Raw genomic sequence first — 1,153,433 nt, 5'->3', positions numbered from 1 at the left:
CTAGGTTTCACCGGGTGCCAGCTGAGCTAGAGGCCAAAATCCACAGCTAGGCACTTAGTAAAAAACAGCTGTTTTCTTTCTGAAAATGTGATGTGTCCACGTCATGTTTTGGGGCATATCCTGTCGCAGGCGCTAGGCCTACCCACACAAGTGAGGTACCATTTTTATCGGGAGACTTGGGGGAACGCTGGGTGGAAGGACATTTGTGGCTCCTCTCAGATTCCAGAACTTTCTGTCACCGAAATGACAGGAAAAAGTGTTTTTTTTGCCAAATTTTGAGGTTTGCAAAGGATTCTGGGTAACAGAACCTGGTCAGAGCCCCACAAGTCACCCCATCTTGGATTCCCCTAGGTGTCTAGTTTTAAAAAATTTGCAGGTTTGCTAGGTTTCCCCAGATGCCGGGTGAGCTAGAGGCCAAAATCCACAGCTAGGCACTTAGTAAAAACAGCTCGGTTTTCTTTCTGAAAATGTGATGTGTCCACGTCGTGTTTTTGGGCATATCCTGTCGCGGGCGCTAGGCCTACCCACACAAGTGAGGTACCATTTTTATCGGGAGACTTGGGGGAACGCTGGGTGGAAGGAAATTTGTGGCTCCTCTAAGATTCCAGAACTTTCTGTCACCGAAATGACAGGAAAAAGTGTTTTTTTTGCCAAATTTTGAGGTTTGCAAAGGATTCTGGGTAACAGAACCTGGTCAGAGCCCCACAAGTTACCCCATCTTGGATTCCCCTAGGTGTCTAGTTTTGAAAAATGCGAAGGTTTACAAGGTTTCCCCAGGTGCCGGCTGAGCTAGAGGCCAAAATCCACAGCTAGGCACTTAGTAAAAAACAGCTCTGTTTTCTCTCTGAAAATGTGATGTGTCTACGTCGTGTTTTGGGGCATATCCTGTTGTGGGCGCTAGGCCCCCACACAAGTGAGGTACCATTTTTATCGGGAGACTTGGGGGAACCCTGGGTGGAAGGAAATTTGTGGCTCCTCTCAGATTCCAGAACTTTCTGTCACTGAAATGACAGGAAAAAGTGTTTTTTTGGCCACATTTTGAGGTTTGCAAAGGATTCTGGGTAACAGAACCTGGTCAGAGCCCCACAAGTTACCCCATCTTGGATTCCCCTAGGTGTCATAGTTTTCAAAAATGCGAAGGTTTGCTAGGTTTCCCCAGGTGCCGGCTGAGCTAGAGGCCAAAATCCACAGCTAGGCACTTAGTAAAAAACAGCTCTGTTTTCTTTCTGAAAATGTGATGTGTCCACGTCGTGTTTTGGGGCATATCCTGTCGCGGGCGCTAGGCCTACCCACACCAGTGAGGTACCTTTTTTATCGGGAGACTTGGGGGAACGCTGGGTGGAAGGAAATTTGTGGCTCCTCTCAGATTCCAGAACTTTCTGTCACTGAAATGCCAGGAAAAAGTGTTTTTTTTGCCAAATTTTGAGGTTTGCAAAGGATTCTGGGTAACAGAACCTGGTCAGAGCCCCACAAGTCACCCCATTTTGGATTCCCCTAGGTCTCTAGTTTTCAAAAATGCACAGGTTTGGTAGGTTTCCTTAGGTGCCGGCTGAACTAGAGGCCAAAATCCACAGCTAGGCACTTAGTAAAAAACAGCTCTGTTTTCTTTCTGAAAATGTGATGTGTCCACGTCGTGTTTTGGGGCATATCCTGTCGCGGGCGCTAGACCTACCCACACAAGTGAGGTACCCTTTATATCGGGAGACTTGGGGGAACCCTGGGTGGAAGGAAATTTGTGGCTCCTCTCAGATTCCAGAACTTTCTGTCACCGAAATGACAGTAAAAAGTGTTTTTTTTGGCCAAATGTTGAGGTTTGCAAAGGATTCTGGGTAACAGAATCTGGTCAGAGCCCCACAAGTCACCCCATCTTTGATTTCCCTAGGTGTCTAGTTTTCAAAAATGTGCAGGTTTGCTAGGTTTCCCCAGGTGCCGGTTGAGCTAGAGGCCAAAATCCACAGCTAGGCACTTATTAAAAAACAGCTCTGTTTTCTTTCTGAAAATGTGATGTGTCTACGTCGTGTTTTGGGGCATATCCTGCTGCGGGCGCTAGGCCTACCCACACAAGTGAGGTACCATTTTTATCGGGAGACTTGGGGGAACGCTGGGTGGAAGGAAATTTGTGGCTCCTCTCAGATTCCAGAACTTTCTGTCACCGAAATGACAGGAAAAAGAGTTGTTTTTTGCAAAATTTTGAGGTTTGCAAAGGATTCTGGGTAACAGAACCTGGTCAGAGCCCCACAAGTTACCACATCTTGGATTCCCCTAGGTGTCATAGTTTTCAAAAATGCGAAGGTTTGCTAGGTTTCACCGGGTGCCAGCTGAGCTAGAGGCCAAAATCCACAGCTAGGCACTTAGTAAAAAACAGCTGTTTTCTTTCTGAAAATGTGATGTGTCCACGTCATGTTTTGGGGCATATCCTGTCGCAGGCGCTAGGCCTACCCACACAAGTGAGGTACCATTTTTATCGGGAGACTTGGGGGAACACTGGGTGGAAGGAAATTTGTGGCTCCTCTCAGATTCCAGAACTTTCTGTCACCGAAATGACAGGAAAAAGTGTTTTTTTTGCCAAATTTTGAGGTTTGCAAAGGATTCTGGGTAACAGAACCTGGTCAGAGCCCCACAAGTCACCCCATCTTGGATTCCCCTAGGTGTCTAGTTTTAAAAAATGTGCAGGTTTGCTAGGTTTCCCCAGATGCCGGGTGAGCTAGAGGCCAAAATCCACAGCTAGGCACTTAGTAAAAACAGCTCGGTTTTCTTTCTGAAAATGTGATGTGTCCACGTCGTGTTTTTGGGCATATCCTGTCGCGGGCGCTAGGCCTACCCACACAAGTGAGGTACCATTTTTATCGGGAGACTTGGGGGAACGCTGGGTGGAAGGAAATTTGTGGCTCCTCTAAGATTCCAGAACTTTCTGTCACCGAAATGACAGGAAAAAGTGTTTTTTTTGCCAAATTTTGAGGTTTGCAAAGGATTCTGGGTAACAGAACCTGGTCAGAGCCCCACAAGTTACCCCATCTTGGATTCCCCTAGGTGTCTAGTTTTGAAAAATGCGAAGGTTTACAAGGTTTCCCCAGGTGCCGGCTGAGCTAGAGGCCAAAATCCACAGCTAGGCACTTAGTAAAAAACAGCTCTGTTTTCTCTCTGAAAATGTGATGTGTCTACGTCGTGTTTTGGGGCATATCCTGTTGTGGGCGCTAGGCCCCCACACAAGTGAGGTACCATTTTTATCGGGAGACTTGGGGGAACCCTGGGTGGAAGGAAATTTGTGGCTCCTCTCAGATTCCAGAACTTTCTGTCACTGAAATGACAGGAAAAAGTGTTTTTTTGGCCACATTTTGAGGTTTGCAAAGGATTCTGGGTAACAGAACCTGGTCAGAGCCCCACAAGTTACCCCATCTTGGATTCCCCTAGGTGTCATAGTTTTCAAAAATGCGAAGGTTTGCTAGGTTTCCCCAGGTGCCGGCTGAGCTAGAGGCCAAAATCCACAGCTAGGCACTTAGTAAAAAACAGCTCTGTTTTCTTTCTGAAAATGTGATGTGTCCACGTCGTGTTTTGGGGCATATCCTGTCGAAATGCCTGTCGAAATGCCTGTCCTGGCAAAAAAAAACACTTTTTCCTGGCATTCCAGAACTTTCTGTCACCGAAATGCCAGGAAAAAGTGTTTTTTTTGCCAAATTTTGAGGTTTGCAAAGGATTCTGGGTAACAGAACCTGGTCAGAGCCCCACAAGTCACCCCATTTTGGATTCCCCTAGGTCTCTAGTTTTCAAAAATGCACAGGTTTGGTAGGTTTCCTTAGGTGCCGGCTGAACTAGAGGCCAAAATCCACAGCTAGGCACTTAGTAAAAAACAGCTCTGTTTTCTTTCTGAAAATGTGATGTGTCCACGTCGTGTTTTGGGGCATATCCTGTCGCGGGCGCTAGACCTACCCACACAAGTGAGGTACCTTTTATATCGGGAGACTTGGGGGAACCCTGGGTGGAAGGAAATTTGTGGCTCCTCTCAGATTCCAGAACTTTCTGTCACCGAAATGACAGTAAAAAGTGTTTTTTTTGGCCAAATGTTGAGGTTTGCAAAGGATTCTGGGTAACAGAATCTGGTCAGAGCCCCACAAGTCACCCCATCTTTGATTTCCCTAGGTGTCTAGTTTTCAAAAATGTGCAGGTTTGCTAGGTTTCCCCAGGTGCCGGTTGAGCTAGAGGCCAAAATCCACAGCTAGGCACTTATTAAAAAACAGCTCTGTTTTCTTTCTGAAAATGTGATGTGTCTACGTCGTGTTTTGGGGCATATCCTGCTGCGGGTGCTAGGCCTACCCACACAAGTGAGGTACCATTTTTATCGGGAGACTTGGGGGAACGCTGGGTGGAAGGAAATTTGTGGCTCCTCTCAGATTCCAGAACTTTCTGTCACCGAAATGACAGGAAAAAGAGTTGTTTTTTGCCAAATTTTGAGGTTTGCAAAGGATTCTGGGTAACAGAACCTGGTCAGAGCCCCACAAGTTACCACATCTTGGATTCCCCTAGGTGTCATAGTTTTCAAAAATGCGAAGGTTTGCTAGGTTTCACCGGGTGCCAGCTGAGCTAGAGGCCAAAATCCACAGCTAGGCACTTAGTAAAAAACAGCTGTTTTCTTTCTGAAAATGTGATGTGTCCACGTCATGTTTTGGGGCATATCCTGTCGCAGGCGCTAGGCCTACCCACACAAGTGAGGTACCATTTTTATCGGGAGACTTGGGGGAACGCTGGGTGGAAGGAAATTTGTGGCTCCTCTCAGATTCCAGAACTTTCTGTCACCGAAATGACAGGAAAAAGTGGTTTTTTTGCCAAATTTTGAGGTTTGCAAAGGATTCTGGGTAACAGAACCTGGTCAGAGCCCCACAAGTCACCCCATCTTGGATTCCCCTAGGTGTCTAGTTTTAAAAAATGTGCAGGTTTGCTAGGTTTCCCCAGATGCCGGGTGAGCTAGAGGCCAAAATCCACAGCTAGGCACTTAGTAAAAACAGCTCGGTTTTCTTTCTGAAAATGTGATGTGTCCACGTCGTGTTTTTGGGCATATCCTGTCGCGGGCGCTAGGCCTACCCACACAAGTGAGGTACCATTTTTATCGGGAGACTTGGGGGAATGCTGGGTGGAAGGAAATTTGTGGCTCCTCTAAGATTCCAGAACTTTCTGTCACCGAAATGACAGGAAAAAGTGTTTTTTTTGCCAAATTTTGAGGTTTGCAAAGGATTCTGGGTAACAGAACCTGGTCAGAGCCCCACAAGTTACCCCATCTTGGATTCCCCTAGGTGTCTAGTTTTGAAAAATGCGAAGGTTTACAAGGTTTCCCCAGGTGCCGGCTGAGCTAGAGGCCAAAATCCACAGCTAGGCACTTAGTAAAAAACAGCTCTGTTTTCTCTCTGAAAATGTGATGTGTCTACGTCGTGTTTTGGGGCATATCCTGTTGTGGGCGCTAGGCCCCCACACAAGTGAGGTACCATTTTTATCGGGAGACTTGGGGGAACCCTGGGTGGAAGGAAATTTGTGGCTCCTCTCAGATTCCAGAACTTTCTGTCACTGAAATGACAGGAAAAAGTGTTTTTTTGGCCACATTTTGAGGTTTGCAAAGGATTCTGGGTAACAGAACCTGGTCAGAGCCCCACAAGTTACCCCATCTTGGATTCCCCTAGGTGTCATAGTTTTCAAAAATGCGAAGGTTTGCTAGGTTTCCCCAGGTGCCGGCTGAGCTAGAGGCCAAAATCCACAGCTAGGCACTTAGTAAAAAACAGCTCTGTTTTCTTTCTGAAAATGTGATGTGTCCACGTCGTGTTTTGGGGCATATCCTGTCGCGGGCGCTAGGCCTACCCACACCAGTGAGGTACCTTTTTTATCGGGAGACTTGGGGGAACGCTGGGTGGAAGGAAATTTGTGGCTCCTCTCAGATTCCAGAACTTTCTGTCACCGAAATGCCAGGAAAAAGTGTTTTTTTTGCCAAATTTTGAGGTTTGCAAAGGATTCTGGGTAACAGAACCTGGTCAGAGCCCCACAAGTTACCCCATTTTGGATTCCCCTAGGTCTCTAGTTTTCAAAAATGCACAGGTTTGGTAGGTTTCCTTAGGTGCCGGCTGAACTAGAGGCCAAAATCCACAGCTAGGCACTTAGTAAAAAACAGCTCTGTTTTCTTTCTGAAAATGTGATGTGTCCACGTCGTGTTTTGGGGCATATCCTGTCGCGGGCGCTAGACCTACCCACACAAGTGAGGTACCTTTTATATCGGGAGACTTGGGGGAACCCTGGGTGGAAGGAAATTTGTGGCTCCTCTCAGATTCCAGAACTTTCTGCCACCGAAATGACAGTAAAAAGTGTTTTTTTTGGCCAAATGTTGAGGTTTGCAAAGGATTCTGGGTAACAGAATCTGGTCAGAGCCCCACAAGTCACCCCATCTTTGATTTCCCTAGGTGTCTAGTTTTCAAAAATGTGCAGGTTTGCTAGGTTTCCCCAGGTGCCGGTTGAGCTAGAGGCCAAAATCCACAGCTAGGCACTTATTAAAAAACAGCTCTGTTTTCTTTCTGAAAATGTGATGTGTCTACGTCGTGTTTTGGGGCATATCCTGCTGGGGGCGCTAGACCTACCCACACAAGTGAGGTACCTTTTATATCGGGAGACTTGGGGGAACGCTGGGTGGAAGGAAATTTGTGGCTCCTCTCAGATTCCAGAACTTTCTGTCACCGAAATGACAGTAAAAAGTGTTTTTTTTGGCCAAATGTTGAGGTTTGCAAAGGATTCTGGGTAACAGAATCTGGTCAGAGCCCCACAAGTCACCCCATCTTTGATTTCCCTAGGTGTCTAGTTTTCAAAAATGTGCAGGTTTGCTAGGTTTCCCCAGGTGCCGGTTGAGCTAGAGGCCAAAATCCACAGCTAGGCACTTATTAAAAAACAGCTCTGTTTTCTTTCTGAAAATGTGATGTGTCTACGTCGTGTTTTGGGGCATATCCTGCTGCGGGCGCTAGGCCTACCCACACAAGTGAGGTACCATTTTTATCGGGAGACTTGGGGGAACGCTGGGTGGAAGGAAATTTGTGGCTCCTCTCAGATTCCAGAACTTTCTGTCACCGAAATGACAGGAAAAAGAGTTGTTTTTTGCCAAATTTTGAGGTTTGCAAAGGATTCTGGGTAACAGAACCTGGTCAGAGCCCCACAAGTTACCACATCTTGGATTCCCCTAGGTGTCATAGTTTTCAAAAATGCGAAGGTTTGCTAGGTTTCACCGGGTGCCAGCTGAGCTAGAGGCCAAAATCCACAGCTAGGCACTTAGTAAAAAACAGCTGTTTTCTTTCTGAAAATGTGATGTGTCCACGTCATGTTTTGGGGCATATCCTGTCGCAGGCGCTAGGCCTACCCACACAAGTGAGGTACCATTTTTATCGGGAGACTTGGGGGAACGCTGGGTGGAAGGAAATTTGTGGCTCCTCTCAGATTCCAGAACTTTCTGTCACCGAAATGACAGGAAAAAGTGTTTTTTTTGCCAAATTTTGAGGTTTGCAAAGGATTCTGGGTAACAGAACCTGGTCAGAGCCCCACAAGTCACCCCATCTTGGATTCCCCTAGGTGTCTAGTTTTAAAAAATGTGCAGGTTTGCTAGGTTTCCCCAGATGCCGGGTGAGCTAGAGGCCAAAATCCACAGCTAGGCACTTAGTAAAAACAGCTCGGTTTTCTTTCTGAAAATGTGATGTGTCCACGTCGTGTTTTTGGGCATATCCTGTCGCGGGCGCTAGGCCTACCCACACAAGTGAGGTACCATTTTTATCGGGAGACTTGGGGGAACGCTGGGTGGAAGGAAATTTGTGGCTCCTCTAAGATTCCAGAACTTTCTGTCACCGAAATGACAGGAAAAAGTGTTTTTTTTGCCAAATTTTGAGGTTTGCAAAGGATTCTGGGTAACAGAACCTGGTCAGAGCCCCACAAGTTACCCCATCTTGGATTCCCCTAGGTGTCTAGTTTTGAAAAATGCGAAGGTTTACAAGGTTTCCCCAGGTGCCGGCTGAGCTAGAGGCCAAAATCCACAGCTAGGCACTTAGTAAAAAACAGCTCTGTTTTCTCTCTGAAAATGTGATGTGTCTACGTCGTGTTTTGGGGCATATCCTGTTGTGGGCGCTAGGCCCCCACACAAGTGAGGTACCATTTTTATCGGGAGACTTGGGGGAACCCTGGGTGGAAGGAAATTTGTGGCTCCTCTCAGATTCCAGAACTTTCTGTCACTGAAATGACAGGAAAAAGTGTTTTTTTGGCCACATTTTGAGGTTTGCAAAGGATTCTGGGTAACAGAACCTGGTCAGAGCCCCACAAGTTACCCCATCTTGGATTCCCCTAGGTGTCATAGTTTTCAAAAATGCGAAGGTTTGCTAGGTTTCCCCAGGTGCCGGCTGAGCTAGAGGCCAAAATCCACAGCTAGGCACTTAGTAAAAAACAGCTCTGTTTTCTTTCTGAAAATGTGATGTGTCCACGTCGTGTTTTGGGGCATATCCTGTCGCGGGCGCTAGGCCTACCCACACCAGTGAGGTACCTTTTTTATCGGGAGACTTGGGGGAACGCTGGGTGGAAGGAAATTTGTGGCTCCTCTCAGATTCCAGAACTTTCTGTCACCGAAATGCCAGGAAAAAGTGTTTTTTTTGCCACATTTTGAGGTTTGCAAAGGATTCTGGGTAACAGAACCTGGTCAGAGCCCCACAAGTTACCCCATTTTGGATTCCCCTAGGTCTCTAGTTTTCAAAAATGCACAGGTTTGGTAGGTTTCCTTAGGTGCCGGCTGAACTAGAGGCCAAAATCCACAGCTAGGCACTTAGTAAAAAACAGCTCTGTTTTCTTTCTGAAAATGTGATGTGTCCACGTCGTGTTTTGGGGCATATCCTGTCGCGGGCGCTAGACCTACCCACACAAGTGAGGTACCTTTTATATCGGGAGACTTGGGGGAACCCTGGGTGGAAGGAAATTTGTGGCTCCTCTCAGATTCCAGAACTTTCTGCCACCGAAATGACAGTAAAAAGTGTTTTTTTTGGCCAAATGTTGAGGTTTGCAAAGGATTCTGGGTAACAGAATCTTGTCAGAGCCCCACAAGTCACCCCATCTTTGATTTCCCTAGGTGTCTAGTTTTCAAAAATGTGCAGGTTTGCTAGGTTTCCCCAGGTGCCGGTTGAGCTAGAGGCCAAAATCCACAGCTAGGCACTTATTAAAAAACAGCTCTGTTTTCTTTCTGAAAATGTGATGTGTCTACGTCGTGTTTTGGGGCATATCCTGCTGCGGGCGCTAGGCCTACCCACACAAGTGAGGTACCATTTTTATCGGGAGACTTGGGGGAACGCTGGGTGGAAGGAAATTTGTGGCTCCTCTCAGATTCCAGAACTTTCTGTCACCGAAATGACAGGAAAAAGTGTTTTTTTTGCTAAATGTTGAGGCTTGCAAAGGATTCTGGGTAACAGAACGTAGTCAGAGCCCCACAAGTCACCCCATCTTGGATTCCCCTAGGTGTCTAGTTTAAAAAAATGTGCAGGTTTGCTAGGTTTCCCCAGGTGCCGGCTGAGCTAGAGGCCAAAATCCACAGCTAGGCACTTAGTAAAAACAGCTCTGTTTTCTTTCTGAAAATGTGATGTGTCCACGTCAGGTTTTGGGGCATATCCTGTCGCGGGTGCTAGGCCTACCCACACAAGTGAGGTACCATTTTTATCGGGAGACTTGGGGGAACGCTGGGTGGAAGGAAATTTGTGGCTCCTCTCAGATTCCAGAACTTTCTGTCACCGAAATGACAGGAAAAAGTGTTTTTTTTTTGCCAAATTTTGATGTTTGCAAAGGATTCTGGGTAACAGAATCTGGTCAGAGCCCCACAAGTCACCCCATCTTGGATTCCCCTAGGTGTCTAGTTTTAAAAAATGTGCAGGTTTGCTAGGTTTCCCCAGGTGCCGGTTGAGCTAGAGGCCAAAATCCACAGCTAGGCACTTAGTAAAAAACAACTCTGCTTTCTTTCTGAAAATGTGATTTGTCCACGTCATGTTTTGGGGCATATCCTGTTGCGGGCGCTAGGCCTACCCACACAAGTGAGGTACCATTTTTATCGGGAGACTTGGGAGAACGCTGGGTGGAAGGAAATTTGTGGCTCCTCTCAGATTCCAGAACTTTCTGTCACTGAAATGGACAGAAAAAGTATTTATTTTTGCCACATTTTGAGGTTTGCAAAGGATTCTGGGTAACAGAACCTGGTCAGAGCCCCACAAGTCACCCCATCTTGGATTCCCCTAGGTGTCTAGTTTTAAAAAATGTGCAGGTTTGCTAGGTTTCCCCAGATGCCGGGTGAGCTAGAGGCCAAAATCCACAGCTAGGCACTTAGTAAAAACAGCTCTGTTTTCTTTCTGAAAATGTGATGTGTCCACGTCGTGTTTTTGGGCATATCCTGTCGCGGGCGCTAGGCCTACCCACACAAGTGAGGTACCATTTTTATCGGGAGACTTGGGGGAACGCTGGGTGGAAGGAAATTTGTGGCTCCTCTAAGATTCCAGAACTTTCTGTCACCGAAATGACAGGAAAAAGTGTTTTTTTTGCCAAATTTTGAGGTTTGCAAAGGATTCTGGGTAACAGAACCTGGTCAGAGCCCCGCAAGTTACCCCATCTTGGATTCCTGTAGGTGTCTAGTTTTGAAAAATGCGAAGGTTTACAAGGTTTCCCCAGGTGCCGGCTGAGCTAGAGGCCAAAATCCACAGCTAGGCACTTAGTAAAAAACAGCTCTGTTTTCTTTCTGAAAATGTGGTGTGTCTACGTCGTGTTTTGGGGCATATCCTGTTGCGGGCGCTAGGCCTACCCACAGAAGTGAGGTACCATTTTTATCGGGAGACTTGGGGGAACCCTGGGTGGAAGGAAATTTGTGGCTCCTCTCAGATTCCAGAACTTTCTGTCACTGAAATGACAGGAAAAAGTGTTTTTTTGGCCACATTTTGAGGTTTGCAAAGGATTATGGGTAACAGAACCTGGTCAGAGCCCCAGATGTCACCCCATCTTGGATTCCCCTAGGTGTCTAGTTTTCAAAAATGTGCAGGTTTGCTAGGTTTCCCCAGGTGCCGGCTGAGCTAGAGGCCAAAATCCACAGCTAGGCACTTAGTAAAAAACAGCTCTGTTTTCTTTCTGAAAATGTGATGTGTCCACGTCGTGTTTTGGGGCATATCCTGTCGCGGGTGCTAGGCCTACCCACACAAGTGAGGTACCATTTTTATCGGGAGACTTGGGGGAACCCTGGGTGGAAGGAAATTTGTGGCTCCTCTCAGATTCCAGAACTTTCTGTCACCGAAATGACAGGAAAAAGAGTTGTTTTTTGCCAAATTTTGAGGTTTGCAAAGGATTCTGGGTAACAGAACCTGGTCAGAGCCCCACAAGTTACCACATCTTGGATTCCCCTAGGTGTCATAGTTTTCAAAAATGCGAAGGTTTGCTAGGTTTCACCGGGTGCCGGCTGAGCTAGAGGCCAAAATCCACAGCTAGGCACTTAGTAAAAAACAGCTGTTTTCTTTCTGAAAATGTGATGTGTCCACGTCATGTTTTGGGGCATATCCTGTCGCAGGCGCTAGGCCTACCCACACAAGTGAGGTACCATTTTTATCGGGAGACTTGGGGGAACGCTGGGTGGAAGGAAATTTGTGGCTCCTCTCAGATTCCAGAACTTTCTGTCACCGAAATGACAGGAAAAAGTGGTTTTTTTGCCAAATTTTGAGGTTTGCAAAGGATTCTGGGTAACAGAACCTGGTCAGAGCCCCACAAGTCACCCCATCTTGGATTCCCCTAGGTGTCTAGTTTTAAAAAATGTGCAGGTTTGCTAGGTTTCCCCAGATGCCGGGTGAGCTAGAGGCCAAAATCCACAGCTAGGCACTTAGTAAAAACAACTCTGTTTTCTTTCTGAAAATGTGATGTGTCCACGTCGTGTTTTTGGGCATATCCTGTCGCGGGCGCTAGGCCTACCCACACAAGTGAGGTACCATTTTTATCGGGAGACTTGGGGGAACGCTGGGTGGAAGGAAATTTGTGGCTCCTCTAAGATTCCAGAACTTTCTGTCACCGAAATGACAGGAAAAAGTGTTTTTTTTGCCAAATTTTGAGGTTTGCAAAGGATTCTGGGTAACAGAACCTGGTCAGAGCCCCACAAGTTACCCCATCTTGGATTCCCCTAGGTGTCTAGTTTTGAAAAATGCGAAGGTTTACAAGGTTTCCCCAGGTGCCGGCTGAGCTAGAGGCCAAAATCCACAGCTAGGCACTTAGTAAAAAACAGCTCTGTTTTCTTTCTGAAAATGTGATGTGTCTACGTCGTGTTTTGGGGCATATCCTGTTGCGGGCGCTAGGCCTACCCACACAAGTGAGGTACCATTTTTATCGGGAGACTTGGGGGAACCCTGGGTGGAAGGAAATCTGTGGCTCCTCTCAGATTCCAGAACTTTCTGTCACCGAAATGACAGGAAAAAGAGTTGTTTTTTGCCAAATTTTGAGGTTTGCAAAGGATTCTGGGTAACAGAACCTGGTCAGAGCCCCACAAGTTACCACATCTTGGATTCCCCTAGGTGTCATAGTTTTCAAAAATGCGAAGGTTTGCTAGGTTTCACCGGGTGCCGGCTGAGCTAGAGGCCAAAATCCACAGCTAGGCACTTAGTAAAAAACAGCTGTTTTCTTTCTGAAAATGTGATGTGTCCACGTCATGTTTTGGGCCATATCCTGTCGCAGGCGCTAGGCCTACCCACACAAGTGAGGTACCATTTTTATCGGGAGACTTGGGGGAACGCTGGGTGGAAGGAAATTTGTGGCTCCTCTCAGATTCCAGAACTTTCTGTCACCGAAATGACAGGAAAAAGTGTGTTTTTTTTGCTAAATTTTGAGGTTTGCAAAGGATTCTGGGTAACAGAACGTAGTCAGAGCCCCACAAGTCACCCCATCTTGGATTCCCCTAGGTGTCTAGTTTTCAAAAATGTGCAGGTTTGCTAGGTTTCCCCAGGTGCCGGCTGAGCTAGAGGCCAAAATCCACAGCTAGGCACTTAGTAAAAACAGCTCTGTTTTCTTTCTGAAAATGTGATGTGTCCACGTCGTGTTTTGGGGCATATCCTGTCGCGGGTGCTAGGCCTACCCACTCAAGTGAGGTACCATTTTTATCGGGAGACTTGGGGGAACTCTGGGTGGAAGGAAATTTGTGGCTCCTCTCAGATTCCAGAACTTTCTGTCACCGAAATGACAAGAAAAAGTGTTTTTTTTGCCAAATTTTGAGGTTTGCAAAGGATTCTGGGTAACAGAACCTGGTCAGAGCCCCACAAGTCACCCCATCTTGGATTCCCCTAGGTCTCTAGTTTTCAAAAATACACAGGTTTGGTAGGTTTCCTTAGGTGCCAGCTGAGCTAGAGGCCAAAATCCACAGCTAGGCACTTAGTAAAAAACAGCTCTGTTTTCTTTCTGAAAATGTGATGTGTCCACGTCGTGTTTTGGGGCATATCCTGTCGCGGGCGCTAGACCTACCCACACAAGTGAGGTACCATTTATATCGGGAGACTTGGGGGAACCCTGGGTGGAAGGAAATTTGTGGCTCCTCTCAGATTCCAGAACTTTCTGTCACCGAAATGACAGTAAAAAGTGTTTTTTTTTGCCAAATTTTGAGGTTTGCAAAGGATTCTGGGTAACAGAATCTGGTCAGAGCCCCACAAGTCACCCCATCTTGGATTTCCCTAGGTGTCTAGTTTTCAAAAATATGCAGGTTTGCTAGGTTTCCCCAGGTGCCGGTTGAGCTAGAGGCCAAAATCCACAGCTAGGCACTTAGTAAAAAACAGCTCTGTTTTCTTTCTGAAAATGTGATGTGCCTACGTCGTGTGTTGGGGCATATTCTGCTGCGGGCGCTAGGCCTACCCACACAAGTGAGGTACCATTTTTATCGGGAGACTTGGGGGAACGCTGGGTGGAAGGAAATTTGTGGCTCCTCTCAGATTCCAGAACTTTCTGTCACAGAAATGACAGGAAAAAGTGTTTTTTTTGCTAAATGTTGAGGCTTGCAAAGGATTCTGGGTAACAGAACGTAGTCAGAGCCCCACAAGTCACCCCATCTTGGATTCCCCTAGGTGTCTAGTTTTCAAAAATGCGAAGGTTTGCTAGGTTTCCCCAGGTGCCGGTTGAGCTAGAGGCCAAAATCCACAGCTAGGCACTTAGTAAAAAACAGCTCTGTTTTCTTTCTGAAAATGTGATGTGTCCACGTCAGGTTTTGGGGCATATCCTGTCGCGGGTGCTAGGCCTACCCACACAAGTGAGGTACCATTTTTATCGGGAGACTTGGGGGAACCCTGGGTGGAAGGAAATTTGTGGCTCCTCTCAGATTCCAGAACTTTCTGTCACAGAAATGACAGGAAAAAGTGTTTTTTTTGGCCAAATTTTGATGTTTGCAAAGGATTCTGGGTAACAGAATCTGGTCAGAGCCCCACAAGTCACCCCATCTTGGATTCCCCTAGGTGTCTACTTTTAAAAAATGTGCAGGTTTGCTAGGTTTCCCCAGGTGCCGGTTGAGCTAGAGGCCAAAATCCACAGCTAGGCACTTAGTAAAAAACAACTCTGCTTTCTTTCTGAAAATGTGATTTGTCCACGCCATGTTTTGGGGCATATCCTGTCGCGGGCGCTAGGCCTACCCACACAAGTGAGGTACCATTTTTATCGGGAGACTTGGGGGAACGCTGGGTGGAAGGAAATTTGTGGCTCCTCTCAGATTCCAGAACTTTCTGTCACCGAAATGACAGGAAAAAGTGTTTTTTTTGCCAAATTTTGAGGTTTGCAAAGGATTCTGGGTAACAGAACGTAGTCAGAGCCCCACAAGTCACCCCATTTTGGATTCCCCTAGGTCTCTAGTGTTCAAAAATGCACAGGTTTGGTGGGTTTCCTTAGGTGCCGGCTGAGCTAGAGGCCAAAATCCACAGCTAGGCACTTAGTAAAAAACAGCTCTGTTTTCTTTCTGAAAATGTGATGTGTCCACGTCGTGTTTTTGGGCATATCCTGTCGCGGGCGCTAGACCTACCCACACAAGTGAGGTACCATTTTTATCGGGAGACTTGGGGGAACGCTGGGTGGAAGGAAATTTGTGGCTCCTCTCAGATTCCAGAACTTTCTGTCACCGAAATGACAGGAAAAAGAGTTGTTTTTTGCCAAATTTTGAGGTTTGCAAAGGATTCTGGGTAACAGAACCTGGTCAGAGCCCCACAAGTTACCACATCTTGGATTCCCCTAGGTGTCATAGTTTTCAAAAATGCGAAGGTTTGCTAGGTTTCACCGGGTGCCGGCTGAGCTAGAGGCCAAAATCCACAGCTAGGCACTTAGTAAAAAACAGCTGTTTTCTTTCTGAAAATGTGATGTGTCCACGTCATGTTTTGGGGCAGATCCTGTCGCAGGCGCTAGGCCTACCCACACAAGTGAGGTACCATTTTTATCGGGAGACTTGGGGGAACGCTGGGTGGAAGGAAATTTGTGGCTCCTCTCAGATTCCAGAACTATCTGTCACCGAAATGACAGGAAAAAGTGTTTTTTTTGCTAAATGTTGAGGCTTGCAAAGGATTCTGGGTAACAGAATCTGGTCAGAGCCCCACAAGTCACCCCATCTTGGATTCCCCTAGGTGTCTAGTTTTAAAAAATGTGCAGGTTTGCTAGGTTTCCCCAGGTGCCGGTTGAGCTAGAGGCCAAAATCCACAGCTAGGCACTTAGTAAAAAACAACTCTGCTCTCTTTCTGAAAATGTGATTTGTCCACGCCATGTTTTGGGGCATATCCTGTCGCGGGCGCTAGGCCTACCCACACAAGTGAGGTACCATTTTTATCGGGAGACTTGGGGGAACGCTGGGTGGAAGGAAATTTGTGGCTCCTCTCAGATTCCAGAACTTTCTGTCACTGAAATGGACAGAAAAAGTTTTTTTTTTTGCCACATTTTGAGGTTTGCAAAGGATTCTGGGTAACAGAACCTGGTCAGAGCCCCACAAGTCACCCCATCTTGGATTCCCCTAGGTGTCTAGTTTTCAAAAATGTGCAGGTTTGCTAGGTTTCCCCAGATACCGGGTGAGCTAGAGGCCAAAATCCACAGCTAGGCACTTAGTAAAAACAGCTCTGTTTTCTTTCTGAAAATGTGATGTGTCCACGTCGTGTTTTTGGGCATATCCTGTCGCGGGCGCTAGGCCTACCCACACAAGTGAGGTACCATTTTTATCGGGAGACTTGGGGGAACGCTGGGTGGAAGGAAATTTGTGGCTCCTCTCAGATTCCAGAACTTTCTGTCACCGAAATGACAGGAAAAAGTTTTTTTTTTTGCCAAATTTTGAGATTTGCAAAGGATTCTGGGTAACAGAACCTGGTCAGAGCCCCACAAGTCACCCCATCTTGGATTCCCCTAGGTCTCTAGTGTTCAAAAATGCACAGGTTTGGTAGGTTTCCTTAGGTGCCGGCTGAGCTAGAGGCCAAAATCCACAGCTAGGCACTTAGTAAAAACAGCTCTGTTTTCTTTCTGAAAATGTGATGTGTCCACGTCGTGTTTTGGGGCATATCCTGTCGCGGGCGCTAGACCTACCCACACAAGTGAGGTACCATTTATATCGGGAGACTTGGGGGAACCCTGGGTGGAAGGAAATTTGTGGCTCCTCTCAGATTCCAGAACTTTCTGTCACCGAAATGACAGTAAAAAGTGTTTTTTTGCCAAATTTTGAGGTTTGCAAAGGATTCTGGGTAACAGAATCTGGTTAGAGCCCCACAAGTCACCCCATCTTGGATTTCCCTAGGTGTCTAGTTTACAAAAATGTGCAGGTTTGCTAGGTTTCCCCAGGTGCCGGTTGAGCTAGAGGCCAAAATCCACAGCTAGGCACTTAGTAAAAAACAGCTCTGTTTTCTTTCTGAAAATGTGATGTGTCTACGTCGTGTTTTGGGGCATATCCTGCTGCGGGCGCTAGGACTACCCACACAAGTGAGGTACCATTTTTATCGGGAGACTTGGGGGAACGCTGGGTGGAAGGAAATTTGTGGCTCCTCTCAGATTCCAGAACTTTCTGTCACCGAAATGACAGGAAAAAGTGTTTTTTTTGCTAAATGTTGAGGCTTGCAAAGGATTCTGGGTAACAGAACGTAGTCAGAGCCCCACAAGTCACCCCATCTTGGATTCCCCTAGGTGTCTAGTTTAAAAAAAATGTGCAGGTTTGCTAGGTTTCCCCAGGTGCCGGCTGAGCTAGAGGCCAAAATCCACAGCTAGGCACTTAGTAAAAACAGCTCTGTTTTCTTTCTGAAAATGTGATGTGTCCACGTCAGGTTTTGGGGCATATCCTGTCGCGGGTGCTAGGCTTACCCACACAAGTGAGGTACCATTTTTATCGGGAGACTTGGGGGAACCCTGGGTGGAAGGAAATTTGTGGCTCCTCTCAGATTCCAGAACTTTCTGTCACCGAAATGACAGGAAAAAGTGTTTTTTTTTGCCAAATTTTGATGTTTGCAAAGGATTCTGGGTAACAGAATCTGGTCAGAGCCCCACAAGTCACCCCATCTTGGATTCCCCTAGGTGTCTAGTTTTAAAAAATGTGCAGGTTTGCTAGGTTTCCCCAGGTGCCGGTTGAGCTAGAGGCCAAAATCCACAGCTAGGCACTTAGTAAAAAACAACTCTGCTTTCTTTCTGAAAATGTGATTTGTCCACGTCATGTTTTGGGGCATATCCTGTCGCGGGCGCTAGGCCTACCCACACAAGTGAGGTACCATTTTTATCGGGAGACTTGGGGGAACGCTGGGTGGAAGGAAATTTGTGGCTCCTCTCAGATTCCAGAACTTTCTGTCACTGAAATGGACAGAAAAAGTGTTTTTTTGGGCCACATTTTGAGGTTTGCAAAGGATTCTGGGTAACAGAACCTGGTCAGAGACCCACAAGTTACCCCATCTTGGATTCCCCTAGGTGTCATAGTTTTCAAAAATGCGAAGGTTTGCTAGGTTTCCCCAGGTGCCGGCTGAGCTAGAGGCCAAAATCCACAGCTAGGCACTTAGTAAAAAACAGCTCTGTTTTCTTTCTGAAAATGTGATGTGTCTACGTCGTGTTTTGGGGCATATCCTGTCGCGGGCGCTAGGCCTACCCACACAAGTGAGGTACCATTTTTATCGGGAGACTTGGGGGAACGCTGGGTGGAAGGAAATTTGTGGCTCCTCTCAGATTCCAGAACTTTCTGTCACCGAAATGACAGGAAAAAGTGTTTTTTTTGCCAAATTTTGAGATTTGCAAAGGATTCTGGGTAACAGAACCTGGTCAGAGCCCCACAAGTCACCCCATCTTGGATTCCCCTAGGTCTCTAGTGTTCAAAAATGCACAGGTTTGGTAGGTTTCCTTAGGTGCCGGCTGAGCTAGAGGCCAAAATCCACAGCTAGGCACTTAGTAAAAACAGCTCTGTTTTCTTTCTGAAAATGTGATGTGTCCACGTCGTGTTTTGGGGCATATCCTGTCGCGGGCGCTAGACCTACCCACACAAGTGAGGTACCATTTATATCGGGAGACTTGGGGGAACCCTGGGTGGAAGGAAATTTGTGGCTCCTCTCAGATTCCAGAACTTTCTGTCACCGAAATGACAGTAAAAAGTGTTTGTTTGCCAAATTTTGAGGTTTGCAAAGGATTCTGGGTAACAGAATCTGGTTAGAGCCCCACAAGTCACCCCATCTTGGATTTCCCTAGGTGTCTAGTTTACAAAAATGTGCAGGTTTGCTAGGTTTCCCCAGGTGCCGGTTGAGCTAGAGGCCAAAATCCACAGCTAGGCACTTAGTAAAAAACAGCTCTGTTTTCTTTCTGAAAATGTGATGTGTCTACGTCGTGTTTTGGGGCATATCCTGCTGCGGGCGCTAGGACTACCCACACAAGTGAGGTACCATTTTTATCGGGAGACTTGGGGGAACGCTGGGTGGAAGGAAATTTGTGGCTCCTCTCAGATTCCAGAACTTTCTGTCACCGAAATGACAGGAAAAAGTGTTTTTTTTGCTAAATGTTGAGGCTTGCAAAGGATTCTGGGTAACAGAACGTAGTCAGAGCCCCACAAGTCACCCCATCTTGGATTCCCCTAGGTGTCTAGTTTAAAAAAAATGTGCAGGTTTGCTAGGTTTCCCCAGGTGCCGGCTGAGCTAGAGGCCAAAATCCACAGCTAGGCACTTAGTAAAAACAGCTCTGTTTTCTTTCTGAAAATGTGATGTGTCCACGTCAGGTTTTGGGGCATATCCTGTCGCGGGTGCTAGGCTTACCCACACAAGTGAGGTACCATTTTTATCGGGAGACTTGGGGGAACCCTGGGTGGAAGGAAATTTGTGGCTCCTCTCAGATTCCAGAACTTTCTGTCACCGAAATGACAGGAAAAAGTGTTTTTTTTTGCCAAATTTTGATGTTTGCAAAGGATTCTGGGTAACAGAATCTGGTCAGAGCCCCACAAGTCACCCCATCTTGGATTCCCCTAGGTGTCTAGTTTTAAAAAATGTGCAGGTTTGCTAGGTTTCCCCAGGTGCCGGTTGAGCTAGAGGCCAAAATCCACAGCTAGGCACTTAGTAAAAAACAACTCTGCTTTCTTTCTGAAAATGTGATTTGTCCACGTCATGTTTTGGGGCATATCCTGTCGCGGGCGCTAGGCCTACCCACACAAGTGAGGTACCATTTTTATCGGGAGACTTGGGGGAACGCTGGGTGGAAGGAAATTTGTGGCTCCTCTCAGATTCCAGAACTTTCTGTCACTGAAATGGACAGAAAAAGTGTTTTTTTGGGCCACATTTTGAGGTTTGCAAAGGATTCTGGGTAACAGAACCTGGTCAGAGACCCACAAGTTACCCCATCTTGGATTCCCCTAGGTGTCATAGTTTTCAAAAATGCGAAGGTTTGCTAGGTTTCCCCAGGTGCCGGCTGAGCTAGAGGCCAAAATCCACAGCTAGGCACTTAGTAAAAAACAGCTCTGTTTTCTTTCTGAAAATGTGATGTGTCTACGTCGTGTTTTGGGGCATATCCTGTTGCGGGCGCTAGGCCTACCCACAGAAGTGAGGTACCATTTTTATCGGGAGACTTGGGGGAACCCTGGGTGGAAGGAAATTTGTGGCTCCTCTCAGATTCCAGAACTTTCTGGCACTGAAATGACAGGAAAAAGTGTTTTTTTGGCCACATTTTGAGGTTTCCAAAGGATTCTGGGTAACAGAACCTGGTCAGAGCCCCACAAGTTACCCCATCTTGGATTCCCCTAGGTGTCATAGTTTTCAAAAATGCGAAGGTTTGCTAGGTTTCCCCAGGTGCCGGCTGAGCTAGAGGCCAAAATCCACAGCTAGGCACTTAGTAAAAAACAGCTCTGTTTTCTTTCTGAAAATGTGATGTGTCCACGTCGTGTTTTGGGGCATATCCTGTCGCGGGCGCTAGGCCTACCCACACCAGTGAGGTACCTTTTTTATCGGGATACTTGGGGGAATGCTGGGTTGAAGGAAATTTGTGGCTCCTCTCTGATTCCAGAACTTTCTGTCACCGAAATGACAGGAAAAAGGGTTTTTTTTGCCAAATTTTGAGGTTTACAAAGGATTATGGGTAACAGAACCTGGTCAGAGCCCCAGAAGTCACCCCATCTTGGATTCCCCTAGGTGTCTAGTTTTCAAAAATGTGCAGGTTTGCTAGGTTTCCCCAGGTGCCGGCTGAGCTAGAGGCCAAAATCCACAGCTAGGCACTTAGTAAAAAACAGCTCTGTTTTCTTTCTGAAAATGTGATGTGTCCACGTCGTGTTTTGGGGCATATCCTGTCGCGGGCGCTAGGCCTACCCACACAAGTGAGGTACCATTTTTATCGGGAGACTTGGGGGAACGCTGGGTGGAAGGAAATTTGTGGCTCCTCTCAGATTCCAGAACTTTCTGTCACTGAAATGGACAGAAAAAGTGTTTTTTTTTTGCCACATTTTGAGGTTTGCAAAGGATTTTGGGTAACAGAACCTGGTCAGAGCCCCACAAGTCACCCCATCTTGGATTCCCCTAGGTGTCTAGTTTTAAAAAATGTGCAGGTTTGCTAGGTTTCCCCAGATGCCGGGTGAGCTAGAGGCCAAAATCCACAGCTAGGCACTTAGTAAAAACAGCTCGGTTTTCTTTCTGAAAATGTGATGTGTCCACGTCGTGTTTTTGGGCATATCCTGTCGCGGGCGCTAGGCCTACCCACACAAGTGAGGTACCATTTTTATCGGGAGACTTGGGGGAACGCTGGGTGGAAGGAAATTTGTGGCTCCTCTCAGATTCCAGAACTTTCTGTCACCGAAATGACAGGAAAAAGTGTTTTTTTTGCCAAATTTTGAGGTTTGCAAAGGATTCTGGGTAACAGAACCTGGTCAGAGCCCCACAAGTCACCCCATCTTGGATTCCCCTAGGTCTCTAGTTTTAAAAAATGCACAGGTTTGGTAGGTTTCCTTAGGTGCTGGCTGAACTAGAGGCCAAAATCCACAGCTAGGCACTTAGTAAAAAACAGCTCTGTTTTCTTTCTGAAAATGTGATGTGTCCACGTCGTGTTTTGGGGCATATCCTGTCGCGGGCGCTAGACCTACCCACACAAGTGAGGTACCATTTATATCGGGAGACTTGGGGGAACCCTGGGTGGAAGGAAATTTGTGGCTCCTCTCAGATTCCAGAACTTTCTGTCACCGAAATGACAGTAAAAAGTGTTTTTTTTTGCCAAATGTTGAGGTTTGCAAAGGATTCTGGGTAACAGAATCTGGTCAGAGCCCCACAAGTCACCCCATCTTGGATTTCCCTAGGTGTCTAGTTTTCAAAAATGTGCAGGTTTGCTAGGTTTCCCCAGGTGCCGGTTGAGCTAGAGGCCAAAATCCACAGCTAGGCACTTATTAAAAAACAGCTCTGTTTTCTTTCTGAAAATGTGATGTGTCTACGTCGTGTTTTGGGGCATATCCTGCTGCGGGCGCTAGGCCTACCCACACAAGTGAGGTACCATTTTTATCGGGAGACTTGGGGGAACGCTGGGTGGAAGGAAATTTGTGGCTCCTCTCAGATTCCAGAACTTTCTGTCACCGAAATGACAGGAAAAAGTGTTTTTTTTGCTAAATGTGGAGGCTTGCAAAGGATTCTGGGTAACAGAACGTAGTCAGAGCCCCACAAGTCACCCCATCTTGGATTCCCCTAGGTGTCTAGTTTAAAAAAATGTGCAGGTTTGCTAGGTTTCCCCAGGTGCCGGCTGAGCTAGAGGCCAAAATCCACAGCTAGGCACTCAGTAAAAACAGCTCTGTTTTCTTTCTGAAAATGTGATGTGTCCACGTCAGGTTTTGGGGCATATCCTGTCGCGGGTGCTAGGCCTACCCACACAAGTGAGGTACCATTTTTATCGGGAGACTTGGGGGAACCCTGGGTGGAAGGAAATTTGTGGCTCCTCTCAGATTCCAGAACTTTCTGTCACTGAAATGACAGGAAAAAGTGTTTTTTTGGCCACATTTTGAGGTTTCCAAAGGATTCTGGGTAACAGAACCTGGTCAGAGCCCCACAAGTTACCCCATCTTGGATTCCCCTAGGTGTCATAGTTTTCAAAAATGCGAAGGTTTGCTAGGTTTCCCCAGGTGCCGGCTGAGCTAGAGGCCAAAATCCACAGCTAGGCACTTAGTAAAAAACAGCTCTGTTTTCTTTCTGAAAATGTGATGTGTCCACGTCGTGTTTTGGGGCATATCCTGTCGCGGGCGCTAGGCCTACCCACACCAGTGACGTACCTTTTTTATCGGGATACTTGGGGGAATGCTGGGTTGAAGGAAATTTGTGGCTCCTCTCTGATTCCAGAACTTTCTGTCACCGAAATGACAGGAAAAAGGGTTTTTTTTGCCAAATTTTGAGGTTTACAAAGGATTATGGGTAACAGAACCTGGTCAGAGCCCCAGAAGTCACCCCATCTTGGATTCCCCTAGGTGTCTAGTTTTCAAAAATGCGAAGGTTTGCTAGGTTTCCCCAGGTGCCGGCTGAGCTAGAGGCCAAAATCCACAGCTAGGCACTTAGTAAAAAACAGCTCTGTTTTCTTTCTGAAAATGTGATGTGTCTACGTCGTGTTTTGGGGCATATCCTGTTGCGGGCGCTAGGCCTACCCACAGAAGTGAGGTACCATTTTTATCGGGAGATTTGGGGGAACCCTGGGTGGAAGGAAATTTGTGGCTCCTCTCAGATTCCAGAACTTTCTGTCACTGAAATGACAGGAAAAAGTGTTTTTTTGGCCACATTTTGAGGTTTCCAAAGGATTCTGGGTAACAGAACCTGGTCAGAGCCCCACAAGTTACCCCATCTTGGATTCCCCTAGGTGTCATAGTTTTCAAAAATGCGAAGGTTTGCTAGGTTTCCCCAGGTGCCGGCTGAGCTAGAGGCCAAAATCCACAGCTAGGCACTTAGTAAAAAACAGCTCTGTTTTCTTTCTGAAAATGTGATGTGTCCACGTCGTGTTTTGGGGCATATCCTGTCGCGGGCGCTAGGCCTACCCACACCAGTGAGGTACCTTTTTTATCGGGATACTTGGGGGAATGCTGGGTTGAAGGAAATTTGTGGCTCCTCTCTGATTCCAGAACTTTCTATCACCGAAATGACAGGAAAAAGGGATTTTTTTTGCCAAATTTTGAGGTTTGCAAAGGATTCTGGGTAACAGAACCTGGTCAGAGCCCCACAAGTCACCCCATCTTGGATTCCCCTAGGTGTCTAGTTTTAAAAAATGTGCAGGTTTGCTAGGTTTCCCCAGATGCCGGGTGAGCTAGAGGCCAAAATCCACAGCTAGGCACTTAGTAAAAACAGCTCTGTTTTCTTTCTGAAAATGTGATGTGTCCACATCGTGTTTTTGGGCATATCCTGTCGCGGGCGCTAGGCCTACCCACACAAGTGAGGTACCATTTTTATCGGGAGACTTGGGGGAACGCTGGGTGGAAGGAAATTTGTGGCTCCTCTCAGATTCCAGAACTTTCTGTCACCGAAATGACAGGAAAAAGTGTTTTTTTTTGCCAAATTTTGAGGTTTGCAAAGGATTCTGGGTAACAGAACCTGGTCAGAGCCCCACAAGTCACCCCATCTTGGATTCCCCTAGGTCTCTAGTTTTCAAAAATGCACAGGTTTGGTAGGTTTCCTTAGGTGCCGGCTGAACTAGAGGCCAAAATCCACAGCTAGGCACTTAGTAAAAAACAGCTCTGTTTTCTTTCTGAAAATGTGATGTGTCCACGTCGTGTTTTGGGGCATATCCTGTCGCGGGCGCTAGACCTACCCACACAAGTGAGGTACCATTTATATCGGGAGACTTGGGGGAACCCTGGGTGGAAGGAAATTTGTGGCTCCTCTCAGATTCCAGAACTTTCTGTCACCGAAATGACAGTAAAAAGTGTTTTTTTTGCCAAATGTTGAGGTTTGCAAAGGATTCTGGGTAACAGAATCTGGTCAGAGCCCCACAAGTCACCCCATCTTGGATTTCCCTAGGTGTCTAGTTTTCAAAAATGTGCAGGTTTGCTAGGTTTCCCCAGGTGCAGGTTGAGCTAGAGGCCAAAATCCACAGCTAGGCACTTATTAAAAAACAGCTCTGTTTTCTTTCTGAAAATGTGATGTGTCTACGTCGTGTTTTGGGGCATATCCTGCTGCGGGCGCTAGGCCTACCCACACAAGTGAGGTACCATTTTTATCGGGAGACTTGGGGGAACGCTGGGTGGAAGGAAATTTGTGGCTCCTCTCAGATTCCAGAACTTTCTGTCACCGAAATGACAGGAAAAAGTGTTTTTTTTGCTAAATGTGGAGGCTTGCAAAGGATTCTGGGTAACAGAACGTAGTCAGAGCCCCACAAGTCACCCCATCTTGGATTCCCCTAGGTGTCTAGTTTAAAAAAATGAGCAGGTTTGCTAGGTTTCCCCAGGTGCCGGCTGAGCTAGAGGCCAAAATCCACAGCTAGGCACTCAGTAAAAACAGCTCTGTTTTCTTTCTGAAAATGTGATGTGTCCACGTCAGGTTTTGGGGCATATCCTGTCGCGGGTGCTAGGCCTACCCACACAAGTGAGGAACCATTTTTATCGGGAGACTTGGGGGAACCCTGGGTGGAAGGAAATTTGTGGCTCCTCTCAGATTCCAGAACTTTCTGTCACCGAAATGACAGGAAAAAGTGTTTTTTTTGCCAAATTTTGAGGTTTGCAAAGGATTCTGGGTAACAGAACCTGGTCAGAGCCCCACAAGTCACCCCATCTTGGATTCCCCTAGGTCTCTAGTTTTAAAAAATGCACAGGTTTGGTAGGTTTCCTTAGGTGCTGGCTGAACTAGAGGCCAAAATCCACAGCTAGGCACTTAGTAAAAAACAGCTCTGTTTTCTTTCTGAAAATGTGATGTGTCCACGTCGTGTTTTGGGGCATATCCTGTCGCGGGCGCTAGACCTACCCACACAAGTGAGGTACCATTTATATCGGGAGACTTGGGGGAACCCTGGGTGGAAGGAAATTTGTGGCTCCTCTCAGATTCCAGAACTTTCTGTCACCGAAATGACAGTAAAAAGTGTTTTTTTTGCCAAATGTTGAGGTTTGCAAAGGATTCTGGGTAACAGAATCTGGTCAGAGCCCCACAAGTCACCCCATCTTGGATTTCCCTAGGTGTCTAGTTTTCAAAAATGTGCAGGTTTGCTAGGTTTCCCCAGGTGCCGGTTGAGCTAGAGGCCAAAATCCACAGCTAGGCACTTATTAAAAAACAGCTCTGTTTTCTTTCTGAAAATGTGATGTGTCTACGTCGTGTTTTGGGGCATATCCTGCTGCGGGCGCTAGGCCTACCCACACAAGTGAGGTACCATTTTTATCGGGAGACTTGGGGGAACGCTGGGTGGAAGGAAATTTGTGGCTCCTCTCAGATTCCAGAACTTTCTGTCACCGAAATGACAGGAAAAAGTGTTTTTTTTGCTAAATGTGGAGGCTTGCAAAGGATTCTGGGTAACAGAACGTAGTCAGAGCCCCACAAGTCACCCCATCTTGGATTCCCCTAGGTGTCTAGTTTAAAAAAATGTGCAGGTTTGCTAGGTTTCCCCAGGTGCCGGCTGAGCTAGAGGCCAAAATCCACAGCTAGGCACTCAGTAAAAACAGCTCTGTTTTCTTTCTGAAAATGTGATGTGTCCACGTCAGGTTTTGGGGCATATCCTGTCGCGGGTGCTAGGCCTACCCACACAAGTGAGGTACCATTTTTATCGGGAGACTTGGGGGAACCCTGGGTGGAAGGAAATTTGTGGCTCCTCTCAGATTCCAGAACTTTCTGTCACTGAAATGACAGGAAAAAGTGTTTTTTTGGCCACATTTTGAGGTTTCCAAAGGATTCTGGGTAACAGAACCTGGTCAGAGCCCCACAAGTTACCCCATCTTGGATTCCCCTAGGTGTCATAGTTTTCAAAAATGCGAAGGTTTGCTAGGTTTCCCCAGGTGCCGGCTGAGCTAGAGGCCAAAATCCACAGCTAGGCACTTAGTAAAAAACAGCTCTGTTTTCTTTCTGAAAATGTGATGTGTCCACGTCGTGTTTTGGGGCATATCCTGTCGCGGGCGCTAGGCCTACCCACACCAGTGAGGTACCTTTTTTATCGGGATACTTAAGGGAATGCTGGGTTGAAGGAAATTTGTGGCTCCTCTCTGATTCCAGAACTTTCTGTCACCGAAATGACAGGAAAAAGGGTTTTTTTTTGCCAAATTTTGAGGTTTACAAAGGATTATGGGTAACAGAACCTTGTCAGAGCCCCAGAAGTCACCCCATCTTGGATTCCCCTAGGTGTCTAGTTTTCAAAAATGCGAAGGTTTGCTAGGTTTCCCCAGGTGCCGGCTGAGCTAGAGGCCAAAATCCACAGCTAGGCACTTAGTAAAAAACAGCTCTGTTTTCTTTCTGAAAATGTGATGTGTCTACGTCGTGTTTTGGGGCATATCCTGTTGCGGGCGCTAGGCCTACCCACAGAAGTGAGGTACCATTTTTATCGGGAGATTTGGGGGAACCCTGGGTGGAAGGAAATTTGTGGCTCCTCTCAGATTCCAGAACTTTCTGTCACTGAAATGACAGGAAAAAGTGTTTTTTTGGCCACATTTTGAGGTTTCCAAAGGATTCTGGGTAACAGAACCTGGTCAGAGCCCCACAAGTTACCCCATCTTGGATTCCCCTAGGTGTCATAGTTTTCAAAAATGCGAAGGTTTGCTAGGTTTCCCCAGGTGCCGGCTGAGCTAGAGGCCAAAATCCACAGCTAGGCACTTAGTAAAAAACAGCTCTGTTTTCTTTCTGAAAATGTGATGTGTCCACGTCGTGTTTTGGGGCATATCCTGTCGCGGGCGCTAGGCCTACCCACACCAGTGAGGTACCTTTTTTATCGGGATACTTGGGGGAATGCTGGGTTGAAGGAAATTTGTGGCTCCTCTCTGATTCCAGAACTTTCTGTCACCGAAATGACAGGAAAAAGGGATTTTTTTTGCCAAATTTTGAGGTTTGCAAAGGATTCTGGGTAACAGAACCTGGTCAGAGCCCCACAAGTCACCCCATCTTGGATTCCCCTAGGTGTCTAGTTTTAAAAAATGTGCAGGTTTGCTAGGTTTCCCCAGATGCCGGGTGAGCTAGAGGCCAAAATCCACAGCTAGGCACTTAGTAAAAACAGCTCTGTTTTCTTTCTGAAAATGTGATGTGTCCACATCGTGTTTTTGGGCATATCCTGTCGCGGGCGCTAGGCCTACCCACACAAGTGAGGTACCATTTTTATCGGGAGACTTGGGGGAACGCTGGGTGGAAGGAAATTTGTGGCTCCTCTCAGATTCCAGAACTTTCTGTCACCGAAATGACAGGAAAAAGTGTTTTTTTTGCCAAATTTTGAGGTTTGCAAAGGATTCTGGGTAACAGAACCTGGTCAGAGCCCCACAAGTCACCCCATCTTGGATTCCCCTAGGTCTCTAGTTTTCAAAAATGCACAGGTTTGGTAGGTTTCCTTAGGTGCTGGCTGAACTAGAGGCCAAAATCCACAGCTAGGCACTTAGTAAAAAACAGCTCTGTTTTCTTTCTGAAAATGTGATGTGTCCACGTCGTGTTTTGGGGCATATCCTGTCGCGGGCGCTAGACCTACCCACACAAGTGAGGTACCATTTATATCGGGAGACTTGGGGGAACCCTGGGTGGAAGGAAATTTGTGGCTCCTCTCAGATTCCAGAACTTTCTGTCACCGAAATGACAGTAAAAAGTGTTTTTTTTGCCAAATGTTGAGGTTTGCAAAGGATTCTGGGTAACAGAATCTGGTCAGAGCCCCACAAGTCACCCCATCTTGGATTTCCCTAGGTGTCTAGTTTTCAAAAATGTGCAGGTTTGCTAGGTTTCCCCAGGTGCCGGTTGAGCTAGAGGCCAAAATCCACAGCTAGGCACTTATTAAAAAACAGCTCTGTTTTCTTTCTGAAAATGTGATGTGTCTACGTCGTGTTTTGGGGCATATCCTGCTGCGGGCGCTAGGCCTACCCACACAAGTGAGGTACCATTTTTATCGGGAGACTTGGGGGAACGCTGGGTGGAAGGAAATTTGTGGCTCCTCTCAGATTCCAGAACTTTCTGTCACCGAAATGACAGGAAAAAGTGTTTTTTTTGCTAAATGTGGAGGCTTGCAAAGGATTCTGGGTAACAGAACGTAGTCAGAGCCCCACAAGTCACCCCATCTTGGATTCCCCTAGGTGTCTAGTTTAAAAAAATGTGCAGGTTTGCTAGGTTTCCCCAGGTGCCGGCTGAGCTAGAGGCCAAAATCCACAGCTAGGCACTCAGTAAAAACAGCTCTGTTTTCTTTCTGAAAATGTGATGTGTCCACGTCAGGTTTTGGGGCATATCCTGTCGCGGGTGCTAGGCCTACCCACACAAGTGAGGTACCATTTTTATCGGGAGACTTGGGGGAACCCTGGGTGGAAGGAAATTTGTGGCTCCTCTCAGATTCCAGAACTTTCTGTCACCGAAATGACAGGAAAAAGTGTTTTTTTTTGCCAAATTTTGATGTTTGCAAAGGATTCTGGGTAACAGAATCTGGTCAGAGCCCCACAAGTCACCCCATCTTGGATTCCCCTAGGTGTCTAGTTTTAAAAAATGTGCAGGTTTGCTAGGTTTCCCCAGGTGCCGGTTGAGCTAGAGGCCAAAATCCACAGCTAGGCACTTAGTAAAAAACAACTCTCCTTTCTTTCTGAAAATGTGATTTGTCCACGCCATGTTTTGGGGCATATCCTGTCGCGGGCGCTAGGCCTACCCACACAAGTGAGGTACCATTTTTATCGGGAGACTTGGGGGAACGCTGGGTGGAAGGAAATTTGTGGCTCCTCTCAGATTCCAGAACTTTCTGTCACTGAAATGGACAGAAAAAGTGTTTTTTTTTGCCACATTTTGAGGTTTACAAAGGATTATGGGTAACAGAACCTGGTCAGAGCCCCAGAAGTCACCCCATCTTGGATTCCCCTAGGTGTCTAGTTTTCAAAAATGCGAAGGTTTGCTAGGTTTCCCCAGGTGCCGGCTGAGCTAGAGGCCAAAATCCACAGCTAGGCACTTAGTAAAAAACAGCTCTGTTTTCTTTCTGAAAATGTGATGTGTCTACGTCGTGTTTTGGGGCATATCCTGTTGCGGGCGCTAGGCCTACCCACAGAAGTGAGGTACCATTTTTATCGGGAGATTTGGGGGAACCCTGGGTGGAAGGAAATTTGTGGCTCCTCTCAGATTCCAGAACTTTCTGTCACTGAAATGACAGGAAAAAGTTTTTTTTTGGCCACATTTTGAGGTTTCCAAAGGATTCTGGGTAACAGAACCTGGTCAGAGCCCCACAAGTTACCCCATCTTGGATTCCCCTAGGTGTCATAGTTTTCAAAAATGCGAAGGTTTGCTAGGTTTCCCCAGGTGCCGGCTGAACTAGAGGCCAAAATCCACAGCTAGGCACTTAGTAAAAAACAGCTCTGTTTTCTTTCTGAAAATGTGATGTGTCCACGTCGTGTTTTGGGGCATATCCTGTCGCGGGCGCTAGGCCTACCCACACCAGTGAGGTACCTTTTTTATCGGGATACTTGGGGGAATGCTGGGTTGAAGGAAATTTGTGGCTCCTCTCTGATTCCAGAACTTTCTGTCACCGAAATGACAGGAAAAAGGGATTTGTTTTGCCAAATTTTGAGGTTTGCAAAGGATTCTGGGTAACAGAACCTGGTCAGAGCCCCACAAGTCACCCCATCTTGGATTCCCCTAGGTGTCTAGTTTTAAAAAATGTGCAGGTTTGCTAGGTTTCCCCAGATGCCGGGTGAGCTAGAGGCCAAAATCCACAGCTAGGCACTTAGTAAAAACAGCTCTGTTTTCTTTCTGAAAATGTGATGTGTCCACATCGTGTTTTTGGGCATATCCTGTCGCGGGCGCTAGGCCTACCCACACAAGTGAGGTACCATTTTTATCGGGAGACTTGGGGGAACGCTGGGTGGAAGGAAATTTGTGGCTCCTCTCAGATTCCAGAACTTTCTGTCACCGAAATGACAGGAAAAAGTGTTTTTTTTGCCAAATTTTGAGGTTTGCAAAGGATTCTGGGTAACAGAACCTGGTCAGAGCCCCACAAGTCACCCCATCTTGGATTCCCCTAGGTCTCTAGTTTTCAAAAATGCACAGGTTTGGTAGGTTTCCTTAGGTGCCGGCTGAACTAGAGGCCAAAATCCACAGCTAGGCACTTAGTAAAAAACAGCTCTGTTTTCTTTCTGAAAATGTGATGTGTCCACGTCGTGTTTTGGGGCATATCCTGTCGCGGGCGCTAGACCTACCCACACAAGTGAGGTACCATTTATATTGGGAGACTTGGGGGAACCCTGGGTGGAAGGAAATTTGTGGCTCCTCTCAGATTCCAGAACTTTCTGTCACCGAAATGACAGTAAAAAGTGTTTTTTTTGCCAAATGTTGAGGTTTGCAAAGGATTCTGGGTAACAGAATCTGGTCAGAGCCCCACAAGTCACCCCATCTTGGATTTCCCTAGGTGTCTAGTTTTCAAAAATGTGCAGGTTTGCTAGGTTTCCCCAGGTGCCGGTTGAGCTAGAGGCCAAAATCCACAGCTAGGCACTTATTAAAAAACAGCTCTGTTTTCTTTCTGAAAATGTGATGTGTCTACGTCGTGTTTTGGGGCATATCCTGCTGCGGGCGCTAGGCCTACCCACACAAGTGAGGTACCATTTTTATCGGGAGACTTGGGGGAACGCTGGGTGGAAGGATATTTGTGGCTCCTCTCAGATTCCAGAACTTTCTGTCACCGAAATGACAGGAAAAAGTGTTTTTTTTGCTAAATGTGGAGGCTTGCAAAGGATTCTGGGTAACAGAACGTAGTCAGAGCCCCACAAGTCACCCCATCTTGGATTCCCCTAGGTGTCTAGTTTAAAAAAATGTGCAGGTTTGCTAGGTTTCCCCAGGTGCCGGCTGAGCTAGAGGCCAAAATCCACAGCTAGGCACTCAGTAAAAACAGCTCTGTTTTCTTTCTGAAAATGTGATGTGTCCACGTCAGGTTTTGGGGCATATCCTGTCGCGGGTGCTAGGCCTACCCACACAAGTGAGGTACCATTTTTATCGGGAGACTTGGGGGAACCCTGGGTGGAAGGAAATTTGTGGCTCCTCTCAGATTCCAGAACTTTCTGTCACTGAAATGACAGGAAAAAGTGTTTTTTTGGCCACATTTTGAGGTTTCCAAAGGATTCTGGGTAACAGAACCTGGTCAGAGCCCCACAAGTTACCCCATCTTGGATTCCCCTAGGTGTCATAGTTTTCAAAAATGCGAAGGTTTGCTAGGTTTCCCCAGGTGCCGGCTGAGCTAGAGGCCAAAATCCACAGCTAGGCACTTAGTAAAAAACAGCTCTGTTTTCTTTCTGAAAATGTGATGTGTCCACGTCGTGTTTTGGGGCATATCCTGTCGCGGGCGCTAGGCCTACCCACACCAGTGAGGTACCTTTTTTATCGGGATACTTGGGGGAATGCTGGGTTGAAGGAAATTTGTGGCTCCTCTCTGATTCCAGAACTTTCTGTCACCGAAATGACAGGAAAAAGGGTTTTTTTTTGCCAAATTTTGAGGTTTACAAAGGATTATGGGTAACAGAACCTGGTCAGAGCCCCAGAAGTCACCCCATCTTGGATTCCCCTAGGTGTCTAGTTTTCAAAAATGCGAAGGTTTGCTAGGTTTCCCCAGGTGCCGGCTGAGCTAGAGGCCAAAATCCACAGCTAGGGACTTAGTAAAAAACAGCTCTGTTTTCTTTCTGAAAATGTGATGTGTCTACGTCGTGTTTTGGGGCATATCCTGTTGCGGGCGCTAGGCCTACCCACAGAAGTGAGGTACCATTTTTATCGGGAGACTTGGGGGAACCCTGGGTGGAAGGAAATTTGTGGCTCCTCTCAGATTCCAGAACTTTCTGTCACTAAAATGACAGGAAAAAGTGTTTTTTTGGCCACATTTTGAGGTTTCCAAAGGATTCTGGGTAACAGAACCTGGTCAGAGCCCCACAAGTTACCCCATCTTGGATTCCCCTAGGTGTCATAGTTTTCAAAAATGCGAAGGTTTGCTAGGTTTCCCCAGGTGCCGGCTGAGCTAGAGGCCAAAATCCACAGCTAGGCACTTAGTAAAAAACAGCTCTGTTTTCTTTCTGAAAATGTGATGTGTCCACGTCGTGTTTTGGGGCATATCCTGTCGCGGGCGCTAGGCCTACCCACACCAGTGAGGTACCTTTTTTATCGGGATACTTAAGGGAATGCTGGGTTGAAGGAAATTTGTGGCTCCTCTCTGATTCCAGAACTTTCTGTCACCGAAATGACAGGAAAAAGGGTTTTTTTTGCCAAATTTTGAGGTTTACAAAGGATTATGGGTAACAGAACCTTGTCAGAGCCCCAGAAGTCACCCCATCTTGGATTCCCCTAGGTGTCTAGTTTTCAAAAATGCGAAGGTTTGCTAGGTTTCCCCAGGTGCCGGCTGAGCTAGAGGCCAAAATCCACAGCTAGGCACTTAGTAAAAAACAGCTCTGTTTTCTTTCTGAAAATGTGATGTGTCTACGTCGTGTTTTGGGGCATATCCTGTTGCGGGCGCTAGGCCTACCCACAGAAGTGAGGTACCATTTTTATCGGGAGATTTGGGGGAACCCTGGGTGGAAGGAAATTTGTGGCTCCTCTCAGATTCCAGAACTTTCTGTCACTGAAATGACAGGAAAAAGTGTTTTTTTGGCCACATTTTGAGGTTTCCAAAGGATTCTGGGTAACAGAACCTGGTCAGAGCCCCACAAGTTACCCCATCTTGGATTCCCCTAGGTGTCATAGTTTTCAAAAATGCGAAGGTTTGCTAGGTTTCCCCAGGTGCCGGCTGAGCTAGAGGCCAAAATCCACAGCTAGGCACTTAGTAAAAAACAGCTCTGTTTTCTTTCTGAAAATGTGATGTGTCCACGTCGTGTTTTGGGGCATATCCTGTCGCGGGCGCTAGGCCTACCCACACCAGTGAGGTACCTTTTTTATCGGGATACTTGGGGGAATGCTGGGTTGAAGGAAATTTGTGGCTCCTCTCTGATTCCAGAACTTTCTGTCACCGAAATGACAGGAAAAAGGGATTTTTTTTGCCAAATTTTGAGGTTTGCAAAGGATTCTGGGTAACAGAACCTGGTCAGAGCCCCACAAGTCACCCCATCTTGGATTCCCCTAGGTGTCTAGTTTTAAAAAATGTGCAGGTTTGCTAGGTTTCCCCAGATGCCGGGTGAGCTAGAGGCCAAAATCCACAGCTAGGCACTTAGTAAAAACAGCTCTGTTTTCTTTCTGAAAATGTGATGTGTCCACATCGTGTTTTTGGGCATATCCTGTCGCGGGCGCTAGGCCTACCCACACAAGTGAGGTACCATTTTTATCGGGAGACTTGGGGGAACGCTGGGTGGAAGGAAATTTGTGGCTCCTCTCAGATTCCAGAACTTTCTGTCACCGAAATGACAGGAAAAAGTGTTTTTTTTGCCAAATTTTGAGGTTTGCAAAGGATTCTGGGTAACAGAACCTGGTCAGAGCCCCACAAGTCACCCCATCTTGGATTCCCCTAGGTCTCTAGTTTTCAAAAATGCACAGGTTTGGTAGGTTTCCTTAGGTGCTGGCTGAACTAGAGGCCAAAATCCACAGCTAGGCACTTAGTAAAAAACAGCTCTGTTTTCTTTCTGAAAATGTGATGTGTCCACGTCGTGTTTTGGGGCATATCCTGTCGCGGGCGCTAGACCTACCCACACAAGTGAGGTACCATTTATATCGGGAGACTTGGGGGAACCCTGGGTGGAAGGAAATTTGTGGCTCCTCTCAGATTCCAGAACTTTCTGTCACCGAAATGACAGTAAAAAGTGTTTTTTTTGCCAAATGTTGAGGTTTGCAAAGGATTCTGGGTAACAGAATCTGGTCAGAGCCCCACAAGTCACCCCATCTTGGATTTCCCTAGGTGTCTAGTTTTCAAAAATGTGCAGGTTTGCTAGGTTTCCCCAGGTGCCGGTTGAGCTAGAGGCCAAAATCCACAGCTAGGCACTTATTAAAAAACAGCTCTGTTTTCTTTCTGAAAATGTGATGTGTCTACGTCGTGTTTTGGGGCATATCCTGCTGCGGGCGCTAGGCCTACCCACACAAGTGAGGTACCATTTTTATCGGGAGACTTGGGGGAACGCTGGGTGGAAGGAAATTTGTGGCTCCTCTCAGATTCCAGAACTTTCTGTCACCGAAATGACAGGAAAAAGTGTTTTTTTTGCTAAATGTGGAGGCTTGCAAAGGATTCTGGGTAACAGAACGTAGTCAGAGCCCCACAAGTCACCCCATCTTGGATTCCCCTAGGTGTCTAGTTTAAAAAAATGTGCAGGTTTGCTAGGTTTCCCCAGGTGCCGGCTGAGCTAGAGGCCAAAATCCACAGCTAGGCACTCAGTAAAAACAGCTCTGTTTTCTTTCTGAAAATGTGATGTGTCCACGTCAGGTTTTGGGGCATATCCTGTCGCGGGTGCTAGGCCTACCCACACAAGTGAGGTACCATTTTTATCGGGAGACTTGGGGGAACCCTGGGTGGAAGGAAATTTGTGGCTCCTCTCAGATTCCAGAACTTTCTGTCACCGAAATGACAGGAAAAAGTGTTTTTTTTTTGCCAAATTTTGATGTTTGCAAAGGATTCTGGGTAACAGAATCTGGTCAGAGCCCCACAAGTCACCCCATCTTGGATTCCCCTAGGTGTCTAGTTTTAAAAAATGTGCAGGTTTGCTAGGTTTCCCCAGGTGCCGGTTGAGCTAGAGGCCAAAATCCACAGCTAGGCACTTAGTAAAAAACAACTCTCCTTTCTTTCTGAAAATGTGATTTGTCCACGCCATGTTTTGGGGCATATCCTGTCGCGGGCGCTAGGCCTACCCACACAAGTGAGGTACCATTTTTATCGGGAGACTTGGGGGAACGCTGGGTGGAAGGAAATTTGTGGCTCCTCTCAGATTCCAGAACTTTCTGTCACTGAAATGGACAGAAAAAGTGTTTTTTTTTGCCACATTTTGAGGTTTACAAAGGATTATGGGTAACAGAACCTGGTCAGAGCCCCAGAAGTCACCCCATCTTGGATTCCCCTAGGTGTCTAGTTTTCAAAAATGCGAAGGTTTGCTAGGTTTCCCCAGGTGCCGGCTGAGCTAGAGGCCAAAATCCACAGCTAGGCACTTAGTAAAAAACAGCTCTGTTTTCTTTCTGAAAATGTGATGTGTCTACGTCGTGTTTTGGGGCATATCCTGTTGCGGGCGCTAGGCCTACCCACAGAAGTGAGGTACCATTTTTATCGGGAGATTTGGGGGAACCCTGGGTGGAAGGAAATTTGTGGCTCCTCTCAGATTCCAGAACTTTCTGTCACTGAAATGACAGGAAAAAGTTTTTTTTTGGCCACATTTTGAGGTTTCCAAAGGATTCTGGGTAACAGAACCTGGTCAGAGCCCCACAAGTTACCCCATCTTGGATTCCCCTAGGTGTCATAGTTTTCAAAAATGCGAAGGTTTGCTAGGTTTCCCCAGGTGCCGGCTGAACTAGAGGCCAAAATCCACAGCTAGGCACTTAGTAAAAAACAGCTCTGTTTTCTTTCTGAAAATGTGATGTGTCCACGTCGTGTTTTGGGGCATATCCTGTCGCGGGCGCTAGGCCTACCCACACCAGTGAGGTACCTTTTTTATCGGGATACTTGGGGGAATGCTGGGTTGAAGGAAATTTGTGGCTCCTCTCTGATTCCAGAACTTTCTGTCACCGAAATGACAGGAAAAAGGGATTTGTTTTGCCAAATTTTGAGGTTTGCAAAGGATTCTGGGTAACAGAACCTGGTCAGAGCCCCACAAGTCACCCCATCTTGGATTCCCCTAGGTGTCTAGTTTTAAAAAATGTGCAGGTTTGCTAGGTTTCCCCAGATGCCGGGTGAGCTAGAGGCCAAAATCCACAGCTAGGCACTTAGTAAAAACAGCTCTGTTTTCTTTCTGAAAATGTGATGTGTCCACATCGTGTTTTTGGGCATATCCTGTCGCGGGCGCTAGGCCTACCCACACAAGTGAGGTACCATTTTTATCGGGAGACTTGGGGGAACGCTGGGTGGAAGGAAATTTGTGGCTCCTCTCAGATTCCAGAACTTTCTGTCACCGAAATGACAGGAAAAAGTGTTTTTTTTGCCAAATTTTGAGGTTTGCAAAGGATTCTGGGTAACAGAACCTGGTCAGAGCCCCACAAGTCACCCCATCTTGGATTCCCCTAGGTCTCTAGTTTTCAAAAATGCACAGGTTTGGTAGGTTTCCTTAGGTGCCGGCTGAACTAGAGGCCAAAATCCACAGCTAGGCACTTAGTAAAAAACAGCTCTGTTTTCTTTCTGAAAATGTGATGTGTCCACGTCGTGTTTTGGGGCATATCCTGTCGCGGGCGCTAGACCTACCCACACAAGTGAGGTACCATTTATATTGGGAGACTTGGGGGAACCCTGGGTGGAAGGAAATTTGTGGCTCCTCTCAGATTCCAGAACTTTCTGTCACCGAAATGACAGTAAAAAGTGTTTTTTTTGCCAAATGTTGAGGTTTGCAAAGGATTCTGGGTAACAGAATCTGGTCAGAGCCCCACAAGTCACCCCATCTTGGATTTCCCTAGGTGTCTAGTTTTCAAAAATGTGCAGGTTTGCTAGGTTTCCCCAGGTGCCGGTTGAGCTAGAGGCCAAAATCCACAGCTAGGCACTTATTAAAAAACAGCTCTGTTTTCTTTCTGAAAATGTGATGTGTCTACGTCGTGTTTTGGGGCATATCCTGCTGCGGGCGCTAGGCCTACCCACACAAGTGAGGTACCATTTTTATCGGGAGACTTGGGGGAACGCTGGGTGGAAGGATATTTGTGGCTCCTCTCAGATTCCAGAACTTTCTGTCACCGAAATGACAGGAAAAAGTGTTTTTTTTGCTAAATGTGGAGGCTTGCAAAGGATTCTGGGTAACAGAACGTAGTCAGAGCCCCACAAGTCACCCCATCTTGGATTCCCCTAGGTGTCTAGTTTAAAAAAATGTGCAGGTTTGCTAGGTTTCCCCAGGTGCCGGCTGAGCTAGAGGCCAAAATCCACAGCTAGGCACTCAGTAAAAACAGCTCTGTTTTCTTTCTGAAAATGTGATGTGTCCACGTCAGGTTTTGGGGCATATCCTGTCGCGGGTGCTAGGCCTACCCACACAAGTGAGGTACCATTTTTATCGGGAGACTTGGGGGAACCCTGGGTGGAAGGAAATTTGTGGCTCCTCTCAGATTCCAGAACTTTCTGTCACTGAAATGACAGGAAAAAGTGTTTTTTTGGCCACATTTTGAGGTTTCCAAAGGATTCTGGGTAACAGAACCTGGTCAGAGCCCCACAAGTTACCCCATCTTGGATTCCCCTAGGTGTCATAGTTTTCAAAAATGCGAAGGTTTGCTAGGTTTCCCCAGGTGCCGGCTGAGCTAGAGGCCAAAATCCACAGCTAGGCACTTAGTAAAAAACAGCTCTGTTTTCTTTCTGAAAATGTGATGTGTCCACGTCGTGTTTTGGGGCATATCCTGTCGCGGGCGCTAGGCCTACCCACACCAGTGAGGTACCTTTTTTATCGGGATACTTGGGGGAATGCTGGGTTGAAGGAAATTTGTGGCTCCTCTCTGATTCCAGAACTTTCTGTCACCGAAATGACAGGAAAAAGGGTTTTTTTTGCCAAATTTTGAGGTTTACAAAGGATTATGGGTAACAGAACCTGGTCAGAGCCCCAGAAGTCACCCCATCTTGGATTCCCCTAGGTGTCTAGTTTTCAAAAATGCGAAGGTTTGCTAGGTTTCCCCAGGTGCCGGCTGAGCTAGAGGCCAAAATCCACAGCTAGGGACTTAGTAAAAAACAGCTCTGTTTTCTTTCTGAAAATGTGATGTGTCTACGTCGTGTTTTGGGGCATATCCTGTTGCGGGCGCTAGGCCTACCCACAGAAGTGAGGTACCATTTTTATCGGGAGACTTGGGGGAACCCTGGGTGGAAGGAAATTTGTGGCTCCTCTCAGATTCCAGAACTTTCTGTCACTAAAATGACAGGAAAAAGTGTTTTTTTGGCCACATTTTGAGGTTTCCAAAGGATTCTGGGTAACAGAACCTGGTCAGAGCCCCACAAGTTACCCCATCTTGGATTCCCCTAGGTGTCATAGTTTTCAAAAATGCGAAGGTTTGCTAGGTTTCCCCAGGTGCCGGCTGAGCTAGAGGCCAAAATCCACAGCTAGGCACTTAATAAAAAACAGCTCTGTTTTCTTTCTGAAAATGTGATGTGTCCACGTCGTGTTTTGGGGCATATCCTGTCGCGGGCGCTAGGCCTACCCACACCAGTGAGGTACCTTTTTTATCGGGATACTTGGGGGAATGCTGGGTTGAAGGAAATTTGTGGCTCCTCTCTGATTCCAGAACTTTCTGTCACCGAAATGACAGGAAAAAGGGTTTTTTTTGCCAAATTTTGAGGTTTACAAAGGATTATGGGTAACAGAACCTGGTCAGAGCCCCACAAGTTACCCCATCTTGGATTCCCCTAGGTGTCATAGTTTTCAAAAATGCGAAGGTTTGCTAGGTTTCCCCAGGTGCCGGCTGAGCTAGAGGCCAAAATCCACAGCTAGGCACTTAGTAAAAAACAGCTCTGTTTTCTTTCTGAAAATGTGATGTGTCCACGTCGTGTTTTGGGGCATATCCTGTCGCGGGCGCTAGGCCTACCCACACCAGTGAGGTACCTTTTTTATCGGGATACTTGGGGGAATGCTGGGTTGAAGGAAATTTGTGGCTCCTCTCAGATTCCAGAACTTTCTGTCACTGAAATGGACAGAAAAAGTGTTTTTTTTTGCCACATTTTGAGGTTTGCAAAGGATTTTGGGTAACAGAACCTGGTCAGAGCCCCACAAGTCACCCCATCTTGGATTCCCCTAGGTGTCTAGTTTTAAAAAATGTGCAGGTTTGCTAGGTTTCCCCAGATGCCGGGTGAGCTAGAGGCCAAAATCCACAGCTCGGCACTTAGTAAAAACAGCTCGGTTTTCTTTCTGAAAATGTGATGTGTCCACGTCGTGTTTTTGGGCATATCCTGTCGCGGGCGCTAGGCCTACCCACACAAGTGAGGTACCATTTTTATCGGGAGACTTGGGGGAACGCTGGGTGGAAGGAAATTTGTGGCTCCTCTCAGATTCCAGAACTTTCTGTCACCGAAATGACAGGAAAAAGTGTTTTTTTTGCCAAATTTTGAGGTTTGCAAAGGATTCTGGGTAACAGAACCTGGTCAGAGCCCCACAAGTCACCCCATCTTGGATTCCCCTAGGTCTCTAGTTTTCAAAAATGCACAGGTTTGGTAGGTTTCCTTAGGTGCCGGCTGAACTAGAGGCCAAAATCCACAGCTAGGCACTTAGTAAAAAACAGCTCTGTTTTCTTTCTGAAAATGTGATGTGTCCACGTCGTGTTTTGGGGCATATCCTGTCGCGGGCGCTAGACCTACCCACACAAGTGAGGTACCATTTATATCGGGAGACTTGGGGGAACCCTGGGTGGAAGGAAATTTGTGGCTCCTCTTAGATTCCAGAACTTTCTGTCACCGAAATGACAGTAAAAAGTGTTTTTTTTGCCAAATGTTGAGGTTTGCAAAGGATTCTGGGTAACAGAATCTGGTCAGAGCCCCACAAGTCACCCCATCTTGCATTTCCCTAGGTGTCTAGTTTTCAAAAATGTGCAGGTTTGCTAGGTTTCCCCAGGTGCCGGTTGAGCTAGAGGCCAAAATCCACAGCTAGGCACTTATTAAAAAACAGCTCTGTTTTCTTTCTGAAAATGTGATGTGTCTACGTCGTGTTTTGGGGCATATCCTGCTGCGGGCGCTAGGCCTACCCACACAAGTGAGGTACCATTTTTATCGGGAGACTTGGGGGAACGCTGGGTGGAAGGAAATTTGTGGCTCCTCTCAGATTCCAGAACTTTCTGTCACCGAAATGACAGGAAAAAGTGTTTTTTTTGCTAAATGTGGAGGCTTGCAAAGGATTCTGGGTAACAGAACGTAGTCAGAGCCCCACAAGTCACCCCATCTTGGATTCCCCTAGGTGTCTAGTTTAAAAAAATGTGCAGGTTTGCTAGGTTTCCCCAGGTGCCGGCTGAGCTAGAGGCCAAAATCCACAGCTAGGCACTCAGTAAAAACAGCTCTGTTTTCTTTCTGAAAATGTGATGTGTCCAAGTCAGGTTTTGGGGCATATCCTGTCGCGGGTGCTAGGCCTACCCACACAAGTGAGGTACCATTTTTATCGGGAGACTTGGGGGAACCCTGGGTGGAAGGAAATTTGTGGCTCCTCTCAGATTCCAGAACTTTCTGTCACCGAAATGACAGGAAAAAGTGTTTTTTTTTGCCAAATTTTGATGTTTGCAAAGGATTCTGGGTAACAGAATCTGGTCAGAGCCCCACAAGTCACCCCATCTTGGATTCCCCTAGGTGTCTAGTTTTAAAAAATGTGCAGGTTTGCTAGGTTTCGCCAGGTCCCGGTTGAGCTAGAGGCCAAAATCCACAGCTAGGCACTTAGTAAAAAACAACTCTCCTTTCTTTCTGAAAATGTGATTTGTCCACGCCATGTTTTGGGGCATATCCTGTCGCGGGCGCTAGGCCTACCCACACAAGTGAGGTACCATTTTTATCGGGAGACTTGGGGGAACGCTGGGTGGAAGGAAATTTGTGGCTCCTCTCAGATTCCAGAACTTTCTGTCACTGAAATGGACAGAAAAAGTGTTTTTTTTTGCCACATTTTGAGGTTTGCAAAGGATTCTGGGTAACAGAACCTGGTCAGAGCCCCACAAGTTACCACATCTTGGATTCCCCTAGGTGTCATAGTTTTCAAAAATGCGAAGGTTTGCTAGGTTTCCCCAGGTGCCGGCTGAGCTAGAGGCCAAAATCCACAGCTAGGCACTTAGTAAAAAACAGCTCTGTTTTCTTTCTGAAAATGTGATGTGTCTACGTCGTGTTTTGGGGCATATCCTGTTGCGGGCGCTAGGCCTACCCACACAAGTGAGGTACCATTTTTATCGGGAGACTTGGGGGAACCCTGGGTGGAAGGAAATTTGTGGCTCCTCTCAGATTCCAGAACTTTCTGTCACTGAAATGACAGGAAAAAGTGTTTTTTTGGCCACATTTTGAGGTTTCCAAAGGATTCTGGGTAACAGAACCTGGTCAGAGCCCCACAAGTTACCCCATCTTGGATTCCCCTAGGTGTCATAGTTTTCAAAAATGCGAAGGTTTGCTAGGTTTCCCCAGGTGCCGGCTGAGCTAGAGGCCAAAATCCACAGCTAGGCACTTAGTAAAAAACAGCTCTGTTTTCTTTCTGAAAATGTGATGTGTCCACGTCGTGTTTTGGGGCATATCCTGTCGCGGGCGCTAGGCCTACCCACACCAGTGAGGTACCTTTTTTATCGGGAGACTTGGGGGAACGCTGGGTGGAAGGAAATTTGTGGCTCCTCTCTGATTCCAGAACTTTCTGTCACCTCAATGACAGGAGAAAGGGTTTTTTTTGCCAAATTTTGAGGTTTACAAAGGATTATGGGTAACAGAACCTGGTCAGAGCCCCAGAAGTCACCCCATCTTGGATTCCCCTAGGTGTCTAGTTTTCAAAAATGTGCAGGTTTGCTAGGTTTCCCCAGGTGCCGGCTGAGCTAGAGGCCAAAATCCACAGCTAGGCACTTAGTAAAAAACAGCTCTGTTTTCTTTCTGAAAATGTGATGTGTCCACGTCGTGTTTTGGGGCATATCCTGTCACGGGCGCTAGGCCTACCCACACAAGTGAGGTACCATTTTTATCGGGAGACTTGGGGGAACGCTGGGTGGAAGGAAATTTGTGGCTCCTCTCAGATTCCAGAACTTTCTGTCACTGAAATGGACCGAAAAAGTGTTTTTTTTTGCCACATTTTGAGGTTTGCAAAGGATTCTGGGTAACAGAACCTGGTCAGAGCCCCACAAGTCACCCCATCTTGGATTCCCCTAGGTGTCTAGTTTTAAAAAATGTGCAGGTTTGCTAGGTTTCCCCAGATGCCGGGTGAGCTAGAGGCCAAAATCCACAGCTAGGCACTTAGTAAAAACAGCTCGGTTTTCTTTCTGAAAATGTAAGGTGTCCACGTCGTGTTTTTGGGCATATCCTGTCGCGGGCGCTAGGCCTACCCACACAAGTGAGGTACCATTTTTATCGGGAGACTTGGGGGAACGCTGGGTGGAAGGAAATTTGTGGCTCCTCTCAGATTCCAGAAATTTCTGTCACCGAAATGACAGGAAAAAGTGTTTTTTTTGCCAAATTCTGAGGTTTGCAAAGGATTCTGGGTAACAGAACCTGGTCAGAGCCCCACAAGTCACCCCATCTTGGATTCCCCTAGGTCTCTAGTTTTAAAAAATGCACAGGTTTGGTAGGTTTCCTTAGGTGCCGGCTGAACTAGAGGCCAAAATCCACAGCTAGGCACTTAGTAAAAAACAGCTCTGTTTTCTTTCTGAAAATGTGATGTGTCCACGTCGTGTTTTGGGGCATATCCTGTTGCGGGCGCTAGGCCTACCCACACAAGTGAGGTACCATTTTTATCGGGAGACTTGGGGGAACGCTGGGTGGAAGGAAATTTTTGGCTCCTCTCAGATTCCAGAACTTTCTGTCACCGAAATGACAGGAAAAAGTTTTTTTTTGCTAAATGTTGAGGCTTGCAAAGGATTCTGGGTAACAGAACGTAGTCAGAGCCCCACAAGTCACCCCATCTTGGATTCCCCTAGGTGTCTAGTTTAAAAAAATGTGCAGGTTTGCTAGGTTTCCCCAGGTGCCGGCTGAGCTAGAGGCCAAAATCCACAGCTAGGCACTTAGTAAAAACAGCTCTGTTTTCTTTCTGAAAATGTGATGTGTCCACGTCAGGTTTTGGGGCATATCCTGTCGCGGGTGCTAGGCCTACCCACACAAGTGAGGTACCATTTTTATCGGGAGACTTGGGGGAACCCTGGGTGGAAGGACATTTGTGGCTCCTCTCAGATTCCAGAACTTTCTGTCACCGAAATGACGAAAAAGTGTTTTTTTTTGCCAAATTTTGATGTTTGCAAAGGATTCTGGGTAACAGAATCTGGTCAGAGCCCCACAAGTCACCCCATCTTGGATTCCCCTAGGTGTCTAGTTTTAAAAAATGTGCAGGTTTGCTAGGTTTCCCCAGGTGCCGGTTGAGCTAGAGGCCAAAATCCACAGCTAGGCACTTAGTAAAAAACAACTCTGCTTTCTTTCTGAAAATGTGATTTGTCCACGCCATGTTTTGGGGCATATCCTGTCGCGGGCGCTAGGCCTACCCACACAAGTGAGGTACCATTTTTATCGGGAGACTTGGGGGAACGCTGGGTGGAAGGAAATTTGTGGCTCCTCTCAGATTCCAGAACTTTCTGTCACTGAAATGGACAGAAAAAGTGTTTTTTTTTGCCACATTTTGAGGTTTGCAAAGGATTCTGGGTAACAGAACCTGGTCAGAGCCCCACAAGTCACCCCATCTTGGATTCCCCTAGGTGTCTAGTTTTCAAAAATGTGCCGGTTTGCTAGGTTTCCCCAGATACCGGGTGAGCTAGAGGCCAAAATCCACAGCTAGGCACTTAGTAAAAACAGCTCTGTTTTCTTTCTGAAAATGTGATGTGTCCACGTCGTGTTTTTGGGCATATCCTGTCGCGGGCGCTAGGCCTACCCACACAAGTGAGGTACCATTTTTATCGGGAGACTTGGGGGAACGCTGGGTGGAAGGAAATTTGTGGCTCCTCTCAGATTCCAGAACTTTCTGTCACCGAAATGACAGGAAAAAGTGTTTTTTTTGCCAAATTTTGAGGTTTGCAAAGGATTCTGGGTAACAGAACCTGGTCAGAGCCCCACAAGTCACCCCATCTTGGATTCCCCTAGGTCTCTAGTTTTCAAAAATGCACAGGTTTGGTAGGTTTCCTTAGGTGCCGGCTGAGCTAGAGGCCAAAATCCACAGCTAGGCACTTAGTAAAAAACAGCTCTGTTTTCTTTCTGAAAATGTGATGTGTCCACGTCGTGTTTTGGGGCATATCCTGTCGCGGGCGCTAGACCTACCCACACAAGTGAGGTACCATTTATATCGGGAGACTTGGGGGAACCCTGGGTGGAAGGAAATTTGTGGCTCCTCTCAGATTCCAGAACTTTCTGTCACCGAAATGACAGTAAAAAGTGTTTTTTTTGCCAAATTTTGAGGTTTGCAAAGGATTCTGGGTAACAGAATCTGGTCAGAGCCCCACAAGTCACCCCATCTTGGATTTCCCTAGGTGTCTAGTTTTCAAAAATGTGCAGGTTTGCTAGGTTTCCCCAGGTGCCGGTTGAGCTAGAGGCCAAAATCCACAGCTAGGCACTTAGTAAAAAACAGCTCTGTTTTCTTTCTGAAAATGTGATGTGTCTACGTCGTGTTTTGGGGCATATCCTGCTGCGGGCGCTAGGACTACCCACACAAGTGAGGTACCATTTTTATCGGGAGACTTGGGGGCACGCTGGGTGGAAGGAAATTTGTGGCTCCTCTCAGATTCCAGAACTTTCTGTCACCGAAATGACAGGAAAAAGTGTTTTTTTTGCTAAATGTTGAGGCTTGCAAAGGATTCTGGGTAACAGAACGTAGTCAGAGCCCCACAAGTCACCCCATCTTGGATTCCCCTAGGTGTCTAGTTTAAAAAAAATGTGCAGGTTTGCTAGGTTTCCCCAGGTGCCGGCTGAGCTAGAGGCCAAAATCCACAGCTAGGCACTTAGTAAAAACAGCTCTGTTTTCTTTCTGAAAATGTGATGTGTCCACGTCAGGTTTTGGGGCATATCCTGTAGCGGGTGCTAGGCTTACCCACACAAGTGAGGTACCATTTTTATCGGGAGACTTGGGGGAACCCTGGGTGGAAGGAAATTTGTGGCTCCTCTCAGATTCCAGAACTTTCTGTCACCGAAATGACAGGAAAAAGTGTTTTTTTTTGCCAAATTTTGATGCTTGCAAAGGATTCTGGGTAACAGAATCTGGTCAGAGCCCCACAAGTCACCCCATCTTGGATTCCCCTAGGTGTCTAGTTTTAAAAAATGTGCAGGTTTGCTAGGTTTCCCCAGGTGCCGGTTGAGCTAGAGGCCAAAATCCACAGCTAGGCACTTAGTAAAAAACACCTCTGCTTTCTTTCTGAAAATGTGATTTGTCCACGTCATGTTTTGGGGCATATCCTGTCGCGGGGGCTAGGCCTACCCACACCAGTGAGGTACCTTTTTTATCGGGAGACTTGGGGGAACGCTGGGTGGAAGGAAATTTGTGGCTCCTCTCTGATTCCAGAACTTTCTGTCACCGAAATGACAGTAAAAAGGGTTTCTTTTGCCAAATTTTGAGGTTTACAAAGGATTATGGGTAACAGAACCTGGTCAGAGCCCCAGAAGTCACCCCATCTTGGATTCCCCTAGGTGTCTAGTTTTCAAAAATGTGCAGGTTTGCTAGGTTTCCCCAGGTGCCGGCTGAGCTAGAGGCCAAAATCCACAGCTAGGCACTTAGTAAAAAACAGCTCTGTTTTCTTTCTGAAAATGTGATGTGTCCACGTCGTGTTTTGGGGCATATCCTGTCGCGGGTGCTAGGCCTACCCACACAAGTGAGGTACCATTTTTATCGGGAGACTTGGGGGAACCCTGGGTGGAAGGAAATTTGTGGCTCCTCTCAGATTCCAGAACTTTCTGTCACCGAAATGACAGGAAAAAGAGTTGTTTTTTGCCAAATTTTGAGGTTTGCAAAGGATTCTGGGTAACAGAATCTGGTCAGAGCCCCACAAGTCACCCCATCTTGGATTTCCCTAGGTGTCTAGTTTTCAAAAATGTGCAGGTTTGCTAGGTTTCCCCAGGTGCCGGTTGAGCTAGAGGCCAAAATCCACAGCTAGGCACTTAGTAAAAAACAGCTCTGTTTTCTTTCTGAAAATGTGATGTGTCTACGTCGTGTTTTGGGGCATATCCTGCTGCGGGCGCTAGGACTACCCACACAAGTGAGGTACCATTTTTATCGGGAGACTTGGGGGCACGCTGGGTGGAAGGAAATTTGTGGCTCCTCTCAGATTCCAGAACTTTCTGTCACCGAAATGACAGGAAAAAGTGTTTTTTTTGCTAAATGTTGAGGCTTGCAAAGGATTCTGGGTAACAGAACGTAGTCAGAGCCCCACAAGTCACCCCATCTTGGATTCCCCTAGGTGTCTAGTTTAAAAAAAATGTGCAGGTTTGCTAGGTTTCCCCAGGTGCCGGCTGAGCTAGAGGCCAAAATCCACAGCTAGGCACTTAGTAAAAACAGCTCTGTTTTCTTTCTGAAAATGTGATGTGTCCACGTCAGGTTTTGGGGCATATCCTGTAGCGGGTGCTAGGCTTACCCACACAAGTGAGGTACCATTTTTATCGGGAGACTTGGGGGAACCCTGGGTGGAAGGAAATTTGTGGCTCCTCTCAGATTCCAGAACTTTCTGTCACCGAAATGACAGGAAAAAGTGTTTTTTTTTGCCAAATTTTGATGCTTGCAAAGGATTCTGGGTAACAGAATCTGGTCAGAGCCCCACAAGTCACCCCATCTTGGATTCCCCTAGGTGTCTAGTTTTAAAAAATGTGCAGGTTTGCTAGGTTTCCCCAGGTGCCGGTTGAGCTAGAGGCCAAAATCCACAGCTAGGCACTTAGTAAAAAACAACTCTGCTTTCTTTCTGAAAATGTGATTTGTCCACGTCATGTTTTGGGGCATATCCTGTCGCGGGGGCTAGGCCTACCCACACCAGTGAGGTACCTTTTTTATCGGGAGACTTGGGGGAACGCTGGGTGGAAGGAAATTTGTGGCTCCTCTCTGATTCCAGAACTTTCTGTCACCGAAATGACAGTAAAAAGGGTTTCTTTTGCCAAATTTTGAGGTTTACAAAGGATTATGGGTAACAGAACCTGGTCAGAGCCCCAGAAGTCACCCCATCTTGGATTCCCCTAGGTGTCTAGTTTTCAAAAATGTGCAGGTTTGCTAGGTTTCCCCAGGTGCCGGCTGAGCTAGAGGCCAAAATCCACAGCTAGGCACTTAGTAAAAAACAGCTCTGTTTTCTTTCTGAAAATGTGATGTGTCCACGTCGTGTTTTGGGGCATATCCTGTCGCGGGTGCTAGGCCTACCCACACAAGTGAGGTACCATTTTTATCGGGAGACTTGGGGGAACCCTGGGTGGAAGGAAATTTGTGGCTCCTCTCAGATTCCAGAACTTTCTGTCACCGAAATGACAGGAAAAAGAGTTGTTTTTTGCCAAATTTTGAGGTTTGCAAAGGATTCTGGGTAACAGAATCTGGTCAGAGCCCCACAAGTCACCCCATCTTGGATTTCCCTAGGTGTCTAGTTTTCAAAAATGTGCAGGTTTGCTAGGTTTCCCCAGGTGCCGGTTGAGCTAGAGGCCAAAATCCACAGCTAGGCACTTAGTAAAAAACAGCTCTGTTTTCTTTCTGAAAATGTGATGTGTCTACGTCGTGTTTTGGGGCATATCCTGCTGTGGGCGCTAGGACTACCCACACAAGTGAGGTACCATTTTTATCGGGAGACTTGGGGGCACGCTGGGTGGAAGGAAATTTGTGGCTCCTCTCAGATTCCAGAACTTTCTGTCACCGAAATGACAGGAAAAAGTGTTTTTTTTGCTAAATGTTGAGGCTTGCAAAGGATTCTGGGTAACAGAACGTAGTCAGAGCCCCACAAGTCACCCCATCTTGGATTCCCCTAGGTGTCTAGTTTAAAAAAAATGTGCAGGTTTGCTAGGTTTCCCCAGGTGTCGGCTGAGCTAGAGGCCAAAATCCACAGCTAGGCACTTAGTAAAAACAGCTCTGTTTTCTTTCTGAAAATGTGATGTGTCCACGTCAGGTTTTGGGGCATATCCTGTCGCGGGTGCTAGGCTTACCCACACAAGTGAGGTACCATTTTTATCGGGAGACTTGGGGGAACCCTGGGTGGAAGGAAATTTGTGGCTCCTCTCAGATTCCAGAACTTTCTGTCACCGAAATGACAGGAAAAAGTGTTTTTTTTTGCCAAATTTTGATGTTTGCAAAGGATTCTGGGTAACAGAATCTGGTCAGAGCCCCACAAGTCACCCCATCTTGGATTCCCCTAGGTGTCATAGTTTTCAAAAATGCGAAGGTTTGCTAGGTTTCACCGGGTGCCGGCTGAGCTAGAGGCCAAAATCCACAGCTAGGCACTTAGTAAAAAACAGCTGTTTTCTTTCTGAAAATGTGATGTGTCCACGTCATGTTTTGGGGCATATCCTGTCGCAGGCGCTAGGCCTACCCACACAAGTGAGGTACCATTTTTATCGGGAGACTTGGGGGAACGCTGGGTGGAAGGAAATTTGTGGCTCCTCTCAGATTCCAGAACTATCTGTCACCGAAATGACAGGAAAAAGTGTTTTTTTTTTGCTAAATGTTGAGGCTTGCAAAGGATTCTGGGTAACAGAACGTAGTCAGAGCCCCACAAGTCACCCCATCTTGGATTCCCGTAGGTGTCTAGTTTAAAAAAAATTGCAGGTTTGCTAGGTTTCCCCAGGTGCCGGCTGAGCTAGAGGCCAAAATCCACAGCTAGGCACTTAGTAAAAAACAACTCTGCTTTCTTTCTGAAAATGTGATTTGTCCATGTCATGTTTTGGGGCATATCCTGTTGCGGGCGCTAGGCCTACCCACACAAGTGAGGTACCATTTTTATCGCGAGACTTGGGGGAACGCTGGGTGGAAGGAAATTTGTGGCTCCTCTCAGATTCCAGAACTTTCTGTCACCGAAATGACAGGAAAAAGTGTTTTTTTTTGCCAAATTTTGAGGTTTGCAAAGGATTCTGGGTAACAGAATCTGGTCAGAGCCCCACAAGTCACCCCATCTTGGATTCCCCTAGGTGTCTAGTTTTAAAAAATGTGCAGGTTTGCTAGGTTTCACCAGGTGCCGGTTGAGCTAGAGGCCAAAATCCAAAGCTAGGCACTTAGTAAAAAACAACTCTGCTTTCTTTCTGAAAATGTGATTTGTCCACGTCATGTTTTGGGGCATATCCTGTCGCGGGCGCTAGGCCTACCCACACAAGTGAGGTACCATTTTTATCGGGAGACTTGGGGGAACGCTGGGTGGAAGGAAATTTGTGGCTCCTCTCTGATTCCAGAACTTTCTGTCACCGAAATGACAGGAAAAAGGGGTTTTTTTGCAAAATTTTGAGGTTTACAAAGGATTATGGGTAACAGAACCTGGTCAGAGCCCCAGAAGTCACCCCATCTTGGATTCCCCTAGGTGTCTAGTTTTCAAAAATGTGCAGGTTTGCTAGATTTCCCCAGGTGCCGGCTGAGCTAGAGGCCAAAATCCACAGCTAGGCACTTAGTAAAAAACAGCTCTGTTTTCTTTCTGAAAATGTGATGTGTCCACGTCGTGTTTTGGGGCATATCCTGTCGCGGGCGCTAGGCCTACCCACACAAGTGAGGTACCATTTTTATCGGGAGACTTGGGGGAACGCTGGGTGGAAGGAAATTTGTGGCTCCTCTCAGATTCCAGAACTTTCTGTCACCGAAATGACAGGAAAAAGTTTTTTTTTGCTAAATGTTGAGGCTTGCAAAGGATTCTGGGTAACAGAACGTAGTCAGAGCCCCACAAGTCACCCCATCTTGGATTCCCCTAGGTGTCTAGTTTAAAAAAATGTGCAGGTTTGCTAGGTTTCCCCAGGTGCCGGCTGAGCTAGAGGCCAAAATCCACAGCTAGGCACTTAGTAAAAACAGCTCTGTTTTCTTTCTGAAAATGTGATGTGTCCACGTCAGGTTTTGGGGCATATCCTGTCGCGGGTGCTAGGCCTACCCACACAAGTGAGGTACCATTTTTATCGGGAGACTTGGGGGAACCCTGGGTGGAAGGAAATTTGTGGCTCCTCTCAGATTCCAGAACTTTCTGTCACCGAAATGACAGGAAAAAGTGTTTTTTTTTGCCAAATTTTGATGTTTGCAAAGGATTCTGGGTAACAGAATCTGGTCAGAGCCCCACAAGTCACCCCATCTTGGATTCCCCTAGGTGTCTAGTTTTAAAAAATGTGCAGGTTTGCTAGGTTTCCCCAGGTGCCGGTTGAGCTAGAGGCCAAAATCCACAGCTAGGCACTTAGTAAAAAACAACTCTGCTTTCTTTCTGAAAATGTGATTTGTCCACGCCATGTTTTGGGGCATATCCTGTCGCGGGGGCTAGGCCTACCCACACCAGTGAGGTACCTTTTTTATCGGGAGACTTGGGGGAACGCTGGGTGGAAGGAAATTTGTGGCTCCTCTCTGATTCCAGAACTTTCTGTCACCGAAATGACAGTAAAAAGGGGTTTTTTTGCCAAATTTTGAGGTTTACAAAGGATTATGGGTAACAGAACCTGGTCAGAGCCCCAGAAGTCACCCCATCTTGGATTCCCCTAGGTGTCTAGTTTTCAAAAATGTGCAGGTTTGCTAGGTTTCTCCAGGTGCCGGCTGAGCTAGAGGCCAAAATCCACAGCTAGGCACTTAGTAAAAAACAGCTCTGTTTTCTTTCTGAAAATGTGATGTGTCCACGTCGTGTTTTGGGGCATATCCTGTCGCGGGTGCTAGGCCTACCCACACAAGTGAGGTACCATTTTTATCGGGAGACTTGGGGGAACCCTGGGTGGAAGGAAATTTGTGGCTCCTCTCAGATTCCAGAACTTTCTGTCACCGAAATGACAGGAAAAAGAGTTGTTTTTTGCCAAATTTTGAGGTTTGCAAAGGATTCTGGGTAACAGAATCTGGTCAGAGCCCCACAAGTCACCCCATCTTGGATTTCCCTAGGTGTCTAGTTTTCAAAAATGTGCAGGTTTGCTAGGTTTCCCCAGGTGCCGGTTGAGCTAGAGGCCAAAATCCACAGCTAGGCACTTAGTAAAAAACAGCTCTGTTTTCTTTCTGAAAATGTGATGTGTCTACGTCGTGTTTTGGGGCATATCCTGCTGCGGGCGCTAGGACTACCCACACAAGTGAGGTACCATTTTTATCGGGAGACTTGGGGGCACGCTGGGTGGAAGGAAATTTGTGGCTCCTCTCAGATTCCAGAACTTTCTGTCACCGAAATGACAGGAAAAAGTGTTTTTTTTGCTAAATGTTGAGGCTTGCAAAGGATTCTGGGTAACAGAACGTAGTCAGAGCCCCACAAGTCACCCCATCTTGGATTCCCCTAGGTGTCTAGTTTAAAAAAAATGTGCAGGTTTGCTAGGTTTCCCCAGGTGCCGGCTGAGCTAGAGGCCAAAATCCACAGCTAGGCACTTAGTAAAAACAGCTCTGTTTTCTTTCTGAAAATGTGATGTGTCCACGTCAGGTTTTGGGGCATATCCTGTCGCGGGTGCTAGGCTTACCCACACAAGTGAGGTACCATTTTTATCGGGAGACTTGGGGGAACCCTGGGTGGAAGGAAATTTGTGGCTCCTCTCAGATTCCAGAACTTTCTGTCACCGAAATGACAGGAAAAAGTGTTTTTTTTTGCCAAATTTTGATGTTTGCAAAGGATTCTGGGTAACAGAATCTGGTCAGAGCCCCACAAGTCACCCCATCTTGGATTCCCCTAGGTGTCATAGTTTTCAAAAATGCGAAGGTTTGCTAGGTTTCACCGGGTGCCGGCTGAGCTAGAGGCCAAAATCCACAGCTAGGCACTTAGTAAAAAACAGCTGTTTTCTTTCTGAAAATGTGATGTGTCCACGTCATGTTTTGGGGCATATCCTGTCGCAGGCGCTAGGCCTACCCACACAAGTGAGGTACCATTTTTATCGGGAGACTTGGGGGAACGCTGGGTGGAAGGAAATTTGTGGCTCCTCTCAGATTCCAGAACTATCTGTCACCGAAATGACAGGAAAAAGTGTTTTTTTTGCTAAATGTTGAGGCTTGCAAAGGATTCTGGGTAACAGAACGTAGTCAGAGCCCCACAAGTCACCCCATCTTGGATTCCCGTAGGTGTCTAGTTTAAAAAAAATTGCAGGTTTGCTAGGTTTCCCCAGGTGCCGGCTGAGCTAGAGGCCAAAATCCACAGCTAGGCACTTAGTAAAAAACAACTCTGCTTTCTTTCTGAAAATGTGATTTGTCCATGTCATGTTTTGGGGCATATCCTGTTGCGGGCGCTAGGCCTACCCACACAAGTGAGGTACCATTTTTATCGCGAGACTTGGGGGAACGCTGGGTGGAAGGAAATTTGTGGCTCCTCTCAGATTCCAGAACTTTCTGTCACCGAAATGACAGGAAAAAGTGTTTTTTTTTGCCAAATTTTGAGGTTTGCAAAGGATTCTGGGTAACAGAATCTGGTCAGAGCCCCACAAGTCACCCCATCTTGGATTCCCCTAGGTGTCTAGTTTTAAAAAATGTGCAGGTTTGCTAGGTTTCACCAGGTGCCGGTTGAGCTAGAGGCCAAAATCCAAAGCTAGGCACTTAGTAAAAAACAACTCTGCTTTCTTTCTGAAAATGTGATTTGTCCACGTCATGTTTTGGGGCATATCCTGTCGCGGGCGCTAGGCCTACCCACACAAGTGAGGTACCATTTTTATCGGGAGACTTGGGGGAACGCTGGGTGGAAGGAAATTTGTGGCTCCTCTCTGATTCCAGAACTTTCTGTCACCGAAATGACAGGAAAAAGGGGTTTTTTTGCAAAATTTTGAGGTTTACAAAGGATTATGGGTAACAGAACCTGGTCAGAGCCCCAGAAGTCACCCCATCTTGGATTCCCCTAGGTGTCTAGTTTTCAAAAATGTGCAGGTTTGCTAGATTTCCCCAGGTGCCGGCTGAGCTAGAGGCCAAAATCCACAGCTAGGCACTTAGTAAAAAACAGCTCTGTTTTCTTTCTGAAAATGTGATGTGTCCACGTCGTGTTTTGGGGCATATCCTGTCGCGGGCGCTAGGCCTACCCACACAAGTGAGGTACCATTTTTATCGGGAGACTTGGGGGAACGCTGGGTGGAAGGAAATTTGTGGCTCCTCTCAGATTCCAGAACTTTCTGTCACCGAAATGACAGGAAAAAGTTTTTTTTTGCTAAATGGAGGCTTGCAAAGGATTCTGGGTAACAGAACGTAGTCAGAGCCCCACAAGTCACCCCATCTTGGATTCCCCTAGGTGTCTAGTTTAAAAAAATGTGCAGGTTTGCTAGGTTTCCCCAGGTGCCGGCTGAGCTAGAGGCCAAAATCCACAGCTAGGCACTTAGTAAAAACAGCTCTGTTTTCTTTCTGAAAATGTGATGTGTCCACGTCAGGTTTTGGGGCATATCCTGTCGCGGGTGCTAGGCCTACCCACACAAGTGAGGTACCATTTTTATCGGGAGACTTGGGGGAACCCTGGGTGGAAGGAAATTTGTGGCTCCTCTCAGATTCCAGAACTTTCTGTCACCGAAATGACAGGAAAAAGTGTTTTTTTTTGCCAAATTTTGATGTTTGCAAAGGATTCTGGGTAACAGAATCTGGTCAGAGCCCCACAAGTCACCCCATCTTGGATTCCCCTAGGTGTCTAGTTTTAAAAAATGTGCAGGTTTGCTAGGTTTCCCCAGGTGCCGGTTGAGCTAGAGGCCAAAATCCACAGCTAGGCACTTAGTAAAAAACAACTCTGCTTTCTTTCTGAAAATGTGATTTGTCCACGCCATGTTTTGGGGCATATCCTGTCGCGGGGGCTAGGCCTACCCACACCAGTGAGGTACCTTTTTTATCGGGAGACTTGGGGGAACGCTGGGTGGAAGGAAATTTGTGGCTCCTCTCTGATTCCAGAACTTTCTGTCACCGAAATGACAGTAAAAAGGGGTTTTTTTGCCAAATTTTGAGGTTTACAAAGGATTATGGGTAACAGAACCTGGTCAGAGCCCCAGAAGTCACCCCATCTTGGATTCCCCTAGGTGTCTAGTTTTCAAAAATGTGCAGGTTTGCTAGGTTTCCCCAGGTGCCGGCTGAGCTAGAGGCCAAAATCCACAGCTAGGCACTTAGTAAAAAACAGCTCTGTTTTCTTTCTGAAAATGTGATGTGTCCACGTCGTGTTTTGGGGCATATCCTGTCGCGGGTGCTAGGCCTACCCACACAAGTGAGGTACCATTTTTATCGGGAGACTTGGGGGAACCCTGGGTGGAAGGAAATTTGTGGCTCCTCTCAGATTCCAGAACTTTCTGTCACCGAAATGACAGGAAAAAGAGTTGTTTTTTGCCAAATTTTGAGGTTTGCAAAGGATTCTGGGTAACAGAATCTGGTCAGAGCCCCACAAGTCACCCCATCTTGGATTTCCCTAGGTGTCTAGTTTTCAAAAATGTGCAGGTTTGCTAGGTTTCCCCAGGTGCCGGTTGAGCTAGAGGCCAAAATCCACAGCTAGGCACTTAGTAAAAAACAGCTCTGTTTTCTTTCTGAAAATGTGATGTGTCTACGTCGTGTTTTGGGGCATATCCTGCTGCGGGCGCTAGGACTACCCACACAAGTGAGGTACCATTTTTATCGGGAGACTTGGGGGCACGCTGGGTGGAAGGAAATTTGTGGCTCCTCTCAGATTCCAGAACTTTCTGTCACCGAAATGACAGGAAAAAGTGTTTTTTTTGCTAAATGTTGAGGCTTGCAAAGGATTCTGGGTAACAGAACGTAGTCAGAGCCCCACAAGTCACCCCATCTTGGATTCCCCTAGGTGTCTAGTTTAAAAAAAATGTGCAGGTTTGCTAGGTTTCCCCAGGTGCCGGCTGAGCTAGAGGCCAAAATCCACAGCTAGGCACTTAGTAAAAACAGCTCTGTTTTCTTTCTGAAAATGTGATGTGTCCACGTCAGGTTTTGGGGCATATCCTGTCGCGGGTGCTAGGCTTACCCACACAAGTGAGGTACCATTTTTATCGGGAGACTTGGGGGAACCCTGGGTGGAAGGAAATTTGTGGCTCCTCTCAGATTCCAGAACTTTCTGTCACCGAAATGACAGGAAAAAGTGTTTTTTTTGGCCAAATTTTGATGTTTGCAAAGGATTCTGGGTAACAGAATCTGGTCAGAGCCCCACAAGTCACCCCATCTTGGATTCCCCTAGGTGTCATAGTTTTCAAAAATGCGAAGGTTTGCTAGGTTTCACCGGGTGCCGGCTGAGCTAGAGGCCAAAATCCACAGCTAGGCACTTAGTAAAAAACAGCTGTTTTCTTTCTGAAAATGTGATGTGTCCACGTCATGTTTTGGGGCATATCCTGTCGCAGGCGCTAGGCCTACCCACACAAGTGAGGTACCATTTTTATCGGGAGACTTGGGGGAACGCTGGGTGGAAGGAAATTTGTGGCTCCTCTCAGATTCCAGAACTATCTGTCACCGAAATGACAGGAAAAAGTGTTTTTTTTGCTAAATGTTGAGGCTTGCAAAGGATTCTGGGTAACAGAACGTAGTCAGAGCCCCACAAGTCACCCCATCTTGGATTCCCGTAGGTGTCTAGTTTAAAAAAAATTGCAGGTTTGCTAGGTTTCCCCAGGTGCCGGCTGAGCTAGAGGCCAAAATCCACAGCTAGGCACTTAGTAAAAAACAACTCTGCTTTCTTTCTGAAAATGTGATTTGTCCATGTCATGTTTTGGGGCATATCCTGTTGCGGGCGCTAGGCCTACCCACACAAGTGAGGTACCATTTTTATCGCGAGACTTGGGGGAACGCTGGGTGGAAGGAAATTTGTGGCTCCTCTCAGATTCCAGAACTTTCTGTCACCGAAATGACAGGAAAAAGTGTTTTTTTTTGCCAAATTTTGAGGTTTGCAAAGGATTCTGGGTAACAGAATCTGGTCAGAGCCCCACAAGTCACCCCATCTTGGATTCCCCTAGGTGTCTAGTTTTAAAAAATGTGCAGGTTTGCTAGGTTTCACCAGGTGCCGGTTGAGCTAGAGGCCAAAATCCAAAGCTAGGCACTTAGTAAAAAACAACTCTGCTTTCTTTCTGAAAATGTGATTTGTCCACGTCATGTTTTGGGGCATATCCTGTCGCGGGCGCTAGGCCTACCCACACAAGTGAGGTACCATTTTTATCGGGAGACTTGGGGGAACGCTGGGTGGAAGGAAATTTGTGGCTCCTCTCTGATTCCAGAACTTTCTGTCACCGAAATGACAGGAAAAAGGGGTTTTTTTGCAAAATTTTGAGGTTTACAAAGGATTATGGGTAACAGAACCTGGTCAGAGCCCCAGAAGTCACCCCATCTTGGATTCCCCTAGGTGTCTAGTTTTCAAAAATGTGCAGGTTTGCTAGATTTCCCCAGGTGCCGGCTGAGCTAGAGGCCAAAATCCACAGCTAGGCACTTAGTAAAAAACAGCTCTGTTTTCTTTCTGAAAATGTGATGTGTCCACGTCGTGTTTTGGGGCATATCCTGTCGCGGGCGCTAGGCCTACCCACACAAGTGAGGTACCATTTTTATCGGGAGACTTGGGGGAACGCTGGGTGGAAGGAAATTTGTGGCTCCTCTCAGATTCCAGAACTTTCTGTCACCGAAATGACAGGAAAAAGTTTTTTTTTGCTAAATGTTGAGGCTTGCAAAGGATTCTGGGTAACAGAACGTAGTCAGAGCCCCACAAGTCACCCCATCTTGGATTCCCCTAGGTGTCTAGTTTAAAAAAATGTGCAGGTTTGCTAGGTTTCCCCAGGTGCCGGCTGAGCTAGAGGCCAAAATCCACAGCTAGGCACTTAGTAAAAACAGCTCTGTTTTCTTTCTGAAAATGTGATGTGTCCACGTCAGGTTTTGGGGCATATCCTGTCGCGGGTGCTAGGCCTACCCACACAAGTGAGGTACCATTTTTATCGGGAGACTTGGGGGAACCCTGGGTGGAAGGAAATTTGTGGCTCCTCTCAGATTCCAGAACTTTCTGTCACCGAAATGACAGGAAAAAGTGTTTTTTTTTGCCAAATTTTGATGTTTGCAAAGGATTCTGGGTAACAGAATCTGGTCAGAGCCCCACAAGTCACCCCATCTTGGATTCCCCTAGGTGTCTAGTTTTAAAAAATGTGCAGGTTTGCTAGGTTTCCCCAGGTGCCGGTTGAGCTAGAGGCCAAAATCCACAGCTAGGCACTTAGTAAAAAACAACTCTGCTTTCTTTCTGAAAATGTGATTTGTCCACGCCATGTTTTGGGGCATATCCTGTCGCGGGGGCTAGGCCTACCCACACCAGTGAGGTACCTTTTTTATCGGGAGACTTGGGGGAACGCTGGGTGGAAGGAAATTTGTGGCTCCTCTCTGATTCCAGAACTTTCTGTCACCGAAATGACAGTAAAAAGGGTTTTTTTTGCCAAATTTTGAGGTTTACAAAGGATTATGGGTAACAGAACCTGGTCAGAGCCCCAGAAGTCACCCCATCTTGGATTCCCCTAGGTGTCTAGTTTTCAAAAATGTGCAGGTTTGCTAGGTTTCCCCAGGTGCCGGCTGAGCTAGAGGCCAAAATCCACAGCTAGGCACTTAGTAAAAAACAGCTCTGTTTTCTTTCTGAAAATGTGATGTGTCCACGTCGTGTTTTGGGGCATATCCTGTCGCGGGTGCTAGGCCTACCCACACAAGTGAGGTACCATTTTTATCGGGAGACTTGGGGGAACCCTGGGTGGAAGGAAATTTGTGGCTCCTCTCAGATTCCAGAACTTTCTGTCACCGAAATGACAGGAAAAAGAGTTGTTTTTTGCCAAATTTTGAGGTTTGCAAAGGATTCTGGGTAACAGAATCTGGTCAGAGCCCCACAAGTCACCCCATCTTGGATTTCCCTAGGTGTCTAGTTTTAAAAAATGTGCAGGTTTGCTAGGTTTCCCCAGGTGCCGGTTGAGCTAGAGGCCAAAATCCACAGCTAGGCACTTAGTAAAAAACAGCTCTGTTTTCTTTCTGAAAATGTGATGTGTCTACGTCGTGTTTTGGGGCATATCCTGCTGCGGGCGCTAGGACTACCCACACAAGTGAGGTACCATTTTTATCGGGAGACTTGGGGGCACGCTGGGTGGAAGGAAATTTGTGGCTCCTCTCAGATTCCAGAACTTTCTGTCACCGAAATGACAGGAAAAAGTGTTTTTTTTGCTAAATGTTGAGGCTTGCAAAGGATTCTGGGTAACAGAACGTAGTCAGAGCCACACAAGTCACCCCATCTTGGATTCCCCTAGGTGTCTAGTTTAAAAAAAATGTGCAGGTTTGCTAGGTTTCCCCAGGTGCCGGCTGAGCTAGAGGCCAAAATCCACAGCTAGGCACTTAGTAAAAACAGCTCTGTTTTCTTTCTGAAAATGTGATGTGTCCACGTCAGGTTTTGGGGCATATCCTGTCGCGGGTGCTAGGCTTACCCACACAAGTGAGGTACCATTTTTATCGGGAGACTTGGGGGAACCCTGGGTGGAAGGAAATTTGTGGCTCCTCTCAGATTCCAGAACTTTCTGTCACCGAAATGACAGGAAAAAGTGTTTTTTTTTGCCAAATTTTGATGTTTGCAAAGGATTCTGGGTAACAGAATCTGGTCAGAGCCCCACAAGTCACCCCATCTTGGATTCCCCTAGGTGTCTAGTTTTAAAAAATGTGCAGGTTTGCTAGGTTTCCCCAGGTGCCGGTTGAGCTAGAGGCCAAAATCCACAGCTAGGCACTTAGTAAAAAACAACTCTGCTTTCTTTCTGAAAATGTGATTTGTCCACGTCATGTTTTGGGGCATATCCTGTCGCGGGGGCTAGGCCTACCCACACCAGTGAGGTACCTTTTTTATCGGGAGACTTGGGGGAACGCTGGGTGGAAGGAAATTTGTGGCTCCTCTCTGATTCCAGAACTTTCTGTCACCGAAATGACAGTAAAAAGGTTTTTTTTTGCCAAATTTTGAGGTTTACAAAGGATTATGGGTAACAGAACCTGGTCAGAGCCCCAGAAGTCACCCCATCTTGGATTCCCCTAGGTGTCTAGTTTTAAAAAATGTGCAGGTTTGCTAGGTTTCCCCAGGTGCCGGCTGAGCTAGAGGCCAAAATCCACAGCTAGGCACTTAGTAAAAAACAGCTCTGTTTTCTTTCTGAAAATGTGATGTGTCCACGTCGTGTTTTGGGGCATATGCTGTCGCGGGTGCTAGGCCTACCCACACAAGTGAGGTACCATTTTTATCGGGAGACTTGGGGGAACCCTGGGTGGAAGGAAATTTGTGGCTCCTCTCAGATTCCAGAACTTTCTGTCACCGAAATGACAGGAAAAAGAGTTGTTTTTTGCCAAATTTTGAGGTTTGCAAAGGATTCTGGGTAACAGAACCTGGTCAGAGCCCCACAAGTTACCACATCTTGGATTCCCCTAGGTGTCATAGTTTTCAAAAATGCGAAGGTTTGCTAGGTTTCACCGGGTGCCGGCTGAGCTAGAGGCCAAAATCCACAGCTAGGCACTTAGTAAAAAACAGCTGTTTTCTTTCTGAAAATGTGATGTGTCCACGTCATGTTTTGGGGCAGATCCTGTCGCAGGCGCTAGGCCTACCCACACAAGTGAGGTACCATTTTTATCGGTAGACTTGGGGGAACGCTGGGTGGAAGGAAATTTGTGGCTCCTCTCAGATTCCAGAACTATCTGTCACCGAAATGACAGGAAAAAGTGTTTTTTTTGCTAAATGTTGAGGCTTGCAAAGGATTCTGGGTAACAGAACGTAGTCAGAGCCCCACAAGTCACCCCATCTTGGATTCCCGTAGGTGTCTAGTTTAAAAAAAATTGCAGGTTTGCTAGGTTTCCCCAGGTGCCGGCTGAGCTAGAGGCCAAAATCCACAGCTAGGCACTTAGTAAAAAACAACTCTGCTTTCTTTCTGAAAATGTGATTTGTCCACGTCATGTTTTGGGGCATATCCTGTTGCGGGCGCTAGGCCTACCCACACAAGTGAGGTACCATTTTTATCGCGAGACTTGGGGGAACGCTGGGTGGAAGGAAATTTGTGGCTCCTCTCAGATTCCAGAACTTTCTGTCACCGAAATGACAGGAAAAAGTGTTTTTTTTTGCCAAATTTTGAGGTTTGCAAAGGATTCTGGGTAACAGAATCTGGTCAGAGCCCCACAAGTCACCCCATCTTGGATTCCCCTAGGTGTCTAGTTTTAAAAAATGTGCAGGTTTGCTAGGTTTCACCAGGTGCCGGTTGAGCTAGAGGCCAAAATCCAAAGCTAGGCACTTAGTAAAAAACAACTCTGCTTTCTTTCTGAAAATGTGATTTGTCCACGTCATGTTTTGGGGCATATCCTGTCGCGGGCGCTAGGCCTACCCACACAAGTGAGGTACCATTTTTATCGGGAGACTTGGGGGAACGCTGGGTGGAAGGAAATTTGTGGCTCCTCTCTGATTCCAGAACTTTCTGTCACCGAAATGACAGGAAAAAGGGTTTTTTTTGCAAAATTTTGAGGTTTACAAAGGATTATGGGTAACAGAACCTGGTCAGAGCCCCAGAAGTCACCCCATCTTGGATTCCCCTAGGTGTCTAGTTTTCAAAAATGTGCAGGTTTGCTAGGTTTCCCCAGGTGCCGGCTGAGCTAGAGGCCAAAATCCACAGCTAGGCACTTAGTAAAAAACAGCTCTGTTTTCTTTCTGAAAATGTGATGTGTCCACGTCGTGTTTTGGGGCATATCCTGTCGCGGGCGCTAGGCCTACCCACACAAGTGAGGTACCATTTTTATCGGGAGACTTGGGGGAACGCTGGGTGGAAGGAAATTTGTGGCTCCTCTCAGATTCCAGAACTTTCTGTCACTGAAATGGACAGAAAAAGTGTTTTTATTTGCCACATTTTGAGGTTTGCAAAGGATTCTGGGTAACAGAACCTAGTCAGAGCCCCACAAGTCACCCCATCTTGGATTCCCCTAGGTCTCTAGTTTTCAAAAATGCACAGGTTTGGTAGGTTTCCTTAGGTGCCGGCTGAGCTAGAGGCCAAAATCCACAGCTAGGCACTTAGTAAAAAACAGCTCTGTTTTCTTTCTGAAAATGTGATGTGTCCACGTCGTGTTTTGGGGCATATCCTGTCGCGGGCGCTAGACCTACCCACACAAGTGAGGTACCATTTATATCGGGAGACTTGGGGGAACCCTGGGTGGAAGGAAATTTGTGGCTCCTCTCAGATTCCAGAACTTTCTGTCACCGAAATGACAGTAAAAAGTGTTTTTTTTGCCAAATTTTGAGGTTTGCAAAGGATTCTGGGTAACAGAATCTGGTCAGAGCCCCACAAGTCACCCCATCTTGGATTTCCCTAGGTGTCTAGTTTTAAAAAATGTCCAGGTTTGCTAGGTTTCCCCAGGTGCCGGTTGAGCTAGAGGCCAAAATCCACAGCTAGGCACTTGGTCAAAATTAGCTGTTTTCTTTCTGAAAATGTGATGTGTCCACGTCATGTTTTGGGGCATATCCTGTCGCAGGCGCTAGGCCTACCCACACAAGTGAGGTACCATTTTTATCGGGAGACTTGGGGGAACGCTGGGTGGAAGGAAATTTGTGGCTCCTCTCAGATTCCAGAACTTTCCGTCACCGAAATGACAGGAAAAAGTATTTTTTTTTGCTAAATTTTGAGGTTTGCAAAGGATTCTGGGTAACAGAACGTAGTCAGAGCCCCACAAGTCACCCCATCTTGGATTCCCCTAGGTGTCTAGTTTTAAAAAATGTGCAGGTTTGCTAGGTTTCCCCAGGTGCCGGCTGATCTAGAGGCCAAAATCCACAGCTAGGCACTTAGTAAAAACAGCTCTGTTTTCTTTCTGAAAATGTGATGTGTCCACGTCGTGTTTTGGGGCATATCCTGTCACGGGTGCTAGGCCTACCCACACAAGTGAGGTACCATTTTTATCGGGAGACTTGGGGGAACTCTGGGTGGAAGGAAAATTGTGGCTCCTCTCAGATTCCAGAACTTTCTGTCACCGAAATGACAAGAAAAAGTGTTTTTTTTGCCAAATTTTGAGGTTTGCAAAGGATTCTGGGTAACAGAACCTGGTCAGAGCCCCACAAGTCACCCCATCTTGGATTCCCCTAGGTCTCTAGTTTTCAAAAATGCACAGGTTTGGTATGTTTCCTTAGGTGCCGGCTGAACTAGAGGCCAAAATCCACAGCTAGGCACTTAGTAAAAAACAGCTCTGTTTTCTTTCTGAAAATGGGATGTGTCCACGTCGTGTATTGGGGCATATCCTGTCGCGGGCGCTAGACCTACCCACACAAGTGAGGTACCATTTATATCGGGAGACTTGGGGGAACCCTGGGTGGAAGGAAATTTGTGGCTCCTCTCAGATTCCAGAACTTTCTGTCACCGAAATGACAGTAAAAAGTGTTTTTTTTGCCAAATGTTGAGGTTTGCAAAGGATTCTGGGTAACAGAATCTGGTCAGAGCCCCACAAGTCACCCCATCTTGGATTTCCCTAGGTGTCTAGTTTTAAAAAATGTGCAGGTTTGCTAGGTTTCCCCAGGTGCCGGTTGAGCTAGAGGCCAAAATCCACAGCTAGGCACTTATTAAAAAACAGCTCTGTTTTCTTTCTGAAAATGTGCTGTGTCTACGTCGTGTTTTGGGGCATATCCTGCTGCGGGCGCTAGGCCTACCCACACAAGTGAGGTACCATTTTTATCGGGAGACTTGGGGGAACGCTGGGTGGAAGGAAATTTGTGGCTCCTCTCAGATTCCAGAACTTTCTGTCACCGAAATGACAGGAAAAAGTGTTTTTTTTTGCTAAATGTTGAGGCTTGCAAAGGATTCTGGGTAACAGAACGTAGTCAGAGCCCCACAAGTCACCCCATCTTGGATTCCCCTAGGTGTCTAGTTTAAAAAAATGTGCAGGTTTGCTAGGTTTCCCCAGGTGCCGGCTGAGCTAGAGGCCAAAATCCACAGCTAGGCACTTAGTAAAAACAGCTCTGTTTTCTTTCTGAAAATGTGATGTGTCCACGTCAGGTTTAGGGGCATATCCTGTCGCGGGTGCTAGGCCTACCCACACAAGTGAGGTACCATTTTTATCGGGAGACTTGGGGGAACCCTGGGTGGAAGGAAATTTGTGCCTCCTCTCAGATTCCAGAACTTTCTGTCACCGAAATGACAGGAAAAAGTGTTTTTTTGGGCCAAATTTTGATGTTTGCAAAGGATTCTGGGTAACAGAATCTGGTCAGAGCCCCACAAGTCACCCCATCTTGGATTCCCCTAGGTGTCTAGTTTAAAAATTGTGCAGGTTTGCTAGGTTTCCCCAGGTGCCGGTTGAGCTAGAGGCCAAAATCCACAGCTAGGCACTTAGTAAAAAACAACTCTGCTTTCTTTCTGAAAATGTGATTTGTCCACGTCATGTTTTGGGGCATATCCTGTTGCGGGCGCTAGGCCTACCCACACAAGTGAGGTACCATTTTTATCGGGAGACTTGGGGGAACGCTGGGTGGAAGGAAATTTGTGGCTCCTCTCAGATTCCAGAACTTTCTGTCACTGAAATGGACAGAAAAAGTATTTTTTTTGCCACATTTTGAGGTTTGCAAAGGATTCTGGGTAACAGAACCTGGTCAGAGCCCCACAAGTCACCCCATCTTGGATTCCCCTAGGTGTCTAGTTTTAAAAAATGTGCAGGTTTGCTAGGTTTCCCCAGATGCCGGGTGAGCTAGAGGCCAAAATCCACAGCTAGGCACTTAGTAAAAACAGCTCTGTTTTCTTTCTGAAAATGTGATGTGTCCACGTCGTGTTTTTGGGCATATCCTGTCGCGGGCGCTACGCCTACCCACACAAGTGAGGTACCATTTTTATCGGGAGACTTGGGGAAACGCTGGGTGGAAGGAAATTTGTGGCTCCTCTAAGATTCCAGAACTTTCTGTCACCGAAATGACAGGAAAAAGTGTTTTTTTTGCCAAATTTTGAGGTTTGCAAAGGATTCTGGGTAACAGAACCTGGTCAGAGCCCCACAAGTTACCCCATCTTGGATTCCCCTAGGTGTCTAGTTTTGAAAAATGCGAAGGTTTACAAGGTTTCCCCAGGTGCCGGCTGAGCTAGAGGCCAAAATCCACAGCTAGGCACTTAGTAAAAAACAGCTCTGTTTTCTTTCTGAAAATGTGATGTGTCTACGTCGTGTTTTGGGGCATATCCTGTTGCGGGCGCTAGGCCTACCCACAGAAGTGAGGTACCATTTTTATAGGGAGACTTGGGGGAACCCTGGGTGGAAGGAAATTTGTGGCTCCTCTCAGATTCCAGAACTTTCTGTCACTGAAATGACAGGAAAAAGTGTTTTTTTGGCCACATTTTGAGGTGTGCAAAGGATTCTGGGTAACAGAACCTGGTCAGAGCCCCACAAGTTACCCCATCTTGGATTCCCCTAGGTGTCATAGTTTTCAAAAATGCGAAGGTTTGCTAGGTTTCCCCAGGTGCCGGCTGAGCTAGAGGCCAAAATCCACAGCTAGGCACTTAGTAAAAAACAGCTCTGTTTTCTTTCTGAAAATGTGATGTGTCCACGTCGTGTTTTGGGGCATATCCTGTCGCGGGCGCTAGGCCTACCCACACCAGTGAGGTACCTTTTTCATCGGGAGTCTTGGGGGAACGCTGGGTGGAAGTAAATTTGTGACTCCTCTCTGATTCCAGAACTTTCTGTCACCGAAATGACAGGAAAAAGGGTTTTTTTTGCCAAATTTTGAGGTTTACAAAGGATTATGGGTAACAGAACCTGGTCAGAGCCCCAGAAGTCACCCCATCTTGGATTCCCCTAGGTGTCTAGTTTTCAAAAATGTGCAGGTTTGCTAGGTTTCCCCAGGTGCCGGCTGAGCTAGAGGCCAAAATCCACAGCTAGGCACTTAGTAAAAAACAGCTCTGTTTTCTTTCTGAAAATGTGATGTGTCCACGTCGTGTTTTGGGGCATATCCTGTCGCGGGTGCTAGGCCTACCCACACAAGTGAGAACCATTTTTATCGGGAGACTTGGGGGAACCCTGGGTGGAAGGAAATTTGTGGCTCCTCTCAGATTCCAGAACTTTCTGTCACCGAAATGACAGGAAAAAGAGTTGTTTTTTGCCAAATTTTGAGGTTTGCAAAGGATTCTGGGTAACAGAACCTGGTCAGAGCCCCACAAGTTACCACATCTTGGATTCCCCTAGGTGTCATAGTTTTCAAAAATGCGAAGGTTTGCTAGGTTTCACCGGGTGCCGGCTGAGCTAGAGGCCAAAATCCACAGCTAGGCACTTAGTAAAAAACAGCTGTTTTCTTTTTGAAAATGTGATGTGTCCACGTCATGTTTTGGGGCATATCCTGTCGCAGGCGCTAGGCCTACCCACACAAGTGAGGTACCATTTTTATCGGGAGACTTGGGGGAACGCTGGGTGGAAGGAAATTTGTGGCTCCTCTCAGATTCCAGAACTTTCTGTCACCGAAATGACAGGAAAAAGTGTTTTTTTTGCTAAATGTTGAGGCTTGCAAAGGATTCTGGGTAACAGAACGTAGTCAGAGCCCCACAAGTCACCCCATCTTGGATTCCCGTAGGTGTCTAGTTTAAAAAAAATTGCAGGTTTGCTAGGTTTCCCCAGGTGCCGGCTGAGCTAGAGGCCAAAATCCACAGCTAGGCACTTAGTAAAAAACAACTCTGCTTTCTTTCTGAAAATGTGATTTGTCCACGTCATGTTTTGGGGCATATCCTGTTGCGGGCGCTAGGCCTACCCACACAAGTGAGGTACCATTTTTATCGGGAGACTTGGGGGAACGCTGGGTGGAAGGAAATTTGTGGCTCCTCTCAGATTCCAGAACTTTCTGTCACCGAAATGACAGGAAAAAGTGTTTTTTTTTGCCAAATTTTGAGGTTTGCAAAGGATTCTGGGTAACAGAATCTGGTCAGAGCCCCACAAGTCACCCCATCTTGGATTCCCCTAGGTGCCTAGTTTTAAAAAATGTGCAGGTTTGCTAGGTTTCCCCAGGTGCCGGTTGAGCTAGAGGCCAAAATCCAAAGCTAGGCACTTAGTAAAAAACAACTCTGCTTTCTTTCTGAAAATGAGATTTGTCCACGTCATGTTTTGGGGCATATCCTGTCGCGGGCGCTAGGCCTACCCACACAAGTGAGGTACCATTTTTATCGGGAGACTTGGGGGAACGCTGGGTGGAAGGACATTTGTGGCTCCTCTCTGATTCCAGAACTTTCTGTCACCGAAATGACAGGAAAAAGGTTTTTTTTTGCCAAATTTTGAGGTTTACAAAGGATTATGGGTAACAGAACCTGGTCAGAGCCCCAGAAGTCACCCCATCTTGGATTCCCCTAGGTGTCTAGTTTTCAAAAATGTGCAGGTTTGCTAGGTTTCCCCAGGTGCCGGCTGAGCTAGAGGCCAAAATCCACAGCTAGGCACTTAGTAAAAAACAGCTCTGTTTTCTTTCTGAAAATGTGATGTGTCCATGTCGTGTTTTGGGGCATATCCTGTCGCGGGCGCTAGGCCTACCCACACAAGTGAGGTACCATTTTTATCGGGAGACTTGGGGGAACGCTGGGTGGAAGGAAATTTGTGGCTCCTCTCAGATTCCAGAACTTTCTGTCACTGAAATGGACAGAAAAAGTGGGTTTTTTTGCCACATTTTGAGGTTTGCAAAGGATTCTGGGTAACAGAACCTGGTCAGAGCCCCACAAGTCACCCCATCTTGGATTCCCCTAGGTGTCTAGTTTTAAAAAATGTGCAGGTTTGCTAGCTTTCCCCAGATGCCGGGTGAGCTAGAGGCCAAAATCCACAGCTAGGCACTTAGTAAAAACAGCTCGGTTTTCTTTCTGAAAATGTGATGTGTCCACGTCGTGTTTTTGGGCATATCCTGTCGCGGGCGCTAGGCCTACCCACACAAGTGAGGTACCATTTTTATCGGGAGACTTGGGGGAACGCTGGGTGGAAGGAAATTTGTGGCTCCTCTCAGATTCCAGAACTTTCTGTCACCGAAATGACAGGAAAAAGTGTTTTTTTTGCCAAATTTTGAGGTTTGCAAAGGATTCTGGGTAACAGAACCTGGTCAGAGCCCCACAAGTTACCCCATCTTGGATTCCCCTAGGTGTCTAGTTTTGAAAAATGCGAAGGTTTACAAGGTTTCCCCAGGTGCCGGCTGAGCTAGAGGCCAAAATCCACAGCTAGGCACTTAGTAAAAAACAGCTCTGTTTTCTTTCTGAAAATGTGATGTGTCTACGTCGTGTTTTGGGGCATATCCTGTTGCGGGCGCTAGGCCTACCCACAGAAGTGAGGTACCATTTTTATAGGGAGACTTGGGGGAACCCTGGGTGGAAGGAAATTTGTGGCTCCTCTCAGATTCCAGAACTTTCTGTCACTGAAATGACAGGAAAAAGTGTTTTTTTGGCCACATTTTGAGGTTTGCAAAGGATTCTGGGTAACAGAATCTGGTCAGAGCCCCACAAGTCACCCCATCTTGGATTTCCCTAAGTGTCTAGTTTTCAAAAATGTGCAGGTTTGCTAGGTTTCCCCAGGTGCCGGCTGAGCTAGAGGCCAAAATCCACAGCTAGGCACTTAGTAAAAAACAGCTCTGTTTTCTTTCTGAAAATGTGATGTGTCCACGTCGTGTTTTGGGGCATATCCTGTCGCGGGCGCTAGGCCTACCCACACCAGTGAGGTACCTTTTTTATCGGGAGTCTTGGGGGAACGCTGGGTGGAAGGAAATTTGTGGCTCCTCTCTGATTCCAGAACTTTCTGTCACCGAAATGACAGGAAAAAGGGTTTTTTTTGCCAAATTTTGAGGTTTACAAAGGATTATGGGTAACAGAACCTGGTCAGAGCCCCAGAAGTCACCCCATCTTGGATTCCCCTAGGTGTCTAGTTTTCAAAAATGTGCAGGTTTGCTAGGTTTCCCCAGGTGCCGGCTGAGCTAGAGGCCAAAATCCACAGCTAGGCACTTAGTAAAAAACAGCTCTGTTTTCTTTCTGAAAATGTGATGTGTCCACGTCGTGTTTTGGGGCATATCCTGTCGCGGGTGCTAGGCCTACCCACACAAGTGAGAACCATTTTTATCGGGAGACTTGGGGGAACCCTGGGTGGAAGGAAATTTGTGGCTCCTCTCAGATTCCAGAACTTTCTGTCACCGAAATGACAGGAAAAAGAGTTGTTTTTTGCCAAATTTTGAGGTTTGCAAAGGATTCTGGGTAACAGAACCTGGTCAGAGCCCCACAAGTTACCACATCTTGGATTCCCCTAGGTGTCATAGTTTTCAAAAATGCGAAGGTTTGCTAGGTTTCACCGGGTGCCGGCTGAGCTAGAGGCCAAAATCCACAGCTAGGCACTTAGTAAAAAACAGCTGTTTTCTTTCTGAAAATGTGATGTGTCCACGTCATGTTTTGGGGCATATCCTGTCGCAGGCGCTAGGCCTACCCACACAAGTGAGGTACCATTTTTATCGGGAGACTTGGGGGAACGCTGGGTGGAAGGAAATTTGTGGCTCCTCTCAGATTCCAGAACTTTCTGTCACCGAAATGACAGGAAAAAGTGTTTTTTTTTGCTAAATGTTGAGGCTTGCAAAGGATTCTGGGTAACAGAACGTAGTCAGAGCCCCACAAGTCACCCCATCTTGGATTCCCGTAGGTGTCTAGTTTAAAAAAAATTGCAGGTTTGCTAGGTTTCCCCAGGTGCCGGCTGAGCTAGAGGCCAAAATCCACAGCTAGGCACTTAGTAAAAAACAACTCTGCTTTCTTTCTGAAAATGTGATTTGTCCACGTCATGTTTTGGGGCATATCCTGTTGCGGGCGCTAGGCCTATCCACACAAGTGAGGTACCATTTTTATCGGGAGACTTGGGGGAACGCTGGGTGGAAGGAAATTTGTGGCTCCTCTCAGATTCCAGAACTTTCTGTCACCGAAATGACAGGAAAAAGTGTTTTTTTTTGCCAAATTTTGAGGTTTGCAAAGGATTCTGGGTAACAGAATCTGGTCAGAGCCCCACAAGTCACCCCATCTTGGATTCCCCTAGGTGTCTAGTTTTAAAAAATGTGCAGGTTTGCTAGGTTTCCCCAGGTGCCGGTTGAGCTAGAGGCCAAAATCCAAAGCTAGGCACTTAGTAAAAAACAACTCTGCTTTCTTTCTGAAAATGTGATTTGTCCACGTCATGTTTTGGGGCATATCCTGTCGCGGGCGCTAGGCCTACCCACACAAGTGAGGTACCATTTTTATCGGGAGACTTGGGGGAACGCTGGGTGGAAGGAAATTTGTGGCTCCTCTCTGATTCCAGAACTTTCTGTCACCGAAATGACAGGAAAAAGGGTTTTTTTTGCCAAATTTTGAGGTTTACAAAGGATTATGGGTAACAGAACCTGGTCAGAGCCCCAGAAGTCACCCCATCTTGGATTCCCCTAGGTGTCTAGTTTTCAAAAATGTGCAGGTTTGCTAGGTTTCCCCAGGTGCCGGCTGAGCTAGAGGCCAAAATCCACAGCTAGGCACTTAGTAAAAAACAGCTCTGTTTTCTTTCTTAAAATGTGATGTGTCCACGTCGTGTTTTGGGGCATATCCTGTCGCGGGCGCTAGGCCTACCCACACAAGTGAGGTACCATTTTTATCAGGAGACTTGGGGGAACGCTGGGTGGAAGGAAATTTGTGGCTCCTCTCAGATTCCAGAACTTTCTGTCACTGAAATGGACAGAAAAAGTGTTTTTTTTTGCCACATTTTGAGGTTTGCAAAGGATTCTGGGTAACAGAACCTGGTCAGAGCCCCACAAGTCACCCCATCTTGGATTCCCCTAGGTGTCTAGTTTTAAAAAATGTGCAGGTTTGCTAGGTTTCCCCAGATGCCGGGTGAGCTAGAGGCCAAAATCCACAGCTAGGCACTTAGTAAAAACAGCTCTGTTTTCTTTCTGAAAATGTGATGTGTCCACGTCGTGTTTTAGGGCATATCCTGTCGCGGGCGCTAGGCCTACCCACACAAGTGAGGTACCATTTTTATCGGGAGACTTGGGGGAACGCTGGGTGGAAGGAAATTTGTGGCTCCTCTCAGATTCCAGAACTTTCTGTCACCGAAATGACAGGAAAAAGTGTTTTTTTTTGCCAAATTTTGAGGTTTGCAAAGGATTCTGGGTAACAGAACCTGGTCAGAGCCCCACAAGTCACCCCATCTTGGATTCCCCTAGGTCTCTAGTTTTCAAAAATGCACAGGTTTGGTAGGTTTCCTTAGGTGCCGGCTGAACTAGAGGCCAAAATCCACAGCTAGGCACTTAGTAAAAAACAGCTCTGTTTTCTTTCTGAAAATGTGATGTGTCCACGTCGTGTTTTGGGGCATATCCTGTCGCGGGCGCTAGACCTACCCACACAAGTGAGGTACCATTTATATCGGGAGACTTGGGGGAACCCTGGGTGGAAGGAAATTTGTGGCTCCTCTCAGATTCCAGAACTTTCTGTCACCGAAATGACAGTAAAAAGTGTTTTTTTTGCCAAATGTTGAGGTTTGCAAAGGATTCTGGGTAACAGAATCTGGTCAGAGCCCCACAAGTCACCCCATCTTGGATTTCCCTAGGTGTCTAGTTTTAAAAAATGTGCAGGTTTGCTAGGTTTCCCCAGGTGCCGGTTGAGCTAGAGGCCAAAATCCACAGCTAGGCACTTATTAAAAAACAGCTCTGTTTTCTTTCTGAAAATGTGATGTGTCTACGTCGTGTTTTGGGGCATATCCTGCTGCGGGCGCTAGGCCTACCCACACAAGTGAGGTACCATTTTTATCGGGAGACTTGGGGGAACGCTGGGTGGAAGGAAATTTGTGGCTCCTCTCAGATTCCAGAACTTTCTGTCACCGAAATGACAGGAAAAAGTGTTTTTTTTGCTAAATGTTGAGGCTTGCAAAGGATTCTGGGTAACAGAACGTAGTCAGAGCCCCACAAGTCACCCCATCTTGGATTCCCCTAGGTGTCTAGTTTAAAAAAATGTGCAGGTTTGCTAGGTTTCCCCAGGTGCCGGCTGAGCTAGAGGCCAAAATCCACAGCTAGGCACTTAGTAAAAACAGCTCTGTTTTCTTTCTGAAAATGTGATGTGTCCACGTCAGGTTTTGGGGCATATCCTGTCGCGGGTGCTAGGCCTACCCACACAAGTGAGGTACCATTTTTATCGGGAGACTTGGGGGAACCCTGGGTGGAAGGAAATTTGTGGCTCCTCTCAGATTCCAGAACTTTCTGTCACCGAAATGACAGGAAAAAGTATTTTTTTTTGCCACATTTTGAGGTTTGCAAAGGATTCTGGGTAACAGAATCTGGTCAGAGCCCCACAAGTCACCCCATCTTGGATTCCCCTAGGTGTCTAGTTTTAAAAAATGTGCAGGTTTGCTAGGTTTCCCCAGGTGCCGGTTGAGCTAGAGGCCAAAATCCACAGCTAGGCACTTAGTAAAAACAGCTCTGTTTTCTTTCTGAAAATGTGATGTGTCCACGTCGTGTTTTTGGGCATATCCTGTCGCGGGCGCTACGCCTACCCACACAAGTGAGGTACCATTTTTATCGGGAGACTTGGGGGAACGCTGGGTGGAAGGAAATTTGTGGCTCCTCTAAGATTCCAGAACTTTCTGTCACCGAAATGACAGGAAAAAGTGTTTTTTTTGCAAAATTTTGAGGTTTGCAAAGGATTCTGGGTAACAGAACCTGGTCAGAGCCCCACAAGTTACCCCATCTTGGATTCCCCTAGGTGTCTAGTTTTGAAAAATGCGAAGGTTTACAAGGTTTCCCCAGGTGCCGGCTGAGCTAGAGGCCAAAATCCACAGCTAGGCACTTAGTAAAAAACAGCTCTGTTTTCTTTCTGAAAATGTGATGTGTCTACGTCGTGTTTTGGGGCATATCCTGTTGCGGGCGCTAGGCCTACCCACAGAAGTGAGGTACCATTTTTATAGGGAGACTTGGGGGAACCCTGGGTGGAAGGAAATTTGTGGCTCCTCTCAGATTCCAGAACTTTCTGTCACTGAAATGACAGGAAAAAGGTTTTTTTTGGCCACATTTTGAGGTTTCCAAAGGATTCTGGGTAACAGAACCTGGTCAGAGCCCCACAAGTTACCCCATCTTGGATTCCCCTAGGTGTCATAGTTTTAAAAAATGCGAAGGTTTGCTAGGTTTCCCCAGGTGCCGGCTGAGCTAGAGGCCAAAATCCACAGCTAGGCACTTAGTAAAAAACAGCTCTGTTTTCTTTCTGAAAATGTGATGTGTCCACGTCGTGTTTTGGGGCATATCCTGTCGTGGGCGCTAGGCCTACCCACACCAGTGAGGTACCTTTTTTATCGGGAGTCTTGGGGGAACGCTGGGTGGAAGGAAATTTGTGGCTCCTCTCTGATTCCAGAACTTTCTGTCACCGAAATGACAGGAAAAAGGGTTTTTTTTGCCAAATTTTGAGGTTTACAAAGGATTATGGGTAACAGAACCTGGTCAGAGCCCCAGAAGTCACCCCATCTTGGATTCCCCTAGGTGTCTAGTTTTCAAAAATGTGCAGGTTTGCTAGGTTTCCCCAGGTGCCGGCTGAGCTAGAGGCCAAAATCCACAGCTAGGCACTTAGTAAAAAACAGCTGTTTTCTTTCTGAAAATGTGATGTGTCCACGTCATGTTTTGGGGCATATCCTGTCGCAGGCGCTAGGCCTACCCACACAAGTGAGGTACCATTTTTATCGGGAGGCTTGGGGGAACGCTGGGTGGAAGGAAATTTGTGGCTCCTCTCAGATTCCAGAACTTTCTGTCACCGAAATGACAGGAAAAAGAGTTGTTTTTTGCCAAATTTTGAGGTTTGCAAAGGATTCTGGGTAACAGAACCTGGTCAGAGCCCCACAAGTTACCCCATCTTGGATTCCCCTAGGTGTCATAGTTTTCAAAAATGCGAAGGTTTGCTAGGTTTCACCGGGTGCCGGCTGAGCTAGAGGCCAAAATCCACAGCTAGGCACTTAGTAAAAAACAGCTGTTTTCTTTCTGAAAATGTGATGTGTCCACGTCATGTTTTGGGGCATATCCTGTCGCAGGCGCTAGGCCTACCCACACAAGTGAGGTACCATTTTTATCGGGAGACTTGGGGGAACGCTGGGTGGAAGGAAATTTGTGGCTCCTCTCAGATTCCAGAACTTTCTGTCACCGAAATGACAGGAAAAAGTGTTTTTTTTGCTAAATGTTGAGGCTTGCAAAGGATTCTGGGTAACAGAACGTAGTCAGAGCCCCACAAGTCACCCCATCTTGGATTCCCGTAGGTGTCTAGTTTAAAAAAAATTGCAGGTTTGCTAGGTTTCCCCAGGTGCCGGCTGAGCTAGAGGCCAAAATCCACAGCTAGGCACTTAGTAAAAAACAACTCTGCTTTCTTTCTGAAAATGTGATTTGTCCACGTCATGTTTTGGGGCATATCCTGTTGCGGGCGCTAGGCCTACCCACACAAATGAGGTACCATTTTTATCGGGAGACTTGGGGGAACGCTGGGTGGAAGGAAATTTGTGGCTCCTCTCAGATTCCAGAACTTTCTGTCACCGAAATGACAGGAAAAAGTGTTTTTTTTTGCCAAATTTTGAGGTTTGCAAAGGATTCTGGGTAACAGAATCTGGTCAGAGCCCCACAAGTCACCCCATCTTGGATTCCCCTAGGTGTCTAGTTTTAAAAAATGTGCAGGTTTGCTAGGTTTCCCCAGGTGCCGGTTGAGCTAGAGGCCAAAATCCAAAGCTAGGCACTTAGTAAAAAACAACTCTGCTTTCTTTCTGAAAATGTGATTTGTCCACGTCATGTTTTGGGGCATATCCTGTCGCGGGCGCTAGGCCTACCCACACAAGTGAGGTACCATTTTTATCGGGAGACTTGGGGGAACGCTGGGTGGAAGGAAATTTGTGGCTCCTCTCTGATTCCAGAACTTTCTGTCACCGAAATGACAGGAAAAAGGGTTTTTTTTGCCAAATTTTGAGGTTTACAAAGGATTATGGGTAACAGAACCTGGTCAGAGCCCCAGAAGTCACCCCATCTTGGATTCCCCTAGGTGTCTAGTTTTCAAAAATGTGCAGGTTTGCTAGGTTTCCCCAGGTGTCGGCTGAGCTAGAGGCCAAAATCCACAGCTAGGCACTTAGTAAAAAACAGCTCTGTTTTCTTTCTGAAAATGTGATGTGTCCATGTCGTGTTTTGGGGCATATCCTGTCGCGGGCGCTAGGCCTACCCACACAAGTGAGGTACCATTTTTATCGGGAGACTTGGGGGAACGCTGGGTGGAAGGAAATTTGTGGCTCCTCTCAGATTCCAGAACTTTCTGTCACTGAAATGGACAGAAAAAGTGTTTTTTTTTGCCACATTTTGAGGTTTGCAAAGGATTCTGGGTAACAGAACCTGGTCAGAGCCCCACAAGTCACCCCATCTTGGATTCCCCTAGGTGTCTAGTTTTAAAAAATGTGCAGGTTTGCTAGGTTTCCCCAGATGCCGGGTAAGCTAGAGGCCAAAATCCACAGCTAGGCACTTAGTAAAAACAGCTCGGTTTTCTTTCTGAAAATGTAAGGTGTCCACGTCGTGTTTTTGGGCATATCCTGTCGCGGGCGCTAGGCCTACCCACACAAGTGAGGTACCATTTTTATCGGGAGACTTGGGGGAACGCTGGGTGGAAGGAAATTTGTGGCTCCTCTCAGATTCCAGAACTTTCTGTCACCGAAATGACAGGAAAAAGTGTTTTTTTTGCCAAATTTTGAGGTTTGCAAAGGATTCTGGGTAACAGAACCTGGTCAGAGCCCCACAAGTCACCCCATCTTGGATTCCCCTAGGTCTCTAGTTTTCAAAAATGCACAGGTTTGGTAGGTTTCCTTAGGTGCCGGCTGAACTAGAGGCCAAAATCCACAGCTAGGCACTTATTAAAAAACAGCTCTGTTTTCTTTCTGAAAATGTGATGTGTCTACGTCGTGTTTTGGGGCATATCCTGCTGCGGGCGCAAGGCCTACCCACACAAGTGAGGTACCATTTTTATCGGGAGACTTGGGGGAACGCTGGGTGGAAGGAAATTTGTGGATCCTCTCAGATTCCAGAACTTTCTGTCACCGAAATGACAGGAAAAAGTGTTTTTTTTGCTAAATGTTGAGGCTTGCAAAGGATTCTGGGTAACAGAATCTGGTCAGAGCCCCACAAGTCACCCCATCTTGGATTCCCCTAGGTGTCTAGTTTTAAAAAATGTGCAGGTTTGCTTTCCCCAGGTGCCGGTTGAGCTAGAGGCCAAAATCCAAAGCTAGGCACTTAGTAAAAAACAACTCTGCTTTCTTTCTGAAAATGTGATTTGTCCACGTCATGTTTTGGGGCATATCCTGTCGCGGGCGCTAGGCCTACCCACACAAGTGAGGTACCATTTTTATCGGGAGACTTGGGGGAACGCTGGGTGGAAGGAAATTTGTGGCTCCTCTCAGATTCCAGAACTTTCTGTCACCGAAATGACAGGAAAAAGTGTTTTTTTTGCCAAATTTTGAGGTTTGCAAAGGATTCTGGGTAACAGAACCTGGTCAGAGCCCCACAAGTCACCCCATCTTGGATTCCCCTAGGTCTCTAGTTTTCAAAAATGCACAGGTTTGGTAGGTTTCCTTAGGTGCCGGCTGAACTAGAGGCCAAAATCCACAGCTAGGCACTTATTAAAAAACAGCTCTGTTTTCTTTCTGAAAATGTGATGTGTCTACGTCGTGTTTTGGGGCATATCCTGCTGCGGGCGCAAGGCCTACCCACACAAGTGAGGTACCATTTTTATCGGGAGACTTGGGGGAACGCTGGGTGGAAGGAAATTTGTGGATCCTCTCAGATTCCAGAACTTTCTGTCACCGAAATGACAGGAAAAAGTGTTTTTTTTGCTAAATGTTGAGGCTTGCAAAGGATTCTGGGTAACAGAACGTAGTCAGAGCCCCAGAAGTCACCCCATCTTGGATTCCCCTAGGTGTCTAGTTTAAAAAAATGTGCAGGTTTGCTAGGTTTCCCCAGGTGCCGGCTGAGCTAGAGGCCAAAATCCACAGCTAGGCACTTAGTAAAAACAGCTCTGTTTTCTTTCTGAAAATGTGATGTGTCCACGTCAGGTTTTGGGGCATATCCTGTCGCGGGTGCTAGGCCTACCCACACAAGTGAGGTACCATTTTTATCGGGAGACTTGGGGGAACCCTGGGTGGAAGGAAATTTGTGGCTCCTCTCAGATTCCAGAACTTTCTGTCACCGAAATGACAGGAAAAAGTATTTTTTTTGCCACATTTTGAGGTTTGCAAAGGATTCTGGGTAACAGAATCTGGTCAGAGCCCCACAAGTCACCCCATCTTGGATTCCCCTAGGTGTCTAGTTTTAAAAAATGTGCAGGTTTGCTAGGTTTCCCCAGGTGCCGGTTGAGCTAGAGGCCAAAATCCACAGCTAGGCACTTAGTAAATAACAACTCTGCTTTCTTTCTGAAAATGTGATTTGTCCACGTCATGTTTTGGGGCATATCCTGTTGCGGGCGCTAGGCCTACCCACACAAGTCAGGTACCATTTTTATCGGGAGACTTGGGGGAACGCTGGGTGGAAGGAAATTTGTGGCTCCTCTCAGATTCCAGAACTTTCTGTCACTGAAATGGACAGAAAAAGTATTTTTTTTTGCCACATTTTGAGGTTTGCAAAGGATTCTGGGTAACAGAACCTGGTCAGAGCCCCACAAGTCACCCCATCTTGGATTCCCCTAGGTGTCTAGTTTTAAAAAATGTGCAGGTTTGCTAGGTTTCCCCAGATGCCGGGTGAGCTAGAGGCCAAAATCCACAGCTAGGCACTTAGTAAAAACAGCTCTGTTTTCTTTCTGAAAATGTGATGTGTCCACGTCGTGTTTTTGGGCATATCCTGTCGCGGGCGCTACGCCTACCCACACAAGTGAGGTACCATTTTTATCGGGAGACTTGGGGGAACGCTGGGTGGAAGGAAATTTGTGGCTCCTCTAAGATTCCAGAACTTTCTGTCACCGAAATGACAGGAAAAAGTGTTTTTTTTGCCAAATTTTGAGGTTTGCAAAGGATTCTGGGTAACAGAACCTGATCAGAGCCCCACAAGTTACCCCATCTTGGATTCCCCTAGGTGTCTAGTTTTGAAAAATGCGAAGGTTTACAAGGTTTCCCCAGGTGCCGGCTGAGCTAGAGGCCAAAATCCACAGCTAGGCACTTAGTAAAAAACAGCTCTGTTTTCTTTCTGAAAATGTGATGTGTCTACGTCGTGTTTTGGGGCATATCCTGTTGCGGGCGCTAGGCCTACCCACAGAAGTGAGGTACCATTTTTATAGGGAGACTTGGGGGAACCCTGGGTGGAAGGAAATTTGTGGCTCCTCTCAGATTCCAGAACTTTCTGTCACTGAAATGACAGGAAAAAGTGTTTTTTTGGCCACATTTTGAGGTTTGCAAAGGATTCTGGGTAACAGAACCTGGTCAGAGCCCCACAAGTTACCCCATCTTGGATTCCCCTAGGTGTCATAGTTTTCAAAAATGCGAAGGTTTGCTAGGTTTCCCCAGGTGCCGGCTGAGCTAGAGGCCAAAATCCACAGCTAGGCACTTAGTAAAAAACAGCTCTGTTTTCTTTCTGAAAATGTGATGTGTCCACGTCGTGTTTTGGGGCATATCCTGTCGCGGGCGCTAGGCCTACCCACACCAGTGAGGTACCTTTTTTATCGGGAGTCTTGGGGGAACGCTGGGTGGAAGGAAATTTGTGGCTCCTCTCTGATTCCAGAACTTTCTGTCACCGAAATGACAGGAAAAAGGGTTTTTTTTGCCAAATTTTGAGGTTTACAAAGGATTATGGGTAACAGAACCTGGTCAGAGCCCCAGAAGTCACCCCATCTTGGATTCCCCTAGGTGTCTAGTTTTCAAAAATGTGCAGGTTTGCTAGGTTTCCCCAGGTGCCGGCTGAGCTAGAGGCCAAAATCCACAGCTAGGCACTTAGTAAAAAACAGCTCTGTTTTCTTTCTGAAAATGTGATGTGTCCACGTCGTGTTTTGGGGCATATCCTGTCGCGGGTGCTAGGCCTACCCACACAAGTGAGAACCATTTTTATCGGGAGACTTGGGGGAACCCTGGGTGGAAGGAAATTTGTGGCTCCTCTCAGATTCCAGAACTTTCTGTCACCGAAATGACAGGAAAAAGAGTTGTTTTTTGCCAAATTTTGAGGTTTGCAAAGGATTCTGGGTAACAGAACCTGGTCAGAGCCCCACAAGTTACCACATCTTGGATTCCCCTAGGTGTCATAGTTTTCAAAAATGCGAAGGTTTGCTAGGTTTCACCGGGTGCCGGCTGAGCTAGAGGCCAAAATCCACAGCTAGGCACTTAGTAAAAAACAGCTGTTTTCTTTCTGAAAATGTGATGTGTCCACGTCATGTTTTGGGGCATATCCTGTCGCAGGCGCTAGGCCTACCCACACAAGTGAGGTACCATTTTTATCGGGAGACTTGGGGGAACGCTGGGTGGAAGGAAATTTGTGGCTCCTCTCAGATTCCAGAACTTTCTGTCACCGAAATGACAGGAAAAAGTGTTTTTTTTTGCCAAATTTTGAGGTTTGCAAAGGATTCTGGGTAACAGAATCTGGTCAGAGCCCCACAAGTCACCCCATCTTGGATTCCCCTAGGTGTCTAGTTTTAAAAAATGTGCAGGTTTGCTAGGTTTCCCCAGGTGCCGGTTGAGCTAGAGGCCAAAATCCAAAGCTAGGCACATAGTAAAAAACAACTCTGCTTTCTTTCTGAAAATGTGATTTGTCCACGTCATGTTTTGGGGCATATCCTGTCGCGGGCGCTAGGCCTACCCACACAAGTGAGGTACCATTTTTATCGGGAGACTTGGGGGAACGCTGGGTGGAAGGAAATTTGTGGCTCCTCTCTGATTCCTGAACTTTCTGTCACCGAAATGACAGGAAAAAGGGTTTTTTTTGCCAAATTTTGAGGTTTACAAAGGATTATGGGTAACAGAACCTGGTCAGAGCCCCAGAAGTCACCCCATCTTGGATTCCCCTAGGTGTCTAGTTTTCAAAAATGTGCAGGTTTGCTAGGTTTCCCCAGGTGCCGGCTGAGCTAGAGGCCAAAATCCACAGCTAGGCACTTAGTAAAAAACAGTTCTGTTTTCTTTCTGAAAATGTGATGTGTCCACGTCGTGTTTTGGGGCATATCCTGTCGCGGGCGCAAGGCCTACCCACACAAGTGAGGTACCATTTTTATCAGGAGACTTGGGGGAACGCTGGGTGGAAGGAAATTTGTGGCTCCTCTCAGATTCCAGAACTTTCTGTCACTGAAATGGACAGAAAAAGTGTTTTTTTTTGCCACATTTTGAGGTTTGCAAAGGATTCTGGGTAACAGAACCTGGTCAGAGCCCCACAAGTCACCCCATCTTGGATTCCCCTAGGTGTCTAGTTTTAAAAAATGTGCAGGTTTGCTAGGTTTCCCCAGATGCCGGGTGAGCTAGAGGCCAAAATCCACAGCTAGGCACTTAGTAAAAACAGCTCGGTTTTCTTTCTGAAAATGTGATGTGTCCACGTCGTGTTTTTGGGCATATCCTGTCGCGGGCGCTAGGCCTACCCACACAAGTGAGGTACCATTTTTATCGGGAGACTTGGGGAACGCTGGGTGGAAGGAAATTTGTGGCTCCTCTCAGATTCCAGAACTTTCTGTCACCGAAATGACAGGAAAAAGTGTTTTTTTTGCCAAATTTTGAGGTTTGCAAAGGATTCTGGGTAACAGAACCTGGTCAGAGCCCCACAAGTCACCCCATCTTGGATTCCCCTAGGTCTCTAGTTTTCAAAAATGCACAGGTTTGGTAGGTTTCCTTAGGTGCCGGCTGAACTAGAGGCCAAAATCCACAGCTAGGCACTTAGTAAAAAACAGCTCTGTTTTCTTTCTGAAAATGTGATGTGTCCACGTCGTGTTTTGGGGCATATCCTGTCGCGGGCGCTAGACCTACCCACACAAGTGAGGTACCATTTATATCGGGAGACTTGGGGGAACCCTGGGTGGAAGGAAATTTGTGGCTCCTCTCAGATTCCAGAACTTTCTGTCACCGAAATGACAGTAAAAAGTGTTTTTTTTGCCAAATGTTGAGGTTTGCAAAGGATTCTGGGTAACAGAATCTGGTCAGAGCCCCACAAGTCACCCCATCTTGGATTTCCCTAGGTGTCTAGTTTTAAAAAATGTGCAGGTTTGCTAGGTTTCCCCAGGTGCCGGTTGAGCTAGAGGCCAAAATCCACAGCTAGGCACTTATTAAAAAACAGCTCTGTTTTCTTTCTGAAAATGTGATGTGTCTACGTCGTGTTTTGGGGCATATCCTGCTGCGGGCGCTAGGCCTACCCACACAAGTGAGGTACCATTTTTATCGGGAGACTTGGGGGAACGCTGGGTGGAAGGAAATTTGTGGCTCCTCTCAGATTCCAGAACTTTCTGTCACCGAAATGACAGGAAAAAGTGTTTTTTTTGCTAAATGTTGAGGCTTGCAAAGGATTCTGGGTAACAGAACGTAGTCAGAGCCCCACAAGTCACCCCATCTTGGATTCCCCTAGGTGTCTAGTTTAAAAAAATGTGCAGGTTTGCTAGGTTTCCCCAGGTGCCGGCTGAGCTAGAGGCCAAAATCCACAGCTAGGCACTTAGTAAAAACAGCTCTGTTTTCTTTCTGAAAATGTGATGTGTCCACGTCAGGTTTTGGGGCATATCCTGTCGCAGGTGCTAGGCCTACCCACACAAGTGAGGTACCATTTTTATCGGGAGACTTGGGGGAACCCTGGGTGGAAGGAAATTTGTGGCTCCTCTCAGATTCCAGAACTTTCTGTCACCGAAATGACAGGAAAAAGTGTTTTTTTTTGCCAAATTTTGATGTTTGCAAAGGATTCTGGGTAACAGAATCTGGTCAGAGCCCCACAAGTCACCCCATCTTGGATTCCCCTAGGTGTCTAGTTTTAAAAAATGTGCAGGTTTGCTAGGTTTCCCCAGGTGCCGGTTGAGCTAGAGGCCAAAATCCACAGCTAGGCACTTAGTAAAAAACAACTCTGCTTTCTTTCTGAAAATGTGATTTGTCCACGTCATGTTTTGGGGCATATCCTGTTGCGGGCGCTAGGCCTACCCACACAAGTGAGGTACCATTTTTATCGGGAGACTTGGGGGAACGCTGGGTGGAAGGAAATTTGTGGCTCCTCTCAGATTCCAGAACTTTCTGTCACTGAAATGGACAGAAAAAGTATTTTTTTTTGCCACATTTTGAGGTTTGCAAAGGATTCTGGGTAACAGAACCTGGTCAGAGCCCCACAAGTCACCCCATCTTGGATTCCCGTAGGTGTCTAGTTTTAAAAAATGTGCAGGTTTGCTAGGTTTCCCCAGATGCCGGGTGAGCTAGAGGCCAAAATCCACAGCTAGGCACTTAGTAAAAACAGCTCTGTTTTCTTTCTGAAAATGTGATGTGTCCACGTCGTGTTTTTGGGCATATCCTGTCGCGGGCGCTAGGCCTACCCACACAAGTGAGGTACCATTTTTATCGGGAGACTTGGGGGAACGCTGGGTGGAAGGAAATTTGTGGCTCTTCTCTGATTCCAGAACTTTCTGTCACCGAAATGACAGGAAAAAGGGGTTTTTTTGCCAAATTTTGAGGTTTACAAAGGATTATGGGTAACAGAACCTGGTCAGAGCCCCAGAAGTCACCCCATCTTGGATTCCCCTAGGTGTCTAGTTTTCAAAAATGTGCAGGTTTGCTAGGTTTCCCCAGGTGCCGGCTGAGCTAGAGGCCAAAATCCACAGCTAGGCACTTAGTAAAAAACAGCTCTGTTTTCTTTCTGAAAATGTGATGTGTCCACGTCGTCTTTTGGGGCATATCCTGTCGCGGGTGCTAGGCCTACCCACACAAGTGAGGTACCATTTTTATCGGGAGACTTGGGGGAACCCTGGGTGGAAGGAAATTTGTGGCTCCTCTCAGATTCCAGAACTTTCTGTCACCGAAATGACAGGAAAAAGAGTTGTTTTTTGCCAAATTTTGAGGTTTGCAAAGGATTCTGGGTAACAGAACCTGGTCAGAGCCCCCCAAGTTACCACATCTTGGATTCCCCTAGGTGTCATAGTTTTAAAAAATGCGAAGGTTTGCTAGGTTTCACCGGGTGCCGGGTGAGCTAGAGGCCAAAATCCACAGCTAGGCACTCAGTAAAAACAGCTCTGTTTTCTTTCTGAAAATGTGATGTGTCCACGTCGTGTTTTTGGGCATATCCTGTCGCATGCGCTACGCCTACCCACACAAGTGAGGTACCATTTTTATCGGGAGACTTGGGGGAACGCTGGGTGGAAGGAAATTTGTGGCTCCTCTAAGATTCCAGAACTTTCTGTCACCGAAATGACAGGAAAAAGTGTTTTTTTTGCCAAATTTTGAGGTTTGCAAAGGATTCTGGGTAACAGAACCTGGTCAGAGCCCCACAAGTTACCCCATCTTGGATTCCCCTAGGTGTCTAGTTTTGAAAAATGCGAAGGTTTACAAGGTTTCCCCAGGTGCCGGCTGAGCTAGAGGCCAAAATCCACAGCTAGGCACTTAGTAAAAAACAGCTCTGTTTTCTTTCTGAAAATGTGATGTGTCTACGCCGTGTTTTGGGGCATATCCTGTTGCGGGCGCTAGGCCTACCCACAGAAGTGAGGTACCATTTTTATCGGGAGACTTGGGGGAACCCTGGGTGGAAGGAAATTTGTGGCTCCTCTCAGATTCCAGAACTTTCTGTCACTGAAATGACAGGAAAAAGTGTTTTTTTGGCCACATTTTGAGGTTTGCAAAGGATTCTGGGTAACAGAACCTGGTCAGAGCCCCACAAGTTACCCCATCTTGGATTCCCCTAGGTGTCATAGTTTTCAAAAATGCGAAGGTTTGCTAGGTTTCACCGGGTGCCGGCTGAGCTAGAGGCCAAAATCCACAGCTAGGCACTTAGTAAAAAACAGCTGTTTTCTTTCTGAAAATGTGATGTGTCCACGTCATGTTTTGGGGCATATCCTGTCGCAGGCGCTAGGCCTACCCACACAAGTGAGGTACCATTTTTATCGGGAGACTTGGGGGAACGCTGGGTGGAAGGAAATTTGTGGCTCCTCTCTGATTCCTGAACTTTCTGTCACCGAAATGACAGGAAAAAGGGTTTTTTTTGCCAAATTTTGAGGTTTACAAAGGATTATGGGTAACAGAACCTGGTCAGAGCCCCAGAAGTCACCCCATCTTGGATTCCCCTAGGTGTCTAGTTTTCAAAAATGTGCAGGTTTGCTAGGTTTCCCCAGGTGCCGGCTGAGCTAGAGGCCAAAATCCACAGCTAGGCACTTAGTAAAAAACAGTTCTGTTTTCTTTCTGAAAATGTGATGTGTCCACGTCGTGTTTTGGGGCATATCCTGTCGCGGGCGCAAGGCCTACCCACACAAGTGAGGTACCATTTTTATCAGGAGACTTGGGGGAACGCTGGGTGGAAGGAAATTTGTGGCTCCTCTCAGATTCCAGAACTTTCTGTCACTGAAATGGACAGAAAAAGTGTTTTTTTTTGCCACATTTTGAGGTTTGCAAAGGATTCTGGGTAACAGAACCTGGTCAGAGCCCCACAAGTCACCCCATCTTGGATTCCCCTAGGTGTCTAGTTTTAAAAAATGTGCAGGTTTGCTAGGTTTCCCCAGATGCCGGGTGAGCTAGAGGCCAAAATCCACAGCTAGGCACTTAGTAAAAACAGCTCGGTTTTCTTTCTGAAAATGTGATGTGTCCACGTCGTGTTTTTGGGCATATCCTGTCGCGGGCGCTAGGCCTACCCACACAAGTGAGGTACCATTTTTATCGGGAGACTTGGGGAACGCTGGGTGGAAGGAAATTTGTGGCTCCTCTCAGATTCCAGAACTTTCTGTCACCGAAATGACAGGAAAAAGTGTTTTTTTTGCCAAATTTTGAGGTTTGCAAAGGATTCTGGGTAACAGAACCTGGTCAGAGCCCCACAAGTCACCCCATCTTGGATTCCCCTAGGTCTCTAGTTTTCAAAAATGCACAGGTTTGGTAGGTTTCCTTAGGTGCCGGCTGAACTAGAGGCCAAAATCCACAGCTAGGCACTTAGTAAAAAACAGCTCTGTTTTCTTTCTGAAAATGTGATGTGTCCACGTCGTGTTTTGGGGCATATCCTGTCGCGGGCGCTAGACCTACCCACACAAGTGAGGTACCATTTATATCGGGAGACTTGGGGGAACCCTGGGTGGAAGGAAATTTGTGGCTCCTCTCAGATTCCAGAACTTTCTGTCACCGAAATGACAGTAAAAAGTGTTTTTTTTGCCAAATGTTGAGGTTTGCAAAGGATTCTGGGTAACAGAATCTGGTCAGAGCCCCACAAGTCACCCCATCTTGGATTTCCCTAGGTGTCTAGTTTTAAAAAATGTGCAGGTTTGCTAGGTTTCCCCAGGTGCCGGTTGAGCTAGAGGCCAAAATCCACAGCTAGGCACTTATTAAAAAACAGCTCTGTTTTCTTTCTGAAAATGTGATGTGTCTACGTCGTGTTTTGGGGCATATCCTGCTGCGGGCGCTAGGCCTACCCACACAAGTGAGGTACCATTTTTATCGGGAGACTTGGGGGAACGCTGGGTGGAAGGAAATTTGTGGCTCCTCTCAGATTCCAGAACTTTCTGTCACCGAAATGACAGGAAAAAGTGTTTTTTTTGCTAAATGTTGAGGCTTGCAAAGGATTCTGGGTAACAGAACGTAGTCAGAGCCCCACAAGTCACCCCATCTTGGATTCCCCTAGGTGTCTAGTTTAAAAAAATGTGCAGGTTTGCTAGGTTTCCCCAGGTGCCGGCTGAGCTAGAGGCCAAAATCCACAGCTAGGCACTTAGTAAAAACAGCTCTGTTTTCTTTCTGAAAATGTGATGTGTCCACGTCAGGTTTTGGGGCATATCCTGTCGCAGGTGCTAGGCCTACCCACACAAGTGAGGTACCATTTTTATCGGGAGACTTGGGGGAACCCTGGGTGGAAGGAAATTTGTGGCTCCTCTCAGATTCCAGAACTTTCTGTCACCAAAATGACAGGAAAAAGTGTTTTTTTTTGCCAAATTTTGATGTTTGCAAAGGATTCTGGGTAACAGAATCTGGTCAGAGCCCCACAAGTCACCCCATCTTGGATTCCCCTAGGTGTCTAGTTTTAAAAAATGTGCAGGTTTGCTAGGTTTCCCCAGGTGCCGGTTGAGCTAGAGGCCAAAATCCACAGCTAGGCACTTAGTAAAAAACAACTCTGCTTTCTTTCTGAAAATGTGATTTGTCCACGTCATGTTTTGGGGCATATCCTGTTGCGGGCGCTAGGCCTACCCACACAAGTGAGGTACCATTTTTATCGGGAGACTTGGGGGAACGCTGGGTGGAAGGAAATTTGTGGCTCCTCTCAGATTCCAGAACTTTCTGTCACTGAAATGGACAGAAAAAGTATTTTTTTTTGCCACATTTTGAGGTTTGCAAAGGATTCTGGGTAACAGAACCTGGTCAGAGCCCCACAAGTCACCCCATCTTGGATTCCCGTAGGTGTCTAGTTTTAAAAAATGTGCAGGTTTGCTAGGTTTCCCCAGATGCCGGGTGAGCTAGAGGCCAAAATCCACAGCTAGGCACTTAGTAAAAACAGCTCTGTTTTCTTTCTGAAAATGTGATGTGTCCACGTCGTGTTTTTGGGCATATCCTGTCGCGGGCGCTAGGCCTACCCACACAAGTGAGGTACCATTTTTATCGGGAGACTTGGGGGAACGCTGGGTGGAAGGAAATTTGTGGCTCTTCTCTGATTCCAGAACTTTCTGTCACCGAAATGACAGGAAAAAGGGGTTTTTTTGCCAAATTTTGAGGTTTACAAAGGATTATGGGTAACAGAACCTGGTCAGAGCCCCAGAAGTCACCCCATCTTGGATTCCCCTAGGTGTCTAGTTTTCAAAAATGTGCAGGTTTGCTAGGTTTCCCCAGGTGCCGGCTGAGCTAGAGGCCAAAATCCACAGCTAGGCACTTAGTAAAAAACAGCTCTGTTTTCTTTCTGAAAATGTGATGTGTCCACGTCGTCTTTTGGGGCATATCCTGTCGCGGGTGCTAGGCCTACCCACACAAGTGAGGTACCATTTTTATCGGGAGACTTGGGGGAACCCTGGGTGGAAGGAAATTTGTGGCTCCTCTCAGATTCCAGAACTTTCTGTCACCGAAATGACAGGAAAAAGAGTTGTTTTTTGCCAAATTTTGAGGTTTGCAAAGGATTCTGGGTAACAGAACCTGGTCAGAGCCCCCCAAGTTACCACATCTTGGATTCCCCTAGGTGTCATAGTTTTCAAAAATGCGAAGGTTTGCTAGGTTTCACCGGGTGCCGGGTGAGCTAGAGGCCAAAATCCACAGCTAGGCACTCAGTAAAAACAGCTCTGTTTTCTTTCTGAAAATGTGATGTGTCCACGTCGTGTTTTTGGGCATATCCTGTCGCATGCGCTACGCCTACCCACACAAGTGAGGTACCATTTTTATCGGGAGACTTGGGGGAACGCTGGGTGGAAGGAAATTTGTGGCTCCTCTAAGATTCCAGAACTTTCTGTCACCGAAATGACAGGAAAAAGTGTTTTTTTTTGCCAAATTTTGAGGTTTGCAAAGGATTCTGGGTAACAGAACCTGGTCAGAGCCCCACAAGTTACCCCATCTTGGATTCCCCTAGGTGTCTAGTTTTGAAAAATGCGAAGGTTTACAAGGTTTCCCCAGGTGCCGGCTGAGCTAGAGGCCAAAATCCACAGCTAGGCACTTAGTAAAAAACAGCTCTGTTTTCTTTCTGAAAATGTGATGTGTCTACGCCGTGTTTTGGGGCATATCCTGTTGCGGGCGCTAGGCCTACCCACAGAAGTGAGGTACCATTTTTATCGGGAGACTTGGGGGAACCCTGGGTGGAAGGAAATTTGTGGCTCCTCTCAGATTCCAGAACTTTCTGTCACTGAAATGACAGGAAAAAGTGTTTTTTTGGCCACATTTTGAGGTTTGCAAAGGATTCTGGGTAACAGAACCTGGTCAGAGCCCCACAAGTTACCCCATCTTGGATTCCCCTAGGTGTCATAGTTTTCAAAAATGCGAAGGTTTGCTAGGTTTCCCCAGGTGCCGGCTGAGATAGAGGCCAAAATCCACAGCTAGGCACTTAATAAAAAACAGCTCTGTTTTCTTTCTGAAAATGTGATGTGTCCACGTCGTGTTTTGGGGCATATCCTGTCGCGAGCGCTAGGTCTACCCACACCAGTGAGGTACCTTTTTTATCGGGAGACTTGGGGGAACGCTGGGTGGAAGGAAATTTGTGGCTCCTCTCTGATTCCAGAACTTTCTGTCACCGAAATGACAGGAAAAAGGGTTTTTTTTTGCCAAATTTTGAGGTTTACAAAGGATTATGGGTAACAGAACCTGGTCAGAGCCCCAGAAGTCACCCCATCTTGGATTCCCCTAGGTGTCTAGTTTTCAAAAATGTGCAGGTTTGCTAGGTTTCCCCAGGTGCCGGCTGAGCTAGAGGCCAAAATCCACAGCTAGGCACTTAGTAAAAAACAGCTCTGTTTTCTTTCTGAAAATGTGATGTGTCCACGTCGTGTTTTGGGGCATATCCTGTCACGGGTGCTAGGCCTACCCACACAAGTGAGAACCATTTTTATCGGGAGACTTGGGGGAACCCTGGGTGGAAGGAAATTTGTGGCTCCTCTCAGATTCCAGAACTTTCTGTCACCGAAATGACAGGAAAAAGAGTTGTTTTTTGCCAAATTTTGAGGTTTGCAAAGGATTCTGGGTAACAGAACCTGGTCAGAGCCCCACAAGTTACCACATCTTGGATTCCCCTAGGTGTCATAGTTTTCAAAAATGCGAAGGTTTGCTTGGTTTCAGCGGGTGCCGGCTGAGCTAGAGGCCAAAATCCACAGCTAGGCACTTAGTAAAAAACAGCTGTTTTCTTTCTGAAAATGTGATGTGTCCACGTCATGTTTTGGGGCATATCCTGTCGCAGGCGCTAGGCCTACCCACACAAGTGAGGTACCATTTTTATCGGGAGACTTGGGGGAACGCTGGGTGGAAGGAAATTTGTGGCTCCTCTCAGATTCCAGAACTTTCTGTCACCGAAATGACAGGAAAAAGTGTTTTTTTTGCTAAATGTTGAGGCTTGCAAAGGATTCTGGGTAACAGAACGTAGTCAGAGCCCCACAAGTCACCCCATCTTGGATTCCCGTAGGTGTCTAGTTTAAAAAAAATTGCAGGTTTGCTAGGTTTCCCCAGGTGCCGGCTGAGCTAGAGGCCAAAATCCACAGCTAGGCACTTAGTAAAAAACAACTCTGCTTTCTTTCTGAAAATGTGATTTGTCCACGTCATGTTTTGGGGCATATCCTGTTGCGGGCGCTAGGCCTACCCACACAAGTGAGGTACCATTTTTATCGGGAGACTTGGGGGAACGCTGGGTGGAAGGAAATTTGTGGCTCCTCTCAGATTCCAGAACTTTCTGTCACCGAAATGACAGGAAAAAGTGTTTTTTTTTGCCAAATTTTGAGGTTTGCAAAGGATTCTGGGTAACAGAATCTGGTCAGAGCCCCACAAGTCACCCCATCTTGGATTCCCCTAGGTGTCTAGTTTTAAAAAATGTGTAGGTTTGCTAGGTTTCCCCAGGTGCCGGTTGAGCTAGAGGCCAAAATCCAAAGCTAGGCACTTAGTAAAAAACAACTCTGCTTTCTTTCTGAAAATGTGATTTGTCCACGTCATGTTTTGGGGCATATCCTGTCGCGGGCGCTAGGCCTACCCACACAAGTGAGGTACCATTTTTATCGGGAGACTTGGGGGAACGCTGGGTGGAAGGAAATTTGTGGCTCCTCTCTGATTCCAGAACTTTCTGTCACCGAAATGACAGGAAAAAGGTTTTTTTTTGCCAAATTTTGAGGTTTACAAAGGATTATGGGTAACAGAACCTGGTCAGAGCCCCAGAAGTCACCCCATCTTGGATTCCCCTAGGTGTCTAGTTTTCAAAAATGTGCAGGTTTGCTATGTTTCCCCAGGTGCCGGCTGAGCTAGAGGCCAAAATCCACAGCTAGGCACTTAGTAAAAAACAGCTCTGTTTTCTTTCTGAAAATGTGATGTGTCCACGTCGTGTTTTGGGGCATATCCTGTCGCGGGCGCTAGGCCTACCCACACAAGTGAGGTACCATTTTTATCGGGAGACTTGGGGGAACGCTGGGTGGAAGGAAATTTGTGGCTCCTCTCAGATTCCAGAACTTTCTGTCACTGAAATGGACAGAAAAAGTGTTTTTTTTTTGCCACATTTTGAGGTTTGCAAAGGATTCTGGGTAACAGAACCTGGTCAGAGCCCCACAAGTCACCCCATCTTGGATTCCCCAGGTGTCTAGTTTTAAAAAATGTGCAGGTTTGCTAGGTTTCCCCAGATGCCGGGTGAGCTAGAGGCCAAAATCCACAGCTAGGCACTTAGTAAAAACAGCTCGGTTTTCTTTCTGAAAATGTGATGTGTCCACGTCGTGTTTTTGGGCATATCCTGTCGCGGGCGCTAGGCCTACCCACACAAGTGAGGTACCATTTTTATCGGGAGACTTGGGGGAACGCTGGGTGGAAGGAAATTTGTGGCTCCTCTCAGATTCCAGAACTTTCTGTCACCGAAATGACAGGAAAAAGTGTATTTTTTGCCAAATTTTGAGGTTTGCAAAGGATTCTGGGTAACAGAACCTGGTCAGAGCCCCACAAGTCACCCCATCTTGGATTCCCCTAGGTCTCTAGTTTTCAAAAATGCACAGGTTTGGTAGGTTTTCTTAGGTGCCGGCTGAACTAGAGGCCAAAATCCACAGCTAGGCACTTAGTAAAAAACAGCTCTGTTTTCTTTCTGAAAATGTGATGTGTCCACGTCGTGTTTTGGGGCATATCCTGTCGCGGGCGCTAGACCTACCCACACAAGTGAGGTACCATTTATATCGGGAGACTTGGGGAACCCTGGGTGGAAGGAAATTTGTGGCTCCTCTCAGATTCCAGGACTTTCTGTCACCGAAATGACAGTAAAAAGTGTTTTTTTTGCCAAATGTTGAGGTTTGCAAAGGATTCTGGGTAACAGAGTCTGGTCAGAGCCCCACAAGTCACCCCATCTTGGATTTCCCTAGGTGTCTAGTTTTAAAAAATGTGCAGGTTTGCTAGGTTTCCCCAGGTGCCGGTTGAGCTAGAGGCCAAAATCCACAGCTAGGCACTTATTAAAAAACAGCTCTGTTTTCTTTCTGAAAATGTGATGTGTCTACGTCGTGTTTTGGGGCATATCCTGCTGCGGGCGCTAGGCCTACCCACACAAGTGAGGTACCATTTTTATCGGGAGACTTGGGGGAACGCTGGGTGGAAGGAAATTTGTGGCTCCTCTCAGATTCCAGAACTTTCTGTCACCGAAATGACAGGAAAAAGTGTTTTTTTTGCTAAATGTTGAGGCTTGCAAAGGATTCTGGGTAACAGAACGTAGTCAGAGCCCCCCAAGTCACCCAATCTTGGATTCCCCTAGGTGTCTAGTTTAAAAAAATGTGCAGGTTTGCTAGGTTTCCCCAGGTGCCGGCTGAGCTAGAGGCCAAAATCCACAGCTAGGCACTTAGTAAAAACAGCTCTGTTTTCTTTCTGAAAATGTGATGTGTCCACGTCAGGTTTTGGGGCATATCCTGTCGCGGGTGCTAGGCCTACCCACACAAGTGAGGTACCATTTTTATCGGGAGACTTGGGGGAACCCTGGGTGGAAGGAAATTTGTGGCTCCTCTCAGATTCCAGAACTTTCTGTCACCGAAATGACAGGAAAAAGTGTTTTTTTTTGCCAAATTTTGATGTTTGCAAAGGATTCTGGGTAACAGAATCTGGTCAGAGCCCCACAAGTCACCCCATCTTGGATTCCCCTAGGTGTCTAGTTTTAAAAAATGTGCAGGTTTGCTAGGTTTCCCCAGGTGCCGGTTGAGCTAGAGGCCAAAATCCACAGCTAGGCACTTAGTAAAAAACAACTCTGCTTTCTTTCTGAAAATGTGATTTGTCCACGTCATGTTTTGGGGCATATCCTGTTGCGGGCGCTAGGCCTACCCACACAAGTGAGGTACCATTTTTATCGGGAGACTTGGGGGAACGCTGGGTGGAAGGAAATTTGTGGCTCCTCTCAGATTCCAGAACTTTCTGTCACTGAAATGGACAGAAAAAGTATTTTTTTTTGCCACATTTTGAGGTTTGCAAAGGATTCTGGGTAACAGAACCTGGTCAGAGCCCCACAAGTCACCCCATCTTGGATTCCCGTAGGTGTCTAGTTTTAAAAAATGTGCAGGTTTGCTAGGTTTCCCCAGATGCCGGGTGAGCTAGAGGCCAAAATCCACAGCTAGGCACTTAGTAAAAACAGCTCTGTTTTCTTTCTGAAAATGTGATGTGTCCACGTCGTGTTTTTGGGCATATCCTGTCGCGGGCGCTAGGCCTACCCACACAAGTGAGGTACCATTTTTATCGGGAGACTTGGGGGAACGCTGGGTGGAAGGAAATTTGTGGCTCTTCTCTGATTCCAGAACTTTCTGTCACCGAAATGACAGGAAAAAGGGGTTTTTTTGCCAAATTTTGAGGTTTACAAAGGATTATGGGTAACAGAACCTGGTCAGAGCCCCAGAAGTCACCCCATCTTGGATTCCCCTAGGTGTCTAGTTTTCAAAAATGTGCAGGTTTGCTAGGTTTCCCCAGGTGCCGGCTGAGCTAGAGGCCAAAATCCACAGCTAGGCACTTAGTAAAAAACAGCTCTGTTTTCTTTCTGAAAATGTGATGTGTCCACGTCGTCTTTTGGGGCATATCCTGTCGCGGGTGCTAGGCCTACCCACACAAGTGAGGTACCATTTTTATCGGGAGACTTGGGGGAACCCTGGGTGGAAGGAAATTTGTGGCTCCTCTCAGATTCCAGAACTTTCTGTCACCGAAATGACAGATAAAAGAGTTGTTTTTTGCCAAATTTTGAGGTTTGCAAAGGATTCTGGGTAACAGAACCTGGTCAGAGCCCCACAAGTTACCACATCTTGGATTCCCCTAGGTGTCATAGTTTTCAAAAATGCGAAGGTTTGCTAGGTTTCACCGGGTGCCGGCTGAGCTAGAGGCCAAAATCCACAGCTAGGCACTTAGTAAAAAACAGCTGTTTTCTTTCTGAAAATGTGATGTGTCCACGTCATGTTTTGGGGCATATCCTGTCGCAGGCGCTAGGCCTACCCACACAAGTGAGGTCCCATTTTTATCGGGAGACTTGGGGGAACGCTGGGTGGAAGGAAATTTGTGGCTCATCTCAGATTCCAGAACTTTCTGTCACCGAAATGACAGGAAAAAGTGTTTTTTTTGCTAAATGTTGAGGCTTGCAAAGGATTCTGGGTAACAGAACGTAGTCAGAGCCCCACAAGTCACCCCATCTTGGATTCCCGTAGGTGTCTAGTTTAAAATAATTTGCAGGTTTGCTAGGTTTCCCCAGGTGCCGGCTGAGCTAGAGGCCAAAATCCACAGCTAGGCACTTAGTAAAAACAGCTCTGTTTTCTTTCTGAAAATGTGATGTGTCCACGTCAGGTTTTGGGGCATATCCTGTCGCGGGTGCTAGGCCTACCCACACAAGTGAGGTACCATTTTTATCGGGAGACTTGGGGGAACGCTGGGTGGAAGGAAATTTGTGGCTCCTCTCAGATTCCAGAACTTTCTGTCACCGAAATGACAGGAAAAAGTGTTTTTTTTTGCCAAATTTTGAGGTTTGCAAAGGATTCTGGGTAACAGAATCTGGTCAGAGCCCCACAAGTCACCCCATCTTGGATTCCCCTAGGTGTCTAGTTTTAAAAAATGTGCAGGTTTGCTAGGATTCCCCAGGTGCCGGTTGAGCTAGAGGCCAAAATCCAAAGCTAGGCACTTAGTAAAAAACAACTCTGCTTTCTTTCTGAAAATGTGATTTGTCCACGTCATGTTTTGGGGCATATCCTGTCGCGGGCGCTAGGCCTACCCACACAAGTGAGGTACCATTTTTATCGGGAGACTTGGGGGAACGCTGGGTGGAAGGAAATTTGTGGCTCCTCTCTGATTCCAGAACTTTCTGTCACCGAAATGACAGGAAAAAGGGTTTTTTTTGCCAAATTTTGAGGTTTACAAAGGATTATGGGTAACAGAACCTGGTCAGAGCCCCAGAAGTCACCCCATGTTGGATTCCCCTAGGTGTCTAGTTTTCAAAAATGTGCAGGTTTGCTAGGTTTCCCCAGGTGCCGGCTGAGCTAGAGGCCAAAATCCACAGCTAGGCACTTAGTAAAAAACAGCTCTGTTTTCTTTCTGAAAATGTGATGTGTCCACGTCGTGTTTTGGGGCATATCCTGTCGCGGGCGCTAGGCCTACCCACACAAGTGAGGTACCATTTTTATCGGGAGACTTGGGGGAACGCTGGGTGGAAGGAAATTTGTGGCTCCTCTCAGATTCCAGAACTTTCTGTCACTGAAATGGACAGAAAAAGTGTTTTTTTTTGCCACATTTTGAGGTTTGCAAAGGATTCTGGGTAACAGAACCTGGTCAGAGCCCCACAAGTCACCCCATCTTGGATTCCCCTAGGTGTCTAGTTTTAAAAAATGTGCAGGTTTGCTAGGTTTCCCCAGATGCCGGGTGAGCTAGAGGCCAAAATCCACAGCTAGGCACTTAGTAAAAACAGCTCTGTTTTCTTTCTGAAAATGTGATGTGTCCACGTCGTGTTTTTGGGCATATCCTGTCGCGGGCGCTAGGCCTACCCACACAAGTGAGGTACCATTTTTATCGGGAGACTTGGGGGAACGCTGGGTGGAAGGAAATTTGTGGCTCTTCTCTGATTTCAGAACTTTCTGTCACCGAAATGACAGGAAAAAGGGGTTTTTTTGCCAAATTTTGAGGTTTACAAAGGATTATGGGTAACAGAACCTGGTCAGAGCCCCAGAAGTCACCCCATCTTGGATTCCCCTAGGTGTCTAGTTTTCAAAAATGTGCAGGTTTGCTAGGTTTCCCCAGGTGCCGGCTGAGCTAGAGGCCAAAATCCACAGCTAGGCACTTAGTAAAAAACAGCTCTGTTTTCTTTCTGAAAATGTGATGTGTCCACGTCGTCTTTTGGGGCATATCCTGTCGCGGGTGCTAGGCCTACCCACACAAGTGAGGTACCATTTTTATCGGGAGACTTGGGGGAACGCTGGGTGGAAGGAAATTTGTGGCTCCTCTCAGATTCCAGAACTTTCTGTCACCGAAATGACAAGAAAAAGTGTTTTTTTTTGCCAAATTTTGAGGTTTGCAAGGGATTCTGGGTAACAGAATCTGGTCAGAGCCCCACAAGTCACCCCATCTTGGATTCCCCTAGGTGTCTAGTTTTAAAAAATGTGCAGGTTTGCTAGGATTCCCCAGGTGCCGGTTGAGCTAGAGGCCAAAATCCAAAGCTAGGCACTTAGTAAAAAACAACTCTGCTTTCTTTCTGAAAATGTGATTTGTCCACGTCATGTTTTGGGGCATATCCTGTCGCGGGAGCTAGGCCTACCCACACAAGTGAGGTACCATTTTTATCGGGAGACTTGGGGGAACGCTGGGTGGAAGGAAATTTGTGGCTCCTCTCTGATTCCAGAACTTTCTGTCACCGAAATGACAGGAAAAAGGGTTTTTTTTTGCCAAATTTTGAGGTTTACAAAGGATTATGGGTAACAGAACCTGGTCAGAGCCCCAGAAGTCACCCCATGTTGGATTCCCCTAGGTGTCTAGTTTTCAAAAATGTGCAGGTTTGCTAGGTTTCCCCAGGTGCCGGCTGAGCTAGAGGCCAAAATCCACAGCTAGGCACTTAGTAAAAAACAGCTCTGTTTTCTTTCTGAAAATGTGATGTGTCCACGTCGTGTTTTGGGGCATATCCTGTCGCGGGCGCTAGGCCTACCCACACAAGTGAGGTACCATTTTTATCGGGAGACTTGGGGGAACGCTGGGTGGAAGGAAATTTGTGGCTCCTCTCAGATTCCAGAACTTTCTGTCACTGAAATGGACAGAAAAAGTGTTTTTTTTTGCCACATTTTGAGGTTTGCAAAGGATTCTGGGTAACAGAACCTGGTCAGAGCCCCACAAGTCACCCCATCTTGGATTCCCCTAGGTGTCTAGTTTTAAAAAATGTGCAGGTTTGCTAGGTTTCCCCAGATGCCGGGTGAGCTAGAGGCCAAAATCCACAGCTAGGCACTTAGAAAAAACAGCTCGGTTTTCTTTCTGAAAATGTGATGTGTCCACGTCGTGTTTTTGGGCATATCCTGTCGCGGGCGCTAGGCCTACCCACACAAGGGAGGTACCATTTTTATCGGGAGACTTGGGGGCACGCTGGGTGGAAGGAAATTTGTGGCTCCTCTCAGATTCCAGAACTTTCTGTCACCGAAATGACAGGAAAAAGTGTTTTTTTTGTCAAATTTTGAGGTTTGCAAAGGATTCTGGGTAACAGAACCTGGTCAGAGCCCCACAAGTCACCCCATCTTGGATTCCCCTAGGTCTCTAGTTTTCAAAAATGCACAGGTTTGGTAGGTTTCCTTAGGTGCCGGCTGAACTAGAGGCCAAAATCCACAGCTAGGCACTTAGTAAAAAACAGCTCTGTTTTCTTTCTGAAAATGTGATGTGTCCACGTCGTGTTTTGGGGCATATCCTGTCGCGGGCGCTAGACCTACCCACACAAGTGAGGTACCATTTATATCGGGAGACTTGGGGGAACCCTGGGTGGAAGGAAATTTGTGGCTCCTCTCAGATTCCAGAACTTTCTGTCACCGAAATGACAGTAAAAAGTGTTTTTTTTGCCAAATGTTGAGGTTTGCAAAGGATTCTGGGTAACAGAATCTGGTCAGAGCCCCACAAGTCACCCCATCTTGGATTTCCCTAGGTGTCTAGTTTTCAAAAATGTGCAGGTTTGCTAGGTTTCCCCAGGTGCCGGTTGAGCTAGAGGCCAAAATCCACAGCTAGGCACTTATTAAAAAACAGCTCTGTTTTCTTTCTGAAAATGTGATGTGTCTACGTCGTGTTTTGGGGCATATCCTGCTGCGGGCGCTAGCCCTACCCACACAAGTGAGGTACCATTTTTATCAGTAGACTTGCGGGAACGCTGGGTGGAAGGAAATTTGTGGCTCCTCTCAGATTCCAGAACTTTCTGTCACCGAAATGACAGGAAAAAGGTTTTTTTTTGCTAAATGTTGAGGCTTGCAAAGGATTCTGGGTAACAGAACGTAGTCAGAGCCCCACAAGTCACCCCATCTTGGATTCCCCTAGGTGTCTAGTTTAAAAAAATGTGCAGGTTTGCTAGGTTTCCCCAGGTGCCGGCTGAGCTAGAGGCCAAAATCCACAGCTAGGCACTTAGTAAAAACAGCTCTGTTTTCTTTCTGAAAATGTGATGTGTCCACGTCAGGTTTTGGGGCATATCCTGTCGCGGGTGCTAGGCCTACCCACACAAGTGAGGTACCATTTTTATCGGGAGACTTGGGGGAACCCTGGGTGGAAGGAAATTTGTGGCTCCTCTCAGATTCCAGAACTTTCTGTCACCGAAATGACAGGAAAAAGTGTTTTTTTTTGCCAAATTTTGATGTTTGCAAAGGATTCTGGGTAACAGAATCTGGTCAGAGCCCCACAAGTCACCCCATCTTGGATTCCCCTAGGTGTCTAGTTTTAAAAAATGTGCAGGTTTGCTAGGTTTCCCCAGGTGCCGGTTGAGCTAGAGGCCAAAATCCACAGCTAGGCACTTAGTAAAAAACAACTCTGCTTTCTTTCTGAAAATGTGATTTGTCCACGTCATGTTTTGGGGCATATCCTGTTGCGGGCGCTAGGCCTACCCACACAAGTGAGGTACCATTTTTATCGGGAGACTTGGGGGAACGCTGGGTGGAAGGAAATTTGTGGCTCCTCTCAGATTCCAGAACTTTCTGTCACTGAAATGGACAGAAAAAGTATTTTTTTTTGCCACATTTTGAGGTTTGCAAAGGATTCTGGGTAACAGAACCTGGTCAGAGCCCCACAAGTCACCCCATCTTGGATTCCCGTAGGTGTCTAGTTTTAAAAAATGTGCAGGTTTGCTAGGTTTCCCCAGATGCCGGGTGAGCTAGAGGCCAAAATCCACAGCTAGGCACTTAGTAAAAACAGCTCTGTTTTCTTTCTGAAAATGTGATGTGTCCACGTCGTGTTTTTGGGCATATCCTGTCGCGGGCGCTAGGCCTACCCACACAAGTGAGGTACCATTTTTATCGGGAGACTTGGGGGAACGCTGGGTGGAAGGAAATTTGTGGCTCCTCTCAGATTCCAGAACTTTCTGTCACCGAAATGACAGGAAAAAGAGTTGTTTTTTGCCAAATTTTGAGGTTTGCAAAGGATTCTGGGTAACAGAACCTGGTCAGAGCCCCACAAGTTACCACATCTTGGATTCCCCTAGGTGTCATAGTTTTCAAAAATGCGAAGGTTTGCTAGGTTTCACCGGGTGCCGGCTGAGCTAGAGGCCAAAATCCACAGCTAGGCACTTAGTAAAAAACAGCTGTTTTCTTTCTGAAAATGTGATGTGTCCACGTCATGTTTTGGGGCATATCCTGTCGCAGGCGCTAGGCCTACCCACACAAGTGAGGTCCCATTTTTATCGGGAGACTTGGGGGAACGCTGGGTGGAAGGAAATTTGTGGCTCCTCTCAGATTCCAGAACTTTCTGTCACCGAAATGACAGGAAAAAGTGTTTTTTTTGCTAAATGTTGAGGCTTGCAAAGGATTCTGGGTAACAGAACGTAGTCAGAGCCCCACAAGTCACCCCATCTTGGATTCCCGTAGGTGTCTAGTTTAAAATAATTTGCAGGTTTGCTAGGTTTCCCCAGGTGCCGGCTGAGCTAGAGGCCAAAATCCACAGCTAGGCACTTAGTAAAAACAGCTCTGTTTTCTTTCTGAAAATGTGATGTGTCCACGTCAGGTTTTGGGGCATATCCTGTCGCGGGTGCTAGGCCTACCCACACAAGTGAGGTACCATTTTTATCGGGAGACTTGGGGGAACGCTGGGTGGAAGGAAATTTGTGGCTCCTCTCAGATTCCAGAACTTTCTGTCACCGAAATGACAGGAAAAAGTGTTTTTTTTTGCCAAATTTTGAGGTTTGCAAAGGATTCTGGGTAACAGAATCTGGTCAGAGCCCCACAAGTCACCCCATCTTGGATTCCCCTAGGTGTCTAGTTTTAAAAAATGTGCAGGTTTGCTAGGATTCCCCAGGTGCCGGTTGAGCTAGAGGCCAAAATCCAAAGCTAGGCACTTAGTAAAAAACAACTCTGCTTTCTTTCTGAAAATGTGATTTGTCCACGTCATGTTTTGGGGCATATCCTGTCGCGGGCGCTAGGCCTACCCACACAAGTGAGGTACCATTTTTATCGGGAGACTTGGGGGAACGCTGGGTGGAAGGAAATTTGTGGCTCCTCTCTGATTCCAGAACTTTCTGTCACCGAAATGACAGGAAAAAGGGTTTTTTTTGCCAAATTTTGAGGTTTACAAAGGATTATGGGTAACAGAACCTGGTCAGAGCCCCAGAAGTCACCCCATGTTGGATTCCCCTAGGTGTCTAGTTTTCAAAAATGTGCAGGTTTGCTAGGTTTCCCCAGGTGCCGGCTGAGCTAGAGGCCAAAATCCACAGCTAGGCACTTAGTAAAAAACAGCTCTGTTTTCTTTCTGAAAATGTGATGTGTCCACGTCGTGTTTTGGGGCATATCCTGTCGCGGGCGCTAGGCCTACCCACACAAGTGAGGTACCATTTTTATCGGGAGACTTGGGGGAACGCTGGGTGGAAGGAAATTTGTGGCTCCTCTCAGATTCCAGAACTTTCTGTCACTGAAATGGACAGAAAAAGTGTTTTTTTTTGCCACATTTTGAGGTTTGCAAAGGATTCTGGGTAACAGAACCTGGTCAGAGCCCCACAAGTCACCCCATCTTGGATTCCCCTAGGTGTCTAGTTTTAAAAAATGTGCAGGTTTGCTAGGTTTCCCCAGATGCCGGGTGAGCTAGAGGCCAAAATCCACAGCTAGGCACTTAGAAAAAACAGCTCGGTTTTCTTTCTGAAAATGTGATGTGTCCACGTCGTGTTTTTGGGCATATCCTGTCGCGGGCGCTAGGCCTACCCACACAAGTGAGGTACCATTTTTATCGGGAGACTTGGGGGAACGCTGGGTGGAAGGAAATTTGTGGCTCCTCTCAGATTCCAGAACTTTCTGTCACCGAAATGACAGGAAAAAGTGTTTTTTTTGTCAAATTTTGAGGTTTGCAAAGGATTCTGGGTAACAGAACCTGGTCAGAGCCCCACAAGTCACCCCATCTTGGATTCCCCTAGGTCTCTAGTTTTCAAAAATGCACAGGTTTGGTAGGTTTCCTTAGGTGCCGGCTGAACTAGAGGCCAAAATCCACAGCTAGGCACTTAGTAAAAAACAGCTCTGTTTTCTTTCTGAAAATGTGATGTGTCCACGTCGTGTTTTGGGGCATATCCTGTCGTGGGCGCTAGACCTACCCACACAAGTGAGGTACCATTTATATCGGGAGACTTGGGGGAACCCTGGGTGGAAGGAAATTTGTGGCTCCTCTCAGATTCCAGAACTTTCTGTCACCGAAATGACAGTAAAAAGTGTTTTTTTTGCCAAATGTTGAGGTTTGCAAAGGATTCTGGGTAACAGAATCTGGTCAGAGCCCCACAAGTCACCCCATCTTGGATTTCCCTAGGTGTCTAGTTTTCAAAAATGTGCAGGTTTGCTAGGTTTCCCCAGGTGCCGGTTGAGCTAGAGGCCAAAATCCACAGCTAGGCACTTATTAAAAAACAGCTCTGTTTTCTATCTGAAAATGTGATGTGTCTACGTTGTGTTTTGGGGCATATCCTGCTGCGGGCGCTAGCCCTACCCACACAAGTGAGGTACCATTTTTATCAGGAGACTTGCGGGAACGCTGGGTGGAAGGAAATTTGTGGCTCCTCTCAGATTCCAGAATTTTCTGTCACCGAAATGACAGGAAAAAGGTTTTTTTTTGCTAAATGTTGAGGCTTGCAAAGGATTCTGGGTAACAGAACGTAGTCAGAGCCCCACAAGTCACCCCATCTTGGATTCCCCTAGGTGTCTAGTTTAAAAAAATGTGCAGGTTTGCTAGGTTTCCCCAGGTGCCGGCTGAGCTAGAGGCCAAAATCCACAGCTAGGCACTTAGTAAAAACAGCTCTGTTTTCTTTCTGAAAATGTGATGTGTCCACGTCAGGTTTTGGGGCATATCCTGTCGCGGGTGCTAGGCCTACCCACACAAGTGAGGTACCATTTTTATCGGGAGACTTGGGGGAACCCTGGGTGGAAGGAAATTTGTGGCTCCTCTCAGATTCCAGAACTTTCTGTCACCGAAATGACAGGAAAAAGTGTTTTTTTTTTGCCAAATTTTGATGTTTGCAAAGGATTCTGGGTAACAGAATCTGGTCAGAGCCCCACAAGTCACCCCATCTTGGATTCCCCTAGGTGTCTAGTTTTAAAAAATGTGCAAGTTTGCTAGGTTTCCCCAGGTGCCGGTTGAGCTAGAGGCCAAAATCCACAGCTAGGCACTTAGTAAAAAACAACTCTGCTTTCTTTCTGAAAATGTGATTTGTCCACGTCATGTTTTGGGGCATATCCTGTTGCAGGCGCTAGGCCTACCCACACAAGTGAGGTACCATTTTTATCGGGAGACTTGGGGGAACGCTGGGTGGAAGGAAATTTGTGGCTCCTCTCAGATTCCAGAACTTTCTGTCACTGAAATGGACAGAAAAAGTATTTTTTTTTGCCACATTTTGAGGTTTGCAAAGGATTCTGGGTAACAGAACCTGGTCAGAGCCCCACAAGTCACCCCATCTTGGATTCCCCTAGGTGTCTAGTTTTAAAAAATGTGCAGGTTTGCTAGGTTTCCCCAGATGCCGGGTGAGCTAGAGGCCAAAATCCACAGCTAGGCACTTAGTAAAAACAGCTCTGTTTTCTTTCTGAAAATGTGATGAGTCCACGTCGTGTTTTTGGGCATATCCTGTCGCGGGCACTAGGCCTACCCACACAAGTGAGGTACCATTTTTATCGGGAGACTTGGGGGAACGCTGGGTGGAAGGAAATTTGTGGCTCCTCTAAGATTCCAGAACTTTCTGTCACCGAAATGACAGGAAAAAGTGTTTTTTTTGCCAAATTTTGAGGTTTGCAAAGGATTCTGGGTAACAGAACCTGGTCAGAGCCCCACAAGTTACCCCATCTTGGATTCCCCTAGGTGTCTAGTTTTGAAAAATGCGAAGGTTTACAAGGTTTCCCCAGGTGCCGGTTGAGCTAGAGGCCAAAATCCACAGCTAGGCACTTAGTAAAAAACAGCTCTGTTATCTTTCTGAAAATGTGATGTGTCCACGTCGTGTTTTGGGGCATATCCTGTCGCGGGCGCTAGGCCTACCCACACCAGTGAGGTACCTTTTTTATCGGGAGACTTGGGGGAACGCTGGGTGGAAGGAAATTTGTGGCTCCTCTCTGATTCCAGAACTTTCTGTCACCGAAATGACAGGAAAAAGGGGTTTTTTTGCCAAATTTTGAGGTTTACAAAGGATTATGGGTAACAGAACCTGGTCAGAGCCCCGGAAGTCACCCCATCTTGGATTCCCCTAGGTGTCTAGTTTTCAAAAATGTGCAGGTTTGCTACGTTTCACCAGGTGCCGGCTGAGCTAGAGGCCAAAATCCACAGCTAGGCACTTAGTAAAAAACAGCTCTGTTTTCTTTCTGAAAATGTGATGTGTCCACGTCGTGTTTTGGGGCATATCCTGTCGCGGGTGCTAGGCCTACCCACACAAGTGAGGTACCATTTTTATCGGGAGACTTGGGGGAACCCTGGGTGGAAGGAAATTTGTGGCTCCTCTCAGATTCCAGAACTTTCTGTCACCGAAATGACAGGAAAAAGAGTTGTTTTTTGCCAAATTTTGAGGTTTGCAAAGGATTCTGGGTAACAGAACCTGGTCAGAGCCCCACAAGTTACCACATCTTGGATTCCCCTAGGTGTCATAGCTTTCAAAAATGCGAAGGTTTGCTAGGTTTCACCGGGTGCCGGCTGAGCTAGAGGCCAAAATCCACAGCTAGGCACTTAGTAAAAAACAGCTGTTTTCTTTCTGAAAATGTGATGTGTCCACGTCATGTTTTGGGGCATATCCTGTCGCAGGCGCTAGGCCTACCCACACAAGTGAGGTACCATTTTTATCGGGAGACTTGGGGGAACGCTGGGTGGAAGGAAATTTGTGGCTCCTCTCAGATTCCAGAACTTTCTGTCACCGAAATGACAGGAAAAAGTGTTTTTTTTTTGCTAAATTTTTGAGGTTTGCAAAGGATTCTGGGTAACAGAACGTAGTCAGAGCCCCACAAGTCACCCCATCTTGGATTCTCCTAGGTCTCTAGTTTTCAAAAATGTGCAGGTTTGCTAGGTTTCCCCAGGTGCCGGCTGAGCTAGAGGCCAAAATCCACAGCTAGGCACTTAGTAAAAAACAGCTCTGTTTTCTTTCTGAAAATGTGATGTGTCCACGTCGTGTTTTGGGGCATATCCTGTCGCGGGTGCTAGGCCTACCCACACAAGTGAGGTACCATTTTTATCGGGAGACTTAGGGGAACTCTGGGTGGAAGGAAATTTGTGGCTCCTCTCAGATTCCAGAACTTTCTGTCACCGAAATGACAAGAAAAAGTGTTTTTTTTGCCAAATTTTGAGGTTTGCAAAGGATTCTGGGTAACAGAACCTGGTCAGAGCCCCACAAGTCACCCCATCTTGGATTCCCCTAGGTCTCTAGTTTTCAAAAATGCACAGGTTTGGTAGGTTTCCTTAGGTGCCGGCTGAGCTAGAGGCCAAAATCCACAGCTAGGCACTTAGTAAAAAACAGCTCTGTTTTCTTTCTGAAAATGTGATGTGTCCACGTCGTGTTTTGGGGCATATCCTGTCGCGGGCGCTAGACCTACCCACACAAGTGAGGTACCATTTATATCGGGAGACTTGGGGGAACCCTGGGTGGAAGGAAATTTGTGGCTCCTCTCAGATTCCAGAACTTTCTGTCACCGAAATGACAGTAAAAAGTGTTTTTTTTGCCAAATTTTGAAGTTTGCAAAGGATTCTGGGTAACAGAATCTGGTCAGAGCCCCACAAGTCACCCCATCTTGGATTTCCCTAGGTGTCTAGTTTTCAAAAATGTGCAGGTTTGCAAGGTTTCCCCAGGTGCCGGTTGAGCTAGAGGCCAAAATCCACAGCTAGGCACTTAGTAAAAAACAGCTCTGTTTTCTTTCTGAAAATGTGATGTGTCCACGTCGTGTTTTGGGGCATATCCTGTCGCGGGTGCTAGGCCTACCCACACAAGTGAGGTACCATTTTTATCGGGAGACTTGGGGGAACCCTGGGTGGAAGGAAATTTGTGGCTCCTCTCAGATTCCAGAACTTTCTGTCACCGAAATGACAGGAAAAAGAGTTGTTGTTTGCCAAATTTTGAGGTTTGCAAAGGATTCTGGGTAACAGGACCTGGTCAGAGCCCCACAAGTTACCACATCTTGGATTCCCCTAGGTGTCATAGTTTTAAAAAATGCGAAGGTTTGCTAGGTTTCACCGGGTGCCGGCTGAGCTAGAGGCCAAAATCCACAGCTAGTCACTTAGTAAAAAACAGCTGTTTTCTTTCTGAAAATGTGATGTGTCCACGTCATGTTTTGGGGAATATCCTGTCGCAGGCGCTAGGCCTACCCACACAAGTGAGGTACCATTTTTATCGGGAGACTTGGGGGAACGCTGGGTGGAAGGAAATTTGTGGCTCCTCTCAGATTCCAGAACTTTCTGTCACCGAAATGACAGGAAAAAGTGTTTTTTTTTTGCTAAATTTTTGAGGTTTGCAAAGGATTCTGGGTAACAGAACGTAGTCAGAGCCCCACAAGTCACCCCATCTTGGATTCTCCTAGGTGTCTAGTTTTCAAAAATATGCAGGTTTGCTAGGTTTCCCCAGGTGCCGGCTGAGCTAGAGGCCAAAATCCACAGCTAGGCACTTAGTAAAAACAGCTCTGTTTTCTTTCTGAAAATGTGATGTGTCCACGTCGTGTTTTGGGGCATATCCTGTCGCGGGTGCTAGGCCTACCCACACAAGTGAGGTACCATTTTTATCGGGAGACTTGGGGGAACTCTGGGTGGAAGGAAATTTGTGGCTCCTCTCAGATTCCAGAACTTTCTGTCACCGAAATGACAAGAAAAAGTGTTTTTTTTGCCAAATTTTGAGGTTTGCAAAGGATTCTGGGTAACAGAACCTGGTCAGAGCCCCACAAGTCACCCCATCTTGGATTCCCCTAGGTCTCTAGTTTTAAAAAATGCACAGGTTTGGTAGGTTTCCTTAGGTGCCGGCTGAGCTAGAGGCCAAAATCCACAGCTAGGCACTTAGTAAAAAACAGCTCTGTTTTCTTTCTGAAAATGTGATGTGTCCACGTCGTGTTTTGGGGCATATCCTGTCGCGGGCGCTAGACCTACCCACACAAGTGAGGTACCATTTATATCGGGAGACTTGGGGGAACCCTGGGTGGAAGGAAATTTGTGGCTCCTCTCAGATTCCAGAACTTTCTGTCACCGAAATTACAGTAAAAAGTGTTTTTTTTGCCAAATTTTGAAGTTTACAAAGGATTCTGGGTAACAGAATCTGGTCAGAGCCCCACAAGTCACCCCATCTTGGATTTCCCTAGGTGTCTAGTTTTCAAAAATGTGCAGGTTTGCTAGGTTTCCCCAGGTGCCGGTTGAGCTAGAGGCCAAAATCCACAGCTAGGCACTTAGTAAAAAACAGCTCTGTTTTCTTTCTGAAAATGTGATGTGTCCACGTCGTGTTTTGGGGCATATCCTGTCGCGGGTGCTAGGCCTACCCACACAAGTGAGGTACCATTTTTATCGGGAGACTTGGGGGAACCCTGGGTGGAAGGAAATTTGTGGCTCCTCTCAGATTCCAGAACTTTCTGTCACCGAAATGACAGGAAAAAGAGTTGTTGTTTGCCAAATTTTGAGGTTTGCAAAGGATTCTGGGTAACAGGACCTGGTCAGAGCCCCACAAGTTACCACATCTTGGATTCCCCTAGGTGTCATAGTTTTCAAAAATGCGAAGGTTTGCTAGGTTTCACCGGGTGCCGGCTGAGCTAGAGGCCAAAATCCACAGCTAGGCACTTAGTAAAAAACAGCTCTGTTTTCTTTCTGAAAATGTGATGTGTCCACGTCGTGTTTTGGGGCATATCCTGTCGCGGGTGCTAGGCCTACCCACACAAGTGAGGTACCATTTTTATCGGGAGACTTGGGGGAACCCTGGGTGGAAGGAAATTTGTGGCTCCTCTCAGATTCCAGAACTTTCTGTCACCGAAATGACAGGAAAAAGAGTTGTTTTTTGCCAAATTTTGAGGTTTGCAAAGGATTCTGGGTAACAGAACCTGGTCAGAGCCCCACAAGTTACCACATCTTGGATTCCCCTAGGTGTCATAGCTTTCAAAAATGCGAAGGTTTGCTAGGTTTCACCGGGTGCCGGCTGAGCTAGAGGCCAAAATCCACAGCTAGGCACTTAGTAAAAAACAGCTGTTTTCTTTCTGAAAATGTGATGTGTCCACGTCATGTTTTGGGGCATATCCTGTCGCAGGCGCTAGGCCTACCCACACAAGTGAGGTACCATTTTTATCGGGAGACTTGGGGGAACGCTGGGTGGAAGGAAATTTGTGGCTCCTCTCAGATTCCAGAACTTTCTGTCACCGAAATGACAGGAAAAAGTGATTTTTTTTTGCTAAATTTTTGAGGTTTGCAAAGGATTCTGGGTAACAGAACGTAGTCAGAGCCCCACAAGTCACCCCATCTTGGATTCTCCTAGGTGTCTAGTTTTCAAAAATGTGCAGGTTTGCTAGGTTTCCCCAGGTGCCGGCTGAGCTAGAGGCCAAAATCCACAGCTAGGCACTTAGTAAAAAACAGCTCTGTTTTCTTTCTGAAAATGTGATGTGTCCACGTCGTGTTTTGGGGCATATCCTGTCGCGGGTGCTAGGCCTACCCACACAAGTGAGGTACCATTTTTATCGGGAGACTTGGGGGAACTCTGGGTGGAAGGAAATTTGTGGCTCCTCTCAGATTCCAGAACTTTCTGTCACCGAAATGACAAGAAAAAGTGTTTTTTTTGCCAAATTTTGAGGTTTGCAAAGGATTCTGGGTAACAGAACCTGGTCAGAGCCCCACAAGTCACCCCATCTTGGATTCCCCTAGGTCTCTAGTTTTCAAAAATGCACAGGTTTGGTAGGTTTCCTTAGGTGCCGGCTGAGCTAGAGGCCAAAATCCACAGCTAGGCACTTAGTAAAAAACAGCTCTTTTTTCTTTCTGAAAATGTGATGTGTCCACGTCGTGTTTTGGGGCATATCCTGTCACGGGCGCTAGACCTACCCACACAAGTGAGGTACCATTTATATCGGGAGACTTGGGGGAACCCTGGGTGGAAGGAAATTTGTGGCTCCTCTCAGATTCCAGAACTTTCTGTCACCGAAATGACAGTAAAAAGTGTTTTTTTTGCCAAATTTTGAAGTTTGCAAAGGATTCTGGGTAACAGAATCTGGTCAGAGCCCCACAAGTCACCCCATCTTGGATTTCCCTAGGTGTCTAGTTTTCAAAAATGTGCAGGTTTGCTAGGTTTCCCCAGGTGCCGGTTGAGCTAGAGGCCAAAATCCACAGCTAGGCACTTAGTAAAAAACAGCTCTGTTTTCTTTCTGAAAATGTGATGTGTCCACGTCGTGTTTTGGGGCATATCCTGTCGCGGGTGCTAGGCCTACCCACACAAGTGAGGTACCATTTTTATCGGGAGACTTGGGGGAACCCTGGGTGGAAGGAAATTTGTGGCTCCTCTCAGATTCCAGAACTTTCTGTCACCGAAATGACAGGAAAAAGAGTTGTTGTTTGCCAAATTTTGAGGTTTGCAAAGGATTCTGGGTAACAGGACCTGGTCAGAGCCCCACAAGTTACCACATCTTGGATTCCCCTAGGTGTCATAGTTTTCAAAAATGCGAAGGTTTGCTAGGTTTCACCGGGTGCCGGCTGAGCTAGAGGCCAAAATCCACAGCTAGTCACTTAGTAAAAAACAGCTGTTTTCTTTCTGAAAATGTGATGTGTCCATGTCATGTTTTGGGGAATATCCTGTCGCAGGCGCTAGGCCTACCCACACAAGTGAGGTACCATTTTTATCGGGAGACTTGGGGGAACGCTGGGTGGAAGGAAATTTGTGGCTCCTCTCAGATTCCAGAACTTTCTGTCACCGAAATGACAGGAAAAAGTGTTTTTTTTTTGCTAAATTTTTGAGGTTTGCAAAGGATTCTGGGTAACAGAACGTAGTCAGAGCCCCACAAGTCACCCCATCTTGGATTCTCCTAGGTGTCTAGTTTTCAAAAATGTGCAGGTTTGCTAGGTTTCCCCAGGTGCCGGCTGAGCTAGAGGCCAAAATCCACAGCTAGGCACTTAGTAAAAACAGCTCTGTTTTCTTTCTGAAAATGTGATGTGTCCACGTCGTGTTTTGGGGCATATCCTGTCGCGGGTGCTAAGCCTACCCACACAAGTGAGGTACCATTTTTATCTGGAGACTTGGGGGAACTCTGGGTGGAAGGAAATTTGTGGCTCCTCTCAGATTCCAGAACTTTCTGTCACCGAAATGACAAGAAAAAGTGGTTTTTTAGCCAAATTTTGAGGTTTGCAAAGGATTCTGGGTAACAGAACCTGGTCAGAGCCCCACAAGTCACCCCATCTTGGATTCCCCTAGGTCTCTAGTTTTAAAAAATGCACAGGTTTGGTAGGTTTCCTTAGGTGCCGGCTGAGCTAGAGGCCAAAATCCACAGCTAGGCACTTAGTAAAAAACAGCTCTGTTTTCTTTCTGAAAATGTGATGTGTCCACGTCGTGTTTTGGGGCATATCCTGTCGCGGGCGCTAGACCTACCCACACAAGTGAGGTACCATTTATATCGGGAGACTTGGGGGAACCCTGGGTGGAAGGAAATTTGTGGCTCCTCTCAGATTCCAGAACTTTCTGTCACCGAAATTACAGTACAAAGTGTTTTTTTTGCCAAATTTTGAAGTTTGCAAAGGATTCTGGGTAACAGAATCTGGTCAGAGCCCCACAAGTCACCCCATCTTGGATTTCCCTAGGTGTCTAGTTTTCAAAAATGTGCAGGTTTGCTAGGTTTCCCCAGGTGCCGGTTGAGCTAGAGGCCAAAATCCACAGCTAGGCACTTAGTAAAAAACAGCTCTGTTTTCTTTCTGAAAATGTGATGTGTCCACGTCGTGTTTTGGGGCATATCCTGTCGCGGGTGCTAGGCCTACCCACACAAGTGAGGTACCATTTTTATCGGGAGACTTGGGGGAACCCTGGGTGGAAGGAAATTTGTGGCTCCTCTCAGATTCCAGAACTTTCTGTCACCGAAATGACAGGAAAAAGAGTTGTTGTTTGCCAAATTTTGAGGTTTGCAAAGGATTCTGGGTAACAGGACCTGGTCAGAGCCCCACAAGTTACCACATCTTGGATTCCCCTAGGTGTCATAGTTTTCAAAAATGCGAAGGTTTGCTAGGTTTCACCGGGTGCCGGCTGAGCTAGAGGCCAAAATCCACAGCTAGGCACTTAGTAAAAAACAGCTCTGTTTTCTTTCTGAAAATGTGATGTGTCCACGTCGTGTTTTGGGGCATATCCTGTCGCGGGTGCTAGGCCTACCCACACAAGTGAGGTACCATTTTTATCGGGAGACTTGGGGGAACCCTGGGTGGAAGGAAATTTGTGGCTCCTCTCAGATTCCAGAACTTTCTGTCACCGAAATGACAGGAAAAAGAGTTGTTTTTTGCCAAATTTTGAGGTTTGCAAAGGATTCTGGGTAACAGAACCTGGTCAGAGCCCCACAAGTTACCACATCTTGGATTCCCCTAGGTGTCATAGCTTTCAAAAATGCGAAGGTTTGCTAGGTTTCACCGGGTGCCGGCTGAGCTAGAGGCCAAAATCCACAGCTAGGCACTTAGTAAAAAACAGCTGTTTTCTTTCTGAAAATGTGATGTGTCCACGTCATGTTTTGGGGCATATCCTGTCGCAGGCGCTAGGCCTACCCACACAAGTGAGGTACCATTTTTATCGGGAGACTTGGGGGAACGCTGGGTGGAAGGAAATTTGTGGCTCCTCTCAGATTCCAGAACTTTCTGTCACCGAAATGACAGGAAAAAGTGATTTTTTTTTGCTAAATTTTTGAGGTTTGCAAAGGATTCTGGGTAACAGAACGTAGTCAGAGCCCCACAAGTCACCCCATCTTGGATTCTCCTAGGTGTCTAGTTTTCAAAAATGTGCAGGTTTGCTAGGTTTCCCCAGGTGCCGGCTGAGCTAGAGGCCAAAATCCACAGCTAGGCACTTAGTAAAAAACAGCTCTGTTTTCTTTCTGAAAATGTGATGTGTCCACGTCGTGTTTTGGGGCATATCCTGTCGCGGGTGCTAGGCCTACCCACACAAGTGAGGTACCATTTTTATCGGGAGACTTGGGGGAACTCTGGGTGGAAGGAAATTTGTGGCTCCTCTCAGATTCCAGAACTTTCTGTCACCGAAATGACAAGAAAAAGTGTTTTTTTTGCCAAATTTTGAGGTTTGCAAAGGATTCTGGGTAACAGAACCTGGTCAGAGCCCCACAAGTCACCCCATCTTGGATTCCCCTAGGTCTCTAGTTTTCAAAAATGCACAGGTTTGGTAGGTTTCCTTAGGTGCCGGCTGAGCTAGAGGCCAAAATCCACAGCTAGGCACTTAGTAAAAAACAGCTCTTTTTTCTTTCTGAAAATGTGATGTGTCCACGTCGTGTTTTGGGGCATATCCTGTCACGGGCGCTAGACCTACCCACACAAGTGAGGTACCATTTATATCGGGAGACTTGGGGGAACCCTGGGTGGAAGGAAATTTGTGGCTCCTCTCAGATTCCAGAACTTTCTGTCACCGAAATGACAGTAAAAAGTGTTTTTTTTGCCAAATTTTGAAGTTTGCAAAGGATTCTGGGTAACAGAATCTGGTCAGAGCCCCACAAGTCACCCCATCTTGGATTTCCCTAGGTGTCTAGTTTTCAAAAATGTGCAGGTTTGCTAGGTTTCCCCAGGTGCCGGTTGAGCTAGAGGCCAAAATCCACAGCTAGGCACTTAGTAAAAAACAGCTCTGTTTTCTTTCTGAAAATGTGATGTGTCCACGTCGTGTTTTGGGGCATATCCTGTCGCGGGTGCTAGGCCTACCCACACAAGTGAGGTACCATTTTTATCGGGAGACTTGGGGGAACCCTGGGTGGAAGGAAATTTGTGGCTCCTCTCAGATTCCAGAACTTTCTGTCACCGAAATGACAGGAAAAAGAGTTGTTGTTTGCCAAATTTTGAGGTTTGCAAAGGATTCTGGGTAACAGGACCTGGTCAGAGCCCCACAAGTTACCACATCTTGGATTCCCCTAGGTGTCATAGTTTTCAAAAATGCGAAGGTTTGCTAGGTTTCACCGGGTGCCGGCTGAGCTAGAGGCCAAAATCCACAGCTAGTCACTTAGTAAAAAACAGCTGTTTTCTTTCTGAAAATGTGATGTGTCCACGTCATGTTTTGGGGAATATCCTGTCGCAGGCGCTAGGCCTACCCACACAAGTGAGGTACCATTTTTATCGGGAGACTTGGGGGAACGCTGGGTGGAAGGAAATTTGTGGCTCCTCTCAGATTCCAGAACTTTCTGTCACCGAAATGACAGGAAAAAGTGTTTTTTTTTTGCTAAATTTTTGAGGTTTGCAAAGGATTCTGGGTAACAGAACGTAGTCAGAGCCCCACAAGTCACCCCATCTTGGATTCTCCTAGGTGTCTAGTTTTCAAAAATGTGCAGGTTTGCTAGGTTTCCCCAGGTGCCGGCTGAGCTAGAGGCCAAAATCCACAGCTAGGCACTTAGTAAAAACAGCTCTGTTTTCTTTCTGAAAATGTGATGTGTCCACGTCGTGTTTTGGGGCATATCCTGTCGCGGGTGCTAAGCCTACCCACACAAGTGAGGTACCATTTTTATCTGGAGACTTGGGGGAACTCTGGGTGGAAGGAAATTTGTGGCTCCTCTCAGATTCCAGAACTTTCTGTCACCGAAATGACAAGAAAAAGTGGTTTTTTTGCCAAATTTTGAGGTTTGCAAAGGATTCTGTGTAACAGAACCTGGTCAGAGCCCCACAAGTCACCCCATCTTGGATTCCCCTAGGTCTCTAGTTTTAAAAAATGCACAGGTTTGGTAGGTTTCCTTAGGTGCCGGCTGAGCTAGAGGCCAAAATCCACAGCTAGGCACTTAGTAAAAAACAGCTCTGTTTTCTTTCTGAAAATGTGATGTGTCCACGTCGTGTTTTGGGGCATATCCTGTCGCGGGCGCTAGACCTACCCACACAAGTGAGGTACCATTTATATCGGGAGACTTGGGGGAACCCTGGGTGGAAGGAAATTTGTGGCTCCTCTCAGATTCCAGAACTTTCTGTCACCGAAATGACAGGAAAAAGAGTTGTTTTTTGCCAAATTTTGAGGTTTGCAAAGGATTCTGGGTAACAGAACCTGGTCAGAGCCCCACAAGTTACCACATCTTGGATTCCCCTAGGTGTCATAGCTTTCAAAAATGCGAAGGTTTGCTAGGTTTCACCGGGTGCCGGCTGAGCTAGAGGCCAAAATCCACAGCTAGGCACTTAGTAAAAAACAGCTGTTTTCTTTCTGAAAATGTGATGTGTCCACGTCATGTTTTGGGGCATATCCTGTTGCAGGCGCTAGGCCTACCCACACAAGTGAGGTACCATTTTTATCGGGAGACTTGGGGGAACGCTGGGTGGAAGGAAATTTGTGGCTCCTCTCAGATTCCAGAACTTTCTGTCACCGAAATGACAGGAAAAAGTGTTTTTTTTTTGCTAAATTTTTGAGGTTTGCAAAGGATTCTGGGTAACAGAACGTAGTCAGAGCCCCACAAGTCACCCCATCTTGGATTCTCCTAGGTCTCTAGTTTTCAAAAATGTGCAGGTTTGCTAGGTTTCCCCAGGTGCCGGCTGAGCTAGAGGCCAAAATCCACAGCTAGGCACTTAGTAAAAAACAGCTCTGTTTTCTTTCTGAAAATGTGATGTGTCCACGTCATGTTTTGGGGCATATCCTGTCGCGGGTGCTAGGCCTACCCACACAAGTGAGGTACCATTTTTATCGGGAGACTTGGGGGAACTCTGGGTGGAAGGAAATTTGTGGCTCCTCTCAGATTCCAGAACTTTCTGTCACCGAAATGACAAGAAAAAGTGTTTTTTTTGCCAAATTTTGAGGTTTGCAAAGGATTCTGGGTAACAGAACCTGGTCAGAGCCCCACAAGTCACCCCATCTTGGATTCCCCTAGGTCTCTAGTTTTCAAAAATGCACAGGTTTGGTAGGTTTCCTTAGGTGCCGGCTGAGCTAGAGGCCAAAATCCACAGCTAGGCACTTAGTAAAAAACAGCTCTGTTTTCTTTCTGAAAATGTGATGTGTCCACGTCGTGTTTTGGGGCATATCCTGTCGCGGGCGCTAGACCTACCCACACAAGTGAGGTACCATTTATATCGGGAGACTTGGGGGAACCCTGGGTGGAAGGAAATTTGTGGCTCCTCTCAGATTCCAGAACTTTCTGTCACCGAAATGACAGTAAAAAGTGTTTTTTTTGCCAAATTTTGAAGTTTGCAAAGGATTCTGGGTAACAGAATCTGGTCAGAGCCCCACAAGTCACCCCATCTTGGATTTCCCTAGGTGTCTAGTTTTCAAAAATGTGCAGGTTTGCTAGGTTTCCCCAGGTGCCGGTTGAGCTAGAGGCCAAAATCCACAGCTAGGCACTTAGTAAAAAACAGCTCTGTTTTCTTTCTGAAAATGTGATGTGTCCATGTCGTGTTTTGGGGCATATCCTGTCGCGGGTGCTAGGCCTACCCACACAAGTGAGGTACCATTTTTATCGGGAGACTTGGGGGAACCCTGGGTGGAAGGAAATTTGTGGCTCCTCTCAGATTCCAGAACTTTCTGTCACCGAAATGACAGGAAAAAGAGTTGTTGTTTGCCAAATTTTGAGGTTTGCAAAGGATTCTGGGTAACAGGACCTGGTCAGAGCCCCACAAGTTACCACATCTTGGATTCCCCTAGGTGTCATAGTTTTAAAAAATGCGAAGGTTTGCTAGGTTTCACCGGGTGCCGGCTGAGCTAGAGGCCAAAATCCACAGCTAGTCACTTAGTAAAAAACAGCTGTTTTCTTTCTGAAAATGTGATGTGTCCACGTCATGTTTTGGGGAATATCCTGTCGCAGGCGCTAGGCCTACCCACACAAGTGAGGTACCATTTTTATCGGGAGACTTGGGGGAACGCTGGGTGGAAGGAAATTTGTGGCTCCTCTCAGATTCCAGAACTTTCTGTCACCGAAATGACAGGAAAAAGTGTTTTTTTTTTGCTAAATTTTTGAGGTTTGCAAAGGATTCTGGGTAACAGAACGTAGTCAGAGCCCCACAAGTCACCCCATCTTGGATTCTCCTAGGTGTCTAGTTTTCAAAAATGTGCAGGTTTGCTAGGTTTCCCCAGGTGCCGGCTGAGCTAGAGGCCAAAATCCACAGCTAGGCACTTAGTAAAAACAGCTCTGTTTTCTTTCTGAAAATGTGATGTGTCCACGTCGTGTTTTGGGGCATATCCTGTCGCGGGTGCTAGGCCTACCCACACAAGTGAGGTACCATTTTTATCGGGAGACTTGGGGGAACTCTGGGTGGAAGGAAATTTGTGGCTCCTCTCAGATTCCAGAACTTTCTGTCACCGAAATGACAAGAAAAAGTGGTTTTTTTGCCAAATTTTGAGGTTTGCAAAGGATTCTGGGTAACAGAACCTGGTCAGAGCCCCACAAGTCACCCCATCTTGGATTCCCCTAGGTCTCTAGTTTTAAAAAATGCACAGGTTTGGTAGGTTTCCTTAGGTGCCGGCTGAGCTAGAGGCCAAAATCCACAGCTAGGCACTTAGTAAAAAACAGCTCTGTTTTCTTTCTGAAAATGTGATGTGTCCACGTCGTGTTTTGGGGCATATCCTGTCGCGGGCGCTAGACCTACCCACACAAGTGAGGTACCATTTATATCGGGAGACTTGGGGGAACCCTGGGTGGAAGGAAATTTGTGGCTCCTCTCAGATTCCAGAACTTTCTGTCACCGAAATTACAGTAAAAAGTGTTTTTTTTGCCAAATTTTGAAGTTTGCAAAGGATTCTGGGTAACAGAATCTGGTCAGAGCCCCACAAGTCACCCCATCTTGGATTTCCCTAGGTGTCTAGTTTTCAAAAATGTGCAGGTTTGCTAGGTTTCCCCAGGTGCCGGTTGAGCTAGAGGCCAAAATCCACAGCTAGGCACTTAGTAAAAAACAGCTCTGTTTTCTTTCTGAAAATGTGATGTGTCCACGTCGTGTTTTGGGGCATATCCTGTCGCGGGTGCTAGGCCTACCCACACAAGTGAGGTACCATTTTTATCGGGAGACTTGGGGGAACCCTGGGTGGAAGGAAATTTGTGGCTCCTCTCAGATTCCAGAACTTTCTGTCACCGAAATGACAGGAAAAAGAGTTGTTGTTTGCCAAATTTTGAGGTTTGCAAAGGATTCTGGGTAACAGGACCTGGTCAGAGTCCCACAAGTTACCACATCTTGGATTCCCCTAGGTGTCATAGTTTTCAAAAATGCGAAGGTTTGCTAGGTTTCACCGGGTGCCGGCTGAGCTAGAGGCCAAAATCCACAGCTAGGCACTTAGTAAAAAACAGCTCTGTTTTCTTTCTGAAAATGTGATGTGTCCACGTCGTGTTTTGGGGCATATCCTGTCGCGGGTGCTAGGCCTACCCACACAAGTGAGGTACCATTTTTATCGGGAGACTTGGGGGAACCCTGGGTGGAAGGAAATTTGTGGCTCCTCTCAGATTCCAGAACTTTCTGTCACCGAAATGACAGGAAAAAGAGTTGTTTTTTGCCAAATTTTGAGGTTTGCAAAGGATTCTGGGTAACAGAACCTGGTCAGAGCCCCACAAGTTACCACATCTTGGATTCCCCTAGGTGTCATAGCTTTCAAAAATGCGAAGGTTTGCTAGGTTTCACCGGGTGCCGGCTGAGCTAGAGGCCAAAATCCACAGCTAGGCATTTAGTAAAAAACAGCTGTTTTCTTTCTGAAAATGTGATGTGTCCACGTCATGTTTTGGGGCATATCCTGTCGCAGGCGCTAGGCCTACCCACACAAGTGAGGTACCATTTTTATCGGGAGACTTGGGGGAACGCTGGGTGGAAGGAAATTTGTGGCTCCTCTCAGATTCCAGAACTTTCTGTCACTGAAATGACAGGAAAAAGTGATTTTTTTTTGCTAAATTTTTGAGGTTTGCAAAGGATTCTGGGTAACAGAACGTAGTCAGAGCCCCACAAGTCACCCCATCTTGGATTCTCCTAGGTGTCTAGTTTTCAAAAATGTGCAGGTTTGCTAGGTTTCCCCAGGTGCCGGCTGAGCTAGAGGCCAAAATCCACAGCTAGGCACTTAGTAAAAAACAGCTCTGTTTTCTTTCTGAAAATGTGATGTGTCCACGTCGTGTTTTGGGGCATATCCTGTCGCGGGTGCTAGGCCTACCCACACAAGTGAGGTACCATTTTTATCGGGAGACTTGGGGGAACTCTGGGTGGAAGGAAATTTGTGGCTCCTCTCAGATTCCAGAACTTTCTGTCACCGAAATGACAAGAAAAAGTGTTTTTTTTGCCAAATTTTGAGGTTTGCAAAGGATTCTGGGTAACAGAACCTGGTCAGAGCCCCACAAGTCACCCCATCTTGGATTCCCCTAGGTCTCTAGTTTTCAAAAATGCACAGGTTTGGTAGGTTTCCTTAGGTGCCGGCTGAGCTAGACGCCAAAATCCACAGCTAGGCACTTAGTAAAAAACAGCTCTTTTTTCTTTCTGAAAATGTGATGTGTCCACGTCGTGTTTTGGGGCATATCCTGTCACGGGCGCTAGACCTACCCACACAAGTGAGGTACCATTTATATCGGGAGACTTGGGGGAACCCTGGGTGGAAGGAAATTTGTGGCTCCTCTCAGATTCCAGAACTTTCTGTCACCGAAATGACAGTAAAAAGTGTTTTTTTTGCCAAATTTTGAAGTTTGCAAAGGATTCTGGGTAACAGAATCTGGTCAGAGCCCCACAAGTCACCCCATCTTGGATTTCCCTAGGTGTCTAGTTTTCAAAAATGTGCAGGTTTGCTAGGTTTCCCCAGGTGCCGGTTGAGCTAGAGGCCAAAATCCACAGCTAGGCACTTAGTAAAAAACAGCTCTGTTTTCTTTCTGAAAATGTGATGTGTCCACGTCGTGTTTTGGGGCATATCCTGTCGCGGGTGCTAGGCCTACCCACACAAGTGAGGTACCATTTTTATCGGGAGACTTGGGGGAACCCTGGGTGGAAGGAAATTTGTGGCTCCTCTCAGATTCCAGAACTTTCTGTCACCGAAATGACAGGAAAAAGAGTTGTTGTTTGCCAAATTTTGAGGTTTGCAAAGGATTCTGGGTAACAGGACCTGGTCAGAGCCCCACAAGTTACCACATCTTGGATTCCCCTAGGTGTCATAGTTTTCAAAAATGCGAAGGCTTGCTAGCTTTCACCGGGTGCCGGCTGAGCTAGAGGCCAAAATCCACAGCTAGTCACTTAGTAAAAAACAGCTGTTTTCTTTCTGAAAATGTGATGTGTCCACGTCATGTTTTGGGGAATATCCTGTCACAGGCGCTAGGCCTACCCACACAAGTGAGGTACCATTTTTATCGGGAGACTTGGGGGAACGCTGGGTGGAAGGAAATTTGTGGCTCCTCTCAGATTCCAGAACTTTCTGTCACCGAAATGACAGGAAAAAGTGTTTTTTTTTTGCTAAATTTTTGAGGTTTGCAAAGGATTCTGGGTAACAGAACGTAGTCAGAGCCCCACAAGTCACCCCATCTTGGATTCTCCTAGGTGTCTAGTTTTCAAAAATGTGCAGGTTTGCTAGGTTTCCCCAGGTGCCGGCTGAGCTAGAGGCCAAAATCCACAGCTAGGCACTTAGTAAAAACAGCTCTGTTTTCTTTCTGAAAATGTGATGTGTCCACGTCGTGTTTTGGGGCATATCCTGTCGCGGGTGCTAAGCCTACCCACACAAGTGAGGTACCATTTTTATCTGGAGACTTGGGGGAACTCTGGGTGGAAGGAAATTTGTGGCTCCTCTCAGATTCCAGAACTTTCTGTCACCGAAATGACAAGAAAAAGTGGTTTTTTTGCCAAATTTTGAGGTTTGCAAAGGATTCTGTGTAACAGAACCTGGTCAGAGCCCCACAAGTCACCCCATCTTGGATTCCCCTAGGTCTCTAGTTTTAAAAAATGCACAGGTTTGGTAGGTTTCCTTAGGTGCCGGCTGAGCTAGAGGCCAAAATCCACAGCTAGGCACTTAGTAAAAAACAGCTCTGTTTTCTTTCTGAAAATGTGATGTGTCCACGTCGTGTTTTGGGGCATATCCTGTCGCGGGCGCTAGACCTACCCACACAAGTGAGGTACCATTTATATCGGGAGACTTGGGGGAACCCTGGGTGGAAGGAAATTTGTGGCTCCTCTCAGATTCCAGAACTTTCTGTCACCGAAATGACAGTAAAAAGTGGTTTTTTTGCCAAATTTTGAAGTTTGCAAAGGATTCTGGGTAACAGAATCTGGTCAGAGCCCCACAAGTCACCCCATCTTGGATTTCCCTAGGTGTCTAGTTTTCAAAAATGTGCAGGTTTGCTAGGTTTCCCCAGGTGCCGGTTGAGCTAGAGGCCAAAATCCACAGCTAGGCACTTAGTAAAAAACAGCTTTGTTTTCTTTCTGAAAATGTGATGTGTCTACGTCGTGTGTTGGGGCATATCCTGCTGCGGGCGCTAGGCCTACCCACACAAGTGAGGTACCATTTTTATCGGGAGACTTGGGGGAACGCTGGGTGGAAGGAAATTTGTGGCTCCTCTCAGATTCCAGAACTTTCTGTCACAGAAATGACAGGAAAAAGTGTTTTTTTTGCTAAATGTTGAGGCTTGCAAAGGATTCTGGGTAACAGAATCTGGTCAGAGCCCCACAAGTCACCCCATCTTGGATTCCCCTAGGTGTCTAGTTTAAAAAAATGTGCAGGTTTGCTAGGTTTCCCCAGGTGCCGGCTGAGCTAGAGGCCAAAATCCACAGCTATGCACTTAGTAAAAACAGCTCTGTTTTCTTTCTGAAAATGTGATGTGTCCACGTCAGGTTTTGGGGCATATCCTGTCGCGGGTGCTAGGCCTACCCACACAAGTGAGGTACTATTTTTATCGGAAGACTTGGGGGAACCCTGGGTGGAAGGAAATTTGTGGCTCCTCTCAGATTCCAGAACTTTCTGTCACAGAAATGACAGGAAAAAGTGTTTTTTTTTGGCCAAATTTTGATGTTTGCAAAGGATTCTGGGTAACAGAATCTGGTCAGAGCCCCACAAGTCACCCCATCTTGGATTCCCCTAGGTATCTAGTTTTAAAAAATGTGCAGGTTTGCTAGGTTTCCCCAGGTGCTGGTTGAGCTAGAGGCCAAAATCCACAGCTAGGCACTTAGTAAAAAACAACTCTGCTTTCTTTCTGAAAATGTGATTTGTCCACGCCATGTTTTGGGGCATATCCTGTCGCGGGCGCTAGGCCTACCCACACAAGTGAGGTACCATTTTTATCGGGAGACTTGGGGGAACGCTGGGTGGAAGGAAATTTGTGGCTCCTCTCAGATTCCAGAACTTTCTGTCACTGAAATGGACAGAAAAAGTGTTTTTTTTTGCCACATTTTGAGGTTTGCAAAGGATTCTGGGTAACAGAACCTGGTCAGAGCCCCACAAGTCACCCCATCTTGGATTCCCCTAGGTGTCTAGTTTTCAAAAATGTGCAGGTTTGCTAGGTTTCCCCAGATACCGGGTGAGCTAGAGGCCAAAATCCACAGCTAGGCACTTAGTAAAAACAGCTCTGTTTTCTTTCTGAAAATGTGATGTGTCCACGTCGTGTTTTTGGGCATATCCTGTCGCGGGCGCTAGGCCTACCCACACAAGTGAGGTACCATTTTTATCGGGAGACTTGGGGGAACGCTGGGTGGAAGGAAATTTGTGGCTCCTCTCAGATTCCAGAACTTTCTGTCACCGAAATGACAGGAAAAAGTGTTTTTTTTGCCAAATTTTGATGTTTGCAAAGGATTCTGGGTAACAGAACCTGGTCAGAGCCCCACAAGTCACCCCATCTTGGATTCCCCTAGGTCTCTAGTTTTCAAAAATGCACAGGTTTGGTAGGTTTCCTTAGGTGCCGGCTGAGCTAGAGGCCAAAATCCACAGCTAGGCACTTAGTAAAAAACAGCTCTGTTTTCTTTCTGAAAATGTGATGTGTCCACGTCGTGTTTTGGGGCATATCCTGTCGCGGGCGCTAGACCTACCCACACAAGTGAGGTACCATTTATATCGGGAGACTTGGGGGAACTCTGGGTGGAAGGAAATTTGTGGCTCCTCTCAGATTCCAGAACTTTCTGTCACCGAAATGACAGTAAAAAGTGTTTTGTTTGCCAAATTTTGAGGTTTGCAACGGATTCTGGGTAACAGAATCTGGTCAGAGCCCCACAAGTCACCCCATCTTGGATTTCCCTAGGTGTCTAGTTTTCAAAAATGTGCAGGTTTGCTAGGTTTCCCCAGGTGCCGGTTGAGCTAGAGGCCAAAATCCACAGCTAGGCACTTAGTAAAAAACAGCTCTGTTTTCTTTCTATAAATGTGATGTGTCTACGTCGTGTTTTGGGGCATATCCTGCTGCGGGCACTAGGACTACCCACACAAGTGAGGTACCATTTTTATCGGGAGACTTGGGGGAACGCTGGGTGGAAGGAAATTTGTGGCTCCTCTCAGATTCCAGAACTTTCTATCACCGAAATGACAGGAAAAAGTGTTTTTTTTGCTAAATGTTGAGGCTTGCAAAGGATTCTGGGTAACAGAACGTAGTCAGAGCCCCACAAGTCACCCCATCTTGGATTCCCCTAGGTGTCTAGTTTAAAAAAAATGTGCAGGTTTGCTAGGTTTCCCCAGGTGCCGGCTGAGCTAGAGGCCAAAATCCACAGCTAGGCACTTAGTAAAAACAGCTCTGTTTTCTTTCTGAAAATGTGATGTGTCCACGTCAGGTTTTGGGGCATATCCTGTCGCGGGTGCTAGGCCCACCCACACAAGTGAGGTACCATTTTTATCGGGAGACTTGGGGGAAACCTGGGTGGAAGGAAATTTGTGGCTCCTCTCAGATTCCAGAACTTTCTGTCACCGAAATGACAGGAAAAAGTGTTTTTTTTGGCCAAATTTTGATGTTTGCAAAGGATTCTGGGTAACAGAATCTGGTCAGAGCCCCACAAGTCACCCCATCTTGGATTCCCCTAGGTGTCTAGTTTTAAAAAATGTGCAGGTTTGCTAGGTTTCCCCAGGTGCCGGTTGAGCTAGAGGCCAAAATCCACAGCTAGGCACTTAGTAAAAAACAACTCTGCTTTCTTTCTGAAAATGTGATTTGTCCACGTCATGTTTTGGGGCATATCCTGTCGCGGGCGCTAGGCCTACCCACACAAGTGAGGTACCATTTTTATCGGGAGACTTGGGGGAACGCTGGGTGGAAGGAAATTTGTGGCTCCTCTCAGATTCCAGAACTTTCTGTCACTGAAATGGACAGAAAAAGTGTTTTTTTTTGCCACATTTTGAGGTTTGCAAAGGATTCTGGGTAACAGAACCTGGTCAGAGCCCCACAAGTCACCCCATCTTGGATTCCCCTAGGTGTCTAGTTTTAAAAAATGTGCAGGTTTGCTAGGTTTCCCCAGATGCCGGTTGAGCTAGAGGCCAAAATCCACAGCTAGGCACTTAGTAAAAAACAGCTTTGTTTTCTTTCTGAAAATGTGATGTGTCTACGTCGTGTGTTGGGGCATATCCTGCTGCGGGCGCTAGGCCTACCCACACAAGTGAGGTACCATTTTTATCGGGAGACTTGGGGGAACGCTGGGTGGAAGGAAATTTGTGGCTCCTCTCAGATTCCAGAACTTTCTGTCACAGAAATGACAGGAAAAAGTGTTTTTTTTGCTAAATGTTGAGGCTTGCAAAGGATTCTGGGTAACAGAATCTGGTCAGAGCCCCACAAGTCACCCCATCTTGGATTCCCCTAGGTGTCTAGTTTAAAAAAATGTGCAGGTTTGCTAGGTTTCCCCAGGTGCCGGCTGAGCTAGAGGCCAAAATCCACAGCTATGCACTTAGTAAAAACAGCTCTGTTTTCTTTCTGAAAATGTGATGTGTCCACGTCAGGTTTTGGGGCATATCCTGTCGCGGGTGCTAGGCCTACCCACACAAGTGAGGTACTATTTTTATCGGAAGACTTGGGGGAACCCTGGGTGGAAGGAAATTTGTGGCTCCTCTCAGATTCCAGAACTTTCTGTCACAGAAATGACAGGAAAAAGTGTTTTTTTTTGGCCAAATTTTGATGTTTGCAAAGGATTCTGGGTAACAGAATCTGGTCAGAGCCCCACAAGTCACCCCATCTTGGATTCCCCTAGGTATCTAGTTTTAAAAAATGTGCAGGTTTGCTAGGTTTCCCCAGGTGCTGGTTGAGCTAGAGGCCAAAATCCACAGCTAGGCACTTAGTAAAAAACAACTCTGCTTTCTTTCTGAAAATGTGATTTGTCCACGCCATGTTTTGGGGCATATCCTGTCGCGGGCGCTAGGCCTACCCACACAAGTGAGGTACCATTTTTATCGGGAGACTTGGGGGAACGCTGGGTGGAAGGAAATTTGTGGCTCCTCTCAGATTCCAGAACTTTCTGTCACTGAAATGGACAGAAAAAGTGTTTTTTTTTGCCACATTTTGAGGTTTGCAAAGGATTCTGGGTAACAGAACCTGGTCAGAGCCCCACAAGTCACCCCATCTTGGATTCCCCTAGGTGTCTAGTTTTCAAAAATGTGCAGGTTTGCTAGGTTTCCCCAGATACCGGGTGAGCTAGAGGCCAAAATCCACAGCTAGGCACTTAGTAAAAACAGCTCTGTTTTCTTTCTGAAAATGTGATGTGTCCACGTCGTGTTTTTGGGCATATCCTGTCGCGGGCGCTAGGCCTACCCACACAAGTGAGGTACCATTTTTATCGGGAGACTTGGGGGAACGCTGGGTGGAAGGAAATTTGTGGCTCCTCTCAGATTCCAGAACTTTCTGTCACCGAAATGACAGGAAAAAGGGGTTTTTTTGCAAAATTTTGAGGTTTACAAAGGATTATGGGTAACAGAACCTGGTCAGAGCCCCAGAAGTCACCCCATCTTGGATTCCCCTAGGTGTCTAGTTTTCAAAAATGTGCAGGTTTGCTAGATTTCCCCAGGTGCCGGCTGAGCTAGAGGCCAAAATCCACAGCTAGGCACTTAGTAAAAAACAGCTCTGTTTTCTTTCTGAAAATGTGATGTGTCCACGTCGTGTTTTGGGGCATATCCTGTCGCGGGCGCTAGACCTACCCACACAAGTGAGGTACCATTTATATCGGGAGACTTGGGGGAACTCTGGGTGGAAGGAAATTTGTGGCTCCTCTCAGATTCCAGAACTTTCTGTCACCGAAATGACAGTAAAAAGTGTTTTGTTTGCCAAATTTTGAGGTTTGCAACGGATTCTGGGTAACAGAATCTGGTCAGAGCCCCACAAGTCACCCCATCTTGGATTTCCCTAGGTGTCTAGTTTTCAAAAATGTGCAGGTTTGCTAGGTTTCCCCAGGTGCCGGTTGAGCTAGAGGCCAAAATCCACAGCTAGGCACTTAGTAAAAAACAGCTCTGTTTTCTTTCTATAAATGTGATGTGTCTACGTCGTGTTTTGGGGCATATCCTGCTGCGGGCGCTAGGACTACCCACACAAGTGAGGTACCATTTTTATCGGGAGACTTGGGGGAACGCTGGGTGGAAGGAAATTTGTGGCTCCTCTCAGATTCCAGAACTTTCTATCACCGAAATGACAGGAAAAAGTGTTTTTTTTGCTAAATGTTGAGGCTTGCAAAGGATTCTGGGTAACAGAACGTAGTCAGAGCCCCACAAGTCACCCCATCTTGGATTCCCCTAGGTGTCTAGTTTAAAAAAAATGTGCAGGTTTGCTAGGTTTCCCCAGGTGCCGGCTGAGCTAGAGGCCAAAATCCACAGCTAGGCACTTAGTAAAAACAGCTCTGTTTTCTTTCTGAAAATGTGATGTGTCCACGTCAGGTTTTGGGGCATATCCTGTCGCGGGTGCTAGGCCCACCCACACAAGTGAGGTACCATTTTTATCGGGAGACTTGGGGGAAACCTGGGTGGAAGGAAATTTGTGGCTCCTCTCAGATTCCAGAACTTTCTGTCACCGAAATGACAGGAAAAAGTGTTTTTTTTGGCCAAATTTTGATGTTTGCAAAGGATTCTGGGTAACAGAATCTGGTCAGAGCCCCACAAGTCACCCCATCTTGGATTCCCCTAGGTGTCTAGTTTTAAAAAATGTGCAGGTTTGCTAGGTTTCCCCAGGTGCCGGTTGAGCTAGAGGCCAAAATCCACAGCTAGGCACTTAGTAAAAAACAACTCTGCTTTCTTTCTGAAAATGTGATTTGTCCACGTCATGTTTTGGGGCATATCCTGTCGCGGGCGCTAGGCCTACCCACACAAGTGAGGTACCATTTTTATCGGGAGACTTGGGGGAACGCTGGGTGGAAGGAAATTTGTGGCTCCTCTCAGATTCCAGAACTTTCTGTCACTGAAATGGACAGAAAAAGTGTTTTTTTTTGCCACATTTTGAGGTTTGCAAAGGATTCTGGGTAACAGAACCTGGTCAGAGCCCCACAAGTCACCCCATCTTGGATTCCCCTAGGTGTCTAGTTTTAAAAAATGTGCAGGTTTGCTAGGTTTCCCCAGATGCCGGTTGAGCTAGAGGCCAAAATCCACAGCTAGGCACTTAGTAAAAAACAGCTTTGTTTTCTTTCTGAAAATGTGATGTGTCTACGTCGTGTGTTGGGGCATATCCTGCTGCGGGCGCTAGGCCTACCCACACAAGTGAGGTACCATTTTTATCGGGAGACTTGGGGGAACGCTGGGTGGAAGGAAATTTGTGGCTCCTCTCAGATTCCAGAACTTTCTGTCACAGAAATGACAGGAAAAAGTGTTTTTTTTGCTAAATGTTGAGGCTTGCAAAGGATTCTGGGTAACAGAATCTGGTCAGAGCCCCACAAGTCACCCCATCTTGGATTCCCCTAGGTGTCTAGTTTAAAAAAATGTGCAGGTTTGCTAGGTTTCCCCAGGTGCCGGCTGAGCTAGAGGCCAAAATCCACAGCTATGCACTTAGTAAAAACAGCTCTGTTTTCTTTCTGAAAATGTGATGTGTCCACGTCAGGTTTTGGGGCATATCCTGTCGCGGGTGCTAGGCCTACCCACACAAGTGAGGTACTATTTTTATCGGAAGACTTGGGGGAACCCTGGGTGGAAGGAAATTTGTGGCTCCTCTCAGATTCCAGAACTTTCTGTCACAGAAATGACAGGAAAAAGTGTTTTTTTTTGGCCAAATTTTGATGTTTGCAAAGGATTCTGGGTAACAGAATCTGGTCAGAGCCCCACAAGTCACCCCATCTTGGATTCCCCTAGGTATCTAGTTTTAAAAAATGTGCAGGTTTGCTAGGTTTCCCCAGGTGCTGGTTGAGCTAGAGGCCAAAATCCACAGCTAGGCACTTAGTAAAAAACAACTCTGCTTTCTTTCTGAAAATGTGATTTGTCCACGCCATGTTTTGGGGCATATCCTGTCGCGGGCGCTAGGCCTACCCACACAAGTGAGGTACCATTTTTATCGGGAGACTTGGGGGAACGCTGGGTGGAAGGAAATTTGTGGCTCCTCTCAGATTCCAGAACTTTCTGTCACTGAAATGGACAGAAAAAGTGTTTTTTTTTGCCACATTTTGAGGTTTGCAAAGGATTCTGGGTAACAGAACCTGGTCAGAGCCCCACAAGTCACCCCATCTTGGATTCCCCTAGGTGTCTAGTTTTCAAAAATGTGCAGGTTTGCTAGGTTTCCCCAGATACCGGGTGAGCTAGAGGCCAAAATCCACAGCTAGGCACTTAGTAAAAACAGCTCTGTTTTCTTTCTGAAAATGTGATGTGTCCACGTCGTGTTTTTGGGCATATCCTGTCGCGGGCGCTAGGCCTACCCACACAAGTGAGGTACCATTTTTATCGGGAGACTTGGGGGAACGCTGGGTGGAAGGAAATTTGTGGCTCCTCTCAGATTCCAGAACTTTCTGTCACCGAAATGACAGGAAAAAGTGTTTTTTTTGCCAAATTTTGATGTTTGCAAAGGATTCTGGGTAACAGAACCTGGTCAGAGCCCCACAAGTCACCCCATCTTGGATTCCCCTAGGTCTCTAGTTTTCAAAAATGCACAGGTTTGGTAGGTTTCCTTAGGTGCCGGCTGAGCTAGAGGCCAAAATCCACAGCTAGGCACTTAGTAAAAAACAGCTCTGTTTTCTTTCTGAAAATGTGATGTGTCCACGTCGTGTTTTGGGGCATATCCTGTCGCGGGCGCTAGACCTACCCACACAAGTGAGGTACCATTTATATCGGGAGACTTGGGGGAACTCTGGGTGGAAGGAAATTTGTGGCTCCTCTCAGATTCCAGAACTTTCTGTCACCGAAATGACAGTAAAAAGTGTTTTGTTTGCCAAATTTTGAGGTTTGCAACGGATTCTGGGTAACAGAATCTGGTCAGAGCCCCACAAGTCACCCCATCTTGGATTTCCCTAGGTGTCTAGTTTTCAAAAATGTGCAGGTTTGCTAGGTTTCCCCAGGTGCCGGTTGAGCTAGAGGCCAAAATCCACAGCTAGGCACTTAGTAAAAAACAGCTCTGTTTTCTTTCTATAAATGTGATGTGTCTACGTCGTGTTTTGGGGCATATCCTGCTGCGGGCGCTAGGACTACCCACACAAGTGAGGTACCATTTTTATCGGGAGACTTGGGGGAACGCTGGGTGGAAGGAAATTTGTGGCTCCTCTCAGATTCCAGAACTTTCTATCACCGAAATGACAGGAAAAGGTGTTTTTTTTGCTAAATGTTGAGGCTTGCAAAGGATTCTGGGTAACAGAACGTAGTCAGAGCCCCACAAGTCACCCCATCTTGGATTCCCCTAGGTGTCTAGTTTAAAAAAAATGTGCAGGTTTGCTAGGTTTCCCCAGGTGCCGGCTGAGCTAGAGGCCAAAATCCACAGCTAGGCACTTAGTAAAAACAGCTCTGTTTTCTTTCTGAAAATGTGATGTGTCCACGTCAGGTTTTGGGGCATATCCTGTCGCGGGTGCTAGGCCCACCCACACAAGTGAGGTACCATTTTTATCGGGAGACTTGGGGGAAACCTGGGTGGAAGGAAATTTGTGGCTCCTCTCAGATTCCAGAACTTTCTGTCACCGAAATGACAGGAAAAAGTGTTTTTTTTGGCCAAATTTTGATGTTTGCAAAGGATTCTGGGTAACAGAATCTGGTCAGAGCCCCACAAGTCACCCCATCTTGGATTCCCCTAGGTGTCTAGTTTTAAAAAATGTGCAGGTTTGCTAGGTTTCCCCAGGTGCCGGTTGAGCTAGAGGCCAAAATCCACAGCTAGGCACTTAGTAAAAAACAACTCTGCTTTCTTTCTGAAAATGTGATTTGTCCACGTCATGTTTTGGGGCATATCCTGTCGCGGGCGCTAGGCCTACCCACACAAGTGAGGTACCATTTTTATCGGGAGACTTGTGGGAACGCTGGGTGGAAGGAAATTTGTGGCTCCTCTCAGATTCCAGAACTTTCTGTCACTGAAATGGACAGAAAAAGTGTTTTTTTTTGCCACATTTTGAGGTTTGCAAAGGATTCTGGGTAACAGAACCTGGTCAGAGCCCCACAAGTCACCCCATCTTGGATTCCCCTAGGTGTCTAGTTTTAAAAAATGTGCAGGTTTGCTAGGTTTCCCCAGATGCCGGGTGAGCTAGAGGCCAAAATCCACAGCTAGGCACTTAGTAAAAACAGCTCTGTTTTCTTTCTGAAAATGTGATGTGTCCACGTCGTGTTTTTGGGCATATCCTGTTGCGGGCGCTAGGCCTACCCACACAAGTGAGGTACCATTTTTATCGGGAGACTTGGGGGAACGCTGGGTGGAAGGAAATTTGTGGCTCCTCTCAGATTCCAGAACTTTCTGTCACCGAAATGACAGGAAAAAGTATTTTTTTTGCCAAATTTTGAGGTTTGCAAAGGATTCTGGGTAACAGAACCTGGTCAGAGCCCCACAAGTTACCCCATCTTGGATTCCCCTAGGTGTCTAGTTTTGAAAAATGCGAAGGTTTACAAGGTTTCCCCAGGTGCCGGCTGAGCTAGAGGCCAAAATCCACAGCTAGGCACTTAGTAAAAAACTGCTCTGTTTTCTTTCTGAAAATGTGATGTGTCTACGTCGTGTTTTGGGGCATATCCTGTTGCGGGCGCTAGGCCTACCCACAGAAGTGAGGTACCATTCTTATCGGGAGACTTGGGGGAACCCTGGGTGGAAGGAAATTTGTGGCTCCTCTCAGATTCCAGAACTTTCTGTCACTGAAATGACAGGAAAAAGTGTTTTTTTGGCCACATTTTGAGGTTTGCAAAGGATTCTGGGTAACAGAACCTGGTCAGAGCTGCACAAGTTACCCCATCTTGGATTCCCCTAGGTGTCATAGTTTTCAAAAATGCGAAGGTTTGCTAGGTTTCCCCAGGTGCCGGCTGAGCTAGAGGCCAAAATCCACAGCTAGGCACTTAGTAAAAAACAGCTCTGTTTTCTTTCTGAAAATGTGATGTGTCCACGTCGTGTTTTGGGGCATATCCTGTCGCGGGCGCTAGGCCTACCCACACCAGTGAGGTACCTTTTTTATCGGGAGACTTGGGGGAACGCTGGGTGGAAGGAAATTTGTGGCTCCTCTCTGATTCCAGAACTTTCTGTCACCGAAATGACAGGAAAAAGGGTTTTTTTTGCCAAATTTTGAGGTTTCAGAGGATTATGGGTAACAGAACCTGGTCAGAGCCCCAGAAGTCACCCCATCTTGGATTCCCCTAGGTGTCTAGTTTTAAAAAATGTACAGGTTTGCTAGGTTTCCCCAGGTGCCGGCTGAGCTAGAGGCCAAAATCCACAGCTAGGCACTTAGTAAAAAACAGCTCTGTTTTCTTTCTGAAAATGTGATGTGTCCACGTCGTGTTTTGGGGCATATCCTGTCGCGGGTGCTAGGCCTACCCACACAAGTGAGGTACCATTTTTATCGGGAGACTTGGGGGAACCCTGGGTGGAAGGAAATTTGTGGCTCCTCTCAGATTCCAGAACTTTCTGTCACCGAAATGACAGGAAAAAGAGTTGTTTTATGCCAAATTTTGAGGTTTGCAAAGGATTATGGGTAACAGAACCTGGTCAGAGCCCCACAAGTTACCACATCTTGGATTCCCCTAGGTGTCATAGTTTTAAAAAATGCGAAGGTTTGCTAGGTTTCACCGGGTGCCGGCTGAGCTAGAGGCCAAAATCCACAGCTAAGCACTTAGTAAAAAACAGCTGTTTTCTTTCTGAAAATGTGATGTGTCCACGTCATGTTTTGGGGCATATCCTGTCGCAGGCGCTAGGCCTACCCACACAAGTGAGGTACCATTTTTATCGGGAGACTTGGGGAAACGCTGGGTGGAAGAAAATTTGTGGCTCCTCTTAGATTCCAGAACTTTCTGTCACCGAAATGACAGGAAAAAGTGTTTTTTTTTCCTAAATTTTGAGGTTTGCAAAGGATTCTGGGTAACAGAATGTAGTCATAGCCCCACAAGTCACCCCATCTTGGATTCCCCTAGGTGTCTAGTTTTCAAAAATGTGCAGGTTTGCTAGGTTTCCCCAGGTGCCGGCTGAGCTAGAGGCCAAAATCCACAGCTAGGCACTTAGTAAAAAACAGCTCTGTTTTCTTTCTGAAAATGTGATGTGTCCACGTCGTGTTTTGGGGCATATCCTGTCGCGGGCGCTAGACCTACCCACACAAGTGAGGTACCATTTATATCGGGAGACTTGGGGGAACCCTGGGTGGAAGGAAATTTGTGGCTCCTCTCAGATTCCAGAACTTTCTGTCACCGAAATGACAGTAAAAAGTGTTTTTTTTGCCAAATTTTGAGGTTTGCAAAGGATTCTGGGTAACAGAATCTGGTCAGAGCCCCACAAGTCACCCCATCTTGGATTTCCCTAGGTGTCTAGTTTTCAAAAATGTGCAGGTTTGCTAGGTTTCCCCAGGTGCCGGTTGAGCTAGAGGCCAAAATCCACAGCTAGGCACTTAGTAAAAAACAGCTCTGTTTTCTTTCTGAAAATGTGATGTGTCTATGTCGTGTTTTGGGGCATATCTTGCTGCGGGCGCTAGGCCTACCCACACAAGTGAGGTACCATTTTTATCGGGAGACTTGGGGGAACGCTGGGTGGAAGGAAATTTGTGGCTCCTCTCAGATTCCAGAACTTTCTGTCACCGAAATGACAGGAAAAAGAGTTGTTTTATGCCAAATTTTGAGGTTTGCAAAGGATTCTGGGTAACAGAACCTGGTCAGAGCCCCACAAGTTACCACATCTTGGATTCCCCTAGGTGTCATAGTTTTCAAAAATGCGAAGGTTTGCTAGGTTTCACCGGGTGCCGGCTGAGCTAGAGGCCAAAATCCACAGCTAGGCACTTAGTAAAAAACAGCTGTTTTCTTTCTGAAAATGTGATGTGTCCACGTCATGTTTTGGGGCATATCCTGTCGCAGGCGCTAGGCCTACCCACACAAGTGAGGTACCATTTTTATCGGGAGACTTGGGGGAACGCTGGGTGGAAGAAAATTTGTGGCTCCTCTTAGATTCCAGAACTTTCTGTCACCGAAATGACAGGAAAAAGTGTTTTTTTTGGCTAAATTTTGAGGTTTGCAAAGGATTCTGGGTAACAGAACGTAGTCATAGCCCCACAAGTCACCCCATCTTGGATTCCCCTAGGTGTCTAGTTTTCAAAAATGTGCTGGTTTGCTAGGTTTCCCCAGGTGCCGGCTGAGCTAGAGGCCAAAATCCACAGCTAGGCACTTAGTAAAAAACAGCTCTGTTTTCTTTCTGAAAATGTGATGTGTCCACGTCATGTTTTGGGGCATATACTGTCGCAGGCGCTAGGCCTACCCACACAAGTGAGGTACCATTTTTATCGGGAGACTTGGGGGACCCCTGGGTGGAAGAAAGTTTGTGGCTCCTCTTAGATTCCAGAACTTTCTGTCACCGAAATGACAGGAAAAAGTGTTTTTTTTTGCTAAATTTTGAGGTTTGCAAAGGATTCTGGGTAACAGAACGTAGTCATAGCCCCACAAGTCACCCCATCTTGGATTCCCCTAGGTGTCTAGTTTTCAAAAATGTGCAGGTTTGCTAGGTTTCCCCAGGTGCCGGCTGAGCTAGAGGCCAAAATCCACAGCTAGGCACTTAGTAAAAAACAGCTCTGTTTTCTTTCTGAAAATGTGATGTGTCCACGTCGTGTTTTGGGGCATATCCTGTCGCGGGCGCTAGACCTACCCACACAAGTGAGGTACCATTTATATCGGGAGACTTGGGGGAACCCTGGGTGGAAGGAAATTTGTGGCTCCTCTCAGATTCCAGAACTTTCTGTCACCGAAATGACAGTAAAAAGTGTTTTTTTTGCCAAATTTTGAGGTTTGCAAAGGATTCTGGGTAACAGAATCTGGTCAGAGCCCCACAAGTCACCCCATCTTGGATTTCCCTAGGTGTCTAGTTTTCAAAAATGTGCAGGTTTGCTAGGTTTTCCCAGGTGCCGGTTGAGCTAGAGGCCAAAATACACAGCTAGGCACTTAGTAAAAAACAGCTCTGTTTTCTTTCTGAAAATGTGATGTGTCTACGTCGTGTTTTGGGGCATATCCTGCTGCGGGCGCTAGGCCTACCCACACAAGTGAGGTACCATTTTTATCGGGAGACTTGGGGGAACGCTGGGTGGAAGGAAATTTGTGTCTCCTCTCAGATTCCAGAATTTTCTGTCACCGAAATGACAGGAAAAAGTGTTTTTTTTGCTAAATGTTGAGGCTTGCAAAGGATTCTGGGTAACAGAACGTAGTCAGAGCCCCACAAGTCACCTCATCTTGGATTCCCCTAGGTGTCTAGTTTAAAAAAATGTGCAGGTTTGCTAGGTTTCCCCAGGTGCCGGCTGAGCTAGAGGCCAAAATCCACAGCTAGGCACTTAGTAAAAACAGCTCTGTTTTCTTTCTGAAAATGTGATGTGTCCACGTCAGGTTTTGGGGCATATCCTGTCGCAGGCGCTAGGCCTACCCACACAAGTGAGGTACCATTTTTATCGGGAGACTTGGGGGAACGCTGGGTGGAAGAAAATTTGTGGCTCCTCTTAGATTCCAGAACTTTCTGTCACCGAAATGACAGGAAAAAGTGTTTTTTTGGGCTAAATTTTGAGGTTTGCAAAGGATTCTGGGTAACAGAACGTAGTCATAGCCCCACAAGTCACCCCATCTTGGATTTCCCTAGGTGTCTAGTTTTAAAAAATGTGCTGGTTTGCTAGGTTTCCCCAGGTGCCGGCTGAGCTAGAGGCCAAAATCCACAGCTAGGCACTTAGTAAAAAACAGCTCTGTTTTCTTTCTGAAAATGTGATGTGTCCACGTCATGTTTTGGGGCATATACTGTCGCAGGCGCTAGGCCTACCCACACAAGTGAGGTACCATTTTTATCGGGAGACTTGGGGGACCCCTGGGTGGAAGAAAGTTTGTGGCTCCTCTTAGATTCCAGAACTTTCTGTCACCGAAATGACAGGAAAAAGTGTTTTTTTTTGCTAAATTTTGAGGTTTGCAAAGGATTCTGGGTAACAGAACGTAGTCATAGCCCCACAAGTCACCCCATCTTGGATTCCCCTAGGTGTCTAGTTTTCAAAAATGTGCAGGTTTGCTAGGTTTCCCCAGGTGCCGGCTGATCTAGAGGCCAAAATCCACAGCTAGGCACTTAGTAAAAAACAGCTCTGTTTTCTTTCTGAAAATGTGATGTGTCCACGTCGTGTTTTGGGGCATATCCTGTCGCGGGCGCTAGACCTACCCACACAAGTGAGGTACCATTTATATCGGGAGACTTGGGGGAACCCTGGGTGGAAGGAAATTTGTGGCTCCTCTCAGATTCCAGAACTTTCTGTCACCGAAATGACAGTAAAAAGTGTTTTTTTTGCCAAATTTTGAGGTTTGCAAAGGATTCTGGGTAACAGAATCTGGTCAGAGCCCCACAAGTCACCCCATCTTGGATTTCCCTAGGTGTCTAGTTTTAAAAAATGTGCAGGTTTGCTAGGTTTCCCCAGGTGCCGGTTGAGCTAGAGGCCAAAATACACAGCTAGGCACTTAGTAAAAAACAGCTCTGTTTTCTTTCTGAAAATGTGATGTGTCTACGTCGTGTTTTGGGGCATATCCTGCTGCGGGCGCTAGGCCTACCCACACAAGTGAGGTACCATTTTTATCGGGAGACTTGGGGGAACGCTGGGTGGAAGGAAATTTGTGTCTCCTCTCAGATTCCAGAATTTTCTGTCACCGAAATGACAGGAAAAAGTGTTTTTTTTGCTAAATGTTGAGGCTTGCAAAGGATTCTGGGTAACAGAACGTAGTCAGAGCCCCACAAGTCACCCCATCTTGGATTCCCCTAGGTGTCTAGTTTAAAAAAATGTGCAGGTTTGCTAGGTTTCCCCAGGTGCCGGCTGAGCTAGAGGCCAAAATCCACAGCTAGGCACTTAGTAAAAACAGCTCTGTTTTCTTTCTGAAAATGTGATGTGTCCACGTCAGGTTTTGGGGCATATCCTGTCGCGGGTGCTAGGCCTACCCACACAAGTGAGGTACCATTTTTATCGGGAGACTTCGGGGAACCCTGGGTGGAAGGAAATTTGTGGCTCCTCTCAGATTCCAGAACTTTCTGTCACCGCAATGACAGGAAAAAGTGTTTTTTGTTGCCAAATTTGGATGTTTGCAAAGGATTCTGGGTAACAGAATCTGGTCAGAGCCCCACAAGTCACCCCATCTTGGATTCCCCTAGGTGTCTAGTTTTAAAAAATGTGCAGGTTTGCTAGGTTTCCCCAGGTGCCGGTTGAGCTAGAGGCCAAAATCCACAGCTAGGCACTTAGTAAAAAACAACTCTGCTTTCTTTCTGAAAATGTGATTTGTCCACGTCATGTTTTGGGGCATATCCTGTCGCGGGCGCTAGGCCTACCCACACAAGTGAGGTACCATTTTTATCGGGAGACTTGGGGGAACGCTGGGTGGAAGGAAATTTGTGGCTCCTCTCAGATTCCAGAACTTTCTGTCACTGAAATGGACAGAAAAAGTGTTTTTTTTTGCCACATTTTGAGGTTTGCAAAGGATTCTGGGTAACAGAACCTGGTCAGAGCCCCACAAGTCACCCCATCTTGGATTCCCCTAGCTGTCTAGTTTTAAAAAATGTGCAGGTTTGCTAGGTTTCCCCAGCTGCCGGGTGAGCTAGAGGCCAAAATCCACAGCTAGGCACTTAGTAAAAACAGCTCTGTTTTCTTTCTGAAAATGTGATGTGTCCACGTCGTGTTTTTGGGCATATCCTGTCGCGGGCGCTAGGCCTACCCACACAAGTGAGGTACCATTTTTATCGGGAGACTTGGGGGAACCCTGGGTGGAAGGAAATTTGTGGCTCCTCTCAGATTCCAGAACTTTCTGTCACCGAAATGACAGGAAAAAGTGTTTTTTTTGCCAAATTTTGAGGTTTGCAAAGGATTCTGGGTAACAGAACCTGGTCAGAGCCCCACAAGTCACCCCATCTTGGATTCCCCTAGGTCTCTAGTTTTCAAAAATGCACAGGTTTGGTAGGTTTCCTTAGGTGCCGGCTGAGCTAGAGGCTAAAATCCACAGCTAGGCACTTAGTAAAAAACAGCTCTGTTTTCTTTCTGAAAATGTGATGTGTCCACGTCGTGTTTTGGGGCATATCCTGTCGTGGGCGCTAGACCTACCCAAACAAGTGAGGTACCATTTATATCAGGAGACTTGGGGGAACCCTGGGTGGAAGGAAATTTGTGGCTCCTCTCAGATTCCAGAACTTTCTGTCACCGAAATGACAGTAAAAAGTGTTTTTTTGCCGAATTTTGAGGTTTGCAAAGGATTCTGGGTAACAGAATCTGGTCAGAGCCCCACAAGTCACCCCATCTTGGATTTCCCTAGGTGTCTAGTTTTCAAAAATGTGCAGGTTTGCTAGGTTTCCCCAGGTGCCGGCTGAGCTAGAGGCCAAAATCCACAGCTAGGCACTTAGTAAAAAACAGCTCTGTTTTCTTTCTGAAAATGTGATGTGTCCACGTCATGTTTTGGGGCATATCCTGTCGCAGGCGCTAGGCCTACCCACACAAGTGAGGTACCATTTTTATCGGGAGACTTGGGGGAACGCTGGGTGGAAGAAAGTTTGTGGCTCCTCTTAGATTCCAGAACTTTCTGTCACCGAAATGACAGGAAAAAGTGTTTTTTTTTGCTAAATTTTGAGGTTTGCTAAGGATTCTGGGTAACAGAACGTAGCCATAGCCCCACAAGTCACCCCATCTTGGATTCCCCTAGGTGTCTAGTTTTCAAAAATGTGCAGGTTTGCTAGGTTTCCCCAGGTGCCGGCTGAGCTAGAGGCCAAAATCCACAGCTAGGCACTTAGTAAAAAACAGCTCTGTTTTCTTTCTGAAAATGTGATGTGTCCACGTCGTGTTTTGGGGCATATCCTGTCGCGGGCGCTAGACCTACCCACACAAGTGAGGTACCATTTATATCGGGAGACTTGGGGGAACCCTGGGTGGAAGGAAATTTGTGGCTCCTCTCAGATTCCAGAACTTTCTGTCACCGAAATGACAGTAAAAAGTGTTTTTTTTGCCAAATTTTGAGGTTTGCAAAGGATTCTGGGTAACAGAATCTGGTCAGAGCCCCACAAGTCACCCCATCTTGGATTTCCCTAGGTGTCTAGTTTTCAAAAATGTGCAGGTTTGCTAGGTTTCCCCAGGTGCCGGTTGAGCTAGAGGCCAAAATCCACAGCTAGGCACTTAGTAAAAAACAGCTCTGTTTTCTTTCTGAAAATGTGATGTGTCTACGTTGTGTTTTGGGGCATACCCTGCTGCGGGCGCTAGGCCTACCCACACAAGTGAGGTACCATTTTTATCGGGAGACTTGGGGGAACGCTGGGTGGAAGGAAATTTGTGGCTCCTCTCAGATTCCAGAACTTTCTGTCACCGAAATGACAGGAAAAAGTGTTTTTTTTGCTAAATGTTGAGGCTTGCAAAGGATTCTGGGTAACAGAACGTAGTCAGAGCCCCACAAGTCACCCCATCTTGGATTCCCCTAGGTGTCTAGTTTAAAAAAATGTGCAGGTTTGCAAGGTTTCCCCAGGTGCCGGCTGAGCTAGAGGCCAAAATCCACAGCTAGGCACTTAGTAAAAACAGCTCTGTTTTCTTTCTGAAAATGTGATGTGTCCACGTCAGGTTTTGGGGCATATCCTGTCGCGGGTGCTAGGCCCACCCACACAAGTGAGGTACCATTTTTATCGGGAGACTTCGGGGAACCCTGGGTGGAAGGAAATTTGTGGCTCCTCTCAGATTCCAGAACTTTCTGTCACCGAAATGACAGGAAAAAGTGTTTTTTGTTGCCAAATTTTGATGTTTGCAAAGGATTCTGGGTAACAGAATCTGGTAAGAGCCCCACAAGTCACCCCATCTTGGATTCCCCTAGGTGTCTAGTTTTAAAAAATGTGCAGGTTTGCTAGGTTTCCCCAGGTGCCGGTTGAGCTAGAGGCCAAAATCCACAGCTAGGCACTTAGTAAAAAACAACTCTGCTTTCTTTCTGAAAATGTGATTTGTCCACGTCATGTTTTGGGGCATATCCTGTCGCGGGCGCTAGGCCTACCCACACAAGTGAGGTACCATTTTTATCGGGAGACTTGGGGGAACGCTGGGTGGAAGGAAATTTGTGGCTCCTCTCAGATTCCAGAACTTTCTGTCACTGAAATGGACAGAAAAAGTGTTTTTTTTTGCCACATTTTGAGGTTTGCAAAGGATTCTGGGTAACAGAACCTGGTCAGAGCCCCACAAGTCACCCCATCTTGGATTCCCCTAGCTGTCTAGTTTTAAAAAATGTGCAGGTTTGCTAGGTTTCCCCAGCTGCCGGGTGAGCTAGAGGCCAAAATCCACAGCTAGGCAGTTAGTAAAAACAGCTCTGTTTTCTTTCTGAAAATGTGATGTGTCCACGTCGTGTTTTTGGGCATATCCTGTCGCGGGCGCTAGGCCTACCCACACAAGTGAGGTACCATTTTTATCGGGAGACTTGGGGGAACCCTGGGTAGAAGGAAATTTGTGGCTCCTCTCAGATTCCAGAACTTTCTGTCACCGAAATGACAGGAAAAAGTGTTTTTTTTGCCAAATTTTGAGGTTTGCAAAGGATTCTGGGTAACAGAACCTGGTCAGAGCCCCACAAGTCACCCCATCTTGGATTCCCCTTGGTCTCTAGTTTTCAAAAATGCACAGGTTTGGTAGGTTTCCTTAGGTGCCGGCTGAGCTAGAGGCTAAAATCCACAGCTAGGCACTTAGTAAAAAACAGCTCTGTTTTCTTTCTGAAAATGTGATGTGTCCACGTCGTGTTTTGGGGCATATCCTGTCGTGGGCGCTAGACCTACCCAAACAAGTGAGGTACCATTTATATCAGGAGACTTGGGGGAACCCTGGGTGGAAGGAAATTTGTGGCTCCTCTCAGATTCCAGAACTTTCTGTCACCGAAATGACAGTAAAAAGTGTTTTTTTGCCGAATTTTGAGGTTTGCAAAGGATTCTGGGTAACAGAATCTGGTCAGAGCCCCACAAGTCACCCCATCTTGGATTTCCCTAGGTGTCTAGTTTTCAAAAATGTGCAGGTTTGCTAGGTTTCCCCAGGTGCCGGTTGAGCTAGAGGCCAAAATCCACAGCTAGGCACTTAGTAAAAAACAGCTCTGTTTTCTTTCTGAAAATGTGATGTGTCTACGTCGTGTTTTGGGGCATATCCTGCTGCGGGCGCTAGGCCTACCCACACAAGTGAGGTACTATTTTTATCGGGAGACTTGGGGGAACGCTGGGTGGAAGGAAATTTGTGGCTCCTCTCAGATTCCAGAACTTTCTGTCACCGAAATGACAGGAAAAAGTGTTTTTTTTGCTAAATGTTGAGGCTTGCAAAGGATTCTGGGTAACAGAACGTAGTCAGAGCCCCACAAGTCACCCCATCTTGGATTCCCGTAGGTGTCTAGTTTAAAAAAATTTGCAGGTTTGCTAGGTTTCCCCAGGTGCCGGCTGAGCTAGAGGCCAAAATCCACAGCTAGGCACTTAGTAAAAACAGCTCTGTTTTCTTTCTGAAAATGTGATGTGTCCACGTCAGGTTTTGGGGCATATCCTGTCGCGGGTGCTAGGCCTACCCACACAAGTGAGGTACCATTTTTATCGGGAGACTTGGGGGAACGCTGGGTGGAAGGAAATTTGTGGCTCCTCTCAGATTCCAGAACTTTCTGTCACCGAAATGACAGGAAAAAGTGTTTTTTTTGCTAAATGTTGAGGCTTGCAAAGGATTCTGGGTAACAGAACGTAGTCAGAGCCCCACAAGTCACCCCATCTTGGATTCCCCTAGGTGTCTAGTTTAAAAAAATGTGCAGGTTTGCTAGGTTTCCCCAGGTGCCGGCTGAGCTAGAGGCCAAAATCCACAGCTAGGCACTTAGTAAAAACAGCTCTGTTTTCTTTCTGAAAATGTGATGTGTCCACGTCAGGTTTTGGGGCATATCCTGTCGCGGGTGCTAGGCCTACCCACACAAGTGAGGTACCATTTTTATCGGGAGACTTCGGGGAACCCTGGGTGGAAGGAAATTTGTGGCTCCTCTCAGATTCCAGAACTTTCTGTCACCGAAATGACAGGAAAAAGTGTTTTTTGTTGCCAAATTTTGATGTTTGCAAAGGATTCTGGGTAACAGAATCTGGTAAGAGCCCCACAAGTCACCCCATCTTGGATTCCCCTAGGTGTCTAGTTTTAAAAAATGTGCAGGTTTGCTAGGTTTCCCCAGGTGCCGGTTGAGCTAGAGGCCAAAATCCCCAGCTAGGCACTTAGTAAAAAACAACTCTGCTTTCTTTCTGAAAATGTGATTTGTCCACGTCATGTTTTGGGGCATATCCTGTCGCGGGCGCTAGGCCTACCCACACAAGTGAGGTACCATTTTTATCGGGAGACTTGGGGGAACGCTGGGTGGAAGGAAATTTGTGGCTCCTCTCAGATTCCAGAACTTTCTGTCACTGAAATGGACAGAAAAAGTGTTTTTTTTTGCCACATTTTGAGGTTTGCAAAGGATTCTGGGTAACAGAACCTGGTCAGAGCCCCACAAGTCACCCCATCTTGGATTCCCCTAGCTGTCTAGTTTTAAAAAATGTGCAGGTTTGCTAGGTTTCCCGAGCTGCCGGGTGAGCTAGAGGCCAAAATCCACAGCTAGGCAGTTAGTAAAAACAGCTCTGTTTTCTTTCTGAAAATGTGATGTGTCCACGTCGTGTTTTTGGGCATATCCTGTCGCGGGCGCTAGGCCTACCCACACAAGTGAGGTACCATTTTTATCGGGAGACTTGGGGGAACCCTGGGTGGAAGGAAATTTGTGGCTCCTCTCAGATTCCAGAACTTTCTGTCACCGAAATGACAGGAAAAAGTGTTTTTTTTGCCAAATTTTGAGGTTTGCAAAGGATTCTGGGTAACAGAACCTGGTCAGAGCCCCACAAGTCACCCCATCTTGGATTCCCCTTGGTCTCTAGTTTTCAAAAATGCACAGGTTTGGTAGGTTTCCTTAGGTGCCGGCTGAGCTAGAGGCTAAAATCCACAGCTAGGCACTTAGTAAAAAACAGCTCTGTTTTCTTTCTGAAAATGTGATGTGTCCACGTCGTGTTTTGGGGCATATCCTGTCGTGGGCGCTAGACCTACCCAAACAAGTGAGGTACCATTTATATCAGGAGACTTGGGGGAACCCTGGGTGGAAGGAAATTTGTGGCTCCTCTCAGATTCCAGAACTTTCTGTCACCGAAATGACAGTAAAAAGTGTTTTTTTGCCGAATTTTGAGGTTTGCAAAGGATTCTGGGTAACAGAATCTGGTCAGAGCCCCACAAGTCACCCCGTCTTGGATTTCCCTAGGTGTCTAGTTTTCAAAAATGTGCAGGTTTGCTAGGTTTCCCCAGGTGCCGGTTGAGCTAGAGGCCAAAATCCACAGCTAGGCACTTAGTAAAAAACAGCTCTGTTTTCTTTCTGAAAATGTGATGTGTCTACATCGTGTTTTGGGGCATATCCTGTCGCGGGCGCTAGGCCTACCCACACAAGTGAGGTACCATTTTTATCGGGAGACTTGGGGGAACGCTGGGTGGAAGGAAATTTGTGGCTCCTCTCAGATTCCAGAACTTTCTGTCACCGAAATGACAGGAAAAAGTGTTTTTTTTGCTAAATGTTGAGGCTTGCAAAGGATTCTGGGTAACAGAACGTAGTCAGAGCCCCACAAGTCACCCCATCTTGGATTCCCGTAGGTGTCTAGTTTAAAAAAATTTGCAGGTTTGCTAGGTTTCCCCAGGTGCCGGCTGAGCTAGAGGCCAAAATCCACAGCTAGGCACTTAGTAAAAACAGCTCTGTTTTCTTTCTGAAAATGTGATGTGTCCACGTCAGGTTTTGGGGCATATCCTGTCGCGGGTGCTAGGCCTACCCACACAAGTGAGGTACCATTTTTATCGGGAGACTTGGGGGAACGCTGGGTGGAAGGAAATTTGTGGCTCCTCTCAGATTCCAGAACTTTCTGTCACCGAAATGACAGGAAAAAGTGTTATTTTTTGCCAAATTTTGAGGTTTGCAAAGGATTCTGGGTAACAGAATCTGGTCAGAGCCCCACAAGTCACCCCATCTTGGATTCCCCTAGGTGTCTAGTTTTAAAAAATGTGCAGGTTTGCTAGGTTTCCCCAGGTGCCGGTTGAGCTAGAGGCCAAAATCCACAGCTAGGCACTTAGTAAAAAACAACTCTGCTTTCTTTCTGAAAATGTGATTTGTCCACGTCATGTTTTGGGGCATATCCTGTCGCGGGCGCTAGGCCTACCCACACAAGTGAGGTACCATTTTTATCGGGAGACTTGGGGGAACGCTGGGTGGAAGGAAATTTGTGGCTCCTCTCAGATTCCAGAACTTTCTGTCACTGAAATGGACAGAAAAAGTGGTTTTTTTTGCCACATTTTGAGGTTTGCAAAGGATTCTGGGTAACAGAACCTGGTCAGAGCCCCACAAGTCACCCCTAGTCTGATTCCCCTAGCTGTCTAGTTTTAATAAATGTGCAGGTTTGCTAGGTTTCCCCAGATGCCGGGTGAGCTAGAGGCCAAAATCCACGGCTAGGCACTTAGTAAAAACAGCTCTGTTTTCTTTCTGAAAATGTGATGTGTCCACGTCGTGTTTTTGGGCTTATCCTGTCGCGGGCGCTAGGCCTACCCACACAAGTGAGGTACCATTTTTATCGGGAGATTTGGGGGAACGCTGGGTGGAAGGAAATTTGTGGCTCCTCTCAGATTCCAGAACTTTCTGTCACCGAAATGACAGGAAAAAGTGTTTTTTTTGCCAAATTTTGAGGCTTGCAAAGGATTCTGGGTAACAGAACCTGGTCAGAGCCCCACAAGTCACCCCATCTTGGATTCCCCTAGGTCTCTAGTTTTAAAAAATGCACAGGTTTGGTAGGTTTCCTTAGGTGCTGGCTGAACTAGAGGCCAAAATCCACAGCTAGGCACTTAGTAAAAAACAGCTCTGTTTTCTTTCTGAAAATGTGATGTGTCCACGTCGTGTTTTGGGGCATATTCTGTCGCGGGCGCTAGACCTACCCACACAAGTGAGGTACCATTTATATCGGGAGACTTGGGGGAACCCTGGGTGGAAGGAAATTTGTGGCTCCTCTCAGATTCCAGAACTTTCTGTCACCGAAATGACAGTAAAAAGTGTTTTTTTTGCCAAATGTTGAGGTTTGCAAAGGATTCTGGGTAACAGAATCTGGTCAGAGCCCCACAAGTCACCCCATCTTGGATTTCCCTAGGTGTCTAGTTTTCAAAAATGTGCAGGTTTGCTAGGTTTCCCCAGGTGCCGGTTGAGCTAGAGGCCAAAATCCACAGCTAGGCACTTATTAAAAAACAGCTCTGTTTTCTTTCTGAAAATGTGATGTGTCTACGTCGTGTTTTGGGGCATATCCTGCTGCGGGCGCTAGGCCTACCCACACAAGTGAGGTACCATTTTTATCGGGAGACTTGGGGGAACCCTGGGTGGAAGGAAATTTGTGGCTCCTCTCAGATTCCAGAACTTTCTGTCACCGAAATGACAGTAAAAAGTGTTTTTTTGCCAAATTTTGAGGTTTGCAAAGGATTCTGGGTAACAGAATCTGGTCAGAGCCCCACAAGTCACCCCATCTTGTATTTCCCTAGGTGTCTAGTTTTCAAAAATGTGCAGGTTTGCTAGGTTTCCCCAGGTGCCGGTTGAGCTAGAGGCCAAAATCCACAGCTAGGCACTTAGTAAAAAACAGCTCTGTTTTCTTTCTGAAAATGTGATGTGTCTACGTCGTGTTTTGGGGCATATCCTGCTGCGGGCGCTAGGCCTACCCACACAAGTGAGGTACCATTTTTATCGGGAGACTTGGGGGAACGCTGGGTGAAAGGAAATTTGTGGCTCCTCTCAGATTCCAGAACTTTTTGTCACCGAAATTACAGGAAAAAGTGTTTTTTTTGCTAAATGTTGAGGCTTGCAAAGGATTCTGGGTAACAGAACGTAGTCAGAGCCCCACAAGTCACCCCATCTTGGATTCCCGTAGGTGTCTAGTTTAAAAAAATTTGCAGGTTTGCTAGGTTTCCCCAGGTGCCGGCTGAGCTAGAGGCCAAAATCCACAGCTAGGCACTTAGTAAAAACAGCTCTGTTTTCTTTCTGAAAATGTGATGTGTCCACGTCAGGTTTTGGGGCATATCCTGTCGCGGGTGCTAGGCCTACCCACACAAGTGAGGTACCATTTTTATCGGGAGACTTGGGGGAACGCTGGGTGGAAGGAAATTTGTGGCTCCTCTCAGATTCCAGAACTTTCTGTCACTGAAATGACAGGAAAAAGTGTTTTTTTTTGCCAAATTTTGAGGTTTGCAAAGGATTCTGGGTAACAGAATCTGGTCAGAGCCCCACAAGTCACCCCATCTTGGATTCCCCTAGGTGTCTAGTTTTAAAAAATGTGCAGGTTTGCTAGGTTTCCCCAGGTGCCGGTTGAGCTAGAGGCCAAAATCCACAGCTAGGCACTTAGTAAAAAACAACTCTGCTTTCTTTCTGAAAATGTGATTTGTCCACGTCATGTTTTGGGGCATATCCTGTCGCGGGCGCTAGGCCTACCCACACAAGTGAGGTACCATTTATATCAGTAGACTTGGGGGAACCCTGGGTGGAAGGAAATTTGGGGCTCCTCTCAGATTCCAGAACTTTCTGTCACCGAAATGACAGTAAAAAGTGTTTTTTTTGCCAAATGTTGAGGTTTGCAAAGGATTCTGGGTAACAGAATCTGGTCAGAGCCCCACAAGTCACCCCATCTTGGATTTCCCTAGGTGTCTAGTTTTCAAAAATGTGCAGGTTTGCTAGGTTTCCCCAGGTGCCGGTTGAGCTAGAGGCCAAAATCCACAGCTAGGCACTTATTAAAAAACAGCTCTGTTTTCTTTCTGAAAATGTGATGTGTCTACGTCGTGTTTTGGGGCATATCCTGCTGCGGGCGCTAGGCCTACCCACACAAGTGAGGTACCATTTTTATCAGGAGACTTGGGGGAACCCTGGGTGGAAGGAAATTTGTGGCTCCTCTCAGATTCCAGAACTTTCTGTCACCGAAATGACAGTAAAAAGTGTTTTTTTGCCAAATTTTGAGGTTTGCAAAGGATTCTGGGTAACAGAATCTGGTCAGAGCCCCACAAGTCACCCCATCTTGTATTTCCCTAGGTGTCTAGTTTTCAAAAATGTGCAGGTTTGCTAGGTTTCCCCAGGTGCCGGTTGAGCTAGAGGCCAAAATCCACAGCTAGGCACTTAGTAAAAAACAGCTCTGTTTTCTTTCTGAAAATGTGATGTGTCTACATCGTGTTTTGGGGCATATCCTGCTGCGGGCGCTAGGCCTACCCACACAAGTGAGGTACCATTTTTATCGGGAGACTTGGGGGAACGCTGGGTGAAAGGTAATTTGTGGCTCCTCTCAGATTCCAGAACTTTCTGTCACCGAAATTACAGGAAAAAGTGTTTTTTTTGCTAAATGTTGAGGCTTGCAAAGGATTCTGGGTAACAGAACGTAGTCAGAGCCCCACAAGTCACCCCATCTTGGATTCCCGTAGGTGTCTAGTTTAAAAAAATTTTCAGGTTTGCTAGGTTTCCCCAGGTGCCGGCTGAGCTAGAGGCCAAAATCCACAGCTAGGCACTTAGTAAAAACAGCTCTGTTTTCTTTCTGAAAATGTGATGTGTCCACGTCAGGTTTTGGGGCATATCCTGTCGCGGGTGCTAGGCCTACCCACACAAGTGAGGTACCATTTTTATCGGGAGACTTGGGGGAACGCTGGGTGGAAGGAAATTTGTGGCTCCTCTCAGATTCCAGAACTTTCTGTCACTGAAATGACAGGAAAAAGTGTTTTTTTTTGCCAAATTTTGAGGTTTGCAAAGTATTCTGGGTAACAGAATCTGGTCAGAGCCCCACAAGTCACCCCATCTTGGATTCCCCTAGGTGTCTAGTTTTAAAAAATGTGCAGGTTTGCTAGGTTTCCCCAGGTGCCGGTTGATCTAGAGGCCAAAATCCACAGCTAGGCACTAAGTAAAAAACAACTCTGCTTTCTTTCTGAAAATGTGATTTGTCCACGTCATGTTTTGGGGCATATCCTGTCGCGGGCGCTAGGCCTACCCACACAAGTGAGGTACCATTTTTATCGGGAGACTTGGGGGAACGCTGGGTGGAAGGAAATTTGTGGCTCCTCTCAGATTCCAGAACTTTCTGTCACTGAAATGGACAGAAAAAGTGTTTTTTTTTGCCACATTTTGAGGTTTGCAAAGGATTCTGGGTAACAGAACCTGGTCAGAGCCCCACAAGTCACCCCATCTTGGATTCCCCTAGGTGTCTAGTTTTAAAAAATGTGCAGGTTTGCTAGGTTTCCCCAGATGCCGGGTGAGCTAGAGGCCAAAATCCACAGCTAGGCACTTAGTAAAAACAGCTCTGTTTTCTTTCTGAAAATGTGATGTGTCCACATCGTGTTTTTGGGCATATCCTGTCGCGGGCGCTAGGCCTACCCAAACAAGTGAGGTACCATTTTTATCGGGAGACTTGGAGGAACGCTGGGTGGAAGGAAATTTGTGGCTCCTCTCAGATTCCAGCACTTTCTGTCACCGAAATGACAGGAAAAAGTGTTTTTTTTGGCCAAATTTTGAGGTTTGCAAAGGATTCTGGGTAACAGAACCTGGTCAGAGCCCCACAAGTCACCCCATCTTGGATTCCCCTAGCTGTCTAGTTTTAAAAAATGTGCAGGTTTGCTAGGTTTCCTTAGGTGCCGGCTGAGCTAGAGGCCAAAATCCACAGCTAGCCACTTAGTAAAAAACAGCTCTGTTTTCTTTCTGAAAATGTGATGTGTCCACGTCAGGTTTTAGGGCATATCCTGTTGCGGGTGCTAGGCCTACCCACACAAGTGAGGTACCATTTTTATCGGGAGACTTGGGGGAACGCTGGGTGGAAGGAAATTTGTGGCTCCTCTCAGATTCCAGAACTTTCTGTCACCGAAATGACAGGAAAAAGTGTTTTTATTTGCCACATTTTGAGGTTTGCAAAGGATTCTGGGTAACAGAACCTGGTCAGAGCCCCACAAGTCACCCCATCTTGGATTCCCCTAGGTGTCTAGTTTTAAAAAATGTGCAGGTTTGCTAGGTTTCCCCAGATGCCGGGTGAGCTAGAGGCCAAAATCCACAGCTAGGCACTTAGTAAAAACAGCTCTGTTTTCTTTCTGAAAATGTGATGTGTCCACGTCGTGTTTTTGGGCATATCCTGTCGCGGGCACTAGGCCTACCCACACAAGTGAGGTACCATTTGTATCGGGAGACTTGGGGGAACGCTGGGTGGAAGGAAATTTGTGGCTCCTCTCAGATTCCAGAACTTTCTGTCACCGAAATGACAGGAAAAAGTGGTTTTTTTTGCCAAATTTTGAGGTTTGCAAAGGATTCTGGGTAACAGAACCTGGTCAGAGCCCCACAAGTTACCCCATCTTGGATTCCCCTAGGTGTCTAGTTTTGAAAAATGCGAAGGTTTACAAGGGTTCCCCAGGTGCCGGCTGAGCTAGAGGCCAAAATCCACAGCTAGGCACTTAGTAAAAAACAGCTCTGTTTTCTTTCTGAAAATGTGATGTGTCTACGTTGTGTTTTGGGGCATATCCTGTTGCGGGCGCTAGGCCTACCCACAGAAGTGAGGTTCCATTTTTATCGGGAGACTTGGGGGAACCCTGGGTGGAAGGAAATTTGTGGCTCCTCTCAGATTCCAGAACTTTCTGTCACTGAAATGACAGGAAAAAGTGTTTTTTTTGCCACATTTTGAGGTTTGCAAAGGATTCTGGGTAACAGAACCTGGTCAGAGCCCCACAAGTTACCCCATCTTGGATTCCCCTAGGTGTCATAGTTTTCAAAAATGCGAAGGTTTGCTAGGTTTCCCCAGGTGCCGGCTGAGCTAGAGGCCAAAATCCACAGCTAGGCACTTAGTAAAAAACAGCTCTGTTTTCTTTCTGAAAATGTGATGTGTCCACGTCGTGTTTTGGGGCATATCCTGTCGCGGGCGCTAGGCCTACCCACACCAGTGAGGTACCTTTTTTATCGGGAGACTTGGGGGAACGCTGGGTGGAAGGAAATTTGTGGCTCCTCTCTGATTCCAGAACTTTCTGTCACCGAAATGACAGGAAAAAGGGTTTTTTTTGCCAAATTGTGAGGTTTACAAAGGATTATGGGTAACAGAACCTGGTCAGATCCCCAGAAGTCACCCCATCTTGGATTCCCCTAGGTGTCTAGTTTTCAAAAATGTGCAGGTTTGCTAGGTTTCCCCAGGTGCCGGCTGAGCTAGAGGCCAAAATCCACAGCTAGGCACTTAGTAATAAACAGCTCTGTTTGCTTTCTGAAAATGTGATGTGTCCACGTCGTGTTTTGGGGCATATCCTGTCGCGGGTGCTAGGCCTACCCACACAAGTGAGGTACCATTTTTATCGGGAGACTTGGGGGACCCCTGGGTGGAAGGAAATTTGTGGCTCCTCTCAGATTCCAGAACTTTCTGTCACCGAAATGACAGGAAAAAAGTTATTTTTTGCCAAATTTTGAGGTTTGCAAAGGATTCTGGGTAACAGAACCTGGTCAGATCCCCACAAGTTACCACATCTTGGATTCCCCTGGTGTCATAGTTTTCAAAAATGCGAAGGTTTGCTAGGTTTCACCGGGTGCCGGCTGAGCTAGAGGCCAAAATCCACAGCTAGGCACTTAGTCAAAAACAGCTGTTTTCTTTCTGAAAATGTGATGTGTCCACGTCATGTTTTGGGGCATATCCTGTCGCAGGCGCTAGGCCTACCCACACAAGTGAGGTACCATTTTTATCGGGAGACTTGGGGGAACGCTGGGTGGAAGGAAATTTGTGGCTCCTCTCAGATTCCAGAACTTTCTGTCACCGAAATGACAGGAAAAAGTATTTTTTTTTGCTAAATTTTGAGGTTTGCAAAGGATTCTGGGTAACAGAACCTGGTCAGAGCCCCACAAGTCACCCCATCTTGGATTCCCCTAGGTCTCTAGTTTTCAAAAATGCACAGGTTTGGTAGGTTTCCTTAGGTGCCGGCTGAGCTAGAGGCCAAAATCCACAGCTAGGCACTTAGTAAAAAACAGCTCTGTTTTCTTTCTGAAAATGTGATGTGTCCACGTCGTGTTTTGGGGCATATCCTGTCGCGGGCGCTAGACCTACCCACACAAGTGAGGTACCATTTATATCGGGAGACTTGGGGGAACCCTGGGTGGAAGGAAATTTGTGGCTCCTCTCAGATTCCAGAACTTTCTGTCACCGAAATGACAGTAAAAAGTGTTTTTTTTGCCAAATTTTGAGGTTTGCAAAGGATTCTGGGTAACAGAATCTGGTCAGAGCCCCACAAGTCACCCCATCTTGGATTTCCCTAGGTGTCTAGTTTTAAAAAATGTGCAGGTTTGCTAGGTTTCCCCAGGTGCCGGTTGAGCTAGAGGCCAAAATCCACAGCTAGGCACTTGGTCAAAAACAGCTGTTTTCTTTCTGAAAATGTGATGTGTCCACGTCATGTTTTGGGGCATATCCTGTCGCAGGCGCTAGGCCTACCCACACAAGTGAGGTACCATTTTTATCGGGAGGCTTGGGGGAACGCTGGGTGGAAGGAAATTTGTGGCTCCTCTCAGATTCCCGAACTTTCTGTCACCGAAATGACAGGAAAAAGTATTTTTTTTTGCTAAATTTTGAGGTTTGCAAAGGATTCTGGGTAACAGAACGTAGTCAGAGCCCCACAAGTCACCCCATCTTGGATTCCCCTAGGTGTCTAGTTTTCAAAAATGTGCAGGTTTGCTAGGTTTCCCCAGGTGCCGGCTGAGCTAGAGGCCAAAATCCACAGCTAGGCACTTAGTAAAAACAGTTCTGTTTTCTTTCTGAAAATGTGATGTGTCCACGTCGTGTTTTGGGGCATATCCTGTCGCGGGTGCTAGGCCTACCCACACAAGTGAGGTACCATTTTTATCGGGAGACTTGGGGGAACTCTGGGTGGAAGGAAAATTGTGGCTCCTCTCAGATTCCAGAACTTTCTGTCACCGAAATGACAAGAAAAAGTGTTTTTTTTGCCAAATTTTGAGGTTTGCAAAGGATTCTGGGTAACAGAACCTAGTCAGAGCCCCACAAGTCACCCCATCTTGGATTCCCCTAGGTCTCTAGTTTTTAAAAATGCACAGGTTTGGTAGGTTTCCTTAGGTGCCGGCTGAGCTAGAGGCCAAAATCCACAGCTAGGCACTTAGTAAAAAACAGCTCTGTTTTCTTTCTGAAAATGTGATGTGTCCACGTCGTGTTTTGGGGCATATCCTGTCGCGGGCGCTAGACCTACCCACACAAGTGAGGTACCATTTATATCGGGAGACTTGGGGGAACCCTGGGTGGAAGGAAATTTGTGGCTCCTCTCAGATTCCAGAACTTTCTGTCACCGAAATGACAGTAAAAAGTGTTTTTTTTGCCAAATTTTGAGGTTTGCAAAGGATTCTGGGTAACAGAATCTGGTCAGAGCCCCACAAGTCACCCCATCTTGGATTTCCCTAGGTGTCTAGTTTTAAAAAATGTGCAGGTTTGCTAGGTTTCCCCAGGTGCCGGTTGAGCTAGAGGCCAAAATCCACAGCTAGGCACTTAGTAAAAAACAGCTCTGTTTTCTTTCTGAAAATGTGATGTGTCTACGTCGTGTTTTGGGGCATATCCTGCTGCGGGCGCTAGGCCTACCCACACAAGTGAGGTACCATTTTTATCGGGAGACTTGGGGGAACGCTGGGTGGAAGGAAATTTGTGGCTCCTCTCAGATTCCAGAACTTTCTGTCACCGAAATGACAGGAAAAAGTTTTTTTTTTGCTAAATGTTGAGGGTTGCAAAGGATTCTGGGTAACAGAACGTAGTCAGAGCCCCACAAGTCACCCCATCTTGGATTCCCCTAGGTGTCTAGTTTAAAAAAATGTGCAGGTTTGCTAGGTTTCCCCAGGTGCCGGCTGAGCTAGAGGCCAAAATCCACAGCTAGGCACTTAATAAAAACAGCTCTGTTTTCTTTCTGAAAATGTGATGTGTCCACGTCAGGTTTTGGGGCATATCCTGTCGCGGGTGCTAGGCCTACCCACACAAGTGAGGTACCATTTTTATCGGGAGACTTGGGGGAACCCTGGGTGGAAGGAAATTTGTGGCTCCTCTCAGATTCCAGAACTTTCTGTCACCGAAATGACAGGAAAAAGTATTTTTTTTTGCTAAATTTTGAGGTTTGCAAAGGATTCTGGGTAACAGAACGTAGTCAGAGCCCCACAAGTCACCCCATCTTGGATTCCCCTAGGTGTCTAGTTTTCAAAAATGTGCAGGTTTGCTAGGTTTCCCCAGGTGCCGGCTGAGCTAGAGGCCAAAATCCACAGCTAGGCACTTAGTAAAAACAGTTCTGTTTTCTTTCTGAAAATGTGATGTGTCCACGTCGTGTTTTGGGGCATATCCTGTCGCGGGTGCTAGGCCTACCCACACAAGTGAGGTACCATTTTTATCGGGAGACTTGGGGGAACTCTGGGTGGAAGGAAAATTGTGGCTCCTCTCAGATTCCAGAACTTTCTGTCACCGAAATGACAAGAAAAAGTGTTTTTTTTGCCAAATTTTGAGGTTTGCAAAGGATTCTGGGTAACAGAACCTAGTCAGAGCCCCACAAGTCACCCCATCTTGGATTCCCCTAGGTCTCTAGTTTTTAAAAATGCACAGGTTTGGTAGGTTTCCTTAGGTGCCGGCTGAGCTAGAGGCCAAAATCCACAGCTAGGCACTTAGTAAAAAACAGCTCTGTTTTCTTTCTGAAAATGTGATGTGTCCACGTCGTGTTTTGGGGCATATCCTGTCGCGGGCGCTAGACCTACCACACACAAGTGAGGTACCATTTATATCGGGAGACTTGGGGGAACCCTGGGTGGAAGGAAATTTGTGGCTCCTCTCAGATTCCAGAACTTTCTGTCACCGAAATGACAGTAAAAAGTGTTTTTTTTGCCAAATTTTGAGGTTTGCAAAGGATTCTGGGTAACAGAATCTGGTCAGAGCCCCACAAGTCACCCCATCTTGGATTTCCCTAGGTGTCTAGTTTTAAAAAATGTGCAGGTTTGCTAGGTTTCCCCAGGTGCCGGTTGAGCTAGAGGCCAAAATCCACAGCTAGGCACTTAGTAAAAAACAGCTCTGTTTTCTTTCTGAAAATGTGATGTGTCTACGTCGTGTTTTGGGGCATATCCTGCTGCGGGCGCTAGGCCTACCCACACAAGTGAGGTACCATTTTTATCGGGAGACTTGGGGGAACGCTGGATGGAAGGAAATTTGTGGCTCCTCTGAGATTCCAGAACTTTCTGTCACCGAAATGACAGGAAAAAGTTTTTTTTTTGCTAAATGTTGAGGGTTGCAAAGGATTCTGGGTAACAGAACGTAGTCAGAGCCCCACAAGTCACCCCATCTTGGATTCCCCTAGGTGTCTAGTTTAAAAAAATGTGCAGGTTTGCTAGGTTTCCCCAGGTGCCGGCTGAGCTAGAGGCCAAAATCCACAGCTAGGCACTTAGTAAAAACAGCTCTGTTTTCTTTCTGAAAATGTGATGTGTCCACGTCAGGTTTTGGGGCATATCCTGTCGCGGGTGCTAGGCCTACCCCCACAAGTGAGGTACCATTTTTATCGGGAGACTTGGGGGAACCCTGGGTGGAAGGAAATTTGTGGCTCCTCTCAGATTCCAGAACTTTCTGTCACCGAAATGGCAGGAGAAAGTGTTTTTTTTTGCCAAATGTTGATGTTTGCAAAGGATTCTGGGTAACAGAATCTAGTCAGAGCCCCACAAGTCACCCCATCTTGGATTCCCCTAGGTGTCTAGTTTTAAAAAATGTGCAGGTTTGCTAGGTTTCCCCAGGCGCCGGTTGAGCTAGAGGCCAAAATCCACAGCTAGGCACTTAGTAAAAAACAACTCTGCTTTCTTTCTGAAAATGTGATTTGTCCACGTCATGTTTTGGGGCATATCCTGTCGCGGGCGCTAGGCCTACCCACACAAGTGAGGTACCATTTTTATCGGGAGACTTGGGGGAACTCTGGGTGGAAGGAAATTTGTGGCTCCTCTCAGATTCCAGAACTTTCTGTCACTGAAATGGACAGAAAAAGTGTTTTTTTTTTGCCACATTTTGAGGTTTGGAAAGGATTCTGGGTAACAGAACCTGGTCAGAGCCCCACAAGTCACCCCATCTTGGATTCCCCTAGGTGTCTAGTTTTAAAAAATGTGCAGGTTTGCTAGGTTTCCCCAGATGCCGGGTGAGCTAGATGCCAAAATCCACAGCTAGGCACTTAGTAAAAACAGCTCTGTTTTCTTTCTGAAAATGTGATGTGTCCACGTCGTGTTTTTGGGCATATCCTGTCGCGGGTGCTAGGCCTACCCACACAAGTGAGGTACCATTTTTATCGGGAGACTTGGGGGAACGCTGGGTGGAAGGAAATTTGTGGCTCCTCTCAGATTCCAGAACTTTCTGTCACCGAAATGACAGGAAAAAGTGTTTTTTTTGCCAAATTTTGAGGTTTGCAAAGGATTCTGGGTAACAGAACCTGGTCAGAGCCCCACAAGTCACCCCATCTTGGATTCCCCTAGGTCTCTAGTTTTAAAAAATGCACAGGTTTGGTAGGTTTCCTTAGGTGCCGGCTGAGCTAGAGGCCAAAATCCACAGCTAGGTACTTAGTAAAAAACAGCTCTGTTTTCTTTCTGAAAATGTGATGTGTCCACGTCGTGTTTTGGGGCATATCCTGTCGCGGGCGCTAGACCTACCCACACAAGTGAGGTACCATTTATATCGGGAGACTTGGGGGAACCCTGGGTGGAAGGAAATTTGTGGCTCCTCTCAGATTCCAGAACTTTTTGTCACCGAAATGACAGTAAAAAGTTTTTTTTTTGCCAAATTTTGAGGTTTGCAAAGGATTCTGGGTAACAGAATTTGGTCAGAGCTCCACAAGTCACCCCATCTTGGATTTCCCTAGGTGTCTAGTTTTCAAAAATGTGCAGGTTTGCTAGGTTTCCCCAGGTGCCGGTTGAGCTAGAGGCCAAAATCCACAGCTAGGCACTTAGTAAAAAACAGCTCTGTTTTCTTTCTGAAAATGTGATGTGTCTACGTCGTGTTTTGGGGCATAACCTGCTGCGGGCGCTAGGCCTACCCACACAAGTGAGGTACCATTTTTATCGGGAGACTTGGGGGAACGCTGGGTGGAAGGAAATTTGTGGCTCCTCTCAGATTCCAGAACTTTCTGTCACCGAAATGACAGGAAAACGTGTTTTTTTTGCTAAATGTTGAGGCTTGCAAAGGATTCTGGGTAACAGAACGTAGTCAGAGCCCCACAAGTCACCCCATCTTGGATTCCCCTAGGTGTCTAGTTTTCAAAAATGTGCAGGTTTGCTAGGTTTCCCCAGGTGCCGGCTGAGCTAGAGGCCAAAATCCACAGCTAGGCACTTAGTAAAAACAGTTCTGTTTTCTTTCTGAAAATGTGATGTGTCCACGTCGTGTTTTGGGGCATATCCTGTCGCGGGTGCTAGGCCTACCCACACAAGTGAGGTACCATTTTTATCGGGAGACTTGGGGGAACTCTGGGTGGAAGGAAAATTGTGGCTCCTCTCAGATTCCAGAACTTTCTGTCACCGAAATGACAAGAAAAAGTGTTTTTTTTTGCCAAATTTTGAGGTTTGCAAAGGATTCTGGGTAACAGAACCTAGTCAGAGCCCCACAAGTCACCCCATCTTGGATTCCCCTAGGTCTCTAGTTTTTAAAAATGCACAGGTTTGGTAGGTTTCCTTAGGTGCCGGCTGAGCTAGAGGCCAAAATCCACAGCTAGGCACTTAGTAAAAAACAGCTCTGTTTTCTTTCTGAAAATGTGATGTGTCCACGTCGTGTTTTGGGGCATATCCTGTCGCGGGCGCTAGACCTACCCACACAAGTGAGGTACCATTTATATCGGGAGACTTGGGGGAACCCTGGGTGGAAGGAAATTTGTGGCTCCTCTCAGATTCCAGAACTTTCTGTCACCGAAATGACAGTAAAAAGTGTTTTTTTTGCCAAATTTTGAGGTTTGCAAAGGATTCTGGGTAACAGAATCTGGTCAGAGCCCCACAAGTCACCCCATCTTGGATTTCCCTAGGTGTCTAGTTTTAAAAAATGTGCAGGTTTGCTAGGTTTCCCCAGGTGCCGGTTGAGCTAGAGGCCAAAATCCACAGCTAGGCACTTAGTAAAAAACAGCTCTGTTTTCTTTCTGAAAATGTGATGTGTCTACGTCGTGTTTTGGGGCATATCCTGCTGCGGGCGCTAGGCCTACCCACACAAGTGAGGTACCATTTTTATCGGGAGACTTGGGGGAACGCTGGGTGGAAGGAAATTTGTGGCTCCTCTCAGATTCCAGAACTTTCTGTCACCGAAATGACAGGAAAAAGTTTTTTTTTTGCTAAATGTTGAGGGTTGCAAAGGATTCTGGGTAACAGAACGTAGTCAGAGCCCCACAAGTCACCCCATCTTGGATTCCCCTAGGTGTCTAGTTTAAAAAAATGTGCAGGTTTGCTAGGTTTCCCCAGGTGCCGGCTGAGCTAGAGGCCAAAATCCACAGCTAGGCACTTAATAAAAACAGCTCTGTTTTCTTTCTGAAAATGTGATGTGTCCACGTCAGGTTTTGGGGCATATCCTGTCGCGGGTGCTAGGCCTACCCACACAAGTGAGGTACCATTTTTATCGGGAGACTTGGGGGAACCCTGGGTGGAAGGAAATTTGTGGCTCCTCTCAGATTCCAGAACTTTCTGTCACCGAAATGACAGGAAAAAGTATTTTTTTTTGCTAAATTTTGAGGTTTGCAAAGGATTCTGGGTAACAGAACGTAGTCAGAGCCCCACAAGTCACCCCATCTTGGATTCCCCTAGGTGTCTAGTTTTCAAAAATGTGCAGGTTTGCTAGGTTTCCCCAGGTGCCGGCTGAGCTAGAGGCCAAAATCCACAGCTAGGCACTTAGTAAAAACAGTTCTGTTTTCTTTCTGAAAATGTGATGTGTCCACGTCGTGTTTTGGGGCATATCCTGTCGCGGGTGCTAGGCCTACCCACACAAGTGAGGTACCATTTTTATCGGGAGACTTGGGGGAACTCTGGGTGGAAGGAAAATTGTGGCTCCTCTCAGATTCCAGAACTTTCTGTCACCGAAATGACAAGAAAAAGTGTTTTTTTTGCCAAATTTTGAGGTTTGCAAAGGATTCTGGGTAACAGAACCTAGTCAGAGCCCCACAAGTCACCCCATCTTGGATTCCCCTAGGTCTCTAGTTTTTAAAAATGCACAGGTTTGGTAGGTTTCCTTAGGTGCCGGCTGAGCTAGAGGCCAAAATCCACAGCTAGGCACTTAGTAAAAAACAGCTCTGTTTTCTTTCTGAAAATGTGATGTGTCCACGTCGTGTTTTGGGGCATATCCTGTCGCGGGCGCTAGACCTACCACACACAAGTGAGGTACCATTTATATCGGGAGACTTGGGGGAACCCTGGGTGGAAGGAAATTTGTGGCTCCTCTCAGATTCCAGAACTTTCTGTCACCGAAATGACAGTAAAAAGTGTTTTTTTTTGCCAAATTTTGAGGTTTGCAAAGGATTCTGGGTAACAGAATCTGGTCAGAGCCCCACAAGTCACCCCATCTTGGATTTCCCTAGGTGTCTAGTTTTAAAAAATGTGCAGGTTTGCTAGGTTTCCCCAGGTGCCGGTTGAGCTAGAGGCCAAAATCCACAGCTAGGCACTTAGTAAAAAACAGCTCTGTTTTCTTTCTGAAAATGTGATGTGTCTACGTCGTGTTTTGGGGCATATCCTGCTGCGGGCGCTAGGCCTACCCACACAAGTGAGGTACCATTTTTATCGGGAGACTTGGGGGAACGCTGGATGGAAGGAAATTTGTGGCTCCTCTGAGATTCCAGAACTTTCTGTCACCGAAATGACAGGAAAAAGTTTTTTTTTTGCTAAATGTTGAGGGTTGCAAAGGATTCTGGGTAACAGAACGTAGTCAGAGCCCCACAAGTCACCCCATCTTGGATTCCCCTAGGTGTCTAGTTTAAAAAAATGTGCAGGTTTGCTAGGTTTCCCCAGGTGCCGGCTGAGCTAGAGGCCAAAATCCACAGCTAGGCACTTAGTAAAAACAGCTCTGTTTTCTTTCTGAAAATGTGATGTGTCCACGTCAGGTTTTGGGGCATATCCTGTCGCGGGTGCTAGGCCTACCCCCACAAGTGAGGTACCATTTTTATCGGGAGACTTGGGGGAACCCTGGGTGGAAGGAAATTTGTGGCTCCTCTCAGATTCCAGAACTTTCTGTCACCGAAATGGCAGGAGAAAGTGTTTTTTTTTGCCAAATGTTGATGTTTGCAAAGGATTCTGGGTAACAGAATCTAGTCAGAGCCCCACAAGTCACCCCATCTTGGATTCCCCTAGGTGTCTAGTTTTAAAAAATGTGCAGGTTTGCTAGGTTTCCCCAGGCGCCGGTTGAGCTAGAGGCCAAAATCCACAGCTAGGCACTTAGTAAAAAACAACTCTGCTTTCTTTCTGAAAATGTGATTTGTCCACGTCATGTTTTGGGGCATATCCTGTCGCGGGCGCTAGGCCTACCCACACAAGTGAGGTACCATTTTTATCGGGAGACTTGGGGGAACTCTGGGTGGAAGGAAATTTGTGGCTCCTCTCAGATTCCAGAACTTTCTGTCACTGAAATGGACAGAAAAAGTGTTTTTTTTTTGCCACATTTTGAGGTTTGGAAAGGATTCTGGGTAACAGAACCTGGTCAGAGCCCCACAAGTCACCCCATCTTGGATTCCCCTAGGTGTCTAGTTTTAAAAAATGTGCAGGTTTGCTAGGTTTCCCCAGATGCCGGGTGAGCTAGATGCCAAAATCCACAGCTAGGCACTTAGTAAAAACAGCTCTGTTTTCTTTCTGAAAATGTGATGTGTCCACGTCGTGTTTTTGGGCATATCCTGTCGCGGGTGCTAGGCCTACCCACACAAGTGAGGTACCATTTTTATCGGGAGACTTGGGGGAACGCTGGGTGGAAGGAAATTTGTGGCTCCTCTCAGATTCCAGAACTTTCTGTCACCGAAATGACAGGAAAAAGTGTTTTTTTTTGCCAAATTTTGAGGTTTGCAAAGGATTCTGGGTAACAGAACCTGGTCAGAGCCCCACAAGTCACCCCATCTTGGATTCCCCTAGGTCTCTAGTTTTAAAAAATGCACAGGTTTGGTAGGTTTCCTTAGGTGCCGGCTGAGCTAGAGGCCAAAATCCACAGCTAGGTACTTAGTAAAAAACAGCTCTGTTTTCTTTCTGAAAATGTGATGTGTCCACGTCGTGTTTTGGGGCATATCCTGTCGCGGGCGCTAGACCTACCCACACAAGTGAGGTACCATTTATATCGGGAGACTTGGGGGAACCCTGGGTGGAAGGAAATTTGTGGCTCCTCTCAGATTCCAGAACTTTTTGTCACCGAAATGACAGTAAAAAGTTTTTTTTTTGCCAAATTTTGAGGTTTGCAAAGGATTCTGGGTAACAGAATTTGGTCAGAGCTCCACAAGTCACCCCATCTTGGATTTCCCTAGGTGTCTAGTTTTCAAAAATGTGCAGGTTTGCTAGGTTTCCCCAGGTGCCGGTTGAGCTAGAGGCCAAAATCCACAGCTAGGCACTTAGTAAAAAACAGCTCTGTTTTCTTTCTGAAAATGTGATGTGTCTACGTCGTGTTTTGGGGCATAACCTGCTGCGGGCGCTAGGCCTACCCACACAAGTGAGGTACCATTTTTATCGGGAGACTTGGGGGAACGCTGGGTGGAAGGAAATTTGTGGCTCCTCTCAGATTCCAGAACTTTCTGTCACCGAAATGACAGGAAAACGTGTTTTTTTTGCTAAATGTTGAGGCTTGCAAAGGATTCTGGGTAACAGAACGTAGTCAGAGCCCCACAAGTCACCCCATCTTGGATTCCCCTAGGTGTCTAGTTTAAAAAAATTTGCAGGTTTGCTAGGTTTCCCCAGGTGCCGGCTGAGCTAGAGGCCGAAATCCACAGGTAGGCACTTAGTAAAAAAAAGCTTTGTTTTCTTTCTGAAAATGTGATGTGTCCACGTCAGGTTTTGGGGCATATCCTGTTGCGGGTGCTAGGCCTACCCACACAAGTGAGGTACCATTTTTATCGGGAGACTTGGGGGAACCCTGGGTGGAAGGAAATTTGTGGCTCCTCTCAGATTCCAGACCTTTCTGTCACCGGAATGACAGGAAAAAGTGTTTTTTTTGGCCAAATTTTGATGTTTGCAAAGGATTCTGGGTAACAGAATCTGGTCAGAGCCCCACAAGTCACCCCATCTTGGATTCCCCTAGGTGTCTAGTTTTAAAAAATGTGCAGGTTTGCTAGGTTTCCCCAGGTGCCGGTTGAGCTAGAGGCCAAAATCCACAGCTAGGCACTTAGTAAAAAACAACTCTGCTTTCTTTCTGAAAATGTGATTTGTCCACGTCATGTTTTGGGGCATATCCTGTCGCGGGCGCTAGGCCTACCCACACAAGTGAGGTACCATTTTTATCGGGAGACTTGGGGGAACGCTGGGTGGAAGGAAATTTGTGGCTCCTCTCAGATTCCAGAACTTTCTGTCACTGAAATGGACAGAAAAAGTGGTTTTTTTGGCCACATTTTGAGGTTTGCAAAGGATTCTGGGTAACAGAACCTGGTCAGAGCCCCACAAGTCACCCCATCCTGGATTCCCCTAGGTGTCTAGTTTTAAAAAATGTGCAGGTTTGCTAGGTTTCCCCAGATGCCGGGTGAGCTAGAGGCCAAAATCCACAGCTAGGCACTTAGTAAAAACAGCTCTGTTTTCTTTCTGAAAATGTGATGTGTCCACGTCGTGTTTTTGGGCATATCCTGTCGCGGGCGCTAGGCCTACCCACACAAGTGAGGTACCATTTTTATCGGGAGACTTGGGGGAACGCTGGGTGGAAGGAAATTTGTGGCTCCTCTCAGATTCCAGAACTTTCTGTCACCGAAATGACAGGAAAAAGTGTTTTTTTTGCCAAATTTTGAGGTTTGCAAAGGATTCTGGGTAACAGAACCTGGTCAGAGCCCCACAAGTTACCCCATCTTGGATTCCCCTAGGTGTCTAGTTTTGAAAAATGCGAAGGTTTACAAGGTTTCCCCAGGTGCCGGCTGAGCTAGAGGCCAAAATCCACAGCTAGGCACTTAGTAAAAAACAGCTCTGTTTTCTTTCTGAAAATGTGATGTGTCTACGTCGTGTTTTGGGGCATATCCTGTTGCGGGCGCTAGGCCTACCCACAGAAGTGAGGTACCATTTTTATCGGGAGACTTGGGGGAACCCTGGGTGGAAGGAAATTTGTGGCTCCTCTCAGATTCCAGAACTTTCTGTCACTGAAATGACAGGAAAAAGTGTTTTTTTGGCCACATTTTGAGGTTTGCAAAGGATTCTGGTTAACAGAACCTGGTCAGAGCCCCACAAGTTACCCCATCTCGGATTCCCCTAGGTGTCATAGTTTTCAAAAATGCGAAGGTTTGCTAGGTTTCCCCAGGTGCCGGCTGAGCTAGAGGCCAAAATCCACAGCTAGGCACTTAGTAAAAAACAGCTCTGTTTTCTTTCTGAAAATGTGATGTGTCCACGTCGTGTTTTGGGGCATATCCTGTCGCGGGCGCTAGGCCTACCCACACCAGTGAGGTACCTTTTTTATCGGGAGACTTGGGGGAACGCTGGGTGGAAGGAAATTTGTGGCTCCTCTCTGATTCCAGAACTTTCTGTCACCGAAATGACAGGAAAAAGGGTTTTTTTTGCCAAATGTTGAGGTTTACAAAGGATTATGGGTAACAGAACCTGGTCAGAGCCCCAGAGGTCACCCCATCTTGGATTCCCCTAGGTGTCTAGTTTTCAAAAATGTGCAGGTTTGGTAGGTTTCCCCAGGTGCCGGCTGAGGTAGAGGCCAAAATCCACAGCTAGGCACTTAGTAAAAAACAGCTCTGTTTTCTTTCTGAAAATGTGATGTGTCCACGTCGTGTTTTGGGGCATATCCTGTCGCGGGTGCTAGGCCTACCCACACAAGTGAGGTACCATTTTTATCGGGAGACTTGGGGGAACCCTGGGTGGAAGGAAATTTGTGGCTCCTCTCAGATTCCAGAACTTTCTGTCACCGAAATGACAGGAAAAAGTGTTTTTTTTGCTAAATGTTGAGGCTTGCAAAGGATTCTGGGTAACAGAACGTAGTCAGAGCCCCACAAGTCACCCCATCTTGGATTCCCGTAGGTATCTAGTTTAAAAAAATTTGCAGGTTTGCTAGGTTTCCCCAGGTGCCGGCTGAGCTAGAGGCCAAAATCCACAGCTAGGCACTTAGTAAAAACAGCTTTGTTTTCTTTCTGAAAATGTGATGTGTCCACGTCAGGTTTTGGGGCATATCCTGTCGCGGGTGCTAGGCCTACCCACACAAGTGAGGTACCATTTTTATCGGGAGACTTGGGGGAACGCTGGGTGGAAGGAAATTTGTGGCTCCTCTCAGATTCCAGAACTTTCTGTCACCGAAATGACAGGAAAAAGTGTTTTTTTTGGCCAAATTTTGAGGTTTGCAAAGGATTCTGGGTAACAGAATCTGGTCAGAGTCCCACAAGTCACCCCATCTTGGATTCCCCTAGGTGTCTAGTTTTAAAAAATGTGCAGGTTTGCTAGGTTTCCCCAGGTGCCGTTTGAGCTAGAGGCCAAAATCCACAGCTAGGCACTTAGTAAAAAACAACTCTGCTTTCTTTCTGAAAATGTGATTTGTCCACGTCATGTTTTGGGGCATATCCTGTCGCGGGCGCTAGGCCTACCCACACAAGTGATGTACCATTTTTATCGGGAGACTTGGGGGAACGCTGGGTGGAAGGAAATTTGTGGCTCCTCTCAGATTCCAGAACTTTCTGTCACTGAAATGGACAGAAAAAGTGTTTTTTTTTGCCACATTTTGAGGTTTGCAAAGGATTCTGGGTAACAGAACCTGGTCAGAGCCCCACAAGTCACCCCATCTTGGATTCCCCTAGGTGTCTAGTTTTAAAAAATGTGCAGGTTTGCTAGGTTTCCCCAGATGCCGGGTGAGCTAGAGGCCAAAATCCACAGCTAGGCACTTAGTAAAAACAGCTCTGTTTTCTTTCTGAAAATGTGATGTGTCCACATCGTGTTTTTGGGCATATCCTGTCGCGGGCACTAGGCCTACCCACACAAGTGAGGTACCATTTTTATCGGGAGACTTGGGGGAACGCTGGGTGGAAGGAAATTTGTGGCTCCTCTCAGATTCCAGAACTTTCTGTCACCGAAATGGCAGGAGAAAGTGTTTTTTTTTGTCAAATGTTGATGTTTGCAAAGGATTCTGGGTAACAGAATCTGGTCAGAGCCCCACAAGTCACCCCATCTTGGATTCCCCTAGGTGTCTAGTTTTAAAAAATGTGCAGGTTTGCTAGGTTTCCCCAGGCGCCGGTTGAGCTAGAGGCCAAAATCCACAGCTAGGCACTTAGTAAAAAACAACTCTGCTTTCTTTCTGAAAATGTGATTTGTCCACGTCATGTTTTGGGGCATATCCTGTCGCGGGCGCTAGGCCTACCCACACAAGTGAGGTACCATTTTTATCGGGAGACTTGGGGGAACTCTGGGTGGAAGGAAATTTGTGGCTCCTCTCAGATTCCAGAACTTTCTGTCACTGAAATGGACAGAAAAAGTGTTTTTTTTTTGCCACATTTTGAGGTTTGGAAAGGATTCTGGGTAACAGAACCTGGTCAGAGCCCCACAAGTCACCCCATCTTGGATTCCCCTAGGTGTCTAGTTTAAAAAAATGTGCAGGTTTGCTAGGTTTCCCCAGGTGCCGGCTGAGCTAGAGGCCAAAATCCACAGCTAGGCACTTAGTAAAAACAGCTCTGTTTTCTTTCTGAAAATGTGATGTGTCCACGTCAGGTTTTGGGGCATATCCTGTCGCGGGTGCTAGGCCTACCCACACAAGTGAGGTACCATTTTTATCGGGAGACTTGGGGGAACCCTGGGTGGAAGGAAATTTGTGGCTCCTCTCAGATTCCAGAACTTTCTGTCACCGAAATGGCAGGAGAAAGTGTTTTTTTTTGCCAAATGTTGATGTTTGCAAAGGATTCTGGGTAACAGAATCTGGTCAGAGCCCCACAAGTCACCCCATCTTGGATTCCCCTAGGTGTCTAGTTTTAAAAAATGTGCAGGTTTGCTAGGTTTCCCCAGGCGCCAGTTGAGCTAGAGGCCAAAATCCACAGCTAGGCACTTAGTAAAAAACAACTCTGCTTTCTTTCTGAAAATGTGATTTGTCCACGTCATGTTTTGGGGCATATCCTGTCGCGGGCGCTAGGCCTACCCACACAAGTGAGGTACAATTTTTATCGGGAGACTTGGGGGAACTCTGGGTGGAAGGAAATTTGTGGCTCCTCTCAGATTCCAGAACTTTCTGTCACTGAAATGGACAGAAAAAGTTTTTTTTTTTGCCACATTTTGAGGTTTGGAAAGGATTCTGGGTAACAGAACCTGGTCAGAGCCCCACAAGTCACCCCATCTTGGATTCCCCTAGGTGTCTAGTTTTAAAAAATGTGCAGGTTTGCTAGGTTTCCCCAGATGCCGGGTGAGCTAGAGGCCAAAATCCACAGCTAGGCACTTAGTAAAAACAGCTCTGTTTTCTTTCTGAAAATGTGATGTGTCCACGTCGTGTTTTTGGGCATATTCTGTCGCGGGTGCTAGGCCTACCCACACAAGTGAGGTACCATTTTTATCGGGAGACTTGGGGGAACGCTGGGTGGAAGGAAATTTGTGGCTCCTCTCAGATTCCAGAACTTTCTGTCACCGAAATGACAGGCAAAAGTGTTTTTTTTGCCAAATTTTGAGGTTTGCAAAGGATTCTGGGTAACAGAACCTGGTCAGAGCCCGACAAGTCACCCCATCTTGGATTCCCCTAGGTCTCTAGTTTTAAAAAATGCACAGGTTTGGCAGGTTTCCTTAGGTGCCGGCTGAGCTAGAGGCCAAAATCCACAGCTAGGTACTTAGTAAAAAACAGCTCTGTTTTCTTTCTGAAAATGTGATGTGTCCACGTCGTGTTTTGGGGCATATCCTGTCGCGGGCGCTAGACCTACCCACACAAGTGAGGTACCATTTATATCGGGAGACTTGGGGGAACCCTGGGTGGAAGGAAATTTGTGGCTCCTCTCAGATTCCAGAACTTTTTGTCACCGAAATGACAGTAAAAAGTTTTTTTTTGCCAAATTTTGAGGTTTGCAAAGGATTCTGGGTAACAGAACCTGGTCAGAGCCCCACAAGTCACCCCATCTTGGATTCCCCTAGGTCTCTAGTTTTAAAAAATGCACAGGTTTGGTAGGTTTCCTTAGGTGCCGGCTGAGCTAGAGGCCAAAATCCACAGCTAGGTACTTAGTAAAAAACAGCTCTGTTTTCTTTCTGAAAATGTGATGTGTCCACGTCGTGTTTTGGGGCATATCCTGTCGCGGGCGCTAGACCTACCCACACAAGTGAGGTACCATTTATATCGGGAGACTTGGGGGAACCCTGGGTGGAAGGAAATTTGTGGCTCCTCTCAGATTCCAGAACTTTTTGTCACCGAAATGACAGTAAAAAGTTTTTTTTTTGCCAAATTTTGAGGTTTGCAAAGGATTCTGGGTAACAGAATTTGGTCAGAGCTCCACAAGTCACCCCATCTTGGATTTCCCTAGGTGTCTAGTTTTCAAAAATGTGCAGGTTTGCTAGGTTTCCCCAGGTGCCGGTTGAGCTAGAGGCCAAAATCCACAGCTAGGCACTTAGTAAAAAACAGCTCTGTTTTCTTTCTGAAAATGTGATGTGTCTACGTCGTGTTTTGGGGCATAACCTGCTGCGGGCGCTAGGCCTACCCACACAAGTGAGGTACCATTTTTATCGGGAGACTTGGGGGAACGCTGGGTGGAAGGAAATTTGTGGCTCCTCTCAGATTCCAGAACTTTCTGTCACCGAAATGACAGGAAAACGTGTTTTTTTTGCTAAATGTTGAGGCTTGCAAAGGATTCTGGGTAACAGAACGTAGTCAGAGCCCCACAAGTCACCCCATCTTGGATTCCCCTAGGTGTCTAGTTTAAAAAAATTTGCAGGTTTGCTAGGTTTCCCCAGGTGCCGGCTGAGCTAGAGGCCGAAATCCACAGGTAGGCACTTAGTAAAAAAAAGCTTTGTTTTCTTTCTGAAAATGTGATGTGTCCACGTCAGGTTTTGGGGCATATCCTGTTGCGGGTGCTAGGCCTACCCACACAAGTGAGGTACCATTTTTATCGGGAGACTTGGGGGAACCCTGGGTGGAAGGAAATTTGTGGCTCCTCTCAGATTCCAGACCTTTCTGTCACCGGAATGACAGGAAAAAGTGTTTTTTTTGGCCAAATTTTGATGTTTGCAAAGGATTCTGGGTAACAGAATCTGGTCAGAGCCCCACAAGTCACCCCATCTTGGATTCCCCTAGGTGTCTAGTTTTAAAAAATGTGCAGGTTTGCTAGGTTTCCCCAGGTGCCGGTTGAGCTAGAGGCCAAAATCCACAGCTAGGCACTTAGTAAAAAACAACTCTGCTTTCTTTCTGAAAATGTGATTTGTCCACGTCATGTTTTGGGGCATATCCTGTCGCGGGCGCTAGGCCTACCCACACAAGTGAGGTACCATTTTTATCGGGAGACTTGGGGGAACGCTGGGTGGAAGGAAATTTGTGGCTCCTCTCAGATTCCAGAACTTTCTGTCACTGAAATGGACAGAAAAAGTGGTTTTTTTGGCCACATTTTGAGGTTTGCAAAGGATTCTGGGTAACAGAACCTGGTCAGAGCCCCACAAGTCACCCCATCCTGGATTCCCCTAGGTGTCTAGTTTTAAAAAATGTGCAGGTTTGCTAGGTTTCCCCAGATGCCGGGTGAGCTAGAGGCCAAAATCCACAGCTAGGCACTTAGTAAAAACAGCTCTGTTTTCTTTCTGAAAATGTGATGTGTCCACGTCGTGTTTTTGGGCATATCCTGTCGCGGGCGCTAGGCCTACCCACACAAGTGAGGTACCATTTTTATCGGGAGACTTGGGGGAACGCTGCGTGGAAGGAAATTTGTGGCTCCTCTCAGATTCCAGAACTTTCTGTCACCGAAATGACAGGAAAAAGTGTTTTTTTTGCCAAATTTTGAGGTTTGCAAAGGATTCTGGGTAACAGAACCTGGTCAGAGCCCCACAAGTTACCCCATCTTGGATTCCCCTAGGTGTCTAGTTTTGAAAAATGCGAAGGTTTACAAGGTTTCCCCAGGTGCCGGCTGAGCTAGAGGCCAAAATCCACAGCTAGGCACTTAGTAAAAAACAGCTCTGTTTTCTTTCTGAAAATGTGATGTGTCTACGTCGTGTTTTGGGGCATATCCTGTTGCGGGCGCTAGGCCTACCCACAGAAGTGAGGTACCATTTTTATCGGGAGACTTGGGGGAACCCTGGGTGGAAGGAAATTTGTGGCTCCTCTCAGATTCCAGAACTTTCTGTCACTGAAATGACAGGAAAAAGTGTTTTTTTGGCCACATTTTGAGGTTTGCAAAGGATTCTGGTTAACAGAACCTGGTCAGAGCCCCACAAGTTACCCCATCTCGGATTCCCCTAGGTGTCATAGTTTTCAAAAATGCGAAGGTTTGCTAGGTTTCCCCAGGTGCCGGCTGAGCTAGAGGCCAAAATCCACAGCTAGGCACTTAGTAAAAAACAGCTCTGTTTTCTTTCTGAAAATGTGATGTGTCCACGTCGTGTTTTGGGGCATATCCTGTCGCGGGCGCTAGGCCTACCCACACCAGTGAGGTACCTTTTTTATCGGGAGACTTGGGGGAACGCTGGGTGGAAGGAAATTTGTGGCTCCTCTCTGATTCCAGAACTTTCTGTCACCGAAATGACAGGAAAAAGGGTTTTTTTTGCCAAATGTTGAGGTTTACAAAGGATTATGGGTAACAGAACCTGGTCAGAGCCCCAGAGGTCACCCCATCTTGGATTCCCCTAGGTGTCTAGTTTTCAAAAATGTGCAGGTTTGGTAGGTTTCCCCAGGTGCCGGCTGAGGTAGAGGCCAAAATCCACAGCTAGGCACTTAGTAAAAAACAGCTCTGTTTTCTTTCTGAAAATGTGATGTGTCCACGTCGTGTTTTGGGGCATATCCTGTCGCGGGTGCTAGGCCTACCCACACAAGTGAGGTACCATTTTTATCGGGAGACTTGGGGGAACCCTGGGTGGAAGGAAATTTGTGGCTCCTCTCAGATTCCAGAACTTTCTGTCACCGAAATGACAGGAAAAAGTGTTTTTTTTGCTAAATGTTGAGGCTTGCAAAGGATTCTGGGTAACAGAACGTAGTCAGAGCCCCACAAGTCACCCCATCTTGGATTCCCGTAGGTATCTAGTTTAAAAAAATTTGCAGGTTTGCTAGGTTTCCCCAGGTGCCGGCTGAGCTAGAGGCCAAAATCCACAGCTAGGCACTTAGTAAAAACAGCTTTGTTTTCTTTCTGAAAATGTGATGTGTCCACGTCAGGTTTTGGGGCATATCCTGTCGCGGGTGCTAGGCCTACCCACACAAGTGAGGTACCATTTTTATCGGGAGACTTGGGGGAACGCTGGGTGGAAGGAAATTTGTGGCTCCTCTCAGATTCCAGAACTTTCTGTCACCGAAATGACAGGAAAAAGTGTTTTTTTTGGCCAAATTTTGAGGTTTGCAAAGGATTCTGGGTAACAGAATCTGGTCAGAGTCCCACAAGTCACCCCATCTTGGATTCCCCTAGGTGTCTAGTTTTAAAAAATGTGCAGGTTTGCTAGGTTTCCCCAGGTGCCGTTTGAGCTAGAGGCCAAAATCCACAGCTAGGCACTTAGTAAAAAACAACTCTGCTTTCTTTCTGAAAATGTGATTTGTCCACGTCATGTTTTGGGGCATATCCTGTCGCGGGCGCTAGGCCTACCCACACAAGTGATGTACCATTTTTATCGGGAGACTTGGGGGAACGCTGGGTGGAAGGAAATTTGTGGCTCCTCTCAGATTCCAGAACTTTCTGTCACTGAAATGGACAGAAAAAGTGTTTTTTTTTGCCACATTTTGAGGTTTGCAAAGGATTCTGGGTAACAGAACCTGGTCAGAGCCCCACAAGTCACCCCATCTTGGATTCCCCTAGGTGTCTAGTTTTAAAAAATGTGCAGGTTTGCTAGGTTTCCCCAGATGCCGGGTGAGCTAGAGGCCAAAATCCACAGCTAGGCACTTAGTAAAAACAGCTCTGTTTTCTTTCTGAAAATGTGATGTGTCCACATCGTGTTTTTGGGCATATCCTGTCGCGGGCACTAGGCCTACCCACACAAGTGAGGTACCATTTTTATCGGGAGACTTGGGGGAACGCTGGGTGGAAGGAAATTTGTGGCTCCTCTCAGATTCCAGAACTTTCTGTCACCGAAATGGCAGGAGAAAGTGTTTTTTTTTGTCAAATGTTGATGTTTGCAAAGGATTCTGGGTAACAGAATCTGGTCAGAGCCCCACAAGTCACCCCATCTTGGATTCCCCTAGGTGTCTAGTTTTAAAAAATGTGCAGGTTTGCTAGGTTTCCCCAGGCGCCGGTTGAGCTAGAGGCCAAAATCCACAGCTAGGCACTTAGTAAAAAACAACTCTGCTTTCTTTCTGAAAATGTGATTTGTCCACGTCATGTTTTGGGGCATATCCTGTCGCGGGCGCTAGGCCTACCCACACAAGTGAGGTACCATTTTTATCGGGAGACTTGGGGGAACTCTGGGTGGAAGGAAATTTGTGGCTCCTCTCAGATTCCAGAACTTTCTGTCACTGAAATGGACAGAAAAAGTGTTTTTTTTTTGCCACATTTTGAGGTTTGGAAAGGATTCTGGGTAACAGAACCTGGTCAGAGCCCCACAAGTCACCCCATCTTGGATTCCCCTAGGTGTCTAGTTTAAAAAAATGTGCAGGTTTGCTAGGTTTCCCCAGGTGCCGGCTGAGCTAGAGGCCAAAATCCACAGCTAGGCACTTAGTAAAAACAGCTCTGTTTTCTTTCTGAAAATGTGATGTGTCCACGTCAGGTTTTGGGGCATATCCTGTCGCGGGTGCTAGGCCTACCCACACAAGTGAGGTACCATTTTTATCGGGAGACTTGGGGGAACCCTGGGTGGAAGGAAATTTGTGGCTCCTCTCAGATTCCAGAACTTTCTGTCACCGAAATGGCAGGAGAAAGTGTTTTTTTTTGCCAAATGTTGATGTTTGCAAAGGATTCTGGGTAACAGAATCTGGTCAGAGCCCCACAAGTCACCCCATCTTGGATTCCCCTAGGTGTCTAGTTTTAAAAAATGTGCAGGTTTGCTAGGTTTCCCCAGGCGCCAGTTGAGCTAGAGGCCAAAATCCACAGCTAGGCACTTAGTAAAAAACAACTCTGCTTTCTTTCTGAAAATGTGATTTGTCCACGTCATGTTTTGGGGCATATCCTGTCGCGGGCGCTAGGCCTACCCACACAAGTGAGGTACAATTTTTATCGGGAGACTTGGGGGAACTCTGGGTGGAAGGAAATTTGTGGCTCCTCTCAGATTCCAGAACTTTCTGTCACTGAAATGGACAGAAAAAGTTTTTTTTTTTGCCACATTTTGAGGTTTGGAAAGGATTCTGGGTAACAGAACCTGGTCAGAGCCCCACAAGTCACCCCATCTTGGATTCCCCTAGGTGTCTAGTTTTAAAAAATGTGCAGGTTTGCTAGGTTTCCCCAGATGCCGGGTGAGCTAGAGGCCAAAATCCACAGCTAGGCACTTAGTAAAAACAGCTCTGTTTTCTTTCTGAAAATGTGATGTGTCCACGTCGTGTTTTTGGGCATATTCTGTCGCGGGTGCTAGGCCTACCCACACAAGTGAGGTACCATTTTTATCGGGAGACTTGGGGGAACGCTGGGTGGAAGGAAATTTGTGGCTCCTCTCAGATTCCAGAACTTTCTGTCACCGAAATGACAGGCAAAAGTGTTTTTTTTGCCAAATTTTGAGGTTTGCAAAGGATTCTGGGTAACAGAACCTGGTCAGAGCCCGACAAGTCACCCCATCTTGGATTCCCCTAGGTCTCTAGTTTTAAAAAATGCACAGGTTTGGCAGGTTTCCTTAGGTGCCGGCTGAGCTAGAGGCCAAAATCCACAGCTAGGTACTTAGTAAAAAACAGCTCTGTTTTCTTTCTGAAAATGTGATGTGTCCACGTCGTGTTTTGGGGCATATCCTGTCGCGGGCGCTAGACCTACCCACACAAGTGAGGTACCATTTATATCGGGAGACTTGGGGGAACCCTGGGTGGAAGGAAATTTGTGGCTCCTCTCAGATTCCAGAACTTTTTGTCACCGAAATGACAGTAAAAAGTTTTTTTTTGCCAAATTTTGAGGTTTGCAAAGGATTCTGGGTAACAGAATTTGGTCAGAGCCCCACAAGTCACCCCATCTTGGATTTCCCTAGGTGTCTAGTTTTCAAAAATGTGCAGGTTTGCTAGGTTTCCCCAGGTGCCGGTTGAGCTAGAGGCCAAAATCCACAGCTAGGCACTTAGTAAAAAACAGCTCTGTTTTCTTTCTGAAAATGTGATGTGTCTACGTCGTGTTTTGGGGCATAACCTGCTGCGGGCGCTAGGCCTACCCACACAAGTGAGGTACCATTTTTATCGGGAGACTTGGGGGAACGCTGGGTGGAAGGAAATTTGTGGCTCCTCTCAGATTCCAGAACTTTCTGTAACCGAAATGACAGGAAAACGTGTTTTTTTTGCTAAATGTTGAGGCTTGCAAAGGATTCTGGGTAACAGAACGTAGTCAGAGCCCCACAAGTCACCCCATCTTGGATTCCCCTAGGTGTCTAGTTTAAAAAAATATGCAGGTTTGCTAGGTTTCCCAGGTGCCGGCTGAGCTAGAGGCCAAAATCCACAGCTAGGCACTTAGTAAAAACAGCTCTGTTTTCTTTCTGAAAATGTGATGTGTCTACGTCGTGTTTTGGGGCATAACCTGCTGCGGGCGCTAGGCCTACCCACACAAGTGAGGTACCATTTTTATCGGGAGACTTGGGGGAACCCTGGGTGGAAGGAAATTTGTGGCTCCTCTCAGATTCCAGAACTTTCTGTCACCGAAATGACAGGAAAAAGTGTTTTTTTTGCCAAATTTTGATGTTTGCAAAGGATTCTGGGTAACAGAATCTGGTCAGATGCCCACAAGTCACCCCATCTTGGATTCCCCTAGGTGTCTAGTTTTAAAAAATGTGCAGGTTTGCTAGGTTTCCCCAGGTGCCGGTTGAGCTAGAGGCCAAAATCCACAGCTAGGCACTTAGTAAAAAACAACTCTGCTTTCTTTCTGAAAATGTGATTTGTCCACGTCATGTTTTGGGGCATATCCTGTGGCGGGCGCTAGGCCTACCCACACAAGTGAGGTACCATTTTTATCGGGAGACTTGGGGGAACGCTGGGTGGAAGGAAATTTGTGGCTCCTCTCAGATTCCAGAACTTTCTGTCACTGAAATGGACAGAAAAAGTGTTTTTTTTTGCCACATTTTGAGGTTTGCAAAGGATTCTGGGTAACAGAACCTGGTCAGAGCCCCACAAGTCACCCCATCTTGGATTCCCCTAGGTGTCTAGTTTTCAAAAATGTGCAGGTTTGCTAGGTTTCCCCAGATGCCGGGTGAGCTAGAGGCCAAAATCCACACCTAGGCACTTAGTAAAAACAGCTCTGTTTTCATTCTGAAAATGTGATGTGTCCACGTCGTGTTTTTGGGCATATCCTGTCGCGGGCGCTAGGCCTACCCACACAAGTGAGGTACCATTTTTATCGGGAGACTTGGGGGAACGCTGGGTGGAAGGAAATTTGTGGCTCCTCTCAGATTCCAGAACTTTCTGTCACCGAAATGACAGGAAAAAGAGTTTTTTTGGCCAAATTTTGAGGTTTGCAAAGGATTCTGGGTAACAGAACCTGGTCAGAGCCCCACAAGTCACCCCATCTTGGATTCCCCTAGGTCTCTAGTTTTCAAAAATGCACAGGTTTGGTAGGTTTCCTTAGGTGCCTGCTGAGCTAGAGGCCAAAATCCACAGCTAGGCACTTAGTAAAAAACAGCTCTGTTTTCTTTCTGAAAATGTGATGTGTCCACGTCGTGTTTTGGGGCATATCCTGTCGCGGGCGCTAGACCTACCCATACAAGTGAGGTACCATTTATATCGGGAGACTTGGGGGAACCCTGGGTGGAAGGAAATTTGTGGCTCCTCTCAGATTCCAGAACTTTCTGTCACCGAAATGACAGTAAAAAGTGTTTTTTTTGCCAAATTTTGAGGTTTGCAAAGGATTCTGGGTAACAGAATCTGGTCAGAGCCCCACAAGTCACCCCATCTTGGATTTCCCTAGGTGTCTAGTTTTCAAAAATGTGCAGGTTTGCTAGGTTTCCCCGGGTGCCGGTTGAGCTAGAGGCCAAAATCCACAGCTAGGCACTTAGTAAAAAAACAGCTCTGTTTTCTTTCTGAAAATGTGATGTGTCTACGTCGTGTTTTGGGGCATATCCTGCTGCGGGCACTAGGCCTACCCACACAAGTGAGGTACCATTTTTATCGGGAGACTTGGGGGAACGCTGGGTGGAAGGAAATTTGTGGCTCCTCTCAGATTCCAGAACTTTCTGTCACCGAAATGACAGTAAAAAGTATTTTTTTTGCTAAATGTTGAGGCTTGCAAAGGATTCTGGGTAACAGAACGTAGTCAGAGCCCCACAAGTCACCCCATCTTGGATTCCCCTAGGTGTCTAGTTTAAAAAAATGTGCAGGTTTGCTAGGTTTCCCCAGGTGCCGGCTGAGCTAGAGGCCGAAATCCACAGGTAGGCACTTAGTAAAAACAGCTTTGTTTTCTTTCTGAAAATGTGATGTGTCCACGTCAGGTTTTGGGGCATATCCTGTTGCGGGTGCTAGGCCTACCCACACAAGTGAGGTACCATTTTTATCGGGAGACTTGGGGGAACCCTGGGTGGAAGGAAATTTGTGGCTCCTCTAAGATTCCAGACCTTTCTGTCACCGGAATGACAGGAAAAAGTGTTTTTTTTGGCCAAATTTTGATGTTTGCAAAGGATTCTGGGTAACAGAATCTGGTCAGAGCCCCACAAGTCACCCCATCTTGGATTCCCCTAGGTGTCTAGTTTTAAAAAATGTGCAGGTTTGCTAGGTTTCCCCAGGTGCCGGTTGAGCTAGAGGCCAAAATCCACAGCTAGGCACTTAGTAAAAAAACAACTCTGCTTTCTTTCTGAAAATGTGATTTGTCCACGTCATGTTTTGGGGCATATCCTGTCGCGGGCGCTAGGCCTACCCACACAAGTGAGGTACCATTTTTATCGGAAGACTTGGGGGAACGCTGGGTGGAAGGAAATTTGTGGCTCCTCTCAGATTCCAGAACTTTCTGTCACTGAAATGGACAGAAAAAGTGTTTTTTTTTGCCACATTTTGAGGTTTGCAAAGGATTCTGGGTAACAGAACCTGGTCAGAGCCCCACAAGTCACCCCATCTTGGATTCCCCTAGGTGTCTAGTTTTAAAAAATGTGCAGGTTTGCTAGGTTTCCCCAGATGCCGGGTGAGCTAGAGGCCAAAATCCACAGCTAGGCACTTAGTAAAAACAGCTCTGTTTTCTTTCTGAAAATGTGATGTGTCCACGTCGTGTTTTTGGGCATATCCTGTCGCGGGCGCTAGGCCTACCCACACAAGTGAGGTACCATTTTTATCGGGAGACTTTGGGGAACGCTGGGTGGAAGGAAATTTGTGGCTCCTCTCAGATTCCAGAACTTTCTGTCACCGAAATGACAGGAAAAAGTGTTTTTTTTGCCAAATTTTGAGGTTTGCAAAGGATTCTGGGTAACAGAACCTGGTCAGAGCCCCACAAGTTACCCCATCTTGGATTCCCCTAGGTGTCTAGTTTTGAAAAATGCGAAGGTTTACAAGGTTTCCCCAGGTGCCCGCTGAGCTAGAGGCCAAAATCCACAGCTAGGCACTTAGTAAAAAACAGCTCTGTTTTCTTTCTGAAAATGTGATGTGTCTACGTCGTGTTTTGGGGCATATCCTGTTGCGGGCGCTAGGCCTACCCACAGAAGTGAGGTACCATTTTTATCGGGAGACTTGGGGGAACCCTGGGTGGAAGGAAATTTGTGGCTCCTCTCAGATTCCAGAACTTTCTGTCACTGAAATGACAGGAAAAAGTGTTTTTTTGGCCACATTTTGAGGTTTGCAAAGGATTCTGGTTAACAGAACCTGGTCAGAGCCCCACAAGTTACCCCATCTCGGATTCCCCTAGGTGTCATAGTTTTCAAAAATGCGAAGGTTTGCTAGGTTTCCCCAGGTGCCGGCTGAGCTAGAGGCCAAAATCCACAGCTAGGCACTTAGTAAAAAACAGCTCTGTTTTCTTTCTGAAAATGTGATGTGTCCACGTCGTGTTTTGGGGCATATCCTGTCGCGGGCGCTAGGCCTACCCACACCAGTGAGGTACCTTTTTTATCGGGAGACTTGGGGGAACGCTGGGTGGAAGGAAATTTGTGGCTCCTCTCTGATTCCAGAACTTTCTGTCACCGAAATGACAGGAAAAAGGTTTTTTTTTGCCAAATTTTGAGGTTTACAAAGGATTATGGGTAACAGAACCTGGTCAGAGCCCCAGAGGTCACCCCATCTTGGATTCCCCTAGGTGTCTAGTTTTCAAAAATGTGCAGGTTTGCTAGGTTTCCCCAGGTGCCGGCTGAGGTAGAGGCCAAAATCCACAGCTAGGCACTTAGTAAAAAACAGCTCTGTTTTCTTTCTGAAAATGTGATGTGTCCACGTCGTGTTTTGGGGCATATCCTGTCGCGGGTGCTAGGCCTACCCACACAAGTGAGGTACCATTTTTATCGGGAGACTTGGGGGAACCCTGGGTGGAAGGAAATTTGTGGCTCCTCTCAGATTCCAGAACTTTCTGTCACCGAAATGACAGGAAAAAGTGTTTTTTTTGCTAAATGTTGAGGCTTGCAAAGGATTCTGGGTAACAGAACGTAGTCAGAGCCCCACAAGTCACCCCATCTTGGATTCCCGTAGGTATCTAGTTTAAAAAAATTTGCAGGTTTGCTAGGTTTCCCCAGGTGCCGGCTGAGCTAGAGGCCAAAATCCACAGCTAGGCACTTAGTAAAAACAGCTTTGTTTTCTTTCTGAAAATGTGATGTGTCCACGTCAGGTTTTGGGGCATATCCTGTCGCGGGTGCTAGGCCTACCCACACAAGTGAGGTACCATTTTTATCGGGAGACTTGGGGGAACGCTGGGTGGAAGGAAATTTGTGGCTCCTCTCAGATTCCAGAACTTTCTGTCACCGAAATGACAGGAAAAAGTGTTTTTTTTGGCCAAATTTTGAGGTTTGCAAAGGATTCTGGGTAACAGAATCTGGTCAGAGTCCCACAAGTCACCCCATCTTGGATTCCCCTAGGTGTCTAGTATTAAAAAATGTGCAGGTTTGCTAGGTTTCCCCAGGTGCCGTTTGAGCTAGAGGCCAAAATCCACAGTTAGGCACCTAGTAAAAAACAACTCTGCTTTCTTTCTGAAAATGTGATTTGTCCACGTCATGTTTTGGGGCATATCCTGTCGCGGGCGCTAGGCCTACCCACACAAGTGAGGTACCATTTTTATCGGGAGACTTGGGGGAACGCTGGGTGGAAGGAAATTTGTGGCTCCTCTCAGATTCCAGAACTTTCTGTCACTGAAATGGACAGAAAAAGTGTTTTTTTTTGCCACATTTTGAGGTTTGCAAAGGATTCTGGGTAACAGAACCTGGTCAGAGCCCCACAAGTCACCCCATCTTGGATTCCCCTAGGTGTCTAGTTTTAAAAAATGTGCAGGTTTGCTAGGTTTCCCCAGATGCCGGGTGAGCTAGAGGCCAAAATCCACAGCTAGGCACTTAGTAAAAACAGCTCTGTTTTCTTTCTGAAAATGTGATGTGTCCACATCGTGTTTTTGGGCATATCCTGTCGCGGGCGCTAGGCCTACCCACACAAGTGAGGTACCATTTTTATCGGGAGACTTGGGGGAACGCTGGGTGGAAGGAAATTTGTGGCTCCTCTCAGATTCCAGAACTTTCTGTCACCGAAATGACAGGAAAAAGTGTTTTTTTTGCCAAATTTTGAGGTTTGCAAAGGATTCTGGGTAACAGAATCTGGTCAGAGCCCCACAAGTCACCCCATCTTGGATTCCCCTAGGTGTCTAGTTTTAAAAAATGTGCAGGTTTGCTAGGTTTCCCCAGGTGCCGGTTGAGCTAGAGGCCAAAATCCACAGCTAGGCACTTAGTAAAAAACAACTCTGCTTTCTTTCTGAAAATGTGATTTGTCCACGTCATGTTTTGGGGCATATCCTCTCGCGGGCGCTAGGCCTACCCACTCAAGTGAGGTACCATTATTATCGGGAGACTTGGGGGAACGCTGGGTGGAAGGAAATTTGTGGCTCCTCTCAGATTCCAGAACTTTCTGTCACTGAAATGGACAGAAAAAGTGTTTTTTTTTGCCACATTTTGAGGTTTGCAAAGGATTCTGGGTAACAGAACCTGGTCAGAGCCCCACAAGTCACCCCATCTTGGATTCCCCTAGGTGTCTAGTTTTCAAAAATGTGCAGGTTTGCTAGGTTTCCCCAGGTGCCGGCTGAGCTAGAGGCCAAAATCCACAGCTAGGCACTTAGTAAAAAACAGCTCTGTTTTCTTTCTGAAAATGTGATGTGTCCACGTCGTGTTTTGGGGCATATCCTGTCGCGGGTGCTAGGCCTACCCACACAAGTGAGGTACCATTTTTATCGGGAGACTTGGGGGAACCCTGGGTGGAAGGAAATTTGTGGCTCCTCTCAGATTCCAGAACTTTCTGTCACCGAAATGACAGGAAAAAGTGTTTTTTTTGCTAAATGTTGAGGCTTGCAAAGGATTCTGGGTAACAGAACGTAGTCAGAGCCCCACAAGTCACCCCATCTTGGATTCCCGTAGGTATCTAGTTTAAAAAAAATTGCAGGTTTGCTAGGTTTCCCCAGGTGCCGGCTGAGCTAGAGGCCAAAATCCACAGCTAGGCACTTAGTAAAAACAGCTTTGTTTTCTTTCTGAAAATGTGATGTGTCCACGTCAGGTTTTGGGGCATATCCTGTCGCGGGTGCTAGGCCTACCCACACAAGTGAGGTACCATTTTTATCGGGAGACTTGGGGGAACGCTGGGTGGAAGGAAATTTGTGGCTCCTCTCAGATTCCAGAACTTTCTGTCACCGAAATGACAGGAAAAAATGTTTTTTTTTGCCAAATTTTGAGGTTTGCAAAGGATTCTGGGTAACAGAATCTGGTCAGAGTCCCACAAGTCACCCCATCTTGGATTCCCCTAGGTGTCTAGTTTTAAAAAATGTGCAGGTTTGCTAGGTTTCCCCAGGTGCAGTTTGAGCTAGAGGCCAAAATCCACAGCTAGGCACTTAGTAAAAAACAACTCTGCTTTCTTATTGAAAATGTGATTTGTCCACGTCATGTTTTGGGGCATATCCTGTCGCGGGCGCTAGGCCTACCCACACAAGTGAGGTACCTTTTTTATCGGGAGACTTCGGGGAAAGCTGGGTGGAAGGAAATTTGTGGCTCCTCTCAGATTCCAGAACTTTCTGTCACCGAAATGACAGGAAAAAGTGTTTTTTTTACTAAATGTTGAGGCTTGCAAAGGATTCTGGGTAACAGAACGTAGTCAGAGCCCCACAAGTCACCCCATCTTGGATTCCCGTAGGTGTCTAGTTTAAAAAAATGTGCAGGTTTGCTAGGTTTCCCCAGGTGCCGACTGAGCTAGAGGCCAAAATCCACAGCTAGGCACTTAGTAAAAACAGCTCTGTTTTCTTTCTGAAAATGTGATGTGTCCACGTCAGGTTTTGGGGCATATCCTGTCGCGGGTGCTAGGCCTACCCACACAAGTGAGGTACCATTTTTATCGGGAGACTTGGGGGAACGCTGGGTGGAAGGAAATTTGTGGCTCTTCTCAGATTCCAGAACTTTCTGTCACCGAAATGACAGGAAAAAGTGTTTTTTTGTGCCAAATTTTGATGTTTGCAAAGGATTCTAGGTAACAGAATCTGGTCAGAGCCCCACAAGTCACCCCATCTTGGATTCCCCTAGGTGTCTAGTTTTAAAAAATGTGCAGGTTTGCTAGGTTTCCGCAGGTGCCGGTTGAGCTAGAGGCCAAAATCCACAGCTAGGCACTTAGTAAAAAACAACTCTGCTTTCTTTCTGAAAATGTGATTTGTCCACGTCATGTTTTGGGGCATATCCTGTCGCGGGTGCTAGGCCTACCCACTCAAGTGAGGTACCATTTTTATCGGGAGACTTGGGGGAACGCTGGGTGGAAGGAAATTTGTGGCTCCTCTCAGATTCCAGAACTTTCTGTCACTGAAATGGACAGAAAAAGTGTTTTTTTTTGCCACATTTTGAGGTTTGCAAAGGATTCTGGGTAACAGAACCTGGTCAGAGCCCCACAAGTCACCCCATCTTGGATTCCCCTAGGTGTCTAGTTTTAAAAAATGTGCAGGTTTGCTAGGTTTCCCCAGATGCCGGGTGAGCTAGAGGCCAAAATCCACAGCTAGGCACTTAGTAAAAACAGCTCTGTTTTCTTTCTGAAAATGTGATGTGTCCACATCGTGTTTTTGGGCATATCCTGTCGCGGGCGCTAGGCCTACCTACACAAGTGAGGTACCATTTTTATCGGGAGACTTGGGGGAACGCTGGGTGGAAGGAAATTTGTGGCTCCTCTCAGATTCCAGAACTTTCTGTCACCGAAATGACAGGAAAAAGTGTTTTTTTTGCAAAATTTTGAGGTTTGCAAAGGATTCTGGGTAACAGAACCTGGTCAGAGCCCCACAAGTCACCCCATCTTGGATTCCCCTAGGTCTCTAGTTTTCAAAAATGCACAGGTTTGGTAGGTTTCCTTAGGTGCCGGCTGCGCTAGAGGCCAAAATCCATAGCTAGGCACTTAGTAAAAAACAGCTCTGTTTTCTTTCTGAAAATGTGATGTGTCCACGTCGTGTTTTGGGGCATATCCTGTCGTGGGCGCTAGACCTACCCACACAAGTGAGGTACCATTTATATCAGGAGACTTGGGGGAACCCTGGGTGGAAGGAAATTTGTGGCTCCTCTCAGATTCCAGAACTTTCTGTCAACGAAATGACAGTAAAAAGTGTTTTTTTTGCCAAATTTTGAGGTTTGCAAAGGATTCTGGGTAACAGAATCTGGTCAGAGCCCCACAAGTCACCCCATCTTGGATTTCCCTAGGTGTCTAGTTTTCAAAAATGTGCATGTTTGCTAGGTTTCCCAGGTGCCGGTTGAGCTAGAGGCCAAAATCCACAGCTAGGCACTTAGTAAAAAACAGCTCTGTTTTCTTTCTGAAAATGTGATGTGTCTACGTCATGTTTTGGGGCATATCCTGCTGCGGGCGCTACGCCTACCCACACAAGTGAGGTACCTTTTTTATCGGGAGACTTCGGGGAAAGCTGGGTGGAAGGAAATTTGTGGCTCCTCTCAGATTCCAGAACTTTCTGTTACCGAAATGACAGGAAAAAGTGTTTTTTTTTACTAAATGTTGAGGCTTGCAAAGGATTCTGGGTAACAGAACGTAGTCAGAGCCCCACAAGTCACCCCATCTTGGATTCCCGTAGGTGTCTAGTTTAAAAAAATGTGCAGGTTTGCTAGGTTTCCCCAGGTGCCGACTGAGCTAGAGGCCAAAATCCACAGCTAGGCACTTAGTAAAAACAGCTCTATTTTCTTTCTGAAAATGTGATGTGTCCACGTCAGGTTTTGGGGCATATCCTGTCGCGGGTGCTAGGCCTACCCACACAAGTGAGGTACCATTTTTATCGGGAGACTTGGGGGAACGCTGGGTGGAAGGAAATTTGTGGCTCTTCTCAGATTCCAGAACTTTCTGTCAACGAAATGACAGTAAAAAGTGTTCTTTTTTGCCAAATTTTGAGGTTTGCAAAGGATTCTGGGTAACAGAATCTGGTCAGAGCCCCACAAGTCACCCCATCTTGGATTTCCCTAGGTGTCTAGTTTTCAAAAATGTGCATGTTTGCTAGGTTTCCCCAGGTGCCGGTTGAGCTAGAGGCCAAAATCCACAGCTAGGCACTTAGTAAAAAACAGCTCTGTTTTCTTTCTGAAAATGTGATGTGTCTACGTCGTGTTTTGGGGCATATCCTGCTGCGGGCGCTAGGCCTACCCACACAAGTGAGGTACCTTTTTTATCGGGAGACTTCGGGGAAAGCTGGGTGGAAGGAAATTTGTGGCTCCTCTCAGATTCCAGAACTTTCTGTCACCGAAATGACAGGAAAAAGTGTTTTTTTTACTAAATGTTGAGGCTTGCAAAGGATTCTGGGTAACAGAACGTAGTCAGAGCCCCACAAGTCACCCCATCTTGGATTCCCGTAGGTGTCTAGTTTAAAAAAATGTGCAGGTTTGCTAGGTTTCCCCAGGTGCCGACTGAGCTAGAGGCCAAAATCCACAGCTAGGCACTTAGTAAAAACAGCTCTGTTTTCTTTCTGAAAATGTGATGTGTCCACGTCAGGTTTTGGGGCATATCCTGTCGCGGGTGCTAGGCCTACCCACACAAGTGAGGTACCATTTTTATCGGGAGACTTGGGGGAACGCTGGGTGGAAGGAAATTTGTGGCTCTTCTCAGATTCCAGAACTTTCTGTCACCGAAATGACAGGAAAAAGTGTTTTTTTGTGCCAAATTTTGATGTTTGCAAAGGATTCTAGGTAACAGAATCTGGTCAGAGCCCCACAAGTCACCCCATCTTGGATTCCCCTAGGTGTCTAGTTTTAAAAAATGTGCAGGTTTGCTAGGTTTCCGCAGGTGCCGGTTGAGCTAGAGGCCAAAATCCACAGCTAGGCACTTAGTAAAAAACAACTCTGCTTTCTTTCTGAAAATGTGATTTGTCCACGTCATGTTTTGGGGCATATCCTGTCGCGGGTGCTAGGCCTACCCACTCAAGTGAGGTACCATTTTTATCGGGAGACTTGGGGGAACGCTGGGTGGAAGGAAATTTGTGGCTCCTCTCAGATTCCAGAACTTTCTGTCACTGAAATGGACAGAAAAAGTGTTTTTTTTTGCCACATTTTGAGGTTTGCAAAGGATTCTGGGTAACAGAACCTGGTCAGAGCCCCACAAGTCACCCCATCTTGGATTCCCCTAGGTGTCTAGTTTTAAAAAATGTGCAGGTTTGCTAGGTTTCCCCAGATGCCGGGTGAGCTAGAGGCCAAAATCCACAGCTAGGCACTTAGTAAAAACAGCTCTGTTTTCTTTCTGAAAATGTGATGTGTCCACATCGTGTTTTTGGGCATATCCTGTCGCGGGCGCTAGGCCTACCTACACAAGTGAGGTACCATTTTTATCGGGAGACTTGGGGGAACGCTGGGTGGAAGGAAATTTGTGGCTCCTCTCAGATTCCAGAACTTTCTGTCACTGAAATGACAGGAAAAAGTGTTTTTTTTGTAAAATTTTGAGGTTTGCAAAGGATTCTGGGTAACAGAACCTGGTCAGAGCCCCACAAGTCACCCCATCTTGGATTCCCCTAGGTCTCTAGTTTTCAAAAATGCACAGGTTTGGTAGGTTTCCTTAGGTGCCGGCTGCGCTAGAGGCCAAAATCCATAGCTAGGCACTTAGTAAAAAACAGCTCTGTTTTCTTTCTGAAAATGTGATGTGTCCACGTCGTGTTTTGGGGCATATCCTGTCGTGGGCGCTAGACCTACCCACACAAGTGAGGTACCATTTATATCAGGAGACTTGGGGGAACCCTGGGTGGAAGGAAATTTGTGGCTCCTCTCAGATTCCAGAACTTTCTGTCAACGAAATGACAGTAAAAAGTGTTTTTTTTGCCAAATTTTGAGGTTTGCAAAGGATTCTGGGTAACAGAATCTGGTCAGAGCCCCACAAGTCACCCCATCTTGGATTTCCCTAGGTGTCTAGTTTTCAAAAATGTGCATGTTTGCTAGGTTTCCCCAGGTGCCGGTTGAGCTAGAGGCCAAAATCCACAGCTAGGCACTTAGTAAAAAACAGCTCTGTTTTCTTTCTGAAAATGTGATGTGTCTACGTCGTGTTTTGGGGCATATCCTGCTGCGGGCGCTACGCCTACCCACACAAGTGAGGTACCTTTTTTATCGGGAGACTTCGGGGAAAGCTGGGTGGAAGGAAATTTGTGGCTCCTCTCAGATTCCAGAACTTTCTGTCACCGAAATGACAGGAAAAAGTGTTTTTTTTACTAAATGTTGAGGCTTGCAAAGGATTCTGGGTAACAGAACGTAGTCAGAGCCCCACAAGTCACCCCATCTTGGATTCCCGTAGGTGTCTAGTTTAAAAAAATGTGCAGGTTTGCTAGGTTTCCCCTGGTGCCGACTGAGCTAGAGGCCAAAATCCACAGCTAGGCACTTAGTAAAAACAGCTCTGTTTTCTTTCTGAAAATGTGATGTGTCCACGTCAGGTTTTGGGGCATATCTTGTCGCGGGTGCTAGGCCTACCCACACAAGTGAGGTACCATTTTTATCGGGAGACTTGGGGGAACGCTGGGTGGAAGGAAATTTGTGGCTCTTCTCAGATTCCAGAACTTTCTGTCACCGAAATGACAGGAAAAAGTGTTTTTTTGTGCCAAATTTTGATGTTTGCAAAGGATTCTGGGTAACAGAATCTGGTCAGAGCCCCACAAGTCACCCCATCTTGGATTCCCCTAGGTGTCTAGTTTTAAAAAATGTGCAGGTTTGCTAGGTTTCCGCAGGTGCCGGTTGAGCTAGAGGCCAAAATCCACAGCTAGGCACTTAGTAAAAAACAACTCTGCTTTCTTTCTGAAAATGTGATTTGTCCACGTCATGTTTTGGGGCATATCCTGTCGCGGGCGCTAGGCCTACCCACTCAAGTGAGGTACCATTTTTATCGGGAGACTTGGGGGAACGCTGGGTGGAAGGAAATTTGTGGCTCCTCTCAGATTCCAGAACTTTCTGTCACTGAAATGGACAGATAAAGTGTTTTTTTTTGCCACATTTTGAGGTTTGCAAAGGATTCTGGGTAACAGAACCTGGTCAGAGCCCCACTAGTCACCCCATCTTGGATTCCCCTAGGTGTCTAGTTTTAAAAAATGTGCAGGTTTGCTAGGTTTCCCCAGATGCCGGGTGAGCTAGAGGCCAAAATCCACAGCTAGGCACTTAGTAAAAACTGCTCTGTTTTCTTTCTGAAAATGTGATGTGTCCACGTCGTGTTTTTGGGCATATCCTGTCGCGGGCGCTAGGCCTACCCACACAAGTGAGGTACCATTTTTATCGGGAGACTTGGGGGAACGCTGGGTGGAAGGAAATTTGTGGCTCCTCTCAGATTCCAGAACTTTCTTTCACCGAAATGACAGGAAAAAGTGTTTTTTTTGCCAAATTTTGAGGTTTGCAAAGGATTCTGGGTAACAGAACCTGGTCAGAGCCCCACAAGTTACCCCATCTTGGATTCCCCTAGGTGTCTAGTTTTGAAAAATGCGAAGGTTTACAAGGGTTCCCCAGGTGCCGGCTGAGCTAGAGGCCAAAATCCACAGCTAGGCACTTAGTAAAAAACAGCTCTGTTTTCTTTCTGAAAATGTGATGTGTCTACGTCGTCTTTTGGGGCATATCCTGTTGCGGGCGCTAGGCCTACCCACAGAAGTGAGGTACCATTTTTATCGGGAGACTTGGGGGAACCTTGGGTGGAAGGAAATTTGTGGCTCCTCTCTGATTCCAGAACTTTCTGTCACCGAAATGACAGGAAAAAGGTTTTTTTTTGCCAAATTGTGAGGTTTACAAAGGATTATGGGTAACAGAACCTGGTCAGATCCCCAGAAGTCACCCCATCTTGGATTCCCCTAGGTGTCTAGTTTTAAAAAATGTGCAGGTTTGCTAGGTTTCCCCAGGTGCCGGCTGAGCTAGAGGCCAAAATCCACAGCTAGGCACTTAGTAAAAAACAGCTCTGTTTGCTTTCTGAAAATGTGATGTGTCCACGTCGTGTTTTGGGGCATATCCTGTCGCGGGTGCTAGGCCTACCCACACAAGTGAGGTACCATTTTTATCGGGAGACTTGGGGGAACCCTGGGTGGAAGGAAATTTGTGGCTCCTCTCAGATTCCAGAACTTTCTGTCACCGAAATGACAGGAAAAAAGTTATTTTTTGCCAAATTTTGAGGTTTGCAAAGGATTCTGGGTAACAGAACCTGGTCAGAGCCCGACAAGTTACCACATCTTGGATTCCCCTAGGTGTCATAGTTTTCAAAAATGCGAAGGTTTGCTAGGTTTCACCGGGTGCCGGCTGAGCTAGAGGCCAAAATCCACAGCTAGGCACTTAGTCAAAAACAGCTGTTTTCTTTCTGAAAATGTGATGTGTCCACGTCATGTTTTGGGGCATATCCTGTCGCAGGCGCTAGGCCTACCCACACAAGTGAGGTACCATTTTTATCGGGAGACTTGGGGGAACGCTGGGTGGAAGGAAATTTGTGGCTCCTCTCAGATTCCAGAACTTTCTGTCACCGAAATGACAGGAAAAAGTGTTTTTTTTTGCTAAATTTTGAGGTTTGCAAAGGATTCTGGGTAACAGAACGTAGTCAGAGCCCCACAAGTCACCCCATCTTGGATTCCCCTAGGTGTCTAGTTTTCAAAAATGTGCAGGTTTGCTAGGTTTCCCCAGGTGCCGGCTGAGCTAGAGGCCAAAATCCACAGCTAGGCACTTAGTAAAAACAGCTCTGTTTTCTTTCTGAAAATGTGATGTGTCCACGTCGTGTTTTGGGGCATATCCTGTCGCGGGTGCTAGGCCTACCCACACAAGTGAGGTACCATTTTTATCGGGAGACTTGGGGGAACTCTGGGTGGAAGGAAATTTGTGGCTCCTCTCAGATTCCAGAACTTTCTGTCACCGAAATGACAAGAAAAAGTGTTTTTTTTGCCAAATTCTGAGGTTTGCAAAGGATTCTGGGTAACAGAACCTGGTCAGAGCCCCACAAGTCACCCCATCTTGGATTCCCCTAGGTCTCTAGTTTTCAAAAATGCACAGGTTTGGTAGGTTTCCTTAGGTGCCGGCTGAGCTAGAGGCCAAAATCCACAGCTAGGCACTTAGTAAAAAACAGCTCTGTTTTCTTTCTGAAAATGTGATGTGTCCACGTCGTGTTTTGGGGCATATCCTGTCGCGGGCGCTAGACCTACCCACACAAGTGAGGTACCATTTATATCGGGAGACTTGGGGGAACCCTGGGTGGAAGGAAATTTGTGGCTCCTCTCAGATTCCAGAACTTTCAGTCACCGAAATGACAGTAAAAAGTGTTTTTTTTGCCAAATTTTGAGGTTTGCAAAGGATTCTGGGTAACAGAATCTGGTCAGAGCCCCACAAGTCACCCCATCTTGGATTTCCCTAGGTGTCTAGTTTTCAAAAATGTGCAGGTTTGCTAGGTTTCCCCAGGTGCCGGTTGAGCTAGAGGCCAAAATCCACAGCTAGGCACTTAGTAAAAAACAGCTCTGTTTTCTTTCTGAAAATGTGATGTGTCTACGTCGTGTTTTGGGGCATATCCTGCTGCGGGCGCTAGGCCTACCCACACAAGTGAGGTACCATTTTTATCGGGAGACTTGGGGGAACGCTGGGTGGAAGGAAATTTGTGGCTCCTCTCAGATTCCAGAACATTCTGTCACCGAAATGACAGGAAAAAGTGTTTTTTTTGCTAAATGTTGAGGCTTGCAAAGGATTCTAGGTAACAGAATGTAGTCAGAGCCCCACAAGTCACCCCATCTTGGATTCCCCTAGGTGTCTAGTTTAAAAAAATGTGCAGGTTTGCTAGGTTTCCCCAGGTGCCGGCTGAGCTAGAGGACAAAATCCACAGCTAGGCACTTAGTAAAAACAGCTCTGTTTTCTTTCTGAAAATGTGATGTGTCCACGTCAGGTTTCGGGACATAATCTGTCGCGGGTGCTAGGCCTACCCACACAAGTGAGGTACCATTTTTATCGGGAGACTTGGGGGAACCCTGGGTGGAAGGAAATTTGTGGCTCCTCTCAGATTCCAGAACTTTCTGTCACCGAAATGACAGGAAAAAGTGGTTTTTTTGCCAAATTTTGAGGTTTGCAAAGGATTCTGGGTAACAGAACCTGGTCAGAGCCCCACAAGTCACCCCATCTTGGATTCCCCTAGGTCTCTAGTTTTCAAAAATGCATAGGTTTGGTAGGTTTCCTTAGGTGCCGGCTGAGCTAGAGGACAAAATCCACAGCTAGGCACTTAGTAAAAAACAGCTCTGTTTTCTTTCTGAAAATGTGATGTGTCCACGTCGTGTTTTGGGGCATATCCTGTCGCGGGCGCTAGACCTACCCACACAAGTGAGGTACCATTTATATCGGGAGACTTGGGGGAACCCTGGGTGGAAGGAAATTTGTGGCTCCTCTCAGATTCCAGAACTTTCTGTCACCGAAATGACAGTAAAAAGTGTTTTTTTTGCCTAATTTTGAGGTTTGCAAAGGATTCTGGGTAACAGAATCTGGTCAGAGCCCCACAAGTCACCCCATCTTGGATTTCCCTAGGTGTCTAGTTTTCAAAAATGTGCAGGTTTGCTAGGTTTCCCCAGGTGCCGGTTGAGCTAGAGGCCAAAATCCACAGCTAGGCACTTAGTAAAAAACAGCTCTGTTTTCTTTCTGAAAATGTGTTGTGTCTACGTCGTGTTTTGGGGCATATCCTGCTGCGGGCACTAGGCCTACCCACACAAGTGAGGTACCATTTTTATCGGGAGACTTGGGGGAACGCTGGGTGGAAGGAAATTTGTGGCTCCTCTCAGATTCCAGAACTTTCTGTCACCGAAATGACAGGAAAAAGTGTTTTTTTTTGCTAAATTTTGAGGTTTGCAAAGGATTCTGGGTAACAGAACGTAGTCAGAGCCCCACAAGTCACCCCATCTTGGATTCCCCTAGGTGTCTAGTTTAAAAAAATGTGCAGGTTTGCTAGGTTTCCCCAGGTGCCGGCTGAGCTAGAGGCCAAAATCCACAGGTAGGCACTTAGTAAAAACAGCTCTGTTTTCTTTCTGAAAATGTGATGTGTCCACGTCAGGTTTTGGGGCATATCCTGTCGCGGGTGCTAGGCCTACCCACACAAGTGAGGTACCATTTTTATCGGGAGACTTGGGGGAACCCTGGGTGGAAGGAAATTTGTGGCTCCTCTCAGATTCCAGAACTTTCTGTCACCGGAATGACAGGAAAAAGTGTTTTCTTTGGCCAAATTTTGATGTTTGCAAAGGATTCTGGGTAACAGAATCTGGTCAGAGTCCCACAAGTCACCCCATCTTGGATTCCCCTAGGTGTCTAGTTTTAAAAAATGCGAAGGTTTGCTAGGTTTCCCCAGGTGCCGGTTGAGCTAGAGGCCAAAATCCACAGCTAGGCACTTAGTAAAAAACAACTCTGCTTTCTTTCTGAAAATGTGATTTGTCCACGTCATGTTTTGGGGCATATCCTGTTGCGGGCGCTAGGCCTACCCACACAAGTGAGGTACCATTTTTATCGGGAGACTTGGGGGAACGCTGGGTGGAAGGAAATTTGTGGCTCCTCTCAGATTCCAGAACTTTCTGTCACTGAAATGGACAGAAAAAGTGTTTTTTTTTGCCACATTTTGAGGTTTGCAAAGGATTCTGGGTAACAGAACCTGGTCAGAGCCCCACAAGTCACCCCATCTTGGATTCCCCTAGGTGTCTAGTTTTAAAAAATGTGCAGGTTTGCTAGGTTTCCCCAGATGCCGGGTGAGCTAGAGGCCAAAATCCACAGCTAGGCACTTAGTAAAAACAGCTTTGTTTTCTTTCTGAAAATGTGATGTGTCCACGTCGTGTTTTTGGGCATATCCTGTCGCGGGCGCTAGGCCTACCCACACAAGTGAGGTACCATTTTTATCGGGAGACTTGGGGGAACGCTGGGTGGAAGGAAATTTGTGGCTCCTCTCAGATTCCAGAACTTTCTGTCACCGAAATGACAGGAAAAAGTGTTTTTTTTGCCAAATTTTGAGGTTTGCAAAGGATTCTGGGTAACAGAACCTGGTCAGAGCCCCACAAGTTACCCCATCTTGGATTCCCCTAGGTGTCTAGTTTTGAAAAATGCGAAAGTTTACAAGGTTTCCCCAGGTGGCGGCTGAGCTAGAGGCCAAAATCCACAGCTAGGCACTTAGTAAAAAACAGCTCTGTTTTCTTTCTGAAAATGTGATGTGTCTGGGTCGTGTTTTGGGGCATATCCTGTTGCGGGCGCTAGGCCTACCCACAGAAGTGAGGTACCATTTTTATCGGGAGACTTGGGGGAACCCTGGGTGGAAGGAAATTTGTGGCTCCTCTCAGATTCCAGAACTTTCTGTCACTGAAATGACAGGAAAAAGTGTTTTTTTGGCCACATTTTGAGGTTTGCAAAGGATTCTGGTTAACAGAACCTGGTCAGAGCCCCACAAGTTACCCCATCTTGGATTCCCCTAGGTGTCATAGTTTTCAAAAATGCGAAGGTTTGCTAGGTTTCCCCAGGTGCCGGCTGAGCTAGAGGCCAAAATCCACAGCTAGGCACTTAGTAAAAAACAGCTCTGTTTTCTTTCTGAAAATGTGATGTGTCCACGTCGTGTTTTGGGGCATATCCTGTCGCGGGCGCTAGGCCTACCCACACAAGTGAGGTACCTTTTTTATCGGGAGACTTGGGGGAACGCTGGGTGGAAGGAAATTTGTGGCTCCTCTCTGATTCCAGAACTTTCTGTCACCGAAATGACAGGAAAAAGGGTTTTTTTTGCCAAATTTATAGGTTTACAAAGGATTATGGGTAACAGAACCTGGTCAGAGCCCCAGAGGTCACCCCATCTTGGATTCCCCTAGGTGTCTATTTTTCAAAAATGTGCAGGTTTGCTAGGTTTCCCCAGATGCCGGCTGAGCTAGAGGCCAAAATCCACAGCTAGGCACTTAGTAAAAAACAGCTCTGTTTTCTTTCTGAAAATGCGATGTGTCCACGTCGTGTTTTGGGGCATATCCTGTCGCGGGTGCTAGGCCTACCCACACAAGTGAGGTACCATTTTTATCGGGAGACTTGGGGGAACCCTGGGTGGAAGGAAATTTGTGGCTCCTCTCAGATTCCAGAACTTTCTGTCACCGAAATGACAGGAAAAAGAATTGTTTTTTGCCAAATTTTGAGGTTTGCAAAGGATTCTGGGTAACAGAACCTGGTCATAGACCCGCAAGTCACCCCATCTTGGATTCCCCTAGGTCTCTAGTTTTCAAAAATGCACAGGTTTGGTAGGTTTCCTTAGCTGCCGGCTGAGCTAGAGGCCAAAATCCACAGCTACGCACTTAGTAAAAAACAGCTCTGTTTTCTTTCTGAAAATGTGATGTGTCTACGTCGTGTTTTGGGGCATATCCTGTTGCGGGCGCTAGGCCTACCCACAGAAGTGAGGTACCATTTTTATCGGGAGACTTGGGGGAACGCTAGGTGGAAGGAAATTTGTGGCTCCTCTCAGATTCCAGAACTTTCTGTCACTGAAATGGACAGAAAAAGTGTTTTTTTTTGCCACATTTTGAGGTTTGCAAAGGATTCTGGGTAACAGAATCTGGTCAGAGCCCCACAAGTCACCACATCTTGGATTCCCCTAGGTGTCTAGTTTTAAAAAATGTGCAGGTTTGCTAGGTTTCCCCAGATGCCGGGTGAGCTAGAGGCCAAAATCCACAGCTAGGCACTTAGTAAAAACAGCTCTGTTTTCTTTCTGAAAATGTGATGTGTCCACGTCGTGTTTTTGGGCATATCCTGTCGCGGGCGCTAGGCCTACGCACACAAGTGAGGTACCATTTTTATCGGGAGACTTGGGGGAACGCTGGGTGGAAGGAAATTTGTGGCTCCTCTCAGATTCCAGAACTTTCTGTCACCGAAATGACAGGAAAAAGTGTTTTTTTTGCCAAATTTTGAGGTTTGCAAAGGATTCTGGGTAACAGAACCTGGTCAGAGCCCCACAAGTTACCCCATCTTGGATTCCCCTAGGTGTCTAGTTTTGAAAAATGCGAAGGTTTACAAGGTTATCCCAGGTGCCGGCTGAGCTAGAGGCCAAAATCCACAGCTAGGCACTTAGTAAAAAACAGATCTGTTTTCTTTCTGAAAATGTGATGTGTCTACGTCGTGTTTTGGGGCATATCCTGTTGCGGGCGCTAGGCCTACCCACAGAAGTGAGGTACCATTTTTATCGGGAGACTTGGGGGAACCCTGGGTGGAAGGAAATTTGTGGCTCCTCTCAGATTCCAGAACTTTCTGTCACTGAAATGACAGGAAAAAGTGTTTTTTTGGCCACATTTTGAGGTTTGCAAAGGATTCTGGGTAACAGAACCTGGTCAGAGCCCCACAAGTTACCCCATCTTGAATTCCCCTAGGTGTCATAGTTTTCAAAAATGCGAAGGTTTGCTAGGTTTCCCCAGGTGCCGGCTGAGCTAGAGGCCAAAATCCACAGCTAGGCACTTAGTAAAAAACAGCTCTGTTTTCTTTCTGAAAATGTGATGTGTCCACGTCGTGTTTTGGGGCATATCCTGTCGCGGGCGCTAGGCCTACCCACACCAGTGAGGTACCTTTTTTATCGGGAGACTTGGGGGAACGCAGGGTGGAAGGAAATTTGTGGCTCCTCTCTGATTCCAGAACTTTCTGTCACCGAAATGACAGGAAAAAGGGTTTTTTTTGCCAAATTTTGAGGTTTACAAAGGATTATGGGTAACAGAACCTGGTCAGAGCCCCAGAAGTCACCCCATCTTGGATTCCCCTAGGTGTCTAGTTTTCAAAAATGTGCAGGTTTGCTAGGTTTCCCCAGGTGCCGGCTGAGCTAGAGGCCAAAATCCACAGCTAGGCACTTAGTAAAAAACAGATCTGTTTTCTTTCTGAAAATGTGATGTGTCCACGTCATGTTTTGGGGCATATCCTGTCGCGGGTGCTAGGCCTACCCACACAAGTGAGGTACCATTTTTATCGGGAGACTTGGGGGAACCCTGGGTGGAAGCAAATTTGTGACTCCTCTCAGATTCCAGAACTTTCTGGCACCGAAATGACAGGAAAAAGAGTTGTTTTTTGCCAAATTTTGAGGTTTGCAAAGGATTCTGGGTAACAGAACCTGGTCAGAGTCCCAAAAGTTACCACATCTTGGATTCCCCTAGGTGTCATAGTTTTCAAAAATGCGAAGGTTTGCTAGGTTTCACCGGATGCCGGCTGAGCTAGAGGCCAAAATCCACAGCTAGGCACTTAGTAAAAAACAGCTGTTTTCTTTCTGAAAATGTGATGTGTCCACGTCATGTTTTGGGGCATATCCTGTCGCAGGCGCTAGGCCTACCCACACAAGTGAGGTACCATTTTTATCGGGAGACTTGGGGGAACGCTGGGTGGAAGGAAATTTGTGGCTCCTCTCAGATTCCAGAACTTTCTGTCACCGAAATGACAGGAAAAAGTGTTTTTTTTTGCTAAATTTTGAGGTTTGCAAAGGATTCTGGGTAACAGAACGTAGTCAGAGCCCCACAAGTCACCCCATCTTGGATTCCCCTAGGTGTCTAGTTTTCAAAAATGTGCAGGTTTGCTAGGTTTCCCCAGGTGCCGGCTGAGCTAGAGGCCAAAATCCACAGCTAGGCACTTAGTAAAAACAGCTCTGTTTTCTTTCTGAAAATGTGATGTGTCCACGTCGTGTTTTGGGGCATATCCTGTCGCGGGTGCTAGGCCTACCCACACAAGTGAGGTACCATTTTTATCGGGAGACTTGGGGGAACTCTGGGTGGAAGGAAATTTGGGGCTCCTCTCAGATTCCAGAACTTTCTGTCACCGAAATGACAAGAAAAAGTGTTTTTTTTGCCAAATTTTGAGATTTGCAAAGGATTCTGGGTAACAGAACCTGGTCAGAGCCCCACAAGTCACCCCATCTTGGATTCCCCTAGGTCTCTAGTTTTCAAAAATGCACAGGTTTGGTAGGTTTCCTTAGGTGCCGGCTGAGCTAGAGGCCAAAATCCACAGCTAGGCACTTAGTAAAAAACAGCTCTGTTTTCTTTCTGAAAATGTGATGTGTCCACGTCGTGTTTTGGGGCATATCCTGTCGCGGGCGCTCGACCTACCCACACAAGTGAGGTACCATTTATATCGGGAGACTTGGGGGAACGCTGGGTGGAAGGAAATTTGTGGCTCCTCTCAGATTCCAGAACTTTCTGGCACCGAAATGACAGGAAAAAGAGTTGTTTTTTGCCAAATTTTGAGGTTTGCAAAGGATTCTGGGTAACAGAACCTGGTCAGAGTCCCAAAAGTTACCACATCTTGGATTCCCCTAGGTGTCATAGTTTTCAAAAATGCGAAGGTTTGCTAGGTTTCACCGGATGCCGGCTGAGCTAGAGGCCAAAATCCACAGCTAGGCACTTAGTAAAAAACAGCTGTTTTCTTTCTGAAAATGTGATGTGTCCACGTCATGTTTTGGGGCATATCCTGTCGCAGGCGCTAGGCCTACCCACACAAGTGAGGTACCATTTTTATCGGGAGACTTGGGGGAACGCTGGGTGGAAGGAAATTTGTGGCTCCTCTCAGATTCCAGAACTTTCTGTCACCGAAATGACAGGAAAAAGTGTTTTTTTTTGCTAAATTTTGAGGTTTGCAAAGGATTCTGGGTAACAGAACGTAGTCAGAGCCCCACAAGTCACCCCATCTTGGATTCCCCTAGGTGTCTAGTTTTCAAAAATGTGCAGGTTTGCTAGGTTTCCCCAGGTGCCGGCTGAGCTAGAGGCCAAAATCCACAGCTAGGCACTTAGTAAAAACAGCTCTGTTTTCTTTCTGAAAATGTGATGTGTCCACGTTGTGTTTTGGGGCATATCCTGTCGCGGGTGCTAGGCCTACCCACACAAGTGAGGTACCATTTTTATCGGGAGACTTGGGGGAACTCTGGGTGGAAGGAAATTTGGGGCTCCTCTCAGATTCCAGAACTTTCTGTCACCGAAATGACAAGAAAAAGTGTTTTTTTTGCCAAATTTTGAGATTTGCAAAGGATTCTGGGTAACAGAACCTGGTCAGAGCCCCACAAGTCACCCCATCTTGGATTCCCCTAGGTCTCTAGTTTTCAAAAATGCACAGGTTTGGTAGGTTTCCTTAGGTGCCGGCTGAGCTAGAGGCCAAAATCCACAGCTAGGCACTTAGTAAAAAACAGCTCTGTTTTCTTTCTGAAAATGTGATGTGTCCACGTCGTGTTTTGGGGCATATCCTGTCGCGGGCGCTAGACCTACCCACACAAGTGAGGTACCATTTATATCGGGAGACTTGGGGGAACCCTGGGTGGAAGGAAATTTGTGGCTCCTCTCAGATTCCAGAACTTTCTGGCACCGAAATGACAGGAAAAAGAGTTGTTTTTTGCCAAATTTTGAGGTTTGCAAAGGATTCTGGGTAACAGAACCTGGTCAGAGTCCCAAAAGTTACCACATCTTGGATTCCCCTAGGTGTCATAGTTTTCAAAAATGCGAAGGTTTGCTAGGTTTCACCGGATGCCGGCTGAGCTAGAGGCCAAAATCCACAGCTAGGCACTTAGTAAAAAACAGCTGTTTTCTTTCTGAAAATGTGATGTGTCCACGTCATGTTTTGGGGCATATCCTGTCGCAGGCGCTAGGCCTACCCACACAAGTGAGGTACCATTTTTATCGGGAGACTTGGGGGAACGCTGGGTGGAAGGAAATTTGTGGCTCCTCTCAGATTCCAGAACTTTCTGTCACCGAAATGACAGGAAAAAGTGTTTTTTTTTGCTAAATTTTGAGGTTTGCAAAGGATTCTGGGTAACAGAACGTAGTCAGAGCCCCACAAGTCACCCCATCTTGGATTCCCCTAGGTGTCTAGTTTTCAAAAATGTGCAGGTTTGCTAGGTTTCCCCAGGTGCCGGCTGAGCTAGAGGCCAAAATCCACAGCTAGGCACTTAGTAAAAACAGCTCTGTTTTCTTTCTGAAAATGTGATGTGTCCACGTCGTGTTTTGGGGCATATCCTGTCGCGGGTGCTAGGCCTACCCACACAAGTGAGGTACCATTTTTATCGGGAGACTTGGGGGAACTCTGGGTGGAAGGAAATTTGGGGCTCCTCTCAGATTCCAGAACTTTCTGTCACCGAAATGACAAGAAAAAGTGTTTTTTTTGCCAAATTTTGAGATTTGCAAAGGATTCTGGGTAACAGAACCTGGTCAGAGCCCCACAAGTCACCCCATCTTGGATTCCCCTAGGTCTCTAGTTTTCAAAAATGCACAGGTTTGGTAGGTTTCCTTAGGTGCCGGCTGAGCTAGAGGCCAAAATCCACAGCTAGGCACTTAGTAAAAAACAGCTCTGTTTTCTTTCTGAAAATGTGATGTGTCCACGTCGTGTTTTGGGGCATATCCTGTCGCGGGCGCTAGACCTACCCACACAAGTGAGGTACCATTTATATCGGGAGACTTGGGGGAACCCTGGGTGGAAGGAAATTTGTGGCTCCTCTCAGATTCCAGAACTTTCTGTCACCGAAATGACAGTAAAAAGTGTTTTTTTTGCCAAATTTTGAGGTTTGCAAAGGATTCTGGGTAACAGAATCTGGTCAGAGCCCCACAAGTCACCCCATCTTGGATTTCCCTAGGTGTCTAGTTTTCAAAAATGTGCAGGTTTGCTAGGTTTCCCCAGGTGCCGGTTGAGCTAGAGGCCAAAATCCACAGCTAGGCACTTAGTAAAAAACAGCTCTGTTTTCTTTCTGAAAATGTGATGTGTCTACGTCGTGTTTTGGGGCATATCCTGCTGCGGGCGCTAGGCCTACCCACACAAGTGAGGTACCATTTTTATCGGGAGACTTGGGGGAACGCTGGGTGGAAGGAAATTTGTGGCTCCTCTCAGATTCCAGAACTTTCTGTCACCGAAATGACAGGAAAAAGTGTTTTTTTTGCTAAATGTTGAGGCTTGCAAAGGATTCTGGGTAACAGAACGTAGTCAGAGCCCCACAAGTCACCCCATCTTGGATTCCCCTAGGTGTCTAGTTTAAAAAAATGTGCAGGTTTGCTAGGTTTCCCCAGGTGCCTGCTGAGCTAGATGCCAAAATCCACAGCTAGGCACTTAGTAAAAACAGCTCTGTTTTCTTTCTGAAAATGTGATGTGTCCACGTCAGGTTTTGGGGCATATCCTGTCGCGGGTGCTAGGCCTACCCACACAAGTGAGGTACCATTTTTATCGGGAGACTTGGGGGAACCCTGGGTGGAAGGAAATTTGTGGCTCCTCTCAGATTCCAGAACTTTCTGTCACCAAAATGACAGGAAAAAGTGTTTTGTTTTGCCAAATTTTGATGTTTGCAAAGGATTCTGGGTAACAGAATCTGGTCAGAGCCCCACAAGTCACCCCATCTTGGATTCCCCTAGGTGTCTAGTTTTAAAAAATGTGCAGGTTTGCTAGGTTTCCCGAGGTGCCGGTTGAGCTAGAGGCCAAAATCCACAGCTAGGCACTTAGTAAAAAACAACTCTGCTTTCTTTCTGAAAATGTTATTTGTCCACGTCATGTTTTGGGGCATATCCTGTCGCGGGCGCTAGGCCTACCCACACAAGTGAGGTACCATTTTTATCAGGAGACTTGGGGGAACGCTGGGTGGAAGGAAATTTGTGGCTCCTCTCAGATTCCAGAACTTTCTGTCACTGAAATGGACAGAAAAAGTGTTTTTTTTTTGCCACATTTTGAGGTTTGCAAAGGATTCTGGGTAACAGAACCTGGTCAGAGCCCCACAAGTCACCCCATCTTGGATTCCCCTAGGTGTCTAGTTTTAAAAAATGTGCAGGTTTGCTAGGTTTCCCCAGATGCCGGGTGAGCTAGAGGCCAAAATCCACAGCTAGGCACTTAGTAAAAACAGCTCTGTTTTCTTTCTGAAAATGTGATGTGTCCACGTCGTGTTTTTGGGCATACCCTGTCGCGGGCGCAAGGCCTACCCACACAAGTGAGGTACCATTTTTATCGGGAGACTTGGGGGAATGCTGGGTGGAAGGACATTTGTGGCTCCTCTCAGATTCCAGAACTTTCTGTCACCGAAATGACAGGAAAAAGTGGTTTTTTTGCCAAATTTTGAGGTTTGCAAAGGATTCTGGGTAACAGAACCTGGTCAGAGCCCCACAAGTCACCCCATCTTGGATTCCCCTATATCTCTAGTTTTCAAAAATGCACAGGTTTGGTAGGTTTCCATAGGTGCCGGCTGAGCTAGAGGCCAAAATCCACAGCTAGGCACTTAGTAAAAAACAGCTCTGTTTTCTTTCTGAAAATGTGATGTGTCCACGTCGTGTTTTGGGGCATATCCTGTCGCGGGCGCTAGACCTACCCACACAAGTGAGGTACCATTTATATCGGGAGACTTGGGGGAACCCTGGGTGGAAGGAAATTTGTGGCTCCTCTCAGATTCCAGAACTTTCTGTCACCGAAATGACAGTAAAAAGTGTTTTTTTTGCCAAATTTTGAGGTTTACAAAGGATTCTGGGTAACAGAATCTGGTCAGAGCCCCACAAGTCACTCCATCTTGGATTTCCCTAGGTGTCTAGTTTTAAAAAATTTGCAGGTTTGCTAGGTTTCCCCAGGTGCCGGTTGAGCTAGAGGCCAAAATCCACAGCTAGGCACTTAGTAAAAAACAACTCTGCTTTCTTTCTGAAAATGTTATTTGTCCACGTCATGTTTTGGGGCATATCCTGTCGCGGGCGCTAGGCCTACCCACACAAGTGAGGTACCATTTTTATCAGGAGACTTGGGGGAACGCTGGGTGGAAGGAAATTTGTGGCTCCTCTCAGATTCCAGAACTTTCTGTCACTGAAATGGACAGAAAAAGTGTTTTTTTTTGCCACATTTTGAGGTTTGCAAAGGATTCTGGGTAACAGAACCTGGTCAGAGCCCCACAAGTCACCCCATCTTGGATTCCCCTAGGTGTCTAGTTTTAAAAAATGTGCAGGTTTGCTAGGTTTCCCCAGATGCCGGGTGAGCTAGAGGCCAAAATCCACAGCTAGGCACTTAGTAAAAACAGCTCTGTTTTCTTTCTGAAAATGTGATGTGTCCACGTCGTGTTTTTGGGCATACCCTGTCGCGGGCGCTAGGCCTACCCACACAAGTGAGGTACCATTTTTATCGGGAGACTTGGGGGAATGCTGGGTGGAAGGACATTTGTGGCTCCTCTCAGATTCCAGAACTTTCTGTCACCGAAATGACAGGAAAAAGTGTTTTTTTTGCCAAATTTTGAGGTTTGCAAAGGATTCTGGGTAACAGAACCTGGTCAGAGCCCCACAAGTCACCCCATCTTGGATTCCCCTATATCTCTAGTTTTCAAAAATGCACAGGTTTGGTAGGTTTCCATAGGTGCCGGCTGAGCTAGAGGCCAAAATCCACAGCTAGGCACTTAGTAAAAAACAGCTCTGTTTTCTTTCTGAAAATGTGATGTGTCCACGTCGTGTTTTGGGGCATATCCTGTCGCGGGCGCTAGACCTACCCACACAAGTGAGGTACCATTTATATCGGGAGACTTGGGGGAACCCTGGGTGGAAGGAAATTTGTGGCTCCTCTCAGATTCCAGAACTTTCTGTCACCGAAATGACAGTAAAAAGTGTTTTTTTTGCCAAATTTTGAGGTTTGCAAAGGATTCTGGGTAACAGAATCTGGTCAGAGCCCCACAAGTCACCCCATCTTGGATTTCCCTAGGTGTCTAGTTTTCAAAAATGTGCAGGTTTGCTAGTTTTCCCCAGGTGCCGGTTGAGCTAGAGGCCAAAATCCACAGCTAGGCACTTAGTAAAAAACAGCTCTGTTTTCTTTCTGAAAATGTGATGTGTCTACGTCGTGTTTTGGGGCATATCCTGCTGCGGGCGCTAGGCCTACCCACACAAGTGAGGTACCATTTTTATCGGGAGACTTGGGGGAACGCTGGGTGGAAGGAAATTTGTGGCTCCTCTCAGATTCCAGAACTTTCTGTCACCGAAATGACAGGAAAAAGTGTTTTTTTTGCTAAATGTTGAGGCTTGCAAAGGATTCTGGGTAACAGAACGTAGTCAGAGCCCCACAAGTCACCCCATCTTGGATTCCCCTAGGTGTCTAGTTTAAAAAAATGTGCAGGTTTGCTAGGTTTCCCCAGGTGCCGGCTGAGCTAGAGGCCAAAATCCACAGCTAGGCACTTAGTAAAAACAGCTCTGTTTTCTTTCTGAAAATGTGATGTGTCCACGTCAGGTTTTGGGGCATATCCTGTCGCGGGTGCTAGGCCTACCCACACAAGTGAGGTGCCATTTTTATCGGGAGACTTGGGGGAACCCTGGGTGGAAGGAAATTTGTGGCTCCTCTCACATTCCAGAACTTTCTGTCACTGAAATGACAGGAAAAAGTGTTTTTTTGGCCACATTTTGAGGTTTGCAAAGGATTCTGGGTAACAGAACCTGGTCAGAGCCCCACAAGTTACCCCATCTTGGATTCCCCTAGGTGTCATAGTTTTCAAAAATGCGAAGGTTTGCTAGGTTTCCCCAGGTGCCGGCTGAGCTAGAGGCCAAAATCCACAGCTAGGCACTTAGTAAAAAACAGCTCTGTTTTCTTTCTGAAAATGTGATGTGTCTACGTCGTGTTTTGGGGCATATCCTGCTGCGGGCACTAGGCCTACCCACACAAGTGAGGTACCATTTTTATCGGGAGACTTGGGGGAACGCTGGGTGGAAGGAAATTTGTGGCTCCTCTCAGATTCCAGAACTTTCTGTCACCGAAATGACAGGAAAAAGTGTTTTTTTTGCTAAATGTTGAGGCTTGCAAAGGATTCTGGGTAACAGAACGTAGTCAGAGCCCCACAAGTCACCCCATCTTGGATTCCCCTAGGTGTCTAGTTTAAAAAAATGTGCAGGTTTGCTAGGTTTCCCCAGGTGCCGGCTGAGCTAGAGGCCAAAATCCACAGGTAGGCACTTAGTAAAAACAGCTCTGTTTTCTTTCTGAAAATGTGATGTGTCCACGTCAGGTTTTGGGGCATATCCTGTCGCGGGTGCTAGGCCTACCCACACAAGTGAGGTACCATTTTTATCGGGAGACTTGGGGGAACCCTGGGTGGAAGGAAATTTGTGGCTCCTCTCAGATTCCAGAACTTTCTGTCACCGGAATGACAGGAAAAAGTGTTTTCTTTGGCCAAATTTTGATGTTTGCAAAGGATTCTGGGTAACAGAATCTGGTCAGAGCCCCACAAGTCACCCCATCTTGGATTCCCCTAGGTGTCTAGTTTTAAAAAATGTGCAGGTTTGCTAGTTTTCCCCAGGTGCCGGTTGAGCTAGAGGCCAAAATCCACAGCTAGGCACTTAGTAAAAAACAACTCTGCTTTCTTTCTGAAAATGTGATTTGTCCACGTCATGTTTTGGGGCATATCCTGTCGCGGGCGCTAGGCCTACCCACACAAGTGAGGTACCATTTTTATCGGGAGACTTGGGGGAACGCTGGGTGGAAGGAAATTTGTGGCTCCTCTCAGATTCCAGAACTTTCTGTCACTGAAATGGACAGAAAAAGTGTTTTTTTTTGCCACATTTTGAGGTTTGCAAAGGATTCTGGGTAACAGAACCTGGTCAGAGCCCCACAAGTCACCCCATCTTGGATTCCCCTAGGTGTCTAGTTTTAAAAAATGTGCAGGTTTGCTAGGTTTCCCCAGATGCCGGGTGAGCTAGAGGCCAAAATCCACAGCTAGGCACTTAGTAAAAACAGCTTTGTTTTCTTTCTGAAAATGTGATGTGTCCCCGTCGTGTTTTTGGGCATATCCTGTCGCGGGCGCTAGGCCTACCCACACAAGTGAGGTACCATTTTTATCGGGAGACTTGGTGGAACGCTGGGTGGAAGGAAATTTGTGGCTCCTCTCAGATTCCAGAACTTTCTGTCACCGAAATGACAGGAAAAAGTGTTTTTTTTGCCAAATTTTGAGGTTTGCAAAGGATTCTGGGTAACAGAACCTGGTCAGAGCCCCACAAGTTACCCCATCTTGGATTCCCCTAGGTGTCTAGTTTTGAAAAATGCGAAGGTTTACAAGGTTTCCCCAGGTGCCGGCTGAGCTAGAGGCCAAAATCCACAGCTAGGCACTTAGTAAAAAACAGCTCTGTTTTCTTTCTGAAAATGTGATGTGTCTACGTCGTGTTTTGGGGCATATCCTGTTGCGGGCGCTAGGCCTACCCACAGAAGTGAGGTACCATTTTTATCGGGAGACTTGGGGGAACCCTGGGTGGAAGGAAATTTGTGGCTCCTCTCAGATTCCAGAACTTTCTGTCACTGAAATGACAGGAAAAAGTGTTTTTTTGGCCACATTTTGAGGTTTGCAAAGGATTCTGGTTAACAGAACCTGGTCAGAGCCCCACAAGTTACCCCATCTTGGATTCCCCTAGGTGTCATAGTTTTCAAAAATGCGAAGGTTTGCTAGGTTTCCCCAGGTGCCGGCTGAGCTAGAGGCCAAAATCCACAGCTAGGCACTTAGTAAAAAACAGCTCTGTTTTCTTTCTGAAAATGTGATGTGTCCACGTCGTGTTTTGGGGCATATCCTGTCGCGGGCGCTAGGCCTACCCACACAAGTGAGGTACCTTTTTTATCGGGAGACTTGGGGGAACGCTGGGTGGAAGGAAATTTGTGGCTCCTCTCTGATTCCAGAACTTTCTGTCACCGAAATGACAGGAAAAAGGGTTTTTTTTGCCAAATTTTTAGGTTTACAAAGGATTATGGGTAACAGAACCTGGTCAGAGCCCCAGAGGTCACCCCATCTTGGATTCCCCTAGGTGTCTATTTTTCAAAAATGTGCAGGTTTGCTAGGTTTCCCCAGGTGCCGGCTGAGCTAGAGGCCAAAATCCACAGCTAGGCACTTAGTAAAAAACAGCTCTGTTTTCTTTCTGAAAATGCGATGTGTCCACGTCGTGTTTTGGGGCATATCCTGTCGCGGGTGCTAGGCCTACCCACACAAGTGAGGTACCATTTTTATCGGGAGACTTGGGGGAACCCTGGGTGGAAGGAAATTTGTGGCTCCTCTCAGATTCCAGAACTTTCTGTCACCGAAATGACAGGAAAAAGAGTTGTTTTTTGCCAAATTTTGAGGTTTGCAAAGGATTCTGGGTAACAGAACCTGGTCAGAGACCCACAAGTCACCCCATCTTGGATTCCCCTAGGTCTCTAGTTTTCAAAAATGCACAGGTTTGGTATGTTTCCTTAGGTGCCGGCTGAGCTAGAGGCCAAAATCCACAGCTATGCACTTAGTAAAAAACAGCTCTGTTTTCTTTCTGAAAATGTGATGTGTCCACGTCGTGTTTTGGGGCATATCCTGTCGCGGGCGCTAGGCCTACCCACACAAGTGAGGGACCATTTTTATCGGGAGACTTGGGGGAACGCTGGTTGGAAGGAAATTTGTGGCTCCTCTCAGATTCCAGAACTTCTGTCACTGAAATGGACAGAAAAAGTGTTTTTTTTTGCCACATTTTGAGGTTTGCAAAGGATTCTGGGTAACAGAATCTGGTCAGAGCCCCACAAGTCACCCCATCTTGGATTCCCCTAGGTGTCTAGTTTAAAAAAATTTGCAGGTTTGCTAGGTTTCCCCAGATGCCGGGTGAGCTAGAGGCCAAAATCCACAGCTAGGCACTTAGTAAAAACAGCTCTGTTTTCTTTCTGAAAATGTGATGTGTCCACGTCGTGTTTTTGGGCATATCCTGTCGCGGGCGCTAGGCCTACGCACACAAGTGAGGTACCATTTTTTTATGGAGACTTGGGGGAACGCTGGGTGGAAGGAAATTTGTGGCTCCTCTCAGATTCCAGAACTTTCTGTCACCAAAATGACAGGAAAACGTGTTTTTTTTGCCAAATTTTGAGGTTTGCAAAGGATTCTGGGTAACAGAACCTGGTCAGAGCCCCACAAGTTACCCCATCTTGGATTCCCCTAGGTGTCTAGTTTTGAAAAATGCGAAGGTTTACAAGGTTTCCCCAGGTGCCGGCTGAGCTAGAGGCCAAAATCCACAGCTAGGCACTTAGTAAAAAACAGCTCTGTTTTCTTTCTGAAAATGTGATGTGTCTACGTCGTGTTTTGGGGCATATCCTGTTGCGGGCGCTAGGCCTACCCACAGAAGTGAGGTACCATTTTTATCGGGAGACTTGGGGGAACGCTAGGTGGAAGGAAATTTGTGGCTCCTCTCAGATTCCAGAACTTTCTGTCACTGAAATGGACAGAAAAAGTGTTTTTTTTTGCCACATTTTGAGGTTTGCAAAGGATTCTGGGTAACAGAATCTGGTCAGAGCCCCACAAGTCACCACATCTTGGATTCCCCTAGGTGTCTAGTTTCAAAAAATGTGCAGGTTTGCTAGGTTTCCCCAGATGCCGGGTGAGCTAGAGGCCAAAATCCACAGCTAGGCACTTAGTAAAAACAGCTCTGTTTTCTTTCTGAAAATGTGATGTGTCCACGTCGTGTTTTTGGGCATATCCTGTCGCGGGCGCTAGGCCTACGCACACAAGTGAGGTACCATTTTTATCGGGAGACTTGGGGGAACGCTGGGTGGAAGGAAATTTGTGGCTCCTCTCAGATTCCAGAACTTTCTGTCACCGAAATGACAGGAAAAAGTGTTTTTTTTGCCAAATTTGGAGGTTTACAAAGGATTCTGGGTAACAGAACCTGGTCAGAGCCCCACAAGTTACCCCATCTTGGATTCCCCTAGGTGTCTAGTTTTGAAAAATGCGAAGGTTTACAAGGTTTTCCCAGGTGCCGGCTGAGCTAGAGGCCAAAATCCACAGCTAGGCACTTAGTAAAAAACAGCTCTGTTTTCTTTCTGAAAATGTGATGTGTCTACGTCGTGTTTTGGGGCATATCCTGTTGCGGGCGCTAGGCCTACCCACAGAAGTGAGGTACCATTTTTATCGGGAGACTTGGGGGAACCCTGGGTGGAAGGAAATTTGTGGCTCCTCTCAGATTCCAGAACTTTCTGTCACTGAAATGACAGGAAAAAGTGTTTTTTTGGCCACATTTTGAGGTTTGCAAAGGATTCTGGGTAACAGAACCTGGTCAGAGCCCCACAAGTTACCCCATCTTGGATTCCCCTAGGTGTCATAGTTTTCAAAAATGCGAAGGTTTGCTAGGTTTCCCCAGGTGCCGGCTGAGCTAGAGGCCAAAATCCACAGCTAGGCACTTAGTAAAAAACAGCTCTGTTTTCTTTCTGAAAATGTGATGTGTCCACGTCGTGTTTTGGGGCATATCCTGTCGCGGGCGCTAGGCCTACCCACACCAGTGAGGTACCTTTTTTATCGGGAGACTTGGGGGAACGCTGGGTGGAAGGAAATTTGTGGCTCCTCTCTGATTCCAGAACTTTCTGTCACCGAAATGACAGGAAAAAGGGTTTTTTTTGCCAAATTTTTAGGTTTACAAAGGATTATGGGTAACAGAACCTGGTCAGAGCCCCAGAGGTCACCCCATCTTGGATTCCCCTAGGTGTCTATTTTTCAAAAATGTGCAGGTTTGCTAGGTTTCCCCAGGTGCCGGCTGAGCTAGAGGCCAAAATCCACAGCTAGGCACTTAGTAAAAAACAGCTCTGTTTTCTTTCTGAAAATGCGATGTGTCCACGTCGTGTTTTGGGGCATATCCTGTCGCGGGTGCTAGGCCTACCCACACAAGTGAGGTACCATTTTTATTGGGAGACTCGGATGAACCCTGGGTGGAAGGAAATTTGTGGCTCCTCTCAGATTCCAGAACTTTCTGTCACCGAAATGACAGGAAAAAGAGTTGTTTTTTGCCAAATTTTGAGGTTTGCAAAGGATTCTGGGTAACAGAACCTGGTCAGAGACCCACAAGTCACCCCATCTTGGATTCCCCTAGGTCTCTAGTTTTCAAAAATGCACAGGTTTGGTATGTTTCCTTAGGTGCCGGCTGAGCTAGAGGCCAAAATCCACAGCTACGCACTTAGTAAAAAACAGCTCTGTTTTCTTTCTGAAAATGTGATGTGTCCACGTCGTGTTTTGGGGCATATCCTGTCGCGGGCGCTAGGCCTACCCACACAAGTGAGGGACCATTTTTATCGGGAGACTTGGGGGAACGCTGGTTGGAAGGAAATTTGTGGCTCCTCTCAGATTCCAGAACTTCTGTCACTGAAATGGACAGAAAAAGTGTTTTTTTTTGCCACATTTTGAGGTTTGCAAAGGATTCTGGGTAACAGAATCTGGTCAGAGCCCCACAAGTCACCCCATCTTGGATTCCCCTAGGTGTCTAGTTTAAAAAAATGTGCAGGTTTGCTAGGTTTCCCCAGATGCCGGTGAGCTAGAGGCCAAAATCCACAGCTAGGCACTTAGTAAAAACAGCTCTGTTTTCTTTCTGAAAATGTGATGTGTCCACGTCGTGTTTTTGGGCATATCCTGTCGCGGGCGCTAGGCCTACGCACACAAGTGAGGTACCATTTTTTTATGGAGACTTGGGGGAACGCTGGGTGGAAGGAAATTTGTGGCTCCTCTCAGATTCCAGAACTTTCTGTCACCAAAATGACAGGAAAACGTGTTTTTTTTGCCAAATTTTGAGGTTTGCAAAGGATTCTGGGTAACAGAACCTGGTCAGAGCCCCACAAGTTACCCCATCTTGGATTCCCCTAGGTGTCTAGTTTTGAAAAATGCGAAGGTTTACAAGGTTTCCCCAGGTGCCGGCTGAGCTAGAGGCCAAAATCCACAGCTAGGCACTTAGTAAAAAACAGCTCTGTTTTCTTTCTGAAAATGTGATGTGTCTACGTCGTGTTTTGGGGCATATCCTGTTGCGGGCGCTAGGCCTACCCACAGAAGTGAGGTACCATTTTTATCGGGAGACTTGGGGGAACGCTAGGTGGAAGGAAATTTGTGGCTCCTCTCAGATTCCAGAACTTTCTGTCACTGAAATGGACAGAAAAAGTGTTTTTTTTTGCCACATTTTGAGGTTTGCAAAGGATTCTGGGTAACAGAATCTGGTCAGAGCCCCACAAGTCACCACATCTTGGATTCCCCTAGGTGTCTAGTTTCAAAAAATGTGCAGGTTTGCTAGGTTTCCCCAGATGCCGGGTGAGCTAGAGGCCAAAATCCACAGCTAGGCACTTAGTAAAAACAGCTCTGTTTTCTTTCTGAAAATGTGATGTGTCCACGTCGTGTTTTTGGGCATATCCTGTCGCGGGCGCTAGGCCTACGCACACAAGTGAGGTACCATTTTTATCGGGAGACTTGGGGGAACGCTGGGTGGAAGGAAATTTGTGGCTCCTCTCAGATTCCAGAACTTTCTGTCACCGAAATGACAGGAAAAAGTGTTTTTTTTGCCAAATTTTGAGGTTTACAAAGGATTCTGGGTAACAGAACCTGGTCAGAGCCCCACAAGTTACCCCATCTTGGATTCCCCTAGGTGTCTAGTTTTGAAAAATGCGAAGGTTTACAAGGTTTTCCCAGGTGCCGGCTGAGCTAGAGGCCAAAATCCACAGCTAGGCACTTAGTAAAAAACAGCTCTGTTTTCTTTCTGAAAATGTGATGTGTCTACGTCGTGTTTTGGGGCATATCCTGTTGCGGGCGCTAGGCCTACCCACAGAAGTGAGGTACCATTTTTATCGGGAGACTTGGGGGAACCCTGGGTGGAAGGAAATTTGTGGCTCCTCTCAGATTCCAGAACTTTCTGTCACTGAAATGACAGGAAAAAGTGTTTTTTTGGCCACATTTTGAGGTTTGCAAAGGATTCTGGGTAACAGAACCTGGTCAGAGCCCCACAAGTTACCCCATCTTGGATTCCCCTAGGTGTCATAGTTTTCAAAAATGCGAAGGTTTGCTAGGTTTCCCCAGGTGCCGGCTGAGCTAGAGGCCAAAATCCACAGCTAGGCACTTAGTAAAAAACAGCTCTGTTTTCTTTCTGAAAATGTGATGTGTCCACGTCGTGTTTTGGGGCATATCCTGTCGCGGGCGCTAGGCCTACCCACACCAGTGAGGTACCTTTTTTATCGGGAGACTTGGGGGAACGCTGGGTGGAAGGAAATTTGTGGCTCCTCTCTGATTCCAGAACTTTCTGTCACCGAAATGACAGGAAAAAGGGTTTTTTTTGCCAAATTTTGAGGTTTACAAAGGATTATGGGTAACAGAACCTGGTCAGAGCCCCAGAAGTCACCCCATCTTGGATTCCCCTAGGTGTCTAGTTTTCAAAAATGTGCAGGTTTGCTAGGTTTCCCCAGGTGCCGGCTGAGCTAGAGGCCAAAATCCACAGCTAGGCACTTAGTAAAAAACAGCTCTGTTTTCTTTCTGAAAATGTGATGTGTCCACGTCGTGTTTTGGGGCATATCCTGTCGCGGGTGCTAGGCCTACCCACACAAGTGAGGTACCATTTTTATCGGGAGACTTGGGGGAACCCTGGGTGGAAGCAAATTTGTGACTCCTCTCAGATTCCAGAACTTTCTGGCACCGAAATGACAGGAAAAAGATTTGTTTTTTGCCAAATTTTGAGGTTTGCAAAGGATTCTGGGTAACAGAACCTGGTCAGAGCCCCAAAAGTTACCACATCTTGGATTCCCCTAGGTGTCATAGTTTTCAAAAATGCGAAGGTTTGCTAGGTTTCACCGGATGCCGGCTGAGCTAGAGGCCAAAATCCACAGCTAGGCACTTAGTAAAAAACAGCTGTTTTCTTTCTGAAAATGTGATGTGTCCACGTCATGTTTTGGGGCATATCCTGTCGCAGGCGCTAGGCCTACCCACACAAGTGAGGTACCATTTTTATCGGGAGACTTGGGGGAACTCTGGGTGGAAGGAAATTTGGGGCTCCTCTCAGATTCCAGAACTTTCTGTCACCGAAATGACAAGAAAAAGTGTTTTTTTTGCCAAATTTTGAGGTTTGCAAAGGATTCTGGGTAACAGAACCTGGTCAGAGCCCCACAAGTCACCCCATCTTGGATTCCCCTAGGTCTCTAGTTTTCAAAAATGCACAGGTTTGGTAGGTTTCCTTAGGTGCCGGCTGAGCTAGAGGCCAAAATCCACAGCTAGGCACTTAGTAAAAAACAGCTCTGTTTTCTTTCTGAAAATGTGATGTGTCCACGTCGTGTTTTGGGGCATATCCTGTCGCGGGCGCTAGACCTACCCACACAAGTGAGGTACCATTTATATCGGGAGACTTGGGGGAACCCTGGGTGGAAGGAAATTTGTGGCTCCTCTCAGATTCCAGAACTTTCTGTCACCGAAATGACAGTAAAAAGTGTTTTTTTTTGCCAAATTTTGAGGTTTGCAAAGGATTCTGGGTAACAGAATCTGGTCAGAGCCCCACAAGTCACCCCATCTTGGATTTCCCTAGGTGTCTAGTTTTCAAAAATGTGCAGGTTTGCTAGGTTTCCCCAGGTGCCGGTTGAGTTAGAGGCCAAAATCCACAGCTAGGCACTTAGTAAAAAACAGCTCTGTTTTCTTTCTGAAAATGTGATGTGTCTACGTCGTGTTTTGGGGCATATCCTGCTGCGGGCGCTAGGCCTACCCACACAAGTGAGGTACCATTTTTATCGGGAGACTTGGGGGAACGCTGGGTGGAAGGAAATTTGTGGCTCCTCTCAGATTCCAGAACTTTCTGTCACCGAAATGACAGGAAAAAGTGTTTTTTTTGCTAAATGTTGAGGCTTGCAAAGGATTCTGGGTAACAGAATTTAGTCAGAGCCCCACAAGTCACCCCATCTTGGATTCCCCTAGGTGTCTAGTTTAAAAAAATGTGCAGGTTTGCTAGGTTTCCCCAGGTGCCGGCTGAGCTAGATGCCAAAATCCACAGCTAGGCACTTAGTAAAAACAGCTCTGTTTTCTTTCTGAAAATGTGATGTGTCCACGTCAGGTTTTGGGGCATATCCTGTCGCGGGTGCTAGGCCTACCCACACAAGTGAGGTACCATTTTTATCGGGAGACTTGGGGGAACCATGGGTGGAAGGAAATTTGTGGCTCCTCTCAGATTCCAGAACTTTCTGTCACCGAAATGACAGGAAAAAGTGTTTTGTTTTGCCAAATTTTGATGTTTGCAAAGGATTCTGGGTAACAGAATCTGGTCAGAGCCCCACAAGTCACCCCATCTTGGATTCCCCTAGGTGTCTAGTTTTAAAAAATGTGCAGGTTTGCTAGGTTTCCCCAGGTGCCGGTTGAGCTACAGGCCAAAATCCACAGCTAGGCACTTAGTAAAAAACAACTCTGCTTTCTTTCTGAAAATGTTATTTGTCCACGTCATGTTTTGGGGCATATCCTGTCGCGGGCGCTAGGCCTACCCACACAAGTGAGGTACCATTTTTATCGGGAGACTTGGGGGAACGCTGGGTGGAAGGAAATTTGTTGCTCCTCTCAGATTCCAGAACTTTCTGTCACTGAAATGGACAGAAAAAGTGTTTTTTTTTTGCCACATTTTGAGGTTTGCAAAGGATTCTGGGTAACAGAACCTGGTCAGAGCCCCACAAGTCACCCCATCTTGGATTCCCCTAGGTGTCTAGTTTTAAAAAATGTGCAGGTTTGCTAGGTTTCCCCAGATGCCGGGTGAGCTAGAGGCCAACATCCACAGCTAGGCACTTAGTAAAAACAGCTCTGTTTTCTTTCTGAAAATGTGATGTGTCCACGTCGTGTTTTTGGGCATACCCTGTCGCGGGCGCTAGGCCTACCCACACAAGTGAGGTACCATTTTTATCGGGAGACTTGGGGGAACGCTGGGTGGAAGGAAATTTGTGGCTCCTCTCAGATTCCAGAACTTTCTGTCACCGAAATGACAGGAAAAAGTGTTTTTTTTGCCAAATTTTGAGGTTTGCAAAGGATTCTGGGTAACAGAACCTGGTCAGAGCCCCACAAGTCACCCCATCTTGGATTCCCCTATATCTCTAGTTTTCAAAAATGCACAGGTTTGGTAGGTTTCCATAGGTGCCGGCTGAGCTAGAGGCCAAAATCCACAGCTAGGCACTTAGTAAAAAACAGCTCTGTTTTCTTTCTGAAAATGTGATGTGTCCACGTCGTGTTTTGGGGCATATCCTGTCGCGGGCGCTAGACCTACCCACACAAGTGAGGTACCATTTACATCGGGAGACTTGGGGGAACCCTGGGTGGAAGGAAATTTGTGGCTCCTCTCAGATTCCAGAACTTTCTGTCACCGAAATGACAGTAAAAAGTGGTTTTTTTGCCAAATTTTGAGGTTTGCAAAGGATTCTGGGTAACAGAATCTGGTCAGAGCCCCACAAGTCACCCCATCTTGGATTTCCCTAGGTGTCTAGTTTTCAAAAATGTGCAGGTTTGCTAGGTTTCCCCAGGTGCCGGTTGAGCTAGAGGCCAAAATCCACAGCTAGGCACTTAGTAAAAAACAGCTCTGTTTTCTTTCTGAAAATGTGATGTGTCTACGTCGTGTTTTGGGGCATATCCTGCTGCGGGCGCTAGGCCTACCCACACAAGTGAGGTACCATTTTTATCGGGAGACTTGGGGGAACGCTGGGTGGAAGGAAATTTGTGGCTCCTCTCAGATTCCAGAACTTTCTGTCACCGAAATGACAGGAAAAAGTGTTTTTTTTGCTAAATGTTGAGGCTTGCAAAGGATTCTGGGTAACAGAACGTAGTCAGAGCCCCACAAGTCACCCCATCTTGGATTCCCCTAGGTGTCTAGTTTAAAAAAATGGGCAGGTTTGCTAGGTTTTCCCAGGTGCCGGCTGAGCTAGAGGCCAAAATCCACAGCTAGGCACTTAGTAAAAACAGCTCTGTTTTCTTTCTGAAAATGTGATGTGTCCACGTCAGGTTTTGGGGCATATCCTGTCGCGGGTGCTAGGCCTACCCACACAAGTGAGGTGCCATTTTTATCGGGAGACTTGGGGGAACCCTGGGTGGAAGGAAATTTGTGGCTCCTCTCAGATTCCAGAACTTTCTGTCACTGAAATGACAGGAAAAAGTGTTTTTTTGGCCACATTTTGAGGTTTGCAAAGGATTCTGGGTAACAGAACCTGGTCAGAGCCCCACAAGTTACCCCATCTTGGATTCCCCTAGGTGTCATAGTTTTCAAAAATGCGAAGGTTTGCTAGGTTTCCCCAGGTGCCGGCTGAGCTAGAGGCCAAAATCCACAGCTAGGCACTTAGTAAAAAACAGCTCTGTTTTCTTTCTGAAAATGTGATGTGTCCACGTCGTGTTTTGGGGCATATCCTGTTGCGGGCGCTAGGCCTACCCACACCAGTGAGGTACCTTTTTTATCGGGAGACTTGGGGGAACGCTGGGTGGAAGGAAATTTGTGGCTCCTCTCTGATTCCAGAACTTTCTGTCACCGAAATGACAGGAAAAAGGGGTTTTTTTGCCAAATTTTGAGGTTTACAAAGGATTCTGGGTAACAGAACCTGGTCAGAGCCCCAGAAGTCACCCCATCTTGGATTCCCCTAGGTGTCTAGTTTTCAAAAATGTGCAGGTTTGCTAGGTTTCCCCAGGTGCCGGCTGAGCTAGAGGCCAAAATCCACAGCTAGGCACTTAGTAAAAAACAGCTCTGTTTTCTTTCTGAAAATGTGATGTGTCTACGTCGTGTTTTGGGGCATATCCTGCTGCGGGCGCTAGGCCTACCCACACAAGTGAGGTACCTTTTTTATCGGGAGACTTCGGGGAAAGCTGGGTGGAAGGAAATTTGTGGCTCCTCTCAGATTCCAGAACTTTCTGTCACCGAAATGACAGGAAAAAGTGTTTTTTTTACTAAATGTTGAGGCTTGCAAAGGATTCTGGGTAACAGAACGTAGTCAGAGCCCCACAAGTCACCCCATCTTGGATTCCCGTAGGTGTCTAGTTTAAAAAAATGTGCAGGTTTGCTAGGTTTCCCCAGGTGCCGACTGAGCTAGAGGCCAAAATCCACAGCTAGGCACTTAGTAAAAACAGCTCTGTTTTCTTTCTGAAAATGTGATGTGTCCACGTCAGGTTTTGGGGCATATCCTGTCGCGGGTGCTAGGCCTACCCACACAAGTGAGGTACCATTTTTATCGGGAGACTTGGGGGAACGCTGGGTGGAAGGAAATTTGTGGCTCTTCTCAGATTCCAGAACTTTCTGTCACCGAAATGACAGGAAAAAGTGTTTTTTTGTGCCAAATTTTGATGTTTGCAAAGGATTCTAGGTAACAGAATCTGGTCAGAGCCCCACAAGTCACCCCATCTTGGATTCCCCTAGGTGTCTAGTTTTAAAAAATGTGCAGGTTTGCTAGGTTTCCGCAGGTGCCGGTTGAGCTAGAGGCCAAAATCCACAGCTAGGCACTTAGTAAAAAACAACTCTGCTTTCTTTCTGAAAATGTGATTTGTCCACGTCATGTTTTGGGGCATATCCTGTCGCGGGTGCTAGGCCTACCCACTCAAGTGAGGTACCATTTTTATCGGGAGACTTGGGGGAACGCTGGGTGGAAGGAAATTTGTGGCTCCTCTCAGATTCCAGAACTTTCTGTCACTGAAATGGACAGAAAAAGTGTTTTTTTTTGCCACATTTTGAGGTTTGCAAAGGATTCTGGGTAACAGAACCTGGTCAGAGCCCCACAAGTCACCCCATCTTGGATTCCCCTAGGTGTCTAGTTTTAAAAAATGTGCAGGTTTGCTAGGTTTCCCCAGATGCCGGGTGAGCTAGAGGCCAAAATCCACAGCTAGGCACTTAGTAAAAACAGCTCTGTTTTCTTTCTGAAAATGTGATGTGTCCACATCGTGTTTTTGGGCATATCCTGTCGCGGGCGCTAGGCCTACCTACACAAGTGAGGTACCATTTTTATCGGGAGACTAGGGGGAACGCTGGGTGGAAGGAAATTTGTGGCTCCTCTCAGATTCCAGAACTTTCTGTCACCGAAATGACAGGAAAAAGTGTTTTTTTTGTAAAATTTTGAGGTTTGCAAAGGATTCTGGGTAACAGAACCTGGTCAGAGCCCCACAAGTCACCCCATCTTGGATTCCCCTAGGTCTCTAGTTTTCAAAAATGCACAGGTTTGGTAGGTTTCCTTAGGTGCCGGCTGCGCTAGAGGCCAAAATCCATAGCTAGGCACTTAGTAAAAAACAGCTCTGTTTTCTTTCTGAAAATGTGATGTGTCCACGTCGTGTTTTGGGGCATATCCTGTCGTGGGCGCTAGACCTACCCACACAAGTGAGGTACCATTTATATCAGGAGACTTGGGGGAACCCTGGGTGGAAGGAAATTTGTGGCTCCTCTCAGATTCCAGAACTTTCTGTCAACGAAATGACAGTAAAAAGTGTTTTTTTTGCCAAATTTTGAGGTTTGCAAAGGATTCTGGGTAACAGAATCTGGTCAGAGCCCCACAAGTCACCCCATCTTGGATTTCCCTAGGTGTCTAGTTTTCAAAAATGTGCATGTTTGCTAGGTTTCCCCAGGTGCCGGTTGAGCTAGAGGCCAAAATCCACAGCTAGGCACTTAGTAAAAAACAGCTCTGTTTTCTTTCTGAAAATGTGATGTGTCTACGTCGTGTTTTGGGGCATATCCTGCTGCGGGCGCTACGCCTACCCACACAAGTGAGGTACCTTTTTTATCGGGAGACTTCGGGGAAAGCTGGGTGGAAGGAAATTTGTGGCTCCTCTCAGATTCCAGAACTTTCTGTCACCGAAATGACAGGAAAAAGTGTTTTTTTTACTAAATGTTGAGGCTTGCAAAGGATTCTGGGTAACAGAACGTAGTCAGAGCCCCACAAGTCACCCCATCTTGGATTCCCGTAGGTGTCTAGTTTAAAAAAATGTGCAGGTTTGCTAGGTTTCCCCTGGTGCCGACTGAGCTAGAGGCCAAAATCCACAGCTAGGCACTTAGTAAAAACAGCTCTGTTTTCTTTCTGAAAATGTGATGTGTCCACGTCAGGTTTTGGGGCATATCTTGTCGCGGGTGCTAGGCCTACCCACACAAGTGAGGTACCATTTTTATCGGGAGACTTGGGGGAACGCTGGGTGGAAGGAAATTTGTGGCTCTTCTCAGATTCCAGAACTTTCTGTCACCGAAATGACAGGAAAAAGTGTTTTTTTGTGCCAAATTTTGATGTTTGCAAAGGATTCTGGGTAACAGAATCTGGTCAGAGCCCCACAAGTCACCCCATCTTGGATTCCCCTAGGTGTCTAGTTTTAAAAAATGTGCAGGTTTGCTAGGTTTCCGCAGGTGCCGGTTGAGCTAGAGGCCAAAATCCACAGCTAGGCACTTAGTAAAAAACAACTCTGCTTTCTTTCTGAAAATGTGATTTGTCCACGTCATGTTTTGGGGCATATCCTGTCGCGGGCGCTAGGCCTACCCACTCAAGTGAGGTACCATTTTTATCGGGAGACTTGGGGGAACGCTGGGTGGAAGGAAATTTGTGGCTCCTCTCAGATTCCAGAACTTTCTGTCACTGAAATGGACAGATAAAGTGTTTTTTTTTGCCACATTTTGAGGTTTGCAAAGGATTCTGGGTAACAGAACCTGGTCAGAGCCCCACTAGTCACCCCATCTTGGATTCCCCTAGGTGTCTAGTTTTAAAAAATGTGCAGGTTTGCTAGGTTTCCCCAGATGCCGGGTGAGCTAGAGGCCAAAATCCACAGCTAGGCACTTAGTAAAAACTGCTCTGTTTTCTTTCTGAAAATGTGATGTGTCCACGTCGTGTTTTTGGGCATATCCTGTCGCGGGCGCTAGGCCTACCCACACAAGTGAGGTACCATTTTTATCGGGAGACTTGGGGGAACGCTGGGTGGAAGGAAATTTGTGGCTCCTCTCAGATTCCAGAACTTTCTTTCACCGAAATGACAGGAAAAAGTGTTTTTTTTGCCAAATTTTGAGGTTTGCAAAGGATTCTGGGTAACAGAACCTGGTCAGAGCCCCACAAGTTACCCCATCTTGGATTCCCCTAGGTGTCTAGTTTTGAAAAATGCGAAGGTTTACAAGGGTTCCCCAGGTGCCGGCTGAGCTAGAGGCCAAAATCCACAGCTAGGCACTTAGTAAAAAACAGCTCTGTTTTCTTTCTGAAAATGTGATGTGTCTACGTCGTCTTTTGGGGCATATCCTGTTGCGGGCGCTAGGCCTACCCACAGAAGTGAGGTACCATTTTTATCGGGAGACTTGGGGGAACCTTGGGTGGAAGGAAATTTGTGGCTCCTCTCTGATTCCAGAACTTTCTGTCACCGAAATGACAGGAAAAAGGGTTTTTTTTGCCAAATTGTGAGGTTTACAAAGGATTATGGGTAACAGAACCTGGTCAGATCCCCAGAAGTCACCCCATCTTGGATTCCCCTAGGTGTCTAGTTTTAAAAAATGTGCAGGTTTGCTAGGTTTCCCCAGGTGCCGGCTGAGCTAGAGGCCAAAATCCACAGCTAGGCACTTAGTAAAAAACAGCTCTGTTTGCTTTCTGAAAATGTGATGTGTCCACGTCGTGTTTTGGGGCATATCCTGTCGCGGGTGCTAGGCCTACCCACACAAGTGAGGTACCATTTTTATCGGGAGACTTGGGGGAACCCTGGGTGGAAGGAAATTTGTGGCTCCTCTCAGATTCCAGAACTTTCTGTCACCGAAATGACAGGAAAAAAGTTATTTTTTGCCAAATTTTGAGGTTTGCAAAGGATTCTGGGTAACAGAACCTGGTCAGAGCCCGACAAGTTACCACATCTTGGATTCCCCTAGGTGTCATAGTTTTCAAAAATGCGAAGGTTTGCTAGGTTTCACCAGGTGCCGGCTGAGCTAGAGGCCAAAATCCACAGCTAGGCACTTAGTCAAAAACAGCTGTTTTCTTTCTGAAAATGTGATGTGTCCACGTCATGTTTTGGGGCATATCCTGTCGCAGGCGCTAGGCCTACCCACACAAGTGAGGTACCATTTTTATCGGGAGACTTGGGGGAACGCTGGGTGGAAGGAAATTTGTGGCTCCTCTCAGATTCCAGAACTTTCTGTCACCGAAATGACAGGAAAAAGTGTTTTTTTTTGCTAAATTTTGAGGTTTGCAAAGGATTCTGGGTAACAGAACGTAGTCAGAGCCCCACAAGTCACCCCATCTTGGATTCCCCTAGGTGTCTAGTTTTAAAAAATGTGCAGGTTTGCTAGGTTTCCCCAGGTGCCGGCTGAGCTAGAGGCCAAAATCCACAGCTAGGCACTTAGTAAAAACAGCTCTGTTTTCTTTCTGAAAATGTGATGTGTCTACGTCGTGTTTTGGGGCATATCCTGCTGCGGGCGCTAGGCCTACCCACACAAGTGAGGTACCATTTTTATCGGGAGACTTGGGGGAACGCTGGGTGGAAGGAAATTTGTGGCTCCTCTCAGATTCCAGAACATTCTGTCACCGAAATGACAGGAAAAAGTGTTTTTTTTGCTAAATGTTGAGGCTTGCAAAGGATTCTAGGTAACAGAATGTAGTCAGAGCCCCACAAGTCACCCCATCTTGGATTCCCCTAGGTGTCTAGTTTAAAAAAATGTGCAGGTTTGCTAGGTTTCCCCAGGTGCCGGCTGAGCTAGAGGACAAAATCCACAGCTAGGCACTTAGTAAAAACAGCTCTGTTTTCTTTCTGAAAATGTGATGTGTCCACGTCAGGTTTCGGGACATAATCTGTCGCGGGTGCTAGGCCTACCCACACAAGTGAGGTACCATTTTTATCGGGAGACTTGGGGGAACCCTGGGTGGAAGGAAATTTGTGGCTCCTCTCAGATTCCAGAACTTTCTGTCACCGAAATGACAGGAAAAAGTGGTTTTTTTGCCAAATTTTGAGGTTTGCAAAGGATTCTGGGTAACAGAACCTGGTCAGAGCCCCACAAGTCACCCCATCTTGGATTCCCCTAGGTCTCTAGTTTTCAAAAATGCATAGGTTTGGTAGGTTTCCTTAGGTGCCGGCTGAGCTAGAGGACAAAATCCACAGCTAGGCACTTAGTAAAAAACAGCTCTGTTTTCTTTCTGAAAATGTGATGTGTCCACGTCGTGTTTTGGGGCATATCCTGTCGCGGGCGCTAGACCTACCCACACAAGTGAGGTACCATTTATATCGGGAGACTTGGGGGAACCCTGGGTGGAAGGAAATTTGTGGCTCCTCTCAGATTCCAGAACTTTCTGTCACCGAAATGACAGTAAAAAGTGTTTTTTTTGCCTAATTTTGAGGTTTGCAAAGGATTCTGGGTAACAGAATCTGGTCAGAGCCCCACAAGTCACCCCATCTTGGATTTCCCTAGGTGTCTAGTTTTCAAAAATGTGCAGGTTTGCTAGGTTTCCCCAGGTGCCGGTTGAGCTAGAGGCCAAAATCCACAGCTAGGCACTTAGTAAAAAACAGCTCTGTTTTCTTTCTGAAAATGTGATGTGTCTACGTCGTGTTTTGGGGCATATCCTGCTGCGGGCACTAGGCCTACCCACACAAGTGAGGTACCATTTTTATCGGGAGACTTGGGGGAACGCTGGGTGGAAGGAAATTTGTGGCTCCTCTCAGATTCCAGAACTTTCTGTCACCGAAATGACAGGAAAAAGTGTTTTTTTTGCTAAATGTTGAGGCTTGCAAAGTATTCTGGGTAACAGAACGTAGTCAGAGCCCCACAAGTCACCCCATCTTGGATTCCCCTAGGTGTCTAGTTTAAAAAAATTTGCAGGTTTGCTAGGTTTCCCCAGGTGCCGGCTGAGCTAGAGGCCAAAATCCACAGGTAGGCACTTAGTAAAAACAGCTCTGTTTTCTTTCTGAAAATGTGATGTGTCCACGTCAGGTTTTGGGGCATATCCTGTCGCGGGTGCTAGGCCTACCCACACAAGTGAGGTACCATTTTTATCGGGAGACTTGGGGGAACCCTGGGTGGAAGGAAATTTGTGGCTCCTCTCAGATTCCAGAACTTTCTGTCACCGGAATGACAGGAAAAAGTGTTTTCTTTGGCCAAATTTTGATGTTTGCAAAGGATTCCGGGTAACAGAATCTGGTCAGAGTCCCACAAGTCACCCCATCTTGGATTCCCCTAGGTGTCTAGTTTTAAAAAATGTGCAGGTTTGCTAGGTTTCCCCAGGTGCCGGTTGAGCTAGAGGCCAAAATCCACAGCTAGGCACTTAGTAAAAAACAACTCTGCTTTCTTTCTGAAAATGTGATTTGTCCACGTCATGTTTTGGGGCATATCCTGTTGCGGGCGCTAGGCCTACCCACACAAGTGAGGTACCATTTTTATCGGGAGACTTGGGGGAACGCTGGGTGGAAGGAAATTTGTGGCTCCTCTCAGATTCCAGAACTTTCTGTCACTGAAATGGACAGAAAAAGTGTTTTTTTTTGCCACATTTTGAGGTTTGCAAAGGATTCTGGGTAACAGAACCTGGTCAGAGCCCCACAAGTCACCCCATCTTGGATTCCCCTAGGTGTCTAGTTTTAAAAAATGTGCAGGTTTGCTAGGTTTCCCCAGATGCCGGGTGAGCTAGAGGCCAAAATCCACAGCTAGGCACTTAGTAAAAACAGCTTTGTTTTCTTTCTGAAAATGTGATGTGTCCACGTCGTGTTTTTGGGCATATCCTGTCGCGGGCGCTAGGCCTACCCACACAAGTGAGGTACCATTTTTATCGGGAGACTTGGGGGAACGCTGGGTGGAAGGAAATTTGTGGCTCCTCTCAGATTCCAGAACTTTCTGTCACCGAAATGACAGGAAAAAGTGTTTTTTTTGCCAAATTTTGAGGTTTGCAAAGGATTCTGGGTAACAGAACCTGGTCAGAGCCCCACAAGTTACCCCATCTTGGATTCCCCTAGGTGTCTAGTTTTGAAAAATGCGAAAGTTTACAAGGTTTCCCCAGGTGGCGGCTGAGCTAGAGGCCAAAATCCACAGCTAGGCACTTAGTAAAAAACAGCTCTGTTTTCTTTCTGAAAATGTGATGTGTCTGGGTCGTGTTTTGGGGCATATCCTGTTGCGGGCGCTAGGCCTACCCACAGAAGTGAGGTACCATTTTTATCGGGAGACTTGGGGGAACCCTGGGTGGAAGGAAATTTGTGGCTCCTCTCAGATTCCAGAACTTTCTGTCACTGAAATGACAGGAAAAAGTGTTTTTTTGGCCACATTTTGAGGTTTGCAAAGGATTCTGGTTAACAGAACCTGGTCAGAGCCCCACAAGTTACCCCATCTTGGATTCCCCTAGGTGTCATAGTTTTCAAAAATGCGAAGGTTTGCTAGGTTTCCCCAGGTGCCGGCTGAGCTAGAGGCCAAAATCCACAGCTAGGCACTTAGTAAAAAACAGCTCTGTTTTCTTTCTGAAAATGTGATGTGTCCACGTCGTGTTTTGGGGCATATCCTGTCGCGGGCGCTAGGCCTACCCACACAAGTGAGGTACCTTTTTTATCGGGAGACTTGGGGGAACGCTGGGTGGAAGGAAATTTGTGGCTCCTCTCTGATTCCAGAACTTTCTGTCACCGAAATGACAGGAAAAAGGGGTTTTTTTGCCAAATTTTTAGGTTTACAAAGGATTATGGGTAACAGAACCTGGTCAGAGCCCCAGAGGTCACCCCATCTTGGATTCCCCTAGGTGTCTATTTTTCAAAAATGTGCAGGTTTGCTAGGTTTCCCCAGGTGCCGGCTGAGCTAGAGGCCAAAATCCACAGCTAGGCACTTAGTAAAAAACAGCTCTGTTTTCTTTCTGAAAATGCGATGTGTCCACGTCGTGTTTTGGGGCATATCCTGTCGCGGGTGCTAGGCCTACCCACACAAGTGAGGTACCATTTTTATCGGGAGACTTGGGGGAACGCTAGGTGGAAGGAAATTTGTGGCTCCTCTCAGATTCCAGAACTTTCTGTCACCGAAATGACAGGAAAAAGAGTTGTTTTTTGCCAAATTTTGAGGTTTGCAAAGGATTCTGGGTAACAGAACCTGGTCATAGACCCGCAAGTCACCCCATCTTGGATTCCCCTAGGTCTCTAGTTTTCAAAAATGCACAGGTTTGGTAGGTTTCCTTAGCTGCCGGCTGAGCTAGAGGCCAAAATCCACAGCTACGCACTTAGTAAAAAACAGCTCTGTTTTCTTTCTGAAAATGTGATGTGTCTACGTCGTGTTTTGGGGCATATCCTGTTGCGGGCGCTAGGCCTACCCACAGAAGTGAGGTACCATTTTTATCGGGAGACTTGGGGGAACGCTAGGTGGAAGGAAATTTGTGGCTCCTCTCAGATTCCAGAACTTTCTGTTACTGAAATGGACAGAAAAAGTGTTTTTTTTTGCCACATTTTGAGGTTTGCAAAGGATTCTGGGTAACAGAATCTGGTCAGAGCCCCACAAGTCACCACATCTTGGATTCCCCTAGGTGTCTAGTTTTAAAAAATGTGCAGGTTTGCTAGGTTTCCCCAGATGCCGGGTGAGCTAGAGGCCAAAATCCACAGCTAGGCACTTAGTAAAAACAGCTCTGTTTTCTTTCTGAAAATGTGATGTGTCCACGTCGTGTTTTTGGGCATATCCTGTCGCGGGCGCTAGGCCTACGCACACAAGTGAGGTACCATTTTTATCGGGAGACTTGGGGGAACGCTGGGTGGAAGGAAATTTGTGGCTCCTCTCAGATTCCAGAACTTTCTGTCACCGAAATGACAGGAAAAAGTGTTTTTTTTGCCAAATTTTGAGGTTTGCAAAGGATTCTGGGTAACAGAACCTGGTCAGAGCCCCACAAGTTACCCCATCTTGGATTCCCCTAGGTGTCTAGTTTTGAAAAATGCGAAGGTTTACAAGGTTATCCCAGGTGCCGGCTGAGCTAGAGGCCAAAATCCACAGCTAGGCACTTAGTAAAAAACAGATCTGTTTTCTTTCTGAAAATGTGATGTGTCTACGTCGTGTTTTGGGGCATATCCTGTTGCGGGCGCTAGGCCTACCCACAGAAGTGAGGTACCATTTTTATCGGGAGACTTGGGGGAACCCTGGGTGGAAGGAAATTTGTGGCTCCTCTCAGATTCCAGAACTTTCTGTCACTGAAATGACAGGAAAAAGTGTTTTTTTGGCCACATTTTGAGGTTTGCAAAGGATTCTGGGTAACAGAACCTGGTCAGAGCCCCACAAGTTACCCCATCTTGAATTCCCCTAGGTGTCATAGTTTTCAAAAATGCGAAGGTTTGCTAGGTTTCCCCAGGTGCCGGCTGAGCTAGAGGCCAAAATCCACAGCTAGGCACTTAGTAAAAAACAGCTCTGTTTTCTTTCTGAAAATGTGATGTGTCCACGTCGTGTTTTGGGGCATATCCTGTCGCGGGCGCTAGGCCTACCCACACCAGTGAGGTACCTTTTTTATCGGGAGACTTGGGGGAACGCTGGGTGGAAGGAAATTTGTGGCTCCTCTCTGATTCCAGAACTTTCTGTCACCGAAATGACAGGAAAAAGGGTTTTTTTTGCCAAATTTTGAGGTTTACAAAGGATTATGGGTAACAGAACCTGGTCAGAGCCCCAGAAGTCACCCCATCTTGGATTCCCCTAGGTGTCTAGTTTTCAAAAATGTGCAGGTTTGCTAGGTTTCCCCAGGTGCCGGCTGAGCTAGAGGCCAAAATCCACAGCTAGGCACTTAGTAAAAAACAGATCTGTTTTCTTTCTGAAAATGTGATGTGTCCACGTCATGTTTTGGGGCATATCCTGTCGCGGGTGCTAGGCCTACCCACACAAGTGAGGTACCATTTTTATCGGGAGACTTGGGGGAACCCTGGGTGGAAGCAAATTTGTGACTCCTCTCAGATTCCAGAACTTTCTGGCACCGAAATGACAGGAAAAAGAGTTGTTTTTTGCCAAATTTTGAGGTTTGCAAAGGATTCTGGGTAACAGAACCTGGTCAGAGTCCCAAAAGTTACCACATCTTGGATTCCCCTAGGTGTCATAGTTTTCAAAAATGCGAAGGTTTGCTAGGTTTCACCGGATGCCGGCTGAGCTAGAGGCCAAAATCCACAGCTAGGCACTTAGTAAAAAACAGCTGTTTTCTTTCTGAAAATGTGATGTGTCCACGTCATGTTTTGGGGCATATCCTGTCGCAGACGCTAGGCCTACCCACACAAGTGAGGTACCATTTTTATCGGGAGACTTGGGGGAACGCTGGGTGGAAGGAAATTTGTGGCTCCTCTCAGATTCCAGAACTTTCTGTCACCGAAATGACAGGAAAAAGTGTTTTTTTTTGCTAAATTTTGAGGTTTGCAAAGGATTCTGGGTAACAGAACGTAGTCAGAGCCCCACAAGTCACCCCATCTTGGATTCCCCTAGGTGTCTAGTTTTCAAAAATGTGCAGGTTTGCTAGGTTTCCCCAGGTGCCGGCTGAGCTAGAGGCCAAAATCCACAGCTAGGCACTTAGTAAAAACAGCTCTGTTTTCTTTCTGAAAATGTGATGTGTCCACGTCGTGTTTTGGGGCATATCCTGTCGCGGGTGCTAGGCCTACCCACACAAGTGAGGTACCATTTTTATCGGGAGACTTGGGGGAACTCTGGGTGGAAGGAAATTTGGGGCTCCTCTCAGATTCCAGAACTTTCTGTCACCGAAATGACAAGAAAAAGTGTTTTTTTTGCCAAATTTTGAGATTTGCAAAGGATTCTGGGTAACAGAACCTGGTCAGAGCCCCACAAGTCACCCCATCTTGGATTCCCCTAGGTCTCTAGTTTTCAAAAATGCACAGGTTTGGTAGGTTTCCTTAGGTGCCGGCTGAGCTAGAGGCCAAAATCCACAGCTAGGCACTTAGTAAAAAACAGCTCTGTTTTCTTTCTGAAAATGTGATGTGTCCACGTCGTGTTTTGGGGCATATCCTGTCGCGGGCGCTAGACCTACCCACACAAGTGAGGTACCATTTATATCGGGAGACTTGGGGGAACCCTGGGTGGAAGGAAATTTGTGGCTCCTCTCAGATTCCAGAACTTTCTGGCACCGAAATGACAGGAAAAAGAGTTGTTTTTTGCCAAATTTTGAGGTTTGCAAAGGATTCTGGGTAACAGAACCTGGTCAGAGTCCCAAAAGTTACCACATCTTGGATTCCCCTAGGTGTCATAGTTTTCAAAAATGCGAAGGTTTGCTAGGTTTCACCGGATGCCGGCTGAGCTAGAGGCCAAAATCCACAGCTAGGCACTTAGTAAAAAACAGCTGTTTTCTTTCTGAAAATGTGATGTGTCCACGTCATGTTTTGGGGCATATCCTGTCGCAGGCGCTAGGCCTACCCACACAAGTGAGGTACCATTTTTATCGGGAGACTTGGGGGAACGCTGGGTGGAAGGAAATTTGTGGCTCCTCTCAGATTCCAGAACTTTCTGTCACCGAAATGACAGGAAAAAGTGTTTTTTTTTGCTAAATTTTGAGGTTTGCAAAGGATTCTGGGTAACAGAACGTAGTCAGAGCCCCACAAGTCACCCCATCTTGGATTCCCCTAGGTGTCTAGTTTTCAAAAATGTGCAGGTTTGCTAGGTTTCCCCAGGTGCCGGCTGAGCTAGAGGCCAAAATCCACAGCTAGGCACTTAGTAAAAACAGCTCTGTTTTCTTTCTGAAAATGTGATGTGTCCACGTCGTGTTTTGGGGCATATCCTGTCGCGGGTGCTAGGCCTACCCACACAAGTGAGGTACCATTTTTATCGGGAGACTTGGGGGAACTCTGGGTGGAAGGAAATTTGGGGCTCCTCTCAGATTCCAGAACTTTCTGTCACCGAAATGACAAGAAAAAGTGTTTTTTTTGCCAAATTTTGAGATTTGCAAAGGATTCTGGGTAACAGAACCTGGTCAGAGCCCCACAAGTCACCCCATCTTGGATTCCCCTAGGTCTCTAGTTTTCAAAAATGCACAGGTTTGGTAGGTTTCCTTAGGTGCCGGCTGAGCTAGAGGCCAAAATCCACAGCTAGGCACTTAGTAAAAAACAGCTCTGTTTTCTTTCTGAAAATGTGATGTGTCCACGTCGTGTTTTGGGGCATATCCTGTCGCGGGCGCTAGACCTACCCACACAAGTGAGGTACCATTTATATCGGGAGACTTGGGGGAACCCTGGGTGGAAGGAAATTTGTGGCTCCTCTCAGATTCCAGAACTTTCTGTCACCGAAATGACAGTAAAAAGTGTTTTTTTTGCCAAATTTTGAGGTTTGCAAAGGATTCTGGGTAACAGAATCTGGTCAGAGCCCCACAAGTCACCCCATCTTGGATTTCCCTAGGTGTCTAGTTTTCAAAAATGTGCAGGTTTGCTAGGTTTCCCCAGGTGCCGGTTGAGCTAGAGGCCAAAATCCACAGCTAGGCACTTAGTAAAAAACAGCTCTGTTTTCTTTCTGAAAATGTGATGTGTCTACGTCGTGTTTTGGGGCATATCCTGCTGCGGGCGCTAGGCCTACCCACACAAGTGAGGTACCATTTTTATCGGGAGACTTGGGGGAACGCTGGGTGGAAGGAAATTTGTGGCTCCTCTCAGATTCCAGAACTTTCTGTCACCGAAATGACAGGAAAAAGTGTTTTTTTTGCTAAATGTTGAGGCTTGCAAAGGATTCTGGGTAACAGAACGTAGTCAGAGCCCCACAAGTCACCCCATCTTGGATTCCCCTAGGTGTCTAGTTTAAAAAAATGTGCAGGTTTGCTAGGTTTCCCCAGGTGCCTGCTGAGCTAGATGCCAAAATCCACAGCTAGGCACTTAGTAAAAACAGCTCTGTTTTCTTTCTGAAAATGTGATGTGTCCACGTCAGGTTTTGGGGCATATCCTGTCGCGGGTGCTAGGCCTACCCACACAAGTGAGGTACCATTTTTATCGGGAGACTTGGGGGAACCCTGGGTGGAAGGAAATTTGTGGCTCCTCTCAGATTCCAGAACTTTCTGTCACCAAAATGACAGGAAAAAGTGTTTTTTTTGCCAAATTTTGATGTTTGCAAAGGATTCTGGGTAACAGAATCTGGTCAGAGCCCCACAAGTCACCCCATCTTGGATTCCCCTAGGTGTCTAGTTTTAAAAAATGTGCAGGTTTGCTAGGTTTCCCCAGGTGCCGGTTGAGCTAGAGGCCAAAATCCACAGCTAGGCACTTAGTAAAAAACAGCTCTGTTTTCTTTCTGAAAATGTGATGTGTCTACGTCGTGTTTTGGGGCATATCCTGCTGCGGGCGCTAGGCCTACCCACACAAGTGAGGTACCATTTTTATCGGGAGACTTGGGGGAACGCTGGGTGGAAGGAAATTTGTGGCTCCTCTCAGATTCCAGAACTTTCTGTCACCGAAATGACAGGAAAAAGTGTTTTTTTTGCTAAATGTTGAGGCTTGCAAAGGATTCTGGGTAACAGAACGTAGTCAGAGCCCCACAAGTCACCCCATCTTGGATTCCCCTAGGTGTCTAGTTTAAAAAAATGTGCAGGTTTGCTAGGTTTCCCCAGGTGCCGGCTGAGCTAGAGGCCAAAATCCACAGCTAGGCACTTAGTAAAAACAGCTCTGTTTTCTTTCTGAAAATGTGATGTGTCCACGTCAGGTTTTGGGGCATATCCTGTCGCGGGTGCTAGGCCTACCCACACAAGTGAGGTGCCATTTTTATCGGGAGACTTGGGGGAACCCTGGGTGGAAGGAAATTTGTGGCTCCTCTCACATTCCAGAACTTTCTGTCACTGAAATGACAGGAAAAAGTGTTTTTTTGGCCACATTTTGAGGTTTGCAAAGGATTCTGGGTAACAGAACCTGGTCAGAGCCCCACAAGTTACCCCATCTTGGATTCCCCTAGGTGTCATAGTTTTCAAAAATGCGAAGGTTTGCTAGGTTTCCCCAGGTGCCGGCTGAGCTAGAGGCCAAAATCCACAGCTAGGCACTTAGTAAAAAACAGCTCTGTTTTCTTTCTGAAAATGTGATGTGTCTACGTCGTGTTTTGGGGCATATCCTGCTGCGGGCACTAGGCCTACCCACACAAGTGAGGTACCATTTTTATCGGGAGACTTGGGGGAACGCTGGGTGGAAGGAAATTTGTGGCTCCTCTCAGATTCCAGAACTTTCTGTCACCGAAATGACAGGAAAAAGTGTTTTTTTTGCTAAATGTTGAGGCTTGCAAAGGATTCTGGGTAACAGAACGTAGTCAGAGCCCCACAAGTCACCCCATCTTGGATTCCCCTAGGTGTCTAGTTTAAAAAAATGTGCAGGTTTGCTAGGTTTCCCCAGGTGCCGGCTGAGCTAGAGGCCAAAATCCACAGGTAGGCACTTAGTAAAAACAGCTCTGTTTTCTTTCTGAAAATGTGATGTGTCCACGTCAGGTTTTGGGGCATATCCTGTCGCGGGTGCTAGGCCTACCCACACAAGTGAGGTACCATTTTTATCGGGAGACTTGGGGGAACCCTGGGTGGAAGGAAATTTGTGGCTCCTCTCAGATTCCAGAACTTTCTGTCACCGGAATGACAGGAAAAAGTGTTTTCTTTGGCCAAATTTTGATGTTTGCAAAGGATTCTGGGTAACAGAATCTGGTCAGAGCCCCACAAGTCACCCCATCTTGGATTCCCCTAGGTGTCTAGTTTTAAAAAATGTGCAGGTTTGCTAGTTTTCCCCAGGTGCCGGTTGAGCTAGAGGCCAAAATCCACAGCTAGGCACTTAGTAAAAAACAACTCTGCTTTCTTTCTGAAAATGTGATTTGTCCACGTCATGTTTTGGGGCATATCCTGTCGCGGGCGCTAGGCCTACCCACACAAGTGAGGTACCATTTTTATCGGGAGACTTGGGGGAACGCTGGGTGGAAGGAAATTTGTGGCTCCTCTCAGATTCCAGAACTTTCTGTCACTGAAATGGACAGAAAAAGTGTTTTTTTTTGCCACATTTTGAGGTTTGCAAAGGATTCTGGGTAACAGAACCTGGTCAGAGCCCCACAAGTCACCCCATCTTGGATTCCCCTAGGTGTCTAGTTTTAAAAAATGTGCAGGTTTGCTAGGTTTCCCCAGATGCCTGGTGAGCTAGAGGCCAAAATCCACAGCTAGGCACTTAGTAAAAACAGCTTTGTTTTCTTTCTGAAAATGTGATGTGTCCACGTCGTGTTTTTGGGCATATCCTGTCGCGGGCGCTAGGCCTACCCACACAAGTGAGGTACCATTTTTATCGGGAGACTTGGTGGAACGCTGGGTGGAAGGAAATTTGTGGCTCCTCTCAGATTCCAGAACTTTCTGTCACCGAAATGACAGGAAAAAGTGTTTTTTTTGCCAAATTTTGAGGTTTGCAAAGGATTCTGGGTAACAGAACCTGGTCAGAGCCCCACAAGTTACCCCATCTTGGATTCCCCTAGGTGTCTAGTTTTGAAAAATGCGAAGGTTTACAAGGTTTCCCCAGGTGCCGGCTGAGCTAGAGGCCAAAATCCACAGCTAGGCACTTAGTAAAAAACAGCTCTGTTTTCTTTCTGAAAATGTGATGTGTCTACGTCGTGTTTTGGGGCATATCCTGTTGCGGGCGCTAGGCCTACCCACAGAAGTGAGGTACCATTTTTATCGGGAGACTTGGGGGAACCCTGGGTGGAAGGAAATTTGTGGCTCCTCTCAGATTCCAGAACTTTCTGTCACTGAAATGACAGGAAAAAGTGTTTTTTTGGCCACATTTTGAGGTTTGCAAAGGATTCTGGTTAACAGAACCTGGTCAGAGCCCCACAAGTTACCCCATCTTGGATTCCCCTAGGTGTCATAGTTTTCAAAAATGCGAAGGTTTGCTAGGTTTCCCCAGGTGCCGGCTGAGCTAGAGGCCAAAATCCACAGCTAGGCACTTAGTAAAAAACAGCTCTGTTTTCTTTCTGAAAATGTGATGTGTCCACGTCGTGTTTTGGGGCATATCCTGTCGCGGGCGCTAGGCCTACCCACACAAGTGAGGTACCTTTTTTATCGGGAGACTTGGGGGAACGCTGGGTGGAAGGAAATTTGTGGCTCCTCTCTGATTCCAGAACTTTCTGTCACCGAAATGACAGGAAAAAGGGTTTTTTTTGCCAAATTTTTAGGTTTACAAAGGATTATGGGTAACAGAACCTGGTCAGAGCCCCAGAGGTCACCCCATCTTGGATTCCCCTAGGTGTCTATTTTTCAAAAATGTGCAGGTTTGCTAGGTTTCCCCAGGTGCCGGCTGAGCTAGAGGCCAAAATCCACAGCTAGGCACTTAGTAAAAAACAGCTCTGTTTTCTTTCTGAAAATGCGATGTGTCCACGTCGTGTTTTGGGGCATATCCTGTCGCGGGTGCTAGGCCTACCCACACAAGTGAGGTACCATTTTTATCGGGAGACTTGGGGGAACCCTGGGTGGAAGGAAATTTGTGGCTCCTCTCAGATTCCAGAACTTTCTGTCACCGAAATGACAGGAAAAAGAGTTGTTTTTTGCCAAATTTTGAGGTTTGCAAAGGATTCTGGGTAACAGAACCTGGTCAGAGACCCACAAGTCACCCCATCTTGGATTCCCCTAGGTCTCTAGTTTTCAAAAATGCACAGGTTTGGTATGTTTCCTTAGGTGCCGGCTGAGCTAGAGGCCAAAATCCACAGCTACGCACTTAGTAAAAAACAGCTCTGTTTTCTTTCTGAAAATGTGATGTGTCCACGTCGTGTTTTGGGGCATATCCTGTCGCGGGCGCTAGGCCTACCCACACAAGTGAGGGACCATTTTTATCGGGAGACTTGGGGGAACGCTGGTTGGAAGGAAATTTGTGGCTCCTCTCAGATTCCAGAACTTCTGTCACTGAAATGGACAGAAAAAGTGTTTTTTTTTGCCACATTTTGAGGTTTGCAAAGGATTCTGGGTAACAGAATCTGGTCAGAGCCCCACAAGTCACCCCATCTTGGATTCCCCTAGGTGTCTAGTTTAAAAAAATGTGCAGGTTTGCTAGGTTTCCCCAGATGCCGGGTGAGCTAGAGGCCAAAATCCACAGCTAGGCACTTAGTAAAAACAGCTCTGTTTTCTTTCTGAAAATGTGATGTGTCCACGTCGTGTTTTTGGGCATATCCTGTCGCGGGCGCTAGGCCTACGCACACAAGTGAGGTACCATTTTTTTATGGAGACTTGGGGGAACGCTGGGTGGAAGGAAATTTGTGGCTCCTCTCAGATTCCAGAACTTTCTGTCACCAAAATGACAGGAAAACGTGTTTTTTTTGCCAAATTTTGAGGTTTGCAAAGGATTCTGGGTAACAGAACCTGGTCAGAGCCCCACAAGTTACCCCATCTTGGATTCCCCTAGGTGTCTAGTTTTGAAAAATGCGAAGGTTTACAAGGTTTCCCCAGGTGCCGGCTGAGCTAGAGGCCAAAATCCACAGCTAGGCACTTAGTAAAAAACAGCTCTGTTTTCTTTCTGAAAATGTGATGTGTCTACGTCGTGTTTTGGGGCATATCCTGTTGCGGGCGCTAGGCCTACCCACAGAAGTGAGGTACCATTTTTATCGGGAGACTTGGGGGAACGCTAGGTGGAAGGAAATTTGTGGCTCCTCTCAGATTCCAGAACTTTCTGTCACTGAAATGGACAGAAAAAGTGTTTTTTTTTGCCACATTTTGAGGTTTGCAAAGGATTCTGGGTAACAGAATCTGGTCAGAGCCCCACAAGTCACCACATCTTGGATTCCCCTAGGTGTCTAGTTTCAAAAAATGTGCAGGTTTGCTAGGTTTCCCCAGATGCCGGGTGAGCTAGAGGCCAAAATCCACAGCTAGGCACTTAGTAAAAACAGCTCTGTTTTCTTTCTGAAAATGTGATGTGTCCACGTCGTGTTTTTGGGCATATCCTGTCGCGGGCGCTAGGCCTACGCACACAAGTGAGGTACCATTTTTATCGGGAGACTTGGGGGAACGCTGGGTGGAAGGAAATTTGTGGCTCCTCTCAGATTCCAGAACTTTCTGTCACCGAAATGACAGGAAAAAGTGTTATTTTTGCCAAATTTTGAGGTTTACAAAGGATTCTGGGTAACAGAACCTGGTCAGAGCCCCACAAGTTACCCCATCTTGGATTCCCCTAGGTGTCTAGTTTTGAAAAATGCGAAGGTTTACAAGGTTTTCCCAGGTGCCGGCTGAGCTAGAGGCCAAAATCCACAGCTAGGCACTTAGTAAAAAACAGCTCTGTTTTCTTTCTGAAAATGTGATGTGTCTACGTCGTGTTTTGGGGCATATCCTGTTGCGGGCGCTAGGCCTACCCACAGAAGTGAGGTACCATTTTTATCGGGAGACTTGGGGGAACCCTGGGTGGAAGGAACTTTGTGGCTCCTCTCAGATTCCAGAACTTTCTGTCACTGAAATGACAGGAAAAAGTGTTTTTTTGGCCACATTTTGAGGTTTGCAAAGGATTCTGGGTAACAGAACCTGGTCAGAGCCCCACAAGTTACCCCATCTTGGATTCCCCTAGGTGTCATAGTTTTCAAAAATGCGAAGGTTTGCTAGGTTTCCCCAGGTGCCGGCTGAGCTAGAGGCCAAAATCCACAGCTAGGCACTTAGTAAAAAACAGCTCTGTTTTCTTTCTGAAAATGTGATGTGTCCACGTCGTGTTTTGGGGCATATCCTGTCGCGGGCGCTAGGCCTACCCACACCAGTGAGGTACCTTTTTTATCGGGAGACTTGGGGGAACGCTGGGTGGAAGGAAATTTGTGGCTCCTCTCTGATTCCAGAACTTTCTGTCACCGAAATGACAGGAAAAAGGGTTTTTTTTGCCAAATTTTTAGGTTTACAAAGGATTATGGGTAACAGAACCTGGTCAGAGCCCCAGAGGTCACCCCATCTTGGATTCCCCTAGGTGTCTATTTTTCAAAAATGTGCAGGTTTGCTAGGTTTCCCCAGGTGCCGGCTGAGCTAGAGGCCAAAATCCACAGCTAGGCACTTAGTAAAAAACAGCTCTGTTTTCTTTCTGAAAATGCGATGTGTCCACGTCGTGTTTTGGGGCATATCCTGTCGCGGGTGCTAGGCCTACCCACACAAGTGAGGTACCATTTTTATCGGGAGACTTGGGGGAACCCTGGGTGGAAGGAAATTTGTGGCTCCTCTCAGATTCCAGAACTTTCTGTCACCGAAATGACAGGAAAAAGAGTTGTTTTTTGCCAAATTTTGAGGTTTGCAAAGGATTCTGGGTAACAGAACCTGGTCAGAGACCCACAAGTCACCCCATCTTGGATTCCCCTAGGTCTCTAGTTTTCAAAAATGCACAGGTTTGGTATGTTTCCTTAGGTGCCGGCTGAGCTAGAGGCCAAAATCCACAGCTACGCACTTAGTAAAAAACAGCTCTGTTTTCTTTCTGAAAATGTGATGTGTCCACGTCGTGTTTTGGGGCATATCCTGTCGCGGGCGCTAGGCCTACCCACACAAGTGAGGGACCATTTTTATCGGGAGACTTGGGGGAACGCTGGTTGGAAGGAAATTTGTGGCTCCTCTCAGATTCCAGAACTTCTGTCACTGAAATGGACAGAAAAAGTGTTTTTTTTTTGCCACATTTTGAGGTTTGCAAAGGATTCTGGGTAACAGAATCTGGTCAGAGCCCCACAAGTCACCCCATCTTGGATTCCCCTAGGTGTCTAGTTTAAAAAAATGTGCAGGTTTGCTAGGTTTCCCCAGATGCCGGGTGAGCTAGAGGCCAAAATCCACAGCTAGGCACTTAGTAAAAACAGCTCTGTTTTCTTTCTGAAAATGTGATGTGTCCACGTCGTGTTTTTGGGCATATCCTGTCGCGGGCGCTAGGCCTACGCACACAAGTGAGGTACCATTTTTTTATGGAGACTTGGGGGAACGCTGGGTGGAAGGAAATTTGTGGCTCCTCTCAGATTCCAGAACTTTCTGTCACCAAAATGACAGGAAAACGTGTTTTTTTTGCCAAATTTTGAGGTTTGCAAAGGATTCTGGGTAACAGAACCTGGTCAGAGCCCCACAAGTTACCCCATCTTGGATTCCCCTAGGTGTCTAGTTTTGAAAAATGCGAAGGTTTACAAGGTTTCCCCAGGTGCCGGCTGAGCTAGAGGCCAAAATCCACAGCTAGGCACTTAGTAAAAAACAGCTCTGTTTTCTTTCTGAAAATGTGATGTGTCTACGTCGTGTTTTGGGGCATATCCTGTTGCGGGCGCTAGGCCTACCCACAGAAGTGAGGTACCATTTTTATCGGGAGACTTGGGGGAACGCTAGGTGGAAGGAAATTTGTGGCTCCTCTCAGATTCCAGAACTTTCTGTCACTGAAATGGACAGAAAAAGTGTTTTTTTTTGCCACATTTTGAGGTTTGCAAAGGATTCTGGGTAACAGAATCTGGTCAGAGCCCCACAAGTCACCACATCTTGGATTCCCCTAGGTGTCTAGTTTCAAAAAATGTGCAGGTTTGCTAGGTTTCCCCAGATGCCGGGTGAGCTAGAGGCCAAAATCCACAGCTAGGCACTTAGTAAAAACAGCTCTGTTTTCTTTCTGAAAATGTGATGTGTCCACGTCGTGTTTTTGGGCATATCCTGTCGCGGGCGCTAGGCCTACGCACACAAGTGAGGTACCATTTTTATCGGGAGACTTGGGGGAACGCTGGGTGGAAGGAAATTTGTGGCTCCTCTCAGATTCCAGAACTTTCTGTCACCGAAATGACAGGAAAAAGTGTTATTTTTGCCAAATTTTGAGGTTTACAAAGGATTCTGGGTAACAGAACCTGGTCAGAGCCCCACAAGTTACCCCATCTTGGATTCCCCTAGGTGTCTAGTTTTGAAAAATGCGAAGGTTTACAAGGTTTTCCCAGGTGCCGGCTGAGCTAGAGGCCAAAATCCACAGCTAGGCACTTAGTAAAAAACAGCTCTGTTTTCTTTCTGAAAATGTGATGTGTCTACGTCGTGTTTTGGGGCATATCCTGTTGCGGGCGCTAGGCCTACCCACAGAAGTGAGGTACCATTTTTATCGGGAGACTTGGGGGAACCCTGGGTGGAAGGAACTTTGTGGCTCCTCTCAGATTCCAGAACTTTCTGTCACTGAAATGACAGGAAAAAGTGTTTTTTTGGCCACATTTTGAGGTTTGCAAAGGATTCTGGGTAACAGAACCTGGTCAGAGCCCCACAAGTTACCCCATCTTGGATTCCCCTAGGTGTCATAGTTTTCAAAAATGCGAAGGTTTGCTAGGTTTCCCCAGGTGCCGGCTGAGCTAGAGGCCAAAATCCACAGCTAGGCACTTAGTAAAAAACAGCTCTGTTTTCTTTCTGAAAATGTGATGTGTCCACGTCGTGTTTTGGGGCATATCCTGTCGCGGGCGCTAGGCCTACCCACACCAGTGAGGTACCTTTTTTATCGGGAGACTTGGGGGAACGCTGGGTGGAAGGAAATTTGTGGCTCCTCTCTGATTCCAGAACTTTCTGTCACCGAAATGACAGGAAAAAGGGTTTTTTTTGCCAAATTTTTAGGTTTACAAAGGATTATGGGTAACAGAACCTGGTCAGAGCCCCAGAGGTCACCCCATCTTGGATTCCCCTAGGTGTCTATTTTTCAAAAATGTGCAGGTTTGCTAGGTTTCCCCAGGTGCCGGCTGAGCTAGAGGCCAAAATCCACAGCTAGGCACTTAGTAAAAAACAGCTCTGTTTTCTTTCTGAAAATGCGATGTGTCCACGTCGTGTTTTGGGGCATATCCTGTCGCGGGTGCTAGGCCTACCCACACAAGTGAGGTACCATTTTTATCGGGAGACTTGGGGGAACCCTGGGTGGAAGGAAATTTGTGGCTCCTCTCAGATTCCAGAACTTTCTGTCACCGAAATGACAGGAAAAAGAGTTGTTTTTTGCCAAATTTTGAGGTTTGCAAAGGATTCTGGGTAACAGAACCTGGTCAGAGACCCACAAGTCACCCCATCTTGGATTCCCCTAGGTCTCTAGTTTTCAAAAATGCACAGGTTTGGTATGTTTCCTTAGGTGCCGGCTGAGCTAGAGGCCAAAATCCACAGCTACGCACTTAGTAAAAAACAGCTCTGTTTTCTTTCTGAAAATGTGATGTGTCCACGTCGTGTTTTGGGGCATATCCTGTCGCGGGCGCTAGGCCTACCCACACAAGTGAGGGACCATTTTTATCGGGAGACTTGGGGGAACGCTGGTTGGAAGGAAATTTGTGGCTCCTCTCAGATTCCAGAACTTCTGTCACTGAAATGGACAGAAAAAGTGTTTTTTTTTGCCACATTTTGAGGTTTGCAAAGGATTCTGGGTAACAGAATCTGGTCAGAGCCCCACAAGTCACCCCATCTTGGATTCCCCTAGGTGTCTAGTTTAAAAAAATGTGCAGGTTTGCTAGGTTTCCCCAGATGCCGGGTGAGCTAGAGGCCAAAATCCACAGCTAGGCACTTAGTAAAAACAGCTCTGTTTTCTTTCTGAAAATGTGATGTGTCCACGTCGTGTTTTTGGGCATATCCTGTCGCGGGCGCTAGGCCTACGCACACAAGTGAGGTACCATTTTTTTATGGAGACTTGGGGGAACGCTGGGTGGAAGGAAATTTGTGGCTCCTCTCAGATTCCAGAACTTTCTGTCACCAAAATGACAGGAAAACGTGTTTTTTTTGCCAAATTTTGAGGTTTGCAAAGGATTCTGGGTAACAGAACCTGGTCAGAGCCCCACAAGTTACCCCATCTTGGATTCCCCTAGGTGTCTAGTTTTGAAAAATGCGAAGGTTTACAAGGTTTCCCCAGGTGCCGGCTGAGCTAGAGGCCAAAATCCACAGCTAAGCACTTAGTAAAAAACAGCTCTGTTTTCTTTCTGAAAATGTGATGTGTCTACGTCGTGTTTTGGGGCATATCCTGTTGCGGGCGCTAGGCCTACCCACAGAAGTGAGGTACCATTTTTATCGGGAGACTTGGGGGAACGCTAGGTGGAAGGAAATTTGTGGCTCCTCTCAGATTCCAGAACTTTCTGTCACTGAAATGGACAGAAAAAGTGTTTTTTTTTGCCACATTTTGAGGTTTGCAAAGGATTCTGGGTAACAGAATCTGGTCAGAGCCCCACAAGTCACCACATCTTGGATTCCCCTAGGTGTCTAGTTTCAAAAAATGTGCAGGTTTGCTAGGTTTCCCCAGATGCCGGGTGAGCTAGAGGCCAAAATCCACAGCTAGGCACTTAGTAAAAACAGCTCTGTTTTCTTTCTGAAAATGTGATGTGTCCACGTCGTGTTTTTGGGCATATCCTGTCGCGGGCGCTAGGCCTACGCACACAAGTGAGGTACCATTTTTATCGGGAGACTTGGGGGAACGCTGGGTGGAAGGAAATTTGTGGCTCCTCTCAGATTCCAGAACTTTCTGTCACCGAAATGACAGGAAAAAATGTTTTTTTTGCCAAATTTTGAGGTTTACAAAGGATTCTGGGTAACAGAACCTGGTCAGAGCCCCACAAGTTACCCCATCTTGGATTCCCCTAGGTGTCTAGTTTTGAAAAATGCGAAGGTTTACAAGGTTTTCCCAGGTGCCGGCTGAGCTAGAGGCCAAAATCCACAGCTAGGCACTTAGTAAAAAACAGCTCTGTTTTCTTTCTGAAAATGTGATGTGTCTACGTCGTGTTTTGGGGCATATCCTGTTGCGGGCGCTAGGCCTACCCACAGAAGTGAGGTACCATTTTTATCGGGAGACTTGGGGGAACCCTGGGTGGAAGGAAATTTGTGGCTCCTCTCAGATTCCAGAACTTTCTGTCACTGAAATGACAGGAAAAAGTGTTTTTTTGGCCACATTTTGAGGTTTGCAAAGGATTCTGGGTAACAGAACCTGGTCAGAGCCCCACAAGTTACCCCATCTTGGATTCCCCTAGGTGTCATAGTTTTCAAAAATGCGAAGGTTTGCTAGGTTTCCCCAGGTGCCGGCTGAGCTAGAGGCCAAAATCCACAGCTAGGCACTTAGTAAAAAACAGCTCTGTTTTCTTTCTGAAAATGTGATGTGTCCACGTCGTGTTTTGGGGCATATCCTGTCGCGGGCGCTAGGCCTACCCACACCAGTGAGGTACCTTTTTTATCGGGAGACTTGGGGGAACGCTGGGTGGAAGGAAATTTGTGGCTCCTCTCTGATTCCAGAACTTTCTGTCACCGAAATGACAGGAAAAAGGGTTTTTTTTGCCAAATTTTGAGGTTTACAAAGGATTATGGGTAACAGAACCTGGTCAGAGCCCCAGAAGTCACCCCATCTTGGATTCCCCTAGGTGTCTAGTTTTCAAAAATGTGCAGGTTTGCTAGGTTTCCCCAGGTGCCGGCTGAGCTAGAGGCCAAAATCCACAGCTAGGCACTTAGTAAAAAACAGCTCTGTTTTCTTTCTGAAAATGTGATGTGTCCACGTCGTGTTTTGGGGCATATCCTGTCGCGGGTGCTAGGCCTACCCACACAAGTGAGGTACCATTTTTATCGGGAGACTTGGGGGAACCCTGGGTGGAAGCAAATTTGTGACTCCTCTCAGATTCCAGAACTTTCTGGCACCGAAATGACAGGAAAAAGATTTGTTTTTTGCCAAATTTTGAGGTTTGCAAAGGATTCTGGGTAACAGAACCTGGTCAGAGCCCCAAAAGTTACCACATCTTGGATTCCCCTAGGTGTCATAGTTTTCAAAAATGCGAAGGTTTGCTAGGTTTCACCGGATGCCGGCTGAGCTAGAGGCCAAAATCCACAGCTAGGCACTTAGTAAAAAACAGCTGTTTTCTTTCTGAAAATGTGATGTGTCCACGTCATGTTTTGGGGCATATCCTGTCGCAGGCGCTAGGCCTACCCACACAAGTGAGGTACCATTTTTATCGGGAGACTTGGGGGAACTCTGGGTGGAAGGAAATTTGGGGCTCCTCTCAGATTCCAGAACTTTCTGTCACCGAAATGACAAGAAAAAGTGTTTTTTTTGCCAAATTTTGAGGTTTGCAAAGGATTCTGGGTAACAGAACCTGGTCAGAGCCCCACAAGTCACCCCATCTTGGATTCCCCTAGGTCTCTAGTTTTCAAAAATGCACAGGTTTGGTAGGTTTCCTTAGGTGCCGGCTGAGCTAGAGGCCAAAATCCACAGCTAGGCACTTAGTAAAAAACAGCTCTGTTTTCTTTCTGAAAATGTGATGTGTCCACGTCGTGTTTTGGGGCATATCCTGTCGCGGGCGCTAGACCTACCCACACAAGTGAGGTACCATTTATATCGGGAGACTTGGGGGAACCCTGGGTGGAAGGAAATTTGTGGCTCCTCTCAGATTCCAGAACTTTCTGTCACCGAAATGACAGTAAAAAGTGTTTTTTTTTGCCAAATTTTGAGGTTTGCAAAGGATTCTGGGTAACAGAATCTGGTCAGAGCCCCACAAGTCACCCCATCTTGGATTTCCCTAGGTGTCTAGTTTTCAAAAATGTGCAGGTTTGCTAGGTTTCCCCAGGTGCCGGTTGAGTTAGAGGCCAAAATCCACAGCTAGGCACTTAGTAAAAAACAGCTCTGTTTTCTTTCTGAAAATGTGATGTGTCTACGTCGTGTTTTGGGGCATATCCTGCTGCGGGCGCTAGGCCTACCCACACAAGTGAGGTACCATTTTTATCGGGAGACTTGGGGGAACGCTGGGTGGAAGGAAATTTGTGGCTCCTCTCAGATTCCAGAACTTTCTGTCACCGAAATGACAGGAAAAAGTGTTTTTTTTGCTAAATGTTGAGGCTTGCAAAGGATTCTGGGTAACAGAATTTAGTCAGAGCCCCACAAGTCACCCCATCTTGGATTCCCCTAGGTGTCTAGTTTAAAAAAATGTGCAGGTTTGCTAGGTTTCCCCAGGTGCCGGCTGAGCTAGATGCCAAAATCCACAGCTAGGCACTTAGTAAAAACAGCTCTGTTTTCTTTCTGAAAATGTGATGTGTCCACGTCAGGTTTTGGGGCATATCCTGTCGCGGGTGCTAGGCCTACCCACACAAGTGAGGTACCATTTTTATCGGGAGACTTGGGGGAACCATGGGTGGAAGGAAATTTGTGGCTCCTCTCAGATTCCAGAACTTTCTGTCACCGAAATGACAGGAAAAAGTGTTTTGTTTTGCCAAATTTTGATGTTTGCAAAGGATTCTGGGTAACAGAATCTGGTCAGAGCCCCACAAGTCACCCCATCTTGGATTCCCCTAGGTGTCTAGTTTTAAAAAATGTGCAGGTTTGCTAGGTTTCCCCAGGTGCCGGTTGAGCTAGAGGCCAAAATCCACAGCTAGGCACTTAGTAAAAAACAACTCTGCTTTCTTTCTGAAAATGTTATTTGTCCACGTCATGTTTTGGGGCATATCCTGTCGCGGGCGCTAGGCCTACCCACACAAGTGAGGTACCATTTTTATCGGGAGACTTGGGGGAACGCTGGGTGGAAGGAAATTTGTGGCTCCTCTCAGATTCCAGAACTTTCTGTCACTGAAATGGACAGAAAAAGTGTTTTTTTTTTGCCACATTTTGAGGTTTGCAAAGGATTCTGGGTAACAGAACCTGGTCAGAGCCCCACAAGTCACCCCATCTTGGATTCCCCTAGGTGTCTAGTTTTAAAAAATGTGCAGGTTTGCTAGGTTTCCCCAGATGCCGGGTGAGCTAGAGGCCAACATCCACAGCTAGGCACTTAGTAAAAACAGCTCTGTTTTCTTTCTGAAAATGTGATGTGTCCACGTCGTGTTTTTGGGCATACCCTGTCGCGGGCGCTAGGCCTACCCACACAAGTGAGGTACCATTTTTATCGGGAGACTTGGGGGAACGCTGGGTGGAAGGAAATTTGTGGCTCCTCTCAGATTCCAGAACTTTCTGTCACCGAAATGACAGGAAAAAGTGTTTTTTTTGCCAAATTTTGAGGTTTGCAAAGGATTCTGGGTAACAGAACCTGGTCAGAGCCCCACAAGTCACCCCATCTTGGATTCCCCTATATCTCTAGTTTTCAAAAATGCACAGGTTTGGTAGGTTTCCATAGGTGCCGGCTGAGCTAGAGGCCAAAATCCACAGCTAGGCACTTAGTAAAAAACAGCTCTGTTTTCTTTCTGAAAATGTGATGTGTCCACGTCGTGTTTTGGGGCATATCCTGTCGCGGGCGCTAGACCTACCCACACAAGTGAGGTACCATTTACATCGGGAGACTTGGGGGAACCCTGGGTGGAAGGAAATTTGTGGCTCCTCTCAGATTCCAGAACTTTCTGTCACCGAAATGACAGTAAAAAGTGGTTTTTTTGCCAAATTTTGAGGTTTGCAAAGGATTCTGGGTAACAGAATCTGGTCAGAGCCCCACAAGTCACCCCATCTTGGATTTCCCTAGGTGTCTAGTTTTCAAAAATGTGCAGGTTTGCTAGGTTTCCCCAGGTGCCGGTTGAGCTAGAGGCCAAAATCCACAGCTAGGCACTTAGTAAAAAACAGCTCTGTTTTCTTTCTGAAAATGTGATGTGTCTACGTCGTGTTTTGGGGCATATCCTGCTGCGGGCGCTAGGCCTACCCACACAAGTGAGGTACCATTTTTATCGGGAGACTTGGGGGAACGCTGGGTGGAAGGAAATTTGTGGCTCCTCTCAGATTCCAGAACTTTCTGTCACCGAAATGACAGGAAAAAGTGTTTTTTTTGCTAAATGTTGAGGCTTGCAAAGGATTCTGGGTAACAGAACGTAGTCAGAGCCCCACAAGTCACCCCATCTTGGATTCCCCTAGGTGTCTAGTTTAAAAAAATGGGCAGGTTTGCTAGGTTTTCCCAGGTGCCGGCTGAGCTAGAGGCCAAAATCCACAGCTAGGCACTTAGTAAAAACAGCTCTGTTTTCTTTCTGAAAATGTGATGTGTCCACGTCAGGTTTTGGGGCATATCCTGTCGCGGGTGCTAGGCCTACCCACACAAGTGAGGTGCCATTTTTATCGGGAGACTTGGGGGAACCCTGGGTGGAAGGAAATTTGTGGCTCCTCTCAGATTCCAGAACTTTCTGTCACTGAAATGACAGGAAAAAGTGTTTTTTTGGCCACATTTTGAGGTTTGCAAAGGATTCTGGGTAACAGAACCTGGTCAGAGCCCCACAAGTTACCCCATCTTGGATTCCCCTAGGTGTCATAGTTTTCAAAAATGCGAAGGTTTGCTAGGTTTCCCCAGGTGCCGGCTGAGCTAGAGGCCAAAATCCACAGCTAGGCACTTAGTAAAAAACAGCTCTGTTTTCTTTCTGAAAATGTGATGTGTCCACGTCGTGTTTTGGGGCATATCCTGTTGCGGGCGCTAGGCCTACCCACACCAGTGAGGTACCTTTTTTATCGGGAGACTTGGGGGAACGCTGGGTGGAAGGAAATTTGTGGCTCCTCTCTGATTCCAGAACTTTCTGTCACCGAAATGACAGGAAAAAGGGTTTTTTTTGCCAAATTTTGAGGTTTACAAAGGATTCTGGGTAACAGAACCTGGTCAGAGCCCCAGAAGTCACCCCATCTTGGATTCCCCTAGGTGTCTAGTTTTCAAAAATGTGCAGGTTTGCTAGGTTTCCCCAGGTGCCGGCTGAGCTAGAGGCCAAAATCCACAGCTAGGCACTTAGTAAAAAACAGCTCTGTTTTCTTTCTGAAAATGTGATGTGTCAACGTCGTGTTTTGGGGCATATCCTGTCGCGGGTGCTAGGCCTACCCACACAAGTGAGGTACCATTTTTATCGGGAGACTTGGGGGAACCCTGGGTGGAAGGACATTTGTGGCTCCTCTCAGATTCCAGAACTTTCTGTCACCGAAATGACAGGAAAAAGAGTTGTTTTTTGCCAAATTTTGAGGTTTGCAAAGGATTCTGGGTAACAGAACCTGGTCAGAGCCCCAAAAGTTACCACATCTTGGATTCCCCTAGGTGTCATAGTTTTCAAAAATGCGAAGGTTTGCTAGGTTTCACCGGATGCCGGCTGAGCTAGAGGCCAAAATCCACAGCTAGGCACTTAGTAAAAAACAGCTGTTTTCTTTCTGAAAATGTGATGTGTCCACGTCATGTTTTGGGGCATATCCTGTCGCAGGCGCTAGGCCTACCCACACAAGTGAGGTACCATTTTTATCGGGAGACTTGGGGGAACCCTGGGTGGAAGGAAATTTGTGGCTCCTCTCAGATTCCAGAACTTTCTGTCACCGAAATGACAGTAAAAAGTGTTTTTTTTGCCAAATTTTGAGGTTTGCAAAGGATTCTGGGTAACAGAATCTGGTCAGAGCCCCACAAGTCACCCCATCTTGGATTTCCCTAGGTGTCTAGTTTTCAAAAATGTGCAGGTTTGCTAGGTTTCCCCAGGTGCCGGTTGAGCTAGAGGCCAAAATCCACAGCTAGGCACTTAGTAAAAAACAGCTCTGTTTTCTTTCTGAAAATGTGATGTGTCTACGTCGTGTTTTGGGGCATATCCTGCTGCGGGCGCTAGGCCTACCCACACAAGTGAGGTACCATTTTTATCGGGAGACTTGGGGGAACGCTGGGTGGAAGGAAATTTGTGGCTCCTCTCAGATTCCAGAACTTTCTGTCACCGAAATGACAGGAAAAAGTGTTTTTTTTGCTAAATGTTGAGGCTTGCAAAGGATTCTGGGTAACAGAACGTAGTCAGAGCCCCACAAGTCACCCCATCTTGGATTCCCCTAGGTGTCTAGTTTAAAAAAATGTGCAGGTTTGCTAGGTTTCCCCAGGTGCCGGCTGAGCTAGAGGCCAAAATCCACAGCTAGGCACTTAGTAAAAACAGCTCTGTTTTCTTTCTGAAAATGTGATGTGTCCACGTCAGGTTTTGGGGCATATCCTGTCGCGGGTGCTAGGCCTACCCACAGAAGTGAGGTACCATTTTTATCGGGAGACTTGGGGGAACCCTGGGTGGAAGGAAATTTGTGGCTCCTCTCAGATTCCAGAACTTTCTGTCACTGAAATGACAGGAAAAAGTGTTTTCTTGGCCACATTTTGAGGTTTGCAAAGGATTCTGGGTAACAGAACCTGGTCAGAGCCCCACAAGTTACCCCATCTTGGATTCCCCTAGGTGTCATAGTTTTCAAAAATGCGAAGGTTTGCTAGGTTTCCCCAGGTGCCGACTGAGCTAGAGGCCAAAATCCACAGCTAGGCACTTAGTAAAAAACAGCTCTGTTTTCTTTCTGAAAATGTGATGTGTCCACGTCGTGTTTTTGGGCATATCCTGTCGTGGGCGCTAGGAATACCCACACCAGTGAGGTACCTTTTATATCGGGAGACTTGGGGGAACGCTGGGTGGAAGGAAATTTGTGGCTCCTCTCTGATTCCAGAACTTTCTGTCACCGAAATGACAGGAAAAAGGGTTTTTTTTTGCCAAATTTTGAGGTTTACAAAGGATTATGGGTAACAGAACCTGGTCAGAGCCCCAGAAGTCACCCCATATTGGATTCCCCTAGGTGTCTAGTTTTCAAAAATGTGCAGGTTTGCTAGGTTTCTCCAGGTGCCGGCTGAGCTAGAGGCCAAAATCCACAGCTAGGCACTTAGTAAAAAACAGCTCTGTTTTCTTTCTGAAAATGTGATGTGTCCACGTCGTGTTTTGGGGCATATCCTGTTGCGGGTGCTAGGCCTACCCACACAAGTGAGGTACCATTTTTATCGGGAGACTTGGGGGAACCCTGGGTGGAAGGAAATTTGTGGCTCCTCTCAGATTCCAGAACTTTCTGTCACCGAAATGACAGGAAAAAGAGTTGTTTTTTGCCAAATTTTGAGGTTTGCAAAGGATTCTGGGTAACAGAACCTGGTCAGAGCCCCAAAAGTTACCACATCTTGGATTCCCCTAGGTGTCATAGTTTTCAAAAATGCGAAGGTTTGCTAGGTTTCACCGGATGCCGGCTGAGCTAGAGGCCAAAATCCACAGCTAGGCACTTAGTAAAAAACAGCTGTTTTCTTTCTGAAAATGTGATGTGTCCACGTCATGTTTTGGGGCATATCCTGTCGCAGGCGCTAGGCCTACCCACACAAGTGAGGTACCATTTTTATCAGGAGACTTGGGGGAACGCTGGGTGGAAGGAAATTTGTGGCTGCTCTCAGATTCCAGAACTTTCTGTCACCGAAATGACAGGAAAAAGTGTTTTTTTTTGCTAAATTTTGAGGTTTGCAAAGGATTCTGGGTAACAGAACGTAGTCAGAGCCCCACAAGTCACCCTATCTTGGATTCCCCTAGGTGTCTAGTTTTCAAAAATGTGCAGGTTTGCTAGGTTTCCCCAGGTGCCGGCTGAGCTAGAGGCCAAAATCCACAGCTAGGCACTTAGTAAAAACAGCTCTGTTTTCTTTCTGAAAATGTGATGTGTCCACGTCGTGTTTTGGGGCATATCCTGTCGCGGGTGCTAGGCCTACCCACACAAGTGAGGTACCATTTTTATCGGGAGACTTGGGGGAACTCTGGGTGGAAGGAAATTTGGGGCTCCTCTCAGATTCCAGAACTTTCTGTCACCGAAATGACAAGAAAAAGTGTTTTTTTTGCCAAATTTTGAGGTTTGCAAAGGATTCTGGGTAACAGAACCTGGTCAGAGCCCCACAAGTCACCCCATCTTGGATTCCCCTAGGTCTCTAGTTTTCAAAAATGCACGGGTTTGGTAGGTTTCCTTAGGTGCCGGCTGAGCTAGAGGCCAAAATCCACAGCTAGGCACTTAGTAAAAAACAGCTCTGTTATCTTTCTGAAAATGTGATGTGTCCACGTCGTGTTTTGGGGCATATCCTGTCGCGGGCGCTAGACCTACCCACACAAGTGAGGTACCATTTATATCGGGAGACTTGGGGGAACCCTGGGTGGAAGGAAATTTGTGGCTCCTCTCAGATTCCAGAACTTTCTGTCACCGAAATGACAGTAAAAAGTGTTTTTTTGCCAAATTTTGAGGTTTGCAAAGGATTCTGGGTAACAGAATCTGGTCAGAGCCCCACAAGTCACCCCATCTTGGATTTCCCTAGGTGTCTAGTTTTCAAAAATGTGCAGGTTTGCTAGGTTTCCCCAGGTGCCGGTTGAGCTAGAGGCCAAAATCCACAGCTAGGCACTTAGTAAAAAACAGCTCTGTTTTCTTTCTGAAAATGTGATGTGTCTACGTCGTGTTTTGGGGCATATCCTGCTGCGGGCGCTAGGCCTACCCACACAAGTGAGGTACCATTTTTATCGGGAGACTTGGGGGAACGCTGGGTGGAAGGAAATTTGTGGCTCCTCTCAGATTCCAGAACTTTCTGTCACCGAAATGACAGGAAAAAGTGTTTTTTTTGCTAAATGTTGAGGCTTGCAAAGGATTCTGGGTAACAGAACCTGGTCAGAGCCCCACAAGTCACCCCATCTTGGATTCCCCTAGGTCTCTAGTTTTCAAAAATGCACAGGTTTGGTAGGTTTCCCCAGGTGCCGGTTGAGCTAGAGGCCAAAATCCACAGCTAGGCACTTAGTAAAAACAGCTCTGTTTTCTTTCTGAAAATGTGATGTGTCCAGGTCAGGTTTTGGGGAATATCCTGTCGCGGGTGCTAGGCCTACCCACACAAGTGAGGTACCATTTTTATCGGGAGACTTGGGGGAACCCTGGGTGGAAGGAAATTTGTGGCTCCTCTCAGATTCCAGAACTTTCTGTCACCGAAGTGACAGGAAAAAGAGTTGTTTTTTGCCAAATTTTGAGGTTTGCAAAGGATTCTGGGTAACAGAACCTGGTCAGAGCCCCAAAAGTTACCACATCTTGGATTCCCCTAGGTGTCATAGTTTTCAAAAATGCGAAGGTTTGCTAGGTTTCACCGGATGCCGGCTGAGCTAGAGGCCAAAATCCACAGCTAGGCACTTAGTAAAAAACAGCTGTTTTCTTTCTGAAAATGTGATGTGTCCACGTCATGTTTTGGGGCATATCCTGTCGCAGGCGCTAGGCCTACCCACACAAGTGAGGTACCATTTTTATCAGGAGACTTGGGGGAACGCTGGGTGGAAGGAAATTTGTGGCTCCTCTCAGATTCCAGAACTTTCTGTCACCGAAATGACAGGAAAAAGTGTTTTTTTTTGCTAAATTTTGAGGTTTGCAAAGGATTCTGGGTAACAGAACGTAGTCAGAGCCCCACAAGTCACCCTATCTTGGATTCCCCTAGGTGTCTAGTTTTCAAAAATGTGCAGGTTTGCTAGGTTTCCCCAGGTGCCGGCTGAGCTAGAGGCCAAAATCCACAGCTTGGCACTTAGTAAAAACAGCTCTGTTTTCTTTCTGAAAATGTGATGTGTCCACGTCGTGTTTTGGGGCATATCCTGTCGCGGGTGCTAGGCCTACCCACACAAGTGAGGTACCATTTTTATCGGGAGACTTGGGGGAACTCTGGGTGGAAGGAAATTTGGGGCTCCTCTCAGATTCCAGAACTTTCTGTCACCGAAATGACAAGAAAAAGTGTTTTTTTTGCCAAATTTTGAGGTTTGCAAAGGATTCTGGGTAACAGAACCTGGTCAGAGCCCCACAAGTCACCCCATATTGGATTCCCCTAGGTCTCTAGTTTTCAAAAATGCACAGGTTTGGTAGGTTTCCTTAGGTGCCGGCTGAGCTAGAGGCCAAAATCCACAACTAGGCACTTAGTAAAAAACAGCTCTGTTATCTTTCTGAAAATGTGATGTGTCCACGTCGTGTTTTGGGGCATATCCTGTCGCGGGCGCTAGACCTACCCACACAAGTGAGGTACCATTTATATCGGGAGACTTGGGGGAACCCTGGGTGGAAGGAAATTTGTGGCTCCTCTCAGATTCCAGAACTTTCTGTCACCGAAATGACAGTAAAAAGTGTTTTTTTTGCCAAATTTTGAGGTTTGCAAAGGATTCTGGGTAACAGAATCTGGTCAGAGCCCCACAAGTCACCCCATCTTGGATTTCCCTAGGTGTCTAGTTTTCAAAAATGTGCAGGTTTGCTAGGTTTCCCCAGGTGCCGGTTGAGCTAGAGGCCAAAATCCACAGCTAGGCACTCAGTAAAAAACAGCTCTGTTTTCTTTCTGAAAATGTGATGTGTCTACGTCGTGTTTTGGGGCATATCCTGCTGCGGGCGCTAGGCCTACCCACACAAGTGAGGTACCATTTTTATCGGGAGACTTGGGGGAACGCTGGGTGGAAGGAAATTTGTGGCTCCTCTCAGATTCCAGAACTTTCTCTCACCGAAATGACAGGAAAAAGTGTTTTTTTTGCTAAATGTTGAGGCTTGCAAAGGATTCTGGGTAACAGAACGTAGTCAGAGCCCCACAAGTCACCCCATCTTGGATTCCCCTAGGTGTCTAGTTTAAAAAAATGTGCAGGTTTGCTAGGTTTCCCCAGGTGCCGGCTGAGCTAGAGGCCAAAATCCACAGCTAGGCACTTAGTAAAAACAGCTCTGTTTTCTTTCTGAAAATGTGATGTGTCCACGTCAGGTTTTGGGGCATATCCTGTCGCGGGTGCTAGGCCTACCCACACAAGTGAGGTACCATTTTTATCGGGAGACTTGGGGGAACCCTGGGTGGAAGGAAATTTGTGGCTCCTCTCAGATTCCAGAACTTTCTGTCACCGAAATGACAGGAAAAAGTGTTTTTTTTTGCCAAATTTTGATGTTTGCAAAGGATTCTGGGTAACAGAACCTGGTCAGAGCCCCACAAGTCACCCCATCTTGGATTCCCCTAGGTGTCTAGTTTTGAAAAATGCGAAGGTTTACAAGGTTTCCCCAGGTGCCGGCTGAGCTAGAGGCCAAAATCCACAGCTAGGCACTTAGTAAAAAACAGCTGTTTTCTTTCTGAAAATGTGATGTGTCCACGTCATGTTTTGGGGCATATCCTGTCGCAGGCGCTAGGCCTACCCACACAAGTGAGGTACCATTTTTATCAGGAGACTTGGGGGAACGCTGGGTGGAAGGAAATTTGTGGCTCCTCTCAGATTCCAGAACTTTCTGTCACCGAAATGACAGGAAAAAGTGTTTTTTTTTGCTAAATTTTGAGGTTTGCAAAGGATTCTGGGTAACAGAACGTAGTCAGAGCCCCACAAGTCACCCTATCTTGGATTCCCCTAGGTGTCTAGTTTTCAAAAATGTGCAGGTTTGCTAGGTTTCCCCAGGTGCCGGCTGAGCTAGAGGCCAAAATCCACAGCTAGGCACTTAGTAAAAACAGCTCTGTTTTCTTTCTGAAAATGTGATGTGTCCACGTCGTGTTTTGGGGCATATCCTGTCGCGGGTGCTAGGCCTACCCACACAAGTGAGGTACCATTTTTATCGGGAGACTTGGGGGAACTCTGGGTGGAAGGAAATTTGGGGCTCCTCTCAGATTCCAGAACTTTCTGTCACCGAAATGACAAGAAAAAGTGTTTTTTTTGCCAAATTTTGAGGTTTGCAAAGGATTCTGGGTAACAGAACCTGGTCAGAGCCCCACAAGTCACCCCATCTTGGATTCCCCTAGGTCTCTAGTTTTCAAAAATGCACAGGTTTGGTAGGTTTCCTTAGGTGCCGGCTGAGCTAGAGGCCAAAATCCACAGCTAGGCACTTAGTAAAAAACAGCTCTGTTATCTTTCTGAAAATGTGATGTGTCCACGTCGTGTTTTGGGGCATATCCTGTCGCGGGCGCTAGACCTACCCACACAAGTGAGGTACCATTTATATCGGGAGACTTGGGGGAACCCTGGGTGGAAGGAAATTTGTGGCTCCTCTCAGATTCCAGAACTTTCTGTCACCGAAATGACAGTAAAAAGTGTTTTTTTTGCCAAATTTTGAGGTTTGCAAAGGATTCTGGGTAACAGAATCTGGTCAGAGCCCCACAAGTCACCCCATCTTGGATTTCCCTAGGTGTCTAGTTTTCAAAAATGTGCAGGTTTGCTAGGTTTCCCCAGGTGCCGGTTGAGCTAGAGGCCAAAATCCACAGCTAGGCACTTAGTAAAAAACAGCTCTGTTTTCTTTCTGAAAATGTGATGTGTCTACGTCGTGTTTTGGGGCATATCCTGCTGCGGGCGCTAGGCCTACCCACACAAGTGAGGTACCATTTTTATCGGGAGACTTGGGGGAACGCTGGGTGGAAGGAAATTTGTGGCTCCTCTCAGATTCCAGAACTTTCTGTCACCGAAATGACAGGAAAAAGTGTTTTTTTTGCTAAATGTTGAGGCTTGCAAAGGATTCTGGGTAACAGAACCTGGTCAGAGCCCCACAAGTCACCCCATCTTGGATTCCCCTAGGTCTCTAGTTTTCAAAAATGCACAGGTTTGGTAGGTTTCCCCAGGTGCCGGTTGAGCTAGAGGCCAAAATCCACAGCTAGGCACTTAGTAAAAACAGCTCTGTTTTCTTTCTGAAAATGTGATGTGTCCAGGTCAGGTTTTGGGGAATATCCTGTCGCGGGTGCTAGGCCTACCCACACAAGTGAGGTACCATTTTTATCGGGAGACTTGGGGGAACCCTGGGTGGAAGGAAATTTGTGGCTCCTCTCAGATTCCAGAACTTTCTGTCACCGAAGTGACAGGAAAAAGAGTTGTTTTTTGCCAAATTTTGAGGTTTGCAAAGGATTCTGGGTAACAGAACCTGGTCAGAGCCCCAAAAGTTACCACATCTTGGATTCCCCTAGGTGTCATAGTTTTCAAAAATGCGAAGGTTTGCTAGGTTTCACCGGATGCCGGATGAGCTAGAGGCCAAAATCCACAGCTAGGCACTTAGTAAAAAACAGCTGTTTTCTTTCTGAAAATGTGATGTGTCCACGTCATGTTTTGGGGCATATCCTGTCGCAGGCGCTAGGCCTACCCACACAAGTGAGGTACCATTTTTATCAGGAGACTTGGGGGAACGCTGGGTGGAAGGAAATTTGTGGCTCCTCTCAGATTCCAGAACTTTCTGTCACCGAAATGACAGGAAAAAGTGTTTTTTTTGCTAAATTTTGAGGTTTGCAAAGGATTCTGGGTAACAGAACGTAGTCAGAGCCCCACAAGTCACCCTATCTTGGATTCCCCTAGGTGTCTAGTTTTCAAAAATGTGCAGGTTTGCTAGGTTTCCCCAGGTGCCGGCTGAGCTAGAGGCCAAAATCCACAGCTAGGCACTTAGTAAAAACAGCTCTGTTTTCTTTCTGAAAATGTGATGTGTCCACGTCGTGTTTTGGGGCATATCCTGTCGCGGGTGCTAGGCCTACCCACACAAGTGAGGTACCATTTTTATCGGGAGACTTGGGGGAACTCTGGGTGGAAGGAAATTTGGGGCTCCTCTCAGATTCCAGAACTTTCTGTCACCGAAATGACAAGAAAAAGTGTTTTTTTTTGCCAAATTTTGAGGTTTGCAAAGGATTCTGGGTAACAGAACCTGGTCAGAGCCCCACAAGTCACCCCATCTTGGATTCCCCTAGGTCTCTAGTTTTCAAAAATGCACAGGTTTGGTAGGTTTCCTTAGGTGCCGGCTGAGCTAGAGGCCAAAATCCACAGCTAGGCACTTAGTAAAAAACAGCTCTGTTATCTTTCTGAAAATGTGATGTGTCCACGTCGTGTTTTGGGGCATATCCTGTCGCGGGCGCTAGACCTACCCACACAAGTGAGGTACCATTTATATCGGGAGACTTGGGGGAACCCTGGGTGGAAGGAAATGTGTGGCTCCTCTCAGATTCCAGAACTTTCTGTCACCGAAATGACAGTAAAAAGTGTTTTTTTTTGCCAAATTTTGAGGTTTGCAAAGGATTCTGGGTAACAGAATCTGGTCAGAGCCCCACAAGTCACCCCATCTTGGATTTCCCTAGGTGTCTAGTTTTCAAAAATGTGCAGGTTTGCTAGGTTTCCCCAGGTGCCGGTTGAGCTAGAGGCCAAAATCCACAGCTAGGCACTTAGTAAAAAACAGCTCTGTTTTCTTTCTGAAAATGTGATGTGTCTACGTCGTGTTTTGGGGCATATCCTGCTGCGGGCGCTAGGCCTACCCACACAAGTGAGGTACCATTTTTATCGGGAGACTTGGGGGAACGCTGGGTGGAAGGAAATTTGTGGCTCCTCTCAGATTCCAGAACTTTCTGTCACCGAAATGACAGGAAAAAGTGTTTTTTTTGCTAAATGTTGAGGCTTGCAAAGGATTCTGGGTAACAGAACGTAGTCAGAGCCCCACAAGTCACCCCATCTTGGATTCCCCTAGGTGTCTAGTTTAAAAAAATGTGCAGGTTTGCTAGGTTTCCCCAGGTGCCGGCTGAGCTAGAGGCCAAAATCCACAGCTAGGCACTTAGTAAAAACAGCTCTGTTTTCTTTCTGAAAATGTGATGTGTCCACGTCAGGTTTTGGGGCATATCCTGTCGCGGGTGCTAGGCCTACCCACACAAGTGAGGTACCATTTTTATCGGGAGACTTGGGGGAACCCTGGGTGGAAGGAAATTTGTGGCTCCTCTCAGATTCCAGAACTTTCTGTCACCGAAATGACAGGAAAAAGTGTTTTTTTTTGCCAAATTTTGATGTTTGCAAAGGATTCTGGGTAACAGAACCTGGTCAGAGCCCCACAAGTCACCCCATCTTGGATTCCCCTAGGTGTCTAGTTTTGAAAAATGCGAAGGTTTACAAGGTTTCCCCAGGTGCCGGCTGAGCTAGAGGCCAAAATCCACAGCTAGGCACTTAGTAAAAAACAGCTGTTTTCTTTCTGAAAATGTGATGTGTCCACGTCATGTTTTGGGGCATATCCTGTCGCAGGCGCTAGGCCTACCCACACAAGTGAGGTACCATTTTTATCAGGAGACTTGGGGGAACGCTGGGTGGAAGGAAATTTGTGGCTCCTCTCAGATTCCAGAACTTTCTGTCACCGAAATGACAGGAAAAAGTGTTTTTTTTTGCTAAATTTTGAGGTTTGCAAAGGATTCTGGGTAACAGAACGTAGTCAGAGCCCCACAAGTCACCCTATCTTGGATTCCCCTAGGTGTCTAGTTTTCAAAAATGTGCAGGTTTGCTAGGTTTCCCCAGGTGCCGGCTGAGCTAGAGGCCAAAATCCACAGCTAGGCACTTAGTAAAAACAGCTCTGTTTTCTTTCTGAAAATGTGATGTGTCCACGTCGTGTTTTGTGGCATATCCTGTCGCGGGTGCTAGGCCTACCCACACAAGTGAGGTACCATTTTTATCGGGAGACTTGGGGGAACTCTGGGTGGAAGGAAATTTGGGGCTCCTCTCAGATTCCAGAACTTTCTGTCACCGAAATGACAAGAAAAAGTGTTTTTTTTGCCAAATTTTGAGGTTTGCAAAGGATTCTGGGTAACAGAACCTGGTCAGAGCCCCACAAGTCACCCCATCTTGGATTCCCCTAGGTCTCTAGTTTTCAAAAATGCACAGGTTTGGTAGGTTTCCTTAGGTGCCGGCTGAGCTAGAGGCCAAAATCCACAGCTAGGCACTTAGTAAAAAACAGCTCTGTTATCTTTCTGAAAATGTGATGTGTCCACGTCGTGTTTTGGGGCATATCCTGTCGCGGGCGCTAGACCTACCCACACAAGTGAGGTACCATTTATATCGGGAGACTTGGGGGAACCCTGGGTGGAAGGAAATTTGTGGCTCCTCTCAGATTCCAGAACTTTCTGTCACCGAAATGACAGTAAAAAGTGTTTTTTTTTGCCAAATTTTGAGGTTTGCAAAGGATTCTGGGTAACAGAATCTGGTCAGAGCCCCACAAGTCACCCCATCTTGGATTTCCCTAGGTGTCTAGTTTTCAAAAATGTGCAGGTTTGCTAGGTTTCCCCAGGTGCCGGTTGAGCTAGAGGCCAAAATCCACAGCTAGGCACTTAGTAAAAAACAGCTCTGTTTTCTTTCTGAAAATGTGATGTGTCTACGTCGTGTTTTGGGGCATATCCTGCTGCGGGCGCTAGGCCTACCCACACAAGTGAGGTACCATTTTTATCGGGAGACTTGGGGGAACGCTGGGTGGAAGGAAATTTGTGGCTCCTCTCAGATTCCAGAACTTTCTGTCACCGAAATGACAGGAAAAAGTGTTTTTTTTGCTAAATGTTGAGGCTTGCAAAGGATTCTGGGTAACAGAACCTGGTCAGAGCCCCACAAGTCACCCCATCTTGGATTCCCCTAGGTCTCTAGTTTTCAAAAATGCACAGGTTTGGTAGGTTTCCCCAGGTGCCGGTTGAGCTAGAGGCCAAAATCCACAGCTAGGCACTTAGTAAAAACAGCTCTGTTTTCTTTCTGAAAATGTGATGTGTCCAGGTCAGGTTTTGGGGAATATCCTGTCGCGGGTGCTAGGCCTACCCACACAAGTGAGGTACCATTTTTATCGGGAGACTTGGGGGAACCCTGGGTGGAAGGAAATTTGTGGCTCCTCTCAGATTCCAGAACTTTCTGTCACCGAAGTGACAGGAAAAAGAGTTGTTTTTTGCCAAATTTTGAGGTTTGCAAAGGATTCTGGGTAACAGAACCTGGTCAGAGCCCCAAAAGTTACCACATCTTGGATTCCCCTAGGTGTCATAGTTTTCAAAAATGCGAAGGTTTGCTAGGTTTCACCGGATGCCGGCTGAGCTAGAGGCCAAAATCCACAGCTAGGCACTTAGTAAAAAACAGCTGTTTTCTTTCTGAAAATGTGATGTGTCCACGTCATGTTTTGGGGCATATCCTGTCGCAGGCGCTAGGCCTACCCACACAAGTGAGGTACCATTTTTATCAGGAGACTTGGGGGAACGCTGGGTGGAAGGAAATTTGTGGCTCCTCTCAGATTCCAGAACTTTCTGTCACCGAAATGACAGGAAAAAGTGTTTTTTTTTGCTAAATTTTGAGGTTTGCAAAGGATTCTGGGTAACAGAACGTAGTCAGAGCCCCACAAGTCACCCTATCTTGGATTCCCCTAGGTGTCTAGTTTTCAAAAATGTGCAGGTTTGCTAGGTTTCCCCAGGTGCCGGCTGAGCTAGAGGCCAAAATCCACAGCTAGGCACTTAGTAAAAACAGCTCTGTTTTCTTTCTGAAAATGTGATGTGTCCACGTCGTGTTTTGGGGCATATCCTGTCGCGGGTGCTAGGCCTACCCACACAAGTGAGGTACCATTTTTATCGGGAGACTTGGGGGAACTCTGGGTGGAAGGAAATTTGGGGCTCCTCTCAGATTCCAGAACTTTCTGTCACCGAAATGACAAGAAAAAGTGTTTTTTTTGCCAAATTTTGAGGTTTGCAAAGGATTCTGGGTAACAGAACCTGGTCAGAGCCCCACAAGTCACCCCATCTTGGATTCCCCTAGGTCTCTAGTTTTCAAAAATGCACAGGTTTGGTAGGTTTCCTTAGGTGCCGGCTGAGCTAGAGGCCAAAATCCACAGCTAGGCACTTAGTAAAAAACAGCTCTGTTATCTTTCTGAAAATGTGATGTGTCCACGTCGTGTTTTGGGGCATATCCTGTCGCGGGCGCTAGACCTACCCACACAAGTGAGGTACCATTTATATCGGGAGACTTGGGGGAACCCTGGGTGGAAGGAAATTTGTGGCTCCTCTCAGATTCCAGAACTTTCTGTCACCGAAATGACAGTAAAAAGTGTTTTTTTTGCCAAATTTTGAGGTTTGCAAAGGATTCTGGGTAACAGAATCTGGTCAGAGCCCCACAAGTCACCCCATCTTGGATTTCCCTAGGTGTCTAGTTTTCAAAAATGTGCAGGTTTGCTAGGTTTCCCCAGGTGCCGGTTGAGCTAGAGGCCAAAATCCACAGCTAGGCACTTAGTAAAAAACAGCTCTGTTTTCTTTCTGAAAATGTGATGTGTCTACGTCGTGTTTTGGGGCATATCCTGCTGCGGGCGCTAGGCCTACCCACACAAGTGAGGTACCATTTTTATCGGGAGACTTGGGGGAACGCTGGGTGGAAGGAAATTTGTGGCTCCTCTCAGATTCCAGAACTTTCTGTCACCTAAATGACAGGAAAAAGTGTTTTTTTTGCTAAATGTTGAGGCTTGCAAAGGATTCTGGGTAACAGAACGTAGTCAGAGCCCCACAAGTCACCCCATCTTGGATTCCCCTAGGTGTCTAGTTTAAAAAAATGTGCAGGTTTGCTAGGTTTCCCCAGGTGCCGGCTGAGCTAGATGCCAAAATCCACAGCTAGGCACTTAGTAAAAACAGCTCTGTTTTCTTTCTGAAAATGTGATGTGTCCACGTCAGGTTTTGGGGCATATCCTGTCGCGGGTGCTAGGCCTACCCACACAAGTGAGGTACCATTTTTATCGGGAGACTTGGGGGAACCCTGGGTGGAAGGAAATTTGTGGCTCCTCTCAGATTCCAGAACTTTCTGTCACCGAAATGACAGGAAAAAGTGTTTTTTTTTGCCAAATTTTGATGTTTGCAAAGGATTCTGGGTAACAGAACCTGGTCAGAGCCCCACAAGTCACCCTATCTTGGATTCCCCTAGGTGTCTAGTTTTCAAAAATGTGCAGGTTTGCTAGGTTTCCCCAGGTGCCGGCTGAGCTAGAGGCCAAAATCCACAGCTAGGCACTTAGTAAAAACAGCTCTGTTTTCTTTCTGAAAATGTGATGTGTCCACGTCGTGTTTTGGGGCATATCCTGTCGCGGGTGCTAGGCCTACCCACACAAGTGAGGTACCATTTTTATCGGGAGACTTGGGGGAACTCTGGGTGGAAGGAAATTTGGGGCTCCTCTCAGATTCCAGAACTTTCTGTCACCGAAATGACAAGAAAAAGTGTTTTTTTTGCCAAATTTTGAGGTTTGCAAAGGATTCTGGGTAACAGAACCTGGTCAGAGCCCCACAAGTCACCCCATCTTGGATTCCCCTAGGTCTCTAGTTTTCAAAAATGCACAGGTTTGGTAGGTTTCCTTAGGTGCCGGCTGAGCTAGAGGCCAAAATCCACAGCTAGGCACTTAGTAAAAAACAGCTCTGTTATCTTTCTGAAAATGTGATGTGTCCACGTCGTGTTTTGGGGCATATCCTGTCGCGGGCGCTAGACCTACCCACACAAGTGAGGTACCATTTATATCGGGAGACTTGGGGGAACCCTGGGTGGAAGGAAATTTGTGGCTCCTCTCAGATTCCAGAACTTTCTGTCACCGAAATGACAGTAAAAAGTGTTTTTTTTGCCAAATTTTGAGGTTTGCAAAGGATTCTGGGTAACAGAATCTGGTCAGAGCCCCACAAGTCACCCCATCTTGGATTTCCCTAGGTGTCTAGTTTTCAAAAATGTGCAGGTTTGCTAGGTTTCCCCAGGTGCCGGTTGAGCTAGAGGCCAAAATCCACAGCTAGGCACTTAGTAAAAAACAGCTCTGTTTTCTTTCTGAAAATGTGATGTGTCTACGTCGTGTTTTGGGGCATATCCAGCTGCGGGCGCTAGTCCTACCCACACAAGTGAGGTACCATTTTTATCGGGAGACTTGGGGGAACGCTGGGTGGAAGGAAATTTGTGGCTCCTCTCAGATTCCAGAACTTTCTGTCACCGAAATGACAGGAAAAAGTGTTTTTTTTTGCTAAATGTTGAGGCTTGCAAAGGATTCTGGGTAACAGAACGTAGTCAGAGCCCCACAAGTCACCCCATCTTGGATTCCCCTAGGTGTCTAGTTTAAAAAAATGTGTAGGTTTGCTAGGTTTCCCCAGGTGCCGGCTGAGCTAGATGCCAAAATCCACAGCTAGGCACTTAGTAAAAACAGCTCTGTTTTCTTTCTGAAAATGTGATGTGTCCACGTCAGGTTTTGGGGCATATCCTGTCGCGGGTGCTAGGCCTACCCACACAAGTGAGGTACCATTTTTATCGGGAGACTTGGGGGAACCCTGGGTGGAAGGAAATTTGTGGCTCCTCTCAGATTCCAGAACTTTCTGTCACCGAAATGACAGGAAAAAGTGTTTTTTTTTGCCAAATTTTGATGTTTGCAAAGGATTCTGGGTAACAGAATCTGGTCAGAGCCCCACAAGTCACCCCATCTTGGATTCCCCTAGGTGTCTAGTTTTGAAAAATGCGAAGGTTTACAAGGTTTCCCCAGGTGCCGGCTGAGCTAGAGGCCAAAATCCACAGCTAGGCACTTAGTAAAAAACAGCAATGTTTTCTTTCTGAAAATGTGATGTGTCTATGTCGTGTTTTGGGGCATATCCTGTTGCGGGCGCTAGGCCTACCCACAGAAGTGAGGTACCATTTTTATCGGGAGACTTGGGGGAACGCTGGGTGGAAGGAAATTTGTGGCTCCTCTCAGATTCCAGAACTTTCTGTCACTGAAATGGACAGAAAAAGTGTTTTTTTTTTGCCACATTTTGAGGTTTGAAAAGGATTCAGGGTAACAGAACCTGGTCAGAGCCCCACAAATCACCCCATCTTGGATTCCCCTAGGTGTCTAGTTTTAAAAAATGTGCAGGTTTGCTAGGTTTCCCCAGATGCCGGGTGAGCTAGAGGCCAAAATCCACAGCTAGGCACTTAGTAAAAACAGCTCTGTTTTCTTTCTGAAAATGTGATGTGTCCACGTCGTGTTTTTGGGCATACCCTGTCGCGGGCGCTAGGCCTACCCACACAAGTGAGGTACCATTTTTATCGGGAGACTTGGGGGAACGCTGGGTGGAAGGAAATTTGTGGCTCCTCTCAGATTCCAGAACGTTCTGTCACCGAAATGACAGGAAAAAGTGTTTTTTTTGCCAAATTTTGAGGTTTGCAAAGGATTCTGGGTAACAGAATCTGGTCAGAGCCCCACAAGTCACCCCATCTTGGATTTCCCTAGGTGTCTAGTTTTCAAAAATGTGCAGGTTTGCTAGGTTTCCCCAGGTGCCGGTTGAGCTAGAGGCCAAAATCCACAGCTAGGCACTTAGTAAAAAACAGCTCTGTTTTCTTTCTGAAAATGTGATGTGTCTACGTCGTGTTTTGGGGCATATCCAGCTGCGGGCGCTAGGCCTACCCACACAAGTGAGGTACCATTTTTATCGGGAGACTTGGGGGAACGCTGGGTGGAAGGAAATTTGTGGCTCCTCTCAGATTCCAGAACTTTCTGTCACCGAAATGACAGGAAAAAGTGTTTTTTTTTGCTAAATGTTGAGGCTTGCAAAGGATTCTGGGTAACAGAACGTAGTCAGAGCCCCACAAGTCACCCCATCTTGGATTCCCCTAGGTGTCTAGTTTAAAAAAATGTGCAGGTTTGCTAGGTTTCCCCAGGTGCCGGCTGAGCTAGATGCCAAAATCCACAGCTAGGCACTTAGTAAAAACAGCTCTGTTTTCTTTCTGAAAATGTGATGTGTCCACGTCAGGTTTTGGGGCATATCCTGTCGCGGGTGCTAGGCCTACCCACACAAGTGAGGTACCATTTTTATCGGGAGACTTGGGGGAACCCTGGGTGGAAGGAAATTTGTGGCTCCTCTCAGATTCCAGAACTTTCTGTCACCGAAATGACAGGAAAAAGTGTTTTTTTTTGCCAAATTTTGATGTTTGCAAAGGATTCTGGGTAACAGAATCTGGTCAGAGCCCCACAAGTCACCCCATCTTGGATTCCCCTAGGTGTCTAGTTTTGAAAAATGCGAAGGTTTACAAGGTTTCCCCAGGTGCCGGCTGAGCTAGAGGCCAAAATCCACAGCTAGGCACTTAGTAAAAAACAGCAATGTTTTCTTTCTGAAAATGTGATGTGTCTATGTCGTGTTTTGGGGCATATCCTGTTGCGGGCGCTAGGCCTACCCACAGAAGTGAGGTACCATTTTTATCGGGAGACTTGGGGGAACGCTGGGTGGAAGGAAATTTGTGGCTCCTCTCAGATTCCAGAACTTTCTGTCACTGAAATGGACAGAAAAAGTGTTTTTTTTTTTGCCACATTTTGAGGTTTGAAAAGGATTCAGGGTAACAGAACCTGGTCAGAGCCCCACAAATCACCCCATCTTGGATTCCCCTAGGTGTCTAGTTTTAAAAAATGTGCAGGTTTGCTAGGTTTCCCCAGATGCCGGGTGAGCTAGAGGCCAAAATCCACAGCTAGGCACTTAGTAAAAACAGCTCTGTTTTCTTTCTGAAAATGTGATGTGTCCACGTCGTGTTTTTGGGCATACCCTGTCGCGGGCGCTATGCCTACCCACACAAGTGAGGTACCATTTTTATCGGGAGACTTGGGGGAACGCTGGGTGGAAGGAAATTTGTGGCTCCTCTCAGATTCCAGAACGTTCTGTCACCGAAATGACAGGAAAAAGTGTTTTTTTTTGCCAAATTTTGAGGTTTGCAAAGGATTCTGGGTAACAGAACCTGGTCAGAGCCCCACAAGTCACCCCATCGTGGATTCCCCTATGTCTCTAGTTTTCAAAAATGTGCAGGTTTGCTAGGTTTCCCCAGGTGCCGGCTGAGCTAGAGGCCAAAATCCACAGCTAGGCACTTAGTAAAAAACAGCTCTGTTTTCTTTCTGAAAATGTGATGTGTCCACGTCGTGTTTTGGGGCATATGCTGTCGCGGGTGCTAGGCCTACCCACACAAGTGAGGTACCATTTTTATCGGGAGACTTGGGGGAACCCTGGGTGGAAGGAAATTTGTGGCTCCTCTCAGATTCCAGAACTTTCTGTCACCGAAATGACAGGAAAAAGAGTTGTTTTTTGCCAAATTTTGAGGTTTGCAAAGGATTCTGGGTAACAGAACCTGGTCAGAGCCCCACAAGTTACCACATCTTGGATTCCCCTAGGTGTCATAGTTTTCAAAAATGCGAAGGTTTGCTAGGTTTCACCGGGTGCCGGCTGAGCTAGAGGCCAAAATCCACAGCTAGGCACTTAGTAAAAAACAGCTGTTTTCTTTCTGAAAATGTGATGTGTCCACGTCATGTTTTGGGGCAGATCCTGTCGCAGGCGCTAGGCCTACCCACACAAGTGAGGTACCATTTTTATCGGTAGACTTGGGGGAACGCTGGGTGGAAGGAAATTTGTGGCTCCTCTCAGATTCCAGAACTATCTGTCACCGAAATGACAGGAAAAAGTGTTTTTTTTGCTAAATGTTGAGGCTTGCAAAGGATTCTGGGTAACAGAACGTAGTCAGAGCCCCACAAGTCACCCCATCTTGGATTCCCGTAGGTGTCTAGTTTAAAAAAAATTGCAGGTTTGCTAGGTTTCCCCAGGTGCCGGCTGAGCTAGAGGCCAAAATCCACAGCTAGGCACTTAGTAAAAAACAGCTCTGTTATCTTTCTGAAAATGTGATGTGTCCACGTCGTGTTTTGGGGCATATCCTGTCGCGGGCGCTAGACCTACCCACACAAGTGAGGTACCATTTATATCGGGAGACTTGGGGGAACCCTGGGTGGAAGGAAATTTGTGGCTCCTCTCAGATTCCAGAACTTTCTGTCACCGAAATGACAGTAAAAAGTGTTTTTTTGCCAAATTTTGAGGTTTGCAAAGGATTCTGGGTAACAGAATCTGGTCAGAGCCCCACAAGTCACCCCATCTTGGATTTCCCTAGGTGTCTAGTTTTCAAAAATGTGCAGGTTTGCTAGGTTTCCCCAGGTGCCGGTTGAGCTAGAGGCCAAAATCCACAGCTAGGCACTTAGTAAAAAACAGCTCTGTTTTCTTTCTGAAAATGTGATGTGTCTACGTCGTGTTTTGGGGCATATCCTGCTGCGGGCGCTAGGCCTACCCACACAAGTGAGGTACCATTTTTATCGGGAGACTTGGGGGAACGATGGGTGGAAGGAAATTTGTGGCTCCTCTCAGATTCCAGAACTTTCTGTCACCGAAATGACAGGAAAAAGTGTTTTTTTTGCTAAATGTTGAGGCTTGCAAAGGATTCTGGGTAACAGAACCTGGTCAGAGCCCCACAAGTCACCCCATCTTGGATTCCCCTAGGTCTCTAGTTTTCAAAAATGCACAGGTTTGGTAGGTTTCCCCAGGTGCCGGTTGAGCTAGAGGCCAAAATCCACAGCTAGGCACTTAGTAAAAACAGCTCTGTTTTCTTTCTGAAAATGTGATGTGTCCAGGTCAGGTTTTGGGGAATATTCTGTCGCGGGTGCTAGGCCTACCCACACAAGTGAGGTACCATTTTTATCGGGAGACTTGGGGGAACCCTGGGTGGAAGGAAATTTGTGGCTCCTCTCAGATTCCAGAACTTTCTGTCACCGAAGTGACAGGAAAAAGAGTTGTTTTTTGCCAAATTTTGAGGTTTGCAAAGGATTCTGGGTAACAGAACCTGGTCAGAGCCCCAAAAGTTACCACATCTTGGATTCCCCTAGGTGTCATAGTTTTCAAAAATGCGAAGGTTTGCTAGGTTTCACCGGATGCCGGCTGAGCTAGAGGCCAAAATCCACAGCTAGGCACTTAGTAAAAAACAGCTGTTTTCTTTCTGAAAATGTGATGTGTCCACGTCATGTTTTGGGGCATATCCTGTCGCAGGCGCTAGGCCTACCCACACAAGTGAGGTACCATTTTTATCAGGAGACTTGGGGGAACGCTGGGTGGAAGGAAATTTGTGGCTCCTCTCAGATTCCAGAACTTTCTGTCACCGAAATGACAGGAAAAAGTGTTTTTTTTTGCTAAATTTTGAGGTTTGCAAAGGATTCTGGGTAACAGAACGTAGTCAGAGCCCCACAAGTCACCCTATCTTGGATTCCCCTAGGTGTCTAGTTTTCAAAAATGTGCAGGTTTGCTAGGTTTCCCCAGGTGCCGGCTGAGCTAGAGGCCAAAATCCACAGCTAGGCACTTAGTAAAAACAGCTCTGTTTTCTTTCTGAAAATGTGATGTGTCCACGTCGTGTTTTGGGGCATATCCTGTCGCGGGTGCTAGGCCTACCCACACAAGTGAGGTACCATTTTTATCGGGAGACTTGGGGGAACTCTGGGTGGAAGGAAATTTGGGGCTCCTCTCAGATTCCAGAACTTTCTGTCACCGAAATGACAAGAAAAAGTGTTTTTTTTGCCAAATTTTGAGGTTTGCAAAGGATTCTGGGTAACAGAACCTGGTCAGAGCCCCACAAGTCACCCCATATTGGATTCCCCTAGGTCTCTAGTTTTCAAAAATGCACAGGTTTGGTAGGTTTCCTTAGGTGCCGGCTGAGCTAGAGGCCAAAATCCACAACTAGGCACTTAGTAAAAAACAGCTCTGTTATCTTTCTGAAAATGTGATGTGTCCACGTCGTGTTTTGGGGCATATCCTGTCGCGGGCGCTAGACCTACCCACACAAGTGAGGTACCATTTATATCGGGAGACTTGGGGGAACCCTGGGTGGAAGGAAATTTGTGGCTCCTCTCAGATTCCAGAAATTTCTGTCACCGAAATGACAGTAAAAAGTGGTTTTTTTGCCAAATTTTGAGGTTTGCAAAGGATTCTGGGTAACAGAATCTGGTCAGAGCCCCACAAGTCACCCCATCTTGGATTTCCCTAGGTGTCTAGTTTTCAAAAATGTGCAGGTTTGCTAGGTTTCCCCAGGTGCCGGTTGAGCTAGAGGCCAAAATCCACAGCTAGGCACTCAGTAAAAAACAGCTCTGTTTTCTTTCTGAAAATGTGATGTGTCTACGTCGTGTTTTGGGGCATATCCTGCTGCGGGCGCTAGGCCTACCCACACAAGTGAGGTACCATTTTTATCGGGAGACTTGGGGGAACGCTGGGTGGAAGGAAATTTGTGGCTCCTCTCAGATTCCAGAACTTTCTGTCACCGAAATGACAGGAAAAAGTGTTTTTTTTGCTAAATGTTGAGGCTTGCAAAGGATTCTGGGTAACAGAACGTAGTCAGAGCCCCACAAGTCACCCCATCTTGGATTCCCCTAGGTGTCTAGTTTAAAAAAATGTGCAGGTTTGCTAGGTTTCCCCAGGTGCCGGCTGAGCTAGAGGCCAAAATCCACAGCTAGGCACTTAGTAAAAACAGCTCTGTTTTCTTTCTGAAAATGTGATGTGTCCACGTCAGGTTTTGGGGCATATCCTGTCGCGGGTGCTAGGCCTACCCACACAAGTGAGGTACCATTTTTATCGGGAGACTTGGGGGAACCCTGGGTGGAAGGAAATTTGTGGCTCCTCTCAGATTCCAGAACTTTCTGTCACCGAAATGACAGGAAAAAGTGTTTTTTTTTGCCAAATTTTGATGTTTGCAAAGGATTCTGGGTAACAGAACCTGGTCAGAGCCCCATAAGTCACCCCATCTTGGATTCCCCTAGGTGTCTAGTTTTGAAAAATGCGAAGGTTTACAAGGTTTCCCCAGGTGCCGGCTGAGCTAGAGGCCAAAATCCACAGCTAGGCACTTAGTAAAAAACAGCTGTTTTCTTTCTGAAAATGTGATGTGTCCACGTCATGTTTTGGGGCATATCCTGTCGCAGGCGCTAGGCCTACCCACACAAGTGAGGTACCATTTTTATCAGGAGACTTGGGGGAACGCTGGGTGGAAGGAAATTTGTGGCTCCTCTCAGATTCCAGAACTTTCTGTCACCGAAATGACAGGAAAAAGTGTTTTTTTTTGCTAAATTTTGAGGTTTGCAAAGGATTCTGGGTAACAGAACGTAGTCAGAGCCCCACAAGTCACCCTATCTTGGATTCCCCTAGGTGTCTAGTTTTCAAAAATGTGCAGGTTTGCTAGGTTTCCCCAGGTGCCGGCTGAGCTAGAGGCCAAAATCCACAGCTAGGCACTTAGTAAAAACAGCTCTGTTTTCTTTCTGAAAATGTGATGTGTCCACGTCGTGTTTTGGGGCATATCCTGTCGCGGGTGCTAGGCCTACCCACACAAGTGAGGTACCATTTTTATCGGGAGACTTGGGGGAACTCTGGGTGGAAGGAAATTTGGGGCTCCTCTCAGATTCCAGAACTTTCTGTCACCGAAATGACAAGAAAAAGTGTTTTTTTTGCCAAATTTTGAGGTTTGCAAAGGATTCTGGGTAACAGAACCTGGTCAGAGCCCCACAAGTCACCCCATCTTGGATTCCCCTAGGTCTCTAGTTTTCAAAAATGCACAGGTTTGGTAGGTTTCCTTAGGTGCCGGCTGAGCTAGAGGCCAAAATCCACAGCTAGGCACTTAGTAAAAAACAGCTCTGTTATCTTTCTGAAAATGTGATGTGTCCACGTCGTGTTTTGGGGCATATCCTGTCGCGGGCGCTAGACCTACCCACACAAGTGAGGTACCATTTATATCGGGAGACTTGGGGGAACCCTGGGTGGAAGGAAATTTGTGGCTCCTCTCAGATTCCAGAACTTTCTGTCACCGAAATGACAGTAAAAAGTGTTTTTTTTGCCAAATTTTGAGGTTTGCAAAGGATTCTGGGTAACAGAATCTGGTCAGAGCCCCACAAGTCACCCCATCTTGGATTTCCCTAGGTGTCTAGTTTTCAAAAATGTGCAGGTTTGCTAGGTTTCCCCAGGTGCCGGTTGAGCTAGAGGCCAAAATCCACAGCTAGGCACTTAGTAAAAAACAGCTCTGTTTTCTTTCTGAAAATGTGATGTGTCTACGTCGTGTTTTGGGGCATATCCTGCTGCGGGCGCTAGGCCTACCCACACAAGTGAGGTACCATTTTTATCGGGAGACTTGGGGGAGCGCTGGGTGGAAGGAAATTTGTGGCTCCTCTCAGATTCCAGAACTTTCTGTCACCGAAATGACAGGAAAAAGTGTTTTTTTTGCTAAATGTTGAGGCTTGCAAAGGATTCTGGGTAACAGAACCTGGTCAGAGCCCCACAAGTCACCCCATCTTGGATTCCCCTAGGTCTCTAGTTTTCAAAAATGCACAGGTTTGGTAGGTTTCCCCAGGTGCCGGTTGAGCTAGAGGCCAAAATCCACAGCTAGGCACTTAGTAAAAACAGCTCTGTTTTCTTTCTGAAAATGTGATGTGTCCAGGTCAGGTTTTGGGGAATATCCTGTCGCGGGTGCTAGGCCTACCCACACAAGTGAGGTACCATTTTTATCGGGAGACTTGGGGGAACCCTGGGTGGAAGGAAATTTGTGGCTCCTCTCAGATTCCAGAACTTTCTGTCACCGAAGTGACAGGAAAAAGAGTTGTTTTTTGCCAAATTTTGAGGTTTGCAAAGGATTCTGGGTAACAGAACCTGGTCAGAGCCCCAAAAGTTACCACATCTTGGATTCCCCTAGGTGTCATAGTTTTCAAAAATGCGAAGGTTTGCTAGGTTTCACCGGATGCCGGATGAGCTAGAGGCCAAAATCCACAGCTAGGCACTTAGTAAAAAACAGCTGTTTTCTTTCTGAAAATGTGATGTGTCCACGTCATGTTTTGGGGCATATCCTGTCGCAGGCGCTAGGCCTACCCACACAAGTGAGGTACCATTTTTATCAGGAGACTTGGGGGAACGCTGGGTGGAAGGAAATTTGTGGCTCCTCTCAGATTCCAGAACTTTCTGTCACCGAAATGACAGGAAAAAGTGTTTTTTTTTGCTAAATTTTGAGGTTTGCAAAGGATTCTGGGTAACAGAACGTAGTCAGAGCCCCACAAGTCACCCTATCTTGGATTCCCCTAGGTGTCTAGTTTTCAAAAATGTGCAGGTTTGCTAGGTTTCCCCAGGTGCCGGCTGAGCTAGAGGCCAAAATCCACAGCTAGGCACTTAGTAAAAACAGCTCTGTTTTCTTTCTGAAAATGTGATGTGTCCACGTCGTGTTTTGGGGCATATCCTGTCGCGGGTGCTAGGCCTACCCACACAAGTGAGGTACCATTTTTATCGGGAGACTTGGGGGAACTCTGGGTGGAAGGAAATTTGGGGCTCCTCTCAGATTCCAGAACTTTCTGTCACCGAAATGACAAGAAAAAGTGTTTTTTTTGCCAAATTTTGAGGTTTGCAAAGGATTCTGGGTAACAGAACCTGGTCAGAGCCCCACAAGTCACCCCATCTTGGATTCCCCTAGGTCTCTAGTTTTCAAAAATGCACAGGTTTGGTAGGTTTCCTTAGGTGCCGGCTGAGCTAGAGGCCAAAATCCACAGCTAGGCACTTAGTAAAAAACAGCTCTGTTATCTTTCTGAAAATGTGATGTGTCCACGTCGTGTTTTGGGGCATATCCTGTCGCGGGCGCTAGACCTACCCACACAAGTGAGGTACCATTTATATCGGGAGACTTGGGGGAACCCTGGGTGGAAGGAAATGTGTGGCTCCTCTCAGATTCCAGAACTTTCTGTCACCGAAATGACAGTAAAAAGTGGTTTTTTTGCCAAATTTTGAGGTTTGCAAAGGATTCTGGGTAACAGAATCTGGTCAGAGCCCCACAAGTCACCCCATCTTGGATTTCCCTAGGTGTCTAGTTTTCAAAAATGTGCAGGTTTGCTAGGTTTCCCCAGGTGCCGGTTGAGCTAGAGGCCAAAATCCACAGCTAGGCACTTAGTAAAAAACAGCTCTGTTTTCTTTCTGAAAATGTGATGTGTCTACGTCGTGTTTTGGGGCATATCCTGCTGCGGGCGCTAGGCCTACCCACACAAGTGAGGTACCATTTTTATCGGGAGACTTGGGGGAACGCTGGGTGGAAGGAAATTTGTGGCTCCTCTCAGATTCCAGAACTTTCTGTCACCGAAATGACAGGAAAAAGTGTTTTTTTTGCTAAATGTTGAGGCTTGCAAAGGATTCTGGGTAACAGAACGTAGTCAGAGCCCCACAAGTCACCCCATCTTGGATTCCCCTAGGTGTCTAGTTTAAAAAAATGTGCAGGTTTGCTAGGTTTCCCCAGGTGCCGGCTGAGCTAGAGGCCAAAATCCACAGCTAGGCACTTAGTAAAAACAGCTCTGTTTTCTTTCTGAAAATGTGATGTGTCCACGTCAGGTTTTGGGGCATATCCTGTCGCGGGTGCTAGGCCTACCCACACAAGTGAGGTACCATTTTTATCGGGAGACTTGGGGGAACCCTGGGTGGAAGGAAATTTGTGGCTCCTCTCAGATTCCAGAACTTTCTGTCACCGAAATGACAGGAAAAAGTGTTTTTTTTTGCCAAATTTTGATGTTTGCAAAGGATTCTGGGTAACAGAACCTGGTCAGAGCCCCACAAGTCACCCCATCTTGGATTCCCCTAGGTGTCTAGTTTTGAAAAATGCGAAGGTTTACAAGGTTTCCCCAGGTGCCGGCTGAGCTAGAGGCCAAAATCCACAGCTAGGCACTTAGTAAAAAACAGCTGTTTTCTTTCTGAAAATGTGATGTGTCCACGTCATGTTTTGGGGCATATCCTGTCGCAGGCGCTAGGCCTACCCACACAAGTGAGGTACCATTTTTATCAGGAGACTTGGGGGAACGCTGGGTGGAAGGAAATTTGTGGCTCCTCTCAGATTCCAGAACTTTCTGTCACCGAAATGACAGGAAAAAGTGTTTTTTTTTGCTAAATTTTGAGGTTTGCAAAGGATTCTGGGTAACAGAACGTAGTCAGAGCCCCACAAGTCACCCTATCTTGGATTCCCCTAGGTGTCTAGTTTTCAAAAATGTGCAGGTTTGCTAGGTTTCCCCAGGTGCCGGCTGAGCTAGAGGCCAAAATCCACAGCTAGGCACTTAGTAAAAACAGCTCTGTTTTCTTTCTGAAAATGTGATGTGTCCACGTCGTGTTTTGTGGCATATCCTGTCGCGGGTGCTAGGCCTACCCACACAAGTGAGGTACCATTTTTATCGGGAGACTTGGGGGAACTCTGGGTGGAAGGAAATTTGGGGCTCCTCTCAGATTCCAGAACTTTCTGTCACCGAAATGACAAGAAAAAGTGTTTTTTTGCCAAATTTTGAGATTTGCAAAGGATTCTGGGTAACAGAACCTGGTCAGAGCCCCACAAGTCACCCCATCTTGGATTCCCCTAGGTCTCTAGTTTTCAAAAATGCACAGGTTTGGTAGGTTTCCTTAGGTGCCGGCTGAGCTAGAGGCCAAAATCCACAGCTAGGCACTTAGTAAAAAACAGCTCTGTTATCTTTCTGAAAATGTGATGTGTCCACGTCGTGTTTTGGGGCATATCCTGTCGCGGGCGCTAGACCTACCCACACAAGTGAGGTACCATTTATATCGGGAGACTTGGGGGAACCCTGGGTGGAAGGAAATTTGTGGCTCCTCTCAGATTCCAGAACTTTCTGTCACCGAAATGACAGTAAAAAGTGTTTTTTTTTGCCAAATTTTGAGGTTTGCAAAGGATTCTGGGTAACAGAATCTGGTCAGAGCCCCACAAGTCACCCCATCTTGGATTTCCCTAGGTGTCTAGTTTTCAAAAATGTGCAGGTTTGCTAGGTTTCCCCAGGTGCCGGTTGAGCTAGAGGCCAAAATCCACAGCTAGGCACTTAGTAAAAAACAGCTCTGTTTTCTTTCTGAAAATGTGATGTGTCTACGTCGTGTTTTGGGGCATATCCTGCTGCGGGCGCTAGGCCTACCCACACAAGTGAGGTACCATTTTTATCGGGAGACTTGGGGGAACGCTGGGTGGAAGGAAATTTGTGGCTCCTCTCAGATTCCAGAACTTTCTGTCACCGAAATGACAGGAAAAAGTGTTTTTTTTGCTAAATGTTGAGGCTTGCAAAGGATTCTGGGTAACAGAACCTGGTCAGAGCCCCACAAGTCACCCCATCTTGGATTCCCCTAGGTCTCTAGTTTTCAAAAATGCACAGGTTTGGTAGGTTTCCCCAGGTGCCGGTTGAGCTAGAGGCCAAAATCCACAGCTAGGCACTTAGTAAAAACAGCTCTGTTTTCTTTCTGAAAATGTGATGTGTCCAGGTCAGGTTTTGGGGAATATCCTGTCGCGGGTGCTAGGCCTACCCACACAAGTGAGGTACCATTTTTATCGGGAGACTTGGGGGAACCCTGGGTGGAAGGAAATTTGTGGCTCCTCTCAGATTCCAGAACTTTCTGTCACCGAAGTGACAGGAAAAAGAGTTGTTTTTTGCCAAATTTTGAGGTTTGCAAAGGATTCTGGGTAACAGAACCTGGTCAGAGCCCCAAAAGTTACCACATCTTGGATTCCCCTAGGTGTCATAGTTTTCAAAAATGCGAAGGTTTGCTAGGTTTCACCGGATGCCGGCTGAGCTAGAGGCCAAAATCCACAGCTAGGCACTTAGTAAAAAACAGCTGTTTTCTTTCTGAAAATGTGATGTGTCCACGTCATGTTTTGGGGCATATCCTGTCGCAGGCGCTAGGCCTACCCACACAAGTGAGGTACCATTTTTATCAGGAGACTTGGGGGAACGCTGGGTGGAAGGAAATTTGTGGCTCCTCTCAGATTCCAGAACTTTCTGTCACCGAAATGACAGGAAAAAGTGTTTTTTGTTGCTAAATTTTGAGGTTTGCAAAGGATTCTGGGTAACAGAACGTAGTCAGAGCCCCACAAGTCACCCCATCTTGGATTCCCCTAGGTGTCTAGTTTTGAAAAATGCGAAGGTTTACAAGGTTTCCCCAGGTGCCGGCTGAGCTAGAGGCCAAAATCCACAGCTAGGCACTTAGTAAAAAACAGCTGTTTTCTTTCTGAAAATGTGATGTGTCCACGTCATGTTTTGGGGCATATCCTGTCGCAGGCGCTAGGCCTACCCACACAAGTGAGGTACCATTTTTATCAGGAGACTTGGGGGAACGCTGGGTGGAAGGAAATTTGTGGCTCCTCTCAGATTCCAGAACTTTCTGTCACCGAAATGACAGGAAAAAGTGTTTTTTTTTTGCTAAATTTTGAGGTTTGCAAAGGATTCTGGGTAACAGAACGTAGTCAGAGCCCCACAAGTCACCCTATCTTGGATTCCCCTAGGTGTCTAGTTTTCAAAAATGTGCAGGTTTGCTAGGTTTCCCCAGGTGCCGGCTGAGCTAGAGGCCAAAATCCACAGCTAGGCACTTAGTAAAAACAGCTCTGTTTTCTTTCTGAAAATGTGATGTGTCCACGTCGTGTTTTGTGGCATATCCTGTCGCGGGTGCTAGGCCTACCCACACAAGTGAGGTACCATTTTTATCGGGAGACTTGGGGGAACTCTGGGTGGAAGGAAATTTGGGGCTCCTCTCAGATTCCAGAACTTTCTGTCACCGAAATGACAAGAAAAAGTGTATTTTTGCCAAATTTTGAGGTTTGCAAAGGATTCTGGGTAACAGAACCTGGTCAGAGCCCCACAAGTCACCCCATCTTGGATTCCCCTAGGTCTCTAGTTTTCAAAAATGCACAGGTTTGGTAGGTTTCCTTAGGTGCCGGCTGAGCTAGAGGCCAAAATCCACAGCTAGGCACTTAGTAAAAAACAGCTCTGTTATCTTTCTGAAAATGTGATGTGTCCACGTCGTGTTTTGGGGCATATCCTGTCGCGGGCGCTAGACCTACCCACACAAGTGAGGTACCATTTATATCGGGAGACTTGGGGGAACCCTGGGTGGAAGGAAATTTGTGGCTCCTCTCAGATTCCAGAACTTTCTGTCACCGAAATGACAGTAAAAAGTGTTTTTTTTGCCAAATTTTGAGGTTTGCAAAGGATTCTGGGTAACAGAATCTGGTCAGAGCCCCACAAGTCACCCCATCTTGGATTTCCCTAGGTGTCTAGTTTTCAAAAATGTGCAGGTTTGCTAGGTTTCCCCAGGTGCCGGTTGAGCTAGAGGCCAAAATCCACAGCTAGGCACTTAGTAAAAAACAGCTCTGTTTTCTTTCTGAAAATGTGATGTGTCTACGTCGTGTTTTGGGGCATATCCTGCTGCGGGCGCTAGGCCTACCCACACAAGTGAGGTACCATTTTTATCGGGAGACTTGGGGGAACGCTGGGTGGAAGGAAATTTGTGGCTCCTCTCAGATTCCAGAACTTTCTGTCACCGAAATGACAGGAAAAAGTGTTTTTTTTGCTAAATGTTGAGGCTTGCAAAGGATTCTGGGTAACAGAACCTGGTCAGAGCCCCACAAGTCACCCCATCTTGGATTCCCCTAGGTCTCTAGTTTTCAAAAATGCACAGGTTTGGTAGGTTTCCCCAGGTGCCGGTTGAGCTAGAGGCCAAAATCCACAGCTAGGCACTTAGTAAAAACAGCTCTGTTTTCTTTCTGAAAATGTGATGTGTCCAGGTCAGGTTTTGGGGAATATCCTGTCGCGGGTGCTAGGCCTACCCACACAAGTGAGGTACCATTTTTATCGGGAGACTTGGGGGAACCCTGGGTGGAAGGAAATTTGTGGCTCCTCTCAGATTCCAGAACTTTCTGTCACCGAAGTGACAGGAAAAAGAGTTGTTTTTTGCCAAATTTTGAGGTTTGCAAAGGATTCTGGGTAACAGAACCTGGTCAGAGCCCCAAAAGTTACCACATCTTGGATTCCCCTAGGTGTCATAGTTTTCAAAAATGCGAAGGTTTGCTAGGTTTCACCGGATGCCGGCTGAGCTAGAGGCCAAAATCCACAGCTAGGCACTTAGTAAAAAACAGCTGTTTTCTTTCTGAAAATGTGATGTGTCCACGTCATGTTTTGGGGCATATCCTGTCGCAGGCGCTAGGCCTACCCACACAAGTGAGGTACCATTTTTATCAGGAGACTTGGGGGAACGCTGGGTGGAAGGAAATTTGTGGCTCCTCTCAGATTCCAGAACTTTCTGTCACCGAAATGACAGGAAAAAGTGTTTTTTTTTGCTAAATTTTGAGGTTTGCAAAGGATTCTGGGTAACAGAACGTAGTCAGAGCCCCACAAGTCACCCTATCTTGGATTCCCCTAGGTGTCTAGTTTTCAAAAATGTGCAGGTTTGCTAGGTTTCCCCAGGTGCCGGCTGAGCTAGAGGCCAAAATCCACAGCTAGGCACTTAGTAAAAACAGCTCTGTTTTCTTTCTGAAAATGTGATGTGTCCACGTCGTGTTTTGGGGCATATCCTGTCGCGGGTGCTAGGCCTACCCACACAAGTGAGGTACCATTTTTATCGGGAGACTTGGGGGAACTCTGGGTGGAAGGAAATTTGGGGCTCCTCTCAGATTCCAGAACTTTCTGTCACCGAAATGACAAGAAAAAGTGTTTTTTTTGCCAAATTTTGAGGTTTGCAAAGGATTCTGGGTAACAGAACCTGGTCAGAGCCCCACAAGTCACCCCATCTTGGATTCCCCTAGGTCTCTAGTTTTCAAAAATGCACAGGTTTGGTAGGTTTCCTTAGGTGCCGGCTGAGCTAGAGGCCAAAATCCACAGCTAGGCACTTAGTAAAAAACAGCTCTGTTATCTTTCTGAAAATGTGATGTGTCCACGTCGTGTTTTGGGGCATATCCTGTCGCGGGCGCTAGACCTACCCACACAAGTGAGGTACCATTTATATCGGGAGACTTGGGGGAACCCTGGGTGGAAGGAAATTTGTGGCTCCTCTCAGATTCCAGAACTTTCTGTCACCGAAATGACAGTAAAAAGTGTTTTTTTTGCCAAATTTTGAGGTTTGCAAAGGATTCTGGGTAACAGAATCTGGTCAGAGCCCCACAAGTCACCCCATCTTGGATTTCCCTAGGTGTCTAGTTTTCAAAAATGTGCAGGTTTGCTAGGTTTCCCCAGGTGCCGGTTGAGCTAGAGGCCAAAATCCACAGCTAGGCACTTAGTAAAAAACAGCTCTGTTTTCTTTCTGAAAATGTGATGTGTCTACGTCGTGTTTTGGGGCATATCCTGCTGCGGGCGCTAGGCCTACCCACACAAGTGAGGTACCATTTTTATCGGGAGACTTGGGGGAACGCTGGGTGGAAGGAAATTTGTGGCTCCTCTCAGATTCCAGAACTTTCTGTCACCGAAATGACAGGAAAAAGTGTTTTTTTTGCTAAATGTTGAGGCTTGCAAAGGATTCTGGGTAACAGAACGTAGTCAGAGCCCCACAAGTCACCCCATCTTGGATTCCCCTAGGTGTCTAGTTTAAAAAAATGTGCAGGTTTGCTAGGTTTCCCCAGGTGCCGGCTGAGCTAGATGCCAAAATCCACAGCTAGGCACTTAGTAAAAACAGCTCTGTTTTCTTTCTGAAAATGTGATGTGTCCACGTCAGGTTTTGGGGCATATCCTGTCGCGGGTGCTAGGCCTACCCACACAAGTGAGGTACCATTTTTATCGGGAGACTTGGGGGAACCCTGGGTGGAAGGAAATTTGTGGCTCCTCTCAGATTCCAGAACTTTCTGTCACCGAAATGACAGGAAAAAGTGTTTTTTTTTGCCAAATTTTGATGTTTGCAAAGGATTCTGGGTAACAGAACCTGGTCAGAGCCCCACAAGTCACCCTATCTTGGATTCCCCTAGGTGTCTAGTTTTCAAAAATGTGCAGGTTTGCTAGGTTTCCCCAGGTGCCGGCTGAGCTAGAGGCCAAAATCCACAGCTAGGCACTTAGTAAAAACAGCTCTGTTTTCTTTCTGAAAATGTGATGTGTCCACGTCGTGTTTTGGGGCATATCCTGTCGCGGGTGCTAGGCCTACCCACACAAGTGAGGTACCATTTTTATCGGGAGACTTGGGGGAACTCTGGGTGGAAGGAAATTTGGGGCTCCTCTCAGATTCCAGAACTTTCTGTCACCGAAATGACAAGAAAAAGTGTTTTTTTTGCCAAATTTTGAGGTTTGCAAAGGATTCTGGGTAACAGAACCTGGTCAGAGCCCCACAAGTCACCCCATCTTGGATTCCCCTAGGTCTCTAGTTTTCAAAAATGCACAGGTTTGGTAGGTTTCCTTAGGTGCCGGCTGAGCTAGAGGCCAAAATCCACAGCTAGGCACTTAGTAAAAAACAGCTCTGTTATCTTTCTGAAAATGTGATGTGTCCACGTCGTGTTTTGGGGCATATCCTGTCGCGGGCGCTAGACCTACCCACACAAGTGAGGTACCATTTATATCGGGAGACTTGGGGGAACCCTGGGTGGAAGGAAATTTGTGGCTCCTCTCAGATTCCAGAACTTTCTGTCACCGAAATGACAGTAAAAAGTGTTTTTTTTGCCAAATTTTGAGGTTTGCAAAGGATTCTGGGTAACAGAATCTGGTCAGAGCCCCACAAGTCACCCCATCTTGGATTTCCCTAGGTGTCTAGTTTTCAAAAATGTGCAGGTTTGCTAGGTTTCCCCAGGTGCCGGTTGAGCTAGAGGCCAAAATCCACAGCTAGGCACTTAGTAAAAAACAGCTCTGTTTTCTTTCTGAAAATGTGATGTGTCTACGTCGTGTTTTGGGGCATATCCAGCTGCGGGCGCTAGGCCTACCCACACAAGTGAGGTACCATTTTTATCGGGAGACTTGGGGGAACGCTGGGTGGAAGGAAATTTGTGGCTCCTCTCAGATTCCAGAACTTTCTGTCACCGAAATGACAGGAAAAAGTGTTTTTTTTGCTAAATGTTGAGGCTTGCAAAGGATTCTGGGTAACAGAACGTAGTCAGAGCCCCACAAGTCACCCCATCTTGGATTCCACTAGGTGTCTAGTTTAAAAAAATGTGTAGGTTTGCTAGGTTTCCCCAGGTGCCGGCTGAGCTAGATGCCAAAATCCACAGCTAGGCACTTAGTAAAAACAGCTCTGTTTTCTTTCTGAAAATGTGATGTGTCCACGTCAGGTTTTGGGGCATATCCTGTCGCGGGTGCTAGGCCTACCCACACAAGTGAGGTACCATTTTTATCGGGAGACTTGGGGGAACCCTGGGTGGAAGGAAATTTGTGGCTCCTCTCAGATTCCAGAACTTTCTGTCACCGAAATGACAGGAAAAAGTGTTTTTTTTTGCCAAATTTTGATGTTTGCAAAGGATTCTGGGTAACAGAATCTGGTCAGAGCCCCACAAGTCACCCCATCTTGGATTCCCCTAGGTGTCTAGTTTTGAAAAATGCGAAGGTTTACAAGGTTTCCCCAGGTGCCGGCTGAGCTAGAGGCCAAAATCCACAGCTAGGCACTTAGTAAAAAACAGCAATGTTTTCTTTCTGAAAATGTGATGTGTCTATGTCGTGTTTTGGGGCATATCCTGTTGCGGGCGCTAGGCCTACCCACAGAAGTGAGGTACCATTTTTATCGGGAGACTTGGGGGAACGCTGGGTGGAAGGAAATTTGTGGCTCCTCTAAGATTCCAGAACTTTCTGTCACTGAAATGGACAGAAAAAGTGTTTTTTTTTTGCCACATTTTGAGGTTTGAAAAGCATTCAGGGTAACAGAACCTGGTCAGAGCCCCTCAAATCACCCCATCTTGGATTCCCCTAGGTGTCTAGTTTTAAAAAATGTGCAGGTTTGCTAGGTTTCCCCAGATGCCGGGTGAGCTAGAGGCCAAAATCCACAGCTAGGCACTTAGTAAAAACAGCTCTGTTTTCTTTCTGAAAATGTGATGTGTCCACGTCGTGTTTTTGGGCATACCCTGTCGCGGGCGCTAGGCCTACCCACACAAGTGAGGTACCATTTTTATCGGGAGACTTGGGGGAACGCTGGGTGGAAGGAAATTTGTGGCTCCTCTCAGATTCCAGAACGTTCTGTCACCGAAATGACAGGAAAAAGTGTTTTTTTTGCCAAATTTTGAGGTTTGCAAAGGATTCTGGGTAACAGAATCTGGTCAGAGCCCCACAAGTCACCCCATCTTTGATTTCCCTAGGTGTCTAGTTTTCAAAAATGTGCAGGTTTGCTAGGTTTCCCCAGGTGCCGGTTGAGCTAGAGGCCAAAATCCACAGCTAGGCACTTAGTAAAAAACAGCTCTGTTTTCTTTCTGAAAATGTGATGTGTCTACGTCGTGTTTTGGGGCATATCCTGTCGCGGGTGCTAGGCCTACCCACACAAGTGAGGTACCATTTTTATCGGGAGACTTGGGGGAACCCTGGGTGGAAGGAAATTTGTGGCTCCTCTCAGATTCCAGAACTTTCTGTCACCGAAATGACAGGAAAAAGTGTTTTTTTTTGCCAAATTTTGATGTTTGCAAAGGATTCTGGGTAACAGAACCTGGTCAGAGCCCCACAAGTCACCCTATCTTGGATTCCCCTAGGTGTCTAGTTTTCAAAAATGTGCAGGTTTGCTAGGTTTCCCCAGGTGCCGGCTGAGCTAGAGGCCAAAATCCACAGCTAGGCACTTAGTAAAAACAGCTCTGTTTTCTTTCTGAAAATGTGATGTGTCCACGTCGTGTTTTGGGGCATATCCTGTCGCGGGTGCTAGGCCTACCCACACAAGTGAGGTACCATTTTTATCGGGAGACTTGGGGGAACTCTGGGTGGAAGGAAATTTGGGGCTCCTCTCAGATTCCAGAACTTTCTGTCACCGAAATGACAAGAAAAAGTGTTTTTTTTGCCAAATTTTGAGGTTTGCAAAGGATTCTGGGTAACAGAACCTGGTCAGAGCCCCACAAGTCACCCCATCTTGGATTCCCCTAGGTCTCTAGTTTTCAAAAATGCACAGGTTTGGTAGGTTTCCTTAGGTGCCGGCTGAGCTAGAGGCCAAAATCCACAGCTAGGCACTTAGTAAAAAACAGCTCTGTTATCTTTCTGAAAATGTGATGTGTCCACGTCGTGTTTTGGGGCATATCCTGTCGCGGGCGCTAGACCTACCCACACAAGTGAGGTACCATTTATATCGGGAGACTTGGGGGAACCCTGGGTGGAAGGAAATTTGTGGCTCCTCTCAGATTCCAGAACTTTCTGTCACCGAAATGACAGTAAAAAGTGTTTTTTTTGCCAAATTTTGAGGTTTGCAAAGGATTCTGGGTAACAGAATCTGGTCAGAGCCCCACAAGTCACCCCATCTTGGATTTCCCTAGGTGTCTAGTTTTCAAAAATGTGCAGGTTTGCTAGGTTTCCCCAGGTGCCGGTTGAGCTAGAGGCCAAAATCCACAGCTAGGCACTTAGTAAAAAACAGCTCTGTTTTCTTTCTGAAAATGTGATGTGTCTACGTCGTGTTTTGGGGCATATCCAGCTGCGGGCGCTAGGCCTACCCACACAAGTGAGGTACCATTTTTATCGGGAGACTTGGGGGAACGCTGGGTGGAAGGAAATTTGTGGCTCCTCTCAGATTCCAGAACTTTCTGTCACCGAAATGACAGGAAAAAGTGTTTTTTTTGCTAAATGTTGAGGCTTGCAAAGGATTCTGGGTAACAGAACGTAGTCAGAGCCCCACAAGTCACCCCATCTTGGATTCCACTAGGTGTCTAGTTTAAAAAAATGTGTAGGTTTGCTAGGTTTCCCCAGGTGCCGGCTGAGCTAGATGCCAAAATCCACAGCTAGGCACTTAGTAAAAACAGCTCTGTTTTCTTTCTGAAAATGTGATGTGTCCACGTCAGGTTTTGGGGCATATCCTGTCGCGGGTGCTAGGCCTACCCACACAAGTGAGGTACCATTTTTATCGGGAGACTTGGGGGAACCCTGGGTGGAAGGAAATTTGTGGCTCCTCTCAGATTCCAGAACTTTCTGTCACCGAAATGACAGGAAAAAGTGTTTTTTTTTGCCAAATTTTGATGTTTGCAAAGGATTCTGGGTAACAGAATCTGGTCAGAGCCCCACAAGTCACCCCATCTTGGATTCCCCTAGGTGTCTAGTTTTGAAAAATGCGAAGGTTTACAAGGTTTCCCCAGGTGCCGGCTGAGCTAGAGGCCAAAATCCACAGCTAGGCACTTAGTAAAAAACAGCAATGTTTTCTTTCTGAAAATGTGATGTGTCTATGTCGTGTTTTGGGGCATATCCTGTTGCGGGCGCTAGGCCTACCCACAGAAGTGAGGTACCATTTTTATCGGGAGACTTGGGGGAACGCTGGGTGGAAGGAAATTTGTGGCTCCTCTCAGATTCCAGAACTTTCTGTCACTGAAATGGACAGAAAAAGTGTTTTTTTTTTGCCACATTTTGAGGTTTGAAAAGGATTCAGGGTAACAGAACCTGGTCAGAGCCCCTCAAATCACCCCATCTTGGATTCCCCTAGGTGTCTAGTTTTAAAAAATGTGCAGGTTTGCTAGGTTTCCCCAGATGCCGGGTGAGCTAGAGGCCAAAATCCACAGCTAGGCACTTAGTAAAAACAGCTCTGTTTTCTTTCTGAAAATGTGATGTGTCCACGTCGTGTTTTTGGGCATACCCTGTCGCGGGCGCTAGGCCTACCCACACAAGTGAGGTACCATTTTTATCGGGAGACTTGGGGGAACGCTGGGTGGAAGGAAATTTGTGGCTCCTCTCAGATTCCAGAACGTTCTGTCACCGAAATGACAGGAAAAAGTGTTTTTTTTGCCAAATTTTGAGGTTTGCAAAGGATTCTGGGTAACAGAATCTGGTCAGAGCCCCACAAGTCACCCCATCTTGGATTTCCCTAGGTGTCTAGTTTTCAAAAATGTGCAGGTTTGCTAGGTTTCCCCAGGTGCCGGTTGAGCTAGAGGCCAAAATCCACAGCTAGGCACTTAGTAAAAAACAGCTCTGTTTTCTTTCTGAAAATGTGATGTGTCTACGTCGTGTTTTGGGGCATATCCAGCTGCGGGCGCTAGGCCTACCCACACAAGTGAGGTACCATTTTTATCGGGAGACTTGGGGGAACGCTGGGTGGAAGGAAATTTGTGGCTCCTCTCAGATTCCAGAACTTTCTGTCACCGAAATGACAGGAAAAAGTGTTTTTTTTGCTAAATGTTGAGGCTTGCAAAGGATTCTGGGTAACAGAACGTAGTCAGAGCCCCACAAGTCACCCCATCTTGGATTCCCCTAGGTGTCTAGTTTAAAAAAATGTGCAGGTTTGCTAGGTTTCCCCAGGTGCCGGCTGAGCTAGATGCCAAAATCCACAGCTAGGCACTTAGTAAAAACAGCTCTGTTTTCTTTCTGAAAATGTGATGTGTCCACGTCAGGTTTTGGGGCATATCCTGTCGCGGGTGCTAGGCCTACCCACACAAGTGAGGTACCATTTTTATCGGGAGACTTGGGGGAACCCTGGGTGGAAGGAAATTTGTGGCTCCTCTCAGATTCCAGAACTTTCTGTCACCGAAATGACAGGAAAAAGTGTTTTTTTTTGCCAAATTTTGATGTTTGCAAAGGATTCTGGGTAACAGAATCTGGTCAGAGCCCCACAAGTCACCCCATCTTGGATTCCCCTAGGTGTCTAGTTTTGAAAAATGCGAAGGTTTACAAGGTTTCCCCAGGTGCCGGCTGAGCTAGAGGCCAAAATCCACAGCTAGGCACTTAGTAAAAAACAGCAATGTTTTCTTTCTGAAAATGTGATGTGTCTATGTCGTGTTTTGGGGCATATCCTGTTGCGGGCGCTAGGCCTACCCACAGAAGTGAGGTACCATTTTTATCGGGAGACTTGGGGGAACGCTGGGTGGAAGGAAATTTGTGGCTCCTCTCAGATTCCAGAACTTTCTGTCACTGAAATGGACAGAAAAAGTGTTTTTTTTTTGCCACATTTTGAGGTTTGAAAAGGATTCAGGGTAACAGAACCTGGTCAGAGCCCCACAAATCACCCCATCTTGGATTCCCCTAGGTGTCTAGTTTTAAAAAATGTGCAGGTTTGCTAGGTTTCCCCAGATGCCGGGTGAGCTAGAGGCCAAAATCCACAGCTAGGCACTTAGTAAAAACAGCTCTGTTTTCTTTCTGAAAATGTGATGTGTCCACGTCGTGTTTTTGGGCATACCCTGTCGCGGGCGCTAGGCCTACCCACACAAGTGAGGTACCATTTTTATCGGGAGACTTGGGGGAACGCTGGGTGGAAGGAAATTTGTGGCTCCTCTCAGATTCCAGAACGTTCTGTCACCGAAATGACAGGAAAAAGTGTTTTTTTTGCCAAATTTTGAGGTTTGCAAAGGATTCTGGGTAACAGAACCTGGTCAGAGCCCCACAAGTCACCCCATCTTGGATTCCCCTATGTCTCTAGTTTTCAAAAATGTGCAGGTTTGCTAGGTTTCCCCAGGTGCCGGCTGAGCTAGAGGCCAAAATCCACAGCTAGGCACTTAGAAAAAAACAGCTCTGTTTTCTTTCTGAAAATGTGATGTGTCCACGTCGTGTTTTGGGGCATATCCTATCGCGGGTGCTAGGCCTACCCACACAAGTGAGGTACCATTTTTATCGGGAGACTTGGGGGAACCCTGGGTGGAAGGAAATTTGTGGCTCCTCTCAGATTCCAGAACTTTCTGTCACCGAAATGACAGGAAAAAGAGTTGTTTTTTGCCAAATTTTGAGGTTTGCAAAGGATTCTGGGTAACAGAACCTGGTCAGAGCCCCAAAAGTTACCACATCTTGGATTCCCCTAGGTGTCATAGTTTTCAAAAATGCGAAGGTTTGCTAGGTTTCACCGGATGCCGGCTGAGCTAGAGGCCAAAATCCACAGCTAGGCACTTAGTAAAAAACAGCTGTTTTCTTTCTGAAAATGTGATGTGTCCACGTCATGTTTTGGGGCATATCCTGTCGCAGGCGCTAGGCCTACCCACACAAGTGAGGTACCATTTTTATCGGGAGACTTGGGGGAACGCTGGGTGGAAGGAAATTTGTGGCTCCTCTCAGATTCCAGAACTTTCTGTCACCGAAATGACAGGAAAAAGTGTTTTTTTTTGCTAAATTTTGAGGTTTGCAAAGGATTCTGGGTAACAGAACGTAGTCAGAGCCCCACAAGTCACCCCATCTTGGATTTCCCTAGGTGTCTAGTTTTCAAAAATGTGCAGGTTTGCTAGGTTTCCCCAGGTGCCGGTTGAGCTAGAGGCCAAAATCCACAGCTAGGCACTTAGTAAAAAACAGCTCTGTTTTCTTTCTGAAAATGTGATGTGTCTACGTCGTGTTTTGGGGCATATCCAGCTGCGGGCGCTAGGCCTACCCACACAAGTGAGGTACCATTTTTATCGGGAGACTTGGGGGAACGCTGGGTGGAAGGAAATTTGTGGCTCCTCTCAGATTCCAGAACTTTCTGTCACCGAAATGACAGGAAAAAGTGTTTTTTTTGCTAAATGTTGAGGCTTGCAAAGGATTCTGGGTAACAGAACGTAGTCAGAGCCCCACAAGTCACCCCATCTTGGATTCCCCTAGGTGTCTAGTTTAAAAAAATGTGCAGGTTTGCTAGGTTTCCCCAGGTGCCGGCTGAGCTAGATGCCAAAATCCACAGCTAGGCACTTAGTAAAAACAGCTCTGTTTTCTTTCTGAAAATGTGATGTGTCCACGTCAGGTTTTGGGGCATATCCTGTCGCGGGTGCTAGGCCTACCCACACAAGTGAGGTACCATTTTTATCGGGAGACTTGGGGGAACCCTGGGTGGAAGGAAATTTGTGGCTCCTCTCAGATTCCAGAACTTTCTGTCACCGAAATGACAGGAAAAAGTGTTTTTTTTTGCCAAATTTTGATGTTTGCAAAGGATTCTGGGTAACAGAACCTGGTCAGAGCCCCACAAGTCACCCTATCTTGGATTCCCCTAGGTGTCTAGTTTTCAAAAATGTGCAGGTTTGCTAGGTTTCCCCAGGTGCCGGCTGAGCTAGAGGCCAAAATCCACAGCTAGGCACTTAGTAAAAACAGCTCTGTTTTCTTTCTGAAAATGTGATGTGTCCACGTCGTGTTTTGGGGCATATCCTGTCGCGGGTGCTAGGCCTACCCACACAAGTGAGGTACCATTTTTATCGGGAGACTTGGGGGAACTCTGGGTGGAAGGAAATTTGGGGCTCCTCTCAGATTCCAGAACTTTCTGTCACCGAAATGACAAGAAAAAGTGTTTTTTTTGCCAAATTTTGAGGTTTGCAAAGGATTCTGGGTAACAGAACCTGGTCAGAGCCCCACAAGTCACCCCATCTTGGATTCCCCTAGGTCTCTAGTTTTCAAAAATGCACAGGTTTGGTAGGTTTCCTTAGGTGCCGGCTGAGCTAGAGGCCAAAATCCACAGCTAGGCACTTAGTAAAAAACAGCTCTGTTATCTTTCTGAAAATGTGATGTGTCCACGTCGTGTTTTGGGGCATATCCTGTCGCGGGCGCTAGACCTACCCACACAAGTGAGGTACCATTTATATCGGGAGACTTGGGGGAACCCTGGGTGGAAGGAAATTTGTGGCTCCTCTCAGATTCCAGAACTTTCTGTCACCGAAATGACAGTAAAAAGTGTTTTTTTTGCCAAATTTTGAGGTTTGCAAAGGATTCTGGGTAACAGAATCTGGTCAGAGCCCCACAAGTCACCCCATCTTGGATTTCCCTAGGTGTCTAGTTTTCAAAAATGTGCAGGTTTGCTAGGTTTCCCCAGGTGCCGGTTGAGCTAGAGGCCAAAATCCACAGCTAGGCACTTAGTAAAAAACAGCTCTGTTTTCTTTCTGAAAATGTGATGTGTCTACGTCGTGTTTTGGGGCATATCCAGCTGCGGGCGCTAGGCCTACCCACACAAGTGAGGTACCATTTTTATCGGGAGACTTGGGGGAACGCTGGGTGGAAGGAAATTTGTGGCTCCTCTCAGATTCCAGAACTTTCTGTCACCGAAATGACAGGAAAAAGTGTTTTTTTTGCTAAATGTTGAGGCTTGCAAAGGATTCTGGGTAACAGAACGTAGTCAGAGCCCCACAAGTCACCCCATCTTGGATTCCCCTAGGTGTCTAGTTTAAAAAAATGTGCAGGTTTGCTAGGTTTCCCCAGGTGCCGGCTGAGCTAGATGCCAAAATCCACAGCTAGGCACTTAGTAAAAACAGCTCTGTTTTCTTTCTGAAAATGTGATGTGTCCACGTCAGGTTTTGGGGCATATCCTGTCGCGGGTGCTAGGCCTACCCACACAAGTGAGGTACCATTTTTATCGGGAGACTTGGGGGAACCCTGGGTGGAAGGAAATTTGTGGCTCCTCTCAGATTCCAGAACTTTCTGTCACCGAAATGACAGGAAAAAGTGTTTTTTTTTGCCAAATTTTGATGTTTGCAAAGGATTCTGGGTAACAGAATCTGGTCAGAGCCCCACAAGTCACCCCATCTTGGATTCCCCTAGGTGTCTAGTTTTGAAAAATGCGAAGGTTTACAAGGTTTCCCCAGGTGCCGGCTGAGCTAGAGGCCAAAATCCACAGCTAGGCACTTAGTAAAAAACAGCTGTTTTCTTTCTGAAAATGTGATGTGTCCACGTCATGTTTTGGGGCATATCCTGTCGCAGGCGCTAGGCCTACCCACACAAGTGAGGTACCATTTTTATCAGGAGACTTGGGGGAACGCTGGGTGGAAGGAAATTTGTGGCTCCTCTCAGATTCCAGAACTTTCTGTCACTGAAATGACAGGAAAAAGTGTTTTTTTTTGCTAAATTTTGAGGTTTGCAAAGGATTCTGGGTAACAGAACGTAGTCAGAGCCCCACAAGTCACCCTATCTTGGATTCCCCTAGGTGTCTAGTTTTCAAAAATGTGCAGGTTTGCTAGGTTTCCCCAGGTGCCGGCTGAGCTAGAGGCCAAAATCCACAGCTAGGCACTTAGTAAAAACAGCTCTGTTTTCTTTCTGAAAATGTGATGTGTCCAGTCGTGTTTTGGGCCATATCCTGTCGCGGGTGCTAGGCCTACCCACACAAGTGAGGTACCATTTTTATCGGGAGACTTGGGGGAACTCTGGGTGGAAGGAAATTTGGGGTTCCTCTCAGATTCCAGAACTTTCTGTCACCGAAATGACAAGAAAAAGTGTTTTTTTTGCCAAATTTTGAGGTTTGCAAAGGATTCTGGGTAACAGAACCTGGTCAGAGCCCCACAAGTCACCCCATCTTGGATTCCCCTAGGTCTCTAGTTTTCAAAAATGCACAGGTTTGGTAGGTTTCCTTAGGTGCCGGCTGAGCTAGAGGCCAAAATCCACAGCTAGGCACTTAGTAAAAAACAGCTCTGTTATCTTTCTGAAAATGTGATGTGTCCACGTCGTGTTTTGGGGCATATCCTGTCGCGGGCGCTAGACCTACCCACACAAGTGAGGTACCATTTATATCGGGAGACTTGGGGGAACCCTGGGTGGAAGGAAATTTGTGGCTCCTCTCAGATTCCAGAACTTTCTGTCACCGAAATGACAGTAAAAAGTGTTTTTTTTGCCAAATTTTGAGGTTTGCAAAGGATTCTGGGTAACAGAATCTGGTCAGAGCCCCACAAGTCACCCCATCTTGGATTTCCCTAGGTGTCTAGTTTTCAAAAATGTGCAGGTTTGCTAGGTTTCCCCAGGTGCCGGTTGAGCTAGAGGCCAAAATCCACAGCTAGGCACTTAGTAAAAAACAGCTCTGTTTTCTTTCTGAAAATGTGATGTGTCTACGTCGTGTTTTGGGGCATATCCTGCTGCGGGCGCTAGGCCTACCCACACAAGTGAGGTACCATTTTTATCGGGAGACTTGGGGGAACGCTGGGTGGAAGGAAATTTGTGGCTCCTCTCAGATTCCAGAACTTTCTGTCACCGAAATGACAGGAAAAAGTGTTTTTTTTTGCTAAATGTTGAGGCTTGCAAAGGATTCTGGGTAACAGAACCTGGTCAGAGCCCCACAAGTCACCCCATCTTGGATTCCCCTAGGTCTCTAGTTTTCAAAAATGCACAGGTTTGGTAGGTTTCCCCAGGTGCCGGTTGAGCTAGAGGCCAAAATCCACAGCTAGGCACTTAGTAAAAACAGCTCTGTTTTCTTTCTGAAAATGTGATGTGTCCAGGTCAGGTTTTGGGGAATATCCTGTCGCGGGTGCTAGGCCTACCCACACAAGTGAGGTACCATTTTTATCTGGAGACTTGGGGGAACCCTGGGTGGAAGGAAATTTGTGGCTCCTCTCAGATTCCAGAACTTTCTGTCACCGAAGTGACAGGAAAAAGAGTTGTTTTTTGCCAAATTTTGAGGTTTGCAAAGGATTCTGGGTAACAGAACCTGGTCAGAGCCCCAAAAGTTACCACATCTTGGATTCCCCTAGGTGTCATAGTTTTCAAAAATGCGAAGGTTTGCTAGGTTTCACCGGATGCCGGCTGAGCTAGAGGCCAAAATCCACAGCTAGGCACTTAGTAAAAAACAGCTGTTTTCTTTCTGAAAATGTGATGTGTCCACGTCATGTTTTGGGGCATATCCTGTCGCAGGCGCTAGGCCTACCCACACAAGTGAGGTACCATTTTTATCAGGAGACTTGGGGGAACGCTGGGTGGAAGGAAATTTGTGGCTCCTCTCAGATTCCAGAACTTTCTGTCACCGAAATGACAGGAAAAAGTGTTTTTTTTTGCTAAATTTTGAGGTTTGCAAAGGATTCTGGGTAACAGAACGTAGTCAGAGCCCCACAAGTCACCCTATCTTGGATTCCCCTAGGTGTCTAGTTTTCAAAAATGTGCAGGTTTGCTAGGTTTCCCCAGGTGCCGGCTGAGCTAGAGGCCAAAATCCACAGCTAGGCACTTAGTAAAAACAGCTCTGTTTTCTTTCTGAAAATGTGATGTGTCCACGTCGTGTTTTGGGGCATATCCTGTCGCGGGTGCTAGGCCTACCCACACAAGTGAGGTACCATTTTTATCGGGAGACTTGGGGGAACTCTGGGTGGAAGGAAATTTGGGGCTCCTCTCAGATTCCAGAACTTTCTGTCACCGAAATGACAAGAAAAAGTGTTTTTTTTGCCAAATTTTGAGGTTTGCAAAGGATTCTGGGTAACAGAACCTGGTCAGAGCCCCACAAGTCACCCCATCTTGGATTCCCCTAGGTCTCTAGTTTTCAAAAATGCACAGGTTTGGTAGGTTTCCTTAGGTGCCGGCTGAGCTAGAGGCCAAAATCCACAGCTAGGCACTTAGTAAAAACCAGCTCTGTTATCTTTCTGAAAATGTGATGTGTCCACGTCGTGTTTTGGGGCATATCCTGTCGCGGGCGCTAGACCTACCCACACAAGTGAGGTACCATTTATATCGGGAGACTTGGGGGAACCCTGGGTGGAAGGAAATTTGTGGCTCCTCTCAGATTCCAGAACTTTCTGTCACCGAAATGACAGTAAAAAGTGTTTTTTTTGCCAAATTTTGAGGTTTGCAAAGGATTCTGGGTAACAGAATCTGGTCAGAGCCCCACAAGTCACCCCATCTTGGATTTCCCTAGGTGTCTAGTTTTCAAAAATGTGCAGGTTTGCTAGGTTTCCCCAGGTGCCGGTTGAGCTAGAGGCCAAAATCCACAGCTAGGCACTTAGTAAAAAACAGCTCTGTTTTCTTTCTGAAAATGTGATGTGTCTACGTCGTGTTTTGGGGCATATCCTGCTGCGGGCGCTAGGCCTACCCACACAAGTGAGGTACCATTTTTATCGGGAGACTTGGGGGAACGCTGGGTGGAAGGAAATTTGTGGCTCCTCTCAGATTCCAGAACTTTCTGTCACCGAAATGACAGGAAAAAGTGTTTTTTTTGCTAAATGTTGAGGCTTGCAAAGGATTCTGGGTAACAGAACGTAGTCAGAGCCCCACAAGTCACCCCATCTTGGATTCCCCTAGGTGTCTAGTTTAAAAAAATGAGCAGGTTTGCTAGGTTTCCCCAGGTGCCGGCTGAGCTAGATGCCAAAATCCACAGCTAGGCACTTAGTAAAAACAGCTCTGTTTTCTTTCTGAAAATGTGATGTGTCCACGTCAGGTTTTGGGGCATATCCTGTCGCGGGTGCTAGGCCTACCCACACAAGTGAGGTACCATTTTTATCGGGAGACTTGGGGGAACCCTGGGTGTAAGGAAATTTGTGGCTCCTCTCAGATTCCAGAACTTTCTGTCACCGAAATGACAGGAAAAAGTGTTTTTTTTTGCCAAATTTTGATGTTTGCAAAGGATTCTGGGTAACAGAATCTGGTCAGAGCCCCACAAGTCACCCCATCTTGGATTCCCCTAGGTGTCTAGTTTTAAAAAATGTGCAGGTTTGCTAGGTTTCCCCAGGTGCCGGTTGAGCTAGAGGCCAAAATCCACAGCTAGGCACTTAGTAAAATACAACTCTGCTTTCTTTCTGAAAATGTTATTTGTCCACGTCATGTTTTGGGGCATATCCTGTCGCGGGCGCTAGGCCTACCCACACAAGTGAAGTACCATTTTTATCGGGAGACTTGGGGGAACACTGGGTGGAAGGAAATTTGTGGCTCCTCTCAGATTCCAGAACTTTCTGTCACTGAAATGGACAGAAAAAGTGTTTTTTTTTTGCCACATTTTGAGGTTTACAAAGGATTCTGGGTAACAGAACCTGGTCAGAGCCCCACAAGTCACCCCATCTTGGATTCCCCTAGGTGACTAGTTTTAAAAAATGTGCAGGTTTGCTAGGTTTCCGCAGATGCCGGGTGAGCTAGAGGCCAAAATCCACAGCTAGGCACTTAGTAAAAACAGCTCTGTTTTCTTTCTGAAAATGTGATGTGTCCACGTCGTGTTTTTGGGCATACCCTGTCGCGGGCGCTAGGCCTACCCACACAAGTGAGGTACCATTTTTATCGGGAGACTTGGGGGAACGCTGGGTGGAAGGAAATTTGTGGCTCCTCTCAGATTCCAGAACTTTCTGTCACCGAAATGACAGGAAAAAGTGTTTTTTTTGCCAAATTTTGAGGTTTGCAAAGGATTCTGGGTAACAGAACCTGGTCAGAGCCCCACAAGTCACCCCATCTTGGATTCCCCTATGTCTCTAGTTTTCAAAAATGCACAGGTTTGGTAGGTTTCCATAGGTGCTGGCTGAGCTAGAGGCCAAAATCCACAGCTACGCACTTAGTAAAAAACAGCTCTGTTTTCTTTCTGAAAATGTGATGTGTCCACGTCGTGTTTTGGGGCATATCCTGTCGCGGGCGCTAGACCTACCCACACAAGTGAGGTACGATTTATATCGGGAGACTTGGGGGAACCCTGGGTGGAAGGAAATTTGTGGCTCCTCTCAGATTCCAGAACTTTCTGTCACCGAAATGACAGTAAAAAGTGTTTTTTTTGCCAAATTTGAGGTTTGCAAAGGATTCTGGGTAACAGAATCTGGTCAGAGCCCCACAAGTCACCCCATCTTGGATTTCCCTAGGTGTCTAGTTTTCAAAAATGTGCATGTTTGCTAGGTTTCCCCAGGTGCCGGTTGAGCTAGAGGCCAAAATCCACAGCTAGGCACTTAGTAAAAAACAGCTCTGTTTTCTTTCTGAAAATGTGATGTGTCTACGTCGTGTTTTGGGGCATATCCTGCTGCGGGCGCTAGGCCTACCCACACAAGTGAGGTACCATTTTTATCGGGAGACTTGGGGGAACGCTGGGTGGAAGGAAATTTGTGGCTCCTCTCAGATTCCAGAACTTTCTGTCACCGAAATGACAGGAAAAAGTGTTTTTTTTGCTAAATGTTGAGGCTTGCAAAGGATTCTGGGTAACAGAACGTAGTCAGAGCCCCACAAGTCACCCCATCTTGGATTCCCCTAGGTGTCTAGTTTAAAAAAATGTGCAGGTTTGCTAGGTTTCCCCAGGTGCCGGCTGAGCTAGAGGCCAAAATCCACAGCTAGGCACTTAGTAAAAACAGCTCTGTTTTCTTTCTGAAAATGTGATGTGTCCACGTCAGGTTTTGGGGCATATCCTGTCGCGGGTGCTAGGCCTACCCACACAAGTGAGGTACCATTTTTATCGGGAGACTTGGGGGAACCCTGGGTGGAAGGAAATTTGTGGCTCCTCTCAGATTACAGAACTTTCTGTCACCGAAATGACAGGAAAAAGTGTTTTTTTTGTGCCAAATTTTGATGTTTGCAAAGGATTCTGGGTAACAGAATCTGGTCAGAGCCCCACAAGTCACCCCATCTTGAATTCCCCTAGGTGTCTAGTTGTAAAAAATTTGCAGGTTTGCTAGGTTTCCCCAGGTGCCGGTTGAGCTAGAGGCCAAAATCCACAGATAGGCACTTAGTAAAAAACAACTCTGCTTTCTTTCTGAAAATGTGATTTGTCCACGTCATGTTTTGGGGCATATCCTGTCGCGGGCGCTAGGCCTACCCACACAAGTGAGGTACCATTTTTATCGGGAGACTTGGGGGAACGCTGGGTGGAAGGAAATTTGTGGCTCCTCTCAGATTCCAGAACTTTCTGTCACCGGAATGACAGGAAAAAGTGTTTTTTTTGGCCAAATTTTGATGTTTGCAAAGGATTCTGGGTAACAGAATCTGGTCAGAGCCCCACAAGTCACCCCATCTTGGATTCACCTAGGTGTCTAGTTTTAAAAAATGTGCAGGTTTGCTAGGTTTCCCCAGGTGCCGGTTGAGCTAGAGGCCAAAATCCACAGCTAGGCACTTAGTAAAAAACAGCTCTGCTTTCTTTCTGAAAATGTGATTTGTCCACGTCATGTTTTGGGGCATATCCTGTCGCGGGCGCTAGGCCTACCCACACAAGTGAGGTACCATTTTTATCGGGAGACTTGGGGGAACGCTTGGTGGAAGGAAATTTGTGGCTCCTCTCAGATTCCAGAACTTTCTGTCACTGAAATGGACAGAAAAAGTGTTTTTTTTTGCCACATTTTGAGGTTTGCAAAGGATTCTTGGTAACAGAACCTGGTCAGAGCCCCACAAGTCACCCCATCTTGGATTCCCCTAGGTGTCTAGTTTAAAAAAATGTGCAGGTTTGCTAGATTTCCCCAGATGCCGGGTGAGCTAGAGGCCAAAATCCACAGCTAGGCACTTAGTAAAAACAGCTCTGTTTTCTTTCTGAAAATGTGATGTGTCCACGTCGTGTTTTTGGGCATATCCTGTCGCGGGCGCTAGGCCTACCCACACAAGTGAGGTACCATTTTTATCGGGAGACTTGGGGGAACGCTGGGTGGAAGGAAATTTGTGGCTCCTCTCAGATTCCAGAACTTTCTGTCACCGAAATGACAGGAAAAAGTGTTTTTTTTGCCAAATTTTGAGGTTTGCAAAGGATTCTGGGTAACAGAACCTGGTCAGAGCCCCACAAGTTACCCCATCTTGGATTCCCCTAGGTGTCTAGTTTTGAAAAATGCGAAGGTTTACAAGGTTTCCCCAGGTGCCGGCTGAGCTAGAGGCCAAAATCCACAGCTAGGCACTTAGTAAAAAACAGCTCTGTTTTCTTTCTGAAAATGTGATGTGTCTACGTCGTGTTTTGGGGCATATCCTGTTGCGGGCGCTAGGCCTACCCACAGAAGTGAGGTACCATTTTTATCGGGAGACTTGGGGGAACCCTGGGTGGAAGGAAATTTGTGGCTCCTATCAGATTCCAGAACTTTCTGTCACTGAAATGACAGGAAAAAGTGTTTTTTTGGCCACATTTTGAGGTTTGCAAAGGATTCTGGTTAACAGAACCTGGTCAGAGCCCCACAAGTTACCCCATCTTGGATTCCCCTAGGTGTCATAGTTTTCAAAAATGCAAAGGTTTGCTAGGTTTCCCCAGGTGCCGGCTGAGCTAGAGGCCAAAATCCACAGCTAGGCACTTAGTAAAAAACAGCTCTGTTTTCTTTCTGAAAATGTGATGTGTCCACGTCGTGTTTTGGGGCATATCCTGTCGCGGGCGCTAGGCCTACCCACACCAGTGAGGTACCTTTTTTATCGGGAGACTTGGGGGAACGCTGGGTGGAAGGAAATTTGTGGCTCCTCTCTGATTCCAGAACTTTCTGTCACCAAAATGACAGGAAAAAGGGTTTTTTTTTGCCAAATTTTGAGGTTTACAAAGGATTATGGGTAACAGAACCTGGTCAGAGCCCCAGAAGTTGCCCCATCTTGGATTCCCCTAGGTGTCTAGTTTTCAAAAATGTGCAGGTTTGCTAGGTTTCCCCAGGTGCTGTCTGAGCTAGAGGCCAAAATCCACAGCTAGGCACTTAGTAAAAAACAGCTCTGTTTTCTTTCTGAAAATGTGATGTGTCCACGTCGTGTTTTGGGGCATATCCTGTCGCGGGTGCTAGGCCTACCCACACAAGTGAGGTGCCATTTTTATCGGGAGACTTGGGGGAACCCTGGGTGGAAGGAAATTTGTGGCTCCTCTCAGATTCCAGAACTTTCTGTCACCGAAATGACAGGAAAAAGAGTTGTTTTTTGCCAAATTTTGAGGTTTGCAAAGGATTCTGGGTAACAGAACCTGGTCAGAGACCCACAAGTCACCCCATCTTGGATTCCCCTAGGTCTCTAGTTTTCACAAATGCACAGGTTTGGTAGGTTTCCTTAGGTGCCGGCTGAGCTAGAGGCCAAAATCCACAGCTAGGCACTTAGTAAAAAACAGCTCTGTTTTCTTTCTGAAAATGTGATGTGTCCACGTCGTGTTTTGGGGCATATCCTGTCGCGGGCGCTAGGCCTACCCACACAAGTGAGATACCATTTTTATCGGGAGACTTGGGGGAACGCTGGGTGGAAGGAAATTTGTGGCTCCTCTCAGATTCCAGAACTTTCTGTCACTGAAATGGACAGAAAAAGTGTTTTTTTTTGCCACATTTTGAGGTTTGCAAAGGATTCTGGGTAACAGAACCTGGTCAGAGCCCCACAAGTCACCCCATCTTGGATTCCCCTAGGTGTCTAGTTTTAAAAAATGTGCAGGTTTGCTAGGTTTCCCCAGATGCCGGGTGAGCTAGAGGCCAAAATCCACAGCTAGGCACTTAGTAAAAACAGCTCTGTTTTCTTTCTGAAAATGTGATGTGTCCACGTCGTGTTTTGGGCATATCCTGTCGCGGGCGCTAGGCCTACCCACACAAGTGAGGTACCATTTTTATCGGGAGACTTGGGGGAACGCTGGGTGGAAGGAAATTTGTGGCTCCTCTCAGATTCCAGAACTTTCTGTCACCGAAATGACAGGAAAAAGTGTTTTTTTTGCCAAATTTTGAGGTTTGCAAAGGATTCTGGGTAACAGAACCTGGTCAGAGCCCCACAAGTTACCCCATCTTGGATTCCCCTAGGTGTCTAGTTTTGAAAAATGCGAAGGTTTACAAGGTTTCCCCAGCTGCCGGCTGAGCTAGAGGCCAAAATCCACAGCTAGGCACTTAGTAAAAAACAGCTCTGTTTTCTTTCTGAAAATGTGATGTGTCTACGTCGTGTTTTGGGGCATATCCAGCTGCGGGCGCTAGGCCTACCCACACAAGTGAGGTACCATTTTTATCGGGAGACTTGGGGGAACGCTGGGTGGAAGGAAATTTGTGGCTCCTCTCAGATTCCAGAACTTTCTGTCACCGAAATGACAGGAAAAAGTGTTTTTTTTGCTAAATGTTGAGGCTTGCAAAGGATTCTGGGTAACAGAACGTAGTCAGAGCCCCACAAGTCACCCCATCTTGGATTCCCCTAGGTGTCTAGTTTAAAAAAATGTGCAGGTTTGCTAGGTTTCCCCAGGTGCCGGCTGAGCTAGATGCCAAAATCCACAGCTAGGCACTTAGTAAAAACAGCTCTGTTTTCTTTCTGAAAATGTGATGTGTCCACGTCAGGTTTTGGGGCATATCCTGTCGCGGGTGCTAGGCCTACCCACACAAGTGAGGTACCATTTTTATCGGGAGACTTGGGGGAACCCTGGGTGGAAGGAAATTTGTGGCTCCTCTCAGATTCCAGAACTTTCTGTCACCGAAATGACAGGAAAAAGTGTTTTTTTTTGCCAAATTTTGATGTTTGCAAAGGATTCTGGGTAACAGAATCTGGTCAGAGCCCCACAAGTCACCCCATCTTGGATTCCCCTAGGTGTCTAGTTTTGAAAAATGCGAAGGTTTACAAGGTTTCCCCAGGTGCCGGCTGAGCTAGAGGCCAAAATCCACAGCTAGGCACTTAGTAAAAAACAGCTGTTTTCTTTCTGAAAATGTGATGTGTCCACGTCATGTTTTGGGGCATATCCTGTCGCAGGCGCTAGGCCTACCCACACAAGTGAGGTACCATTTTTATCAGGAGACTTGGGGGAACGCTGGGTGGAAGGAAATTTGTGGCTCCTCTCAGATTCCAGAACTTTCTGTCACCGAAATGACAGGAAAAAGTGTTTTTTTTTGCTAAATTTTGAGGTTTGCAAAGGATTCTGGGTAACAGAACGTAGTCAGAGCCCCACAAGTCACCCTATCTTGGATTCCCCTAGGTGTCTAGTTTTCAAAAATGTGCAGGTTTGCTAGGTTTCCCCAGGTGCCGGCTGAGCTAGAGGCCAAAATCCACAGCTAGGCACTTAGTAAAAACAGCTCTGTTTTCTTTCTGAAAATGTGATGTGTCCACGTCGTGTTTTGGGGCATATCCTGTCGCGGGTGCTAGGCCTACCCACACAAGTGAGGTACCATTTTTATCGGGAGACTTGGGGGAACTCTGGGTGGAAGGAAATTTGGGGCTCCTCTCAGATTCCAGAACTTTCTGTCACCGAAATGACAAGAAAAAGTGTTTTTTTTGCCAAATTTTGAGGTTTGCAAAGGATTCTGGGTAACAGAACCTGGTCAGAGCCCCACAAGTCACCCCATCTTGGATTCCCGTAGGTCTCTAGTTTTCAAAAATGCACAGGTTTGGTAGGTTTCCTTAGGTGCCGGCTGAGCTAGAGGCCAAAATCCACAGCTAGGCACTTAGTAAAAAACAGCTCTGTTATCTTTCTGAAAATGTGATGTGTCCACGTCGTGTTTTGGGGCATATCCTGTCGCGGGCGCTAGACCTACCCACACAAGTGAGGTACCATTTATATCGGGAGACTTGGGGGAACCCTGGGTGGAAGGAAATTTGTGGCTCCTCTCAGATTCCAGAACTTTCTGTCACCGAAATGACAGTAAAAAGTGTTTTTTTTGCCAAATTTTGAGGTTTGCAAAGGATTCTGGGTAACAGAATCTGGTCAGAGCCCCACAAGTCACCCCATCTTGGATTTCCCTAGGTGTCTAGTTTTCAAAAATGTGCAGGTTTGCTAGGTTTCCCCAGGTGCCGGTTGAGCTAGAGGCCAAAATCCACAGCTAGGCACTTAGTAAAAAACAGCTCTGTTTTCTTTCTGAAAATGTGATGTGTCTACGTCGTGTTTTGGGGCATATCCTGCTGCGGGCGCTAGGCCTACCCACACAAGTGAGGTACCATTTTTATCGGGAGACTTGGGGGAACGCTGGGTGGAAGGAAATTTGTGGCTCCTCTCAGATTCCAGAACTTTCTGTCACCGAAATGACAGGAAAAAGTGTTTTTTTTGCTAAATGTTGAGGCTTGCAAAGGATTCTGGGTAACAGAACCTGGTCAGAGCCCCACAAGTCACCCCATCTTGGATTCCCCTAGGTCTCTAGTTTTCAAAAATGCACAGGTTTGGTAGGTTTCCCCAGGTGCCGGTTGAGCTAGAGGCCAAAATCCACAGCTAGGCACTTAGTAAAAACAGCTCTGTTTTCTTTCTGAAAATGTGATGTGTCCAGGTCAGGTTTTGGGGAATATCCTGTCGCGGGTGCTAGGCCTACCCACACAAGTGAGGTACCATTTTTATCTGGAGACTTGGGGGAACCCTGGGTGGAAGGAAATTTGTGGCTCCTCTCAGATTCCAGAACTTTCTGTCACCGAAGTGACAGGAAAAAGAGTTGTTTTTTGCCAAATTTTGAGGTTTGCAAAGGATTCTGGGTAACAGAACCTGGTCAGAGCCCCAAAAGTTACCACATCTTGGATTCCCCTAGGTGTCATAGTTTTCAAAAATGCGAAGGTTTGCTAGGTTTCACCGGATGCCGGCTGAGCGAGAGGCCAAAATCCACAGCTAGGCACTTAGTAAAAAACAGCTCTGTTTTCTTTCTGAAAATGTGATGTGTCCACGTCATGTTTTGGGGCATATCCTGTCGCAGGCGCTAGGCCTACCCACACAAGTGAGGTACCATTTTTATCAGGAGACTTGGGGGAACGCTGGGTGGAAGGAAATTTGTGGCTCCTCTCAGATTCCAGAACTTTCTGTCACCGAAATGACAGGAAAAAGTGGTTTTTTTTGCTAAATTTTGAGGTTTGCAAAGGATTCTGGGTAACAGAACGTAGTCAGAGCCCCACAAGTCACCCTATCTTGGATTCCCCTAGGTGTCTAGTTTTAAAAAATGTGCAGGTTTGCTAGGTTTCCCCAGGTGCCGGCTGAGCTAGAGGCCAAAATCCACAGCTAGGCACTTAGTAAAAACAGCTCTGTTTTCTTTCTGAAAATGTGATGTGTCCACGTCGTGTTTTGGGGCATATCCTGTCGCGGGTGCTAGGCCTACCCACACAAGTGAGGTACCATTTTTATCGGGAGACTTGGGGGAACTCTGGGTGGAAGGAAATTTGGGGCTCCTCTCAGATTCCAGAACTTTCTGTCACCGAAATGACAAGAAAAAGTGTTTTTTTTGCCAAATTTTGAGGTTTGCAAAGGATTCTGGGTAACAGAACCTGGTCAGAGCCCCACAAGTCACCCCATCTTGGATTCCCCTAGGTCTCTAGTTTTCAAAAATGCACAGGTTTGGTAGGTTTCCTTAGGTGCCGGCTGAGCTAGAGGCCAAAATCCACAGCTAGGCACTTAGTAAAAAACAGCTCTGTTATCTTTCTGAAAATGTGATGTGTCCACGTCGTGTTTTGGGGCATATCCTGTCGCGGGCGCTAGACCTACCCACACAAGTGAGGTACCATTTATATCGGGAGACTTGGGGGAACCCTGGGTGGAAGGAAATTTGTGGCTCCTCTCAGATTCCAGAACTTTCTGTCACCGAAATGACAGTAAAAAGTGTTTTTTTTGCCAAATTTTGAGGTTTGCAAAGGATTCTGGGTAACAGAATCTGGTCAGAGCCCCACAAGTCACCCCATCTTGGATTTCCCTAGGTGTCTAGTTTTCAAAAATGTGCAGGTTTGCTAGGTTTCCCCAGGTGCCGGTTGAGCTAGAGGCCAAAATCCACAGCTAGGCACTTAGTAAAAAACAGCTCTGTTTTCTTTCTGAAAATGTGATGTGTCTACGTCGTGTTTTGGGGCATATCCTGCCGCGGGCGCTAGGCCTACCCACACAAGTGAGGTACCATTTTTATCGGGAGACTTGGGGGAACGCTGGGTGGAAGGAAATTTGTGGCTCCTCTCAGATTCCAGAACTTTCTGTCACCGAAATGACAGGAAAAAGTGTTTTTTTTGCTAAATGTTGAGGCTTGCAAAGGATTCTGGGTAACAGAACGTAGTCAGAGCCCCACAAGTCACCCCATCTTGGATTCCCCTAGGTGTCTAGTTTAAAAAAATGTGCAGGTTTGCTAGGTTTCCCCAGGTGCCGGCTGAGCTAGATGCCAAAATCCACAGCTAGGCACTTAGTAAAAACAGCTCTGTTTTCTTTCTGAAAATGTGATGTGTCCACGTCAGGTTTTGGGGCATATCCTGTCGCGGGTGCTAGGCCTACCCACACAAGTGAGGTACCATTTTTATCGGGAGACTTGGGGGAACCCTGGGTGGAAGGAAATTTGTGGCTCCTCTCAGATTCCAGAACTTTCTGTCACCGAAATGACAGGAAAAAGTGTTTTTTTTGGCCAAATTTTGATGTTTGCAAAGGATTCTGGGTAACAGAACCTCGGTCAGAGCCCCACAAGTCACCCTATCTTGGATTCCCCTAGGTGTCTAGTTTTCAAAAATGTGCAGTTTTGCTAGGTTTCCCCAGGTGCCGGCTGAGCTAGAGGCCAAAATCCACAGCTAGGCACTTAGTAAAAACAGCTCTGTTTTCTTTCTGAAAATGTGATGTGTCCACGTCGTGTTTTGGGGCATATCCTGTCGCGGGTGCTAGGCCTACCCACACAAGTGAGGTACCATTTTTATCGGGAGACTTGGGGGAACTCTGGGTGGAAGGAAATTTGGGGCTCCTCTCAGATTCCAGAACTTTCTGTCACCGAAATGACAAGAAAAAGTGTTTTTTTTGCCAAATTTTGAGGTTTGCAAAGGATTCTGGGTAACAGAACCTGGTCAGAGCCCCACAAGTCACCCCATCTTGGATTCCCCTAGGTCTCTAGTTTTCAAAAATGCACAGGTTTGGTAGGTTTCCTTAGGTGCCGGCTGAGCTAGAGGCCAAAATCCACAGCTAGGCACTTAGTAAAAAACAGCTCTGTTATCTTTCTGAAAATGTGATGTGTCCACGTCGTGTTTTGGGGCATATCCTGTCGCGGGCGCTAGACCTACCCACACAAGTGAGGTACCATTTATATCGGGAGACTTGGGGGAACCCTGGGTGGAAGGAAATTTGTGGCTCCTCTCAGATTCCAGAACTTTCTGTCACCGAAATGACAGTAAAAAGTGTTTTTTTTGCCAAATTTTGAGGTTTGCAAAGGATTCTGGGTAACAGAATCTGGTCAGAGCCCCACAAGTCACCCCATCTTGGATTTCCCTAGGTGTCTAGTTTTAAAAAATGTGCAGGTTTGCTAGGTTTCCCCAGGTGCCGGTTGAGCTAGAGGCCAAAATCCACAGCTAGGCACTTAGTAAAAAACAGCTCTGTTTTCTTTCTGAAAATGTGATGTGTCTACGTCGTGTTTTGGGGCATATCCTGCTGCGGGCGCTAGGCCTACCCACACAAGTGAGGTACCATTTTTATCGGGAGACTTGGGGGAACGCTGGGTGGAAGGAAATTTGTGGCTCCTCTCAGATTCCAGAACTTTCTGTCACCGAAATGACAGGAAAAAGTGTTTTTTTTGCTAAATGTTGAGGCTTGCAAAGGATTCTGGGTAACAGAACGTAGTCAGAGCCCCACAAGTCACCCCATCTTGGATTCCCCTAGGTGTCTAGTTTAAAAAAATGTGCAGGTTTGCTAGGTTTCCCCAGGTGCCGGCTGAGCTAGATGCCAAAATCCACAGCTAGGCACTTAGTAAAAACAGCTCTGTTTTCTTTCTGAAAATGTGATGTGTCCACGTCAGGTTTTGGGGCATATCCTGTCGCGGGTGCTAGGCCTACCCACACAAGTGAGGTACCATTTTTATCGGGAGACTTGGGGGAACCCTGGGTGTAAGGAAATTTGTGGCTCCTCTCAGATTCCAGAACTTTCTGTCACCGAAATGACAGGAAAAAGTGCTTTTTTTGCCAAATTTTGATGTTTGCAAAGGATTCTGGGTAACAGAATCTGGTCAGAGCCCCACAAGTCACCCCATCTTGGATTCCCCTAGGTGTCTAGTTTTAAAAAATGTGCAGGTTTGCTAGGTTTCCCCAGGTGCCGGTTGAGCTAGAGGCCAAAATCCACAGCTAGGCACTTAGTAAAATACAACTCTGCTTTCTTTCTGAAAATGTTATTTGTCCACGTCATGTTTTGGGGCATATCCTGTCGCGGGCGCTAGGCCTACCCACACAAGTGAAGTACCATTTTTATCGGGAGACTTGGGGGAACGCTGGGTGGAAGGAAATTTGTGGCTCCTCTCAGATTCCAGAACTTTCTGTCACTGAAATGGACAGAAAAAGTGTTTTTTTTTTGCCACATTTTGAGGTTTGCAAAGGATTCTGGGTAACAGAACCTGGTCAGAGCCCCACAAGTCACCCCATCTTGGATTCCCCTAGGTGTCTAGTTTTAAAAAATGTGCAGGTTTGCTAGGTTTCCCCAGATGCCGGGTGAGCTAGAGGCCAAAATCCACAGCTAGGCACTTAGTAAAAACAGCTCTGTTTTCTTTCTGAAAATGTGATGTGTCCACGTCGTGTTTTTGGGCATACCCTGTCGCGGGCGCTAGGCCTACCCACACAAGTGAGGTACCATTTTTATCGGGAGACTTGGGGGAACGCTGGGTGGAAGGAAATTTGTGGCTCCTCTCAGATTCCAGAACTTTCTGTCACCGAAATGACAGGAAAAAGTGTTTTTTTTGCCAAATTTTGAGGTTTGCAAAGGATTCTGGGTAACAGAACCTGGTCAGAGCCCCACAAGTCACCCCATCTTGGATTCCCCTATGTCTCTAGTTTTCAAAAATGCACAGGTTTGGTAGGTTTCCATAGGTGCTGGCTGAGCTAGAGGCCAAAATCCACAGCTAGGCACTTAGTAAAAAACAGCTCTGTTTTCTTTCTGAAAATGTGATGTGTCCACGTCGTGTTTTGGGGCATATACTGTCACGGGCGCTAGACCTACCCACACAAGTGAGGTACCATTTATATCGGGAGACTTGGGGGAACCCTGGGTGGAAGGAAATTTGTGGCTCCTCTCAGATTCCAGAACTTTCTGTCACCGAAATGACAGTAAAAAGTGTTTTTTTTGCCAAATTTGAGGTTTGCAAAGGATTCTGGGTAACAGAATCTGGTCAGAGCCCCACAAGTCACCCCATCTTGGATTTCCCTAGGTGTCTAGTTTTCAAAAATGTGCAGGTTTGCTAGGTTTCCCCAGGTGCCGGTTGAGCTAGAGGCCAAAATCCACAGCTAGGCACTTAGTAAAAAACAGCTCTGTTTTCTTTCTGAAAATGTGATGTGTCTACGTCGTGTTTTGGGGCATATCCTGCTGCGGGCGCTAGGCCTACCCACACAAGTGAGGTACCATTTTTATCGGGAGACTTGGGGGAACGCTGGGTGGAAGGAAATTTGTGGCTCCTCTCAGATTCCAGAACTTTCTGTCACCGAAATGACAGGAAAAAGTGTTTTTTTTGCTAAATGTTGAGGCTTGCAAAGGATTCTGGGTAACAGAACGTAGTCAGAGCCCCACAAGTCACCCCATCTTGGATTCCCCTAGGTGTCTAGTTTAAAAAAATGTGCAGGTTTGCTAGGTTTCCCCAGGTGCCGGCTGAGCTAGAGGCCAAAATCCACAGCTAGGCACTTAGTAAAAACAGCTCTGTTTTCTTTCTGAAAATGTGATGTGTCCACGTCAGGTTTTGGGGCATATCCTGTCGCGGGTGCTAGGCCTACCCACACAAGTGAGGTACCATTTTTATCGGGAGACTTGGGGGAACCCTGGGTGGAAGGAAATTTGTGGCTCCTCTCAGATTACAGAACTTTCTGTCACCGAAATGACAGGAAAAAGTGTTTTTTTTTTGCCAAATTTTGATGTTTGCAAAGGATTCTGGGTAACAGAATCTGGTCAGAGCCCCACAAGTCACCCCATCTTGAATTCCCCTAGGTGTCTAGTTTTAAAAAATTTGCAGGTTTGCTAGGTTTCCCCAGGTGCCGGTTGAGCTAGAGGCCAAAATCCACAGCTAGGCACTTAGTAAAAAACAACTCTGCTTTCTTTCTGAAAATGTGATTTGTCCACGTCATGTTTTGGGGCATATCCTGTCGCGGGCGCTAGGCCTACCCACACAAGTGAGGTACCATTTTTATCGGGAGACTTGGGGGAACGCTGGGTGGAAGGAAATTTGTGGCTCCTCTCAGATTCCAGAACTTTCTGTCACCGGAATGACAGGAAAAAGTGTTTTTTTTGGCCAAATTTTGATGTTTGCAAAGGATTCTGGGTAACAGAATCTGGTCAGAGCCCCACAAGTCACCCCATCTTGGATTCCCCTAGGTGTCTAGTTTTAAAAAATGTGCAGGTTTGCTAGGTTTCCCCAGGTGCCGGTTGAGCTAGAGGCCAAAATCCACAGCTAGGCACTTAGTAAAAAACAGCTCTGCTTTCTTTCTGAAAATGTGATTTGTCCACGTCATGTTTTGGGGCATATCCTGTTGCGGGCGCTAGGCCTACCCACACAAGTGAGGTACCATTTTTATCGGGAGACTTGGGGGAACGCTTGGTGGAAGGAAATTTGTGGCTCCTCTCAGATTCCAGAACTTTCTGTCACTGAAATGGACAGAAAAAGTGTTTTTTTTTGCCACATTTTGAGGTTTGCAAATGATTCTTGGTAACAGAACCTGGTCAGAGCCCCACAAGTCACCCCATCTTGGATTCCCCTAGGTGTCTAGTTTTAAAAAATGTGCAGGTTTGCTAGATTTCCCCAGATGCCGGGTGAGCTAGAGGCCAAAATCCACAGCTAGGCACTTAGTAAAAACAGCTCTGTTTTCTTTCTGAAAATGTGATGTGTCCACGTCGTGTTTTTGGGCATATCCTGTCGCGGGCGCTAGGCCTACCCACACAAGTGAGGTACCATTTTTATCGGGAGACTTGGGGGAACGCTGGGTGGAAGGAAATTTGTGGCTCCTCTCAGATTCCAGAACTTTCTGTCACCGAAATGACAGGAAAAAGTGTTTTTTTTGCCAAATTTTGAGGTTTGCAAAGGATTCTGGGTAACAGAACCTGGTCAGAGCCCCACAAGTTACCCCATCTTGGATTCCCCTAGGTGTCTAGTTTTGAAAAATGCGAAGGTTTACAAGGTTTCCCCAGGTGCCGGCTGAGCTAGAGGCCAAAATCCACAGCTAGGCACTTAGTAAAAAACAGCTCTGTTTTCTTTCTGAAAATGTGATGTGTCTACGTCGTGTTTTGGGGCATATCCTGTTGCGGGCGCTAGGCCTACCCACAGAAGTGAGGTACCATTTTTATCGGGAGACTTGGGGGAACCCTGGGTGGAAGGAAATTTGTGGCTCCTATCAGATTCCAGAACTTTCTGTCACTGAAATGACAGGAAAAAGTGTTTTTTTGGCCACATTTTGAGGTTTGCAAAGGATTCTGGTTAACAGAACCTGGTCAGAGCCCCACAAGTTACCCCATCTTGGATTCCCCTAGGTGTCATAGTTTTCAAAAATGCAAAGGTTTGCTAGGTTTCCCCAGGTGCCGGCTGAGCTAGAGGCCAAAATCCACAGCTAGGCACTTAGTAAAAAACAGCTCTGTTTTCTTTCTGAAAATGTGATGTGTCCACGTCGTGTTTTGGGGCATATCCTGTCGCGGGCGCTAGGCCTACCCACACCAGTGAGGTACCTTTTTTATCGGGAGACTTGGGGGAACGCTGGGTGGAAGGAAATTTGTGGCTCCTCTCTGATTCCAGAACTTTCTGTCACCAAAATGACAGGAAAAAGGGTTTTTTTTGCCAAATTTTGAGGTTTACAAAGGATTATGGGTAACAGAACCTGGTCAGAGCCCCAGAAGTTGCCCCATCTTGGATTCCCCTAGGTGTCTAGTTTTCAAAAATGTGCAGGTTTGCTAGGTTTCCCCAGGTGCCGTCTGAGCTAGAGGCCAAAATCCACAGCTAGGCACTTAGTAAAAAACAGCTCTGTTTTCTTTCTGAAAATGTGATGTGTCCACGTCGTGTTTTGGGGCATATCCTGTCGCGGGTGCTAGGCCTACCCACACAAGTGAGGTGCCATTTTTATCGGGAGACTTGGGGGAACCCTGGGTGGAAGGAAATTTGTGGCTCCTCTCAGATTCCAGAACTTTCTGTCACCGAAATGACAGGAAAAAGAGTTGTTTTTTGCCAAATTTTGAGGTTTGCAAAGGATTCTGGGTAACAGAACCTGGTCAGAGACCCACAAGTCACCCCATCTTGGATTCCCCTAGGTCTCTAGTTTTCACAAATGCACAGGTTTGGTAGGTTTCCTTAGGTGCCGGCTGAGCTAGAGGCCAAAATCCACAGCTAGGCACTTAGTAAAAAACAGCTCTGTTTTCTTTCTGAAAATGTGATGTGTCCACGTCGTGTTTTGGGGCATATCCTGTCGCGGGCGCTAGGCCTACCCACACAAGTGAGATACCATTTTTATCGGGAGACTTGGGGGAACGCTGGGTGGAAGGAAATTTGTGGCTCCTCTCAGATTCCAGAACTTTCTGTCACTGAAATGGACAGAAAAAGTGTTTTTTTTTGCCACATTTTGAGGTTTGCAAAGGATTCTGGGTAACAGAACCTGGTCAGAGCCCCACAAGTCACCCCATCTTGGATTCCCCTAGGTGTCTAGTTTTAAAAAATGTGCAGGTTTGCTAGGTTTCCCCAGATGCCGGGTGAGCTAGAGGCCAAAATCCACAGCTAGGCACTTAGTAAAAACAGCTCTGTTTTCTTTCTGAAAATGTGATGTGTCCACGTCGTGTTTTTGGGCATATCCTGTCGCGGGCGCTAGGCCTACCCACACAAGTGAGGTACCATTTTTATCGGGAGACTTGGGGGAACGCTGGGTGGAAGGAAATTTGTGGCTCCTCTCAGATTCCAGAACTTTCTGTCACCGAAATGACAGGAAAAAGTGTTTTTTTTGCCAAATTTTGAGGTTTGCAAAGGATTCTGGGTAACAGAACCTGGTCAGAGCCCCACAAGTTACCCCATCTTGGATTCCCCTAGGTGTCTAGTTTTGAAAAATGCGAAGGTTTACAAGGTTTCCCCAGGTGCCGGCTGAGCTAGAGGCCAAAATCCACAGCTAGGCACTTAGTAAAAAACAGCTCTGTTTTCTTTCTGAAAATGTGATGTGTCTACGTCGTGTTTTGGGGCATATCCAGCTGCGGGCGCTAGGCCTACCCACACAAGTGAGGTACCATTTTTATCGGGAGACTTGGGGGAACGCTGGGTGGAAGGAAATTTGTGGCTCCTCTCAGATTCCAGAACTTTCTGTCACCGAAATGACAGGAAAAAGTGTTTTTTTTGCTAAATGTTGAGGCTTGCAAAGGATTCTGGGTAACAGAACGTAGTCAGAGCCCCACAAGTCACCCCATCTTGGATTCCCCTAGGTGTCTAGTTTAAAAAAATGTGCAGGTTTGCTAGGTTTCCCCAGGTGCCGGCTGAGCTAGATGCCAAAATCCACAGCTAGGCACTTAGTAAAAACAGCTCTGTTTTCTTTCTGAAAATGTGATGTGTCCACGTCAGGTTTTGGGGCATATCCTGTCGCGGGTGCTAGGCCTACCCACACAAGTGAGGTACCATTTTTATCGGGAGACTTGGGGGAACCCTGGGTGGAAGGAAATTTGTGGCTCCTCTCAGATTCCAGAACTTTCTGTCACCGAAATGACAGGAAAAAGTGTTTTTTTTTGCCAAATTTTGATGTTTGCAAAGGATTCTGGGTAACAGAATCTGGTCAGAGCCCCACAAGTCACCCCATCTTGGATTCCCCTAGGTGTCTAGTTTTGAAAAATGCGAAGGTTTACAAGGTTTCCCCAGGTGCCGGCTGAGCTAGAGGCCAAAATCCACAGCTAGGCACTTAGTAAAAAACAGCTGTTTTCTTTCTGAAAATGTGATGTGTCCACGTCATGTTTTGGGGCATATCCTGTCGCAGGCGCTAGGCCTACCCACACAAGTGAGGTACCATTTTTATCAGGAGACTTGGGGGAACGCTGGGTGGAAGGAAATTTGTGGCTCCTCTCAGATTCCAGAACTTTCTGTCACCGAAATGACAGGAAAAAGTGTTTTTTTTTGCTAAATTTTGAGGTTTGCAAAGGATTCTGGGTAACAGAACGTAGTCAGAGCCCCACAAGTCACCCTATCTTGGATTCCCCTAGGTGTCTAGTTTTCAAAAATGTGCAGGTTTGCTAGGTTTCCCCAGGTGCCGGCTGAGCTAGAGGCCAAAATCCACAGCTAGGCACTTAGTAAAAACAGCTCTGTTTTCTTTCTGAAAATGTGATGTGTCCACGTCGTGTTTTGGGGCATATCCTGTCGCGGGTGCTAGGCCTACCCACACAAGTGAGGTACCATTTTTATCGGGAGACTTGGGGGAACTCTGGGTGGAAGGAAATTTGGGGCTCCTCTCAGATTCCAGAACTTTCTGTCACCGAAATGACAAGAAAAAGTGTTTTTTTTGCCAAATTTTGAGGTTTGCAAAGGATTCTGGGTAACAGAACCTGGTCAGAGCCCCACAAGTCACCCCATCTTGGATTCCCCTAGGTCTCTAGTTTTCAAAAATGCACAGGTTTGGTAGGTTTCCTTAGGTGCCGGCTGAGCTAGAGGCCAAAATCCACAGCTAGGCACTTAGTAAAAAACAGCTCTGTTATCTTTCTGAAAATGTGATGTGTCCACGTCGTGTTTTGGGGCATATCCTGTCGCGGGCGGTAGACCTACCCACACAAGTGAGGTACCATTTATATCGGGAGACTTGGGGGAACCCTGGGTGGAAGGAAATTTGTGGCTCCTCTCAGATTCCAGAACTTTCTGTCACCGAAATGACAGTAAAAAGTGTTTTTTTTGCCAAATTTTGAGGTTTGCAAAGGATTCTGGGTAACAGAATCTGGTCAGAGCCCCACAAGTCACCCCATCTTGGATTTCCCTAGGTGTCTAGTTTTAAAAAATGTGCAGGTTTGCTAGGTTTCCCCAGGTGCCGGTTGAGCTAGAGGCCAAAATCCACAGCTAGGCACTTAGTAAAAAACAGCTCTGTTTTCTTTCTGAAAATGTGATGTGTCTACGTCGTGTTTTGGGGCATATCCTGCTGCGGGCGCTAGGCCTACCCACACAAGTGAGGTACCATTTTTATCGGGAGACTTGGGGGAACGCTGGGTGGAAGGAAATTTGTGGCTCCTCTCAGATTCCAGAACTTTCTGTCACCGAAATGACAGGAAAAAGTGTTTTTTTTTGCCAAATTTTGATGTTTGCAAAGGATTCTGGGTAACAGAACCTGGTCAGAGCCCCACAAGTCACCCTATCTTGGATTCCCCTAGGTGTCTAGTTTTCAAAAATGTGCAGGTTTGCTAGGTTTCCCCAGGTGCCGGCTGAGCTAGAGGCCAAAATCCATAGCTAGGCACTTAGTAAAAACAGCTCTGTTTTCTTTCTGAAAATGTGATGTGTCCACGTCGTGTTTTGGGGCATATCCTGTCGCGGGCGCTAGGCCTACCCACACAAGTGAGATACCATTTTTATCGGGAGACTTGGGGGAACGCTGGGTGGAAGGAAATTTGTGGCTCCTCTCAGATTCCAGAACTTTCTGTCACTGAAATGGACAGAAAAAGTGTTTTTTTTTGCCACATTTTGAGGTTTGCAAAGGATTCTGGGTAACAGAACCTGGTCAGAGCCCCACAAGTCACCCCATCTTGGATTCCCCTAGGTGTCTAGTTTTAAAAAATGTGCAGGTTTGCTAGGTTTCCCCAGATGCCGGGTGAGCTAGAGGCCAAAATCCACAGCTAGGCACTTAGTAAAAACAGCTCTGTTTTCTTTCTGAAAATGTGATGTGTCCACGTCGTGTTTTTGGGCATATCCTGTCGCGGGCGCTAGGCCTACCCACACAAGTGAGGTACCATTTTTATCGGGAGACTTGGGGGAACGCTGGGTGGAAGGAAATTTGTGGCTCCTCTCAGATTCCAGAACTTTCTGTCACCGAAATGACAGGAAAAAGTGTTTTTTTTGCCAAATTTTGAGGTTTGCAAAGGATTCTGGGTAACAGAACCTGGTCAGAGCCCCACAAGTTACCCCATCTTGGATTCCCCTAGGTGTCTAGTTTTGAAAAATGCGAAGGTTTACAAGGTTTCCCCAGGTGCCGGCTGAGCTAGAGGCCAAAATCCACAGCTAGGCACTTAGTAAAAAACAGCTCTGTTTTCTTTCTGAAAATGTGATGTGTCTACGTCGTGTTTTGGGGCATATCCAGCTGCGGGCGCTAGGCCTACCCACACAAGTGAGGTACCATTTTTATCGGGAGACTTGGGGGAACGCTGGGTGGAAGGAAATTTGTGGCTCCTCTCAGATTCCAGAACTTTCTGTCACCGAAATGACAGGAAAAAGTGTTTTTTTTGCTAAATGTTGAGGCTTGCAAAGGATTCTGGGTAACAGAACGTAGTCAGAGCCCCACAAGTCACCCCATCTTGGATTCCCCTAGGTGTCTAGTTTAAAAAAATGTGCAGGTTTGCTAGGTTTCCCCAGGTGCCGGCTGAGCTAGATGCCAAAATCCACAGCTAGGCACTTAGTAAAAACAGCTCTGTTTTCTTTCTGAAAATGTGATGTGTCCACGTCAGGTTTTGGGGCATATCCTGTCGCGGGTGCTAGGCCTACCCACACAAGTGAGGTACCATTTTTATCGGGAGACTTGGGGGAACCCTGGGTGGAAGGAAATTTGTGGCTCCTCTCAGATTCCAGAACTTTCTGTCACCGAAATGACAGGAAAAAGTGTTTTTTTTTGCCAAATTTTGATGTTTGCAAAGGATTCTGGGTAACAGAATCTGGTCAGAGCCCCACAAGTCACCCCATCTTGGATTCCCCTAGGTGTCTAGTTTTGAAAAATGCGAAGGTTTACAAGGTTTCCCCAGGTGCCGGCTGAGCTAGAGGCCAAAATCCACAGCTAGGCACTTAGTAAAAAACAGCTGTTTTCTTTCTGAAAATGTGATGTGTCCACGTCATGTTTTGGGGCATATCCTGTCGCAGGCGCTAGGCCTACCCACACAAGTGAGGTACCATTTTTATCAGGAGACTTGGGGGAACGCTGGGTGGAAGGAAATTTGTGGCTCCTCTCAGATTCCAGAACTTTCTGTCACCGAAATGACAGGAAAACGTGTTTTTTTTGGCTAAATTTTGAGGTTTGCAAAGGATTCTGGGTAACAGAACGTAGTCAGAGCCCCACAAGTCACCCTATCTTGGATTCCCCTAGGTGTCTAGTTTTCAAAAATGTGCAGGTTTGCTAGGTTTCCCCAGGTGCCGGCTGAGCTAGAGGCCAAAATCCACAGCTAGGCACTTAGTAAAAACAGCTCTGTTTTCTTTCTGAAAATGTGATGTGTCCACGTCGTGTTTTGGGGCATATCCTGTCGCGGGTGCTAGGCCTACCCACACAAGTGAGGTACCATTTTTATCGGGAGACTTGGGGGAACTCTGGGTGGAAGGAAATTTGGGGCTCCTCTCAGATTCCAGAACTTTCTGTCACCGAAATGACAAGAAAAAGTGTTTTTTTTGCCAAATTTTGAGGTTTGCAAAGGATTCTGGGTAACAGAACCTGGTCAGAGCCCCACAAGTCACCCCATCTTGGATTCCCCTAGGTCTCTAGTTTTCAAAAATGCACAGGTTTGGTAGGTTTCCTTAGGTGCCGGCTGAGCTAGAGGCCAAAATCCACAGCTAGGCACTTAGTAAAAAACAGCTCTGTTATCTTTCTGAAAATGTGATGTGTCCACGTCGTGTTTTGGGGCATATCCTGTCGCGGGCGCTAGACCTACCCACACAAGTGAGGTACCATTTATATCGGGAGACTTGGGGGAACCCTGGGTGGAAGGAAATTTGTGGCTCCTCTCAGATTCCAGAACTTTCTGTCACCGAAATGACAGTAAAAAGTGTTTTTTTTGCCAAATTTTGAGGTTTGCAAAGGATTCTGGGTAACAGAATCTGGTCAGAGCCCCACAAGTCACCCCATCTTGGATTTCCCTACGTGTCTAGTTTTCAAAAATGTGCAGGTTTGCTAGGTTTCCCCAGGTGCCGGTTGAGCTAGAGGCCAAAATCCACAGCTAGGCACTTAGTAAAAAACAGCTCTGTTTTCTTTCTGAAAATGTGATGTGTCTACGTCGTGTTTTGGGGCATATCCTGCTGCGGGCGCTAGGCCTACCCACACAAGTGAGGTACCATTTTTATCGGGAGACTTGGGGGAACGCTGGGTGGAAGGAAATTTGTGGCTCCTCTCAGATTCCAGAACTTTCTGTCACCGAAATGACAGGAAAAAGTGTTTTTTTTGCTAAATGTTGAGGCTTGCAAAGGATTCTGGGTAACAGAACGTAGTCAGAGCCCCACAAGTCACCCCATCTTGGATTCCCCTAGGTGTCTAGTTTAAAAAAATGTGCAGGTTTGCTAGGTTTCCCCAGGTGCCGGCTGAGCTAGATGCCAAAATCCACAGCTAGGCACTTAGTAAAAACAGCTCTGTTTTCTTTCTGAAAATGTGATGTGTCCACGTCAGGTTTTGGGGCATATCCTGTCGCGGGTGCTAGGCCTACCCACACAAGTGAGGTACCATTTTTATCGGGAGACTTGGGGGAACCCTGGGTGGAAGGAAATTTGTGGCTCCTCTCAGATTCCAGAACTTTCTGTCACCGAAATGACAGGAAAAAGTGTTTTTTTTTGCCAAATTTTGATGTTTGCAAAGGATTCTGGGTAACAGAACCTGGTCAGAGCCCCACAAGTCACCCTATCTTGGATTCCCCTAGGTGTCTAGTTTTCAAAAATGTGCAGGTTTGCTAGGTTTCCCCAGGTGCCGGCTGAGCTAGAGGCCAAAATCCACAGCTAGGCACTTAGTAAAAACAGCTCTGTTTTCTTTCTGAAAATGTGATGTGTCCACGTCGTGTTTTGGGGCATATCCTGTCGCGGGTGCTAGGCCTACCCACACAAGTGAGGTACCATTTTTATCGGGAGACTTGGGGGAACTCTGGGTGGAAGGAAATTTGGGGCTCCTCTCAGATTCCAGAACTTTCTGTCACCGAAATGACAAGAAAAAGTGTTATTTTTGCCAAATTTTGAGGTTTGCAAAGGATTCTGGGTAACAGAACCTGGTCAGAGCCCCACAAGTCACCCCATCTTGGATTCCCCTAGGTCTCTAGTTTTCAAAAATGCACAGGTTTGGTAGGTTTCCTTAGGTGCCGGCTGAGCTAGAGGCCAAAATCCACAGCTAGGCACTTAGTAAAAAACAGCTCTGTTATCTTTCTGAAAATGTGATGTGTCCATGTCGTGTTTTGGGGCATATCCTGTCGCGGGCGCTAGACCTACCCACACAAGTGAGGTACCATTTATATCGGGAGACTTGGGGGAACCCTGGGTGGAAGGAAATTTGTGGCTCCTCTCAGATTCCAGAACTTTCTGTCACCGAAATGACAGTAAAAAGTGTTTTTTTTGCCAAATTTTGAGGTTTGCAAAGGATTCTGGGTAACAGAATCTGGTCAGAGCCCCACAAGTCACCCCATCTTGGATTTCCCTAGGTGTCTAGTTTTCAAAAATGTGCAGGTTTGCTAGGTTTCCCCAGGTGCCGGTTGAGCTAGAGGCCAAAATCCACAGCTAGGCACTTAGTAAAAAACAGCTCTGTTTTCTTTCTGAAAATGTGATGTGTCTACGTCGTGTTTTGGGGCATATCCAGCTGCGGGCGCTAGGCCTACCCACACAAGTGAGGTACCATTTTTATCGGGAGACTTGGGGGAACGCTGGGTGGAAGGAAATTTGTGGCTCCTCTCAGATTCCAGAACTTTCTGTCACCGAAATGACAGGAAAAAGTGTTTTTTTTGCTAAATGTTGAGGCTTGCAAAGGATTCTGGGTAACAGAACGTAGTCAGAGCCCCACAAGTCACCCCATCTTGGATTCCCCTAGGTGTCTAGTTTAAAAAAATGTGCAGGTTTGCTAGGTTTCCCCAGGTGCCGGCTGAGCTAGATGCCAAAATCCACAGCTAGGCACTTAGTAAAAACAGCTCTGTTTTCTTTCTGAAAATGTGATGTGTCCACGTCAGGTTTTGGGGCATATCCTGTCGCGGGTGCTAGGCCTACCCACACAAGTGAGGTACCATTTTTATCGGGAGACTTGGGGGAACCCTGGGTGGAAGGAAATTTGTGGCTCCTCTCAGATTCCAGAACTTTCTGTCACCGAAATGACAGGAAAAAGTGTTTTTTTTGGCCAAATTTTGATGTTTGCAAAGGATTCTGGGTAACAGAATCTGGTCAGAGCCCCACAAGTCACCCCATCTTGGATTCCCCTAGGTGTCTAGTTTTGAAAAATGCGAAGGTTTACAAGGTTTCCCCAGGTGCCGGCTGAGCTAGAGGCCAAAATCCACAGCTAGGCACTTAGTAAAAAACAGCAATGTTTTCTTTCTGAAAATGTGATGTGTCTATGTCGTGTTTTGGGGCATATCCTGTTGCGGGCGCTAGGCCTACCCACAGAAGTGAGGTACCATTTTTATCGGGAGACTTGGGGGAACGCTGGGTGGAAGGAAATTTGTGGCTCCTCTCAGATTCCAGAACTTTCTGTCACTGAAATGGACAGAAAAAGTTTTTTTTTTTTGCCACATTTTGAGGTTTGAAAAGGATTCAGGGTAACAGAACCTGGTCAGAGCCCCACAAATCACCCCATCTTGGATTCCCCTAGGTGTCTAGTTTTAAAAAATGTGCAGGTTTGCTAGGTTTCCCCAGATGCCGGGTGAGCTAGAGGCCAAAATCCACAGCTAGGCACTTAGTAAAAACAGCTCTGTTTTCTTTCTGAAAATGTGATGTGTCCACGTCGTGTTTTTGGGCATACCCTGTCGCGGGCGCTAGGCCTACCCACACAAGTGAGGTACCATTTTTATCGGGAGACTTGGGGGAACGCTGGGTGGAAGGAAATTTGTGGCTCCTCTCAGATTCCAGAACGTTCTGTCACCGAAATGACAGGAAAAAGTGTTTTTTTTGCCAAATTTTGAGGTTTGCAAAGGATTCTGGGTAACAGAACCTGGTCAGAGCCCCACAAGTCACCCCATCTTGGATTCCCCTATGTCTCTAGTTTTCAAAAATGTGCAGGTTTGCTAGGTTTCCCCAGGTGCCGGCTGAGCTAGAGGCCAAAATCCACAGCTAGGCACTTAGTAAAAAACAGCTCTGTTTTCTTTCTGAAAATGTGATGTGTCCACGTCGTGTTTTGGGGCATATCCTATCGCGGGTGCTAGGCCTACCCACACAAGTGAGGTACCATTTTTATCGGGAGACTTGGGGGAACCCTGGGTGGAAGGAAATTTGTGGCTCCTCTCAGATTCCAGAACTTTCTGTCACCGAAATGACAGGAAAAAGAGTTGTTTTTTGCCAAATTTTGAGGTTTGCAAAGGATTCTGGGTAACAGAACCTGGTCAGAGCCCCAAAAGTTACCACATCTTGGATTCCCCTAGGTGTCATAGTTTTCAAAAATGCGAAGGTTTGCTAGGTTTCACCGGATGCCGGCTGAGCTAGAGGCCAAAATCCACAGCTAGGCACTTAGTAAAAAACAGCTGTTTTCTTTCTGAAAATGTGATGTGTCCACGTCATGTTTTGGGGCATATCCTGTCGCAGGCGCTAGGCCTACCCACACAAGTGAGGTACCATTTTTATCGGGAGACTTGGGGGAACGCTGGGTGGAAGGAAATTTGTGGCTCCTCTCAGATTCCAGAACTTTCTGTCACCGAAATGACAGGAAAAAGTGTTTTTTTTTGCTAAATTTTGAGGTTTGCAAAGGATTCTGGGTAACAGAACGTAGTCAGAGCCCCACAAGTCACCCTATCTTGGATTCCCCTAGGTGTCTAGTTTTCAAAAATGTGCAGGTTTGCTAGGTTTCCCCAGGTGCCGGCTGAGCTAGAGGCCAAAATCCACAGCTAGGCACTTAGTAAAAACAGCTCTGTTTTCTTTCTGAAAATGTGATGTGTCCACGTCGTGTTTTGGGGCATATCCTGTCGCGGGTGCTAGGCCTACCCACACAAGTGAGGTACCATTTTTATCGGGAGACTTGGGGGAACTCTGGGTGGAAGGAAATTTGGGGCTCCTCTCAGATTCCAGAACTTTCTGTCACCGAAATGACAAGAAAAAGTATTTTTTTTGCCAAATTTTGAGGTTTGCAAAGGATTCTGGGTAACAGAACCTGGTCAGAGCCCCACAAGTCACCCCATCTTGGATTCCCCTAGGTCTCTAGTTTTAAAAAATGCACAGGTTTGGTAGGTTTCCTTAGGTGCCGGCTGAGCTAGAGGCCAAAATCCACAGCTAGGCACTTAGTAAAAAACAGCTCTGTTATCTTTCTGAAAATGTGATGTGTCCACGTCGTGTTTTGGGGCATATCCTGTCGCGGGCGCTAGACCTACCCACACAAGTGAGGTACCATTTATATCGGGAGACTTGGGGGAACCCTGGGTGGAAGGAAATTTGTGGCTCCTCTCAGATTCCAGAACTTTCTGTCACCGAAATGACAGTAAAAAGTGTTTTTTGGGCCAAATTTTGAGGTTTGCAAAGGATTCTGGGTAACAGAATCTGGTCAGAGCCCCACAAGTCACCCCATCTTGGATTTCCCTAGGTGTCTAGTTTTCAAAAATGTGCAGGTTTGCTAGGTTTCCCCAGGTGCCGGTTGAGCTAGAGGCCAAAATCCACAGCTAGGCACTTAGTAAAAAACAGCTCTGTTTTCTTTCTGAAAATGTGATGTGTCTACGTCGTGTTTTGGGGCATATCCTGCTGCGGGCGCTAGGCCTACCCACACAAGTCAGGTACCATTTTTATCGGGAGACTTGGGGGAACGCTGGGTGGAAGGAAATTTGTGGCTCCTCTCAGATTCCAGAACTTTCTGTCACCGAAATGACAGGAAAAAGTGTTTTTTTTTGCTAAATGTTGAGGCTTGCAAAGGATTCTGGGTAACAGAACGTAGTCAGAGCCCCACAAGTCACCCCATCTTGGATTCCCCTAGGTGTCTAGTTTAAAAAAATGTGCAGGTTTGCTAGGTTTCCCCAGGTGCCGGCTGAGCTAGATGCCAAAATCCACAGCTAGGCACTTAGTAAAAACAGCTCTGTTTTCTTTCTGAAAATGTGATGTGTCCACGTCAGGTTTTGGGGCATATCCTGTCGCGGGTGCTAGGCCTACCCACACAAGTGAGGTACCATTTTTATCGGGAGACTTGGGGGAACCCTGGGTGTAAGGAAATTTGTGGCTCCTCTCAGATTCCAGAACTTTCTGTCACCGAAATGACAGGAAAAAGTGTTTTTTTTTTGCCAAATTTTGATGTTTGCAAAGGATTCTGGGTAACAGAATCTGGTCAGAGCCCCACAAGTCACCCCATCTTGGATTCCCCTAGGTGTCTAGTTTTAAAAAATGTGCAGGTTTGCTAGGTTTCCCCAGGTGCCGGTTGAGCTAGAGGCCAAAATCCACAGCTAGGCACTTAGTAAAATACAACTCTGCTTTCTTTCTGAAAATGTTATTTGTCCACGTCATGTTTTGGGGCATATCCTGTCGCGGGCGCTAGGCCTACCCACACAAGTGAAGTACCATTTTTATCGGGAGACTTGGGGGAACGCTGGGTGGAAGGAAATTTGTGGCTCCTCTCAGATTCCAGAACTTTCTGTCACTGAAATGGACAGAAAAAGTGTTTTTTTTTTGCCACATTTTGAGGTTTGCAAAGGATTCTGGGTAACAGAACCTGGTCAGAGCCCCACAAGTCACCCCATCTTGGATTCCCCTAGGTGTCTAGTTTTAAAAAATGTGCAGGTTTGCTAGGTTTCCCCAGATGCCGGGTGAGCTAGAGGCCAAAATCCACAGCTAGGCACTTAGTAAAAACAGCTCTGTTTTCTTTCTGAAAATGTGATGTGTCCACGTCGTGTTTTTGGGCATACCCTGTCGCGGGCGCTAGGCCTACCCACACAAGTGAGGTACCTTTTTTATCGGGAGACTTGGGGGAACGCTGGGTGGAAGGAAATTTGTGGCTCCTCTCTGATTCCAGAACTTTCTGTCACCGAAATGACAGGAAAAAGGGTTTTTTTTTGCCAAATTTTGAGGTTTACAAAGGATTATGGGTAACAGAACCTGGTCAGAGCCCCAGAAGTCACCCCATCTTGGATTCCCCTAGGTGTCTAGTTTTCAAAAATGTGCAGGTTTGCTAGGTTTCCCCAGGTGCCGGCTGAGCTAGAGGCCAAAATCCACAGCTAGGCACTTAGTAAAAAACAGCTCTGTTTTCTTTCTGAAAATGTGATGTGTCCACGTCGTGTTTTGGGGCATATCCTGTCGCGGGTGCTAGGCCTACCCACACAAGTGAGGTACCATTTTTATCGGGAGACTTGGGGGAACCCTGGGTGGAAGGAAATTTGTGGCTCCTCTCAGATTCCAGAACTTTCTGTCACCGAAATGACAGGAAAAAGAGTTGTTTTTTCCCAAATTTTGAGGTTTGCAAAGGATTCTGGGTAACAGAACCTGGTCAGAGCCCCAAAAGTTACCACATCTTAGATTTCCCTAGGTGTCATAGTTTTCAAAAATGCGAAGGTTTGCTAGGTTTTACCGGATGCCGGCTGAGCTAGAGGCCAAAATCCACAGCTAGGCACTTAGTAAAAAACAACTGTTTTCTTTCTGAAAATGTGATGTGTTCACGTCATGTTTTGGGGCATATCCTGCTGCGGGCGCTAGGCCTACCCACACAAGTGAGGTACAATTTTTATCGGGAGACTTGGGGGAACGCTGGGTGGAAGGAAATTTGTGGCTCCTCTCAGATTCCAGAACTTTCTGTCACCGAAATGACAGGAAAAAGTGTTTTTTTTGCTAAATGTTGAGGCTTGCAAAGGATTCTGGGTAACAGAACGTAGTCAGAGCCCCACAAGTCACCCCATCTTGGATTCCCCTAGGTGTCTAGTTTAAAAAAATGTGCAGGTTTGCTAGGTTTCCCCAGGTGCCGGCTGAGCTAGATGCCAAAATCCACAGCTAGGCACTTAGTAAAAACAGCTCTGTTTTCTTTCTAAAACTGTGATGTGTCCACGTCAGGTTTTGGGGCATATCCTGTCGCGGGTGCTAGGCCTACCCACACAAGTGAGGTACCATTTTTATCGGGAGACTTGGGGGAACCCTGGGTGTAAGGAAATTTGTGGCTCCTCTCAGATTCCAGAACTTTCTGTCACCGAAATGACAGGAAAAAGTGTTTTTTTTTGCCAAATTTTGATGTTTGCAAAGGATTCTGGGTAACAGAATCTGGTCAGAGCCCCACAAGTCACCCCATCTTGGATTCCCCTAGGTGTCTAGTTTTAAAAAATGTGCAGGTTTGCTAGGTTTCCCCAGGTGCCGGTTGAGCTAGAGGCCAAAATCCACAGCTAGGCACTTAGTAAAAAACAACTCTGCTTTCTTTCTGAAAATGTTATTTGTCCACGTCATGTTTTGGGGCATATCCTGTCGCGGGCGCTAGGCCTACCCACACAAGTGAAGTATCATTTTTATCGGGAGACTTGGGGGAACGCTGGGTGGAAGGAAATTTGTGGCTCCTCTCAGATTCCAGAACTTTCTGTCACTGAAATGGACAGAAAAAGTGTTTTTTTTTTGCCACATTTTGAGGTTTGCAAAGGATTCTGGGTAACAGAACCTGATCAGAGCCCCACAAGTCACCCCATCTTGGATTCCCCTAGGTGTCTAGTTTTTAAAAATGTGCAGGTTTGCTAGGTTTCCCCAGATGCCGGGTGAGCTAGAGGCCAAAATCCACAGCTAGGCACTTAGTAAAAACAGCTCTGTTTTCTTTCTGAAAATGTGATGTGTCCACGTCGTGTTTTTGGGCATACCCTGTCGCGGGCGCTAGGCCTACCCACACAAGTGAGGTACCATTTTTATCGGGAGACTTGGGGGAACGCTGGGTGGAAGGAAATTTGTAGCTCCTCTCAGATTCCAGAACTTTCTGTCACCGAAATGACAGGAAAAAGTGTTTTTTTTGCCAAATTTTGAGGTTTGCAAAGGATTCTGGGTAACAGAACCTGGTCAGAGCCCCACAAGTCACCCCATCTTGGATTCCCCTATGTCTCTAGTTTTCAAAAATGCACAGGTTTGGTAGGTTTCCATAGGTGCTGGCTGAGCTAGAGGCCAAAATCCACAGCTAGGCACTTAGTAAAAAACAGCTCTGTTTTCTTTCTGAAAATGTGATGTGTCCACGTCGTGTTTTGGGGCATATCCTGTCGCGGGCGCTAGACCTACCCACACAAGTGAGGTACCATTTATATCGGGAGACTTGGGGGAACCCTGGGTGGAAGGAAATTTGTGGCTCCTCTCAGATTCCAGAACTTTCTGTCACCGAAATGACAGTAAAAAGTGTTTTTTTTGCCAAATTTTGAGGTTTGCAAAGGATTCTGGGTAACAGAATCTGGTCAGAGCCCCACAAGTCACCCCATCTTGGATTTCCCTAGGTGTCTAGTTTTCAAAAATATGCAGGTTTGCTAGGTTTCCCCAGGTGCCGGTTGAGCTAGAGGCCAAAATCCACAGCTAGGCACTTAGTAAAAAACAGCTCTGTTTTCTTTCTGAAAATGTGATGTGTCTACGTCGTGTTTTGGGGCATATCCTGCTGCGGGCGCTAGGCCTACCCACACAAGTGAGGTACCATTTTTATCGGGAGACTTGGGGGAACGCTGGGTGGAAGGAAATTTGTGGCTCCTCTCAGATTCCAGAACTTTCTGTCACCGAAATGACAGGAAAAAGTGTTTTTTTTGCTAAATGTTGAGGCTTGCAAAGGATTCTGGGTAACAGAACGTAGTCAGAACCCCACAAGTCACCCCATCTTGGATTCCCCTAGGTGTCTAGTTTAAAAAAATGTGCAGGTTTGCTAGGTTTCCCCAGGTGCCGGCTGAGCTAGAGGCCAAAATCCACAGCTAGGCACTTAGTAAAAACAGCTCTGTTTTCTTTCTGAAAATGTGATGTGTCCACGTCAGGTTTTGGGGCATATCCTGTCGCAGGTGCTAGGCCTACCCACACAAGTGAGGTACCATTTTTATCGGGAGACTTGGGGGAACCCTGGGTGGAAGGAAATTTGTGGCTCCTCTCAGATTACAGAACTTTCTGTCACCGAAATGACAGGAAAAAGTGGTTTTTTTTTGCCAAATTTTGATGTTTGCAAAGTATTCTGGGTAACAGAATCTGGTCAGAGCCCCACAAGTCACCCCATCTTGAATTCCCCTAGGTGTCTAGTTTTAAAAAATTTGCAGGTTTGCTAGGTTTCCCCAGGTGCCGGTTGAGCTAGAGGCCAAAATCCACAGCTAGGCACTTAGTAAAAAACAACTCTGCTTTCTTTCTGAAAATGTGATTTGTCCACGTCATGTTTTGGGGCATATCCTGTCGCGGGCGCTAGGCCTACCCACACAAGTGAGGTACCATTTTTATCGGGAGACTTGGGGGAACACTGGGTGGAAGGAAATTTGTGGCTCCTCTCAGATTCCAGAACTTTCTGTCACCGGAATGACAGGAAAAAGTGTTTTTTTTGGCCAAATTTTGATGTTTGCAAAGGATTCTGGGTAACAGAATCTGGTCAGAGCCCCACAAGTCACCCCATCTTGGATTCCCCTAGGTGTCTAGTTTTAAAAAATGTGCAGGTTTGCTAGGTTTCCCCAGGTGCCGGTTGAGCTAGAGGCCAAAATCCACAGCTAGGCACTTAGTAAAAAACAACTCTGCTTTCTTTCTGAAAATGTGATTTGTCCACGTCATGTTTTGGGGCATATCCTGTCGCGGGCGCTAGGCCTACCCACACAAGTGAGGTACCATTTTTATCGGGAGACTTGGGGGAACGCTGGGTGGAAGGACATTTGTGGCTCCTCTCAGATTCCAGAACTTTCTGTCACTGAAATGGACAGAAAAAGTGTTTTTTTTTGCCACATTTTGAGGTTTGCAAAGGATTCTTGGTAACAGAACCTGGTCAGAGCCCCACAAGTCACCCCATCTTGGATTCCCCTAGGTGTCTAGTTTTAAAAAATGTGCAGGTTTGCTAGATTTCCCCAGATGCCGGGTGAGCTAGAGGCCAAAATCCACAGCTAGGCACTTAGTAAAAACAGCTGTTTTCTTTCTGAAAATGTGATGTGTCCACGTCGTGTTTTTGGGCATATCCTGTCGCGGGCGCTAGGCCTACCCACACAAGTGAGGTACCATTTTTATCGGGAGACTTGGGGGAACGCTGGGTGGAAGGAAATTTGTGGCTCCTCTCAGATTCCAGAACTTTCTGTCACCGAAATGACAGGAAAAAGTGTTTTTTTTGCCAAATTTTGAGGTTTGCAAAGGATTCTGGGTAACAGAATCTGGTCAGAGCCCCACAAGTTACCCCATCTTGGATTCCCCTAGGTGTCTAGTTTTGAAAAATGCGAAGGTTTACAAGGTTTCCCCAGGTGCCGGCTGAGCTAGAGGCCAAAATCCACAGCTAGGCACTTAGTAAAAAACAGCTCTGTTTTCTTTCTGAAAATGTGATGTGTCTACGTCGTGTTTTGGGGCATATCCTGTTGCGGGCGCTAGGCCTACCCACAGAAGTGAGGTACCATTTTTATCGGGAGACTTGGGGGAACCCTGGGTGGAAGGAAATTTGTGGCTCCTATCAGATTCCAGAACTTTCTGTCACTGAAATGACAGGAAAAAGTGTTTTTTTGGCCACATTTTGAGGTTTGCAAAGGATTCTGGTTAACAGAACCTGGTCAGAGCCCCACAAGTTACCCCATCTTGGATTCCCCTAGGTGTCATAGTTTTCAAAAATGCAAAGGTTTGCTAGGTTTCCCCAGGTGCCGGCTGAGCTAGAGGCCAAAATCCACAGCTAGGCACTTAGTAAAAAACAGCTCTGTTTTCTTTCTGAAAATGTGATGTGTCCACGTCGTGTTTTGGGCCATATCCTGTCGCGGGTGCTAGGCCTACCCACACAAGTGAGGTACCATTTTTATCGGGAGACTTGGGGGAACCCTGGGTGGAAGGAAATTTGTGGCTCCTCTCAGATTCCAGAACTTTCTGTCACCGAAATGACAGGAAAAAGAGTTGTTTTTTGCCAAATTTTGAGGTTTGCAAAGGATTCTGGGTAACAGAACCTGGTCAGAGCCCCACAAGTTACCACATCTTGGATTCCCCTAGGTGTCATAGTTTTAAAAAATGCGAAGGTTTGCTAGGTTTCACTGGGTGCCGGCTGAGCTAGAGGCCAAAATCCACAGCTAGGCACTTAGTAAAAAACAGCTGTTTTCTTTCTGAAAATGTGATGTGTCCACGTCATGTTTTGGGGCATATCCTGTCGCAGGCGCTAGGCCTACCCACACAAGTGAGGTACCATTTTTATCGGGAGACTTGGGGGAACGCTGGGTGGAAGGAAATTTGTGGCTCCTCTAAGATTCCAGAACTTTCTGTCACCGAAATGACAGGAAAAAGTGTTTTTTTTGGCTAAATTTTGAGGTTTGCAAAGGATTATGGGTAACAGAACGTAGTCAGAGCCCCACAAGTCACCCATCTTGGATTCCCCTAGGTCTCTAGTTTTCAAAAATGCACAGGTTTGGTAGGTTTCCTTAGATGCCGGCTGAGCTAGAGGCCAAAATCCACAGCTAGGCACTTAGTAAAAACAGCTCTGTTTTCTTTCTGAAAATGTGATGTGTCCACGTCGTGTTTTGGGGCATATCCTGTCGCGGGTGCTAGGCCTACCCACACAAGTGAGGTACCATTTTTATCGGGAGACTTGGGGGAACTCTGGGTGGAAGGAAATTTGTGGCTCCTCTCAGATTCCAGAACTTTCTGTCACCGAAATGACAGGAAAAAGTGTTTTTTTTTTGCCAAATTTTGATGTTTGCAAAGGATTCTGGGTAACAGAATCTGGTCAGAGCCCCACAAGTCACCCCATATTGGATTCCCCTAGGTGTCTAGTTTTTAAAAATGTGCAGGTTTGCTAGGTTTCCCCAGGTGCAGGTTGGCTAGAGGCCAAAATCCACAGCTAGGCACTTAGTAAAAAACAACTCTGCTTTCTTTCTGAAAATGTGATTTGTCCACGTCATGTTTTGGGGCATATCCTGTCGCGGGCGCTACGCCTACCCACACAAGTGAGGTACCATTTTTATCGGGAGACTTGGGGGAACGCTGGGTGGAAGGAAATTTGTGGCTCCTCTCAGATTCCAGAACTTTCTGTCACCGAAATGACAGTAAAAAGTGTTTTTTTTGCCAAATTTTGAGGTTTGCAACGGATTCTGGGTAACAGAATCTGGTCAGAGCCCCACAAGTCACCCCATCTTAGATTTCCCTAGGTGTCTAGTTTTCAAAAATGTACAGGTTTGCTAGGTTTCCCCAGGTGCCGGTTGAGCTAGAGGCCAAAATCCACAGCTAGGCACTTAGTAAAAAACAGCTGTTTTCTTTCTGAAAATGTGATGTGTCTACGTCGTGTTTTGGGGCATATCCTGCTGTGGGCGCTAGGCCTACCCACACAAGTGAGGTACCATTTTTATCGGGAGACTTGGGGGAACGCTGGGTGGAAGGAAATTTGTGGTTCCTCTCAGATTCCAGAACTTTCTGTCACCGAAATGACAGGAAAAAGTGGTTTTTTTGCTAAATGTTGAGGCTTGCAAAGGATTGTGGGTAACAGAACGTAGTCAGAGCCCCACAAGTCACCCCATCTTGGATTCCCCTAGGTGTCTAGTTTAAAAAAATGTGCAGGTTTGCTAGGTTTCCCCAGGTGCCGGCTGAGCTAGAGGCCAAAATCCACAGCTAGGCACTTAGTAAAAACAGCTCTGTTTTCTTTCTGAAAATGTGATGTGTCCACTTCAGGTTTTGGGGCATATCCTGTCGCGGGTGCTAGGCCTACCCACACAAGTGAGGTACCATTTTTATCGGGAGACTTGGGGGAACCCTGGGTGGAAGGAAATTTGTGGCTCCTCTCAGATTCCAGAACTTTCTGTCACCGAAATGACAGGAAAAAGTGTTTTTTTTGCCAAATTTTGAGGTTTGCAAAGGATTCTGGGTAACAGAACCTGGTCAGAGCCCCACAAGTTACCCCATCTTGGATTCCCCTAGGTGTCTAGTTTTGAAAAATGCGAAGGTTTACAAGGTTTCCCCAGGTGCCGGCTGAGCTAGAGGCCAAAATCCACAGCTAGGCACTTAGTAAAAAACAGCTCTGTTTTCTTTCTGAAAATGTGATGTGTCTACGTCGTGTTTTGGGGCAAATCCTGTTGCGGGCGCTAGGCCTACCCACAGAAGTGAGGTACCATTTTTATCGGGAGACTTGGGGGAACCCTGGGTGGAAGGAAATTTGTGGCTCCTCTCAGATTCCAGAACTTTCTGTCACTGAAATGACAGGAAAAAGTGTTTTTTTGGCCACATTTTGAGGTTTGCAAAGAATTCTGGGTAACAGAACCTGGTCAGGGCCCCACAAGTTACCCCATCTTGGATTCCCCTAGGTGTCATAGTTTTCAAAAATGCGAAGGTTTGCTAGGTTTCCCCAGGTGCCGGCTGAGCTAGAGGCCAAAATCCACAGCTAGGCACTTAGTAAAAAACAGCTCTGTTTTCTTTCTGAAAATGTGATGTGTCCACGTCGTGTTTTGGGGCATATCCTGTCGCGGGCGCTAGGCCTACCCACACCAGTGAGGTACCTTTTTTATCGGGAGACTTGGGGGAACGCTGGGTGGAAGGAAATTTGTGGCTCCTCTCTGATTCCAGAACTTTCTGTCACCGAAATGACAGGAAAAAGGGTTTTTTTTTGCCAAATTTTGAGGTTTACAAAGGATTATGGGTAACAGAACCTGGTCAGAGCCCCAGAAGTCACCCCATCTTGGATTCCCCTAGGTGTCTAGTTTTCAAAAATGTGCAGGTTTGCTAGGTTTCCCCAGGTGCCGGCTGAGCTAGAGGCCAAAATCCACAGCTAGGCACTTAGTAAAAAACAGCTCTGTTTTCTTTCTGAAAATGTGATGTGTCCACGTCGTGTTTTGGGGCATATCCTGTCGCGGGTGCTAGGCCTACCCACACAAGTGAGGTACCATTTTTATCGGGAGACTTGGGGGAACCCTGGGTGGAAGGAAATTTGTGGCTCCTCTCAGATTCCAGAACTTTCTGTCACCGAAATGACAGGAAAAAGAGTTGTTTTTTGCCAAATTTTGAGGTTTGCAAAGGATTCTGGGTAACAGAACCTGGTCAGAGCCCCACAAGTTACCACATCTTGGATTCCCCTAGGTGTCATAGTTTTCAAAAATGCGAAGGTTTGCTAGGTTTCACTGGGTGCCGGCTGAGCTAGAGGCCAAAATCCACAGCTAGGCACTTAGTAAAAAACAGCTGTTTTCTTTCTGAAAATGTGATGTGTCCACGTCATGTTTTGGGGCATATCCTGTCGCAGGCGCTAGGCCTACCCACACAAGTGAGGTACCATTTTTATCGGGAGACTTGGGGGAACGCTGGGTGGAAGGAAATTTGTGGCTCCTCTAAGATTCCAGAACTTTCTGTCACCGAAATGACAGGAAAAAGTGTATTTTTTGGCTAAATTTTGAGGTTTGCAAAGGATTCTGGGTAACAGAACGTAGTCAGAGCCCCACAAGTCACCCCATCTTGGATTCCCCTAGGTCTCTAGTTTTCAAAAATGCACAGGTTTGGTAGGTTTCCTTAGATGCCGGCTGAGCTAGAGGCCAAAATCCACAGCTAGGCACTTAGTAAAAACAGCTCTGTTTTCTTTCTGAAAATGTGATGTGTCCACGTCGTGTTTTGGGGCATATCCTGTCGCGGGTGCTAGGCCTACCCACACAAGTGAGGTACCATTTTTATCGGGAGACTTGGGGGAACTCTGGGTGGAAGGAAATTTGTGGCTCCTCTCAGATTCCAGAACTTTCTGTCACCGAAATGACAGGAAAAAGTGTTTTTTTTTGCCAAATTTTGATGTTTGCAAAGGATTCTGGGTAACAGAATCTGGTCAGAGCCCCACAAGTCACCTCATCTTGGATTCCCCTAGGTGTCTAGTTTTTAAAAATATGCAGGTTTGCTAGGTTTCCCCAGGTGCAGGTTGGCTAGAGGCCAAAATCCACAGCTAGGCACTTAGTAAAAAACAACTCTGCTTTCTTTCTGAAAATGTGATTTGTCCACGTCATGTTTTGGGGCATATCCTGTCGCGGGCGCTAGGCCTACCCACACAAGTGAGGTACCATTTTTATCGGGAGACTTGGGGGAACGCTGGGTGGAAGGAAATTGGTGGCTCCTCTCAGATTCCAGAACTTTCTGTCACCGAAATGACAGGAAAAAGTGTTTTTTTTGCTAAATGTTGAGGCTTGCAAAGGATTCTGGGTAACAGAACGTAGTCAGAGCCCCACAAGTCACCCCATCTTGGATTCCCCTAGGTCTCTAGTTTTCAAAAATGCACAGGTTTGGTAGGTTTCCTTAGATGCCGGCTGAGCTAGAGGCCAAAATCCACAGCTAGGCACTTAGTAAAAACAGCTCTGTTTTCTTTCTGAAAATGTGATGTGTCCACGTCGTGTTTTGGGGCATATCCTGTCGCGGGTGCTAGGCCTACCCACACAAGTGAGGTACCATTTTTATCGGGAGACTTGGGGGAACTCTGGGTGGAAGGAAATTTGTGGCTCCTCTCAGATTCCAGAACTTTCTGTCACCGAAATGACAGGAAAAAGTGTTTTTTTTTGCCAAATTTTGATGTTTGCAAAGGATTCTGGGTAACAGAATCTGGTCAGAGCCCCACAAGTCACCCCATCTTGGATTCCCCTAGGTGTCTAGTTTTTAAAAATGTGCAGGTTTGCTAGGTTTCCCCAGGTGCAGGTTGGCTAGAGGCCAAAATCCACAGCTAGGCACTTAGTAAAAAACAACTCTGCTTTCTTTCTGAAAATGTGATTTGTCCACGTCATGTTTTGGGGCATATCCTGTCGCGGGCGCTAGGCCTACCCACACAAGTGAGGTACCATTTTTATCGGGAGACTTGGGGGAACGCTGGGTGGATGGAAATTGGTTGCTCCTCTCAGATTCCAGAACTTTCTGTCACTGAAATGGGACAGAAAAAGTGTTTTTTTTGCCACATTTTGAGGTTTGCAAAGGATTCTGGGTAACAGAACCTGGTCAGAGCCCCACAAGTCACCCCATCTTGGATTCCCCTAGGTGTCTAGTTTTAAAAAATGTGCAGGTTTGCTAGGTTTCTCCAGATGCCGGGTGAGCTAGAGGCCAAAATCCACAGCTAGGCACTTAGTAAAAACAGCTCTGTTTTCTTTCTGAAAATGTGATGTGTCCACGTCGTGTTTTTGGGCATATCCTGTAGCGGGCGCTAGGCCTACCCACACAAGTGAGGTACCATTTTTATCGGGAGACTTGGGGGAACGCTGGGTGGAAGGAAATTTGTGGCTCCTCTCAGATTTCAGAACTTTCTGTCACCGAAATGACAGGAAAAAGTGTTTTTTTTTGCAAAATTTTGAGGTTTGCAAAGGATTCTGGGTAACAGAACCTGGTCAGAGCCCCACAAGTTACCCCATCTTGAATTCCCCTAGGTGTCTAGTTTTGAAAAATGCGAAGGTTTACAAGGTTTCCCCAGGTGCCGGCTGAGCTAGAGGCCAAAATCCACAGCTAGGCACTTAGTAAAAAACAGCTCTGTTTTCTTTATGAAAATGTGATGTGTCTACGTCGTGTTTTGGGGCATATCCTGTTGCGGGCGCTAGGCCTACCCACAGAAGTGAGGTACCATTTTTATCGGGAGACTTGGGGGAACCCTGGGTGGAAGGAAATTTGTGGCTCCTCTCAGATTCCAGAACTTTCTGTCAGTGAAATGACTGGAAAAAGTGTTTTTTTGGCCAAATTTTGAGGTTTGCAAAGGATTCTGGGTAACAGAACCTGGTCAGAGCCCCACAAGTCACCCCATCGTGGATTCCCCTAGGTCTCTAGTTTTCAAAAATGCACAGGTTTGGTAGGTTTCCTTAGCTGCCGGCTGAGCTAGAGGCCAAAATCCACAGCTAGGCACTTAGTAAAAAACAGCTCTGTTTTCTTTCTGAAAATGTGATGTGTCCACGTCGTGTTTTGGGGCATATCCTGTCGCGGGTGCTAGGCCTACCCACACAAGTGAGGTACCATTTTTATCGGGAGACTTGGGGGAACTCTGGGTGGAAGGAAATTTGGGGCTCCTCTCAGATTCCAGAACTTTCTGTCACCGAAATGACAAGAAAAAGTATTTTTTTTGCCAAATTTTGAGGTTTGCAAAGGATTCTGGGTAACAGAACCTGGTCAGAGCCCCACAAGTCACCCCATCTTGGATTCCCCTAGGTCTCTAGTTTTAAAAAATGCACAGGTTTGGTAGGTTTCCTTAGGTGCCGGCTGAGCTAGAGGCCAAAATCCACAGCTAGGCACTTAGTAAAAAACAGCTCTGTTATCTTTCTGAAAATGTGATGTGTCCACGTCGTGTTTTGGGGCATATCCTGTCGCGGGCGCTAGACCTACCCACACAAGTGAGGTACCATTTATATCGGGAGACTTGGGGGAACCCTGGGTGGAAGGAAATTTGTGGCTCCTCTCAGATTCCAGAACTTTCTGTCACCGAAATGACAGTAAAAAGTGTTTTTTGGGCCAAATTTTGAGGTTTGCAAAGGATTCTGGGTAACAGAATCTGGTCAGAGCCCCACAAGTCACCCCATCTTGGATTTCCCTAGGTGTCTAGTTTTCAAAAATGTGCAGGTTTGCTAGGTTTCCCCAGGTGCCGGTTGAGCTAGAGGCCAAAATCCACAGCTAGGCACTTAGTAAAAAACAGCTCTGTTTTCTTTCTGAAAATGTGATGTGTCTACGTCGTGTTTTGGGGCATATCCTGCTGCGGGCGCTAGGCCTACCCACACAAGTGAGGTACCATTTTTATCGGGAGACTTGGGGGAACCCTGGGTGGAAGGAAATTTGTGGCTCCTCTCAGATTCCAGAACTTTCTGTCACCGAAATGACAGGAAAAAGTGTTTTTTTTGCTAAATGTTGAGGCTTGCAAAGGATTCTGGGTAACAGAACGTAGTCAGAGCCCCACAAGTCACCCCATCTTGGATTCCCCTAGGTGTCTAGTTTAAAAAAATGTGCAGGTTTGCTAGGTTTCCCCAGGTGCCGGCTGAGCTAGATGCCAAAATCCACAGCTAGGCACTTAGTAAAAACAGCTCTGTTTTCTTTCTGAAAATGTGATGTGTCCACGTCAGGTTTTGGGGCATATCCTGTCGCGGGTGCTAGGCCTACCCACACAAGTGAGGTACCATTTTTATCGGGAGACTTGGGGGAACCCTGGGTGTAAGGAAATTTGTGGCTCCTCTCAGATTCCAGAACTTTCTGTCACCGAAATGACAGGAAAAAGTGTTTTTTTTTGCCAAATTTTGATGTTTGCAAAGGATTCTGGGTAACAGAATCTGGTCAGAGCCCCACAAGTCACCCCATCTTGGATTCCCCTAGGTGTCTAGTTTTAAAAAATGTGCAGGTTTGCTAGGTTTCCCCAGGTGCCGGTTGAGCTAGAGGCCAAAATCCACAGCTAGGCACTTAGTAAAATACAACTCTGCTTTCTTTCTGAAAATGTTATTTGTCCACGTCATGTTTTGGGGCATATCCTGTCGCGGGCGCTAGGCCTACCCACACAAGTGAAGTACCATTTTTATCGGGAGACTTGGGGGAACGCTGGGTGGAAGGAAATTTGTGGCTCCTCTCAGATTCCAGAACTTTCTGTCACTGAAATGGACAGAAAAAGTGTTTTTTTTTTGCCACATTTTGAGGTTTGCAAAGGATTCTGGGTAACAGAACCTGGTCAGAGCCCCACAAGTCACCCCATCTTGGATTCCCCTAGGTGTCTAGTTTTAAAAAATGTGCAGGTTTGCTAGGTTTCCCCAGATGCCGGGTGAGCTAGAGGCCAAAATCCACAGCTAGGCACTTAGTAAAAACAGCTCTGTTTTCTTTCTGAAAATGTGATGTGTCCACGTCGTGTTTTTGGGCATACCCTGTTGCGGGCGCTAGGCCTACCCACACAAGTGAGGTACCTTTTTTATCGGGAGACTTGGGGGAACGCTGGGTGGAAGGAAATTTGTGGCTCCTCTCTGATTCCAGAACTTTCTGTCACTGAAATGACAGGAAAAAGGTTTTTTTTTGCCACATTTTGAGGTTTGCAAAGGATTCTGGGTAACAGAACCTGGTCAGAGCCCCACAAGTCACCCCATCTTGGATTCCCCTAGGTGTCTAGTTTTCAAAAATGTGCAGGTTTGCTAGGTTTCCCCAGGTGCCGGCTGAGCTAGAGGCCAAAATCCACAGCTAGGCACTTAGTAAAAAACAGCTCTGTTTTCTTTCTGAAAATGTGATGTGTCCACGTCGTGTTTTGGGGCATATCCTGTCGCGGGTGCTAGGCCTACCCACACAAGTGAGGTACCATTTTTATCGGGAGACTTGGGGGAACCCTGGGTGGAAGGAAATTTGTGGCTCCTCTCAGATTCCAGAACTTTCTGTCACCGAAATGACAGGAAAAAGAGTTGTTTTTTCCCAAATTTTGAGGTTTGCAAAGGATTCTGGGTAACAGAACCTGGTCAGAGCCCCAAAAGTTACCACATCTTGGATTTCCCTAGGTGTCATAGTTTTCAAAAATGCGAAGGTTTGCTAGGTTTTACCGGATGCCGGCTGAGCTAGAGGCCAAAATCCACAGCTAGGCACTTAGTAAAAAACAACTGTTTTCTTTCTGAAAATGTGATGTGTTCACGTCATGTTTTGGGGCATATCCTGCTGCGGGCGCTAGGCCTACCCACACAAGTGAGGTACAATTTTTATCGGGAGACTTGGGGGAACGCTGGGTGGAAGGAAATTTGTGGCTCCTCTCAGATTCCAGAACTTTCTGTCACCGAAATGACAGGAAAAAGTGTTTTTTTTGCTAAATGTTGAGGCTTGCAAAGGATTCTGGGTAACAGAACGTAGTCAGAGCCCCACAAGTCACCCCATCTTGGATTCCCCTAGGTGTCTAGTTTAAAAAAATGTGCAGGTTTGCTAGGTTTCCCCAGGTGCCGGCTGAGCTAGATGCCAAAATCCACAGCTAGGCACTTAGTAAAAACAGCTCTGTTTTCTTTCTGAAACTGTGATGTGTCCACGTCAGGTTTTGGGGCATATCCTGTCGCGGGTGCTAGGCCTACCCACACAAGTGAGGTACCATTTTTATCGGGAGACTTGGGGGAACCCTGGGTGTAAGGAAATTTGTGGCTCCTCTCAGATTCCAGAACTTTCTGTCACCGAAATGACAGGAAAAAGTGTTTTTTTTTGCCAAATTTTGATGTTTGCAAAGGATTCTGGGTAACAGAATCTGGTCAGAGCCCCACAAGTCACCCCATCTTGGATTCCCCTAGGTGTCTAGTTTTAAAAAATGTGCAGGTTTGCTAGGTTTCCCCAGGTGCCGGTTGAGCTAGAGGCCAAAATCCACAGCTAGGCACTTAGTAAAAAACAACTCTGCTTTCTTTCTGAAAATGTTATTTGTCCACGTCATGTTTTGGGGCATATCCTGTCGCGGGCGCTAGGCCTACCCACACAAGTGAAGTATCATTTTTATCGGGAGACTTGGGGGAACGCTGGGTGGAAGGAAATTTGTGGCTCCTCTCAGATTCCAGAACTTTCTGTCACTGAAATGGACAGAAAAAGTGTTTTTTTTTTTGCCACATTTTGAGGTTTGCAAAGGATTCTGGGTAACAGAACCTGATCAGAGCCCCACAAGTCACCCCATCTTGGATTCCCCTAGGTGTCTAGTTTTTAAAAATGTGCAGGTTTGCTAGGTTTCCCCAGATGCCGGGTGAGCTAGAGGCCAAAATCCACAGCTAGGCACTTAGTAAAAACAGCTCTGTTTTCTTTCTGAAAATGTGATGTGTCCACGTCGTGTTTTTGGGCATACCCTGTCGCGGGCGCTAGGCCTACCCACACAAGTGAGGTACCATTTTTATCGGGAGACTTGGGGGAACGCTGGGTGGAAGGAAATTTGTAGCTCCTCTCAGATTCCAGAACTTTCTGTCACCGAAATGACAGGAAAAAGTGTTTTTTTTGCCAAATTTTGAGGTTTGCAAAGGATTCTGGGTAACAGAACCTGGTCAGAGCCCCACAAGTCACCCCATCTTGGATTCCCCTATGTCTCTAGTTTTCAAAAATGCACAGGTTTGGTAGGTTTCCATAGGTGCTGGCTGAGCTAGAGGCCAAAATCCACAGCTAGGCACTTAGTAAAAAACAGCTCTGTTTTCTTTCTGAAAATGTGATGTGTCCACGTCGTGTTTTGGGGCATATCCTGTCGCGGGCGCTAGACCTACCCACACAAGTGAGGTACCATTTATATCGGGAGACTTGGGGGAACCCTGGGTGGAAGGAAATTTGTGGCTCCTCTCAGATTCCAGAACTTTCTGTCACCGAAATGACAGTAAAAAGTGTTTTTTTTGCCAAATTTTGAGGTTTGCAAAGGATTCTGGGTAACAGAATCTGGTCAGAGCCCCACAAGTCACCCCATCTTGGATTTCCCTAGGTGTCTAGTTTTCAAAAATGTGCAGGTTTGCTAGGTTTCCCCAGGTGCCGGTTGAGCTAGAGGCCAAAATCCACAGCTAGGCACTTAGTAAAAAACAGCTCTGTTTTCTTTCTGAAAATGTGATGTGTCTACGTCGTGTTTTGGGGCATATCCTGCTGCGGGCGCTAGGCCTACCCACACAAGTGAGGTACCATTTTTATCGGGAGACTTGGGGGAACGCTGGGTGGAAGGAAATTTGTGGCTCCTCTCAGATTCCAGAACTTTCTGTCACCGAAATGACGGGAAAAAGTGTTTTTTTTTGCTAAATGTTGAGGCTTGCAAAGGATTCTGGGTAACAGAACGTAGTCAGAACCCCACAAGTCACCCCATCTTGGATTCCCCTAGGTGTCTAGTTTAAAAAAATGTGCAGGTTTGCTAGGTTTCCCCAGGTGCCGGCTGAGCTAGAGGCCAAAATCCACAGCTAGGCACTTAGTAAAAACAGCTCTGTTTTCTTTCTGAAAATGTGATGTGTCCACGTCAGGTTTTGGGGCATATCCTGTCGCAGGTGCTAGGCCTACCCACACAAGTGAGGTACCATTTTTATCGGGAGACTTGGGGGAACCCTGGGTGGAAGGAAATTTGTGGCTCCTCTCAGATTACAGAACTTTCTGTCACCGAAATGACAGGAAAAAGTGTTTTTTTTTTGCCAAATTTTGATGTTTGCAAAGTATTCTGGGTAACAGAATCTGGTCAGAGCCCCACAAGTCACCCCATCTTGAATTCCCCTAGGTGTCTAGTTTTAAAAAATTTGCAGGTTTGCTAGGTTTCCCCAGGTGCCGGTTGAGCTAGAGGCCAAAATCCACAGCTAGGCACTTAGTAAAAAACAACTCTGCTTTCTTTCTGAAAATGTGATTTGTCCACGTCATGTTTTGGGGCATATCCTGTCGCGGGCGCTAGGCCTACCCACACAAGTGAGGTACCATTTTTATCGGGAGACTTGGGGGAACACTGGGTGGAAGGAAATTTGTGGCTCCTCTCAGATTCCAGAACTTTCTGTCACCGGAATGACAGGAAAAAGTGTTTTTTTTGGCCAAATTTTGATGTTTGCAAAGGATTCTGGGTAACAGAATCTGGTCAGAGCCCCACAAGTCACCCCATCTTGGATTCCCCTAGGTGTCTAGTTTTAAAAAATGTGCAGGTTTGCTAGGTTTCCCCAGGTGCCGGTTGAGCTAGAGGCCAAAATCCACAGCTAGGCACTTAGTAAAAAACAACTCTGCTTTCTTTCTGAAAATGTGATTTGTCCACGTCATGTTTTGGGGCATATCCTGTCGCGGGCGCTAGGCCTACCCACACAAGTGAGGTACCATTTTTATCGGGAGACTTGGGGGAACGCTGGGTGGAAGGACATTTGTGGCTCCTCTCAGATTCCAGAACTTTCTGTCACTGAAATGGACAGAAAAAGTGTTTTTTTTTGCCACATTTTGAGGTTTGCAAAGGATTCTTGGTAACAGAACCTGGTCAGAGCCCCACAAGTCACCCCATCTTGGATTCCCCTAGGTGTCTAGTTTTAAAAAATGTGCAGGTTTGCTAGATTTCCCCAGATGCCGGGTGAGCTAGAGGCCAAAATCCACAGCTAGGCACTTAGTAAAAACAGCTGTTTTCTTTCTGAAAATGTGATGTGTCCACGTCGTGTTTTTGGGCATATCCTGTCGCGGGCGCTAGGCCTACCCACACAAGTGAGGTACCATTTTTATCGGGAGACTTGGGGGAACGCTGGGTGGAAGGAAATTTGTGGCTCCTCTCAGATTCCAGAACTTTCTGTCACCGAAATGACAGGAAAAAGTGTTTTTTTTGCCAAATTTTGAGGTTTGCAAAGGATTCTGGGTAACAGAATCTGGTCAGAGCCCCACAAGTTACCCCATCTTGGATTCCCCTAGGTGTCTAGTTTTGAAAAATGCGAAGGTTTACAAGGTTTCCCCAGGTGCCGGCTGAGCTAGAGGCCAAAATCCACAGCTAGGCACTTAGTAAAAAACAGCTCTGTTTTCTTTCTGAAAATGTGATGTGTCTACGTCGTGTTTTGGGGCATATCCTGTTGCGGGCGCTAGGCCTACCCACAGAAGTGAGGTACCATTTTTATCGGGAGACTTGGGGGAACCCTGGGTGGAAGGAAATTTGTGGCTCCTATCAGATTCCAGAACTTTCTGTCACTGAAATGACAGGAAAAAGTGTTTTTTTGGCCACATTTTGAGGTTTGCAAAGGATTCTGGTTAACAGAACCTGGTCAGAGCCCCACAAGTTACCCCATCTTGGATTCCCCTAGGTGTCATAGTTTTCAAAAATGCAAAGGTTTGCTAGGTTTCCCCAGGTGCCGGCTGAGCTAGAGGCCAAAATCCACAGCTAGGCACTTAGTAAAAAACAGCTCTGTTTTCTTTCTGAAAATGTGATGTGTCCACGTCGTGTTTTGGGCCATATCCTGTCGCGGGTGCTAGGCCTACCCACACAAGTGAGGTACCATTTTTATCGGGAGACTTGGGGGAACCCTGGGTGGAAGGAAATTTGTGGCTCCTCTCAGATTCCAGAACTTTCTGTCACCGAAATGACAGGAAAAAGAGTTGTTTTTTGCCAAATTTTGAGGTTTGCAAAGGATTCTGGGTAACAGAACCTGGTCAGAGCCCCACAAGTTACCACATCTTGGATTCCCCTAGGTGTCATAGTTTTAAAAAATGCGAAGGTTTGCTAGGTTTCACTGGGTGCCGGCTGAGCTAGAGGCCAAAATCCACAGCTAGGCACTTAGTAAAAAACAGCTGTTTTCTTTCTGAAAATGTGATGTGTCCACGTCATGTTTTGGGGCATATCCTGTCGCAGGCGCTAGGCCTACCCACACAAGTGAGGTACCATTTTTATCGGGAGACTTGGGGGAACGCTGGGTGGAAGGAAATTTGTGGCTCCTCTAAGATTCCAGAACTTTCTGTCACCGAAATGACAGGAAAAAGTGTTTTTTTTGGCTAAATTTTGAGGTTTGCAAAGGATTATGGGTAACAGAACGTAGTCAGAGCCCCACAAGTCACCCATCTTGGATTCCCCTAGGTCTCTAGTTTTCAAAAATGCACAGGTTTGGTAGGTTTCCTTAGATGCCGGCTGAGCTAGAGGCCAAAATCCACAGCTAGGCACTTAGTAAAAACAGCTCTGTTTTCTTTCTGAAAATGTGATGTGTCCACGTCGTGTTTTGGGGCATATCCTGTCGCGGGTGCTAGGCCTACCCACACAAGTGAGGTACCATTTTTATCGGGAGACTTGGGGGAACTCTGGGTGGAAGGAAATTTGTGGCTCCTCTCAGATTCCAGAACTTTCTGTCACCGAAATGACAGGAAAAAGTGTTTTTTTTTTGCCAAATTTTGATGTTTGCAAAGGATTCTGGGTAACAGAATCTGGTCAGAGCCCCACAAGTCACCCCATCTTGGATTCCCCTAGGTGTCTAGTTTTTAAAAATGTGCAGGTTTGCTAGGTTTCCCCAGGTGCAGGTTGGCTAGAGGCCAAAATCCACAGCTAGGGACTTAGTAAAAAACAACTCTGCTTTCTTTCTGAAAATGTGATTTGTCCACGTCATGTTTTGGGGCATATCCTGTCGCGGGCGCTAGGCCTACCCACACAAGTGAGGTACCATTTTTATCGGGAGACTTGGGGGAACGCTGGGTGGAAGGAAATTTGTGGCTCCTCTCAGATTCCAGAACTTTCTGTCACCGAAATGACAGTAAAAAGTGTTTTTTTTGCCAAATTTTGAGGTTTGCAACGGATTCTGGGTAACAGAATCTGGTCAGAGCCCCACAAGTCACCCCATCTTAGATTTCCCTAGGTGTCTAGTTTTCAAAAATGTACAGGTTTGCTAGGTTTCCCCAGGTGCCGGTTGAGCTAGAGGCCAAAATCCACAGCTAGGCACTTAGTAAAAAACAGCTGTTTTCTTTCTGAAAATGTGATGTGTCTACGTCGTGTTTTGGGGCATATCCTGCTGTGGGCGCTAGGCCTACCCACACAAGTGAGGTACCATTTTTATCGGGAGACTTGGGGGAACGCTGGGTGGAAGGAAATTTGTGGTTCCTCTCAGATTCCAGAACTTTCTGTCACCGAAATGACAGGAAAAAGTGTTTTTTTTGCTAAATGTTGAGGCTTGCAAAGGATTGCGGGTAACAGAACGTAGTCAGAGCCCCACAAGTCACCCCATCTTGGATTCCCCTAGGTGTCTAGTTTAAAAAAATGTGCAGGTTTGCTAGGTTTCCCCAGGTGCCGGCTGAGCTAGAGGCCAAAATCCACAGCTAGGCACTTAGTAAAAACAGCTCTGTTTTCTTTCTGAAAATGTGATGTGTCCACGTCAGGTTTTGGGGCATATCCTGTCGCGGGTGCTAGGCCTACCCACACAAGTGAGGTACCATTTTTATCGGGAGACTTGGGGGAACCCTGGGTGGAAGGAAATTTGTGGCTCCTCTCAGATTCCAGAACTTTCTGTCACCGAAATGACAGGAAAAAGTGTTTTTTTTGCCAAATTTTGAGGTTTGCAAAGGATTCTGGGTAACAGAACCTGGTCAGAGCCCCACAAGTTACCCCATCTTGGATTCCCCTAGGTGTCTAGTTTTGAAAAATGCGAAGGTTTACAAGGTTTCCCCAGGTGCCGGCTGAGCTAGAGGCCAAAATCCACAGCTAGGCACTTAGTAAAAAACAGCTCTGTTTTCTTTCTGAAAATGTGATGTGTCTACGTCGTGTTTTGGGGCAAATCCTGTTGCGGGCGCTAGGCCTACCCACAGAAGTGAGGTACCATTTTTATCGGGAGACTTGGGGGAACCCTGGGTGGAAGGAAATTTGTGGCTCCTCTCAGATTCCAGAACTTTCTGTCACTGAAATGACAGGAAAAAGTGTTTTTTTGGCCACATTTTGAGGTTTGCAAAGAATTCTGGGTAACAGAACCTGGTCAGGGCCCCACAAGTTACCCCATCTTGGATTCCCCTAGGTGTCATAGTTTTCAAAAATGCGAAGGTTTGCTAGGTTTCCCCAGGTGCCGGCTGAGCTAGAGGCCAAAATCCACAGCTAGGCACTTAGTAAAAAACAGCTCTGTTTTCTTTCTGAAAATGTGATGTGTCCACGTCGTGTTTTGGGGCATATCCTGTCGCGGGTGCTAGGCCTACCCACACCAGTGAGGTACCTTTTTTATCGGGAGACTTGGGGGAACGCTGGGTGGAAGGAAATTTGTGGCTCCTCTCTGATTCCAGAACTTTCTGTCACCGAAATGACAGGAAAAAGGGTTTTTTTTGCCAAATTTTGAGGTTTACAAAGGATTATGGGTAACAGAACCTGGTCAGAGCCCCAGAAGTCACCCCATCTTGGATTCCCCTAGGTGTCTAGTTTTCAAAAATGTGCAGGTTTGCTAGGTTTCCCCAGGTGCCGGCTGAGCTAGAGGCCAAAATCCACAGCTAGGCACTTAGTAAAAAACAGCTCTGTTTTCTTTCTGAAAATGTGATGTGTCCACGTCGTGTTTTGGGGCATATCCTGTCGCGGGTGCTAGGCCTACCCACACAAGTGAGGTACCATTTTTATCGGGAGACTTGGGGGAACCCTGGGTGGAAGGAAATTTGTGGCTCCTCTCAGATTCCAGAACTTTCTGTCACCGAAATGACAGGAAAAAGAGTTGTTTTTTGCCAAATTTTGAGGTTTGCAAAGGATTCTGGGTAACAGAACCTGGTCAGAGCCCCACAAGTTACCACATCTTGGATTCCCCTAGGTGTCATAGTTTTCAAAAATGCGAAGGTTTGCTAGGTTTCACTGGGTGCCGGCTGAGCTAGAGGCCAAAATCCACAGCTAGGCACTTAGTAAAAAACAGCTGTTTTCTTTCTGAAAATGTGATGTGTCCACGTCATGTTTTGGGGCATATCCTGTCGCAGGCGCTAGGCCTACCCACACAAGTGAGGTACCATTTTTATCGGGAGACTTGGGGGAACGCTGGGTGGAAGGAAATTTGTGGCTCCTCTAAGATTCCAGAACTTTCTGTCACCGAAATGACAGGAAAAAGTGTATTTTTTGGCTAAATTTTGAGGTTTGCAAAGGATTCTGGGTAACAGAACGTAGTCAGAGCCCCACAAGTCACCCCATCTTGGATTCCCCTAGGTCTCTAGTTTTCAAAAATGCACAGGTTTGGTAGGTTTCCTTAGATGCCGGCTGAGCTAGAGGCCAAAATCCACAGCTAGGCACTTAGTAAAAACAGCTCTGTTTTCTTTCTGAAAATGTGATGTGTCCACGTCGTGTTTTGGGGCATATCCTGTCGCGGGTGCTAGGCCTACCCACACAAGTGAGGTACCATTTTTATCGGGAGACTTGGGGGAACTCTGGGTGGAAGGAAATTTGTGGCTCCTCTCAGATTCCAGAACTTTCTGTCACCGAAATGACAGGAAAAAGTGTTTTTTTTTGCCAAATTTGGATGTTTGCAAAGGATTCTGGGTAACAGAATCTGGTCAGAGCCCCACAAGTCACCTCATCTTGGATTCCCCTAGGTGTCTAGTTTTTAAAAATATGCAGGTTTGCTAGGTTTCCCCAGGTGCAGGTTGGCTAGAGGCCAAAATCCACAGCTAGGCACTTAGTAAAAAACAACTCTGCTTTCTTTCTGAAAATGTGATTTGTCCACGTCATGTTTTGGGGCATATCCTGTCGCGGGCGCTAGGCCTACCCACACAAGTGAGGTACCATTTTTATCGGGAGACTTGGGGGAACGCTGGGTGGAAGGAAATTGGTGGCTCCTCTCAGATTCCAGAACTTTCTGTCACCGAAATGACAGGAAAAAGTGTTTTTTTTGCTAAATGTTGAGGCTTGCAAAGGATTCTGGGTAACAGAACGTAGTCAGAGCCCCACAAGTCACCCCATCTTGGATTCCCCTAGGTCTCTAGTTTTCAAAAATGCACAGGTTTGGTAGGTTTCCTTAGATGCCGGCTGAGCTAGAGGCCAAAATCCACAGCTAGGCACTTAGTAAAAACAGCTCTGTTTTCTTTCTGAAAATGTGATGTGTCCACGTCGTGTTTTGGGGCATATCCTGTCGCGGGTGCTAGGCCTACCCACACAAGTGAGGTACCATTTTTATCGGGAGACTTGGGGGAACTCTGGGTGGAAGGAAATTTGTGGCTCCTCTCAGATTCCAGAACTTTCTGTCACCGAAATGACAGGAAAAAGTGTTTTTTTTTGCCAAATTTTGATGTTTGCAAAGGATTCTGGGTAACAGAATCTGGTCAGAGCCCCACAAGTCACCCCATCTTGGATTCCCCTAGGTGTCTAGTTTTTAAAAATGTGCAGGTTTGCTAGGTTTCCCCAGGTGCAGGTTGGCTAGAGGCCAAAATCCACAGCTAGGCACTTAGTAAAAAACAACTCTGCTTTCTTTCTGAAAATGTGATTTGTCCACGTCATGTTTTGGGGCATATCCTGTCGCGGGCGCTAGGCCTACCCACACAAGTGAGGTACCATTTTTATCGGGAGACTTGGGGGAACGCTGGGTGGATGGAAATTGGTTGCTCCTCTCAGATTCCAGAACTTTCTGTCACTGAAATGGACAGAAAAAGTGTTTTTTTTGCCACATTTTGAGGTTTGCAAAGGATTCTGGGTAACAGAACCTGGTCAGAGCCCCACAAGTCACCCCATCTTGGATTCCCCTAGGTGTCTAGTTTTAAAAAATGTGCAGGTTTGCTAGGTTTCTCCAGATGCCGGGTGAGCTAGAGGCCAAAATCCACAGCTAGGCACTTAGTAAAAACAGCTCTGTTTTCTTTCTGAAAATGTGATGTGTCCACGTCGTGTTTTTGGGCATATCCTGTAGCGGGCGCTAGGCCTACCCACACAAGTGAGGTACCATTTTTATCGGGAGACTTGGGGGAACGCTGGGTGGAAGGAAATTTGTGGCTCCTCTCAGATTTCAGAACTTTCTGTCACCGAAATGACAGGAAAAAGTGTTTTTTTTGCAAAATTTTGAGGTTTGCAAAGGATTCTGGGTAACAGAACCTGGTCAGAGCCCCACAAGTTACCCCATCTTGAATTCCCCTAGGTGTCTAGTTTTGAAAAATGCGAAGGTTTACAAGGTTTCCCCAGGTGCCGGCTGAGCTAGAGGCCAAAATCCACAGCTAGGCACTTAGTAAAAAACAGCTCTGTTTTCTTTATGAAAATGTGATGTGTCTACGTCGTGTTTTGGGGCATATCCTGTTGCGGGCGCTAGGCCTACCCACAGAAGTGAGGTACCATTTTTATCGGGAGACTTGGGGGAACCCTGGGTGGAAGGAAATTTGTGGCTCCTCTCAGATTCCAGAACTTTCTGTCAGTGAAATGACTGGAAAAAGTGTTTTTTTGGCCAAATTTTGAGGTTTGCAAAGGATTCTGGGTAACAGAACCTGGTCAGAGCCCCACAAGTCACCCCATCGTGGATTCCCCTAGGTCTCTAGTTTTCAAAAATGCACAGGTTTGGTAGGTTTCCTTAGCTGCCGGCTGAGCTAGAGGCCAAAATCCACAGCTAGGCACTTAGTAAAAAACAGCTCTGTTTTCTTTCTGAAAATGTGATGTGTCCACGTCGTGTTTTGGGGCATATCCTGTCGCGGGCGCTAGGCCTACCCACACAAGTGAGGTACCATTTTTATCGGGAGACTTGGGGGAACGCTGGGTGGAAGGAAATTTGTGGTTCCTCTCAGATTCCAGAACTTTCTGTCACCGAAATGACAGGAAAAAGTGTTTTTTTTGCTAAATGTTGAGGCTTGCAAAGGATTCTGGGTAACAGAACGTAGTCAGAGCCCCACAAGTCACCCCATCTTGGATTCCCCTAGGTGTCTAGTTTAAAAAAATGTGCAGGTTTGCTAGGTTTCCCCAGGTGCCGGCTGAGCTAGAGGCCAAAATCCACAGCTAGGCACTTAGTAAAAAACAGCTCTGTTTTCTTTCTGAAAATGTGATGTGTCTACGTCGTGTTTTGGGGCATATCCTGTTGCGGGCGCTAGGCCTACCCACAGAAGTGAGGTACCATTTTTATCGGGAGACTTGGGGGAACCCTGGGTGGAAGGAAATTTGTGGCTCCTCTCAGATTCCAGAACTTTCTGTCACTGAAATGACAGGAAAAAGTGTTTTTTTGGCCACATTTTGAGGTTTGCAAAGAATTCTGGGTAACAGAACCTGGTCAGGGCCCCACAAGTTACCCCATCTTGGATTCCCCTAGGTGTCTAGTTTTAAAAAATGCGAAGGTTTACAAGGTTTCCCCAGGTGCCGGCTGAGCTAGAGGCCAAAATCCACAGCTAGGCACTTAGTAAAAAACAGCTCTGTTTTCTTTCTGAAAATGTGATGTGTCTACGTCGTGTTTTGGGGCATATCCTGTTGCGGGCGCTAGGCCTACCCACAGAAGTGAGGTACCATTTTTATCGGGAGACTTGGGGGAACCCTGGGTGGAAGGAAATTTGTGGCTCCTCTCAGATTCCAGAACTTTCTGTCACTGAAATGACAGGAAAAAGTGTTTTTTTGGCCACATTTTGAGGTTTGCAAAGAATTCTGGGTAACAGAACCTGGTCAGGGCCCCACAAGTTACCCCATCTTGGATTCCCCTAGGTGTAATAGTTTTCAAAAATGCGAAGGTTTGCTAGGTTTCCCCAGGTGCCGGCTGAGCTAGAGGCCAAAATCCACAGCTAGGCACTTAGTAAAAAACAGCTCTGTTTTCTTTCTGAAAATGTGATGTGTCCACGTCGTGTTTTGGGGCATATCCTGTCGCGGGCGCTAGGCCTACCCACACCAGTGAGGTACCTTTTTTATCAGGAGACTTGGGGGAACGCTGGGTGGAAGGAAATTTGTGGCTCCTCTCTGATTCCAGAACTTTCTGTCACCGAAATGACAGGAAAAAGGGGTTTTTTTGCCAAATTTTGAGGTTTACAAAGGATTATGGGTAACAGAACCTGGTCAGAGCCCCAGAAGTCACCCCATCTTGGATTCCCCTAGGTGTCTAGTTTTCAAAAATGTGCAGGTTTGCTAGGTTTCCCCAGGTGCCGGCTGAGCTAGAGGCCAAAATCCACAGCTAGGCACTTAGTAAAAAACAGCTCTGTTTTCTTTCTGAAAATGTGATGTGTCCACGTCGTGTTTTGGGGCATATCCTGTCGCGGGTGCTAGGCCTACCCACACAAGTGAGGTACCATTTTTATCGGGAGACTTGGGGGAACCCTGGGTGGAAGGAAATTTGTGGCTCCTCTCAGATTCCAGAACTTTCTGTCACCGAAATGACAGGAAAAAGAGTTGTTTTTTGCCAAATTTTGAGGTTTGCAAAGGATTCTGGGTAACAGAACCTGGTCAGAGCCCCACAAGTTACCACATCTTGGATTCCCCTAGGTGTCAGAGTTTTCAAAAATGCGAAGGTTTGCTAGGTTTCACTGGGTGCCGGCTGAGCTAGAGGCCAAAATCCACAGCTAGGCACTTAGTAAAAAACAGCTGTTTTCTTTCTGAAAATGTGATGTGTCCACGTCATGTTTTGGGGCATATCCTGTCGCAGGCGCTAGGCCTACCCACACAAGTGAGGTACCATTTTTATCGGGAGACTTGGGGGAACGCTGGGTGGAAGGAAATTTGTGGCTCCTCTCAGATTCCAGAACTTTCTGTCACCGAAATGACAGGAAAAAGTGTTTTTTTTTGCTAAATTTTGAGGTTTGCAAAGGATTCTGGGTAACAGAACGTAGTCAGAGCCCCACAAGTCACCCCATCTTGGATTCCCCTAGGTCTCTAGTTTTCAAAAATGCACAGGTTTGGTAGGTTTCCTTAGATGCCGGCTGAGCTAGAGGCCAAAATCCACAGCTAGGCACTTAGTAAAAACAGCTCTGTTTTCTTTCTGAAAATGTGATGTGTCCACGTCGTGTTTTGGGGCATATCCTGTCGCGGGTGCTAGGCCTACCCACACAAGTGAGGTACCATTTTTATCGGGAGACTTGGGGGAACTCTGGGTGGAAGGAAATTTGTGGCTCCTCTCAGATTCCAGAACTTTCTGTCACCGAAATGACAAGAAAAAGTGTTTTTTTTTGCCAAATTTAGAGGTTTGCAAAGAATTCTTGGTAACAGAACCTGGTCAGAGCCCCACAAGTCACCCCATCTTGGATTCCCCTAGGTCTCTAGTTTTCAAAAATGCACAGGTTTGGTAGGTTTCCTTAGATGCCGGCTGAGCTAGAGGCCAAAATCCACAGCTAGGCACTTAGTAAAAAACAGCTCTGTTTTCTTTCTGAAAATGTGATGTGTCCACGTCGTGTTTTGGGGCATATCCTGTCGCGGGCGCTAGACCTACCCACACAAGTGAGGTACCATTTATATCGGGAGACTTGGGGGAACCCTGGGTGGAAGGAAATTTGTGGCTCCTCTCAGATTCCAGAACTTTCTGTCACCGAAATGACAGTAAAAAGTGTTTTTTTTGCAAAATTTTGAGGTTTGCAAAGGATTCTGGGTAACAGAATCTGGTCAGAGCCCCACAAGTCACCCCATCTTGGATTTCCCTAGGTGTCTAGTTTTCAAAAATGTGCAGGTTTGCTAGGTTTCCCCAGGTGCCGGTTGAGCTAGAGGCCAAAATCCACAGCTAGGCACTTAGTAAAAAACAGCTCTGTTTTCTTTCTGAAAATGTGATGTGTCTACGTCGTGTTTTGGGGCATATCCTGCTGCGGGCGCTAGGCCTACCCACACAAGTGAGGTACCATTTTTATCGGGAGACTTGGGGGAACGCTGGGTGGAAGGAAATTTGTCGCTCCTCTCAGATTCCAGAACTTTCTGTCACCGAAATGACAGGAAAAAGTGTTTTTTTTGCTAAATGTTGAGGCTTGCAAAGGATTCTGGGTAACAGAACGTAGTCAGAGCCCCACAAGTCACCCCATCTTGGATTCCCCTAGGTGTCTAGTTTAAAAAAATGTGCAGGTTTGCTAGGTTTCCCCAGGTGCCGGCTGAGCTAGAGGCCAAAATCCACAGCTAGGCACTTAGTAAAAACAGCTCTGTTTTCTTTCTGAAAATGTGATTTGTCCACGTCATGTTTTGGGGCATATCCTGTCGCGGGTGCTAGGCCTACCCACACAAGTGAGGTACCATTTTTATCGGGAGACTTGGGGGAACCCTGGGTGGAAGGAAATTTGTGGCTCCTCTCAGATTCCAGAACTTTCTGTCACCGAAATGACAGGAAAAAGTGTTTTTTTTGCCAAATTTTGATGTTTGCAAAGGATTCTGGGTAACAGAATCTGGTCAGAGCCCCACAAGTCACCCCATCTTGGATTCCCCTAGGTGTCTAGTTTTAAAAAATGTGCAGGTTTGCTAGGTTTCCCCAGGTGCCGGTTGAGCTAGAGGCCAAAATCCACAGCTAGGCACTTAGTAAAAAACAACTCTGCTTTCTTTCTGAAAATGTGATTTGTCCACGTCATGTTTTGGGGCATATCCTGTCGCGGGCGCTAGGCCTACCCACACAAGTGAGGTACCATTTTTATCGGGAGACTTGGGGGAACGCTGGGTGGAAGGAAATTTGTGGCTCCTCCCAGATTCCAGAACTTTCTGTCACTGAAATGGACAGAAAAAGTGTTTTTTTTTTGCCACATTTTGAGGTTTGCAAAGGATTCTGGGTAACAGAACCTGGTCAGAGCCCCACAAGTCACCCCATCTTGGATTCCCCTAGGTGTCTAGTTTTAAAAAATGTGCAGGTTTGCTAGGTTTCCCCAGATGCCGGGTGAGCTAGAGGCCAAAATCCACAGCTAGGCACTTAGTAAAAACAGCTCTGTTTTCTTTCTGAAAATGTGATGTGTCCACGTCGTGTTTTTGGGCATATCCTGTCGCGGGCGCTAGGCCTACCCACACAAGTGAGGTACCATTTTTATCGGGAGACTTGGGGGAACGCTGGGTGGAAGGAAATTTGTGGCTCCTCTCAGATTCCAGAACTTTCTGTCACCGAAATGACAGGAAAAATTGTTTTTTTTTGCCAAATTTTGAGGTTTGCAAAGGATTCTGGGTAACAGAACCTGGTCAGAGCCCCACAAGTCACCCCATCTTGGATTCCCCTAGGTCTCTAGTTTTAAAAAATGCACAGGTTTGGTAGGTTTCCTTGGGTGCCGGCTGAGCTAGAGGCCAAAATCCACAGCTAGGCACTTAGTAAAAAACAGCTCTGTTTTCTTTCTGAAAATGTGATGTGTCCACGTCATGTTTTGGGGCATATCCTGTCGCGGGCGCTAGACCTACCCACACAAGTGAGGTACCATTTATATCGGGAGACTTGGGGGAACCCTGGGTGGAAGGAAATTTGTGGCTCCTCTCAGATTCCAGAACTTTCTGTCACCGAAATGACAGTAAAAAGTGTTTTTTTTGCCAAATTTTGAGGTTTGCAAAGGATTCTGGGTAACAGAAACTGGTCAGAGCCCCACAAGTCACCCCATCTTGGATTCCCCTAGGTGTCTAGTTTTAAAAAATGTGTAGGTTTGCTAGGTTTCCCCAGATGCCGGGTGAGCTAGAGGCCAAAATCCACAGCTAGGCACTTAGTAAAAACAGCTCTGTTTTCTTTCTGAAAATGTGATGTGTCCACGTCGTGTTTTTGGGCATAACCTGTCGCGGGCGCTAGGCCTACCCACACAAGTGAGGTACCATTTTTATCGGGAGACTTGGGGGAACGCTGGGTGGAAGGAAATTTGTGGCTCCTCTCAGATTCCAGAACTTTCTGTCACCGAAATGACAGGAAAAAGTGGTTTTTTGGCCAAATTTTGAGGTTTGCAAAGGATTCTGGGTAACAGAACCTGGTCAGAGCCCCACAAGTTACCCCATCTTGGATTCCCCTAGGTGTCTAGTTTTGAAAAATGCGAAGGTTTACAAGGTTTCCCCAGGTGCCTGCTGAGCTAGAGGCCAAAATCCACAGCTAGGCACTTAGTAAAAAACAGCTCTGTTTTCTTTCTGAAAATGTGATGTGTCTACGTCGTGTTTTGGGGCATATCCTGTTGCGGGCGCTAGGCCTACCCACAGAAGTGAGGTACCATTTTTATCGGGAGACTTGGGGGAACCCTGGGTGGAAGGAAATTTGTGGCTCCTCTCAGATTCCAGAACTTTCTGTCACCGAAATGACAGGAAAAAGGGTTTTTTTTTGCCAAATTTTGAGCTTTGCAAAGAATTCTGGGTAACAGAACCTGGTCAGAGCCCCACAAGTCACCCCATCTTGGATTCCCCTAGGTCTCTAGTTTTCAAAAATGCACAGGTTTGGTCGGTTTCCTTAGGTGCCGGCTGAGCAAGAGGCCAAAATCCACAGCTAGGCACTTAGTAAAAACAGCTCTGTTTTCTTTCTGAAAATGTGATTTGTCCACGTCATGTTTTGGGGCATATCCTGTCGCGGGTGCTAGGCCTACCCACACAAGTGAGGTACCATTTTTATCGGGAGACTTGGGGGAACCCTGGGTGGAAGGAAATTTGTGGCTCCTCTCAGATTCCAGAACTTTCTGTCACCGAAATGACAGGAAAAAGAGTTGTTTTTTGCCAAATTTTGAGGTTTGCAAAGGATTCTGGGTAACAGAACCTGGTCAGAGCCCCACAAGTTACCACATCTTGGATTCCCCTAGGTGTCAGAGTTTTCAAAAATGCGAAGGTTTGCTAGGTTTCACTGGGTGCCGGCTGAGCTAGAGGCCAAAATCCACAGCTAGGCACTTAGTAAAAAACAGCTGTTTTCTTTCTGAAAATGTGATGTGTCCACGTCATGTTTTGGGGCATATCCTGTCGCAGGCGCTAGGCCTACCCACACAAGTGAGGTACCATTTTTATCGGGAGACTTGGGGGAACGCTGGGTGGAAGGAAATTTGTGGCTCCTCTCAGATTCCAGAACTTTCTGTCACCGAAATGACAGGAAAAAGTGTTTTTTTTTGCTAAATTTTGAGGTTTGCAAAGGATTCTGGGTAACAGAACGTAGTCAGAGCCCCACAAGTCACCCCATCTTGGATTCCCCTAGGTCTCTAGTTTTCAAAAATGCACAGGTTTGGTAGGTTTCCTTAGATGCCGGCTGAGCTAGAGGCCAAAATCCACAGCTAGGCACTTAGTAAAAACAGCTCTGTTTTCTTTCTGAAAATGTGATGTGTCCACGTCGTGTTTTGGGGCATATCCTGTCGCGGGTGCTAGGCCTACCCACACAAGTGAGGTACCATTTTTATCGGGAGACTTGGGGGAACTCTGGGTGGAAGGAAATTTGTGGCTCCTCTCAGATTCCAGAACTTTCTGTCACCGAAATGACAAGAAAAAGTGTTTTTTTTGCCAAATTTAGAGGTTTGCAAAGAATTCTTGGTAACAGAACCTGGTCAGAGCCCCACAAGTCACCCCATCTTGGATTCCCCTAGGTCTCTAGTTTTCAAAAATGCACAGGTTTGGTAGGTTTCCTTAGATGCCGGCTGAGCTAGAGGCCAAAATCCACAGCTAGGCACTTAGTAAAAAACAGCTCTGTTTTCTTTCTGAAAATGTGATGTGTCCACGTCGTGTTTTGGGGCATATCCTGTCGCGGGCGCTAGACCTACCCACACAAGTGAGGTACCATTTATATCGGGAGACTTGGGGGAACCCTGGGTGGAAGGAAATTTGTGGCTCCTCTCAGATTCCAGAACTTTCTGTCACCGAAATGACAGTAAAAAGTGTTTTTTTTGCAAAATTTTGAGGTTTGCAAAGGATTCTGGGTAACAGAATCTGGTCAGAGCCCCACAAGTCACCCCATCTTGGATTTCCCTAGGTGTCTAGTTTTCAAAAATGTGCAGGTTTGCTAGGTTTCCCCAGGTGCCGGTTGAGCTAGAGGCCAAAATCCACAGCTAGGCACTTAGTAAAAAACAGCTCTGTTTTCTTTCTGAAAATGTGATGTGTCTACGTCGTGTTTTGGGGCATATCCTGCTGCGGGCGCTAGGCCTACCCACACAAGTGAGGTACCATTTTTATCGGGAGACTTGGGGGAACGCTGGGTGGAAGGAAATTTGTCGCTCCTCTCAGATTCCAGAACTTTCTGTCACCGAAATGACAGGAAAAAGTGTTTTTTTTGCTAAATGTTGAGGCTTGCAAAGGATTCTGGGTAACAGAACGTAGTCAGAGCCCCACAAGTCACCCCATCTTGGATTCCCCTAGGTGTCTAGTTTAAAAAAATGTGCAGGTTTGCTAGGTTTCCCCAGGTGCCGGCTGAGCTAGAGGCCAAAATCCACAGCTAGGCACTTAGTAAAAACAGCTCTGTTTTCTTTCTGAAAATGTGATTTGTCCACGTCATGTTTTGGGGCATATCCTGTCGCGGGTGCTAGGCCTACCCACACAAGTGAGGTACCATTTTTATCGGGAGACTTGGGGGAACCCTGGGTGGAAGGAAATTTGTGGCTCCTCTCAGATTCCAGAACTTTCTGTCACCGAAATGACAGGAAAAAGTGTTTTTTTTTGCCAAATTTTGATGTTTGCAAAGGATTCTGGGTAACAGAATCTGGTCAGAGCCCCACAAGTCACCCCATCTTGGATTCCCCTAGGTGTCTAGTTTTAAAAAATGTGCAGGTTTGCTAGGTTTCCCCAGGTGCCGGTTGAGCTAGAGGCCAAAATCCACAGCTAGGCACTTAGTAAAAAACAACTCTGCTTTCTTTCTGAAAATGTGATTTGTCCACGTCATGTTTTGGGGCATATCCTGTCGCGGGCGCTAGGCCTACCCACACAAGTGAGGTACCATTTTTATCGGGAGACTTGGGGGAACGCTGGGTGGAAGGAAATTTGTGGCTCCTCCCAGATTCCAGAACTTTCTGTCACTGAAATGGACAGAAAAAGTGTTTTTTTTTTGCCACATTTTGAGGTTTGCAAAGGATTCTGGGTAACAGAACCTGGTCAGAGCCCCACAAGTCACCCCATCTTGGATTCCCCTAGGTGTCTAGTTTTAAAAAATGTGCAGGTTTGCTAGGTTTCCCCAGATGCCGGGTGAGCTAGAGGCCAAAATCCACAGCTAGGCACTTAGTAAAAACAGCTCTGTTTTCTTTCTGAAAATGTGATGTGTCCACGTCGTGTTTTTGGGCATATCCTGTCGCGGGCGCTAGGCCTACCCACACAAGTGAGGTACCATTTTTATCGGGAGACTTGGGGGAACGCTGGGTGGAAGGAAATTTGTGGCTCCTCTCAGATTCCAGAACTTTCTGTCACCGAAATGACAGGAAAAATTGTTTTTTTTTGCCAAATTTTGAGGTTTGCAAAGGATTCTGGGTAACAGAACCTGGTCAGAGCCCCACAAGTCACCCCATCTTGGATTCCCCTAGGTCTCTAGTTTTAAAAAATGCACAGGTTTGGTAGGTTTCCTTGGGTGCCGGCTGAGCTAGAGGCCAAAATCCACAGCTAGGCACTTAGTAAAAAACAGCTCTGTTTTCTTTCTGAAAATGTGATGTGTCCACGTCATGTTTTGGGGCATATCCTGTCGCGGGCGCTAGACCTACCCACACAAGTGAGGTACCATTTATATCGGGAGACTTGGGGGAACCCTGGGTGGAAGGAAATTTGTGGCTCCTCTCAGATTCCAGAACTTTCTGTCACCGAAATGACAGTAAAAAGTGTTTTTTTTTGCCAAATTTTGAGGTTTGCAAAGGATTCTGGGTAACAGAAACTGGTCAGAGCCCCACAAGTCACCCCATCTTGGATTCCCCTAGGTGTCTAGTTTTAAAAAATGTGTAGGTTTGCTAGGTTTCCCCAGATGCCGGGTGAGCTAGAGGCCAAAATCCACAGCTAGGCACTTAGTAAAAACAGCTCTGTTTTCTTTCTGAAAATGTGATGTGTCCACGTCGTGTTTTTGGGCATAACCTGTCGCGGGCGCTAGGCCTACCCACACAAGTGAGGTACCATTTTTATCGGGAGACTTGGGGGAACGCTGGGTGGAAGGAAATTTGTGGCTCCTCTCAGATTCCAGAACTTTCTGTCACCGAAATGACAGGAAAAAGTGGTTTTTTGGCCAAATTTTGAGGTTTGCAAAGGATTCTGGGTAACAGAACCTGGTCAGAGCCCCACAAGTTACCCCATCTTGGATTCCCCTAGGTGTCTAGTTTTGAAAAATGCGAAGGTTTACAAGGTTTCCCCAGGTGCCTGCTGAGCTAGAGGCCAAAATCCACAGCTAGGCACTTAGTAAAAAACAGCTCTGTTTTCTTTCTGAAAATGTGATGTGTCTACGTCGTGTTTTGGGGCATATCCTGTTGCGGGCGCTAGGCCTACCCACAGAAGTGAGGTACCATTTTTATCGGGAGACTTGGGGGAACCCTGGGTGGAAGGAAATTTGTGGCTCCTCTCAGATTCCAGAACTTTCTGTCACCGAAATGACAGGAAAAAGGGTTTTTTTTTGCCAAATTTTGAGCTTTGCAAAGAATTCTGGGTAACAGAACCTGGTCAGAGCCCCACAAGTCACCCCATCTTGGATTCCCCTAGGTCTCTAGTTTTCAAAAATGCACAGGTTTGGTAGGTTTCCTTAGGTGCCGGCTGAGCAAGAGGCCAAAATCCACAGCTAGGCACTTAGTAAAAAACAGCTCTGTTTTCTTTCTGAAAATGTGAATTGTCCACGTCGTGTTTTGGGGCATATCCTGTCGCGGGCGCTAGACCTACCCACACAAGTGAGGTACCATTTATATCGGGAGACTTGGGGGAACCCTGGGTGGAAGGAAATGTGTGGCTCCTCTCAGATTCCAGAACTTTCTGTCACCGAAATGACAGTAAAAAGTGTTTTTTTTGCCAAATTTTGAGGTTTGCAGAGGATTCTGGGTAACAGAATCTGGTCAGAGCCCCACAAGTCACCCCATCTTGGATTTCCCTAGGTGTCTAGTTTTCAAAAATGTGCAGGTTTGCTAGGTTTCCCCAGGTGCCGGTTGAGCTAGAGGCCAAAATCCACAGCTAGGCACTTAGTAAAAAACAGCTCTGTTTTCTTTCTGAAAATGTGATGTGTCTACGTCGTGTTTTGGGGCATATCCTGCTGCGGGCGCTAGGCCTACCCACACAAGTGAGGTACCATTTTTATCGGGAGACTTGGGGGAACGCTGGGTGGAAGAAATTTGTGGCTCCTCTCAGATTCCAGAACTTTCTGTCACCGAAATGACAGGAAAAAGTGTTTTTTTTGCTCAATGTTGAGGCTTGCAAAGGATTCTGGGTAACAGAACGTAGTCAGAGCCCCACAAGTCACCCCAGCTTGGATTCCCCTAGGTGTCTAGTTTAAAAAAATGTGCAGGTTTGCTAGGTTTCCCCAAGTGCCGGCTGAGCTAGAGGCCAAAATCCACAGCTAGGCACTTAGTAAAAACAGCTCTGTTTTCTTTCTGAAAATGTGATGTGTCCACGTCAGGTTTTGGGGCATATCCTGTCGCGGGTGCTAGGCCTACCCACACAAGTGAGGTACCATTTTTATCGGGAGACTTGGGGGAACCCTGGGTGGAAGGAAATTTGTGGCTCCTCTCAGATTCCAGAACTTTCTGTCACCGAAATGACAGGAAAAAGTGTTTTATTTTGCCAAATTTTGATGTTTGCAAAGGATTCTGGGTAACAGAATCTGGTCAGAGCCCCACAAGTCACCCCATCTTGGATTCCCCTAGGTGTCTAGTTTTAAAAAATGTGCAGGTTTGCTAGGTTTCCCCAGGTGCCGGTTGAGCTAGAGGCCAAAATCCACAGCTAGGCACTTAGTAAAAAACAACTCTGCTTTCTTTCTGAAAATGTGATTTGTCCACGTCATGTTTTGGGGCATATCCTGTCGCGGGCGCTAGGCCTACCCACACAAGTGAGGTACCATTTTTATCGGGAGACTTGGGGGAACGCTGGGTGGAAGGAAATTTGTTGCTCCTCTCAGATTCCAGAACTTTCTGTCACTGAAATGGACAGAAAAAGTGTTTTTTTTTGCCACATTTTGAGGTTTGCAAAGGATTCTGGGTAACAGAACCTGGTCAGAGCCCCACAAGTCACCCCATCTTGGATTCCCCTAGGTGTCTAGTTTTAAAAAATGTGTAGGTTTGCTAGGTTTCCCCAGATGCCGGGTGAGCTAGAGGCCAAAATCCACAGCTAGGCACTTAGTAAAAACAGCTCTGTTTTCTTTCTGAAAATGTGATGTGTCCACGTCGTGTTTTGGGGCATATCCTGTCGCGGGTGCTAGGCCTACCCACACAAGTGAGGTACCATTTTTATCGGGAGACTTGGGGGAACCCTGGGTGGAAGGAAATTTGTGGCTCCTCTCAGATTCCAGAACTTTCTGTCACCGAAATGACAGGAAAAAGAGTTGTTTTTTGCCAAATTTTGAGGTTTGCAAAGGATTCTGGGTAACAGAACCTGGTCAGAGCCCCACAAGTTACCACATCTTGGATTCCCCTAGGTGTCATAGTTTTCAAAAATGCGAAGGTTTGCTAGGTTTCACTGGGTGCCGGCTGAGCTAGAGGCCAAAATCCACAGCTAGGCACTTAGTAAAAAACAGCTGTTTTCTTTCTGAAAATGTGATGTGTCCACGTCATGTTTTGGGGCATATCCTGTCGCAGGCGCTAGGCCTACCCACACAAGTGAGGTACCATTTTTATCGGGAGACTTGGGGGAACGCTGGGTGGAAGGAAATTTGTGGCTCCTCTAAGATTCCAGAACTTTCTGTCACCGAAATGACAGGAAAAAGTGTATTTTTTGGCTAAATTTTGAGGTTTGCAAAGGATTCTGGGTAACAGAACGTAGTCAGAGCCCCACAAGTCACCCCATCTTGGATTCCCCTAGGTCTCTAGTTTTCAAAAATGCACAGGTTTGGTAGGTTTCCTTAGATGCCGGCTGAGCTAGAGGCCAAAATCCACAGCTAGGCACTTAGTAAAAACAGCTCTGTTTTCTTTCTGAAAATGTGATGTGTCCACGTCGTGTTTTGGGGCATATCCTGTCGCGGGTGCTAGGCCTACCCACACAAGTGAGGTACCATTTTTATCGGGAGACTTGGGGGAACTCTGGGTGGAAGGAAATTTGTGGCTCCTCTCAGATTCCAGAACTTTCTGTCACCGAAATGACAGGAAAAAGTGTTTTTTTTTGCCAAATTTTGATGTTTGCAAAGGATTCTGGGTAACAGAATCTGGTCAGAGCCCCACAAGTCACCCCATCTTGGATTCCCCTAGGTGTCTAGTTTTTAAAAATATGCAGGTTTGCTAGGTTTCCCCAGGTGCAGGTTGGCTAGAGGCCAAAATCCACAGCTAGGCACTTAGTAAAAAACAACTCTGCTTTCTTTCTGAAAATGTGATTTGTCCACGTCATGTTTTGGGGCATATCCTGTCGCGGGCGCTAGGCCTACCCACACAAGTGAGGTACCATTTTTATCGGGAGACTTGGGGGAACGCTGGGTGGAAGGAAATTGGTGGCTCCTCTCAGATTCCAGAACTTTCTGTCACCGAAATGACAGGAAAAAGTGTTTTTTTTGCTAAATGTTGAGGCTTGCAAAGGATTCTGGGTAACAGAACGTAGTCAGAGCCCCACAAGTCACCCCATCTTGGATTCCCCTAGGTCTCTAGTTTTCAAAAATGCACAGGTTTGGTAGGTTTCCTTAGATGCCGGCTGAGCTAGAGGCCAAAATCCACAGCTAGGCACTTAGTAAAAACAGCTCTGTTTTCTTTCTGAAAATGTGATGTGTCCACGTCGTGTTTTGGGGCATATCCTGTCGCGGGTGCTAGGCCTACCCACACAAGTGAGGTACCATTTTTATCGGGAGACTTGGGGGAACTCTGGGTGGAAGGAAATTTGTGGCTCCTCTCAGATTCCAGAACTTTCTGTCACCGAAATGACAGGAAAAAGTGTTTTTTTTTGCCAAATTTTGATGTTTGCAAAGGATTCTGGGTAACAGAATCTGGTCAGAGCCCCACAAGTCACCCCATCTTGGATTCCCCTAGGTGTCTAGTTTTTAAAAATGTGCAGGTTTGCTAGGTTTCCCCAGGTGCAGGTTGGCTAGAGGCCAAAATCCACAGCTAGGCACTTAGTAAAAAACAACTCTGCTTTCTTTCTGAAAATGTGATTTGTCCACGTCATGTTTTGGGGCATATCCTGTCGCGGGCGCTAGGCCTACCCACACAAGTGAGGTACCATTTTTATCGGGAGACTTGGGGGAACGCTGGGTGGAAGGAAATTGGTTGCTCCTCTCAGATTCCAGAACTTTCTGTCACTGAAATGGACAGAAAAAGTGTTTTTTTTGCCACATTTTGAGGTTTGCAAAGGATTCTGGGTAACAGAACCTGGTCAGAGCCCCACAAGTCACCCCATCTTGGATTCCCCTAGGTGTCTAGTTTTAAAAAATGTGCAGGTTTGCTAGGTTTCTCCAGATGCCGGGTGAGCTAGAGGCCAAAATCCACAGCTAGGCACTTAGTAAAAACAGCTCTGTTTTCTTTCTGAAAATGTGATGTGTCCACGTCGTGTTTTTGGGCATATCCTGTAGCGGGCGCTAGGCCTACCCACACAAGTGAGGTACCATTTTTATCGGGAGACTTGGGGGAACGCTGGGTGGAAGGAAATTTGTGGCTCCTCTCAGATTTCAGAACTTTCTGTCACCGAAATGACAGGAAAAAGTGTTTGTTTTGCAAAATTTTGAGGTTTGCAAAGGATTCTGGGTAACAGAACCTGGTCAGAGCCCCACAAGTTACCCCATCTTGAATTCCCCTAGGTGTCTAGTTTTGAAAAATGCGAAGGTTTACAAGGTTTCCCCAGGTGCCGGCTGAGCTAGAGGCCAAAATCCACAGCTAGGCACTTAGTAAAAAACAGCTCTGTTTTCTTTATGAAAATGTGATGTGTCTACGTCGTGTTTTGGGGCATATCCTGTTGCGGGCGCTAGGCCTACCCACAGAAGTGAGGTACCATTTTTATCGGGAGACTTGGGGGAACCCTGGGTGGAAGGAAATTTGTGGCTCCTCTCAGATTCCAGAACTTTCTGTCAGTGAAATGACAGGAAAAAGTGTTTTTTTGGCCAAATTTTGAGGTTTGCAAAGGATTCTGGGTAACAGAACCTGGTCAGAGCCCCACAAGTCACCCCATCGTGGATTCCCCTAGGTCTCTAGTTTTCAAAAATGCACAGGTTTGGTAGGTTTCCTTAGCTGCCGGCTGAGCTAGAGGCCAAAATCCACAGCTAGGCACTTAGTAAAAAACAGCTCTGTTTTCTTTCTGAAAATGTGATGTGTCCACGTCGTGTTTTGGGGCATATCCTGTCGCGGGCGCTAGGCCTACCCAAACAAGTGAGGTACCATTTTTATCGGGAGACTTGGGGGAACGCTGGGTGGAAGGAAATTTGTGGTTCCTCTCAGATTCCAGAACTTTCTGTCACCGAAATGACAGGAAAAAGTGTTTTTTTTTGCTAAATGTTGAGGCTTGCAAAGGATTCTGGGTAACAGAACGTAGTCAGAGCCCCACAAGTCACCCCATCTTGGATTCCCCTAGGTGTCTAGTTTAAAAAAATGTGCAGGTTTGCTAGGTTTCCCCAGGTGCCGGCTGAGCTAGAGGCCAAAATCCACAGCTAGGCACTTAGTAAAAACAGCTCTGTTTTCTTTCTGAAAATGTGATGTGTCCACGTCAGGTTTTGGGGCATATCCTGTCGCGGGTGCTAGGCCTACCCACACAAGTGAGGTACCATTTTTATCGGGAGACTTGGGGGAACCCTGGGTGGAAGGAAATTTGTGGCTCCTCTCAGATTCCAGAACTTTCTGTCACCGAAATGACAGGAAAAAGAGTTGTTTTTTGCCAAATTTTGAGGTTTGCAAAGGATTCTGGGTAACAGAACCTGGTCAGAGCCCCACAAGTTACCACATCTTGGATTCCCCTAGGTGTCATAGTTTTCAAAAATGCGAAGGTTTGCTAGGTTTCACTGGGTGCCGGCTGAGCTAGAGGCCAAAATCCACAGCTAGGCACTTAGTAAAAAACAGCTGTTTTCTTTCTGAAAATGTGATGTGTCCACGTCATGTTTTGGGGCATATCCTGTCGCAGGCGCTAGGCCTACCCACACAAGTGAGGTACCATTTTTATCGGGAGACTTGGGGGAACGCTGGGTGGAAGGAAATTTGTGGCTCCTCTAAGATTCCAGAACTTTCTGTCACCGAAATGACAGGAAAAAGTGTATTTTTTGGCTAAATTTTGAGGTTTGCAAAGGATTCTGGGTAACAGAACGTAGTCAGAGCCCCACAAGTCACCCCATCTTGGATTCCCCTAGGTCTCTAGTTTTCAAAAATGCACAGGTTTGGTAGGTTTCCTTAGATGCCGGCTGAGCTAGAGGCCAAAATCCACAGCTAGGCACTTAGTAAAAACAGCTCTGTTTTCTTTCTGAAAATGTGATGTGTCCACGTCGTGTTTTGGGGCATATCCTGTCGCGGGTGCTAGGCCTACCCACACAAGTGAGGTACCATTTTTATCGGGAGACTTGGGGGAACTCTGGGTGGAAGGAAATTTGTGGCTCCTCTCAGATTCCAGAACTTTCTGTCACCGAAATGACAGGAAAAAGTGTTTTTTTTTGCCAAATTTTGATGTTTGCAAAGGATTCTGGGTAACAGAATCTGGTCAGAGCCCCACAAGTCACCCCATCTTGGATTCCCCTAGGTGTCTAGTTTTTAAAAATATGCAGGTTTGCTAGGTTTCCCCAGGTGCAGGTTGGCTAGAGGCCAAAATCCACAGCTAGGCACTTAGTAAAAAACAACTCTGCTTTCTTTCTGAAAATGTGATTTGTCCACGTCATGTTTTGGGGCATATCCTGTCGCGGGCGCTAGGCCTACCCACACAAGTGAGGTACCATTTTTATCGGGAGACTTGGGGGAACGCTGGGTGGAAGGAAATTGGTGGCTCCTCTCAGATTCCAGAACTTTCTGTCACCGAAATGACAGGAAAAAGTGTTTTTTTTGCTAAATGTTGAGGCTTGCAAAGGATTCTGGGTAACAGAACGTAGTCAGAGCCCCACAAGTCACCCCATCTTGGATTCCCCTAGGTCTCTAGTTTTCAAAAATGCACAGGTTTGGTAGGTTTCCTTAGATGCCGGCTGAGCTAGAGGCCAAAATCCACAGCTAGGCACTTAGTAAAAACAGCTCTGTTTTCTTTCTGAAAATGTGATGTGTCCACGTCGTGTTTTGGGGCATATCCTGTCGCGGGTGCTAGGCCTACCCACACAAGTGAGGTACCATTTTTATCGGGAGACTTGGGGGAACTCTGGGTGGAAGGAAATTTGTGGCTCCTCTCAGATTCCAGAACTTTCTGTCACCGAAATGACAGGAAAAAGTGTTTTTTTTTTGCCAAATTTTGATGTTTGCAAAGGATTCTGGGTAACAGAATCTGGTCAGAGCCCCACAAGTCACCCCATCTTGGATTCCCCTAGGTGTCTAGTTTTTAAAAATGTGCAGGTTTGCTAGGTTTCCCCAGGTGCAGGTTGGCTAGAGGCCAAAATCCACAGCTAGGCACTTAGTAAAAAACAACTCTGCTTTCTTTCTGAAAATGTGATTTGTCCACGTCATGTTTTGGGGCATATCCTGTCGCGGGCGCTAGGCCTACCCACACAAGTGAGGTACCATTTTTATCGGGAGACTTGGGGGAACGCTGGGTGGAAGGAAATTGGTTGCTCCTCTCAGATTCCAGAACTTTCTGTCACTGAAATGGACAGAAAAAGTGTTTTTTTTGCCACATTTTGAGGTTTGCAAAGGATTCTGGGTAACAGAACCTGGTCAGAGCCCCACAAGTCACCCCATCTTGGATTCCCCTAGGTGTCTAGTTTTAAAAAATGTGCAGGTTTGCTAGGTTTCTCCAGATGCCGGGTGAGCTAGAGGCCAAAATCCACAGCTAGGCACTTAGTAAAAACAGCTCTGTTTTCTTTCTGAAAATGTGATGTGTCCACGTCGTGTTTTTGGGCATATCCTGTAGCGGGCGCTAGGCCTACCCACACAAGTGAGGTACCATTTTTATCGGGAGACTTGGGGGAACGCTGGGTGGAAGGAAATTTGTGGCTCCTCTCAGATTTCAGAACTTTCTGTCACCGAAATGACAGGAAAAAGTGTTTGTTTTGCAAAATTTTGAGGTTTGCAAAGGATTCTGGGTAACAGAACCTGGTCAGAGCCCCACAAGTTACCCCATCTTGAATTCCCCTAGGTGTCTAGTTTTGAAAAATGCGAAGGTTTACAAGGTTTCCCCAGGTGCCGGCTGAGCTAGAGGCCAAAATCCACAGCTAGGCACTTAGTAAAAAACAGCTCTGTTTTCTTTATGAAAATGTGATGTGTCTACGTCGTGTTTTGGGGCATATCCTGTTGCGGGCGCTAGGCCTACCCACAGAAGTGAGGTACCATTTTTATCGGGAGACTTGGGGGAACCCTGGGTGGAAGGAAATTTGTGGCTCCTCTCAGATTCCAGAACTTTCTGTCAGTGAAATGACAGGAAAAAGTGTTTTTTTGGCCAAATTTTGAGGTTTGCAAAGGATTCTGGGTAACAGAACCTGGTCAGAGCCCCACAAGTCACCCCATCGTGGATTCCCCTAGGTCTCTAGTTTTAAAAAATGCACAGGTTTGGTAGGTTTCCTTAGCTGCCGGCTGAGCTAGAGGCCAAAATCCACAGCTAGGCACTTAGTAAAAAACAGCTCTGTTTTCTTTCTGAAAATGTGATGTGTCCACGTCGTGTTTTGGGGCATATCCTGTCGCGGGCGCTAGGCCTACCCAAACAAGTGAGGTACCATTTTTATCGGGAGACTTGGGGGAACGCTGGGTGGAAGGAAATTTGTGGTTCCTCTCAGATTCCAGAACTTTCTGTCACCGAAATGACAGGAAAAAGTGTTTTTTTTGCTAAATGTTGAGGCTTGCAAAGGATTCTGGGTAACAGAACGTAGTCAGAGCCCCACAAGTCACCCCATCTTGGATTCCCCTAGGTGTCTAGTTTAAAAAAATGTGCAGGTTTGCTAGGTTTCCCCAGGTGCCGGCTGAGCTAGAGGCCAAAATCCACAGCTAGGCACTTAGTAAAAACAGCTCTGTTTTCTTTCTGAAAATGTGATGGGTCCACGTCAGGTTTTGGGGCATATCCTGTCGCGGGTGCTAGGCCTACCCACACAAGTGAGGTACCATTTTTATCGGGAGACTTGGGGGAACCCTGGGTGGAAGGAAATTTGTGGCTCCTCTCAGATTCCAGAACTTTCTGTCACCGAAATGACAGTAAAAAGTGTTTTTTTTGCCAAATTTTGAGGTTTGCGAAGGATTCTGGGTAACAGAACCTGGTCAGAGCCCCACAAGTTACCCCATCTTGGATTCCCCTAGGTGTCTAGTTTTGAAAATGCGAAGGTTTACAAGGTTTCCCCAGGTGCCGGCTGAGCTAGAGGCCAAAATCCACAGCTAGGCACTTAGTAAAAAACAGCTCTGTTTTCTTTCTGAAAATGTGATGTGTCTACGTCGTGTTTTGGGGCATATCCTGTTGCGGGCGCTAGGCCTACCCACAGAAGTGAGGTACCATTTTTATCGGGAGACTTGGGGGAACCCTGGGTGGAAGGAAATTTGTGGCTCCTCTCAGATTCCAGAACTTTCTGTCACTGAAATGACAGGAAAAAGTGTTTTTTTGGCCACATTTTGAGGATTGCAAAGAATTCTGGGTAACAGAACCTGGTCAGGGCCCCACAAGTTACCCCATCTTGGATTCCCCTAGGTGTAATAGTTTTCAAAAATGCGAAGGTTTGCTAGGTTTCCCCAGGTGCCGGCTGAGCTAGAGGCCAAAATCCACAGCTAGGCACTTAGTAAAAAACAGCTCTGTTTTCTTTCTGAAAATGTGATGTGTCCACGTCGTGTTTTGGGGCATATCCTGTCGCGGGCGCTAGGCCTACCCACACCAGTGAGGTACCTTTTTTATCGGGAGACTTGGGGGAACGCTGGGTGGAAGGAAATTTGTGGCTCCTCTCTGATTCCAGAACTTTCTGTCACCGAAATGACAGGAAAAAGGGTTTTTTTTGCCAAATTTTGAGGTTTACAAAGGATTATGGGTAACAGAACATGGTCAGAGCCCCAGAAGTCACCCCATCTTGGATTCCCCTAGGTGTCTAGTTTTCAAAAATGTGCAGGTTTGCTAGGTTTCCCCAGGTGCCGGCTGAGCTAGAGGCCAAAATCCACAGCTAGGCACTTAGTAAAAAACAGCTCTGTTTTCTTTCTGAAAATGTGATGTGTCCACGTCGTGTTTTGGGGCATATCCTGTCGCGGGTGCTAGGCCTACCCACACAAGTGAGGTACCATTTTTATCGGGAGACTTGGGGGAACCCTGGGTGGAAGGAAATTTGTGGCTCCTCTCTGATTCCAGAACTTTCTGTCACCGAAATGACAGGAAAAAGAGTTGTTTTTTGCCAAATTTTGAGGTTTGCAAAGGATTCTGGGTAACAGAACCTGGTCAGAGCCCCACAAGTTACCACATCTTGGATTCCCCTAGGTGTCATAGTTTTCAAAAATGCGAAGGTTTGCTAGGTTTCACTGGGTGCCGGCTGAGCTAGAGGCCAAAATCCACAGCTAGGCACTTAGTAAAAAACAGCTGTTTTCTTTCTGAAAATGTGATGTGTCCACGTCATGTTTTGGGGCATATCCTGTCGCAGGCGCTAGGCCTACCCACACAAGTGAGGTACCATTTTTATTGGGAGACTTGGGGGAACGCTGGGTGGAAGGAAATTTGTGGCTCCTCTCAGATTCCAGAACTTTCTGTCACCGAAATGACAGGAAAAAGTGTTTTTTTTTGCTAAATTTTGAGGTTTGCAAAGGATTCTGGGTAACAGAACGTAGTCAGAGCCCCACAAGTCACCCCATCTTGGATTCCCCTAGGTCTCTAGTTTTCAAAAATGCACAGGTTTGGTAGGTTTCCTTAGATGCCGGCTGAGCTAGAGGCCAAAATCCACAGCTAGGCACTTAGTAAAAACAGCTCTGTTTTCTTTCTGAAAATGTGATGTGTCCACGTCGTGTTTTGGGGCATATCCTGTCGCGGGTGCTAGGCCTACCCACACAAGTGAGGTACCATTTTTATGGGGAGACTTGGGGGAACTCTGGGTGGAAGGAAATTTGTGGCTCCTCTCAGATTCCAGAACTTTCTGTCACCGAAATGACAAGAAAAAGTGTTTTTTTTTGCCAAATTGTGAGGTTTGCAAAGAATTCTTGGTAACAGAACCTGGTCAGAGCCCCACAAGTCACCCCATCTTGGATTCCCCTAGGTCTCTAGTTTTCAAAAATGCACAGGTTTGGTAGGTTTCCTTAGATGCCGGCTGAGCTAGAGGCCAAAATCCACAGCTAGGCACTTAGTAAAAAACAGCTCTGTTTTCTTTCTGAAAATGTGATGTGTCCACGTCGTGTTTTGGGGCATATCCTGTCGCGGGCGCTAGACCTACCCACACAAGTGAGGTACCATTTATATCGGGAGACTTGGGGGAACCCTGGGTGGAAGGAAATTTGTGGCTCCTCTCAGATTCCAGAACTTTCTGTCACCGATATGACAGTAAAAAGTGTTTTTTTTGCAAAATTTTGAGGTTTGCAAAGGATTCTGGGTAACAGAATCTGGTCAGAGCCCCACAAGTCACCCCATCTTGGATTTCCCTAGGTGTCTAGTTTTCAAAAATGTGCAGGTTTGCTAGGTTTCCCCAGGTGCCGGTTGAGCTAGAGGCCAAAATCCACAGCTAGGCACTTAGTAAAAAACAGCTCTGTTTTCTTTCTGAAAATGTGATGTGTCTACGTCGTGTTTTGGGGCATATCCTGCTGCGGGCGCTAGGCCTACCCACACAAGTGAGGTACCATTTTTATCGGGAGACTTGGGGGAACGCTGGGTGGGAGGAAATTTGTGGCTCCTCTCAGATTCCAGAACTTTCTGTCACCGAAATGACAGGAAAAAGTGTTTTTTTTGCTAAATGTTGAGGCTTGCAAAGGATTCTGGGTAACAGAACGTAGTCAGAGCCCCACAAGTCACCCCATCTTGGATTCCCCTAGGTGTCTAGTTTAAAAAAATGTGCAGGTTTGCTAGGTTTCCCCAGGTGCCGGCTGAGCTAGAGGCCAAAATCCACAGCTAGGCACTTAGTAAAAACAGCTCTGTTTTCTTTCTGAAAATGTGATGTGTCCACGTCAGGTTTTGGGGCATATCCTGTCGCGGGTGCTAGGCCTACCCACACAAGTGAGGTACCATTTTTATCGGGAGACTTGGGGGAACCCTGGGTGGAAGGAAATTTGTGGCTCCTCTCAGATTCCAGAACTTTCTGTCACCGAAATGACAGGAAAAAGTGTTTTTTTTTGCCAAATTTTGATGTTTGCAAAGGATTCTGGGTAACAGAATCTGGTCAGAGCCCCACAAGTCACCCCATCTTGGATTCCCCTAGGTGTCTAGTTTTAAAAAATGTGCAGGTTTGCTAGGTTTCCCCAGGTGCCGGTTGAGCTAGAGGCCAAAATCCACAGCTAGGCACTTAGTAAAAAACAACTCTGCTTTCTTTCTGAAAATGTGATTTGTCCACGTCATGTTTTGGGGCATATCCTGTCGCGGGCGCTAGGCCTACCCACACAAGTGAGGTACCATTTTTATCGGGAGACTTGGGGGAACGCTGGGTGGAAGGAAATTTGTGGCTCCTCTCAGATTCCAGAACTTTCTGTCACTGAAATGGACAGAAAAAGTGTTTTTTTTTTGCCACATTTTGAGGTTTGCAAAGGATTCTGGGTAACAGAACCTGGTCAGAGCCCCACAAGTCACCCCATCTTGGATTCCCCTAGGTGTCTAGTTTTAAAAAATGTGCAGGTTTGCTAGGTTTCCCCAGATGCCGGGTGAGCTAGAGGCCAAAATCCACAGCTAGGCACTTAGTAAAAACAGCTCTGTTTTCTTTCTGAAAATGTGATGTGTCCACGTCGTGTTTTTGGGCATATCCTGTCGCGGGCGCTAGGCCTACCCACACAAGTGAGGTACCATTTTTATCGGGAGACTTGGGGGAACGCTGGGTGGAAGGAAATTTGTGGCTCCTCTCAGATTCCAGAACTTTCTGTCACCGAAATGACAGGAAAAATTGTTTTTTTTGCCAAATTTTGAGGTTTGCAAAGGATTCTGGGTAACAGAACCTGGTCAGAGCCCCACAAGTCACCCCATCTTGGATTCCCCTAGGTCTCTAGTTTTAAAAAATGCACAGGTTTGGTAGGTTTCCTTGGGTGCCGGCTGAGCTAGAGGCCAAAATCCACAGCTAGGCACTTAGTAAAAAACAGCTCTGTTTTCTTTCTGAAAATGTGATGTGTCCACGTCGTGTTTTGGGGCATATCCTGTCGCGGGCGCTAGACCTACCCACACAAGTGAGGTACCATTTATATCGGGAGACTTGGGGGAACCCTGGGTGGAAGGAAATTTGTGGCTCCTCTCAGATTCCAGAACTTTCTGTCACCGAAATGACAGTAAAAAGTGTTTTTTTTGCCAAATTTTGAGGTTTGCAAAGGATTCTGGGTAACAGAAACTGGTCAGAGCCCCACAAGTCACCCCATCTTGGATTCCCCTAGGTGTCTAGTTTTAAAAAATGTGTAGGTTTGCTAGGTTTCCCCAGATGCCGGGTGAGCTAGAGGCCAAAATCCACAGCTAGGCACTTAGTAAAAACAGCTCTGTTTTCTTTCTGAAAATGTGATGTGTCCACGTCGTGTTTTTGGGCATAACCTGTCGCGGGCGCTAGGCCTACCCACACAAGTGAGGTACCATTTTTATCGGGAGACTTGGGGGAACGCTGGGTGGAAGGAAATTTGTGGCTCCTCTCAGATTCCAGAACTTTCTGTCACCGAAATGACAGGAAAAAGTGGTTTTTTGGCCAAATTTTGAGGTTTGCAAAGGATTCTGGGTAACAGAACCTGGTCAGAGCCCCACAAGTTACCCCATCTTGGATTCCCCTAGGTGTCTAGTTTTGAAAAATGCGAAGGTTTACAAGGTTTCCCAAGGTGCCTGCTGAGCTAGAGGCCAAAATCCACAGCTAGGCACTTAGTAAAAAACAGCTCTGTTTTCTTTCTGAAAATGTGATGTGTCTACGTCGTGTTTTGGGGCATATCCTGTTGCGGGCGCTAGGCCTACCCACAGAAGTGAGGTACCATTTTTATCGGGAGACTTGGGGGAACCCTGGGTGGAAGGAAATTTGTGGCTCCTCTCAGATTCCAGAACTTTCTGTTACCGAAATGACAGGAAAAAGGGTTTTTTTTTGCCAAATTTTGAGCTTTGCAAAGAATTCTGGGTAACAGAACCTGGTCAGAGCCCCACAAGTCACCCCATCTTGGATTCCCCTAGGTCTCTAGTTTTCAAAAATGCACAGGTTTGGTAGGTTTCCTTAGGTGCCGGCTGAGCAAGAGGCCAAAATCCACAGCTAGGCACTTAGTAAAAAACAGCTCTGTTTTCTTTCTGAAAATGTGAATTGTCCACGTCGTGTTTTGGGGCATATCCTGTCGCGGGCGCTAGACCTACCCACACAAGTGAGGTACCATTTATATCGGGAGACTTGGGGGAACCCTGGGTGGAAGGAAATGTGTGGCTCCTCTCAGATTCCAGAACTTTCTGTCACCGAAATGACAGTAAAAAGTGTTTTTTTTGCCAAAGTTTGAGGTTTGCAGAGGATTCTGGGTAACAGAATCTGGTCAGAGCCCCACAAGTCACCCCATCTTGGATTTCCCTAGGTGTCTAGTTTTCAAAAATGTGCAGGTTTGCTAGGTTTCCCCAGGTGCCGGTTGAGCTAGAGGCCAAAATCCACAGCTAGGCACTTAGTAAAAAACAGCTCTGTTTTCTTTCTGAAAATGTGATGTGTCTACGTCGTGTTTTGGGGCATATCCTGCTGCGGGCGCTAGGCCTACCCACACAAGTGAGGTACCATTTTTATCGGGAGACTTGGGGGAACGCTGGGTGGAAGAAATTTGTGGCTCCTCTCAGATTCCAGAACTTTCTGTCACCGAAATGACAGGAAAAAGTGTTTTTTTTGCTCAATGTTGAGGCTTGCAAAGGATTCTGGGTAACAGAACGTAGTCAGAGCCCAACAAGTCACCCCAGCTTGGATTCCCCTAGGTGTCTAGTTTAAAAAAATGTGCAGGTTTGCTAGGTTTCCCCAAGTGCCGGCTGAGCTAGAGGCCAAAATCCACAGCTAGGCACTTAGTAAAAACAGCTCTGTTTTCTTTCTGAAAATGTGATGTGTCCACGTCAGGTTTTGGGGCATATCCTGTCGCGGGTGCTAGGCCTACCCACACAAGTCAGGTACCATTTTTATCGGGAGACTTGGGGGAACCCTGGGTGGAAGGAAATTTGTGGCTCCTCTCAGATTCCAGAACTTTCTGTCACCGAAATGACAGGAAAAAGTGTTTTATTTTGCCAAATTTTGATGTTTGCAAAGGATTCTGGGTAACAGAATCTGGTCAGAGCCCCACAAGTCACCCCATCTTGGATTCCCCTAGGTGTCTAGTTTTAAAAAATGTGCAGGTTTGCTAGGTTTCCCCAGGTGCCGGTTGAGCTAGAGGCCAAAATCCACAGCTAGGCACTTAGTAAAAAACAACTCTGCTTTCTTTCTGAAAATGTGATTTGTCCCCGTCATGTTTTGGGGCATATCCTGTCGCGGGCGCTAGGCCTACCCACACAAGTGAGGTACCATTTTTATCGGGAGACTTGGGGGAACGCTGGGTGGAAGGAAATTTGTGGCTCCTCTCAGATTCCAGAACTTTCTGTCACTGAAATGGACAGAAAAAGTGTTTTTTTTTGCCACATTTTGAGGTTTGCAAAGGATTCTGGGTAACAGAACCTGGTCAGAGCCCCACAAGTCACCCCATCTTGGATTCCCCTAGGTGTCTAGTTTTAAAAAATGTGTAGGTTTGCTAGGTTTCCCCAGATGCCGGGTGAGCTAGAGGCCAAAATCCACAGCTAGGCACTTAGTAAAAACAGCTCTGTTTTCTTTCTGAAAATGTGATGTGTCCACGTCGTGTTTTTGGGCATAACCTGTCGCGGGCGCTAGGCCTACCCACACAAGTGAGGTACCATTTTTATCGGGAGACTTGGGGGAACGCTGGGTGGAAGGAAATTTGTGGCTCCTCTCAGATTCCTGAACTTTCTGTCACCGAAATGACAGGAAAAAGTGTTTTTTTTGCCAAATTTTGAGGTTTGAAAAGGATTCTGGGTAACAGAACCTGGTCAGAGCCCCACAAGTTACCCCATCTTGGATTCCCCTAGGTGTCTAGTTTTGAAAAATGCGAAGGTTTACAAGGTTTCCCCAGGTGCCGGCTGAGCTAGAGGCCAAAATCCACAGCTAGGCACTTAGTAAAAAACAGCTCTGTTTTCTTTCTGAAAATGTGATGTGTCTACGTCGTGTTTTGGGGCATATCCTGTTGCGGGCGCTAGGCCTACCCACAGAAGTGAGGTACCATTTTTATCGGGAGACTTGGGGGAACCCTGGGTGGAAGGAAATTTGTGGCTCCTCTCAGATTCCAGAACTTTCTGTCACTGAAATGACAGGAAAAAGTGTTTTTTTGGCCACATTTTGAGGTTTGCAAGGGATTCTGGGTAACAGAACCTGGTCAGAGCCCCACAAGTTACCCCATCTTGGATTCCCCTAGGTGTCATAGTTTTCAAAAATGCGAAGGTTTGCTAGGTTTCCCCAGGTGCCGGCTGAGCTAGAGGCCAAAATCCACAGCTAGGCACTTAGTAAAAAACAGCTCTGTTTTCTTTCTGAAAATGTGATGTGTCCACGTCGTGTTTTGGGGCATATCCTGTCGCGGGCGCTAGGCCTACCCACATCAGTGAGGTACCTTTTTTATCGGGAGACTTGGGGGAACGCTGGGTGGAAGGAAATTTGTGGCTCCTCTCTGATTCCAGAACTTTCTGTCACCGAAATGACAGGAAAAAGGGTTTTTTTTGCCACATTTTGAGGTTTACAAAGGATTATGGGTAACAGAACATGGTCAGAGCCCCAGAAGTCACCCCATCTTGGATTCCCCTAGGTGTCTAGTTTTCAAAAATGTGCAGGTTTGCTAGGTTTCCCCAGGTGCCGGCTGAGCTAGAGGCCAAAATCCACAGCTAGGCACTTAGTAAAAAACAGCTCTGTTTTCTTTCTGAAAATGTGATGTGTCCACGTCGTGTTTTGGGGCATATCCTGTCGCGGGTGCTAGGCCTACCCACACAAGTGAGGTACCATTTTTATCGGGAGACTTGGGGGAACCCTGGGTGGAAGGAAATTTGTGGCTCCTCTCAGATTCCAGAACTTTCTGTCACTGAAATGACAGGAAAAAGAGTTGTTTTTTGCCAAATTTTGAGGTTTGCAAAGGATTCTGGGTAACAGAATCTGGTCAGAGCCCCACAAGTTACCACATCTTGGATTCCCCTAGGTGTCATAGTTTTCAAAAATGCGAAGGTTTGCTAGGTTTCACCGGGTGCCGGCTGAGCTAGAGGCCAAAATCCACAGCTAGGCACTTAGTAAAAAACAGCTGTTTTCTTTCTGAAAATGTGATGTGTCCACGTCATGTTTTGGGGCATATCCTATCGCAGGCGCTAGGCCTACCCACACAAGTGAGGTACCATTTTTATCGGGAGACTTGGGGGAACGCTGGGTGGAAGGAAATTTGTGGCTCCTTTCAGATTCCAGAACTTTCTGTCACCGAAATTACACGAAAAAGTGTTTTTTTTTGCTAAATTTTGAGGTTTGCAAAGGATTCTGGGTAACAGAACGTAGTCAGAGCCCCACAAGTCACCCCATCTTGGATTCCCCTAGGTGTCTAGTTTTAAAAAATGTGCAGGTTTGCTAGGTTTCCCCAGGTGCCGGCTGAGCTAGAGGCCAAAATCCACAGCTAGGCACTTAGTAAAAACAGCTCTGTTTTGTTTCTGAAAATGTGATGTGTCCACGTCGTGTTTTGGGGCATATCCTGTCACGGGTGCTAGACCTACCCACACAAGTGAGGTACTATTTTTATCGGGAGACTTGGGGGAACCCTGGGTGGAAGGAAATTTGTGGCTCCTCTCAGATTCCAGAACTTTCTGTCACCGAAATGACAGGAAAAAGTTTTTTTTTTTTTGCTAAATTTTGAGGTTTGCAAAGGATTCTGCGTAACAGAACGTAGTCAGAGCCCTACAAGTCACCCCATCTTGGATTCCCCTAGGTGTCTAGTTTTCAAAAATGTGCAGGTTTGCTAGGTTTCCCCAGGTGCCGGCTGAGCTAGAGGCCAAAATCCACAGCTAGGCACTTGGTAAAAACAGCTCTGTTTTCTTTCTGAAAATGTGATGTGTCCACGTCGTGTTTTGGGGCATATCCTGTCGCGGGTGCTAGGCCTACCCACACAAGTGAGGTACCATTTTTATCGGGAGACTTGGGGGAACTCTGGGTGGAAGGAAATTTGTGGCTCCTCTCAGATTCCAGAACTTTCTGTCACCGAAATGACAAGAAAAAGTGTTTTTTTTGCCAAATTTTGAGGTTTGCAAAGGATTCTGGGTAACAGAACCTGGTCAGAGCCCCACAAGTCACCCCATCTTGGATTCCCCTAGGTCTCTAGTTTTAAAAAATGCACAGGTTTGGTAGGTTTCCTTAGGTGCCAGCTGAGCTAGAGGCCAAAATCCACAGCTAGGCACTTAGTAAAAAACAGCTCTGTTTTCTTTCTGAAAATGTGATGTGTCTACGTCGTGTTTTGGGGCATATCCTGTCGCGGGCGCTAGACCTACCCACACAAGTGAGGTACCATTTATATCGGGAGACTTGGGGGAACCCTGGGTGGAAGGAAATTTGTGGCTCCTCTCAGATTCCAGAACTTTCTGTCACCGAAATGACAGTAAAAAGTGTTTTTTTTGCCAAATTTTGAGGTTTGCAAAGGATTCTGGGTAACAGAATCTGGTCAGAGCCCCACAAGTCACCCCATCTTGGATTTCCCTAGGTGTCTAGTTTTCAAAAATGTGCAGGTTTGCTAGGTTTCCCCAGGTGCCGGTGGAGCTAGAGGCCAAAATCCACAGCTAGGCACTTAGTAAAAAACAGCTCTGTTTTCTTTCTGAAAATGTGATGTGTCTACGTCGTGTTTTGGGGCATATCCTGCTGCGGGCTCTAGGCCTACCCACAGAAGTGAGGTACCATTTTTATCGGGAGACTTGGGGGAACGCTGGGTGGAAGGAAATTTGTGGCTCCTCTCAGATTCCAGAACTTTCTGTCACCGAAATGACAGGAAAAAGTGTTTTTTTTTGCTAAATGTTGAGGCTTGCAAAGGATTCTGGGTAACAGAACGTAGTCAGAGCCCCACAAGTCACCCCATCTTGGATTCCCCTAGGTGTCTAGTTTAAAAAAATGTGCAGGTTTGCTAGGTTTCCCCAAGTGCCGGCTGAGCTAGAGGCCAAAATCCACAGCTAGGCACTTAGTAAAAACAGCTCTGTTTTCTTTCTGAAAATGTGATGTGTCCACGTCAGGTTTTGGGGCATATCCTGTCGCGGGTGCTAGGCCTACCCACACAACTGAGGTACCATTTTTATCGGGAGACTTGGGGGAACCCTGGGTGGAAGGAAATTTGTGGCTCCTCTCAGATTCCAGAACTTTCTGTCACCGAAATGACAGGAAAAAGTGTTTTTTTTTGCCAAATTTTGATGTTTGCAAAGGATTCTGGGTAACAGAATCTGGTCAGAGCCCCACAAGTCACCCCATCTTGGATTCCCCTAGGTGTCTTGTTTTAAAAAATGTGCAGGTTTGCTAGGTTTCCCCAGGTGCCGGTTGAGCTAGAGGCCAAAATCCACAGCTAGGCACTTAGTAAAAAACAACTCTGCTTTCTTTCTGAAAATGTGATTTGTCCACGTCATGTTTTGGGGCATATCCTGTCGCGGGCGCTAGGCCTACCCACACAAGTGAGGTACCATTTTTATCGGGAGACTTGGGGGAACGCTGGGTGGAAGGAAATTTGTGGCTCCTCTCAGATTCCAGAACTTTCTGTCACTGAAATGGACAGAAAAAGTGTTTTTTTTGGCCACATTTTGAGGTTTGCAAAGGATTCTGGGTAACAGAACCTGGTCAGAGCCCCACAAGTCACCCCATCTTGGATTCCCCTAGGTGTCTAGTTTTAAAAAATGTGCAGGTTTGCTAGGTTTCCCCAGATGCCGGGTGAGCTAGAGGCCAAAATCCACAGCTAGGCACTTAGTAAAAACAGCTCTGTTTTCTTTCTGAAAATGTGATGTGTCCACGTCGTGTTTTTGGGCATATCCTGTCGCGGGCGCTAGGCCTACCCACACAAGTGAGGTACCATTTTTATCGGGAGACTTGGGGGAACGCTGGGTGGAAGGAAATTTGTGGCTCCTCTCAGATTCCAGAACTTTCTGTCACCGAAAAGACAGGAAAAAGTGTTTTTTTTGCCAAATTTTGAGGTTTGCAAAGGATTCTGGTTAACAGAACCTGGTCAGAGCCCCACAAGTTACCCCATCTTGGATTCCCCTAGGTGTCTAGTTTTGAAAAATGCGAAGGTTTACAAGGTTTCCCCAGGTGCCGGCTGAGCTAGAGGCCAAAATCCACAGCTAGGCACTTAGTAAAAAACAGCTCTGTTTTCTTTCTGAAAATGTGATGTGTCTACGTCGTGTTTTGGGGCATATCCTGTTGCGGGCGCTAGGCCTACCCACAGAAGTGAGGTACCATTTTTATCGGGAGACCTGGAGGAACCCTGGGTGGAAGGAAATTTGTGGCTCCTCTCAGATTCCAGAACTTTCTGTCACCGAAATGACAGGAAAAAGTTTTTTTTTTTTTGCTAAATTTTGAGGTTTGCAAAGGATTCTGGGTAACAGAACGTAGTCAGAGCCCTACAAGTCACCCCATCTTGGATTCCCCTAGGTGTCTAGTTTTCAAAAATGTGCAGGTTTGCTAGGTTTCCCCAGGTGCCGGCTGAGCTAGAGGCCAAAATCCACAGCTAGGCACTTGGTAAAAACAGCTCTGTTTTCTTTCTGAAAATGTGATGTGTCCACGTCGTGTTTTGGGGCATATCCTGTCGCGGGTGCTAGGCCTACCCACACAAGTGAGGTACCATTTTTATCGGGAGACTTGGGGGAACTCTGGGTGGAAAGAAATTTGTGGCTCCTCTCAGATTCCAGAACTTTCTGTCACCGAAATGACAAGAAAAAGTGTTTTTTTTGCCAAATTTTGAGGTTTGCAAAGGATTCTGGGTAACAGAACCTGGTCAGAGCCCCACAAGTCACCCCATCTTGGATTCCCCTAGGTCTCTAGTTTTCAAAAATGCACAGGTTTGGTAGGTTTCCTTAGGTGCCGGCTGAGCTAGAGGCCAAAATCCACAGCTAGGCACTTAGTAAAAAACAGCTCTGTTTTCTTTCTGAAAATGTGATGTGTCTACGTCGTGTTTTGGGGCATATCCTGTCGCGGGCGCTAGACCTACCCACACAAGTGAGGTACCATTTATATCGGGAGACTTGGGGGAACCCTGGGTGGAAGGAAATTTGTGGCTCCTCTCAGATTCCAGAACTTTCTGATACCGAAATGACAGTAAAAAGTGTTTTTTTTGCCAAATTTTGAGGTTTGCAAAGGATTCTGGGTAACAGAATCTGGTCAAAGCCCCACAAGTCACCCCATCTTGGATTTCCCTAGGTGTCTAGTTTTCAAAAATGTACAGGTTTGCTAGTTTTCCCCAGGTGCCGGTTGAGCTAGAGGCCAAAATCCACAGCTAGGCACTTAGTAAAAAACAGCTCTGTTTTCTTTCTGAAAATGTGATGTGTCTACGTCGTGTTTTGGGGCATATCCTGTTGCGGGCGCTAGGCCTACCCACAGAAGTGAGGTACCATTTTTATCGGGAGACTTGGGGGAACCCTGGGTGGAAGGAAATTTGTGGCTCCTCTCAGATTCCAGAACTTTCTGTCACTGAAATGACAGGAAAAAGTGTTTTTTTGGCCACATTTTGAGGTTTGCAAGGGATTCTGGGTAACAGAACCTGGTCAGAGCCCCACAAGTTACCCCATCTTGGATTCCCCTAGGTGTCATAGTTTTCAAAAATGCGAAGGTTTGCTAGGTTTCCCCAGGTGCCGGCTGAGCTAGAGGCCAAAATCCACAGCTAGGCACTTAGTAAAAAACAGCTCTGTTTTCTTTCTGAAAATGTGATGTGTCCACGTCGTGTTTTGGGGCATATCCTGTCGCGGGCGCTAGGCCTACCCACACCAGTGAGGTACCTTTTTTATCGGGAGACTTGGGGGAACGCTGGGTGGAAGGAAATTTGTGGCTCCTCTCTGATTCCAGAACTTTCTGTCACCGAAATGACAGGAAAAAGGGGTTTTTTTGCCAAATTTTGAGGTTTACAAAGGATTATGGGTAACAGAACATGGTCAGAGCCCCAGAAGTCACCCCATCTTGGATTCCCCTAGGTGTCTAGTTTTCAAAAATGTGCAGGTTTGCTAGGTTTCCCCAGGTGCCGGCTGAGCTAGAGGCCAAAATCCACAGCTAGGCACTTAGTAAAAAACAGCTCTGTTTTCTTTCTGAAAATGTGATGTGTCCACGTCGTGTTTTGGGGCATATCCTGTCGCGGGTGCTAGGCCTACCCACACAAGTGAGGTACCATTTTTATCGGGAGACTTGGGGGAACCCTGGGTGGAAGGAAATTTGTGGCTCCTCTCAGATTCCAGAACTTTCTGTCACTGAAATGACAGGAAAAAGAGTTGTTTTTTGCCAAATTTTGAGGTTTGCAAAGGATTCTGGGTAACAGAATCTGGTCAGAGCCCCACAAGTTACCACATCTTGGATTCCCCTAGGTGTCATAGTTTTCAAAAATGCGAAGGTTTGCTAGGTTTCACCGGGTGCCGGCTGAGCTAGAGGCCAAAATCCACAGCTAGGCACTTAGTAAAAAACAGCTGTTTTCTTTCTGAAAATGTGATGTGTCCACGTCATGTTTTGGGGCATATCCTATCGCAGGCGCTAGGCCTACCCACACAAGTGAGGTACCATTTTTATCGGGAGACTTGGGGGAACGCTGGGTGGAAGGAAATTTGTGGCTCCTTTCAGATTCCAGAACTTTCTGTCACCGAAATGACACGAAAAAGTGTTTTTTTTTGCTAAATTTTGAGGTTTGCAAAGGATTCTGGGTAACAGAACGTAGTCAGAGCCCCACAAGTCACCCCATCTTGGATTCCCCTAGGTGTCTAGTTTTAAAAAATGTGCAGGTTTGCTAGGTTTCCCCAGGTGCCGGCTGAGCTAGAGGCCAAAATCCACAGCTAGGCACTTAGTAAAAACAGCTCTGTTTTGTTTCTGAAAATGTGATGTGTCCACGTCGTGTTTTGGGGCATATCCTGTCACGGGTGCTAGACCTACCCACACAAGTGAGGTACCATTTTTATCGGGAGACTTGGGGGAACCCTGGGTGGAAGGAAATTTGTGGCTCCTCTCAGATTCCAGAACTTTCTGTCACCGAAATGACAGGAAAATGTTTTTTTTTTTTTGCTAAATTTTGAGGTTTGCAAAGGATTCTGGGTAACAGAACGTAGTCAGAGCCCTACAAGTCACCCCATCTTGGATTCCCCTAGGTGTCTAGTTTTCAAAAATGTGCAGGTTTGCTAGGTTTCCCCAGGTGCCGGCTGAGCTAGAGGCCAAAATCCACAGCTAGGCACTTGGTAAAAACAGCTCTGTTTTCTTTCTGAAAATGTGATGTGTCCACGTCGTGTTTTGGGGCATATCCTGTCGCGGGTGCTAGGCCTACCCACACAAGTGAGGTACCATTTTTATCGGGAGACTTGGGGGAACTCTGGGTGGAAGGAAATTTGTGGCTCCTCTCAGATTCCAAAACTTTCTGTCACCGAAATGACAAGAAAAAGTGTTTTTTTTGCCAAATTTTGAGGTTTGCAAAGGATTCTGGGTAACAGAACCTGGTCAGAGCCCCACAAGTCACCCCATCTTGGATTCCCCTAGGTCTCTAGTTTTCAAAAATGCACAGGTTTGGTAGGTTTCCTTAGGTGCCAGCTGAGCTAGAGGCCAAAATTCACAGCTAGGCACTTAGTAAAAAACAGCTCTGTTTTCTTTCTGAAAATGTGATGTGTCTACGTCGTGTTTTGGGGCATATCCTGTCGCGGGCGGTAGGCCTACCCACACAAGTGAGGTACCATTTATATCGGGAGACTTGGGGGAACCCTGGGTGGAAGGAAATTTGTGGCTCCTCTCAGATTCCAGAACTTTCTGTCACCGAAATGACAGTAAAAAGTGTTTTTTTTGCCAAATTTTGAGGTTTGCAAAGGATTCTGGGTAACAGAATCTGGTCAGAGCCCCACAAGTCACCCCATCTTGGATTTCCCTAGGTGTCTAGTTTTCAAAAATGTGCAGGTTTGCTAGGTTTCCCCAGGTGCCGGTGGAGCTAGAGGCCAAAATCCACAGCTAGGCACTTAGTAAAAAACAGCTCTGTTTTCTTTCTGAAAATGTGATGTGTCTACGTCGTGTTTTGGGGCATATCCTGCTGCGGGCTCTAGGCCTACCCACACAAGTGAGGTACCATTTTTATCGGGAGACTTGGGGGAACGCTGGGTGGAAGGAAATTTGTGGCTCCTCTCAGATTCCAGAACGTTCTGTCACCGAAATGACAGGAAAAAGTGTTTTTTTTGCTAAATGTTGAGGCTTGCAAAGGATTCTGGGTAACAGAACGTAGTCAGAGCCCCACAAGTCACCCCATCTTGGATTCCCCTAGGTGTCTAGTTTAAAAAAATGTGCAGGTTTGCTAGGTTTCCCCAAGTGCCGGCTGAGCTAGAGGCCAAAATCCACAGCTAGGCACTTAGTAAAAACAGCTCTGTTTTCTTTCTGAAAATGTGATGTGTCCACGTCAGGTTTTGAGGCATATCCTGTCGCGGGTGCTAGGCCTACCCACACAACTGAGGTACCATTTTTATCGGGAGACTTGGGGGAACCCTGGGTGGAAGGAAATTTGTGGCTCCTCTCAGATTCCAGAACTTTCTGTCACCGAAATGACAGGAAAAAGTGTTTTTTTTTGCCAAATTTTGATGTTTGCAAAGGATTCTGGGTAACAGAATCTGGTCAGAGCCCCACAAGTCACCCCATCTTGGATTCCCCTAGGTGTCTTGTTTTAAAAAATGTGCAGGTTTGCTAGGTTTCCCCAGGTGCCGGTTGAGCTAGAGGCCAAAATCCATAGCTAGGCACTTAGTAAAAAACAACTCTGCTTTCTTTCTGAAAATGTGATTTGTCCACGTCATGTTTTGGGGCATATCCTGTCGCGGGCGCTAGGCCTACCCACACAAGTGAGGTACCATTTTTATCGGGAGACTTGGGGGAACGCTGTGTGGAAGGAAATTTGTGGCTCCTCTCAGATTCCAGATTTTTCTGTCACTGAAATGGACAGAAAAAGTGTTTTTTTTGGCCACATTTTGAGGTTTGCAAAGGATTCTGGGTAACAGAACCTGGTCAGAGCCCCACAAGTCACCCCATCTTGGATTCCCCTAGGTGTCTAGTTTTAAAAAATGTGCAGGTTTGCTAGGTTTCCCCAGATGCCGGGTGAGCTAGAGGCCAAAATCCACAGCTAGGCACTTAGTAAAAACAGCTCTGTTTTCTTTCTGAAAATGTGATGTGTCCACGTCGTGTTTTTGGGCATATCCTGTCGCGGGCGCTAGGCCTACCCACACAAGTGAGGTACCATTTTTATCGGGAGACTTGGGGGAACGCTGGGTGGAAGGAAATTTGTGGCTCCTCTCAGATTCCAGAACTTTCTGTCACCGAAAAGACAGGAAAAAGTGTTTTTTTTGCCAAATTTTGAGGTTTGCAAAGGATTCTGGTTAACAGAACCTGGTCAGAGCCCCACAAGTTACCCCATCTTGGATTCCCCTAGGTGTCTAGTTTTGAAAAATGCGAAGGTTTACAAGGTTTCCCCAGGTGCCGGCTGAGCTAGAGGCCAAAATCCACAGCTAGGCACTTAGTAAAAACAGCTCTGTTTTGTTTCTGAAAATGTGATGTGTCCACGTCGTGTTTTGGGGCATATCCTGTCACGGGTGCTAGACCTACCCACACAAGTGAGGTACCATTTTTATCGGGAGACTTGGGGGAACCCTGGGTGGAAGGAAATTTGTGGCTCCTCTCAGATTCCAGAACTTTCTGTCACCGAAATGACAGGAAAATGTTTTTTTTTTTTTGCTAAATTTTGAGGTTTGCAAAGGATTCTGGGTAACAGAACGTAGTCAGAGCCCTACAAGTCACCCCATCTTGGATTCCCCTAGGTGTCTAGTTTTCAAAAATGTGCAGGTTTGCTAGGTTTCCCCAGGTGCCGGCTGAGCTAGAGGCCAAAATCCACAGCTAGGCACTTGGTAAAAACAGCTCTGTTTTCTTTCTGAAAATGTGATGTGTCCACGTCGTGTTTTGGGGCATATCCTGTCGCGGGTGCTAGGCCTACCCACACAAGTGAGGTACCATTTTTATCGGGAGACTTGGGGGAACTCTGGGTGGAAGGAAATTTGTGGCTCCTCTCAGATTCCAAAACTTTCTGTCACCGAAATGACAAGAAAAAGTGTTTTTTTTGCCAAATTTTGAGGTTTGCAAAGGATTCTGGGTAACAGAACCTGGTCAGAGCCCCACAAGTCACCCCATCTTGGATTCCCCTAGGTCTCTAGTTTTCAAAAATGCACAGGTTTGGTAGGTTTCCTTAGGTGCCAGCTGAGCTAGAGGCCAAAATCCACAGCTAGGCACTTAGTAAAAAACAGCTCTGTTTTCTTTCTGAAAATGTGATGTGTCTACGTCGTGTTTTGGGGCATATCCTGTCGCGGGCGGTAGGCCTACCCACACAAGTGAGGTACCATTTATATCGGGAGACTTGGGGGAACCCTGGGTGGAAGGAAATTTGTGGCTCCTCTCAGATTCCAGAACTTTCTGTCACCGAAATGACAGTAAAAAGTGTTTTTTTTGCCAAATTTTGAGGTTTGCAAAGGATTCTGGGTAACAGAATCTGGTCAGAGCCCCACAAGTCACCCCATCTTGGATTTCCCTAGGTGTCTAGTTTTCAAAAATGTGCAGGTTTGCTAGGTTTCCCCAGGTGCCGGTGGAGCTAGAGGCCAAAATCCACAGCTAGGCACTTAGTAAAAAACAGCTCTGTTTTCTTTCTGAAAATGTGATGTGTCTACGTCGTGTTTTGGGGCATATCCTGCTGCGGGCTCTAGGCCTACCCACACAAGTGAGGTACCATTTTTATCGGGAGACTTGGGGGAACGCTGGGTGGAAGGAAATTTGTGGCTCCTCTCAGATTCCAGAACGTTCTGTCACCGAAATGACAGGAAAAAGTGTTTTTTTTGCTAAATGTTGAGGCTTGCAAAGGATTCTGGGTAACAGAACGTAGTCAGAGCCCCACAAGTCACCCCATCTTGGATTCCCCTAGGTGTCTAGTTTAAAAAAATGTGCAGGTTTGCTAGGTTTCCCCAAGTGCCGGCTGAGCTAGAGGCCAAAATCCACAGCTAGGCACTTAGTAAAAACAGCTCTGTTTTCTTTCTGAAAATGTGATGTGTCCACGTCAGGTTTTGAGGCATATCCTGTCGCGGGTGCTAGGCCTACCCACACAACTGAGGTACCATTTTTATCGGGAGACTTGGGGGAACCCTGGGTGGAAGGAAATTTGTGGCTCCTCTCAGATTCCAGAACTTTCTGTCACCGAAATGACAGGAAAAAGTGTTTTTTTTTGCCAAATTTTGATGTTTGCAAAGGATTCTGGGTAACAGAATCTGGTCAGAGCCCCACAAGTCACCCCATCTTGGATTCCCCTAGGTGTCTTGTTTTAAAAAATGTGCAGGTTTGCTAGGTTTCCCCAGGTGCCGGTTGAGCTAGAGGCCAAAATCCATAGCTAGGCACTTAGTAAAAAACAACTCTGCTTTCTTTCTGAAAATGTGATTTGTCCACGTCATGTTTTGGGGCATATCCTGTCGCGGGCGCTAGGCCTACCCACACAAGTGAGGTACCATTTTTATCGGGAGACTTGGGGGAACGCTGTGTGGAAGGAAATTTGTGGCTCCTCTCAGATTCCAGATTTTTCTGTCACTGAAATGGACAGAAAAAGTGTTTTTTTTGGCCACATTTTGAGGTTTGCAAAGGATTCTGGGTAACAGAACCTGGTCAGAGCCCCACAAGTCACCCCATCTTGGATTCCCCTAGGTGTCTAGTTTTAAAAAATGTGCAGGTTTGCTAGGTTTCCCCAGATGCCGGGTGAGCTAGAGGCCAAAATCCACAGCTAGGCACTTAGTAAAAACAGCTCTGTTTTCTTTCTGAAAATGTGATGTGTCCACGTCGTGTTTTTGGGCATATCCTGTCGCGGGCGCTAGGCCTACCTACACAAGTGAGGTACCATTTTTATCGGGAGACTTGGGGGAACGCTGGGTGGAAGGAAATTTGTGGCTCCTCTCAGATTCCAGAACTTTCTGTCACCGAAAAGACAGGAAAAAGTGTTTTTTTTGCCAAATTTTGAGGTTTGCAAAGGATTCTGGTTAACAGAACCTGGTCAGAGCCCCACAAGTTACCCCATCTTGGATTCCCCTAGGTGTCTAGTTTTGAAAAATGCGAAGGTTTACAAGGTTTCCCCAGGTGCCGGCTGAGCTAGAGGCCAAAATCCACAGCTAGGCACTTAGTAAAAAACAGCTCTGTTTTCTTTCTGAAAATGTGATGTGTCTACGTCGTGTTTTGGGGCATATCCTGTTGCGGGCGCTAGGCCTACCCACAGAAGTGAGGTACCATTTTTATCGGGAGACCTGGAGGAACCCTGGGTGGAAGGAAATTTGTGGCTCCTCTCAGATTCCAGAACTTTCTGTCACCGAAATGACAGGAAAAAGTTTTTTTTTTTTTGCTAAATTTTGAGGTTTGCAAAGGATTCTGGGTAACAGAACGTAGTCAGAGCCCTACAAGTCACCCCATCTTGGATTCCCCTAGGTGTCTAGTTTTCAAAAATGTGCAGGTTTGCTAGGTTTCCCCAGGTGCCGGCTGAGCTAGAGGCAAAAATCCACAGCTAGGCACTTGGTAAAAACAGCTCTGTTTTCTTTCTGAAAATGTGATGTGTCCACGTCGTGTTTTGGGGCATATCCTGTCGCGGGTGCTAGGCCTACCCACACAAGTGAGGTACCATTTTTATCGGGAGACTTGGGGGAACTCTGGGTGGAAGGAAATTTGTGGCTCCTCTCAGATTCCAGAACTTTCTGTCACCGAAATGACAAGAAAAAGTGTTTTTTTTTGCCAAATTTTGAGGTTTGCAAAGGATTCTGGGTAACAGGACCTGGTCAGAGCCCCACAAGTCACCCCATCTTGGATTCCCCTAGGTCTCTAGTTTTCAAAAATGCACAGGTTTGGTAGGTTTCCTTAGGTGCCGGCTGAGCTAGAGGCCAAAATCCACAGCTAGGCACTTAGTAAAAAACAGCTCTGTTTTCTTTCTGAAAATGTGATGTGTCTACGTCGTGTTTTGGGGCATATCCTGTCGCGGGCGCTAGACCTACCCACACAAGTGAGGTACCATTTATATCGGGAGACTTGGGGGAACCCTGGGTGGAAGGAAATTTGTGGCTCCTCTCAGATTCCAGAACTTTCTGTCACCGAAATGACAGTAAAAAGTGTTTTTTTTGCCAAATTTTGAGGTTTGCAAAGGATTCTGGGTAACAGAATCTGGTCAAAGCCCCACAAGTCACCCCATCTTGGATTTCCCTAGGTGTCTAGTTTTCAAAAATGTGCAGGTTTGCTAGGTTTCCCCAGGTGCCGGTTGAGCTAGAGGCCAAAATCCACAGCTAGGCACTTAGTAAAAAACAGCTCTGTTTTCTTTCTGAAAATGTGATGTGTCTACGTCGTGTTTTGGGGCATATCCTGCTGCGGGCGCTAGGCCTACCCACACAAGTGAGGTACCATTTTTATCGGGAGACTTGGGGGAACGCTGGGTGGAAGGAAATTTGTGGCTCCTCTCAGATTCCAGAACTTTCTGTCACCGAAATGACAGGAAAAAGTGTTTTTTTTGCTAAATGTTGAGGCTTGCAAAGGATTCTGGGTAACAGAACGTAGTCAGAGCCCCACAAGTCACCCCATCTTGGATTCCCCTAGGTGTCTAGTTTAAAAAAATGTGCAGGTTTGCTAGGTTTCCCCAGGTGCCGGTTGAGCTAGAGGCCAAAATCCACAGCTAGGCACTTAGTAAAAAACAACTCTGCTTTCTTTCTGAAAATGTGATTTGTCCACGTCATGTTTTGGGGCATATCCTGTCGCGGGCGCTAGGCCTACCCACACAAGTGAGGTACCATTTTTATCGGGAGACTTGGGGGAACGCTGGGTGGAAGGAAATTTGTGGCTCCTCTCAGATTCCAGAACTTTCTGTCACTGAAATGGACAGAAAAAGTGTTTTTTTTTGCCACATTTTGAGGTTTGCAAAGGATTCTGGGTAACAGAACCTGGTCAGAGCCCCACATGTCACCCCATCTTGGATTCCCCTAGGTGTCTAGTTTTAAAAAATGTGCAGGTTTGCTAGGTTTCCCCAGATGCCGGGTGAGCTAGAGGCCAAAATCCACAGCTAGGCACTTAGTAAAAACAGCTCTGTTTTCTTTCTGAAAATGTGATGTGTCCACGTCGTGTTTTTGGGCATATCCTGTCGCGGGCGCTAGGCCTACCCACACAAGTGAGGTACCATTTTTATCGGGAGACTTGGGGGAACGCTGGGTGGAAGGAAATTTGTGGCTCCTCTCAGATTCCAGAACTTTCTGTCACCGAAAAGACAGGAAAAAGTGTTTTTTTTGCCAAATTTTTAGGTTTGCAAAGGATTCTGGGTAACAGAACCTGGTCAGAGCCCCACAAGTTACCCCATCTTGGATTCCCCTAGGTGTCTAGTTTTGAAAAATGCGAAGGTTTACAAGGTTTACCCAGGTGCCGGCTGAGCTAGAGGACAAAATCCACAGCTAGGCACTTAGTAAAAAACAGCTCTGTTTTCTTTCTGAAAATGTGATGTGTCTACGTCGTGTTTTGGGGCATATCCTGTTGCGGGCGCTAGGCCTACCCACAGAAGTGAGGTACCATTTTTATCGGGAGACCTGGAGGAACCCTGGGTGGAAGGAAATTTGTGGCTCCTCTCAGATTCCAGAACTTTCTGTCACTGAAATGACAGGAAAAAGTGTTTTTTTGGCCACATTTTGAGGTTTGCAAAGGATTCTGGGTAACAGAACCTATTCAGAGCCCCACAAGTCACCCCACCTTGGATTCCCCTAGGTGTCTAGTTTTAAAAAATGTGCAGGTTTGCTAGGTTTTCCCATGTGCCGGCTGAGCTAGAGGCCAAAATCCACAGCTAGGCACTTAGTAAAAACAGCTCTGTTTTCTTTCTGAAAATGTGATGTGTCCACGTCGTGTTTTTGGGCATATCCTGTCGCGTGCGCTAGGCCTACCCACACAAGTGAGGTACAATTTCTATCGGGAGACTTGGGGGAACGCTTGGTGGAAGGAAATTTGTGGCTCCTCTCAGATTCCAGAACTTTCTGTCACCGAAATGAGAGGAAAAAGTGTTTTTTTTGCTAAATTTTGAGGTTTGCAAAGGATTATGGGTAACAGAACGTAGTCAGAGCCCCACAAGTCACCCCATCTTGGATTCCCCTAGGTGCCCAGTTTTAAAAAATGTGCAGGTTTGCTAGGTTTCCCCAGGTGCCGGCTGAGCTAGAGGCCAAAATCCACAGCTAGGCACTTAGTAAAAACAGCTCTGCTTTCTTTCTGAAAATGTGATGTGTCCACGTCGTGTTTTGGGGCATATCCTGTCGCGGATGCTAGGCCTACCCACACAAGTGAGGTACCATTTTTATCGGGAGACTTGGGGGAACCCTGGGTGGAAGGAAATTTGTGGCTCCTCTCAGATTCCAGAACTTTCTGTCACCGAAATGACAGGAAAAGGTGTTTTTTTTGCCAAATTTTGAGGTTTGCAAAGTATTCTGGGTAACAGAATCTGGTCAGAGCCCCACAAGTCACCCCATCTTGGATTCCCCTAGGTGTCTAGTTTTCAAAAATGTGCAGGTTTGCTAGGTTTCCCCAGGTGCCGGTTGAGCTAGAGGCCAAAATCCACAGCTGGGCACTTATTAAAAACAGCGCTATTTTCTTTCTGAAAATGTGATGTGTCCACGTCGTGTTTTTGGTCATATCCTGTCGCGGGCGCTAGGCCTACCCACACAAGTGAGGTACCATTTTTATCGGGAGACTTGGGGGAACGCTGGGTGGAAGTAAATTTGTGGCTCCTCTCAGATTCCAGAACTTTCTGTCACCGAAATGACAGGAAAAAGTGTTTTTTTTGCCAAATTTTGAGGTTTGCAAAGGATTCTGGGTAACAGAACCTGGTAAGAGCCCCACAAGTTACCCCATCTTGGATTCCCCTAGGTGTCTAGTTTTGAAAAATGCGAAGGTTTGCTCGGTTTCCCCAGGTGCTGGCTGAGCTAGAGGCCAAAATCCACAGCTAGGCACTTAGTAAAAAACAGCTCTGTTTTGTTTCTGAAAATGTGATGTGTCTACGTCGTGTTTTGGGGCATATCCTGTTGCGGGCGCTAGGCCTACCCACAGAAGTGAGGTACCATTTTTATCGGGAGACTTGGGGGAACCCTGGGTGGAAGGAAATTTGTGGCTCCTCTCAGATTCCAGAACTTTCTGTCACTGAAATGACAGGGAAAAGTGTTTTTTTGGCCACATTTTGAGGTTTGCAAAGGATTCTGGGTAACAGAACCTATTCAGAGCCCCACAAGTCACCCCACCTTGGATTCCCCTAGGTGTCTAGTTTTAAAAAATGTGCAGGTTTGCTAGGTTTTCCCATGTGCCGGCTGAGCTAGAGGCCAAAATCCACAGCTAGACACTTAGTAAAAACAGCTCTGTTTTCTTTCTGAAAATGTGATGTGTCCACGTCGTGTTTTTGGGCATATCCTGTCGCGGGCGCTAGGCCTACCCACACAAGTGAGGTACCATTTTTATCGGGAGACTTGGGGGAACGCTGGGTGGAAGGAAATTTGTGGCTCCTCTCAGATTCCAGAACTTTCTGTCACTGAAATGACAGGAAAAAGTGTTTTTTTTTGCCAAATTTTGAGGTTTGCAAAGGATTCTGGGTAACAGAACCTGGTAAGAGCCCCACAAGTTACCCTATCTTGGATTCCCCTAGGTGTCTAGTTTTGAAAAATGCGAAGGTTTGCTAGGTTTCCCCAGGTGCTGGCTGAGCTAGAGGCCAAAATCCACAGCTAGGCACTTAGTAAAAAACAGCTCTGTTTTCTTTCTGAAAATGTGATGTGTCTACGTCGTGTTTTGGGGCATATCCTGTTGCGGGTGCTAGGCCTACCCACACAAGTGAGGTACCATTTTTATCGGGAGACTTGGGGGAACGCTGGGTGGAAGGAAATTTGTGGCTCCTCTCAGATTCCAGAACTTTCTGTCACCGAAATGACAGGAAAAAGTGTTTTTTTGCTAAATTTTGAGGTTTGCAAAGGATTCTGGGTAACAGAACGTACTCAGAGCCCCACAAGTCACCCCATCTTGGATTCCCCTAGGTGTCTAGTTTTGAAAAATGCGAAGGTTTGCTAGGTTTCCGCAGGTGCTGGCTGAGCTAGAGACCAAAATCCACAGCTAGGCACTTAGTAAAAAACAGCTCTGTTTTCTTTCTGAAAATGTGATGTGTCTATGTCGTGTTTTGGGGCATATCCTGTTGCGGGCGCTAGACCTACCCACACAAGTGAGGTACCATTTTTATCGGGAGACTTGGGGGAACGCTGGGTGGAAGGAAATTTGTGGCTCCTCTCAGATTCCAGAACTTTCTGTCACCGAAATGACAGGAAAAAGTGTTTTTTTTGCCAAATTTTGAGGTTTGCAAAGGATTCTGGGTAACAGAACCTGGTAAGAGCCCCACAAGTTACCCTATCTTGGATTCCCCTAGGTGTCTAGTTTTGAAAAATGCGAAGGTTTGCTAGGTTTCCCCAGGTGCTGGCTGAGCTAGAGGCCAAAATCCACAGCTAGGCACTTAGTAAAAAACAGCTCTGTTTTCTTTCTGAAAATGTGATGTGTCTACGTCGTGTTTTGGGGCATATCCTGTTGCGGGCGCTAGGCCTACCCACACAAGTGAGGTACCATTTTTATCGGGAGACTTGGGGGAACGCTGGGTGGAAGGAAATTTGTGGCTCCTCTCAGATTCCAGAACTTTCTGTCACCGAAATGACAGGAAAAAGTGTTTTTTTGCTAAATTTTGAGGTTTGCAAAGGATTCTGGGTAACAGAACGTAGTCAGAGCCCCACAAGTCACCCCATTTTGGATTCCCCTAGGTGTCTAGTTTTAAAAAATGTGCAGGTTTGCTAGGTTTCCCCAGGTGCCGGCTGAGCTAGAGGCCAAAATCCACAGCTAGGCACTTAGTAAAAACAGCTCTGTTTTCTTTCTGAAAATGTGATGTGTCCACGTCGTGTTTTGGGGCATATCCTGTCGCGGGTGCTAGGCCTACCCACACAAGTGAGGTACAATTTTTATCGGGAGACTTGGGGGAACCCTGGGTGGAAGGAAATTTGTGGCTCCTCTCAGATTCCAGAACTTTCTGTCACCGAAATGACAGGAAAAGGTTTTTTTTTTTTGCCAAATTTTTATGTTTGCAAAGGATTCTGGGTAACAGAATCTGGTCAGAGCCCCACAAGTCACCCCATCTTGGATTCCCCTAGGTGTCTAGTTTTCAAAAATGTGCAGGTTTGCTAGGTTTCCCCAGGTGCCGGTTGAGCTAGAGGCCAAAATCCACAGCTAGGCACTTAGTAAAAAACAACTCTGTTTTCTTTCTGAAAATGTGATTTGTCCACGTCATGTTTTTGGGCATATCCTGTCGCGGGCGCTAGGCCTACCCACACAAGTGAGGTACCATTTTTATCGGGAGACTTGGGGGAACGCTGGGTGGAAGGAAATTTGTGGCTCCTCTAAGATTCCAGAACTTTCTGTCACTGAAATGACAGAAAAAGTGTTATTTTTGCCACATTTTGAGGTTTGCAAAGGATTCTGGGTAACAGAACCTGGTCAGAGCCCCACAAGTCACCCCATCTTGGATTCCCCTAGGTGTCTAGTTTTCAAAAATGCGCATGTTTGCTAGGTTTCCTCAGGTGCCGGCTGAGCTAGAGGCCAAAATCCACAGCTAGGCACTTAGTAAAAAACAGTTCTGGTTTCTTTCTGAAAATGTGATGTGTCCACGTCGTGTTTTGGGGCATATCCTGTCGCGGGCGCTAGGCCTACCCACACAAGTGAGGTACCATTTTTATCGGGAGACTTTTGGGAATGCTGGGTGGAAGGAAATTTGTGGCTCCTCTCAGATTCCAGAACTTTCTGTCACCGAAATGACAGGAATAAATGTTTTTTTTTGCTAAATTTTGAGGTTTGCAAAGGATTCTGGGTAACAGAACGTGGTCAGAGCCCCACAACTCACCCCATCTTGGATTCCCCTAGGTGTCTAGTTTTAAAAAAAGGTGCAGGTTTGCTAGGTTTCCCCAGGTGCCGGCTGAGCTAGAGGCCAAAATCCACAGCTAGGCACTTAGTAAAAAACAGCTCTGTTTTCTTTCTGAAAATGTGATTTGTCCACGTCTTGTTTTGGGGCATATCCAGTCTTGGGTGCTAGGCCTACCCACACAAGTGAGGTACCATTTTTATCGGGAGACTTGGGGGAACGCTGGGTGGAAGGAAATTTGTGGCTCCTCTCAGATTCCAGAACTTTCTGTCACCGAAATGACAGGAAAAAGTGTTTTTTTGCTAAATTTTGAGGTTTGCAAAGGATTCTGGGTAACAGAACGTAGTCAGAGCCCCACAAGTCACCCCATCTTGGATTCCCCTAGGTGTCTAGTTTTAAAAAATGTGCAGGTTTGCTAGGTTGCCCCAGGTGCCGGCTGAGCTAGAGGCCAAAATCCACAGCTAGGCACTTAGTAAAAACAGCTCTGTTTTCTTTCTGAAAATGTGATTTGTCCACGTCGTGTTTTGGGGCATATCCTGTCGCGGGTGCTAGGCCTACCCACACAAGTGAGGTACAATTTTTATCGGGAGACTTGGGGGAACCCTGGGTGGAAGGAAATTTGTGGCTCCTCTCAGATTCCAGAACTTTCTGTCACCGAAATGACAGGAAAAGGTTTTTTTTTTTGCCAAATTTTTATGTTTGCAAAGGATTCTGGGTAACAGAATCTGGTCAGAGCCCCACAAGTCACCCCATCTTGGATTCCCCTAGGTGTCTAGTTTTCAAAAATGTGCAAGTTTGCTAGGTTTCCCCAGGTGCCGGTTGAGCTAGAGGCCAAAATCCACAGCTAGGCACTTAGTAAAAAACAACTCTGTTTTCTTTCTGAAAATGTGATTTGTCCACGTCATGTTTTGGGGCATATCCTGTCGCGGGCGCTAGGCCTACCCACACAAGTGAGGTACCATTTTTATCGGGAGACTTGGGGGAACGCTGGGTGGAAGGAAATTTGTGGCTCCTCTAAGATTCCAGAACTTTCTGTCACTGAAATGACAGAAAAAGTGTTTTTTTTGCCACATTTTGAGGTTTGCAAAGGATTCTGGGTAACAGAACCTGGTCAGAGCCCCACAAGTCACCCCATCTTGGATTCCCCTAGGTGTCTAGTTTTCAAAAATGCGCATGTTTGCTAGGTTTCCTCAGGTGCCGGCTGAGCTAGAGGCCAAAATCCACAGCTAGGCACTTAGTAAAAAACAGTTCTGGTTTCTTTCTGAAAATGTGATGTGTCCACGTCGTGTTTTGGGGCATATCCTGTCGCGGGCGCTAGGCCTACCCACACAAGTGAGGTACCATTTTTATCGGGAGACTTTTGGGAATGCTGGGTGGAAGGAAATTTGTGGCTCCTCTCAGATTCCAGAACTTTCTGTCACCGAAATGACAGGAATAAATGTTTTTTTTTGCTAAATTTTGAGGTTTGCAAAGGATTCTGGGTAACAGAACGTGGTCAGAGACCCACAACTCACCCCATCTTGGATTCCCCTAGGTGTCTAGTTTTAAAAAATGTGCAGGTTTGCTAGGTTTCCCCAGGTGCCGGCTGAGCTAGAGGCCAAAATCCACAGCTAGGGACTTAGTAAAAAACAGTTCTGTTTTCTTTCTGAAAATGTGATTTGTCCACGTCTTGTTTTGGGGCATATCCAGTCTTGGGTGCTAGGCCTACCCACACAAGTGAGGTACCATTTTTATCGGGAGACTTGGGGGAACGCTGGGTGGAAGGAAATTTGTGGCTCCTCTCAGATTCCAGAACTTTCTGTCACCGAAATGACAGGAAAAAGTGTTTTTTTGCTAAATTTTGAGGTTTGCAAAGGATTCTGGGTAACAGAACGTAGTCAGAGCCCCACAAGTCACCCCATCTTGGATTCCCCTAGGTGTCTAGTTTTAAAAAATGTGCAGGTTTGCTAGGTTGCCCCAGGTGCCGGCTGAGCTAGAGGCCAAAATCCACAGCTAGGCACTTAGTAAAAACAGCTCTGTTTTCTTTCTGAAAATGTGATGTGTCCACGTCGTGTTTTGGGGCATATCCTGTCGCGGGTGCTAGGCCTACCCACACAAGTGAGGTACAATTTTTATCGGGAGACTTGGGGGAACCCTGGGTGGAAGGAAATTTGTGGCTCCTCTCAGATTCCAGAACTTTCTGTCACCGAAATGACAGGAAAAGGTTTTTTTTTTTGCCAAATTTTTATGTTTGCAAAGGATTCTGGGTAACAGAATCTGGTCAGAGCCCCACAAGTCACCCCATCTTGGATTCCCCTAGGTGTGTAGTTTTCAAAAATGTGCAGGTTTGCTAGGTTTCCCCAGGTGCCGGTTGAGCTAGAGGCCAAAATCCACAGCTAGGCACTTAGTAAAAAACAACTCTGTTTTCTTTCTGAAAATGTGATTTGTCCACGTCATGTTTTGGGGCATATCCTGTCGCGGGCGCTAGGCCTACCCACACAAGTGAGGTACCATTTTTATCGGGAGACTTGGGGGAACGCTGGGTGGAAGGAAATTTGTGGCTCCTCTAAGATTCCAGAACTTTCTGTCACTGAAATGACAGAAAAAGTGTTTTTTTTGCCACATTTTGAGGTTTGCAAAGGATTCTGGGTAACAGAACCTGGTCAGAGCCCCACAAGTCACCCCATCTTGGATTCCCCTAGGTGTCTAGTTTTCAAAAATGCGCATGTTTGCTAGGTTTCCTCAGGTGCCGGCTGAGCTAGAGGCCAAAATCCACAGCTAGGCACTTAGTAAAAAACAGTTCTGGTTTCTTTCTGAAAATGTGATGTGTCCACGTCGTGTTTTGGGGCATATCCTGTCGCGGGCGCTAGGCCTACCCACACAAGTGAGGTACCATTTTTATCGGGAGACTTTTGGGAATGCTGGGTGGAAGGAAATTTGTGGCTCCTCTCAGATTCCAGAACTTTCTGTCACCGAAATGACAGGAATAAATGTTTTTTTTTGCTAAATTTTGAGGTTTGCAAAGGATTCTGGGTAACAGAACGTAGTCAGAGCCCCACAAGTCACCCCATTTTGGATTCCCCTAGGTGTCTAGTTTTAAAAAATGTGCAGGTTTGCTAGGTTTCCCCAGGTGCCGGCTGAGCTAGAGGCCAAAATCCACAGCTAGGCACTTAGTAAAAACAGCTCTGTTTTCTTTCTGAAAATGTGATGTGTCCACGTCGTGTTTTGGGGCATATCCTGTCGCGGGTGCTAGGCCTACCCACACAAGTGAGGTACAATTTTTATCGGGAGACTTGGGGGAACCCTGGGTGGAAGGAAATTTGTGGCTCCTCTCAGATTCCAGAACTTTCTGTCACCGAAATGACAGGAAAAGGTTTTTTTTTTTGCCAAATTTTTATGTTTGCAAAGGATTCTGGGTAACAGAATCTGGTCAGAGCCCCACAAGTCACCCCATCTTTGATTCCCCTAGGTGTCTAGTTTTCAAAAATGTGCAGGTTTGCTAGGTTTCCCCAGGTGCCGGTTGAGCTAGAGGCCAAAATCCACAGCTAGGCACTTAGTAAAAAACAACTCTGTTTTCTTTCTGAAAATGTGATTTGTCCACGTCATGTTTTGGGGCATATCCTGTCGCGGGCGCTAGGCCTACCCACACAAGTGAGGTACCATTTTTATCGGGAGACTTGGGGGAACGCTGGGTGGAAGGAAATTTGTGGCTCCTCTAAGATTCCAGAACTTTCTGTCACTGAAATGACAGAAAAAGTGTTTTTTTTGCCACATTTTGAGGTTTGCAAAGGATTCTGGGTAACAGAACCTGGTCAGAGCCCCACAAGTCACCCCATCTTGGATTCCCCTAGGTGTCTAGTTTTCAAAAATGCGCATGTTTGCTAGGTTTCCTCAGGTGCCGGCTGAGCTAGAGGCCAAAATCCACAGCTAGGCACTTAGTAAAAAACAGTTCTGGTTTCTTTCTGAAAATGTGATGTGTCCACGTCGTGTTTTGGGGCATATCCTGTCGCGGGCGCTAGGCCTACCCACACAAGTGAGGTACCATTTTTATCGGGAGACTTTTGGGAATGCTGGGTGGAAGGAAATTTGTGGCTCCTCTCAGATTCCAGAACTTTCTGTCACCGAAATGACAGGAATAAATGTTTTTTTTTGCTAAATTTTGAGGTTTGCAAAGGATTCTGGGTAACAGAACGTGGTCAGAGCCCCACAACTCACCCCATCTTGGATTCCCCTAGGTGTCTAGTTTTAAAAAAAGGTGCAGGTTTGCTAGGTTTCCCCAGGTGCCGGCTGAGCTAGAGGCCAAAATCCACAGCTAGGCACTTAGTAAAAAACAGCTCTGTTTTCTTTCTGAAAATGTGATTTGTCCACGTCTTGTTTTGGGGCATATCCAGTCTTGGGTGCTAGGCCTACCCACACAAGTGAGGTACCATTTTTATCGGGAGACTTGGGGGAACGCTGGGTGGAAGGAAATTTGTGGCTCCTCTCAGATTCCAGAACTTTCTGTCACCGAAATGACAGGAAAAAGTGTTTTTTTGCTAAATTTTGAGGTTTGCAAAGGATTCTGGGTAACAGAACGTAGTCAGAGCCCCACAAGTCACCCCATCTTGGATTCCCCTAGGTGTCTAGTTTTAAAAAATGTGCAGGTTTGCTAGGTTGCCCCAGGTGCCGGCTGAGCTAGAGGCCAAAATCCACAGCTAGGCACTTAGTAAAAACAGCTCTGTTTTCTTTCTGAAAATGTGATTTGTCCACGTCGTGTTTTGGGGCATATCCTGTCGCGGGTGCTAGGCCTACCCACACAAGTGAGGTACAATTTTTATCGGGAGACTTGGGGGAACCCTGGGTGGAAGGAAATTTGTGGCTCCTCTCAGATTCCAGAACTTTCTGTCACCGAAATGACAGGAAAAGGTTTTTTTTTTTGCCAAATTTTTATGTTTGCAAAGGATTCTGGGTAACAGAATCTGGTCAGAGCCCCACAAGTCACCCCATCTTGGATTCCCCTAGGTGTCTAGTTTTCAAAAATGTGCAAGTTTGCTAGGTTTCCCCAGGTGCCGGTTGAGCTAGAGGCCAAAATCAACAGCTAGGCACTTAGTAAAAAACAACTCTGTTTTCTTTCTGAAAATGTGATTTGTCCACGTCATGTTTTGGGGCATATCCTGTCGCGGGCGCTAGGCCTACCCACACAAGTGAGGTACCATTTTTATCGGGAGACTTGGGGGGAACGCTGGGTGGAAGGAAATTTGTGGCTCCTCTAAGATTCCAGAACTTTCTGTCACTGAAATGACAGAAAAAGTGTTTTTTTTGCCACATTTTGAGGTTTGCAAAGGATTCTGGGTAACAGAACCTGGTCAGAGCCCCACAAGTCACCCCATCTTGGATTCCCCTAGGTGTCTAGTTTTCAAAAATGCGCATGTTTGCTAGGTTTCCTCAGGTGCCGGCTGAGCTAGAGGCCAAAATCCACAGCTAGGCACTTAGTAAAAAACAGTTCTGGTTTCTTTCTGAAAATGTGATGTGTTCACGTCGTGTTTTGGGGCATATCCTGTCGCGGGCGCTAGGCCTACCCACACAAGTGAGGTACCATTTTTATCGGGAGACTTTTGGGAATGCTGGGTGGAAGGAAATTTGTGGCTCCTCTCAGATTCCAGAACTTTCTGTCACCGAAATGACAGGAATAAATGTTTTTTTTTGCTAAATTTTGAGGTTTGCAAAGGATTCTGGGTAACAGAACGTGGTCAGAGACCCACAACTCACCCCATCTTGGATTCCCCTAGGTGTCTAGTTTTAAAAAATGTGCAGGTTTGCTAGGTTTCCCCAGGTGCCGGCTGAGCTAGAGGCCAAAATCCACAGCTAGGGACTTAGTAAAAAACAGTTCTGTTTTCTTTCTGAAAATGTGATTTGTCCACGTCTTGTTTTGGGGCATATCCAGTCTTGGGTGCTAGGCCTACCCACACAAGTGAGGTACCATTTTTATCGGGAGACTTGGGGGAACGCTGGGTGGAAGGAAATTTGTGGCTCCTCTCAGATTCCAGAACTTTCTGTCACCGAAATGACAGGAAAAAGTGTTTTTTTGCTAAATTTTGAGGTTTGCAAAGGATTCTGGGTAACAGAACGTAGTCAGAGCCCCACAAGTCACCCCATCTTGGATTCCCCTAGGTGTCTAGTTTTAAAAAATGTGCAGGTTTGCTAGGTTGCCCCAGGTGCCGGCTGAGCTAGAGGCCAAAATCCACAGCTAGGCACTTAGTAAAAACAGCTCTGTTTTCTTTCTGAAAATGTGATGTGTCCACGTCGTGTTTTGGGGCATATCCTGTCGCGGGTGCTAGGCCTACCCACACAAGTGAGGTACAATTTTTATCGGGAGACTTGGGGGAACCCTGGGTGGAAGGAAATTTGTGGCTCCTCTCAGATTCCAGAACTTTCTGTCACCGAAATGACAGGAAAAGGTTTTTTTTTTTGCCAAATTTTTATGTTTGCAAAGGATTCTGGGTAACAGAATCTGGTCAGAGCCCCACAAGTCACCCCATCTTGGATTCCCCTAGGTGTGTAGTTTTCAAAAATGTGCAGGTTTGCTAGGTTTCCCCAGGTGCCGGTTGAGCTAGAGGCCAAAATCCACAGCTAGGCACTTAGTAAAAAACAACTCTGTTTTCTTTCTGAAAATGTGATTTGTCCACGTCATGTTTTGGGGCATATCCTGTCGCGGGCGCTAGGCCTACCCACACAAGTGAGGTACCATTTTTATCGGGAGACTTGGGGGAACGCTGGGTGGAAGGAAATTTGTGGCTCCTCTAAGATTCCAGAACTTTCTGTCACTGAAATGACAGAAAAAGTGTTTTTTTTGCCACATTTTGAGGTTTGCAAAGGATTCTGGGTAACAGAACCTGGTCAGAGCCCCACAAGTCACCCCATCTTGGATTCCCCTAGGTGTCTAGTTTTCAAAAATGCGCATGTTTGCTAGGTTTCCTCAGGTGCCGGCTGAGCTAGAGGCCAAAATCCACAGCTAGGCACTTAGTAAAAAACAGTTCTGGTTTCTTTCTGAAAATGTGATGTGTCCACGTCGTGTTTTGGGGCATATCCTGTCGCGGGCGCTAGGCCTACCCACACAAGTGAGGTACCATTTTTATCGGGAGACTTTTGGGAATGCTGGGTGGAAGGAAATTTGTGGCTCCTCTCAGATTCCAGAACTTTCTGTCACCGAAATGACAGGAATAAATGTTTTTTTTTGCTAAATTTTGAGGTTTGCAAAGGATTCTGGGTAACAGAACGTGGTCAGAGACCCACAACTCACCCCATCTTGGATTCCCCTAGGTGTCTAGTTTTAAAAAATGTGCAGGTTTGCTAGGTTTCCCCAGGTGCCGGCTGAGCTAGAGGCCAAAATCCACAGCTAGGCACTTAGTAAAAAACAGCTCTGTTTTCTTTCTGAAAATGTGATTTGTCCACGTCTTGTTTTGGGGCATATCCAGTCTTGGGTGCTAGGCCTACCCACACAAGTGAGGTACCATTTTTATCGGGAGACTTGGGGGAACGCTGGGTGGAAGGAAATTTGTGGCTCCTCTCAGATTCCAGAACTTTCTGTCACCGAAATGACAGGAAAAAGTGTTTTTTTGCTAAATTTTGAGGTTTGCAAAGGATTCTGGGTAACAGAACGTAGTCAGAGCCCCACAAGTCACCCCATCTTGGATTCCCCTAGGTGTCTAGTTTTAAAAAATGTGCAGGTTTGCTAGGTTGCCCCAGGTGCCGGCTGAGCTAGAGGCCAAAATCCACAGCTAGGCACTTAGTAAAAACAGCTCTGTTTTCTTTCTGAAAATGTGATGTGTCCACGTCGTGTTTTGGGGCATATCCTGTCGCGGGTGCTAGGCCTACCCACACAAGTGAGGTACCATTTTTATCGGGAGACTTGGGGGAACGCTGGGTGGAAGGAAATTTGTGGCTCCTCTCAGATTCCAGAACTTTCTGTCACCGAAATGACAGGAAAAAGTGTTTTTTTTGCTAAATTTTGAGGTTTGCAAAGGATTCTGGGTAACAGAACGTAGTCAGAGCCCCACAAGTCACCCCATCTTGGATTCCCCTAGGTGTCTAGTTTTAAAAAATGTGCAGGTTTGCTAGGTTGCCCCAGGTGCCGGCTGAGCTAGAGGCCAAAATCCACAGCTAGGCACTTAGTAAAAACAGCTCTGTTTTCTTTCTGAAAATGTGATGTGTCCACGTCGTGTTTTGGGGCATATCCTGTCGCGGGTGCTAGGCCTACCCACACAAGTGAGGTACAATTTTTATCGGGAGACTTGGGGGAACCCTGGGTGGAAGGAAATTTGTGGCTCCTCTCAGATTCCAGAACTTTCTGTCACCGAAATGACAGGAAAAGGTTTTTTTTTTTGCCAAATTTTTATGTTTGCAAAGGATTCTGGGTAACAGAATCTGGTCAGAGCCCCACAAGTCACCCCATCTTGGATTCCCCTAGGTGTCTAGTTTTCAAAAATGTGCAGGTTTGCTAGGTTTCCCCAGGTGCCGGTTGAGCTAGAGGCCAAAATCCACAGCTAGGCACTTAGTAAAAAACAACTCTGTTTTCTTTCTGAAAATGTGATTTGTCCACGTCATGTTTTGGGGCATATCCTGTCGCGGGCGCTAGGCCTACCCACACAAGTGAGGTACCATTTTTATCGGGAGACTTGGGGGAACGCTGGGTGGAAGGAAATTTGTGGCTCCTCTAAGATTCCAGAACTTTCTGTCACTGAAATGACAGAAAAAGTGTTTTTTTTGCCACATTTTGAGGTTTGCAAAGGATTCTGGGTAACAGAACCTGGTCAGAGCCCCACAAGTCACCCCATCTTGGATTCCCCTAGGTGTCTAGTTTTCAAAAATGCGCATGTTTGCTAGGTTTCCTCAGGTGCCGGCTGAGCTAGATGCCAAAATCCACAGCTAGGCACTTAGTAAAAAACAGTTCTGGTTTCTTTCTGAAAATGTGATGTGTCCACGTCGTGTTTTGGGGCATATCCTGTCGCGGGCGCTAGGCCTACCCACACAAGTGAGGTACCATTTTTATCGGGAGACTTTTGGGAATGCTGGGTGGAAGGAAATTAGTGGCTCCTCTCAGATTCCAGAACTTTCTGTCACCGAAATGACAGGAATAAATGTTTTTTTTTGCTAAATTTTGAGGTTTGCAAAGGATTCTGGGTAACAGAACGTGGTCAGAGCCCCACAACTCACCCCATCTTGGATTCCCATAGGTGTCTAGTTTTTAAAAATGTGCAGGTTTGCTAGGTTTCCCCAGGTGCCGGCTGAGCTAGAGGCCAAAATCCACAGCTAGGCACTTAGTAAAAAACAGCTCTGTTTTCTTTCTGAAAATGTGATTTGTCCACGTCTTGTTTTGGGGCATATCCAGTCTTGGGTGCTAGGCCTACCCACACAAGTGAGGTACCATTTTTATCGGGAGACTTGGGGGAACGCTGGGTGGAAGGAAATTTGTGGCTCCTCTCAGATTCCAGAACTTTCTGTCACCGAAATGACAGGAAAAAGTGTTTTTTTGCTAAATTTTGAGGTTTGCAAAGGATTCTGGGTAACAGAACGTAGTCAGAGCCCCACAAGTCACCCCTTCTGGGATTCCCCTAGGTGTCTAGTTTTAAAAAATGTGCAGGTTTGCTAGGTTGCCCCAGGTGCCGGCTGAGCTAGAGGCCAAAATCCACAGCTAGGCACTTAGTAAAAACAGCTCTGTTTTCTTTCTGAAAATGTGATGTGTCCACGTCGTGTTTTGGGGCATATCCTGTCGCGGGTGCTAGGCCTACCCACACAAGTGAGGTACAATTTTTATCGGGAGACTTGGGGGAACCCTGGGTGGAAGGAAATTTGTGGCTCCTCTCAGATTCCAGAACTTTCTGTCACCGAAATGACAGGAAAAGGTTTTTTTTTTTTGCCAAATTTTTATGTTTGCAAAGGATTCTGGGTAACAGAATCTGGTCAGAGCCCCACAAGTCACCCCATCTTGGATTCCCCTAGGTGTCTAGTTTTCAAAAATGTGCAGGTTTGCTAGGTTTCCCCAGGTGCCGGTTGAGCTAGAGGCCAAAATCCACAGCTAGGCACTTAGTAAAAAACAACTCTGTTTTCTTTCTGAAAATGTGATTTGTCCACGTCATGTTTTGGGGCATATCCTGTCGCGGGCGTTAGGCCTACAAACACAAGTGAGGTACCATTTTTATCGGGAGACTTGGGGGAACGCTGGGTGGAAGGAAATTTGTGGCTCCTCTAAGATTCCAGAACTTTCTGCCACTGAAATGACAGAAAAAGTGTTTTTTTTTGCCACATTTTGAGGTTTGCAAAGGATTCTGGGTAACAGAACCTGGTCAGAGCCCCACAAGTCACCCCATCTTGGATTCCCCTAGGTGTCTAGTTTTCAAAAATGCGCATGTTTGCTAGGTTTCCTCAGGTGCCGGCTGAGCTAGAGGCCAAAATCCACAGCTAGGCACTTAGTAAAAAACAGTTCTGGTTTCTTTCTGAAAATGTGATGTGTCCACGTCGTGTTTTGGGGCATATCCTGTCGCGGGCGCTAGGCCTACCCACACAAGTGAGGTACCATTTTTATCGGGAGACTTTTGGGAATGCTGGGTGGAAGGAAATTTGTGGCTCCTCTCAGATTCCAGAACTTTCTGTCACCGAAATGACAGGAATAAATGTTTTTTTTTGCTAAATTTTGAGGTTTGCAAAGGATTCTGGGTAACAGAACGTGGTCAGAGCCCCACAACTCACCCCATCTTGGATTCCCCTAGGTGTCTAGTTTTAAAAAATGTGCAGGTTTGCTAGGTTTCCCAGGTGCCGGCTGAGCTAGAGGCCAAAATCCACAGCTAGGCACTTAGTAAAAAACAGCTCTGTTTTCTTTCTGAAAATGTGATTTGTCCACGTCTTGTTTTGGGGCATATCCAGTCTTGGGTGCTAGGCCTACCCACACAAGTGAGGTACCATTTTTATCGGGAGACTTGGGGGAATGCTGGGTGGAAGGAAATTTGTGGCTCCTCTCAGATTCCAGAACTTTCTGTCACCGAAATGACAGGAAAAAGTGTTTTTTTTGCTAAATTTTGAGGTTTGCAAAGGATTCTGGGTAACAGAACGTAGTCAGAGCCCCACAAGTCACCCCATCTTGGATTCCCCTAGGTGTCTAGTTTTAAAAAATGTGCAGGTTTGCTAGGTTGCCCCAGGTGCCGGCTGAGCTAGAGGCCAAAATCCACAGCTAGGCACTTAGTAAAAACAGCTCTGTTTTCTTTCTGAAAATGTGATGTGTCCACGTCGTGTTTTGGGGCATATCCTGTCGCGGGTGCTAGGCCTACCCACACAAGTGAGGTACAATTTTTATCGGGAGACTTGGGGGAACCCTGGGTGGAAGGAAATTTGTGGCTCCTCTCAGATTCCAGAACTTTCTGTCACCGAAATGACAGGAAAAGGTTTTTTTTTTGCCAAATTTTTATGTTTGCAAAGGATTCTGGGTAACAGAATCTGGTCAGAGCCCCACAAGTCACCCCATCTTGGATTCCCCTAGGTGTGTAGTTTTCAAAAATGTGCAGGTTTGCTAGGTTTCCCCAGGTGCCGGTTGAGCTAGAGGCCAAAATCCACAGCTAGGCACTTAGTAAAAAACAACTCTGTTTTCTTTCTGAAAATGTGATTTGTCCACGTCATGTTTTGGGGCATATCCTGTCGCGGGCGCTAGGCCTACCCACACAAGTGAGGTACCATTTTTATCGGGAGACTTGGGGGAACGCTGGGTGAAAGGAAATTTGTGGCTCCTCTAAGATTCCAGAACTTTCTGTCACTGAAATGACAGAAAAAGTGTTTTTTTTTGCCACATTTTGAGGTTTGCAAAGGATTCTGGGTAACAGAACCTGGTCAGAGCCCCACAAGTCACCCCATCTTGGATTCCCCTAGGTGTCTAGTTTTCAAAAATGCGCATGTTTGCTAGGTTTCCTCAGGTGCCGGCTGAGCTAGAGGCCAAAATCCACAGCTAGGCACTTAGTAAAAAACAGTTCTGGTTTCTTTCTGAAAATGTGATGTGTCCACGTCGTGTTTTGGGGCATATCCTGTCGCGGGCGCTAGGCCTACCCACACAAGTGAGGTACCATTTTTATCGGGAGACTTTTGGGAATGCTGGGTGGAAGGAAATTTGTGGCTCCTCTCAGATTCCAGAACTTTCTGTCACCGAAATGACAGGAATAAATGTTTTTTTTTGCTAAATTTTGAGGTTTGCAAAGGATTCTGGGTAACAGAACGTGGTCAGAGACCCACAACTCACCCCATCTTGGATTCCCCTAGGTGTCTAGTTTTAAAAAATGTGCAGGTTTGCTAGGTTTCCCCAGGTGCCGGCTGAGCTAGAGGCCAAAATCCACAGCTAGGCACTTAGTAAAAAACAGCTCTGTTTTCTTTCTGAAAATGTGATTTGTCCACGTCTTGTTTTGGGGCATATCCAGTCTTGGGTGCTAGGCCTACCCACACAAGTGAGGTACCATTTTTATCGGGAGACTTTTGGGAATGCTGGGTGGAAGGAAATTTGTGGCTCCTCTCAGATTCCAGAACTTTCTGTCACCGAAATGACAGGAAAAAGTGTTTTTTTTGCTAAATTTTGAGGTTTGCAAAGGATTCTGGGTAACAGAACATAGTCAGAGCCCCACAAGTCACCCCATCTTGGATTCCCCTAGGTGTCTAGTTTTAAAAAATGTGCAGGTTTGCTAGGTTGCCCCAGGTGCCGGCTGAGCTAGAGGCCAAAATCCACAGCTAGGCACTTAGTAAAAACAGCTCTGTTTTCTTTCTGAAAATGTGATGTGTCCACGTCGTGTTTTGGGGCATATCCTGTCGCGGGTGCTAGGCCTACCCACACAAGTGAGGTACAATTTTTATCGAGAGACTTGGGGGAACCCTGGGTGGAAGGAAATTTGTGGCTCCTCTCAGATTCCAGAACTTTCTGTCACCGAAATGACAGGAAAAGGTTTTTTTTTTGCCAAATTTTTATGTTTGCAAAGGATTCTGGGTAACAGAATCTGGTCAGAGCCCCACAAGTCACCCCATCTTGGATTCCCCTAGGTGTCTAGTTTTCAAAAATGTGCAGGTTTGCTAGGTTTCCCCAGGTGCCGGTTGAGCTAGAGGCCAAAATCCACAGCTAGGCACTTAGTAAAAAACAACTCTGTTTTCTTTCTGAAAATGTGATTTGTCCACGTCATGTTTTGGGGCATATCCTGTCGTGGGCGCTAGGCCTACCCACACAAGTGAGGTACCATTTTTATCGGGAGACTTGGGGGAACGCTGGGTGGAAGGAAATTTGTGGCTCCTCTAAGATTCCAGAACTTTCTGTCACTGAAATGACAGAAAAAGTGTTTTTTTTTGCCACATTTTGAGGTTTGCAAAGGATTCTGGGTAACAGAACCTGGTCAGAGCCCCACAAGTCACCCCATCTTGGATTCCCCTAGGTGTCTAGTTTTCAAAAATGCGCATGTTTGCTAGGTTTCCTCAGGTGCCGGCTGAGCTAGAGGCCAAAATCCACAGCTAGGCACTTAGTAAAAAACAGTTCTGGTTTCTTTCTGAAAATGTGATGTGTCCACGTCGTGTTTTGGGGCATATCCTGTCGCGGGCGCTAGGCCTACCCACACAAGTGAGGTACCATTTTTATCGGGAGACTTTTGGGAATGCTGGGTGGAAGGAAATTAGTGGCTCCTCTCAGATTCCAGAACTTTCTGTCACCGAAATGACAGGAATAAATGTTTTTTTTTGCTAAATTTTGAGGTTTGCAAAGGATTCTGGGTAACAGAACGTGGTCAGAGCCCCACAACTCACCCCATCTTGGATTCCCCTAGGTGTCTAGTTTTTAAAAATGTGCAGGTTTGCTAGGTTTCCCCAGGTGCCGGCTGAGCTAGAGGCCAAAATCCACAGCTAGGCACTTAGTAAAAAACAGCTCTGTTTTCTTTCTGAAAATGTGATTTGTCCACGTCTTGTTTTGGGGCATATCCAGTCTTGGGTGCTAGGCCTACCCACACAAGTGAGGTACCATTTTTATCGGGAGACTTGGGGGAAGGCTGGGTGGAAGGAAATTTGTGGCTCCTCTCAGATTCCAGAACTTTCTGTCACCGAAATGACAGGAAAAAGTGTTTTTTTTGCTAAATTTTGAGGTTTGCAAAGGATTCTGGGTAACAGAACGTAGTCAGAGCCCCACAAGTCACCCCATCTGGGATTCCCCTAGGTGTCTAGTTTTAAAAAATGTGCAGGTTTGCTAGGTTGCCCCAGGTGCCGGCTGAGCTAGAGGCCAAAATCCACAGCTAGGCACTTAGTAAAAACAGCTCTGTTTTCTTTCTGAAAATGTGATGTGTCCACGTCGTGTTTTGGGGCATATCCTGTCGCGGGTGCTAGGCCTACCCACACAAGTGAGGTACAATTTTTATCGGGAGACTTGGGGGAACCCTGGGTGGAAGGAAATTTGTGGCTCCTCTCAGATTCCAGAACTTTCTGTCACCGAAATGACAGGAAAAGGTTTTTTTTTTTGCCAAATTTTTATGTTTGCAAAGGATTCTGGGTAACAGAATCTGGTCAGAGCCCCACAAGTCACCCCATCTTGGATTCCCCTAGGTGTCTAGTTTTCAAAAATGTGCAGGTTTGCTAGGTTTCCCCAGGTGCCGGTTGAGCTAGAGGCCAAAATCCACAGCTAGGCACTTAGTAAAAAACAACTCTGTTTTCTTTCTGAAAATGTGATTTGTCCACGTCATGTTTTGGGGCATATCCTGTCGCGGGCGCTAGGCCTACCCACACAAGTGAGGTACCATTTTTATCGGGAGACTTGGGGGAATGCTGGGTGGAAGGAAATTTGTGGCTCCTCTAAGATTCCAGAACTTTCTGTCACTGAAATGACAGAAAAAGTGTTTTTTTTGCCACATTTTGAGGTTTGCAAAGGATTCTGGGTAACAGAACCTGGTCAGAGCCCCACAAGTCACCCCATCTTGGATTCCCCTAGGTGTCTAGTTTTCAAAAATGCGCATGTTTGCTAGGTTTCCTCAGGTGCCGGCTGAGCTAGAGGCCAAAATCCACAGCTAGGCACTTAGTAAAAAACAGTTCTGGTTTCTTTCTGAAAATGTGATGTGTCCACGTCGTGTTTTGGGGCATATCCTGTCGCGGGCGCTAGGCCTACCCACACAAGTGAGGTACCATTTTTATCGGGAGACTTTTGGGAATGCTGGGTGGAAGGAAATTTGTGGCTCCTCTCAGATTCCAGAACTTTCTGTCACCGAAATGACAGGAATAAATGTTTTTTTTGGCTAAATTTTGAGGTTTGCAAAGGATTCTGGGTAACAGAACGTGGTCAGAGCCCCACAACTCACCCCATCTTGGATTCCCCTAGGTGTCTAGTTTTAAAAAATGTGCAGGTTTGCTAGGTTTCCCCAGGTGCCGGCTGAGCTAGAGGCCAAAATCCACAGCTAGGCACTTAGTAAAAAACAGCTCTGTTTTCTTTCTGAAAATGTGATTTGTCCACGTCTTGTTTTGGGGCATATCCAGTCTTGGGTGCTAGGCCTACCCACACAAGTGAGGTACCATTTTTATCGGGAGACTTGGGGGAACGCTGGGTGGAAGGAAATTTGTGGCTCCTCTCAGATTCCAGAACTTTCTGTCACCGAAATGACAGGAAAAAGTGTTTTTTTGCTAAATTTTGAGGTTTGCAAAGGATTCTGGGTAACAGAACGTAGTCAGAGCCCCACAAGTCACCCCATCTTGGATTCCCCTAGGTGTCTAGTTTTAAAAAATGTGCAGGTTTGCTAGGTTGCCCCAGGTGCCGGTTGAGCTAGAGGCCAAAATCCACAGCTAGGCACTTAGTAAAAAACAACTCTGTTTTCTTTCTGAAAATGTGATTTGTCCACGTCATGTTTTGGGGCATATCCTGTCGCGGGCGCTAGGCCTACCCACACAAGTGAGGTACCATTTTTATCGGGAGACTTGGGGGAACGCTGGGTGGAAGGAAATTTGTGGCTCCTCTAAGATTCCAGAACTTTCTGTCACTGAAATGACAGAAAAAGTGTTTTTTTTGCCACATTTTGAGGTTTGCAAAGGATTCTGGGTAACAGAACCTGGTCAGAGCCCCACAAGTCACCCCATCTTGGATTCCCCTAGGTGTCTAGTTTTCAAAAATGCGCATGTTTGCTAGGTTTCCTCAGGTGCCGGCTGAGCTAGAGGCCAAAATCCACAGCTAGGCACTTAGTAAAAAACAGTTCTGGTTTCTTTCTGAAAATGTGATGTGTCCACGTCGTGTTTTGGGGCATATCCTGTCGCGGGCGCTAGGCCTACCCACACAAGTGAGGTACCATTTTTATCGGGAGACTTTTGGGAATGCTGGGTGGAAGGAAATTTGTGGCTCCTCTCAGATTCCAGAACTTTCTGTCACCGAAATGACAGGAATAAATGTTTTTTTTGGCTAAATTTTGAGGTTTGCAAAGGATTCTGGGTAACAGAACGTGGTCAGAGCCCCACAACTCACCCCATCTTGGATTCCCCTAGGTGTCTAGTTTTAAAAAATGTGCAGGTTTGCTAGGTTTCCCCAGGTGCCGGCTGAGCTAGAGGCCAAAATCCACAGCTAGGCACTTAGTAAAAAACAGCTCTGTTTTCTTTCTGAAAATGTGATTTGTCCACGTCTTGTTTTGGGGCATATCCAGTCTTGGGTGCTAGGCCTACCCACACAAGTGAGGTACCATTTTTATCGGGAGACTTGGGGGAACGCTGGGTGGAAGGAAATTTGTGGCTCCTCTCAGATTCCAGAACTTTCTGTCACCGAAATGACAGGAAAAAGTGTTTTTTTGCTAAATTTTGAGGTTTGCAAAGGATTCTGGGTAACAGAACGTAGTCAGAGCCCCACAAGTCACCCCATCTTGGATTCCCCTAGGTGTCTAGTTTTAAAAAATGTGCAGGTTTGCTAGGTTGCCCCAGGTGCCGGCTGAGCTAGAGGCCAAAATCCACAGCTAGGCACGTAGTAAAAACAGCTCTGTTTTCTTTCTGAAAATGTGATGTGTCCATGTCGTGTTTTGGGGCATATCCTGTCGCAGGTGCTAGGCCTACCCACACAAGTGAGGTACAATTTTTATCGGGAGACTTGGGGGAACCCTGGGTGGAAGGAAATTTGTGGCTCCTCTCAGATTCCAGAACTTTCTGTCACCGAAATGACAGGAAAAGGTTTTTTTTTTGCCAAATTTTTATGTTTGCAAAGGATTCTGGGTAACAGAATCTGGTCAGAGCCCCACAAGTCACCCCATCTTGGATTCCCCTAGGTGTGTAGTTTTCAAAAATGTGCAGGTTTGCTAGGTTTCCCCAGGTGCCGGTTGAGCTAGAGGCCAAAATCCACAGCTAGGCACTTAGTAAAAAACAACTCTGTTTTCTTTCTGAAAATGTGATTTGTCCACGTCATGTTTTGGGGCATATCCTGTCGCGGGCGCTAGGCCTACCCACACAAGTGAGGTACCATTTTTATCGGGAGACTTGGGGGAACGCTGGGTGAAAGGAAATTTGTGGCTCCTCTAAGATTCCAGAACTTTCTGTCACTGAAATGACAGAAAAAGTGTTTTTTTTGCCACATTTTGAGGTTTGCAAAGGATTCTGGGTAACAGAACCTGGTCAGAGCCCCACAAGTCACCCCATCTTGGATTCCCCTAGGTGTCTAGTTTTCAAAAATGCGCATGTTTGCTAGGTTTCCTCAGGTGCCGGCTGAGCTAGAGGCCAAAATCCACAGCTAGGCACTTAGTAAAAAACAGTTCTGGTTTCTTTCTGAAAATGTGATGTGTCCACGTCGTGTTTTGGGGCATATCCTGTCGCGGGCGCTAGGCCTACCCACACAAGTGAGGTACCATTTTTATCGGGAGACTTTTGGGAATGCTGGGTGGAAGGAAATTTGTGGCTCCTCTCAGATTCCAGAACTTTCTGTCACCGAAATGACAGGAATAAATGTTTTTTTTTGCTAAATTTTGAGGTTTGCAAAGGATTCTGGGTAACAGAACGTGGTCAGAGACCCACAACTCACCCCATCTTGGATTCCCCTAGGTGTCTAGTTTTAAAAAATGTGCAGGTTTGCTAGGTTTCCCCAGGTGCCGGCTGAGCTAGAGGCCAAAATCCACAGCTAGGCACTTAGTAAAAAACAGCTCTGTTTTCTTTCTGAAAATGTGATTTGTCCACGTCTTGTTTTGGGGCATATCCAGTCTTGGGTGCTAGGCCTACCCACAGAAGTGAGGTACCATTTTTATCGGGAGACTTTTGGGAATGCTGGGTGGAAGGAAATTTGTGGCTCCTCTCAGATTCCAGAACTTTCTGTCACCGAAATGACAGGAAAAAGTGTTTTTTTGCTAAATTTTGAGGTTTGCAAAGGATTCTGGGTAACAGAACATAGTCAGAGCCCCACAAGTCACCCCATCTTGGATTCCCCTAGGTGTCTAGTTTTAAAAAATGTGCAGGTTTGCTAGGTTGCCCCAGGTGCCGGCTGAGCTAGAGGCCAAAATCCACAGCTAGGCACTTAGTAAAAACAGCTCTGTTTTCTTTCTGAAAATGTGATGTGTCCACGTCGTGTTTTGGGGCATATCCTGTCGCGGGTGCTAGGCCTACCCACACAAGTGAGGTACAATTTTTATCGAGAGACTTGGGGGAACCCTGGGTGGAAGGAAATTTGTGGCTCCTCTCAGATTCCAGAACTTTCTGTCACCGAAATGACAGGAAAAGGTTTTTTTTTTGCCAAATTTTTATGTTTGCAAAGGATTCTGGGTAACAGAATCTGGTCAGAGCCCCACAAGTCACCCCATCTTGGATTCCCCTAGGTGTCTAGTTTTCAAAAATGTGCAGGTTTGCTAGGTTTCCCCAGGTGCCGGTTGAGCTAGAGGCCAAAATCCACAGCTAGGCACTTAGTAAAAAACAACTCTGTTTTCTTTCTGAAAATGTGATTTGTCCACGTCATGTTTTGGGGCATATCCTGTCGTGGGCGCTAGGCCTACCCACACAAGTGAGGTACCATTTTTATCGGGAGACTTGGGGGAACGCTGGGTGGAAGGAAATTTGTGGCTCCTCTAAGATTCCAGAACTTTCTGTCACTGAAATGACAGAAAAAGTGTTTTTTTTGCCACATTTTGAGGTTTGCAAAGGATTCTGGGTAACAGAACCTGGTCAGAGCCCCACAAGTAACCCCATCTTGGATTCCCCTAGGTGTCTAGTTTTCAAAAATGCGCATGTTTGCTAGGTTTCCTCAGGTGCCGGCTGAGCTAGAGGCCAAAATCCACAGCTAGGCACTTAGTAAAAAACAGTTCTGGTTTCTTTCTGAAAATGTGATGTGTCCACGTCGTGTTTTGGGGCATATCCTGTCGCGGGCGCTAGGCCTACCCACACAAGTGAGGTACCATTTTTATCGGGAGACTTTTGGGAATGCTGGGTGGAAGGAAATTAGTGGCTCCTCTCAGATTCCAGAACTTTCTGTCACCGAAATGACAGGAATAAATGTTTTTTTTTGCTAAATTTTGAGGTTTGCAAAGGATTCTGGGTAACAGAACGTGGTCAGAGCCCCACAACTCACCCCATCTTGGATTCCCCTAGGTGTCTAGTTTTTAAAAATGTGCAGGTTTGCTAGGTTTCCCCAGGTGCCGGCTGAGCTAGAGGCCAAAATCCACAGCTAGGCACTTAGTAAAAAACAGCTCTGTTTTCTTTCTGAAAATGTGATTTGTCCACGTCTTGTTTTGGGGCATATCCAGTCTTGGGTGCTAGGCCTACCCACACAAGTGAGGTACCATTTTTATCGGGAGACTTGGGGGAAGGCTGGGTGGAAGGAAATTTGTGGCTCCTCTCAGATTCCAGAACTTTCTGTCACCGAAATGACAGGAAAAAGTGTTTTTTTGCTAAATTTTGAGGTTTGCAAAGGATTCTGGGTAACAGAACGTAGTCAGAGCCCCACAAGTCACCCCATCTGGGATTCCCCTAGGTGTCTAGTTTTAAAAAATGTGCAGGTTTGCTAGGTTGCCCCAGGTGCCGGCTGAGCTAGAGGCCAAAATCCACAGCTAGGCACTTAGTAAAAACAGCTCTGTTTTCTTTCTGAAAATGTGATGTGTCCACGTCGTGTTTTGGGGCATATCCTGTCGCGGGTGCTAGGCCTACCCACACAAGTGAGGTACAATTTTTATCGGGAGACTTGGGGGAACCCTGGGTGGAAGGAAATTTGTGGCTCCTCTCAGATTCCAGAACTTTCTGTCACCGAAATGACAGGAAAAGGTTTTTTTTTTTGCCAAATTTTTATGTTTGCAAAGGATTCTGGGTAACAGAATCTGGTCAGAGCCCCACAAGTCACCCCATCTTGGATTCCCCTAGGTGTCTAGTTTTCAAAAATGTGCAGGTTTGCTAGGTTTCCCCAGGTGCCGGTTGAGCTAGAGGCCAAAATCCACAGCTAGGCACTTAGTAAAAAACAACTCTGTTTTCTTTCTGAAAATGTGATTTGTCCACGTCATGTTTTGGGGCATATCCTGTCGCGGGCGCTAGGCCTACCCACACAAGTGAGGTACCATTTTTATCGGGAGACTTGGGGGAATGCTGGGTGGAAGGAAATTTGTGGCTCCTCTAAGATTCCAGAACTTTCTGTCACTGAAATGACAGAAAAAGTGTTTTTTTTGCCACATTTTGAGGTTTGCAAAGGATTCTGGGTAACAGAACCTGGTCAGAGCCCCACAAGTCACCCCATCTTGGATTCCCCTAGGTGTCTAGTTTTCAAAAATGCGCATGTTTGCTAGGTTTCCTCAGGTGCCGGCTGAGCTAGAGGCCAAAATCCACAGCTAGGCACTTAGTAAAAAACAGTTCTGGTTTCTTTCTGAAAATGTGATGTGTCCACGTCGTGTTTTGGGGCATATCCTGTCGCGGGCGCTAGGCCTACCCACACAAGTGAGGTACCATTTTTATCGGGAGACTTTTGGGAATGCTGGGTGGAAGGAAATTTGTGGCTCCTCTCAGATTCCAGAACTTTCTGTCACCGAAATGACAGGAATAAATGTTTTTTTTGGCTAAATTTTGAGGTTTGCAAAGGATTCTGGGTAACAGAACGTGGTCAGAGCCCCACAACTCACCCCATCTTGGATTCCCCTAGGTGTCTAGTTTTAAAAAATGTGCAGGTTTGCTAGGTTTCCCCAGGTGCCGGCTGAGCTAGAGGCCAAAATCCACAGCTAGGCACTTAGTAAAAAACAGCTCTGTTTTCTTTCTGAAAATGTGATTTGTCCACGTCTTGTTTTGGGGCATATCCAGTCTTGGGTGCTAGGCCTACCCACACAAGTGAGGTACCATTTTTATCGGGAGACTTGGGGGAACGCTGGGTGGAAGGAAATTTGTGGCTCCTCTCAGATTCCAGAACTTTCTGTCACCGAAATGACAGGAAAAAGTGTTTTTTTGCTAAATTTTGAGGTTTGCAAAGGATTCTGGGTAACAGAACGTAGTCAGAGCCCCACAAGTCACCCCATCTTGGATTCCCCTAGGTGTCTAGTTTTAAAAAATGTGCAGGTTTGCTAGGTTGCCCCAGGTGCCGGTTGAGCTAGAGGCCAAAATCCACAGCTAGGCACTTAGTAAAAAACAACTCTGTTTTCTTTCTGAAAATGTGATTTGTCCACGTCATGTTTTGGGGCATATCCTGTCGCGGGCGCTAGGCCTACCCACACAAGTGAGGTACCATTTTTATCGGGAGACTTGGGGGAACGCTGGGTGGAAGGAAATTTGTGGCTCCTCTAAGATTCCAGAACTTTCTGTCACTGAAATGACAGAAAAAGTGTTTTTTTTGCCACATTTTGAGGTTTGCAAAGGATTCTGGGTAACAGAACCTGGTCAGAGCCCCACAAGTCACCCCATCTTGGATTCCCCTAGGTGTCTAGTTTTCAAAAATGCGCATGTTTGCTAGGTTTCCTCAGGTGCCGGCTGAGCTAGAGGCCAAAATCCACAGCTAGGCACTTAGTAAAAAACAGTTCTGGTTTCTTTCTGAAAATGTGATGTGTCCACGTCGTGTTTTGGGGCATATCCTGTCGCGGGCGCTAGGCCTACCCACACAAGTGAGGTACCATTTTTATCGGGAGACTTTTGGGAATGCTGGGTGGAAGGAAATTTGTGGCTCCTCTCAGATTCCAGAACTTTCTGTCACCGAAATGACAGGAATAAATGTTTTTTTTGGCTAAATTTTGAGGTTTGCAAAGGATTCTGGGTAACAGAACGTGGTCAGAGCCCCACAACTCACCCCATCTTGGATTCCCCTAGGTGTCTAGTTTTAAAAAATGTGCAGGTTTGCTAGGTTTCCCCAGGTGCCGGCTGAGCTAGAGGCCAAAATCCACAGCTAGGCACTTAGTAAAAAACAGCTCTGTTTTCTTTCTGAAAATGTGATTTGTCCACGTCTTGTTTTGGGGCATATCCAGTCTTGGGTGCTAGGCCTACCCACACAAGTGAGGTACCATTTTTATCGGGAGACTTGGGGGAACGCTGGGTGGAAGGAAATTTGTGGCTCCTCTCAGATTCCAGAACTTTCTGTCACCGAAATGACAGGAAAAAGTGTTTTTTTGCTAAATTTTGAGGTTTGCAAAGGATTCTGGGTAACAGAACGTAGTCAGAGCCCCACAAGTCACCCCATCTTGGATTCCCCTAGGTGTCTAGTTTTAAAAAATGTGCAGGTTTGCTAGGTTGCCCCAGGTGCCGGCTGAGCTAGAGGCCAAAATCCACAGCTAGGCACGTAGTAAAAACAGCTCTGTTTTCTTTCTGAAAATGTGATGTGTCCATGTCGTGTTTTGGGGCATATCCTGTCGCAGGTGCTAGGCCTACCCACACAAGTGAGGTACAATTTTTATCGGGAGACTTGGGGGAACCCTGGGTGGAAGGAAATTTGTGGCTCCTCTCAGATTCCAGAACTTTCTGTCACCGAAATGACAGGAAAAGGTTTTTTTTTTTGCCAAATTTTTATGTTTGCAAAGGATTCTGGGTAACAGAATCTGGTCAGAGCCCCACAAGTCACCCCATCTTGGATTCCCCTAGGTGTTTAGTTTTCAAAAATGTGCAGGTTTGCTAGGTTTCCCCAGGTGCCGGTTGAGCTAGAGGCCAAAATCCACAGCTAGGCACTTAGTAAAAAACAACTCTGTTTTCTTTCTGAAAATGTGATTTGTCCACGTCATGTTTTGGGGCATATCCTGTCGCGGGCGCTAGGCCTACCCACACAAGTGAGGTACCATTTTTACCGGGAGACTTGGGGGAACGCTGGGTGGAAGGAAATTTGTGGCTCCTCTAAGATTCCAGAACTTTCTGTCACTGAAATGACAGAAAAAGTGTTTTTTTTGCCACATTTTGAGGTTTGCAAAGGATTCTGGGTAACAGAACCTGGTCAGAGCCCCACAAGTCACCCCATCTTGGATTCCCCTAGGTGTCTAGTTTTCAAAAATGCGCATGTTTGCTAGGTTTCCTCAGGTGCCGGCTGAGCTAGAGGCCAAAATCCACAGCTAGGCACTTAGTAAAAAACAGTTCTGGTTTCTTTCTGAAAATGTGATGTGTCCACGTCGTGTTTTGGGGCATATCCTGTCGCGGGCGCTAGGCCTACCCACACAAGTGAGGTACCATTTTTATCGGGAGACTTTTGGGAATGCTGGGTGGAAGGAAATTTGTGGCTCCTCTCAGATTCCAGAACTTTCTGTCACCGAAATGACAGGAATAAATGTTTTTTTGTGCTAAATTTTGAGGTTTGCAAAGGATTCTGGGTAACAGAACGTGGTCAGAGCCCCACAACTCACCCCATCTTGGATTCCCCTAGGTGTCTAGTTTTAAAAAATGTGCAGGTTTGCTAGGTTTCCCCAGGTGCCGGCTGAGCTAGAGGCCAAAATCCACAGCTAGGCACTTAGTAAAAAACAGCTCTGTTTTCTTTCTGAAAATGTGATTTGTCCACGTCTTGTTTTGGGGCATATCCAGTCTTGGGTGCTAGGCCTACCCACACAAGTGAGGTACCATTTTTATCGGGGGACTTGGGGGAACGCTGGGTGGAAGGAAATTTGTGGCTCCTCTCAGATTCCAGAACTTTCTGTCACCGAAATGACAGGAAAAAGTGTTTTTTTGCTAAATTTTGAGGTTTGCAAAGGATTCTGGGTAACAGAACGTAGTCAGAGCCCCACAAGTCACCCCATCTTGGATTCCCCTAGGTGTCTAATTTTAAAAAATGTGCAGGTTTGCTAGGTTGCCCCAGGTGCCGGCTGAGCTAGAGGCCAAAATCCACAGCTAGGCACTTAGTAAAAACAGCTCTGTTTTCTTTCTGAAAATGTGATGTGTCCACGTCGTGTTTTGGGGCATATCCTGTCGCGGGTGCTAGGCCTACCCACACAAGTGAGGTACAATTTTTATCGGGAGACTTGGGGGAACCCTGGGTGGAAGGAAATTTGTGGCTCCTCTCAGATTCCAGAACTTTCTGTCACCGAAATGACAGGAAAAGGTTTTTTTTTGGCCAAATTTTTATGTTTGCAAAGGATTCTGGGTAACAGAATCTGGTCAGAGCCCCACAAGTCACCCCATCTTGGATTCCCCTAGGTGTCTAGTTTTCAAAAATGTGCAGGTTTGCTAGGTTTCCCCAGGTGCCGGTTGAGCTAGAGGCCAAAATCCACAGCTAGGGACATAGTAAAAAACAACTCTGTTTTCTTTCTGAAAATGTGATTTGTCCACGTCATGTTTTGGGGCATATCCTGTCGCGGGCGCTAGGCCTACCCACACAAGTGAGGTACCATTTTTACCGGGAGACTTGGGGGAACGCTGGGTGGAAGGAAATTTGTGGCTCCTCTAAGATTCCAGAACTTTCTGTCACTGAAATGACAGAAAAAGTGTTTTTTTTGCCACATTTTGAGGTTTGCAAAGGATTCTGGGTAACAGAACCTGGTCAGAGCCCCACAAGTCACCCCATCTTGGATTCCCCTAGGTGTCTAGTTTTCAAAAATGCGCATGTTTGCTAGGTTTCCTCAGGTGCCGGCTGAGCTAGAGGCCAAAATCCACAGCTAGGCACTTAGTAAAAAACAGCTCTGGTTTCTTTCTGAAAATGTGATGTGTCCACGTCGTGTTTTGGGGCATATCCTGTCGCGGGCGCTAGGCCTACCCACACAAGTGAGGTACCATTTTTATCGGGAGACTTGGGGGAATGCTGGGTGGAAGGAAATTTGTGGCTCCTCTCAGATTCCAGAACTTTCTGTCACCGAAATGACAGGAAAAAATGTTTTTTTTGTGCTACATTTTGAGGTTTGCAAAGGATTCTGGGTAACAGAACGTGGTCAGAGCCCCACAACTCACCCCATCTTGGATTCCCCTAGGTGTCCAGTTTTAAAAAATGTGCAGGTTTGCTAGGTTTCCCCAGGTGCCGGCTGAGCTAGAGGCCAAAATCCACAGCTAGGCACTTAGTAAAAAACAGCTCTGTTTTCTTTCTGAAAATGTGATTTGTCCACGTCTTGTTTTGGGGCATATCCAGTCTTGGGTGCTAGGCCTACCCACACAAGTGAGGTACCATTTTTATCGGGAGACTTGGGGGAACCCTGGGTGGAAGGAAATTTGTGGCTCCTCTCAGATTCCAGAACTTTCTGTCACCGAAATGACAGGAAAAAGTGTTTTTTTTGCCAAATTTTGAGGTTTGCAAAGGATTCTGGGTAACAGAACCTGGTCAGAGCCCCACAAGTCACCCCATCTTGGATTCCCCTAGGTGTCTAGTTTTCAAAAATGCGCAGGTTTGCTAGGTTTTCCCAGGTGCCGGTTGAGCTAGAGGCCAAAATCCACAGCTAGGCACTTAGTAAAAAACAGCTCTGTTTTCTTTCTGAAAATGTGATTTGTTCACGTCATGTTTTGGGGCATATCCTGTCGTGGGTGCTAGGCCTACCCACACAAGTGAGGTACCATTTTTATCGGGAGACTTGGGGGAACACAGAATAGCAAAACAAGTGTTATTGTCCCTTATCTTTCTCTACATTTTTTCCTTCCAAATGTAAGACAGTGTGTAAAAAAGACGTCTATTTGAAAAATGCCCTGTAATTCACATGCTTGTATGGGGAATCCAGAATTCAGAGATGTGCAAATAACCACTGCTTCTCAACACCTTGTCTTGTGGCCATTTTGGAAATACAAAGGTTTTATTGATACCTATTTTTCACTTTTTATATTTCATCAAATGAATTGCTGTATACCCAGTATAGAATGGAAACCCATTGCAAGGTGCAGCTCATTTATTAGCTCTGGGTACCTAGGGTTCTTGATGAACCTACAAGCCCTATATATCCCCGCAACCAGAAGAGTCCAGCTGACGTAACAGTATATTGCTTTCAAAAATCTGACATCGCAGGAAAATGTTACAGAGTAAAACGTGGAGAAAAATGGCTTTTTTTTCACCTCAATTTCAATATTTTTTTATTTCGGCTGTTATTTTCTTTAGGAAACTCTTGTAGGATCTACACAAATGACCCCTTGCTGAATCCAGAACTTTTTCTACTTTTCAGAAATGTGTAGCTTTCTGGGATCCAGCATTGGTTTCCCACCCATTTCTGTCACTAACTGGAAGGAGGCTGAAAGCTCAAAAAATAGTAAAAATTAGGTATATCCCAGTAAAATGCCAAAATTGTGTTAAAAAATTGGGTTTTCTGATTCAAGTCTGCCTGTTCCTGAAAGCTGGGACGATGGTGGTTTTAGAACCGCAAACCCTTTGTTGATGCCATTTTCAGGGGAAAAACCACAGCCTTCTTCTGCAACCCTTTTTTCGCATTTGTTTTTAACAAATGAAATTTTTGCTGTATTTTGGCTAATTTTATGGTCTCCTTCAGGGGAACCCACAAAGTCTGGGTACCTCTAGAATCCCTAGGATGTTGGAAAAAAAGGACGCAAATTTGGGGAGGGTAGCTTATGTGGAGAAAAAGTTTTGAGGGCCTGAGCGCAAACTGCCCCAAATAGCCAAAAAAAGGCTCGGCACAGGAGGGGGAAAAGGCCTAGCAGCGAAGGGGTTAAAGATATTGTGAGCAAGGCAGCCTGGACTTGTGTTACTGCAGAGGCCATTTTAGACTCCTAAATTGCACTACCAGATAAGAAATATCAAGAAGAATATGCAAGGGAGGCCTACAAAGAACGATTTAACAGGCCCAATGAAATAAGAAAGTGGAGCCCATCCCGATAGAGAATCAGGCTGAGGAAGTTTGAAAACTCTCCTCATTGACTATTCCTTCACTGAAGCCTGCTCACAGGGGTTTAGTTGGCCCTTGGACAACACCGACTGGAATCTAAAGCTGCAGTCATAGGTTATGGGTTGAGCAGCTGGTGAAGAGTGCGAGGTGCATGGCTGGTGCAGAATCGGGGACTGCTGATTGACCACGAATCATGATGCAAACATTAGCCAATGTGTGTGTGGCGAGACAGTCCACACGGGCCAAAGAGGTAAAGGGAAAGCACCCCTTTTTGCAGTGGTAGACGTCTGCTGGGAGCGGTTATAGGAGGAGAAGTGGGAAGTACTGCCCTGATTCAGAGCTCAGAGTCATTGGGCCTCGTCTGGCTGATTAGAAGCCTGAGCACCTCCTTGGCCTGCCGGAACACCTACAATCAGCTACACGAACTGCAGGAAAGTCCTGTGAGGCCCCACAGGGTCTATTTAGACTTTTTCGTTTGTTTGCATGTCCCGTACTGGGGGGCATGCATTTTGGATTTTGAAGTCACCACGCATAAGAAACACCCGGTATTGATTTGGAAGGAACACAGTTACAGTACTTTGGATCCTTTTACTTTTGTCAGGTCTATTTCATCGTGTGGATATCTAACTGAACACCATCAGCCATTCTTTACCTAAAAAATATATCTAGAGCCTTGAAAAAGTCCGAGAGGACGAAACACGTGTTGGCTGTATTGTTGCTCATCTATGCCTGTTCATTCTGAGGAGTCAGTTTGTTATTGTAACCTGCTATATACTTTCTCATATGTGGATTCAAACAATTTTGAACTATGATTCAACGACCAATTACTGAGGATTAAACTTTTTCCACACTAAGTCACCCGACTTTTGGACTCTCTTTGTTTGGAGTGCCCCGGTTTGCTCTTTTCTTATACCTCCTTGGTAGTGATGGGCATGCTAACAATATAACCTTTTACAAACATTGACTCTGAGTGCTACCATACCTCACCACAACTGTTTAAGCTACTTCCAGTGGCTACTTCTAGTGGTCACAGCACTTAATATGGCTGATTGACTGACTCTCCTCTATGTCATAGATTAACATCCTGCTCAAAGCAACCGAGCAATTTCCGAATGAGCTCATGCTTATATATATATATATATATATATATAGATATTTACACACACACACATATACATATATATGTATATGTATATATATATTTTTTACCCACTGGCTATCAACAGTAGGTATAGTTAGGTCCTAGTTTCCATTGAAAAACCTTTTTTTGACTTGGCTATATCTTTGACACCATTTGATGGATCTTTATGAATTTTTCCCCAAAAAATTTACCCAAGGGTATTGTTGAATATGGAAAGTTTTGGGATGATCCATCAAGCGGGGCTGAGAAAAAGGGGGGGGGGGCAAAAAGAGCATGTTTCCCATTTTAATCCTACAAGGATTTGGAACACAGCTACAGCAAGAACCACTAGACCGAATTACACCAAATTTGGCAGAAAGGTGGGTTTTGGTCAAAAGATCACACATTTTCTAATTTGCTTAACTAGAGGTGCGGATCCTCCTCTGATCCAGAGGAATAGCAAGGCCCTGATTGTCTGGGTGCATCCTCACAGAAAAGTTGTGCCTGCCATTTTGTTTCTCACATTGACTGGGGGTGGGAAAAAAACAGTTTAGAACATTAAAGGAGTCAAGACACAAATGTACTCAGGGACCCCTCCTGGGCAAAACGTTGCCCTTTTTACTTTTTTGGGCCAAACCGTGGATCCTCGAATCCTCTTCGTAGCCTCCTTGAATCCAGTGGAAAAGCAAGGCCCTTACTGGCTGTCCACAACCCCACAGAAATATTAACATATGTGTTAAAAAACATAGAAATGTACTGAAAGAAACAAAGGTTACAGAGAAATAATAGCTAGGTTGATATTTTACCCAAACAAAACCATTGAAATTCAGCTGTTATAGTTATACTTATCTGAAGAAACTATGACTCATGCCGGAAAATACTAGTTGCCAGTAGGTAGTTAAAGGTAGGACCTAGTTGCCATAGGAAAAGCATTTTTTGTTTTGCTAATAACGTATATGTTCACTGAAAAAAAACAAAGGTTATAGGAACTTTGTAGTTAAGTTCAAATTTTACACACACACAAACATAGAAATTCAGCAGTTATAGTTATCTCAAGTAACTAAAACTCATGCTCCCACCATGCACAGTTTTCTCATCAGTAATTTCATTGCAAATATTGCACTGGTATTATCAATAATGATATGGAAGATGTCATGAGTAATGTAATATGTAGGCTAATTATCAGTGCATAGTGAGGGAGCAAGTTATAGTTACCTAAGGGCACAAGTGAATTTCTACAGTTTATAATGCTATTTCCTAACTATAACCTCTCTGTAACCTGGCTGTGTGGGTTTGTGAGTGGGTGTCTGAGTGGTTTGGATTTGTGGGTCTGTCAGTGGATGTGTGAGTGGCTGTACTGATGTGTGAATCCATGTGTGAGAAGCTGTGTGGGAGTATAAGTGAGTGTGTGAGTGAGTGTGATAGTAAGTATGTGGGTCTGTGAATGAGTGTGTGTGGGGTATGAATCTATGGATCCACCTGAATGCAGGAGGATCTAGGAGGATCCAGATGGATCCGCAGATCCACATATGCTAAGAAAATGTTTCTGGACAATTTCTTGCCTATGCCTTGCATCAAAGGGAAAGGGCAGGAATGCGCCGTATCTATGACAAACAGTGCATTCCTGTCCTTTTCCATTGCACTGGCACAGTTTTGCAGCCTAGCACCAATGCAGGCACCCTTGCACCGTGGTGCAAGGGGGTCTATGTTGTAAACAGAATTGTTTTAGCGCAGAAATGGGCACCTTCCTGCACAAAAACAAACCTAGGAGGGTTTTTCCTCTTGCTATGTGTGCTATAGAATGCAGCACACATCGAAAACGAAAAATGTGAGAAGAATTTAAGATATTTCTCCTTGTTGAATCTTCCCTGGGGAAGTGTGAGGTTTTGGCACATAGGAAAAAGTACACAAAGGGATCTCTGAAATGATAAGGAGAGAAAACCAGGGCTTACAAAACAGACACAATCAATACTGGCGGGATTAGATAGTATCCCGATTTTCAACCTTAGTACAACGTGTCTTGACACTGACACGGAGAGGGTATTATCAAAAAGACTGTCCTTTGTTCCAAGCACTCATATCAATAAGTTTGAACTTTTTAGAGATTTACATGCTTGTTTTAGGAGGATTTGTCTTAGAAATATTTTGAGACACCTTTGTTGTCAACAGAATAAAACAGATCTGGTTTGAAACCGGTCTCTTCGTTTACCCCAGATATTGAGTGTTTAGGACCTGAGGTTGCGATATTTGAAAAAGTGGTCTTTAAGAAAGTGACTAATGCGTTGAGATATGTCCCTAGACCTCAATTTAATTTGACCAGGGATGATAATTTAGCTTTAAGTCATTTACAGGATAACAAACAGATCACAATTAAACCTTGTGATAAAGGAGGTGAAATTACTTTTTTGATACAGTACAGTATATGGCTAAAATGATGAGGTTGTTACAATGTAAAGATTTTTACAAAAGGGTAGTTTCAAACCAAGAGACACAGATTAAGAATATGATAAAAGAAAGAAGTAATTTAGCATTACGACAAGGAGTTATTTGTCAGAAAGAATTTGAGTTTCTTACTCCAGAGATTACTCGACTTCCTGTTATTTATGGGTTACCTAAAGTCCATAAAGACTTGAATGATCCTCCTTTGTGACCTATTGTGTCGTCTATTGGTCCTGCCATTGAACCACTGTCACAATATGTGGACAATTTTCTTAAACCTTTGGTTCTCGATTTTCCCTCTTATGTTAGAGATACGGGTCATTTTATTTCTAAAATAGACAGTGTCCACTTTAATCCAGTGAATTAAATTTTGGTGACAATGAATTTGGAAGCATTGTATACCAATATTTCACAACAACAAGCGCTTAAGTGCATTAGACAGACTTTGACTGATACAGACTCTGACTTTTTGAACCAATTCATTAGTGACTGCATAGAGATAGTTCTTCACAACAATTATTTTGAGTTCAACTCGAACATTTTCAAACAGATTAAGGGAGTCTGTATGGGAGCTGTGTGTGCTCCCAGTGTAGCTAATCTTTATGTGAGAAAATTTGAACAAAAGTTTATCTACAATGAGATTGCTCCCTTCTTTGAGACTATTGGTCTAGATTTATAGACAATGTTTTTTTCATATGGAGGGGCGAACAAGAACGCTTGGAAGAGATTTTCATGTGGCTCAATTTGTGTGATCCAAACTTGAAGTATACAATGAAAAGCGATAGAAATCAGGTAGAGTTTTTAGATGTTTGTATCATCCATAAGGATGGATGCCTTGCTGTATCGTTGTATGTTAAACCTATAGCTAGAAATACCCTTTTACACTTTGAGAGTTATCATCCTAGAAGTCAGAGGCAAGGAATTCCATTCAGTCAGTTTTTGCGGATAAAGAGAAATTGTACTGATATGAAGGATTTTTTTGGAACACTCTGAAATTTTGGCCAAGAAATTCTTAGCAAGGGGCTATCCTACAAAACTGATTAAGGACTCATTGAAAAGAGAAAATTCTATGATCGTCAATCTATGTTTCAAGTGAATAGTAAAAGACCAATGTAAGGCTGGTTTGTGCCATTCGTCACTCAAACATAAATGATAAAATGAGACATATTATTAACTCACAACGGCATATTCTTAACGTGAGGTCAGATGTGGAACCATTAGAAAAAAACGTTTTTGCCTTTAAAAAGAACAGTAACTTGAGAAATATTCTAGTCAAGTCGGGAACAAATATTTCTACGGAACCTACACAAAAGTCTCTCTTAGGTTTGGAACCGATTACTGGTAACCACAAATGTGGAGACTGTTTAGTATGCAGGGGAGCTATAGTTTAAAATAGAATTTTGCATAGCAACAAGTTGATTGACTTAAAAATTATGTCAAATTGTAGATCAAAGATTGTGGTCTATCTGATTGTCTGCCCACGTAATAAGGGATACGTTGGTGAAACATCAGTTTATAACAAGGTATTACGAACATAGATCGTCTTTGAAGACCCATAGACATAATGCTCCTCTAGTTGCTCATTGGACTGAATATGATCACAAAGAGGATGACGCAGATGGACAATCTTGGAGAGGATCGTCCATAAAAGTGGATATGATACAGACAAAGTGAGGAAAAAGCGTGAAGTTTTTTAGATTTTTTATTTGGACACATTTCGTACAGGATTGAATGAGGAGATCCAATGGCAGAATACCTAGTAGGAGGGGTTATTTATTTATTTATTTAATCTCTTCATTTTATCCTTTTACTTTAAAAAAGTATTATTAATTTCTGATACTGCTGTCATGCATCTTCTTCTTTGAATGTACCTTAAAACACATTATTGACAGTGTATTTGCTTTTGTATGTCATAAAAGTTACCTTTATTGTTTCTTTTGATTGCTATTTGACTTGTGACTAACTATGTTGTCACTAATATAGGCGTTAGTTTTATTCCCTTTAAACATGGCTCACACTATTTTGGTGTTATTCAGCCTGTATTCTCAAATAGTCCTTCTTCTATATTACCATCTCCAGCAGCGTTTTGGGCTGCCATAAGAGCGTTGTGAGTATGAACACTCGTTATTGTTTATCATGTAGTGCATCCGGCTATAGCAGAGTTCCGATCACCTCTGGATTTGAAGGTGAGTACAGTTATCGTGAAAGTGAGTTTGGTGAGCTTTTCTTGATTAAAATTTGGCACCGTAACACACGCGGCACCTTAAGGCTACAGCACGAGGTATTACCAGCTTGTTATCTTGGGTTCTTTTGTTTTCTTAGTGCCATATTTTAGAATAGGGAGCTTGCTTCTTTATGAATGTTAATTTGATTAACAGATCCTAAATAAATTCTTTGGCCTGGAAAGCGAGTGTGGAGAGTCTTTCTTTTTTTGAATTTAGGCACCGAAAGACACGCTGCGCCTTATGCGAACAGCACGATTCATTATCGGCGTGTTTATTTGCGTCCTTTTGATTCCTTAGCGTCGCATTTTGCATCATGGAGCTAGCACCTCCATTCAGTTTGTCTAACAGATTCAGAAGTGTTTTTTGACTGTGCATTTTTGTAAAAATTGATATGATATTTATTGTCAGTGGCTTGTTATTTTTATCACAAATATGTATGAATTCGATGAGATATTTTCGAGTCATTGTATCTGTTTGCTTCCTGATTAAGAGCTAAGCTATGTCGATTAAGTTTCAGACAACTAACCCAATGGAAAGACTGACAATGATTATTTTTTTCAGTTTGAGTGGTTATTTATCTTTATTTGGCCTTGTTGTAGTTGATACTTATCAATCTTGTTGCAGAGTGACAGACAAGGAAATCTTGATATAATTTTGAAAGGTGAATTTCCGCCAGGTATGGAATTATGTTTCTTTAGTGGGCTGATGATTTCACTTTTTGGTGACAGCTTTGTGTTTTTTTTAGGTGATCCACATGTTTGTTTTGGTGTTAGCATTTCCTTTTTTTTCCATTGGTATTCCCTATATGGTGTTTGGCTTATTGGTTTCTTTTTGTTTCTGTTTTAATGTTTTTATATTTTCATTTTATTTATTTTTATTTATTCGTTTTGTTTTTCTTAATTTGTCAAGATATGAATACCCAGATTCATTCTATTCACATTTGGCTGACCATTAAAATAGTTTTGAACTATTTATTCATTGTAATTTACAACACAGCTGTTGTATATACATTGATATTATGAATCATACATTCCCTTTATTCTTTCGATATAGATAAATCCATTTGTGTCTGGTGCTTTTTCATACGTGACCTGAGGGAGGTGGCTGTGTGATTATAAACGTATTGGAAAGTTTATATCCACGGAAACACGCATTGGCAATGGAGTACCAAAGTTGGCAATGGAGAATTGATGTTTGATAGATCCAAGGATGGACTATTATACTTGGACCAGTTAAAGAACAGACAGCACTGGGATGGTGTGCTGTCCTCAAGAACTATATAAAGCGAATTTTTCTGATTGTTAAAGACAAAATCGCCACAGATAATAGAAGAATATATTTATATTAAAAAAATATTCTATGTTATTTATCTGAGTACATTATTTATTATATTCAGTTGTTTATATGTAAACATGTTATTGTGTCGCAGTAATTATTTGCTTGTTTGTTTTTTATATATCATGTTCTATGTTGTCCGGTTTAAGTCTGTGTTGTGTTGTTCTATTATGGGTTATCTTTGTTGTACGTTATTTGTCAGTTTGCCATTTTATGATTAGGCTGTTAGCTCTTTTTTGATATTATTATAGGTAGTTGGTTTTTGTTTGATTTGTATTTTGTAATAAATATAGTTTTTTACATATTAGATAGGAGAGTTATTTTAATTGCTGTTCTGCAGGTTTTGGCACATACCCAGTTTTACAAGTTTTACAAGATCCTGTAAATTTGGGGATTCATCAAAATCATGGGTGTTGGGTGGGAACACCCATTGCAACGGCCATGGAATGCCTCCTTTGTGCAGAGTAAGTTAACACAGCGATTTGTGCTGTCTTGCGTTACTCCAAATCTATGAGGCAATTCAAAGCTACATAAAGTGGCTTTGTGTGGCCTCATAGATATGATTTCAAGGTCTGTACTGCTGTTGCATCGCAAAAAGTGATGCAACAGCAGTGCAAGAGGCTCATAAATATACTGCTTAGTTTTTGTAAGAAAATGGGCTATTAGTTGTGTGGCCTGCACAAGTAATGCATCCACATTTGTCCTTCACTGGGAACCAAAAACCCCATTGTAGCATTTGACTCTGTCAGGATAGTGAAGCAGAGCAGCTCAAGGCCTACTCAAAGAAGGTGGTGCTGGCTAGTAATCACCATTCACAGGTACTCACTAATAACACTCAATATATGTTGTCCAGTCTGTCGTTGCGTTTTGACACTAGTCAATAATACACAGCAATTTATAAATATACGTAGGTTGATGGAATACTTATTGGTGACATTGCATAATAACTCTTGCCCCTCCCAAAGAGGGTCCACTTCAATAAATCACATGACAAAACATTCACATGTGCTTAAATGCAATAACTGAATACAATTTTGAATGAATAAAATTATACTTTGAACACAGTGGCTGTCAAAGTCATAATTTAAAGAAAGCATTTACAAGAAAACTATATATGCAGGTCTGGTTGATTTGTGTATTCATAATAACTTTTAGCATGAAACACACGATTAAAACATAGCGCTTACAGAGTATTACATTTCCGGTCAAACACTTGCAATAGTAACCTTTTTCCCTCTAGAAAGTGTTACACTACATGAAAACTTATGCTTAACTCTTTCAAGCTACAGGGAATGTAACCATAGACTTTGCCCCTAAAGAGCACTACACTTCCCACACTCCCATTTTTGCGCGTTTCTTTGATTAAGTTCTACGCCTATCATCCATACATCCCTAAAATCGTATTAACGGGTGAGTCTTATGAATTTTATATTTTGCCTGTATTTGTAGTATATTAAACTGTATCATTACCTGCAATTTGTATCTTACCCTTTTTGGTAGGCAGGGAAATTTAAGAAATCGTGAAAGCTGGATGTTTATTTCTGCCAACATCTGGTTGAGGTAGAAATTGAAATTTGGCTTTTGCGCCACTCTTGATGCCCAATCCAATATCGTAGCTTCATAATGAGTTACAATATTGGGCAGTGCCAACCCCCCATCTTCCACTGCAAAAGTTAGCTTGTCTATCTGTAGCCGGGGTTTCTTATGGTTCCATAAGAATTTTCTAATTAATGAATCCAGCTTGTGAAAAAACTTTTTAGTAACTCTCACAATTACACTAGAAAAAACAAATAATAACAAAGGCAGAATCATCATTTTGACCAGTGCGGGCCTTCCTATAATTGTCATACTAGTTTCCTGCCACTGCAAAAGTAACCCTTGGATCTTTTTAAAAACCCTTGTAGAGTTCAGCTGAAACAAGTCTACTGAGTTCTTGGACACATATATACCTAGATATCTAATGGGACTAGAAGATGAAGATACTATCCGGATATCTTTTGGCAGGACCGATGTTTCTGCATTATACAAGAGAGCCTCTGATTTAGACTGATTGATTTTGTACCCCCAAATCCGAAAAAGCCTTGATCTTTGCAAAAGTTCCATCAATATTTTGTACATCAACACGAAGGTACAAGATCATATCATCAGCGAATAGCTTCACCTTAGATGCTACAGGGAGCAGAGCCTGTATATGTGGATCTTGTTGAATCGCTGCAGCCAGTGGCTCAATAAAGAGTGCAAATAAAACTGGAGGTAGATGACAACCCTGTCGCGTGACCCGCGATACCTGTACCAGTCCTGCTATTTGTGCATTTATTGAAACTTTTGCTTGGGCCCCTACATATAGTCTACGTAGCATCTGTATAAGCTTCCCTGGGTAGCCAAACTTGCCTAGAACCATAAAGAACGCTTCCCATTGAACTAGATCGAATGCCTTTTCAGCATTGAGCATTATGATTTTCGCCGGATGATGAATGTGAGATATATTCTATTGCCTGTACCAGAAAATTAGTGTTGGTGGATAGCAACCTTCCCGGTAAGAATCCACATTGATCCTCATGTATCAATCCTTGCACCACTTGAGCCGTACGGGCAGCAAGTATCTTGGTAAATAATTTGTAGTCCTGATTTCAGCGGCTAATTGGGTGGTATAAACCTGGATATTCCAGTGGTTTATCCTTTCTAACAAAACTAACCACTACAGCTCTTGGGAATTCAGAAGGGACCTCAACTCCTTCTAGTATTTCATTAAATAGGTCTACTAATATTTTGACGATTTGACCATCTAATATTTTGTAGACTTCCACCGGGAGGCCATCGTCTCCTGGAGCTTTACCACTGGGACTCCCCTTATTGCAACGACTAACTCTTTAAGAGTAATAGGGGATGTTTGAATATTCTGTGCTACTAAACTTAAGCCTGGTAATATCACTGCATCTAAGTACTGTTTAATTTGCAAGCTATTCACTTGCATCGTCTCTGTATACAGCTTGCGATAATGTGAGAGGAATACTTTTTCAATCTCTTTAGGCTCGGTAACCATTATACCCAACTCCTTATCGAAAATAGCTTTTATTAAATTAGAATTAGATCTCTTTTTAGCTGACCAGGCCAAAAATCTACCTGAATGCTCGCTTTCTTCATATTGCCTCTGAAAACGTGTATATCTATTAAGTATCTCCCGAGACAGATAAAAATCCCTTAATTTGGCCTGGGCCCTTTCCAATCTTAATTCCGTCTCCGGGCTGGGTAGAAATTGATTTCTTTTTAATGCCTGCTCTAGCTTCCTTTGAAGTAGATCGCTTATTTCATGAGCTATTTTCCCTAGATGAGCCTTAAAATAAATTGCCTCCCCTCATAGATAAGCTTTAGTGGCTCCCCAAATATTGAAAAGAGAGGCTGACTTCTTATTAGCCTCTAAAAATTCAGTGACGATGCTTTAAGATTTGATACCTAACCTTCATCCGCCAAGAGAGAGCTATCCAATCGCCATTGTGGGTGGCGCTGTTGGTTACCTAGCTCACTAAGATCGACTCAGGGAACAGAGTGATTCGAAAAAGAATTTGCAAGTATTCCTGACCTCTGCCACTTCAGTGTGAATGAGATAGGAATATAATCAATTCTTGATGTAGTATTATTCCTTTTTGAATAACATGTGAATTCTTTCTCTTGGGGATGATCAGTTCACCACACATCTATTAAAGCTAAATCCAAGATCAATTTCAAAAGCATTTGGTAAGCTCTTGGTTTATTCTGCATTTTGTTCCTACGTGATGTGTCCCATTGAATATTTGGTATAATATTGAAGTCTCCTCCTATTAAGGAATAGCCTGGAAGTAAAGATAAATCTTTATATAGTGCCTGCATTGACGCTATATTGTCCTCTGTTGGGCCATAGAAGCTCACAAAATTGACCTCTTTGTCTGACAGCATAACAGTAACTACCATCCATCTTGTCTGTGGGTCTCTAAAAACTCTCTTTATCATCCCTGTAAATTTTGTGGAAAATGTAAAACTGCCACACCTAGTACCGCAGCATCGGCCAATGCGAAAAAGGAATGAGCAATACATGCAGGGAGCCTAGGTAGCTTAGCATTGGCCCTCAGATGAGTTTCCTGCAGAAAAACAACTTGTACTTGCGCTGTTTCCAGCCAGGTGAGAACCGCTCGGCGTATAAGGTTATTATTAGCCCCAATTAAATTACATTAAGCTACTCTTAACTTGAACCCAATCCTTTGTTAATATTCCACCCCATCACCACCATGACCCATTGTGCTGCCGTTACATTCTTCACTGTGCTTTCACTTTGTATCTTATCTTCAGATAAAGAGTATGGCTGACTAATCTCCACCTGCATTTTTTGCTCTAACTCCACCCTGTGTCCTCCCCCCACCGCACCTTCATCAGGGGCCTTGCCTGCCCTGGCCCTACCCTCCCTTGAACCCCCTGTGCTCCCCCTACTGCCCCCCATTCACCGTACCCCTGCCCCCCTGCCCCCCATAACCCAAAGGTGAGTGTGCTGACATGGCACTCCTGAGGCTAACCTCATGCGATCAACAAGACCGACATGCGGAGGAATCTATGGGGAGAAGGAAAAAAGGAGAACATATAACACATGACCCGTCTTACTCAAGAAGAACCAGAATTGTCCTTAAAACATCTATAAAACATTGCTTTCTTTTCCTGCTTTTCCCCCTCCCCCTTACTTACTACTTGTCTTACACCTCTTCTCTGTCTCCTCCCCCTCACATTATCTCCTCCACCCCGTTCCCCGCACTAATCACATTAACATTGCTTTAAAGATGTTAGAAAGTTCTTTGCATCCTGTACGCGCTGAAAAACGTGCATTTGTCCTCTGTGAAGCACTGTGAGTTTGGATAATTGTACAATCCCAGCCGGAGCTCTCAGCCCTTTAAAGTCATCTATCAGTCCTACAAACTCTCGTCGTCGATGAGCCACATTGACTGACATATCCGAAAACACACAAAACTTAAAGGTGTCCTCAAATTTAAAGTTTTTCTTTTTAATTGCTTGTGATAGAATTTGTTCTTTGATCCTATAGTCACCGAAATTAACTAGTATAGTACGGGGATATTTTGAGTTTACAGAGCACGTAAAGGGTACTCTATGTGCTCTCGTTATTGGGAGATCTGCTTCAGCTTTTGCAGATTCTGGAAGGATACAGTTGCAGATGAGATTTGAGACCATCTTGATTACAGATGAGGTTGCTTCGATCTCTTCTGGTACTCCTACAAATCTCAGGTTCGAGAGCCGAGATCTGTTTTCCAACTCGTCTATCTTTAGTTGGAGATCCTCTAATTCTGATTGAATCCAAGGTATTGTTGATTCCGCTTGTTTGTCGGCATCTTCTAAATCCTAGACTCTCTGTTCGACTTGAGTTAATCTTGTAGAGAGATGGGTTAGATAAGTGTTTAATTGGCTGAGCTGGTCTTTGATCTCTTTATGAGCCACCTCTTGAGATAGCTTTATCGCCTGCAGCTCCTCTAATACCTGCCTCATCCATTTCTCCATTGAGAAAGTGCAGCATATTGAGCTGTGATTGCTAGGGCTGTGAATAAGGATACAAGGAGGTATACCGGCATATTCGCTTGTGCTGATGTTCGGTAATATCAGGTCAGACATAGCTAGAGAGGGGCTCTCTAATACTAGATCTAGTGTCGTATTAGAGATTATAGGATTGTCTGTAGCCCCTGCTCTGGCTGATAATATTGCTTCCTCTTGATCTACTATTCTATCCTCCTCCCTTTCTGGTGCTTTCAGTGTCGCTTTGGCATTGGCATTATTGCCAAAGTTTGAAAACAGAGGATACTTAGCCAGCTCCTTATATTGCGACCTTGCAGCCGATGCAGCAGGGGATAGATTACAAGAAACAGCAAAGTTTGATGAACAGGCTGCTGGATGGGGGTATGCTGATACCCTTGATACCCTAGCTGGTTGCGCTGGCCTTAATGCTGATGGCTCACTATTCTCTACTGAACTGGGTGCTGATAGCACAGGAATTGTGGATAGGGCTGGGGAAGGAGGAGCTACATGCTGCGGTGAGCCCTGTGCCCCAATAAAGGTTCTCAGTGCCACCCTGAAGGCAGACGCTCCGAGCTATATCTCTGTCTACCCGTAGCGGGAGTCAAGGTCTTGGTTTTAGGGCCCTTAGCATATTTGCCCATTGTCCATGCCTTACAGCTTGTGCCTCTAGTCATCTGTTTCATGCTAAAAGGCAGACCCCAAAAAGGATCTAGATGCCAAAACTCAAAGAATCTCTTGGTATCCACAGAAACATGATTACGAGGCAGAGAAGGCAAAAGCTGTGTTCTAAGTCTGGCTCGACAGCACCTTTACGCCCTTTGCGCCCTTGCTCATTCAGGTAAGTCACCTTCAGAATATCGACCCATAAATTCCATTGACTAATGCCAGTGTTACTCGGTCCCCCTTAGTCCACAACTCGCCAATCTATGGGGGCCCATGGGAATTGCTCCTTATAGGACTAATTCAGGTAACCCATTAAGAAATATAGGGGGTTATTCTAACTTTGGAGGAGTGTTAATCCGTCCCAAAAGTGACGGTAAAGTGACGGATATACCACCAGCCGTATTACGAGTTCCATAGGATATAATGGAGTCGTAATACGGCTGGTGGTAAATCCGTCACTTTTGGGACGGATTAACACCTCCTCCAAAGTTAGAATAACCCCCATAGTCTATAGATGGGGCTATGCCTGTGAGACACCCCCCCAGAACCCTGCCACCTTCATACCTTATCTGAGTTCTCGTCTGGAGTCTTGGTATCGCTGTATGTGCTCAGACCTATGAAGAGGAGGGGGGGGTCTCAAACCTTAATCCTGTGTTGATGCTGGGCAGCCCTCACCTGATTACCGTAGTTCATGCCTTGGGCTATTGGGATCCCTGAAGGCTGGCTGGGCTGATTGAGCTGTACTGCCTGTACATCGAGAGCTCCACTGCTTCGGCGGTCGCTACCGTCGTCGTTGGCGTCTGTAGACCAGGCCAGACGCTGCCCTTCGGTCGAGCTATTTCCAGTGCTATGCGCTAATGTCGGATGGCCGAGCAGTTCCAAATGACTTCACGAGGAGGAGCGGTTACTTGGAAAAACTCCTGCAACATCCTCTGCCTGCACCTTCCCCTCGGAGGAAAGTCGAGAGAGTTCAGTTAATTTTCACGGGGCAGCAGCGCAAATCATCAGCGCTCCGCTCTGCCCGCCTGCCATCTTGCCGATTTCCGAGGCTCTAGTCCCAGAGCATGAGGAGAGCTCCCACAGGACCAGCACTCCTCATCATGTGTACACATACTCACGTGTAACCAGCCAAGGGTCACCACAGTGGCCTTTTCTTAAAAGGAGGACACTGGTGGTAAAAATCTGCAGTCCACTTGCAATGAGTTTACTGTGGATGGGTCACAAGTTATGAGGCTCCCCCAAGTAAAAGGTAAAAAACCAAGTGATCAAAATGTGAAAAAAATAGGACAGGTTATATAAGCAAAACCCATCTTCTTGCATTTACAATTGTCCCAGATGAACCTTGAGATGCGGGGAAGTGGGGCGGTTACAAGCCTTATGGGATTGGGCCATCAGTATAGGTGGAGGGTGAATTTGTTCACTTAGAATAACGTTTGCATCACCATAGACAATACACACCACACAAATTAGAAAGCATAGTGAGACAGCAAACACTGATGGACTGGGACCTCATGCAATTCAACACTATGGGGGTCATTTTGACCCTGGCGGTCCGAGACCGCCAGGGCTAAAATGACGGAAGCACCGCCAACAGGCTGGTGGTGCTTCCTGGCCTATTACGACCGCGGTGGTAGCGCCGCAGTCGCACCGCCGGGGCTGGCGGTTTACCGCCGTTTTAGCCCCGGCAGTGATAATCCGCCAGGGCAGCGCTGCAAGCAGCACTGCCCTGGGGATTATGACACCCCTACCGCCAGCCTGTTTCTGGCGGTTTGCACCGCCAGGAAGAGGTTGGCGGTAAGGGGTGTCCAGGGGCCCCCTAACAGGGCCACGGCCAGCTTTTCACTGTCTGCATAGCAGACAGTGAAAAGTGCGACGGGTGCAACTGCACCCGTCGCACGGCCGCAACACCACCGGCTCCATTAGGAGCCGGCTCCTATGTTGCGGCCTCATTCCCTGATGGGGGCCGCTGGAGTGCGGCCGCATTGGCGGCCGCACGGCGGCTAAGCCAATGTCATAATGACCCCCTATGTGTTGATAATACGGCAATTCGCTGATATGCATGACATGAAAGCAACCTCTGCAAAACCGGACAGGTTCTTGTGTTCCTAGATGGGCATTAAGTCAGCGTAAAGCTCCTACAGGAGACTTACTTCATGTCACATACTAGCCATAATTTTGGTAAGAGATGGGTGTAGAAACTGGTGTATTAGTTAAAGGGAGTGAAACTCCACTTCAAATAAAAATCACAATCCTTGTCAGGGTGAACTATGGGAGCCACTAAGTGAACCTCTGCTTAACCCTCTTGTGACCTGGCATAAAGCAGTCAAGCTTAACTCAGAGGAAATGTCAAACAGTAAAAAAATGAAAACAAAAGACAAGAAAAATCTCAGACCAGTTTTAAAAAATAGAAAATATATTATTAAATAAAATGACAAAACTCAGATAAGTAGAAACAGATTTATGAATTTTTAAAGTTTGGATTTAAAAATTACACCAGAACCCTTTGGTGGCATTGAACAAACCAGTCAGACTTAACTTAGAGGAAATGCATAAAGTATTTATGCAGCAGTCAAACAGTAATAAAGTGAAAACACAACATACAAAAATCCGAAATCAGTTCAGAAAAATAGAGACTATGATAATTAATAAACTGACAGCACAACAACAAAAATCCAATAAATGCAGCCAGTGTTATGAATTTTTAAAGTTTAAAGTTTGGATTTAAGTACCACCTAAATGCATTAAGCAACAGCCCCCATCATCTAGTTGTGCGACACCAAGGCAAAATCAAAAGTTAAGACCGTCCACTGTATTACAATTCCATTATATCTAATTGAAATCGTAATACAGAGGATGAAATATCCGTCATATTTGTGACAAAGTATTCCATCTGCCAAGATCGTAATCAGGTGCTACCTTTGGACTTAAAGTATTTTATAAAGGTAAAAGGTTTTCAGAGGGGGCGAGGCACCTTACTGGATTTGAGGTAGGGAAGCCGCTGCACAAGGTGTAGGAGTTAGTTGGAGGCTGCTCAGCCTCAATGTCAGTGATGCCATTGACTACGTTTATTGCCATTGCTTGGTGTTAAATCCTGTGAAGCCATTGAAGGTAGTAGGTGTCGAGGTTAGGTGTGGTTAGGCTTGCCCTCTGATCACAGCAAAGGATCCAGAACTTTAGGGCAGTATCTACAGGTCAGGGATCACCCATAGAGGCCAGCAGTGGGGACTAGGGGCCAGATGTAGGAAGCACTTTGCGAGTCGCAAACGGCAAAATTTGCCGTTTGCGACTCGCAAATGCGTGTTTCCTATGCAGAAATGCATTTTGCGAGTCGTTACCGACTCGCAAAATGCATTTCCGAATCGCAAATAGGAAGGGGTGTTCCCTTCCTATTTGCGATTCGCAATGGTATGCAATTCCATTTGTGACCGCTTATGCGGTCGCAAATGGAGTCGCAGTTACCATCCACTTGAAGTGGATGGTAACCCATTCGCAAACGGGAAGGGGTCCCCATGGGACCCCTTCCCCTTTGTGAATGGACCCCAAAATATTTTTTCAGGGCAGGGAGTGGTCCAAGGGACCACTCCCTGCCCTGAAAAAACCGAAACAAAAGGTTTCGGATTTTTTGAAATGCAGCTCGTTTTCCCTTAGGGAAAACGGGCTACATTTAAAAAAAAAAAAAAAAACTGCTTTATTGAAAAGCAGGTCGCTAACATGGAGGCCTGCTGACTACAGCAGGCCTCCATGTTAGCGAGTGCCTATACTCGCTATGGGGCCGCAATTTGCGACCCACCTCATTAATATTAATGAGGTGGGTCATTGCGACCCCATAGCGAGTTGCAGTCGGTGTCTGAGACACCGTACTGCATAGCAATTTGCGAGTTGCAAATTGCGAGTCGGAAGGACTCGCAATTTGCAACTCGCAAATTGCCACCTACCTACATCTGGCCCTAGGTCAGGTGCCGTTGGGACTGGCCAGCTGTAAAGTAGGTAAAGGCCCCAGGTAGCTTGATATGTACTTCTGTAACTGAACTGATCCTAGAAGTCAATTTGAAAGGTCCTGGGTTGAAGACATGCAGGTTCAGTCTTCCTTCAGTTTCTCCAGACGCAGGGCATTCTTTCTTCTGATTCTTCTCAGGTCTAGGAGTGTTCTTGGGATGTTACTTTTATGTCAAGTGCCTCCTGTTAGAGGGGGGCAATCCTTTGTCCTGTCGCTAAACCAGTTCTGGGGAGCCCTCCACCCCATTGGGGTTGGATCCAGCCTGACTCAATTAACAAAGAGAGGTAGACCTAGGTGTGAGCTTCATCTGCCAGTGACAGGTAGACATCTACTAAAGCTCAAGGAGGGGCTGGACAGAGCCTCGAAGGCCATCTTGTCATGGAGGGATACTCTCTTTTCACATCCACAACTCTGTCTGAGAGCCATCAGTAGTCAGGTAACAGTTGGGAACTGGCAGAAAAGACTTTTGGTTTTACACAAGAACTAAACAACTTTTTTGAAGTGTATTTTCCAAAATGATGTAAATTCCAACCTTGTCATAAAAAATTAATTTTAAATCACTATTAAAATAGACCTTGATTTATTTATCTAGCTGTTCCCAAACTGACTTTAGCACTTATTAAGTTTGATAGGGTTAACTTATGTAACCCTTTGCAAGAGCTAGTCTTGCCACAATGAAAAACGTGAGACGGGCCTTAGGCATGCTTTAAAGTGATGCAAAAGTGGGTAGCACAATGAGTGCTGCAGCTCACTAGTAACCTTTATTTCACAGTCCATGGGTAGAGGTGATATTATACACTAAGGATTTAAAAGCAAATTAAATCAGCCAATCAGGTGTGTACCAATTTTAACATGTTTGAAAAGAAGGGCACAAACACTTTACTTGTTAGCAGGATTAAAGTGCATAGAGTCCAATGGGCAAAAAGGTTTGTTCAGCAACAGAAGGCAGAGATCTGGGGGAATTCCTTGTGTAACATTTCTAACAATCTGACTCTCACTGTCTGAATTTGTCATACACCTCGCACAACAGGGTAGAGACCATTCTAGTTAAGAAGAGCACACTTTTAAAAATGTAATGCTCATTGAGACAAGCATGGTCGCTACTCTATTCTGTGGTACATTTTCCCAAATTAGGCTCTCTGTAGTTACATGCTATGGGCCAAATATTGATGACCCACAATTTTATAGCATACTATAGGGTAAAGTGTTCTTGACTGGGCTGCAATTGCTAATCTGGGGAGAAGATTTTAACTGTACGTTACAAGCTAGATTGGATAGATCGCATATTACAAATAGTAGTAGATGAGTGGAAACTAACCACTTGGGGGCACTGATACTTGATCATAACCTGTTGGATGCATGGAGGAAGAGACACATGCAGAGCAAAGAAGGCATCTATTACTCTAATGTACATGGAGACTGATGAAGATTAGATTATTGGCTGGTACTGAAAGATGTAGGTCCCTTGGGTTAAGGAGACAAGCATGTGAACTCTCTGATCATGCACTATGCTTCTTTTCTTATCATTACGTACTGGCCATGGTACCAAAGACATTTAAACTCTGAGGTGCTACTAGACAAGGCCTTTGTGGATTAACATAGGCCAAAGATATTAAAAATTTTCAAGCTTATTGTGGACACAGTAGATGCTGTAAGCATAGTCCAGGTGGCATTTAAAGTCACTACCAGAGGCAAATGCATATCAAAGTATAGTGGAGTTTTGAGGAAACTTGAAACCCATTTGACACATCTAGAAAAGTGACATCAAATCACTGGAATTAACACTTTCCTCAGAGTATGATGGCCCCATTCTCGAGCAAACTTGGGATTATCTCATAAATCAGTGATGTTGCCACAAGAGAATACAAGCATCTTGGCAAACACTTGAGGGGCGAAGATGTATGGAGAGGGAGAATGACCTGGTAAATAAAAATATAATAAAGGCTGAGGATGCAAAGGGTACCAAGATACAACTTAGAACCCATCTGCACTATTAACACATTTCATAAAATAATATTCTTCAACTGGCTTGCAATTATCTCTCACTGCACTGACTGTCTAGAACCCGTAGGTCTGGACTAGCTGAGCAATGTGTTGGAAAATGGGTTATTGGTAAGGGCAGGTAGGTACCTACACCTAGCAATAGGCCACTAACCTCCACTAAGGTCCAGTTAGGTCTCAGTAAATTAACTCCAGCTCAACCCTTGGTAGCTTGGCAACGAGCGTCAATGCTTAACTGAGGAGACAGAGTGTAAAGCATTCAAATATCACAAAACAGTAATTAAATAAAACACAGGAAACAGTTTAAAAATCCAAAACCAATTTATAAAAATAGATTATATTTTTATCTTAAAAATGACACCAAAACGAATAAAATCAGATAAGGGGAACCGAAGATATGAATTTTTAAAGAATTATTATTTTTTTAGCGCCTAGAAACAAAAAGCGCCAATCGGGTCATCTGGTTGCACCTCGACCAGGGCAAAGTCAAAGTTTCAGGCCGACCGCGATGGAGCCCTACTCGGCTACAGGCCGCGGGAGGCCTCGATTAAAAGTTTACCATCACACTTAGGTGGTCATTACAACCTCGGCGGTCTTTTAACAAGACCGCCGAGGGACCGCCGTGCGGAAGACCGCCAGTAGTGGCGGTTTGCCGCTCGGCGTATTATGACCGTTGGCTGCCCTCCGTCGTTTTTCCGACGGAGAGCCGCCAACAGCCATACTTGCGGGCGGCGGGGAAGTGGAGGTTGCTCCACCTCCACCGCCACGCCAACAGAACACCTCCCAGATAATCACGTCCTGTGATTCTGCGTGGCGGTGTTCTGTTGGCGGTGTGGTTTCGGCGGGGCTGCCCCCATGGCTCCCGTCCCCTCCCGGCGGATCGACGGAACAGGTAAGTCGATCGTCCGTTAGGGCGGGGGTGGGGGGGTGTTGTGTGGGTGCATGGGGGTGTGCGTCTGTGTATGTAGGGGGGTGTGAGTTCGTGTATGCTTGCGGGGGTGTTGAGTGTATTGGGAATGAGTGCGTGTATGTCTGTAGCTATGTCTGTGTGGATGTGTGCATGAATGTGTGAATGTGGGTGTACGTGTCTGACTGTGTGTGGATGTTGGCATGTATGTCGGTGTGTGCGTGTATGTGTGTTGGTGGTGCCTGTGTGCGTGTCAGGTGTGTATGTGTAAGGTAATGTTGGGGGTCGGGTGGGGAGGGGGGCCCTGACACCTTTGGGGGGTGGCAGGGGTGGTGGGGGGTGTAGGGGAGGGAGTCGGGGTGGGGGTGGGGGTTGGGGGAGACCCCTATCAGTGCCAGGGAAGGAATTCCCTGGCACTGATAGTGCTTACCGCCATGGATTTCATGGCGGTTCCTACCGCTGGAAATCCACGGCGGTAAGCCAGGTCCAAATACCGGTGGCGGTATTGTCACGGCCGCCGGGCTGGAGACCCAGGTCTCCAGCCCAGCGGTCGTCTCCGCCCTGGCGGGCGGAACGGGGAAGCGGCGGGTGACCATGGCGGTAACCGCCATGGTCATAATACTCGAAAAAAGACCGCCAGCCTGTTGGCGGTTTTACCGCTGCTTAACACCGTCCGCCAGGGTTGTAATGACCCCCTTAGTCTCTTTTTCGAAGATTTTCTTCAACGGGACGAACCTGCCAGTCCAATCCGACCTCCTGGAGCCCTTCTCCGGATACGCGATGCGGGAATCCTCGGTGGAGATTTTTACCTTCGGACTTAGTCTCTTTTTCGAGGTGAAAATCCTTCGACCGGGGTGAACCTGGATCTTGATCCGACGTCCCTGGAGCCCTCCTTGGATACACTGGCTGGAAAGTCCTGGTCAACTTTTTACCTTCGGACTTAGGGGGTCATTACAACCTCGCCGGTCTTTTAACAAGACCGCTGAGGGACCGCCGTGCGGAAGACTGACGGTAGTGGCGGTTTGCCGCTCGGCGTATTATGACTTTTGGCTGCTCTCCGTCCTTTTTACGACGGAGAGCCACCAACAGCCATACTGGCGGGCGGCAGGGAAGTGGAGGTTGCTCCACCTCCACTGCCACGCCAACAGAACACCGCCCAGTGAATCACGTCCTGAGATTCGGCGCGGCGGTGTTCTGTTGGCGGTGTGGTGTCGGCGGAGCAGCCCCCATGGCTCCCGTCCCCTCCCGGAGGATCGATGGACAAGGTAAGTCGATCGTCCGTTAGGGGAGGGGGGTGGGGCGGTGTTGTGTGTTGTGTGGGTGCATGGGGGTGTGCGTCTGTGTATGTAGAGGGGAGTGTGAGTGCGTGTATGCTTGCGGGTGTGTTGCGTGTGTTGGGAATGAGTGCGTGTATGTCTATATGTATGTCTGTATGGATGTGTGCGTGTATGTCTGTATATGGGTGTGCGTGTCTGACTGAGTGTGTGGATGTAGACATGTATGTTGGTGTGTGTGCGTGTTTGTGTGTTGGTGGTGCCTGCGTGCGTGTTGTGTGTGTGTGAGTTATGTGATGTTGGGGGTCGGGGTGGGGAGGGGGGCCCTGCCACCTTTGGGGGGTGGCAGGGGTGGTGGGGGGTGTAGGGGAGGGAGTCGAGTGGGGGTGGGGGGTGGGGGGGGTGGAGCCCTGGCACTGCTAGGGCTTACCACCATGGATTTCATGGCGGTTCCTACCGCTGTAAATCCACGGCGGTAAGCCGGGTCGAAATACCGGCGGCAGTATTGTGACGTCCGCCGGGCTGGAGACCCAGGTCTCCAGCCCAGCGGTCGTCTCCGCCCTGGCGGGTGGAACGGTGAAGCGGCGGATGACCATGGCGGTAACCGCCATGGTCATAATACAGAAAAAAAGACCGCCAGCCTGTTGGCGGTCTTACCGCCGCTTTAACACCGTCCGCCAGGGTTGTAATGACCCCCTTAGTCTCTTTTTCTGAGATTTTCTTTACCGGGACGAACCAGCAAATCAGGTCGGGTTGCGGTTGAGGCAAGCCGGCTAGAGTTGCCGCTGCGTGTCGGTCCCTCTATGGAGCTTTTTTACAAAAGTTGTCCAAACTTCTCCAAACTTCTGGGGCTTCTCCCAGATGTCCTTTTAAGGTTCTTTTGGGGTCCACAGCTCACCCCAAGGGTCCAGAAGTTCTGAGATGGTCCTTGGGGGGTGTGGACTACAACTCCCAGAATGCACCTGGTGCAAACTCCTTTTTGGCCACTGGACAGTGGTCAGCTGGTCGCTTTCTTCAGGAGTTGGTGCAGGGGACTCTGGATAGCAATTTTTCACCTGTAGCAAACAGGGAGTCCCTCCTTGAACCAGTTGAAGCCAGGCAAAGTCCTTCTTGTGGTGAAGCCCAAGTGTGCAGCTGGTGCAGTCCTTCTGAGTGCAGGTTCCAGGTGCAGGCCAGGGGTCCAGCAGGGCAATCCTTCTTCTTCTGTTGTTCTTCCTTGTTGGATGTGGTAGGGAACTGAGGTGTGGGTGCAGGTCTGCCAGTTTTATCCTTGCTCCTGGGTGAAAAGCAGGGGGGTCCTGGTTCTCCAATCAGGTGCAGGGTCCTTCCCCCTGTGATGACCACTTCCTGGGAAGTGTGGCAACAATCAATCCCAGGAGGCAACATCCTCCAAAAATCCATCATGGCTGAATCTGATTTTTGGAGGTTACATCTGGCTGAGCCCACCCACTGGTGTGGCTAAAATTCATAAACACATCCCTCTCCTGCCTTCTCCTAATCTAATCAAGGGAGCACCTAGTTGTCTGGGGATGCAGGATGTGGGGGTGTTGCTGGTTGCTCCAAAAGTCCTTCTCTGCCTTTGAAGACCAGTTTGGCAGCCCTTCCCCTTCCTGCCTCACCATCTGCTGTGGGGAGATTCCCTCCCACAGGCACATTCCTTTCTGTGAAGCCAGGCCACTTCACACCTCATCAAGGCAGCTTGGCCAATCAGCTAGAGGCTGGCCAATCAGAGCACAGCAGCAAAAACAATGCAGGGCTGAAATTGGCAACTTTTCAGGTAAAGTTTAAAACTCTTTACCTGAACAAGTTATATTAAATCCAACAACTGGAAGTTGTGGGATTTATTACAATTAATTTGATACCACATTCTTGGTATGCATCACTTAAGGAGACTTTAAAAATTAAAAAAAAGTCTCCCCATTCTAGCCTATGAAGGCCATTTACTACAATGAGGGAAAAACAAATTTGACTGTTTTTACCTCACCAGGGCTTATAAAACTATTTTTATAAGGTCCCTGCTTATAGTTACATAGACCCAGCCCTAGGGGCACATAGGGCACACCTTAGGGGTGACTTATATGTAAAAATAAAGTAGTTTAAGACTTTGGAACTACTTTTAATTCCAAAGTCGAATTTGCATATAACTTTAATTTAAATGAGCCAGCAAGGCAGGTCTGCCTTTAAAATGACACTGGGCACCTCAGCAGTGCACCTATGGGTGCACTACCTATGCCGTGGTCCCTAAATCTACATGCCCTACCATATACTAGGGACTTATAGGCAGGTTGACTTAGCCAATTATAATTAGCCTAATTTGCATATCCATTTTACACAGAGCACAGGCCATTGGACTGGTTAGCAGTACCCAGGGCACCATCAGAGTCAGGAAAACACCAGCAAAAAGTGGAAAATGGGGGCAAAAAGTTACAGGGGCCTCTGCAATCAGCCCTGTTTTCTCACATGTTGAAACAACCCTTTACCTTAAATGAGATCACAGGAGTATTATGCAAGCTTCCTGCTGGTAAGGCCCGAGCTCAGATGGGCTACCAGCTGAATTTTATAAGGACAATGCTGATATACTCGTCCCACATCTTCTTGCAGTCATAAGCGAGGCACAACAGTGTCTGGCTCTGTCTTCCTCTATATGAGAGGCTGTGATAGTGATTCTCCTAAAGCTGGTGAAACCCGCATAGAAGTGTGATACTTACAGAACTATGATGTTAAGTTAGTTGAACTGTTTGCTAAAAGCCTGACTCCCTTACTACCTGTCCATGTAAAACTAGACCAGTCAGGCCTTGTACCTGGAGATCTATGACCCATAACCTGCATAAACTGTCTGCCTTACTACAGGAAATAAACCCGGACCTTGATACAGTGGCTATATTGCTAGATGCCTCTAAGGCGTTCAACTCTCTTGAGTTGGAGTGCCTCTGAGTAGAATGAACATGCTGTACAATTTTGTACACTGGATATGCCTGCTTTATACACTGGCAACTGCAAAGTGTGCATCAACAGCACCATCAGCAAGCCCTTTGGTGTATCTCAAGAAATAAAACAGGGTTGCCCCCCTCACCCGTTCTTTTTGAGAAGACTATGGAGCCACTCACCGCCAAGCTCAGCAACATTACTCAGAGTTTGCACTGCAATATACCATCCGGCATATCTTAATATCTTTATATATAGACGATATGACCATGCAAATAAGAGAACCTAGAATATGCTTTAATGATATTGTGAGAGAGTACATCAGGTTCAGTTCTTTCTCTGGAGTTGTTATAAACTGGAGCAAATCTTAGATGTTTCCCCTAACGGATAACACGTCAGAGTTCATGGAGTCGGCTTTCTCTGGTGTCCAGGTTCCTTAAAATATCTGGGCATATGGATGCACAGGTGCAGGGAGACAATTCAAGGGGAAAAATATGAAACAGCCAGTACCGATGTTACAACCAGATAACACACTGGATCTCCCTTCCTCTCCCACTAACTGGACTCATAGGACTCATGAAAATTATAATCCTCCCGAAGTTGCTTTATGTATTATTGAATATACCTCTGACCCCTATCAGCTCTTTCGTAGACATGCTTAGAACCCAGATGATTAGACTAGTATGGACTGGTAAATAACCTAGAAGCAAGTGGGAGGCCCTCACGCTTCCCTCCACCGTGGGGAATTTGAGGCACTGGGCTTAGAGCTATATAATACTTATGAGCCCAGGCTTACTTTGCCATGTACTGCATTAACTGTCACCATATCACCCATGCCTTGCATTTGAAATATACACTATAGCCTCTATTCCATCAGCATCATTCCTTGGTAAACAGGTCTGTTAGGTCTACATGTGATGTGACCACAGTCGACTGCATGGAAAAACTAAGCAAGTGTGTAGAACGAGGATATATATTTACTCTCCTCACATGCCCTTTAGCTACTACACCCTCTTACCAGTTGTAAGAAATTGGGTTATTTGTTGAGGGGTGAGAATCCTTCCCAAACAACAACCACCATCCTTGCCAGGGTGATCCACACCAGTCACTAAATTAACCTGTGCTTAAACGTCTGGTAGCTTTGGACAAAAGTAGTCAGACTTAACTTAGAGGCAATGTGTAAATAATTTATGCAGCACATAAACAGTAATAATGTGGAAACACAGCACAAGAAAAATCCAAGACCAATTTAGAGAAGTAGGGTACATTTAATTAAATAAAAGGATACTAGATGAACACAAATCTAATCAGTAGAACTGGTGATTTTCAATTATAAAGATTTAGGGCCTGATTTGGATCCTGGCAGAGGAAATACTCTCCTGCCTGCTGTATTACAGTCCCCATAGGCTATAATGGGATCATAATAAGGCAGTTGGGATGTCAGGGTAACCCTCTCCTCCAAGATCTAAATCAGGACCTTAACTAGAGCTAACACCTAAAAGCACAAAGAGCCACTCACAGTCATCTGTAGTGCTAGACCAGGGGAAAATCACAAGTTCAGGCTGATGGCAATGGATCATAGACCAGACTCAGGGAGTCCTGCTGAAAAAGTTACCTTCTCCAAGGCCAGCACAAAGAGTTCCATTCACAGTAGATGAGGCCGCAAGGAGCAGGGAGAGCCTCTCGGATGGTAGTCACTGTAGCACAAAGAGCTGGTTGGGCTTCCTGGATGGTAATTGCTGGAACTTCTTGTAGGCTTTCACTGTGGGCTGTCATTGCTCTAGCATGAAGTTCTCATGTTGCTGGTAGTCTCCGGCAGTCACTGTTGCATGAAGAGTTGCGTTCACAAGAGCCTTGTGTTACAGATCATTACAAGGGACAGAGTTCAGTGCAAATGGGCCCTCTCACAGTCAGGAAGAGCCCAAAACTTCAAAACTTCTCTATTCCTTGCAGTGGAGTTCATGCTGATGCCACCTAATGGTCTAGAGCCGGGGAAGGAACCTCTTAGGGATCAAGGACTCACTCTAGCAGAGGCCAGTGGAGCTCAGGAAGGTCCAGTTACAGGTCTGGGGAGGGCTAGTTGTAGCAGGTCAGTCGGGCAGTTGCAGAGAGGCCTCTGGAGCTTGTTGTGTCCTTGTAGGTAACACTGGCCGCCAGCCAACTGACCCTTGGTGTCAGTCAGGTTAGCCTAGGATGAGAGGACAGGTGCAGTCTTCCCTAGCAGAGAGCAGGGAAGGTCTCAAGCAGAAGGGCAGCCCTCTGGGGGATATGGCAGGCCTCAAGCAGCAAGGCACTTCACTAGAGGCAGCAAGGTATTTGACTGGGGAACAAAGCAAGCCTTAAGTAGGCTAGTCCTCTGGGCACCGCTTTGATGCCATCCAATGGTCCAGGACCGTTGGAGGTACCTCTTAGGTATCAGGGACACATTAGAGGTCAGCAGGGATCAGGCATGTCCAGTTGTAGGACCAGGCAGTCCAGTTGCAGCAGGTCAGCTGGGCAGTTGCAGAGATGTTTCTATAGCTTCTTATTCCCCAGTAGGTCATAATGGGAAGTCAGCCAGGTGACCCTTTGTGTAACTAAGTTTATCCTAAGATGAACAGAACAGGTCCAGTCTTCCTTCTCAGAGAACAGGGCAGGCCTCAAGCAGAAGGACAGTCCTCTAGAGAAAAAGGCTGGCCTCAAGCAGAAGAGCAGTCCTCTAGAAGCAGCAGGGTCATCTTCTGGGGAACAAAGCAAGCAGCAGGCTATTCCTCTGAGCAACAAGGCAGTCCTTATTCAGTAATAGCGTCAGGTTCAGAGCTTTACTGAAGATTTGCTCTGGAGGTCCAGTATGTAGCTGGTGCTTGCCATTGAAATGGGGGGATTCCCTACACTCCCATCTGGTTATAGAAAGTTCTACCCTTCCCCTGTCAAAGTCCCAAGAAGTCTGGGGTGACAAAAGTCTTGTGTCAGGTTCCTTTGTGTGTGCTGGTGGCAAACCCTTTGAAGTGTAAGTGGGGGCAAAGAACAGCTCTATCCTTAGCCATCTTGGCAGAATGGCCTATCCCACCCACACCTAGTCCCCTATAGTGCCAATGTCTATGAGGACTACACAAACCCGAACAGCAGAGCCATTTACATTCATGTAACCTAGGACAATATCAGAACCAACAAAGGTTTAGGTCTTTAGGACAAGAAAATACCAACTTTCTAAAAGTGGCATTTTCAGAACTGTAACTTACAATCTGACTTCACTATTGAAGAGGCTTTTAAATTACTATTAGTTTGAGTGTAAACACCATATCTCTATCTGCTCCCAATCAAACAGTATCACGTATTAATGTGATAAGGCAACCCCACATTGGTCAATGGGAGAGATTAGCCTTAAAGAATTGAAAAATGACTTTAGGAGTTTTTCACTACCAAGGCATGTAAAACATAAGCATACATGTCCTAATTTTAAATACAATGCACCTTGCCCTTTGAGCCTTTAAGGGTTGCCTTAGGGATGACCTATATGTACTTAAAGGGAAGGAGTAGGCCTGGCAAAAAATGTTTTTTCCTTGTTGCATTGACAGTTTAAAACTGCACTACAGGCTACACTGGCAGGCTTGAGACATGTTTTAAAAGAACAATGAGTGCTTCAGACCCACTAGTAGCATTTACTTTACAGGCCTTGGGTGCATGTAGTACCATATACTAGAAACTTAAATTAGTAAATTAATCGTGGAAATCAGATGTAGGCCAACTTTACCATGTTTTAGGGAGAGAGTACAAGCACTCTGCTTAACAGTGGGAATGTGCAGTCCTAATGCCAACAAAAATAAATTCTTAAAACAGGAGGGGTGAAGACGAAAATTTCAGGGAAAGACCACACTAAGGATGTCAGATTTAACACCTGTCACTCATGAAGTCATAGCTATGTCTTAAATGCAAACAAGGGGGTTGGTGATATGGTTAGACCTCTATAGAAATGAATACTTTTTAAGTTAAAAGAATATAAAAGTGCCACTCCCTGCACCACACTTCATATTGTTTTGCAGTAACGGTTATGCAGCAGGTATAGGCTTGCTCCTCCAAAGTGTCCTGTAGAACTGACTCCCTTTATGATATTGGAGAAACTACTGGATGCTATAACACTAAATAGTCAATAATTAGGCTACATTGTACTGCACAGGAGGAAGTGCCCACAAAGGCCTAGTCAGCAAGGTCAGCTTGGGAGGGTGAACTGTGACAGGTATTATAAGATAAACAGTGAAAATGTTGATGCACGTAAATGGGTGTGGTATCTTTGAGTAGCAGTAGTGTGCAGGCATATTAGAGAGAGGTATTAGTAGCCTTATATATGATGGTGAGCTGTAACATATGCAAGAATCCCATTCTTGAATTGTTGAATTGGGTGAACTATATCACCTCCCCCATGAGAAATTTGTTGCATTTGCATGCTGTTAGCAAAAAGACAAGTCATCTGTCATCTGGTAGAGGCAGAGCTCCAAATTCAAGCAGTGGCTAGCTGATTTAACATAATGTAATGACCAGTTGGAATTACATGCTGACTTATTCCCTCTTGCATCTATTCCTAGAGATATTTGTAGCCTACTGAAGATGTATCTGTTGTGACAACCTGATCATATGGAGAATGATGTCAGCGGCAGCTTCTCTGCTATGGCGAAGGAGTGTCGCCCGGCAGCAGCAGCAGCTGCAAAACTTGAAAACTAAAATAATAATAAAGCATGTTTATTATTGTTTTATTTTTCTCAATGGCGTTGAGTCTGGGGGGCAGGGCCATGGAATGACAGGCACAAGGGGGAGTGGTAGATGCACTGTGGTCTATGCGCATGTGGGTTTGGCTGGCTGTGTTAGGGTGGCCAAACCGGCATGTTCACTAAGCTGTCTCCAACCTGAGCTGCTTTGCCAGGTTGCAGACAGCAGGCATAGGCTCCCAGTCTGTCTGGGAGCGCAAACCGAGGGGGCTCAGGCCAATCCTAAAGCTGCTCTCATGCTGCCAGCAGTATGAGAGCAGCATTAGGATTGACTGCAGGGCAGTCATGGAGCCTGTTCCTGCAGTGGAGCCAGAAGAGCAGTGATGCGGCGGCCATTCACGTAAGCTTTTTTTGTGTGTTTTTTGTTTTGTCCCCCCACCCCACCACTTTGCCCCGACACCAGCCGTGACTCAATAATGTCTTTACTGCTGTGTGAGATGGATTGAGGGAATACTGTTATGGATTTCCACACCAAAATACTTCAATTGATTCTGGTTTGCAATATACAAAGTTGTTTAGTTACTCTGTAAGCTGACCCACCAGTAACACTACAGCATTTGCTTCATGGGTTCATGCTCAGAGAAGACTTAAGAAATATACTGTGAGTTATGAGGCACTATTGGATGTGCATATATGACCTATTACCAGTGCACTTTTTCTTCATCTAGCTGCTCCCTCTGTAGTATTGTTTTAAAATTATTCTTAATTGTTTTACTAGTCTGCGACAGATGTCCAGTCCATGAGATCTGGGTAATCACCAGAACTGTACTGTTGTACAAAGCATATTATGCATAATACCAATGGTACATAGGTGTGTTCCTATAAAACACCTCAAGATGTCCTTCCCCCTTTCCTCCCACCCCAACTTTCCTGCATCAACTGGTACTCTCACCAACTGTCCACATCCATTGCATAGCTCACACGATAACCACCAGTCAGGTATATAAACACTGTAATCCTTTCCAATGTAAGTATAGGAACCAAGCACCTCAGAGTCCTCCTTAACTCCGGCTTGTAGTATTGTGAAAGGGAGATAATATATATGTTTGCAATGTTATTTAATAAAATTGGAAAAATAAATAAATAGATCAATACAGGTTAACTGTCCTTTAAAAGGATTTTTTTGTTATAACTGTACCATGTGACAAATCGTCACGAAAGTTGGCACTGGCCTGGCATGTCAAATATCATGCAGATAGACCAGGAGCTGGAAGGGATAGATGGGAGAAAAAAACGTACTCTCACTAACAAAGCACAGTATACACATAACAGCTTTCTGTAACAAAAATATCTAAAACAAAAAAGTGAACAAATTTATAACAAAACTGACATGAAAGTAGAACTCTGAATTGGGCTTTTTTCATTTGGTGTAAATCCATTCAGTAGGTTCTGGGATATTTGAGTTGCAGAAAGGTCTTTGATTGACTTCAAAGATTAAATGAGAAAAAGACTTTTGAATAGCCTGAACATAAACCTTGTATAATTAGTACTTAATTTGAGCCAGTGGTTTCCGGTGCTCAGCAACAGTACTTAATTGTCAACATGGGCGCTTGTGACAGTCTGCTACAAGGTGGCCCGGTCTGCTATTGTAAAGATTTTAAAGATGACCACACAAACAGTTAATTATTATTTTAATATACATTATACATTTAAAATGATGATTACCTGACACCGAAGCCATTGTTATAGCTTTGGGGGCCTGGAAAAGTCTGAATTGCCACACTTGTAGGAGTTTTATGGTTAGTAGTTGTGTTGTTGCTATCATTGGCATCATGGCAGGGGCAATGTGTGGTGCCAGCTGCAATGGCCTCCTGACAGCAGCCCTGGCATTTATTTATTTTACAAATTATGCACTGTATATAGTTCATGGGCCGATGTCTGAGGATACAAACTGCCAAATATATACCAATCTGATTGGAAGAGGAAGTCCCTAGAATTGGGCGTTGCATATAAAAAAAAAGAATTCTGCTGATCTAAATGCTTATATTTGTTACCTGAGACAGAAATATTCTGTTGAAAATGCAATATATGGGTCTCAGTCCCCATGTTGTGAAGTATAAATTGAAGGAGTTTAGGAGGGGGCAGATGAAGCACTCCCTAACCAGGAGACAAGTGTGGCGAAATGAAACAAAAAGACTCTATGACAAAAAAAAAATGCTGATTCTGTCACTGTATTCATTGAAATCTTATGCAAAAGTGATATTAGAAGGAATGGAGAGTATCCTCTGACTCCCAGACCAGAGCTAGTGATGCAGTACTCAATGACCCTAAATATATTTTAACAAGTGATGCTTTCACTGTATCCATGCGACTGAGTAGGATTTAAAGCTTCCAATTCTGCACTGGAGATGGGCAGTGAAAGTGTCAGGTCCAAGCATTAGCAAATCCTCCACAGCAAAAAAATAAATAAAAATAAACAAAACCACCAAAAACCCTTGACAAGAAGGCCTGGAAAATACTGAATCCTGTGTGTTCCAAAAGTTGACTTGCCATGGTGGGTTGGGTACAGTTCAAACTAGAACTTCTGGTCATCTCTGTTTATGCATAGCCTTTTGCTGTACATAGCAGCTGTTGGCCATCAGGGTGGGTTATAGAGGATGACTATCCTTCCAAAGAAAAGGACTGTGCCACTGGATTCAAGCTAGCCTGGCTGATGAAGGGTGATATCCTGAAACCGGTCCCAGGATGCATGTTTCCGGCCCAGGGAAGATCTGGCCTGGCAGTTCGGGCTGGACTGTTCCCAAGGGGAACAGGGTCAAGGCTGATTTGCATATAGCTGGGTCCAAACTGGGGTGGCATGGTGAGCAAAAGAACGATGGAATAAACCCAGATCTGTGACTGGGGGTGAGTGGTTGAAAAGTTTCAACACCCCTTCCATCATCCTTTTGTGTTGCATACATTTTTATAAACATGTGTTTGACTCTACTCATTGTGACATTGTTACCGCACTCAATGCAGGCTTGGAAGTGTTTCGTTTCTTGGCCCAAACAACTCCAACTGTCCCATCCTGGGTAAGTGAACATGCCCTCTTCTGGCTAGGTGAGTGTGTGGTATTACCAGTCAATTGGATGTGGTGCCCCACCTTTCCCGCACAATGTATAAGGAATGTTCCTAAGTTCTTTAATGCTTAAATTTGACTTGCCACTGTTGGAGGACTGTAACACCCCAATCAGAGGGCAGAACCACTCTTTTATTGGCAAAGGTGCCAGAATCAGAATTAATCATATTTTAATTACATTTTCAGTCTGCCACCTCGCTTCAAATTATGGTGCAATCCAAAATGCTGTAAGCAGCCATAACCCAATAGTTCTATCATTGCACTTCAGCGACAAAGGCTCTGTAGATATAAGATGTCTAGAAAACATCATTCCAGTAAGACCTATTGGGGTCCATATCAAATGGGCAGGTGTGGATCCCTTGTGCATATTGAGCATGTTACTAGCCATGAATGGGAGTTTAACTATTATCTAGGCAATGAGGTAGATCATGATGGGATGATCAAAGCGGTTGGAACAATAGTAAGGTCAATTAATTGTTTATTGATGATGCCCTCTAAACCAAGGAATCATAAATGACATGGGTGGTTCGATCACTCATACACCCTTGCCTCTAAGTTATTATGGATAGCTGTTTATAGTTCACCAAGGGGCTAGTCCCTTATCAGGCAATTACGAAAGCATTATAATGAGGTGCTTGCCTCTAGGAAAAAGATTTTTAGGGAAGAGACTTGGTCTAAACTGGTTCAGGGAGCTGAGCCTTATAATCCAACTTTGTTTTGGAGCACTGTTAACATGCCTTTCTTGAAAGATTATTCTGTCTCAGAAGTAAATTCATATGTTCCTCTTTGAGACTTGGTTGATCATTATTCAAATATTTAGAATCCCCTTGAGGGAAATGATTTTGAGAATGGACAATTAGCCTCTCTGGCACCATGTAAGAATGCTGTCCAAGCTAGTAGCAAGATTAGCATTCATGTTTGGTGAGGTTTCTCTGGGCCTAGAAAGAAGAGCTAGGGGTCTGGTCGATACCTATAGAGCCTTGGTTGAGCTATGGGCCCCTATTTGGATCCGGCTGTTTAATACAGTGGCTCTGGGCACAATAATTGGCAGCTGGCTTGATTCCATCATAGTGCCCATTTTTAAGAAGGGGTACAGATCCGATCCTAAGTGTTACCTATCTGTCTCCTCCCTCGACTCTTCTGCAAAGTTGCTGGGCATGGTACATTTGCAGAGATTGGAGCAGTAGGCAGCTGATAATCCTTTTCTTCCAATAGCCCAGTTGAAGAGGGGGCTAGGGACAGTAGAGCAGTGTGTGAATCTGGATCTGTTAATTGGCAAATACACAAAGCCTGAAGTATGTTCCCTCCTGTTTTGTTTCATTGATCTTCAGTAGTGCCTTTGATTTAGTGGACCATTTGAATTTGTCGCAAACATTACCATCATTAGGGCCCCCTGAGAATATCATTAATCTCCTGTCTCAAATGTATGAGAATCTGGCTACAAAAGTACGACATTGTTCCAATGAGAGATGCTCTCCCTGTTTTAAAATCAAGAAGGGAGGAAGGCAGGGCTGCATCTTGGCTCCATTTCCCTTTTCTCTTTTTATAAATGGTGTAGATTGTGCCCTTCAGGCTTTTCAGTTGGATTCACCCATATTTGCTGAGCAGTTGGTGCCAGTGCTTTTGTCACTCCTAATGTCCAGGGCTGCTTTCAATCTGCAGAGACTAGTGGACAATTTTGCAGAGTCCACGGAGACCAGAAAATTAAACATTAACATGACTAAAACATTTTACAATGACCTGAGGTAAACGTATCCCTAATTGCAAAACATTTACTATCAAGGGGAACACTCTTGTTAAGGTCAGCTTCTTTTGTCATTTGGGCATCCTTTTCACAACAATGGCTCATGGAACCAGCAAATCTACAACATTAGATCTTACATGAGTGGAGTGTGCCAGGAAGTTTTTAGGTTCTCTTGCAAATATGGCAGTAGACCTGTGAGGGCAATGGTTAACCTACAGAGCAAGAGCTCTCTCTGCCGCTAGGTATGAAAGGGGCCGGTAGGATTATACTACTTGTAGTCCTTTACAGGTGGAATATAATGCCTTGCTTAGGCACCTCTTGTCTATTCCAGCTTCGATACCATCTACTATAGTGCATACAGATGTGGGGCTAAACCACCTGGAGTACATGCTCCCCCCTAAAGCCTATTTCACTTTGGCTTTCCATTTGGGCCAAACCTTAAATTTCATTTACCAAATCCATCATCCTGTAATGTCTAGCTTTAGACCACACACTTAAAATCCCATGGTTATCTTATATCAATGAAGTTTCATTATCATTGATGGACACTTCAGTGCACCAAGACCCCTTATAGAATCCTCACTTTCCACAAGAGTAAGGTTAGGAATCTGTTTTTAGAAGTCAGGATAGAAAATAGGACTCTTGGTGATTCCAAGAAATTGACTGTTGTTTCCTATTTGTAGGATGCTTATTCAGAGGATGTTTAAACATATTTATCTTTGATGACTAATACCCGCACCACTTTGTTTTAACAAGGCTTCGGCTGAGAATAGTACATCATCTGTTTGCCTTCTCTATTATGAACCAGTGGCCTAGGGATACTGTACCCTGCCTGTGTGATGATGTTTTGAAACAGAGCATTCAGTACTTTTACCTATTTTGTCATTTTTATGTTGGCATTAGAAAATTTTATCTGAAACCGTTTTTTGTTGTTAACAATATTAGAGACTATAATGTGACCTTTTCACCATTTGTGCTCACTGAAGAATTTCATAACATGTTATGGAATAGCCTCCTACATATGGAAAGTGATCCGGATTAGGAAAAGCATATCCAGTCGCAACTAGTTATTGCTCATTTTAAATTTTACAAATTCTTAAGAGCTGGTTGTCTGTTTCGCTTAAATCATTGAGAAGCATGGCGGACGAATCTAGGTTTTTGGCTCTTTTATAAATAGTAGCGTTCCTAGACCCTGCTCCTTTTACCATTGTGTATTATATGTTTTAAAATGGGGCAGTACGACTGGTTGTTCCTATACATTATGCTTTTTTACAGTGTTTTAATTACCACAAAATGAGTGATTGCTTTCCTGGTTTTTAATTTGTTCTAACTATGTTGTTGTATTATTTTTGTACTATTCTTTACTTATATGGTTCAATGAGATTGTTCTGAATTAAGATTTTAAATCAAATCCAAATACAAGAAATACCTGATGATGATGGACAAGGGCCATGTATGTTGACTATATAGTGGATTGGGCAATCTAGGCCCACTGGAACATTGAGTATGGAAGTGCAGCTATCTAGGGTGTGTGTGTGTGTATGGAAGGTGCACTTGTAATCATATTAAAAGAGATATGTAAGAGTACATTCAAAATATTTTGATATTTTAATGTTTTTTTTTTTTAGCCCTGCCATTGAATTTGACCCTTACGTAGGACAGCCAAGCCTCAGACAAGAGTCATGCATTGGAATCACAGAAAACTCTGCATTTACACTGTAAAACGTTGTGAATTATAAATAAAAACTTGATGTCTACTGTCAAAAATAATATTCATTTTTATATTGTTAGTGAACCACCTGTTTCCAGAAAGGTTCAAGATCTACAGTTCTCAGACAGGCGCTTGGGTTAGCTATCTATTTCACAGTATTGCATAGGGACTGTGGGGTATGGGTATTCACTATAAAAATGTGATAAGGCTGACCCCCCGAAAGTCCAACATTTTCCACAATGAGGTTAAGTTTGGAGTGGGAAAATGTATCTTAGTGCCTCAAAGTACAATACGTTGTTCAATGTTGCTTTGGAAACAGAAAATCTGTGTTCCTCAAAGTCCAGCACTTTCCTCAGTGTGGCTAAGGGAACTGAGAATAGTCAATAAGAATTTTTCAAAGTCCAACACTCTACTCCGTGTTGATACATTTCCACTGAGAGTAATAAATCTTACATTCCCAGTCCCCAACTCTCCCCATGTGTCAAGGGCCTGATTTAGAGTTTGCCGGATGGTTTTACTCTGTCACAAACGTGATGCATATCATCCTAGGTGAATTGTAGTATGGCAGACGTGGTATCCATCATGTTTGTGAAGGAATAACCCTTCCGCCAAACTCTAAATCAGACCCTAGGTTTGGAGTGGTAATAGTAACTTTGATCTCCCAAAAGTGCAAAACTTTCTCTAATGTGTGAATGTCTGGAAACTCTCTAACCAATGACAACAAAGTTTCTGGTGGCAACCCTCTTCACATTCAAGATGGCATAGCCCTTCTTCCGCTAAAGGGAGCCTGTGGGCCAACCCTAGGTGTGTTTTCAGAACTGGGTGTCACTTTCTAGTCAGCTACACCAAAATGGTTCTAGGATCAGCTACCCCTCTGACTGGGCTGGTGCCCAATCCATTAAAGAGGACCTAAAGAACAAACACCTTCTTTTCCTTAGTTCTTCTCTCAGATACATATAAATGTAGAGGTCTCACCCTTGTCTCTTTGAAGTAAATTAAAATCATGTACCCTCCTAGCTTCTCATCCTCAACTGACAGGTGTCACATTCCTTGTCCCCAGCACATACTATCACGAGTCCTAAACTATTGTCTCTGCTCTGTGACCAGTTTGCACACCTCATTAAGGTCATTCCCTGACAATGTCTGGCAGGCTAATGCAAATTAGCCTCCAGGAGCTTCAAGAGTAGGGAAATTTACATTTCTAAAAGTTACCTTTACTGAATATTTATTCTGAATCTAACTTCCCCATTGAATTGTTTTTAATAAATATTCAAACAGTAGTTGAATCATTTATTTAGCTTGTTCCAAAATCAAAATAGAAAAACTGTAGCCTAATCTTTACTCTAATTTTCCTAATAGTACAGCCTACATTAAATTTGTGCATGTTCCACTTCGAAATTCTATTCACCCTACTTTGTAGACTACATGGTCTACTCATAGATGACGTATTAATAACTTAATGAAGGTTTTCTCTTATCACAATGGTAATTGTGATAGGTCAGACTACAGGTGTAAATTGCAGCAGTCAGAAAATATATATAGGCCTGAAACCATGTTTTCCTTATCATACTAGTGGGAGGCACAGTGAGTGCTGCAATCCACAGATGACATTTAACTTTCAATGCCATGGGTGTAGTTTCAACACCATTAACTATTGCTGTACAGGAGAATTAAATACGCCAATAAGATATTAACCAGCAATAAAATTATATATTTGAATAAAAATAATGTCAATGTTGGAAATGAAAACTCATAAAATGAATAAACATTCCTAATGTATTAAATATTATTATTATATATACTGAAAATACAGGCAAACTAAAAAATACAGAAATAAAAAAATAATGTGCGCATTATAAATGTAAAAAGAAATTCTCTTTCAATTTATTTGTAAAAAATGGTAATTATAATCAAGTTAACACAATCATTTTTTTCACAATTATTCATAAATAAAATGACAATATAAAAAATCTCCAATGCATTTTAAAAATACCATTGTTAAAATAAATAAATATACAATGTAAAAATATTTAATATTGATGTCTCCAAAATTATTATTTGTATTTAAATATTAATTATATATTAATTAAAACAAAAATCTTGAACTATAATTATATTGAATATATTATCAAATAATCTATAAACATGCACACAAGTACCTAAAAGTGGTACTAAAAATAGAAAAAATATTTACACAACCTTTGTAATAAATCATGTTCCTTTTATATATAAGGATTATCATAAATATAAATAATAAGATAATCAAAATAAATAACTTCATTTATATTTTTGTAATATTTTTGCAATTTAGTTAAAATGTTTTCAAAAATTTCACATCAACATTAATATACAAAACTTTAAACACAGCAAAAAAACTTTAAAAAGTTTCAAAATACTCCTCAATCAATTTCCCTTCACACCCTATAACCAACTCCTAAAACCGTTACTCAATCTAAAGCATACTAATATATATATATATATATATCTCAACTACACACAAAATAATTGTATTTATTACAATATTATTAAATATAATTATATTAGAAAAAGATATTAAAAGCACTTGAAACAGAATAAGGATTCAATACTCATACCTGACATCAATCTATAACTGCAGTAATACAAAAGAGTCACAATATATTTGAAATAGTATAAGGTACTTTACCTACACTCCCATCAAATTTTGGTGATCTATTCCCGTTGAATGGAAAGCTGCTCCAGGGCTCTGCCAGAGAAAATCTCCAACCGCATAGTGTGGAAAGGAATCAGAGAGGCACTTGTCAATGCCTTTTAACTAATTTATAGATTTACATAATCTTACAGAATAACACTCTTCTAAGGCAAACTCCACCTCATCGTATCCACTTCCTGCCTTTTGTGTGAGATTTACAAAGACTGAAAACTCTACAATCATAGCAGCGATCGTGCCCTCCTGACAACATTTACACTTGCTAAGAATCCCTTTGTGAATCCCTGGCAAGCATAAAAAGGTTAATTCAGTTTTGAACGTCTGCTTAGTACAGAATCAAATAGATGCCATTGAGTTGATATAGATTGTTATGATTTCCTTTTCAGTTAGTTTCTTCATTTTTGTTTTTGCATTAGGCATCCGTAAGACAACATGATTTTATAATTTGTTGCATGTGAATTCCAGGCAATCATAAAAAGGTTAAGGCCCTCATTTCGAGGCTGGCGGTCATGAGACCGCCAGCCTCACTATGGTGGTTTTACTGCAGCGGAACCGGTAAAGGCCACCACATTACAAGTTGTGGGGTTTGGCAGAAGCCAAACCTCCACAACGCCGCCTGGCCCGCTGGTTCGGTCGCACCGACACAGCCGGCTGTGAGCACGTCCAGCTCGGCGGAAGGCATCAGCCTGCCGGTCGGATTAAAAGTCTACAGAATGCCAGGTTTTCCATGGCAGTCACCCTGCCATGAAAACCCTGACTATATCGCACCAGGCAACAGGAATCCCAATTCCTGTCGCCGGCACACGCGCCCCCACATGTCCACACATATGCACCCACACATGACCACACTCTTACAAACACGCACCCCACTAACCCATGCACTTGCTACATACACCCCCATTCACTCAGAGGCACACACTGAAACACACACACTGAAACACGCATTCACGTACTTACACGCACTCAGGCACACCAATGCAAATGCACAGATGCACACGAACACCCCCATTTATGTGCACACACGCACTGAAACCTTCACATTCAATCGCATGCATACTCTGCATCCTCACACTCATACTACACCCTCCTCCGCATACTCGCACTCTTACTACACCCCATCTCCCTCGTTTACCCACACTCATGCATTCACACATGCAGACAACCCCATTCCCTCCTGTATTCAAACTACCACACAAGCACTCACACACACACAGGCCCCCTCACCCCCCATTTTAGATGATCACCTACCTTCTCCATCAAGGAGGTCATCAAAGAGCGGATAGGTCTTGGGAGTTTTGCACCACCAGCACCACCACGCCAGCAAGACTTCACCAAGCCGTATTATGGCTCGTAATGCAGCAGGCAGAGTCTTGCGGGCAATGCAACTGCCTCTTCGGAGTCGGACTTCCGCCCATAAATAGGCGGGAGTCCTCCAATGACTCCTCATATGGTGGTCAGTAGACCGCCAGCACTGGTGGTCTGTTAGCTGCAGCAGCTTCAGCAGTCTTACAAAAAGACCGCTGAAGATAATAAGGGACTAAGGGGGTCATTACAACATTGGCGGTATAAGGCACTTACCGCCGTGCAGAAGACCACCAATACACCGCCGCAGCCGCGGTAGACCGCCACAGCTATTATGACACACATCACGGAATCCGCCGAAATTCAGTGTCACCCATGTGCGCGGATTTCCACCATTGCCATGTAGGCCATGTTCCAGAAATTGCATGTGCAGAGGTCAGGAGCACGGCGTTATGCAGGGGGCTGCTACGTCTGTCTTTTCCGCCAACGGTAGCGGCATGCCATGCACTAAAACTCTCTTTGCTCTGTCTCCCCCCCCTTTTTCTGCTCTCCCTGTCCTTTTGTACATCAGCATCATCAGGCGGAGGTACAGTGGCACCGGAGCACGAAGGAGCTGCATCCCACATGGCCATGGAGGGCCACACCACAGACTCTGAATGCACCAGTGGGACGGAGGGCGAGGGGAGCTTCACGTCGGTCACCGGATCACCAACCAGCGACACGGACTCGTCCGCCGATGGGTGCTCCCTTGTTGTGGCGGCACCATCTGTGCCCCCCACTTCTACAGGTACAGCCGCCACCTCCCCTACCAGCACCACCCTCCCAGCAGCCCCTCAGCATTCGCCCCGTGCCCGCTCAACCAGGAGGGTGGGCATCACCTTCGCCCCAGGCACCTCAGGCCCTGCCCCAGTCACCCCTGCTGCCCTCAGTGAGGAGGCCATTGACCTCCTCAGGTCACTCACTGTTGGGCAGTCTACCATTGTGAATGCCATCCAGGGTGTAGAAAGGCAGTTGCAACACGGTAATGCATTCCTGGAGGGCATTCATTCTGGTCAGGCTGTCTTTCAGCGAACCCTGCAATCTCTGGCCTCAGCACTGATGGCAGCCATTGTCCCTGTGTCCAGCCTCCCCCCTCCAACCTCCTCCACCCAGACCCAATCTCCTGTACCCCAGCCCATCCCAAGCACACCTACAGACCAGCATGCACACAAGTCAACACACACAAGTAGCTCAAGCAAACATAGGCACCACACACTCCACAGGCACTCATGCAAGCCTCACCCACATACAGACACAGCAACATCCACTGTCTCCACTGTGTCCCCCTCCTCCTCTTCTCCCTCCTCCCTCCCAGTCTCGTCTACACACACACCTGCATGCACCACATCTACAGGCACTAGGACTCGCACCAGAACACCCAGCACCATAAGCCGCTCACCTGCACTCACCACCTCCACTCCCATTTACATGTCCCCTGTGTCCTCTCCCAGTGTGTCTGTGACGCCCCCTCCCAAAGTACACAAACGCCGGCAATCACTCACCCAACATTCATCCACCTCACGACAGCCTCCAGTACCTGCACCTGCACCCAAAACAGCTAAAGTGACACCTCCTACAACCACCTCCTCTTCCTTCACTCCCAGACCCCTTCCAGCTACCCATCCCAGTGTCCGTCAGAAACTGTCCCTATGTCAAATTTACCTTTTTGCCCCCACCCCCCCTCCAATTCATCAGTCCCGTCGTAGCGCCTCAACCAAAAAGCCTACAGTACCAGTGGTGCGTGTTCCAGGTTTTTGGAGTGCACCGTCCACCAGGGCAGGCAGTAGGACCCGGAGCCAAGGCACTGGCAGCACACCCCCTGTAAAGGCTCAGAAATTGGAGAGTGGACGACAGGACCGTCTTAAGACTCCTGGTGGGACAACAAGTGACATGGGATCGAAGGCGATTGGTGAGTCAGCTGTAACTCCAAAAAAGGTGGGGAAGGTCCAGAGGAAGTCTGCCCAGCCTGTTGTGAGTGTCACGGCGGAGAAGTGCGCCATCATTTCCGGCGGTCCAGACACAACCGCCAACACCGTCGTCACTGGTCCAGAAACCACAGCCAGAGTCACAGCCCAGGAGGGCTCAAGTATCGTCACTGGTCCAGAAACCACCGCCAGAGTCACGGCCCAGGAGGGCCCAAGTATCGTCACTGGTCCAGAAACCACTGCCAGATTCACAGCCCAGGAGGGCACAAGTATCGTCACTGGTCCAGAGACCACCGCCGGAGTCACAGCCCATGAGGGGCCAGGATGCCACAGCCCCGCTGGGCAATGATGGAACGTCATGCCACACACCAATGCCCAGTGTAGAGATCGTCATGCCACACACCAATGCCCAGTGTAGAGATCGTCATGCCACACACCAATGTCCATATCAGAACCGCCATGTCAAAGCACCGCTGAACAGTCCTGAACCGCCATGTCAAAGCACCGCTGAACAGTCCTGAACCGCCATGTCAAAGCACCGCTGAACAGGGCAAAGACCGCCATGGCAAAGCACCCCTGAACAGTCCTGAACCACCATGGCAAAGCACCGCTGAACAGTCCATAGACCGCCATGTCAAAGCACCGCTGAACAGGGCAAAGACCGCCTTGGCAAAGCACCACTGAACAGGGCAAAGACCGCCTTGGCAAAGCACCACTGAACAGGGCAAAGACCGCCATGGCAAAGCACCGCTGAACAGTCCATAGACCGCCATGGCAAAGCACCACTGAACAGGGCAAAGAACGCCATGGCAAAGCACCGCTGAACAGGGCAAAGACCGCCATGGCAAAGCACAGCTGAACAGGGCAAAGACCGCCATGGCAAAGCACCATTGAACAGTCCATAGACCGCCATGGCAAAGCACCGCTGAACAGGGCAAAGACCGCCATGGCAAAGCACCGCTGAACAGTCCATAGACCGCCATGGCAAAGCACAGCTGAACAGTCCTGAACCGCCATGACAAAGCATTGCTGAACAGGGCAAAGACCGCCATGGCAAAGCACCGCTGAACAGTCCTGAACCGCCATGGCAAAGCACCGCTGAACAGGGCATGCACTGTGTAGGAATGAATGGACCGCCACATCAGGCATCCTTATCCCATGTGCAGCTGGGACAGTGACAGGACAGGTACTTTCACAGGGAGACTCATCCAGTCTGGGCACCAGTCCCCCTCCAGAACCAGTGGAGACCTGCATCTACTTGAGAGACTGTGGCTTTGCACTTCCCAGGATGGCACAGTGGGCAAATCACCCACTGTATAGACTTGAGAGACTGTGGCTTTGCACTCCCCAGGATGGCACAGTGGGCAAGCCACCCACTGTAGAGACTTGAGAGACTGTGGCTTTGCGCTCCCCAGGATTGAACAGTGGGCAACCCACCCACTGTAGAGACTTGAGAGACTGTGGCTTTGCACTCCCCAGGATGGCACAGTGGGCAAGCCACCCACTGTAGAGACTTGAGAGACTTTGGCTTTGCACTCTCCAGGACTGAACAGTGGGCAACCCACCCACTGTAGAGACTTGAGAGACTGTGGCTTTGCACTCCCCAGGATACATCAATGGGCATGGACCCCAGTCGTGGATCTGGCTTCGCATTCATCTGGCTGAGGTGCCCCCTCTTCCCTTCCCACTGAGGTGCCTGTAGTGTTTCTATCTGATGCCCCGGCAGTGTTCTCTCCGATTTTGGTCAGGTAACTATTGTGGGCCTCGCCCATGCATTTTTGGACTGTTGGTGCACGGACATTGTTTTGTACATATCTGCACTACTTCTCGGATTTTATGTGTAAATAAGAGTGATTTTGAGATATATATCTGTATATTTTTGTATGACATGTATATTGGCACATTACAATGTTTGCCCGAATTTCGCATTGTCTTTGCATTCTTCCGGGGGGATTGTGGGTTGTTACTGTGATTGTTGTGACTGCATTGGTGTGTATGTTGTGATATGCGAGGGTGGGGGTGTTTGGTGGGTGTCCCCCTAACTTTTGCCTCCCCCCTCCCCCGTGTCATAGGTGCAGTACTCACCGGTATCTTCTGCTCCTACGTAGCTGTTGGTCGTAAAGGAGCAGAAAAACAAGGGCAGGTAGGATTTGTAATTCCGGCTCCATGGTGTCCTCCTTCCTCGTGGGATGTGCTAAGGTGAGCGTTTTCCCCTTGCAAAAACTGTTTCCACCGTGTTTTTATCCACGGTGATTCCGCCTCGGAAAAGGTGGCGGATTGGCGGGTTGTAATAGTGTGGGCGGTACATTGTCTCCCGCCTGTCTGTTGGCGGTGACCGCCGCGCTGCTTGTCTGTACCGCCGTGGCGGGCGGTGTGTTAAAGTGGCTGTCTTTGTTGGCGGTTTCCGCCAGGGTCATAATTCCCTTTTTTTGTCCGCCGACCTGTTTGCGGTATTACCGCACCTTTAACACCGTCCGCCAGGGTTGTAATGACCACCTAAGTTTTGAACACATGCTTACTACAGAGTCAAATAGGTGTGATTGAGCTTATGTAGACGATTATGTATTCCTTCTCAGTTAGTTTCTTCTTTTTCAGGTTTGCATTGTGTATCTGTTAGACAATGGGGTTTTATAATTTACTCCAAACTGTTTGGCTATTAAAAGTGGACTATTATCATTTTGACAAAAGCACGTGGAGTTGCATGCTAGCAAAAGTGAATTATAACAATGTGTTTGATTTATGTGTATTGGAATCCTGTGCTCAGTGGCGTAGTGAAAATTAAGGGGCACCGCTACAAAGTATCTGTAGGGGGTCCCCTCCCCTCCAGACCCAGTCAGGGGCCTACCTCCTATGCAATGTGTACTGAGCTGAGAGAGCCCCCTGAGGCTACCCGCATTACAGGGGCTGCAGGGGTGTTTGTTACACCACTGCCTTTGCAAGCAGCCTTAGAATACCAATTGAATTTTGTTAGAAATGGGGTCTTTGGTTGGCAGTTAGGTTACCCCCGTCCAAGGAAGGACACTCACTCTAGTCATTGTAAGTCACACACAATCCAAATTATCCCGTGCCCACCCTCTGGTAGCTTGGCACTGAGCAGTCAGGCTTGACTTAGAAGGCAATGTGTAAATTATTTATGCAATAAATCATGCAATAACACAGTATAGCACCTCAAAAATACACTACACAGTGTTTAGAAAAATATATAAAATGTATCTGATAAGATGCAGGTCAAAACGATTAAAATGCAATACATTTATGTTGGGATATCACTGTAAAAGTGATATAAAGTGTCTTTAATATTTTAAAAGCAATAAATGTCTCTTTCAAGCACAAAGTACCTGGTTTGTGTTCAGAATCTCCACAAAGAACCACAGAGAAGTAGATGCGTGGAAAACATGGAGGTGTGCGTTGATTTCTCAGACCGCACACGGCGATGCGTCGTTTAGTTTTCACGCAAGGACGGCTGTGCATCAATTTCTGGCGTTCGGTCGGGGATCCCCTTTGGGTTGAGGGGTATTCAGACACCACGGGGATCATGTGTGGATTTCTGGCACTGACAGGACGAAGTCACAGGGGCTTCTTCGATCCGGTGGGCATTGTGTTGAAATTTCTACCGCACGGCAGGTGCTGCGTCAATTCCTCTCTGGAAGTCAGGCTGTGTCGTTCCGGCTCGGCTGTGCTCCAACCCAGTGGGCTGTGCGTCGAATTTCCGGTCGCTACACTGGCGCTGCTTCGATCTCGTTGCGAAGTTGGGCTGCGTCATTCCGGTTCGGCATGCTGTAAATTTTGTTACCACGATTCAGGCTGTCCATCGTTTCTGGCAGGCTGGGCATCGATTTTTGCCATACAAGGAGTCCTTCTTGTAGAGATGAACTCTTTTTGGTCCTGAGACTTCAGGGAACAGGAGGCAAGCTCTATGAGCTTGCCCTTGGAGAGCACTTCTCAGCACAGCCATAAAGCAGCAAGGCAGCAGGGTAACAACAAGGCAACAGTCTTTCACAGAAAGTAGTCAGATGAGTCATTTGGGCAGCCAGGCAGTTCTTTTGGGCAGGTTGCAGATACTGGTTCGGGTTCTCTTCTCCAGGAAGTATCTGAGTTGGTAGGGGCAGAGGCCCTGTTTAAATACCCAAATGTGCCTTTAAAGTGTGGGAGACTTCAAAAAGTGGCTTAGAAGTGCACAAGGTCCCCTTTCAGTTAAATCCTGTCTGCCAGGGTCCTAGTAGGGGGTGTGGTAGTCCTCTGTGTGAGGGCAGGCTACTGTCCTTTGACAGGCAAGTGTCAGGCCCTCCACCCTCCAGGCCCAGGAAGACCCATTCAAATTGCAGATGTATGCAAGTGAGGCTGAGTATCCTGTGTTTGGGGTGTGTCTAAGTGCATGCTCAAGGGAGCTGTCAACATAACCCAGCCAGATGTGGATTGTAAGGCACAGAAGGATTTAAGTGCAGAGAAATGCTCACTTTCTAAAAGTGGCATTTCTAAAATCCAACTTCACCAGTCAGCAGGATTATGTATCACCATTCTGGCCATACTAAATATGATCTTCCTACTCCTTTCAGATTAGCAGCTACCGCTCAAGCAGTAAATGAGGGTAGCCCCAATGTTAGCCTATGAAGGGAGTAGGTCTCACAGTAGTGTAAAAATGAAATTAGGGGTTTCACACTACCAGTACATGTAAACTACATAGGTACATGTCCTGCCTTTTGCCTACATAGCACCCTGCCCTATGAATTACCTAGGGCATACCTTAGGGATGATTTATATGTAGAAAAAGGGGAGTTGTCGGCTTGGCAAGTACTTTTAAATGCCAAGTCAAGTGCAGTGAAACTGCAACACAGGCCTTTGCTCAGTACATTGTTTACAATTTCTCTTTTACCTTTCCTGACATAGATATTCCTGCTGGTCCACTATCATGGCAGGAAATAGGAGCCTGGCTGCGGCGGCAGAAGCTGCAGGCCATCAGGGCTGAGTATCAGGAGCTGGAGGTCCTTGAGGAGGAGGAGGAGGAGGAGGAGGCAGCAGCAGCAGTTGCTACAAATACTCAGAGCCCCAGCCAGTGCCTCTAGCCCATGCCCAACAAGACCAGTGCCATGATTTCAGGGCAGCCGCCCACCGTCATACCATCACTGCTGCCCCTCCTCGGAAACCATTTTCAAACCCAATGTCTTTTGAAGGCTGGCACAAATAGAGGCCAGACAGGCACACATGGAGGGGCTCATCAAACGAATCCTGGCCCGCCTTTAGTGCCCTCTTCTGCCCCTTTTTTAATCTTTTATTTTGTTTGGTATGACTTGTTGTTGGTGGAGAGGGTGGGAATGGGTTTTTGGGCTCAGGATGTTTCCAATTTCTTTTCTTTTATAATGAACAATTGGACATTTTTTTTGGACATTGGTGGGGAAAGGGATATTTGTTTGGGGATGGGAGTGAGACGGTTGTGGGTGGAAGGGGTGGTTTTCTATTCTTTTTGTTAGGGACTGGGAGAATAAATATTTATTTATAGTTGTTTATACCTAAAATCTTTTTTGGGGTGTTTTACTTCACATTGCTGCCTTTATGCAGCGTGTTTTTCAAATATGCTGATAGTGTATCCCTTTTAGCGCAGCATACTTTAAAATCTGCTGATAGTTTATAACAAATAATTATGCAGTCTGGTACTTTTGTCCTAATACTCTCCTAGTCTCTTCAGTACATTCTGCAAACTTTGACCCATAAGGCGTGGAGCGGAGAGATTTGCCATTGCCAATTATGGGGGTCATTCTGACCCTGGCGGCCGGTGACCGCCAGGGTCACCGACCACGGGAGCACCGCCAACAGGCTGGCGGTGCTCCAAGGGCATTCTGACCGCGGCGGTTCAGCCGCGGTCAGAAAGGGTAAACCGGCGGTCTCCCGCCGGTTTACCGCTGCCCCATTGAATCCTCCATGGCGGCGGAGCGCGCTCCGCCGCCATGGGGATTCAGACACCCCCTACCGCCATCCTGTTCATGGCGGGAAACCCGCCATGAACAGGATGGCGGTAGGGGGTGCCGCGGGGCCCCTGCAGTGCCCATGCCAATGGCATGGGCACTGCAGGGGCCCCCGTAAGAGGGCCCCACAAAGTATTTCAGTGTCTGCTTTGCAGACACTGAAATACGCGACGGGTGCAACTGCACCCGTCGCACCCCTGCAACTACTCCGGCTCAATTCTGAGCCGGCGTCCACGTTGCAGGGGCATTTCCGCTGGGCCGGCGGGCGCTCTTTTGGAGAGCGCCCGCCGGCCCAGCGGAAATGTTTGAATGGCCGCCGCGGTCTTTTGACCGCGGTGCGGTCATTTGTCGGCGGTACCTTGGCGGACGGCCTCCGCCGTCCGCCAAGGTCTGAATGACCCCCTATATTTCCTAAACTAAAAGTACAACAATGTTCAATTGTTCTCTTATCTGAATAGATGAAGCGACGGCTGCCTGGTTTCACAAGATACCATGGTGGTGTAGTAGTAGCATGCTAGCAACAGTGAAGGCATCAGAAGCAAGGTCCCACTACACTTAGGTGAACTCAAATGAAGATCCTGCACTCTGAGTTGGCTTTGCTTCCACCACATCCGCCCCACAAAGTGTTCCATTAATCAATGGTGTAAGTAACATCTCAATAAATCACACAGCACGGGGGAAGAGGGTTAGGGATTTGATGAATGGATGGGAAAGGGATTTAGAGAAAGGTGTGACAAAAAGATAAACACAATATTCATCTGGAAAATTATCAGTGGCCTGTTGTGGGAGCAATAGAAAAAAAGAGTATGAGTGACACAGTTAACTTTACATTGCATCAGCCCCAGTGAGACCCAAGTTGATACATATCTAAAATGTTTGGTCACCTACATGTGCAAAATAGTAAATATAATTAATGTTGGGATAAAGTTAACACATACAGTTCTAAAAAAATATTATTGAAAGAAAAATGATACTAGTCTCTATTGCCAAATTGGGTGATGCATCTGCATTCTTCTTGACTTGCCCCGTCAATCTTCTTGGGTGCCTGTCTGAAGCGGTCCGATAAGGTAAGCATGAGTGTCATGGTGCAGGAGAAGAGAAGGCCTGAGGATTGTAAAACAGAAATGATTAGTGTTAGAAATCAGGTCTTTGGTTGGTAGTCAGGTTACCCCCGTCCAAGCAAGGACCCTCACACTAGTCAGGGTAAAGGAGAATCACTCTCAGTTAACCCCAAATTACCCCCTTGGTAGCTTGGCACATGCAGGCAGGCTTAACTTCAGAATCAATATGTAAAGTATTTGTACCAACACACACAGTAATACAGTGAAAACACTACAAAATGGACACCACACCAGTTTAGGAAAATAGGTAATATTTATCTAAATCAAACAAAAACAAAACGACAAAAATCCAACATACATGAGTCAAGATATGAATTTTCAAAAGAATAAGAGTCTTAGGGCCACATGTACAAAGCATTTTTCGACTCACAAACAGGCCAATTCACAGCCCATTTGTGACTAGAAAAATGCTTTTTGGGATGTACAAGGGCCAAACTTGTTACCGAATCGCAATTTGGGTTTTGTAATTCGGTATTAGGAAGAGGCGTGTTCATGTCATCTCTTCCTAATACCGAATTCCAAATGGTATGTATGATTGTTTTGTGACCGTGAATGTGGTCTCAAAACAATCACAGTTAGCACCAGTTTCAAACTGGTGCTAACCAATTCACAAAGGTAAAGGGGTCCCTAAGGGACCCCTTTCGCTTTGTGAATGCACGTAAAGACCTTTTTGAAGAGCAGGCAGTGTTCCCATGGACCACTGCCTACTCTTCAAAAATGAAACTGAAATGTTTCATTTTCTTTCTTTTTAAATGCAGTCCATTTTCCTTCATGGGAAAACGGGCAGCATTTGAAAAAAAAATTACCCTATTTAAAAGCAATCACAGACATGTTGGTCTGCTGACACCAGCAGGCCACCATCTCTGTGATTTTAGCGATTCCCGGTGGGTCAAAAATTGCGACCTACCTCATTAACATTAATGAGGCAGGCCTATATGTGACCCACCGGGAATCACAAAAGAAACTCAATGGAGTTTCTTACATTTGAAATTATGATTCCCTAATTGCTAGTCGCATGAAATCGAAATTAGGAAATCGCAAATCCAAATATTTGTACATGTGGCACTTAATCATTAGAAAGCAGTGAGAATGCTGTTGTTAGACAAAGTACCTGGTTAGCATAAAAAATAAAGATGTATGGGCGAGCATGCGTTGGAAAAGGGTAGCAATGCGTTACTTCCTTACTTGCAAGTGAGGCCGTGCGTCATTTCCTTCTCCAGTGGGGTCGGCGATGCGTCGTTTATCTCCCTCTCGATAGAGCGATGCATCGATTTCCAGAAGGTGCACCTTGGATCTGCCCAGAGACGGGTTGACTTGGGGGCCTAGAGATGATGTGTGGCCAATCCAGTTGCACAGTGTTAGAAAACCGCACTGCGTGGGGTTTTTGTCAACAGCCTCTGTAAGCGGGTGTTTCACGGTATTTCTCCAGCCACGTTGCGTTAATCTCCCAGCCGCGATGTAAGTGGAGCATCGATTTCAGCCGCAAAGCCGGTGGCACGTCATTTATCAGCGGCGTTGCAGAAGGTGCATCGTAAATTTCTACACACGCATTCTGTGCGTGGATTTTCAGTTCTTGTCTGCCAGCTTCAGCTTTCAAGGGCCCATTGAGTGCATAGGGCACCACTTGGCAGGGCAGGATTCTCAGCAGAGAGTCCAGGTACTGGCAGGGGAAGTCTTTCATGGCCCTGAGACTTCAACAACAGGAGGCAAGCTCAATTCAAGTCCTTGGAGATTCTTCTCAGGCACAACAAAGTCCAGTCTTTGACCCCTTTTACAGGCAGAAGCAGTAACTGCATGATAGCCCAACAAAGCACAGTCACGGGCAGGGGCAGCACTTCTCCTCAGCTCTTCAGCTCTTCTCCTTGGCAGTGGTTCCTCTTGAATCCAGAAGTGATCCTGAAGTAATCTAATTTTCAAGGGTTTGGGGTCCACTACTTATACCCCTTTCTGCCTTTAAAGTAGGCAAACTTCAAAGGAAATTCTCTCTTGTTTGTAAGAATCTGCCTAGCCCAGGCCAGGCCCCAGACAAACACCAGGGGGTTGGAGACTGCATTGTGTGAGGGCAGGCACAGCCCTTTCAGGTGCGGGTGACCACTCCTCCCCTCCCTCCCAGCACAGATGGCTCATCAGGATATGCAGGCGACACCCCAGCTCCCTTTGTGTCACTGAGGAGAGATGCAAACAGCCCAACTGTCAAATTGACCCAGACTGGGAATCCACAAACAGGCAGAGTCACAGCATGGTTTAAGCTAGAAAATGCCCATTTTCCAAAAGTGGCATTTCAAAACACACACTCTAAAAACAACCTTTACCAAAAAATGTATTTTTGAATTGTGAGGTCAGATACCCTAAGCTCCATATTTCTATCTGCTCCCAAAAAGAATCTGTACTTTAATAATATTTACAGGCAGCCCCCTTGTTAACCTATGAGAGAGATAGGCCTTGCACAGTGGAAACCGCATTTGGCAGTATTTCCCTGTTAGGACATAGAAAACACCTTAGTATATGTACTACCTTAAACATATTCTGCACCATGCCCATGGGGGATACCTTGGGCCTACCTTAAGGGTGCCTTACATGTAAGAAAAGGGAAGGTTTAAGCCTGGCAAGTTGGTACACTTGCCAAGTCAAATTGGCAGTTTAAAACTGCACACATAAACACTGCAGTGGCAGGTCTCAGACATTTTTACAGGGCTGGCACAACCAGTGATGCAGGCCTGCTAGTAGCATTTGATTTACAGGCCCTGGGCACCTCTAGTACACTGTACTAGTGTCTTATTAGTAAATCAATGATGCCAATCATGGAAAGCCAAATACACATTCATTTTACATAGGGGCATTTACACTTTAGCACTGGATAGCAGTGGTAAAGTGCCCAGAGTATCAAATAAAGAGTCCAGCACACATCAATAACCTGGAAAACAGAGGCAGAAAGTTAGGGGAGACCACGCCAAGGATGCCAAGTCTAACCATTATCATGATATTGTAGAATCAAGAAAGATTCTATGGACGGTAAGCTTCATGAGGAGTAGTGTACCAAGAAGCCCAGCTCCAATATGGCCATAGATGTGCCTAAAATGGTTGTGGTTCATTTGTCATTTAGACAGAAACAAACAATATAAAATAGTAATGTTCCCCAAAAGCCGTTCTTCAATAGAAGACAGTAAAAAGTTATATGATGCCCCAGTTCTAGTCAGGGAAGTAGAGTTTGTCTTCAAACACAAGTGGTTCACCCAGAAGTTGGTCAGCTAACACACTACCATGACCTGAGTCTGACCAATCACCCTCATCCACTTCCTGTTGTATTTCAGGTGTACTGTAATTAAGGGGTTTAGAGTGCTGATTCATTTTGATCATGGTCAATCTCTCAATGTTTTGGGGTGAGAGACTGGTCCTTCTCACTGTGACAACCACACTAGCTACACTGAACACACGCTCAGCAGTCACACTGGCTACAGGGCAAGCCAGATACTTTATTGATAGCCTGCTGAGCAGTGGCCATTGGCACCTCTTCCCATACCAATACACCAATGTATTTTGATCCAGATAGACCTCTGTTGGATCATCCAGGTAGGCTTGCACCACCCTCTCGATAGGTATTGGTCCTTCATTTTGCTCAACCTCTTTTGCCTTTGTCTCTGCAGTGGTCTTAAGCCCTGCCTTTAGAATGCAATCAAAGGCACATCTTAGGGCTACTGCTCCTGTTCCTGTTGTTGTCGCTGGTGTTGATTTTGGTTACTGTGAGCCAACAGCACTGTCAGGCTCAATGGAAGTTGTAGGCTTAACCCCAGACCTTCTGCCCATGACTAGGCCTATAATTTTCAGCCGTTCTTTTTCTAGTTCACTGGCTTACTCATCAATCCGTTTCTTATATGTTGAAACATCGCTATCTGAAAAATGAATAAACTTGGCCAGTAATTGTTTGTATCGTGGGTCGAGAATTGTGGCACTGATGTAATCTTTGGCTGACACAATATTTCTTTGGAGCCTAGTATTAACATTAAAAGATAAGCGGAGGATTGAGCTCTCCACCAACTACTGCGCATCTGGTTTTTCATCCACACCTGTGTGTGTTTCAGACACCTACTTTAGCTGTTACTGCTGCATATGCACCAACGGGATAGCTTGGCCCATGGTAAAGTCCTCCTTCCTGACTTCCTGTGTGAAAATTTCAAAAGGAAGCAGCATCTCTGTCAGGTATTTGGCCAGGCCCCATTGGTCCATCTCAATGATCATGCCTTTCAGAGTTGCATCCCCTCTTTGCATGACATATTCATTGATCGGTCTGTACTGCTCAAACAGACGTTGTAACATGTAGTAACCTGTATTCCAATGTGTTGGCATCTCCTGTACATGGGATTTAAGTGGCATTCTGTTATCATGCTGGATAATCCTCAACAGCTTCCAGGCTTTAAAAGAATGACTGAAATGAGTGCAGATTCTTCTGCATTTGGAAAGTAAGTTGCTGACTCTGGGTTCTGTTTTGAGAATGTCCTGTACGATGATGTTTATGCCGTGCACCAAATACAGGATCCTGAAATAGCCACCATCTGACATGGTATCAACTATATTACTGCCATTGTCCGTAGCAACAAATCCAATGTTAAGCCCTCTGAGGTGCAGTAATTCAAAGACCTTATTGTTAAAGTCATCCTTCTTGCTGGAGGCGCTTAACCGCATGGGGTTTGGGAAAGTATTCATGAGATGGATCAATATCTTGTACTCTGACCCTATTGCCCAGGTTAAGACAGGCGGGATAATATCAGAGGGGTTTCCTGTTGGAAGGGGCATGAGACAGGGATGCCCACTGTCACCGCTCCTGTTTGCTTTAGCAATCGAACCACTAGCAGCGCAGCTATGATGTAGGGCTCAAGAGTGGGGCATACCGGGCGGGGATAGCCATCAGATTGTCTCCCTATATGCGGACGATGCACTGATATATTTGCGCGATTGCACAGCTGTACTCCCGGGCATACTACAGTTACTGGGCCTATTTGGGAATCTATCGGGCCTGCATGTAAATTGGTCCAAGTCCTGTTTGTTTCCACTGACACTGATACCAGAGAGACTCCGCTCTAATATCTCGACACATGTACTACAGGGGTCATATAATACTTTCAAATACCTAGGTGCACAAATATATCACAGTGCAGCCGACCTCAGGGAAGGTAACTTAGGATGCACACTCAGATCGATCAGGGGTTCCTTGCCATTTTGGTGCTCACTTCCGTTAACACCCATGGGGAGGGTGGCAATTGCAAAAATGATCATACTCCCACGATTGTTATACCATTTCTCTGCACTACCGTTATTAATCCTTTGCGATTTCTTCACATAACTGAACAGCTTCACGACTGACTTGATATGGGGTGGTGGGCGACGGCAGGTGGCATTACCGGACACGCATTTACTGCTTGAACAGGGTGGCTTAGGTACCCTGCATTATGAATTATACTACACAGCTGCACAGATACATTGGACTTGCCGCTGGATACAGGATCCCACAAATCCCGAGGCAAAGGTGGTACATGCTAGCTTAGGACATACCAATGTGCTGCAATGGCTGGTGGACCATAACAGCCCATCACGCCAACACAATATTTTGATGCACGTAGCTTGTTGGTGCCGCTATATATTGGGAGGGCTCCAGACCCTGCCATATTCACCAAAGATTGCTTTACTGTCCATCCCAGGGATTTGGAAACTGACCGGACAACATAAGCTGGCTTTATGGCCTGCTAGAGGCATACAGACAATCGGTGACATATTCATAGAAGACCGCATCATGACTTATGCTGAACTCACGTTAGCACATGACGTGGACCGAGGATGGTTCCTAACATACTATGCCCTACAACTCACATGCCGTATATGGCGATGCGGGGACAAGGAACCTCCGTCCTTTCCTCTCCTGCATGAATTATTAGCTGGCCCAGGCGGTCACTACAACACATCTCAGATATATGGAGTCTTACTCGGTAGCCCAGACGTAGCACAAACAAAAGTGAAGGTTAGATGGGATAGGGACCTTCCCACACCGCTGACACACAAACATGGCGCACTGCACTCAGCTTGACAGGAGAGGTATTGCTCAATCCCAGATTCCGCTTCACACAATTCAACTATCTACATCAAACCTATCTTTTCCCACATAGACTACAGCGCATGTTCCCCCAGTCCAGTAAAGAGTGCCCAGGATGTGGCAATTTAGAGGCCATCTTCTACCATATGACGTGGGAATGCCCACCGGTACTGCGGGCCTGGCATGCCATAACCGCGCTGACCGCTGAACTGCTCGAAATCCCGCTCTCCCCCATGCCCAAATCCTGCCTGCTAGGTATCCGCCCGAAACCTAAGGGGAGGAAATACATGCATTGAGCTGGCATTCGTACTGTTCAGGCACCTTTTAGCGATGCAATGGAAAGCACCAAACGTGGCAGACACTCGTCGCTGGCTGGACGACCTGCTGAAATGGGCAAAAGCGGAGGCACAAGTATTACACTCACTCCAGGATAGACGTTTACAGATTAAAGGGCTGGACACGTGCAACACTCTTGTTGTGTCACTTGAGACTAAAGATGACAACCGCCCCCCATGAAGCAGCAGGTGGCACTATCCCATACATACCTCGCACACCAGCTGTATAGGTCAGATAAGGCGTTCTTCCGATATACGCAATGAAAGATGACCCGGCACACCGCCCTATGCCCCAAGCATTGACAATAAATAGCTAACAGGAGCGATATGAAGCACTTACCCTGAGCCTAGTTCAAATGTCACCAGTAACCATGCCATACATTACACATCATGCATGCAGACAAACAGAGGACACCGCACACCAGCCATAGTGTTCCTTGCCTGGATCAATATCATTCAGAAAATGACACAGAGTGCAATATTACCTGTAGTGCCTACATTGAAAGGCTGTTTACGATTGCCTGCCTTCGGCTACATATCAGCCAAATATCAACTAAAGAATCCTACAAATGGCCAGGACACATCATCGCTAGGGGAACACCTCCCCCCTTCTTTCTGCCTTGCCGGCCCATCTCCCCTATCCCCACCAAAGATCACTCCCAGGTTGTAACAAACTACTTCCATCCTAGCGTTTCTATTGTTTCTATCTTTCTATTTCATATCTTCTAGACTTTCCTATAATGTTGCATTATAGATATGGTAGCGCTCAGACGCTAGATTGTATATGATGTTGCGTATTCAATAACAATAAAGAGATTAAACAAATTAAATAAAAAAATAAAAAAGTAATCCAAGATGTTTGCAGCTGTATTGGATGTCTCTATGGCGAACATGGCTACTGTTGCATGCTTCTGAGTACCATTAAAAGTTCAGCAGTGTCAACACATTTCTCTAACCCCCACAAAAGAGATCCAGTGTGCAGTGAGGCACATGTGATCAGTGGCTTGGCAACTGGTCTACATGTCTGTCAACAAGTGGATTGTGTGGATAGCACTCTGCTGCAAAGCTTGTCCAGCCAATTCTAGCACTACATGTTGTAGCACTGGAACAGCAACTCTGGCAAGATAGGTCAGGCTGGGAGCCTTCCATTTTGGGCAGATGGCCGCCACAAATTGTAAAAATTCCACTTCTTACATGAAAGGAAAATGGAGGAGATCCAACACTAACATTTTGGCCAGCATCCCGTTGTACAAACATGCTGTTGGGTGGTTACGTTCATACTGCCCCTCGTGCCTAAACATGGCAGTAATAGTAACCTGGATGTTTTCTTTACTGGTGCCATTGATGCAGGCAACTTCAAAGCAGAAGGTGGCGGTAGGCTCAATGTGTGTCTCTGGGGGGAAACCACTGTATATTCTTGCCTTGGTGTTTCAACCTGTCTCTGAGTCTTCCTGTGCCATTACGATGTTGCTGATGTGGGTGACGATACTATTGCACTACTGGGGATAGTCACCCTCTTCTTCACCTTCACCTTCCACCATGATCGGATCAGATTCCCTGCTGGCAACACCTTCACAAACACCACTTGTAGGCTTTTGGCTGCTGGGGTGCGCCTCCCAGCGTATTGTATGGTGTTTTTTCAAATGGGTTGTTTGGCCTCCACTTCCATAGTTTGTACCAAGCCTACCCCGACTAACAATTGCTTGGCAAATGGAGCATATGGCAATGTTTGGCTACTTTTCACTAACCGTAAATATGCCCCAAGCCGGGGAGGGCAACTTTCTAACACTGGGAGCACTGCCAATGTCTGAATAAGTGGCGGTAGGGGGATGTTGTTTTAATGACCTTTGCCTCTCTGCAGTTTCTACTTCTACTGAGGTGGCTGTGGATGTAGGTCATAGCTGGGTCCTTGTAAATATGGAAGCTGGTGGAGGAGGAGGTGGTGGTGGTATCTGTGCCACATCCCTTAGAGCAGGTTGAGAAGATGGGGTAATGTCGGACTCCACTGGGGCTGGGCTAACATCCATTATGACTGGCTCATCATTAGACTCTTCCTCCTTCTCTTCATTTATATCTCTAAAGCTATCAAGAACCTTCCTTTTTACTCCTTGCCTCTCCTGGCATATCTTAGACTCAGGTGGCATCCAAGTGGAGTCTTGATCATCAGAAGGGGGGCTTAAAGAAGAAGATGGCGAAGATCTGGAAGACAGTGGATCTTGTGAAAGAGGAGTTTCTTCAGCTTCCTCAGCACGAAGCTCAACATCCTGATGTGCTACTGCTTTGGGAAGCTGCAGCTGTTGTTGTCCACTAGCCTGAGTTTCCGGCATCGATTGAGTACTACTTTGAGAAAGAGTTAACTCCAATTCAACGTCACTGCTCGTCGGCGTTCCTGTGATTAGAGAGGCTGCCTCTCTGCCACACATTGGCTTGGGCCTAGTTTGAAGTGGGCCGCTGATGGGGGCGTGCTGCTTCCAGCTAGCTCCCCAGAGGCTGGTACGGCAGGCACATGTTTTTGCCCAAAAGAGGTCTGGAGTGACGTACCAGTAGTGGGAAGCTCCTTCTTATCACTGGCTGCTTCGTTGGTAGCACCTTTCTTTGGGTCCATCTTGAAGCTTTGAGTTGGCAATAGCACTTAGCTTCACAAGCTGAAGAGAGTGTGGCCATGCATCATGTCGTGTACAGGCCTTCTGTTTGGCAGTACTGTGGGTGATGTCTCTTTCTCTTCATGCACCTAAAAGAAAACAAACAGGAAGGATATCAGTGAAACGTAGCATTGTTGCAGTTGCATTAGTAGTAGAAATAATATTATTTAATGGTTGCTTAACTTATAAATAATTATGAAATAATACACTGTGGGGGTGATTCTCACCCTGGCGGGCGGCGGAGGCCGCCCGCCAGAGTTCCCCCCTCCAAAATACCGCTCCGCGGTCGAAAGACCGCTGAGGGTATTTTGGGTTTTGCACTGGGCTGGCGGGCGACCGCCAAAAGGCCGCCCGCCAGCCCAGTGCAAAACGGCCTTCCCACGAGGACGCCGGCTCAGAATTGAGCCGGCGGAGTGGGAAGGTGCGACGGGTGCAGTGGCACCCGTCGCGTATTTCAGTGTCTGCAAAGCAGACACTGAAATACAAAGTGGGGCCCTCTTACGGGGGCCCCTGCAGTGCCCATGCCATTGGCATGGGCACTGCAGGGGCCCCCAGGGGCCCCACGACACCCCATACCGCCATCCTGTTCCTGGCGGCTCTGCCGCCAGGAACAGGATGGCGGTATGGGGTGTCAGAATCCCCATGGCCGCGCAGCGAGCTGCGCCGCCATGGAGGATTCTACAGGGCAGTGGAAAACCGGCGGGAGACCGCCGGTTTTCCCTTTCTGGCCGCGGCTGAACCGCCGCGGTCAGAATACCCTGTGGAGCACCGCCAGCCTGTTGGCGGTGCTCCCTCCAACCCTGGCCCCGGCGGTCCATGACCGCCGGGGTCAGAATGACCCCCTGTATCTATTAGTAAAACCACACCAATATTAACTTTCATTATCATATACACTCATGGAGGTTAAGAAAGTGCAACAACTACAACATACAGAATGTAACAGTTAGCTTTATGTGCATCAAGTTGGCATGTGCACTCACAGAGGTGCTGATGACAAATGGAATAATCCTTGAAGAATGTAATTTAGTGCAACAGTACACTTATGGCAGACATGGGGCTAATGGGGAAAATGAAAAAAAAACATTAAAAAAAATGTTAAATAATTAAAAAAAAGAATAATATTTACTAGGGGAAGGGAGCTAGCATGATAAACCAGAGGGATTTGGGAGGCAAGGAGTGGTGCAGGTGAAAAATGCAAAAGAAATATTTCATAAAAGATAAAACACTGTTCATACAGTACATTTAGTAATAAACATTGACCTACTAGGCCTCAAGCATAACATACAAAATGGCCGCCAGCCACATGGTCAAACAACATCCAGCAAGGAGGCATGGCCACCACAACAAAGAAGAACACATACAGGCCTAAAAGCACACTTGCTGCCTACACCAAATGTCCGCCAGCCACATGGTGAAACAACAACAATCAGCAAGGAGGCATGGCCCATGGCCAAAGCAAAGAATACATGTAAGGCCTAAAAAAGCACACTGGCTACCTACATAAAATGGCCACCAGCCCCAGAGTCAAACAGCAACAACAAGATAGGAGGCATGCCCACAACAAAGAGCACATGCATGCCTAAAAGCACACTGGCTGCCTGCGCTAAATGGCCGACAGCCACATGGCCAAACAGCAACAACCAGCAAAGAGGCATGGCTACCACAACAAAGAAGAACACATGCAGGCCTACTGGCTGCCTCACAAAATGGTCATGAGCCGCATGGTCAAACAACAAACAGGATGAAGAGAAAACAAAAAAAACATATGGTTATACAAAAAGGGCCCCTGGACACATGGCATGGGGAACAAAGACAATTAGAGGCCTAAGGTACACACTCTCACACACTGACCAGACAATTAAGGCATTGGTACAGGAGAAAAAAAGCGTTAAATCAGTAATTCCCAAAAATAAAATAAAAGGGGCTACAAATTGTACAACAACAACACACATCATACAAAGGCATCAAGTATTATCCCACCATACACTGTTTGCAGAAAAAAAAGTGAAATACAGCCTAACAACATTTTGTAATATTTAATCCAATGCCATCCATGGTGTTTCACTTCAACAGACACTGAAAACAGCTGTTTCATCAAGGTCCCATGACTAGCACTGGGCCTACAGATGGAAGGCCTATTCCATTAGCAGACTAGGGGCCAGATTTAACAGAAAATGATGGTGCACGTCCCTATGCCAAAGTTGGCAGCGTCATTTTCAAATCCCAGGGATGCGCCGTGTTTACTAGAATATGGTGCACCCTGTGTTGCCTCTGTGCCGGCGCTAAATTTTTTGCTGGGCGCAAATACAGCAACCCTTGCACCATAGTGCAAGGATGGCTGCATGGAGGGGGAGATTGTTTTGTGCAGGAAGGAGCACCTTCCTGCACAAAAAGAATCTTAAATGGCGATTTGCTCTTTCTATGTGTGCTGCATTCTGCAGAAAGAGCACAAAAGAGGAGAAATGAAAGCATTCCTCCTTGTTGCACTCTGCCAACACCACCACAGAGGTGGCGCTAGATGTTGGCGCTGCCTCAGGTTTACAAAAACTCATAAATCTGGGGCAGCATCAAAATGCAATGTGTGTTGCTGTGGCACACCCACAGCAACACCCATTGCACGCCCCTTCCACGCAAAGTGCTACGTACGAAGGGGGAGTATTTACAAGGTGGCGTTTAGCCACAAAAAGTGGCTTAATGCCACCTTGTAAATACGGCACAGGGCATTGCTCCACTGGAGCATCACGAAAAGTGACGCTACGGTGGTGCTAGGGGCTCTTAAATATGCCCCTAGGTCACTTAAAGTTATCATAGTGAATTAAATTAATATTGCAAATGTACTAAACAAAACATGGAGACAATGCAGTGAACTGTAAAACATTTTTCCTTTATGGAAGAAAAATTACAAGTAAAACTATAACTAGGCCACAAATGCAGGCCACCTACCACAATAAATTTAAAAAAAAAAAAAAAAAAGTACAGGTGAATCCTTGTGCATGCCCTTTATCAAACAAACAAGTTGTACAACACCTTTTATACAAGTGTTTTTGAGCTTACTTGTGAAATCTCAAATGCAACGTCCTTAAATTCAATGATACATCCAGGAGATAAAAAAGTAACCCTTGCAGCTCAATATCCAAGTGAAAAGTGACCAGGAGATGGACAAACCACTGGAAGGAGCCTGCTGGACAGGAACAGGCAGTTTGAGTCTCTGGGGCACTTCCTGTTGTTGAAAAAAAAAAAAAAAAAAAGTACTCCTCACACCGTGTTCGGTTCATTAGAGAAGATTTTTGATTTGAAGTTGTAGATTTTAGCTGCTGGAACTTCACCAGGTTGCAGCCGTGGTCGATCGCACTCACTCTTGCTCGTCTATGTCATAAGGGACGTGCCAGAAGTCATTCTGCGGGTGGGTTAAGAAATCTGGTTTGCACTAACGAGTGACCACAAGTCGCTCGCCTCGCTTCCCGCGCACATGAAATGACATCAAGCGCGCACCAACGGGGAAAACACTCCATTCTATTGTGGTGTGCGGAGTCTATAAGTACTTATAGACTCCCCTTTCTCCGCAGAACATGGAGTTGCCGAATTCCACAAACCCTGCCAGCAGAGCAGAGTTTTTCACCCAGGCCTAACTATAACTTGAACCTCCGCCATGCTCTTCTTATGACCTCACATATTACAACATTTATGACCTGTCCTATGAAATCATTGCTATTTCAAATATCTAAATTTCTAAAACTGACAACTCGGATTGGAGGAGCTTTATTTCTTCCTATGACATAATTTGTTTCCAGGAGACTTGGTCTAAGGACACGCTCCTTCTGAATGGATTTAGTTCTTTGTGTCAGCCAGCATTAACCTCCCCAATGGGGAGAGCACGTGGCGGCCTTTTAGTTCTCGTATCCGTACATCTCCCTCTATTGAACGTGTCCTTAATCTGGTCTTCCCCTCATTTTATGGTTGTTTTAGTATCTATTAGTGGACAGAAAGATATTTTGATTTTATATTTTTACAATAATATCCCCCGGGGTCTCCTTATGGGATGCCTGGAGGAGGTAGCAGACTTCATTGATTCATCAAATGTTTTACAGGATAGTGATCTAATTATACAATGGGTGGGCGACTTCAACACTCCTTTGTGTAGTAAGGAACCTACGGAACTGTGTGCATTCCCTGATGAGGGCAGAGAGTCATCAATCCATTTCACTCACACTGCTGAAGGAGATGCCCTAAACTATTTTATATGTAAGTTTGATTTGGTACACGTTACAGAGAAACTGATGCCTGTAATATAGCAACTTTCACAGGGAAACCGAAGGGGAGCATAATTGATTATATACTTATTGGCTCCTCTGATTATCATCTAATACAAGAATTTAAGATCACGCCTCACTGCGTCAGTGACCATAATCCCCTCAGCATTAATTTGGATTTAAATATTAATCAGGTTCCTAAGAATAAAAGTTTGACAGCTAGTACTGTTTATATTTCAAATTGCGGTTTACGCTTAAAATGGGACAAAATAAATCCTAAATTATTTAATCAGGAAATTGTAAGAACTAGGTTTGACTCTATTAATACGTGTCTGTCTCAGCAGTTAGATCATGAATGTATAGTCCATGAATTTGAATTTTTAAGTACTGATATCTCGCAAGCCTTGGTGGCGAATAGGCCCTTGAAGGGGCCAGTGGTCCACAGATGGTTTGATTCTGTGTACTCTTCTGCTCATAAAAAACTTAAAGATGCTCTTAAAGCAGTTCCCCCCTCCCGCCAACTAGTTAAACTAGCCAGAGCCGACTATAAGGCTGCTCTTGAAAAAGGAAATCAGAAATTAGGTCTAAGGCTTGGGACGAACTTCTGGCTGCCTCTGAGCTGAAGGACACTTCTAAATTCTGGAAGGTGATAAATCACCCTTACTTTTCAGATAACAACACTAAGGCCGATGATTGTCTTATTGCAGAGGATGTATGGGTGACTCATTTTAGGAAAGTATTTTGCCCAGGAATCGATGATAATGAGAACCTGTATATAGAGGATAACCTTACTGTATACTCCATTTCAGACTCTATTATCAAGGCCCTAGATATCACCTTTGTTCTCTATGAGGTCTTAAGTGCCATTATTCGGCTAAGGCAGGGAAAGGCTCCTGGCCTGCTGATCTTTTTAAATCTGAAGTTGATCTCTGGGGTCCTTTAGTTACAAATGTGTTGAATAGCGCGGTAAATAGTAATGTACCTATTTCATGGAAATCGGCTATTATTGTTCCCATCTTCAAAAAAGGAAACAGAGAAGATCCTTCCTGTTATAGACCAATTTCTCTTATTGATTCAACTGTAAAGATTTTAGGAAGTGTGATCTTATCCTGTTTAGAAGATTGGGTGACTGAGGCCCAGATTTTATCCCCAATTCAATTTGGTTTTAGACCTGGTGAAGGCACAGTTGAGCAAGTTTTAAATCTGCATCTGATACTTAGTAAATACGTGACAGACAAAAAGGAGTCTATTCATTTATTGATTTAACTAGTGCTTTTGATATGGTCAATAGGTCGAAGTTATGGCAAATTCTGGGAGTTCTATGTTGTGATACGTCCCTTTTGGAGCTTATTAAACGCCTACATACAGATTTAACGGTTTCAGTCCAGACTGGTTTATATGGTCAGAGAACTTCTCCTATTCCGTCAACAAGGGGCATAAGACAGGGATGTATTCTAGCGCCTTTTCTTTTCTTGATAGATATAAATGGGCTTTATGACTCGCTGGTAAAACATGGAAAGGATGTACCATAGATGGGCCAGAGACCGCTCCCAGTTTTATTATATGCTGATGATGCCGTTTTAATTGCTCGTACCGCAAATGGTTTACAGGGACTCTTGGACCTATTTTACAAATTTATGTTGGACCTTGATCTCAAAGTAAACTACCCTAAGACTTTGTTATGACATGCGGCCCACGTAATACAAAGTCTAAACAATTTATTGTGGGAGGACATATTTTAAATATGGTAAAAAAAAAAAATATTTAGGTATGTATATGAGCTCCTCTTTGTCCTGGAAGTCTCACATTAATTTCAAGTTTCAACAGTTGATAAGGAATAATGAAGCGATGTTTCGCTTTACTAGTAAATTAGGTCACAGACCCCTTGCACAGATGAAAACACTTTATAACTCCAAGTGTGCTGCAGCAGTCTTATACGGGGCAGGAGTTTGGGGCTATGACAAAATACCCCCCCTCCAAAGTGCTGAAAATAAATTCCTGCTTAGATTACTGACTGTTCCAAAGTGTATAGCAAACATCATCAGTCATGAGGAAATTGGTCAACGTTTTTTGTAGGACAGGGTTTCTATTGCTCCTTTACTGCTCTGGATTAGATGCTGGCTGAACCCTGTGGCAAAACTTGTTCAAGATTGCGTTTCTGATTGCTTACAGTTGGACAACTCAAATAGGATTCCCTGGCTTGTGTTCCTGCGAAACTCTTTTGAGAAGCTAGGGCTCAGGTACATGTTTGAAGAACCCCAACTGTTAACCACAAACTCTAGGTCTGTCTTGAAGTCAACTTATTTTGAGCACATATCAGAGTTGAGTTTTCATAGCTCCCGGAAATTGAAATCTTTCGACCCCTATATCCGGATTGTAACTGTCCCATGTCTTGAACCTTACTTGATCTGGTTTTCAAGTTCTAAAATAACCTCTCTTTTAACATTTTTTAGATTTAATTTGATTCATTTTAAGGTAGCCTTTCCCAAACCATGTTTTTGGAAAAAGGATTTACCACCCTGCCCCTGTGATTCTAAATAAAAGCAGAGTACCTCACATTTTTTTCTCTTTTGTTCTTTATATGCTGCTCCTAGAAAGGTCTTTATTTTATCCATTTTTTGTTATCTTAGACCCATCCATTATAAGGGAGGTCTATTATATTTTCAGAGACTGCCAGATATTCAAACTTGTCACCACGTACTAAATTTTGTTACAGCTTCTTTAAGTATCAAGAAAAGGTCTATTCCATTTTAATCTCTATATTTTTGTGAGAGATTTCTGTATAATATTACAAGATAGTTTCTATTCTGAGATAACATCTGTAAATCTTGTGTTTCTGCAACTTTTAATTATGTTCAGTATACTTATTTGTCATATGTTAAGGGTTTTTTAGATCGGATATTTACATGGTGTTTTAGAAATTGTCTTTATAGTATTTAATTGTGTTTTATACTATTTACAGATTCGTAATATGTGTCTTTGTATGCACTTTTATGGCAACTGACGAATAAAGTTCTTTGACTGACTGACATTGATATCTCAAATGACATCATTAATGACATCACTGATGACATCTTTAAAGCTTTGTACACATTGCTCTATAAATGGGTATAGCATTAGCGCTATGAAAGTAATTGCAAATTAGCTTAGAAAGCATCATTACTGCTGTTACACACAACCCTTAAAGGTAAAGCAAACTTGTGGTATGTGCAGCATTGACCTTTTCCATACACTTCATGGGTAGCTGAGTTCATGTTGACTATGAATTACGGATGAAAGAATAACGTATCCTGCACATGGTATTCAAGCTGTGTACAGCTGTTCAGGGAAAACCATACTGCTCCAGATACTTAAGCCCTGTTATATAAATAATGATTTACTACAGGCAGTCGTTACTTGCATCAAACTCCTGACAGTCACTGAACCTGCAGTGAGAAGGGAAGTGGATATAAGTAGAATAATGGGTACTGTTAACAATGTTTGCTCCATGGAAAGAGTTTATTCTTTACCACACTGTTTTCAGACAGTGAAAGTCTCATGAGAAATACACCACAGAGTATTAAAACATATTAACTAAGAATAGTGTACACTCTATGCAATATTTGTCCAAAGAGAGACTATTTACTCAATATAACCAAGATCTGAAGGTGCTAAAGATCATACTACTTGCAGCCTTCAAACTATGGTGACAACTTTACAGATAACCCATCTTCTGAAGTAAAACAAGCACATGTAAACAGGTTAGTACCTGTTGTCCACTGTCTTCTATGTTAAGTAGAGATTGTAATACTGAAATGATTTTGTTTAATAACTCAAGGCTGCTTATAATACTTAGTATGTAGTAAACGTTCTCTTCAGTACTCGCAAAACGTGTGTGGAAGATAACAAACACAAGCCACCATCTGTCACCTTCACACCGAGTTACTCTTCAATAGAAAGATTTATAATGTGTTCAAAACCACTACACACCAATGGTGCATTAGGAGCACATGTGTCTTGTAAATACTTATACTGATTAGGTGGACACAGGCTGTGCAAAATTAGGTAGAAAAGAAATATGGTAGTTACCTGCCACTAGGTAAACTATAAAAAACACTCATTGGATGATGTCATCTGTGATGCCATCATGGTGTTATTTGCTATGCCACCAGTGATGTCATAAATGATGTCATAGAGCACGTCATGAGTGATGTAATATGTGAATTCATAAGCAATAGATTTATGTGTTTTTTAGCTCAAAACCTTAATGTTGTCACTGACATATTTGCCTAACGATAATGTTACTATATCATTTCTTTTTTGCATTGTGTGTATATATATATATATGTATATTTATATATAAATAAATATATATAGTCTATACACACATATGTCTGTCTCACTCTCTCTTTCTCTCTCTATATATATCTATATCTGTATCTATATCTATTTATCTCTCTCTCTCTCTCTTTCTATGTATATATATATATATATTTATGTATATACCTTTTGAATAACGGCGTTGCCGGTCAGCATCCAGAGCGTCGGTGGTACCTAGATGACGCCAGGCCACAGCATCTAAATAAACCACTTCTTTCCTTTTGCTTAAACGAAGACAGGCACTCTATGTGTGCTTTCAAGGCAAAAGATGTATTTACAACTCCATCAAGAATGTGTTTCGGCATGAACAGCCTGTGTCAACATGCTGTTCGCAATTTTCACTACTCCTTTTAAAGTCACCATGTGATAAATCTTTAATGCTACTACCAAAATAATTTTACCATATTTTATATTTGTTTCCTCTCAATTCCATAAATCAAACAATATACATATTCATCTTCAATGAGTCCTTCAATGTTAACTTCATATCACTCAATGCTCATGAAATTACCCAAAGTATTTTACAATGATGTGGACAAGTTTCAAAATGATGTCCCAGTGGGCAAATAAAAATATCCACCACTTATCGTTTAAACATCTTTTGAGGACGAGTGGGCATCTCGCTCTGATACACCAGCTTGTGGCTTCTTATTTCAAATTTCACTGTAAAAAGGAAACAAATAACATAATGAAACATCATATTCTTCAAAAGAACATATACTTGTTAAACTGAACATCACTGATATTCGCACAACTGCACCAACAATATTACTTCTATACAAAGGGACAGAACTTCATATTCCTCAATTTCCTACATGCACATGCAAATCTTCCCCACAGTTCATCTCCTGTGGTTCCTTACAATCAAAAGCTATGATGTATGTGGATTCCAAAATTCGCTGTTTTTTCTCTCTGTTACCTCCTCCTAAATCACATTTAACTCCATCAATCACTGAGTACTCTAAATCTTCAATGTGCCCTGCATGCCTCTCATTGATACGTATTGACACTGGATAAGTTGTATCCTTGTTTTTGACTGCTCATAATTGCAGTGAGATCCTTTTATGTACTTGTAAAGTTGTACTCCCGACGCACAGCTTGGGATGGTTACATTTAAAAATATATACCACAAAGTCACTTTTGCAGTCACATTGTGCCTGTATCTTATGCAGAACCTTCAAACCCACCTCAACTTTCTTTATATTCTTCCCATTTTTACATGCTTTACATTTGCCACATTTGAAAAACCCATCATTTTAAGTATTCCACCAAGGGTCCCTGTTTTTTTCTTGTCTATGTCACTTCGTACTAAAATATCCCTCATGGATTTGCCTTTACGAAAGGTCAATAAAAGTCGATGTGGAATTCTTCTCCAATTACTGTGTCTCTCTTAAGGAGTTGACAATGTTTATGTAATGCTATTACTGTCAAATGTGCTTGATTATAAGTAGTCATAAATCTATGCTCTGGCTTAGAATCACCTTTTCTTTTGGGTGTATTGAACAGTATGTCAATCCTGATCATAATCTCCACCTTTCTAGAATTATCCTCCACAATTTTCCCTTTGTACCCTCACTTTTTTAATCTACTAAGCATTTCCTTCTTAACAATATTGAAATCCTCTACAGCACTACAAATCATTTTAGCCCTCTGAACTCTCCATATGTAAAGTTTTAAATCAAAGATTTTGGGTGAAAACTCGAGTCCTGGGGAACCCTATTCCCCTCAGTGGGTTTTCTGAAAAGGGTAATCTCTAGTTACCTTCTCACACTTTCACTCGTACATCCAAGAAATACATTTCCTTGTCACTAAGGTTACTCGTGAACTTCAAATTTAAATCATTATTATTAATGTCCTCAACAAACAGGGTAATACTAGTTTTGTCACCTTTCCAGACCACAATAAAGCAGAGCCATAAAGTAATATTAACACTCCTCCCACCAGCACATATGTAAGTTAACATAGCTGGGGGTAAAGCAGGTTCCCATTGTTGGCCAATACTGTTGCTCAAACAGTTCTTTATTAAAGACAAATGTTATGTTTCGAGCACCATCTCATAATTTTAAAAAACATTTTAGTATGATTAAAAAATCTCATGGGTCTAGTTTTGAAGTAATATTCTGTGGCTCTTAAGCCATCTATGTGATATGTACCTGTGTAAAGCTATGTAATGTCTAGGGTTACCAGTAACATATCCGCTTCCCAACTAATGTAAAAAATAATTTTGAAAAAATCAGTGCTATCTTTTAAATAAGATGGTAGATTCTGAACAAATGGCCACAAGAAATGATCAATATACTTTGACACATTCTCAAATAAACTTTCCTATGCAGCTATTATAGGTCTGTCTGTAGGATTTTCTTTAGCCTTATGGATCTTAGGTATTAAATAAAAGATAGGTAATTGTGGATGATCATAATATAAGAAACTGTATTCTTCTCCACTCAGCAAACCTTGTTCTCTCCACTCTTCAAATTCCTAAGTGAAATCTTGTCTTACTGCCTTAAAGTAAGTTCAATCAACTTTCTTATAACAATCTCGATCTGATATTTGTTTATATACTTCTTCTATATATTTCCTTAATGACCAAATCACCACATTTCTTCCTTTATCTGCTCTGCGTAGTACCACCTCCGGAACTCTTTCTCTGGAATACCCTTTTCCTTTGAACATTTAATTCTATTCTTCTTCATTTCCTTTATCACTGTTTTTTGTAAATTGATTGATATTATCACTATTTCCAGCCAGAATCATTCTTGATTTAGGTTTAAACTTAGAACCAACTTCATCTGACAACCATGCCCCCTCCCTCTTCAAGCGCTCAGTCAATACATCTTATGAGATATCTCTGGGGGTGTCTCTCCAAAGTTCAAAAAATGGCTGCATTATATATACATCTTCAGTACTACTTTGATCTGGATGTCTCAACTGCATGTCAGAGGTGTTCTTCTTCTCCAATTTAAATAATTTCATTAATTTTAATTTTCTGGCAGATAGAAAGAGGTCTATTGTACTTTGAACATAATCATAGTCAGTACTCTCAAAGAAAGATAAGCCTAAAGATAAATGTTTCCTATTGTCCTCCAATAACTCAATTTCAGACAAATTCAATACCAAAATATCTTCTCCTGATACTTCAGATTGCGCCTGGTTGTCTTTTCCTGAATCCCTTTTGGCTTGTCTCTTTCTTTGTCATTTTCTCCCTCTCCTCTTCTGCATCCTCCTCTTCCTTGTTTCCTCACCATAGTCGGTGGTTGGTTCTTCTGTCTTTTCTTAAAAAATCAAATTCCTGCTGCAAAGAAGTGTGCATATGTACCCAATTCTGATCTTCTCTGTCAGTGTCTGAACTAGCACTAGGATCTGTGCTTCTCTCACTCACAGCCTCTTAAATTTTTTTCTACTCCATTTAATTTTGCCTCCTCAAGTTGTCAATCTTCTTGGAAAATGTGTACACTTGGCTCAACATCTAGTCTCTTTTATCTCTGTTAAATGTACGCACTTTCTTCTGCACTATGTCATCCTCCAGTCTTTTTGTCCTCTCAACCATTGATTTAGTAAGAGATTCCACTAGTTCTTTATCTTTGTCTTCAAATCTCTCAATCTTTTCCGTTATTTCTGAGATTTTTATCAATAGCTTTTCTCTGTCTATGTGTGCATAATTGATTATTATTTCCATCATTCCCGCTGAACTTCTCATATTGTGAAATGCCCGTTCTTTCAGCATGTCTGAGTTGGGATCTTCATATGAACTGGCAATCAGAATATGTAGTCATCTCGGTACTTGTGTAACTTCTAAATATTTTTCTAAAGACTCACTCTCTCACCATTTATTAAGCTCTGCCTTTCTTAGTTTCTCCAGTATCCTTATTAATGCATAAATATCCTCCTTGTCCCCTTGTATACTCATAAGTCCTTTGTTTAAATTATTTGACTCTGTTTCATGGAAAATCAATGCTGCCCTTTGTTTGCAATTGGAACAGTCTATCTTCTGTCTGACTGCCATAGTTACAAATCTGTATGCTACTCTACAAAACTTATTTTCACCTAATTCATAATTGCGCTCACACTCGCAGCTTGCAACTCTCTCTAAAAGTAAACAAAGTACATGCTGCGCCCGACTCCAACCCTACAATATATCTTCAAGCCCCTGCTCACCTGCAAAAGGATTTCTCCCTCCTCGAAGGTCCTCCGACATCCAGGCTGGATTCAGACTTTTTCTGGTATGCGTAGGTCGCAATTGCTCCCAGCACGATCAGGGGACTGCCTGCTTCCATCTACACTTCTTTAATAGCGACGTTGCTGGTCAGCATCTAGAGCATTGGTGGTACCTGAATGATGCCACGCCATGGCATCTAAATAAACTACTTCCTTCCTTTCATCCCAATGAAGACAGGCACTCGGTGTGTACTTTTAAGACACAAAATGCATTTATAACTCCAGCAAGCACTTGTTTTGGCATGAAGTGGCTTTGTCAACATGCCAGTTGCCATTCTCATTACTCCTTTTAAAGTCACCATGTGAAAAGTCTATAATGTTACTATCCACACTATTTAACAATATCTAACAATTGTTTCCTCTCAATTCAATAAATTAAACACTATACATATTCATCTTCAATGAGTCCTTCAATTCTAACTTCGTATCATACAATGCTTGTGAAATGACCCAAAGTCTTTTACAATGATGTGGACAAGTTTCAAAATTACACCTCAGTGGGCAATTAAAAATTTCCACCACTTATCGTTTAAACTTCTGTTGAGCCCTAATGGGCATCACATTCTGATACAACAGCTCTTTTGCTTCTTATTTCAAATTTCACTGTAGAAAAGAAACAAAGAATATAATTAAACATCATATTCTTCAAAAGAACATATACTTGTTTAACTAAACATCACTAATATTCACAAAACTACACCATAATTTTAAACAATATTACTTCCATACAAAGGGACAGAACTGCATATTCCTCAATTTCCCACATGCACATGTAGAGCTTCCCCACAGTTCATCCCATGTGGTTCCTTACAATCAAAAGCTTTGACGTGTTTGGATTCCAAAATTCTCTGTTTTTTATCTCTGGTACCTCCTCTTAAATCCTATTTAACTCTATCCATCACTGAGTATTTTAAATCTTCAATGCGTCCTGCATGCCTCTCATTAACATGCCTTGCCACTGGATAAGTTGTATCCTTGTTTTTGACTGCTCGTAGGATCCTCTTATGTACTTGCAAAGTTGTACTCCCTATGTACAGTTTGGGACAGTTACATTTTAAAATATATACCACAAAGTCACTTTTTCAGTTAAATTGCCCCCGCATCCTGTGTGGAACCTTCAAACCCACCTCAACTTTCTTTATATTCTCCTCATTTTTACATGCTTTACATTTGGCACATTTGACAAACCCATCATCTTTAGTATTCCACCAAGGGACTCTGTTTTTTTCTTGTCTGATGTCAGTAGTGAAATATCCCTCATGGATTTGCCTTTACGAAAGGTTAATAAAGGTCTATGCGGTAATTCTTCTGCAATCGCCGGGTCTATCTTAAGGAGCTGCCAATGTTATTTAATGCTGCTCCCACTCTCAAATGTGCTTTTCTTGTAAGTGGTAATGAATCTATGCTGTGGCCTTCGCCATCCACAGCTAATTACTTCACATATTATATTGTAAATGAAACCTTCTATGGCATTTTTATATTATCACTGCAACATTTGCAATAAAATTATTGATGGGAAAACTGTGCATGGTGAAAGCACAAATTATAGTTACCTTAGGGTGCAAGTTATAATTACTAGAAATAACTCTAACTATAACTGCTGAAGTTCACTGGTTTTGTATGAGTAAATTTAGAATCTAACAATAACATCCCTGTAGCCTTTGGTGCATATAGCAGTCACCAATGTTTTTAGGCTTGCTAATAGCTATGGTGCCATTTCACAATTCTTCACAAAAATTTCAACAAAAAGAGTTCATCCACCTCAGCTACTTCTTGAAATGTTTCCAGCGGATCTGTCAAGAAGGGGCCGAGAAAGAAGGCGGATGTGAAAAACAAATTTCCTCATGCACTTTCCATAGACTTTTTTGGAATGTGAAACCAGAAAAACAGCTAAACAAAATTATGCCAAATTGGTCAGGAAGCTAGATCATGCTTAATAAAGTGTGCCTTTTATTATTTGGTGTATCCCCATTCAATAAATTCTGAAAAATTAAGAAGCAAAAGTATTTGTATAGCTGGATGATTGGGTTCAAGGGACTCTAGAATGAGTCCCTCAAGCCCAATTTTAAAAAATAGAGTGTTCTGATCTGCCTAGAGTGTTTGTTCCCCTTGGACAAACTCCCTTCCGCAGTATTGAAGCTCCTGCAGGACAGAGCATGTTGAGATGTCATCATTGATGTCATAAATAATGTCATAGAACATGTCATGAGTCAGATGTAAAAGGTGAGGTCATAAGCAGTGCATGATAGGGTGCAAGGTATTGTTAGCTTTGCTAAATATCATTAGGTGAATTTGTGTAGTTTTTTGGTTCAAAATGTTATGTTGGCACTGACATAGTCACCTAACTACAGTGCCACTTAAAGCTTTTTTTTATTGAATTGCTAAGTTTTTTTAAATGTAAAACAAAATATAATAACAATTCCTAACTATAACTTCACTTTAACCTTTGGTTCCTTCTGTGAATTTGTAGCGTTTTCTTTTTAAGTAAAATTGAATTCAAGTCCTGTGGCCAACCACCCCCCAGAGCAGCCAACCCTATGCTGTGCATGGCCTTTGGTCTGGCGCAGCATGAGGTTGGCTGCATGTAGTTGGCCATGTGTGGAAGGGAGGTTGATCACACCCCCACAGACAGTCAACCCCATGCTGCAGAAAGCCTTCGACCGTGCCTGGCAGGGCATTGGCCACTGGACCTGGCCTATAGCCAGGTTCTGTGACCAACCCCCCTTGCAGACAGCCACCCCACACTATGCACGGTCTTTGACATGTGTGGCATTAGGTTAGCCTTCCGTGGGGTGTTTTATTGTGGAGGGAAGAAGGGTCACCTTCCTGAGCATTATTAGGCTGCCCAGGCCCCATCCACCGGGGTTGAATTCTTAGGGGAACGGCGTGGGCGTGCAGCCCCCCTACCAGACATAGGCCTAAGACGACCCAATCCCCTGAGGCAAAATTCCATAAAAAAGATGAGAGAGGCCACAGAACCTACCTCTCCAAGCCTCAGTAGGCCCATGAACCCCATCCCCTAGAGCCAAATTCAATAAGAAAGGGGATGGGTGAGCAGGCTCCCCTCCCTAATCCTTCTTGGGCCTCGGGACTCCATCCCCAGGGTCATATCTTATTTAAATAAGATACAGCACTGGGAAATAGGATCCCCAGGACCAAAAGCTTGGGGAGGGGGTCCTGCTCAGACCCCTCCCTTTTTTATTGAATACATCCCTGGGGGATGGGGTCCCCTGGGCCTAAGAAGGCTCTGTGAGGCAGGCCAGGGCCCCATCCCTCCCCTTCATTAATGCTTTGGGCCCCAAGGAATGTGGTCTGGGGGCTGCAGTTGGCTTGTGGAGGAGGGAAACATACTCCCTCCTTTTACTTAAGTGTCCTGGACCCAGGTAATGGGCTCTCCAAGTTCCAAAATGGGCTCAAGGAGCTCACGCCCTCCTCCCCATATGTTGACATTAAAAAATTATGTCACCATTTCATTTTTTTTGCTACAATCCCTCAGGATTCCCACGGAATTGCAGCAAAACCCTCCATTTTTTTATTTTAGGCTCACTAGGTAAACTATAAAACACACTCATTGGATGATGTCATCTGTGATGCCATCATGGTGTAATTTGCTATGCCACCAGTGATGTCATAAAAGATGTCATATAGCACGTCATGAGTGATGTAATATGTGAATTCATAAGCAATACATTTCAGTGTTTTTTAGCTCAAAATCTTAATGTTGTCACTGACATATTTACCTAACGATAATGTTACTTTAACATTTATTTTTTGCATTGTGTGTGTATATATATATATATATGTATATATATGTATAGAGTCTATACACACATATGTCTGTCTCACTCTCTCTCTCTATATTAATATCTATATCTGTATCTATATATATATCTATCTCTCTCTCTTTCTATGTATATATATTTATGTATACACCTCTTGAATAACGGCGCTGCCTGTCGGCATCCAGAGTGTCCGTGGTACCTAGATGACGTCATGCCACAGCGTCGAAATAAACCACTTCTTTCCTTTTGTTCCAACGAAGACAGGCACTCAATGTTTTTTTTCAAGGCAAAAGATGTATTTACAACTCCATCAAGAACGTGTTTCGGTATGAACTGCCTTTGTCAACATGCTGTTCGCAATTTTCACTACTCCTTTTAAAGTCACCATGTGATAAATCTTTAATGCTACTACCCACACAATTTTACCATATTTAATAATTGTTTCCTCTCAATTCCATAAATCAAACAGCATACATATTCATCTTCAATGAGTCCTTCAATTTTAACTTCGTATCACTTAATGCTCGTGAAATTACCCAAAGTCTTTTACAATGATGTGGACAAGTTCCAAAATTATGTCCCAGTGGGCAAATAAAAATATCAACCACTTATTGTTTAAACATCTTTTGAGGACGAGTGGGCATCTCGCTCTGAGACAACAGCATTTGGCTTATTATTTCAAATTTCACTGTAAAAAGGAAACACATAACATAATGAAACATCATATTCTTCAAAAGAACATATACTTGTTAAACTGAACATCACTGATATTCGCAAAACTGCACCAACAATATTACTTCTATACAAAGGGACAGAACTTCATATTCCACAATTTCCTACATGCAATTCTTCCCCACAGTTCATCCCCTGTGTTTCCTTACATTCAAAAGCTATGATGTATTTGGATTCCAAAATTCTCCTTTTTTTCTCTCTGTTACCTCATCCTAAATCATATTTAACTCCATCAATCACTGAGTACTTTAATTCTTCAATGTGCCCTGCATGCCTCTCATTGATACGTCTTGACACTGGATAAGTTGTATCCTTGTTTTTGACTGCTCATAATTGTTGTAAGATCCTGTTATGTACTTGTAAAGTTGTACTCCCGATGCACAGTTTGCGATGGTTACATTTTAAAATATTTACCACAAAGTCACTTTTGCAGTTAAATTGTCCCTGTATCATATGCAGAACCTTCCAACCCACCTCAACTTTCTTTATATTCTCCCCATTTTTACATGCTTTACATTTGGCACAATTGAAAGAACCATCATTTTTAGTATTCCACCAAGGGTCCCTGTTTTTTTCTTGTCTGATGTCACTTCGTACTAAAATATCCCTCATGGATTTGCCTTTTTGAAAGGTCAATAAAAGCCTATGTGGAATTATTCTCCAATTACTGTGTCTCTCTTAAGGAGTTGACAATGTTTATGTAATGCTATTACTGTCAAATGTCCTTGATTATAAGTAGTCATAAATCTATGCTCTGGCTTAGAATCACCTTTTCTTTTGGGTGGATTGAACAGTATGTCAATCCTGATCATAATCTCCACCTTTCTAGAAGTATCCTCCACAATTTTCCTTTTGTACCCTCACTTTTTTAATCTACTAAACATTTCCTTCTTAACATTATGGAAATCCTCTCTAGTACTACGAATCCTTTTAGCCCTCTGAACTCTCCATATGGAATGTTTTAAATCAAAGATTTAGGGTGAAAACTCGAGTCCTGGGGAACCCTATTCCCCGCAGTGGGTTTTCTGAAAAGGGTCATCTCTAGTTTACCTTCTCACACTTTCACTCGTACATACAAGAAATAAATGTCCTTGTCACTAAGGTTACTTGTGAACTTCAAATTTAAATCATTATTATTAATGTCATCAACAAACAGGGTAATACTAGTTTTGTCACCTTTTCAGATCACGATAAAGCAGAGCCATAAAGTAACATTAACACTCTATTTATCAAAAGGTGGATTGTTGAGGACCTACTGCTCCCACCAGCCCATATGTAAGTTAACATAGCTGAGGGTGAAGCAGGTTCCCAGTGTTGGCCAGTACTGTGGCTCAGACAGTACTTTATTAAAGAAAAAAATGTTATGCTCCGAGCACCATTTCATAATTTTCAACAAAATGTTAGCATAATTTAAAAATCTTATGGGTCTAATTTTGAAGTAATATTATGTGGCTCTTAAGCCATCTACGTGATATGTACCTGTGTAAAGCTATGTAATGTCTAGGGTTACCAATAACATATCTGCTTCCCAACTAATGTCAAAAATTCTTTTTTTTAAATCAGTGCTATCTTTGAAATAAGATGGTAGATTCTGAACAAATGGACACAAGAAATAATCAATATACTTTGACACATTCTCAAATAAACTTTCCTATGCAGCTATTATAGGTCTGTCTGGAGGATTGTCCCTAGCCTTATGGATCTTAGGTATTAAATAAAAGATAGGTAATTGTGGATGATCATTATATAACAAACTGCATTCTTCTCCACTCAGCAAACCTTGTTCTCTCCACTCTTCAAATTCCTAAGTGAAATCTTGTCTTACTGCCTTAAAGTAAGTTCAATCAACTTTCTTATAACAATCTCAGTCTGTTAGTTGTTTACATACTATTTCTATATATTTCCTTAATAACCAAATTACGACATTTCTTCCTTTATCTGCTCTGCGTAGTACCACCTCTGGAAAACGTTCTCTGGAATACCTTTTTCCTTTGAACATGTCATCCTATTCTTCTTCAGTTCCTTTATCACTGCTTCTGTAAATTGATTGATATTATCACTACTTCCTGCCAGAATCATTCTTGATTTAGGTTTAAACTTAGAACCACCGTCATCTGACAACTATACCCCCTCCCTCTTCAAGCGCTCAGTCAATACACCTTATGAGATATCTCTGGGGGTGTCTCTCCAAAGTTCAAATAATTACTCCATTATATATACATCTTCAGCACTACTTTGGTCTGGATGTCTCAACTGCATGGCAGAGGTGTTCTTCTTCTCCAATTTAAATAATTTCATTAATTTTAATTTTCTGGCAGATAGAAAGAGGTCTATTGTTCTTTGAACATAATCATAGTCAGTACTCTCACAGAAAGATAAGCCTAAAGATAAATGTTTCCTATTGTCCTCCAATAACTCAATTTCAGACAAATTCAACACTGTAATATCTTCTCCTAATACTTCAGATTGCACCTGGTTGTCTTTTCCTGAATCCCGTTTGGCTTGTCTCTTGCTTTGTCTTTTTCCCCCCTCCTCTTCTGCATCCTCCTCTTCCTTGTTTCCTCGCCATAGTCGGTGGTTGGTTCTTCTGTCTTTTCTTAAAAAATCAAATTCCTGCTGCAAAGAAGTGTGCACATCTACCCAATTCTGATCTTCTCTGTCAGTGTCTGAACTAGCACTAGGATCTGTGCTTCTCTCACCCACAGCCTCTAATTTTTTTCTACTCCATTTAATTTTGCCTCCTCAAGTTGTCAATCTTCTTGGAAAATGTGTAGACTTGGCCCAACATCTAGTCTCCATTATCTCTGTTAAATGTACGCACTTTCTTCTGCACTATGTCATCCTCCAGTCTTTTTGGCCTCTCAACCATTGATTTAGTAAGAGATTCCACTAGTTCTTTATCCTTGTCTTCAAATCTCTCAATCTTTTCTGTTATTTCTGAGATTTTTATCAATAGCTTTTCTCTGTCTATGTGTGCATACTTGATTATTATTTCCATCATTCACGCTGAACTTCTCATATTGTGAACTGCCCATTCTTTCAGCATGTCTGAGTTGGGATCTTCACATGAACTGGCAATCAGAATGTGTAGTCATCTCAGTACTTGTGCAACTTCTAAATATTTTCCTAAAGACTCACTCTCTCGCCATTTATTAAGCTCTGCCTTTCTTAGTTTCTCCAGTATCCTTATTAATGCATAAATATCCTCCTTGTCCCCTTGTATACTCATAAGTCCTTTGTTTAAATTATTTGACTCTGTGTCATGGAAAATCAATGCTGCCCTTTGTTTGCAATTGGCATAGTCTATTTTCTGTCTGACTGCCATAGTTACAAATCTGTATGCTACTCTACAAAACTTCTTTTTATGTAATTCATCATTGCGCTCACACTCGCAGCTTGTAGCTGCGCCCGACTACAACCCTACAATATATCTTCAAGCCCAGCTCACCTGCAAAAGGATTTCTCACTCCTTGGAGGTCCTCCGACATCCAGGCTGGATTCAGATGTTTTTTGGTATGCGTAGGTTGCAATTGCTCCCAGCAGGATCGGGGGACTGCCTGCTTCAATCTACACTTCTTGAATAATGGCGTTGCTGGTCAGCATCTAGAGCATTGGTGGTACCTAGATGATGCCACGCCATGGCATCTAACTAAACTACTTCCTTCCTTTCATTCCAATGAAGACAGACACTCGGTGTGTACTTTTAAGACAAAAAATGTATTTACAACTGCAGCAAGAACTTGTTTCGGCATGAAGTGGCTTTGTCAACATGCCAGTTGCCATTTTCATTACTCCTTTTAAAGTCACCACGTGATAAGTCTATAATGTTACTATCCACACAATTTAACAATATTTAACAATTGTTTCCTCTCAATTCAATAAATTAAACACTATACATATTCATCTTCAATGAGTCCTTCAATTCTAACTTCATATCATACAGTGCTTGTGAAATGACCCAAAGTCTTTTACAACGATGTGGACAAGTTCCAAAATTATGTCCCAGTGGGCAAATAAAAATATCAACCACTTATTGTTTAAACATCTTTTGAGGACGAGTGGGCATCACATTCTGAAATAACAGCGCTTTTGCTTCTTATTTCAAATTTCACTGTAGAAAGGAAACAAATAATATAATTAAACATCATATTCTTCAAAAGAACATATACTTGTTTAACTAAACATCACTAATATTCACAAAACTACACCATACTGTTAAACAATATTACTTCCATACAAAGGGACAGAACTACATATTCCTCAATTTCTCAAATGCATATGAAGATCTTCCCCACAGTTCATCCCCTGTGGTTCCTTACAATCAAAAGCTATGATGTGTTTGGATTCCAAAATTCTCAGTTTTACGCCTCTGGTACCTCCTCTTAAATCATATTTAACTCTATCAATCACTGAGTACTTTAAATCTTCAATGCATCCTGCATGCCTCTCATTAACAGGCCTTGCCACTGGATAAGTTGTAGCCTTGTTTTTGACTGCTCGTAGGATCCTCTTATGTACTTGTAAAGTTGTACTCCCTATGTACAGTTTGGGACAGTTACATTTTAAAATATATACCACAAAGTCACTTTTTTAGTTAAATTGTCCCGGCATCCTGTGTAGAAAACTCGAACCGACCTCAACTTTCTTTATATTCTCTGCATTTTTACATGCTTTACATTTGGCACATTTGACAACCCCATCATCTTTAGTATTCCACCAGAGGACCCTGTTTTTTTCTTGTCTGATGTCACTTAGTGAAATATCCCTCATGGATTTGCCTTTACGAAAGGCTAATAAAGGTCTATGCGGTAATTCTTCTGCAATCGCCGGGTCTATCTTAAGGAGCTGCCAATGTTATGTTATGCTGCTCGCACTCTCAAATGTGCTTTTTTTGTAAGTGGTAATGAATCTTTGCGCTGGCCTTCACCATCAACAGCTAATTACTTCACATATTATAATATAGATGAAACCTTCTATGGCATTTTTTATATTATCACTGCAACATTTGCAAAACAATTATTGATGGGAAAACTGCATTGCGAAGGCACGAGTTATAGTTACCTTAGGGTGCAAGTTATAATTACTTGAAATAACTCTAATTATAACTGCTGAAGTTCTCTGGTTTTGTATGAGTAATTTTAGAATCTAACTATAACATCCCTGTAGCCTTTGGTGCTCTAGACATATAGCAGTCACCAATGTTTTTTGGCTTGCTAATAGCTATGGTGCCATTTCACAATTCTTCACAAAAATGTCAACAAAAAGAGTTAATCGACCACAGCTACTTCTTGAAATGTTTCCAGCGGATCTGTCAAGCAGGGGCCGAGAAAGAAGGAGGGTGCGAAAACCAAATTTCCTCATGCAGTTTCCATAGACTTTTTTGGAATGTGATACCGGAAAAACAGCTAAACAAAATTATGCCAAATTAGACAGGAAGCTAGATCTTGGTCAATAAAGTGTGCCTTTTATTATTTGGTGTATCCCCATTCAATAATTTCTGAAAAATTAAGAAGCAAAAATATTTGTATAGCTGGATGATTTGGTTCAAGGGACTCTAGAAAGAGTCCCTCAAGCCCAATTTTAAAAAATAGAGCGTTCTGATCTGCCTAGAGTGTTTTTTCCCCTTGGACAAACTCCCTCCCGCAGGATTGAAGCTCCTGCAGGAGAGAGCATGTTGAGATGTCATCATTGATGTCACAAATAATGAAATAGAACATGTCATGAGTCAGATGTAAAAGGTGAGGTCATAAGCAGTGCATGTTGGGGTGCAAGGTATTGTTAGCTTTGCTAAATATAATTAGGTGAATTTGTGTAGTTTTTTTGGTTCAAAACGTTATGTTGGCACTCACATAGTCACCTAACTTTAGTGCCACTTTAAGCTTTTTTTGTATTGAATTGCTAAGTTTTTTTAGATGTAAAACAAAATATAATAACAATTCCTAACTATAACTTCACTTTAACCTTTGGTTTCTTCTGTGCATTTTTTGCGTTTTCTTTTTAAGTAAAATTGGATTCAAGTCCTGTGGTGAACTACCCCCAGAGCAGCCAACCCTATGCTGTGCATGGCCTTTGGTTGGGCGCAGCATGAGGATGGCTGCATGTAGTTGGCCATGTGCGGAAGGGGGGTTGACCAACCCCCACAGACAGTCAACCCCATGCTGCAGACAGCCTTCGACTGTGCCTGGCAGGGCATTGGCCACAGGACCTGGCCTGAAGCCAGGCTCTGTGACCAACCCCCCCTGCAGACAGCCAACCCCACACTATGCACGGTCTTTGATATGTGTGGCATTGGGTTAGCCTTCTGTGGGGCATTTTATTGTTGAGGGAAGAAGGGTCACCTTCCTGAGCATTATTAGGCTGCCCAAGCCACATCCACTGAGGTTGAATTCTTAGAGGAAGGGTGTGGGTGTGCAGCCCCCCTACCAGACATAGGCCCAAGGGGACCCAATCCCCTGAGGCAAAGTTCCAAAAAAAAGGGGAGAGGGGCCACATAGCCTACCTCCCCAAGCCTCAGTAGGCCCATGAACCCCATCCCCTAGAGCCAAATTCAACAAGAAAGGGGATGGGTGAGCAGGCTCCCCTCCCTAATCCATCTTGGGCCTCAGGACTCCATCCCCAGGGTCATATCTTATTTAAATAAGATAAGGCACTGGGAAATAGGGTCCCCAGGACCAAAGGCTTGGGGAGGGGGTTCTACTCAGTCCTCTCCCTTTTTTTATTGAATACATCCCTGGGGGATGGGGTCCCTGGGGCCTAAGAAGGCTCTGGGAGGTAGGTCAGAGCCCCATCCCGCACATTCATTAATGCTTTGGGCCCCAAGGAATGGGGTCTGGGGACTGCAGTTGGCTTGTGGAGGGGGGAACACATACTCCCTCCTGGTACTTAAGTGTCCTGGACCCAGGGAATGGGGTCTCCAAGTTCCAAAATGGGCTCAAGGAGCTCACGCCCCCCTCCCCAAATGTTAACATGAAAAAATTATGCCACCATTTCATTTTTTTTGCTACAATGCCTCAGGATTCCCACGGAATTGCAGCAAAACCCTCCATTTTTAAATTTTAGGCTCAGGGAGGTCCTGCTGAGTCCCCCACAGGGTCGACACTGTCAAGTCCTGTAATGGCTTCTAGCAACATTTTTCACATGTTGTAGGCAGCCAATTGGAGTGCTCGCCCCTGCGGGAGTCTGACTTCTGTGGATGTGAATTAGTCCAAGGGAAAAAAAGCTTCCTGGGTCAATCTGAATGATCCATTTTAGGTTGAAGCCTACCAGACAGCACTGCTGCCTGGTTTGCTAACACCAATCTTGAGGACATTTGGAAAGCTGCCCTGGGAATGCATTCTGCCTGCTGCTTTTCATTACTTTTGGGTCTGCAACTCACATTTTCTTGTTTTTTATTTGCTGGCTTTATTTGTTTTAGGCTGTCCAGCTTGAGTTTGTCCCTTCCCACAGTATGCTTCTGAGTGCTCACTTTCTGTGAACATGCCTTTAAATCTTGTTCTTATCTTGTCACATTTGCTGTTCATTCAACAGAGGTTAAGTGTCAGACTTTGTCTTTCAAAGAAACTTGGTGTTTACTTTTCTTTCTTTGACTTCAAAGTGAGAGGATTTATGTGACAATCATGCAGCTTACTGGGGGTAGGCCACTTCAGTCTATACCTCTCTACTCTGCATCACTGTACACCAATGCACTGTTCCCCACTTTACTCACTGTTCCCCATTCCACTCTACTATACACAACTACACTCTTTGTCATTGCACTCTACATCAATCCACTCATACCACTCCAATAGATGCCACTCCACTCTATGCCCCTTCACTCTATGCCACTCTACTCTGCAACCCTGCACTGTATGCCATAGCACTCTACATCAATGTACTCTACTCAGTACACTGTATGCCATCCATGCTACGCCACTCTGACTTACTCTCCACCAAGGCTCTCTATGCCCCTGCACTCTGTGCCCCTGCATTCTACCCTTTACTACTCCACTATATTGTGCACCATTCCACTCTACGTCATTTCACCCTGCTCTGAAACAATCTATTTTGCCCCACTCCACGCTACACCATTGCAATCTACACTGCATCACTCCATCTCTGCACCACTCTACTCTATTTTGTACTGCTTTATTCTATGCAACTGCACTCTATTCTAACCACTGCACTCTATGCCCATGCATCCTACACCACTTTACTCAAGAAAAATGCACTCTATGCCACTGCACTTTATGCCAATCTTACATTCCCCTATATTCTACTCTGCAACACTCCTCACCATTGCACTCTACACCATTGCACTATATGCCACTGCACTCTACTCCACTCTGTTCTGCTCTGCACCACTGTTCTTTATTCTACTTCTCTCCATACACCTCTACTCTGCACAACTCAACTGCATCCTGTGCCAATGCTCTCTACATCACTCTACTCTACACCACTGCTCTCTACACCGCTAAGGCAAGAGGCAGAATATTCAAGAAAGCTCTAGGGGGAACATGGTGGCCAGCTGAAAAGTCTGGTTGGGAGCTCACGTAGCCTGGGCGGTGTGTAGTGCACAAAATGCGAGATATTCAAGTTTAAACATGGAAAAATACCTGCTGCGGTCTTGGTGATCCTGAGGAGGTTTTCTCTGGGCATATGTGGGAGTTGGTGCCCGGCAGTCCGCTCGTGCGAAGAGGCGGACACCAATCGCAGTTCGGGAGCTGATGTGCAGCGATTCGTTTGAGAGCCCGGCAGCCCGCTCGTGCGAGGAGGTGGACACTAATCGCAGTGCCGGAGTGTGGGCGGATGGGGCCTCGATTGCGGGAGGCGTTTCCTGGTTCGGGTTGACTTACTAAGTGCCAGAGTTGCCGCCGGAGAGCACTTCAGGTTTAGAGAAGCGAGGGCCGGGCTTTTGGAGTTTTTGCACGACGCTTGGTTGGGGGGGCTCAGTACATTACACCGACAAGTGTGTGTACACGGGCCTTCTTGACCCCTTCCACCATTTCTGCTCGAGGTAAGCAATCCAAAGGTACAGAGGGGTATCAAAATACTTTGGTGGGGGGGCTGGCAAGACCCGGCACTTCATTGAAACAGCAGGGTGCTGACCTACAGAGTGTTCAAACGAGAAAGGGAGCTGCTACTGTCAGAGGGAGACAGGGAGATAAAGATCATGGCACAGATAATTCCACCCCTCCCAGGCCAACAGAAATGGTTAGGAGGAAGGTACAATTTTTTCCCTTGTTGATATAGATCTTACCATGGGGGACCCCAGGACGCCCCTCTAATACATCGTTTTTTTAAGTCCCCCCCACCAAAGGCTGAAAATCTTGTGGATATCCCCATTCGGGTGGGGGTTTTATTCCATAAAATACAGGTTATAAGACCTACAAAGAAAAGATGTTTGTCACCCCAAGAAGGGGGTATGATGGCATTGAGCCAGACTGAGTCTGTGACACAGACAGGGGAGGAGCAGGTACCTGCACTCCTGACACCCAATCTTCGAGCCAGGAGACCCAAATGGATATGAAGAGTCTTTTGTTGTCATTAAAGGAAGACATTAGAGGGAGATTTGAGATCTCTGAGTGTAACCAGAAAAAAATCAAAGAACCTTGTGAGATAATGGAAAATAAAATAGGTATACTGATGGAGAGGGTGGGGAAGATGGAGGTTGTACTCGAAGAGCTTGACAAAGAAGTGATCTTGAACAAACAAAAAATACAGCAATTAAGACCAGGAGGGAAGGTCATACAAAGAAGCTTGAGGCCCTGGAAAATAATATGAGAAGGAACATCATCCGGTTGTTAAATGTTCCGGAGGGTGAAGAGGGGTATGATATTAAGCGATTTGTAGTAGCATTAATTAAGGAGTCAATCCTGGCGGCAGGTAGTCTCAATTTGGAGGAAGATATCCAGAGACTGCATCGGAACCCCTTCAAGAAAAACCCAGCTAGGAAAATCCCGAGGAAGATACTGGTCAACTTTGGTTCCTACTCTATTAAGGAGAAGATCTTGCTAGAGGCTCTTAAGGCGAATACCTTTTGTAAGAGGGATTGGTCTTTTTGTATCAGATCTGATGTATCTAGGGTAACACAAGATAGGCAGTGGGAGTTAGGGAGATATATTCAGGAGCTCAGGCCCATGTGGACGAGTGTATAGCTTCGGTTCCCAGCTGCACTTAGAATTATGTGGGACAACAAGATGCACAACATCAGGGATCTAAACAAAGTCTGCACCTTCTTGGAGCAAATTAAAGCAGCTCGTTAGACTTGTTTTTTTTATTTGTAGCTGGCCGGAGCTGAGTGAGCTCACTAGGGCTAATCCTAGGATTATCCCAATGAGAATAAGAAGGGTTCCCTGGGGAGGTAGGGGGTTTGGAGCACTAAGGGAAGGTTCTGGAATCACAGGGTGTGGGAGCATGTGGGATAAAATTATACAAATAGGCCTCTTAGTGTCTAGTTTTCGACATAACTTGTCTATGGGGTAGGTGTATAGGTTTTTGAGACATCTAAAATGGGCCTAATTCAGTTGAAGGTTTTATCTTGGAATGTGAATGGTCTCAGGGTTGGAGGTGCAGACAGAAAATGTTCAAAGTTTTGAGGTTACTGGAAGAGGGGTGGTGATCCTCCAGGAGACCCACTTGACACAAGAGGAACAGGGTAGCATTCTAAAGCAATTACCATGGGTGGCTTATGGTGTAAGTACCAACCAGCCGTCTACAGTTAAAGGGGTTGTGATTATTTTAAAAAAAATCCTTAAAGGTAGTGCTGGGTAAGGTTAGTGTAGACCCTAGAGGGCGGTGGTTGGTGGTAGAAGCTAATGTATATGGGTTCTGGTTAACAATTGCAGGGTATTATGGCCCCAATATAGATGATCCAGAACCTTTTCAGGCACTCTATAACCAGCTTTTAGACTTTAAGTATTCAATTGTGTTGGGGGGCGGGCTTTAACGTCCTCTTAGATCCAATTTTGGATAATTCAACTACGAGAAGCACATCAAATACCCCTAAGACAAGAATCTGGGTGAAGCAGGTGATGGTGGACTTGGACTTCGTGGATATTTGGAGATGGAAAGTCAGTAATGGACCAAGATTTACTTTTCACAATAAAAAATATGGGCACTATTCAAGGATTGACTTTTTCTTAGTGGGTAGGCGTCTATGTGGAAAAGTGATCAACGTAAAACATGCTCCGGGACACTTGTCTGATCATTCGGCCGTGAGGCTCTATTTTTTGCTTGATAACCCATTTATTAATTCAATGTGGAGGGTAAATCATGCTTTGCTTCAGGAGGAGTGGGCCATTGAGAAACTAAAGCAGGATACTAAGGTTCTTTGATCTGAATTATGGGTCCACCACTATTTATAAGGTTTGGGATGCCTTTAAAGCATATCTAAGGGGTCAGTTGACTAGTATGGAAAGCTATAGGCACAAAGAAGAACAAAGCCAGATAAAACGTTTGGAGATGGAGATGCAGAATTTACAATATAAGGCACATTGGCCAGTTGACCTGCCAATATTAGTTTTGGAGGATCAGATAAGGAGGGCTAAAGCTGATTTAGATATTTTTTGGGAGACAAGGACTAGAAGGAAATGGGAGAGCAGTAGTTTTGCTCCATATGAATATGGGGAAGGGTGTGGTAAGCTTTTGGCCTGGAAAACAAAAGTAGAGCAAAATAGAAATAAAATTACATCAATTATGGATAAAGACACAGGTCATATGTACCTTAGGGGTGATGAAATAGAGCATGCCTTTATTCCTTTTTCTCGGATTTATACACAGAAGATTCAAAGGCTACCAGGGAACAAATTAAAGACTTTTTGAATAAATGTCCAATTCCCTGTCTAGAGGAAGATTTAAGGCATAACTTGGGTGCCCAGATATATATAAATGAATTTAATGAGGCTATTAAGAGTCTAAAAAGGGGTAAGGCTTCAGGACCTGAGAGTTTGCCTAATTAACTTTATGTCTTACTTAAGGATGAACTAGCCCCACTCTTGCTGGAATAACTCAATAACATCTTTATTGAGGGTGGGGATTTGCCAAAATCTTGGGATGAGGCTACTATAACTCTAATTTTGAAACCGCTGAACGCTCTACCACTCTACTGTGTGCCACTGCACTCTATGCCACTTCACCACTCTACGAAATTCTACTCCACTGCACTCCATACCACTCTAATCTACTGTGCACCACTCTACTCTACTATACATCACTGAAGTCTTTGCCACTGCACTCTACACCACTCAAGTCTAGGTGACTCCGCTCTATTGTGCATCACTCCTCTCTATGCCTCTCTGCTCTACACCAATACACTCTATGCCACTGAACTCTGCCACTCTGCTCTGTGCCACAGCACTCTGTGTTGCTGCACCACTCTACATTATTCTACCCCACTGCATTTTATGCCACTGTAGTCTGCTGTGCACCAGTGTATCCTACTCCACTGCAATCTTTGCCACTTCACTCTACAACTCTGTTCTCTATTCTGCACCACTCTGCTTTATGCCAATGCACTCTACTTTACTATATGTCACTGCAGTCTTTGCTACTGCACTCTATACCACTCCAGTGTAGGCCACTTCACTCTACTCTGCACCACTTCACTCTATGCCAGTGCACTCTATGCCACACCATTCTACCCTGCAGCACTCTACTTTACCCTGCACCACTCCACTCTACGCTACTTCAATCTATGCTGAAACAATCTACTATACACTGCTGCACTCTATACAGGTCTACTTTATTCTGCACCACTCTATCCCTCTCTACGCCACTGAGCTCTATGCCACTCTACTCTAAACCACTGCACTCTACCCAATGTTCTCTACACCACTTTACTCAAAACCAATGCACTCTATGCCACTGCACTCTATGCCAACTACTCTGCACCACTGCACTCTACACCACTGCATGCTATGCAATTCTACACCACTGCACTCTACATCACTGCAGTCTACACCAAAGCAATCTACACCACTGCACTCCAAGACACTCTACTCTGCAAGACTGAACTCTCCACCACTGAACGCAAGTTGCACCACTTTCACCATTTCTCTGAACTCTATGTCACTCAATTCTACTTTGCACCTGCCACACTCTACTGTGCAAGACTCCACTTTCTGCAACTGAACTCTGCTACTCTGCACAACTGCACTCAATGTCACTGCACTTTCTTCCGCACCACTCATCTGTATGCTAATACACTCTATACCACTATGCTCTAGGCCACTCTTTTCTACTCTAGACCACTGCGGTCCATGCCACTGCTCTCTATGTGACTCTACACCATTGCACTCTATGCCACTCTACTCTATACCTCTGCATTCCATCATTCACTACTCCACTTCACCCTGCACCACTTCACTCTACTCTGAAACAAGCTACTCTATTCCACTGCACTCGATGCACTGAACTATATGCACTCTGCCACACCCTGCTTCACTCCAATTTGTGCCACTCCACTCTGTGCCATTTCACTCTACGCCACTGCAATCTATGCTGTACTACTCCACCGTACTCTATTCTGCACCACTCTATGCCACTCTACTCTATACCACTGCACTCTATGCCAATGCCCTCCACACGACTTTACCTAACACCAATGCACTCTGCACCACTGCACTCAATGTCAATCTACTCTGCACCACTGCACTTTATGCCATTTCACTCTACTCCACTCTACAACACTCCACTCTATAAAACTCTTCTCCATTAAACTCTACTTCACTCCACTCCACTCCACTCCATGCTACTCTACTCTACAATACTCTCCTCCACTCTATTCCACTCTATGACACTACTCCGATCTATAGTACTCTACGTAACTCCCTATATTCCACTCCATGCCACTTTACTCCACTCTATTCTATGACACACTAGTCCACTCTACTTCATTCCACTTCTCTACTCTATGTCACTCCAGTACTCTACTCTATGCCACTCCACTCAGACCCTCTGTGCCACTCCACTCTGTGACACACTACTCCAATCCATGCTACTCTGTCATTCCACCCTTACACTACCCCACTCTATGCCACTCCAATCTATGGCACTCTACTCCATTCTACAACACTGTACTCTAAAGCACTCTACTCCACTCTATGCAACACCCTCTTCGCCACTTCACCCTGCTTTACACCACTCCACAACATTCTAGGCCACTCCACTCTACTCCATTCTGACAGTATACTCCAATCTACACCATTCAACTCTACGACACTCTGCTCTCTTTTATGCCCTTCCAATCTAAGAGATTATACTCCCTCCACCACACTCCACAACACTATGCCACTCTTCTCTACAGCACTCCATGACATGTCACTTCACTCTGCTCCATGCTACTCAACTGTACTCTACACCACTCCACCCCACTCCATGACTCTCTAAGCCACTTCAAAACACCCCACTCTGTTCCATGGCAATGTACATTATGACACTTCATGCCACACCACTCTCCTTTACACCATTAACTTTTAACCATGTTGAACAGCTGTCAAGCTGGTGTACAGAATGGCTAAAACATATTGGCAAAGCCAATAACTCTTGCACAGGTGAAACCTATTGGCTTTGCCAACACTTGTTCTAAATTGGGTTTGATGGACTCTCTCAAGAGTCCCTCAAATCCAACCATCCAGATATTCAAATATTTTTAAACTTTAATTTTTCGAAAACTACTGAAATGATTTACATCAAACCACAGAAAACACAGTCTACGAAACAAGATCTAGCTTCTGGCCGAATTTGGATTAATTCAGTTCAGCAGTTTTTGCAATAGCGCTGGCTAAAAAGAGTCAATGGAAAAACCATGGTGTTTTTGCACTTTGAGATCCCCTTTTTCTCTGCCCCTGCTTGACAGATCACCCCTGAACTTTCCATACACAAACTAGACGTTTTATAATGTTTTGTGAAGATTTGTCAAACATTAGCAAAGTTATTAGAAAAAATAATGCATTTCCTATGGAAATGCTGACTGAACTCTAATCATCCAGTGCTGCGATCACCACTAGGAGATGTATACATATATATATATATAGAGTTATGTACGATCCCAAACAAAACAGTGGGCACTCTTTCAGGAAAGCAATTGTTAATTTATCACAAACTAAAACAACAAATGCATTTCATCAAATGCCTTCCTCAATGTTTATCTATCTATCTATCTATCTATCTATCTATCTATCTATCTATCTATCTATCTATCTATCTATCTATCTATCTATCTATCGTATCTATCTATAGGTTACGAAAACGCATTTTCCTCTTTCATTTTTCCATAGGGTTTTTAGACACGCCTACAGCCCAAACTGCAGAACGCAATTTCAACAAATTTGGCAGAAAGCTAGACCCTCTTCTGCAGATCATGCTGTTTGTTATTTGGTGTAAATCTGTTCAGTAGTTTTTGAGATATTAGAATTAATAAAATAGATATCTAGGGACCTGGATCTTCTGCAGATCTAACTGTCCCAATGGTGATGTAGGATTGGCTGTCAACACTTCAACACGGAAGTGTTGCAGACGTTTTGGGACTTTTTTTTAAAAGGCATCAGGATAAGGCCACCCTGAGCCCCTAGCCATTGTCTAGGGGCAGGGACCCCACCAGGCCTAAAATGCATTTGTTTTTTTAATCACTGCTGATTTTTCAGCAAAATAAGTGTGGTCTCTTGTGCTTTTACTTATCTTGGCTACTAGGGTGGGCCAGGTCCTGGAGGTATTAAGGGGGTGAAAAAAGGAGGGGGTGCATGGGGCCCCCTTCCTAGGGTTTTCAAAGTCCCAGGGACAACCACCACAAGAAATTCCAGCACCACCCTGCTGATCACAATCTTGTTGTCCCCCAGCCTTTCCATGGAAGCACCACTGCCATGAAAAAGCTGGCAGAGAACAGGTGCAGGGGGTTACAGTATGGCCCTGGCATGGGCGGTGCAGGGGTCCCCCCACCCAGCACCCTCAAAATGCACACTGTGCTGGTGCGCCCTGCGTGCAGCAGCATTGCCACCAGCGCAATTATGAGCAGGCGACAATGCTGCTGACACTTTCTCACTGGGCTGACTATCAGAAACCTTGGTTTCCGACAGTCAACCCAGCGGGAAAGTCTTATTGGGGCTGGCTGGGAGGTTGCCAGCATGTTCCCATCCACCAAACTCATAATAGGGCCCTAAATCTTTAAAATATAAACATAAAAATGTCATGACTAAAACACAGTCCTGTCTAACCCCACGTAATTGTCCCATCTAAGTCTAGCAAATATTTCTGGTATGCAACGTTTTTAGGTTATCTAAAAGATCATTTGGTACACCTACTTTTCTAAGTACTTCCCGTTGCTTGATTTTAGGGATATTATTAAGCTCACAAAGTCAACAAATCTGAAGAACCTAATTTCTGTGAGCAACGTTTTTGTTTATCAGCAAATTGAGGTGGTAAATCTAAAGGAAACCTATTTTCTAATAATGGTAGTTGTTTTATATAATGGTGCTATCATAACATTGCTTCCACTATGCCATTTCCCTACCCCATTCTTTCTTTATTCCGGTCCTAGATTTCCACATGACAGGTATAAACCATAACCTGAGTGGCCCCTGTAAAAAGCTGATCTGCCCTTTGAACAGATATACTGTTAACTGCAAGGAAAGGATCTCTCCCTTCTCACTTTAAAGTTTAGAGTCCTTTTGCAGAATGTGTTCTCCGTCCTTCCTTTCTAAAAAGTGGTTATATTTTTTTGATACTCAGTTGTACACAAAGGCCATTTGACTGAATGCTAAATAAAGCAGTAATCAAAGGAGAGGTGTTTTACGAAGCCTATTTGAAATTGAGAAATGATACTGTTTGAAAGAATGAATGAATGCATTTCCATTTCTATAGCGCTCATACAATGAGCGTCCCAGCCCTAAACGCATGTGAAATTGAAGTAACCACACTAGACTATCTGCTTAAGGTTCCTCATTAAAAAGAAAGCATTAAGGCTTCTTCTGAAAAAGGTTTCAGGACTGGAGTTTATTAGACCAGCCGGCAGAGCATTCCACATTTTTGTCACCAGATAAGTAAAGGACCGACCACCCCTCCTAGCTTTGCTAACTGGCCCACATTTGATGGATGGATATTTCTTGTGGGATGTATCCTCTAAATCTATGTCTGAGGTAGACTGGGCCCTTTTTGTGTACAGCCCTGAAGGTAATCAGTAGATTAGGGCTTTGTGGTGAATTATTCTTTGCACAGGCAACCAGTGTAGTGGTCTTACCTAGTGGATGGTGGCGTGTATTTTGGGAAGGTGTACAACCAACTTGGGGGCTGATTTAAGCCAAAGTGGCGCAGCGTGGTTCTGCACCAAAATTAGCTGTGCCACGCCAATTTTGAAATGCAGGGATGCACCATATTTAGGTGCAGACCTGCATTTCCTCCTGCGCCAGCGCTAAATTAAGCTGCCTGCACTAACGCAGACATCCTTGCACATTAGTATAAGAGTGTCTGAATTGAGGGGATAGATTGTTTATGTGCAGGAAGGTGTCCCTTTCTGCACATAAACAATCTATTATGGCAATTTGACACTTCTATGTGTGCTCCAAAATGTAGCACACATAGAAGTACCAAAGCGACATTTCGGAATGATTGCTTATGTGTAGAAAGGGACACCTTTCTGCACATAAACAATCATTCATGGCATTTTGATTCTTCTATATGTGCTGCAGAATGCGGCATACTTCGAAAAAGCAAAAAGCAAGGAGGTTTAAAAACATTCCTCCTTCTTTTGCTATGATAACGCACCTCTGGGGTTTTTGACGCTACATCAGGTTTACAACAGCTTGTAAATCTGAGGCAGTGTCCCACCCATTGCATGCCCCTCTGATGCAGAAAACTGCTTTGGAGGAGCCAATATTTACAAGAGGGCGTAACACCACAAAAAGTGGCGTTACATCTCCTTATAAATATGGAGCAATGGTTAGCCCCACCGGACCGCCATGAAAAGTAGCTGTTAAATCTGCCCCTTGGTGTCTGCATTCTGTACTCTTTGAGGCCTATGAATGAGGCCAACCAGGAGTCACAGATAGAGGTAGCTTGCATAGTTCAGTCTGGAAGTTACTAGGGCATGTACAATTGTTTTCCGAGTGTGGACTGCAAGGTATTCTGGAGACTCTTTTAATGCTTTAATAATCGCAATGCAAGCAGCCCAGAAGGTCTGAATCTGAGATTTGAAAGATGGCTCTTGATCCCGTTTTAAGGATAGATTCCTGGCCAATGAGGCAGGAGTCGGTGATAAACCTAGATATTTCGGCCACTAGATCTGTATATCCTGTGGCGATGAATGCCCAAAGAACAGGATCCCCATTTTCTCAGCATTCATCTCCAAACAGTTGTTCTGCATTCTCTTAGCAACTGCTCTAAAAGAACCCTGGAATCTATCAGAGGTGGTTTTATCTGCTTGCTATAATGCTAACATCAGCTGGGTGTCATCCTCTTATGCCACTGTATTGAAAACCCAAGGTTCTACCACTTGTGCCAGCAGGTTCAAATAGGTGTTAAAAAAGGCTCTAGGCTAAAACCTGAGGTACAAGGTGTTGGAAAATGGGTTATTGGTAGGGCAGGTAGGTACCTACACCTAGCAACAAGCCACTAACCTCCACCTAGGTACAGTTAGGTCTCAGTAAATTAATCCCAGCTCAACCCTTGGTAGCTTGGCAACGAGCGTCAAGGCTTAACTTAGGAGACAAAGGCCCTCATTACGAGCCTGGCGGTCTGTGACCGCCAGGCTCGCGGTTGGCGGGAGCACCGCCGACAGCCTGGCGGTGCCCCTTAGGGCATTCTGACCGCGGCGCTTTGGCCGCGGTCAGTGCAGGAAAACCGGCGGTCTCCCGCCGGTTTTCCGCTGCCCGTCAGAATCCTCCAAGGCGGCGCAGCATGCTGCGCCGCCTTGGGGATTCTGACACCCCCTACCGCCATCCTGTTCCTGGCGGTTCGCCCGCCAGGAACAGGATGGCGGTAGGGGGTGTCGCGGGGCCCCTGGGGGCCCCTGCAGTGCCCATGCCAATGGCATGGGCACTGCAGGGGCCCCCGTAAGAGGGCCCCGCTTGTATTTCACTGTCTGCATAGCAGACAGTGAAATACGCGACGGGTGCAGTAGCACCCGTCGCACCTTCCCACTCCGCCGGCTCGATTCCGAGCCGGAGTCCTCGTGGGAAGGTTGTTTCCCGCTGGGCTGGCGGGCGGCCTTAAGGCGGCCGCCCGCCTGCCCAGCGGGAAACTCAGAATGCCGGCCGCGGTCTTCAGACCGCGGTGCGGTATTCCTGCGGCGCACCTTTGGCGGGCGGCCTCCGCCGCCCGTCAAAGTTGTAATGAGGGCCATAGTGTAAAGCATTCAAATATCACAAAACAGTAATTAAATAAAACACAGGAAACAGTTTAAAAATCCAAAACCAATTTATAAAAATAGTTTATATTTTTATCTTTAAAATGACACAAAAACGATTAAAATCGGTTCAGGGGAACCGGAGATATGAATTTTTAAAGAATTATTACTTTTCTAGCACTTAGAAACAAAAAGCGCCAATCGGGTCATCTGGTTGCACCTCGACCGGGGCAAAGTCAAACTTTCAGGCCGACCGCGATGGAGCCCTGCTCGGCTACAGGTCGCGGGAGGCCTCGGTTAAAAAGTTACCTTCTGACCTAGTCTTTATTTTGAAGTTTTTCTTCACCGGGACGAACCTGCCAGTTGAATCCGACCTCCTGGAGCCCTTGTCCGGATACGCGATGTGGGTTTCCTCGGTGGAGACTTTTACCTTCGGACTTAGTCGTTTTTTCGAGATGAAAATCCTTCGACCGGGGTAAACCTGGATCTTGATCCGACGTCCATGGAGCCCTTCTCGGATACGATGGCTGGGAGGTCCCGGTCAACTTTTTACGTTCGGACTTAGTCTCTTTTTTGGATGTTTTTCTTTACCGGGACGAACCACGAAGTCAGGCCGGGTCGCGGTTGAGGCAAGCCGGCTAGAATTTCCGCGGCGGGTCGGTCCCTCTCTGGAGCTTTTTTCCAAAAATTCTCAAATCTTTTCCAAACTTCTGGGGCTTCACCCAGATGTTCTTTTAAGGTTCTTTTGGGGTCCACAACTCACCCCAAGGGTCCAGAAGTTCTGTGATGGTCCTTGGGGGGTGCGGACTTCAACTCCCAGAATGCACCTGGCGCAAACTCCTTTTTGGCCACTGGACAGTGGTCAGCTGGTCGCTTTCTTCAGGAGTTGGTACAGGGGACTCTGGTTAGCAATTTTTCACCTGTAGCAAACAGGGAGTCCCTCCTTGAACCAGTTGAAGCCAGGCAAAGTCCTTCTTGTGGTGAAGCCCAAGTGTGCAGCTGGTGCAGTCCTTCTGAGTGCAGGTTCCAGGTGCAGGCCAGGGGTCCAGCAGGGCAGTCCTTCTTCTCCTTAAGTTCTTTCTTCTTGAAATTTGGTTGGGATCTGAGGTGTGGGTGCAGGTCTGCCAGTTTTATCCTTGCTCCTGGGTGAAAAGCAGGGGGGCCCTGGTTCTCCAATCAGGGACAGGGTCGTCCCCCTGTGATGACCACTTCCTGGGAAGTGTGGCAAAAATCCATCCCAGAAGGCAACAGTCTCTAAAAATCCAACATGGATGAATCTGATTTTTGGAGGTTACATCTGGCTGAGCCCACCCACTGGTGTGGCTAAAAATCATAAACACACCCCTCTCCTGCCCTCTCCTAATCTAATCAAAGGGGCACCTAGCTGTCTGGGGTTGCAGGATGTGGGGGTGTTGCTGGGTGCTGCAAATGTCCTTCTCTGCCTTTGAAGACCAGTTTGGCAGCCCTCCCCCTTCCTGCCTCACCATCTGCTGAGGGGAGATTCTCTCCCCCAAGCACATTCCTTTGTGTGAAGCCTGGCCACTTCACACCTCATCAAGGCAGCCTGGCAGAAGCTGCTGCAGGCTGGCCAATCAGAGCACAGCAGCAAAAACAATGCAGAGCTGAAATTGGCAACTTTTTAGGTAAAGTCTAAACTTTTTACCTGAACTAGTTATATTAAATCCAACAACTGGAAGTTGTAGGATTTATTACAACAATTAATTTGATACCAAATTCTTGGTATGCAACATTTAAGGAGACTTTAAAATTTAAAATACAGTCTGCCCATTCTAGCCTATGAAGGCCATTTACTTCAATGAGGGAAAAACGAATTTGGCTGTTTTTACCTCACCAGGGCTTATAAATCTATTTTTATAAAGTCCCTGCTTATAGTTACATGGCACCCAGCCCTAGGGGCACATAGGGCACACCTTAGGGGTGACTTATATGTAAAAATAAGGTAGTTTAAGACTTTGGAAGTACCTTTAATTCCAAAGTCGTATTTGCATATAACTTTAATTTAAAAGCAGCCAGCAAGGCAGGCTTGCTTTTAAAATGACACTGGGCACCTCAGCAATGCACCTAGGTGTGCACCACCTATGCTGTGGTCCCTAAACCTACATGCCCTACCATATACTAGGGACTTATAGGTAGGTTAACTTAGCCAATTATAATTAGCCTAATTTGCATATCCATTTTACACAGAGCACAGGCCCTGGGACTGGTTAGCAGTACCCAGGGCACCATCAAAGTCAGGAAAACACCAGCAAAAAGAAGAAAATGGGGGCAAAAAGTTATGGGGCCTCTTCAATCAGCCCTGTTTTCTCACACAAGGTGTCTCAACTTCTTGTCTGAAGAAGAATAAGGGGAAGACGAGGACAGATTGTTGTTTGCCAGACAGAAAGAATTCAGCCATTGTCTTGTTATACCTCACACTGCTACTGCAGTCAACCGTTCAAAGACGATGGAATGAGACACGCCGTTGACAGGTCCAAAGGGATTCCTACAGCTTTCAGTCTCTGGTCTCGATTAGTTTATATGAATTCAGCTACTTCAAATAAGGTAACTTATGTTCTGAGAAGCTAGTTGTCTTCCAAGTACTGCAACAACTGCCTGTTCACTAGCTTCTCCAGCACTTTGGAAAGACCCAGCATTAATGAAATTTTTTGGGTTTGTTTGGTTAGTAATAGGGTTCTTTAAGAGGGGATTAACCTGCACTTTCATCCAGTCAGTAAGAACAGCCTGTTTCTAGGGATTGATGGAATAATGTGGATATTATTGACTTTAGGATCAGGGTCGGGCAGAGGTCAATGGGGGAACCTGAGCTACAAGATGAAATTGCCTAAGTGTATTCTGCTAGCAATTTTTTTTTAGCAAACAGTGAGGCTTAATCAACCCCTATCATTGGTCCACATGGGAACTTTATCATTGTGTGAAGAGTTCAGTGTTATCAAGAACCAAGGGAAAGATGGTTACATTCTCCACATTGAGCTCCTTCGTGTGGGAGCAATTTTGTCTAAGGTCCTAAGAAGGTGACCATTAAATGAAGAAGTGCCTTTTTCCATGTTTCCATCTAAGGCGAACATATAAGAGGCAAGGACATTAAAAGATTTGGCTTCCGTGACCTTGTGCCAGGGTCTAAAGGAGACTTTTGGCTTTTTTGCTGGTGTAATGTAATGTAAATATTTGCCAAAGGCTTTTCCTCTTATTGAGCGATGACCATTTTTATTGTGTAATTTGGGCAAATAGGCCACTAATATACTGATCTACAAGAACCTATATTAAACATCAGAACAGTTTTTGGATCGCAGCCCTTATTATATGGGTTATACACCCAAAAGTATTGTTTTAACTACTTAAAGTCTATAGAATCATTATATATATTGGTATTAGATTTGTTCAAGTCATCTAGAATCTTGAACAGACCAGAAGCTTTGATATATTTCTGAACATGCAGTGTTTCAAAAATCTTTTCTGGGGTACAGCCAGAGTAATTTCATAATTACTCAGAAGTGGAGTTTGATTCCGTGGTAGTAAGGACTTAGCATCCCTTGGATGACTACATATTGAAGAAAAATATTGAAATCATAAATTGTCAGGATGTGAACCTCAAAACCAAAATAATGTTTCTGCTACCATGGCAGACTGGTAGACATGGTGTCTCACAGCCGAGTGTCATGTGATCCAACCAATTTGATGAGCTTTTCATAGCAGTCATCTTTCCATTCTAGTTTTTTATGGTAAATACAATCTTTAAAAATGTTAATACAGACCCTCTCTCCCTCACTGCATGGTTATCCCCAAACTTTTTGCCTCAAACCTTCTTTTTTGGACCCGTGCTAAAGTGCTTATGCTCTCTCCTTTACACATGGTGAAATTGGCTTCCACCCAATTGGCACATTTAATTTACTTGTAAGTTCCAGGTAAAGTGGCAATACAGGTACCAAGGGCTGGTAAATTAAAATTAAGTGCTACTATGGGCCTGAAACACTGATTGTGTAACTCACCCAAGTAACAGTTTGAAACATCTCCCAGGCCTGCCTTAGCAGCCTCTATGTATAGTTTTAAACTGTCATTTTGATTAACCTGGCAAGATTTTGCCAGGACTTCTTTTTAAAATATATGTCACTCCTAGGGTAGGCTGTAGGCAGCCCTTAGGGAAGGGGGCATTCTATTTAAAACATTGGTCGTGTACTTTTAAGTTTTACATGCATGTCCAGATAGTGAGAAGATCCTAGATTCATATTTCACTACTGCAAGGCCTACCTCTTCCATGCTTACTTTCGTACATTTAGTAAGTGTTATATTTTGTGTGGGAGCAGGTAGGAATACCTTGTTTGGTGTCTGAGCAATTATCATTTAAATCCCTCTTTAATGGTAAAAAAGTCAAATTTTAAATCAAAGTTCTAAAAATGCTACTTTTAAAAAGTTGGCATTTTCTGGTCCTAGCCATTTGGTGCCTCCAACCTGTATCCTGGGTGTAATGACTAGGTGTAGTTGGAAGTTGACCTTTATCTATTCCTCCCAGACAGCATCAAAATAGAGGGTATGGGTGTTGGCAGGATCAGCCATCCTGACTTAATGAGAGGGTGGGCCTGTCACCTCCCACACCTGCACTTCAAAGGCACTGGCCCAGCTCACACAAAGGACTTCACACTAGCCTATTGTGGCCCAGATAGACTGAGACCAGGGCAGGTAGGTAGGAAATTCCAGACACCTCTGTGGAGGGAAACTTCAGAAGCTTCTCCCACTTCATAGTGGGCACCAGGTATAAAAAAGGGACTCTCTCTTCGTTCGTTCGTTCGTCAGCTTTATTTCGGTAAAAGTAAATACCATAAAAGTACACCACAATTCACAGTTTTACAAAGCAGCAAGTTATAAACAGAAGATTTAGAACATAAGAAGTTGAACTACATAAGAAGATGTTAAACATGGGAGTTTTCCTTCTGGAAGTTCGAGCCATATTATAAAATCATATGATGGTGCAAAGATTTGCATGTTGGACATCAAGATTCAAATACAAGCCTAACCGAACATGTCACAAAAGGAAACATTTCTATTTAAGAATATAAGAATATCCATACATAAAAAATGTTTTTAAATATTAAAAGTGTATATATTAACCATAAAAATTCTTCCTTTAAAAATTTCAAACCATATTAAAAGATCATGTAGGAATACAAAAATGTTGCATGATAAATATCGAAAATCAGACACAGGCCTGGCCGGTCATATTAAATATAATAAGACATTTCTACTTAAAAGAAAAAAAATATATAAAAAAAAAAAAGTCTAGGTATAAAAATACTTTAAGCAGTAAAAGGTAATAGGTGCCTGCATTAAAATTCACTGATGAGTTCATCAACAACCGCTCCCCACATCTATGGTCGAGTTTACCTCTATTTTTTTTAAGCATGTTCAATCTACAGTGCCAGATGGAATCTAAGTATTTTGCCAGGCAACAAACCACTAGAACGGATGGATCAGATTTAAGAATTCTCAAGGCCAGTGGACAGTTCTTAAAACCCATTTTCCTACACAAGGGGATAATCCAACGAGCTCTCTGGTTTTGGTATGCAGGACATTGAAAGAGAATGTGGGTAAAAGATTCTTCCCTGGCACAACCCATTGGGCACATCTTCGAAGTGCAGCTTGTGTTGGCCCATTTATGTGTTAAGATGCGCAAAGGGAGAGAACCTACCCTAAATCTAATGTACAATGCACGTGCACGTGGAGAGAGAACTATGTCCATATATTGCGCAGATCCATAATGGCATTTTATTTGTAAGAAACTGCCCGTCATAGATGATGGTGAGACAGCAGACAGTTGTGAAAGATGCACATGGAGCTAAAACGCATCCTTCAGTGTCTGTGTTGCGTTTTTTGGAATGGATAGCGGATCCTTCCAGTAAGACCCCAAGCCAAGTAGTGTGAAAATCCCTTCTACATACACACACCACTTGATTTTTGGACTAGTATTATTGGCCATCAGGTTGACGAGCCCACATCTATAGGGAATAAGAGAGTCTAATGACCATAGACGGATCCAATACAACAAGGGCCTAAGCGCAGCAATCTGGCAAATGGGAGGCAAGTTTAGGTCCATTCGAATGGGGAGCATTGGGGTGCTAGAAGGAACTCTTAGCAGGGACCTTAAAAAAGAGTTTTCCACTTTTATCAGATCATCTAGATTACAGTGGCCCCACAGCTCGGCTCCATAAAGGGCTCCCCCCCTTGCTTGTGATTTGTAAATTTCAATTGCGGGTGTCACGGCAAAGCTGGGAGATCTAGCTGCAAATCCTATGATACCGCTCGTCCGTTGTTTCAAGCGGACATTTGTTTTCTGAAGATGAGAATGCCATTTGTGCGAATCTTCTAGTTTCAGGCCTAGATATTCAAAATCGCCAACTCTTTCCAATGCGGCGCCCTCTAGATAAATGGGGCTCCGCATCCTACCTTTTTTATCCCCAAACACCGTACACTTAGTTTTTGATCAGTTGATTTCCAAGCCGTGGTCATTACAAAAGGTCATAAATCTTGAAAGCAGGATTGTGAGACCTGTGGCTGTTTGGGATATCAACAAGGTGTCATCAGCGAATAGGAGGCAGGGGATCTTCTGCCCTCCTATTTTGGGGGCGTCATTGGGGCACTCCATAAGATACGGAATGCATGCATTTATGAAAAGGAGGAATAAGGTAGGGGCGAGTACACAACCTTGCCTCACACCACGAACAGTGGGACATTTTTCAGTTAGTTCGCCATGCTGGCCCCATCTGATTCTACCATAATTTCCAGTATAGAGATCTCTAATGATATTTAAAATAGGGCAAGGGACTCCCATTTTAGACAAGACCTCCCATAGTTTATTGCGAGGTACCAAATCGAAAGCTGATTTTAAGTCAACAAAAGCTACAAATAGGTGGCCTGAATTCACATCGACAACTTTCCATTTAATAGAGATAAAGCGAAATATCTGGTCTATTGTGCTGATTTTTTCTCTGAAGCCCGCTTGGAGGTGATTTAAAATTTGGTTATCCACTATCCATTTACTCAGCCTGCTCAACAGTTGGTGGCAAAATATTTTTGGGAGATTGTCAAGGAGGCTGATGGGTCTGTAGTTTCCCGGGGAATTCCTCTCTCCTTTCTTATGGATAGGCACGATAATAGCCTCTTTCCATGAGTCAGGGTAGGATCTGGTAATCAAAATGGCATTAGAAAGCCTATTAATATACGGGCTCCAGGTATTCAGGTCCGCTTTAAACATATCAGAAGGAATCCCATCCGACCCAGGGGCCTTCGCTGCTTTTTGGGCTGTGATGGCCAGGGCGGTTTCGTTCAGTGTAAAGAGGGGCAAAGAGGAGGCGGGTGAATAAGATGTTGTCAGCTGTCCCAGATTTGGGGCATCGAGGGCCAATGGAGAGCCGTACAGTTCTTTAAAATGGGAAAGCCAGGCATCAGGAGTAATATGAGACTCCAAATAAGGGGCTCGGTTCTGATCACTACAAGATACCAAAATCCAAAATCGTTTGGAGTCATGAGCTCTAGCTGCCTCAAGTAGGTCACTCCAGAGCTCCTCTTCATGCTCATGTTTGCTCTTATTGCATATAAAAGCATAATTACGTCTAGCATTGATGATACCTAGTCTGTCCTTTGTCCTTAAGACGCTAACCAGGGTATTTTTAGCCTCTCTACACCTCTTGTTGAACCATTTGGAGCAGGGTTGGGGGCAGGAGTTAGTCAGCGGCCTTGGGCGTCTAGAAAACAGCTCTTTCAGGGTAGTGAAGAGGTCCAAATGAAGGGACGTAACTTCAATTGGAGAAAAAGTAAGACTATGGTCAAATAACTGGTGGGAAGAAATTAGATCACACAGTTTTTCTCGGAGCTTGTTCGATTTCTCAAAGGAGTCCCATCTTACTGTGTGCCTATTGCTAGACAACTCCATAACAGCAGGTAAAACAGAAGGAAATACAGCTCCTGCTAGAAGAGGTCTCTTGTACGTGATCTGTAGAGGAGCATGATCGCTAGTGTATGGATTGCCCACTTCCACATCTAGTATGTAGTGCCAAACTCTTAAATCAAAAAAAATGTAATCTAGTTTACTACTATAGGAACCCCTGAAAAAGGTTGGTCTTGCGGGGGTGTCAGCTGGGAAACGGCCATTGCCAAGACGGAGACCATGAGATATCATAAGATCTATTACCTGCATTGCCTTAGCGCAAGGTTTGTATGAGTTTTGCTGAGTGGAATAGGGAGGAATGTTCCAAACACTATCTTCAGGCTGCATGACCTCTATAAGATCTAAATTGATTTCAAGCTGGACATTAAAATCCCCTGCTATTATAATATGATATTTAAGACGAAAGTCTGAAATAAGAGTATTTAAAAGCTCAATGATTGTAGAGCAATTATTGGAGGGTCCCGGCCTGCTATAAATATTTATACAGAGAACGGGGGAGCCTGAGATTGGTTGGATAGCAATAGCCAAAATGTCATGGGAGTCCACGTATATCTCCTTTATTCCTCCCGCCTCTGTCGATTTTACCCAAGTACATAAGCCCCCTACTGCCCTGCCTGCTAAAGACGGCATAGCCGGTTTAAAAAAGGAACTAAACCCCTGTCTATATGTGCAGTTTTTGGCCCATGTTTCCTGGAACATACATACATTAAAATTTTCAACAAATACCCCCCACTCAATGTCTGCAAGTTTGCCATTGATGCCAGCCACATTCCAGGACAAAAATGTTTGCTGGTGTCTGGGCAATAGAGCAGCTTGGTTTCACGAGAGTGTCATCTGGAAGGTTGCTGTCAATAAACTTCTTCATACGCGGACTTGTAAATTGATTGATATTAACGAGTCGTGAACCCAGAGGGGAAGCAACACCTGGGCTAAGTGGATAGGGTGAAGAACCTGTAGCCCGTCTGTCTAAGCTAGGAATGGGGACGCAGGAATTAGTAGAGTATAGTCAATCGATGTCGGAGATGGCCCCCTGGAGATCGAAATCAGTTGCTAATTGGCCACTAGAAGTAGGGCCGGAGCTGGTGTTTGGGACAGGGTCAGATGTTACACCTTTTGGGGCCTGATGGCCTAATGGCCTGAAATCTCGATGGTCTATAGAACGGCTCGAGACCCAGCTGGCTGTTCTAGGGAGGAGGTTCGGCTTCATATAACCATCGGTGGGTTGATTAGCGCTGAGAGAAATAGCAGATGGCTTCCTATTTATATTGTGTGCTTCCATATCTAGAAGACCTTTTACCAGATGGGAGTTTTTTAAATTGAGTTTTATGAAGTCTCGACAACCTGGAAGGCCATTCGCTCGTTCGGCAGATAAAATGTCGTCGTGGATGACTGAGCCACAGCCTCTAACGTGTCTCAGCCAGTGCGTGGCCTTATTGGCTAGTGAGGCTTAGTCTTCTCGTTTATTTGGGGGCAGAGGTGGAACATTACACATATATATATAATTATTCTTCGTTGGGTCAAAGTTTTGACGGGAAGCTTTGGTAGTGTCCCATTTGAGAGGGACATTAAAGGAAAGAGGAGTGTTACGTTCAAAAGAGGACATATTCTGGCTGTAAGAGTGCTGCCCTTCCATAAAGGCTGCTGTGCTTGATGGCGGTGGCAGGGACTCATTTGAAGAAACAATTTTTACGTGTGAGTGGTTGGATGTTGTAGAGTTTGGTTTGGGCTCACCAATAGGGAGAAGAATTTTACCTTTGAGAAGAGTAGTAATTTCAAACAGTAAGGATTTCAGCTCGCCTATTTCGCTCTTAAGACTAACCACCAATGCTGGCAAGTCGTTTAGTGAAAGAACACTCTCCGTATATGGCAAGGTCGTAGAAATTGATATAGGATTTTCCAGAACTTGGGGGGCCAGAGAGGAAAAACGGTTAGAACAAGGAATTGAGAAATGTGACTCTCTCTTCAGTACTGTCCATTACAGAAGAAAGATGCCCTGCTGCCCTGCTGCTTAAGGCCTGCCCTGTTTGCTGAGAAAGAAGAATTGATCTGTACCTCGCATTACAGGCTGAAGTGACTCCAAGCGTCAGCCAACTGACCTGTTCTGAGCTATAGGGACACAAAAAGCTCAAGAGGTGTCCCTGCAACAGCCCAGCTCTCCCTGCTCTCTGTTATATGTTTGACCAGAGTTTCTCTTTTTCAGAACTTGAAGACTGGAACTGCATGTCAAACAAGCTACTCATGTAACACTAGAGAAATAAGAGAACGGTGGTTGATGCTATAAAGTCCGCACATCCGTGATAGAGATGAATGACTAACCAATCCAAAATATTGAAATACACTGTTAGGGTGCCAGATCCGGTATGACACCCAACCAGCCAGGTGTCTAATGCACTGATCATCACAGTTTATTTTGTTTACACCGTTACATCTGGTTTTTGATCTTTGATTTACAGCCTTAAAAAAGTCCTTCAGACGAAACACATGTTGGCTGTTTGGTGCATTGTGTATACTTTCCAGAAATAAAGGTTTCTCATTGGAAGAAGAAAAATGTCTTCATGAATTTTGGACTTTTTTCTACTACTTGTCTATATTGCTTGGACTACTTTTTGGAGTGCCCTGGTATTTTCTTAGTAAGCTACTCATGTAAATTAACATAAGCTGAAGGGACAGAACAGTTTAGGTTGGTTTGATCCCAATTAGCTTCCATTCTGTGATTAGAGTTAATAACTTGTCTTAAGGTTTCCTCGTATAGTGACTGCAAAACAAGGGTGGCAAGAAAAATGAGAAGCAAATACTTCACCAAGTTGCTGTGGTCACTTTCTGATCATATTTCTATATGTACATAGCCGACTAAATTCCAGTCATTAAAATCTGTCATAGAATAGGTAATGTGTATCATTTTGCCTTTGGTTTTAGAGTAGATTTGCCTAGACTGTCAAAGAAAGTACTCCCATCACATGCTTGCAATCCAAAATTAAAAAAGTTATTTTGTTACATGACACATGCTACTTATTTGGGCCAGACACAGTTCATACTTGATCTTCATCAACTACCTGACATTGTGCTGGAGGTGGTAATTGTGTGCTGAAATCACGTAGAAGTGATATCATACTAGTGCACTTTCCCATGTTCCTTCAAGAAGAATTCATGAAACTTCTTTATAAAGTACTGAGAGTTTAAAATTTAAGATAGCTTTTGTGTCTTCTATCACAAATGTTAAAGAGGTTAAGGCTCTGCCAAGTGGAAAGCATGAACGAGATCCTGTATGTCTTTAAGGCACTTTGAAAGAACTGTCACAATACAGTTTAACGCGGTCTTAAAATCACTAGCTCTCCCGAGCAAGCTACAGTGGCCTCTGGTGAGAGCTCTGGCATTTATTTTTCACAAATGAAGCACTGGGTGTAATAAAAATCGCAGTCTTAGTTAAATTTCACATGGCAAACTTGCCGCAATCCAGCGAGATGGGGATTCTGTTCTCAGTGAATTTGAATAAGAGAAATTGGGTACACTATCTACTTTGACCAACAGAACCTTTCGTCTTTTGGGTAAACTGTTGTGATTTCAAGCTCGTTTTACAATACTTTAGTATCAGAAAACAGTAAGTATGTCATGGAAATAAAAACTGGTTCGGACAAATCAAACCAAGCTGGTAAAAACCAAAGACAATTACCAGCATTTTGCTGGTGAGACGAAGTTAAGGTGATTATACAATAAGGGTTTTCGTTTTTGGCAAAGAACAGTGGCTCAACATGATCAGAGAGTGGGGCATATGTATTCCTTTGGAACACTATTATTAATAAGGAGTGGCCAATACCATAAATTGTCTCTTCATTTCTGTTAGAAGGCAACCAATAGGAAGAGGTTGTGGATAGAGTTCCTCGTGACAACGGCTATTTGCCAAGTTGATCCTTTAACTACCAGTTGATGAGAAATAATTTAAACAATATAAACAGGTAAGGATACGGGCAGTAAAACACTCTTCTTCTGTTGCTTGCTCAACGAGTTAGAACTTTTGCTGGTGGTAAAATAATACTAGACCTCTGAAAGACTAGCCTTAAAGTCAGGGTGCTGAAATCTAAAATAATTTGAAATATTAAAGTGATGGGAAACTGCCCAGTTGGCTTAAAGAGTTTCCGTAGTCAGAGCTTCTTTCTCCCTCATTCATTACTGTAGCACGAAAGCAAGTTACAAAATAAAAAACCCACCCAATCCAATAGCAGCTTTTCTGATGCACTTTTTACATTATGTGATCAGAAAAAATTAAAGATTCTTACTTTGCAGTTTGAAAAACAATCTTCAAGTGCACAAAAAATAAGAGGTCAATATGGGCTTTTCCACTATTGGGCACTCTTATAAAGGACTTTGGTAATTCCAGTATGTTCTGGCTTTTGACAGTGTGGCGGCTTGACTGAAATGTGGTGCAGGGGTTTCCAGGGGCTTCCAGACCTTAGAGTCCCTGTAAGAAAAAAACAAGCATTTGCAATGCAATAGGTCTCGCATTACGAGAGTTAGAGCTGTTGGCGCTGCAAATTATAATAACAACCTTGCACTTGGGACCTTATAAATATTTAGCCATGCAGCGCATTAACCCCTTCGCTGCCAGGCCTTTTCCCCCTCAGGTGTCAAGCCTTTATTTGGCTGTTTGGGGCAGTTCGCGCTAGGCCCTCATAACTTTTTGTCCACATAGGCTACCCACGCCAAATTTGTGTCCTTTTTTTCCAACATCCTAGGGATTCTAGAGGTACCCATACTTTGTGGGTTCCCCTGAAAGAGACCAAGAAATAACCAAAATACAGCGAAACATTCGTTTTTTTAATACAAAATGGGAACAAAGGGTTGCAGAAGAAGGCTTGTGGTTTTTCCCCTGAAAATGGCATCAACAAAGGGTTTGCGGTGCTAAAATTGCCATCTTCCCAGCTTTCAGGAACAGAAAGACTTGAATCAGAAAATCACATTTTTCAACACAATTCTGGCATTTTACTGGGACATACCCCATTTTAAATATTTTTTGGGCTTTCACCCAGCGCTGCACCAAGTCTCCCGATAAAAATGGTATCTCACTTGTGTGGGTAGGCCTAGTGCCCCACAACAGAAAATGCCACAAAAGACATTGTGGACACATCACATTTTACCAAAGAAAACAGTTGGGAAACCTACCAAACCTGTGCATTTTTTAAAACTAGACACCTAGGGGAATCTAACATGGGGTGACTTGTGGGGCTCTAACCAGGTTCTGTTACCAAGAATCCTTTGCAAACCTCAAAATTTGGGATGAAAAACACTTTTTCATCACATTTCGGTGACAGAAAGTTTTGGAATCTGAGAGGAGCCACAAATTTCCTTCCACCCAGCGTTTCCCAAGTCTCCCGATATAAGTGATATCTCACTTGTTGGGTGGCCCAGGTGCCTGCAATAGAAAAATGCCAATAACCTGTAGAGATTGAGGGGTTAGCACAGCGAGTTTATAAGCACATTTTTTTCTTTTATACATCTTTTCGGTTGACTCTGCTTTAGGGGCCCACACAAGTGAGGTATCATTTTACTTGAGAGACTCATGGCAATGCTGGGTGGTAGGAAATTTGTGCCAGAGTGGTGATCCTACAAAGAAAAGTGAGGAAAATATGCTTTTTTAAGCAAATTATGAGGTTTGCAGAGGAGTCTGGGTAAGAAAATGTTGGGGGATCCAGGCAAGCCACACCTCCCTGGACTCCTTGGGGTGTCTAGTTTTAAAACATGTCTGTGTTTGGTAGGTCTCCCTAGATGAAGGCCGCACCTGGGACCAAAAACATAGGTGAACCCCCCCACCAAACACAGGTAGTTTTGCAATAGATCATTTTGATGTGTCCACGTACTTATGTGATGTTCCAAACACAAAAATTGTAAAACGAAACGTACTTAGGTAATGTTATAAAGACCCCTCACCCACCAACCAAGTTGGTGGCATGCTTCATCATCAGGGTCCCACCTGAGACACCTAGCGTGTCACGGGCGTGCTGCGACGCCTGATTAGAGCGGAACATTTGTTTTAATTTTTAACACATATTGGTTGGATTTGGCACGAGGGTGAGTGATGGTTCAGTAGATCAAATTTTATTAACAAGAGATTTCACAAAAATGAAATGCACTGTTAATAACTAAAAGGCCAAAAAAATGAACCAATGACTCACAGCTCGTGAGCTGTAAAGTTACGACAAGGCACCAACCGCTTTACAGTCCATTCACACATCTTTCATACATGACATGCACAAGACAATCCTGTAGGAGGCTGGACTGGCTTGTAGTGAGTACCAAGGGGTACTTGCACCTTGCACCAGGCCCAGTTATCCCTTATTAGTGTATAGGGTGTCTAGCAGCTTAGGCTGATAGATAATGGTAGCTTAGCAGAGCAGCTTAGGCTGAACTAGGAGACGTGTGAAGCTACTACAGTACCACTTAGTGTCATATGCACAATATCATAAGAAAACACAATACACAGTTATACTAAAAATAAAGGTACTTTATTTTTATGACAATATGCCAAAGTATCTTAGAGTGTACCCTCAGTGAGAGGATAGGAAATATACACAAGATATATATACACAATAGCAAAAATATGCAGTATAGTCTTAGAAAACAGTGCAAACAATGTATAGTTACAATAGGATGCAATGGGGAAACATAGGGATAGGGGCAACACAAACCATATACTCCAAAAGTGGAATGCGAACCACGAATGGACCCCAAACCTATGTGACCTTGTAGAGGGTCGCTGGGACTATTAGAAAATAGTGAGAGTTAGAAAAATAACCCTCCCCAAGACCCTGAAAAGTGAGTGCAAAGTGCACTAAAGTTCCCCTAAGGACAAAATAGTCGTGTTAGAGGAATAATGCAGGAAAGACACAAACCAGCAATGCAACAACTGTGGATTTCCAATCTAGGGTACCTGTGGAACAAGGGGACCAAGTCCAAAAGTCACAAGCAAGTCGTAGATGGGCAGATGCCCAGGAAATGCCAGCTGCGGGTGCAAAGAAGCTTCGACTGGACAGAAGAAGCTGAGGTTTCTGCAGGAACGAAAAGGGCTAGAGACTTCCCCTTTGGTGGACGGATCCCTCTCGCCTTGGAGAGTCGTGCAGAAGTGACGCCAACAAGCCTTGCTACAGGCAAATCGTGCGTTTGGCGTTTTTGGATGCTGCTGGGGCCCAGGAGGGACCAGGAGGTCGCAAATTGGACCTGAAGAGAGAGGGGACGTCGAGCAAGACAAAGAGCCCTCACTGAAGCAGGTAGCACCCGGAGAAGTGCCAGAAACAGGCACTACGAGGATGCGTGAAACGGTGCTCGCCGAAGTTGCACAAAGGAGTCCCACGTCGCCGGAGACCAACTTAGAAAGTCGTGCAATGCAGGTTAGAGTGCCGTGGACCCAGGCTTGGCTGTGCACAAAGGATTTCCACCGGAAGTGCACAAGGGCCGGAGTAGCTGCAAAGTCGCGGTTCCCAGCAATGCAGCCCAGCGAGGTGAGGCAAGGACTTACCTCCACCAAACTTGGGCTGAAGAGTCACTGGACTGTGGGGGTCACTTGGACAGCGTCGCTGGATTCGAGGGACCTCGCTCGTCGTGCTGAGAGGAGACCCAAGGGACCGGTAATGCAGCTTTTTGGTGCCTGCGGTTGCAGGGGGAAGATTCCGTCGACCCACGGGAGATTTCTTCTGAGCTTCTGGTGCAGAGAGGAGGCAGGCTACCCCCACAGCATGCACAAGCAGGAAAACAGTCGAGAAGGCGGCAGGATCAGCGTTACAGAGTTGCAGTAGTCGTCTTTGCTACTATGTTGCAGGTTTGCAGGCTTCCAGCGCGGTCAGCGGTCGTTTCCTTATCAGAAGGTGAAGAGGGAGATGCAAAGGAACTCGGCTGAGCTCATGCATTCGTTATCTAAAATTTCCCCAGAGACAGAGACCCTAAATAGCCAGAAAAGAGGGTTTGGCTACCTAGGAGAGAGGAAAGGCTACTAACACCTGAAGGAGCCTATCAGCAGGAGTCTCTGACGTCACCTGGTGGCACTGGCCACTCAGAGCAGGCCAGTGTGCCAGCAGCACCTCTGTTTCCAAGATGGCAGAGGTCTGGAGCACACTGGAGGAGCTCTGGACACCTCCCAGGGGAGGTGCAGGTCAGGGGAGTGGTCACTCCCCTTTCCTTTGTCCAGTTTCGCGCCAGAGCAGGGACTAAGGGGTCCCTGAACCGGTGTAGACTGGCTTATGCAGAATTGGGCACCTCTGTGCCCAACAAAGCATTTCCAGAGGCTGGGGGAGGCTACTCCTCCCCTGCCTTCACACCATTTTCCAAAGGGAGAGGGTGTCACACCCTCTCTCAGAGGAAGTTCTTTGTTCTGCCATCCTGGGCCAGGCCTGGCTGGACCCCAGGAGGGCAGCTGCCTGTCTGAGGGGTTGGCAGCAGCAGCAGCTGCAGTGAAACCCCAGGAAGGGCAGTTTGGCAGTACCAGGGTCTGTGCTACAGACCACTGGGATCATGGAATTGTACCAACAATGCCAGGATGGCATAGAGGGGGCAATTCCATGATCATAGACATGTTACATGGCCATATTCGGAGTTACCATGGTGAAGCTACATATAGGTAGTGACCTATATGTAGTGCACGCGTGTAATGGTGTCCCCGCACTCACAAAGTTCAGGGAATTGGCTCTGAACAATGTGGGGGCACCTTGGCTAGTGCCAGGGTGCCCTCACACTAAGTAACTTTGCACCCAACCTTTACCAGGTAAAGGTTAGACATATAGGTGACTTATAAGTTACTTAAGTGCAGTGTAAAATGGCTGTGAAATAACGTGGACGTTATTTCACTCAGGCTGCAGTGGCAGGCCTGTGTAAGAATTGTCAGAGCTCCCTATGGGTGGCAAAAGAAATGCTGCAGCCTATAGGGATCTCCTGGAACCCCAATACCCTGGGTACCTCAGTACCATATACTAGGGAATTATAAGGGTGTTCCAGTAAGCCAATGTAAATTGGTAAAAATGGTCACTAGCCTGTTAGTGACAATTTGGAAAGAAATGAGAGAGCATAACCACTGAGGTTCTGATTAGCAGAGCCTCAGTGAGACAGTTAGTCACTACACAGGTAACACATTCAGGCACACTTATGAGCACTGGGGCCCTGGGTTACCAGGGTCCCAGTGACACATACAACTAAAACAACATATATACAGTGAAAAATGGGGGTAACATGCCAGGCAAGATGGTACTTTCCTACACAACCCCCCCCAAACGAAGGACAATAAGACTAGCCATGACCTGATGAGTCTTCATTGTCTAAGTGGAAATATCTGGAGAGTCCATCTGCATTGGAGTGGCTACTCCCAGGTCTATGTTCCACTGTATAGTCCATTCCCTGTAGGGATATGGACCACCTCAACAATTTAGGATTTTCACCTTTCATTTGTTTTAGCCAAAGTAGAGGTTTGTGGTCTGTCTGAACAATGAAGTGAGTGCCAAACAGGTATGGCCTCAACTTCTTCAGAGCCCAGACCACAGCAAAGGCCTCCCTCTCAATGGCAGACCAACGCTTTTCTCTAGGGGTCAACCTCCTACTAATAAAAGCAACAGGTTGATCCTGGCCCTCAGAATTAAGTTGTGATAGGACTGCCCCTACTCCTAATTCAGATGCATCAGTCTGGACATAGAATTTTTTAGAGTAACAAGGGCTTTTCAGGACAGGTGCAGAGCACATGGCCTGCTTCAGCTCCTCAAAAGCTTTCTGACAGCTTGCTGTCCATAATACCTTTTTAGGCATTTTCTTGGATGTGAGGTCATTAAGAGGGGCTGCAATGGAGCCATAGTTCTTAATGAACCTCCTGTAATACCCAGTGAGGCCTAGGAAGGCTCTCACCTGAGTCTGAGTGGTAGGGGGAACCCAATCGATAATAGTTTGGATTTTCCCCTGAAGTGGTGCAATCTGTTCCCCACCAACAAGGTGTCCCAGATAAACCACCTTACCCTGCCCTATCTGGCACTTTGAAGCCTTGATAGTGAGGCCTGCCTTTTGCAGGGCCTCTAAAACTTTCCATAGGTGGACCAGGTGATCATCCCAGCTGGAGCTAAAGACAGCTATATCGTCCAAATATGCTGCACTGAAAGCTTCCAGCCCTTGCAGGACTGTGTTCACCAACCTCTGAAAAGTGGCAGGTGCATTTTTCAAACCAAAAGGCATTACAGTAAACTGGTAATGTCCTCCAATGGTAGAAAATGCAGTCTTAGGTTTAGCATCTTCTGACAATTTGATCTGCCAATACCCTGCAGTCAAATCAAAAGTGCTTAGATACTTGGCAGATGCCAGTGTATCTATGAGCTCATCTGCCCTGGGTATAGGGTGAGCATCAGTTTTGGTTACCAAGTTGAGACCTCTATAGTCTACACAAAACCGCATTTCTTTCTTTCCATCTTTAGAATTGGGTTTTGGTACCAGTACCACAGGAGAAGCCCATGGACTGTCAGAGTGCTCAACCACTCCTAGTTCCAACATTTTCTGAACTTCTTGCTTTATGCAGTCCCTGACATGGTCAGGCTGCCTATAGATCTTACTTTTGACAGGTAAACTGTCTCCAGTATCTATAGTGTGCTCACACCAAGAAGTGGTGCCTGGCACAGTAGAGAAGAGTTCTGAAAATTGTCCTAGGAGATTTGTGCAATTGTCTTTCTGCTCAGCAGTAAGACAATCAGCCAAAACTACACCTTCCACAAGAGCATCTTGATCTGTGGAAGAGAAGAGATCAGGTAGAGGATCACTGTCTTCTTCCTGTCCCTCATCTGTTGCCATGAGCAGGGTGAGATCAGCCCTGTCATAGTAGGGTTTTAGGCGGTTGACATGGAGCACCCTAAGGGGACTCCTGGCAGTGCCTAAGTCAACCAAGTAGGTGACTTCACCCTTCTTTTCAACAATTGTGTGGGGTCCACTCCATTTATCTTGGAGTGCTCTTGGGGCCACAGGCTCCAAGACCCACACTTTCTGCCCTGGTTGGTACTGAACCAAAACAGCCTTCTGATCATGCCATTGCTTCTGGAGCTCTTGGCTGGCCTGAAGGTTTTTACTGGCCTTTTTCATGTACTCAGCCATCCTTGATCTGAGGCCAAGTACATAATCCACAATATCCTGCTTAGGAGCTTTTAAAGGTTGTTCCCAACCCTCCTTTACAAGTGTGAGTGGACCCCTAACAGGGTGTCCAAAAAGAAGTTCAAAGGGGCTGAAGCCCACTCCTTTCTGGGGTACCTCCCTGTAGGCAAAAAGGAGGCATGGTAGAAGGATATCCCATCTCCTGCGGAGTTTTTCAGGGAGACCCATAATCATGCCTTTGAGAGTTTTATTAAATCTCTCCACCAGTCCATTTGTTTGTGGATGATAGGGTGTTGTGAACTTGTACGTTACACCACACTCCTTCCACATGGCCTTTAAGTATGCAGGCATGAAATTGCTTCCTCTGTCTGATACTACTTCCTTTGGGAAGCCCACCCTGGAAAATATTCCCAGGAGGGCCTTTGCCACTGCAGGAGCTGTAGTGGTCCTTATAGGAATTGCTTCAGGATATCTTGTGGCATGGTCCACTACCACCAAGATAAACCTATTGCCTGAAGCAGTAGGAGGGTCAAGGGGGCCAACTATGGCAACCCCTACCCTTTCAAAGGGAACCCCAACCACAGGCAGTGGAATAAGGGGTGCCTTTGGAGTGCCACCTGTCTTGCCACTGGCTTGACAGGTTTCACAGGACTTACAAAATTCCTTTGTGTCCTCAGACATCCTAGGCCAATGAAACAGGGGAACAAGCCTGTCCCAAGTTTTCATTTGTCCTAGGTGCCCAGCTAAGGGAATGTCATGTGCCAGTGTTAGGAGGAACTTTCTGTACTCCTGGGGAATCACTAATCTCCTGGCAGCTCCAGGTTTAGGATCCCTATGCTCAGTGTACAAGAGGTTGTCCTCCCAGTAAACTCTGTGAGAGTCACTGACATCCCCATTAGCCTGTTTGACAGCTTGCTGTCTGAGACCCTCTAATGTGGGACAGGTTTGCTGTGCCACACTCAGCTCCTCTCTGGCAGGCCCCCCTTCACCCAAAAGCTCAGCAGTGTCTGCTTCCAGCTCCTCTGGTGTAGGTTCTGCACAGGGAGGGAATTCTTCTTCCTCAGAAGTAGAATCCACTGTAGAGGGAGGGATAGTAGGAAGTGGTTTGCTTCTACTAGCCCTAGCTTTAGGGAGCACTTGGTCCATTGTTCCAGGATCCAAGCTTCCCTGTCCTTTTTGCTTTTTGGCCTGAGCCCTTGTCAAAGCAAAAATATGCCCTGGGATGCCCAGCATTGCTGCATGGGCCTCCAACTCCACATCTGACCAAGCTGATGTCTCCAAATCATTCCCTAATAGACAGTCTACAGGTAAATCTGAAGCTACCACAACTTTCTTTGGAACAGTTACCCCCCCCCCAGTTGAGATTTACAACAGCCATGGGGTGGCTTTGTGTTATGTTGTGAGCATCGGTTACTTGGTACTGGTGTCCAAGTATGTGTTGTTCAGGGTGCACCAGTTTCTCAATCACCATTGTGACACTGGCACCTGTGTCCCTGTAGGCCTGGACCTCAACACCATTTATTAGGGTTAGTTGCTTGTACTTCTCCAAGTTATGGGGGCAAGCAACCAAAGTGGCTAAATCAATAGCCCCTTCAGAGACTAAAGTAGCCTCTGTGGTCTCCCTAATCAGACCAACCCCAACTAAATTACCAAAAGTGAGCCCAGCTACTCCCTTGGATTGGCTATTAGTAGGTTTGCTCCCACCACCACTGCTATTAGTAGGGACACTAGGTGTAGCAGTAGGGGTTGTAGTGGTAGGAGCTGTGGTGCCTTTCTTTGGACAACTGGGATCTGTTGTCCAATGGCCTTTTATTTTACATAAATAGCACCATGGTTTCTTTTCCTTGTTCTGATTAAAGGAGGATTTGGACCCCCCCCCCACCAGAGTGTTTTTGTGGGCCTGATGAAGACTCATTTTTAGATTTGTCCCCACCTTTGTCAGAAGACTTACCATCCTTCTTTTTGTTGCCATCTTTGTCACCCCCTGTATGAACTTTTCTGTTCACTCTTGTTCTGACCCATTTGTCTGCCTTCTTTCCCAATTCTTGGGGAGAGGTCAGGTCAGAGTCCACCAAGTACTGGTGCAACAAATCCGACACACAATTATTAAGAATATGCTCTCTCAGGATTAAGTTATACAGGCTGTCATAATCAGTAACTTTACTGCCATGTAACCACCCCTCCAAGGCCTTCACTGAATGGTCAATGAAATCAACCCAGTCTTGTGAAGACTCCTTTTTGGTCTCTCTGAACTTTATCCTGTACTGTTCAGTGGTTAAGCCATAACCATCCAGGAGTGCATTCTTAAGAACTTGGAAATTATTGGCATCATTTTCTTTCACAGTAAGGAGCCTATCCCTACCTTTTCCACTAAAGGATAGCTATAGGATAGCAGCCCACTGCCTTTGAGGGACATCCTGTACAACACAGGCCCTCTCAAGTGCAGCAAACCACTTGTTAATGTCATCCCCCTCCTTATAAGGGGGAACTATCTTGTGCAGATTCCTGGAATCATGCTCTTTTGCAGGATGACTATGGGGAATACTGCTGCTGCCACCATGGGTATCTAAACCCAACTTCTGTCTTTCCTTCTCTAATTCAAAAGACTGTCTATCCAAATCCAGCTGTTGCTTTTTAAGCTTCAGTCTGGTTTGTTCCACCCTCAACTTATTGAGTTCCCTCTCTAACATTCTGTCATCAGGGTTGGTGGGAGGGACATTTCTAGCAACAGAGCTATGATGGGAATGAACAGAAGGAGACCTGTCCCTTACAGAAGGCAACTTAACAGCTTGGTTTACAGAAACATTACTACCAGTATGGTGAGAGTAAATGCTTTTGCTATGATGTGAGACAACACTATTTCTTTGGTGTGGCTCATCATCATTACCATCTATGCTAGATTGTCTAGTAATGGGCAGGCTAGAAAGTTTCTTTCCTGAATCTTTTCCTGGGGGAGTCCCTGAATCAGATTGGGAACTATTAGGTACTTTTTCAACAGATGGGCCACCTCTGGCCTTATCCTGTTCTCTAAGCATGTTAATTAACAGTTCCAAGGCAGGATTCTTCCCTACACTCAAACCTCTCTCTATACAGAGACTCCTTGCTCTTTTCCAGCTAAGGTTGTCATATGCAAGTTTGGACAGATCAACACTTTGGCCTGTGCCAGACATTTTTTTAGAGAGAGTTAAAGTGATAGAGAAAGAGACAAAAGTTTTCAGAACTTTTTGGAAAGACAGAAAAAAACTTTTTAAACTTTTAAGAACTTTTTGAAAGTTTAGGAGTACTTTTCAGCACTTAGAAAAGAGTGAAAAGAGGAAATGCAAAACTTTTTGGCTATGTGTATATACACTGACCTTGTTTTGTATATTTTTCTCTTATGAAAAGTACAATGACAAGAGTGGTAAGTAGTCTCAAGCACTTATCCCACCACTGCACAACCAATGTAGGAGGCTGGACTGGCTTGTAGTGAGTACCAAGGGGTACTTGCACCTTGCACCAGGCCCAGTTATCCCTTATTAGTGTATAGGGTGTCTAGCAGCTTAGGCTGATAGATAATGGTAGCTTAGCAGAGCAGCTTAGGCTGAACTAGGAGACGTGTGAAGCTACTACAGTACCACTTAGTGTCATATGCACAATATCATAAGAAAACACAATACACAGTTATACTAAAAATAAAGGTACTTTATTTTTATGACAATATGCCAAAGTATCTTAGAGTGTACCCTCAGTGAGAGGATAGGAAATATACACAAGATATATATACACAATAGCAAAAATATGCAGTATAGTCTTAGAAAACAGTGCAAACAATGTATAGTTACAATAGGATGCAATGGGGAAACATAGGGATAGGGGCAACACAAACCATATACTCCAAAAGTGGAATGCGAACCACGAATGGACCCCAAACCTATGTGACCTTGTAGAGGGTCGCTGGGACTATTAGAAAATAGTGAGAGTTAGAAAAATAACCCTCCCCAAGACCCTGAAAAGTGAGTGCAAAGTGCACTAAAGTTCCCCTAAGGACAAAATAGTCGTGTTAGAGGAATAATGCAGGAAAGACACAAACCAGCAATGCAACAACTGTGGATTTCCAATCTAGGGTACCTGTGGAACAAGGGGACCAAGTCCAAAAGTCACAAGCAAGTCGTAGATGGGCAGATGCCCAGGAAATGCCAGCTGCGGGTGCAAAGAAGCTTCGACTGGACAGAAGAAGCTGAGGTTTCTGCAGGAACAAAAAGGGCTAGAGACTTCCCCTTTGGTGGACGGATCCCTCTCGCCTTGGAGAGTCGTGCAGAAGTGTTTTCCCGCCGGAAGGATGCCAACAAGCCTTGCTACACGCAAATCATGCGTTTGGCGTTTTTGGACGCTGCTGGGGCTCAGGAGGGACCAGGAGGTCGCAAATTGGACCTGAAGAGAAAGGGGACGTCGAGCAAGACAAAGAGCCCTCACTGAAGCAGGTAGCACCCAGAGAAGTGCCAGAAACAGGCACTACGAGGATGCGTGAAACGGTGCTTGCCGAAGTTGCACAAAGGAGTCCCACGTCGCCGGAGACCAACTTAGAAAGTCGTGCAATGCAGGTTAGAGTGCCGTGGACCCAGGCTTGGCTGTGCACAAAGGATTTCCACCGGAAGTGCACAGGGGCCGGAGTAGCTGCAAAGTCGCGGTTCCCAGCAATGCAGCCCAGCGAGGTGAGGCAAGGACTTACCTCCACCAAACTTGGGCTGAAGAGTCACTGGACTGTGGGGGTCACTTGGACAGCATCGCTGGATTCGAGGGACCTCGCTCGTCGTGCTGAGAGGAGACCCAAGGGACCGGTAATGCAGCTTTTTGGTGCCTGCGGTTGCAGGGGGAAGATTCCGTCGACCCACGGGAGATTTCTTCGGAGCTTCTGGTGCAGAGAGGAGGCAGGCTACCCCCACAGCATGCACAAGCAGGAAAACAGTCGAGAAGGCGGCAGGATCAGCGTTACAGAGTTGCAGTAGTCGTCTTTGCTACTATGTTGCAGGTTTGCAGGCTTCCAGCGCGGTCAGCGGTCGTTTCCTTATCAGAAGGTGAAGAGGGAGATGCAGAGGAACTCGGCTGAGCTCATGCATTCGTTATCTAAAATTTCCCCAGAGACCCTAAATAGCCAGAAAATAGGGTTTGGCTACCTAGGAGAGAGGAAAGGCTACTAACACCTGAAGGAGCCTATCAGCAGGAGTCTCTGACGTCACCTGGTGGCACTGGCCACTCAGAGCAGTCCAGTGTGCCAGCAGCACCTCTGTTTCCAAGATGGCAGAGGTCTGGAGCACACTGGAGGAGCTCTGGACACCTCCCAGGGGAGGTGCAGGTCAGGGGAGTGGTCACTCCCCTTTCCTTTGTCCAGTTTCGCGCCAGAGCAGGGGCTAAGGGGTCCCTGAACCGGTGTAGACTGGCTTATGCAGAATTGGGCACCTCTGTGCCCAACAAAGCATTTCCAGAGGCTGGGGGAGGCTACTCCTCCCCTGCCTTCACACCATTTTCCAAAGGGAGAGGGTGTCACACCCTCTCTCAGAGGAAGTTCTTTGTTCTGCCATCCTGGGCCAGGCCTGGCTGGACCCCAGGAGGGCAGCTGCCTGTCTGAGGGGTTGGCAGCAGCAGCAGCTGCAGTGAAACCCCAGGAAGGGCAGTTTGGCAGTACCAGGGTCTGTGCTACAGACCACTGGGATCATGGAATTGTACCAACAATGCCAGGATGGCATAGAGGGGGCAATTCCATGATCATAGACATGTTACATGGCCATATTCGGAGTTACCATGGTGAAGCTACATATAGGTAGTGACCTATATGTAGTGCACGTGTGTAATGGTGTCCCCGCACTCACAAAGTTCAGGGAATTGGCTCTGAACAATGTGGGGGCACCTTGGCTAGTGCCAGGGTGCCCTCACACTAAGTAACTTTGCACCCAACCTTTACCAGGTAAAGGTTAGACATATAGGTGACTTATAAGTTACTTAAGTGCAGTGTAAAATGGCTGTGAAATAACGTGGACGTTATTTCACTCAGGCTGCAGTGGCAGGCCTGTGTAAGAATTGTCAGAGCTCCCTATGGGTGGCAAAAGAAATGCTGCAGCCTATAGGGATCTCCTGGAACCCCAATACCCTGGGTACCTCAGTACCATATACTAGGGAATTATAAGGGTGTTCCAGTAAGCCAATGTAAATTGGTAAAAATGGTCACTAGCCTGTTAGTGACAATTTGGAAAGAAATGAGAGAGCATAACCACTGAGGTTCTGATTAGCAGAGCCTCAGTGAGACAGTTAGTCACTACACAGGTAACACATTCAGGCACACTTATGAGCACTGGGGCCCTGGGTTACCAGGGTCCGAGTGACACATACAACTAAAACAACATATATACAGTGAAAAATGGGGGTAACATGCCAGGCAAGATGGTACTTTCCTACAAATCCACGCCGCCAGCCACGGGCCCAGCACATTACAACACTCGCATCGACAGACAGCGCCACTCAAGGGCCCATCACTTACATATACCCTCATGCCTCATACAGCAATCACACCAGCTGATGGAGTGTGTGGACTGGCGTATGCCTGGCAGTTTGCTGCAGTAGCCAACAGCAAGTCAATATTTACACCACCAGCCAAGCACCACCCCACGCACACCACCAGCCAAGTGCCACCCCTCTCACACCGCCAGCCAACCGTCACCCCACACACACCGCCAGCTAAGCACCACCCTACTCACACCACCAGCCAAGTGCCACCCCACGCACACCGCCAGCCAAGCGCCATCCCATGCACACTGCCAGCCAAGCCCCACCCCACACACACCGCCAGCCAATCACCACCCTACACACACTGCCACCCAAGCGCCACCCCACGCACACCACCAGCCAAGTGCCACCCCACGCACACCGCCAGACAAGCTCCACCCCACATGCACCAGCATCACTTTTTTTGTTTTTAAACAACAAAGAAACCACTAATTATAAATAAGTACAAAACTACAAACACAAAAGCTCTAACTGAATACATGACAGTAACGCCAACTGTGAAACTGAACATTTGAAAATATAAAACAGTAGTTTACGCTCACAGTATTTCCCAATAATTCTTCTGTGTATGGCAGCTCTTGAAACAGGCACCCACACACAGCCCAGGCTTTGAAGGACAATCAGGGCAGTACATCCTAGTCTCCTTCCTGATACCTCTTCGAGCACAGAGTCTACATCTCTTAGCAGGAAAGTTTTTTGGGGGCGTGGGAGGAATGGACTCAGCAAAGTGACAATCTTTCAATCTAGCCACATCCCCCACGACTGCTTCTCCAGGATCTCTTGCCTGTTCCAGCACGAAAAGGCTCGCTATGATAGACTCCTGAAATTTCACAAATGTCATCCTTGACTCTGGAGAACTATCTTTGAACACAACAAAAGCATTAAAAGTTGCCAAGTGGAACAGGGGAACCACTAATTTCTTATACCAAACGTAAGACGTATGAGCTGCAGTGTAAGGTTCCAACCTCTGATCTACTCTAAAAACACCACCCATGTGCTTCTTGTAGTCTAAAATGCACACAGGTTTGCGCACTTCAGCAACTTGACCCCAAACAGTTACAGGGGAAGTACTCTCATCATGGATGGTAGTTAGCATGTACACATCCCTCCTGTCTACAGATTTCAGAGCTAGCAGCTCATCATTCCGCAAGGCACTGCACTGTCCCTTCTCAAGTTTTTTTACAGACAAGCTCTCTTGGAGAGCCTTTCCGATTAGAGCGGATTGTGCCACAAGCAACAGTGTCCACTCTGAACAACTCCTTGAACAACTGAACTCGTGTAGAAGTTATCTACATATAAATGGTGACCTATGTTAAAGAGTTGTCTACCAATTTCCCACACAATTTTCTTACTAACTCCAAAAGTAGGTGGACAACCAGGTGGGTCAATACTTGAATCCCTACCAGTGTAGACCCAGAAATTATAAACATATCCTGTACTACTTTCAGACAGCATATACAATTTAATTCCATACCATGCCCTCTTGCTAGGAATGTACTGCCTAAAAACCAAACGACCCTTCAACAGGACCAAAAGACTCATCTACAGATATTTCTTTGCCTGGAACTTAGATCTCTGAAAACCGATCTACCAAATGATCAAGGACAGGTTTAATCTTAAAAAGACGGTCAGAATCAGGGTGATCTCGTGGCAAGGCTAAAACATTATCTACAAAATGCAACATCCGAAGAAGAAGCTCATACCGGTTATGACTCATGATTGCAGGAAATATAGCAGTTGCCATCAAGGGACTGGTAGACCAATATGAAGACAGTGATGGCTTCCTTATTAGCCCCATCCAAAAAGTGAAACCCAAGAACTTTTTCAACTCTTCCAGATTTGTAGGAATCAACCGGCTAGCTCTAGAGTGTGGCCTACGTCTGGCAGCGTTGTCCCTCAAATACTGCTCTGCATACAAGTTAGTCTGCTCAACAATCTCTTCCAAAAATATATCGTCCATAAACAACTCAAAGAAGTTGACAGGCAAAAAGTTTTCCGTATTAACTCTACACCACGGGAAACCAGTAAACACAGGCAACTGTGGCTGTTCCATGTTTGGTGCAACCCACGTGTCAGGTCTTCCAATGGGAAGCCTTTCAGCTGCTGGCTGCTGCACCATTGGCACATCAGTGTTCTCCTCGAAAACAGGCCCTTCATCAGGACTGAGAGTGGCTTCATAATCAGATGATTCCTCTCTGACAGAAAATTCACTTCCAGAATCTTGCACTTCCTCCTCTGCCTCAGATGCAGAGTCAGTCTCATAATCATGTTCAGAAGACAACTCAAAAAGCACACCAACAACCTGCTGAACGGTCATCCTACGGCTAGCCATGATCCTTCCTACAAAAAGTAACTGGACAAATGCACCACCAACAACCAGCACTGTGTAAGATAAGTAACGAAGTGAAGCTTTAATACTAAGAGTTATAAACTCAAAAACTATACCGCTCACTTGCCTGAAAAAGCTTGACTCACCAGCAACTACTCTGCACAGTCACAGCAATCACCAATGATATCCCACTAAAAAGAAAAACAAATGCAAATTAGACATAAGACAACACAATAATCATTGTGCATAAATCTAAGGACAATTTCACACTCAATCCTGCATTCAGTACACCACCTACAAACATGTCATTCATGCATGGGAACAATACTCCTTTGGAGTAAATTTATTTACTTACCTAAAACATTCAACTACGCAAACCACAGGACAACCACTGCTAAAAACGCAACAAGCCACAGCAAAGGAAGCAAAAGCTTTGAACTAGCACAAAAATGAGAAATTAACCGTTAATATAATAAATGCAAATACTTCACCAGTTGACACACACCCCGCCTCCAACCATTTTAAAATTTTCCCTGGTGTCTAGTGTTCTCTGCTTGGGGGCAGATGGGCCTAAAAATTAAAAAAGGCCAATCTGCCCCCCTTGCCACAGAATATATTGCCCCACAAAGCACACACACACACACAGACACACATGATCCCTGCCGCTAAGTGGATTCTGTCCCCTTTGGGGGCAGATGGGCCTAGAAGAAATAGGCCGATCTGCCCCCAGGGGGGGTAGAACTGCCCAATAGTGCTTTTTGCCCCTTGGGGGCGACCCTTGCCCTTACACAAAAAAAAGAAAAAAGAAAAAATCCCTCGCATCTTTATGGTTTCTGCTCCCCTGGGGGCAGAAGGGCCTAAACAAATAGGCAATCTGCCCCCAAAGGGGGCAGAAATGGCCTAGATTATATTGCCCCCTTTGGGGGGTGACCCTTGCCCAAGGGGCCACCCCCGACACAAAGCACACACACACAGACACACACATGATCCCTGACTCTAAGTGGATTCTGCCCCCCTTGGGGGAAGGTGGGCCTAAAAAAAATAAGCTGATCTGCCCCCCAGGGGGGCAGAACTGGCCAATAGTACTTTTTGCCCCTTGGGGGCGACCCTTGCCCAAGGGGCCGCCCCCCAACACAAAAAATCAGCCACAAAATCAATCCATGGTTTCTAGTGGCTTTCTGCCCCCCTTGGGGGCAGATCGGTCTAAAAATAAAAACCCGGGCAGAAACTGCGATAAATATAATACCCCCTCAAGGGGGTAAACACACGCACACTCACACTAATTCCTTGGTGTCTAGTGGGAATTCATGCTGCCCCATTGCATTGCGATGGGGCAGCAGGAATGCTGAAAGAGACATTGAGGGAAAGGAAAACCCTTTCCTTTCCCCCGATGCCTCTTTTACAATAACCCCCCCCCCCGCCCGGAGGAGAAACTCACCTCCTTTCTGTTGGACACACTGGAAGCAAATGGCTTCCAGCGCGTCTTGCACCCTTTGATGATGTCATTGGGGGGGTGAGGGAGTTTCCGGTGGAACGGGAAGCGATTTCCCTTCCAACCCTGACCTGAGGGGGGGAGCACTAGCGCTTCCCCTGAGGGCTGTTACATGGACGTAATGGTTACGTCCTTGGCGCCTGAGAGGCGCAGCCTCGGACGTAACCATTACATCCATGGCGAACAAGGGGTTAAACCGTTATCAGAAATAAACTGTGTTTGTGCATTCCTCCATACAATTGGTATTAGACTGTAAAGGTCTGAACAGCCCCTACAGAGCACCACAGTAAAAAGAGCATTTGGAAGAAACATTGCCATATAAATATATATCCTGACCCTAGAAGGCATAATCACATAAAAAAGAATGAAAAGGAATATTGCAGTGTAATCATATAATCAGCCCCTTGAGGGCATAGTGTATTATATATTTTCAGGCCTAGCAGGCCTTTTAAATACCATTTAACTGTGGAGTCAGTGGCACAAGGGTGCAGTTCCGCCGTTCATTTTTGGATGTCCCTGTAGACTTAACAGCAGAAGGTGCAGTAACACTGGTCATGGATAGATGTCCCTGTAGAGTCAACAGCAGTAGGTACAGTACCACTGGTTATTGCTAGATGTCCCCTTAGAGTGAACAACAGAAGGTGCAGTACCACTGGCCGTGGCTAGATGTCCCTGTGGAGCCAAAAGCACTATTAGAATTAATCATTTGCAGAGCGTGCAATACCACCGGTCGTGGCTAAATGTCCCTCTGGAGTCTACTTGGGCCCAGATTTTTACTTGCTTTGCACCAAATTTGCATAATTATTTTATTCAAATTTGGCGCAAACCTCACTTCAAATTTATACTTTGGCGCTAGACCCGTCTAGCTCCCAAGTTTTGGAGTTAAAGTCATTTTTTGCTAGCTGGAAAGTACCTTGCGTCAATAAGATGCAAGGTAGGCATTCCAGGGCAAAAGATTACGATATGGCCTTTGCGCAATACCTATCCCACTGTGCTAAAATCAAGCAAGGGGGCAAGGGGCCTTAAATAATGGCGCCAAGCTTGCTTAGGGCCATTATTTAATGCCTGGGCAGGGCAGGCGTTAGGGGACCTGTGGGCCTATTTTCATGGCCAGAGACCATGGAATGGGCCCACAGGTTCCCTTCCCGTGCCCCAGGGACACCCACACCCACACCAGAGGGATGCCAGAGGATTGGGGACCCCATCCTCTGGCGAGTAAGGTTAGTACAGGTAAGTACTTTTATTTTTATTAAAAAGTGCCATAAGGGGGCCTAACTTGGGCCCCACTACATGCCACTGGGCCCAATGCCCATGCCCAAGGGACATATGTCTCCTGGGCATGGCCATTGGGGTGGTGGGCATGACTCCTGTCTTTACCAAGATGGGAGTCATGTCCATGGGGGTTGTGCATCAAAGGATGATGCTAGTCTGGTTAGAGGCAGCTTTATGCATCTGCCTATACTAGTGTCATCCTTTGACTCACAACCTCCTGTTCCCACTACACCTCCCCCACCCTGCTAGCGTCCTTTTTTATGATGCTAGCTGGGCCTTACCGCCGGCTACTGTCATACCATAAATGTGACACCCAGATGGCGTCTTCGGATGGTGCTAGCCGGCGCTATACTTTTTTCACGCAAAACTGCATTAGTGCAGTTTTGCATGAAAAAGTATAAATCAGGACCTGAGTTAGTAGTGCCTTGGAGCAATGATCATCCTACAACCCTTGGACAGCATAATGCATTACACATTTGCAGACTGAGTAAGACTGTCAGAATATTATTACAAACAAGACACTCACAACACAAACACCTCTCAAATGCAAAGACACACATTTCAGCTATGAATGATTAAATATGCATTAAATGGCGGAAGAGGTTATTATTTTTGGCCCCCCTCTAACCTAGTGTGACCCACAAGATGGCCTGAACAGAAAGAGCACATTGTTCTGAATGTTTTGGTGGTGGTCCCATTGCTCTCGGCCACCACAGGCTGAGTAATGGTACAAAAATATGTAGAAAAATGAATGCCTGCAAAGAATTATGTGGTGAGTTTCCATGCATACATTAAACATTTATCAGAAATAAACTGTGTTTGTGCATTAGCGGACGGTGCAATACAACTGGTGAAGACTAGATGTCACTGTCGTGCCAACTGAGTTAGTAGTGTCTTTGAGCAATTATCATCCTTCAGCCCTTAGAGAGAACGTGTGCCCTCGGACCACCACAGGCTGAGTTATAGGCAGACATGTGTTGTAAAAGGAATGCTTACAAAGCATTTTGGGTGAGTTTCCCCAAGTGTGTTGAATGTGCTGGGAGAGCGGTTGTTGAGAATTCATTCCTGGGTCGATTTCATACAATTTAAAGCAACAAAAAAAAAAAAAAAACACACCCAAGACACAACTACTTGGAACTACTGATTATGTCAAGTAAACCAAGTGATGGGCAAACACAGAAAATGAACCTCGTGTGCGAACACGAGTGCTTACTGACAAACATAAGAGGCAGGAAACAAAGAAAATGAGTCCGTCCAAACAACAGAAAAACATTCCATTCATAATTAACCTGTACTTGGCCGGTGCTCTGTGGCCAAGTACAGGAAGTGACGTATCGGCTGCCAAACCAGTTGGAAGGAAGCACGACAAGAGCGACACTGCCTTTAACCTATTGTTAGTGGCAGGCAGGCTGGAGAAAATGCCTGTACTCCATACAGCATATCTTTCGGCACATGGGTGCTGTCTAGGCTCGACCTAAAAAACTCATTTGTCGCATGGGAGGAAGTGGTGTCTTGGTCCAGTGTTACCCTTTGCCGAAGGTACTGTCAGGATCTGCGTTGCATGCAGCCCAGCCGTATTATGAAGAATTAATTCATGCAAAACACTGGGCCCAGATTTACTAAGAACCTGCCTTGTTCCTGGCCCCTGCTTTGATCTTGCATAACACAAGCCATTGCAAGGTCATGCAAGTCACTAAATGACATTTACAAAGCCACAAAAAGGGATATTTTCACCACTTTCCATGACTTAGTAAATACATGTAATTAAATGTAACACAACGCCATGGCCTGTGTTAAATTGTGTTCCATTTTATTGTGGTAGATGTTCCATGGGTGGAGTCTAGGTGGAGCCTGGGCATTCCCATGCATCCACCTATTCAATTTAATGTAATCCCAGATTCACTAACAATAGTAAAGACAGAAAATCTAGGATTGTAATGGCACATCTACTACAGAGAGGAGTATTGAGAAGGAATATCCTATTGCTCTTAGTTATTTCCTCTTTGTATGCTTGGTGCATTCTGTATTACAATCAGAAAGAGGTAATTGCATCTTATGATAGATCTGTACAAAAACAATCCTGCTTGTAATGCAGTCACTCTTGCTGCATGGCACATGCTCACAGGGTCTTTTGGCTTGGTAAGTTTGCCTTTTCAAAATGGGCAAAAATAAGGGAACTGCTGGGCCCTTGATGGGCACCCCGTGGTGAGGTTTTATTTAGTTGACTTAAACAATTTTAAAAAACGCATTCATTAAGCGGACCTGGCAAAAGCAGTATTCTGGCCTGAAATCACCAATAACACATCCAGAACTCCTAAGAACAGATCATTCTTGGCAACTGAGATGGTTTTGCAACAGGGATGGCACACAGCACAGCCCTGGCATAAGATCATTCCAGGAAGACAGAGGCCCAACAGCCCAAGGGTGCCTGTGATACAAACCATCTCTAGCACAAGAGCAGTCTTGGTACACAGAGCAGGGTTAGTACATCACATGGTATGGAACACAGAACGTCCCAGGCACAAGACTGCCTGGCACAAAGAGGAACATTGGTTACAGCACCGGTAAATCTGGCAGGACCATTAATGGCGCTTCGATCAGCTTCTTTAACTTATAGGTACATCTGCCACATAGAGGACCCTGGCACAAACTGGACCATCATCATCAGCATCCACGGTATATTTTTATAGCCCTATGGGGTACCTCTGCTGTTAATGCAGAAATATCAATCAAAGTCGCCCACTGCCATTTTCAAAGACTTTATTTTATGATTCTATGCTCTGAACCCCTGCCGTCGTAAGCAGAATCCCAATAAACTCATCACAACAGTCTTGCATTTGCATATTTAACAGTAAATTCATATGGACAAGTAGCACAGTCAGGCATAAACTGGAAAATCTTAATTTTCATTTATCGCCTCTAGATTTTTTTCTCATTATCAACACTTTTCAACACTTTACTATACTAATTTATTTTACCTAGGCCGATCAATTTGGATGAAAATATTTTGATGTACTCTCTACACAGATTAGTCGCTTCCTTTCAGTCCTTTCTTGTACACCGCACAACCACAGTTATTTGCCAAATTTTAAATGTTTCACCAACAGTAGTTCGAGGGACATCTATTGTATGTGATACAGCTGCTCCTTGATTTTGGTATCAGCCCCTGGGGACCTGATGTGGACCTTGTTCTGTTCCTTTTGGCCCTGAGACTTTGAAACAGAAGGCAAGCTCAGTCCAGGCCCTTGGAAATTCTTCACAAGCAGGAATATAAGACAAAATCCTGTCTTTGTCCTCTTTCAGGCAGAAGCAGCAACTGCAGGCCAACCCAGCAAAGCATAGTCACAGGCAAAAGGGCAGTACTCCTCCTTCAGGTCTTCAGCTCTTCTCCTTGGCAGAGTTTCCTTTTGGTTCCAGAAGTAATCTGAAAATCTGGGGTTTTGGGTCCACTAATTATACCCCTTTCTGCCTTTGAAGTAGGCAAACTTCAAACCAAAGTCTCTGTTGTTCACAAGATCCTGCCTTGCCCAGGCCTGGCTCTAGACTCACACTAGTGGGTTGGAGACTGCATTGTGTGAGGGCAGGCACAGTCGAATCAGGTGTAACTGACCACTCCTCCCTCCACTCTAGCCCAGATGGCCCATCAGGATATGGAGGCTACACCCCTGCTCCCTTTATGTCACTGTCTAGAGGGGATTCACAAACAGCTCCACTGTCAGACCGACCCAGACAGGAAATGCACAAGCAGGCAGAGTCACAGAATGGTTTAAGCAAGAAAATGCCCACTTTTTTAATGTGGCATTTTCAAACAGATAATTTAAAAAACATCTTTACCAAAATATGTATTTTTAAAATGTGAGTTAAGCAACCCCAACCTCCATATCTCTATCTGCTCCCAAAGGGAAACCACATGTAAAAGATATTTAAAGGCAGCCCCCATGTTAACCTATGAGAGAGATAGGCCTTGCAACAGTAAAAACCAAATTTGGCAGTATTTCACTGTTAGGACATGTAAAACACACCAGTACATGTCCCCTCTTTAACATACACTGCAACATGCCCATGGTGCTACCTAGGGCCTAACTTAGGGGGGACTTACCTGTATAAAAAGGGAAGGTTTGGGCCTGGCAAGTGGGTACACTTGCCAGGTCGAATTAGCAGTTTAAAACTGCATACACAAACACTGCAGTGGGAGGTCTGAGCCATGTTTACAGGGCTACTCATGTGGGTGGCATGAGTCCTAAAACCAACAAACACTAGTCAGAAAAAATAGAAGGAAGGAGACAAAAAAGTTTTCGGATGACCCTTCAAAAAGACCGGGTCAAACACAAACAATTACCATACTTGTGTGTTTTTGTATTACTTTTTTAATAGGATGTGCATCCTCACATCCAAAGTGGACTCTAGGACACATTTCAGACTAGAATATGGCACCAAATGCAAATTTCTGTATTTTGTGTAAATGAGTGAAAACAAAAAACACAAATTTCGCACAACCCTTTTAAAGGTATGCATGGACACAATGGAAGCTAGCAAGTACATTTAGCCCTGAAAAATATAGCAGCCCTGGCTGAAGGGCATTAGTTGCACCATAACAGCCCGGCAGAGAGAGTTGCCCTTCCACAACAATATATTGTCAAAGGTCAGCCCTAGTTAGTAGAGGACCCTGGAGCAAGAGGGTATCTGGGACAAATCCACCTGAGAAGTCAAGATTTTGACCTAGGCCAGTCATAGCAAAAGTTCCCCATGCATGCTAGTCAAGTAAGTGACATTAATAGCTCTAACACACGTGGCACTATTACGAGAATGACAATGCCACATGAACAGCATTTTTGCCATTTTGTAGCCCTGCCATAGTGAGGTGCACTACTGATACACGAGCCATCTCTTAAGAAGGACCACAACCACACGAGTAGCTCTGACTCAAGAGTATCCCTGACTCATGAGAGGCACTGGATCATAGACAACCCAAACAACCATACTAAGCACACAACCACAATAGAACAGTTGAAATGTGTTCATTTCAACTGACAAATTAATAGAACTGGAATGAATGAGGAGCACCATGGACATGCGAGTAACCCTGCCCCTGTTCACTGTTCGAACTGAGAAGCAACCAGGAAAATAACTCAGTGAGTTAAGCACTTGCAATTCAGCTGCTTTTTAGTGTGATATTCTGGTAAAGGATTTCTGACTTAATTTTGACTTAACTCTTCATTGCCATGATAGCTTCCCATAAATGGGTACCTTTATCCTCATTTTGCACCGATCTACATCACAAAAATGACCTTCCATTGCAAAAAAAAGTTAACTAAAAGTAAGCCAAACAGTGTCAAGGGGGCGTTTCTTGGGTGGGTGTTGCCATTTCCATGCAATCACCCATGGTCTTTGATGCAAAACTCTTTAAAAAAAAGTAAACAGGTCTTTGCATAAAAAATTAAAACCATTTTGCTATTGCCGAAATTGAGGAGAAATGCTTTTATTTCTTCCATCTTTTCTGGCTTGTCTTTTTGTGCTGCTCCATAAAGCACATCTAAAGTAAGACAAGTTTAAACGTTTGTCTAAGCGTAGCATTTTGTAATGGAGGTATACCATTCCAGTACAAAATCTATTCTGGCGTCATGCCAGACATACCAGATGCCAGAATAGATAGATTGCACTGAAGGAGGTGCAATTTTGTTTTGATATATGCACAAATATGTGGATTGATCAATCACCACTAAATGTTGCTTTTGGGCTGGTAGTCAGTGCAAACATCAGGGAGAAATGACAGCCACACAATTGTAGTATATAAAATCTGAAGATGTTGACAGTATCCTGACCAGCAGTAAACAATCAAAAGGGAGAGTGGGATCCCAAAAATGCCTTTCCTAACTTGCAGTCCCTTGGAGTTTTTTAAAGAGACTTTCACTCACTACATTTTACCAGTGGCATTCTTCATCATTTGGTCGACAGTCAAGATACCAAATGTGACTTACCAACTTAATGTGAATCATCAGTGGGGTCTCTGTGGGGTGTTTAAAATTATCTCAAATTCCCTACTTGATTTATTCTGTTTCCAGGAATTTGATTAAGGTAAAAAATATATATATATATCTACAAAATGTGTTGCAATGTAATCAAAGTTACTGCACTGCATTGCATGCAAGGGAGAGAGCAGGAAGGTGCCATTGCTTTAGAGATATGGCAATGTCCTGCTCTCTCCAATGCTAGTGTGCAATGAGGCTGCCACCACCACGCGGAATCCTTTGCACCTTACTGCATGCTTGAGTCAAGACTATAAAGTACTTAACTGCAGAAGAGCCAGGACTAATAAATGATGACTCTTAGTGTATCGCTGTAATCTTTGTAAAGTTTAATCAATGTGTTCCTTTCATCACTTTCTGCTTTGTGTTTCAGGTAGATTGGCTGATCCTTCAAATACCACAGCCTGTGGGTACTCACCTGTAGACTTGTACTGCATATCTGTTTATAGCTGGTGGGCTTGTGAGTATTTTATGAAATAATTGATAAACAGTGCTATTTTTGTTTTACGATATGTCCCAGTACCTTTGTGGCTGTTTATTACGTTGAGCATAGGCACCACATGCACTGTCTCTGTGAGACATGCTGTGTTCAGTATAGGGACGTAAGCCACGCCCCCTCTTGCCATTCGTTCTTTGTTGTGCTTGTCCTAAATGCTTCACATTTATTGGTGCATTGTGTGAAATGTCATTCCTTTGTTCGCAGAGGGCCAGATGTAGGTAGCCTTTTGCACGTCGCAAACTGCAAAAAACACATTTTGCGACATGCAAAAGGCCAAACGCGATGCACAACCGCAAATTGCGAGTCGGTACCAACTCGCAATTTGAGGCTGCGACTCACAAATAGGAAGGGATGTTCCCTTCCTATTTGCGACCGCATCGCCATGCTGAGTTGCTTTGTGACCACGAATGCGGTCGCAAACCAACTCGCAGTTACCATCCACTTGAAGTGGATGGTAACTCATTCGCAAAAGGGAAGGGGTCCCCATGGGACCCCTTCCCCTTTGTGAATGCCAATAAAAATATTTTTTCAGAGCAGGCAGTGGTCCTATGGACCACTGCCTACTCTGAAAAAACCGAAACCAAATGGTTTCGGAAGTTTTTCTTTTTGCAGCTCGTTTTCCTTTAAGGAAAACGGGCTGCAAAAAGAAAAAAAAAATGCTTTATTAAAAAAGCAGTCACAGACATGATGGTCTGCTGTCTCCAGCAGGCCACCATCCCTGTGAGTGCATGGACTCGCTATGGGGTCGCAAACTGCGACCCACCTCATTAATATTCATGAGGTGGGTCTTTGCGACCCCATAGCGAGTCACAGAAGGTGTCTGAGACATCTTTCTGCATTTCGTTTTGCGAGTTGCCATTTGCGAGTCGCTATGACTCGCAAATTGCAAGTCGCAAATTTCTACCTACCTACATCTGGCCCTAAGTTCCCACCCAGGGAACATTGACTAAGAGAGCATTTTTGTTGGCCATCACACTATGTCAAACTTCCTCCACCATGTGATGGCCCGCCTCCCTCCTCCGATTTGGTTTTGGTTTTCCCTTTAATCCGAGCTGCGCGGCTTCAGGTTTTTCTTCTTAGGCAGCTTCTTGACTTCATTCGCATCCCATCGCTGGTCGCTTCACAACACCCTTGAGTAACAAAGCATCCACTATGTCTGGAAATGTTTCAGGGGCTTAGAGGATGATGCACTTTCTGTGTCAGGAATATGCTGTATTCATGTGTCATTCATTTCCTGATCACCGTCAGTGCTAAGGCGACTACAAGCTTCTTGAGAGGGAAGGGGGTTTAGTGAGATTTTTTGTTCACAAGGGAAATTATCACTACTCGTGTTAGGACATGCATAAATGGTTTTCAGAAATGCAATTTTGCAAATTAAAAAGCTTAACTGAACAGCTAATATGTTTGTATGTATTTATTTTTCTAGCTCATATCTGGATATTTTTAAGTTAACAATGAGCAATCTGCAGTAATATATAAGGAACTAATAAAATGTGCCCTGGTAGTCACAGTAGAGACAAAAAAGCCCCTCCCTCCAGCATTTCACTGCCTTTCTGCATCAGCTGACAAAATGCTCCTGAAGAAACGTGCACTAAACGGATTCGTTTTCAGGCGGTTTGAGAACTGTTCAACAGACATTTCTCCTCTTGGATTTGTAGAAAGCATCAGTGGCCTTTACCTTAATGGGTGTCTGTAAGGGCTAGCACCGCATTCATTTAATTGCCCAGAAGAGGAATGAGCATGTTTGCAAAGCCTGGTCATAGGCAAGTAATTCTAAGCAGTGAATAAGAATAACGTTTAGAGAGGGATTGGGCGTGTGAAGGAGCATATTTATACTTGTTTTGCGCCATATTTGTGTCATTTTTTACACAAATTCGGTGCAAAACTAACTCCATATTTATAATTTTGGCGCTAGACCCATCTATCGCCAAAATTATGGAGTTAAAGTCATCTTTTGGAAGTGGAAACCTACATTGCATCAATGAGATACAAAGTATGCATTCCCATGCAAAAAATTACTCTATGGCCTTAGCACCATATTTATCCCCTCATGCTAAAATCATGCACAGGGAGGTGGGATCAAATGTGCAAAGCTTGCTTTGCTCCATTATTTAATACCTTGGTCAGGGCAGGCGTTTGGGGACCTCCCCAGGCCCCAGGGTCACCCACACTAGAGGGACAGCAGAGGATGGGGGACCCCATCCCAGGTAAGTATAGGTAAGTACAGGTAATTATTTTTTGTGCTATTGGGGGCCCTGAAGTGAGCCCCCACTACATGGCACTGGGTGCAATGGCAATGCCCAGTGGACCCTGGTCCCCTGTGCTGGTCATTGGGGTGGTGGGCATGACTCCTGTCTTTTCTAAGACAGAAGTCATGTTGTATGGATGGTTTTGCATCAGAAAATAACGCTAGGCTGGTTAGAGTCATTATTTTTTTTTACTCTAACCTGCCTATGATAATTTTTTGGTGCAAAACCCCCTTCTTCCATACTGCCAGCCCCACCCGGCTAACGTCATTTTTTTTTATGCTAGCCTACCCTTTGCACCGGCTTGCACCATTCCATAAATATAGTGCCCAGCTGCTGCTCAGAAATGGTGCAAGCCGGTGTTAAAATTTTTGGTGCAAAACTGCATTGGTGCAGTTTTGCACCAAAAAGTATAAATCAGGGCCTAAAAGAGCTAACACCTTAAACTAATAATCAAATGAAATGCAAACCTAAGGCTAACAGGAGAAATAAGTGAAGCCGACATGCTATTCATCATTTGCAACCCTAAAATACCCGTTGTTTATTTTGTGTTACTTTCTCAGCGGACCATCATCTTCTTCATATTCCTTAATGATTGCTTTCGGATAATTCACTGTTGGTGCATCTCTATCAATAGCTCACACACACACACACACACACACACTTTCTCTCTCATCTGTCTCTTATCTAGCTCTCTCTCACTCTTTTCCAATTTGTGATACTACGATTAGCATGATGGAGAAATAGCTCACAAATGTGAGTACTAACATCTATGATAGCCCGTTCTGCCTTGCATTCTCCTGGAGGTCGCATATTGTGTGCATCAAATTGTGAAATACCAACATCAGGTATTTGCAGAAAGAAATATATTGAAGCCAGGAGCATCCACTTGAAAGGCTAGTGAAGAAAGGGAGGCACAATCACTCGAGTCACTTGTTACCCATTGGATGAGTTGAGAGGAATGCACACGCATGCACACACACACACACACACACACATACGCACACACAGTCACACAGACGCAGTCACACACACATGCACCTGCAGAAATTTCTACTGGAGGACTTTCCACAGGAAGAACAAACTGCTACAGCACAGCAGTTAAAAGCCCTCTGGTGGAGAATCCTCCACTGTGATTACTCCTGAGAGACATTATGCTTCCACTGCATTTTGGTGTACTTTTAAGTCAGACCCTTAGTAATCTCTCTACTACTGTTATAAAAGGCATCTTTTCATAGTTTCAACAGGACATGGTACAGCAGTAATTTAGATGTGGGATAAATACTTACACAACTCACATTCAGTTCACTTCTAAATGGCTTTGTTGGTACTTTTCTTTCTCCGTTCACCATTTTATGTTGTCATATTGTGTTAAAATAGCTGCCTGTTCCAAATACCTTGTTTGTGCAATCACTCAGGTCCCTTTAGGGCTCTTTCCAGGATGCTGGTGTTTGTATTTCTGTTTCACTTGGCAGCACATCTGGAAAATGTAACACATAAGAGAAGCCCCGTATTTATTTTGAAATACTTGGTAACTATACAGAGCTATGCTTATTGTATCCTAGTTACCAAAAAACGTAAAAGTACTGGCAGAGATTTCCATTTCTACCTGAACGTATTTTTTCAGTTCTCCAACATATTCAGAAATATGCTTGGAAAATGTGCTACAAGTGTACTTCTGAAATTGTTAAGTGTCTTCCCAAAAGTTCTTCAACCAGCTGTGCGGAGTTCTTCATAGCGGATGACCCCACACAGGAAAAACATAAGCCTCCTGTGCTAATGCACTTTTCCTCTGTGAAGAAAATACTTTTTTCCCCATGAAGAAAACTCTTTCGCTTCCGCCTTTGGTGGGTTAAATCTACATCCATTTCCAGGGTGAATAGAGAATGAAGAGAATTTTGGGAATGCCCACTAATGACTATTTTCCACCCCTTAAGTGGGATTTACTACTGTCGATTTCTCTGCACTCATGGCAAATAAATACGCATTACCTTTACGTTCCTCGTCCTCGACCCAGTCCTTATTAATGAGATAACGTGTCCAACATGGGACAGGAAGAAAAACTGGAAAGACTTGAAGACCCCTCCTACCCTTCGGCTAAGTGCTACAATTAACCAGCCTCACCTTAGCACTTACTGTTTTGTTTCCAGTCTCCGACAGGGAACAGGAGCGCTGAGGTGGCTGCCAGTCTTTCACCTCCATCTTCCTATTCGGGAGAGGCTCTTTCTGCAAGGCTTTTGGAGTACCCTGCAACCGACATGGGAGTAGCAGGACACAGTCCAAAAATAGGCCCATATTTATACTTTTTGACACAAATGAGCGCTAGCTGAGATTTACGCCAAAAAGTTTACTGCCGGCTAACGCCATTCCAACGCGCCAGTCGGGTGCCTTATTTATGGAATGACGTTAGTAGGCGCTGCGGCCTGGTTAGCGTCAAAATAAATGATGGTAACCGGGCAGCGGAGGAGAAGGGAAAACTCGGGGTAGTGCGCCAAAGAATGGTGCAAGTCAGGTTAGAGTAAAAAATATTGGCTCAAACCTGACTAACGCCATTTTTTGGTGCACAACCCCCATGGAAATAACTTGTGTCCCCTGGGCATGGCCATTGGGCACAGTGGCATGTAGGGGGGCCCAAGTTAGGCCCCCTATGCCACTTAATAAAAAAATATATACTTACCTGCACTTACCTGCACTCACCATGGATGGGTCCCCCCATCCATGGGTGTCCTCCAGGGTTGGGCGAGGGTGGTAGGGGGTGTCCCTGGGTGCAAGGAAGGGCAGCTGCGGACTGCTTCCATGGTCTCCCACCATGTAAATTCGGCCACAGGTCCCTTAACGCCTGCCCTGACCCAGGCTTTAAAAAACGGCACAAATCCGGCTGGGCGCCTTGTTTTAAGGCCTGCCTCCTCCTGTGTGTCATTTTGACGGCAGAGGATAAATAAGCCGCACATGCCTTAGAGTCATTTTTTGCACGGGAATGCCTACCTTGCATTTCATTAGCGCAATGTAGGTTTTCACGTACAAAAAATGACTCAAACTCCATAACTTTGGCGCTGGACGGGTCTAGCGCCAAAGTATAAATATGGAGTTAGGTTTGCGCCAAATTTGCGCCAAAATAAATGACGCAACTCTGACACAAACAGAGTATAAATATGGGCCATAGTGTCTCAGTCTTACTTTCTCATCACACACAGTGAGACGGTATTTTTGTTTCCCTCCAGCTCCATACACCGATTCTTTCTGCATCCTGGGCCCATGCCATATTTACATGCTATGCTACTTAACAACATGGATAAGTATGGCGAGAAATTCCGCCACGCGAAGTGAGACATGATTTCTGGTCCCCCCCTTATCAGGGGCGATTCCTTTGTTTTTCAAGTACTTCTCAGCAGCAATCAATTGCCCATGGGGAGAGGTGCAATTCCCCGTGTGTTTGAGGTATTACCACATCCCAGGTTAGCGAGAAATACACGTTCCTCATAAATCGTCCTGAAGAGGCCATCTACTACCAGGCTGAAACGCGTCAACATTTTACATATACATGGAGTCCACGATTAAAAGGGAAAACATTAAAAGAAAAAAAGACCAGCATCAACAACCCACATTACATGTGAGACAATTGAATCATAGGTGTGCTATGGTGTCGTCTATGCGGGCTAAACTGCAGACAGACCAATAAGTAATGGACTATCTATATTTGGCCGTCACCTTCTAAAAAACTGTAATATAAGGATAAATGTGCATAAGAGTATTGATTTTAACATATGTCTATGAGTAATTAAGTGGTGATTTAAGGTTACAGTGCATGCCGAATGAATTAGTGGATATGATTCTTTTTCTAAAGAGTGGCTGTAAATAATTGCATCAATTAAATAAAGAAAACCAGGTATAATAAAAACGCGATTAATCCAATAATAATTGAGGTATTATTGTTGACAAAAGAATATATGAATCTATCTCTCCAGAGTCAATTTTTAAGTTTGTTTTTTTATGTCGGCCTGCCCAATGACTCTAGAGGGTTAAGTTGGGTAGCCCCTTGTTGTTTTTCTATACTTCTCTCACCAAGAGGCAGCAGCCGCTGCAGTGAGGCTTGTGGCTGGTGTCCAAGAGGTGTCACTTGAACTCTGGCCCCCTACTGGCATTAATGACTAATTGTGACTTGTCATTGAGACAGGGTCTACAGCGGGAAGGACTGTTCGCCTGAGAAATGAACGGCATGTCTGTGAGGGGACCCACAGCAGTGCTACTTAAACCATCTGTGACATTGCTTCCTGGATCTGGAGGTCTTTTTTAGCATCCTCTGTTAAGGGAGCAGATGTGGCCAATTGACTGGATTTGCTGCATTTGTAACCTGGGAACCCCACTTGACACAACATTCTGCTCTTGGGTGCAGTTCATGTACTTTAACCGTGCCTAAAGCATTGAAATGGGGAAGCAATGGCTGTGCTTCTATTTTCTCTTGGAAAGGAGGGTGGGTGGGCTTTGTTTTATTTTATGTTCCCTGCTGTCAGTTGTTATCAATTACCTTCTAGAATATGTCCTGCCTGCTTGATGGGCCCGTCGGCAGCTTTCAAAGCAGTTAGAGATTTTGTCTCTGCTTTTTTTCTGCTTATGGAGAGCCTTTCATGTACACTTTGTTTCATAGTTTTCTCCAGATTCACCTTCTGTGAAGCCTTCTACTTCTTTTTTTAGATCTTTTCTGGTTCTTCACGGTCTCCATTCTTCTCCTTTTGATCCATGGCTTTCTTTCTTTTGAGATGGTGTTTCGGGTAACCATCTCCTCTACCAGGCACTTGGGGGAGCTGTCTGCTTTATGGTATTTCCCTCCACTTTTAGAGTTTCATGGCGGATATAGTGGTCTTGCATTTGGGTGATAGGTTTCTTCCCACTCTTCTTTGTCCTTTTCCTTCTTCTCCAGAAGAACACATTACATACATCAGATTTTGTATGTACATGCTGTAGGTTTGTTGTCAGATGTTGCTAGTCGCTGGTCAGCTGCAACTGCAATATCTCTCTGTCATTGGATTGAGGACACCATCACCTGGGCATGTCAGGGCTCTTGTCCTCCTCATATCCAAGCCAGCTGCGTTCAGTGTTTCAGTTGCTTAGGCTGCTTGTCAAAAGGTGTACTGGCTAAGGTCTGTCAGCCCAGTACTAGGGCTTTGGAGCACACTTTTTTATTAGCCTTGTGCTCAGTCTAGTCCCTTGCATTTTGGGAGTGGTGTATTGTAGCTCTTGGTGGGCACTGCTCTTGTTTTGTTGTTTGTCAGTTTGTTTTGGATATAGCATTACATCCCTTGGTTATGCTGTTATCCTTTTTGTTTTATGATACTTTCAGATGTCTACATATACAAAGGCTTTCTTTGCCTTGGGGTATGCTTAGTAACGACTGGGTCAAGGGACATAGGGGTATTTCCCTGATTACTAACTAGTAATTCTCATTACCTTTAGTTCTACCCGTCCTCCACCTAGTCCTTCCCACTGGCCCTCCCGATATCAGGCCTTTGTGGTGCTTGGTATTTCAGAAAGTGTTAAGGTGAGGCTGGGTAATTATAGCCCTTAGCCGGAGGCTGGGTGGGGTCTGCAAGCATTTCCTGTTTTGTTTCCTGTCTCTGATTGGACACATTACCTCATTAGTAAGGACAGGGTTGAGGACGAGGAGGACTAAGAGTAATGAGGATTACTGGTAAGTAATCAGGGCAGTAAATATAGTCATGTCTACCAGGAATCCCTTTGTGAAATCCTACAGACCAAAAATACCTTTGTGAATAGGACCCTTCATTTTGTCAAGAGTCATGCAGATATAATGAGTACCCATTTTATTCAAAATATTTATAGACTAATAATTGTCCTCCTATCATATCATTCTCCTTAGAAGATCACCAACTTGAAGTGATTGAGGGGCTTCCATGTCTCAGTGACCCGCAAAGCATTGCCGGTGAGAGCTCATCTGTGCCCTGTGCTCACTTAGCATGATCAAACACATTTAACATGTGTTAATTTAACATGAATCGATCAATTCAAAAACTATTTTCTTATTGGGCGAATCAATCCAAAGAAATAATTAACAAACACTTTCCTAAGCCAGATAGAAGTGCAGGTCCTTTTTTGCCTTCTTACATACTGGCTGGCATAATAGGCAGTAGTACTAGTAGTTGTACTGACTCACAAAATTCAGACCATAGTGTTCTGATAGACACAAACTGATTCATCTAATTGGTATTTTCAGAGCTCAACAAGAATCGGGCTTCAAAACCAATGTTTGCCTTTAAAAGAGAAGGCAACATTAAGAACAGCTAAGTAATAGATTACAGGGATCAAAGTCTCTCCTACAATTTGCTGATAAACTCTTTGGACTTCCGTAATGCCTTAATTTAACATTTGCTAACATAGTGAAATTACAGCAGAAAATCATTTATAGTAATCTGTGTAATCCAATATCCAAGTGAAGAATATAAATGCTCAGCAAAAAATGTCCCACTTATAGACCATTTCAGAGTGCTGTACACAATGAGAAAGATAAGTTATGGACCATGATTGAGTTGATCACACCTGTGTTCTGAGGTAGCAACGTGGACATAGACTTGTCTGAGAAAAAATGGCACATGAATAAATGGACTAAGCACCTATGTTACTAGAATGAAAGAAGATATGTAAGTATCTCAACTAATCTCTATGTGAGCCTGATAATCCTCTGTCTTTAGCTTACACTTAGGTAATATATTCACTTAAGTAAGCGAGATGATTTTCCCATGTATCTAATCAATTGCTTTCTCACTGTTTTGTTGTCTTTGACCTTGAACAGCGCTTCTCTGCTTTTTGACTTGGTTTGCAATATAAAAGTATCATATACATACATTCATGCACACTGTTTTATAACTCTGAAGCAAATATGTGGTCATAATAATCATTCTAGTTGTTTTAGACTGTCTTCCACTATGGTGGTCATTATGACATTGGCGGTGACTGTTAAAGTGGCGATAATAACGCCAACAGTCTGGCAGTAATTAGCGCCAAATTATGACCATGGTGGTAATAACTCCCATAGACAGCCAATGTACCACAACAACTGCCAGCGTGTTAACACCACTGACCATGGCGGTAGCTATCAACAGCCAGGCGGAAGACAAAGTACTGCCCACCATCTTAAGACCTTGCAAACCACCACACATTCCGGGGTGGTACTAACACCATCAAAAGCCTGGCGGAAACGGAACACAGAACACAAAAGACTCACCATCAGAGAAACAGAGAAGTTCAACGCCGACATGGAACCAGAACTTCAAGTCTTCTCGATGCTCTTCTGTTCCATGCTGCACCTGGAACACCAACGCCGACGAAGACACCGATGGTGAGCACAGCTGCCTCGCACACAAGGGAGGAAGGGAGGAAAAGGAGAGTAACACGCACAACACACACACCATTCCCACACACAACATACACACAACCAGCTGCAGAGTACACAGGACACACGTCATAATAATGCAAGGACAACAGTTAGGCAGTACTGATATTGTAATTGTATGCCAACAGACACCATATTGTCCATATGACAAAAAATACTTGATTCACTGTTCCGAAAGGGCCAATGGCCAGTCCAAAGTACAAAAGGCCTACATGGCCACAGGGCACAGTCCAAGGCCCAACTCGTTCCCTGACGTAATCCGCACTACACTGTGCAGGGGCATTATGTTGGGAATGGCCATGCACCTCAGGGGGAAGTGTGGTGGGGGGCACCTCAGCTGAAGTGAGGGACTTGCCCACTGCCTCTAGAGGGGGCTCCCTGCCCACTACAATTAGCTAGGAAGTGAAAGGTCATTGTCTCTGAGTTGGGGGACTTGCCCACTGGTTCTGGAGGAGGCTCCATGCCCAATACAATGAGCTGGGGTGTGCAAGATCACAGTCTCTGAGTTGGGGGACTTTCCCACTGGTTCTGGAGGGGTCTCCATGTACAACAGTCCCTGGAGGGTGGCCTAAATGTCCTCTGCTGGTGGTGAGGGCTGCTGTGTCCCAGCTGGAGTTGAGGGCTGCTATGTCCCAACTGGTGGTGAGGGCTGCTGTGTCCCAGCTGGAGGTGACGGCTGCTGTTTTCCAACTGGAGGTGAGGGCTGCTGTTTTCCAGCTGGAGGTGAGGGCTGCTGTGTCTCAGCTTGAGGTGAGGGCTCCTTGCCCACTGCTGTTGGAGGTGGGCCTCTTGCTTCTCTTAGTTGGGAACCTTCCCTTTCCTGGGTGTTGTAGTGGGATCCTTCCCTCTCTTGGGTGGTGGAGTGGGATCCTTCCCTCTCTTGGGTGGTGGAGTGGGATCCTTCCCTCTCTTGGGTTGGGTGGTGGAGTGGGATCCTTCCCTCTCTTGGTTGGTTGAGTGGGATCCTTCCCCCTCTTGGATGGTAGAGTGGGATCCTTTCCTTTCCTGCCTCCATGACTAGGAGGTGCCTCCACTGTTCCCGAGGACTAGGGTGAGGGGAGGGAAGAGGTCAAGTTGGTCAAGGAAAAGCTTCTTAGGGACGGTGGGGTGGGATGAGGGATTAGGGATGGGAGTGGAGGTTATGGGAGTGGTTGTTGTGAGGTATATGTCTGCTGACTTTGGGTGCAGGTGCATGGGCAGTGTGCTGATGTGAGGTGGATGGCTGTTGGGTGTCTGAGTGCGTGCGCTTGTATCTTTTAGGAGGGGGCAGACATGGTGGGAGAGGACACAGGGGACGCAATGGATGTGTGGAGGTGTCTGCAAGTGAGGTGTGTGTGCTGCTTGGTGTGGTGATGGTGGCTGTTGATTCAGTGCATGCAGGTGTGAGTGTGGATGTGACAGTGAGGGATGAGAAGGAGGGGGAGACAGTGGAGGCAGTGGATGCTGTTCCGTGTGCAACTGTCTGTTGTTTGTGTGAGTGCTTGGGGCCTGAAATGTGCTGCCCGTGTTTGTCTGTGCCACTCTTGTGTGATGTTTTGTGTGCATGCTTGTCTCTATGTGTGCATGGGATGGGTTGTGGTTGAGGAGATTGGGACTGGGAAGTGGTAGTTGGATGAAAGATATTAGGAACAGGGACAATTGCTGACATCAGAGAGGAGGTCAAAGCCTGGAACAATCTCTGTTGGGCCATCGATACACTGTGAATGCCCTCCAGGAATGAATTTCATTACTGCATCTGGGATGCCAGCCCCTGGATGGCATTCACAATGGTTGACTGCCCTACAGAGATGGATTTCAGGAGGTCAATAGCCTCCTCACTCAGGGCAGCAGGACTCACTGGGGCAGGGCTTGAGGTGCTTGGGGTGAAGGAGATGCCCACCCTCCTGGGTGAGCGGGCATAGGCAACTCGTTGAGGGTCTACTGGGAGGACGGTGCTGGTATGGGGTGTGGTGGCTGTACCTGAAGCTGGGGTGGTTCCAGAGGTGTCCGCCACCTCCAGGGAGCTTCCATCGGAGGAGGTATCTGAGTCAGTGTTGTCACCTCCTGTCTCTGCCGTGGTGCTCCCCTTGCCCTCCATCCCACTGGTCCCCTCGGCGTCATTGGACTCTGCCTCCTGTCTCTTGTGGGATGCAGCTCTCTCTGTCACCAGTGCCCCTGCTCCAAAGCCAAATGATGCTAATGCACACATGGACCGATGACAGAAGAAAAAAAGGGGGGGAAGAAAGGGAGCACTGGGTCAATTACAGCACCAATACCACAGATGGAATACACATTACAGTCATACACAGGGATCAGGACTGAACACCATGCATCACACTGGCATTACATTTGCTAAGTACCACAGCAAGATAAGAGCAAAACACTGCCAACTGCACGCTTCCTGGGAGTCACTAAGCCCTGTCTGACATGGAATGCAACCTAGCTGGGTTACCAGATTTAGCAATTCAATCATTACCCTTGAGCTGGGTCACGCTGCGTTCTCTGAGCTGGCATTAATTGGCACCCACTAACTGACACCCACCACCAGGTTCCTATGCCACTTACCAATCATAGTTGTAACGAACACTGTACTCACCCCCTTGTGGCTGCTGTGATGCCCTCAAGCGCCCATTCTGCTCTGGGTAGGCCACCTCCAGTATGTGGGCCATCAGGGGGGGCAGGTTCCGACAGGCACCCCTCCCTTGTTGGGAAGCCATCCCCAGCTGTGCCTCTGCTGTCTTCCGGGCCCAGCGTCTCAGGTCCTCCCACCTCTTCCTACAGTGGGTGCTCCACCTGCTGTAAACCCCAAGGGTCCGCACAGCCTTGTCGATGGCACGTCACAATCCCTTCTTCTGATGGGTGGTGACCTGCAGAGGAAACACAGACAGGAGGACACCATTAATCAGACAATCCAGCCTGTTACACAAATGGCCCACAAATTCCCTTCCATCCCCATTGGCACACACATCACCCAGCACCCACCATGTACACCACCACCAGACATACGACTCCCCAAATGACACGATGCTTGCACACACATCTCCATGCAACCTTGTCACATGCCTTGTGCCCAAGGTGTATTCACCTGTTGGTCTGGAGGCCCATACAGCAGCCCATACCGGAGTAGGACCCCATCCAACAAGCGCTCCAACTCCTCTGAAGTGAAGGCAGAGGCCCTTTCCTCGGTCACACGGGCCATGGCAGGATCCAGACACAGGTCACAGCAGCACACGCAATGTAGGTGTGGAAAGTCATGAAACAAAGAGGTTTAGTCATGTACGCGGTGGTGTACACTGTCACCGCAGCTGGTGATCCCCATTGGCCACTGTACTCCATAGAGCCCCATGTTATCCAATGAGCAATAGCACGGCGGTGCAAGACCGCCTTCCGCCATGACAAGCAACGCCGCAGAGTTAGCTCACTTCCATCTGTCCCTATATGCAGGACAGGCCGTCGCCATTTTATGGTGGTGGACAATATCCAGATAATCGAGAACTGTGTCATATCTATATTTTGCACATACATTGCCATTACCAATGTCCCATCACATTACTGCTCTATGTACACTGATGTGGTAGTTCCATTGTTCAAACTGTGACATATCCTACTCACTCTTGTGTCCTTTAGATACCTACCACTGCAGAGGAATTGGATGAGGAGGCAAGTCGCCGTGTACAGACCCCTTGTGGACTTGGCTACACTGGAAGACAGGCACATAATAATCACCTATAGACTGGACATGGCCACAATCACAGAGCTGTGTGTTCAATTGGGGCCTGATCTGATAATTGCTATCCGTCATCCCACTGAGATTCCCCCTTTTGTGCAGGTTCTATCTGTGCTCCATTTCCTGGCAAAAGGCTCTTTCCAAGTGACAGTGGCTTGGCAGTAGGAATGTCAAAGCCAATGTTCTCAATCGTATTGGCAAGGGTTTTGTCTGCCCTGGTAAAACACATGTGCAGCTACATTGCTTTTCTCCAGGTGGATGATTTGGCTACTTTGAAGGCTAGATTCTATGCAATGGGACATACACCCAACATTTTTTGGACGATTGACGGTACGCATGTTGCGTTTGTCCCCCTCCTGCCAGAATGAACAACTGTTTAGGAATCGGAAGAGTTTCCACTCACTCAATGTGCAAATGGTGTGCCTGGCTGACCAGTATATCTCCCACATCACTGTTAAGTATCCTGGGTCCGTGCATGACGCCTTCATCCTGAGGAATAGCAGCATCCCAATGTGATGGCACAACTACAGAGGCACAGGGGGTGGGTAATTGGTGAGCCAGAGTCCCCACCCAATGTATGTCAGTGTATGCCTTCTTGTGTTGACCCTATACCATTGTGCAAGGCTAATGTTTGTCCCTCAATACTTGCAGGTGAGTTTGGCTACCCAATCCTATCGTGGCTTCTGACCCCTGTGAGGAATGCCAGGACAGGGGCTGAGAATCGTAATAATGATGCACATGGGCAAACCAGGAGAATTATTGAAAGGACCTTTGGCCTCCTGAAGGCCAGGTTCAGTTGCCTCCATCTGACAGGTGGATCCCTGTGTAACTCACCCGAGAAGGTCTGTCAGCTAGTAGTGGCATGCTGCATCTTGCACAACCTGGCCCTCAGACGACATGTGCCTTATCTGCAGGAGGAGGAGACTGGAATTTCCCCTGTGGCAGCAGTGGACCCTGAGGACAGTGAAGATGAGGAGGCAGAGAATGAGGATGTGGACAACAGAACATCAGTTATAATTCAATACTTCCAATGACACACAGGTGAGACAGTGGAACTGAACGTTCCTCTGATGAATGATGTTTTCTGTGTGGCTGTAGCAGGATGGCATTCACTTCCTTTGCAGCTCTACTTACTGTCTCCTATGGCTTCTCGTTTTGTACATGTTGGTGATATAACAACAGTGTACTGATGTGATGAGTACAGACAACTACAGGTCATAAAATGTGTGCTATCACAGCAGTCAGGTCATTTGCACATGAAGTTACGGTTTCCAAATATGCACATTTTATCACATAAAACACTTTCACTTAGGTTGTGCTCAAGGGTGTTTATTGTAGTGTAAATAATTGACGGAAAAGTACAATTGAATGGGGTGATGGTTAAGGAAAGTCCAGAGTATTGTTCCAGTCTGTTTGTAGCACAGGTCCAGTGTCCAAGGGGCCATTTGAAGGGGAGCAAATGCAGTTCAAAGTTGGCAAGGTGACAAGGTGGGACACAAGGGGGACAGTCAAGAGGATCTCATTTCCTGGCGGTAGTCTTGGTCTTGGCAGGTGTCTCTGGCTTCTGTCTGGGTCGCAGGGAACATTTGTGGGTGGGTTCACCTTCTTCAGGAGGAGGGGTGCTAGTGACCTGTGGGTCCTGTGGCAGGGTCTCCTACCCACTAGCTGCAGCGGAAGTGGTGGGCTGGTCAGTAGACTGGCTAGTGGTAGGGGCCCACTGGTGTGCTGTTGATTCCCTCATGATGTTGGCCGTATCTGCCAGCGTCCCTGCTATGGAGACCATGGTGGTGTTGAGGGCCTGCAAATCCTCCCTGATCACCCTATGGTGTACCTCCTACAGCCGCTTGTTCTCCTGCATATTGGTAAGGATCTGGCCCATCTTGTCCTGGGATTGTTGGTAAGCCCCCAGGACATTAGTGAGCGCCTTCTGGAGAGTCTGTTCCCTGGGCCTGTCCCCCCCCTAGCGCACAGCGGTACTCCCAGTGCCCCTCTTCCCCTGTGGCTCTGTCCCCTGAATGGTGTGCCCAATGCCACTGACCCCAGGCCCCCGATTGTCTTGGGGGTGAGGTGTGGACTGGGAGCCCTGTACAGGTGGGCACACTGGTGATTGACGTGTCCTGGGGACTGAGGTGTGGAGACGTTGGGTGGGTGCTGTGGTGTTGGATACTGATAGGTGAGGTTCTGTGGTGGACTGTGAGTGGGCTGGGGTGGCCGACTGACCAGTGGTCCCTGATGGGCCAGGTAGTTCATACAGATCCTGAAGTCCAGAGTTACTGTCATCACTGGGGGCATTTTCTGTTGGGGGACTGGTTAGTCATGGCACCTCCTTGCCGCTGAGATTGGCTGGGGCACCTGTGGGGATGTAAGTGATGTATTATACTTCTTGTCTGTGACATATTATACATCCCTTGCTTCTCCTCTATTGTTGCTGTTGCCCTGCCAATTACACAAGGAGTATGGGGTGTTTACGTGGGTCCCAAGTAGAGTTAAATTGCCCTGAACCCTCTGTGTATCCCGGACTTCGGAACCTATTTGTGTGCTGAATGTGGTTACCAGGAGGGGAATTTCTCCTTATGGACTATGTGGTCTCACACACTGTATAGTGTCATGCTTCATCATATGACCACGTAACCCATCCAGGTAGGATAGTACCACCTGGACGGACTCAATCTCATTGTTAAAAGAACTTGGAGGGATAAAAATTATCTGGATAATAGTGGGATCCAGTTGTACTACAGAAAATCTAAAATCACCTAATCAGTCACCTGTGTCATATTGCACATTTATTCGCAGTGATTGATTGTTGCCACCTTTGTTTGTGTATGGTGATGGATTGTGGGATTATCAGTTCTCCATGCTGTGCATGCTTTGGTGATGGGTGCCCGTGCAGGGCTGGGAGGGCTGTCCATGCATTGGTATAGCATGCAGGGCTTGGCAGTGAGGTTAGTCAGATGTGTAGGTGCAATGTGTGGGATGGAGTGGAGTGATGGGAGTGAGGGTGAGGGGATGTGATGGCATGCAGGTATGGGGGGTGATAAGTAGTAAATCTTGACTCACCAGTGTCCAGTCCTCCGGCAACTCCAGTGAGTCCCTCAGGATGCAGTATTGCCAAGACGTGCTCCTCCCATGCTGTGAGTGGTAGGGGAGGAGGTGGGGGTCCACTATCAGTCTCTGGATGGCAAGCTGGTGCCTTTCTGCCACGGAAAGTACCTTTCCCCGTAGGTCGTTCCACCTCTTCCTGATGTCCCTTGTTCTAGGATGCTGTCTCACGGCATTCATTCTGTCCACAATTCTCCGCCATAGCTCCATCTTCCTGGCAATGGATATTTGCTGTACCTGTGCTCCAAACAGCTGTGGCTCTACCCTGACTATTTCCTCGACCATGACCCACAACTCCTCATCAGAGAAACAGGGGTGCCTTAGTGGGGACATGGGTGCTGTGTGTGTTGTGCAGAGGGTGTTAAGTGATGTGGTGGGGGTGGGATGTGGGATGCGTGATGGATAGATGGGTGTTTATGGTGTGTGTGTGTGTAGGTGTCTCAGTGGTCTTCTTGTTAGTCTTGTGGCACTTTTTGGTATTCGTAAAGGCTGGTGTGTAATGTGGGTGAGTGTATTATAGTGCTGTTGGTGTGTGGGTGTGGTGTGTGTATGACTGTCAGGTGTGTGTTTCTGGTATTGGCCAATGTTGTGTTGTTTTGTATTTGGTTGGCCATTCTGAGTGCACTGGTGTGTACCGCCAATGGTTTACCGCCACTGAATGCCCGCCATGGTGATTCATCTGTCATAATGTGTGGGCGTTGTTTTGTTGGCGTAACGGTATGGGTGCTCATACCAACACTTTAGCACTGACCTTTGGGCTGGTGGATTTGTGTATGTGGGAGTATTCTGTCAGTTTGGTGTGTGTGTGTCATAATATGACGAACGGAAATTTGCCACCGCGGCGGTATGTTGTCGGCCGTCACCGCGGTAGTAAACGGCATTTACCACCAATGCCATAATGAGGGCCTATATCTCATTCATGCATTCCCTTCATATGCCCACTCTATCAATTACATTTTTCCCTTAAGCATGCCAATCAATGACACTGTAACAAGTTTAGAGTATTAGTTGAGGGTGGTAGGCACCCACATCAAGTAATAATCACAGTCCTTGCTTGAGAGAATCAGTAAAGTCAATAAATTAACCTGAACTCAAGCACCTGGTAGCTATGGTACACAGCAGACAGGTTTAACTTAGAAGAAAGGTGTAAAATGGTCATGCATTACCAAAACAGAATCAAAATCCACACACAACACAAAAAATCCCAAACCAATTTAGAAAACTAAAGTACATTTTAATAAATAAAATTAGATGAAAATAACAAAAATCCAATAAGGGGAACCAGAGATATACAATTTTAAAGTTTACGTTTCCCTTCCTTAGACTCTGAAATGGAAGTTAAAAACCCTCAGCGGGCCAATGCACCAGGCTGTGGCTGAAGAGGGCTACACAGTGTCAGATAGCCACTGCATAAGGGTCCCAATGAAGCTGTTGACTCCTGGTGGGAAAGTTCAGAGTTGGAAAAATGTTAATTTCATGTCCAAGAAAGGTCCCTCTTCAAACAGATACTTTTGGCTCTTTTTCCCTTTTCTACCTTGAGACATGGAGCCTAATTTATATATATAGGTGGGTGACCTGTCTCGTCATAATGGAGATGTAATAAATTAATCCATCCCCTGGATGGAGGTGCTGTCCATCTAATTTAGAAATGACTGCCAAGTTGGTGGTCAGTTCTAAAGCTTTGACAGGAACCTCCTTCAATGATGTTTACATTTTGATCCATGGTTCAATCAACATGATGGAGCCCTGCACCATAGTCTTTCATTTTTTACTTAAAAAAAAAAAATCATGAAGCAGGTTTTTCTTTTTGAAAGTTAAACAAGATAGTTCTCCCCTTGCCATGGGAGTCCTCTAACATGGTGATTGGAGCATTTAGCAGTTTCCATTGCCCTTACCGTAAGTGTTTTCCGAATTGAAAGGCTGTGAAAACCATCCTCTAATTCTGCCATTTTTAGTTAGGTGGACTGAATTAGAGGTCTGCCTCTGATGGCCATTGCTCCCACAGGGCTGTCAAAGGGGTTTAATCAAGGCAGAGACGGAGTAGTCTCTGCCATGAATAAACCTAAAGTCCACCCACTTTTAAATATAGCAGGTGGACCTTTATCTTGGTAGTATGTATACTCAGTCACCATTGCAATGGAGTATACATACCACTAAGATATAAATCAGGCCCTTATTTGGAGCTTGGATGCTTCAGTGGGGCAACACTACAGGCCTAACCAAAATGGGCTTCACAAGGCCAGCTACCTTGTGGCTGCTGTGAAAAAGCTCTAAGCGGAAGTAACTTGAACCTTCAGCTCAGTGACAGCACACTTTCATCAGATCAGCTTGGCAGGTTGGCCCCACTTCTATGGAGGTTTTTGGAAGAAAAATGTTTCGAAGTCCCAGGTTTCTTAATTTATAGGAGGAGTACACTTGGACACTGGACGTAGGCGATAACACTTGGCCAGTTGGAACTGATCAGCTGGACAGTTGCAGGAAAGGCCTCTGTTAGACCTGACAGCCTAAGGGTGGTCACCCCTAACTTTTTGCCTGCCTCCCTCCACTTTTTGGACACTGTTTTTGCTGGTTTTTAGGCTCTGCGCACTTTGCCACTGCTAACCAGTGCTAAAGTGCATATGCTCTCTCCCTTTAAACATGGTAACAATGGATCATAACCACTTGGACTATTTAATTTACTTATAAGTCCCTAATAATGTGCACTGTATGTGCCCAGGGCCTGTAGATTAAATGCTACTAGTGGGCCTGCAGCACTGGTTGTGCTACCCACATCAGTAGCCCCTTAACCTTGTCTCAGGCCTGCCATTGCAAGGCCTGTGTGTGCAGTTTCACTGCCACTTCGACTTGGCATTTAAAAGTACTTGCCAAGCCTAAAACTCCCCTTTTTCTACATATAAGTCACTGGTGTGCCCTAGGTAACCCCTAGAGCAGGGTGCTGTGTGGGTCAAAGGCAGGACATGTACCTGTGTAGTTTACATGTCCTGGTAGTGTAAAACTCCTAAATTCGTTTTTGCACTACTGAGAGGCCTGCTCCCTTCAAAGGCTAACATTGGGGCTGCCCTCATACATTGATGAAGTGGTAGCTGCTGATCTGAAAGGAGTAGGAAGGTCATATTTAGTATGGGCAGAATGGTAATACAAAATCCTGCTGACTGGTGAAGTTGGATTTAATGTTACTATTCTAGAAATGCCACTTTTAGAAAGTGAGCATTTCTCTGCACTTACATTTTTCTGTGCCTTACAATCCACGTCTGGCTGGGTTTAGTTGACAGTTCCTTGTGTATTCACTCAGACACACCCCAAACAGAGGATACTCAGCCTCACTTGCATACATCTGCATTTTGAATGGGTCTTCTTGGGCCTGGAGGGTGGAGGGCCTGCTCTCACACAAAGGACTGCCACACCCCCTACTGGGACCCTGGCACTCAGGATTGGACTGAAAGGGGACCTGGTGCACTTCTAAGCCACTCTTTGAAGTCTCCCCTACGTCAAAGGAACATTTGGGTGTAAAATAGGGCCTCTGCCCTACCACCTCAAACACTTCCTGGAGAAGAAACTTGTAACCAGAACCTGCATCCTGCCAAGAAGAACTGCCTGGCTGCCCAAAGGACTCACCTGACTGCTTTCTCTGAAGGACTGCTGGCTTGCTGTTGCCCTGCTGCCTTGCTTCTCTCTGGCTGTGGTGAAGATGTTCTCTCCAAGGGCTTGGATAGAGCTTGCCGCCTGTTCCTTGAAGTCTCAGGACCAAAAAGACTTCTCTTTTGCAACTCGACTCCTTGTGCGGCGAAAATTCAGCGCACAGCTTGCTAAAAACGTCGCACAGCCTGTTCTGCGATGAAAAATTCACCGCACGCCGAACCGGGCCGCCGCCGCTCGACTTCGCAAGGAAAAGATCGACGTGGCGCCTGCGGTGCGACTGGAACTTCAACGCACGACCCACCAGATCAACGCACAGCCGACCTGGGACGACGACGCCCGACTTCCAGAGAGGAAATCGACGCATTGCCTGCCGTGAGGGAGAAATTTACCCGCACCGCCCACCGGAACGACGTAGAGCTTGTCAACAAGCCCAGGATTCCAAGCACAGACCCCGGGGTGTCTGAAAACCCCGCAACCCGAAGAGGATGCACAACCGAGCGCCGGAAATCACCGTCCCTGCTTGGAAACTAAACGATGCATCGAGCGTGTGGGGCCCAAGAAATCGACGCACACCCCTTTGTTTCCACGCTTCTCCTCCTCTGCGGCCCTTTGCCGAGATTTTTCACTCAAACCAGGTACTTTGTGCTTGAAAGAGACTTTGTTTTCTTTTAAAAGACTCAAGACACTTTATATCACTTCTCAGTGATATCTTTACATTTTCTTATTGCATCTTTGATCGTTTTTGACCTACAAATATCCAGATAAATATGATATATTTTTCTAAACACTGTGTGGTGTATTTTTATGGTGCTATATTGTGTTATTGTATGATTTATTGCACAAATACTTTACACATTGCCTTCTAAGTTAAGCCTGTCTGCTCAGTGCCATTTCTAACAGCCTCTTGTAGTTTGTTGTGTCCCTGTAGCTTGAATAGGAGGTCAGCGTTATGACCTTTGGAGTCCAGGTATTTTACCTGGGTATAGGAGGGCAGGCAAGGTCCATCTTCTAGCCCATTCTCAGGTCTCAAACAGCAGGTTCAGTCCTCTTCTGTCCTTTAATAGCCCCAGTAGTGTTCTCAGGAGGATACATTTATGCCAGGTACCAGCTTGTGGATGATTCCTGGCGCCTCCCTAAACAATAGAATAAAGGTTCTTTTAAAACACTTTCTGTGTGTCCCAGAGCAAACAATCCCACATTGCCCCTCTCTGCCTAAATCCAAGATGGCAACATCTTTTTTCTCCTGTGCAAAGCCTGTGCGCCTACCCCAGAGGAGTGTCCATGGAAATGAGCAACCCTACCCTCCTCTGTGGTCACTTTGAACCAATTCTGAGGGCAGTTCCTCTCCCACTGGGATTGGTGACTGAGGGAACAAAGAGGTCAGATGCAAGTAACAGTTGCATGTGACAGGGTGGGACTCTCTTAAGTTAATCAAGTTCCTGAGTACAGCCCAGATAGCCATCCTCCCAGAGGAATGGAAACACTTCCTCACACCCAATGCCTTTGTCCTGTTCTGGGAGCAGTTTTCACACCTCATCAAGGGGGTTAATCTGCTGCTAGGTGACCCGGGAGCTTATGCAAATGGGCCTCCAGAGGCTTTAGTGAGGGAAAAGGTAACTTTCTAAAAGTACCCTTTCCTTAATTATTAAAAATTTGATTTATACTATTACATTGAAGTTTGACTACCTATTGAAAATAGTTTTTTAATTATATTTTTAGCTGTAGGGAAATGTTCTATTGTATGATTACCCCTACAAAGTTTTGGACTGATGCTGCTGTTTTCTCGATCTGAAGTGCACTGGACCCTGCTGACTAGGCCCCAGTGCATCTACTCTGGACTGCTCAAAGTGTATGCGCAATTAACTAATCCCTGATTGGCATACTTTATCTACTTATAAGTGCCGAATATTTGGCACAAAATGTACCACGGACTGGTGACCTGTAGGACTAGAAAGCTACAGGTCATCAGCAAAATGTAGCACTGAGTGTGTCACCACTGAACTGACAAAGTGAAAACATGGTTCTAGGTCTGCCACTGAAGCCTAGACTGGCAACTCTTAAAATGTCTACCCAACATGGCAAAATAAAACCTTTAATCATCTCCAAACCTGCCTTTTTTAGTATTTTTAAGTCACCTACAGGGAAGGCCTTAGTAGCCCATAAGGCAGAGTGCTAAATGTAAAAAAGAAGGACATGTTTCTTTTATGTTTTGCATGTCCTGAAAGTGAAAACTCACAATTGTCATTTTCATTGTACCAAGACTGGCCATCCCATTTGCTAACATGGGGTTTCACTAGTCCAGGTACTAAATGCCATCTTCAATTTGGGACCAACAAACATAGGGCCTCATTTTCAAGGCCCGTAGTGCAGGGTGGCACAGCAAGTGCCTTGCTGCACCACTAGGAAAGGGCAGAAATGGGCTGTATCTACAAAATACAGCACATTTCCATCCATTCCCCCTGCGCTGGAGCACAAATTGCTGCCTTGCACCAATGCAGGCACCGTTGCACATGGTTGAAGGATGTCTGCACTGTGGGGATGATTGTTTTTGTGCAGGAAGGGACACCTTCCTGCACAAAAACAATCACAAGAGGTGGTTTCCTCTTTCTATGTGTGCTGCAAAATGCAGCACACATAGAAAGGGGAAAAAACGGGGAGAAATAAAGATTTTTCTCCTCGTTGCATCATTCTTATGCCATCCCTGAAGTGGCATAGGAATGTGATGCATTCCCAGACTTGTAAATCTAGGAATGCGTCAGATTCCTTCAGGATCCATGGGTGTTGCATGGGAGTCACCCCAAGAAACACCAATGGAAAGCCCCTTTCACGTAGTGTTATATGAAAAAGGGGCCCATATTTAGAAGACCATGAAAAGCCATGCAAGGTGGCTTTTCGGGGCCTTGTAAATATGGGCTGGCACACTGTGCCACCAGAATGCCCAAAAACATTACACTGCAGTGGCGCAATGTGCTACTAGGGCCTCGTAAATGAGGCCCATAGTACTTTGAGGTATCAAATTGTTACATTAAACCCAACACAGTGCTTAAGTCAGATTGAAAGTAATGTTTAATATAAAAGTGACTTTAGAAAGTCACCACTTTCTTACCATAGGTTCTAGCTATCATTTCTGATTAACTACAGCAGTTGTGACCCGAGTCAGTCTGCTGTCCTTCTGCCACAAGATGTGAAGCACTCCCAAGAATGGCGGAACAAACGTTCTGGTGGTGGGAGGGGGTGTGACCTTCTCCTGATAGGATGGACAGAGGTCTGTTGCCATGGATGGCTCAGCTTCAAAGAGGCAGCAGCCAGACAGTCAAATACTAGCCTGCCCTTCCCTTTGTGTAGGTATACATGCTTGCATCTCTTCCAGAGGAGGAAACCCCATTTCAGAATGATTTCCCTTGAGGTTTTACTCATACTGGACAAGCCCATTGCTCTGACCCAGGGGAGAAGGGTTCTCACATCTTGGATTTAGGCACAGAGATACACTGTGGTAATGCTGAATGCCAATTCTCCAGTAAGTGATGTAAGATTGTGTAAGGTTGTTCTGCTTGAATTTTGCCCCCAATGGTTAGGGAGTCTTCCCCACTCACAAACTTAAAATTGGCATAACAGTGGCACCGGACTTTCAGCCTCATAACACTACTGGACTCGGAAAGGACAGAAGGACTGCATCTGCTGAACCTGTGGACCTCAGAAAAAAGGCAGAACCAGGAAGTCTACACCTGCTGATCTAAGACAAGGCTTCAGAAAGAGAGGAGCTACTCCCACTGTTGTCTACATGGTGAGAGACCTCAAGGACTAGGCCTTGCCCAGAACTATGTTATTGTAGCCATGAGATTGAGTCCTACCCACCAAGAGGTGCCCCCCAGTCTTTTACCCTTGGAAGGTTCCAGAGTGTACTCTTGCTCTCTACAGCACTGCAACTTGTGAGCCAAAGCTAAAGGATAAACTGCAAATTTACAAGCCCCTAGCACCTCCTTGCACCACATTAGCATATTTTTTTTACACTAATGAGGCCTAAATCGCAACTTCAAATTTACAAATTGGCCCAATACATGCATTGCGCTTCTCTGTAACCCTTTGTGCTACATTATGACTGTGCCAGGCATAATGTATACAAAGGGAGCATTCCCCCATTAGGGGGGCCCAAAAAATGGTGCAAAGAAATCTAAAAGATTTCTTTGCATCATTTTTTTGGCGCTTTTAACACCTGCTCAGAGCAGGCGATAAAAGGAGGCAAACCATTGTTTACAATGGGCCTCAATGGACTTTGCAGGATTAGTGTAAAAAATGTTGATGCTAGTTCCCTAACTACCACCATGGTGCGCCATATCTTAGATACAGCCCACACATGGTGGTGTTAGGGGAGCGCTAAGGGTTGCAAGAAAAGTGGCTCTGCAGTGTTTGAGATGCCACTTTTTTCAAATCTGGCCAAATTTGTTGGGGTACAGAGCCTGAAACTCATTATGACTACTACTTGACACTTCCTAGTTTCAAATGTAAGCAAGAACCAAAACCCCCCACCCGACTACTGGACTTTGCCTGTCAATTGGTGTTGAACCTAACACCAGGCTTATCTTGCAGAGGATCTCACAGATAAGCCTGTTGACGGGAAAATGTTTCTCAATGCGAAAGTAGAACTTTGACCAGGGGCAAACTTGTCCCAGCATTCGACCTGCGCTGTATTGTGGTTGCCCGCAATCTAGGACTGAGCACCGGATCCTTGTTTTTGAGGCTTATTAACTACAGCTAATAGCAAAACTCTGTGATTTATAAAAAAAAAAAATGAAATAAATTATAGTGATTTGGGAAAACCTTGAAAAAATCATAACTGTGGTTCTTATCATCAGATTTTTGTGGTTTTGGTGACAAATGAAATGGGCTCTTTATTGTGCAGTGTTTCTTCCTAATTGAGGGTTTTGGTACTGATGATAGCTTTACATGTGTTTCCTTAAGTTGAGCTTGACACTTCTGTGCTACAGCTACCCATGCCTGAGCTGAGGTTTATATCAACGTAATCTAACAGGACTTGCTAAAGAATAGTGACTTTATTACTTGGTGAGGTCTCTCATCACTCCAAATAACAATCCATGTTTCTTACACTAGCTATTTCCTAACCAAAATGTGTATTATTAAATGTGATAATATAACAGTAACAGTGTTACCCTATGGGGAAGACAGCCTTGCACCAGTGAAAATAGCTTTCGGGGCTTCTTCACTGAATGGATATGTTTAACATTAAACCTTGACATGTGTTACTTTTAAATACCATGCACCCTGCCTTATGGGCAGTAAGGCTTAATTAGGTTACTTAATAATATTCAAGAGGAAGGTTGAGACTTGTCAAAAGAGGTTATTTTGCCAGGTTGCATTTGCAGTTTAAAACTGCAACAGTGGTAGGTATGTAGTCATGATGCACTGTCACTGTAGTGAGTGGCACAATTTGTGTTGAAGGCCATTAGTGCCATTTAACTTACAAGCCCTGTGTATGCATTGTATCATGCAGAAGAGACTTACAAGTAAGTTAAATATGCCAATTAGGAGTATACCAACTTCATCATGTTGGAAGGGGGAGGACAGACACTGGGTAGTGGGGTGAAGGGCACAGAGTTCCACAGCCAGGGCAAAACTCTCGGAGTTCACACACAAACACCATCTTACCTTCCTGTTTCACCCTTTTTAAGTCACAAGGATTTTGCCACACTTTTATTAACAGCCCAAATTATTGCCACTATTATCTAGCTAGTATCAACTATAAATATTGGTGCAACCAGCTGCCCCCTCAAACTATTACTACAAATCCTCTCTCCATCCTTTTTTTATTAAAACATCAATATTGAATTATTATTGATTTTTGATCTCTCAGTTTGCTAACTTTATCAAAGCCAGAAACATATGAGTTTTGAAATCATTAAATCCATGTTGTTTTTTGGGGGGGGCATGGCTAAGGCAGCCAAGATGGTGACTGCTTAATTTTGCAACTCTGCCATTGCAACATACCAATGTACCCTTTATCCTGTTTGTTGGGTCACCTTTCCTCTGCTGAACAGCACTCTTGATGACCCTGTGGTATGGACATCTACTGCTGTGGAGTGAATCAACATTCCTTTGCACTCACCACATCTGACAAACCCGAGCATTTGCACGTGGCCAACCTATGAGGTAGATTGAATTCTCCTTTTCTTTGATTCCTCCATCCGAAACTATGCGGAGTTCCGCATACAGTGCATACAGCGACCAGGGGCACTACATTGAATATAGATATATCCTGATATGGGTGAAGTTTTGGAGAGTGCTCTAGCCTGAGGCTTTTCTTGTTGTGCTCAGGTTCTCTTGTCTTCCTTAGTACTGAGGAGCCCTAAAATGACTATGGCTGAAACACATCAACCTTTAGTTTGAATGAGTTCAACAACATATATTGATCAGATCAGTAAGAAGGAGAAAGTAAGGGGTCCGTATCACTGGGACTCCCTTGGCTCTGTGAGCATCTCCTGGTGGATTAGACATTGGATTAATTATATAACCACCTTACTTTTTTAATAATAAAGAAGAAACAAGGAACAATTAGGCAAAGAGCTAACCTATTTTGGCGGGTCTTTGTAATATATTTTTTGTGTTTTCATATATGACATCTGTAATTGTGCTGGCTTGGCCAGCTGTCCTCTCAAGAAATGCAAGGCTCAAACTCATCCATTTCTTCATGCTTCATATGGCATACATTCCTTCCATCAACATTAATGTGTATTTCCCTGGGGCAGATGCCTGCCGCTCTCGTTTCCACTTTCATGCTGTTGACTTGCACCACATGTTGCTCGTGTGACTTCAATATTTTACCACATTGACCCTGAAGCATTGTCCTATGTAGATGATAGCTATCTCACGGATGATGAAATACTGCAACATCTAAGACGGGTAGCCCACATTGTTGTAGGATTTGCCGAATTTGGCCATAAATTCAACTTTATTAAAACAAAAATAGCCTTAGCATCCTGTTTTTGGGTATGAGATATCAAGTGAAGGAAAGAGCCTAGCGCCACAATTCTTGGAAAATTGCGCACAGTTACAACCTCCAAATACAATTAAAAAACTCCAGCCCCTATTAGGTTTCCTAAATTTTGATAGAACTTACATTCGAGATTACGCATAATGCATAAAACCTTTATATGACTTAATATGTCCTGACTTTTCCAGTAAATTCTGGACAGTCAAACACACACGCATTTTCAGAGCCTTGCAAACAGACATGCTTGCAGCACAACACTCACACATAGTGGAAACATTGTCCAACTCCACCATAAGGGAGTTCTAAGACATATTCTGAAAAATTTGCATATTTTCCTGGGCACAGTGTTAAAAATGCTGAGTCATATTATTTCAAGTTGCCATTGATGGAAAATGCACATATATTATTGACAGATACGAAATTCATTCATTCAGATTCCTTTGTTTCCCGGTTGGCTATAGAAGTCTAAGAATATTGGTTGAAGTCGATTGACTTAAAAAGTGTGTGGTGAACAAAAAAAATGAGCAAATAAGGGGGAAGGAAGCTTTATTTAGAGCATGCCTGATACCTGTTCAAATGATATTTTTAAATGAAACAGACAAGCCGTTTAGGCTTAGCAAAATGTAAGGATTTTTACTCCACCCAGTATTCCTGTCCCTGCTAAATTTTACAAATGGCAAAAATATATAAATACAGCTGAAGATCAGCTCGATGAATGGGTCCCGAATGGTACATTTAATGCTTCACTGTAACGTCCTAGCGGGTGGTTATTGTGGCCAATATATACCAACGGGTGTCATAAACATTTAATAAACTCCACAGGGGTTTTAGAACAAGAAGGCCAGACCCTCTCTATGTGTCATCCGAACATGCAGGTGTAGTAACAACATACAGTGTAGGGAAACTATGCCAGCAATGGTTGAAGAGTTCCTCACTAGATGCTGTTAGAGAACATCTCAGTCTCCTGTCTAATAACACTGACTTATAGGATTTCCTGTTCAACCCCAGAAAACAACGCAGAAAGCGCTTCATATATGCAGTCTATAATGAAATTCAGATGCTTTCTCAACAAGAAGCTGCTGCCAGGTTAAGGCAAATAGATCAGGAAAACTTACAGAAGGCATTAGCTGGTGTTGATATTGGGATTAATAACCTGTCCGAACGGATATACACCTTAAACAACATTGTTTCTTCTGAAATAGACATAATACAAAGTGACATGTCTTCTCTACACCATGGACAGAATCAACTAAGGTCCATTATGAAGTTGGGTTAGACACTACAAACACTGAAGGCAGGTCGTATTCCCTGGCAGTACGTTAGCACAAGGGAAATATTTTCCACATTTAATTGAACACAACAACAACAACTAGTGGCTAAGAAACAAGCAACTTATGTAATGTTAAATATTGAAAAGTTAGAAAAGTTGCCTTTTACTTTGGCTGAAATACCATCTGCTGATTGGTTAATACACTTGGTTATTCATCTGCCTATTTCAACACTTCAATTCACGTCCTGCTTAAAACACATTGCAGTAGGCAGACATGAAAGGCTAGGAGATAGTTATATCCATAAGGTATGAGAGCTGCCCTTCTCGTACAAATGTCTCAGTGGCATGAAAGAGGTCTTTCTTAGCAGTAGTGAACGCAAGACTTCTGTCAGCCATTAGATGGTTTGTAAACAGCTGTCCTTGCACAGGGCATGTAACGCTTTGGCAGCGAACTTGGCTTGTTATCTGAAGGGAATTCCAGTCCCCTTGATTAGACCTGCGTTCCTGGTGCTCTCAAATGGCAGCTATGTCCTCCTCAATAGTGAAAACTGTTGTGGGATGCGAGCCAGAATAGTTTATGTTGTTTTAGTCTCTAAGATTGTTTCATGCTGCAGGAACGTACTTTTTCCTCCTACACGACATAGGGGAGTAGCTGACATTTGGCCCCATATCGCTACTTCAAATGTGAATTTTGACAAGTTGAGCAGACTCAAGGCATTATTGTTTCAAAAACATGTGGCGCTCACATCTGCAGACGAGACCTATGAGATTCAGGTGGCATGGTCATCAGCAGAGATACAGTCCCTTTTAAGTACTTACTTTCCAAGACACTTCGGTGAGCTCATGGAACGAATATATAATGCATCCAGTATTACTGGAATCGCAAATTTCTTTAAGGCTGTTGGTTCTGGTTTCGTTCACACCTTCTCCTCTATATTCGGTTTAATACCATCAGCCGTCCACTCAATATTTTCAAGAATTTTCAGGAGATTTCCGATAACTTTGGCTACAATAGGAGGTATCTTGCTATTGCTACTTTTTCTGCACAGTGGCTGTCCCGCCGCAACAAGGAGGACTGAAAGCTCTCCCACCAGTGCAGCTGTGTCATGAACGCATGATGCAGTACTTTGAAGCAACACTCCTGGAGCAATTGGAGTGTGACTGGTCTCTGTCATTCAGAACAGTCTTACATTGTGTGCAGCCCGTGTTTTGGTGCCTCTGGTGCTCGTTCGAACATGCACTGAAAGTTTGTCTTTCTACGCAGCGCTTGCTTTCTTTGGACGCTCATCTGTTGATGTTCTCGTTAAGGGCTCATTACCAGACATGCACGTTGAGGGTGCATTTGCGACAGGAACCTGCTTATGAGTTGCCCTTTGTGGAGGATGCAGCTCTAAACGCATTGTTGGGCACACCACTGAATGCTGCTGCCTTAGCTGGAGCTCAGGCTTTGGAACATGAATGCTCCTTGGTTTTTATTGGCGATTAATTTCCTATTTTACCGCCTGCCGAAGTGGAAGATTTCCTGTCTTCAGTTATCCCAGATTCGATTGGCAACTTCCAAAGTGACTCTGACTCTTGAAATTCGGCCCTTTTTACACCAGTTAGCATTTTAAATTGTCCTTTTTACATATGTGCAAGTGTCTTTTTAACTTGTCATTATTGACATTCTTACATATGCCTTAGGTTGAATTTTAGTAGCTTTTATACATAATTACATTTTGAACCACCTTCGAACTGGTAAGGGGAGGGTGTTGGGTAACCATTTTAGTTATAGCTTCATAAACAACAAGTGATGGACGGAATGCTGAACATTGTCAAACACTCACCCCCAGTCATAGATCTGGGTTTAATCCATCGTTCTTTTGCTCATCACGCCACCCCAGTTAGGTCCCAGGATGCTTGTTTCCGGTCCAGGGAGAACCTGGCCTGGCAGTTCGGGCTGGACTGTTCCCATGAGGAACAGGGTCAAGACTGATTTGCATATGGCTGGGTTCAAACTGGGGTGGCATGGTGAGCAAAATAATGGATGGATTAAACCCAGATCTGTGACTGGGGGTGAATGTTTGATTGGTTCCGCATTCCGTCCATCCAGTTACACTATCCCACAGCGTTTGTGTTTTGCTTTGCTTTTGCCGCCCTAAGTGTGCCGGGTATGCCCAGACGTGTGTCCCGGGCTCACTGTGCCACTGGATTCAAGCTAGCCTGGCTGATGAGGGGTGAAACCCTGAAACCGGTCCCAGGATGCTTGTTTCCTGTCCAGGGAGAACCTGTCCTGGCAGTTCGGGCTGGACTGTTCTCATGAGGAACAGGGTCAAGACTGATTTGCATATGGCTGGGTTCAAACTGGGTGGCATGGTGAGCAAAATAATGGATGGATTAAACCCAGATCTGTGACTGGGGGTGAATGTTTGATTGGTTCCGCATTCCGTCCATCCAGTTACACTATCCCACAGCGTTTGTGTTTTGCTTTGCTTTTGCCGCCCTAAGTGTGCCGGGTATGCCCAGACGTGGGTCCCGGGCTCACTGTGCCACTGGATTCAAGCTAGCCTGGCTGATGAGGGGTGAAACCCCCGAAACCGGTCCCAGGATGCTTGTTTCCTGTCCAGGGAGAACCTGGCCTGGCAGTTCGGGCTGGACTGTTCCCATGAGGAACAGGGTCAAGACTGATTTGCATATGGCTGGGTTCAAACTGGGGTGGCATGGTGAGCATAATAATGAATGGATTAAACCCAGATCTGTGACTGGGGGTGAATGTTTGATTGGTTCCGCATTCCGTCCATCCAGTTACGCTATCCCACAGCGTTTGTGTTTTGCTTTGCTTTTGCCGCCCTAATTGCGCCGGGTATGCCCAGACGTGGGTCCCGGGCTCACTGTGCCGCTGGATTCAAGCTAGCCTGGCTGATGAGGGGTGAAACCCCGAAACCGGTCCCAGGATGCTTGTTTCCGTTCCAGGGAGAACCTGGTCTGGCAGTTCGGGCTGGACTGTTCCCATGAGGAACAGGGTCAAGACTGATTTGCATATGGCTGGGTTCAAACTGGGGTGGCATGGTGAGCAAAATAATGGATGGATTAAACCCAGATCTGTGACTGGGGGTGAATGTTTGATTGGTTCCGCATTCCGTCCATCCAGTTACGCTATCCCACAGCGTTTGTGTTTTGCTTTGCTTTTGCCGCCCTAAGTGCGCCGGGTATGCCCAGACGTGGGTCCCGGGCTCACTGTGCCACTGGATTCAAGCTAGCCTGGCTGATGAGGGGTGAAACCCCGAAACCGGTCCCAGGATGCTTGTTTCCGGTCCAGGGAGAACCTGGCCTGGCAGTTCGGGCTGGACTGTTCCCATGAGGAACAGGGTCAAGACTGATTTGCATATGGCTGGGTTCAAACTGGGGTGACATGGTGAGCAAAATAATGGATGGATTAAACCCAGATCTGTGACTGGGGGTGAATGTTTGATTGGTTCCGCATTCCGTCCATCCAGTTACGCTATCCCACAGCGTTTGTGTTTTGCTTTGCTTTTGCCGCCCTAAGTGCGCCGGGTACGCCCAGACGTGGGTCCCGGGCTCACTGTGCCACTGGATTCAAGCTAGCCTGGCTGATGAGGGGTGAAACCCCGAAACCGGTCCCAGGATGCTTGTTTCCGGTCCAGGGAGAACCTGGCCTGGCAGTTCGGGCTGGACTGTTCCCATGAGGAACAGGGTCAAGACTGATTTGCATATGGCTGGGTTCAACATGGGGTGGCATGGTGAGCAAAATAATGGATGGATTAAACCCAGATCTGTGACTGGGGGTGAATGTTTGATTGGTTCCGCATTCTGTCCATCCAGTTACGCTATCCCACAGCGTTTGTGTTTTGCTTTGCTTTTGCCGCCCTAAGTGCACCGGGTATGCCCAGACGTGGGTCCCGGGCTCACTGTGCCACTAGATTCAAGCTAGCCTGGCTGATGAGGGGTGAAACCCCGAAACCGGTCCCAGGATGCTTGTTTCCGGTCCAGTGAGGACCTGGCCTGGCAGTTCGGGCTGGACTGTTCCCATGAGGAACAGGGTCAAGACTGATTTGCATATGGCTGGGTTCAAACTGGGGTGACATGGTGAGCAAAATAATGGATGGATTAAACCCAGATCTGTGACTGGGGGTGAATGTTTGATTGGTTCGCATTCCGTCCATCCAGTTACGCTATCCCACAGCGTTTGTGTTTTGCTTTAGTTATAGCTTCATATACATTATTTTATCAAACTAGGCCTGTTGCTGTGCACTTTAACCTAGACATATTTTATTCAGCTTTGTTTTATTATTTTAACAATAGCCACATTTGCGGTCTTGTTTTATTTTCTCTATCTAGCTGTTCTTTGCCTAGGCCAGCACTGCATTTTTAAACAAGACATTTCTTTCACTCTGTGCTTTTCTCAAGGCTGCAGGAAGATAGGTTGCCAGCTAATGTGGTAATGTTTTGACTCTAGTGTTCATAGAAACGTGCACACTCTTACATAGGGATCCTTTCTTGGAACATCAGCTGTTTTATTATAAAAACACTACTTTGACCCATGTACGTTAGAGGGAGATTCCAGCCAGAAGACCACGACTGTATGCTGATCGCTGAGTGCTTCGCGGCATCGGCTTCTGTAGACTACAGGCCTCTTGCTCGGGTATGAGGGATGATGTCTTCCCAGGGGAACCTGAAGGCAAGAACTAGAACTTAACGTGCTGTGCTCTAACATAGCCTAGGTAGGAATTATTCTAATGATTATAGTGACAATATGGTAGCGTTATTTTTATGCTTTACTCTCCTTGTCACAACTTTAATCCTGTCATGCTTCATTGTCCTAGTTGTTGTAGTATATGCTTTATTATCTAAGAAGCAGTTATTTCATTAAAATCTTATTGAATTCTATTCTGCCTCTGATCGTCCTTGTATATGTGAGACTAAGGTAACTGAAAGAAACGGATGCGATCTGAGTGACCACGAATTCCCAGAGGAGTCAATTGTGTCATGCGCTCGGCTGCCCAATCATCCCTGCTCTTGGGTGGAGATGAGGCACTGCTAGTTAGCCGGAGCAAAACCCAGATTAGGTCGACAGGTGTCACCTGTAGTGGGTTCAGACTCAGACTCCCACAGTGCAAGTGATTCTGCTGCCCAAATCCAGTTGTCTCATTAGGATAATGAGAGCCTACACGACAGGCTGACTCTTTCTCCCCTTAGGGGTGCCCACATCCCCTGTGATCAATGATTGCCACCTCTTCATGGCAGCACTCCTAACTTGAACATTCTTGCCTCTACACTACCCCTCTCGAACATCTGATTGCTGCAACCTCCAAACCTACTCTGATTAGCGCAGGCTGGCTGCACAATTTTCTCTGTGTACCTTTTGACTAGCATTCACTAAACACATTGTGATGGTTGCTGTAAAGATGTCTAACATTGCTTGTCTCACTAAATACACCTTTTTGGTATTGCCTGCCTTTGTTATTGTTACATGGTTACTCTCTTGTTATTTTTCTTTTCTACTGACTTTGCTTGTACATGCTGTAGTGATAATTCAATATTAATATTCAATGTTTTGAATGTTTTCCCTTTCTAGTGCCTGTATCATAGTTCTCTGACATAGTAATGCATACCATTGGCACAATGCTACCATGTGTTTTGTTATTGTATTCATAAAAAAATCAATAAAGATTTGTTTTAAATCCATGTGTTTTTGCAACCATGATATTTTCCCCTGGCTATAGTCCACATTATCTATGCTGACACTGTTAGCATGTAAAACTAGTTTCACAAATCTATTCATTTTTTATGATTGTTTGTGTAAACATGTAGCTTTCCTTATTAATGAATCACGTATTTTTGTGTGATTGACCTATTTAAACAGCAAATGTATTTATTATATATTTGTAAAGATATTTAAGGAGCAATGAGCTACAGGTAGCAGAGGGCTTTACAAGTAACAAGTGTAAGAAGTACTATTATCATAGGTGTAGGGAAAAGTGCCATTAGTTAAGAACAACGGATGGATTAATGTGTCCTTTAAACAGATTAGAGGTTAGTCTTGAGGGCTTTTTGGAAAAGCATCAATTTGACTTTAAGACTTATGTTTTCAACTAGGTTGTTTTATTGTGCTGTGAGAGTTTTTCTTTATCTAGTTTTAAAGACTTTTTAATCCCGTCCTCCTGATATACCTCTGTAAACAAAATTGTTGTCCAGATATTTTCATTTTTGATTTGTGTTTTTTGATCATTAGAGAAGTAATTTAGCTTGGGTAGACATTGTTGATCTTGGCCAAATTTTTCTGCAGGACATTTTTAAAAGTGGCAGATGTGTGCTGTGATGATGTAATATTTCAGGAACCATGAGACCTACATACTTCATTTTGGCATGAAAATGTTTTCGGGGTCAAGTAGTCTTATAGAGACAAAAAAACACTTCCTCAGAGCAATCATTCTGCCATTTTCCAGAATGGCAGCTATTACAGAGGACAAAGAGACATATATAGAAATGAAACAAATAATAATGGTTTTTAATCCTGTTATGTATACACCAAACAATGTTTATGATCTGAATATGAAAAAATAATGTTTTTTCACTCCTGTTTTAGACACATTTTCATAATTCACTTTATTTCTCTCAGCAATCTCTCGTGGTACATTTGCAGAATGTTGAACATTTGAGAAGAGCAAATCAACAGGGACATCTTTTTGTAGCAAAGGTTTCGCAAGTTCGTGTATTTGTAAGTTCTGTGGGTAGAAGTTTTCGAAATTTCATAGATTTTAGCACCCCATCAATATCTTCCCAACTAAATTCACACAGATCTTTCTCTATATATGCATGATCCACATCTTCTGATCAAGTATAATGCTCTTTAATGTGTCCACTCACACTATATGAAATCGGTGGAGGGTCACCTACCGGGACTGATCTCTTGAACTCACTGTAACAAAGGTCATCAAATGTGTTACAGTCAGAACAAATTTTCCACACACACACAAGGTATTTTTCTATGTCTTTAAAGTCACATTCTTATTCCGTCTCAGCAAATGCTTTTAGAAACTTCACAGGTTCAGAAGTTAAAGCTCCAAGCTTTGTTCCGATTTGCCCATAGTGTCAGCACCTGTAGGAATATGTGCCTTGATAAGAACACTGGGCACCTCTGGGTCAAATTTCTTGTTCAGAATATGAAGCTGAATTAAGTACCTTTTCTTGCCTGTTCCATTATGTATCCATAACTCTGACAATCCTTGACTTATGAACATTGCAAAAAATCTAAGTAGCACAATATTAACATCTGTGTTATTTGACAGTACAATGACTCGATTGAAATCGCCCACTCAACATGTGGCACAACACAGAGGCCATCTTCCTCCAATTTGCTGTTAAGTTCTTGAACAATATGACCTGTACCTTTTGAATAGACCCCTGCAGGCACCAACTCCTCTATGACAATTATTCCACTTGCAATAATTGGAAATTCAGTGTTCACTGAAGTATCAGCAATGTTTTGGTGAGTTGACGTCTCCAAGTTCATCTTGTTCGATGTTGATAACCAGAATTTATTAAGTTTAGGTGTCCACATTTTGATGCAGGCAAGGCCAATTGTTCCACTTATAGACATTTGTCTGATTCTCTCATGTTCTTTTTCAGTACAAGATAACTGGCAAAGACAATGTGCAGTTCTTGCAAGGTGCACACTGACTTTCATATCTGTAGAACAGTCAGAAGGTTTTCATGGATGAGACATTAACCATTCACAATTGAGACATAGTCCACAACAACAGCATTTTTTAATGAGGACACTTTTTCTAATTGAAATTCTTCAAGTGAAAGTTCGAGTTTCTGCTTCACTGGTTTGGTTGCAGCATCTCCAACAAGTAATGCGTTTGTTGGAAGAAGATCATGCAACAGAATATCCTTGATAAATTCACCCCTTTCTTTTGCTACACCCAGCTCTATATGTGCTTGCAAAAGTTGTTTTTTGTAACTTGTTTTGTAGTGGCTGGTTGGACGAAAATCTTACTATGGTAATTAAAGCATTGATGTTTAGCTTGAGTGATTATGTCAAACAGCTTTTTCTCTTTCAATACAAATCTCTCCAACTTCAGTTCTGCATCTAGTTTCAATCCATCTTCCAGGACATCTAGTAGATGTGCCTTTATATCATTATCCTCATATTGTTTGGTCACAAAGTTGTGTAGTCATACAGGCTTATTAATTTAAAAGGGGTATCCTTGCTGCTGCATGAAATGAAGATGGCTGTCAACATGTTTACTGAAAAGTTCCCCTGTCTTTCCTACATGTTTGTGGTGAGGACCAGTTTCACAATGGCCCATTAACTTCAAATTTGTCATCTCTCTGAAAACTTTGCCAATAGAAAGGACTTCATGGTAAGCTAGCTTCCAATGAGCAACATATTCACTTTTACGTGTCTTACCAACAATTCCCTTGGAGCTTTACTGTGATCTCTGAATTGTCTGTTCCACTTTCATATCTGGAGCCACAGCATTGAAACCTACCTCTCTCTTTTTCACCACAAAATGTCTTTAGATGAATTTTCAGTAGAGGTATGGTTTTCCCACCTCTAGCTTCTTCACTCTTTCAAAATACCAGGACCCATACCTCAGTTAGTATATGCATTCACATTCATAAAACACAGTAATCAGTGACTCCACAGTCTTCATGTGCAACTCCCAATCACCTTCCCAATCAGCATGTTCCAAGTTTTTTACTAGAGCTATCATGTGTAAAACATTTCCCCAGTTCTTGCAAGGTTCTGATTATTCTTCACATTCTTTGATGTACTCTACAAACTTGGTTTTCAAGTTTTCTGATTTTGAATTGAGTGTATTGAACATTGCCTGGCTTTGTATTAAGTCTTTGACGTGCACCCTGTGCCTTGCTCACTTCTGAGATAAGATATGCAAAACCTAATTTGTCATTCTCATTCCAGAAAGCTTCCCAACCCAATGTTTCTATGGCCTCGGATATGATGAACATACCTTGTAGCAAATTAACATAATGAGTTCAGCCCAATACTTACTGGACAGTTTTGTTTCCAAAGATTTCATCCTCAATAAGTACATTGTCTATGCCACATCCATTGAGATAACCTGCTGCACACCGCAAAGCAACTTTTGTGAGTGGAAAACTGTCATAATTGGATAAAGATTATCAAATTCTACTGGATTGCTCAAGAAAATGTCAGCTACAATATGTAAAACACCTTCATTGCAAAAAATTGGCAGAATAGGTTAGTTTTCAAGTTGAGCACGCACATTTTGGAAATGTTTTAGATCTGTGTATACTGTTGCATAGTTTGTGACTGGAGATGGGATTACTAGTAAAAACCCAACCTTTTTCAGTGGGACATAATTCTGGGAGATCAGAGCATGAATTCCAGCCCACGGAGGAACTGGCATTTCTTTATCCTTCAGTCAACACCAAGTAAGAGATATGATAAATTCAGTTGGACCAGCTTTGCAGACTGCAGCATCAGGTAGAAGAAGATCCATGTCCTCAGCCACTTTGAAACTTTCTAGTAGACTGGAACGTGCTGAGGGCTTGCAGTGATTTTGCACAAGTTGACAAGGCAATTTGGTTATAAGTTTGTAGCTTTGTTTGTTTATGCCTACAGCTGGCACAACTTGTTTTCCAGCGGCTATTTAATTTGTGCAGTCTTGAAAAAGCACCGTTGCAGTACCATGTGGGCTGGATCTTCCAAAGAAGAGCAGTCTTCAAAATCAAAATTATCAGGAGCATCAATTGTAAATCCTTTCCTGGTAAAGTGACTTGTAAGTGTTTTGCTGTCAGATTTACAAGATTTTACAGTATAAGCTGTGAACAAGTTCCTGCTCTCTACTATGTTATTGTAATTTGTTGATACCCCAATCCTAGTCATTGAAGTCATTAGATCTCTACTTTAGCACTTTTCATAGATTTCATGGGCAGTCATCATGTGGAGCTGAGTTTTCTTTTTGCCATGATGTAATTCATAAAACATAATTTGGAAAAGGCAGAACATGTGCACAGCATAAGCCTTTCGGTTCATGGGATTGTCTTCCATTTCTTTGCCCATATCTTCAAAGTCATCATCAATGTTGTAGGCTTCTGTTCCGAAATCAAGAGCTTTATTTTATAACAGTGTTGCTTTGCTTGTATTAAACAATGATGTAAACAATGTGAACACAACATTCAGCATTCTTGTTGACTCCCATGATTTGCAGAGCTCTGGGGCATCACAAAATGTGTCAATAAGTCCAAACCTAAATCTTTCAAGACGTTTCTTGAAATGGTTGCTGCTGATTTTACTGCATCCTGTGATCCTATTTTGGAAGCAAGAACTTCAGGAGTCAAATCAGCTGGGAACACCATAAGTGGCTCGTTCTTTTTGTTAGACTGGCAAAAATGAATTCTGCCATTGTACATTCTCACCAGAAAAAGTATAATTTCATTGTTATGGTACAATACAGTTTCATCAATGTTGACCATTATTTCTCTGATCTCACTGAGTGTGAACCCACAGCCAGAACTCAGGAGTGGCTTTAAAACTTAATTTGCTTTTCCAAAGAGTGCAAACTTAACTGAAGGCTGGTGTTTAAGTTGCTGGTATAAGCTGATTGTACATTCATGTTTTCGAATGTATGCACGCAGGCAGTTCGAGTGGGCGTTCAAATCTGCTGCAAATATATTCACAACACTGGTTAGATCAGCTATTTGGCTGATCTTGGAAGGAACTAGCTGCAGATAAAAGCATGTTTGCCCTTTGAGACTCACATACTCTGTACTTTGTTCTTTTGCCAGTCCCTTGGGCCCTTGTTCTGGCTAAACCACAGACAACACATTGAAGACCCTCTGCTTTTTAATCAATTGTTGGAGGAGGACGAGGGGTAACCATCAATCTTCTAAATCAGTGGTTCCCAACCTTTTGACTTCTGTGGACCCCCACTTTATCATTACTTGAACCCAGGGACCCCAACTGAATCTTACTGGAATATGAGGAGACCCCCCCACCACTGAGTCATTACTGAAAGCTGGGGACCTAATCTGTTAATATTATTTAATTGTCTAAGCATTTGCGGACCCCCTGAGGAGGCTTCATGAACCCCCAAGGGTCCCTGGACCACAGGTTGGGAACCACTGTTCTAAGTCGATAGGCATTAGGTTTGGCTGTCATCGCTTTCTCAGAAGTCTCAGATTCTTACTGTGATTTGACAATTTTTTCCAGTTTTTTTTCTTTTGTGTATAACTTGTAGCCCTTTTTGTTACAATGATAAAATATTTGATCCTCTTCACCCATCAGTTCCAATCCTTTATGAACTTCGTCTTGCCATATTTCTGCAGCATCACAAACTCTCTTCTGTCCAGCCACAGTTGATGTTAGTTTTTCTTTTAGATTAGTTTGGAATATGACACATTTTTCTTTGTTGAAGTACTCCTCAGATTTTGTAGTTAGCAACACTCTGTCAGGAGGAAAAAATCATCCTCTTCTACCACCTGTTTCGCTCTTGGTTACGAATTTGAATCAATAGAAAACCTGAAACAAAACAATATGAAAATAAATTACCAATATGATGACTAAAAACATCATTATAGAACCGCCATTTTGGAAAATGCCGGAAGGGTTGCTCAGAGAAGTTATTTTCTGTTTCTATAAGACTACTTGATCCCCAAGACCTATGTTTTGACACCAAAATGAAGTATATAGGTCTCATTGCTACTGAAATATTGCATAATCGATACAAAACATCTGCCATTTTTAAAAACGTCATCCAGAAAAAATCAGCCCGGTTTAGCAATGTCTACCCATGCTAAATTACTACTCTAATGATACAAAAAGAGAAATGCCTAATTGTCTCCCATTGTTCATTGTTAATACGTTAGCCAGATGGGAAATCCAATATGAAGTGTCTTTTGTGTGACACAGGCCATTTGGAGGATGACTTTTGTGTCAAGGAACAACAGTAGGGTTCCTCTAGAGTGGGGGTAAGGTTGTCTCACATCCTGATGCCTATGGCTGGTTGGATCAACCAAATAAAATGCTAAATCTTTCAGAAACAATAAATGCAAGGTCACATGTGCTTGGCCCGGCAGTAGAACTTAATGAACACTCAAAACTCTCCTGAGAAACTTCAAGAGGATGGATCCTTCAAGATCTATGATATCTTCCGAAATTTCCACTGAAAGCCAACCCATATCTGACAAATTTAAGATCATCTAATGCCTATCTTACCTACCAAGTGTGAGCTCCCAACCTTATCTGCTCTCACTTGGCAGAGCTGGTATGTTTAGTTTAATAAAATCCCTTATAATTACCTCATCTTGTTTCTCTTTCTCAGAGTGGGGCGATCTAAACAAAATTTACCAAATGTCTGCATCATAACTTGGATCGGTCATGCTTTCTGAAATATAACATGATATATTATTAAATTCACTCTACTGGAGATCTGCTTTGTTTTGTGTACAAAAGTAAGATAAGTTTGTGTCTGTCTCCAAAATTGAAGTCATTTGATGTCGTACAATGCTATGTAGGTTACAAATCATGCAAGTTACCCTAAACGCCCCAAGTGCATCTGGTGAGGCATCTCTTTCACAGACATCCCTGAATGTAGGACTGGTGAATGAATTGCTATATTCACCATGTCTGATAGTGAACATGCAGGAAAGGTCCAATAGAACTGCACTATGTAATCTCTTTCCTAGGGTTACTTGTGTGCTTGGAACAGAGGTTATGCCATGAGAGCTAGGGTGTCAGTTCTTTCCCTGAGCAAAGAAGACTAAATACTAGCAAGGATTCTGTTCCATGGGTTAATCTATTGTCATAAAGGAGAAGAACTGGTAGTATGTACTGCACAGCTCCAAAACTCAGTTATTACAAGGACATACTCACATGTATGTTGTCCACTGGGGACTCAACCCCAAATGCTACCTTGTAATACAGATGGAGACAGAACCCCATTTGTGGGAGGGAGGGGGTACAGCTTACCAGGACAAACCCCGACCTATTATAAGAAAGAAAACTCACTTTGGGTCCACCGAAACAGAGACTTGACAGCTAGGCTGTGCAGTAGAATAAAGACATAAAAACGCTCTATTCAGCCTGGCTAATGCAAGCTTGTTTGATTGAAAAGAGGGCTCCCAGGAGGATTTGTCATCAAACAGGATGTCCAGGTATTTAAAAGAACAAATTTGGGTAATCCTGGCTTTGAGACAATAATGGCTCCTTGATTTTGAGGGCTTAACCCCCAACACCAATTTAAAGGATTTCAAGGTATTCACAGACAAATCCAAATCCTCCATGAAGTTGACATAAGAATCTAAAAGCCGTGTGGTACTGAAAATTCTGGACCCGTGTTATAAACATCGTCGTATCACAACGATTTTGGTATCAGCAGACCGAGAATGATTAGAATAGTATGCACAAGTATTGTATTCATATTCGGGTGACGAAATCACCTGAATATCAGTGTTTCCGTCCTGAACCCTCGTGTTCCATTTAAACGACAGCCATTTATTGATTGCCCTCACATAGGCCAATGTCTAATGCTGAAAACGAGTCTGAAGGACACGTACATCTTTGCTGACTCCTCTGTGACCTGGGCAAGCTGACTCCACTGCCTGAAGCCAAACCTGTTCGGCCAGTTTCTTTCCCAGTGGCCGAATGAGATTAGTATCAAGGCACAACACATCATAAAACCTTTCATCACACACAAACCATGCCTAATCTTACACACACCTGTCCCTGTTTCTTTCTTTATGACTTGCTTTACAAGGAGGAGGTGCCCGTTTATATTGGGGGTCCGTCGATATCTGATGAAAGTACTAAGCCTTGCCGGGTAATTGATTGAGGGCTGGACAAACTGAAATATGGGCTTGTCATCATAACCCTGCTATTACTTTGTAGTGAAAATATGTGAATGGTCAACTGTAAAATAAGGAATGTTTGCCTAAAGCATAATATTTTGTATAAAAGAGAAGGTTAGCTTTGCAAAGAGAGCAGTTTCCTGAGAATATACACAGTGTTGTACTTCTAGGATACCTGTTACTGGCTGCAGCCAATAAACAAGATCTTTGACTTCACCAAGAAGACTCTGTGTTTCTGTAGTCTGAAACAGGAAGGACTCGAAGTCTTAGGGTGTGTTCCCTGGCACCACTGGGTTCTGAAAAACCCAGTACTTCAGTTGGCGCCCAATGTGGGGCGATTTCAGCGGTACCAGTCCAAGCCAGAGGTTCGTGAGGAGCTTCGTGTGAAAATTCTGGAGGGAGGCCGCCACTTCATCGACCCCTGTATGTCGACGTGGTCCGAAAGTCTTTGCTGCGAGGTTCCCCGCTTCTCGACGGCTAAGAAGGACTGCTGCCCTGACTATCGCCCTGTTTTGGACCCTTGATGATTTGGTAGAGCGAAAGGATAAACGAGTCTTCTGGTGACGTCATCGATACCTCAGTTAAGTATAAGTGGAGCGTCTCCCAGTCCTTAGTTTGGTTCTTAGTTTGGTATCCCCTTGGGATCTTTGATTTGGAACTTGCAAGTACCAAAGCCGAGGGATTCGTGTATTCACGAGACTATCGTATTCGATAATCCTTTGAAGTTTGAAGCTAGACTAGAGAGCGAAGATGCCTGGTCTTAGCAGACATGGAAATTTGTTTTGTCTTGGTTATAATAGGGATTCCCGATTGGAGGACTCGTGTCCGGTTCCTCCGATTGGAACTCCAACCTATGAACTATATGTGAAACATGGCATAGCCCCCCTCACATATAATGAAGTATGGATCCGATACACCAGGAAAGATGGTGTTTTAAAATGGCCCCAATATGGTAGTTTTGACACAGAGATTCTGAATAATCTGGAGGTTAAACTTTTTAAGAAGAAAGCCCGGCCGGCGACGTTTGACTCTTTCCGCCTATGGCGTAAGGAAGCCAAACAGAAGGAAATTAAATTAGCAAAGAGAAATAAGAATGAAGAGGGTATCTCGATAATGCAAGCTGCCATGCAGTTTAAAGATGATGAAGAAGAACAGATGAATGAGCAGTTGCACAGGCAACGTAAATTGGTGACCGATAAATGTTATCCAGTTCTTCCGCTTCTTCAGCAAGATGCAGCAAAAGAACTTGAGAAAGATCCTTTAATGTCACACTTGTTGAGTTCACCACCCCCTTATGCGCAGAATGCTACAGCACCCCCGCAACCTTTAGCTGTGCAACCTCCGGTTATTGTGCCTCAGGTTCTTCCACAGCCGCCAGCTCCTCTTCAGTTGGCTCCTACTACTATGGCGCAGCCCCTTCAAGGGCCGCCGACTTCGCTACCTGCTCCATCTGTACCTCCTGCGACTTTATGTACTACATCGACTGCCTCTTCTGGTGTTCTTCCTGATACTGCCTCTGCGTCTGCTTCTGCGTCTGCCTTGCCTCTCTCTGTTTTTCCTCCTGTTCTTTCATCAACTTCTCCTTCTGTCCGACAGAGAATGACAGATACTGTTGCCAGCCTTATATTTCCTCTCTTTGGGTCGTCTGGTGTGACCCCAGATTCGGAGCGTAAGCAGTCGCGTAGTCAACTGCCTAATTCTCAAGAGAGAGAAATGTTTGACCGTATGGCGCGTAAATGGATTGTTTACCCTTTAAGATACGATGTAGAGTCTGTTATGGATGTCTTCCGTCAATGGGAAGCACCAAAACAAAGATAAGTTTTTGAGAAAATGTGTGCTTTCCTTTGTGAGGAATTAGAAGATAATGATTTGGAAACAAATCCGCCTGATTTGTGCCATGTACGGTTTGAGTTTGCAAAGGGCACGATTGTGGGTTCGGATATTGAGACAGCAGTTGCGACGTTGTTGTCCTTTAGGAATAAAGATCCTTCTCAGTCATTGTTCCAACATGACTCCTCTGTTAAAAAAAAGGTGCGACAGTACCCAATGAGAGAAGTCCCTCCGGTATGGAAGGACGCCGTTGCGGCTGATGTTGATAATCAAATTGATGCTGTCCCAGCTCATTTTCAGCGTGTTTGGGTACATGTTCCGTGGAAGCGAGCTGAAGTTTTAGCCCTTAAGCAGACTTTGCCTGATCCCCGTAAAAACCCTGCAGGGTATTATAAGGAATTATCACAGACTGCAGACTCATGCACTATGAATTTAGCCGACATAGACATGTTATTTGGGAATGTTGTTCCACAGCCTTTGTGGGGATTGATTCGCCATACAGATCATGCGCAAGAGTTAGGTGACTCATGGGCTAATATTAGTGCTGCAAATGATAGACAAGTTGGTGGTGCCAAGCCTGAGCCTTTGGTAGCAGAACTGCCTGCTAGGATCATTACTTACATGAAGACTTTAATGCCTGCGATGCGTGTGAATTGGGATAAATTGTCTGCGTGTAAGCAGAAGAAAGATGAAACAGTGTCTGATTTCTTCATCAGGTTTGAGGAAACGTTTATCGACCACAGTGGTCAAGATATGAGTACAGAAGGTGGTCAACGGTTGTTCGTCGACAAGTTTGTGCACAATTTGCTTGCCGAGCTGTGTAAGAAATTGAAGGATTCAGAGAGTTCTTGGGCCGTTTCCTCTTTAGCACAAATATTGGCTACTGCACAGTACTACGAAAATAGGGATAAAGATGAGAAGGATAGAGCAGACAAGAAAACTAAAGAATTAAAGACGAAGGTTCTTTTACAACAGGCGTATCCGCCACGTGGTGGTCAGAGTAACTATCAGCAACCTCAACAGTTCCAGAGAAACTCGCAAAGGTTCGAGTTTTCTCAACCACGTGTTCCTGTAGGTCCCAATCAGTGTTCATATTGTAAAGAAGAGGGTCATTTCAAGTATAGTTGTCCTATTTTGTTACAGCGAACGAATGGTGCTTCTGGCGCTAGAGGTCGAGGTGTTCAACAAGCTCCTAGAGGTAGAGGACGTGGAAGTTTCCCCGAGAACACGCGTTCCTTTCCGTCTCAAAACTCAATGAATAGTTTTGACCAGCAACATAACGCGTCTGGTAGGACGGCTCAGTACTATGCTGACGACTACTATGCAGAAGATGAGAACCTGGAAGGTAATAATTGCTAAGACAGCCATAGACGAAGAGAGGGAGTTTTTTTAGTTCCAGTAGATCAGAATGGACCTTATGTTAAGGTGATTACCTCAGGTGTGTCGGAGCCTTTTCTGTTGGATACTGGTGCTACAAAGAGTTCTATTATGCACTCAAAACTCCCTGGCGCACCTTTGTCTGGCGAGATGAATGTTTCAGTAGGTTTTTCTGGCGCCCCGGTTAGGAACCCGATTTCTAGTCCTATGTCCCTTTGTGTTGGACCTTGTGAATTGGAAGCACCCCTTATTCTGACGACAGGTTGTGGTGAAAACTTGTTAGGATTGGATTTGTTGAAAAGATTGTATGCAACATTATATTGTTCTCCTTCGGGAGTACAACTTACACTGGGTAGGAAATTGGTCTCTCCAATGTATTTGTAGAAGGATAAACTTCCGACCGAATTGTCGTTTCTTCCTGATATCATTTGGGCTACTGGTCCTAATGATGTGGGTCTGTTGGAAATCAAGCCTTATGTTGTGACATTGAAAGCCAATGTTAAATTACCACGGATTCAACAATACAAGATCTCTAGTGAAGGTGAAAAGGCGTTGCTAGCGATCATTTATGATTTAATTGAAAAAGATGTAATTGAAGAGACAAGAGGCAACGTTTGTAATAGTCCTGTTCTGCCTGTTTTAAAACGTACTGACCCCTCTAAGCCACCTGTTTACAGGCTTGTGATTGATCTTAGAGAGGTAAATAAAATAGTTGTGCCACAGTTTCCGGTTGTTCCTAATATCACTGCCCTATTGACTATGATTCCAGCTTCCGCCACCTGGTTCTCGGTGATTGACTTAAAGAATGCTTTCTTCAGCATCCCGATTGCCGAGGAGAGCAGGGATATTTTTGGCTTCAGTTTAGGAGGCCGAAGTTTCCGCTTCAAACGCGCTCCTCAAGGCTACTGTGAAAGTCCATCAATATATAGTCAGGCTTTAAAAACACAGCTTGATGCAATTGTTTTATCTGACGGCGCTACCCTTATTCAGTACGTCGATGATTTGCTAGTCGCTACAGATACTGAAGAGATTTGTAAAGAAGCCACCTTGTCGTTGTTGCGTCATTTATCTGATTTACATCACAAAGTGTCCCTTTCAAAACTGCAATATTGTCGACAAGAAGTGACCTACTTAGGTCATCTCTTATCGAAAGAGGGAAGGAAACTGACCTCAGAAAGAATTCAGGCAATTGCAAAATTGAGTGTGCCAAGGACACAGAGAGAAGTACGTGCTTTTTTGGGCATTACATCCTACTGCAGACAATGGATACCGAATTTTTCTTTGCTGGCCAAACCTTTGGTAGCATTGACCTATAAAGATACACCGAACCCCGTTCCGTGGTCTGAAGACTGTCAGAAAAGTTTTTCCGAATTGCGTAATGCATTGTGTTCTGCTCCTGTGTTGGGTACCCCCGACTACAGTAAGCCTTTTACACTGTATGTCCATGAGAAAGAGGGTTGTGCATTGTCAGTGCTGACACAGTCTTTTGGAGACAAGCAGCGCCCATGCGCATATTTTTCGTCAACTTTGGATCCGGTAGCTAAAGCATTGCCGAGTTGCTTGAGAGCCACAGCGGCAGCAGCTGTTTCTATTCGACAGTCTGCTGGGTTAGTGAAGAATAATATGTTGATTGTGATGGTTCCACATGCAGTGGTCACGTTGTTAAACAGGACCAAGACACAGCATTTAACTAGTGCTCGATTGTCAGGTTACGAGTTGACACTGTTAGCGAGTCATGTGCACATAAAGAGGTGCAATACGTTGAATCCAGCCACGTTATTGCCGATTTCAGTAGAGACAGATGACGTTGAACAACATGATTGTTTTCTTAGGACAGAAGAAGAAACGAAAGGGAGAGTAGATCTTAAAGATACTCCTCTTGTAAAGTGTGATGGTACCTTATGGGTGGATGGTTCATGCTTCAAGCTTCCGAATGGTGATACGACTGCAGCATATGCTGTAACAACTTTGCATACGATTGTTGAAGCTGCACGTATACCACATAATTCAGCTCAAGCAGCAGAGCTGATTGCACTTACGAGAGCGTGTGTGTTATCGAAAGGAATGAAAGTGACCATATATACCGACAGCCAGTATGCGTTTGGTGTGGCCCATAGTTTTGGACGATTGTGGAAAGAACGTGGGTTCCTGACTTTGCATGGAGCTAAAATTCAGCATGGTCAGTTGGTGAATGAGCTTCTTGAGTCACTGACCTTGCCATTACAAGTTGCGATTGTGAAATGCAGTGCACACAAGAAGGTTACTAATGATGTCGGTCGTGGCAATGCATTTGCTGACGAAATCGCAAAAGAAACAGCAAAAGATGTGATGAATCGAATGTATGTTGCAGGCCCCGCAAGATGGGTTGGTGACGTTGGAATATGTGAAGATACGATAGAGGGTGTGAAGTCTCTTCAAGCTGAAGCTTCAGAGAAAGAGTTGAGTGTGTGGAAAGAAAGTACGGGTAAATTGGATGAAAATGGTTGTTGGGTTGACTTGTCAGAACATTAGCGATGGTTGTTACCCGATGCGTATGTGCTTGCAGTGGTGACAATGGCTCATGGAATGGCCCATATCAGTGTGAAAGGGATTTGTAAGTTGTTGGCTCCAGTATGGCAAAATGCTGGAATTCCTAAATGTGCAGAGAATGTGGTCAAGAATTGCATGGTGTGTCTGAACTACAATCCTGGTAGGGGAACCCCAACTCCAGCTGGTCATTTTGCGCCTCCAACGTATCCGTTCGAGGTTTTGCAGCTAGATTTCATCCACATGGAAAGGTGCAACAATCTGAAATACGTACTCGTTGTTGTTTGTGCTTTTTCAAGATGGGTAGAAGCATATCCCTTAAAAGACAACACTGCCTTATCCACAGCTAAAGCCCTTGCCAAATAATTCTTCCCTAGGTTTGGAATGCCGAGAATGGTCTGGAGTGATAATGGGAGTGAATTTGTGGGTCGAGTGATGAAAAAAGTATGTGAGGGGCTAGGTATCCAGCAAAAATTCCACGCTGCAAATCACCCCCAATCAGCTGGACTAGTAGAGTGCTATAATGGCACACTAAAACTGAAGTTGGCAAAGATACAAGCGAGCGATGGTCTTAAATGTCCTGACGCTCTGCCTTTAGCACTCCTATCAACAAGAATGACTGTGCATTCGCGAGTGGGACTTAGTCCCTATGAAATTGTGTTCGGCCGCCCGGCCAACATATGGGGAGTGCCAAGACCAACAAAATTCCGTGAGATCGAACACCCTGTACTGCTTGATTATTTGTATGAATTGACGGCTAAATTGCGTGTTCTACACCAACAGGTTCACGATACTCTGCCTCAGGTCTCTGAAGCTCCAGGACATCTTATCGATCCTGGATCATGGGTGCTGGTCAAGAACTTCCAGCGGACAAAGAATGACCAGCCCCGTTGGACCGGCCCCTACCTCGTCCTTCTCTCAACAAGATCAGCTGTTCGAGTTGAAGGGAAAAAGAACTGGATCCACGGCGTACACTGCAAGAGGGTCCCTTTTCCTCTACCGTACGACCGGTGGGTCCAGGAGGGGATCGCTGACTCTGAGACTGAGACTGTGCCTCGTTTTTTGCCATTTAGCGATGCACGTGTAAAAGGAACAATTTCTTAACGAGAAAGTGACAATAATTTGCAAGAAGCTGTGCCACCGTCAATTCGATTGAACACTACAGAGCCTGAACTCTTGTTCCAGAACCAGACAGTACCTGGAAAAAGCCGTTATAATTTGAGACCAAGAACTAAGGACAAATAATTTTTTTCCCGTTCCTTTGCTATTTTTTTTAAAGGTGCGGCTCTCTCATCTGAGAAACTTTCTTATTTTTGTTTTTTTCTTTTCGAACCGCCATCCGGGTTCAGCTGTAGGGTCGTGGTTGCCCAAGTCTGTGGAGTGCAGCTGAAGACGTTAGGTCGACAGTTCTGGTCGGTCTAAGGGAGTTGCCCTGGACTGACAGAAGCATTCCCTAGCATAGAACACCCTACCACCACGAGCAGCAATTAGAGAGGATGGAGTTTTTCAAGAATGAGAGACCTGCCAGACAGATGGACTTTAAAGCCAGAATGGGTATAATAATGAAAAAGAAACGATTTTTGATATTATGTATTTTCATGTTGCTTAGTGTAATGAAGTTTTTAATAGGATATGTTTTATTCTCTTTTCAAGTGACATTTGCACCCATTACTCAGCCCATACCTCCTTCTACTGTTTCCTCGTATTCTTTTCACCCCCTGCCTGAACACGAGTCTGCCAGAAGATTAGAATTTGTCAACAATTCATTCCTTCAGCTTCTACACCAACACCAATTAGTAGTGAACACAACTAACTGTTGGGTGTGTGGTCTTATGCCTCATACTACTGATAAAGGTATCCCTTATCTGGTCCTGCCTTTCAGCCATAATGGTTCTGTGTGGGCATATAGAACGGTGTTCATATACGCGTATGAAGCCAACCCCCTACGTTCTGTGAAAGATAATCCTAAGAATAGTGCTCTAGCTAAGGGTATAGTAGATATGATTAGGGAAGATATTTCCTATGAGACTATCCCGAGAGATGAGACACTAGCATATATTGGATGGAACATAACAGGATATGGAGTTACTCTGAGTGGGAACCAGCGAGCAAAGAGATCCTCCCCGATTTGGATTGTACCCCATCAGGGTCACCTATGTCTGCAAGGTAATGGCAAGAATCCCAGAGCTCAGTTAGGGAAAAGTATCTGCACTGAAACATATGTTTTTGCGTCTCAGACTTCTCCTTCGTTCTTAGCAGCTAAGGGTACCTATTTCATCTGCCATAATAGAGCCTATACATGGTTGCCTCCTGACTTCTCAGGCACATGTTTTGTTTTGTTCCTGTTACCTCCCACCTACACGGCCGCGGCAGATTACCATAAGACAAGGATAGTTAGAGGTGTCATAAGTAAAGAAGACACTACAGGACAAGAATTTGGAGATTTCGCAAAGGGTATTCTGCCGTTTTGGGGTCCTATGGTTAACAGCAGGAACATAAGGCAATTGACAAAGGTGGTTGAATCCACGGTAGTTGAAACCGCCGGTGCCCTTGGTAATTTGACTGCTGAGCTCCAGTCGGATCGCCTTATGACTCTTCAGAACAGGGTCGCATTAGACGTCCTACTTGCAGACCGAGGTGGGGTATGTAAAGTGATCCAATCAAGTTGCTGTGTTTTCATCCCAGATAACGCTCCGACAGTCTACCAGGCCATTTCCAAACTGCATAAGATCTCCGAATCTATTCACGTGGATAAAGGAGATTGGTCATTGATGGGGTGGTTCTGGGAGCTGATATCCGCCTGGGGATGGAAGACTCTGGTAGTCATTGGGATGATCTTAGCCATTCTTTTCCTGTCCTGTCTGTGTGTACAGTGTGCTCCTGCAATATGTGGCCTCTGTGCTACATCGTGTGTAAGGAAACCTGTATCAAGGGACGAGCTAAGTAATAGGATGATGCTACAGCAACATCTCAACGACTTTATGAATATAGACCTGGACTCAGATTAGCGTGAGTATTGGTTATTGCATATGTAAGGGCAAAAGGAGGGTCTGTGGTACTGAAAATTCTGGACCCGTGTTATAAACATCGTCGTATCACAACGATTTTGGTATCAGCAGACCGAGAATGATTAGAATAGTATGCACAAGTATTGTATTCATATTCGGGTGACGAAATCACCCGAATATCAGTGTTTCCGTCCTGAACCCTCGTGTTCCATTTAAACGACAGCCATTTATTGATTGCCCTCACATAGGCCAATGTCTAATGCTGAAAACGAGTCTGAAGGACACGTACATCTTTGCTGACTCCTCTGTGACCTGGGCAAGCTGACTCCACTGCCTGAAGCCAAACCTGTTCGGCCAGTTTCTTTCCCAGTGGCCGAATGAGATTAGTATCAAGGCACAACACATCATAAAACCTTTCATCACACACAAACCATGCCTAATCTTACACACACCTGTCCCTGTTTCTTTCTTTATGACTTGCTTTACAAGGAGGAGGTGCCCGTTTATATTGGGGGTCCGTCGATATCTGACGAAAGTACTAAGCCTTGCCGGGTAATTGATTGAGGGCTGGACAAACTGAAATATGGGCTTGTCATCATAACCCTGCTATTACTTTGTAGTGAAAATATGTGAATGGTCAACTGTAAAATAAGGAATGTTTGCCTAAAGCATAATATTTTGTATAAAAGAGAAGGTTAGCTTTGCAAAGAGAGCAGTTTCCTGAGAATATACACCGTGTTGTACTTCTAGGATACCTGTTACTGGCTGCAGCCAATAAACAAGATCTTTGACTTCACCAAGAAGACTCTGTGTTTCTGTAGTCTGAAACAGGAAGGACTCGAAGTCTTAGGGTGTGTTCCCTGGCACCACTGGGTTCTGAAAAACCTAGTACTTCAGCCGTTAAAGGCCTAAAGCCATCCTTGACATTGTCCACATACAGGAGAATTGGTAATGCTTGGAAGCCCTCCTGACGGGGGGTCACCTTGTGCTACCCCAGTGCAGGCTCCAGCCCATTAATGTAGATAGTGAATAGGAATGAAGCCAAGATGTACCCCTGTCTCATACCTCTAGTAATGGGAAAGCTCTTTGTACAGGCGCCATCACCCCTAAAACTAACAGAGGCAGACATATCCATATGAAGGTCCACCAAGAAGGAAATCAAGGCTTGCTCAACCCCCAAAGACCCTAACAAGGCCCACAGGTTTGATTGATTCACCTGATCAAAAGCTGATGAAAGGTCAATGAAACCCAGAAACAGGGACCCCTTTTTGGCCACTGTATATTTTTGGATCAAAAGATTCAAATTCAAGCGTTGATCAATGGTGCCCAACCCGGGTCTAAACACGTACTGGGCATTGGTAATAATTCCTTTCATATTAGCCCACTCTAACAGCTTCTTTAAGACTACCTGACCTAGGATCTTAACTGTGGTTTCAATGAGCGAAATTGACCTGTAATATTTTGGGTACCCTATCATAAAAACTGGAACTATGATGGATTGTGACCAGGGGTTTAAGGGGCCAGAAGAGGCTGCAGCATTTAGGATTTCTGTCAACAGAGGAGCCCAAATTGCTATATCACCCTAGAAACGTCAGCTGGTACACCATCTGGGCTGGGGACCTTATGACAAAACAGGCGTCTAACCGCATCACTGATTGCTGGGATGGTAAAAGAAAGACATGGAAGATTGGCAACATGGAGGCTGATGCTACCAGTAGGTAAGCCCTTGCTATTGTCCAACGAATAGGCTGAGGAAAATTGATCCAAGGATTGGGCTTCCGGCATAACCAGGGCCAAACGTGACATACGATCCCTGGCCAGGAAGGGGTGGTATAAGACTTTGCAGAATGTTACATAATCATTGGTATCATTGATGTGAGCTAGCTCATCCCAGATGCCATCCTTAAGGGACTTCTTTCTCTCCTCCAACACCCTCTTATATTGAAATCTCAAACTCTGTATCACCTCCCTGTTTCTCAGGTGAGATTTAAGAGCTGACTTTAAGTCACCCAGGGCTTTAGAACATTCCTGATTGAAACACCAAGGGTTAATGGTGGCAGAAAATCCTGGGCTTGACGCAGCAAGGGCAAGCTTGACTCCGGTACAAAGAGCTAAGACAGCTGTAAGGGTGTCATTGGAATCAAGATCAGGGTTAAGACAACACTCCACCTCGTTACTGAATTGATCGAAGAGGCACCCGCAAAAATCATCCGGGATGGTTTTGGCCCACCTGTTCAGCTTCCTCTGGTCTGAAACAGTCAGAGGTTCAGCAAAAGGGACAGAAGAGGGGAGGTACTGACTCTGATGTGTTAAAACTAATACAAGTACATTATGATCACTCCAACCAGACCATTTGATGCCATAATCCACCAAGGTAGAAAGAAGATGCATAGAAATTAAAATACGATCCAGGATGGATTCGGCCCCTTTCCCAACATAAGTTGGGGCTACCTGGGAGCTAGGAATAAACGAATTCAGTGAGTGAAATAAACTATTTAACTGCTCACCTTGAAGGGAGTGTTCAAAGTGGGAAAGTGGAGACATGCCTTATGCAAAGGGGTCCTGGAGTATGAAACAGGGTCCAGGGCAAGGGTGGATGTTAAAATCACCCACAACCACTATTGAGACTTTTGTAGCTGAATTGTCTCCCCCAGAAATTGGGGGATGCTTAAATCGCTCTATAATGGCATTCATTTTCGGAGATGACATCGGAATGGGAGAGGTTGCCACAGGGGTTATAGGCATTCACTATTAACATGAGGGCTTTAACAGGAAATGTTTGGGAGACCGCCCTTGCATGAGAACAATTTGTCTCCGTTTCAGTCACCACGCAGTTAAGTGTCAGGGAGAGTAGGATTTACAACCTGGCCTTGGCACACGCAGAAGGAGAGGGTAATGTAAACCTGAAAAAATGGGCAAAGTTCGCTAAAAAAGGAGTGGTTGTGAGGGCCACGGTTTACTGAATGGCTAAAACATGGAAGGATTTCATAAGGTCCTGCCAGTTGGGATGCCTTATCTTGGCCTCCAGCCCATTTATATTCCAAGAGAGGAGCCTCAATTGGTCCATATGAGAAGATTCTAATAGGTCACCCCCTTCCACATCTATTTCTAATGACCTCATGGATTCCTGATCAGGGCTGAATAGTCAATCCACACCCTCCAGGGAACCTGAATGCTTCAATTTATTGAAAACAGTAAAAGGGGCAAAACACTGCTCAGCAGGCCCACATGAGGACACAGATGGGCAATGGGAGGGCCTGACTTGATGCAAGCTATGCCGATCTAGACCAGGGGGAACAAGGCAGGAACAAGGCTCCTGATGGTGTCTACAAGGTGCAACTTGGAAAGGCTGAGGGATACCTGGCACAGGGGAACCCCACACATCATAAAACCCTTTCTGGTTTATTAAAAAACACGGACACAAGCCAATGCCTAAATCTACTGGGCCTTGGGGGGAAGCCAAGATTCTTTCAGTGTCCTGTCTGTTATTAAAAGTAACCACAATACAGTCCCCCTTACAAGGGTTTGGGCCTTGGCCCACCCAATCTACGGATTATATTTATCTGAGAATAAATACGACCATCCACTCCTGCGTTCCTTGAAACCCAGTGAAATACTTTGCTCCTAAACTGATAAAATTCTTCCATAGTATCTGGTGCAACTGGGGCCACATTCATGATGACCACTACATGCAGAGTGCAATCAAGCAGAAGATCAAAGAGGTCACACCTACGGGCGTAAGCCCTAGGGCAGCTCTCTGCCTGAGCAACTGAGCAAACCTCAGGTTTCTCCCTGGACTGATGGTCCATCGCAATGGAAGGTGCTTCAATTGGGGCATTTAAAGGGCACAATTGATGTTACCATGACTGCGAGGCCTACACAGTTGAGGGGCCTGTTGTTTTATGGGCCTAGGAGCAAAGGGTGGACCAGTGATATCTGTAGGCACTGTGTAGACCACACGAGGGGTGCTAATGAAAGGGCCCCTCTGTTGGAAACATCCCACATTGAGGCACCAGGGGCAGAAGGGACAACTAGATGTGGAGGGTGGGGGTTGACAGAAGCGGGGAAGATAAGAGACTCTGGTGGTCATTACAACCCTGGCGGAAGGTTTGGGCCTTGGCCCACCCAATCTACGGATCATATTTATCTGAGAATAAATACGACCATCCACCCCTGCGTTCCCTGAAACCCAGTGAAATACTTTGCTCCTAAACTGATAAAATTCTTCCATAGTATCTGGTGCAACTGGGGGCACATTCATGATGACCGCTACATGCAGAGTGCAATCAAGCAGAAGATCAAAGAGGTCACACCTACGGGCGTAAGCCCTAGGGCAGCTCTCTGCCTGAGCAACTGAGCAAACCTCAGGGTGCTCCCTGGACTGATGGTCCCTCGCAATGGAAGGGGCTTCAATTGGGGCATTTAAAGGGCACAATTGATGTTACCATGACTGCGAGGCCTACACAGTTGAGGGGCCTGTTGTTTTATGGGCCTAGGAGCAAAGGGTGGACCAGTGATATCTGTAGGCACTGTGTAGACCACACAAGGGGTGCTAATGAAAGGGCCCCTCTGTTGGAAACATCCCACGTTGAGGCACCAGGGGCAGAAGGGACAACTAGATGTGGAGGGTGGGGGTTGACAGAAGCGGGGAAGATAAGAGACTCAGGTGGTCATTACAACCCTGGTGGACGGTGTTAAAGTGGCGGTAAGACCGCCAACAGGCCGGCGGTAAAAAATGTGCAATTACGACCATGGCGGAAACCGTCAACAAAGACAGCCACTTTAACACTCCGACCGCCACAGCGGTACAAACAAACAGCGTGGCGGTCACCGCCAACAGACAGGCGGGAGACAATGTACCGCCCACACTATTATGACAGGCCAATCCGCCACCTTTTCCGGGGTGGATTCAAAGCAGATAAAAAAACGGCAGAAACAGGAATTCTGAAGGGAAAACGCTCACCTCTACACACCCCACGAGGAACTAGGACACCATGGAACCGGATCTCCAAATTCTGCCTGCGATAGTCTTCCTGCTCCTCTACCAGGAGCACGAACGCCGGCAGCGAAGACCACGGTGAGTACTGCACCTACGACACAGGGGAGGGTGGAGGCAAAAAACAGGGACACACACACGCAACACCCCCACTCCCACCCTCACCCACTACAACACACACACTAATACATGTTGATACATAACAGTTACATCCCCCAAGCCCCCCGGAAGAATGCAAAGACAAAAGGAAATGAGTGTAACCATTGTAATATATTAAAATCCAGTACTCAAAAATATATATACACTATAAACAAATATATACACCAATGATACAAGTCCAGGTATCGCACCATTTATAGTCCGTGGACCACTGGGCCCAAAATGCATGGGCAAGGCCCACACTCGATACCCGATCAAAACAGAGAGAACACTGCAGGGGCATCAGATAGAAACACAACAGGCACCTCAGGGGGAAGGGATGAGGGGCACCACAGCCGGATGAGTGCACGACGCTAGATCCACAAGGGGGCTTAATGCCCACTGTTCAATCCTGGGGAGTGCAAAGCCACAGTCTCTCAAGTCTCTCCAGTGGGTGGTTTGCCCACTGCATTATCCTGGAGACTGCAAAGCCACAGTCTCTCAAGTCTCTCCAGTGGGTGGTTTGCCTACTGCATTATCCTGGGGAGTGCAACACCACAGTCTCTCAAGTGGATAACAGTCTCCACTGGTTCTGGAGGGGGACTGGTGCCCAGAGTGCTTCATCCTGTGAAGGACAGAGGTAGTGGATGGATCTCTCCACTGGTTCTGGAGGGGGACTGGTGCCCAGAGTGCAACACTCACCCCGTGACAGACCCAGTTGCGTCAGTGCCCCTGCCGCTCATGGGCTAGCGGTGCTTGAGTTGGCGGTGCCCTGCTCAGCGGTGCTTGATTTGGCGGTGCCCTGTTCAGCTTTGCTTGAGTTGGCGGTGCCCTGTTCTGTGGTGCTTGATTTGGCGGTGCCCCGTTCAGCGGTGCTTGAGTTGGCGGTGCCCTGTTCAGAGGTGCTTGAGTTGGCGGTGCCCTGTTCAGCGGTGCTTGAGTTGGCGGTCCTTCATGGCCCAGCAGGGCTTGTGCTGGCGGTCCTTCATAGCCCAGCAGGGCTTGTGCTGGCGGTCCTTCATGGCCCAGCGGGGATTGTGCTGGCGGTCCTTCGTGGCCGAGCGGGGCTTGTGCTTGCGGTCCTTCATGGCCCAGCGGGGCTTGTGCTGGCGGTGGCCTCCTGGCCAGCTGGGCTCGGGCTGGCAGTGGCCTCCTGGCCAGCTGGGCTGGGGCTGGCGGGGCCCTCCTGGGCCGCTGGGATGGGGCTGGCGGGGCCCTCCTGGGCAGCTGGGCTGGGGCTGGCGGGGCCCTCCTGGGCAGCTGGGGCTGGCGGGGCCCTCCAGGCAGCTGGGATGGGGCTGGCGGTGGCCTCCTGGGCAGCTGGGATGGGGCTGGCAGTGGCCTCCTGGGCAGCTGGGATGGGGCTGGCGGTGGCCTCCTGGGCAACTGGGATGGCGGTGGCCTCCTGGGCAGCGGGGGATGATGGTGGTCTTCTCCGCCGTGCAGCTCTTCCCAGACTTGCCAGGTTTCTTCTGGCCCTTCCTCACCTTGGGAGGTGTAACAGCTGACTCCACACTCCCACGGGACCCCTGGGAGCGGCTTTGGTGGCTGGAGTCTTCCCCCTCTCCCGCCGGGCACTGGCCAACTTCTGATGCTTCACAGGGGGGGGACTGGCTGTGCTGTGGCTCTGTGCCACACTGGCTGTCCTGGTGGCCGGTGCAATCCACATACCTGTGACAATAGGCACCACTGGTCCCGTAGATGTTGTGGCTCAGGTGCTACTTCAGGACCTATGAGATGGACGGGGTGGGGGAGGTGTGGGAAAAAGGTCAAAGCTGGACAGGAAAATTCTTTTGGACACACTGGGACGGGTAGCTGGAGGGGGTTTGGGAGTGGAGGAAGAGGTGGTGATAGAAGGAGGTGTACGTTTGGTGACTTTGGGTGCAGATGCATGCGCTGGAGGCTGTCGTGAGGTGGATGGCTGTTGGGTGGGTGTGTGCCTGCGTTTGTGTATCTTCAGAGGGGGTGTCACAGACACACAGGGAGAGGACACAGGGGACGTGTGAATGGTAGTGGGGGTGGTGACTGCACGTGAGCGGGGTGTGCTGGTGGGTGTGCTGGTGAGGGACGTAGTGGCTGTAGAGGTAGTGCATGCAGGTGTGAGTGTAGAACAGACTGGGAGGGAGAAGGGAGACGACGAGGAGGGGGACACAGTGGAGGCAGTGGATGTTGGTGTGTCTGCATGTGTGTGTGTTGCTTGCGTGAGTGCCTGTGGGATGTGTGGTGCTTATGTTTGCCTGAGCTTCCCTTGTGTGGTGAGGTGTGTGCAGGCTGGTCTGATGGTGTGCTTGGGATAGTCAGAGGTACAGGGGATTGGGTCTTGGTGGAGGAAGTTGGAGGGGGAGGCTAGAGACGGGGACAATGGCTGCCATCAGTGCTGAGGCCAGAGTTTGAAAAGCTCGGTGAAGGGCCGCCTGACCAGAATGAATGCCCTCCAGGAATGCATTAGTTTGTTGCAACTGCATTTCTACACCCTGGATGGCATTCAAAATGGTAGACTGCCCAACAGTGAGGGATCTGAGGAGGTCAATGGCCTCCTCACTGAGGGCAGCAGGTGTTACTGGGGCAGGGCCTGAGGTGCCTGGGGCTAAGGTGATGCCCACCCTCCTGGGTGAGCAGGCACGGGACGAAGGCTGAGGGGCTGCTGGGAGGGCGGTGCTGGTGGGGGGGTGGCGGCTGTACCTGTAGATGCGGGGGCACAGATGTTGCCGCCACCACAAGGGAGCTCCCATCGGAGGACGAGTCCGTGTCGCTGGTCTCAGCTCCTGTCCCCGCCGTGGAGCTCCCCTCGCCCTCCGTCCCACTGGTGAATTCCGACTCCGTAGTGTCGCCCTCCAGGGCCATGTGGGATGCAGCTCCCTCGTGCTCCGGTGCCACTGCTCCTCTGCCTGATGATGCTAATGCACACAAGAACAGGAAGACCAAAAAAAGGGGGGGGGAGATAGAAGAAAGACATGTTGAGTGCATGGATTACCGCTACCGTTGGCAGACAAGACAGACACAGAGGCCCCCTGCACTACGCCGCGCTCTTGGGCTCCACAGTGCAATTCCTGGGAAATGGCCTACAAGGCTATGGACGACATCTTCACACATAGATGACACAGGTGCATGAATAGCTGTCCTTGGCACTCTACAGAGGTGGGCTGGGGTGCCACAGGGCCATGCCTTATGGAGGGGCCTAGCCTACGGAACTCGCCCTGGCCTAGGGAAACCCACAGCCCCTCCTCCCCCATTATGACACCTCCACTGCGCGCAAAGTCAGCTGAATGAGAGTGTACTCACCCCCTTGTGTCTGCTGTGATGCCCTCAAGCGCCCATCCAACTCCGGGTAGGCCACTGCCAGGATCCTGAACATCAGGGGGGTCATGGTTTGATGGGCACCCCTCCCACGTTGGGAGGCCATCCCCAGCTGAGCCTCTGCCGTCTTCTTGCTCCAGCGGCAAATGTCCTCCCATCTTTTCCGGCAGTGGGTGCTCCGTCTGTGGTAGACCCCCAGGGTCTGGACGTCCTTGGCGATGGCACGCCAAATATCTTTCTTCTGGTGGGCGCTGACCTACATGAAATGTACAGGGGATGAAGCAAAGTCATTACCAACTGCACCGTCAAAGTGAGTGGCCCCCATCCCTACCCTTGCCATGTGGCACATGCACTCACCGTCTTACATGCACGCAGCACTCTGCCCCCTTCCTTCTTACATCCAGCCCTCTCCACACAGGCATAGCCCATACAACATGCTCCCTGTGTACTTACCTGTTTGTCTGGAGGACCGTAGAGTAGCGTGTACTGGGGGAGGACCCCATCAAGGAGCTTCTCCAACTCCTCCGATGTGAAGGCAGGGGCCCTTTCCCCAGATGCACGAGCCATTGTCTCTTCCAGAATGAGGTCACAGCAGCACTTGCTGTGTAGGTCCTCTCCTGTCGAAGATCAGGTATCGAGTGATTGAACCAATGCAGCATTGCGCCACGGTCTCCGACCGCCTACCGCTATGGTGTACAATGCCAGCGCAGTTACCTCACATCCCATTGTCCCACTTTAGAGGTCAGGCAGCCGCCATTTCAGAGGCCCACATGGTCTCATTTTCAACTGCGTCACACATACCTAGGCCTAGTATCAACACACATACAGGCCACCTTTTGTGTATGATTGGTGTTCTGTGTAAACTGTGGGTACATACCTCTGAGTTGTTTGACTCTGTGCTCGCTGTTGTCCTTCATAGGCACCGTCCACTGGGACATGTGAGGAGATGGCGGCATCCTCTGGTGTACAGACCGTTGGTGGACCTGTCGACAATGGAGGAGCGACATTTGATAATCACCTACAGGTTTGACCGTGCCACAATCCGGGAACTGTGTACCCAGTTGGAGCCAGACCTGATGTCAGCAATCCGCCATCCCACAGGAATCCCCCCTCAAGTGCAGGTGCTGTCAGTGCTCCATTTCCTTGCAAGTGGGTCATTTCAAACAACTGTGCCCATGACATCAGGGATGTCCCAGCCTATGTTTTCCAATGTATTGTCCAGAGTGTTGTCTGCCCTTCTGAAACACATGCGGAGATACATTGTTTTCCCTCAGGTGGAGGATTTGCCTACAGTGAAAGGGGATTTCTATGCCCTGGGACATATCCCCAACATCATAGGTGCCATTCATGGGACACATGTGGCTTTGGTCCCCCCCCACAGGAGTAAACAGGTGTACAGAAACCAGAAGAATTATCATTCTATGAATGTACAGATGCTATGTTTGGCAGACCAGTACATCTCCGATGTGAATGCCATGTTCCCTGGCTCAGTGCATGACGCCTACATCCTGCGAAATAGCAGCATCCCTTATCTGATGGGTCAACTCCAGAGGCACTGTGTGTGGCCATTTGGTGAGCCCCTGGAAGCAAGACGGTGGGAATGGTTGTCTGGGGTTATCCCTACAGGTTAGTGTGTGTCTAACAGTTGTCCCTCTCCATTTTCAGGTGACTCTGTTTACCCCAACCTCTCATGGCTACTGACCCCAGTGAGGAATCCAAGGAGCAGGGCAGAGGAACACTACAATGAGGCCCATGGGCGAACTAGGAGGGTGATCAAGCGGACCTTCGGCCTCCTGAAGGCCAGGTTCAGGTGCCTCCACATGACAGGTGGATCCCTATTCTACTCACCAAAAGAAGGTGTGCCAGATCATTGTGGCCGGCTGTATGCTTCACAACTTGGCTTTGCGACGACAGGTGCCTTTTCTGCAGGAGGATGGTCCAGATGGCGGTGTTGTTGCAGCTGTGGAGCCTGTGGACAGTGATGAGGAGGAAGCAGAGGAAGAAGACATGCAGAACAGGGACTCAGTGATCCAGCAATATTTCCAGTGAAACACAGGTGAGAATACAATCATGCCTACTACATGTACTTTTACACTACTACCTCTATCCTGTCTGTCGTTTTCACCCAGTGTATGGTCACTGAGTTGTCTCTTTCCCTTACGGTTTCACAGATGTGGGTCCCACTGTGTGTCATCTGCTTAAATTCCTCATGGACTAGAGCTGTGTGACATAGGTATGTTGACATTACTATTTCAAAAACATTTTGTCACTGTAATTGCAAATACACTATTTCGAAATCACAGGCGGACTCCAGATCATTTCGTGCTTTAGGTGTGTTTATTTAAATGCAAAATATTGGAGTGGGAAGTTAAATGGTGAGGGGTGATGGAGGAGCAGTGTCCATGGCAGAGTCCAGTCTATTAGTGTCACAGGTGCATTGCCCATATGGGCATAGAAGGTAGAGCTGGGGCAGTTTAATTATGGACAGGGTGACAAAGTGGGACAGTAGGATGACAATCAGGGTGGTCTCATTTCTTGGCGGGGGTCTTGGCATCATTTTCTGTCTTGTTCCTGGATCTCAGGGACCGTTCGCAGGGTGGTTCTCCATCTGCAGGGGGTGGGGTGCTGGTGTAGTGGTCCTGTGGTGGGGCGTCCTGTCCACTAGTGCCGGCGGAGGTGGTGGGCAGTTCATCATCCATGCTAGTGTCAGAGGCCCCTTGTAGTGCCACAGTGTCCCTCCTGGTGTTGAGTACTTCCTTCAGCACCCCTGTGATGGTGCCCAGGGTGGAGCTGATGGTTCTGAGTTCCTCCCTGAAGCCCAAATACTGTTCCTCCTGCATGCGCTGGGTCTCCTGAAACTTGGCCAGTACCGTTGCCATCGTCTCCTGGGAGTGGTGGTATGCTCCCATGATGGAGGAGAGGGCCTTGTGGAGAGTTGGTTTCCTTGGCCTGTCCTCCCCCTGTCCCACAGCAGCCCTCCCAGTTCCCCTGTGTTCCTGGGCCTCTGTCCCCTGGACCGCGTGCCCACTGCCACTGCCCCCAGGTCCCTGTTGTTGTTGGGGTCGTGGGTTAGCCTGGGTTCCCTGTAGTTATGGACACACAGCTGATTGACGAGTCCGGGGGACGGAGGAATGGGCCCTCTGGGTGGGTGCTGTGCTGGTGTTTCCAGATGGGGGAAGGTCTGTGGTGGCCTGTGCCTGTGTGAGGGGAACCAACTGTCCAGAGGTCCCCGATGGTCCGGGCTGGTCATCTAGATCCAGTTGGATACAGCTGCTGTCATCACTGTGGGCCTCTTCTGTGGGTGGAGTGGACATGTCTGGACCCTCCTGTCTGGTGACGTTGGGTAGGGGTCCTGCAGGGGTGGAAAGGCATGATTATTGCATCTGTGTGTGCCATGGTGTGCAATGCGTGGGTGACCGTGTACCCCAGTGCTGGCATTCCTGTGTGGGAGCTTGTGTGATGATGGTTTAGGGGGTTGTATGGCTATGTGCAGTGTGCATGCTTTAGTGATGGGTGTCCATGCTTTGTTGTTGTATGCAGGGCTTGGTGTTGGGATGGGTGGTTTGTGATATTGGTACATTTGTGAGGAGTTGGTGTGATGGGGGTGAGGGCGAGGGTGGGAGTATGTGATAGCATGCAGGTAGGGTGGGGGATGTAATAATTAAGATTTGTGTTACCAGAGTCCATTCCTCCACCTACTCCTGCGAGGCCCTCAGGATGCAGAATCACCAAGACCTGCTCCTCCCATGGTGTTAGTTGTGGGGAAGGAGGTGGGGGTCCGCCACCAGTCCGCTGAACCGCCAGGTGGGGTCTTGAGACCACGGGACGCACCTTCCCCCTTAGGTCGTTCCACCTCTTCATGATGTCCTCCCGATTTCTTGGGTGCTGTCCCACTGCGTTGACCCTGTCCACTATTCTTGACCATAGCTCCATCTTCCTTGCAATTGAGGTGTGCTGCACCTGTGCTCCGAATAGCTGTGGCTCTACCCGGACGATTTCCTCCACCATGACCCTGAGCTCCTCCTCCGAGAACCTGGGGTGTCTTAGCCGTGCCATGGGGTGGTGTAGGTGATGTGTGGGGTGGAGTGTGTGGTGATAAGTGTGGTGATATGTAGTGGTGTGTTGCGTGAGGTGCGTGGAAGTTGCGTGGGTGATTGTGTTATGTGCCTGTGGATGCTGTTGTTCTTGCTGGTGGTGTCTCTCTCTGGCCTTCTTTCTTTATTTTTTGTCGTGGGGGTTTGTGGGTGATGTGGGTGTGTGTTTTATATTGTAATGGGTGTGTGGGAGTGGTGTGTGTATGTGTATCAGGTGTGTGTATTTTGCATCGTCCAATGTGGCTGTGTTTTGTAAATGTGTGTGTATTTTGAGCGCGGCGGTGTGTACCGCCAATGGAATACCGCGGTTGAAAGACCTCCGCGTGGATTTGTGTGTCGTGATAGTGTGGGCGTATTTCTGTTGGCGTGATGGTGGAGGTTTTGTTTTCGCCAGTTTATCACTGACCTTTGGTGTGGCGGACTTGTGTGGGTGTCTGAATTTTGGCGGATTCCGAGATGTGGGTCATAATAGCTGTGGCGGAATTGCGCGGCCGCGGCCGTTTGTTGGTGGTCTTCTGCACTGCGGTAAGCGGCTTTTACCGCCAATGTTGTAATGAGGGCCTCTATCCTTAAACTTAGCCAAGAGCTCATTATTGATGTTAACAAGGTCCAATATCATGGTATTCAAGGAGCGCACCATGTTCTTTACAAGCTTTAATTCACTTCTTAGAAGTATGACAAGGTTTTTTGTCTAAATAAACAACCATGATGAACAATGTCTGCATACAAGTGCACTCCCTACTGGCTAGTAAGACTGGGTGAAACGATGGATGCAGGGACATGGGAGGGAGAAAGGGGGGGGAGGGGTCATAGAAAGCCAGAACAGGCAGCCTCCCAACTGGCAAGAAACCCGATGTAGGGGTAGTAGAAGGAATAAAAGAATTAAGTCTACTTGTGTGTCCTGACACTGGCACTGGAATTGACTCAGGACCAAATGAAACAGTGTCATAAGAACCACTTCACTGGGCAATGACCTTCTCCTTATAAAACTGGGCAGTCTTGGTTTTCGCACTCCTGGGAGCAGACACCACAGGAATTTATCTCTGATCGTGTCCTTGACTTCAACCATGAGGTGGTCAATTACCTGGAGGGCACAGTTCTCAGCCATGTGATGCATGCAGAATTAGGCCCCTTCCCTGTGCCCTGGGGCTTATCGGAGGTTTTGCTCTTACCCATGGTAGTGAAGGGGGAAATGAAAGTTAGGGAGAAGAAGGCAAGTCAAAACTGTCAAACAAACAGACAGTATGCTACTGTCAACCCCCGAGCAAGAAAATCTGGACGGCATCAAGGTCCGCAGGCAAGAGGGGATGGCCCTCCCCTGCCTTTTTCTGGTGCAGAAGGGGCCCTCCCTTGGCCTGGACTTTGCCTGGGTGTGGTCCGTGTGACAGGGAAATGTGCTATATAGTGGCTAACTGATGCTTGTTTCCAGGGACCGCTTCCTGGAACTTGGGGACTATGGACAAAAGAGTTCTGCCACAAATAGCTGTGTTGTTCAAACCACACTGTTAGATGGTGAAATGCACTATATAGCGCTGTATGAAGTGCACAGGTGATGTTTGTTTCCAGGGACCACCTCCTAGGGCCCTGGGGGTTATGGACAATGGAGTCCTATCACAAATAGCCATGTTGGTTAACCCATGATGCGGGATGGTGAAACATGCTATGGAGCCGTACAAAGTGCCCAGATGATGCTTGTTTCCAGGAACCGACTCCCGGGACCCTAGGGCAGTGGTTCCCAACCTTTGGACTTCTGTGGACCCCGACTTTATCATTACTGGATCCCGAGGACCCCCACTGAATTATTATTGGAATCCGGGGACCCCCGATTGAGTCATTACTGAAAGCTGGGTACCTAATCTGTTAATATTATTTAATTTTCTAAGCAGTCATGGACCCCCTGAGTAGCCTTCACGGACCCCCAAGGGTCCCCGGGCCACAGGTTGGGAACCACTGCCCTAGGGATTATGGAAAATGGAGTCTTGCCACAAATAGCCGCGTCGGTTAACTCCAAAAGAGTAAATCTTGACACCTTTATTGCAGTACACCCGAGGTGGTTAAATTCTCCCGCGTCACTCTGCCTCGTAGTAAAATAGGTGAATGTTTTTGTTCCACAGAAAATAAGCCTGAATCTTCGGAGCCAAGAAGTAATGTCCCTGGGGAATGAATACTAAAGGACATGATAAATATTTATTGCTACACCTCATCCATGTTGACACTGAGTGTTAATTCCTCCAAAATGAGAACATCAGCATGTTGTAATTAGCATATGATGTGGTAAATTCAAATATAATGCAGGAAAGACAGCAAAAACAACTTTATGTGCTCAGTAGTTAGCTATTACAAGTCAGTTGACTATGCAAAAACTATGAAGATCATTTAGATTGATGCAGAATTGGAGAACCGCTTTAAATCAGCAGTTCTCACACCCTGATAAACTGAGAGTTCCTCAAATAGATTTACAAAGTGAATACCACTGACTGACCACTGATTCAGCCACCGTATTCTCTGCCAGAGGTCAATCTAACATCCCAACAGTGTTGCCATCTTACTTGCATCCATTGAGAGGTCCCACATATTTAAGAAGGGCATTCCGATGTACAATTTCCCTTTCCCTCTCCGCAATGCAAACCCTGGAAGTCCCAGGAAGTGAAAATAAATAATGGCTTACACACACAGAGAACAACAAAAAAAAAAAGCAAAAAGTGAAAAAATAAAAAACATGGAGGTCGCTCAGCATTCATCCCTGCTGAAAGTGCATCTGCCACACTGGCAAATTAGCTTTCTGCATCTGTAATTATAGAAACGGTCCTTTGGCCCAGGGCAGGGGCCAGAGCCTACACCGACCTAGTGGGCTGGTGGGCTACCCACCAGGAACTATATAGCGTTTAAAAGTATTTCTATGGGTGGGACGAAACGAATTTGCAAAGCAAAAATTCGGCATCTGTACATGACTTTATCTGTTGATGGCACTTGGTTGAAATAGCTTGCCAGCGCTGAGATGAAGGCATGTAGATGTTTAAAAGAGCTGAAAAGATACAAGTGTCTTTACATATTTATTTCAATCAGTTCTATATTAAAGACGTACGAGACTAAACTGGTTACTTGGTTGTTCAATGGGGCAGAGGTATGCAGAGCTAGCAATGAAATATTACAAAGAGTGGCAGCAGCACAAGGTATGTTATGAAGAGGTCGGACACTTTGATAGATTCAGGTATCAGTTACACTTATTTCAGCTCCATTGTTGACTATGAAAGCCTAATGGAAAGAACAGTTCCCTCTTCCCAATAAAATCCCATTGAATGATAGCAAAGTTTCGACATACTGTGCTAATATTACTCCTGTCTTTTTGACCTAGTTTTTCCAGTTCACTTGCAGAGCAAGGCATAAGGTAAGGTCATAGGACGCCACATCCACAAGCTTCTTATGATGTATCATAAACAGTCTCCTCGCTAGTTACTTGTACTCATGAACATTAGCCAAATGTGATACCTTATCTGTGCTAATTCCTTAATACAATAAGGAATCTTTATAAAGATGGATGCAAATTTAAAGATTCAATGTTATTTGTGTCTTCACAGGTAAGCAAGACCTTAGCCTGCTCTCATTTAAAAACTGGCATGCGAAACCACATATATGTCATATTGTCACATAAAATGTGAAAGAAGCTGGTCAATAGCGCACATTGACCAAATCTGAGTGTGTGCTGTTTCTTGAAGATACGTCTGCAATACAATTGCAAGGAAAGTCATGTTTTTTTACCATGCTCCTCCCTTGCTTTGCTCTTGACATCTGTTGTTTGCCTAAAGGGGAATCTGTGTATAGAAACATTTGTAGTACTTTCTTATTTATTGGAGCAGTCCATCCAAATTCTGCAGGAGCAGGCATAAAGGAGTCCTGGACTAAGCTGTTTGTCGAAGAAGATTGTTTTAAGTCCAGTGAGTCCAGTCTAAAAGGGTCTTTAGTGGATTCAGGCCCTTGTTGGATTGTTCAGTGCATTGAAAGCTGTGACTTTTGTGCTGCCAGAAAAATTTGTATTGATATGGTGATATTTTAGGAGGCGCAGAAACTTATACCGTCATTACAACCCTGGTGGTCGGTGTTAAAGCGGCGGTAAGACCGTCAACAGGCCGGCGGTAAAAAAAATGGAATCACGACCATGGCGGAAACCGCCAACATAGACAGCAACTTTAACACTCCAACCGCCACGGCGGTAGAAACAAACACGGCGGCGGTCACCGTCAACAGATATGTGGAAGACAATGTACCGCCCACACTATTATGAGAGGCCAATCTGCCACCTTTTCCGGGGCGGATTCAACGCAAACAAAAACACGGTGGAAACAGGACTTGGAAGGGGAAACACTCACCTCTACACAACCCACGAGGAACCAGGACGCCATGGAGCCAGAACTCAAAATACTCCCTGCGCTAGTATTTCTGCTCCTCTACCAGGAACACGAAAGACGGCGGCGACGACCACGGTGAGTACTGCACCTACAACACAGGGGAGGGAGGAGGGAAAAGAGAGTGACACACACACGCAACATGCAACATCCCCACCCTCACCCACAACAACATACACACAAATACATGCTGCAACATTACATTTATACCCCCCAAACCCGCTGGAAGAACGATATGACAAAAGGAAATGATTGTAACCATTGTAATCAATAAAAATCTATTAGTCAAAACTTTAAATACAGTATAAAAAATTATGTACACCAACTATTCAAGTCCAGTTAGTGCACCATCCATAGTCCTGTGGACCACTCGGCCCAAAATGCATGGGCGAGGCCCACACTCAATACCAGACTTGAAACGGAGAGAACACTCCTGGGGCATCAGATCGAAATGAAACAGGCACCTCAGGGGGAAGGGAAGGGGGGCACCTCGCCGGATGAGTGCACGACGCCAGCTCCACGAGGGGGCTCCATGCCCATTGATGTATCCTGGGGAGTGCAAAGCCACAGTTTTTCAAGTCTTTTCAGTGGGTGGGTTGCCCACTGCTTTATCCTGGTGAATGCAAAGCCACAGTCTCTCAAGTCTTTTCAGTGGGTGGGTTGCCCACTGCTTTATGATGGGGAGTGCAAAGCCACAATCTCTCAAGTGGATAACAGTCTCCACAGGTTCTGGAGGGGGCTTTGTGCCCAGGGTGCTTCATCCTGCCAAGGACTGAGGTAGTGGATGTGATACTCCGGAGGGGGCTTCGTGCCCAGAGTGCTTCATCCTGCCAAGGACTGAGGTAGTGGATGACGGTGGTGCAACATGCAAGCTGCCCAGGCTCCTGGAACTGACCACCAACCTTGTACGACTGACCATTGGGGATGGCAGCCGTGTCTGCGGTGGTGCCACTGGCTCAGGATGTTGCGGGCCGCTGGCAGTGCTGGTGGGGGGGTCAGTAGCGGCGGTGCTTGGGGCGGGCTCTGTGGCATCGGTGCTGGCAGCAGTCTTTGTGGCGGAGGTGCTGGTGGTGGCTTCACTGATTGCGGTGCTGGTGGCGAGCTCACTGACTGCTGTGCTGGTGGCGGTGTCAGTAGCGGCGCTGCTTGCGGCGGGCTCACTGACTGTGGTGCTGGCGGCGGTGTCAGTGGCGGCGGTGCTGGTGGCGGGCTCACTGACTGCGGTGCTGGCGGCGGTGTCAGTAGCGGCGGTGCTGGTGGCAGGCTCACTGACTGCGGTGCTGGTGAAGGGCACAGTGTCTGCGGTGCTGGTGAAGGGCTCAGTGTCTGGGGTGCTGGCAGCGGTGTCTGTGGCGGCAGTGCAGGTGGCGGTCTTGTCCGTCATGCGAGTTGGCGTCAATGTGGACCTGCCTTTCAACTTTTGTCTCGTCTGAGCTCTTGGTGGCAGGTGTTTTTGCCTTCTCCCTCCGGGATGTGGGCAACTTTTTCAGTTTTGGAGGTGGCGGAATGTCCTTGCTCTCGCTCCTTGGGACACTGGAAGCTCTGTTGCTTGGCGCACTCCAAAATCCCGCTACTGCTGGCACCACTGTGCCCGGTGATGTGGTGGCTGAGGTGCTGGGTTGGGACCTGGAAAGGCGGTCCCTAGGGGACAGATGGGGGGGGAGGTGTAGGGAAGAGGTCAACATTTGATAGGAAAAGCTTTTTAGACACACTGGGACGGGTAGATGGAGGGTGTTTGGGAGTGGAGGAAGAGGTAGTGGTTGTAGGAGGTGTTCGTTTGGTGACTTTGGGTGAAGGTGCATGGGCTGTAGGCTGTTGTGAGGTGGATGGCTGTTGGGTGGGTGTGTGAATGCATTTGTGTACTTTGGGAGGAGGGCTCACAGACACACTGGTAGAGGACACAGGGGATGTGTGAATGGTAGTGGGGGTGGTGAGTGCACATGAGCGGTATGTGGTGATGGGCGTGCTGGTGATGGAGGTAGTGGCTGAGGGAGGGAGATGTGGAGGACGGGGACACAGTGGAGGCAGTGGATGTTGATATGTGTGCATGGGTATGATCATTGTGTGAGTGCCTGTGGGATGTGTGGTGTTTATGTTTGCCTGAGCCACCCTTGTGTGTTGATGTGTGTGCATGCTGGTCTGATGGTGTGCTTGGGATAGGCTGAGGTACAGGGGATTGGGTCTGGGTGGAGGAAGTTGGAGGGGGGAGGCTGGACACAGGGACAATGGCTGCCATCAGTGCAGAGGCCAGAGCCTGAAATGCTCTCTGTTGGGCTGCCTGGCCAGAATGAATGCCCTTCAGGTATGCATTTGTTTGTTGCAACTGCCTCCCTACACCCTGGATGGCATTCCGAATGGTAGACTGCCCAACAATGAGGGATTTCAGGAAGTCAATGGCCTCCTCACTGAGGGCAGCAGGGCTGACTGGGGCAGGGCCTGAGGTGCCTGGGGCGAAGGAGATGCCCACCCTCCTGGGTGAGCGGCCACGGGACACACGCTGAGGGGCTGCTGGGAGGGCGGTGCTGGTAGGGGGGTGGCGGCTGTCCCTGTAGATGAGGTAGGCACAGAGGGGCCCGCCACCGCTAGGGAGCTCCCATCAGAGGAGGAGTCGGTGTCGCTGGTCTCTGCTCATATCTCCGCCGTGGAGCTCCCCTCACCCTCCATCCCGGAGGTGACTTCTGACTTTGTTGTCTCGCCCTCTAGGGCCATGTGGGATGCAGCTCCCTCCTGCTCCGGTGGAACTGCTCCTCCGCCTGATGATGCTACTCACACAAGAACAGGGAGACCACAAAAGGGGGGGAGAAAGAAGAAAGACATGTTCAGTGCATGCAATACCGCTACCGTTGGCGGACACTACATACACAACAGCCCTCTGCCCTACGCCATGCACTTAGAGTTCCCTAATTAATCACAGGGACATGGGGTACAAGGCCTATGCCCGATTGCTGCACACATGGAAGTCACAGGAGCCTGACTAGGTGTAGATGGTTCTTACCACTGGTGGGGTTGGGGTGCCACATAGCCTGCCTCACAAAGGGTCCTTGCCTTCAAAGCTCGCCCTGGCCTAGGGTAACCCACTGCCCACCTCCCCCAACCAGACACCTCGCAATGCACGCAGAGTCAGATGGATGTGATGGTACTCACCCCTTTGTGGCTGCTGTGATGCCCTCAAGCGCCCATCCAACTCCGGATACGCCACCACCAGGATCCAGAACATCAGGGGGGTCATGGTGCTACGGGCACCCCTCCCACGTTGGGAGGCCATCCCCAGCTGGGCCTCCGCCGCCTTCTTGGTGAATGTCCTCCCATCTTTTACGGCAGTGGGTGCTCCGTCTGTGGTGGACCCCCAGAATCCGGATGTCCTTGGCGATGGCACGCCAAGTATCCTTCTTCTGGTGGGCGCTGACCTAGAGGAATAGTACAGGTGAAAAGGAAAAACTTTAACTGTCCGTACCATCACAGTCATTGTCCCACGTTCCCACCCTTGCCCTGATGCACATACACTCACCGTCCGCTCATGCAGGCCTCAGTTCCCCCCGTATCTTCCATCCACACCACTCCAAACCGGCATTGCACATACAGCATGCTCACAGTGTACTTACCTGTTTGTCTGGAGGACCGTAGAGTAGCGTGTACTGGGGAGGACCCCATCCACTAACTTCTCCAACTCCTCCGAAGTGAAGGCAGGGGCCCTTTCCCCAGACACATGAGACATCATCGCTTCCAGACTGAGGTCACAGCAGCACTTGCAGTGTAGGTCCTCTCCTGTCAAAGGTCAGGTATCAAGTGAGTGAGCAGACAGAAAATGGCGGTCACGTCCGCGGCGGTGCATACCGTCACCGCCGGCGTACATCGTCATTGGGCCCAATGTTAACCAATGCAGGATTGTGCTGCGGTCTTTGACCGCCTACCGCGACGGTGTACAACGCCAGCGCAGTCACCTCATATCTCCTTGTCCCACATTACAGGTCAGGCAGCTGCCATTTCAGGGGGCCACATGGCATTATTTTTAAATGCGTCACACATATCTAGGCCTTGCATATACACAGAGACAGGCACATAGTGGATTGACAAATGTGTGCAATACATTTTTTTTTACTACCTCAGTGTTGGCTGACTCTCTGCTCGCTGTTCTCGTCCATAGGGCACGTCCGCTGGGGCAGGTGAGGAGATGGCGGCATCCTCCGGTGTACAGACCGCTGGTGGACCTGTCAACAATGAAAGAGAGACATGTAATAGTCACCTACAGACTTGATCGAGCCATAATCCAGGAACTGTGTGCCCAGTTGGAGCCAGACCTGATTTCAACTATCCACCATCCCACAGGAAACCCCCTCTAGTGCAGGTCCTGACAGTACTGCATTTCCTGGCAAGTGGGCCTTTTCAAACAACAGTGGCCATTGCATCACGGATGTCTCAGCCTATGTTCTCAAATGTGTTGTCTAGGGTGTTGTCTGCCCTGCTGAAACACATGCGCAGCTACATCATTTTCCCTCAGGTGAGGGATTTGCCCACAGTGAAAGGTGACTTCTATGCCCTGGGACATATCCCCAACATCATAGGTGCCATTGATAGGACACATGCGGCCTTGGTACCCCCCGCAGGAGTGAACAGGTGTACAGAAACCGGAAGAGCTACTATTCAATGAATGGACAGATGGTGTGTTTGGCCGACCAGTACATCTCCCATGTGAACGCCAAATTTCCTGGCTCAGTGCATGACGCTTACATTCTGAGAAATAGGAGCATCCCTTATGTGATGGGGCAACTCCAGAGGCACTGTGTGTGGCTAATAGATGAGGACAAGGACCCTTTACCCTGTGAATAGTTGTCTGGGTCTGGGCATGTCCCTACGGGTTAGTGTGTGTCTAACCGTTGTCCCTCGACATTTGCAGGTGACTTCGGGGTTCCCCAACCTGTCATGGCTACTGACCCCAGTGAGAAATCCCAGGACAAGGGCAGAGGAACGCTACGATTATAGAAAGAACCTTCGGCCTCCTGAAGGCCAGGTTCCGGTGCCTCTATATGACAGGTGGTTCTCTCTACTACTCACCAAAGAAGGTGTGCCAGATCATAGTGGCCTGCTGTATGCTGCACAACTTGGCTTTGCGATGACAGGTGCCTTTTCTGAAGGGTTGTAAAATGGTCAGGGGTGATGGTGGAGGAATATCCATGGCAGAGTCCAGTTATTTGTCTCACAGGTGCATTGTCCAAAGGGGCATAGGAAGTGGAGCTAGGGCAGTTTAAGGATGGACAGGGTGAGGAAGTTGGAAAGAAGGATGACATTCAGGGTGGACTCATTTCTTGGCAGGGGTCTTGGAATTGTTCTCTGTCTTGTGCCTGGATCTCAGGGACCGTTTGCGGGGTGGTTCTCCATCTGCAGGGGGTGGGGTGCCTCCTGTCCACTAGCGCCGGTGGAGGTGGTGGGCAGTTAATCATCAAGGCTAGTGTCAGGGGCCGCATGTTGTGCCACAGTGTCCCTCCTGGTGTTCACAAGGTCCTTCAGCACCCCTACAATGGTGACCAGGGTGGTGTTGATGGACTTGAGTTCCTCCCTGATCCCCAAATACTGTTCCTCCTGCAGCTGCTGGATCTCCTGAAACTTGGCCAGTACTGTTGCCATCGTCTCCTGGGAATGATGGTACACTCCCATGATGTTGGAGAGGGCCTCGTGAAGAGTGGGTTCCCTGGGCCTGTCATCCCCCTGTCGCCCAGCAGTCCTCCCAGTTCCCTGGTTTTCCTGTGCCTCTGTCCCCTGAACCGTGTGCTCACTACCACTGCTCCCAGGCCCCTGATGTTCTTGGGTTTATGGGTTTGCCTGGGTTCCCTGTAGTGGTGGACACACTGCTGCTTGACGTGTCCTGGGAGGGATGGGCCCGCTGGGTGGGTGCTGTGCTGGTGTTTCCTGAGGGGGGAGGCTCTGTGGTGGCATGTGCCAGTGTGTGGGGAACCGACTGTCCCGAGGTCCCAGATGGGTCGGGCTGGTCATCTAAATCCAGTTGGACAAAGCTGCTGTCATCACTGTGGGCCTCTTATGTGGGGGGTGGACATGTATGGAACCTCCTGTCCGGTGATGTTGGGTAGGGGTCCTGCAGGGGTGTAAAGGCATGATTATTGCATCTGTGTGTGCCATCGTGTGCAACGGGTGGGTGACCCTGTACCCCAGTGCTTACATTCTTGTCTAGGACCTCGTATGATATTTGGTTTGGGGATCTGTGTGGGTATCTTTAGTGGACATGCTTTGGTGATGGGTGTCCATGCTTTGGTGTTGCATGCAGGGCTTGGTGTTGGGATGGGTGGTTTGTGATAGTGGGACATATGTGAGGTGTTGGAATGATGGGGGTGAGGGTGAGGGTGAGGGTGGGGGTATGTGATAGCATGCAGGTAGGGTGGGGGATGTAATAGTTAAGATTTGACTTACCAGAGCCCATTCCTCCTGATACTCCTGCGAGGCCCTCAGGATGCAGTATAGCCAAGACCTGCTCCTCCCATGTTGTTAGTTGTGGGGGAGGAGGTGGGGGTCCGCCGCCAGTCCTCTGAACTGCAATGTGGTGTCTTGAGCCAACGGAATGCACCTTCCCCCGTAGGGCGTTCCAACTCTTCCTGATGTCATCCATAGTTCTTGGATGCTGTCCCACTGCGTTGACCCTGTCCACGATTCTGCGCCATAGCTCCATCTTCCTAGCAGTGGAGGTGTGCTGCACCTGTGATACGAATAGCTGTGGCTCTACCTGAATAATTTCCTCCACCATGACCCTGAGCTCCTCCTCAGAGAACCTGGGGTGTCTTTGTGGTGCCATGGGGTGGTGTGGGTGATGTGTGAGGTGGTGTGTGTTGTGATGTGTGACGGGATGTGTTTGTCTGTTTTGTGTGAGGTGCGTGGATGTTGTGTGAGTGATGGTGTTGTGTGTCTGTGGATGCTAGTTTGTTGATGGTGGTGTCTCTCTCTCTGCTTCGTTCTCAATTTTTGTCGTTGGGGTTTGTGGGTGATGTGGGTGTGTGTTTTATATTGTATTGGGTGTGTGGGAGTGGTGTGTGTATGTGTATCAGGTGTGTGTATGTCGATTTGTCCAATGTGGTTGTGTTTTGTAAATGTGTGTGTATTTTGAGCGCGGCTGTGTGTACCGCCAATGGAATACCGCAGTTGAAAGACCACCGCGTGGATTAGTGGGTCGTGATAGTGTGGGCGTATTCCTGTTGGCGTGATGGTGGAGGTTTTGTTATTGGCAGTTTATCACTGACCTTTTGTGTGTGTGTCTACATTTTGGCGGATTCCGAGCTGTGGGTCGTAATAGCTGTAGTGGAATTCCGCCACTGCAGCGGTGTGTTGGCGGTCTTCTGCACGGCGGTACGCGGGATTTACCACCAATGTTGTAATGAGGGCCTTAGTTTATCTGTCAAACTGCAGTCCTAAAATTTCTTTAGTGTGATTTTTTTCCAACCACTCCGTTGCATAATACAACCAATCAATCAATCAACCAGTTTTCCTATTTTTCAGTTACTGAAAACATAAAAGACACGCTCAATTTAAAAACAATGGAACTGAGTTGAGCAAACATTTCCAAATAAACAATAGCGAATATCATTCTACATTTCTCATTAGCTAAAGCATTAAAACAGCGATGTCATTAGCTTCAGTTAAAATCTTGGCACATAAATAAAAAAAATCATCCTTCATTATTAAAAGGGAGCACATCAACTTATTATTACTAACACGTAATTAGTCTGCCCCTGTTATTAAAGCATTTTAAGGATCAGGTTTATCTAAGTCTAACAGACCCAATTAAAAAAAATACAAGCTACATTAAAACGTGAATTAATTAGATAACATTTCCCTCTCACTAGGGGCAAAATATATCTATGTCACAGAACTCTACAGTGCTCACAAAACATTACAAAGGGCATGGTATCTTGAACTGAGAAGGCCTTACAAGTCACAACGGCATGGCCCCAGATTTTCAACTTTATTCCAGCCACGAGGTTCAGCTAAAAGGCAGCACAGTAGGTTTAATCAGGGGCGGAGTTTATTATTGTTTTCTGTTAAAGGTGCGGGGCCAAGGGGGTGACAAACAGCCTCTCACTGCGCACGTATGTTTGGTCGGCCTTCTCGGGCTGGAGTTGCCGGGCTGGAGAGAGAGTGCACAGACTTCCGGTCTTCCTGGGAGAGCCCTGGCTGGGCACTCCCAGCCAATCCTGACTCTGCTCTGAGCAGCGTTAGGATTGGCCGCAGAGTAGGCTGGGAGCCTGTGCCTGCAGCCTGTGACGGAGGAGAGGAGCGGCGGCGAGTGAAGGTAAGTGTTTTGTTTTTTTTCAAATTAAATTATTGTTTATTCCCCCATGCCGCCACATCCCTTACGTGCCCCATAAGCCACTACTGAGTTTAATCCAAATCAAGTTAGCAGAAATCGGCGGCAATGTTTTGTAACCACAGTGAGGTATGGTTCAATGGATGCACAAGATCTCAATATAACATAAGCACTAACAGATGGTTTACACACCTTCCTTATTTCTCTCTTTTTGTGCTAGGGACATGTATTGTGCTTTGTCCCATTGTAAGACAGCGCAAATGATCTGTTCAGGTATAATGAACAACTCCAGACATCCTGGTTCTGCAAATGGAAACGTAATATACCTTAACCATGGAATATTGCTACCCCTATTTAGGTTCATTTAGTCCTTCAATATGGCTCTGTTTAGCCCCAGCTCACTACTGAATCATACTAAAATTCATCTAAGCAGAAGTATCATGGCAAGCTGATCTGATATGTGTCTACCCCTAGTTCTTCGTGGACAACATAAGAAGGGGTAGAATGGGGCACAGCTACTAAACGCCTCACAAAATTATTCTTCTGTTACTTGTAACTCACAGGTATCTTTTAAATCCCCAAATATCACTGTCATAACTCACCACAGAGATGCAGTTGGTTTGATGAATTTTAGTCAGAGTCTCAATTGGATTTGCACCCAATCTAGAGACAAAATCTAACACAGACGTAACCCCTCTGGCCATTGATTTTATTTTACCTGCCAATGAAGGTGCCCATGAAACTTGTTCGTCAAATAAGATGCCAAGATAGGGGAAAGCCATCACCCTGGAGAACTCACACCCTTCTAAAATGCACTTTCTTTGTCCAATTCTCGCCGTTAACACTGCATTTTTGGAGAATAGTAGTGCCGGAATGAGGTGGGTACCCATCCGTGGAATATCTTTACATGCTGTGCATAATGATGGGCTCAAATCGTTGATATACGGGGTAAAAAGCAGTGGTGCCAAAAAACACCCTTTTCTCACCCCCCCAGCTGAACCTTAAATGGTGTGGTACAACTCCCATCTAGATTATATCTTACCACAGGTGTTAGATTCTTATGTCATTAATGTAAAAAATAACCTACATATCCAACTCCCATGTTAAAAAGGATGATCCTTTATTTACTTCTGTTTACTTAGTCAAAAGCAGACGTAAGGTCTATGAAGGTCACATGGATCGGGACACCCTTTGCAACTGTATATTTCCCTATTATCATCTGTAGATTTAAGCATTGATCCAGAGTGCCCAGCCCGATCTAACACCGGACTGCAGGTCAGTCAGTACATTATTTTCTTGCATACAAGTGGCTAACCTAAAAAGTGTGACCTGTCCCATAACCTTGACCACAGAGTCAATAAACTATATGGGCCCTAAAGCATTGTTGGTCATCTCTCTGCCCTTTTTTAAAGACAGGTACAATAACAAATCTAGACCATGACACTGGAATACCCACCTTGCCTGCAGCGACCTTACTGACCTTGTCAGTAAATTGCTTTCCTCACCGCACAGCTCTGCCTGGTAGCTGTTGCCCCCTGATTCTTTCAGCTCCTTAGTTCGAGGCCCCCTTTACCTGCAGACACCCGCCTGCGCCTCATCCCTGTTAGTCCTTTAGGGAGCATCTCCTCTATGCTGCTGCTCTCTGCCCTTTGTCTTTTCTGCTTTTTGCCTTTTTGCTCCTCTGCTCTTTTTTCCACCTTCCTTCTCATCTATTACTGCTTTCATTCACTTTCTCTAATTTCTCCTCTTTTTTGCGCCTTTTTTTCTTTTTGTGCCCTTGCTGCTGCTCGTCCCCCAAGGAACCACCCCTTCCAGCACAGTTTTCCCGCTTTCCAACTGTCCAGTCCTCCCCAAACACTACTTAAAGGGGGCCACTGCGTACTGAAGGAGCGATCTTACTGATCTTGTCAGTAAATTGCTTCCCTCGCCACACAGCTCTGCCTGGTAGCTGTTGCCCCCTGACCCCTTTAGCTCCTTAGTTTAAGGCCCCCTCAACCCACAGGCACCCGCCTGCGCCTCATCCCTGTTGCTCTCTGCCCTCTGTATTTTTTGCTTTCTGCCTTTTTGCTCCTCTGCTCTTTTCCCTTCCTTCCTTGTCATCTATTACTGCTTTCTTTCACTTTCTGTAATTTCTCATCTTTTTCACGCCTTTGTTTCTTTTTGTGCCCTTGCTGCTGCTCGTCCCCCATGGACCCACCCGTTCCAGCACAGTTTTTCCACTTCCTCACTGTCCAGTCCTAGCCAAACACTACTTAATGGCCGCCACTGCATGTTGAAGGAGCGATCTTACTGATCTTGTCAGTAAATTGCTACTCTCGCTGCACAGCTCTGCCTGGCAGCTGTTACACCCTGACCCTTTCAGCTCCTTATTTCGAGACCCCCTCAACCAGCAGGCACCTGCCTGCACCCCATCCCTGGTGGTCCTTAATGGCAGCAGCTGTGTGGCCGTGCTCAGCGGGTGCACCACTGTTGCACCAAAAGCAAACCTGTCTGCACCCACGGGTGCCTGGACCACACCCAGTGCCACTGACACTAGTCCTCGGACCATCGAATGGTATGGCTCCAGCACACTTCACACACTCAACCCTGGACGGTCCACCGCCTGCCACCTCGCATCACCGAAGAACACCCAAGGCCCGTTCACCTACTGCAACTGCACCTTCCCCTTTTACAGCACACCAGACCCAGCGACCACACGACCTTCAAGAACCAGATCCCAACCACCTCAAATGCATCCTACTCAACACCCACTCCCTCAAAATGCAAGCCAAGGAGATCTGGGACCTGCTCAACTCCATCTCCCCGACGTCGCCTTCTTTATGGGAACCTAGCTAAACTCCACCTCAGCCCCAGACATTGCAACCGCCATCCCCGACAGCTACAAAATCATCCACAAGGACCTTGTCAACTGATCAGGAGGAGGCATTGCCAAGGTACACACAAAAAAATGGTCCCTCACAACCAGCTCCGACGACCTCTCACCAGATATGGAACACCTCCACTTCCAGATCCAGGCCAACATGTACACCACCCTTCATGGCGCCCTCATCTATAGACCCCCCCGGACCTTTCCCCCCTCAGCGAAGCCATAGCTGACTTCATTGTTCACCATGCTCTTGCCTCATCCTCCTCAGTGACCTCAACTACCACCTGGACAACCTCGCCGACCACAACACCTCATCCCTACTGGAGAACCTCACCACCATCGGATATAAACAACTGGTCACAATTCCAACCCACTCAGCAAGACACGCCCTCGACCCCATCTTCTCCACAAGCAACATCTCCATCAGCCACACCTCTGAGCTACACTGGACTGACCACCAATGCGCCTACTTCTCCTTCACCAAACCCATCATACGCCACCATGCCCATCACGATCCTTGCAGAAGCTGTAACAAGGTCACCAAAGACCAGCTCACCACCTCCTTCAGCAATACCCCACCACCAACATCCACGGATGCCAACACCTCAGCACGTAAACTCCACTGTTGGATATCTGACTGCACTAACACACTTGTTCCCCTTAGGAAACCCTCAGACAAGCAGCCCTCCAAGAACACCAGCTGGTTCTCCCTCCAAGAGTCGCAGCGCACCTGTAGACAGCTCGAAAAAAGATGACAAAGCAGCAAAACCGTGGCAGACTACAAAGTCTTCAAAATCGCCATCACCACCACCTCATCAGAACAACAAAGAAAGGGGCCAGACAGGAACGCTTCAACGCCACTGCACACAATAGCAAAGAACTGTTTGCCATAGTTAAAGAATTCACCAAACCCAACACAGAGACAGCCAGACATTCCCCCCTCTCAAAACCTCTGTGACAACCTCGCCATCTTCTTCCACTGCAAGATCAAGGAGATCTACGACAGCTTCAAAATCCAAGGCCAACCCACCAGACTTGCAACCACCGCACCCAATGACTCCAGACCCCAGCAAATCTTACCCAGCTGGACCACCCTCACCTCTGATGATACCCTCAGGATGATGAAGTGGATCCATTCCTGTGCCCCCTCAGATCCCTGCCCTCACCACATCTTTAACAGAGCTGGCACCACCATCGCTTCCGAACTCTGTCACATCAACTGCTCCATCAAGTCTGCCTCCTTCCTGGAAGACTGGAAGCACCCAGATATCAACCCCTTACTGAAGAAACCCTCTGCCAACCCAACGGACCTCAAGAACCACAGACCCATGTCGCTGCTCCCCTTCCCAACTAAAGTAATTGAGAAAACTATCAACAAGCAACTCTCCGAGTTCATCAAAATGAACGATATTCTGGACCTCTCACAATCGGGCTTCAGAAACAACCACAGCACCGAAACCACTCTCCTTGCTTCTAAACCACATCTGCACCCTACTCGACGAGGCAAAACTGATGCCCTCATCTTCTTGGACATCTCAGCTGCCTTCGACACCGTCTCCCACCACACCCTCTGGACAAGACTCCCCAACGCCAGCATTTGCAACAAAGCATTAGAATGGATCCGCTCCTTCCTCACCGGCTGAACACAGAGAGTTTTACTTTCACCATTCGACTCAGAACCCACAGAGATCAGCTGCGAAGGGCCTCTGGGATCCTCCCTGAGCCCCACCCTCTTCAACGTCTACATGGCCCCGCTTGCAACCATCGTCAAAAGCCACAGACTCAACATTGTCTCCTACACTGATAACATCCAGCTGATTCTCTCCCTCACAGACGAACCCACAGCCACAAAGAGCAACTTTCACAACGGGATGAAGACAGTCACTGTAGGAGGCTGGCCTGGCTTATAGTGGGTACCTCATGGTACTTACACCTTGTGCCAGGTCCAGTTTTCCCTTATTAGTAGATTAGTAGTGTTCTAGCAGCTTAGGCTGAGAGAGGTAGCTATAGCAGAGCAGCTTAGGCTGATCTAGGAGGCATGCAGAGCTCCTACTACACCACTTATATCATATAGCACTATATCATAAGAATCACAACACTCAGAGTTACTAAAAATAAAGGTACTTTATTTTAGTGACAATGTGCCAAAAACATCTCAGAGGATATACTCCCTTAGGAGGTAAGTAAAATACACAAAATGTACACACAAACCAAAATCAGTTAGAAAAGTAGAGCAAACACTGTAGAATACAAAAGGGTGCAATAGGCCTAGGGGCAACACAAACCATATACTGCGAAAGTGGAATGCGAACCACTTAGGGACCCCATGCCTAGTGTAGTGTGTAGAGGGTCGCTGGGAGTGTAATAAAACACTAAGGATGTCCAAGATACCTCACCTAAGACCCTGAAAAGTAGGAGTAAAGTGACCCTACTTCCCCAAAAACACACTAAAGTTGTGATAAGAGATTCTGCAAAGACAGCAACTGACTGCAAAGCACTGAAGATGGATTCCAGGACCTGAGGACCTGTAAAGGAAGGGGATCAAGCCCAAGAGTCACGAAAGTGTCCAGGGGGGGTAGGAGCCCACTAAACCCAGGATGAAGGTGTAAAATGGCTGCCCCTGGGTGGAAGAAGCTGAAGATTCTGCAACAACGGAAGATGCCAGAACCTTCTCCTTTGCACAGAAGATGTCCCACAGCGTACTGAAGGATGCAGAGTTGTTTTCACGCAGAAAGACCGCAAACAAGCCTTGCTTGCTTCAAAGGTCATGGTTGAAGAAAATGGGTGCTGCCCGGGCACAGGAAGGACCAGGAAGTCGCCCCTTGGAGGAGGAGACAGAGGGTGTGCTCAGCAGCACAGAGAGTCCATGCAGAAGCAGGCAGCACCCACAGAAGCACTTGAACAGGTATTCAAGAAATCTGAGCACAGTGGTCGTCTCAACACTACAAAGGAGGGTCCCACGAAGCCGGTGGTCAACTCAGTGAGTTGAGCAATGCAGGATGGAGTGCTGGGGACCTGGGCTATGGATTCCTTGCAAAAGTGCACAGAAGCCCTAGCAGCTGCAGTTCACACAGTACACAGGATTACTGTCTGGCATGGGGAGGCAAGGACTTACCTCCACCAAATTTGGACAGAAGGACCACTGGACTGTCGGGGTCACTTGGATCCAGCTCCTGTGGTCCAGAGACCACAGCCGTCAAGATGAGAGGGGACCCAGAGGACCAGAGATTCATAAGTTGGGTGCCTGCGTAACCAGGGGGAAGATTCCGTCGACCCACGGGAGATTTCTTCTTGGCTTCCAGTGCAGGGTGAAGGCAGACAGCCCTTAGAGCATGCACCACCAGGAAACAGTTGAGAAAGCCGGTGGGATTAGGCGCTACACTGTTGCTGGTAGTTGTCTTGCTACTTTGTTGCAGCTTTGCAGACGTCCTGGAGCAGTCAGTGGTCGATCCTTGGCAGAAGTCAAAGAGGGAGATGCAGAGGAACTCTGGTGAGCTCTTGCATTCGTTATCTGAAGAGACACCCACAGGAGAGACCCTAAATAGCCCTCAGAGGAGGATTCCCACCTTACCAGGTAAGGACCTTTCAGGAGGGGTCTCTGACGTCACCTGCTGGCACTGGCCACTCAGAGGCCTCCACTGTGCCCTCACACCTCTACATTCAAGATGGCAGAGGTCTGGGACACACTTGAGGAGCTCTGGCACCACCCCTGGGGTGGTGATGGAATGGGGAGTGGTCACTCCCCTTTCCTTTGTCCAGTTTCGCCCCAGAGCAGGGGCTGGGGGATCCCTGAACTGGTGTAGACTGGCTTATGCAAGGAGGGCACCATCTGTGCCCTTCAAAGCATTTCCAGAGGCTGGGGGAGGCTACTCCTCCCCAGCCCTTAACACCTATTTCCAAAGGGAGAGGGTGTAACACCCTCTCTCAGAGGAAATCCTTTGTTCTGCCTTCCTGGGACTGGGCTGCCCAGACCCCAGGAGGGCTGAAGCCTGTCTGTGGGTTGGCAGCAGCGATAGCTGCAGTGAAAACCCCAGAAAGAGAGTTTGGCAGCACCTAGGTTCTGTGCTAGAGACCCGGTGGATCATGGAATTGTCCCCCCAATACCAGAATGGTAATGGGGTGACAATTCCATGATCTTAGACATGTTACATGGCCATGTTTGGAGTTACCATTGTGACGCTATACATAGGTAGTGACCTATGTATAGTGCACGCGTGTAATGGTGTCTCCGCACTCACAAAGTCCGGGGAATTTGCCCTGAACAATGTGGGGGCACCTTAGCTAGTGCCAGGGTGCCCACACACTAAGTAACTTGGCACCCAACCTTCACCAAGTGAGGGTTAGACATATAGGTGACTTATAAGTTACTTATGTGCAGTGGAAAATGGCTGTGAAATAACGTGGAAGTTATGTCACTCAGGCTGCAGTGGCAGGCTTTTGTAAGAATTGTCTGAGCTCCCTATGGGTGGCAAAAGAAATGCTGCAGCCCATCGGGATCTCCTGGAACCCCAATACTCTGGGTACCTAAGTACCATATACAAGGGAATTACATGGGTGTACCAGTGTGCCAATGAGAATTGGTAAATTTAGTCACTAGCCTGCAGTGACAAATTTAGAAAGCAGAGAGAGCATAAACACTGAGGTTCTGGTTAGCAGAGCCTCAGTGATACAGTTAGGCACCACACAGGGAACACATACAGGGCACATACTATGAGCACTGGGGTACTGCCTGGCAGGATCCCAGTGACACAAGGGCTAAAACAAACATACATACAGTGAAAAATGGGGGTAACATGCCAGGCAAGATGGTACTTTCCTACAACAACATATAAAAAATGATGCCAGTTGTACTGACCAAATTAAAATATCTTCAGGCTGACCTCAAGGCAATCTGAAGGACATTACCCCAAATTAGAAGCAACCCTCAGGAGTCAAAAATGCTGATCTATCCTTGGCTCATTCAGTTAGGGCAATCTGCCAGTATCAGGTATAAAACTGCTGCTCACTTTTGGATTAGTAGTTTCTCACTCAAAAATTACACAAAAGGTCCACTCGGGTAAAAATTCCACCTGAAAAATAACACAAAATGGCATAATGGTATCATCTCTGTAATTTCGCATACATTTCAATACACAAAATTTTAAAAATTATGCCAGTTATACTGACCAAATTAAAATAACTCACAGGCTAACATCAAGGCTGGGGTTTTCTTCAGTCTGAAGGACATTACCCCAAATTAGAAGCATTAGAGTTGAGAATGCTAATCTCTCCTTGGCTCCATCAGTTTAGGAAATATGCCAGTATCATTTATTAAACCGCTGCTCACATTTGGATTTATTGTTTCCCACTCAAAAATTACCCAAATGATCCACTCCGGTAAAAAATTCACCTGAAATGCTGCTCATGTATAAACATTACTTGATCGTGGGTACTAGCACCACTTAACTGGACATGGATTACTTGAGGGCTCAATAACCTCTCAGGGGACATCTTGGCCACTTCTGTGTGGATGCTGGCCCTTACCTTGTCTGACAACCTGTAGATTTTATTTTTGACATGTAAACTGTCATCAGTGTCAATGTCATGGACACACCACTGGATTGGTCCACGTGTCAGGGAGAAGAGTCCAAAAATCCACCCGCCTGTTGGTGACAGCCTCCCTGCTGGTGCTCTGTCATTGTAGAGGAGAGCCCTACTCCCTCCACTTGGTCATATCGGGCCTGTCAAAGTGGGGCTTCTGGCGCTTCACATGCCTCACCCTTTAAGGGAGTCTCAGGGTACAAAGGTTCACCAAGTAGGTACATTTATTAATTTAAGTTCATTCGGTCTAAGAATTTAGACCATTGAGAATTTAAAAATAACAGTCTTACATAATGAATTGAAACCATTGGAATTCACAATAACTCATCCTAATTCATAATAACAATCATACAAAATGCTAGTAAGACCTAATAACCAACAGTCGTATAAAATGTTACAATAAAATCCTCAAAACTAAGGCTATGATCATACTTAAAATACAATAATTAAAACATATATAAGATAGAAAGCTATAATAAAAAAGAACTTATGACTATCATACAAATATATACCGCTATTACCTTCCATATGACTTTACACAGTATTTTAGCCAATTTGTGAGCAAATAAAATTCATTTCCATGTATAAAATGTTTTATCAGATAGCGTGGAAAATTTCAAGTAAAAAGATCATCTCTATAAACTTGTATGGTCTCTGTCGCTCATATAAGGGGCTACGAGTTCCTACTAGGACTCGTAAAGATACCACATAGAAGTTAAGAGAGTTCAAGTCAAAATCAAATTGCATAGCACGTCAAAAAGGTAAAAAAAAAAAAAAACAGACAAAAATATGTCTCCCTCTGTAAACAGGAGCTTGACCGACTTGAGGGCCCTTAGCTGAGATATACCTACGACGGATAAACCAAGCCTCCGATAGATATTTAGTGACTGAGGTAGCTACCAGTGTGGATGTATCATATTTACATATTCTGGTGGCATTGGCTCTGTCCCACAATAATAGATTTTTACAGAGGGGAATAATCCACTTCCCTCTGGGGCTCTTATATAAAGGGCATAAAAACAACATGTGCTCAATTGTTTCTTTACAATGATAACAAGATATACATCTGTCAGTTGAAAGGTTACTTGGTGACCAGTTAGTCGTGTAGCTGTTAATAGGCAGGGTACCATATCTTAGCTGGAGATATAAGGCGCAGGCATAAAGAGGCATAGGAAGATTCATGAAGTACTCAGGCCAAGGTTCATGTTTGAGTTGGAGGAATTCTGTTGTCAGCCTGCCCATCCCATTTTGATGCAGTGTGTCTTCATTAGCTTTCCCCCAATATCTTCTTTTGACAAGTTGCCTTGCGTTATTAGGGATCAGTTCCGGATGCTCCCAATATTGGGGAAATCCTATTTTAACCCAGGCAGATTTCATCTCCTTCAGCCAAATAATTTTTACCGGACCCTGGGGAGAAGCTATAGGTTCTCTTATCGCCACCCTGAATGGTTCAAGTTCGACAGTTTTCCATAGACGGATCCAGTAAGAGAGTGGTCTCAGGCCCGCTGTGGTTTTGATACTATTTAATCCTAAATCGAAGCCTGATAGGGATCATTGGAGTGCCCATCCCTAACCGAGAAACCTGTCTAAGGAAATGGTTTTATTTTGTTTGTAGAATATCCAATTTTCTGTGCAGACCCCAAAGTTCTGCTCCGTACAGGGCCGCCGCACGGATTTGGGCATTGTAAATCTCCGCGATTGTGTTCAAGGGGGGATTCAGAGCCTTTCTAGACCTGCGTACTAGGGCCCCAAAATCTTTGGCTTATAATAAGTGCCCCTTTGTCGATAGCTGCCTCTCATTTTCCTGTGGTCGATAATCTGATGCCCAAGTAATCAAACTCTTCCACTTTCTCCAGCAGGATTGAGTTGATTTCAATTCTGGCACAAGGTCGTTTCCTTGAGGTACTGTATATCATGAGTTTCGTTTTCTTGACATTAACGTCAAGCCCATAATCTCTACAAAAGACACAAAATTGGTTGACCAGATTTTGAATTCCCATGGGTGATTTAGCTAGCAAGATTGTATCGTCCGCATACAGCAGGCACGGGATTTTCTTTCCAGCCAATTTGGGTGAGTCGTTTATGCAGTTCTCTAGATAACGAATACAATTATTTATGTAAAGCAAGAAAAGAGTGGGAGCCAGAACTCATCCCTGTCTGACTCCTCTATAGATGGCTACAGGATCTGTCAGCTCACCCTCCTTACCGCATCTAATTTGAGCATAGGTGTTATCATGAAGTCGGGTAATGAGATTCAGAAGGCCAGATGGAACGCCCATGTTGGAGAGTGTTGACCATAGCTTATTCCTGGGGATCAAGTCAAATGCAGCTCTAAGGTCTATAAAGACCACACACAGATTCCCCCCCGCAGGTCCACGTTCTTCCATTTGATTGCCAGGAATCTTAAAGCTTGGTCTATAGTACTCACAGCAGGTCTGAACCCCGCTTGTAAATTAGATAGAGCATCAGATTCTGAGATCCATTCATCGAGATGGGGCAAAAGGTGTTTTGCATAAATTTTTGGGGAACAGTCAAGAAGACAAATCGGTCGATAGTTACCGGGGTTATTGGGGCTACCTTTTTTAAAGATGGGAACCATCTCAGCCCCTTTCCAAGAAGATGGGGCAGGGGCTCCCGCTGCGATTGCGTTGCAGATTAGGTTAAGATAAGGGGCCCAAGTAGGTAAACTCTCCCACTTTTACAGCAACATGTAGGGCCCTGTCCTCTTGTTCTGGATGGCCAGGTTTGTGTTCCACCAGGATGGGCTTCTGGTCATACCAGTGCTTGATAAGCACCTGGCTGGCCTTCAAGTTCTTATTAGCCCTCTTCATATAAAGCTATGCAGGAATGCAGACCCAGCACATTGCCTATGATTTCACCTTTGGGTCCTTGAGGGGCTTTTCCCACCTTGCTCAGGTTAGTTTTAAGTTGCCACTGACATTGTACCCATACAACAGTGCAAATGAGCTGAAGCCCACGCCTTTCTGTGGTACTTCCCTGTAGGCAGATAAAAAGCATGGTAGCAGAACATCCCACTTCCTTCTGAGACTCTCAGATAACTTCATAATCATGCATTTTATGGTCTTGTTGAATTTATTCACAAGCCTATTGGTTTGGCAGTGATAGGTGGTTGGTGGTGTACTTATGAGGTACCCCACTTCCAACCCAAATAGCCTTCAATTACGCAGGCATGAAGTTTGGGACCCTCTATGGGATTACAATTTCGGAGAACTCCACTTCAGGAATAATTAAGGTTAGTAGGAGAAACCGACGTAATTCAAAGCAAAGTATGAAAAAAGGCTGATTTACACAGGAAAACAACACCCAGTTTCTATGTTTGGGATAAGGTGTTGTTGTCTTCTAAATTCCTGCCTTCTAGGCAATCACCAACACATTTAAGCTCACTCTTTTATACCTACTAAACGGATTGATCCAGGGGCATTTCCTCTAATGTTTCCTTCTTCATGGAAGGCCCCTCCAACGTTTCATGCTTCACAGCTGAAGTCATACATTCCTGGCTCATTTAATCATTTAAATCTCCCCTTTCAGTTAAAGTTGAAGTCAGCAGATTCTGGGATTCAACTCTTATCTGTAAACAGTTCCACGTTTTATTTCACTGGAAAAAATACCCTCCAGAGGAAGATCCTGGACTCCAGCATCCTCATTACATCCTTCCTTATTGCTTTGAAACTGCAGTGACACAGCCCAGGACAAAGCACAACAATACCTCGTGGTTGCACTTCCCTTAATGGGGAATGGATGTGTGGTACTCCATGGTGGGCAGCAGACATGGCAGGTATTTCCCTTCCTAAGATGTAACAGAGCATAAAGGTACTGGAAGGTACTGGAAGCAATTTTGAAGAGCATTTAATAAATAAAACTTTCTTAAAAAAAAAAAACACAATTGCAACTGAGAGAAAGAAACAGATGCATCTCTCACCGGCGAGGGTTCATCTCACGGAGTAATGATTGTGACAAGTATTCCCCTGATGAAGAGATAATATCCCTTACCCAAACCATACAGGAGAATTTAAGTTGTTTATGTTTATATTTGCCTTCTTATTACACTTGTTTAATGATGCATAATGGAACCTTAAATGCAAGAATATCTTCCAGACGCATGGGTACATAAAATATATAAATATCAATGAGGATGTAGGATCTCTAAACTAAAGCAGAGGACATCCCCACCTTGGACACTAGTGCAGTAACCAAATCCTATGCAAACGTCACATTTCTAACTTGCTCCCACATTTTTGTTCTTAAAATCTTCTTGTTAGCAGGATCTTTTTTTCTAAACTTTATTACGGTTACAGATCTTTAGCAGACATTCAAAATAAATTGCATAGGTGTTGATCATTTGTCGCCAAATCTCATGTCACTACCTACTTGTGCAGATTCCTTAGTTATACATTTTTGCAAATTAATCAATTCTTTTTGCCACAGCTACACATCTTCATTCGAATTGGATTAATTCCCCCCGGGTGCTATCCTTGACCAATAATAGATCTGAGCACATTTTCTTCTATTGTATTAATTTGACTACTACATTGTTCACCACATGCGATGAAACTACTACACAAAATTGAACCGGTTTTGGCTTTAAACACATTTGGCTCTCATTGCAAGTAAATGAATGACTGAAAATATGAATGAATGAATTACATGAATTAATGAATGACAACACTTATAGAGTGTGCAGCTGCTCAGGGTGTGTCCCGGTGCTAATGCATATGACTAGGAGGTAAGAGGAGAGGGATTACTGACTGAAAAGATGAGTTTTTGATAATTTGCAAGAGTAGTCTCATTTCACAGGTTCCTGAGTTTAACTGGAAGGAGGTTCTAGAGTTTGGCAACAAGAACCAAAAAAGATGTGCCGCCACGCCTCGCTTTATTAAAGTAGGGGACCATTATCAGATGAGCTCTACAAGACCACAGGTCCATTTAAGGCTGGTACTCTTAAATTTTCTCATTCAAGTAATGAGGACCTGAATCATGGAAGGCACGGTGAGCAAGTGTTAATGCTTTGAAAATAACACCTTGCTGACTGGTAGCCAATTAAGGGGGTCATTCTGACCCTGGCGGTCATGGACCGCCAGGGCCAACGACCGCGGGAGCACCGCCAACAGGCTGGTGGTGCTCCCATGGGCATTCTGACCGTGGCGGTACAGCCGGGGGTCAGAAACGGAAAACCGTCGGGGTCCCGCCGGTTTTCCGCTGCCCTGGGGAATCCTCCATGGCGGCGCTGCAGGCAGCGCCGCCATGGGGATTCTGACCCCCTTACCGCCAGCCTGGTTCTGGCGGTTTTGACCGCCAGAACCTGGCTGGCGGTAACGGGTGTCGTGGGGCCCCTGGGGGCCTCTGCAGTGCCCATGTCAATGGCATGGGCACTGCAGGGGCCCCCTAACAGGGCCCCACTAAGATTTTCAGTGTCTGCATAGCAGACACTGAAAATCGCGACGGGTGCAACTGCACCCGTCGCACCCTTCCCACTCCGCCAGCTCCATTCAGAGCCGGCTTCCTCGTGGGAAGGGGTTTCCCGCTGGGCGGTCGGGCGGCCTTCTGGCGGTCGCCCGCCCGCCCAGCGGGAAACTCAGAATAACCGCGGCAGTATTTTGACCGCGCAGCGGTATTCTGGCGGTTCCCGTTTGGCTGGCGGCACCCGCCGCCAGCCAAACTCAAAATGACCCCCTAAGTTGTTTAAGGTAGGGTGATGTTGGGAAGTTCTTGGAAAGACTAAACAGCAGTCGAGCTGTTGTATTATGGACTACCTGTAGGCACTAATTCAGAAAGTAAGGTAAACCCAAGTATAAAACATTTGAGTAGTCTAATCTGGATAAGAGAGAAGCTTGGACTACAGTGTTTTGGGAATCCCATGGAAGTAGGGGTAAGACTTTTAAGTGCCCTTGAAACCTAGAAACTATTTTTCACTACAGAAAGAATCTGGGACTTAAAATAAACTTTCTCATCAAAAATTACTCCAGGATTTCTGGTGGCTTGTGTTAACGGGAGGGACTAGGACTAGAACATCTGTAGGTCAATATCCATTCAAATCTGGACTAGGGTGAGGACCAAAAAGGAGAATTTTGGTCTTGTCCAGGTTGCATTGCAGGTGCTTATCTCTGGGCCAGCCCAGGACCACCCTTATGCAGGCTGGAAATTATTCCTTTGCAGTGTTCATGGTACCCCTATTGGAGAACAATAGTTGTATGTCATCCACATAAGAGATGATATTGATGTCAAATGAGTTCACCAGGGTGGCAAGTTGGGACTTATAAATGTTGAACAGTGTAGGACATAGTGCGGATCCTTGGGGTACTCAGCATTTGAGGGATTTAACATTGGAAAAATGTGGCTTTATCCACACTGACTGTTCTCTAGCAGTTGAAAAAGCATTAAGCCATTTCAGGGCCATTCCCCCAATCTATTACCTGTCAGACGATGCACCAAAATGTTGTGTGAAACGGTATCAAAAGCCTTTGACAAATCTAATAGGATGAGGGTAAATCTATGTCCCTGATCCAGTGACATCTTCAAGGAGTCAGTGTTTTCTACCAAGGTGGTTTCAGTGCTGTTGAATACATGGAAACCGGATTAGGATGAGTGAAGAAGATGGTGAGATTCCACAAACTCAGAAAGCTACCTATAAACAATAGATTCCAGAATATTGGAAACAGCAGCAAATAGAGAAACTGGTCTGAAATTAGACAGAATCTTACTGTTGGCAGTGGGTTTCTTCAACAAGGAAACAACACTACGTGTTCTCCATATATCAGGAACTATACCTGTCTGTAAGGAAGGACAAAACACCTTAGAATATACTGGACAAATCACATCTAAGATTTGCCTCAGGATGTGGGGAGATGCTTGGGTCTAGGGGAGAACCAGATTTACAGGACACAAAATAGGTTTTCAGTTCTTCCTCGCTCACAGGAGAGAAGCATATTGTCTTGAGTGGAAGTAGGAGGCAGAGAGGTAAGTTTTTGGGTGGAGGGGTGAGACCCCAATATGTTGGTCTGAATTTTAACATTTTTCTCTTCGAAGAAGTTGCTTAGCTTTTTACCTAAAATGGGGTTAATTTCTAATGGGGACTCGCACTTTTGGGTCCATAAAGTGGGACACAATTTTAAAGATTCACTTTAGGCTGTTATTGGCTTCACTTATTTTCTGAGTGTAAAATTTGCACTAAGCTAATTTGCTATTATTGTGATATTTTTCAAGGGCCCCTCTATATTTTACTTTGTCTGAGTCCTGATACTACCTTCTACAAATTCTATCAAGTCTTTTGCAGTCTTTCCTTTCTGAGAAGTTCTGGGAAAAGCACGTCAATGGTTAGGGTGAGTCTCTGTTTTACTGTAACATTAACTTTATTTGGGGCTATAGCATTCAGAGCATCAAGGAGCCATTGATTAACTGCAGAGGCATCCTTGTTAACATTACCCAATAAATGGGATGTGGAAGCACAAGGATCTCCTGCAGTTTGGAAATCAATACTTTATTTGTGGACTCACCGAGGAAACACTAGTACGATGATTGCCTTCCCTGTTTTTAGGGGGGGGGGGGAAGCAAACCTCATTAGATAGTTGTCAGACCAGACTACCCTCAAAGGGAATGGGGATGTTTGATATAATAAAATCTATAGTTTGCCCTCCTCTATGGGTGGACCCGGTAGGATACAGAGTGAAACTGTAAGAAGCAGTCATCTCTAGGAAAGCTCTAGCCATTTTATTGTCTGTATTATCCACATGAATGTTTAAATCTCCAAGGACTATGAAATTCACATACTTTATGACAATGGGTGGCAAGCCTACATCTAGGGAGGTAATGAATTGCCCTGCGTAGCCTGGAGAGCAGTTAATTTAAATACCGGGGAAGGAGGATTGTGCAGAAAAAGATATTCAAAAACAAAGAGCATCTGCCCCTTTCAGGTTCTCAATGGGGAAGGTAGAGCAGCGTAGGTTGTTTTTGAGACCAATGGCCAGGCCCCTCCTATTTTTCCCACCCGGTCTAGATGTACACAGACATATTTCCTGGAAAAACTAGTTCAATATCAGGGGACGAATCCTCTTTCATCCAGGTCTCAGTCATGAATAATACGTTGCATTTGAGTCTGTCAAAACATTGTAGATGTCAGTAGCGTGTTTATGGAGTGAGTGAATGTTAATAAGGACAGCATTCACTACAGTCTGGTCCCTAGTCCTGTCCCTTTTATTCTTAATACCTGTATTGGTGATATGTAGGGAAGTTTTACAATTACTGCATAGAGTGGGGTCCGTGCTTAGAAGTAAAGAAGACCTATGGGTAGTGAAGTTGAGGAATAGCTGATTCGTATACTGCTACATAGGTTGAAATCAGCATAGTGGCTGGTGCTGGCTGTGAATGGGATGCGAACAGGTGCAGACATGCTTGCCTTTGGGGTGTCAGTGGCACACCTGCAGCATGTGTCCACGCACAGGCATCTTTTTATGTGCAGCACCCATCTAGCTCAGCATCTGCTTCAAAACAGCTTCAAAACAGCTCGAGCACTACCTCATAAAGATAGCACCTCTGGAGGAGTTCACAGGGAGGTGGCCAGGACAAGGAAGTCCTCTACTACCTGTCCCCTTGAATCTAATATGGTTGCCACTAAAAGGTGAAAATGATTAAACATGTATTGCCATTAAAGCCAAGTTAAAACCAGTTTCTAAAACAGTGAAGCTTCAGCTAAACACTAGAAAAAGTGCAAGATGCAATAAACATTTATTTCTCTCACAATTTTTCCCCCAGCCTAGTAGCATGAAATTACTGCAAGTGGCTCAGAAAATGAGGTGGATTTTCTCCACCCCTAAAGTTACTGATACTAACTCTGGGGGTGAATCAAATTTCATTCAGCTCCTCAAGAACAAATTTGCATACTACTCGTCTACTGTCAGGTTCAATGAAAAGAGATGCCTTGTGCAAGAGAGTCACTTTGGCGATGGAAAAAGGAGCAATAATGCAGACCCTGTTGGTCACTGAGATTATGGGGGTCATTCTGACCTTGGCGGTAAAAGGCCCATACCGCCGGTCAGAACTCCGCCATACTACCGCCGCGGCTGCGGTAAACCGCCATGGTCATTCTGACCACCAACTGTGAATCCGCCAAAAACCCGACATCCAAGGAAGGCCGCCTCATCAGCGGGCCGCGGAAAACTGGAGATGACCAAACCTCCACAGCCACGCCAACACAAACACGCCCATGCCATTCTGACCCACCAATCCACGCGGCGGTCTTTCAACCGCGGTATTCCATTGGCGGTACACACCGCTGCGCTCAAAATACACACACACCTCCAAAACACTGCCACATTGGGCAATTTGAAATACACACACCTGACACACATACCAACAACACTCCCACACATCCATACAACTATAAAACACACACCCATATCACCCACAAACCCTACGACCGAAGATCAGAGACGAAGGAGAGAGAGACACATCACAGAATAGAGAGCTACATCACACAGAGGCACACTACACCATCACACACACCACATAGAAGCACAAAGCACCACACACCAACACACTCATCACCATATACACCACACCACACCTCATCCACACCACCCCATGGCACCCCAAAGGCACCCACGCTTTTCGGACCAAGAACTCCGGGTCATGGTGGAGGAAATCATAAGAGTTGAACCGCAGCTCTTCGGCTCACAGGTACAGCACACCACTATAGCCAGGAAGGCGGAGCTATGGCAGCGGATCGTGGACAGGGTCAACGCAGTGGGACAGCATCCCAGAAATCGAGACGACATCCGCAAACGCTGGAACGACTTAAGGGGAAAGGTGCGCTCGATGGTCTCGCGACACAACATCGCAGTGCAGAAGACTGGCGGGGGACCCCCACCCACTCCACCCGAATTCACAGCATGGGAGCAAGAGGTACTAAACATCCTGCATCCTGATGGCCTTGCTGGAGTACACGGAGGAATGGACTCTGGTAAGTACAATCTCAACTACTTCACCCCCCCCCAGCATGCTAACCCCCACCACCACTCTCACCCCCAACCCCCCATCACACATCCTCCCTGAGAATGTCTCTCCAGCACAACCCACCCAACACCAACCCCTGCATGCCACCACAAACTATGGACACCCATCACCCAAGCATGACCACTGCACATACCCCCCCCCCCCAAAACACCCCCACAACACCTCCCCCAAGGGAATGGCAGCACTGGGGGACAAGGGCACCAATCAATGGCACGCAATAGCACAGACAGAAACAATAACCATACTCTCTTACCCCATGCAGGACCCGAACGCCAACACACCGGCCAGGAGGGTCCAGAAATGTCCATCCCCCCCCCGGAAGAGGCCCCCAGTGATGACAGCAGCTCTGTCGACCTGGAACCTGATGACCAGCCCGGACCATCGGGGACCTCTGGACAGTCGGTTCCCCACACACAGGCCACAGCAGACCCAACCCCCTCTGGGACCAACAGCACAGCTCCCACCCAGCGGGCCCATGCCTCTGTCTCTAGGACAGGTCAATCAGCGGTGTGTCTGCCACTACAGGGCACCCAGGCTAACCCACCACCCCAACAACAACAGGGACCTGGGGGCAGTGGTAGTGGGCACACCGTCCAGGGGACAGAGGCCGGGGGAAACAGGGCAACTCGGAGGGCTGCTGTGCGACAGGGGGGGGAGGAGAGGCCCAGGGAACCAACTCTCCAGGAGGCCCTCACCACCATCATGGCAGCCTACCACCACTCCCAAGAGACGATGGCGATGGTACTGGCCAGGTTCCAGGAGATCCAGGCACAGCAGGAGGAACGCTACATGGGGTTCACCAATCAACTCACCAACATCTCTACCGCAATGGGGAGCATAGTCCAGGCCCTCAACCGGATAGAAGACACGTTGCGGGACCATGTGGCACCACACAGGGCCCCTGTCACTAGCCAGGAACAGCCTACCACCTCCGCCGGCGCTAGTGGACAGGAGGCCCCACCACAACGACAGGCCACCAGAACCCCACCTCCTGCTGAAGAACAACCACCCCGCAAGAGGAGCCTGAGATCAAAAAAATCGACAGAGTAGGATGTCAAGACCCCCGCCAGCATGAGACACCCCCTGAAGTCATCCCACTGTCCCACATTGCCACCCTGTCCAACCTTGAACTGCCCCTGCTCCATCCTTCCACAGGCATATGGACAATGCACCTGTGAGACTGAGAACTGGACTCTGCCATGGCCATTACTCCACCCCCACCCATCACCGTGTTTATATCATGTACCATTATCTAGCACAAAAAATAAATCACTCAATGCACTGAAATCAAACAGGAGTCAGGCTGTATTATTTACAAATGTATAACACATTACCGATCAATTATGTTCTGTTAACTTTGTGCTGAACACATACCGAGATCAATAAGCATTAGTCCATGGGCTAACCAAGCAGTAGTCACGGAGTGGGTCATACAGCACTGAAAAGGGAAGGGAAAATCAAACATCAGTTTAAAAGAACTGGGGGGTCATAGACAAAGTTGAGAAGCAGGAGGCTTGCAGGAAAAGTAAAATGGCGTGGGTGATTCTTACCTGTGTACTACTGAAAATACTGTTGGATAACTCTGTCCCTGTTGTCTGTGTCGTCCTCTGAGTCTTCCTCCTCTTCACTCTCCGCAGGCTCCACAGCTGCTTCAACACCACCATCTGGACCATCCTCCTGCAGGAAAGGCACCTGACGTCGCAATGCCAGATTGTGAAGCATACAGCAGGCCACGATGATCTGGCACACCTTCTTTGGTGAGTACATCAGGGATCCTCCTGTCATATGCAGGCACCTAAATCTGGCCTTCAGGAGCCCAAAGGTCCTTTCTATGATCCTCCTAGTTCGCCCATGGGCCTCATTGTACCGTTCCTCAGCCCTGGTCCGGGGATTCCTCACTGGGGTCAATAGCCAAGGCAGGTTGGGGTAACCAGAGTCACCTATTAGCCACAGCCGTTGTCTCTGTAGCTGTTCCATCACATAAGGGATGCTGCTATTACGCATCACATACGCGTCATGCACTGACCCAGGGAACATGGCATTCACATGGGAGATGTACTGGTCAGCCAAACAGACCACCTGGACGTTCATAGACTGGTAACTTTTCCTGTTTCTGTACACCTGCTCATCGTCTTTTGGGGGACTAAGGCTACATGGGTCCCATCAATGGCACCAATGATGTTGGGAATATGTCCAAGGGCATAAAAATCACCCTTCACAGTGGCCAAATCAACCTCCTCAGGGAATATAATGTAACTCCGCATGTGTTTCGTCAGGGCAGACAACACTCTAGACAAAACTTTGGAAAACATAGGCTGAGACATTCCAGATGACATGGCCACTGTTGTCTGGAATGAGCCACTTGCAAGAAAATGGAGGACTGACAGAACCTGCACCAGAGGGGGAATTCCTGTGGGTTGGCGGATGGGGGACATCAGGGCTGGCTCCAGCAGGGCACACAGTTCATGGATAGTGGCACGGTCAAGTCGGTATCGTAGTATGATGTGGCGTTCTTCCATTGTCGACAGGTCCACCAGCGGTCGGTACACGCGAGGATTCATCCTTCTCCTCGCAAGTCCCAGCGGACGGTGCCTAGGAATGACAACATGGAGCACAGAGTCAAGCCAATCACTGGTACGTTCACCACAGCTTGCATAGCACACGGTTATCTATGTTTTGAAAGGCGTGTATGTGTGGCAATGCAAGGCCTAGGCCTGTGTGTCGCAGTAGAAATTATGCCATGTGGGCCCTTGAAATGGCGGCTGCCTGACCTGTGAAGTGGGACAATGGGATGTGAGGTCAATGCGCTGGCGGAGCACACCGTGGCGGTAGGCGGTCGAAGACCGCTACACGGAGCCGCATTGGTTAACATTGAAGCCTATGGGTTTCAGGAGCCAATGACGAGGTGCGCCGGCGGTAGCGGTACGCACCGCCGCGGTACGCACCGCCGCGGGTGTGACCGCCATTTTCTATCTGCCTAATCACTCGAGACCTGATCATCCACAGGAGAGGACCTATACTGCAAGTGCTGCTGTGACCTCGGTCTGGAAGTGACAATGGCTGCTGCGACTGGGGAAAGGGCCCCTGCCTTCACGTCTGAAGAGTTGGAGAAGCTCGTGGATGGGGTCCTCCCCCAGTATGCGTTACTCTACGGTCCTCCAGACCAACAGGTAAGTACACCGGGTGCACATGGAATGGGCGATGCCTGTGTGGAGTGGGGTGGATGTAAGTTGGTGGGGTGGGGGGCGAATGAGGAGTGCAACGCACGACAGATGAGAGCATGTGCCATATGGCAAGGTTGGGGAGGGGGGGCCAATCACATCTAACATGCAGTAAGTTGATGAATGTTTCCTTCCCACCCTGTACATGTCACATAGGTCAGCGCCCATCAGAAAGTCGAGATTTGGCGTGCCATCGCCAAGGAAGTCCGGGCCCTGGGGGTCCACGTCAGACGGGGCACCCACTGCCGCAAGAGGTGGGAGGACATCCGCCGCGGAACCAGGAAGACCGCCGAGTCACTGCTGGGGATGGCCTCCCAACCTAGGAGGGGTGCCAGTTGTACCCTGACCCCCCTGATGTCCCGGATCCTGGCGGTGGCCTACCCTGATTTGGATGGGCGCTTGAGAGCATCACAGCAGACACAAGGGGGTGAGTATCAGCACATTCTGCTATCTTTCTGCGCAGTGAAGGCGTCTGGGTGGGGGAGGAGGGTTGTGGGTGACATTAGGCCAGGGCGCTTTCTGTAGTGTAGTCCCCTCCCTTAGGCATGGCCCTGTGCTCCCGGCCCCCACCTCTGTAGGGTGAGAAGTACAGCTATTGATGGTCCAGCCTCACACATCTGCGCGTTTGTCCTCTCTTGACCTGTTGTCTTAGTCAGAAGTACTGAGTAGTGTACCCCGAATGCGCGGCTTAGTGCATGAGGCTCCTGTGTCTGTCCTCTCCGCCAACGGTGTTGACATTGCATGCACTCAACCTGGTCTTCTTTTTTCTCCCCCCACCCTTCTTCTTCATCTTCTTGTGCATATGTGCATTAGCATTATCAGGCGGAGGAGATTTGGCATCGGAGCACGAGGGAGCTGCAAGTCACAAGGCCCCGGTGGGCCCAGGAACAGACACCGAGGGCACCAGTGATCCGGAGGGCGAGGGGAGCACCACGACGGGGACGGTGGTGAGAGCAGCGACACAGACACGTCCTCGGATGGGTGCTCCCTAGCGGTGGCGGAAACATCCGGGACCCCCGCCTCTACAGGTATAGCCGCCACCCAGCGCACCAGCCCCGCCCTCCCTGCAGCCCCTCAGCCTACGCTCCGTGCCCGCTCGCCCAGGAAGGTGGGCGTCTCCTTCGCCCCAGGCACCTCAGCCCCTGCCCCTGTCACCCCTGCTGCCCTCAGTGCGGAGCTCATTGACCTTGTGAGGACGCTCATTGTTGGGCAGACTACCCTTTTGAATGCCATCCAGGGGGTAGAAAGGGAGGTGCATCGGAGCAATGCCTACCTGGAGGGAATTCATTCGGGTCAGGCTGCCCATCAACGATCGTTCACTGCTCTGGCCTCAGCACTGACGGCAGCCATTGTCCCTGTTTCCAGCCTCCCTCTTCTCACTGCCTCCAGCCTGTCTCTGTCTCCTGTTCCTCAGCCTATCCCATCCACACCATCTGACCAGCCTGCACACACCTCAACACCCAAGGGCAGCTCATCCAGACACAAGCACCACAGATCCCACAAACACTCACCCAAGCAACACCCAGATGCAGACATTCCAACAGTCACTGCCACCCCTGTGTCCCCCTCCTCCTCGTCTCCCTCCTCCCTCCCTGTGACGTCTACACTCACACCTGCATGCACACCAACATCAGCCAGTGCTTCCATCACCACCATACCCTCCTGTACAGTCCGCACGCGTGCAGTCACCACCCCCACTGCCATTTACACGTCCCCTGTGTCCTCTCCCACTGTGTCTGTCACCCCCTCTTCCAAGACACACAAACGCAGGCAGCCACCCACCCAACAGACATCCACCTCACGACAGCCTACAGCACCAGCACCTTCACCCAATGACAGCACACCTGACTCTCCTACAACCACATCCTCTTCCTCCACTCCCATCACCACTTCTCCTACCCTTTACCTTGGCCCTAAAAAACTTTTCCTGGCTAATCTTGACCTCTTTCCCTCCGATGACCTACCCCCTCCATCTGCAAAGAGTCCCAAGAGCACCACAGCCACCACCAGCCCAGCTTCGGGTGTCACTGTTGTGCATGGGTTCTGGAGTCCACCCTTTGCCAGCAGTGACACCTCAATCAGCAGCAAGGACACATCCAGCACCCCCCCCGGCAAGAGGACCAGGAAACACAAGGGCCGCCGTGCGAGGACTGACACGGCTGCCCCCAAGGAGCAAACTTCGCCCACTTCACCAGCCACATCATCTAGGGGAGGCAAGGGCCCGAGAGCCCCATCTAAGGAGCGTAAGGGCAGCAGGGCGGAGAAGTCAGGCAGCAGGAGCGCGGAGCAGGTGGGCCCCTCATGCCACATCCCAGCTGGAAAGGAGGACACCAAAGGGCCCAGGACTCCGTCCCCGAAGGGTCCAGAAGCATCACGGTCGGAGGGCGACTGAGCAGGGAGTCCAGGCCAGGTCTGGCTCCCTTGACCTACTGGATGTGCACCGCTGAACAGGGCCCGCCGTGGAGAAGAGCACCGCTGAACAGGGCCCGCCGTGGAGAAGAGCACCGCTGAACAGGGCCCCGCCGTGCAGAAGAGCACCGCTGAACAGGGCCCGCCGTGAAGATAGGCACCGCTGAACAGGGCCCGCCGTGAAGATAGGCACCGCTGAACAGGGCCCCGCCGTGCAGAAGAGCACCGCTGAACAGGGCCCGCTGTGGAGAAGAGCACCGCTGAACAGGGCCCGCCGTGAAGATAGGCACCGCTGAACAGGGCCCAGCCGTGCAGAAGAGCACCGCTGAACAGGGCCCGCCGTGGAGAAGAGCACCGCTGAACAGGGCCCACCGTGGAGAAGAGCACCGCTGAACAGGGCCCCGCTGTGAAGATAGGCACCGCTGAACAGGGCCCGCCGTGAAGATAGGCACCGCTGAACAGGGCCCTGCCGTGCAGAAGAGCACCGCTGAACAGGGCCCGCCGTGGAGAAGAGCACCGCTGAACAGGGCCCCGCCGTGAAGATAGGCACCGCTGAACAGGGCCCGCGGTGACGATAGGCACCGCTGAACAGGGCCCCGCCGTGCAGAAGAGCACCGTTGAACAGGGCCCGCCGTGGAGAAGAGCACCGCTGATCAGGGCCCGCCGTGGAGAAGAGCACCGCTGAACAGGGCCCCGCCGTGCAGAAGAGCACCGCTGAACAGGGCCCGCCGTGGAGAAGAGCACCGCTGAACAGGGCCCACCGTGGAGAAGAGCACCGCTGAACAGGGCCCCGCCGTGCAGAAGAGCACCGCTGAACAGGGCCCGCCGTGGAGAAGAGCACCGCTGAACAGGGCCCGCCGTGGAGAAGAGCACCGCTGAACAGGGCCCTGCCATGCAGAAGAGCACCGCTGAACAGGGCCCGCCGTGGAGAAGAGCACCGCTGAACAGGGCTCGCCGTGGAGAAGAGCACCGCTGAACAGGGCCCCGCCGTGCAGAAGAGCACCGCTCCGCTGGGCCCTTCCTCTCAAGCACCGCTCCGCTGGGCCCCGCCGTCTCAAGCACCGCTCCGCTGGGCCCTTCCTCTCAAGCACCGCTCCGCTGGGCCCTTCCTCTCAAGCACCGCTCTGCTGGGCCCCGCCGTCTCAAGCACCGCTCCGCTGGGCCCTTCCTCTCAAGCACCGCTCCGCTGGGCCCTGCCGTCTCAAGCACCGCTCCGCTGGGCCCTTCCTCTCAAGCACCGCTCCGCTGGGCCCCGCCGTCTCAAGCACCGCTCCGCTGGGCCCTTCCTCTCAAGCACCGCTCTGCTGGGCCCTTCCTGTCAAGCACCGCTCCGCTGGGCCCCGCCGTCTCAAGCACCGCTCCGCTGGGCCCTTCCTCTCAAGCACCGCTCCGCTGGGCCCCGCCGTCTCAAGCACCGCTCCGCTGCGCCCTTCCTCTCAAGCACCGCTCCGTTGGGCCCCGTCGTCTCAAGCACCGCTCCGCTGGGCCCTTCCTCTCAAGCACCGCTCCGCTCGGCCCCGCCGTCTCAAGCACCGCTCCGCTGGGCCCTTCCTGTCAAGCACCGCTCCGCTGGGCCCCGCCGTCTCAAGCACCGCTCCGCTGGGCCCTTCCTGTCAAGCACCGCTCCGCTGGGCCCTTCCTCTCAAGCACTGCTCCGCTGGGCCCCGCCGTCTCAAGCACCGCTCCGCTGGGCCCCGCCGTCTCAAGCACCGCTCCGCTGCGCCCTTCCTCTCAAGCACTGTTTATGGTTCACTGTGCCCACCATGCCTCCTCCTTGAGCAGTGGACACTGTCATCCACCAGATGGACTGTGGCTTTGCACTCCCCAGGATGGTGAAGTGGGCAACCCACCCACTGTAGAGACTTGAGAGACTGTGGCTTTGCACTCCCCAGGATGGTGAAGTGGGCAACCCACCCACTGTAGAGACTTGAGAGACTGTGGCTTTGCACTCCCCAGGATGGTACAGTGGGCAACCCACCCACTGTAGAGACTTGAGAGACTGTGGCTTTGCACTCCCCAGGATGGTGAAGTGGGCAACCCACCCACTGTAGAGACTTGAGAGACTGTGGCTTTGCACTCCCCAGGATGGTGAAGTGGGCAACCCACCCACTGTAGAGACTTGAGAGACTGTGGCTTTGCACTCCCCAGGATGGTGAAGTGGGCAACCCACCCACTGTAGAGACTTGAGAGACTGTGGCTTTGCACTCCCCAGGATGGTGAAGTGGGCAACCCACCCACTGTAGAGACTTGAGAGACTGTGGCTTTGCACTCCCCAGGATGGTACAGTGGGCAACCCACCCACTGTAGAGACTTGAGAGACTGTGGCTTTGCACTCCCCAGGATACATCAATGGGCATGGTGGCCCCTTCGTGGATCTGGCGTCGTGGACTCATGTGGCTGTGGTGCCTCCCCCTTCCCTTCCCCCTGAGGTGCCTGTAATTTTTTCATCAGATGCCCCTGCAGTGTTCTCTCCAAAGGACTCAGGTCTCCTGTGTGGGCTTTGCCCTTGTGTCGCTACACTGTAGCCCACGGACTGTTCCATTTAATTTTCATGTACAGGACTAATTGCCTCGGTTCTCCATGGCAGTGTATATAGTATCATTTTGTTATGGATATTTTGCATAGTTGACCGCTCCATATCAGAGTCTATTTTTTATATAAATTTTTCCTCCCAATTTATTTCTGTCTTTGCATTCTTAAGGGGGGTTTGGGTGGTGTCACTGTGCATTGTTGCTCTGCATTAGTGTGTACATAGTTTGGGGGGGTGGGGGTCGCATATGTTTGTGCCGTAAGCTTCCCTCCTCCCCCCTCCCGTGTGTCGTAGGTGCAGTACTCACTGTTGTCGTCTGCGCCGGAGTTCGTACTCGTGGTAGATGAGAAGGTAGACGAGAGCAGGTAGGATGTTTAATTCGGGTTCCATGCTGTCCTCCTTCCTCGTGGAGTGTGTTTTGGTGCGCGTTTTCCTGTTCGTAGTCTGTTTCCGCCGTGTTTTTATCGGCGGGGCTCCCGCCCCGGAAAAGGTGGCGGATTGGTGAGTTGTGATAGTGTGGGCGGTACATTGTCTGCCGGCTGCCTGTTGGCGGTGACCACCACGCTGTTTGTCTGCACCGCCGCGGCGGTCGGAGTGTTAATGTGGCGGGCTGTGTTGGCGGTTCCCGCCAGGGTCAGAATTCCATTTTTTCGACCGCCGGCCTGTTGGCGGGTTGGCCGCCGCTTTATCACCGACCGCCAGGGTTAGAATCACCCCCTATGTGTGTACTCTTTTGTGATTCAAAAACCTTTGAGAGGTGTGACATATGTCTAGAAAACATAGGGCTAAATCAGTTTCTAGTGGCACCATGCTTTAAGGTAATATATCTCCAAACAAAAGTAGCTTTGATCAATCTATGGGTTTAATGACAACTATACATTTGAAAGATGCAAATCTAATTGTGCACAGAGTCACAGATGTTTCTTCATTTTTCCGTGGGCAACAATCACCTCTAATTCACAGTCCTGACTAGATTAGATTGTCTTCAGCCCACAGAACCCTGACAAAGGTATTGACTTCCTTAGGAGCCTGATCACAAATAAAACAAATCTGTTATTTTCTTACTCTCTTACCTATATGATATTTTACACTTCTGCTCTCTCTTTTTAGAATGAAAAAAAACAGAGACAACATGCCAAATCTTGCAAGAATTCAACTTTCTCCTAAATCAAGTCAATTGGAATCCAATACCATGTGAAAATGGCGTTCATTGGTAAATCAAATAATCTGGTGGCATTGTTAACAAACAACTGGTCATTAGCAGCAGCATGGCTTCTTGTTCAAGGGTTTGCAGAAACCATGCAAGCAGTGGTTCGATGGGCTTGACTACATCTGAAGCATTTGATATTTCATCTTCTGTCTCATTGGGACACACCAAATATCGATTCAGGGGTGATGGCACCACTAATGCTTCAAATTTGAGAAAAGTCAGTCTGATGGCTGCAGGAATATTTCATTCAAAGATTTGGCCTGACCACACATCCTACTTTGCGCAACCTGCAAATGAATTTCCAGACTCAATCCCAACACCAAAGGCCAAACAAATCCAGATACACCCTATTTTGTGAAGTCATTACCTCCACTATGCTTTCTGTATATCTACATTAATCTTTCACAATTTGCATGCACTGATTCAGATGGATCTTCCTTCACTCTCATGATATTTGACCAATTTACTTGTCTCTGAGGAATCTCTGTTTTTAAGTGCTCAAACATGTAATTACATTTCTTCATAACAATTACAGAGGATTTATTGTGAGGTGCTTCTCTTTGTGGTTCTAATTCTGGCCACTGTCCTATGGTCTTGCACTCCGTCCACAAAGGTCTAGGCGCAACAAATGAAACTAAAGCATCCAAATCTGCCCAAAGCTCTTTTGAAATGATCACAATCCTTCCCTCCTCTCTATACCATTTATCTGACTTCTTTCTGAGCTGCAAGAAATTTGTATTTAATTTTTAAAGATCACTCCTTTATCAAGGTACATGCACATACATTCCTTCCAGGACTTCTCTCAATGGAAACTCTCTTTTAACAACCACTTCACATTCTTTACCAGTCACACTGACATTTTTCTTCATTTTACATGTTTTGTTACACCCCAGGCTTATCCGTGGTTCTGTCCATTTTTTTCAACACCTCTTTGTATCCTCCCATTTTCCAATCATGTCTAAACATTCTATGAGATTTTCTTTCAGTGTTTTGGAATTCTGATCATTAATTCATTTTCAGTCAACTCTATTTTATGTGACTCACAATTCTTTTTTTTTACATCCAAATTTAACTCTCTAAAAAGTTCTTGAAGTTTCTCAAATACACAATGAGCACATGTTCCTGTTTTCTTGTACTCAGAAATGTCAACTAGTAGTATTATACATTCAATTTGTATCTTCATAAGATTTGGTTTCTACCATAATTTCTAAACCTCTTTTGAGTTTGAATCTTTTGTCTTAATTTGTAAAGACAAACTAGACAATGCCTCATCTCTACCTACACTTCACCCTCCTGCTCCTATCTCTTCCACCTGCTCTTGCACATGAGCCTCATTGTACTGAGGTGGTCTGACTTCAGGCAAAAATGTGTCCCTAAACGTATCCTCTTCCTTGGTATCACTACCATTCTTTTCCAACTCATTCTTGTTCTCATTTTTGTCATCTTCTATTTTCTTTGTGTCTGATTCATCAGTAATAACAGGGAAAGCACCTGTAGTCTCTAACACTGCCTGGTTCAATGCCATCTCCCGTAAACACAATCTCACATCTATCCAATGGTTGACAGCCTTACCAATTTGCCCCTTCAAAATTTTCTTATGTACGCTCTCATTTGTCACACAGTCCCACTTATTCAGGGCTTCAAGCTGCTAGGCTAGAGCCCCATCTCAAATATGGCACACCTCAATTTATCCTTTTTTTTTACTTCAAGTGTACCATGCACAGGCAATTGTACCTTTTATATTGTGAGCAATAATTCTATTCCATTTTTTATACCAAAAACAGGCATGTAATCCATGGTCCAAGAGCATTTCATGAGCAAAGTCGTACCAGTTAGGGGCAGAGTGTCTTGTCCGTTATCAGTAAACGAAGGCTTATCCAATTGGGCATCCACAAAATGCAGAAGTGATGGGAGACAGCCAACGTGGTATCTTAAAAATGAAGCTTTAATCTGGGCTTTAAGAGTGATGCTCAAATACGGCTGCAGTATTAGCTTGGTGTAGGGCCCCATTATAAGCCTGACATGCCGCTTCTGGGCATATGACCCTTTGTCCACCAGCAACGAGTGAGCTTTAGCTTTCCTGATTACCAAAGCTTTGATTTGCAAATAAGAAGTTGCCTCCCATTGTTCTACTAATTCGATGGATGCAATGGAGTTAGTGAGATAGCCTCTAGCGGGGTAGTGGTTTCTGTTGGTGATCTCGGCCCAGAGGTGGTGATTCAGAGCCCCACCATAGGCTTTCTTTAGCTTGAAGCAGAATTTAATGAAGGCTCCTTGTCTTGCTATTGATTGTTTGACTATGCCAAATTCTAGACCCAACTGGGCTGGAGATACATATCCTGGAAGGAAGAAGACTGAAAGAAAACTTTGGTGATGGCTTTATCCAAGTGGTCAGCATCTCTTCCTCTTAATGCTTTAGTGCCATAGGTGTATATTGGGACTAGTTTGGCCAGTATTACTTTCAGAAGAGGCAGAAGTTTCAAAGCTTCTGTGGCTGCTTTTATGCACTTGAAGCCTGCTATGAGAACGGTTGATTTCCGATGCATCAGCTTCAGGTGTTGATTGAAGGAGATGCATCTGTCAAGGAGCATGCCCAAGTACTTATACTCTACTACCACCAATATATTGTCAGTGCCTAGAGACAACCGAGACTGCGCACTGGCTTTCCCATGATCTTTATTTTGGACTTCTTTAGATTGATTTCCATTCCATTGGCTGTAGAGTGAGAGGCAGTGGCGTGCAAGAGCTTTGGGAGGCCAATTTTTGTTTGACTAATTAATGATAGGTTGTCTGCATACATTAGGCATGAGAGTTGGGTATAGTCCAGCTTCGGTGGATGGGAGTTGATCTGGGCAAGGCTGGTGGGCAGGTCAGCTAAAAAGAGATTGAAGAGGGTAGGGACTAGTGCGCACCCTTACTGGAGGCCTTGAGTGGTTTGAATCTTTTTTCAATAGGTTAGATCTATCATCTAACTTAATTCTCACCCAGGTGTTAGTACGGAGAAGGATCAAGCCGTTCAGCAGCAGGTTGGGTATTTTCCACCTGCCCAGTTTGCACAACAGTTTTCTTCTATGCACTCGATCAAAAGCAGTCTCATAGTCTATAAAGGAGAGGTAAAGGAGCTGCTTAGTTGCCTTAAATTAATCAAATAATAAAGATATAACCAGCACATTTTTTGTTGTTCCCACTCCTTTGGTGAATCCTGTTTGGTTGACCATAATGAGACTTTTCTCTGTGGAGTAGGTTACTAGCTCCTCAAGAAGACAGCCTGCAAAGTACTTGGATTTTACATTCAGGAGTGCTATAAGAAGGCAGTTCTATGGGTTTGAGCTGTTCCCTCCTTTGTATATGGGTCTGATAGTGGAGCCTTTTTAAGAGAAAGGGTGGTATTTGAAGTGAATATGCTCCTGTATAAGGACTCCAGGTGCATGGACCAAATGTTTCACAAAAAACCCTATTGATAATCTTGTAATGCAATTCCCAACATCAACAGGTACATCAGCATTAATCCATGTAATTCCAACAGTCCCGAACTCCTGGCATTTTTTGGGGTGCAAATCATTAATTAGATTTTGCACCAAAATTATCATCTGCCAATTTGCACCAAATTTTGCACCAAACTTTTGATTCTTATTCTAGTCTATTTGTTCTATCGCTGTTCTACCATTGCCTGCATTAATCTGCCAAAATTCTGGTACTTTGCACTAATAAAATCAAAGGGCAGATGTTCAGGATCAGGTCTGTATGAGTCCCAAAGGACGGGGTCCCTGGAACAAATGAAGAAAACCTTCACAGGACAAAATTCAGAGTATCATACTGAAGGCAAAAAGGAGCTAGTCAGATTTCAAATCAGCATAAGAAATGTATAAAAATAAATCCCACTGTGAGGTGTCATAAAATAAGAGGATCTTCTAGGCCCTAGTTTTTTGCTTATACTTTAAAAAAATCAATACTCTGGTTATACTGATTTGATTTTTTTTGTTTTTGGCGCTAAACAATGTACTATATTTTTCTAAATGGGCAAAGGATTTTTCTGCACAATGCAAAGGATGTCCCACGTCGTGAAGATGGATGCAGGCGAGTCATGGTGCTGGAATTCTCCAACAAGCCTTGGTTCTGGCAAAGTTGCATTTTGCATCAACTAGGCACTATCTGGACCCAGGAAATACCTGGGGGCCTCAACTCTGTGTGAGGAGTAAGAGGTGACTCTCAGCACTTCAGAGAGCCATCAGAGCAACAGATAGCACCCACGGGTGTCCCAGGACACGGGGACAAAGGAGGTGCAAAATGCGGTTGGTGCAGCACTATAAAAGAAGGTCCCACGCCGCCGGAGATCAACTCAGCGAGTTGAGCATCGCAGGATACAGTGCTGGGGACCTGGGCCAGGCTGTGCATGAAGGAATTTTGCAAATAGTGCACAGAGGCCTCAGAAGGTGAAGAAGACGCAGTGCACATGGGTACCGTCGTTCTGGGGGAAGGCAAGGTCTTACCTCCTCCAAATTGCGACAGCAGGACCTCAGGACAGTCTGTGTTGATGGAGTCCACCCTCTGTGTTCCAAGGAGCATGCTTGTCGCTGTGAGGGGAGTCCAAGAGAACCAGTTGTCAACTTAGAAGGTGCCTGCGTGAGCAGGGGAGTGACTCTGTCACCCCATGGAAGATTTCTTCAGTCCTTCTGGTGCAGGGTGAAGACAGGGAGTCCTCAGAGCATGCACACCGTGGAAACTGTTGCAGTTGGTGTCTGGAGCTGAAGTTGCAGAAGAAAAGTATCCATTGTGGATACTTTGTTGCTGTTACAGAGGTTCCTGGAGCAGGCTGCAGTTGATCCGAGGTCAGAGGATGAAGTAGTATTTGCAGAGGATTCCTGCTGGAAACGTGCAAGTAGAATCTCAAGAGAACCCACAGGAGAGACCCTAAATAGCCCTGAGAGGGGGATTGGATACCTTATCAGGTAAGGACCTATCAGGAGGGGTCTCTGATGTCACCTGCTGGCACTGGCCACTCAGAGCCCTCCAGAGTGCCCCCACACCTTGCAGAGCAAGATGGCTAAAGTCTGGGACACACTGGAGGAACTCTGGGCACCACCCATAAGGTGGTGATGGACAGTGGAGTGGACACTCCCCTTTCCTTTGTCCAGTTTCGTGCCAGAGCAGGGGACAAGGGGTCCCTGAACCGGTGTAGACTGGTTTATGCAAGGAGGGTAACATCTGTGCCCTTCAAAGCATTTCCAGAGGCTGGGGGAGGCTACCCCTCCCCAGCCTGTAACACCTATTTCCAAAGGGAGAGGGTGTAACTGCCTTCCTGGTACTGAGCTACTCAGACCCCAGGAGGGCAGAACCCTGTCTGAGAGGTGACAGCAGCTGTAGCTGCAGTGCACGCCTCAGAGAGCTGGTTTGGCAGTATTGGGGGTCCATAGTGGATTCATGGAATTGGCTCCCCCAAACCTTATTTAGAATGGGGGGACAATTCCATGATCTTAGACATGTTACATAGCCATATTCGGAGTTACCATTGTGAAGCTACATATAGGTATTGACCTATTTGTAGTGCACTCGTGTAAGGGCATCCCCACACTCACAAAGTCCCGGGAAATGGCCCTGAACTATGTGGGGACACCTTTGCTAGTGCAAGGGTGCCCTCACACTTAGTAACTTTGCACCTAACCTTCAGCAAGTGAAGGTTAGACATATATATGTGACTTATAAGTTACTTAAGTGCAGTGAAAATGGCTGTGAAATAACGTGTGCATTATTTCACGCAGGCTGCAGTGGCAGTCCTGTAAAAGGGTTTGTCTGAGCTCCTTATGGGTGGCAAAAGAAATGCTGCAGCCTATAAGGATCTCCTGGACCCCAATGTTCTGGGTACCTAGATACCATATACTAGGGACTTATAAGGGGGGGGGGCAGTGTGCCAATTGAAATCGGTAAATGAAGTCACTAGCCTATAGGGACAAATTTAAAAGCAGAGAGAGCATAAGCACTGAGGTTCTGATTATCAGAGCCTCAGTGACACAGTTAAGCACTATACAGACACACACATTAGGCCATTAACTATGAGCACTGGGGTCCAGACCAGCAGGACCCCAGTGAGACAGGCAAAAACATACTGACATACAGGTAAAAATGGGGGTAACATGCCAAGAAAGATGGTACTTTCCTACAGTTGTGAAATTCTTTCAGTTCAATCATAGGTGGCAAACTGGTTCGCCAAACCCCAGGCAAGGACAATTACAAACTGGAGGTTGTGAAATAGTGACTAGGAGCCAAATGTATAATTTTTCTAAATAGCAATTACCTAATTATGATTTTCTGCGAATTGCAATTAGGTAATCGCTCTTTGAATGTATGAAACTCCAGGAGTTCAATTTAGCGTTACCCATTGGCTTGCAAATCAACCTCCCTCATTAATATTCATGAGGGAGGTCGCAATTTGCGACCCATTAGGGAACGCTAAAATCACAGGGATGGGGGCCTGCTGGGCTCAGCAGACCACCATGTCTTTAATTGCTTTTAAATAAAGCAATCTTTATTTTTTTAAATGCAGCCCGTTTTCCTTTAAGGAATGCGTTTCAAAAAGAAAAATGAAAAGTTTTCTTTCCATTTTTTAAGAGTAGGCAGTGATCCATGGGACCACTGGCTGCTCTTAAAATGTTTTCGCATGCATTCATAAAGGGGAAGGGGTCCTTTGGGGATACCTTCCCATTTGCGAATGGGTTACCACCTACTTGAAGTAAGTGGTAAAATGTGAATGTTTTGCAACCGCATTTCAGTCAAAAAACATTTCTGCATACCGCTGCCATTTGGTATTAGCAAGGGAGGTCCTTGACAGTCCCCTTCCTAATACTGAATCAGTATGTAGTCGCAATTCTAAATTGCAATTCGGTAACATGCCACTGAAGTGCAAATTGGAATTCATACATACCAAGGGCCAGACGTTTCAGTGGAGCAGTAAACATAGTGCAAAAAAGAAAGAATTTAGGGCCAGATGAATCATGTGCCCTAAATTCTTTCTTTTTTGCACTATGTTTACTGCTCCACTGAAACATCTTTCACTTCCCTTGTTCAGAAATATGGGGTATCAACAACTAATGAAGCAGTGGCATTGTGCCACAGCACAAACACATCAAACATTTTCCTTTGCGTCGCTGCCTATATGACATCTGCATGGAAGCACATATGAATATCACCTAAAAACAGAATCACACAATTTTTATGAAAAATGATCATGAATATTTTTATTGATTACCTATCGTTTTTATTACTATTTTTGATGGGGTGGGATATAATTTATCAAAAGAACTGCTTTATTACAATGAGCCACTTTTTTTTAATTTTAATTGTATAGCTTTTGCTAATACAATAAATGTGACAGTTGAGTTTGTCTCAGTCTTTCTTTTGACATGCGATGTCTCTTTGAATCAGCACCCTCGGATTCTGCAAAAAAAGAGAAGAACCAGATGAGAGCTTGAAGAATTGCCACTAGTTCCCTGCAGTTGAATGACTGAAGTCTCTAGGAAGAAAGTCATTGTTCCTGAGCTGAGAAGGAGTCCAGGGCTGCATCCCATCCATGCTTTCTGGTATTTGTTGTAATTACTGTAGGATCTGGGAGTGACAGAGGAACTCCCCAGTCAAGATTTGATGGAAATAACCACCACGGTTAATCCCTTTGAATGCTGATATATAATGGCACCAGACTGCTAAAGTCCTGAGAAGAAGGATGCCAATGCTGAAGAAGATACTGAACCAGTGGACCCAAGTTCAGACAAGCTCATGGCACTGCAAACTCCATCGAAGACTGCAGAAACGAGAGAACACATGATATCACAAAATGGTTATCCACGATCAAATGGAGTCCTCTCCCCAGAAACTGACTCACCATGTTGCTTTAGACCTGAGACAATCCCTGTTGAAGCACAATTCTATCTCAGTGGACTGAAAAGAAATTGTTGCAATGTGGTACCTCTCAGAACAGGAAGGAACACATATTTAGGTCTGCAATCTTGCTTCTATGAGTTTGAAATCCTGTACTGATGTCAAACTAGATTTCTAGAGACTAATCCGAAACCCATGTTGGTGGAGATGACACACTTTGCAGTCTCCCTAAAGTTCTATGCTGCAATTGGTGAATGAATTGGCAGTCGTTTAGCTGGAGGTGCACAGAAATTCTTCCATTCTGAAAAATCACAACCAAAGGAGCCAAAACCTTGGTGAATATTCAGGAAGCTGCGGTCATGATGAATTGAACTACATGAAGCTGTACTTGATTCTCCAGAACACAAGCTCGTAAGTAGCTTGGAGGAACTGTTAAAACGAGTATGTGAAAATAAGCTTCCTGAACATCTACCAGTGTTAACAATTCACCCGGAAAGACCACAAGGATGATTTTTTGGAACAGGATAATCTTAGAGTAAACCTTCTTCATGAATCAATAAATTCCTTTGAAGCTGATTCTTAGTCTATATTTTCTGGTGGCACTCAGAACCAGAAATATAAGATAACCATTCTCCTATCCAACATTGTCCCTCAAGGAACAGGTATAATAACTTGTTTCTGAACCAGATCCGAGATTTTATGCAATAAAGCTTGCTATTGAACTGCATCACTGGGCTAGAGAATAGAAATAACCCTTGAACCTAGAGGACATTCTATGAACTCCAGTCCGCATCTATGAAGAAAACTTCGAACATTCAAGTGTCTTTTATAGCATTTGCCTATAGTCAAAGCCACTATTAGCTCTTTGTAAGAATGGATTTAATTATCTACAAATGAAGTCTGCTGGTAATGACCTCAGCCAGCAGAATCATGGGAAATGTCAGAGCTTATGTTTACTATGTATGCTAGTGATTTTTAGAAACCTTACAAAACATAACTTCAAGTTCCCCCCCAAAAACTAAAGCCCCAAGAAAGGTAAACTCATTATACTTGCCTTCTGAATCCCCACCCCATTCCAATCTCTTGAATATGTCTGTTGTCTGTCCACAATATTGGCCACAGTGGCAAAGGTGGTAGCTATCAGCATATCACAAGTTACATCTGACAGGAATGTTACTTGTAGTTCCGTACCGGACACTAACTCTGTCTTCACCAGTTTGAACCACAGGTGCAATAGTTTGGAAAGATTTAACCAGTGACTGAGAGAAGTAGACAGCAGAAACACCAGCTCTGGTGAGCTCATTCAAACCCTTATAACATTTCTTAAGCGCTGACTTGAATCTTATTTACAGCATCTTCCACTGATATGTTATATTTCATACCAGAAGATCTTTCAGCAAAATTGGGTAACATGGTGTCTACCTCGCTTGAAGAAAAAAGATCTACAACACCTTTGGCTAAAGGCCCTAATTTGATTTTCAAATCTCTGCTTTCCTGTCTCCTTACAGTCTCTCAACAATAATGTATTGGAGGAGGGTGGACTTGTAATTGATAGAGCTTGCCCAAGCCTGTATTGGGTACGTTTACTTCTCTTGGACACATTTTTATCTTGGAGAAGGATCAGGTAGTTCATATTCTAGGGAAGCAATTGTAAACTTGAAGGTGAGGACAATTTTTAAGAAGTGATACAGGAGTGAAAACGAACCTCTAAGGCAGACTGGTATGCTGCATACTCACCTCCTGATCCCTTCAGGGCTTCTGTAAGAGAAGTAATCAAAGACTGAATCTGATCGCAGAAAACAAAGTAGTGACAGGGTCAGTTCTGCAGTTCTTACTACCATCCCTATCCTGTTCCTCTTAGGAAGTATGGTACCACCTAGAATAGTGCAAGTGAAGCTGAATCATGCTTGTCAAACGATTGCAAATGAGCACAAAGCCTGAGCGGAGGACCATTGGCCCATAACAACCAAGCCTGCAACAAAGTAAAATGTCTGAAAGGGAGATGGAAACACAACATCAAGCAGAAGTATCTAAAGCATTGTAAGATCAATTTAAAGAAGGAAAAGAAGATGGGGTATCATATTTTTCTCTTTTCCCCTTTCTGAAAACCCACAAAAAGGAGCTTTAAACTTAATAAGAGCTACCAAAAGGGTCAGGAATACACAGGAAACTGTTCTATACAATTTAAGCCAATGTTAGGTACTTTTTTACCACACGTATACCTTTCTTTGTTTTGTTTTACCCTGCTTTCTTCTGTTTTGTTTTGGGAGTTTCCCACCAGGCTTCTATCTTGCTCCTTTGGCCACCAGGCCCACCTCCATGCCCCGCCCAATGTCAAAGGTATAAGCCTGGGAAGTTAGACTAAAGAATTAGGGTGAGAATTATCAAAGGTTTTTGTGTCACCCTTGTGTCAAGCAAGAGGATGTAGGGTCACGAAAAACCTAGAATGAGAGTCATCAAGCCAAGCAAGGCCACGCTTGGCTTGGTTACTCTGCCCAAGAAGGATTTCTATGGGTGGAGCATGGATGTTCCCATGCATTCACTCTCGGATTCTGGATCATTCCAAGACTCACCATGAGTGATCGAACTGGGAATGCATCAAAATGCTATATCTTTCAAGGTGAGAATAATGATGTAAAATATCTTTATTTCTTTTCTTTTTTCCTATGTCTATGTGTGCTGCATTCTACAGCACCGGTAGAAAGAGGAATGCTCCTCAAAGGATTGCTTTTGTGCAGGAAGGTGTTCCCTTCCTGAACAAAAACTATCCTGTCTGCAATACATGTACCCTGCACCATGGTGCAAGGGTGCTAGCATTGGTGCTAGGCAACCAGATGTGTGCCAGCACAAGGACAGAGCAGGAGCGTGCAATATTTTGATAGAAGTGGTGCATTCTTGTGGTCACCCTCTCACTCAGCGCAGCAAGGTGTGTTGCTGCGTTGTATTAATAAATTAGAAACATGGCCTTTACTGGCTGCAGTTTGTCCTGCAATGGATACTGTAAATGGATATCTGTTTATTTTCCTGCCCTGTGGAAGGTAAAAAGGAAGCAGGAAGCGCAGACTGTACTTTAAAACAGTGTTTTCTTTTGTAGCCAGCTCCTGGTATAAGCCATGCTGTTTTGAGGGGGTGGAAGAAGGAAGTGGCATGCTGGCCTTTCAATTGATGTTTATTCCAAAGCTACTGGACCTGTCTTTAGTCCCCTTATCAAATCTCAAAGAGTACAAAGATTCAGACATGGAGAAACACTGTGGGTGATCCACTGACATTTAATAGCATGTTGTTAGACCCACCAGGGAGGAATTCTGCAAGGGGCAGAAAGAATGTCCCACTCTAGAGGGTATGAGGAAGCAAGCCTCAGCCCAGACAGCAGGTGAAGCCTCTGGCGATCACCACATATATTGGGAGAATGATCTCCTCTACAGTGAGCCTAAGGTTCCGGCCATTGGGGCAGCGCGTGCGCTGGTGGTCCCCCAGTGTTACCGAACCTTCTTACTGCGTCTGGCTCACGACATTCCCCTGGCAGGACATTTGGGGCAAGACAAGACCTTTGACAGGCTTGTCACCCACTTTTATTGGCCCAGAATAAGGACAAACTCAGATACGTTCTGTAGATCTTGTCCTAACTGCCAGGCCAGTGGTAAAACAGGAAAAAGGGTTAAGACCCCCCTGATTACACTTCCTGTCGTTGGCACCTCCTTTGAAAGGGTGGGCATCAACATTGTTGGTCCATTGGACCCCAAAACTGCCCTACGCAACAGGTTCATCCTGGTTTTGGTGGATCATGCCACCCGTTACCCAGAGGCAATCCCTCTGAGGACCGTAACTGCACCGGTGGTGACCAGAACTCTGATGGGGATATTTACCCGTGTGGAATTCCCAAAGGAGATGGTGTCTGACAGAGGCACTAACTTCATGTCTGCATACATGAAGTCTATGTGGGATGCGTGTGGTGTAACCTACAAGTTCACCACACCCTTTCACCCCCAATCTAATGGTCTTGTGGAGAGATTCAACAAGACCTTGAAAGGCATGATTGGTGGCCTCCCTGAGGCTCTGAGGCGTAAGTGGGACGTCCTCTTACCATGCCTTCTCTTTGCTTACAGAGAGGTACCCCAGAAGGGAGTAGGGTTCAGTCCCTTTGAGCTTCTCTATGGGTACCCTGTCAGGGGACCCTTAAGCATTGTCAAGGAGGGGTTGGAGAAAGCTCCAAAGGCACCCCCTCAGGATGTGGTCAGCTACATGTTGGCCCTCCGCAACCAGATGACCCGCTTCTGGAAAGAGGCCAAAAGTAACCTTGAGGCCAGTCTAGAGGTAATGAAACGCTGGTATGACCAGAAGACCACCCTCGTAGAGTTTCAACCTGGAGACAAAGTGTGGGTAATGGAGCCAGTAGAGCCTAGAGCTCTCCAGGACCGCTGGTCTGGCCCATTTGAAGTAAAGGAGCGGAAAGGGGAGGCCACTTACCTAGTGGACCTCCAAACCCCTAGGAACCCCCTAAGGGTGCTCCATGTCAACCGACTAAAGCCTCATTTTGAGAGGTCTGAAGTCAACATGCTTCTGGTCACAGATGAAGGAATGGAAGAGGAGAGTGAACCTCTCCCCGACCTCCTCTCTGCCCAAGAAGGTGATGGGTAAGTGAAAGGTGTCATTCTCTCTGACTCCCTGACTCCAAACCAGAGAGGAGACTGCTATGAGCTGTTGGAACAGTTCTCCCCCTGTTCTCCCTTACTCCTGGACTGACGCACCTCTGTGTTCATGACATTGACACAGGTGACAGTCTCCCTGTGAAGAACAGAATTTACAGGTTATTGGATAAGGTGAAGGCCAGCATCAAGGAGGAGGTCTCCAAGATGTTAGCTTTAAGGGTTATTGAGAAATCCAGTAGTCCCTGGGCCAGCCCTGTGGTGTTGGTCCCTAAGGCTACTGTCAGAGGTGCGAAGCCAGAACTCGGGTTCTGCGTGGACTACCGGGGTCTCAACTCAGTCACACGGACTGATGCTCACCCCATCCCCTGAGCTGATGAGCTCGTTGACAGACTGGGCCCTGTCAAGTTCCTGGGTACGTTTGATCTTACTTCAGGGTACTGGCAGATTGCCCTGACTGAGGGGGCTAAAGAGAGATCCGCATTTTCCACACCTGATGGCCATTACCAGTTCCGGGTGATGCCATTTGGGTTGAAAAATGCCCCCGCTACCTTCCAAAGGTTGGTTAACGGGGTCCTAGCTGGCAAGGATGCCTTCTGTGCAGCCTACCTGGACGACATAGCTGTCTACTGTTCCAGGTGGGAGGAACACCTGCTCCACCTCAAGGAGGTGCTTCAGGCCCTGCAACCAGCAGGCCTGACCATCAAGGCTAGTAAGTGCCAGATTGGGCAGGGTTCCGTGGTGTACTTGGGACACCTAGTGGGTGGTGGCAATGTGCAGCCACTCCAGCCCAAGATTTAAACTATCAAGGCCTGGCAACCACCTAGAACACAGACTGAGGTGAGAGCCTTTTTAGGCCTCACAGGATACTACCGCAGATTTGTCAAGGGCTATGGTACCATTGTGTCACCCTTGACAGAACTGAATTGGACAGAGGCTTGTCAGAAAGCCTTTGACTCTCTGAAGGAAGCCATGTGCACGGCCCCGTGCTCAAGGCCCCTGACTACTCCAAGGAATTTATCGTGCAGACAGACGCTTCAGAGCATGGCATAGGGGCGGTCCTAGCACAGCTGAATGAGGAGGGCCTAGACCAACCAGTAGTCTTTATTAGCAGAATGCTATTACCACGGAACAGAGGTGGAGTGCTATTGAGAGAGAAGCTTTTGCTGTGGTCTGGGCACTGAGGAAGCTGAGGCCATACCTGTTTGGGACTCACTTCCAGGTTCAGACAGACCACAGGCCACTCAGATGGATCATGCAGATGAGGGGTGAAAATCCTAAACTCTTGAGGTGGTCCATTTCCCTACAGGGGATGGACTTTACGGTGGAGCATCGCCCAGGGGTTGACGACGCAAATGCTGATGGTCTCTCCAGATACTTCCGCCTTAGCGATGAGAGCTCTCAGGAGGTGGGGTAGCTCTCCGCACTTTCAGCTGGGGGGGACACATGTTAGACCTGACAGCCTTAGGGTGGTCACCCCTAACTTTTTGGCTGCCTCCCTCCACTTTTTGGACACTTTTTTTGCTGGCTTTTAGACTCTGCGCACTTTATCACTGCTATCCAGTGCTAAAGTGCATATGCTCTCTCCCTTTAAACATGGTAACCTTGGATCATACCTGATTGGACTATTTAATTTACTTATAAGTCCCTAGTAATGTGCACTATATGTGCCTAGGGCCTGTAGATTATATGCTACTAGTGGGGGCCTGCAGCACTGGTTGTGCCACCCACTTAATTAGCCCCTTTACTTTATCTCAGGCCTGCCATTGCAAGGCCTGTGTGTGCAGTTTCACTTGGCATTTAAAAGTACTTGGCAAGCCTAAACCTCCCCTTTCTCCACATATAAGTCACCTCTAATGTGTGCCCTAGGTAACACCTAAAGCAGGGTGCTGTGTGGGTGAAAGGCAGGATATGTACCTGTGTAGTTTACATGTCCTGGTACTGTAAAACTCCTAAATTCGTTTTTGCATTACTGTGAGGCCTGCACCCTTCATAGGCTAACATTGGGGCTGCCCTCATACAGTATTGAAGTGGTAGCTGCTGATCTGAAAGGAGTAGGAAGGTCATATTTAGTATGGCCAGAATGGTAATACCAAATCCTGCTGACTGGCGAAGTTGGATTTAATATTACTATTAGAAAGTGAGCATTTCTATGCACTTAAATCTTTCTGTGCCTTACAATCCATGTCTGGCTGGGCTTGGTTGACAGCTCCTTGTGCATTCACTCAGACACACCTCAAATACAGGGTACTCAGCCTCACTTGCGTACATCTGCATTTTGAATGGGTCTTCCTGGGCTGGGATGGTGGAGGGCCTGCTCTCACACAAAGGACTGCCACACCCCCTACTGGGACCCTGGCAGACAGGATTGAACTGAAAGGAGACCTGGTGCACTTCTTAGTCACTCTTTGAAGTCTCCCCCACTTCAAAGGCACATTTGGGTATAAAACAGGGCCTCTGCCCTACCTCATCAGACACTTGCTGGAGAAGAAACCTGAACCAGAACATGCATCCTGCCAAGAAGAACTGCCTGGCTGCCTAAAGGACTCACATGACTGCTTTCTACAAAGGACTGCTGCCTTGCTGTTGCCCTGCTGCCTTGCTGAACTCTTGTCTGGCTGTAAAGGTCTCAGGACCAAAAAGGCTTCTCTTTTTCATTTGGAGTCTTCGTGCGCCGAAAAGTTCGACGCACAGCTTGCTCCGCGTCGAGAAAATCGCCGCACACCGACGCTGATCGAAGCAACACCTTCGGGGCGACCGGAACTTCGACACACGGCCTCGCAAGGACAACGCCGCCTGACTTCCAGAGGGGAAATCGATGTGACGCCTGCCGTGAAAACGAGAATTCCACGCACAGCCTCCCTGAACGACGCGCAGCCGGAAAACAAGCCAAAGAATCCACGCACAGACCCCAAGACATCTGGTAATCCCACGACCCACAGAAAGAGACTGTCCGCGCGCCGGAAAACACCGCATGACTTCCCCGCGTGAAAAATAACGACGCAAGTCCGTGTGTGCAGGGGACAAATCAACGCACACACCATTTTTCCACGTATCTCTTCTTCTGCGGCCCTTTGCAGAGATTTACCACTTTAAACCAGGTACTTTGTGCTTGAAAGAGACTTTGTTTGCTTTTTAAAGACTTAAGACACTTTATATCACTTTTCAGTGATATCTCTACAATTTCACATTGCATCTTTATTCGTTTTGACCTACAATTATCCTGATAAATATTATATATTTTTCTAAACACTGTGTGGTGTATTTTTGTGGTGCTATATTGTGTTATTGTATGAACCATTGCACAAATACTTTACACATTGCCTTCTAAGTTAAGCCTGACTGCTCGTGCCAAGCTACCAGAGGGTGAGCACAGGATAATTTTGGATTGTGTGTGACTTACCCTGACTAGAGTGAGGGTTCTTGCTTGGGCAGAGGGTAACCTGACTGCCAACCAAAAACCCCATTTCTAACACATGTCTTCTGTGGCACAAGAATACACGTTTAGGGGGTCATTCTGACCCTGGCGGCCGGTGGCCGCCAGGGCCACCGACCACGGGAGCACCGCCAACAGGCTGGCGGTGCTCCCGAGGGCATTCTGAACCGCCGCGGTCAGAAAGGGTAAACCGGCGGTCTCCCGCCGGTTTACCACTGCCCGTTGGAATCCTCCAAGGCGGCGCAGCTTGCTGCGCCGCCGAGGGGATTCTGACACCCCCACCGCCATCCTGTTCCTGGCGGTTCGCCCGCCAGGAACAGGATGGCGGTAGGGGGTGTCGCGGGGCCCCTGGGGGCCCCTGCAGTGCCCATGCCAATGGCATGGGCACTGCAGGGGCCCCTGTAAGAGGGCCCGCTTGTATTTCACTGTCTGCTTAGCAGACAGTGAAATATGCGACGGGTGCAGTAGCACCCGTCGCACCTTCCTACTCCGCCGGCTCGATTACGAGCCGGCTTCATCGTGGGAAGGACGGTTTCCCCTGGGCTGGCGGGCGGCCTTTTGGAGGCCGCCCGCCAGCCCAGGGGAAACCTCAAAATACCCACCGCGGTCTTCCGACCGCGGTACGGTATTTTGGCGGCTCCCGCCGGGCGCGCGGTGACCGCGCCCGGCGGGAGTCAGAATGACCCCCTTAATGTTGTAAACTTCTACAAAACATGAGCCATTTGTCTATAAGTAACAAAGAATATTCTTTGTGCCAGCCTTTTCTCAAGAAACAAATATCCTCTGGAAGGACTGCCTTGCTCTCCTTCCGAACAAACAAAACTTAGATATGCCCTTTTGAACCCAGCTGTAAAGTTAGTCACAATTAAAGAGAGTGACACCGAAACACGCGTAGTCACTGTGTTCCACTATGTATTCAACTAATGGTACTTTAGTGGATATGTCGTCTGATTATTGACTCGGTTCTACTGACATGCCTAGGTTGACTTTATGTTTCTAAATTGGTTAAATTTCTGTTCTTTTCATTGTATTTTTAAGATGCTGTGATTTACATTTGTGATTGAAAACAATGAAATCTCTGTATGAAGCTTTTAATATAAGAATTTGTATAATATGTATATCAGTTTCTAGGAGGAACCCCCAGTAGGGTCTAGTCTTTGTCCACTGACCTATTTTTGTCATAGGGGTTTTTAGAATTGAGAATGTGAGTGTGGAGATTTGTAGGTTTTAGAAGTGTGGCAGGTATTTTTCATTGTTCAGTTTTAGGGGAAGGAAGGTGTGCTCATGTTTGTATTATCAGTGGAAATTGTAATCAACAGGATAACATGTGAACTCATAATTATTATTTTTGTCATCAACATATATAATAATTAACAAAGAATTAAGCAAATACTGATTATTTTCATATGTATTATTAATATAATGCACACCTATGTTTCATGTTTATTGAGCCAATAAAAGTATTTTCTCACGAAACAAATATACAATATGATTATTGGAAGAAAAATTATGCCTATATTTATAATTAAGCTACTAGGAAGAGAACAAATAGTAGCTATATATTTATTTTCATATGCGATTTTTCCCTGGAAAAGCTACTATATTATGTCAGGGCCTTCTGGTTTTTCTGATCTAACTGTGAGTTCCATCAAATCTGATGCTGCCCAATGAGCCAGACAAATGACCTTGCATTGCAGCCTTTGTAGCTCCTGATTAGAAACTGCAGCGTGATGCAACTCAATGCAGGACCTTGCATCACAGCCCTTCTAGCTCCTGATAGGAACCTACACAGTATGATGGATCTTGATGCAGGATTTTGTATTTCAGCACAGTGCATTCCCTGAACAGAACTGACGCCGATCGATGTGAAGCCTTGCATCAAGGGCATAAAGTACAGCTCCCAAGGGTACTGACCTGGTCACTGTATTCAACTCACTCTCCATTGCGGTTGGGCTGAACTTGTGACTTTGTCCTTATCCAGCACAACCAGATAATCACAGTTCCCATTTTGTGCTTCTTGGTGTTAGTTTTACTTCAAACTTTCAAATGGACTATATCTGGTTTTACTTCCGGATTCTGGTATAATTTTTTCTTTATTAAAATGTACTCTATTTTTCTAAATTGTTTTGGGATTTTTCTTGTGTTGTGTTTTCACGTTATCACTGCTTGTGTGCTAATGAAGGCAACTTCCCCTTTGTAGTTTTATCGTTAGCAAGCTCTCTGATTACACAATTGTTGTGTAAAGCCTCCAAGAGGCAATAGAAAAGAATCCCCACAGCCTGAATTTAAACAAGAGTGCATATAGCTAATTCTGAAAGCAGGAAGGGATCCACCACACTGTGCCAATTATGAGCTGTTCTCACTGCATAACTGAAATTAGGCAAAAGTTCTGTTGTCTTGCCTAAACATGATCGTACCCTTACTGATACATAGGTAACAGGTTAGTTTTGCGACTAATTGTTTCTCAAGGAACCACATGCAAACATTGTTACACCTATTGTGGAACGCAAGGTAGTTTATGAATGAAATGATGGCCCTCTTCTTTGATGCTAAGAAAGCATTCAATTGAGAGGAGTGGGGAGACCTTGAAGCATTCAGGACTGGAGTATTGTTTAATCTTGATGGTCCAATTCCTATACAAAGAACTTACACCCCAGACAGCTTATAATGACGTCATATCTGAAGACATCAGGATACATAGAGGGACTAAACAGGGCTGCACCTTGACCCCACTGCTCTTTTTATTGGCACAAGAGTGAATTCAAATACATGCGCTATTCTGATAATATTCTGCTTAAACCATTGATCCGGCACCTGGCACTATTACTGCTTTCCTGTACCAAATGGATCTTTTCTAAGTTCCAAGGGGTGAAGAGAAACGCATGAATCCATTCAATTTACAATTCATTTAATGTCTCATATTATCATAATATTACAGTAACTATCTGCCTTTTCAACATCTTCTCTCTTCCTCTTTCTTCCCTTCTGAATCTTCACTCTCTGGAGAACCCTATATCCTGCCACCAGAAGTATTGGAATTATTTCAATAACTACCAATGTCTTTAGGACAAAACCTATAATTTCACTTCCCAAGTTCCTACACCCATAGCAGGAAATCCATCTCCATTTGTTTCCCATGCACCTGTTGCATACAACTCTTTCAAATCTTTTTTCAACCCTGAAATATTCTGGATAAACTTCTGCAAATCCTTACTCTTATCTGGAATGTAAGTACAACATTGCTGAACCTTAAGCACCAGGCAGACCCTGCCCTATTTTAGGACCAATAAATCTAACTCAAGTCTATTTTGCAAAACCATAGATCTTATTGCTTCCATCAATGTGTTTACAAGCAACAAGGAAATTGCTGTGCTAGCAGCTAATTTGTCTACTATTGTAGACAACCTTCTAATTGTTAGGTCATTTAGAATCACCCCTACAGATGGAATCAATACACCAGAAATATCTCCCACTATTTCTGCAGCACTTACTTCTCATCTAGTCCTAGGTTTCATTTTTCACACAGGTTCCTCCACATGGTTCCATATGATAGATCTTTGGGAACACTATTGCTAAATAACACATATCATGCCATCCTTTCGGCAACCTAAAATAAGCATACTGTCCACAAATAAAATACACTCCAGGAATCACAGGATCCTTCCCATTCAGAAATAATTCACTTTTGCACCTAACATCAAAAATATGTTCACAATAACTCTTACATATAAACAATGTGTTTATATATCTCTGAACAATGTATTTACATAATTCTCTTGTGTGCCAGTCTATGGTCAAAGCTGGCAGATTCCCTTGCACTTGATGTTCAATCGCATCCTTTTTTCACCTGTTTTTGTGCTCTGAGATCTTTGTCTGTTTTGGATCTGGATTCTAATTCCCTTCTTCTGTATTCCACTAGATTCAAAACTTTCTTTTCTACCAGTGTCATGGAACAGGTCAGATTATGTCTGTGTGCATTTGCAGCATCCAAAGGCTTAAGTGACAGAAAATATTTTGATACTATTTTAAAAAAGGGTTATTTGTTCAGATGCTTAAACAAGGGGACTTCTGGCAGTATCACGTCATAATTTTAGAAATATTATTGAACACTTCCCTCAGTGTAAAATATGCTGTATGAAAGACTACAAGAAACCGCCTAAGTCAACAGAATATGTTGATATGTAATGCCTTCTGAAATAGAAGTAGGTGACTGTAGAGATGTAACAGTCCCTTGCGTTCATCATGTTAATGTATTCATACAGTACCCTAAAATAAACATTTGCAGAATAATCCCCTCTTGACTCATCTAAGTGTAAAGCTTTCTCATTTAACATATAGAGACCATTATCTCTAGGGCTCAATGTTTGCGGGGAAACACTAGAGGGTAATCCTTTCTCCACAGAGGCTGTGGGGGAAAATGCTCCTAATAACAACATAACTAATACTACAACAAAAGTAAGCAACAAGGCACCTACTATATACCTACATCCACCTTTCTGATTTGGCTCCATTACTTTTTCAAAATCAGATCTATAATCATCTAAAATGCAGCAGCAGCAGAGTATTTCTTAATTAGTTTTACTGATGCAAACAGCAAACAAAGTTCAAATGTTCATCAATAGCGTATATGCACATCTTCATGAGACTTCCCTAGCCCTACCCTGTGTTCTTCTAGAGGATTACTCTTTCTCTTCCTCTATTCAGGCCTTGGTATTCTTCTCAATTCCCTATATCAGTTAATATACATTTCTCTAATAATTACACATTGGGTAATTATTAGAGAAATTTATATTCAGCACTGGGTCCTTCATTAGGGTCTGATTCTGAGTTTGACTCGTTCATCACCACATGACAAGATTTGGTTGGTTCTGCTGCAGCTTCATCTATGGGTTGTTCATGACCCTCTCATATCATTTGAGTGCTGTTGCAGGCTCAGTTTGGTCACCAACAGCTTGACTAAACTACTCCTGGCACCTTAAACCGGTTCTTCTCCAGCAGATGCAGTCATATCGAGGGAACATTCAACTCTGTGAGTATGGGAAGCATGGGTCAGTTGGAGAGACCTCCACACTTCACAGCAGTTGTGGTGACCAAGATGACTCGGTACAGCTTGTGCCAACGAGGCTCCAAATGTGTATTTCTTACCTGTTTCTTGACCAGGCCCCACTTGCTGAGACTGAAGTCATGGCACTGTTCTTGATGCAGAGGGACCGTACCTTTTCCAACCTGATGGGATATAGAACACACCACGTCCACTAGTCCTTTTGTAATAATCAAAGACCATATCGTCTGTAATGTTCACTAGTGCAGACACAGAATTTACTGGCAATCTCATTGCTCACCATAATGATCTTGTGAGGAGAAAATCCAGTCTTTTGATCAGGTACACTCTGAAGACTTATCAAGACAAGAGGCAAAGCATCAGGCCATTTCAAAGATGTTGAAGCACACACTTTTGCCAGTCTGAATTTCAGTGTGCCATTCACCTGCTCCACAAAACCCAAAGTCTCAGCTCTATAGCTACAATGTAATCTCTGTTTGATTTGCAATGCTGCACACAACAACTTCAGGAACTCATTATTAAAATGAGTCCAGCAATCTGATTCTAAAGAAGCCAGAAAGCCAAATTGAAGAATATGTTTCCTTTACAGCAATTTTGTACAGTGAGACTATCATACCTTCTGATTGGGTATGCTGAAACCTAGTCGAAGAAAATGTACGCAACGGGCAAAACATACCTTAACCCATTGCACACAGGCATCTCAGGGAAGTCCAAATGCATCCTGTTAAAATGCCCTCCTGTTGTTTCTGTATAACTCAATGCGACTGCAGTTCTCTTCCCTATATTGTTCTGTTTGCCCAATACACCTATGACACAATGCTTCTGCCATAAATCTGAACTTATGGTTAAACCAGGTCTGTCTGAACAATCTCACCGTAGCACCCCTGCCAACATGAACTGGACCTTGGAAAAGTCTACACATATGAGATAGCAAACTATTTTGTAGCACTTGTCTTCCAGGCAGTGAAACTCAAATGTCATTGTTTCTCTTAACACATCCTGCTCTGACCCAACTCTGTTATTCTTACTCAGACACATCCTCTTGAAGCCTCTTCACCTCTTCCCATATATCAACTGTTGTCAACAAAAGGTTGAAGTAGTCCCATCCATCCTTCCATCTCTTCTTTATTGTACCTCCCCTTTAAAGAATAAACGTTGTGGGCACGATACTTGGCAATTTCGTCTGCATACCTATTGCCCAAAATCACATGATCATCTCCAGAACGGTGTGCAGGGCACTTGACTACTGCAACTTGTTCAGGCAATTGCAATGCATCAAGGAGGTTTCTCACTTATTTGCCCTTCCGGATCGGAGATCCAGAGGATGTTATAAACCCCCTCTGGGATCATAGTTGTCCAAAGTCATGAACAACACTAAAGTCGTATTGATTATTGGTAAAGATTGTCCCTTTCAATTGATCAGAGACACAGCACGCCCTAGTAAGACCAATCAATTCAGCCACTTGCATACCAAGGATGATACAGTTCAATTTGGAAAGCAAATCTCTTCCTAAAAGGTTTACCGGACTGGAATCACATATTATTATAAATTTGTGTTTAACCTTGAAGGAACCTATTTTCAATGAAACTGCGGCAGTTTCCTGAGTTGACATCTGTTTGTTCTGTACACCTATAACTTAGACTGTTTCTCACAAGAGTGGTAGGTGGGTAGCATCAGTGTCAACCAGAAATGATAAATAATGGCCATCCACCTCACTATCTATGAATGGTTCACTCTGGCTTACCACCAAGACTGCACCAAGCATTCATTCTTCCTCCTTTATCAGGCACCATCAGGCTGACTGACTGGAGCCATAGCTTTTGTGTGGTTCAAACAAGGGAAACTCTTGGAAAGGATTATTGTCTTGAGTCACACTTGCATTCATTCTCAAACCCTGGTTTAGATTTTATTGAGGCCCACAGCATTCTGTTGTGGCATGGGAGGTTGTGGGCCTTCCATCACCAAAGCTTGGGGCACATTTAAATTTTGACTCTGCACACCTTGTGTTGGACCTAGCCCTTTTCTCAGGGTCATCCCCAAACGTTTTGCCTCCTTCCTCCTATTTTGTCTGACCTGTTTTTCTTGATTTTAGAACTCTGGGCACTTTACCACTGCTAACCAGTGCTAAAGTGCATATGCTCTCAGTGTAAATTGTGATTCTGATTGGTTATCCCTGATTGGCATATTTGATTTACGTGTAAGTCCCTAGTAAAGTGCAATAGAGGTGCCCAGGGCCTGTAAATCAAATGCTATTATTGGGTTTGCAGCATTGATTGTGCCACCCACATGAGTAGCCCTGTAAACCTGTCTCAGACTTGCTACTGCAGTGTCTGTTTGTGCAGTTCTAAACTCGACAATTCAACCTGTCAAGTCTATCCACTTGCCAGGCCCAAACATTCCCTTTTTGCACATGTAAGCCACCCCTAAGGCAGGCCTTAGGTAATCCCATGAGCAGGGTGCAGTTTATTTAAAAGGTAGGACATGATCTGGTGTGTTTTTCATGTCCTGGTAGTGAAATAATGCCAAATTTGTTTTTCACTATTGCAAGACCTATATATCCCATAGGTTAATGTGGGGATTGCCTTTGAATATCTTTTAAGTGCAGTTTCCCATAGGGAGCAGATAGAGCTATGGAGTTTGAAGTCTCCGAACTCAAAAATTTAAAATAACATCTTTTGGTAATGTTGGTTTTTAGATTGTCTGTTTGAAAATGCCACTTTTTAGAAAGTGGGCATTTTCTTGCTTAACCATTTGGCTCCTCTGCTTGGCTGCTGAATACATGCCTGGGTCAGACTGACAGTTGGGCTGTTTGTGAATTCCCCCAAGACAGTGACACAAAGGGAGCTGAGGTGTCATATCCTGATGAGCCTTCCTGGGCTAGAGTGTGTCTGGGGCAGGGCAAGGAAGAGGCAAGGTCTTGTGCACTACAAAGACTTTCCTTTGAAGTTTCCCTGAAATGAATATTGGACTGCTGACCACAGATTTTTAGAATACTTTTTGATCAAGAGGAACCTCTGCCAAGGAGAAGAGGGTGATACTTGAGGAGGACCTGCAACTCTGCCTGTTGCTTTTCTGTGCTGGCCTGCTGCTGCTGCTTCTGCCGTAAGAGGGAATGGGCTGGACTATGCTTTCTGAAATCCTGCTTGTGAAGTTTCTCTATGGGCTTGCACTGAGCTTGCTCTCTGTTCTTCAAAGACTTCATCTGCCAGCACCTAAGCTCTTCTGCTTGAGAGCCCTGACTTGCTAAGTGGTGCCAAATCCAGTCCCTGGTCCCTTAGAAGTGGAAGTCGGTAGTCTGCGTGTTGGCATCAGAAGAATCGATGCACCACGAGTCCAGCAGCTGAAAATTCTACACATCGCCTTCCTCGTGGCTGACGAAATGATGCAGCGCCTGTTCTCAACGTGGACCTTTCACACAGCGCATCGGAAATTTCCATGCATGTACCCTGGGTGTCAAATCTTCAACCTTGCAGAAAGCACAAGAGGCTGTGTTCCAGAAATCTACGGATCACACTCTTGAGGGAAAAGCAACGACGCATTGCGTACCCCCGCGGGGAAAGAATCACCGCACTGCCTCACTTGCAAGTAAGGAATCGATGCATTGTTTGCTTTTCTGACGTACCATCGCCCTTGCAGCTTTATTTTTGACGCATACCAGGTACTTTGTTCTAAAACAACACATCCATTGATTTCTATGGATTAAGACTCATTTTTACTTTACAAATTGATATCTCTTTTTGTGCATTCTAGATTTTGGTCATTTTTGTCTTGTTTGATTTAGATAAATATTGGCTATTTTTCTAAACTGGTGTAGAATCCTTTTGTGGTGTTTTCACTGTGTTACTTTGGGTTGTTGCACAAATACTTTACACATTGCTTCCAAGATAAGCCTGACTGCTTGTGCCAAACTACCAAGGGGGTGAGCAGGGTTCTCTGAGCTGTGTGACTCCCTTACCCTGCCTAGAGTGGAGGTCCCCACTTGGTCAGGGTGTAAACTGACTGCCAACTAGAGACCCCATTTCTAACACCTTGCATCTGTGTGGGAATAATATTCTGAGAAGGCACAAATCCTGCATTTTAGAACTTGTTTGCTGGATTTAAATGACACACCTACTTCAAATGTCCCAGCTTATAACAAATGTGACAAGGGGTTGACCTTTTTAAACTGTTAACATCCATTTCCATATTAGGATCAACAGGGACTCCTCAACCTCTAACCTGCATTGGATTAGGTGCTTGTTGATACACACCTTGCATTGTACCAACATTCCCCACAACCCACTGTATGTGACTGATTCTCTGTGCTGTCTCCATCTGAGCAACTATCATCTCAGTCTCATAATTGCAGTACTTGGCTTACTGCAGAATTTCATCAATTTATTTATTCTCCCAACAAACATTGCTGAATCATCATGCTAATCTCAGGCCTCAATCCCATCACAAATCTCAACACAAAATGTCCCATGCCTTTAGCTTCTGGTGACTCCATTCCACTACACTGCTTGCATGCCTGTAACAATCTCTCATAGTAAGCATGAATCGACTCCTTTGGTTCTAGAGTCGTTCTGTCAATTTTGAACCAATTGAGGAGGCATCTTTGTGTTCAAAAATGTCATGACCTGCTGACACTTTTTCATCATCAACGGTGAGGGACCTTTCGTTACTGGATTTTTGATTGGTTCTGTCTCGGGCCTCTAAACAGCTACCTTCCATTCTGTCCACAAATAACTCAGAATAACAATGTCAAACAATGTATTCAAATCAACCCACAACACCTGTGGTATTTTTACAAATCGTTTGACTTGCCTGTACCATTCTACTGGATTTTCCCTCATTTTGGAAAATCATTAGTAAATGATGCAAGATCACTTCTGCTCCATAGCACATATACATAACCTCCACCAGGCACCTCTCATAATGAAAAGAGCTGTGACACTCCTTTTCTTGCTCCTGGGGGTTTCTTTCCCTATTTCTTTTTTGCCCAGTTAGCTTCCCACTTTTCTAGTTCATTCCATTTCCTAATATTTTGAATGAATTCTCTAATCTGTGTTTTCATTATTTAGATTCTGATGTCATTCATGTCCCTTTCATTGAAACACACTTGGTAACTCCTCTGCAAAGCCTTTATTTTATTCAAATCCACTTCATATTTTTGGGCCAGTTCTGCTAATTTATCATGAACTAGTCATGCTTTTTTTGTAGTTTGGTAATATCCATACATTTAAATGCAAGTTCATCCGCATGATAAGTCACTCCAATACAAGATTTCTAATAATCATTTCATCCAATTTAAGTTTCATCACATCCACTAATTTCTCCCTTGGGGACGATTAAATCGCTCCTTGACTCACCTCCAAACGCACACTATCTCTGAAAGGGGTACCCTCATTAAAAGCTTTCACCGAATCGTCTATCTCCTCAGCACTGAGAGTTTGAGTCACCACAGGATATTTTTTACATGGTCTTATTTCTCTGTGCACCATTACTACAATTAAAAGGTGGTTCCCTTATGGGGGTTTCCAGTGGTGGACATTTTCTGGTAATTACCTATAGATGTGCAACAACAAATATTCAAAGTTGAATCTACACAGGCTACGTATGGAGTACTTTTGTGTGTCGGAACCAAAGGAAAAACTTTTACAGTATCAGGACTAAATGGAACCTCAACAACTGTATTTGGTTAAATCAAATTATGTGTCCTTTTCGAGGCCTGCAGGTTTATACATAGGAATTACTGACCAATAATAAGTTGGGACAGTGAGAGTATCAACAGTACTCACAGTCGGTCAACTGGGGCATACTCTCTCAAACCCTCACTCCTTTGTTAGTAAGGTACATTAGCTTACGTAGCTCCCACAGAAATAGGAGTCACATTGGTCAGGGCTGTGGCGATAATGATTTTCCCTTTACCGCTAATAGCACTATTTTCACCTTCTTCCCTAACTTCATTATATGGAGGTGGACATTCTGACAATAACACATCCAAAAGACTATCTGCAGAATGGCTGTTATTAACTTCAATCATGTCATCTGATTCCTTTGGTTTAATACTCTTTCTGTTTCTTAGGGCCACATGTACAAAATTCAGAGTGACTCGCAATTCACAAGTTGCAAAACCTGATGTACAACAGAGTCAATGACACTGTTTAAGATTCCCAATGGGGTCGCAAATGACCTACCTCATGAATATTCATGAGGTAGGTCGCAATTTGCAACCCCATTGGGAATGGCCGCACTCACAGGGATGGTGGCCTACTGGAGACAGCAGACCACCATGTCTGTGACTGCTTTTAAATAAAGCAGTTATTTTTTTTCAAATTCAGCCCGTTTTCCTGAAAGGAAAACAAGATGCATTTCAAATACAAAAAATGCAAAGTTTTCTTTTCATTTTTTCTGAGCAGGCAGTGGTCCCTTGGACCACTGCCTGCATTGAAAAAATATTTTAATTTCCAGTCACAAAGGGGCGACCCCTTCCCATTTACAAATGGGTTAGCACCAGTTTGAAACTAGTGCTAACTGCGATTGTTTTGCGACTGCATTTGCGGTCACAAAGCAATCATACATGGGACTGCGACTCGCAATTAGGAAGGGAACATCCCTTCCTAATTGCGACTCGCAAACCCTTTTTGCAATTCGGTAAATAGATTACCAAATTGCAAAAATGGGTCTGTACATCCTAAATAGCATTGTTCAAGTCACAAACGGCCCGATTCGCGACTTGAAAAATGCTTCGTACATCTGGCCCTTAGTCTTTTTCTTTTCCTTTTCTCCCTCAGCTGTTTCAGTAGTTAAGGCTAAATACAGACTAACTCCCTCAATCTTGCCAGTTCTCCAACTTTTCTGCTCAGCATCCCACCAAGCATCCGCAGAGGTATGTATAACCTCCTGTGATATTTCTCTCTTTTACTAGCATGAGCAACATGCTCCCAAGAATTGAGTGCTTCATATTGTGCCGGTCTAGGATACACCTTTCTCAAATTTTCAATAATTTTCAAATTGAATGTGCCATATGGGGGAAATCTCATTGCACCTTCCTTTTCTGTGATCTTGTGCCTTTGACCAAGCCAAATGCATGTATGAAGCCCTATGTTAATTGCCATATGGTGACTTGGGGTATCATCAGGAGGCGCCTCTCCTCTCTCTCTGCTAGGAATATGAACATCTCCTCTAAACAAATCCCTCATGAATTTAAAACATTTCATTTTCACAATTAAATATCAATATTCACCACAGAATGCCATTTCAATTCAAAACAATGCTGTATCCATATTCCCTTGTTCCAAAATGGCCACGAATCACAGCGCAACTCCTTATGATGTTTTCAACCAATAGCAACGTGGCACCAGACCAACTGACCTATACCAGCACCACACACTATGACGTCAATCTCGTTCCTCGCAGAAGTTCCCCCTCCTTTACAATCTGCACACACTCTCCCTTCTCAATATCACACATATATGACAAATACACTATAATAACCTTTGTTTGCTCCACTAAAGAATCAACAGTTTTCAGTCACACAAGAAATTCTACAAACACTTCAAATGAAACCTCGACCTGCAGGGTATCGTTCAGATCAGTATAGATCCCTATCTCAACTGTGCCGTTGACGTTTTACAATGAACACAACCACTTAGCAGACAATTTAACTAAATGTCTACTGCACCTTTAATACTGTCCTGGGATCTTAAACCACAACAGCCCCGATAACCTCTTCACCTTCTTTCCAAATCACCACACTCACACAACATGAAAAATACCTCCACAAGACACCACCCAATCTCACAACCACTGCAAGCAAACAGAAACTGTCATAATTCACAGCCCTGTTAATACTCACACCTCTGCCGCCAATATGACTCTCTCCAGAGTCTCCTCAACTTTGTCGATCATCCAAGGTCTGGGCATGGGCACTAGGGATTGAAATCTGGGGAGTTTCTAATCTAGAATATGGTTCCCGTTCTCCTCACTTTGGAAAGAGAACCATCCTTGTCACTACTTTCTGATGCAGCATCTGGTGCTATTATTGCTTTTCTATACCAAATGGATATTTTTCTAAGTTCTGAGGGGTGAGGAGAAACATGTTAATCCATTCAATTAAAAATTGAGTGTAGCCCATTTGGTCACACATTAAGTCTCAGAGGAAAAAAATAAATTTCAAAAGATTTATTACAAATCCAAAGCCAAACTTATGTAAATGAGTCTCAAAAACATTCTATACAAATACAACATTACCAAAGGTGAGTTAAAGCGTTGAATGAAATTCAAACGCACCAGCATAAGACACACCAAAACTTCAACAGCCTCAATATAGAAAATAAGGAATAATACTTGATGCTCTGAGTTCAAGCTTTGATTCCCCTGCCTATTTATTGAACAAAAAGATATCTAACTACTCTGGTGAGCTACAAGAAGCCGTAAAATGTTCTAGCCTGAAATAATAGAAATGAAACAAAGTGTCTGCACTACAGAAACCTCAGTAGAAGTTTTGTGAGTAGCATAAAGCCACATCAGCCAAGCAAAGGAAAACAGAGGCTTGTACCTCTGTAAGTTTCAATGTGGTCCACTTTAGTCAAAGGGCAAAAAAGTTCTGAATCTCTCATTAACTTTTATCCCCTCAAACTTTAGATAGTCAGGGTTAGAAATGGGGTTTTTGGTTGGCAGTCAGGTTACCCTCTGTCCAAGCAAGAACCCTCACTCTAGTCAGGGTAAGTCACACACAATCCAAAATTATCCTGTGCCCACCCTCTGGTAGCTTGGCACGAGCAGTCAGGCATAAATTAGAAGGCAATGTGTAAAGTATTTGTGCAATAAATCATACAATAACACAATATAACACCACACAAATACACCACACAGTGTTTAGAAAAATATATAATATTTATCTGGATAATTACAGGTCAAAACGATCAAAGATGCAATATGAAATTGTAGAGATATCACTGAAAAGTGATATAAAGTGTCTTAAGTCTTTGAAAAGCAAACAAAGTCTCTTTCAAGCACAAAGTACCTGGTTTAAAGTGGAAAATCTCCGCAAAGGGCCGCAGAGGAGGAGATACGTGGAAAAATGGTGTGTGCGTCGATTTCGCCCCTTCACACACGGAGTTGCGTCGTCATTTTTCACACGGGGAAGTCATGCGTCGTTTTCCGCCGAGCGGACAGTCTCCTTCTGTGGTTCGCGGGATTACCAGATGTCCTGGGGTCTGTGCGTGGAATCCTAGGCTTGTTTTCCGGCTGCATGTCGTTCCGGTGGGCTGTGCGTGGAATCTTCTCGCTCACGGCAGGCATCGCGTTGATTTCCTCTCTGAAGTCGGGCGGCATTGTCCAGGCGAGGCCGTGCGTCGAAGTTCCGGTCGCACCGCAGTTGTCGCGTCGAGCGGCGTCTTTCCGGATCGGCGTGCAGTGAATTTTTGCACCGAGGAGCAAGCTGTGCGTCAAATTTTTCACGCACAAGGCGTTTAAATGAAAAAGAGAAGTCTTTTTGGTCCTGAGACTTCAGGGAACAGGGGGCAAGCTCTATCCAAACCCTTGGAGAGCACTTCAGCAGCAAGGCAAGAGTTCAGCAAGGCAGCAGTCCTTTGTAGAAAGCAGTCAGGTGAGTCCTTTAGGCAGCCAGGCAGTTATTCTTGGCAAGATGCAGGTTCTGGTTCAGGTTTCTTCTCCAGCAAGTGTCTGATGAGGTAGGGCAGAGGCCCTGTTTTATACCCCAATGTGCCTTTGAAGTGGGGGAGACTTCAAAGAGTGGCTAAGAAGTGCACCAGGTCCCCTTTCAGTTCAATCCTGTCTGCCAGGGTCCCAGTAGGGTGTGTGGCAGTCCTTTGTGTGAGAGCAAGCCCTCCACTCTCCCAGCCCAGGAAGACCCATTAAACATGCAGATGTATGCAAGTGAGGCTGAGTACCCTGTGTTTGGGATGTGTCTGAGTGAATGCACAAGGAGCTGTCAACTAAACCCAGCCAGACGTGGATTGTAAGGCACAGAAGGATTTAAGTGCAAAGAAATGCTCACTCTCTAAAAGTGGCATTTCTAGAATAGTAATATTAAATCCAACTTCACCAGTCAGCAGGATTTTGTATTACCATTCTGGCCATACTAAATATGACCTTCCTACTCCTTTCAGATCAGCAGCTACCACTTCAATACTGTATGAGGGCAGCCCCAATGTTAGCCTATGAAGGGAGCAGGCCTCACAGTAATGCAAAAACGAATTTAGGAGTTTTACACTACCAGGACATGTAAACTACACAGGTACATGTCCTGTCTTTCACCCACATAGCACCCTGTTCTAGGGGTTACCTAGGGCACACATTAGAGGTGACTTATATGTGGAGAAAGGGGAGGTTTAGGCTTGGCAAGTACTTTTAAATTCCAAGTCGAGGTGACAGTGAAACTGCACACACAGGCCTTGCAATGGCAGGCCTGAGACAAGGTAAAGGGGCCACTTAAGTGGGTGGTACAACCAGTGCTGCAGGCCCACTAGTAGCATTTAATCTACAGGCCCTAGGCACATATAGTGCACATTACTAGGGACTTATAAGTACATTAAATAGTCCAATCAGGTATGATCCGATGTTACCATGTTTAAAGGGAGAGAGCATATGCACTTTAGCACTGGTTAGCAGTGGTAAAGTGTGCAGAGTCTAAAAGCCAGCAAAAATGAGGTCAGAAAAAGAGAAGGAGGAAGGCAAAAAGTCTGGGGATAACCCTGCAGAAGGGCGATTTCCAACAGTCAGTGCCACTGCCAGTAACTTTCCATAGTCTGTGCACAGTTGTGAATGGTATCCTTTTAATTGGGTTTTCATCTCTTTGTTCAGCCATCAGGACGACCTTGGATCTTTTCTAGTCTTCAGGAAGCTGGAGGGGAGTTCTCTTTCACAACTCCTCATTAACACTCCAGTCCCTGGCAACCTGTCTTCTCATACCCCCTTCTCAATATCTAAAAATAAGCTTTTCTTTAAAAGAAGCCTTCCATTGACACACCCACAAATAAAGAAATAGACAGCAAGAACAAACTTTCACGTTGAAAATTAAACACAGGAAAAATGCTCCAGGCCTTAATTCCAGCGAATTTAACATCAACCTCAATCCACATTCACATACATGGTTATACATGAATTTCCCTTGGATAAAATAAATGATAAATAACTATTAAAATATGTAGCTTAGCTAGGAAATCATAATATTTTTTAATGGAATAGTACTAAATGCATGTGATATACATATGATCACTCTGTATTTCTACTTAGAAATACATTTCAGTTCACAATTTTCAGTCCTCTTCATTTACGTGAATACATTTAAATATACATTATATATGCATTGTCAAATGCATTTTATCTCTTCTTGAATGCATAATGACACAGGCAATTGTGTTATTTTACCATGCATGTCATTCACAACATTGATGGTGCTAATGATAGAGTTTTCCAGATTTTCAGGATATAATATAAACTGGGCTAAGAGCAAAGCAATGCCCATAATCCCCCAAAAAACAGAAGCTGCTTTGATGGACATCCCATTCAAATGAATACCTCACAAGCCAAAATACCTGAATATTCTGGTCCTTAGAGATATAAACAAAATGACAAATGACAATATGGTGGGTTTAATAGGTCAGATGAAGAGAGACTTTACCAAATGAGAGTTACTACAGCTTTCGATGTGGGGTAAGGTTCAAATGATGAAGATGGCAGTTGGACTGCAATTTAGTAATGTTTTTGGCATATTAGTGTTGGACTTTTGCTTATGCAGGGTCATCCCCAGTCTTTTTCGCCTCCTGCCTCCTATTTTTTTCTGACATGTTGCTGTTGGCTTTTCAACTCTGAGCACTTTACCACTGCTAACCAGTGCTAAAGTGCATATGCTCTCCTGTTTAAATTGTATGTAAGTGGTTTATCCATGATTGGCATATTTGATTTACTAGTAAGTCCCTAGTAAGGTGCACTAGAGGTGCCAGGGCCTGTAAATCAAATGCTACTAGTGGGCCTGCAGCACTGGTTGTGCCACCCACATAAGTAGCTCTGTAATCATGTCTCAGACCTGCCACTGCAGTGTCTGTGTGTGTATTCTTACACTGTAAATTCGACTTGGCAAGTGTACCCACTTGCCAGGCCTAAACCTTCCCTTTCCTTACATGTAAGGCACCCCTAAGGTAGGCCCTAGGTAGCCCCAAGGGCAGGGTGCAGTGTATGGATAAGGTAGGACATATAGTAATGTGGTTTATATGTCCTGACAGTGAAATACTGCCAATTTCGTTTTCACTGTTGCAAGGTCTGTCTCTCTCTCATAGGATAAGATGGGGGCTACCTTTAAATATGATTAAAGTGTAGATTCCCCTAGAGAGTAGATGGACATGTGGAGTTTGGGATCCCTGAACTCACAATTTAAAAATACATCTTTTAGTAAAGTTGATTTTAAGATTGTGCGTTTGGAAATGCCACTTTTAGAAAGTGAGCATTTTCTTGCTTAAACCATTCTGTGACTCTGCCTGGTTTGTGGATTCCCTGTCTGGGTCAGTTTGACAGTTGGGTTGTTTTTCACCTCACACCAGACAGTGACACAAAGGGAGCTGGGGTGTGATCTGCATTTCCTGATTAGCCATCTCTGCTAGGAGGGAGGGGTGGAGTGGTCACTCTCATCTGAAAGGACTGTGCCTGCCTCTGACAATGCTGTCTCCAGCCCCCTGGTGTGTGTCTGAGGCCTTGCCTGGGCAAGGCAGGATTTCACAAGAAGGTGTGAGTCCCCTTTGAAGAAAGGTGACTTCAAAGACTAAAATGGGTATAAGAAGGGCACCCAAACTTACAAACTTCAGAAACACTTCTGGAACCAAGAGGAACCTCTGCCTGGAGAAGAGCTGATAGCTGAGGAACAAGTGCTGCCCTGCCTGTGACTGTGCTTTGTGGAGCTTTCCTGCAGTGCTGCTTCTGCCAGAGTAAGAGGGCAAAGACTGGACTTTGTGTGCCTTCCATCTTGAAGAAGAAATCTCCAAGGGCTTGATGTAGAGCTTGCCTCCTGTTGTTGAAGTCTCAGGGATAGCAAAGACTTCTTCCTGCCAGCACCTGGAGTCTCTGGAGAGACCCCTACTCTGCTCTGTGGTGCCCTTCCAGTTCCTGGGACCCTGAAAGGAGAGGCTGGCAGCCTAAGGACAAAAATACACGCACCGAGCGCCGTGCGGAGAAAAGATCGACGCGAATCCGATCGCGGCTGAGAAAACGACGCGACGCCGGTTCCGCAGCTGAGAAACGACGCCGCAGGAAACGCGACCGAAAAACCGACGCCCGGAGCAGGAGAAACGACGCGCAGCATCGCTGACGGAGGCTGAGAGATCGCACCCTGCGCCGCGGGACTTTCGGATCGTCGTGTGGCTGGCTTTTTCAACGCGCACCGCCGTGCCGAGTTGTTTTCGACGCACACAGCCGTGCAGGGTTACTTTCGACGCACACCGCCCGTGCGGGGTTATTTTTGACGCAAACCAGGTACATTTTTACGCTAGCAGCGCTAGTGTGGTGTTACAACTACCTAAAGACTCTTTTTATTTTAAAACCTTTAAAAAATCATAACTTGACTTGTGTATGTTGGATTTTTGTCGTTTTGGTCTTGTTTTGTCTAGATAAATATTTCCTATTTTTCTAGACTGGTGTTGTGTCATTTTGTAGTGTTTTCATTAAGTTACTGTGTGTGTTGGTACAAATACTTTACACCTAGCACTCTGAGGTTAAGCCTACTGCTCTGCCAAGCTACCAAGGGGGTAAGCAGGGGTTAGCTGAGGGTGATTCTCTTTTATCCTAACTAGAGTGAGGGTCCTTGCTTGAACAGGGGGTAACCAGACTGTCAACCAAAGACCCCATTTCTAACATTGGTGACCAGCGGACGGGATTGGACTTGTATTTGTACTTGACATACAGTGATTAAGTGTACACTACTGTTTTGATCTCAGACCACTACGTGACCACATACTACTTGTTTGGTGATCTTTTGATTTTTCTCTTAAGGACTCTTTTTATTCTACTTCCATGATTTTGCTGATCCCTTGACTGATTCTTTTTTCTTCATTGGGAAATTATTTTCTGCCTTTGGAACTTTGCACTTGTGACCATCATGTCTCAATCTGGAGATGCAACAGCTGGAGCTGTGTTTGAAATGGAGAAACTGAAGGAGTACTCAGTTGCTCAATTGAAACAGTTCCTTAAAGATCTTGACTGTCCCACTGAGAGCTCCACCAGGGAGGGGGAGCTGCAACAGGCACAGAGGGCTTGGGTGACAATCAAGAAGGCTGGAGGGCACACAGAGGAGGAGAATATGGGTGGGGAAGTGCAGAGGATACACAGTGGTGTAGTGGAGGAACCTGTTACGCCTGGGGGGAGGGTCCCCAGGAGGGGTGGCAGGGTGTCACCCAAGGGTCTGACTCCTGAAGAGTTACAGGACAGACAGGCAGAGAGGGAGTACCAATGGGAGCTGAAAAAGCTCAATTGGGAGTTGGAAGAAAGGAGGAGGAACTTAGAGATTAAAAAAATGATTTATGCTTACGAGCTTAAATTGAAAGAGCTGGAAGTCATGAGGGCTGAGTCCAGCTGGAATGGTGGCAGCAACAATTGTATATCCAGTGATGCTGCAGAAGTGCACATGCCCAGAGAGGTGGTGCCCTACTTGAAGGAGGGAGTTAACACACGCCAGGAGGTTCAGGGGTATGAGGTAGCTCCAGTGATGCACAGGGTCCCTGAGGTGGATTGGGGAACTGGCATGGGGAGTCATATTCCTACTGGTGGGAGGGACACTCTACTGACTCTAAGTGAGAGTGACAGGGAGAGGGGTTCCCCCCAGGTAGAAGTCCTGGTTATGGAGTGTGAAAACATCCCAGAAGAGTGTGGGTTGAGTGTCAGGGACAGTCAGGTACTGTCTCACCAGTCTCAGGAGGGTGATGTGGGGTGCTTTTTCAAAGCAGAGTCACTGGATGGTTGGGTGAAGGGTACTTTGGTTAATTCATGTGAGGGGCTGAGTGATGTAATTGCTGGAGAGCATATGTCTAGTCCTTATTTCCCAGAGCTATGCCAACACCAGGTGGAGTGTGAGTTCTCTGACCCCAGGGAGCTTACAATGGAGGCCGACTTCTGGGTGAGTACCAGAGAGTCTGAAGAGGCATTTGGGGGTGCTCCTGAGAGGAGTGGTCTAGGTAGTTCCCAACCAGGTGAGGTAGGGAAGGATTGTAGTGTCCCAGGTAGGTCCCAGTGTAGTGGGATGGGTGAGGGACCCCATGTCCAATCTTAGAGGAGAGGGAATGGGGATGGGTTGAGGCCCAAGGTGCCCGAGATCCGGTCCCAGGTCCTGGAGGGTTCCCTGCGGGAACACCAGGAGGGGAGCCTAGCCTGTACCATAGGGCCATCTGTTGAGGGAGACCCCACAGTGTCAGGAGAACTTGGGGGGGCGGCTGTAGCCAGCGTCCCACCAGTTCTGGTGTCTGGCAGTACCACTCCTAGTGAGGGGGTGCAGAAGTCCAGACAGAGGGTTGAGAGGGGGTTGCGGACCCCAGTGGAGAACCTGGAGGGTCAGGGGTCAGCTCTGAGAGCAGAGCCCCCCATGAATGACCTTGGTAAGACCATTTCTGGGTTGGGGGGAATCCAGACTCTGTCAGATGGGCAGAGGTCAGGAGACCTGCGCCAGCCAGACTCTTGTGTGGCCCTTCGGGACAGTGTGTCCCTTGAGGGGGGTAAGTGTGCCCCCCTGGAAGTCCTGGTGTGCCAGGCAATGGTTCAACCGCAGGGTGGTGACTCTGGGTTGAATGATCAGGTTCAGGGGGTAAACTCTGACCTGATGGGGGGTAAGTGTGCTCCCAAGGAAGTCCTGGTGTGCCAGGCAGTGGTTCAACCGCAGGGTGGTGACCCTGGGTTGGATGACCAGGTTCAGAGGGTAAACTCTGACCTGGTAGGGGGTAGGTATGCCCCCCAGGAAGTCCTGGTTTGCCAGGCAGTGATCCAGTCTGTGGGTACAGACCCTGGATTGGGAGGCCAGGTTAAGGGTGTCCCCCCTGACCTGGAGGAAGGGGCTACTGCTAACAGTGCCCCTACCATGTTGTCTTCTGGGGGGGCCACTCCTAGTTGGGTGGTTCAGGACCCCAGAGGAGAGGGCAGGGGGAGGGAAGCCTCACCCCTGGCCCTGGTCCAACCTGAAGGTACAGACCCCAGGTTGGAGGATCAGTTGCAGGTTAACATCCCTGCACTGGTGGAAGAATTGTGCAGGACTGCTTCTACAAGCACCCTGACAGTTTTTGACTCTAGGGGTGCCGCTTCTGCCGGGAGGTTACAGAGCCCCAGAGGGGAGGACCAGGGTCAGGTTGTCATCCCTGACCTGGTGGAAGAGAGAGTGGTCAAAGGGTGCCAGGCACCTGGGGCTACCACCCCCCACTCTCCACAGTCACAGTGGTTAGAGAGGCCTGAGGTCGGGCTCTCATCCCTGACAGTTGTCTGGGGCCACTGTGGCTTGCTGTCCTGGTGGACAGAGTTGCCCCTGGGGGGGGGGAGGACGAGAGTTACACCCCGGGGGTGGAGTGGGCAACACCACTGTGTTGGCCCTGGTGGTACTATCTGCCCATTGCAATACATCTGTGAGCAAAGTAAAGTTAGGTGTTGCACAGATGGTGTCTGTAGATGTGGAGAAGGGTTCCCCATGGGTTAGCTTAGTGGGCCCTGAGAGTATGGACAGAGGGATCCAACTGGAGTCAGGAAGGCGTAGAACTGGAACATGCCCCTGCTGTTGTGGGCCTGGGTCCCTGTTCTATCGCCCCAATCAGGGAAGTACATCAAGGTATTGATTGTTCTCCCCTGGCTTTAGGCTGGTAGGGGGTCGTGTTGGACTTTTGCTTATGCAGGGTCATCCCCAGTCTTTTTCGCCTCCTGCCTCCTATTTTTTTCTGACATGTTGCTGTTGGCTTTTCAACTCTGAGCACTTTACCACTGCTAACCAGTGCTAAAGTGCATATGCTCTCCTGTTTAAATTGTATGTAAGTGGTTTATCCATGATTGGCATATTTGATTTACTAGTAAGTCCCTAGTAAGGTGCACTAGAGGTGCCAGGGCCTGTAAATCAAATGCTACTAGTGGGCCTGCAGCACTGGTTGTGCCACCCACATAAGTAGCTCTGTAATCATGTCTCAGACCTGCCACTGCAGTGTCTGTGTGTGTATTCTTACACTGTAAATTCGACTTGGCAAGTGTACCCACTTGCCAGGCCTAAACCTTCCCTTTCCTTACATGTAAGGCACCCCTAAGGTAGGCCCTAGGTAGCCCCAAGGGCAGGGTGCAGTGTATGGATAAGGTAGGACATATAGTAATGTGGTTTATATGTCCTGACAGTGAAATACTGCCAATTTCGTTTTCACTGTTGCAAGGTCTGTCTCTCTCTCATAGGATAAGATGGGGGCTACCTTTAAATATGATTAAAGTGTAGATTCCCCTCGAGAGTAGATGGACATGTGGAGTTTGGGATCCCTGAACTCACAATTTAAAAATACATCTTTTAGTAAAGTTGATTTTAAGATTGTGCGTTTGGAAATGCCACTTTTAGAAAGTGAGCATTTTCTTGCTTAAACCATTCTGTGACTCTGCCTGGTTTGTGGATTCCCTGTCTGGGTCAGTTTGACAGTTGGGTTGTTTTTCACCTCACACCAGACAGTGACACAAAGGGAGCTGGGGTGTGATCTGCATTTCCTGATTAGCCATCTCTGCTAGGAGGGAGGGGTGGAGTGGTCACTCTCATCTGAAAGGACTGTGCCTGCCTCTGACAATGCTGTCTCCAGCCCCCTGGTGTGTGTCTGAGGCCTTGCCTGGGCAAGGCAGGATTTCACAAGAAGGTGTGAGTCCCCTTTGAAGAAAGGTGACTTCAAAGACTAAAATGGGTATAAGAAGGGCACCCAAACTTACAAACTTCAGAAACACTTCTGGAACCAAGAGGAACCTCTGCCTGGAGAAGAGCTGATAGCTGAGGAACAAGTGCTGCCCTGCCTGTGACTGTGCTTTGTGGAGCTTTCCTGCAGTGCTGCTTCTGCCAGAGTAAGAGGGCAAAGACTGGACTTTGTGTGCCTTCCATCTTGAAGAAGAAATCTCCAAGGGCTTGATGTAGAGCTTGCCTCCTGTTGTTGAAGTCTCAGGGATAGCAAAGACTTCTTCCTGCCAGCACCTGGAGTCTCTGGAGAGACCCCTACTCTGCTCTGTGGTGCCCTTCCAGTTCCTGGGACCCTGAAAGGAGAGGCTGGCAGCCTAAGGACAAAAATACACGCACCGAGCGCCGTGCGGAGAAAAGATCGACGCGAATCCGATCGCGGCTGAGAAAACGACGCGACGCCGGTTCCGCAGCTGAGAAACTACGCCGCAGGAAACGCGACCGAAAAACCGACGCCCGGAGCAGGAGAAACGACGCGCAGCATCGCTGACGGAGGCTGAGAGATCGCACCCTGCGCCGCGGGACTTTCGGATCGTCGTGTGGCTGGCTTTTTCAACGCGCACCGCCGTGCCGAGTTGTTTTCGACGCACACAGCCGTGCAGGGTTACTTTCGACGCACACCGCCCGTGCGGGGTTATTTTTGACGCAAACCAGGTACATTTTTACGCTAGCAGCGCTAGTGTGGTGTTACAACTACCTAAAGACTCTTTTTATTTTAAAACCTTTAAAAAATCATAACTTGACTTGTGTATGTTGGATTTTTGTCGTTTTGGTCTTGTTTTGTCTAGATAAATATTTCCTATTTTTCTAGACTGGTGTTGTGTCATTTTGTAGTGTTTTCATTAAGTTACTGTGTGTGTTGGTACAAATACTTTACACCTAGCACTCTGAGGTTAAGCCTACTGCTCTGCCAAGCTACCAAGGGGGTAAGCAGGGGTTAGCTGAGGGTGATTCTCTTTTATCCTAACTAGAGTGAGGGTCCTTGCTTGAACAGGGGGTAACCAGACTGTCAACCAAAGACCCCATTTCTAACAATTAGCAATTAAAGTTGCATCCTCTATTCAAAAACTAGAGTATAAACTGATGAAAAGTTACATTTGGGACTCAATAGCACGTCAAATATGTATGTAGCCACCACCTCAGGCTAGCAAGTTACCCCCCCATTGATATGTATCAGTAGGCATACCACCTTCCCCAAGTGGCATATCATCTACAGCAGAACTTTGAAATATGTGAATAGATCCACTTGGAAAGTCAACTACAAAGGGGGGGTGGGGTAACAGAACACCAAGTCCTTTACAAACAACGTAAACACACAACTCACTACAAAAATCCTATGCTAAAGGAAATATTATTTGTGTGGGCATCCACTCATAAGTCCATAGGTAAAAATCGCTTCCTCCATCTCTACAGACCTATGTGGAACAAAAGGAACTTTACAGTACAAGGCAAACTGATACCTTGGAGGGAGTGGATACAGAAATTCATTCATACGCTGCAGGATGGCCATCTTACATTTTGACTGGATCTATAAAGACTGTTTAAATTGATCCAATCCAATTCAGGAATTAGCTGCAACTGAGGCAATGTTTAACAGCCACATTGGGGCCAATATGATCTCACAAAGTCCCCTTTACACAGATATCTGGTTAAATGGGGCCACTATAAGAAGCTTATTTTAGCAATCTATGAAACCTTGATCACCAAATTGTGTTTGAAACCCACTCAATCTCTTTTGAAGAGAAGATGGCAAACCAAACTGCAGAAAATGTACGTGGAAGAAGAAAGGGCTAAACTACTGAAGACACGGCAGCATGTGAGAAATGCACCTCAAATTCAGCTTTTTTAAATTCTTGAAAAATTGGCACTGGTCACTTTATAAGACATAAAGGATTGGCTTATTGTGCTCTACCCATTGCTGGAGATGTAATCAACAGGAAAGAGGCATAATAAATCTGTATGGCTCTGGCTGAACATGAAACCCTACTGGCAAAGCATCTAGCACACTTTATTAGGCAAAAGTGATTTAACCTTCACCCTTCATAAAATTGGCACTTATTCATGATAAATCAAACACACAAAATGTGACTGGGGGAAAGCTTGTAAAATTCTAATCACTAGCATTTGCTTGGTGTAGCATTCCAAACAATCACTCTTTTGCCCACCATGCCACCTGAGATTAGACCTAGCTGTGTGCACATCAGTCTTGATCCTGCTTCAATAGGACCAGTCTAGGAATATACGACGAAACAACGACTGCAAAAACAACTACTGCCTTAACAACGAGGTCGGAACACCGACCTCGTTGCTACTACTAATGATTTTACCACGAATGCCTTACCAACGATATTTCGTTGTAAAGGCATTCCTGATAAAATCATTAGCAATAGGCACCATTCACCCTACATCCCTCACCCCACCCCTCTAACCCCACCCCAAAACCTAAAACCCCCTGACCCCCCACCCACTCCCCAAAACCAAAAACGCCCCACCCCCCCAAACCCACCCCAAAACCTAAAACCCCGTGACCCCCCCACCCACTCCCCAAAACCAAAAACGCCCCAACCCCACCCTAAAACCTAAAACCCCCTGACCCCCCACCCACTCCCCAAAACCAAAAACGACCCACCCCCCCATCCCCACCCCAAAACCTAAAACCCCCTGACCCCCACCCACTCCCCAAAAACAAAAACGCCCCACCCCCCAACCTCACCCTAAAACCTAAAACCCTGTGACCCCCCACCCACTCCCCAAAACCAAAAACGCCCCACCCCCCCAACCCCACCCCAAAACCTAAAACCCCCTGCCCCCCACCCCCTCCCCAAAACCTAAACCCACCACTTACCTTCGCCAAGTCCCTTCTCTGTACCTTAACCACGCATGTTCGTTGTTCAGGACATACATAGTTAAGGCACAAAAAATCGAAGTCGTGGTTAAAAAAAGCGCTGTTGCGCTTTCGTTAACCACGACCTTCGTAAAAAAAAAAGTCGTAAAAAAGGATGTTTCCCCCAGTCTAGCCATAGCTGCCAAACCAGCTTGTCTCTGAACAAGGACACACACAACCCAAGACCAGTGTTGGCCTGATTGGGCCTTTTCAGTCGAGTATAGCTTCATTCCAGTGGCACAGTGAGCAGTAGACCCTCATCAAGACATACCCTTGGCCACTTAGAGCATTACATCAAAAACACAAAAGGTGACAGGAAGAATGTTTGTAAAAAGTCTAACAACTGGAAATGGCTCAGAGTAGCATTCAAAGTCATTATTATTTTGCCCTCTTATTTATGATAACCCTGAAAGTGAAAAGCCTGAGAAATCACAGGAAGAGTTGACTAGGCTTAGCTATTCATTCTGAGGCACTGGAAAACATGGGAAAAGGATGGGATCACTAACGACGACGGTAGCACATGAACAATAGTTTATAAATTGATTTACAAACTAGACATTTTTTATGTTATTTGTGGTCCACTCCTTCCCTCTAATGGATAAATAAAATAGGACATAGAAGGTAGGCTCAAATGGAAAATCAAAATGCTCTTAATGGCCAGCTATGTGCATTACTCTAATTCCCCTGTTGATATGTCCTTGTTGCATGAATTTCTGTTTGGAACGGACAAGGTTTCGGCGTTGACTTTTGTATCATAGAATGATTCCATTAACATCTGGAAAAAAAATGCTCTAACAATATATCAATGTTAAGCATTGTTATGCTTCATTTATGGCAGATAAGCATAGCCTTGGTGTGTTGAATATAGTGCTATATTGTTCGTAGTGTGAATTTTAAGTTCAGTACTAATGTGTTAGGTTCAATCCTAGTCTTTCTAGCCTTGTTTTTCATAAGATAATATGTTGATTATGTAATAGGAATGACATATTTAATTGTAAAGGTTCAAAGAATTATACAAACAACCGTATTCCTCTTTTTGGCTTTAGTAGGATAGCGTGAGATGGTAAGTAAGAAGGAAAGATTTATTTTGCTTTGAGGGTCAGGCGATGACTGGGAGGTGGCAAAATCACCTTACACTAATAAGGACTTGGATGAATGAATGGCTGAGGTTGTAAGTAGCTGTGATTGAGAAAGGTTGTTAAGGTCTATAACATCATGGTTTTTCATATAGGACCTTGCAATTTTGCATCCATTCTACCTTGGTATTAATCGAAAAATGTATGTAGAGGAATTTCCAAAATTCATATTGATACTTTATCACCAATTAAAATTACATATTTGAATATAATCAGTTTGTATTCTCAATCTCTAGAACACCAGCCACACATTTTTGTATGATGGCTGTTAGAAAATGGTTTAAAATTAAGGGTAGGTAGGCACCTACGTTTAGTAATTACACCACAATCACAAATGAGGTTCTGTCAAAGTCTCAATAAATTAACCCTTCCTCAACCCTTGGTAGCTTGGCTCATGAGCATACCAATATTCCAATTTAGGGAACCAGAGAAATGTATTTTTAGAGTTTACATTAAAAGAAAATATGTGTACTAGTGTCTAAAAGTTCAAAGTGCCAACCGTGGCTATCTGATAAAGTCAAAATTTGAAGCTGACCACAATGGAGTGTGGGCCGGACACACTGAGTGGTATGCCTTGGGCTAAAATTTTACCTTTGCACTTAGTCACTTTTTGGGTTCTTTTTTTCCTCATCGTCGAACAAGGCTCCAAGCCAGGCCTAGGTGAACTCCTGGAGGTATTGGTTCTTGTCATTGAAGGTCAGAGCTCTGGAGCTTTCAGTGAGGTGAACTTGAATTCTAGGCCAAGTCGTGGTTTGACTTCACCGGCTTGACTCTTGTGGACGGGTCGGTCCACTTATGGAGATTTTTCACATAATTTCTCCAAATGTCTCCAAACTTCTGGATCTTCTTCCAGAAGGTCTGTTTGGGGTCTTGAAGTGTCCACAACACCAGCCAAGGTTCCAGATGCTCTGAGTTGCTCTTTGGAAAGTTGGGACTACAATTCACACAATGTACCTGGTCAAAACCTTAAAAGTCCACTGGACGATAGTCAGCTGGTCTCTTCTTGCAGGAGCTGATGCAGGGGACTCTTAGTAGCGCTTTTTTACCTGTTGCTTACATAGAGTTTACTTTTGAATCTTGGAGGCAAGGTAAAGTCTTCTTTTGGGGAAGCCCAGAGTGTGAAGCAGGTGCAGTACTTGGGGGTGCACTTCTTCTTGGTGCAGACCGGGAGTTCAGCAGGGCTGTCCTTCTTCTTCTGATTTCTTTCAGAAAGGATTTGAGTTGCTAGGCAGCTCTCCCACATGTATCCAGGTTTCTGGGCTGGAAAGCAGGGGGCACTGCTAAACAATGGGGTATAGGGTGCAACCCTCTGTGATGACCACTTCCTCAGAATTGTGGCACATTTGTATCCTAGAAAGCGCTGTTTTTCAAAAATCCAAGATGGATAAAATCTCCCCTGGACATTCAGGTCTGACTAAGCTCACCCACAGATGTCCCTACCTTTCCCCTACTGTCCCCTTCCCTAATTCAATTACAGGGGCTCCCATCTGGCTGGGGGTGCAGAAAGTGGGGGTGGGTCTGGGTCCTGCACTATCTGTCCTTTTGCCTTTGATGACCAGTTTGGCTACCCAGCCCCCTTCTTGTCCTTGTATCTGCTGCTATAGATCTCCTCCCACCAGATGGTCCCTTTATCTCAGCCCAGGCCACTTTGAACCTCATCAGAGCAGCTTGGCTCAGCCTGTCAAAGGGTGACCAATCAGTAGAGGATGCTACTGGGCTGATTATAGGTAACTTCAGGAAAGAGTTCTAAAACTCTTTCACTGTACCAGTTATAATAAATCTAACCTTGGCATGTTGTTGAATTTATTTAACTATTATTTTGACACTTTGAATCACTGTTGTAGTCCATTCCTGTCAAATGTTTAAGACTTTATTAAAATTTAGCAGAGCCTTTCCATGTTAGCTTATGGAGCTAACAGTGCTACAAGGGGGAAACAAAATTGGCAGTTTATCACCAGGGCATATAATACATCTTGTATAGTATCCCTCCATAACATTAAAATGCACCCTACCCTTGGGACAACTAGGGCAGAATGTAAGGGTGACATATATGTAAAAATAAGGTAGCTTGAGACTTTGGAAGTACTTTTATGTCCAAAGTGGAATTTGGGTTTAATGTTGTTTTAAAAGCAGCCAGCAAGGCAGGACTGACTTTAAAATGATGGCTGACACCACAGCAGTGCACCCTTAATTGCCCTAACTCCACTTGGTTCCTAAACTTACATGCCCTACCATATACTAAGGACTTAAAGGTAGGTTGTCAGAGCCAATTGTAATTATGCCTAATAACAATATACCTGTTAAACAGAGCACTGGCCCTGGGCTGGGTTGGCGGAGCCCAGGGCACGGTCATTGTCAGTAACCACCAGCATCAGTGAGAAAATGGGGTTTATCAGGGCAGAAAGGATATCTTTCCTAAATGGCACTCTAGTCTTGGAAGTCAGAAAGGCAGGAACACCCAAATTCTTGTAACCGCAATACTGTGTTATGGTCATGGCATCTCTTTTAAGGTAGATCATACATGCTGGATGTCCACACACAAAAACTACTGCCATGTGGAACCAGTGCACAACAAAATTATGAAAAGAACATACTTTCAAATTGTATTCACTCACCAAAAAAACAGTGACATTTAGGTATATGCTACCAAAAGTGGGTGATATTTAAAATTACCTAGTGCATTTTTTTAATGTTTAAATATTTGCGTTGCATAAAAATTACACAGTTTTGAAAATGTCACTACAAGTTTACTCCTGGAACAATTTTTTTCAAGTGAATTCTTCCATAAAAGCGGCTTTTGTTAATTTTTGCCAAAACTTCTTTTGGCAGCAGAGTTTTCTCGCAATTTAAATATTAGGACGTTTACAAAAGATTGTGAAGCTTAGAAAGGTTTGAAGAAAACGCAGTGGTTACCTCGTACCGGTCGTTGCCATGTAGGCACTTTTCTTTGGGGAAAGAGATGCTTGCTTTTTTTCCACGGTCATTGGTCCTGTTGAAAACTTTCTTGGGATAACAGTCTGCACTGAGTACTTCAAATCCCACCGAGGACCTAGCATTGCTTTGCTGATGATATCATCGTTGGGGCAATCAATAATCCTCAGTCTTGCTGCCACTTGGTTAATTCGTCTTGGATGGCTCAGCTGAGGAGGAAAACGTGTCTTCCTTTCTCACGTTTGATTACTGATGTGCAGCATTCCTGGTCTCTCTTTCAAGCTTTCGTCGACAGCCAGCGCTGTCTCTGAAAACAGGGGAACCACGGCGCGAAAGTCGGATCAACTGCTGCAATGCATTCAACAATGCATCTGACATTTTTATAGTAAGTCATTGTACCATGAAACATTGTACGATGAGACCTGCGTAGTTATAGGCCACAATGCAAACTAGCAGGGGGTCCCCGAACGAACTTCGTGATTAATATCAATTATGTAGGTTGCTATTTGTGACCTCAGGCGATTTGCTAAGATCACACGAATGGGGGCCACAAAGGAATAGTAGACCACCATCGACGCACCATTGCACTCCTAAAAGGAAAAACATTTTTTTTTCAAGTCAGCTTGTGTTTCTTAAAGGAACAAATGCCGCCTTAAAAATGTAAAGCGTTCCCATTTTAGCAGATGTTTAGGTGAGCATGCCGTGGCCCCCTGGATGCATCTCATTGCCAATCGCAAATACGACAGGTAGTCCCTTTTCTCACCACTCCTAATTGCAATTCAGGATGAGGTGAAACCCCTTTTGCAATTTAGATAGCACTTTGGAGGGCAACAAAGGGATTTGGTACATTGTAAAGACGTTTGTGTTGCAAACTCTATAATTTTGCAACGCTGAATTGTTTTGTACGTCAGGTCCCTGGTGAATTGGCCTGAATCTCACAATTTGTAGTTTAGTGCTACAGGTGGGGTATTGGTATGAAGTCCTTGCTGACCTGGTTATTCATCTAAGACAGAGCCATCTTTGCGCCCCTCAAAGAATTTGCTCGAGACCAAAGCAGGCGATAGACCGCAACTGCTAGAGCAAATTAGAAAGCACCAGAGCCTAGCAGAACGATTAAGATGCTTACATTATAAGGAGTACCTAATGCGCCAGCACAATAAGGGCGATAGAACTGGTCCTCTCCAGCCATAGCTTGTGAGATCGGCGATCCCACCCAAGCCAATCTGTACTATATGCTCATCTGAATGTCATTTAGGGGCATATTTATAAAGCCCTAGCGCCACCTTGCGCCACATTAACGTCATTATTTTTTAAGTTATTGTGGCCCAACGAGGCCGAAATCCCTGCGCAGTATTTACAGAGTGGCGCAATGCATGCACCAGGCATAATGTATGCAAAGAGGGCGTTCCTCCGTTAAGGGAGCCAGAAAAATGGTGGCACTTTTAACACCTATGTACTCTGCAGGAGTAGCGCCAATATTTTGGCACTACTCCTGCAGAACACATCAATAGCGTCATGAGAAATTACAGTATTGCCCCCTACCCTTCGTCATGGTGCGCCGTATTTTAAACAATCTGCCCCTTAGTGACTGAAGTAATACTATCAGATCCTATGTGGAGTCAATTTGCTAACCCCTTTTGGCATATTTGAAGTTACCCGGACTCCACTCCAAAGCTGACTTCATTTCCTGAACAAACAGCTCTCCTAGTGATCTGGTGGTTTAAGAGGTGCAATTACTTATTGATCAATTAGCAAGGGTAATTAGCAAAACCCCAGGATTGGAAGTGCTACCTTTGACGTTCTGCATCACCTACAAATCACAGTTAGTGCCACACCTCCATGCCCTGTTCTTGGAAGTCTATCATAAAAAGGTTACTGACGGAATCCTCTCAAGAAACAATTATAACAGGGTTACCTAAATCAGGTCTAAACTCACTCAGCAGCACATCATACAGACCACTATCCCTACTAAATCGGAAATGTAAAATATTGGGGAATGTTTTGCACTCAATTGAAGACAATGGAGTAGCACCGGTTTCTAATGACTGGTAGAAGCCCGGAGCTCCAACATTCCAATGTGTGCTTTTCACAGCTGTTGCTGTGAACAAAGGCCTCACGGAGCCTGAAAGATTTGTAACCTCCTCGGGTCCATAAGGCCTTTGTTTTACTATTTAGAACATTCTGCCCTCTAAGGGGGAAATATTATACTAGCCATATAGCCCACTGCAGCTAGGCTATACAGGCCATTAAAGGCCCACTCCCTTGTTTAACCCTGGAGCGGGCCTTTAATGGCCAGTATAGCACACTACGGCGGGCTATAAGCCAATATTAGTGACTTTCCTACTTACCCAGCGTGATTCACGTTGATCAGTGGAGGCCTAGGAGAAACACCCACATCAATATCCGATGCCTACCGCATATTATGGATTGCCTAAGTGACACAGTAGGCCCACACAGAGTGGCTTTCCTGGATATCGAAAACGTTTTCGATGTGCTAGCATGACCAGTTATTTTTGCGGTATTGGCATTGATCGGTGTCAGATGGCCTGTTACATTGGATTAAGTTGTCATATAGACAGCCACTGGCAAGGGTGTAAACAGGCAGGGTGTTCTCAGCGAGATGGCAGATTTTTCAGAGACCCAGACAAGGATGCCTGTTTTCGGATATTCTGTTCGTGAAACTGGCTTTCCTGAAGAGAAATAAAGAGCATGTATGGGGTGCACTCCTCCGTGATATGATACATGCCACAGCTTGGTATGCGGATGATGCCTTGCTCTTTCATTGGGACACAGAGACAACTAATCTCACTATAAGTGAATTTTATGATTGTGTCTGGCCTCAAGGTCACCTGGAACAGTCCCTTTACGAGAGTCCGTCAATGTGGATCGCGCTCCCTATATAGGAAATACTGGGAGATGGGAACTAGAGATTATCAAAAGTCTAGGCATCCAAATATATCACATGGAAGAGAATATAAAAGAGTAGCAATCTAGGACAGATGCACATCCGAATCAGTCGATCAGTGGACCAGACAAACACTGTCCCCTCTGGGCAGGGTGGCAATACCCCAAATTATTTTGTTACCTAGATTACTATACTAGTTCATGATGCTTGCAATACTTTCTCGAAAACCTTTTTCGGTGAATTCATTCTTTCAGGTTAATTTGGGCTCATCAAATTTAACGACTCTCAATTGACAAAGCAATGCACCCGATAGGTGCAAGGGGTATGGTGATTCCCAACCTAGAAAAAATGTGGCCTCTCACTCAATGTATCTGGTACAATTGCTAGCAGTAAAATCGGATCCTGATCATATGGACCTTGTAAGTATCATAGGAGATACTGACCTCTACTGACCTAATATGTGCACTCTACCATAAAATAAGGGCAGGATTTACTTGCTCACAAACCTTGTGTGCAATTAGGTCAAGCTGGTGACAGTATGGATGTAGAGTGGAAACTGCTGTCTTATAATCCCCTGACTTTCCACTGTGGGTTATACTTTGGTTAGCCCTAGTGGGCAAGGAACACTTCACTTTGCATTGGCACAGAACAGCATCAATACCCCTCAGTGATATGTATGAGGTGAGTGGGTTGGTTCCGTTTCAGACACTAGTAGACACTCAAGGTCTTAGAGTAGGTCAGTTCCTTACCTATGATGCTATGAAGGCAGCAAATGAAATGATATGGCATACCGGTCTGTCAGACCCAAGGAAATCAGAAGTGTTATCCATGTTACTCACACATGGAATACAGCGCAGGCCAGTAACATGTATGCATAGAGTGTTAAAGTGCGGCTTATCACCCGTGGGGTCTCAAGGCGCTGTGGCAGGCATGCTGCTCACTCGAAGAGCCAGGTCTTGAGATCCTTCCTGAACTGCTTCAGTGAGGCAGCAGTCTGAGGTTGAGTTGGAGCGTCTTCCATATCCGGACAGTGAGGTAAGAGAATGATCTGCGTCGTGCTTTTCCTGATTCTGGGGATGATACCGAGGGTGAGTTGGAAGGATCAGAGCTGACTGGTGGGGGTGTAGAAGGTCAGGTGGTGGTTGAGGTAGGCTTGTCAGATGTTGTGCAGTGGCTTGTAGGTGTGTGTCAGTAGGTTGTAAGTGATACATTTGTCAACCGGGACCAGTGCAGGTCTCTGAGGGGTGTGGAGGTGTGGCTGTGGCAGGGGATGTCCAGGATGAGTCTAGCTGCTGAATTCTGCATTCTATGTAGTCTTGTTTGAAACTTCTTTGGGATGCCTCCATAGAGTGCGTTGCTGTAATCCAGTTTGTTACTGACAAGCGCATGGGTGACCATCCTTTTTGTCTTGAATGTCTTCCGAAGGAGGCACAGGGTGTTGAAGCATGCCGATGAGACGGTGTTGACTTGACGGGTCATGGAGAGTGTAGAGTCTGAGATGATGCCCAGGTTGTGTGCGTGGCCGGTGGGCGTGGGGGCATCTCCCAGGGCAGTTGGCCACCAGGAGTAGTCCCAGGCAGAGGGGGTGGGGCAGAGTACGAGGATCTCTGTCTTGTCCAAGTTGAGTTTGAGGCAACTGGTTTCAATACAGGTAGTGACTGCTCTCATTCCGTTGTGCAAATTTCTGTTGGCAGCTGATGGGTCCTCAGTCAAGGAGAGGATCAGTTGCGTATCGTTGGCAAATGAGACAATGTTTAGGATGCATTGTTTGATGATTTTAGTGAGCAGGGCCATGTAGATGTTGAAGAGGGTCGAGCTTAGTGAGGATCCCTGGGGTACTCCAAAGCATGTTTCTTTAGGCGCCGATGTGAACGGCGGGAGTCTGACACTTTGTCTTCTTCCAGTGAGGAAGGATCAAATCCATTCCAGTGCTTTACCACGGATGGCACATCATGGAGTGTGGTGCAGAGAGTGAAGTGGGAGACTGTGTGGAATGTGGCGGAGAGGTGGAGAAGGGTGAGGGCAGCCGTGTCTCCATGGACCAGTATGGTGCGGATGTCGTCAGTGGCTGCAAGGAGGACTGTTTCGGTGCTGTGGTTGCTCCTGAATCCTGACTGGGAGGGGTCTAGGATCTGGTTTGCTTCGAGGACCTCCATGAATTGTATTTTGATGGTCTTTTCAGTTACCTTGGCTGGGAAAGGGAGCAGAGAGATGGATCTTTAATTCTTCAACTCCCTTGGGTTGGCAGAGGCTTTCTTTAGGAGCGGGTTGATCTCTGCGTGCTTCCAGCTCCAGTGTGATGGTGGTGCTTGCCAGGTTGAAAATGTGCTGTGGGCACGGGTCTGAGGGTACCCCTGAGTGGATGGAGTTCATTAGTTTCTGGGTGTCTTCTGTGGAGATAGGGGCCCAATGGTTCAGGGTCTGGTGCGGTATGGGGTCCATGGTGTTGCTGGTGGGTGGTGGGGGTGGGCTTTGGGTCTTGAATCCTTTGTATATGTCCTGGATTTTCTGGTGGAAAAAGGTGGCAAGATTGTGGTAGACGTCTTGAGAGGGAGGATGTCTGAGGTGTCAGTTTTGGGGTTCATGAATTCCTTTATTATGGTGAAGAGCTCCTTCCTTTTGTGTGCGTTGGTGCTGATGCGGTTTGGAATGGCAGCTATTTTGGAAGCTCTGATGAGCTGGTGGTGCATGATGACTGCATTTTTGTAGGCTGTGTGGTCTTCAGTTGTTTTGCTGTTTCTCCATTTTAGTTTCAGTTGTCTGCAGGTGTGTTTAGACTCTTGGAGTTCTGTCGTGAACCAGCTTGGTTTCCTATGGTGCTGGTTTCCTGATGGGTTTTCTGTAGGGAGCTAGCGCATTCTGTGATCCAGCAGTACAGGTTGCATGCTGAGTCATGCGTGGTGTACAGTGGGGGGAGTGGCTGAGTGTGTTGGTGAGCTGCTCTCCTGTGACTTTAACCGAGCTTCTGCTGGGGAGACAGGTGGCATGCAGTGGTCTTTGCAAAAGCGAAATAGACACATAGGTGTGAGAGATGGTGATGTTGTTCCCTGCTGAGAAGACAGAGTTGAGGATGTGACCTGCTGAGTGAGTGGGGAGTTTGACTAGTTGTTTGAGCCCGAGGGTTGCAAGTCTGTCCAAGAGGGATGTGGTGTTTGGGTCGTCATAGTTATTGAGGTGGAAGTTGAGATTGCAGAGTAGGATGTAGTCAGTGGAGGCGAGGGAGTAGGGAGCAACAAGGTAGGCAATGGCTTTTCTGAACTGAGGCTGCGGCCCGGGCGGTCTGTAGATTAGCATGCCACAGAGGGAGGTGTTTGGGTCGGTCAAGATCTGGAAGTGTAGGTGCTCTAATTTGGTTGCCTGGTTCTGTGTTTCAATGGTGGTCGACAGGCGGAGAATGTTCTGTATACTATGACAATGCCTCCTCCTGGTCAATTGACTTGGTCTTTGTGGACGATTTTGTAGCCGTCGGGAATTGCGGTGTTGATGTCCAGGGCTGAGTTGGGAGGGGCTGGTCAGCTGGGAGATGGGAGGGCAGGAAAGGGCAGGAAAATGCTTCGCAGGGAGGGGGTGGAGCCACAGGGGCATCAGTGGCTGGGACAAGAGTGCAAGATTGCAAAAAAGAGGAGAAAAGCAGATAGACAAAAAGGGTGAGAAAGAGGAAAAAGCAGGAAAGACAGAGAAAGACAGAGGCAGATGGCCACTAGTCACCAGGGATGAGGTGCAGGTGGGTGCCTGTGGGTGGAGGTGGTCCTCGATCTCAGAGCCGGAAGGCTCTTGAAGAGATCAGAGGCAGCTGCAGCAGCAGGTGGAACTGGGCAGGAGGAAGCAAACAGACACTGACCAGAAGGTGTTACTCCCTCCTCCCAACAATTATACTTAAAGCAACATGGAAACAACATGTAGGGGAAGACATACAAGCCAAAGAAGGGGAGGGGGTTAATTGGTGTAATGAAACTTGAGCGGGCCCCTTGCAAAGTACCTGAAGCCACCCCCGCTTGGACTCAGTCACGGGGCTGCTGCCCAAGTACAGAGTACTGTGCTGAAGGAACCCCCTGGAGCTCGGCCACACCTCCCCCACCATGTGGCCTGCGAGGGCATTTGTTATGCCACTGAGAGGATTTAGGAATATGCAAAAGCTGAAACCCAAGCTTCAAGTATATTCAACTTAATTAACTTTGCTATGCCCTTTCTCCAGCACATACAGCTAAACTATTTCTGAGGGGGAATCCCCATGTCCTAGATGCAGCGCTGATATTGTCGATTTTTTCCCATTTGGTTTGGCTTTGCCCATTGATACAGCAGTATTGGATGGCATCGACTGATATTAGAAATTATGTTGCAGAACAGAGTATACATGTTAACATGGCAACTTGCCCTCTGAGTAGGATTAGCAGATTTAGTAGACTTAGTTTTAAAGAATTGAAAACGTGCTATTGCAGTGCAATGAAAGGCCCCACTGCCCCACAATACATAAGTGGATTAAGGATCTAAAGAAATTAACTACTATGGAGAAACATCTATTCACCCTTTTGCAGAGGCAGAGACAGAGAGGAGTAACAAACCATACTCCTGGCATTGCAAGCCAAATAGATGAGATTCCCCCTTGACCGACCATGAATACCTATTATGTTACACATATGCTTATTATATTTGTTATTTCAGAAGCCACCAGAGAGAAAAAACAAAAAGTTAAAGACGAGGGGAGGCTTAAAGTATATTTGTAAATGCACAATCTCCAGTCAGAGGCACCACAGATGGCTATGGGAGGGATAAGGGATTAAATTGTGTTCTCTATTTGTTTGCACTATATATGCACGGCTAAAGTAATTGGAGCATGCAGTGGCGTAAGGAAACCTGAGAGGGCCCCCTGCAAAATACATCGAGGGGCCCTTTCGAACTCACATGGGAGCTTTCAGGCCAGGCTACTGTGCTGAGCCGGCCCCCTGGAGCTCGAGGGCACCCCCGCACCGCGGGGCTCCAGGGGCCTTTGTTACGCCAGTGGTAGCATGGTTGAATACAATGACATATTTATCAGAGAGTTTCCATATGTATGATCTGGTACTTGTTTATGTTGATACGATGCGAGGATCAGTAATTAGTATTGATGTACTACTGTTGTACGTTACTATTGTGAACATTGAAGTACATTGAATTCCGTTCTAAAGTACTTACTGACTTTAAAGATATGTTAATGACTATGTACATTTACATAAGAAAATAAACTAAAAGCGATTTTAAAAAATCAATAGTTTTGTTCACCTGCACCTATTTTTTTGCAACACAGTAAGCAGGGGGGAAATGTAAAAATTAAAGGTAGGCAAAAATAGCAACTTCACATAGCTTGACATAGCAGGTTTCAAACGTAACACAATTAAACAGAGCGTTCCAATATTGCCATAGTAAAACAGATCGGATTTTTGCTGTATATCTTTATTACGTACAGTGAAAGTTTTATTTTGTATAAATGGCTTGTTTCTCCAGTACACTCTCATTGTTGGCATGTTGTGCTTAATCAAACTGTTTCTCTCTTTCTTTTAGGCATAAACTATGATATTACAGTTGTGGCTTTCCTTGCTGCTGCTGATGCTGGCCTATTTGACGAATGGCAAGATCAGACACAAATATTGACTCCGGAACAATTCTCTAATAGCTTTTGTAACAGCATCGACAGTTGCCAATCATCCCTTCCAATTGCAATGGAGAAATGGAAGTTATTTTTTGAGGTACACTATTTTGGGTTTGGTATCTGGTTAGATGGCATGCTGCAGAACTGGCATTTCTTATCATTCACTTGTGTTATTATGAAGTACTATGTTTTGCATTCAGAGAACGTTAACACCATCCTGAAATGTACCCCACATCATGCAGCTAAAACTAGGTACATCAGCTATATGTATATTTTAAAATTATTGTACCCCTTTCGAATAGTTTTAAAAACCGCTTTCTTTGAACGCCAAAGCACACGTTAGGGGCTGGATCTAAAGAGATGGAAATGAACATGCCACAAACTGATATTTTGTGAGTCGAATTCACAAAGCGTTTGATTGCTCAGAAACAACATTGTAAATGTGCTCAACAATAGACACTGCTAAGACTAGGTAGATCAGATAATTGTATAGTTTAAATCTATTATATCAGCTCTTGCTTTCTCGTGATTAGAACTGAGTATGGAAGACCCAGCTATGATTAAAATTAAGCCCTGGCTAGGACTAACTTGTCAGTGAACTGCTCTGCCTCTGTGCAGCTCCTCCATCAAGAGCAGCCCGTGTTTCACTCGAACTCTGACCTCGGTCAGGAGTTCGAGGCCCTCCACCACGCGTAGGCTCCTGCCTGAGCCTCATCCCTGGTGTCTAGTGGGAGAGCTCTGCTCTTCTACTAGGCTGCGGCTTTGTGTCTTTTCTCATTTTCTGAATGTTTCCATTTTTCTCCTCTTTCACTCTTATTTCTGTCTTTTTTGTGCTTTTCTCGTTTTTTGCTTCTCCCTCCCAGCCACACCTGCCCCCGCGGACCCTCCCCCCTTTTTCACACCTCCGCTCCTGCCCCCCAGCTGACCTCTCCTCCACCCTTTTCCTACTTAATGGTGGTTGCTGCATGCCTAAGGCAAGCCCGTCTGTGCCCGTCCGTAACCCGACCGTTGACCACCACCTCTACACGCCAGCAGCACTCCACGCACTCAACCCAGGACACAACAACAACTGCAAGATCTCATCAACGGCTGACCCCCACTGACCATTCAGCTGCCTCCACTGCTGCCAATCCTTCACCACTGCCAAGACCTTGGACCCGGCAGGATTCACCCACAACAACACACCGACACCAAAGACCCTGAAATACAACCTCCTCAACATCCACTCCCTCCATAAACATGCCACCAAAATCTGGGACCTCCTTGACAGCACCACCCCGGACTTCGCTTTCCTCACCAAGACCTGGACCAACACCACTTCAGGCCCAGAAATGGCTATCACCATTCCCCAAGGATACAAGATCACCCGGAAGGACTGCCCCAGCTGCCTTGGGGGGGGGAGGGAATCGCCATCATCCACAAATCCAACATCCGTCTGAGCACACACTTCAAAGACCCCACAAGCTTGATGGAACACCTTCATTTCAAACTACAGACCCGCCCGACATCTACCCTCAGAGGAACCCTCATCTACCGCCCACCGGGACTCCACGCACCCTTCTCTGAATCCATCACTGACTGCATTACCGCACAAGCAATCGCAGCCACCAACTACACCCTGCTAGGAGACCTCAACTTCCACCGTGACAGCCTACAAGACCCCAACACCACATCCCTCCTAGACAACCTCCACAGCATAGGGCTCTGACAGATAGTGACGGAACTAATGCACTCAGCAGGACACACCCTCAACCCCATCTTCACAACAGGAACATCAGTCACCTTAAGCCACACCTTTGAACTTCCATGGACAGACCACCGTTGCATCCACTTCACCTTTAACACACCCACCGTCCTCAGCCCCCAGCACCAACCATCTCGCAGAAGCTGGGCAAGAATCACCGACGTCCAGCTTGCCATCACCGTCACTAACTCCGCCCCCTCTATCACACACAACGACGACCCGAACACCGCAGCACGCACCTTTCATAAATGGATCACCAACTACACCAACAACATAGCCCCCCTCAAGAAAAACTACAGCACCAAGTCCAAGAAAGTCAGCTGGTTCACCAAAGAACTCAGAGAATCCAGACGCACTTGTCGTTGCCTCGAGAAAATCTGGAGAAACACCAAATCCACAGAAGCCCAAAACAACTTCAGAGCTGCCACCACCGCACACCACCAACTCATCAGACCCACCAAAATAAAAGCAATACAAGACAGAATCTCCTCACACGCACACAACAGCAAGGAACTCTTCAGCATCATCAAGCAGTTTGCCCAACCCAACGGTGAAACAACAGACATCCCACCCTCACAGAACCTCTGCGACAGACTCAACACCTACTTCTACCACAAAATCAAGACCATCTATGACAGCTTCAACAAGGACAACCTACGTGCAGTACCACCTCCAGTGGAACCCAAAACCAACAAACCAACGATCACCAGCTGGACCCCCCTCACCATAGAAGCTACTCTGAAGACGATGAAGTTCATACACTCTGGGGCCCCCACGGACCCATGCCCCCACCACATCTTCAACAGAGCTGCTGACCCAAAGCTCTGCCTCACCATCAACCGCTCCCTAGCTGAGGCCTCTTTCCCCGATGACTGAAAACACGCCAAGATCAACCCCCTCCTCAAGAAACCCACGGCAGACCCCACCAGCCTCAAAAGCTTCAGACCCATCTCTCTGCTCCTTTTTCCAGGGAAAGTCATTGAGAAAGCCATCAACAGCCAACTCGCCACCTCCATAGAAGACCACAACATCCTCAACGCCTCCCAATCTGGATTCAGAAAAAAACAGAGCACCGAAACAGTCCTTCAGGCCGCAACCAACGACATCCGCTCCCTGCTGGACAAAGGAGAGACGGCAGCACTCATCCTGCTAGACCTATCGGCAGCCTTTGACACAGTGTCCCACCACCCCCTGATACGCAGGCTTCACGAAGCCGGCATCAGAGACAAGGTCCTAGACTAGATCCATTCCTTCATCGCCGGCAGAACCCAATGAGTGAAACTCGCTCCCTTCCTCTCGGACCCCACTCCTACCACCTATGGAGTTCCCCAGGGATCCTTCCTCAGCCCTACTCTGTTCAACGTCTACATGGCCCCCGCTGGCCGCCATCATTAGGAGCTACAGAATCAACATCGTCTCCTACGCCATGACACCCAACTCATCCTCTCCCTATCCAACGAACCCAACACAGCCAGATGGCCTCCAGACCCCCATAATATGATTTTCCTGCTGGGCTGGTGGGACAGTCAGTGCAACGACATTGGCTTCGGCTCTAAAAAAGGCAGACAGTGCACATTCTGACTGTGCTGACAGGGGGGCCTCTGCACTGCCCATGACATGGGTATGGGCAGGTCAGGGGCCCTGCTGTGGCCCAGTCTCTGACTTTCCGCCAGCCTTTTCATGGTGGCATCCCTGCTATGAAACAGCCGGCGGAAAGCTAAGTCATGATCAGCACGGCGGTGGTAACATCGTCACTGCTGTGCTCGAACATGACTTTCATTGCAGCCAACACTTCGGGATCCACAATGCTGGTGGTGGCAACGGTCTTGTGGCGGTATGACCACCATTATCGTAATCTAGCGGCCGGGCCGCCAAGGTTGCGGACGTCAGACTTCTACCGCAGATACGGCAGTCTTAGGACTGCCATACTCATAATTAGGCCCTAAGCCTTAAGGATTAGCATGGCTGACCTTCCCTGGGACTGTTTCTGATCATGCCTGTATTGAAACCCCCAACCAGCCTAAGGAGATCAGCAATACCTACAGAGCCTTGAAGTGTGGGAGACCAAAATAATAAAGCCACAAAGTAGTCAGTTTCAAAATGTAGTTTTATTATTCAACAGATGCTCAAAGCTAAGTACTGAAGCAGACTTAAAAAAAGTACAGAAGTTAACATGGGGGTTTATAGATTACAGTACATACTGCACAAATCATACAAAGCCAGTGAAAGCCAGCTGCTCAGTGAAATAATAGGTGTGCTCCAATCATTTATCCAATGATTAATCCGAATAAAACCTTGAACAATAAATGGGAAAAGATGTATGAAATCAGAAAATGAAGCATAGCAATAGTTTGTCATGTACATTTGTGAAATTATCATTTCTTAAGACCTTATGGTAACAGCTGTGTTCTTCAGCCGGGTCCTATTGAGTATCATAAAATGGAACCTTAATCACAATGGATTCCACAGAAGCGTACTCTGCCCCTTACCAGATACCAGCTTTGGGGTGCCCAAAGAAGGGCTGATGAATGCAGATGTTTATGAGCATCTGCTGAAGACCTTCGTACTCCTCATTAGAGACAGAGGTGAGTTGCTGAAATAGCAACTGGTGCAAATGCAGGGAAGACTTCTAAAACTCCTTAATGCAGTGACTTAATATTTTGTTCTTCAACCTGACCCTGCTGTGTGGCCCTGACTTAGTGCAAGAATGTATGAGTGATGTCAGGCTTAGGTTTTACACTAGAAGATACCCTTCCAGCACAAAATTCTATTTGATGCCAATCCTTTTCTACCAAAGTTGTAGCTGGGGATTAAAGTCAAATCCATGGGTACGTGCATGAGAATGTCCATGTACCACCCAAGGTATGCATCCTTGAAGTAAAGCAGCAGATAATACTACTTGGTGTTACATTAGGGCTACTCTCCAGTGCAACTCAGGATGTGCACTGGAAAGTAAACCCCAAAACAACAATTTGCACTAGGTTTGCATCACATTTGTGCAAAGCATAGTTAAATTAGGGCGCAAGTTATGGTTACTTGAGTTAACAATAACTATAGCTGCTGAGTTTCTATGGGTTTGTGCAAGGAAATTCAGAACCTAACTATAATGTCCCTGTAACCTTTGTTATTTTCAGTGAATGTCAATGCTTTTTTAGCACGCACAGATGTAAATATAAGCAGCGCCACACAAGACCTTTAGCCATGCGCGGCAGGGGTTGGCCACAGGGCCCTACCCATAGCCAGGCCCATCGGCCAAACCTCCTGCATGCACCCAAACCGAAGCTGCACATGGCCTTTGGCCTTGTGCAGCATGAGGTTGGATGCAACGGGTGTTTTTTTTTTCTCAATTTTTCTATGTAACCTTTGTTTTTTTGCACCAGTGGAACAGTGGGTCCAGATCTCTGGTTCCATCCGCAGTTCTGTGGATCAAAAAAAATAAATAAAAAATTGAGCAATTATTTGCAGACTCCTTTTCCCACCGAGCCAATGCAGCAAACGAAATGGTGGCCGCAACTTTTCGGTCAGGTTGCGACCAGTCAATCAGGGCCTTGCTTTTCATGAGAATCCACAAATCCGGACCCGCCTCCATCCCTATATATCTCCATTTTTTAAACTCAAATATCTTAAAAACTACTGAACGGATTGGCACCAAACCACAAAAAGCATGATTTGTGCAACAGGATCTACCTTCCTGCCAAATTTGGTGTAATTTCGTTCTGCGGTGTGGGCTGTAGGCATGTCTAAAGGTCCTATAAAAATAAATGGTAAAGATGTGTTTTGGGACCCCTTTTTCTCGGTCCCCAGTGACGGCTCACCCCTATACTCTAAAGGCAGCAGCTAAGCTAACCAAAGTATACGTTTTGAAAATTTTGTGAAGATTTGTCAAGCGGTGGTAAATTTAAACCAAAATAAAAAACGTTCCATCTATGCAAACTAGGTCCTAACAATAACTACCTAGTGGCGACCACCACTAGAATATATATATATATATATATATATATATATATATATCTATATGTATATATATATGGCAGACTACTACTAGAAGAAACTTCTTAAATGTAGTAAGATCCTCAATGGCGGGCTTCTTTATGTGTGGCAGGAGCGCCCAGTGTCGTACTTGAGAGTAGTAAAATGTTCATTTTCTTGTTAACTCATACTCCTCGTTGAGCTACGCAAAAGGTTTTATTGATCCCCTCCAAACATGTCCTTCAAAGTTCTACAACCCCTCTTCCACCGTCTAAGACAATACCATATGTTCTGGCCTGTAGAGAAGTATTTATTGCCCTATTAGGGTCGTGTAGGGAGAGGGAAGCATGAGTGACTGTAGAATCAGACCATTGTAATAGTGCTACTGTTCAAATTGCTGACCCCATCAATATGGGGGAAGGTGATATTGAGGCCTTCTGAAAAAGTCTAGCTATGTTAAACCCCAACATTCCCTGGAACTCTGCAAGTGTTTCTGTGGGGTGAGGGGTTGATTTATAGGACTTTGTCAATGATGATATGTCATCAGTGAACATAGTCAGTTTAAACTCATCACCCTCAAACCATACTCCCGGAACCATGGCACCTCATTAACAAGCTAGTTGTGCAACTGCTGCATCATTTGTTTTTTTTGACACAGCAGTGGCACGAGCAGTGCATTACAATGCTCCATATTTACAAACTGACGCATTGGGCCCAATGCACCAGTTTGTGAAGCCCTACATCACAATTTACCAGTGCCAGGTATAAAGTATGCAAAGTAGATGATCCCACTGAAAAAGCTATATAGAACTGACTCAGTGAAATTTACAACTTTTCACTACATCATTCTGCGAATTCAGTGCATCAAAAGTTTACTGGCTGCTCAGGGAAGGTGAAAAAATTATGCAGGGCTTTTTCTTATGGGACTCTCCTCACATTGCTAACTCCAGCAATGGGTCAGTTTAACGCCAGCTGATGCATCAGGAATTCTGATGCATCTGTGAAAACGTGCGCCATGGAGCTCTGTATTGTAAATACAGCGCATTCATGGCATCGTTAAGGGATGTGAGGCAGGTACAAGAAATCTTCAGTGCATCAGTTTCTTGTAAAAGAGGCCCATGTAGTCTTTGGATTCATTAGTTTAGAGGGTCCCAGAGTGAGAGCAAAAAGGAGGGAAGAGAGAGGACATCCCTGCCTAGTGCCTTGCATCATTTGTGTCTACTTTGGAAGTCAGCCATTAACTCTGCTTCATGCTTTGGAGTAACAATATTCTTGGGAAATAACCATCCTTTAAAACCCTCATCCAGGCCAAATGTTCACATGCTGTGTGCCATAAAGCCCCAATTTACCCAAACATCTTCTCTGAGTCATAGGAGATCAACGTCACATTTCCACCCCCTTGCTGCCAATATCAAAGAGGTAAAATGCTTTTTTGGTGGTGTTGTTATTCTGCCTTCCAATTATAAAACCTGGTTGATCGGGGTCTACTAACTTAATGGTGATACATTGCTGCCAGGTTTGTGTGATTCTAGTAAAGATTTTTACTTCTAAATTGAGGAGAAAATATGCCTGAAGGAGGCATAATTGTCAGCTGGTTTTCTTGGTTGCAAACCTTTTAGGTTTAGGTTTTTAGCACCTTCTGTGTATTTTTTATAGCACAGTATGTTTCCCATTATATAGATCACTGCAAAAATTGTAGAAGCAATGGCATTTTCCCACCCCCAAGCACATAGTACTACTTCTATTTTTGACCTCTAGTATGTAGCAAGCTTTTTACTTGTGTCACCCCAATGAGTTTTGCCAAACAGTTACTTAGATTGTTATCTAGCTCAAAAAAATAGTTGTCTAGTTTTGTCAATAGGTTGTTTGCCCTACCAATTTCAACAACTCATATTAGACCCGCAGGCCCATGATAATCCTCCACATCTTTTGTAACTGGACGCATTTCTGGGGTTTCACAGCCTCTCTCAAATCTATCCTCATCTGTAGCTTCAGACCATCTTTCGTCTTACAGAGGCAGGTTGCCTCCACGATAAACTGCTGTCTAAGGACTGTTCATTATATCCTAATACGTGCTAGGACTTACTTCCCCAGTGTTTTTGTGGTTTATGTTATCTGCAATATTTTTATTGTTGTTAATGGTGACACCTGGGACCCTTAGCAAGGACTCATTAAGGCTCCAGGAATCTCCATCTTTTGGTTGAAGAGCGGGTAATTCTAAAATGCAAGAACGTGGGCATGGTCAAAAAGCATAAGAGGCGCCTGATTGGCTTCCCGGATCTCTGGGAGTAGTCTTCCATGTAGGCGGATAAGGTCAAGTATTTCATAAGTTTTAAGAGCAGCAGAGTACTGGGAATAATGTCTGCCTAGTAGATGTCTATACCTCCACTGGTGCACTAGACTATGGGGGTCATTCCGACCCCGGCGGGCGGCGGGTGCCGCCCGCCTGGCGGGAACCGCCACTTGGCCGCTCCGTGGTCAAAAGACCGCGGAGGCCATTCTGACTTTCCCGCTGGGCCGGCAGGCGCCCGCCGGCCCAGCGGGAAAGGCTCTGCAACACAGAAGCCGACTCCGAATGGAGCCGGCGGTGTTGCAGGGGTGCGACGGGTGCAGTTGCACCCGTCGCGATTTTCACTTGGTCAAAAGACCGCGGAGGCCATTCTGACTTTCCCGCTGGGCCGGCGGGCGCCCGCCGGCCCAGCGGGAAAGGCTCTGCAACACAGAAGCCGGCTCCGAATGGAGCCGGCGGTGTTGCAGGGGTGCGACGGGTGCAGTTGCACCAGTCGCGATTTTCACTGTCTGCTATGCAGACAGTGAAAATCATGCTGGGGCCCTGTTAGGGGGCCCCTGCACTGCCCATGCCGGTGGCGCCGCCCGCCGCCCGCCGGACTCGGAATGAGCCCCTTAATACTTTGCTTCCCGTGTTTTACTCTACGACAGGGAGATGAACAAGGTTCTGTTCATGTACCATAAGAGTAAATGTTTGGAGGTCAAATCAGTTATTGAAACTAATGAGACCTTTGTTTGCCTCGAGCAAGCTGAATTTAATGAAATACTCTAAATTAACCCAACTTGCCCATTAACTTCGGCACAGAAATAAAAACCTTGTTCAATCACTTCCCTGGCACAAATTATTCCTTGATTTTTCAGAAAATCAAGTTTTTGCAACTGCATACAAGACTGCAATCAAGTGTTTTTTTAAGTCAGCCCATAACTGTCAAAATGTAAACTACTTCATGGTATTTTTTTGCCAGCTATTTTGTAAAAGTTATAGTTCTACACAAATTAACTAATCCACTATTCTCCAAAAAGACATTATCTCTGTGTCTTCAGGTGTCACGTGTCAAGACACTAAGGCACACTGTAGCAGAATCTGTTTATCTCTCCAGGATTTCTGGAAGAAGACACTGTGTAAACGATACCTAGAGAAAACGATAGGCGGCATGTATGTGGGAATGGTATGTGTGAGAAAGCCCAAATTAATATTCTAAGAAAATTAGGGTCTCAAGCATCACGCTTGTTTACAACTTATTTTGAAGAAATACAAATGAGTGCCAGTGGTGGCTGGGGGCAAAAAGATAGGGGCAAGTTCGACTTAGCAAGTGAGCTGGACTGACACAACGGAGGACTGGGGGGTGGTTGGTAGGTTCCTACTGAGAAAATTGTGAAATAAAAAGGAGTAAATGGTGCATTTTTAAGCTAATTTTGTTGAAGAATTTGTTGAAAAAGCAAGAAGAATCCAGGCCACATATATGATACACATAACATCTGACTTGCTTCTTAGCTCATTAATGTCATTGTTGGGGAGGCTGAATGTTTCTAATGAGTTTATGTTTAAAAACGTTTACTTTTAATAAATACCACTCAATATGCAGTGATGTAATCTTTCTGATGTACTAAGGTGAAACGCCCCCGCATGTTAAAAAAATACACTTTTTGTAACGTTAAGAGGCAACATGACATGCGTTGGATGATTTACATTGTATTGTAATTGGCACTTACTCCACTGATGAGGCTTTGTAGCACGTTAAGGCTTCAGAGAGAATACATTTGCACATGTAGAATTTGGGTTGGTTTGTTCAATGGGCATATTTGTTTTGGAGTTATGGTGCCTATTGCACAAAGTATTTTATCCAAACATTGAGAAACGTAAGACAAAGCACTGCACAGTGGATGGCTATAAAAGTCGGGATATCACAATTACTTTATATATATATATAGAGAGAGAGAGAGAGAGAGAGATAGATAGATATAGATAGATAGATATTTCACAGTATGTGTCCGATTGCAGTTACGTACTTACAAAGCAGACATAAACAATCAGTGAATGTTTCAATGTTTCTCTAAATACAACATATGGCAGCCATATTGCAAAGTCCTTGATTATTTACATAAACAGAGTGTGCCATTCCCAAAACTAATCCTTCAGTGTGCTCTTCAAGCAATCTTGCACATTGGTAAATCAAACGCAGATCAAGGAGTACAAGAGTGTGTGAATCATTAAAAACACATTACTATGACCGAAACGCAGCACTAAACACATCGAAAGATAAGGTTAAGTTGATTTCTAGGCGTCTATACCTCATATTTTGTAAGTGAGCACCATGAAAAAATGAAATGGAATCAGCTACTCATTCAAACAATTCAACTCTGTGAGACCCAGCTACAGATCAGCTACCTGCCAATGACTCAAGCTAGTAAAGAGAGGACTAAAATATTAACACAGTCATTTATACAGGATTTCAGTGCCTGTAGGTGTGTCCCCTTATTTACAGATAAATAAATTCTATTTAATTCAGCATATAACATCATCATTACACGACAGCTTCTGCTTTGTTATTCTGAATGCTCATTGGTTTAGGCACAGGTTCTACACAAGTTGCATCACTTGTACACCCTGACTACTGTTAGTGGGAGGGGAATGTGTAAGTGCACCACAATTATTAAAAGGAGCACCCTTAATTTAAGCACATTGCAGGGCCCCTAAAGTATTCCTCAGTGCTGCCTGTTCGTTGACTTCATTTCTTAGCCCCACAAACAAATGAGACTCGCGAAGCAGGCTCTAGTAATTTCTTCATTCATTCATGCTTGACACGCAATGCCAGACTATGTAGTCATTGGTCACAGTGTGTGGATCAACATGTCTCAGCACAAGTTTGCCTGACAATGAAGGGTGTTCAGCATGACATGGGCAGATTATATACAGTATTTCACTTCAGAACTTATCACAAGGTCTAGAACACCTTACACTGGCGGCTCAGACAATGTACGCTCGGGATATCTTCATATGTGTATGAACTTAAAGTTTAAAAAAATTGAATCATGAGGTAGACACAACTCGCACCCGACGTCTGTTCTCAGTTGGTGGACATCTTCAAAGAAGTTATGATTGAGTCTTACAGTAAGGGTTGTGCTGAGCTCATCATGACCCCATCTGCCTTGAATTTGAAATGATGTTCGATGCAGATCGGGTTGTCTCTTTCGCAGCTGATGAATACATCCAAAAACTTCACAAATACAGGCACTGTAAGTCGTAAACTCCAGTTTATATGTCACTGGTGAGGCCACAACTGGGTAAATGAAAAGCAACTAAACCATGTTGTGAATTGTGCCTGCATTTATAAGTAGGTGGCATATTTATAAGTGGAACAGCTCATGCTGTGCTAACTTCAGCAGCTGCCCCTCGCCGTTCTCAGTGCTCCTCACAATGAGTGGAGTACAAAGGCATTGCCACCCGGCTCGTGTTTACCTAGCTTCCCTGAAAACTGAGTGTATGTGCAATAGGCGTATGCAATAAGAGAAACTTAGTCCTACGAAGGTGATGCACTGATCCCGAATGATTCCTAATTTGCAAGTGCCAAGAGAATACGAATACTCCTACCCCAGAATCCGACCTCACCCAAGTTACGGCAGGATGTGCATGAACTGCTCAATTTGAGGAGTGACGAAGCGGAGTCCATGGATATGCGCCGGCCACAGGAAACTGCTCTACTTCCACCCACTTCTTGTTTACTTGAAGGGAAGTGTATGATAGGTGTGACCCAACTCTTCAAGGCCCCTTGAACTGCTGTGATAAGAATCAACCCTTGCACAGCTCTCATGCTGTTTTCCTAATAAACAGCATGAGAGCAATACAGGGATTGGCAGGAGCAGGAGAGCCCAACACTCCAAAGGAGACTACGGGAGCTGTGCAATGTGCCCCCAGCGCCTTAACAGGGCTAGATTAAGAGTACGGGTGGGTGGTGAGCTCTGCACCACTGGAGGAGTTAACAGAGTTTTTGGCACTCTGCGCTCCAGGCCCAGTGCCCCCGCCCCATGCCCATAGACGAGAAACCGAGACAAGGGTCTTGTCTATGGGCATGAGGTGCAGGGGCACTGGGCTTTGACATTATTTATTTGCATATGTGCAGGCTGGCCAGGTGCCATTCCACCACATCCTGAACTCCTCAGAATTTCACAGTTTTTAGCTAACTCCATGGAATTCCACAGAGTATAACTCTGTGAACTCCACCCACACCTAGTTAAGAGGGCTAAAGTGTGCACGTCGGGTTGGCCACTGTAAGAGGCCTGTCCAACCCAAAACTCCCACTTATCTGCGGCTGCGAATCAAAAGGTTTGGCCACACCCTCCCTAGCCCAGAACACATGAGCAACACAGCACCAGCTACGCTGGATCATGCATCACAGCATAAATTACAAAACTCAATTGGCTTTTTAAAATTAATAATATTGCATGGAACCTTCACTGCAGGATGAGCAGCAACACCCTAATGCTTCAAAGAAGGAACTGCCCATGATGAGGGCCAGCTTCACTAAAATATTTCGGATTTTGAGTGACAGTGAAGAAACTGAAGGGTAGAATAATGCATTTTCTTCGATTGAAGTACAGGGATTTTAAACAAAGGCTGAAGGAAGGATAGACTCAGGTTAAACTTGCTACCCTATCAATACTAATAGAAATGCAATGTGAGGACGTATTATTTACGATCTGATGAAATAACCTATTTGTTTTAACTCTTTCATCAGTAGCAATTATCGCAAGTAAATTTAAAAAGCGGATTTAAGTCAACAAAAACGGAACTAATTTTTATTGTCTTGGATAAGCAGCATCTAATAAGACCACTTATAACTATGTTACCTACTAAATCATGCCATGTCACCATCCCTTCGTTAGTCTCTAAATAATTGTAATTGAATGGTAAAGTTGGAGTTTAAGTCACAAACCTAAAAATTCCACTTTTCTAAACCTGTCATTTTATTGACCTCACCATTTATCGCCTACAGCCAGTATCCTGGGTCACATAACTGGGTGTAGTTGGCTGTTGGCTTAACGTCTCCTTGTAAATATGGGCCCCTCCATGCAGTTTTCTGTGGCAGAGCGGCATGCAATGTGTGTTGCTGTGGACATTCCATCACAACACCCATTGTTTTTGATGCTGCTCAAGATTTACAAGAGATCGTAAATTTGTGGCAGTGCCAAAAACTTATGTCACCCCAGGGTGGTGTTAGCATGGCCCAACGAGGAGGAATACTTTTATTCCTCCTCGATTTGCCTTTTTCTGTGTGTGCATTCTACAGCACACATGGAAAGAGCAAAAGGCCATGAAAGATTGTTTATGTGCAGGAAGGTGTCCCTTCCTGCACATTAACAATCATTCGAGAATGATGGTTTGGTACTTCTATATAGAAGTGCCAAATCGCCATTGTAGATTGTGAATGTGCAGGAAGGGACACATTCCTGCACCTAAACAATCACTCCCCTCAATGCAGACACCCTTGCACTGTCGTGCAAGGATGCCTGCGTTGGCGCTGGCAGCTACATTTAGCACCGGCACAGAGGGAAACACAGGGGTTTGCCATATTTTTGTTAATACGGCACATCCCTGCTTTTCAAAACTGGTGCAGCGTGGTGCTACAAATTCTGTCGCACTTTTCTGTAAGTTGGGGCCCATGTGTTGGCCTGATGGGCCTTGCTCAATATATGGGAGGAGCAGAGCTGTCATCTTTCACACTTGCACTTCAAATGGGCTGCCTCAGCACATACACAACGAACTTTACACTAGACCATTGTGATTCAGACATTCTTGGACCAGTACAGGGAGGAAGAAAATTCAAAAACACATTTGTGGGCAGAATCTCTAGAAACTTTTCCCACTTCAAAGCCAGCACCAGGTATAAATATCGGACCCTTAAAACACCTCTTTAGTACACTCATGGACCTGTGGATACTACAGAAGAAGGACTACCCTGCTGCCAGAGGACTGTCCTGCTGCCTGTGACCTGCCCCGCCCTCTCAGAAGGAAGATTAGACCTGCTTCCTTCATCCCAGGCTGAGTGACTCAAAGGGTCAGCTGACCAATTTCTTGTTCTGAGCTACAGGGGCACAACAAGCACCAGAGTCCTCCCTAAAACTGTCCAGCTGACTGGCTGCAACTGGACCTGCCAGGATGTACAACTGGGCCTGCCTGAGCCCTGCTGGCCTTTGCTGGCCTTTGATGGAATGAGTTCCTGAACCCCAGTTGGTGCTTCCCCAGGTCCTGAGCCCTTGGCTGGCATCACAGAGGGCTCCTACTGGCCTAACTAAAGGTTTACTCAAAGCCTTGCCGCACAGCTTCAAGCCTCATCGTAACCAATGCTGGGTGACGCGAGCAGACAGCTTCATCTGAACCAAACATTTAGTGACTTTTTGGGGTTCACCCTGACAAGTATTGTGGTTGCTTGAATAGGTTTTCACCTCCTTCAACCAATTACCCAATTTCTCACATCCTTATTCAGACAGCTCCCACTCTGTCAGGCTGTCAGAGTAAGTTTTTTGATGGCAGAGCCAGCAGGGGCAGCAATGTCAGAAATGTGATGGTCCGGCTGACTCAGAATCAAGCATGGCAGACCAAGGGTGTGACATTTGTGATGGAGTACCTTGTTGTCAAACTCTACATCAGTCTCTTTGTCAATGGCAGAAACTACTGTATCCACTCTGAATTAGGTATTATGCACATGCCAGACTAAAAAACGTCATCTACTGTTTCAGAGAAATATAGGAGAGCCTAGAGCCAGTAGGGCTTGGGTTTATATAGTGGGCAAGTATGTTTAAAAAAAAGGATGTATTTTTGGCTACTCAATACGATAACTCATACTCTAACTTGAGCTTCTGATACTGAAATTATAATCCCTCCACTATGAAGCCCGTATGTGATGCAATCCCCTCAATCAAAGTACCAAATAATTGAAAGCTAGTTAATAAGGTTTGGGGCACTATCCTTACAGGTCAAATTATACACTTCATTGGTGGGCAAATCATAAATTTGTTGTTATATGGAGCTCATTGACTAGGTATAAATGCCCCATCAGAATAGAGAGCTGATATATCATAAGGATTGATTGTGTCTGACAATGTGACTTGAAGTGACATGAACTAAAATTTGTTGAATGCAATTCATTATAAAAGAACGATGCCAAGCTGTGGAGTGGAGGGTGTGGGATGAATGGATTTATTTATCCAAAAAACAGTATTCGTCAAGAAAAAAGATTTACGATGGATGATATCTGTATGTCAGAGAAATCTTAACATCATATTGATTGGGGCAGAGTGCTGCAAAACATATGGCATGTAGTTAATACTATGCTAAAACTGTAAAATAAGATACGAATTTAAAATCTGGATGGTTCCGCCATCCACTCCAGAATAATATTTTAAGCTTTTCAACTGTGCATTTAGGCGAGTTAAATTTGTACCATATTATCTAGTCCCATAAGTGCTCTGACTTTTTCACTGTAGGAGTTCCAATCCTCATTCTAGAAAACGTGGTTCCATAGCAGAAATAGTGCATTTAAAACACAGAAGACTGTTGAACTATAACACATCATGCATTTAACATAATAGGGTGAATAGAATAAGAACACACACACTGTATATCTTATTGACATCTAAATCAACAGTCGCAGACAGCAAAGCTAGTGCTTCTCACACGTTTACAAAAACACTTTATAATTATATGCCCCTTTACCCAAATCACAATTTATTGCAATGTTCACATGTTCTATATAACAGAAATGTAAGTAAAAACATCTTGTTTATCATGCATTCAACATATAATGAAATAATGTGAATGATGTGTTTTGTTTCAGAAATTAATGTCAATCACACCGGTATCTGATGGTTCATCTGTTGTTGACACATTGCTACACTACCTTTGGGACGCACATGAGGCATCTATTGGCTCAGCAGTTCACAAATACGAGAGCAGGTAATATGTTATTTATTTGTTATTCATTTGTACCTACGACGAATATGCGTTATGTCATACACAACCTATTACCAAACAGAGGATCACTGCTGGCTATTCATAAGTGCATGCTTACATGTGCCCACGTCCTGAAATAGGTCAATAAAATCTGTACAGATGTCAAATACAACTGCAAAGTTACTACCAGTATTGACTTTACGAGCTTATTCAAAATTCTGCACACTTGGCAGAGACCTTCGTTTTCGGGGCGGAGACCTCCCTATAGCAGAGTTTAGGAAAATTAATAAAAGTACATGCTTAACTTTTTCTTACGCCTCCCTTAACCTTTCCCTTTCACTCGCACGAATTCCTCATTTTCCCTCTGTACCGCACGCATTTACTCCTAGACCTATACATATGTGTGCGCAGATCAGTAAGTGATGCCTGTGTTCTGAGCTGCTCCACTGATATTACTTCTTGAATCGTTGCAACGTCCACGTTTTTCAACTGCTGTTAAGCAGACTCGAATGTAATTTCAGAAATTGTAAATACATCAGATTATTAATTAGTGATTTTTCTATGCATGCTGTGGCTATTTCTTGATGACAATTGTATTTATGCTTCATTGGCCTTTTAACTGTTTTAGTTATGGCATGTTGCAAGAGTGTTCTGGGTTTGTATCTGAATAAACCAAATAAGCAACACATACTTTAGCATTTTTTAAGAAAGAAATTAAAATGAATAATATTGAACTACATGCCATATGTCAGAGCGAAAGAGCAAACACAGAATGGCGTTGTCTTTTGGCTGCTGCTTGACATCCGCTTGCATACCTTCACTGGGTAAATATTAACATTTGCTAGCTTTGTAAAGTCATACAAGAAGCATGGGATTAGATTTAAGAAAAGTGGCACTACATTACATGTAACGCCACTTTTCTTGCAGCCTCTTGCGCCCCCCCCCTACCGCCACCATGTGTGCGCTGTATTTATAATACGCCACACCATGGCATAGAGTAGGGGGCAATAGAGTCAGATTTTCTGACGCTATTGATGTACTGTTCAGGGTTAGCACCTGCTAACCCTGAACAGTACATAGGGGCCCATTGAAAACAATGTCATGCCCTGTTTTAATGCCTGCTCTGAGGAGGCATTAAAAGTGCCAAACAAAATGACGCAAAGAAGTCTGTTAGATTTCTTTGCCCCATTTTATCCGCCTCTCTAACAGGGGAACAACCGCTTTGCATAGGTTATGCCTGGCACAGGCATAATGTAGCGCAAAGAGTTACAAAGTGTTACAAAGTGGCGCAATGCACGCAGTGCGCCACTTTGTAAGTATGGAGCGAGGATGTGGGCCATCTACCGAAACATTAGCGTAAAAAAAAATGATGCAAATGTGTCAGTAGATGGTGCTAGGGGCTCTTAAATATTCCCCATGGAATCATTCCTTTTGTGTGCCTAAAAAAACTATTATAAATAATGCCTGCTAAACTTCAGCTGCATTTAGAACTTTGAGGCATATTTAAGAATAATGGCACGGCACTCAGTGTAGTGCCACTTTTCCTGCACCCCTTAGCACCCCCCTTAACGACACCATGTATGAGCCGTATTTAAAATGCAAAACATCATGTCGGTAGTTCTGGGACTAGCGTCAGAATATTTGACGCTAGTCCGGAGCTTTGCAGATTTAGCGTAAAAAATTCTGACGCTTATCCTGCAAAGCACCCGGAGGCCCATTGTAACCAATAGAAGCCTCCTTCTAAAGCCTGCTCTGAGCAAGTGTTAAAAGTGCCGAAAAAAATGGCGCAAGAAAATCACTTCGATTTGCTTGCACCATTTTTTTGGCCCCCCTATAACGGGGACACGCCCCCTTTGCATACATTATGCCTGACGCTGGAATAATGTAGCGCAAAGTGTTACAAATTGGTGCAATGTATGCATTGCACCATGTTGTAAATATGGCACAGCGCTTTTGGCCTTCTAACGCCACATTAGCATAAAACAAATTACGCTAATGTGGCATTGGCATGGCTCTTAAATATGCCCCTTGGTATTTAGAACTTGGAATTTTACCACATTAAGTCAGTTGTCATACGAGTGATCAATACTTAAATGTTTCTTCCAGATCCTGTGCAGCTTTATCTTTCTCCGAGGGCGGCCTGAAATGGCACTCCACTTGTTTTCATCTCAGACGGAGGTTAACCTTATTAGTTATGTTATGTATTTTGTAGCACAACTCTTCCATTGAGGTGCTTCGTAGCTATCATAGGTAAATGAGGATAAAAAATGCATCTTTTCTACGGCTGTTTGATCTGTAAAAACTATTTAAAAGTGCAAGTGTCTAAACTTTTTCTTTAGAGAGTGTTGCTGAATTTCGAGTCAATGCTGAAAATACCAAATCTGCAGAGTTTTGATTTCCTCTACTCCACATTTCCTGAGGGCAGATCACAGAATAGTTTTGACTTGCACTATTTGATGTTCTTGGTAGTTAGTGCATTGTGTAAAACATTATACCACTGTTTTACGAAATTCAATATGCATTACATAGAAAGGGGCGTATCCCTTCAGAAGTGGTGGTATTATCCCAATCAGAAAGATACAGGTCATTCACTGGGGGGATCTTACCACAAGGCTGCTCGAATGGAACTAAGGCAAGAAGGTCACCATCAAGGAGTAAGTGCAGTAGTAGAAAAGTCAAATGAGGAACGTACCCCACATATTCTGAACCTGATCATTCAGTTTATATATCAATTGTTCGTGGGCTGCCATTAGGGCCATGCCATCCACCCAGTCTGCATGTGTGAGGAGAGTGGGCATTTTCTATTGGTGGAGAAGTCACAGTTTTACTGTTGCCAGAGCTGAATCAAACCAGCATTTGTTGTGGCTATTGAGTCCCAGGATACCTTTTATGTTACAGAATATTACCAATTCCGGAGAAGGGTGGAACACGGCTCCGCTTAAGTCCTTAAGCGTGCACTGGATGTGACCCCAATAGGTCACGCAACAGCAGAACTAAATGATTTCTAAAATATTGCCACCCGGTGTGTGAGCAGGTGGACTTCAGTTTGCAGTTCATTGAACAGTTTTACTTTGTCACTTTCTATATCATGGTCCAGTGTTTTTTAATCCCCTTGTCACCCCAGTCCTGCCAATGGAAGGAATAATTGTAGATCATCAGGGCCATATTCGGCCACGGTGGTGTATTTGAGTGGAGGAAGCTATCTTCCCCCAGCACTTTGTAGGTGAGGAGCGAGACAAACAAAGCTTTGTGGCCCTTGTAGAAAGGTGTGGTGCCTTTAATGCTATTATGGAGCTGTTGCTGTAGCCTGGCTGAGAATGGCACCTTTTTACAGGGTTTTAGATGGTAGTTGTTTGTGAGATGTGGGTCATTCTATAATAGGTTTGCATGTGTGGTCCGCATAGCCCACCAGAAGTGGTAGCAGCATAGCATTTTCTTTTCACGGCCACTCTAGGCGGTGTTTGGCCCCATAAAAGTATCTATGTCAACGAATTAATCAATTTGAGGGTGTTAAGGGGAATCTTGTGTGGCAGCATGCCAAACGCATAATCAAAATGTGAAGTTATCACCATCTTGACTGATTGAATACTGCCCCAAGAGGAGAGTTGTAGGGGCTTTCATTTGGTATTGTCTGCTCCAGTTTTTTGTTTTTTTCAAGTAGAGACAAGACATTATCTTGGGTCATAGAGGAGCAATCACCATTGACAAGTATTCCTAAATACTTGAGACCTGATGGTATCCATTTCACTTGGACAGCGCCCAGTACTTGATGGATTGTGGAAGGGGTCATAGACATGGCCTCCAACTTGTTCCAATTTATTCTGCATCCAGACAAAGATGAGAATTCAGAGGCAATGCAGATCAGTGCTGGGATCATCAATGTTGGTTGAGCCAGTGTTAGCAATATATCATCTGCATAAAGCAGTATTTTACATTTTCCAGCCATTGTCACTACCCCCTTAGTGGCTGGCATAAATCATATAGCTACGGCTAATGGCTCCAAGGTGAGGAAGAAGAGTAGAGGGGACAAGAGTCAGCCCTGTTACAGGTGATCTGTGCCATGTGGCCTGTGTAGAGAATTGGACCATCTGAAGGAAAGATCCACCAAGGCCAAAACGTTTCACGGTTCAAAAGAGGAATGTCTTTTCAGCATCCAGTGAGAGTAAAAGATTCTCATCCTTGGGTTGCTTTATCAAAATGAGGAGATGGAGTAGGGAGTGCATGTGTTTTACAATGAACGGTGCAGGAAAAACCCATCTTGGTTTTCACAAATCAGAAGGTGTAACACTCTGTCAAGCTGCATTGCCACAACCTTAGCAAGTATTTTCGTGTTTCAGCTAACCAGGGAAGTTTGTCTACAACTAGCCAAGATGGCATGTCCTTCCCAAACTTGGGAATCAAGGAAATTGGAGCCCTGTTGAATTCAACATGCAACGATCCAGTTTATTGTGCTTCTCAGTATATTCATGATAGTATTGGTACCATCTGCTATTGAGTGCCATTATAGAATTCTATCAGGAGGCAATCTTCTTCAGGAGACTTCCCTGTCACCATGGACTTTATAGCCTCCACAATTACCTCCTCCATTATGTCTAGGTCTGGTTCATCTTGGAGACGCTGCAGCAGTTTGGGCAATGTGATGTCACTGACAAAGGTGGTCTCATTGGTGATTGTGGATGGGAAGGAGGTAGTGTAGAGAATTGTAAAGAAGTATGTACATTCAGCCAGAATGTTACATGGATGTGATACAAGTGGCTCACGGATGGTAGCTACTGCCACTCAGGCCTCTCTGTCTCAAATGTTATGCAAGGAGTTGCCCTGCTATCACCCCTTTGTCACTATGACTTGTGTCAATGTCCAGTGAGGGTCTTTTTGGTGCCAAGCGTTAGAAGGGTAATGAACTTAAACATTTCTTTGTCAGTAAGTGTAGGAGAGCAGGAGTGGGCATGTTATGGAATGTAGTTTGAAGCAGGCAAATTTCAGATCCCAGATTGTTTTGTCGAGCCATCGTCATCTTGCGTGCAATACAGGAGTGCATCATAAGCATGCCTTGAAAGTAGATCTTGCCTGCAGCCTATAACAATTGAGGGAAGTCCACAGTGGGATCATTACTTTCCAGGTATGTATGGAGTAAGTCAAAAAAGTTTCTCTTTAACATCAGAATACTTCAGTTTTAAAAGATTCAGTCTCCATGTACAGGCTACAGGGCATGTAGTGGAAGATCGAGTGTGAGGCAAACAGGCGCATGGCCAGAGATGCTACTCACTGTGATCTTTCAAGAGCTAACCTTGGGGAAAGGTCAAAGAATTGAGCAGCAAAAACTAAATTCTGGATTTGGAGGCATGTGCTGGAGAAAGGTAGGTGAAGACCTTTTGCATCAGGTGCAGCAGAAGCCATGGATCTAGCAGCACATGGTCTGCTATGATGTATTTGAGGACGTCCCTGTTGTTGGTATCTGTGCAGCATTGAAAGTTGCTTTTATCAAGAAGGGGATCTAGGCCATAATCCAACCCCCTCCAATTATTATTTTGTACTTGCCAAATTCTGTGATTAGCCTGTTTAACTTTGAGAGCCATTCACATTTAGCCCTGGCCAGGGCATAAATAGAGCTTAGGATGATATCTGTGTACATTACTTTTATTTACATGAAAACAAAGCAGCCCATGCTGTTGGCACAGGTCTTTTGCACGTATGCAGCAAGTCTCTTATGGAAAAGGATTGAGCCTCTATTTTGTCTGTCAGTTGGAGTCATGCACTGCAACTGGTGTGTTGCAGTCATTGTGATAGTGGAGAAATAAACTCTGCCCACCCAGTCTCTTTTTGGCTTTGCTGATTCAAGCCAACAAGATATGCGTCTCCTATAATGCGTCAGGCCATTTACATTTAGTGACCAGGTGGACAGGTGCTTATCTGCATGAGTAGACATGGCATCTTGGGCCAGATGTAGCAAACTTTTGTGAGTCGCAAATGGCCCGAATCGCAATTTGTGACCCTGCAAAATCGGAAATGGGATGCAAAAATCCCATTTCCGAATCGCAAAATGCGACGCGAGCCATTACCGACTCGCAAAAATAGCAACCCCATTTTGCGACCCACAAATAGGAAGTCGCTATTTGCGAGTCGCAAACCATATGCAATAGCCACACTCAAATTGCGACTAGTCGCAAAAAGCCCATTTTGCACTTCCAATTTACCACTAACTCAGAGCAGGTGGTAACCATAACCAAAGTATAAAAGAGGACCCAGAAGGCACCTGGGTAACTCAAGATGGCGGAGATATATGTGATAGCAAGGAGGAGGAGAGCCCACGCCGCACAGCAGATGAGGAGGAGGAGCCAGACACAGGAGAAGATATACAGAACCAGACACACACTATTCCAACAAACTGAGGAGGATATATATGATAAATACAGACTGAGCAGTGCAGCAATACTAGATTTAATAGATCTACTCAATCCGCAGCTTCAACGCTAGACTGTGCGCGGCAGCGCCATCCCTACACGTGCAAGTGCTATGCTCACTGCACCTCTTGGCCTCGGGGTCATTGCCGTGGCAGGTGGGGTATCCCAAAGTGCACTCTCACGGTTCTTCAGAGCATTCCTAGATGCCATACTCACACACATGTCCAGATACATATACCTACCCAGGAATGAGGCAGAAATCAACAGCACCAAGTTGGAATTCTACAGGACTGCCAGCTTCCCCCATGTCATAGGGTGTGTCAACGGGACACATATACAAATATGCCCTCCTGCAAATCTGGAATATCTGTTCCGCAACCGGAAGTGTACCCACTCATTGAACATCCAGGTGGTATGTGACGCCCATTATGTTATCACTGACATGGTTGCCAAATTTCCAGGGAGTACACATCACTACATTTTCAGGCACAGTGGGATACACCAACGCCTAGAACGTGGGGAGTTTGGAGACGGATACCTCCTAGGTATAGCTGAATACACCTTGCAGACATACACACAGGTCAATGTGGAACCCATCTATGCCCAGCTAACATTGTATATTTTGTGCCAAACAGGTGTCAGTGCATATGCCCTACGACCATGGATACTTACCCCGTACTTAACACCCAGCAATGAGACAGAGAGGCGATACAACAGTGCACATAGGAGGACCTGAAATATCATAGAGAGGACCTTTGGACTGTTGAAGGCAAGATTAAGATGCCTCCACAGAAGTGGAGGTGCCCTCCAGTATGCCCCAATAGCAGCATTCAAGATCGTTGGCTCATGCGCAATACTGCACAACATTGCCACCAGACGTGGGCTACCTCTCACCCCAGAAGACCCAGATTCGGAGGATGACGAGCAAGAGCTACCACATCGTCATCATGGAGATAGAAGCATTGCAAATCAAGGCAGACAGAGACGAGACCACATTGCAAACCAATACTTTGGAAGGTATGTGCTGTCACCACACACACGAATGTCACAAACAAAGAGTCCAGGTGTGAAGTGGAACAAACAAGAACTTTAATAATGTGCACCAAAAAACTATTTACACAAACTACAGATCAGGGGCTGTAAAAGTTCACCTGCTATGAGGACACATTAACCTCATGTGCCTCCAGTCTATGACAGTGCGTAGCTCACACCCTGCGCCGTGCTCGCCCAGCATGGCTGGTTCCTGGTGCGTCTGCAGTGCCCTGCCGTGCGCTACCACTGCGCAACACCCTGGTGTCTGTGGCTGAGACACTGCTAATGGTAGAGCCCTCCTCACTGTCCTGCGGCGTGTCTGCCGTGCCCCTAGCCACCTGTCATGCCTCCATAAGATCAACTGCGTGGCTAATACGTCCCAGCCCACGTGCCACATCGCTGGCAAAGTGGCCCATGTCCACCTGGAGGCTGACCGTGCGCCGTGACAGCCCAGTGGTGTTAACAGCTAGCCGGACGATGGAGGCAGCCATGCGGTCCAGGTGGTGGATGAGCTCGGTGACAAGTTCTGACACCAGTTGTCTAATTGAGAGCGCAAGGTCACCAACATGGGTGTTTAGCTGTTGCAGCTCAGTGTGGACCTGTTGCAGCCCTGTGGTTTGGTTGCGTTCCATGCGCCGCATGGCCCCTGAAATAATTCTTATCTCCCTTGTCTGCAGGCGCTGACCATGTAGGAGTGCAGTCTCGGCAGCGGACATGGAGGCGTCCCCTACTTCACCCTGTGGCACTGGAGGGACATTGAAACGTCGCCTGTGATGCAGTGGAGGTTCCGTGTCCTCTACACTGGCACTGTGGCTGGGACCGGGTGCTGGCTCACTCTCCAGTATGGCCACTAGTGTATCAGGAGGGGACTGTGTTTGGGTGGTGCAGGTCCCTGTGTGGCTGGTCCTGGGTCCTGTGCTGGCTGGTGGCTGACCTGTGGCCCCTAGACGCTGTGGCTGGAGGTGGTGTCGTGTGGGAGACCTGTGGGACATAGGGAACACACTGTCAGTATCTACCATCTGTTATCTGCTTCCTAATAAACTGTTGCCTATCAACTGCCTACTTGACTACATTGCCCATAATGCACCATGCAGGTGGTTGCTTCTCTGAAATGGAGCTATTTTGGTTGTGCATGCTGCTGTGTACTAGGTGGGTGGGGGTATGGCAGATATGGGTGTACATGCATGTCTCACTGGTTGATGGTCCTGGCGCTGACGTGTCCAGCTCTCCTATCCCAGACACTGCCTCTGGCTCCGGGGTCTCCTCCACTCTTTCCTCCAAGGGTGTGGGTGGTGGTATGGTTGATGGTCCCCCTCCAGTGCCCCCATCTCCCGGAGCCGCTCTGCCACCCTCTCCTTGGTCCGGGAGCGCAGGTCATACCACCTTTTCTTTAGTTCCTCAATGCTTCTGTGGCTCACACCCATTGAGTTGACTTTGTCCTGGATTTCACTCCAAATCCGCCTTTTTTCCTGCTCTGGCACACTGAGGGCTGCTCTCCCAAATAGCTGTTCGTGGTGCTGGCAGCATTCCTCCGTCAGCACCTCCAGTTCTTTCTCTGCACATTACAGCTTTCTCTTCCTTGGTGTTTCTGCCATTGTAGCTGCTGTTCTTCCTGTTGGCTGTTCAGCAGTTTAAAATGGGTGTGGTCCTCCCTCCTCCCAGGTGTATTAGTAAACTTCCTGGCTGTGATGTCATCATCAAGAGCCAGGAAGTGTTTTCCAGACTGTTCTGCTGCACCCGCATTCAATTTGCGACACCCACTCGCAATTTGCATGTTCGTTTTTAGCGCGGTCGCAAAAAGCGACCTCGCAAACAGCGGACTCGCAATCTGTGGTGCGACTTCATTTGCGAGTCGCAAAATGAAGTTGCTTTTTCTTCTTGGATACCATTTTGTGAGTCGGAAATCGCGAGTTGCAACGACTCGCAATTTCCGACTCGCAAATTTTTTGCTACCGACATCTGGCCCCTTGTGTTTTGTATCTACTGTTTAGTGATGTGCCCTCATGTTTTAATTGTGTTGTTATGCTGCTTTGTGTATGTTATTGTGTTATGTTCTGTTGTTTATTTCACATATTTTAAAAACTGCTGCTACATTTCCCACCCGAGTTACAGGTCTTTTTCACTGTCTCAGGAGCTCTTCAATTACTTGAGAAACCAGTGAGCCCAAAACTGTGGAAAGACCGAGACTTAAATTAAGGCTTCCAGCGCCCAGTTTACGTAATACGGCCCCATGTCCTTTGATCTGACTCTTGCAGATTCTTTTTCATTCTTGCTTTATCTTTTTTTTACTCTTTTGCTGCATTTCTCTGCCTTCTCTTTTCTTCATTTTCTGTCTTTCCTGGTGTTGCTCTTGGTCAAAGTCTGATAATGAAAAATGTTAGGATCTTGTATGCACCTCCATGACTAATCCTACCTGCCAACTGCCACAACACATAAGGTCATGCTGCCATCACCTTTATACTTCTTCATACTTATTTGATCCACTGAGACCAGCTGAAGTGACCAATGAATCTTTTAAGCACTTCCTGACAGACACTTTTTAGGACAGCTTCAGGGTTGTGACAGCTACATTGAACTCCAAAATGCAACAGAACTTCAACCATGTTCTCCTGATGAAAGCAGATGTCCACATTATACTTAACACGCATTCACTTGGTTCTGACCGTGGAGGCAATGATGGACCTCTTATCCCCCCAGAGGGCAGCCTACAGTCACGGAACCATGACCCTTAAATCATACACTGCCCTCAAGGGGAAGGGGTTTGGGACAAAATGAGAAAAGATAGACTTGCGGACTCAGTACTGCTCTGCTGCCTTGCAACACAGCATTAGAGGTTCTGCACTCCCCGGACATATTGTGTTGCTGTGGAAGTAGTGCAATGGAAATAACAAGAGTAATAGTTTACCAGAAGTTCTCAGCATACAAAGATTATGTAGTTATTCACAATATCATACACTTACAGGGTTCACCATGAGTACTGCATTAGAGCAGGTACAAATCAAGATTTAAGGCTGAAGTTTTTGGCACTACCAATAATCATTTTACATTCAGTTCACTGTACAAGTTTGTATACATATATAGTGTGCTCTAATACAACAATTTGTCAAGAACTGCTGGTGGGCGGATTTCAGTTCTGATGTAATTCAAGTCTAGAGCGTCCAATCTATAAAGGAGTTCGGAACGCAAAAGCTATTGAAACAAATGTAGTGTTCGATTTCCAGAAAGCTTTCTCTTTTCATAACTCAGTTTTACAGATAGTCTTAGGCTTAATCTAAGAATTAGTGAGCATTAACCTGTGATCAAGTACTTAGACTTGTCTCTCCAACTTAAAACTGGAATCTGGAGGAAGTTTTTGTGGCTGTGGAGCAGGGGCCAAAGAGGAAGAACAAACGCCACACTAGAAGCAAAGATGGCAGAAGCGTCGTCTGCATCGGGATCATAGGAGCTGCAGGGAGGCTTGGGCTGAGAAAGACTAGAGAGCTGGAGGAATCCAGTCGACTCAGGAGATGAGTGCAGGGATGATGCTTGCTCAGGACAGGAATAAGGCCAAGCACTGACTTGAGTTTCGGGTGTGGTTTAAATACTCTATGGGCGTGACTGATGCCTGAAAGGCTTGTGGCTCACATGGGAGACAGGAAGGTTCCAACAGGCCCTGAGAGAAAACACCAGTCAGCCTAATGGTTTTGACCTTTAATGCAAGCAGGTGCAATCAATTAACTTTAGCAGGGGGAGTTAATAGGTCATGGCAGAAAAGCAGGTGGAATGAATTAACATTAGCAAGTGGAGTCACTGGGCATGGCAGTTGGAACCCATAAACAGAAGCAGGTGGAATCAATTAATATTGGCAGGTGGAGTCAATACGTCATGGCAGTTGGAACCAATAAACAGGAAATACAAGTCTACAGTATTCCTCACAAGTGTGCAAACCGAAAGACTAATTGAACAGCAGTGCCAGAATGTTCTAATGGTCTGGAAATGGGCATGCTAGGAGGGTAAGTGCAGTGGGACCCTAAGAACTGAGGGGTGTTTATCCTGGTTCACAGGAGACCATGAAGGTGCACAGGAGAAATACAACATGCACCTTGTGTGCCAGATCCATGTGTAGAGGGTGCAAGAGTGGGTCGTGATAATACCCATGCCCTGCAGTGTGCAGACCAATCCCTCTCCACCATGATATACGCAAAACCTAATTGAAAGCAGACAGACCATCATAACTAAGAGAATAAGGGGGTCATTCTGGTTAACGACCGCGAGAGCACTGCCAACAGGCTGGCGGTGCTCTCAAGGGCATTCTGACCGCGGCGGTTTGGCCGCGGTCAGAAAGGAAAAACCGGCGGTCTCCCGCCGGTTTTCCGCTGCCCTCAGGAATCCTCCATGCTTGCTGCGCCGCCATGGGGATTCCGACACCCCATACCACCATCCTGTTCCTGGCGGTTCACCCGCCAGGAACAGGATGGCGGCTGCAGGGGCCCCCGTAAGAGGGCCCCACAAAGAATTTCAGTGTCTGCTTAGCAGACACTGAAATTCGCAACAGGTGCAACTGCACCCGTCGCACCTTCCCACTCCGCCGGCTCCATTCGGAGCCGGCTTCCTCGTGGGAAGGGGTTTCCCGCTGGGCTGGCAGGCGGCCTTCTGGCGGTCGCCCGCCAGCCCAGCGGGAAAGCCAGAATGGCCTCCGCGGTCTTTCGACCGCGGAGCGGCCATATGGCGGTTCCCGCCAGGCGGGCGGCGACCGCCGCCCGCCGGCCTCAGAATGAGGCCCTAAGTGTTGATGAACACAGAGTAAGAATACCTGGCAGTGCCTAAAACTCTCCCCCACATTCTCAAAAGCTCATCACAAAGATCAAGGCTATCTAATACAACACCTCCACCTGCAATTTCTCCGATAGAAACAGAGCACTCTTCAATATGATCAAGTATTGTGTAACCCCTGGACTACATAACCAGTAGAAAACCCCTAGAAAGGGTGCACAGCAATTATTAACCCATTCAAAGACAAGCTAATAAGTATTCAGAGCTCATCCACAATATACCCACACCTGATATTGCCATGAAAACACTATTCCACAACCCACCAAAATAGAACACCTTCAACCCCTCCAATCAAGGATTGGGGTATGAAAATGTCAAATTTTTCATTTTGTGATGTTTGCATATTTCTGGCACAAACTACAAAAATTTGATACGTTTGCAAAATCTTACACAAGTGGGGTTTCCACATGGAAATGAGAAGGACTTTCATAATGCCTTTTTGACACCTCGTTTGACTTTTCAGCACTTGTACACAAGAATAAGGATTTCACACTGATTTCCCTCACAAGTGTCACTTACAAAGTCAATCGCAAGGTATGCACTTGTACACAAATAGCTTACTATTTACCAGCTTGTCAGACCACATGCCATGAAATGGATACATGGAACTTCAGTCTGCCATCTTTGTTTATTCTTGATATTAAAGAGAAAAGTAGAGGTGTGGCTAGCATGTGTTTGCTTTTATTTTTTACTGTGTTTTTGTCTGGAAAATGCCATGCTATTGTGGGCCTTCCTTTCTTACCCTGCAATTTCTATTTCATTTGTCTCATGAATACTTTTTTAATGTTGTTATTTTGTTTTGTTATTTGTTAATATTGTTTTTCTTTTATTTCTGGTTAAATGTTACACAAGTGATGACAGCACCTCTGCTGTTATGGTTAGATAAGAGTTTCCATTGAAAGGCATTTTTTGTTTTGCTAATAATGTTGATACCATTAGACGAAGCTGCATGAAACAAGAAAAAAATGATTCCAACACGGCACGTTTCATGCAGGTCTGTTAAAGGGTGAACTTGGGAGGTATAAAAAAGGCAATTTTTCTCATTTAGATTGTGCAGATCCATTTTCATCCTTCACAAGAATCAAACGCTTCACCAAGGTCAATGGACCTTTTGACCCAGAAAGAAGTGTGGTGAACCATACACAATATTTACATTACCAACACCCAACCATTTTAGAAAACTCCAATCAGGAATAAAGTTCAACGCTTTATTTTACAACCACAAAGTTAGTGTCATAAAGACAGTACATAAGATCAAATTATATAGGTATATACACACCAGATGCTGTCCAAAATGCTGAAACAAGTTCAAATGAATTTGAATTATTACAATTAGGCATTGAAAAAGAATTATGCATATCATTAATGAAATTATTTAAAATACTGAAATAAAACTCGGGTTAGATTGTATCAACATTTGTCAAGTTCAATTAAGCAGAGTATGTCAATTCTGGGCTGAGCATAGGATGTCTCTACACCTAACCAAATTAGGAAATGCATGTGTGGAAAGGGACACATGCAGACAAGAATAATTTGAAAAAAAATCTCTCAGACTACTGAATATTAACTAAAAAAATAAAAGAATGGGTGTCAGCATGATAGAATTTATTCTAGTAAAAGGGACATGTCAAGGGGCTATGGCAATTAGCTGAGGGAGGTATATCTCTCCAAGAGACAGCATTCAGGGATTCTTCATCAGCCAGGCATCAGCAGCAGAGTTCAGTCAGAGGTGTCATCAGTCAAGGTGCAGAGAGAGAATCTAATCTGCCTCTAACCTTAAAGTCCAGCCCTAATATAAAACACATACATCAAGCTGATTAGTCAGTTTAATGACAACAAGGTATGCAAAAGGGACATCATTCAATCATTGACATTTGGTGATTCTAAAACCAGCAGCAATCAATCAAATTCTCAGACTTTCCCTAAGAACCATCTTCCATCCATGTGAATCCATACAGTAATGGCAATATTTTATTTTACGTGAAGTCAACGGGCCAGGATGTACATCTCAAGGCCACTAAACTAAAAGTCTATGTGCAATTGAACAATGAACCTATTGCTACTTGCAAAGCTTCTTATGAGAATAGAACCGAAAGAAAGACTTATGAAAGAAGGAACAGTGATTCATCAGTTTTACATGACTGCGAAATACAAGCTCTGCAGGCCTCATTTAAGCTAACATAAGAGAATTAGTTGCATTACAGTTAATGTAATTTAATAAAGCATGCAAAATATAAACTTATAAACTCATTACTAATAATACTTCAAAACCATTACCTACTGCCTCCCATGCACCGGTGGCTGTCAGTTCTTTCTGGTCATTTTTCAGGTCAATGATGTTTGAGATGAACTTCCTTTCTCTTTACTATTATCCGGTATGTACATGCAACAAGGTTGTACATGTAAAGCTTTACAAACTCCACCTCCTTTGCAAGCAAAATGTCTAATGCAAGTTGATCTCTGTGCCTATCAATAACATGGCACCTGATGTGTCAGTAGATAATGTATCTACTACAGTCGACAACTTCCTAATCTTGATTTCATTCAACATAACTCCAACTGATGGAATGATGGCACCACAAATATCTCCTATAATCTCCGCTGCACTTGACTTAAGTCTATATATACATAATGTCCCTGCGTGTTGCCAGTCTAAAGCTAAGCATCCTTGGTTACTGTTACCTGAAGCATGAGTAGGGTCTTTTTGATAGTCTTGTAAAATGACTCATTTTTCTATCTTGGCTTTCCTTTCTTTCCTTCTGTTATCTACTTGTTCAATGAATTCCTTTTCCACAGATGTAAAAACGCAGGTTACATTTTTCTTGTGTGCATATGCAGTTCCAAAGGTCAGGGTCGGTTCAAAGAAACATCTCACAATGTCGACGTTTTTAGCTTTAGCCCCACTACTCAGGTGTTGATTAGTAGGCACAAAAGAAAACACTAGGCCATAATTGAAATAGAAGTATTGGATATACTCCTGCGGATATGATAGTGCAAATAACAAACTACATGAAATTCCATAGGTTCATGGCAAGTTGTTATAAGTGATTCCTTCCTGAACTGATGAAGGAATCTGGGTACAAACATAACAATCATGCACATCCATAGTTTCAATATACTCATACAACAATTTATAATACTAATTAGATGTCAAATCTCCCTTAGAACCATCAGTGTGCAACAATCTCTCATCCTCATATAGGGGATCTCGTTCTGCAGACTGACAACAGTCATTGTGACTGGAACAATCTGGTATTGCTCTTTCCAACACAGCTCTAAGCATTACTTTCTTACATTCTTCTTCACCAGAACCCAGGTTCCAGAATGAGATGTAATCATTTAACTTTTGATGTGCTGCACATTTGATGACTGCAATTTTTACAGGTAACTATAATGCTTTCAACAATTGGTAAACTGCCTCACTGTTTCGGATAGGTTATCTAGAAGAGGTCATGAAGCCGTTCTAGGACCATAACTGCCCAAATTCATGAACAACACCAAAACCATACTGGCTGTCAGTAAAAATGGTCACTTTAAGCTGTACAGAAGCACAGCATGCTCTAGTAAGAACTACCAAATTGGCTACTTGGTCAGAAAAGACTCCTTGAAGCCATGAAGCTTCGATCACACTGAGACTGTGCAAATTGCATAACCAGATCTCATTTCTACCATTATCTCTTAAACAGGAGCCATCAAAGAACATGACAGAGTCATTTCCATCTAGTGGGGTATCATAATTATCAGGTCTTGGTTTGGTCCACAGTTCAGACACATTGATACAGTCATGCTCCACCTCCTCCTCGCGGTCATTTACATTTTCAACAAGAATTGGCAAAATCGTTGACACATTTAAGACATTACGTCTTCTGATGTTGACATTGGGGGTTTCTAAAATGACCACTTAACAGCGAGTTAAACAAATTGGTCAGGTAGTGGATCTTTGAATGGGTTCAAAGGACTTTAACAGAATGAGGTACAAAAACATTCAGGGGAATGCCCATAATAATGCCTTTGTACTGTCCTATACTGACACTCACCACAGCCATAGTGTTTAAGCAGCTAGGCAGTTCAACAGCTGCAGGATCAAGTGTAGTTGAAAAATATGCAACAGACTTGTTGGCACTTCCATGCATCTGTGTCAAAACAGAAAGCACACAGCCATCTCTTTTGCATCAAAACAACATTTGTTTTAATCTGGCACTCCCAGAGCTGGGGCTCAGCACAGGGCTCCTCTCAGCTCAAAGAAGGCACACATTCATTTGTCATCAAATGGTCCCGGATCAGACACATCCTTGTGTGTCAGCCTCTGTAAAGACTTAAACAAAAGGGAAACATTTGAAATCCACTGGCCGCAGTAGCCAACCATTCCCAAAAACATTCTGACATCTCTTTGTGTTACTGGTGGATTAATTTGTATTATTGATTTATTAATGAAATACCCTCTTGGGACACCTTTCTTGCATCCTTCTCTATGTGGCGACCTAAGTATTTTACTTCCTTTTGATAATACTGCAACTTTGCTGGGGAAACTTTATGTCCTTTTTCTCCTAAATGATTTAACAGGGCAATTGTATCTCTCCTACAGGCTTCACGTGTATTTGATGCAACCACCACATCAATGTATTTCACCAAAACTGACTGAAAAGGCATTTTGAGAGATTCCAAATTCTTCTTTAAAATCTGATTAAACATTGATGGCGACTCCATATACTTTTGAGGGGTACAACACCATGTGAAAACACAGCTTCCAAATTTAAAGGTGAATAGAAACTGGCTCTCCTTGTGAAGGGGAATAGAAGAGAACACCTGGCACAAATCAATAACAGTGATCCATTCAGTTTCACATGAGATCTGAAACAAAATCACTCCAGGATTCTGTACCACTGGACAACATGGGACAACAATTTCATTCACTTTTCCCAGATCCAGAACTATGTGGTACTTTCCATTGGGTTTCCATAATCCTAAAATAGGGGAATTACATGGATTTCCAAAGATTTCTTTCAGAACACCTTGTTTGATGGAGTTATCAATTATAGGAGTTATTCCTGCAATTACTTTGGGGGTCAAGTTATAAGGCTGTATCCTCGGATACACTGCATTTGGCTTCACTGTTATTTTTACTGGCTCAACTCCTTTTATGAGTTCTATCGCTTTTCCTGAACAAAACCCAAACTCCTGGTGAAACTGCCTCTTGTAACTCATCAGGTACATTTTTAAATGTCATAACTGGAAACAGTGTGACAAGTGGGTACTGTTCTATTATTTTACAGGGCACATCTTTGTCTTCTTTTTTTTTAATTTCTATTCCTTTGGGTGTGCAGCTAATGGAACTGTTTAGCTTACACAATAGGCCACGACCTACCTAGCAGACTCACAGGACTTGAATCACAAACAACAAATAGGTGCCGGTCCTCAAATGAACCTATTTTTACTGGGACATGTTCTATAACAGGGTTTGTCAATTGCTTATTTTCTGCTCCTATTACCTGAATTATTTTCCCTGACAAGGGCAAATTTAGTACTTCCATGGTTCTGACAGTGGAACATGCAGCTCCAGTGTCGTCCGAGAATGAAACATCGTGTCCCATAATTCTGACATTTACATAGGGACCATTTTGATCTACCTCTAAGGATGCTGCTAAAAAGCAATCTTCATAATCAGAACTGTCACTGTTAAATGTTTCTGAAAACAAGTTCCCCATCACTCAAATCAATTAGGGGAAACTGTGACACCAGCTGATTTACATTTTGATGTGCTCTCTAATTACCATTTTGCTGAGGAACAATCACTTGCTGATGTGTCATCTGGGCTTGTGGAACCTGCATTTGTCATGGGACCTGTATTTGGTGTGGAACCTGTATTTGCTGTGCACCTGTGGAAGCAATCACATTTTGGACTTGGAGTCTTTTAATTATCTGAATTTGAACTTGATCATTGCCTGAGCAACACCACCATTCAGCACAAAATTATTCACATTATTATAAGGACAATCCCATCTCCAATGTCCATAATTTCTGCAAGCATGACATGGATGGGTTTTCTTCATTGACAGTACATCAACCACATTTAAACTCAAGTCTGTCCAAACACCACGTCTTCTACCTCTAAACTGAGGAAAGTTGCTAACCTGCTGTTGCACACCTTGCATTCCACTAGTGTTCACCATTGTCTGTGGGCTCTGATTTCCTGTCTGAGCAGCTTTCAATTTCATCACCAATAACTTCTCCTTCAATTTTTAGTGCCTCAATTCAATGTCATCACTACAGGACCTGGCATATTGCAGAATCTCATTAATCGGCTTGTTCTGCCAACAAATCAAGTGATTTTGAATCATTTCACTAACTTCTGGTTTCAATCCTTGCACAAATCTAAAAACAAAATGACCCATATCTTTCGTCTCAATGTTCTCTGTACCACTATGCTATTTGAAAGCTTGCAACATTCTTTCATAATAAGCATGAATTGACTCCTTTCTTTCCTGAGTCATTCTGTCAATTTTCTGCCAATCAAATTCTTTTGGGGCCACTTTGTTCATCAAAATTGTAATCACTTCACAATATTTTTCCATCACCTCTTTGGACAGCACACCTGTTACTGGATCTCTCAGTGGTTCATGATCAGGTCAATCAACACTTTGCTTGCACTCAAACCACAAATAAACTGGACCCACAAGGTCAAACAACTATTCAAATCTGCCCACAGGCATTTTGAATGCTTCACACATCTCTCTGTCTGCTTGTACCACTCCCTCCACTGGCTTCTCTCTCAATCTCAGGTAATCATTTGTGAATTACAGTATATCACTCCTACTCCAGGGTACATGTACAGAGCCTCCACCTGTTATTTCTCTCCTAGGCATCATTTTTACATTGACTTCAGCCTGATTTGCTCCTGTCAGAGACAATTTCTGCTTTGCTTTCTTCTGATCTCTTTTCTTAGCCTATTTACCTTCCCATTTATCTAATACACCCCATGTGTGTATGTATGTAATTAACTCCTTTATGTGCATTCTTATTGCGGGTGATCTCATGTTATGAATATCTTTAGTACTGAACTCTAATCTCTAACATCTCTTTAAAGTTTTAGATTTTTCTATATCTACTTCATATTTTTTAGCCAGTTGTGCTAACTTCTCATAAGCTAGTCCTGCCCGTTGATTAGCATCTTTGCACATGAATCCCAATTCATTTTCTGTGTATGTTTCTAACTGCTCCATCTCTATCAGTCCCATAATCAATTAATTTAATTTTAATTTCAATCTGGGCACATTTACTGTTCTATCTCTCACCGGTGTCTCTTCTGATCTAACGTTACCATTTGTTGCACTTGTTGCTCCTTGTGGACTCAGATTGTTCAACCAATCAGTTAACTGCTGTACTGAAAAACCTTGCAAACTAATATTATTTCTCTGGGGGACATTTGTGGGGTATTGCAATGTACACTTGTGATCTGATCAGGTGTGAACATGTAAGGAAGTGGGGTTCCCTGTGGAAACCTCACATCAAAAAATGGTCCTGTTGGATTTAATGTCTGGTCAGGATCTACAATCCTTGTAGGAATCAAGGATTGAATAAGAGAAGCTGTCCTCTCAATTTCTGAGTTATTGGACAATATCAATCTCTGCATACCAACCATGAAACAGTTGGGGTATTTACTGAATGAACATTGCTCCCAGGATTACCTGAAGCTTACAGGGGAACGACTTAACCCTATAGTTACAGGAAATGTGAACGCATCGGGTCCTATCAAATTTGTTTGATTCTGCAGAATTGTCATGCCAGCACTTTGACCTGTTGAATCAGTATTGAAACTGTGTCTTGTTTGGCTCTGAACAATGTTTGGCATTGGTAGAACTGAACTGAACATGGACATTGACTGGGGTTAGGCACAATTTTGAGCAGGTGGATTTGCATATGGTGTGAACACTGTTTGACTCACAACAAGACTTAGCACAACCTGGTTCATAACTGGGCTTGGTATTACTTGATTTCCAACTGGGCTTAGTTCAGGCTGAACTGTATTCAGGCTCAACACAGGTGGATAAACCACGGGCACTTGTGTCACTGAATTTACTGGTGTACAAGGAACTGTCAGATTCGGGTCTGTGCAACTGGAGCAGTTGGCATGCTTCATTTCTTGTTCCTATCTCGAATGCATGATAAGGTGGGGTCGTTCATCAATAACCGATTTATGAATTCATCACCTGAATCACTCCTGTATGTAATTGTCTTTTCATTGTCATCTTCTGCTGTCTGCTCAGCCTTCATTGCCTGCCTCTTTCTCATCTTAGGCTTAGCACCAGCTTCTTCTCCTTCACCTGAAGCAGCAGGAAACATTCTCACTCGGCCTTATATGTCTGCTCTCCATATTTTGTGCTCTGCTTCCCATCTTGCTTCTGAAAGTGTCTTCATTGCTTTCTGCATTTTATTCCCATATTTAGTAGATGTCTTGTAACGAGCAATCAACTCCCAGACATTAAGGGCTTCTAATTGTGCGGGTCTTGAAGGCATTTTCATCTCATATATTATTTTCCTCCAGTTATCTAGAATTCTCAAATTAAAAGTTCCAAATTGGTGAAAGGCTAAGTCACCTTCTTTCTCAGCAATTTTGTACCAATGTTCTAACCAAATACAATGCTGACATCCCTTAAGAGTTATCACAATGTAACCTGGAGATCCTTCTGGCAGGGCTTCAATACCATCTCTAACTGGAATAAATGCATCTCCACTGAACCCATTCTTTAATGCTTTGAAAAATTTCATCTTTACTCAATTTCAATTAAATTCACAACTTGTGATCAAATCAGGAAGTAATTCCAATCCCACAATCCTTTGCTCCCAAGGTCCTCAAATAATAGCAACATGGTACTGTCGACCAGCGTGGCTTCACACTGAACAACCTATACCATTGGGACACAAAATAACGTCACACTCACTTCACTCAGCAACTGCAGTCGCTTCGCAATTGTCTGTCACACAATCGCTCACACATACTCTAAATGCAAAATCTTATGAGCAAAAAAACATAACTAAAAACCAAAACAATGTATGCACACTATAGGTAGGACTCAAACAATTTAAAGCTGTACTGGCTACACTTCCGACTGTGGCTTTCGCAACTATACAATGAGTGAAACTTGACCGCCAATTCTCACTCTGATTGATATAGATCCTTTATGTGCACTCAGGATCCACTAAATACCAACCACAACTCACACACACTGAAGAAAAACTACTGGCACTGTCAATGGTGCCTCATGACAATTACCTCACTGCAGACAAGAAATTAACTGAGGGGCATATTTATACTCTGTCTGCGCTAAATTTGCGTCATATTTTTAACACAAATTTGGCGCAAACCTAACTCCATATTTATATTTTGACGTTAGACACGTCTAATGTCAAAATATAGGAGTTTGCACCATTTCTTGGATACGTGCACCTTTCTTGCGTCAATGAGATGCAAGGTAGTCATTCCAATCTAAAAAATGGTGCTGTCTCCCTAGCCCCATATTTATCCCCCGATGCTAAAATCATGCACGGGTGGGAGGAGGGTCTAAATAATGGTGCAAAGCTTGCTTTAAACACCATGGAATGGGTCCACCGCTGCCCTCCCCAAGCACCAGGAACACCTCCACCCCCACCAGGGGGACACCGGAGTATGAGGGACCACATCCCAGGTAAGTCCAGGTAAGTATTTTTTTTGGCCATCAGGGCCCTAACTTGGGGCCCCCTGCATGGCACAGGGTTCAATGGCCATGCCCAGAGGACACTTGTCCCCTGTGCTGGCCATTGGAGTGGTGGGCATGACTCCTGTCTTTCCTAAGGCAGGAGTCATGTTTTTGGAAATGGCGCCAGGAAATGGCGCTATTCAAGTTAGAAGCATTTTTTTTACCTCTAATCAGGCTAGCGTCATTTTTGGACGCACAACCCCTTCCTTCCCTACCGCCACCCCCACCCAGCTAGCGTCTTTTTTTAAGATGCTATCCCAAGACTAGTGCTGTCTTGTCACCTGGCAGGCTCTGTGGAATGGCGCAAGCAGATGCTATAACTTTTGCCGCAAAACTGCGTTTGCGCAGTTTTGCACCAAGAAGTATACATGTGGACCCAAGTGTCTTCTACACTTGTGCATTATCCCAGGATCTTACCCCTGGACAGACCCATCAACAACAACAAGGGCAGTCCTTTTTGAGCACAAAGCCTCACAATCACATTGAGTATGACAACTGTGCAAAAAAATTAAGAAGATCACACTTCACTGCAATCTTCAAGCAAAAGCATTGCAAGCACAAAACCCTATTTTTACTCACACAACTCGTCAGTTGTAGTCACAATGCTGGAACTTCGCCATTCTCTGAATGGATCACGGGATGAATTACAGGGTGGGGAAAATTTGAACTGGGCAGTGACATGGGGTCAATCCTATCTCCCTTACAAAATATGGTTCCCCCCCCCTCTTATGGAACAAAACCGTAATGCAGCTACCAGAGCTGTGAAGTCCAATATTAACCTCAAATATGGTTCCCCTCTTATGGGACATAATCCTGCCTCTGCTGCCAAAGCTGCAGACTCATTTTCACAGTTCACAAGAATCAAATGCTTCAATGAGGTCGACAGACCTTTTGAACTAGAAAAAAGTGTGGTGAACCATACACAATACTTACATTAACACAACCCCAACACTTTCAACACCATGACCAATCTAGCTAAGGAAGGAAAACTCCAATGAGAAATAAAGGTCAAAGCTTTATTTTACAACTGCAAAGTTAGTGTCATAAAGACAGTATATGAAATCTATTTCTAAAGATATATAAGCACCATTGGCTGTCCAAAACACTAAACCAAGTTCAAATGAGTTAGCATTAATATAGTTAGGCATTCAAGAAGAATTATGCATATCATTAATGAAATTATCTAAAATACCAAAATATATCCCAGATTAGATGGTATCAACATTTGTCAAGTTCATTTGAGCAGAGTCTGAGAATTTTGGGCGGGACACAGGTTGTCCCTACAGCTAACCAAATTAGGAAAGGTATATGTGGGGATGGACATATGTGGACATGAATACAAAAAAAAGACAGAAAGAATTTGAAAAAACTTCTCTCTGACTAGATGATACTAACTAGAAAAATAAAAGAGTGTCAGCATGATAGAGTTTATTCTAGAAAAGGGACATGTCAAGGGGCAATGGCAATCAGCTGAGAGAGGTATAACTCTCCTAGGGACAGCATTCAGGGATTATTCATCAGCAAGGCATTAGCAGCAGAGTGCAGTCAGAAGTGTCATCAGGCAAGGTGCAGAAAGAGAATCTAATCTGCCTCTAACCTTAAAGTCCATTTCTTATATAAATCACATAAATCAAATGGATTTGTCAGTTTAATTGCAGCATGTCACACAAAAAGGGCATCATCCAAACACTGACATCCAGTAATTCTAAAGTTGCAACAGTCCATCAAATTCTCAGACTTTCCCTGAGAACCATCTTCCATCCATCTGAGTCCGTACAGTAATGAAAACATTTTATTTTAAGTTAAGTCCACAGGCCAGGATGTTCCTCTGAAGGCCACTAAACTAAAAGACTCTGTGTAACAGAACAATAAACCTATTTATACTTGTAAAGCTTCTCATGAGAATGGAACCTAGAGAAAAACTCATAACAGAAAGAACAATTATTCATCACTTTTTCATGACTGTAAAATACGAGCTCTGCAGGCCTCATTTAAGCTAACATAAGAGAATCAGTTGCATTACACTTAATTATTGTAATTTATTAAAACGTAAAATAAAACGTATACACTCATCAATATTAATACTTCCTTAGTATGAGCGAATACTTTTTGCTTTATATGATAACTTTGTCAGTACGTTTCAGTAAATGAGGCAGAGAAGTACAATTGTTACCTTTCTGCACATATCTTTAAACTCAAATTTAATTTAAAACACATAATTGACCTAGAGTCTAAATTATATTTTAACATCAATTTTATTTCACTACTATGTTATTTAATAAGGAAGGCGCAATTGTGACGACCAAAAAAGAAAACATGAGCACATTTAATATGTGTGTAAGTACAGCTTTCTACGTCAGGCTGTCAAACATAAGACATAAATAGTCACCTACTAAAATGTAACCTCCAACACTTGCATAGGATTATTTTCTGCCCTCCATAAAAAAAACAGCTGCATAAAACTACACCAAACTTGGCATGAAAGAAGAGCCCTAATTAAAGAAGTGCCAGTGTTTGGCTTTGTAAAATACATCTAGTACCTTCTGAGAAATTAGCATTACAAACAAGTTGGTGGGCTTCGAAGGGTCAAAAAGTTAGACATATCTGTGCCATTAGTCTACAAACTTTTCTTTAACCCGAGCTTAAGGGAAGTTTGCGACCCGTATTACAAAAATAAATAATAAAAATGATTAGATGAGAGAGGACTTTTTCCCATCTTCCATTTTGGGACTATAAATTCCAAGATGGGTTTGTAGACTTATTTGGATTGAATGGCTGCAATGCAAAGTTGCCAATGCAGCATGTGCGGCTCAGTTCCCACATATTGAAAAATAATATGAAACAACACATAATAGATAAAGGTGAGCATCGTGACCCTCAGGACTACCAGGCTAATTTAGAGTTTGACAGAGTTTGAATTGTCATAATTGTGATGAAGTACCATCTCCTCCAAGCCCTTGGTCTGCCCACCTGACTTACAAGTAGGTAGACCTTAAGGGGCATATTTATACTCCGCCTGCGCTGATTGTGCGTCAAAATTTTGGACGCACAATCAGCGCAAACGTTGCCCCGTATTTAAACTTTGACGCCCGAGCCCGCGGATGACAAAATTCCGCCGTGTGAGTCATTTTTTGGGTGCGGCAACCGTCTTGCATTAATTATATGCAAGGTAGGCGTTCCCGTCCAAAAAATGGCTTAAACGGCCGTGCGTCATATTTATGCTTTTGGGCAAAAATGACACACGGCCGGGAGGCGGAGCCAGAAAATGACTCACAGCCCGATTTGCGTTAAAAATTAACACCTGGGTCAGGGCAAACACACCTGTATTTAATCAGAACAAACAGCAGAGTAGCAGAGCAGCAACAGGGAGCCATGGAGGTGATTCTAATCCAGCTTGCACGCAGACGCAGAGCCCAGCAGCAACAACAGCAGCTACAACAACACCAGCAGGGACCCCAAAGGCAGCGCAGAAGGCAGGAGAGAATATTCCGCCCAAGAACAACCCTTCAGGGCCTCAGGGAACACGACATCATACAGAGGTACCGGTTGAACTGGCAGGCCATTCAGCAGCTGCTGCGAAACATTGAACCGCAGTTGGCCCCCACTTTGCTGACACCCGCACCATCCCAACAGAAACAAAGCTGCTTGCCGTACTACACATGCTGGCAAGTGGCTCTTTCCAAACAACCGGTGCCCTGGTTGGCGGAATATCACAACCATCATTCTCCCCCTTTTTGCCCAAAGTACTGGACGCCATCATTTGACTGACACCCCGTCTATGTCTAGGGTACTTTGAAATGAACGTGTTAACAACACTTTAAATTTTAACTGTGCATGGAACTATCATCTCACTCCCAGTGAAGACACACGGACACCTGTATCACAAGTCACAATGCTAGGGAGGGCACACTGTACTGCAAATCCCAAAACTTACTGCTGACAAACGGTTAGCAGACAAACACTCGTTCAGCCAAGGAAACAACACAATGCAGATGGTACAGCCGACAAGCATAGGATGTCACATTAGTACACAAAAGAGTCACAGACAACACAGGACAACTACTGCCATGAGAGGTCTTTTCAGTAGTGCCAGCTACATCAACATGATCCCATTCATTTTCTCTTGCAGCTGATCAGGGGTATGGCATCCAGCAATGGATTATGACACCATTTGGCAACCCGAGTACAGCTGCAGAGCGTGCATACAACGAGGCCCATAGGAGGACACGCAGCATTGTCGAGCGGACCTTCGGCATCCTCAAGTCAAGGTTCCGCTGCCTTGACTTCACTGGTGGTAGCCTCCTATATTCCCCCGAGATGGTCTGTAGGATCATCCTCACATGTGCAACATTGCACAACATTTGTATCAGAAGAAACATTCCCCTCCTGGAACCAGAGCCACGCATGCCTGAAGAGGGGGAAGAGGAGGATGCTGGCCTGCAACAGGAGGGGGATCTACAGAACACAGCTGCTGGTATATGCAGGCAGCAACAGATTGTAAATAATTTCTTCTGAATATGATCACCTTCACCACTTTAGTTAACTAATTTAAATAAACACCTATTCTAATCACCATATCATGGTCTGGCTATTCCTTTTTGCACACCTTCATCTCTACTTATCAGAATAAGAGTGGTGCCTCATGGAGCATTGCTGAGATACTGAGTAGGACACGGAACATCCCAGAGCTAATGTGATGCCTACATACAATGGTCACATACACACACACTCGTAATGACATATATCATGTACATATCTCCTTTGAAGGCCAATAGCAGAGGACCACAACTATTTCACACATACATGTTGAAAGCAAGGTCCAACGCATCATATGGCACACAACTATGACACCATCACTCAATAAGGGGAAAACAAGCCTCATACATAAGGCAGTCAATGTGCTTTGGCATCACTAACAGGAATGTCTGACAAGACCCTTGACAACAGTTAGTCCAACTGCATCCAATATTTGCAAGGAATATCTGTGAGTAGAGTTCCATAGAAGCAGAACATAGACAGCACAACTGCCACACATATGACATGCATTGCGCACATGACATTCAATGCACATGTTAGCCCATTTCCTAACTCCTGACACACCCATGCACCTGGTCACAACCCACCTGTCGGAAGAGGTCCCTGGAATACTAAGATGTGTACCCTGATAATACCTCCTCTACACACACAGACCAACATTACCAAACCAGTGTGCTACACCCTTTCCTAAGGTATTCCATTGTCATATAACATCTGACTGCATGGACGACAGGTCAATTTATACACTGTCTTCTAGTTTCAAAGCCCTGTTAGCACATGTAGATTGCTTCCCCTTGTGAAAATGTCTGTTGGCCCTTAGAATGCAAGTCTCACCTACAGGACTGGTGAGAAACAGATGCAGCCCACACCTGTGATCACCTCCATGCACAACACCCATTTCAAAAAGCACTGCCCCTGATGATGCCTGGAACAGCATAGGAGTTGCCATTATGTCAAATACACCGTCAAGCATTGATACATTTGTCACCTTCAAAAACACAGGACGTACACAGTTTGACATGTCAACTGTCTAGTTTGTCCTCCAAACAGTCTCAGTCAGACCACTGATTATGTAACTTGTCCACCAGCTGGCTCCTGAATCACCTTGCATTCTGTCAGCCTGACTGGCAACTGTCTGTGCGTCACACTAAAGTATCAGTGTGTCTATACATGTACCACACATGTGTAAGAAAACCTCCCATTCATCAGGGGGCGTTGGGCATGGGCTTCTTCCATGCATACCCAAATACGTTGTATAGCATCATCTGCCTTTTAAATGTACCATTTGAGTTACATCCTCTTGGAAATGCAAACTTCATGGCCCATCCCTTGTCTGGGTTGCATATATGCATGAATGACAAAGTGTGACAGTGTCCCAGGGTCAAAGGCAGGGATTGGGTACGGGGCTTTCAGCACAACCAGCAACCTCTGATAATGTACATGAATAATACACAAATGTCAGAACCATGACAGTTCACATACAGCATCACAGTGCGCACAACATAGTGATGGGCCGTGTGTGGTGAATAGCTGTGAGAATAAACAGCACAGAGGCTATGATGTTCCCAGATGCAGTGGGAAGTGCAGAGGCCAACCTGTGTACAAATGTTGTAAAGACACCTGCCGGAACATGACAATTGAGACATTATCTCACTCAGCACACCAAGGTTGCCCTGTTGACTGTCTCATTACATGTCTTTAGTGACAGGGTGGGACCATCCACATGTTGGTTCACATGTCCACATCTACTTTACTCACATTGATCTAAAAAGGATACTCAGTAGTTACAGGAATAGCTGCCACTGACTCATGATGAGTCCTGGTCCGAATTGTGACAAATTACACCCCAAACAATCTACAGGATCATCATTGGACCACACACATGAACAAGACACCTATGTGCAATTGATCACTGGAAATATGTGGCCACGTGCTGTCTTGTATTCTGGCTCACCACAGCCACTTGATAGTTGGGGCTTACTTCTATGGCCTCAACTGTGGTGTCATGATACATATGAGATTGACCCTTGTCTGTCTGTGCAAACAACATGGTACCCACTTCCTCAATGCATGTGTATGACTCACTGTGGGATTCATCAACTAGTGCCTAGGAAGCTCTTACCAATACTCTAGGACATAGGATGTAGAAAATGTGGACCATTGACATGAACATGCGTCTGCCATCCATCTGGTGCATGCTATGTCACATGTGGTGTCTACGTGACCCTAAAACTTGGAAGTATACTTTACGGGTGTTGTTACATGTATGACTAACACATGCCCTTGCTCATTCCAAATTTGACTTGCATCTTAGGATTGGACACATGGACGTCACAGTCATACAACCATATGTACAATAATGCATCATGTGAAATACACACACACTTGGTCAACCAACACATTAGTTGTCAAAGCACACACTTTGAGCCAAAGGGATTTCGGTATTGTACATATGTATGTCACATTGCTATCCTCTCCTTATGACAAACATGCACAATTTGTGGCACACATGTATGTAGGCCACACTTATGACCATCTATGACATCAGCCAACTGTAAACATACTGTGAAGGGTGTAGGGGATGATATTCCGCTGCAGTATGATGTCACACATGTGAACATACACCATCAACACCATACTGTCTTCAATTAGCCAATCTCTGATGTGTTCCAAATGTAAAATAACCAAAAAACAAGTAAAAATGCCCCAAACCAGTTAATGCACTGTAAGTTTGACGTCCCTAGTGGTGTGCGTCATTTTTTGTTTACCAAAACTGTATTTGCGTCATTTTTTTTTACGCACAGGAGTGAAATTTAGCCCGCATCCAGATATTTGTGCAGTCCATGTATCATTATGTGGATGCGGGTTAATATTCACGTCTGTGCATCAAAAAAAATGACGCAAATACAGTTTTGTGCAACAAAAAATGACGCATAATGCGAAAAAGGCGGGACTTTTCATACAGGAAGTGATGTAATAGGATATCCTGTTTACAGATCATGTACAGTGGGTGTACTTTCACTTTCACTTTGCAGTCTATGAACCTTCTAGACTGTGTGGCTGTGTAGAGAGTGTTGTCCAGAGATTTTGTGCTGTATTTGTCCTGTGTGCTATCTGTAAAGTCCTTTTATGAAATAAGTATTGTTTGTGTATACTGTAGTACTGTGTTTTGTCTACATTTGTCCATTTATCTTGTGTATTTCTTGTTTGTGGAAGTCTGTTGTGGGTAGTGTTAGTTTGGGGATAGTTGGGCTCTTTTAGTGTTTAGGTTTACTTTTTTTCTGTCTTTTTACCCCCACTTTCACCCTTTTCCCCTTTCTATTTCTTTTCCCCTATTCCTTATCTTAAACTATAAATATGATGGTAGGCCACGTCTTGGCAGGATGGGGGAAGAGGAGTTGGGGGGCTTCATCTGGCTGGTGACACATTTCTTGCCGCTCATGATCCAGGCAGGGGGCAGGGTCATACAGAGGTACCCGACAGAGGCACGCAGAATCTGGTGGGGAAAGGTGCTGCATCACCTGCAGCGTGTGTATACTAGCCAGAGGAGTGACCACCAGCTGAAGCACCAGTGGGCTGACCTCATCACCAGGGAGCAGGATCTCTTGGACCACCTGGGAATCATGATTGGTGGCACTGTTGGTGAGTACGACTATTGTTAATGTGCATGATTAAATGCTCTGTAGTGACATCAGGGGATTAGTGCAATGTCTACCAGCTAACTTGATGACTGTGTGTAATGCTGGGGAAATATAAGGGGATCATTGATGCACTATGGCAAGGATCACAATTGCTAGCTGTCAGGTAGCACATGCTCAGCAAACTTACAGGTTACTTTACCATGAAGGAAATTGGTGCGGCCTTTTTGTCAGCACAACTAACAAAATGGGAGCCAATCATGTCTATATAGGGTATTATTGACAGAGAAGTACAGATGTACCAACATTTAGGCCAATGATGTTGACGCAATTGCTAGACTGACTTTAGAATCACTACATGATGCTGAAAATGAGTGCTGCCTTCACGTCAATTGATAATAGCAAAGTGGCTCAAACATTGGTCTCATGTTAGTCTGGTGAGTGTGGAAGTAAAGCGTTCACAGAAGTAATATGAATGTGTGGGATTATTTAGTTTCTTGATCTTTTTGGATACATGTCAGTTCATGATTTGAAAACATCATGAAAAGGTGTAAGGTGCCCTCAGCTAACATCTTAAGATGTTTGTTGGAATAAGTTGAGCCACAATCCAAATCATCATATCATGTAGGGATTGCAGGACATCCCTGTAGGCCCCACTGTGAGTACAGGGGATAGTAATGTATATGACACTTGTATCACCAAGAGTCGCAATGGAAGTCAGCCCCAATTTAGTCAGCCTCTCAGACCCACATTCTCTAAGATTGGTAGAGCTAATAGCTTTACAATAGACACCTGCTTCACTATTTACCTACGTACGTTTGAAACAGTAGGTAGAACCTCCTAGCAGCATGTACTTCCACATGTAGTGCATCAAGTCTGTGGAACCTGAGTGTAATGGCCTAGGTGTGTATGCAATCATGATCATGGGTGCTCTAGCAACTCTGTGTCTGATGTAAGTCAGGCCTCACTGGAAGTATATGTTGTGTACTAAGTTCTGAATTTCTTGACATGTCTGACCCTATGAGTGCTCTAGGGTTTGCTGACTCCAAATTGTAGATAGAACTTATCTGTGGTGCGTCTGTAGAGACAAACATGTGTGGAGTTGCCTATACACTCCTCGGTGTACATGTTGTTGGCAAATTATAGTTGTGTATCCACCACCCCCCCTCAAACACAGCCGTGGGTTTGTGAATGGGGTACCTAGTATTGATGCTACCAGTATGTTACACATACCTGTGAATAAGTGACGGTTTGGTTGCATACTAGTATACACACTCAGGTTTGGCACCTGGTACCATACTGGAAAGTCCAGTTACAACTTGCAGACCATGTAGCTTTAGTTTTGGTTTCCGTACACTGACATTTGTAGCCCAGCTCTTGGTGGAGGATATGCAGCATGATTCTTAGATGTTAACTGTCAGAACTCAGATTGCAAGTCAAAGCCAGTTGTTACTCATCTTGTGGGTTATGGATGTGCTTTGTGTGATGTCACCTTTGTTGTCTGGCCTGCCATGTACTTCCTCAGGGACATTCAATGCTCTGTATCGTGATATGAGCTGTTACAAGTACAGTAGATGTAATGTCTGATTAACTTGCTGTGCCGTTTCACACAATGCAGTTACTAATGTAGCATATCTGCATTTGTCTTCACAGCAGCTAACATGACTCCAGACCAGGTCCGTGAATTTCAGCGTCGGGCCATGCGATACCAGCATATCCTGCTGGTGGAGTTGGGGTTCCGGAGGATGGCCCGGCGATATCGCCATGAACGTGCCGCCGGGGCATGCGAGCCTTCCCACAGGGTTGGCCTACTTTGCCCACCACAGCCACCACAAAAACAACCACCAATCAGAGCCAGGTGGCCCCACCCACAGCTGCCACTGTTGATCCAACATCTGCTGGACTTCCTGGCCCCAGCATTGCCACCGGTGCAGGACAGCCCACACAGACCTACTCCACCGGTACCCAGACTGCCACTGCTCCAGCTGTTGACCCTGCAGCCTTCAATAGACTTGAACATAAGATGGACAAAGTGCTGCGCAAGGTGAACCACCTGAGCCGGGACGTGCGGCACATTAAACGGCGGGTCAAGGATATAAAGAGGACCCTCCGGAGGGCCAACCTCTAGACAGTTGATTTGATGGACATGATACCCTCCCCTCCCTCCTCTTTCCTTGTTCTTATAGTTAGTGGGCTTAGGGGGCTTAGAGTTAGGTTAGTATAGGCTGTTAGTTTAGTTAGTGTTAGTGGGTGGGGGGTCCTGCTTGTTTCTTTTTTGACTTATTACATGTGTGGGTGGGTAGGGGGCTATGTTGGGGTTCCTGTGTGTAAAAAAAAAAGAAATCCAAAAAAACAAAAAAACTTTAAAAAAAATACCAAAAAAATATATATTTGTTTAGGATAGTATAGTATGTGTTTCGGTTAGTATGTGTTGTCCTCAATGTGTACCGTCTCATAAGGGGGATGGGGGGTAGATGTTTAGAACGTTTCGTTACATGTGATTAGTACGTGTAGCTTAGGTTAGTTAGGGACAGTTGTGGGTAATGAGTAGTCAGGGTAGATTAGGGTAGGTAAGATTTTTCCTTCAGTTTCCTCATCTATGGTTAGCTTTTAATAAATATTTGGTTACCCCTAAATAGTATGTGTTGAATGGTACTTGATCGTGGGTTTGGATTCAGTGTACATCAATTTTGTACTATAACATCTGTGTCCTATGCTACAAACAAATCCCAACTGAGCTGTACGATTGGCAGCTAGCCTAGAGCTACTTTGCAAAGTGTCTACCCTTTGTTGCAACCACCAATCACAGTTAATTTGGTTCCCAATGTGTTTCTGTTGATAAGTGTGTTTTCAAAGTCATTAACATTGCTTCCAGACTTGATATTGGGGAAACAGTTTTAGGTCTGACTGCAGTGTGATGATCATGCACACCCTTATAAGATGAGTTCTCATTGGCAATCTTGTATTCTTGTCTTCATGACCCTCATACTTCATTTGTGACACAGTTTGGCATGATTACCTATTTGTATGTTAACTCAGACACCTTCATTTGTGCAGTTTCTTTTTGTATTTACTTAGATTAGTGTGGCATGTTTATTGTGTTATTTTTGCATGTTGACAACATTTAGCGGACACTATTTGATGACTTACTTATCCCGTGAGGAAGCATTCTTCTGTCCTACACAGCATGGTGGTGTATGGTTTCTCACTTCATCAGATTATTCCCTCAGGATGGGCAGAGTATGATGCAATCATGGTCACTGTGCAGATTTCTCTAACTACACAATATCTGGACAGTTGTATTGACAAGCTACGTAATTTGACAGTAGGCACATTTCAGTTATCTACTGCACAGTTGATATGTCACATTACCCAGAGACAGATTTGTTGTGTAAGTGCTATTTATTGAAAAGTGCTGTAGTGCTAATGTACATTGTCCATGATTGTGAGTCCATTATAGTGATATCTTACATTGTGATCCGACACAAGGGGTTACGGAAATGCTTTTGAAATGCTGGGGTGATGTTTCAGACAGTGCAGAGGGACAGGATTTGCCAATGAGTAGGAGAGAGACAATCAGTGGGCAGGCTGACAAGATATACAGTGGTAAGCAGAACAGTCATTAAGTAGAGTTGTTGCAAGACTGGCATGTTACAAAGCGCAGGACCTTGGTAATAGTTGGCCATGTGGCAGGGACTAGTGCTTCCGGGTACTTTTCCGTGTGAAAGTGATCTGTTCCATGTTTTCTTCTTCTGATGTGTGTGTTGCCTCCTCTGTTCTTGGTGGTGGTGGTTGTGAAGGGGCAACACACACCTCAGTGTTAGAAGACGTGGAGTCAGACATCCCGGTCGCTGCTACCTGTGAAGGTCTTAAGGACAGTACTGCTGCAAGGAGGGCCTGCTGGTTCTTGAGAATAGCAGCCACATCACGATGGTAGGCAGCCAGGTCGACCCTGAGGGGTTCAATGTTGCATTCGTGCACACGTTGACAGGATTCCTGTTGTAGGTGTTGGGTCAACTGTGCTGATTTCCTTCTGGGTTTTCTGCAGTTCCTGCAAGATAGATGTTAGGGCTTGCATAGCTGCTGCCTGATCTGCAAATGACATCATGCACGAACGCACCCCCTCCAGGCTGGCTTCCATATTTTGCATCCCCACCCGCACCTCCTTGGCCAGCTCCCGCTTTACTCCAACTACAGTTCTCTCAAAGCTGGTGCCAGTGTCGTCAGAGTCCTCAGCTGTATTGGAGCTGGCAGGTCTTACAATTGGGGTGGTGGGTGGTTCCTCTGCGATGGCTGCTTGTTCTGAGCTCCTCCTTGTGACAGAAGGTGGGGTCTGGAGGGTTTCAAGGACCTTTTGGATAGTCTCCTGGGGAATGTTTATCGACTCGTCATCCATGTCATCAGGGAAATCTGGGACAGGAATATCGGCAGGAGATCCATCTTCCTCTGCAATGAAACAGGGTACAATTAGTGTGTCTGTGTTGTGGCAATTTTGATGTGACGTGCCTGCCTTTTGATGAATTCACTTTATGATCTTGTTTTGTGTTAATATCTGCAGTCCTTCAGATGGGCATTGTTTCAGGCCTATGGCCCACCTGTGTTTCACATGTATGTTATTGAGTTATTACACTTGTCAACATCACATCCTCTAGGTGTTGATTTTTGCCAAATAGAGAATTGCCACCTTCTTTTCCTACTCGACCATCCGTGTACATCCATTCTCATGGTGAGACCTTTTACTGGCTGTGGGTGTTCTGATGGCCCTGGCAGCACACTTAACAATCTGGACCTGCCCCAATCCGGATCGTTCACATCGACTTAAATGTAATTGACATGTGGCATATCCTATGCATGGCAATGTTATGATCCGATATGGATGTTGACATTGTTAATGGGTCCTGCTGATGTTGGGTAATGTGTGTTACATTGGATTGCCCTGATAGTCGTATCAGTGTCCTATTTCCTCCTCTGACTGTGCAGGTGTATTTCAGTGACCAGTTACATGTGTCCCCTCCTCTATGCTGTTGTCTGAGCAGTATGATATTTGGGATGTTGCCTTGTTACCCAGGCACAAGATGGACCCTGACATATGCAGCATGGGTGTGTCCTTAGTGCTGTGTCGCTCCTATTGTTGTTTACTTTGGCTGATGTTTGTGACAACTATGGGCATTGACATTTGAGGGTACTGGGGCCTTTGTCTTGTTTCTGGGGATTGTTGCAGTTGTCATCCTCACCCCCCTAATTTAGGTGTGTATGATCCATGGGGAGGTTACTGCCATTGGCTACTTGAGCTGCACACAGATCAGAGGTGGTAGTGGCAACTGTTGTCGCAGTTACATTGCAGTTGTCGGTTTGGCAAGAGGATTGCTAATAGGGCCCTAGTTAATGTAGGAGGTATGTTGGCTGACGAGTGCCAGGATGTAAGTTTGAAGTAGTGGCCTTCCCTCCTGTCGTGGCTTTCCCTTTGCTCCATCGATGGAATGACAGCATGCCCCCATGGGACTGTTGTTGGTGTAGTGTAATGGTGTGCACCAGCTTCTGTCTGGGCAGGCCATGCCCCAATGCCATGCCCCTTTACCTATGCCACTCCATCTATATGATGACTTCCATGCATTTTGTGGTCGGTATCCCCCCCGCTTGCAGTTAACATTAGTGCATTTTAATTCCCCATGCAACTTACCCTGCATGTACGTTGTCTCCTGGTGGTCGGCGCTGTCCTGTCCTTGAATCCCTGTGACGATCTCCTCAGGGATGACGGCTGCGACCATCTCCTCCATGTGGTCCAGGGCCTCCTGGTGTGCTGGACTCCCCCCTCCAGTCTGCAGTGCTGCCTTCCTGTTCCTGGCCATCTTTTCCTTGGTCCTGCGTTTGCAGTCATGCCAGCGTTTCTTGCACTCTGCGTACTTCAGCCACACTGTTAATCTTGTCGACAATTTGTTGCCATATAGCCTCTCTCCTACTGATTGGCAAATTTGATGTGACAAACAGTTGGTGCTGGTGTTCCGTCACCTCTTTAACCAGGATTTCCTGTTCCTCTGCACTAAAGCAACACTTTCTTTTCTTCTTAAAAGTGTCCTGGTTCTTGTGTGGGTCCTCCTGGCTGGTTCCTGGTCTGCTGTCATCTTCCTGGGGTCTGTAGTGGCTTCTGGGATCCATTTTGGCTCTCCTCTGGTGAAATGGCTTTGTTCGCTGTGTTTTTTGACGCTATTGAGTCAAAAAAACGGCGCATATCCGGTTTGCGGTGTCGTAAATCGACCCACAGTCATTTCCGCCGCGTTAACGTCGTTTTCCTTTACGACTTGACGTCTCAGTGTGCGTCAAAAATAATGAATCACACCTGTTGTTTGCGCCGCCGTGCGTCAAAGTATAAATATGTCGCCCGCACGGCGCACCAAAATGGCGTTAGCCGGCAGTAATATTTTTGACGCAAAAGTGCGCCGGCGCTGTTTTGCGTTAAAAAGTATAAATATGGGCCTAAGTATCTCAGCAACAAAGCCTAAACTGGCTCCATTGCTGAAATATTCCTCTGACAGCCAGACGAAGTATGGGCCACTGGAAGTTTGGCCATTTAACCACTTGCCCAGCTTAGAGTGGGCAGTCCAAAGTCAGGTATTTAAGCATGGGGGAGTGGCTATTCAATGGATAGGTAGCTCCTGTGTAAGAAAATATTTGAGGAAACTAATAGCTTTGCTGAAGGACCCTCAATTGTTACAAGGTTCTAAAAGAACAGCTAATGTATGTAAATCCTGCAATGTATGAACATTTAATGGATTAGCATTCCTTTTTTCAGAAAGACCTGCTCACTGAGGTTCATGCAGTATACAACCCACAATGCACTGTGCTATACAATATCTAATAGGGCCCAGACAGTGTTACTGCTGTTGCCAGTGGCAACAAACTCAGCTAATAAGCTCCATGTCTGACCCCAGGTTTAACACTATGGAATTAAATGTATCCAAGTTATTGCTAGCTTTCTCTATTGAGAATGCAGCAGACATTACATGTTGGTGAGTTTCTCCATATCACTACAGTTTGAGAATGCTCTCAAGTCAAGCAGCTTTCCCCTATAGTGGCATGACATGGCACTTGTTTTTATCTGAGATTCAGCTTAACCTTGTTCGATAATGCTATTGTATAACACAATTCTTACATTGAGGTCAACATCATAGTTAGAACAGGATGAAAAGTGCATCCTCTCTACCGCTGCATGATTTGTAAAAAATAAAAAAACACCTGAGTGTCTAAAGTTTTTGTTTATAGCGTGTTGCCGTTGCTGCACCTACCAAATCTGCTGAGTTTTGATTGTATCCCACACCTTCTTCTTCCACAGCTCTATATTTCCTGAGGTAAATCACTGACCATTCTTGACTAGCACTATTTTATGCCCCTGGTGGTTAGTTAAGGCAGTGCTTGAGGCAAACATCTTTTACCACTGTATTATGAAAACAGGATTTTGGAGCTGGTGGTGTATGTTGAGAACATTTGTGTATATTGGCTGGGTGATGTGTTCTATTGTTTTTTATGCTGCTGTGCTTTGTGCTGCATTATTGCAATGTGATTTTGTTGTAATGTTATACTGTAGTCGTGTAGGGCGTTGTTATGATGGTTTTATTGTAATATGCACTCTGTTTTACTTTATTTATGTTTGACATGCTGATGCATTTCCAGCTCAAGACAGCATATGCCTTGAAAGGCCTTGTAAGAAGCAACCCTTTAACACTGTCTCAGCAGCTCTTTAACTACCTAGGATACCAGCCAGGCCAAAACTGTGGCAGAAGCTGAGAATTAAATTAGGTATCCCATTGCTCGATTTATGCTGTATTACCCCCTGTCTCTTCATCCCAGTCTTTCAAGAATATTTTTTATCATTTCACTCTTCGGCTATCTTTCTCTTCCTCCTGAAAATGAAACATTCAAGACCTTCCCTTTCTGCACTGTCACTGTTCCAGAGCTGCAGACAACTACAGTAGCTTTGGTTGCATGTGCACTCGTGGAAATCATTGTGAACAAGGGGTTTACAAAACCTACAGCTTAACAATCCTGTTTAGCTTGAAGTGTTTGTTTCAGCAAATATAACCAGGACATCAGAATTTGAAGCCATACGATAGCAATGCTCATTGTTTCTCTACATGTGTTCACTGCCTACCTAACAACTTTAAAGTGTGTCATTGTATTGATAATGCACTCTATTACCCATCATTGGCAAACTGTCAATGGTATAGGTTTGACTGAATCAACTAATTTATTTTGTGTTCCATATGTATTCAAGCTAACAAGCCACTCAATTAGGTGTTTAAGTCCTTAGCAAGTGGATTTCCAAGGGGTAGGTACCGCCTGTTTGAGAAAATGTATGGGGAGGTCAATTGCTTGCTAAATGATCCTCAATTGTTTCTGGGTTTTAAAAGAACAGCTAAAGTGTAAACATCCTGCAATGCATGACCCCTATGTCATGGACTGGTGTTTCCTTTTTCAAGAAATCCTGCACAATGAGGTTCATACAATGTGACACAGCACTCTATAGTATCCAATATCTGACACAACACAGACAATCTTGCTGCTTTTGTCAGTGGGAACAAATCCTTCTTTTTGGTTTGAACAAGTCTAGGACTGAAATTTGCTTTGTCCAAGTTATTGGCAGCTTTCTTCATTGAGAATGCAGCAATCATATGCTGGACAATGCCTCCATTTCAGTACAGATTGAATTTGCTTTCAAGTCAAGCATTTTGAAATGGATGCAGTGGACCATGTGGGCATGTAGGGCAGATTTATTAACTTGCTGTTCTGCGTTGTGTGAAAAGGAGACATCAGAAATGCACCATATTTACAAAGATATGGCACATTTCTGCTGTCTCCTTGAGCTGGTGCTCTGCCTAATGTCAACACAGACACCCATGAACCATGGTGCAAGGATGCCTGACTTTCTAGCAGAATTGTGTTTGTGGAGGAAAGGACACCTTCCTGCAGGGGTGGCTGACGCACATTTCAAGGGGAGGGGAGGTGTGGGGTAGGAGGAGGGATGGGGGGAGGAAAAAAATAAAATTTAAAAAAACGTACTTGTTCCAGGTGCCGCTGCCTGCCGCCTTGCTCCTCTGCTCTTTTTCTGGTGTCCCTGCATTCACTGGGACACCAGCACAGACTCCCCAGCAATCCTGGCACTGCTCTCATGCTAAACGTAGCATGAGACCAGCACCAGGATTGGTCTGAGTGGCTTGTTCTGCCGCTCCAACAGCACACTGGAGCCTGAACAGTTTCTCCAACCGGCTTTGTAGCACTGCTGGGTTGGAGAAACCTAAGTGCGCATGTGTGTTTGGCCGGCCTGAGACAGCCAGCCAAACACACATGCATACTTAGAAGTGCACAGACTCCACTCAGCCTCCCCTCTCCCCCTCCCGTGGCCTAGCCCCGCCCCTCCCTTCACATGCTGCTGGCTGAGCCAGGAACTGAAAAATAAAACGATAATGATGTATTGTTTTATTTTTCAGCTCCTGGCTTAAAAAGGGGGGCAACGCTCCTTCACCATTATGAAGGAACTGCCTCTGCCTTTCTGAAGAAAAACATTCCTTAAAGACATATTCCTTTTTCTGTGTGTGTTGTGGAATGCATCCACATAGAAAAAGGAAATAACAAGGAGAATTAAAGATATTTCTCCTCGTTATATCTGGGAGCTGTATCATTTTGATGCATTCCCTCTCTTTGTAAACCATGGTATATGCCAAACTCCATGGGTGGATGTGTGGGAATGCCCACACTACAAACATGGAATGTCTATCTGCTGCAAGGTAACGCAAGGCAGCGAAATGCGCTCGCTTGCTTTACCTTGGATTTAATAAACCACAAAGAGCCCTGCAAGTTGGCCTTGTGTGGCTTAGGGAATCCCAGTTAAGGGCTTGCATTACAGTGTGTCACCTTGTGTGATATAAGGGCAACACAAGCACTCAGTAAATTTGGCCTATAGTGTGCAGCCTGCCTCCTGCTGCACATCTGTTATCGGATAGATGGTGTTCTCAATAGTGTCCACCAGTTCACTTACAGCCAATGCTGCCATAGTTCTGTCCAGCTCCAGCATAGCAAGAGATGAGAAAAGGAGTGTCTAGAATTTTGGACAAATCAGTGACATGTATTCCCAGAACTCTTCTTCACCACCACAGAAAATGTGAGGTTGTCAAACGGGAACATTTAGTCCAGCTTCCTCGTGTAAAAACTGGCCGTTAGGTAGCTCAGGTCTGTCTTGTATTCTGACTGCACATAACCATAGTAGTGGTTTATGTTATGGTACCACAGTTAAAGTATGTTCAGTTGCAGTCTCTGGCTGCAAAGGGGCTGCTTATACTGCATACATGTTATGGACAGCAGGTTTAAGTGTCCTATCATCTGGATGTGTATCTGAGCCACTTTATTTTCCATCATCAGCAGCTCTTGGTGGTCTTTCCATATGTGCTTGCATCTCAAATGGGCTGATTGGCCCCTAATGCCAAGCAGTTTGGCTGGCTCCTCCTCAAAATGCACTTCCGCCTTGCAAAGTGTGCACACTGTAATGCACTGAAGGATCGTGTAAGTGGATAATATTGCCAAATCAGAGATGTGCTCTTTCATGCAGCATTAAACCCAGAACTTGTATGTGGTGCCAGACTCAATGGACTTTGGATGGGGCTGGGTCCTACTGGAGCAATCCTAAAATGGTGGTAATTTCTGTTGATGCTGCTGTTTTCTTTGGTTTCTGCGACAAGAACATTAAGCCAATTAGGATGGATGGTACTGAAGTTTGCATATAGATGCCATCCGCTACCTCAGTGCCACTCTCAATGTGAACAATTATATGTTTATCTTCACTCCATAATCATTAGGAGCACTGGGCTTTTCAAAAAATTCATTTTACGTTACTTTCCTTGATGCTCATGCTCTGGGCCTACTTCTTATCATGGCTTTAAAGAAACTGTGGGAGCATGCCTCCTTTTCCAGGTAGATGTACTGAAGAAGATAACATTGATGACAAAGCAAGTGCTCAGCTCCTACCTCATCCATGTCTTATTCTGTTCAGTGAGGTCCAGCCTTGGCTGACAGAAACTTAGCATGGGCAGTTTGGAGCACTACCTCCATGCATATGGGCCCCACTTAGCAGTAAGCACTATTTCCAGATCTACTTTCGAACAAATCATCCCACTTTCTAATGTGATCATCTCATCGCATAGAAGCAAATGTTGTAAATACCTATTTATACCAAATACAATATTGTAGCACAATTTATCTCTGTGAATGATGGATTAAATGGAATCTGTTTACATCAGCCCCTGAGTAGAGCCTGCAAGTGGCACCTGCATAATTTACGTACATAGGTAGTGTGACAGAAATACAATTCTTCACTCAAAAGTCCTTATTTTCCTGGACTCTGGAGTCCCCCTTCCTTTATCGTAATTGTCAGATTTTTGAAACCTTCAGTGTCAACTTTAGCTCATTTGTACTGCCTGGCTGAGCATGGTTGTGCTTGTCTCTTTGGTGGGTTTGTTTTTGGAATATGCTGTGGTTGCATTGCCCTACATGCTGTCAGACAGTTGTCATTGTTGACCTACAATTTACCATACTGAATGCTGGTTGTTATTCTACTTTACCAAAGTCTTTCAGTGCAAATGCCCATGTCACTATGCTTTTTTGAAAGAGATACTTACTAGCTCCTGTCCTGATCTGCATCTTATTGCCAAACAGCTACAAGTTCACATCTCAACAGTACAGCTCCACAGAGTATTTCACCACAACACTAGGAACAGATCAGCTCATCAGCTCAGAAACATTATCAGGAACATAAAATCTCCCTCATAAAATAACTCACGTCAGTAAGTCCTCCTTTGCAATTCTCAAGTAAAAACCTCAGAAGTGGCACAAGAGAATAAATACACCTGCACTTGCAGCTATAGGGTGAAGACAACTGACTGTACGAGGGGCAAGACATTTGAAATCTATTATATTATTAGGACCAATATAAGGCCTGTTAGACCTAATAGCCTTAGGGTGCTCTTCCCTTAACTTTTTGCCTGACTCCATTTTTCAGATCTTGTTTTGGCTGGCTTTAGGACCCTGCTTACTGTACCACTGCTGATCAGTGCTAAAGTGCTTGTGCTCTCTTTCCTAAACATGGTAGCATTGGCTTCCACCCAATTGGCATATTTCATTCACCTATAAGTCCCTAGTAAAGTGCATGTGCTTCTCCCCTAAACCTGGTAACATTGATGTATCCACAATTGGCATATTCAATTAACATGTAAGTCCCTTGCAAAGTGGTATACCATATATCCAGGGCATGGAAATGAAATGCTACTAGTAGGCCTACAGCACTGATTCTGCCACCCACTTAAGTAGCCCTGTAAACATGTCTCAGTCCTGCCACTGCAGAGCCTGTGTGTGCAATTTCACTGCACTTCAATTTGGTATTTAAAACTACTTGCCAAGCTTTAAACTACCCTTTTATTACTTATACGTAACCCTTGATGTGGGCCCTAGGTAACCCACAGGGCAAGGTGCTATGTAAGTAAAAAGCAGGACATGTACTTGTACATTTTACATGTCCTGGTAGTGAAAAACTCCCAAAGTCATCTTTCACTGCTGTAAAGTTTGCTCCTTTAATAGGCCAGAATTGGAAATGTCCTTATATACTTTTAAGTCATAATTTCTGGTCTGAAAGGAGAGGCTTTGCCATGTTTGGTATGGTTGGGATGGTAGTAAGAAATCCTGCTTACTGGTGAAGTTGGATTTAGCATTACTATTTTGGAAATTACACTTTTAAAAAGTAGGCATTTCTCTGCACTTACTGCTCTCTGTGCCTTATCGCCTGTCTCCAGGCCACGTCTGGACTGTGCTAGTTGACAGCTACCCTTGTGCATTCCACCCAGACAGCCATAAACACAGGATACTCAGCTGCACCTGCATACTGATGGGTCTTCCTGGGCAGGAATGATGGAGAGGCTCTCACATTTCAAAGCGTAGTGGCTTGACCCCACACAAAAGTCTGATAGCCCCACATAGATCTCTTGGCAAACAGGACTGGGTCAAAAGGGGAACTGGTGGACTTCAAAATCACTCTTTGAAGTCTTCTCCATTTCAAAGGCACATTTGGGTATATATATTGGGTCTGTGACCCTCACTAACATCAGGCGCTTCTGGACCTATAACTGGACTCTGTCAAAAGGGTTGCATTGCTGCCAAAAGGACTGAACTGTACTGCTTTTCTGGAAGGACTGCTCATCTGATTCTTGCCCTGCTGCTCCCTGACTCTGCTGTGCTGGAAAGACTCTGCCTTCCCACCACAAGTGATCTCCAAGAGCTTTTCAGCTTGCCTCCTGTTAAGAAGTCTCAGGGCCATCAAAGACTTCACCTGCCAGAACATGGGCTTCCTGCTGAGAACTCTGACTTGCCAAGGGGTGCCAAATCCAGTTCCCGGGCCTGTGGGAGAGAGTTCTGTTGCAAATCAAGAAGAAACTAGGCACATCAACTCCAGAGCGACTTCATAACTGGCTCCGCTCTCTGACCTTGCACCTCTGTCTGCACCAGAGCCATGGTCCCTGCTGAGTGCAACGACCCCATCCTGCAGGCCCCAATCCTGCTGCAGCACCCCCCAAAGTCCACCACAGCGTGAGTCCAGGGTGCCATGTCAACAACGTCTTTTTAGGCTCAGCTCCATCGCAGCCCCTGCGGCCCATTAGTGTGATTGCGACACCAGGAAGTTGCCGCCTTGTGTTTTGACCAGCTAGATTCATCAAACTTGCCTTGTCGTGAGGAACCAACACCACGCTGCCAGCACCGTATCACCTCATTTGCAACAATGAGGACCATAGGCCTTACAATAAGGAACAGAAGCTGCAGAAGCTCCAGCAATGCCTCACCTCCCTGACGCCGTGCACGTATTTGTTTCCTCATTGTTTTGCAAGGTTCTGTAAGCCGGGCCTAGGTGACTCCGTAACCAACCCGCACTCCCTCGCAAGTGGCTTTGTACTAAGGGAAGTGACTCTTTCGAGAAATTGTGATAGCCCCAGTTGGAGCTATTGTTTTGTAAACTCTATACTACATCTTATTTGTGAAAAATCGTATCTTCACTTATATATGTTGGATTTTTGTCATTTTTGTCTTGATTTATTCCGATAGATATTAAAAAAAAATCTAAACTGGTGTGGAGTACTTTTTGTGGTGTTTTCACAGTGTTACTGTTTGAATTATTGCACAAATACTTTACACAATGCCTTCTAAGTTAAACCTGTCTGCTCTGCGCCAAGCTACCAGAGGGTGAGCACAGGATCATTTAGGTTGTGTTGTGACTTACCCTGACTATGATTGTGGTCCCTACTTCGACAGGGTGCATACCTCTGCCAACTATAGACCCAATTTCTGAAAAGGTCAGACTGCTGTGGAAGGCCTCCCTGATTGATAGGCACCTTAGTGATGTGAATACCCCTGTTTATATGCTGAGACTGTGAGGACCTGGAAGCTGAAATTTCATTACAGGAGGGGCCGCTACGGTAAAGCTGATCTCCAACAAAGTCCCAGGTCCCAATGGGATTCCTGCAGAATTACTTGAGCACTATAGCAGGTTCTTGGGCCCTCATCTCTAGAATATGTTTTTGGAGGTGAGGCAAGAGGGGGTTCTCTCCCCTGATCTGAGAAGGGCCATCATAGTTGTCATTCACAAAGAAGGCATTCCGACGGAGCATTGTGCCTCCTACAGACCGATTTCCCTCCTGCATGTTGAAGTGAAGGTTTTAGCCATGATGCTGGCCACGCAACTCCATCAAATTATTAATCCCTTAATTCATAGGGACCAGTCTGGCTTTATGTCTGGGTGTCGACAAGGTACAAGCTGCAGCATACACACAATTGGCAGCATAAAACACAGAAACATCTGGCCACACCATATTTTCCTGGCATCTGAATGACATATAGGACCATAAATATTAACAGGCCTAATACCTCAATTTGATTGTGTGGCTGATAGGTCGAAGATTTAGGGGAGCTAGAGGATGTAGACTGGGAGGCATCATTGATGCACCCACGAGAAGTGGCAATTAGAGTGCAACTCTGATTGATTCAATACAGGATCTTATATAGAGTATATCATGAGAGGCAGAGGCTACAGGCTATGGGAAAAGCGCAATATCCGCATTGTTTAAGATGTCAGGGGGAGGTTGACTAATTTATTCATAAGATTTGGGGGTGCCCACTGATCCAGAACTACTAGATGGAGTTTATGAGGAACTCAGAGGGGTGCTCTCAGAGCAGATTCCAGTGGACCCCAAATTCAATCTCCTGGGAATCCCAAACTATATAGACTTGCCCTGTGCTAAGTTACTGTTCTGCAGCCTTGGACTAGTGGTGGCCAAAAGGGATATTGCTCATCATTGAGCAGCGTGGGAGTGCACAGTCTTCTAGGAATGGAGACGAGGTATGGGCACATTTATGATGGCTGAGAAAGTTACCAATGCCAGCAGGGATTGTACCAGACAGTTCCGTAAGGTTTGGGGAAGTTAGATGTCATACCATTCCTTTGAAGTCTTGACGGAGGAGAAAACACAGAATGATGGGGGTGGATGGGGAGGATACTACAAAGGGATGATGTGGGATTTACAGTGGTCGATTGATCTTGCACTTGATTTGGCAATTGAGTGTCTGTGGGATGTTCGGGGGTAGAGGGAGAGAGGGAGAGAGGGGAGATCGTTGTCTTTTAGTTTTGTCTTTTGTATTATTGACATGGAACCCATATCGGTGATATACTGTGTACTGCTTTTTCTTTGGTCATTTGATGCGCTGTTGAAATATAAAATAAATATATTTAAAAAAATAAATTTGGAATATACTATGGAAAAATAGAGATTTGGAAAAAAAGAACCGGTGTGACATCTGCTTATTTGTTATTACAGAGAAATGGGAGGCTTACTTTGTCTGGATATGGTAGGGTGAAAAATACTGGAGAACTGTTTAATCATTAACTTGTTCTACATCTGCTAGATACTGTACAAGGCACACTGTTTTAAAGAAATTGCAGATTTACTCAACCCGATATAAACACCTATGAAAAAAACGCTTTCTCAGAGTAAACATGGGAACCAGCTTGGAATATTAAGCTGAATTTGTGGCTTCTGACCAAGTCCTGTAGGCCGTAGGCAGAGTACCTTTGTGGTATGATAACAAAAGGGTCAGCTGATTGCATATACATGGATATTGAAACACAATCTTTCCTAGGTAGAAAATAAATGGTTCAAAACACTTTATAAATCCATCTCCTCTTCTGTCAACCCCCATTGGGGAATATGACCTATTACTCCACAAAAGGTGCCAGTATGAAAGGGAAGACAAGATGCTCATCTAATGGTGAAGCAGCTTTAGCCACATAAAGATATATCCAACATCTGACATAGTCGATCTGTTACAGGAGAATTATAAATGCATTAATTGATATCAATTAGAATTTGCATTCTTCAGTCTTTACCACTCTGACCAGAAAAATGCACAAATGCTGAGGAAGAGTTTCTTAATTGAGTGGCTTTGCTCCCACCTTTCTATAGAGGCAAGAACCTCCCTGGAAGGTAGAATAACCACAAAGGATCTGTCAAAAGTCACCCAGAACATGAAAAAGGGGAAAGGTCATTGAAAAAATGTCTTAGCTGAATTTTACAATATTGATTAATCCTATTTGTCTGTTCTCCTGAGCATTAGTACATACGTACGTAGATTCCATTACTGCTTTTTGAAATTCAACAAGGATACTATGTGGCATATTTAGGAGCTCCTAATGCCTTCTTGCGCCACATTAGCATCATTTTTTTAATGCTAATGTGGCCCAATGAAGCCAAAATCGCTGCGTCAAATTTACAAAGTGGCGCAATGCATGTATTGCACCACTTTGTAACCCTTTGCGCTACATTATGCCTGTGCCAGGCATAATGTATGCAAAAGGGCCGTTCCCACCTTTAGGGTAGCCAATAGTGGTGCAAAGAAATCTAAGAAATGTATTTGCATCATTTTATTTGGCCCTTTTAATGCCTGCTCAGATCAGGCCTTAAAAGGAATCATACCATTGTTTACAATGGGTTCAAAGGGCTTTTCAGGACTAGCATCAACATTTTTTATGTTAATTCTGCAAAGCTCCAAACTAGCGTAAAAAATTATGACCCTCGTCACCTAACTACTGCCATGGTGTGCTGTATCTTAGATATGAAGCACACATGGTGGCGTTAGGGGGGGTGCTAATGGGCTCAAGAAAAGTGGGGCTACACTGGGTGCACTGCCACTTTTCTTAAATCTGCCCCTATATCTCTGATAGCGAAGTCTGGCAAAGACCTTTATTGGCACACAAGCTATTGATAGACCTTGCTACTGTAGGCACTGAAATATTATTAAAAGTCCTGGAAGACAGACAGCACACTGTGATTACAAGGCTTATTCAGCCATTACAAGCAAACTGCTGCTCAAGGAATAAATTACACACACAATACTGTCTCCCCTAGTAAGTGTGCAATGACATACACTGAAAACTACTGATTTTTTCGATGCAGAAAAATCAGTTGCCCAACGGGCATTTTAGATCTAAAACTGTGATTTTTGCCTCTAACTGTATTTCTGCGCTTACAGTTTCCACAGTCCTATTGATTTTGATTTGATTTGTACATAAAAAGGTTTCCACACTCCTACTCATTTTGCACCAATGATGATTGTGCAACTAAAAATTAATTACACACCATACTGAAGCTTTATTACTCGTTTCGGATGATAGAAATTCTGCAAATGATACCCTCTGTAGCTTTCTCTCACAAGAATAGAAATTCTGCAAATGATACCCTCCGTAGCTTTCTCTCACAAGAATAGATATTCTGCAAGTGATACCCTCCATAGCTTTCCCTCACAAGAACTGTTCTGTCAGTGATAGTATTATAAAGTCCACGGTACACTTCTTTACTTCAAGAACAGACTTTATTTCTTCTTCTCCACTCTGCGCCTTCCTTCACCTCCTTCTCTGTCAACTCTCAACATTCTATCATGCACTTCAGATCCCTACCACCTCCCGAACATTCCATCCTGAGTCTCCCACATAGGGGAGGACGGGCCATACCATAACGAACTACGTTCCCCCCATATCTTAAGATATTGCTACCAAAGACATTAATAACATAAGGACTATATTTATCTAATGACTGTATCTTCATGGAACTATATACACCTAATATATTAACTTATAAATTGACTAATTACAACAGATAGCTTTCCTGACCGTTATTGCCCTCAAGTTGCACGCCTCCTGGAGAGCCACAAAGACACACCTATTGTGATGTTTCAGAGCATTCCTCCGCACACACGATCTCTTACATACCCCACATGCCAGAAGACTGCTTGATCTGAGATGCCACAATAGTCACTAGTAACACAGTCTTTTGAGCCAGATGACCTTAACACAATAAAAGATCAATCTTTCCAAGAAGGCTCAGAATAATCACCTTCTCTCAATCCAATGTCCATCTCCTACACATGACACACAATTTCCATCCTGACCGGTAGGTCCATGGTCTGTTATGCATTTTCTTTATATTCCTTCAACCATGACTGCGTCTTTGATGCCATTGCACACACCAAAACCTTGTTTTTCTCTCTATCCCTATCATTAACTTACCACTATCCAAATCCCTCTGCTCTATGAGTCACCTTAAATAGAAATTGGTTAATTAAATAAAATTCTCATCCAGATGCCTTGCAGTAAAGATAACAAACATGACACAAAACCAACTTAGGCTGAACAACGTATCTTGCAGCACTGACAAACTTGTCTCCCTGTGATCATATTTTACTGGGAGAGGTCAATCTCCACTAGAGGACTGCATTTTATGTTCCAAGGCATTCCAGCACCAGCATGCACAAATGTGCAGAAACTATTTGTACCATCTCTCTATGCGAGCATCTTGTTTCTGTGCCTTATGTGTCTGTGTTCTTTTATTTGTTCCCCAGCTTTCAATACTGCATGTCACCAGCACTGCAAGCTTAACCCCTTGGCTTCTAAGCCATTTTCCCTAGAATGCTAAGCCCTTTTTTGGCTATTTGGGGTATTTTGTGATTAGGTCTCCATAAATGTTCTTCTAATAAAGTATTCATGCCAAATTTGCATCTGATTTTCCAACATCCTGGGGATTCTAAAGGTATCCAAGGTTTGTGGATTTCCTTGGAGGGGACCAAGAAAATAGCCAAAATATAGCAATATTTTTTTTTTTGGGGTGGGGAGAATAGAAAAAAATGATTCAGAAAAAGTTATGTTTTTTTAAATGGCATCAATGAAATGTTTGCTATCCTGAAGTCTCCATCTTTCCAGCTTTGAGGAACATGCAGATCTAAATCCAATACAACAGTTGTCGCATTTTTCAAAGACATAGCCCATTTTTCCTAATGTTTTTGCTTTCAACCTAATTCCAGTTTGTAGTGGAAACCAGTTTGAACCCCATGGGTGAGACCAGAAAACTATAGATTGCTGAAAACTAGACACAATTCTGAATTCAGCAACAGGAACAGATCAAACAATGACCAATGAGAGTCCTTATGCGAGGACTCCCATTGGCTTGAGTTTGATCCATTCTTGCTGCAGCCACTAGGCACAGCTAACAAAAAGGGCAGCATATTTTGTTAACAAGTGGGGGAACACTGGGTGCTAAGAATTGTGTGGATTCCTGCTGATTCTGGAAGTTTACATCACAGAAGTGCAAGGAAATTGCACAATGTTATGTAAAGGTTGAGGTTTGCAGGATATTGTGGATAACACAACTTTACAACATCTGCTAGACTGCTCTTCGTTTCTAGTTTTCAGACATGCCTGATTTAGTAGGCTTCTGGGGCTTGCTGCTGAGCCAGGGACTAAAAACCACAGTTACCCCTTTTTTGTTGCCATATTACATCTTAAACCTCTTCCGTTTGAAGGTGCTAGTTCCACCCACACAGGTGAGGTACCATATTTATCAGGAAACATGTGGGAATGCTAGGTGTAGGAGATTTGTGTCTCCCTTCAGATTCCAGTATTTTGAATCACAGAAATAGGAAGAAAATATGGCCCTCATTACAACCCTGGCGGTCGGTGTTAAAGCGGCGGTAATACCGACAACAGGCCAGCGGTTAAAAAAATTGAATCACGACCAGGGCGGAAACCGCCAACATAGACAGACACTTTAACACTCCGACCGCCACAGCGGTAGAAACAAGCACTGTGGCGGCCGCCGCCAACAGACAGGCGGAACACAATGTACCGCCCACTGTACTACAACAGGCCAATCCGCCACCTTTTCCGGGGCGGTACCAATGCCATCAAAAGCACGGCGGACACAGGACTTGGAACGGAAACCACTCACTTCTCGACACCCAACGAGGACCCAGGACGCCATGGAGCCCGAGTTAGAGGTCCTGCCCATGTTGGTTTACCTCCTCTTCTACCAGGAGCAGCAAAGACGCTGGTGACGACCACAGTGAGTACTGCACCTAGCACACAGGGGAGGGGGGAGGAAAGAGAGACTGACACACCCCCACGCAACACCCCACCCTCACCCACAACAACATACACACAAATACATGCAGCAACATGACATTTACACCCGTCACACCCTGGAAGAACGCAAGGACAAAATGAAATGATTGTAACAAGTGTAATCATCAAAAAATCAGATAGGCCAAGATAACTTAGAATCATCCATATATACAAATATGTACAGCAACTACACAAGACTGGATAGTGTTGCAATCATTGTCCGTGGACCAGTGGTCCCAAAATGCATGGGCAAAGCCCACACATGATACCTGACTCGAAACGGAGAGAACACTGCTGGGGCATCAGATCAAAAATAAACAGGCACCTCAGGGGGAGGGGGAGGGGGAGCACCTCAGCCGGATGAACGGACGATGCCACTACTCCACGAAAAGGCTCCATGCCCACTGATTGGTCCTGGGGAGTGCAAAGCCACAGGCTCTAGAGTCTCTCAAGTGGGTGGGTTGCCCACTGATTGGTCCTGGAGAGTGCAAAGCCACAGTCTCACAAGTCTCTCAAGTGGGTGGGTTGCCCACTGATTGGTCCTAGGGAGTGAAAAGCCACAGTCTCTCAAGTGGGTGACTTCTTCCACTGGTTCTGGAGGGGGCCTGGTGCCCAGAGTGCTTCATCCTGCCAAGGACTGGGGTAGTGGATGCAGTTCTCCACTGGTTCTGGAGGGGGCCTGGTGCCCACAGTGCTTCACCCTGCCAAGGACTGGGGTAGTGGATGCAGTTCTCCACTGATTCTGGAGGGGGCCTGGTGCCCAGAGTGCTTCATCCTGCAAAGGACTGGGGTAGTGGATGCAGTTCTCCACTGGTTCTGGAGGGGGCCTGGTGCCCAGAGTGCTTCATCCTGCCAAGGACTGGGGTAGTGGATGCTGTTCTCCATTGGTTCTTGAGGGGGCCTGGTGCCCAGAGTGCTTCATCCTGCCAAGGACTGGGGTAGTGGATGCTGTTCTCCACTGGTTCTGGCGGCGGTCTGGTGCCCAGAGTGCTTCATCCTGCCAAGGACTGGCATAGGGGATGCTGTTCTCCACTGGTTCTAGAGGGGGCCTGGTGCCCAGAATGCTTCATCCTGCCAAGGACCGGCATAGGGGATGCTGTTCTCCACTGGTCCTAGAGGGGGCCTGGTGCCCAGAATGCTTCATCCTGCCAAGGACTGGGGTAGTGGATGCAGTTCTCCACTTGTTCTGGAGGGAGCTTTGTGCCCAGAGTGCTGCACATGCAATGTGGCAGGTACCATTCCCTCAGCTGGGTGTGTGTGCCACAAGCTTGCCTGGGAACAGGTAGCATGATACTCCATGGAGGCAGAGACACACTCCACCCTGCTGCAACTTTGCCTGCCACCTACTGGTACTAACAATGCTGGGTGTTGTGCCTCATGTACTCTGTGCAGGGTCCAGCCTCGGACGGCTGTCCACTGGGAATGTTTGCCATGTCGGCTGTGGTGGCACTGTCTGAGCACGTCGCGGGGCTGGTGGTGGTGGTTCCGGCGGTATCTGTGGCGGAGATTCTGCCGGTGGTGAATGTGTCTGCACCTGTGGATGGAGACAGCAGGACCTCTCCTGCAGCCTTGGACGGCTGCCCACTGGGCATGATGCTGGGGACTGTTGCTGAGGCAGCAGACGTGCAGGTGGCAGTGCAGGTGGCGGTGCATGTGGCATTGTCCACCGCCGTACAGGTTGCTGTTCTGATTGCGAGAAGGGGTGACTCTAGTCCCTCAGCCAGAGGGTCTGTGCCCCGTGCTGACTTCCCCTTAGTCTTGTGTCCCTTCCCCACCTTGGATATCGCTGCTGGTCCCTTGACACTGTCCCCTTTTGGCTTGGAGGAGGCCTTGCTGGGTGGTTGGTGCGGCTTTTCCCTACAGCATGTGGGCACCTACTTCACCTTGGCAGGTGGCGGAATGGGCTGATCCTTGCCCTCGCTAGGTGGCACACTGGCAGCCCTGATGGGTGCCACCTGCGATGTGACAGGACTTGCTGAGACCAAAGTGCTGGAGGATTTGATGGATGAGGTGCTGGGCTGAGACCCTGGCCCTAGGTGAAGGAGGGGAGGGAGGTGTAGGTAAGAGGTCAAAGTTAGCGAGGAAAGGTTTTTTAGACACACTGGGACGGGAAGATGGAGGGGGTTTGGGAGTGGAGGAAGAGGTAGTGGTTGTAGGAGTACTTTGGGAGGAGGGCTCACAGACACACTGGGAGAGGACACAGGGGACGTGTGCATGGTAGTGGGGGTGGTGAGTGCATGTGAGCGGTGAGAGGTGATGGCCGTGCTGGTGATGGAAGTAGTGGCTAAGGATGTAGTGCATGCAGGTGTGAGTGGAGACGAGACAGGGAGGGAGGAGAAGGACGTGGAGGAGGGGGACACAGTGGAGGCAGTGGATGTTGGTGTGTCTGCATGGGTATGGTGCTTGTGTGAGTGCCTGTGGGATGTGTGGTGCTTATGTTTACCATGTCCACTCTTGTGTGTTGATGAGTGTGCATGCTAGTCTGATGGTGTGCTTGGGATAAGCTGAGGTACAGGGGATTGGGTCTGGGTAGTGGAGGTTGGAGGGGGGAGGCTGGACACAGGGACAATGGCTGCCATCAGTGCTGAGGCCAGAGCCTGAAATGCTCTCTGTTGGGCTGCACCCCAGAATGAATGCCCTCCAGGTATGCATTTGTTTGCTGCAACTGCCTCTCGACACCCTGGATGGCATTAAAAATGGTTGATTGCCCAACAGTGAGGGATTTCAGGAGGTCAATAGCCTCCTCACTGAGGGCAGCAGGGCTGACTGGGGCAGGGCCTGAGGTACCTAGGGCGAAGGAGATGCCCACCCTCCTGGGTGAGCGGGCACGGGAAACACGCTGAGGGGCTGCTGGGAGGGTGGTGCTGGTAGGGGGGGTGGCGGCTGTACCTGTTGTTGCAGTGGGCACAGAGGTGCCTGCCACTGCAAGGGAGCTCCCATCAGAGGAGGAGTCGCTGTCGCTGGTGTCTGCTCCTGTCCCCATCGTGGAGCTCCCCTCGCCCTCCGTCCCACTGGTGCCTTCAGAGTCCGTAAATACACCCTCCTGGGCCATGTGGGTTGCAGCTCCCTCCTGCTCCGGTGCCAAGGCACCTCCGCCAGATGATGCTAATGCACACAAGGACAGAGAGACAAAACAAAAAGGGGGGGAAGACAGAAGAGACTCATGGTCAATGCCTGCAACACCACTACCGTTGGCAGACACAACACACAGGGAGCAGCCCTATGCACTAGCGCATGCATTAACAGTGCAGAGGAAAAGCACATGCCCATGGGGAACTCTGCCTAGACCCATTTGATACACAGCTCGAACCCACAGGACCCTGACTAGGTGTAGAGGGCAACTACCACCTTTGGGGTTGGAGTGGCATTGAGCCTGCAAAACAATGGATGTACCTTGGCACGTCTGCACTGGCCTAGGGAAACACACAGCCCACTTCCCCCACCCAGACACCTCATAAAGCACGCATAGTCCGCTGAATGAGACTGTACTCACCCCCTTGTGGCTGCTGTGAGGCCCACAAGCACCCATCCAACTCAGGACATGCCACCACCAGGATCCGGTACATCAGGAGGGTCCCCAGCTGGGCCTCCGCCGTCTTCTTGCTCCAGCGGCGCAGTTCCTCCCATCTTTACCGGCAGTGGGTGCTCCATCTATGGCAGACCCTCAGGGTCCACACTTCCTTGGCGATGGCACACCAAATACCCTTCTTCTGGTGGGCGCGGACCTGGAGGAATAGTGAAGTAAAAATGGATGTTACTCCCTGTTAAAAATTGGGTTTCTGGTTGGCTAGGGTATGCTCCTCAGCCAGGCAGAACCTACCCACTCTAGTAAGGGCTTGGGAGTTACACGTCCAGATAACCCCTGCTCACCCCCTTGGTAGCTTGGCACGAGCAGTCAGGCTTAACCTGGAGGCAATGTGTAAAGCGTTTGCACAACACGCAACACACGTGACGCAAAATACACACTACAAAGTAAACACAACACTGAGCTATGTAAAAATAATCTGTATTGCACAAAACATAATTAGACCAACATTACACTATAAATGCATAGTTATTGTATCTGTGTGTGCCATCTTGTACATTGAGTGAGTTACCCTCTACTCCTATGCTTGCATTGTTGTGTTTGCCATTGTGTGATTAATGTTTTGGGGTCTGTATGGGTATCTCTACTGGACATGCTTTGGTAATGGATGTTCTTGCTTTGGTGTTGCTTGCAGGGCTTGATATTGGGATGGCTGGGTTGTGATAGTGGGACATATGTGAGGTGTTGGAGTGATAGGGGTGAGGGGGAGGGCGGGGTATGTGATGGCATGCAGGTAGGGTGTGGGGAATATAATAGTAAAGAAATGACTAACCAGAGTCCAGTCCTCCTGCTACTCCTGCAAGGCCCCAGGATGCAATATTGCCAATACTTGCTTCTTGAATGTTGTTAGTTGTGGGGGAGGAGGTGGGGGTCCATCGCCAGTCCTCTGTACCGCAATCTGGTGTCTGGATACCACAGAACGCACCTTCCCCCGTAGGTCGTTCCACCTCTTCCTGATGTCATTCCGTGTTCTTGGATTCTGTCCCACGGCGTGGACCCTGTCGACGATTCTCCGCCATAGCTCCATTTTCCTAGCAATGAAGGTGTGTTGCACCTGTGATCCGAAAAGCTGTGGCTCTACCCGGATGATTTCCTCCACCATGACCCAGAGCTCCTCCTCAGAAAACCTGGGGTGTCTTTGAGGTGCCATGATGTGGTGTGGGTGATGTGTGAGGTGATGTTTGTTGTGCTGTGTGAAATGTTGTGTTGGTGTGTGTTCTTTGAGGTGCGTGGATGTTGTATGAGTGATGGTGTGGTGTGCTTGTGAATGCTGGGATAGTGTTTGCTATTCTCTCTCTGTGCTTCTTCACAAAAATGTTGTTGTAAGGGTTTGTCGGTAATGTGTGTGTGTATTTTATAGTGGTGTAGGTGTGGTGTGTGTATGTGTATCAGATGTGTGTATTTCGATTTGTCCAATGTGGTTGTGTTTAGTAAATGTGCGTGTATTTTGAGCATGGAGGTGTGTACCGCCAATGGATTACCGCAGTTGAAAGACCGCCGCGTTGATTCGCGGGTCGTGATAATGTGGGCGTATTCTTGTTGGCGTGACAGTGTGGGTTTTGCTATAAACCAGCTTATCACTGACCTTTGGTGTGCGGACTTGTGTGGGTGTCTGTATTGTGGCGGATTTCTAGATGTGGGTTGAAATACCTGTAGCGGATTTCCGCTGCGGCCACGGTGTGTTGGCGGCCTTTGGCAGGACGGTAGGCGGGATTTACCACCAGGGTTGTAATGAGGGCCTATGTGTTTTTTGCCAATTCTTAGAGGTTTGCAAGGGCTTGTCAGTAAGAAAACCTTATGGTATCCATGTGAGACGCAACACCCCAAAGTACCCTGGTGTCTAGTTTTCAAAAATATCCAGGGTTGGTAGGTTTTTCCTAGAGACAAGGTACACCTTGACAGATAAACACAGAACAGACAAATATTACTTACAACCTTCTGCTACTCCAGTACACACCTGCTGGTTGGATATGGCATGAAGGTGAGTGAAAGTTAAAAATGCAAATTGTATTAACAAAGGAATTCACAAAAATGATAATGCCAAAATCATTGTTATGATAATATTTTGTCATACTAAATCAGTGACTTACAGCTCTTGAGATATAGAGCCACAACAAGCCACCAGCCCCTTGGCAGGCCATTCACACACCTTTCATGCAGCACACTTAGTATATCATTCATACCAGTTTCTGCGGGCCCAGCACTTTACAGCGCTCATATCAACAAACTGGTCCATTCAAAGGCCCATCACTTTCATACGCCCACCAGACTGACACAACAGTCACACCACCTGGCAGAGATTGTGGACTGGCATTTGGCTGGTGGTGTGTGTGAGCTGTTGTTTGGCTGCCAGTGTGTGTGTAGTGACCAGGAGCAAGTCACTACACACAGTGGCAGCCAAATGCCAGTGAACATATATCAGCAGCCATATCCCAGTCACACAAGCCGCCAGCCACATACACTGCAAGCCAGACGCCAGTTCAGACACAGCAATCATACCACCTGGTAGCTGCCAAAGAGTGTGGATTGATGTTTTGATGTCAATGGGGGTAGTGACCTGCAGTAAGTCACTACACACACCGCTAGCCACACACAAAGACATCCAGACGCGAGTTCAGACACAGCAGTCACCTAGCAGCGTGTTTGAACTTATGTTAAGCTGGCAGTGTGTGAGGACTGGTGTTTGGCTACCAGTGTTTGTGTGTGGTGATCAGCAGCAAGCCACACCATGCACACACTACCAGCCAAACGTCAAATCGCACACACCACCAGCCTAACAAGAGTCCACTCATACTGTCAGACAAATGCCACTCAGACATCAGCATGAAATTCCATACCACTTTCATTTCACACACAAGGCACAGGACAGCAAAAAATAAAACAGAAAACAAAAAACAGCACATTTCTTTCCAAATAGAAAGAACCAATCTATTGGTAGAAGATGAAACACCAACCATGACCGTACACAACAGGTGTAACTAAGCCCATCGAATGGCTACCAACCAGGTATCTAAACATAGAATATATAGCAATACAGAAAACAGTCAGTTTTCCTTTACTCTCATGGGTGCTCTCAATACTTAATTTGCATATGGTACTTGGCATGGGCAGTGCAGGGGCCCCTGTGCAGTGCCCCATCATGTAGGTCACTGCCCGATTTACGGGCAGTGATCTGCGCAACGGGTGCAGCTGCACCCGACGCACAAAGGCATTGACAGCGGCTCCATGTGGAGCTGCCGGCAATGTTCCGGCCTGGCATTCCTCTGGGCCAGTGGGCGGAAACAGCGGAATGTTCTTTATACGGCCGGCGAGGTTCAGGGGGAACTGGCGGTCACTGGAAAGATCGCCAGCATGAACACAGCAGTGTAAACCATAATGAGGGCCATACTCTGCTTTGGGCACAGACTCTACATTGCCAACAAGGAAAGTCTTTTTGGGGTATTAGAGGAATATATTTAGGAAATTGGTGATCTTTCAATCTAGCCAAATCTTCCACCACTCATATTCTGGGAATGCATGTCTGCTCGACTACAATAAGACAGTCTATTACAGACTTCTGAAACTGTACAGAACTCATGTTGGAATCTGGAGATCAATGTTTAAAAAAAAACAGAAGTATTGGAGAATTCCAAACAAAACATATGAACAGCCAACTTCATGTATCAGATATATGACTTTTTGAGCAGAATTATAAGACCCCATCCTTTGAGCTGCTCCATCTACACTACCATGTGCTCATTGTATTCTAAAATGCACACTGTTTTTTGCAATTCTGGCACCTGACCCCAAACAGTCACAGCTGAAGTGCTTTCACTGTGAATAGTAGTGAGCATGTGGACATTTCTTCTGTCTGAAAATGTCAAAGCTACCACCGTGCTTGAGGGAATGGCAACAAGATATGGACTGGTGCATCGTGGCTGAACGAACGATATACCTAAGCCAGGGCTGCCTCAAAAAATGCCAGGGCTGCCTCAAAAAATGGGAAAAGGTCTGGTCCACATGGAGAACCAACAGAGGATACAGGGTTGATTAAGATGTACTGGGGGTTAAATATATGACTGAATTACTATGCAAGGCACTACTCTGCCCCTCTCAAGTTCTTTACACAAAAGCTCTTCATAGTAATCTTTGTTGTAAGAGCAGGAGTGTTCACTTTGAGCAATTCCTTAAATAATTGCACACCTGAGTAAACATTGTCAACATATACATGATGCCCTTTATGAAAAAGCCCTCTAGCAAACTCCCACACAATGTTTTCCTGACTCCCAAAGTGGAAGGGTAATCAGGGGAGTCAATTAAAGAATCCATACCAGTATACACCCTGAAGTTATATATGCATACCCAGTGCAATTTCACACAGAATATACAGCTTGTGAGAAACCAGGTCTTTTTGCAGTGCCCCCCCTACTTTTTCGCCCCCACTTGTGATCCTTAGATGCTGGTTTTCTGACTTTGAGAGCACCCTGGGCTCTGCTAACCAGACCCAGGGTCTGTGCTCTAATTAAAAGTGTATGCAAATTAGGCACAATTGCAATTGGCATGGCAGTCTACCTATAAGTCCCTAGAGTATAATAGCGCATGGAGGATTAGAGGCCCAGTGGATTTAATACACTCTAGTGTGCACATCTGTAGTGCCTGCTGTTATTTTAAAGACAGCCCTGCTTTGTAGACTGCTTTTAAAAATAAATTATTAGCAAATTAGACATTGGACTTTAAGGTACAATTTCCAATGTTATTTTTACATATAAGTCACCATTAAGATCTTTCCTAGGTGCCCCAGAGGCAAGGAGCTTTGTATCTATAAGCAGGGACATTAAAAAATAAATGTTATAAGCCCTAGTGAGGGAAAAAATGCCAATTTCATTTTTGCCTCATTGTAGTACATCGAAAGGCTAATATGGGAATACTTTATTGAAGTGTAACTATTGATAGGAAAAAGCTACAATTGTCCTTCTTGAACTTAAAATGATAGTTAAAATAAATTAAACAATTTCCCACCAAATGTATTATAACCATAACAGAAATAAGTTACAGTACTTTCTTTTCTGTATTCAAAATTTAGCCTTTCAGCAGCTCTTCTCTGACTGGCCAGACTGGGCCAAGCTGCCTTAATGAAGTGTGATGTGGCCTGCATTGAGACGATAGGACATCTGGTGGGTGGAGAGTTGCAAGCTCCAAAGCAAAAGGCAGGAAGAGGCTGGGTAGCCATACTGGTCTTCAAGGAGGGACTGACAGGAAAGAATCCAGGCTCACCCCTACATCCTGCCACCCCAGCCAGATGGGAACCCGAGTATTTAAATTAGCAGAGGGGCTGGAAGAGGGTGTGTTAGGGAGATTAGGCCACAGCAGTGGGATGATTTAGCCAGAGCCTAACCCTAGGGAGAAATTTTCTCCATCTTAGATTTAGGAAGAATTGATTGGGATTGATTTTTGCCACACTTCACAGGACATGGTCACCACTGAGGGTGGCACCCTGCACCCCATTGGTCATGGGTGCCCCCTGCTGTTGCTAGCCCAGGAACACTAGATAAATATGGGTGTGGGCCCAGCAACTCACGTCCCTTCCTGGAAAAATCAAGGAAAGAAAGACTGCCCTGCTGGAACTCCGGGTCTGCACCACAAGAGTACAGCACTCACAAGGGTTGCACCTGCTGCACACTTTGGAACTACAGCCCTAAGGACTTTGCCTTGCTTCAAAGGTTTAAGGAGGGTTCCCTTAAAGGAACAGGTACAAAAGAACTGCAAGAGATCACTGCATGCTACTACAAAGAGAAGGACTGCCCTGCCGGAACCCTGGTCTGCACTCCAAAGGACTGCAATCTGCATTACTGCACCTGCTGCACACTGAGGGACCATAGCTCCAAGTGCTTTGCCTGGCTTCAAGAAGTGAAGGAGTGGACTCCCTGACAGCAACAGGTTAACAGAGCTTTACCTATATCAATTTCATCAAGAAGACCCTAGCTGGATAGCCTACAGTGGCCTTTGAAGGAATTGGCCAGGTGCATTCTTGAAAACAGCCCGAACACCCCAAGGACCATCTCAGAGCTTCTAGACCCTTGGATTGGTGTTGTGGACCCCCCAAAGACCACTGTCTGGAAACAAGAAGAAGAAGGACTGCCCTGGTAAACTCCTGGCTTCAACAAGAATGACTGCTCCCACTAGGACTGCACCTGCTACACACTCTGGGCTTCACAAAAGAGGACTTTGTCTGTCTTCTAAAAGAACCAGGCATGTACTCCCTGTAAGTGAGAGATACAAAGGAGTTACCAAGAGTCACCTGCATTAACTCTTGCCAGAAGAGCCCAGCTAGACAGTGTTCAGTGGACTTTTAAGGATTCGGCCAAGTGCATTGTGGGGATTGTAGTCCCAATGTCAGAAGGAGGAACTCAGAGATTCTGGAACCTTGGATTGGTGTTGTGGACCACTTTCCTGCATCAAAAAAACACCTGGCAGTTAGTGTAAAAGTATCACATTGTAGGCAGCTGGTACTTTTGAATTTGTCCAGATTCAGCGCAACCTTTTTGAACCTTTGAGCGCTATTTGCTTCAAAGCACTAGTTTTACTTTTAATATTTAGAAATTCATATCCCTGGTTTCCTACATTGGAGTTTATTTGTTTTGGTGTCATTTTATTCATGAAAATAATTCTTATTTTCATAAATTGGTGTTGGATTTTTATTGTATGTTGTTTTTTACTCATTTAATGTATTGGTGTTTTTAAATGCTTTAAACACACCTCTCATAAGTGAAGCCTGCCTGCTTGTTGCCAGCTACTAAAGGTTGAGTGAGGGATTAATTTACTGAGACCTTGAGTGGACCTTATATTGTGATTGTGGCCTTATTGCTGGTGGAGGATACCTACCAACCCCTACTAATAAACTACTTTCCAACACAGCTTAATGCCATAATATGCTCTCTTGTGGGAATGTATTGTCTGACTACCAAACAGCCCTTAAAAAGTACCAGAGACTCATCCACAAATATTTTCTTCCTTCGAACATAGATCTCTAAGAAACAATCTATTAAATGGTCAAGGACAGGCCAAATCTTGAACAGACAGTCATAATAAGGGTGATCTTGTGGCAGTTCTGTAGCGTTATCCATAAAATGTAGCATCTATTGTAGAATCAAATATTTATCAAGACTCATGGTTACTAGAAATATAGCAGTTGCCATCAAGGGACTAGGAGACCAATAAAAAGAGTGATGACTTCCTTATCAATCCCATCAACTATATTAAACCCCAGAATTGCCTAATCTCATTGATATTTCTGGGAGTCCACTGGGTAGCTCTAGAGTGGGTCTAAAGAGAGGAAATGTCATCCCTCAAACACTTTTCTGCATTCAAATGGGTTTTCCCAACATTATCTTAGAAAAACAGATCATCAATAAACAGTTGGAAGAAACTGATGCAGAACCACTAAAGGCAGGCAGAAAAGGCTGCACCATGTTAGGGGCAACCCAAGGTTCAGTACTTCCAATGGGAAGCCTTACAGCCCCAAGCAGCAATTCAGCTTTCTCCCCCTGCACTACCGATATATATCAGCATCCTCCTCTTAAAGAGGTACTTTATCAGCACTAGTAGTGGATTCATCATCAAATGATTGTTCTCCGATAGAAAATTCACTGATAGACTCTTCAACTTGGTTATCTGTCTGAGATGCAGAATCAATCTCAAAGCCATGCTCAGAAGCAGATTCAAAAAGACTAAAGCTTACTAATGAAACTAACACAACAAACAAGACAACAATAAACAACACTGTGTCAAATTAGAACTCAACAAACTTTGGCTGTGTCAAACAGTAAATCTAACTATTGACAAATACTGACCTGGAAAAAAACAAACCACACTATGAACATTACACTCCAAAAGGATATCTCTCACTTGCCATAGCCAGGTAGAATGAGGATCAACTGCTCCTACTCTGCACAGACACAGCAAGCCCCAAAGATATCCCATTTAGAAAGGAACAAAATACAAACATGTATAGATATTCAAAAATACAAACATGAATTTGAAATGCAATAAAATAGAAGATAAATATGCTACAAATATTACAGCTATTAACCCCTTCGCTGCCAGGCCTTTTCCCCCTCCTGTGCCAGGCCTTTTTTTGCCTATTTGGAATAGTTCTCGCTTAGGCCCTCATAACTTTTTCTCCACATATGCTACCCACGCCAAATTTGCATCCTTTTTTGCCAACACCATAGGGATTCTAGAGGTACCCAGACTTTGTGGGTTCCCCTGAAGGAGACCAAGAAATTAGCCAAAATACAATGAAAATTTGTTTTTTTTTTAAAAAGAAATTGGAAAAAAGGGCTGCAGAAAAAGGATTGTGTTTGTTTCCCTGAAAATGGCATCAACAAAGGGTTTGCGGTGCTAAAATCACCAGCAGCCCAGCTTTCAGAAATCAGAAATCAGAAAACCCAATTTTTCAAAACACTTTTGCCATTTTACTGGGACATACCCCATTTTTACGATTTTGTGTGCTTTCAACCTCCTTCCAGTCAGTGACAGAAATGGGTGTGAAACCAATGCTGGATCCCAGAAACATAAACATTTCTGAAAAGTAGACAAAATTCTGAATTCAGCAATGGGTAATTTGTGTACATCCTACAAGGGTTTCCTACAGAAAATAACAACTGAAATAAAACAATATTGAAATTGAGGTGAAAAAAACATCCATTTTTCTCAACGTTTTCCTGCGATGTCCGATTTTTGAAAGCAATATACTGTTACGTCTGCTGGACTCTTCTGGTTGCAGGGATATATAGGGCTTGTATGTTCATTGAGAATCCTAGGTACCCAGAGACAATAAATGAGCTGCACTTTGCAGTGGGTTTTCATTCTATACCGGGTATACAGAAATTAATTTGCTGAAATATAAAGAGTCAAAAATAGGTATCAAGAAAACCTTTGTATTTCCAGAATGGGCACAAGATAAGGTGTTGAGGAGCAGTGGGTATTTGCACATCTCTGAATTCTGGGGTGCCCATACTAGCATGTGAATTTCAGGGCATTTCTCAAATGGACATCTTTTTTACATACTGTCTTATATTTGGAAGGAAAAAATGTATAGAAAGACAAGGAGCAATAACACTTGTTTTGCTATTCTATGTTCCCCCAAGTCTCCCGATAAAAATGGTACCTCACTTGTGTGGGTAGGCCTAGTAACCGCGACAGGAAATGCCCCAAAACACAAAGTGGACACATCACATTTCCTCAAGGAAAACAGAGCTGTTTTTTGCAAAGTGCCTACCTGTGGATTTTGACCTCTAGCTCAGCCGCCACCTAGGGAAACCTACCAAACCTGTGCATTTTTTAAAACTAGAGACCTAGGGAAATCCAAGATGGGGTGACTTGTTGAGCTCTCACCAGGTTCTGTTACCCAGAATCCTTTGCAAACCTCAGAATGTGGCAAAAAAAAAAACTTTATTCTCACATTTCGGTGACAGAAAGTTCTGGAATCTGAGAGAAGCCACAAGTTTCCTTCCACCCAGCGTTTCCCCAAGTCTCCCAATAAAAATGGTACCTAACTTGTGTGGGTATGCCTAGTGCCCGCGACAAGAAATGCCCCAAAACACAGAGTGGACACATCACATTTTCTCAAAGAAAACAGAGGTGTTTTTTGCAAAGTGCTTACCTGTGGATTTTGGCATCTTTCACCTAGGGAAACCGACCAAACCTGTGCATTTTTTAAAACTAGAGACCTAGGGGAATCCAAGGTGGGGTGACTTGTCGAGCTCTCACCAGGTTCTGTTACCCAGCATCCTTTGCAAACCTCAAAATGTGGCTTAAAAAACACTTTTCCCTCACATTTCGGTGACAGAAAGTTCTGGAATCTGAGAGGAGCCACAAATTTCCTTCCACCCAGCATTCCCCCAAGTTTCCCGATAAAAATGATACCTCACTTGTGTGGGTAGGCCTAGTGCCCGCGACAGACAATGCCCCAAAACGCAAAGTGGACACATCACATTTTCTCAAAGAAAACAGAGGTGTTTTTTGCAAAGTGCCTACCTGTGGATCTTGGCCTCTAGTTCAGCCGCGTCCTAGGGAAACCTACCAAACCTGTGCATTTTTTAAAACTAGAGACAGAGGGGAATCGAAGATGGGGTGACTTGTCGAGCTTTCACCAGGTTCTGTTACCCAGAATCTTTTGCAAACCTCAAAATGTGGCTTAAAAAACACTTTTTCCTCACATTTCGGTGACAGAAAGATCTGGAATCTGAGAGGACCCACAAATTTTCTTCCACCCAGCATTCCCCCAAGTCTCCCGATAAAAATGGTCCCTCACTTGTGTGGGTAGGCCTAGTGCCCGCAACAGGAAATGCCCCAAAACACAAAGTGGACACATCACATTTTCTGAAAGAAAACAGAGGAGTTTTTTTGCAAAGTGCCTACCTGTGGATTTTGGCCTCTAGCTCAGCCGCCGCCTAGGGAAACCTACCAAACCTGTGAATTTTGGAAAACTAGAGACCTAGGGGAATCCAAGATGGGGTGACTTGTCGGGCTCTCACCAGGTTCTGTTACACAGAATCCTTTGCAAACCTGAAAATGTGGCTAAAACAAAACTTTTTCCTCACATTTCGGTGACAGAAAGTTCTGGAATCTGAGAGGAGCCACAAATTTCTTTCCACCCAGCGTTCCCCCAAGTCTCCTGATAAAAATGGTACCTCACTTGTGTGGGTAGGCCTTTTGCTCGCAACAGGAAGTGCCCCAAAACACTATCTGAACACCTGAAAATGATCAAATAGAAAACTACTTGTTTTTGCTGGGTGGTACCTGAGTTTTTGGTCCTGGGCTCAGCAGCCATCTAGGGAAACCTACCAAACCCAGACATTTCTGAAAACTAGACACCTGAGGAATTTAAGGGAGGTGTGACTTGCATGGATCCCCCAATATTTTCTTACCCAGAATAGTCAGCAAACCGCAAATCTAGCTAACAAAATCACATTTTTCCCACATTTCTGTGTGGGATCACTGCACAGGGACAAATTTCCTACCACCCAATGTTCCCCTCAGTCTCCGGGTAAAAATGATACCTCACTTGTGTAGGTGGGCCAAGTGTTTGTGGCAGGGAAGAGCCAAAAACACATAGAAATTGAGGGGAAACCAAAGTGGGTCCAAAAGGGCAGTTTGAAAAAAAAACATTTTTATGCTGACAAGTGCAGCAGAAATTTTATCGGTATAGATGAGACAATGCTGGGTGGTAGGAATTTTGTGGATTACTGCAGATTCCGGAAGGTTCCATCACAAAAATGTAGGGAAAATGTGTGCTTTCCAGCAAAATTGCAGGTTTGCAGTGCATTGTGGGTAAGGAAATGGTGCGGGGTGCATGTGAAGCACACCACCCTGGAATCAACTAGATGTTTAGTTTTCAGATGTGTCTAGGTCTTGTGGATTGTTCTACATGGCAGCGTCCAAAAGTTAAAAAAAAATGCAGCCCTCACCATTCCAAGTGGGACGAATTTGAGAGTTACCAAGCTCTCATGTCCCAAACGTAAAACAAAAATAATCAAATGTCCTCTTGCTTGCCATGGGATAAGATGTTTTAGTGTGCAAGGGAGAGCTGAAAGACTGTTAGCCCCTTCAGTTCTGGTGGGGGCATAACCAGGGCCATAGTGGTTGGTAGCTACCACCCCACTATTTTCTCTTATTTTTTTTTATTCCCTGTTATCTAGTAGACTTTCTGTCCCCCCGGGGTGTGGATCGGGGGTAATAGTGGGCAGAACAACTTTGGCCCCATTTATTTGGGTTGCGGGTATGGCCATACTCCAACCTCTTATTTTGAAAAAAAAATCTTCCCTGGTCTTTCGTGGGCTTTCTGCCCCCCCTGGGGGCCTTCCAAAATAGGCCAATCTGCCCACAAGGAGGGCAGAAATGGCCTAAATACAATTTGTCCCCCAGGGGAGTGACCCTTGTCAAAGGAGTCGCTCCCCATACATAAAAACATAAAGTAAATAAAAAAATATATATATTTCTGGTGTCTAGAGGTTTCTGCCCCCCGAGGGCAAATCCGCCTAATTATATTAGGAAGATCTGCCTCCATGGGGGCCAGAAAAGGCCTACAAATATTTTGCCCCACCCCGGGGAGTGGTCCTTGCCAAAGGGGCCGCTCCCCTTATGCGTTAGTATAAAAAAAATAAAAACTCCCTGGTGTCTTGTGGTTTCTGCCCCAGGGGGGAAGAAATGCCCTAATAATAATTCCCCCCCCCCCGGTAGCGACCCTTACCTAAGGGGTCGCTCCCCAAACATAAAAAAATAAAAGTAAACAAAAAAAAAATTATTATTGATGTCTAGTGGTTTTCTGCCCCGCCTCCCCCCCCCGGGGGCAGATCGGCCTAATAGTATTAGGCCAATCTGCCCCCGGGGGGCAGAAATGGCCTGGAAATAATTTGCCCCCCAGGAGCGGCCCTTTCACAAGGGGCCGCTCCCCTTACTTGAAACAGCCCACAGAAAAAAATATTCCCTGGTGTCTAGTGGCTTCTGCCCCCCCCCCCCTCCTTGGGGCAGATCGCAAGGCCGATCTGCCCCCAGGGGGGGCAGAAATGGCCTAATAATGATTTGGCCCCCCGGAGCGACCCTTGCCCAAGGGGTCACTCCCCAAACATAAACAAATAAAAGTAAACAAAAAAAAAATTATCCCTGGTGTCTAGTGGTTTTCAGCCCCTCAACCCCCCGGGAAGATCGGCCTAATAATATTAATGGCCTAGAAATAATTTGCCCCCCAAGGAGCGGCCCTTGCCCAAGGGGCCACTCCCCTTACTTGAAATAGCCCACAAAAAAAATATTCCCTGGTGTCTAGTGGTTTCTGCCCCCCCTGGGGGCAGATCGCAAGGCCGATATGTCCCCTGAGGTTGCAGAAATGGACTAATAATGATTTCCCCCACCAAAGCGACCCTTGCCCAGGGCGTTGCTCCCCAAACATAAAAAAAATAAAAAAAACAATAAAAAAATGTATCCCTGGTGTCAAGTGGATTTCTTCCCCCCCCCCCCCCCGGGAGCAGATTGGCCTAATAATATTTGGCCGATCAGCCCCCGGGGGGGCAGAAATGGCCTAGAAATAATTTGCCCCCTCGAGGAGCAGCCCTTGCCCAAGGGGCTGCTCCCCTCACTTCCAAAAACCCACAAAAATATATATTCCCTGGTTTCTAATGGTTTCTGCTCCCCCTGGGGGCAAATCGCAAGGCCGATCTGCCCCAAGGGGGGGCAGATATGGCCTAATAATAATTTGCCCCCCCTGGAGAGACCCTTGCCCAAGGGGTCGCTCCCTAAACAGACAAAAAAAAACATTTTGCCTGGTGTTTAGTAGATCGAAACAGCCAAAAAACAAATTGCCCCCCTGGAGAGCGGCCCTTGCACAAGGGGCCGCTCTCCTTATTTAGTAAATAAAAAAATAAAAAATCCCTGGTGTCTAGTGGCATTACTGCTGCCCGATCGCATCGCGATCGGGCAGCAGAAATGCTCAGAGAAGCCTGAAAGGAGAGGAAAGGCTTCTCTGCCCCCTACACGTGATTGGAGGAGAAATGCTTTGCATTTCTCCTTTGATCGGTGCTGGAAGCTGAGCTTCAGATGCCACAGGGGGTTGACGGGGGGTGGGGTGGAAGGGGAAGCGATTCCCCTTCCATCCCTGCCTAGGGGAGGGGTGTGCCTGGCCATCGGGGGAGCGCTAGCGCTCCCCCCGGGGGCCCCTAGCAGGACAAGGTGATCTCGTCCAAGGCACCGGGGAACCAGCGCCTTCGACGAGATCACCTCGTCCTGGGCACACAGAGGGTTAAATAAAAAACATTCAAACTGAACAATAATACTTATTTGACGTAAACATTTCAGAAAAGATTCATTACTAAACAAATGCAACTACGCATTGCAGATCTACCAGTGCTGGAACCGCAAGTATGAGTCACCCACCAATAAAATCAAAAGCTTTGCACTACAAAAAAAGAAGAAATAAACATTAAGGCCCTCATTATGACATTGGCGGTAAATCCCGCTTACCGCCACGCTGATGGCTGCGAACATACTGCTACATTGGTGGATATCAGTCAACCATATTATGACACTCACACACCAATCCAACAGAATACTAGCAAACACCCAACCTGCCAGCCCAAAAGTCAGTGCAAAAGTGGCAGTACCAACACCCATACCATTATGGCAACAAAACAACACCCACCACATTATGACCCACGAATCACCATGGCGGACATTCAACGGTGGTAAACCGTTGACGGCACATACCGCCGCGCTCAGAATGGACACCCACATACAAAACAACACCACATTGGCCAATACCAAAAACACACACCTGACACCCACACACCTACACCACTATAAAACACACACCCGCAGTACCCACAACCCTTTGCCAACACCAAAAGACTGCAAGAGTTGGCCACCGACATCACAGAGACAACTACAAACACATCACTGACACCCATTCATCCCTCATGCACCCCACATCACACACCCCGCCACATCACCCATCACACTCTCACCAACATACAACATACAACAGCCATTGCACCACAAAGGCACCCCTGTTTCACTGAGGAGGAGTTAAGGGTCATGGTGGAGGGAATTGTCAGGGTAGAGCCACAGCTGTTTGGAGGCCAGGTACAGATTTCTATTATCCAGAAGATGGAGCTATGGCAGCGAATCGTGGACAGGGTCAACACTGTGGGACAGCATCCAAGAACAAGGGACGACAACAGGAAGAGGTGGAACCACCTACGGGGGAAGGTACGTTCCATAGCAGCAGAGCACCAGCTCGCCATACAGAGGACTGGAGGTGGACCCCCACCTCCTCCCCCACAGCTCACAACATGGGAGGAGCAATTACTGGCATTACTGCATCCTTAGGGACTCGCTGGAGTAACCAGAGGACTGGACACTGGTAAGTCAACATTTAACACTTATCACCCCACAAACCTGCATGTCATCTCACACCCTCACCCTCACTCCCATCACTCCACTACAACCCACACACTGCACCTACACATCTGACTAATCCCAATGCCAAATCCTGCATGCTATACCAAATCATGGGCACCCCTCCCAGCCCTGCATGGACAGCCATCACCAAAGCATTCACAGCATAGGGAAACTAACAATCCCACAATACATCACCATACACAAACAAAAGGTGTCAGGGCAACAACAACCATCGGGGGAGGATAGGTATGTACAATATGTCATACACATGAAGCATAATACACCCCCATAGGTACCCCAGCCAATGTCAGCAGAGAGGAGGTGCCATGACTATCCAGTTCCCCAGCAGAAGTTGTCCCCAGTGATGACAGTAACTCTGGACTTAGGGATCTGGATGACCTACCTGGCCCAATAGGGACCATTGAGCATCCAGTAACCCAAGCCCACTCACAGACCACCACAGAGCCTCCCCCATCAGGATCCAACACCACAGCACCCACCCAGCGTACCCACACCTCTGCCCCCAGGACACGTCAATCAGCAGAGTGCCTACCTGTACAGGGACCCCAGTCCACACCTCAGTGGGCACACCTTTCAGGGGTCAGGGGCACAGGCCATAAGCAACACTAGGAGGACTGCTGTGCACCAGGGGGAGGACAGGACCTAGGAACCGACTCTCCAGGAGGCACTCTCCAAGATCCTGGGAGCCTACCAACATTCCCAGGACATAATGGGCCAGATCCTAGACAATGTGCAGGAGAACAGGTGGCTGCAGGAGGGACAGTATCAGGGGATCAGGGAGGACTTGCAGGCCATCAACACTACCCTAATCTCCATAGCAGGGGTGCTGGCAGACATGGCCAACATCATGAGGGATGCAAAAGCACACCAGCGGGCCCCTACCACTAGCCAGTCCATTGACCAGCCCTCCACTTCCGCTGCCGCTAGTGGGCAGGAGGCCCTGCCACAGGACCCACAGGCTACCAGCATCCCTCCCCCTGCAGAAGGTGAACCACCCCGCAATCGTTCCCTGTGACCCAGACAGAAGCCAGAGACACTTGCCAAGACCACCACCAGGAAATGAGACTCTCCTGATTGTCCCCCTTGTGTACAACACTGTCACCTTGTCCACTTTGAACTGCCTTTGCTCCCCTTTCTATGGCCACTTGGGCACTGACCTGTGCTACAAACAGACTGGAACAATACCCTGGACTTTACTCCATCATCACCCCATTCCTTTGTACTTTACCCTAAATTTTATCACTACAATAAACACCCTTGGACACAACTCGACTACTTGTTTGTCATGTTTTGAAAATGTGTATTCATGGAAACAGTTACATCCATTGCAAATGTACTGTACATTTTGAGAGCATAGAAATAATGATGTGTAGCTAGCTGTAGTCAGCACACCAGTACACAGTTGTTATATCACCAACATCTGCATTCTGACAAACCATAGGTGACAGTAAGTAGAGGTAAAAGGAAGTGAATGCCATAATGCCACAGCCGCACAGAACACACCAATAGTCATAGAAATGTTAATCTTCACTGTCTCACTTGTGTGTCATTGGAAGTCCTGACGTATTACTGATATTCTGTTTTCCTCATCCCCATCCTCAGCATCTGCATCCTCAGGGTCCACTGCTGCCATAGGGGCATCTCCAGTCTCCTCCTCCTGCAGAGGCAGGAGGCCGAAGGTTCTCTCGATGAGCCGTCTGATTTGCCCATGTGCCGCATTATAACATTCTTCAGCCCTTGTCCTGGCATTCCTCAAAGGGGTCAGCAGCTAAGATAGGTTTGGGTAGCCAGAGTCACCTGCAAGTACTGAGGGACAACATTTAGCCACATAAAATCCTATGAGGTTCACACCGAGGCATACACTAACATACAGTGAGTGGGGACCAAGGCTCACCTATTAGCCACACCATGTGCCTCTGTAGTTGAGCCATCACATTTGGGATGCTGCTATTCTTCAGAACAAAGGCATCATGCATCAACCCAGGATACTTAGCATTGACTTGGGAGATGTATTGGTCCACTAAGCACACCATTTGCACATTCATTGAGTGGAAACTCTTCCGATTCCTGAACACCTGTTCATTCTGGTGGAAGAGGACAAACACAATGTGTGTCCCATCAATCGCACCAATAATACTGGGGATATGTCCCATTGCATAGAATCTGTCCTTCACTGTGGCCAAATCTTCCACCTGGGGGAATGAAATGTAGCTGCACATGTGTTTCCACAAGGTAGACAAAACTCTTGCCAGCGCAACTGAAAACATTAGCTGTGACATGCCTGCTGCCAAGCCCACTGTCACTTGGAAAGACTCAGGTGCCAGGAAATGGAGCACTGAGAGCACTTGCACAAGAGGATGGATCCTAGTGGGATGACGGATAGCTGATATCAGGTCATGCTCCAACTGGGCACACAGCTCTGTGATTGTGGCCCTATCCAGTCTATAGGTTAGTATTATGTGCCTGTCCTCCAGTGTAGCCAGGTCCACCAGAGGTCTGTACACGGGGTTATGTCTCCACCTCCTATTCATCTGCAGCGGTAGGTATCTAAGGTGACACAAGAGTGAGTAGGCTGTCACAATTGGAACAACAAAACCACAACTGCAGCCCACATGGTGCATTTATGTGTTGGGACAGTGGAAATGGCGAAGTATGTGCCAATCTAATCTGTGACAGAGTAATTGTCGATAGGCCTCTTCCCCTCCGCCTGAAATGGCGACAGCCTGTCCTGTATGGAGGGACAGGTGGAAGTGAGGTAATTCTGCCGACATTCAGCGTTGCAGCGGAAGGCGATCTTGCCCCACTGTGCAATTCCTCATTGGATAATATGGGTCTCTATGGAGTACAGTGGCCAATGGGGATGTATGCTGGCGGTGACGGTGTACACCTCCGCGGACGTGACCGCCATTTTCTATCTGATTCCTCACTTGTTTCCTGACCTTCAACAGGAGAACACCTACTGTGTGCTGCTGTGACCTGTGTCTGGAACCTACCATGGCCCATGTGACCAGGGAAGGGCCCCAGCCTTCACTTCGGAGGAGTTAGAGCGACTGGTGGATGGGGTCCTACCACAGTACAGACAGCTGCATGGGCCTCCAGACCAACAGGCGAGTACACTTTGGCCATAATGCATGTGGCAAGGATGCATGGAGATGTGTGTGAAAGCATCGTGTATGTGTGGGTGGGGGGTACGGGGATTGTCTGTTGATGGTGTACATGTTGTGCGCTGGCCCATGTGTGTGCCAATGGGGATGGAATCCGGTATGGTGGGCCATTTGTGTGACAGGTTGGACTGTTTGTTTAATGGGGTTCTCCTGTCTGTCTTGCCCTACAGGTCAGCGCCCATCAAAAGAAAGGATTATGGAGTGCCATCGCCAAGGATGTGCGGACCCTGGCAGGCGGAACACCCACTGTCGGAAACCGTGGGAGGACCTGAGACGCTGGGCACGGAAGACCTCAAAGGCCCAGCTGGGGATGGCCTCCTAACAAGGAAGGGGTGCCCGTTGGACCCTGACCCCCCTGATGGCCCACATTCTGGTGGTGGCCTACCCTGAGGTGGATGGTCGCTTGAGGGAATCACAGCAGCCACAAGGGAGTTTGTACAGTGGGTTTAATTACATATTTTGGCTGGTGGGGTAATATCTGGGGGGTGGATGTGTGTTAGTGGGTGCCCCTAAGGCCGGGCCAGACATTGCAGCATGGGTCAACTGAAGGGTAATGGTTGCCTGACAAATACAGGGCATCGTGGATCCCAGGTGTGCTGCAGTTGGCAGTGTGTGGTCCTTATCTTGTCTTAGTGACAAGCCATATCACTGGTAGTGCAATGCATAGTGCTTAAGACTGTTCCCTGTGTGTGATGGTGATATGCATGCCAATAGTGGTGTTGGTGCAGTCATTGACCAAGAGTATCCTTTGTCTCCCCCTTTCTTGTTTTATCACCCTGTCATTGTGTGCATTAGCATCATCTGACAGAGGAGCAGGGGCACTGGTGACAGATGGAGCTGCATACCACAGGACCCTGGAGGCAGGGTCCACAGACGCCGAGGGAACCAGTGGGACGGAGGTCGAGGGGAGCACCACGGCGGAGACTGGAGGAGACACCAGATACCTAACCCGATGGGAGCTCCCTGGTGGTGGCGGACACCTCTGTGACCACCCCAGATGCAGGTACAGCCACCACACCCGTACCAGCACCACCCTCCCAGTAGCCCCTCAGCGAGTTGCCTGTGCCCGCTCACCCAGGAGAGTGGGCATCTCCTATGCCCCAGGCACCTCAGGCTCTCCCCCAGTGAGCCCTGGTGCCCTGAGTGAGGTGGCTATTGACCTCCTGAGATCCATCTCTGTAGGGAAATCAACCCCTGTAAATGCCATCCAGGGGCTGGCATCCCAGATGCATCAATGCAATGCATTCCTGGAGGGCATTCACGTGGATTGGCGGACCAACAGAGATCGATTCAGGCTCTGGCCTCCTCTCTGATCTCAGATGGCAGCCATTGTCCCTGTTTCTACCGGCCCCCTCCAACTACCATTTCCCAGTCCCATTCTCCTCAACCCCAACCCATCCCAGGTACACATACAGACGAGCATGCTCACAAGACAACACACAAGAGTGGCACAGGCACCGCCACCACCTTAGGTCACAGAGCCCTTACTGCCAGCAGAGGCATCCCAGGAGGCACCATCACCTTTTGCCACAGAGCAGCACTCCACACCAGCTGAGGCAGTGCAGCTATCACCGCCAGCAGAGGCAGACCAGGAGGCACCGTCAACTGTTGCAATAGAGCAGCACTCCACACCAGCTGAGGCAGTGCAGCTATCACCGCCAGCAGAGGCAGGCCAGGAGGCACCGTCACCTGTTACCACAGAGCAGCACTCCACACCAGCTGAGGCAGTGCAACTATCACCGCCAGCAGAGGCAGGCCAGGAGGCACTGTCACCTGTTGCCACAGAGCAGCACTCCACACCAGCTGAGGCAATGCAGCTATTACCACCAGCAGAGGACATGTATGCCACCCACCAGGGACTGCTGCACAAGGAGCCCCCGCCAGAACCAGTGGGCATATTCCCCAGCTCAGATACTGTGACCTTGCACTCCCCAGCACTACGAAATGGGCATGGAGTCCCTTCCCGAACCAGTGGGCATGTTCCCCAGCTCAGAGATTGTGACCTTGCACTCCCCAGCACTGAGAAATGGGCATGGAGCCTCCTCCAGAACCAGTGGGCATGTTCCCCAGCACAGAGACTGTGACCATGCACTCCCCAGCAAAGAGGAATGGGCATGGAGGCCCTTCCAAAACCAGTGGGGAAGTTCATGTATTCGGCTGAGGTGCCCCCCCATCCTCCTGAGGTGCCTGTCCACTTCCAAAATGATGCCCCTGCAGTGTTGTGTCAAGATACAAGTTGGGCCTTGGACTGTGCCTTGTGGCCTTGTGTTCCCTTATGACTTTTGACCGGGAATTAGCTCTTTATGAACATTTGTATACATGTGGTTCATGTGGTGGGTTTTGCTATGGCAATACATCGTCAGTACTTCCGATATCTGGTCCATGTTGTATTATGCTGTGTGTCGTGTGCCATTGGTTTTACTCTGCAGCTGGCTGTGTGTATGGTGTGTGTGTGTCAGGTGTGTGGTGCATGTGTGTGTCACTCTCATTTACCTCCCTCACTTGTGTGCTAGGTGGCTGTACTCACCTTCGTCGTCTTCATCGGCATTGGTGTTCCAGGTGGAGCATAACATAGGAAATCATAGGGAAGACTTGCAGTTTGGGTTCCAAGGCGGCATAGTTCTTCCCTATGTCTCTAAAGGTGTGTCCTCTCTCTTCTGAGCTCTGTTTCCGCCAGGCTTTTGTTGGTGTTGGTACCGCCCCAGAAAAGGTGGCGGTTTTCAGTGTCTTAATATGGTGGGCGGTACTTTTTCTTCCGCCTGGCTGTTGGCGGCTACCACCATGGTGAGTGTTGTTTCTGCCCTGGTGGTTGGTGTGGTACATTGGCTGTCTATGGGAGTTATCACCGCCATGGTCATAATTTGGGGGAATTTACTGCCAGCCTGTTGATGGTATTACCACCACATTATCACTCACTGCCAGGGTTGTAATGAGTGCCTAAGTTCACAAATGCAAATGATGACAAGAAACAATCAGTCAACATTATAAAACACAATGAAGTCTGGCCCTAGGAGCACACCCCGATCCTCCTACTAGGGTGGAACCAAGCAAATTGTCACCCCAGAGGGGAGTGCCCTTATCCCAGCCACATACTCGTTCACACATACCACCAGCCAAACTCCCACCACATGCCAATCCACACACACCACCAGACACACTTTAGTTCTCACACACACCAGCCACACACACTACCAGAGAAACATCAGTCCACACACAAGCTGCCAGTCACATGCAGTGCCAACCACACACAAGTCCAAACACACCGCCAAACACCTGTTCACAGACACTGCCAACTAAGTTCCAGTTCACACTCAGAAACTTATTCCCAGGTGTTTAGTGGTTATCTGCCCCCTTGGGGACAGATTGACCTAAATAATCACCCATCTGCCTCCAATGGGGGCAGAAACAAAGAACGTGCCCGTTTCAAAATAAGGAGCAAACCTTTCTCAAGAGGCTACCCCCACAACCTACACAAATAATGATTTCCCTGGTGTCTATTGGTTTTTCACCACCCCCTGGCAGCAGATCAGCCTATGAAGTTGCCAATGTGCCTCCAGGGGGGCAGAAAACAAAAGAGATGCCATTTCCAAGATGGGAACCCCAAGGGAGCACTCCCTAACATGCCTAACTTTCTAGTCCCTGGTGTCTAGTGATTTTCTGCCTCTCCCCTCCCTTGGGGACAGATTGACCAAATAAATGGCTGACCTGTCCCCGGGGGCTGGAGAATAGACAAAAGATTTTTCCCCAAAAATGGAGGACGACCCTTGCCCAGAGAGGCACACCCTGACATGCATACATTTCAATTCCCTGGTGTCTAGTGGCTTCCATCCACCCCGGGGGCAGCTTGACCAAAAAAAAAGACTGATTTGCCCCATTGGAGGGGTGGAAACTAGGAAAATTGTGCCCTTGAAAGGGAGCGACACTTGCCTACGGGGTTGCTCTCCCAGAAAAATATTTTAACAATAATCTCTAGTGTCTATTGGCTCCACATCACTGAGTGGCAGATCGGCCTAAAAAATGGCAGCTCTGCCACCCACAGGTGAAAACGGCCAAAACATCTGCCCACATATTTTGGGGAATTACCCTTTTGAAATGGGCTGCTCCAGCACCAAAAGTATATCTCTTGTGTCTATTGGGTGCATTTGTGCTGAGCAACTGCAGTTCCTGCCACGATCAAGCAGCAGGAATTGTAGGAGGCTGGCATGGCTTATAGTGGGTACCTTGTGGTACTTACACCTTGTGCCACGTCCAGTTATCCCTTATTAGTAGATTAGAGGTGTTTCTAGCAGCTTAGGCTGATAGAAGGTAGCTATGGCAAAGCTTAGGCTGAACTAGGAGACATGCAAAGCACCTACTATACCACTTATATCATATAGCACAATATCATAAGAAAACACAATACTCAGAGTTATTAAAAATAAAGGTACTTTATTTTTATGACAATATGCCTAAAGTATCTCAGTGAGTACCCTCAGTTAGAAGGTCAGTAATATACACAAACCCAAAACAGGTAAGTAATAGTAAGAAAAGTAATGCCATTAGTGTAGGATTACAATAGGATGCAATAGGCAAACATAGGTCTAGGGGCAACACAAACCATATACTCCAAAAGTGGAATGCGAACCACGAATGGAGCCCAGACCTATGTGAGCTTGTAGAGGGTCGCTGGGACTGTAAGAAAACAGTCAGGGTGTCCAAGATACCCCACCCCAAGACCCTGAAAAGTAGGAGTAAATTACCCCTACTACCCTAATAGGACACAATAGTCGTGATAGGGGGATTCTGCAAGAACCACAAACACCGGCAGAGCACTGAAGATGGATTCTTGGACCTGAGGACCTGCAAGGCAAGGGGACCAAGTCCAAGAGTCGCGATAGTGTCCGGGGGGGGGGGAGCAGGAGCTCAGGAAACCCCGGATGAAGGTGCAAGAAGGTTGCCTCCTGATGGAAGAAACCTAGGATTCTGCCACAACGAAGAGAGCTAGGAACTCCTTCTTTGATGAAAGATGTCCCAAGGTGTGCTGAAGGTTGCAGATGTGTTCCCATGCAAAAATACCACACACAAGCCTTGCTAGCTGCAAGGGTTGTGGTAGAAGTTTTTGGGTGCTGCTGGGGACCAGGAAGGATCAGGATGTTGTCCCTTGGAGGAGGAGACAGAGGGGGCGTTCAGCAACTCAGAGAGCTCCCACAGAAGCAAGCAGCACCCACAGAAGTACCAGAGCAGGCACTTAGAAGATTTGTGAACCAGAGCTGGCTCAGAGTCACAAAGGAGGGTCCCACGACATCGAAGTCCAGCTCGGAGGGTTGAGCACTGCAGGACAGAGTGCTGGGGACCCAGGCTAGGCTGTGCACAAAGGAATCCTTGGGGATGTGCACAGAAGCCGGAGCAGCTGCAAATCATGCAGTACACAGGTTTGCAATATAGCGTGGGGACGCAAAAACTCACCTCCACCAAACTTGGAATGAACGATCACTGGACTGTGGGAGTCACTTGGATAGAGTATCTGTGTTCCAGGGACCATGCTCGTCAGGCTGAGAGGGGACCCAGAGGACCAGTGATGCAGTCTTTTGGTGCCTGCGTTAGCAGGAGGAAGATTCCGTCGACCCACAGGAGATTTCTTCTTGGCTTCCAGTGCAGGGTGAAGGCAGACAGCCCCCAGAGCATGCACCACCAAGAAACAGTCAAGAAAGCCGGCAGGATGAAGCACTACAATGTTGCTGGTAGTCATCTTGCTACTTTGTTGCGGTTTCGCAGGCGTCCTAGAGCAGTCAGCAGTCGATCCTTGGCAGAAGTTGAAGAGGTAAGTGCAGAGGAACTCTGGTGAGCTCTTGCATTCGTTATCTGAAGAATACCCCGGAGGAGAGGCCCTAACTAGCCAGAAAAGGAGGTTTGGCTACCAAGAAAGGAGGTTTGGCTACCAAGAAAGGTAAGAACCTATCAGAGGGGGTCTCTGACATCACCTGCTGGCACTGGCCACTCAGAGCAGTCCAGTGTGCCCCCAGCACCTCTGAATCCAAGATGGAAGAGGTCTGGGACACACTGGAGGACCTCTGGGCACCTCCCCTGGGAGGTACTGGTCAGGGGAGTGGTCACTCCCCTTTCCTTTGTCCAGTCTCACGCTAGTGCAGGGCTGGGGGATCCATGAACCGGTGCAGACTGGCTTATGCAGAGATTGGCACCATCTGTGCCCTTCAAAGCATTTCCAGAGGCTGGGGGAGGCTACTCCTCCCCAGCCCTTCACACCTATTTCCAAAGGTAGAGGGTGTAACACCCTCTCTCAGAGGAAATCCTTTGTTCTGCCTTCCTGGGCTGGGGCTGCCCAGACCCCAGGAGGGCAGAATCCTGTCTGAGGGGTTGGCAGCAGCTGCAGTAGAGACCCCGGAAAGGCAGTTTGGCAGTACCCGGGTTCTGTGCTAGAGACCCGGGGGATGATGGAATTGTCCCCCAATACCAGAATGGTATTGGGGTAACAATTCCATGATCTCAGACATGTTACATGGCCATGTTTGGAGTTACCATTGTGACGCTATACATAGGTAGTGACCTATGTATAGTGCACGTGTAATGGTGTCCCCGCACCCACAAAGTTCGGGGAAATTGCCCTGAACGATGTGGGGGCACCTTGGCTAGTGTCAGGGTGCCCACACACTAAGTAACTTGGCACCCAACCTTCACCCAGTGAGGGTTAGACATATGGGTGACTTATAAGTTACTTATGTGCAGTGAAAAATGGCTGTGAAATAACGTGGACGTTATTTCACTAAGGCTGCAGTGGCAGGCATGTGTAAGAATTGTCTGAGCTCCCTATGGATGGCAAAAGAAATGCTGCAGCCCATAGGGATCTCATGGAACCCCAATACCCTGGGTACCTAAGTACCATATACAAGGGAATTAGATGGGTGTACTAGTGTGCCAATGAGAATTGGTAAAATTAGTCATTAGCCTGCAGTGACAATTTTAGAAAGCAGAGAGAGCATAAACACTGAGGTTCTGGTTAGCAGAGCCTCAGTGATACAGTTAGGCACCACACAGGGAACACATATAGGCCACAAACTTATGATCACTGGGGTCCTGGCTAGCAGGACCCAGTGACACATAACAAACACACTGACAACATAGGGTTTTCACTATGAGCACTGGGCCCTGGCTCCCAGTGAGACAGTGAAAACACCCTGACATATACTCACAAACAGGCCAAAAGTGGGGGTAACAAGGCTAGAAAGAGGCTACCTTCCTACAGGAATGCACTGAAGAGAGACACCAGGAGAAAGGAAAAACTCTTTCCTTTCACCCAGCGTGCTTCTTCAACCCCGATCCCTTCCCTGCACTGCCCATGCCCCCAGGGGCCCCGAGACTCCCCTTCCCGCCAGCCTTTCCATGGCCGTCTCTACCGCCATGGAAAGGCTGGTGGGAAGGGGAGTCATAATCCCCAGGGCAGTGCTGCAAGCAACGCTACCCTGGCGGATTATAACCACTGGGACAACAATGGCGCAAAACCGCCAGTCCCGGCGGTGCGAAGCTGCGGTCAAAATATGGCGATTTGTACCGCCAGCCTGTTGGCGGTACGATCGCCAGAACAACCCTGGCGATCTTTGACCGCCAGGGTTGTAATGAGGGCTTTAGTGCCCAGAAACAAGGCACAATTAGCCTTTGTCCATCTGTGCATGCTTCTATAGCTAATAATATAAAGCCAGACTTGAAGACTTTAAATCATTATTGTGAAAGGAATGAATTAGTGACTGTCTCAATGTTGCTGTGTATAGCAAAATCTTGCAGCTACGGGCATAAAAAAAATTGTATGTGTTCATTGATTTTCTGTTGCACTCTATTGAATTTGATATAATGTCACCTTTTCAGCATGGTATCCCTAGATTTTTTGCCTGGTTGTGAACTGCTTCTGGGGCCATTATGACACTGTCCACTGTGACACTGCTGTTAGGTATCACAGTGAGTGTGCTCTTCCCCTAACACATTTTTTATAATGGCCATTGTTATAATGACCATAATTTATGTACACACACATGGATTTTTTAACTTTAAAATAAGGCCCTGCTGAGTCAGGGGAGGAAATGCAAGAGTGAGGCAGAAGTTAAATGCCACGCGTGGGTTGCAGTGTACATGTACGTTGAAATAACATAACTTAAGAACAACATTGTGGTTGTAAGAAATTGGATAACTGATTGAATGGGGTAAAAGCCTACTGAAGCAGCAACCACAGTCCTTGTCAGGGTGAAGTCATAAGCAAACCCCAAATTAGCCTGTGCTCAGCCCTCTGGTAGCTTGGCACAGAGCAGTCAGGCTTAACTTAGAGGAACTGCATAAACTATTTATGAAACACTTCAAACAGTAATAAGTGAAAACACAACACAAGAACAATCCCTCACCAGTTTAGAAAAAGAGAGTAAACTTTAATAAATAAAATGACCAGAATTATAAAATCAAATCAGTAGATCCAGAGATATGCCATTTTAAAGATTTTAGTGACAATAGTGCCAAAACGCACAAATCGCCAACTGTGGATATCTGGTTGTGCTAGACCAAGACAAAGTCACAAGTTTAGGCCAACCAGGATGGATTGCAGGCCTGCTGCTGAGATCCAGTTAGGCCCACTAAACAAGAGTACATTAAATCCTACTTGCAGAGAGTTGCAGCATCCCACATCCAGGATGAGTTGCACAGGCAAGATGATGCTTCAGTTCTCAGGGGCTGCATGGCTGTGATGCGAGGCCCTGCATCATTATCAAGGATCACATTGATGAAGACTTGTGATGTGAAGTCCAGCACGGAAGATGTGCCACACAGCTGAGGCGATGTGTTGGTTCCTAGGAGCAGGGAGGCTGCCATGCGAGGTCCTGCATCGTCGTCGATGATTCTGTTGATGAGAGGATTGCAATGCGAGGGCCTGCATTGCGGATGCATTGGACAGCAGCTTTTTCCAATGGAGCTGTGAAACTGCGATGTGAACTCTTTGCATCAGGAAATTCTGTGCAGAAGAGGTGATGCGTCTGTTCTGCTTGGGGTTGCTACACTCAGCAGATGTGCATCAGTTCTCCTTCCTCCACAGGTGGGCTAGCAAAGAAACTTGAGGTCCACTTCAAAGGGTTCAAGTATTGGGTGACATCACTTGGCAGGGTAGGACACACAGATGACAGAGTGCAGGTGCTGGCTTTAGGGTTTTTAGAGCCTTCTGTCTGCGGAACTCTAGACAGGATGGGAGCAGGCAAGCACAATAGATCATCATTCTTTCAGGACAGCAGTCCTGCAGATTGGCTATTCTTTCAGGACCACAGTAGTCCTTCTTCCTTGCAAGGTCTACAGGTTTGGAAGTGTACTGAAGAGGTGGTAACTGAGGTTTAATATAAATAACAGGTGCCTCCTTTGAAATGAAAGAAGCTTCTAGAGGTTTCCCTTTTAAGTTCACAGGTTCCTTGCCCTGGCTCCAGACTAACAAGAGGTATGCAGATCTTTGTGTGGAAACAGGACGCAGCCTATTCAAGTATAAGTAGGGCTGTGCCCAGCTCCACCCACCCATCCTACCAGTGGTGGTCCATCCAGGCACACCTAAGCTCTTTATTGTGTGTGTGACTGTCTAGAAGGAATACACAAAGCACAACTGTCATCTACAACCAGTCATGTGGCCTTCAGACTGGCTACAGGCACTAAATGGGTAACACAGGATAAGGCCAGCGTTCTAAAAGTGGAACATTAAAAAGTGTAACTTAAAACTTGACTTTAGCATAAGAGGGGATTTTTCACTATAATTCCAAAGGCATTAAACATGAATTAATCACCTGTTCCCATTTGGAAGTCACAGCTTATTAAATGTAATAAGTACCTCCAATGTTAGGCAGGCCTTTCATTAGTGAAAAAAATGCATTAAAGAGTTTTTCACTGCCAGGACATGTAAAACTTAAAAGTACATGTCCTACTTTTTATATACACTGTACCCTGATCTCTGGGCTGTTCAGGGCCTAACCTAGGGGTGAAATATATATTCAAAAGTAAGGTTTGGGCCTGGTAAAAAGTTTATTTTGCCAGGTCAAAATGGCAGTTTAAATCTGCACACCCCACAGTAATGACAGGTCTGATACATGTTTAAAAGGCTACTTAATTGGGTGGCACAAAAAGTGCTGCAGGCTCACTGGTAGCATTTACTTTACTGGCCCTGGGTATACATAATACTACTTTACTAGGGACATATAAGTAAATTACATATACCCATTGGGTTTAAGCCAATTCTACCATGGTTAGAGGAGAGAGCACACTCCTGTTGGCACTGGTTAGCAGTGATAAAGTGCACAGAGTCCTCAGGCGAGCAAAAAAACAAATTCAGCAAAAAAGTGGAAGGTAAATGCAAAAGGTTTGGGGGTGACCCTGCAGAGAGGATCAGGTCCAATAGTGGTCTTGCTGGCTGCAGTGTAAAACAGTGCAGTAACAGATGTCATGGAAAAGTATTATTCTATGTATCAAAACCTACTTTTATACATTAGATAAGTCTAGGTGAGCCCTTTAAGCTCATGGGGGTTTCGTGCTTACTGTGAATGATTCTAACCAATAAAGAAACGTTTGTCCCAATAATGAATGACTAGCAAATTTTGATTGTCATTCGTTAGATAAAGTGGCATTTTTCTATGGAGAGGCCTGTTTAGAAGAAAAGATTACTTTTTAGGTTGAGCATAGTAGTGCGTAAGCGCTGCTTTTCCGACATGTTGCTTTTTATATGGGCTTTTAACCCTGCCCACCTCAGGCCCATCTCTTTCACTCGTTCATGGGCTTGCCTTTCAAAAATACTTGGATGACTTTGGTAAATGCTCCACGTTTGTCCCTCCTCGGGGCAGTTTTGTTACCGCCTTAGGGACCGAGCCTGTTACATGGATAATTGCACGTTTGCTGATATGTTTGACTCCGAGTAAACTTCTTTTTCTTTTCTGTCTCTCCTTAACGTGCCACAAGAAGGACCAAGTGGAAGAAGCCTTTCATTTCGAGAGTACTCTCAGATGTTTGTCTCTGCCCACAGTTGGAGTGGATGCTGGTTTCAGATTAGGAAGGAGTGGTACATCATTTCTTGAGACAGCACCTCGCCGGTCCACTCAAACTAGGCTTAGTTTTCTATCTAATTTGTATTAAACTTGTAGACTAGTATTTGGTCTCTGATATAGGTAATTTAGGCACACTTGTCCTTGGTTCGAATGATTTCGAAGGACTGATTTTGCTGTTACAAAACTGATTCCCAAGTCAATCAGCTAGAATCGTCTTCTCATACTCCATTTGTATAAGCGGAGGCACGACCTTATATTCGCTGTATCCCATGCTGCATATGATTGTGTTGATTCTTTATTAAATAGCCATGGCCTGGATACAGAGAGTCACAAAGCTCATTCGAGTTTCAGAATTACTGTTGAATGAGAAGAAGACGTGGTTTGTAAAAGGGGGAGGAACGGCTCGGGTGAGGCACGGATGGTTGGTGAGGTTTAGCAAGAAAAAATAGCTAGAAAGAAAATAGTAGTGTGACATCTGGAAGAAATCTCTTAGAAGAAGCATAAAATAAGAGATAGAACATCATAGGGTTCAGGGGTGCGAATAAGTCAATCTTGCTCATCGAGAATACCATTCTCTGACTCATGAAATAACATGCCCTAAGGAAAAACGCAGTCCTTTTGAAAACAAAAAACCCATTTCACAGCAAAGTTTACAAGTAGTGACTACAACATCACAGTTGCCATTCGGGGAAATGGTAATAGTGTACTTTTCATGTGTCTAAGGATAGGTTTAGAGGATGTCTGGCGGAGGACAACAGTACATGGTGATGGAGTAGACCTACATGTTACTCTACACCGCACAAGCTCTTGCATTAAACGCTTCCGTTTTTGTAGACACCTAATGACCGGACCACCGGTGCATATTCTATCAAATGTAGTCGAACTTCACTATGTGCTGTTGCATCGTGCATTCTTAGTAGAAAGGTGATTTCCATCTCTGACTTCTTTACCTTTGTTTTTTTTTTTGTTTTTTAGATTAAATTTCCTGTCAGACCCCGAAAAGCAGTTTAACCAAGACTGGGCAACAGCGATAAACTTCATCGGTGATACCCGTTTTCGAACCGACTATGAGACTATAAGTTCATTTCTGCCACATTTACCACACCGTATATTGAGGAATGGCGATAGATGCCCACTGATCACTGATTTCACAGCAAAACAAAACATGATCTGTCAAATGTTGAAATGGCTTAATAACCTGAATACATTAAGTGGTATGTATCTTTTTCATGCATGTGTTTTCAGATTTTTAATATATGGAGAATGGTTGAAGATAATCAAGCATCCCTAATGTATCATTCATCATTTCATCACCTATAGAAAGCCAAAGACTGAAAGAGCCCAATTGTGAAAGTGTATTTAGACATAAAAATATATTTCCGTCTACAAAGTCCTCCATTTATGCTTACAAGAAATTCAAAAAAGGATTCCTGGAAGGCATAATTGCACTCGCGACTTTAGAATGATCCACCGAGTGCCAAAAAATCTGCAGATGAAAATCCCACGGAAGGGTGGGGAAGAAGGTGCCCCAATGCACGGTTTGCATTGGAAGTGTAGAAACACCTAAAGGCATGTGCATGTCTGGTTGTTCCCTATCTGCGATTCAACGGTATCCCTCCCTGATGGTCATAAACTCGGCCTGGCTTCTATTGAAAACATAACGCCTACTCAGAGCAGACGCAATCAAGGGGAAAAGTGCACAATTACTAGGAACGCATTGCGCGTTAGAAGCAGTACATAGCACACGTCCGATGTGTGGGAAGTTTCTGAGCTTGTGTACTCTTTGGAAGGCTATGGCTCTGGTACAAATCCTGTGTTAGACAGCGTACGCCCACTTCTGCACCTTCGTAGGATGCTGCACATTGCGTAGGGTAGTCTAGAGTGCCAATGCAGGGACTGACTCCAGCAGCAGGCGAATCTTGGTATACATGGCTCTGTTCGGTTTTCCCCCCTGCCCAGTGCAGCGCAGAACATCGGGGTGCTGTGCTGGGTGACATGAAGAATTAGTAAAACTGGGCCTTAATGTTCAACAAAGCAAATTAAATGTCCAGTCACTATCTCTGCCACCCTAGGACTGCTGATGTGAGCATTATCACCCTTCTCGCTTTCTGAGCTTTCCACGCCTATCACCTCTCCTTACAAGAGCCTAGATCTCCATTGCTCTGCATTGTAATCAAGACCCCATGCCACTGGCAACCCTTGGGTCACCACTACATCAGTGTTTCTCTTTCGGACAAGACGAAAGATGCCAGTGTCCTACAAACGAGTCATCAGAATCCAAATCAGTTTTAGATGCTCAAAGATCGAATTTTTTATTGTTTAAACTGTATTACTCATTTTATATATGTCAGAACAGGGGAGGCTGAGGGAAACAGAGAGCTTCATCACCGGTGGACTCATTCCCAACAGAGACCTGTAATCCCAATGGGGACCAGTAAAGGAAGTTACAACCATTATCGAGATTGCAAGTGTCTAGGGGACCCTGGGTGTCTGTAGTGCTTCACCTAGACACCTCACAAGAAAAAACAGGTGAAATATTGACTGAAATGAAGTAATTCCCCACTTCTTTGGGGCTTTGATTACACAGGTGCTGAGAGGGCCGGACTGGGAACCCAAAGCAGCCCGGCCAAATTTTGTCAGACCAGCCCCCATAGGGTCCATTGCAAGCGAGCTTGACCATTACCACCACAATAAGTTTTGGGTGTTCTTCCCACCCAAGACAATTTGAGAAAAATGCAAAAACAGCGCGATCTACAACACGTTTTACATTATATATTCAATTGTTAAATTTTTAAAGCAAATTTACTTGGGGGCTCTTCAATAATTTCCCCACCCCGTCACCTTCTAACAGTGCCTTTCATCTTTCTATAGTCCCTCTCTCCAATGTATTTAATTTGTTTCATAGCCCCTCTCTTACTAGCGTAGGTTGTTGGAGTGCTTTATAACACACACAGAGACAATGAATCATACATGTATAAATAAGTGTGTAGAAAATGTTAGATAAGACAAAGGGGACTACAAGGTGTAGAATTCACATGTCATCCATACTAGTAGGCATTTTTTAGGGGTGCTTGGTCTGAGAAATCATTACCTCAGGATTCAGAATGTAACACAGTGGTTAGGGTTGTCTTTACTAATAATAATGTATTTCTACCCAAACAAACCGTTTTCAGCAACATTAGGTTAATCAAAGACTGGAAAGAGCATAACTTTCTAGCCTGAAGCATGGTGTTTGCGTGTAGCTCTTTGATGGCAGTTCATAGCTCACTGTGCTAGATTATGATTGTTATTTATGAACTGCACAGTAACAAAAGAATCTTTGTGACAAATGCAGTATCTCACTGATCATTGCACATAAAATACTGTTCTGTGATCTGCATAGTGCACGTTCTTTGCAGCAAGCACATTAACCCTCAGCACTGCCTTAGATGAGTCAAAACTGCCACTAGACCAAACTCCAATCTCTATCCAGCAGGTACATTAACCCCCAGACTTAAGTTGGCACCTTTATTGTTGCCTGAATAATGTTGGATATAAAAGGGGATCTGCAATGCTTTTAAAACAGCTGCACTGGTCCAAAACTGCCCCTCTCCCGCCACCCTACAACAAAAACTGACCTCCTCACCCACCCTTCCAGCATCCCGGGGAAATGCCCGATACAGCCAGTCTGGCCTTGGTGCTGATTCCTTTGTCATGCTGATGATTGTGCACATACCTCACAGCTACACTGCTGTGCTCATGCCCACCCACCTGCACGTTTACTGCTGCTTTCATTTATTTGCTCACCACAGAACAATCAAAGGACCATTGCTTTTAATTTACGCCTGACTCACTGCTGAACATTCGTTCCGAGGGCCCCCGATTCTTTGGTCCCAGGGAGCGCCACTTTTCAGTTCCCCTCTGTCGCTTCTCTGCAGTGCCCGTGGTGTGTGTGGCATCTTGAGGCACTTAATGGTGTTCAGGTTCAGGTATTTCCTGATGCTGTTGGAGCCTTGGCTGTATGCCACACTAGTTAGAACAAATTTCCCACCTCAACTGTGTCTGCCCTCCTGGGGAGCTGGGAGGGTGGACTTGCGGTGGGGAGGTTGAGCTGTAGGGCAGGACATTTACCAAAGCACATATCCCGTAGTACAGAGGAGTTGGGTCATATTTTAGCTGCACACCCCTTGAGGAGGGATATTCTTCTGATATTCAGGGCAACTGAAGGTGGAGGTGGCAGCCGTGTACTCATTGGAGGTAGGAGGTAAGTGAATATTTTTTTCTTTTTTAGGTTGAGCGCAAATCGCTCTGTCCCTGTTGTAATCTCTCTGTGGGCTGATTTCATTAGTGGAAAGCATGCATATGTCATGCCTCTTCCAGTGTTTAGCCTGCCTCGAGCGCACCGGTAAACTACTGAAAACATACGAGGCTCCATGTTTTTTGAATGGTTTCTGCACTATTTTTCTCTTTCTTTTGAAGGCAGCACGATCTCGCCAGGCAGAAGTTGAGCGCTTTGCATGACATTGACCCTTTTACATGGATATTTGAACTTTTGTCGGGTACATGGATAATTGCACTTTTGTGGTTACATAGATAGTTGCACTTTTGCCGATAAATTTCACTGCGAGCAGACTTCTGTTTCCTATTGTGTGTTTGCTTTGCAGTCATGGCGGCCGTCGGCACGCTTATGTGAAACTGTTTTACTTTTCAGTTTATGTCGCTAGAAAAGTCCTGTTAGGAGTTTACAATGCTAATAGCTTTAACTCGAGTAAACATGAGACCCATTGCATTGCAAATGCTTGTGAAACAGATTCTATCCAAGTCCCATTGTTTTATAAGGCCCTAACGAAAGAAATGAAGATGTTTACCTTTCAATGAGGATGGTGCCCCTCAGGAAGGCGCTGTGCTGTTCTCAGTTCAGAGGTACCTTTTCCTCGCTGAGGAGGAAATGGTTTAAAATATGTTCTTCAGGAAAGCGCATTATAAACAGAAAATGTTTGAGCGTTATTCACATGCAAATGCAATGAACATATCAGACCGAGGTCCCAGCATGAAGGGTTGTATGTCACCTTCTAAAATACAACAGAGTCCATATACCACTACATCGAATTTACTACATTGAAATGAGCCCCTCTGAGATTACCACAGCAGGGATTACAACTCCTGAGGTTACCACAACTGTGATTACTACCTCTGAGATTACCAGTGCAAAGATTACTTCTGCTGAGATTATCACATTTGAAATTACCACTGCAGCGATTACCACTGCTGAGGTTACCACTGCTGTGATTACTACCTCTGAGATTACCAATGCAAAGATTACTTCTGCTGAAATTACCACATTTGAAATTACCATAGCAGTGAGTACCACTGCTGAGATTACCACTACTGTAATTACTATCTCTGAGATTACCACTGCAGGGATTACCACTGCTGAATTACCACTATTGTGATTACTAGCTTTGAGAGTACCACTGTAGGGATTACCACTGCTGATATTACAACTGTTGTGATTGCTACCTCTGAGATTACCACTGCAGGGATTACCACTGCTGAGATTACCACTACTGTGATGACTACCTCTGAGATTACCACTGCAAGGATTATCACAGTTGAGATTACCACTGATGTGATTACTACCACTGAGCTTATCTCTACTGATATTATCACTACTGTGATTACTACCTATGAGATTACCACTGCTGAGATTACCACTACTGTGATTACCACTACTGTGATTATTATCGCTGAGATTACCACTGCAGGAATTACCACTGTTAAGATTACCACATCCGTGATTACCACAACATTAACTAAAATAGATTCAAGAGTAAGAGTACTGACCCTATGCTAACCTACACCTTAAAATGAAACCTTACTTTATAACTGCCCAACATCTTTATGGCCATACAGTGCCCTCTCCTTAACCCAGTAGTTACATTGTGTCGGGGGGTGCCAGTGGGCCCACCAGTACATAATTTGGAGGACTAGGACTCTCTCACTCTGTCCCATGGTGGTCCTATTGGTCTTTACAATGCATGGGCCTGTCCTGTCCATTAGTCCCACCCAGGCCTCGGCATAGACATGACTGTACCATTCTCAAGTGGCAGGGACACCAAGCGCTTTATTTTCCTGCATCCAATCTTATGTTAAACCATTCTGTGCCCAGGCAAAGACACGCTTTCATTTTCATAAAATAATATTTTGTACCCTGTAACAACTCCATCATTTCAGGATTTTTATTGAGTATTTGCCTGTTCTTTGTCCATGTACAAAGGCATGCGATCAGTTTGAGGTAGACCGTCCCCTTTGATATATTAGGAGATGCTGATTTGTTTAATTCTTTGTCTTTTTTTTCATTAGAACACAAAAAATGTGTCCTGCATGTTCTAGACCTGCTTCTGCTTTATGAAGGGTGTTTGGGAAAAGGCAGCTGCGTTTACTTCTTCACTTCCTGTCTCTCTGCAGTTCTAAATTGCTGGGTACCTCACTCACTCTAACTCACTCACTTACTCATCCTCTCTCCCACTCAGGGGCATAGCTTCAGGTGGAGTATGTGGGGTGTTACACCTCCACTAATAAATGTATATTCTGATGAATTGTTGGAAACAGGTGCTTTCAGTTGGGTGCGGTGAGTTTTCTGTCGGGTTTCACCTGGGATTTATACACGTACACACTGACAAAGAACACAGACTCTTTCTCATCCCTGTTTTGAAAGCCCCAAAAATGTTAATTATTTGACAAAATATTATGTTCCTCTCACTTATTATTCATACCAATCTGCACTGCTCTCTCTTTCCACTGCTAGTTAAGCCACTCTCATGTGATCTGCATGTCATTCGATGTATTTTAACAATGTAGTCCAGCCAGGGGTGGCTCCTGTAGGGATAAAGCTGCAGGGTGGGGCACAACAACATAAAATAAGTTTAAAAAAAAGAAACTCTCCTCTGCCGCCGCCGCAGCCTTGCTGCTCGTCTGGCTTCCGCTCCACTCGCTGCAGTCACAGGCTACCAGCCTGCCCAGCAACCAATCCTGATGCTGCTCTCGCATGAGAGCAGCGTTAGGATTGGCCGGAGTGCCCTGGCTTGGCGCTCTGAGGCAGAGTTGGAGCCTCTGCCTACTCTCTCCAACCAGGAAACACAGTGGTGAGTTGGAGAGAGCACAGTGTGCATGCGTGTTTGGCCGACCCGAGCCAGCCAGTTAAACATATATGCGCACTGAGGGGAGTGTGTGACAGAGGGTCCCTGTCATCGCCCATGGCCCCGCCCCCTGAAAAATGAAAACGATAATAAACACTGTTTATTATTATTTTCATTTTTCATTTTGCAGCTCTTGCTGCTGGAGGGGGGGGGGCAACACATCTCCGCCATAGTCGAGTGGACTTCTGTTTCCTTTTGTGTGTTTGCTTTGTCCGGTTAGGAGTTTACAACGCTAATAGCTTTAACTCAAGTAAATGCGAGACCCATTGCATTGCAAATGCTTGTTTTCTTCTTTCAGGTATAGTGTCATTCTTTGTTCTAAACGTTCAACTTAAGGAAGGGGTCCAGGGGCACAACAGATATGACTGTGAAGGACAATATGAGGAGGAAGAAATCTCATGTAGAAAAGGGTAAAACAAGATACAAGGATAAATTGGGGGAGAACTCAGGAGAAAGCCCATCAAATACCTTTGTGGACAGCAGTGTAGCACACACGATCCTTAATGAGGTGTAAACGTAGCTACCTCAATAACGGATTTTATGGGAAAACATTTTAAGCAAAAAAGAGCTCTAGAACCTCAGGACCAGGGAAGGTTTCTATACAATTGGACTTCTTGGGCTGCGATAATGCGTTCTCTAATAATAATATTAAGGAAGCATGCAGTTCATTGGATTCTCCTTCTGGACCTTACAGTGGTGGAACAAAGGTACCTGGAGCTCCCAAGGTACCTTCAGCACAGTACACTGTTGTCACGGGCAACAGGCCTCTGACTAGGTTCAGGGGGGAGGGAGCCCCCTCAATATACTTTGCAGGGGGACCTTTAAGTTTCGTTCCACTTTGGGGCCCTCAGGAAGCTTTTCTAGAACCACAACTGTCTTCCTCCTGTTGTCTATTTCCTTCTCATTGTCCGGAGCAGCCCTTAGCAACTCCCCAGCGAGAGTGCCTCATGTAACAAGGAATATGGTTACTGGCGAAGTAAGTTGAGCCTCTGCATCACACAATACACTACCTCGGGAGACTATTGTAATCAATAATGAGGATGTGGCCACTTCTCCGTCCTTTAATGGTGAGGGGGTGATGAAAGGTGCAATGTCTTTGGACAATAAAAGCCATCATCACTACACAATGACTGATCCTACAGCCACATCGTCTTCAACGCTACCTGAAGTAATTCTGCTCATGAAAAATACCCTGTATGGTGTTCTGGAAACTATAGTTGTGAACAATGAGGGGTTAAAATCGCATACTTCGCTTCTCAATTATATAGCAAAAGATATGCGTGCAGTGAATGTGTGCATGCGGCCTATAGTAAGGCCAGTAGCACTACCAGAGAAAACTGAAGGAGATGTAAAGTTAGTACTCTCGGACAGTCATACTTTGATGAATATTTCTATAAGACCATTTCTTGTGAAGAGAAGAGGTGACCCAGTATTTTACCCAAGATCTACAATTTATGGAAACCGAGTATATAGATGCCAGGAGAATAGGAGAGAAGTAAGGCAACGTAGAGCTAAGTGCATCTCTGGGAAATGTGGGAAGTTAGAGATAAGAAATGTGGAAACGAAAGATGAGAGGGGACACAGAAGAGCTAAAAAAAAAAACAGATAGATAGATAGACAGATAGATAGATTTGTTATTCATTTTTTTTAAATAAATACAATTACAATATAAAAACATTCATTGTTTAGAAACCATAAAAAATGATTAAAGCATACATTTTCAGCATTGTATCAAGAGCACAGCGGATACTGAATAAAGCAGCTAGGCCCAGAATTCCTGCAGGTATCCGTCCCCTTGGCGTTGCCACTTGTGTTTACAGTTTAAAGAAAAAAATACATAACATAGCTCCCCAAATGTCCCAAATAAAACTGATAACTGCTTATGTGCAAATCTCGATTCCTGGCAATACAATCTATCTAGTCAATACATTGAAATTATCATAAAAATAAATCAATTTGGGTAAACCATCTTGGATATCATTCTGATAGAAATATAATGCCCAACCAACTGAATAGAGCATTAAAGAAATGTAAGAGGAAAGCCCTAGAAATGTTGTCATCTGTATCGAAAACAAATGACTGATATATCCCTATTTAGGAAACAAAAGAGGGCTCACAGCTCATGGAGAGGAGCCAGCTGTAGCAAAGGGAGCTTCTATAACGGCAACCCCCAGATTAAAATGTCACAATCTGCAGGGAAATACCAAACGGAGTTATTTGGTTCGATTTTCTATGTAATGGGCAGAAAGATAAAAACAACTAAAACCACTTTATAGATCCAAACTCCGAAGGTATTTAAAAGTTGTGCATCTTTAGAGTAGATGGACTCTAATGATCTCCAGCAAATTGCAATTTTAAACACTAAGGAAGGAATAGAAATATCTAAAATAGTCATTTATTCTAAATTGTTTCAAAGGTTGATATTGGATTATGAAAGGGAATTAAACTCGCAGAGGATTAGAATAGTGCAAAGGGAGGAAATAAGTTTGGATAAGTGGAATACCTTCCTTAACCATCACGCACGGGATAGGTATCTCCCAGCTTTTAGATCACCTGAGAGCAGCCAGGGTAAAGTACCTCGACGACTGATGGTAGGTTTTCACCAAGGTAGCATTAAAGTTAATATTCCACAAAGAAATAGTACAAGTCCAGACCACATCGTTAGATTAAGTAATTTCTTCTCCTGCCTTGATAACGAGTTTATGAAAAATGTTTATTATTTCAATATCAATGATTAGGGAAGGGGCACTCCAGAATAATAGACTAGGAATACATTAATAGAACATGCATCGTCTAAGGAGGTTGGTGGAGAATGACTGCTGGAACAAAATGCTGTAAACAATATAATTTATTTACAGGATTCTTGGCTATCAGGGAAAATTCCTACTGTAAATGGATTCTCATAAAACAGTTGTGAGGAACAACATAAAAACTCGGGACGCCCAACAGGGGGCTTATTAACGTTGGTTTCTACAAAAATCGGCAAACAAATTACAAGTGTAAAAAAAATGTAAATGGCTGCAAGCGACGATGATAGATCCTAATACTGATACTGTTAACTACAATCTATTGTTACTAGTAAATGTATATATAGACTGGGTCAATGAACAACCAAATCAGGGACAGATAACATGGTTCTGGGAAGAAATCTATCATCTGTGTACGACTAGTAATCATGTCCCGATTATGATCATGAGTGATTTCAATATGCACTTAAACCCAAAAAGAAAAGAGATAAGGCAGATGTGTTGGAGGCTTACAAAATACCCTTACCAAATTTCCAAAATTGCGACTTTGAGGAGTGATCAAGTATTGCCCTTTGGAACAGAATATCCTAGAAGGTTGACCACCCACGTAAATGAGTCACATCTTGCTTTATTATCTAGCTTGCAATTGGATGTAGATCTGGGAAGTATTAATGTTGAAAGTAAAGATACACTGTATTGGTACCATAAGGGCATAATCAAAGTAGCAGAATTCCTGGTGGCCTGATTAAAGAGGAAGTCACAATGTCCACAAACAATTGATAAAAAGATGTTATGTATACATTGGTTTGATTCAGAATGTCTTGCCCTCACAACTAAGAAAAGAACAGAAATTTAAGGGGGAAGGAACAAATCCAGAAAGGGGGGTGACTATCCATAAAATGCGTGCAGAGTATGCCGAATCAATTAAAGAAAGAGGGAGTATGATTTAACAAATTAGGATCGAATCCTGACTGTAATATCGTCAAAGGATATGAAGAAAGTTTGGAACCTAGCTGAAGGAAGGAGGGAACAAATGTAAAGATATTCTGGATTTCAATATCTCGGAAGAACCCTGGGTTGCCTACCTGCTGGAGTTGTGTTTGGCAAAAAGTGAGGTAATGTTTGAAGATTGGGTTGACCCAGATGAGGATCTGTAATATTATACACCCCTGTCTACAATAAAAAAGATGGTAAAAGGTATAAATCTGACCAGAGCTGTGGGTCTGGGCAATGTTCCATCAATCATAGTCAAATCCAACCCACACTGGCAAGCCAGCTTTTTTCATTTCACCTTTAATGTATTTTTGAAGAAGGGGACATTTCCAGAGAGTTGGAAGGGTGCTATAATTAAACCAATTTTTTAACAAATGACCCATTCAACCCCAAAAACTATTGCCAAATGAGTCTAATTGAGGTAGGGGCCAAGATATTTGCCAAATAAATCCTCTTTCATTTGAAAGATTGGATTAAAAAATAATAACTTAATTTCTCTTGACCACAGTGGTTTAAGGGTGAATACTCCACCATTGGCCATTGTTTTAGTCTTGGGGCTTTGGTCTAAAAGCATTAGAAACAAGAGGGAATTTGTTCTGCTGTTTTGTTGCTTTTTGTTCTGCTTTTGATCTAGTTAATAGGAACAGACTGTGTCAAAAAAGTGCAGGAATTGGTATTCCCAAGTTTCTCTTTGCAGTATTGAAAGAACTACATTACGATGACTGGGCAAGGGTGGAGCTAGATTCTTATGCGTCTCTTTCAAGGAAATTCACTGTATATAATGGCTACTGTCAGGGTTGCATTGGCTCTGTTACAAATGGGGGTTCTGGTTGGCTAGGGTATGCACCTAAGCCAGGCAGACACCCCCACTCTAGTCAGGGTAATGGAGCTACACACCAAAGATAACCCCTGCTCATCCACTTGGTAGCTTGGCACAAGTAGGCAGAATTATCTGAGAGGCAATGTGTAAAGCATTTGCACAACACACACACCTGTGATACAATAAATACACCACAAAGGAGGCTCCACACTAAGCCATACATAACAATATAAGATGTATTTTACATAAATCACAGACCAAACCATCATAACACAGTGAATACTTTGTCAACTAGGGTATTGTTAAAACATCACAAATAGACCTACTGCTAGGTTGCAAACAATGAAAATAATTACTGGGCATATGATTTGCTTTCTGAAATAGTACTTGTTGTCCTTGTCAGTGCAAAGTAAAACAACATACATCCATACAGCAGGCCCCGCAAACATGAAACCTGGAATGAACCATGCCCAGGGATCACCAAATACCACCCACAATTGCAGTCCATGCAGATATAGCATTGCTGCACTCATATTATATGTTATGCAGTAGAAGTTTCTCAAATGTAAGTTACAGGGCCAGTGGCCCACCTACAACATCAATTATGGTAGTTGACGGCCTCAGCAGGGAGGGGTCCTCCGCTGATGATTCCATCCTGCCCTGCCAGCTGGCTCGCCAATGCCCGACAAAGGTATGCACTATGTGGGGGGGAGGGCCCTCAGACCGCCTATGCAGGTGGGGAGACCTCTCACAATCTCTCTGCGGGTGAACTAATGACAGTGCCCCATGGGCTACTACCCGTTTACGCGATGAGGCCTGCCTCGGTCCTCTCTGCTGTCAGGGCAATGCCACCCTGCAGCCACTCCCTGTTGTGAACAGAGGGCCACATGGGAAGAGCATGCACGCGGCTCCCGGCGTTAGGGGTCCCCACTCACCAGGACTGGCAGCCTTTCACAAGATTCCCTCTGGCGTCCACCTCCTGGGTTCGGCTGGAGGGACGCAGCACTTCTCTGCCCTTTGTGGGCAATAACAGCCTCTCAGGGCCAGGTCCACTCTCCCTAGGTTGCAGCTTTGAGATAAAAGGAAAGGCAGAACAACTGAGCAGAGAGCGGCCGCCCTCGAAGCTTCCGCCTTCGGACAAATCCGACTTTGGACATGGGGCCTGCGCATGACCAGGGGGCACCAGAGGGAGCGCGCTTCACCTGCGCTTGTCAGTCACTGTTGATAGCCTCCTTCTTCCTCTCTGGCTGTTCCTCAACAGTGGGGGCCTCACAGGATCACCCTGCCCACTCTGCAGGTCGTGGCACAAGAGGGTAGCGCTCAGCACGCGCTGCACATACTTATAAAATGCTTCACCCCGGCTCCCAAAAAAGTGCTCAAAATGCGCTGGAGGAGACAGCAATGAGATGCTCCAGCCCAGGATATTGCACTCACTAAGCGCTATGGTTGCCAGGCCAGGGGCAGAACGTGAGCCCCAGAAATCTGATGCTGGCCCCTGGAAGATAACTGGGGCACACAGGAACAGAAGAACAGCAGCAGGCCAGCACATCAGGGTCCTTGGGGTGAAATGACAGTCCCTCCTGTGACCCAGCAGGCCATAGGTCAGCATTACAGGCAGGTCAGTCCTAATGGTGGTTCCTCCTGGTGTAACGGTTCATTCTGGCAGTGTGCAGTCTGTAGAGCCAGCTGCATCTGGTTACAAGTCTATGCAGTGTCTTAAAACATGGGGCTACAGTCCCTCCAATTATACTAAAAATGTATTTGATCTAAGGGGACACTTCACAGGAACATTAGAAGTGCACAACACCCGATTTTCAAACTCAGGCCTGACTCCAGCCATCAGTGGGAGCCCTTTGTGTGAGGGCAGGACACAGTCTATACAAGTGTAAGATCGGCCCCCAGCCACTCTCTCAGCCCAGGAAGACCATTCAGTATGCAGATGTAATCCTGTTACACCTCCACCCTCCCTGTGTGATGGCTGTCTGGAAAGTAGGCACAAAGCCCAGCTGTCCCTCTACCCCAGACGTGGATTGGAGTCTGGCTGCAAAGCACAGGTGTCATAAGCACTGTGAAATGCCCACTTTCTAAAAGGTGCATTTCCCCAATAGTAATAAAAACACCTGCACCAATAAGCAGGATTATCATTCCAAACATACAAAACATGTCCATGCTACTCCTCATAGATCAGAAATTACCACTTAGACATATATAAGGGAATTCCTCATTTTACCCTATGAGAGAAGCAGCACTCACAGCAGTGAGAAACCAAATAGGCTGGTTATCACAACCAGGTTATGCCACATAATGAAGGCACATGGCCTACCTTTTATCTACACAGCACACTGCCCCTAGGGCTACCTAGGACCTACCTTAGGGGTGACCTCTATGTAGTAAAAAGGGAGTTCAAGGCTTGGAAAGTAATTTTAGATGCCAAACCAATGTTGCAGTAAACTGCCCACGCAGGCCTTGCAGTGGCAGGCCTGAGACAGGTTTGAAAGGCTTCTTCTGTGAGTGGTGACAGCTGTGCTGCAGGCCTACTAGTAGGATTTAATTTACAGACCCTGAGTATATGGGATACCACTGTACAAGGGAGGTACAGATAAATCAAACGTGCCAAACAGGTGAAAGCCAATCATACCAAGTTTAAAGGAGAGAGCACATGCACTTTAGCACTGCTCAGCAGGGGTAAAGTGCCCAAAGTCCTAACGCTAACAAAAGAGGGTCAGAAAAACAGGAGGAGGAGGGCAAAAAGTTTGGGGATGATCCTGCAAAAAGGGCCAGGTCCCACAGGCTCTTACACTGTTTCCACTCTATTTGGCTGATCTACCCCCTTGCTTGAACATGGCACACTCCATTTTCCCAAGGATGGGTGGTCATCATACACCATGTCTACTATATGCGGATGACCCTTTTATTCTAGATGTGACACCGGCGGTTCTTCAAAGAAAACTATATGTTTTTAATAATTATTGTAAGGCAAATAAAATTAATAATAAATAGTAACCAAACAAATGTTTTAGTAATGGGGAGAAAAATCACAACATCTAAGTGGTATATTGGGGATATCTTGATGGAAGTGTCTTCTACATACAAGTTTCTGGAGATAAAGTTTTTGCATAACTTGCAGTGGAATTCTCATCTAGACTGCCTAAAAGTAGAGCCTGAACATCCGTGGGGGGAGGGTAGGGTTGAAGAAATTTAAGAGAGAACTTGGTGGTCCTTATTTATCACTGCAATTGCAGCTTCCAAAACTATAGTACCTTCTCAGTTGTTGTGTGGCACAGAAGTCCTAAGCCTTGGTTCTCAGCATGACTTGAATAAAGAGATGCAAATGCTCTAAAAATCTCTTAAGTCGTCCCACATCATCGATGATACAAGCTATTCATATAGAGCTTGGTTTAACCTCTTGGAGAAACATGTCAGCCAATATCACAATTCGATTTTGGCAAAGATTGCAAGCATGATAAATAGATATAGTTATCCTGTTTTGTATGAAAGAAATTTGGCATAGTGAATTGTGACTGGGATAGAGATTTTAGACGCTGGTTAAAGGATATGACTCTCTTTAAATTAGGATAATTTTAATAGTGAAGTTTCAATAAATTACAGCAAAAAAGAGCTAAGGGAAAAGGCTGCTAAGGAGTCCAGGAGGCAAGACATTTTGTGACTGTGGGCTAAATACAAAATGTTCTTGTAGGTATATTTAATAGACTACATTTATTTTTTTAACCTTAGGCACCAGTACATAAGGCCTATTATGAATACATATGGTATAAGAACAAGATCAGATGCTATAATGTATTGTTCGATTTGCGATTTTTAGACGTCGCCAGTTCCATAGCCAGATTTTCAGTAGCCGTGTGCAACTGGAATTGATTGAGGGGAAGGAAAGAGTTTCAACAAGAATGGTAATTTTATTTTCTTGCGCGTTTATGGGTGTGTCTTGTAAATGTATTTTATGAATAATTTTGAACCAAAGAGGCATTTAGATTTTTAGTAATAGTCAAATTAAAGATTTTATGTGCGCATACATTGCATTTTAATTGCGACTTTTAGTATTGATAAATTATACATATGAAGCTGCTACATACTTGGTTACATTTTGGTTTAATGGACTAAGGCCAAAATAAACTTGATGTGTCTCTCTCGCGATGGGGCTTTCAGGGACCGACCTGGAATGCATGAAGTATCAATGGGTCTTTGGGGGTGGGATACTGGGTAATTTTCCAACACACTCATGATCATCCACAACTGATTAAACTTCCAACATGAGTGTTAAACATTGATGTATTCATATGGCCCTCACCACACTGAACTATCGTGTGGTTCATGTACAGTTTACTGTAATGCAGAGAATGTGGAGATATAATAACCTTCGGAAAACAAAACATGCAGTGTGGGTAAAGTTCAAATTCCATGATAGAATAGACAATTATCTATTATTAAAACAGACTTACCGGAAAATACGACACTTTTTCAGGTTGGCACTTTGAGCTGTTTCACAGAACTGCTGCAGAACTAAGTTTACCAAGGTGTTGAAAACACACTGGAATATAATCTAGCCTGGGAATCTGATAATTGTAAATCCACCACGCATGGTACAGATCTACTATTATACTTGTTAATCTAATTAAGCTCAAGACAGATTTACATGACTCTAGAAGCAGAGAACTAGTGCAAATGAACAATACTATACTATTTACTCAGCAAGCAGATGCACTCATTCGAACTGGAAAAGCCCGCCTTAGGCACTGGGTCAACTTGTAATTGATACCAGTCACAACCTGTCTCTGTGTATTATGGGACTTTTTTAGTTCTTTTAAAAGACCCTCACAGGCCAATCTAGTTGGTGGCATGATTCATCATAGGGGTCCCACCCCAGGTGCCTAGCTTCTCCAGGGTGTGCTTCCATGCCTGATTACAGCAGAGTGGGTCGGTTGTTAAGGTTCTATGCACCTCCTGCACTTGTTCTCATCCAGCCTTTTCATGGTGGGGAAACGTCCATGAAAAGGCTGGAAGAAAACAAGATTTTAATCAGCCCGACCCGAACAATGTTCCCGGTGGGGATGGCAGTCCCATGGAAGGTCCACCCACCACGGTTGTAATTGGACGGTCAAACTGCCCAGAGTGTGGTGGTCCTACTGTCAACGAGAGTGGGGCAGACCTTGGACTGACACACGCGTAATGAGGCCCTTAGTGTTGGAAAATGGCCCATTCTGAAGGGTCACCCCAAACGTTTTGCCTTCCTCCTCCTCTTTTTCTGACCTCATTTCTGTTGGCTTTAGGTCTCTGGGCACTTTACCACTGCTAACCAGAGCTAAAGTGCACATGCTGGCTCCTTAAAACATGGTAACATAGGCTTATACCCAATTGGGATATTTAATTTACCTATAAGTGCCTAGTAAAGTGCACTAGAGGTGCACAGGGCCTGTAAATGTAATGCTACTAGCGGTCCTGCAGCACTGATTGTGCCACCCACATAATTAGCCCCTTAACCATGTCTCAGGCTTGCCATTGCAAGGCCTTTGTGTGCAGTTTCACTGCCACTTCGACTTTGGATTTAAAACTACTTGTTCATACATTAAATCCAGGGGTACGAGCGTTATCTCTCTGCCCTCTACCTCCTTTCCTATACAACACACACACATTGAGAGGGTACAGAGTTAATATAGCTGTCTGGAAATCCCCTTATCAATTATAATTTGGGACCCTATGGGTTCTAAATTATTACCCATTATTACCCTTATCCACCAGTTAGTGGCATGCTTCATTATAGGGCACACTACTACGCTAAGGTGCATACCAGCATCCTGAGCAAAGAGGCTTTTTTTTGTTCTTGGGCCCTATCTCCTCTAACCCAGGGATCTGCTATAGCAGTTTGAATATTAAAACTGTTTTGATGGGTACCCACTACAATCTTTATTATAAGGCCCCTCTGACAGGGTAAAAAACACAATATATCAAGGGGCAGTAATTAGGATATTAATATCCTGGGCCCGCTTTGATTACAACTATATGTTTTGGCCCAATCCTAGCCCATCCAATCTGCAAGCCTTCTTCAGGGTATTATAAGCATCCCCCATTATCTAATATTATTTATCAGTTTGGATGCTTCTGACTATACTGCAAAATGCCAGCATAACACCTTGGCAGTTCCTGAGGAAACAAAACAAAATAGACATGCATCAAAATGCATTACATGTTCAATCTATTGTCCTATGAGTCCCACCTATATTTTTAAGACAGTGAGTGAAAATTTCCATTCCAAATAGTGCTCAAACAGTGACACGGTTGAGATACATGCCCGTGTCTGGTGCTCAGTCTATCATATAATTCTTACTGAGTTGCACCACTCTTTTTCCAAAACCGGGGATAAAGTGGGAGCGTCACGCTATAGCCACACTGTATATACAGATAAAAAACAAGAGGTATAAAGCATAAAGAAATAATCATGTCAGATAAATACTCCCCAATTAGAACCTACACGCCCAGTACTGCTGTCACATATGGTTCTCCTTAATTTATGTATGAACTTCTCGGCACCCTTAAATACAGTCTACTCAACAGTGTCTGTTATCGCAGGGAGCCAGGCTAACAGAGCTCTTCTATGCTCGATGGTTGTACACACGTTCTCATCTTTATATCATTAATTTTGGTCTCCGCCATGCATTGCACTCCTTTGAATTTTTCGTGGCTATACACATGCTCAAAGCCACCCACTACACAGTATGCTAGACTGGCCCACTCAGACTAGTCAATTCCATATCAATGACCCACTCGTCACTCCTTGAAAAAACACCACCCTGTAAGTTGACCAGGGCCACACAATCATTTGTTGGGGGGCCATTTCATTGTGCATAGCCCCTTGAAACTATAAGACAGGTTGACAAACTTAGTCTCCATGATGTGTCTCCCGAGATGACCGCCACCCGTATGTTATAGCTGGGGTTGGAAATGGCCTTTCTGCAGGGTCATCCCCAAACTTTTTGCCTTCCTCCTTCTCTTTTTCTGACCTCATTTTTGCTGGCTTTAGGACTCTGCACACTTTACCACTGCCAATCAGTGCTAAAGTGCATTTGCTCTCTCCTTAAAACATGGTGACATTGACTCATATCCAATTGGCTTATTTAATTTACTTGTACATCCCTAGTCAAGTGCAATACATGTGCCCAGGGCCTGTAAATTAAATGCTACTAGTGGACCGCCGCACTGATTGTGCCACCCCATAAGTAGCCCCCTAACCATGTCTCAGGTCTTCCTCTGCAGTGTCGGTGTGTGCAGTTTCACTGCCACTTCGACTTGGCATTTATATGTACTTGTCAAGCCGTAATCATCCCTTTTTCTACATATAACTCAATCCTACAGTAGGTCCTAGGTAGCCCATAGGGCAGGGTGCTATGTAGGTAAAAGGCAGAACATGAACATGTGTCTTCTGTATTTGCTGTTAGTGTAAAACTCCTAAATTCGTTTTTACACTGCTGTGAGGCCTGCTCCTTTCACAGGATAGCATTAGAGCTACCCTCATATACTGTTTGAGTGGTAGATCCTGATCTGAAAGGAGTAGCCAGGTCATATTTATTATGGCCAGAATGGTGATACAAAATCCTGCTTAATGGTGAAGTTGGATTTTATATTACTATTTTAGAAATGCTACTTTTAGAAAGTGAGCATTTCTCTGCACTTAAATCCTTCTTTTCTATACAATCCACGTCTGGCTAGGTTCAGTTGACAGCTCCCTTGTGCATTCACTCAGACAAATCCCAAACACAGGACACTCAGCCTCACTTGCATACATCTGCATTTTGAATGGGTCTTCCTGGACTGGGAGGGTGGAGGGCCTGACACTTACATGTAAAAGGACAGTAGCCTGCCCTCACACAAAGGACTGCCACACCCCCTAGTGGGACCCTGGCAGATAGGATTGAACTGAAATGGAACCTTGTGCACTTCTAAGACACTCTTTGAAGTCTCCCCCACTTCAAAGGCACATTTGGGTATTCAAACAGGGCCTCTGCCCCTACCAACGCAGACACTTCTTGACAAGACATTCTTGTCACAGACACTTCCTGGAGAAGAGAACCTGAACCAGAACTTGCAACCTGTCCAGAAGAACTGCCTGGTTGCCCAAAGGACTCACCTGACTGCTTTCTGTGAAGGACTGCTGCCTTGGTGTTGCCCTGCTGTTGCCCTGCTGCCTTGCTGCTGTCTAGCCGTGGTGAGAAGTGCTCTCCAAGGGCTTGGATAGAGCTTGCCTCCTGTTTCCTGAAGTTTCAGGACCAAAAAGACTTCATCTCTGTAAGTGGAACTCCTTGTGCGGCAAAAATCGACGCACAGTCTGCCAGAAACGATGCATAGCCTGCATTGCGGTTAAAAATTCACTGCACGCCGAACCGGAATGACGCAGCCTGACTTCGTAATGAGAAGATCAACGCAGTGCCAGCCTAGCGACCAGAAATTTGACGCACAGCCCACTGGATCGACACACAGCTGAGCCAGAATGATGCAGCCTGACTTCCAGAGAGGAATCAAAGCAGCGCCTGCCGTGCGGTAGAAATTTCCATGCAACGACCACCAGATCGACACAGCCCCTGTGACTTCGTCCTGTCAGTGCCGGATTTCAATGCATCATCCCCAGGGTGTTCGAAAACCCCACAACCCGAAGAGGCTCCAAGACCGAGCACTGGAAATCAATGCAAAGCCTCACCTGCGTGAAAAATAAGCGACGCATCACTGTGTGCGGTCAGAGAAATCGACGCACACCTCCCTGTTTTCCAAGCATCTCCTCCTCTGAGGTTCTTTGCAGAGATTTTGAATGCAAACCAGGTACTTTGTGCTTGCAAGAGACATTATTGCTTTTAAGAGACTAAAGACACTCTATATCATTTTTACAGTGATATTCCAAAATATACTTATTGCATTTTAATCGTTTGACCTGCATCTTATCAGATGAAAATTATATATTTTTCTAAACACTGTGTGGTGTATTTTTGTGGTGTTCTGCTGTGTTATTGCATGATTTATTGCACAAATACTTTACACATTGCCTTCTACGTTAAGCCTGACTGCTCAGTGCCAAGCTCCCAGAGGGTGGGCTCAGGATAATTTGGATTGTGTGTGACTTACCCTGACTAGAGTGAGGGTTCCTGCTTGGACAGGGGGTAACCTGACTGCCAACCAAAGACCCCATTTCTAACAGCCAGTCTCCTCGTTGGGATAGCCTATATGCAGTACCTGGTTTTCGCTAACAGACAACTCCCTCATGGTGTCCATGGCTGCACAATCATCTTCAGTGGCTCATTTAATTGTAATCATGCATCTCCCTTTACAACTGCGAGTCAAGCTGACAGCCCGTGATGTGTCTCTCGAGTTGACCACAGCCCCTAAGTTATAGTTGGTCACCCCTGGGGATAACCTGTATGCAGTGCCCAATTTTCACAGCCAGACAACCTCTTCGTGGCACCCAACTTACTTTGCCAAGGGAGTTGATGCCACCCCTTCTCAGCCACTTGCTTCCCTCCTATGTTTGCCAGTGGTCTTGCACTGCTCCATCCATAAGGAGACTACGCCCCCTACATCATCCCGTACTCCTGCCAGCTAACATCACTTCTAATGATAGCAGTTGGTGCCTATGCTTATCCGCCATCTTGAAGTGGAGTCATAGTTACCAAAACAGTTCTTCTCTGTCCTTCTTGTCATGCCTACGTCAATTTTGGACTATATCAAATTCTCAAAAAAGTTTTTATATGTTGTGAAAACTACCCTTGCATCCATATTGTCCATATATCCTAACTCTAAAAGTATGTCATTATGAGATGTATTGATATTTATGATATTAGGCCTATGTTTCGGCCGGCTGTCACCTACTAATGCCCCCTTGCTGGGTCCTAAAATCACCCTTATCACAGCTCATGTCTTCAATTAGGTGTACATTAATGGGCCCATGATGCCAGGCAAATCTTGATGCATACGATCATAATACTGGACCCAAAAGTACCCATTATTTCATTTGAGCTCTGAACTATGTGGCTGGCTCTAAGTGAAAAGGAGAGGGAGCCCATTGCTCTACTGGTTCATATGTGCTGTTTCAGGTGTGCCCATGACCTCAAACACATTTTCTATATATATCAAAGAAACTCAGATATCGACCCCAGTCATCTGTCCATCCTCTTCCACTGCATATACTCTGATGTGAAATACCTTGAGAGAAATGCCCTTATATTTGTGTACCATTGTTAGAAATGGGGTCTGTAGTTGGCAGTGATTTGCACCCTGTCCAAGTAGGGACCATCACTCTAGTCAGGTTAAGGGAGCCCACAACTAAGATAAATCCTTCTCACCGCCTTGGTAGCTTGGCATGAGCAGTTAAGCTTATCTCTGAAGCAGTGTGTAAAGTGTTTGTACACCCACACACAGTAATACAGTGAAAACACTTCAAATGGACCCCACATCAGTTTAGAAAAATAGCCAATATTTATCTGAATAAAACAAGACCACAAAGACAAAAATCCAACATACACAAATAAAGAGATTACTTTTTAAATGTTGCAAAGAGTCTTAATCCAGATGAATCAATGGTTATATATTTTTACCTCACATTACCTTGGATGCATCAAAAACAAAGACGATGCGTGCTGCAGAGAAGTTGAAGCGCCGGAAAACAAAGCAATGTGCCAGTTCCTTACTTAGCAGGGGAGGTGATGCATCAGTTCCTCACTGGCAGCGGAGGTGATGCGTTGGTTCTCTCCTCAAAACTTTCAACTGTGGCTCTTCAATACGTGGATTTTCTTCCTCAGGACACCAGTTTTCACTTCCAAGGACCCAGGGACAGGATTTGGAACCACTTCGCAAGTCAGAACTCTCAGCAGAAGAGTTCAGGCACTGGCAGATGAAGTTGTTGATGTGCCTGAGAGGAAAGCTCAGTTTAAGCCCTTGGAGAACCTTGGAAAGCAGGATGTGGAAAGCAAAGTCCAGTCCTTTCACTCCCAGGACAGAAAGAGCAAGCCGCAGGCCAGCACAAGTAAGCAACAAAGTAGCAGTCCCTCCTACAGCATCCTGCTCTTCTTCCTGGCAGAATGTCCTCAGTCTAGAAGTGTTTTGTAGTTGTGGTCTCAGAGGTCCAAAACATATACTAATTTCTGCCTTTGAAGGACAGTCTTTGTAGTGCACAAGACCCTGCCTTTCCTGTCCTGGCCCAGACACACTCCACGGGGTTGGAGACTGCTTTGTGTAAGGACAGGAACAGCCCTATTCAGGTGCAGGTGTCAGCTCCTCCCTCCACTCTAGCTCAGAAGACCCAGCAGGATATGCAGGGCACACCTCTGCTCCCTTTGTGTGACCGCCTAGAGTGAATTCACAAACAGCCCAACTGTCATCCTGACCCAGACATAAATTCCACAGCTAGGGAGAGGCACAGACTGGTTAAGTAAGAACATGCCCACTTTCTAAAAGGGGCATTTTCAAACTTACAATTTAAAAACCAGCTTCACCAAATATATATTTTTAAATTGTGAGTTTTGAGTCCCCAAACTCCAATTTCTATCTCCTCCCAATGGGAAATTAAACTTAAAAGATATTTCAAGGCAATCCCTATGTTAACCTATGGGAGAGATAGGACTTGCAATAGTGAAAAACAAATTTAGCAGTATGTCACTATCAGGGCATGTAAAACACACCAGTACATGTCCTACCTTTTAAATACACTGCACCCTGTCCACGAGGCTGCCTTGGGCCTACCTTAGGTGTGACTAACATGCAGTAAAAGGGAAGGTTTGGGGCTGGCAAGTGGGTGTACTTGCCAGGTTGAACTGGCAGTGAAAACTGTCCACACAGACACTGCAGTGGCAGGGCTGAGGCATATTTACAGGGATACTCATGAGGGTGGCATAATCAATGGTACAGGCCCATTAGTAGCATTTGATTTACAGGCCTTGGGCACACACTGTGTACTGTACTAGAGACTTACTAGTAAATCAAATATTCCAATAATGGATAAACCAATCACCAATACCATATACACAGGAATCACCTGTATGTTAGCACTGGTCAGCAGCGGTAAAGTGCCCACAGTCCTAAAGCCAGCAAAAACAAAATTGAGCTAAGGATCAAAAGCAGGAGGTCAGAACCCAAAAAGACAGGGAAAACCATGCCAAGAGCTAACAGGTCTAACAACGACCCTCAGTAATTTAAGTTCTATTCAACTGGTTCCAGGGGATTTCGCCATTCAATCCATTCGCATTACTTCTAAACCTTTATAGCCAGTGCTGTGCTCGTCTAAACAGGAATTGTTTAGTATCCTGTATGGCGATAGGTATATGTGGTTTGTCAATCGCAAGCCATTCCAAGTCACTCACTGAGTGTTTCTTCTCTGAAAACCGTGTCATTAGCTTGGTCACCTTTTTTCCGCATCTCACATTCCTCATATGTTCAAAAATCCTTCCTTGTAGTCATGCCTATATAAAGTAAATTGCACAGGCAGTTAATCATGTAAATAACATTCTCTGAATTGCATGTAGTGTGGTTGGTCAAATTCCAAAGGGTATTTCATCCCTAAATGCACTGATTTTGCAGCGTGAGTGAGGGGACATGCTTTGCATGTACCACATGGATTGTGGCCAGTCACCGGTGGCAGATTCTACAATCTAGATTCTGCTTCTAATCTGTTAGGTCTTGGTCTGGTGTGTACCAACAGATTTTTCATGTTTGTACTTCTTTTGAAGGTGAACATTGGGTTTGCCAAACCCAAACCGTTCACATTTAGAAGTTCCTACTTATGATTCTATTCACATAATTAGAGGCTGTACTAAAGGTAGTCACACAAATACTTCTATCTGTGCTTGCTTTTCTGATTGTTTGAAGGAACGCCCCATGGTGAGTGTTCCGTGCCCGCTTACGTGATCTTCTCATCACCCTACTCTGGTGCTGACATTCTTTCGTTTTGTCACTAAAGTCCATATTAATACTTTTTTAGCACCACATTTGCATCATTTTTTGACGCAAAAGTGACGCAAACTTACAAAATATAAGTTTGCGCCGCTTTTGCATCAAAAAATGACGCAAATGCTGTGCTAAAATAGTATCAATATTTTGTAGGTTTGTGCCGCTTTTGCATTAAAAAATTACATAAATGCGGCGCTAAAAAATTATAACTATGGGCCTAAGTGCCTCTGCTTCTCTCTCAGAATCCTCCACCTCCGAGCAATTCCTTGGAAGACACAGGAATTACCTGTATGGAAAGTTTTCCCTGAGGGTCTTTGGGTGAAAACTCTCGAAGGACAGAAGATTATTTCTATCTGTGGCTTGTGGTATACTTCAGTGATCAAACCACCATCTTTTACTTTAATTTCCAAATTCAGGAATGGGAGGGACTCCTTTGTGATAATAGAAGTAAAGAATAGAAAAGGTTTTCTACTATTTAACCATCCTAGAAACTGGTCAACTGATTGTATATCCCCTTTTTAGATCAGCAGGACATTGTCAATAAAGCAACACCACAGTTTGATCTACTTTTGAAATGGATTGTCCTGGGATAATATGTAAAATCGCTCAAATTCAGATACATACATACAGGCCAAACTTGGCACAAATGTACTTTCCATTGATGTACCATAGGTTTGTAAGTACAATACCTTCTTAAATTGGAAATAATTCTTGGTAAGTACCAATTTGGCCAAATTCGAAACAAATGATCTGGGGGTTTGATACTGCTAATCCTCTTGCTAGAAGGTCACCTCTATTACCCGCAGTGATTCTTCCTGTGGGATATTAGTATAGAGGGACTCTACACTATACTATACTCTATAATCGTCCGTACATAAGATGTTCTTGATTAGAAGATCACTCAGAGAACGGGTCCCTTTTACCTCTAAGAAGCACATATGTAATGTGAATAATAAGTGCTATAAGAGACACTGTAGCAAAGGAGTAACAGAATAAATGCACATCGTATGTACAACCGAATTGCTTCTTTGGAGCAAATAAATCCCTTAGGTGAGTTAAGAACTCAGATGGTTGCAACCCCAATCAGGGTAAGGAGCTCACACTGGAGGGATCAATGCCTCAGGTACATTCATCTAGTGGGATAGGCCACACCACCAAATTGGAAGATGAACAGGCGACTTTTGACATAGCCGAGTGGAGGATACACCCACAAACTGGTGGGTGGAAACAACCTGACACGGCGTCCTAGGAAAAACAAAAGGTATTAGACTTGGGAAGGAAAGTGCACTTCCACCTTTCCAAAGACCTGGGGGCCTTGTAGGTGAAAAGGTAGATGACAACCCTTGATGAAGTAAGTGGGGTTTAATTCCAATGGAAGGGCATGTTACTTTTGGTTTATAAAAGTTTGGGAGCCAGATCTCTAAACATTATTATAACTCCCACAGTGTGTGAAAAAAGGGCTCCCCGTCAAGGACCTCCATGAAGCGAAGTTGGAGTGATGCACATGGAGGTGTCTAAAGTTTTCACCTAAGGGCCCTGGCTGCATGTGTATTATGGAGTTTACAAATATTGCATAAAAAAATTAGCATGTACCAAGTCACTTGCTGCATGTGGGTCAAGAAGTTTGTGAATATCGCATTTTCTGCTTGTGGACCATGAAGGTTGTGTACACTGCACACGAGAAGATGATTCCCCAAAAACAATCATAAACTTAAGAAAGCATGGTGCAATGTGATATGCGGGATAGCGTCACAATGCAATTAATTTTCATGGTTGATAACAAGCTTTACAAAGGGATTGGAGGATGCTAATTTTGCTTTGAGCCACAGTCTGCAGTTGAAGAGGCAGACTATCAATGTGAGAGAGGGCCTCTTTTTGACATGGTTATCCCCCCACTTTTTCCCTGATGTTGATGTGTCCTAAAAATTGTAGTGGCCAGTGCCCCTGCTAACCCCTGCATTGGCACAATTGGATACACCCTTAACTACCACTATAAGGCCCTAATGAGTGGGTACCTATGTACCTAGGGTACGGGGCACTAAGGGTAGGCCCCTGAGGGCAGCAGCTCTGATTGTGCCACCCTCTAGAGCCATGCATCCAGAGGCACCCAGCATCGCCACTGCAGGCTGAGTGTTCTGGTGCAAACCTAAAACACAAACTCAACATGCCACTCTGCCTGTGTGCCTGTCCACCATGCACTGCATTTACTATGGGTAAGACACCCTTCTGGCAGGCCTTCCAGCCCTAAGACAGGGTTATCCATATTATAGGTGAGGTCATAGCTAAAAGAGCAATTTGCCCCCACTGTGTCCTTGCCAAACCTAGGACATAGTGAGTGAACAGAGCAGCCATTTTAAAATGTGTGCTGGACACTGGTAAACACAAGTTTCCCAGCTACAGGATGGTCACTCTGAACCTTGGGTTGTGTGGTATCAAACAACTCAGAATGATAAATCCAAACTGGTGCCAATATTGGATTTATCCCTAAATGTACCGAGGGGCCACCCTAGAGGTGCCCCCTGCAAAAGCTAATTATCCTGGCATCGTTGCTGACTGGTCCTCTCCAGCATCCACCTTAAGACAGCCAATATACAAACCTTTGGGGAGAGCCCTGCCTCTCCAGTTTCTAAGGCAATGCCCTTCCTGGCTGGAGAAGCTAACACCCCCCTCAGGAATGTGCACTGTCCTGGCACTGAATTTCAAAGGGTTAACCACCCTGGAAACTTGACCCCCAAGCCTGCTGCTAGTAGCAGCTGGCATCCCCCTTTGCAAACCTCTACTTTTGGCGGGAGCAAAGGAGGGAAACCTAACAAAGGGTAGGAAGAGTGGCCTCACCTGGCATGCACCAGCCCTAAGGTGTTGCCTGCTAGGTGGACCCTCTTTTTCATTTTCCTCCATCTTGAATGGAGGGAAAGTAGCCAATTAGGATTAGGGCAGTGACCCTTCCCACAGGAAGTGGGCACTATAATGGTTGTAGCCACCCAAAGGTAAGTGTCCCATTGGACATTACCAGGTTCCCCCTAAAACGTCCACTAAATTCAGTATTTAGTGGGCACTCCAGACCAAGATTTCAGATTTGAAAGGACAAAAAAGACCAGCACCAAAAAAGATCCAAAGCAAGAGAACTGTGGACCTGCTGCATCAAGAACAGGTGCCAAACCCTGCCGGCTGCACCCAGGACCTGAACATTGCCACTGCGGAGGAGTTGGACACTGGACTGACCACAAGAAACCCAGAGTAACTCCAGGCTTCACAAATCACCCAAGATTTCCCTTCTGAGTGGAGGTACCACTCTGCAACTAACAAAGAACCAACAAGCCAGTGAGGGTCACTTCACTGACCGGCTGATATCTCTCGAACCGGAAGTTGCAGCTGGATCTGATGAAACACCGACAAATGCCAGGACAAACCCTGCAAGTGTGCTGAGCTTGGTGGCACTGCGATCTCTGGTGGCTGGATCATATTACTACACTCGGTACTGGTCAGGTGACATCAGACAACCAGAAAACCAGCTCCCCCAGAGCAGAAAAAGAATCAGGAAAAAGCCCCAGTCAAGGGACTTCAGGAACACCCTGGACCTCCCACCAGGGTGCCTCCATTGTGCTGTAAGCCGCCCTCAAAGAGACCTAGCTCCAGCTCCAAGGGACTCTGTTGCGCATAGGTCCTGGATCAACAAGTTGCCCTGTACCCGGCCACCCAGCACCCTGCAACGAGAAATTAGCTGTGCCCCCAGGGTCCCACACCCCTTGTGACCTCGACACCACATGGGGACCCCAAGGCACCACCTTTAAAACTGCAGTAACCACCCTTTTCCAAGTGGTCCCCCTGAGTGCACTCTGTACCTGCTCCAAGAGACTCTCCAATGCTGCTCTCACCGGAACCGGGAGTCACCTGAGCCTCTCCAGCTGGCACAACGTCCCCACCGATGACCTCAACCAACCTGCAAAAGCGAAACATGGTAACATAAACGTGCAATTTTATATGCATTTTTAAAGTGACTGCCTATTGATTCCTATGATGCGCAATTACGTGCACAAAGACTGCATTTATTAAAACTTCAAAAATTCATAACTCAGAAAGTGCTTAACCATTTTTCATAATATTGGTCTTAAAATGTATATAAAAATTTGAAGTATTTCTATAAATTGTCCTTGAGTTGTTCCTTTGAATGTCTGAGATGTATGATTGATACTTTGAGTACAACAAATGCTCTGCACCTCTTCAAGATTAGCCTAACTGCTCGAACAAGCTACCTCAAAAAATGAGAGCACTGGGTGATCTAGTTGCTGCCTCTGGAAACCTACGTGTGGTTGCCTGTACCCCCTACACAGTGTACCTAGTTTTGTATACTACATAGAGGGCCAGCCTCCTCACTCAATATGAGGGTAGTAAAGTGGAGAGACAATCTCTGATAATTCTCACATTGGCTGGATGTAATTGTAATCTGTTGTATTAGGATCACACATGTCAAGGTGAACGAGTTGGTGGTGGTACTTTAAGAGCCATGATACAAATGTGTTCATGGAAGTGTCTGTTCTCTGTGTTTCCTCACTTGTACTCAAAGGGAGCAGGGCCATTGGAAAAAAATCTGTGAGTTAATGGGAGTAGGTTATGGCACCAGTCTTAGTGAGCTGGTGTGAAATAGAGTTTTCCCTGAAGAAAGTCAAATTGACCCCATTGGGCACACATACTACTGGCTGAAACAGGTTGACCTTAAATCAGTCCTCCATGTATATCAAAGGGCAAAGGGCACCATTAACCCCTTCGCTGTCAGGCCTTTTCCCCCTCAGGTGGCAGGCCTTTTTTTGGCCATTTGGGGCAGTTTGCACTTAGACCCTCATTACTTTTTGCCCACATAAGGTCCCAACACCAAATTTGCATCCTTTTTTCCAACATCCTAGGCATTGTGGAGGTACCTAGAGTTTATGGGTTCCCCTGAAGGAGACCAAGAAATTAGCCAAAATACAGCGAACATTTTATTCTTTTTTTAAAACAAAAGGGAAAAAAGGGCTGCAGAAGAAGGATTGTGTTTTTTTCCCTGAAAATGGCATCAACAAAGGGGTTGAGGTGCTAAAATCACCGGCTTTCCAGCTTTCAGGAACATTCAGACTTGAATCAGAAAACCTACTTTTTCAACACAATTTTGGCATTTTAATGGGACATCCCCCATTTTTATGATTTTTTGTGCTTTCAGCCTCCTTCCAGTCAGTGACAGAAATGGGTGTGAAACCAATGCTGGATCTCAGAACCTAAACATTTCTAAAAAGTAGACAAATTTTGAAATACAGAACTGGGTAATTTGTGTAGATCCTACAAGGGTTTCCTACAGAAAATAACAACTGAAATAAAAAAATATTGAAATTGAGGTGAAAAAAACAGCAATTTTTCTCAACGTTTTACTCCATAACTTTCTCCTGCGATGTCCGATTTTTTAAAGCAATATACCATTACGTCTGCTGGACTCTTCTGGTTGCAGGGATACATAGGGCTTGTAGGTTCATCAAGAACCCTAGGTACCCAGAGCCAATAAATAAGCTGCACCTTGCAGTTGGTTTTCATTCTATACCGGGAATACAGCAAATCATTTGCTGAAATATAAAAACTGAAAAATAGGTATCAAGAAAACCTTTGTATTTCCAAAATGGGCACAAGATAAGGTGTTGAGAAGCAGTGGTTATTTGCACATCTCTGAATCCCAGGGTGCCCATACTAGCACGTGAATTACAGGGCATTTCTCAAATAGACGTCTTTTTTACACACTGTATTATATTTGGAAGGAAAAAAAGTAGAGAAAGACAAGGGGCAATAACACTTGATTTGCTATTCTGTGTTCTCCCAAGTCTCCTGATAAAAATGGTACCTCACTTGTGTGGGTAGGCCTAGCGCCTGCAACAGGAAATGCCCCAAAACACAATGTGGACACATCACATTTTCCCAAAGAAAACAGAGGTGTTTTTTGCAAAGTGCCTACCTGTGGATTTTGGCCTCTAGCTCAGCCGGCACCCAGGGAAACCTACCAAACCTATGCATTTTTTAAAATTAGACACCTAGGAAAATCCAAGATGGGGTGCCTTGTGGGGCTCTCACCAGGTTCTGTTACCCAGAATCCTTTGCAAACCTCAAAATTTGGCTAAAAAACACGTTTTCCTCACATTTCGGAGACAGAAAGTTCTGGAATCTGAGAGAAGCCACAAATTTCCTTCCACCCAGCGCTCCTGCAAGTCTCCAGATAATAATGGTACCTCACTTGTGTGGGTAGGCCTAGTGCCCACGACAGGAAATGCCCCAAAACACAACGTGGACACATCACATTTTCCCAAAGAAAACAGAGGTGTTTTTTGCAAAGTGCCTACCTGTGGATTTTTTCCTGTAGCTCAGCCGGCATCTACGGAAACCTACCAAACCTGTGGATTTTTTAAACCTACACACCTAGGGGAATCCAAGATGGGGTGACTTGTGGGGTTCTCACCAGGTTCTGTTACTTCCCAGAATCCTTTGCAAACCTCCAAATTTGGCAAAAAAAAACTTTTTCCTCACATTTTGGGGACAGAAAGTTCTGGAATCTGAGAGGAGGCACAAATGTCCTTCCACCCAGCGTTCCCCAAGTCTCCCGATAAAAATGATCCCTCACTTGTGTGGGTGGGCCAGGTGCCTGCAACAGAAAAAGGCCAAAACCTGTAGAGATTGAGGGGACTGCACAGCGCGGTGATAAGCACATATTTTTATTTTATACATCTTTAGGCTGACTCTGCTTTGGGGACGAACACAAGTGAGGTGTCATTTTACTTGGGAGACTGAGGGGAATGCTAGGGAATAGAAATTTTGTGCCAGAGCAGTGATCCTACAAAACAGTCAGGAAAATATGTTTTATTAAGCAAATTTTGAGGTTTGCAGTCTGGGTAAGAATGTGTTGGGGGATCCACACAAGCCACACCTCCCTGGACTCCTTGGGGCACCAAGGACCAAAAACATATGTGCCCCCCCAAGCACAGGTAGTTTTGTAATATATCATTTTGATGTATCTACATACGTCTGTGATGTGCAAAACACTAAAATTGTGAAAAGAAACACACTTAGATTATGTGAGAAAGACCCTTCACCCACCAACCAAAAGTTGGTGGTATGCTTCATCATCGGGGTCCCACCTGAGACACCTAGTGTGTCACAAGTGTGCTGCGACGCCTGATTACAGCGGAGCAGGTTTTGACATTTTTACCACACATACTGGTTGGATTTGGCATGAGGGTGAGTGATGGTTCAGCAGAACCAAATTTTATTAACAAGAGATTTCACAAAAGTGAAATGCACTGTTAATAACTGAAAGGCCAAAAAACTGAACCAATGACTCACAGCTTGTGAGCTGTAAAGCCGCGTCAAGTCACCCACCGTTTTACAGCCCATTCACACACCTTTCATACATGACATGCACAAGACCTTTCATGCCGCCAGCCACGGACCCAGCACATTACAACACTTGCATCGACAGACAGCGCCACTCAGGAGCCCATCACTTACATACGCCCACACGTCGGATACAGCAATCACACTAGCTGATGGAAGTGTGTGAACTGACGTTTGGCTGGCACCGCCAGCCAATCGCCACTCCACACACACCGCCAGCCAAGCGCCACTCCACGCACACCCCCATCACTTCTTTTTTGTTTATAAACAACAAAGAAACCACTAACTAATTATAAAATAAGTACAAAACTACAAACACAAAAGCTCTAACTAAATACATGACAGTAATGTCAACCGTGAAACGGAACATATGAAAATATGAAATGGGCAGTTTATGCTCACGGTAGTTCCCCCCCAAAAATCTTGGTGTGGTAACTCCTGAAACAGCCGGCCACACACTGCCCAGGCTTTGAAGGGCAATCGGGGCAGTACATCCGGCTCTCCCTCCAGATACCTCTTCGGGCACATACTCTACATTTCTTAGTGGGCAAGTCTTTTTTAGGAGTGGGAGAAATGTGATATGGGAAGTGGCAATCTTTCAATCTAGCCACATCCTCCACCACTGCTACTCTAGGAACTCTTGCCTGTTCCACAACAATATCACTGACTCCTTAAATTTAACAAATGTCATCCTTGACTCAGGTAAACAATCCTTGAACACAATAAAAGGATTAAAAGTTGCCAAATGAAATAAATGTAGGGCCAACTTTTTATACCACACGTAACAGCAGTGTAAGGTTCCAACCTCTGATCTACTCTATCAACACCACCCATGTGCCTATTGTAGTCCAAAATGCACGCAGGTTTGCGCACTTCGGCAACCTGACCCAAAACAGTCACAGGGGAAGTACTCTCATCATGGATGGTAGATAGCATGTACACCTCCCTCCTGCCTGAAAATTTCAGAGCTAGCAGCTCATTATTCCGTAAGGCACTGCACGGTTCCCTCTCAAGTTTTTTACAGTCAAGCTCCCTTGGATAGCCTTTCCGGTTAGAATGGATTGTGCCACAAGCAACAGCGTCCACTCTAAACAACTCCTTGAACAACTGCACTACAGTGTAGAAATTATCTACGTACAAATGGTGACCTTTGTTAAACAGTCGTCTACTAAGTTCCCACACAATTTTCTCGCTAACGCTAAAAGTGGGCGGACAACCAGGAGTGTCAATACTGGAATCCCTACCAGTGTAGGCCCGGAAATTATACACGTATCCTGTACTACTTTTTGACAGCATATAAAATGTAATTCCATGCCGTACCCTCTTACAAGGAATTTACTGCTTAAAAACTAAACGCCCCTTGAAAAGGACCAAAGACTCGTCCACACTTATCTCTTTGCCTGGAACATAGACCTCTGAAAACCGATCTACAAAATTATCAAGGACAGGCCTAATCTTAAAAAGATGGTCACAATCAGGGTGATCTCGTGGCAAGGCTAAAGCATTGTCTACAAAATGCAGCATACGAAGAAGAAGCAAATAGCGATTACGAGTCATAGTTGCAGGAAATATAGCCATTGCCATCAAGGGACTAGTAGACCAATAAGAAGCCAGTGACGGCTTCCTTATCAACCCCATCAAAAAAGTCAAACCTCAAAATGTTTTCATCTCTTCCAGATATGTGGGAACCCACTGAGTAGCTTTAGACTGAGGCCTGAGTCTGGCAGCGTAGTTCCTCGAATATTGCTCCGCATACAAATTAGACTGCTCAAAAATCTCTTCCAAAAATACATTGTCCATAAACCAGTGAAAGAAATTGACAGGCAAAAAGTTTTCTGTATTGACTCTACACACTGGGAGACCAGTAAATGCAGGTAACTGTGGCTGCTCCATGTTTAGGTCAATCCAGGTGTAGGGTCTTCTAATGGGAAACCCTTCAGCCCCAGGCTGCTGCACTCTAGGCACATCAATGTCCTCCTCTAAAACAGGCCCTTCATCTGCACTTGTGAGTGGCTTCCACATCAGAAGAACCCTCTCGGACAGAAAACTCACTGCCAGAATCTCTCACCTCCTCCTCTGTCTCAGATACAGAGTCAGTCTCATAATCATGGTCAGAAGATGACTCAAAAAGCATGCAAACAACCTGCTGGGCGGTCACTCTGTTGCTAGCCATGATCCTTTCTAACAACAAATGGATTGCCAACAACAACCAGCAATAAAATAAGTAATGAACAAAGTATAGCTTTATCACAAAGAGTTATGTACTAAAAAACTATACCACTCACTTGCCTGAAAAAGCTACTCACCACCAACTACTCTGCACAGACACAGCAATCACCAATGATATCCCACTAAAAAGAAAAAAAGAAAAAAGCAAATTAGACATATGACAACATAAATATCATTGTGCTCAAATCTAAGGACAATTTCACACACAATCCTGCATTTAGTACACCACCTACAAACATGTCATTCATGCATGTCAACAATACTCCTTTGGAGCAATTTGCTTTTACTTCATAAAACATGCAACTATGCAAACCGCAGGACAACTACTGCCAAAACTGCAAGGATGCACAGCAAAGGAAGCAAAAGCTTTGAACTAGAACAAAAAGAAGAAATAAACTGTTATAATCACGAAAAATACTTCGCCAGTAGACAAACACCCCGCCACCAAGAACTTAGAAATTGTCCCTGGTGACTAAGTGGCTTCTGCCCCCCTAAGGGGCAGATGGGCCAAAAAAAATAGGCAGATCTGCCCCCAACGGGAGCAGAAATGGCCATCAGTAATGTGCACGCCTTTGGGGGGCGACCCTTGCCAAAGGGGCCGCCCGACCACCAAACACACACACACAAGATCCCTGGTGTCTAAGTGGATTCTGCCCCCATTGGGGGCAGATGGGCCTAAAAAAAATAGGCCGATCTGACCCCAAGGGGGGCAGAAATGGCCAACAACTCTGTACCCTGTTTGGGGGGCGACCCTTGCCAAAGGGGGTGAAAGGGTGCACCCTCAGCACAAAAACACTAACGGGAACAAAAAAAAACAATTTCCCTCACGTCTTGGGGGCAGATAGGCCTAAAATAAATAGCCCGATCTGCCCCAAGGGGAGCAGAAATGGCCATCAGTAATGTTTCCCCCTTTGGGGGGTGACCCTTGCCAAGGGGGCCGCCCCCCCACAAAAAACACACACACACAAGATCCCTGGTGCCTAAGTGGATTCTGCCCCCCTTGGGGCAGACGGGCCTAAAAAAAATAGGCCAATCTGCCCCCAAGCGGGGCATAAATGGCCAACAGCTCTGTGCCCCCACCCAAAAAACAAAGGGAACCAAAAAAAAATCTCTGATATCTCAGTGCCTTCTGGCCCCCTTGGGGGCAGATAGGCCTAAAAAAATAGGCCGATCTGCCCCCAAGGGGGCAGAAATGGCCATCAGTAACGTGCCCCCTTTGCGGGGCGACCCTTGCCAAAGGTGGCGCCCCCCCACACAAAACACACACACACAGGATCCCGGTGCCTAAGTGGAAAAACTTTCCTTTCCCCCTGTGTCTGTTTCCCCCCCAACACACCCCCCAAAAGAGAAGGACTCACCTTACGATGGTCCTCTCTCTCGACGCGCTGGAAGCAAATGGCTTCCAGCGCATCCTAGGCATCTTCTGATGACGTTGGCGCGCTGTGAGTGCGCTGATGTTATCAGATTGCCGAGGGGGGGGTTCAGGGGTGGAAGGGGAAGCGATTCCCCTTCCATCTCCGACTGAGGGGTGTGGGAGGGAAGCCCACGGGGGTGCTAGTGCCCCCCTCCCCATGGGCCGGGTACAGGATGAGCTGGTCTCGTGTGCCTAGACGAGACCAGCTCGCCCCAGGCACCCTGGATACACTAGAAAGTGGGTGTCTTTTAAACAATTTTAAATCACACTTTTTCAGTTTATGCACAAAACACTTTTTATGTGCACAGAACCTTAACAACTGACCCACTCTGCTGTAATCAGGCGTGGCAGCACATCCCGGAGGCGCTAGGCACCAGCGTTGAGACCCCTATGATGAATCATGCCATCAACTAGATTGGTGGGTGAGTTTTTTTTAAAAGAACTAAAAGAGTCCCATAATACACAGAGACTGGTTGTAGAAGGTATCAAGACGTGGCAATATACCTGCTTTCATTGTTGTGGTTCTGAATTAAACTTGGGAAGGTGAGCAGGTATTCTCTTCCCATTCTCTCCTTTGTTGGCTTATGTCAACTTGTAATTGGCAATGAAGTGACTACAGTTGAGCTCATGACTTCATTCCTGATGACAGATGACTCTATGATAGTGCATACCTTCACTCCTAATATTCCTGCTATACAGAGACTGTTTTCAGGAACAGGATCTCAAAGGCAAGATTCTCCCACCTCCCTGCAGTACAAGGGGGATGCAGCCACATTTCAGAGAGGCTTTCTCAAAGCTCATTGCGCCTTAGAAGATTACTAGGAACATATGGAAGTGTTGAGTTCATATAGTTAGTGATAAGCCTTTGATAATTCGGTGTTAAGCTGGCAGAATTGCTATACACAGATGCCCAAAGAGATGTAGAGTTTGTTTGCAATGGTTATATTAGGAACACAAGATTCTTATACCATAGTGATTGACATAGACCTACTCTTAAGCTGTTTGCTACCGTGAAGCTTTGCAATTAATCACTTAGGCTTCACACATCTTCCCTTTGGTAGCAGAAGTGGAACGTGTTTTTTTTTTGTTTAGTAGTCCCTTGATGAAATGGCGTTATTAAGCTAATTTGCTTTGTTTTCTCAAGAGTTTCAAACTATCATAAAATATGATTTTAAAGATATTGGTCCGGACCATTTTTAGCTGTCGCAAATAGAGATTTGGCTCATTTGTGACCAGTAAATCAGCCTTTGGCATGTACTAACACTATTTTGCGAGGCAGAAACTTATTACCGACTCGCAAAATAGGGTTTGCTAGTATCTATTAGGAAGGGGCCTGCCAAGGGTGTCCCTTCCTAATAGCGAGTCACACTGGGATGTACAGTTCTTTTTAGACCAAAATGCTGTCACAAAAAAATTGCGGTTTACCACCCACTTAAAGTAGTTGGCAAGCCCCAGCGGGGACCCCTTGCCCTTTGTGAATGGTAGAGAAAATATTTTATAAGAGTAGGCAGTGGCCCATTGGGCTATTGCCTACTCTTAAAAGATAAAAGAGAAAGATTTCATTTTTATTTTTCAAATGCATCCAGTTTCTCCACAAAAACTATCTTCCATGGGGATTTGCTTGATGTATGTGTGCTGCAGAATGCAGTCCCCATAGAAAGAGCAAAAAACAAGGGTAAAACAAAGAGAAATTAAATAATTTCTCCTTGTTGCACATGCTAACACCACCCCTGGGGTGGCGTTAGAGTTGGGTGCTGCCACAGATTTACAATTTCTTGCAAATTAGGAGCAGAGTCAAAATGCAATGGGTGTTGCTGTGGAACACCCAGAGCAACACCCACTGCACGCCCCTTCCATGCAAAGTGCTGCATGTGAAGGGGCCAGTATTTACAAGGTGGCGCTAGGGGCTTGTAAATATGCCCCTATGTCCTTGCTGTAACACATTGTTCAGGGACACAAGCTCACTGGTCTCAAAGGATTGAATGTAAGGCCTTCTGTATTATTAAGAATACCTGTAGTACAGCCAAATTCCAGGCTTCTTGCTAGCTCAACTTCAAAAATATGTACCAACTTGATGATCAAACAGACCTCTTGGTTTCAGTTTTTTTAAGCCATAAACTGTTTAATTACATCCCTGCCGAACTATGGATAGTGACCAGTTACTTAGCATTCTGGATGGAGCCTTCTGAAGACTCACTCTTCACCAAGTAAACTTATGTGCTCCTTGCTGTTTTGTTTACTGTATGTTTAACACCACGAATGATTGGTTGGCAGTAGCGCACGATGAAACATAAATACATGTAAAACTGTATGTCAAAGACTAGACATTGCGTGGAATATGCTTATCTATTAAGGGTTGTGATGCAGATTAAAGTTAAAACTGAAATGTTCTGTTTACATACTGGTAATCCTCGTTACATCTAGCCCTAACCTTGACTGAACACAGTTCTAAGATCTGGCCTTCCCATCTTGATGTCTGCCTATGACCATTAATTTATGGCTTAGGTATTGCAAACTGGGCCCACATTGCAAATAAGACACACTTGCTCGGTCTGCACTGGAGTGCATCTTTAATTTGGTGTATTGGGAGGAGACTGGGACACTGTGCTCTATTGCACTGCAGGCACTGCACTGGTACTGGACATATTTTAATGTTTGGCAGACGCCACCGGTCTTAGGGGCATACTTACAGTGAACTGGTGCAGCGTGGCACTGCATCAAAATTGACAGCACTGTGTCAGTTCTGAAATGCAGGGATGAGACATATTTACAAAAATACGGTGCATCCCAGTGTTTTCCCTGCGCTAAATTAGCTGCCTAGCGGCAATGCAGCCACCCTTGCGCCCTGGTGCAAGGATGGCTGCGGTGCAGGGAAGATTGTTTTGGTGCAGGAACAAACACATTCCTGCACAAAAACAATCTTAAATGGCGATTTGCTCTTTCTATGTGTACTGCAGAATGCAGCACACTTAAAAAGATCAAAACACGTGGAGAAATGAAATCATTTCTCATTGTTGTGCCGTGCTACATGCTAATGCCACCCCTAGGGTGGCATTAGATTTTGGCACTGCTACAGATTTACAATTTCTTGTAAATCTGGGGCAGCGTCGAAATGCAATGGGTGTTGCTGTGGAATGCCCATAGCAACATCCATTGCACGCCCCTTCCACATAAAGTGCTGCGTGTGAAGGGGCCGTATTTTCAAGGTGCCGTTAAGCCACAAAAAGAGGGTTACCGCTGCCTTGTAAATACGGGGCATAGCACAGCGCCACTGGAGTGTCACAAAAAGTGACCCTACATTGGCACTAGGGGCTTGTAAATATGCCCCACAGTTTCAATGAATCAGCAGACTCAACCTCAAATTTTAAGGTGGATTAACTTAACAGCTCTGCAGGCTTTATAGCGAGTGACTGCAACCTCCAGCAGAGGGATGACCCTTGGGTCCCACTTGGTCCCCTCCAAAAGGCCACAATTAGTGCACACTGAGGGGCATATTTATACTCTGTTTGCGCCGAATGTGCGTCCAAAATTTTGACGCAGAATCGGCGCAAACCCTGCCCCATATTTATACTTTGACGTCCGACCCCGCGGGCGTCAAAATTCCACCATGTGAGTAATTTTTTGGAAGGGGGAACCAGCCTTGCAGTAATTATATGCAAGGTAGGCGTTCCCTTCCAAAAAATGACTTTAAGGCCTGTGCCCCATATTTTTACTCTGACGTCATTTTGACGCACAGGAGGGGGTGGGCCTTAAAAAACGATGCACAGCCTGATGGGCGCCGTTTTTTAACGCCTGGGTCAGGGCAGGCGTTAAGGGACCTGTGGGCTCGGAAGGAGCCCAGAGGTGCCCTCCCCTGCCCCCAGGGACACCCCCTGCCACCCTTGCCCACCCCAGGAGGACACCCAAGGATGGAGGGACCCATCCCAGGGAAGGAAAGGTAAGTTCGGGTAAGTATTTTTTTCCACATTTTTTTGTGGCATAGGGGGGCCTGATTTGGGTCTCCCTACATGCCACTGTGCCCAATGACCATGCCCAGGGGACATAAGTCCCCTGGGCATGGCCATTGGGCAAGGGGGCATGACTCCTGTCTTTGCTAAGACAGGAGTCATGTCAATGGAGTTTGGGAGTCAAAATAAATGGCGCTAATCCGGTTTGAGGCCTGAATTTTGCCTCAGACCTGACTTGCCCCATTTTTTGACGCACAACCCCCATTTTCCCATACGCCGGCGCTGCCTGGTGTTAGTAATTTTTTTTTACACACACCAGTCCGCAGCGCCGGCTAACGTCATTCCATAAATAAGGCGCCCGCATGGCACGTTTGAATGGCGCTAGCCGGCTGTAAAATTTTTGACGCACAACTGCGTTGGCGCAGTTGTGCGTCAAAAAGTATAAATATGGGCCTGACTGTGTGAAACTCTATCTGATACGCAGTCAATGTAGCCCGGACTGCTCCTTTGTCTTTCCGTTGGCAGATGTGCTGAAAGATTCTGACAGGTAATTTGCACGGGACAAAGAGGTCGGAGAAAGAAACCGACGGTACTTTGTAGGTTAGCCTGCAGGGTATCAGTATCTTTTAGGCTTTAAGATATCGCAACGTCACGATTTTCATGCCATAGTACACTATGGCACCAAATCCAGGCTTCGTGTTTTTTTTCCAGGGGTAGCCACTGGTATCACGATGGGACATTCTGATCTCATCTGGCGAGTTTCTAACTATCGATAAATGTTCTCAGAGTCCATGATGAATCCTGACTGGTAACATTTTCCTCCACATTAGTTTACTACTCAATGATGAGAAAGTTGAAATGAGCCTTGTGTAAACTGTAAAGTGATATTACATTGCCATCTAGTGGCTTTTTAGAATATGACCCGCGAGATCAACGTAATAACGATGCATGAACGGAATGAATACTGTAACTCGTTGTGTTATATTTTTATTGTTTAAATGGACCTTGTTCATTTCGTTTCTAATTCTAGCCATTCATCTTTGTTTACATTTGATGCTATATTTGCTCCTCGTAACAGTCAGAAAACCATCTTGTCACTTGGGTTGACGATTATATAATTAATTTCGACCGCTCCCTTGTATTGCCACTGATGAATGGTATCCCCGCTATCATAATAAGAGAGCGAGTCAAACTCGAATGATCTAGGGTGGGCCCACTGGATAAAAGGGAAACACCTTTTGCTTAAAGAAACTCTCACTCACTGAATTTTATCCAGTGGCAAGCTTCTTCATCGAGTTATTCCCGACTCTCTGAGGTAGGGGCATGCTACAATTTCTTTCTTTACAAGGGAGCACTTTTAAAGGGAAAAGGACGTGGGACCTATATGAGGTCATTTTTTAAATTGCCTAGGAGGAGCCCAAATCAGTATTTATTCAGGATCCTTCTGACAAGGTTAACAACTGGAGAAAAGGGGCTAGTTGGAGTTATTATCATTTGTTTGCCCTTAAGTGTGGTCAACTAGTTTCGCCCACATACACCAATTCAGTGGCTTCCATCAGGATCAGTTTATCCCTTTTAATACCCTTATGAGAAAGGCTGACTGGTGATTGATTGACACAAGATTTATTCGATCAATAGATCATCAAAGCAGACAAATAATAAATAATAAGATCAAAAGAGTATAAAGTGCAGTTCAGTAAAACCCATACAAGCAATACGTGATAAAAGAACATGTCTACTCATATTTAACACTCATTGCTGATAGCAGAGCTACGTATACGCCATGCTGCTAGCAGATACTTGCTTACAGCATGGATTAAAACCGTAGAATTATGACTTTTTAAGATCCTCAGAACAGAGGCGCAGTCTCCAATTCCCAATTCCCGGCACAAGTTACGGATCCACTTAGACCTGGAAGAAGAATAGGCAGGGCAGAAAAACATGAAATGTTCAACTGTTTCAGATGTTGTGCCACAAACGGGACATATATCAGTTACTGTTTTTGTACCCCATCTACACATCAAAGACTTCAGTGGCAGCGACCCAAAGCGGAATCTGGCATATAAACTTTTGCCTAAGATATCGGGTATAGTGTCTAGATATGATTCAAATTGCAGGTACCACTTAAGATCTAAAAAAAAGATTTGTTAGACAGCCATGGGGTCTACGAATAATGTAATCATTCCATACATGGGACCAGTATACACGCTTCAGCACTTTGGAGTGGGCTTTCTCAAGTTTGTGGGGGTTTTCCCAGAAGTCTCCAAGGCCCAGATTACTAAACCATCTGGATACATGTTTTACCCAAGGAATAGAAGTTGAGTTGGGGCACTTTAGCAGATCTAAAAGTGAGGATTTGTAAACATCCAGTTCTGGAACGGTCCATAGCCTGACCCAGTATAAAAGTGGTCTTAAAATAATTAAGTCACCTATCCGTTTCAGGCCCAGATCTAAAAACAATGGAATCAGCGGAGTACTTTGAGGGCAGGTACATAGAGCCCTCGTGAAGTTATTCTCTCCAATAGTTAGCCTATTGCAATCGGAAAAGCCCCAGACCTCCGCTCCATAGACGGCAGCTCCCTGTGCTCTGGCGATATAGATCTTAATTGCCGGAGAGACAGTTTTTGCTGTTGTACCCCGAAATAAACGCAGGATAGATGCTGCGTTATGTTGTAAACGACCAACACTTTTGTTGACCTGATCTGCCCAGTGCATGTTATCAGTGATCCTCACACCCAAGTAATCAATAGAGCTGACCTTATCCAGGGGGTCGCCTTCTAAACTGATAGTACATTTCTTCCGCACTCCAAAACGGAGTGCCATTAACTTGGTTTTCTTATGATTCAACTCTAGGCCATAACCATGGCAAAAGGAGCTAAATCTATTGATAAGAATTTGTAGGCACATGGGGGACTTATAGATGAGAAGGGAATCGTCTGCAAAGAGAAGAATCAGGATTTTCTGGGCGCACAGAGTGGGAGCATCGTTCTGGCATGTCATTAAAACCTGTACCACCTCATTGATAAAAATAGAAAATAAAAACGGTTTTGTCTGTTAGTTCGCCTAGGTTGCCCCATCGCACTTGCGCATAAGTGTTTTCATGCAGTCTCTTCATGAGTTGAATTATAGTAGCTGGAGTCCCTATTCTGTGTAGCACCTCCCATAGCTTCTCCCTTGGAACCAGGACAAAGGCTGATTTCAAGTTAATAAAGGCAATATATAAAGGTTGATTTGCAAGAGCTGTATATTTCCAGTACAGCACAGCCAGCCTAAAGACCTGGTCCACTGTGCTGATCCTAGATCGAAACCCTGCCTGGAGGGGAGAAAGGATCTGATGATCCGTGGCCCAATTAGTTAATCTGCCTAAAAGTTGCTTGGCAAAAATCTTCTGAAGATTGTCTATGAGACTAATCAGCCTATAATTTGTAGGGAGGTTTGCGTTGCCCTTTTTGTGGATGGGAATAATTTTGCCACCCTTCCACGTTGAGGGGATCTGCCCCCTTTCAGCAATGTTATTGGAAAGTGTGTTGATATACCAGGTCCAAATAGCTGGCTCCGATATATAGAGCTCCCCCGGGATTTTGTCTGGACCTCGAGCTTTCCCAGATTTTAGCGAGTGGATGGCATCAGCAGTTTCTTCAATGGAAAAACGGATGTGACCCTCATAAATCTGTGAGTCCCCTTCTGTGGGGACGAGGCTGGGGGTCACATCCAAAATGGAGGGAAGGTCTTGCCCCATTTCCCTACTTGTGGGGGTCATAGGGATATCAGTGTTGTTGTAGAGGCAAGAAAAATGTTCAACCCATTTTTCTGGCTGTATATGATTTTTGAGGCTAGTTCTACCCTCTTTCCCTCGCTTGCTCAACAGTTCCCAGAACAACTTGTTATTATTGGATTGTGTGGCATCAAGCAGCTTCTGCCAGATTGTTTCTTCCCAGGATTTTTTAGCTCGAGAGATAGATTCCTTATAAGTGCGTCTAGCTAATTGAATCTCCTCGGAGTTCCCGTTCATAATAGCATTTTTTAAAGCTGTCTTAGACCTATAACAGGATTCGTCAAACCATGAATTACTTGCTGATGAGTCTCCTTGCTGTCTTACTCTGACCTTCTTGTAAAAGATACTTTGCAGTCTGGTGACCATGTTTTCATGTATAGGTAAAAGTGGGATATCAGTAAAATCACAATTGTAGTATGGGGCCAGATTGTCAATAAAAGTTAAGTAAATCTCACGTAACAAATAAGGGTTAGACTGCACCCTCGGCCACCTAACCTTTGTGGACAGATTGTTCAGGATGGGAGTGGGGACTATAGTAACTTGATTATTTGAGGTTCTACCAAAGTCATCCCCTGATATGGAGAGTAACAATGGATAATGGTCACTTTCGCTTCTTAAATCCACCTTCATATCAGTCAACAGGGGCCACAGTCTTACGTCCACTAAAAAATAGTCTATTACACTAGTGTATATGCCTCGTTTGAAGGTGGGAGCAATATCCAAATCAGAGGGCATACGTCCATTACAGGCCCTAAGGCTGTGCTTCAAACAAAGAGAAGCCAGCTGGGAGGCTACTCGAGAATTAGGGCAGAAGTGGTCACTTGACAGCTGTGCAATTCCCCATGTTAGATCTTCTTCCTCTATGAGGCTATTTAGTAGTACAGAAGGTTCAAATGTGCAGTTAACGTCCCCAGCTATTATTAAATGACATGTTGGTTGTATGGTATCTAAAAAAACAAGTAACTGATTTAGAGTCTGAGACTCTACCCCTCCAGGTACAGAACGAGCATAAACATTAATAAAAATAACATTAAAATTCTGTGGGAACATGATTTGTAACCCCATCAAATCAGGGCAATCGAATTTTAAAATCTTGTAATCACATTGGATATTTTTGTTTAATAACATCAAAAGACCCCCTTTTGCTCGGCCTGTTGCCTTTGTAGATGGTTGGGCAGCCAAATTAAAGGAAAGAAACCCATCTATGAAGATCTTCTCCTCGGCCCAAGTTTCTTGAAAGAGACATATGTCTTGGGAGTATATATATGAACACCAATCAGTATCGTCTAGTTTCCTCCCAAGGCCGGCTAAGTTCCATGTCATTATTGATAAGCCTTTCCTATCAGAGGCAGCACTAGGTGTCTTGAAGTTGGTCTTCTCCGGAATTGGCTCATTAGAAATAATCCCTTTGAAATCTGTCGGAAAAGGTTCCACTGGAATGTCCCTTGGAGGTACTTCCTGAATTATGGCCAGTCATTCAGGGTTGAGCTCAATTGGATCGCCACACCCTAGTTGATCTCTTGCAACATTGCAGCGTGAGTGGCTTTTAACTGGAGCCTGGCCTCTATCCTCTAATGCTGACTCTAGAGTGATACATCCCTTTCTTCGCTCCATGAAAGAGCGAGTACGATCATTAAATTCAATAAGGCTCTCGACCAAGGTTCTGTCGTGGAACTCAATTGAAATTACATCATGTTTCAGCCCCAGGGGGCTCCACCGTTTAACTTTGAGAATATCTGGGCGTATGACCGATAGGCAGTTCCGTTGATATCGAAGCCAGTGAATGACCTTATTGACCCTAGACTCATGATCCTCAATAAGCCCCGGTGATAGTTTCGGGACTTGTTTCAGAAAGAGAGTAGTTCACCCGAGCTTGGGGCATTGAACATTTGGCAATGACACTGAGTCTCATGGGGCTCTCTGACATAGAGTATCACAAGTGGGACCAAGTGAGAATGACGGAGCAGGTGGCCCGCTAATACTAGAGGGAGCGCAGACCCCCTTGCGTGAAAAAATATCCAGCTCTTTACACCGCTTAGTTGGCAGGTAGTTTGAGAGGTCCGAGGGGTGGCCCTGATTCTGACTTTGGCGGGCGGCGGAGGCCACCCGCCAAAGTCCCGCCGACAAATGACCACACCGCGGTCAAAAGACCGCGGCGGCCATTCTTACATTTCCGCTGGGCCAGCGGGCGCTCTCCAAAAGAGCGCCCGCCGGCCCAGCGGAAATGCCCCTGCAACGAGGATGCCGGCTCCGAATGGAGCCGGCGGAGTTGCAGGGGTGCGACGGGTGCAGTGGCACCCATCGCGATTTTCACTGTCTGCTCAGCAGACAGTGAAAATCATGGTGGGGCCCTGTTAGGGGGCCCCTGCACTGCCCATGCCTGTGGCATGGGCAGTGCAGGGGCCCCCAGGGGCCCCGCGGCACCCCCTACCGCCATCCTGTTCCTTGCGGGAGACCCGCCAGGAACAGGATGGCGGTAGGGGGTGTCAGAATCCCCATGGGGGATTCTCCCGAGCAGCGGAAAGTCGGCGGGAGACCGCCGACTTTCCGTTTCTGACCGCGGCTGAACCGCCGCGGTCAGAATGCTCGACGGAGCACCGCCAGCCTGTTGGCGGTGCTCCCGTGGTCGGTGACCCTGGCGGTCACCGACCGCCAGGGTCAGAATGACCCCCTATGTTTGGAATCACTTTGATCACTGGTTATTTATTCAATTATTCATACCTTGCCACACACATACACTGTACAGTACTGTTATAACCTTTTTTAGAGGCAGGACCACCTGAGAGTATGAAACACATTTAGTCACAGCAGGGGACCATGAGTATGGTCCAAAACATAGTTCTGGTATGACCTGTGTAAGGGAAAAACAGGCCCTGTGTGTACCATGAGTCTGTTAACGCGTCCCTTTATAACAATTTATTGCACATCAGGACTCGTTTTAGGCCAATGAATCTTTTGACCCAGTTGAGAGACACCTTAGGACGAGATAGCTAATCAATATGTCAATCAGTACGTCAATAATGTCATCAATATTTATTACAACAATGCATTTCACTTTAGTCAAAGACATAAATTAACTCAAGACACCACCATGGCCATGCAGTCATGAATAACCACACCAGTTTGGTAGAATTTTATGATATTTATTCCCTATTGATTACAATTCTAAAAACAGGTGTGTTAATCTCAAAACAAAAACACTCAATAACATTGTCATAATTTGTCAACTCGAATAAGACTTCATCAAAGCAAGGAACGCAATTAATAGAACATAACACAGCGTCAACATAGATTGATTTTAGCAGAGTGTCATCAACGCGTCAGCTTAACAAAGCATGGATTCAGTTGTTTGTCTATTTGTGTCAGTTTAGTGAACCCCTGTCCTAACCACTGATTAGCATTGGCACGTTGGGCTTCATGCAAAACAATTTAGAACACCAATTTGGAAAACATCTAGCTATGGCCTCTGTCAAAAGTAAGCAGTTGGTACCTAGGGCCAGATGCAGGAAACACTTTGCGACTTGCAAACGTCAAAATCTGCCGTTTGCGACTCGCAAATGCGTGTTTCCAATGCAGAAATGCATTCTGCGAGTCGGGACCGACTCGCAAAATGCATTTCAGAATCGCAAATAGGAAGGGGTGTTCCCTTCCTATTTGCGATTCGTAGTGGTATGCAATACCATTTGCGACAATGGTGTTGCAGTTACCATCCACTTGAAGTGGATGGTAACCCACTCGCAAATTGGAAGGGTCCCCATGGGACCCCTTCCCCTTTGTGAATGGACCCAAAAGAATTTTTTCATGGCAGGTAGTGGTCCAAGGGACCACTCCCTGCCCTGAAACAATACCGAAACTAAAGGTTTCCTTTAAGGAAAACGGGCTACACTTAAAAAAAAAAAACTGCTTTATTTAAAAGCAGTCACGAACATGGAGGTCTGCTGACTACAGCAGGCCTCCATGTTTGCGAGTGCCCATAGTCGGTATGGGGCCGCAATTTGCGACCCACCTCATTAATATTAATGAGGTGGGTCTTTGCGACCCCATACCGACTCGCAGAAGGTGTCTGAGACACCTTTCTACATAACATTTTGCGAGTTGCAAATTGCGAGTCGCAAGTACTCGCAATTTGCAAGTCGCAAAATGTTATTTTGCTACATCTGGCTCCTAGAAAGGAAAAGCAAACAGACAAATCACAATTTCATTGTCATAGTTACCCTCCAAGGTTTAGGTCAGCACTCAGGTTCAGTCTTCGTCTGAAGGACATCAGTTGATTCGCCATCAGTCAAAACTCAGCTCTCGGATAAAAGGGGCACTTCCCTCAGAAGGAGGTAAAGTGTAAATGGGCAATCTAAGGAGAAGGATGATTTAAGTAAAACCATATAAGTCACCAAGCAGAGTGACAAAGTTTCTGGATCAAATCAGAAGCATTTCCCTAACCAATTGTAATGGCTACCCGTATTGTGAGTTTTTATCCCTTTTTCGTTGTACATTCCCCTAAAACTTGATTGGATAATTGTTGCACCCCACTATCTTTAGCCAATTAAAAACAGATTATGGGGGTCATTCTGACCCTGGAGGTCGGTGACCGCCAGGGTCACCGACCACAGGAGCACCGCCAACATGCTGGCGGTGCTCCGTCGAGCATTCTGACCGCGGCGGTTCAGCCGCGGTGAGAAACGGAAAGTCGGCGGTCTCCCGCCGACTTTCCGCTGCTCGGGAGAATCCTCCATGGCGGCGGAGGCCCCACCATGATTTTCACTGTCTGCTGAGCAGACAGTGAAAATCGCGACGGGTGCCACTGCACCCGTCGCACCCCTGCAACTCCGCCGGCTCCATTCGGAGCCGGCATCCTCGTTGCAGGGGCATTTCCGCTGGGCCGGCGGGCGCTCTTTTGGAGCCCAGCGGAAATGTAAGAATGGCCGCCGCGGTCATTTGTCGGCGGGACTTTGTCGGGCGGCCTCCGCCGCCCGCCAAAGTCAGAATCAGGGCCTATGTCATTTAATCTTTCACCCCACATTAGTTCACAAGCATTTTATTGGTCCATATGATTGACGTCTTCAGAGGTAGCACGTCCAGTATGATTTCCTCCTTCTGTAATTTCTTCGCACATCTTCGGTCAGTAGCTCCATTGTCTGTACCAGTTTGAGCGACCTTGTACATTATACTGATCTACACTGTTGCATTTTTACTTTTACATTTCTACAAGCAATATGAATTTCATGAGAACGGGTCTACTATAGTTACATTCAGCTTCTAGTTTGAAGAAAACAAGAGGTCATGTCCTTTTGTGAGTCAGCACACTGCACGTTTAGACAAAACACATTTAATATGAGAGCCAGGCAGCTAGGCTTCGGCTCATGCTTACTTAAGGCCTACAAGATTTATTTAGCATATCTTTAACAACACAATCATTAATAATTAGTATAAAACCACTCTTTAACATAACATTAGTCATTTCTATTAGTCCACATATACATTGGCAGCCACTCCCGTGGTCACATTTCAAGTGCACGTTTTAGCAAAATATACTAGCACAATTTCTATGCGGCATTATCACACATTAGTTCATGAACATTTCATGCTAATATAGATTATATAAGGTACGATCTCTCAAGTCTATAACATTAAAACAGAAGTTGGTGTGTGTCAGTGTCTTCTGTGCCGATACAAACATTGTGAAAACACTACAAACGCAAGCTATCAGTAAAAGGTTTAATGAAAACTACAGATAAACACATTTATGGTTAGTTAAATTAAATGCTTTACTATTTAGTGTATGCCTGGTTCCTAGCAGTGCTCTCCGGAGGAAAATGTGTTCAGTAGTCACACACTGTAGGGAAAATGGTATTGTAAATAGCTTGCCATTGTTGGTATTGCTGGTACTACACTGCCACCTTGGGCAAACGGCCATGTACTCACTTCATCATGGGTCCCCATTCGGCCGAAGACCTATTCACTACGTTTGGAGCCTGCATGTTTTAAATTGCAGGACTAAGCAGGGATTAAATACACCCTCGCATTCCCCAATCGGTCCAAACCTGCTTCCTGGAGGGAGCCAGTCGAAACACTAGTCTGCACACCTCACAACATAGCCACCTGGGATGGAACCACTTCCTGGTTTCTGTGCAGGACCACCATAATGTTATATGGTACTAGATGCATTGGTTAAAAACTGAAAATGGCAGTTATCAAACAGTCTGAAAGGTATATAAAATGCTTAAAGCACTTAAAACACATAAAATGTAAAAACATTATAAAATGTTAGAAGTGCAGAAAAAAACTAAAATAACCAGACAAACCAAACTACCAGGAATTTCTTGCAGAGGAGATGACATCTCAAGGTTTTGACTAAGTGACAGGTTGAAACTTCCAGCACTTAAATTGCATATAAGAACGGATGAGAATTGTTAAAAAGGAGTCCATAAGTGTGTATATCTGTAGTATGCATTGAACCGATCACTTATTGCTTTTATATTCAGTGTCTTCACCATGTTTTGTATTGGCATAGAAGACACTGACAAATGCACTAGCTTCTCTTTTGTATAGTACCTTTCTGTTTTTTCTCTTTACACAGGTCATACGAGAACCATGTTTTGGACCATCCTCATGCTCTCCTGCTGTGAATAAATTTGGACCTACTTCTAAGAAAGGTTATTACAGTAGTGTACCATGTATGTGTGTGGGATGGTATGAATGATTGAATAAATAACCAGCCACCCTTTCCCAAAAGGGTATTAAAAGGGACATACTGATCCTGATGAAAGTCACTGGATTGGAGTATGTGCCAGAAACAAGTTGATCACACTTAAGGCCCAAGGAGTGCTAGTAGCTCCAACTAGCTTGTTTTCCACAGTTTTTAACCTTGCTAGATGGACCCGTGAATCAATACTGAATTATGCACCGCCTAGGTAATTTTAAAGATTACTTCATATAGTTTCCATGTCCTTTTTTAGATCTCAGCCTACCAGACAACTCCACTGTCTGGTATGCTAAATGCATCTTGAGTACAATCAGAAAGTTGACCTAGGAATGCATTCTGTTCATTGCTTGCCGTTGGCTTTATGGTTTGCAACTCAAATTTTCTTCCTTTACATTTGTTGGCTTTATTTGCTTTAGGCTGTCCAGCTTGAGTTCATACTTCCCTTACCAAAACCTTACTTACAGAATCCTTTTGAGTGCTCCCCTTCTTGAACAGACCTGTAAATCTTGTTCTTATCTTCTGAAATTTGCTGTGCATTCAGGCGCTGTCTTCCGAGGATATTTGTTTACTTTTCGTTCTCTGACTTCAAAGTGAGAGGATTTATGTAACAATCTTGCTGGATACTGGGGCTGGGAAAGAGTTTTCTTTCTAGTACATAAAAACATTTAAATGAACTGTGTAAGTATTTCAGAATATCTCAGATATATGAAGCACATTTTTTGTTATTTCTGAAGTGTGTTGGAAACAAATAATATGATCAAAATGAATCATGAAACTAGGTGATTCAATTTCCACAATTTTTCGTCTGTCTGTACACAGCATAATTTCATTAGTAAAAATGTATGCTTGTGCAAATGTAATGGTCATTTCAATTGAAAAGGTGTTGTCTGTAATGGCAATGTGCTACCACACCATGAATACACCACTATGCACCATTCCACTTCATACCAATTCATGCCACTGCACTCTGCTCCACTCTATTCCACTTGCCTTCTACGCCACTTCATGACATGCCTCTCTACTCTACCCTGTATGACTCTATGCTAATGCATTCTTTGCCACTCTACTCTACACCACTGCACGTTTTGCCACTGCACTTTGCAGCACTACAGTCTAGGCTACTCTAATCTACTCTGCACAACTCCACTCTATGCTACTGTACTCCATGACACTATGCAACACTGCACTCAATGCCAAAACACTTTACTCTGTAACACTCAATTCTAAGACCCTGCACACTATGCCAGTCTACTGTATGCCACTCTAATCTACTCTGCACCAGTACACTATATGCCACTGCACTCTAGACCACTTTACTCTACGCCATTATACTCTATGCCACTCTACGCAACTGCACTCTACCCTGCACCACTCTACTCTACGCTACTTCACTCTACACTGAAACAATCTACTCTATGCCACTGCACTCTATATCACTCTACTCCATTCTACACCACCCTATCCTACGCCACTGCACTCTACACCACTCTACTCTTACCCACTGCACTCTCTGACAATGCACTGTCCACAACTGCACTCTATGTCACTTCACTCTACGCCACTGCACTCTACTCTGCATCACTGTACTGTACACCACTGCTCTCTATGACACCCTACTCAACTGTTTTCCACTGCACTCTGACACTCTACTCCACAACACTGCACTTTCCATCATTTAACTCTACTCCACTCTACTCAACTCTATGCCACTGTACTTAATGCTACTGCACTGTACAGCACTATACCCTACTCTGCACCACTCTTTACTACTCTACTCTGTTCTAATCTAGGCCACTGCACTCCATGCCATCCAACTCTACTGTGCACTCTATGGCACTGCAGTTTCTGTCACTTGACTCTACTCTGCGCCTCTGCATCACTCAATACTACGCCACTCCACTCTGCACCACTCTACGCCACTGTACTCTATGCCACTGCACTTAATGCCACTGACTCAATGGCACTCTACTCTACTCTAATCATCACCATTCTAATATGTGCCACTCTACTCTGCACCACTCCACTCTGCTCCACTCCACTCTGCGCTACTCTTCTCTGCTCCACTCCACTCTGCACCACTCTACTCTGTGCCCCTCCACTCTGCACCACTCAACTCTGCACTACTCCACTCTGCACCACTGCACTCTACCATACACCACTCTATTCTATGTCACTGCATTCTATGAAGCTCCATTGTGCACTGCTGAATTCAATACCACTGCACTCAATTCCACTGCTTTCTATGCCACTATATTTGGCAACACTCTACGTCAATGCACTAAACACCAGTCCACTCTACTCTATGCCACTCCAGTGTATGCCACTCTATGCGACTCCACAGTATAGTACTCCAGTACATGACACTCTCCGCCACTCCATTCTATGACACTCCACCCCACTCTTCTCCACGCCACTAACTTTTAGCCATGATGAAAAGGAGTCACTCTGGTGTACAACATGGTTAAGACACATTGGCAAAGCCAATAGCTCTTGCTTAGGTAAGACCCTTTGCTTTGCCAAAGTTTCTCCTTTAAAAGACCTCCCTTATAAGGAAAGAAGTTGCAGCATTCCTCGACCCTCAGAGGGTCAGAAAGAACTCTATGATGAAGCATGTCACTGTGTAACAGTCAATGAGGGGGAGTTCCTGTAGGTAAAGTGTCTTTTCCCTATAGCCCGGGAGCCCACCTAGATGATTTGAGGTTGACTCTCTCTTGGTTTTGACACTGTATACGAGCAGGGTGAGTCATGACCTCTGTTTTCCTCTTCCCTATCTCACCTGATGTTTTACATAGTACCCTCACTAGACATATTACAGCAGTTAAAGCATGCAAGAAACTGTATCTTCCCACATTTCACTTTAAGCTAACCACTTCCTTATCTTACAATCAGTTGAAAAGGGTTCAAGAATTCGACACCTGGCTCACATCGTCCTTCACAGCCTTATCCCACTCAAGAGCAGCTTAACAGCTCATCACTGTTAAAAAGCTTACTTGCTTACACCTTAATGAAATGATCTAAAAAGAAATGAAACAACTCAGTAGAAAGTCTGGAAGAAACCTACCACCATAATTGCAAAATAGAACACTAAGGTAATTTCATTATCTATTAATCCACTGTCAAATGTCTAACAGACTTCAGGGATCATTTAGAGTGCAGCCGAATTAACACATGTGCAATTGGCAGATGTTCCATTCTATCATGCTCACATTTCCCGTTTCCAGTTAGAGATAGAGAATCACCTGCTTTCTGATGGTGGATAGTCTGCTGAGTCAGTGAGGAAAACACCTACCCAGAGTCCAGTCTGCCACAGAGCCAGCACCTGATGAAACTGGGAATGCCACCTCCACTAAGGGCGGGCCTACTAAAGCTCATTTTCTTTCTGCCTGAGTTTGCCATGTGGCGCTCATGATCCAAGGCAAGAGAATAACAAAAGTACCACATTGGCACTGGAAGAAAGTGGGGAGCGTTTGATAGGTATTTATTTTCTGTTTCAGAAATAAACATCCATGCTGACGGATTGCTTCTGAAAAAGGGCTAAGTAGGCCACCATAAAATGTTATGCCAAAGGACAGGCGGTTTGGCCAAGCTCTGCTGTACACAGCCAGAGAGGGCAAGCCAGTTGGGCTTGGCCGGAGTCAGCTAATTGGTTGGTTGGGTGCAGGGCTTGCCATAGGTGATTTCTTTTATGTAATTTGTGAAGTCATAACTTATATTAAGGTGTGGTAAGCACCAAAAACTACACTTTTTATTCCCAATTCCACATGGAATGTGCAATACATATCACATTACATACATTCTAAAAATCTCAGTGTCAGATTTTTATCAAATGTGATAATTATCACATCTGATAGGTTTTACTTGTCCAACCAGACACTCATTCAGAGGGCTAAATTACTCATCGGAACACTAATCTATTTTAGGCATCGCATCATCTCTAAAAATATATTCCAATACAATTTAATTGTCGATTAAAAAAAAAAAAAATCTGTGAATTTTAAACCTTTACTGGTTTTTAAATTAAGTAGGTATTATGTGAAGAAATGATGTGTGTTCTGAAGACAAATTAATGGAAAAGAGAGGGATCTCTCTAATTCTGACATAAACAACCAAAATCCATAATTTTCCTCACAATCTTTAACCATTTTGTTTCATATATGCAGTAACTTCTGGATCTACAATTATTTCTGCCTGCTCCAAAGAATTAAGGCCCAAATTTATACTTTTTGGTGAAAAACTGCAGGAACATAGTTTTGCACCAAAAAGTATAGTGCCGGCTTGCATCATTTTACAATGCCAGCTGGGCACCATATTAATAGAATGGCGCAGGCCGGTGCTATACTTGGGCTGGTTTCTTAAAGAATTATGCTAGCCGGGTGGGGGTGGCCGTAGGGAAGGAGGGGGTTGTGCGTCAAAAAATGACGCTAGCCTGGTTAGAGGCAAAAAAAATGTCTCTAACCAGACTTGCGCCATTTTCTGGCACACAACCACCAAAAACATGACCCCTGTCCTAGGAAAGACAGGAGTCATGCCCACCACCCCAGTGGCTAGCACAGGGGACAAGTGTCCCCTGGGCATGGCCATTACACCCTGTGCCATGCAGGGGGCCCCAAGTGAGGGCCCCCGATGGCACAACATTCTTTTTTTTTTACAAATATTTACCTGGACCTACCTGGGATGGGGTCCCCCATCCTCCAATGTCCCTCTGGTGGGGGTGGGGGTGTTCCTGGGGCATAGGGAGGGCACCTGTGGATCCACTCCATGGTGTTTAACTATAAAAATGGGTGCACAGGTCCCCTAATGCCTGCTCTGACCCAGATGTTAAATAATGGTGCTAAGTATGCTTAGCACCATTATTTAGACCCTCCTCCCACCCATGCGTCATTTTAGCATGGGGGATAAATATGGAGCTATGGGGATAGCACCATTTCTGGATAGGAACACCTACCTTGCATCTCTTTGACACAAGGTAGGTTTATTCATCTAAAAAATGGTGCAAACTCCTATATTTTGACATTAGACGTGTATAACATCAAAATATAAATATGGAGTTAGGTTTGGCTGTATTTGCACCAAACTAATGATGCAAACTCGGCGCAGAAGGAGTATAAATATGGGCCTCAAACTCAGCAGCTCCTATTCCAGAAAAATACCATTCAGGAGTTCCTCACTTTTGTTTTAAGTATGTATTAGTGATATTCTAGTACTTCATTCACATTTTGTGGTGAACCTATAGTAGAGCACTGGAGAATCGATTGATAGACTGCGGCTAATGTTTGAAGTATATATTTCACTTGACCTGCCAGACTTTACTATGAGGATGAGGAATATGTTTGAGAATTCAAAGAAAATTAAAAAAACGTTGTCCATATTTTAGCTTTCTGGAGCACGACCCCTATTCCCATGTCAAAATTACCAGGGTGGCGTATGGCCCCTGTTTTGCATCAAGCCAGATGATAGCATCCTGGTCCATAACTGCCTGGAAAAACAACCCCTCTTGGATAATATCGCCTAACCCGAACAATAAATAGTGTGTTAGGAAATTCACTGAAGACAATGAAATGGCATTGGGTCAAACTAATTGGTGCAGACCTTTTGCTTTAACATTCCAATGTCTTGTGTTTCTCTCTGTTTAATTTAATACATTGTGCCCCCAGTGGGTTTAATTATCTAATTGCATCATAGTTCTGCGTTTGGTTGTAACTGTTGTTAAATGCCCGCTCTCCTGTTATAATCTGTAGCTCAGGACTATACTTTTGAGAAAGGCATTTAGCAACTGTTATGGCCATCAGCAGTGGGCTACAGTGCTACATTGGTTTGTGTATGTGTTGTTATTTAATGAGTTTGTGCTTTGAGGTGTTTTTACGCATAGCTATAGATTTTGCACGCTCATAGGCCTTGCAGTTGTTATGCAAGTTATGGTTTGCATGGCTGTTGTGTGACTTTTGGATTGGGGAGCTAAAAATAACAGGTGAATTTCAGTGCTTTTAAGCTTAATTTGTAACCATAACTTCATTTTAGCCATGATTTTAAGTGAATTTCTTATTAAATTTTTTTAATCTATGTCTTTGAGTTACGAACAAACTTTTGAAAGGTCATTGAAGTGGGTGACAAAAGGCCTAGGCTACACTCAGGCTCTACGCACAACCTCCACACATGTCAAACCCCACTGTTCAAGCTATTGGCTGTGCACATTTGAGGTGAGCCAAAATGTTTTTTTTATGAAAAATATTTCAGAATTTGCAGGTCCAGAATCACAAATCCCGAGGCCCCAGGACGATTCAGGGGGTCCAGGAAAGTTCCAGGATTTGCAAATCCAGCTCTGGATCCTGTAACACAGTGAAGAATTAAAGTTTTATTTTATGCTGAATGGTTGCTTTGGGATTGGGAGTCAGGGTATGCTTAACCTGCCCCTTTATGCTGTGTTCTTTTAATCTTTTCTCCTCAACAGCAGAATTCACAAAACCACAGTGAACAATTAGAGAAATGGCCCCTAATCTAATTGAGTGCCTTTACGTTTTTTATTGGACCTTCAAATCATTCCTGGTTTCACTCATCCATGTAGTATGCAAAAATTATCAGTCCAAATATCTGTAAGATTAAATGTCTGTCTCTTCATGCTCAGATGGATCAGTTTTTGAATGTTACTTTCTCAAAGACAACTAAACGGTTTCACACTAAACCAAGCAAGCAAAGGCACTTTCTTCAGTAAAGTTGTAATTGCATGCCACGTGTAGTGTAACTCTTATCACCTGTTTTTTACTGTATTTAGGAGCAAAGAATCATGCACACCCCAGGACCTATTTAATGCAGGCCACAGGGTGACCGAGCAGCGAACGTGTGCAACAGGTGCACCATTGGCACACCTAAGGCTCACCAAAGACAAATCCGTCTGCGTCCATCTGCTCCTGGACCGCGCCCAGCGACAGGAACCCTGACCCTCCCTCCCCTGGAAGATACACCATTGCCGAGCTTCACACCCTCGACCCGAACACCGCAACAACACTACCACTGTGCCAATCCACGCTCCACATTAGGACCTTCCATCTGCACCCACTACCAGTTCACCTGCCACAGCACACACACACATGCACACTGACCAGTCCAGCCCCAAACACAAAACAGACACCACCTGAATAAAAAAAAAAACTTGAATGCACCCTTCTCCACACACGCCCGCTATGCAAGCATTCCACCGAATGTTGGGGCCTCAACGCCATCCCCGCACCCAACATTGTCTTCCTCACTGAGACCTGTCTCAAACCCACATCTGCCCAAGACATTGCCACACCGATCCCAGACAAGGTATGAAATCACTCACCTGGACCACACCAACAACCCGAGAGGCAGAACAGCCATCATCCACAAAGAGACCACACAGTGCACCACCGCCACGGACAACACTACCACCACCGGAACATCTCAACTACAAGCTCCACATGGATGACAAAAACAACTTTCAGAGGCACCCTTGCATACCGACCCCCAGGTCTGCACTCCAGCTTCTGCAACAACATTGAAGACTTCATTGTGCCCCTAGCCTAAGACTCCAAGGACTACATCTTCCTCGGCAACCTAAATGTTCACATCAACCACCCCAATGACAACAAAGCTACACACCTCCTCAACAGTATAAACAGCCTCTGATAGACCAGATTGTCAATGACACCAACACACCGCAGGACACATGCTGGACCTCATTTTCACCTCCAGCAACTGCGTCAAATACAGCCATGTTACCAAACTGACATGGACCGATAACTCTATCACTCAGCATCTCCAGCCCCGCACCTCCACTCCCATGATGACTAGCACCCCCCTCCGGAGGTGGAACAAAATCTTAGAGACCAGCTGGGCAGACACCCTCAACACCTTCAACCCTGCTACCACCACCAACCTCAAACAGGAAGTAAAAAACATCAACACCTGGATCACCAATTGTGCTGACAGCATCGTCCCCATCAATATCAACATCCTGAGAAAATCCTCTAAAAAGGCCAGCTGGTACACCCAAGAACTCAGAACAGTGAAAAGAGGCAGCAAACAGCTGGAGAGGAGATGGGACGCCAGCAAGGACACCTCCAACAGAGCAGCCTTCAAGGCTCAATCTCTACCACCACATCCTGAGGGCAACAAAAAAGACAGCCCTAGCCACACACATTGAAACCAGCACCAACAACACCAAGGAACTTTTCAACATCATTAAGGAACTCTCGAATGCCACTGTCAGCGAAAACAACATCACACCCTCACAGTAGCTGTGCGACAACCTTGCCCACTTCTTCCATGACAAGAGCGCAACAATATACAGAAGCCCAGATTTATGAAGGGCCTAGCACCAACAATCGCCACATTAGCATCACTCTTTTTGACGCTAATGTGGCAATAGTGTGGCAAAAACGCTGCACCATATTTACAAAATGGTGCAATGCATGAATTGTTCCACTTTGTAAACCCTTGCACCATATTATGCTTGCGCCAGGGGGCGTTCCCCCGGTAGGGGACCCACAAAAAAGGTGCAGTGGAATCTATGAGACTCCACAGTGCCATTTTTAGATGCATTTTTAACGTCTGCAAAGAACAGGTGTGAAAAGGAGGCACACCATTATTTATAATGGGTCTCTATGTACTTTGTAGGATTAGGGCCAACATTTTAGGACCTAATCCTGCAAAGTACAACAATAGCGTAAAAATTGATGACGCTATTGTCCCTGACCTGTGCCACAGTGTGCCGTATGTTAAATATGGCGCATACATGGTTGTGTTAGGGGGCACAATGGGCTGCAAGAAAAGTGGCGCTTCATGAAATAAAGCACCAATTGTCTTAAATCTGGGACAGAAACTTCGAACCCTAACCCACACCTACGGACTTCCTCAACAACTACGTCACTACCATAATCAACATGAACCACATACTGACCATCTGGAATATCCTCTCCACCCAGGGCATCACCTCCACCATGAAATCCATACACTCAGGAGCTCCCACAGACCCATGCCCGTACCGCATCTTCAACTTTGAAAACCAAAGGATCGGCCAGGAACTCACCCCCTGCTTTACACCACTATCACCACTGCAACATTTCCCGACACCTGAAAACACTCCAAAGTCAGACCACTACTCTAAAAACCTTCTGTTGACCCCAGCAAACCCCAAAACTACCGGCCAATCTCCCTGCTCCCATTCCTAGCAAAGGTACCGTAAAAGATCATCAACAAGCAATTCATGACATATCTGGAGCAGAACCAACTACTTGATGCCTCACAACTTGGCTTCCCCTCAGTCACAGCACTGAAACTGCCCTGATCACAGCCACCAATGACATCTGAACCCTCCTCGACTGAGGAGAAACAGGGGCTTTGATCCTCTTCGACCTCTCGGCAGCCTTCAAAACCATACCCCACCACATGCTGATCAAAAGACTCCACCATATCAGCATCCAAGGGGACATGGTCAGATGAATCACCTCCTTCCTCAACAGACGAACCCTGAAAATTTACCTCCCAACTTTCACCTCCAAACCCAAAGAGATCACCTGCAGTGTCCCCAGAGCTCATCCCTCAGCCCCATGATCTTCAACGCATACATGACCCCGCTAGCCAAATCATCAGAACCCACGGTGTCAACATAATTTCCTGCCGAATGACACCCAACTCATCCTTTCACTCACAGACGACCCCTCCACCACCAGAATCAACTTCCACAGATCCATGACAAACGTCGCTGACTGGATGAAGAACAACTGCCTGTAGCTGAACACAGATAAGACAGAAGTACTGATCTTTGGCAACAGAAGCAACACATGGAATGACTCCTGGTGGCCATCAGACCTAAGACCCAAACCCACTCCCTCTGACCATGCCAGAACCCTCAGAATCATCAATGACAACAAGCTCACCATGAAGTCACAGATCAATGCCATCCCCTCCACGTGCTTCCTCACTCACCCCTACTCACAAAAAGCACCTTGACACAGGCCCTCATCACCAGCCGACTAGACTATGACAATGCCCTCTACATAGGAATTGCCACGCACCTCCTACAGAGACTTCAGACCATACAGAACACCGCAGCCAGATTCATCCTCGGCTTCCCCCAACGAGCCAGCATCACGCCCCACCTCAGGCAACTCCACTGGCTCCACATACAGAAGAGGTGTCAATTCAAGGTGCTGAACCACACGCACAAGGCTCTATACAACCAAGAATCCATGTACATTAACCACCGCCTGAACTTCCACCAACACATTGAGAAGACTACCCCCGCCTCCATTTCACTTGCCCATACTCCCCACATTTGCTGAAGCAGAAGTGGAGGACGTTCCTTCTTTTCTGTCACAGCAAAAACCTGGAATACCCTCTCTACATATCTCCGAACCATCACTTCAATTCCAAAATTCCTAATGGCCCTCAAGACCCGGCTATTTCAATAAGCCTCTGAACCTACAAGTGCCTGGATACCCTATCGGGTGATTAGCTGTGCTTTATAAATCCTGATTGATGATTAAAGAATCCTATGGCAGTTAAAATAGGTGATGTCACTTTTTGGACTTTTCTGACTTTTAGGCCCTGCTAGATGAAACCTGGCATGAACAATCCGAAGCAGATGTATTTTCTTTTGTAAAGTTTTGTGCAGATTTGTGCCAAAGTTATTAGGAAAACAAAAACTCATTCTTAATGATATTTGGCACTGTTTGACAAATCTTCACAATATTGTGTTCCAAAGAATCTTGTTGTATGTGGGAAGTTTTGTTGTGATCCGTCAAGTGGGGGCCGAAAAAACAGAGGGTCAATAAAATTGTGTTTCCCATTATAATACCCATAGAGATTTTAGACATGACTACAGCCCAAAATGCTGTATTTTCATTTAGCAGTTTTTGAGATATTAAAAGAAAAAGAAATATAGATGTCTAGAGGAGCGAAGGGTTCGCAAATAATATCAAGCTTGTGCAGGGAAATGCAGAGCTCTGATTGGCTGACAACAATTCAACCAGAAAGGGATGGCAGCCATGTTGGGACTCGGCTTCAGCCGAGTCCCACAAAAAAAAGAGAGAAAAGAGAGAAATGGCCAAGGTAGGGACGCCCTGACCCCCAGAACAAAAAAGTCTTTTTTTTTTTTTTCACCAGGAGTTGCACCAGATCCGTGGATCCAGGAAAAATAAAAAAATAAAAAAACAAGCGCAGGCTCTGGCACTTGTTTAAATGAAGCCCACGGTTGGGCCAGGTCCCGGGGGCATTGAAATTTGAAGTGCAGGGTGGGGCGCTCGGCCCCTCGCAGCCCTCGGGACTGCCAACTTTCCAGGGCTAATGTCCTAATGAAAATGCAGTGGGCTGCCCATCCCTCCCCCACAGCCATGGGGACCACCACTTGCCCAGTGCTACTTAACGTTGGAGGGGGGCCATGTGGCCCCCTCGTGGAGCCAGTAATGGCGCTGGTGACCAACACCCCCAGGGTAGGCTTCTGCTATGTCCTGGGGTGCCCAGCTCCCACCAAGTCAGAGTAAATACTTTGCTTTCTGCAAGTGGGAGCTGTCAAACAGCTCCCAATTGCAGAAAGTTAAGTTTTCATCTGTTTCTCTGAACACAAATATGCATTTAGGGAAACAGATGAAAATATTCCTTGTGGGAGCAATGCCGGCTCCCACAGGATACGGGTAGCTGGCTAGGACCATGGGGACCTTGAGACTCCCCCCGCACTCCTGTACAGAGAGGGAGATTGTTATTGCAAAAGTCACTCCATACAATGACTTCAGACCGTCAAACTAGAAAGATGTTTGGCACAAATATTATAGTTAGATTTTGATGGACAGCACACCAGGGTCACTTCTGGCCTAATGGTAAAGCTCTTGGACTGTCAGTAGGTTGAAGGATCAAATCCTAGTATCTCATGGCAGTATGCCTGTTTTGTATGGTGTTTTGACTGTTAAACATTCTTAGTGATGGAACATTGAAGTCTTTTCCCCCTCAAAATCTGTGGGTTGAATGTCATAGCTAACTCTGGATACTGCACAGTAAGGAGTTGCCTCTTGCCTAGTGGTTAAGGTCTCAGACGTGCACACTGAAGGTTAAGGGATCCAGTCTAGGTGAGTCTGTGGTCGTTTCCTGCTTTAGTTTCTTTTCAACTATAAATATTTAAGTTACTTACTGAAAGGTGATCTCACTCTTTTTAATTGGTCTCACTTTGTCCTGAAATATCTCATTCTAAGTATATCATTCATCAAAGCCTAAAAAAACTCTATCTCTGTCTCTCTATCTCTCAATTTCTCTCTGTTAAATATTTCTCTAAATCTCTCTCTCTCAATCTCTCACTTTCTCTCTCTCTCTCTCTCGCTCTCTCTCTCTCTCTCTCTCTTAGGGTTGGGTGGTTATAGGAGTTGGCCAAAGGCCATGCACGGTACAGGGTAGAGTGGTTATAAGGGTTGGTCACAGGACCTGGCCGAAGTCATGCCCTACTATAACTCACGCCCTCACCATGCACCCTCTAAGTACCCCAGATATTACAGAAATCATTAAATCATTTATAAATCATTGATAATATCACTGTTACATTTGTTATAAAATTATTCCTAAAATAGGGCATGGCAGGGGCATGAGTTATAGTTACCTTAGGGCATGAGTTATAGTTACTTGAAATAACTAGAACCATAACTGGTGAACTTCTAAGGTTTTATGCAAGTAGATTCTAACTATAACGTCCCTGTAACGTTTGGTTTTTTAAGTGAATGTATTCATTTATCTAATAGATACACATATATAGTTGCTGAAAAAACACAATAAAAGTTAGTTATAATTCAGGAAACACAAAACCTAAAGATGAATTAAATTGCTCAGTTATGACATACAAGCTACTCCTTGTTTCCTTGTGCAGGCAGAAACCCAACTGCACTTTGAAGAGGCATCAGCGATCACCCTGCAGGTGGTTGTAATGAGTGATTTCACTCACCTGCCGGAGATCTCTGGGGCGTCCAAGGGAAAGGACCCCATTTCATGCCTTTAGAGGGGTACCTTAAGGGGTAACTTTTTTGTGGCACACTGCCAGTGAGCCTTGTAGGAACATTTTATCTTTGCACTCACTTTCCTAATACATCACGGGGCAGAGGCAGGGTGATTCCCTCATTCGCAAGGGGCCCCAACTCCAAGAACATGAAGCAATGCTCTCTGAAGATACCCTTACATTGTCTACAGCACTATCAGTATTACAAAAGGAGCTGCACAAGTATATGCCACCCATCTGTGATACCATAGTGCCCTGGGAGAGACAGACATTTTTTAAGTTCCTTCGTCATAGAATTGCACCAATCATTGCTTGGCAGCGTGCTATAGTGTGTTGGGCTTTTTTTTTATAATAACTTGTAAATTGTATTGGATTTTAGTTTATTTTCTCTGCTGAAAATGTTCTTAAAATGTACTCTATGGCATAGGATTTGCAAATTTACGAATTTAATGTGAAAATTCAAAAACAGCAGAAGTCAAATTATTTTTCAGCTAATCACATTTCTTTGAAAAATGAAGAGTGCTTGACGGAATTTGTTAATTTGGACAGATTTGTAAATTTAGCTGATAAGATAATTTTAAAGCTTAAGTCTTCGAAGCTTGCCTGACATCTTTTCAAACACTAATTAACTAAATAGTTTAATAGTTGGTGAAGATGAGGAGGATGGAATCCATTCACTAGCAAGAAAATTAAAATCTCATCAACAAAAAAGTTCAGTATATAAATCTGGGCTCTCCTCTGGTGCTATGGCACAGATCATACAGGCTTAACATAAAAAGTGTGTAAGATATTGAGCAGTGCTCAAATAGTTAAAAAAATAGTTAAAAAGTCATAACACAACACAATAAAAATGCAACCTCTAATGTTGAGGGGTCATTCCAATCAAAGATTTTACCTTGTGACTTTGTCTTTGAAATGGAAGTCAAAATTGTCCAGCAGGGCAAGGTTGACGGCTGTATCTGGTGAACTTTCTCAAATTCAGATAGCACTGGACGAGGTCCCACTAAAACTGTTTTGTCAGGAAAAGCTTAAATCAGGAAAACATCAAAGTTCTTGGCCACAAATGTCCTCTAGCCACAAAACAAGCACAAAAGGTTCAATTTTAACTTTTAATAAAAATGTATTTAGAAAGGGGCAACAAAAGTCTTCTTTCTCAACATAAATCAGCATAACTTAAAAATAAAGGGCTGCATGATGAAGCTGAAAAATTGCGAGTCGGAAATGGCGACTCAATGCGAATCGCTATTTCTGACTCACAAAACGTGATGTAAGTAGAAATCGCAATTCCATTTTGCGATTCGGTGTGGAGTCACATCGCAATTTGAGAAATCTCAAATTGTGATTTTGCAAATTGCACATGGGTTTGGCCCGGAGTCGCAATTTGGGAGCAGGTGCCAAAAAAAAAGAAGAAAACACACTTCCTGGTTCTGAGTGATGACATCAGAACCAGGAAGTACACCTCATAGAACAGGGAGGAGTCTACCCAGCACAGACAGAAGAGGCACACCCAGCTGAGAGGAGTACCTGCAGCCATATCAACTCAGACCAAGGAGACACCCACTGCAGGGAGGAAGAGAAAACTGAAATTCTCTGATAAGGAGCTGGAGGTCCTGACTGAGGAGTGCTGCCTGCACCATGAGGTCATGTTTGGCAAGGCAGCAATGAGTGTCCCTGACACACAGAAGAAGAAGATCTGGCTGGACATTCAGAGTAAGATCAATGCTATTGGAGTCAGCTATCGCACCATTGATGAGGTCCGCAAAAGGTGGTACGACCTCAGGTCCAGGGCCAAAGAAAAGGTGGCAGACTGGATGAGGGAGGCGCATGGAACTGGTGGAGGACCATCCACAGTACCACCTCCTACAGCCATAGAGAGCATGGTGGAGACCACACTGGAGCCGGAGGCTGTCGTAGGAATTGGGGACCTGGACAGTTCAGCACCGGGAACATCCAAAAATAAGTAGCAAATCTCACTTATTTACATCATTCAATGCACCATGCACACAACCACAGTACACAAAAGCATGCATCGTCCAAATTTGTTACATGCCTATATTGCAACCTACAGAACAATGCATTATGGGCAATGTAGTACAGTAGTCCAACTTTTGAGGAATATTTATTTTGATAACCCAAACATCTGAGAGGCACTGACAGTGTATCCCCTGTGTCCCCACAGGTCTTCCACAAGTACCCACCGATGACCCTAGTGTGCAGGGAAATGAATCTGCCACCATCACAGCATACCAGGCGGCCAGTGTATCTGCAGGGGAGTGCATGACCACACCACTTGTCTATCATGCACGTGAGACCACCGAGGAGACAGATGTGGACACTGAGACAGGCAACCTGACACCGGGGCCACAGATGAGTGTGAGTTGCCACATAGAACAGCTGGGTCTGGGCGGAGACATCGACGTCAAACACAGTCAGCAGGTGAGGAGGATGTCACAGGTGAACAATTCCTAGGACTGGAGGCATCCCTACTGAGCAGTCACTGCCTGCAAAATAAACATATGCGGTTGACAGGAACCTGCACAGACTGCAACAGACCCTCTCACAGGGATTTGCCAATGTTGACACACAATTCACCACCATGAACAACAACATGGCAAACCTCACCACCGCCATCAATGACCTGTGCAGGTAAATGGTAGCGGATATGGCCTATGCAAGGTGCTGAGAGTGCAACTCTGCTGCCCATTTGGACTGGCTCAGTCAGTCGATTGGCCGCCTCGCAACCACAACTATCTGCATGTCAAGGCGCACAGTTACGCTACAGGTGGAACTTGGGCATTTTCCTGGAGATGTAGCAAGGGGACTAGGATGTATCAGTCATGCAGTGGACCTAATACAGACCACCCAAGCAGCAAGGGGCATTGGCGATACCCCTCAGGATAGTGAGGACATCTCCAGCGTGAGCAGGGTTTCTGCCTCAGATGCACGCATCCTGCGGACTAGCAGTGCCCGCCAGACATCAGGGGACCAACCAGGATCGGGCCATGGTGGGCGTAGTCGCAGGAGGGTTTGATTTTGCTTATCTGGGATTTGCCTGAGGCACATGATGTAAATGTGTCAGACATTGTTACATTTTACGTTTTTACTGCTAGCTAAACATCAACAGTTCATTATTACACTCCTGACATTAAAGGAATATTTTTTTTTTGCACAACCTGGCTATGTGTGTCTTACATTTGTGAGTGCTGTAACGGTTGGCACTTACCTGCCATGGTAGTGAGTTGCAATGTGGTCCTGTCTCCGTCTGTCCTCCATTGCGATGCTGTCGTCCCCAGGCTGTCATTGTGGTGGCTCTTGCTCCTCATCCTCTGAATCTGTGTCAACTAGAGTGAGATGTAGCCCACGTCTGGTTGCTATGTTGTGTAGGATGGCACATGTCGCAACAATCTTGCATGTAGTCTCTGGCGCATACTGGAGTGCACCTCCACTTTTGTGCAGGCATCGAAATACTGACTTCAACATGCCAAAAGTCCTCTCAATGATGGTTCTGGTTCCAATGCTATAGCGCCTCTCATTCTGATTGGCAGGTGTTAGGTATGGTGTGAGTATTCATGGCCTCAGAGCATATGCACTGTCACCTGTGGAACAAACCAGCAGATGTGAGCATGGCTTCACATGGTTATGCAGTGACATGTATTTATGCCATAGAGGTGTACTACACAGTACTTAATAAATATCCTTCACCAAACTCCCCACCATCTAGGCGTTGGTGTATCCCACTGTGCCTGAATATGTATGCATCATGTGTGCTCCCTGGAAATTTTGACACTATGGGGGTCATTTTGACCTAGGCGGTCTTTTTTAAAGACCGCCGAGGAACCCCTGTGCGGAAGACCGCCATTGGGGGCGGTTTGCCGCTCGGCCTATTATGACAGTTGGCAGCTCTCCGTCCTTTTACGGACGGAGAGCCGCCAACAGCCATACTGGCGGGAGGCGGGGAAGTGGAGGTTGCTCCACCTCCATCGCCACACCAACAGAACACCGCCCAGCAAATCACATCCTGTGATTCGCCGTGGCGGTGTTCTGTTGGCGGTGTGGTGTCAGCAGAGCTGCCCCATGGCTTCCGTCCCCTCCCGGAGGATCGTCGGACCAGGTAAGTCGATCGTCCGTGAGGGGAGGGGGGTGTTGTGTGGGTGCATGGGGGTGTGTGTATGTAGAGGGGGGTGTGAGTGCGTGTATGCCTGCGGGGGTGTTGTGTGTATGGGAATGAGTGCGTGTATGTCTGTGGGTATGTCTGTATGGATGTGTGCATGTATGTTTGAATGTGGGTGTGCGTGTATGACTGTGTGTGTGTGGATGCAGGCATGTATGTCGACGTGTGGGCGTGTAATTATGTAGGTGGTGCGGGTATGGGTAGAGCGATGTTGGGGGTCGGGGTGGGGAGGGGGGCCCTGCCACCTTTGGGGGTGGCAGGGGTGGTGGGGGGGTAGGGGAGGGAGTCAGGGTGGGGGTGGGGGGTCGGGGAGACACCTATCAGTGCCAGTGAAGGAGTTCCCTGGCACTGTTAGTGCTTACCGCCATGGATTTCATGGCGGTTCAAACCGCTGGAAATCCACGGCAGTAAGCCAGGTCCAAATACCGCCGGCGGTATAGTGACGGCCGCCGGGCTGGGGACCCAGGTCTCTAGCCCGGCGGTCGTCTCCGCCCTTGCGGGCGGAACGGAGAACCGGCAGATGACCATGGCGGTAACTGCCATGGTCATAATTCCACAAAGTAAGACCGCCAGCCTGGTGACGGTCTTACCGCCAGTTCTCCGTCTTCCGCCAGGGTTGTAATGACCCCCTATATCAGTTATTACATTATGGGCATCACATACCACCTGGATGTTGAGTGAGTGAGTACATTTCCTGTTGCGGAACACATATTCCAGATTTGCAGGTGGACAAGTGGGTATATGTGTCCCGTCCATACACCCTATTACATGGGGAAAGTTTGCAATTCTGTAGAACTCAAATTTGGTGTTGTGTATTTCCTCCTCATTCCTGGGAAGGTATATGTATCTGGACATGTGTGCGAGTATGGCATCTAAGAACTGTCTAAAGAATCTTGACAGAGCACTTTAGGACACCCCACCAGCAACAGCAATCACCCCCCAGTAGCTACCCAAGGCCAAGAGGTGCAGTGAGCAGAGCACTTGCACATGTGGATGGAGCAGCTGTGTAAGGTCTGGCATTCTAGCTTTACACTTTGGTTCTGGTTACCACCTGTTTGGAATCAGTGCTAATCTGGGTGTGCAAAATGGGCTTTATGCGACTAATCGCAATTTGCGACTACCTTGTACATGCAGTTTGCGACTTGCAAATTGCGATTTCTTAATTGCGAACCGCAATCTCAAGTCGCAAATTTTGCGAGTCGGTAATTGGTTGCATCACTATTTGGGACTCCGAAATGGCATTGGAACATACCATTTTGCTTTTTGCATGGTCACAAATAGCGCTGCGACAAATTTGCGACTCGCAAAACGTACGTACATGTAGCCCAAAGTACCTTCATTATGCAGCACCATCTTGATTTGTTAAAGATACATAAGACACTCACCATTCCAGCTTTCATATTAAAGTATAGAATGTAAATGTATTCAAATGTACGTAAATGTATTCAATATCAATTACATTAAATCATAATTCAAAGTATGCAGGGCTATTCACAAAGGTAAGTTACATTTCATGTGTAACATTACTCCTACACTTTTGAGTAATTTTACCACTTCTGGATATTCACAAAATCTAAAAGTAAAATTAATTACGCATCTGAAATCCCTGCAAAAGGGTGTGAAGCCCAATTTAGAAGTGTAAGTTACTATTAAAAAACAGAAATAAGACCAGCACCAGGTCAGCACAACAAAATGAAGACAGGTAACAATATCATTTTAAGCAATACCTGCTGGCCCTCCTCTATATCAGCAAAGGTGAATTAGTTTGCCAATGTTTTTCACTGTTTCCTCTGCCTCGCCTAATAATGTGTGTCTCATATCTTATCTGAAAAAGGTAGGGTTCTAAGTCATCCCTGGTCTGACTGAGCTCTGTAACCCCTCCCTCCTTGGGGGAATCATTCCCACTTCTTGGAATAGGGCCACAGTTACTTCTCTTTTGAAAAAGCCCACCCTTGATCACATTCATTATTAAACTACATTCCCATCTCTCTTCTCCTCTATGAGAAATGGGGTTGTTGGTTGAGGGGATGGTAACCCTTCTCAAGCAACAGCCAAAATCCTAGTCAGGGTGAACCACAAGGAGTCACTAAATTAATCTGTATTTAACCTTCTTTAGCTTGACACAAAAGCATGCTTAGCTTAGAAGCAATGTTTGAAGCAATGTTTGAAGTATTTATGAAGCACTCAACAGTGCCCCTAAGGATCATAATGCCCAACTCCATTTTAAGTAGGACGAGGATCCATTTTTTTGTATTTTTGAAGAATTATCACCATGTCTGCCTTTGACACAGATGTTGTCTGTCCTTATCTTTCTAATCAGTGTCTGTTTTCGAGTATCCTCCAATGGCTTACCAGTGGCACAGAACAGCTGTGTACCACAACAGATGGTAGGCCTTGCACCAAGAAGGAGCTGACTTGTTGGTACGTTTCAACTAGTTTGTTGATGGCACTTTTAGTGTTATGTGCCCATCAAAACATGAGTTCATTTATATTTTCTTCTAACTATGTACTTTAGGGGACTTAGGATATCCAAGTCATACCAGGCTTGTTAAACTCTGGGAAACAGAATAATGTTAGGAAAGTCTGCCAAGGCAAACAGGGGGTCTTGGGTAGTGACCCTTTGGGTTCCTGAAGGCCCAGTTCAAGTGCTTGGACAAGAATGGCAGGGCCCTCCTCTATTCTCCTGGCTAGGTCTGCAAGATTGTGGTGTTATGATGTATTCCTTACAACATTGCCCTGCTGACTAACATGCCATTTGTCCTGATCATATTTACAAATATGATCCCCAGGGTGATGTTGTGACATAAATCAGCAAGATGACAGTGCTGAGGATGAAGGAACTGACATCAGGCATAAACTTATAAAAAATATATTTGTAAGATGATAAGTGACTGTAAAGAAAGTGTCATGGGTGCTCCCGGACACGCCCTTACTATGATGGGCTATTTAGGGGCATCTTAAAGCGCATCCCTGCAGCTTGTGACAGGTTTGTGCAATTGATTTCAATTTCCCTGCATGCACATCAGTGCTGCTTTTGGATTTGTCTGGCTCCATCTAATTTGGGCGCTTCTTAGAGAGAGGCAGCCCTTTTCACATTTGTTTTATGATTTCTCCTTTCTCCCGTTTGAGTTCTGTGCTTTTCTTTACCAGTATTTTGCACCTCGTAGTGGAGTCTGCGAATTGCAAAGGGGGGAGCTGGAATCCAGTTACCTTTGATTTCCCCCAACAATTTTACCTGGTCTGTGCTGCAAACGCACTGTGCTTGGCATGCCCCCAGACATGCCCCTTTCCATGACAGGCTATTTAGGACATTTTAGAGTGTGTTCGCTCTAAGTCAAGCCCATCTGCACTGAAGACCGACGCCAGGGCCCGCCCCCCTGAAAGTTTAGACCTGCAGGGAGCTCCCTGGAAAATATATTCAAGAGATGTACTTTTAACACTCAGACCCTCAGGTAAAGCTCAAAACTGTCTGCTTCTGAGTCTCACTGCACCTGACACCATTCAAACTTGCTATGTCTGCAACACAAGAGTCTTTGACCAAGCAACTCAAAAGGCAGGACCGTTATAGACCAGCACAATAGCGGGTGGGACTAAAAAAGCTGGAACGTTGAGTCCTAAAGTTAACTGTGTACTAATCAGCACCAGGTCATTGATTAAACACCACATAGAATTCTCTGAGTTCATAGATGAGCATCAAGCAGACATGGGGGCTTATTTACAAGCACCAGTGGAGTGTCACTAGTGGCGCTGTGAACTTTTCCATATTTTCCATATTATATAGTTTATGTCTGCTTCTGAGTCCTGCTGCACCTGACACCATTCAAGGTTGCTGCTATGTCTGCAACAAGAGAGTCATCCACAGAGGAACTCAGAAGGCAGGACTGCTATTACCCAGCACAATACTGGGTGGTACTAATGAAGCTCGGTCATTGATTCCTATAGTTAGCTGTGTAATGATCAGAGCCAGGTCACTGGTTAAACACTACATAGAATTCTCTAAATTTATAGATGAGCATCAAGCAGACTTAGGGGCTTTTTTTACCGGCCCCTAGCACCACCGGAGTGTCACTTTCCATGACCCTCTGGTCCTTTCAGTGACCTTCCAGTGGCGCTGTGCCCTTTTCCATATTTACTAAGTGACACTAAGCCACTTTGTGTAGCTTAACACCACCTTGTAAATATGGGCTCCCCAGATGCAGTTTTCTGTGGCAGAGGGACGTGTAATGGGTGTTGCTGTGGGTGTTTTCATTGCTTTTGACAAATCATAAACCTGAGGCAACGTAAAAAACTAACACAACCCCAGGGTTGGTGTTAGAGTAGTGCAACGATGAGAAATACTTTTATTTCTCCTTGTTTTTGCTTTTTCTATGGGTGCTGCTCTCTGCAGCACCCGTAGAAAGATCAAAATGTCATTATTAATTGTTTATGTGCAAGAAGGTGTCCCTTCCTGCACATAAGCACATAAGCAATCATTAAATTATGACGATTTGCCACTTCATAGCAAATCGTAACTTAATGGTAACAAATCACCATAATTGATTACTTATGTGCAGGAAGGGACACCTTCTTGCACATAAACAATAATTCCCTGCATCACAAACACCCTTGAACTATAGTGCAAGGGTGCCTGCATTGGCGCTAGGCAGCTAATTTTAGTGCCGGGGCTATGGAAAACACAAGGGTGCGCCATATTGCTATAAATACGACACAACCCTGCCTTTTTAAAATGTTGTAGCGTGGCACTGCAACATTTGGTGCAGCTCTGATTTCCGACATTTCCTTGTAAATCAGGCCCAAAGTCTTTATTACCAAAACCTGGGCCTACCAGACCTTAGGCCCGAGATGAAAGTTGCGGTGCTGTCAGGCTACACTATCTTTAGGCTAGATAGATCCCACAAAAAGGAGGAGGAACAGTGGTTATTCTTTATGACTCCTTAACAGTGGCATTTACAACAGCCTCCTCAGATGTGCAGGAAGCCCTTCTGTTCAATATTGAACTAGCCAAAACCCAGTCCTTTCACGGACTTCTGATATATCACCCACCGGGGCTTAGAAGCCCTTTCATTCATGCCTTGGAATCATTTTTGGAATCCTCCCTTACCAAATCAGATTTTACATTTTTAGGAATTTTTAATGTCCATCTCAAGAACATGCTGGACCCTCACACAGAACTGCTGTGCTGACACCATGACTTGTTTTGGTTTTGCTCAACTATAGTTGATCCTACACATTTGGCAGATCATACACTAGATGGAGGGTTTGCCAATAATCTCACTCCACCACACTTCCTCTAACTTGGACAGATAATAGGGTTGTTTGCTTGGAAATTATGCTTCCCAGAAAAAAACCCTCCTATCAAAGTAGTCAGGAAACCAGTTTGTCTTCTGTGTATGGCACAGGATTCAGGTCATTGAGCTAAGCTCTGTGCTTGCAGGCTCCCAGGCAGAAGAAGCCAACAACACTGAGATAATGTCATCAAATTTTTCAGGATGGCTTACGTCGCCGGTCACTAAATTAGCTCCTGAAAATCGAAAACAATCAGGAGAAGTCAGCCCCCCTCAACTTGGTTTAACGACAGACATCCTTAGGGTTGCAAAACAAAGGTATCGTAGACAAGAGCAAAATTGGAGAAGAGATAATGATCTGAGAGAGAAAAATACAAATCTTGAGTCGTCAAGTACAAAAAAACGCCTATTGGCTAAAAGATCTGTGCTCCTTATTGAGAAAATGATGTCGACCAGTAATTCAACCAAGGCACTATTTCAAGCTGTCACTAAACTTTCCGTTCCAGTCGCCTGCAACACAGCAGGTGGTAGTCATACTTTCTGTAACTCACTGGCAATTATTTTTCAACAGAAATTTTAGGTACTCTTTAACAGATTCTACTTCAGTGGTGTTACCTGCCAGAAGAGCAAGGAGGTCGATTCAGGGATTTCAGACAAGACCATCTTTACTGAATATGCCCGCCTATCAGAGGATCAAGTCATATTGGCTATTTCCAAGATGAAATCTGGATCTCCATTGGATCCCTGTTCACCCAAGATTTTCCACCAAGTCCCAGATTTAGTGGACTTATATCTGGCCAAGATCTTTAATGCTATGTTTGGCTCAGGCCCAAGGCAGTGGAAGGCTGCTATGGCTCTTCCACTGTTGAAGAAACCCAGCCTAAATAAGCGGGACCGGAACAGCTACTGGCCTATTTCAGGCTTTCCTTCCCAGCAAAGCTGGTGGAAAAAGCCACAAACACTCAACTGGCCACATTTTTGAAGAATAACAGTGTGCTCAATGACACACAGTTTGATTTCTGTAGTGGCCACAATGCCGCCCTTATCCTGCTTGAGCTATCTGCGGAATTTGACATGGTCAATCATGACCTGATTGTCCAGTTACAGAGCTTGGGGATCCAGTGCGTTGCTCCTCTCTACAATCTCTATGTTACGCAGCCCTAATTAAATCATTTTGGTTGTCGCTGGTTTCCTACTTGGATAACACCCAGATTGTGGTTTCACTGTCTGAAAAGTGTTCTGATATGAGCAACACCTTTCAGAACTGCCTGAGTGACATGAACCTTTGGAAGGACAAAAATTGTCTTAAATTAATCAAACAGAAGTAATTTTGTTTGTCAGTAATCCCACTTTATGGTGCCCCGAATGGTGGCCTGATGAATTAGGTACCCTTCCGGCACTTGTTAAGGAAGTAAAAAACCTCTGCAGCCTGGTCGATGACAGGCTTAAGTTCAAAGAAAAAGTAAACAAAGTTATCACTACTCATTACTGCATTAGTTCTATTTAGAGTAGACTACTGTGTCTGCAATGCAATTTGCCAAGAAAATATGAAAAAAATGCAAATTTTGCAAAACTCAGCAGCTTTTATGCTGCTGAAGTTCCCTAGATTTGGCTAAGCCTCACAAGCCATTAGGAGACTGCACTGGCTACCCTTAAATAAGACCATAGTCTTCAAGGGCTTTTGTATGGCCTTTAAAGCACTCCAAGGCCTTGGTGCTATTTATCTTAGGGAAAGGTTTAGATGGTATCTGCCCAGCAGGGCTTTCTGCTCTAGCTCCACCAGATACCTGGTACTTCCCACTTGCAAATAGTCCACTTGGGGAGGCAAGAGTTTTGTCAGCTGCACTGTCCCAAATTGGAATTGACTGCATGTGGAGCTAAAAGAAGCCACCTCCTTAGTGGGGTTCAGGGAAGCTCTGAAGACTTCTGTTTAGGTATGATTAGTCATTGGTTTGGTCATTGCTGTAGCTGGCCCTTTTTGCAGGGTCATCCCCAAACATTTTGCCTCCTTCCTCCTATTTCTTCTGACTTGGTTTTGTGGGCTTTAGGACTCTGGGTACTTTGTCACTTCTAACCAGTGCTGAAGTACATATTCTTTCTATCTACATTGTTTTGGTGATTGGTTTAGCCATGATTGTTATATTTGATTTGCAGGTTAGTCCCCAGTAAAGTGCACTATGTGTTCCCAGGGCCTGTAAATCAAATGCTACTAGTGGGCCTGCAGCAGTGATTGTGCCATTCACACGAGTAGCCCTGTAAACATGTCTCAGACCTGCCACTGCAGTGTCTGTGTGGGCAGTTTTAAACTGACAGTTCTACCTGGCAAGTGTACTCAAGTGCCAGGCTCAAACCTCCCATTTTACTACATGTAGGTCACCCCTAAAGTAGGCCCTTGGAGGCTCCATGGGCAGGGTACAGTGTATTTAAAAGGTAGGACATGCACTGTTGCGTTTTAGATGTCCTCATAGCATTGCTTGCTTTTCCGACGCACGCTTGCCTGTGTGGTTTTATTTTTGATGCACACCAGATACTTTGTGCTAAAACAATGCATCCATTGATTTCTATGGATTAAGGTCCTCATTATGACATTGGTGGTAAATCCGGCTTTCAGACATGCTGACTGCTGCCAACATACCACTGCCGCGGCGGACATCCGTTCATCATATTATGACACACACACACCAATCCATCACTAATCAGCCACAGACACAATTCCGCCACACCAAAGGTCAGTGATAAACTGGCGGTATCAAAACCCACAACATTACGCCAACAGAACTACACACACCAGATTATGACCCACAAATCACCACGGCAGACATTCAATGGTGGTAAACTCAAAATACACAAACACATACAAAACAACACCACATTGGACAATTCAAACTATACACACCTGACACCCATACACACACCACACCCACACCACTATAAAACACACAACCACATTACCCACAACCCTTTACTACAAACAATTGGCATGAGGCAGACACCACGACCACAGACAAGACCAGAGCCACACACCACCATCTCCTACACACCACCCACGCATCCCACATCACACACATCAATCATCAGGGTAGAGCCACAGCTAATTGGAGCACAGGTGCAGCAGATATCCATTGCAAGGAAGATGGAGTTATGGCGGAGGATCGTGGACAGGGTCAACGCTGTGGGGCAGCGCCCAAGAACAAGGTGTGACATCAAGAAGAGGTGGAACGACATAGGGGGGAAGGTACATTCCATTGCAGCAAGACACCAACTCGCTGTACAGAGGACTTGCGGTGGACCCCCACCTCATCCCCAACAACATGGGAAGAGCAAGTCTTTGCAATCATGCATCCTGAGGGCCTGGCTGTGGTAGCAGGAGGACTGGACTCTAGTAAATCAATTCTATACTACTATCACACCCCTACCTGCATGCCAACACATAACCTCACCCTCACGCTCACTCCCATCACTCCACTACCTCCCACACACCCCACCATCACATCCCAATGCCAACCCCTGCATGCCATACCAATGCATGGACACCACTCACAGCCCTGCATGGACACCTATCACCAAGGCATGCACACCAGAGAGAATCAGCTAGCCCACCACATACCAACTTACAACAAGTGAAAGCTGCCAGGGCAAATACAACCAAAGAGGGCAAGCCACCTATGCATAATATGTCACACACAGAAACAATAACACTGCATTTACATCCCCACAGGTACCCCAGGTACCCCAGCCAATGTCAGTGGCGAAGAGGTGTCAGCACTATCCAGTACCCTAACAGAAGAGACCCACAGCGATGACAGTAACTCTGGTTGCCTGGATCTGGATGACCAACCTGGCCCATCAGGGACCTCTGGACAGTCGTTCCCCAGCCACTGTCACACACCACCACAGAGTCTCCCCCCTCAGGAAACACCACCACAGCACCCACCCAGCGTATCCATACCTCTGTCCCCAGAACACATCAATCAGCAGTGTGTCCACCACTACAGGGACCCCAGGGCACACCTCGCCCCAAGACAATCAGGGACCTGGCGTCAGTGGGCACACAGTTCAGGGGACAGAGGCACAGGACAACAGGAACACTGGGAGGACTGCTGTGCACCATGGGGAGGACAGGCCCAGGGAACCGACTCTCCAGGAGGCACTCACCGAGATCCTGGAAGCATATCAACATTCCCAGGATATGCTGGGCCAGATCCTGGCCAATGTGAAGGAGTACAGGCGGTTGCAGGAGGGGCAGCATCAGGGGATCAGGGAGGACCTGCAGGCCATTACCACCACCCTGGTCTCCATAGCAGGGGTGCTAGCAGACATGGCCAACTTTATGATGGAGGTAGCTTCACAACAGCGGGCCCCTGCCACTAGCCACTTCTGAACTGCCTTCCACCTCCACCTCCGCTGCCGCCAGTGGACAGGAGGCCCCACCACAGGACCAACAGGCCACCAGCACCCCTCCCCCTGCAGAAGGTGAACCACCCTGCAAATGTTCCCTGCAATCCAAACAGAAGCCAGAGACTATTGCAAAGACCCCCGCCAGGAAATGAGACTCTCCTGATTGTCACCCTTGTGTCCCACACAGTCACTCTGTCCACCTTGAAATGCCATTGCTCCCATTCCTCTGTCCCCTTGGACAATGCACCGTGCAACAAATAGACTGGAACAAAACCTTGGATTTTCCTCCATCATCACCCCATCCCAATGCACTTGCCCCTCTACTTCTTAGCACTTAAATAAACACCCTTTGAAAAAATGCAAGTATGGAGTATGTCAAACTTCTTTAAGTATGTATTCGTTTAACCATGTTCAAACATTGCAATTCAAATGTACAGTAATGTTCAAATCGGAAAGACCTGTAGTTGGCTGTAGTGATCACACCCAAAGCGATAGTGGAGCACCAACATCTGCAAAATGAGTTGCCAAAGGGTACAGTAAGTGGGCATAGAAGTGGGAAATAACAGCATGCCAGTGCCAAAGATATACAAATAATTGTCAATGAAATGTGAAGTAACACTGTCTTACCTCTGTGTCATTGGAAGTATTGTCGAAACACTGCAGTTCTGTTGTCCTCATCCTCTGCCTCCTCATCCTCACTGTCCACAGGGTCCATTCCTGCCATACGGCCATCTCCAGCCTCCTCCTCCTGCAGAAAAGGGACATGGCGACTCAGGGCCAGGTTGTGCAACATGCAGCATGGCTCGATTATCTCGCAGACCTTCTTGGGTGAGTAGCACAGGGATCCACCTGTTAGATGGAGGCCAAAGGTACGTTCGATAATCCTTCTGGTTCGCCCATGTGCCTCATTGTAATGTTCTTCTGCCCTTGTCCTGGCATTCCTCACGGGTGTCAGAAGCCATGAGAGGTTGGGGTAACCAGAGTCACCTGCAAATATGGGGGGACAACTTTTAGCCACACACTATCCCATATGTCCAACAACATACCCATACACCAAAATCTACTGAGTGGGAACCAGGACTCACTTATTAGCCACACCTTGTGCCTCTGTAGCTGGTCCATCACATTTGGGATGCTGCTATTCCTCAGGATAAAGGCATCATGCACTGACCCAGGATACTTAGCATTGACATGGGAGATGTACTGGTCCACCAAGCACACCATCTGGAAATTCATTGAGTGAAAACTCTTTCGATTTCCGAACACCTGTTCATTTTGCCGGGGGGGGGGCGGCAAATGCACTATGTGTGCCATCAATTGCCCCAGTGATATTGGGGATATGTCCCATTGCATAGAAGTCAGCTTTCACTGTGGCCAAAGCCTCCACCTGGGGGAAAACAATGTAGCTGCACATGTATTTAATCAGGGCAGACAAGTCTCTTATCAGCACTATTGAGAACATTGGCTGTGACATTCCTGCTACCAGGCACACTGTCACTTGGAATGAACCAGTTGCCAGAAAATGGAGCACAGATAGGACTTGCACAAGAGGGGGGATCCCAGTGGGGTGACGGATTGCAGATATTAGGTCAGGCTCCAATTGGGCACACAGCTCCGTGATTGGGGCCCCGTCAAGTCTATAGGTGAGGATAATGTGCCTGTACTCCATTGTTGCCAAGTCCACCAGGGGTCTGTACACGGGGGTATGTCTCCATCTCCTATTCATCCGCAGCGGTAGCAACCTATGGGACAAAAGAATGAGGAGCCGCTCACACACTGTACATTTTAGCCACAACAGTACAATGCATGATGTTAATTTATAATGTATAAGTGGCATTTGTCCTGTATGTCCAATTTTAAACTGTGACGCAGTTATTATCCAGGGCCTGCCTCTCCCCCTGAAATGGCGTCTGCCTGTTCTGTGTGTAGGGACAGGTTGAAGTGAGGTAATTTTGCTGATGTTGTGTGCCATGGCGGTAGGCGGTCGCGATCTGCCGTGCAACTCCTCATTGGATACTTTTTGGGCCCTATGGGGTACAGTGGCCAATCTTGATGCACGCCAGTGGTGACATTTTCTATCTGATCACTCAATTGCTACCTGACCTTCAACAGGAGAAGACCTACATTGCATGTGCTGCTGTGACCTGTGTCTGGAACCTACCATGGCTCGTGTGACTGGGGAAAGGGCCCCTGCCTTCACCTCGGCGGAGTTGGAGCGACTGGTGGATGGGGTCCTACCCCAGTACAAACTGCTGAATGGGCCTCCAGACCAACAGGTGAGTACACTGTGAGCATGATGCGTGGGGCATGAATGCATGGAGTGGAGTGTGAAGGCCTCATGTAGGGGGGGTTGGTGGATGTCCCCTGGACGGCGTGCAGCTTGTGTGCTGGGCCCTGTGTGTGCAAATGGCGATGTGAAGGGATATGGTGGGCCATAAATGTAACAGGCAGGACGGTCTGACTGATACCTTTTCCTGTTTGCATTTCTCTGCAGGTTAGCGCCCATCAAAAGAAGGGTGTGCCATCGCCAAGGACTTGCGGACCCTGGAGGTCTACGGCAGGCAGAGCACCCACTGTCGGAACCAGTGGGAGGACCTGAAACGCTGGGCACGGAAGACGGCGGAGGCCCAGCTGGGGATGGCCTCCCAACGAACCCTTAAACCCCCTGATAGCCTGCATACTGGCGGCAGCCTATGCGGAGCTGGATGGGCACTTGAGGGCATCACAGCAGCCACAAGGGGGTGAGTACAGTTCCCATCATTACAACCTATGCATGGTAGGGGGGCTACCCGGGAAGGGGATGTTTGTCAGTGGGTGCCCCTAGGCCAGGCCTGACATTGCAGAGTAGGTCCCATGTTGGGCAGGGTTCTGAAGTGATACTCGTGCTACCTAGCTTGTAGACATCTATTACTAGTCAGGGCTGTGTGGGTCAAAGGTGTGCTGTAGTTGGCGGTATGTGCCCCTCCCCATGCCCTGGTGGCTAGCATTATTACTGGTGGTGTATTGCATGGTGTGTAGGGCTGTTCCCTGTGTGACGGTAGTGTGTACGCCAATAGTGGTGTTGCTGCAGCCATTGACCCAGTGTATCCTTTGTCTCTCCCCCCCTTTCTTGTTTTGTCATCCTGTCCTTATGTGCAGTAGCATCATCTGGCGGAGGAGCAGAGGCATCGCCGATGGATGGAGCTGCATCCCACAGGACCCAAGAGGCAGAGTCCACCGACGCTGAGGGCACCAGTGGATGGAGGGCGAGGGGAGCACCACGGCGGAGACTGGAGTGGACAGTTCTGACACAGATACCTCCTCCGATGGAAGCTCCCTGGTGGTGGCGGACACTTCAGTGACCACCCCAGCTACAGGTACAGCCGTTCCCCCCTTACCAGCACTGCCCTCCCCGCAGCCCCTCAGCAAGTTGAGCGTGCCCGCTCACCCAGGAGGGTGGGCATCTCCCTCGCCCCAGGCACCTCATGCCCTGCCCCAGTCAGCCCTGCTGCCCTGAGTGAGGAGGCTATTAACCTCCTGCAATCCATCTCTGTTGGGCAGTCAACCATTGTGAATGCCTTCCAGGGGCAGCCCAAATACAACAGACAAATGCATTCCTGGAGGGCATTCACACTGGCGTGGCAGCCCAACAGAGATCCATCCAGGCTCTGGTCTCCTCTCTGATGCAGCCATTGTCACTGTTTCCACCCGCCCCCCTCCAACTTCCTCTTCCCAATCCGATTCCCCTCAACCCCAACCTATCCCAAGCACACAGGCATACGAGCATGCACACAGGACAACACACAAGAGTGGCACAGGCAAACACAAGCACCACACATCATCCCACAAGCACTCACACAACCATCATCCAGATGCAAACATACCAACATCCACAATTTCCACAGTGTCCCCCTCCTCCTCCTCCACCTCCCTCCCAGTTGCGTCTACACTCACACCTGCATGCACTACATCCTCATCCACTACCGCCATCACCACCACACCTAGCAGAACACACACCTCACTGGCAGACACCACCACAACAGCCATGCACACGCCCCCTGTGTCCTCTCCTACTGTGTCTGTCCCCCCTCCGAATGTACACAATGCAAGCACTCAGACATCCAACAGTCATCCACCTCACAACAGCATCCAGCCCATGCACCTTTACCCAAACAAAGCAGATACCTCTTACGACCATTCCCTCTTCCTCCACTCCCAAACCTATTCCCTCTTCCCTTCCCAATGTCCCTAAGAAGCTTTTCCTCTCCATGATTTACCTCTTCCCTAGCCCTCCCGCCCGTCCTTCATGTCTGGCCAGGATGGCAAAGACCCAGGCAAGCACCTCATCCACCCAGTGCACCGGACCAGTAGCCTCCACACCCACTCGTGGGGGTAAAGGATCCAGGGCACCAGGCAGCCTCAAGGAAAGGTGCCTGCCCCGAGTGCTGCCAGGAAGGGCAAGGAGGCATCAACAGCTGCTGTCAGGAAAGGCAAGGAGCCTGCCCCTAGTGCTGCCAGGAAGGAGCCAACAACAGCTGCTGTCAGGAAGGGCAAGGAGCCTGCCCCAAGTGCTGGCCGGAAGGGCACAGAGCCATCTCCAGCTGCTGCCAGGAAGGGCAAGGGGCCTGAACCAGCAGGCAGGAAGGAGACCCACCACCACCACCAGCAGCAGCAGCAGCAGCACCACCACCATCAGTGGGCAGCCGTGCCTCCCTCCACCACCAGCAGCAGCACCACCACTGCCAGCAGTGGGCAGCCGTCCGAGGCTGCAAGGGATGGACTGGAGCCTCTCCCCACCACCAGCAGCATCACCACCACCAGCAGTGGGCAGCCGTCCGAGGCTGCAGGTGATGGGCTGGAGCTTCCCCCCACAACCATCAGCAGCACCACCACTGAGTAGCCGTTACTGCCGGCGGATGGTCTGTAGTCCTGCCTCCATGGGTTGCTGTGCAGCCAGCCCCCTGCAAATCATGTGGGAATGACACCCAGCTAAGAGACTGTGACCTTGCACTCCCAAGGACCAGAAGCACAGGGCACAATTCCCCCTCTAGAACCAGTGCGTAAGACACCCACCTACCCCAGCCTCCCCAGGATCAAGAGCACAGGGCACGATGCCCCTCCAGAACCAGTGGGTATGACACCCCCTCACCACATCCTCCCCAGGATCAGAAGCACAGGGCATGATGCCCCCTCCAGAACCAGTGAGTATGACACCCACTCACCCCATCCTCCCCAGGATCAAAAGCACAGGGTATGATGCCCCTTCCAAAACCATAATAATAATTTGGCAGTAGTAACCGCCAGCCTGTTGTCGGTATTACCACTACTTTATCACCTACGCCAGGGTTGTGATGAGGGCCTAAGACTCTTTTTACTTTAAGAATTCATATCTTTGCTTGTGTATGTTGGACTTTTGTCATTTTGGTCTTGTTTGATTTAGATAATTATTGGCTATTTGTCTAAACTGGTGTGGAGTCCTTTTGTGTTGTTTTCACTGTGTGGTGTTTTCACATTGCCTCTGAGATAAGCCTGTCTACTTGTGCCAACCTACCAGGGGGGTGAGCAGGGGTTATCTGAGCTGTGTATCTCCCTTACCTTGACTAGAGTGAGGGTCCCTACTTGGACAGGGTATAAACTGACTGCCAACTAGAGACCCCATTTCTAACAGCCACCAATACACCTGTCACTGGTAGTGTCACAATGACTCTGGGTATACGATGCACTTTATAAATTACAAAAACAAAATCAAATCAAATTATTTGTCTGTCTGCCCTATGGACATATTCCATTTTAAAGTGAACCTACTAAGAAAACAGATTCAGATTTCAACCTCAGCGGTCTTTTTACAAGACAGCCGAGGTTCCGCCGGGCCAAAGACTGCCAGTGGTGGCGGTCTTCAGACAACCATATTATGACTGCTGGCAGCCCTCTGCCCTTTTTCAGACGGATAGCCGCCAGCAGCCATACTGGCGGTCGGCGGTGAACTGGAGGCTGCTCCACCGTCCCTGCTACGTCATCAGAACACCGCCCACCGTAATACGACCCAGTATTGGGCGTGGCGGTGTTCTGGTGATGGGGTGCTGGCGGCGGAGCAGCCCCCATGGATCCCGTTCCCTCCCGGAGGATTACCGGAACAGGTAAGGTGATCGTCCGTTAGAGGAGGGGGGTGGGGGTGTTGTGTTGTATGTTTGTGTGTGTGAGTGTGTAGAGGGGTTGTGTGAGTGCGTGTATGCATGCAGGGGGTGTAATGTGTGTAGGGGAAATGTAACGTGTATGTATGTGTGCATGTAGGTGCGCGTGTATGTTTGTGAGTGGTGTGAGCGTGAGTGTAGGGGGTGCAGGGTGTGTGTGTGAGAATTTCTGTGGAAGGGTGGGGAGGGGGTCCTACCACCTTTGGGGGCTGGTAGGGGGATCATGGGTGATGGGGGAGGACTCAGGGGAAGGGGAGGGGGAGGAGGAGACTCCAATCAGTGTCAGGGAACAAATTTCCTGGCACTGATGGTACATACCGCCATGGATTTCGTGGCAGTACAAAACCCCACAAAATCCATGCCGGTATGTGGGGTCCTGATACTGCCGGCGGTCTAGTGACGGCCGCCGGGCTGGAGACTGTTGTCTCCAGCCTGGAGGTCTTTACCGCCCCGGACATATGCCAAACCGCCAATGTCATAGTGGGTCAGTAATGACCGCCGGCCTGTTTGCGGTCTTACCGCCCTTTTTGCGCCATCTGCCAGGGTTGAAATGAGGGTCCAAGTGTGCTGGCCACACAAAACTGATGAAGCAGTCTGGTCCTCAAGAACATCCTCGTCCACAGAGTGTTGCTTCTACTGGAGGTTTGGGATCTTGTTCCCTCAGGCAGAGTGGACAACACAGTTGAAGCTGATGAATGTGATTTTGCTGAGTCTTCTTGAAGTAAATATTGTGACTGCTGGAATCAATAGATGTTACTATATAACTTCTATTGCATGCTATTGAACATTTGCCCTTTATTGACAATTATAATGTCAGACAGGTCAATGTCCTTGCTCTGCTGATGGAATTTAGGGGGCTGATTTAATTTTTAAGGCATATACAAAAGACACAATGAGTGGCCTATTAATACACAGTGAAGTGAAGGAATTTGAGGGCACAAGGGACAGGTCAGGCTTAGTGGGCCTCAGCCATGGAACATATTTATTATTATTATTGTTATTTGCCTCTCTAGTCCCAGAGTCTTTCCTACTGTGCATTAACAGTCAGTATTAGTATTGGTGATTCCATTCTAGGCTTCTCATGGAGGTTAAGGTTGGTGTACACTACAGCACATTCAGACTGCAACATATAGTTTATAATGCAATGAAAAAATTAGCCCCAAAATGCTTCTGTTTCACTAAACTACCTCTAGGTTCTATTTATTGCTAATACACACAAACCAAAACAATTGATGCAAGGTGGATGATTCCCTATAATTCAATCCCCCCATTTTGTAGAGTTGCATCTAATGCAAGATACACACTACAGTTATGGCACTTCCCTTCAGTTCATACACAGTGTTGTTGACTCTACTTGAAACAGTAGAGTTACTTCTAATGCAAGATACACAGTACAGGTGCAGCACTACTCCTCAGTTCATACACAATGTCTTTGACTGTATTTTTTCTACATACTGTGAAACAGTCTGTAAGTGCCACCAGCAAGTGACAGTGTTGCATCCATGTACAATCTCTTGTTACCAGAGGTATGTTATGCCACAGCTGAGTGAGACAGTTGAACCATTCTGCTCAGCAGACAGAGGCCACTTTGCAGTACTCTTGAGTTACGTATGTATTCAGATATATATACTAAACTCTGTTTCAGCTTCAGTGTAGGTAGGAAGATGGATGTATAGTGGCTTTTGAAAATAAAACTGGTTAGTCCTTTCACTTTTCAAGGTCCAACCTACTCACTATTGTGGGTGAGGATAATATGTGCCAGAGTAGTGTGATTATTTGACAAGATGAATTCCATTCCTTGATATCCTTCTAGGTATTATTAAAATCATGTGTGTTATATACATAGCAAAAATAAAATATGAAAAAAATAATTTACAGAATGCAGTGATATGATATGAAACCCATATCTGAAAACGTTTTGCCCTTATGACACCGATTCACCTGTTAAGCCTTGTATTAGCAAGACACCAGATAGCAGTACAGAGGACTGGCAGTGGACCCCCACCTCCTCCCCCACAACTAACAAGATGGGAGGAGCAACTCTTGGCAATACTGCACCCTGAGGGCCCGGCAGGAGTAGCAGGAGGACTAGACTCTGATAAGTCAAATCTCTATTACTATCACCCCCTCTACCTGCATGCCATCACAAACCCCCACCCCTACCCTCACCCCATCACTCCTCCACCTCACAAACAACCCCACTATCACAACCCACCCTTCCCACTACCAAGCCCCGCATGCAATACTAATGCATGGACACCCATCACGGACCTGCATGGACACCCATCACTAAAGCATGCACACTTGAGACAATCACCTATCCAACCAAATCACCACTCACACAAGCCTAAGCTGCCAGGGCAATCACAACCATACAGGGCAACACACCCATGCACAAGATGTCACACGCAGAAACTATAACACTGCATTTACATCTCCACAGGTCCCCCAGTTCACGTCACCGGAGAGGAGGTGCCAGCAACATCCAGCCCCCCCCCCCAGAAGAGGCCCACAGTGATGACAGCAGCTCTGCACGCCTGGATCAGGAAGACCAACCTGACCCATCAGGGACCTCCGGACAGTTGGTTACCCAGGCACACACACCACAGAGCCTCCCCCCTAGGGAAACCCCAGCACAGCACACACCCAGTGGGCCCATACCTCTGTCTCCAGGACACATCAATCAGCAGTGTGTCCACCACTACAGGGACCCCAGGCAACCCCACAAACACAGGACGAGCAGGGACCTGGTGTCAGTAGCAGTGGGCACATGGTTCAGGGGACAGAGGCACTGGACAACAGGTAAACTGGGAGGACTGCTGTACGACAGGGGGAGGACAGGCCCAGGGAACCGACTCTCCATCCTGGGAGCATACCACCATTCCCAGGAGACGATGGGCCAGATACTGGCCAAGTTGCAGGAGACCCAGCAATTGCAGGAGGGACAGTACCTGGTGATCAGGGAGGACCTGAGGGACATCCACACCACCCTGGTCACCATTGCAGGGGTGCTTGCAGACATGGCCAACACCATGAGGGATGCAGTGACACACCACCGGGTCCCTGACACTAGCCACACTGATGAACACCCTTCCACCTCTGCTGACGTTATTAGACAGGAGGTCCCGTCACAGGAACAACAAGCCATCAGCACCCCTCCCCCTGCAGAAGGAGAACCACCACACAAACGGTCCCTGCGATCCAGGCAGAAGCCAGAGAACATTGCCAAGACCCCTGCCAGTAAATAAGACTCTCCGGAATGTCACCCTTGTGTCCCACTCAGTCACCCTGTCCACCTTGAACTGCCATTGCTCCACTTCCTATGCCCCCCTTGGACAGTGCACCTGTAATACAAATAGACTGGAACTTTTCCATGGACGCTCCTCCACCACCACCCCAGCCTATAGCAATACTCCATCCACTCCTTAGCACATAAATAAACACCCTTGTAAAAAAAACAAGTATTGAGTCTGTCAATTGATTGAACTATGTATTCGTTCAACAATCTGTAAACATTGCAATTCAACAGTACAGTAATGTATGCCTAGGTATGACCTGTAGTTTGCTGCAGTCAACACACCAGGATCCAGAGTGGGGCACATATATCTGTAAATAGACATGCCAAAAGGTACAGTAAGTGGCCATAGCAGTGGGAATATCCGCCTGCCAGTGAAAATATCCAATACAAAACTTTCAATGGAAGGTGAGGTTACAGTGTCTTGCCTGTGTGTCACTGGAAGTACTGTTGTATGATTGATGTTCTATTGTCCATATACTCATCATCTGCCTCCTCTTCGTCACTGTCCACAGGCTCCACCGCTGCCACATGCCCATCTCCAGCCTCATCCTCCTGCAGAAAAGGCACCCAGCGACGTAAGGCAAGGTTGTGCAACATGCAACATGCCACGGTGATCTGGCACACCTTCTTGGGTGCGTATCACAGGGAACCATCGGTTAGATGGAGGTACTGAAACCTGGCCTTTAGGAGGCCGAATGTTCGCTCTATAATTCTTCTTGTTCGCCCATGTGCCTCATTGTAACGTTCCTCTGCCCTTGATCTGGGATTCCTCACTGGGGTCAGTAGCTATGAGAGGTTGGGGTAACCAGAGTCATCTGCAAATATCGAGGGACAACTGTTAGCCAAACACTAACCTTTAGGGCCAACACCATACCCATACACCAACATATACTGGGTGGGAACCATGGGCTCACCTATAAGCCACATATGCCCCTGGAGCTGAGCCATCACATTTGGGAAGCTGTTGTTCCTAAGGATAAAGGCATCATGCACAGACCCAGGATACTTTGCATTGACATGGAAGATGTTCTGGTCCGCCGGGCACACTATCTGCACATTCATCGAGTGAAAGCTCTTTCGATTTCTGAACACCTATTCATTTCTCCGAGGGGGGGGGACAAAGGCAATATGTGTACCATCAATAGCCCCAATGATGTTGGGGAAATGCCCCATTGCATAGACGTCAGCTTTCACTGTGGCCAAATCCTCCACCTGGGGGAAAACAATGTAGCTGCGCATGTGTTTCATCAGGGCCGGCAACACTCTTGTTAGCACTATTGAGAACATTGGCTGTGACATTCCCGCTGCCAAGCCCACTGTCACTTGGAAAGAACCAGTTGTCAATAAATGGAGCACAGATAGCACTTGCTCAAGAGGAGGGATCCCAGTGGAGTGACTGATAGAAGAGACCAGGTCTGGGTCCAATTGGGCACACATCTCTAGGATTGTGGCCCTGTCAAGTCTGTAGGTGATAATAATGTGCCTGTCCTCCATTGTTGCCAAGTCCACCAGGGGCCTGTACACTGGGGGATGTCTCCATCTCCTATGCATCTGCAGCGGTTGCAATCTAGGGGGCAAAACGATGAGCATCTTGTCAGTATTCAACATTTCCAAAATGTACAGTGCATTGAATGTTGTGACTAAAACAGTATGTTGTTGTATAGGTCCAAATGGTGCCTATGTGTGCTGTGACGCAGTTAGGTGCCATACCCTGCCCCCCCCCGATTTGGCGTCATCCTGTCCTGTGTGGATGGACAGGTGGAAATGAGGGAATAACACTGACGTTGTGTGCTGATGCGGGAGGCGGTCGAGTACGGCTGTGCAACTCCTCTTTGGTTGTAATTGGGCGCTATGGGTTACAGTGGCCAATGGTGATGTACGCCAGCGGTGATGGTATGCACCGCCGCGGACGTGACCGCCATTTTCTATTGGTTCACTCACTTGCTACCTGGCCTTCAACAGAAGAGGACCTACACTGCACGTGCTGCTGTGACCTGTGTCTGGAACCAACCATGGCTCATGTCACTTGGGAAAGGGCCCCTGCCTTCACAGCTGCCGAGTTGGAGAGACTGGTGGATGGGGTCCTACCCCAGTACCGAATTCTGTATGGTCCTCCAGACCAACAGGTGAGTACACTGTGAGCACGATGCATGGGGCATGAATGCATGGAGTGCTGTATGTGAGGGCCTCGTGTAAGGGGGGTGGTTGAAGGGTCCTGGGCAGCGTGCTGCATGTATGGTGGGCAACGTCTGTGCATAAGGGGATGGGAGGGATATGGTGGGCCATGAGTGTAGCAGGCCAGACGTTATGACTGATACCTTTTTACGATGTTTATTACTCTGAAGGTCAGCGCCCATCAGAAAAAGGGTATATGGCGTGCCATCGCCAGGGATGTGTGGACCCTGGTGGTCTATGGCAGGCGGAGCACCCACTGTCGCAAATGGAGGGAGGATCTGAGATGCTGGGCAAGGAAGACGGCGGAGGCCCTGCTGGGGATGGCCTCCCAATGAGGAAGGGGTGCCCGTCGAACCCTGACCCCCCTGATGTCCTGCATACTGGCGGTGGCCTATCCGCAGCTGGATGGGCACTTGAGGGCATCACAGCAGCCACAAGGGGGTGAGTACAGTTTCACATTATACTACTTGTGCGTGGTGGAGTGGTCTTCGGGTGGGGGATGTTGGCCTGTTGGTGCCCCTAGGCCAGGCCAGACATTGCAGTGTAGGTTCCATGTTGGGCAGGGGCTGATGAACACCACCTCCAACCAAGCTAGTAGGCATCCACTACTTGGTAGGGCTCTGCGGGTCTCAGGTATGCTGCAATTGGTGTTAGGTATTCCTGTCCATGGCCTGGTGACAAGCTTTGTGACTGGTAGTGCATTGCCTAGTGCGTAGGGAGGTTCCCTGTGTGTGTGTGTCGTGTATGCCAATGGTTGTGTTGTTGCTGCCATTGACCAAGTGTATCCTCTCTCTCTTCTCCCCCTTTTTGTTTTATCACCCTGTCCTTCTGTGCATTAGCATCACCTGGCAGAGGAGCAGAGGCAACAGCGACGGAGGGAGCTGTATCCCACAGGGCCCATGAGGCCGAATCCACCGACGGTGAGGGCATCAGTGGGAGAGAGGTCAAAGGGAGCACCACAGTGGGAGACAGGAGGGGACAGTTCTGACAGTGATACCTCCTCCGATGGAAGCTCCCTGCTGGTGGCGGACACCTCTGTGCCCACCCCAACTACAGGTACAGCCGCCACCCCCGTACCAGCACCGCCCTCCCAGCAGCCCCTCAGCGAGTTTCCCGTGCCCGCTCACCCAGGAGGGTGGGCATCTCCTTCGCCCCAGGCACCTCAGGCCCTGCCCCAGTTAGCCCTGCTGCCCTGAGTGAGGAGGCTATTGACCTCCTGAGATCCATCTCTGTTGGGCAGTCAAACATAGTGAATGCCATCCAGGGGCTGGCAGGTCATTTGCAACAAACAAATGCATTCCTGGGGGGCGTTCACTCTGGCATAGTGGCCCAACAGAGATCAATCCAGGCTCTGACCTCCTTCCTGATGGCAGCCATTGTTCCTGTCTCTAGCCTCCCCCCTCCAACTTCCTCTCCCCAGTCCCATTCCCCTGAACCCCAACCTATCCCAAGCACACATTCAGACCAGCATGCACCAAAGACAACACACATGAGTGACTCAGGAAAACACAAGCACCACACATCATCCCACAGACACTCACACAAACACCATCCAGATGCAGACACACCAACATCCACTGCCTCCACTGTGTCCCCCCCTCCTCCTCATCCACCTCCCTCTCAGTAGTGTCTACACTCACACCTGCATGCACTACATCCTCATCCACTGCCTACATCACCATCACGCCTATCACTACACACCCCTCACTGGCAGTGACCAGCCCCACATCCATGCACACGTCCCCTGTGTCCTCTCCCACTGTGTCTGTGCCCTCTCCTCCCAAAGTACACAAACGCAAGCACTCAGACACCCAACAGCCATCCACCTCACAACAGCATCCAGCTCATGCACCTGCACCCAAACACAGCAGACAGACACCTCCAACAACCACTCCCTCTTCCTCCACTCCCAAACCTTCACCCTCCTCCCGCCCCAGTGTCCCTAAGAAGCTTTTCATCTCCGTTGTTGACCTCTTCTCTACCCCTCCCTCCCCTATCCTTCACGTCGGGCCAGGGTGGACAGAACCTAGGCTAGCAGCTCAGCCACCCAGTCCACGACCACAGAAGTGTCGGCATCTACTGCAGGTGTGAGAGGCTCCAAGGAACCCCCCATCAGCACTGGCAGTGTGCCTGCACCAGCTGCCACGGGGAAAGGCAAGGGTGCACCACCAGCTGGCAAGGGCAAGGTGGCACTACCAGATGGCAAGGAGGCACCAACAGATGGCAAGGAGGCACCCCCAGCTGGCAAGAGCAAGGAGGCACCACCAGCTTACAAGGGCAAAGAGCCTGCACCTGCAGGCAGGAAGGACAGGAGGCCTGGTGCTGGGACTGATCCTGAGCACCCACCACCAAACATGGCGGTTCAGCCGTCGGAGGCTGCAGGGGATGGGCTGGAGCCTTCTCCCACCACTGTCATCCCCAACACCAGCACCGCCACCAGCACCGCCACCTGCACCGCCATCTGCACCGCCACCTGCACCGCTGCCAGTAGCAGCAGCCCCAGTGGGCAGCCGGCTGAGGCTGCAGGGGATGGGCTGGAGCCTCCCCCCACCACTGGCATCCCCGCCACCAGCATCTCCACCGGAATCATTGCCAGCAGCAGCAGCCCCAGTGGGCAGCCGTTCGAGGCTGCAGGTAATGGGCTGGAGCCTCCCCCCACCACTGGCATCCCCAACATCAGCACCGCCACTGCCACCACTGAGCAGCTGTCGCCGCCAGCGGGCAGTGTGTAGCCCTGCCTCCATGGACTGTAATGCATCCTGACCCCTGCAAATTGTGTGGGTTTGACACCCAGGTGAGAGACTGTGACCTTGCATTCCCCAAGATCTGCATCACAGGGCACAAAGTCCCCTCCAGAACCAGTGGAAGAAGGCATCCACTCACCTCCTCTTTGCCAGGATGAAGCACACTGGGCACAAGGCCCCCTCCAGAACCAGTGGAGAAGCCATCCACTTGAGAGACTGTGGATTTGCACTACCCAGGACAAAGCAGTGGAAAAAACAACCCACTTGGGAGACTGGCCTTGCACTCCCTAGGACCATGCAGTGGGCAAACCACCCACTTGAGAGACTGTGGCCTTGCACTCCCCAGGACCAAGCAGTGGGCAAACCATCCACTTGAGAGAATGTGACCTTGCACTCCCCAGGACCAAGCAGTGGGCAAACCACCCACTTGAGAGACTGTGGCTTTGCAGTCCCCAGGACATAGCACAGGGCATGTTGACCCCTCCAGGACCAGAGGTGTTGTGCCATCTTCTGGCTGAGGTGCCCCCGTTCCCCGTCCCCCTGAGGTGCCTGTGTATTTTCGACCTGATGCCCCTGCAGTGTTCTGTCCGTGTTGATGCAGGAGTCAAGTGGGGCCTTGGCCTACATGATGTAGCCCTGTGGCCCACAGACACTGTGGACTGGGCAGTGTCCCTCCATTTGTATACATGTATATACTGTTTTGATTTTTGAGGACGTATTTCTAGTATTTCATCTTATTACAATCACTTTAATCACTTCCTTTTGTCCTTGCATTAATCCTTAGGTGTACGGGGTGCATATGTAATGTTACTGCATCTGGTTGTGTGTATGGTGTTGGAGTGGGGGTGTTGCGTGTTGCCTGTGTGTGTCACTCTCTTTTTCCTCCCTCCTCCCTTGTGTGCTAGGCGGCAGTACTAACCGTGGTCACCTTCGCCAGCGTTGGTATTCATGGTGTAGGAGGAGGTGGACCTACATGGGGAACACCTGCAGTTCGGGCTCCATGGCAGCGTGGTTGTTCCCTGAGTGTCCAGAGGTGAGTCGTTTCCCTTCTGTGTTCTGTTTCCGCTGTGGTTCTGATGTTGTTGGTACCGTCCCGGAAAAGGTGGCGTATAGGCCTGTTGTAATACTGTGGGCGGAAGATTGTCTTCCGGCTGGCTGTTGGCGGTTACCGCCGCGGTGCTTGTTGCTACCGCCGTGGTGGTCAGTGTGTTAAAGTGGCTGTCTGTGTGAGCAGTTTCCGCTATGGTCATGATTCCATTTTTTTAACCACCAGCTTTTTGGCGGTGCTAGCTTTATCACCGACCTCCAGGGTTGTAATGAGGGCCTGAGTGTTTTCTTTCATGTGTGGAAGTACTAAGCTACATTTAGAGAGCCTGGCTCCTAGACACTGACTACACTACACTAATAAGGAGTATCTGGACCCCGTATAAGGTGTAAGTACGATAGGTACCAACCACATACCAGGTCAGCCTCCTACATTGGTGGTGCAGCGGTGGGATAAGTACTTGCAATTGACTCATCACTCTGTCACCTGGTGCTTTCCACAGGAAAGACCACTCTATACCTAGAGGTATACATAGTAGCTAGTGCAGAAAACTAAACTTCCTTCCGCAAGACTAGGAGTTAGGTAGGTTTGGTATACCCTACACTATCCTAACAAATACCATGTCTGCAGCTGGACATAGCTCTGAGGTCATGGAGGCTCCTTATGAGAACCTGACCTTCAAGGAATTGAAGGGGCTGTGTGCAGAGGGAAAGTTAGATATGGGGAGGAACCCTAACAAGAGTCTTCTCTTTGGCCTCCTCCTCCAGGATGACCAGGATCAATCTGGTGGCCAGGAGGAGGAGAGAGAAGATTCTGACCCCACTAAGGTAGAGGAAGACACTCTATGCCTGGGGGAAGGTTCCTCAAAGGATCACAACTTTCCTAGTAGACCAACTAGCATAGCTGGTAGTTGGAAGAGAAGTCACAATGGTAGGGCTCATTTCACTCCCAGAGGGCAAGTACAAAGGATCACTAAACCTAGGAATAGATCCACCTCTGCTCATTCTCACATCACTTCAGTATGTGAAGGATCCCACTGCACAACTCCATGGAATGGCACTATAGATAAAGAGCTCAAGAAACAGAGACTGGAGGAGGCCAGGCTGAGGCTGCAGCAGCAACAGCTAGCCCTAGACAGGGATGCCTTGGCAGTGGAGAGAAAAAGACAGGGGTTGGGGTTAGCACCCCATGGTGGCAGCCGCAGCTCAAGTTTCAAGGATTACACAGTCAGCGAGGACTCCATGGATTCCAGAAACCTGCATAAAAGTGTTCCCCCATACAAGGTGAGGGGTGATGTTTACAAGTGGTTTGAGAGGGCCTATAAAGTTCAGAGAGTCCCTCAAATGCAGTGGGCTGCTATTCTCTGGTGGTCTTTCTCTGACAAGGAGTGGGATAGACTTCTCACTCTCAGAGAGGAGGATGCAGATAATTACAATATTCTGAAAACTGCACTCTTAGATGGTTTTGGTCTCACCACTGAGCAATCCAGAATCAAGTTCAGGGAGACCAAAAAAGCCCTCACGAGATTGGGTTGACTTTGTGGACTGTTCTCTTAAAGCTTTAGAAGGCTGGTTACATGGCAGCAATGTGTCTGACTATGAGGGCTTTTATAATCTATTACTGAGAGAGCATATTTTGAATAATTGTGTGTTTGACTTGTTGCACCAGTACTTGGTAGACTCAGATCTGACCTCTCCCCAAGAATTGGGAAAGAAGGCAGACAAATGGGTCAGAACAACGGTGAGCAGAAAAGCTCATACAGGGGGTGACAAGGACAAGAAGAAGAATGGTAAGCCTCAGGACAAGGGTGGGGACAAAGACAAAAGTAAAGACTCCTCATCAGGTCCACAAAACTCCTCTGGGGTTGGGAATAAAACTTTTTCTTCATCTTCTACACACACTAAAAAGCCCTGGTGCTATGTGTGCAGAGCTAAAGGCCATAGGCCAGGGGACAACACCTGTCATGGTAAAACCCTTGAGCCTACCACCACTACTAATTTTCCACATCCACTCCTAGTGTGCCTAGAGGTAGTAGTAGTACTAGTGGTGGGACTACTAGCAATAGTGAAAACAAATGTGTAGATGGATTCACACTTGGGTCCATAATCGAAACTAGGGTAGGTGTACAAACCCCCAAGACAGTTTCTGTCTCACAAGGTGGAATTGGCCTTGCCAACCTAGCTGCTTGTCCCCTTAATATGGGTAAGAACAAGCAGCAAATACAAACAAATGGTGTTGAGGCCCAGGCCTATAGAGACACATGTGCCAGTATCACCATAGTCACTGAAAACATAGGGGCAGATTTATGGAAAGTGGTGCTGCACTGAGTGCAGCGCCACTTTCCCTGTGCCCCTTTGCACCCCCCTACCGCCACCATGTGTGCGCCATATTTAAAATATGCCACAAAATGTTTCAGGGTAGGGCAGATGTACTCTGCAGGAGTAGCACCAATATTTTGATGCCACTCCTGCAGAGTACATAGGGCCCCATTCTAAAGAATGGAAAGCCCCTTTTAACGCTGGCTCTTGGGCAAATGTTAAAAATACCGTCATAAATGGTGTAAGGAAAACTCATAGGTTTCCTTATGCCATTTTTCCGGCTCCCCTAATGGGGGAACGCCCCCTTTGCATACATTATGCCTGGTGCAGGCATTATGTAGCGCAAAGGATTACAGAGTGGCTCAATACATGCATGAGTACTCCCAAACAATTGTTTCCCCTGATCTCAAGAGAGGTCAAAAAGAAAAATAGAAAAGGAGCACTGAAGCCTGAAAGAATGCCCCAGGATAATCCTAAAAACACAGGCATGCAGGATATCAATTTATCCCCTGCCCACCCTCCCATTAAGGATACTATTACTCTGAGGGGGGATATCACCCTTAGGGTGGAGCTTGTACCAAAAGAGTCAAAAGCTACCACAGCTGGACTCCCAGAGGTAAAAGTACCTCTCTGTGAGAAACCAAAGACAGAACAGCAACCCTGCCCTGTCTTACAAAACTTGGGCAACCCTCCAGCGCTCCCAGAGAAACTTTAGTGCAACACCACTGCACTGCCTCTAACATCATAGAACAGCAAAACAGTCCTTATGTAGAGCCCTTGGGACAGAAACCCTGTCCTGCTCTACCCCAGGAAGGACAACAACCCTGTCCTCCTTTAGAGACTTTGGGACAAACCTTTTGTCCTGCTCTAGCCCTGCTTAGACAGAATCCATGTCTAGCATTACAACTCTTAGGACAGCAACCACGTCCTAGCATAGGGACCCAGGGACAGTCATCCTGCCCCATTCTCAAACATTTTCCACACCTTAAAAATAGGGAATCACAGGGTCCACAATTGATATGTACTTCAGGTAGAAGTAACCAAACAGGGTGGTTCACCTCCCCACAGGGAAGGGACCAGATAGTAGATGATAAAGGGAATAACCACTCTACTGCAGAGCTACTCTCCACTTATCACCACTTCGACAATAAAGTCTCAACTGGCCAAGGTTAGCCTTACTGTCCTTCGTTTGGGGGGGGGGGGTGTTGTGCAGGAAAGTAGCCTCTATCTAGCTTGGTTAGCCCCACTTTTGGCCTGTTTGTCAGTGTGTTTGACTGTGTCTACTGGGATCCTGCTAACCAGGACCCCAGTAGTTATGCTCTATCCCTTAAATTTAGTTGTTGGTAACTGTTATCACTGTATTTCACCCACAATTGGCACACTGGTGCCCCATTATAAGTCCCTAGTATATGGTTCCTAGGGACCCAGGGCATTGGGGTTCCAGGGGATCCCTATGGGCTGCAGCATATATTTTGCCACCCATAGGGAACACAAGCAAAGGCTTCTGCAAGGACTGCCATTGCAACCTGCGTGAAAAGGTGCAAGCACCCATTCACTGCCATTTATCACTACAGTAGGTCACTTATAAGTCACCCCTATGGCAGGTGTGCAAAGTACCTGTGTGTAAGGGCACCCCTGCACCAGCAAAGGTGCCCCACGCACTCCAGACCCATTTTCCCAGACTTCATGAGTGCTGGCGCACCATTTTACCCGTGTACTGAACATAGGTCACTACCTATGTCCAGCTACCTAATGGTAACCCCAAACATAGGCATGTTTGGTATCAAACAAGTTGGAATCATACCCCAAGGATTTTGCAAGCATTGGTTGTATGATTCCATGCACTCTGTGGGCTCCTTAGAGGACCCCCAGTATTGCCATTACAGCCTCAGAGGGTTTCCAGGCAGCCCAAGCTGCTGCCACCTCCCAGATAGGTTGTTGCCCTCCTGTTGCTTGAGAAGCTTGAGCCCAGGAAGGCAGACAAAAGGATTTCCTTTGGGAGAGGGGTGTTACACCCTCTCCCTTTGGAAATAGGTGTTACAGGCTTGGGAGGGGTTGCCTCCCAAAGCCACTGGAAATGCTTTGAAGGGCACATGTGGTGCCCTCCTTGCATAAAACAGTCTACACCCTTTCAGGAACTCCCAGTCCCTGCTCTGGCGTAAAACTGGAAAAAAGAAAGGGGAGTGACCACTCCTCTGTCCATCACCACCCCTGGGGTGGTGCTCAGAGCTCCTCCGGAGGGTCCCTGGGTTTTGCCATCTTGGATTCAAGGTTAGCAGAGAACTATGAGAGCATTTGAGTGGCCAGTGCCAGCAGGTAACGTCAGAACCCCCTCCTGATAGGGGGTTACAAAGCTAGGTGACCAATCCCCCTTTCAGGGCTATTTAGGGTCTCTCCTTTGGGTGGTTTCTCAGATTAGGATTGCAAAACTCCAGCAGGAATCCTCTGCACCCTCCACTTCGACTTCTGACAGAAAAAACTGCATCTGGGCTCTTCAGGACTGCACAAGCTGCAACAAAGAAGCAGGATGCCTTCTGCAACATTGTATCTCTGGCTCCTTCCAGCAACTGCAACATTTCTCCAGGCGTGCATCCTCTGAGGTCAGCCCATCTTCAGCCTGCACCAAAAGAAAGAAGGAATCTCCCTTGGAGTGAAGGAGTCACTCCCCTGCTTTTGCAGGCGCCAACTGCGATGACGACCGGCTGCATGGATCTCCTCTCTTGCTGAGCTGCGTGGATCCTGCTTCACTGGTGGTGGATTGAAGTGGTCCTGACGGTCCTCTCTTCAAACTGTGAAACTTCGGTGGAGGTAAGCCCTTGCCTCCCACGCAAGACAGTACTCCTGTGCACTGCATCCTTTGCAGCTGGTAAGGCTTATTGGAATCCTTTCCTCGAGATCTTCGGGTATCCTGAAGCTTCTTCCTTGTAGGGATCTGAGGTGTGGGTGCAGCTTTGTCCTTGCTCCTTGGGGTTGAAAGCAGGGGCACCTCTGTCCTATCACGTGCAGGCCACCAACCTCTTGAGTGATCACTTCCTGGGAAGTGTGGCAAAAATCAACCCCAGGGAGCAACATTCTCCAAAAAATCCAAGATGGCAAAAATTCAATCTCAGAGGTTAAGTCTGGCTGAGCACACCCTTTTCCAGCCCCCTCCTAAGCAAATCAGGGGGTACCTGGCTATCTGGTTTTGCAGGAAAAGGGGGAGGTCCACTTACTGGACCAAATGTCCTTCCTTCCTTTGAAGTACAGTTTGGCTGCTCTCCCCCATCCTGTTTCACCATCTGCTGATGCAGTTCTCCTCCCCCAGGGACTTTCTTTGTGTTCTGCCCAGGCCACTTCAGACCTCATCAAGGCAGCCTTGGCCAGGCTGCAAGAGGCTGGCCAATCAGAGAAGGGCACTACAGAACCGAAGCTGGTAACTTTCAAGTAGAGTTCTAAAACTCTATCCCTGAGTTAGTCATATTAAATTCAACAATGGTAAGTTGTTGTATTCATTATACAATAAGTTTGATTTTAAATTTGAAAAATTTAGCTCCTTCTGAGACTTTATCAATTAATAATGTTAGTTTATGGAGCACATTCACTGCAAAAAGGGAAACCAAATTTAGCTATTTTCCCTCACCAGGGCTTATAAAACACATTGTATAAGGTCCTTGCTTATAGTTACACTACACCCAATCCTGGGGGCACCTTGGCACATCATAGCGGTGACTTATATGTGAAACTAAGCACTTTTAATTCCAAAGTCGAATTTGGGGTTAACTTTAATTTAAAAGCAGCCAGCAAGGCAGGCCTGCCTTTAAAGTGACACTGGGCACCTCAGCGGTGCACCCATGGGTGCACTACCTATGCTGGGGTTCCTAAACCTACATACCCTACTATATACTAGGGACTGATAGGTAGGTTGATACAGTCAATTATAATTATCCTAATTTGCATAATCCATTTATAGAGAACACTGGCCCTGGGGCTGGTTTGGAGTACCCAGGGCACATCCAAGAGTCAGTAACCACCAGTATCTGTCTAAAAGGTTTGGGAGTGACCAGGGCAAAAAGGAGGACTTTCCTACAGTGAGTGTCTGAGTGGGTCTGTGAGTGGGTGCATAAGTGTCTGAGTTGGTCTTTTAGTGGGTCTGTGAGTAGGTCTGTGAGTAAGTGCATGACTGGCTAACTGGATCTGTCAGTGGGTGTGTGTTTGAGTGGGTCTGTAAGTATCTGAATGAGTATGTGAGTGGGTGGGCAAGCGTCTCAGCGAGTCTGTTAGTGGGTGCATGAGTGTCTCCGTGGGGCTATGAGTGGGTGCATGAACATCTGAGTGGGTCTGTGAGTGAGTGGGTGCATGAGTGTCTTAGTGAGTCTATGAGTGGTTGTGTGAGTGTCTGAGTGGGTCTGCGAGTGGATGCATGACTGGCTAAGTGGGTCTGTCAGTGGGTGTATAAGTGTCTGAGTGGGTATGTGAGTGGGTGAGTTAGTGTCTAAGTTGGTCTGTGAGTGGGTGCAGGATTGGCTAAGTTGGTCTGTCATTGGGTTTGTGAGAGTCTGAGTGGGTCTATGAGTGGGTGTTTAAGAATCTGAGTGTGTCTGTGGCTGTATGAAAGTCTGAGTGAGTCTGTTAGTGGGTGCATGAGTGTCTTAGTGGGTCTGTGAGTGGGTGCATGAGTGTTTGAGTGGGTCTGTAAATGGGTGCATAAGTGTCTAGGTGGGTCCCTGAATGGGTGTGTGAGTGTCTGAGTGGGTCTGTGAATATGTGCATGAGTGTCTTAGTGCCTCTGTGAGTATGTTCATGACTGAGTGGGTGGGTGAGTATGCCAATGTTTTTATATATTTTTTGATTTGTTTTCTAATATTCATGAATTCGCCGCACTTGTACACTGGGCACCATGCTGAGCATCACAGAGGATTGGTGAATAACTGCCTCATAAGAAAAAAAAATGAGTGGGTGCAAGAGTGTCTCAGTGGGTCTGTGAGCAGGTGCATGAGTGTCTGGGTGGGTCGGTGAATGGTGAGCCTAACTGTAACGTCTCTGTAGCCTTTGCTTTTTTAAGTGAATTCCTACGTTTTTTTAAAAGTCTATTTCCTAACTATAATGTCCCCGTTGGTTTTATCAGTAAATTTCTATGATTTTTTAAACATAAAGCAGTTTTCATTACTAAATGGTAATCCAACCACCACAGCGCACAGCCTTTGGCCATTTGCAGCAGTGGTTGACCGCAGGGCCTAACCTACGGCCAGGGCCAGGCCCTGTAGCCAACCCTCTAAAGCCACCCAACCTTGTGCAACACACGGCTTCGGCCGTGCGTGGTTGGGTTCACCGCAGGGCCTGGCCTCTAGCCAGTCCCTGCAGCCAACCCCCCTAACCACCAAACCCTGAGAGAGAGAGAGAGAGAGAGAGAGAGAGAGAGAGAGGAAGTGATTTAGGCTTTGATGAATGATATACTTAGAATTAGATATTTCCAAACAAATTGAAAAGAAAAATAATGTTGTCAATGAAAAAGAGTGAGATCACCTTTCAGTATGTAACTTATGTTTATAGTTGAAAAGAAACTAAAGCAGGAAATGACCACAGGCTCATCTAGAGTAGAACCCTTAACCTTTAGTGTGTATGTCTGTCTGAGACCTTAACCACTAGGTCAGGGGTGACTCCTTAGCGTGAGGTGTCCAGACTCAGCTATGACATTCGACCCACAGATTCTGAGGGGAAAAAGACTTCAATGTTCCATCACTAGGAATGTTTAACATTGAAAACACTAGAAAATAAACAGACACACTGCCAAGAAATACTAGGATTTGAAACTTCAATCTACTGAGTGACAGCACAAGACCTTGACCATTACGCCAGAAGTGACTCTGTTCTGCTATGCATCCAAATGTATCATACCAAACAACTTGCTAGTCTGATTCTTTGAAATCATTGCATGGAGAGACCATTGCAATGACAACCTCTCCCTCGCTCTGTCTTCCATGCCATTATGGGATGGAAGAGAGAGAGAGTGACAGGACTGCGGGGGAAACCTCAAGGCCCCCACGGTCCTAGTCGGTTCCCTGTGTCCTGTGGGAGCTGGCATTGCTCCCACAAGCTGGGAGCTGCTTTAAAAAGCAGCTCCCTGCTTGCAGGACCAATGTTTTCATTTGTTTCCCTGCATCCGTATGTGCTTGCATGGAAACAGATGAAGACTTCACTTTCTTCAAGTGAGAGCTGTTTGACAGCTCTCACTTGCAGAAAGTGAAGTGTTTGCTCTGACTTGTCAGGAACTGTCAAAGCACCTGACAAGTCAAAGCAATCAGCTATATCTCAGGGGTAAGCACCTCAGAACATAATAGGAGCAGACTCTGTGGGTTGGCGGTGCCCAGGGCCATCTATGGCTCCTCAAGGCCCCCTCCAATGATTCAATTAGCCCCAGGGAGGTGGTGGTACCTGGGGCTGCGGGGATGCCAGGCGGCCCCCTGCATTTAATTTGTAATTAGCCCCCTGGAAGGTGGTGGTCTCAAGGGCTGCTGGGGGGTCAGATTGCCACCCGCATTTAATTTGTTATTAACCCCAGGGAGGTGGCATTCCTAGGGCTGTGGGGGGTATGTGTCCCCCTGCATTCAATTTTGTTAAAGATATGTGGAGGTTGTGGTACTTGGGGCTGCGGGTGGCCAGGCTCCCCCCCCATTGTATTTGTTATTAGCCCCGGGGAGGAGGCGGTCCCTGGGAGTGTGGGAGGGGTGAGCGACCTCAAGGATCTGATTAAAAACTATTCCCCAGGGAGGTGGCGGTCCCCAGGACTGCCCCACTCGCATTAACTGTCAATGCCTCCAGGACCTGGCCCACCCAGGGGCTTTATAAAAACAAGTACAGGAGCCCTTGCCTGTGTTTTTTTTCTCATTTTTGATGAGACTTTGCAACGTCATCGCATATTCACAGCAATTTTTTTTTTTACGTCCAATTTTGACTGGCAGAGTCCCTCTGGGACCCCAGCACCAGAGCTATGATGCTCCTACCCTGGCCTCTTCTTTTTTTCTCACTTTTTTTTCTGGGAAGCTGAGTTGAAGCTGATTCCCAACATGGCTGCCAACACTTCATGGCTTGAAGTGCTTGCAGCCAATCAGAGTTCTGCAGCTCCGTGCACAAACTCTTATTATTTGCAAACTCATTGGGGAGGATCTGCAGCGTTGATATGTAAATTAAATTTACTTTTAATATCTCAAAATAAATGAAAGGGTAATCTCTGTACTGAAAGCTACTTTTCTGCCAACTTTCGTGTAATTCTATCCAACAGTTTGGGCTTTAGTTGTGTTGAAATCTCCCATGTCAATTTGCATGGGAAATGCACATTTTTTGCCCCCCCCCCTTTTTTGTCAGCCCCAACTTTACGGATCATGTCAAAACTTTACATGTGCAACAAGAACCACCGGCACCCTTTTTAAGGAAAATTTCATGAAGATTCTTCAAACGGTGCCAAAGATGTCCACAAGTCAAAAAATGCTTTTTGTTATGGGAAGATGGTCCTAACTATAACTACCTAGTGGCAACCACAAACATATATATACTCATGCCCTAAGGTAACTATGACTCGCACCCCCGCCACGTACGGTTTTCTAATCAATAATTTTACTGCAAATGCTACAGTGATATTATCAATTATGTCATAGAAGATGCCATGAGTGATGTAAATCTGGGCTAATTAGCAGTGAATGGCAAAGGCACAAGTTATAGTTACCTTAGAGCACGCGGTATAGTGACACAAAATAACTATAACTATAACAGCTGAATTTCTATGGTTTTGTGTGTGTAAAATCTGAACCTAACCATAACGTCCCTCTAATTGCTGGTTTTTAGTGAATTCATAAGTTTTTCTAATTCTATTTCCTAACTACAACATTCCTGTAACCTGTGTTTTTTTCAGTGACTTTTTAGGGTTTTTTAACGTTATGTAAGGTGCCGATTGCAATGCCCATTTGGGGGGGGAGTTGGAGGCAGGGTCTGGCCTGGCATTGTGCTGCCCTTACTCAAGCATGCTGCTCCTGTCCCCGCTCCTCCATTGTCCAAGTTCATAACAATGCTCCCTGATTACAGGCCTGTGTGGCCATTGTTCTGCCACTGCCCTTCCCGCATGCTCTGAACAATTAGCGTGCTGGTCCATCCACCTCCACCCTACCCTCCCTTGTACGAGTCCATGCACCAGCCCCCTCCCTCCTGCCCTGCCTGATCCGATGTGCTGCTGCTGCCCTACATTCACCTTGATGTCCATGTCCACTCCTCCTGCCCTTCCTTGCCCAATGTTATGCCCCATCATTGCCCTCCTGCTTAGCCTCAGAGCTTAACTTCCTACCCTCCTTCCCTGGCCTCTGTCTGTGTGTGTGCCCCTGCTTCCTCTATTTGCCCACCATGTTCCATAGACCTGCCCCTCCTATTTACGCTGAGTGTTCTGTTGAGCTTCCAATGCCCCTCCCACCTGCCTAGCATGATCAGATGGCTGCCGCCTGTCCCTGTCACCTCTACCCTGCCTGTCAAAGTTCCATATCCCAATTGCCTCTCTCCCGTCCTCCCTGGTCCATTTTGCTGCTGCTCCTTTCTGCCCAACATGCTCTGTTGTGCTACAGCTGCCTGCCATGCATGGTCTATTGTGGAGCCTCTTACCCTGCCCTCTCTTGTCTGTGTCCAGCCCCTACCCCTCCCTTCTGTTCTCCATGGACCTTTGTGCATGCCCCTGCCCCCTCTCTCTTGCCCACCATGGTCATTGTGCTGCCACTAACCCTCCACTTGCCATGCATGGTTTTCTGTGCTGCCACAGCCCCTCCAACCTGCCCTTTTGGTCATCCTGCTGCCTCTGACCCCCTTCCACCTTTCCTCTGTAGCCTGTGTGTATGTAGTTATAGTCTCACTGTTGCCCCCAATGTTGTGTTGTGCTTCCAGTGCCCATCCTGCTAGCCCTCCATGGTCAGCTTGGTACTCCTACCCTGCCCACTTGCCCCCTGCTCTCCATTTTCCATGTGCTACTCCTGCCTTCCCCAGGTGGTCTGTTGGTAAGTCGCTTTCCCTGCCCTCCCTTGTCTGTGTCCAGCCCCTCCCTTCAATCCTCCACGGTCCTTTGTGCATACCCCTGCATCCACCCTCTGTCCATTATGGCAGTATGCTGCCCATAACCCTCCGCTTGCCATGCATGGTCTTCGGTGCTGCCACAGCCCCTCACACCTGCCCTGTTTGGTCATCTTGCTGCCTCTGACACCCTTCCACCTTGCCTCCCTTTTCTGTGTGTATGCCGCTATAGTCTCACTGTTGACCTCCATGGAGTGCTGTGCTTCCAGTGCCCATCCCACCTGTTCTCCATGGTCAGCTTGCCCCCTTGCCTCCTGTCCTCCTTTTTCCATGTGCAGGCCTCTATCTCCTCCCTCCTGCCTTTTCTGGATACTAATGCACCTGTTCCTTTGTAATGTCCCTGTACCCACCCTCGTGCTCTTCATGGTCAGTTATGCTGCAACTGTCCCTCCTGCCTGTCTGATAGGGTCAGCTTGCAGCCCTTGCCTCTTTCTCCTTTGTTCTCTATTGTCCATGTGCATGGACTTGCCTCCTCCCTATTGGTTTCCATAGTGTCTTGTGCTCCACTACCATCCCACTTGCCCTGTGTTGTGCATTATGCTGCTGCAACCCCTGACTCCTGCCCTGTAAGGTTAGTTTGGTGCCCAGGCCCTTCTCCCTCCTGCCCTCTATTACCCAAGTCCATGTCCCTACCCCATTCCTTGTGGCCTCTGAGATCCAATGTACCATCTTTGTCGACATTTTGAACTTGGTAATAGAGAGATTTTGGAAAAAAACAACCCTGGGTAATAATTTTCGCCATTGACTTACATTGAAAAAGAGGAGATGTTAGGCAGGAGACAGATACAATAAAGCCCTTTGGAGCTTAAAAACATATGGAGTCTTCTGCCCAAATCAAGTCTGTTGGCATTTATGGTTGTAGTGCCACTGTGCCACTGCCTCTTCCTTCTGCCCTCAATGGTCTATTATATTGCCAAAGCCTCTCATGCCTGTCCTGCATGGTTGGTTCTTTGCCCCTATTCCCCCTTTCACCTGCCCTCCATGGTCCATTGTACTGCTACTGCCCAGCACGGTCAACTTGTTGGCTTTGTACCCTCCTCCCTGCCCTCAATTTTTCAAGTCTGTGCCCTTGATTTCTGCCTCCCTACAGTATTCTAATGAACAACTAGATTGCTAACATTCTTCACCTGACTGTAGCCTATAAAACTGCTAAAAAAAAACAAAGAATTAAGTGTTTGCAGACTTTTGTCATTGGGCTATACCTGGGCTACATTTGGGTGATATTTGTGCTACATTTGTTTTCAGTTTTCTACTTCGATTCCATCAAGATGGTGTTCAGATGTGCCATACTTTTGGTATAAATTCAGAATGTTAGCACTCTAAAGTTGCTCATCAAAACACTAGTAAAGCTGCTGTTCACCAGGATGTAAACCGACAGTCTGCTGCTGGTGGTGAAATTGCATGCCTCAGTCTGCATGTCAGAATGTTTTCATGAAATAGAAGAGAAAGCTATTTGAGAACCACTTAAAATATGTTCTAATTTTAATTTCTACAGCACTAACCATAATTTCTATGACAAAATGAACCCCCTCATTTTGTTCCTTTCTAAATTAAATGTTTTAAGTTTTACCAGGTAGCTTCAGGTGTGCCATAGTTTTATCATAAGTAAGACTGTTAGCACTCTTGCTGTTCTTTAGAACACTCTGGGAGGCTGTAGGAGAACACAAGGAAATCAGGTGACAAACTTTTGGGAGTTAATGGTTTGCTAAGAATGTCAGATTTTATTATCATATGGCTGAGAAAGACAGCATGAATTTACAGACAATATGCTCTCATTTTAGCTTCTGGAGCACCTTCTATTATCTGTATTTGAAAATCATGAGAAAACAGTTTACTGTCAAACGTGATCCACGAAATCCCAGCAGAAGGCTTTTTCACAGGCTAAAATCACCTTAGAACACACCACAATTCCTAAAATCAGTACGTTACCATTAACAACTTGATATACCTTCTCCTTTTGGTAACCCTCAAAACCTGCCATTCACTACAATGCATTTCAATGGGTGGTATCATGTGTATTGGTCCCAAGATGGCTGTCAGCACTTTCTGGTTGAAGTGCTGGCAGCCAATCAGATCGCGCACAGAGCCAAGCCCTTATAACCTCCCAACCCCGCGCCGCACATGGCCTTTGGCCATGCGCAGCAGGGGTTGGCCACAGGGCTGTCTCTGTCAGTGGCTCTGTGAGTGGGTGCGTGAGTGTCTAAGTGGGTCTCAAAGTGTGTGTGTGAGTCTATGAGTGGGTCGGCGTGGATGCATGAGTGTCTGAGTGTGTGTGTGAGTGGCGCATTAGTCTCTGCGTGCATGTATGAGTATATGAATTAGTGTATGAATGAGTCTGTGAATGTTTTAAAAAAAATGTTTTTGCCTATTCTCAAATATTCTTGAATATCTTTGAATATCCTCTAATATTCAAGGATATTCGAGGAAATCATGCCTGGTGAAGAAAAATCTTTTTAAACCCATAATCGTACCCTAAAACAGCCCCTCTACCCTGACCCCTTATACCAATTATCATTTCTATTTTCATTTCTATTTCAGCCCCGGGGACCTTCTCCCATAGTATAAAATGGTGGCACCAACTTTCTAGTCAGGTTGTGGCCGGGCGGTTACAGTAGTTCTATTCACATTTGTGAAAATTCATGAATATCTGCGATTTATTCGAGGCCAAAGATATACACATTTATTTCCCCTCTATTTTCTCAATAACTACTGAACATATTTACACCAAATTCTATGGGAATTAGCATGGGAAACACAACTTTTTTAACACCACCCTTTTTAAAATCTATTTCCTAACTATAACATCCCTGTAACCTTTGTTTTTTTCAGTGAATAATTTTGAGATCAATTGTTTTCAGTGTAAGATAGTTTTCCTTAGTATATCTTTCCTTCTACAAGCCCATACGGGAAGTGAACAAGTGAGGTCATTGGGGGGCTTTCCATCACTTTTAGCAGAACTTACACTTGTATCTTATTACTTTAATTTACCTCTTGTTGACAACTTACCCAATAAGTTAAAAAATATGTAGGTGTTTCCAAATTTGCATTGGATTTAGATGACCCGGCTCTAATAATTTCTTAAGAACTCCCACACATGTAAACAAAACAGTGCATTGTATAATATATGCAATAACGAATACATTGTAAACAGAAATATTACACACCGGTGCATATTTCATAATTTTCTGAATTATGTGTAGATAACATATGTGTACTGTAAGTCACAACTTTTTCAATTCGTAATGTCTCCATTAATGTAAATCTCAAAATAATTAGGAATGAACCTTGGCAAACTGTTTTACTTAGCTTGCTCTTGCTCTTCCTGAGGCATATTTTTTTACTTAAAATTGTATTAATGTTCTTCCCCACTCCCTGCCCTCCAGGAGGAAATCTGTTGACCCTGTGGAAAATTGTCACGTGTTCACCTGAAGGAAGGACAATATGTCGAGAAATTCTTCAAAGCATGATAGCAGGCAAAACACCTTCTCTCGTCGAATTACTTGGCATTTTGGAACCCCGTGCCATCACTACTAATTGCATCACTGACCCATTAAAATAATGTTTATATTTTACAGCTGGAAATGAATAAATTATATCTGACTGCTGTCTCAAGAAACAATGCCACCTTCTTAAATTCTGGGTTGGTTTCAGTTAAATTATATTTCGAGATTATGGTTGCCTCATTCAAATTATTTGACCTTGTTAAGAATAATTAAGCTTTCTATTAACCTAACAGTTTAATGATCTATAATTTTGGAAATACTGAAATAAATCTGTAGCGAACGAATGTGTTTTATTGTGGTTATTTGACTGTTGATGTTTTCTTCACAGAGGGTGAACCTTCTTAAACCTTCTTTGTCCACCTTTGCTACTTTCCTTTAAAACAATGGTCTTCAAACGTTTTTATGCTGAGTCCCTGTTGCATCAGAAAAGTTGCCTGGCCTGGCAGGTAGTCTGCTTCAATATTGAAAAGTGCATGTTAAATATTGCCAACAGCATATTAGCGGTGTTAGGGTCTTTGTAAAAATAATTTTCATTGCTTCAAGCCCTTTTCTTCACCTTCCAAATAGTAAATGCAGAGTGTGGCCAAATAAGCAGGTCTGGCTGAAGCAGCAGAGCAGTATTTCCTTATTTACACTGAACGCACACAACACAACACGGAGCAGTTCAAGCTTCCGTAAGGCATGGTCATCAGCAGCGCAAGCGGTCCTTCAAGCACAAAACAGTTATAGAAGAGGTAGCAGCAGTGTGAACGCCTCACACAAACAAAATAGGTATAGCACAGGTAGAAGAAAGTCAAATGTGGACGGAGAGGCCCACTACGCAAGCCTTATGAACCCAATAGTATTTGCAAGATTTGATTGTATGACTTTCAGTTGCCTTTAACTGTGAGAGTAAAAGTCATAGAGAGAGAGAGTGGGAGGATGATATTTTTCTGCAGTCCTCAGACTCCAAACAGCGTTTGTAAGTGGAAATGTATGGTCGGAGGCTGCTCAGAGTGTTGAGTCAGTTTCTGCTACTGGGGCCCCATCCCCTCTACAAGTCATCCAACAAATACTTGTCTTTTGTTGATCACTAGGAATTCCAAATCCTGCACTCGGACACCCTCAATCAATTTTGAGAGGGCCCTCATACTGCCTCAAGGATCTGATAGGTGGAATTCTTGAATTTAGTCTCAACCCCTGGTAATTAGTTCATGTCACGATTCAGTCCTGTAGGAAAATGCCTCTTTTTGATCACTCCAATTGTTTTTTTTTTACTCTGTGCACCGAGACACTGCTAACCAGGCCCCAGTACTTGTACTTTGACCACTAAAATCATTTTGAAATTGGCTTTACTAATTTGCATATTTAACTTCCCTATTGTAAAAAGGAGTGAAGCAAGGGTTTGTAAGTTAAATTTCACTAGGGGACTGCAGCTCCAATTGTGCCACCCATTGCAGTGAGAGTGTAAACATGATTGCAGGCCTACCATTGTACGCGGCTGTGTCAGCTGTAAAACTGCAATTTGGCATGCCAAAATAAACCCTTATGACAGGTCAAAACCTTTCTTTTAAAATATTAATAAGTCACCACTTTACAGGCCTTACAAACCCTCAAGCAGGGTGCATCGTATTTAAAGCAGAATGTAGAAATTTAATGTTACACATGTCCTTAAATTGATAAAGTCCGAAAAATAATTTTCTCTGAAGCAAGCCTGGCTGTTCCATAGGAAAGCACCGAATTACATTGTTAAATTTAATAATGCTAATGTTGGTTAGGAAATAGCTAGAAATATAATTCTAAGACTCTTTTTAATAGTTATTTAAATTCCAATTTAATTGTAATATTGAAATTGGGGTGACTTCAATGCAAAAGGTACTTTTTGAAAGTTACATTTTCCCTGCCTGAAGCCTCTAGAGGCCTATTCGAATGAGCTACAACTGATGAGGACAAAGGCCTTGGGTGTCATGAAGTGTTTCTATTTCTTTGATTAGATTTTTTGTTTTTAGGTGTTCTTTTGTTCATTAAACATTCTCTATTTTTTCAAATTGAAATGGGATTTTTATTGTGTTGTGTTTTTCACTTTTAGCTATTTTAGTACTTCTAATGTGTTACACATTTTTGTAAGGTATGAGCCCATGTTTAAATGATTGAAACCTTACATGGACCTTACAAAGCAATGACATTATTGCTTGTGATGGACTCTCATCCACACCACCTAATAATTCACTTTTGCCATCAGTCCATCTTTTGTCTACCATGGCACCTCAAACAGGAACAAGTCAAATACAAATCAACCTTGGTCCTCCTCCAATAGAAACAGTCCAGTCTGAATTACCAGCCCAGGTCCCTCTGAACAAAAACACAAACTATCCCAAACTTGTTTTGACCTACTTGTGCCTCATCCATCATGTACATTATGAGAGTTATGAATAACAAGGAACAACGTCTAATCAGACCTGTTGCACTTAGGGTGGTACACTGTGGAAAATAGAAAAGTGATGAGCGGATTGCTAGAATTAATGACAGCCACTGGTGATTAATCTGGGCCGAAGTAAACTCCATTATTTTTATGCCCACCATGCCACACCTGCTAGCAACCAGTCAAATGTAAATCAACCGTGGTCCTGCTTCAACAGGAACAACCTAGCCTGAACTTCCAGGTCAGTTTCCATCCAAGCAGGAAAACAAGCAACCCCAGAATGGTTCTGGTCTATTTGTGCAGCTTAAGTCCTGTGGCAGAGTAAACAAGGGATCCACGTCTGAGTATGTTCGGCACAATGAGATGTACTAGGAGCATAGCAGAATTATAGGCTTTGTCAATGTGTTACAAATGTTTCTTTACTGTTTTGTCTCTATAGCCTAGTGTTGTACATTGTGTGGTAAACACGTGTAATTAACATTTAATTCCATCCTTTACTTACACTTACATTAATATGCAAAATAAACTAGAAAGATAATTTTCAAGTTCACCAAAAATGTGCTGGGTTGTTCACATTGATATCACAAGATAGAGGTTTCAATTCCCTAATGCCATTTTAGTGATGAGTATTGAACTGTGTTTCATTGTTTTGTTTTCTTGAAAGCATGATAATTATGAAATGAATTTAATTAAAAATCTAGACTTTTTTATTTTAATTAGTTTGTTTCCCAGATCAGGGTAATAAGGTAGAACATATATCTTGTTTACACATCTTACAACTAATTGCTGAGCTGCTAGTTGTGAGCAAATTAGGGTAGGGTCTCTCATGGCATGTTTTCTAACACGTACAGTTTTATTTGAGTTTCCTATATTTAGCCAGTTCACAACACCACAGTTTCTTGTTTGAGAACTAAAAGGCTGTCATTGATATACACAGCCTTCAGTAACTTAAACATGTGGTAGACACTTCACAAGACATTAAACAATGTTTTTTGTGTGTCTATCATCCCAAGCACATTCTTATTGTACCATTTGAAATTAGATGTTTGAACAAGGGTATTGCTATCAATGGTGCAGCAGGTGCAGTGACACCTGGCCCTAAGGCTGCAAAGAGGTCTTGGCATATTATGGGTGTTTTGCAACCAGAATGAGAGTTATCAGGGCCAGTTTTACTTGCGTGCACTAGGGTCCCAGGCACCCTTGCTACATCACTGTATTTGAATCAAAGTTATGGCACTGTTGTTCAAAATAATGCCCCCTTTCCATAAGTGTGTGGCACGATGGGCCAGATTACACAGATTGTTAAGAAATTTGATATAATAGTTGAGGGAGGTGATTACCCACAACAAGTAATAAACATAACCTTGTCAGGATGAACCCATGATGTTACTAAATTAACCTGAGCTCAATCCCTGGATAACTATGGCACAGAGCAGACAGGTGGGGCAAGGAGCAGGCTGTGGCTGAAAAAGGCTCAATGAGTTCAAATACTGTTGTTGAGAGGTTCTGATGAAAAGGATTTACTGAATAAGCTCTGAGTGGGAGTAACGCAAATCTTTGGCTTAGCGGCAATGGACCTTCATCAGATCAGCTTGGCAGTTTGGTCCTGGTCCCCCACAGGTCTTTGGAGCCAAAAAGGTTCAAAGTCCCAGGTTTCAGGGGAAGTTAGGAGAAGTACACTTCTGACAACAGCCAAAATTAAAAGACCTTGGCAACAGACCTTGGGAATCAAGGCTCATCTCAGCAAAGGACAGCACAGAGTCCAGGGTAGCTCCAGTTTAACTCGTCAGTCGAGCAGATGCAGAAAAGGCCTTTGCCATTTGTTGTGTCCCTCTAGCTTGAACAGGAGGTCATCCTTATGATGCTTGGAGTCCACTTTTTTGTCTTGGGCACAAAAGGAAGAGCAGGTCCAGAGACCAAGGCTTATATCAGGCAGCAGACTACAGGTCCAATCCTTATCTGTTATCTCACAGATGCAGAAAGTGTTCTGAAGAGGGTATTGTGGAAGCCACATTTACATTTGACATCATCCTGCGGGTGGGAATGATTTGTGGTCGCTCTCTAACCAAAAGGATAAATGTTGCCAATGGCAACCCTACCAACTTTTGCAGCACTTCCTGTGTGCACAATTGCAAACAATCGCACAGGGCCCTTATCTGCCTAGATCCAGAATGGTGAAACCCTTCTCCCCTTGTGCAGTGCCTGTCTACCAGTCCCTTAGGTGTGGCCATGTGAAATAAGAAAACCCTCTTCTGGGGTTACTCTAAACTGGTTATAGGCACAGTTACTCTCCCAATGAGATTACTGCATGACTGGCTGGAGGGTCAAAAGAGGGCCCTGCCCAGGTGTCAGGTAACATTTGCCTGCAACAGTGTAGGTCTCTTTGAAGTTTATTAGGTGCTGAGGCACAGCCCAGATGATCATTCAGCCAAATATACCGAACAGCTCCCCATACCCAATGTATTTGTCACAGCTCTAGGAGCAAGTTCACACCTTGTGAAGTTAGTTAGATGCTCAGGCACAGCTCAGACAGATTTAGCCAGATGAACGAGCACTTCCCCACACCCAAGTCTTTTCTCATAGCTCTAGGAGTAAGTTGAACACTCATCAAGGGAGCTGATCAGCTGCCAGGTGACAGTTGGACACAGGCAAATGGACAGCCAGAGGCTTTAGGCAGGAAAAATGTAAGTTTATGAAAGTTCCCTTTTCAAAATATTTGTTACACATCCAACCTCACCAATTAGACTTATAATAAATATCACAAAAAGCCCCAAAAGTACTTTATAGGAATTTCCTAGCCAGAGATAACAATATTGAATGTATTACTAGATCCCAATGTTTTACTATGGAACAGCCAATCCTGTTGCAGTGAAAATAGCTTTTAGGTCCTGCTACTCCTGTCATCCTTAGGATGGTATTCTCTCAAACTTTCTGCCTGCTTGCCTCATACTTTTGCTGATTCATTTTGTTGGCCTTAGGACTCTGAGCACTTCACCACTGCTGACCAGTGCTAAAGTGCATGTGCTTCTTCCCTAAGCATGGTAACAGTTGTGTATACACAATTGGCATATTCAATTTACTTGTAAGTTTCTTGTAAAGAGGTATACCATGCTACTAGTGGGCCTGGCGCACTGATCGTGCCACCCACTGAGGTACCCCTTTAAACATGTCTCAGGTCTGCCACTGCAGAGCTTGTGTGTGCAGTTTTACTACCACTTTGACTTGGCATTTAAAACCCGTTGCCAAGCCTTAAAAATCCCTTTTATTAAACATATGTCACCCCTAAGGTAGGAACTAGGTGGCTTATAGGCAAGGGTGCTCTGTAAGTAAAAGGTAGGACATGTACGTTTAAGTTTTACATGCCCTAGTAGTGAAAACTCCATAAGTCATTTTTCAAGGCCTTCTCCTCTCATAGGCTAGCATTGGGAATCCCTGGATGCACTTTTAAGCTGTAATTCCTGATTGGAAAGGAGCAGCTGTGTCAAGTTTCATATCCTTGAAATGGTAATGATAAATCATCTTTACTGGTAAAGTCGGATTTGCCATTACTATTTTAAAAATGCCACTTTTAGAAAGTGTCAATTTCTCTGCTCTTACTACTCTGTGTGCCTGCTAGAAGTCTGGGTGGGGTGGTTTCTAGGTGGGGTGGGTGACAGCTACACTTTGTGCATTCCCTTTAGACAGTCACAGATACAGGAAGGCTAGGTGTGTCTGAGTACTCATCTGCATTCACCCTCATGCATCTGATTTCTGATGGCTTTTCCTGGTTAGGAAGGGCAGAAGGAGAAAATACTTACACCTGAATAGGCAGTGCCTGTCCCACACAAAAGGCTAATTACTCCCTACTGATAGCCTGGAACCAGAGCTGAGGAATAAAGGATACTTGTGCACTTCAAAGACCCTTCTTTGAAGTCGCCCCCCACTTCAAAGGCACATTTGGGTATAAGTACTGGGTCTCTGACCCCACCAAATCAGATACTTCTGGACCTACAACTGGACTCTGTCGGAAGAACTGCTGTGCTCCATCAAGGACTGTCAGTCTGCTGTACTGCTTTTCTGCTGTGCTGCCCTGCTGCCTGCTCCCTCTGACTTTGCTGAGGGAGAGCTGAACTCTGCCTTGCACCCAGTGATCTCCACGTTTGCCTGCCTCCTGTTGCTAGACACTCAGTGACATCATATCCTCTACCCCTGCTCTTGTGCCTACTTCACTGGAAGTGAACACAGATACTTGCACCAGCGAAAGTGATCTCCTGCCTGCTGGAAGCGGCAACCCTACGCATTAACATTGTTGTGGGAGCAGAACCAGTGCATCACACTTGGAACCAGCACTTCTCCATTGCATTGTCACTGCAACAGAACCACTGCATTGCCACTACTGCTGAAGGAAAATTGGCGCATCCCTTCAATACGTGGAGAAACCTAGCGCATCAGCTTCAGAACCGACATTGCAATTCAGATACTTCACCTTCAGAAGTGACGCATCCCCAGCACTGCCGGAGGAAAATCAACACATCTCATGTTTACTACCAGGATCAAGGTACTCTGTTCCCTGGGCTCGCATTGCTCCTGTACCTGCCGTGGTCCAGCGGAACCTCAACTAACCCCTAAAATACTATTTGCTTCTAAGCACTCCTATTCTTCTAAAATTCATAACTCAACCTCCACTTATTGGATTTTTGTCGTTTTGGTCTTGATTTATTTATAACATTACTGTGTATTTTTCTAAGACTGTATGGAGTCTTTTTGTAGTGTTTTGATTGTGTTACTGTGTGTATGTGTGTGTGTGTGCGTTTGTGTTTGTGTGTGTGTTGGGGGGTGTTGCACAAATACTTTACAAATTGACTCTTTAGATAAGCCCTGCTGCTCTGTGCCAAGCTGTCAGAGGGTAAGCACTGGTTATATTTCATTATGTGTCTGACTTACCCTGACTAGAGTGGTGGTCCCTGCATGGACTGCATGCATACTCCTACCAACTAGAGACCCCATTTCTAACAAGTCCTTTTCAGTGTAAGAACATCTTTAACAATAAACTTGGACAGGAAGTTCTACTTAGAGGTAACTTGGTAATATTTAAACAGAATGTTTCGGCCTGCCGAAAGGGGTTACTGAGACAGGTTAAAGTCTCTGTTTAAAGCTGCACAGCTAGGCTACAGATAGCTGACCTTCAGTCATGTTTATACTGGGACTGTAGTGGAAGGCGTAATAGATAATGCAGTCCACTTGTGACAGTGACAATTAACCTACAGGCCATGGGAACACTTATACCATATACTTGGGGCTTTGAGGTAAGTAAAACATGGCAATGAGGAGGTATGAAAATGTCATTATTTTTAAAGGAGCTACAGTGGCACCATACCACCCGTTAGCAGGGATAAAGTGCACAGAATTCCAATTCCAGCAAAAGCAGCCAAGGCAAAAATCTGGGTGTACACCTTGCAAAAGATGGGCATTTCCAAAAAATTGCATAACACTGATTTCATTAATGACAAATGTAATTTTGAAGTAACGCTTGCATCAAGCCTTTGACCCCCCCAGAGACAAATGTGATTTCAATCTGTTATTTTTAAGACCTTCCTATGCGTAAACGAGATTTAAATAGTTTTCATATCATTGTGCCTTTAAATGCTATTAATTTTAACTATACTTATGTGGGGATTTTATTTTGTTTTTCTTAACTGTATTATTGCTTTGGTGTTTTATTTCGTGTACTACATGCAATTTCAGTTTTTTGAGGAACACCTTTCTGTGTGTGCCTCAGTGCTAAGGGTATGCTACAGATTACTCACAAAATAGGCATTACATTATTTTGACTTACATAAATACATTTTTTTTGCATTGGACAGTGGGAACACATTTTGTGTTTGCATTTGTCAGGTCCCATCACAAGTGAAATCAAAATTATATAGTGCAATTCATGTAATCCATCTCATTGTCATTCATGAGAATGAAAAGGAGGCAGCATAAAGACCTCTTTCAGGAATGTACATGTATTTGGAAAATGTTTTCATGTTAAACTGAGAATATAATACAATTCATTCTTGAATATAACTAACTGCACACCTGAAGGGCTAGTTTCACAAGCTGCTAGGGAAATACTACTTAACTCTGCAAGCTATTTAGCAATGGTGAATCCACTAGGGCCTATTCACAAAAGCATTTTGGAGTATGTAGAAGTTGTACTCCTTTAGTACTATTTTCTATACTCTTACATGCCTTTGGAAATTGGCCCTACAAACATCTAATACAGGAATAAAATGGCATTTCTTAGTGAATATCATATGCAATAGCACAAATAGAAAGGACTGTGCCCTCCTCTGCGCATTTACTAATAGGGAGTCAAATGTTTCATGCAAGAGATTGTAAAAGGTGCTCATATTCATAAATGCTTCGCTGAGCCAGTCCCCCAAAACATGAAATTAGGGCCAATTCACAAAAGCAAGCATGAATACATAAACAGTACTAAAGAAGCTCTCTTCCCCATCTTTCAATCGTCATTTCAGCAGAAGGAGAGAGGTCCCTCTCCCACTGGTGCTGCCCACTTGTTATGCTGTGCTGCATCTTTTCATAAGAGGAAGTGACAGCTCTTATTTTAAAGTGCTATGCCACATACCCCTCATATTAGCAGCAGAAGACTGCAAGCGCTGAAAAGGCCTTAGCCAGATTGACAAAGTTTAAAAAAATTAAGACCCTGCTTTTGAGGTTGGCAGCTGGTACTTTGTCACCAATATGATGGATATCTTGTCCACCTTATTACAAGTTGCATAGGGTATAATGCACTTATAATATTTTGTGATGGAGTAACCCATCTGCCAAACTGTAAATCTGCCCCTAAGCAGGAATTGGGAGGAGTACCCAATGTACAAACAATTAACATATTTTAAATGTAAAACCTAACTGTGAATTAATGGCTCTTGCAATGCAGTAGCACTCATGATGTAGTGCCTGCTGATGATGGTTAGCCATTGGTTAGGCCTTATAAGTCGTTATTAATTTGCAAAAGCTGATGTAATTTGTTTTCATTGTTGCGAAAAAATAAAACATTATATGCAATACAATTATTAAATGCTTTGTTAGCATGCTTCTAGGGTATACATTCATATATTAATTTCAATGGACATGCTTAGGAGGAAACAAAATAGCTATAGATTTTCAAATGAGCGCATAGAAATTCTGAGGTTATTTCTTTTACCTCATATCATGATCAAGAGCTTTATTTGTCTCAAAATAAACATTTAGAATGCAATATATGGAAAATATAATAATTGACAGCCCTCCACAATAGAGATTGGGACTTAACAACATTCTAGCTTGCAGAACAGCACAGCTCTGACTTAAGCCATCCAAAGCTATTTGATACTGCTTGTCTCGTAAAATATTGTCCACCAAAGACATAACTAAGCCCTGTTTGGCAGATAGCCCTGCACATAGGCCAAAGATAAATTAAGTACAGGTACAATTGTGGGCTGAGGCAACATACTGGTCCTCATTACGGTGTTTCTTTAGACCTGTTAAGATTAGGGATGTAGGGATTCTAAAAATTCAATGTATTTATGACGTCCTTTTTCACAGTAATTGCATTTCTCACTTATTCTGTCATTACGATTTTACTGATTGCTGTGATTATTTAGTTTATTTTATTTTGCACCTAAAGAAGCTTAAAATAAAGTCTTGCAATAACACTGCAAATTTCATGTGCGTGTAGGCTTGTAGCAAAAGGATGCCAGAACTCACAACAACAGTAAATAAATATGCCCGACTGTCTCTGGCATTGTTACTTGTCTGATAAGCATTAGCTTCTGGTAAGCTAAGGGAGATGAATGAGTCATGACGTTTATATTCCTTTAGATCAAAATTGGTATGTTGGTCCTAACCTGTGCTTTTCAGAGAGCCACGAGAGATCTACTCAGTCATGCTTACACACTTTAAGAAAAGTTAGCACTGTCTTTGCACCATTTTTTTAATGCAAAAGTGGTGTTAACTCAATGGCATATTTATATGTTGAGGCTGGAGCAGTCTAGCATCAAAATGTTCGGCTAAGCGCCATTTTTGGGAGCGCCACCTCACCTTACTTCATTTAACGACAATTAAATGTAAGGTAGGTGTTCCCTCCTAAAAAATTACGCTAGGCCGCTAGTGCCAAATTTAGAACCCAATGGAAAAACGATGCACACAAAGGTCCTGGTCCAAAACTTTATGCTAAGTCTGATTAGTGTCAACATTTTAAAGCCCGGTCAGACCAGGCATAAAAATGAGGCCCACATACTACTACATAAGGGAAACACACAGAAGGAGCATTGGACTGGAACTGGACAACATGGACCTGTTACTCCATTAGCTTGGCACCCAGAGAGGACAACAGCAAGGACACCAAGTGCCACCAGCTCCACCACAGCAACTGCAAACACCACCACAGCAGCCACAAACATAGAGAAGAAGGCGGGAGAGGATCTTTCACCAGCATGCAACCATCCTGGCCCTCAGTCATCAGACTCTACTGTCTGAGGCGGAAGTCCATTGTATGCCTGCTCCACCACATTGCACCAGACATCACAGCAAGAGTGCAGAGTCACACAGCAATTCCACCCATGACCAAACTCCTGGATGTCCTCCACTTGCTGGCATCAGGTTTATTCCAGATGACTGTGGCACAAGTGGGTGGAGTCTCCCAACCATCCCTCTCTGCCTTCCTTAAGAAGGTCCTGGATGCCATCATCAGACTCACACTCCACCAAATCTGGTTCCCCACATGTGCTGGGTGCAATAGACTGCACCCACGTCCCACTTGTCCCTCCTGCAGCAACTGACCACCTCTACAGAAACCACAAACATACCCACATCATCAATGTGCAGGCCATTGTGGACCACTGTGGAATTATCTCAAACATCCTTGCAAAATATCCATGAAACGTACACGATATTTACATCTTCAGGCAATCCACTATAAACCAACAATCCCAGGATGGACAATATGGCTACTGCATACTTGTAGACATACAATCATAACACACACAACACAGCAAACGTATACAAACAATACAAACACCACACCAAATACACATGGACCAGGAAACACAGATCTATAGACCACAACACATATGCCACACTACAACATATGCAATGCACATCACCCTCACATACGCCCATATCTACAAGTCCCTGGCACCACCTGACTGACACATAACTGGACAGACAAGTGAAGCAATGTCCCCATGAATTGAAAAACTGGACTCAAACAACTACATGTGTCCACAGGTTCACAACAAAACACAGATCCTTCACACATAACACTTACCAAGGAATCGCTCTGCTAGGTGAATTGCATTGGCCATCCAAACTTCAAACAACTCACATATTGGAACTGCCCCACATTTACTATGCTGTAAAAATCTCAGGCAGCACTGATATCTATTGCCAACTGATGGTGACATCACCATCTACATATCAGCAAAATATAATAGAAATACTCATTGTGCACAACTTTCCCTTGTGTGGTGCATAGTGTGCAGCACACATTGAAATACAACATGACTATCAATGAAAAATCATGTGCAGGAAAGTACACCTCGCAGCACACCAACAAACATACCTGTAACTCCCACATCTCCATACCATGATACAAGGGCACTAACAATTGTCTGCGGCAAATTAACTACTGACAATGTACAGGGAGAGGCCAGAAATGCATATGAATGAGGATACATGGAACCTAGCAGGGCTGGACTTCTGATGCAGGGCAATGCTGAAAAGCATAGTATGCCCTGTCCTGTCCCACAGCTGTCTGAAAAATCTTGCATATATCACAATACATCCCATATAACTGTCCCACAATGGGCATATGAACCTCAGGTACATATGTATGCCAGCCAGCAAATGCCAACAACAAAACTTTGTGCAAGGGAGGTAGTTTAAGGGCAAAGCAGTGAAAATCACATCTAACACACAGGGACCTACACCTGTTATATGGCACACAACACACAAAATAGGTACACATGTCCACCTCATCACTCTTCTGCAGATCTACAGTGAAGGCAGAAAGGGCCACATGTCAGAAAAGTTGGGCAGCATCTAAAGCAGCACTACTTTACTTGTGCACCCTATCGACCCCCTACTCCCAACATGCAACCACCCATCCAAACAGGAATACAAACAATACCAGATGTAAGCCTGATTCACCACTCCACTCAAAAGAAATATGATCAATGGCACCTAGCAATTAACTAATGTGCATGATTGACACATGCTCTCTCACACCTTTGCAGCTGACCAAAGTTATGGCATCCAACCATGGGTCATGACACCATTTGTAAATCCTACAACAGATGCAGAGCAGGCCTACAATGAAGGCCACATAAGGACCAGAAATGTAGTGGAGCAGACATTTGGCTTCCTTAAATCAAGGTTCAGGTGCCTACATCTTATGGGAGGAGTACAGTTAAATGCACCACCCATTGTCTGCAAAATGATCCTTGTGTGTGCCATTTTGCATAACATTTGTCTACTCACGCATGTCCCTTGTGATTGACAAGTAGATGTCCCCAGTGCGGAAGATGACAACAATGGTGTACAACTGGAGGAGGGGGAACAACAAAACACTGCTGCTTGAGTACGCAGAAGACAACTAATTGTGCAAAGCTTTTTCACATAGAACTGTACTCCAAGAATCACCATGTAAATACTTCAATAAAATCACGTAAACTCAGAAGGTTCATGGCGTACTCATTTATATCACATACCAATTGTAACTTGCCCATATCTCAGAGAGCATGACTACACCATAACAGTTGTAAACAACTTTGGAACATAGGCACTGATTTAAGAGGGCCCAGTGCATCCTTGTTCAACATTAGCGTCAAACATCTCACGCTAATGTGTACCAATTATGCCAATAATTAAGCAGCAGAAATTCATAGTGGGGCAATGCATGGATTGTGCCACTTTGTAACACCTTGTGCCACAAAAATGCCAGCGACATCCATTAAGTATGCAAGAGGGGTGTACAGCCGGTGGGGGGAGTGCCAAAATGGGGCAGTGAAACCTAACAAAAACAACTGTGCCATATATTCTTGCTACTTTGAACACCAGCTCAGAGCAGCTGTTTACAGGGGGCATACCATCGGTACCAATGGTTCCCTAAGTACAGTTCAGGGTTAGGGCCAAAATGTTAGCTCTAACCCTGAACAGTAGATCAGTTGCGTCAAATACCTTCACTCTATTGCCCCCTACTCTGTGCCATAGTGTGCAGTATTTAAAATACGGCACACACATGGTCACGCCCAATCATCTAAGAATGTGAATGTAAGTCAAGCAATGTACTAACAAGTCCCAGACCCTTGGCAAATTGTATGTGTGAAGAATGACATAGAAAGGTTAATTGTATAATTCAATCTACTCGTAGCTGACATGAGTAATCACAGTACCAAAATACACTGTTTGAGAGGGTGACATAGTTTGCAGAATGCTGATGTGAGCATGTGGGCATATATTACAAATGATGTGAAGCTACAATAGAAAAGTTGTGAGAGAAGTTGGAAGACTTGGAGGGCTGGTCCTGCTGAAATAATGTATGGATATTAGTGGTACCTCAAAAAACTAAGGGTCTGGCCATGGACCTGTTTGAGGATGATCTCATCCTGAAACAGCTGCAAAGATGTGGACTTTCCAAAATCTTTTCAGTGGAGGAAGCCCAGTGTATCCCAGGTGCACCATGAAAGCCTGGCGCACACACTTGTCCCACCATAGCAAGACTTGATGATTGAGGAGGGGTTATTGGATGATTGTTGTAGTTAATTTCCAGGCAAGATACAGAGGTCCAGTCAACGTAGGTGAGGCACACAGGATATTCACTCCCTTAGGCTGAACCCCAACCAGCTTTGGCCCAGCATCCCCGGGGTGTGCTCCATTCACTATAAAGTGGGATGTCCAAAGTTAGTATGTCAGCCCTAAGGATACTATCCTGGAATGTCAGTTGACTAGGCAACAAAGTCAAACGAGGAGTGGTGCTCCAGTACGTCAAACCAGACTCCCCTGATATAGTTCTCCTACAAGAGACTCACCTCCTAGGTAATATGTGTCATGCCCTTGACCATGGGGAAAATAAAAAGGCTGCTAAAGTGGACCATACCACCTCCTCCACAGGAATAGTAATCTTGGTGAGAAGAAAGCTTCCCCTGGTCATTTAACAAATATTCCCGATTGCTGGGTCCCTATGTGGTGCTCTGTGGGACCTGGGGAGGGCATCCTAAACATACTTTCAGTAGATATCACTATATGACTTCACGATTCTGTACTACCAGCCCTGACCACTCTGCTACATAGGTGGTCATTACAACCCTGGTGGTCGGTGTTAAAGCGGCGGTAAGACCGCCAACAGGCCGGCGGTAAAGAAAATGGAATTACGACTGCGGCGGAAACCGCCAACATAGACAGCCACTTTAACACTCCGACCGCCACAGCGGTAGAAACAAACACATCGGTGGTCACCGCCAACAGACAGGCGGAGGACAATGTACCGCCCACAGAATTACAACCCACCAATCTACCCCATTTTCCGGGGCGGATTGACCGCAAACAGAAACACGGCGGAAACAGGACTTCGAAGGGAAAACGCTCACCTCTAGGTCTAGGAGTCCCAACCACTGGCGGTGTTATCAGGGGAGCCTTTGGTTTGCCTCCTGTCTTGCTACTGGCTTGACAGGTGACACAGGAGCTGCAAAACTCCCTGACTTTTTCTTACATTTGGGGCCAATAAATATGGTTGACCAGCCTCTTCCAGGTCTTGGTCTGTCCCAAATGACCAGCTAAGGGGATATCATGGCTTAAGGTAAGGAGGAATTCTCTATACTTCTGGGGGACCACTACTCTCCTAGTAGCCCCTGGTTTGAGGGCCCTTGCCTCAGTGTAGAGAACTCCATCCTCCCAGTAAACCTTGTGGGACCCACTGGTATCCCCTTGTTCTTGCCTGGCAGCAGTCTGCCTCAGGCCCTCAAGAGTGGGACACTCTCTTTGTCCCTGGCACAAATCTTCTCTGGTGGGCCCACCTGCCCCTTGCAGTTCTGCCAAATCAGGCATAGTTTGCAGGGAAAGTGTCCCTCCCTCAGAGTTCAGATCCTCCCCCTCAGGGTTGGATTCTTCCTGACCCTCTGTACTTGTTGGGGCTGGCAATCCAGACCCAGTGCCCTTTCTCTTTTTCTTGGAGGCTTGGCCCATTGTTCCAGGGTCCAAGTGTCCAGCATTTCCCTGTTGTGCTGCCTGTGACCTGGTCACAGCACACACCCATTCAGGGAGGTCAAGCATCTGTGCATGGACCCTTCTCTCCACTTCTGACCATTCAGATGCTTCAAGATCATTTCCCAGCAGACACTCTACTGGGAGGGCAGGAGCTACAGCTACCTTTTTAGGGCCAGTCACACCTCCCCATTCCAGACTCACCATAGCCATGGGATGGAGTTTGGTTCTGGTATCTGCATAAGTCACCTGGTGGAAGACACAGGTAAGACCTGCTCTGGAGAAACCAGCTTTTCTGTGACCATTGTCACACTGGCTCCTGTATCTCTCAGAGCTTCCACTTCAGTCCCATTGACTTTAGGCCTCTGCCTATACCTCTCCATGATGGGAGGTAAGGTGGCCATAGTTGCAATGTCCACCCCACCCACGGATACTAAGGTGACTTCAGTGTACCCTGATTCCACCCCTGGGCCAACTTCCACCCCCAACCCTACACTAGCAATCCCCTGGGATTGCCCACCAGTGGGGGGCTTCTTGGAGCAGATAACATCTCCTCTTTTATGTCCAGGTTGATGACAATCAAAACACTTGCCGGCCTTAGCAAGCTCCTGAAACCTTCCTGCTTTAGCAGGATCAAAATTCTTTCCCTGATACCCTTTCCCTTTAAAAGTGAATTGGCTCGGGGCTCCCCCTACCTGAGAAGTTTTTGGGGACTCTTGTGAGGACTCTTTGGGCTTTTTATTATCTTCCCCTGGTTCTTCCCCTGAGAAGAACCATGTCCTCCCTTTTTCTGATCACCCCCTGGGGGTTTCTGGTTAACCCTACTTCTTAACCAGTCATCTGCTGCCTCCCCCAGCTCTCTGGGGTGGGTCAACCTAGAGTCTACTAGATACTGGCGGAGCCTCTCTTGGACACAATTAGTTAGAAGGTGCTCCCTCATAATCAAATTGTACAGCCCCTCAAAGGTACTTACCCTGTTGCCCTGTATCCAGCCCTCCAGTGCCTTTACTGAAATGTCCACAAAGTCCACCCAGGACTGGGTGCTTGTCTTTTGGGTGTCCCTAAACTTGAGCCTATACTGCTCTGGGGTCAGACCAAACTTTTTAGTCAAGCAACTCTTCATACTGGGGTATGAGTCTGCATCCTCCCCACTCATGGTTAGGAGCCTATCCCTCCCAGAGTTGGGAACTAACTCCCAAAGAAGTGAACCCCAGTACTGAGGCTTGACTTTCCTCATCTGGAGGGCCCTCTCAAAGGCCCCCAGCCACTTATCTATGTCATCCCCCTCTACATAGGCAGGAACCACCCCTTTGGGTAATCTGAGGGCAAAACCCCCACCCAGGGACACCTCAGCCTCTTTATCGCTGCCACCATCTCTTTTCTCTTTGCTTGCCCACTTTTTCTTTTCTAGGGCCAGCTTCTCTGCTTCCAAAGCTATGTATGCTAGCTAGGCCTCCAGCTCTTTTTCTCTGATGGATGGGTTCTCTCCTCCTGAAGGGACCCCCTTCCTACCACTAGCTTTGGGCCTGCCCCTAGTGACTGTATCTACTGAGGACCGTTCTTCCTCTTCCTCACTTAGGCTCGGATGCCTTCCCTCCCCTGAGTGGTTAGAGTTAGCATCTTCCCCTTTTTCTTCCTCCTCAGGAGCTTCCTCTGTCTCTACCTCTTGGGCCTCAGCCCATGCTCTCAGGGATTTAATCAGGATTTGCTTCCTGAGTTCTGTGGTTGCAGGCAACCCTCTTTCAATACACAACCCCCTAACCTGGACTACTGTCAGTGTGGGTAGGCTAGCCAGATCAAGCTCCATGGTTCCCTAGTTTTGTGTCAACAAAAACTTTTTGCAAAAATTGGAAACAAGAATTTAGAAAAATTACAAAAATTCAATAATTGAAATTAATCCAAAATAATAATTAATAAAAAAAATTAAAAAGTAAAAATTAAAAATTAAAAAAAAATATTGTTTTGCACTAAGACAATTTAAAGGATTTTTAATTTGTTTTACTTAAACTGTAACGTGATACTGAACACAAGTACAGGATCCCACCGCTGCCACCAAAAATGTTGGAAAATGGGTTATTGGCAAGGGCAGGTAGGTACCTACACCTAGCAACAAGCCACTAACCTCCACCTAGGTACAGTTAGGTCTCAGTAAATTAATCCCAGCTCAACCCTTGGTAGCTTGGCAACGAGCATCAAGGCTTAACTTAGGAGACAGTGTGTAAAGCATTCAAATATCACAAAACAGTAATTAAATAAAACACAGGAAACAGTTTAAAAATCCAAAACCAATTTATAAAAATAGTTTATATTTTTATCTTTAAAATGATACAAAAACGATTAAAATCGGTTCAGGGGAACCGGAGATATGAATTTTTAAAGTATTATTATTTTTCTAGCGCTTAGAAACAAAAAGCGCCAATCGGGTCATCTGGTTGCACCAGGACCGGGACAAAGTCAAAGTTTCAGGCCGACCGCGATGGAGCCCTGCTCGGCTACAAGTCGCGGGAGGCCTCGGTTGAAAAGTTACCTTCTGACTTAGTCTTTATTTTGAAGTTTTTCTTCACCGGGACGAACCTGCCAGTTGAATCCGACCTCCTGGAGCCCTTGTCCGGATAAGCGATGTGGGTTTCCTCGGTGGTGATTTCTACCTTCGGACTTAGTCGTTTTTTCGAGATGAAAATCCTTCGACCGGGGTAAACCTGGATCTTGATCCGACGTCCGTGGAGCCCTTCTCGGATACGATGGCTGGGAGGTCCCGGTCAACTTTTTACGTTCGGACTTAGTCTCTTTTTCGGATGTTTTTCTTTACCGGGACGAACCACGAAGTCAGGCCGGGTCGCGGTTGAGGCAAGCCGGCTAGAATTTCCGCGGCGGGTCGGTCCCTCTCTGGAGCTTTTTTACAAAATTTGTCAAATCTTCTCCAAACTTCTGGGGCTTCACCCAGATGTTCTTTTAAGGTTCTTTTGGGGTCCACAGCTCACCCCAAGGGTCCAGAAGTTCTGTGATGGTCCTTGGGGGGGTGCAGACTTCAACTCCCAGAATGCACCTGGCGCAAACTCCTTTTTGGCCACTGGGCAGTGGTCAACTGGTCTCTTTTTTAGGAGTTGGTGCAGGGGACTCTGGATAGCAATTTTTCACCTGTAGCAAACAGGGAGTCCCTCATTGAACCAGTTGAAGCCAGGCAAAGTCCTTCTTGTGGTGAAGCCCAAGTGTGCAGCTGGTGCAGTCCTTCTGAGTGCAGGGTCCAGGTGCAGGCCAGGGGTCCAGCAGGGCAGTCCTTCTTCTCCTTAAGTTCCTTCTTCTTGAAAGTTGGCGGGGATCTGAGGTGTGGGGGCAGGTCTGCCAGTTTTATTCTTGCTCCTGGGTGAAAAGCAGGGGGGCCCTGGTTCTCCAATCAGGTACAGGGTCGTCCCCCTGTGATGACCACTTCCTGGGAAGTGTGGCAAAAATCCATCCCAAAAGGCAACAGTCTCTAAAAATCCAACATGGCTGAATCTGATTTTTGGAGGTTACATCTGGCTGAGCCCACCCACTGGTGTGGCTAAAAATCATAAACACACCCCTCTCCTGCCCTCTCCTAATCTAATCAAGGGGGCACCTAGCTGTCTGGGGTTGCAGGATGTGGGGGTGTTGCTGGGTGCTCCAGATGTCTTTCTCTGCCTTTGAAGACCAGTTTGGCAGCCCTCCCCCTTCCTGCCTTACCATCTGCTGAGGGGAGATTCTCTCCCCCAAGCACATTCCTTTGTGTGAAGCCAGGCCACTTCACACCTCATCAAAGTAGCCTGGCAGAAGCTGCTGTAGGCTGGCCAATCAGAGCACAGCAGCAAAAACAATGCAGAGCTGAAATTGGCAACTTTTTAGGTAAAGTCTAAACTTTTTACCTGAAAAAGTTATATTAAATCCAACAACTGGAAGTTGTGGGATTTATTACAACAATTAATTTGATACCAAATTCTTGGTATGTAACATTTAAGGAGACTTTAAAATTTTAAATAAAGTCTGCCCATTGTAGCCTATGAAGGCCATTTACTTCAATGAGGGAAAACAAATTTGGCTGTTTTTACCTCACCAGGGCTTATAAATCTATTTTTATAAAGTCCCTGCTTATAGTTACATGGCACCCAGCCCTAGGGGCACATAGGGCACACCTTAGGGGTGACTTATATGTAAAAATAAGGTAGTTTAAGACTTTGGAACTACCTTTAATTCCAAAGTCGAATTTGCATATAACTTTAATTTAAAAGCAGCCAGCAAGGCAGGCTTGCTTTTAAAATGACACTGGGCACCTCAGCAGTGCACCTAGGTGTGCACCACCTATGCTGTGGTCCCTAAACCTACATGCCCTACCATATACTAGGGACTTATAGGTAGGTTAACTTAGCCAATTATAATTAGCCTAATTTTCATATCCATTTTACACAGAGCACAGGCCCTGGGACTGGTTAGCAGTACCCAGGGCACAGCCAAGAGTCAGTAACCACCAGTACCTATCCAAAAAGAGTGGGGGTGATCAGGCAAAAAAGGAGGACTTTCCTACACTGCCCCCCCCAGATGAAAGGTGATGGGTACTAACCTACACCCTGGTAGTCCTCATCAGCTAAGTGGAAAAACCTGGAAAGGCCATCTGCATTGGCATGGGCAGTCCCAGGTCTGTGCTCCACTGTGAAGTCCATCCCCTGTAGGGAAATGGACCACCTTAACAGTTTTGGGTTTTCCCCCCTCATCTGCATCAACCATCTGAGAGGTCTGTGGTCAGTTTGTACACGGAAGTGAGTGCCAAACAAGTAAGGCCTCAACTTCTTCAGGGACCAGACCACAGCAAAGGCCTCCCTCTCAATGGCACTCCATTTTTTCTCTCTGGGGAGTAGTCGCCTGCTGATGAAGGCAACTGGGTGATCATGGCCCTCTTCATTAACTTGTGCTAACACTGCCCCAATCCCTTCCTCTGAAGCATCTGTTTGCACTACAAACTCCTTGCTATAGTCAGGGGCCAGTAACACTGGTGCTGAACACATAGCCTGTTTTAGGGTGTCAAAAGCTTTCTGACACTCTGGGGTCCAAATGACCTTCTTGGGCTGTTTCTTGGAGGTAAGCTCAGTCAGAGGGGCCACTATGGTCCCAAAATTCTTAACAAACCTCCTGTAGTACCCAGTCAGGCCAAGAAAGGCCCTGACCTGAGTCTGGGTTTTTGGAGCCTCCCAATCCAGGATAGTCTGGATCTTGGGCTGGAGAGGTTGTACATGGCCTCCACCAACAAGGTGGCCCAGGTACACAACAGAGCTTTGCCCTATCTGGCACTTGCTTGCCTTGATAGTCAGGCCTGCTTGAAGCAGGGCCTGAAGCACTTCCTTCAGGTGGACCAGGTGGTCCTTCCAGGTGGAAATAAATACAGCTATATCATCCAGATAAGCTCCACTGAAAGATTCCAACCCAGATAGGACTCTGTTCACCAACCGTTGGAAGGTGTCAGGAGCATTTTTCATGCCAAAGGGCATCACCTTGAACTGAAAGTGGCCCTCTGGTGTGGAAAATGCTGACCTCTCCTTAGCTCTTGGACTTAAGGCAATCTGCCAATATCCTGAGGTCAGATCAAATGTGCTCAGGAATTTGGCAGCCCCCAACCTGTCAATGAGCTCATCAGCTCTAGGTATGGGGTGAGCATCAGTCCTAGTGACTGCGTTTAGACCTCTGTAGTCCACACAGAATCTCAATTCTTTCTTCCCACCTTGGGGATTAGCTTTGGGCACCAGTACCACTGGACTGGACCAAGGACTATCAGAGGGCTCAATTACCTTGAGGTCCAACATCTTAGCCACTTCAGCTTTGATGTTGGCCTTGACCTGGTCAGACAGCCTGTACAGCTTGTTCTTGACAGGCAAGCTGTCACCAGTGTCAACATCATGGACACACCAATTGGTGAGTCCTGGGGTCAGGGAGAACAGACTAGCAAATTGTCCCAAAACTTGCTTACAGTCTTTTTGTTGCTGGTCTGTCAATTTGGGAGAGAGTACCACTCCCTCCACTGACCCATCTTTTGCCTTTGAGGACAGGAGGTCTGGCAGAGGTTCACCCTCCTCCTCCTTCCCTTCATCAGTGACCATTAGCATGGTCATGTCTGCCCTGTCCTGGTGGGGTTTCATCCTGTTAACATGCAGGATCCTGTGAGGATTCCTGGGGGTGCCAAGGTCCACCAAGTATGTGACCTCACCTTTTTTCTCCAGAATTGGATAGGGCCCAGTCCACTTGGCCTGTAGTGCCCTAGGAGCCATGGGCTCCAAAACCCACACCAGCTGTCCTGGGTGATACTCAGGCAGGGTAGCCTTTTGATCATGCCAGAGCTTCATGAGCTCCTGGCTGGCTTCCAGGTTTCTGCTTGCCTTCTTCATATACTCAGCCATGCGTGACCGCAGGCCCAGTACATAATCTAGCACATTCTCCTTGGATTCTTTGAGAGGCTTTTCCCAAGACTCTCTCACCAAGCACAATGGGCCTCTTACAGGGTGCCCAAACAGTAACTCAAAGGGGCTGAATCCAACCCCCTTCTGTGGCACCTCTCTGTAGGCAAACAGCAGGCATGGGAGGAGGACATCCCATCTCCTCCTGAGTTTGTCAGACAAACCCATGATCATGCCCTTCAGGGTCTTATTAAATCTTTCCACGAGACCATTGGTCTGTGGGTGGTAGGGGGTGGTGAACTTATAAGTAACACCACACTCATCCCACATGGCTTTCAGATAGGCTGACATAAAGTTTGTGCCCCTATCTGAGACCACCTCCTTTGGGAATCCCACTCTGGTGAACACACCAAGTAGGGCCCTAGCCACTGTGGGAGTAGTGACTGTCCGGAGGGGTACTGCCTCAGGGTACCTGGTGGCATGGTCCACTACCACCACAATGTACCTGTTACCTGAAGCAGTTGGTGGGTCTAGGGGACCAACAATGTCAATCCCCACCCGCTCAAAGGGAGTCCCAACCACTGGCAGTGGTATCAGGGGAGCCTTTGGTTTGCCTCCTGTCTTGCTACTGGCTTGACAGGTGACACAGGAGCTGCAAAACTCCCTGACTTTTTCTGACATTTGGGGCCAATAAAAATGGTTGACCAGCCTCTTCCAGGTCTTGGTCTGTCCCAAATGACCAGCTAAGGGGATATCATGGCTTAAGGTAAGGAGGAATTCTCTATACTTCTGGGGGACCACTACTCTCCTAGTAGCCCCTGGTTTGAGGGCCCTTGCCTCAGTGTAGAGAACTCCATCCTCCCAGTAAACCTTGTGGGACCCACTGGTATCCCCTTGTTCTTGCCTGGCAGCAGTCTGCCTCAGGCCCTCAAGAGTGGGACACTCTCTTTGTCCCTGGCACAAATCTTCTCTGGTGGGCCCACCTGCCCCTTGCAGTTCTGCCAAATCAGGCATAGTTTGCAGGGAAAGTGTCCCTCCCTCAGAGTTCAGATCCTCCCCCTCAGGGTTGGATTCTTCCTGACCCTCTGTACTTGTTGGGGCTGGCAATCCAGACCCAGTGCCCTTTCTCTTTTTCTTGGAGGCTTGGCCCATTGTTCCAGGGTCCAAGTGTCCAGCATTTCCCTGTTGTGCTGCCTGTGACCTAGTCACAGCACACACCCATTCAGGGAGGTCCAGCATCTGTGCATGGACCCTTCTCTCCACTTCTGACCATTCAGATGCTTCAAGATCATTTCCCAGCAGACACTCTACTGGGAGGGCAGGAGCTACAGCTACCTTTTTAGGGCCAGTCACACCTCCCCATTCCAGACTCACCATAGCCATGGGATGGAGTTTGGTTCTGGTATCTGCATAAGTCACCTGGTGGAAGACACCAGGTAAGACCTGCTCTGGAGAAACCAGCTTTTCTGTGACCATTGTCACACTGGCTCCTGTATCTCTCAGAGCTTCCACTTCAGTCCCATTGACTTTAGGCCTCTGCCTATACCTCTCCATGATGGGAGGTAAGGTGGCCATAGTTGCAATGTCCACCCCACCCACGGATACTAAGGTGACTTCAGTGTACCCTGATTCCACCCCTGGGCCAACTTCCACCCCCAACCCTACACTAGCAATCCCCTGGGATTGCCCACCAGTGGGGGGCTTCTTGGAGCAGATAGCATCTCCTCTTTTATGTCCAGGTTGATGACAATCAAAACACTTGCCGGCCTTAGCAAGCTCCTGAAACCTTCCTGCTTTAGCAGGATCAAAATTCTTTCCCTGATACCCTTTCCCTTTAAAAGTGAATTGGCTCGGGGCTCCCCCTCCCTGAGAAGTTTTTGGGGACTCTTGTGAGGACTCTTTGGGCTTTTTATCATCTTCCCCTGGTTCTTCCCCTGAGAAGAACCATGTCCTCCCTTTTTCTGATCACCACCTGGGGTTTTTTGGTTAACCCTACTTCTTAACCAGTCATCTGCTGCCTCCCCCAGCTCTCTGGGGTTGGTCAACCTATAGTCTACTAGATACTGGCGGAGCCTCTCTTGGACACAATTAGTTAGAAGGTGCTCCCTCATAATCAAATTGTACAGCCCCTCAAAGGTACTTACCCTGTTGCCCTGTATCCAGCCCTCCAGTGCCTTTACTGAAATGTCCACAAAGTCCACCCAGGACTGGGTGCTTGTCTTTTGGGTGTCCCTAAACTTGAGCCTATACTGCTCTGGGGTCAGACCAAACTTTTTAGTCAAGCAACTCTTCATACTGGGGTATGAGTCTGCATCCTCCCCACTCATGGTTAGGAGCCTATCCCTCCCAGAGTTGGGAACTAACTCCCAAAGAAGTGAACCCCAGTACTGAGGCTTGACTTTCCTCATCTAGAGGGCCCTCTCAAAGGCCCCCAGCCACTTATCTATGTCATCCCCCTCTACATAGGCAGGAACCACCCCTTTGGGTAATCTGAGGGCAAAACCCCCACCCAGGGACACCTCAGCCTCTTTATCGCTGCCACCATCTCTTTTCTCTTTGCTTGCCCACTTTTTCTTTTCTAGGGCCAGCTTCTCTGCTTCCAAAGCTATGTATGCTAGCTAGGCCTCCAGCTCTTTTTCTCTGATGGATGGGTTCTCTCCTCCTGAAGGGACCCCCTTCCTACCACTAGCTTTGGGCCTGCCCCTAGTGACTGTATCTACTGAGGACCGTTCTTCCTCTTCCTCACTTAGGCTCGGATGCCTTCCCTCCCCTGAGTGGTTAGAGTTAGCATCTTCCCCTTTTTCTTCCTCCTCAGGAGCTTCCTCTGTCTCTACCTCTTGGGCCTCAGCCCATGCTCTCAGGGATTTAATCAGGATTTGCTTCCTGAGTTCTGTGGTTGCAGGCAACCCTCTTTCAATACACAACCCCCTAAGCTGGACTACTGTCAGTGTGGGGAGGCTAGCCAGATCAAGCTCCATGGTTCCCTAGTTTTGTGTCAACAAAAACTTTTTGCAAAAATTGGAAACAAGAATTTAGAAAAATTACAAAAATTCAATAATTGAAATTAATCCAAAATAATAATTAATAAAATAAATTAAAAAGTAAAAATTAAAATTTTTAAAAAAAATAGTTTTGCACTAAGACAATTTAAAGGATTTTTAATTTGTTTTACTTAAACTGTAACGTGATACTGAACACAAGTACAGGATCCCACCGCTGCCACCAAAAATGTTGGAAAATGGGTTATTGGTAAGGGCAGGTAGGTACCTACACCTAGCAACAAGCCACTAACCTCCACCTAGGTACAGTTAGGTCTCAGTAAATTAATCCCAGCTCAACCCTTGGTAGCTTGGCAACGAGCGTCAAGACTTAACTTAGGAGACAGTGTGTAAAGCATTCAAATATCACAAAACAGTAATTAAATAAAACACAGGAAACAGTTTAAAAATCCAAAACCAATTTATAAAAATAGTTTATATTTTTATCTTTAAAATGACACAAAAACGATTAAAATCGGTTCAGGGGAACCGGAGATATGAATTTTTAAAGTATTATTATTTTTCTAGCGCTTAGAAACAAAAAGCGCCAATCGGGTCATCTGGTTGCACCAGGACCGGGACAAAGTCAAAGTTTCAGGCCGACCGCGATGGAGCCCTGCTCGGCTACAAGTCGCGGGAGGCCTCGGTTGAAAAGTTACCTTCTGACTTAGTCTTTATTTTGAAGTTTTTCTTCACCGGGACGAACCTGCCAGTTGAATCCGACCTCCTGGAGCCCTTGTCCGGATACGCGATGTGGGTTTCCTCGGTGGTGATTTCTACCTTCGGACTTAGTCGTTTTTTCGAGATGAAAATCCTTCGACCGGGGTAAACCTGGATCTTGATCCGACGTCCGTGGAGCCCTTCTCGGATACGATGGCTGGGAGGTCCCGGTCAACTTTTTACGTTCGGACTTAGTCTCTTTTTCGGATGTTTTTCTTTACCGGGACGAACCACGAAGTCAGGCCGGGTCGCGGTTGAGGCAAGCCGGCTAGAATTTCCGCGGCGGGTCGGTCCCTCTCTGGAGCTTTTTTACAAAATTTGTCAAATCTTCTCCAAACTTCTGGGGCTTCACCCAGATGTTCTTTTAAGGTTCTTTTGGGGTCCACAGCTCACCCCAAGGGTCCAGAAGTTCTGTGATGGTCCTTGGGGGGGTGCAGACTTCAACTCCCAGAATACACCTGGCGCAAACTCCTTTTTGGCCACTGGGCAGTGGTCAACTGGTCTCTTTTTTAGGAGTTGGTGCAGGGGACTCTGGATAGCAATTTTTCACCTGTAGCAAACAGGGAGTCCCTCCTTGAACCAGTTGAAGCCAGGCAAAGTCCTTCTTGTGGTGAAGCCCAAGTGTGCAGCTGGTGCAGTCCTTCTGAGTGCAGGGTCCAGGTGCAGGCCAGGGGTCCAGCAGGGCAGTCCTTCTTCTCCTTAAGTTCCTTCTTCTTGAAAGTTGGCGGGGATCTGAGGTGTGGGGGCAGGTCTGCCAGTTTTATTCTTGCTCCTGGGTGAAAAGCAGGGGGGCCCTGGTTCTCCAATCAGGTACAGGGTCGTCCCCCTGTGATGACCACTTCCTGGGAAGTGTGGCAAAAATCCATCCCAAAAGGCAACAGTCTCTAAAAATCCAACATGGCTGAATCTGATTTTTGGAGGTTACATCTGGCTGAGCCCACCCACTGGTGTGGCTAAAAATCATAAACACACCCCTCTCCTGCCCTCTCCTAATCTAATCAAGGGGGCACCTAGCTGTCTGGGGTTGCAGGATGTGGGGGTGTTGCTGGGTGCTCCAGATGTCCTTCTCTGCCTTGGAAGACCAGTTTGGCAGCTCTCCCCCTTCCTGCCTCACCATCTGCTGAGGGGAGATTCTCTCCCCCAAGCACATTCCTTTGTGTGAAGCCAGGCCACTTCACACCTCATCAAAGTAGCCTGACAGAAGCTGCTGCAGGCTGGCCAATCAGAGCACAGCAGCAAAAACAATGCAGAGCTGAAATTGGCAACTTTTTAGGTAAAGTCTAAACTTTTTACCTGAACAAGTTATATTAAATCCAACAACTGGAAGTTGTGGGATTTATTACAACAATTAATTTGATACCAAATTCTTGGTATGTAACATTTAAGGAGACTTTAAAATGTTAAATAAAGTCTGCCCATTGTAGCCTATGAAGGCCATTTACTTCAATGAGGGAAAAACGAATTTGGCTGTTTTTACCTCACCAGGGCTTATAAATCTATTTTTATAAAGTCCCTGCTTATAGTTACATGGCACCCAGCCCTAGGGGCACATAGGGCACACCTTAGGGGTGACTTATATGTAAAAATAAGGTAGTTTAAGACTTTGGAACTACCTTTAATTCCAAAGTCGAATTTGCATATAACTTTAATTTAAAAGCAGCCAGCAAGGCAGGCTTGCTTTTAAAATGACACTGGGCACCTCAGCAGTGCACCTAGGTGTGCACCACCTATGCTGTGGTCCCTAAACCTACATGCCCTACCATATACTAGGGACTTATTGGTAGGTTAACTTAGCCAATTATAATTAGCCTAATTTGCATATCCATTTTACACAGAGCACAGGCCCTGGGACTGGTTAGCAGTACCCAGGGCACAGCCAAGAGTCAGTAACCACCAGTACCTATCCAAAAAGAGTGGGGGTGATCAGGCAAAAAAGGAGGACTTTCCTACACTGATATAGTGGATGACTTCCTCCACTGGTTCTGGAGGGGGCTTTGTGCCCAGAGTGCTTCATCCTGCTTGTGGCGGCCTCAGTGGCATCAGAGCTTTTGGTGCTCATGGGCCTGCGGTGCTTGTGGCGGCGGTGTCTTTGGCAGCGATGCTTGTGGCGGCGGTGTCCTTGGCAGCGGTGCTTGTTGCGGCGGTGTCCTTGGCAGCGGTGCTTGTGGCAGCGGTGTCCTTGGCAGCGGTTCAGCTGCTGGCGGTCCTGTCTGTGGCAGTGGGGCTGCTGGCCGTCGCCTCCTGGGCAGCGGGGCTGCTGCTGGCGGTCCTGTCTGGGGCAGTGGGGTTGCTGGCGGTCGCCTCCTGGGCAGCGGGGCTGCTGCTGGCGGTCCTGTCTGGGGCAATGCTGATCTTCCCAGACTTGCCAGTTTTCTTGTGCCCCTTCCCCACCTTGGAAGGTGTCGCAGCTGACTCCACAATCCCAACTGTACCCCTGGGAGCGGCTTTGGTGGCTGCTGTCTTCCCCCTCTCCCCCCGGGCACTGGCCAACTTTTGATGCTTCACAGGTGGGGGACTGTCCGTGCTGTGGCTCCTTGCCACACTGGCTGTCCTGCTGCCTGGTGCACTACATAATCCGGTGACTACTGGCACCACTGGTCCCACCGATGTTGTGGCTGAGGTGCTATGTTGGGACCTGGAGAGTCGGGCCCTAGGAGACTGACAGGGGGGGGAGGTGAGGGAAAGAGGTCAAGGGCGGCAAGGAAAAGTTTCTTAGGAACACTGGGACGGGTAGATTGAGGGGGTTTGGGAGTGGAGGAAGAGGTAGTGGTCGTAGCAGGTGTACGTTTGCTGGCTTTGGTTAAAGGTGAATGGGCTGGAGGCTGTCGTGAGGTGGATGGCTATTGGGTGGGTGTGTGGCTGCGTTTGTGTACCTTGGGAGGTGGGCTCACAGACACACTGGGAGAGGACCCAGGGGATGTGTGAATGGTAGTGGGGGTGGTGACTGCACGTGAGCGGGGTGTGGTGGTGGGTGTGCTGGTGATGAACGTAGTGGCTGAAGATGTAGTGCATGCAGGTGTGAGTGGAGACGAGACTGGGTGGGAGGAGGGAGACAAGGAGGAGGGGGACACAGTGGAGGCAGTGGATGTTGGTATGTCTGCATGTGTCTGATGCTTGTGTGAGTGCCTGTGGGATGTGTGGTGCTTATATTTGCCTGAGCTTCCTTTGTGTGTTGAGGTGTGTGCATGCTGGTCTGATGGTGTGCTTGGGATAGGCTGAGGTACAGGGGTGTGGGTCTGGGTGGAGGAAGTTGGAGGGGGGAGGCTAGAGACAGGGACAATGGCTGCCATCAGTGCTGAGGCCAGAGTCTGAAAAGCTTGCTGAAGGGCTGCTTGACCAGAATGAATGCCCTTAAGGAATGCATTGGTTTGTTGCAACTGCCTCTCTACACCCTGGATGGCATTCAAAATGGTAGACTGCCCAACAGTGAGGGACCTGCGGAGGTCAATGGCCTCCTCACTGAGGGCAACGGGGTGACAGGGGCAGGGGCTGAGGTGCCTGGGGCGAAGGTGATGCCCACCCTCCTGGGTGAGCGGGCACGGGGCAAAGTCTGAGGGGCTGCTGGGAGGGCGGTGCTGGAGGGGGGATGGCGGCTGTACCTGTAGATGTGGGGGGCACAGATGGGCCCACCACCGCAAGGGACCTCCCATCAGCGGAGTGGTCCGTATCGCTGGTGTCAGCTCCTGTCCCCACCGTGGAGCTCCCCTCACCCTCCGTCCCACTGGTGAATTTAGAGTCCGTAGTCTCGCCCTCCAGGGCCATGTGGGATGCAGCACCCTCCTGCTCCGGTGCCACTGCTCCTCTGCCTGATGATGCTAATGCACACAAGTACAGGGAGACCACAAAAGGGGGGTGGAGAAGACAGAAGAAAGAGATGTTGAGTGCATGCAATACTGCTACAGTTGGCGGACACAACAGACACAGAAGCCCCTTGCACTACGCCGCGCACTTGGGGTCCATACCTAGGCCTAGACTCAACACACATACAGGCCACTTTTTAGATTATGAATGGTGTTCTGTCTAAGCTGTGGGTACGTACCTCTGAGTTGTTTGACTCTGTGCTCGCTGTTGTCCTTCATAGGCACTGTCCTCTGGGACATGTGAGGAGATGGCGGCATTCTCCGGTGTACAGACCGCTGGTGGACCTGTCGACAATGGAGGAAAGACGTGATCATCACCTACAGGCTTGATCGTGCCACAATCCTGGAACTGTGTGCCCAGTTGGATCCAGACCTGATATCAGCTATCCGCCATCCCACAGGAATCCCCCCTCAAGTGCAGGTGCTGTCATTTCAAACAACAGTGGCCATAGCATCAGGGATGTCCCAGCCTATGTTTCCCAACGTGTTGTCCAGAGTGTTGTCTGCCCTGTTGAAACACATGCAGAGCTACATCATTTTCCCTCAGGTGGAGGATTTGCCCACAGTGAAAGGTAACTTCTATGCCCTGTGGCATATCCCCAACATCATAGGTGCCATTGATGGTAAACATGTGGCCTTGGTCCCCCCGCAGGAGTGGACAGGTGTACAGAAACCGGAAGAGTTACCATTCGATGAATGTGCAGCTGGTGTGTTTGGCAGACCAGTACATCTCCCATGTTAATGCCAAATTCCCTGGCTCAGTGCATGACGCTTACATCCTGTGGAATAGCAGCATCCCTTATGTGATGGGGCAACTCCTGAGGCACTGTGTGTGGCTATTAGGTTAGCACCTGGAACCAAATGAGTGGGAATAGTTGTCTGGGTCTGGGGATATCCCTAAGAGTTAGTGTGTGTCTAACAGTTGTCCCTCGCCATTTGCAGGTGATTCTAGTTACCCCAACCTGTCATGGCTACTGACCCCAGTGAGGAATCCCAGGACAAGGGCAGAGGAACGCTACAATGAGGCCCATTGGCGAACTCGGAGGATTATAGAGCGAACCTTAGGCCTCCTGAAGGCCAGGTTCTGGTGCCTACATATCACAGGTGGTTCCCTATTCTACTCACCAAAGAAGGTGTGCCAGATCATCGTGGCCTGCTGTATGCTTCACAACTTGGCTTTGCGACGGCAGGTGCCTTTTCTGCAGGAAGATGGTCCAGATGGAAGTGTTGTGGCAGCTGTGGAACCTGTGGACAGTGAAGATGAGGAAGCAGAAGAAGAGGGCATCAACAACAGGAACTCAGTGATCCTGCAATACTTCCAGTGAGACACAAGTAAGAAGACAAACCTGCCTGCTACATGTACTTTAACACTACTACCTCTCTACTGTCTGTCCTTTACACCCAGTGTATGGTCACTGAGTTTTCACTTTCCCTTATGATTTCACAGATGTGGGTCTCACTGTGTGACATCAGTGTTGTTTCCTCATGGACTAGAGCTGTGTGACATAGGTATGTTGACATTACATTTGAAAGAGCATTTTGTCACTGTAATTGCTAATACACTCATTCGAAATCACAGACAGACTCCAGATTATTTTGTGCTTTAAGGGTGTTTATTTTAGTTCTCAATATAGGAGGGGGTTCTAAAATGGTGAGTCCAAGCTATTAGTCTCACAGGTGCATTGTCCAAAGGGGCATAGGAAGTGGAGCTGGGGCAGTTTGAGGATGGACAGGGTGACAAGGTGGGACAAAAGGATGACAATGAGGGTGGTATCAATTCTTGGCGGGGGTCTTGGCATTGTTCTCTGTCTTTGTCCTGGATCTCAGGGACCATTTGCGGGATGGTTCTCCATCTGCAGGGGGTGGGGTGCTGGTGTGGTGGTCCTGTTGTGGTGCTTCCTGTCCACTAGCGCCGGCGGAGGTGGTGGGCAGTTCATTGTCCGGGCTAGTGTCAGAGGCCCCTTGTTGTGCCACAGTGTCCCTCCCGGTGTTGAGGAGTTCCTTCAGAACCCCTACGATGGTGCGTGGGGGGGAATTGATGGATTTGAGATCCTCCCTGAAGCCCAAATACTGTTCCTCCTGCAGCCGCTGGGTCTCCTGAAACTTGGCCAGTACCGTTGCCATCGACTCCTGGGAATGATGGTAGGCTCCCATGAAGTTGGAGAGGGCCTCGTGGAGAGTGGGTTCCCTGGGCCTGTCCTTCCCCCTGTTGCACAGCAACCCTCCCAGTTCCCCTGTTTCCCTGGGCCTCTGTCCCCTGAACCGTGTGCCCACTGCCACTGCCCCCAGGTCCCTGTTGTTGTTGGGGTGGTGGGTTAGCCTGGGTTCCCTGTAGTGGTGGACACACTGCTGATTGATGTGTCCTGGGGACAGAGGTATGGGCCCGCTGTGTGGGTGCTGTGCTGGTGTTTCCAGAGGGGGGAAGCTCTGTGGTGGGCTGTGTACTGCCATTTGATAAAGTTTGTTTTGACCAATGACTTTGTGTTTCACCATTGCGCATATTAGTTGCTCAATGTTCACCAGTAGCACATGGTATGTTTTGTTCAGTTTAGCCGCCTATTGGCTTTGACATGGCATTAGCCATTACTTTCTGTATTCAGTTTAGCCGCCTATGGGCTTTGACATTGCATTAGCCATTACATTCTGTATTCTGCCTATTGGCTTTGACATGCTGTATCCAGTCTAGCCGCCTATTGGCTTTGACATTGCATTCCTATTGGCTTTGACATGATGTATTCAGTTTAGCTGCCTATTGACTTTGACATGCTATTAGATATTCTGCCTATTGGCTTTGACATGATATCATATATTACATTTTATATTCAGCTTAACTGCCTATTGGCTTTGACATGATCTTATACATTGCATTTTGTATTCAGCTCTGCTGCCTATTGGCTTTGACATGATATTAGACATTGCATTTTGTATTCAGCTCAGCTGCCTATTGGCTTTGACATGATATTATATATTGCATTTTGTATTCAGCTCAGCTGCCTATTGGCTTTGACATGATATTATACATTGCATTTTGTATTCAGCTTAGATGCCTATTGGCTTTGACATGACACTAGACATTGCATTTGATATTTAGGTTAGCTGCCTATTGCCTTTAACGTGGAGTTAGATCTTGCAGTTGAGAATCCAAGCTGTATTTTTCCAAGCTGTGTTTTTGCACCAGAGAACCAAGATGTTTTTCTCACAGTAGACTAGACATGATAAGAGAGAGTACATGGGTGTTGTTTTTTTCTTCGCTTGAGCTTGGGAACAGGAGTAGTCTTGGAGACCTGGCCAGTCTCCAAAAGGCTTGCTCAGTTTCCCAGGTCTGAGAGGAGGGGGCACACCTTTGTAACGAATGTAACAGGCTGCAGAGGGTCAGATTCGAATCTGCCGGACCTCGTGCTGGAGCTTGGCGCAGGCTGCCAGCAATCCCGTGTGGGTAGATGAATCTCTCTTTCTCGCGGCTGACAGGGGTCATCAGCTTGCAGACCTTAGAAAGATGAAGCTGTAGATAATTCCCACACGGTGAAGTATTTGTTTTGCTTTGCATTCAATATCTTATAAATATAACCTGCTGTGTATATTGCAAACTGATATATTTTGTTTGATTAACGCGGACTTGAAAGCTACTAATTCGTCATTCATAAAAATTGGGGTTGGGGAAGAATTAACAACAATAAAAGTCTTCTTTGACCTCACAAGTGCATTTCTGTTGTGTTATGTTAGTGCTTAGAAACTAAATAAGAGGAAAGCACTACAATTGGTACCTGGAGTCGTGGGGTCGGTCATTAAGAGGTGATTAAGAAGGGGTTTGACGAGTTAGTAGATTTCTAAGTGCACACTTTAAAAGTGTAATTGTTTTTTTGTTGTTTGGAGAGTTACAGAAATTGTTTTTTGTTGTTTGGAGAATCACAGTAGCACGGCAGACCATGTCATGTGTTGTTAAACTGCCTGATGGTGCTACGGAAAACTGTGAATTGTTTGTTGTTTGGAGAATCAAAGTAGCACGGCAGACCATGTCATGTGTTGTTAAACTGCCTGATGGTGCTAAGAAAAACTGTGAATTTTTTTCTGTTTGGGGAATTACAGAAGAAAATGCATATGTAGAAAACGTGTCTTTTGGAAGTAATGATGACAGAAAGGTCTGGATACCTTTATCTGCTTACAGAGAAATGCAGGAGAAATGTAGGCAGTTGGAACATGAAAATAGGAATTTACGTGAGCAAATTAGCCCGACTGAAAGTTATAAAAGGGCTGTTTTTGAACAATCTTTCTTGTCCCATTCCAGTAATGAGGGGGTTAAGACAGCTCCGAGCTGCACTGAGTTTTCGTGTGAGCCAGGGTTTTTGGCAGACAAAATGCATTCCTTAACTGATAACACGGACGAGAGAGACCAGAATGTGATTTACGAGTTACTGTTGCAAAATGCACAAGTAAAACGAAGAATTTTAGAGCAAGACACCCCGAGTTTCATTAGCTTGTTTGATTTTTGGAAAAAGAATAGCCCTCATTTGAGAGAAATCCTAACACTTTTGTATATGGTCACTGTGAAAAATTATATGCAGCTGCGCGCTTGTGATTTGGCAAATGAAATAATGCAGACTTTAGGTTTCTGCGCAGTGCAAGAAGGAAATACTTATGTACATGTAACTCAAGAACAAGGAAAGAAAATAGTGCCCCTAGATAGAATCATACAATGGATCTGGTACTTGCAAGACAGGGCTAGAGTACCACAGATAAAAGAATTACCGATGAAATTGTGTGCACCATTTGAATTCGTGTCTATTGAAGATAAAAAGCATGTTTGTTTTACTAATGATTCATTGACTGAAATGTTGTTTTCTGGCACAGTAGAAGGAACAGCGTTGTATAATGTGTGTCAGATTTTAAAGCAAGAGCTACGTGAGATGTGTCATTTTTATGCTGATTTTTGGTTCATTGCTAATGTTTTAGCACCTAACTGGTTCAATTACCTTGCAGATGTTAATGAGAAAAATTCAGAGAGAGAAGTGTACACCCAGAATTCTGCCTTAGTGGGGATGGCTAAGTGGGTGCCCCAGAAATGTGAACAGCTGAGAGAAAAAGCCACTTACAGGTGGGCAGAGATGAGAGAGATGCACATTCCCCTAGATTTGATAAAAACTGTGCAGCACGCACAAAAGCAATCTGTCATGCAAGCAGTCACAGAGCAGTTGGGGAGAGGAAAGTTACCAGGACAGAAATGGCAAATTGATCAGGTTTTAGGGAAAGTGATTGTTGCAAATTACCAAGGAAAAATCGAAATTATGCTGATACCTAGAAAAGAATCTGATTCATTCATACAAATTGGAGACAGAATGGCCCAACTTGACAAAAATGCAGTGAATGGAAGTTTGGTAAAGAAGGAGTCTGCCCCAGCCCTTCTGACAGTGCAAGAAAAGGGAAGCTGTGGCGCAGCAGATAAAAACCTCAGTGCTGATGTGTGGGCTGAAGCCCCAAGTGACCCTCCAGAACCTGCAGAGAATATAACAAAGGGCCCCAAAAACGTCCTGCTGATTATAATACAGGGAAAGAAAGAGGAAGGGTGCAGTTTAAATGAAAAATGTTATTTGCAAGAAAAGTCATACTTGTTTCTTTTGCAGATCCTACCACGTTTCGCCACTGTCCCTGAGTGTGCTGTGTGGTCCCCCTTCCGGTGTGTGCGTGTGGGGTCGGGGAAGGGACCGAATCCCCAACCTGAACCTGGCTGAGTAAAGTGCCAGCACCATGGATCCATTTTGCGCAAACTGCGCCTTCAGTTCAAGTTCAACTTGTTTGATTGCATTCTTCCACTGGAACTAAGTTTTTTTTCCCTCTCGTATGGAACTCTGACTTTTGCTTATCTTCCAGAAAACCTTTCAGGTGGACCGTGCACCTTTACATGAGCAGAACTCATGCCACATCAAATTGCTAACACTGTTGAATTAGAGACTCATTCAGAGAAAAAAAAATTGTCCAGTCTTTTCTATGTAGATGTATCTGATGTGAAAGGTTATGAAATCAATGTGTTAATTCACTTCTATTGCTTTACAGGGATTGCTTTGATCATTCAAATCTGATTGGCTGATAATGTTTTTTTTTTTGTGCTGATGTGTTTTTTGTTTTTGTTTGAAACAAGAGATATGTGAAACAAAAATTAATTGGTCAAAGGGCGGAATGTACTGCCATTTGATAAAGTTTGTTTTGACCAATGACTTTGTGTTTCACCACTGCGCATATTAGTTGCTCAATGTTCACCAGTAGCACATGGTATGTTTTGTTCAGTTTAGCCGCCTATTGGCTTTGACATGGCATTAGCCATTACTTTCTGTATTCAGTTTAGCCGCCTATGGGCTTTGACATTGCATTAGCCATTACATTCTGTATTCTGCCTATTGGCTTTGACATGCTGTATCCAGTCTAGCCGCCTATTGGCTTTGACATTGCATTCCTATTGGCTTTGACATGATGTATTCAGTTTAGCTGCCTATTGACTTTGACATGCTATTAGATATTCTGCCTATTGGCTTTGACATGATATCATATATTACATTTTATATTCAGCTTAACTGCCTATTGGCTTTGACATGATCTTATACATTGCATTTTGTATTCAGCTCTGCTGCCTATTGGCTTTGACATGATATTAGACATTGCATTTTGTATTCAGCTCAGCTGCCTATTGGCTTTGACATGATATTATATATTGCATTTTGTATTCAGCTCAGCTGCCTATTGGCTTTGACATGATATTATACATTGCATTTTGTATTCAGCTTAGATGCCTATTGGCTTTGACATGACACTAGACATTGCATTTGATATTTAGGTTAGCTGCCTATTGCCTTTAACGTGGAGTTAGATCTTGCAGTTGAGAATCCAAGCTGTATTTTTCCAAGTTGTGTTTTTGCACCAGAGAACCAAGATGTTTTTCTCACAGTAGACTAGACATGATAAGAGAGAGTACATGGGTGTTGTTTTTTCTTCGCTTGAGCTTGGGAACAGGAGTAGTCTTGGAGACCTGGCCAGTCTCCAAAAGGCTTGCTCAGTTTCCCAGGTCTGAGAGGAGGGGGCACACCTTTGTAACGAATGTAACAGGCTGCAGAGGGTCAGATTCGAATCTGCCGGACCTCGTGCTGGAGCTTGGCGCAGGCTGCCAGCAATCCCGTGTGGGTAGATGAATCTCTCTTTCTCGCGGCTGACAGGGGTCATCAGCTTGCAGACCTTAGAAAGATGAAGCTGTGAATAGTTCCCACACGGTGAAGTATTTGTTTTGCTTTGCATTCAATATCTTATAAATATAACCTGCTGTGTATATTGCAAACTGATATATTTTGTTTGATTAACGCGGACTTGAAAGCTACTAATTCGTCATACATAAAATATTGTGGTTGGGGAAGAATTAACAACAATAAAAGTCTTCTTTGACCTCAGAAGTGCATTTCTGTTGTGTTATGTTAGTGCTTAGAAACTAAATAAGAGGAAAGCACTACAGGCTGTGACTGTGTAAGGGGAACCGACTGTCCCGAGGTCCCAGATAGGCCGGGCTGGTCGTCTAGATCCAGTTGGACAGAGGTGCTGTCATCACTGTGGGCCTCTTCTGTTGGTGGTGTGGACATGACTGGACCCTCCTGTCCGGTGACGTTGGGTAGGGGTCCTGCAGGGGTGTAAAAGCATGATTATTGCATCTGTGTGTGGCATGGTGTGCAATGGGTGGGTGACCGTGTACCCCAGTGCTTGCATTCCTATGTTGGACCTTGTGTGACGATGTTTTAGGGGGGTGTATGGGTATGTGCAGTGGCCATGCTTTGGTGATGGGTGTCCATGCTTTGATGTTGCATGCAGGGCTTGGTGTTGGGATGGGAGGTTTGTGATATTGGGACATTTGTGAGGAGTTGGAGTGATGGGGTGAGGGCGAGGGTGGGGGTATGTGATGGCATGCAGGTAGGGAGGGGGATATAGTAGTAAAGATTTGACTTACCAAAGTCCATTCCTCCAGCTACTCCTGTGAGGCCCTCAGGATGCAGAATAGCCAAGACTTGCTCCTCCCATGTAGTTAGTTGTGGGGGAGGAGGTGGGGGTCCGCCGCTAGTCCTCCGAACCGCAAGGTGGTGTCTTGAGACCACGGAACGCATCTTCCCCCGTAGGTCGTTCCACCTCTTCCTGATGTCATTCCTATTTCTTGGGTGCTGTCCCACTGCATTGACCCTGTCCACTATTCTTCGCCATAGCTCCATCTTCCTAGCTATGGAGGTGTGCTGCACCTGTGCTCCGAATAGCTATGGCTCTACCCGGATGATTTCCTCCACCATGACCCTGAGCTCCTCCTCAGAGAACCTGGGGTGTCTTTGCCGTGCCATGGGGTGGTGTGGGTGATGTGTGGGTTGGTGTGTGTTGTGATGTGTGGGGTGATATTTAGTGGTGCGTTGTGTGAGGTGCTTGGATGTTATGTGGGTGATGGTGTTGAGTGCCTGTGGATGCTCGTTTGTAGATGGTGGTGTCTCTCTCTGGCCTTCAGTCGCAGTTGTTGTCGTAGGGGTTTGTGGGTGATGTGGGTGTGTGTTTTATATTGTATTGGATGTGTGGGAGTGGTGTGTGTATGTGTATCAGGTGTGTGTATTTTGAATTGTCCAATGTGGTTGTGTTTTGTAAATGTATGTGTATTTTGAGCGCGGCGGTGTGTACCGCCAATGGAATACCGCGGTTGAAAGACCGCTGCGTGGATTCGTGGGTCGTGATAGTGTGGGCGTATTCCTGTTGGCGTTACAGTGGAGGTTTTGATTTTGCCAGTTTATCACTGACCTTTGGTGTGGCGGACCTGTGTGGGTGTCTAAATTTTGGTGGATTCCGAGCTGTGGGTCATAATGACCGTGGCGGAATTCCGCGGCCACAGCGGTGTGTTGGCAGTCTTCTGCACGGCGGTAAGCGGCTTTCACCGCCAATGTTGTAATGACCCCCATAGTCTTCCAGATTGGGAATGGATCATGTGGGGGGACCTTAATGCAATGCTGAGTGATAGCATTCACCAACAATCCCCCCAGACCCCTGGACTCAGTTAGACAACCATTAGCAAACGTTCTCACTGCCCAGGGACTGGCAGATGTATGGTGTACCCTTAACACAGCAACACAGCACTTCATCCTTTTACTTGGGGGTGCATAATAGTTTCTCCTGAATTGATCATTTTCTCATGACAGCTCCCCAGCTGTTAAAAGTCAGGGAGGCCACTAATTTAACCAGGGGCATTTCTGACTATTCTCTCCTGTGGCTGGTGTATGGTAGGGACGAGAGGCCAAACACTAGCTGCATCATATTGAGCCCTTGGTTCCTTAAAGAGCCAGAAATTAGAGAAGGGATGTTAGCCGCAAAAGACCAATATTTTCAGGGTAACAGCACTTCAGTCGAGTCTCCACTCATGTTGTGGCTGGCCTATGAGATAGTAGTCAAGGGGGTCGGTCTCACCATGATGGCGCAAGGGATAAAACTAAAAAAGGCCAAATTGAAGGCTCTTGAATGTGAGTTTTTGTCCCTTGAGGCTGGCTTACCAGATGAGAAGGGATCAGAGGGAGCCCACATCCTAGCCCTTAAGCAAAAAGAATACTGAGACGTGGCCCAGGAAGCTGCAAATATGCACCATATGGCAACACTGCACCACATCAATGTAATGGGGGGAAAGACAGGAAAAATATTGGCCTGGCTGGACAGGTATGAGGCAGCGGATTGATGGGTTCATAGGATTCAGAAGGAGTCAGGGGAACTTGCTAGTAGTCGACAAACCATAGCCCAAATGTTTGCCGACTACTATGGGAAATTCAATTATACAAGGTTTTTCCCCACAAAAAGTAAAGCTGGCAAGCTCCTGAGTGACATCCCCCTCCCAAGCCTTACAACAGAGGATTGGGAAGCCTCAGAAGACGCACTATCACTGGAGGAAATTGTACGAGCCGACAGGGATGTGAAGTGCTGCAAAGCATCAGTGCCTAACCGGGTACCAATAGAACCATATAAGTTGGCAGCCATTAAGCTTGCCTCACATTCGAAGCAGATGTATGAGAAGTGTCAGAAGGGGTGAGTACTCCCATTAGACCAGGGCCAGACTTCCATAGGTCATCCACAAAGAAGGGAAGCCCAGGGAGTATAGTATCTGTACCCTGGGTCTAAAGATAAGGCCCAGTTCCACAACCTATCAATGACCTAACCAAGCATCCTTGGAATAGCCACATCATGTAAAACCAATGGAATTGATGAGACATGTCCTACACAAACAAGCTGCCAGTCCCCAGTATATGACAGGGCAAACCTGACAGCAAGAACCTCAAAGGTAATAACATAGTTGGCCATGGGTTCACTAATGTGCAGGTGTATATCTGCAGGGGACTGTGCATCACCTGGCTAATGATCCATCATGAGGATGGAAGATCACCACCCAATAGCCCCTCAAACCCCTGAGGAGGCTAACTAGACCATTGACACAGTCAGGGGCCTGCTGATTGTGCACAGTGAACTGTGCTGAGATGACCATAGTCAACCGGTGTTCATACATGCAACAATGGCCCTGTGTGGCCATTCAAAGTTCCACAGGAGCACTGATGACTAGGGTGCCATCACTGCATGAGAGCACCCCTGCCATACAGATTGTATTCCATGTCATCAATCTGCCAATAACATTAACGTTTGTCATTGAACATTGAAAATGCATGTTGTTAACACATAATACCTAAATGATTCCACACATGTCCCAGGTGGACCAGGCTTGGTGCTATCAATTTGCGGATGGACAAATGAGAACAATTCACATGATAAAATGTGTATATGTCAAATGATAACTTACAACTTATCATGACCAGTACAAACGTCCCCCCATTGTGAAACATATTTTACACAGATATGAGTACACAGCTTTGGACCAATGGCTTACATATAAGATAGATGGAATAGAGAATTGGTATGTGTCTAATCCCTAAACACACCACTGTATCATGCAGCACTTATCAGACATGGATCATATATTTTCATACAAAAAACATGTCACATGTATACCTTTAGTGACACTTCAGCACGGCATCTCCAACATTTTGCATGCATGGGGAACCATACTCTACATGTGTTGCTTTGCATCATTAAGTCTCCTCCTTACAACACACCAGAGTGTGCACATACATACACTCACATTAAAACTGCTTACAGGATCTTATCCCAGCCTTAGTCCACAGCATTGTTTACTAACGATTTGTTAAGGGTATCACATGCCTAAACATGTATTGCACATGGCCCTTCCAATGTTATGTTGTGTATTATAACGTACAGCCGGGGAATTCTGACATGACAATGTGGTATACTCACAACATGAGCAGCATTACATATGTACACTCAGTACACATGTGTGAAAATGTATGTGGCAAACAGTCTTCATACACAGGCACATTTGCAAACAGTATCAGTCCTTGCATGCATCATACACACATACAAACATATGGTAACACATTCCTATGTTACCGGTACACAATTACATGCACATACATGTAGACATACCATACAAAGTACACAGATGCATAGCCCCTGTAACAAGGAATGTGAATAATGTTGCAGCCTTTCCACCAAAATCCATGCATAGCCATTAAGCATTAAAAAAACTGACGCATACGGTACTTCTCCATATATCGCAAATCACTAAAATGACACCTGGCACCATGCTGTCTGAACTGTCTTGATGTCTCAGTCTTCCCTCCAAAATCCAAGCATACCCGGTATGCGTCACAATTTTGACTCATGTCATTGTCCTACAAGCAAAACACATGCCTAAAATGACGCCTGTCCCCTGCGCGTCAATTGCAAGTCGACAGGCCTTGTCAGCCGTCATGGAAAGAATTCCATGCATAGCCGTCATGCGTCAAAAAAGCAATGCATATCAGAAAATGTGACTCATACGCCTAGGAAGTGATGTAACAGGACCTCCTTCCTGCACCTGGTAAAGTGAATTTGCTTTTACTTTTACTTTACAGTCTTTTAGTCTGTGTTTGTGAGAGGTTGTGTGGAGCTTGTGCTGGTTGAGCAGTGGTGTTTTTTGAGAGTTTTGTGCTCTATCCTGTTAATTCCAATGTGTTATATTTGTAAGTTTTGTGTATTGTTTTTGTCCTGTTATTGTATTTGTATTGTTCGGTGTTTGTATTGGAGTAGTGTAGTTTGTTGGGTTATTTGGGGTTGGGGGTAGTGTCTTATTATTTTTGGGGTAATATTTTTTGCAGTGGAGGGACACTGCAAAATGTTGGGGAAGGAGAGAGCTCAACAACTGAGTGGAGATGAACTGGGAGGGTTCATCTGGTTGGTGTGCCACTAACTCCCCAACATGGTGGCTATGGGTGACCGGGTCATCCAGGACTACCCAACAAAAGCAAGAAAGCTGCGATGGGGCAAGGTGGTCTGTCAGCTATGACAGACCTTTGCTGTAGAGTGGACGGGCCACCAGCTCAAACACCGGTGGGCAGACTTCATTGCCCCAGAAGGAGATCTTTTGGATCACCTGGTAATTCAGGTTGGCAGACCTGTTGATAAGTACCCCTTTTGCATTGCAACATCCTCGGGTCAGGACGTGAAGTTTTGTGTCTAAACCAACCAGCATTTATGAGAGGTCAGCAATGCACTGGTTGCAGACAAATTGCACATTTCTTTCTGTGTACCTTGTGTGTTACATATTCACAATAAAGTGACAAATATTGGACACACATGAGCAATGGTGCAAGGGTTGATGTTTACCAGGCACAAATATACATGTCCATCATGGTTATTACAGCTGTGTAAATATGCTTAGTAATGTTTAAGTTATGAGAAACATGACACAGGAGTATTGTAAGTCATGGGTGTGTGTGCCTTGAGTCATGCATGTGCAGAGTGACATGACAAGAACACAAATGTAAGAAGGAGTGATTGCCTCATAATGCAACATCTGTGTCAAAGTATTTGAAGGTAATGTAGTCAATGAAAGCAACTACAACATAACCATATTTCAAAATGTGGCCAGTGCAAGCATTGTGGCAGTGTGAAAGACTGGTGCCACATGATGGCAGCGCCAGGCCTGAAGAATGCAAGGTGTGTATTCCTGCCATAGGTGGCACATGAAAAAAAAAAGCTGTAAATCAACTTGGTTACACTGTGCGTTTTTTGGAGTTGTTAACTTGTATTTGTGCCTAAGGCTGGTTGGTTACATAACTATTCCTTTGCCATTAAAATGCCAATTTCACTTTCCAAGTATAGCATCTGCAAGTATGGTGCTAAACATGCTAAGAGGAACCATAATGGCATAGTTTCCAATGTCAGTGTCTTAACATCTGCCACACACAGGATGGAGGTATGTGTTAGTGCTATGGGTTTGAAAACAGTCAAGCATCTGAGTGGTTGATGCTTTTTCACATAGATGAACTATAAGATTCAAAGCTTCTGCCAGTGGACAGCATCCTGTCCCCCAAAAATGTGAAATGTATGTATCTGAAACTTGTACGTATGTCTGCCACCCAAATCTGTACATGTTATTGTGTGCTTACTATGGGCCAGATATGAAAGAAACAGGTGCAGCTCAGTGCTGTGCCAACATCAGCAACGCTGCGCTGCTCCAAGTTTTAAACACAGGGCTGTGCCATACGAGTATGGTACAGCCCTGCATCTGCGTCTGCGTCTGCGCCTCCATCAGCACATAATTCAACTGCCTGCACCCATGCAGGCATACTTGGATAGTAGTACAAGCGTGTTTGCGCGAAGGGGAGTGTTTGTTTATATGCAGGAAGGTATCCCTTCCTGCACATAAACAATTTACAATGGCAATTTGCCAAATGCATAATGCAGCACACATTGTAGTGCCAAAGCATAATTTATTATAGATTGTTAATGTGCAGGAAGGGATGCCCTCCTCGACATAAGCAATCATCCATAACATTTGTCTTCTTCTGTGTGTGCCGCTGAATGGCGCACACATAGAAAAAGGAAGAAGCAAGGAGGTATAAAAGCATTCCTCATCAATTTGCCATGCTAACGCCATACCTGGGGTGGTGTTACTATTTTGGCACTGCCATTAATTTACAATATCTCGTAAATCTGGGGCAGCATCAAAGCTATGGGTGTTGCAATGTAATACCCACTGCAACACCCATTGCTTGACCCTCTGACCCAGAAAACTGCCTCATGCTGGCCCATATTTACAGGGAGGCGTTATGCTACAAAAAGTGGCATTACAGCTCCTTGTACATATGGTGCAGTGAAAACTGTTACTGGAGCATCATTGAAACCGATGCCCCAGTGGCACCAGGGCCTTTTAAATCTGGCCCTTTGTCTTCCTGACAGACATCTAATAGTTGGCAGTTGTTCATTCCTAGCACTAAGTTGACTAGCTTACCCAGCTAAACAAGTTAAATGTGTAACAGTTGTCCATGCTTTTATATGTTCAACAATCACAAAGCTATGTTTTCCTGTCATGTCCTGCAGGTTGACCTCCACCGTACATTGTTGGAGAGGTTTCCCAGTTTGAAGACCCCGATGCAGTCAGTAAGTGTCACCTTGTGTGTCACATGTGTAGATCCAGGGTTGTGTGTGAGAGGGTATGATGTGGCAATGCCATGTTAAAATAGCATATGTGACAATGAAGATACCATCATCTAAGCTTGGGTATCGACATCATGTCTGATGCAATGTAGAGGATGTGGAATAAGTTGATTGATGCACAGGTGCCACTGTGTGCTACAATGGAACTGTGGGACTTAGGAACAGGTAATTATGCCCACAAAAAGAGTGATGCCAGTCAAGATATGTGTCAGAGGTGCTGGCTTTTAGATTTGCATAACATATTTCTCACAGCACATTGTGCTACACTGTGTGCCACACGTTGCATTAATTTACTCTGAACATGGTTTAAATTATGTGTAAAGCATGTGCGAAGGTCTCTAAGGGGATTAGCAATGAGATACTTGCACCACCGGTGCTTCACTCCTCTTCTGAAAGGAAGTGAGTCAGGGGCCTTGCAAGGAACGTTTTGTGATGGGCAACAGTCAGTTAAGTACAGATTGAAATTTCAGCTCTGCTCCAGATGGATGTGGAGCATGTCTACGGTTTCTAGCAAACAAGATTCTTGCAGATTAACCTACATGATCTACCCATCATGATAACTGGGAGTGATCATGGTTACCTCACGTGTATATGAGATGTGCATACTGAGTGTTGACGTTGTACTTAGGAGATGTAAAAAGGCATGTGCACAGGTAGTTTGATATTAATGAAAACTGATGCTGTACCCAGTGCAGAGCCCCTTTTCCTGTTCCCCTTAGCGCACCCCTACCACCACCATGTGTGCGCTGAATTAGAAATTCGGCATACCATGCCACAAGGAAGGGGGCAATGGGGTACAATTTGTAGACTATATTGATGTACTGTTCAGGTTCAGTGCAACATATATTGGCACCTAACCCGGAACTGTACATAGGGGCCCTATGTTAGCAATGTTGTGCCCCTTGTAAAGCCTGCTCTGAGCAGGTTCTAACAGAATTAAAAATAAATGATGCTGTGAAATCTCTTCGAATCCCCAGCACCATTTTTCCTGCCCCCCTTACCGGATGAACTCCACCTTGCATCCATGATTGCCAGACAAGGCATTAAGTAGCACAAGGGATGACAAAGTGGTGCAATGCATGCATTGCACCACTTTGTGACTATGGCACACAGATTTTGGCTTGTTGGGCCACATCAGCTTCACAAGAATGATGGTGCAAATGTGGTGCAAGGAAGCACTAGTCTAACTTAAATCTGGGCCCTAATGTGCCACATTAGATACCTGTTATCCCTGTGACATAAACATGATACCGTGGATGCCTGGTAGGCAGTTTAGTCTTGATTTGGATCTTGACATTGTTGTAGTATGTCTGGTGAACAACATGTGTCATCTGGTGATGCTGTTGTCATTGCATGGTTGTTCTACCTCTACCCAATGCAGTTTTTGATGTCATGTTCTTGTCATGTTTTAGCATCCACAATGAACCCAGCACAGATGCATGCTTTTGAGAAGAGGGCAGAGCATTTCTGCCACATTCTGGAAGTGCAATCAGGTTACCAGAAGATGACCAAGATATATTGGAGGAAAAATTCACTGTGGTCTTTGCAGGTTCTCCCACATGGGGGACAACCTAAACAGGTCACAACCACCAAAACAACATCAAGCTCCACTGCAAGAGTCAGGGGTGCCTCAGCTGGTCGCCCCTCCTCCACGTCCACAGCACAAACTCCAACACCAGCCCAGCAACAGCCACCACCAGCTGCCACAATCTCCAGATTTGAGGCAAACATGAGGGGGGACATGGCTGAGATAAAGTCCAGGTTGGCCAAACTGGAGCCGGACAATGCTACAAATTACAAACTTTTAAAGTACTATAAGAGAAAGCTCAAGAAGCTATGAACAACACAGCACAACCTCCCTGTTCCTTCCCTTCCCCTATTTTATATTGCCAATAATTTTAGTGGGTTTTAGGTGGTTAGAAATAGGTTAGGCAGCATAGATTATGTTAGTTGTAGGACATAGTTAGTATAGTTGGGGGTAGGTTTTAGTTTTGCTTTTTTGTTTTGGGGGTTTGGAGGGAGGGTAATTTATTGGGCTCTATGTAAAAAATATAACAAAATACATTATAAAATAAAAAATGCAAAACAATATATATTTTTTTAGGTTATAGGTTAAGTTAGTCTATTATGTAGCTTTAGTTCATGTTGTCCTACTCCTATATTGTCTCTTAAAGGGTTTGGGGGTGGCAATGTTTATTGTACAGCATTACATGTATAAGATAAGTTTAGATTAGGATAGATAGCTGTTGGGGTAAGATAAGATAAGTTAGTATAGGTTAACTTAGTTTAGGTTAGTGTTTAGTTTAGGCTTTTAATAGGTTGTGTTTTTAAGTACCAATAAATCCTGTTAGTTGTAGACAATTAAGTGTCAATGATGATTGACTGGGTGTTATCATGTTGCCACTGGCCAAGTTAGTGAAATGCCTTAGGGTATGCATTCAGTAATGATTTACATGTATGGCTATGTGTATCCCCTTTGACCAAGGAGCTGTCTGATTGGCTGTGGTATGACATTAGCTATTCAAGACAATTTTCTGCGCAGTTCCTGACACTCACATTGTATATGGATACAAATTCTTTGGCATGTAATTATTCAACATTACTTGACATTGCTAAGGTCTGTCACTATCATTCTTAAAATGTTTTGCACATTAAACTCCACCTTATTTGAGGTATGGATACTGGCACACTAACAGCTGCCTGTCACAGTCTTAAATATGCCTCTTTTGTTCCTTACATATTTGTTGTACCAGTATATTCATCAGGGAAATATCCAGTCACCTAAGTTCTGAACCATACATGGCATTTGTCAACTTCCATGGATATCTCTTCAATACATGCTTTGAAGGCTCGAAAAGTTGGTTGTAGTCCACAATACCATCGGCCACCTTTATCACGTTTGAGTCCTAGTGTGTACCTTTGTGTCAGACAGTAAGCCACACATGTCATTTGATTCTGTTCTCATTGGCATAGCTTCACACATTGCATACATTTCTATGAGTTGGTTGAACCCTGAAAAAAGAGCATGATAAATGTGAATATAGTGATTCAGGGTTGGATTTAACATGGCAAAATGAGGAGGTATACTTTTATTCATCCTTGTTGTTTGCCTTTTCCAAGTGTGCAGCATTCTTCAGCACACATAAGAGAAGTACAATGCCATGGACGTTTGTTCATGTACAGGAAGGTGTCCCTTCCTGCACATAAACAATCAGTCTTCTCAAAGCAGACACCCTTGCACTATGGTGCAAGGATGCCTGCATTGGTGCATGCAGCTTACCTTAGCACCAGCACAGGGGGAACCGCAGGGGTGAGCCATACTCCTGTAAATAAGGTGCATCATTGCATTTCAAAAGTGGCGCAACAGCGTGCTTCACCACTTTGTCATGAATCTGGGCCTAAGTGGCTAGGAGCATGTATGTGGAAAGCCCACCCACTTCCATCACTATGTGAACACACCTGGGGTTGGAGGTGGACATGAAACATTGTGGCCCATATTTATACTTTTTGACGCTAAACTGCGCTAACGCAGTTTAGCGTCAAAAAATTTAGCGCCGTCTAACGCCATTCTGAAGCGCCATGCGGGCGCCGTATTTATGGAATGGCGTTAGCCGGCGCAAGCAGACCGGCGCTGCCTGGTGTGCGTGGAAAAAAACCACGTAGACCAGGCAGCGCCGGCGTTGGGCAAAAATGACGTTAGGGCGTCTTAAAATGGGGCAAGTCAGGTTGAGGCAAAAAAATCGCCTCAACCCGATTTGCGCCATTTTTTTACGACGCCCAGACGCCATTTCATGACTCCTGTCTTAGTAAAGACAGGAGTCATGCCCCCTTGCCCAATGGCCATGCCCAGGGGACTTGTGTCCCCTGGGCATGGTCATTGGGCATAGTGGCATGTAGGGGGGCACAAATAAGGCCCCCCAATGCCACCCAAAAAAAAATAAAAAATATAAAAAATTATACTTACCTGAACTTACCTGAATGTCCCTGGGGTGGGTCCCTCCATCCTTGGGTGTCCTCCTGGGGTGGGCAGGGGTGGCAGGGGGGGTCCCTGGGGGCAGGGGATGGCACCTGTGGGCTCATTTTGAGCCCACAGGCCCCTTAACGCCTACCCTGACCCAGGCGTTAAATAGTGGCGCAAATGCGGGGTTTTTTGACCCGCCAACTCCCAGGCGTGATTTTTGCCCGGGAGTATAAATACGACGCATTTGCGTCGCCGTCATTTTTTTAGACGGGAACGCCTTCCTTGCATCTCATTAACGCAAGGAAGGCGTTCACGCAAAAAAATGACGCTATTTGCCAATACTTTGGCGCTAGACGCGTCTAACGCCAAAGTATAAATATGGCGTTAGTTTTGCGCCGAATTTGCGTCGAAAAAAACGACGCAAATTCGGCGCAAACGGAGTATAAATACGGGCCCGTGTGTCTTGTTGATGTGTGGATTTATAATGTTGGGACACCACTTCAAGGTTGGTATTGTAGTTGTGTTGCTGAGAACAGACATTGTAGTAATCCTATTGTGGACAACGTTTAACATGTGTTGCAATCATCATCAAACATTCTAAGTGGCAAGCGGCATTCCTGTTAGTAGATTTAGCAGGATGTGTTCCTTCCTGCAGATGCATTAGGATAGACCAGAGGGACACCCCTACACCATGCAGGTTGTGTGGCAATGTTGGTAAGGTCCCTCATTTATTTGGGCATCACCAATGTTAGTAGAGGGATGCATTGACTATCTGTGACAAGCACACATCCCTGGACATTTGAACTGATGCTGCACAGCAGAGCAAGCAGAGCTGTTGCACTGCATATTTCTTCATAAATGGGTAAATATGTGCCAGAATATCCAAACACAGACATCATAGTGCTATACCCAAGCATGCAAAGTTTCTGACTTGTACTTGAGTGGTGGATAGTAATAGGTCATACTTAACATTCTGAGGAGAAGTATCTTGCATACCTTATCCGGGGATATTATCCATGCGCCCCTCTCACACCTGATACTACATGTAATAGGCATTCCATGTGTATCTTTGTGATCGTCCCATGCAACACGTGTGACTCACCCAGCTTTTGATGCCTTTGAAAAGGTAAGCACATCTGGATTACGTTTAGTGTAGTCTAAGAACTCAGGGTTGTGTGAGAGTGACAAGTGGGTGTGTGACAAGTCTGTAATTCTACAGGTTGTGGTTGTTTATTATGTGTTGCATTGTGAATCTCACATAGGGCAACCTTTCAAGGTAGTTGGTGCATTGATCCCACACCACCATTTTCCTTGTTGGCCCCTTTCCCCAAGCACTGATCCCTTGGAAGCACGCCATTTACATTACTGTTCACCATGGTGGACATTCCCACAGCAGTCTTTGTCACTATTTTGGTGCTTTACTGCATTGGCACCATGAATGATGGCACTGGTGCAACAAAGCACAGTGGGTCCATTGCTTACAATGCTTGTGTCACGTTGTCATCTGCCTTTGGCAGGCCTCACACGTGAGGTAATTAGATGGCACAGTGGCACAGTGACATCTTTATGGATTGTCAGCCCCATTAGTTCTTCCCTCCCTGCGTAAGTGATATTTCCTTGCAAACAGCATATCTGCCACAGGCATATAGTGGTGTAAGGATGTACAAAGTGGATCAACTCATGCACTGTGTGACTTGTTAATGTGGCACAAGGGGAATGGGCAGCTTTGATCCACATTGCCAACAATTTGTAAGATGCTAATGTTGCATTATGGGCTTGTACAATTGGGGCCCAAATGTGCCACTGATGCCACTTGTGGCTGTTCCTACGCTTTAAGTTGTCCCTTTGATCGCAACACCAACCATTCCCACAACAAATGCAAGCTTGTTACATGGTGAAATGGAAGCTACTTGTACAGCAGCACAAATGATGATCACAGACATGCCCCATATGTTGTGTTTGTTCACTTTTGTGTCCATTCCCAAATGGTGCATAGAGGTGTGTGACAGTTGTTGTCGGGCCACCCTGTGCAACTAGAGTAGTACATGTTGCCCACTGAGTGTGACACATGAGCAGGTAGATCAGTGGCAACAGTGAAGCGCATGTTGGGATGGTTGGTACATATGGGGGGGAGGTGAGGGCGCATCTAAAGTGTTGGGCCATTATTGCCCAGGTTTCAGGGAAAATGATGGAGCACAACGTTGCGCCACATTTGGCAGTTCCACACTTTGCCATTTTCAATACACTTGGATGCACAGTTTTAAAGTGTATATGGTGCATCCCTCTGTTGGCCCCTGCATCAGTGCTATATTGGCTGCCGAGTGCCAACTCACATAACCTTGTGTCATTGAGCAAGGATGGCTGTGCTGAGGGGGTGATTGTTTTTGGGCAGGAAGGGACCCCTTCCTGCAGAAAATACAAACTTCTCGGGGCATTTGCACTTTCCATGTGTGCCTTTTGATTCTGGGCCTATGTTTCCAGATGCAATCCTTTTGCATGAATTCGGTGTGTCCTATATGCCCCTCTTCTGCCATTTGTACATTTCCAGATAGTCCTCCACTGCAACTTACTGTGCATTTTTGGTAGGTATTGGTAGTCCGCGCTGTCTTGCGATTCTATTGACCAGCTCCTCCGGGATGACCGCTGCCCCCATCTCTTCCAGCTCATCCAGCAGGTCCTCCTGGGGTGCAGGACTTCCACCTACAGTCTGCAGTGCTGCCTTTCGGTTCCTGGTCATTTTCTCTTTAGTTCTTCTCTTGCAATCGCGCCAGCGCTTCTTACAATCGGTGACAGTCTTCTTCACCTCTGCCACACTGTTGACTTTATCTACTATTGCATCCCATATAGCCTCTCTACTACAAATTGGCTATTTGGAGGTGACAATGAGCTGGTGTTTGTGCTCCGTCACCTCTCTTACCAAGTTTTCACTATCCTCCTCACTAAAGCGATAATTCTGCTTCCTTTTCTTCTTTTCCTGTGACTTTGCTGGTCCATCGCGGCTCGTACTAGGCTGATTGGGATCTCTCTGGGGTCTCTCCTGGCCTGCATTCTCCATCTTGGCTTCCTAATATTTTTTTTCTTGATCACACCTTTTTTTGGACGCTAATGCTGCTAAATATGGCGCTAACACTATTTGCATTAAAAAAAGGGCCACAAAACTTTCTAACTCCACTTTTGCTGCATTAGCGTCATTTTTCTTTCTGGCATGTCGCAATAGTTAACGTCTTTTTTTAAAGCTAACCTTTCCTTTGCACCATGGTGTGTAATTTTTTTAATACGGGGCAAGGATGGTACAAAGAAATGTTGTTAGGCTTTTGATGCACAACTGCGCTAGAGCGGTTGTGCGTCATTTTTCTTAAATCAGGGCCATAGTGCTGGAGCGCCCACTGAGGTCTTCTTCCCGTCTTGGGTCAGAAACCGCAAGCACTCTGGTGAGACACCATTACGTATCCCACCATTAGAAGTTGACTGGATCTTAAGACTCAGTGAGGAGTGTGGGAAATGGATTTATTCAATTTAAACCAACAACATGAAATACATAAACATTTTAAACACAATGATCAACTTGACTATAAAATCAAGCTCCAAACTGAATAACGTTTCAAAGCTTTATTACAACCACAAATCTAATGTAACATAAATAGTTCACAAAACTAAGTTATAAAGTTATAAACATACATGAAAACCATAGGCTGACGAAAACATCTAAAAAGATTACGTTTACCAAACATCAACACTATTAACCCCTTCTGTGCCGGGGACGTAATGGTTACGTCCACCGGCACAGTGCTCCTGTGCCGAGGACGTAACCATTATGTCCTCGGCACTGACCTCAGAGGGAGTGCTAGTGCCTCCTCTGTGGGCATTCCCTCCCACCCCTCTAGGGCACGGATGGAAGGGGAAGCCCTTCCTCTTCCACCCCTACCCCCCTGAAGCCCCCCAGTAACATCTGATGACGTCTGATTTCTCTTCCGATCATGTGATGGGGCCTGAGAGGCTTCAAAGGGAAGCAAAGGAATTTCCTAGGGATTCTAGAGGTACCCAGACTTTGTGGGTTCCCCAGAAGGAGGCCAAGAAATTTGCTAAAATACAGTGAAAATTTTGTTTTTTTCAACAAAATGGGGAAAAGGGGCTGCAGAAGAAGGCTTGTGTTTCTTCCCTGAAAATGGCATCAACAAAAGGTTTTCGGTGCTAAAATCACCAGCTTCCCAGCTTTCAGGAACAGGCAGACTTGAATCAGAAAACCCAATTTTTCAACACAATTTTGGCATTTTACTGGGACATACCCCATTTTTACGATTTTTTGTGCTTTCAGCCTCCTTCCAGTCAGTGACAGAAATGGGTGTGAAACCAATGCTGGATCCCAGAAACCGAAACATTTCTAAAAAGTAGACACAATTCTGAATTCAGCAAGGGGTAATTTGTGTAGATCCTACAAGGGTTTCCTACAGAAAATAACAACTGCAATTTTTCTCTACGTTTTACTCTTTAACTTTTTCCTGCAATGTCAGATTTTTGAAAGCAATATACCGTTGCGTCTGCTGGACTCTTCTGGTTGCAGGGATATATAGGGCTTGTAGGTTCATCAAGAACTCTAGGTACCCACAGTCAATAAATGACCTGCACCCTGCAGTGGGTTTTCATTCTATACCGGGTATACAGCAATTCATTTGCTGAAATATAAAGAGTAAAAAATAGCTATCAAGAAAACCTTTGTATTTCCAAAATGGGCACAAGATAAGGTGTTGAGGAGCAGTGGTTATTTGCACATCTCTGAATTCCGTTGTGCCCATACTAGCATGTGAATTACAGGTCATTTCTCAAATAGACGTCTTTTTTACACACTCTCTTATATTTGGAAGGAAAAAATGTAGAGAAAGACAAGGGGCAATAACACTTGTTTTGCTATTCTATGTTCTAAGTCTCCCGATAAAAATGATACCTCACTTGTGTGGGTAGGCCTAGCGCCCGCGATAGGAAATGCCCCAAAACACAACGTGGACACATCCCATTTTTTGACAGAAAACAGAGGTGTTTTTTGCAAAGTGCCTACCTGTGGATTTTGGCCTCTAGCTCAGCCGGCCCCAAGAGGGGCAGTAATGGCCTAAAATAAATTGGGGAGCAACCCTTGCCTATGGGGTCGCTCCCCATGCGTGACAGCACAAAAAAAAAGATCCCTGGTTGACCTAAAATCGTCCGATCTGCCCCCAAAGCAGGCAGACATGGCGTAAATACAATTTGCCCCTCCAGGGGAGCGACCCTTGCCTAAGGGGTCGCTCCCCATCTGTAAAAAAAACAACAACAACAAAAATACCCGGTGCCTAGTGGTTTCTGCCCCCCTTGGGGGCAGATCGACCTAATTAAAATAGGCTGATTTGGCCCCCGGGGGGGCAGGAATGGCCTAAAATAAACTTGCACCACAGGGGAACGACCCTTGCCTAAGGGGTCGCTCCCCTTACGTGAAGATCATGAACAAAAAAAACTCCCTGGTATCTAGTGGTTTCTGTCCCCCTTGGGGGCAGATAGGCCTCATAAAAATAAATCTTTAAAAAATAATCTTTAGGCCTAGTCCAGCTAACAAAACCTAAATTCACATTAATACAGTCAATACATGTAAATCCTACAATTTGAATCAAATATGCACAGGAAATTATTTAATTGCGTACATTATTCATGATATATTAAACAGACAATTTAAACGTGCATCTATTTTTCTGCACACATGTAACTCACATTAATAAAATCCATTTAAATCAATATAAATATGATTAATTCATGTTCATTTTAATACTTTTAATATATTTAATTTCCACTGTTTCTCTAAAAATAATACTCTCAAGATTAATTTATGTCAGCAATTCACTCGAATATAAGTGCACAATATCTTTCCTAGTAAAACACATTTTCACATACGAATGGAAGCCACATTGTCCACCATATTTCAAACATGCACATTTTATATTTCATGTTAATTTCTCTGTTAGGCTTTTAAATGAATGTTTATAAGTCACAATGTGCTAAATTCTATGGCACTAATATATTAGTAAAATCTGATCTCTATCAGTCCCTCCTCTGGAAGCAATTTATGGTGTCACAAAACAGCTTTCTCATTTACAATGAGAAAACTCAAAATCTTGTAGTCTGATAATGCACAGGTCTAGGCCTGCGGTAGTTTTCAATTCTCTTTATAGTCTGGTAATATCTGTTTCTCATATTTTTCATTTCAAATTCTTACCTCCTCTATCTATTCTGTACTCGTTGTCTCTTTCAGAAAGGGTAAGCCTTGTAAAATCCAAGTGCACAAATTATGCACACCGTCACAATCTATAAAGGTTTTAGGATCATTCTCAGAAATCAATTTCCCAAAGTACCAACCTAAGATCCTACATTAGAGAATCCTTCACTTAATCTTTCCCAAATATTTCTCTGTTCCATGTCATTCAGGTCATTTGTCAGACTTGTAAGATTAGTATGGTATTTCCTTATCTCCTTACAGTTATCAGGTATGCAAGTACAGCAGTGTTGCATCCTTAAAACTCGACATACTCCGCCTTCCATTGCTAATAGGATGGCTAACGCAAGGCAGTTCTGAAAAACCATAGATCTTACCGTAACCATTTCCGCATCTATTAGGAGCATTGCACCTGCAAAATCAGTAGACATCTTATCTACAATTGTTGATAATGTCCTTATTTTAATGTAATTCAGGATCACACCTACTGATGGATTAAAAGCTCCAAAAATATCTACAGTATTCTCTGAACTGCTTGTTCCTTTTTTAATCCTCATTTTTGGTCTCTCATTCCCTGCTATATTGTCAATATTATCTACTGTTGGAAAATGGGTTATTGGTAAGGGCAGGTAGGTACCTACACTTAGCAATAGGCCACTAACCTCCACTTAGGTCCAGTTAGGTCTCAGTAAATTAAACCCAGCTCAACCCTTGGTAGCTTGGCAACGAGCGACAAGGCTTAACTTAGGAAACAGAGTGTAAAGCATTCAAATATCACAAACAGTAATTAAATAAAACACAGGAAACATTTAAAAATCTGAAACCAATTTATGAAAATAGATTATGTTTTTATCTTTAAAATGACACAAAAACGAATAAAATCGGATCAGGGGAACCGGAGACATGAATTTTTAAAGAATTATTGTTTTTTTAGCACCTAGAAACAAAAAGGGCCAATCGGGTCATCTGGTTGCACCTCGACCGGGGCAAAGTCAACGTTTGAGGCCGACCGCGATGGAGCCCTGCTTGGCTACAGGCCGCGGAAGGCCTCGGTTAAAAGTTTGCCTTCACACTTAGGTGGTCATTACAACCCTGGCGGTCGGTGTTAAAGTGGTGGTAAGACCGCCAACAGGCCAGCGGTAAACATTTTGCAATTACGACCGCCGTGGCGGAAACCGCCAACAAAGACAGCCACTTTAACACTCCGACTGCCATGGCGGTACAAACAAACATCGCAGCGGTCACCGCCAACAGACAGGCGGAGGAAAAAGTACCGCCTACAGAATCACAACAGGCCACTCCGCCCCCTTTTCCGGGGCAGATTCACTGCGGATAAAAACACGGCGGAAACAGGATTTCGAAGGGAAAACGCTCACCTCTACACACCCCACGAGGACACCATAGACGCGGAACTCTAAATTCTCCCTGCAATTGTCTTCCTGCTCCTCTACCAGGAGCACGAACGCCGGCGGCGAAGACCACAGTGAGTACTGCACCTACGACACAGGGGAGGGGGAGGGAAAAAACAGGGACACACACATGCAACACTCCCACCCTCACCCACTACAACACACACACTAATACATATTGATACATCACAGTTACCCCCCCAACTACCCCAAAAGAATGCAGAGACAATAGAAAATGAGTGTAACCATTGTAATATATTAAAAGCAAGTAGGCAAAAAAATATATATACACCATGTACAAAATATATACCAAGCATAGTAGTCCAGGTAGTGCTCCAATTAAGTCCTTGGAACACTGGGCCAACACGGTATGGGCGAGGCCCACACAAGATCCTCGACTGTGACGGAGAGAACACTGCAGGGGCATCAGATACCAATAAAACAGGCACCTCAGGCGGAGGGAAAGGGGGGGCACCCCAGCTGGTTGAGTGCACGACACCAAATCCATGAGAGGGCCACATGCCCACTGTTCCATCCTGGGGAGTGCAAAGCCACAGTCTCTCAAGTCTCTACAGTGGGTGGGTTGCCCACTGTGAAATCCTGGGGAGTGCAAAGCCACAGTCTCTCAAGTCTCTACAGTGGGTGGGTTGCCCACTGTGCAATCCTAGGGAGTGCAAAGCCACAGTCTCTCAAGTGGATAACAGCGGGTGGGTTGCCCACTATTCCATCCTGGGGAGTGCAAAGCCACAGTCTCTCAAGTGGATAACAGTCTCCACTGGTTCTGGAGGGGGCATGGTGCCCAGAGTGCTTCATCCTGCTAAGGACAGAGGTAGTGGATGTATCTCTCCACTGGTTCTGGAGGGGGCATGGTGCCCAGAGTGCTTCATCCTGCTAAGGACAGAGGTAGTGGATGGATCTCTCCACTGGTTCTGGAGGGGGCATTGTGCCCAGAATGCTTCATCCTGCTAAGGACAGAGGTTGTGGATGTATCTCTCCACTGGTTTGGAGGGGACATGGTGCCCAGAGTGCTTCATCCTGCTATGGACAGAGGTAGGTAGTGGATGGATCTCTCCACTGGTTCTGGAGGGGGCATGGTGCCCAGAGTGCTTCATCCTGCTAAGGACAGAGGTAGTGGATGGATCTCTCCACTGGTTCTGGAGGGGGCATGGTGGCCAGAGTGCTTCATTCTGCCCGTGACGGACTCAGTAGCGTCAGTGCCCTTGCCGCTCATGGACCAGCGTTGCTTGAGACGGTGGTGCCCTGTTCAGCGGTGCTTGCTGCGGCGGTGCCCTGTTCAGCGGTGCTTGATGCGGCGGTGCCCTATTCAGCGGTGCTTGATTCGGTGGTGCCCTGTTCAGTGGTGTTTGAGGCGGCGGTGCCCTGTTCAGCGGTGCTTGGAGCGGCGGTCTCCTTTGCAGTGACTCAGCTTCTGGCGGTGCTTCATGGCTCAGCGGGGCATGTGCTGGCGGTCCTCTCTGTCCCAACGGGGATTTTGCTGGCGGTCCTTCATGGCCCAGCAGGGCTTGTGCAGGTGGTCCTCTCTGTCCCAGCAGGGCTTTTGCTGGCGTTCCTTCATGGCCCAGCAGGGCTTTTGCTGGCGGTCCTTCATGGCCCAGCAGGGCTTGTGCTGGCGGTGGCCTCCTGGGCAGCTGGGCTGGTGATGGCGCTGGCCTCCTGGGCAGCGGGGATAATGGCAGTCTTCTCCCAGACTTGCCGGGTTTCTTGTGGCCCTTCCCCACCTTGGGAGGTGTCACAGCTGACTCCACACTCCCACCTGTACCCCTGGGAGCGGCTTTGGTGGCTGGAGTCTTCCCCCTCTCCCACTGGGCACTGGCCAACTTCTGATGCTTCACAGGTGGGGGACTGTCTGTGCTGTGGCTCCGTGCCACACTGGCTTCCCTGGTGGCCGGTGCACTCCAGATTCCGGTGACTACAGGCACCACTGGTCCCGGAGATGTTGTGGCTGAGGTGCTAGTTCGGGCCCTAGGAGACGGACGGGTGGGGGAGGTGTGGGAAAGAGGTCAAGGTTGGACAGGAAAAGTTTTTGGGAGACACTGGGGCGGGTAGCTGGAGGGGGTTTGGGAGTGGTGGAAGAGGTTGTGGTTGTAGGAGGTGTTCGTTTGCTGACTTTGGGTGAAGGTGCATGCGCTGGAGTCTGTCGTGAGGTGGATGGCTGTTGGGTGGGTGTGTGCCTGTGTTTGTGTATCTTGGGAGGGGGCGTCACAGACACACTGGGAGAGGACACCGGGGACGTGTGAATAGTAGTGGGGGTGGTGACTGCACGTGATCGGGGTGTGGTGGGGGGTGTGCTGGTGATGGTAGTAGTGGTTGTAGAGGTAGTGCATGCAGGTGTTAGTGTAGACAAGACTGGGAGGGAGGAGGGAGATGAGGAGGAGGAGGACACAGTGTAGGCAGTGGATGTTGGTGTGTCTGCATGTGTGCGATGCTTGCATGAGTGCCTGTGGGATGTGTGGTGTTTATGTTTGCCTGAGCTTCCCTTGGGTGTTGACGTGTGTGGATGCTGGTCTGTAGGTGTGCTTGGGATAGGCTGGGATACAGGGGATTGGGTCTGGGTGGAGGAAAGTGGAGGGGGAAGGGTAGGCAAAGGGAGAATGGCTGCCATCAGTGCTGAGGCCAGAGTCTGAAAAGCTCGCTGAAGAGCCTCCTGACCAGAATGAATGCCCTCCAGGAATGCATTTGTTTGTTGCAAAAGCCTTTCTACACCCTGGATGGCATTCAAAATGGTAGGCTGCCCAACAGTGAGGGTCCTCACTAAGGGCAGCAGGGGTGACTGGGGCAGGGCCTGAGGTGCCTGGGGCGAAGGTGATGCCCACCCTCCCGGGTGAGCGGGCACGGGGTGCAAGGCTGAGGGGCTGCTGGGAGGGCGGTGCTGGAAGGGGGGTGGCGGTTGTACCTGTAGATGGGGGGGAACATATGTTGCCGCCACCACAAGGGAACTCCCATCAGAGGACGAGTCCGTGTCACTGGTCTCAGCTCCTGTCCCTGCCATGGAACTCCCCTCGCCCTCTGTCCCACTGATGAAGTCCGATTCCGTAGTGTGGCCCTCCAGGGCCATGTGGGATGCAGCCCCCTCGTGCTCCGGTGCCACTGCTCCTCCGCCTGATAATGCTAATGCACACAAGAACAGGGAGACCACAAAAAGGGGGGGGGACGACAGAAGAAAGACATGTTGAGTGCATGCATTACCGCTACCGTTGGCGGACACGACAGACACAGAAGCCCCCTGCACTATGCCGCGCTCTTGGGCTCCACTGTTCAATTCCTGGGAAATGGCCTACATGGCTATGGACAACATCTGCACACATGGATGACACAGGGGCATGACTAGGTGTACTTGGCACTCTACAGAGGTGCGGTGGGGTGCCACATGGCCTGCCTTATGGAGGGACCTTGGCTACGGAACTCGCCCTGGCCTAGGGAAACCCACAGCCCACCTCCCCCACCCAGACACCTCCACTGCGTGCAAAATCAGCAGAATGCGAGTGTACTCACCCCCTTGTGGCTGCTGTGATGCCTTCAAGCACCCATCCAACTCCGGGTACGCCACCGCTGGGATCCTGAACATCAAGGGGGTTATGTTGCGACGGGCACCCCTCCCACGTTGGGAGGCCATCCCCAGCTGAGCCTCCACCGTCTTCTTGCTCCAGTGGCGAATGTCCTCCCATCTTTTCCGGCAGTGGGTGCTCCGGGACGTCCTTGGCGATGGCACGCCAAATATATTTTTTCTGGTTGGCGCTGACCTACATGATTTGTACAGGGGGAAGAGAAAGTTATTACCAACTGCACTGTCAAAGTGATTGGCCCCCATCCCTACCCTTGCCATGTGGCACATGCACTCACCGTCGTTTCATGCACGCCGCACTCTCCCCCCTTCCTTCTTATATCCACCCCTCTCCACACAGGCATAGCCCATACAGCATGCTCCCAGAGTACTTACCTGTTTGTATGGAGGACTGTAGAGTAGCGCGTACTGGGTGAGGACCCCATCCATGAGTTTCTCCAACTCCTCCGATGTGAAGGCAGGGGCCCTTTCCCCAGACACTAGAGCCATTGTCTCTTCCAGACCGAGGTCACAGCAGCACTTGCAGTGTAGGTCCTCTCCTGTCGAAGATCAGGTATCGAGTTATTGAACTGATAGAAAATGGTGGTCACGTCCGCGGCGGTGCGTACCGTCACCGCCGGCGTACATTGTCATTGGCTCCTGGGACCCATAGGGTCCAATGTTAACCAATGCAGCATTGCGCCGCGGTCTTCGACCGCCTACCGCGACGGTGTACAACTCCAGCGCAGTTACCTCACATTCCATTGTCCCACTTTACAGGTCAGGCAGCCGCCATTTCAGGGGCCCACATGGCTTCATTTTCAACTGCGTCACACATACCTAGGCCTAGACTCAACAAACATACAGCCCACTTTTTAGATTATGAATGGTGTTCTGTGTAAGCTTTGGGTACATACCTCTGAGTTGTTTGACTCTGTGCTCGCTGTTGTCGTTCATGGGCACCGTCCGCTGGGACATGTGAGGAGATGGCGGCATCCTCCAGTGTACCGACCGTTGGTGGACCTGTCGACAATGGAGGAAAGACATGTGATTATCACATACAGGCTTGACCGTGCCACAATCCAGGAACTGTGTACCCAGTTGGAGCCAGACCTGATGTCAGCTATCCGCCATCCCACAGGAATCCCCCCTCAAGTGCAGCTGCTATCAGTGCTCCATTTCCTTGCAAGTGGGTCATTTCAAACAACAGTGGCCATGGCATCAGGGATGTCCCAGCCTATGTTTTCCAACGTGCTGTCGAGAGTGTTGTCTGCCCTGCTGAAACACATGCAGAGCTACATCGTTTTCCCTCAGGTGGAGGATTTGCTTACAGTGCAAGGTGATTTCTATACCCTGGGACACATCCCCAACATCATAGGTGCCATTGATGGGACACATGTGGCTTTGGTTCCCCCCCACAGGAGTGAACAGGTGTACAGAAACCGGAAGAGTTATCATTCCATGAATGTACAGATGGTATGTTTGGCAGACCAGTACATCTCCCATGTGAATGCCATGTTTCCTGGCTCAGTGCATGACGCCTACATCCTGCGGAGTAGCAGCATCCCTTATGTGATGGGTCAACTCCAGAGCACCGTGTGTGGCTATTAGGTGAGCGCCTGGAAGCTAGTCAGTGGGAATGATTGTCTGGGTCTCGGGATATTCCTCCAGGTTAGTGTGTGTCTAACAGTTGTCCCTCGCCATTTGCTGGTGACTCTGGTTACCCCAACCTGTCATGGCTACTGACCCCAGTGAGGAATCCCAGGACAAGGGCAGAGGAACGCTACAATGAGGCCCATGAGCGAACTAGGAGGGTGATCGAGCGGACCTTCGGCCTCCTGAAGGCGAGGTTCAGGTGCCTCGATATGACAGGTGGATCCATATTCTACTCACCAAAGAAGGTGTGCCAGATAATCGTGGCCTGCTGTATGCTTCACACGTGGCTTTGCGATGACAGGGGCCTTTTCTGCAGGAGGATGGTCCTGATGGCAGTGTTGTTGCAGCTGTGGAGCCTGTGGACAGTGAAGACGAGGAAGCAGAGGAAGAAGACATGGACAACAGGGACTCAGTGATCCAGCAATATTTCCAGTGAAACACAGGTAAGAATACAGACCTGCCTACTACATGTACTTAAACACTACTGCCTCTCTACTGTCTGTCGTTTTCACCCAGTGTATGGTCACTGAGTTGTCACTTTCCCTTCCGATTTCACAGATCTGGGTCCCACAGTGTGACATCGGCTTTGATTCCTCATGGACTAGAGCTGTGTGACATAGGTATGTTGACATTACAAATTAAAGAGCGTTTTGCCACAGTTATTACTAATACAGTATTCCGAAATCACAGACTGACTCCAGATTGTTTTGTGCTTTAAGGGTTTTTCAATATTGGAGGGGGTTGTAAAATGGTGAGGGGTGATGGCGGAGGAATATCCATGGCAGAGTCCAGTCTATTAGTCTCACAGGTGCATTGTCCAAATGGGCATAGGAAGTTGAGCTGGGGCAGTTTAAGGATGGACAGGGTGACAAAGTGGGACAGTAGGATGACGATCAGGGTGGTCTAATTTCTTGGCGGGGGTCTTGGCATCGTTCTCTGTCTTGTTCCTGGATCTCAGGGACCGTTTGTGAGGTGGTTCTCCCTCTGCAGTGGGTGGGGTGCTGGTGTGGTTATCCTGTGCGGTCCTCCTGTCACTAGCGCCGGCGGAGGTGGTGGGCAGTTCATCGTCCATGCTAGTGTCAGGGGCCCCTTGTAGTGCCACAGTGTCCCTCCTGGTGTTGAGTACTTCCTTCAGCACCCCTACAATGGTGCCCAGGGTGGAATTGATGGTTCTGAGTTCCTCCGTGAAGCCCATATACTCTTCCTCCTGCAGGCGCTGGGTCTCCTGAAACTTGGCCAGTACCGTTGCCATCGTCTCCTGGGAGTGGTGGTAGGCTCCCAAGATGGAGGAGAGGGCCTTGTGGAGAGAGGGTTCCCTGGGGCCTGTCCGCCCTCTGTCGCACAGCATCCCTCCCAGTTCCCCTGTGTTCCTGGGCCTCCGTCCCCTGGACCGTGTGCCCACTACCACTGCTCCCAGGTCCCTGTTGTTGTTGGGGTGGTGGGTTAGCCTGGGTTCCCTGTGGTGGTGGACACACAGCTGATTGACGTGTCCTGGGGACGGAGGTATGGGCCCACTGGGTGGGTGCTGTGCTGGTGTTTCCAGAGGGGGGAAGCTCTGTGGTGGCCTGTGACTGGGTGAGGGGAACAGACTGTCCTGAGGTCCCCGATGGGCCGGGCTGGTCATCTAGATGCAGTTGGACAGAGGTGCTGTCATCACTGTGGGCCTCTTCTGTTGGTGGTGTGGACATGTGCGGACCCTCCTGTCCGGTGTCGTTGGGTAGGGGTCCTGCAGGGGTATAAAGTGATGTTTATTACATCTGTGTGTGGCATGGTGTGCAATAGGTGGGTGACCGTGTACCCCAGTGCTTGCATTCCTGTGTGGGACCTTGTGTGATGATGGTTTAGGGGGGTGTGTGGGTATGTGCAGTGGGCATGCTTTAGTGATGGGTGTCCATGCTTTGTTGTTGCCTGCAGAGCTTGGTGTTGGGATGTGTGGTTTGTGATATTGGGACATTTGTGAGGAGTTAGAGTGATGGGGGTGAGGGTGAGGGTGGGGGTATGTGCTGGCATGCAGGTAGGGTGGGGGATGTAATAGTTAGGATTTGACTTACCAGAGTCCATCCTCCACCTACTCCTGCGAGGCCCTCAGGATGCAGAATCACCAAGACCTTCTCCTCCCATGTTGTTAGTTGTGGGGGAGGAGGTGGGGGTCCGCTGAACCGCCAGGTGGTGTCTTGAGACCACGGAACGCACCTTCCCCCGTAGGTCGTTCCATCTCTTCCTGATGTCCTCCCTATTTCTTGGGTGCTGTCCCACTGCGTTGACCCTGTCCACTATTCTTCGCCATAGCTCCATCTCCCTTGCAATGAGGTGTCCTGCACCTGTGATCCGAATAGCTGTGGCCCGACCTGGATGATTTCCTCCACCATGACCCTGAGCTCCTCCTCCGAGAACCTGGGGTGTTGTTGCCGTGCCATGGGTTGGTGTAAGTGTGCTGATATGTAGTGGTGTGTAGTGTGCGGTGCGTTGAAGTTATGTGGGTGATGGTGTTGTGTGCCTGTGGATGCTTGTATTGTTGATAGTGGTGTCTCGCTCTGGCCTTCGTTCGTGATTTGTTGTCGTAAGGGTTTGTGGGTGATGTGGGTGTGTGTTTTATATAGTATTGGGTGTGTGGGAGTGGTGTGTGTATGTGTATCAGGTGTGTGTATTTCGAATTGTCCAATGTGGCTGTGTTTTGTAAGAGTGTGTGTATTTTGAGCGCAGCGGTGTGTACTGCGTGGATTTGTGTGTCGTGATAGTGTGGGCGTATTTCCGTTGGCGTGACGGTGGAGGTTTTGTTATCAGCAGTTTATCACTGACCTTTGGTGTGGCAGACATGTGTGGGTGTCTAGATTTTGGCGGATTCTGACATGTGGGTCATAATAGCTGCGGCGGTTTTCTGCAGTCGCTGCGGTGTGTTGGTGGTCTTCTGCACGGCGGTAAGCGGATTTTACCACCAATGTTGTAATGACCCCTTTAGTCTCTTTTCTGAAGATTTTCTTCAGCGGGACGAACCTGCCAGTCCAATCCGACCTCCTGGAGCCCTTCTCCGGATACACGTCGCGGGATTCCTCAGTGGAGATTTTTACCTTTGGACTTAGTCTCTTTTTCCGAGATTTTCTTCAGCGGGACGAAGCTGCAAATCAGGCCGGGTCGCGGTTGAGGCAAGCCGGCTAAAGTTGCCGCGGCGGGTCGGTCCCTCTTTGGAGATTTTTTTCAAAAGTTCTCCAAACTTCTGGGGCTTCTCCAATATGTTCTTTTAAGGTTCTTTTGGGGTCCACAGCTCACCCCAAGGGTCCAGAAGCTCTGAGATGATCCTTGGGGGTGTGGACTACAACTCCCAGAATGCACCTGGCGCAAACTCCTTTTTGACCACTGGGCAGTGGTCAGCTGGTTGATTTCTTCAGGAGTTGGTGCAGGGGACTCTGGTTAGCAATTTTACCCCTGTAGCAAACAAGGAGTCCCTCCTTGAACCAGTTGAAGCCAGGCAAAGTCCTTCTTGTGGTGAAGCCCAAGTGTGCAGCTGGTGCAGTCCTTCTGAGTGCAGGTTCCAGGTGCAGGCCAGTGATCCAGCAGGGCAGTCCTTCTTCTTCTGTAGTTCTTCCTGGTAGGGATGTGGTAGGGAACTGAGGTGTGGGTGCAGGTCTGCCAGGTTTATCCTTGCTCCTGGGTGAAAAACAGGGTGGGCCCTGATTCTCCAATCAGGTGCAGGGTCCTTCCACCTGTGATGACCACTTCCTGGGAAGTGTGGCAAAAATCAATCCCAGGAGGCAACATTCTTCAAAAATCCATCATGGCTGAATCTGATTTTTTGAGGTTACATCTGGCTGAGCCCACCCACTGGTGTGGCTAAAAATCATAAACACACCCCTCTCCTGCCCTCTCCTAATCTAATCAAGAGGGCACCTAGTTGTCTGGGGTTGCAGGATGTGGGGGTGTTGCTGGGTTGCTCCAAATGTCCTTCTCTGCCTTTGAAGACCAGTTTGGCAGCCCTCCTGCTTCCTGCCTCACCATCTGCTGAGGGGAAATTCCCTCCCACAGGCACATCTCTTTGGGGAAGCCAGGCCACTTCACACCTCATCAACGCAGCCTGGCCAGGCTGCCAGAGGCTGACCAATCAGAGCACAGCAGCTAAAACAATGCAGGGCTGAAATTGGCAACTTTTCAGGTTAAGTTTAAAACTCTTTACCTGAACAAGTTATATTAAATCCAACAACTAAAAGTTGTGGGATTTATTATAACAATTAATTTGATACCAAACTCTTGGTATCCATTACTTAAGGGGACTTTTAAAATTAAAATAAAGTCTCCCCATTCTAGCCCATGAAGGCCATTCACTACAATGAGGGAAAAACTAACTTGGTTGGTTTTACCTCACCAGGGCTTATAAAACTACTTTTATAAGGCCCTTGCTTAGAGTTACATGGCACCCAGTCCTAGGGGCACATAGGGCACAACCTAGGGGTGACTTATATATAAAAATAAGGTTGTTTAAGACTTTGGAACTACTTTTAATTCCAAAGTCGAATTTGCATATAACTTTAATTTAAAAGCAGCCAGCAAGGCAGGCCTGTCTTTAAAATGACACTGGGCACCCCAGCAGTGCACCAACCTATGCTTTGGTCCCTAAACCTACATGCCCTACCATATACTAGGGACTTATAGGTAGGTTAACTTAGCCAATTAGAATTAGCCTAATTTGCATATTGATTTTACACAGAGCAAAGGCCCTGGGACTGGTTAGCAGTACCCAGAGCACCATCAGAGTCAGGAAAACACCAGCAAAAAGTGGAAAATGGAGGCAAAAAGTTAAGGGGGCCTCTGCAATCAGCCCTGGTTTCTCACATCTACTTATTAGATTTTCGGAAACAAACACTCCTAAATAGCATGCGCCATACCAACCTTTGGGTAATCTATAGGAAGCATTATTTTCAAAATTGTAATATACACCAGACAGACTGGGGGTCTTGCCCATTTAACATAAAAATCCTGCATATTTGTCTGCATTCACATGTTCCTTCAAACTGATTGTCAGTTTTCGATTGCAGCCTATATATACAAAGCTTACCTACATGTTGCCAATCTAAAGCTAAGCGTCCTTGTGTATTATGCGTGTTGTGAACTGATTTATTTCTGTAATCCTGTGAAACTATGCCCTTGTCTACCTTCTCTTTCATTGTTTTCCTTCTGTCATCAACTTCTTTAGTGAACATCTTTTCTACTTGTGTGAGAAGACATGTTAGGTTATTCCTGTGTGCATATGCTGTGCCGAATGTTAGTGTAGGTTCAAATAACCCACCTACTACAGTTATGGTTTTAGCTTTGCAATGCCAATCAAATGATGATTATTGGGAACAAAAGAGAAAAGTAAATCATAGTTTGAGTAAAAATACTGAATGTATTCTTAATTGTACAAATGTTTTAACAATAAGCTGCAACCAATGCCATATGTCAGTAGTAAGGTGTGATATGTGATCCCTTCTTGTACTGATGAAGGAATTTGTGTACACACGTAACAGTCACCCACATTCATTGTATCCACATACTCATAACGCAAACTATAATAAGCATTTCAATGCAAACCTCCCTTTGTGTCGTCTAAATGAAGCAATCCCTCATTGTTGTCTAACTTATCCAGCTTAGACAGTTTGATTCCCTGCACTATAATTGTTGTGCTTTGCATATCTCCTTTCTTTGAGACACTCATTCCTGCAATCAACAAAATGCACATTCATACATACTATAACTAAGTCAGTGCACGTATATTCACAGTTACTGCATTTACCCTGTCCTGGGCTCATGGCTTCTGTGGAATCAGAGAGGGAAAAAGAAAAAAGAAAAAAAATCATAAGCAAAAGTGAACAAAAATCAAGTCCGAAGCAGCTTTTCAAAAATTCTCTTGTACTTATGTACAACTGTTCTTGATCTTCTAGGAAGTTCATCAAGTTTCAAATAAATAAAAAATAAAAAAAGTTCAAATATTCGTCTTTAACATATCAAAGTTTGATGATCGTTTATTATCACTTCCAGTGTGTAATGTCTCTGATGGTCAATTGGTAAGGTTGTTTAAACACTCAGTTCAAATGCGATTTCTAGTTCCAGAATGTTTAAACGAATCCTCATGGCCAATACAAAAGGCCATAAACTCATTCTCCCATTCATTTGTGACATGATAGATCCATTCAGGTGAAGAGTCTTTGCAGCTTGGCACTCTTTTCCTTTTTGTTCTCCTCACGGCACAAACTTCATCTTCACTCTGATTTGACTCTTTAGCTGCTTCCGTAATAGTTGGGAGTTTATCAGCAACCAGTTCAGGTGTGGATGCAGCTGTTGTTGTCACTAAGATAACTTGACATGGTCCTTTCCACCTTGGCTTTAGGCAAGTCTTTCACACATGCTTTCTTATAAGAACCCAGTCACCAGCATTCAAGCTGTGGCACTGTTCTTGAGCCTTTTGAACTGTTGCTGCTTCAACCTGATAAGATAAAGAGCGAATCACATCAACCAGACCTTTGCACTAATTCAGCACTAAGTCATCTGTTATGCTCACAAGTATTTGCAGGTACTGCTGGTAACCTCATTGCAGTCCCCATAAGGATTTCATGTGGTGACAGTCCTGTCTTCCTGTCTGGGGTGCTACGCCTGCTTATCAGGAAAAGTGGTAATGCATCAGGCCACTTCAACCTTGGAGACGAACAAACGTTTGCCAATCTAGCTTTCAGTGTTCCAGACATTTGTTCCACCAATCCAGATGCCTCTGGTCAGTAACTGCGGTGCAACTTTTGCTCAATGTTCAGTGCTGCACAAAACTATTTTATGATCTCATTATTAAAATGAGTTCCTCGATCTGTTTCCCAAAAAGTCAGGAAACCAAACCTTGATATTGGTTCCCTGATCAGCAGCTTGGCTAAAGGAAGACTGTCGTTTCTACATGTTGGACAGGCTTCTATCCAGTAGGAAAACACACACAATTACCAGCACATATTTCAATCCATTACAAGCAGGCATCTCAATAAAGTCAGGCTGCATTCTGTTAAATGGACCTCCCGGTCTGTCTGTGTGGCTCAATTTAACTACAGTGGGCTTTCCTACATACATTTGTTGACATGTAACACATCTAGTACATACCACTTCTGCAATTAACCTAAATCTGGGGTTGTACCATGTCTGTTTAATTGTACGAATCACTGCATTTTTGCCAAGATGAACTTGACAATATCTAGCCATAGAGGTCAACAATCTGTCAACACAGCTTTCCCTTTATTTGAAATCCGGAAGTCATCTTCTTCTCTCTGTACACAACCTGTTTTACTCCAACCTCCGTTGCTTCTTCCTGCAATCTCTTAATTTCATCTCAGGTATAAATAACTGGCATTAGAAAACTTTGATTTGTTTCACCGGGGTCACTTCCACCACCCCACTCTTCACTGAAATTGACACAATGGAGTGCACAACATCTGGCAATTTGGTCAGCATAGGCATTACCTAACGAGAACACCTCTTGATCGTCACATTTGAGGAACCAAGGATTAATAACTCATAACGGGTAAGACAGGCACCAGTCAAATATTGGGTTTTGGTTCAGGTCAAAAGAACCTAATTCGAATGTGGGACATAAACAGTTAAAGGGTGTCCCAACCCAATGCAACACCAGTGGAAGCCACATTTTTTAAGCAGCCGGGCAAAGTTGCAGCAACAGGACCTAGTGTGGCAAAAAAACATGGCACAGGTCTGTTTGTACCTCCATGTGACTGTGTCGAAACAGAGAGAGCACAACCATCACATTCATGACAAAACAGTGAAAAACATTTCGTGTAACCATTCATTCCCAAGGCTGGAGCTCTGCACAAACTCTCTCTCAACTCAGTGAAAGCTTTCATGCATTCTTTTTTAAACAGAACTGGGTCTGTAACTTCTTTGTGTGTTAGCTTCTGCAGTGGTTTGGAAATTACCATAAAATGTAGGATCCATTGGCGACAGTAGCTCACCATAGCCAAACACATTCTGACATCTCTGTGTGTAACTGGGGTATTCATCTGCATAATAGTCACAACTCTCTCTCAGTACACTTTCCATGCACCTTTTTCAGTTTGGTGACCCAATGATCTTACTCCCCTCTGGCAATACTGCAATCTGGTAGGCGAAACCTTATAACCGTTTTCACCCAAATTATTTAATAATGCTAGGGTGTCTTGTCTAGGGTGCAAGCTTCACGTGTATTAGACGCAGCCATCAAATCATCAATGTATTGCACTAAAGCAGACTGAAATGGCATGTTCAAGGACTCTGAATTCTTTTTCAGGATTTGGTTAAAAATGGATGGAGATTCTGAAAACCCCTGGGGAGTACAGCACCATGAATACATACGGTTGCCGAATTTGAACGAGAAAAGGAACTGACTTTACTTTTGCAGGGGCACCAAAAAGAACATTTGTGACAAATCAATAATAGAAAACCATTCTGCTTCACATGGAATCTGGAGTAATATTACTGCTGATTTTGGTACCAGGGGACAGCAGGATACCACCATTTTGTTTACCTTTCTCTAATTCTGTACTGTGCACTATTTCCCACTTGGCTTTCACAATCCCATAATTGGAGAATTACTTAAGCTACCCATCACTACTTTTAAAACTCCCTGCTCGACAAAATCTGTAATTATTCAAGTATCTCCTTCAATTACTTCTTGAGTCATGTTATACTGTGGTGTTCTGGGAAAGACTGCATTTGGCTTTACATTTACCTTGACTGGCTCAACACCTCGTCTGAGTCCAATATCTCTCCCGGAGAGAACTCACACTCTACATCACTGTGTCTTGTAATTCATCCTGCAAGTCTCTAATTGTCATGACTTGAAACAATGAAATTAGAGGATAAGTCTCATCAATCTGGTTGGACGTTTCATCACTATTCATTTGAATTGCTATTCCTTCATGAGTACAAGTGATGGGGCATTTTAGTTTGCATAGAAAGTCTCTTCTTAACAGACTCACAGGACTTGAATCGCAGACTACAAATTGGTGCAAATCCTCAAATGTTCCTATTTTGACTGGAATGAACTCTGTAATGAGGTTTACCAAAAGCTGATTTGCTACTTCTTCTACCGGAACTGTCCTGCTGGAAAGGGCCATAATAGGGACTTCTGCAGATCTCATAGTGGAGTGAGTTGCTCCAGTGTTAACCAGGAATAAAACATCATGACCCACAACACTTCCATTCACAATAGGACCACGCTGATCTACCTTCAGTGATGGAGCCAACACATATTCTTCCTCTTCTGAACTCTCACTCAGATATTCCTCATTCACTTCATCACTGAAATCCCTCATTTGGTATTGCATGATTAACTGATTTAAATTTGCTCTTTGGTTTGCGTTCTTCTGAGGAAACATTACCTGTTGCTGTGCCATTGGAGCTTGAGGAATCTGCATTTTGCTTTGGGGCCTGAATTTGCTCTTGGGGAAATTGTACTTGTTGGGGAACTTGCATTTGTACTGCTCCAGTAGGAACATTCATGTTCTGGTTTCGGGGCTTTTGAACTCTTTGATTTTGAAATTGAGTGCTGTCAACTCTCTCTTCAATACCACCACTTTGTACCAAATTATTTAAATTATTAAATGGACACTCCTGTTTCCAGTGTCCGACATTGCCGCTTGCATGACAAGGAAGCATTTTCTTCATATTTTGAATATCAGCCACATTAACATTCAAATCTGCTCGAATTCCACAACCTCTACCTCTATAATGAGGCACCATATTGCCCTGATGTTGTACCCCTGCATTCACCATTTCTTGTGATCCCTGTATAACTGCTGCCTGGGCAAATTTAATTTGCATCACCATCTCCTTCTCCCATAACCTCTTCTGCTTTAATTTAATTTTGTCACTACAATGTTTTGAGTACTGCAATACTTTATCAGGCGGTTTTCCATGCCAGCAAATCAAATGATTCTGAATCATATTGCTAACTTCAGGCTTTAATCCGTGAACAAATCTGAACACAAAATGAATCATATCACTTGGTTCAATTATCTCTGTGCCACTGTATTGTTTGAATGCTTGCAACAATCTCTCCTAATAAGCATGAACAGATTCTTTTGTCTCCTGAGATGTCCTGTCAATCCTCTGTTAATCAACTTCTTTGGGGGAAACTCTAGTTTTTTAAAAATTCAATCACCTTGTAGTAGCTTTTTAGGACCTCTCCAGACGGTGAACCTGTTACTGCATCCCTTGGTGGCTCACTCGTTGGCCAGTCAGCACTCTGCTTAGACTCAACTCACAAATCTGCTGGAACCACAATTTCAAATACGGTGTTCAAATCTTCCCACAAACACTTTGCAAGCTTAACAAACCTCTCCGTTTGCTGGTACCATTCATTGGTTTCTCATTCAACTTTGGGTAATCATTAGTAAATGGCATTATGGGGGTCATTACAACATTGGCGGTAAAAGCCGCTTACCGCCGTGCAGAACACCGCCAATACACCGCCGTGGCGGTGTAAATCCGCCACAGCTATTATGACCCACATCTCGGAATCCGACGAAATTCAGACACCCACACAAGTCCGCCACACCAAAGGTCAGTGATAAACTGGCGGAAAAAAAAACTCCACCGTCACGCCAACAGAAACACGCCCATGCTATCACGACCCACGAATCCATGCGGCGGTCTTTCAACCACGGTATTCCATTGGCGGTACACACCGCCACGCTCATGGAGGAGGAAATCGTACGGGTAGAGCCACAGCTATTTGGATCACAGGTGCAGCACACCTCCATAGCTAGAAAGATGGAGCTATGCTGAAGAATAGTCGACAGGGTGAACACAGTGGGACAGCAACCAAGAAATCGGGAAGACATCAGGAAGAGGTGGAACGACCTACGGGGGAAGGTGCGTTCCGTGGTCTCAAGACACAACATCGCGGTACAGCGGACTGGCGGCGGACCCCCACCTCCTCCCCCACAACTAACAACATGGGAGGAGCAGGTCTTGACCATTATGCATCCTGAGGGCCTCGGAGGAGTCAGTGGAGGAATGGACTCTGGTAAGTCACATTTTAACTATCATTTCCCCCACCCTACCTGCATGCTATCACAGACCCCCACCCTCACCCCCTCCCATATCACTCCAACTCCTCACTAATGTACTAATAAAACAAACCACACATCCCAACACCAAGCCCTGCATGACACAACAAAGCATGGACACCCCACACTAAAGCATGCCCACTGCACATACCCATAACACCCCCCTAACCATCATCACACAAGCCCCCACACAGGAATGCTAGCACCGGGGTACACGCTCACCCACCCATTGCACACCATGACACACACAGATGCAATAATCATGCTTTTACACCCCTGCAGGACCACTACCCAACGTCACCAGACAGGAGGGTCCAGACATCTCTACCCCACCCACAGAAGAGGCCCACAGTGATGACAGCAGCTCTAGCCAACTGGATCCAGATGACCAGCCCAGACCATCGTGGGCCTCAGGATAGTTGGTTCCCCTCACACAGGCACAGCCCAACACAGACCTTCCACCCTCTGGAAACACCAGCACAGCACCCACCCAGCGGGCCCATACCTCCGTACCCAGGACACGTCAATCAGCTGTGTGTCCACCACTACAGGGAACCCAGGATAACCCACCACCCCAACAACAACAGGGACCTGGGGGCAGTGGTAGTGGGCACACGGTCCAGGGGACGGAGGCCCAGAAACACAGGGGAACTGGGAGGGTTGCTGTGCGACAGGGGGAGGACAGGCCCAGGAACCCACTCTCCACGAGGCCCTCTCCTCCATCATGGGAGCATACCACCACTCCCAGGAGACAATGGCTACGGTCCTGGCCAAGTTTCAGGAGACCCAGCGCATGCAGGAGGAACAGTATTTGGGCTTCAGGGAGGAACTCAGAACCATCAGCTCCAACCTGGGCACCATCGTAGGGGTGCTGAAGGACATACAGAACACCATGAGGGACACCGTAGAACTCCAAGGGGCCCCTGACACTAGCATGGATGCTGAACTGCCCACCACCTCCGCCGGCGCTAGTGGACAGGATGCCCCTCCACAGGACCACCACAGCAGCACCCCAACCCCTGCAGACAGAGACCCACCCCGCAAGCGGTCCCTGAGATCCAGGAACAGGACAGAGCACGATGGCAAGACCCCCGCCAAGAAATGAGACCACCCTGATTGTCATCCCACTGTCCCACTTTGTAACCCTGTCCATATTGGAACTGCCCCAGCTCCACTTCCTATGCCCATATGGGCAGTGCACCTGTGAGACTAATAGACTGGACTCTGCCATGGACATTCCTCCACCATCACCCCTCACCATTTTACCACCCCCTCCAATATTGAGCACTTAAATAAACACCCTTGAAGCACAAAACAATCTGGAGTCAGTCTGTGGTTTTGAAAATGTGTATTAGCTATGACAGTGACAAAATCCGTTCTCAAATGTAATGTCAACATACCTATGTCACACATCACAAGTCCATGAAGAATGCAAGCAGATGACACACGTTGGTAACCACACCTGTGAAACCGTAATGGAAATGTACAACTCAGTTACCAAAGACTGCTTGAAATCGACAGACAGGATAGAGGTAGAAGTGTGAAAGTACTTGTAGTAGGCAAGAAAGTGTTCTCACCTGTGTGTCACTGGAAATATTGCTGGATGACTGAGTCTCTGTTGTCAATGTCTTCTTCCTCTGCTTCATCCTCATCACTGTCCACAGGCTCCACAGCTGCCACAACACCATCATCTGGACCATCCTCCTGCAGAAAAGGCACCTTGCGTCGCAAAGCAAGATTGTGAGGCATACAGCAGGCGATGATGATCTGGCACACCTTCCTTGGTGAGTAGAATAGGGAACCACCTGTCATATGGAGGCACCTGAACCTGGCTTTCAGGAAGCCGAAGGTGCGTTCAATCACCCTCCTAGTTTGCCCATGGGCCTCATTGTAGCGTTCCTCTGCCCTGGTCCTGGGATTCCTCACTGGGGTCAGTAGCCATGACAGGTTGGGGTAACCAGAATCCCCTAATAGCCACACACGGTGCCTCTGGAGTTGACCCACCACATAAGAGATGCTGCTATTCCACAGGATGTAGGCGTCATGCACTGAGCCAGGGAACATAGCATTTACCTGGGAGATGTACTGGTCTGCTAAACATACCATCTGTACATTCATCGAATGATAACTCTTCCGGTTCCTGTACACCTGTTCACTCCTGTGGGGGGGACCAAAGCCACATGGGTCCCATCAATGGCACCTATGATGTTAGGGATATGTCCAAGGGCATAGAAGTCACCCTTAACAGTAGCCAAATCCTCCACCTGAGGGAAAACGATGTAGCTCCTTATGTGTTTCAGCAGGGCAGACAACACTCTGGACAACACGTTGGAAAACATAGGCTGGGACATCCCTGATGCCATGGCCACTGTTGTTTGAAAAGACCCACTTGCTAGGAAATGGAGTACTGATAGCACCTGCACTTGAGGGGGGATCCCTGTGGGATGGCGGATAGCTGTCATCAGGTCAGGATCCAACTGGGTACACAGTTCCTGGATTGTGGCACAGTCAAATCTGTAGGTGATGATTAAATGTCGCTCCTCCATTGTCAACAGGTCCATCAGCGGTCGGTACACCGGAGGATTCCGCCATCTACTCACATGTCCCAGCTGACGGTGCATAGGAAGGACAACAGCGACCACAGAGTCAAGCAACTCAGAGGTATGTACCCACAGCTACACAGAACACGAAACATAATCCAAAAAGTAGTCTGTATGTGTGTTGAGTCCAGGCCTAGGTATGTGTGACGCAGTTGAAAATGAAGCCATGTGGGCCCCTGAAATGGCAGCTGCCTGACCTCTAAAGTGGGACAATGGGATGTGAGGTAACTGCGCTGGCGTTGTACACCATTGCGGTAGGCGGTCGAAGACCGCTGCGCAATTCTGCATTGGTTAACATTGGACGGTATGGGTCCCAGGAGCCAATGACGAAATGTGCCGGCGGTGATGATACGCACCGCCGCGGACATGAGCGCCATTTTCTATCTGTTGAATCACTCGATACCTGATCTTCGACAGGAGAGGACCTATACTGCAAGTGCTGCTGTGACCTCGGTCTGGAAGAGACAATGGCTTATGCGTCTGGGGAAAGGGCCCCTGCCTTCACTGCACAGGAGTTGGAGAAGCTCGTGGACAGGGTCCTCCCCTAGTACACGCTACTCTACGGTCCTCCAGACCAACAGGTGAGTACACTGGGAGCAAGTTGTATGGGTTATGCCTGGGTGGAGAGGGCTGGTTGTAAGAAGGAAGGGGGCAGAGTTCAGCGAGCATGAAGGACTGTGAATGCCCTCCCAGCAGCCTCTCAGCCTTCGCCCCAGGAGGGTGGGCATCACCTTCGCCCCAGGCACCTCAGCCCCTGCCCCTGTCACATCTGCTTCCCTCAGTGAGGAGGCCATTGACCTCCTCAGGTCACTCACTGTTGGGCAGTCTACCATTGTGAATGCCATCCAGGGTGTAGAAAAGGAGTTGCAACACAGTAATGCATTCCTGGAGGGCATTCATTCTGGTCAGGCTGCCCATCATCGAACCCTGCAATCTCTGGCCTCAGCACTGATGGCAGCCATTGTCCCTGTCACTAGCCTCCCCCCTCCAACTTCCTCCACCCAGACCCAATCCCCTGTACCCCAGCCTATCCCAAGCACACCATCAGACCAGCCTGCACACACGTCAACACACAAGGGAAGCTCAGGCAAACATAAACACCACACATCCCACAGGCACTCACGAAAGCATCACACACATACAGATGCACCAACATCCACTGCCTCCACTGTGTCCCCTCCTCCTCGTCTCCCTCCTTCCTCCCAGTGTCGTCTACACTCTCACCTGCATGCACTACCACTACAGCCACTATGTCCCGAACCAGCACACCCACCACCACACCCCGCTCACCTGCACTCACCACCCCCACTACCATTTACACGTCCCCTGTGTCCTCTCTCAGTGTGTCTGTGAAGCCCCCTCCCAAAGTACACAAACGCGGGCACACACCCACCCAACATCCATCCACCTCACGTGCACCTGCACCCATATCAACAAAAGTTACACCTCCTACAACCACCTCCTCTTCCTCCACTCCCAGACCCCCTCCAGCTACCCGTCCCAGTGTTCGTCAGAAACTTTTCCTGAGCAACCTTGACCTCTTTACCACCTCCCCCCTCCAATTCATAGGTCCCGTACTAGCTCCTCAGCCAAAAAATCTCCGGTACCAGTGGTGCCTGTTAGAGGTATGTGGAGTGCACCGGGCACCAGGGTAGCCAGTATGACACGGAGCCACAGCACAGCCAGTCCCCCCCCCCCTGTGAAGCACCAGAAGTTGGACAGTGCCCGACGGGATAGGGGGAAGACTCCAGCCGGCAAAGCCGCTCACAAGGATCCCGGGGGGACTGTCCACTCAGCTGTGACTCCTCCCAAGATGGTGAAGGGCCAGAAGAAAGCGCCAAAGTCTGGGAAGAGCAGCACGGCGGAGAAGGCCGCCATCATCCCCGCTGCCCAGGAGGCCACCGCCAGCCCCATCGTCACTGGCCAGGAGGCCACCGCCAGAGTCATTGCCCAGGAGGGCAGTCCCATCATCACTGGCCAGGAGGCCACCGCCAGAGTCAGTGCCCAGGAGGGCCCCGGCAGCCACAGCCCCGCTGGGCAATGAGGGACCGCCATGGCAAACACCGCTGCACAGGTCAGAGACAGCAAAGTCTAGCACCGCTGAACAGGGCATGCACCGCTGAAAAGGGCAAAGACCGCCATGGTATGCACCTCTGAACAGGTCAGAGACAGGAAAGTCAAGCACCGCTGAACAGGGCAAGCACCGCTGAACAGGGCAAAGACTGCCATGGCATGCACCGCTGAACAGGTCAGAGACAGGAAAGTCAAGCACCGTTGAACAGGGCATGCACCGCTGAACAGAGCAAAGACCGCCATGGCATGCACCGCTGAACAGGTCAGAGATAGGAAAGTCAAGCACCGCTGAACAGGGCATGCACCGCTGAACAGGGCAAAGACCGCCATGGCAAGAACCGCTGAACAGGGCAAAGACCGCCATGGCATGCACAGCTGAACAGGTCAGAGACAGCAAAGTCAAGCACCGCTGAACAGGGCATGCACCGCTGAACAGGGCAAAGACCGCCATGGCAAGCACCGCTGAACAGGGCAAGCACCGCTGAACAGGGCATGCACCGCTGAACAGGGCAAAGACCGCCATGGCAAGCACCGCTGAACAGGGCAAGCACTGGTGAACAGGGCAAGCACCACCAACTCAAGCACCGCTAGCCCATGTGCGGCAGGGGCAGTGACGGAACTGGGACCGTTACGGGGAGAGTGATGCACTCTGGGCACCTGTCCCCCTCCAGAACCAGTGGAGAACAGCATCCACTCTGTCTGTCCTTAACAGGATGAAGCACTCTGGGCAACAGTCCCCCTCCAGAACCAGCGGAGAACAGCATCCACTCCGTCTGTCCTTAACAGGATGAAGCACTCTGGGCACCAGTTCCCCTCCAGAACCAGTGGAGAACAGCATCCACTCCGTCTGTCCTTAACAGGATGAAGCACTCTGGGCACCAGTCCCCCTCCAGAACCAGTGGAGAACACCATCCACTCTGTCTGTCCTTCACAGGATGAAGCACTCTGGGCACCAGTCCCCCTCCGGAACCAGTGGAGAACAGCATCCACTCCGTCTGTCCTTAACAGGATGAAGCACTCTGGGCACCAGTCCCCCTCCAGAACCAGTGGAGACTGTTATTGACTTGAGAGACTATGGCTTTGCACTCCCCAGGATTGAACAGTGGGCAAACCACCCACTGTAGAGACTTGAGAGACTGTGACTTTGCACTCCCAGGATATGGCAGTGGGCAACCCACCCACTGTAGAGACTTGAGAGACTGTGGCTTTGCACTCCCCAGGATATGGCAGTGGGCAACCCACCCACTGTAGAGACTTGAGAGACTGTGGCTTTGCACTCCCAGGATACATCAATGGGCATGGAGCCCCCTCGTGGATCTGGCGTGGTGCTGTCATCCGGCTGAGGTGCCCCCCCTCCCTTCCCCCTGAGGTGCCTGTTGTATTTCTATCTGATGCCGTGAGTGTTCTCTCCGTTTTGCTCAGGTATCGTGTGTGGGCCTCGCCCATGCATTTTGGGCCCAGTGGTCCACGGATGGTGCATTACCTGGACTACTATTTGTTATGTATATTTTGTTAATAGTGTATATATGTATAAATTTGCTAACCGAATTTTGATATATTACAATGGTTGAATTCATTTCCTTTTGTCTTTGCATTCTTCCGGGGGGTTTGGGGGTTGTTACTGTAATGTTTGGATATGCATTGGTGTGTGTGTTGTAGTGGGTGAGGGTCGAGGTGGGGGTGTTGCGTGTGTGTGTCCCTGACTTTTGCCTCCCCCCTCCCCTATGTCGTAGGTGCAGTACTCACCGTTGTCTTCGGCGCCGGCGTCGCTGATGATCGTACAGGAGCAGGAAGACTATCGCAGGGAGAATTTGGAGTTCCGGTTCCAATGGTGTCCTCCTTCCTCGTGGAGTGTGTAGAGGTGAGCGTTTTCCCATTGAAATGGCTGTTTCCGCCGTGTTTTTATACACGGTGAATCCGCCCCGGAAAAGGTGGCGGATTGGTAGGTTGTGATACTGTGGGCGGTACATTGTCTCCCGCATGTCTGTTGGAGGTGACCGCCGCGCTGTTTGTTTCTACCGCCGTGGCGGTCGGAGTGTTAAAGTAGCTGTCTTTGTTGGCGGTTTCCGCCACGGTCATAATTCCCTTTTTTTTTTCTGCCGGCCTATTTGCGGTCTTACCGCCGCTTTAACACCGTCCGCCAGGGTTGTAATGACCACCTATGTCACTTGTGCTCCATGGGACATGGACAAAATTCCCTCCTGAAATTTCTCTCATTGTCATCATTTTTACAACTCACTCAGCTTGCTGTACACCATTTGAAGATGCAGTCAGCTTCCTCTTCTGTTCTCTTTTCTTTGCTCATCTGCCTTCACATTCATCTAATGCTTCCCATGTCTGGATGCTCTGATTCAATTCTTTAATGTGAATTTTCATACCAGGTGATCTCATGTTTGCAATGTCTCTAGAATCAAATTCTAATCTGTAACTTCTTTTTAACTGTTTGGATTTATTCATTTCAACTTCATACTTTTCTGCCAAATCAGCTAATTTCCTATTGATCTATCCTGCTTGAAGTAAAACATCCTGGCACATGAAGTACAATTAATTTTCATTGTAAGAATCTAATCTGTCCAATTTAAGTGTTCCTTCAATCATTTAATTTAACCCCTCAGGTGCCTTGGACGTAACGGTTACGTCCTCGGCAGCACCGCTCGAGCACCGAGGACATAACCATTAAGTCCTGGTAGGGGCCCTTGGGGGAAGCGCTAGCGTTCCCCCGAGAGCCTGGCACCGCCCTCCCCTGGGCTGGGATGGAAGAGGAATAGCTTTCCCTTCCACCCCACCCCCACCGGACACCCTGTGGCATCTGATGGCATAAGCGCGATTGCACGCTGACCTCATTAGAGGCTGCCCCCTCCGCGCTGGAAGCTCAGCTTCTAGCGTAGATTGGAGGAGGAATGCAAAAGCATTTCTTCTCCAATCACATGGAGGGGGCGAGAGAGACATGAAAGTAAAGGAAAGGCCTTTCCTTTCCTTTTCATGTCTCTCTCTGCATCTCTGCAGCAGAAATGACCACTAGACAACAGGGAGTATGTTTTTTTTGGATTTGTGAATGAGGGGAGTGGCCCCTTGGGCAAGGGTCACTCCCTAGGAGGGCAAATTAATTTAAGGCCATTCATTCCCCCGAGGGCAGATCAGCCTATTATAATTAGGCCGATCTGCCCCAAGGGAGAGCAGAAACCGCTAGACATCAGGGATCTTTTTTTTGGGTTATTTTTTTTTTTTTTTATGTGAGGAGCGACCCTTTAGGCAAGGGTTACTCCCCTGGGGGGCAATTTTATTTTATCCTGGGGGCAGATCTGCCTATTTTAATTACCCAATCTGCCCCCAAGGTAGGCAGAAACCACTAGGCACTAGGGATTTTTTTTTTTTAACACATGGGGCGCAACCCCTTAGGCAAGGGTCGCTCCCCCGGGGATGACGTTTTATTTTAGGCCATTTATAGGTCTACTTTTATTAGGCCATTCTTCCCCTAAGGAGGGCAGAAACCTTTAGACACCAGGGATTTTTTTGCATCAATTTCAGGCAAGGGGAGTGGCCCCTTAGGCAAGAGTCATTCCCCTGTGGGATAAATTTATTTTAGGCCATTTCTGCCCCCCTTGGGGGCACATCGGCCTATTTTTGAAAGGCCCATCTGCCCCCCAAGGTGGGGGAAAGGCCACCAGAGACCAGAGAAGATTTTTTTTTTTTAAGAGGGTGGGGCTATGGCCACACCTCCACCCCAAATAAATGGGGCCAAAGTTATTCTGCCCACCGGGTGGGCAGATGGGGCAATTACCCCTGATTCGCTCCCCGGGGGGAGCAGAAAGCCTACTAGATGCCATGGAATTAAAGAAACAAAAATAGTGGTGTGGTGGCTACCAACCAGTATGGGCATGGTTATGCCCCCACCAACAACTGAAGGGGGTAACAGTCTTTCAGCTCTCCCCCGCAAACTAAAACATCTTATCCCACGGCAAGCAAGAGGACATTTGATTATTTTCGGTTTTTGTTCTACATTTGGCTAACTCTCAAAATCGTCCCACTTGGAATGGTGAGGACTGCACTTTTTAGACTTTGGGACACTGTCATGTAGAAAAATCCACAAGACCAAGACCCATCTGAAAACTAAACATCTGGGTGAGTCCAGGGTGGTGTGCTTCACATGCACCCTGCACCATTTTCTTACCCACAATGCCCTGCAAACCCCCAACTTTGTTGGAAATCACACGTTTTTCTCACATTTTTGTGATGGAACCTTCCGGAATCTGCAGGAATCCATAAAATTGCTACCACCCAGCACTGTCTCATCTATACTGATAAAAATTCTTCCCCACTTGTCAACCTAAAAATATTTTTTTGTAAAACTGCCCTTTTGGACCTGCTTTGATTCCCCCTCAATTTCGACAAGTTTTTGGCTCTTCCCTGTCACAGGCACTTGGCCCACCTGCACCAGTGAAGTATCATTTTTACCGGGAGACTGAGGAGAACGTTGGGTGGTAGAAAATGTTTCCCGGTGTAGTGATCCCACACAGAAATGTGGAAAAAAATTGGATGTTTTAGCTAAATTTGAGGTTTGCCTGAGGATTCTGGGTAATAAAACACTGGGGGATCCACGCAAGTCACACCTCCCTGGACTTCCTCAGGTGTCTTATTTGGGTTTGGTACGTTTCCCTATATGGATGCTGAGCCCAGGACCAAAAATGCAGGTGCCTCCCCCCGCAAAATCAGGTATTCTTGTATTTGATAATTTTGATGTGTCCACATAGTGTTTTGGGGCATTTCCTTTCGAGGGCAGTAGGCCTACCCACACAAGTGAGGTACCATTGTTATCGGGAGACTTGGGGGAAGGCTGGGTAGAAGGAAATGTGTGGCTCCTCTCAAATTTCAGAACTTTCTGTCACCGAAATGTGAGGAAATAGTGTTTTTTTTTGCCACACTTTGAGGTTTGCAAAGGATTCTGGGTAACAGAACCTGGTGGGAGCCCCACAAGTCACCACATCTTGGATTCCCCTATATGTCTAGTTTTAAAAAATGCACAGGTTTGTTAGGTTTTCTTAATTGCCGGCTGAGCTACAGGCCAAAATCCACATCTAGGCACTTGGCAAAAAACAGTTCTGGTTTCTTTTGGGAAAATGTGATGTGTCCACATTGTATTTTGGGGCATTTCCTGTCGCGGGCACGAGGCCTACCGACACAAGTGAGGTACCATTTTTATCAGGAGACCTGGGGAAACACTGGCTGGAAGGAAATTTGTGGCTTCTCTCAGATTACAGTACTTTCAGTCAACTAAATGCGAGAAAAGGTGTTTTTTGGGCACATTTTGAGGTTTGCAAAGGATTCTGGGAAACGGAACCTGGTGAGAGTCCCATAAGTCACCCCATTGTGGATTTCCCTAGGTGTCTAGTTTTAAATAATGCACAGGCTTGGCAGGTTTCTCTAGATGCCGTCTGAGCTAGAGGCCAAAATCCACAGCTAGGCACTTTCCAAAAAAACCATAACATTTCAATCTAAAAACGTGATGTGTCCATGTTGCGTTTCCTGTTGCAGGCATTAGGCCTACCCACGCAAGTGAGGTACCATTTTTATCAGGAGACTAGGGGGAACACAGAACATAAGAACAAGTGTTATTGCCCCTTGTCTTTCCCTATATTTTTTCCTTCCAAATGTAAGACAGTGTGTAAAAACATCTATTTGAGAAATGCTGTGTAATTCACATGCTAGTATGGGGACCTCGGAATTCAGAGATGTGAAAATAACCACTGCTTCTCAACTCTTGTGCTCATTTTGGAAATACAAAGTTTTCCTTGATACCTATTTTTCACTCTTTATATTTCACGAAATGAATCACTGTATACCCGGAATAGAATGAAAACCCATTGCAAGGTGCAGCTCCTTAATTGGCTCTGGGTACCTAAGGATCTTGATGAAACTACAAGCCCTATATATCCTGCAACCAGAAGAGTCCAGCAGATGTAACAGTATATTGCTTTTGAAAATCTGACATGGCAAGAAAAAGTTATAGAGTAAAATGTGGAGAGAAATGGCTTTTTTTAAACTCAATTTCAATATTTTTTTATTTTAGCTGTTATTTTCTGTAGGACAACCTTGTAGGATCTCCACAAATGGCCCCTTGGTGAATTCAAAATTGTGTCTACTTTTCAGAAATGTTTAGCTTTCTGGGATCCAGCATTGGTTTCACACCCATTTCTGTCACTAACTGGAAGGAGGCTAAAAGCACAAAAATAGTAAAAATGGGGTATTACCCAGTAAAATGCCAGAATTGTGATAAAAAATATGGTTTTCTGATTCAGGTCTGCCTGTTCCTGAAAGCTGGGAAGATGGTGATTTTAGCACTGCAAACCCTTTGTTGATGCCATTTTCAGGGAACTAAACCACAAGCCTTCTTCTGCAGCCCTTTTCCCATTTGTTTTAAAAAACTAAATTTTTGCTGTATTGTGGCTAATTTCTTGGTCTCCTCCAGGGCAACCCACAAACTCTGGGTACGTCTAGAATCCCTATGATGTTGGGGAAAAAAAGACACAAATTTGGCGTGGGTAGCTTATGTGGACAAAAAGTTATGAGGTTCTAAACGTAAACTGCCCCAAATAGCCAAAAAAAGGCCTGCCACCTGAGGGGGAAAAGGTCTAGCAGCGAAGGGGTTCATTCCAATCTTAGTCTACCCATGCTCAATGCCTTTTCTCCCTCAGGTGTGTTGTGCAACACTGGTACTCTACTTAGATTATCTTACCATTCAGTTAATTGTTGAGCTGTCAATCCTTGTAAACTAATATTATTACTACTATCTCAAGGTGTACGCTGTGAATATTACATGGAGCTCTCATCGCTTGCCGCTGAGCCAGCACAGATGAACCCTCTGAAAATGGGGGACATGTCATATCAATCAACTGGCCTACTCTATCATATGTCTGATTAGAACCAGAAGAATGCATAGGGGTCATGGCTGATACAGTAGTGCTCAGTCTCTCCATTTCTGCATTATTTCCAAAAAGATAATTCATTGCTGATACCTCATTTTGAATCTGTGGACCACTCTCATTATAACCCAGGCATACAACGCGGGACGCGCTAAAGACTTGAGAGGGACTACATATCCCAAGCTGCATTGAGGCCCCAGGAGGCGGCCATTTTCACGAGCACCTGCACCCACTTGACACCAACAAGCGCTATAAAGCGCGTGAGGGAACTTTGCGGTGCAGGACGTGCATGGGCTGTGCCCTGGCAAAGCCCAGTCCAAGGGCGGGCCCGTCCCACCCATCAGAGCCCGGAAGAGGCTGGGCTGGGCCACCCCACTAACACTGACCTTTCAAGTAGGCATCACTGACCCTCGCTTTATATATTATTTTAATACTGTACTACCCTGTAGGTTGCATCGTTATATTATACTTTACAGAATATTTTATCACCAACCACAGTCCCAGATGGGTTAAAGGAAAGCAATAGAGGCTGAGGCAGGGGCAGCGCTAAAAACTAAGTGGAAAAGGCACAAGCATGCAGCTAGTAACTACGTTATGGACAGAATTGATACTCTTCTTGGTGAATGTGAAGGAATTTTACCCGCTTCTCAGGGAAATGACTGTAACGGAATTGGGGGAGAGTGCTCCCCAACCAAGAGGAGGGCAGGCCCAAATTGCTGAGATATTTGTAAAACGTGGACAACAGGACACAGGTACTATAGGGCAGGGAGAGGGCAGGAATATAATCACCCACGCTGTTCCATCTTCAGTGAATGAGCCACGACTGGGCTCCAACGACTCCATCCAGTGCAGCAACCGCGTTAGCCCTTTAATTAATGACCCAGACCCACATGATGACCCCGACCCAGGTACCAGGGTGGGTGGACTAGTAGCCGCAAACACACACCTAACTCACATAAACACACAGCACATTCAATGCATACAAGAACTAAAAAGGGAGGTATCAGAACTCAAGCGTATGGTTAACTTTTTAACTGCAATAGTAAAGCAGCTAATTCCTCCAGATGCCACGGCCACCATGAACTACACCCAAAGCCCAATTACAACCCTATCAGGCATCTCAATGAAGTTGCCCAAATTACCAGCACCCAGTTGTGATGGCCTCCTCTCAGCAGGCGCTAAGACCAAGAACTTCTACCAGCCACCTTCGCACAACAGCTTAGGCGCAGGAGATGCATTAGACGACTATCACAAAACCCCCAAACTCATGAGTGATGCTGCCCCAAAATACCCTGCGCAGCCTGCCATTGATCGGTTTCAATCAGGAAATTTAGGTCTAATGGTCAACGTTCCCAAGTTAAACTCACCGACACAAAGGGAAGGGGTAGCCTCTATCAGAAACAAGGCAATTCACTGGATCCGCCACGTAAGAGGCTGTCGCTCTGTAATACGTGAGGATATCATTAATGTAGCAAGAAGGCCTGACCTGGGGACACATTTTGACATCTTAAAACTGACACTTAGGGACAGGACCATGGTGGACAATTTGGTGGCCCTAGATGCAAGAACAAATCCTCCAGGACACTCACGCATCCAGTTCAAATACCCTAGGCCACCCATGTGCCACGGGCTTTGCCCCAGCCACTGCCTAACAAACAATTTATCTGCCCTCAGTGAGAATGATTGATTTAAAGCTCCATCTGGAATCTATGCTGAAATACTGTGCAACTCACACATATCAACTGTCTCTGGGTCGGCTGCAGTCTCCAGCACTGTCATTGCAAGTACTCATGTCCCCCCTCATGACATATCCCCCCAGACCGCTGACGACTTACTGTGCAAACACGACAACATTGCATCTCTCACCTTGCAGGAATATTATCCACCAAATCAAGAACTGATAGCTAAGCGCGCAAGCACTTCCCCCATCAGGGCCAGGCCAGCTCTACCAGAAGAACATCGCCACTTACCCCAGGTCTCACTGGGCAACAGCAGCATTGATCCCCATTCTCCCACTCACCTGCCGAACCAACCCCTGGTAGCCAATCCTGTAAATACTAGGACATTGGACAGGACAGCTCCTCCACTCACTGTGGTACGACTTGTCTCATGGAACGTGGCAGGTTTGAAATCTATCCTCCCTCTTCCATCCTTCATCTCGTTTATTGAAGAACACAACATATGCCTTCTTCAGAAGACATGGTCAATTGATCCACTTTTCCAAACAGGCTATTCAAATTTCTAAATCCCTGCCTTGCCCAACACCAGGTGCAGGCCTTCTGGGGGCTTGACCACCTGGGTTAGAACATCACTTAACTGTTGTATATCACAGTTATCCACTGATTGCTCCAACCTGTTAGGTCTTCGCCTATCATCCGGGCCTGACACAGTTGTGAACATTTTTAACATCTACACTCGAGGGGTCGGGGAGGCCAAGTCTCCAAAACCCTTTGTGTCCTGGCAGCCTTTCTGCAAAACTGTCCCCGCCATTATAAAACCATTGAGGCAGGTGACCTTAATGTCACATTCGAACCTCTAGACTGGGACAATCTCAGGTCCACAAACGAGGAGGATCGAGCTTGGTCTATCCCTGCCCTGACTAACCCACCCATCAAGAGATGGACGCGGGCCGCTGTTCAAGTAAAATTGCTGACCATGGAAGTTGGGCTCAGGGCATTAAATGGCAGAACCAAATCAGATGCCAAAGGCCGTCACACATTTACCAAAACCAACCACACCAGTAGAATCGACTACTGTTTAGTCAACATAAGATTATGGCCCCTAGTCATCGACATGACGATCATTGAGAGAACTGAAAGTGACCACAATCCTCTCTCTATCCATATGCTAGCTCTGGGTAGCTACCCACCCATGACCAACTCCTCAGCAACAGCACCAGAGGGCATTAGTCTGGTTAACAACAAACATCACCTAAAGTGGGACAAGGTTGTGGCTCGGCCTACACTCATTAATGCAGCTAATAACAACTTAAAGACTGCATTAATGGACCTAGAGGAGGGTCCCACAATCCCCAACGAGGAAATAAGTTTAACCCACACCTCATGCATCAGGGACATTGCGGCCCACTTCTCAGTATCCACAGCCCATGATGGCAAGAGACCTTAGGGTAGGCATCCCTGGTTTAATAAAATGTGCCGGTCCTCAAACAAGCATTTAATCCAAGCCATCAAATCCAAGGATGCCAACGCCATCTGCTTAGCAAGGAAGTCCTACAAGCTAGCCATATGTAAGCCAAGCGTGACCAAGATGATAAGTGTTGGACAGCACTCAGCGACGATGTGCATGAGAGGATTTGTAGTCTGTTTTGGTCCCTGGCTGTGCGAGGCCCAGAAAGCAGTGGATTGACCATAACAACTAACATCGCCCCAAAAGACTGGGTAGACCATTTCAGTGGGCTGTACTCCTATGGTCATGATAGCCCCATTCCTGATCACATGGACCCTTGCTTAAACATTACTTCAGCACCCACCACTCAAGTGCCTCAGCTGTTCTCCCAAAAAGACATAGGTGGTCATTACAACCCTGGCGGACGGTGTTAAAGCGGCGGTAAGAACGCCAACAGGCCGGCGGTAAAAAAATTGGAATTACGACCGTGGCGGAAAACGCCAACAGACAGGCGGAAGACAATGTACCGCCCACACTATTATGACAGGCCAATCCGCCACCTTTTCCGGGGCGGATTCACCGGGGATAAAAACACAGTGGAAACAGGAATTTAGAAGGGAAAACACTCACCTCTACACACCCCACGAGGAACGAGGACACCATGGAACCGGAACTCCAAATTCTACCTGCGATAGGCTTCCTGCTCCTCTACCAGGAGCACGAACGCCGGCGGCGAAGACCACGTGAGTACTGCACCTACGACACAGGGGAGGGGGGAGGGAAAAAAGAGTGACACACACACATGCAACACCCCCACGCCCACCCTCAGCAACTACAACACACACTAATACATGTTGATACATTACAGTTACACCCCCCAAACCCCCTGAAAGAATGCAAAGACAAAAGGAAATGATTGTAACGATTGTAATCCATTAAAATCCAGAACTCCAAAATATATATACACTATTAACAAATATATACACCAATAATACAAGTCCAGGTATTGCACCATTTTTAGTCCGTGGACCACTGGGCCCAAAATGCATGGGCGAGGCCCACACTCGATACCCGATCAAAACAGAGAGAACACTGCAGGGGCATCAGATAGAAATACAACAGGCACCTCAGGGGGAAGGGAATGGGAGGCACCTCAGCCGGATGAGTGCACAGCGCCAGATCCACGAGGGGGCTCAATGCCCACTGTTCAATCCTGGGGAGTGCAAAGCCACAGTCTCTCAAGTCTCTACAGTGGGTGGGTTGCCCACTGTTCAATCATGGGGAGTGCAAAGCCACAGTCTCTCAAGTCTCTACAGTGGGTGGCTTGCCCACTGTTCAATCCTGGGGAGTGCAAAGCCACAGTCTCTCAAGTCTCTACAGTGGGTGGCTTGCCACTGTAACATCCTGGGGAGTGCAAAGCCACAGTCTCTCAAGTGGATAACAGTCTCCACTGGTTCTGGAGGGGGACTGGTGCCAGGAGTGCTTCATCCTCTGAAGGACAGAGGTAGTGGATGGATCTCTCCACTGGTTCTGGAGGGGGACTGGTGCCCAGAGTGCTTCATCCTGTGAAGGACAGAGGTAGTGGATGGATCTCTCCACTGGTTCTGGAGGGGGACTGGTGCCCAGAGTGCATCACTCACCCTGTGACGGACCGAGTTGTGTCAGTGCCCCTGACGCTCATGGGCTAGTGGTGCTTGAGTTGGCAGTGCCCTGTTCAGCGGTGCTTGAGTTGGCGGTGCCTGGCCCAGTGGTGCTTGAGTTGGTGGTGCCCTGTTCAGCGGTGCTTGAGTTGGCGGTGCCCGGCCCAGCGGTGCTTGAGTTGGCGATGCCCTGTTCAGCGGTGCTTGAGTTGGCGGTGCCCTGTTCAGCGGTGCTTGAGTTGGCGGTGCCCTGTTCAACGGTGCTTGAGTTGGCGGTGCCCGGCCCAGCGGTGCTTGAGTTGGAGGTGCCCTGTTCAACGGTGCTTGAGTTGGCGGTGGCGGGGTCCTCCTGGGCAGCTGGGCTGGGGCTGGCGGGGCCCTCCTGGACAGCGGGGATGATGGCGGTCTTCTCCGCCGTGCAGCTCTTCCCAGACTTGCCAGGTTTCTTTTGGCCCTTTCCCACCTTGGGAGGTGTCACAGCTGACTCCACACTCCCACCGGAACCCTTGGGAGCGGCTTTGGTGGCTGGAGTCTTCCCCCTCTCCTGCCGGGCACTGGCCAACTTCTGATGCTTCACAGGTGGGGGACTGTCTGTGCTGTGGCTCCGTGCCACACTGGCTGTCCTGGTGGCCGGTGCACTCCACATACCGGTGACTACAGGCACCACTGGTCCCGGAGATGTTGTGGCTGAGGTGCTAGTTCGGGACCTATGAGATGGACGGGGTGGGGGAGGTGTTGGAAAAAGGTGAAGGCTGGACATGAAATATTTTTTGGACACACTGGGACGTGTAGCTGGAGGGGGTTTGGGAGTGGAGGAACAGGTGGTGGTAGTAGGAGGTGTCCGTTTGGTGACTTTGGGTGCAGGTGCATGCGCTGGAGGCTGTCGTGAGGTGGATGGCTGTTGGGTGGGTGTGTGGCTGCGTTTGTGTATCTTGGGAGGGGGCGTCACAGACACACTAGGAGAGACACAGAGACACAGGGGACGTGTGAATGGTAGTGGGGGTGGTGAGTGCACGTGAGCGGGGTGTGCTGGTGAGGGACGTAGTGGCTGAAGATGTAGTGCATGCAGGTGTGTGTGGAGATGTGACAGGGAGGGAGGAGGGAGATGAGGAGGAGGGGGACACAGTGGAGGCAGTGGATGTTGGTGTGTCTGCATGTGTGTGTTGCTTGCGAGAGTGCCTGTGGGATGTGTGGTGCTTATGTTTGCCTGAGCTTCCCTTGTGTGTTGACGTGTGTGCATGCTGGTCTGTAGGTGTGCTTGGGATAGACAGAGGTACTGGGTGGAGGAAGTTGGAGGGGGGAGGCTAGAGACGGGGACAATGGCTGCCATCAGTGCTGAGGCCAGAGTTTGAAAAGCTCGGTGAAGGGCCGCCTGACCAGAATGAATGCCCTCCAGGAATGCATTCGTTTGTTGCAACTGCCTTCCTACACCCTGGATGGCATTCAAAATGGTAGGCTGCCCAACAGTGAGGGACCTGAGGAAGTCAATGGCCTCCTCACTGAGGGCAGCAGGGGTGACTGGGGCAGGCCCTGAGGCGCCTGGGGCGAAGGTGATGCCCACCCTCCTGGGTGAGCGGGCACGGGTCAAAGGCAGAGGGGCTGCTGGGAGGGCGGTGCTGGTAGGGGAGGTGGCGGCTGTAGATGCGGGGGGCACAGATGTTGCCGCCACCACAAGGGAGCTCCCATCAGAGGACGTGTCCTTGTCGCTGGTGTCAGCTCCTGTCCCCTCCGTGAAGCTCCCCTCGCCCTCCGTCCCACTGGTGAATTCCGAGTCCGTAGTCTCGCCCTCCAGGGCCATGTGGGATGCAGCTCCCTCGTGCTCCGTTGCCACTGCTCCTCCGCCTGATGATGCTAATGCACACAAGAACAGGAAGCCCACAAAAAGGGGGAGGGGATGACAGAAGAAAGACATGTTGAATGCATGGATTACCGCTTACCGCCGCGCTCTTGGGCTCCACTGTTCAATTCCTGGGAAATGGCCTACAAGGCTATGGACGACATCTGCGCACATAGATGACACAGGAGCATGAATAGCTGTACTTGGCACTCTACAGAGGTGGGCTGGGGTGCCACATGGCCTGCCTTACGGAGGGGCCTTGCCTACGGAACTCGCCCTGGCCTAGGGAAACCCACAGCCCTCCTCCCCCACCCAGACAACTCCACTGCGCGCAAAGTCAGCAGAATGAGAGTGTACTCACCCCCTTGTGTCTGCTGTGAAACCCTCAAGCGCCAATCCAACTCCGGGTAGGCCACCGCCAGGATCCTGAACATTAGAGGGGTCATGGTGCGACGGGCACCCCTCCCACGTTGGGAGGCCATCCCCAGCTGAGCCTCCGCCGTCTTCTTGCTCCAGCGGCAAATGTCCTCCCATCTTTTCCAGCAGTGGGAGCTATACAACATGCTCCCTGTGTACTTACCCGTTTGTCTGGAGGACCGTAGAGTAGCGTGTACTGGGGAGGACCCCATCCACAAGCTTCTCTAACTCCTCCGATGTGAAGGCAGGGGCCCTTTCCCCAGACACTCGAGCCATGGTCTCTTCTAGACCGAGGTCACAGCAGCACTTGCAGTGTAGGTTCTCTCCTGTCGAAGATCAGGTATCGAGTGATTGAACAGATAGAAAATGGCGGTCACGTCCGCGGCAGTCACATCCGCGGTGATGCGTACCGTCACTGCTGGCGTACATCGTCAGTGGCTCCTGGGACCCATAGGGTCCAATGTTAACCAATGCAGCATTGCGCCGCGGTCTTCGACCGCCTACTGCGACGGTGTACAACGCCAGCGCAGGTACCTCACATCCCATTGTCCCACTTTACAGGTCAGGCAGCTGCCATTTCAGGGGCCCACATGGCTTCATTTTCAACTGCGTCACACTTACCTAGGCCTAGTCTAAACAAACATACAGGCCACCTTTTGTGTATGATTGGTGTTTTGGGTAAACTGTGAGTACGTTCCTCTGAGTTGTTTGACTCTGTGCTTGCTGTTGTCCTTCATAGGCACCGTCTGCTGGGACATGTGAGGAGATGGCGGCATCCTCCGGTGTACAGACCGTTGGTGGACCTGTCGACAATGGAGGAGCGACATTTGATAATCACCTACAGGCTTGACCGTGCCACAATCCAGGAACTGTGTACCCAGTTGGAGCCAGACCTGATGTCAGCAAACCGCCATCCCACAGGAATCCCCCTCAAGTGCAGGTGCTGTCAGTGCTCCATTTCCTTGCAAGTGGCTATTTTCAAACAACTGTGGCCATGGCATCAGGGATGTCCCAGCCTATGTTTTCCAACGTATTGTCCAGAGTGTTGTCTGCCCTTCTGAAACACATGCGGAGCTACATCGTTTTCCCTCAGGTGGAGGATTTGCCTACAGTGAAAGGTGATTTCTATGCCCAGGGACATATCCCCAACATCATAGGTGCCATTGATGGGACCCATGTGGCTTTGGTCCCCCCCACAGGAGTGAACAAGTGTACAGAAACCGGAAGAGTTATCATTCTATGAATGTACAGATGGTATGTTTGGCAGACCAGTACATCTCCCATGTGAATGCCATGTTCCCTGGCTCAGTGCATGATGCCCACATCCTGCAGAATAGCAGCATCCCTTTTGTGATGGGTCAACTCCAGAGGCACCGTGTGTGGCTATTAAGTGAGCACCTGGAAGCAAGTCAATGGGAATGGTTGTCTGGGTCTGGGGTTATCCTTCCAGGTTAGTGTGTGTCTAACAGTTGCCCCTCACCATTTGCAGGTGACTCTGGTTACCCCAACCTGTCATGGCTACTGACCCCAGTGAGGAATCCCAGGACCAGGGCAGAGGAACGCTACAATGAGGCCCATGGGCGAACTAGGAGGGTGATCGAGCGGACCTTCGGCCTCCCGAATGTCAGGTTCAGGTGCCTCGATGACAGGTGGATCCCTATTCTACTCACAAAAGAAGGTGTGCCAGATCATCGTGGCCTGCTGTATGCTTCACAACTTGGCTTTGCGATGCCAGGTGCCTTTTCTGCAGGAGGATGGTCCAGATGGCGGTGTTGTGGCAGCTGTGGAGCCTGTGGACACTGATGAGGAGGAAGCAGAGGAAGAAGGCATGCAGAACAGGGACTCAGTGATCCAGCAATATTTCCAGTGAAACACAGGTAAGAATACAATCCTGCCTACTACATGTACTTTTACACTGCTACCTCACTCCTGTCTGTCGTTTTCACCAAGTGTATGGTCACTGAGTTGTCACTTTTCCTTACGGTTTCACAGATGTGGGTCCCACTGTGTGACATCTGCTTAGATTCCTCATGGACTAGAGCTGTGTGACATAGGTATGTTGACATTACTATTTAAAAAACATTTTGTCACTGTAATTGCTAATACACTATTTCGAAATCACAAACAGACTCCAGATCATTCAGTGCCACAGTGTCCCTCCTGGTGTTGAGTACTTCCTTCAGCACCCCTACGATGGTGCCCAGGGTGGAGCTGATGGTTCTGAGTTCCTCCCTGAAGCCCATATACTGTTCCTCCTGCATGCGCTGGGTCTCCTGAAACTTGGCCAGTACCGTTGCCATCGTCTCCTGGGAGTGGTGGTAAGCTCCCATGATGGAGGAGAGGGCCTTGTGGAGAGTGGGTTCCCTTGGCCTGTCCGCCCCCTGTCGCACGGCAGCCCTCCCAGTTCCTCTGTGTTCCAGTGCCTCCGTCCCCTGGACCGTGTTCCCACTGCCACTGCCCCCAGGTCCCTGTTGTTGTTGGGGTGGTGGGTTATCCTGGGTTCCCTGTAGTGGTGGACACACAGCTGATTGACGTGTCCTGGGGACGGAGGTATGGGCCCGCTGGGTGGGTGCTGTGCTGGTGTTTCCAGAGGGGGGAAGGTCTGTGGTGGCCTGTGCCTGTGTGAGGGGAACCGACTGTCCAGGGGTCCCCGATGGTCCGGGATGGTCATCTAGATCCAGTTGGACAGAGGTGCTGTCATCACTGTGGGCCTCTTCTGTTGGTGGTGTGGACATGTGTGGACCCTCCGGTCCGGTGACGTTGGGTAGGGGTCCTGCAGAGGTATAAAAGGATGTTTGTTAAATCTGTGTGTGTAATGGTGTGCAATGGGTGGGTGGGCGTGTACCCCAGTGCTAGCATTCCTGTGTGGGAGCTTGTGTGATGGTGGTTTAGGGGGGTGTATGGGTATGTGCAGTGGGCATGCTTTAGTGATGGGTGTCCATGCTTTGTTGTTGCATGCAAGGCTTGGTGTTAGGATGTGTGGTTTGTGATGTTGGGACATTTGTGAGGAGTTAGAGTGATGGGGTGAGGGTGGAGGTATGTGCTGGCATGCAGGTAGGGTGGGGGGATGTAATAGTTAAGATTTGACTTACCAGAGTCCATTCCTCCACCTACTCCTGCGAGGCCCTCAGGATGCAGAATCGCCAAGACCTGCTCCTCCCATGTTGTTAGTTGTGGGGGAGGAGGTGGGGCTCCGCCGCCAGTCCGCTGAACCGCCAGGTGGTGTCTTGAGACCACGGAACACACCTTCCCCCGTAGGTCGTTCCACCTTTCCCTGATGTCCTCCCGATTTCTTGGGTGTTGTCCCACTACGTTGACCCTGTCCACTATTCTTCGCCATAGCTCCATCTTCCTTGCAATTGAGGTGTGCTGCACCTGTGCTCCGAATAGCTGTGGCTCTACCCAGCGATTTCCTCCACCATGACCCTGAGCTCCTCCTCGGAGAACCTGGGGTGTCTTTGCCGTGCCATCGGGTAGTGTAGGTGATGTGTGGGGTAGAGTGTGTGGTGATATGTAGTGGTGTGTTGTATGCGGTACGTGGAAGTTGTGTGGGTGATGGTATTGTGTGCCTGTGGATGCTGTGGTTCTTGCTGGTGGTGTCTCTCTCTGGCTTTCTTTCTGAATTTTTGGTAGTAAGGGTTTGTGGGTGATGTGGGTGTGTGTTTTATTTTGTAATGGATGTGTGGGAGTGGTATGTGTATGTAGGAAAGTACCATCTTGCCTGGCATGTTACCCCCATTTTTCACTGTATATATGTTGTTTTAGTTGTATGTGTCACTGGGACCCTGGTAACCCAGGGCCCCAGTGCTCATAAGTGTGCCTGAATGTGTTACCTGTGTAGTGACTAACTGTCTCACTGAGGCTCTGCTAATCAGAACCTCAGTGGTTATGCTCTCTCATTTCTTTCCAAATTGTCACTAACAGGCTAGTGACCATTTTTACCAATTTACATTGGCTTACTGGAACACCCTTATAATTCCCTAGTATATGGTACTGAGGTACCCAGGGTGTTGGGGTTCCAGGAGATCCCTATGGGCTGCAGCATTTCTTTTGCCACCCATAGGGAGCTCTGACAATTCTTACACAGGCCTGCCACTGCAGCCTGAGTGAAATAACGTCCACGTGCGAGGTAGGTGGGGGAGTTCCCGCCTTTTTACCAGGATGATGGATGGACAACTAAGTATGTTTTACCCATGTTTCTAATTATGTATTGTATGTGCAGATGTGTGTGCATAGTCGTGTGTGTGTGTGTATAAATATATATATATATGTGTATATGTTGTTTCTGTGCCTGGCATGTTTCTATGAATTTCTGCTCTCTTTTTATCACACTTATCTACTCATCGCTCTTATGTCATGTCTCTATCAAACTATCCTCCATTCTCACTCGGACTCATCCCAAATCCCTTCGACCACTTCCATCTCCTAAATATCTCTGCCTAAGCTCATCCCTCCACCCCCACATCTAACTCACCAAACCTCACTCTACCTCTGTGACCTCCCACACAACCCTACTAAATTCTCCTGCATTCATCTCACCCTGCTACTATGCTCTCCCTAACCCTTCCACATCCTCTTTCCCCTCCGCCCCCCTTTTATTCATCTCAAGCCTTTGGATTGAGCAAATGAAGGATAAACTCCCAATTAACACTTCTGGATTTCTTTCCTCCTCCACCCCTCCATTACTCCAGTCAATCTAACTAACAAACTCTCATATCCGCAACTCAAATTAACTCATAATAATACTAAAACTGTACTCCTTATTAAATTATACTAATCCATCACTAATTCTTGTTGGGTACCGGAGTAGCGTGCTACTCATCGAAAAGAGCTTCGACGCCTCGTCAGGGGTAGTAAGCGCTATATAAATACGATTACAATTACAATTACTGCAACTCTGTAACGCTGATCCTGCCGCCTTCTCGACTGTTTTCCTGCTTGTGCATGCTGTGGGGGTAGTCTGCCTCCTCTCTGCACCAGAAGCTCCGGAGAAATCTCCTGTGGGTCGACGGAATCTTCCCCCTCCAACCGCAGGCACCAAAAAGCTGCATTACCGGTCCCTTGGGTCTCCTCTCAGCACGACGAGCGAGGTCCCTCGAATCCAGCGACTCTGTCCAAGTGACCCCCACAGTCCAGTGACTCTTCGGTCCAAGTTTGGTGGAGGTAAGTCCTTGCCTCACCTCGCTGGGCTGCATTGCTGGGAACCGCGACTTTTGCAGCTACTCCGGCCCCTGTGCACTTCCGGCGGAAATCCTTTGTGCACAGCCAAGCCTGGGTCCACGGCACTCTAACCTGCATTGCACGATTTTCTAAGTTGGTCTCCGGCGACGTGGGACTCCTTTGTGCAACTTCGGTGAGCACCGTTTCACGCATCCTTGTAGTGCCTGTTTCTGGCACTTCTCCGGGTGCTACCGGCTTCAGAGAGGGCTCCTTGTCTTGCTCGACGTCCCCTCTCTCTGCTGGTCCAATTTGCGACCTCCTGGTCCCTCCTGGGCCTCAGCAGCGTCCAAAAACGCTAACCGCACGATTTGCAGCTAGCAAGGCTTATTGGCGTTCTTTCGGCGGTAAAACAATTCTGCACGACTCTACACGGCGAGGGTGATCTGTCCACCAAAGGGGAAGTCTCTAGCCCTTTTCGTTCCTGCAGAAACCTCAGTTTCTTCTGTCCAGTAGAAGCTTCTTTGCACCCGCAGCTGGCATTTCCTGGGCATTTGCCCATCTCCGACTTGCTTGTGACTTTTGGACTTGGTCCCCTTGTTCCACAGGTACCCTAGATTGGAAATCCACAGTTGTTGCATTGCTGTTTTGTGTCTTTACTGCATTATTCCTCTAACACGACTTCTTGGTCCTTAGGGGAACTTTAGTGCACTTTGCACTCACTTTTCAGGGTCTTGGGGAGGGTTATTTTTCTAACTCTCACTATTTTCTAATAGTCCCAGCGACCCTCTACAAGGTCACATAGGTTTGGGGTCCATTCGTGGTTCGCATTCCACTTTTGGAGTATATGGTTTGTGTTGCCCCTATCCCTATGTTTCCCCATTGCATCCTATTGTAACTATACATTGTTTGCACTGTTTTCTAAGACTATACTGCATATTTTTGCTATTGTGTATATATATCTTGTGTATATTTCCTATCCTCTCACTGAGGGTACACTCTAAGATACTTTGGCATATTGTCATAAAAATAAAGTACCTTTATTTTTAGTATAACTGTGTATTGTGTTTTCTTATGATATTGTGCATATGACACTAAGTGGTACTGTAGTAGCTTCACACGTCTCCTAGTTAAGCCTAAGCTGCTCTGCTAAGCTACCATTATCTATCAGCCTAAGCTGCTAGACACCCTATACACTAATAAGGGATAACTGGGCCTGGTGCAAGGTGCAAGTACCCCTTGGTACTCACTACAAGCCAGTCCAGCCTCCTACAGTGTATGTGTCTCAGGTGTGTGTATTTTGGATTTTCCAATGTGGTAGTGTTTTGTAAGAGTCTGTGTATTTTGAGCTCGGTGGTGTGTACCGCCAATGGAATACCGCGGATGAAAGACCGCTGCGTGGATTCGTGTATCGTGATAGTGTGGCCGTATTTCTGTTGGCGTGACAGTGGAGGATTTGTTTTCTCCAGTTTATCACTGACCTTTGGTGCGGCGGACTTGTGTGGGTGTCTGAATTTTGGCGGATTCCGAGATGTGTTTCATAATAGCTGTGGCGGAATTCCACGGCCGCAGTGGTGTGATGGCGGTCTTCTGCACGGCCGTAAGCGGCTTTTTCCGCCAATGTTGTAATGACCGCCATAGTATATTTCCTAGGCACTATAAAGCGTGGCAGGGCCCCTGGATCAGATGGTGTTCCAGAAGACCTGTTCTCAACTGATATTGCAACCTTATAAAGATACATCACCATCATAGCAAATGCAATAGCATCTGGGGCGCTAATCCCCGAGTCCTGGAAAGAGGTTATTGTCCCAATCTTTAAAAAGGGCGACAGATCACTCCCCTGCGACTACAGGCCAATCAGTCTAATCGATTGAGCACAAAAAGTGTTCTGCCACTGTCTCTTAGGGAAGTTCGAAGACTGGATGACTGAATATGATATCCTTACTCCCCTCCAAGCTGGTTTCCGGGAAAAAATATCTACCACTGAGCAAGCCCTCAGGTTCCTATTTTTATACTGGAAAACAGTGCTCATTGGCTAAGGGGGCTTATATGTAGCTTTTGTGGACCTAAAATCTGCATTTGATCTAGTACCCCGCAACAAACTATGGGACACTCTTTCCCGAATGGGAATTCCCGAGCACATCCTAGCAATATTGATACGGCTCCATGAGGGCAACTATGCACGAGTCAGGTGGGACAACAAGGGGCAACTAACTGATAGAATCCAGGTATCAAGGGGTGTGTGGCAAGGGTGTGTCCTTGCCCCCACCCTCTTCTCCTTGTCTATCAATGACATCGTCCCCTCTCTGCTTAGATTGGAGGCTGACGCATCATCACTTGGCACACAAAAAATCCCTATCTTGATCTTTGCAGACAACACTCTCCTGATATCCAAGACCCCTAGTGTATTAAGGAAACACCTCACGTGCTTTGAGGAATTCTGCTCCATGAGGGGACTTGAAATTAACGCCTCAAAAATGAAATTAATGGCCCTCAATCCCCATAGATCCTTTAGAGGGAAGTTCACACTAGAGGGCACCACGCTTGAGAAGGTGGGCACCGTCAGTTACCTGGGTATAGCATTGACTGATAACATGTCTTGGAAACAACACATAGGAAAGCAAGATTTAAAATTAAAGCAAACAATGGGGGTACTAAGAAAGGATTTTCACCTCTCACATACTAAACCAATTCGCCCAGCAATCCAGCTATACGAAGCCCAGGCTTTGACCTCAGCGCTTTACGGGGCTGAACTATGGGGCTATGCTAAAATCGAAGATATAACCATCCCTGAAAACAACTTCTTAAGAAACCTTGTGTCCCTCCCGCCAAGCACTCCACTGTTCCCCCTTTTTAAGGATCTTGGTATGAAACGCATTGGTCACAAAGCCCACCTACACCCTCTTCTGTACTGGGGGCATCTCTGGACTACCCCAGAGCTCGAATCCTTCACTGCAGCCCGGCAGGTCATTTTAGAAGCTGACCATCTTCATGGCATCCCCTGGATAAGATACATCAAGGGGTTACTCTACTCACTTGGGCTTAAAGAACTCTGGAATTCACCAACCACCTCCTCCTTTCCCTCAAAAAATGAACTTAAAAAACTGTATTGACACATGGTAGACTCCGAAGATCTGGGGGACACACTTCATACTACATTATCTTGCGACTTTGTCAACCTAAAAGAGACATACAAGCACAAGGCTTTCTGGGACATAATCACAGTACCAAGGGAAAGGAAACTGTACTTTCAGTTCCGCATTGGCACGCTGCCCCTAAGACAGTTTACCAGCTGCTGGTCACACGAAGAATCAACCACTTGCCCAGCCTGCAAAGCCCCCATTGAGAACCTCCCTCATGTCCTATTTGCTTACCCCGCGTACACTGCATCACAGAGGAAATGGCTGGCCCTGGCATGCAGACTGCTGGGAGTCTGCAGTTCTGAAATAGCCCTCCAAATCCTCAGATCAGATACTCGGCCAACGTTAGTGATCGATGTTGCCAAGTTCCTCGGAGCTAGTTTGATTGTTAGAGGACATTTTTTATCTGTTTAATGGTTCCCATAAGATTGTTCCATCATACTGTGTGAGTCCATTTTATCTTTATTTTATTCTTATTTTATCAGACATACGTATCGTTATATTTATTTAAATTGTGTATTTATTTTTATTTATTGCTGCTATGTGCTTTTATGGCTCTTGTATCCAAAATAAAGTTATTTTGACTGACTGACTGACTGACTCTAAATAGATGACTGAGAAGGTACGTATTACAGACTGCTGAGGCTAAGGTTGGACTCAAATAGTCACATATAGCAGGCCAACACAGACAATAAGTCTGCCAACTATAAAAGCTGTAAAAGTCAAACTGCCCTCTAAATGAAACAGAATCTACTTTTAGATTCCTCATAAAACAAACAATTGGAGGCAGACTATACTCCTACAAAATCCACAAATAAACATTGAATGTTGTGCTTAGGGAACTAAATGTAGTAACATATACTCCATTATTAATTGCACGCTTCCTATTGTGGTTTTGCCTCATTTTCAAAAACAATGCAGAATGAGAATGGCGCCACTCTGATTGCTGATTTGGATATGAAATTGATGGCTAACTTTGATGTGGTTCTCTGATAGTTCTCAGTATGATTCTTGGGGAAAGGGCATTGTTGACCGTAAGCCAGTGTATTGCCACAATATACCTACCTAAATGTGAACGACAACTACCTTAAAATATTTTGAAAAGATATGCCTAGATTGTTTGTATGTATCCTTAGAAAGAGAGAAATACTCTGCAGATGAAAGGGACAGTCAAACTGAGGGCCAGATTTAAGAAAAGTGGTGCTACATTACATGTAGCAACACTTTTCTTGGAAGCCATTTGCGCCTCCCTACTGAAAGCATGTGTGTGCCGTATTTAAAATACATTGCACCATGGTGCAGGGTAGGGGGCAGTAGCATCAGAATTTCTGATGATATTGTTGTACTGTTCAGGGTTAGCGCCAAAATGTTGGTGTTAACCCCGAACAGTACAGAGGGGCCCATTGAAAACAATGGCATGCCCCCTTTTAACGCCTGCTCTGAGCAGACCTTAAAAATGCTGAAAAGAATGACACAAAGAAATCTTTTATCCTCATGCCTGGCGCAGGCATAATGTTGCGCAAGGAGTTACAAAGTGGCACCATTTTTTGAACCACTTTGTAAATATGACGCAGTGATTTTGGCCTTGTTGGGCCACATTAGCATTAAAAAATGACGCTAATGTGTCACAAGGAGGTGCTAGGACTCTGAAATATGGCCCTGAGTATTTTAGAGAAGACAAGAAAGCTGAGAATGGGCAGTCAGAAGATACTGCAAACAGAAGGAGAAAGGTTCACACCAAAAAAACTCATTACAGAAAGCAGAGAGCAAATGGATTGACCACTAAAAAGAAGAAACTTGTCTCAGGGAGAATGAGAATCCTTTGAGGGAGTTGGACCTGGGCAGCAGCGCTTCTGGACAGTGCATGTGAAGAAAAAATGTTTGAAAGCGTCTTAAGATCTAGCCATGACTTCTAGTGGTGAGTAAATTCAAATACTGAATGAGCATGTAAATTCTTCAAAAGAGTTTATAATGTAGACGTACAACCTAAGGGTCACATATTACGTACCAGAAAAGTTGTTTTCTGGTCACTCGTCTCAGACTCCAATGGCATGCTATTTTGCTATCTGAGAATGAAATGCCTCCATCCTTTGTAAGGGACAATGTAATAGTCGAAATATTTTCTTCCCTAATGCCTGAGGATATCTAGAGCAAAAAAGGCACTTAAGTGGGCCTTTAAACAACCTCTGGCATTGTATAGAAATTAAACACGGTGATTTGAGGAGACTGTCCCACACATGATTCTTCGTAATGAACCACAGGTTAGGGTCACTCTTCAATGAAGCCAGTGGTAAAGTACAATATCAAGAATCTGACACGGGGGAGTGGCTTGAGGCTTTATGGAGTAGACTAAGATTTCCAGCACTCCCAGCTGTGTTCCACCATTGGGACCCATCCTGTCACTATATCATGAACTTTGGCCAGTAAAAGAATTGGACCCTACCTCACTGTGCCGGGGCTCCCCTGGGATGTGCGGATTTGATCCCCCCTGATCGGGGCTGCTCCTGATCAGCCCGTGAGGGCAGAGGTCCACAGCAGTAAAGATGGCAGACAGCAGCTCCGGCGGCTGAGAGGTGATGGGTAGATGGGTATGCTGGAGGATCGACGGTGGTGGAGTGACTAGAGACCCACTGGTACGCGGGGGCATAGGGGATTGCTGCCTGCTTGGGCGTCAGGTCATGCCCTGCTTTAAAGTGAGCGGCTGAGAAGCCTGAGTGGCATTGGCAAACAGGGGTGTGGCTGCCGTCGTTCATATCTCCCCAGCCCTGCGTGACTGCAGCGGCCCAACATTGCTGCCCTCCACTGGCCTCCCAGCCTCCCTTCCTGTGGCGCTGGACCTTGCCTGGCGTGATTGCTACCTCCCTGCCCGGGACTGAGAACCTGCTCTGTTGGGGAGGTCTGTCGGCTCCTTGAGCAGCACGGGACCAGATCATTGCTGCACCTCCCTGCTGAGGTGGCCTGCTGTGTACTGACTTCCTCGACCCCCTTGATGAGGCCGCCCAAGGAGCTGGGTGGAGTGTAGCATGGGCCCTGTGACTTTACCCTATTAAGGTCGGTCTGGTTGTCTCCCCTGGCTTGCATCCCTCCTCTGTGGTCACTTGCATTATGGTAAGGGGGAGAGGTCTCTTCTGACACTGAGTAGTCCACCAGACCTGGGCCTCACTATTGCTGGGCGAGAAGCCCAAACCTCTTGTTCTTGTGTGCCCATTCTCGGGTGATTGAGGCGGCTGCTCCTGGGCCCCGGGGTCAGTGTATGGCTGGCTGCAAACCACAGCAGATGCTAGTTGTCAGATAGGAGTCGTGCGGTTGTTATCTCCATCTACCACTGCCATCTTGGGGGCACTGGACGTTGCACTGGGTACATCCTGATCACTGACTTCCCCTCATAGCTGTTGGAGTGGCAGTGGAATAGGCCCACTCATGCAGGGCTGTGGACCTTGTCTACTCTTGCACTCGCTACTTCTGGTTTTTAGAGGCATTGCAGTGCTTGGAACCATCACCGGCGCCACCCAGGTGTGCTGACTCATCCCAAGGGCTCTCATCAATCCAACTCAAACCATTTCTCCTCGATTCTGGGACTTGAGGGGGAGGCACAAAACTCTGAAGATGGGGAAGCACACTAAGAAAAAAGACACAGTGGACAATGGCTACCCTCAATACTGTCCAACAGGCCATACCAGCCTCCAGGGAGGCCTTAAACACTGTGGCAACATATATCGTACTCCTCAGGGATGATCATCGTTGCTTAAATGAGAAGGTAACTGCCAGAGAACATACGCTTTAAGAGACTGCCCCTGAGATTACCATGCTGAAAGAATGCTTAATGTAAGTAGAAGGCAAAGTGAAACTCCTCAAAAGCAGAGCCAAAGAATTCGAAAACAGGGCTAGACCAACAATATTCATATCGTGGGTCTGCCGGAGCACATGGAGGGTGCGCTGGAGAACATGGTTGCTTTTCTTGAGGGGTGGTTTCGGGTTGCAGTGGCTCCGGAGGGGTCTTTCCACACTATGCAACTGAACATGCCCACTGGGTCCCCGCTCACACACTGCTGCGAGGTCTGCCCCAGACTAGTGGTGACTAAACAGCTGCATTACCGATATAGAGACCACATCCTGGAGTAAGCTGGGCAGAGGGGGGACATCCTTCTGGAAAACCAGAGAGTGGTGCTCTTTCCAGACTTCTCCAGGGGGGTCTAGAAGCAGCAGGCATCATTCTTAGATGTTACGAAATGTGCCAGGACCTTGGGAGTGCAATACACTATGTTGTTTCCCGTACAGATGAAAAGTGACATAGAATGGCCAAACACACTTCTTCAGATCACCTGAACTGCTGTGGGACTGGACCAATTGCCTTCCCCAACAAGGACGGGACTCACCCGCAGGGAACAATAAAGGACCCTGCAGACCCCTGAGGAGGAAATTAAAAACAACAGCAAGAAATGCACCATCCTGCTCCCAGGCTTTGCAGGAACAATGAAGGTGGTGGAGGAGGTAGCAGCAATTAGCAGCGCTGGCCCTGGCTCCCCGTCCCTGACGGAAGAAAGCAATCATGGGGACATCACCTCAGACCAGGCCTCTATATCCTCAAACTACTCTGACAGCCTGCTACTGCTGAACATGCCGGGCACTTTAGATGAGGTTATTTAATGTGCTTTATGGTGTCCCTATGCCTTGATTACTACTACACACCGAGACTCTGTTAATCACTGAATGTTCCCTAGGATTATATTAGATGACCTGGATGAGAGTGAGTGCATCTTTCCTTAGTCCCGGGAGTGTGATGTGGGCCCGGGTGGCATCATGACTGGCATATCCCCCCAATCTACTCCTCAATAAGGCATGTTTGCATGTGAGTTGTTGGTTAGCTTGATGGTTTGGATGGGGAGTCATTTGCTTCTTGTCCTGGGGTCGGGGTGTTGGGTGTTTGTTTTATGTTTGTTAGGAAGATTGTTTCGTTTGGCCCCTCCCCACTGCTGGGCTACCACGGTGTGGTGCTGGGCACCCTGGCTCCCCTTAGGGTCCTGTGGAGTTACCTGGCCAACGTGCGCACTCACATTTAATTTTCACATGGCATCCACCCTAAAATACTCCTTTTTCAGCTGAAACATTAGGGGTCTTAAGAGTATGACTAAGAGGTACAAAGTACATGCATACCTGAAAGGAAGAGGGGCGCACATAGTGCTGCTCCAGGAGACCCAACTAGCGGCTGCTGAGAGGGGGGTGCTTCATGGAAGACAGAGAGGCTAACTATATGTGACCTCCTACTCGGCTCACAATACAGGGGTATTGAAATTGGTTCGACCTGGAGGGTCCTTCTAAGTGTCCACAGATTGACCATGATGGGAGGTATGTGGTGCTCTCTGGTTGCTTGGCGGATCACGACTTGACTATAATGAGTCCCTATGCCCCTAACATGAATCAGAAGAGCTTCCTTACGGACTTCAACAGGGTCCTCGTTCCTTACGCTACACAACAGACTACTAGGAGGAGATTACAACTGTATAGCTGACCCAGATGGGGACAAATCCCATCCTTCCCCAGAGACTCCCGGGTCTACCGCCTGTTGTGGGATTTCACAGTTTGGCAGCAGAGATGATGAATGCATAATGCAAGTGACCACAGAGGAGGGATGCAAGCCAGGGGAGACAACCAGACCGACCTTAATAGGGTAAAGTCACAGGGCCCATGCTACACTCCACCCAGCTCCTTGGGCGGCCTCATCAAGGGGGTCGAGGAAGTCAGTACACAGCAGGCCACCTCAGCCGGGAGGTGCAGCAATGATCTGGTCCCGTGCTGCTCAAGGAGACGACAGACCTCCCCAACAGAGCAGGTTCTCAGTCCCGGGCAGGGAGGTAGCAATCACGCCAGGCATGCCTTAAACACCAATGCTCGAGATTAATCCCTCTACTCCAGTGTCTATGACTTCCATCTGTGCCTTGACACCTTTTTGTGTTCCCCAGAGGTCCACAGAGCAGTAAGTAATGTAGAATACCTCTGCAGGACAATCTCTGACCATAATCCTGTGCTGTTCTCCCTGTCTTGGCACAGAGAGCACCCTTGGATTCCTGACTGGTGCTTCTGCGTGGAGCTGTTGGAAGACCACACCTTCGTGCATGCCATAGGGGAAGCGACTTGCACCTACTTCACTGATAACATGGGCACTGTGTCGTCACCCCTTGTGGTCTCGGACTTGTTCAAGGAATACATCAGGGGTAGTTGCATTGCCAAAGTGGTGGGACTCCGCCACAACCTCTTGGGTGACTCATACGAACGAGCCCTACACGACCCGGAAATAGTCTGGCCTGGGCACACAGACAAACACCGACACCTTGCAATTGCCAAAGAACAATTGTCAATTTCTACTGAAAAGCTCTGATATTTTGATTACAGTGAGTAACATGACAAGCCGAGTGCCCTCCTGGCATGGCTGGCTAACCCTATATTGAAGAACTTATTGATATTAGACATAGAATCCAAATTGGATGAGAGATTATACACCCAGGAGGCTATTAACAGTAGTTTGCCAGATATTATACATTCTTAAATGCCACCCATTGCCACAGTACCCTCAGCAAATCCTAGACTTTATTAGCTCTGCAGTTCTCCTAACCGTTACACAACTTGAGATGGAGGCATTGGGAGGTGCTGCCACGATACAAGAGGTGAAGGCTGACATCAAAAAAAGGCCAGGGCAAAGGTCCTAGGCATGGATGGCCTCCCTGCTGAGTTTTACACAACCTATGCTGATGAAGTTGCCCCACACCTGGTCATGCTTTATGTAACAGCCTGGGAACAGGGCCATCTCCCACCTACTACCAACAAGGCTTTGATAGTTCCTCTGGTGAAGCAGGACCCCCCCCCCCTCATAATATCCGGGCATATCTCCTGCTGTCCATTTGAAATGTGGATTATAAGATCTCAAACAGTATACTTGTGGCCCATCTACTCCCATGACCAAGCTCATACATACACACCAGGCTGGATTTATCCCGGGTGGCAATACCCCCTTAACATCCCCAGCCTCTTTCTGTTCCCGAAGCTGTGAACCTGGAAGTGCTGGGGGCAATGGTCATAGCAATTAACATCGAGAAACCCTTTGACAGTCTCAATTGGGATTTTATCCACCAGACAATGCTACATATGGGCATTGGGCCAAATTCTGTGCTGTGGACAAAGCTGTTGTATGCATCACTGACTGTACGAGTTCGCACCAGCACATATATCTCTGATTCATACACTATTGGCCGGGGCACCTCGCAGTGATGCATGCTTACCCAGCTGTTGTTTGCAATTGCCATTGAGCTGTGTGCCATCATAGCAAGGATTGTCACTGTCTTTCGGGACATAGCTTTGGGGGCACAACCCACTACACAGCCTTATATTCCTACGTCATGCTTCTTTTCCTACTTCAAGTTGACAGGGACCTGTCTGGGGCCATAAAATTACTGGAATGCTTTGGGTACTGTCTGGCCTCTGCATCAACTGGCAAGATCCCACCTCTTCCTGGTGTGTAGGGATGCATGTCTACTCTTAGACACCAAGGGCCTTAAAGGGACAATGCCTGCCTGTAATGCCTCGGGTCAGGATATGTCATAACCCCTCAGACCTACTGGAGGGGAATGTGGGTACTGCCATCAGGATACCCCGCACCAGTGTGGAGTTCTGGAAGAGCCTTCCCCTCTCTGCAGCAGGCAGGATTGCAGTGGCAAAAATGGTATCGCTCCCACCTTTGTTATATTTCTTCTCGACCCTACCCCTAGTGATATCTCTCGGAATCTTCTGGGAGTTGCACTCATTGCTAACAGAGCTTATATGGGGTGCGAGTAGGTGAAGAGTGGCGCTGGCTAAACTGCAACATCCAAGAGGGGACGGGAGCTTGGCGGCACCAGATTACGAATTATATTACCTGGTGGTGCAGCTGCAGTGGTTCAACCAATGACTTACCTCCAGGTTGAACCCTTGCGGGAGACCCTGATGACACTTTTCCCAGCCTGGAGACATCATACTGGCTCCTTCTATATCCTGGCTGCCCTGTTCAGGGGAGCAATATGGCTCTACGGGCTGTTTGCTATTGCTGGCGATGCTCCCTCCAGGGCACCTGTACTAACAGACCCTATGCGTCCGACCTCCCTTTGGTGACCCTTTTGCAGTTAGACCGGGGAAGGTCATTGAGAGGGCTGACCGAATGGGTTCACGATGTACCGTGATAGGGAATTACTGTCCTTTGATGAATTTGCCAGCTCCTTTGACCTCCCAGATGGACACTTTCTCCTCCATAGGCCGGTGACAGCTACTATGCAAACTTACTGGCAGACTGGAGCTGTCAAACCATCCACCCACAAGTGCTGGCAGCTACTATGCTCTGAGACAGGTAGCATCCGGGCTGTCTCTGGCCTCTACCAAGCTCTGCGGTTCGGATGTATGTACACCTCTGTGGGAGATCAGGGACAGGTGGGAGGCGGACCTCAGCCAACCGATTCCTGACATAGAATGGGTATTTATACTGGCTAACACCTATATAGTATCTTGGCATGCCCACTTCAAACTAATTAGTTATTACTTGTTACATAGGGCATATCTTACCCCTGGTAAAATTATACGCTTTTTCCATACTGCTTTGGCAGCATGCCTCTGTTGTGGAATACAGGGAGCCAAACTGTTCCATATGGTTTGGTTGTGCACCACCGTGGTCCCATTTTCGACAGAAGTGGCTACTTTCTCACAGGGTAGCCAGGGGACCCCTATATGGAACAGCTTTGAAACCTTGACATGACTGATAGCACAAGAACTCACTGCTGAGACTATTGTGATCCCCTGAATGCTTGTGGTTGTCCGGGGGCCACGGGGGATACGGGAGGAGGGAGTGTGCAAGTGGAATGGGGAGGCCAGCAATCGTTTCTGTGCTACACTATTCTTGAAAATATGTTCTTTTACCATGCCTGTGCTTCTTCGGGTTTAGACTACAATAAAAGTCTGTTTACAAAAAAAGGATTCTGGCACAATGGTAGCATCATGGAGCAATTTCATCTTTTCAATCCACCATGAACACTCTTCTCTTTTCCGTGGTTAAGTCAGTCAGTTCTTATAGCATTACACAGACTATAGCAATTTGAACTCTCACACGCCTATACATGCAGTAAAAATTATCACAGTCCTGGACGTATGATGAAACTAGTAGGGAAAAATACACAACTCTTGAAATTGCTAATAGGTTCTTGAGTCAGAATATAATGCTTGAATCACAATTCTTTGATGGCATTAATGTTTGATGGTATTCAGTAAGTGCATACGAGATCATCATGAGGATTACCAACAGTCCAGGTTTTCAACAAGAATAATGGAGATTCTCCAAGACAATCACAACGTTGTGTCATACGTTGATGGCATATATTTCACTGGCAATGACTAAACTGAACATTTAGAAAGGGTGGCCAGAATAGTGACTATGTTAGCCTGACCCTGACATAAAATTATCTTTAGCAAAGAAAAGATGGCTTTCTTTTATTTTAATCTTTTTGGGTTATGACCTCTCCAGTGAAGGCAAGGAACAAGCATTGGGTTTCCTACAGAAATGTGCTGCTTTGCACCCCCTGAGCACACTGAGACCCTTTATGGGATTATTTAATTTTGGAGGGGCTTATCTACTACATTACACTGAGCAGAGAAAGTACGTCTACAAATTAATGATGCCCGTCTTTTCTGAAAGATATTGGACAAATGTGCATACAGCAATGTCACGTGGGCTGCTGGGCATATATGTTAAAGATGAAATATTTACAATCATGTGACAATTAGGAAAACATAAATGACGGGGTTATTCCAAACACACCAAACTGTACATTTGTCTTATATAATGAGAGACAAATAACCCCTATAGAATACAAATCACATTTATATTCAGGCGCTGAGGAAAAATTCACACAAAGTGCATTATCTTACACTGCGTGCAAAAGCGCTTGATGCATATGATCCCACATTTTTAGAAACTCTATGATAGCAACAGGCAATGCCACAAAATACTCACTTACTACCCACACATGAGTATAAGAGTGTGTACTGTAATGGTGTCTCTGCACAACTTGCAGTGGACACTAAACAAAAATACACCGTGCCTTAGTCTGTAGTGTAGATTGTTTTCCAATATGGTATCTTCGAGATGCTAAAGACTCACACTAGAGTATTAGGTGATTCCACTGCACACATATCTGAGATTTGTGCCCTCCTGCTAGCCCTTAAACAGGCAGATCCATTGATTCTCACCCTCCCAATGTCCAGAGTTACAATGTTGACCTAGCCCTTTGTGTATCTACAGATTGAAAAAGGTAAATCATTAGCGGCTAAACAGTACTGGAGAAAAGTAAGCATCCGTTTGTAAATGTACAGCATACAATGGCCCATAAAAGTGAACCCATTCATTAAAAAGAGAACTATGCAGCTGATCTGGCTGCAGGAACACCTGAGCAAAATGTATAAGGTTGCTGCTGTTATACAATCTCAAACTAAGATCAATTAAGATACCGTGGTAGTGATACAAGAACTGCCCCATGTGGGTACTAATGCTATAGTGATGATATTGGTGCCCTTATGTGCCCAAAGCCAGAAAGAAATATGTGCAACAATGTGCTGTTTGTCAAAACATGAAATCCTCTACTGTTGTGAAATAAACTCCTACTTATTTGACAACAACTGATGTACCCTTCTGGGCCATTAACCTTGATCATGTGAGATCACTGCAAACTGACAGCTACAATAAATATATCTTAGTTGTGGTTGATTTGTGTTCTAGATTATTGTGGGTATGGGCACAAAAGCCTGCCACTGCTCACATTGTCATGAAGGACCTGTAATGCTTAGTAGCGATTTCAGCAGTGCATACCTTTCATTCAGACAATGGTATGGTGATTGACGCTAGAGCATCTGTTGATGCTATGTCTGCTCTTGGACTATGACTGCTATTTGCACAGGGAGATGGAGCCAGACAACAATATACTTCAACAAGCCTTGACTATGAGAGTGCTGGACGTAAAACTATCATGGTACTACAACCTACATCAAGTGCACTGAGCACTCAATAATTTGCTAAGGTTAGTATTAGATTGTCTCAAACCATGTCAGCTTCTATTTGGCAACCCCATGCACGGACCTGACTTGCTGCTTTCTGGAAAGGAAGAGGTGCTGTTTTGATTTGTTGCTGAAGTTTTCAGGGGGAAAACATGTTAATGTCAAGAGTTCTGCCATCAAAGGAAAAGTGGCAGATGAGTGACTCCCACTGGTGGGAGAACTTGTGCAAGGAAGGATTCCTAAGAAAGTATCCTTTGGACCAGAATACACATGTTCCAGTCCTCTGGGTGAAAGGCATTCACACTCTAATCCTGCCCCCATTGGCTGATGTTTAGATAAACAAGGAAGGTGGCAACTGAGCACATCAAGTAGAGTCATATGGATCATTCCGTACAGCAGCCCCATTGATGTCAAAGTGTCTCCAGATTAGTACAGTCCATCCTCTTACTACTCTAGAGGTACCTTGAGAAGAAATCAACTGAGATGACATAATCCTACAAATAAGAGGAACAACTGAGTCTCCAGTTTTACACCATGTTAGTCTGAAACCCCAACCAACCCTGATCTGGTGCAAGCAATGACTTCAGTAATAGAACCTGCTTCAACATTGACTTTATTCACAGCACTGTTAGAAGAATATCAACCAGGTAAAGATTTGATTCCTTTACAAGGAGCTGCATATTTAAACTCCAACTTCAGTAGTATTTTGGTTGACAAACCCATCCTCCCTCACCTGGACCGACCACTCCTTCATTCAATTTACCTACACTTCAATTGCCAATAATTAACAACCTCCCAAGCTCAGCCACTGCAAACTAAACACAATCTACAAAGAAACCTGGTCCACAGAATTGCAAAACCACCGTCCATCACAGCAAGACAACCTTAGAAGCTCTATCGACAACTCCCATCTATGGATTACAGCCTGCACAGACACCCTTGCGCCCATCCAAACCAAGACCACCTCAAGGACCAGGTCGCAAGCTGGCTGGTACAACAACAACGTTTGTTGCACCAAGTGCCACTGCAGCTCCAACCCTGATGAAGACTCATCCAAAATGGCATCAACAAACAAACCTACACATGTGCGCTCTGACATTACCACCAACAATTGAAAGCCATCAAGCACTCAGCACTTCCCGAATGGATACTTAACAATGCAAAGGAAATCCTCTCCAATGTAAAGGAATTCACTGCACCCACTGCTAGCTCCACCACCATCGCCCCCCCTCAGGAGTTCTGCTCTTGGCTTGCGCTTTTCGTCTGCGACAAAATAAACACTATCTATGACAACTTTGCACCTCAGCCGACCACCCTCCACTCTAGAAGCCCTCCTTCAAGATAAAAACAGCATTCCAAGAAACCACTCTGACCTGCTGGCCCACAATCACTCACACGGAAACTGCTACTGCCATGCAACCATCCATTAAGGAGCCCCATTAGACCTTTGCCCGCCTTTTGCCTTCTCAGGAGGATTGAAGCCCATTTACACCACCTGTACTCCTATCCTCAATGACACCTCAACCATGGCTACCTTCCCAGACCCCTCAAAGCACACCACCAACCTGCCACTATTGAAGAAACCCACAGCAGAACTGTCCTCCTGACATAACTATAGACCCATCTCTCTGCTACCCAACCCAGCAAAATTCTTGGAGAAATGCACTTACAAGGGGCTAGCAAATTACCTGGATGACAGCCATTTCCTAGTTCCATCCCAATCCGACAGAAACACAGCATTGAATCTGCTCTCATCACAGCAACTGACTGCTTCAGGACGGTAAGAAATAAGGACCATCATGGACCACGGTAACACTGCAGCCCTCAACCTCCTATATCACTCCACAGTTTTCTATATCATCTCCAAAACCGTCCTTATCCAGCACCTCCACAAGTCAGGAATTCATATGGAGCTGCTACTTTCTCACGGGCGGGTGCAGAAATTCAGCCTACCTCCTACTCCTTGGAACCCACCGAGTTGATCTGTGGAGTCCCCTAGGTACCATCAACCAGCCCCACTCTCTTCAATATCTACATGGCCACACTTGTCTACATTGTGTGAACCTTTGGAATCAACACATTTGTTGACAATACATATCTCTTTCTCTCCATTTCTAAGGACACTTCCAGCACCCACGCAAAGTTCCTTAAGTGCTTGTCAAATGTCGCTCTCTGGATGAAAACCAACTACCTCAAACTCAACATGGACAAGATGGAGTTGCAGTCGTCAGGAACGACCCAAACCTAAGGCCCTTGAACTGGTGGGCATTTCACTTGGACCCTCACCAATCTCATCCAGCCAAGCCAGGTACCTGGAAATAGTGGTCCACAACAGACTAGCTATGCCCACCCAAGTCAACTTGGTTACGTCTTGATTCCACAGCCCCAAGATCCTCAGGAAAATCTGCTGATTGCTTCCTCTCGACACCCTCAAACAATGTGCCTATCACTCATCACCAGCAAGCTAGACTACAAAAACACACTCTATGTCAGAACGTCCCCAAACTCACCAAGCAGCTCAAGATCATTTAGAATATATCAGCCAGACTCACATTCAATCTCTTTTCATGCTCCTACATCTCATCCCACCTCAGAGATCTTCACTAGCTCCCCATACGTGTGCATTTTTTAAATTGCTCACTCATACATGCAAAGCACTATACAATTTAGGCCCCACCAACCTGAATAGCTGTATCAATTTCCACAACCCCACCATACATCCAAGAAATGTCTCTTTTTTAAATACAATGGTACAGCCAACCTCGTGCCTTGGTTTTGAGATTTGAAAGTTTCATTAGCACCATAGGCAAGTTATATATATATTTTCCATATTATAAATGGAAATACGTTTTGCCTAATGTTGAAAAAGATACATTAATTAGGAATAGTACAACTAATATGCCATTTTATGCTTCAGATGGAATCGCTTTATGGCATACCCAAGTTAACCTACGTATGGAAACATTTTGTTAAAAGCCTCTGTTCTATTCGCAAATACTGCTACAACTTAACGTGTTTGACTGCTCTGGGAAAAGTAGTTGTCAAAATTCGACCTTAATTTAGTAAAAAATCATATGTACACTCAGGCCCAATTACTGTATGAAAAGTGAAAGTGTTCAACCTGTTATAATTTATGGTTTATTACAAGAGAGTGCTACACATTCTGAGATAGAAGCTGCAGTCCGTATTCTAGCTATTGATACCAAAGTGCCACAGGACTCATTTTTTGTCACACATAATAGTTTTTGCACATTATCTAAAAAACTATATTATCTCTACTTTCACTTCATCTGTTTTGCAGCTAGTTAAGGAATGCAAGCATATGCTATGTCAAGAACAATTTTAGACATGTGCCTTTGCACAGCTTTATTTTGCTTCGCAGACACGTAAATCATACAGAGTGCCCCTGCCCTTTCTTAATTAAACGCTACTCTTTCCACGTTTAAATCTATAATAGCATCAGCACAACTTCACTGGCAATGCCATATTTTACAAACTCTTGTCTGTTCAACAGAGGGCAGGAGTACGGTTTTGTCCTACTAATGGTACTAATCTAGGGTGGTTGGTACATGGGTTTATTTCTTTGCCCATCACACGTCTAATTTAAAATTCCATCACAGTGCATGGCTCCTGTGATTTTCAGGATCCGTCCTTGCTTCAAGAGTATTTGCTGCGCCTGCGTCTGTTGTTCCTTCTTACCATGTTTTCAGACCTAGGGATATGTTTACTAAGATTTTGTGCCTTGTTTGCGTCAGAAAAGTGGCAGAAAAAATCGACGCAAAATCTTGTGTTATCTGTTTACTTGCACTGGTAAATCACTTAAAAGTAGCACAAGGCAGAGCATTGAGCTGCTTTGCAATAGTTAGCTTTAATGGTGCGTTCCGTGGGTGGTGCATGGGCGTTCCCACGCAAATACCTTTGCACTTTGGTACAAAGGTGTGTGTTTGGGGCACCGCAGTAAATTTCTGTACTGGCGCTAGGGAGAGGGGAGGAGAATGCCATATTTCTGTAAATATGGAGCTCTGCTGCTCTCTACTTCTCACTCAGCACAGCATTTTTGGCTGCTGCACTGCGCCACAATTTAGTAAATCTGGGTCCTAATGTCTTTTGTTGTGGCCTGCTCAAGACTATGTTTATTTGATCACTCTGGACCAAATGTGAACATTTGTGGTGTGCCATTGTATCCACTTTAAGCAAGGGCTTGTGTGTTTGTCCCAGGGTTAAATTAAATGATAATCTTCTTTATGAGTGAATAAGCTTCCAGCAATATTAGCAAAAAAAGTTGTTTTAACTTCTGCATTGCAGACGTTTAATCCCCATTTAGCAAGGACCATGGTGAAAATATAACAGGTTTTACATATTCAGTCTCTGATGCATTTCACTGTTCGCCTTCCTGCAGTCTTCGATGCCTCTAAAACCACTAACATTGCAACTTTTTTCAAGAACTTAAGCTCCTGACTATGAACGATCTTCAAAAGTTCAACTTGGTAATTCAATATAGTTCTATATTAGTGCCCATATATAGAACCTTGATTTGATAACCTGCGCTTCTCTACCCTTCATAGGATACACTTCCAGAGCGAACTTGCAAAAATAACGGTCCAAATTGCCTTTAAATTATGTATAAGATGTAAGTATTGTCATCAAATCTCTTTATACAAAATAATCAAATGCCCTGAATGTAACTCTCAATCCAATACATTTTTCGCAAGTATCACTCTCTGCATCATCAGGGAAATCCAATACATCGTTTTGTTGTCCAATTTCAATTAAAGTCCGTAAAAATAAGTACAACTTTTATTAATAACTATTACCACTTCAGTTGTCAATAGGGCTATATTATAGCGTATAGATTTATTTTGCAGTAATAAACTTGCATAAGCCTTACTTCAGTCAAAATGTATCACCCTGAAAAATATATCGTAGTTGTAAAATATCAAGAACAGATTCATGTTTTATTTATATTTAGTTATTATATCTTGTTCTGATCTCTTGGACATCTGATAGTAACTAATTAGCCATCAGTGCGTCTGCTGCTGTTAAGACCCCGTTGCACGATATTCATCCCTTATCGGACTCATAGTTCACTATTCGTATCATCTGTAACGTTGTGCAAATTGTACAACTATTTTAAATTACAAATCATTTAGTTATAGAGATGGGGTTTATACGTATTGAGAGTTCACACCTATTTTAAAAATTCATATTCATTTCCAAATGTATACCTTCAGTATGATTCTGTAACTCGATCTCAGAAGTAGTAATTCTATTTTTTAAGAATTAACCTGAAAAATAATAGTGACAATCAATGACTACTTTTGGTGTGATAGAATGTATAATCATTAAATAAAGTAAAGTAGGTACATTAGATTATTATTCCCACCTTCGTGACTGTCTTGCAGCCACTGCAGTGCCTCCTGTTTGAGAAACACCTAACCATTTCAAAATGGACGTTTGTATACTTCTTGATTTGTAAAATGTCTACCATCACATGCTGACAGAACTCTTAACATGACTGTTAGAAATTGGGGTTCTGGTTGGCAGAATACGCACCGTGTCCAAGCAGGAACCACTATCCTACTCAGAGTAAATCAAATACACACTCTAAATTAAGCTGTGCTCACCCTCTGGTAGCTTGCCACAGAGCAGTAAGGTATGTCTTAAGAGGCAATGTGTAAATAATTTGTTCAACACTTCAAACAGTAAAACAGTGAAACCGTGATCTCCCCAGCTTAAAGTGGGGAGAGCTACCCAACTCCTTGAGAGTTCTCTTCACTGAGGTGGGAGAACCTGGAGAGACTATTAGCATTGGTGTGGTCTGTTCTAGTGATAGAAAAATAAATGACCCCTGGGGGGGAACACAAAACCTATCCACCACACTACACAATCAAACACACCCACCAATGATCAGTCTTAATAAAGGAAATATCTAAAGAATTATTTAATAATTAATACCATATAAAACACACAGATAAAATGCCTCATAAAAAAACAAATACTAAAAATGATATTAAAACCAATCAATTGACACCACATAAAATGGGAGACAAAACACAAGACAAATTCCCTAGTCTATCATCATATACTCTCCAGAATTTGGTATACACTGTCCAATTGATTTGCATGTCCAATTTCCAAATCTATTTTAGGCAGTTCCAATTGGTCCAGCAATTCAACATGTGTCGACGTGTTTCGGTGGTCTCTCAAAATCTTTCCACCACCTTCTTCAGGACAATGCGATATCCTCCCATCACATTTCTTTCATGACAGTGCACAACTAAAAAAATAAACAGAAAATATACATGTAGATAACTACTCAAGTATCCCACCGTCTCCATGGTTTTCAGAAACCTTTTTTCACAAACAATCCCCTAATCAAACCTCCCCATATAGTACAGACAAAACCATCAATTCACACTTTTTCCTTTGTCAAAACATCACATCGAAACATCCCATTATATTCAGTCACTCATCTCATTAAAAACACATACTCTTATCACCATCATAAAGTCTCGCCACTCACCATACAAGCATACCAAGTGTCTTCAGATTCCCATTCTTATTCTAGAGACGTCCTTTTCTTGACTCTAGTCGCAGTCACAGATCACTTCTATGTGGACAAAGCAATTGGATAAGTACTAATCACATCCAAGGTATTCAGATTTTATAGGGTTCCACATTCTCTAATTCTTGCTTAATCCAAGATTTGTAAAGTCAAGAGATACCAATCATATCCCAAGCAATGTCCATCTTTATCACCCAATATGTGGTGTATGTAAGGACAATCAACCCAATAAAGTGATTAAAATTGATTCTTTTATCGTGAACGATCACCCACTATAGTCCACACAGCTTACCCTGTTGTCCCGTAATTCTTCATTTCATTTTAGTAGGGAACAGAGTGTTAACATTGAGACTTTTGCTTTTCAATCTATAAGTTAAAACCCAGAATAAAAAACATTTCTTCACATACCAAAAGTTATGAAAAAATATATATACTGTTGCACTTCCTCAGTCAAGATACCACCGAATTCCTAGATACAAACATTATCTCTACCTTCAATCCCAAACAAGCAGTCATAAAATAATAAATGTAGTGGGATACAAATTTCCAACTGTTCTAGCGCTTCATTCTATGCTATTCCATCCCCATTCTTATATAAGGCCATGTTACATACACATTGCAAATATAAGTCCAGTTAATACAAGGCACTTAATCAATTCTATTGTTCACGCTCCATAATCCCCTAAAAATTAAAATTGTGGCTGCACCTGGCATTCCAATTTATGGGGTTTCTATTCCTCATATGTCTCTCCCCCGTTGTATAGCCTATAAAAGTTCACAATTCAAATGTACTCAACGGCAGATGGTTTAATTTCCTATCTGTCGAGCGGTAGCTTCACGTAAACAAAAAAACCCTTATTTAATCCAGGTTAACTCTCACCTTTAGTGCGGAACCGCGTTTTTGTCCTCCTTTCTAAATGAAGTCACAGGCAGTCCCCGTGTTTCTACTTATATTAGAATATGGGCGTGATTTCAATCAATGTCCCCACAAAGCGGGCCAGTCGTCCCACTCCTTTTTCCCCCTACCCATTGTTTGTTCCAGGTCATTTCCGGTATACAATGTGTTAATTTCCTATCTTGACATTAAAACTAGACCCGCCAACTATGTTCTGACGATCCTTACCCTGCGCCATATTGGTTTCCCAGAACTCCTGTGTACAATATTCTAAACTCACAACCAATCCCATCCGAATTGCTAAACTGTATATTCATGCTCAGAGAGTGAAACAAAACATAAAGCAAAGGCCCACCATCTCTATGATGTGGTTTGAGCCCTAAATGATTACAAACCACACACATATCATGGTAAATCTATATTGTAAACCAAGGACGGTGTTTCACCGTAAAGTCCATTCCATGCAAGGGGTTGGACCACCTCAACAATTTGGGATTCTCACTACTCATCTATATTAGCCACCTGAGGGGTCTGTGTATTGCTTGAACCCATAATTGAGTACCAAACAGGTAAGGTCTCTGCTTCTTCAGAGCTCAGACCACAGCAAAGGCTTCCTTTTCTATTCTGCTCCAACTCTGTTCCCTGGGAAGTAGCCTCCTACTGATGAAGGCTATAGGCTCTTAATTTAGCTGTGAGAACATGGCCCCTATGCCATGCTCTGAGGTGTATGTCTGCACAATGAATTCTTGGAAGAAGTCAGGGGTCTTGAACAGGAGTGCTGTCCACATGGCCTCCTTAAGGGTGTCAAAAGCTTTCTGACACATCTGTCCAGCTCACCTGATGGGGCTGCTTCCTGGAAGTCAGCTCTGTCAAGAGGGCAACAATGGTGCCATATCCCTTGACAAATCACCTGTAATAGCCAGTGAGGCCCAGGACGGCTTTCACCTCGGTCTGGGTCTTGGGGGGTTCCCGCACCAGAATGTTTTCAATTTTGGCCTGGAGGGCCTGCACCTTGCCACCTCCAACTTGGTGACCTAAGGAGATCACTGAACCCTGTCCTATCTGGCACTTGCTGACCTTAATAGTCAGGCCTGCCCACTGCACAGCCTGAAGCACTTCGTTGAGGTGGCATATGTGGTTGTCCCAGCTAAAACTGAAAACTGCAAATTCGTCTAGGTAGGCACTGAAGCTCTCCAGCCCAGCTGGGCCCTGATTGACCAGTCTCTGGAAGTTGGCAAGGGCGTTCTTTATCCCAAACAATATGACCTTGAACTGGAAGTGCAGATCTTTCATTGTCCCCGTGGTCAAGGCAATCTGCCAGAGCCCAGAACGTGCTGAGGACCAGTAACACTGGGCTGGACCAAGGACTGTTTGAAGGCTCCATAACACCTAGTGCCAGCATCTTGGTGACCTCCTCCTTAATGCTGGCCCCCATTTTGTCAGAAAACCTGTACATTTTGCTTTTCATGTGTGCTGTCCCCAGTATTAATGTCATGGGTACATCATGTATTGAGTCTTGTGGTAAGTGTGAATAAAGAAGCAAACTGCCCCAGCAACCGGTGGCAGTCTCTCTGTTGTTCTAGTGTTAGTATAAGGGAGATGCTGACACCTTCCACTGAACCATCCTGCTCCTTGGAAGATAGGAGGTCAGGGAGAGGTTTACTCTCCATTTACACCCCATCATCAGTAACCAGGAGCATGGTAAGCTCATACCTTTCAAAGTGGGTCTTGAAGCGATTGACATAGGGTTCCTGGGAGTCTTGATGTCCACATCACTCTTGTACTCCTTCGCCTCATAAGGCCCAGACCAGTGGTTTTGTAGGACCCTGGGCTCCACAAACTTCATCATCCACTCTTTTTGCCCATGGTGAAACTCACCTAGAGTGACATTGTGGTCATACCAGCATATCATGTCCTCCTGGCTGGCTTCAAGATTCTCCTGGGCAAGGTTTAGGAAGCAGGCTGTCTCGTTACAGAGTACCAGAATGAAGTTGACTGTGCCTTAAGGGGCCTTCTGGGACATTTGCTCCCAGACCCCTTTCAGAAGACTACAAAATCCTCTTACACTGTGCCCATACAGAAGTTCAAAGGGTCTGAACCCAACCCCCTTCTGCAGTACCTCAGGAGTGGAGAACTTGTAGGTTCCCCTCATTCCTTCCACATGGCCTTCATGTGCCCTGACATGACGTTTGTACCCTAGTCAGATGCCACCTCCTTGGGGAAACCCACGTGGGTAAAAATTCCCATCAATGCCCTGGCCACTGCAGGTGCAGGTGGCATGGTCTACCAAGACCAGAGTTACCTATGGCTGTCTTGGGGTCCAGTGGCCCAATGATGGTGATGCCCACCATTTCAAAGGGGGGGGCAATGATGGGAAAACGTTGGAGGGGGCTTTGTACTTCCCCCGTCTTGTCACTTACCTGGCAGGTAAGACATGATCTACAGAACACATCTGAGGCCTTCTTCCTTTGAGGCCATTAAAAGCTTGTCAAAACACTTTTCCTGTCCCAAATGACCTGCCATGGGAACATCATGAATCATCCCAAGTAGGAAGGCCCTGTAGAACTGGGGGACCACCAACACACGGGTTGCACCAGGTTCAAAAGCCTTAGGCTCACTATACAGGAGACCATTCTCCATGTAAATCAGGTGTTTGCCAAAGGCTTCACCATCTGCATGGCTCTTAGCCTGATAGTGCAGACCAACAAGAGTAGGGCATTCCCTCTGCACATTGCAGAACTTCTTCATGGTGGGACCCCCTTACTGCTCCCAGTCGTGCAGCTAAGGCAGGTTCCACAGTTGGTCACATCCTCCTCAGTAGGTACCAGGGCATCCCCCTCAGGGTCAGCCTCCTCCTGGACAGTGGGAGTTTCAGGAGTGGCTTTCCCACACCCCTTGCCCTTCTTCATTTTGGCAGGACCCTGAGCTATTCTTCCAGGCTCCAGGTCCACCTGGTCACCCTCTCGGGCTGCTAAGGACTGTGTGGTCAGACACACCCATTCAGGCAACCCTAACATCTCCAAGTGGGACATGAATTCCACCTCCTTCCAGGCGGTATGCTCCAGGTCATTGTCAAGCAGACAATCCACAGGCATGGATGGCCTCACAGCTACCATCAGGGAACCTGAGACATTCCCATTCAAAGAAAACCAGAGCCACTATGTTATGGCTGTCACGGTTATCACCTGCAACAACTTGGTGGAAGACATTATTGACTACCTGCTCTGAGGACACCAATTTACACTGGATGGGTGTCATGCAGGCTCCAGTGTTTCGCAGAGCCTCCACCCTCTGTCATTACTGGTGATCCACTACCTGCACTTCCTAGTGTTACTTGGCATGTGGCTTCTCTGCACAATGTCTCTGTCACACAGGGACATTGGGGTAACCTTTATTCTGTGGCCCACACTATCTGGGACAATCTTCTCCCCAAGCACTAAATTAGCCACCCCCATGACTGCTCACTGGGCTGTGTCTGCTTGGCACACTTGGCATCTCCCTTGAAGTGCCCCTCTTGCTGACATTCAAAGCACTTAAGAGGTGCCTTCCTATCAGACCTCAGGGAACCATTTATCTTTCTTTTCAGTAGGTGGATGGAAATCCCGACCCTAATAACTATTTTGGAGCCCTTTAGAGAACTCATTGGTTTTGTTTTTGTACCCCCCTTTTTCTGGTGAGTACACTGCCCACTCTTGTGGTGATCCCCCAGATACCCTCTGGTGGACTCTGGTGCTGACCCAGAGGTCTGGCTCCTTAGCAAGCTCCCTGGAGTCACTGAACCTACTGTCAACAGACACAGGTGCACACAGGTGCTGATCTAGAAAGAAAAGACTGAATATGTGCTTTTATGTAATCAAGTTAACCAGCATTTGATAATCTTTAACTTCACTGCCCTTTACCCAACCATCCAGTGCCTTACCAAAAGAATCAACACAATCAACCCAGGGCTGTTGGGATAGCCTCTGGCTGTCCCTGAACTTCTGCCTGTACTTCTCTAGGGTGAAACCAAATTTCGTGATCCGGTGTTCTTTCATGGGGTGATACCTTATCCTGTCACCTGCATCAAAGGCCAGTTTGGTGTCACTTCCCTCAATAGAAATGTTCTTCCACAGACTAGCCCCCTGAGGGATCTTGTGCAACTTCAGGGCAATCTCATAAAACTCAAACCATCTATCTGTGTCATCTCCCACCGCAAAGTCAGGCACCAGACCCTTAGGTATGTGGACCCTCTTAATGCCACCGGAGTAATGTTGCCCCCACTGCACTCTACTTGCTTAGCTCTGATGTCCCGTTCCTTCAGGCTTAGCTCATGGGCCATCCTAATTTCCTCCCTGGCGAATCTTGTCTCCTCCAAGTTTCTCTCAGGCTCAGCCATCTCTCTCTCTAATTTTAATTTGGCCTGCTCCAACTTTAGCTTCCTCTCTTCCCATCTGTCCTGCAGTTCTTCTAGGAATAGGTTGCAAGAGGACACACTGCCCCCTGCCTGGGAGCATACCCCTATCCTTGGCAGCAGGTTACTGTCCCCCTCCACAGGATGCAACACCTGTAGGCCTGGCTCTAATTCAGACTCAGGCTCCTCCTCCTCTTGGTCACTTGTTGTGCTTGGCAATGGATGGGCCTCTCCGCATGCTCTCATACCTGTTTGGAACTCCACTTCCTTGATCCCTTTCTTAGTACACAATCCCCTCTTCTCACAAAACTCAGAGTAACCCTTCAGGTTGACAAGTTCGAATTCCATCTTTGCAGGCGAGGTCCCAAGCACAAACTGTCAGACAGGGTAAGGAATTAATTTGGAAACATCAAAAAAGAACAATCATGGATAATCTAAACTTGAATTGGTCTTAAGTGGCTTGGTAGTGTAAACTGAGTCACTGTAAGGTCTCTGCACAAATATCCTCAGCACTGATCAACAATCTTACAAATTGGGTTTCTGGTTGGTAGAGGTATGCGCCCTGCCCAAGCACGAACCACAATCCTAGTCAGGGTAAATCAGATACACATTCTAAATTAATCTGTGCTCACCCTCTGATAGTTTGGAACAAAGCAGCCAGGCTTAACGTAAGAGGCAAAGTGTAAAGTGTTCGTACAACCCTTCAATCTGTGAAAACAGTGAAAACATCACACAAAAGATACCACACTTGGTTAGAAAAATAGAACTTCATTTAACAAACAAAACAAGACCAAAATGACAATAAATAGAAATTAAGATTTTCTTTTCTAAAGAATAAACATATTTATAGTGCTTAGAAGCATAAAGTGCCAACCAGGGTTATCTGGTTGCACTAGATCTAGTAAAATCTGAAAAGTCAGGTCAACCAAGATGGAGTGTGAGAACGATACAATGACTAGCCTTGCCTTGCAGAAACTGTACCTTGGTTCGGAGTTGGTTTGATGTCGAGAACAAGATGTGAGGAGCAAAGGAGGCGATGAGCAGGTGTTGATCCTGAAGGTCTGGGTGGTCTGTTGGCTCCAAGCTGCGCAAAATCAGTTATGTATTGGGAATGGAGCAATGCGTTGCTTTGTCAGCGCTGCCGTTTTCTCGATTCCCGCAGCAACAGTGATGTGCTGTGTTGATGGTGATTCGGTGAAGATGAGCTGTTTCTGAGTTGCATGGAATTTTGACAGGAAAAGCACTTTATTCCCACTTCCAAGGTTCCAGGACTGGATTGCCACCACTTGGCAGGGGAAGATTCTCAGATGGCAGAGTCCAGGTGCTGTATATTATGAGATGGAAATCTTTGGTGTCCCTGGAACCTCAGAAAAACAGGAAGGAAGCCAGCAATCCCTTGAAGTCACTGTGGTTCTGGGTTGGTGAGATTCAGGGGCAGTCCGTTTTAGTACCAGGCAAAGAAGCGGCAGGTCAGCACAACAGAGCAGGAGTCCAGCAGAGTCCAGAAGATTGACAGTCCTTTTAGCAGCAGCACAGCAGTCCTTCCTGGCAGAGTATCCACAGGTCCAAAAGTGGACTGATCTGGTAGAATCAGAAGTCCAGTTTTTATAGCCAGTGGTGTCATTGAAGTGGGGGAGACTTCAAAGAGGCCTTTGAAGTGCACAGAGTCCCTCCTTTCCTGTCCTGGCGGCAGGCTCATAACAGGGGAGGAGGGTGTGCAGCCCTTTGTATGAGAGCAGGACACAGCCTATTCAGGTGTGTCAGGCCCTCTATCCCATCCTTCCCAGGATGACCCATAAGTCTGTAGATGGCCCCTCAGTCGCACCTAAGCTCCCTTTGTGTGTGGCTGTGGCACAAGCCCAGCTGTCACCCCCCGCCCCAGGCATGTATTCAGAGACAGGCAAAAGACACCTAATAGTTAAAGTAAGAAACTGACAACTTTCTAAATGTGCCATTTTCAGAATTGAAATTAAAAATTCTATTTCATCATAAGTTGTGAGTTTAAATTGTTATTTCAGAGATGCCAAACTTGGGGGTTCCATCTCTTTCCAATTGGAAATTACACTGATAATATATAATAAGGTAATCCCAAAGTTATTCTGTTTTAGAGGAGAGCGCATGCATTTTAGCACTGGTTAGCAGTGGTAAAGCACCCAGTGTGCTCAAGCCAGTAAACAAAAGATCAGCAGAACAGGAGGTCTAAAGGCAAAAGAGTTAATGGAAACCATGCCAAAGATGCCAGGCTTAACAATGACTCAATGACCTACATGCTATGCTGACAATAGTGGTGACTTAATGGCTCCTACAGAGATTGATGGCTTGACAAGTACAACAATAATTGTGCTGAAATATGGTAAATTGTGCAGATTAGTCAATATAATGGAATCAAAATGATTAAAAGTATTGGTAATCTGTCTCAGAGCTATCAGGCCTCTAGTATTCATAACGTTAACATAGTAGAAAGGCTTTGATGATGTTGTATGCAACAACTGAGATGTACTATTCATATATTACTGTATGAATGTTGATATGATAGATATATTCAGTTATAGGGAATTGCACTGGTTAGCTTTTAACCAATGTGATGCAATGAAAATCATCCAAAGTATCGAATATAAATTGTGATGAAATCAAAAGGATCAAATCAAACACCTATACATTGAAGCTGGAGAGGAAACTGGGCAGTTAATATAAAAAAACTCCGGAAAGCTTATTATGAATTGGAGCTAACTGGGAGGCTAATATAAAAAAAACTCAGAATAGATTTGAAGAATAAAAGATTTGAAGCTTTTCTTTTAACAATAATTGAGGCATAAGACTGCACATAAACGATCTGACTGGCAATATGATATAATTACACTGATATTATTAGAAGTAATATTTTTTCTAATTTTATTATGAACAAAATAATACATATTGATGGAACCATAATAAGGTAAGTAATGAGACGTTTAGGTAGTGGAACTCGCTATAAACTATAGTATATTACTTACAGATATGAATTTGAAAAGCGAAGTTAAAAAAATAGTAGTAACTAGGTCACTATCATTAATCAAGAACATGAAGGAGATCAATCTTTATGCATTATTCCAATCAATGTAATATAGGGTCAGCCTAAATTACTGATTACAGTGGCATGATTCAAATTCAATTCACAATAATAGCAAGAGAGATGATATATCCTATCATAAACATATATTTTCTCCTCTAATTTTCCAAGAAATTATTTCATATATTAATTAACTATTGATATTCCTCTCTTCAAAAAACCTCAAACAGTTTCTTTGTTTACAGCTTTCTCAACTGCATCCAATTTATTGATCCGAAAGGCTCAGTTTTTCATAGTTTGAAGATTCTATTCACTGTACAGTGATGTTTGGGAATATTCACAATAGCTACATATTTATTTTGATTAATGTCTGCTTCACTATGTACATTCATTGGATATGTCTCATTGGCTTTGTGTAAAACTCTCAAGTGTTCCTGTTGTCTGATCACAAGTGGCCTATATGTAGAATCTACATATATTTTATTACATTCACAAGTAATACTGTCCCAGCATTATTCTTTTTTACATATGACGATTGGCTAATGTCATATGCTCTTGAACCCTTACTCTTGATGGTCTGCTGTAATACATCTAGAAAGTCACAACTGTTTCATGCACCAGATTCGAAAAGCTCTTTTGAAGTCCCAAAATGACTTTTCTATTTTTGATGTATTTCCTGTTGTACTATTAGTATTACATATTGTTTTGCCTTTCCTCAATGTTATTTGCAAGCTTTGGTTAATATTAGAGGTGTGGAAATTCACATAATTTGCTTCTACATAATTACATAAAGTTTCAATGAATTTACTCAAAATTACTCATACTTAACCAAAGTGCAAATCTACTTTGTCAGGTCTTTTGGGTAAATGCGAAACAACAAAAGAATAAAGAAGCAACTGAAATGTGGCTACCCACTTTATCCCTTTTATGTGTGACACTTTTTGAAAAACCTTTTTGTTGTTTTGAGCTAAAAAAACTTTTTTTTAATTAGGCATGTGCTGGTGGATTAAGTTATGAAAAGTATAGCAAATAATAACTCAGCATAAAAATACAATAGATGCAGAATGATATCATTTCATTGACCCTAGGTTGAAGAACCTGCAACAGTATGTGACTATAAAAACAAATGCTTGCAGTGGGTACTACTATTCACTCTTTTTTTCTTATCACCTTAGAACAACCTTCTGCTCTGCCAGAGAAAAGGAGGCTAAAGTTGCACAGCACTAGGGCCTTTCACAGAAAGCTGTGCAGCAGCGCTTCTGGGACACCAGACACAGTGTTAAAGTAGCACATAGTCAGCTAAGCTACAACATGTTCACCACATACAGCAGCTAGCTACTGAGCAATCTGATCTGTGGAAGGTCTTGGAGTGCCTGAATATCCTTAAAGGTCCAAGGTCCAAGATGAACTAAAATAATGCATGACTGTTTTTGAGGGAATTGTGTTTGTAAACATATTCCAGGACCTTTTGTTTTGTTTTTTTAGTCAGTTCTTGTTTGTTTGGGAGGGCTTTGTGTGGGTTCAGCAGCTAGGATCTTTTTGGGAAAGTATTAGTTTGTTTCTTATTGTGTATATTGGTGGGTGAACTTTTGGCTGTATGGTTAAGATGTGCTGGGAAAAGAGTAGTCTGTTTTTGTAGGGTTTTGGGTGGAATATTTGTTTGGAATTTTTTGTGAAATACATATATTGTTGTCTTTTACATAATTGCATCTTTCTTCACCAATTTACTCTGTTGTTGTGTCTTTTGGAGAGCCTTCATTTTTTAGGGATGAAATGCTTGTTATTTTTCATCATCATGGGAATCTCCACATTTTAAGGAGACAGGCACATCCTTATGGCAATTGACCTAGCTGCACTGAAAACCCACTCAAAGGATACCCTGGCTAAATGTAATGATAGATATATTAATGCCAACTTGCTGAGATTCAATCATTGTTCTATGTTCACATGCCAAGAGAACTATAACTACTGGGAATCTTGTTAACTCATCAAAATACTCCTTTAACATTTTCTTTATTTACAGACATGACAATTGGTCTCCCTGAGATGTCTCCATATGTGCACTTGATATAGGTCCTGAAACCTATAAAACCTAACACAGTTCAGAGAATGTTTTTAAAGATGCTTCTGGTGGTAATATTTTTTTATCAGTGTCCTGCTTTTGTTATATATCGCTGGAGTCATCAATTAGCTCTGCAGAGATTTATTGTGATAGCAGTTGAGTTGTTTTTTCCCCCGTAGAAGTCATAGGTGGTCATTTTTAACTTGGCGGTGTGGCCTGCCATGCCGGCGGTGCTGGGTAAACCCACCAACCGGCATGGCGGTCCACACTGCCACATTATGAACACCATGAGGGCCGCCATCGGTGTCCTTCACTCACCACCAGGCTGCCTCTGTCAGGCAGCGTGGCGGCAGTCGGAATCATTATAAGACAGAGCAGCGGTGCTGCCCCTCAGATAATGATTCCTCAGCCTCCAGCCTTTCTCTGGTGGAAGGGGTGCACCGGGGCACCCCTGGGGGCCCCTGCACTGCCCATGCACTTGGCATGGGCAGTGCAGGGGCCCCTGTGCAGTGCCCCATCGCGCAAGTCACTGCCCAATTTTCGGGCAGTGATCTGCGCGACGGTTGCAGCTGCACCCGCCGCACAGAGGCATTGGCAGTGACTCCATATGGAGCCGCCGTCAATGTCCCGGCCAGGCATTCTCGTGGGCTGGCGGGCAGAAACGATGTACATTATACAGCCGGTGGGGATCAGGGGACGCTGGCGCTCAGTGGTTTGACTGCAAGCATGAACACAGTGTTTTCGACCCCCATGTTCATAATGAGGGCCATAGTCTTTCCAACTCAAATTAAGACAACTTCTTGAAGATACAACTGTAGGGAGATATCCAGTGCTATACAGAAAATAAAAGTAGACAACACACGTTTGTACTGAGGATGCAAAATCCAATCTTTAGAGTGCACTCATTGCAGCCTCTTATTTTAGCCAGATGAATGAATAAACTGTTAAGAGTGCACAGTCTCTTGTTGCACCCTCTCAGTTTTAGCCAGAATGCACGATAAAGCTGTTTATTACCAACAGTAAAGATTATTTCCACCTTGCACACATGGGTCTGTAGGAAATGCAACAATGAAATGGCCAAGCTACTATCCATCTTGCTGACGTTTAATGCTAAAATGTCAAAGGGTGCAAACTTTTTGATGAGACACTCTATAATCTCTTGTTTTTCACCCTCCACTCGACATGGCTTTGGCAGTTGCATCCTCTCACCTTTGTGACATATAATAATTTATACTTGCACTCTTTCAACTGGTGTTGCCACATGTATAAAGTGAAGTAGCAATGCATAGGATTCTTCAGTATAGAGGCCCTCATTACAACCCTGGCGGTAGGTGTTAAAGCGGCAGTTGTACCACCAACAGGCCGGCGGTAACAAAAATGGAATCATGACCATGACCAACAGATACAGCCACTTTAACACTCCGACCGCCACGGCGGTGGCAACAAACACCGCTGCGCTCACTGCCAACAGCCAGGCGAAAGACAATGTACCACCCACCCCATTACAACTCGCCCATCCGCCAGCTTTTCCGGTGCGGTACCAACGCCATCAAAAGCACAGCGGAAATAGTACTTTGAAAGGAAACCACTCACCTCTCGACACTCAAGGAAGAACCAGGACGCTATGGAGCCCGAACTACAGGTGTTACCCATGCTGGTGTATCGTCTCCTCTACCAGGCGTAGCAACGCTGGCGACGACGACCACGGTGAGTACTGCACGTAGTACACAGGGGAGGGGGGAGGAAAAAGGGAATGGCACACACACGCAACACCCCCACCCTCACCCCCAACACCATACACACAAACACATGCAACAACATTACATATACAACCCGTAACGCTATGGAATAACGCAAGGCCAAAATGAATGGAGTCAAATGAGTGTAATATTAGAAATTTTGATTTTTTTAAAATAAATAAATAAACAGTATGCACAATATATACACCATATACAAAATGAGGGACAATGTCCACACAAAAATAGTCTGTGGGCCACTGGGCTATAACACATAGGCCAAGCCCACAATTGACTTGTGCCTCAAAACAGAGAGAACACTGCAGGGACACCAGGTCGAAAACACACAGGTACCTCAGGAGGAAAGGGGGCACATCAGCCGGAAGAAGGTACTACGCCACTGCTCCTGGAGGGATCTCCATGCCCACTGTTTGGTCCTGGGGAGTGCAAAGCCACAGTCTCTCATGTCTCTCAAGTGGGTGGGTTGCCCACTGCTTGGTCCTGGGGAGTGCAAAGCCACAGTCTCTCAAGTGGGTGGGTTGCAACTGCTTGGTCCTGGGGAGTGCAAAGCCACAGTCTCTCAAGTGGGTGACATCTTCCACTGGTTCTGGAGGGGGCTTTGTGCCCAGTGTGCTTCATCGTGCCAAGGATAGGGTGATTGGATGCCTTTCTCCACTGGTTCTGCGAGGGATTGGTGCCCAGTGTGTTTCATCCTGCCAAGGATAGGGTGAGTGGATGCCCTTCTCCATGGTTCTGGAGGGGGCTTGGTGCCCAGTGTGCTTCATCCTTCCAAGGATAGGGTGAGTGGATGCCTTTCTCCACTGGTTCTGGAGGGGGCTTGGTGCCCAGTGATGCAGCACATGGGGGGTGCAAGGTCACAGTCCCTCACCTGGGTGTCAGAGCCACAAGATTTGCAGGGGCCAGGATGCCTGATATTCTATGGAGGGAGGGCTACAGTCCATCCGCCGGAGGCTATGGCTTCACAGTGTTGATAGTGCCGGCGCTTGTGGTGGCGCTGCCAGTGGGGGTGGAGGCTCCAGCCCTTCTCCTGCAGTCTCGGGTGGGTGCCCACTGGGGCTACAGCTGCTGGCAGTGGTGCTACTGTCAGCGGTGCAGGTGGTGGTGCTTGCGGCAGTGCTTGCGGCTGTGCTTGCGGTGGTGCAGGTGGTGGTGCTGCCCGCGGTGCAGGTGCTGGTGCTGCCATTGATGGGGGGAGGCTCCAGCCCTTCTCCTGCAGCCTCAGATGGCTGCCCACTGGGGCTGCTGCTGCTGACAGTAGTGGTGCTTGTGGCAGTGCTTGCGGTGGTGCAGGTGGCAGTGCTGGCCACAGTGCAGGTGCCGGTGCTGGCGGTTGTGCTGATAGCCCCCAGGCCTTCACCTGCAGGCTCACACAGCTGACGTGGCTGGTCTGGTGTTTTGTGCCCCTTCCTGCCATTGGCAGATGGTGGTGTCACCTTGGGTCTGGGAGCTGGAGTCTGTGAGGTGGCCTTGCTGGGTGGTTGTGGCTCCTTCCCCTTGCTGGATGCTGTCCCCTTCTTCACCTTGCCAGGTTGCAGAATGTTCTTGCCCTTGGCAGGGGTTGGTGGCACACTGTCTGGGCTGACGAGTGCCCCCTTTGAGCCTCTGACAGCTGCAGACACCACAATGGATATGGATTTGGTGGCTGAGGAGCTGGGCTGGGTCTTGGCCACCCTGGCCCGAGGTGAAGGACGGGGGGGGGGGAGGGAAGAGGTCAATGTTTGCTAGGTAGAGCTTCTTAGGGACATTGGGGTGGGAAGAGGGTGAAGGTTTGGGAGTGGAGGAAGAGGGAGTGGTTGTAGGAGGAGTCAGTGTACTGTGTTTGGGTGCAGGTTCATGAGCTGGATGCTGTTGGGAGGTGGGTGGCTGTTGGGTGGGTGTGTGCTCACGCTTGTGTACTTTGGCAGGAGGGGTCACAGACACAGTGGGAGAGGACACAGGGGACGTGTGCATGGTTGTGGGGCTGGTGACTGCCAGAGAGGGGTCTGTAGTGATGGGCGTGCTGGTGATGGAGGTAGTGGATGATGATGTAGTGCATTCAGGTGTGAGTGGAGATGCACCTGGGAGGGAGGTGGATGAAGAGGAGGAGGGGGACGCAGTGGAGGCAGTGGATGTTGGTGTTTCTGCATGGGGATGGTGCTTGTGTGAGTGCCTGTGAGATGAAGTGTGGTGTTTGTGTTTGCCTGAGCCACTTCTGTATGTTGATTTGGGTGAATGCTGGTCTGAAGGTGTACTTGGGATAGGCTGGGGTTGAGGGTATTGGGACTGGGTGGAGGAAATTGGAGGGGGGAGGCTGGAGACAGGGACAATGGCTGCCATCAGTGCAGAGGCCACAGCCTGAAATGCTCTCTGTTGGGCCACCACGCCAGAGTGAATGCCCTCCAGGTATGCATTTGTTTGCTGCAAGTGCTTCTCAACAACCTGAATGGCATTCAGAATGGTTGACTGCCCAACAGTGAGGGATCTCAGGCGGTCAATAGCCTCCTCACTGAGGGCAGCAGGGCTGACTGGGGCAGGGCCTGAGGTGCCTGGGGCAAAGGAGATGCCAACCCTCCTTGGTGAGAGGGCACGGGAAACACGCTGAGGGGCTGCTGGGTGGGGGGTGGCGGCTGTACCTCTTGCTGGGGTGGACACAGAGATGTGCACCACCGCCAGGGAGCTTCCATCGGAGGAGTAGTCGCTGTTTGTAGTGTACCCTCCTGTTTCCGTTGTGGTGCTCGCCTCGCCCTCCGTCCCACTGGTGCCCTCACCCTCGGTGGATTCAGCCTCCAGGCCCAGGTGGGATGCAGCTCCCTCCATCGCTGGTGCCTCTGATCCTCGGTCAGATGAAGCTAATGCACACAAGGACAGGGTGACAAAACAAAAAGGGGGGCGAGACAGAGAATATATTTGGTCAATGCCAGCAACAACACTACTGTTGGCGTACACAAAACACAGGGAGCAGCCCTATGCACTAGGCCATGCACTACCAGTTACAAAGACAGTCACCAGCCCATGGGGTACCTAGCACAGCGCCATCAGCTGCACCCCTGAAACAAACAGGGCCCTGACCAGTAGGAGATGCCCACTAACACCATAGGCGTTGGAGTGCTTCGGAGCCTGCCCAAAAAGGGACCTACCCTGCCATGTTCGCCCTGGCCTAGGGGCACCCACAGTCCACATCCCCACCCAGGTAAAATCTTAACGGCGCAAAGTCATGATTCTGAATTTATACTCACCCCCTTGTGGCTGCTGTGATGCCCTCAAGCGTCCATCCAACTCCGGATAGGCCACTGCCAGGATGCAGAACATCAGGGGGGTCAGGGTACAATGGGCACCCCTTCCTCATTAGAAGGCCAGCCCCAGCTGGGCCTCCACCGTCTTCCTTGCCCAGCGGCGCAGGTCCTCCCACCGTTTGTGGCAGTGGGTGCTCCGCCTGTCAAAGACCCCCAGTGTCCGCACCTCTTTGGCAATGGCACGCTAAATACCCTTTTTCTGATGGGCACTGACCTGCAAGAAAAAGACAGCAGAAAAGGGATTAGTCATACCGTCCGGGCTGTCATATTCATAGCCCACCATATCCCTCCCATCCCTTACGCACATACATTGACCACCATACATGCAGCACTCTGCCCAGGACACCTCAGCCCCCCCATACATGTGGTTTACACTCACAGCACTCCATACATTCTAGCCCACTCATCATGCTCACAGTGTACTCAACAAATCGCTATTGGCTCCTGGAACCCATGGGGCCTAATGTTAACCAATGCAAAGTTGCGCGGCGGTCATCGACCACTGACCGCAACGGTGCACAACGCCAGTGGAATTACCTCATTTCCACTTGTACCTCCTCACAGGTCAGGCAGCCGTCATTTCAGGGAGACACAGGCCATGGCACCTAACTGCATCACAGCAGACATTGGCACATCAATCGACTCTCGGATTCACATACTGGTTCTGTAAATGAAGATATGCATCATTATTACAGTAGATATGTGAATATGACCTTCTGCTCACCGTTTTCCTCCCTAGACTTCAACCGCTGAGGATGAATATGAGATAGAGACATCCTCCAGTGTACAGACCCCTGGTGGACCTGGTGACAATGGAGGACAGACACATTATCCTAACCTTCAGACTCGATCGGGCCACAATCCAAGAACTGTGTGCCCATTTGGAGCCAGACCTGATTTCAGCTATCCACAGCCCCACAGGTAATCCCCCTCTAGTGCAGGTCCTGTCAGTGCCCCACTCCCTGGCAGGTGGTTCCTTCCAAACAACAGTGGCCCTGGCATCAGGGATGTCTCAGCCAATGTTCTCCAACGTGTTGACCAGAGTGTTGCCTGCCCTGCTGAAACACATGCGCAGCTACATCGTATTCCCCAAGGTGGAGGATTTGGCCACAGTGAAGGCTGACTTTTATGCCCTGGGACATATCCCCAACATCCTTGGTGCCACTGATGGTACCCATGTAGCATTCTTCCCCCACCCACCCCGGATAAATGAACAAGTGTTCAGGAATAGAAAAAGCTATCACTCTCTGAATGTGCAGATGGTGTGTTTGGCGGACCAGTACATCTCCCATGTGAATGCCAAGTATCCTGGCTTGTGCATGATGCTTTTATCTTGAGAAATAGCAGCATCCCATATGTGAGGGCTCAACTCCAGAGGCACCGGGTGTGGCTAATAGGTGAGCCCATGGTTCCCACCCAGTATATGTTGGTGTGTGGGTATGGTGTTGGCCCTAAAGGTTAGTGTTTGGCTAACAGTTGTCCCTCGATATTTGCAGGTGACTATGGTTACCCCAACCTCTCATGGCTACTGACCCCAGTGAGGAATGCCAGGACAAGGGCAGATGAACGTTACAATGAGGCACATGGGCGAACAAGGCAGATAATTGGAAGAACCTTCGGCCTCCTGAAGGCCAGGTTCAGGTACCTCCATCTGACTGGTGGATCTCTGTACTACTCACCCAAGAAGGTGTGCCAGATCATCGTTGCATGTTGCATGTTGCACAATCTGGCCTTGAGACGCCAGGTGCCTTTTCTGCAGGAGGATGAGCCTGTAGATGGTCTTGTGGCAGCGGTGGAGCCTGTGGACAGTGAGGAAGAGAAGGCAGAGGATGTAGATGTGGACAACAGACATTCTCTTATACAGCAGTACTACCAGTGACACACAGGTAAGACACAGTAACTTCACTTTACATTGCAGTTTTGTGTTGGACATTGGACATTGCTGCATGATTTCCCTATGTCTATGGCCACTTACTGTACCCTTTGGCATCTCTATTTTCAGATCTCTGTGCCCCACTCTGGCTCCAGGTGTGTTTACTGCTGCACACTACAGGTCATACCAATGTACATATGACTGTACATATGAATTGCAATGTTAACAAATTGTTGAACTAATACATTTTTCAATCAATCGACAGACTCCAGACTTGTATTTGTTCCAAGGGTGTTTATTTAAATGCTAAGAGGTTGAGGGGGATGTGCAATGGGCTTGGGTGATGGTGGAGGAATGTCCAGTTAGAGTCCAGTCTCTTTGTATCACAGGTGCATAGGAAGGGGAGCAATGGCAGTTCAAGGTGGACAGGGTAACAGAGTGGGACACAAGGGTGACAATCAGGAGAGTATTATTTCATGACGGGGGTCTTGGCAATGTTCTATGGCTTCCGCCTGGATCACAGGGACCCTTTGTGGGGTGTTTCTCCTTCTGCAGGGGGTGGGGTGCTGGTGGCCTGTTGATCCAGTGGCAGGGCCTCCTGTCCACTAGCGCCGGCAGAGGTGGGGGGCTGTTCTTCGGTGTGGCTAGTATCAGGGGCCCAATGGTGTGCCACTGCCTCCCTCATGGTGTTGGCCATGTCAGCCAGCACCCATGCAATGGTGACCAGGATGATGTGCATGTCCTTCAGGTGATCCCTGATCCCCAGGTACTACCCCTTCTGCAGCCGCTGGGTCTCCCGCACTTGGCCAGTATCTGGCCCAAAGTCTCCTGGGAATGGTGGTATGCTCCCAGGATCCCTGCAAGTGCCTTGTGGAGAGTGGGTTCCCTGGGCCTGTCCTCCCCCAGTCGCACAGCAGTCCTTCCAGCTTCCCTGTTGTCCTGTGCCTCTATCCCCTGAACCGTGTGCCCACTGCCACTAACCCCAGGTCCCTGATTGCCTTGGGTTTGTGGGTTTGCCCGGGGTCCCTGTAGTGGTGGACACACTGTTGATTGACGTGTCCTGGGGACAGTGGTATGGGCCCGCTGGGTGGGTGCTGTGCTGGTGGTTCCTGAGGGGGGAGGGTCTGTGGTGGTTTGGGACTGTGCCTGGGTACTCAACTGTCCAGAAGTCCCTGATGGGCCAGGTTGATCATCGTGATTCAGGCATTCAGAGCTGCTGTCATCACTGTGGGCCTCTTCTGTGGGGGGACTTGATGTTGGTGGCACCCCCTCTCCGGCGACATTGAGTGGGGGTCCTGTGGGGATGTAAATTCAGTGTTATTGTATCTGCGTGTGCCATCTTGTGCATGGGTGTGTTTCCCTGTATGGTTGTGATGACCCTGTCAGCTTTGCCTTGTGTGTGTGGTGATTTTATGGGCTAGGTGATTCTCTTTAATGAGCATGCTTTAGTGATGGGTGTCCATGCAGCTCTGTGATGGGTGTCCATGCATAGGTGTTGCATGCAGGGCTTGGTATTGGGATGGGTGGGTTGTGATAGTGGGGTATTTCTGAGGTAGTGGACTGATGGGGGTGAGGGTAGGGGTAGGAGTTTGTGATGGCATGCAGGTAGGGTGGGGGATATAGTAGTAAAGATTTGACGTACCAGAGTCCAGTACTCCTGCTACTCCTGTGAGGCCCTCAGGATGCATTGTTGCCAAGACTTGCTCCTCCCGTGTTGTTAGTTGTGGGGAAGGAGGTGGGGGTCCACCTCCAGTCCTCTGTACGTCTACCTGGTATCTTTCACCCACGGAACGCACCTTCCCCCATAGGTCGTTCCACCTCTTCCTGATGTCATCCCTTGTTCTGGGGTGCTGTCCCACGGCGTTGACCCTGTCCACGACTCTCCACCATAGCTCCATCTTCCTTGCAATGGACGTCTGCTGCACCTGTGATCCGAATAGCTTTGGCTCTACCCGGATGATTTCCTCCACCATGACCCTTAGCTCTTTCTCTGAAAACCTGGGGTGTCTTTGGGGTGCCATGGATGTGGTGTGAGTGGTATGTGTGAGGATGTGTGGGGTGATATGTTGTGGTGTGTGCTGTGAGGTGCGTGGATGGTGTGTGGGTGATGGTGTTCTGTCGCTCAGATTGAGTGGGTGCTCCTGGCTTGTCTCTCTCTCTCTCTCTGTTAGCTATCTTTTTGTTTTATTGAAAGGGTTGTGGGTAATATGGGTGTGTGTTTTATAGTGGTGTGGTTGTGTGGGTGTGGTGGGTGTATGTGTGTCAGGTGTGTGTAGTTTGAATTGTCCAATGTGGTAGAGTTTTGTAAATGTGTGTGTATTATGAGCGTGGCGGTGTGTACTGCCAATGGCTTACCGCGGTTGAAAGACCGCCGCAGTGATTTGTGGGTCCTGATACTGTGGGCCTATTCCTGTTGGAGTAACGGTGTGGATTTTGGTACCGCCAGTTTATCACTGACCTTAGGTCTGGCGGACTTGTGTGGGTGTCTGTATAGTGGTGGATTTATCTGTGTGGGTCATAATACTAGTAGCGGTATACGACCGCAGTCACTGTATTTTGGCAGCTGTCAGCACAGACGGTAGGCGGCATTTACCGCCAATGTTGTAATGAGGGCCATAGTATTTTATGTCTTTAAAGAATTGACTAAAATATATGCAAATCCTGCAACCAGTGACCAGAATTTGGACTACTTCTTCATTTTGAAAAAAGCCCTGAACAATCAAGTTGACACAATATATCAAACAAAGCACCCAGAAGTATTTTTCATCTACTATGGCTTTGACAAGGATACTTCCATTATCAGAGGTAACAAACTGTGAGACCTCTCAATTCTAGTCATTCATAGGGGTGTGTGCTTTCTACTTGGAGTATGTTACAACTGTTGCATGTTGACATTTGCCATTAAAAACATCAATAAAGGTAGTGCTGAAAGATATCCTTTTCCTAACCGATTTGAAGGAGAACCAGTGAGCAGTAATGGACATTTGGAATTTGTAGTACATAATGTAATACTATTGAGATACAACAAAAGGCTATTCACAAATGTGAAGACCTCTGCCTTTCCTATACTTTCTGTGCAGAAGTCACCATAACACTGAAGGAGATCTCCCCACATGTAGATGTGCGTTTTGGTAGTAAATGTGGGAAGGACAGTCTAGAGTGACTGTAAAACCTGGAATACATTCAACTAAATGGGATGAGTTTAGGGAAATTTAAAGAAGCGCTTAGGGAGTGACATGCTAATACAAACATGCACCCACAAAAGAGTACGACCATTGAAATTCATAAACTATAATTGACGAAAGACAGCTGTTAGACTTCACATCCTTACGGTGGTCTTCCTCCAACTTTTTGCCTGCCTCTCTCCATTTTTCTGATCTCGTTTTTGCTGGTTTTAGGACTGCTGACCAGTGCTAAAGTGCTTATACTGTCTCACCTAAATGTGTTAAGATTGGCTCCTACTCAATTGGCATATTTAATCTATCTATAAGTCCCTAGTAAAGTACACTGAATGTGCTCAGGGGCGTTAAAGTAAATGCTACTAGTGGGACTGCAGCACTGATTGTGCTACCCAAATAAGAAGCCACTTAACCATTTCTCAGGCTTGCCATTGCAAGGCCCGTGTGTGCAGTTTCACTGCCACTTCGACTTAGCATTTGTGACTACTTGCCAAGCCTTCAACTCTCCTTTTATTACATATAAATCACTCCTACAGTAGGCCCTAGGTATCCCATAGGGCAGGGTGCTATGTAAGTAAGGAACAGGCCATGTACTTCGAAGTTTTACATGTCCTAGTAGTGAAAAACACCCAAAGTTGTTTTTTGCTATAGTGAAGCCCGCTCTACTTAGAGGCCAGCATTGGAAATTCCCTTACATACTTTTATGTGGCAATTTCTGATCTGAAAGGAGTAGCATTGCCATGTTTGGTATGGTTGGCATGGCAGTGAGAAATCCTGCTTACTGGTGAAGTTGAATTTAACATTACTATTTTAGAAATGCCACTTTTAGAAAGTAGGCATTTCCCAGCACTTGCTGCTCTCTGTATCTAATAGCCTGTCTCTAATCCACATCAGGTCTGTGCTGGTTGACAGCTCCCCTTTTGCATTCCACCCAGACAGCCATAAACACAGGACACTCAGCTGCATCTGCATTCATCTGCATACTGATGGGTCATCCTGGGCAGGAAGGGTGGAGGGGTTCTCACTTACACTTCATAAGCAAGTGACCTGACCCCACACAAAGGACTGATAACATGCCACAGATCCCCTGACAGAGAGGACTGGGTTGAAAGTGGAACCAGTGCACTCCAAAACCACACTTTAAAGTCTCCTCCACTTCAAAGGCACATTTGGGTATACGCACTGGGTCTGTAACCCACTAAAATCAGACACTCCTGGACCTACAACGTGCCTCTATCAAAACGACTGCAGTGCTGACCAAAGGACTCAACTGGATTGGTTTTCTGGAAGGACTGCTCTGCTGCTTGTTGCCCTGCTGCCTGTAGTCTGCTGCTCCCTGACTCAGCTGGAAGGACTCTGCCTTCCCACCACATGTGCTCTCCAAGGGCTTGGCAGCTTGCCTCCCGTTAAGAAGTCTCATGGCCATCAAGGACTTCACCTAAATGAGAAAATCCATGCATCAATGCTCCGGGCTGAAACAATTGACACAGCGCCTGGCCTGCTAAAGGGCTGAAGGATTGATGCAGCGCCTGTCTCGTGGTTTCAGAATCCACGTAGTGCTTGTTTCACCAACTCCGTGCATCTGGATTTTCCACACATCATCCTTGGGCGCCAACTCTTCTTCAACCCCGCACCTCAGTGAGGAATTGAGGTTGTGTGTCCAGAAATCAACGCATTGCCTTTCCTGTGAGAAAAGAGCAGACTTATCATCTCCCCGTGAGGGAAGAATCGACGTATCTGTGAGAAAGTTCCTCTTTTGACATGGTTTTGCCTGGAACATAATGTCGTTTTGAACTGTAAGAGTCCTGGACCCCTGCTAAACAGGTTCCCAGGGCCAGATCTCTTCCCCAAAACTGTACCATGGTTGGCACTTCAGTCACCCTTGTAAGTTCACCAAGGACATGGGTACTGAAGAGGTGCCCCCAGAGCTTCAGCACCAATTGTGCCACTCTGAGAGGTCCTACACCAGCCTCATGCAAACTGCCATTGCAAGTGCATGACAAGGTGTACCCAAAGTTGCAAACTCAGCATGGCACTCACAATGGGTGCCATGTCCACTAACATTGCATGCAATATAGATAAGTCACCCCTCTAGCAGGCTTACAGCCTTAAGGCAGGGTACAGTATAATGCCTGTGAGGAGGCCCCTACTGTGTCTTTGCTAAATTCTTAGACATAGTAAGTGTACAGGGAAGCCATAGCAAAAGCATGTGCTGGACACATTTTCTTCAATTTTGGATGGTAGGAAAAATAGCCTCTGACTACAAGGACTCCAAGATGCACAACGCCAGGCTGACCTATCTGCACTGCATCCAGCCTTCCTGGCTCCTGCTCCAACCAACCTGCTGTGATCTCATGATCACCAAGCCCTTGCGACCTCCCTCCACCAAGGGGACCCGGCGGACTTACCTTTAAGTCCCTCTGTGCAGTGTGTTTCCAAGTGACCCTCTTCTCCTCTATGTTCCAGCGCCAAGACCTTCAGCCACTGCTCCTGCTCGAACTGGGAACCGCCTGAACTTCTCCTTCTGGACCATTGAACCTGTCCAAGACCTCGACCTAAGAACAAAGGGTGACACTTGTGAGAACATTGCCTGATTTTATATGCATTTTTAAAGTTTTCCCATTGATTAATAAGGTGCATAATTATGCACAGAAAAGCATACATTTTCTAAACATTGAAAAATCATAACAAAAGAAGTACTTACTGTAGATTGTTGATCTTGGTCTTAAATATTTTATACAAATCTAAATTATTTTTGTAAATTGGTCTTGATTTGTTCTTCTGAGTGTGTATCTTCATTTACTGATACTGTGAGTTCAACAAATGCTTAGCACATCTCCTGGCATAGTGTAACTTCTCACCCACTCTACCACAAAAACAGAGCTTTAGGTGGTCTGCTTTTTACTTGGATACCAAAGTGGGTTTGCTTGGACTCTGCACAGTGCACGTCATTTCCATACACTATATAGAGAGCCATCCTCCTACATTTGGTGGTAGCTGTGGGATATAAGACTTTGCATTTGCTGATACCACTGTGTCAATGCGTGATCAACTCTAAAAATTGTGTTTAGCCTAATTGCTATTTTTTTTTCAATTGAACGATTTTTCTGAAAAAAATACATATAATTAATTGCTAACGCCATGGTTAGGTCCCTGAAATAGTAATTTGAGATTCAAAATACTTTACTTTAGTTGGGACTTAGAAAAAGTGTCTAACAGTTGTTAAAAACTTTAGCAAGATAAAATGTCTAATGCAGAGAAGAAGGGTCAGGGGCTCGACATGACCCCTTGGATGGAGTATAACTATACCCAGCTAAGGGCTCTCTGTAAAGCATACCAAATTCATACAGGGTCTCCTTGCACCACAGAAAAACGTAGAAGGTTTGTGGCAGAATATGCAACTGAAAATCTGTTGGAAGGAGGAGAATCCTCAGAAATTCAAGAAAATTCCCATGTGAGTGAGGAAGAGGAGGAGGAGACGAGCTCCTCTTCTTCAAAAATAGGAGCCCCCTCAAAGGAGGACCTGGTCCTAGAAAGAATGACCAAAAGGTTGTCTTTAGAAATTACATTTTTGGAAATAGAGATAAAAAGAAGATAATTGGGCCTTTGGCCCATCTCTAGTGGCAATATACAAATAAATAGGGAGAAGGAGAATTATTTTAACATAGAACATCCCAAAGGAGTTGTCCACCCTTACACAGAAGGTGATGACATCATCAGATGGTTTTCTGCCTATGAGAGAGCCTGCTTAGACAGTGAAGCAGATAGGAAACATTGGGGCTCTGTATTGTGAGAACTGTTCTCAGGTAAATGCAGGGATAAACTCCTGACATTGAATGAGTCAGATGATAAGTCCTATGACCTCTTAAATGCTAACCTGATTGAGGGTTTTGGACTTACCACTGAAGAATACAGACTAAAATGCAGGTATACTTGAAAAACCCAGAGTCAGTCCTGGGTAGAATTTGTGGCAGATTAGAATTTAACACGGTACAAGATTATAATGAGCTTTACAATTTAATTGTGAAAGAACATCTATTGAGTAATTGTTACGATGAGAAAATACATCAGTTCCTGATAGACCTAGGTCCACTTTCTCCTCTAGATTTGGGGAAGAATGCAGACCACTGGGTCAAAGCAAGGGTAAGCAAAAATACCATTGGTAGGGTAGACCACAAGAAAGAGGTCAAAAAGCCCCCCCAAGGGAAAGATGGGAACCAAAAAAAAAGAAAAAAGGCTTCATCAGACCCCCAAAAACCTGCGTGGGAGGGTGGGCTCTGAGACTCCACACTTTGCTCCAAAGAAGGCCTGGTGCATAATTGTAAAACTACAGGACACCAAACTGGAGACCCTAGCTGTAAAAATGAAAGGAATGCCTCTGGTCCACCAGATAGGATCTCAGTTGTGGCCTGACCATGTCAGGGAACCCACAGAGGCAACATTAGTCACTGAGGGAGGGGTATAATTATTCTGTTCTGTCTGGCCCACTAGTATGCAAAAATACAGACAGCACCCCTTGATTAATGGGACTGAGGAGGATGCTTGGGTGACACTGGGTTTAGTGTCACTATGATGACCCAGCATCCAGTGCAGTCAAGTCAGTACCTGAAAGGGAATAATTATCCTGTCACCAATGCTGACAATGTCACAAAGATCCATCCTATTGCCATGGTATTTTTGGACTGGGGGGGTAGTTGGACAGAAGGAAGTGGCTGTGTCCTTTTCCATCCCTGTTGACTGCCTGATTAGAAATGATCTAGAGAATTCTCACTGGGTTGAAGTAGAACTGAGGACCCATGCAGCAATACTTGGGCTCTCACAATGGGGTTGAGTCAAAACCAGAGCAAAAAACAAACTCCAAAGTGAACAAGAGGTGTGATCCCAGAAGAATAAACCAACCCTCCAAGAGAAAAGTCCAGAAGACTAGGGGACCAACTAAACAGATCCTAAGTCAGATCCCTTCGCACCAGGAAGAGTACTTGTTAGCCCCAGAGGGAACTGAGCCTGAAGAGCTTGAGCCTTACAAGGCAGAGCTCTTGAGACCAGTGAGACCCTCTAGGGAAGATCTATGTCAGGGGCAAAAAAACTGTCCCACTCTTGAAAGCCTGAGGCAACAAACTGACCAGGAAGAACAGGGTAATGTCAGTGTTACCCGCAGGGTCTGTTGAGAGGATGGGCTCCTGTACACCGAGGCCAGAGACCTCAAACCTGTTGCAACCAGGAGGGTGGTAGTACGTCAGCAGTGCAGAGGGTTTCTTCTTTTTCTAGCCCACGATATTCTCCTGGGCCCTTGGCTGGGCACTTCGGCCAAACCAAACTTGGAGTAGGTTAGTGAATCACTTTTACTGGCCTGGAATGTCCCATCAGGTGAATGACATTTGCCAGTCAAGTGTCTCCTGTCAAGCTAGTTGTAAGGCAGGAGACCAACTGAAGGCCCCCTTAGTCCCACTACCTCCTGTTGGGGTGCTCTTCAAAAGGGTAGGGGTTGATATTGTTGGCCCCCTTGAGCCTCAAACAGTCTCAGCAAGTAGATATATCCCAGTGGTAGTGGATCATCCCACTAGATATCCTGAAGCTATTCCTCTTAGGACCATCACTGGCCCTCCAGTGTCCAAAACCATCCTGTGTATTTTTACTAGGGCTGGCTATTCTAAAGAGGTAGTATAGGACAGGGGTTCAAACTTAATGTTTGCATACTCAAAACACATGTGGCAGAAATGGGATGTGGCTTATCAGTTCACTACCCCATACCATCCAGAGACCGATGGTTGGTTGAAAGGTTTAACCAAACATTGAAAGACATGATTGGAGGACTTCCTGAAACGCTCAGAAGGAGATGGGATATTTTACTTCCATGTCTGGCTTTTTTCTATAGGGAAGTGCCACAAAAGGGAGTATGGTTTATCTCATATGGGCTTTTGTTTGGGCATCCTGATAGGGGTCCATTAAGTCTTGCAAGGGAAGGCTGGGAGAGGCCTCTCAAAGAGCCCAAACAAGCCAGTGTGGACAATGTGCCTGGCCTACGTTCCAGGATGCCTGAGTACAGAGAAAAAGCAAGTAAAAATCTCCAACACGTGTTTCATCCTAACATAGGACTTCTTCAGGGCTAATAGCAAATAATACTAGCATTTTTATACAGAATTGATTAGCCACTTTACAAAGAAGAAAAGAACATATCAATTAGTCCATAGCTGGGACATGCATAGTTCATGCAAGTGAATTAGTATTGAAATAATGAAGGACTATACTTGTGTAAAAAGAAGAGCGCACCAAGAGATGTATCCATATAAACCCTTATATATTTATCTTTATTGTGAAAAGTATGAAAGTGAAACATATGAGAGAAACAAAATCTAATTAATATTAATCCAAGCATCCCAATTTTTATTATATTCCTCATTCAAAGCAACATAAACCGCCACCAAATCCCAAAAACACAGCACAGTTACCATATGTTAATCATACCAGAATCTTCATAATAGTATAAATATAAAGAGCACGGTCACTGAAGAGAAACAGAAGTTTGTCACATTATGCTAATTAAAAATGGATCCTCATAATATTATAGAAAGCAAATCAGTATAAGAAAACAAAAATGTATCACATCTCGAATTTAGATTCCACATAAATAACATTGTATATGCTGCCAAAGTCAAAACCATGTCCTCATAAATGTTCTCATCCCTAATTACACATAGAACTACTGAATATAATATTAATGTACAACATCTGTATTGATAGTTACCCCGCAAAGGAATCCAAACCAAATTTCAAAAAATCAAAAGAATCAAAAAAATCAAAAAACGCGTCTCCCCATGTAATAATAAACTGTCATGTCAGAAAAAATGGATAACAGATATATAAAGAATTTTGTAAATTAGGCATAATGATGTAATTAGAAAACCATAGAATGTTTATCTAGATGTATATATTTAATCACCGAACACTCGGATTATATATATTCAGAAGTGAGCTATGCAGTACAATCACGTATATCCAACAAATTCCAGGCCAGACAACGCTCAATCCCTATGAGCATTGTTCAACATGACGGTCAAACTAACAATGCCTCTACACCACAAGTTAATCTCATATTAACCAATCCTTCGGTACAACGCTAAAAATGTTAAGCCTGCCAATGTATATATCTTCATTTGTAATATGATCGTCTTACCTGATATGAAACCACGTACAGTCTTAACCAAATGCGAAATAATCCTTAACAACAGCGTTACTGCAATTGTCAGGCAAACATTTCATTCGACCCGCTTCAGTGAGTTTTAAACTTCCGTCTATCCAATCCGCGCGCATCGTGTGTATATGACGTAATTATGAACATTGTGCAACAGGGACTCCCAAATGGTCACCATCTTGAAGTGTGTTCATGTGCCATATTTGCTGCGGTATAGATACTTTGCAAAATAATCTACTTACTTTGTTATAAAATGTCTGTATATTTGAATACTTTGCCACAAAGTAAGATTATAGTATAGGGTAACATCTACCAAGTCACATAAGCGTGAAGTCTAATATATCTATATAGTCTTATTGCAAGTTCAAACAATTAACATAACTAAGGGCCAGATGTAGCAACAAACCAAATTGCGAGTTGCAATTTGCGAGTCCATCCGACTCGCAAATTGCAACTCGCAATTTGGTATGCAGTACGGTGTCTCAGACACCGACTGCGACTCGCTATGGGGTCGCAATGACCCACCTCATGAATATTCATGAGGTGGGTCGCAAATTGCGGCCCCATAGCGAGTCAAGGCACTCGCAAACATGGAGGCCTGCTGTAGTCAGCAGACCTCCGTGTTCGTGACTGCTTTAAATAAAGCAGTTTTTTTTTTTTAAGTGTAGCCCGTTTTCCTTAAAGGAAAACGAGCTGCACTTAAAAAAAAAAACCGAAACCTTTAGTTTCGGTATTTTTTCAGGGCAGGGAGTGGTCCCTTGGACCACTCCCTGCGCTGAAAAAATAATTTTGGGTCCAGTCACAAACTGGAAGGGGTCCCATGGGGACCCCTTCCAATTTGCGAGTGGGTTACCATCCACTTGAAGTGGATGGTTACTGCGATGCCATTTGCGACCGCGTACGCGGTCGCAAATGGTATTGCATCCCACTGCGAGTCGCAAATAGGAAGGGAACACCCCTTCCTATTTGCGAGTCGGAAATGCATTTTGCGAGTCGGTTCCGACTCGCAAAATGCATTTCTGCATAGGAAATTGCGTTTTGCGACTCACAAACGGCAAATTTTGCCGTTTGCGAGTCGCAAACAGTTTCCTACATCTGGCCCCAGGTCTTATAAACTAAAAAAGAAGAAAATTATATATCCTTAACAAGTACCGTTCCCAAAAGTTTATCCTATTGGCTCACATTATATATAATAATACGAAATGAAGACGCAGTATAAAAATAATATATAGATATTCGCCATCTTGTAGCGTATTTGTGTAACCCTATTCAAGTCCCACACTTGAGGGTTTGAGACAGCAAGCTGTCAAAGAAGAAGCAGGAGATATCAGTGGCACCCACAGGGTGTACTGGGAGAACAATCTCTTGTATTTAGAAGCAAGGGAACCTAAACCAGGGGGTTGGTCATCCCTCTGCAATACAGAGAATTTTTGTTAACCTTAACACATGATGTTCCTCTTGCTAGACATCTGGGGAAAAGCAAGACCTGCGACAGACTGGTCCCTCAATTTCACTGGCCTCACATGTCAGGAGATGCCAAGGATTTTTGTCGCTCCTGTGTCACTTATCAAGCCAGTGGCAAGACAGGTGGCACTCCAAAGACCCCCTTAATCCCACTGCCAGTGGTTGGGGTACCCTTTGAAAGGGTAGTGGTTGATATTGTTCACTCCCTTGACCCTCCCACAGCTTCTGGAAACAGATTTATTCTGGTGGTGTGGACTATGCCACCAGGTATCCAGAAACCATACCTCCTAGGACCACTACAGCACCTGCTGTGGCAAAAGCCCTACTGGGAATCTTTTCCAGGGTGGGTTTCCCAAAAGAGGTTGTATCAGACAGGGGTAGCAACTTCATGTCTGCATACTTAAAAGCAATGTGGAAAGAGAGTGGTGTAACATATACATTCACAGCACCTTACCAACCCCAGCCATATGGGTTGGTTGAGCGTTTTAATAAAACACTTGAAGGCATGATAATGGGCCTCTCTGAAAACATCAGGAGGAGATGGGATGTCCTGGTACCATGTCTCCACTTTGCCCACAGGGAATTACTCCAAAAAGTAGTGGGCTACAGCCCCTAGGGGTCCACAAGCACTTGTCAAGGCAGGTTTGGAGCAACCACTGAAGCCCCCTAAAAAAGATATAGTGGGTTATGTGCTTGGCGTAAAATCCAGAATGGCTAGGTACATGAAGAAGGCCACAAAGAACCTTCAGGCAAGCCAAGAGTTGCAGAAGCAATGGCATAACCAGAAGGCTGTCCTGACAGTGTGCCCACTCAGGCAAAAAGTGTGGGTCATGAAGCCTGTGGCACCAAGAGCACTCCAAGACAAATGGAGTAGACCACACATCATAGTGGAGAAAAAGGGTGAGGTCACTTATTTAGATGACCTTGGCACTCAAGAAGTCCTCTCAGAGTACTTCATGTGAACCACGTAAAGCCCTACTATGACAGGGCTGACTTAACCCTGCACATGGCCACTGATGACCGACAGGAGGAAGAGAGTGACCCTCTCCCTGATCTCTTCTCCAATACTGCAGCTAATAGCTCAGCAGATAGAGTGGTCCCGCTAGACTGCCTTACTGAATCTCAGAAGGAAGACTGCAGGAACCTCCTAGGCCAGTTCTCTGAACTGTTTTCTCTAACACCTGGTCTGACTACATGGTGTAAACACACCATTGATACAGGAGACAATTTGCCTGTTAAGAGTAACATTTACAGGCAACCTGATCATGTAAGAGATTGCATCAAAGGAGAGGTGCAGAAGATGTTTGACCTAGGAGTGATTGAGCACTCTGACAGTCAATGGGCTAGCCCAGTGGTTCTAGTAGAAAAACCTCACTCACAATGTGGGGAAAAAGGAGATGAGGTTCTGTGTAGATTACAGACGGCTCAACACAGTCACTAAGACTGATGCTCACCCTGTACCCAGGGCAGATGAGCTAATAGACACACTGGCATCTGCCAAGTATCTAAGCATCTTTGACTTGACTGCAGGGTATTGGCAGTTCAAATTGTCACAGTATGCAAAACCAAAAACTGCATTCTCAACCATTGGAGTGCATTATCAATTCACTGTTATGCCCTTTGGTTTCAAGAATGCACCTGCTGCTTTTCATGGGTTGGTGAATACAGTCCTCCAAGGTCTGGAAGGCTTTTAGTGCAGCATATCTAGATGATATAGCTCTCTTTAGCTTCACCTGGGATGACCACCTGGTCCACCTTTGGAACGTTCCAGAGGCTCTGCAAAAAGCAGGCCTTACTATCAAGGCTTCAAAGTGCTAGATAGGGCAGGGGAAAGTGGTTTATCTGGGACACCTAGTAGGTGGGGAACAGATTCAGCCACTACAGGGGAAGATCCAAACAATTTTAGATTGGACTCCCTTTACAACACAAACTTAGGTCAGAGCCTTTCTAGGCCTCACTGGTTATTGCAGGAGGTTCATTAAGAATTATGGCTCCATTGTTGCCCCTCTTAGTGACCTCGCCTCTAAGAAAATGCTTACAAAGGTATTATGGACAGCCAGCTGTGAAAAAGCTTTTGAGGAACTTAAACAGGCCATGTGCTCTGCACCTGTTCTAAAAAGCCCAAACTACTCCAAGAAGTTCATAGTTCAGACTGATGCTTCAGAGGTAGGGGTAGGGGCAGCTTCAGTAGCTTTTATCAGCAGAAGGTTGACCACCAGAGAAAAGCGTTGGTCAGCTATAGAGCAGGAGGCACTTGCTGTGGTTTGGGCCTTGAAGAAGTTGAGATCATACCTTTTTGGTACTCACTTCATTGTTCAGGCAGACCATAAACCTCTCTTATGGCTTAAACAAATGAAAGGAGAAAACCCCAAATTGTTGAGGTGATCCATTTCCCTACAGGGTACGGACTTTACAATGGAACACAGACCTGAGAGTAACCACTCCAATGCAGATGGACTCTCCAGATTTTCCACTTAGACAATGAAGACTCAACTGGGCAAGGTTAGCCTTATTGTCCCTCATTTGGGGGGGCTGTGCTTTCTTGGCATGGTTACCCCCATTTTCTGCCTGATGTCAGTGTGCTTGACTGTCTTCACTGGGATACTGCTAACCAGGACCCCAGTGATTATGCTCTCTCTCCTCTAAATGTGGTTGTTATTTACTGTTAACACAGTATTTTACCCATAATTGGCATACTGGTGCCCCCTTATGAGTTACTAGTATATGGTACCTAGGTACCTAGGACATTGGGGTTCAAGGGGATCCCTAAGGGCTGCATCATTTATGTTGCCACCCATAGGGAGCCCATGCAAAGGCTTCTGCAGGACTGCCATTACAGCCTGCGGGAAAAGCACCCTTTCACTGCCATTTACACTGCACCACGTCACTTATAAGTCACCCCTATAGCAGGCCCTCCAGCCCTGAAAGCAGGGTGCAAAGTACCTGGGTGTGAGGACACCCCTGCGCTAGCAGAGGTACCCCCATGACCTCCATGACCATTTTCCCAGACTTTGTGAGTGCAGGGACACCATTTTACACATGTACTGGGCATAGGTCACTATCCATGTCCAGCTACATAATGGTAACTCCAAACATAGGCATGTTTGGTATCTAAAATGTTAGAATCATACCCCAAGGCTTTTGCAAGCATTGGTTGTATGATTACATGCGCTCTGGGGGTTACTTAGAGGACCCCCAGTATTGCTATTCCAGCCTTCGGAGGATTTCCAGGCAGCCCCAGCTGCTGCCACCTCACAGAAAGGTTTCTGCCCGCCTGTTGCTTGAAAAGCTCAAGCCCAGGAAGGCAGTAATTTGTGTATTACTTACCTCCTAAGGGAGTATAGTCTTTATGGTATTTTTGCAATTTGTGTCACCAAAGTACCTTTATTTTTGTAACACTGAGTATTTTCTTTCATGTGTGTGAGTATTGTGTGACTACAGTGGTATTGCATGAGCTTTGCATGTCTCCTAGAAAAGCCTTGGCTGCTCATCCACAGCTCCCTCTAGAGAACCTGGCTTCTAGACACTGCCTACACTACACTAATAAGGAATAACTGGACCTGGTATAAGATGTAAGCAACATTTTCTAAATTTGAAAAATCACAACTATGAAGTATTTACTGTATATTGGTGATCTTGGTCTTGAAAATGTTATAAAATTCTGTATTAGTTTTTTAACCTGGTCTCGAGTTACTCTTACAATTGTTTTTCCACATTTATTGATACTGTCAGTATAACAAATACTTATCATCTCCTGGATTAGCCTAGCTGCTCTGCCACATTAGCACAAAAACAGAGCATTAGGTGGTCTGCTTTTTACCTCTGGATACCAAGGTTGGGTTGCATTGACTCTTTGCACAGTGCACATCATTTTCATACACTATATTGTGAGTCAGCCTCCTACATTTGGTGGATCAGCGGTGAGATCTAAGGGCCTGATTACGAGTCTGGCGATTCTAGGACCAAAAGACTCATGGTGGAGGTCACACCGCCGCAATCCTGGTGGTCCGACCACCAGATTACGACCCTGGTGGTCGGACCGCTGTCTTCACCAGGAACAATGTTCCTGACGGGGTGACGGCGGTCGGAGTTGTAACCAACCAGGGCGGCGCTAAACTCAATGCCACCTGGCTGATCACAACCCCACTTTCCACCAGCCTTTTCATGGCGGGGACCCTGCCATGAAAAGGCTGGCAGAAAGCCAGTACCAGGGTTATGGAGGGGCCTGCACTGCCCATGCCCCCAGCTCCTTTGCAGACGGCGCGCATTTCAAGGGTGCTGGTCAGCCCCATCTATGCTACGGCATAGGACTCGGCTCCCTTAAAGGAGCTGAGTCCTATATTGTAGCACTGTTGCCGCTGAACTGACCGGCGGGAACGTTCTATTACAAAGTTCCCACTGGTCAGCCCAGCGGGAACGTTATAATAGGGTTGGGGTGCACCACCGGTATGATGGTGGCGTCCTCCCAGCAGCATTGGCGGTCAGCTGGTCCGACCGCCAATGTTGTAATAAAGCCCTTAGACTTTGCATCTGCTGATACCACTGTCACTAAGTGCTCACACAAACAACCCTAAAAATTGTCTTTAGCCAAATTGTATTTTTTAATTGGACTATTTTTCAATTTTTTTAAACTAATTGGGGCCTAGTTAGGTCACTGAAATATTGATTTGATTTGAAAAGTCCTTACTATAGTTAAGCCTTAGAAAAGGTTTTCAAAAGTTTTTTTAAAACGTTAAAAAGGTCCCAACTTTAGTAGGAAAATGTATGATGCTGAGACCTAGGCTCAGGAACTCAACCTGACCCTTTGGATGGGACTGAACTGCTCTCAGCTAAGGGCTCTCTGCATAGGTTAAAGCATTCACACTGGTGCTCATGCTAACACAGAAAAACTTAGAAGGCTTGTGGCAGAATATGTTACTGGACACTCAGTGGATGAGGGTGGAACCTCAGAAAAAGAAAATCAAGAAATCTCCAATGAAGCTGAGGAAGATGAGGTAGGATCCTCCATCTCAGATGTAGGAGCCCTCTCAGAGAAGGATTTGGCTCTAGAAAAGTTTTTTTTTTAATATATTTTTTTATTGAGTTTTTAGTAACAAACAAGACATACATGGTACAAAACTAAATACATTCTCCAAAAGAGTCATCCATATACTGGCAGTCAGGAACATCCCAAAATCACTTCAGCAAGGATCAGCATGTAGAGCCAAACTATTGTTCCTGATTATCTTATATTTCAGTTCTACTGCCTGAAACAGGATATCAGCACAGATATCAGCACAGTATGCCATACAAAGAATAATCATATTTAGTGAATGGTAAAGGCAACAAGAAAGAACAAGGGCAACCAGATGAACAAGCGTGTAAAGCAAAAGCAATGTTGATCCGTTTATGTTACACTTATGTAGTTGTCATAGTATGGATTGCCTTTGTGGTGGAGCTATCTGTGTGCACCATCCCCTGACAATTGTAGCAGTTTCATGCATTTGTAAGTAGCTCAGTAGGGGGTCCCATACGTTAGGGGTTGTGACCTCATTGGCACCATATCCCAATACAATTGGAGCTGTTCCTGGCAATATATAATCAGCCAGTTACCTTTGCACAGGAGACCCCAGCGGCCCCATCTCATGGCTATCCTACGCTTGGCCATTAGAAGGGTCATGCCAACCAGCTTTCGAACCCCAACTGGACATTCTTCACAAACCCAAAGAGAGTCACCAAATACGTGCATGGAATCGCCATGCCAGTGACCGCATCCACCACCACAAACTCCTCCTGCCAGAAGTTTCTCACCCCCAGACACCCCCATGCAGAATGCGTGAAGTCCGCATTCATGTCTGAGCATCTCCAACAACTGGGATCATTTTGTTTTCCCATGCAGTCCAATTGAACCGGCGTGTAATAAACCTGATGTAGAAATTTAACATAAATCAACCACACTCAATAGTTTGGAGAAAGGATGCAAATGTGCACCCAGCAGTAACTCCAACTAGCATCCGATATAGGCGCTCACAGATCGTGTTCACACAGCTTCCGTAAGTTAGGGCGAGCTATCAGCACCATTGACTGTGTTATTTCGTATAGTCTAGTGACAAATCGACATAATGTTGAGGACGTGTAACGCATTTCCAATGCCTGGAGCACTGGCCGTGCCGTCGGGAAATCAACATGCTGGGCTGGGACCGCAGCCCGAAGCTGAAAATAAGTAAGCCTACAGAGCGGGGTGTTTGAAGATCCCTGTAGGACTTGGTCAGGAATAATAAATTTGCCATCCAAGAACAGGGCTCCCATGGAGGTCAACTGCATTTCCTGTAGCATTAATCGAGTGCCAGAATCACTAGTAATGGGGATCATGGGCTGATCCAGAAGGGGCTTGGAAGGTGCATATATAACTGTCACTCCTGTTTTGCGTCGTAGGTCATTCCACAAATCACAGAGCATGCAACCATATCTAGTTTAGCCCGTGGCCTCTGCGGGGGCAAATAGAGGGGTCTTGACAGTTGGCAAGGCAACACCAAATCATGGTCTGAGGCAGTGTAAGATAAGAACTGTATTGGGTGTATCCAGGAATGTGCAAAGTGTACCTGGGCACAGTCATAATACAGGTCCATGTCTGGCACCGCATTCCAAGGGCAACTTGAGTAATTACCATGACACTCGCGTCTGTTTACCCACCCACACAAAAGAAATCAACAGTAAACTCAATGTCCTCTGAAAACACTAAGTAAGCATCATCGGGAGATTAGTGAATAAATAGAGACATTTTGGGAGGATCACTATCTGAGTGACAGCGATCTGGCCAGTGAACAACAGCTAGGGATTTCCAACAGTGCACTTTGTGTTTCAGCCACGATATGGCTTGTTCGTAATTGGCTCCCCACAACTCATCAAGACCTCTGGCCTGCCAGATCCCTAAGTAGCTCACGGACTTTATCACCCAACACAGGTGAAACTCCAAGGCATATGGTACAGTACCCTCCATCAGTGGCAGCACCACAGACTTTGTCCAATTAGTTTGAATACCTGAGAGATCCCTGAAGCAGATGAATTTATGTATAATGGGATTATCCAGCCATACCAATTGGAGCTCATCAAATTAGCCAGTATACACTTCATCAAAGGAAAGAGAATTGCCTGAATACAAAGTGGTGAAGAAGAACTTCCTCGTCTGGTGTACCGCCTCCGTTCCCAACTGTAGTCCCCTTTGTTCATCCTTCAATGCCACTACGTAGTCGCTGGCCCACAGTCTGCACAGGAGATTAGCAAGCATTTTTCCATCCCTATTGTCTTCCCCATATCGTCGAGCCTGTACAGAGTTTCCCAGAAAGCATATCTTGTGTTGTGTCCCCTCCTCATATATGTCAAGGTACCCTCTAGCCTGAGCCAGGAGAGCAGTGTCACCAGAGTGATATTAACATCTCTCCAGGTCTCCGAGCTGTTCCTCCAATGCCTCCAGTTCGTGACACAGCACACGTAGGATACCATTCTGTTCAGCCAGCAATACTCCTGTAATAACAATCTTGAAGGCTTCCCAAAAGGTCCCAGCATGGAGCATGGACATGGAGACCTTGTTGCTTGCAAAGTAATCTAAAATGGCCTCCCGTACCTCAACCCTGAAGCCTGGTCACCCAAGACCCCCACTGGGAGACTCCACAGAAATGCACGCTGCACACCACCCGGAATCTGCATCTCCAAAAGCACAAGATAGTAGTCTGAGAGTGTACGTGGGCAGTGCGTCACCGCCAATAGCCTAAGAGTCTACATCCCTGGTGGCAATCCACATAGCTATGCAGGACCAGCTGTTGTGTGTAGTGTTAATGCACCTACCCTCCATATTATGTCTGTGCTGGGCATGCCATGATTCCACCAGATCATTTCCGGAGATGATAGAGCACATAACCCTTGTAGGACCCAGGTGTGAAGGCCCTGTTTTGCTTCTACGATTCAGGCATGGGTCAAGCACTGCATTGAAATTCCTGCCTCATAGGAAGATGCCAGGTCCCAATGTCTCCTCAAGATGCCATTCCTCTGTAAAGAATTCCAGTTTATCCACATTCAGGCCTTATATTGAAAGCAAGCAAAACGGCGATCGAACAGCACACCCACCACCATTACATAGCACCCCATTGGATCGCATAGCACTGTTCCAGAGCACCACTAGACCCCTTTATGAATGAGTATTGCGACTCCCCGTGCATAATTGGAGTAGGGAGCTATGGACATTCAACAATCCTCCCAGTCCGCAAGCTCAACCTGGTATCAGCTGTGAGATGTACCACCTGTAACATGCATATGTCCACCCCATGTGGCTGTAAGTACGCCGAAGCCTGACGCATCTTTCATGCATCATTGAGCCCACGAATGTTCCATGACAGGTATTTCAGCTTGTTAAGGGTGTTGTGCAGCAGCATGTACACCTATATTAACCACGTGTAAGTCTAGCTGTCGTGACATGTGCATTTAGAGTGTGTGAGTGCACTGAAGAACAAGGAAAAGAAATATGACAGAAACCACACAATTGTCAGGAAGCAACCAGAACGACATCCCTCCTCCCACCACTCACTCTGGCCGCCCAAATCGGGTCAGACTCATAAATCCCAATCATACAGCATCCAGAAGCTTTTCGCTTCTAGTGAAAAAATAAAACATCTGAGGGTTCATCCCAGGGATTGGGCAGATGACCATAGATTTCTGACCTCCTCTGAAGGTGTGGGGGGTTCGGGACAGAAATAAAAAAGATATGAGGCGGAAGGCCAACCAGGACTGCCACCTGATGCAAGATGTTCTAAAGGGCATCAGCTTACTGTCCCCGCAGGGCATCCACCTCCTCCCTCGTTCACACTCATTGTCTCTGAGGTGGCCAGAGTCCTCAGATTCTCTCAACAGTGAAGTAGCGGCAGGCTTTTTGGGAAATGTTTTCACAAATTTAGTCGCTACCTTATGATCTGGAAGAAGTGTAGCTTTCCGCCAAACGTAACTCGCAGCTTTACTCTGTAAATTCAAGAATACGCAGCAGTTGTTTGAAGAAAATATCGCTTTATTGGCAGGAAATCTCTGTGTGCGGCCTGGACCGCGGGGGTTTAATCAAGAAAAATGGTGAGTGTGTTTTTGTTTGGTACACAGTGGGGACAGTGTCCCGGTCTCTATAATGGAGCAGTTTAGCAATAATTGGTCATGCCGGGGCACCAAGTAGAGGGCGCAGACCCAGAGAGCAATGTGCAAGCTCTGCCATGAGCATCTCAGACAGGCCTTGGAAAACAGGGACTTCAACATGTCTTCAGCATAATCCCCCATCGCCTCATGGAGGTTCATTCAGGAACCCCCCCCCCACAATACGGAGTTTATTTCTCTGGGAGTGGGCCTACAGGTCTTTGTTCTTGTTCCGGATGACTTTGAGAACCTTCTCCGTCTGAAGTACACATTCATCGGAGGTGGCTTGATCATCATCCAGGTTCGAGGCATGACATTCTAGCTGATCGAGTCTTGAATCATGAACATCATCCTTGACCTTAAGACGGTCCATTCGATCGATTTGCTTCAATCAAAGGAACATGGCTTTAATCGACTCAGCTTGGGTCACCTTCCCTGAAACGTGTTCCACAGCGATATCGTCCCCATATTGTCAGCTGGAGGCCCCAGATTTCTTTTGAGCATCGAAGAACAGTTTTGTCTGCTTGTGATCCGCTTTCCCCATGATGATTGCACCCTCAGTGGTGTACAAACTGCCCCATGTAGTGGGGCAGAAGGCAACAGATCTGAACAGGTTGTTCGTGTGCAGGCCAATGGGAGATGCTCAAACTGGAACGCCCGAATAGGTGGCAGCCGTTAGGGGCTCACCCCTTCCATCTGCACACCCCTGTGTGCTGCCATCCAAAGTCCAAGGGACCATGCCGAAGGGGTCGATATTCACCAGGATGATGGTCACCGCACATTCTGCCAGGCCCCACCACACCCCAGCAGGCCCACAAACATCCCAATATCAGGGGATCCCTCACGTCAGGGGCAGGCAGCGTTCGCACCTACCGCTCTACCAGGTGAGTACTCAATGGGAGCCAGGGGCACATGAGGCCAGTGGGGAGAGCCCCAACAACCCCAGGCCAGTCTCGACCAGTGGCCCGGGCCCCCTCCAATGCCGATTGTTGGGTGAGATCATGCGAGGAAGAGGCGGTGTGCCGGTGTGCACTCCTCATGACCTTGCACTGTCAGGGCTTCTTCCTCCAGGTCCCCAAAGATCCACTTGGGGGTCAGCGGGTACTAGAGAAGGATGTTCCATACACTTCACCGGGCCTTGCCACACCCCAGTGCCACCACCAGGGGGAAGAGGAGGCCTGGGTTCATCCAGTTTCCAAGGGGCCCCTTTCCAAAGGAAGAGGACTTGTGAGCCTCAGAGGTGACTGAGCCTGCAGAGCTTGGGCCTTACACAGTAGAGCTCTTGAGACCAGGGGGACCCTCCAGGAAGGATCTGAGCCAGGGACAAAAGACTTGTCCCACTCTTGAAAGCCTGAGACTGCAGGCCACACAGGAAAAACAGGGTAATGTCCGTGGAACCCACGAGGTCTACAGGGAAGACGGACTCCTGCATACTGAGGCCAGAGACCTCAAGCCTGGTGCATCCAGGAGGGTGGTAGTACCTCAACAGTACAGAGAGTTCCTCCTCTCTTTAGTCCATGGCATTCCCCTGGCTGGGCATCTGGGCCAAAATAAAACCTGGAGCAGGCTAGTTAGTCACTTTTACTGGCCTGGGATTTCCCAGAAGGTAAAGGACTTTTGTCAGTCCTGTGTTCCCTGTCAAGGCAGGATGCCATCTGAAGGTCCTGTAAATCCCACTACCAGTGGTTGGGGTGCCCTTTAAAAGGGTAGGGGTTGACATTGTTGGCCCCCTAGACCCTCAAACAACTTCAGGAAAAGATATATCCTAGTGGTAGTGGATCATTCCATTCAATATACTGAGGCCATTCCTCTTAGGACCATCACTGCCCCTGCAGTGGTCTAGGCCCTCCTGGGTATATTTTACTAGGGTTGGCTTTCCTAAAGAGGTAGTATCAGACAAGGGTTCAAATGTCATGTCGGCATACTTAAAACACATGTGGCAAGAATGTAGAGTGGCTTATGAGTTCACTACCCCATACCATCCACAGGCCAATAGGTTGTTTGAAAGATCGAACAGGACACTGAAAGGCATGATTGGAGGACTGCCTGAAAAACTCAGGAGGAAATGGGATGTCTTACATACATGCCAGCTGTTTGCCTACAGGGAAGTACCACAAAAGAGAGTAGGGTTTTCCCCCTATAAACTTTTGTTTCGGCATCCTGTTAGAGGCCCATTGAGTCTTGTGAGTGAAGGCTGAATGAAGCCTCTCAAAGAGCCCAAACAAGACATTGTGGGTTATGCACTTGGCTTTCATTCAGCAATGGCTGAGTATATGTAAAAAGCCAGCAAAAACCTCCAGGCCAGCCAGGAGCTCCAGAAGCATTGGTATGACCGAAAAGCTGCCATGATGGAGTTACAACTAGTGCAGGAAGTTTGGGTGCTGGAGCCTGTGGCTCCTAGGGCTCCCCAAGATAAGTGATCTGGGCTCTACCCCATACTTGAAAAAAAGGGGAGGTCACCTACCTGGGTGACCTTGGTAATTGCAATAATCCCAAAAGGATCATACATGCCAACCGTCTGAAGCCCTATTTTGAAAGAGCTGATGTGACTATGCTCATGGTAACAGATAAGGGACAGGAGGTGTGAGAGGAGGCCTCTTTTTGCATGGTTATCCTTTACTTTTTGACTGATGTTGATGTGCTCTAGAAGTTGGTAGTGCCCAGGGCCCCTGCTCAACAGGTTCCCTGGGCCAGATCTCTTTCCCTAAAACTGTTGTGATGCTTGGAAAAATTGGTTATGCTCTTAAATACCCCTGTAAGTCCCTAGTAAATGTGTATGTACCCTAGTACCCAGGGCAGGAGATATGAAGAGTAGGCCCCTGGGGGCAGCAGCACTGATTGTGCCACCCCCAAGGGCCCGGTACTGAGATGCACCCACCATTGCCATTGCAGGCTGAGTGTACTGGGGCAACCCTAAAAGGATAACTCGGCATGGCTCTCTGTGTGCCCTGTCCACCATACACTACATATGTTATGGGTAAGTCACCCCTCTAGCAGACCTTTCGACCCTAAGGCAGGGTGCACTATACTATATGTGAGGGCATAGCTGCATGAGCAATATGCCCCCATTGTGTCCTTGCTAAACCTAGGACATAGTGAGTGAACAGGGCAGCCATTTTAATGTATTTACTGGGCACTGGTCAAACACAAATTTCCCAGCTACATAATGGCTACTCTGTACCCTGGGTTGTTTGGTATCAAACAACCCAGAATATTAAATCCAAACTGATAACAGTATTGGATTTAACCTCAAATGTACCCAGTGGCCACCCTAGAGGGGTCCCCTGCAAAAGCTAACCCTAACTGGCAGAGTTGCTGGCTGGTTCCATCCAGTTGCCACTCCAGACAGCCAATATATAGAAACCTGGGGGAGAGCTCTGGGTCTCTGGTTTGTAAGACAATGCCCTTCCTGAGTGGAGGAGCTAACCCCCCCTCCCTCAGGAATGTTCAACACCCTGGCGGTGAGCTTCAAAGGGCTACAGCCCCTTAAACTCGAGCAGCAGAGTGCTTCCCCCTTTGCAAGCCCCCACTTTTGGCAGGAGCAAAGGTGGAAAACCAGACAAGGATAGGAGTGGCCTCACTGAGCATGCACCACCCCTAAGGGCTTGCATGCAAAGTGAACCCCCTGATTCGGAATTCTCCATCTTGGAATGGAGAGAAACAACCAATGAGGTTTAGGGAAGTGGCCCTTCCCACAGGAAGTAGTCACTATAGTGGGTGTAGCCACCCAAGGGTGAGTGCCCCATTAGACACTACCAGGTTCCCCCTAAAACGCCCCCTAAGTTCAGTATTTAGTGGGCTCCCCTAGACCAAGTTTTTAGATTTGAGAAAGATTCTCAAAGGATTCCAAGAAGACCAGAAGAGCAGCACCAGAGAAACCACCAGGATGAAAACTGAGGACCTGCTGCACCAGAAGAGGCACCAAAACCCGTACTTGCTGCACCAGAGTCCTGACAATCGCAACAGCGGAGGAGCTGAACACTGGACTGACCCCACGAAACCCAGGGGACCTCCAGGCTTCAAGGACCACCACAAATCTACCTCCTGAGTGGAGGCACCACTTAAGAAAAGCAAGTAAACTGCATAAGACCAAGAAACCAGTGAAGGACACTTTACTGAATTGCCAATATCTCCATGACCGGAAGTCATAGCTGGACCCAACAGCACACAGATGACAGTCCGGATGTGCCCCCCCCCCCCAAATGCACCCAGTTTGGTGGCACTGCGACCCCCAGTGGCTGAGATATAGCAATAGCCTGGGTCCTGGTCAGCTGACGTCGGACCAGGAGAAAACCAGCTCCCCGGAGCTAACAAAGTATTTCGAGGAAGCCCCAGTCGTGGGACTTCAGGAACACCCTGGACCTCCGACCAGAGTGCCCCTGTTGTCCTGCAAGCGACCCTAAAAGAGACTTACCTCCAGCTCCAGTGGACTCCGTTGCGCACAACATCCAAGACCTCCAAAACGCCCTGCACCTGGCCGCCCTGGGCCTTGCATCGCGGGATCTGCTATGCGCCCTGGGTCCCCGACCCCTTGTGACCTCAACAGCCAAAGGGGACCCCCAGGCACCGCTTTGAATTTGCAAACCGGCTCTTTTTCCAAGTGGCCCATCCATGTGGCCCTGTGACAAGAACGTTTCCAAAGTTGCTCCTGCCAGAACCGGGAGCTTCCCGAAGCTCTCCAGCTGGCACTAGGTGCCCACCGTCCCTTGCCACCATCCTGCAAAAGAAGAGACTGGTAACTCAACTGCACAATTTTTAATGCATTTTTAAAGGTGACTGCCTATTGATTCCAAAGACCCCCAAAAACCTGCTTGGGATGGTGGGCTCTGAGACTCCACACTTTGCTCCAAAGAAGGCCTGGTGCATAATTGTAAAACTACAGGACACCAAACTGGAGACCTAGCTGTAAAAATGAAAGGAATGCCTCTGGTCCACCAGATAGGATCTCAGTTGTGGCCTGACCATGTCAGGGAACCCACAGAGGCAACATTAGTCACTGAGGGAGGGGTATAATTATTATGTTCTGTCTGGCCCACTAGTAAGCAAAAATACAGACAGCACCCCTTGATTAATGGGACTGAGGAGGATGCTTGGGTGACACTGGGTTTAGTGTCACTATGATGACCCAGCATCCAGTACAGTCAAGTCAGTACCTGAAAGGGAATAATTATCCTGTCACCAATGCTGACAATGTCACAAAGATCCATCCTATTGCCATGGTATTTTTGGACTGGGGGGGTAGTTGGACAGAAGGAAGTGGCTGTGTCCTTTTCCATCCCTGTTGACTGCCTGATTAGAAATGATCTAGAGAATTCTCACTGGGTTGAAGTAGAACTGAGGACCCATGCAGCAATACTTGGGCTCTCACAATGGGGTTGAGTCAAAACCAGAGCAAAAAACAAACTCCAAAGTGAACAAGAGGTGTGATCCCAGAAGAATAAACCAACCCTCCACGAGAAAAGTCCAGAAGACTGGGGGACCAACTAAACAGATCCTAAGTCAGATCCCTTCACACCAGGAAGAGTACTTGTTAGCCCCAGAGGGAGCTGAGTCTGAAGAGCTTGAGCCTTACACGGCAGAGCTCTTGGGACCAGTGGGTCCAGTGGGACCAGTGTGTCTCAATGCAAGCGACCCCCAAGCGACATCTATGTCAGGGGCAAAAAAACTGTCCCACTCTTGAAAGCCTGAGGCAACAAACTGACCAGGAAGAACAGGGTAATGTCAGTGTTACCCGCAGGGTCTGTTGAGAGGATGGGCTCCTGTACACCGAGGCCAGAGACCTTAAACCTGTTGCAACCAGGAGGGTGGTAGTACATCAGCAGTGCAGAGGGTTTTTTCTTGCTCTAGCCCATGATATTCCCCTGGCTGGGCACTTGGGCCAAACCAAACCTGGAGTAGGTTAGTGAATCACTTTTACTGGCCTGGGATGTCCCATCAGGTGAATGACATTTGCCAGTCAAGTGTCTCCTGTCAAGCTAGTGGTAAGGCAGGAGACCAACTGAAGGCCCCGTTAGTCCCACTACCTCCTGTTGGGGTGCCCTTCAAAAGGGTAGGGGTTGATATTGTTGCCCCCCTTGACCCTCAAACAGTCTCAGCAAGTAGATATATCCCAGTGGTAGTGGATCATCCCACTAGATATCCTGAAGCTATTCCTCTTAGGACCATCACTGACCCTCCAGTGTCCAAAACCATCCTCAGTATTTTTACTAGGGCTGGCTATTTTAAAGAGGTAGTATAGGACAGGGGTTCAAACTTAATGTTTGCATACTTAAAACACATGTGGCAGAAATGTGATGTGGCTTATCAGTTCACTACCCCATACTATCCAGAGACCGATGGTTGGTTGAAAGGTTTAACCAAACATTGAAAGACATGATTGGAGGACTTCCTGAAACGCTCAGAAGGAGATGGGATATTTTACTTCCATGTCTGTCTTTTGTCTATAGGGAAGTGCCACAAAAGGGAGTATGGTTTATCTCATATGGGCTTTTGTTTGGGCATCCTGTAGGGGTCCATTAAGTCTTGCACGGGAAGGCTGGGAGAGGCCTCTCAAAGAGTCCAAACAAGCCCGTGTGGACAATGTGCCTGGCCTACGTTCCAGGATGCCTGAGTATAGAGAAAAAGCAAGTAAAAATCTCCAACACATGTTTCATCCTAACATAGGACTTCTTCAGGGCTAATAGAAAATAATACTAGCATTTTAATACAGAATTGATTAGCCACTTTACAAAGAAGAAAAGAACATATCAATTAGTCCATAGCTGGGACATGCATAGTTCATGCAAGTGAATTAGTATTGAAATATTGAAGGACTATACTTGTGTAAAAAGAAGAGCGCACCAAGAGATGTATCCATATAAATCCTTATATATTTATCTTTATTGTGAAAAGTATGAAAGTGAAACATATGAGAGAAACAAAATCTAATTAATATTAATCCAAGCATCCCAATTTTTATTATATTCCTTATTCAAAGCAACATAAACCGCCACCAAATCCCAAAAACACAGCACAGTTACCATATGTTAATAATACCAGAATCTTCATAATAGTATAAATATAAAGAGCACGGTCACTGAAAAGAAACAGAAGTTTGTCAGATTATGCTAATTAAACATGGATCCTCATAATATTATAGAAAGCACAATCAGTATAAGAAAACAAAAATGTATCACATCTCGAATTTAGATTCCACATAAATAACGTATATGCTGCCAAAGTCAAAACCATGTCCTCATAAATGTTCTCATCCCTAATTACACATAGAACTACTGAATATAATATTAATGTACAACATCTGTATTGATAGTTACCCCGCAAAGGAATCCAAACCAAATTTCAAAAAATCAAAAGAATCAAAAAAATCAAAAAAAGCGGCTCCCTATGTAATAATAAACTGTCCTGTCAGAAAAAATGGATAACAAATATATAAAGAATTTTGTAAATTAGGCATAATGATGTAATTAGAAAACCATAGAATGTTTCTCTAAATGCATATATTCAATCACCGAACACTCGGATTATATATACTCAGAAGTGAGCTATGCAGTACAATCACGTATATCCAACAAATTCCAGGCCAGACAACGCTCAATCCTATGAGCATTGTTCAACATGACGGTCAAACTAACAACGCCTCTACACCACAAGTTACTCTCATATTAACCAATCCTTCGGTACAACGTTAAAAATGTTAAGCCTGCCAATGTATATATCTTCATTTGTAATATGATCGTCTTACCTGATATGAAACCATGTACAGTCTTAACCAAATGCAAAATAATCCTTAACAACAGCGTTACTGCAATTGTCAGGCAAACATTTAATTCGACCTGCTTCAGTGAGTTTTAAACTTCCTTCTATCCAATCCGCGCGCATCGTGTGTATATGACGTAATTATGGACACTGTGTAACAGGGACTGCCAAATGGTCACCATCTTGAAGTGTGTTCATGTGCCATATTTGCTTCGGTATAGATACTTTGCAAAATAATCTACTTACTTTGTTATAAAATGTCTGTATATTTGAATACTTTGCCACAAAGTAAGATTATAGTATAGGGTAACATCTACCAAGTCACATAAGCGTGAAGTCTAATATATCTATATAGTCTTATTGCAAGTTCAAACAATTAACATAACTAAGTCTTATAAACTAAAAAAGAAGAAAATTATATATCCTTAACAAGTACGGTTCCCAAAAGTCTATCCTATTGGCTCACATTATATATAATAATACCAAATGAAGACGCAGTATAAAAATAATATATAGATATTCGCCATCTTGTAGCGTATTTGTGTAACCCTATTCAAGTCCCACACTTGAGGGTTTGAGACAGCAAGCTGTCAAAGAAGAAGCAGGAGATATAAGTGGCACCCACAGGGTGTACTGGGAGAACAATCTCTAGTATTTAGAAGCAAGGGAACCTAAACCAGGAGGTTGGTCATCGCTCTGCAATACAGATAATTTTTGTTAACCTTAGCACATGATGTTCCTCTTGCTAGACATCTGGGGAAAAGCAAGACCTGCGACAGACTGGTCCCTCAATTTCACTGGCCTCACATGTCAGGAGATGCCAAGGATTTTTGTCGCTCCTGTGTCACTTGTCAAGCCAGTGGCAAGACAGGTGGCACTCCAAAGGCCCCCTTAATCTCACTGCCAGTGGTTGGGGTACCCTTTGAAAGGGTGGTGGTTGATATTGTTCACCCCCTTGACCCTCCCACAGCTTCTGGAAACAGATTTATTCTGGTGGTGTGGACTATGCCACCAGGTATCCAGAAACCATACCTCCTAGGACCACTACAGCACCTGCTGTGGCAAAAGCCCTACTGGGAATTTTCCAGGGTGGGTTTCCCAAAAGAGGTTGTATCAGACAGGGGTAGCAACTTCATGTCATACTTAAAAGCAATGTGGAAAGAGTGTGGTGTAACATATACATTCCCGGCACCTTACCAACGCCAGACATATGGGTTGGTTGAGCGTTTTAATAAAACACTTTAAGGCATGATAATGGGCCTCTCTGAAAACATCAGGAGGAGATGGGATGTCCTGGTACCATGTCCCCTCTTTTCCCACAGGGAATTACTACAAAAAGTAGTGGGCTAAAGCCCCTTTGAAATCCTCTTTAGTCACCCTGTTAGGGGTCCACTAGCACTTGTCAAGGCAGGTTGGGAGCAACCACTGAAGCCCCCTAAACAAGATATAGTGGGTTATGTGCTTGGCGTAAAATCCAGAATGGCTAGGTACATGAAGAAGGCCACAAAGAACCTTCAGGCAAGCCAAGAGTTGCAGAAGCAATGGCATAACCAGAAGGCTGTCCTGACAGTGTGCCCACTCAGGCAAAAAGTGTGGGTCATGAAGCCTGTGGCACCAAGAGCACTCCAAGACAAATGGAGTGGACCACACATCATAGTGGAGAAAAAGGGTGAGGTCACTTATTTAGATGACCTTGGCACTCAAGAAGTCCTCTCAGAGTACTTCATGTGAATCACGTAAAGCCCTACTATGACAGGGCTGACTTAACCCTGCACATGGCCACTGATGACCGACAGGAGGAAGAGAGTGACCCTCTCCCTGATCTCTTCTCCAATACTGCAGCTAATGGCTCAGCAGATAGAGTGGTCCCGCTAGATTGCCTTACTGAATCTCAGAAGGAAGACTGCAGGAACCTCCTAGGCCAGTTCTCTGAACTGTTTTCTCTAACACGTGGTCTGACTACATGGTGTAAACACACCATTGATACAGGAGACAATTTGCCTGTTAAGAGTAACATTTACAGGCAACCTGATCATGTAAGAGATTGCTTTAAAGCAGAGGTGCAGAAGATGTTTGACCTAGGAGTGATTGAGCACTCTGACAGTCAATGGGCTAGCCCAGTGGTTCTAGTAGAAAAACCTCACTCACAATGTGGGGAAAAAGGAGATGAGGTTCTGTGTAGATTACAGACGTCTCAACACAGTCACTAAGACTGATGCTCACCCTGTACCCAGGGCAGATGAGCTAATAGACACACTGGCATCTGCCAAGTATCTAAGCACCTTTGACTTGACTGCAGGGTATTGGCAGATCAAATTGTCACAGTATGCAAAACCAAAAACTGCATTCTCAACCATTGGAGTGCATTATCAATTCACTGTTATGCCCTTTGGTTTCAAGAATGCACCTGCTGCTTTTCATGGGTTGGTGAATACAGTCCTCCAAGGTCTGGAAGGCTTTTAGTGCAGCATATCTAGATGATATAGCTGTCTTTAGCTTCACCTAGGATGACCACCTGGTCCACCTTTGGAACGTTCCAGAGGCTCTGCAAAAAGCAGGCCTTACTATCAAGGCTTCAAAGTGCTATATAGGGCAGGGGAAAGTGGTTTAACTGGGACACCTAGTAGGTGGGGAACAGATTCAGCCACTACAGGGGAAGATCCAAACAATTTTAGATTAAACTCCCTTTACAACACAAACTTAGGTCAGAGCCTTTCTAGGCCTCACTGGTTATTACAGGAGGTTCATTAAGAATTATGGCTCCATTGTTGCCCCTCTTAGTGACCTGACCTCTAAGAAAATGCTTACGAAGGTATTATGGACAGCCAACAGTGAAAACGCTGTTGAGGAACTTAAACAGGCCATGTGCTCTGCACCTGTTCTAAAAAGCCCAAACTACTCCAAGAAGTTCATAGTTCAGACTGATGCTTCAGAGGTAGGGGTAGGGGCAGCTTCAGTAGCTTTTATCAGCAGAAGGTTGACCAACAGAGAAAAGCGTTGGTCAGCTATAGAGCAGGAGGCACTTGCTGTGGTTTGGGCCTTGAAGAAGTTGAGATCATACCTTTTTGGTACTCACTTCATTGTTCAGGCAGACCATAAACCTCTCTTATGGTTTTAACAAATGAAAGGAGAAAACCCCAAATTGTTGAAGTGATCCATTTCCCTACAGGGTACAGACTTTATAATGGAACATAGACCTGAGAGTAACCACTCCAATGCAGATGGACTCTCCAGATTTTCCACTTAGACAATGAAGACTCATCTGGGCAAGGTTAGCCTTATTGTTCCTCGTTTGGGGGGGGCTGTGCTTTCTTGGCATGGTTACCCCCATTTTCTGCCTGATGTCAGTTTGCTTGACTGTCTTCACTGGGATCCTGCTAACCAGGACCCCAGTGATTATGCTCTCTCTCTTCTAAATGTGGTTGTTACTTACTGTTAACACAGTATTTTACCCATAATCGGCATACTGGTGCCCCCTTATGAGTTATTAGTATATGGTACCTAGGTACCTAGGACATTGGGGTTCAAGGGGATCCCTAAGGGCTGCATCATTTATGTTGCCACCCATAGGGAGCCCATGCAAAGGCTTCTGCAGGACTGCCATTACAGCCTGCGTGAAAAGCACCCTTTCACTGCCATTTACACTGCACCACGTCACTTATAAGTCACCCCTATAGCAGGCCCTCCAGCCCTGAAAGCAGGGTGCAAAGTACCTGGGGGTGAGGACACCCCTGCGCTAACAGAGGTACCCCCATGACCTCCATGACCATTTTCCCAGACTTTGTGAGTGCAGAGACACCATTTTACACGTGTACTGGGCATAGGTCACTATCCATGTCCAGCTACATAATGGTAACTTCAAACATAGGCATGTTTGGTATCTAACATGTTGGAATCATACCCCAAGGCTTTTGCAAGCATTGGTTGTATGATTACATGCGCTCTGGGGGTTACTTAGAGGACCCCCAGTATTGCTATTCCAGCCTTCTGAGGATTTCCAGGCAGCCCCAGCTGCTGCCACCTCACAGAAAGGTTTCTGCCCTCCTGTTGCTTGAAAAGCTCAAGCCCAGGAAGGCAGTCATTTGTGTATTACTTACCTCCTAAGGGAGTATAGTCTTTATGGTATTTTTGCAATTTGTGTCACCAAAGTACCTTTATTTTTGTAACACTGAGTATTTTCTTTCATGTGTGTGAGTATTGTGTGACTTCAGTGGTATTGCATGAGCTTTGCATGTCTCCTAGAAAAGCCTTGGCTGCTCATCCACAGCTCCCTCTAGAGAACCTGGCTTCTAGACACTGCCTACACTACACTAGTAAGGAATAACTGGACCTGGTATAAGATGTAAGCAACATTTTCTAAATTTGAAAAATCACAACTATGAAGTACTTACTCTATATTGGTGATCTTGGTCTTGAAAATGTTATAAAATTCTGTATTAGTTTTTTAAACTGGTCTCGAGTTACTCTTACAATAGTGTTTCCACATTTATTGATACTGTCAGTATAACAAATACTTATCTCCTGGATTAGCCTAGCTGCTCTGCCACATTAGCACAAAAACAGAGCATTAGGTGGTCTGCTTTTTACCTCTGGATACCAAGGTTGGGTTGCATTGACTCTTTGTACAGTGCACATCATTTTCATACACTATATTGTGAGTCAGCCTCCTACATTTGGTGGATCAGCGGTGAGATCTAAGGGCCTGATTACGAGTCTGGCGGTTCTAGGACCACCAGACTCATGGTGGAGGTCACACCGCCGCAATCCTGGTGGTCCGACCACCAGATTACGACCCTGGTGGTCGGACCGCCGTCTTCACCGGGAACAATGTTCCTGACGGGGTGACGGCGGTCGGAGTTGTAACCAACCAGGGCGGCGCTAAACTCAATGCCACCTGGCTGATCACAACCCCACTTTCCACCAGCCTTTTCATGGCGGGGACCCTGCCATGAAAAGGCTGGCAGAAAGCCAGTACCAGGGTTATGGAGGGGCCTGCACTGTCCATGCCCCCAGCTCCTTTGCAGACGGCGCACATTTCAAGGGTGTTGGTCAGCCCCATCTATGCTACGGCATAGGACTCGGCTCCCTTAAAGGAGCTGAGTCCTATATTGTAGCACTGTTGCCGCTGAACTGACCGGCGGGAACGTTCTATTACAAAGGTCCCACTGGTCAGCCCAGCGGTAACGTTATAATAGGGTTGGGGTGCACCACCGGTATGATGGTGGCGTTCTCCCAGCAGCATTGGCGGTCAGCTGGTCCGACCTCCAATGTTGTAATAAAGCCCTTAGACTTTGCATCTGCTGATACCACTGTCACTAAGTGCTCACACAAACAACCCTAAAAATTGTCTTTAGCCAAATTGTATTTTTTAATTGAACTATTTTTCAAATTTTTCAAACTAATTGGGGCCTAGTTAGGTCACTGAAATATTGATTTGATTTGAAAAGTCCTTACTATAGTTAAGCCTGAGAAAAGGTTTTCAAAAGCTTTTTTAAAAAGTTAAAAAGGTCCCAGCTTTAGTAGGAAAAATGTATGATGCTGAGACCTAGGCTCAGGAACTCAACCGGACCCTTTGGATGGGACTGAACTGCTCCCAGCTAAGGGCTCTCTGCATAGGTTAAAGCATTCACACTGGTGCTCATGCTAACACAGAAAAACTTAGAAGGCTTGTGGCAGAATATGTTACTGGACACTCAGTGGATGAGGGTGGAACCTCAGAAAAAGAAAATCAAGAAATCTCCAATGAAGCTGAGGAAGATGAGGTAGGATCCTCCATCTCAGATGTAGGAGCCCTCTTAGAGAAGGATTTGGCTCTAGAACAGTTTTTTTAAAATATATTTATTTATTGAGTTTTTAGTAACAAACAAGACATACATGGTACAAAACTAAATACATTCTCCAAAAGAGTCATCCATATACTGGCAGTCAGGAACATCCCAAAATCACTTCAGCAAGGATCAGCATGTAGAGCCAAACTATTGTTCCTGATTATCTTATATTTCAGTTCTACTGCCTGAAACAGGATATCAGCACAGATATCAGCACAGTATGCCATACAAAGAATAATCACATTTAGTGAATGGTAAAGGCAACAAGAAAGAACAAGGGCAACCAGATGAACAGGCGTGTAAAGCAAAAGCAATGTTGATCCGTTTATGTTACACTTATGTAGTTGTCATAGTATGGATTGCCTTTGTGGTGGAGCTATCTGTGTGCACCATCCCCTCACAATTGCAGCAGTTTCATGCATTTGTAAGTAGCTCAGTAGGGGGTCCCATACGTTAGGGGTTGTGACCTCATTGGCACCATATCCCAATACAATTGGAGCTGTTCCTGGCAATATAATCTGCCAGTTATCTTTGCACAGGAGACCCCTGCGGCCCCATCTCATGGCTATCCTACGCTTGGCCCTTAGAAGCGTCATGCCAACCAGCGTTCGAACCCCAACAAGACATTCTTCACAAACCCAAAGAGAGTCACCAAATACGTGCATGGAATCGCCATGCCAGTGACCGCATCCACCACCACAAACACCTCCTGCCAGAAGTTTCTCACCCCCAGACACCCCCATGCAGAATGCGTGAAGTCCGCATTCATGTCTGAGCATCTCCAACAACTGGGATCATTTTGTTTTCCCATGCATTCCAATTGAACCGGCGTGTAATAAACCTGATGTAGAAATTTAACCTGAATCAACCACACCCAATAGTTTGGAGAAAGGACGCAAATGTGCACACAGCAGTAACTCCAACTAGCATCCGATATAAGCGCTCACAGATCGTGTTCACACAGCTTCCATGAGTTAGGGCGAGCTATCAGCACCGTTGACTGTGTAATTTTGTATACTCTAGTGACAAATCGACATAATGTCGAGGACGTGTATCGCATTTCCAGTGCCTGGAGCACTGGCCGTGCCGTCAGGAAATCAACATGCTGGGCTGGGACCGCAGCCCGAAGCTGAAAATAAGTAAGCCAACAGAGCGGGGTGTTTGAAGATCCCTGTAGGACTTGGTCAGGAATAATACATTTGCCATCCAAGAACAGGGCTCCCATGGAGGTCAACTGTATTTCCTATAGCATTAATCGAGTGCCAGAATCACTAGTAATGGGGATCATGGGCTGATCCAGAAGGGGCTTGGAAGGTGCATATATAACTGCCACTCCTGTTCTGCGTCGGAGGTCATTCCACACATCACAGAGCATGCAACCATATCTAGTTTAGCCCGTGGCCTCTGCGGGGGAAAATAGAGGGGTCTTGACAGTTGGCAAGGCAACACCAAATCATGCTCTGAGGCAGTGTAAGATAAGAACTGTATTGGGTGTATCGAGGAATGGGCAAAGTGCACCTGGGCACAGTCATAATACAGGTCTATGTCTGGCACCGCGTTCCAAGGGCAACTTGAGTAATTACCATGACACTCGCGTCTGTTTGCCCACCCACACAAAAGAAATCAACAGTAAACTCAATGTCCTCTGAAAACACTAAGTAAGCATCATCAGGAGATTAGTGAATAAATAGAGACATTTTGGGAGGATCACTATCTGAGTGACAGCGATCTGGCCAGTGAACAACAGCTAGGGATTTCCAACAGTGCACTTTGTGTTTCAGCCACGATATGGCTTGTCCGTAATTGGCTCCCCACAACTCATCAAGCCCTCTGGCCTGCCAGATCCCTAAGTAGCTCACAGACTTTATCACCCAACACAGGGGAAACTCCAAGGCATGTGGTACAGTCCCCTCCATCAGTGGCAGCACCACAGACTTTGTCCAATTAGTTTGAATACCTGAGAGATCCCTGAAGCAGATGAATTTACGTATAATGGGATTATCCAGCCATACCAATTGGAGCGCATCAAATTAGCCAGTATACACTTCATCACAGGAAAGAGAATTGCCTGAATACAAAGTGGTGAAGAAGAACTTAATCGTCTGGTGTACCGCCTCCGTTCCCAACTGTAGTCCCCTTTGTTCATCCTTCAATGCCACTACGAAGTCGCTGGCCCACAGTCTGCACAGGAGATTAGCAAGCATTTTTCCAGCCCTATTGTCTTCCCCATATCGTCGAGCCTGTACAGAGTTTCCCATAAAGCATATCTTGTGCTGTGTCCCCTCCTCATATATGTCAAGGTACCCTCTAGCCTGAGCCAGGAGAGCAGTGTCACCAGAGTGATATTAACATCTCTCCAGGTCTCCGAGCTGTTCCTTCAATGCCTCCAGTTCGTGACACAGGACACGTAGGATACCATTCTGTTCAGCCAGCAATACTCCTGTAATAACAATCTTGAAGGCTTCCCAAAAGGTCCCAGCATGGAGCATAGACATGGAGACCTTGTTGCTTGCAAAGTAGTCTAAAATGGCCTCCCGTACCTCAACCCTGAAGCCTGGTCACCCAAGACCCCCACTGGGAGACTCCACAGAAATGCACGCTGCACACCACCCGGAATCTGCATCTCCAAAAGCACAAGATAGTAGTCTGAGAGTGTACGCGGGCAGTGCGTCACCGCCATAGTTTAAGAGTCTACATCCCTGATGGCAATCCCTATAGCTATGCAGGACCAGCTGTTGTGTGTAGTGTTAATGCACCTACCCTCCCTATTATGTCTGTGCTGGGCATGCCATGATTCCACCAGATCATTTCCGGAGATGATGGAGCACATAACCCTTGTGGCACCCAGGTGTGAAGGCCTTGTTTTGCTTCTACGATTCAGGCATGGGTCAAGCACTGCATTGAAATTCCCGCCTCATAGGAGGATGCCAGGTCCCAATGTCTCCACAAGATGCCATTCCTCTGTAAAGAATTCCAGTTTATCCACATTCAGGCCTTATATTGAAAGCAAGCAAAACGGCGATCGAACAGCACACCCGCCACCATTACATAGCACCCTATTGGATCGCATAGCACTGTTCCAGAGCGCTACTAGACCCCTTTATGAATGAGTATTGCGACTCCCCGTGCATAATTGGAGTAGGGGGCTATGGACATTCAATAATCCTCCCAGTCTGCAAGCTCAACCTGGTATCAGCTGTGAGATGTACCACCTGTAACATGCATATGTCCACCCCATGTGGCTGTAAGTACGCCGAAGCCTGACGCATCTTTCATGCATCATTGAGCCCACGAATGTTCCATGATAGGTATTTCAGCTTGTTAAGGGTGTTGTGCAGCAGCATGTAGACCTATATTAACCATGTGTAAATATGACAGAAACCACACAATTGTCAGGAAGCAACCAGAACCACAACCACATCCCTCCTCCCACCACTCACTCTGGCCACCCAAATCGGGTCAGACTCATAAATCCCAATCATACAGCATCCAGAAGCTTTTCGCTTCTAGAGAAAAAATAAAACATCTGAGGGTTCATCCCAGGGGGTGGTCAGATGACCACAGATTTCTGACCTCCTCTGAAGGTGTGGGGGGTTCGGGACAGAAATAAAAAAGATATGAGGCAGAAGGCCAACCAGGACTGCCATCTGATGCAAGATGTTCTAAAGGGCATCAGCTTACTGTCCCCGCTGGGCATCCACCTCCTCCCTCGTTCACACTCATTGTCTCTGAGGTGGCCAGAGTCCTCAGATTCTCTCAACAGTGAAGTATCAGCAGGGTTTTTGGGAAATGTTTTCACAAATTTAGTCGCTACCTTATGATTTGGAAGTGTAGCTTTCCGCCAAAGTTAACTTGCAGCTTTACTCTGTAAATTCAAGAATACGCAGCAGCTGTTTGAAGAAAAGACCGCTTTATTGGCAGGAAATCTCTGTGTGCGGCCTGGACCGCAGAGGTTTAATCAAGAAAAATGGTGAGTGTGTTTTTTTTGGTTCACTGAGGCACCGCTCTAGCGCCAAGTGGGGAACAGTGTCCCGGTCTCTATTATTGAGCAGTTTAGCAATAATTGGTCATGCCGGGGCACCAAGTAGAGGGCGCAGACCTAGAGAGCAATGTGCAAGCTCTGCCATGAGCATCTCATACAGGCCTTGGAAAACAGGGACTTCAACATGTCTTCAGCATAATCCCCCATCGCCTCATGTAGGTTCATTCAGGAACCCCCCCACAATACGGAGTTTATTTCTCTGGGAGTGGGCCTACAGGTCTTTGTTCTTGTTCCGGATGACTTTGAGAACCTTCTCCATCTGAAGTAGACATTCATCGGAGGTGGCTTGATCATCATCCAGGTTCGAGGCACGACATTCCAGCTGATCGAGTCTTCAATCATGAACATCATCCTTGACCTTGAGATGGTCTATTCGATCGATTTGCTTCAATTCAAGTAACATGGCTTTAATCAACTCAGGTTGGGTCACCTTCCCTGAAACGTTTCCACAGCGATATCGTCCCCATATTGTCAGCTGGAGGCCCCAGATTTCTTTTGAGCATCGAAGAACAGTTTTGTCTGCTTGTGATCAGCTTTCCCCATGATGATTGCACCCTCAATGGTGTACAAACTGCCCCATGTAGCGGGGCAGAAGGCAACAGATCTGAACAGGTTGTTCGTGTGCAGGCCAATGGGAGATGCTCAAACTGGAACCCCCGAATAGGTGGCAGCCGTTAGGGGCTCACCCCTTCCATCGGCACACCCCTGTGTGCTGCCATCCAAAGTCCAAGGGACCATGCCGAGGGGGTCGATATTCGCCAGGATGATGGTCCCCGCACATTCTGCCAGGCCGACCACACCCCAGCAGGCCCGCAAACATCCCAATATCAGGGGATCCCTCACGTCAGGGGCAGGCAGCGTTCGCGCCTACCGCTCTACCAGGTGAGTACTCAATGGGAGCCAGGGGCACATGAGGCCAGTGGGGAGAGCCCCAACAACCCCAGGCCAGTCTCAACCAGTGGCCCGGGCCCCCTCCAATGTCGATTGTTGGGTGAGATCCTGCGAGGAAGAGGCGGTGTGCCGGTGTGCACTCCTCATGACCTTGCACTGTCAGGGCTTCTTCCTCCAGGTCCCCAAAGATCCACTTGGGGGTCAGCGGGTACTAGAGAAGGATGTTCCATAGACTTCACCGGGCCCTGCCACACCCCAGTGCCACCACCAGGGGGAAGAGGAGGCCTGGGTTCATCCAGTTTCCAAGGGGCCCCTTTCCAAAGGAAGAGGACTTGTGAGCCTCAGGGGTGACTGAGCCTGCAGAGCTTGGGCCTTACACAGTAGAGCTCTTGAGACCAGGGGGACCCTCTAGGAAGGATCTGAGCCAGGGACAAAAGACTTGTCCCACTCTTGAAAGCTTGAGACTGCAAGCCACACAGGAAAAACAGGGTAATGTCAGTGGAACCCACGAGGTCTACAGGGAAGACGGACTCCTGCATACTGAGGCCAGAGACCTCAAGCCTGGTGCATCCAGGAGGGTGGTAGTACCTCAACAGTACAGAGAGTTCCTCCTCTCTTTAGTCCATGGCATTCCCCTGGCTGGGCATCTGGGCCAAAATAAAACCTGGAGCAGGCTAGTTAGTCACTTTTACTGGCCTGGGATTTCCCAGAAGGTAAAGGACTTTTGTCAGTCCTGTGTTCCCTGTCAAGGCAGGATGCCATCTGAAGGTCCTGTAAATCCCACTATCAGTGGTTGGGGTGCCCTTTAAAAGGGTAGGGGTTGACATTGTTGGCCCCCTAGACCCTCAAACAACTTCAGGAAAAGATATATCCTAGTGGTAGTGGATCATACCATTCAATATACTGAGGTCATTCCTCTTAGGACCATCAGTGCCCCTGCAGTGGTCTAGGCCCTCCCGGGTATATTTTACTAGGGTTGGCTTTCCTAAAGAGGTAGTATCAGACAAGGGTTCAAATGTCATGTCGGCATACTTAAAACACATGTGGCAGGAATGTAGAGTGGCTTATGAGTTCACTACCCCATACCATCCACAGACCAATAGGTTGTTTGAAAGATCGAACAGGACACTGAAAGGCATGATTGGAGGACTGCCTGAAAAACTCAGGAGGAAATGGGATGTCTTACATACATGCCAGCTGTTTGCCTACAGGGAAGAACCACAAAAGAGAGTAGGGTTTTCCCCCTTTAAACTTTTGTTTCAACATCCTGTTAGAGGCCCATTGAGTCTTGTGAGTGAAGGCTGAATGAAGCCTCTCAAAGAGCCCAAACAAGACATTGTGGGTTATGCACTTGGCCTTCATTCCAGGATGGCTGAGTATATGTAAAAAGCCAGCAAAAGCCTCCAGGCCAGCCAGGAGCTCCAGAAGCATTGGTATGACCGAAAAGCTGCTATGGTGGAGTTACAACCAGTGCAGAAAGTTTGGGTGCTGGAGCCTGTGGCTCCTAGGGCTCCCCAAGATAAGTGATCTGGGCTCTACCTCATACTTGAAAAAAAGGGGAGTTCACCTACCTGGTTGACCTTGGTAATTGCAATAATCCCAAAAGGATCATACATGCCAACCGTCTGAAGCCCTAGTTTGAAAGAGCTGATGTGACCATGCTCATGGTAACAGATAAGGGACAGGAGGTGTGAGAGGAGGCCTCTTTTTGCATGGTTATCCTTTACTTTTTGCCTGATGCTGATGTGTTCTAGACGTTGGTAGTGCCCAGGGCCCCTGCTAAGCAGGTTCCCTGGGCCAGATCTCTTTCCCTAAAAACTGTTGGGATGCTTGGAAAAATTGGTTATGCTCTTAAATACCCCTGTAAGTCCCAAGTAGATGTGTATGTACCCTAGTACCCAGGGCAGGAGATATGAAGAGTAGGCCCCTGGGGGCAGCAGCACTGATTGTACCACCCCCAAGGGCCCGGTACTGAGATGCACCCACCATTGCCATTGCAGGCGGAGTGTACTGGGGCAACCCTAAAAGGATAACTCGGCATGGCTCTCTGTGTGCCCTGTCCACCATACACTACATATGTTATGGGTAAGTCACCCCTCTAGCAGACCTTTCGGCCCTAAGGCAGGGTGCACTATACTATATGTGAGGGCATAGCTGCATGAGCAATATGCCCCCACTGTGTCCTTGCTAAACCTAGGACATAGTGAGTGAACAGGGCAGCCATTTTAATGTATTTACTGGGCACTGGTCAAACACGAATTTCCCAGCTACATAATGGCTACTCTGTACCCTGGGTTGTTTGGTATCAAACAACCCAGAATATTAAATCCAAACTGATAACAGTATTGGATTTAACCTTAAATGTACCCAGTGGCCACCCTAGAGGTGTCCCCGGCAAAAGCTAACCCTAACTGGCAGAGTTGCTGGCTGGTTCCATCCAGCTGCCACTCCAGACAGCCAATATATAGAAACCTGGGGGAGAGCCCTGGGTCTCTGGTTTGTAAGACAATGCACTTCCTGAGTGGAGGAGCTAACCCCCCCTCCCTCAGGAATGTGCAACACCCTGGCGGTGAGCTTCAAAGGGCTACAGCCCCTTAAACTCGAGCAGCAGAGGGCTTCCCCCTTTGCAAGCCCCCACTTTTGGCAGGAGCAAAGGTGGAAAACCAGACAAGGATAGGAGTGGCCTCACTGAGCATGCACCACCCCTAAGGGCTTGCATGCAAAGTGAACCCCCTGATTCAGATTTCTCCATCTTGGAATGGAGAGAAACAGCCAATGAGGTTTAGGGAAGTGGCCCTTCCCACAGGAAGTAGTCACTATAGTGGGTGTAGCCACCCATGGGTGACTGCCCCATTAGACACTACCAGGTTCCCCCTAAAACGCCCCCTAAATTCAGTATTTAGTGGACTCCCCTAGACCAAATTTTTAGATTTGAGAAAGATTCTAAAAGGATTCCAAGAAGACCAGAAGAGCAGCACCAGAGAAACCACCAGGACGAAAACTGAGGACCTGCTGCACCAGAAGAGGCACCAAGACCCGTACTTGCTGCACCAGAGTCCCGACAATCGCAACAGCGGAGGAGCTGAACACTGGACTGACCCCAAGAAACCCAGAGGACCTCCAGGCTTCAAGGACCACCACAAATCTACCTCCTGAGTGGAGGCACCACTCAAGAAAAGCAAGTAAACTGCATAAGACCAAGAAACCAGTGAAGGACACTTTACTGAATTGCCAATATCTCCATGACCGGAAGTCATAGCTGGACCCAACAGCACACAGATGACAGTCCGGATGTGCCCCCCCCCCCAAATGCACCCAGTTTGGTGGCACTGCGACCCCCAGTGGCTGAGACATAGCAATAGCCTTGGTCCTGGTCAGCTGACGTCGGACCAGGAGAAAACCAGCTCCCCGGAGCTAACAAAGTATCAGGAGGAAGCCCCAGTCGTGGGACTTCAGGAACACCCTGGACCTCCGACCAGAGTGCCCCCGTTGTCCTGCAAGCGACCCCCAAAGAGACTTACCTCCAGCTCCAGTGGACTCCGTTGCGCACAGTGTCCAAGACCTCCAAAACGCTCTGCACCTGGCCGCCCTGGGCCTTGCATCGTGGGATCTGCTGTGCGCCCTGGGTCCCCGACCCCTTGTGACCTCAACATCCAAAGGGGACCCCCAGGCACCGCTTTGAATTTGCAAACCGGCTCCTTTTCCAAGTGTCCCATCCATTTTTTTTTACTCTAATTCGGTGCATAATTATACTTTGATGCTAGATCCGTCTAGCACCAAATTTATGGAGTTAAAGTAATTTTTTGATAGTGGAAACCTACCTTACCTTAATGAGATGCAACGAAGGCGTCTCCGTGCAAAAAATAACTCTATGGCCTTAACACCATATTTATACTCCTGTGGAAAAATGGTGCATCGGAGGGAGGAGGGGTCAAAAAAATGGTGCAAACCTTGCTTTGCCCTGTTTTTTAACTCCTGGGTCAGGGCAGGTGTTAGGGGACCTGTGGGCCTATTTCCATGGTGGAACACCACGGAGTAAGCCCGCAGGTGCCCTCCCCAGGCCCCAGGGGCACCCCCACCCACACCAGAGGAACTGCGGAGGATGGGGGACCCCATCCCAGGTAAGTACAGATAAGTATAGGTAAGTATTTTATTTTATTTTTTTAAGTGCCATAGGGGGCCCTGTAAATGGCCCCAATACATGGCACTGGGTGCAATGGCCATGCCCAGTGGACCCTTGTCCCCTATACTGGCCATTGGGATGGTGGGCATGACTCCTGCCTTTCCTAAGGCAGGAGTCATGTGGCATGGTGGCATGGTAGGTTTAGCACCATAAAATGACGCTAATCTGGTTTGAGTCATTTGTTTTACTCTAGCCTACCCTTTGCACCAGCTTGCACCATTCATAAATATGGTGCACGGCTAGTGCACAGAAATGTTGCAAGCTGGTGCTAAACTCTTTGTTGCCCGAACTGCCAAGCCAGGTCCTCCCTGGACAGGATTCAAGCATCCTGGGACCAGTTTCAGGGTATCACCCTTCATCAGCCAGAATAGCTTGAATCCAGTGGCGCAGCAAGCAGGGGACCCACGTCTGGGCATACCCTAGCCACTTAGGGCGCACAAGGCAACATCACAAAATAAAATGATGGACGGAGTGTTGAAACTTTTCAAGCACTCACCCCCAGTCACAGATCTGGGCTTAATCCATCGTTATTTTGCTTGTCACGTCACCCAGCCATATGCAAATCCGTCTTGACCCTGCTCCTTCTGGGAGCAGTCCAGCCCGAACTGCCAAGCCAGGTCCTCCCTGGACAGGATTCAAGCATCCTGGGACAGGTCTCAGGGTATCACCCTTCATCATCATCAGATGTAGACCAGTGTTCCTCTGAGGGTAGTGTTGGCGTTGATGTGGATTTTGAAATGAAGGTGCTCGGCGGAGTTGATGGTGTCGTGGGAGCTGGTGGAGACTCTTATGGTGTTTTTGTGGACTATGGCGATTCCTCCTCCTGGTTTGTTGCTGCGGTCTCTTCTGGTGATCTTGTAGCCTTCTGGTATGGCTATTGCTATGTCTGGTTCTGAGGCCGAATTCATCCAAGTTTCGGTGAGGAATGCGACGCCAGGCGAAGATGTGGCCAGTAGGTCCCTGAGTTCGATTGCGTTGAACGGACCGACGATCGGTCAGTAGTCAGGGCCCCATGACAGCTGGTGGTGGTGGAGGTGTCAGCCTGACAGCCTCCACTGGATTAGAGGGCTTCGTCTCCTCCAGTATATGGTGCGGGGATCCCGTACCCTTTCTTGCAGGGGTGGATGGGCTCTTTCCCTTCGTGCCTGGTGGTGCAGGCACCTTCCCCTTCTTTCCTGGTGGTGCAGGCTCCTTCTTCTTCTTGCCTGGTGGTGCTGGCTTTTTCCCCTTCTTCGATGGAGGTATGGTATCCTTACCACCACGAGTAGGTGGTGCTACCACTGTCCCCGTGGACTGTTTGGTTGAGGTGCTGGGCTGTGTCCTTGGTACCCTCCTCATACGGGCAGGATGGGGGGAAGGGGTAGGGAAGAGGTCAATTTGGGAAAAGAAAAGCTTTTTAGCGACGTTGGGGTGGGAGGAGGGAGGAGTAATGGGAGTGGATGTTGAGGGAATGGTTGTTGGAGGTTTATGTCTGCTGGACTTGGGTGAAGGTGCATGTGCTGTATGCTGATGTGAGGTGGATGGCTGTTAGGTGTGTGAGTGCTTGCGTTTGTATCCTTTAGGGGGGGGATAGAGAGGGTAGAAGAGGACATAGGGAACACATGCATGGCTGTTGTGGAGGTGTCTGCCAGTTAGGTGTGTGTTCTGCGTGGTGTGGTGATGGTGGTAGTGGATGTTAATGTAGTGCATGCAGGTGTGAGTGTGGACGTGACTGAGAGGGAGGATGGGGAGACAGTGGAGGCAGTGGATGCTGTCGTGTTTGCAACTGTATGATGTTTGCGTGAGTGCTTGTGGGATGAAGTGTGGTGCCTGTGCTTGCCTGTGCCACTCTTGGGTGTTGTCTTGTATGCATGCTCGTCTGTATGTGTGCCTGGGATGGGTTGGGGTTGAGGAGAATGGGACTGGGAAGTGGTAGTTGGAGGGGGGACGGTAGAAACATGGACAATGGCTGCCACCAGAAAGGAGGCCAGAGCCTGAATCGATCTCTGTTGGGCCACCAATCCACTGTGAATGCCCTCCAGGAATGCATTGCAGTGCTGCATCCATCTGGGTGGCATTCACAATGGTTTACTGCCCTACAGAGATGGATCTCAGGAGGTCAATAGCCTCCTCACTCAGGGCAGCAGGGCTCACTGTGGCAGGGCCTGAGGTGCCTGGATGGAAGGAGTTGCCCACCCTCCTGGATGAGCGGGCACGGGAAACTCGCTGAGGGGCTGCTGGGAGGGCGGTGCTGGTACAGGAGGTGGTGGCTGTACCTGCAGCTGGGGTGGTCACAGAGGTGTCCGCCACCACCAGGGAGCTCCCATCAGAGGAGGAATCTGAAACTGTGTTGCCTCCTCCAGTCTCCGCCGTGGTGCTCCCCTCGCCCTCCGTCCCACTGGTTCACTTCGCGTCAGTGGATTCTGCCACCTGGGTCATGTGGGATGCAGCTCCCTCTGTTGCCGGTGTCCCTGCTCCTCCGCCAGATGATTCTAATGCACACAAGGACAGGGTGACGAAACAAGAAAGGGGGGAGAGAGACAAATGATACACTGGGTCAATGGCTGCACCAACACCACAGTTGGCATACACATCACCGTCGCACTCAGGGAACAGGATTAAGCAGTATGCATTGCACTACCAGGGATATGGCTAGTCACTAAGGCAAGATGAGGACCACACCCCACCAACTGCAGCACTCCTGGGACCCACAATGCTCTGCCTGAAATGGACTGCTAACTAGCTAGGTCACCTGTATTTGCCATACACCCATTACCCTTCAGATGACCAATGCTTCAATGTCTGGCATGGCCTCCGGGGCATCCAATAACACAAATCCGCCAACCGGATGCCACCCCACCAGCCAAAATATATGTTGATACCAACTGTACTCACCCCCTTGTGGCTGCTGTGATGCCCTCAAGAGCCCATCCAGCTCAGGGTAGGCCAGTATGCGGGCCATCAGGGGGGTCAGGGTCCGATGGGCACCCCTCCCCAGATGGGCCTCCGCAGTCTTCCGTGCCCAGCGTCTTAAGTCCTCCCACTGTTTCCGACAGTGGGTGCTCCGCCTGCCATAGAAGCCCAGGGTTCGCACATCCTTGGTGATGGCACGCTATAATCCCTTCTTTTGATGGGTGCTGACCTGCAGAGGCAATAAAGACAGGAGAACTCCAGTAAACAAACAGTCCAGCCTGTCACACAAATGGCCCATACCCATACCCATTTCCATCACTAATGGCGCACACATAGGCCAGCGCACAACTTGTACACCGCCAACAGACAATCCCCCCATTGCACAATTCTTTCACACACATCTCCATGCATCATTTCTACATGAATCGTGGCCAAAGTGTACTCACCTGTTGGTCTGAAGCCCCATACAGCTGTCCATAATGGGGTAGGACCCCATCCACAAGTCGCTCTAACTCCTCCAAAGTGAAGGCAGGTGCCCTTTCCCCGGTCACATGGGCCATGGTAGGTTCCAGACACAGGTCAAAGCAGCACACGCAGTGTAGGTCTTCTCCTGTTGAAGGTCAGAAAACAAGTGAGGATTGAGATACAAAATGGCGGTTACGTCCGCGGTGGTGTATGCCGTCACCGCCGGCGTAGATCCCATTGGCCCCTGTACTACATAGAGCCCCATATTATCCAATGAGGAATTGCACAGCGGTGCAAGACCGCCTTCCACCATGACGCCCAAACTCATCAGAGTTAGTTCACTTCCACTTGCCCTACATGCAGGGCAGGCGGTCACCATTTCGGGGGGGAACAGGCATATCCACAATTGCTGCGTCACAGATTAGATTGGCACATACTTCGACATTAACACTGTCCAATACATAAGTGCACCATGTGGACTGCTGTTGTGGTTTTGTTGTTCAAATTGTGACAGCCTACTCACTCTTGTGTCCCTTAGATACCTACCGCTACGGATGAGTAGGAGGTGGAGACGTACCCCCGTGTACAGATCCCTGGTGGACTTAGCTACACTGGAGGACAGGTACATTATATTCACCTATAGACTGGACAGGGCCACAATCACAGAGCTGTTTGTCCAGTTGGAGCCAGACCTGATCTCATCTATCCATCATCCGACTAGGATCCTCCTCTTGTGCAAGAGCTATCATTGCTCCATTTCCTGGTGACAGGTTCTTTCCTAAGTGACAGTGGGCTTTGCAGCAGGAATGTCACACCCAATGTTCTCAATCATGCTGGCAAGAGTGTTGTCTGCCCTGGTGAAACACAAGTGCAGCTACTTAGCTTTCCCCCAGGTGGAAGATTTGGCCACTGTGAGGGCCGGATTCTATGCGATGGGACATATCCCCAATATTATTGGGGCGATTGATGGCATACATATTGCGTTTGTTCCCTCACCAGAATGAACAGGTGTTCAGGAATCGTAAGAGTTTCCACTCCATGAATGTGCAGATGGTGTGCCTGGCGGACCAGTACATCTACCATGTCAATGCTAAGTATCCTGGGTCAGTGCATGATGCCTTTGTCCTGAGGAATAGCAGCATCCCAAATGTGATGGCCCAACTACAGAGGCACAGGGTGTGGCTAATAGGTGATCCTTGGTCCCTACCCATTGTATGTTAGTGTATGCCTCTGATGTTAATCTCATAGGATAGTGTGTGGCTAAATGTTGTCCCTCAATACCTGCAGGTGACACTAGCTACCCAAACCTATTGTGGCTGCTGACCCCTGTGAGGAATGCCAGGACAAGGGCTGAAGAACGTTATAATGAGGCACATGGGCGAACCAGATTGATCATCGAAAGAACCTTCGGCCTCCTGGAGGCCAGGTTCAGGTCCCTCCATCTGACAGGTGGATCCCTGTGCTACTCACCCGAGAAGGTCTGCCAGATAGTTGTGGCATGCTGCATGTTGCAGAACCTGGCCTTCAGGCGTCATGTGCCTTTGGAGGGGGAGGAGACAGGAGATGCACCTGTGGCTGTAGTAGTCCTTGATGGCAGTGAGGATAAAGAGGCTGAAGATGAGGATGAGGACAACAGAACATCAGTTATCCATCAGTGCTTCCAATGACACACAGGTGAGACAGTGCAACTTCACATTTCTATGACTATTGGTGTATTCTATGTGGCTGTGGCATGATGGCATTAACTACCTTTTACCTCTACTTACTGTCACCTATGGTTTATCATTTTACAGATGTTGGTGCTATGACAACTGTGTACTGATGTGCTGACTACAGACAGCTACAGGCCATTATTTCTATGCTCTCACAATGTACAGTTCATTTGCAATGGATGTAACTGTTTCCATAAATACACTTTTTCAACACATGACATACAAGCATTCGAGTTGTGTTAAAGGGTGTTTATTTTAGTGCTGACAAATTGAGGGAAGAGTGCAATGCGATGGGGTGATGATGGAGAAAAGTCCAGGGTATTGTTTCAGTCTGTTTGCAGCACAGGGGCAGTGTCCAAGTGGCCGTAGGAAGGGGAGCAATAGCAATTCAAGGTAGACAAGGTGGCTGAGTGGGACACAAGGGGGACAATAAGGAGAGTCTCATTTCCTGGTGGTGGTCTTGGCAAGTGTCTCTGGCTTCCGTCTGGGTCACAGGGAACGTTTGCAGGCTGGTTCTCCTTCTGCAGGGGAGGGATGCTGATGGCCTGTGGGTCCTGTGGCCGGGCCTCCTGCCCACTAGTGGCAGCGGAAGTGGATGGCTGGTCGGTGTACTGGCTAGTGGTAGGGGCCCGCTGGTGTGCTGTTGCCTCCCTCATGATGATGCCCATGTCTGCCAGCACCCCTGCTACGGAGATCAGGGTGGTGTTAATGGCCTGCAAGTCCTCCCTGATCCCCTAATACTGTCCCTCCTGCAGCCGCCTGTTCTCCTGCACATTGTCAGGGATCTGTCCCATTGTGCCCTGGGAGTGTTGGTAGGCTCCCAGGATCACGGAGAGTGCCTCCTGGAGGGTCAGTTCCCTCGTACTGTATTCCACCTGACACACAGCAGTCCTCCCAGTGCCCCTGCTGGCCCGTGCCTCTGTCCCCTGAACGGTGTGCCCACTGCCACTGACCCCAGGTCCCTGATTGTCTTGGATATGAAGTGTGGCCTGGCGTCCCTGTACAGGTGGGCACATTGCTGATTGACGTGTCCTTGGGACAGAGGTGTGGGTATGCTGGGTGGGTGCTGTGGTGTTGGATCCTGATGGGGAGGCTCTGTAGTGATCTGTGACTGGGCTTGGGAAACCGGCTGTCCAGTGGTCCGTGATGGGCCAGGTAGGTCATCCTGATCCAGAAGTCCAGAGTTATTGTCATCACTGGGGGCATCTTCTGTTGGAGGACTGGATAGTAGTGGCACCTCCTCTCTACTGACATTGGCTGGGGTACCTGTGGGGATGTAAGTGATGTAATATGCTTCATGTCTGTGACATATTGTACATCCCTGGCTTCCCCTCTACCGTTGGTGTTGCCCTGCCACCTTTTGCTTGTGTCTGGTGATGTATTGTGGAAATGTTAGTTTCCCTATGCTGTGCATGCTTTAGTGATGGGTATCCATGCAGGGTTGAGAGCGGTGTCCATGCATTGGTATAGCATGCAGGGTTTGGCATTGTGGTTAGTCATATGTGTAGGTGCAGTGTGTGGGATGGAGTGGGGTGATGGCAGAGAGGGTCAGGGTGTGAGATGGCATGCAGGTAGGGGGTGTGATAAGTAGTAAATATTGACTTACCAGTGTCCAGTCCATCTGCTACTCCAGTGAGTCCCTCATGATGCCAGTACTCGCTCCTTCCATGCTGTAAGCTGTGGGGAGGAGGTAGGGGTCCACCGCCAGTCCTCTGTATGGAGAGCTGGTACCTTGATGCAATGGAACATACCTTCTCCCGTAGGTCATTCCACTTCTTCCTGATTTTGTCCCTTGTTCTTCGGTGCCGTCCCATGGCGTTCACCCTGTCCACGATTCTCCGCCATAGCTCCATCTGTGCTCCACACAGCTGTGGCTCTACCCTGACAATTTCCACCATCATGACCCTTAACTCCTCCTCAGTGAAATGGGGTGCCTTTGTGGTGCCATGGGTGTTGTGTGGTGTGTGTTGGTGAAAGCATGTTGAGTAATGTGGTGGAGTGTATAATGTGGGGTGCGTGAGGGCTGTATGGTTGTAAGTGGTGTGTGTTTAGTTGTCTAAGTGGTCTTGGTGTCAGTCTGGTGGCTATGACTTCTATTCATAAAGGGTTGTGGGTATTGTGTTTGTGTGCTTTATAGTGGTGTGGTGTGGTGTGTGTATGGGTGTCAGGTGTGTGTTTTTCGTATTGGCTAATGTGGTGTTGTTTTGTATGTGGGTGTCCATTCTGATTGCGGCGGTATGTACCGCCAATGGTTTACCGCAGTTGAATGCCTGCCATGGTGATTCATGGGTCATAATGTCGTGGACATTGTTTTGTTGGCGTAACGGTATGGGTTTTGGGGCTGCCACTTTATCACTGACCTTTGGTCTAGCAGATTTGTGTACGTGGCTGTGTTCTGTCAAATTGGTGTGTGTGTGTCATAATATGGTGAATGTATATTCGCCACCGTGGCAGTATTTTGGCAGACATCAGTGTGGCGGTAGGCGGCATTTACTGCCAATGTCAAAATGAGGGTCATAGTCTTTTTGTGCGAAATTAAGCACCACAGGAGGCAGTTGGAAAAACTTTAAAAATGCACAGAGAATCAGGTGATGCTCTCACAAATGTCACCTTCTATTTTTACAGCAAGGTCATTGAAAGGTCCAGCCAAACAATGTCAGACGGTTCCCGATTCAAACGGGAGCAGTGGCTGGAGGTCTTGGAGCTGGTGCCAAAAGGAGAAGGGGACCACTTGGAAACACACTGCATAGATGGACTTAAAGGTAAGTCTAGTGGAATGTATCAAGGGCTTAGGGACCCCTATAGCACAGCTGGTTGGTCACTGTAAGGTCCGGGGTGGTCAGGTGCAACTCAGATAGGTCATCCAGGAGTTGTGCCTCTTAGAATCCTTGGAGTTGCGAGCAGGACACTGGGAGGATGGATTGCTGTTCAGCAAGCCCACTCTGGGAGGTGATTCTTGGGTGTCCTGCAGTCCCCACACCGGTGCTTGCTTCTGGGGTTTTGGGGATCCAGAATGGACTTTGCTTCTTGGTGTCCGATACTGGGGGTCTGTAACCACAAGTAGGGGTTTGCCACAGCCCTGGAAAGCAGCTCTGCCACCAAACTTGGCATGGTGGCAGGCCTGGTCCTTACAGGCTGTTGTACGGAATTTGGCTGGACTCCTGGGTCCAGGTCATCAGTCAGCAGCTGGTCACTTTTCAGGGCTTTGCCGATTCTTTGCCTGCAGGGAGTGATATCTTCACTGAAAGGGAGGTTTTTGGTGATTTTTAGAAGGCTGGAAATGCTCTGGTATTTTTGTAGAGTCCTTCAGGTTTCCAGGCAACACCTCAGTGGCGATTGTCGAGTCCTTGGAACAGCAGGCAGGGTTTGGCGCCTTTTTCTTCTTGCAGCAGGGCGCCAATTCTCGTGCCTTGGTTCTTCTTTGTCCTGGTCTTCTTTGTGTCTGTCAAATCCGAATCTCTTGGTCTAGGGATTCCCTCCAAATATTGCATTTAGGCGGCATTAGAGGGATACCGGGTAGTGGCCAATGCGCCACCTACCTTAGGGTGGCTACACCCACTAAGTGACCCCTTCCTGTGGGAAGGGATCACATCCCTAACCCTAATTGTCTATTTTCCTGCCATTCAAAATGAAGGAAAATGAAATGTAGTGGCCACCTCGCCTGCCGCACCTGAGGCGTGGTGAAAGCTGATGGCCACTCCTCCTATTCATACTAGGTTTCCTGCAAGTTTTCCTGCCTAAAGTAGAGGCAAAACCATCGGGAAGCCATGTGCTGCTAGTAGCAGAGGTGGAGATCAGATTTCAAAGGCAGCAAAGCTTTTGAAGCTGACTGCTGGTGCAGGCTAGCTGCCTGGGGAAGGAGGTGTAGCACCTCGACCCAGGAAAGGCTTTGTGTTCTGGTTCCTGAGAGCAAAAGGCTCTGACTCCAGGAGTCAAGTATCATATCTGGTGGTGGCACACTGGTTAGAAACAGTCAGCAACCATGCCAGGGCTGTTAGGCTTTGTAAGGGGCACCTCTAAGGTGCCCTCTGAGTATAGTTTATACTAAGTCTAACAGTAGTATCAGTGTGGGCTCATTATTCTGAGTTGTTTGATACCAAACAAACCAGGGTTCAGAGACTCCATCATGCAGCTAGGGGACTCGCAATGACCAGTGTCCAGCACATGCATTTGCTATGGCTTCCCTGTACACTTACTATGTCTCAGAATTAGCAAAGGCACATTAGGGGCATATTTGTTCATGCACACATATGCCCTAACATTCATAATAGTGCACCCTGCCGTAGGGCTGTAAGGCCTGACAGAGGGGTGACATACCTACATCGCATGCAGTGTCAGTGGAAATGGCATTCTTGGTGATGAGTGCCATGTTGAGTTTGCAACTTTGGATACACCTTGTCATGTACTTGATATGGCAGTCTGCATGAGGCTGGTGTGGGGCCTCTCCGAGTGGCACAATTGGTGCTGCAACTCTGAGGGGCTCTCTCCAGTAACCATGCCCTAGGTGGCAGGGGTACCATTTCTTAGGGACTTACAAAGGGGGCTGAAGTATCAAACATAGTACAGTTCTGGGGAAAGAGATCTGGCCCTTGGAATCTGTTTGGAGGGGGCCCAAAGAACTTACAGTTTGAAACCACATGTTTTTCCGGGTGAAAAGCAGAGGGCTATCATGTAAAAAGATGCCCTTTCTACCACTACACCCCCCCCCCCAAACGAAAGGGGATGAAACCATCCTTGCATTGGGGAGTCTTCATCCTCTAAGTGGAAGAATCTGGAAAGGCCATCTGCATTGGCATGGGCTGTACCAGGTCTGTGTTCCACTTTAAAGTCAATTCCCCGTAGAGATATGGACCACCTATGCAGTTTGAGCTTTTGATCTTTCCTCATCTAGAGCCACCTTAGAGGCCTGTGGACGGTCTGAACTATGACGTAAGAGCTAAACAGGTATGGCATCAGCTTCTTCAGGGCACAGACCACAGCAAAGGCTTCCCCGTACAAGGAACTCCATTTTTGTTCCCTGGGGAGCAGTCTTCTGCTTATAATAGCATGATTTGTCTGGGCTAGGACTGCTCCTGGCCGAAGTTCAGAGGCATCTGTTTAGACAATACACTGCCCGGAGCAATCTGGAACTTTTGGGACTGGGGCAGAGCACGTTGCATCCTTCAGAGTGTCAGAAGCCTTTTGACAACTCACAGTACAGTTTACCTTTTTGGGCATTTTCTTGTAGGTAGGATCTGCGAGTGGGGCAACTATGGTGCCATAATCATTCACTAACCTGCTATGGTAGCCAGTCAAGCCAAAGAAATGCCCTGACTTGGGCGGTTGACGTTTCCCAAACCAGAATTGACTAGATCGTGGGCTGTAGTGGCTGAACTTGGCCTTCACCTACCAAGTGGCCCAAGTGTACAAAAGGATGATGGACGGAGTGCTGAACAATGCAAACACTCACCCCCAGTCCCAGATCTGGGTTCAATCCATCGTTCTTTTGCTCACCATGCCACCCCAGTTTGGACCCAGCCATATGCAAATCAGTCTTGACCCTGTGCCACATGGGAACAGTCCAGCCCGAACTGCCAAGCCAGGTCCTCATCATACATCGGCGACGCCATCAGCTCCCAAGCCCTCGCCTCAACAGACAACATCCTCCTCGGCGACCTTAACTTCCCCCTAGAAAACAACAACGATATCAACACCACCAACATAATTGACAACCTCGCCAACATCAGCCTCAAGCGCCAAGCAACTCGTCACGTCACCCACCCACACCGCAGGACACACACTCGACCCCATCTTCTCAGCCAGCAACCACTTCTCCTTCAGCCACACCACCGAACTCCTCTGGACCGACCATCGCTGCATCCATTTCTCCTTTCAGAAGCCGGTCACTCACCACCTAACCACTCAACCCCCCGCTGCTACTGGAACAGAATCTCAACAGAACAGATGATCTCCACCCTCACCCAGGCACCTCCTACCCGGCACCCGGGACCCCATCACAGCCACCACCTACCTACATAAATGGATAGAAGACTGCGCCAACACCCTCGCTCCACTCAAACAACCCTCAGACACCCTCCACAGACCCAAGGCCAGCTGGTTCACCCCGACCTGCGGGCCTCCAAACAGGAATGTCGAAGACTGGAGAAGACCTGGCGCCTTCCACCCACCAAATCCAACCACACCGCCCTCAAGACTGCCATCCCCAAACATCACCAGCTGATCCGCACTACCAAAAGAACCTACTACAAAAGCCACATAGACACCAACGCCCACAACAGCAAAGAGCTCTTTGACATCATCAAAGAACTCTCCAACCCCAGGCCCTTCTCCCAAGAACCATCACAGGAGCTTTGCAACTCCCTCGCCACTTACTTCAGTCGAAAGATCGAAGACATCCACAACAGCTTCAAACCCCAGACCCACCAGCCAACCACAGACAACCACGAACCCAACGCATCAAGCAACACCAAACCTCTATGCTCCTGGACCCACGTCAACAATAAAGACACCATCAACACCATGGCCTCCATCCACTCCAGCTCCCCCTCACACCCCTGCCTGCACCAGATCTTCAACAAAGCCAGCGACATCATCGCCCCCCACCTCTGCGCCATCATCAACAGCTCCTTCAGGACAGCCACCTTCCCGGAGAGATGGAAACACGCCGATGTCAACGCCCTGTTGAAGGAACCCAAAGCAGATCCAGATGACCCCAAAAACTACCAGCCCATCTCCCTCCTACCCTTCCCAGCGAAGGTCATTGAAAAAATCGTGACCAGCCAACTGTCCCGCCACCTGGAAGACAGCAAAGCCTTTGATACCTCCCAATCCGGATTTCGCAAGAACCACAACACGAAGACCGCACTCATTGCTGCCACAGATGACATCAGGACCATGCTCGACAAAGGCGAAACCGCAGCACTCATCCTCCTGGACCTCTCCGCAGCTTTCGACACCGTCTGTCACCACACTCTGTGAACACACATCCACAACGCCGGGATCCGCGGCAAGGCCCTCGACTGGATCTCTTCTTTCCTCTCCGGCAGAACCCAGAGAGTCCGCCTTCCACCCTACCTGTCTGAATCCTCCAAAACCATCTGTGGCGTCCTCCAGGGATCCTCCATCAGCCCAACACTTTTCAACGTTTACATGGCTCCTCTCGCCAACATAGCACGAAGCCCACCACATCAACATAGTATACTACGCAGACGACACCCAGCTGATCATCTCCCTCACGAAGACCCCACAACAGCAAGAAACAACCTCTCAATGGACTTCAAGCCATCGCCAACTGGATGGAATCAAGCCGCCTCAAGCTAAACACAGACAAAACAGAGGTCCTCATCCTCAGCAGCAACCCCTCTGCCTGGAACGACTCCTGGTGGCCTACCTCCCTCGAAGCCGCACCCACCCCCACCACCCAAGTACGGAACCTGGGCATCATCCTTGACTCAGCACTCAGCAGGACTCAGCAGGTCAAAGAAGTCTCCTCTTCCTGTTACAACACCCTCCGCATGCTCCGCAAGATCTTCAAGTGGATTCCCATATAAACCAGAAAGACATTCACCCACGACCTAGTCAGCAGCCGACTGGACTTCAGCAACGCTCTCTATGCAGGAACCATGGGCAAACTACAAACGAAAATGCAACGTATCCAAAACTCCTCCGCCCGACTCATCCTTGACATCCCATGCCGCAACCACATCTCTGCCCACCTCAGAGAACTACACTGGCTACCCGTATTAAAGAGGATTGCCTTCAAACTACTCACCCACGCACACAAAGCCCTCCACAACACAAGTCCATTCTACGTCAACAACAGACTCACCTTCCACACCCCCGTCCGCCAGCTCCGCTCCGCCAGCCACGCCCTCGCCTCCGTCCTCCGCATCCACCGCACCACCGCCAGAGGAAGATCCTTCTCTCACCTCATCGCCAAGACCTGGAACTCCCTACTGCTCCACCTACGCCAGACCCAAGACCTCCTGACTTTCAGAAAATGCCTCAAGACATGGCTATTTGACCAGTAGCTCCCACCCCCTCAGCGCCTTGAGACCCTGACTGATAAGTAGCGTGCTTTATAAATTAATTGATTGATTGATTGATCTCCCTCCTCCCCTTCCCGGCAAAAGGTCATCGAGAAGATCGTCAGTGGCCAACTGACCCGCTTCCTGGAAGACAACAATACGCTGGATGCCTCTCAATCCAGATTCTGGAAAAACCACATCGCCGCAACCGACGACATCAGGACCATGCTCGACAAAGGCGGAACTTCGGCCCTCATCCTCCTGGACCTCTCGGCTGCCTTCGACACCGTCTGTCACCACACCCTCCGTACACGCCTCCACAATGCAGGAATCCGCCACAAAGCCATGGACTGGATCATATCCTTCCTCTCTGGCAGAACCCAGAGAGTCCACCTCCCTCCCTTCCTCTCTGGAGCAACCAAGACCATCTGCAGTGTTCCCCAAGGATCCTCACTCAGCCCAACCCTTTTTAACATCTACATGGCACCGCTAATCAACATCGTCCAATCCCACATCCTCAACATCATCTCCTACGCCGACGACATCCTCCACGACTGAACAAAGGCCATCGCCAACTGGATGGAGAGGAGCTGCCTAAAACTGAACTCAGACAAGACGGAGAGCCTCATCCTCGGCTCCAACCGCTTTGCATGGGACAACTCCTGGTGGCCAGCCGCCCTTGGAACCGCACCAGCGCCCACCAACCACGCACGCAACTTAGGTTTCATCCTAGACTCAGCGCTCACCATGACCCAGCAAGTCAATGCTGTGTCATCCTCCTGCTTTAACACCCTCCGCATGCTCCAAAAGATTTTCAGATAGATCCCCACTGAAACAAGGACGATCACCCACGCCCTCTTCAGCAGCAGACTGGACTAAGGCAATGCACTTTACTCGGGAACCACGAGCAAGCTCCAGAAAAAACTGCAACGTATACAGAACGCCTCTGCACACCTCATCCTCGACATCCCACGCCGCAACCACATCTCAGCCCACCTATGAGACCTACACTGGCTCCCCATCAACAAGAGGATCACCTTTAAACTCCTCTTCCATGCTCACAAAGCACTCCACAACGCTGGCCCTGCCTACCTCAATGAGCGACTCACCTTCCACACTCCCAAACGACAACTCCGCTGTGCCAACCTTGTTCTCGCTACCGTCTCTCACATCCACCGAACTACAGACCGCTGCAGAACTTCCTCCTGCCTCGGCGCCAAGACCTGGAACGCCCTCCCTATCCACCTATGACATACCCAGGACCTGCTGACCGTCTCAGCGAGGTCTTGAGGCATTTCCTCGCTGTTCGAGCAGTAGCACTTCTCCCTTCCCCCCTCCCACCGCCTTGAAACCCTAGCAGCTGAGTAGCGTGCTTTACAAATGATTGATTGATTGATTGACCCACCTGAGAGACTGTGGCCTTGCACTCCTCAGTACAGAGCAATGGGCATGTGGCCCCCTCCAGAACCAGTGGGGTAGTCACCCACCTAAGAGACTGTGGCCTTGGACTCCCCAGGACAGAGCAATGGGCATTGACCCCCCTCCAGAACCAGTGGGCTTCTTCCCACATCTCACTGAGGTGCTCCCCCTCCTCCTGAGGTGCCTGCCTATTTGCAAACTGATGCCCCTGCAGTGTACTATCCGGATGTGGTCAGGATTTGAGTTGGGCCTTAGACTGTGCCCTATGGCCATGTGGGCCCTTTGAACATTGGACTGGGCCCCCTCCAGAACAAGTGGGGTAGTCACCCACCTGAGAGACTGTGGCCTTGGACTCCCCAGGACAGAGCAATGGGCACGGAGCCCCCTCCAGAACCAGTGGGCTTGTTCCCACATCCGACAGAGGTGCTCCCCCTCCTCCTGAGGTGTCTGCCTATTTGCAAACTGATGCCCCTGCAGTGTACTATTCGGATGTGGACAGGATTCGAGTTGGGCCTTAGACTGTGCCCTGTGGCCATGTGGGCCCTTTGAACATTGAGCTGGGCAGTGTCCCTTTGTGTACATGTGTACATATTTGTTTCATTGACAAATCAGATTATTAATTTTGATGTTGATCTGATTACAATCACTTTAGTCCATTCCTGTTGTCCTTCCATTATTCTGCCGGTTTTCGGGGACAAATTGTTTTTCGTGTGCAGCTGATTGTGTGTATGGTGTGTGTGTGTCAGGTGTGTATAGTGTGTGTGTTTGTCACTCTCGTTTTTTCCTCCCACCCTCCCATGTGTGGTGGGCGGCTGTACTCACCGTCATCGTCTTTGTCGGCGTAAGTGTTCCAGGTGGAACATAACGTTGAAGATCATCGGAAAGACTTGCACTTCAATGGCGGCGTTGTTCTTCCCTGTGTCTCCAATGGTGAGTCCTTTCTCTTCAGTGATGCCTTTCTGGCAGGCTTTTGATGGTGTTGTTACAGCCCTGGAAAAGGTGGCAGAGTGATGTTTTTAATATGGTGGGCGGTACATTGTCTTCCGCCTGGCTGTTGTTGACTACCACTGTGGTGAGTGTTGTTTCCGCCCTGGCTGTCAATGGAAGTTATCACCGCCATGGTCATAATTTGGCGGTACTTACCGCCAGCCTGTTGGTGGTATTACTGCCACTTTATCACTCACCGCCAGGGTCATAATGAGGGCCTATGTTTGCAAAAATATAAAAAATCATAACTAAGAAAGTACTTACCATATATTGGTGATCTTGGTCTTAAATTTTTTATTAAAAATCTATATTATTTTTGTAAACTGGGATCAAGTTAGTCTTACGAGTATGTGCCCACATTTATTGATACTGGGAGCACAACAAATGCTTAGCACCTCTCATGGATTTGTCTAACTGCTCGCCAGACTACCACAAAAACAGAGCATCAGGTTGTCTGCTTTTTACATCTGGATATCAAGGTGGGGTTGCATGGACTCTTTGCACAGTGCATGTTATTTTAGTACACTATAGAGAGAACCAGCCTCCTACAGGCCCGTATGCCAAGTATTACATAGAGTGTAGCACCCAATAAGTTACTCATGCACTCGCAGCCTTCGCCAAGTACTACATACAATTTACCACCTGTAAAGCAAGTGACACACATATTCACAATAGCATAGATCATCTATCACACTGAGTGAGACAGATACAGAAGGACTCATACATAAGACCAACTCACCCATCTATTGCCTAACACAGGTACTTAGGTATTTGTTAAGCCACTTACATAACCATTTAGAAAGCTATAGAGGTACTAAAACAGAGAGGCACATACCATCACATTTACTATAACATCTCATGGCTCTTCTTTAGGTGCTCTCCTACATTCAGTGAGAAATATAGGGAAGTAATGACATAATCTTGTTACGTATGCAGACAAGCACTGCTTTAATCATGGGTGAGGCCTACTACTGCATAGCCTGTGTGTGCACTATCACTGCTCATTCAGGTTGGTCTCTAAAGGCCTTTGACATGTTTAAAACTCATGTTTTAGCAGAAATAACTCACCTCTAAGATATGCTGTAGGTACGCCATCAAGCATGGTGCTTTTTGCTTAAGTAATAGAGAGATGTCCTTTTCAGTTTTGCAGACCCCTAAGCTAAGCACTATATCGAGTATACCATTCATAAAGGAACAGACATAGATGTTTCCAAAGCATAGATCCTCTGTCTCACCTAGTCACAGAGTAACACAGATGTATCTACATTCACTCACATGCTCAGAAAGTACATCTATATGCAGCAGTATCAAGTGCAATTGGAGAGACAGCCACATACCTTTCTATTATCTAACACAGGCAGTGAGGTATTTGTTCAGCTATTAACATACCCACTTAGAAAGCCATGGAAGTACTAAAACATAGAGGCCCTCATTACAACACTGGCAGTAAATGCCACCTACCGCCGTGCTGACGGCCGTCAACATACCGTGACCACAGTGGTATACGTTACAGGTATTATGACCCACACAGAGAAATCCGCCACTATACCGACACCCACAGAAGTCCACCAGACCAAAGGTCAATGATAAACTGGCGGTACCAAAACCCACACTGTTACACCAGCAGGAATACACCCACACTATCAGGACCCACGAATCACCACAGCGGTCTTTCAACCACGGTAAATCATTGGCGGTACATACCACCGCGCTCATAATACACACACACTTACAAAACTCCACCACATTGGACAATTCAAACTCCACACACCTGACACTCATACACACACCACACCCACACCACTATAAAACACCCACCCACATTACCCACAACCCTTTCAACGAAAAAAAAAGATAGCCAACAGAGAGAGAGACAAGCCAGGAGCACCCACTCAATCTGAGCCACAGAACACCATCACCCATATACCATCCACACACCTCACAGCACACACCACAACACATCACTCCAAACATCCTCACACATACCACTCACACCACATCCATGGCACCCCAAAGACAACCCAGGTTTTCAGAGGAGGAGCTAAGGGTCATGGTGGAGGAAATCATCCGGGTAGAGCCACAGCTATTCGGATCACAGGTGCAGCAGACGTCCATTGCAAGGAAGATGGAGCTATGGCGGAGAGTCGTGGACAGGGTCAACGTCGTGGGACAGCACCCCAGAACAAGGGATGACAACAGGAAGAGGTGGAACGACCTAGGGGGGAAGGAGCGTTTCATGGTTGCAAGATACCAGGTAGCCGTACAGAGGACTGGCGGTGGACCCCCATCTACTCCCCCACAACTAACAACATGGGAGGAGCAAGTCTTGGCAATAATGCATTGCGAGGGCCTCGCAGGAGTAGCAGGAGGACTGGACTCTGGTAAGTCAAATCTTTACTACTATATCCCCCACCCTACCTGCATGCCATCACAAACTCCTACCCCTACACTCACCCCCATTACTCCACCACCTCACACATACCCCATTATCATAACCCACCCATCCCAATACCAAGCCCTGCATGGAACACCTATGCATGGACACCCATCACAGACCTGCATGGACACCCATCACTAATGCATGCCCGTTAGAGAGAATCACCTAGCCCACAAAATCACCAAGCACACAAGGCAAAGCTGACAGGGCAATCACAACCATACAGGGAAACACACCAATGCACAAGATGGCACATGCAGAAACAATAACACTGCATTTACATCCCCACAGGATCCCCACTCAATGTCACCGGAGAGGAGGTGCCACCAACATCCAGTCCCCCCACAGAAGAGGCCCACAGTGATGACAGCAGCTCTGCATGCCTGGATCACAATTATCAACCTGGCCCATCAGGAACCTCTGGAAAGTCAGGTACCCAGGCACAGTCCCATACCACCACAGACCCTCCCCCCTCAGATAACACCAGCACAGCACCCACCCAGCGTGCCCATACCACTGTCCCCAGGACAATCAGCAGTGTGTCCACCACTACTGGGACACCAGGCAATCCCACAAACCAAGACAATCAGGGACCTGGGGTAAGTGGTAGTGGGCACACGGTTCAGGGGAGAGAGGCACAGGACAACAGGGAAGCTGGGAAGACTGCTGTGCAACAGGGGGAGGACAGGCCCAGGGAACCCACTCTCCACGAGGCACTTGCAGGGATCCTGGGAGCAAACCACCATTCCCAGGAGACTTTGGGCCAGATACTGGCCAATTTTCAGGAGACCCAGCGGCTGCAGAAGGGGTAGTACCTGGGGATCAGGGATGACCTGAAGGACATCCACACCATCCTGGTCACCATTGCATGGGTGCTGGCTGACATGGCCAACACCATGAGGGAGGCAGTGGCACACCAATGGGCCCCTGATACTAGCCACACCGAGGAACAGCCCCCTCACTTCTGCCGGAATTAGTGGACAGGAGGTCCTGCCAATGGAACAACAGGCCACCAGCACCCAACCCTCTGCAGAAGGAGAAACACCTCACAAAGGGTCTCTGTGATCCAGGCGGAAGCCAGAGAACATTGCCAAGACCCCCGCCAGGAAATAATACTCTCCTGATTGTCACCCTTGTGTCCCACTCTGTTACCCTGTCCACCTTGAACTGCCATTGCTCCCCTTCCTATGCACCTGTGATACAAAGAGACTGGACTCTAACTGGACATTCCTCCACCATCACCCAAGCCCATTGCACATCCCCCTCAACCTCTTAGCATTTAAATAAACACCCTTGGAACAAATACAAGTCTGGAGTCTGTCAATTGATTGAAAAATGTATTAGTTCAACAATCTGTAAACATTGCAATTCATATGTACAGTTAAATATACGTTGGTATGACCTGTAGTGGGCAGCAGTAAACGCACAAGGAGCCAGAGTGGGGCGCAGAGATCTGAAAATAGAGATGCCAAAGGGTACAGTAAGTGGCCATAGACATAGGGAAATCATGCTCCCATGTCCAATGTCCAACACAAAACTGCAATGTAAAGTGAAGTTACAGTGTCTTACCTGTGTGTCACTGGAAGTACTGTTGTATGAGAGAACATCTGTTGTCCACATATTCATCCTCTGCCTCCTATTCCTCACTGTCCACAGGCTCCACCGCTGCCACAAGACCATCTCCAGGCTCATCCTCCTGCAGAAAAGGCACCTGGAGTCTCAAGGCCAGGTTGTGCAACATGCAACATGCAACAATGATCTGGCACACATTCTTGAGTGAGCAGTACAGGGATCCACCAGTCAGATGGAGGCACCTGAACCTTGCCTTCAGGAGGCTGAAGGTTCTTTCAATTATCCTCCTCGTTCACCCATGTGCCTCATTGTAACGTTCCTCTGCCCTTGTCCTGGCTTTCCTCACTGGGGTTATTAGCCATGAGAGGTTGGAGTAACCAGAGTCACATGCAAATATCGAGGGATACCTGTTAGCCACACACTCATCCTTAGGGACAACCCCATATCCATACACCAATATATACTGGGTGGGGACCTTGGGCTCACCCATTATCCACACCCGGTGGCTCTGGAGTTGAACCATCACATATGGGATGCTGCTATTCCTCAAGATAAAGGCGCCATGCACAGAGCCAGGATACTTGGCATTCACATGGGAGATGTACTGGTCTGCCAAACACACTGTCTGCACATTCAGAGAGTGATAGCTTTTTCTATTTCTAAACACTTGTTCATTTCTTAAGGTGGGGACAAATGCTACATGGGTACCATCAATGACACCAATGATGTTGGGGATATGTCCCAGGGCATAAAAGTCAGCATTCACGGTGGTCAAATTTTCCACCTGGGGGATTACAATGTAGCTGCGCATGTGTTTCAGCAGAGCAGACAACACTCTGGTCAACACGTTGAAGAACATTGGCTGAGACATCCCTGATGCCATGGCCACTGTTGTTTGGAAGGAATCACTTGCCAGGAAATGGAGCATTGACAGGACCTGCACTAGAGGGGGGATACCTGTTGGGTGGCGGATAGCTGAAATCAGGTCTGGCTCCAATTGGCCACACAGTTCTTGGATTGTGGCCCTATCAAGTCTGTAGGTTAGGATAATGTGTCTGTCCTCCATTGTCGCCAGGTCCACCAGGGGTCTGTACACTGGAGGATGTCTCCATCTCATATTCATCCTCAGTGGTTGAAATCTATGGAGGAATACGTTGAGCAGAGGGTCATATTCACACATCTATTGAAATAATGATGCATATCTTCAGTTACAGAACCAGTATCTGAATCCGAGAGTCAGTTGATGTGCCAATGTCAGCTGTGACGCAGTTAGGTATCATGGCCTGTGCCCCCCTGAAATGGCAGCTGCCTGACCTGTGAGGAGGGACAAGTGGAAATTAGGTAATTCCGCTGGCGTTGTGCGCCGTTGTGTTCGGCGGTCGATGACCACCGCGCAACTTCGCATTGGTTAACATTAGGCCCTATAGGTTCCAGGAGCCAATGGCGATGGACGCCGGCGGTGACAGTATGCACTACCGCAGACGTGACTGCCATTTTCTATCTGTTCACTCACTTGCTACCTGACCGTCAACAGGAGAGGACCTACACTGCAAGTGCTGCTGTGACCTGTGTCTGGAAGCGACAATGGCTCATGTGTCTGGGGAAAGGGACCCTGCCTTTACTTCGGAGGAGTTGGAGAGACTGGTGGATGGGGTCCTACCCCAGTACACTTTACTCTATGGTCCTCCAGACAAACAGGTGAGTACACTGTGAGCATGATGCGTGGGTCATGAATGTATGGAGTGCTGTGTGTGTAAGCCACATGTATGGGGGGCTGAGGGGTCCTGGGCAGAGTGCTGCATGTATGGTGGTCAATGTATGTGCGTAAGGGGATGGGAGGGATATGGTGGGCCATGATTATGACAGTCCGGACGGTATGACTAATCCCTTTTCTGATGTATTTTTTCTGCAGGGCAGCGCCCAAAGGAAAAAGGGTATTTGGCGTGCCATAGCCAAGGAGGTATGGACCCTTGGGGTCTTTGACAAGCGGAGCACCCACTGCCGGCAATGGTGGGAGGACCTGCGCCGCTGGGCAAGAAAGACAATGGAGGCCCAGCTGGGTCTGGCCTCCCAACGAGGAATGGGTGCCTGTCGTACCCTGATCCCCCTGATGTTCCGCATCCTGTCAGCGGCCTATCTGGAGTTGGATGGGCGCTTGAGGGCATCACAGCACCCACAAGGGGGTGAGCACAAATTCAGAATCATGACTTTGCACACGTTAAGGTTGTACCTGGGTGGAGATGTGGAATGTGGGTGCCCCTAAGGCAAGGCGAACATGGCAGCGTAGGTCCCTTTTTGGGCAGGCTCTGAAGCACTCCAACGCCAATGGTGTTAGTGGGTATCTCCTGCTGGTCAGGGCCCTGTTTGTTTGGGTTTCAGGTGTGCAGCTGATGGTGTTATGCTATGTACCCCATGGGCTGGTGACTATCTTGGTAAATGGCAGTGCATGGCCTAGGCCATAGGGCTGCTCCCTGTGTGTTGTGTATGCCAACAGTAGTGTTGTTGCTGGCATTGACCAAGTGTATCCTCTGTCCCCCCCCTTTTTGTTTTGTCACACTGTCCTTGTGTACATTAGCATCATCTGGCGGAAGAGCAGAGGCACCGGCGATGGGGGGAGCTGCATCTCACATGGGCCTGGAGACCGAATCCACAGAGGGTGAGGGCACCAGTGGGACGGAGGGCAAGGCGAGCAGCAAGACGGAGACAGGAGGGGACATTACAGACAGCGACTACTCCTCCGATGGAAGCTCCCTGGTGGTGGCGGACACCTCTGTGCCCACCCCAACAATAGGTACAGCAACCACCCCCCCACCAGCACCACCCTCCCAGCAGCCCTTCAGCGTGTTTCCCATGCCCGCTCACTCAGGAGGGTGGGCATCTCCTTCGCCCCAGCCACCTCAGGCCCTGTCCCAGTCAGCCATGCTGCCCTCTGTGAGGAGGCTTTTGACCACCTGAGATCCCTCATTGTTGGGCAGTCAACCATACTGAATGCCATCCAGGGTGTCAAGAGGCATTTGCAACTAACAAATGCATACCTGGAGGGCATTCTCTCTGGCATGGCGGCCCAACAGAGAGCATTTCAGGCTCTGGCCTCAGGACTGATGGCAGCCATTGTCCCTGTATCCAGCCTCCCCCTCCAGCTTCCTCTACCCAGTCCCAAAACCCTCAACCCTAGCCTATCCCAAGCACACCTTCAGACCAGCATTCACCCAAATCAACACACAGAAGTGGCTCAGGCAAGCACAAGCACCACACTTCATCTCACAGGCACTCACACAAGCACCATCCCCATGCAGACACACCAACATCCACTGCCTCCACTGTGAACCCCTCCTCCTCCTCCTCCACCTCCCTTCCAGTTGCGTCTCTACTCACACCTGCATGCACTACATCCTCATCCCTCTACCTCCATCACCAGCATCCCCATCACTACACACCCCTCACTGGCAGTCACCACCCCCACATCCATGCACACATCCCCTGTGTCCTCTCCCACTGTGTCTGTGACTATTCCTCCCAAAGTACACAAACGCAAGCACACACCCACCCAACAGCCATCCACCTCACAACAGCATCCAGCTCATGCACCTGCACCCAAACACAGCAGACTGACACCTCCTACAAGCACTACCTCTTCCTCCACTCCCAAACCTTCACCCTCTTCCCACCCCAATGTCCCTAAGAAACTCTTCCTAGCAAACATTGACCTCTTTCCTACCCCTTCCCCCCATCCTTCACCTCTGGCCAGGGTGGCCAAAACCCAGCCCAGCACCTCAGCCAACAAATCCACATCCGCTGTGATGTGTGCAGCTGTCAGAGGCTCAAAGGAGGCACCACTCAGCCCAGCCAGTGTGCCACCAACCCCTGCCAAGGTGAAAAAATTTCCACCACCTGGCAAGGTGAAGAAGGGGACAGCATCCAGCGAGGGGAAGGAGCCAGAACCACCCAGCAAGGCCACTTCAAAGACCCCAGCTGCCAGACCCAAGGTGACACCACCATCTGCCAAGGACAGGAAGGGGCACAAAACACCAGCTAAGGCACGTGAGCCACCCGAGCCTGCAGGTGAAGGCCTGGTGGCTACCAGCACAACTGCCAGCACCGCCACCTGTACTGCCGAAAGCACCAAAACTGTCAGCAGCAGCAGCCCCAGTGGGCAGCCGTCCGAAGCTGCAGGAGCAGGGCTGGAGCCTCCCACCACCACTGGCAGCACCACCACCAGCACCGGCTCTACCAACACTGTGCAGCCGTAGCCGCCGGCGGATGGACTATAGCCCTCCCTCCATGGACTATTGTGCATCCTGGTCACTGCAAATCTCATGGCTCTGACACCCAGGTGAGGGACTGTGACCTGGCACCCCCCATGTGCTGCATCACTGGGCACTAAGCCCCCTCCAGAACCAGTGGAAAAAGGCATCCACTCACCCTATCCTTGGTAGGATAAAGCACACTGGACATAAAGCCCCCTCCAGAACCAGTGGAACATGTCACCCACTTGAGAGACTGTGGCTTTGCACTCCCCAGGACCAAGCAGTGGGCAATCCACCCAGTTGAGAGACTTGAGAGACAGTGGCTTTGCGCTCCCCAGGACCAAGCAGTGGGCAAACCACCCAGTTGAGAGACTTGAGAGACTGTGGCTTTGCGCTCCCCACGACCACGCAGTGGGCAAACCACCCACTTGAGAGACTTGAGAGACTGTGGCTCTGCACTCCCCAGGACCAAGAAGTGGGCAAATCACCCACTTGAGAGACTGTGGCTTTTCACTCCCCAGGACCAAACAGTGGGCATGGAGCCCCCTCCAGGAGCAGTGGCATAGTACCATCTTCCTGCTGAGGTCCCCCCCCCTTCCCCTTCTCCCTGAGGTGTCTGTGGGTTTTCGACCTGATGCCCCTGCAGTGTTCTCCTCGTTTTGAGACACAAGTCAAGGGCCAGATGTATCAAAGGGTTTTACCCATTCTGTGTCTATGGGAAAATGTGTTGGTACATATGGCCCAAAGTGTGGGCTTGGCCTATGTGTTATAGCCCACGGACTATTTTTGTGTGGCCGTTGTCCCTCATTTTGTATATATTGTATATATTGTACATACTGTTTATTTATTTAATAATGTATTTCTCTAAATTTTTAATATTACACTCATTGGATTCCATCCCATTTGTCCTTGCGTTCTTCCAGAGGGTTACGTGGTGTAAGTGTAATGTTGTTGCATATGTTTGAGTGTATTGTGTTGGGGGTGGGGGTGAAGGTGGGGGTGGGGGTGTTGCATGTTGCGTATGTGTGTCACTCTCATTTTTCTCCCCCCTCCCCTGTGTACTAGGTGCGTTACTCACCATGGTCATGGTCGCCAGCGTTGGTACTCCTGGTATGAGAATATACACCAGAATGAGTAACACCTGTAGTTCGGGCTCCATGGCATCCCGGTTCCTCCTTGAGTGTCGAGAGGTGAGTGGTTTCCCTTCAAAGTACCGTTTCTGCCGTGCTTTTGATGGTGTTGGTACCGCCCCGTAAAAGCTGGTGGATGTGCGGGGGTGGGCGGTACATTGTCTTCCGCCTGTCTGTTGGCAGTTAACGCCGCAGTGTTTGTTGCTACCGCTGTGGCGGTCGGAGTGTTAAAGTGGCTGTATGTGTTGGCAGTTTCCGCCGTGGTCATGATTCCACTTTGTGTTACCGCCAGCCTGTTGGCCGTATTACCGCCGCTTTAACACCGACCGCCAGGTTTGTAATGAGGGCCAGAGTCTACTGGCATATTTGTTAAAAAATCGTACTCATTCACATGCAGACCTGTTAATCAAGCACGATATAAAGTACACCACTCATAAAGGAACATGCATACATGTTTCCAAAGTATAGATCCTCTGCCCCACCCAGTCACATAGCAACAGAGGCCTACTGCTGCAGAACCTGTGTGTGCACTATCATGGCCCACTCAATTTGGTCTCTAAACGCCCTTTATCAAGTCTTAAACCCACGTTTTAGTAGAAATAACTGTGACAAATGTTTATATTAATATTTAACTAATTAAAATACTCAATGTGAAACTATATAATTAAAACATAATTAAAACCTAAATCTACCTTTTTTGTTACTTTTCGGAAATAACGTTCTACTTAACTATACAGACTTACAATGCTATCAAAAAGTGAGCGAAGTAAGAAACACAGACAACAATACTATCTCTTAACAACTGAAATCAAAAGGCTACAAATTTAGAAAACGTACTAAAGGAGAAAAGAGCTGCTGGTAAGAGACCAAAGACATTTCTTAAAATAGTATGTGGTCAACCTGAAAGACAGCAAAATGAAGTACATAAAAAACAATGTGCGAGATCAACTAAGAAAGGAGTCAAGAATGTGATTTAAGAAGTAGAAAATCCTACAATGAAAGGCAGAGTATAACCAGAAGGCAGTGCCAGCTCAAGTAAATCATAGTTAGAATGTTTCGTAGCAGTGTAATTCAAAACATAATGAGACACATGAAGAAGTATAAAAGAAGGAAATAAACTGTCTCACAAAAGGAACGTGTTGAGGGTGTGGTTGATAAAGCCTTTACTCTGAAAAGAAAGCTATTTATTCTGATTATAAAAAAAATGAAAACACTAGATAAAATAGTGTTGAGTATGAGAAGAAAAAATTAAAAGAAAAGACTACTCAATAGAATTAGAGTTTGCAAAGCTTTCAGTGGTGAATGGAGTCATACTTCAAGTAGTGAGCCTTTCTTTAATGAAGAGAGCCACCTGCAAGAGAAAATATTGGTGCATGCAGTTGATGAATCTGAAAGATGTTTTTAGATGAAAGTTGCTTCTCCTATTGAAAAAGAGGTAATGGTGCCTGAAATTGTAAAGGAAGTCACAGCTGAAGAGGTACACAGAAGGTGTACATAGGCCCCTGTGTATAAGTGGAGGTGAAAGCAGTATTTGTAGTGTTCAGCAGCAATCAATTGACACATAGAGACATTTTCTATGTATCTTGCTATGCAGAAGTCAGAAGCAGAAAATTTCAATTTTGTGAGGATGCAAAGTAAAGAAATATACAACCCTATAGGGACATTCACTAATATGTCTGTCGAAGAAAGTGTGCCAAACACCTTTCATCAGTTCAGAAAGTTAGCAGTACACCACTCTCAAAGGTGAACTATAGTTAGGAGGCATTACCATGTGAATACTTCTGCACTATGTTTAGAACAAATTAATAGAGCTCTTTTGAATGCTATAGTGTTAGAGATAGAAAAGGTTTGTGATGATGTACAATTTTGTTTCTTTGGTCCTGAAGACGAGAGTAGGGAAAATGAAGACTTGATATCTGCAGGTGTAGCAAAACAACTGACACAGATTACTATAGATAACTTTAATGAAGAGATTAGAAAGTTTATAACAGTATTTTCAGAGAAATCAGACTTTGTATATGCTGTTGACACACTCACTACAAAAGTCAAACCCGTTATGTTATTGTGTCTTCATAAACGGAATTGGAGAATAGAGATAAGTGGCAGGAATTTGCAGCTTATTTATTTATAGAAGAACACTTTGATTGTCTCACGCATCAAACTAAATGTAAAATTTTGGTATAATGTTAAAATAAGTTAGAGGACAATAAAATGCCAGCTAGAGCAGTGCATAATGAATTAGAACCAGTTTGAATTCCACAGGAGCTTCAAGATTTGAATGTTTATAAATGTATACTTAAACAATGTGTACATCCATTTCAAGCTGTAGTCCGTACGGAGCCAACAATTGTGAAATGACCTTCAAATGAGCTCCATAAAGGTCTTACAGGTAGAGTTGTCTACTTGCCATTAGATTTCAAACAGAATATTGAAACTGTAGGGGTGCAGAGAGATTTGGATGAAATTGTAATTCTAGTCAATGGTGTCCCTACCAAGACCAAAATGATACAGCAAGAGTTAGTAGATATTAGTAAAGTAAAAAAAGCTTACATTACATCTAGTATAAAATAATATTTACTATACAAATGTAGATGATCTTCAAAAATCTTCAAGATATTTCTTATATGGAAGATATCACACATCAGGAGGTCAAATTGAAAAGATAGGTTGATCCAGATCAGAAGAAATTTATGAATACTACAGTATTTATCATCTACATTCCAAAGAAATTATTGGAGATGCAATTGATCTCATTTGGATGAAAGAAGTGAAAGGAGCTCTCTTAAGAGTGCGGAAGAGAACCTTAGAAGCTCACTGTTTTCCACACCTGTTTCCTACGGGAGTAGGTGGTTGGTATGATGACTGGCCCATACAAATACAAGCATCAGAGTACAGATCAACTAGACTTACTTAGAGGACCCGAGATTTTGCCAATGTATTCACCTGTAAATTTAATCTGCTGTTTGAGAGCGACCTGCCTGGCTTATCTTATGCAGTTAATCACATTCTGAAAACAGGGGTGAATATTTAGATCCTGTCAGCAAGATAGTTTCTTGAATTAGGCCATGGAAGAGATGAAAAATCTGAAATACAACTTGATGAATTTGATGGCATGTTAAAGTTATATCAATGAGTATTGATATTGTCATCATGGTGAGGTGAAATGCATGTTGAGAAACCTAGGAACACCTACCTGGTTTTCTGACACTCAGTTGTGCTGAGTATGCATGGGATGACCTCCTTGATTTCTTACAATAAGCAAATTCAAATATAAAATACATCAATTTGAGGACACCAGGAGAACTCTGCTCATTGAACCCAGCAAACATTTGCAGATATTTTAATCACAGGTTATAAGCAATGATGGCTTTCATCTGCAACAAAACTAACCCTCCTCTTGACTGTTTTCTTTTGGCACAAAATATACCAAGCTAGAGGTGCTCCACATATTCACATGCTGTTATGGGTAAAAGATGCCCCAAAGTTTGGAACAGACACTGCTGTGTGTGTCTTGTCTTTCATAGAACAGTATGTAACATGCACCATCCCAAAAGAAACTGTTAACAAGGGATTTGGACAAGTTCTACAATTTCAAAATCACAGGTGTGGTAAATACTGTCATCCAAAATATAGATCAAAAGCAAAATTTTATACAAGATGTTGTTTTAGATTCCTACAACCTGTCATCTCAGAAGAAAGAGTGAACAGCTTTTTGTCAGGAGTGCGACACGGAAATCACCAAAAAATACATATAACCTCAAAAGAACAGAAGCATCACCATATTTAAATGACTAAAACCCTGTTATTATGAAAATGTGGAATGCAAATATGGATGTACAATTTGTTGCAGATAACTCTGTTGTTACTTCTTATATAACAAAGTCAGAGAAGACAGAGATGAAAGAGATGTGGGAGGAGATTTCTGCAGAAAAGACTCTTACCAAGAAATTGTACAGGTGCAGTTTGAAAATGCCTTCCCACTGAGAAATGTAATCCTATGTATGCGCAGATAGGTTTAGCTTGGTAGGTTTGTTCTCCAAGTCCCAAAGAGTCTTGTGGGTAGGCTTAGGCATTGCAAGCAGTCGTAATAGAGTACTGAAGTCCTTCCCAGAAATACAATACCTTGCAGAATTCGATCCCGCCAGTACAGACATTCTAAAGACAGACATGCTGGATACATACTACCCAAGAAGGAGTCCCCATCTTGAAAACATGTGTCTCTATGACGTACTTCAGCATGATACATATAGAACAAATGCAACTGAAAACATAGAAGAAGGAAGGTTTGCAGTTATTGGATGTGATGGTTTGTTGGTGAGACACAACAAAGGAAATCTAATTAACCACAGAAAGTTTGGCTGCCAAACTACAGACAGAAGAAAGATTTTCGACCTGGCACTTTTGCAACTGTTTGCGCCATGGCGTACTGAATCAGATTTACTTGGATACTATGACTGTTATGAAGACTTATTCAATGCTGTAAAATACAGTATTCAGTGTTCTGTTTTTCCAATGTACTTGCAGATGTTGAAAGATGAGGTTGAACAGGAAGAAATCATTGCTGCTGAGATAGCCATGGAGAGTTCACAAAGTAACCAAAGTTCTGCACCAGCAAGTCAAGATCCTCTTGGACAACCAGTAATTCAAAATGAACCAGCTATATCTATGAATGAGATGGAGCATGAAATGCAACAGGCAAGAGAGAAAACTGTGGATTTCAAAAGGTTATTGGGTCAGCTCAACAATGAACAGAGAGAAATTAGCAATTAAGTCAAAGATAAAATAGAGCATGGATTTCTCCACAAGAAGAAACAATGTGATTGTTCTTCATTCAAACCAAGTTTACTGTACATCAGTGGACAAGCTGCTACTGGCAAAATATTTCTAATTAAAGTGCTCACCGGTTATCTACAGAAGAATACAGATTCAAATTTGTCATGTGCAGTAACAGCACCAACAGGATTAGCTGAAAATAACAATAAAGGAGTTTCTCTACATTGACTATTAATGCTACCTGTTGAACATGACAAGAAATTGGAATATCAGTAGTTATCTGGTGATGCTTGCCATGAGCTATCAAGAGTATTGAAAAAACTAAAGCTTCTAATCATTGATGAAGTGAGCATAGTATTGAATATAATGCTTGCCTTCATACACTTGAAGATGCAGTAGATTTTAAGAACAAACTATGATGTACTCATTGGAGGAAAGCATTTAATTGTGTTTGATGACCTACACCAACTTACCCGCGTAAAAGGACAACCAGTTTTTAAAACACTTTTGCAAAATAAACAATACATTTTCTGGGAAGTATTGGCAATGTGAATATTTGGTTAAACGTTGAATACAAGGAGTTAGTGAAAAACAGGCGCCAAGCATCTGATATGGAAAATGGAGACATACTGAAAAACATTAAAGGGGGAGTGCTCACAAAAGAGGGTAAATGTGCTTTACAAGCCACCTTATCCAGAGTCTTTTCCCCATCTAACATTCCAGCATCAGAAATAATGTTCAATGTCTTTAAAAAAAACAAATCTATAGTTTGTTTAATGCTAACACTTCAAGAGTGCTCCAACTTTAATGAAAAATTACTACAACTGGAGAAAGAAGAGATTTTGGAAATTACAGATGTTGATAAAAATGGAACATTAGGGAGTCACAAAACTACTGTCAGATAAACTGAAATCAAAATTGGATTATTTAGAGAAATCAGTATCAAAGACAGCACGTGTCTGTAAAATTGTCAAGCTTTTTTGTGTTGTAATTTAAATGTTAGGAAGGCTTGGTAAATAGTGCAATGGGTAAAGTTATTGATTTCATTAATTTTCCAGATAGAGATGAGGTAGAATATTTGGCCATAAAATTTGATCAGATAAATGTTGTGAAAAAGATTGGCTGATGTACTGTACGGTTTTTGTTTATAAAAGACATATATCCAGAGGCTACAGTTCCCACTCTCTAGCATATGCTATAACCATACAAAATCACAAGGTTTAAGCTTTAGTTAATTTTAGAATTTCTGTATTCAAAGAAGGAATCTCATATGCAGCATTGTTGCAAATTAAAACATTGTCCGGCTTGTTTTTGTTTGACTTTGATGAGAAGAAAGTTAGTGCTGATGCAAGCTGTGTAAGAGAGTACAATCAGTTAAGGACTCTATACGCACCTCATTAAGGCCAGCACCCTATTACTGAGAAATGGATGATCTGTCCAAAGCGGAAGATTACAAAACAGTTTACAGGCCGTTAAGAAAAAAAAGCACAGAAAGAGAACACAAACGGTGCTAAGAAGAGAAAATTAGACAACTACAGTGAAATTGTAGGTTGTCAGTTAGGGAACAGTTCAGGTGTTAACTGCTATGCGAAGGTTGTTCTCAATTCTCTGTTCCATTTACCACATGTAGTAAATCAAATTGATCGAAATTCAGAGAAGAGAATGTGCTTTGCACTATATAATTTGCTGCAACGTTTAATGGGTGAGAGAAGTTGATGATTTATTTGGGTTCAGTTACAAATGGAACCATGACTGCGAAGACTGCTCTTTCACATCTAGCACTGCAATCAATTCTGAACGATTTCTCTACTTAACATTACTTGATTCTAAAACTGTGCCTTTTGATAAATTGTACAGAAATGCTAACCAAAAGATGACCTACCCAAACTGCGGATCAGACATTGGTGGTCATTACAACCCTGCCGGATGGTGTTAAAGTGGCGGTAAGACCGCCAACAGGCCGGCGGTAAAAAAATTGCAATTACGACGTGGCGGAAAACGCCAACAAAGACAGCCATTTTAACACTCAGACTGCCGTACAAACAAACAGCGCGGTGGACACCGCCAACAGACAGGCGGTGGACAAAGTACAGCCCACACCATTATGACAGGCCAATCCGCCATCTTTTCCGGGGCGGATTCACCGTGGATAAAAACACAGCGGAAACAGGATTCCGAAGGGAAAACGCTCACCTCTACACACACCACGAGGAACGAGGACACCATGGAACCGGAACTCCAAATCCTACCTGCAATAGTCTTCCTGCTCCTCTACCAGGAGCACGAACGCCGGCAGCGAAGACCACAGTGAGTACTGCACCTACGACACAGGGGAGGGGGAGGGAAAAAACAGGGACACACACACGCAACACCCCCACCCTCACCCACTACAACACACACACTAATGCATATCAATACATCACAGTTACACCCCCAAACCACCCCGGAAGAATGCAAAGACCAAGGAAAATGAGTGTAACCATCGGAATATATTACAAACAAGTAGGCAGAAATATATATATATATATATATATATACACCATCTACAAAATATCTACCAGGCATAGTAGTCCAGGTACTGCAGAAAGAAAGTCCGTGGAACACTGGGACCACACGGTATGGGCGAGGGCCACACAAGATCCCCGACTATGACGGAGAGAACACTGCAGGGGCATCAGACAGCAACTAAACAGGCACCTCTGGGGGAGGGAAAGGGGGGGCACCTCAGCCGCTTGAGTGCACGACGCCAAATCCACGAGGGGGCCACATGCCCACTGTTACATCCTGGGCAGTGCAAAGCCCCAGTCTCTGAAGTCTCCACAGTGGGTGGGTTGCCCACTGTTACATCCTGGGGAGTGCAAAGCCACAGTCTCTCAAGTATATACAGTGGGTGGGTTGCCCACTGTTACATCCTGGGGAGTGCAAAGCCACAGTCTCACAAGTCTCTACAGTGGGTGGTTTGCCCACTGTTCCATCCTAGGGAGTGCAAAGCCACAGTCTCTCAAGTGGAAACAGTCTCCACTGGTTCTGGAGGGGGCATGGTGCCTAGAGTGCTTCATCCTGTGAAGATCAGAGGTAGTGGATGGATGTCTCCACTGGTTCTGGAGGGGGACTGGTGCCCAGAGTGCTTCATCCTGTGAAGGACAGAGGTAGTGGATGGATCTCTCCACTGGTTCTGGAGGGGGACTGGTGCCCAGAGTGCATCACTCACCCCGTGACGGACCCAGTTGCGTCAGTGCCCCTGCCGCTCATGGGCTAGCAGTGCTTGAGTTGGCGGTGCCCTGTTCAGCGGTGCTTGAGTTGGCAGTGCCCTGTTCAGCGGTGCTTGAGTTGGCGGGGCCCTGTTCTGCAGTGCTTGAGTTGGCGGGCCCTGTTCAGCGGTGCTTGAATTGGCGGTGCCCTGTTCAGCGGTGCTTGAGTTGCCGGTGCCCTGTTCAGCGGTGCTTGAGTTGCTGGGGCCCTGTTCAGCGGTGCTTGAGTTGGCGGTGCCCTCTTCAGCGGTGCTTGAGTTGGCGGTGCCCTCTTCAGCGGTGCTTGAGACGGCGATCCTTAATGGCCCAGCGGGGCATTTGCTGACGGTCCTTCATGGCCCAGCGGGGCTTTTGCTGGCGGTCCTTCATGGCCCAGCGGGGCTGGTGGTGGCGGTGGCCTCCTGGGCAGCTGTGCTGGAGCTGGTGGTGGCCTCCTGGGCAGCTGTGCTGGGGCTGGCGGTGGCCTTCTGGGCAGCTGTGCTGGGGCTGGCGGTGGCCTCCTGGGCAGCTGGGCTGAGGCTGGCGGTGGCCTCCTGGGCAGCTGTGCTGGGGCTGGTGGTGGCCTCCTGGGCAGCTGTGCTGGGGCTGGCGGTGGCCTCCTGGGCAGCTGTGCTGGGGCTGGCGGTGGCCTCCTGGGCAGCTGGGCTGAGGCTGGCGGTGGCATCCTGGGCAGCTGGGCTGGCGGTGGCCTCCTGGGCAGCTGGGCTGGGGCTGGCGGTGGCCTCCTGGCCAGCGGGGATAATGGCGGTCTTCTCCGCTGTGCTGCTCTTCCCAAACTTGCCGGGTTTCTTGTGGCCCTTCCCCACCTTGGAAGGTGTCACAGCTGACTCCACACTCCCACCGGGACCCCTGGGAGCGGCTTGGTGGCTGGAGTCTTCTCCCTCTCCCGCCGGGCACTGGCCAACTTCTGATGCTTCACAGGTGGGGGACTGTCTGTGCTGTGGCTCCGTGCCACACTGGCTGTCTTGGTGGCCGGTGCACTCCACATACCAGTGACTACAGGCACCACTGGTCCCGGAGATGTTTTGGCTGAGGTGCTACTTCTGGACCTATTAGATGGACGGGGTGGGGGAGGTGTGGGAAAAAGGTCAAGGGTGGACAGGAAAAGATTTAGGGACACACTGGGACGGGTAGCTGGAGGGGGTTTGGGAGAGGAGGAAGCAGTGGTGGTTGTAGGAGGTGTTCGTTTGCTGACTTTGGGTGAAGGTGCATGCGCTGGAGGCTGTAGTGAGGTGGATGGTTGTTGGGTGGGTGTGTTCCTGCGTTTGTGTATCGTGGGAGGGGGCGTCACAGACACACTGGGAGAGGACACAGGGGACGTGTGAATGGTAGTTGGGGTGGTGACTGCACGTGAGGGGGGTGTGCTGGTGGGTGTGCTGGAGAGGGACGCAGTGGCTTTAGAGGTAGTGCATGCAGGTGTGAGTGTAGACGAGACTAGGAGGGAGGAGGGGGACACAATGGAGGTAGAGGATGTTGGTGTGTCTGCATGTGTGTGTTGCTTGCGTGAGTGCCTGTGGGATGTGTGGTGCTTATGTTTGCCTGAGCTTCCCTTGTGTGTTGAGGTGTGTGTATGCTGGTCTAGAGGTGTGCTTCGGATAGGCAGAGGTACTGGGGATTGAGTCTGGGTGGAGGAAGTTGGAGGGGGGAGGCTAGAGACGGGGACAATGGCTGCCATCAGTGCTGAGGCCATAGTTTGAAAAGCTCAGTGAAGGGCCGCCTGACCAGAATGAATGCCCTCCAGGAATGCATTAGTTTGTTGCAACTGCCTTTCTACACCCTGGATGGCATTCAAAATGGTAGACTGCCCAACAGTGAGGGACCTGAGGAGGTCAATGGCCTCCTCACTGAGGGCAGCAGGGGTGACTGGGGCGAAGGGGATGCCTACTCACCTGGGTGAGCGGGCACGGGGCGAAGGCTGAGGGGCTGCTGGGAGGGCGGTGCTGGTAGGGGGGGGTGGCGGCTATACCTGTAGATGCAGGGGGAACAGATGATGCCGCCACCACAAGGGAGCTCCCATCAGAGGACGAGTCCGTGTCGCTGGTGTCAGCTCCTGTCCCCGGCGTGGCTCTCCCCTCGCCCTCCGTCCCACTGGTGAATTCCGAGTCTGTAGTCTCGCCCTCCAGGGCCATGTGGGATGCAGCTCCCTCATGCTCCGGTGCCACTGCTCCTCCGTCTGATGATGCTAATGCACACAGGAACAGGGAGACCACAAAAAGGGGGACGACGACAGAAGAAAGACATGTTGAGTGCATGGATTACTGCTACCGTTGGCGGACACAACAGACACAGAAGCCTCCTGCACTACGCTGCGCTCTTGGGCTCCACTGTTCAATTCCTGGGAAATGGCCTACAAGGCTATGGACGACATCTGCACACATAGATGACATAGGGGCATGACTAGCTGTACTTGGCACTCTACAGAGGTGGGCTGGGGTGCCACATGGCCTGCCTTACGGAGAGGCTTTGCCTACGGAACTCGCCCTGGCCTAGGGAAACCTACAGCCCTCCTCCCCCACCCAGACACCTCCACTGCACTCAAAGTCAGCAGAATTAGAGTGTACTCACCCCCTTGTGTCTGCTGTGATGCCCTCAAGCACCCATCCAACTCCGGGTAGGCCACCGCCAGGATCCGGAACATCAGGGGGGTCATGGTGCGACGGGCACCCCTCCCATGTTGGGAGGCCATCCCCAGCTGAGCCTCCGCCATCTTCTTGCTCCAGTGGCGAATGTCCTCCCATCTTTTCCAGCAGTGGGTGCTCAGTCTGTGGTAGACCCCCAGGGTCCGGACGTCCTTGGCGATGGCACGCCAAATATCTTTCTTCTGGTGGGCGCTGACCTACATGAAATGTACAGGGGAAGAAGAGAAGTCATTACCAACTGCACCATCAAAGTGATTGGCCCCCATCCCAACCCTTGCCATATGGCACATGCATTCACCGTCTTTCATGCATGCAGCACTCTGCCCCCTTCCTTCTTACATCCAGCCCTCTCCACACAGGCATAGCCCATACAACATGCTCCCTGTGTACTTACCTGTTTTTCTGGAGGACCGTAGAGTAGTGTGTACTGGGGAAGGACCCCATCCACGAGCTTCTCCAACTCCTCCGATGTGAAGGCAGGGGCCCTTTCCCCAGACGCACAAGCCATTGTCTCTTCCAGACCGAGGTCACAGCAGCACTTGCAGTGTAGGTCCTCTCCTGTCGAAGATAAGGTATCGAGTGATTGAACAGATAGAAAATGGCGGTCTCGTCTGCGGCGGTGCGTACCGTCACAGCCGGTGTACATCGTCATTGGCTCCTGGGACCAATAGGGTCCAATGTTAACCAATGCAGTATTGCGCCGCGGTCGTCGACCGCCTACCGCGACGGTGTACAACGCCAGCGCAGTTACCTCACATCCCATTGTCCCACTTTACAGGTCAGGCAGCTGCCATTTCAGGGGCCCACATGGCTTCATTTTCAACTGTGTCACACATACCTAGCCCTAGATTCAACACACATACAGGCCACCTTTTGTGTATGATTGGTGTTCTGTGTAAACTGTGGGTACGTACCTCTGAGTTGTTTGAGTCTGTGCTCGCTGTTGTCCTTCATAGGCACCGTCCGCTGGACATGTGGGGAGATGGTGGCATCCTCTGGTGTACCGACCGTTGGTGGACCTGTCGACAATGGAGGAGAGGCATTTGATAATCACCTACAGGCTTGAACGTGCCACGATCCAGGAAATGTGTACCCAGTTGGAGTCAGACCTGATGTCAGCAATCCGCCATCCCACAGGAATCCCCCCTCAAGTGCAGGTGCTGTCAGTGCTCCATTTCCTTGCAAGTGGGTCATTTCAAACAACTGTGGCCATGGCATCAGGGATGTCCCAGCCTATGTTTTTCAACGTATTGTCCAGAGTGTTGTCTGCCCTTCTGAAACACATGCGGAGCTACATCGTTTTCCCTCAGGTGGAGGATTTGCCTACAGTGAAAGGTGATTTCTATGCCCTGGGACATATCCCCAACATCATAGGTGCCATTGATGGGACCAATGTGGCTTTGGTCCCCCCCACAGGAGTGAACAGGAGTACAGAAACCGGAAGAGTTATCATTCGATGAATGTACAGATGGTATGTTTGGCAGACCAGTACATCTCCCATGTGAATGCCAAGTTCCCTGGCTCAGTGCATGACGCCTACATCCTGCGGAATAGCAGCCTCCCTTATCTGATGGGTCAACTCCAGAGGCACCGTGTGTGGCTATTAGGTGAGCACCTGGAAGCAAGACAGGGGGAATGGTTTTCTGGGGGTATCCCTCCAGGTTAGTGTGTGTCTAACAGTTGTCCCTCGCCAGTTGCAGGTGACTCTGGTTACCCCAACCTGTCATGGCTACTGACCCCAGTGAGGAATCCCAGGACAAGGGCAGAGGAATGCTACAATGAGGCCCATGGGCAAACTAGGAAGGTGATCGAGTGGACCTTCGGCCTCTTGAAGGCCAGGTTCAGGTGCCTCCATATGAGAGGTGGATCCCTATTCTACTCACCAAAGAAGGTGTGCCAGATCATCGTGGCCTGCTGTATGCTTCACAATTTGGCTTTGCGACAACAGGTGCCTTTTCTGCAGGAGGATGGTCCAGATGGCGGTGTTGTTGCAGCTGTGGAGCCTGTGGACAGTGTTGAGGAGGAAGCAGAGGAAGAAGACATGCACAACAGGGACTCAGTGATCCTGCAATATTTCCAGTGAGACACAGGTAGGAATACAAACCTGCCTACTACATGTACTTTGAAACTACTACGTCTCTCCTGTCTGTCGTTTTCACCCAGTGTATGGTCACAGAGTTGTCACTTTCCCTTACGATTTCACAGAAGTGGGTCCCACTGTGTGACATCTGCTTAGATTCCTCATGGACTAGAGCTGTGTGACATAGGTATGTTGACATAACTATTTAAAAAAACAAATTGTCACTGTAATTGCTAATACACTATTTTGAAATCACAGATAGACTCCAGATCATTTTGTGCTTTAGGTGTGTTTATTTAAATGCTCAATATTGGAGGGGGTAGTGAAATGGTGAGGGGTGATGGTGGAGGAGTGTCCATGGCAGAGTCCAGTCTATTAGTCTCACAGGTGCATTGCCAGTGGAGCTGGGGCACTTTAATCATGGACAGGGTGACAAAGTGGGACAGTAGGATGACAATCAGGGTGGTCTCATTTCCTGGCGGGGGTCTTGGCATCGTGCTCTGTCTTTGTCGTGGATCTCAGGGACCGTTTGCGGGGTGGTTCTCCCTCTGCAGGGGGTGGGGTGCTGGTATGGTGGTCCTGTGGCGGTGCCTCCTGTCCACTAGCGCCGGCGGAGGTGGTGGGCAGTTCATCGTCCATGCTAGTGTCAGGGGCCCCTTGTTGTGCCACAGTGCCCCTCCTGGTGTTGAGTAGTTCCTTCAGCACCCCTACGATGGTGCCCAGGGTGGAGCTGATGGTTCTGAGTTCCTCCCTGAAGCCCATATACTGTTCCTCCTGCATGCGCTGGGTTTCCTGAAACTTGGCCAGTACCGTTGCCATCGTCTCCTAGGAGTGGTGGTAGGCTCCCATGATGGAGGAGAGGGCCTCGTGGAGAGTGGGTTCCCTTGGCCAGTCCGCCTCCTGTCGCACAGCAGCCCTCCCACTTCCCCTGTGTTCCTGGGCCTCCGTCCCCTGGACTGTGTGCCCACTACCACTGACTCCAGGTCCCTGTTGTTGTTGGGGTGGTGGGTTATCCTGGGTTCCCTGTAGTGGTGGACACACAGCTGATTGACGTGTCCTGGGAACCCGTCACCTGCTGGGTGGGTGCTGTGCTGGTGTTTCCAGAGGGGGAAGGTCTGTGGTGGCCTGTGCCTGTGTGAGGGGAACCGACTGTCCCGAGGTCCCCGATGGTCTGGGCTGGACATCTAGATCCAGTTGGACAGAGGTGCTGTCATCACTGTGGGCCTCTTCTGTTCGTGGTGTGGACATGTGTGGACCCTCCTGTCCGGTGATGTTGGGTAGGGGTCCTGCAGGGGTATAAAAGGATGTTTATTAAATCTGTGTGTGCCATGGTGTGCAATGGGTGGATGACCGTGTACCCCAGTGCTTGCATTCCTGTGTAGGACCTTGTGTGATGATGGTTTAGGGGGGTGTATGGGTATGTGCAGTGGGCATGCTTTGGTGATGGATGTCCATGCTTTGTTGTTGCATGCAGGGCTTGGTGTTGGGATGTGTGGTTAGTGATGTTGGGACATATGGGAGGAGTTGGGGTGCTGGGGGTGAGGGTGAGGGTGGGGGTATGTGATAGCATGCAGGTAGGGTGGGGGATGAAGTAGTGAAAGCTTTGACTTACCAGAGTCCATTCCTCCACCTACTCCTGCGAGGCCCTGAGGATGCAGAATCGCCAAGACCTGCTCCTCCCATGTTGTTAGTTGTGGGTGAGGAGGTGGGGGTCCGCCGCCAGTCTGCTGAACCACCAGGTGGTGTCTTGAGACCACAGAACGCACCCTCCCCCGTAGGTCGTTTCACCTCTTCCTGATGTCCTCCCGATTTCTTGGGTGTTGTCCCACTGCGTTGACCCTGTCCACTATTCTGCGCCATAGCTCCATCTTCCTAGCTATGGAGGTGTGCTGCACCTGTGATCCGAATAGCTGTGGTTCTACCCAGGCGATTTCCTCCACCATGACCCTGAGCTCTCCTCCGAGAACCTGGGGTGTCTTTGCCGTGCCATGGGGTGGTGTAGGTGATGTGTGGGGTGGAGTGTGTGGTGATAAGTGTTATGATATGTAGTGGTGTGTTGTGTGAGGTGCGTGGAATTTGTGTGGGTGATGGTGTTGTGTGCCTGTGGATGCTGTTGTTCTTGCTGGTGGTGTCTCTCTCTGGGCTTCTTTCTGAATTTTTGGTCGTAGCGGTGTGTGGGTGATGTGGGTGTGTGTTTTATATTGTATTGGGTGTGTGGGAGTGGTGTGTGTATGTGTATCAGGTGTGTGTATTTGGAATTGTCCAATGTGGCTGTGTTTTGTAAGGGTGTGTGTATTTTGAGCGCGGCGGTGTGTACCGCCAATGGAATACCGCGGTTGGAAGACCGCCGCGTGGATTCATGGGTCGTGATAGTGTGGGCGTATTTCTGTTGGCGTGACGGTGGAGGATTTGTTATCACCAGTTTATCATTGACCTTTGGTGTGGCGGACTTGTGTGGGTGTCTGACTTTTGGCGGATTCCGAGATGTTGATCATAATAGCTGTGGAGGAATTCCGCAGCAGCGGCGGTGTGTTGGCGGTCTTCTGCATGGCGGTATGCGGCTTTTACCGCCAATGTTGTAATGACCGCCATTGTGTCTACATTGTGTGTACAAACAACTAGAAAATACCTCATAGTAATGCTACAACAATGCAGAGAAGACATTTCCAATTTGAAAATTCAGATTACAAACTTTGAAGCTAGACAAATATCAGTTTCAGGAAGAACTTTTACTACTTTGGCTATCATCTTTCATGCAGGAGTTAATACAACCTCGGGACACTACACCATCTATTAAAGGAGTGAAAATGGATGGACAGAAAGCAATGACATCAATCTAAAATGCAAACCAAAACTTCCATTCAAACTACAGAACTTGTATCTTTTCTTTCTTCAACCAAAGTTCTGAAGAAGAATTCTGGTTAAAGAAGTGGCATACAGTTTTTTGTTGACGTGGTTGACCTCTTATTTAGACATTATTCGGCCTACTAAGGGCAATGTTTTTGATTTTCAAACATTAAGAGTCCTTTTATGTTCAAGAAAGGAGCTACTATAGCAACTCAATATGATACTCTCCAATTAAAGTCTGAAACTGGATGGGCATACTCCAATTTCTGTAGTCTTTAGTTGAAACTAAAAACTTCCTTCGAAACTACAAAATTGTCCCTTTTGTTTCTGCAACCAAACTTCGGCCTCCTAATTGTGGAAAAAAAGTACTGTATGGGATTTTATGTACATGGATCATTACCAGTTTAGAAATCATTTGGCCTGCCAGGGATAAGGTTTTTAACAGGATCTCTAAAATTGAAGAGTGATCCATATTTATTTGTGATATTGTACCAGATATAATAATATAAGTAATACTTTTAAGATATGGTTGTTTAGATCACTGTAGTAAGTCTAGAAAATAAAGATTAATAATGAATTTGATTGAGTGCAATGCATCGTATCACTTATTTGTAGTGATCTACTGTGCAGGTTTGGGTTTTCTTTTACAATCCACTAATTGCATTTTCCCCACTGTTCATAGATGATGCTTTCTACAGAGCATTGTTTACTTTGAACATTAAACACTAACAAATCTTTATCTTCTTTTTCTTTTTTAATAGTGACTGCAGATCAGAATCGTTAGTTGTCTCAACACACTTCTTGATCCAGACATGTTGCTGAGAGATATTCATGAACAGTGTTTTTAAAGATAAATTGCACTTGCTATACCTTCCAATTAGTCTCATTTGTCTATTTCCAACTTAAACTTTCAGTGTAATGCAGCAGTTTTACAGGTAGTCACACAACAACTTACTCAATCATTCAGGTGCTTATTCATGCAGACACTCACATAACTAATCACTTACCTACACAGCCTTTCACAGAAGCAGGCTCTCAGTGATAGAGACAATCATATATCTGCTATTTTACTCATAGAAGAGACCACACCCCCAATCATTCACTAAAACAGCCACTATTACATCCATTCACTCATTCATAATGCACTCACATACCCTCTCGGTCACTGATACACTCTGCTAGATACCCACTCACATATATACTCACTGTCACACCCACTCTCTCACCTGTTCAAGTACTAACACATCTTCTGCTTAAGCCATAAAACCACTTATATAACCGCTAACTCTTGCATACAGCTACTCATACAAGCACTCACTCACCCATACACCCACTCACACTAGCACTCGCCCCCATAGGGCCACTCACACAGGCACCCACTCTCCCATACAGACACTCACACACTCACCAATACAACCACTCATACAACCATTCAATCACCAACACAGCTACTCACACAACCACTCACTCTTCCATACACCCACTCACCCAAACAGCCACTCACACAGACATTAACTCAGCCATGCATGCTCTCATGCACTCAGTCAATCACCCATACACACTCATGCACTCATTTACTCACCCATACATGCACTGACTGCACTCACTCACTAACTCATACATGGACTGATACGCTCAGGCAATCACCCATTCACTACCTGTGCACTTACTTACTCATTCATACACACACTCATGCACTCAGTCAATCAACAATATACCACATGCACACTCACTCACCCATACACCATTCATACACTCACTCACACACCCATATACACACTGATGCACTCTGCTAATCGCCCATACACCACTCATGCACTCAATCACTCACTGATACATGCACTCATACACTCACTCATTCATACACACTCTTGCACTGACTCACTCCCCCATTTATGCACTCACTCAGTCACCCATAGATGCACTCATGTACCCACACACTCACTCACCCATAGAGCCATTCATGAACCCACTCTACCATCGATGCACTCATGCGCTCACTTACTCACCCATATATGCAGGCATGCACCCACTCACTAACTCATACATGTACTTATACACTCTTTCAGTCAACCATGCACCAGTCACACACTCGCTCATACATTCACTCATGCACTCTGTCAATCACCCATACATCACTCGTACATTCATTCACTCACCCATACACCACTCATACACTCATTCACTCATACGTCCACTCTTGCACTCTGTCGCTCACCCATACATGGACTCATACACTCTTTCAGCTACCCATCAACCACTCACACACTCAGCCACTCAAACAGCCCCTCATGTACCCACTCACTCATCCATAAAGTCATTCATGCACTCACTCACCCATGCATGAATTCATGCACTCACTTACTCACCCATACTTGCACTCATACAGCCTGTCAATCACTCATACACCACTCATGCACTCAGTCACTCACCCATACATGCACTCACTCAGTCAAACACCGAAACACCACTCATGCACTCATTCACTCACCCACACATACACTCACTCAATCACCCATATTCCACTCATACACTTACTCACACATACATTCACTCATACATTTAGTCAATTTCCAATACATCCACTCATGCACACAACCAATCACCCATACACCAGTCATACACTGACTCACTCACACATTCACTCTTGCACCCACTCACCCATACATGCACTCATGCAATAACTCACACGCCCATACACATACTCATATACTCTTTCACTCATGCACTACTCACACACTTACTCAGTCATCCATACAGCTACTTACGTACCCACTCACTCATCCATAGAGCCAATCATGCACCCACTCACTCACCCATACATACATTAATGCACCCACTTACTCACCCATACATGCACTCATGCACTATTTCAGTCATCCATGCACCACTCATGAACTCACTCATTCACCCATCTTGGGAAAGGGCCTCTTTTGACATGGTAGCCCCACCTTTTGCCTATGTTGTTTTTTTTTTTTACCTTTACATATTTTTTGGGAAATAATAAACAAAGGTAATAAAAATTGTAACGTTGGATGAAATTATATAAATGAACAGGTGTGTAGCCTTGCTGCATCCAAAATAACATCTCCACTCCACTCACCGGCTGTAAGGGTGGTGTTACAGTCAAGGCAATAGGTACCTATCTCCTTAACCCCAGTGACATTAGTGGCCTCTGCTTCTCCACTTCCCCTGGTACTCTCTCTCTAACCACAGGTGGTGCAGCCCTGGAGGTGGACAGTTACTGTCCATTTATCTATTTCCCTGCCCTTCTCAAATTACTTTTGCCGCTACATAGAGTTTTATTGCGCAATGTGCACTTCACCAATTTTGATTCACCTGATGGTATGATGAAATCAATCCATGCTTTACTTTGTTTTTTTAGCTGGTGGTTCCTCATCAGGATAGTCTTCTACTCCAGCTGGTAACTCCTGCTCCTCAGCCTCATGATGGAGTTCCTCCTCCTGTTCACTTCTCCCAGATGCCATTTTATTTTATGAAAAATGACACAAAAAAGATTCCAACACAGTTCTGCACTTTAATGTACACGAGCGCTCCAAGAATGAACCTAACAGTAAGTGGAATCTTCAAAAAGGAAGAAACATGTGGGAACTTCCTTTGAAGTTGAATGAAAAGTGTCTCTTCCATTCACTCCTCTGTTTTTCCAGGTCACATGATCATCGTGAATACCGACGTCATCACAAATACCGACGGGGTCACGAAGACAGAAATATACTTTAAGAGTGTTTTATGATAAAATTACATTTAAAAATATGAGTTTCCACATTATGTTAACAAACTACTGATGTCAAGCACTAATTAAAATATGTTCATTTATGTGTATCACACTTTTGAAAAACAAGCTGTAGGAATGATGAACCGCATTGGACACTACATCTAACAATGTCAGTCATCATCGTGAACAACACTGTTGTCGTGAACCATGGCGTTGTCGCGAAAATGGGCATCATATTTTTTTAAAGTTTTTGATAGTATGCAGCTGTAATGCTGTGCAGGCAATACCTACTTATCCCACCTGGCCATCCCCATACTTATAAGGTTAGCCCCATGTGACAGGGGAGATTGTCACAAAGCAATACATAAGAGTATTTACATAAGGGTGATATATTGAACACCCTTCATAAGTTCAAAGTTGAAAAGTCCATGACTTATGTTACGTTAGCAGAGCAATGATACACACAGATTCACTCACTCAAGCAATAAAACCCTCATATACTCATTCACACTCCCACTAAAAGACTCATTGTAATTATGAATTGCTTTTTTGGTTCTAATGCTTGTTTTTGTTTATCAAAATGTATTTATCTTTTATGGTTTTCCTAAAACTGAATAAAGATGTTGTGACTGACTGACTCATGCATCCACTCACAGATCCACTCAGACACTCATGCACCCACTAATGGATGCACTCAGAGACTCATGTCCAGTCACAGACCCAATACAGCCCTCGCCCACCGACTCACAGACTCACTCAAACACTCATGCACCCTCTCACAGGCCCGCTCAGACACTCATGCACCGACTCAGAGACTCATGCCCAATCACTGACCCACTCAGGTCCTCACACACCCACTTATAGACTCACTCAGACACTAATGCACCCACTCACAGACCCACTCAGGCACTCACAAACCCACTCACAGGCCCACTGAGACATTGACATATTCACTCACATGGCCACTGAGACACTGACATACCCCCCATAGACCACTCAGTGACTCATGCGCCCACACACACAGCAAGTCAGACTCTGCACCCACTCACAGGCCCACTGACAGACTCATGCACTCACTCACAGACCTACTTCGAGACTTATGCACCCATTCACAGACCCACAAAACATATCACACACTCACTGACAGACCCATACACCTACTCATACATCCACATACCAATCTATATAAGCAGTCACACACACATTTTAAATCCTCACATATTATAGTTACAAAATACAGTTTAAATATACTCAGAAAACCAAAAGTTACAGGGGCATTAAAGTTAAGAAATAGAATTTTAAAAAACACATAGAAATTCACTGAAAAAAACAAAGGTTACAGGGATGTAACATTTGGAAAAGAGAATTTAAAAAACCTTAGAAATTCACTGAAAAGACCAAAGGCTGCAGGGATGTTATAGTTAGGAACTAGAATAAAAAAACGTTACAAATTCACTGAAAAAACAAAGGTTATAGGGACGTTATAGTTAGGAAATAGAATTAAAAAAAACCTTAGAAATTCACTAAAAAACAATTGCAGGGACACTATAGTTAGGCTCACATTTCACTCATACAAAACCAATGAAATTCAGCAGATATAGGGGGTCATTCCGACCCTGGCGGTAAATAACGCCAGGGCCGGGGTCGGCAGTAGCACCGCCAACAGGCTGGCGGTGCTCCGCCGGGCATTCTGACCGCGGCGGTACAGCCGCAGCCAGAAGCGGAAAGCCGGCGGTGTACCGCCGACTTTCCGCTGCGCATGGGAATCCGCCATGGGGATTCTGACACCCCATACTGCCATCCTGTTCCTGGCGGTTCGTATGGGGTGTCGTGGGGCCCGCCAAGCTAAGAATCAGGCCCATAGTTGCCTGAGCTAACTATACATTGAGCCCCAGTAATGCACTACTTATGACCTCCCATATTAAGTCACTCATGATGTGGTCAGTGACATCACTGATGACATTGCGGATGACATAGCAGGGTTGTGTCCTCATTGGATGGTGGCCGTGAGGCCACCTTCTTGGAGCCACAGATGGCCTTGGGGACTGCCACCCCCCAGAGCCAGCTCCTGCTATGTATGTCCTGAGGTGCCCACCCCCGGGCATAGCTGTTTGCTAGGGCTTGGTGGTAGCTCTGCAGCTGCAGCCAAGCCACAACAAACCCTTCAGGTTTTGATAGCGGGACCTGTAAAGCTTTCATCTCACACATGCAGGGGACAGAGATTAAATGCAGCTCTATGCTTTTTGAAGCCATGGCACCGCGGCAGGCCTTCAGGATTCCCCTGCTGTGCCTGATAGCCTGTAAACTGCTTTCTAATAAAAAATAAAGAAAAGATAATAAATAAAGAAAATAATAAATCAGTAGGGACCACAGGGGAGCCCTTGAGGACTCCCTTGTGGTCCGAGATAGCACATAAAGGGCTGAAAAAACAAAAAACTCAGTGTGAAGGCCGCAGACATTCACACTGAGCATTGGGGGTTGGAGTCCAGCTAGACAAATTTCCCTTTTGTTCATAAAAACAAATTATTATATATTTTTAAAATAATAAAAACTAATTTTATTTTAGATTGTACACAAATATCTCATTCTAAGTATATCAGACATCAATGCATAAACAAATTCTATCTCTCTCCCTCCCACTTTCTTTCTCTCTTCTGTCTCTCTTTCTATCAATTTCACACACTAACACTTAAGTACCCACTCACAGACCCACTCAGACACTCATGCACCCACTCCCAGGCCCACTCAGAAAGTCATGCATCTTCTCACAGACCCACTCAGACCCTCATGCACTAACTCATAGCCCCAGTCAGACCTTCAAGCACCCACTTACAGATACACTCAGACAGTTACACACCTACTCACACACCCTCCTCAGACTCTCACATACCCACTCACAGACCCATTGACGCCCTCATGCACCCACTGAAAAAACCTGCGCACACACTGACGCACCCACTAAAACACTGATTTACCACTCTCACACCTAGACAGACAATCTAACAGCCACTCTCACCCCTAGATACACCCTCTCACACCTATTCTCACACCCAGAGAGGCTGCGGGCAATTCCTGCCATGCATGGCCAAAGGGCAATGCGGTGCATTGGATTTGGTGGTTATGGAGGTTGGCCACAGGATCTGGCTTCTGGCTAGGTGTTGTGGGCATCCTCCGGTGCACTTAGGTGAGAGCTGTGCATGGTGTAAAGATGGGTGCAGATGGGGGTTGGCCACAGGGCCCGGCACTGTTGTGCACGGTGGTGGTTGGATTAACTTATAGTAATGAAAATGAATATATGTTAAAAAAAAAACATAGCAATTCATTGAAAAAAACAAAGGTTACAGGGACGCTATGGTTAGGAAATAAAGTTAAAAATAATCCATAGAAATTTACTGAAAAAAACAAAGGTTACAGGGATGTTATAGTTACCACAAGAAAGTATGGGGTTCACCGGTAGGTGTAGAGCTCAGTATGCAGGAGACTGTCCGTGGGCTCTTGGACCTCGTTAGGTTAAGAGAATGCGTGGTGTGGGTGTAGTGGTAAGTCGGGGGGGAGGGAATTCCTTTTAAGGACTAGGCAGTCTCACACACTATATAGTGTCATGCTTCATCATATGACCACCTAGCTCCACCCAGGTAGGATAATATCACCTGGGCGGACTCAATCTTGCAGTTAAAAGAACGGGAGGGAGTGCGTAAATAAATTTTGTCTGGAGACAATGGGATCCAGTTAAACTACGGGGATATAAAAGCACCTAGGCAGTCACCTGTGTGCAGTCTACACTTTAATAGTGGTAACTGCTTGTGCGGCTAAAAACGGGACGGGACACCACAGTGAGAACAAGGACTCACTGGGTCACCTCACTAAAAGTTGCCCAACATGTTTCTGCCCACTACTGGGAGCCGTGGACGGTCTCGGGCATTCTTCAGGGCATAGGATCCCTAATCATCATGCAAAATGCAGATAGATCAGACTCCCCTCTAAAAACCGGGGGGGGGGGAGAAACAACAAAATATTATCATGCGTTGATAGAACGGGCCTAGCTTGGGCAAGGAACTACCTTGCGGAGGCCTGAAGGGATAGAGAAGGTAAATCCATCAATACGATAACCAACCAAAGCGACCAGCACAACACACTCTATACAAGAATAAAAATTTAAATATACATAGAAGCACGTGCCACGGCAAACCAAAGTCATGTGGAGCACACAGTGAAGACAAGGTTCTGAAAAGAAGCGGGTGTCCTTACCCTAATGAAAGAGGCAACTTGCCTCAGTTTCCAGGAGGGGGAGTGTCCCCTTATTGTCACACTCTAGAAGCGGGGGAAAGGAAAACGGGGGCCGGGGAGAGGGAGGCAAGGATGACATCTGTCAACAGATTTATGTATATGTGTGTATATACTGTGGGACACAGAGGGTGTCCTCTAATAATAGTGGGTGGGGTAGAAGATGCCAGTCCCTTGTTGCTAAACGAGGGCTGTGGTGGTGCCTCCTGTGTAAGAAAAAGACACTCACCGGTTGTCGGTATACAACAAGGTTTATCAAATATAAATATACTGCAAGTAGAACTTAGCTGCCACTAAAAATCGCGGTTACCATATAAACCACATTTGCACATGCAGGTCATTGTAAATGCAATGCAGGTAGTGCTTAGCTGTCAAAAGTAAGCGCAATTACTCAGGTAACCCACGAGAGCTCATGCATACAGAGATTAAAGATTGCTCAATCATTCAGGCTTATAGGCTTTTCTGTATAGTAGCTGGAGATCCGTCGTTCAGCAAGTGCGGAGGTACTTACTGCATCAAAGGAGGCGCTCGCTGTGCGCCTATCCCGACCCCTCGCTGGACCGCTTCAGGAGTGAAGTCCATCGTAGGGGCGGATTAAGTAGCCAGCAGTTGATTGAGCGCACCTGCCTGGAATTACTCGAGCCAGAAAGAGCCGGTCTCGACAGGTAGGGCGCTGTTCCACTGACGTCGGGCATAGCCTCCAAGAAGCCGGGAAACAGTGTTTCCAGCTTCCCGAGGCGACGTGCATGTGCAAGCGCTAAGGAATCTGGGGAATGTAGTCCCCAGATTCAGCGCGAGCCCTGAGAGCCGGAGCGGGGAGTCCGGACTTGGGCCTATGTAGCGGGCGTGGGGGGGCGGGGGTAGTGGTTGAGGGGGAAAAAAGGGGAGAGAAATGGGAACATTAAGTAAGAAGATGAAACCAGAAGAAGAACAGAGGGGGGAAAAAAGAGAAGGGGGGCAAAAAAGGGGGGGAGGGAAAGGGAAACACTGGAGAGGGCAGGGGGTAAGGGGATATGAGAAGAAAAGGGAGACCCGGAGGGAGGCAGGAAAAGGGAGAGAGGGAAGGAGACGGTTGGAGAGTGGGGGGGGTTCGGGGATACAGTTATAGAGGTTCCCTTTTCCTCCCCCCAACGGTCCCAGCTGGCTCCCCACCTCCTGCAGGAGCCGGCTTTGTTTTTGCAGACAGGGAGCTGCTAAAGATGCTGCTCCTTGTCTGTAAAAGCTATTGTTTCCTCAGTTTTCCTGTCCACACGTCTATGGGCCGGTAAACAGAGGAAATCTCTGCTTCCGGCAAGCAAGAGCTGTTTGGCAGCTCCCCCTTTTTCTCGTCCCCTGCTTGACAGATCAGAACGAAACTTTAGCACAGCAGCTATACAGACTAAAGTATAAGTTTTGAAAATTCGCGGAGATTCGTCAAGCGGCGCTAAAGTTATTGGCAAAACAAAAAATGCTCTGCCTATGGAAAAAATGGTCCTAAATTTAACTACATATTGGGGACTGCCAGTAGGCAATATATATATATATATGTATATATATATATATATATATAAATACAAAGGAGACCACATCACTCATGGAAATCAGCATTTGTACATAGTGACAGTAAAAGTTGGTACAGAGAGTCCAAATGTAAATTACAGTAGTCTTCTTGATGTTCCAAAGGATTATTTGTTAAATTCGGTAAGGCACAGCCAACACGTGTTTCGTCACACAGTGACTTTTTCAAGGCTAGAACTTGGTTAAGCATCTGTTCATCAATCACATAAGATTCGGAATCCGTTGTGTTGGTAGTAAATCAGAGGGCCATGGTAAGTCCTCTGTTCCCGGTCAAGAATTTGAAACTTTTGACCTGCACTATGGAACATAGGACTTACCATGGCCCATTGATTTCCCCCAAGGGGGGTAGAAACCACTAGACACCGGGGAGTTTTTTTTTTTTTTACGTAAGGGGAGCGACCCCTTAGGCAAGGGTCGTTCCCCTGGGGGGCAAATTTATTTTAGGCCATTTCTTCCCCCCATGGGGGCAGATCAGTCTATTGTAATTAGGCCGATCTGCCCCCAAGGGGGGCAGAAACCACTAGGCACCGGGGATTTTTGTTGTTGTTGTTGTTTTACAGATGGGGAGCGTCCCCTTAGGCAAGGGTCGCTCCCCTGGAGGGGCAAATTGTATTTAGGCCATTTCTGCCCGCTTTGGGGGCAGATCGGCCGATTATAGGTCAATCTGCCCCCAAGGGGGGCAGAAACCACTAGGCCACCAGGGATCTTTTTTTTGCGCTGTCACGCAAGGGGAGCGACCTTGTAGGCAAGGGTCGCTCCCCGGGTGGGGGGTTGGGGGGGCAAATTTATTTTAGGCCGATCTGCCCCCGGTGGGGCAGAAACCTGTAGGCGCCAGGGCAATTTTTTTTGTTTTTTTTTAGATGGGGAGCGACCCATTAGGCAAGGGTCGCTCCCCTGGGGGGCAAATTGTATTTAGACCATTTCTGCCCCCCTTGGGGGCAGATTGGCCGATTTTAGGTGCAGAAACCACTAGGCACCGGGGATTTTTTTTTTGGCGCCAATGTCACGCAGGGGGAGCGGCCCCGTAGGCAAGGGTCGCTCCCGGGGGGGGGGGGACACATTTATTTTAGGCCATTTCCGCCCCCCCCTGGGGCCGGCTGAGCTAGAGGCCAAAATCCACAGGTAGGCACTGTTTTCTATGAAAAAATGTGATGTGTCCACGTTGTGTTTTGGACCATTTCCTGTCACAGGCGCTAAGCCTACCCACACAAGTGAGGTATCATTTTTATCGGGAGACTTGGGGGAACACTGGGTGTAAGGAAATTTGTGGCTCCTCTCAGATTCCAGAACTTTCTGTCACCGAAATGTGAGGAAAATGTGTTTTTTTTAGCCAAATGTTGAGGTTTGCAAAGGATTCTGGGTAACAGAACCTGGTCAGAGCCCCACACGTCACCCCATCTTGGATTCCCCTGGGTTTCTAGTTTTCAAAAATGCGCTGGTTTGCTAGGTTTCCCCAGGTGCCGGCTGAGCTAGAGGCCAAAATCCACAGGTAGGCACTGTTTTCTATGAATGTGATGTGTCCACATTGTGTTTTGGGCCATTTCCTGTCGCGGGCGCTAGGCCTACCCACACAAGTGAGGTATCATTTTTATCTGGAGACTTGGGGGAACGCTGGGTGGAAGGAAATTTGTGGCTCCTCTCAGATTCCAGAACTTTCTGTCAGCAAAATTTGAGGAAAATATGTTTTTTTAGCCAAAGTTTGAGGTTCGCAAAGGATTCTGTGTAACAGAACCTGGTCAGAGCCCCACAAGTCACCCCATCTTGGATTCCCCTAGGTCTCTAGTTTTCAAAAATGCACAGGTTTGGTAGGTTTCCCTAGGTGCCGGCTGAGCTAGAGGCCAAAATCTACAGGTAGACACTGTGCAAAAAACACCTCTGTTTTCTTTCAAAAAATGTGATGTGTCTATGTTGCGTTTTGGGGCGTTTCCTGTCGCGGGCGCTAGGCCTACCCACACAAGTGAGGTATCATTTTTATCGGGAGACTTGGGGGAACATAGATTAGCAAAACAAGTGTTATTGCCCCTTGTCTTTCTCTACATTTTTTCCTTCCAAATATAAGAGAGTGTGTAAAAAAGACATCTATTTGAGAAATGTCCTGTAATTCACATGCTAGTATGGTCACCCCGGAATTCAGAGATGTGAAAATAACCACTGCTCCTCAACACCTTATCTTGTGCCCTTTTTGGAAATACAAAGAGTTTCTTGATAGCTATTTTTCACTCTTTATATTTCAGCAAATGAATTGCTGTATACCCAGTATAGAATGAAAACGCTCTGCAGGGTGCAGCTCATTTATTGGCTCTGGGTACCTAGGGTTCTTGATGAACCTACAAGCCCTATATATCCCCGCAACCAGAAGAGTCCAGCAGACGTAACAGTATATTGCTTTAAAAAATCTGACATTGCAGGAAAAAGTTACAGAGTAAAACGTAGAGAAAAATTGCAGATTTTCTCACCTCAAATTCAATATTTTGTTTTTTCAGTTGTTATTTTCTGTAGGAAACCCTGGTAGGATCTACACAAATTACCCCTTGCTGAATTTAGAATTTTGTCTACTTTTCAGAAGTGTTGCGGTTTCTGGGATCCAGCATTGGTTTCATGCCCATTTCAGCCACTGACTGGAAGGAGGCTGAAAGCACAAAAAATCGTAAAAATGGGGTATGTCCCAGTAAAATGCCAAAATTGTGTTGAAAAATTGGGTTTTCTGATTCAAGTTTGCCTGTTCCTGAAAGCTAGGAAGCTGGTGATTTTAGCACTGCAAACCCTTTGTTGATGCCATTTTCAGGGAAAAAACCACAAGCCTTCTTCTGCAGCCCCTTTTTCCCATTTTTTTGAAAAAAACGAAATTTTCGCTGTATTTTGGCTAATTTCTTGGCCTCCTTCTGGGGAACCCACAAAGTCTGGGTACCTCTAGAATCCCTAAGATGTTGGAAAAAAAGGACGCGAATTTGGCATGGGTAGCTTATGTGAACAAAAAGTTATGAGGGCCTAAGCATGAACTGCCCCAAATAGCCAAAAAAAGGCTTGGCACCTGAGGGGGAAAAGGCTGGCAGCGAAGGGGTTAAAGTATGTGGAGAGCACTATCTGTCTTTTGAGGAAACAGATACTAGAACATACTAGGGCAGTACAGAATGATGACACCAATTATGCCATGATGAAACATTTGAAAAACCATAATGGGGCCGATTGGCTACACATGATATTTTGGTATACCTACAATAAAAAAAAAAACATGAGAGAGAGGGAGATAGAGTTCAACAACTGAGACAAATGGAATAAAGGTTTATCATCAGATTAAAAACTAAGATCCCATATGGGATCAATGGTGATGAAGAATTATACTGTCATCTATAAATATTGGTAAGCATAATAAATAAGACTTGTTCTGAAAACAAAAGATATGTTCTATACATATATAAATTTAAGAGAGGAGCTATATCATTATAATTGTTATATATGCAAGTTGCCGAGAAGAGTTGGGTACTATACCCCGAAATGTAGACAATGGTGGTCATTACAACCCTGGCGGATGGTGTTAAAGCTGCGGAAATACCGCAAACAGGCCGGCGGACCAAAAAAGGGAATTATGACCCTGGCGGAAACCGCCAACAAAGACAGCCACTTTAACACACCGCCCGCCACGGCGGTGCAAACAAGCAGCGCGGCGGTCACCACCAACAGACAGGCGGTAGACAATGTACCGCCCACAGTATTACAACCCGCCAATCCGCCACCTTTTCCGGGGCGGATTCTCCGTGGATAAAAACACAGAGGAAACAGCTTTTGCTATGGGAAAACGCTCACCTAAACACATCCCACGAGGAACGAGGACTCCATGGAGCCGGAACTACAAATACTACCTGCCCTTGTGTTTCTGCTCCTCTACGACCAACAGCTACGTAGGCGCCAAAGACAACAGTGAGTACTGCACCTACAACATAGGGGAGGCAAAAGTTAGGGGGACACCCACCAAACACCCCCACCCTCGCATATTAAAACATACACACCAATGAATTCACAAAAATCACAGTAACAACCCACAATCCCCCCGGAAGAATGAAAAGACAATGCGAAATTCGGTCAAACATTGTAATGTGGCAATATACATGTCATACAAAAATATACAGATATATATTTGAAAATCAGTCATAATTATATACAATACGAGAAGTAGTGCAGATATGTACACAACAATGTCCGTGCACCAACAGTCCAAAAATGCATGGGCGAGGCCCACAAAGGATACCTGACCACAATCGGAGAGAACACTGCCGGGGCATCAGTTAGAAATACTACAGGCACCTCAGGGGGAAGGGAAGGGGGGGCACCTCAGCCGGATGACTGCAAAGCCAGATCCACGACGGGGCTCCATGCCCATTGATGTATCCTGGGGAGTGCAAAGCCACAGTCTCTCAAGTCTCTACAGTGGGTGGGGTGCCCACTGTGCCATCCTGGGGGAGTGCCAAGCCACAGTCTCTCAAGTCTCTACAGTGGGTGGGGTGCCCACTGTGCCATCCTGGGGAGTGCAAAGCCACAGTCACTCAAGTAGATGCAGGTCTCTAATGGTACTGGGGGGGACTGGTGCCCAGACTGGAAGAGTCTCCCTTGAAAGTTCCTGTGCTGTCACTGTCCCAGCTGCACATGGGATAAGGATGCCTGATGTGGTGGCCCATTCATTCCTACCCGGTGCTTGCCCTGTTCAAAGGTGCTTTGCCATGGCGGTCTTTGCCCTGTTCAGCGGTGTTTTGTCATGGCGGTCTTTGCCCTGTTCAACGGTGCTTTGCCATGGCGGTCTTTGCCCTGTTCAGCGGTGCTTTGACATGGCGGTCTTTGCCCTGTTCAACGGTGCTTTGCCCTGTTCAGTGATGCTTTGCCATGGCGGTCTTTGCCCTGTTCAGCGGTGCTTTGACATGGCGGTCTTTGCCCTGTTCAGCGTTGCTTTGCCATGGCGGTCTTTGCCCTGTTCAGCGGTGTTTTGTCATGGCGGTCTTTGCCCTGTTCAACGGTGCTTTGTCATGGCGGTCTTTGCCCTGTTCAACGGTGCTTTGACATGGCGGTCTTTGCCCTGTTCAACGGTGCTTTGCCCTGTTCAGTGATGCTTTGCCATGGCGGTCTTTGCCCTGTTCAGCGGTGCTTTGACATGGCGGTCTTTGCCCTGTTCAGCGGTGCTTTGCCATGGCGGTCTTTGCCCTGTTCAGCGGTGCTTTGACATGGCGGTCTTTGCCCTGTTCAGCGGTGCTTTGCCATGGCGGTTCTGCTACGGACATTGCTGTGTGGCATGACGTTCTCTACACTGGGCATTGGTGTGTGGCATGACGTTCCATCATTGCCCAGCGGGGCTGTGGCAGCTGGGGTCCTCCAGGGCACTGACTCCGGCGGTGGTCTCCTGACCAGTGACGATACTTGTGCCCTCCTGGGCTGTGACTCTGGCGGTGGTCTCTGGACCAGTGACGATACTTGAGCCCTCCTGGGCTGTGACTCCGGCGGTGGTCTCCTGACCAGTGACGATACTTGGGCCCTCCTGGGCTGTGACTCTGGCGGTGGTCTCTGGACCAGTGACGATACTTGTGCCCTCCTGGGCTGTGACTCCGGCGGTGGTCTCCTGACCAGTGACGATACTTGGGCCCTCCTGGGCTGTGACTCTGGCGGTGGTCTCTGGACTAGTGACGATACTTAGGCCCTCCTGGGCTGTGACTCCGGCGGTGGTCTCCTGACCAGTGACGATACTTGGGCCCTCCTGGGCTGTGACTCCGGCGGTGGTCTCCTTACCAGTGACGATACTTGGGCCCTCCTGGGCTGTGACTCTGGCGGTGGTCTCTGGACCAGTGATGATACTTGGGCCCTCCTGGGCTGTGACTCCAGCGGTGGTCTCCTGACCAGTGACGATACTTGGGCCCTCCTGGGCTGTGACTCTGGCGGTGGTCTCCTGACCAGTGATGATAACTGGGCCCTCCTGGGCTGTGACTCTGGCGGTGGTCTCTGGACCAGTGACGATACTTGGGCCCTCCTGGGCTGTGACTCTGCCGGTGGTCTCCTGACCAGTGACGACGGTGCTGGCGGATGTGGGTCGACCGCCGGAAATGATGGCGCACTTCTCTGCCGTGACACTCACAACAGGCTGGGCAGACTTCCTCTGGCCCTTCCCCACCTTTGGTGGAGTCACAGCTGACTATCCAATCCCCTTGGAACCCATGTCAGTTGTTTCCCCACCAGGAGTCTTAACACGGTCCTGTCGTCCACTCTCCAATTTTAGAGCCTTTACAGGGGGTGGGCTGCCTGTGCCTTTTCTCCGGGTCCTACTGCCTGCCCTGGTGGCCGGTGCACTCCACAAACCTTGAACAGGCACCACTTGTATTGGAGGCTTTTTGGCTGAGGCGCTACGACGGGACTGATGAATTGGAGGGGGTGGGGTGGGGGCAAAAAGGTCAACTTTACAGAGGGACAGTTTCTGACAAACACTGGGATGGGTTGTTGGAGGGGGTCTGGGAGTGGAGGAAGAGGAGGTGGTTGTCGGAGGTGTCACTTTAGGTGTTTTGGGTGCAGGTGCAGGTACTGGAGGCTGTCGTGAGGTGGATGGATGTTGGGTGAGTGATTGCCGGCGTTTGTGTACTTTGGGAGGGGGCATCACAGACACACTGGGAGAGGACACAGGGGACTTGTAAAGGGCAGTGGAGGTGGTGAGTGCAGGTGAGCTGCTTGTGGTGCTGGGTGTCCTTGTGCGATTCATGGTGCCTGTAGATGTGGTGCATGCAGGTGTGTGTGTAGACGAGACTGGGAGGGAGGAGGGAGAAGAGGAGGAGGGGGACAGAGTGGAGGCAGTGGATATTGCTGTGTCTGTACGTGGGTGAGGCTTGCGTGAGTGCCTGTGGTGTGTGTGGTGCCTATGTTTGCTTGAGCTACTTGGGTGTGTTGACTTGTGTGCATGCTGGTCTGTAGGTGTGCTTGGGATGGGCTGGGGTACAGGAGATTGGGTCTGGGTGGAGGAAGTTGGAGGGGGGAGGCTAGAGACAGGGACAATGGCTGCCATCAGTGCTGAGGCCAGAGATTGCAGGGTTCGCTGAAGGACAGCCTGACCAGAATGAATGCCCTCCAGGAATGCATTACTGTGTTGCAACTCTCGTTCTACACCCTGGATGGCATTCACAATGGTAGACTGCCCATCAGTGAGTGACCTGAGGAGGTCAATGGCCTCCTCACTGAGGGCAGCAGGGGTGACTGGGGCAGGGCCTGAGGTGCCTGGGGTGAAGGTGATGGCCACCCTCCTGGGTGAGCGGGCACGGGGTGAACGCTGAGGGGCTGCTGGGAGGGCGGGGCTGGTAGGGGAGGTGGCGGCTGTACCTATAGAGGTGGGGGGCACAGATGGTGCCGCCACCACAAGGGAGCCCCCATCGGCGGACGAGTCCATGTCACTGCTTGGTGATCCGGTGGCCGACGTGAAGCTCCCCTCACCCTCCGTCCCACTGGTGCATTCACAGTCTGTGGTGTGGCCCTCCATGGCCATGTGGGATGCAGCTCCCTCGTGCTCCGGTGCCACTGTACCTCCGCCTGTTGATGCTGATGAACAAAAGGACAGGGAGAGCAGAAAAAGGGGGGGAGACAGAAGAAAGAGAGTTTTAGTGCATGGATTACCGCTACCGTTGGCGGACAAGACAGATGCTGCACCCCCCTGCATTACGCCGTGCTCCTGCCCTCTGCACATGCAATTTCTGGGATATGGCCTACATGGCAATGGTGGACATCTGCGCACATGTATGCCACAGGGACAACTGTACCTCGACTTGGCACTCTGCTGAGGTGGGATAGAGTGCCACATGGCCTACATTACGGAGGGGCCTTGCCTACCTAACTCGCCCTGGCCTAGGGACACCCACAGCCCACCTACCCCAACCAGACCCCTCCACTACGCGCAAAGTCAGCAGAATGAGGTTGTACTCACCCCCTTGTGTCTGCTGTGATGCCCTCAAGCGCCCATCCAACTCAGGGTAGGCCACCGCCAGGATCCGGAACATCAGGGGGGTCATGGTGCGACGGGCACCCCTCCCACGTTGGGAGGCCATCCCCAGCTGAGCCTCCGCCGTCTTCTTGCTGCAGCGACGAATGTCCTCCCATCTCTTACGGCAGTGGGTGCCCCGTCTATGGTAGGCCCCCAGGGTCCGGACCTCCTTGGCGATGGCACGCCAAATGTCCCTCTTCTGGTGGGCGCTGACCTACATGACATGCACAAGGGAAGAAGAGAAGCCATTACCAACTGCACCGTAAATGTAAGTGCCCCCCTCCCTACCCTTGCCATTTGGCACATGCATTAATGTTCCCAGAACTCTGCCCCTTTCCCTCTTCCAACCAGCCCTCTCCACCCAGGCCTAGCCCATACAACGTGCTCCCTGTGTACTAACCTGTTGGTCTGGAGGACCGTAGAGTAGCGTGTACTAGGGGAGGACCCCGTCTACCAGTTTCTCCAACTCCTGTGCAGTGAAGGCAGGGGCCCTTTCCCCAGACGCAGCAGCCATCGTCACTTCCAGACCGAGGTCACAGCAGCACCTGCAGTGTAGGTCCTCTCCTGTCGAAGGTCAGGTATCTAGTGATTGAACAGATAGAAAATGGCGGTGACGTCCGCGGCAGGGCGCATCATCACCGCCGGCGCACCTGTTCATTGGCTCCTGGGACCCATAGGGTCCAATGTTAACCAATGCAGCAATGCTCTGCGGTCTACGTCCGCCTACCGCGACGGTGTGCAACGCCAGCGCTGTTACCCCACAATCCAATTGTCCCAGTTTAGAGGTCAAGCAGCTGCCATTTCAGGGGCCCACATGGCTTCATTTAGCTGTGCGTCACACATAGCTAGGCCTACACTCAACACACATACAGGAAGGGTTTTGTGAGTGGTGTAGTCTTGTGTGTAACTGTGGGTACATACCTGGAGTTATAATGACTGGTTCGTCGCTGTTGTCCTTCGTAGGCACCGTCAGCTGGGACATATGAGAAGATGGCGGAATCCTCCGGTGTACCGACCGCTGGTGGACCTGTTGACAATGGAAGAGAGACATGTCATCGTCACCTACCGGTTTGACCGTGCCACAATCCAGGAACTATGTACCCAGTTGAAGCCAGACCTGATGTCACCAATCCGCCATCCGACTGGAATCCCCCCTGACGTACAGGTGCTGTCAGTGCTCCATTTCCTTGCAAGTGGCTCTTTTCAGACAACAGTGGCCATGGCATCAGGGATGTCCCAGCCTATGTTTTCCAACGTGTTGTCCAGAGTGTTGTCTGCCCTGCTGAAACACGTAAGGAGATACATAATTTTCCCTCAGGTGGAGGATTTGCCTGCAGTGAAAGGTGACTTCTATGCCCTTGGACATATCCCCAACGTCATCGGTGCCATTGATGGGACCCATGTAGCTCTGGTCCCCCCCCCCCACAGGAGTGAACAGGTGTACAGGAACAGGAAAAGTTATCATTCCATGAATGTCCAGATGGTCTGTTTGGCAGACCAGTACATCTCGCAGGTAAATGCTATGTTCCCTGGCTCAGTGCATGACGCCTACATCCTGCGGAATAGCAGCATCCCTGATATGATGGGTCAACTCCACAGGCACTGTGTATGGCTATTGGGGGACTCTGGTTACCCCAACCTGTCCTTGCTATTGACCGCAGTGAGGAATCCCAGGTCCAGGGCAGAGGAACGGTACAATGAGGCCCATGGGCGGACTAGGAGGGTGATCGAAAGCACCTTCGGCCTCCTGAAGGCCAGGTTCAGGTGCCTCCATATGACAAGTGGTTCCCTATTCTACTCACCGAAGAAGGTGTGCGACATCATCATCGCCTGCTCCATGCTCCGTAATTTGGCATTGCGACGCCAGGTGGCTTTTCTGCAGGAGGATGATTCAGATGACAGTGTTGTAGCAGCTGTGGAGTCTGTGGAGCCTGTGGACAGTGATGAGGATGATGCTGAGGAAGAAGACAACGACAACAGGGAGTCAGTCATACAGCAATATTTCCAGTGAGACACAGGTGAGAACATTTTCATTTTTACCATTGCATTAACTTTCACATGTCTACCTCTATCCTGTTTCTCGATTTCAATCACTATTTGGAAACTGAGTTGTACCCTTCCATTACGGTTTCACAGGAGTGGTTACCTACGTGTCAACTGCTTGCATCCTTTAAGTGCTTGTGATGTGTGACATAGGTATGTTAGCCTTACAATGGTAAACCCATTATGACACTGTCATTGATAATACATATTTAGTAAATCACAGACTGACTCCAGATTGTTTTGTGTTTCAAGGGTGTTTATTGAAGTGCTCTGAAATGTGAGGGGTTTGTAAAATGAGGATGGGTGATGGCGGAGGAATGTCCATGGCAGAGTCCAGTCTATTAGTTTCACAGGTGCATTGCCCATCTGGGCATAGGAAGTGGAGCTGGTGCAGTTTAAGTATGGACAGGGTAACAAAGTGGGACAGTGGGGTGACAATCAGGGTGGTCTCATTTCCTGGCGGGGTCTTGCCATCTTGCTCTGTCCTGTTCCTGGATCTCAGGGCCCACTTGCATAGTGGTTGTCCGTCTGCAGGGGGTGGGGTGCTGGTGTGTTGATCCTGTGGTGGGGCGTCATGTCCACTAGCGCCGGCAGAGGTGGTGGGCAGTTCATCGTCCTGGCTAGTGTCAGAGGCCCCTTGGAGTGCCACGGTGTCCCTCCGGGTCTGCTGTATGTCCTTCAGCACCCGTACGATGGTGGCCAGGGCAGAGCTGATGGTCCTGAGCTCCTCCCTGAACCCCAAATACAGTTCGTCCTGCAGGCGCTGGGTCACCTGCAACTTGTCGAGGACCGTGGCCATCGCCTCCTGGGAGTGGTGGTATGCTCCCATGATGGAGGATAGGGCCTCGTGGAGAGTGGGTTCCCTTGGCCTGTCTACCCCCTGTCGCACAGCAGCCCTCCCAGTTCCCTGTGTTCCAGTGCCTCCGTCCCTTGGACCGTGTGCCCACTACCACTGCCCCCAGGTCCCTGTTGTTGTTGGGGTGGCGGCTTATCCTGGGTTCCCTGTAGTGGTGGACACACCGCTGATTGACCTGTCCTGGGTACGGAGGTTTGGGCCCGCTGGGTGGGTGCTGTGCTGGTGTTACCAGAGGGTGAAGGTCGGTGTTGGGCTGTTCCTGTGCAAGGGGAACCGACTGTCCCGAGGCCCACGATGGTCCGGGCTGGTCATCAGGATCCAGTAGGGCAGAGCTGCTCTCGTCACTGTGGGCCTCTTCTGGGGGTGGAGTGGTGTTGTCTGAACCCTCTGGTGTGGTGACGGTCCTTCGGGTTCCTGCAGGGGCATAAGAGCATGATTATTGCATGTGTGTGTGTAATGGTGTGCAATGGGTGGGTGTTTGTGTACCCCAGTGCAAGCATTCCTGTGTGTGGGTTTGTGTGATGATGGTTGAAGGTGTGTTCTGGGTATGTGCAGTGGGCATGCTTTAGTGAGGGGTGTCCATGCTTAGTTGTGTCATGCAGGGCTTGGTGTTGGGATGGGTGGTTTGTGTTATGGGTGGATTAGTGAGGATTTGGAGTGATAGGGTAGGGGGTGAGGTTGGGGGTGTGTGATATCATGCAGGTAGGGTGGGGGATATGATAGTTAAGATTTGACTTACCAGTGTCCCATCCTCCACCGACTCCTCCGATGCCCTCTGGATGCATGATGGTCAAGACTTGCTCCTCCCATTTTGTTAGTTGTGGGGGAGGAGGTGGGGGTCCGCCGCCAGTCCGCCGTACCGCGATGGTGTGCCTGGAGACCGTTGAACGCACCTTCCCCCGTAGGTCGTTCCACCTCTTCCTGATGTCCTCCCTATTTCTTGGGTGCTGTCCCACGGCATTCACCCTGTCCACTATTCTGCACCATAACTCAATCTTCCTGGCTACTGATGTGTACTGTACCTGTGAGCCAAATAGCTGTGGCTCTACCCGGACGAGTTCCCCCACCATGACCCTGAGCTCCACCTCAGAGAAGCGGGGGTGTCTTTGGCGTGACATGGGGTGGTGTGTGTGATGTGTGGGGTGGTGTATGTGGTGATAAGTGTGGTGAGTGTAGTGGTGTGTGGTGTTTTGTGCGTGGATGTTGTGTGGGTGATGGCATTGTGTGCCTCTGTGTGATGGGGTTGTCTATTCTGTGCTCTCTCTCTGGCCTTCGTTTGTGATTTTTTGGTTGTAAGGGTTTGTGGGGGATGTGGGTGTGTGTTTTATATTGTGTTGGGTGTGTGGGAGTGGTGTGTGTATGTGTATCAGGTGTGTGTATTTGTAATTGTCCAATGTGGCGGTGTTTTGGAGATGTGTGTGTATTTTGAGCGCGGCGGTGTGTACCGCCAATGGAATACCGCTGTTGAAAGACCGCCGCGTGGATTCGTGGGTCGTAATAGCAGGGGCGTGTTTCAGTTGGCGTGGAGGTGGAGGATTTGTTTCCTTCAGTTTATCACTGACCTTTGGTGTGGCGGTGTTGTGTGGGTGTCTGAATTTCGGCGAATTCCGGGATGTGTGTCATAATAGCTGTGGCGGAATACCATCGCAGCGGCAATGTACTGGCGGTCTTCTGCACGGCGGTAAGCGCCTTTTACCGCCAATGTTGTAATGACCCCCAATATGTAGACTGGGATCCTGCCAAGAATAACAGGCCAAAAGCAGGAAATAAGCATATGGGTGTTTGGAAAAGTTTGAATTGGTCTTCCATCTGTAAGTTTAGGAACAGAGTAATCTGTAGACAGAGTTGATTAATGATTTATGTGAAAGTCGCTGTTCTAGGTTATATGCAAATAGTGTAAGCATTTTAATTTGGTCACACATTCTGGTGTTTTGATTTAGCATTATATCCCATAATGTCTCATAATAGCATGGGGTAGGAAAGAGTATAAAATTGAAAGCAATGGATTGCTCATGAACCGTGATCAAGACCTTGTTGGTCGAAACGCCTCGGTGTTGGGTGTACTTGGTTCACATTACATTAAAGGAAAATAATTGAGAACCTGGGAGTGCTGAGTTTGACTTTCTGTCGATTCTCTGAAAATAAACACAGAGAATTGGTCCTTCCCTGACACAGGCATCAGCTGGCGAGCGTGCCTTGAAGGGACCAATTTTTGGATTTGCCTATGTCTTTGGCATCGTTTGCCGGATCTTCACAAATTAAAAAAAAAAAAAAAAAAAAAAATGGCCTAGTGAAAGTTTGAGAAAAAGGGGAGGCAAAAACATTGGTTTCCCATGTTAATTCCCATAGGATCTTTTGACACAACTATAGCCCGAACTACTGGATGGATGGAATTACACCAGATTTGGCAGAAAGCTAGCTTTCAGTATGCAGAGCACACTTTTGCTTATCCGGTGATAATCCATTCAGTAGTTTTTGAGAAACTGAAGGAAAAATTAATTTGTATATCTAGGGCTGCGGATCCTTCCTGAATAAAACATGAATCATAAAAAATCATAATTTTTTTCTGAATACGCATGCGAAAAGAAGATCTGTAATTGGCTGACCGCAACCTGACAAGAAAGTTGTGGCCGCCATTTTATTTAATGGGACGAGGTGCCCAGGAGTGAAAATCTTACATAAAAGTGGCGTCAGGGTGAAGGTACCCTGACTCCAGGGGTGTGATATAAGTGTATCTGAGGGGCAAATTATAGATCCTAAGGTAACTATAACTCACACCTTCGCCATGCACAGCTAAATATTCCATATATTATACAATTGATGAGATCTTGTATGGCATCTCTGATATTATCACTGCAACATTTGCAATAAAAGTATTGATAAGAAAACTGTGCATGCCGAGTGCACAAGTTATAGTTAACTTAGGGCGCAAGTTAAAGTTACTTGAAAGAACTCTAACTATAACTACTGAATTGCTATGGTTTTGTACGAGTAAATTCTGAACCTAACTATAACTTCCCTGTACCCTCTGTTTTTTTCAGTGACTATATATATATATATATATATATAAATATATATATATATATATATATATATATATATATATAGATATATATACATGCTCCTACTGGAAAGTCCGACCCAAGAAGGGTGGTGGAGCGACATGGCCGCGGAGTAAAGTCAGCAGGCCCTGGACACCAACACAGCCACCACCAACCTGAATCGCTGGATAGAAGATTGCACCAACACCCTCGCACCGCTCAAAAAAAACCCAAACACTTCCCACAGAATCAAGGCCAGCTGGTTCACCCCAGAACTACAGGAATCCAAACGGCTATGTCGCAGAATGGAAAAAACCTGGCACCTTGACCCTACCAACTCCTACCACATCGCTTTCAAGGCTGCCCTACGCAAACATCACCAACTAACCCCCACCACCAAAAGGACCCACTTCAAAAACCACATTGACGCCAACGCTCACAACAGTAAGGAGCTCTTCGGCATCGTCAATGAGCTCTCCACCCCCAGGACCTGCTCCAACGAACCCCCGCCATCACAGGAGTTCTGCAACTCACTGGCAACCCACTTCCGTTGAAAGATAGAAGAAATCCACAATAGCTTCAAACCCCAGACCCGCCAGCTGACTACAAACACCCAAGAACCCAATGCTCCAAGCAACACCCACCTCCTCCACACCTGGACCCCCGTCAACAGAGAGGACACCGCCACCACCATGGCCTCCATCCACTCCAGATCACCATCGGACCCCTGCCCACACCATATCTTCATTAAGGCAAACATCATCTTCGCCCCCCACCTCTGCAAAACCATCAAAAGCTCCTTTGAGTCAGCCACCTTCCCAGAAAGATGGAAGCACGCAGAAATCAACGCCCTGCTGAAGAAACCAAAGGCAGACCCAGACGACCCCAAGAACTACCAGCCGATCTCAGCTCATCCTCTCCATCACGAAAGACCCTACAACTGCAAAGAACAACCTCCACAACGGACTTCACGCCATCGCCAGCTGGATGGAATCAAGCCACCTCAAGTTAAACACAGACAAGACAGAAATCCTCATCTTTGGTACCAACCCCTCAACTTGGAATGACTCCTGGTGGCCCACCTTCCTAGGAACCGCTCCCTCACCCACCACCCACGCACACAACCTAGGCTTCATCTTGGACTCCACACTAAGCATGACTCAGCAGTTCAATGCCATCTCCTCTTCCTGCCACAACACTCTCCGCATGCTCCGCAAAATCTTCAAGTGGATTCCCATCGAAACCAGGAAAACTGTCACCCACGCCCTGGTCAGCAGCCGATTGGACTACGGAAACGCCCTCTATGCAGAAATAACTACCAAACTCCTAACAAAGCTGCAAAGAATCCATAACGCATCCGTCCGCCTCATTCTGGACATCCCATGCCGCAACCACATTTCCCACACCTCAGAGACCTTCACTATCTACCAGTATCAAAGAGGATCACCTTCAAACTCCCCATCCACGCACACAAGGCCCTCCATGACACAGGCCCAGCCTACCGCACTGACAGACTCATCTTCCACACCCCCACTCGCAATCTTTGCTCCGCCAGCCTCGCCTCAATCCCCCACATCCGCAGCACCACCGCCGGAGGAAGATCCTTCTCTCACCTAGCCACCAAGACCTGGAACTCCCTACCGCTCCACCTTCGCCAGACCCAAGACCTCTTGACATTCAGGAAACGCCTCAAGACATGGCTCTACGACCAGTAGCTCCCCCCCCAGCGCCTTGAGACCCTAACGGGAGATTAGTGCGCTCTATAAATCCTTGCTTGATTGATTGATTGACAACACCAAAGTTCAGAGACAAAAATAAACGCTTACTCAGTCCAGGATTCCTGCAACAAGAAGTCAACAGTGGCGGCTGCCGCAATTCACAAGAGGGTCAGGGGGAGGGGGCTGATACGAGGGGAGAAAATAAAAAAAGAAATTAAACTTACCTTCAGGGACTCCGCAGCCATGTTCATCGCTCCCCATCTGATTGTGTTGGTGTCAAACCATTCACTGCTGGGACACCAGTACATGTTCCCAAGCAATCCTGCCACTGCTTTCATGCAAAATCTAGCATGAAAGCAGCACCAGGAATGGTCTGAGCGGCAGTGACTGCCGCTCAGACACAAGTCTAGGGTCTCTGCTGTTTTTCCAGCCCGGTTGTGTATACAGCCGGGTTCGAGAAACCTAAGTGCGCTTGTGTGTTTGAATGGCCTCAGGCGGCTGGCCAAACACACATGAGCACTAAGGTGCACTCTCCCCCCTCCCACCTCCTGTGGCCCTGCCCCGCCCACCCTGCACTGCAGTGCCAGAAGCATAAAAATAAAATGATAGAAAACTATTTATTTTTCTGCTTCTGACTCAGCCAATGGGGCGACGCTCCTTCGCAAAAGAGAAGGCGCACCCCTGCGAGTCATTGTTGGCAGAATCCTGGACTGAGTGAGCATTATTTTTGTTGTATGAGTTTGATGTATGTATATATGTGTATATATATATATATATATATATATATATATATATATATATATATATATATCTCAATTAAATCGCCATAGCAGAAAACCTTGAACAAAATCTTCAATATGAGAAGTAATATCTGGTGTCACTCCATGGCCCATGAGAGCCATGTGAGAGAAATGGAGCGGCAGACAAAAATGACTACCTGAATTATAAATAATTACCATGTCCAACCAGGCACAATTTTCATGGCTGAGCATGTCAAACAATCTATAAAATGAGAACTAATATCTAGCATCCCTAGAAGACCAATATGTACTATATGAGCATTAGAGGTGTCTAATAACAATTGATAAAATGAATTAAAAAAAATTATATATATATGCAAAAAACAAGAGAGAACTCTGGGTAGTTCCCAAATTTAGATGGAGAGCAGCCCCAGTAAGGAGCACCTTGCAACACCAGCGACACTCTAGATTTGTTCACCTCAAATGTCTGTTTATCTAGCAAAGTTTTTAAATTAACATGCATTTTTTAATGTGCCATGCAGTGCACACATGCCCCTAGTGTTTACTTTACATGTGCACCATTTTTTCGGGGGGGTGCATCAAAGGGGGCCTTAGGACCTCATCACCCTTGGTTTTGCATTCTTAATGGGGTGCCTAAATTATTTTTCTAAACCTAATTTTCTCCAGTATAACATTATTATAATACTGCCTTGAAAAATCATAGCATGCTCCCATGGCAAGTGTATCTTTCACACTTGACCTTTTAGCATCAGAGAATTGATTAGCTCACACTGAAAATCACAACAATAAAAGGGTACACTTTATCTTATCCTCCAGGAATACCACACCAAGATCCTGGGGTGTCAGCCACTTAGGTCAGACCAAGAATACACCTCAAGAGCCTATTTTCGTTTATTTGTAGGGGTTGTATTTTTGTACATCCCTGATTCCAGTCCAATTCATAGCAAATACCACAAATTTTGCCTAACAAATGAAATGTAAATAATAGATTGTTTCTATAAAGCAGTAGTAAATGGTGTGGAAGTGCACCGATAGAAAGGAATGTCAACTGTCATCTGTGGATTGCAGCACTTAATGTGGCATCCACTAGTGAGACAAAATAAGATATGGTTTCAGGCCTACTATCGTACCCTGAAAGATATAGTAGAAAACCTGCAGTACAACCCGTTACAATAACCATTTTCAAAAGGTAAACAACTCCCTTTCAAAAATTAGCAAGTGACTCCTATATAAGCCCTGCAGCCCAAATGGCAGGGTGCATGTTATTTAAAAGTGGTCTATGTGGGAAATTATTAGTACTATGTCCCTACAGTGACAAGGCCCTAAAAACTATTTTCACAGTGGCATGTCTAGCTGTTCTGTGCAGAAAACCAGATTAAAATACTAGTACTGTATCTTGGGAAGGGAACCAACTAGAAAAATATTTAAACCACTATTTGTATTATTTATCAAACATACAAATCAATGATGAAGCCATATTGTTTCATAAAAATTAAGGAAAAGTACATTTTAGAAAGTTACTTGTTACTTGCCTGAACTGTCAGGGCGCTAATTAGCATATACATCTGCCAGCTCTCAGCCTTTGCTCAGTCTTAAGTAGGTATGAACAAGGTGGGAAATGTCTCTTAGGAGAAAACAATAGGTTGACCTGAACAGGCAGAGATGACTCCACAGAATATTCAGAGTGGTGGCTGTGGGAATCCTGTGTCATCACATTTCAAATCCTTCTTGTAATCTGTCTGTCAACCCACATGTAAAACTTGCAACACACTTTAAAGGGAAAGAACATAATACCAATACAGTTGTCATGGATTCACAGTCTAGTTGCTGAAGGACCCTCCCTTTATCCTTCCAGACAGCTGTCTTTGGGTTTGTAGTCGGCACAGTGTCTGCTTCAACTTGGATTGGCATTTTAGATATAATAGAGCAAAAGGATTACCATAGTATACTCACCACATACACCTGAGCCTTTGGAGCCCAGGTTGAGCGTGGCCAAAGACTTTCACCATCTTAAAAATGCTATGACAGATAGCATTTTGGACTTGTTTACATTAAGGCAAAAAGGAACTACTGAAAAAGTGAGTAGGGTGGACCCCAGAAACTCTTATGCCATTGATCACGAAGTACCCAGGAGTCATGCCACCCATTAGCAGTTGCCAGGCATACATCTGGTACCTCCAGGCTCCCTGTTCAGAACACTTTTTGGGCCTGTGAAGGATCAGAAGAGAACTGGAACTGCTTTCTGTTATGGAGAGGAGCCGAGAAGGACTGGGCCAGCTCCCTCTTGTGCCCAGGACAAAGAAGTGCTTTCCAAGGCAAAGTCAAAGTTTAAGGCTGACGGCGATGACGCCCTGCTCAGCTACAGTAAGCCATTGGACTTATTCATTTTCTTGAAGATTTTCTTCAGCAGGATGAAGTCTTCAGTCTGATCTGACCTCCCTAGAGCCCTTCCTTGGATACATGTCACGGGAGCCCTTGGTGAGGATTTTCTATGTTCAGACTTAGATGATTTTTCAAGATGAAAATCCTTCAACCGGGCCGAACCTGAATCTTGATCCGACGTCCCTGGAGCTCTTTTCGGATACACTGCTCGGGAGGTCCCAGTAAGCTTTCTACGTTCGGACTTAATCACTTTTTGGGAGATTTTCTTCAGCGGGACGAACCTTCAAGTCAGGCCGGTCACGGTTGAGTCAAGCCTGCTAGAGTTGCCACGGCAGTTTGGTCCCTCTATGGAGCTTTTTCCAAAAGTTCTCCAATCTTCTCCAAACTTCTAGATCTTCTTCCAGAAGATCTTTTAAGGTCTTTTAGGAGTTCACAGCTCACCCCAAGGTTCCAGAAGCTCTGAGTTACTCCTTGAGGGTGCAGACTACAACTCCCAGAATGCACATGGTGCAAACTCCAACTTGGCCACTGGACAGTGGTCAGCTAGACAGTTTCTTTAGGAGTAGGTGCAGGGGACTCTGGTTAGCAATTTTTTACCTGTAGGAAACAGAGAGTCCCTCCTTGAACCAGTTGAAGCCAGGCAATGTCCTTCTTGTGGTGAAGGCCAAGAGTGCAGCTGGTGCAGTCCTCCAGAGTGCAGTGTCCAGGTGCAGGTCAGGGGTCCAGCAGGGCAGTCCTTCTTCTCCTGGTGTTCTTCCTTGTAGGGATCTGGTAGGGACCTGCGGTGTGGGTGAAGCTCCTCCATATTTATCCTTGCTCCTAGGTGAAAAGCAGGAGTGTCCTGGTTCTCCAATCAGATGCAGGGTCCTTGCCCCTGTCATGAACACTTCTGAGGAAGTGTGGCAAAAATCCATCATGGCTGAAATTATTTTTGGAGGTTACATTTGGCTGAGCCCACCCATTCTTAACACACCCCTCTCTTGCCCACTGCTAATCTAATCAAGAGGGCACATTATCGTCTGGAGTTGCAGGATGTGAGGGAGGTGCTGGGTTGCTCCAAATGTCCTTCCCTGCCTTTGAAGACCAGTTTGGCAGCCCTCCCCCTTTCTGCTTCTGCTGAGGTAGTTCTTCTACCCCAGGTACATCCTTTGTGTTCAGCCCAGGCCACTTCACACCTCATCAAGCAGCCTGGCCAGGTTGCAAGAGGCTGGCCAATCAGAGAAGGGCACTGCAGAGCTGAAATTGGCAACTTAGGTACAGTTTAAAACTCTTTACCTCAACTAGTTATATTAAATCCAACAATTGTAAATTGTGGGATTTATTATAACAATTAATTTGATACCAAACTTGAGGTATCTGACACCTAAGAGGACTTTGTTAATTAAAATAAAGTCTCCCCATTTTAGCCTATGGAGCCCATTCACTACAGTGATGGAAATACAGATTTGGCTGTTTTACCTCACCAGGGCTTATAAAACTATTTTTATAAGGTCCCTGCTTATAGTTGCATGGCATCCAACCCTAGGGGCACATAGGGTGACATATTCTAATAAGGTCGTTTGAGACTTTGGAAGTACTTTTTATTCCAAAGTAGAATTTGTATTTAACTTTAATTTCAAAGCAGCCAGCAAACCAGACCTGCCTTTAAAATGACCCTGGGCACCTCAGCAGTGCACCAATGGGTGCACTACCTATGCTGGGCTCCCTAAACCTACATGCCCTACCATATACTAGGGACTTATAAGTAGGTTGACATTGCCAGTTATAATTAGCCTTACTTGCTTACTCATTTTACACAGAGCACAGGACCTGGGACTGGTTAGCAGTACCCAGGGCACCATCAGAGTCAGGAAAACACTAGCAAAAAGTGAAAAATGGGGACAAAACTTTAGGGGGGGCTCTGTAATCTGCCCTGCTTTCTCACAGACCTACTGTGTGGCTATAGGCAACAAGATGGAAGAAGTCTTTTTCCTGCAGTGCCCAGATGACCTGTAGGAACAGGCCTCTTCTGGAGTGAGTCCTGACACCTAAGTTCTGCCCCTGAGGTTAAGGGAGCCTTGAAAATGACCCAGAGTAGATGCTCCAGAAATCGAGACAAGTTGGGATTTAAAAGACTGTTTTATATGTTGAGAGATGCATCCGGACTGTCGAAAATCAATGTTCAATCTATTTGCCATTTGTCATTAGATCTGTTTGACTGCCTGATTTTGATGTTGTCAGAATGATGGATGAAACTCCTTCAAAACCCCGCCTTCCCCATCAGATGCAGACTCTTCCATCAATGGAATAATAGGAGAAACGCGTCTGATGGTGCATTTCAGCCACAACTCTATCTGCCAATTAGCATGTTGCTAACTGTCAGCGTAACCATGGCAGTTAAACCTCCACACCTGGCCTGGCAGATTTAAACCTATAAAAGGGGTAAACTGAGCTGACCTACCTTCCCAATTCACCTTTAACCATTAATTTCCTGCTGTTAAATATGAATGAGGAGCCACCATGTCACCGCCGTAACAGGAGGTATAATTGTTTCTTGTTTGCATTTAGAATACCCGTTTTGAATGGTCACGTAGTCTGTTAAGTTTTCATTACAGTGCAATATAAACGTTTTTATTCTTTCACTAAATGCAATGTGTGATAAATAGGTAAATGTGTCCTGTATCCATTTAATTTTAAGCTTTTTTTTATACATCCTGAAATTATTTGTCATACTCACATAAATAACATTGCAAGCATCCATCATCATGAGGAAAGCGCACACCAAATATACAATGTATATTTTGCCTGTAAATGACTGTTGTTTGCCCTCTCAGCCTTAGCGTGGTTGCCTCATAAACATTTTAACTACTCCCCTCCTGCTTTTCCTAAACTTTGTTTTTGTTTCTTTTACAACTCTGTGCACTTTACTACTGATAACCATTGCTAAATTGCTTGTGCTCTATCCTTCAAACATGGTAACATTGGCCTACACATCAGTGGCACATTTAATTTATTTATTCTTCCCTAGCACAGTAGTACAACATGCACCCTGTATATTAAATGCTACTAGTGGGCCTGCAGCAATTATTGTGCCATCCAGTTACGTAGCCCTTTCACACATGCTTCAGGGCTGCCATTGCACCATGCCTGCGGTTCTATACTGCCAAGACGAACTAACCAAATAAATCTTTTGTCAGGCATAAACTATCCATTTTAATACATATATTTCAACCCAAACGTAGACACTTAACAGCCCTCTTGGCAGGATTCAGTGTATGCAAATGATTGGGATGTATTTTTAAGTTTTATCTTGTGTAAAAGTGCAAAAAAATATTGTTCACTACAGTGAGGCCTGTCTTTCCCATTGGATAAAATTGGGTTGCAGTATTACATTTCATAAATGATAAATTTTAATTGGGAACAGGTAGAGTTGTCAGGTTTAGTCTCAAAAGACTTGTTATTTAAACCCTTCTTTCAAGTTAAAGTTGGATCTTAAGCCACAATTCTGAAAACTTTAAAACTTAAACAAATCATACCTCAGTTTCTACTTATTGGATTTTAATTTAATTCGTTTTTGTGTTAAACTATTTAATAAACTTTACCTTAGTTTGTAAAAAAAAATACTGTGAGAAATGTCTTGTGTCGTGTTGCAGCCTCTATTGGGTTTAAAACTGCAACTTTGAAAAGGCACAATGAAAATAAAAATGAAGCCTGGTCAAACCCATTTAGTGGCTTTTGTAGTTCACATGAGACATATTGTGGATGTAGCTTGTGTAGGGTTGCAATTCATCAACCCATGACCACATTTCTTACACACATAAGTAATCTTAATTAAGATCCTGCATTGTTCAATACATTAGCTGTATTATGTAACTTGGTTTGAGAATTCTATGTAGTTGAAAGACTATTTCTAAAATGTTCCTGGTGATTACACACAATTTGGTGTGTAGAACCTATTACTGTAATAAAAAAGTAATGCATGTGCACCTTTTATATGTGTTAAGCAGAAAACAAACATAATGGAAAATAAAATCTATTTATGAACAAGTTAGATGCTTCTGTCAACAGACCAATTTTTGTAAGATATTTTTCAAACAAACAAAAACACAAATATCTGCAGTCAAGTTGTGTTAAGAAGCATCCAGCTATATATCTTGCCTACTAGGTCCTTAGGTACATAGTATTAATTCCTCTTCCCAAGGGGCTTGTTTCACTCCACAAGTAGCTGCAATTCAGGTACCTGAAACAATTATTGGGTGGATGGGTAATTTTTAAGGATTTTGAAGGAGTAGTGGTGGTTTGGGAGGGTGGGGTAAGGGTAGCTGGGGTAGGGGTAGTAGTTGTTTGGGAGGTAAAGGGTGTTGAGCTGGTTGCTTTGGTTATTGAAAAGTGTGGTGTTGGGGGCTGAGTGTGAGGTGCTTGGATCATGTGTGGTTGTTGATTTGGATGTGTGTTTGGGTGTCTGTTGGACATTAGCTGATGGTTTGGATTTAACTGAAGGTGTTGTTTTGGTTGTATTGTAAACTGTAAAACTGTGAACTGTAAACTTTGCACTTGTATAGCGCACTACTCACCCGTTAGGGTCTCAAGGCACTGTACTCATACCGCTATGGAACCCCACCTGGCTTTTCCCTGTGAGGTGCCCACTACTGGGCACCCCCAGGGTGAAGCCAGGCATCCAAGCACTGTTGAGGCCATTGTGGAGATTAAGCAAGCTATTGCCCAGAGTTGGACTCATTAATTAGATTAGGCACTGAGGCGAGAATTTCTGGTAGAAGGGAATTGGGCCCAAGACCTGCCAAAGCGGGACTTGAACCCTGGTCTTGAGCCAGATCTCTGCTTTAGGGTCTGCCACTCTAACCATTGTGCCACACTTCTCCACAATTGTGGCTGTGTGTGATTTTCTTCAGTGGTTTTGGTTTGAGTGATGGTGTGTGTTTTAGTGAGGCTGTGGGTTTCTATGGAGTTGTTGGTTTGTGTAATGTTTGTGTTTTGCTGAGGATGTGTCTTTTGTTGAGGGTCTGGGTTTGGCTCAAGGGGTGGTTGTGGCTGAGCGTGTAGTTGTGATTGAGGAAATGGTTGGGGTTGAGGATGCATGTTTGTGCGTGTTTTTGTTTTTGGTTAGAGAGTCTGTGTGTGTACCTCTGTGTCTGTATTTCTCTGGCTGTTGTGGTTGTGAATGTGCTGCTGGGGTCGAGTGTTGAGATTATTGGGACAGAGGTGGCTGGTGGGGGGATGGTGGCTAGACGATAGGTTTGAGGAGAAGAAATGTCTAGAGAAGAAGGGGCACTTGGTGGTGCGTGGGAGGTAGTGATGCCTGAGGGTGATTTGATAGGGGCAATGCCTCTCTGTATAGCACATGCTGCACTGTGTTTGCCATCCTGGTAGGCCAATATTTGGGTGGGCTGGTGACTCGCCCCCTGGAAGGCA

The 1,153,433-nt window shown here is 46.3% G+C and overlaps 1 protein-coding gene across 1 annotated transcript; it reads left to right on the top strand.

Moving 5' to 3' along the window:
- Positions 1-410,425: 410,425 nt before the first annotated feature.
- On the top strand, positions 410,426-901,828 carry C5H6orf58 (chromosome 5 C6orf58 homolog). Its single transcript, XM_069236737.1, has 6 exons — positions 410,426-410,521; positions 536,284-536,370; positions 694,776-694,960; positions 710,701-710,819; positions 795,213-795,451; positions 901,434-901,828. The coding sequence occupies exons 1-6, from the start codon at positions 410,449-410,451 to the stop codon at positions 901,607-901,609; spliced, it is 879 nt and encodes a 292-aa protein (XP_069092838.1). The 5' UTR covers positions 410,426-410,448; the 3' UTR covers positions 901,610-901,828.
- Positions 901,829-1,153,433: the final 251,605 nt, after the last annotated feature.

The sequence above is a fragment of the Pleurodeles waltl genome, chromosome 5 (assembly GCF_031143425.1).
Source record: "Pleurodeles waltl isolate 20211129_DDA chromosome 5, aPleWal1.hap1.20221129, whole genome shotgun sequence".
Taxonomy (NCBI): domain Eukaryota; kingdom Metazoa; phylum Chordata; class Amphibia; order Caudata; family Salamandridae; genus Pleurodeles; species Pleurodeles waltl.
Note: the sequence above shows the minus strand (reverse complement) of the source record. Positions and strands in the feature narration are given on the sequence as shown.

Excerpts from the sequence above, each read along its gene's own strand:
- C5H6orf58 (XM_069236737.1), top strand. The coding sequence starts at position 410,449 with ATGAACACTCGTTATTGTTTATCATGTAGTGCATCCGGCTATAGCAGA. Across the intron at positions 410,522-536,283 it reads GATCACCTCTGGATTTGAAG|GTAGATTGGCTGATCCTTCA; the intron begins GTGAGTACAGTT and ends TTTGTGTTTCAG. Across the intron at positions 710,820-795,212 it reads GTTCACAAATACGAGAGCAG|ATTAAATTTCCTGTCAGACC; the intron begins GTAATATGTTAT and ends TTTGTTTTTTAG.